Source organism: Aedes aegypti, chromosome 3, assembly GCF_002204515.2.
Source record: "Aedes aegypti strain LVP_AGWG chromosome 3, AaegL5.0 Primary Assembly, whole genome shotgun sequence".
Lineage (NCBI taxonomy): Eukaryota > Metazoa > Arthropoda > Insecta > Diptera > Culicidae > Aedes > Aedes aegypti.
In genome coordinates this window covers 194,059,139-195,195,620 of record NC_035109.1, presented here as the reverse complement: position 1 = coordinate 195,195,620, position 1,136,482 = coordinate 194,059,139, and the positions used below count along the sequence as shown (strand labels likewise).

The 1,136,482-nt window shown below is 37.9% G+C and overlaps 14 protein-coding genes and 4 long non-coding RNA genes across 26 annotated transcripts; 10 read left to right on the top strand and 8 right to left on the bottom strand.

Moving 5' to 3' along the window:
- Positions 1-5,680: 5,680 nt before the first annotated feature.
- LOC110678719 lies at positions 5,681-11,528 on the bottom strand. The gene is made up of 7 exons (XM_021851957.1): positions 11,141-11,528; positions 11,009-11,083; positions 10,431-10,870; positions 10,183-10,360; positions 8,501-8,688; positions 8,264-8,435; positions 5,681-8,206 (listed from the first exon to the last, which is right to left on the bottom strand). The coding sequence occupies exons 1-7, from the start codon at positions 11,211-11,213 to the stop codon at positions 7,755-7,757; spliced, it is 1,578 nt and encodes a 525-aa protein (XP_021707649.1). The 5' UTR covers positions 11,214-11,528; the 3' UTR covers positions 5,681-7,754.
- Positions 11,529-13,378: 1,850 nt separating this feature from the next.
- LOC5578301 (ras-related protein Rab-35) lies at positions 13,379-20,982 on the bottom strand. Of its 2 annotated transcripts, none has more exons than XM_001656833.2 (5): positions 20,644-20,982; positions 14,142-14,316; positions 13,946-14,070; positions 13,700-13,882; positions 13,379-13,638 (listed from the first exon to the last, which is right to left on the bottom strand). In XM_001656833.2, the coding sequence occupies exons 1-5, from the start codon at positions 20,693-20,695 to the stop codon at positions 13,523-13,525; spliced, it is 651 nt and encodes a 216-aa protein (XP_001656883.2). In that variant the 5' UTR covers positions 20,696-20,982; the 3' UTR covers positions 13,379-13,522. The 2 variants fall into 2 exon arrangements, with proteins under 2 accessions (XP_001656883.2, XP_021707157.1); XM_021851465.1 differs by having other exon boundaries at positions 13,561-13,638; positions 13,692-13,882.
- Positions 20,983-32,026: 11,044 nt separating this feature from the next.
- Positions 32,027-82,852, top strand: LOC5578302 (PHD finger protein 12). The gene is given in 8 exon segments (XM_021849453.1): positions 32,027-32,194; positions 32,256-32,440; positions 79,657-79,776; positions 79,778-80,336; positions 80,408-81,053; positions 81,504-82,108; positions 82,166-82,449; positions 82,510-82,852. Coding segments are annotated over 8 exon segments (2,664 nt in total). The 5' UTR covers positions 32,027-32,140; the 3' UTR covers positions 82,721-82,852.
- Positions 82,853-134,143: 51,291 nt separating this feature from the next.
- LOC5578303 (pyruvate dehydrogenase E1 component subunit alpha, mitochondrial) lies at positions 134,144-165,943 on the bottom strand. Its single transcript, XM_021850285.1, has 6 exons — positions 165,736-165,943; positions 165,623-165,676; positions 134,996-135,560; positions 134,760-134,937; positions 134,559-134,703; positions 134,144-134,503 (listed from the first exon to the last, which is right to left on the bottom strand). The coding sequence occupies exons 1-6, from the start codon at positions 165,778-165,780 to the stop codon at positions 134,318-134,320; spliced, it is 1,173 nt and encodes a 390-aa protein (XP_021705977.1). The 5' UTR covers positions 165,781-165,943; the 3' UTR covers positions 134,144-134,317.
- Positions 165,944-231,173: 65,230 nt separating this feature from the next.
- On the top strand, positions 231,174-736,288 carry LOC5575382 (TWiK family of potassium channels protein 7). Of its 2 annotated transcripts, XM_021848514.1 has the most exons (10): positions 231,174-231,651; positions 404,610-405,089; positions 405,186-405,372; positions 453,240-453,280; positions 495,526-495,937; positions 506,541-506,766; positions 526,364-526,554; positions 719,470-719,611; positions 729,717-730,387; positions 736,234-736,288. In XM_021848514.1, exons 5-9 carry the CDS (start codon positions 495,664-495,666, stop codon positions 730,324-730,326), a joined length of 1,443 nt encoding a protein of 480 aa, XP_021704206.1. In that variant the 5' UTR covers positions 231,174-231,651; positions 404,610-405,089; positions 405,186-405,372; positions 453,240-453,280; positions 495,526-495,663; the 3' UTR covers positions 730,327-730,387; positions 736,234-736,288. The 2 variants fall into 2 exon arrangements, with proteins under 2 accessions (XP_021704206.1, XP_021704205.1); XM_021848513.1 differs by having other exon boundaries at positions 404,610-405,372.
- Positions 736,289-781,165: 44,877 nt separating this feature from the next.
- Positions 781,166-858,540, top strand: LOC5575383. Of its 2 annotated transcripts, XM_021850017.1 has the most exons (6): positions 781,166-781,573; positions 794,092-794,287; positions 825,409-825,639; positions 826,260-826,627; positions 848,397-848,544; positions 857,883-858,540. In XM_021850017.1, the coding sequence occupies exons 1-6, from the start codon at positions 781,523-781,525 to the stop codon at positions 857,951-857,953; spliced, it is 1,065 nt and encodes a 354-aa protein (XP_021705709.1). In that variant the 5' UTR covers positions 781,166-781,522; the 3' UTR covers positions 857,954-858,540. The 2 variants fall into 2 exon arrangements, with proteins under 2 accessions (XP_021705709.1, XP_021705710.1); XM_021850018.1 differs by lacking the exon at positions 794,092-794,287.
- Positions 858,541-881,994: 23,454 nt separating this feature from the next.
- LOC5574445 (cell wall integrity transcriptional regulator CAS5) lies at positions 881,995-907,783 on the bottom strand. Of its 3 annotated transcripts, none has more exons than XM_021850015.1 (2): positions 907,714-907,783; positions 881,995-883,815 (listed from the first exon to the last, which is right to left on the bottom strand). In XM_021850015.1, the coding sequence occupies exons 1-2, from the start codon at positions 907,729-907,731 to the stop codon at positions 882,265-882,267; spliced, it is 1,569 nt and encodes a 522-aa protein (XP_021705707.1). In that variant the 5' UTR covers positions 907,732-907,783; the 3' UTR covers positions 881,995-882,264. The 3 variants fall into 3 exon arrangements, with proteins under 3 accessions (XP_021705707.1, XP_021705708.1, XP_001661460.1); XM_021850016.1 differs by having other exon boundaries at positions 907,710-907,780; XM_001661410.2 differs by lacking the exon at positions 907,714-907,783 and adding an exon at positions 901,976-902,271.
- Positions 907,784-914,535: 6,752 nt separating this feature from the next.
- Positions 914,536-930,456, top strand: LOC110679071. The gene is made up of 5 exons (XR_002502188.1): positions 914,536-914,579; positions 914,643-914,797; positions 914,869-914,932; positions 915,010-915,339; positions 930,223-930,456. It is a non-coding gene; the product is annotated as an uncharacterized LOC110679071 (long non-coding RNA).
- Positions 930,457-954,411: 23,955 nt separating this feature from the next.
- Positions 954,412-980,114, top strand: LOC5574443 (integrator complex subunit 2). The gene is made up of 5 exons (XM_021855655.1): positions 954,412-954,854; positions 961,626-962,193; positions 970,351-971,301; positions 978,405-979,695; positions 979,765-980,114. Exons 1-5 carry the CDS (start codon positions 954,574-954,576, stop codon positions 980,067-980,069), a joined length of 3,396 nt encoding a protein of 1,131 aa, XP_021711347.1. The 5' UTR covers positions 954,412-954,573; the 3' UTR covers positions 980,070-980,114.
- An 11,972-nt stretch (positions 980,115-992,086) lies between these two features.
- Positions 992,087-1,055,810, bottom strand: LOC5574440. Of its 2 annotated transcripts, none has more exons than XM_021849658.1 (2): positions 1,055,506-1,055,810; positions 992,087-992,698 (listed from the first exon to the last, which is right to left on the bottom strand). In XM_021849658.1, exons 1-2 carry the CDS (start codon positions 1,055,627-1,055,629, stop codon positions 992,133-992,135), a joined length of 690 nt encoding a protein of 229 aa, XP_021705350.1. In that variant the 5' UTR covers positions 1,055,630-1,055,810; the 3' UTR covers positions 992,087-992,132. The 2 variants fall into 2 exon arrangements, with proteins under 2 accessions (XP_021705350.1, XP_001661455.2); XM_001661405.2 differs by lacking the exon at positions 992,087-992,698 and adding an exon at positions 1,031,729-1,032,360 and having other exon boundaries at positions 1,055,506-1,055,756.
- LOC110677884 lies at positions 995,587-1,053,942 on the top strand. The gene is made up of 3 exons (XR_002501255.1): positions 995,587-995,777; positions 1,008,924-1,008,926; positions 1,053,304-1,053,942. It is a non-coding gene; the product is annotated as an uncharacterized LOC110677884 (long non-coding RNA).
- LOC110677883 (integrator complex subunit 2-like) lies at positions 997,469-998,622 on the top strand. The gene is made up of 3 exons (XM_021849657.1): positions 997,469-997,564; positions 997,733-998,238; positions 998,301-998,622. Exons 2-3 carry the CDS (start codon positions 997,767-997,769, stop codon positions 998,603-998,605), a joined length of 777 nt encoding a protein of 258 aa, XP_021705349.1. The 5' UTR covers positions 997,469-997,564; positions 997,733-997,766; the 3' UTR covers positions 998,606-998,622.
- A 4,800-nt stretch (positions 1,055,811-1,060,610) lies between the features above and the next one.
- Positions 1,060,611-1,060,856, top strand: LOC110679846. The gene is made up of 2 exons (XR_002502750.1): positions 1,060,611-1,060,697; positions 1,060,775-1,060,856. It is a non-coding gene; the product is annotated as an uncharacterized LOC110679846 (long non-coding RNA).
- Positions 1,060,857-1,061,327: 471 nt separating this feature from the next.
- LOC5574439 (ribosomal protein 63, mitochondrial) lies at positions 1,061,328-1,076,713 on the top strand. Its single transcript, XM_001661404.2, has 2 exons — positions 1,061,328-1,061,605; positions 1,076,452-1,076,713. Exons 1-2 carry the CDS (start codon positions 1,061,435-1,061,437, stop codon positions 1,076,593-1,076,595), a joined length of 315 nt encoding a protein of 104 aa, XP_001661454.1. The 5' UTR covers positions 1,061,328-1,061,434; the 3' UTR covers positions 1,076,596-1,076,713.
- Positions 1,066,204-1,066,533, bottom strand: LOC110679847. The gene is made up of 2 exons (XR_002502751.1): positions 1,066,401-1,066,533; positions 1,066,204-1,066,321 (listed from the first exon to the last, which is right to left on the bottom strand). It is a non-coding gene; the product is annotated as an uncharacterized LOC110679847 (long non-coding RNA).
- LOC5574438 (apoptosis-inducing factor 3) lies at positions 1,076,632-1,103,573 on the bottom strand. Of its 3 annotated transcripts, none has more exons than XM_011495285.2 (3): positions 1,103,129-1,103,573; positions 1,089,614-1,089,936; positions 1,076,632-1,078,103 (listed from the first exon to the last, which is right to left on the bottom strand). In XM_011495285.2, exons 1-3 carry the CDS (start codon positions 1,103,184-1,103,186, stop codon positions 1,076,814-1,076,816), a joined length of 1,671 nt encoding a protein of 556 aa, XP_011493587.2. In that variant the 5' UTR covers positions 1,103,187-1,103,573; the 3' UTR covers positions 1,076,632-1,076,813. The 3 variants fall into 3 exon arrangements, with proteins under 3 accessions (XP_011493587.2, XP_021711420.1, XP_001661452.2); XM_021855728.1 differs by having other exon boundaries at positions 1,103,508-1,103,526; XM_001661402.2 differs by lacking the exon at positions 1,103,129-1,103,573 and adding an exon at positions 1,090,014-1,090,343.
- Positions 1,103,574-1,117,971: 14,398 nt separating this feature from the next.
- Positions 1,117,972-1,119,756, top strand: LOC5574437 (required for meiotic nuclear division protein 1 homolog). Its single transcript, XM_001661401.2, has 2 exons — positions 1,117,972-1,118,655; positions 1,119,147-1,119,756. The coding sequence occupies exons 1-2, from the start codon at positions 1,118,095-1,118,097 to the stop codon at positions 1,119,726-1,119,728; spliced, it is 1,143 nt and encodes a 380-aa protein (XP_001661451.2). The 5' UTR covers positions 1,117,972-1,118,094; the 3' UTR covers positions 1,119,729-1,119,756.
- A 40-nt stretch (positions 1,119,757-1,119,796) lies between these two features.
- LOC5574436 (anaphase-promoting complex subunit 7) lies at positions 1,119,797-1,126,805 on the bottom strand. The gene is made up of 4 exons (XM_001661400.2): positions 1,126,562-1,126,805; positions 1,125,350-1,126,504; positions 1,120,266-1,120,540; positions 1,119,797-1,120,199 (listed from the first exon to the last, which is right to left on the bottom strand). Exons 1-4 carry the CDS (start codon positions 1,126,628-1,126,630, stop codon positions 1,119,965-1,119,967), a joined length of 1,734 nt encoding a protein of 577 aa, XP_001661450.1. The 5' UTR covers positions 1,126,631-1,126,805; the 3' UTR covers positions 1,119,797-1,119,964.
- Between the last annotated feature and the right edge of the window lie 9,677 nt (positions 1,126,806-1,136,482).

Sequence of the window (1,136,482 nt, the reverse complement as noted above, 5' to 3'; positions counted from 1 at the left end):
CAGGGGCCTTTCTTAGCCGAGTGATTAGAGTCCGCGGCTACAAAGCAACGCCATGCTGAAGGTGTCTGAGTTCGAATCCCGGTCGGTCCAGGATTTTTCCGTAATGGAAATTTCCTTGACTTCCCTGGGCATAGTGTATCATCGTACCTGCCACACGATATACGAATGCGAAAAATGACAACTTTGGCAAAGAAAGCTCTCAGTTAATAACTGTGGAAGTGCTCATAAGAACACTAAGCTGAGAAGCAGGCTCTGTCCCAGTGAGGACGTTAATGCCAAGAAGAAGAAGAAGATGCTGATAGCCGAATTAGCCAACCGGTAAATGCATGGGCAGTGGAGTGGGTTGCACCAACCAAAGGTGCCAACTATTGACTTCGTTAAATATAGAGCTGGCAAATGTGAGTGCAGTTAGCAGCTTCCCCAGAAATAGTGCAGAATCGATTATCGACATGACTTTCTGTAGTCCTAATGTTTTGGAATGACATCGATAACGGTTATACTCATAACGTTTTGCTCCAGTATAATACCTGGCGGAGATGGGGCATTGCGGAATAAATCGACCCAAACCCGGGGTCAGAAACAGTGCGCTTGGATGGCAAAGTATTCACTGAAGCTCTGCTGCACGAACAAAACACTCTGGACCAACGCTATATGGACCAGGGAATCTTCCTCTATGTATGGAGGTGACAGTATTTAGTGCTATTACTAAAGGTAGAGAAGTCACCAGGTGACCCGTTGTTACATACGTCGAAAATGTTGTTGGAGAGGTTAATCCTCAACAAGCTAGTACCGTATACGGAATCTACGGACGACCTTTCCAAGACCCAATTCGGATTCAGGAAAAAAAATCTACTCTGGGACTCTATCCTTTCAGTCCCATAGACAGCTGAGGTGGCAGTCATGCATGAAAGGAGAAGCATCCGTTACTGCGCGGTTGTTTGGGTGAAAACAATCTGGGGGCGATAGCTCATGCACTTCCCCGCTTTAGAGTTCCGGTGCAGTTAAGTGAGCTTCTACACATATATTTTGATGGTAGGACCGCAAGTCCAAACAACGGGTGCTTATCTCGGTAGGTGATTGCACTATAGAGTCCAAGCGATCCCTTAGGCATCTTGGAGTAATGATCGATGACAAGCACAGCTACGCTAGCCACGATGAATATGCCTGTAAAAGGGTAGCAGCGCTTTCGAGGATGATGTCTAACAGCTCTGCTGTAATTACCAGCAAACGCAAGCTCCTGGCAAGCGTGGCCAGGCCGAATTAAAAGCGCATAAACCGAGCAGAAATCTAAATCGGTTGGAAAGCACTACAGGATCATGTGCTTAAGAGTAGCAAGCGCATACCGAACGGTTCTAACGAGGCCGTGTACATCATAGCCGAGATGACGCCCATCGAGCTTATCATCAAGGAAGATGTTCAATGCTTCAACCAAAGAGGTACCAGAGGATTTATTACCGTCGTTGGGGGTGAGAATGGGTCATGGATATGAACGATTTATTTATTGAATAACTATCGCATTTTAACTCCAAAAAACTTCAAATTTGGTGTGTATGATATTTGATGGTTCATTAACAACTGTTCAAAAAAATAAAGAAAAATATTTATTCACAGCGGCACCACAAGTGAATGAAAAATGACCCAATCTCACCCCATAGAGGGGGTGACATTGGGACACTGAAATTGAAATAACTTGTTTTTGAGAATATGATTGCAAAACCATTCACAGCTGAAAAATATTGATGAAATACGATGCAAACAAGGATATCTAAGATGTTTCCCAGCTATGATAAACCCATTTAAATGAACGATTATACCAAAAAATTGAAGATCTATGAGAAAAATATGTAAACCCAACATTTATCGTCAAGTTTACATAAATTTTCTAGTTTTTTCCCTCAAATTGTCTTCAAAGTCTCATCCCCATTGCCATAAAGCCTATTCAGTTTCCTCAAAGGTGTACTGACACAGTGATTGTTTTAAAACTTCGCAAATAGTTAAAATTTCGGTGCCACGATCAATACATTTCAGGCAGATGTTGACGTCATAATCCCAATATTTCAGCGATCCAACTCATTTGTACTTACCGTGTACGCACCAAACTTTGCGCAGTTAAGAAATCATCATCCTATTTTTGCTTCAAATAAGGCTAAAATATGTATTTTTTTATTAAAACTTCTGCCAACGATAGGCTTTTAACCCTTCAGTAGAACACATGATTCAAAAGGAATAAAAATAATTCATTAAAAAAATTTAAAATGCAAAAGGTGATACAATATCTTGTGCCTAACATTGCGCACAAAATCTGAATTGTTCCTAACTTTGCGCATGATGTGCCAAACTTTTGCGCATGTCGCAAAATGCTCGTTTGTTCCAAATAATGTTACTTTTTACTGGTTTTGTATTAAACAAAAAGGGTAACGAGTCTTTAGCAGTGATGTGCTTCAACTGAAACTCAGGCGAGCTATATGCTCGAGAGTTTTCTCGTTTTCAGAACTGTACATTAGTATTTCAAACTGCATGTTGCTAAGGGACTGTCCCTTAATGGACAGACCCTCACTTTCCACTGAAATCGAATCCATAGAAAACATGAATTAGTTCGGGAGATGTATCTTTGATTACTAGCGATTCATTATTTTTTCTTGCCATACAACTGGAACGTGAATCATTGTCCATTAGACTGGCCCTTAAACAAAAAAGTCGTAAAACTCAACGGGCACCACCTAGATATGAGCCTTAGGGTAAGAGAAACGCTCTCTCAAAATTTCAACTCAATTGATTGCTCCACCAGCTGGCGCATTCGATTTGAAGTTTGTATGGAATATTCGTCTCAAATATATTGAAAATTGATCCTATGTCACTGTTTCGTTCCGTATACTAATTGTTCGCGTTCAAATAAGCCCAGAATGACAAATACACTAGTTGATACCCTAATGAACATAATTGCAGAAGGTTGTATCTGGATTTAATCTCATTTTCATTACTCTTTCAGTTGTTGAAAGTTAGGCTTAGATCAGCACTCCCGTACAGTCACTTATATGCATGCGACATGTGCCTCATCTCGCCCAGTGTCATAGGTGGCTATGATGCGCTTAGTGGCTACCTCTAAGCTATGTTGAAGAAATACAAGCAGTATTGCATGATATACTTCAGATGGTTAAAACACCAACTTTATTAATTTTGATCATGGTACAATCTTCTACAATATTCTTCGCTATTACATCAAGTAGTGTTTTTGACATTCTGGGTCTAATTGAACGCGATCATCAATTTTCCTGAACCAAACAGTAGATGATGTGCTGTTGCTCATATATTTGAGCTGAAAATCCCATATTAACTTCAATTCAAATGCGCCAGCTCATGGAACGACCAAATGAGCTGAATTTTTCAGAAAGGCTTCCTCTAACCCCAAGAAATAATCCTGGGGGGTGCCCCGTAGAATCATACAACTTTATTTTTCTCCCATACTGAGCTGGGCCAGTCTATTGTCCATCAAATGGGAAGCCAACCGCTACACGCAAACAAATTATGTTGTATTATCTATCGAATCCATGGTAGAATTAAGAACTGCACCAACGATTTTCAACCGACTACAAAAATCTGTTAAGTTTACTATAATCTGGTAAAAATCACTGACTAGTGCAGTAAATGTGGGCTTCGTGGCCGTGCGGTTAGCGGCGTCAGTCGTTTAGGCGTATTGTGAGTGCCACGAAGCGTGGCACAGTGCGTTGCTCCATAGACAAAAATCAAATTTCAAGTTATTTTATTCGGCGATAATAAATATCCACAAGTGTTTATAGATAACATCGGCTATTGAAACGTGTATTTATAAAATTTTTAAAGCACTAAAACGACTACAACAAGCGTCGAAAGTGACAGTTGTCGGAGTAGCAGAAAAACGTAATTTTGTCGCATGTTTTCAACATTATTTTCAACTAGTATGGAGGGTGTTGAATCCAATCTATTCAATCAAAATTTGAAAGAGAACATGTTTGAAGGTTGTTAAAGTATGTTTGATGGGATAAGCACACCAATTTTAACTTTGAATATGAGAAATCGGCACGATGAGTTGGCTATGAAATCAAACTTATGAAATACTAACATGTAACTTTGGTTATCGATTCAAAAAAAGTTCCACCGAGTTCCACCCTAAGTCACTCACAGACATGTTTCTCAGAGTGTCCCCTAAGAGATCTGAAAGATACAGCTGCAACTCCCTGCAACTCTTCGAGATTTTCAATTATTTTTCGGTATACTCCTTAACCAGCACAAGTATGAAAATGAGTTGATTGTGATAAAAAATCCGAAAATCTCGCAACGCTATGTGGTCAAAGCTGAACCAGACATTACACCAGAGCAAGTTTATGTTTAAATAATATATTTTGAATGAAGTTTCCAAGATTTTATTCAAATTTTATGTTAAAAACTAGAATTTTTTTAAAATATGCGCATTTTTTGCATAAAGGCGTATAAGTCACTTTTGCAGCTACGAGTTTGAAGAGATATATTTGCAAATAACTTCTTACATCATTATAGGCAATAATAGTACAAATTACAAGGTTTTTTTTTTGGAAAATAATGGAATTGGCGCTTAGGACAGTTTCGCGATTATGCGTATACTATATGTCATTTATGCAAATTGCAGCTCTTTTCACCAGAAAAAATATTTCCTTTCATACCAAGCTGCTTAAATGGCTTGATCTTCCAGTTTTGATTTTTGTCCCGCATCTCCATACATTCAACACACTGTGCGTGGGTTCGATTCCCACTCCAGTCGGTGGAAACTTTTCGTCAAACGAAAAATTCATCACTGGACTACTGGGTGTTCCGTGTTGTCCGTTGCCTACACTGAAAACAGCTTTGCGGTGAATAATACTATATTGATGGGTTAATTTAAAAACACAACGCCACTAAATCTGTGCAGACAACTTTCTGCATTTGTTTCAAATAGATAAATTCATTATTTTTACTATGCCCCTATGGCATGGTACAGGAGTTGAAATTACTATGTTTTACGATATTATTAAAATAATTGTAGTTAATTCGACCTTCCGATGGGGTTGTACAGAAGTAGAAATTACTATGTAATGCGGTATAATTGAAAATAATTGTAATTAATTCGACAAAAAATCAGAGAAGTAGACGTAGTAGATTTAAAAACGTTCCTGTTCATTTTTACTTATGATGTAGGGGTGGTAAATCGAATTTCAATATTTATGCGATAAAAAAGGAAACAAATGTAAAACAGTTGCGTATTTATTACACATTGAACTTATCAATTTATACAAAGTATTTCTTAAGCCTAATGTAATTTTCGCCTTGTTCATTGTACACGTGGATTGGAGGCCCATCAAAGTAATCGATATCGATTATGTGGAACATTGATTGGTTAACAGATACTTTAAAGGATGCTAAATGCAGTGCATATTCTTCAACATTCCATTGTTGACATCCAACATGTAATTCATTATTACAGATCAATAAGTTCTTAATTTCAAATAATTTTACACATTTTAAATTGATAGCTGATTTTGTCAGAAACTGACCTACTTGGTATTCTGTCCCTTTGTACGCAACTGTAGACACAGCGTCAAAGTTTGTAGTTAGTTGCTTATTTGTCAACGAAAGATGTTCAGCGTATGGTAAGTCTATGGATCTCAATTTTATTGGATTTTTGTAGATCATGCACGTTTTGAAGTTATTTAAATGTTTGATATCATTCATGAAGATAAGTTGAGCTTTAGTGCAAAGCGTCAAGCATATATTACGCCTAGAGGTAATGTTGCGGCAATATTTTTTAAATACTTGATGGAATGCCTCGAACCTGAAACTCCAGGTAAACCGCGGAGGTCCAATTCTCCTAACTGTTTCAGGATAATGAAGTAGTATGTGGTACTTTGGTTTCAAATGCTTTCCAAAAAGTTTACTGTATAACGTGTGATGATAAACTATCTGATCTTCCAAAACTGCAAGAAGCTCGTTATTAAATTGTGGAAGCATAACCATATCTATTAACTCAACTAAAGACAAGACAAAATCCCAAACTTCGTCGTTTTCTGGTATTATCTCCCCAAAAATCAGAGGAAAATAGTGTACAAAGTAAAGCATTTCCCGAGCTGTCATTTTGAAGTTAGATGATTTAATTTGTTCTTTAGTAATCGTTTTAAAAGTGTTCCTTTTCTCTGTTTCTTTGCAATCAAACATCTGAATTCTGTAGTTAATCGTTAGCAATGAAATATGCAATTTCTTTATCATGTATGACAAAACTAGAGACATGTCGTAGTTGCAAATTCCATGCGAGAAGAAATCGTGCATTAAGTCTACACTTGTGAATTCGCCAACGTGATAATACTGTAAACGATTAAAAGCTGACTCTTCTTTAATACCAGATTCTTTGAAATCTACCTTTCTTTGAATATCAATGTCATATTGCTTTTCATTCCGATAGCGAAGCGGGTCCAGTTTTAAATTTGTTTGACACTCATACTTATTCATAGTGCAAAATCTGCAGTATATCATAGAACTGAACGATGTCGAGTATCCCATTAATGTATTGATTCCTAAATTGTCTCCTAAAATTGCCATAAGCACAAAATGAACACGAATTTTTTGGCCATCAATATTTAATTCCGCTCCTTTCTGCTCCAAGTCAATGAGTATTGTTATCAATTCTTTCAACGCCAAAGATGGACCTACTTTTGACATATCGGAAGCTTTAACGAAACCGGCAACAAAGAAATTCTCTAATCTGCCTAAAAAATGCGAAGGAATAGTAGGAAAACTATAGTATATTCCTGTAACCTTGTGGCTACCGGAGTGTGCTCCGATGGCGTCATTCATCTCGACCTCGTCCGAATACAAAAAATAAGGTATTACACATGTATCTCCAAACGATTGTTTTACATTTTTCCATAAGGAACCGTTGATAACGTTCGTTAAATTATCTTCCTCTTCTAACTGTCTCATATGGTTCATCGTATCGTTAAAAACACTGCCACTCTCGAAAAACTGCGTGAATTGATGCTTAATGGGCATTAAACATCCTTTCGACATGGTGTTTCCAAAGCTATCTTTATATTCGATCGTTTGTAATGAATCGTGTAATTGAATGTTTTGCAATGTAGTATTAAGCTTTTTCTCGGAACTTATAAACTGAAACGGTTGGTAAATATCATCAATAAGTTCTTTAACTCCTTCCGAATCAATATCATCTACCGGACTTATTTTTAGCAGTGTATCACAAATTGGCTTAACTATTTGATCAGTAATGCTCTGTTGTAAGCTTATTACGTCTTTTCTCGTAAAATTTGACTTACTGTGTAAATTTAACGTAAAGTTTAAAAACATTTCTCTTAACTTATTTCTTAAGACTAAAATATTATCATCACTTAAACTAACTTTCTCTTTCTCCAACGATTCGTTTACATTTCCAAGATCATTAGTATTGTTTGTGTTTGAATTTTCCTGAAAAATCGTTTTTTCTTCCGTATCGATGGGATCCGTAGGCTTATCAGCTTCATGATAGACGTCGCATGTTGTGTCCTGATTTTCAGTGTCACTAGACTGAAATAATCCGACGTGGCTGGAATTGATGTGCCGTTTAAAACGATGCAGATTTTGATACGATCTTGAAGGTGCGCATGCTGTACACGTATATTTGAAAACGGTGGGAGTGCCGTGGAATATCGTCAAATGGTCAAACAACGTTTGAACAGATCCCTGCGGCCTGCGGCACAGATGACAGTTCATGTTGTTTCTTAGCCGTCCTTCAGATATGCGAACAGTTGCAGAAGTTGGCTATTCCTAGCTTTTCGGGAGTAGCCGACGTTGTAGAAGAGTTTGGCAACGAAGTACCAAAACAACTCGCAGCTTTCCGGAAAATTATAATTCAATACAAACTTCAGCTTCACGACAAGATCGATGCAACGCAGGAATGATGGAAGTTTGTACTGAAATTTCGCAGTCACGACATAGAACGCAAACAGATGCTCGGTTCCTCCAATTACGAAAATCCGTGGGAAAAATTGAACTGCATTTGCTTCGTACTCGTCACGTAATTCTGCTACAGCTTCTGAAAAATCCTGCTCTGTCTTACATGCATAGCACATATCCGTTTGTGCTTGCAAAATCGTTGGCAATTTGCGGGATGATGTTCGAACTGGCTTGACGATACCATGAAATATGGTACAACAAATAAAATCCCGGCTATCTGAAATATGAAACCAATTACATTCTGGAGAAATTTAAGAATACGGCCAATATTTACCTTTGGGGATATTTGTTTCATGCAGACGGCTGTAAAGTTCTCGAGAGTAATCGTCATTCAATCCTTTTTGTTCAACGTATTGTAGAAATCGTTCTACGAATCCTTCCCAGACATTGAAAATGTTTGATAGATCACCAAGCTCTCCGTAGATGGAACAAAAATCTGCATCAATCTAAATTGAGGAAACAATATCTAGGTTTAATAGTGTATATTAACTAATGCATTTATTTATATTACCAGCAAATATCCATTTTCATCCGTTAGACGAGGCCACTCTGCTAGCACATTCTTCTTGTCAACTTCTGTATCTTGTACAATGGTCCGCATGCGCAGCAGGAGTGACTCTTTCCAAAGCTGCGTGACTTTCTCCGCGGGTTGCTGATTATTTCGGAGCCAATTTTTGTGACAATTCTGTCTTTCAATGTCTATAATATATAACAATAGTAATTAATTTACTATAATTATAAATTTTTAACCCATTAACGCCCAAAGTGTCCCACAAATGTATTTAAGTTTATTTGTGATCATAAAATAAACAGTTTCATAATAAAAATATAGTTTATGGTGAAATTGTTTCGTCGATATCTAAAAGCTCCATGTAATCATTGCTGCATTTTATCAATAATATATAATTCATGCAAGTTAATCTCTTAGAACATACACAAACAAAAAAACTACCGCACAATTTACTTTTCATGTCATGCCAACAATTTCCTCACTGATCAATAGTTATGTTTCAACGTTTATTTGAATTTTTTTCGTAATCAAATAGTTATTTACAAAATGCACATCTTTTCGACGAAATGTTTGTCCAAGAAAGATTACAGTATTGGACAAAACATTTGCAACTTTTTCGATTTTCCATACAAAATAATCAACTTTGGTAAGCTAGATCTCAGTTATTTATGGACCGATTCGAATGAAATTTTCAAAAGGCATCAGACATAACTTGAATTTCAACATATATTTTTGAATAATTTTTCCAATCACGAGTTCAAAAGTAATAACAATTTAACTAAAGTGAAATTTTCGTCAAAAAATTCAAAACTATTTATCGCAAAATCTATTAGCCCTACACAACAGCTGTATCTAGCAAACTTGTTCATCTCGTCAACATCTACAACTTTGCTGAAGATACCATCAAGCTATCACTTCAATGTATTTAGTTAAATAAATTATAAAAAATCGTCAAAAAATTCACTTTAGTCAAACCGTTACTGCTTTTGAACTCGTGATTGGAAAAATCACTCAAAAATATATGTGGAAATTCAAGTTATGTCTGATGTTCTGTGAAAATTTCATACGAATCGGTCCATAAATAACTGAGATCTAGCTTACCAAAGTTGGTCATTTTGTATGGAAAACCGAAAAAGTTGCATATGTTTTGTCCAATACTGTATATGCAATACATGCGAAGCTTTCTATTTCATAAATTATTTGAGAAGGCTTATAAAGTTCTTCATGAATTCTGTTATATGAGAGTCACAAACTCAACGTAAGGCTTTAGTTGATTTTTGTTCTATATTGCCACTACTTCCATAACAGTCCTATTTATCCAGGAAATCCCATAGAACATGGGACTGTTATGTGCTTTATAAAATTGATTAAATGTTTGAAAATATGATTTTGACTTTATACGATTTATCAAAAGTGAGCTTCACTTTCAATTTTGTAGTATGGACTTTTGATAAATTTTCTAAATGTGTGGCAAACTCGCCAAGAGCATAAATAGAGAAAATAAATATAAAAATAATTTTCTAAAATTTTTTGTTTTGAAGGCTCTAGTTCAAAACGAAGCCAAGACAAATATATTTATTTTGAGAAACAAATAAATTACTTAGAAAAAAGAGAAATAGCCGTACAAATAAACTTCTTCGGGATCCCGGGAAATGGCATTTTTCAATTAAGTTTCAAATTACCTTCAACAGATAGGGCAACAGCCTTTGCTTCGTATTCCTTCCAATGGTCGATATCGTCGTTGCTCTTACGCTTCCTTTCCAATAGGGATTTCTTGTTTCTGTTATGAAACCTGTCATAAAGTAGACCAGATGGATGTTTCTTTCCGATTGAGTTATCTCGAGGATTAAAGTAGATTTCCTGTAAAATAGAGTAAAATTTTTTGAATTAGATTGCAAATTTCAAAATAGTACTGATAAGCAGTTATTACAGCTAGTTCCGAAGGAAATCGTTCTACGATGTAATGAGCAAATCGAGCCATGTCAGTTAATGTGAAGTAGCGATCATTAGCTATGTAGTAGTCTACTATAGTATGAGCCAAATACTTTTTGTGTTCTGTGTCCAACTGGTGATGCTTTTCGTAGTAGTTTCGGACAATTTTACCCTTCTCGTTTCTCTCCAAGACATCTTCGAGATGGCTTCTCGTTACTGACGATGGTAGCAAACAATGATTGGATGGCCCAGGATTTGATGTACTGCTTGTATGGCCATGCTCGTGAGAAGCGTTAGTTGAATAGAAGGAACTTTCAGGCCAACTCTGCAGTTTCTTTCTAAGGGCATATTTATGGCCTGTCCACTTGATTACCGAGAAAATCTCCGACAAAGCCGCATCATCAATGTCCTTCAGATAGCCAACTGTAATTCCGTGTCCTAAGCAAAAGCAAATATTGCAAGATAACAACGTCAGGTAGGAATTTCCCGAATTTTACCGCTGCTCATTTTGTGAATTGGAATTGAGATAGTGCTTCGAAAAACTTCTATTTTAGTAAAATGAATGCAATGACTTACCGACCAAGATAGAATAAATCGCGGCATCCAAGTTCCATTCGCCCAAGATCAATTCTTGCAGTTCTGGGTCATGCTCTAGAAATTTTTACATATTAAGTAACTTTACGAAGGATATCTTAATGTAATTCATACCTTCAATCAATTCCGGATCCGCTACTATGTCATCAACAATAACTTCGACAGTTTCCTTGCTTTTTCCGGCCATAATTCACAAAAAAACAACAGGCAAAAATAAACGAACCAGCAGCGTTCCGAGAACAAATTTTTAGTAATGGCGTCTGTTTGGTCGATCAATGTTGTTTTTGCATGGTTCTGTTTTACCATATTCGTTGCCAAAATGACAACATTATGGTAAACAAGACAGCGATTTGCAGTAAGCAAGACGATTGAATGTTTTTGTTTTGAAATGCAAGCACTGAAAAAAATACCGTCCATATTTTATTGTCATATAGTATTTTTTTCAACTTTTATGGTAATAATAAATGAATTACAATTTGATTTTACAAATTTACTCAATAGTATTTTTAAGAATGAATTTATGGTGTACCTTACTGCAGTACGCTTTTCAGTGTAGTGTTCGTGAATGTTCAGTCTGTGCAGCCTTTGGCTGAAGACGGTGTAAATTGTCTTTTTATAAATGTGACCATGTCCATAGTAGCATCCACTACAAAGCATTGTATTTCAATCCGTGACACCCACCGTACAACACAGTGTGGTCAAAAGAATAATGCCCAACTTGTCACATCAAGAATGTTTCTTGTCGTAAATACTGCAGTTCTAGTTAAATAAACCGAATATATTTTCTTGTGTACACTGAAACAAGCGTTGCAGTAATGAGAACCATGAACGTGTTTTTAAATTTACTATTCCAACCACGATTGAGCTATAATGAACGCTTTTTATTTGCGTTTTGTTCCCTCTCAATCCAACCGCGTCGATAGCCGAGCGGCTAGCGTTCGCGCTTGACAATCGCCAGATCCTCGGTTCGATTCTGGTCTGCTGCAAGTTTTTAACCATGACTTAGTCATTTTTACTATACAAATGGTGCCATGGTAAAATTGAATGCACAAAATATTCTAAATAAATGCGAATTTAGTCTGCACAAATCAAGTGGCGTTGTGTATTTAATTTAACCCTCTGATATAGTATTTTCAACCGCAACGCTGTTCTCAGTGTAGTGATGTTGACTATGTTTTGGTAAAGTTAACAGATTAATGTAGTCGGTTGAAAATCGTTGGTGCAGTTCTTAATTTTACCATGGATTCAGTAGTTTCTACAATAAAATTCATTTCAGTGTATCAATTATCCATGTTTACAGTAAAAGTCTCCTCCTGCGTCAATACAGTGGGTTTTCCGAGATTTTTCGATGCACACCTTGCCTTCAGCTTCATGCAAAAGATACTTTCAGGAATATTATATGTAGCCGCTGCCTTATGGATTGAGTGACCATTCCTGGTAAGATCGACAGCTTTTATCATTTGGAATGACGTACATGTATTTACGTGCCATTTTGAATTGCTAGAAGTGCGCAAAAATTAAGACCCTCATGTAAAAAATGGGTCCTAACATTGCGCATCGCTTTTATTCAAATAAAAATTCGACATATTGTAAGGAAAATTATTGGAATTACTAGAATAATACCTTTTTTTTGCAAATACACCGCAAACATACTTCTCACAACACAGTTTTGTTCACAAAAATGTTGATTTTTGACAGACCCACTCCTTAGCGCTTGTGCTAAGACGGTGTAAAAGTTGAGGTTTATACGTGTGACGATAAGATTTTTTGGTTATTTACTAACTGTTTGAACTTCTTTGTTTGATATGAATTCTTTTGTGTATTAGTTTGTAAGCATAGATAAGATTAGCTTGAAATTGTTTTCTCTGAGTCCATCTCTCACTAAGTCGGTCACAATAGGTGGCACTCATGCTCAATTAACGATGGAAGGAGATAGTTAGATCGGTACAACTAGATTGAAGATCATATTTCTTGCAGTTAGTTAGTTAGAGTTTGGCCATCGCGAGAAATACACGCCTCAAATCAAGTGCTCCTCGTCTTCCTTTTATTTCGCGTCCGAGAAGTCCGCCATTATCCGCCAGTCCGGTGGAGATGAATCAAAGCCAAAGTTCAAATTTTCAAGAGCACGGATCTGGAGAACCAAACTTCCGTTTAAGCTGAAAACTTAATCGATTGGTCACTAGCTGATGGTGATCAATCGATTAGGTTTTCAGCTCAAACGGATGTTTGGTTGTCCAGAGCCGTGCTCTTGAAAATTTGAACTTTGGCTTCGATTCATCTTCACCTTGAAGAGGAGCAGGAAAATGTAATACGGAAAAGGAATTCTTTTTCAAACCATACAACGATACAAACCACGGGTTAAAAATTGGCGTCTATTTGCTACAGTGTTTGATATCGTAATCAGTATAAATATATTAGATAGCATTTATATAATTACAGAGTGTATTGTATGCGTTCAGCTCTTATTCCCCCTCATTTGCCGGATGTTACATTTTTTTACCTGCTAACACATATCAACCAAACACGTGATAGTACTAGCAACATTTGTTCTTTTTCTTTATGTTGGCTCCTTTGCGCAGATTGACGGTGTCGTTGCTTTGATCCGATTGAACCTAAAATAAGCGAATAAATTACGGAAACCTATATCAAAAGCATTCAATAAGACTTTTATACCTGTTTTTTGCGTTTGCTTTTTATGCCTTAACACTTGCTCGGTGATGGCTAGAAACATTTCCTCTACGTTTATATTGTCTTTGGCTGAGGTTTCGAAAAGCTGTATATCCATCTGGTTCGCAAAACGTTGCGCGTCTTCGGTGATCACAACCTTCCTGGCGGGGTCGTCATTTTTATTTCCGACTAAAAATGAAAAACCGGAATTAAGTTTGTTTTGTTGAGAAGGATCCAAGCTATGCAAGTTACCTAGAACTTTGTTCACTACGTCACAATTAGCTTCAATTTCCTGAAGCCAGCGTTTCACATTGGCAAATGATTCGCCATTGGTTACATCGTATACCACTATAACACCATGAGTTCCTCGGTAATAACTGCGACCAAGATGAGTAAAATATAATGACATTATTCAAGATTGGGAGCAAAGGCTAATTTGCAAACTCACGTATTTGTTATAGTTCTAAATCGTTCCTGTCCAGCAGTATCCCATATTTGTAACTTGACGCGTTCACCGTTTATGACCACTGTCCGTATTTTGAAATCGACACCTATGGTTGTTATGTAACTGCCGGAGAATGTGTTGTCTGAGAAACGTATCAAAAGGGAAGATTTGCCCACACCTGAAAACAGCCGTAGAATAAGGACAATTAACGCTCTGAACCATACTGAATCTGCAATTTTTATAGTGAAACTGATGTATGCACTTTTTTTTAGATTATTAGTATCATTCCAAACATTACATTCTTCTCTTATATCTAGGTGTTCTGTGTTAGACAACACTATCATCCTAATTTGGTAAAACAAAATTAAACTTTTATTAACACTTGGTTAACAACATATTACATACTTGTTTTTAATTATGAATCGTGGTTTGCTAATGGCTAACCAGCCGAGTGGAAGTTTAACAACTACCGAAAGCTAAACATTACATATAAATTGCAATTGAATTTGTCCATTTAATCCAATTGCAAAATATATGTAATGTTTAGCTTTCGGTAGTTGTTAACATATTACATTTCATTTGCCATTGCAGTTTTGAATTTTTACAGGTGAATTGATTTTACCTGCTTAAGCGAAGTATGCACCTCGACATAAAAGTAATCACCTATCTCGATGCGTGGGAAATTTCTTGCAAGAAATGCTCAAGAAAAGCATTTTACTTTGATCGCAGTACGCAGTTGAAAAGAAATGTCAATTCAAATGGAGCTCACTGTAGAAAATTTCTTGACCATTTCTTGAGCAGAAATTTTTACTTTTCTTGAGCTGAACAGCATACTTTATAAGAGAAAAAAAAACGCTTTCAATTTATTTAACCTAACTTAACCCAAATATGAAAACTTTATTTTGAACTCTCTGCAGAGCATTCTTCCTGGTATTAGCTAGTCCATACAGCATACAACATGGCTGGCCTGAAAATTTATTTGAAGATCAAAAGCTTGTTCTTAAGACAAAGTTTTGATTTACTATTGATAAGTGGATAAATACATTTTATATATTTGTTACGTTTGGCTTGAATGTTCTCAATGTGATTTTTGAAAGTATTTTTTTATCTAGCATGAACTCTAGATACTAAACTTCATCTGACCAGTTTATTGGAGCCCCTCTCATCGTGACAACATGTCTACTTGAAGGTTTCAAATAAAGTGCTTTTGGTTTATGTGGGAATATTATTACAGTTAACTCTCCCTTACTCGATATTCCATATCTCGATATCGAGTTAGAGAACCATAGTAAAAGTTAGTTTTCATGGCTAACTCGATGGTCCCTTGGAACGCAGATGCACTGCTTTTGTGTTCTGTAACTCGATACCTCCCTAACTCGATGGTCCCTTCAATATCGAGTAAGAGAGTGATGACTGTAGTTGAGTTTTGGAAGCATTAGGAGAAATCTTCCATTTTTGCAAGTATGAAAAAAAACATCCGAACTTTTTTGTAATCGACTACAGATGACACGCAGGCTTCGTCCTTTGGCGGAGAGGCCTGTGTCATCCGCAAACAAAGATTTTTGACATCCCTGAGGTTACTCAGGTAAGTCAGATGTGAAAATATTGTATAATATTGGTCCCAAAATGCCTTGAGGAACACCAGCTCTTACAGGACGTCTCTCAGATCTGGAGTTCTGATAATTAACCTGAAGTGTACGATTTGACAGATAACTTTGAATTATTCTAACAATGTATACCGTACACCCCCGTTAATTTGAACGATACCTCATGCAAACCATCGGGGTTCATTTTTAATTTGAACATCTAGTCACCCTAGAAACGTATTTCTGGTAACCTCTTTCACTGTTTTGTTTTGATTCTGCGTTCCGTTCCACAGCGTTCCATTCCACTTTACTCCGTTCCATGAGCTAAATGACGTTTGAACCATTTTTAATCTGAACGATGTGCAAATTAGCGGGGTGCAAATTAAAAAGTGTTCAGATTAAATGTGGTCAAACCAACGGGGGTACCTGGTATTGGAAAAATAAAATTAATTTGTACATTAAATTTAATTGTTGATTTGTAATTAAAATTTGTACACGTAAAAGTTGATGAGCGGTCGAATGTCCATGGCGGAATCCGAACTGTTCATTGGCAAAAATTGAATTTTCGTTGATGTGGGCCATCATTCTGTTCAAAATTACCTTTCCAAAAAGTTTACTGATGGAGGAAAGCAAACTGATTGAACGATAGCTAGAAGCTTCTGCAGGATTTCTGTCTGGTTTTAAAATTGGAACAACCTTAGCATTTTTCCATTTGTCAGGAAAATATGCTAATTGAAAACATTTGTTGAATATATCAATTAAAAATGATAAAGCTACTTTCTGGAAGTTTCTTGATGAGGATGTAGAAAATTCCATCATCGCCAGGAGCTTTCATATTTTTGATTTTTTTAATAATAGTTCTCACTACTTCCAAATCAGTCTCCCAGGCATTTTCAAAAACGTTCTCTTGATTGAGAATATTTTCGAAGTCCTGAGTAATTTGATTTTCAATTGGACTAGTAAGTCCTAAATTAAAATTGTGCGCACTTCAAACTGCATAGCAAGTTTTTGAGCTTTTTCGCAATTTGTTAGTAATAATTTCCAAAAGGGTCCAATTGAGAAATCTTATTTTCAAAATTGTTGTTTCTTAATTGTGCAAAACGTTTCTTGATTTCTTTCTGCAAATCCTGCCATATAATTTTCATAGCAGGATCGTGAGTGCGTTGAAATTGCCTTCTCCTCACGTTTTTAAGACGGATCAAGAGTTTAAGATCATCGTCTATAATCACGGATTCAAATTTTCACATTTTGGAATTGCAATGCTCCTGGCTTCAACAATGGAATTTGTTAAAGTTTCAAGAGCATTGTCAGTATCAAGTTTTGTTTGTAAAGAAATATCATCATCAAGATTAGAGCCAATATATGTTTCATATATATTTCAGTCGGCTCGTAAAAAATTGAAAGTGGAGCTGATAGGATTGAGAATCGCTTCATGGGATATTTGAAATGTAACAGGGACATGATCAGAATCAAAATCAGCATGAGTAACTAATTGGCTACAAAGATGACTAGAGTCGGTTAAGACCAAATCAATCGTAGAAGGATTTCTAGTAGAGGAAAAACATGGCTATCAGGATATTGAATTGAGAAATATCCTGAAAAGCACTCATCAAATAAAATTCTGCCGATGGAATTACTTTGAGAATTATTCCATGATCGATGTTTGGCATTAAAGTCACCAATGACAAATTTTGACTTATTGCGAGTCAATTTTCGCAAGTCAGTTTGAAGCAAATTAACTTGCTGTCCAGAGCATTGAAAAGGCAAATAGGCAGCTATGAAAGTATATTTACCAAGCTGTATTTCAACAGAAGCACCTAAAGTTTCAAAAACGTTAGTTTCAAATGACGAAAACAGTTGATGTTTTATACGCCTATGAATGATGATTGCAACTCCCCCAAAAGCCCATCAAGTCGATCATTACGATAAACAAAAAAGTTAGGATCTCTTTTGAGTTTTGATCCAGGTTTCAAATACGTTTCAGTAATAACTGCTATATGCACGTTATGAGCTGTAAGAAAATTAAACAGCTCGTCCTCTTTACCAGTCAGAGAACGAGCATTCCAGTTTAAAATATTTAAATTATTATTTGGATCCATTAGAAAAACGTAATCCAATAATAATTTGATTAGTAAATTTTACACCTACTTGGACTGCTTCAGTCATAGTGGTGGTTTTGAACATTGCATCAATCATTCAGTTAGAAAATTAAAAATCAGAGGCATGCATATCACTTGAAGTGGGTACATTATCTTTATGATTTCTCATTAGAATTTTCGGTAGACGAAGAAGCGGAGTAGGAGTTACCTGTAGCGGTAGGGTTTTTTTCCATTTGATTTGAAACAAGTAGAATAGGTACTCATAGTACGAATAGGGGAGGAGTTCAAATTACCTGCTACAATATCGGTATACGAATTTGCTTGGGTAGATCCATTCGAAATTAAAAGATTCAAACGTCTACCCGACGGAAGAAAATTAGCTTGTGAATGAGCATGATTATAATCCATCTGATGGATATGATTCTTTATCAAGCGATCGTTAACTGAAAAATGAGCATTGTTCAATACTCTACCAGGGGAATGCCGGGAACGAAAAACATTACGTTTCATCTGCCTAGCACGAGCCTCGACGATTCGCCTACGCGAAGGGCAATCCCAAAAGTTAGACTAATGATTGCCGAAGCAATTTGCGCATACAAACTTTTAGTATCTTCCTTCACAGGACAGACGTCCTTGGCGTGAGAAGAACATCCGCTAATCATACATTTAGCATCCATGCGGCAATGTTTTGTTCCATGACCCCACTTTTGGCACCGACGGCATTGAGTGGAGTTCTGGAAATTTCCTCCAGGTTTCTGGAAATGTTCCCATGTCACACGGACATCGAACATAAGTGTTGTTTGTTCTAAACCTTCAATGCTATTTAGATCTTTTTTATTAAAGTGAACTAAATGATATTCTTGAGAAAGCCCTTTCCGAACAATGCCAGATTGGGTTATCTTTTTCATAATGATTACTTGGACTGGGAAAATCCAAGTAAATCATTTATTCCATTTTTGATCTCTTCAGGTGATTTATAGTCACTTGAGAGACCTTTCAAGACGACTTTGAACAAACGTTCAGTTTTGTCGTCATAAGTAAAACAATGTGGTTCTTATCTTCAAGATGTTTGAGAAGAAGTTCGCGATCTCTAAGAGTATCCGGCAAAACGCGACAGTCTCCTTTCTTTGCGATTTGGAAGGAAACCTTGATTCCCCTAATGGAGTTCAAGATCTCCTGCCTAAATCCTCCAAAATTCGGAACAACTGACCACGATAGGCGGCACTCTTTGCTTCCTCACTTGAATCAAAGAGCCTGGGCTAGAAACTGCTTCGATTTGGTGTTCGGAAAATTTGTCTAGAGCATCTAACTGATTGCTCATTTCGATGCAATTATCAACATTAACCATTTCAACCTTGGCCGAAAGCGCCACGTTTAGTGACAGGTTTAAATCCCACTTTTATGGAAGGAAGTTGCTTGTGAAAATTTGAATTCACAGAGATTCACCCTTCCTTTTGTTTGTAGTTGAAACCATGTTTAGTGAATAAACGAAAGAGGACCAGACGTTCTAAGAGGTATTTTATCAAGACGGTGTCCAAGAAGGAGCTTTCGCTAACGGGTCCAACGAAAAATCGAAGGCACGGGTCCAAACAAGGATCGTAAAGGAATCAATAGTAGAAAAATAGTACTGAAAAGTACTATTTTTGTAGCACTGAAAAGTACCGTTTTTTAGCACTGAAAAATCCTGTTTTTGTAGCACTGTGAAGTACTGCTTCTTTCGCGTCTGACGGCACAAATCCGCGAAATTCGCGAGAATCGACGTAACAGCCCGGGCAGCCTCCAGTGATTTCGTCCAAAATTGTCATTAAGGAGTTCTTCAAGATTTAAACCGGGAATTTCTCTAAGAATTTCGTAATTCCGTAAGAAATTTGTCATGGAAGTACTCGGAAACTAAATAACTGTAAATGTAAAATTCGGGAGGTATATCTAGGAATACAGGAAGAATAATTTGAAAAATCAGCATAGGAACTCCTTGAGGAAATCTCGTAGTGTATCCTAAAAAAATCCTGGATGAATTTCTTTGAAAAAAATCTGGAATAAACTATTGCGAATTTTGATGAAAGAATTGTATGAATCTTCCGAAGCACTGCTAAAGTAGCTACTGAAAAAAAATGGGTAGAAAAATGTTTGGAGGATATCCTCGAATGGTAGCTAGGAAATTTTCAGGGTAATCCTTGTGGAAATTAATTTGAGTTACATTGGGTTTCCTGGAGCAAATTCTGTGGAAATTATTTCAATTATCCCCTCAAAAATCGCTGGAGAATTCATCGACGAATTTGAGAAGAAATTCAAGGCGAATAATCGCACTAGAGCCTCTGAAGATTTCACGAGTCGCTACTAGAGTGCTATGCAAGAAGAAGGGGAATATATCAAATTTAGAGACCATAATGATGAAAAAGTGTGTTAAACATGGTTTAAATACCTTAAAGATTCTAAAATGAGTCTTGCTGTCAGCTCTGGGATATTGATTCCGAGGTCTGTATATGAACATCAATACGAACTAAAATTTCAACATAAATGAGAAATTGTAATAAGAATAAATTGGTACATCAATGAGAAAAAAATCAATTTTGTTTGTTAAAACTACGCATGATCGTAGTAATCAACGGATCAAGAAGCTCTTTTGGCAGCACTGATCTGCGTGTTGATACGATGATGATGAATGTGTTGGCCTCAAATCATTAATGATGATGGGGAGGATCGAATAATGGTACACAAAGAAGCAACATAACTGAGGCAGGGCTTCTCCACGGGAATTATGATTCATGGCCAGCTCCAGACGTACGGCCTACAAATAAAACTATTATTATCCATGCTTACCACTATCACCGATGATGAGAAGCTTAAACAAATGATCGTATTCTCGGGCCATTATTTCTGTCCAGGCAGGGAGGCACAATCTTTTTGGAGGATTCACCAAGCTGTCTCGAAAAGTGCTGTTTTGCCAACTTTCACTGCTCGCCGGGACGCAATCGGTTACACCTTAGCAGACGCACATACTACAGAACAGTTTGATGAAGGTTTTAAGGATAAACTTAACACTTTTACGGCTAAAATATCGAAAAACACGAAACAATGTTTTGTTGCGAACCAAGAAGGATGAAAGGAAAAAACCATCAGCAGCATCTCGTCGCGGCTGACATCAGTCACAGGCGTTTAAAAAATACAAGTCGAATGTCTTTTGATGCTTTGCCCCAGTGAAAAAGCAATGCGAGCATTGAAAAAAGAACTACACGGAAAAAACATGTTACCTAATTTTTGGGTTCACTCTACTCAAAATTAAGTATATCGATTATTCTCTCAACCCAAAATCTCTCGGTATTCTCTCTCTTCCCCACCAATGTTGTCAAAAATAGAGAGAGCTGCACCTACCTAATAGGGGTAGTTTGGCCCAATAAGCCAAATTTGGGTAAAATGCATTATTCCCAAGCTTGGGTTGAATGAACTCAATTTTGCGTTAAATCAAGCCAAATTTCAGTAAATAGGGTCCTAGAATGTTTAATGAAATCTTGTTTTTATTTAATTACACGAAAGTGCATGTTACTGCAACTGCTTTAGCAATTCTCCGCTCAAATAACGGCTATATCATATTTAAACTTTAATTTAAAAATTGGGTCCATAAATGAACCTTGAAAGTTTTGATCATGTTTGACGATCGCTTAGTCGACAAAAACACCACACACGCTCGTTCAGATCTACTCAAAAGTGAGTAGATTTCGACTCACTTTGGAACAAAGTGGAACTGCTCAAAAGTGAGTAAAGCCATTGTTACTCACTTTAGAGGAACACTGTCAAATGTCAAAGTTAGAGCGCAGACAGACGTTCAAGTTAGAGTCAGCCACTTGTGTAAAAACATGGCCGCCACAAATCGCCAATTGGCAATAAGCTAACAGATGGCGTTAGTGGCGTATGCGTCCCGCCACCACCCCGATCACATTTCGTTGACAGCATGACACACAACCGCTCCCACAGCCGACGTGCTCAACGCTAAAAACTATGCACCTTTTTGTTTGCGCTGGGTGGGTGATGTTCCCTTTTGGATATAATTTCTCATGTAAAAGTTAATTAAATCCATTGTAATTTTTACCAGAAGTTGGCATTTAATTTACTCACATATTCATCACAGACAAACAGACGTCACACTCTCACTGCTGTCCATCGACCAACTTTTTAACGTTCGATTCGAATATATGGTGTCAATCGACCACCCGCAGCGCTCGCGTCGTTTTTGTTCGTGTTTGACGTTTACACACTACCGCCACCTGTTGGTCCATCGGCCACCTACAGTGTTTTTAGCATTGGGCGTACATGTCTTCGCGACTATGATTTTGATCGCGATTTGTTCTAAGTGTTACGTCTGTTTCTCTGTGGATTCATGCTAGTATAACACCCTTGAATGATCGTTACTCATGTAAAATAAATTGGCGTGAAAGTATCACAATTGTGTGAATCATTTTTGAAGTGATTGTATTGATAGTTTTGTTCAGTGGGTGGTGGACTGGGTGGTAAGCGAGAAGATGAAGCCACGTGCTTTTACGAACTGTCACTGTACTGCAGCAATTTGCTCCCTAGGTGACACCACGGTAGAATTTACACAGGAATTTTGAATAAATTTGTTCCTGCTTAAACGTCTGTCTGCGGTTAGAGTAACACTTACTCACTTCGTTTAATCTGAAATTTGCGAAAGTGAGTAGATGTCACTCACTTCAGAAATAATATTTCGGGAAATAAATTTATTATTTGTATTTATAAATAGAATCAGAAAAAAATATTCGAAAGGAATAACATTTATTTCATTATCTCACATATAAATATACATATGAAAAGTACATGATAAGTAATAAAATTGTGATATTTATGTCTAAACTTTCGCTTCTCTGGAACGGATCCCCGAAGGGTATAAATCTCTGGGAGATCAATTTACGATGACGTCACGCGGCAACTTCCAGCGGGAAGATAACCTAAGTGTTCGCAGTAAACTGCGGGCCGTGTTTACCAAAAATGAACGATTTCGCTGCGCATTCTTCCTCTCAATGTTCATCCAGTGAAATTCTCTCATTGGATTTTGATCCGGATGTTTGCCCGAGCCAGTAGCATTTCCGGAAAGACTGAAAAGAATGGATTAAATACATCGGCGTTTGACACGTTTCGCCGAGAGAGGCGCTTTTGGCTTTTCTCACCTCTAACGGAAACTGATGGAAAGTATTGAACGTTCCATTGAACTCCGATAGATGGTGACTCAGTAGAGTAAACAATCCTACAGTGGATGCACCGAATAAGGGCCGATGATATATTAAGAATTATTATATTAAAATAAGGTTTTCAGCGTACAGTTCACAAAGGTTCAAATTATTTTAAATGGACCATTAATGAAATATATCGGCTTGAGCCTTGGTTTTGATTGATAGTGTCAAAATCTTATGTTAAAAACAATAAAAAAATAAGTTTGTTCCTGAGAATGGAACGGTACGGTAATTTCGCAAAATGACAACAGTGCGACAAGATAAAAGAGATTTCACAATGCACTCTAACTAACAGAAAACCTCGTAAGAAACTGTCACCGTGTGTGTGAAAAAAGGCAAAAACATATTTCTCTCCTTGTTTTGCTTAAACGAAACCGAAGGAAACATCTGCAACGTCGTCGTCGTGTTGGCTCAGCTGTCAATTTCTTGTGCTATTATTGTGTTCACTTCGCGAATCAAATCCAGCTTGTTTTAGTTTGAAATACCTTCAGTTTTTTGCAATTATCGTACAAATAGCTAAGAACAGACAGATTGTGAAGCAGTGTTTAATTAATTCGGTGATACAATTCAACATCCGATCTAGTTGCACGACGACCGCAGCTAGAATTTATATAACGAATTTCCGATACATAGTGCGGACACCATCAAGGATTCTTAATGCAACAGGACCTTCCAGCCGGCATCGAGCAGGAAATAGCAAACTGATGATCACCTAATAGATGTTTAAGCCGGAAAACCAAAACAGGTCCCACGAAAAACAATACTTTAGCACGTAAGCACGTAAGCTCAAAGGAACGCTTATCCAAGAGAAATCAGCTGCTACTTCCTATAGGTAAGCATGAGGTTGGCTTCTGCTTCCAATAAGAAATGGCGTTACATACCAACTGCGGCAAAGTATGTGTTCTTATGAGCTTCTCCACAGCTATTACCTGAGAGCTTACTTTGCCGATTGACGTTAATTTGTTAATTTGTATGAAACCCTGCAGTAAGATGCCTATAATAACTTTTGAAAATACAATACAACCTATGATATTGAGCAGATTACAAATTCAACGATTCCAGGGTGTCCGCTACCTGGAACACCTGTAATTAAATTATTAGCAGATTAAAATATCTGGGAATTTCATCCCACCTGAAAAAAAAAAAAAACCTAGAATTCTCAAGGAATTTCTGCCACAAACATGGAAATTGTTATGAAGCAGTAAGGGTAGAATATGTTCATTTTGTGGCACAAACTCTTTTCAATCAACCAAATTTAGTACTAATTTATTTATGAGTTTTCCAATCATTCCAATATTTTCCCCAAATATGTTCCTTGTAAGAATAGGGCAAAAATTTAAACAAAAAACAGCGTATTTTTTATAGATACCTTTAGAGAATCCGAGAGAAAAAAAACGCCCGGAGAAACTTTCTGCTTTCGCCGTTGATTTTTCGTTAAATTCGTATTCACACTAGAAGGTATGATGTAGAAGATTTACAAAGAATTCCAGAAAAAAAATTAAGGATTTTGGATCAATAAAAAAAATGTTCTGTACAAGTACGTTGATCAACAGAAATATTATTAATGCAGGCAAATTTTACACGAAATTTGTAGTAATTAGTTCACACCAATGCTTCTCAACAAGAAGTGTTAGTAATATGATTGTAAAAGTTAGTGGAATTCCCTGAAGTCATTCTATACCTAGTTCATACTTTACAGATGTTTTTCGCTTTGATATCTTTATAAAGCAAACTTGTTATGTTTTAAGAAATTAAATAAAAAGCTCCCAAAATTGTTCCCATTACTTTAAGTGGTTAACACACTTAGAACAAAAATGTATGCACCAAATAACTAAAGACATATCTTTTTCATTGAAGGGTTCCTTTAGGAGCTTATTTTTCTTATTTTATTATTTGTTATTCTTTTTTTTCTTATATTTTTTTAAACATATTTTCAACAATTACTAACTACTGTTAAGGTGATTGTAGAACGAAGCCACACCTCACATTTTCAAGAGCACAAGACTTGAGAACCAAACAGCGCTCCGCGTTGAAAATTTATCCCATTGCTCACCACCAGCAAGCAAGCAATTTGATTGATTTTCAACGCAAACTGTTGTTGTGCACTTAGAAATTCAAAGTTTGGTTTCGTTTTATAATCACCTTAATGATTATAATTAACCTTTTTTTTTTTCTTTAAATTTATTTGGTCGGCCGCTTTGTCCACTTGGCCACCACTGGGCCAATTTTCTATAACTAGATACATTTGTTTTGTGCTCTAGCCTAGATCTATTTATAGTGCATGATTCCTCATTCGTCATCTCACGCAAAGATGCGAAGAGCGTTCTGCGCTTACCACCATGGGTCGTTGTTCATATCCATATTCATAATCCATTGTTCATTGCGTTGGTCTGGTTTGCCGATTGTGCTGTGTTGAGGCTGCTACCTGCGAAGAGGGTCTGTTTGTCGCAGTTGCTCTCTGATGAAGCCAGAGGATGGACGTCCCTCCATCGTCCTCCGTGACGCATCTTCGAGGGACTGGGCTGTGTTTTTGTTGGGGGGCTGGGAATCAAACCCATGACCATCCGCTTAAAGCGAACGTGTAGCCAACTACGCCACGTTGACCCCCTATAATTAACCTTTACAGTACTAGGTGCCGACATCAAAGTTCCAAAGTTATGTAACTTCGCAATCGTTTCATCGATTTCGATTAAATTATCAGAACAGAAATTTAGATTGAGTTATTCAACAGAAAAACTGCAGTTGAATTTTCGATCATGACGATTATTACGATGATGGATCGTTGAACGTTAACGCTCTGGTGCAAACAGAGAACAGTTGTCAGAATTACCACGTACCACGTGGAGACGAAATTGCAAATGAAAGAAAAGGCTGTTAAGAAGTTAAGCAGCTTTCAAGTTTGACAAAATTCATAATGAACCTTAGGAAAAATTTGCGGAAAAGCTCATGAAAAGTTTATTGTGTGGTCATTTAACCTTCATTAATGCATAAATAGGCAATGTTGTAGAATGTGTTGATTTTTGTTCAATGATTGAACTTGTTATTAAGATTATGATTACTGAATAAAATTAGCTACACCCTGGATTCTCGGGCACCGTTCAAACAGAAATAAAATAATGATAAAATACAATTTTACATCTATTTCAAGAGTTTCATGATGGTATCTTTGTTGGGAAGAAATAAACCTATTCATCACATAACATTTATGACATTTTTTATATGTAAATTTTAAAAGGTGATTAAAAAATAAACCATTACAAGATAGAAACAATTGATATTTATATTGATACCGTTTATTCGTCAGCGGCTTAAAGCCTGAAAAGATGACACATACTGAAAAAAACCCTTAAGGATACCTTTTTATTGTTATAAAAGAAGCGTGACACTGTCAAATACGACCAAACAAACCGTAGAGCACCGTGTGATTGTTAATGGCAAAATAATCCCTAATGATTGCATGTCACAAAACATGTTAAACTACCAAAAATGCTATAACAATATTACTATAATGCACGGGTTCAGTTGAAATTTGGCATGATCACTCTCTATTATGTAAACTTCTAAACGAGCACAGTATTTTGGTTAAAAAAATGCTGCACATCGAGAAAAAAAACTGTTTTTCATAAAACAAGACTTTCCAACCCGAACTAGATCGAAAATTTAAATACGACGTATTGTAAGGTAAATCAAATTCTTTCATTTAAGATGTATTCTAGGAAGGGCGTTTGGAATTTTTTTGATTTAGTTTTTCGTGGTTGGAACTTAAATAGACAATCTATTAACGGTAAGCACAACCTTAAGGCATGTCAACTATTGAACTCTTCTAACTCTATTGAAATGTAGGTGCATTTGCATTAGTATTGGTTTCATTCCATTCCATTTGATTCAAATTCGTGCACTAGCAGAAAGCTTAAAATAAGAAGATCAGAAACGTTTGCCAACTATTTCTCAAGTTTAGTGCCTTTGAAAACGTGAGTAGGGGCACAAGTCGGCTATTTTTGGATTCCGAGATGTTTCACCTTAATAGTGTCGTACAATAGAGTCCTACATTTTTAATTAAATCTTGTTTTTATTTGATAATACGGTAGATTATGTTGTTGCAACTATTTTGGCAAATTTCCCTGCTCAAATAACGGCTAATTTATAATTGAACTCTTATTCAAAAATGCCTTGAAAATTCAATTTTTTTATAAGGTTAGAAAAGATATCCAAGAATACCTATACCAATAACTCATTTGTTTTTTTTTCTGAATTCTGATTACCACTTTTTTATAAAATCAAAATCTCGCAATTATCGATCATCATGAGATAGTTGACATACTTTAAAGTTATACTTATCGTAAATTAATCGTCTGTTGAAGTTCAAACACCACGTTTATATAATGTAGTAATCATACCAGATTTCAATTAAATCCGTGCATTCTTACTATATTATAGAAGTTTTTATGAATTTGCATGTTTTGTTACATGAAATATTTCGCTCTAGTTGTTTCTAATAAAAAATCTGAAATTTTGTGAAATATCTATTTTTATATACAAGAAAAAGCCCTGAAAATTGCAGTCCGATCGGAGAGCATCGATACAACGTCTCTTGGAAAGTAGGTTGCGGTTCTAGCGAACTAGTTATTAACCCCTCTACCGACAGCTTAACTTTTTCACCACAAAAAAAATATTCAAGTTGCGAAAACTTTTTGGTTTCTTATTAGTTTTGTACCATTTTTCATAAGGGGACTTCCATAAACCACGTGGGCATTTATGGTGAGAGGGGAAGTTTGGCTGATGACCACGGTTCATACAAATATTTAAATTTTTGAATGTATCCCTTAAAAAATGACTACGTGGTAAATAGACAGCCCCTTATTTCTCAAGAAACTTATAATTTTTAGAATTTGTGTCGATATTGACCATCAGTCATCTGGTTTTGTAGATATTTCGATATCCCTTGAGGAACCGACATATCCCATATAAAATTTCTTTGACCGCCATTTTATTTTTAGTCAATTTATCAAAAAATAATAATAATAATAAAATGTGAGCTACACAATGTAAGAAAATCAGGAACTTCTCTGAAAAATCATAGAAATCGGTTGTGTTTTCTCCGAAAAATCTAACAATTAGAATATAATGTTTTTTTAATGTTTTTATGATCTTTTTCAACGGAGTGGTATGGTACCAGAAACATAAATGCTCATTCACATTATTTATGGTGATCCCCCAAGATTTTGTGGATTATCGCTGTATCCAGATAAAGAAAGATCAGCATCGATACACATTCTGAAGGTGTTTTTTGAAAACTTGTATAAAATTGTGCGAAAAAAATTAAAAATCCCAGAAAATACCTACGGCGTCGGGGGGAAATAAATAATCGACCGACTGGGGTGGGAGGCAATCACGCTTGCCACTACTCCACCTACAGGGCTACGAAAAACCGGTAGGCGATTACTTTTCTTTTCAGGTACATATTCCTCATTAGAATGGAAAAACTTACCGAATATATGCGCAATGCTCTCATTGATGTACCTCCGGACTACAGAGGATGGCAGCCTCTGCACCAAAACCATGGGAGTCTTTCTTCTGCTAGTTCCGCACTCTGGCTCCGGCGGGTACCAATCTGATTCCGACCCGTACACCGCCTCTATTTGCAGCGGCGAAGAGGCTTCCGGATGGCATCTGTAATACATTTTTTGTTAACAAAACGCACTCCCTGAATAATATATTATACAAACCTTTCCCAATCGCCGTCCTGCGGGCCTTCACTGCCGGTCAATCCGGTTGCTTCCATTTTTCAGGCACGTTGAGAAAAAATCCTGCTTTGCGGAGGAGCTTAGTGTTCAGAATAAAAAAACAAACGATCCTAAGCCAGTCGAAACAAAAAACAAACGCGTGTTCTGACACTTGAGCTAACAAAAATCCATGTATATTCATCAGGAAATGGATCCCATGTATATAGAAATGCAAGAGCATGAAAAGTCAAACCAGGAGTTTTCGGTCATTGAAAATGTATGGAGATTTCAATATTTTTTCAAATATTTCAAAAATGTCGTAGTTTCCGCGAAAAATATTTGGTCCCGGAGTTTGCCAACATTATTACCTACAACCTGTACTAAATATTTTTCATGATAATTCGTTTGTTGAGCATAAAATCTAATTTTAGTAAATTTCTCCATACATTTAAAATGCTCAAGACTTCTGCTCACTAACGCCATCTGTTGCATTTTTTGCCGAAGCCAATAATCCATTGATGATTAGTTCAATAAAAAAGTATGACGGTAAAACTTACTGTATATAAACTTTATTCTTGCGGTTGTTCGATCAATACCATGACTTGGTTACCTTCAAAAACTCCGATCTCGCTTCACTTGATATCGGGATTAATAATAACAGTAACAATAATTCATCTATTGCACAACTTGCATGATTCGTTATAGGTAATTCTACAGATTTTAAGCACTGTTTTACTAGTATAATACATATTCTTACAACGATATTTACTTCTAAACTTGGAAGCCGAAATTTTCACAAGTATTTGACAGTTCCAAAGTGAGTCAAATATGTTAGTGTTTACTCAAAAGTGAGTAAGGTCGTTTTCTTTCATGAGTGAGTAACATGTTACTCACTTTGATAAAATAAAGCTACTCACTTTTGACAGCTATTATGAAAGTTCAAAAGTGAGTCAAAGTTACTCTCTTTTGAGTAGATTTGAACGAGCGTGCAGGGCTTTTAGTTTTAACACTGGGGTTGTTCGTATCTGACATTTCGGAGGGGACACAGAAAACAAAATTCACCCAAAATTTGAGTATAAGCCAAGGGGTGTGACAAAATCTCAAAAACATAACAAAAAATGTTTTTTTTTGGCTTCAACAAACGAAAAACATTTAAAAAAAATGAGTAAATATGTGTTTTTGGCCTAAACTGAAATTGGGACAAAGCTTTAGGACCCTTTTCAATATGACTTTAAAGGAAAAGTACCTAATGGAGGCCTCAGAAACACGCATAGTCACAAAATTACTTAATAGGGTCCTACACTCAGGCAAATGGACTATCGATAAACATAGGAACCCCTTATGAAAATTCGCCACAAGAAATCGGGTTGAAATTCATAAATTTGCCTTATGAAACCAGAATTTGAAAACAAAAAACGTATAACGCGGCAACCTGGATTCGAACCAAGAACCTTGCGATTGATAGGCCCGAGCGTACATCACGCGCCAATCGACGCCTTGATGGGGAGTGATGCTAAAACGATACATAAAGCGTTCGTATTGCAATAATCGTTCCACCTTTCATAAGGCAAAATGTATGAAATTCGATAGTCCAGTTCGCTGCGTGTAGAGGCCTGTCCCAATTTTAGTGCCAAACGCTGAAGCACAGACAAACAGACATCACGCTCCCTTCATTGTCCATTGACCACCTTTTTAACGGTCGATTCAAAAATATGGTAGGTGGCCAATCCGCCACCTGCAGCGCTCGCATCGTTTTTGTTCGCGTTTGACGTTTGCACATTACCGCCATCTGTTGGTCCGTCGGCCAAATACAATAATTTTAGCATTGGGCGCACATGTCCTCGTGACTATGATTTTGATCGAGATTTGTTCTAAGTGTTACGTCTGTTTGTCTGTGGCTTAAGGCTAAGTAGCCCGTCATTAGTTTTGGCAACAATGATGTCTTTTCAGCTTGCATTTCAAAGTGGTAAAACTCAGTATTGATAGTTTATATTGACTTGAAAATGTATCACTGTACGCGCTAACATGCATAAAGTATGCTGATACTTTTTCAGCTGTGTCAGTGCAAAACCAACTGATTTTCTTTGATTCGAAATCGTGAGATGAATGGATCATTGAAGGTAGTTTTTGCAAGTGCTCGCCGCATCAAAACAAAGGCACCACTGTATATGGGATTTAACATTGTGACAGCATTGCTGTTCTGTCAAACACACAAGGCTACGGTGGCGCTATCTATGCTTTTCATAGCGGCCGTTTTGGTTATTTTAATGATCCATTAGCAGCAATCATCAACGACGCGTACAAATTTCAATGACGGCCTACTTCGCCTTAAGTTTAGGCCAGAAACACATGTTTACTCAATTTTTTAATGCATTGTTTGCTTGTTTGCTGTTGGGCTTTCCGATTTGATAGATCTCGCACAATTTATACTGCTTCGCGTTAGAAAATGGGTTAACCAAGGTGCGAAGTTTGATATTTGACCAACTTCGCCGCGTCGCAACTCGATTCTCAATAGTGCGCATGATGTACACGGCGGAGGTCATAGATGCGCACTATAGCGAAGTGACTCGCGACGCGACGAAGTTTGTCAAGAATCGAACTTCGCACGTTGGTTCAACCATTTTTAGTCGCGAAGCAGTATTTATATATAAGGATGAAACTAGCTACCATGATTTTCCTACCTGTGTATCGTAAGTATTTCTTTTTTTTTGTTCATCGTATTTTCTTTACTTCCTAACTGATCACGTACTTGCTGTTGCGGTTCTAACTACTGATGCCCCGAATATTCGGCCGCCATAGTATTTGGTTAGATATCGAACGGTTATTTTCGTTTTGGTTGCAAATAAAAGGGGACAATTATAGATTTCTTGTTTCAAAATTTCAGACATGCCGATTTTTTTGTTTTGAAATTGCTCTACAAAACACACCGTGTAAAACGCTGGACAAACATTTCAAAAGGGCCCAAGAGGTCTTGAGCCTTTTTTCTGAAACGTTGCTGTTGAGCCCTTTTTAGCCCGCCCACGCAAACTAACACCACTATCAGAAAGATTAGTGTTAGCTCTTCCTGATAGTGGTATTGGTGAGCATGATCGAGTTGAATTGGGCTCAACAGTGGCTTGTAAAGCCAATGTTTACCAATGTCGATGTGCCCTTTTGAAATGTTTGTCCAGGTTTGTGTTTCTCAATTTCTTCAAGTTCCATCGCGAAGCCCCTTGTCTGAGCTTGCGAGTGGAATACGTCATTTGACGCAAAGCTTCTGTTTGTTGGTAAAGTTGAAAAAAGATGCAACTCTTTTGAGAGCAGACCCGCGTTGATTTTATCAGAAAATTTCTGCTGTTTAAGTAATAAAACATGTCGAAAAATCGTGCACAATACGATCCGGATGCTCCGGTCGGTCTGATGCCGGTAAGTGTACTTTGAATTGCTTTCATTTGTTCGGTTTAAAACGTTTCCATTTTTACCGTAGTTGATCCAAGCGCTCATCAAGCCGCCAGATTCCGGAGAACCGAAGCCGATTTGCAAAAAGACAACCCATTCGTACTACAAGAAGCCTGGCCGTGGACACAATAACGATACTTGTGACGCTTGCGGCGAGGGAGGAGACCTGATCTGTTGCGATCGCTGCCCTTCCAGTTTTCATTTGGGATGCCAGTGAGTACAGTACCTATTTTTGTGATCAAATGCACAGTGGGGTAATCCTGTTCTGGGACAGCGTGGTTGGCAAAAAATAGGCACTTTGGAGTGGATTTAGCAAGGGTTGTCAGACGTAGCGTAAAAAGGGGCAAAATGGCAGGGCTGGTAGCGAGTTAATTTTTAGTGGTCACTATTTTCGATCAGGTAATTAAAAGTCACAATATTTGCAACATAAACTCACTATTTTCTCAATCTAATGACAAAGTTAGATATTATATTCTATAGGGTAGGACGGGGCAAGATGAGAACCCCTGAATATCGAAACTACATATTTGAATGATTTATTTTTATTCAAATAACGCCATAAATTGTTGAAGTTTATTCAACTAATACCGTCGTTGGGGGTAAGAATGGGTAAAAAAGGATATGTAGGGTACCGGTGCCATTAGTGGACTACCTAAGCTATGGAAAATCATAACAAAATAACGAAAAGCCTTAACAGAGATCTTTTGGCGTCAACAGAAAGATTTCAACCTCTACTATATGGGAAAAATATAAAAAGAGTCATAAAACTATTTTTGCAATTCGATTGCATATCAGCTCACTTTTTATCAACGAAATGACCTACATAACAGCCTACTTTTCCTACCGATACAAACAGTGCTGAAAAGTGTTACTTTTCAGCACTAATAACAGTATCGAAAAGTAGCACTTTTCAGTACTGTTTTGGAAGTTACCGAATCGGCGTCGGAGCACCTCCATAGGTGATTTTTTGAAATGCTGTTATTTTCTCAAACCAGTTTCTGATTTCAGTATCCGAATCAGATTCAATTCGGTTCGTCAAATGGATGTAGAATCAGAACATAAGTTGATTCTTTATCCATTTGACGAACCGAATTAAATCGGATTCAGATCCTAGAATCAGAAGCAGGTTGACCGTGGGGATTCTGAGTTTTGCGGAAGTAGAGGATTTAAGGACATTATAAAGCGAAGCCAAATATGGCGCCTGATATGGCACCTACCGCACCTCTTCCCACTTTCTCCCCCTTTGCCACGCAACTGGCTAGGGCGATCGAATGCAAAGATATTATGCGAATCAAATCCTCATTACCTACCTGGTTGTGGCGTACAATCATTTCAGTTGGCTCGTGCATATATATTGTATCTGCTGAAGCTTTTTTTTGCTAGATTTCATTAGAAACACTAAACTCGTGCATTTTCATCATCCAGCTAAAATATGTTTCTTCCAACTTCTGTTTTTATTCTTCTTCGCACAACTAGCGTAACATATTTTTACACGGCACATTCACACTCTATCACAAAACATTCACTGACAAAAATATATTCACTTGAATCGTTCTTCTATCAATTTTCTGTAACTACAGTTAAACTCACTGTTTAAAGTTTAAAATCACGAGGAAGTTCTTGAATATTCTCGCTTCCAATTTTACTCCTACGAAATGTAAACAATCATGACGGCGACCATTTGCTATCGTGTTGTTTTGTAGTATTGGTTGCATGTTTAGTAGCGACAGTTTGGTTTTACGATTGTATATATGATATGCCTTCTCCCTCACAAACATTATCACTGTTTGAAAAAAGTGGTAATTTAACAAACACTCATGTAGTATTTTATATGGCTTCCTTTTATAATGTCCTTAAAGGTTCACTATAAAAAAGGACGGGAGCGTCATGGGGCGGTTTTTGTAATCTTGGCAATTCAGCATATACAATATGGTTGAAGATCCTAAGCAGGGCGTCCTTACCTGGTTTGTCTTTGAAAATAGAATCAGCAATAAAAGTGTGAAAATTTGTGACAGTCATTCCACAGCCTACCTGATTGAGAAATACTGAGTTGCTACAAAGCATGGATGGTCATGTGGATTTTCTTGAAATATCCCCAAAAATCCAACTTTACCGGCATTTTTCGTTATTGCAAAAAATGTTGTATGCAACTTGTTGCAAAACTCGATTTTTTCAGCACTCGTCGTATTTATCCAACTCGGCGAGCCTCGTTGGATAAATGTACGACTCGTGCTGAAAAAATCATCATTTTGCACCTTGTTGCATAAATAACTATTTTTTAACATAAAATCGCTTGAGCCACTATTGGTACACGTGTTCCAGTAGTTGCGCTAGTGCTCCAGTAGTAGACGTTCGAGAATGATACAAGGAATTTTAAACAAAATGGTACATTTTTACACAGACATCTAAGATGTTTTGCAAATATGATAAACCCACCTTAAAGTACTACAGGCGTAGCGTGGCTTAATTATCAACCTGTGCATTTATACTATCAATTTATGTGATTTGTGCTAACGTAAGAACAACACGACATTCACGAAACGCGACGCGAGACAAGACATAACACTTATAGTTCTTACTAACGTCAAGAAAGCTTAAAAATTACTTTTCTGACGACTTGTTTCGGGCGCGATGTAGCCCATCTACGGGGCAATGTCCGACTGATTGCTTCTCGTACGTTGTTCGTACGCGTCCGAAGAGAAGTGCTACTGGAACATCGTATGGATCAAATTGAACAGACACGACGAGATGGGAGGATCGTCTTCATTCATCAGTGGTCCTTTGTTCCAATCTATTGCATGATTAGAAGTTATAGCATGGGCTGCTACACTTGGTTCATTGATTTTATTGGCCGATACTGCATGTTTATGTTCCTTCAGTTTAACTTTCACTTTTCGGCGAGTTAGGCCTATGTAGAGAGCTGGGCAATCCTTACAAGGAATCCGGTATATTCCAGATTGCTCGTCCGGTGGAACCTTGTCCTTAAGTAGCTGTCCCACAGTAGCTCACATAGCGTCTTGTCGCTCTTGTGTATCATTTGTAGGCCTTGACGATTGAGTGTGCTTCAAATAGGGTTGGTTATTGATCGTTAAGTTCCTAACTGTTCACGACCGTTTGAAACAGTCGTCGTCTGAAACGGTCGGTGAAACAGTCGCTGTCAGATTTGGCAGCAACAATGAGCGAGAAATTTTTCGCGCGCAAACGTGCACCGCTACTCTTTCAAGTAGAGCAACAAGGACAGCAGAGTAGGCGTCGGATCAGATTTCCAAAACAGCTGTTGTTGACACTCAGCTGCCGACTGCACGGCTCGAAAAATGAGGGGTGGTTGGATGGAATATTTATAAAAGTATCTTTCACTAAACAAAATTCATCTTGTTATAAATGTTTCTAATGCTCAAAATTCAGGTTCAATTAAACAATTCAATAAGTGGCAATAGTTTATTACGGATCTGGATGGAATACATTGAGATTCCCCTCGATTCCCGAAGACTGTTTCGAACAGTCTCATAAATAGCCGGGATAATCCAACTTTCAAGTGGATATACAATATTTTCGGGAAGAAAGGCAGACTGATTTTTTTTACTTTTTTCTCATTTGTTCGTAGTGTTGTTATGTTTCGTCTGTGCCTTTTGCGTTTGTGTTTCTGTAGAATTTTGTTCACAAATGATCGTAAAACCCGTTTATTTCTGCGGTCACTTGAATTTGGTGTTCTTTTTTGAAATCGTCTTTTTCCATAGGTATGTTGTAGACGATGTGTCATGGAGCGAAATGCGGTTTGCTTTTGCGCACCGAAGTGGTTGGAGTCGGAGGTAATATAGCGATCGGTGGAATTGGGTTTGCGATAAATGCCAAATTTTAATGTGCTATCTTCCTTTCTGCTGATTTTGATTTAGGTCAAGAAAAGGTAGGTTTCCTTTGACTTCTGTTCTATCGTGAAATTTATTGTGGTGTGTTTGGAATTTAACATGGTCAGTGTTTGCTCCAAATATCGCTATTCCAAAGGGGCAAAAATGTCGTCTACATAGCGTCACCAGACTCTCGAAAACAATTCTGGACAAACATTTCAAAAGGGCACATTGACATTAATAAACATTGGCTTTGCAAGACGCTGTTGAGCCCAATTCAACACGTTCGCGCTCACCAATACCACTATTAGGAAGAGTTAACACCAATCTTTCTGATAGTGGTGTTAGTTTGCGTGGGCGAGCTAAAAAGGGCTCAACAACAACGTTTCTGAAAAAAGGCTCAAAAAAGGGCCCGTTTCAAATGTTTGTTCAGAATTTTTCCTGCTGGGCATCGACACCTCGAAGTCACTCATGAAGACGTCTGCTAGCAAAGGCGAAAGTTTGCTGTGCATGCTCAACCCAAAAATTTGCCTATAAATCTTTCCTCTAAATGTGAAATAGATCTGATTCATGCACACCTCACCTGAGCAATTGAAAAATACGCGTCGATGTGGTTCGGTAGAGCTCGACTGTGTTCCAAATGCTTTGCAGGGCTTCGGTGACAGGTACGCTTGGAAATAGCGCTGAAATATCAAACGAAACCAGAATCTCGCCTCTTCTTGAACCCTTCTAACTTCTCCATTAAATCGACTGAATTTTTCACGCTTTTCCCATGCCTTACTGGGTATTTCTGCATTTCGTTCACGAGCCATGCTGCCATTCTTTCCGTTGGGGTTCGAACGTTAGACGAAATAGGGCGCATTGAAATGGGATCTTTGTGAATCTTCGGCAAGCAGTACAAACATGCAACCATTGGATTGGGCACATGAAGCTTCGTACACCACGTATCAAAACTTGGACGATTACGACACAGACAAAATTACGATATACACTACCAAACGATGCTTGCCAACACTCTTCCTTCTCCTTAGTACACCTACGCGTTACACATTCAGCTACGGTATGAAACTCCATTTGTTGTAGCGGTTGCAAATGGAGTGGATATAGCTGCTCTTCCACTTCGGATAACTTTTTGTGTTTGAACCTTATTTCTTCAATCAACCCGATCTTTTTAGCACATTCGGTAGCTTTTATACTTGCCTCACTATTGGTGGATTCGGAATCGTAGCGTTGCAGGAAGTGTGTTGGAAGGGATCAATGGTGCGAACGTTTATAATGAATATTTTTGAACACATAACTTCCCTTAACCCTCTCTTTCCCATGGTAGCACAGGTGATCCACCGATTTTCAACGAACGCGGGCCAAACCGAATTGGTACGAGTAGCTCAATAATAATTGGAATAAATTTATATGCTCATTTGTCTTATCAAACATCAAAATAAGTGACCTAAGGGTAAAACTATTGAAAAACATTCAACTAACTATTGAAAAACAATCATTTTTTTATTGTAGATTTTAATAATATAGCTTATTTGGAACAACTTTTGTTCAAGCGCTTTTTTTAGAAACGCCATTTTGATAGTTAAATTGTCGAACAAAGTTGTGGGAAAGAAAGGGTTAAATGAGCGGAATCCGGTGCACTGATGGTATATAGCAATATTGCTGACCGACTGTCGTTGCGAATAGAGCGCAAACTTGGCAGTAGGTATGTCCCATCTTAAGAGGGAGAGTAAATAAGCCAGTTCCATGATGATAATAAATCTTCCAGATGTTTAGTGGGATACCTATAATTAAATGAAAAACCGAATTTAGTACTATACCTTTGACAGATACGCATATTTCGACCTCAACTGTGAGGCCGTCTTCAGCGTCGTATACTAGTATACTAAGTCGAGTATAGTACACGACACTGAAGACGGCCTTACAGTTGAGGCCGAAATATGCGTATCTGTCAAAGAATAAACATTGATGACCGTACAATTCGTAGTTGCTACTCCGTGATTGACCAGAATAATCGAAGTTGCACAAGGAACCAAGAGATGTAGCTTGGGAGTAGCTTTCCATCTTCAATATACGCTTTCGAGAACTCCAAACATTAAAAAGTCAATAACAACGCCGCCCGCATCCTTACGGTCATCGGGGAAGGGAAGGAATGTTGGTATCCATTGTTACTAGAGACCGAGATCACCTCTGCATCTCCATGGTTGTCATGGGAAGGAGTTTTGTTCGTGGGGAGGGATCAGGATTCACCTTGGTAAGTGATACGATTCATGCAACCTCTGTTTAAAAAATCACCTATCAGTACTCTAAAGACAACGTGAACATAGGGTAAGTCGACACTTTTAGCGTCGAACCATTTAAAAGTTATTTTTTATAATGATAAAAATAAGGCAAAAGGAAAGGTATGGGGTTTTTTTAATGTTAATATACAAAAGTGTACGTCGATATTTTTTTTAAATCAATTCATTCAAGTAATATTCCTACCGTTGTCATGATAAAAATAGGTTTCATAATACAGTCGCCTCTCCACATCTCGATATCGAAGGGACCATAGAGATAAGGAGAGATCGAGACAAAGAACAATTGTTTAATGAATACTAGATTGAAAAACACTCAGTTACCAAGAAAATAACAAACAATCAGACGTCATTGCTCGTTACTAATTTGTTTTCAACCCCAAAAATGGGTCTAATAACCTTTGATATTGGTCATATCGACATATAGTGAGAAAATTGGGAACGAAAAATTATCAGGAACACATCGAGATTCGGAGATATCGAGATAAAGAGGATATCAATATGTGGAGAGATCGTATGCAGAATGAATGTACCTACGATATCATCGACATAGGGAGATATATCGAGATACAGAACATCGAGATGTGGAGAGTCGACTGTATATCGCACTAGAGTGGTTCAAAAAATCGTTTTTGCTCCACACCGCTCATTCGATTCTAGATCAAATTCTGAGTGTCCTCCCAAAATTTGAGCTTATTTGGATGAAAATTGAGATTGCACAAGCCCTTCAAAGTTTATATGGGAATTACTATGGGAAAAGCAACCAATTCATTCAATCGGTCATAGTGTTTGCCCACGTGCTCTTGGGGATTAGAGCTACGTTGATACTATGAGATACATTCATCAGCTACAACTTTGCCGAAGACAGTTTTCAAATCGGACGCCTCAGTAATTTGACCTTAAATTGAATTAGCGGTGTGGAGCAAAAACGATTTTTTGAACCACTCTAATATCGCACATTTAAAATAAAAGCATGAAACGAGCTCACCAAATTGATCATCCATCTTTGATTGAGCAGATGTAGCTACTTCAATCAGCATATTCATTTCACAACAACAAATTATCACTCCGGCGACGCGAAAACCTCAACTTGATTGCACTCAAAACGCGCGTAAACTAAAACGAAAAAATGAACTCCAGCGACGCGGACGCAAAAAAAACTTTTTTTTTTGTTAATGGCTGGTACGCTGATCATAAGTACTGTGTAATACTGTAATGGATAGGAAAAGAAACGGTCAAGGAATGATTACGCTACCGACATTACTTGAGCTGTACGCTGCTGAGAAGTAGAGCTGATTGCATAACGTCGGTAACGTCTGCTGTGCAAATCAAATGGAGCTGTACGGAAAAATGTGCCGCTCAATTATTCTGCAAGTAAAAGTGACATTTCACTCGTACTGAATCAGCTGTCAAAATTACTTTGGTAAAAAGGAGAAATTTTACTTGGGTGCTTTATGTGTCAATTGCATATTACGCATAAAGATAAAACAAAGCCAAAACTCTCGAGCCCAAATCTAGAGTACCAGACAGCGGGTCAAACTGAAAATCTGATCGGTTGGCCACCATCAGCGAGTGACCATTCGATCAAGTCCTCTGCCCGATCGACTGTCCGGCTATCCAGACCCGTGCTCCTGAAAACTTGAGGTACGGTTTTTTTTTTTTGTAATTTCTTTATTAGTATCATCCTAAACATTACATTCATTTCTTATATCTAGGTGTTCTGTGTTATTAGACAACACTATCATCCTAATTTGGTAAAACAAATTTAAGCTTTTTTTAACATTTTGTTAACAACATATAACATTTCATTTGCCGTAGCAGTTCAGATTTTTTACAGGTGAGTTGATTTCACCTGCTTATAAGAGAAAAAAAAAACGCTTTAAATATACTTAACCTAACTTAACCTAAACATATAACGCATTAATCGTGGCAATAGAAGATTGTAAAGATTTTTGCCTGAAATTATTTATTATTTTATTTGACATTTGTTCCAATGTTTCAACATTGGATATTCTATGTAACTCATTGGTACTATACCAGGGAGGAAGCCTCAGAATCATTTTCAAAATTTTATTTTGAATTCTCTGCAGAGCTTTCTTCCTGGTATTACAACAGCTAGTCCATATTGGTACAGCATACAACATGGCTGGCCTGAAAATTTGTTTGAATATCAAAAGCTTGTTCTTAAGACAAAGTTTTGATTTTCTATTAATAAGGGGATAAAGACATTTTACATATTTATTACATTTGGCTTGAATGCCCTCAATGTGATTTTTGAAAGTTAAATTCTTATCAAGCATGAGCCCTAGATACTTAACTTCATCTGACCAATTTATTGGAATCCCTCTCATCGTGACAACATGTCTACTAGGTTTCAAATAAAGAGCTTTTGGTTTATGTGGGAATATTATTAGTTGAGTTTTGGAAGCATTAGGAGAAATCTTCCATTTTTGCAAGTATGAAGAAAAAATATCCAAACTTTTTTGCAATCGACTACAGATGACACGCAGGCTTCGTCCTTTGGCGGAGAGGCCTGTGTCATCCGCAAACAAAGATTTTTGACATCCCTGAGGTAACTCAGGTAAGTCAGATGTGAAAATATTGTATAATATTGGTCCCAAAATGCTGCTTTGAGGAACACCAGCTCTTACAGGAAGTCTTTCAGATCTGGAGTTCTGATAATTAACCTGAAGTGTACGATTTGACAGATAACTTTGAATTATTCTAAAAATGTATGTTGGAAAATTAAAGTTTTTTAATTTTACAATCAAACCTTCATGCCAAACACTGTCGAATGCTTTTTCTATGTCTAGAAGAGCAAGACCAGTAGAATAGCCTTCAGATTTGTTGGAACGGATCAAATTTGTTACACGTAAAAGTTGATGAGTGGTCGAATGTCCATGGCGGAATCCGAACTGTTCATTGGCAAAAATTGAATTTTCGTTGATGTGGGCCATCATTCTGTTCAAAATAACCTTTTCAAAAAGTTTACTGATGGAGGAAAGCAAACTGATTGGACGATAGCTAGAAGCTTCTGCAGGATTTTTGTCTGGTTTTAAAATTGGAACAACCTTAGCATTTTTCCATTTGTCAGGAAAATATGCTAATTGAAAACATTTGTTAAATATATCAACTAGAAATGATAAGCTACTTTCTGGAAGTTTCTTGATGAGGATGTAGAAAATTCCATCATCGCCAGGAGCTTTCATATTTTTGAATTTTTTAATAATAGTTCTCACTTCTTCCAAATCAGTCTCCCAGGCATTTTCGAAAACGTTCTCTTGATTGAGAATATTTTCGAACTCCTGAGTAACTTCATTTTCAATTGGACTAGTAAGTCCTAAATTAAAATTGTGCGCACTTTCAAACTGCATAGCAAGTTTTTGAGCTTTTTCGCATTTAGTTAGTAATAATTTGTTTTCCTCTTTCAATGCCGGTATAGGCTTCTGAGGTTTTTTCAAGATTTTAGATAATTTCCAAAAGGGCTTAGAGCCAGGGTCCAATTGAGAAATTTTATTTTCAATATTTTTGTTTCTTAATTGAGCAAACCGCTTTTTGATTTCTTTCTGCAAATCCTGCCATATAATTTTCATAGCAGGATCGCGAGTGCGTTGAAATTGTCTTCTCCTCACGTTTTTAAGACGGATCAAGAGTTTAAGATCATCGTCTATAATCACGGCAAGGATGTTTTCTCTCGCCTCAATTCACACTCAATCCGAAATTATTGCCGAATCGATTGTTACGCTTGGAGAGGGCAACCGAGTTCACCCTCTCAGGCGAAAGGCGACATGGCAAAGAGAACGTTGAAATGAACATTGCGCGAGAGTCAGCATCGTTCGATTGGCACGTATGTTCATTGCAGTCTACTTGTGTTAACTGGTGATCCATTCTCCAGTGCCAGCAGGCTGTTCATTATCGTTTCGTGATCCGATCCTTCGCGTCATTTTGCATCGCTCGATCGGATCACTATTCGATTGTGTGAAGATATTGTGCTCTGCAAGATAAATCCACGTAATGCGATTATCTGAAAATATCAATATACCGTCGCAGTGATAATGAAAATCACCAAATGTTTCAGATTTAGAAAATTTGAAACATTTGTGTCCTTGAAGGACGAAAAAAATCCAAGCCTACTTGAATTTTGACGTTGCGTTTGAATTGCGCGCATATCTTCTGCGCGTTACCGCCGCCGCTGGATGTGGATTTAATATAAGCGCCGCAATACTATCGGTACCTGCATCAATGCATTGCAATGCGTCGGTCGCTCGGGCGCTCTTAGGAATATTTGCGACCATATAGGGTAAGTGTTTCCTTAGTTGTGGGTGTTCCTATAGTTGCGGTAGTGCCGTTTTCACTAATTTTATTACATTAGCCACAGAACCGACATTGCCAATCGACGTATTGGCTTGTTGATACACGGAATAGTTGAAAAGAGCGTTCAAATTGCTTTAAAACTGATAAAATCTCACTAAAATTGCAAAACTTTTACTTGCTTGTACCAATAGTTGCGGTAAAGTGTTCCTATAATGGAGGATCCCATAAGAAAACCACGGATACCGCAACTATAGGAACACAAATTAAAAATATACCGCAACTAAAGGAACAGTGTACCAATAGTGGAGGTATTATTTTTCACTGACATGCCGTGGGTTACTGCGATAAAATCATTTTTCTCATTATGTCAATAATCGTTACTTCCCGTTTCAATATAAACATGTACATTAATTGCGCTTTTTGAATTTAGACGGTTAAATGATGTTCCTTCGTGCTTAGTACCTCCACTATTGGTACGTGTACCCTACAGGGGGTTGTCAAAATAACTGGGACAGGCAAAAATTGGGCCAACTTTGAAATGCTGTAACTTTGACAAAAATTGACCGATTTCAATTCTTTAAGAAGTAATGGACGGGTCAACTAATCTAGTTTTGAGGTGCATCCACGGAGATGAACTATGACCACCGGATACCGGTGATAATCTGGATTTCCGGTAGCATGTCTTATGCAGTAAAATTATGACGTGTTTTTAGCAAAGGTCTCGGCTAAAAAATCAAAATTTTACTACACATGAAGATAGAAGATCAAATTCTGAAGCGATTGGTGCGTCAAGTATTAAGATCGGTCAAGAAACAACCAAGATATGGCCATTTCCTCGGAATCGGTGCCGGTAGTGGATCCGAATTGGGATCAAACAATTTATTCACTCAAAATATGTCGCGCAATATTGTTTTCTCCCTAGCTTATCTTAAAATACCCTATTATAAGTTGAAAATGAGTCTTGTACAGATTTGGCCACTCAAGGCGCCGCAAAGTGCCCCGGGGGAACCTTGCATAGGTGACATTTCGATTTTGACACCAAAGCGACGGCTCATTCTTCATGTCTTGTCGTAAATAGGGCAACTGTAGACTCAAAATGGATAGTTGACTACAGTGACTACTTCCGGGACCACCGGATGTTCCAGAGGGAACCTGTAATTAGGGACAATTGAAATTGAACTTTTATACATATCGTGCGACGCACAGTGGCCCAAAGCTGGCCAAAAGTCAAAAAAATAAAGTTTGCAAATTCCTTCTTGAATATATTTTCTTGATTTCTTCAGTATTGAATAACAATTCCCCAAAGTTTCAGATCGATCGGTGTACATTTCGATTTTTCACAGCATGTGACCTGGAGAGATGTCAGCTGAAATTGACCCTTTTGAATTCTTCAAATTTCGTGAAGGTTGTTCTATAGAAATTGCAGTTTCTGTACTAAATCATGACCAAACCTTTCTCAACCGGTCTCATTCGAAAGAATATACCTTAAGCTTTGTTTTGAAGATATTTTAAACCATATTTGACATGTTTACCATTTGAGAATGTCAAGAAGTGTGTAACATAGAGCTCCTTAAAAAATAAGTCATTTTTTCAAAGGTAGTGCAAGATATCTGGGAAACGCTCTAAAATGATCAATTACCCCTCAATGTGTAGCAAATATTCCATAGTTTTCGATGTACTATGGCTTCACTTGCGCTTTTTAACGCCAAGATAAGAAAAATTATTTTTAGTTACACTACGAATCAGCCCATTAGACCATCATACTTGATATAAATATCGCATTTTTTACCTTTATAAGCTCCCAAATAGATTCAAAACCATCTTGAGCTTGCCCACGATATTTAACTTCAAATTAGCATCAAAAGAATGACGTTTCATTTGATTTTGATGTGGATACGGATTTCATTGATTGAATTACAAAAATGTGCTATTTTAAACAAATTCTGTCAAATGTACCGGAAATATCGATTTTCTGTTTCAGAGACTATTTCTATCAAATTACCTCTAAAAATCATGTTTTGTCAAATATTTAGCATTTTTAAACGTTTTGAGTGAGAATTGTACTTTTGGCCAGCATTTGTATGGGATGCGGCCACTGTGCGACGGTTCATTGTTGTATGTCTCGTGCTAAATAGGGCTACTGTAGACCTTAAGTGGATATTTGACTACAGTGGCCATTTTTGGGACCACCGGATTACCATGAGGGAGGCTGTGATGTCCCCAATGACAGATTCCTCCGGGAATTTATTTGATTTTTAGCCGAGACCTTTACTAAAAACACGTCATAATTTTACTGCATAAGACATGCTACCGGAAATCCGGATTATAACCGGTATCCGGTGGTCATAGTTCATCTCCGTGGATGCTCCTCAAAACTAGATTAGTTGATCCGTCCATTACTTCTTAAAGAATTGAAATCGGTCAATTTTTGTCAAAGTTACAGCATTCCAAAGTTGGCCCAATTTTTGCCTGTCCCAGTTATTTTGACAACCCCCTGTAGACGGTGCGTGCCAGCAAACTGGCAATGTTTCGAAAACTCGACCCGTTCGTCACGTGTTTTTAAACTTTGTAACAGAATGCATAAGAGACTCCTACGGTTTATAAGAAGATACCTATCATTTATTGGCGTGGTAGAGAATTAGAAACTGTCTGCCGAATCTAGGATGTGATTCTTATGATTAGAATTCAAATGTATACTCTTACATTCGCTGGTATTAAGTAAGGCATCTCGCACGGATTCCAAGATTTGTTTCCTTTAATTACTATGCGAATAAATATTTCAACAATTTCAGGAATCGTCCGTTGTTTACATAAAAGATTATGTTTACAACATGTTTTCAATTTTTAAGCATAAAATCTTTCACTAGCAATGGAGAAGATGGGTTCGAGAAACCGACAAAAAATCTAACGTGAACAGTCCTTTAGTTTAAGGTGATTATAGAACGAAGCCCAGATAGCCGTAGCGGTAAACGCGCAGCTATTCAGCAAGACCAAGCTGAGGGTCGTGGGTTCGAATCCCACCGGTCGAGGATCTTTTCGGGTTGGAAATTTTCTCGACTTCCCAGGGCATAGAGTATCATCGTACCTGCCACACGATATACGCATGCAAAAATGGTCATTGGCATAGTAAGCTCTCAGTTAATAACTGTGGAAGTGCTCATAAGAACACTAAGCTGAGAAGCAGGCTCTGTCCCAGTGGGGACGTAACGCCAGAAAGAAGAATAGAACGAAGCCACACCTCAAATTTTCAAGAGCACAATATTTGAGAACCAAGCAGCGCTCCGCGTTGAAAATTTATCCCATTTGGCACCACCAGCTAGCAAGCATTTTTTTTATTTTGAACGCGAACTGTTGTCAGATTCTCCAGTCTTGTGCACTTCAAAATTCAAAGTTTGGCTTCGTTTTATAATCACCTTAATGTTTTCACAAGCGATTGTGATATTTGAAGTATCGTCTTCATCTTCTTGTAGATTTGAACTTTCAATTCAATCTTGTGACATGACTTAGCAAGCTAAACATTTCTTTTTCCATTGGTAATGAGCATTTGAACGAATTTTGATGCATAGGGAAAGTTAGTCATATTGATATAGATAATCAATTTATAGCAATTGAATGGTTCTGTTGGTAGGAGTATGACATATTCACTGAAATTTTTACAATTTAATTTTTCTTCATAGCATTATTAGTGATATTCATATTCATCCAGAAAACTCCTATCACGAAGTTTTCTGGATGAATAACGTTCGAATGTTTCATTATACAATGCTTTAAGGCGATCGTCTAATGGGTTTGAGCGATTTGAAATTTGTATGGGAGCGAAGGCGTTATGCTGACTTTAGACCATTGGGCTGCTTAAACCTGGCCGAATTGGGTCATATAAAACCTTTCACGCTACGAGGGATCATGTTTCCTTCAAATCGTGGAAAAAACTTTTCCAGAATTTTCCCTCGTTTTTCCAGCTTACTTCGGCGAAACAAGCAAAGTCGGGAAATTTTTTCCACCAATTAGGTATTTACGTAATTTTCAGGAAATTTAAAGCGGTGACATATACTTTTTTTTACTCAAAAAGGTTTAAATGATCTCAAACATTGTCACTGAGGTATTTTCCGGAAAATCAGTTCTCGATTTTCCCGGAAAATTTGATATTTCAGTACCGTGGAAATGTGCCTAAATATGGAACGACTGGGCTGGATATAAATTTACAAAATATTTTCAATTACTAAATAAAGGGTAACTAACTGGATTCAGGTGATAAATTGAAAATATGAACGTATTTCCCAAGGGTTTTCCCCAATTTTCCACAAACTGGTTCAAAAAATTGGACGCGTAACGCGTGCGTGTACGGATCAGTGTATTGAAATGAATGATTTTTTCACCCTCTTATTCAAAGCTCAGAAACCAAAAATATACCCATATTTTTGTATATCCTGCACCCTCATATTCCCCTGCAGGTCATAAGCATAGTCGGGGGCCCTAATTTCAGCATTTTTGCACCAAATTTTTGAAAAATTTGGAGTGACCCCACTTAGCAGCGACATATTTTTCCAGCCAGCTGCCGTGCGGATAGAGAAACGTCATTTGAGAAGTAACGCTGCCACACACGCCTGAAATAGGCAGGGCCGAATCATGTAGAATGCAGGACGCTATCGTCAGATCGTCACCAAACCAGATGGCGCACAACCAAATCGCGACGCGGCTCGACTCGTAGCAATATAGAATCATGTTTGAAACATTACGCATCTATAAGATGATCTTTGAATATGCAGCGCGCTGTTATTAGTAGATTAGTCGCAGTACAAGGGACTGGAAATAATATATTTTCATTTGAAATGCTTTTTAGGATCTGATGATCGTTCATTTTATGAATGAAAATTCGATAAGAAGCAGTCGCGTATCGCGAGAAAGTAACAGCAATATCAGCAATGTTGAAGTTTTGCCAAATGGATTATCAATCATTGATTTAGATGCTGGATTTAAACTTTGTTCAATACAATAATGTTTTCTTTGCTTGTATGATGTTGAGTAAACATAAAAAATCACAGTTATTCCAAGAGGAATATGCAGCTACGTATCGATAAATATCAGAGAACCACGTTTATTTATCAATTTATTCAAATATGGTCTGCGAAAACAGCAACAAATTATTCCCTATATCTTTCATCAGATGTTTTTTTTGGAAAAAAAAATTTGTTATAAAAATTTGTATTCCTAAATGACGAATATTTATAAGAAAGATTTAAGGAATTAATTATTTATAAGATAGATATTTGAAAAGAATGATCTGAGAAACAAGTACAACATATTCCGAAATTCGTTCGCTAGATTTATTTTTTGACCAAGAGAAATTATTTAAAAAAATTCGGGTCGAATAAGGAGGTCAAGGGCTAAGAAAATAGAAACGTATTTTTCCAATATTCGATCTTAGGCGTCTGAGCCTGTTTCAATATTGAAAAATTAAATAATATTTTAGAATTACATATTTGCAAAATTTATATTTTCAAACCCTCAATATTTTAATGTAAAAATTCTTCCCAGGGCTTATGAGATTTCATCAATTTGAGGTGTAGCGCAGTATTATCTTCAACGAAGTTTCAGCACTCAGTACGATTTACATTGAGGGGATGAGGATCATCTTTTAGTTGAGAACTAACTAGTCCAACAGAGGCGCTTTTTCCTATTTGCCCTATATGAACCAGGTGGCGCTAGTGAGCACTGAATTTTTGTTTTGCGGATAGCTCAATGGCCTGACCACTTAGAAAGATGGCGTCTTCGGCAAAGTTGTTCAGTAGTTCAAGGGCTAACATTGCTTGAGTCAAGAGATTCGATATTTTCTCATCAGGTGGCGCTAGTGAACATTGAATTTTTGTTTTGCGGATAGCTCAGTGGCCTGACCATTTAGAAATATGGATTCTTCGGCAAAGTTGTTCAGTAGTACAAGGGCTATCATTATTTGAGGAAAGAGATTCGATATTTCCTCACCAGGTGGCGCTAGTGAGCACTGAATTTTTGTTTTACGGATAGCACAGTGGCCTGACCACTTAGAAAGATGGCGTCTTCGGCAAAGTTGTTCAGTAGTTCAAGGGCTAACATTGCTTGAGTCAAGAGATTCGATATTTTCTCATCAGGTGGCGCTAGTGAACATTGAATTTTTGTTTTGCGGATAGCTCAGTGGCCTGACCATTTAGAAATATGGATTCTTCGGCAAAGTTGTTCAGTAGCACAAGGGATATCATTATTTGAGCCAAGAAATTCAATATTTTCTCACCAAGTGCCCCTAGTGAACATTCAATTTTTGTTTTGCGGATAGCCCAGTAGCCTGACCTCTTAGAAAGATTGCGTCTTTCGTCAAAGTTGTTCAGTAGCACAAGGGCTATCATTATTTGAGCCAAGAGATTCGATATTTTCTCACCAGGTGGCACTAGTGGGCATTGAATTTTTGTTTTGCGAATAGCTCAGTGGCCTGACTTCTTAGAAAGATGGTGTCTTCATCAAAGTTGTTCAGTAGTACAAGGGCTATCATTATCTGAGTCAAGAGATTCGATATTTTTTCACCAGGTGGCACTGGTGGGCATTGATGTTTTTGTTTTGCGAATAGCTCAGTGGCTTGACTTCTTAGAAAGATGGCGTCTTCAACAAAGTTGTACAGTAGTACAAGGGCAATCATTATTTGAGTCAAAAGATTCGATATTTTCTCACCAGGTGGCGCTAGTGAGTACTGCATTTTTGTTTTGCAGATGGCTCAATGGCCTGACCACTTGGAAAGATGGTTTCTTCGGCAAAGTTGTTCAGTAGTACAAAAGCTAACATTATTTGAGCCAAGAGATTTGATATATTCTCACCAGGTGGCGCTAGTGAGCACTGAATTTTTGTTTTGCGGATAGCCCAGTAGCATGACCTCTAAGAAAGATTGCGTCTTTGGCAAAGTTGTTCAGTAGTACAACTCTAACATCATTTGAGCCAAGAGATTCTATATTTTCTCACCAGGTGGCACTAGTGGGCATTGAATTTTTGTTTTGCGAATAGCTCAGTGGCCTGACCACTTGGAAAGATGGTTTCTTCGGCAAAGTTGTTCAGTAGTACAAGGTCTAACATTATTTCAGCTAAGAGATTCGATATTTTCTCACCGGGTGGCGCTAGTGAGCATTGAATTTCTGTTTTGCGGATACAGTAGTACAAGGGCTAACATCATTTGAGCCAAGAAATTCAATATTTTCCCACCAGGTGGCACTAGTGGGCATTGAATTTTGTTTTGCGAATAGCTCAATGGCCTGACCACTTGGAAAGATGGTTTCTTCGGCAAAGTTGTTCAGTAGTACAAGGTCCAACATTATTTCAGCTAAGAGATTCGATATTTTCTCACCGGGTGGCGCTAGTGAGCATTGAATTTTTGTTTTGCGGATAGCCCAGTAGCCTGACCTCTTAGAAAGATTGCGTCTTCGGCTAAGTTGTTCAGTAGTACAAGGGCTAACATTATTTGAGCCAAGAAATTCAATATTTTCTTTACCAGGTGGCATTAGTGGGCATTGAATTTTTGTTTTGCGAATAGCTCAGTGGCCTGACCACTTAGAAAGATGGCATCTTCGGCAAAGTTGTTCAGTAGCACAAAGGATATCATTATTTGAGTCAAGCCCAAGAAACATTTGCCTATTTTATAATCATTTATTAAGCAATTTTTCACAACTACATACTGAATAGTTGCTTTATTATATTACTTTGCAGCTGCTACGCACACATTGTTCAAGCAAATCTGGAGAAATTATTAAGTTTCTTAGCATTTAGTGACTGTAATCATATATTGTAATGATGTTTATTCAGGTTTCACTTAGCTTAATAAGGATTGATGATTTAACAACGCTAGTTTAACAAACTACATTATTGCAGTTTAATTCAGCATCATGTTTAACAACATTTTAATTATTTCCAAGTGAAGCCTTTGTTCAGGCGTTGTTCACACAAATTTGGAGAAGTTATAAAGCGTGTCGTTGTATATTGACTTTATTCTACAACTTCAAAATCGCTTTATAAGCATTCATCTCAGCTTTTATTCAACTGCCACAAAATTGACTGAAAACAAATAAATGACTAAAAATAGCTAACACTGTATACATCAAATGCAGTGTATACCTTTACCATGAATTAATAACCACACTTTCAATAATTACCTGAATACTGGATTCAAACTCGAGACCTTCCCATCGTCAGCGGTATACCTTGCCATCTGCGCCATCCTTGAATTCATATATCAGCCTTCCAGTGCCCAATATAAACCTCTTGTAGCTGATTATTGGTCATGCCTGAGCTTCTATTCAACAATAACTAATCAACACGTGCTATGCTGATCAACAACTGAATAAGCGCGTTACTTCTGCTGCTGTTCAGTACAGATGCGAGCTAAACTCAGTCGGATATTTATAGCGCACAGTGAGAAAATTTATTTCAATGCTGGTCAAAAATAAAGTTTATTCACAAAGTAAAAACAGTATGAAATGATTAATCGAATTTCATAATAAGTTTTAACTTGTTAAAACTTTAATTGAATTGTTCATCTAACTATACTAAAATTCATTTATTAAATGTATAATATTTCTACTAGGTTAATATTTTAATTATTTGCCGTACTTTTTCCATCTATTAAACATTATACAAATATAAAATATATTTCAATCAATAATCCTATGTCAGAAGACTGATTCAAAATAAACATAATTGAATATTGTATTGAGAAAGCATCAGTTACTATTGTATCCAACATGTTTTTATATATTAGTAAGTTAGTGACGAATTCGCCAAGGGTGAAAAGCCACTCAAATAAAGATATATAATAATAATATTAGTAAGTTGAACATTGCAATACATTAGGAATACAACGCAATTTTTAGATATTTTGTCCATTTTTCAAAAATTTGGCTATAGTGTGGCCTCTTTTGTAAGGCTTCTTTGTTGCTGAACAATGTGTTTAGTAATCGTTATTTTGGACTTCTTTGGATGACCTGCTCGGATGATATATCTATGTTGTATTAGGATTTTATAAAATACCTATTCAGCTTTTAATCATGTTCATGTTAAACATGGAAACAGCTGAAGTGCGAAGCAACCAAAACGTTAGTTCGTCTCCTGTACATCTGTTTACACAATTATATTTGTTTGGTGGAATATTGGCTCTTTAATAGAAGGAAAAATGACTTGTTCAACTCATTAGTAAAACAATCTTGACAAGTCGGCAGAGATTCTTTGGAGAAGTTTAATAAGTGTTGATTCTACTATTATTCATTCCAATGAAAAATGTTGAAAATTGACTTAAATATGGATCTAAATACCATCTTCTCAGCTCTTTGTAGGGCATTTTTTCAGCTGTCACCATTATTCAACAATAATTAACTATGTATATGTTTATTTGTAACACTGGACTGTAAGTTGGGTAACCACTTTCATGTAACTATTGATAAATTATTATTTATACTTCGATTATCATTAAAAATGTTATGATTAGTAACTTTTTCCGATATCAATAACGTCAGATGATGATCACTAGATTTGGAAAATTTAAATTTTGATATTTTTAATCCAATGTGATTCGAACTTTACCCTCGTTGATCCATTACGTCGCCATTACGTCCATTACGTTAATCCATCCATCGCATAATCGTCTTGGATTTGATTTGAAAAACATTTGAAACATTTGAAAATAACATAAAAAGACATAATATGTTTTGCTTGAATAAGAGCATACTCATATACTGTTATTCACATTGTTTATAAGTTTAACTAATCATGCTGGTCAACATTTTAAGTATTAGACACTGAAACTTTTTGTACGATTTTTTTGTTAATCAAATGTTCAATATTCTACTAAAATGATGGATACAACCTATAGAAGCTTTTAATCAGTCAATTATTAAACTTCTTATGTGTTGTAAAACAAAAGCTACTATATTTGCATTTTCGGAGGTTTATTCAGCTCTTATTCAAAACACAAACTGCAAGTGGAATAACAGCTTTTTTATAAGCAGAAATTAATGTTATTCAATTAATGATTCAACTAAAAATTTGTTCAGCGATGGTTGCTGCTATGCAGCTTGTATTAAACACGTAAGTTTCTTAAAAGCTACCAATTGTTCCTTGGGAGAGATTCGATATTTTCTCACCAGGTGCCACTAGTGGACATTGAATTTTTGTTTTGCGAATAGCTCAGTGGCCTGACCACTTAGAAAGATGGCATCTTCGGCAAAGTTGTTCAGTAGCACAAAGGATATCATTATTTGAGCCAAGAGATTCGATATTTTCTCACCAGGTGGCGCTTGTGAACATTGAATTTTTGTTTTGCGGATAGCTCAAGTGGCCTGGCCATTTATAAATATGGTTTCTTCGGCAAAGTTTGTTCAGTAGTACAAGGGCTAACATTATTTGAGTCAAGAGATTCGATATTTTCTCACCAGGTGCCACTAGTGGGCATTGAATTTTTGTTTTGCGGATAGCTCAGTGGCCTGACCACTTAGAAAGATGGCGTCTTCGGCAAAGTTGTTCAGTAGCACAAGGGCTATCATTATTTGAGTCAAGAGATTCGATAATTTTCTCAACAGGTGGCGCTAGTGAACATTGAATTTTTGTTTTGCGGATAGCCCAGTAGCCTGACCCAAGAAACAATTTTGGGCGGTTAATAAACATATCTGCTGAACTAGTGCTTAACAACGGCTGTGGCTGTTGAACAAAATTGTATGCTGTATAAAGTGACGATCAAATGTTGCATAAATTCTAAACAGCGCTCTTGTTCCTCACTGTTATGTTATTTTAAAAGCTCGTTGAACCAATGTTGATACAACGTTGGTTGATATCTTAGTTTGGTTGTCTAATAGTTTCTTCTTTAATAGTAGTAGACGAGCTGTTTCTACGGATTTAGATTCTGTTGTTCCATACGTGACATAAAGTTAACAAGCTTTAACAACACTTGTTTTCATCAATTTATTTTCAGCAATGGTACAGAACTACAGTGAATTTAAACATGTTTGCTTGAAAATTCTTTGAACTCAACGTTTTAAACCAACTACAAGTCATTGCGCAAAATCTGAAGCTCTTAAACAACAATTTAAAAACAAAAACCAACAGTTTTTGCCTTTGATAAAGGTTTCTCAAGCTGTTTAATAATTATCTTAATTAAAAAGAAATTATTATTCTAGCGTTTATCGCCCAAAAATGGAGAATTTATTCAATACAACCATTTTTATTAACGTTTTATAGTGCATGATTATTCAACGATCTTACCCTCGGCCCGTTCAACAGTAGTAAACATTATAAGAAGACTTTACAATGTTTATTCAACTTTAAACCACCAGTTATCCATCGAACATTCAGAAATGCTTGTTTAGCGTGTTTCTAGCAGGGTTGTATATCGAGTAATAACTAAATTGTGGAAGGAAAGTTGTAGAAGTCTTTATTACTATTGCCACCGTTATTCAAAATAATAGCCTTTGTACAGTATTAATTTCCAACCACATGTTTTCAATAACGAGATTATTCGTCTATTGTGAAACTGTAATAAAGCTGATAACTTTGATTAGTCTTGCTTTTGAGACCTTTTCACAAAACAATGTTCAATAATGGTTTACATACAACCGAAGGCAAGCAAAAGACTTAGACGATGTTTAAACAACATATGTACGATAACTTGTTCGATTATCTTATTGTATCTTTAAATACTGGCTTTGAAACTGCAGATGTTTATAACCTTGTTTGGAGTAGTCGAAAAGCATGCGCCCTGTAAATCGGAAGGTCCTGAGTTCGCAGTCCCGGCATCACAAAACATGGTTAAACAATCGAAATTCAATAATTATGCATCAAATTATAGATTACACAGATTTCAATATGTAATAAAGTGTACAAATAGATACATTTTCTTTATATTTTCGTTATAAAATAAATATTGAAGAACATCTAAGAAACCTCTTTTGCTACGTTTTATACAACCAATTCTATAAATAAATATGATACCCATTTAAGTCGAACAAAGCACTAAAACAAACTGTGTTCAGCCATGTTTTTCCGTTGAGCGAATGTTTGAACCAAAGACTTCTATATTTGTGGTACTCATGATCATTAGTGATAATTGCATCACCAACTTTTCTTCGACCATTAAGAAATATAACACGTCGATGCAATCCTGTTGAATAGATGTTAAACAAGCATCTCTTTATGCTCTATGGATATCTGGTGGTTTAAATATTGAATAAACATTGTAGTAGCTATTTAAGATGCTACTACGTGTTGAACAGCCGTGGTAATTCATCGATAAACTGTACTATATTACGTTAATAAAATGGTAATTGTTTGAATAGATTCTCCATTTCTGGGGCGAATAAGCTTGAATAAAAGTTTTATTTTCACTAAGTCAATAATAAAGCGACTAATAGTTTAATAAAACAGCCTCTGAGAAACTTTTCTTAAGGCCAAAATTGTTTCTTGGGACCTCTTAGAAAGATTGCGTCTTCGGCTAAGTTGTTCCAGTAGCACAAGGGCTATCATTATTTTAGTCAAGAGATTCGATATTTTCTCACCAGGTGGCTTAGTGGGCATTGAAATTTTGTTTTGGCGAAATAGCTCAGTGGCTGACCACTAGAAAGATGGCGTCTTCGGCAAAGTTGTTCAGTAGCACAAAGGATATCATATATTGAGCCAAAAGATTCGATATTTTCTCACCAGGTGGCACTATTGGCATTGAATTTTTCGTTTTGCAGATGGGCTCAATGGCCTGAACCACTTAGAAAAATGGCGTCTTCGGCAAAGTTGTTCAGATATACAAGGGCTAACATAATTGAGCCTAGAGATTCAATATTTTCTCACCAGGTGCCACTAGTGGGCATTGAATTTTTGTTTTGCGGATAGCCAGTGGCCTGAACACTTAGAAAGATGGCGTCTTCGGCAAAGTTGTTCAGTAGCACAAGGGCTATCATTATTTTAGTCAAGAGATTCGATATTTTCTCACCAGGTGGCATTAGTGGGCATTGAATTTTTGTTTTGCGAATAGCTCAGTGGCCTGGCCATTTATAAATATGGTTTCTTCGGCAAAGTTGTTCAGTTATTTGAGGGCTAACATTATTTGAGTCAAGAGATTCGATATTTTCTCACCAGGTGCCACAAGTGGGCATTGAATTTTTGTTTTGCGGATAGCTCAGTGGCCTGACCACTTAGAAAGATGGCGTCTTCGGCAAAGTTGTACAGTAGTACAAGGGCTAACATCCTTTGAGCCAAGAGATTCGATATTTTCTCACCAGGTGGCACTGTTGGGCATTGAATTTTCGTTTTGCAGATAGCTCAATGGCCTAAACACTTAGAAAAATGGCGTCTTCGGCAAAGTTGTTCAGTAGTACAAGGGCTAACATAATTTGAGCCTAGAGATTCAATATTTTCTCACCAGGTGCCACTAGTGGGCATTGAATTTTTGTTTTGCGGATAGCCCAGTAGCCTGACCACTTAGAAAGATGGCGTCTTCGGCTAAGTTGTTCAGTAGCACAAGGGCTATCATTATTTGAGTCAGAGATTCGATATTTTCTCACCAGGTGGCGCTAGTGAACATTGAATTTTTGTTTTGCGGATAGCCCAGTAGCCTGACTCTTAGAAAGATTGCGTCTTCGGCTAAGTTGTTCAGTAGCACAAGGGCTATCATTATTTAGTCAAGAGAATTGATATTTTCTCACCAGGTGGCGCTAGTGCACATTGAATTTTTGTTTTGCGGATAGCCCAGTAGCTTGACCTCTTAGAAAGATTGCGTCTTCGGCTAAGTTGTTCAGTAGCACAAGGGCTATCATTATTTTAGTCAAGAGATTCGATATTTTCTCACCAGGTGGCGCTAGTAAACATTGAATTTTGTTTTGCGGATAGCTCAGTGGCCTGGCCATTTATAAATATGGTTTCTTCGGCAAAGTTGTTCAGTAGTACAAGGGCTAACATAATTTGAGTCAGATATTCGATATTTTCTCACCAGGTGGCGCTAGTGAGCACTGAATTTTTGTTTTGCAGATGGCTCAATGGTTTTGACCACTTAGAAAGATGGCGTCTTCGGCAAAGTTGTACAGTAGTACAAGGGCTAACATCATTTGAGCCAAGAGATTCCATATTTTCTCACCAGGTGGCACTAGTGGGCATTGATTTTCGTTTTGCAGATGGCTCAATGGCCTGACCACTTAGAATAATGGCGTCTTCGGCAAAGTTGCTCAGTAGTACAAGGGCTATTATTATTTGAGTCAAGAGATTCGATATTTTTCTCACCAGGTGGCGCTAGTGAACATTGAATTTTTGTTTTGCGGATAGCCCATAGCCTGACCTCTCTAGAAAGCATTGCGTCTCGGCAAAGTTGTTCAGTAAGCACTAGGGGCTATCATTCATTGAGTTCAAGAGATTCGATATTTTCTCATCAAGGTGGCGGCTATTGTGAACATTGAATTTTGTAATTCTGACTCTTAGGAAGATTGCGTCTTCGGCTAAGTTGTTCAGTAGTACAAGGGCTAACATTATTGAGCCTAGAGATATCAATATTTTCTTACCAGGTGGCATTAGTGGGCATTGAATTTTCGTTTTGCGAATAGCTCAGTGGCCCTGACCACTTAGGGAGATGGCTTCTTCGGCCAAAGTTTTCAGTAGATCTAGGGCTATCATGTTTGAGTTAAGAGATTTCGATATTTTCTCACCCAGGTGGCACTAGGTGAACTTTCGAATTTTTGTTTGCGGAAGCTCAGTGGCCTGACCTCTTAGAAAGATGGCGTCTTCGGCAAAGTTGTACAGTAGTACAAAGGCTAACATTATTTGAGCTAAGAGATTCGATATTTTCTCACAGGTGGCACTAGTGGGCATTGATTTTTGTTCTGCGGATAGCTCAGTAGTCTTGACCTTTTAGATAGATGGCGCCTTCAACAAAGTTGTTCAGTAGCACAAAGGCTATCATTAAATTTGAGCCAAGAGTTTAGAAATTTGCCAAGAGATTTGAGGTTTTGTCACACGTGGTGCTAGTGAGCATGATTTTTTTTTTTTTGCGGATATCTCAATAGTCAGGCTTCTTCGGCAAAGTTGTTTAGTAGTACAAGGGCTATTAAATTTTGAGTCAAGAGATTCGATTTTTCTCACCAGGTGGCGCTACCCAGTGAACCACGTATCGTATAAGAATGTTGCGCTCAAAATCACATGTTCTTACGTCAAAATCAAGAATCGCACAATATTCCAAATTTAAATGAATAATTATTAGCACAAATTGTATATCATTCTCCTTTACGTACTGTATTCGAGACAAGAAGAAATTTTTTTTTTATTTTTGTCCAAATTTTGTAGCATCCTATTCCTGGTCGCAGAAAAGATAAAAAATAGTGCGAAGTTGGTATTTGGCCTCTACTTTGGTATGTAAATAGCTCTTCATGCATGTTATACAAGTGGATTGATTCTCATAGAATGATGTATTGCAAAAATTATACCAAGGGCCGTCCATAATGACGTAGCATTTTTTTCACTGATTTTTTACACCCCCCTCCCCCCTAGTAGCATTTCGTAACAAATGCTGGTACCCCCCCTTGGAAAATACGTAGCATTTCAACAACCGCCCCCCCCCTTACATTTTTTTATTTGTTTTCCTTAGTAATTGGGTTAAAAACAAAAAATTGGAATTCAAAAGTTCAATTACAAATTTTGCTATTAATTACTGACTGAAACGTAAGGATAATCTAACGAATAAATGTTTGATTTGCAGTAGGGCTCAAAAGTAATTTGGAAAACAGTTTTTAAATGAACTTTCCTATTTAAGTTGTTGGCTAAATTGTATTACTTTTGCTGTTGTTACCATGAACAATTAGTTTACAACTGAAAATATAGAAAAAAAAAAGGAAAAATCTTTGATTGGATTGATGAAGCTAACCAGTAACGAGTTGGGGTACAATAGATTTCTAATATGTTTAAAAGAAATTTAGTTATGTTAGAGGATTGTTTTTTAATTATTCGTTGTTAGGAAACAGATTTCAATGAAAATGGTCAAGATAAGATATATTTGATTTGAAATTGATATTCGTCATTATTGTCCAAATTCAAATCCATTTATCAATCAGGTGCCAGATGTAGAAAAGATTACACTTGTAATATTTGGAATGTTCAGAAAATCTAAGCGATTATTGTACAAGTTATTCAACTTTATTGATATTTCAGCTTAACTTCATTATCGTTCCCCATACTTAAATTATCTTACACAACCTATAACGATACAATTAAAATACTAAAAATAATCTTTCTTCAAATTACCGATTTATTAAGAAAATTGAATGATAGAACAATTTCGATAAAACTCGAATCTGTTGTCCAGGCTATTCCATCAAGTTTTATTCAGGCTATTCCATCAAGAGCATTGATATATCAAAACAAATCGATGAGTTGATTGGGTGCAGATCTTTTGCAACCTTGAGAGCATAATTCACGGAATGAATATCTTGTTTGAATGTAATATTTGTCAAAACGAACATATTTTTTTTAAGAAATAAGCTCTAACAGAATATATGAATAAAACTAAAACAATGTTTTCCAAGTCGTTAATTTAATTAATTTATTTATCTTTTGATTTATTTATTTATAAATTAATTTATTATTACATGAATATATTGCACTACAGAAAATCTAAAATTTCGTTTCAAGTTTTTCAATCATGTCATATGAATGTTTTGAAGCTGAATCATCATTTTATAACCCAACTTTATGAGTCAAACAATGAAAAAAGAAGTCTGATAAATAAAAATTTGTGACATTTTTTTCAGCGCCTCTTATTTTACGCCGGATCCAAAATGCTACGTCCACTAGTTAGGACCCTTCCCTCCCCCTCGTCACACATCGTCACAAATTTGTGAAGCCCCCCTCCCCCCTAAAAAGCTACGTCATTTATGGACGACCCCCAACGAAAATGTGGCTGGGTATGCGAGCATTGAATTTTTGTTTTGCGGATAACACAGTAGCCTGCCCACTTAGAAATATGGCGTGTTCGGCAAAGTTGTTCAGTAGTACAAGGGCTAACATTATTTTAGCCAAAAATTTTCAAGATTTTTGCCACCAGGCAGCGCTAGTGAGCATGTCATTTATATAGTGGTACAAATATTGAGATGTTCGGTAGTCTCATCCGAATGCGTTATTAAATTAATTAACTCATCACGCGTTGCAAAGAAGAATAAAGTATGGTTGAAATTATGAAAAAAATCCACGTTCTTTGCTGGGATTTGAACAGAGAGTCCTGGGTTTTTTAGACAAGCGCTCTACCACCTAAGCTACCGAGCCATATTGTGACCCAATAACTTAAAAGGTTACATGTTTCGAATTCAAATCCCCACAAATCACGCAGACCCTTTTCAGAACCCATATTCATCCATCTCATGTATACTACACACGCGCGCAGAGCAAGAGCAATTTATTTGGTGTTGAAACTGTTTGCCTATCATACCTACATCGCTTTCACAACAACTGTACGTGTTGTTCGCATTCAAGTGACGACATGACTACACTCTAAGAAGTCGTCAGATTTAAATCATTATCAAAATATATAGCTTTTCTCCATATTGCTTTACACTAAACATTCATACTAATATCATAAAGAGCGCTCAATATTTGTATCCGATAACTTATATCTGATTTATATGTGGAAATGAGAATCAATTTAAATCGCATTCATATACCAATTCAGAAACTTTTTTATTTTATGTGCATATTGAACGTATTGGATTCTCTTACAATAAAATAGTAATAAAGTATAATGTTATTCACCAATATTTATTTTATGGATTAATTCAAATACAATAGACACACAGTTATAATATTGCTCGAATCTGTTTCAATCGCCTTATATTATCTGGGTACATTTATGCACATTATCAACTGTCGCTTCGGCCATGAAGTATATGTCCTCTGGGCGTTTATCATTTACTACGACGAACAGATCACTTCTTTGTAAAGTGTTCTGCTACCAATCTAAATGAGAACATAAAGTTTACATCACTATTATGTTTTGAAATGAACAAGAAATTACCCCACATTCCAGATAAGTGCGATACAGGCGTCACGAAATGAGATGATTGTTGTTCAGACGATTGACTTGATTATCATCGATATTTTTTTCATATTAGACAATCATATAGCGTCTATCTGATTTTGTAATGCCTGATGAAAACACAGTCAGATGAAAATTGATAACTGATGCATACAATGTTCGTTTGAATTTTATTTACGATGCATTAGAGAATCGTATAGCCCATTATTGGATGTTAATAAAGTTAATCATATTTCAATCGTGGAATGTCAATGTGATTTTCCAGATAAATTGAATCGGATCAATTGGTTCAGTCTGCTACAGAGTTGCCAGTACACTCTAATATATATTGACGCAAACAGTCGACGACTCGATATTCTATATATGGATATACTCTAAAAATTGATGGATTTTTCAATCCCCCAAAATTTTTCAAACATTGCTTGGCATAAGTCGATATCTCCACTAGTCGATATCACGTGAGAGTTAAATTTATTCCATAACTCGATATTTATTCTAAAATTCTTCGTATTCGGGGAAACTTGGACCAATTCTTATTTGGAGGGACTAAATACTTGCATGTTGTTGAAGTTGAAAAACATCAAAAAAAAATATTGTTGGTAGAACTAACGTTATTCGTCAAGCATTACGCAAAATTTTTCATACTTATTTTTTTAAATATCATCAACAAAATAATATTACTTTATTACACAGGTGATCATATATGTATTGGAAGAACAGAATTTTGTTCCTTCGATTTTTGAATTTTTTGGTGTCGGTATATTCTATAACTCCATTATTCTATAAGTCGATTATCCCTTGAAAATCGGGCTATGCAGAGTCGACTGTATATTGAGATGTTCGGTAATCCGGGGACTTGAATTCGTAACTTGCAATTATCTGAGTTATTGAGTCACCACGTGGCTAGGAAGCTTAGTTGGTAAAGCACTCGTCTAGCATACAAGAGTCCTGGGTTCGAATTCCAGACGAGGACGTGATTTTTCTCATGATTTCCCCCATCATTTATTCATCTTTACCACGCGTAATGGGGTTAAGTACAGTGGCAGAATCTCGAATCTCTTGGCTCAAATAATATTAGCCCGTGGTGCCATTTGACAACATTGCCGAAGACGCCATTTTTCGAGGCGGTCGAGCTACTGAGTTATCAACAAAACAAAATTTCACGCTAACTAACACCAACATTTCGCATCTTTTGGCTCAAATCTCGCTTAATCTGAGATAACGCCCTAAAAGCCATTGGTAACCACGTGTGTAACTCATTTATTCTGAGCAAATAAATGAACAACATCCAAACCAAACACAGCTGGCAGATAGAGAATGATTCTTTCTTCACCATAAAATGATTAAATAACGTGTAACAACGAACTACACACTGGATACCCGATGACTTTTAGGGCGAGATCATAAATTATGCGAGAAATATTTTATCCCTGTGCTACCGAAACAACTTTGACGAAGACGCCATCTTTCCAAGTGGTCAGGCCACTGAGCTATTCGCAAAGTAAAATTCAATGCCCACTAGTGCCACCTGGTGAGAAAATATTGAATTTCATGGCTCAAATAATGTTAGCCCTTATACTACTGAACAACCTTGCGAAGACGCCAGCTTTCTAAGTGGTCAGGCCATTGAGCTATCTGCAAAACATTCAGTGCTCACTAGCGTCACCTGGTGAGAAAATATTGAATCTCTTGATTCAAATAATGATAGCCCTTGTGCTACTGATCAACTTTGTAGAAGACCCATTTTTCTAAGTGATCAGGCCATTGAGCTATTCGCAAAACATAAATTCAATGCTCACTAGTGCCACCTGGTGAGAATATATCGAATCTCTTGGCTCAACGATGTAAGCCCTTGTAGTACTGAACAACTTTGCCGAATAAACCATATTTCTAAGTGGTCAGGCCACTGAGCTATCCGCAAACAAAAATTCAATGTTCACTGGCGCCACCTGGTGAGAAAATATCGAATCTCTTGGCTCAAATAATGATAGCCCTTGTACTACTGAACAACTTTGTTGAAGACGCCATCTTCCTCAGTGGTCAGGCCACTGAGCTATCCGCAAAAAAAATTCAATGCCCACTAATGCCACCTGGTGAGAAAACATTGAATCTCTTGGCTCAAATGATGTAAGTCCTTGTCCTACTGAACCACCTTGCCGAAGACGCAATCTTTCTAAGAGGTCAGGCTACTGGGCTATCCGCAAAACAAAAATTCAATGTTCACTAGCGCCAGCTGGTGAGAAAATATCGAATCTCTTGACTCAAATAATGATAGCCCTTGTGCTACTGAACAACTTTTTGAAGACCGCCATCTTCCTTAGTTATCAGGCCACTGAGCTATTCGCAAAACAAAAATTCAATGCCCACTAATGCACCTGGTGAGAAAATATCGAATCTCTTGGCTCAAATAATGTTAGCCCTTGTAGTACTGAACAACTTTGCCGAATAAACCATATTTCTAAGTGGTCAGGCCACTGAGCTATCCGCAAAACAAAAATTCAGTGCTCACTAGTGCCACCTGGTGAGAAAATATTGAATTTCTTGGCTCAAATAATGTTAGCCCTTGTTCTACTGAACCACCTTGCCGAAGACGCAATCTTTCTAAGAGGTCAGGCTACTGGGCTATCCGCAAAACAAAAATTCAATGTTCACTAGCGCCAGCTGGTGAGAAAATATCGAATCTCTTGACTCAAATAATGATAGCCCTTGTGCTACTGAAACAACTTTTTTGAAGACGCCATCTTCCTTAGTTATCAGGCCACTGAGCTATTCGCAAAACAAAAATTCAATGCCCACTAGTGCCCACCTAGTGAGAAAATATTGAATTTCTTGGCTCAAATAATAAGCCCTTATACTACTGAACACCCTTTGCGAAGACGCCAGCTTTCTAAGTGGTCAGGCCATTGAGCTATTCGCAAAACAAAATTCAATGCTCACTAATGCCACCTGGTGAGAAAATATCGAATCTCTTGGTTCAAATAATGTTAGCCCTTGTAGTACTGAACAACTTTGCCGAATAAACCATATTTCTAAGTGGTCAGGCCACTGAGCTATCCGCAAAACAAAAATTCAGTGCTCACTAGTGCCACCTGGTGAGAAATATTGAATTTCTTGCTCAAATAATGTTAGCCCTTGTTCTACTGAACCACCTTGCCGAAGACGCAATCTTTCTAAGAGGTCAGGCTACTGGGCTATCCGCAAAACAAAAATTAATGTTCACTAGTGCCACCCGGTGAAGCAAATCTTGAATCTTTTGGCTCGAATAATGTTAGCCACTGAACAACTTTGTCGAAGACGCTATCTTATACTTATGACACTCTTGTGGTATACGTACCATGGTACAATTATCTTGAAATGGATTCCATACTGATAATTTCTTCATTCAAGATAGCCTTGGAATAATTTTCTTGACAACTTGTACCATGGTATAGGTATCAGATGTCTGTCCAAGGTATTATTAAGTGGTCAGGCTACTGGGCTTTCCCGTAAAACAAAAATTAATGCTCACTAGCACCGCCTGGTGGCGTTAATTCTGTATCAGAATGACCACCACGTGTCAGCCAGAACAACTGAACAACTCTTCCGAAGACACCATCATTCCAAAACATCAGGATCTAGAGATATCATAGGTTACAAAGTTTGCATTTTAATTCCTCAAGGTTCATATAGGGCAAGTCAAAAAAGCGCCCCTACTGGACAAGTTAGTTCTCAAATAAAAGGATGAATCCTCAAACTCCTACATGTAAATCGTACTGAATGCTGAAACTTCGCGGGAGATAATACTGTGCTGCACCCCAAATTGATGGAATCTCATATGCCCCTGGGAAGAATTTTTGCTTTAAAAATATTAAGGGTTTGAAAATATGAATTTTGCAAATAATTCTAAAATATATTCGATTTTCAAATATCGAAATAGGCTATGATGTCTATGATCGAATATCGGAATAATATGTTTCTATTTTCTTATCTCACGACCTTCTAAGCCACTTTGGTGAAGTATGTATGCTTCTCCTAAAATTTGAATGATGTCGGATTTTTTTTAAAATATTTTTCCTGGTCACAAAAATATATCTAGCGAACGAATTTTGAGATAATGTGTACTAACTTCTCAGATCATTCTTCTTAATATTTAAGAATCTTTTTTCAAAATATTTAAGGTTTTGGAATCCGAATTTTTATAACATTTTCTTGTCAAAAATAAAAATATATCTGACGAAATAATTGAATGAAATAACGAAATAATGAACAAACTATAAATAAACGTGGTTCTCTAATATTTATCGACACATAGCTGCATATTCCTCTTGGAATAACTGTGATTTTTTATGTTTACTCAACATCATACAAGCAAAGAAAACATTGTATTGAACAAATTTTATATCAAGCATCTAAATCAATGATTGATAATCCATTTGGCAAAAACTTCAACAGCTGATATTGCTGTTACTTTCACGCGATACGCGACTGCTTCTTATCGAATTTTAATTCATAAAATGAGCAATCATCAGATCCGAAAAGGCATTTCATATGAAAATATATTGTTTCCAGTCCCTTGTACCGCGACTAATCTACTAATAACAGCGCGCTGCGTATTCAAAGATCATCTGATAGATGCGTAATGTTTCAAACATGATTCTATATTGCTACGAGTCGAGCCGCGTCGCGATTTGGTTGTGCGCCATCTGGTTTGGTGACGATCTGACGATAGCGTCCTGCATTCTACATGATTCGGCCCTGCCTATTTCAGGCGTGTGTGGCAGCGTTACTTCTCAAATGACGTTTCTCTATCCGCACGGCAGCTGGCTGGAAAAAATATGTCGCTGCCTAAGTGGGGTCACGCCCAAATTTTTCAACAAATTTGGTGCAAAAATGCTGAAATTAGGGCCCCCGACTATGCTTATGACCTGCAGGGGAATATGAGGGTGCAGGATATATAAAAATATGGGTATATTTTTGGTTTTCTGAGCTTTGAATGAGAGGGTGAAAAAATCATTCATTTCAATACACTGATCCGTATACGCACGCGTTACGCGTTCAATTTTTTGAACCCAGTATGTGGAAAATTGGGGAAAAACCCCTTGGGAAAAACGTTCATATTTTCAATTTATCACCTGAATCCAGTTAGTTACCCTTTATTTAGTAATTGAAAAATATTTTGTAAATTATATCCAGCCCAGTCGTTCCATATTTAGGGCACATTTCACGGTACTAAAGTATCAAATTTTCCGGGGAAACGAGAACTGATTTTCCGGAAAATACCTCAGTGACAATGTTTGAGATCATTTAAACCTTTCTGAGTAAAAAAAGTATATGTCACCGCTTTAAATTTCCTGAAAATTACGTAATACCTAATTGGTGGAAAAAATTTCCCGACTTTGCTGTTTCGCCGAAGTAAGCTTCTGGAAAAACGAGGGAAAATTCTGGGAAAGTTTTTTCCACGATTTGAAGGAAACATGATCCCTCGTAGCGTGAAAGGTTTTATATGACTCAATTCGGCCAGGTTTGAGTAGCCCAATGGTCTAAAGTCAGCCATAACGCCTTAGCTCCCATACAAATTTCAAATCGCTCAAACCCATTAGACGATCGCCTAAGAAAGCTATGAATTAAGTATATGAAATTTATCCATGTAATTCATAATAGGCCAGGAGAAGTGGATGAACTTGTCATTCATTTTTCTGTCAAATCTCATACAAATCTACTTTTTCTTTGACAGAAATTCACTCTAGGTGAACCACTTCCCCTGGCCTATATTGGTTGACAATAGCTTCATTTTTTGATTGGAATAGAATATTGTGACTGGTGGTGGTAAACATGATTTTATTTTTTTTAGTTATTAAACCTTTCAAACCTTGTGATATTATGTAATGTAGACAAATTCAATTCTGCAACATTTAATTCCCTTCAGAATTTTTCATTGTGATTTACTTATTCCAAAGTTTAGTCCCGTGCGTTTGTCATGATAATTCACTTTCAATCAACTCTCCCTAATCGTATTATAATGGACAATCCGCGTTAGGTTTGGTATCGAGATACAGAAACATATTTTCCAAATCTTTCTAATATTCTTCAACTTTTAATTATTATTGAACCCAAAAATACATTCAAATAGTAAAATTTTAACATTTTTATCTACGTGACAATTTTTAAGCAGCATTCAAAAATTTCAAATTTTGTTGCCCTGAAAGGCTTGTAACTCCTTTATTAATAAGGTACCGTGGGGTAAGTGGATACAGAAAAATCCAATTAGTCAACTTCATTATTATGTACAAGCTAAGGTGGAATTATGTAATTCAAACTTTTTCCTATGGATAACAAATTATGTATAGTAGGAATGATATTACTCTCCGTTCTTGTTATTAGTGCTAGCAATGTAACATTTTAATACTATAAAATTGAAAAGTATTTTTATTTTAAATCAAAATATAATGAGAAATATGTATGCATTAGTTCACTTTAATTCGAACAAACAAATTGTAACTAGAATATTTGGGGAAATCCATCCATTTATACACATAAGTTGTACATAAGTATTTTAGGATTATTCCTTAGATGTTTTCGTAAACACTCGCAGTTTATAATATTAGTTACATTTACTTTTGAATAACAAACTGAAATCCTTTTATTCTATTTATGAATATATTTGTATCATATGTCTAGTACAATAAATATAATAACCACGAAAAGCTTCGTGTGAATTTTTGAAATTATTATTCTTTTATATATTTTTTTATACCAAAAAAGTTTAAAAAAACTTTTAGGTGGATGATTTAAACCTTCTATAATCAATTTGACAAATTAAGCTAGAAATGAATAAAATTAAAGGAAAACAACATTTGCGGATATTCAAATTTATTAAAAATCTCGTAAGCAGTCTGCCAATAAATAATAATAATATTGGATCCACTTACCCCACCCCATTAAAAGTAGGGGTAAGTGTACCATGTACAATATATCTGTATTTATTCATAAAAATCACATATTTTTCTTTGAGATTCATTTAATTAGAACTTAAATGCTCATCATGTGTCGAAAAAACTAATAGTATTCGATTTTAGACGAGGTACAATGGATTTTGATTGATGGAAAACAATTCACAAATTAATTGATTTTTGCCGCTAACAAGTTTGCTTGTGTTAGTGTACGTGTAGTACCAGTTTTGCAATAGTTTCAGTGTGGGCGTAAGAATATAACTAGGGACAATGGAAATTCGCGGCAAAATTCTTGAAATTTGGCGAGTGACTCTGACGATAAATTACAAATTTTGCGGCTTTGTCACGGCCCCGTATTTTTGACCATACTTTACACAAAAATACACATTTTCAGTAAAAGAACAAGTCTTTATATGTGTAAAATTCATGAAATTTCAATCAATTGTTTATTTTACATATTTAGATTATATGTTTGAAATAAGGGTGGTTTTTGCAAAATTTAAAATGAAAATAACTAGCAGGACAACGTTGAAGTTAAAACTAAACAGTTATACATTTTTATGGAACTTCGACTCCAAGATGAATAAACCATTTTCAGAAGCAAAAACCTGGAATTTACCTTGATTAGCATACAAATTCTTCAAATTTAACTATTTTTACGGCACATCGTGGGATTTCCTGAATTTCGCGGCGAAGCCCAAATTCGCGGAATTCGCGGCTGCCTCGAAATCGCGAATTTCCATTGTCCCTAAATATAACCTAAAATGAAGCAATGGTGCGAAAACATTTAACCACAGATAACATATTCATCTGTGATTAACATATTCAAGTATTTATGCTTAATATTGAATTGACGAATGATCCACTTACCCCACTGATACACTTCCCCCACTGTACCTTATTTAATAATCATAACATTCAATTTAAAAAAAATATTATCATTTGGAGGATATTTGTAAATTTTCATGAAAATATCGATTAACCTTTATAGGAAACTGAAACAGATCCCATCGAATTAGGTAACATCGACTTGGAGAGGTATTGACTTAAAGAAGAAACATTGCACGTTTTAAGGGTAAGTAGCCCATCATTCGTTCTGGCAGCCATGTTGACTTTGCAGCTCGCAAATTCAAACTAATAAAACTCAGAGGTTTTATTTAATATTGATTCAGAAAACCATCACTATGTGCGCTCACATGCAGATAGTATGCTTTTTCAGTTAGTCAGTGAAAAACCAAATGATTTTTAATAATTCGTGTGAGATGAACTAGCCTGACATCGATGACGCATACAAATTTCAATGACGGCCTACTTCGTCTTAAGGCTAAATAGCCTATCATTCGTTTTGGCAGCAATGATTATGTTTCATCTTGCATTTCAATGTGATAAAACTCAGTCTTGACAATTTATATTGACTTGAAAAGGTATCACAATACGCGCTAACATGCATAAAGTATGCTGATACTTTTTCAGCTGTGTCAGTGCAAAACCAACAGATTTTTGATTCAAAATCGTGAGATGAATTAGCAACAATCATCAACGACGCGTTCAAATTTCAATGACGGCCTACTTCGCCTTAACCATCATCTTTTTGCTAAGCTACATGAAGTTGATACTAGTGAAATTTCACTCCATCATTGCCCCTGCGATAGGTCTGGACGCAATCCTTCCGACTGCACAACGTTTGACAATTTATAAACAAAGAACATATGGGTTGATCGAATTGCATGGTAATTAATGTTTATGTTTAATCTGAGTTATTCTCTGAGTTTAACAGCAATTTGAATTCGACATACTTCATCCGTCGCTGTGTAATTCTTGCCGCATAGAGTGTGCGTAACCTTTGTGTGACTTTAGGCACTAGTGGATTTTTACGGCCGTTTTGCTAAAAATCATTGCAAAATATATATTCGAATATCCCGAGATTCGAGATAGGGAGAGATCGAGACATAGAACATATTTTAAGGAATATCACTTCGTTACTAGGAAAGTTGAAAACAAACAGACGTCATTTCGTCTTTGCAAATTGTTTAGAATTCCTAAAATCTAGTCTAGTAACCTTTGATAATGGGCATATCGACATACGAAGAAAAATCGGGAATGAAAATCACATCTAGATAGGAAGATATCGAGATAAGGACATCGATAAGGATCTCGATATCCAGATATGGAAAGTGAAAATGTATGCAGATTGAAGGGACCGAAAAAATCATCGACATAGGGAGAGATATCGAGATATAGAACTTCGAGATGTGGAGAGTCGACTGTATAATCATTGAATCCGTATTATAATTCACTCAAATGTTTGTAACTTATTTCAAAATGTCCACCCTTCCAAAAGTTTTATGATGTAGGTCGTTCAAAAATTTGGCCCTTATTGCAAACGAAAATTGTGAAAATAATACGAAATAAATTGCAGAAATCATTTGAACTCCCGTTTTTTACTAAACAATCCGAGCAAAATTGGATATTCAACAAACAAAATAAAATTAAATCAGTTTTCTTCAACTTTTGAATAAGCAGAACGCTTTGTTGAATGCGAAATAGTGCGATTAAGTATTGCAGTTTGATGTTTGAATTTAAACTGTTTAAACTTGAAATTTGTCTGTAACAAATACTATCAAAGATCCTCACGTCTTCTTCTGCAGTATTTAAATCATAGGTTATAAAATCTTTTTCAACTGTTTCGGATTAAAATAATTTAACTGCATTTATGCTCTACGCTGAAGGAAGCGGCAAATGATTGTCCTCATGATATTAAAGTTAATACAATACTGTCGAATTAACATACAAAAAGCATTATAAAGGGGTGAGAATTGCAGCGTTGTTGAATTTGTGTTGTAAGAAAGTCAATTATACGCACGCACAAGCTGTCGGAATTGCAAATGCATTGCAAACGGCCAGATAGATCTTCCTAGGTGCGAGCCGTGTCCAAAACGAACAACATAGCAAATAAAAAAAAGTATCGCAATAGGTACGAATAATGCGAAAACCGCCATGGAATGATTACGATCAAATGAGTGAAATCCCTCTCTTTTTTGAAAATTATCGGGCGGCGATTCTCCTGTATGCGATCTGTATGCAGCCGCTATCATGGCATGAATCAATCGGCTACGCTGTGTATCTTTGTTCATTTGCAAGAAGAGAAGAAAATGAACAAGTCAACCGAATGACACCAATCCGTTCATTTATTGACTTGCCCATGCGCTGCTTCTCCTACCACCCGGTGGGAAGAGGGAAGGTGAAAAGAGAATAATTATCGTTGGCTCTCGCTGATTCTCTCGCCGATCAACAACACTGAATCACGGATTCAAATTTTACTTCACATTTTGGAGATTGCAATGCTCCTGGGCTTCAACAATGGAATTTGTTAAAAGTTCAAGAGCATTGTCAAATATCAAGTTTTGTTTTGTAAAGAAATGCTAACATCAAGATTATAGGTCAATACATGGTTTCTATATTATTCCAGTCGCTCGAAAATAATTAAAGTTGAGCTGATTAGGACTGAGAATCGCTTCATGGAATATTTGAAATGTAACAGGGACATTGATCAGAAATCAAAATCAGCAATGCAATAACTAATTGGGCTACCAAAGATCACTAGAGTCGGTGTAATAGCCAAATATCAATCGTAGATGGATTTCTAAGGGAGGAAAAGACGATGTAAGGGCTATCAGGGTCATTGAATTGAGAATATCCTGAAGAGCACTCATCAAAATAAAATTCTGCCGTTGGAATTACTTTGAGAATTATTCCATGACCGATGTTTGGGCATTAAAGTCACCAATGACAAAAAAATTTTGACTTATTGCGAGTCAATTTTCGCAAGTCATTTGGAGCAAATTAACTTGCTGCCAGTAGCATTGAAAAGGCAAATAGGCAGCTATGAAAGTATATTTACCAACTGTGTTTCAACAGAAACACCTAAAGTTTCAAAAACTTTAGTTTCAAATGATGAAACAGTTGATGTTTTTATACGCCTATGAATGATGATTGCAACTCCCCCACATGCCCCCTCAAGTCCGATCATTACGATAAACAAAAAAAGTTAGGATCTCTTTTGAAGTTTAGATTCCAGGTTTTAAATACGTTTCGGTAAATAACTGCTATATGCACGTTATAGACCGTAAGAAAATTAAACAGCTCGTCCTCTTTAACCATTCAAGAGAACTGACCATTCCAATTTTAAAATATTGTAAATTATTATTTGGGATCCCCATTAGAAAAACGTAATCCACATTAACAATTTGATTTGTAAATTTTAACACGTACTTGGACTGCTTCAGTCATAGTGGTGGCCTGTTGAAACATTGCACATCAGATCATTAGATGTACAATTGTTCAGTTATAAAATTAAAAATCAGAGGCGCAGAAATGTCATGTTGAATTTCCCATTGGGAATTGTCTCGGTAGACGAAGAAAGCGGAGGATACCTTGTAGGGCGGTAGGGTTTTTCCATTTGATTTGAAAGCATAGTTAGATATGGGTACCTTGCATTGGATCGAGCAGGGGCGGAGTCGAATTTTGCCTGCTACGAATATCGTGCGAAAGGATTTTACCGTGGGTAGATACATTCGAAATTGAGAAGATTCGAACGGCTACCCGACGGATTAAAATTAGTTGTGAATGAGCATGATTATGATCTTCCTGATGGGTATGATTCATGATCAAGCGATCGTTAACTGAAAAATGAGCATTGTTCCGATACTCTACCAGGCAAAATTCCGGAAACGACCGTTATCGATAACGGACACTATTCTTTCCATCTGCCTGGCAGCGAGCCTCGAATGACTCGCCTTTGCGTGAAGGACAATCCCAAAAATTGGACTTATGGTTAGCCCCCACAATTACAGCATATGAACTTATCGGTATCTTCCTTCACTGGGACAGTCGTCCTTGGCGTGAGAAGAACCTCCGCAAATCATGCATTTGGCATCCATGCGGCAGTTTTTTGTACCATGACCCCCACTTTTGGCACCGACGGCACTGAGTGGGGTTCTGGTAATTTCCTCCAGGTTTCTGGAAATGTTCCATGTCACACGGACATCGAACATAAGTCTTGCTTTTTCTAAAGCTTCAATATTATTTAGATCTTTTTTGTTAAAGTGAACTAAATAAAATTCTTGAGAAAGCCCTTTCCGAACCAATGGCCAGATTGGGTTCTTCTTTTTCATAATGATTACTTGACTGGGGAAAATCCAAGTATATCATTTATTCCATTTTTGATCTCTTCAGGTGATTTATAGTCACTTGAGAGACCTTTCAAGACAACTTTTGAACAAACGTTCAGTTTTGTCGTCATAACGTAAAAAATTTGTTGCTTCTTCTCTTCAAGATGTTTGAGAAGAAGCTCACGATCTTTAAGAGTTTCCGGCAAAACGCGAACAGTCTCCTTTCTTTGCGATTTGGAAGGAAACCTGATTCCCCTAATGGAGTTCAAGATCTCCTGCCTAAAATCCCCAAATTCGGAACAACTGACCACGATAGGCGGCACTCTTTGCTTCCTCACTTGAATCAAAGAGCCTGGGCTAGAGGCTGCTTCGATTTGGTGTTCGGAAAATTTGTCTAGAGCATCGAAACTGATTGCTCATTTCGATACAATTAATTCATTTCACGCCTTGGAAGAAAGTTCGCATTCCGGGAAGCGTCCTTTCTTCCATTCTTGGCCCACGTGTAGTGACAGTTTTAAAACCCACTTTTTTGGAAGGAAGTAGTGAATTCAGAGATTCACCCTTCCTTTTGTTAGTTGTTGATACCATGTTTAGTTAATAAACGAAAGAAGACGTGACCTTCGAGAGGTTTTTTTCCCAAGACGGTGTCCAAGAAGGATTACCACCGCTAGCTTTCGCCAACGGGTCCAACGAAAAATCGAAGGCACGGTCCAAACAAGGATCGTAAAGGGATCAATAGTAGAAAAAATAGTACTGAAAAGTACTGTTTTAGTAGCACTGAAAAGTACCGTTTTAATTTTAGCCTGAAAGTACTGTTTATGTAGCACTGAAAAAGTACTGATTTATTAGCTTTAGGGGTATTTTAAGAGAAACTTCAAGAGCAGAGAAGATTCGTGTACGCACAGCACGAAGTACGATGCGCACTGAGTACAGTATCGCCAGATCAGCTGCACTTACACAAGGAACCAACCGAATGACTGCTTGGGACTAACAGGCAACCTCAGTGTATAAGTGCTGGTGATCTTCTATTTTTAGGCAACAATGGCACCTGCCACGTCAGAATGCAGACCAATGAGGGAAGGGGAGGAATTGTTGATGCATTGAACTGACTCCCACGTAGACCGTATATTCCACTGCATCCACGTCAGTTCATGCGGGAGTGTATGGATTGGGGGAAAGGCATGGCAGAGAGGTTTGCTTTTGTGGTTAGCAGACTGCCTATGTATCAGGCGTAAGAAAGGCATGCGCGTGGAAGAATGGAAGCGTTAGGGAAACGGTTTCTTGTCCGTCTCTGGTTCTAGCGTTTGCTATGAACGAATAGTTTGAGTGTGATATATTTAGAATGGAAGATAGAAGCAAGTGAGAGATATACAACTACAAAGTACGAGGAAAGGGACGGGCCTGGGATTGAACCCATGACCTTCTGCATATGAAGCAGAAGCGGTAGCCATCAGACCACCAACCCCGTTATTCATCGTCACCTTCTGCTTTGGCTTCAACAAAGTACAGGCCAGAAGAACCGCGTGCAGAATAAACCGTTTTATTGCCGCTAGACACTTTTTTCGAAAACTGCACTAGCCGTTTCACCAGCCGAATCTTTTTATTTGCGGAGACTAGTTTGAATAAGGCGCATGATGCACACGATGAGCACTACAGCGAAGCGAGTTGCAACAAAATTGGTCAAAAATCCAACTTCTCACGTTGGTTAACCCATCTTTTCAACGCGAAGCAGTATACTAAATTCGGTTTTTCATTTACTTAAGCCAGTTCCATTCTCCGAGCCATCGCAGATTGAATTTACGAATTATGATCATGCTAAGATGGTTCCAAATGGTAGTTAATTGAGAAAAACAATACAATTTGAAAAAATTACTTTCTGCAGGTTTTTTATCACCTGTCGCTGTGACCGAAAGTTCGTCACTTTCCTTTTTATCTAAGGATGCGTAAAAACGTTAAATGATGTACCTACCCCATGAGACTACATTTTGTCTGCTCAACTGATTTTGACGCTTTCGTTTTCATAGCAAAGAAACTTGCAATTATCATAATATAATCCGAATTTGCTTTCCGGAGAGAATGAGGAAACCACAACTGGAATATAACTGTTTAAAACAACTGAAATTCACACCGTTTGTTTAACCCGTAGGCTACGGGGCTGACATACAAAATTCAAATTGCGCGTATTTGGGCATAACTCCATATTTTTTAATTGAACTTTAAGGATTGTTTCAATATTACGTTGTAGTTTCATAAGTGATGGGAAGGTATAACTGCCCATAAACGCATAATTGTCCCATGTGAATAGGAAATCCAGCGAACATTACTGACATGCATTTATGGGCAGTATAGCTCCGGAGTATTATGGACAAAGGTTATGTCCAGAACATCTCTGGGTCAGGTAGATTAAAAATCACATAAACTTCCTTTTAGAACTCATTTATCATTTGGGAAACGAAATGTTTACAAATGTGAACAGACGCCATTTGTAATATGTTACGAAAGGCCCAGGATATTTTTATGATTTATAATCAACCTAAAGTTGGACCAAGGCCTCCAGAATATTCTAGAATTTTGCCATAATCAACACAGGTTCATAAGTTATTTTTTTAGCGATTGATGTCTAACGTTTGTTGGTTTACAGACACTCACTAAGCCTTAACGTGTCCACAATTTTGACAAGAAATTGGGCATTGAAAGTCATCCAAATCATCCTGGAATTCAGGTCCTTATGATCTACCAAATCTACTACAGTCTATACCAATCCAATTCTGTCTCAATTGGAATGTAACGCCAGAAAGGAGAGGAAAACGTCTGAATCACATTTCCAAAGCTTTGAAGATGCCTTTAGAGATTTTGCGATATCAGATGTTGAAACAAGTGAAGAAACAGTAACAGTAGATCCAGTAGATATTGTAAATATTGTCATCAGAGTAATTTTAATTTCATAGTACACCAAAAATCTTGGAAACAATTATTTTTAACTATAACGAAGGTTTGTGATCAAGTATGGATATGTTGAAAACATTTTATTTGAATAATAAGTAAAGTTGCGCATAGAAATTGATGCCACAACTTCAGTATGTTCTGAAGACCTTAAGATTATCAATATTCTTAGCAGTACACTTTTCGAGCCATATGAAGCTTTATATATAGGAACGAGAAAGATTCAAAGGAAATGGGGTTAGTAAATAGATTGTAGCCAGTGCTGGAAAGCGTCAATCAGGGTGTCCATCCATCCGGGAAATCCGGGAAAAAGCGGGGAAAACCCGGGAAAACACATGACCGGGAAAAATAACGGGAAATATCCGGGAATTAGTAAGAACACACCGGGAAACCAATCTTTGAGGGATTCTTGAAGAATTTCAGGAAGATTTCCGAATCGAGTTTAGCTGAACTTCCGGCAGAAATCCCTACAAAATTTATGACCGTAATCTCAAGGGAATTCCGGAAAATGTTTAGAATAATTTCTGCAAGTAATAACGAAAGAATTAAAAAAAAAATCATCTCAGAAAGATTTCCAGAAGAATTCTTGTAGTAGGAGGATTTTCGGAAGAAATCATCGGAAAATGACCTGAGAATTCGTGTAGGATTTCTGGGAGAATCCTAAAGAGATTATAGGACAAATCCTAGAGGGTTGTCCGGAATACTCGAAAGATTTCCGAAGAATTCTCGAAGGTTTTGTGGAAGCTGCCGAGAAGGATTTCTTGAAGAATCTAGATTTTTTTGGTAGGTTCCTCGAAAGACATCTCAAAAATTTGCAGCAGGAATTTGCGAAAGAACTCCATAAGGATAGTCCAGAAGAATCTCAAAAGTAATTCCAGAAAAGCCCTCTGAAAATTTTCGGACGAATCCCAGAAGGATTTTCTGAAGAGTTCTAAAGAAACATTCGAAAAAACTTCAACATAATTCCTTAAAGAATCTTAGAAACATTTTCGGAAGAACTCCAGGGGAATTTTCGTAAAAATACCCGGGGTATTTCCCGAAAACCCAGTTTTTTTTCAATTCCAAACAGTAACTAGCAACAAAAATTTTTTTTCACAAGTTGTAACGACTGTTTGTCACTCGTACTTCGCACCATGACTAACTTTTGGTGAGTTGGTGGACAGATTGATTAGACTTTTCAAAATATTACAAGAAGGGTATCCCAATTCCTGAACAAGGTTATTGGCGGAGATTCTTGTTAAATTACCATTTAATAAGATCTTTACTGGAATGCTTACAGATATCGAATCGATAATAGATTAGTTTCTTGAAAGTTCTTTCTGAGAGATTACTAAGAAGGTTATCAGTAGATTGCTATAACGGTTTTATTGGGTTTTAGAATAGACACTTGGCTGATTTTGCTTGAAATTTTTAGTAGAAAGCCTAACCCAAAAAATATATATTTGGGAAATTTCTTGTCAAATGTTTTTTTTTGGCATCATGGCCAGAATGATTAAGAATTCCGTTTGGAGGATTTCTTTGGATATTGATGATACTGGATTCTTGGTGAAGCCTTATTTCGATTAATAATTGGAGTAGTCCTTGATCTATGACTTATGAGGCCCCTGAAAAGATTTTATATGGATATTTCATATTTACATTATCATCCCCGAACAAATTTCTTATGTTTTTTTTTCATGAATTCATAGCAAGCTCTTTGGATGATTGAATAAGCGAGGTCCTTCAGGTAGCCAGATTTTTGTTAAGCAATGTAGTTGGGGATATCGTTTCTGTTAACCCGTATAGGCCTGAGTGAAAGTAAAAATATTAAAACCTCACCGCTCAGCGAATTCTCAACGGATTTAAATGATTTTTTGTCAGTTCACTGGCCACATATCTAGTTTCTGAAAGTGGCCAGAGGTACTTGGAAATATCCTTATGGTCGGAGTTATTCCGGTGGGTCACTGGGTCAAGTCGGGTAAAAAGGGCTATTTTTGGGACATGCCAAGTTACCTTTATTTATTTTGCAATGACAATCATTTTAATTTGCATAAATCATTAAGATCTGATATTCAACATTATAAATGAAGAGTTTTGCACCATTTAAAATATACCGGATGTGAACATTTTGGAACGTAATGCCCGGAATAACCAGCTGTAGATATGTTGGACACTGAACCGTTTCAACTCTCGAAAAGTAGAAATCAAACATGATTGTGCACTAAAATGCGTTCCCATAAACTTGGCACATAAGTTTGAGGCGTCCCGGGACCAGAAAATGGTCATTTGTAGGATTATTAAAATGCAAAACTCATAGTTATCCACTTCAATCGTTTCTCAAAAGGTTTACACTGATGCAATTTTCCTTAAATTCCGTCATGCAGTAGCCACATTATAGCCGATTCCGGAAATTTTCTGTGACTTGAAATTTGCCTACCTTCAGGGGCACAAACGCACAGTACCCCCAGTACATCATTGAAAAAATTCATAAATAAGTTAGTTAAAGTCCTCCAATTTGTATGAGAAAAAAAAACGCCACCAGTTTGTTAATATTTTTGAGCAACCGGAAAAAATCCGGGAATTTGAAAATTGGTTTTGAATGGACACCCTGGTCAATGTAAATAGAGGGTGTCGCGCGACTTTTACATAGATGCTTCTCTAACTGTCATCGGACGGCGAGACAATGACAGAAGCTTACTTCAAATTCTCCTCCATTTTTCTGTCGCTACGGCTTGTGACGGAATTGTAAACTAGACCATCCTTATTTCATTATCAGATATGATTGTTATTTACATCACTAGAATCATGAAAGAATACCCACTTTACTTATCAAACATATTTGCTTCCCGAAATTTTCCAAAATTAGATAGAAATTTTAAAAGCAAAATAACTTTAAAATTGCTCTCAATGAGAGCCCCGTCATTGCGACCTGACGGAGTGAGCACATGAAATGTAGCTTCGCCTAGTGACAGTGAGAAGACTGGTTTCGTTAGTGTCGCAAGCAAGTCATGATTCTTTTCAGCCCTGATTGTAGCAGATTTGGTAGATCATAAGGACCTAAAGCTGTGAGGGTCGTGGGTTCGAATCCCACCGGTCGAGGATCTTTTCGGGTTGGAAATTTTCTGGACTTCCCAGGGCATAAAGTATCATCGTACCTGCCACACGATATACACATGCAAAAATGGTCAATTGGCATAGAAAGCTCCTCAGTTAATAACTGTGGAAGTGCTTATAAGAACACTAAGCTGAGAAGCAGGCTTTGTCCCAGTTGGGACGTAACGCCAGAAAGAAGAAGAAGAAGGACCTAAATTCCAGGACGATTTGGATGACTTCCAATATCCCAATTTCTTGTCAAAATGTGTGGACACCCCTGTAAAGGCTTAGTGAGTGCTGTAAACCAACGAACGTAGACATCAATCACTAAAAAATAACTTATGAACCTGTGTTGAATATGGCAAAGTTCTAGAATATTCTGGAGGCGTCGGTCTTACTTTAGGTCAATCATAAATTTTAAAAATATCCTGAGCCTTCGTAACTTATTGGCAAATAACGGGTCTGTTCTCATTTTGTATGAAAACATTTCGTTTCCAAATGATAAATGGGTTCTAAAAGAAAGTTTATGTGGTTTTTACCCTACCTAACCCAGAGATGTTCTGGAATAACTTTGACCACAATACTCCGGAGCTAAACCATCCCATCACTTATGAAACTACAACTAATAGTGTAGCAATCCTTAAATTTTCATTTAGAAATATGGAGTTTTGATCAAATACGAGCAATTTGAATTTTGTACAGCCCCGTAGCCTACGGGTTAAAGAAGGCTCCCAAGTGGCAAACTGTCTAGATCTACTTTACGTTTCTACTTACTTAACATAAAGCACAACTTTTTGGAACATTTTCAGTGATCCCCCGCTGGATGAAACAGACATTCCCAACGGTCTTTGGATTTGCCATACTTGCAAAATGACAGAAGCAAATCCAGCTCTGAAAGCGCTGAAACCGGATTTGAAACCGACCAAACCCGAATCTCAGCCGGATGTCCGCGAGGAAACGATCACTCCAATCGAAGGATCCCAGATTGTCAAGATCAAAAAGATGCGCAATCGAAGCAATTCACGAAAGAACTCGGCGTCCAGCGTTTCGGCGGAAAAAATTGTTCACGCCGAAAGACGATGCATTGGAAGGAGTCACTCGCATCAAAGAGCCTGAAGATAACTCACAGCTGACGCCTTTCGACCAACTTATTCGCGCCGCTCGCATTTTGAACCCTCGCCAATTTGAATTGCCGCGTGAGATGAATGTCCACTTTCCTTTCCCGGGGACAGAGAAACAAGATTCTACTCTGAAAAACGGAATCCCGAAAAGAGGCCCCAGAGGCCGAAAGATCTATGAGTTGGACGGCCAAGGCTTAGTACCGCTTCCGGCAAAGACTTGCCACGCTTGTGGCAAATCGTGTCGCAGGGCACCGCTGATCGCATGCGATTATTGCGATCTATTCTTCCACCAGGACTGCCTCGATCCTCCTTTGACGGCTCTGCCAACATCGATGTGGATGTGCCCCAATCACGTGGAGCAGTTCATTGTAAGTTGCGTTTGTTCAGAAAGAAAAAGATGTTAAACTGTTTTTATAATAATTCTTTAATACAATTCCAGGATTGGAAACTGGTAAACTCTGTATCTGCGAGCGAGCGGATCAAGCTTTGGAACCAATTCAATGCCAATATGGATCAAGATACCGTGAAAAATGAGTTTTTCCGCAAAGTTCACCGCCGTAATCCGCCGTTTCGCGTCAGGCAGAAGCCGAAAGTTCGAGATCGCGTTGAAGTTCCTCCGGTGATTGAGTTTCACTATCAGAACCCTCCAAACTTATTGCCATCGCTACGGGAATTGTTGCGCGCCAAGAAATACGACAGTTTCACAGATGCAGCCCAGCCGGTATATGACGATTCCCAGTTGCTAACGATGATAGATTCTGAGTTGAAAGCAATCAGTGTAGCGGACGACCAGATTGATAAAATGATACACGTTCCGGTCAGCACAGATGGCCACAGTGCAGAGGAACACGAAGTTGCTACCGAGGAGGATGCATCATCAAAGCCCAAAACCACTGCCAGAGGCAAGAAGCACAAGGCATCGCCGAAAAAGGGAGGCAAAGCGGATGACACAGGCAGTCCAGCAATCACTGATAGCGTGAAATCAGCGACGAAAGCCGCTACGGATGAGAAAATTGAGGGAGAATCACCGTGCAAGAAACTAAAAACCGAACTGCTGGAGGAAGAGGCATTACAACTGCAAAAAAGTAAGTAGTTTTGAATTGGTTTGTGTTACTCGAGAATTTTCTTGAGTTGATATAAGCGTCCTCACCTTTTAGTGTGTCGTTTTCTTGTAGATAGGGCATTAAAGCACTGTTCCTCAGATTTTAACTACCAGCCGATTCAGGCAAGCGAACACAATTTCTTCGTTTATCGTGAGAGCTGGTTAGTCTCCTCTCGTTTACTTCATTCAGGTGTTTCATCGCAGCACTACTTTCACCTCCCATTAACCTCATGTCCGTCAGTCAAGATGCTCCCGTCCTTTTCTCTTGCTCTACTGCTCTGCTTATCTTGCTGTTCGAGCAGAGCGGTTGGATGCATAGGTCGATCCTGCGTTTCCGGTTTAAGGTTGTCCTCTTTTTTAAAAACTTCTAATGACAAACCTTTGAACATAAATGTAATAAAGCATGTCTTGATATATGCATCTTTTATTTTAGTTAATGAAAAACTACAATGTCTGGATGAATCGTTGATCAAAATACTTGCCTATCAAAGGCTACAGCAGATAGTGTCCCATAGCAGTGAGGCGATGCAAAACGTCTCCGCAAGTCTCTCGTCGAAAAAGGTTCGAGAGATAATGAAGTCCGAAAAACCTGTCAAGTCGATACCACTTCCCAGCCAACTGCTAACAAAAGATGACATCGAGCGAATTGCAAGAGAATTCACCAGTCCAAGGCGTGACTACAATACGCTGGAGAGTGTCAGTGCTGCTGCAGTTGTGTCTCCAATCAAGGAGGAACCCAAAGATGAACCCCAGTCGGACGAGGTTCCGCAAACAAATGAACAGAAAGTATACCTGATGGCGAAGAACCTGGAAAAACATGTGACTAACATCGACATTCGAGTTCGAGCGGTGATAACTCCGGTGGATGTCAACATGCCTGGCTGTAGCTGGTTCGAGAACCCAGATCTGTCGCGATCTATCTTTATGCGATATCGTTCTTTGTCGATTGGAAGTGGCCAAGGCAATGATGTACAGCTCTCGAACTATGGCAACTGCCGTTTCGTATCCGACAAACATGCTACTATCTTTTACGACGAGGTATTTATAATCGTTTGCTCAAATGTCTCCAGCTTTACAACTTCTTCAATGTTTTAGGTCACAAAAATGTTCGAGCTATTGAACTATTCTGAATTCGGAACCGTGGTGAACGGACAGCTTTTCACGTGTGATTTTACTGATCATTCGATTGAAGTCAAACCGGAACCACCTGCTGACGGAGGACATCATCATACCACGAAAAAGACGAAGAAAGATGATCACGACGACAGTAACAAAGATAAGAAATTGGACAAACAAAAAGTTCGTCAGGATGTGCTGTCTCTCATGGACAAGTCTCGCCAGTGCAAACGAGAGAAATACGATTTTCTCTCTTCCACAAGGTATAGAATGTTGCCCTTCTATGATGTTCTATTCTAGCATTAACGTATTCTTTCTTTCAGCATGGCGGATATTACCCAAACCGGTTGCGGCTGTGTCGGTCCTAATCCGAAAATTTCCGGCTGGGAAGGAACGGCTATTCTCTATCAAGGTGCGGTCGTCAAGTTTGGATGTCTATCGTTTGTTTTCACGATCACCAACTACGACAACAATACGGAAGAATTTGAAGATACGGACGAGTCATCGGACGAGGAAGAAGAAGCAGAAAAGTAGAATTGCAATTTCTAGTTATGACTTGCTTTCGTTTGAATTGTCTTTTGGAAAACTATCCTACTTCGTAATACTTCTGCTTCATGTTTGTGTATGATCATAACTTTAAAGATACAATAAAAGTTCAACCTCTTACCTTTTATGTTTTTGACTAAAGTTTTGTTTTTTTAGGACTTTTCAAAGTTTTCTACGACTAGGGCTGGTAGCAGGTCTTTGTTTAGCTCTTTCTTTCCCACAGCTTTGTTCGACAATTTAACTATCAAAATGGTGTTTCTAAAAAAAGTGCTTGAACAAAAGTTGTTCCAAATAAGCTATATTATTCAAAACCACAATAAAAAAAGATTGTTTTTCAATAGTTAGTTGATTGTTTTTCAATAGTTTGACCCTTAGGTCACTTATTTCGATGTTTGATAAGACAAATGAGCGTATAAATTTATTCCAATTATTATTGAGCTACTCGTACCAATTCGGTTTAGCTCGCGTTCGTTGAAAATCGGTGGATCACCTGTGCTACCATGGGAAAGAGAGGGTTAGAGACTTGGTCACTGTTATACTGTTTCTAAAAGTCTCTAATTTAAATGGAAGGTCTTTTTGGAAAACTTTACGCGGCTATTCCACAGGTTCTTCGGGAATTCGTTTTCAGATTCCTCAAAGAAATTCTTAGAATGATTTCTCCAGATATATGTAAAATACTTTCAAGGACTCTTTCAGGGATCACTGCAGCAAGACTGGTAGCGAGTCACTTTTTAGTGACTTGGTCACTTTTTTTAGGCCAGTCACATAAAAGTCTCTTTTTTGAAGTAATTTCAACTAAAGTCACTTTTTTCGTCAAAAAGTTACTTTTTTCAACTATTGTGAGCTAAATTTTCGGGAGAAAATTATTAATCGGCCTTTTTAATTTAGGCTAAGTTTTAAGTTAGGTCATCACCAAAACAACTTCATGTCAGTATCAAAATATTGGTTCATGTAAAAAAAAGCTTGGAAAAAAGGTAATCTTTCATAGAGTTACACGTAATTTGTAATACAGTAATGTTCAGATTTTGTCAGCCCCATGTTGCATCAAGGGTTGACAAAATCGGGGAAAAAAACTCGGATGGTTTCAAGTTTTATTTTAACTTAAGGACTTAGTTTTATGATTTTGTTAATATAAACATTATTTTTTTACTTCCACTTTCTATGTACCGTAATCAAAGGTAACATTGGTAAGTTTCTTGGATAATTATTAAGAATTTCAAATTTCATAATTTTGGTCCTTAGATGATTGTATAGACGTGGCCAAGGTCATAATTGACTTTATGCACCCAATATTGCCAGTATAGATGTGCTTAGTCATTTGAAATAAATATAAATGTTAGGCTGACAAAATCGTGCAAAAACGGATACCAAAATCGGGTCAAAAAGGATGCTAAAATCGGATGATCTAAATAAATGGATTCTAAAAAGACCTCGTGTTTTTCGACTTTTATTTATAGCGATTTGATTTATCCTCATGTACATACATTTTCCGTAATCTTGATCTAGTTACATAAAATATTGACCTTATTAGGTAAAAGAGTTAGAGTATGGATAGAAATGTGAAATGACAAAAAAAATAATTTTACGAATGTTCCAAAGTCTTATTTATATTTGCAAAATAAAATACTTTGGTGGTATAAAAGACACAACATTTTGGAAAGATTGAAAATCTGCTAAAAATATTATTTACGTAAATGTTAACGTTTCTGTTTGAAGTACAATAAAAACTTCCAAATGTGGCTCAACTAGACCTACCAACTGCAGAAGATCATATTGAATATTCCCTATCATATTGGATATTGATCGTAAAACAGTATTACTATTACTAATTACGGTTCGGTTTTCAAGTCACTTTTTAGAAAATCGGAAGTCATTTTTTAGTCATTTATTTTTCAAATCTTAAATCTTTAGCTTAAAACAGCTAAAAACGGCTTAAAACAGCTTAAAACGGCTTAAACGGTTTAAAGCAGCTTAAAACGGCTTAAAAAGCCAAAAATAGCTTAAAACAGTTTAAAACGGCTTAAAATGGCTTAAAACGGCTTCAAACGGCTTAAAACAGCTTAAAACGGCTTAAAACAGCTTAAAACGGCTTAAAATGGCTTACAACAGCTTAAACGGCTTAAAACGGCTTAAAACGACTTAAAACAGCTTAAAACGGCTTAAAACAGCTTAAAATGGCTTAAAACAGCTTAAAACGGCTTAAAATGGCTTAAAACAGCTTTAACCAGCTTAAAACGACTTAAAACAGTTAGAAATGGCTTAAAACAGCTTAAAACGGCTTAAAACAGCTTAAAATGGCTTAAAACGGCTTAAAACAGCTTAAACGGCTTAAAACAGCTTAAGACGACTTAAAACGGCTTAATCGGCTTAAAACAGCTTAAAACAGCTTAAAACAGTCAGAAATGGCTTAAAACAACTTAAAACGGCTTAAAACAGCTAAAACAGCTTACAACGGTTTAAAACAGCTTAAAACGGCTAAAAACAGCTTAAAACGGCTTTAAATGGCTTAAAACAGCTTAAAACAGCTTAAACCAGCTAAAAACGGCTTAAAACAGCTTAAAACAGCTTAAAACGGCTTAAAATGGCTTGAAACAACTTAAAACGGCTTAAAACAGCCAGAAACGGCTTAAAACGGCTTAAAATGGCTTAAAACAGTTTAAAACGGCTTAAAACAGCTTAAAACAACTTAAAACGGCTTAATCGGCTTAAAACAGCTTCAAACGGCTTAAACAGCTTAAAACGGCTTAAAATGGCTTAAAACAGCTTAAACGGCTTAAAACGACTTAAACCAGCTTAAAACGGCTTAAAACAGCTTAAAATGGCTTAAAACAGCTTAAAACGGCTTAAAATGGCTTAAAACAGCTTTAACCAGCTTAAAACGACTTAAAACAGTTAGAAATGGCTTAAAACAGCTTAAAACGGCTTAAAACAGCTTAAAATGGCTTAAAACGGCTTAAAACAGCTTAAACGGCTTAAAACAGCTTAAGACGACTTAAAACGGCTTAATCGGCTTAAAACAGCTTAAAACAGCTTAAAACAGTCAGAAATGGCTTAAAACAACTTAAAACGGCTTAAAACAGCTAAAACAGCTTACAACGGTTTAAAACAGCTTAAAACGGCTAAAAATAGCTTAAAACGGCTTTAAATGGCTTAAAACAGCTTAAAACAGCTTAAAACAGCTTAAACCAGCTAAAAACGGCTTAAAACAGCTTAAAACAGCTTAAAACGGCTTAAAATGGCTTGAAACAACTTAAAACGGTTTAAAACAGCCAGAAAGGGCTTAAAACAGCTTAAAATGGCTTAAAACAGTTTAAAACGGCTTAAAACAGCTTAAAACAACTTAAAACGGCTTAATCGGCTTAAAACAGCTTCAAACGGCTTAAACAGCTTAAAACGGCTTAAAATGGCTTAAAACAGCCAGAAACGGCTTAAAACAGCTTAAAACGGCTTTAAATGGCTTAAAATAGCTTAAAACGGCTTAAAACAGCTTAAAACGGCTTAAACCGGCTTAATCGACATAAAACAGCTTAAAACGGCATAAAACAGCTTAAAACGGCTTAAAACGGCTTAAAAAGCCAAAAATAGCTTAAAACAGTTTAAAACGGCTTAAAATGGCTTAAAACGGCTTCAAACGGCTTAAAACAGCTTAAAACGGCTTAAAACGGCTTAAAACGGCTTAAAACAGCTTAAAACGGCTTTAAAATGGCTTAAAACAGCTTAAACGGCTTAAAACGACTTAAAACAGCTTAAAACGGCTTAAAACAGCTTAAAATGGCTTAAAACAGCTTAAAACGGTTTAAAAACGGCTTAAAATGGCTTAAAACAGCTTTAACCAGCTTAAAACGACTTAAAACAGTTAGAAATGGCTTAAAACAGCTTAAAACGGCTTAAAACAGCTAAAATGGCTTAAAACGGCTTAAAACAGCTTAAACGGCTTAAAACAGCTTCCCAACAAACATTTTAGTGGAATAAGAGTTGAACAAACTACTTTAAAGATTATTTTAGCTGAATAAACTGTTGTTCAGCTACTAATGTCACTTGGGTTAAGACGGCTTAAAACGGCTTAATCGGCTTAAAACAGCTTAAAACAGTCAGAAATGGCTTAAAACAACTTAAAACGGCTTAAAACAGCTAAAACAGCTTACAACGGCTTAAAACAGCTTAAAACGGCTAAAAACAGCTTAAAACGGCTTTAAATGGCTTAAAACAGCTTAAAACAGCTTAAACCACCTAAAAACGGCTTAAAACAGCTTAAAACAGCTTAAAACGGCTTAAAATGGCTTGAAACAACTTAAAACGGCTTAAAACAGCCAGAAACGGCTTAAAACGGCTTAAAATGGCTTAAAACAGTTTAAAACGGCTTAAAACAGCTTAAAACAACTTAAAACGGCTTAATCGGCTTAAAACAGCTTAAAACGGCTTAAACAGCTTAAAACGGCTTAAAATGGCTTAAAACAGCCAGAAACGGCTTAAAACAGCTTAAAACGGCTTTAAATGGCTTAAAATAGCTTAAAACGGCTTAAAACAGCTTAAAACGGCTTAAACCGGCTTAATCGACATAAAACAGCTTAAAACGGCATAAAACAGCTTAAAACGGCTTAAAACATCTTAAAACGGCTTAAAACAGCTTAAAACGGCTTAAAACAGCTTAAACGACTTAAGACAGCTTAAAACGGCCTAAACGGCCTAAAATGGCTTAAAACGGCTTCAAACGGCTTAAAACAGCTTAAAACGGCTTAAAACGGCTAAAAACAGCTTAAAACGGCTTTAAATGGCTTAAAACGGCTTAAACCGGCTTAATCGTCATAAAACAGCTTAAAACGGCATAAAACAGCTTAAAACGGCTTAAAACAGCTAAAACGGCTTTAAATGGCTTAAAATAGCTTAAAACGGCTTAAAACAGCTTAAAACGGCTTAAACCGGCTTAATCGACATAAAACAGCTTAAAACGGCATAAAACAGCTTAAAAAGGCTTAAAACAGCTTAAAACGGCTTAAAACAGCTTAAAACGGCTTAAAACAGCTTAAACGACTTAAGACAGCTTAGAACGGCCTAAAACGGCTTAAAATGGCTTAAAACGGCTTCAAACGGCTTAAAACAGCTTAAAACGGCTTAAAACGGCTTAAAAACGGCTTAAAACGGCTTAAAACGGCTTAAAACAGCTTAAAACGGCTTAAAATGGCTTAAAACAGCTTAAACGGCTTAAAACGACTTAAAACAGCTTAAAACGGCTTAAAATGGCTTAAAACAGCTTAAAATGGCTTAAAATGGCTTAAAATGGCTTAAAACAGCTTAAAACGGCTTAAACCGGCTTAATCGACTTAAGACAGCTTAGAACGGCCTAAAACGGCTTAAAATGGCTTAAAATGGCTTAAAATGGCTTAAAACGGCTTAAAACAGCTTAAAACGGCTTAAAACAGCTTAAACGACTTAAGACAGCTTAAAACGGCCTAAAACGGCCTAAAATGGCTTAAAACGGCTTCAAACGGCTTAAAACAGCTTAAAACGGCTTAAAACGGCTAAAAACAGCTTAAAACGGCTTTAAATGGCTTAAAACGGCTTAAACCGGCTTAATCGTCATAAAACAGCTTAAAACGGCATAAAACAGCTTAAAACGGCTTAAAACAGCTAAAACGGCTTTAAATGGCTTAAAATAGCTTAAAACGGCTTAAAACAGCTTAAAACGGCTTAAACCGGCTTAATCGACATAAAACAGCTTAAAACGGCATAAAACAGCTTAAAAAGGCTTAAAACAGCTTAAAACGGCTTAAAACAGCTTAAAACGGCTTAAAACAGCTTAAACGACTTAAGACAGCTTAGAACGGCCTAAAACGGCTTAAAATGGCTTAAAACGGCTTCAAACGGCTTAAAACAGCTTAAAACGGCTTAAAACGGCTTAAAACAGCTTAAAACGGCTTAAAATGGCTTAAAACAGCTTAAACGGCTTAAAACGACTTAAAACAGCTTAAAACGGCTTAAAATGGCTTAAAACGGCTTTAAACGGCTTAAAACAGCTTAAAACGGCTTAAAACGGCTTAAAACAGCTTAAAACGGCTTAAAATGGCTTAAAACAGCTTAAACGGCTTAAAACGACTTAAAACAGCTTAAAACGGCTTGAAACAGCTTAAAATGGCTTAAAACAGCTTAAAACGGCTTAAAACGACTTAAAACAGCTTAAAACGGCTTAAAACAGCTTAAAATGGCTTAAAACAGCTTAAAACGGCTTAAAATGGTTTAAAACGGCTTAAAATGGCTTAAAACAGCTTAAACCAGCTTAAAACGACTTAAAACAGTTAGAAATGGCTTAAAACAGCTTAAAACGGCTTAAAACAGCTTAAAAAGGCTTAAAACAGCTTAAAACGGCTTAAAACAGCTTAAACGGCTTAAAACAGCTTAAGACGGCTTAAAACGGCTTAATCGGCTTAAAACAGCTTAAAACAGCTTAAAACGGCTTAAAACAGCTTAAAACAGTCAGAAATGGCTTAAAACAACTTAAAACGGCTTAAAATGGTTTAAAACGGCTTAAAATGGCTTAAAACAGCTTAAACCAGCTTAAAACGACTTGAAACAGTTAGAAATGGCTTAAAACAGCTTAAAACGGCTTAAAACAGCTTAAAAAGGCTTAAAACAGCTTAAAACGGCTAAAAACAGCTTGAACGGCTTAAAACAGCTTAAGACGGCTTAAAACGGCTTAATCGGCTTAAAAAAGCTGAAAACAGCTTAAAACGGCTTAAAACAGCTTAAAACAGTCAGAAATGGCTTTAAACAACTTAAAACGGCTTAAAACAGCTAAAACAGCTTACAACGGCTTAAAACAGCTTAAAACGGCTAAAAACAGCTTAAAACAGCCAGAAATAGCTGTTTTAACAGCTTAAAACGGCTTAAAACAGCTTAAAACGGCTTAAAATGGCTTAAAACAGCTTAAAAACAGCTTAAACCAGCTAAAAACGGCTTAAACGGCTTAAAACAGCTTAAAACGGCTTAAAATGGCTTGAAACAGCTTAAAACGGCTTAAAACAGCCAGAAACGGCTTAAAACGGCTTAAAATGGCTTAAAATGGCTTAAAACAGCTTAAAACGGCTTAAAATGGTTTAAAACGGCTTAAAATGGCTTAAAACAGCTTAAACCAGCTTAAAACGACTTAAAACAGTTAGAAATGGCTTAAAACAGCTTAAAACGGCTTAAAACAGCTTAAAAAGGCTTAAAACAGCTTAAAACGGCTTAAAACAGCTTGAACAGCTTAAAAAGGCTTAAAACAGCTTAAAACGGCTTAAAACAGCTTGAACGGCTTAAAACAGCTTAAGACGGCTTAAAACGGCTTAATCGGCTTAAAAAAGCTGAAAACAGCTTAAAACGGCTTAAAACAGCTTAAAACAGTCAGAAATGGCTTTAAACAACTTAAAACGGCTTAAAACAGCTAAAACAGCTTACAACGGCTTAAAACAGCTTAAAACGGCTAAAAACAGCTTAAAACAGCCAGAAATAGCTGTTTTAACAGCTTAAAACGGCTTAAAACAGCTTAAAACGGCTTAAAATGGCTTAAAACAGCTTAAAACAGCTTAAACCAGCTTAAAACGGCTTAAACGGCTTAAAACAGCTTAAAACGGCTTAAAATGGCTTGAAACAGCTTAAAACGGCTTAAAACAGCCAGAAACGGCTTAAAACGGCTTAAAATGGCTTAAAACAGCTTAAAACGGCTTAAAACAGCTTAAAACGGCTTAAAACAGCTTAAAACAGCTTAAAACGGCTTAATCGGCTTATAACAGCTTAAAACGGCTTATAAGCGGTTTCTTCACCACCGCTTAAGCCTTAAACCTGGTTTAATCGTATGGGTAAACGTGGTTTACGGCTTAAGCGAAGGTGAAGAAATTGGCCCTTAAACAGCTTAAACGGCTTAAAATTAATTTTCGACAAAATGGCTTGAACCAAATTAATCATGTAAAAAATCGGCAAAATTGTTACCTTGACTTTCTATTGACAAACATCCAAGAAGATTTCTACGTTAATGAAAGTATTGCACCCTTGTGGAAAAAATGAAGCATTTCATACAGCACTGGAGTACTCATTATTTATTCACAATAACTGCAGACCCACAGTGTGCGAATATTAGGATATCTATGAATACGATAATGCAAATTATGAAAACATAAAAAATAGAATAAACTTAATTGACTGGCAATCACTGATCAGAGAAGAAAATGTCGAAAAAGCTGTTGATATATTTTACAGTTTACTAATGGAAATTATTCGTGAAGAGGTACCTGTAAAAAGGAAAAAACTTTTTGGTAATTCAAAAAATCCCATCTGGTTCAATAGAAATATCAGGAATTTAAAAAATCGAAAGCAAAAGGCTCACAAAATTTATAAAAAACATGGAAGTGATGATAATATGCAGAAATACCTGGACTTATGTGAGCAGTTGAACATTGCTATAAATTCTGCACTTGAAGAGTATAATAGAAAAATTGAGAGCGATATAAAGTCATGCCCAAGAAGTTTCTTTAATTATACTAAAACAAAATTAAAATCAAACAATCTACCATCAAAAATGCAACTTGACGATAAAGACGCTAACAACCCGGAAGAAATTTGCCACCTCTTTTCAACGTTTTTCCAAGAAATCTATACGACATTTTCAGAAGAGGATCGGGACCAAAATTATTTTTCATTCTTCCCTGCCCCCACAAATGACATTAGTGTGCACCAGATAAGTGTACAAGACATCTTATCAGGCTTGAAAGGATTGGATGCCACAAAAAGTGCAGGACCTGATGAAATCCCTCCAGTATTTATGAAGAAGCTTGCTGTTGAATTAACATCTCCTTTGTTTTGGCTGTTCAATATGTCACTAAAATCCGGCAAATTTCCTAAAATCTGGAAGAAATCATTCTTAGTACCTATTTACAAATCAGGGAAGAAAACTGATATTCGTAATTATCGTGGAATTGCTATAAATTCCTGTATTCCAAAGCTCTTTGAATCCATTGTTAATAGATAATTGTTTGGGCAATTAAGGAACAGAATTACAAATGCACAACATGGATTTTTTAAAGGCCGTTCCACTTCTACAAATTTACTAGAATTCACCAATTATACTTTGAATGCTATGGACAATGGTAACTATGTAGAGGCTCTGTATACTGATTTCAGCAAAGCATTTGACCGCATTGATATCTCTATGTTACTCTTCAAGTTAGAAAAAATAGGATTTGATAAACCATCTTTAAACTGGATACAATCATATTTAACAAATCGGCAACAAATAGTGAGATATAATGGTAAAAAATCGAATCCTATCCAAGTTACATCAGGAGTTCCTCAAGGCTCACATCTAGGACCTCTTCTTTTCATATTATATGTAAATGATATTTCCTACATTCTTAAGCATATAAATATTCTTATCTATGCTGACGATATGAAGTTATTCATGGAAATCAAGTATGCTAACGACATTGACATCTATCTGAGTGAAATATCTATTTTTGATGAATGGTGTAGTAAAAGCCTACTTCAGTTAAATGTTAAAAAATGTAATTTAATTACTTTTAGCAGAAAGCGAAACACAGAAGAAACCGGCTTAATCGACATAAAACAGCTTAAAACGGCATAAAACAGCTTAAAACGGCTTAAAATAGCTTAAAACAGCTTAGAACGGCTTAAAACAGCTTAAACGACTTAAGACAGCTTAAAACGGCTTAAAACGGCTTAAAATGGCTTAAAACGGCTTAAAACGGCTAAAAACAGCTTAAAACGGCCGTTTAGGCTTAAAACAGCTTAAAACGGCTTAAAATGGCTTAAAACAGCTTAAACGGCTTAAAACGGCTTAAAACGACTTAAAACAGCTTAAAACGGCTTGAAACAGCTTAAAATGGCTTAAAACAGCTTAAAACGGCTTAAAACGGCTTAAAACGACTTAAAACAGCTTAAAACGGCTTAAAACAGCTTAAAATGGCTTAAAACAGCTTAAAATGGCTTAAAACAGCTTAAACCAGCTTAAAACGACTTAAAACAGTTAGAAATGGCTTAAAACAGCTTAAAACGGCTTAAAACAGCTTAAAAAGGCTTAAAACAGCTTAAAACAGCTAAAACGGCTTAAAACAGCTTAAGACGGCTGTTCACCGCAACAGCCCCTCGTAAAGGACACCCCTGCCAAGAGCCATTGTGAGCCATTTGGCCCAAGTGTGGATTGACGTTTGAGATGATGACGGGCAAGCTGATAAGCGATATGTCATAGATTGATAACAACGATGATAAGCAAAGTTGATTGGTCGGCTATTGAAAATTGAAATTGTTTTGGATAAATTACGGTTTATTGCGAATATTTATATTTACACTGTAAGTTGAATTACATATATCTTATGAACTAGGTCAATAAAAGTGTGAATTTACAGATTAAGGAATTAAAATACGTTTGAACAAGTTGTGAATTGGAAGAGTAGTTGTCGGAGACTAAATTGTAAGTACAATTAAAGTAAAGCTGGTTTGTAAACTGATCCTAAATAAAAAATACTTTTAGCTTTAAGCTGCTTAACACATATATCGGGACGTGTTTTCTGCTGAAAGAACTCCGGAATTTCCAATCGCAACAATTCTTAAAGAATTCAACCGGTACACGATGAGTTCACAGCCAAACGTGAGACAAACCCGGTCACAGACAAGGGCGCAGCAGGCGAATGCTAACCCCAACGTTGGTGGTGATGATAGGGTGTCGAGTCATTCATCGAGGAATTCATTCATCCCATCTATGATGGATAACGACGGAGGCGAATTACGTGATTGCGGCGGCTGCAACCGGCCGAACAACTCGGAGCAGTATATGGTACAGTGCCAGAAGTGCAGTATCTGGTTCCATTTCTCCTGTGCAAACGTCAGCACGACCACGGTACGTACCATAAGCTTCGTGTGTGGGAAATGTATGCCGGGTGGGGATTCCGTACCGCAGCCAACGCCGAGCGTAATTAGCGGCATTTCGAGTTCGTCGAGCATCCGTAGGGCGAGATTAGAGCGGGAGCTACAGCTTATGGCTGATGAGAAGAAGCTAATGGAGGATCTCAGCCGGGAACGGATTGATATGGAACGAGAGCTTCGTGAACGAGAACTTCAAGAAAAGTTGGAGCGTGAAAAACAATTCATCGCTCGGAGGCACGCATTGCTGAGTCGGCAGGATCATGACGAGGAGAGAAGTGTGCGTAGTATGCGAAGCAGCCAGAACTCAATACAGCGCACGGAAGATTGGGTAAGGCAGACGGGGTCGGGCGTTGTCGGTTGTGGAGACACCGTTCAACAAATACAAGCCTCAACGTCAGCGAATTCTGGTCATCCGGACGAGGCAAGTCTGGTAAACGCGCAGGGAGTACACCCCTCTTCGACCCCCCTAAGAACAGCAAACGAGTCGCCTCCACTCGGTGATGCACCTATGGCGAACACGGGATCAGAGGTGAGATCGATCCCACAAACCGTAGAAAGCATCACAATTGAAGATTCGGAGGATTTCGCGGAGGGAGCCGTCGGATTGAATCTGAACAAGTGTGATCCGAGTCAAAATCCGTCTAATTTGCCTCTTGTGGACCTACAGCCCTATGAAGACATCCTGAAGCTGGAAGAGGTGCCGCCAACCGGCGCGATACCGAAAATCAATCGTTTTGGTGGGCACTGCTACAAACGCTGGAGTGCTGAAACCGGAGAGCTGCGAAAGCAGAACGCCCTGCTACATCACCAACAATCCGAAGCGGAACTAAGGGTCGTCCACGAGTTGATGGTGAAACATAGAACGGATATGGACACGCGGCGAAAGCGTGAGATGGAGCTGGTTCACCAAATCGGCAGTTTAGATAAACAGCACGCTGATGAGCTGAGACGAGTTCGTGAATCGGAAAAAGATTTGCGCACTCAGATCGAACACCGAGATTTAGAGAAAGCCACACTAAAAGCTAAGATTGAGACCCTGGAAACGCAGCTCGTCGAGGAGAAAGAACGTACTCGCAATTCGGAAGCAGATATGCGGGTCCAACTCATTCGAAGCGAGCGAGAATGCGAAGCGCTTCGGCTTCAACTAGCCGAAATGGAGAATGAACTCCAGTGCTTACGCGAGATGGAACATCAATTGCATGATCAAATTGAAGCGGCTCGTCGAAGCGAACAGGAAGCCGTTCGGCGGTGGAGAGAGGCCGAAAAGGAATATTGGGATTTGCACGACCAGGTGGAACAGGTCATCAGTCGCAACGTAGATCGTTCAACGGACAGCGGCAGTTCTCCCCCGTTACCTCCGCCCCCAGCGTCGTGGTTGGAACCAAACACGCTGGGCACAGAATTATCTTCCGCTAGTGAGTTAAACCCCTCTTTTCCTCCACCCCCTCCTTGGGTATCGGTCAATAATGTTCTGTCGGGTGACGGCCGAGAATTCGCTCCGTTATCGGGACAGACTGTTGGTGGGATGATCAATATGAATCCTCCTATTCATTGTGATTCGAATATGATTTCTTCCGGTTCAAATATCCCTCCGCAAATGTCGTCTCAGTTTCTGGTACCGCCTTATGCAAGCGGCCTCGGCCCTTCGCCTCAGCAGTTAGCGGCTCGACAGGTTGTGACCAAAGAGCTTCCAATTTTCTCCGGGGATCCAATCGATTGGCCGCTGTTTATAAGTAGTTACCAACATTCAACGGAAACTTGTGGGTACAGCAACTCGGAGAACCTTTTGCGGTTGCAGCGCAGTCTGAGAGGTAGTGCTAAGGACTCTGTCAGCAGCTTTTTACTCCACCCGTCGACAGTACCTCAGGTCTTGTCTACTTTGCAGCAGCTATACGGCCGCCCGGAACAGATTGTGAACAACATGATCGCCAAGGTTCGGGCAACTCCTGCTCCGAAACCGGATCGGTTGGAAACTCTGGTCAGCTTTGGACTGGTAATCCAGAATCTCTGTGGGCACCTGAAAGCAGTTGGCCTAGAGCGGCATCTGGCGAATCCAATCCTTCTTCAAGAGTTGGTTGACAAACTACCCGCAACAGTCAAGTTTAGCTGGGCGCTCTACCAAGAACAAGTTCCGGTAGTAGATCTAAACGTGTTCAGCGACTACATGGCAAAAGTATCATCAGCAGCGAGTGGCGTTACTCAGCTAGTTAACGTGACGCAAAAACCGGCAAAGGAGGAGCGAAATCGACAGAAAGAAAGATCGTTTGTCAACACTCATGTTTCCACGGACCAGCCCAAAGCAACTTTGCGAGAAAACGCAGAGAAAGTTGGAACAAATGGTGGGAAACAAAAGGAAAAGGATGTCAGCAAGAACAACAGCAGATTTTGCGCCGTTTGCAACGTTGACAATCACCAAATCGAGAGCTGCACCTCGTTTAAAGGTCTCGACTTAGATGGCAGATGGAAAGCAGTAAAGTCACACAGGCTTTGTGCTCGTTGTCTCACATCCCACGCGCGTTGGCCATGCAAAGGGGAAGTTTGTGGAATTAATGATTGTCCTAAGCGACATCACCGTCTGCTCCATTTCGATCCACCAGCGGAAACTAAGACGACCAATGCCGTTGTAACAGTTCATCGTCAATTGTCGTCGTCCACACTCTTTCGTATCCTACCAGTCACTTTGTATGGAACAAAGGGGCAGCTCGACACCTACGCATTCCTAGATGATGGATCGTCGGTGACACTCGTGGAAAGGTCAATAGCAGATGCTCTTGGAGCCAGAGGAGAGACGGAGACGTTGCGTATCGAATGGACTGGAGGCATCAACAAGACGATTGCTGGAACAGAAGTCGTCATGATGGAGATATCCGAAGCAGGTGGCAGTAAACGACACAGATTGTCCGAAGTATATACCGTTGAGAATCTTGGCTTGCCACAACAGACAACGAACTATGCTGAGCTTTCAACACGGTTTGCACACCTCAGCAAACTGCCGGTCAAGAGTTTCCGCTCCGCTGTACCGGGAATCTTGATTGGACAGAGCAATTCGCATTTATTAGCTACGTTGAAACTACGTGAGGGCAAATTGACTGATCCGATTGCAACGAAGACCCGAATTGGATGGACAATAAGTGGTAGTCTGCAAAAGCCTACGATGCATAGACAACTCCACATTCATGCGGAGTCAACAGACGCTGATCTACATGAATACGTTCGCCATTTTTTCGACGTAGAGAGCTTAGGTGTAGCGGTGGTGCCAGCGGTGAAAGGCGTCGAGGAGCAACGATCCTATCGGATCCTAGAAGCGACAACGCGGCGACTGAGCGACAACAAGTACGAGACGGGCCTGCTCTGGAAACATGACTACGTGGAATTCCCAGACAGTCGACCGATGGCCGAGAAACGGTTCAAGTGTCTCGAAAAGATCCAACAAGATCCAGTGCTTTACGACAGCTTTCGTAGGCAAATAGCGGACTTCAAGGTCAAGGGCTATATCCACCAAGCAACGACGGATGAACTTGAAGAATACGATCTTCGCCGTACATGGTACCTGCCGATTGGAATCGTTATTAACGAGAAGAAGCCTGGAAAAGTTCGCGTGATCTGGGATGCAGCAGCAAAAGTCGACGGAACATCGTTGAACTCCATGTTGCTCAAGGGCCCGGATCTTCTAACCCCGCTATTGTCCGTAATGTTTCCATACCGGGAGCGGCAAGTAGCAGTGTCCGCAGACATTAGAGAAATGTTCCTGCAAATATCGATTCGCAAGGAGGATCGTAGTGCGCTGTTGTTCCCTTACAGAGACTCCCCAGATCTGCCGATGAGCACCATGGTATCCGACGTAGCGATATTCGGAGCGGCTTGCTCGCCCGCTCACGCGCAGTATATCAAGAATATGAATGCGGACGAACAAGAAGCAGTATTCCCACGAGGAGCAGCGGCCGTTAAAAAACGGCACTACGTAGACGATTACGTGGACAGTTTTGATACGGCAGAGGAAGCAGTTCAAGTTGCAATGGAAGTGATAGAGGTACATAAGCGTGCAGGATTCCATATCCGCAATTGGATGTCTAGCGACAGCACCGTGCTCGAGAAGTTAAGCGAAGCTAATCGGAAGCCAGCGAAAAACATGCTATCGGAACAGAATACTGCATTCGAGCGGGTGTTGGGAATGGCGTGGATGCAAGAAGACGATGTATTTACGTTTTCGATACAGTCTTGGGAGAAAGTGCGTAACCTACTGGAGGACACCGCGATTCCAACTAAAAGAGAAATGCTGCGTTTGGTTATGAGCATCTACGATCCGTTGGGATTGATTGCGTCGTTCGTAATTCAAGGGAAGGTTATAATCCAGGATGTGTGGCGGACAAAAACTGCCTGGGATAATCAAATTCCGCCGGAGATTGCTGAACGATGGATGGAGTGGATAGCGGTACTCAAGCAGATGGACGGACTGCGTATCCCTCGGTGCTATTTTCCGGGATACGACCCAGAGAGCTACAAAAACGTGGAGCTACATGTGTTTGTAGATGCTAGCGCTCAGGCTTACGCAGCCGTAGCTTATTTCCGCATCATAGACCACGGTCAAATCAGAATAGCGCTTGTTTCGTCGAAAACGAAGGTCGCACCGCTTCGAGAAATTTAGATACCACGGCTGGAATTGATGGCAGCGTTGCTAGGAGCACGCTTGCGAAAGACGGTTGAGGAGAATCACTCGTTAACGATTCAAAGAACCCATTTTTGGAGTGACTCGTCTACGGTGTGTTCGTGGATCAAATCGGATACACGACGGTATCGTCAATTTGTCGCCTTCAGAGTAGACGAAATATTGAGCCTTTCAAAGGTCGATGAATGGCGGTGGATCTCCACAAAGCTCAACGTGGCTGATGAAGCTACCAAGTGGGGGAAAGGCCCTTCATGCAACACAGATAGCCGCTGGTTCCAAGGACCAGAATTCCTGTACAGCAATCAAACGAATTGGTCGACGGTTCCAGAAGACAACAGTGATGAAAGCAACAGCGAATTGCGAGAAACGTACATGTGCAACCATCAAGTCAGACTGCCAATAGTGGACGTGGAAAGGTTTTCTCGATACGATAGAATGCTGCGTGCGGTAGCGTACGTCCACCACTTCGTTGATAACCTACGCGCAGTCAAAAGTGCCAGGTCTGCAGATACTGTTGGAGTGACAAGCGAGGATTTACGAAAAGCAGAGCGGACGTTGTGGTTGATCGCACAGAATGAAGCATTCCCGAACGAAACTGCAGTTTTGAAGCGTAATCTGGAACTTAGTACGGCGTGCCAGAAGAAAATAGAAGCATCTAGCAGTATTTGGAAGCAGTCACCATTCGCCGATGAATTCGGAGTATTGCGAGTTGGCAGTAGAGCTGCTAATGCGCACGCATTGGTCTACGATACGAAGTTCCCAATTATTCTGCCCAGAAATCATCGAATAACGGATTTATTGTTGGACTTCTACCACCGGAAGTACGGCCATGCCAATGATGAAACCGTAGTTAATGAAGTACGTCAAAGATTCCACGTGCCTCGTTTGCGTGTAGAAGTTCGCCTAGCTAGAAAACGTTGCATGTGGTGTCGTGTGTACAAGTCAACGCCTATTGCTCCAAAAATGGGCCCGCTTCCAGCAGTGCGATTACAGCCATATGTACGCCCGTTCACGTACGTTGGCGTAGATTTATTTGGGCCTTATTTAGTGAAGATTGGACGAAGTGTAGCGAAACGATGGGTTTGTCTTTTTACCTGCCTTACAATCCGGGCCATACATCTTGAGGTGGTCACAAACATGTCCACTGATGCGTGCAAGAAAGCTTTTCGAAGATTCATAGCAAGGCGTGGAGCCCCCCAGGAAGTTTACTCCGATAATGGCACAAATTTTGTAGGAGCTAATCGAGATCTACAAACTGAAATCAGCAAGATTTATACTGAATTGGGCAGCACATTCACGAATGTCCAAACACAGTGGCGGTTCAACCCTCCTGCCGCTCCTCATATGGGAGGTTGCTGGGAAAGGATGGTTCGCGCCGTGAAATCTGCACTAGAGTGTGTTCCCGTTGAACGGAAATTGGACGATGAATCGTTTGCTACCGTGTTGGCTGAGGCAGAGAGCATGATTAACTCCCGACCACTAACGTTTATCCCGCTGGAGACGGCTGACTGTGAATCACTGACTCCTAATCACTTTCTGCTGTTGAGCTCAAGTGGCGTGCGAGAGCCGGAGAAGTTCCCTACAGACATAGGAATGGCGCTAAAGAACAGCTGGAATTTAGTGAAGCACACTTTGGATAACTTCTGGCGACGTTGGGTTGTAGAATACCTACCAATCATCATACGCCGGACTAAGTGGTTCCAAGACGTAAAACCGATAGAGATAGGAGATCTTGTCTACATAGCGGATGAAAATGTCAGGAATCGGTGGATACGAGGGCGAGTAGTCCATACGATTCCGGGAAAGGATGGAGTAACGCGCAGAGCGGAAGTACAAACATCAAGTGGTGTTTTGAAGAGACCTGCTACGAAGTTGGCTGTGCTAGACGTGGCAAGTTCTGGTGACGACCGTCCGGATGTTGGTGCGACACGGCGGGGAGGATGTTCACCGCAACAGCCCCTCGTAAAGGACACCCCTGCCAAGAGCCATTGTGAGCCATTTGGCCCAAGTGTGGATTGACGTTTGAGATGATGACGGGCAAGCTGATAAGCGATATGTCATAGATTGATAACAACGATGATAAGCAAAGTTGATTGGTCGGCTATTGAAAATTGAAATTGTTTTGGATAAATTACGGTTTATTGCGAATATTTATATTTACACTGTAAGTTGAATTACATATATCTTATGAACTAGGTCAATAAAAGTGTGAATTTACAGATTAAGGAATTAAAATACGTTTGAACAAGTTGTGAATTGGAAGAGTAGTTGTCGGAGACTGAATTGTAAGTACAATTAAAGTAAAGCTGGTTTGTAAACTGATCCTAAATAAAAAATACTTTTAGCTTTAAGCTGCTTAACACATATATCGGGACGTGTTTTCTGCTGAAAGAACTCCGGAATTTCCAATCGCAACAACGGCTTAAAACGGCTTAATCGGCTTAAAAAAGCTTAAAACAGCTTAAAACGGCTTAAAACAGCTTAAAACAGTCGGAAATGGCTTTAAACAACTTAAAACGGCTTAAGACAGCTTAAAACGGCTTAAAATGGCTTAATCGACTTAAAACAGCTTAAAACGGCTTAAAACGGCTAAAAACAGCTTAAAACGGCTTAAAACAACTTAAAACGGCTTAAAACGGCTTAAAACAGCTTAAAATGGCTTAAAACAGCTTAAAATGGCCTAAAACAGCTTAAAACGACCCCTCGTGTGTTAAAATACACTCAAATAAAGATTTAAAAAAAAAAAAAAAAAAAGCTTAAAACGACTTAAAACAGCTTAAAACAGCTTAAAACGGCTTAAACAGCTTAAAACGGCTCAAAATGGCTTAAAACAGCTTAAAACGGCTTAAAACAGCTTAAAGCGGCTTAAAACAGCTTAAAACAGCCAGAAACGGCTTAAAACTTTAACAGCTTAAAACAGCTTAAAATGGCTTATAACAGCCAGAAACGGCTTAAAACGGCTTATAACAGCCAGAAACGGCTTAAAACGGCTTAAAACGGCTTAAAATGGCTTAAAACAGTTTAAAACGGCTTAAAACAGCTTAAAACGGCTTAAAACAGCTTGAAACAGTTTAAAACGGCTTAAAACAGCTTAAAACGGCTTAAACAGCGTAAAACGGCTTAAAATGGCTTAAAACAGCTTAAAATTGCCTAAAAAAGCTTAAAACGACATAAAACAGCTTAAAACGACTTAAAACAGCTAAAACGGCTATAAACGGCTTAAAACAGCTAAAAACAGCTTAAAACGGCTTAAAACAATTTAAAACGGCTTAAAACACCTTAAAACGGCTTAAAACAGCTTAAAACAGCCTAAAACGGCTTAAAACAGCTTAACACGGCTTAAAACGGCTCAAAACAGCTTAACACAACTAAAACGGCTTAAAACAGCTTAAAACAGCTTGAAACGGCTTTAAACGGCTTAAAACGGCTTAAAACAGCTAAAAACACCTTAAACAGCTTAAAACGGCTTGAAACAGCTTAACACGGCTTAAAACGGCACAAAACAGCCTAAAACGGCTTGAAACAGCTTAAAACAGCTAAAAACAGCTTAAAACGGCTTAAAACAGCTTAAAACGGCTTAAAACAACTTAAAACGGCTTAAAACGGCTTAAAACAGCTTAAAACAGCTTAAAACGGCTTAAAACAGCCTAAAACGGCTTAAAACGGCTTAAAACGGCTTAAAACGGCTTAAACGGCTCAAAACAGCTTAACACAACTAAAACGGCTTAAAACAGCTTAAAACAGCTTAAAACGGCTTTAAACGGCTTAAAACGGCTTAAAACAGCTAAAAACACCTTAAACAGCTTAAAACGGCTTGAAACAGCTTAACACGGTTTAAAACGGCACAAAACAGCCTAAAACGGCTTGAAACAGCTTAAAACAGCTTAAAACGGCTTAAAACAGCTAAAAACAGCTTAAAACGGCTTAAAACAATTTAAAACGGCTTAAAACACCTTAAAACGGCTTAAAAACAGCCTAAAACGGCTTAAAACGGCTTAAAACAGCTTGAAACGGCTTAAAACAGCCAGAAATGGCTTAAAACAGCTTAAAACAGTTTTAAAACAGCTTAAAACGGCTTAAAACAGCTTAAAACAGCTTAAAACGGCTTAAAATGGCTTAAAACGGCTTAAACAGCTTAAAACGGCTTAAAATGGCTTAAAACAGCTTAAAATGGCCTAAAACAGCCTAAAACGACTTAAAACAGCTTAAAATACCTTAAAACGGCTTAAACAGCTTAAAACAGCTTAAAACGGCTTAAAACAGCTTGAAACGGCTCAAAACGGCTAAAAACAGCCAGATATGGCTTAAAACAGCTTAAAACGGCTTAAAATGGCTTAAAATGGCTTAAAACAGCTTAAAACAGCTTAAAACGGCTTAAAACAGCTAAAACGGCTAATAACGGCTTAAAACGGCTAAAACGGCTAAAAACGGCTTCAAAGAGCTTAAAACAGCTTAAAATGGCTTAAAACGGCTTAAAACAGCTTAAAACAGCTTAAAACGGCTTAAAACGGCTTAAAACAGCTTAAAACAGCTTAAAACGGCTTAAAACGGCTTAAACAGCTTAAACCGGCTTAAAACAGCTTAAAACGGCTTAAAATGGCTTGAAACAGCTTAAAACGGCTTAAAACAGCTTAAAACAGCCAGAAACGGCTTGAAACGGCTTAAAACGGCTTAAAATGGCTTAAAACAGCTTAAAACGGCTTAAAACAGCTTAAAACGGCTTACAACGGCTTGAAACAGCTTAAAAAGACTAAAAACAGCTTAAAACGGCTTAAAACAGCCAGAAATAGCTGTTTCAATAGCTTAAAACGGCTTAAAACAGCTTAAAACGGCTTAAAACGGCTTAAAACAGCCAGAAATGGATTAAAACAGCTTAAACGGCTTAAAACAGCTTAAAACAGCTTAAAACAGCTTAAAATGGCTTAAAACGGCTAAAAATGGCCTAAAACAGCTTACAACGGCTTAAAACAGCTTAAAACAACCAGAAACGGCTTAAAACAGCTTAAAACAGTTTGAAACGGCTTAAAACGGCTTAAAACAGCTTAAAACGGCTTAAAATGGCTTAAAACGGCTTAAACAGCTTAAAACGGCTTAAAACAGCTTTGAACAGCTTAAAATGGCTTAAAACAGCTTAAACGGCTTAAAACGGCTTAAACAGCTTAAAACAGCCTAAAACGGCTTAAACGGCTTAAAACAGCTTAACACGGCTTTAAACGGCTTAAAACAGCTTAAAACAACTAAAACGGCTTAAAACAGCTTAAAACAGCTTAAAACGGCTTAAAACGGGGCTTAAAACAGCTTAAAACACCTTGAAACAGCTTAAAACGGCTTAAAACAGCTTAAAAACGGCTTAAAACGGCTTAAAACAGCTTAAAACAACTTAAAACGGCTTGAAACGGCTTAAAACAGCTTAAAACAGCTTAAAGCGGCTTAAAACAGCCTAAAACGGCTTAAAACAGCCTAAAACGGCTTAAAACAGCTTAAAACGGCTTAAAACAGCTTAAAACGTCTTAAAACGGCTTAAAACGGCTTTAAACAGCTTAAAACGGCTTAAAACAGCTTAAAACGGCTTAAACTAGCTTAAAACGGCTTAAACGGCTTAAAACAGCTTAAAACGGCTTAAAACAGCTTAAAATGGCTTAAAACGGCTTAAAACAGCTTAAAACAGCTTAAAACAGCTTAAAACAGCTTAAAACAACTTAAAACGGCTTAAAACAGCTTAAAATGGCTTAAAACAGCTAAAAACAGCTTGAAACGGCTTTAAACAGCTTAAAACGGCTTAAAACAGCTTAAAACACCTTAAACAGCTTAAAACGGCTTAAAACAGCTTAAAACTGCTTAAAACGGCTTAAAACGGCTTGAAACGGCTTAAAACGGCAAAATATGGCTTTCAACGACTTAAAAGAGCTAAAAACAGCTTAAAACAGCTAAAAGCAGCTTAAAACGGCTTAAAACAGCTTAAAACAGCTTAAAACGGCTTAAAACAACTAAAACGGCTTAAAATGGCTTAAAACAGCTTAAAACGGCTTAAAACAGCTTGAAACACCTTAAACACCTTAAACAGCTTAAAACGGCTTAAAACAGCTTGAAACGGCTCAAAATGGCTTAAAACAGCTTAAAATGGCTTAAAACAGCTTGAAACACCTTAAACAGCTAAAAACAGCTAAAAACAGCTAAAAACAGCTTAAAACGGCTTAAAACAGCTTAAAACAACTTAAAACGGCTTTAAACAGCTAAAACGGCTTAAAATGGCTTAAAACAGCTTTAAACGGCTTAAAATGGCTTAAAACAGCTTAAAACGGTTTCAAACGGCTTCAAACGGCTTAAAACAGCTTGAAACACCTTAAACACCTTAAACAGCTTAAAACGGCTTAAAACAGCTTAAAACAGCTTAAAACGGCTTAAAACAACTAAAACGGCTTAAAATGGCTTAAAATGGCTTAAAACAGCTTAAAACAGCTTGAAACACCTTAAACACCTTAAACAGCTTAAAACGGCTTAAAACAGCTTAAAACGGCTCAAAATGGCTTAAAACAGCTTAAAATGGCTTAAAACAGCTTAAAACGGCTTAAAACAGCTTGAAACACCTTAAACAGCTAAAAAAAGCTAAAGACAGCTTAAAACGGCTTAAAACAGCTTAAAACAGCCTAAAACGGCTTTAAACAGCTAAAACGGCTTTAAATGGCTTAAAACAGCTTTTAACGGCTTAAAATGGCTTAAAACAGCTTTAAAACGGCTTCAAACGGCTTAAAACAGCTTAAAACGGCTTAAAACAAGCTTTAAACGGCTAAAAACAGCTAAAAACAGCTTGAAACGGCTTAAAACGGCTTAAAACGGCTTAAAACAGCTTGAAACACCTTAAACACCTTAAACAGCTTAAAACGGCTTAAAACAGCTTAAAACGGCTCAAAATGGCTTAAAATAGCTTAAAATGGCTTAAAACAGCTCAAAACGGCTTTAAACAGCTTAAAACGGCTTGAAACAGCTTAAAACAGCTAAAAACGGCTTAAAATGGCTTAAAACAGCTTAAAACGGCTTCAAACGGCTTAAAACAGCTTAAAACGGCTTAAACGGCTTAAAACAGCTTAAAACGGCTCAAAATGGCTTAAAACAGCTTAAAATTGCTTAAAACGGCATAAAACAGCTTAAAACGGCTTAAAACAGCTTAAAACAGCTAAAAAACAGCTTAAAACAGCCAAAAACAGCTTAAAACGACTTAAAACGGCTTTAAAACAGCTTAAAACGGCACAAAACAACTTAAAACGGCTTAAAACAGCTTAAAACGGCATAAAACAGCTTAAAATGGCTTAAAACAGCTCAAAAAGGCTTAAAAACAGCTTCAAACGGCTTGAAACAGCTTAAAACAGCTAAAAACAGCTTAAAACGGCTTAAAACAGCTTAAAACGGCTTGAAACAGCTTAAAACGGCATAAAACAGCTCAAAACCAGACATCATGTATACGCGTTTCACATCAAAAGCTTGAGATCAGCTTGCCATGAGCGCACAAAAATAACCGCGCGCTTGAGCACGTGCTATGGTGAGACACATTTGTTTAGATCTCATGTAGCAATGTACTAGCTCAAATGATCACATCTGCACTGGCTCATGCGTCGTCTCATGAGAAAATCTCAATGTGACAGTACATTTGATACTCGCAGGCGAAGGTTTCAAAGGCAATGAAAAGGGATTAAATTATGGATTGAACTGCCTGTAAGCAGTTTGAAGGACTGACGTGGTTAAACGCGGTTGAGTTTCTAGCATTTGAATTGAAAAACTTGTGCTGGCCACCGAAAAAGCATAGGCATAGCCCAAAGCCGTATGCTTCCGTAGGGTTATTGTACTAGGCAAACATAACTGCATAAAAGTATTCCTAGTAAGCGCATGTGACGAACCTCACGAGATGTCTCATGAGACTCGCTCACTAGGATATATTTTGTACGTATCTGCATCTCGTGTCTCACATAATCTGTGAGCTGCGATATGGGATATCGCATGGCACACTAGCTCATTTAGGTATACATGAGAAATACGACACTCTGCTCAAAACGGCATAAACCAGCTTAAAACGGCTTAAAATAGCTTAAAACGGCTTAAAACAGCTTAAAACAGCTTAAAACGGCTTTAAAACGGCTTAAAACAGCTTAAAACGGCTTATAACAGCTTAAAACGGCTTAAAACGGCTTAAAACGGCTTATAACAGCTTAAAACGGCTTATAACAGCTTAAAACGGCTTAAAACGGCTTAAAACGGCTTAAACGGCTTAAAACAGCTGAAAACGGCTTAAAACGGCTTAAAACGGCTAGAAACGGCATAAAACAGCCAGGAATGGCTTTAAACAGCTTAAACGGCTTAAAACAGCTTAAAACAGCTTAAAACAGCTTAAAACGGCTTAAAACAGCTTAAAACAGCTTAAAACGGCTTAAAACAGCTTAAAACGGCTTAAAATGGCCTAAAACAGCTTAAAACGACTTAAAATAGCTTAAAATGACTTAAAACAGCTAAAACAGCTTCAAACGGCTTAAAACAGCTAAAAACAGCTTAAAACGGCTTAAAACAATTTAAAACGGCTTAAAACACCTTAAAACGGCTTAAAACAGCCTAAAACGGCTTAAAACGGCTTAAAACAGCTTGAAACGGCTTAAAACAGCCAGAAATGGCTTAAAACAGCTTAAAACAGTTTAAAACAGCTTAAAACGGCTTTAAACAGCTTAAAACAGCTTAAAACGGCTTTAAATGGCTTAAAACGGCTTAAACAGCTTAAAACGGCTTAAAATGGCTTAAAACAGCTTAATATGGCCTAAAACAGCCTAAAACGACTTAAAACAGCTTAAAACTCCTTAAAACGGCTTAAAACAGCTTAAAACAGCTTAAAACGGCTTCAAACGGCTTAAAACAGCTTGAAACGGCTCAAAACGGCTAAAAACAGCCAGAAATGGCTTAAAACAGCTTAAAACGGCTTAAAATGGCTTAAAATGGCTTAAAACAGCTTAAAACAGCTTAAAACAGCTTAAAACAGCTAAAACGGCTAATAACGGCTTCAAACGGCTAAAACGGCTAAAAACGGCTTCAAAGAGCTTAAAACAGCTTAAAATGGCTTAAAACAGCATAAAACAGCTTAAAACGGCTTAAAACAGCTTAAAACAGCTCAAAACGGCTTAATCGGCTTAAAACAGCTTAAAACGGCTTAAACAGCTTAAACCGGCTTAAAACAGCTTAAAACGGCTTAAAATGGCTTGAAACAGCTTAAAACGGCTTAAAACAGCTTAAAACAGCTTAAAACGGCTTAAAACAGCTTAAAACGGCTTAAAACAGCTTAAAACAGCTTAAAACGGCTTAAAACAGCTTAAAACGGCTTAAAACGGCTTAAAACGGCTTACAACGGCTTGAAACAGCTTAAAAAGGCTAAAAACAGCTTAAAACGGCCAGAAATAGCTGTTTTAATAGCTTAAAACGGCTTAAAACAGCTTAAAACGGCTTAAAACAGCTTAAAACGGCTTAAACTAGCTTAAAACGGCTTAAACGGCTTAAAACAGCTTAAAACGGCTTAAAACAGCTTAAAATGGCTTAAAACGGCTTAAAACAGCTTTGAACAGCTTAAAATGGCTTAAAACAGCTTAAACGGCTTAAAACGGCTTAAACAGCTTAAAACAGCCTAAAACGGCTTAAACGGCTTTAAAACAGCTTAACACGGCTTTAAACGGCTTAAAACAGCTTAAAACAACTAAAACGGCTTAAAACAGCTTAAAACAGCTTAAAACGGCTTAAAACGGGGCTTAAAACAGCTTAAAACACCTTGAAACAGCTTAAAACGGCTTAAAACAGCTTAAAACGGCTTAAAACGGCTTAAAACAGCTTAAAACAACTTAAAACGGCTTGAAACGGCTTAAAACAGCTTAAAACAGCTTAAAGCGGCTTAAAACAGCCTAAAACGGCTTAAAACAGCCTAAAACGGCTTAAAACAGCTTAAAACGGCTTAAAACAGCTTAAAACGTCTTAAAACGGCTTAAAACGGCTTTAAACAGCTTAAAACGGCTTAAAACAGCTTAAAACGGCTTAAACTAGCTTAAAACGGCTTAAACGGCTTAAAACAGCTTAAAACGGCTTAAAACAGCTTAAAATGGCTTAAAACGGCTTAAAACAGCTTAAAACAGCTTAAAACAGCTTAAAACAGCTTAAAACAACTTAAAACGGCTTAAAACAGCTTAAAATGGCTTAAAACAGCTAAAAACAGCTTGAAACGGCTTTAAACAGCTTAAAACGGCTTAAAAACAGCTTAAAACACCTTAAACAGCTTAAAACGGCTTAAAACAGCTTAAAACTGCTTAAAACGGCTTAAAACGGCTTGAAACGGCTTAAAACGGCAAAATATGGCTTTCAACGACTTAAAAGAGCTAAAAACAGCTTAAAACAGCTAAAAGCAGCTTAAAACGGCTTAAAACAGCTTAAAACAGCTTAAAACGGCTTAAAACAACTAAAACGGCTTAAAATGGCTTAAAACAGCTTAAAACGGCTTAAAACAGCTTGAAACACCTTAAACACCTTAAACAGCTTAAAACGGCTTAAAACAGCTTGAAACGGCTCAAAATGGCTTAAAACAGCTTAAAATGGCTTAAAACAGCTTGAAACACCTTAAACAGCTAAAAACAGCTAAAAACAGCTAAAAACAGCTAAAAACAGCTTAAAACGGCTTAAAACAGCTTAAAACAACTTAAAACGGCTTTAAACAGCTAAAACGGCTTAAAATGGCTTAAAAGAGCTTTAAACGGCTTAAAATGGCTTAAAACAGCTTAAAACGGTTTCAAACGGCTTCAAACGGCTTAAAACAGCTTGAAACACCTTAAACACCTTAAACAGCTTAAAACGGCTTAAAACAGCTTAAAACAGCTTAAAACGGCTTAAAACAACTAAAACGGCTTAAAATGGCTTAAAATGGCTTAAAACAGCTTAAAACAGCTTGAAACACCTTAAACACCTTAAACAGCTTAAAACGGCTTAAAACAGCTTAAAACGGCTCAAAATGGCTTAAAACAGCTTAAAATGGCTTAAAACAGCTTAAAACGGCTTAAAACAGCTTGAAACACCTTAAACAGCTAAAAAAAGCTAAAGACAGCTTAAAACGGCTTAAAACAGCTTAAAACAGCCTAAAACGGCTTTAAACAGCTAAAACGGCTTTAAATGGCTTAAAACAGCTTTTAACGGCTTAAAATGGCTTAAAACAGCTTAAAACGGCTTCAAACGGCTTAAAACAGCTTAAAACGGCTTAAAACAAGCTTTAAACGGCTAAAAACAGCTAAAAACAGCTTGAAACGGCTTAAAACGGCTTAAAACGGCTTAAAACAGCTTGAAACACCTTAAACACCTTAAACAGCTTAAAACGGCTTAAAACAGCTTAAAACGGCTCAAAATGGCTTAAAATAGCTTAAAATGGCTTAAAACAGCTCAAAACGGCTTTAAACAGCTTAAAACGGCTTGAAACAGCTTAAAACAGCTAAAAACGGCTTAAAATGGCTTAAAACAGCTTAAAACGGCTTCAAACGGCTTAAAACAGCTTAAAACGGCTTAAACGGCTTAAAACAGCTTAAAACGGCTCAAAATGGCTTAAAACAGCTTAAAATTGCTTAAAACGGCATAAAACAGCTTAAAACGGCTTAAAACAGCTTAAAACAGCTAAAAACAGCTTAAAACAGCCAAAAACAGCTTTAAAACGACTTAAAACGGCTTAAAACAGCTTAAAACGGCACAAAAACAACTTAAAACGGCTTAAAACAGCTTAAAACGGCATAAAACAGCTTAAAATGGCTTAAAACAGCTCAAAAAGGCTTAAAACAGCTTCAAACGGCTTGAAACAGCTTAAAACAGCTAAAAACAGCTTAAAACGGCTTAAAACAGCTTAAAACGGCTTGAAACAGCTTAAAACGGCATAAAACAGCTCAAAACCAGACATCATGTATACGCGTTTCACATCAAAAGCTTGAGATCAGCTTGCCATGAGCGCACAAAAATAACCGCGCGCTTGAGCACGTGCTATGGTGAGACACATTTGTTTAGATCTCATGTAGCAATGTACTAGCTCAAATGATCACATCTGCACTGGCTCATGCGTCGTCTCATGAGAAAATCTCAATGTGACAGTACATTTTGATACTCGCAGGCGAAGGTTTCAAAGGCAATGAAAAGGGATTAAATTATGGATTGAACTGCCTGTAAGCAGTTTGAAGGACTGACGTGGTTAAACGCGGTTGAGTTTCTAGCATTTGAATTGAAAAACTTGTGCTGGCCACCGAAAAAGCATAGGCATAGCCCAAAGCCGTATGCTTCCGTAGGGTTATTGTACTAGGCAAACATAACTGCATAAAAGTATTCCTAGTAAGCGCATGTGACGAACCTCACGAGATGTCTCATGAGACTCGCTCACTAGGATATATTTTGTACGTATCTGCATCTCGTGTCTCACATAATCTGTGAGCTGCGATATGGGATATCGCATGGCACACTAGCTCATTTAGGTATACATGAGAAATACGACACTCTGCTCAAAACGGCATAAACCAGCTTAAAACGGCTTAAAATAGCTTAAAACGGCTTAAAACAGCTTAAAACAGCTTAAAACGGCTTAAAACGGCTTAAAACAGCTTAAAACGGCTTATAACAGCTTAAAACGGCTTAAAACGGCTTAAAACGGCTTATAACAGCTTAAAACGGCTTATAACAGCTTAAAACGGCTTAAAACGGCTTAAAACGGCTTATAACAGCTTAAAACGGCTTATAACAGCTTAAAACGGCTTAAAACGGCTTAAAACGGCTTAAACGGCTTAAAACAGCTGAAAACGGCTTAAAACGGCTTAAAACGGCTAGAAACGGCATAAAACAGCCAGGAATGGCTTTAAACAGCTTAAACGGCTTAAAACAGCTTAAAACAGCTTAAAACAGCTTAAAACGGCTTAAAACAGCTTAAAACAGCTTAAAACGGCTTAAAATGGCCTAAAACAGCTTAAAACGACTTAAAATAGCTTAAAATGACTTAAAACAGCTAAAACAGCTTCAAACGGCTTAAAACAGCTAAAAACAGCTTAAAACGGCTTAAAACAATTTAAAACGGCTTAAAACACCTTAAAACGGCTTAAAACAGCCTAAAACGGCTTAAAACGGCTTAAAACAGCTTGAAACGGCTTAAAACAGCCAGAAATGGCTTAAAACAGCTTAAAACAGTTTAAAACAGCTTAAAACGGCTTTAAACAGCTTAAAACAGCTTAAAACGGCTTTAAATGGCTTAAAACGGCTTAAACAGCTTAAAACGGCTTAAAATGGCTTAAAACAGCTTAATATGGCCTAAAACAGCCTAAAACGACTTAAAACAGCTTAAAACACCTTAAAACGGCTTAAAACAGCTTAAAACAGCTTAAAACGGCTTCAAACGGCTTAAAACAGCTTGAAACGGCTCAAAACGGCTAAAAACAGCCAGAAATGGCTTAAAACAGCTTAAAACGGCTTAAAATGGCTTAAAATGGCTTAAAACAGCTTAAAACAGCTTAAAACAGCTTAAAACAGCTAAAACGGCTAATAACGGCTTCAAACGGCTAAAACGGCTAAAAACGGCTTCAAAGAGCTTAAAACAGCTTAAAATGGCTTAAAACAGCATAAAACAGCTTAAAACGGCTTAAAACAGCTTAAAACAGCTCAAAACGGCTTAATCGGCTTAAAACAGCTTAAAACGGCTTAAACAGCTTAAACCGGCTTAAAACAGCTTAAAACGGCTTAAAATGGCTTGAAACAGCTTAAAACGGCTTAAAACAGCTTGAAACAGCTTAAAACGGCTTAAAACAGCTTAAAACGGCTTAAAACAGCTTAAAACAGCTTAAAACGGCTTAAAACAGCTTAAAACGGCTTAAAACGGCTTAAAACGGCTTACAACGGCTTGAAACAGCTTAAAAAGGCTAAAAACAGCTTAAAACGGCCAGAAATAGCTGTTTTAATAGCTTAAAACGGCTTAAAACAGCTTAAAACGGCTTAAAACGGCTTAAAACAGTCAGAAATGGATTAAAACAGCTTAAACGGCTTAAAACAGCTTAAAACAGCTTAAAACAGCTTAAAATGGCTTAAAACGGCTAAAAATGGCCTAAAACAGCTTACAACGGCTTAAAACAGCTTAAAACAACCAGAAACGGCTTAAAACAGTTTAAAACGGCTTAAGACGGCTTAAGAGAGCTTAAAGCGGCTTATAATGGCTTAAAACGGCTTAAACAGCTTAAAACGGCTTAAAACAGCTTTGAACAGCTTAAAATGGCTTAAAACAGCTTAAACGGCTTAAAACGGCTTAAACAGCTTAAAACAGCCTAAAACGGCTTAAACGGCTTAAAACAGCTTAACAGGGCTTAAAACGGCTTAAAACAGCCTAAAACGGCTTGAAACAGATTAAAACAGCTAAAAACAGCTTAAAACGGCTTTAAACTGCTTAAAACGGCTTAAAACAACTTAAAACGGCTTGAAATGGCTTAAAACAGCTTAAAACAGCTTAAAACGGCTTAAAACAGCCTAAAACGGCTTAAAACAGCCTAAAACGGCTTAAAACAGCTTAAACGGCTTAAAACAGCTTAAAACGTCTTAAAGCGGCTTAAAACGGCTTTAAACAGCTTAAAACGGCTTAAAAAAAGCTTAAAACGGCTTAAACTAGCTAAAAACGGCTTAAACGGCTTAAAACAGCTTAAAACGGCTTAAAACGGTTTAATCGGCTTAAAACGGCTTAAAGCAGCTTAAAACAGCTTAAAACAGATTAAAACAGCTTAAAACGGCTTAAAACAGCTTCAAACGGCTAAAAACAGCTAAAAACAGCTTGAAACGGCTTAAAACAGCTTAAAACAGCTTAAAACAGCTTAAAACACCTTGAACAGCTTAAAACGGCTTAAAACAGCTTAAACGGCTCAAAACGGCTTAAAACAGCTTAAAACAGCTTAAAACGGCTTAAACGGCTTAAAACAGCTTAAAACGAATTAAAACGGTTTGAAGCAGCTTAAAATGGCCTAAAACAGCTTAAAACGACTTAAAACAGCTTAAAACGGCTTAAAATGGTCTAAAACAGCTTATATATAACGGCTTAAAACAGCTTAAAATGGCCTAAAACAGTTTAAAACAGCTTAAAACGGATTAAATTACTTAAAACAGCTTAAAACAGCTTAAAACGGCTTAAAACAGCTTAAACCGGCTTAATCGACATAAAACAGCTTAAAACGGCATAAAACAGCTTAAAACGGCTTAAAACAGCTTAAAACGGCTTAAAACGGCTTAAAACAGCTTAAAACGGCTTAAAACAGCTTAAACGACTTAAGACAGCTTAAAACGGCTTAAAACGGCTTAATCAACTTAAAACAGCTTAAAACAGCTTAAAACAGCTTAAACGGCTTAAAACGGCTTAAAACAGTTTAAAACAGCTTAAAACAGCTTAAAACGGCTTAAAACGGCTTAAACGGCTTAAAACAGCTTAAAACGAATTAAAACGGCTTAAAACAGCTTAAATGGCTTAAAACGGCTTAAAACAGCTTAAAAACGGCTAAAAACAGCTTAAAACGACTTAAAATGGCTTAAAACGGCTTAAAATGGCTTAAAACAGCATTAATGGCTTAAAACGGCTAAAAACAGCTTAAAACGGCTTGAAACAGCTTAAAACGGCTTAAAACGGCTTAAAACAGCTTAAAACGGCTTAAAATGGCTTAAAACGGCTTAAAATGGCTTAAAACAGCTTAAAATGGCCTAAAACAGTTTAAAACGACTTAAAACAGATTAAAACAGCTTAAAACGGCTTAAACAGCTTAAAACGGCTCAAAATGGCTTAAAACAGCTTAAAACGGCTTAAAACAGCTTAAAACGGCTTAAAACAGCTTAAAACGGCCTAAATGGCTTAAAACAGCTTAAAATGGCCTAAAAAAGCTTTAAACGGCTTAAAACAGCTTAAAATGACTAGCTAAAACGGCTAAAAACGGCTTAAAACAGCTAAAAACAGCTTAAAACGGCTTAAAACAATTTAAAACGGCTTAAAACACCTTAAAACGGCTTAAAACAGCTTAAAACAGCCTAAAACGGCTTAAAACAGCTTAACACGGCTTAAAACGGCTCAAAACAGCTTAACACAACTAAAACGGCTTAAAACAGCTTAAAACAGCTTAAAACGGCTTTAAACGGCTTAAAACGGCTTAAAACAGCTAAAAACACCTTAAACAGCTTAAAACGGCTTGAAACAGCTTAACACGGCTTAAAACGGCTTAAAACAGCCTAAAACGGCTTGAAACAGCTTAAAACAGCTAAAAACAGCTTAAAACGGCTTAAAACAGCTTAAAACGGCTTAAAACAACTTAAAACGGCTTAAAACGGCTTAAAACAATTTAAAACGGCTTAAAACACCTTAAAACGGCTTAAAACAGCTTAAAACAGCCTAAAACGGCTTAAAACAGCTTAACACGGCTTAAAACGGCTCAAAACAGCTTAACACAACTAAAACGGCTTAAAACAGCTTAAAACAGCTTAAAACGGCTTTAAAACGGCTTAAAACGGCTTAAAACAGCTAAAAACACCTTAAACAGCTTAAAACGGCTTGAAACAGCTTAACACGGCTTAAAACGGCTTAAAACAGCCTAAAACGGCTTGAAACAGCTTAAAACAGCTAAAAACTGCTTAAAACGGCTTAAAACAGCTTAAAACGGCTTAAAACAACTTAAAACGGCTTAAAACGGCTTAAAACAGCCTAAAACGGCTTTAAACAGCCTTAAACGGTTTAAAAACGGCTTAAAACAGCTTAAAACGGCTTATAACAGCTTAAAACGGCTTAAAACGGCTTAAAACGGCTTAAAACGGCTTAAAACAGCTGAAAACGGCTTAAAACGGCTTAAAACGGCTAGTAACGACATAAAACAGCCAGGAATGGCTTTAAACAGCTTAAACGGCTTAAAACAGCTTAAAACAGCTTAAAACAGCTTAAAATGGCTTAAAACGGCTAAAAATGGCCTAAAACAGCTTACAACGGCTTAAAACAGCTTAAAACAACCAGAAACGGCTTAAAACAGCTTAAAACGGCTTAAAACAGCTAAAAACAGCTTAAAACGCTTTAAAACGGCTTCAAACGGCTTAAAACAGCTTGAAACGGCTCAAAACAATTTAAAACGGCTTAAAACACCTTAAAACGGCTTTAAACAGCCTAAAACGGCTTAAAACGGCTTAAAACAGCTTGAAACGGCTTAAAACAGCCAGAAATGGCTTAAAACAGCTTAAAACACCTTGAAACAGCTTAAAACGGCTTAAAACAGCATAAAACGGCTTAAAACGGCTTAAAATGGCTTAAAACGGCTTAAACAGCTTAAAACGGCTTAAAATGGCTTAAAACAGCTTAAAATGGCCTAAAACAGCCTAAAACGACTTAAAACAGCTTAAAACACCTTAAAACGTCTTAAAACAGCTTAAAACACCTTAAAACGGCTTCAAACGGCTTAAAACAGCTTGAAACGGCTCAAAACGGCTAAAAACAGCCAGAAATGGCTTAAAACGGCTTAAAACAGCCTGAAATGGATTAAAACAGCTTAAACGGCTTAAAACAGCTTAAAACAGCTTAAAACAGCTTAAAATGGCTTAAAACGGCTAAAAATGGCCTAAAACAGCTTACAACGGCTTAAAACAGCTTAAAACAACCAGAAACGGCTTAAAACAGCTTAAAACAGTTTAAAACGGCTTAAAACGGCTTAAAACAGCTTAAAACGGCTTAAAATGGCTTAAAACGGCTTAAACAGCTTAAAACGGCTTAAAACAGCTTTGAACAGCTTAAAATGGGTTAGAACAGCCTCAACGGCTTAAAACGGCTTAAAACGGCTTTAAACAGCTTAAAACGGCTTAAAACAACTTAAAACGGCTTGAAACGGCTTAAAACAGCTTAAAACAGCTTAAAACGGCTTAAAACAGCCTAAAACGGCTTAAAACAGCCTAAAACGGCTGAAAACAGCTTAAAACGGCTTAAAACAGCTTAAAACGTCTTAAAACGGCTTAAAACGGCTTTAAACAGCTTAAAACGGCTTTAAACAGCTTAAAACGGCTTAAACTAGCTTAAAACGGCTTAAACGGCTTAAAACGGCTTAAAACGGTTTAAACGGCTTAAAACGGCTTAAAGCAGCTTAAAACATCTTGAAACAGCTTAAAACAGCTTAAAACAGCTTAAAACGGCTTAAAACAGCTTCAAACGGCTAAAAACAGCTAAAAACAGCTTGAAACGGCTTAAAACAGCTTAAAACGGCTTAAAACAGCTTAAAACACCTTAAACAGCTTAAAACGGCTTAAAACAGCTTAAAACTGCTTAAAACGGCTTAAAACGGCTTGAAACGGCTTAAAACGGCAAAATATGGCTTTCAACGACTTAAAAGAGCTAAAAACAGCTTAAAACAGCTAAAAACAGCTTAAAACGGCTTATAACAGCTTGAAACAGTTTAAAACGGCTTAAAACAGCTAAAACGGCTTAAAATGGCTTAAAATGGCTTGAAACACCTTAAACACCTTAAACAGCTTAAAACGGCTTAAAACAGCTTAAAACGGCTCAAAATGGCTTAAAACAGCTTAAAATGGCTAAAAACAGCTAAAAACAGCTTGAAACGGCTTAAAACAGCTTAAAACAGCCTAAAACGGCTTTAATCAGCTAAAACGGCTTAAAATGGCTTAAAATGGCTTAAAACAGCTTTAAACGGCTTAAAATGGCTTAAAACAGCTTAAAACGGCTTCAAACGGGTTAAAACAGCTTAAAACGGCTTAAAACAAGCTTTAAACGGCTAAAAACAGCTAAAAACAGCTTGAAACGGCTTAAAACAGCTTAAAACGGCTTAAAACGGCTTAAAACAGCTTGAAACACCTTAAACACCTTAAACAGCTTAAAACGGCTTAAAACAGCTTAAAACGGCTCAAAATGGCTTAAAACAGCTTAAAATGGCTTAAAACAGCTCAAAACGGCTTTAAACAGCTTCAAACGGCTTGAAACAGCTTAAAACAGCTAAAAACGGCTTAAAATGGCTTAAAACAGCTTAAAACGGCTTCAAAACGGCTTAAAACAGCTTAAAACGGCTTAAACCGGCTTAAAACGGCTTAATCAGCTTAAAACATCTTAAAACAGCTAAAAACGGAATAAAACAGTTTAAAACGGCTTAAAATTGCTTAAAACAGCTTATAACGGCTCAAAACAGCTTAAAACGGCTTTAAATTGCTTAAAACAGCTTCAAATGGCCTAAAATTGCTTAAAACAGCTTAAAGCGGCTTAAAACAGCTTAAAACGGTTTAAAATTGCTTAATACAGCTCAAAACGGTTTAAAATTGCTTAAAACAGCTTAAAACGGCTTAAAATGGCTAATAAGAGCTTAAAACGGCTTAAAACAACTTAAAACGGCTTAAAACGGCTTAAAACGGCTTAAAACAGCTTAAAACGGCTTAAAACAGTTTAAAATGGCTTAACATGGCTTAAAACAGCTAAGAACGGCTTAAAACGGCTTAAAATGGCTTAAAACGGCTTAAAACAGCTTAAAACGGCTTAAAACAGCTTGAAACGGCTTAAAATAGCTTAAAACGGCTTAAAACAGCTTTAAACGGTATAAACGGCTAGTGTAGAACTAGCCCTCGTGTGTTAAAATACACTCTAATAAAGATTTAAAAAAAAAAAAAAAAAACAAAGGTTTAAACGGCTTAAAACAGCCTAAAACAGCTTAAAACGGCTGAAAACGGCTTGAAACAGCTTAAAACGGCTTAAAACAGCTTAAAACGGCTTAAAACAGCTTAAAACGGCTTGAAACGGCTTAAAACGGCTTTAAACGGCTTTAAACGGCTAAAAATGGCTTAAAACGGCTTAAAAGAGCTTAAAACGGCTTAAAACAGCTTAAAACAGCTTAAAACAGCTTAAAACAGCTTAAAACAGCTTAAAACGGCTTAAAATGGCTTAAAACAGTTTAAAACGGCTTAAAACGACTTAAAACAGCTTAAAACGGCATAAAACGGCATAAAACGGCTTAAAACAGCTAAAAACAGCTTAAAACAGCTTAAAACAGCTTAAAACGGCTTAAAAGGGTTTAAAACAGCTAAGAACGGCTTAAAACGGCTTAAAATGACTTAATACGGCTTAAAACAGCTAATAAACAGCTTAAAACGGTTTGAAACAGCTTGAAACAGTTTAAAACGGCTTAAAACAGCTAAGAACGGCTTAAATGGCTTAAAACGGCTTAAAACAGCTTAAAACGGCTTAAAACGGCTTAAAACGGCTTGAAACGGCTTAAAACAGCTTAAAACGGCTTAAAATGGCTTAAAACAGCTTAAAACGGCTTAAAACAGCTAAAAACAGCTTAAAACGGCTTCAAACGGCTTGAAACAGCTTAAAACGGCTTGAAACAGCTTAAAACGGCTTAAAACGGCTTAAAATGGCTTAAAACAGCTTATAACGGCTTAAAACAGCTTAAAACAGCTAAAAACAGCTTAAAACGGCTTAAAACGGCTTAAACAGCTTAAAACATCTTAAAACAGCTAAAAACGGAATAAAACAGCTTAAAACGCTTCAAAAAAGCTTAAAGCGGCTTAAAACAGTTTAAAACAGCTTTGAACGGCTTGAAACAGCTTAAAACGGCTTAAAACGGCATAAAAGAGCTAAAAACAGCTTGAACTGCTTAAAACAGCTTAAAACAGCTTAAAACAGCTTAAAACAGCTTAAAACAGCTTAAAACAGCTTAAAACAGCTTAAAACAGCTTAAAACGGCTTAAAACAGCTTAAAACGGCTTAAAATTGCTTAAAACAGCTTAAAACGGCTTAAAACAGTTTAAAACGGCTTCAAATGGATAAAACAGCTAAAAACGGCTTAAAACGGCTAAAAATGGCTTAAAACGGTTTAAAACAGCTTAAAACGGCTTAAAACAGCTTAAAACGGCTTAAAATTGCTTAAAACAGCTTAAAACGGCTTAAAACAGTTTAAAACGGCTTCAAATGGATAAAACAGCTAAAAACGGCTTAAACGGCTAAAAATTGCTTAAAACGGCTTAAAAGAGCTTAAAACGGCTTAAAACAGCTTAAAACAGCTTAAAACGGCTTAAAATGGCTTAAAACAGCTTAAAACGGCTTAAAACGGCTTTAAACGACTTAAAACAGCTTAAAACGGCTTAAAACGGCTTAAAACAGCTTAAAACAGCTTAAAACAACTTAAAACAGCTTAAAACGGCTTAAAACGGCTTAAAACAGCTAAGAACGGCTTAAAACGGCTTAAAATGACTTAAAACGGCTTAAAACAGCTTAAAACAGTTTAAAACGGCTTAAAACAGCTAAGAACGGCTTAAAATGGCTGAAAACGGCTAAAAACAGCTTAAAACGGCTTAAAACGGCTTAAAATGGCTTAAAATAGCTAAAAACGGCTTAAAACAGCTTAAAACAGCTTAAAACGGCTTAAAACAGCTTAAAACGGCTTAAAACGGCTTAAAATGACTTAAAACGGCTTAAAACAGCTAATAATTGCTTAAAACGGTTTAAAACAGCTTAAAACAGTTTAAAACGGCTTAAAACAGCTAAGAACGGCTTAAAATGGCTTAAAACGGCTAAAAACAGCTTAAAACGGCTTAAAACGGCTTAAAACGGCTTGAAACGGCTTAAAACAGCTGAAAACGGCTTAAAACAGCTTAAAACGGCTTAAAACAGCTTAAAACAGCTTAAAACGGCTTGAAACAGCTTAAAACAGCTTAAAACAGCTTAAAACAGCTTAAAACGGCTTAAAACAGCTTAAAACGGCTTAAAACGGCTAAAAATGACTTAAAACGGCTTAAAACAGCTAATAATTGCTTAAAACGGTTTAAAACAGCTTAAAACAGTTTAAAACGGCTTAAAACAGCTAAGAACGGCTTAAAATGGCTTAAAACGGCTAAAAACAGCTTAAAACGGCTTAAAACGGCTTAAAACGGCTTAAAACGGCTTTAAACGGCTTTAAACGGCTAAAAATGGCTTAAAACGGCTTAAAAGAGCTTAAAACGGCTTAAAACAGCTTAAAACAGCTTAAAACAGCTTAAAACAGCTTAAAACAGCTTAAAACGGCTTAAAATGGCTTAAAACAGCTTAAAACGGCTTAAAACGACTTAAAACAGCTTAAAACGGCATAAAACGGCATAAAACGGCTTAAAACAGCTAAAAACAGCTTAAAACAGCTTAAAACAGCTTAAAACGGCTTAAAAGGGTTTAAAACAGCTAAGAACGGCTTAAAACGGCTTAAAATGACTTAATACGGCTTAAAACAGCTAATAAACAGCTTAAAACGGTTTGAAACAGCTTGAAACAGTTTAAAACGGCTTAAAACAGCTAAGAACGGCTTAAATGGCTTAAAACGGCTTAAAACAGTTTAAAACGGCTTCAAATGGATAAAACAGCTAAAAACGGCTTAAAACGGCTAAAAATGGCTTAAAACGGTTTAAAACAGCTTAAAACGGCTTAAAACAGCTTAAAACGGCTTAAAATTGCTTAAAACAGCTTAAAACGGCTTAAAACAGTTTAAAACGGCTTCAAATGGATAAAACAGCTAAAAACGGCTTAAACGGCTAAAAATTGCTTAAAACGGCTTAAAAGAGCTTAAAACGGCTTAAAACAGCTTAAAACAGCTTAAAACGGCTTAAAATGGCTTAAAACAGCTTAAAACGGCTTAAAACGGCTTTAAACGACTTAAAACAGCTTAAAACGGCTTAAAACGGCTTAAAACAGCTTAAAACAGCTTAAAACAACTTAAAACAGCTTAAAACGGCTTAAAACGGCTTAAAACAGCTAAGAACGGCTTAAAACGGCTTAAAATGACTTAAAACGGCTTAAAACAGCTTAAAACAGTTTAAAACGGCTTAAAACAGCTAAGAACGGCTTAAAATGGCTGAAAACGGCTAAAAACAGCTTAAAACGGCTTAAAACGGCTTAAAATGGCTTAAAATAGCTAAAAACGGCTTAAAACAGCTTAAAACAGCTTAAAACGGCTTAAAACAGCTTAAAACGGCTTAAAACGGCTTAAAATGACTTAAAACGGCTTAAAACAGCTAATAATTGCTTAAAACGGTTTAAAACAGCTTAAAACAGTTTAAAACGGCTTAAAACAGCTAAGAACGGCTTAAAATGGCTTAAAACGGCTAAAAACAGCTTAAAACGGCTTAAAACGGCTTAAAACGGCTTGAAATGGCTTAAAACAGCTGAAAACGGCTTAAAACAGCTTAAAACGGCTTAAAACAGCTTAAAACAGCTTAAAACGGCTTGAAACAGCTTAAAACAGCTTAAAACAGCTTAAAACAGCTTAAAACGGCTTAAAACAGCTTAAAACGGCTTAAAACGGCTAAAAATGACTTAAAACGGCTTAAAACAGCTAATAATTGCTTAAAACGGTTTAAAACAGCTTAAAACAGTTTAAAACGGCTTAAAACAGCTAAGAACGGCTTAAAATGGCTTAAAACGGCTAAAAACAGCTTAAAACGGCTTAAAACGGCTTAAAACGGCTTAAAACGGCTTGAAACGGCTTAAAACAGCTGAAAACGGCTTAAAACAGCTTAAAACGGCTTAAAACAGCTTAAAACAGCTTAAAACGGCTTGAAACAGCTTAAAACGGCTTAAACAGCTTAAAACAGCTTAAAACGGCTTAAAACAGCTTAAAACGGCTTAAAACGGCTTAAAATGACTTAAAACGGCTTAAAACAGCTAATAATTGCTTAAAACGGTTTAGAACAGCTTAAAACGGTTTAAAACGGCTTAAAACAGCTAAAAACAGCTTAAAACGGCTTGAAACAGCTTAAAACAGCTTAAAACGGCTTGAAACAGCTTAAAACGGCTTAAAACAGCTTAAAACAGCTTAAAACGGCTTAAAACAGCTTAAAACGGCTTAAAACGGCTTAAAATGACTTAAAACGGCTTAAAACGGTTTAGAACGGCTTAAAACGGCTAATAACGGCTTAAAATGGCTTAAAACGGCTAAAAACAGCTTAAAACGGCTTAAAACGGCTTAAAATGGCTTAAAACAGCTAAAAACGGCTTAAAACAGCTTAAAACAGCTTAAAACGGCTTAAAACAGCTTAAAACGGCTTAAAACGGCTTAAAATGACTTAAAACGGCTTAAAACAGCTAATAATTGCTTAAAACGGTTTAAAACAGCTTAAAACAGTTTAAAACGGCTTAAAACAGCTAAAAACAGCTTAAAACGGCTTAAAACAGCTTAAAACAGCTTAAAACGGCTAAAAATGGCTTAAAACTGCTAGAAAGAGCTTAAAACGGCTTAAAAAAGCTTAAAATAGCTTAAAACGGCTTGAAACGGCTTAAAATGGCTTAAAACGGCTAAAAATGGCTTAAAACGGCTCGAATGAGCTTAAAACGGCTTAAAACAGCTTAAAACAGCTTAAAACGGCTTAAAACGGTTTAAACGGCTTAAAACAGCTTAAAACGGCTAAAAATGGTTTAAAACGGCTTGAAAGAGCTTAAAACGGCTTAAAAAAGCTTAAAACAGCTTAAAACAGCTTAAAACGGCTTAAAACAGCTTATAACGGTTTAAACGGCTTAAAACAGCTTAAAACGGCTTAAAACGGCATAAACGGCTAAAAATGGCTTAAAACGGCTTAAACAGCTTAAAACATCTTAAAACAGCTAAAAACGGAATAAAACAGTTTAAAAACGGCTTAAAATTGCTTAAAACAGCTTAAAACGGCTCAAAACAGCTTAAAACGGCTTTAAATTGCTTAAAACAGCTTAAAGCGGCTTAAAGCAGCTTAAAACTGCTTAAAACAGCTTAAAGCGGCTTAAACAGCTTAAAACGGTTTAAAATTGCTTAAAACAGCTTAAAACGGCTTAAAACAACTTAAAACGGCTTAAAACAGCTTAAAACGGCTTAAAACAGTTTAAAACGGCTTAAAATGGCTTAAAACAGCTAAGAACGGCTTAAAACGGCTTAAAATGGCTTAAAACGGCTTAAAATAGCTTAAAACGGCTTAAAACAGCTTAAAACGGCTTAAAATAGCTTAAAACGGCTTAAAACAGCTTAAAACGGTTTTAAACGGCTTAAAACAGCTTAAAACAGCTTAAAACGGCTTAAAACAGCTTAAAACGGCTTAAAACAGCTTAAAACGGCTTGAAACGGCTTAAAACGGCTTAAAACGGCTAAAAATGGCTTAAAACGGCTTAAAAGAGCTTAAAACGGCTTAAAACAGCTTAAAACAGCTTAAAACGGCTTAAAATGGCTTAAAACAGCTTAAAACGGCTTAAAACGGCTTAAGTAAAAAACCAAATTACTTGTAGGCAGCATGGCTTTTTTAAAGGCCGCTCAACATCTTCCAATCTGCTAGAATTTGTATCTTTTATTCTCAACGCAATGGACAATGGCAAGCACGTAGAAGCCCTCTACACTGACTTCAGTAAGGCATTTGACCGAATCGACATACCATTATTGATCTTCAAATTGCAGAAAATAGGAATGGAGCCAGGACTCTTGAGTTGGATCCAGTCATATCTATCACATAGGAAACAAATTGTGCGCTTTCAAAATAAATTATCAGCACCCATTTCTGTAACCTCTGGAGTACCTCAAGGTTCTCATTTAGGCCCACTTCTTTTTATTTTGTATGTAAACGACATTTCCTTTTTACTTAGAAAAATAAAATTTCTTATATATGCAGACGACATGAAGCTCTTCATGGAAGTAAGTAATTCTAGCGAAGCAGAAGAATTCCAGAATGACATTAACTTATTCTTCACTTGGTGCCAAAAAAGTTTACTTCAGCTCAATATCAAAAAATGTAACTCAATAGCATTTAGTCGAAAATATGTAACATCACCAATTGAAGTATTTTTAGGAAATCAAGTAGTGCAGAAGTGTAAATTTGTAAGGGATTTGGGCGTAATCCTAGACTCTAAACTCACTTTTGTAGAACATTATAATTCCATAATAAACAAAGCAAACAGCATGCTTGGCTTCATTAAGAGGTTCAGCAACAATTTTCAAGACCCATATACTATTAAACTATTGTATACTACATATGTAAGACCAATTCTGGAATACTGTCACCTAGTATGGAACCCGTATCATGTCGTACACGAAGAACGCATAGAATCAGTACAGAAGCAATTCCTTTTATACGCCCTTCGGAAATTGAATTGGACTGTGCTGCCACTTCCGTCGTATGAAGCACGCTGCATGCTCATCAACTTGGAAACACTTAAGCAACACCGGGAATTCGCAATGATTCTCTTTATAAACAACATTATTTCGAACCGTGTAGACTCTGCTGCACTTCTTTCTCAACTAAGCTTCTACACACCCTCTCGGCATTTAAGAACAAGAAAATTATTTTCAGAAAAATCATGCAGAACGCATTATGCTCAAAACGGACCAATAAACCGTATGATGCGTCAGTATAATGTACATTGCGAATTCATTGGCATTACTATGTCCAAAGAGCAGCTTAAAACACAACTAAAGAACAATAGAATTAATCCATAGCATGTAAGAAAGTATTGTAATTATTGTATGTAGTCTACCTATGCTTGACGAAATAAATAAATAAACGACTTAAAACAGCTTAAAACGGCTTAAAACGGCTTAAAACTAAGCCGAACAGCTTAAGAACAGCTTAAAACAGCTTAAAACAGCTTAAAACGGCTTAAAACAGCTAAGAACGGCTTAAAACGGCTTAAAATGACTTAAAACGGCTTAAAACAGCTAATAACAGCTTAAAACGGTTTAAAACAGCTTAAAACAGTTTAAAACGGCTTAAAACAGCTAAGAACGGCTTAAAATGGCTTAAAACGGCTAAAAACAGCTTAAAACGGCTTAAAACGGCTTGAAACGGCTTAAAACAGCTTAAAACGGCTTAAAATGGCTTAAAACAGCTTAAAACGGTTTAAAACAGCTTAAAACAGTTTAAAACGGCTTAAAACAGCTAAGAACGGCTTAAAACGGCTTAAAATGACTTAAAACGGCTTAAAACAGCTAATAACAGCTAAAAACGGTTTAAAACAGCTTAAAACAGTTTAAAACGGCTTAAAACAGCTAAGAACGGCTTAAAATGGCATAAAACGGCTTAAAACAGCTTAAAACGGCTTAAAACAGCTTAAAACGGCTTGAAACAGCTTAAAAACGGCTTAAAATGGCTTAAAACAGCTTAAAACGGCTTAAAACAGCTAAAAACAGCTTTAAACGGCTTAAAACAGCTTAAAACAGCTTAAAACAGCTTAAAACGGCTAAAAATGGCTTAAAACGGCTTGAAAGAGCTTAAAACGGCTTAAAAAAGCTTAAAACAGCTTAAAACGGCTTGAAACGGCTTAAAACAGCTTGAAACGGCTAAAAACAGCTTAAAACGGCTTGAAACGGCTTAAAACGGCTTAAAATGGCTTAAAACGGCTTAAAAGAGCTAAAAACGGCTTAAAACGGCTTAAACAGCTTAAAACGGCTTAAAACAGCTAGCTTAAAACAGCTTAAAACGGCTTAAAACGGCTTAAAACAGCTTAAAACAGCTTAAAACAGCTAAAAACGGCTGAAAACAGCTTAAAACAGCTTAAAACGGCTTAAAACAGCTAAAAACGGCTTAAAACGGCTTAAAATGACTTAAAACGGCTTAAGGCAGCTAATAACAGCTTAAAACGGCTTGAAACGGCTTAAAACAGCTTAAAACGGCTTAAAATGGCTTAAAACAGCTTAAAACGGCTTAAAACAGCTTAAAACGGCTTAAAACAGCTTAAAACAGCTTAAAACGGCTTAAAACAGCTTAAAACTGCTTAAAACAGCTTAAAAAGGCTTAAAACAGCTTAGAACGGCTGAAAACGGCTCAAAAAAAAAAAAAAGACAATTTACACCGTCTTCAGCGCATAGGCTGCACAGACTGAACAATCACGAACATTAGGCAACGGACAACACGAAACACCCAGTAGCCCAGCGATGAATTTTTCATTTTGACGAAAAGTTTTCATCGACTGGAGCGGGAATCGAACCCACACCCCGTGGCACTATATGCCTAGACGACTGACGCCGCTAACCGCAAGGCCACGAAGCCCAAAACGGCTTAAAACGGCTAAAAATGGCTTAAAACAGCTAAAAACAGCTTTAAACGGCTTAAAACAGCTTAAAACGGCTTAAAACAGCTTAAAACAGCTTTAAACGGCTTAAAACAGCTTAAAACATCTTAAAAAGGCTTAAAACAGCTTAAAACGGCTTAAAACAGCTTAAAACGGCTAAAAATGACTTAAAACGGCTTGAAAGAGCTTAAAACGGCTTAAAACAGCTTAAAACGACTTGAAACGGCTTTAAAACAGCTTGAAACGGCTAAAAACAGCTTAAAACGGCTTGAAACGGCTTAAAACGGCTAAGAATGGCTTTAAACAGCTTAAAAGAGCTAAAAACAGCTTAAAACGGCTTAAAACAGCTTAAAACGGCTTAAAACAGCTTAAAATGGCTTAAAACAGCTAAGGACAGCTTAAAACGGCTTAAAATGGCTTAAAACGGCTGAAAATGGCTTAAAACGGCTTAAAACAGCTAAAAACAGCTTAAAACGGCTTAAAACGGCTTAAAACACCTTAAAACGGTTTAAACGGCTTAAAACGGCTAAAAAAGGCTTAAAACGGCTTAAAACGGCTTAAAATGGCTTAAAACGGCTTAAAAGAGCTAAAAACAACTTAAAACGGCTTAAAACAGCTTAAAACAGCTTAAAACAGCTTAAAACATCTTAAAACGACTTAAAACAGCTTAAAACGGCTTAAAACAGCTTAAAACTACTTGAAACGGCTTAAAACGGCTAAAAATGGCTTAAAACGGCTTGAAAGAGCTTAAAACGGCATAAAAAAGCTTAAAACAGCTTAAAACGGCTTAAAACGGCTTAAAACAGCTTGAAACGGCTTAAAACAGCTTAAAACGGCTTGAAACGGCTTAAAACGGCTTAAAACGGTTAAAAATGGCTTAAAACGGCTAAAAATGGCTTAAAACGGCTTAAAAGAGCTAAAAACAGCTTAAAACGGCTTAAAACAGCTTAAAACGGCTTAAAACGGCTTGAAACGGCTTAAAACAGCTTAAAACAGCTTAAAACAGCTTAAAACAGCTTAAAACAGCTTAAAACAGCTTAAAACAGCTTAAAACAGCTTAAAACGGTTTAAAACAGCTTAAAACGGCTGCAAATCGTGTGGATGTACTAGGTACTCGTGTTTTCAACGAAACTGACGCTCTTTCTAGATGAAGAAAACAACAATGACGTGTTAGATCTAAATATATCTTCAAATTTAACAAGTACCGAATTGCAAGATGAAGAGGTAACTAATCTAAGTAAATCAGATTGTTCTACTACTTTTAAAACTTCTTCACAGTTAGGTACAGAAGTTTTGGTTTATTGCCAAAACATTAACCGTATGAAAAGCGCTTCTAAGATGCAAGAAATCCATAGTAGAATTTTAACATGTCCTTACACAGTTATTTTGGCAACAGAAACTAGCTGGGATGAAACTGTGAATAGTGAAGAAGTTTTTGGAAATAATTATGATGTTTTTAGGAATGATCGTGACTGTCAAACGTCTGAGAAGAAGTCAGGAGGAGGAGTCTTAATTGCTGTTTCTACATTGTTTAGTGCAGAAATCATAGAAACCACTAAATTTAAAGAGTTTGAGCATGTATGGGTGAAAGTACACATAGCAGGCGAAACGCATGTGTTTGTGTCTGTGTATTTTCCGCCGAAAAACGCTCGTAAAATAGTTTATGAGAAATTTTACAATATTGTTGAACATGTTATTGGCGGATTTCCTCCCGAAACAAAAGTGCATATATATGGAGATTTCAATCAACGTGATATTGATTTCTTTCCAGACGTCGACAACGAGAGCATCCTGCTGCCAATATTTGGAGAAAATGAGGCTTTGCAATTTATATGTGATACATCGGCAAGTCTAGGTCTAAACCATATTAACCACGTTAAAAATCAGCAGAACTGTTATTTAGATCTCTTAATGACCAATACTGATGAAGATTTCTGTGTGGTAGAATCATTGACTCCCTTATGAAAAAACGAACTTTTTCATACAGCTATTGAGTTTTCTTTATTCGTGCATGGAAATAACAGACCTAAAGATTGCGACTTTGAAGAAGTTCATGATTATCGTTCAGCAAATTATGACAATATAAGACAGAAAATCAATCAAGTAAGTTGGCAAAATGTGTTAAGAAACGAAGAAAATGTTGAATCTGCCGTTAAAATGTTTTACAAAATTTTAAACGACATAATACACGACGATATGCCCTTAATAAAAAGAAGAAGGAATCATAACTCAAAGTATCCTATATGGTTTAGTAGAGAAATCAAAAATTTAAAGAATCGTAAGCAAAAGGCACATAAAATATACAAAAAATGTAAAAATGATGCAAATTTAATTAACTATTTAAATATTTGCGATCAATTAAATCTTGCCATTGATACCGCATTTGAAGAGTATAATGAACGAACTGAGCGTGAATTGAAATCATGTCCTAAAAATTTCTTTAATTACGTTAAAACAAAAACCAAATCTAACAACTTTCCATCTGAAATGCACCTTGATGATAAAATTGGTGTGAACCCTGAAGAAAGCTGCAATCTGTTTGCAACATTTTTTCAAGACGTTTACACTACTTATTCGGAAAATAATCGAGATCGTGAATATTTCTCATTTCTTCCAGAAATCCCAAATGACATTTGCGTCAATCAAATCAAAGTACATGATATTGTAGATGCACTAAAAAGTCTAGATGTCTCCAAAGGTGCTGGACCTGACGGGATTCCACCTGTATTTTTGAAAATGTTATCAATCGAACTTGCATCTCCGCTATTTTGGCTCTACAATATGTCTCTGCAATCAGGTAGTTTCCCTGAAACATCTTCTTCTTCTTCTTTCTGGCGTTACGTCCCCACTGGGACAGAGCCTGCTTCTCAGCTTAGTGTTCTTATGAGCACTTCCACAGTTATTAACTGAGAGCTTACTATGTCAATGACCATTTTTGCATGTGTATATCGTGTGGCAGGTACGAAGATACTCTATGCCCTGGGAAGTCGAGAAAATTTCCTACCCGAAAAGATCCTCGACCGGTGGGATTCGAACCCACGACCCTCAGCTTGGTCTTGCTGAATAGCTGCGCGTTTACCGCTACGGCTATCTGGGCCCCCCTGAAACATGGAAAAGCTCATTTTTAGTGCCGATCTTTAAAAGTGGCAAAAAATCTGACATACGTAATTATCGTGGGATAGCCATTATCTCATGTATTCCAAAGATTTTCAAGGCAATAATAAATAAAATTTTATTCGATATGGTTAAAAACAGAATAACTCATACTCAGCATGGTTTTTTTAAGGGACGCTCAACATGCACAAACTTGCTGGAGTTCATTCATTATTCTTTGACAGCCATGGATAATGGAAACCACGTGGAAGCTCTCTATACAGATTTCAGTAAAGCTTTCGATCGCATTGACATACCAATGTTGCTTTTTAAGTTAGAAAAAATAGGATTTCAACTGGACCTTCTTAAATGGGTAGAGTTTTATCTTACTAATCGTCAACAAATAGTTAGATACAAAGGAGTAAAATCTATTCCAATTAAAGTTACATCGGGAGTTCCTCAAGGGTCTCATTTAGGGCCATTATTCTTTATTTTATACGTTAACGACATTTCCTTCATTCTGAAAAAAGTGAAAGCTCTCATATATGCTGATGACATGAAACTGTTTCTTGAAATAGTAAACGATGAAGATATACATACTTTTCAAAATGAAATTGATATGTTTTACAAATGGTGCAATAAAAGCCTTCTCCAATTGAACGTGAAAAAATGTAATTCAATATCCTTTAGCAGAAAGCGTAGTATACCTAACACAACAGTCTACCTAGGGAGTCAACCAGTAGAAAAATGCATAAGAATAAGAGATTTAGGAGTGATTTTAGATTCCAAAGTTACTTTTATAGATCATTATAATACAATTATCAACAAGGCCAACAAGATGTTAGCATTTATAAAACGATTTAGCTATAATTTTCACGATCCATACACTATAAAAACATTATACATAACCTATGTGCGTTCAATTTTAGAATACTGTAGCATAGTTTGGTCACCATTTTCATCGACCCATGAAAATCGTATAGAATCAGTTCAAAAACAATTTCTGTTGTTCGCACTTCGAAAATTAGGTTGGACAAGGTTACCTCTACCATCTTATGAATCACGATGCATGCTCATTAATATTCAAACATTGAAGAAACGTCGCGAATTTGCAATGGTCTCGTTCGTAAACGATATAGTTTCGCATCGTATTGACTCGATGACACTTTTATCAAAATTAAATTTTTATGCTCCTTCAAGACAACTGCGAAGTCGTAGTATTTTTTATACAAACCATCACCGCACAAATTATGCCAAATTTGAGCCTTTCAATCAAATAATGTCTGTTTACAATAAACATTGCGAAACCATTGACTTTACTATGACGAAATCGGAACTAAAACAAAAATTTATGTCATATCAAAATTCGAACTAGATTAAGAAAATAACGTTTTCAAACTATATAATATAAAGTGTAAAATTGTAACAAAATGGTCTACTTCTGATTGACGACATGAAATAAATAAATAAATAAATAAATAAATAAATAAATACAATGGCTAAAAATGGCTTTAAACGGCTTAAAAGAGCTTAAAACGGCTTAAAACAGCTTAAAACAGCTTTAAACAGCTTAAAATGGCTTAAAACAGCTTAAAACGGCTTAAAACAGCTTGAAACAGCTTAAAGCGGTTTAAAACAGCTTAAAACGGCTAAAATGGCTTAAAACGGCTTAAAACGGCTTAAAACGGCTTAAAACGGCTTAAAACGGCTTAAAACAGCTTAAAACGGCTTAAAACAGCTTAAAACGGCTTAAAACAGCTTAAAACGGATTGAAACGGCTTAAAACGGCTAAAACAGCTTAAAACAGCTTAAAACAGCTTAAAACAGCTTAAAACAGCTTAAAACAGCTTGATACGGCTTAAAACAGCTAAGAACGGCTTTAAACGGCTTAAAACGGCTAAAAATGGCTTAAAACGGCATAAAAGAGCTAAAAACAGCTTGAACAGCTTAAAATAGCTTAAAACAGCTTAAAACAGCTTAAAACGGCTTAAAACAGCTTAAAACGGCTTAAAATTGCTTAAAACAGCTTAAAACAGCTTAAAACGGCTTAAAACAGCTTAAAACGGTTTAAAATTGCTTAAAACAGCTTAAAACGGCTTAAAATGGCTAAAAAGAGCTTAAAACGGCTTAAAACAGCTTGAAACGGCTTAAAACAGCTTAAAACGGCTTAAAACAGTTTAAAACGGCTTAAAATGGCTTAAAACAGCTAAGAACGGCTTAAAACGGCTAAGAATGGCTTAAAACGGCTTAAAACAGCTTAAAACGGCTTAAAATAGCTTAAAACGGTTTGAACGGCTTAAAACAGCTTAAAACGGCTTAAGACGGATTAAAACGGCTTAAACGGCTAAAAATGGCTTAAAACGGCTTAAAACAGCTAAGAACGGCTTAAAATTGGCTTAAAACGGCTTTAAACGGCTTAAAACAGCTTAAACCAGCTTAAAACGGCTTAAAATGGCTTAAAACAGCTTCGAACGGCTTAAACTAGCTTAAAACAGCTTCAAACGGCTTGAAACAGCTTAAAACGGCTTAAAACGGCTTAAAATGGCTTAAAACAGCTTAAAACGGCTTAAAACAGCTTAAAACAGCTAAAAACAGCTTAAAACGGCTTAAAACGGCTTAAAACGGCTTAAACAGCTTAAAACATCTTAAAAGAGCTTAAAACGGAATAAAACGGCTTAAAACGCTTCAAAACAGCTTAAAGCGGCTTAAAACAGTTTAAAACAGCTTTGAACGGCTTAAAATGGCTTAAAACAGCTTAAAACGGTTTAAAATTGCTTCAAACAGCTTAAAACGGCTTAAGATGGCTAAAAAGAGCCTAAAACAGCTTAAAACAGCTTAAAACGGCTTAAAACGGCTTAAAACGGCTTAAAACAGCTTAAAACGGCTTAAAACAGTTTAAAACGGCTTAAAATGGCTTAAAACAGCTAAGAACGGCTTAAAACGGCTAAAAATGGCTTAAAACGGCTTAAAACAGCTTAAAACGGCTTAAAACAGCTTAAAACGGCTTAAAACAGCTTAAAACGGTTTAAACGGCTTAAAACAGCTTAAAACGGCTTAAACGGCTAAAAATGGCTTAAAACGGCTTAAAACAGCTAAGAACGGCTTAAAATTGGCTTAAAACGGCTTAAAACGGCTTAAAACGGCTTAAAACAGCTTAAAACAGCTTAAAACGGCTTAAAATGGCTTAAAACAGCTTCAAACGGCTTGAAACAGCTTAAAACGGTTTAAAATGGCTTAAAACAGCTTAAAACGGCTTAAAACAGCTTAAAACAGCTAAAAACAGCTTAAAACAGCTTAAAACGGCTTAAACAGCTTAAAACATCTTAAAACAGCTTAAAACGGAATAAAACAGCTTTAAACGCTTCAAAACAGCTTAAAGCGGCTTAAAACAGTTTAAAACAGCTTTGAACGGTTTAAAATGGCTTAAAACAGCTTAAAACGGTTTAAAATTGCTTCGAACAGCTTAAAACGGCTTAAGATGGCTAAAAAGAGCTTAAAACGGCTTAAAACAGCTTGAAACGGCTTAAAACGGCTTAAAACAGCTTAAAACGGCTTAAAACTGTTCAAAACGGCTTTGAACGGCTTAAAATGGCTTAAAACAGCTTAAAACGGTTTAAAATTGCTTCAAACAGCTTAAAACGGCTTAAGATGGCTAAAAAGAGCTTAAAACGGCTTGAAACGGCTTAAAACAGCTTAAAACGGCTTAAAACAGCTTACACGGCTTAAAACGGCTTAAAATCGCTTAAAACGACCTTAAACGGCTCAAAACAGCTTAAAACGGCTTAAAACAGTTTAAACAGCTTTTACTTGGCAAAACACGGCTTAAACAGTTCAAAAAAGCTTAAAAGGGCTTAAAACGGCTTGAAACAATTAAAACGGTTTAAAACGGCTAAAAACAGCCTAAAACGGCTTAAAACGACTTAAAACAGTTTCTATCAGCTTAAAACCTCCTAAAACGGCTTAAAACAGCTAAAAACGGCTTTAAACGGCTTAAAATGGTTTTAAACGGCTTAAACCGGCTTAAAAGGGCTTTAGACGGGTTAGAATGGCTTAAAACGGATAAAAACGGTTTAAAACAACTCAAAACGGCTTAAAACAGCTTAGAACAGCTTATAACGGTTTGAAACAGCTTAAAACAGTTTAAAACGGAATAAAAGGGCTTGTCATTGGTTCGATTCCCAGCTCCTCCACAAAAAAAAACCCGTCCAGCCACCAGAAGATGCCTCACGGAGGACCGTGCTTTGGGGAGCACATCCATCCTCCGTCAGTATCAGATGGTGACTGAGACAAACTGACCCTCTTCGCAGGCAGCTAGCCTCACTAACACCAGAGCTCTCTCCTACCGGCTCGGTGTGAGAGTAAAAGAGTAGGAGAGAGTGAAAGTAGATGTAAATATAGATAAGTTGAAAATAGATCTGTATCGGTAAAGAAGCTACAGATCAACTGATTCCGGCACAGTAGTGGCCACAAGCACAGAGTGCCTTAAAAAAAATATAATAATAATAAGGTTTAAAACGGCTTAAAACGGTTTAAACGGCTGAAAACGGACTAAACACAGCCGTAGGATAACAACACACATTTGTAAAGCTTGCTTAAGCCCTCGTCACTTCTTTATCACCACGACATCAGTTTTACTTGAACCACTATGCTGAATAAACGTGTTCCATAAAATTGTTTTTTCTCTCACTTAAAACACTTTTTTTTTGTAAAATCTTTTTTATTTAAGCTTCTGAGAAATTCTGTCAATCTCTATCGTTTCTAAATATTACGATCCAAAAGAACAGACATTTCTTATTGGTCGGATTTTTGTGTATCAGCTCCAAATCAAATTTTTAAATAATTAATTTCTATTTAGTCATGGCACGCTGGATTACATATTAACAGCCTTGTTCAGTGTGCTATGTTTCAACCAAGAGCTGGGGTTCGCTCCTCTGATATATCCTTCCAAATTATTCGAGTAAACATCGGTACTCAGTTCTGGCAAACCTATTTCTGTATCTGCTTTAGCCGCAGCAGTTGCCTCATCGACCTCCTTTTTGATGTCTGCATCGATTTTCTGCAATAGATAGATTGAATAAGTACTGTTACGTCATTTGGTTGTATTGACATACCTTGAGTTCATCAGCAGTTACCAGCCCTGCATTGATTATCTTATCCTTAAAAGAGGAGATGGGATCTCTGGTTTGTCGAACTTCTTGGACTTCATCACGTGTTCTGTAGCTTGTTCCGGGATCTGACATTGAGTGGCCAGAGTATCTACAGAGAGAAATTTCGATGAATCAGTTTTAAATAAAACAATTAAATAACTCTACCTATAGGTGTATACTTCCATAACCAATGGTCCATTTTTAAGAACATAGTCAATAGCAAAGTCAGTAGCCAACTTGACTGCAACAACATCCATACCATCTACCCAAAGTCCCGGCAGAACGTCTCCTCGTTGATAGTAATTAGTGTTGCATGATGAACGATCGGCGCTGGTACCCATTCCTGGACAAAAAAATAATCTTGTTAAAGAAATTAAGAGAGTTGTTTTGAACTTGATTACCATATCCATTATTTTCGCATACAAAAATGCAAGGGAGATTCCACAGATACGCCATGTTGTAAGCTTCGAACACCTGCCCTTGATTGGAAGCGCCATCTCCGTACAACGACAGACAAACGCCATTGTTACCTTTGTACTTGCAAGCCAACGCAACACCGGCGCCAAGTGGAACCTGGGCACCAACGATACCATTTCCGCCGTAGAAGTTGGGAGCATACATATGCATGGAACCACCTTTTCCGCGGGCACACCCACCCTGTTTCCCGGTAAGCTCCGACAGTACTCCTTTGACGTCCACCCCCATCAGATGCGTCCAACCGTGAACGCGATAGGCGGAAATGATGTTATCCTGGGGTCGCATTGCCGCATTCATTCCCACAGCACATGCTTCCTGTCCCGAATACAGGTGACAGAAGCCGCGGACAATCTTCTCCTTGTACAAATTACCGGCCGAGGTTTCCAGCCTTCGGATTTTTTGCATGGCAGAGTAGTACGCAAGAGCTTCATCCCTAGTAACAGTCTTTTGAGTAGCTGGTCCAGTTTTTAGGTTGTGTAGTTTGAAAGGCTGTTAAAAATAGATCAACATCATCATATTATTTACTTTTCAAGGACTGTTCATTTTATAAAGTGGACGCCTTGTTTATGCTTTATCTTTTTTATCATATAGGGTAGGTGTACCAGTTATGGACATAGTGGTTCCCTATTTCGCCATACGTGATAACTTTAATGTCTTCAAATTTTGAAAATTGTTGTGTGTTGTAGAAGTTAGATTTTAGATATATCTTGATGTTAAAACATTCGAAAAGATTCAAAATGTGAAAGTCGTCAAAATTTCACATCTGGCCAAATAGGGAACCACTATGGCCATAACTGGTACACTTTCCCTATATAAAATCCCAGAGTTGTCTGTCTGTCAGTAACGCTCTGAAATATTTCATCGATGAGCACTACAGCAATTCAAGAGCACTACAACGGCCGATTTTAATATTAGAGCATTACAATTGCAAATTGTGGAGAACTACAAAAGCTCTTTGACAGAATATTCTGGAGTTTTCTGGAACTTTGTTCATTCCAATTCATAAAATATTCCCGAACCCTTCATCATTGTCGTCTGTTTAGGAATTCAGTTGGTGACTTAAACGTGAACAAATCAACTTCAAGCAAATTGTAATTCGGTCTAACTTGGATCGGGTTGGACTTGAAAATGTGAAACGGAATTCTCCAGTTCCAACTCAGGTTCAAAAACGAGTTCGACATTGTAGAAAGAGAGGAATAAATATAAATTATAGTTGACACTAATTACACACCTTCATTAAGAAAAACACGAAACTGAAAATATTTCAGAATGAAAGAAATTGCCGATACATTAAGTGATAATCTATTCCTAAGTTGATTGCATCATCTTTCTCCACCAACGTTGTGAAAATTCCCACATGTTTGCTTATCTGCCATTCGTTAAATTCATTGCCCAATAGCATGCTTGTTATGCAAAAGGTCTGCCATTTGTCGAACTCAGCAACCAATAGGAAGCGAAACCGGATTCCACGCGAATATAAATAAGGGCGAACTTTGAGCAGAGGCTCATTCTTGAAACGGATTTCTCGAGCGACACATCGCCTTCCGCTAGCAGCAGCCGCAGCACCGACTACCCGCAGCAGACACTATCCGAGCAGCAGCCGATGAGAGAAATGGAGAACGTGGAGAGAGAAGACGACGACAGACATAAGTAAAAGCAAGATAAACACGAATGAGATGATTGTGCGCCAAATATTCAAGTTTTATTAATTTACAAAGAAACCTCCCTGAGTCGATGTTCAATGACTCGATAAATGTAACTTATAGATGCAACGTTTGTCAGATTCTCCAGACTTGTGCACTCAAAAATTCCAATTTTGGCTTTGTTTTATAATCACCTTATATATACGAAGCTTTTCGCTTTAAAATTTCGTTGGATCGTGGCTAGCCACGTCGGGTAAGCTAGTTTATTGATAAAATCGCAATCGGTTTTCTGTGTATCGTTCAACTATTATTCTTCATTCCTAGTCGTGCACTCGTCGACTGAAGCCACCTTTCACTTGTACTCCGTGTTGCGCCTACCATCGATCTTTTTCCCACACCGTTCGTGGTTTTTTGATTCGAGTCAAGTCACGCGAGTTCCTACGTGCACCGCAGGAAGGAGCTATACACAGCATAGTTCTGTGGATAGACTTTTCATCATATTGTCAACCAAAACCAAAATCGCCAAAAACCAAAAATTGGCGAATAATTGGTTCATCGGGCAGCCCGCCCCGCTTACTCCCGACCATCGCAGCTGTGGAAGACAACAACAGTCAACGCACAAGCATACGAAGGTCATCGCATTGTCCGCCGGTTCTGCTGTAGCCATTCCTACACACAGTGCAGTAGCTGGATAACAAAGGAGTACCTACAGAGACGCATCGCATTGCTGTGGGTAAATATTGTTTAGATCTTCTCGTTCGCTTCTATCTCGTCACTTGACTCCCAGTGGCTCCCAAATAGTAGTGATTCCCGATCCTTCTTATTTTTTTCTTATTAAAACTTTTTACCGTCGTTTTTTTTTTTTTTTTGCCGTAGTACTGCAACTTTGAATTAGCGTAGGACTACGAATTGATAATTTATATTTGTACATTTATAAATATTTATTAGTTAGTTTCTTTTTCTCTTCACTACTTATACTTCCCAAATTGAATTTATTTAGAAATTAAAATATTTTGGGTTGTTTTTTTTCTTTTTTTTTTTTTTTTAGTTTGAAAGCATAGTGAATTAGTGAATATCCACCCAATTGCATTTGTGTTAGTTGTTCGTTTGCGGTGGATTTATTTGCTCCGCAATGGAACCGATTGATACCGGTGGGGGCTCGCCGGAGTACCTAATCTCTTCTGACGATGAGTCAGTCTCAGGGCAGACCACTGTTCTAGTAGATCAAAACAATCAAATCGAATCCATGGAGACTAATGTTGAGGAAAACGTGTCCCCTTTATTAGCTACCGTAGTTTTCCAAGAGCGGACAGACTCGAGCTTTCCCGAAGATGTAACGGCTATTCCCTCAGGAACTCACAAACAAATGGTCTCCGATAGTGGTCAGCCTAGCAGTTCAAACAAATTCCCTGTACTTCCCTCGTCTTCTGGTACCTCTATTAAGCCGGCGACCCCCCGCTCGAAAGCTTATCCGCCCGGATCTAAGGGTCCCTTTCTGGTTTTCTTTCGGCCCAAAGCTAATGGAAAACCTCTTAACAAGTTACAAATCGAAAAAGATCTGACAAAATCGTTTCGAGGCATCCTTGAGGTAGACTCACCCAGCCGGGATAAATTGCGCGTCACTGTAAGTGACCGTGAACAGGCGAACAAGATTGCATCCTTTGAGCTCTTTTCGTTAGAGTACAGGGTCTATATTCCAAGTCATGTGGTAGAGTGCTACGGAGTGGTCACTGAACACAATTTAACTCACGCTGACATCATGTCAGGAGCCGGTGGATTTAAAAATCGTGCCGTTCCACTTGTACCGGTGCTTGAGGTTAGCCAAATGAACAAGGCTTTCCCTGACGGCTCGAAAAAGCCGTCAAATTCCTTTCGGGTGACTTTCGCCGGCTCGGCTCTACCAAGTGTACTAGTGATAGGTCTTCTTCGTTTACCTGTTCGTCTCTATGTGCCGACGGTAATGCATTGCGAAAAATGTCGGCAGTTGGGCCACACTGCACTCTACTGCAGCAACAAACCGCGTTGTAGTAAGTGCGGTGATCAACATGCCGAAGGTTTCTGCAATACGGAACCTAAATGTACCTCCTGTGGCCAGGCTCCTCACGAGCTTACCGCATGCCCGAAGTACATAGAGCGGGAGAAACATACAATAAATTCCTTGAAACAACGGTCGAAGCGATCTTATGCAGAAATTCTCAAAAAGATTGCTCCGACCATTGCTCCATCGGCCCATTCTAACGCAAGCAATAATATCTTCACGTCCCTGCCGGATAATGACCAAGGCTCTGACCTTGAGGGTGAAGAAGAGTATACTGTGATTGAGACAGGAACAAAGAGGAAGCGAGCTGTTGCAAAACGGCACTCGCAACAGCATGCTTCGCCTAAAAATCCTATTGTTCAACAAACTCTACAAACCCCTCTGATAAATGCAAGAAGTGTCGGAAATACCAAAAAGGCTTCACCTCCAGGTTTTAAATTCTCAACTAGAGACTTTCCGTCCCTTCCGGGAACATCTAAAACCCCAGTTGTTCCAGTTTCTTGCCCAGAAACTCAACAAACAAGTCAGCAGGAGCATATTGATGCTTCCGGCAAAATGACACTTTCTGGGTTAGTGGATTTCATCTTCGAAATGTTGGAAGTCTCACCCTCAACAAGAAGCCTCATCAACATGGCGCTTTCTTTGGTGAAACCTTTTCTGAAGCAACTATCTTCAAAATGGCCGATTCTTGACTCGTTCATATCTTTCGATGGATAATATAACCAACGAGGTCGGAGATATGATCGAAGTGCTACAGTGGAATTGTAGAAGCATGTTAAAGAATATGGACGCGTTTAAATTTTTAGTTCATAGCACACGCTGTGACGCATTTGCTCTTTGTGAAACATGGCTTACTTCGGATAAAGATATCAATTTCCACGACTTCAATATTATTCGTTTGGATCGAGGAGATGGCTATGGAGGGGTGCTCTTGGGGATCAACAAGCTCCACTCCTTTTATAGAATTGACTTCTCCTCGATAACAGGCATCGAAATAGTTGCATGTCATATAACAGCACGAGGTAAAAGTCTCAGCGTAGCCAGCATATACATACCGCCGAACGCTAGAGTTTCTCGTAAAGACCTTGCAGCTATATGCGAAGCTATGCCTGCGCCATGGTTGATCCTAGGAGATTTTAATTCTCACGGTACAGCCTGGGGGTCACCGAGGGACGACAATCGCGCAACCTTAATATATGACCTCTGTGACTATTTCAACTTGGCTATTTTAAACACAGGGGAAGCAACACGAATAAAGCCTCCAGATCCTCCGAGCATGTTAGACCTCTCAATCTGTTCGAATTCCCTATCATTGGATTGCACGTGGAAAGTAATTCAAGATCCCCATGGTAGCGATCACCTGCCTATCAAAATCTCAGTTGCCAATAACTCACGTCAGACTCGTCGGATAGATGTCGCGTACGACCTCACAAAGCATATTGACTGGAAGAAATACGCGGAAGTGATTTCCGTAGGTGATCGATCGGTTGATATAATTCCTCCGCTGGAAGAATATCAGTTTTTATCCGCGTTATTCATAAACAGTGCTCTTCAAGCCCAGCGTAAACCGGTTTCAGGATCCTCGGTACGACGACGGCCGCCCACTCCGTGGTGGGATGACGAATGCACCGGAGTCTATCGCGAAAGATCCGATGCATTCAAAGAATATCGAAAACGTGGTACTCGGGAGAATTTCGAGCGATATTCTTCTCTTGATCGCAAATTCAAGAGCCTCGTGAAGGCAAAGAAACGCGGTTACTGGAGAAACTTCGTCAACGGATTATCACGCGAAACGTCGATGAGAACTCTTTGGACGGTCGGTAGAAGAATGCGGAACGCGATATCGGTAAATGAGAATCAAGAAAGCTCTCCTCGATGGATATTCGATTTCGCGAAGAAAGTTTGCCCGGATTCCGTCAAAGTGCAAACGATAATTCGTGATTTTCCACTCGATCGGAACGAAATGGACTTACCCTTTTCGATGGTAGAATTCTCACTTGCCCTCTTTTCATGTAATAATTCTGCCCCAGGAATGGATAGAATTAAGTTCAACTTGCTCAAAAACCTCCCAGACGTCGCAAAGAGGCGCTTGTTGAACTTATTCAATGTATTCTTGGAGAGCAACATTGTTCCGGATGATTGGAGACAAGTTAGAGTTATTGCCATCCAAAAGCCAGGAAAGCCTGCATCGGACCACAACTCGTACCGTCCCATCGCGATGTTGTCGTGTCTTCGAAAGTTGCTAGAGAAGATGATTCTCTCCCGACTGGACAAATGGGTTGAATCGAAAGGCCTTCTTTCAGATACGCAATTTGGTTTCCGCAGAGGCAAGGGAACGAGCGACTGTCTTGCGCTGCTTTCTACAGAAATTCAACTAGCCTACGCTCAAAAGCAACAGATGGGCTCAGTTTTCTTGGATATTAAGGGGGCTTTTGATGCAGTTTGCGTAGATGTCCTCCACCAATGTGGTCTTTCCCCGATTCTTAATAACTATTTGTATAACTTGTTGTCTGAGAAACACATGAATTTCTCTCATGGAACCTCAACAACTTCACGAATTAGTTACATGGGTCTCCCCCAGGGCTCGTGCTTAAGCCCCCTCCTTTACAACTTTTATGTTAGAGATATCGATGATTGTCTCATGGGAAATTGCTCGCTAAGACAGCTTGCGGATGACGCCGTTGTTTCTGTTACAGGACCAGAGGCGGACGATCTGCAAGGACCATTGCAAGAGACTCTGGACAATTTGTCCACTTGGGCTGTAAAGCTGGGTATCGAATTCTCTCCGGAGAAAACTGAGTTGGTTGTCTTTTCTAGGAAGCGTGATCCAGCAGAAATCAAGCTTCAATTCATGGGTAAGGAACTCACTCAAGGCCTTTCACATATGTATCTGGGGGTCTGGTTCGACTCTAAATGCACCTGGGGAAAGCACATCAAGTATCTGTATCAGAAGTGCCAGCAACGAATCAACTTCATGCGTACACTCACAGGAACATGGTGGGGAGCCCACCCGGAAGATCTGATAAAGCTTTATCGAACAACGATTCTATCGGTTCTCGAATACGGTAGTTTTTGTTTTCAATCCGCCGCGAAAACACACATCCTAAAGCTCCAGCGCATCCAATACCGCTGTCTTCGGATAGCGCTAGGCTGCATGAACTCGACTCATACCATGAGTTTAGAGGTATTAGCAGGAGTACTGCCTTTATCAGATCGTTTCGTGGAATTGTCGTTAAGGTTCCTCATTCGCTGTGAGGTGTCAAACCCATTGGTAATTGAGAATTTTGAAAAGCTAATCGAACGTAATCCTCAAACAAGATTCATGACTTTGTACTATTCGTACATGACTCTGGAGGTTAATCCTTCTTTAAACGTTCCCAATCGTAGTTGTTTCCCGGGCTTCTCTAGTTCAACTGTAGTTTTTGATCTATCCATGAGACAAGAAAGCCGTGGAATTCCAGATCCGCTTCGCTCGGAGCATATACCAACAATTTTTGCAAGCAAGTTCGGCCACATCAGCTGCGAGAAAAGGTTTTACACTGACGGGTCAAAAACAAATGATTCCACTGGATTTGGTGTGTTTAATGAATTTCATAGCGCCGCTCATAAACTTCAGAACCCTTGTTCCGTATATGTCGCAGAACTAGCGGCTATACATTACGCATTAGAGCGAATTGCCTCTCTTCCCTCTGATCAATACTTCATTTTTACGGATAGCCTTAGCTCCATAGAGGCTATTCGTTCAATGAGGCCGGTAAAGCACTCCCCGTATTTCCTTAGCGAAATACGAAACACTTTGAGTGCTCTATCGAATCAATCATATACTATCACCTTGGTCTGGGTCCCTTCTCATTGCTCTATACCGGGCAATGAGAAAGCGGACTCGCTCGCCAAGGTGGGCGCTATGGAAGGCGACATTTATGACAGACAAATCGCCTTCGACGAATTTTTTACAATTGCTCGTCAGCACGCTTTGATCAGCTGGCAACAAAAATGGGATGCAGGAGACATGGGCAGGTGGTTACATTCCATTCTCCCGCAGGTATCGAAGAAACCGTGGTTTAAGGGTTTGGACATAAGTCGAGAATTTATCAAGGTAATGTGTCGCCTTATGTCCAATCACTATTCCCTAGGCTCACATTTTTATCGAATAGGGCTCACAGAAAGCAATCGCTGCAGCTGTGGTGCAGGCTATCAAGACGCCAACCATGTGGTATGGGATTGCCCCGAACACGGTATTGCCAGATCCGATTTATGTGCATCCCTCAGGGCCCAAGGGAAACCAGAAAAGGAAGACATTAGAGATGTTCTGGGTAAGCTTGATCTTGGTTATATGAAGCTCGTTTTCGATTTTTTGAAGCAAGCTGGGATATCTGTTTGACTCCAACGTTGTTTAGGTTTGCTGATCATATTTACTTGTCTTTTGTCCACCTCGTCCGCCTCAAAAATATGTTTGTATCGTTGAAGCAACAGGATTATTTGTTATTTACATTGCCCATTAGTCCTCCCTACTTGTCGATTGTCCTCCTCGTAGCCAGCTCCCCCCCCCCAAAAACTAGTTTCGTTGTATCGTTACAGTTGATCATCTCGTTCACCATTCGTTGCTGAGCAGCTACAACTACATCAACAGAATGCTGCTGAATGGCTAAACGCCAAATACCTCAAATCCAATCCCATCCACTATTTTTTTTTTTATGTAACCCTTAACCTCGGCCAAACCGCGAGTACTTCGGTTCCCCAAACTAACATAGACTACTAAGTTACAAAGATAATATTGTAAACAATCATAAAATGAATTCGGCTCCGTAATGCCTAATGGCGCATGAGCCTTAAATAAAGAGTTAAAAAAAAAAAAAAAGTTCATTGGAACGACAATGCAACCTTCAAAAAAAAAAAAAAAAAACTATTATTCTACAATGATATGAAAATACAAAAACTTACAAAATGCTTCTGGTTGAGGAACTAAATATTTTTTGCTAAAACTCCCCAAAAAAACTGTTCGTTAAATTTAAGCATTATTTTCCGCATGAAAAAAATCCTGAATTTTATGAGCGAACTGTTTGTTGGTATCCTTTACTATTCTACTAAAGGTAGAGCTTTAAAAACATCAATAATATTCCATCAGTCTCTTACGCTAGATCATTTTAGTGATCTATATTCCTTGTTTTATAAAAATTATTGATCAAAGGTCTTAATTTTACGACTTTTATTTTACTTTAAAGTGTTGGTTTGTATATTTAACAAGACAAAAAAGTAAACAAATAATTTAGAAAACTGAATAACCATAAAACATATTATTTCAATATGTATAAACAGCAAACTCACAACATAATCTTCAAAAATGTATTTAGGGTCACATTTTACATGAATCCGCAGCACAAAGTAATTACATCATTCATCTGGTAAAAATACTCTACTCTTACGCCATCCCAAAACTATAAACTAAAATACTTCTAACATAAGCAAAAGTGAGAACTAGAATACTTTTATCACATGCTAAATTTTAATTGTACTCAATCTTGCGAAACCTTATTTTTATACTCTTTTTCCTTGTGTTTTATTTGAAAGGCACTCTGTGCTCGTGGCCACCACTGTGCCGGAATCATATTAAATCTGTATCTTCTTCACCGATACAGATCTATTTTCAACTAATCTATATTTACATCTACTTTCAATCTCTTCTACTCTTTTACTCTCATACCGAGCAGGTAGGAGAGTGCTCTGTTGTTAGTCCAATCAAATTCCATGAGCCTATGCATGCTATAAAATGATTGACTTTTAATGTGCGCCCTATTTTCATGTTGCCCGCGAGAAAGAGCGAGACAGCACCAACACACGGCGCACAGTAAAAGTCAAAAGAACAAAAGAATTTATGGCACGTACAGAGGCTCATATAAGCCATAGTCCATGAGCCTATGCATGCTATAAAACGATTGACTTTTACTGTGCGCCCTATTTTCATGTTGCCCGTGAGAAAGAGCGAGACAGCACCAACACACGGCGCACAGTAAAAGTCATGAGAACAAAAGATTTTATGGCACGTGCAAAGGCTCATTGCTCTTGCGGTGGCTCGTTTTTCCGTGTTCCTGGGTCGATTGAGGCTAGCTGCCTGCGAAGAGGGTCAGTTTGTCTCAGTCACCATCTGATACTGACGGAGGATAGGATGTGCTTCCCAAAGCACGGTCATCCGTGCGGCGTCTTCTGATGGCTGGACGGTTTTTTTTTGTGGATGGGCTGGGAATCGAACCCATGACCTTCCGCATATGAAGCGAAAGCGTAACCTCAAAGCTACGGACCCCCCTTATATTTTTATACTTCATAGATTGCATTTTAAATAACAATTACTTTTAATTACAGGAATTGATGACAGCCTTCTACAAATCATTTATAGAACATTTAGAATCAGAACGATGTTTTTGAACAAAACTTGCACAAAACAGCACTTTATAGTTACATCATTCGTTTGTATCAACTTAAACAGTCAAGCATTCGAAACTGACAGTCCCATTTCAAAAGAAGTAAACTTAAAGATATGATTAGCATGTTGCGCAGAAAAGTGTTATAACTGTATAATTTTTTTTGAGCTTTACAATTTTCAAAATTATATTTATCGACGAAAAAACGTTCAAAAACATAATAATTGACAATAATCTATAGAATTAGTTTGAAATTGAGAAAAAATCATTTTATTATCAAACTGTATTGATTTCTAAAAGTGTCCAAAGTAGCCCCTTTTTTGTTTTAAAGGACACATTTTTATCGCTATTCAAGCATTTTTTTTTATTTCTGGATGTATTCGCCTCATATTTTGCACAAATACAACTTAGATACACTACCCACCATAAGTATGGAATCGTTGCAATACTGAGTATTGCAGCACTTTTAAGTTTAGCATCACCCAAAATCCAGTGATAAAAGTGAAAACAAAAATAAAAAAACACAGGGGCTCAAAGACGTATTTTTTAAAATGACCTCAAAGATACATTGATCTAGCACTACAGAATCACGAGATAATATTTATTTTAGGTGATGCTAAACTTTTTAAGGTGCTGCAACATTCAGCATGAGTGTTGCAATACGTGATTCCATACTTATGGTGGGTAGTGTATATGCAAGAATTATCGAAATCTATCAATAATTTTTAGAGATACAAATCCTCAAAGTTGAAGAATGCGGGAATAATGTCAAAATAAGCCCCGTTTGACGGTACCAAATTTACTCTTTATGGTCGTTTTATTGATAAATCCCATACTTTTAAAATTATATACGCATGTTTATCGATCTAGAGCAAATTGTAAGCGTTTTCTCCGAATATTTTGATAGTTAATCTCAGAATAACATATTCTGAAAATAACACATGGTAAATAAATTCGATTTAATTAAAGCAGTGTACCCAATTTTGATGATTGTCATTGTGCTTTGAGTGGTCTTCTGAAAATAAATCATTTATTTTTCTGTTGTGACGTGGGGACTAAATAAGCACTCTATGAAGGCGTAAGCTATTTTTCATATTAATACTATATTATTACTTCCGTCTGGACGCATTTCAAACCTTGAAATTCTACTCATATCAGTTCAATTTAAATTTAAGATATTTTTCTTTAAAAAATCGATAAATAATGATTTTATGATGTCTGAAAAATTGTTTCTCCAAAAATAACTTGATATTTTTTAGCAAGCTTCTAATTGATGATGCTTTCGAAGTACAAGAATTTTTTGAAACTAAAATATATATATTTTCGAATTTTTCAGCCAATTTTTAATAATCCTTGATTTTGATAACCTCCAAAAATCGACCGTTCTAAATGTTGTGCCTTATTAGTGTGAAATCATATTATTTTGGTAACTTTTTTTTATTACCACCGCATTGTACAATATTAGTCGAACGATGTACAGAAAACCGATTTCGATTTCATTGGTAAATTAAAAATATATTGCATGTACAAGGTGTCCACTTTATAAAATGAATAGTCCTTAAATCGGTTGGGTGACAAAACGTCGAAAGACAAAATGTCGAAAGCCAAAACGTCGAATGCCAAAACGTCGAAAGGACAAAACGTCGAAGGGACAAAACGTCGAAAGGACAAAACGTCGAAAGTCAAAATGTCGAATGCCAAAAGGTCGAAAAAACAAAACTTTGACAGGACGTCGAAAGAAAGAAAGAAAAAAATGGGAGTATTTATAACAAACCAGGTCGACGATCTTGATTCGATCAATAAGAAATATGTAAAATCGATAAAAATGTAGCGTATAATTCAAATACTTAGCAAAGAACATTGAACAGTTAAGACATTGAAAAATGTAGCCTTTTCAAATGTCATCTCTTTGAAACGGTATTTTTCCGCTGGAATTGGTAAAGATAATACACCCGATTCTGTTTTTGCACGGATTTTTTTTACACGGCCGTGCAAAAAAAGTTTCCATACATTTTTTTTTCGCCAAAACCTTATTTTTGCTTGAAACGTCGAGAAATGGTGTTACTTTTTTTGCACGGTTTTTGAAATTTTGAACTGAAAACTTTTTTTGCACGGTACGCATCCCCCGTGCAAAAACAGAATCGGGTGTAATAAAATGTAATTGAAAGTAGTTGAAATTTGTCGAAATTGCATTAGATTTTTTGTATTATCTTCAGGTTTTTAAACAATTATTGGGGTCTCATACACAAAGTGCTAGTTTCAGTATAACATTGAAAGATGGTTGCGAGAGACATGTTTTGAAGAAAAAAAAAATAAAAAAATCGCATAGTTCGTACTTCTTTGTGTTTTCACGATAAAAATATAAACATTTATGCGTAGGAAATGTCAATATATGTATGAAAGTCAATTCACTAGCACAAATTTAAAACTTGCAGGATATCCTGGTACAGAATATCGGTTCCCCTAAGCAAATAGACAAATCGATACAATTGTACTTTTTTGATAAAAGAATGAGTATTTTATTAAGAATAAAGAATTTACTAAAACTCAAAACCCCAGTTGAAAATTTTATGAAATATATGGCACCAGTTTGTTGAAAGAATGAGTGTATTTTATAAGAATAAATAATACACTATTAATCAACAGAAATCTTAACCAGCAGCAAATCCATTTTTAAGATGGATGGAGCAGCATGGATTTTTAAGATATTTTTAACCTGCAAAATCTTTACAAATTTAATGTGCAATATTTAAATTTATTAGGGTAAATAGATCTTATTGTTTAAATAAAAAAATAGGATGTAACCAAACGGTTACGCTCCAACTGTACGTAATTGCTGATATTCACACGTTCTGATGCATAGTGCTTTAGTGGAAATAGGTTTTGTTCACCCACGAGAAGTAGACAAAATGAATAAGGCGCTAAGGAGATTTTTTTTTTCATCTGTTGTTGTAAGTCCAGAGATACTCTTTCTCATCACTTAAGCTATGATACTTCTTTCTCCTCACTTTTCATCACATATTAATGTTGCCTTACCTCTTTGAATATTTCTTCATTATGAAATTCATCACCTTCATTACATCTGATGCAGTCAAAATATTACAGGTTTCAACTTCGAAGTACTGCATCGCTCTTCAGAAATGGATGCAAGATTGTCATTTTTCTGAATATTTATTCCATGCTTGCTATGACGAAAATTGAAAATTTTTATGCTACCAACGCCGTTTGCGTCGCAACCATTTTTTCATTAGCAACGCTAGCAACAAACATTTGTTACAAAAAGCACTGCTTTCGACGTTTTGTCTCTTCGACGTTTTGTCCCTTTCGACGTTTTGGGATTCGACGTTTTGGCATTCGACGTTTTGGGTTTCGACGTTTTGTCTTTCGACATTTTGTCCCTAAACCCCTTAAATCATTGATCTGTGTATTTTGTGAGCATAGGCCAAAATAGCCGTGGTGGTAAACTTATACTAAGCAAGACCTCTTTTTGGTAAGGTACAGTGGGGGAAGTGTATCAGTGGGGTAAGTGGATCATTTGTCCATATTAAGCATAAATACTTGAGTATGTTGAATGTTTTCGCACCACTGCTTCGTTTGAAGTTATGTTCTTACGTCCACACTGATACTATTGCAAAACCGGTTCTACACGTACACTAAGACAAGCAAACATGTTAGCAGCAAATATAAATTAATTTGAAAATTGTTTTCTATCAATCAAAAACCCATTGTATCTCTGTCTAAAATCGAATACTTTTAGTTTTTTCAACACATGGTGAGCCTTTCAGTTCTAATTGAATGAATCACAATGAAAAAAATGTGATTTTTATAAATTAATACTAATATATTGGACATGGTACAATTAAACCTACTTTTTAATGGGGTGGGGTAAGTGGATCAAGTATTATTATCATTTATTGGCAGACTGCTTACGAGAATTTGAATAAGTTTTAATATCCGCAAATGTTGTTTTCCTTTAACTTTTTTCATTACTTGTTTAAATTTTTCATATTGACCGAAGAAAATTTGAATTAATCCACCTAAAAGTTTTTCAAATCTTCCTGGTATAAAAATTATAATTTTTTTCAGGAATATTGCGAAATTTAAACAAAATAAAGTGGTTTATCGAAGCTGAATTGCAAAAGAGCGAAATATACAAATTTTCCAATTGAAGGACCTTATCGCACCTTATTTGACCATATAAATTGTTCTGGACAGATGGTACAAATATATTCATAAATATAATAAAAAGATTTCAGTTTGTTGAAGAAAAGTGTATGAAACTTATATATTTTTAAACTACGAGTGTTTTTCGAAAACATTTTTAGAAATAATCATACTATACTTCTGAGTAAATTATGTGTATAAAATGGATGAGTTTTCTCCAAATTATTTAAGTCACAATGTTTTTTTTTTTGTTCGAATTATTGTTAACTAATGTACGAATACTATTCCAAATAGTTTGATAAAATGAAGATACTTTTTAATTTTAAAGGTTTCAAAATGTAACATAACTAGCACTAATAACAAGAACGAGGGTAATATTTTTACTACACATAATTACACCACATTTGCTTTGAGAATAGATTTTTTTTATTGGTGATCCACTTACCCCACCATGGTGGGGCTAGTGGATCATTTGGCGCAAATTTTCAAGTATCTCATACTCAATACATAACAATCAGAAAATTTGAAATAATTGTTGATTTGAAGTATATTAGTCCCTCATTTGGTATCCACAGAAAAAAGTTTGAATTACATTATTCACGTTAGCTGTACATAACAATGAAGTTGACTATTGATTTTTCTGTATCCACTTACCCCACGGTACCTTATGGAAATTTTTTCGACTTCAAAGGAACTCGTGGTAATGTTTTTGGGGACGATTCACGGTCGGTCCAAGATTTTTTTCGTAGATTCATCTAGAAAATCAATTGAGTTGAAGAAACTTCAATAAAGACTGAATTAGGCTATTCAGATGTTTTGCAATCTTTTGCATATTGAAACTTTAAAAAACGGCAATTCTTGCATGTATCAAACTTTCAAGAAACAAAAGTTAGGAAATGCTATGAATTTTGTGAGCAATATTTGATATTTTTAGCTAAATGTAGAGACACTTTCCTATCTTGCTCCGTTCTACTATAAGAGGCTACTTTTGATTCCGGGCGCTACTTTGGACACTCATGTTTTGGATCTATTTGCAGCATATATATAAAACTGAGCAATTTCGTGTTTTCAGCACTTTAATTAATCAATATATGCTCTACAACCATGCATGAACATATTTTTGAACAACATCAACAATAACATATTTCTAAAAAGTCCGAACAAATATTCACAAAATACAAAATATTCGCTATGTCAACATTATTTGAATTTTTCACATATCGTGGAAAGTTGTTAGGAGCATCACATGTTTAATAAAAAAAATGATGAAAAGTTTAGGTTTAGAATTGTTGTTGTTTAATAATAATCAATCAAATGTCCTAGTTTTACAGCTTTTATTTTATTACAAAGTGTAGGTTTGTATACATACCTATTTCACAACATAAAAAATAAAAAGGATTCAGAAAGTGTAGAAAAATAAAACATATGCATCTCAAAACGTTTCTCAATAGCGAGATTACAGCATAATTTCAGTCATATTTTTCATGAATCTGCAATACAATACAATTTGTTACCCCTAACCTCGAGCAAACCGCGAGCTTTACGGTTCCCCAGAGCTAACATACATTAAGTATTTGTAAAACATACACAAGATCTCGGCTCCGTAATGCCTAATGGCGCATAAGCCTAATACATATATAATTGATTCAAAAACAAAGTACAGGATAATTGAATCCTTCAACTGCTACAAATAAACTACAATTACGCCATCTCAAAACTACTACATCTTACAAAAGCAAAATTTTATTTGTCTACGATCATGTGAAACATTATATTTAATTTTCATAGATTGCACTCCAAGTGAAAATATTTTTTAGAAAATATAGGTTTTTAGGTTTTATTAGTTGTGTTCCCCAAAAAAAAAATCACTGAAGGATTCGGAACATTTTTATTTAAATTTAGAATTTTTGTTCCTTATTATACATCGTTTTTAAACGTAATCAATATAAAAGACAGTTTGATTCCTTTAGCTTGATGAAAGCTTCATTTTTAAATAAAATTTCATAAAACCAAGGTCTATTAGTTAGAGATGGGAAAAACTGCTTATTTTAGTGAACGGATCCGATCCGAATCACTCATTCTAGTGAACCAGATCATTTGAACGGTTCAGTGACTCAGCGTTTCGCAACTGAACCGAGCGAACAGAAAAAAGATCGAATCACTTCCTGTTGCGCGACATGCCTCTTCCCGTTCATATCTTTCGCTTTCTCATTCTTCGTACATTTTTCCTCAGAAATCCCCTACGCGTACTAAAAGGAAGAAGTAAAATGTGCATTGTCATTCGTGTATATACGCACTTTTTCTATCTATTTTTCATCTGTCTGTGGACAAGTGGGCGCCACGAATCACTCGTTCTTTTGAGTGATCCGGATCTTTCAAACGGCTCGGATTCTTTTTGCCCATCTCTACTATTAGTTCTAATTTTGTAAAAGACTAAACTGTCCTATGTGATTTTCAGGGTTTAATATAGGACACTTATTTGATGTGATCGTCATGTTTTTTTGTTACTGAAATGAGTTATCTGCGTTGAAATCTAGATATCTCCCGGCGATTGCATTCATAAACCGAACGATCAAATTCACAGATGCCTCAGAAAGACACAAAGCAATAATACAAGTAAATAAAATATTACCGTAATCCGAGGCAAATTGATAACTTTTGCACAACTTTTTGCTCTGGTATCCTTTGGAAATCAAATATTTTAAAATTAAACTCAAAAAAATTAGTACTTAATTGACCTTTATCAGTTTATGTAAATAACAATTAAGATTTCATAAAATTAGTTTCAATATCAAAACATGAAAATGGCACATTAGGGCGAAATTATTCGTTATGTAACATAGCTGGTTATAGAATAAAATTATATCTACTAAATTTAGGTCTCCTGAACCTAAAAATGATAAGGTACAGTGGGGTAAGTGGATCATTTGTCCATATTAAGCATAACTACTCAAATTTTTCAAATGTTCCAGCACGATTGCTTCGTTTTAGGTTATATTCTCACGTCCACACTGATACTACTGCAAAACTGGTACTACACGTGCACTATCACAAGCCAGCTAGCGAACGACCACGTCGAAAGCCGGACCCATACTAACCATCTCATTGAGCCAACGTTGGCTTATGAGTAGTGTGGCACAAACAAGGCAACAGTGCGACGCTAAAAATAAAATCTCTCACTGTTGTTTGTAGGCACGCTTAGGAGAGTCGAATTGGGCATCTCAGAGAGCCGAAGGAGGTGTAGGGTTGTGAAGGAGAAACGCGGCCAGTCTAGCGTATTGGGAGTCGTGGGATCGAAGCCCACCAGAACGATTCTATTATATTTCACAATCTTACATCTCAATTTGTCCAAATTGACTTTTGTGTCTACGACCTTCAGGTATTTTCAAAACACCGTCGGCTGGTTAAGCCGTAATAGACATTACAACCCTAGTTGTGCAAAAATCAATTCATTTCAAAATTATTTCCTGTCAATCAAAAATTCATTATATCTCTGCCTAAAATCGAATTCTATTAGAGGGATTCCACGGAGGCATGCAAGTCGATTCTGATCGACCATTTCAAAAATATCTGAAACTTTGCACAGTTTTTCAGTTCCATCTAAATCGTCATTTTCCGATATCAAATCTTCAAGTTGAGTCACGACTAACTTTTCAAAAGGGTGTATGTGAAAATGGTTCAAAAATATTCAAAAAGCTGCAGAGCAAAAACGGTTCGTTCGATTGTTAGACAACTAAAGAAACAAAGTTAGACAACTAAATAAAGATTCAAAAAAAAAATACACACAGTAAAAAAAATTTTTTTTTGCATTAAAAAACATCATTTTTGTCACAAAAACTCAAATATCTCAAAACCCTATCGGAATACCAACGTAATTTTTTGAGGGAAAACGGTCCATTATATTAGCTATCTACCATAAAAATTTGGTGATGGTAAGTCAATAAACAAAAAAGTTATGACATTTCAAATATTTCACAAATTTGACACGTAGTGAAAAAATTTTTTTTTTTCATTGTTAATTTTTTTTAGGACCGCAGTTTGTTGCTGAATTTTTTGTTAAGGATACCACATGAGGTTAACAAGTTGTTTTCATGATATTTTATTTAATTATTCATAACTATTATAGCATCTATTAGAAAGTTAGACGCGATCCAGTGTTGTGATCTAAAGTCTTGATAGTGTCATATTTTTTATTGTACGTAACTGAAGAAAAATTCTCTCAATAGTGTTGAAACCTTTTGATAAAAGAAACCTACACTTTTTATATTAAATTTTGGGAGGGATTATTAGAGTATGTTTAAAAGTACAAATGAACTTTAACACTTCACTTTTTGCAAAAAAAAAAAAATAAAATACTAAAATCACTAAGGTGAGCAAATACCTTTAAACTCTAATATGTGTTGCTTATCTTGACAGATAGGCCTATTTCGTCTGCGACTTACAGACTTCTTGTCGAGCATCTCGACACTGAAAAAGTCTGTAAGTCGCAGACGAAATAGGCCTATCTGTCAAGATAAGCAACACATATTAGAGTTTAAAGGTATTTGCTCACCTTAGTGATTTTAGTATTTTATTTTTTTTTGCAAAAAGTGAAGTGTTAAAGTTCATTTGTAGTTTTAAAAGAAACCTATAAGAAATCTAATATTGAAGACAAAAGCTACAAAAAAAGTTTTCTATACAGGTATACGACTAGTTTACCTGCAAAAAGTTTACCTCGTAGAGAACAAGGCGGGTCTATACCCAGGTGATCTAGTATACGTAAAGCAGGTCGGTTTTCTCGGCGCTGGTTTTCTCCACAAAGTTAAAATCTGATTACACCTGGGTATAGACCCGCCTTGGTAGATAATAGACTTTGACTTTGCTTCAAGGAAATTAACGAAAATATTAAGGTAGGTTTTTCCTCATTTGCAAGCCTTCGTCCAAGGCAATGCAAGCTTCTATCCAATTCAGGAACACATAATGTTTGTGTGTGCACAGCACACGAAAATATTAACCTAATCTTACATAGTTTGAAAAGAATCAATTCATCAAAGGATATTAAAATGTTAACTGGTAGTCTTTTGTGTGAAAATACAACATCAAATTGCTATCTACGATCTTGTTTGGATTGTCCAGATTCTTCATCATTGGAAAATACTTTATTCGCTGAGTTTGAAGAAAATTATATTGATCAGTTATCATTTGAGCAATGGGTGACCACGGATAGGTGTGACCTGGGCGGGAGGCACCGAAATATGACACACGACAATCAAGGCAGACTTGATGAAAATCGCTAGTTTTCGTTTGTTGTATACCTACGATCTTTCTGGACAAACATGAAAAAAGGGCCAAAGTTTTCTATGCAGTTAATTTTCGTTTTTATTGGAAAAAGTAAAATTATGAGTATTTGAATACATTATATTCAATCAGAATAAAAAGTGCTATCGTGACAATACTTTTGAATAAGCATGAATAGCTTTTCAATCGAATTTTGTCACATTTGATAAAATGCTAAAATATGTTTTGATCAATTACGCGCTTTTATCATGTTTGTCCATTGTTTGAGATCTGACAGTGACAGTTCGTGACAGCAGAATCTCGGCTCACCTTGAAGTACATAAATTTCGTATCGGTTTCTCCCTCCCAGGGTGTGACCTAGAAACTATTGTAAAACCTGTAGATGAGTTTGTGTCATTTTTTTGCTTGAAATTAGAAAGTTTAATTCCTCACGACTTTATTAAAACAGAGCAATCCCGCTTTTTAAAAAATACGAAAAATACATTACAAGATGGTGAATTTTTAGTCATTTGTGATTTTTCTGAAAACTATAGCTTTGTATTGCAAGATGAAGTGCAGTCCCATCACTGGAACGTACAACAAGCTACAATTCATCCATTCGTTATTTATTTCAATGGAAGTACGCAAATTGAACATTTTAGTTCTATTGTAATTTCCGAAGATTTAAGACACGACTCAGTATCTGTAAATTTGTTCATTGCCAAAATGATAAACTTTTTACGCGTTGATAAGGATAAAGAAATCAGAAAGATATATTTCATGTCTGATGGAGCAGCATCGCAGTACAAAAACCGTAAGAATTTTTCGAGCCTATGTCAATTTAAATCAAAGTACGGAATTGATGCAGAATGGCATTTCTTTGCTACGTCACATGGCAAAGGTCCTTGTGATGCTATTGGAGGAACCATAAAGCGCATGGCCACAAGAGCAAGTTTAGCCAAAGAACGTGAGCATCCAATTAAAACTGCAAAAGAACTATTTGATTGGGCGAATCGCAGAAAAGAAGAAGATTTAACAAAATTATCATTTTGTTTTACTACTACTGAAGAGTACGAATTAACGGCATCAGAGCTCAGCGAGCAATATAATAACGCGAAAACGATCCAAGGAACCCAAAAATTTCACTGTTTCATTCCATTGCACAGTGGTCCAGGAATCAGTTTTACGCGGAAAGATGCATTTTGAGCTTTAGAATGAAACATTAGACAAAAACGGTCTTCTATAAAGTTGTGTGTATTAGTTAAGCCCTTTGTTTGGTGTTATTGAAAATTAGGGTGGACCACATTTTCATAGAAATTGTGTGACTAACTTTCTTATTTGTAGAAATTATATTATACATGCTTCAGCAAAGTTATAGACCATTCAATTTCAAGCAACTTTGCCAAAAAAAGTTTTTGTGTATCTCTTAAATTGACCGATTTAGAGCTTTTTTCCTGCAGTGACATAGGGTGGTCCGAACAAAACTGGTTTTCTGGCTCTAGAGTTTTCAATTCAAATTTCTCATCAAAGTAGTCTATGAAACACTTTTAGAGCTTTGAAAAATGCGTAATTTGGTGAGTGAAGAAACTCGCTATCTTCTTACATTTAGGAGTTATTGTTGTTTTTCTCTCAAAAACATGCCTACTTTGATTGTGAATATCTCTGATTAGGGCAAACATAAAAAATATCTTTTGACGGCATTCAAATGGCAAAATAAAATTGTATATTATATCAAAAAATTACAGATGTGTTATTTTTGTAACTCTAATAAAATGCCTTGAAAAACAAAGGATTTTAAGCAGAAAAACTTTAATAACTTTTGAACTAAAATAGATATCAGCAACCTTTTTGCATGAAAATTTGCGTTTTGTTAAGTGCTTAAAGTCATTCATAGACCGCTTTGACGAGAAATCTGAAATAAGAAAGATAGAGCTTTAAAACTATTTTGAAGATTTTCATAGTATGTATTTCTTTATTATTTAGCATTTTGAGCATGAAAATGAAATTTTAGACAAAAATGATCTTCTACAAAATTGTTTCTCAAAATGTAAGCTTTCATACTGTGTCATTTGAAACTAGAGTGGTCCACAATATCACACATATCATATAATCAACTTTTTTATTTGCAAAAATACTGGTATATGCTCTTAGGCAAAGCGGTAGAACTTGAAATTTTTATCAACTTTGCCAAAAAAAGTTTTTCTGTAGCTCAAAATTTGACCAATCTAGAGCATTTTTTCCTAATCAAGGCAGGGTGGTCCAACAAAAATAAGTTTTTCGACTCTTGTTTTTTTAATATTATTTTCTCGTCAAAGTCGTCTATGAACGACTTTTAGAACTTAATAAAACGCAAATCAGCAAAAAGATTGCTGATATCTATTTTAGTTCAAAAGTTATTAAAGTTTTTGTGATAAAAAATATTTGACTTTCAAGACGTTTTATTAAAGTTACAAAAATAACGCATCTGTAATTTTTTGATATAATATTCAATTTTATTTTGTCTTTCGAATGCCGTCAAAAGATATTTTTTATGTTTGCCCCAATCAGAGATATTCACAATCAAAGTAGGCATGTTTTTGAGAGAAAAACAACAATAACTCCTAAACGGAAGGAGATAGCGAGTTTCTTCACTCACCAAATTACGCATTTTTCAAAGTTCTAAAAGTGTTTCATAGACTACTTTGATGAGAAATTTGAATTGAAAACTCTAGAGCCAGAAAACCAGTTTTGTTCGGACCATCCTATGTCACCGTAGGAAAAAAGCTCTAAATCGTTCAATTTAAGAGATACAAAAAAACTTTTTTTGGCAAAGTTGCTTAAAATTGAATGGTCTACAACTTTGCTGAAGCATGTATAATATAATTTCTACAAATAAGAAAGTTAGTCACACAATTTCTATAAAAATGTGGTCCACCCTAATTTTCAATAACACCAAACAAAGGGCTTAACTAATACAAACAACTTTGTAGAAGACCGTTTTTTTCTAACGTTTCATTCTAAAGCTCAAAATGCATCTTTCCGCGTAAAACTGATTCCTGGACCATAGTGCATTGTCAGAAAATAAAATTAAAGCAAAACTATACTCGAACTGTACTGATAATGATGCAAAAGTGTTCGATATTGTAAAAAAATTGAATAACAATAAATAAATAAATAAGTATTAATAAAATGTTTTCTTGATCTCATAACGCATACCCAAATCCAAAACTTTTAAAGTTTGTATATAACATTTAGAAACTCATCGATCATACTCTAAAAAAAATATCCTGGTAAAAAAAAAAATATTTTCGTGTAATCTGTTAATTTATTTTAATTTATACATATATACATATACATATAATATTTATACATATACATGATATTTATACATATAATATACATAATACTAATGAATACATGAAAACGACTTGTTTAATTCACGCAAGGCCCTTAACAATAAAATCAGCAACAAACTGCGGTTCCCGTAATAATTTACACCGAAAAAAAATTTTTTTTTCTACTAAATGTGAAAATTGTGACATGTTTGAAATGTCATAACTTTTTTGTTTATTGGTTTACCATCACCAAATTTTTATGGTAGATAGCTAATATAATGGACCGTTTTCCCTCAAAAAATTACGTTGGTATTCCGATAGGGTTTTGAGATATTTGAGTTTTTGTGTCAAAAATTATGTTTTTTAATGCAAAAATTTTTTTTTTACTGTGTGTATTTTTTTTGGAATCTTTATTTAGTTGTCTAACTTTGTTTCTTTAGTTGTCTAACAATCGAACGAACCGTTTTTGCTGTGCAGCTTTTTGAATATTTTTGAACCATTTTCACATACACCCTTTTGAAAAGTTAGTCGTGACTCAACTTGAAGATTTGAAATCGGAAAATGACGATTTAGATGGAACTGGAAAACTGTGCAAAGTTTCAGCTCAATAGAAAAAAATGAATTAAAAAAATTACCAAATTTTGGTGCTGTTGCTTGGAATCACTCTAATGGAACGGAGTTCTGCGCCATACACAGCAAGGCGATAATGATCGTTCCAGACCTCGCTCTACAACGACAGTAGGAAGTATTCGCCGACTTCGAAGACCGATACAATTTTCTACGCACGGCGATCGAAGATCTGATAATCACCCAAGGAAAGAGTCCCGCTATAGGTCCGAATCCATAACAACCATTCGACGACTCGATCCCTACTAACGATGGATATCGCGTCGACTGCACGAAGCTCTACTTCCTTGCACCCCCAGTAGAGGAAAAGCCAAAGAAGATGAAGTGGGAAAACCCGCAGGACAACTACGAACTACCGAACCACGCACAGCCGAGGAGCCATCCGATGAAGAATCATGAACTCACAAGTCAATATGAACAGTATTCCGTCCCAAACAACCATTACACTGGAAACATCCAACGAAAACCGAATCCAGACATCGATCCCAGACCAGAACCACATAACAAGATTATAACACATTCCTATCAGCAGCAGTTAAAAATAACAGAAGTTGATAAAATTTTGTTATCAAGTTGGCTTTGTTCTCAACTTGTTATAATTTTAGTAACACATTTATAACAACATTTGTTATATTTTTGACATCGCATTTATAAATTTGTTGCAAATAACATCTGATGCCATAAACAGTAACATAGTTTGCTATAATTTTGTTATTTTGTAACATCCTTGCAACACATTCTATAAAAATTTTGATATAATTGTAACAGGGTTCGTTATATTTTAGTTTAATTTGGTGCAATTTTTGTTATTTTAACTACTAACGGTACATGTTTTATAACAACTGCTGATATAAACAAATCATATCAGCGGAACACAATCTGTTATAATCTTGTTTCTTCCGTCTGGTCGGGTCTGCAGTTATCTCCAAACAAATACGAAAGAAAAGAGAAACCCAACAAGTTAAATTTCTGCTAATACGATCGACAGGAAGATACACCGAGCCACCAAGTTCCTGATACGTTGTACTCCACCGTAGATCGTCCGATTGTTGAGTAGCATACCACAAAGAAGAAACCGACCGACTTCAAGGAAGCTAGCCACTAGGATTTCCACACGAAAATCCCGCCTACCGAATTCCGAAGCCGAGATCCATGCTAAGAATTTCGTCGAATATCCGCCTTGTGAGACCGATGTGACTGAGTTCCGACTACTCCGACTACGCCGACCCAAGTTCCACCAGCCGAAAAGGACTACCATGAAGCGTCAGGAACACCTCCCCAAGCCCAGCGACATACTGTTGAAACTTCGTTTCAACCGGGGAGATTATGTTCCGTACGGAACGAGCCGTAGGCAAGTAAGGTTTAAATTCACCCGAGTACAGTCCCCAACACGACCGACCCTGCCGATGCCTCTGTAATAAAGAGTACCATCGAAGGGCGTGAGTGTGAGTATTGAGTGTTATTGAGAGACCACCTTAAACTTCATTCCGGAGCTCACGACACTCACATGGAACTCACCGAGTGCTGACGCATCGAGAATGTTCTTCGCGCTACCGGAATACTTATCGCGAACATTCTGGAACGCGTCCGAGCTGCTATTTATACGCGACCACTTCGCTCGTTGGAGTCACTATTGTATTTTAACAATAGAAATATTAATAGCAGAAAGTTAGTGGCGCTGTCACAAAACTGAATCAATTTATAATTATCTTTAACTATATTTTTTCATCGTTTGCACACTGTCATGTTGTGGAGGATGATATGCTATGTTTAAAAAAAAATGACACTTTGAGGCCCGGTACTCACTCATTCTAAGGTTAATGCTTCTACTATTTTACCGCCGCGTGATTATGATCGACAGTGAAAAGTGATCCATGTAAAAGTAAAATGTAATAGTGAAAGTGAAGTAGTGCAATAAAGTGTGATTAGTAAAACAGTGGTGTCGAATTCTTTCATCCGAAAATACAGTCCAACCCGACCCGACCGGATTTGGCCACGGGTTAACGCGCCAACAAACTCATTAGGCACAAAAGTGTTGTTGTTGTGTTTATGCGTAAAATGCTGCCTGAAATAATCATGAACATGAAAAGAAACAGTTATATGTTAGAATTGATATATTTCCATTGAACGGATAAGTTTTCTATGACTCATTGAATCCACAAAAGCACATAGGACAGTTTTATTTACTACAATATGCAACCGCATATATCTTTGTTATATCATTTTTCATTTGAAATTTAAGCTATTTTCGAGATTGAGTGAAATAAAACTGCAGTTTGCCATGATTATTTGTAGAATAATGTTCTTTAAGAATGTTTGGGATCATTCGGTTGGGTTTTTTGGGGATCACGGTAAAAGATTTAGCGAAGCCTGTTTTTTGTGATAATATTGTGCTACCAGACATGCTGTGCTATAGTATCAGTTTGAAATTTGTTGAGAATACAATCTTTTATTATCAAATTGTATTCAAAGTCTTTTCGCTATTCACGGATTTTTTTCATGACCGAGATGAACCAGCCTTAGGCTGAAAGTCTCGTTAATAAAGATAATGGAAAACGGATAATGAATTTACATCCTATTTTACACATTTGTTACGCACATATACCACATGCAACAATTATAGAAATCTATCCATTTATAGAGTTACAAATCTTTGTAGTTGAAGAATGTTGAAATAATGTCATAAGAGATCCGGTTTGACAGTAAGTCGAACAAGACAGAAACATTTTTGTGTGATGGGCATTATTGGTAATATTAATAAATAAACTTCGGGATTGTCGGTTACTGGAGGCACGTCCACGTTCAGAACTATGGGTAGGACAAATAAGGGCAAATATTGTGTGCACAGTGAAGCTAAGAAATATTTTAACTCTATGGAATCCTAGGCTGGAAATTGAAAATTACTATTTTTAACGGGGGCTCAAACGCAAAGGGTGTCAGTCGTTACCAGTAGACTAGGAAAGCTTTTCGTCTTTACAGGACTGGTAACGACTGAGTACCTTAACAATAAGAAAGAAGTCTCTATCGTCTGAAAAAATATACCAAAAAGAGACACAAAAGAAACCAAAACGAGGCCGAAAAGATACCAAACAGGAACCAAGAAAACAAAATGGATCCTAATAGGAACTTGAGGATAAGAGTTTGATTCTTAATAGCATCAAAGAAGGTATTTATCTAAGATCTAACACATTTTTTAGAATTCCTCGTGAAAACACGACATGTATTACTGCTCGTATTACTGTAGAGTAAGGTGGGGCAAAAGTTCGACTTTAGTATAATCAAAGTTTCCAGGGCAACAAGAGCAGTTGAAACAAAACAAATACCATACAGTGAACCTTCAACATATTGGCTAAAATTTTGCTGAACAAACCTGTGTCAAAATATTTACCCATTTTTAATTATAACAGTTTCAAAATTGATTGTCTTAAACGAACTTTTGACCCACCGGTGGGGCAAGAGTTCGAATCTAGTGTGGGGCAAAAGTTCGCTGACTAAAACACAAAATATCGATACTTCAATGACAGGCATACTTTACACCAGCCGTAAACTCAAGTTTGACGAAAAATACACACTAAATTTTCATCAAACAATTGCCCAAAACAGGGTTAATTGAAATATACTCAAAATTAGCAGTTTTTCGCAAAACTGTGTGCAAATGTAAAATTTTGGTGACCTTTTTCACACGATCAGACAAATTTTACTAAATTTGAAGATAATATGTGGATTTTAGGCAATTTGCATTTTTTCCGTGAGTTTATACATAGGTCGAACTTTTGCCCCGCTGATTCGAACTTTTGCCCCACTATGGGCTAAAAATTGTTTCCAAGCATTCATGCAAAAACTAAGACACCTCAAAGCATCCTTATGATAGGCCTAGAAACGCCCTTACATAAAATATTGAAAAAGATTTTATCTTCAACTGGTTCCATGCAACGAAAGTTTGACCAAAAATTACAATATTCACGTCGAAAAACAACAAATAGCCATAACATTTCCACATCTCAATCGATTTTTATGATATTTGGAATGAAAGTCTCTTACTTGAATAGTATTCGAGCCACCATGACATTTATGAGTTTTGTTATGAATTGAGCTAGAAATCTTAAAAAGAAACTCTTGCCCCACTCCATCTTTTGCCCCACTTTACTCTATGTGTTTTCATGATCTTCTTTAGGAATTTTATCAGAAACGATTTCAGGTGTATTGAAATAGTACTCCGGAAATTTCTTAAATAACACATTTAGTGATTATTTTCCAATGAATTTCTCCACTAATTTTGTTCAGGATACCTTAAGAATTTAACCTGGATTTTCCCAAGGATAACCACAGAAACCATTCAAGAAATCATCATAATTCCGCCAAAAAATCTTGGAGTTTTTTTTTTTTTTTTTATTTCTTTATTAACGAGAATTTTAACTTATAAGCTAGTTCTTCTCGTATCTTGGAGTTTTTTTTTTTTTTTTTTTTTTTTTTTTTTTTTTTTTTCACGAAAGTCCTAATCCCTCCAAGATTTTATCCAGTGATTCATCGATTTCTCTGGAAAATCCTTCAAGATTCCAGGTCAAAACATCTTCCAAAATTCAATCAATAACTTCTCCACGAATTTCTAGCGATTTTCTATGAAATTGTTCTTTAGGATTCATATAAGATTTCGAACTAGAGATTTCTCTGAAGCAATTACATTCAACAATTGCTTCAGACTTCCTTTTAAGATTTCTACAGTATTTTCACTACAAATTCTATGAGATTTTCTCAAGGAAATCTTTTTCTTGATTTTTTTCCCCAGGAATTCTTTTAGGGAATTTTAGGGAAATGTAAAGAATATTTTTTTCTGGAAAATAAATTCATGCAGTATTTTTAAAGAAAATCTGAAATCTTCAATAAATACTATGTAAGTTTTAAAGTCATCCCTAATAAACATGGATCTCTGAAAGAACTCCTGGACTTTCGAGGAAGTTTTAGAAAACTTCATAGATAATTTGCTGAGATAATTGAAAAAAAAAAAATCTCAGGATAGTATTCCGCACGATTTACTAAAGAAATTTCTCGAAAAATATTGGACAGAATCTCTGAATAAATTTGTGCAGGAATGATCGGAGGAATTATTGGAAACTCTGAAAAACTCTGAAATAGAGAATTGCTCCAATTGTTTTCCAACGGTTGAAGAAGTTTCTAGTAACGATTCTGACAGTTAGTTTCCTAAGATTTTCATTATAAATATCCTCAATCATTCTTCACACTAATCAGAACTTTTAGGGGGTCATGTACAAACCATGCCACGCTTCACTAGGCATAAGAAAACCATGAAAACCCTTATCGTGTCTTCCATGCTGAATAAGTGAATAACTGTATCGAGTTTGTATGTATATTGAACAGATGATAAATAGTTTAATATATATTGCAAGCTTTCTGCTGATCCTGTTTTTGTTGAATCGTGGGTAGGACAATACATGTCCTACCCACTTCCCGCGCCACTGTCGGTTACATAAATGAAGTAAAATTTTAGTAATGCTTTGGGCAATATCGCTAACCTATTCTAAATCATCAGTTCATAAAATCCATTATTTGTTTTGACAAGTTTTAAGAAAGTGCGCGTAATGCCCTCCTGTTTAGAAAATCGTTGACTATGGTTTCAATTGTTTGAAAAAAATATTTCTTAGATTTGATTACCGTAATCCGGGGTAACATTAATCAGTTTTTAGGATATTTCTTGAATATTTAATTAAAAAAATGCAAATGTTCTGGGTTTTATATTTTTAAAACAAGTACTGCCATCACCCATAACTCGTGAATATATACTGTATTTTAAGGAAGATTTAAGCATATGGGGTAACATTGATCATCCATGTAAACAACGTTCGGTAATATTGAAAATGTTGTTACTTACTTGAACCATGGCCCCTGAAGCCGAAACGCTTACATCTCATTTACTTTTTGAGTTATTTTAAAATTAGAAACACCTCGAACAGCGGAATACGCCTAAAGGTAGGCAATTTCCTAAGGGAATTCTACATTCTTAACAGCAATTCGTAAATGTTGTCTAATTGAACATACTTATAAAAGTTTTGACAGCGGAATCGTTTTTGGCGATGCCATTTTTAGTGAGAACCGCATTTTCCTTGCTCATATCGCTTGCAGAACTTATGTGAGACATGAATCTTCTTTGTGTCATCCTTAACCATTGAAATCATTGTTTCGCTAACTTGACAAATTTACGCATAAAGTTAACACAAGTTTTGCAAAAATCTAAATTTTTAATAGCTCATGAATATGAGAAAGAGCAGCAACATTCATACTTTGGAAATGTTTTATCAATAAATGATGACCAACTTTTTACGAGATGAGTCATTCCGATCAATGTTACCCCGCTGATCGATGATACCCAGGATTACGGTACCTCAATCCAATAACTGTTTTAACTAATTGAGAGTGTATTTATGCGACTTCCCTGTAAACCAAATAATAGTAGAATAACGTATATGATGAAATTCACAGTTTATATTAAGCTTTTCCTTAGGGGGCGCATATTACACCGTCTTCCCTTAATTGAGTTACCTCAGGGATGTCAAAAATATTTGTTTGCGAATGAGACAGGCCTCTTCGCCATTCTAATGCTCCCAGAATTCAACTTATAATATTCGTACCATACTTTGGAAAATACATGAGATTCACACCAAAGACGAAATGAAGACCTATGTCTTTATTTCGCCCTTGTTTACACTACAGTGGCCAAGCAAAGCAAATCACAGCCAGTGGATGTTTGAACCATATCCTAATTTACGATCATGCCAGTTATGTTTTCTTGAGAACATGTGCATAAATTTAATCGACATTTTTTATCTTCATGTACACTAAGTTCATCCTTTTTTATCTAGCACTTTACCTACATTCTGGTTGGGCGGGCTCAACCAATTCGACACTGATTTCTGTTGGACATTATAGGCATTATGGTTCACCGATGAAGCAAGAATTTCGCAAAATCAACAAAGCCGGAAAAATGAACGTGAGTGCAATTCCCATCCAATCGTTTTCCATGACATTCCCCATTTCAATTAATCACCCCAATGACCTTGCACTAGAAACGACCTCTTACCTTGGTTTCGAATTTCGCCTCCGTTGCATAATTTTTCGCACTTTTCAATGGTGCCTGCAAATGCAATTCAATTAATGCAGCTAAGTTTTCGTAAAGACGAACATGACTCCTACCTTCCGAAACAGAACTGGTATTTCCGCCACAAACGAGCGTAACATCTTGAAGAACACCTTTTTCGTTATTACGATGCAATAAACGATAATTGAGAACTTTCTGATGGAAGATGCGCCAGATAAGCCTGCCTTTGTGGTGCAACTGCAAGCAAGTAGGAAACTGGTAGCACTCAGTGCATGTCAAACACTACACGAGAGATGCACCAGGGCAAATGTAGACAGCAATGTGCACTTATACTGCACATGTTAGATCTTAGTATTAGAATTGTCATGTTAGTATTATGGTAAACTATATTTCTCGCAGTAGTGAGCGACGGGTGTATAAATGTTTTCATTTGCACATGACGCAAAACGATGCATTTTTTTTTTGGTTTTTGAGATTTGCGTGTTGTTTTGTGTTCCAATCAGATGTGTACACTTGAAATGTACTGCGCATAGGATGGCGCACAGAGATGCATTTTGACACATAAGTTTGGTTCTTGAACTGGAGGACACATGAGGTTTAGTACTTGAGCAGCTGAGATTAAAAATCGAATCGATCTTGGTGTTTATACGCTAAACTATTAAGTATGCTGGATTGCATTATTGATAACGTTTTTTTGATTATGTTTTTTAAGTATTTTGGCTACAATTGGAATCAATTTGTTTTACCACAGATAGAATTATTAGTACTGTATACATAAATACACCAATGGTAACAGAAGCTAATGGAGTGCATTATTATAGACTGTTTCCGGAAAATGATACCGCTTTTCACTATAGATTGGTGAGCATTTTTCAAACTGTTTTCCCAGAGTTCCAGCAGTATTTTATTTTGTAGTATCATCCCATTTCAAAAATTCTTTGTTGATATCATTTCAAACCTTACATTCATTTCTTAATGCACCTATATACAGTGAGGACCCGATTTTGTCAGCCCCTCGATGAATTTTAGGCTGACAAAATGGGGAACCTGACAAAATCGGGTCATTTTATTTTGTTCCGGTTTTTAAATTTTGACGTGTTATAAGGTTTATAACGTGTTATAACTTTTAAGGGGGCGCGGACATGGGCGTAACCAGTTTTTTTTATCAGAGGCTTCCCCCCTTCATATTGGCACTATCAATTCTTAACACGCCAAAACGATAATTATGCACTGTCTCTGCATCCTTTTTGCATGAAACATAAAACTGTGCAAGATATCCTCCCTATTTTTTCATAATAAGCAAAGTGAAGTCCAAAACGCGTCTTGTTTTAATGTTAAATGACGGGTCTATCAAAAATCTTGGAGCTTTACCTATTGTAAAAATTCTGAAGATTCGATTGGTTGTGGCCCCTTTGATTGGCAATTTTGCTCTGACCAGTAAGGAGTCGTCCATAAACCACGTGAACATTTATGGTGAGAGGGGGTCTTTGACCAATGACCACGTTCCATACAAATTTATAATTGTTTGTTTGGACAAATAACCACGAGGGGAAGGGTGGGGGTTGTTCTGAAAATTAAAAAATATGACCAAGTGGTTAATGGACAGCCCCCAAGACAAACGGAATCAACCTGAGTTCCTAATTATACATAATCGTTAAATTATCTATGAATTTCTCCCAGAACATTAAAATTTCTGAGCTTCATATTAAAATTCCTCTAATATTTTTATAAACTCCTTCGAAATAGCATAAATAATTGCCTCGAAGCTCTTCTTGAAATTCTTTTAAGTATACTTCAATAAATGTTTCATACGGAGATTTCCACATAAATTTTTCTAAACATTATTTTAAAACTCATTTAGAAGCGTTTTGAACATTTTTCAAGGATTTGACCTGAAATGTTTGAAAAAAATTCTAACAGTATGAAAAACCATTTTTAGTTTTTTTAGTTTCCATGGATTATTTTACCGCAGAGGTATTCATAAATTACATTACCTGAAGTCGTGAATGAATCTCAGATTTTTTCTTATTCCTATGGGATGATTAATTGCTTCAAAATTCCTGAAAGTCTCGAAAGATGATTCCTGTAGAAATCCGTCCGACGATAGAGCATAGAAGTTTTCCAACAAACAAAAAACTCAGTAGGGAAATTAAATAAATTTCTGAAGGAATCATTGAACCAGTTTTTAGAGGTATATCGGAATTATAGAAAAATAGATTTTTATGAATCCTGGCGAACTTCATCAAGCATATCCTGAGAAAGCTTCAACAAAACGTATTTTTGAAGGGACTTTATAAGAGTTTATGAAGTTATTGTAGGCACAATCTCAATAAAACTAAAACAAGCAATTTTTGAAGGAATATCTCGAGCTACACTGGAGAAAAAAATTGAAGAATTTAACAAGGAGTCATTCCTTAAAAATAAAATAATCACAAGATTAATTCCCTATTAAACGGTCATTGCCCCCTCTGGCTACGGCCATGCGTGCATGACATCATCCCTCATCATCAATTTTAATGTAAAAGTGGTAAAACATGACGCAAACAATTTTTTGACAAATTTAAAATAGGCTGACAAAATCGGGTCAAAAAGCTGACATAATCGGGAGTAGACAAAATCGGGGGCAGACAAAATCGGGGGCTGACAAAATCTGGTCAGTACTGTATTCACTAAAAATAGAACTCTAAATAATTTCAAAATGTTTACTCGTACTAAAAGCAGATCATTAAATTTTTTTGGGACGTTTTTCGCGAAGGCCGCTAGTCATCCTAGAGCTGTTTTGTCCCTGAATTGTATGAGAGATTAATTCGAAAGTCATTTTAATTTTTGTACCGTAGTCCGGCGTAACATTGATCAGTTTTTTTTGGATATTTCCTAAATATTTCATATGAAACTGCAAACACAGACAAACAGACGTAATACTGAAGAAATTTACATCGACCACCCATTTAACAATCAATTCAAATTCTCTATGTTACACATCTCAAACAGTGCAACATGCTTACCAGGTTATGGTAGTGTGAACTGGGTGATGGATTTTGAAGAAATTTGTTCTATGTGTTACGTCTGTTTGTTTGTACTGCAAATGTTGCAGGTTTTATTTTTTTTAAACAAGTACTGGTATCCGCTCGTGACTATATACTATATTTTGTAATTTTTAATGATTGAAGCATGTTTAAAAAAATGTTTTAACCGATTTTTTTATTCTGCTGATATGGGGTAGCATTGATAACTCATGCAAACAACGTTCGGTAATATTGAAAATGTCGTTACTTACTTAAATCGTGGTCCCTGAGGCCAAATATGAAGTTATTATAAATTAAATTATTTTAAATTAAAGTACACTTTGAACCACGCAACACGCTTGAAGGTGGGCAATTTGGGGTGTGGTAGGGATTGAGTCCTGAGAAAATTGAGAGAATCTCTCACGTATCGCTTTCTGTAACTATCATAACATGCTGCACATTATGAGAGACTGTTTATCGTATACTGCTACAACTTTGATCAGATTGGGGGGATAGTAGTGCATGATAAAACCCCTCTAAACATGCTCCAAGCCTGGGGGGAACTATTGCTATTGAAAGTTGGTGGATTGTTTATCGTGCCAGTCAAGAAAAACACCTATCCCCAACGGAAAACAAGCGAGAAAAATGGATTTTATCATCGCTCTCTCTTTGGGGCTCTCGCTCGCTGCTTCCATTTATCAGACTTGTTACACCTTGCGATACAATGACGATCGTGGACCGCAACAGATGGGATGTTTTTCTTTGCTTGCTTTGATCGTGCTTCATACTCAAATGAGAGCGAATTCTGCAATGCCTGTGTGTGGGACATTTCGCATAAAAACGTTTCGCATAAGGACGCTTCGCATAAGGACGTTTGGTATAATGGCCATTTGGCATAATGAGGATTATATGCCTTCTTTAAAATGCTACCTGTTCTTCTACGAAACTGCTTTATGCGAAACGTCCATTATGCCAATCGTCCTTGTGCGAAACGTCCATTATGCGAATCGTCCTCATGCGAAACGTCCTTATGCGAAACGTTTTTATGCGAAATGGGTCACCCCGGCAATTTGCTAAAGAAATTCTACATTTTTAATAGTTATTCGTTAATGTTGTCTATTTGAACATACTTGTCAAAGCTTTGACAATGGAATCGTTTTCGGCGATGCCATTTTTAGTAACAATTGCATTTTCCTTGCTTATATCGCTTTCAGAACTCAAGTGAGACATGAATCTTCGGTAGTGTCATCCATAATGATATATCTTATTATTTCGAAAAGTTGACAATTGTACGCCTGAACTAAATGCAATTTCAGCCAAAACCTTATTTTTATTAGCTGATGAATATAACAAAGAGGAGCACCATTCATACTTAGAAAATGCTTTTTTTTCAATAAATGCTAATTCAAAATTTTTACGAGACGAGTCATTCCGATCAATGTTAACCCGGATTACGGTACTGATCTTCAGGCTCTTAGCTTTAATATAGGTTAAAAAAGAAAAACGGAAGAGAAATCCTTCGAACTCACTGGATTTTGACCGTACACAAGAAATGTCCTTCGAACTCACTGGATTTTGACCGTACACAAAATCCAGTGAGTTCGAAGGACATTTCTCTTTCGTAATAATGCTCGATAAACAGTGTACGATAAGATCGCTTAACACGTATGGTTGAATTATACAAATCCATGAAAAAATAAATGTGTCAAACTCACTGCATAAGAACATAATAAGTCAAGATGCAGAAACGATAAATTTGTTCAGCTTGCTTACATAGACGCATGCCTTCAAAATGTGTACGGATAATATGCGGACACCCTGTATTCCCATACTGGAAATATGTTTCAAGTCAAATTACGAGACACAATGCCTCGACAGACCGTTATTATCAGTGAATAAATTGTCACCCAACACCAAGCAACAAAGACATTATCATCTCCTATTCTTGTTGCAACAATTTTATTCCGCAACATCAGTTTATCACCACTTGAACAGAATATGACAAAGATCGATCACCACGTGCGCAGCAATTTTCCGGGCTTCGCATTGCAATTTTCGAGAACTTTCTCTGTGTTGGTAAGCATTGGCACACTATCAAACAGCATGCATAAAACAAATTTAGTTTTGTGTTTAAAATAACTGATTAATCGCGAGTTGAAAAGGTTGCAACAATGTTGTGCCCTGTGATTGTCATGACAATTTTGCTTCTGATTGTATCCCAATCCGCAAAAGTATGGATAAACGGGTTGTGACCGACTTGCTTTGTTGCTTGTTTTTTGTCTCCTTTGATGACAATTTGATTCACTGGTTATTATAAAAAAAATGTCCATCAAATCTGAGTATGTTTTTCGCCTTTGGAACCGGCCTGATGTTGAACCGATTGAAAGGTAACATATATCAATGGGTTACGTGCATGCCTTGATTCGCTACTCGCCACATAGTAACGCACATGCGCTAGTGTCTATGCACGAAAAATCGCTAAAAGGTAACGCAAAAACTATTTTCGAAAAAAATATTTGGTACCGGTTGTACGTGATGATAATGACTATCACAACTACCAAATATTTTTTCGAGTAATGCTTTCATTTACGAGTAATTTGAAGTTAGATGCCTTTCCCCATACAAAATGAATCGAGAAAACTTCTGCTGATCAACTGGGGGCAAGAGCAAAGCAGGTGGTCCATTATTTGTTAGTGTTGTTATTTTATAAAAAAAAGAGAGAGTAAATTCAACACAAAACTAGTTAGAAGATATAGCACGTGGTAAGTACTGTAATAGTCGATTAGAGCACGTCTTCTTCTTCTTCTTCTTTCTGGCGTTACGTCCCAACTGGGACAAAGCCTGCTTCTCAGATTAGTGTTCTTATGAGCACTTCCACAGTTATTACCTAAGAGCTTTCTATGCCGATTGACCATTTTTGCATGTGTATATCGTGTGGCAGGTACGAAGATACTCTATGCCCTGGGAATCGAGAAAATTTCCATTACGAAAAGATCCTCGACCAGCGGGATTCGAACCCACGACCCTCAGCATGGTCATGCTGAATAGCTGCGCGTTTACCGCTACGGCTGGGTCTGAACACGTATTAACCGTTTGTTTCAAAACTGTTTCGTGTAACAAGACCGGCAGATGACGGTAGTGTGTAACGTCAAACGCGAAGAAAAACGATGCGCGCGTCTCTGGTTTTGAGATTTGTAACATAGCGAATTAGAAATGATCGTTAAATGAGCAGTCGATGGAAATTTTGTCAGTGTTATGTCTGTTTGTCTGTGATATAAGCATTGCACAGGTGTTTATTTTTACGAAGTGATTAACAAAAGATAGGATCAAAGAAGTCTGAGAGCCTTTATTGAACAAAAATGTAGACATATCGGTTCCTTTTGCAAATTACGGGTTCCTAAGCTGATAACGTAATCCATAGAAGGTGATATTCGCAACTAGAACACGCGTTTACTACACGTGAAACATCATTATCACACGTCACAAGTGTTCTATTGCTCTTCGGCAACTTCAAATACATCCACATCGAGCACTGCCTCAGCACCTGTACAACTAAACTTGCTTCTTTCTCTACATGCTACCATATACGTTTGAGTAGAGTAATGATAAAGAGGATAATTATATAGAAGATAATCCTAGTTGTCCCTCTTCAAGATAGCAAAAGCCTGTTCCACTGCGCTGCGGTCGATTCCAATAAAGTCATCGCTTGCAAAGCCAATGTTTATATGCAACAGAATGCAATGTTGAACAGTATATTTGGAAATGCTTTTTTTATAATCCATGTAATTTAACAAAAGATTTTAACACTTTGTATGCAATTTTTACACTTGATTATGTTTATCAGTTTAACCCCTCTATCGGCAGCTTCATTTTTTACCGCAAAATAAATATTCAAATCGTTATAACTTTTTTTTTTCAATATTTTTGCACCATTTTTTCACAAGTTCTCAAACAACTCTTCTAGTTTTAGGATCTGTGTCGATGTTAATTATTGGTGATCCGGTTTTAAAGATATTCCAATGTTCCTTGGGGGATCGACATTTTCCATATACACTAAAACCTCAATTTACGAAGTCTTTTTTTACGCTACCTCAATTTAAGTCACTTTTTTTACGCAGTAAACTCAATTTAAGTCACTTTTTTTACGCAGTGCGTAAATTGAGTTTTGTCAATTCTGTGGAAAATGATTGACCTCCGTTTGTGGAAAACCGTTGGAACCCCATACAATATGGGTATTTTCGGAACGGGCACGATGAGGGGATGACGAAAATCGATGTCCGACGCCATTTTGGAATCCAAGATGGCGACCTCTGGTTTGGGAAAACCGTTGGAAACCCATACAATATGGGTATTTTCGGAGTGGGCACGATGAGAGGATGACGAAAATCAATGTCCGACGCCATTTTGGAATTCAAGATGGCGACCTCTGGTTTGGGAAAACCGTTGGAAACCCATACAATATGGGTATTTTCGGAACGGGCACGACGAGGGGATACGAAAATCGATGTCCGACGCCATTTTTGAATCCAAGATGGCGACCTCTGGTTTGGGAAAACCGTTGGAAACCCATACAATATGGGTATTTTCGGAACGGGCACGACGAGGGGATAACGAAAATCGATGTCCGACGCCATTTTGGAATCCAAGATGGCGACCTCTGGTTTGAGAAAACCGTTGGAAACTCATACAATATGGGTATTTTCGGAATGGGCACGATGAGGGGATGACGAAAATCGATGTCCGACGCCATTTTGGAATCCAAGATGGCGACCTCTGGTTTGGGAAAACCGTTGGAAACCCATACAATATGGGTATTTTCGGAGTGGGCACGATGAGAGGATGACGAAAATCAATGTCCGACGCCATTTTGGAATTCAAGATGGCGACCTCTGGTTTGGGAAAACCGTTGGAAACCCATACAATATGGGTATTTTCGGAACGGGCACGACGAGGGGATAACGAAAATCGATGTCCGACGCCATTTTTGAATCGAAAATGGCGACCTCTGGTTTGAGAAAACCGTTGGAAACTCATACAATATAAGTATTTTCGGAACGGGCACGATGAGGGGATACGAAAATCGATGTCCGACGCCATTTTTGAATCCAAGATGGCGACCTCTGGTTTGGGAAAACCGTTGGAAACCCATACAATATGGGTATTTTCGGAACGGGCACGACGAGGGGATAACGAAAATCGATGTCCGACGCCATTTTGGAATCCAAGATGGCGACCTCTGGTTTGAGAAAACCGTTGGAAACTCATACAATATGGGTATTTTCGGAATGGGCACGATGAGGGGATGACGAAAATCGATGTCCGACGCCATTTTTGAATCGAAAATGGCGACCTCTGGTTTGAGAAAACCGTTGGAAACTCATACAATATAAGTATTTTCGGAACGGGCACGACGAGGGGATACGAAAATCGATGTCCGACGCCATTTTTGAATCCAAGATGGCGACCTCTGGTTTGGGAAAACCGTTGGAAACCCATACAATATGGGTATTTTCGGAACGGGCACGACGAGGGGATAACGAAAATCGATGTCCGACGCCATTTTGGAATCCAAGATGGCGACCTCTGGTTTGAGAAAACCGTTGGAAACTCATACAATATGGGTATTTTCGGAATGGGCACGATGAGGGGATGACGAAAATCGATGTCCGACGCCATTTTGGAATCCAAGATGGCGACCTCTGGTTTGGGAAAACCGTTGGAAACCCATACAATATGGGTATTTTCGGAGTGGGCACGATGAGAGGATGACGAAAATCAATGTCCGACGCCATTTTGGAATCCAAGATGGCGACCTCTGGTTTGGGAAAACCGTTGGAAATCCATACAGTATGGGTATTTTCGGAACGGGCACGACGAGGGGATAACGAAAATCGATGTCCGACGCCATTTTGGAATCCAAGATGGCGACCTCTGGTTTGGGAAAACCGTTGGAAACCCATTCAATATGGGTATTTTCGGAGTGGGCACGATGAGGGGATGACGAAAATCAATGTCCGACGCCATTTTGGATTCCAAGATGGCGTCCTCTGGTTTGAGAAAACCGATGGAAACCCATACAATATGGGTATTTTCAGAATGTACACGATGAGGGGATGACGAAAATCGATGTCCGACGCCATTTTGGAATTGAATCAACAAAGCTACCAAAACGAATGACGGGCTACTTAGCCTTTAGAGTTTAGATTTTATGCTATAAATAAGTATCATCAATATACAACTACTTAAGTTTGTAGATACTCAGGCCCATATATCGTGGTCCTCGGAAGTACAAAAACATCGACACAATCAATACAACACTTCGTTTGCAAATATGGACAGTTAGAACCTTGGCAATATTGAGGAACTATCTATTGATGATTGGTTACGCTTGTATATCCTAATGCCCATATTCGATAGAGATGTTAGAGGACCAAGGACATCCGCACAAATTCATACAATGCACCGTCTACCCCCAGGAATGGTAAGGGGCCTTTGGAGTATTTGGAAACTATCTTCTAATCACTTATTATGGTCGTAGATCCAAAGACTTTTATTCGATAGAGTCCTTGGAGCACCAAAAACATCCGTATAAATCAATAAAATATTCTGTTGACTTAAATGAATGGTTAAGAGACTGTGCCATATTTAAATACTACTTATAGACCATTGATCACGTTTGTAGATTCAAAGGCCTATATTCAATGAAGTCCTTGGAGGACCTAGGATATCGGTACAAATTATAACAATACTCATTTTACTGCTACATATAGATAAGGACCATTGCCATATCAAAAAAGCATCTTTTGATAATTGGTTAGGCTTGTTGATCCTAAGACCTATATTCATCTATATCGAATAGGAGGACCTAGGACATCCGCTCAAATTATTACAATACACCGTTTACTCACATGAATGGTTAGGGGCCTTTGGAGTAATTGAAAAGTAACCTCTAATCTCTTATTACGGTCGTAGATCCCAAGGCCTATATTAAATGGGGTCCTTGGAGGACTTAGGACATCCGCACAAATTATTACAATACACCGTTTACTCACATGAATGGTTAGGGGCCTGTGGAGTAATTGAAAAGTAACCTCTAATCTCTCATTACGGTCGTAGATCCCAAGGCCTATATTCAATGGGGTCCTTGGAGGACCTAGGACATCCGCACAAATTATAACAATACACCGTTTACTCACATGAATGGTTAGGGGCCTGTGGAGTAATTGAAAAGTAACCTCTAATCTCTCATTACGGTCGTAGATCCCAAGGCCTATATTCAATGGGGTCCTTGGAGGACCTACGACATCCGCACAATACACCGTTTACTCACATGAATGGTTAGGGGCCTGTGGAGTAATTGAAAAGTAACCTCTAATCTCTCATTACGGTCGTAGATCCCAAGGCCTATATTCAATGGGGTCCTTGGAGGACCTAGGACATCCGCACAAATTATAACAATACACCGTTTACTCACATGAATGGTTAGGGGCCTGTGGAGTAATTGAAAAGTAACCTCTAATCTCTCATTACGGTCGTAGATCCCAAGGCCTATATTCAATGGGGTCCTTGGAGGACCTAGGACATCCGCACAATACACCGTTTACTCACATGAATGGTTAGGGGCCTGTGGAGTAATTGAAAAGTAACCTCTAATCTCTTATTACGGTCGTAGATCCCAAGGCCTATATTAAATGGGGTCCTTGGAGGACTTAGGACATCCGCACAAATTATTACAATACACCGTTTACTCACATGAATGGTTAGGGGCCTGTGGAGTAATTGAAAAGTAACCTCTAATCTCTCATTACGGTCGTAGATCCCAAGGCCTATATTCAATGGGGTCCTTGGAGGACCTAGGACATCCGCACAATACACCGTTTACTCACATGAATGGTTAGGGGCCTGTGGAGTAATTGAAAAGTAACCTCTAATCTCTCATTACGGTCGTAGATCCCAAGGCCTATATTCAATGGGGTCCTTGGAGGACCTAGGACATCCGCACAAATTATTACAATACACCGTTTACTCACATGAATGGTTAGGGGCCTGTGGAGTAATTGAAAACTAACTTTTAATCTCTTATTACGGTCGTAGATCCCAAGGCCTATATTCAATGGGGTCCTTGGAGGACCTAGGACATCCGCACAATACACCGTTTACTCACATGAATGGTTAGGGGCCTGTGGAGTAATTGAAAAGTAACCTCTAATCTCTTATTACGGTCGTAGATCCCAAGGCCTATATTAAATGGGGTCCTTGGAGGACCTAGGACATCCGCACAAATTATTACAATACACCGTTTACTCACATGAATGGTTAGGGGCCTGTGGAGTAATTGAAAAGTAACCTCTAATCTCTCATTACGGTCGTAGATCCCAAGGCCTATATTCAATGGGGTCCTTGGAGGACCTAGGACATCCGCACAAATTATAACAATACACCGTTTACTCACATGAATGGTTAGGGGCCTGTGGAGTAATTGAAAAGTAACCTCTAATCTCTCATTACGGTCGTAGATCCCAAGGCCTATATTAAATGGGGTCCTTGGAGGACTTAGGACATCCGCACAAATTATTACAATACACCGTTTACTCACATGAATGGTTAGGGGCCTGTGGAGTAATTGAAAAGTAACCTCTAATCTCTCATTACGGTCGTAGATCCCAAGGCCTATATTCAATGGGGTCCTTGGAGGACCTAGGACATCCGCACAATACACCGTTTACTCACATGAATGGTTAGGGGCCTGTGGAGTAATTGAAAAGTAACCTCTAATCTCTTATTACGGTCGTAGATCCCAAGGCCTATATTAAATGGGGTCCTTGGAGGACTTAGGACATCCGCACAAATTATTACAATACACCGTTTACTCACATGAATGGTTAGGGGCCTGTGGAGTAATTGAAAAGTAACCTCTAATCTCTCATTACGGTCGTAGATCCCAAGGCCTATATTCAATGGGGTCCTTGGAGGACCTAGGACATCCGCACAAATTATTACAATACACCGTTTACTCACATGAATGGTTAGGGGCCTGTGGAGTAATTGAAAACTAACTTTTAATCTCTTATTACGGCCGTAGATCCCAAGGCCTATATTCAATGGGGTCCTTGGAGGACCTAGGACATCCGCACAAATTATTACAATACACCGTTTACTCACATGAATGGTTAGGGGCCTGTGGAGTAATTGAAAACTAACTTTTAATCTCTTATTACGGCTGTAGATCCCAAGGTCTATATTCAATGGAGTCCTTGGAGGACTTAGGACATCCGCACAAATTATTACAATACACCGTTGACTCAAATGAATGTTTAGGGGCCTGTGGAGTAATTGAAAACTAACCACTAATCTCTTATTACGGTCGTAGATCCCAAGGCCTATATTCAATGGGGTCCTTGGAGGACCTAGGACATCCGCACAAATTATTACAATACACCGTTTACTCACATGAATGGTTAGGGGCCTGTGGAGTAATTGAAAAGTAACCTCTAATCTCTTATTACGGTCGTAGATCCCAAGGCCTATATTAAATGGGGTCCTTGGAGGACTTAGGACATCCGCACAAATTATTACAATACACCGTTTACTCACATGAATGGTTAGGGGCCTGTGGAGTAATTGAAAAGTAACCTCTAATCTCTCATTACGGTCGTAGATCCCAAGGCCTATATTCAATGGGGTCCTTGGAGGACCTAGGACATCCGCACAAATTATTACAATACACCGTTTACTCACATGAATGGTTAGGGGCCTGTGGAGTAATTGAAAACTAACTTTTAATCTCTTATTACGGCCGTAGATCCCAAGGCCTATATTCAATGGGGTCCTTGGAGGACCTAGGACATCCGCACAAATTATTACAATACACCGTTTACTCACATGAATGGTTAGGGGCCTGTGGAGTAATTGAAAACTAACTTTTAATCTCTTATTACGGCTGTAGATCCCAAGGTCTATATTCAATGGAGTCCTTGGAGGACTTAGGACATCCGCACAAATTATTACAATACACCGTTGACTCAAATGAATGTTTAGGGGCCTGTGGAGTAATTGAAAACTAACCACTAATCTCTTATTACGGTCGTAGATCCCAAGGCCTATATTCAATGGGGTCCTTGGAGGACCTAGGACATCCGCACAAATTATTACAATACACCGGTTACTCACATGAATGGTTAGGGGCCTGTGTAGTAATTGAAAACTAACTTTTAATCTCTTATTACGGCCGTAGATCCCAAGGCCTATATTCAATGGAGTCCTTGGAGGACCTAGGACATCGGCACAAATTATAAAAATATTTATAATACTATTATGAATAGATAAGGGCCTGTGCCATATCAAAAAAACATCAAAGGATCGCTAAATATGTCAGATCATTGCAGGTATATATTCCAGGAAGTTTTTGGATGAACTAGAAAACCTGTTGTACTCACTTAATTACCAAAACTTGGATCTGACAATACAAACGCTTCCTTTAAATATAACAATTTTCTAGGGTCCAGTATTGTGAGACATTATTCTACATAGAAATGATAAATTGATCTCCGTTAACTCATGTAGAACCATATGCCCAAACTCCAAAGAGTTTTTGGAAAACCTTAACTTGCACACATTCTAGCCTGATAAGAATTCAAGGTATTAATAATATGTTAATGGTGCTAAAAGAGCATATTTTTTTCTAAATAATATAAATTAATTTCGTACCAGTAGACTCCAAACGGCAAAACCTCGTTTTACGAACTGAGCTCCCTCGTTTTACGCACTGATTCAATTTACGCACCAACTCAATTTACGCACCCCCGATCTAGTTCGTAAATTGAGGTTATAGTGTAAAATGCCTTTGACGGCCATTTTGTTTTTGATCAATTTATCAAAAATATAAAATGTTGGCTATATAATTCCAGGTAATAAGGAGCTTCTCTGAAAAAATCATACAGATCGATTCAGTATTCTTGGAGATATCTGAAAATTACGATATGATGGTTTTTGAAGTTTTTAAGATCTTTATTTGGCCAGCGTGGTTCCAGAAACCTTAATGGTCATTACTTAAAGACGGGTGCACCAAATTGCTTCATTTTTTCACAACATACTCTCATTAATGTATTGTTCCAAAGAGTGAATATCCGAATACGATTAAAATTCTGTAGCCTGAGAAATTAACGGGGGTTCTAGTTACGGGTCGGTCCCCCATGGAATTTTGGAATATCTTCAAAACCAGATGACCAATGATCAACATCGACACAGATCCTAAAACAAGAAGAGTTTTTTGAGAGCTTGTGAAAAAATGGTGCAAAAACATTGAAAAACAAAAAAGTTATAACGATTTGAATTCGAATTTTGCGGTAAAAAATGAAGCTTTCAGTCAGTTCAGCCAGTTCATGTTAAGAATTAACTACCGCTGCTAGTTTTTCGTCACTGAATCGAACGCAATCCTGAAATCAATAAACCGATTACGATTAATTCTATATAAACCAAGTACATGGTAGCATTTATATAGGGTAAGAGTTCCAGTGATATTGGAGATCGAGAAGTATTCATTAAGGATTTGTATAAAGTTGTTGAAGACTTTGTTTATCTTGGAACACTTGTGACAGGTGACAAAAATGTTTCCCGTGTAATTAAAATCCTGTTTTTACTGAGAATACAGAATACGATAATTTTAACGTAAAGTGCTAAGGACAATACTCGATGGAAAACCACACGTACACATCAAGAGTAGTATCAGATGTACGAAGCTAATATTATTAAGCAATCAGGTATCAGAAGGCCGGCTCCAGAGGCACGTTCCCCGCCATTTGGGAGATTTGTGCCATCGCCATATTTGAGCCTATTCCATCATCTACCTGATGGGAGAGGAAAGGGAAGGGAAAGATGGGAGGAAATAGGAGTGGGGTCCCTTGAAGAGGGAAAATCGCATAAGCGAATTGAGAGCATGTAGCTCCATACCACAATGGGTTCGAACAGCGCCCTAAAAAGGGCACTGCAAAACGCATGAGCGTAAAAAGAGCCTATAGCTAATTACCACAGCAGGTTAAGAATAACAGAAGGTCCTGAAGATTCAGGTTTCTGAAATCAGTTTCACTTAATAAGTGTTTACCAAGTAATTGGAATCGCAATACGCGAAGATTGAATAGTTACATATCAGGTGATAAGAAGTTCCATAATCGGAATCACAACTATCACACACAAATGTATCAACACACTGAATATTTGCCATGTGATAGTTGAGTTGGCAGTGGCCAGTCAAGGTTGTAACCAAGAGACTGCAATTCTGCGTTGACAGATTTGTTAAATACTTAGCCACCTTTGGGATGGCTCAGTAATGTACAATTTTGTTTGACGACATGACTCAAAATTATTCCAATATTGCTGATGCTGAGTTACCGCCCAAGAATTCGCCCAGCACTTCGAAATTGGAATAGCTGCCTGAGAGCCAATGAAGTCATGCGAGCTAATTCATAAGCCAATTCATTCCCAGCAATGGAAGAATAGCAAGGACCCATACAAGGTTTACAGAGTTCACTGAATGCAGTTCCTCAAATTGAGTTAGACGTGCGATTACAAGCTTAGACCTTGAGTTGGCCGAAGCAAGAGCTTTAAAAGCAGCCTGACTATCTGACATATTCCTTTACAAATAGCCAGACGTCCACTCGTCGCGCGAAGGGAGTTGTGAGGAAATTTCCTATAAGCAAAGTGACAAGCAATTGTGAGATCACTCGAAGCAAGGACAATTGTGTCCCAATTCACCGGAAGTGGAAACATCCAAATCACTAGCATTTCCAATGGATGGAGAGAATCCATTGAATTTGGTCACAACCAATTCCCAGTTTGTGGAGTATAACAAATGCAAAGTCTGCGAATTTACTTTCATATGTTCATACAGAGATGTAGCGATGATCAGATAATGATTCATCATCTGATACATGCCAATTCGTCAAGTCGTGACTGATTCTGTTCAAGCAGAGCATTATGTCTAACACTTCTTCTCTAGCAGATACCATGAAGGTTGGGCGATTCCCTAAAACAAGAAATGAAAGATTTGAACTACTTCTCAAATTGATACCTGAGCTGCCCCAGATGATGTGATGAGCATCAGCATCACTGCCCACAATCAGCAGAAGGCCTTTTCATAGGCAGTCAACGACAACCCGTTTGAAATCATCCATTGGGGATGGTTCATCATGTGGTAAATACACCACAAAACGAATCCTATTGAGGTCACCAACAGAAATATCAATTGTGACAGCACATACATATCTGGTTGTTAAATCAGAAATGAGTGTAGCAACGTCAGCGCTATTTACGAGCACGCATGCACGAGATATGGCACGCGAGTTTGCCATTTTCATGTTTCTGAAAGTAACAAAAACTGGGTCCACAAGGTTACCTAGACAAAAGTTCATATAAGTACGGTTTTTGAACTAGCGCCACTTGAGCTGTACCATTTGCATGAGATATTTTATGCTGAAGATTAGTCTAACTAAGCTACCCTAACCGTAGCCACCACCCAAACTAGGCAGGATTAAGCTTTTCGCAATCTCAGAACGAAAAAGACCAGCAGCGAAAAAAACAGATCGGTATCTCTTAAAAGTCGCCAAAGGCGAAAAGCACAGAATACACTGTGTAATACGCATAATGCGAAGCCATAGAGGTAAAAATTTAAACTAAATTACAACGTATTAATAATCCCACCCTTATTTAACCTCAGGCTTGACCTGCACCATTGCTCCGGATAGCACAGGAAGGGCATAATACTATAGAGGGCGCCCTGGTACTCCACAGGCTCCGTTTGCGGTTAGATTTTATTTAGACCCCCCTAACCATTCATTCTTAGGCGCGGTAGGCTTAAAGCCGCATGAATTAGGGGACTCCTGTTAGGTGGACTTTTACCACTGGAACAGGCAGTCCGTAGTGTTAATTCTTAGCCAATTGAAACAACCGCTACCGACACTACACGGCTATCTAGGCTGATCGGGAAAAGGAAGTTAACATTGATGATTAACTCCTGACGTGCCCAAACAGCCACTAAATCGAACGCAATCTAGAAATTAATAAACCGATTACGATGAATTCTATACAAACCAAGTACATGGTAACATATATATAGAGTGAGAGTTCCAGTGATATTGAAGATCGAGAAGTATTCATTAAGGATTTGTGTAAAGTTGTTGGAGACTTTGTTTAGCTTGGAACACTTGTGACAGGTGACAAAAATATTTCCCGTGTAATTAAAATCCTGTTTTTACTGAGAATACAGAATACGATAATTTTAACGTAAAGTGCTAAGGACAATACTCGATGGAATACCAGACGTACACATCAAGAGTAGTATCAGATGTACGAAGCTAATATTATTAAGCAAAATAAGTACGGCAGACTTTAATGAGCTGGTCACATAAAGTGAAAGTGGAAAAACAATCAGTGAAAAAATAGTATTCTGCATTGAATGTTTCACTTTTATAAAACATAACATCAACATTATGTTAAAATTTACTTTTAAAGTTTACACCATCATCATCAATTAAACTAAGTTCACTTTCATTCAATTAAACTAAGCTTAAAAAGCATACTTAAGCCACTCTGGTAAGTTGAGTCAGTTGTATAGATCTCTAATTATAACAACAGTAACGATTATATACTAGCTGAGAACAGTTTGACCAGTTTTTGATTGTTTTTGTAGGTTTTGATGCTATTGCGTAATTTCATTGTGGATTATATTGAAATTTTTAGTCAAAAACTTCGAATCAAGATTTTTTGAGATTCCTTTTAGGGGTTTTTTTTAATTGGCCAAGATGTGCAGAATGACCTCAAGAGTCGAGCCCTGTACTCAGATTTGATGGAATTTTTTTTCATAATGACGGTCCGTCGCACAGTGGTTCGATCTAGAACAAATGTCGGCCAAAACCTCAAACTCTCTTTAAAGTAGCTGAAATCATATATTTGACATATTCTACGCCATATTTAGGTGGTATGGGTTTTTATTTTCAAATGTTTCTAGTTTCGGACTGATAATCAGAATATACAGGTTTGGACAATGCATTTGCAACTTTTTCAATCTTCCATACAAAATGGTCAACTCGGGACGGCTAGTTCTCAGTTATTTACACAAAAACCATCATAAGCATATTTATTCATTTCGTCCAAATTTACAACTTTATCTTCTTAATATGTAAATTATTCAAGTTTGTAAACAAATCAGTACGGTGAACTCGTGATTTGAAGAATCACTCAAAAAAGTATGTTGGAATTCATGTGATGCCTAAAAAACTGCTAAAATTTCATGCAAATTTATTCATGAATATCTTAGATTTAACACTGCCTCAATGCAAGTATCATCAATTTCATTAGTTTCAGCATGATTGTCATGTCTATATAACTGTTTTCATACTTACTTTGGTGGCAAAGTGAAATCCACGTAAGGAATGATTTTTCCAATTGTTTAAATATTATCTGGAGGCTGCTTCCGAAGAGAAAAAGTTTCGTTCGACCATGTTAATAAGCCGAGATAATTTGTCTTATGTTTTATTTGGTAAATATAATATTAGGTGCCAATTAAAATTTTAGTTCAAAACACTTCAATACCATAATAATACAAAATAAAGTGTGAACAATATTTAATTAAGCAATAATTCCAAAATTTCATAGTGGCACACTGCTACGGCTAGTGCTAAATGCGCAGCTATTCAGCAAGACCAAGCTCACGTGGGTTCGAATCTTACCGGTCGAGGATCTTTTCATAAAGTAATTTTTCTCGACTTCCCAGGGCATAAATATCATCATACGTGTCACACATGCAAAAATGGTTAATTGGAAAAAAAGTTGTCAGTTAATAACTGCGGAAGTGGTCATATGAAATATGAGCTGAGAAGCAGGCTTTGTCCCAGTTGGGACGTAACGCCAGAAAGAAGATGACGAAAAATATAGGTGCGAGTAATTCGTTCCTTCTCGGGATGCCATGGCCATGGCTACTACGATTGCAATGCACGTACTAGGGTTGTACACAGTGCCGAATTTAGGCTTCGGGGGGCCCGGGTCAGATATGTTAAAGGGGACCCCTTAGGGGTCATTCAAAAATGACGTCCATCATTTGAGGGAAGGGGTAGTCTTCGAAAGTGTGACAGGCATGTATAAGGTATTGGAAAATGCGTGACAGAGGGGGGAAGGGGGGTCTTGAAATCCCGAAAAACGGTGGACGTCATATTTGAATCTTCCCTTAATACAAAATTGAGCCCGTTTTAGGATTCCACAAATAAATGTATTGGATTTGAGTTTTGAATGAGATGTTAGGTCCAAAGATATGAGGGCCCAAATTCAAAGGGGTATAAGAGAAAAATGAAGTTGAAAAATTCAACAGTTTCAATAGTAATTTTAGGTGATTTTCCGTCCAATGGGAAAAAATAATAATTCGTAGAACATTGGCTTGTTTTTTGGGTTCCATATAATTTGTATAAAGTGAAGAAATACAGAAAAACTTCAAAGCCGTTTTTCTCCCTCATATAGAAAATTGCATCTTTCCACTCCTCTAATTGTTCTCAATTAAGCCAAAAAGAACAAAAACGCTAATTGATATAATGATAAACACATTTTCCTAAATTGTATACAGTCATCTCTCCCTTACTCGATATTGAAGGGACCATCGAGTTAGGGAGGTATCGAGTTACAGAACCCAAATCCAGTGCAACTGCGATCCAAGGGTCCATCGAGTTAGCCATGAAAACCAACTTTTACTATGGTTCTCTAACTCGATATCGAGATACGGAATATCGAGTAAGGGAGAGTTAACTGTATTTCCACAATTGTATTGTGCTTCTTACAAAAAACGTTCTCTTCTTCCCCGGACACCCCATATCCACGAAAGATTCTGGCCTTCATAAATTTTGGAGCATCACACATTTCAAGATACTAAACCGATTATCTCTTATGAATCCTTTTAAACTTGATAGACAGTTTTTTAAGTTATTCTATGCTTGATATTATGAGTATCCATTTTTAAATGCAATTGATCAAATTTATCTCTTCTTTCTAGTTGTTAATCCTTTCACTAAAGCGTTTTTGATAATTGGCTCGTTATATGGATCTTTTTAATAATTTAAAATATGAAATTTTCTTTTAAAATCAATTTTGAAAAAAAAAACATAGGATTTATATGCTATGGATTATACTCAAAGTTAACTATAAGCAACAAATTGAGGCGCATTTCGAATTCCTATATTTTTTGAAAACTAATTCGAGAACAATTTTGAAATCTTTGGCTCAACATCCATGATTTTTTGTAATTTATCGAAGGATAGAGATTGACTAAACCTGTGAGATTTATATATTAGGCAAACAAAAAAATCTACTCAAATATTCGAATATTGACTTTAATGGGAAAATTATTAAAGAGCATTTCAAAATGTTTTTTGTTCTTATTTTTGGTTCCACGGGAGCCCCTCTAATCAGGGGGCCCGGGGCATTTGCCCCCTTGGCACCCCCCCAAATCCGGGCCTGGTTGTACAGGATTCTTATTTTTCAACTAGAATTGCACTCCGTACACCTTCAAACGCGTTGAAAGTGGTCTATCGCAAGTTTTCGCAAAATAATTTGTATTTTATTTGAAAGCTCTTGTTTTTAGCTTTCGAATGAACTTATTCTCATCGAGGGTATTTGCGGGCTACTAATGTCTTAGGGTACTTTTATAAAAAAATAATATGATTTTTGAAGATTTTTTTGCCTAAATTTACTTTGTTTAAATTCGATCAAAAATTTTGTTCTATTCAGGTATACTTTTGGTATCTAAAAACAATTTCTCTGAAGATACGATGGCGGTTTGACCTGTCTTTAAATTCATAAATAGCTGATGAATTATGGATCGCAAGTATTAATGTTCTTGAAAAATCATATCCACGGTTCACTCAAAGAGTTGTATAAAATTCAAAATTCAATGAATCTGCTTCGAAATTTGAATTTAAACCACCAATATGTTAAGGAAGTAGGGAAAAATATTACCGTTCGGAGAAAACGACTTTGATTTTTGAGGTTTTGACCGCCTTCGAACCATAGTGCGTCGGGGCACCATGAGAGAGTTATCCAACACTTAACACTTGTTTATTAGTATTGACTCTTTATTAAGTGGAAATTCTGCCGAAGGCTATTTCATCCCCGGCACTTAACTTGGACATACGCGATTTTAACCCATCCTTACCCCCGCGTCGTCGGTACTAAACTGCAACTCGCTCTTGCCGGGTATCTCAACGGTTTTTTAAACTTTTAAATTTCACAGGGCCCATTTGCAACCATTTGTGACAAAGTGCGTTTTCAGTATTTTTTTCAATTTTGCAAAAATCGATACAGTCACTGTATCATACGCAACAAAGATTCTTGATACCCCTGAGATAACTCACGTAAGTTAAATGTGAAAATCAGACTTGGAATTATGATAGTTAACCTGAAGTGCACTGTTCGACCGTTCCACCCATAAATGTTAAAAAATTAAGTTTTTTTCTGTCAAACCATCATACCAAACACTTTTGAAAACTTTTTTTCTATGTCTAGAAAAACAGGACCAGATGAATAGCCTTTCAGATTTGTTGGAACGAATCAAATTCAATACACGTAAAAGTTGATGAGTGCTGGATTGTCTATGTCAACATCCGAACTGTTAATTGATAAACAATAAATTCCCGTTTATGCGAACCATCATTTGGTACAAAAAAACTGTTTCAATAAGTTTAATCTTAGAGGAGAGAAAGCTGATTGGACGGCTTCTAGAAGCTACGGCAGGATTGTCCAGTACATCCTTGATGTTTATAGGAAAATGTTCCAGCTGAAAACATTTGTTAAATAATCATATACAAAGTATAATTTTGAATAATTTGCTTTCTTCATCGACATACACATCGACTACATATAAAACTAGATTGTTAAAAACTTTCAAATGAAATTTCCATATGACAATTTTTTTTCGTTAGTGCAAATTATAGCTTAGGGAAAAGATGTTCATGCAAATTTGAATATGAACAGCATTATTAAAATGGAGCTAAAATATCAGAAAAAAAGCTTTCGGATGCTTGGTTAGTATTCTACCTATTGTCCACTAACGTGAGAAAAAATGCTCCCTAATTGCATCTCAAGGGGATGATTGCAATGCTTAGAAAAATAAAATTTTCTATCTTCCATCCTATCAAATAAAATGCCAAGAAAACGAACGATTTTTTTTTCTACACCCGAAGCACCATATACTTGTTATCGAGCAGAGGGAATCATAAATCTATCGTCCATTGAGTATATTTTAGTCGTTTGAATTGTTTCCAATTTTGTTTCATTGAAACTTTTGAATCCGGCGCAAAAAGTGGTTTTGACTAGAAGAGATTTTATATTCCACTAAAACTCGAGAACTGTTAATATACTTTAACCCAGGCCTGCCCAACACTATTGAGTCGCGGGCTTGATCAAAGAAACAATACTGTACTACTTTCAATGAATCAATTTAAATTTTTGGGAAAATTGAGATGTTAATTTTGATAGGTGTACGGATATGTGATTGGGCCAGTTTTAGACACAGATTCAATACTTTTCTATTGTTCCAAAGATGACATGAAAATAGATGACATCTACGACCCTCATTATTGATAAAAATATGTTCACAAAGTGTTTCCATTCTTAAAGTACTTGGTCTTTAGGCTGCCTAAGATTTTTAGTACTGTTAACTATGTTTTTTTGTGTGTACTTTATATGCATATTTTTTTGGCATGCACAGTTATGAGATATAATTAAAACTTTTTAATGCTGACAGCTGAATTATAATGTTGTGTTTTTTACGATATTTGATATTGTTATCTGGCCACAGGAACTCCTCTAACAATTTTATTTACTAGCAGGTGACAAAACCGCCTTTTTCCAACGTGCATCCGACTTTCCACAATACCCTTCCTCATCTGCACGGAATTGATCTCAGAGGTGGGAGAGTGTGGCTTTCTATCTAAATCACATTTTTTTCGTCCCACTATGTTTTCTGCCTTCCGGGGAATTAATCTTTACACTTTCAACGACTGTATTCTAGGGATGACTCTTACCTGCAAATAACGAAGGATGCGAAGCAGAAATACTCATTTTGCACATATAGACAAAAAGTGCACGAGTTTGTTGAAGCCGAGATGAAATATTGCAAGACCGACGTTTCGTTGCGTTTACTTTATTTGGTTGCATATTTGAGGGAAGGGTTTAATTAACAAAAACAGTTCACCGAGATCAAATTTAAGCACAATTTATGTTGGTTTTCCGATTTGGTTTTGTTGATCATGTACCTCGTCGACCGCAATCCAAATCAGCTGGCGGCTAGTGCTAACACCGATGTATATATGAAGCGAACTTTATGCTTGTAAGATAATTCGCTTGTTCAGGAAGCGACAGGATTATGATAATAAGTTGTGGTATATGCACGCTTTTAACTTGAGTAGATTTCACTTAAAATCACACGGTTTTTCACATATAATGCACATAATCTGAGTGTGACATATCGTGGATATTTACACAATATTTAATGTCAATTTCAATGATTCCTTCGCTTTTCTTGTAATTTTTTTTAAATTTTCTTGTGTTTTCTTCTTCAGTTTTTTTTTCGTGTGTTGTCCCCTTTGTGTTGGATTGAGGGTCCTGGCCCTCCGGCAGACGAATACCAACAAGAAATTGGTACCAACGCCATAATAAGATAATCGAGCTACCACGATATATCCCTAAACCCATGTCAACAAATTGTGTCAATTAACCTCGAGTTGCCACGAGTGCTCTGGCTCTATCCCATATTAACTTTGATACTGAAAAAGTAAATAAATAGTAAATAATACAAAAAACGAATTTTGGCTCCGTAAAAAAAAAATTGAAAGTCTATGGAGACTTAATGATAAAGCTTAAGCATTAACTGAGATTTAGATAATCTAGAGTACCAGACAACTGTTTAAGCTAATGATGACCTATCAATCAAGTTTCGAAACGCTGAAGTTTGAAATATTGCTTTAAAACATATTAACCTTTAATAAATAGCTTATAAAATTACCGTTTATATGGTTAGAAGTGAATCATCGTTAAAATCTCGGTAAAACTCTTTTTCTTGAATAAATTATTGTAGGCATTTCCAAACCATTTATTTTGCATAAGTATAATACATTTGGTCAATATTGCAATTTAAATGTTCTTCAATTTCGTAATGTAATTTATTATCGACATTTTGTTGACATAAAAAAAACTACAAGAATATTTTCAATTAATTTCAACTTCTTGAAGAATTAACAATAAATAAATTAATTCTAAATTAATTCCAAGATTTTGATTTTAATGAAAGTTTTCCAAAGAATTTGAGTAAAAAATATATGAAGTTTTATATTTTATGACATACCCAAAGCGAATAGGAGGATTCTACCCTAAATTTCACAAAATTATCATCTAAATATTCCATTAAAAATAGAAGCATGGAATTGAACAAGAAGTTTTGAAACTAACCAGTAAAACCTTTTTTAAATGTTAGAGAATTTTGCTCTGATTTCTAGAAAATTCTTGTTAAAACATTTCAATAAATTCGAACTGTTATCAGAAACATTTGTTTGGAGAAACTTGAAAGAATGATTGTTGTTACGAATAATAACCAACTTTATGTTCTTTCTATGGTAAACAATTCTCTGAGAATTATATTTACGATTCGTTTATAATTGTGCTCAGTATTTCATCTTAATTTTGGCTAAGACTCTATGAGAATTTTGTACAAGTTCCATGAGAACATCGTCCAGTAATACTAAAGCATCCTGTTTAATTTTTTTTTTATTAGGGAACAATTTTCACCAAGCAAAACATTTTCGACCTTTTGTCCTTCGACCTTTTGTCCATAAACCTTCTCCTTCACCGCTTAGGCCTTAAACCTACTTCAACCATATGGGTTCCAGGAAAATTATAGTAGATAAACAAACAAATACCGCACAGTGAATTGTCAATCTATTGGCTACAATAGGGTCCTAAAGCCCTGTCCCAATTTTAGTGCCAAAAGCTTAAATTTAGGCCAAAAACACATGTTTACTCAATTTTTAAATGTTTTTCGTTTGCTTAAGATCAAAAACATTTTTTTATGTTTTTTTTAGATTTTGTCACACCCCTTGGATTAAACTCAAATTTCGGGTGAATTTTGTTTTTTCGGGATTGTTTGACATAACTTTCAATTGGAATTGCGTCTCGGATTGTGTGAAATTCAAGCCACGTCCGCTGTATTAGCTTCGATTTGCCTAATTTTTGGCACGGTTTCCATGCGTAAACTGATTTACAAATAATTGTCATGAAGAACTATTTTAGGATCTTTAATAAATTTGGGGCCCAGATAGCCGTAGCGGTAAACGCGCAGCTATTCAGCAAGATCAAGCTGAGGGTCGTGGATTCGAATCCCACCGATCGAGGATCTTTTCGGGTTGGAAATTTTCTCGACTTCCCAGGCCATAGAGTATCTTCGTACCTGCCACACGATATACGCATGCAAAAATTGTCATTGGCACAGTAAGCTCTCAGTTAATAACTGTGGAAGTGCTCATAAGAACACTAAGCTGAGGCTCTGTCCCAAAGGGGACGTAATGCCAGAAAGAAGAATAAATTTGAAATTATCGGAAAATTCCTTTCAATTAAAGAATCTTCAACATCTTGTGGGATGCTTACAATATATTTTGTTATAATCGATTCAGAAATGTCAGAACTTGTAATGTTCATGTTTTCAAACATTGAATTTAAATATGCCGTTACTTTATATGTATTTCCAAAACATTGACCAAAGCGTCACGCATTTTGGCGCCCCCCCCTGATCGCTTGGCCAACCGCACGCTACGGCACTGCATGTAACACAAATTAACATGATTTCAAGCTTCAATATTTATATCAACTCAATAATTCCACAAACTGTTATAATCAGACATTGCAGAATTCATTATCAATAGGGTCCTAAAATGTTGAATGAAATCTTGTTTTTATTTAATAGCACGGAAGAGCATGTTAATGCAACTACTTTAGAAATTTTTCCCGCTCAAATACCGGCAATATCATATTTAAATTTTAATTTAAAAATTGGGTCCATAAATGAACCTTGATACTTTTGATCATGTTTGACGTTCGCTTAGTCGACAAAAACACCACCGGGGTTTTCGTTTTGACACTGGGGTTGTTCCTATCTGACATTTCGGAAGGGACACGGAAAACAAAATACACCCAAAGTTTGAGTTTAAGCCAAGGAGTGTGACAAAATATAAAAAAAACATAAAAAAAATTTTTTTTGGTCTTAAACAAACGAAAAACATTTAAAAATTGAGTAAACATGTGGTTTTGGCCTAAATTTCAGCGTTTGGCACTAAAATTGGGACAGGGCTTTAGGACCCTATTGTAGATTGACAATTCACTGCGCGCTATTTGTTTTTTATCTGCTATAATTTTCCTGAAACCCATATGGTTGAACTAGGTTTAAGGCCTAAGCGGTGATGGAGAAGGTTTATGGACAAAAGGTAGAAAGGACGAAAGGTCGGAAATGTTTTGCTTGGTGAAAATTGTTCCTTCTCTGGAAAAATATTTTCGACAAAATGTCGAAAGTCAAAACGTCGAAAGCCAAAACGTCGAAAGCCAAAACGTCGAAAGCCAAAACCTCGAATGCCAAAACGTCGAAAGGGACAAACGTCGAAAGCGTCGAATTTTCAACAATGTTCTCCAGACTTATTTTTTTCACAACGGGGTCGATTAAATATATTATAAACAAAGTTTGGCACATAATGAATTATTTATTCTTTCGGAAACTAACCATTCTTCCAAGAAATTTCGTTTCCTTCATTTTTTTATTTTTCGACTTTTTGTCCTTTTGACGTTTTGCCCCTTCGACGTTTTGTCCTTTCGACGTTTCGGCATTCGACGTTTTGGGATTCGACGTTTTGTCTTTCGACGTATTGTCATCCAACCCTTTTGTCCCTTCTTTTTTGTTCCTCGACCTTTTGTCTTTCAACCTTTTGTCTTTCGACCTTTTGTCATAGATTCAAACCTTTCCAAAATTTTCCAAACAGAATACTTTCAGCGATCTCATCAGAATTCTTTGAGGATTAGTAATAGAATCCTTCCAGGATTTGTATCAAAATCTTCCAGTATTCTGATTAGAATCCTTCCTAAATTCTCATCGGAAAACATTTTGGATTTTTATCAGAATTGTTCCTAGATTTTTATCGCAACTTAAGAATTCATTATGAATTTTCCCACGATTTTTTCAAAACTTTCTAGGATTCTCATTGGAAACATTGCAGATATCTCAATTCCGCGATTCGCAAAGATATTCTTCCAAGATTCTCATTATAACATTTACAAGATTCTCATCGGTATCCAGGGATTTCATTACAACTTATCATACTTATCAGAATACATTCAGGATTCTTATCAGCATTCTTCAGGATGCTCAAAAGAATCCTTTTAGGATTCTTATTGAAATGGTTTAATAATTCACACAAGGACCTTCCCAGCATAACAGAAATTATAAACGCTTTGTTTCTAAACCTGCGTTCCAGCATAATGTACGACCGTATCCTAAATGCTCTTATTTAGCTACCGATAGATTTACCTTTATCTTTACAGTTGTATTGTATATTCCTCATGATGAGAGTATCATTCAAATTAGCATTTTTGTGCCGGAACAAAATAGCTAGGGAAAATGTACCAGTTATGACTATAGTGGTTCCCTATTTGACCACATGTGAAATTTCGATAATTTTTGCATTTTTTATCCTTTTGAATGTTTTAGCATCAAGATACATCCTTTATCTTACTCCTAAACCAGACAATACTTTTCAAAATGTGAATAAATTCAAGTTTGCTCGTATGGTGAAATAGGGAGCCACTATTACCATAACTGGTACACCCACCCTACTTACCAAAACTCAAATCTCTATTCGTTCAGAATGTTCCAACTTTGAAAAATAAAATTTGCTGAAATAGTGTCATGTGATGTTTTGCATTATGCGTATTTTCTAATATGGCAATTGGAAGCTTTTCTGGTCATTTTAAATACAGGTCATCAATAAATTGATCACCTGTATTGAAAATGACCGAAAAAGCTTCCAATTGCCATTTTTTGTCGAATAAATATGATTTTATTTGGCACCGTATGGAAATTACTATTTGATTTGGGTTGGTTCTCTGGGATCGCATACTAAGGCTTCCGGTCTGCTGTACCTGAACATGTGAAGTGGCTAAGTGATTATTATGCTACAAAAATTTGGGGTGGGTAATGTCTATTACATTACCGTGGGGTTGACGTAGAACTACGATGATTAATAATTTGATTTGTCAAGTGTATGAATTTGTAAGTGTACTAGTTTTGTGTTGTTATTGATCGGATGAAGTTTTCAGAAGTTAACTCTTTTTGGACTTATTTTGGTAGTCCTGAAAAGAACCATTTGTCGTTCTGTGGTTCCGAGAACCAGTGTTTGGTGTTCCAGGAATAATGCCAGACGATTGAATTTGTTTGTTTGGTCGTTGCTTCCTTGTGTTGCTTGGTTGGGTGATCGGTTTCTGGCTCCAGCTGTAGTTCGCCAAACTCCTCCAGTAGATTAGATGTTTGATAGCTCGGGTGCTTCGATCGTGATAATCGATAGAATCGGTCCAGTGCTTTGGTCTGTAGCAATATCCATTGCATGAGCATTTAGGCTCTGTTGATACTCATCAATATGCAGGCTTGGCCGCTATGATCCAGTATTTCACGCAGTTCGTCTCAAAGCGTCACTAATCGATGATTGCCTAAGCGCTGCAGCTCATTCCTCAAGTCAACCCTCTTGGTAAAATTGCTGCCTTTGGCGTGATTGAACTTAAAAAGTAAGAGGTTGTTTCCGAGATACGACCGCCAAAGTGACGTTGGATAACATTAGCATCTTCTATTTCCTGACTTGAGACCGTCACGAACTTATGAAAGATTTCTGAGAGAACAGCACCAATTTTCGACCCAACACTAACTTTCGACCGATTTTCGATACGGTTTTGGCCTACTTTGTATGAAAATCCGAAAATTGGCACAGGATTCTTGTATGTCGAAAATAAGTGCTCTTCTAATCAATTTTCACACTATTTGTTGCATGCCATTGTTGACCTATTATGAACATTTTGTGTTATTATTTGGTTGGTTCGATTAACTCTTCAACCGGTCGATGGAAGAAGAAGCATGAGCGATAACCTTTGCTCAACAAACAAATATTCCGCTTGAAGGTCCACGCATGATCCACTAAGATTGATTGCTTAAGTGGGTTCCGAAGCCTTTCGATACTCGTCGTATCCGTGGCGAACGTGCTGAAATTGCATTGAAGCACAATTTCAAACAACTGCCCTTTTCAGGGCCACAATTGATTCAATAATTTATTTAGTTATCAATTATAGTTTCGGATGATTAGTTTTCAACGGAGATAAATGGCAAACAAAGTTTAACATAGGTTCCCGTCGTTCGGGTCGGGCGGCGGTAGCAGTCTTTTCTGTGTGCGTATTTCCATTCGTTCGACAATGTCTTACCAAATCGAAACGTCAACAAAGCGGTTGCTTATTAGTTTTAGCTCTGTGTTCGACGAGTTGATACTGATCGCTCTAGTATCATTTAGGTAGCGACGGCGACAACGGCATTATGCGATCATCTCTAAATGCGAAACAAACCGGGAGGAATTCTTCATTCAAGTGCCGTTCGCAATTTATCCGACTCATGCACACACTGTCGAGGATCGCCCCGCGCGCGCACAATGGGAAATTTATTTCCCATTTATGGTTGCGTGCAAATGACTGACCAAAATCTGAATCAATCACATTCAATCATCAGTAATGTCGCTCTTCACGGTGGAAAATTCTCACAACTCTTTTAAAATGAAATTGTCGTCCTGAAAAGGACGGTTGGTGGTAGTCACCGTCGATCAAACTGGGTTTTCATTCCATTGTTAGACAGAAACACACCAAAAGATCACCGAAAACGATTAAATTAAAATGCGGTCGGTAATTTTGTGCTCTCTTGTCCATTCTTGTATTCGATGGTTTGCTCACTCCTCCGACGGTAATTATCAAGGTTTCTGGACGCATTCTCTACGAATTCGATGGGCTAGCTGGATGCCAAGGGCCATGATGAGCGATTACACGGAACCCGCAGCTTTTAGCTTGGGAATAAACAGCAGCAGCAGCGACGAACGTGTAAATTTTATTCCGATATGAGTCCTTCTCCGGTTGCTGGTCAACGATTGACTGATGCGCGCGTGAAGTCGAGTTTGGTTGGCTTCGACTGAACACGAGATAATAAAGAGAAGTAAGAAGAAGACCGAAAGGGGCGTTTCCCTTTGAATGACGAAAGTGGCTAAGATAACGCGCAATGATGTCTGTGTCAGGAATACACAAGAAAAATGTGCTTTTCTATGAAAAATAAGACATGCTTCGATATTTCCCAATTTTTCAATAGTTTAGTCATGATAATCAATAGTTTTCATTGTTGGAGTAGATTCGAAAGATTTCCAATCGATTGGTGCAAGAATCTTGAAAATCTATCCGGGCGTTAGTAAGTTATTAACAGTCAAAATCTAACAACTTTTCGTGACGCGAGCGATTTTTCGTTTTTCGAAATTGTACCCCAGTATGTTGCCGTAAGACGTTATCCAACGTCAAAAAATTGGAAGAGTTTGTCAAAAATAGTCCTTGCAGTGAAGTAACCCGCGACCAACCAACATATACCAATTGCTGATCCTGGCTTTTGTCATAGTCGTACACGACCTCGGGGAAAGTTCCACCTTGCGACTTATGAACAGTAAAAGCACAGGCACTAACCATCGGGAACTGAATGCGTTTGCATTTGATTATGCCGCACAGTTTGAAAGTAAAATAAAAATTCTCTATACAGGAGTGAAATTGGAGTTTCAAAACCAAGAGCCTTACGTTGGCATGAAATATTTTGAACTCTTATAACTGTTTTCTGGTTTAACGAAATTCCTTGAATGGCACCTCAATTGAAAGACAAGACATCAAAGCTTCATGTCGTTTACTTACTGAATCCCACATAACTGTCTAAATAGTTTAATAACTGTTTTAGAAGAGAACGTTGATTTCAAGCAAATCTATAAATAGGGGTGGCTAGAGAAAATTTGACGTCATTTGCTTTCCATTCTCCGCTTGGATCGCATCTCAGCAGGCAACAGATCGTCTTGCTCTGACCGGGCGTGCTTCTCAGGCACAGACTTCGATAGCGAAGGACTTCCCCGTTTGTCTTGCTTTGCTCAAATCAAACTGTCGAGCGAGCGAGAGAAGATGCCGTCCGAAGCCAAAGTCATCACCGCTGCCGCCGCCAAGAAGAAGAAGAAGAAGAGGAAGCAGTCCACAGGAAAATTTGCGGTCGAACTGTGAACACGGTCGGGCAAGTCATTCTGGCTTTGTGCTTCACCGCTTGTTTGCGTTCACCCAGCCATCGTCATCGCCGCCATCATCAGATTTCAACTTAAGCCCGGTGATCCACTACCTGTTATTGTTGTGCGTCATCCACGCCACGAATCTTTCGGTTCGTCGTATAAGCAAATTACTTGCTCAAATTTATACATTTGAGTTGAGGATTCCCCGTTTGACCATGGCAATCAACTGATAACATCCCGCAGTGTTATTTATCTGTAAGAGCATCAAAGCTAACAAAGCCATCGGCCCTTTTCAGGGCCATCAAATTTGTGGAAAAGAGTTAAAAGAGAAATATTTCCGACTTTATATATGACTTCTTATATTCCTAAATCAATTTCACAGCTTCATACAAAATTTCATTTGTCATGAATAATTTATGACTAAACATTTTGAGACTGTAATCGCGGACGCTGCTGCAGTGCCGTCGGGGTGAGTGCTCAACATTCCACAACATTCCAACAGCGTCTTTGATGTTCCATATTTTGTGGGAACACTTTGATTAGCAAAATTATCACATGTAACAAAATTGCGACATTTTAAGAATGCATTTGAATAGACATTCTCATTGAACAATTGTAATAACTTTGGCACCCATGGATCAGAAATTTACCGTCATAATAAAGAAAACTATTGAATATCATGCGTGATTTTAATTTATTGTAAGCTATTAAAATAATGTTGATATTTTTACTGTCCATACGAACGCGCATGTGAATTTTCCAAGATATGTAAATCCCTAACCAAGACATCAACTTCAAGTACCTTATCCTAGATTGGTCAATCAGAAGAAGGCGAAGAATACGAAAGGGAGGAGCATCGTCTGCAATTCAAATTATGTAAAACATACTGTCTTTGACAGATTCGGTTCATTTAAGGGACGAATGACCTTCGGATTAAAATCCCTCTGTAACAACAACAGGATTCGGTTCATTTCATTTACACTTTCGAGCTAGTAAGAACTTCTCGTGATAATATAGCTAGTAATATTTCTTAATGTGCTTACCAAAAACTTGCTATAATCTCTAAATTCATTTCATAGCATCATACAATATCTGATTTATCACGAATAATCGACAATACGACAATTTGAGGATGTTCCAAGAACGCTGCTGCAGTGCCGTCGGGATGCAATAACAGCATAATGCTCATCTTGTACATCCCTTGCCAAGAAATCAATTTCATATAGCCTATTTCTCAGATTAACGCAATAGACAACATGTAGAAAAATCAATTCAGATCAATAGTTGCTCATTACAATTGGTCAAGAAACAATTTATTGATTTTAATGTCGCAATTTTAATACATTTTCCAATTTCCGTACTCGAGAATTTTGGAAGCGGGGGCCGTGATGCTCTGGATGGATTGTCCTCCATGACTGGTCCCCACGAAATATTCGTGGGGAGAAACTTGACCCTTTACTGCAGGAATTTCATTAACAACTCTTTGGTAAAGCAGAAATTTTCCGAGGAAAATTCTGATAAAAGTGAACTTTTTCAAAACAACTCTTATTGATTGGAATATTGATCAACAACTCTTTGTTAAGTAAAATCATCCTTAATAACTCTTTGCTTCATCACCAAACCAAACCATTTCATTGAATTCATCATGTACAAGAATCTGAATGGTAAGGAAAGGCAGATGGTGTATATTTCGCTGGCGTTAGTTTCCAACAGGTCGCCGGTTGGCGCTGACTACTAATCCGTCCACTGAATGTTTTTCAGTTGTTGCTTTCGCTTCATTGCTCTCTGGTTCCGTTCGCTACTCGCACACTGCTGTGGCTTTCACGCGCTCTTCTTTGCTGCTCCGCTGCTTGATCCGTTCGTTATGCCGTTCGATTTGTGAATGAGCTGGGAGCAGAACAACCAGTGGTTTTATTTGCTCGAGCTCCGTTCACCGATGGCGAGTGGTGGGGTTCTCGCTTGGTTGTTTCGTCACTCCGTTTGTTACTCGCACGCGATTGGTTATTGCTTTCGCGCTATTTTCGTTGATGGTGTAATTCTTCGCTGAGAAAAAAAAGGCAACTCTATTGATTTTTCATGCAAAATAACCAACTTTGATAAACCATATCTTTATGGTTATTTATGAACCGATTTGAATGAAATTTTTACAGAATATCAGACATAACTTAAATTTTAACATATGTTTTTGAGTGATTTTTCCAATCACATGTTGAAAAGCAGTTACGGTTTGACTAAAGTGAATATTTTGACGATTTTTTATGATTGACATAACTAAACATATTGAAGGAATAGCTTCATGGTATCTTCAGCAAAGTTGTAGACTTTGACGAGATGAATAAGTTTGCTGAAGACAGTTTTTGTGTAAGGCTATGAAATTTTAAGATAAAAAGTTTTGAATTTTTCGTCGAAAATTACAGTTTAGTCAAACCGTTATTACTTATAAACTTGTGATTGGAAAAATTATTCAAAAATATATGTTAAAATTCAAGTTACATCTGATGTTCTGTGAAAGTTTCATTCGAAAATATTTCCATAATAACTGAGATCTAACTTACCAAAGTTGGTCATTTTGTATGGAAAATCGAAAAAGTTGCAAATGCATGCGAATAAGTTGGGGCCTTCCTTAGCCGAGTGGTTAGTGTCCGCGGCTACAAAGTAAAGCCATGCTGAAGGTGTCTTGGTTCGATTCCCGGTCGGTTCAGGATCTTTTCGGAATGGAAATTTTCTTGACTTCCCTTGGCATAAAGTATAATCGTACCTGTCACACGATATACGAATGCAAAAATGGAAACTTTGGCAAAGAAAGCTCTCAGTTAATAACTGTGGAAGTGTCATAAGAACACTAAGCTGAGAAGCAGGCTCTGTTCCAGTGAGGACGTTATGCCAAGAAGAAGAAGATGTGAATAAGTTCTCTGTTTATTCAACAAACCAGCTGAATAATTCATGGGTGCACAACAGAAACAGGGTAGCGGATCACAGGGATTTAGTTGAAATCTGGAAACGTAGCTCAATCTTGAATTCTTGAGCGATTTCACAAACCAGATTCTGGATTAACAGCTCAGCAAGCTTCTAGCAGCGAGGTACTTCTCGCTAAGCAAGTTCGGAGGAGCTCTTACCAGCTCGAAAGCGGAAATGGAATGAAACTGAATCCAACGAAGGCAGCATGTTTTATAACCTTGGAATAGCAGATGATGCTCCTCCCTTTTGTGCTCTTCGCTTTCTGAACGACCAATCTGGGAAATGGGTATGTGCCAATAATGTGTTGTGCTTGGAATTACTTGAAAATTGCGGGGAATACTATTATGTGAGAAATTGGTCGAACATGAATTGTTGGAATGATTGGCATTCCCTAAATACTCAATACGAGCTATTGATAATTAATAGTTTTCTTTATTATGACGGTAAATTTCTGATCCATGGGTGCCAAAATTATTACAATTGTTCAATGAGAATGTCTTTTCAAAAGCATTCTAAATATGTCGCAATTTTGTCACATGGGATAATTTTCCTAATCAAAGTGTTCCCATAAAATATGGAACATAAAGGAGCTGTTGGAAAAGCCACTCTATTTTACAATTGTTGTGAAATGTTGAGCACTCACCCCGACGGCACTGCAGCAGCGTCCGCGAGTACAATCTCAAATGGTTGAGTCATAAATTATTCGTGACAAATGAAATTTTGTATGAAGCTGTGAAATTGATTTAGGAATATTAGAAGTTATAAATAAAATCGGAAATATTTCTCTTTTAACTCTTTTCCACAAATTTGATGGCTCTGAAAAGAACCGATGGCTTTGTTAGCTTCGATGTTGTTACGGATAGTTAACACTGCTCGGACCAGCAAAACTCAGGGGGCTTCTGGTATTTGCTCCTAACGGGATTGCTTTTTGACCACCAATGATGATTTCATCACGAGTCGAAATTTTGAAGCGCGGGTCAACAGCTTCTCGACCGATGAAATTTGCGGCGGCGATGACGATGGCTGGGTGAACGCAAACAAGCGGTGAACCACAAAGCGAGAATGACTCGCCCGACCGTGTTCACAGTTCGACCGCAATTTCTCCTGCGGACTGCTTCCTCTTCTTCTTCTAGGCGGCGGCAGCGGTGATGGCTTTAGCTTCGGACGGCATCTTCTCTCGCTCGCTCGACAGTTTGATTTGAGCGAAGCAAGACAAACGGGGGCGTCCTTCGCTATCGATGTCTGTGCCTGAAAAGCACGTCCGGTCAGAGCAAGCCGATCTGTCGCCTGCTGAGATGCGAGCCAATCGGAGAGTGAAAAGCAAATGACGTCAAATTTTCTCTAGCCACCCCTATTTATAGATTTGCTTGAAATCAACGTTCTCTTTTAAAACAGTTATTAAACTATTTAGACAGGTATGTGGGATTCAGTAAGTAAACGACATGAAGCTTTGATGTCTTGGCTTTCAATTGAGGTGCTAATCAAGAAATTTCGTTAAGCCAGTGCAAAGTTATAAACGTTTAAAATATTTCATGCCAACGTAACGCTCCTGGTTTTGAAATTCCAATTTCACTCCTGTATAGAGAAGAAAGACGTACTTCTACGTCAAAAATGTTCTACATGAACTCACAAGACTTGATACATACTATATTCATATACTTTCACATAGATGCTCCACAACTCGATATCGAAAAGATCATCGAGATAGAGAAATTTCTAATAAATACTGAATGAATAAATTAATAAATTGAAAGCGTTTTCCTTTATAAGCAGGTGAAATCAAGTCTCATGTAAAAATTCTGAAAAAAAATCAGAGGGGGTTGTGTACAAGACACGACCGCATGACGTTAACCCCTCTACCAGCAGCTTCATTTTTTACGGCAAAATTCAAATTCAAAACGTTACAACTTTTTTGTTTTTCAATATTTTAGCACCATTTTTTCACAAGCTCTCAAAAAACTTTTCTAGTTTTAGGATCTGTGTCGATATTGATCATTGGTCATCTAGTTTTGAAGATATTCAAAAATTCCTTGGGGGACCGACCCGTAACTAGAACCACCCGTTAATTTCTCAGGCTACAGAATTTTAATCGTATTCGGATATTCACTCTTCGGAACAATACATTAATGAGAGTATGTTGTGAAAAAATGAAGCAATTTGGTGCAGCCGTCTTTAAGTAATGACCATTTAGGTTTCTGGAACCACGCTGGCCAAATAAAGATCTTAAAAACTTCAAAAAACATCATATCGTAATTTTTAGATATCTCCAAGAATACTGAACCGATTTGTATGATTTTTTCAGAGAAGCTCCTTCTTACCTGGCATAATATAGCCCACAATTTATTTTTTTGATAAATAGATCAAAAACAAAATGGCCGCCAAAGGCATTTTATATGGAAAATGTCGGTCTCCCAAGGAACATCGGAATATCTTTAAAACCAGATGACCAATGATCAATATCGACACAGATCCTAAAACTAGAAGAGTTTTTTGAGAGCTTGTGAAGAAATGGTGCAAAACTATTGAAAAACAAAAAAGTTATAACGATTTGAATTTGAATTTTGCGGTAAAAAATGAGCTGCCGGTAGAGGGGTTAACTACGCCAAGTGATTTTCTGCATTTGAATTTAAGTCGATTGTCATAGTTGGAGCCTTCCTTTAGTTCAAACTCTAACATAGTTTCGTGACGGTCGCAACATTTTAGATTTTCAATTGACACCCAGTTGCCGTAAGACGTAGTTAACCCGTATAGGCCTGAGTGAAAGCAAAAATATAGAAACCTTCACCGCTCAGCGAATTCTTAACGGATTCAAATGATTTTTTGTCAGTTCACTGGCCCACATATCTAGTTTCTAAAAGTGGCCAGAGGAACTAGGAAATATTCCTGTGGCCGGAGTTATTCCGGTGAGTTACTGGGTCAAGTCGGGTGTAAAAGGGCTATTTTTGGGACATACCAAGATACCTTTCTTTATTTGCAATGACAATAATTTTAATTTGCATAAATTATTAAGATCTGTTATTCAACATTATAAATGAAGTGTTTTGCACCGTTTAAAATATATCGGATGTGACCATTAGGACGTTATGCCCGGAAGAACCGGCTGTAGATTTGTTGGATACTAACCCGTTTCAATTCTCGAAAAGTAGAAATCAAACACAATTTTGCACTAAAATGCGTTCCCATAAGCTTGGCACAGATGTTCAGATATAAATTGGCCACTTTATCATAAGTTTGAGGCGTCCCGGGACCCGAAAATGATCTTTTGTAGGATTAATCTAATGCAAAACTCATAGTTATCCAATTCAATTGTTTCTCAAAAGGTTTACACTGATGCAATTTTCTTAAAATTCCGTCATGTAGTGGCCACATTATAGCCAATTTTGAAAATTATCTGTGACTTGAAATTTGCCTACCTTGAGGGGCACAAACGCACAGTACTCTTCTCACCCGATCTGACCCAGTGATCCACCGGAATAACTCCGGCCACAAGAATATTTCCGCGTTACTCTGTCCACTTCTAGAAACTAGATATGTGTGTCAGTATACTGACAAAAAATCATTTGAATCCATTAAGAATTCGCTGAGCGGTGAGGGTTTTAGAATTTTTGCTTTCACTCAGGCCTATACGGGTTAACGTCAAAAGAAGAATGAGCGAAGGAGCAGAAATTGGTCTGCTTTTATAGTGTGCTTCCCAACCGACGTGTTTGAACGTGTTTGGTTGCGTAAGAAAGGGGTCGACATTTTCACAATTTTCGACAGTATATCGTCAAAAATCAAAAGTTTTCTTAATTTGAGTAAAATGTTGTATAAATTTCCGACCGATTGGAGGGAAAATATTGAAAATCTACCGGTAAATGGCTGAATTATTAGTATTCAAAATCTTACATAATTTCGTGACGGTCGCAACATTTTAGATTTTTAATTGACACCCAGTATATTGCCGTAATACGTAGTTAACGTCAAAATCGGAATGAAAATCACATCGAGATAAGGAGGATATCGAGATATGGAGAGTGAAAATGTAAGCTGGATGAGAAGACCAAAAAAATCATCGACATAGGAAGAGATATCGAGATGTAGAACATCGAGGTGTGGAGAGTCGACTGTATTGAATTTTATCAGGAATCACTGGTAGAATAAAAGGTGTACAATGCATTTCCGACCGTGGGTACATTTGGAAGTGCAACTAATCACCTACGCCTACACAATACTGTTAAAATTTTGAGAATTGATTAATTGAGTCAAATGATATGAGCAAAAAAGTCGTCCACGCCTTTTAAGGGTTAATGTTGTTTCTAAAATATATGCACATAACATCTGAAATATAAATGTTATAAACATAATCAATGGATGCTTGTAACATTCGTTATCAATTTTGTGCCATCAAACGGATATTGTATTCAATGAAGCTGTAGTAGAACTGGGAATCATTGCAATATTTCCACGCCTCTGAGTCTGAGCATCCTGAGGGCGTTGTGAATTATTCGATATTTATTGCTAACCATAGGTTCGCTCGCACAACTAATTTAATAACAACTGCGTTTTCCACGTGTGAATGAATTTTGTGATTCGCGGTCACTAAACTAAAGCGATAAATGTTGGATCGTAATGTATGCAAATTGTTTCTAGCCACTTGACATTGGTGGAAGTTAGTGTTTGCTAATGGAATGGAATTCAACGTGCAACCAGTGTATGCATTTAAATATTTGTTCAATTGGTAAGTGATAGTACTTTCCGGGAACCAGACAGAGATTGATTCAATACATTACGTAGCACCACATTTTTGCTATTTTCAAATATTTGTTTACGCAACAAGGTGCAGAATGATGATTTTTATAGCACGAGTAGTAGCAAGGCTTGTTGTGTGCTATGAGGCTATGGGTGCTGTGAAAATCAAGTTCTGCCCAGAGTTAGGTACGTTGTTGTTTAGTTAAGAAATTTCCTTGACTTCCCTGGGCATAGAGTATCATCGTACCTGCCACACGATATACGAATGCGAAATAGCAACTTTGACAAAGAAAGCTCTCAGTTAATAACTGTGGAAGTGCTCATAAAAACACTAAGCTGAGAAGCAGGCTCTGTCCCAGTGAGGACGTTAATGCGAAGAAGAAGAAGATTTCTCAGGTCCTGGTGCACCTGGCCAATCCACCTAGCTCGCTGCGCCCCACAACTTCTTGTTCCGACCGGATTCGAAACGAACACTAATTTCAAAGGGCTGTTGTCCGGCATTTTTGCAACATGCCCTGGCCAGCGTATCCTTCCAGCTTTGGCAGCCTTCAGGATACTGGGTTCACCGTAGAGCTGAGCGAGTTCGTGGTTCATCCTTCGCCGTTACACACCGTTCTCCTGTACGCCACCGTCCTCCTAAGCACCCGGCATTTGAAAACCAGGGCTTGCAGTTCCTCCTCGGTCATAGTCCACGTTTCATGCCCTTGGAGGACTACCGGTCTTATGAGCATTCTGTACATCTTGCATTTGGTGCGGGGGTGAATTTGCTTGAGCGTAGTTTCTTCTAGAGCCCATAGTAGGCACGACTTCCACAGATGATGCGCCTTCGTATTTTACGACTAACGAAATTGTTGGTCGGCAGAAAGGATTCGAGGTAGACGAACTCGTCAACCACCTTGAAAGAATCCCCGTCTATCGTTACACTGCTTCCTAGGCGGGCCCTGTCGCGCTCAGTTCCGCCCATCAGCATGTACTTCGTTTTCGACGCATTCACCATCTGCCCGACTCTTGTTGCTTCGCGTTTCAAGTGAGCGAACAAATCTGCCACCGTTTCATTTTCTCCCAATAATATCCATGTCGTCCGTGAAACAGACAAATTGTCCGGATTTCGTAAGAATCATACCTCGACTGTTAAGTCCGGCTCTTCGCATGACACCTTCAAGCGCAATATTGAACAGCAGGCACGAAAGTCCATCACTTTGTCGCAGTATTTGAATTTTGATCCGAATAAGCCGATCGAACCATATTCGGAGAGTGTAACAGTTCGCGAACCATAACAGTTAGTGGCACATCGCATTCGGAGAGCCCTATCTATGAATGTAAACATTCACTCTCTCGTTTGGTATGTGGCACGAGAGCGTTCTAGAGAAACAACTCTCACAGACTGCAACAGTATCGAGCCATTCGGGTGATGTTTTGCATAAAATTAGTAATAACTTTCATATTTTTTGGCAATTCAGTCTTTAACAACCTAATTATAATCTTTTGGACCATTGAACACCCCTTTTGTTGCAAACATAGCACAGAAAATATAAAATATTCGCCTCTGTTTGTTGATCAGAATGAGTGTGGGTCAGCGAATGCTACAAGTGTTGACACGCAGTGATCGGCGCCAAACAGTGGGTGGTGTGTGTCTGTCTTGTTTTCGTTCATGGCTCGTTATCTTCCACGAACGATAAATGTCATGCGTGTTGTATGAATGCAGGCGGATAAGTGGGATGAAATTATGGCTCGTGTGTCAATGATCGTAAAATTTTTCAAAGCCTGCCTTGTCGTAGTCCTCGGCGGAACTCGAACGAACTGGAGTGTTCGCCCGAAATCTTCACGCCGTTTTGCAGACCATCCATCGTTACTTGAACCAATCTTGTGAGCTTTCCGGGTATGCTGTTCTCGTCCATGATCTTCCATTGCTCAATGTGATCAATACTGTCGTATGCCGCTATAAAATCAATGAACCGGTGATGCGTAAAGATCTGATATTCCCGGCTTTTTTGGAGGATTTCTCGTACATTAAATATCTGATCCGTCGTCGAGCGGCTGTTCACGAAACCGGCTTGATAACTTCCCACGAACTGATTTGCTATTGGTGATAGACGACGGAAGATGATCTGGGTTAATACTTTATAGGCGGCATTTAGAAAGCTGATAACTCGATAGTTCTCACATTCTAGCTTGTCGCCCTTTTTGTAGATAGGGCATATAACCCCATGCTTCCACTTCTTCGGTAGTGTTCTTTCTACCAGATTCTGACTATCAGCCGATGCAGACAAGCGACCCATCTTAATGGGTTCCGCTCCGATACCATCCTTCCCAGCTGCCCTTGTTATTCTTGAGCTGTAGAACGACATCCTTAACTTCCCTCAAAGTGGGAGCTGGTTGGTTTCTTCCGCTTGAACCTCCGTGTCTGTACTCTCAGCGCCATTCAAGTGTTCGTCGTAGTGCTGCTTTCACCTTTCGATCACCTCGCGTCCGTCCGTCATAATGTTCCCATCATTATCCTCTGCGGGATGCGTTGAGTTTTTTTTATAGAACTTTCGCGTTTCTTGGGTGTGGTGCAACAGCTCCATTTCTTAGCATTCCGTCTCCTCCAGTCGGCGTTTTTTCTCCTGGAACAGAATGGGTCTGATGCTTACCCTTCTGTATATAACATTCCACGTTCTGTCGAGTACTTTGCTGCAGCATTACTGCCCACGCTGCGTTCTTCTCCTCCAGAATCATTCTACACTCGTCGTCTAACCAATCGTTCCGTCGACTCCGTTCCACGTACCCAGTAATGTTCTCGCCTGCGACATGATATCTTTTATTTTATTATTTTATTATTTATTATTTTTTTGCTTGATTCAACGGACTTATTGTAGTCTAATTGAATATATACTTAATCTTAAAACAGTGCAATTCGAAAACAAACAAAAATATTCATAATACGGTCGTAGTAACTAAACAAATTACATAGAACAAAGATTCAAGCAGGACAATCAAAACTTTGAAAAATCACAATCATTTACAATAACCAAACTACAGCGTGTCGGGTTTCCACGTACATTTCCTTCTTCTAAACTCTCTAAATCTTATATTCTTTGGCCATGTGGATGATTTCATTGCGATAGTTTTCCACTTGCAGTTCAAAACTATTTTAAAGGCGATATAATCTAAAGTACTACTATCAACCCATCGTGGAACTAGCTTTTCAACATGTTCACATTCTGTATCACTGACACCCAAACATTGCGAAACCATAATTTGCACATCTTCCTCTGAAACGCTACTGTCGATGTTCGTCAACAATAATGAGAAGTTTTCTTCCCCGGCAGTTGTGTTCGAAGATCGTTCTGACGCAGCGGCAACACATGACGTTCCACCGCAGGCAGCTTCTCTCAATGCGTTATCAAAGTGCCGTGAGGAGGTAGGAGTAGAATGCAGCATCACAGTATCCAGAGGACAGTTAGAACTTGACGCTAGTACAGACAGTATGGAACCCACTTTTGCCTTCAGATCATCGACATCGCGTTGAAGTAACGATTTCGACTCCGTTCTGTCCGTTGGGACGATCGATGCCTTTTTCTCCGTCTTTCGTTCGGTTCTCCATAGCACAAACTCAGTCAAACATTCGTCACAAAGCCAAAAACTGTTTTTCTTTGGAGGCGACACAGCAGCAAGATCAACTTTGTCTAACCCAACACAAGCGGCATGGTATATCACACCACACGGTCCATTGCAATGAATGAATTGCTCTTTTTTTGTCGTAACTCTGGCAAAGCACTTCTTGCAGTCCATGGCGGTTCGGCTAAACAAAATAAGTTGGTATTATCTTGGGAAAACGGCTGTAGATTCGATAATCGGTGACACCAAATCTGAAGCTCGTTCGGATCCGTTGTTTTGAAGTGATATGACGAATTTTTTACAGCGATATATTAACAATTTCGACAGCGATAAAAAACGACAACCGACCGATTAAACAAACAACATCACATTTATTGTACTCCAGCAGGCCTCGAGAGGGGTTCGGCGAGCGAATCCTCTTCCGGCAACGTTTGTTCGAGATGCTGGCCGTATGCTGTGGCGACATCCGGCTGCTTCAGTCGCTTAAGGTCATATCGAGGCGGGCGTCGATACCGTAGGTTGTTAACGACGAAGAGTTTTGGACGCAGCTTTACCATTACTAGTGGTCGGAGTCGATGTTAGCGCCACGATAGGTCCTGACGTCAATAAGGTCGGAGAAATGCCGTCCATCAATCAAAAAGTTATCGATTTGCGATTCTGTTTGCTGTGGTGATCTTCAGGTCTATTGGTACGGAAGGCTATGTTGGAAGTAGGTGCTACGAATACTTCCGGTTGCTACGAATGGTCATATTTTTTTTTTTTTTTTTTTTTTTTTTAAATCTTTATTAGAGTGTATTTTCACGCACGAGAATGGTCATATTCTTGGAAGCGGCGAAATCAATCAGTCGAAGGCCGTTCCCATTCGTCAGTGAGTATACCCCATTAGGCATAAAGACGTTAGGCATAAGGACGTTAGGCATAAATATGTTAGGCATAATTTACGTTAGGCTTAAAGACATTAGGCATAATGGATGTTAGGCATAAAATACGTTAGGCATAATGGACGTTTGGCATAAAATAACTTGCGAGTGTGCTATTCAAAACTCTTACATTGTCGAAAATTGTTCGAGTTTATTTACAAATTCCATTACGTTGATGGGGTGGGTGGGTGTCCTTAAGATGTAACAGCTCATAAAAATTGTGGAAAATTCATACAAAAAGCATAACGAGGGGTTGGGTTAATTGGTTGGTTTTAAATTACTATTTCAGGTGTTATGAAATTTGACAATGATTGCAAGATATGGAAGAAGATTGTTTTCATGGTCATTGTTTCATTCTAAAGTTCAAATTAATCCCTTTTTGTAAGTAATCATTTATATTTGCGATGTGCAAGTGTTAATTATTTCTTTGGTTTGTTGAGTATATTACATTTTTCTTGGTTGTATTTCTCTTACATAATTGTGTTAATTCTAAAGAAGGGAAAACTTCCATATAATAATTAGTACTTATAATGCAAATGATTAACTTGAAGACAAAAATCTAGAGTCAATTAAAAAACTCATATTATGATAGGTGACATCATCTTCAACAAAAATATTCTGGTAGTGTGACGCCAAGAAAATCGTTACATTCCCACTCTCAGTCTGCTCATCAATTTAATGTGGTGAAAGCAGCCAACAATTTTCGATGATTTTCACACAATTTTGATCAGTCACATATGGAAGCATTGCCGAAAGCACCTTGAAATCTACAATTCCAATAACTATAAGAACAACAAGAATCCACAAAACAGCATATTATAGGAAGAAGGTCCCTTTCTAACAGTCTTTAACACTTCAGTCGTCGCTCTGTTGTATTTTGTACAACGGTGGTGAAAAAACCTCGCTTATCGTACACAGCATCAGCGTGGTGGTTCTGGCGGTGACAAACCGCGCGACGACTGAAGGGTTAAATTGACCGTATAAGTATAAAGAATTGCCTATGATTCAAAGAAGGGAAAATGTATGATGGAAGTATTAAGAGCAATAGTGACATTAATTTTTTAATAAGCATGTCTCGAAAGAACAGTTAAATTATAAAAGAAAAAAAATCTGATTAAAGCATAAGCAGCAACTCCAACAATTTTGTCGATAGTATAACTATAAATAAGAGCCTTCAATATAAAGAAGGGATAATCTCTGATGGATTTTTTTCAATAATATGTGTACAATCAACCTCAAAAATGAGCAGCAGTTACAGCGTCGTTCATATTCTTGGCATTACGCCCCAACCCAAGCTCTTCGCTTAGTGTTCTTAGTGAAGCACTTTCACAGTAATTAACCAAATGTTTGTTTTGCCAAAGTGGACATTTTGCATTCTTATTTGTGCACGATACATGACCACGTTTATGCTTCATGGCCAAGGAACCTGGATCGACTTGAAACCGAATCAAAATATCTTCAGAATGGCTTTACTCTATGGTCACAGAAGTTACCACAAAGCTAATGAAGGCAATTAACAGCATTTTAATGCTAATCATTTAATCAAGTTTTGTCCTAGAAATTGACCTCAAAGGATTCATAACTATGGGACTACTGCAAGGCAATCGTAATTCAAAGGACACACTTTTGATCATTGAAGCCCTCCACAATTACCAAAAAAGTCAGCTCACTTTTCACACAAACTACTTCAATTTTTTATTTTGGGAATTATGCCTATCGTCCATTATGCCTAATGTCCATTATGCCAAACATCCATTATGCCAAACGTCCATTATGCCTATCGTATTTATGCCTATCGTACTTATGCCTAACGTCCTTATGCCTAACGTCGTGTACCCTTCGTCAGTCGGTGGGTGCTGAACTTTACAATCGTCGGTCTGAACTCCTCCTCCTGCCAGCCTGAGCGTTTAAATCTCCTATGATGATCTGAACGCCTCTACTGGCAGCTTCGTTTTTTACGGCAATAAAAATATTCAAACCTCGATATTTTTTTTGTTTCTCGATATTTTTGCATCAATATTTCACAAGATTGCAAAAAACTCTTCTAGTTTGGAAACTGTATTGAGGTTTCGACATTTCAGAATCGGTATTAGGTCTCCATGCCTCTGGGAGTTCAATTCTGGACCAGACAGTGGTCATCAGCTGGTCTAGCTGCTGCAGAACGGATTTTTCAACATATTTCAAAAGCTCCGTCGTAAGTTGATTAGGACCTGACGTTCTTCCGTTGTGCATTTAGTTTATTCATCCGCTGAATGTCTGCAATCGACGATCCATTCGGAAGTTCTTGATCATTTACTCCATCTATCAGTCGAGGTAACCCGTCCTCGTGTAGGGCATCTAGGGGGTCTAGGTATATTCTAGAATTAGGTTTTTTGCTGCTCAGCTGTCTTCGGCGGTGTTTTTAGATATTTGTAGTAACTTCTGAGAGTTTTTTACAAGACGGTGTCCAAAAAGGGAACACCACTAATAGCACTATACTTTTTCGTAGCACTGAGACGTAAAGTTTTATTGCTTTAGGTAGTTTCAAAACTTCCGTCAACCATATGGAAGCAGCGTCCATTTAGTACGTAACGCTAAAATTGACAATTTACGACCTCCTAACCCTCCCTCGTAAAGCTTTTTGTATGTAAAAATTAAATTTTTTGTATGAGCCGTAACGATTGAGCCCTTCCCTTTTTCCCTTGAGGGTTACACAGAACATGATGCGCATTGAGATAACAAGTCGATGGATTAGACTACATACATGCTTCAATTCTTTCCTTCAACTTGAATAGTTTCTCGCCATCTCCAAGTAACCTTTGAATTCCGTACTTGGGACAATTTTTTGCGCTTTCCACCATCGCCAGTAGTACCACGTTCGTGCTGTGTACAACAAGTGAGCCTTCTTCATGACGTGTGTACCCAGTGTACGTAGCATACGGTCTTGGTCGATGAAGTTTATGTTAAAAAAAAAGTTCGAATATAATCATAAATTTTTGGTTAAAAATACATCACGTTTCCTACGAACGACCACTGCGCTCCCTATTCCTTTCAATTGATACCAAACGACATGCCGTATATTCTGGGATCGGGTGGCCGCGCGCAGCGACAGATAGCGACCGATATTCATTAATTACGAATTTGCATTTCAGCACATATGTTTTGATGAAACTAATCTTTTCTGATTCACCCTGACGAAGGAATGCGAACGGCTGAGACGAGAAAGCGCGAGCGAGAGTATGCTTGTTATGGCAAGTGTGAGGTTTTTCGTTATAGTCCAGGAACGTATACAACATACTAATGCTAATATATCTGCAGATATCCTGTTTCGGACCGAGTGCAGGCTGCATCAAACCGCCATGTGTGCGAATACCACACATTCGAGGAGAGCATGAGCTGTGGTGCATCAGTGAGAACGGATGTGTGTTTGTAGGTATGACTATCAGCATAATGTGTCAATTGGCACGCTTCTAGAGCAGTAGAGCTGTAGGCAGCTTCGAGGACTGCCATTGCTACCAAAGGATACTGTAAATAACAAATAAAATAAACACATTTCCGCGCATAGGTACATGCATCCGATCGCATTCTCATAGTATTAATGATGGCAAAATTTCAAATGATTATGCCTCAGCTTGCTGGACATTCTCAGCTCGTAAACTATGCTCCTTTTGCTCATCGAAGTGATTATCAGTGAACAGGAGTCCTCAGACTTCTTACTCGATGAAGCACTGTTTTGTGCTGCCATGGTTGAAAGCATTTCGAACGAACTTTTTGAAATACATGCAGGGCATATGAAAAGATTCATATGTTTATATTATATTGACGTGTAAAAGAAGCCTTAATCCCGGGAAAATAAAGTGGGGTTGGAGCGTATTACACCGAGTTATCCTAAATAGAGTATTTTTTCGAATTTTAATGGATATGTTTCGAACAAACTAAAATGGCTCGGTAAAATGTAGTTCGCCAAGAGGTTTAAGATTGATTTCAAGTTATGCTATACCTAGAGTATCAACGCCAAAATACTATTTCATTGTAAGGCGTAGCGTCTATTTATTACGTAACGCTAACCCCTCCCCCCTCCGTAACGCTTTTTGTATAAAAAAATAAATAAAAAATTTTGAATGTGCCATAATACACTAACCTATTCCATCCCCCTTTCAGCGTTACGTAATTTGAGGACGGCATCTAACTTCATTGAATAGTACTCGTCGAGCGTAATAAATGGGCGCTGTCAAATGTGCTCGATTCCAGCAACGAAAAGAGTTCAAACTTGAAGTGTTATACTAACACTATTTACTTTTGAAGCATGTCCTCTGCGGTCTGTAAAAACTACAAGAGGGACCCCATGGTGGAATTCCGATCTGACTAGACTCAGGAAACAATGTAGAAGGAGTTGGAACAGACGCCGTTCAGCTGGATCAGAGTCGTTCAAGTCGGCTCGCAAGGCTTACAAGAAGGCTCTTCGTTCTGATGAACGATCCGGCTGGAAAAACCTTTGTACAAATGTTTCCAGTTTGCGTGAAGTCAGTCGGCTGAACAAAATCCTTGCAAAATCTAAGGATTTCCAAGTGAACGAAATTCGCTTACCTAATGGTGACTTTTCTTCGTCAGACGAAGAAGTTTTAGAATGTTTATTCAATACACACTTCCCCGGATGTATGGACATAGCATCTACGGATGAACCAAATGTCTTTTCATGTAGTTACGAGTCTCTGGCCTCGGCTTGCAGTATCGTAACTACTGAATCGATTCAATGGGCACTTAATAGTTTTGCTCCTTTCAAATCGCCAGGAGCGGATGGGATTTATCCTGTTCTGCTCCAAAAGGGATTTGAGTTTATCAAACATGTTTTGAAAAAGCTACCTGTAAGCAGTTTTGCTACCGGGTACATTCCCAGATCCTGGCGTGATATTACTGTAAAGTTTATCCCGAAAGGAGGACGTGCGTCATATGAAGAAGCGAAGAGTTTTAGACCAATCAGTCTGACCTCTTTTCTTCTGAAATGTCTGGAACGCATTATCGATCATCACATCCGTGATGTTTATTTGGCAAACATGCCTCTTCATGTGAATCAACATGCTTACCAATCTGGAAAGTCCACTGTGACTCTTTTACACAAAGTTGTATACGATATCGAGTAAGCATTCGCTCAGAAGCAATCCTGCTTGGGTGTTTTCTTGGATATTGAGGGTGCCTTTGATAACGTGTCTTTCGATGCCATATTGGGCCTACAATGATTACCAATTGGATTCATCAAATGCTCAAAAACCGACATCTCTTCTCGACATTGCGTCAAGCAGCGATTCGAAAATTGAGTGTTTGCGGATGCCCCCAAGGGGGAGTCTTGTCACCACTTTTGTGGAATCTCGTAGCAGATACGCTATTGAGGCAACTCAAAAATTGCGGTTTTCCAACTTATGGATTTGCCGACGACTATTTAGCTCTGATAGTTGGTATGTGCATAAGCACCCTATTCGACCTGATGCAAAGTGCTCTTCAGGTAATCGAGAGTTGGTGTCGCAAATATGGCCTTTCGGTTAACCCGAATAAAACATCTATTGTTCTTTTTACGGAGAGACGAAACCGCGATGGAATTCGACCTTTACGTCTTTTTGGCACTGAGATTAATGTGACTGATCAAGTAAAGTATGTCGGAGTCATTCTAGATTCCTAACTTTCATGGACACCTCACATAGATTTCAGAGTTGATAAAGCTTGCATGGCTTTCGGTCAATGCCGGCAAACCTTTGGTAAACGATTTCCTTCGCCTGTCTTGTATAAAAGTTTAATTCTCTTGTGTTCTCTTCTTCAGATTTTTTTTTGTGTGTTGTCCCCTTTGTGTTGGATTGAGGATCCTGGCCATCCGGCAGACGAAGACCGGCAAGAAATTGGCACCAACGCCATGATACGTTTATCGAGCTACAATATACCTCCCGGATGAGCAGCAGAGAACCCTGATCCCAATCCCTACCATGTCCTTCCTTCAAAAATTGTGACCACTAACCTCGAGTTGCCACGAGTACCCTGGCTCCATCCCGTACTAATTTTGGTACTAAAAAGTAAATAAATTGTAAATAGTACAAAAAATGAGTTTCGGCTCCGTAGAGCGTTAAACGCAATTGAGCCTCAAATAAATGAACTAGATAAAAAAAAACACCTTTGGTAAAACTTGGGGCCTCAAACCCAAATATATCAAATGGATTTACACAACAGTTGTTCGACCAATATTGACATATGGATGTCTTGTGTGGTGGCAAAAGGGCGAAGTGAGAACAATCCAATCAAAATTGGGCCATCTCCAAAGGATGTGCTTGATGGCGATGTCTGGTGCGTTCTCTACAACTCCCACAGCAGCGCTCGAGGCCATTTTCGACGTTGCGCCACTACACATATATCTTAAACAAGAAGCACTTTCTTGCTCTTACCGTTTATGGGTACTGGATCTACTGGAGAAAAATCCAGTAAATCGTAGATCTACACACACTTCGATGTTTCCACTTTTGGTGAATTGGGACAAAATTGTCCTTGCTCCAAGTGATGTCACAATTGCTTGTCACTTTCCTTACAGGACATTTACCACACAATTCCCTTCACGGGAAGAGTGGGCGTCTGGCTGTTTGGAAAGAAGTATATCAAACAATATAGTATGTTACACTGATGGGTCCCTTCTTGAAGGTAGAGCTGGTGCAGGAGTATATTCTCGTGAGCTAAGGCTGAATCAGTTTTACTCACTTGGTAGAAACTGCACCGTTTTTCAGGCGGAAATATTTGCTCTTATGAGTGGAGTGCAATCAGCACTTCAACAGCGCGTAATGGGTAAAGTCATATACTTCTGTTCAGATAGTCAGGCTGCTATAAAAGCTCTCGCTTCGGCCAACTCAAGGTCGAAGCTTGTTATCGCATGTCGAACTCAAATTGAGGAACTGAATTCAGTCAACTCTGTAAACCTTGTATGGGTACCTGACCATTCTTCCATCGCTGGAAATGAATTGGTTGATGAGCTAGCTCGCGATGGAGCATCGCATGACTTCATTGGCCCTGTGCCGGCTATTCCAATTTCGAAGTGCTGGGTGAAGCTTCAGATAAACTCTTGGGCGACAACTCAGCACAAGCAATATTGGAATAGTTTGGAGTCATGTCGTCAAACAAAATTGTACATTACTAAGCCATCTCCAAGGGTGGCGAAGTATTTAACAAATCTGTCAAAGCAGAATTGCAGTCTCTTAGTAAGAGTGTTGACAGGCCACTCCCATCAATCATTTGATTTAGAGGCCCGTTTTTGGCATAATTTGTTCGATGATGATTTGTCAAGAATGAGTTACGATTTCGTAGTTGCCTAGAAGGAGCGTAGAAATTTAATTTTGATAATATTTCTGTAGAATCAATACGTTGCGAAACGATATCATTTACAAATGAAACTCTTGCGATTTCACGCCGCTCTTTCAAAGTTTGTATGTCAATAAGCATGCAGCGTGCTTTGTAGGGTGGAAGTGGACATGATGTCCAACCTAATTTACGAAGAGCATATAGTAGAAATTGTTTTTGTACAGATTCTAATCTTTCTTCGTGTGTCATTGAGAAAGGAGACCATACAATGCTGCAGTATTCCATGATTGATCTCACATATGCAATATATAGAGTTTTAATTGTGTATGGGTCATGGAAGTTGTAGCAGAAGCGTTTTATGAACCCTAGCATGTTATTAGCCCTGTGAATTATTGTATTGTAGTGGTCTACGAAAGAAAGCTTAGAGTCTAAGATTACTCCTAAGTCCCTTACTCTTTCACATTTTTCCACATTTTGATTTCCCAATGAAATTGAAATTCGTGGTTTTGTTCTTTTTCTGCTAAATGATATCAGGTTGCATTTTTTTACATTCAGTTCGAATAGGCTTTTTTTGCACCATATGTAGAATTTTTCTATTTCATTGCGGAATACATTGATGTCTTCTTCATTTTTTATTTCCAGGTAGAGATTTATGTCATCGGCATAAATTAACACTTTGAGTTTATTGAAAATGAAGGAAATGTCGTTTACATACATAATAAAAAGAAGAGGTCCCAAATGAGAGCCTTGAGGGACACCCGAAGTGACTTGAATTGGTTTTGATTTGTTTCCTTTGAATTTTATTATTTGTTGGCGGTCAGTTAAATACGATTCAAGCCATTTCAGCAGTCTTGGCTCGATTCCAATTTTTCTTAGTTTGAAAAGTAGCATTGGTATGTCTATGCGATCAAATGCCTTGCTAAAGTCCGTATAAAGAGCTTCTACGTGGTTTCCATTGTCCATTGCATTCAATGAATAGTCAACAAATTGAAGTAAATTTGTTGAGGTCGAGCGACCTTTAAAGAAGCCATGTTGTGTGTCAGTAATCCTATTTTTGATTTGAAGAAATAGTTTTTCGTTGACAATTGACTCGAGAAGTTTTGGAATACAAGAGATAATGGCAATACCACGATAATTACGTATGTCAGATTTTCGGCCAGATTTAAAGATAGGCACTAAAAAGGAGCTTTTCCATATTTTTGGGAAGATTCGGATTCAAGGGATTTATTGAAAAGCCAAAACAATGGCGCTGTAAGTTCTTTTGCTAAATTTTTCATAAATATTGGTGGAATCGTGTCAGGGCCGGGACCTTTTGAAGCGTCCAAATTCATTAGAGCGTCTGAAATTTCCCGCACATGGATTTGATTTACACCAATATCTCTAGAAAATTCCGGATAAAACGCAAAATAATTGCGATCGCGGTCTTCTTCCAAAAATGTAGTATAGATTTCTTGGAAAAAAATTTGGGGTGGGTAATGTCTATTACATTACCGTGGGGTTGACGTAGAACTACGATGATTAATAATTTGATTTGTCAAGTGTATGAATTTGTAAGTGTACTAGTTTTGTGTTGTTATTGATCGGATGAAGTTTTCAGAAGTTAACTCTTTTTGGACTTATTTTGGTAGTCCTGAAAAGAACCATTTGTCGTTCTGTGGTTCCGAGAACCAGTGTTTGGTGTTCCAGGAATAATGCCAGACGATTGAATTTGTTTGTTTGGTCGTTGCTTCCTTGTGTTGCTTGGTTGGGTGATCGGTTTCTGGCTCCAGCTGTAGTTCGCCAAACTCCTCCAGTAGATTAGATGTTTGATAGCTCGGGTGCTTCGATCGTGATAATCGATAGAATCGGTCCAGTGCTTTGGTCTGTAGCAATATCCATTGCATGAGCATTTAGGCTCTGTACATTGATACTCATCAATATGCAGGCTTGGCCGCTATGATCCAGTATTTCACGCAGTTCGTCTCAAAGCGTCACTAATCGATGATTGCCTAAGCGCTGCAGCTCATTCCTCAAGTCAACCCTCTTGGTAAAATTGCTGCCTTTGGCGTGATTGAACTTAAAAAGTAAGAGGTTGTTTCCGAGATACGACCGCCAAAGTGACGTTGGATAACATTAGCATCTTCTATTTCCTGACTTGAGACCGTCACGAACTTATGAAAGATTTCTGAGAGAACAGCACCAATTTTCGACCCAACACTAACTTTCGACCGATTTTCGATACGGTTTTGGCCTACTTTGTATGAAAATCCGAAAATTGGCACAGGATTCTTGTATGTCGAAAATAAGTGCTCTTCTAATCAATTTTCACACTATTTGTTGCATGCCATTGTTGACCTATTATGAACATTTTGTGTTATTATTTGGTTGGTTCGATTAACTCTTCAACCGGTCGATGGAAGAAGAAGCATGAGCGATAACCTTTGCTCAACAAACAAATATTCCGCTTGAAGGTCCACGCATGATCCACTAAGATTGATTGCTTAAGTGGGTTCCGAAGCCTTTCGATACTCGTCGTATCCATGGCGAACGTGCTGAAATTGCATTGAAGCACAATTTCAAACAACTGCCCTTTTCAGGGCCACAATTGATTCAATAATTTATTTAGTTATCAATTATAGTTTCGGATGATTAGTTTTCAACGGAGATAAATGGCAAACAAAGTTTAACATAGGTTCCCGTCGTTCGGGTCGGGCGGCGGTAGCAGTCTTTTCTGTGTGCGTATTTCCATTCGTTCGACAATGTCTTACCAAATCGAAACGTCAACAAAGCGGTTGCTTATTAGTTTTAGCTCTGTGTTCGACGAGTTGATACTGATCGCTCTAGTATCATTTAGGTAGCGACGGCGACAACGGCATTATGCGATCATCTCTAAATGCGAAACAAACCGGGAGGAATTCTTCATTCAAGTGCCGTTCGCAATTTATCCGACTCATGCACACACTGTCGAGGATCGCCCCGCGCGCGCACAATGGGAAATTTATTTCCCATTTATGGTTGCGTGCAAATGACTGACCAAAATCTGAATCAATCACATTCAATCATCAGTAATGTCGCTCTTCACGGTGGAAAATTCTCACAACTCTTTTAAAATGAAATTGTCGTCCTGAAAAGGACGGTTGGTGGTAGTCACCGTCGATCAAACTGGGTTTTCATTCCATTGTTAGACAGAAACACACCAAAAGATCACCGAAAACGATTAAATTAAAATGCGGTCGGTAATTTTGTGCTCTCTTGTCCATTCTTGTATTCGATGGTTTGCTCACTCCTCCGACGGTAATTATCAAGGTTTCTGGACGCATTCTCTACGAATTCGATGGGCTAGCTGGATGCCAAGGGCCATGATGAGCGATTACACGGAACCCGCAGCTTTTAGCTTGGGAATAAACAGCAGCAGCAGCGACGAACGTGTAAATTTTATTCCGATATGAGTCCTTCTCCGGTTGCTGGTCAACGATTGACTGATGCGCGCGTGAAGTCGAGTTTGGTTGGCTTCGACTGAACACGAGATAATAAAGAGAAGTAAGAAGAAGACCGAAAGGGGCGTTTCCCTTTGAATGACGAAAGTGGCTAAGATAACGCGCAATGATGTCTGTGTCAGGAATACACAAGAAAAATGTGCTTTTCTATGAAAAATAAGACATGCTTCGATATTTCCCAATTTTTCAATAGTTTAGTCATGATAATCAATAGTTTTCATTGTTGGAGTAGATTCGAAAGATTTCCAATCGATTGGTGCAAGAATCTTGAAAATCTATCCGGGCGTTAGTAAGTTATTAACAGTCAAAATCTAACAACTTTTCGTGACGCGAGCGATTTTTCGTTTTTCGAAATTGTACCCCAGTATGTTGCCGTAAGACGTTATCCAACGTCAAAAAATTGGAAGAGTTTGTCAAAAATAGTCCTTGCAGTGAAGTAACCCGCGACCAACCAACATATACCAATTGCTGATCCTGGCTTTTGTCATAGTCGTACACGACCTCGGGGAAAGTTCCACCTTGCGACTTATGAACAGTAAAAGCACAGGCACTAACCATCGGGAACTGAATGCGTTTGCATTTGATTATGCCGCACAGTTTGAAAGTAAAATAAAAATTCTCTATACAGGAGTGAAATTGGAGTTTCAAAACCAAGAGCCTTACGTTGGCATGAAATATTTTGAACTCTTATAACTGTTTTCTGGTTTAACGAAATTCCTTGAATGGCACCTCAATTGAAAGACAAGACATCAAAGCTTCATGTCGTTTACTTACTGAATCCCACATAACTGTCTAAATAGTTTAATAACTGTTTTAGAAGAGAACGTTGATTTCAAGCAAATCTATAAATAGGGGTGGCTAGAGAAAATTTGACGTCATTTGCTTTCCATTCTCCGCTTGGATCGCATCTCAGCAGGCAACAGATCGTCTTGCTCTGACCGGGCGTGCTTCTCAGGCACAGACTTCGATAGCGAAGGACTTCCCCGTTTGTCTTGCTTTGCTCAAATCAAACTGTCGAGCGAGCGAGAGAAGATGCCGTCCGAAGCCAAAGTCATCACCGCTGCCGCCGCCAAGAAGAAGAAGAAGAAGAGGAAGCAGTCCACAGGAAAATTTGCGGTCGAACTGTGAACACGGTCGGGCAAGTCATTCTGGCTTTGTGCTTCACCGCTTGTTTGCGTTCACCCAGCCATCGTCATCGCCGCCATCATCAGATTTCAACTTAAGCCCGGTGATCCACTACCTGTTATTGTTGTGCGTCATCCACGCCACGAATCTTTCGGTTCGTCGTATAAGCAAATTACTTGCTCAAATTTATACATTTGAGTTGAGGATTCCCCGTTTGACCATGGCAATCAACTGATAACATCCCGCAGTGTTATTTATCTGTAAGAGCATCAAAGCTAACAAAGCCATCGGCCCTTTTCAGGGCCATCAAATTTGTGGAAAAGAGTTAAAAGAGAAATATTTCCGACTTTATATATGACTTCTTATATTCCTAAATCAATTTCACAGCTTCATACAAAATTTCATTTGTCATGAATAATTTATGACTAAACATTTTGAGACTGTAATCGCGGACGCTGCTGCAGTGCCGTCGGGGTGAGTGCTCAACATTCCACAACATTCCAACAGCGTCTTTGATGTTCCATATTTTGTGGGAACACTTTGATTAGCAAAATTATCACATGTAACAAAATTGCGACATTTTAAGAATGCATTTGAATAGACATTCTCATTGAACAATTGTAATAACTTTGGCACCCATGGATCAGAAATTTACCGTCATAATAAAGAAAACTATTGAATATCATGCGTGATTTTAATTTATTGTAAGCTATTAAAATAATGTTGATATTTTTACTGTCCATACGAACGCGCATGTGAATTTTCCAAGATATGTAAATCCCTAACCAAGACATCAACTTCAAGTACCTTATCCTAGATTGGTCAATCAGAAGAAGGCGAAGAATACGAAAGGGAGGAGCATCGTCTGCAATTCAAATTATGTAAAACATACTGTCTTTGACAGATTCGGTTCATTTAAGGGACGAATGACCTTCGGATTAAAATCCCTCTGTAACAACAACAGGATTCGGTTCATTTCATTTACACTTTCGAGCTAGTAAGAACTTCTCGTGATAATATAGCTAGTAATATTTCTTAATGTGCTTACCAAAAACTTGCTATAATCTCTAAATTCATTTCATAGCATCATACAATATCTGATTTATCACGAATAATCGACAATACGACAATTTGAGGATGTTCCAAGAACGCTGCTGCAGTGCCGTCGGGATGCAATAACAGCATAATGCTCATCTTGTACATCCCTTGCCAAGAAATCAATTTCATATAGCCTATTTCTCAGATTAACGCAATAGACAACATGTAGAAAAATCAATTCAGATCAATAGTTGCTCATTACAATTGGTCAAGAAACAATTTATTGATTTTAATGTCGCAATTTTAATACATTTTCCAATTTCCGTACTCGAGAATTTTGGAAGCGGGGGCCGTGATGCTCTGGATGGATTGTCCTCCATGACTGGTCCACACGAAATATTCGTGGGGAGAAACTTGACCCTTTACTGCAGGAATTTCATTAACAACTCTTTGGTAAAGCAGAAATTTTCCGAGGAAAATTCTGATAAAAGTGAACTTTTTCAAAACAACTCTTATTGATTGGAATATTGATCAACAACTCTTTGTTAAGTAAAATCATCCTTAATAACTCTTTGCTTCATCACCAAACCAAACCATTTCATTGAATTCATCATGTACAAGAATCTGAATGGTAAGGAAAGGCAGATGGTGTATATTTCGCTGGCGTTAGTTTCCAACAGGTCGCCGGTTGGCGCTGACTACTAATCCGTCCACTGAATGTTTTTCAGTTGTTGCTTTCGCTTCATTGCTCTCTGGTTCCGTTCGCTACTCGCACACTGCTGTGGCTTTCACGCGCTCTTCTTTGCTGCTCCGCTGCTTGATCCGTTCGTTATGCCGTTCGATTTGTGAATGAGCTGGGAGCAGAACAACCAGTGGTTTTATTTGCTCGAGCTCCGTTCACCGATGGCGAGTGGTGGGGTTCTCGCTTGGTTGTTTCGTCACTCCGTTTGTTACTCGCACGCGATTGGTTATTGCTTTCGCGCTATTTTCGTTGATGGTGTAATTCTTCGCTGAGAAAAAAAAGGCAACTCTATTGATTTTTCATGCAAAATAACCAACTTTGATAAACCATATCTTTATGGTTATTTATGAACCGATTTGAATGAAATTTTTACAGAATATCAGACATAACTTAAATTTTAACATATGTTTTTGAGTGATTTTTCCAATCACATGTTGAAAAGCAGTTACGGTTTGACTAAAGTGAATATTTTGACGATTTTTTATGATTGACATAACTAAACATATTGAAGGAATAGCTTCATGGTATCTTCAGCAAAGTTGTAGACTTTGACGAGATGAATAAGTTTGCTGAAGACAGTTTTTGTGTAAGGCTATGAAATTTTAAGATAAAAAGTTTTGAATTTTTCGTCGAAAATTACAGTTTAGTCAAGCCGTTATTACTTATAAACTTGTGATTGGAAAAATTATTCAAAAATATATGTTAAAATTCAAGTTACATCTGATGTTCTGTGAAAGTTTCATTCGAAAATATTTCCATAATAACTGAGATCTAACTTACCAAAGTTGGTCATTTTGTATGGAAAATCGAAAAAGTTGCAAATGCATGCGAATAAGTTGGGGCCTTCCTTAGCCGAGTGGTTAGTGTCCGCGGCTACAAAGTAAAGCCATGCTGAAGGTGTCTTGGTTCGATTCCCGGTCGGTTCAGGATCTTTTCGGAATGGAAATTTTCTTGACTTCCCTTGGCATAGAGTATAATCGTACCTGTCACACGATATACGAATGCAAAAATGGAAACTTTGGCAAAGAAAGCTCTCAGTTAATAACTGTGGAAGTGTCATAAGAACACTAAGCTGAGAAGCAGGCTCTGTTCCAGTGAGGACGTTATGCCAAGAAGAAGAAGATGTGAATAAGTTCTCTGTTTATTCAACAAACCAGCTGAATAATTCATGGGTGCACAACAGAAACAGGGTAGCGGATCACAGGGATTTAGTTGAAATCTGGAAACGTAGCTCAATCTTGAAATCTTGAGCGATTTCACAAACCAGATTCTGGATTAACAGCTCAGCAAGCTTCTAGCAGCGAGGTACTTCTCGCTAAGCAAGTTCGGAGGAGCTCTTACCAGCTCGAAAGCGGAAATGGAATGAAACTGAATCCAACGAAGGCAGCATGTTTTATAACCTTGGAATAGCAGATGATGCTCCTCCCTTTTGTGCTCTTCGCTTTCTGAACGACCAATCTGGGAAATGGGTATGTGCCAATAATGTGTTGTGCTTGGAATTACTTGAAAATTGCGGGGAATACTATTATGTGAGAAATTGGTCGAACATGAATTGTTGGAATGATTGGCATTCCCTAAATACTCAATACGAGCTATTGATAATTAATAGTTTTCTTTATTATGACGGTAAATTTCTGATCCATGGGTGCCAAAATTATTACAATTGTTCAATGAGAATGTCTTTTCAAAAGCATTCTAAATATGTCGCAATTTTGTCACATGGGATAATTTTCCTAATCAAAGTGTTCCCATAAAATATGGAACATAAAAGGAGCTGTTGGAAAAGCCACTCTATTTTACAATTGTTGTGAAATGTTGAGCACTCACCCCGACGGCACTGCAGCAGCGTCCGCGAGTACAATCTCAAATGGTTGAGTCATAAATTATTCGTGACAAATGAAATTTTGTATGAAGCTGTGAAATTGATTTAGGAATATTAGAAGTTATAAATAAAATCGGAAATATTTCTCTTTTAACTCTTTTCCACAAATTTGATGGCTCTGAAAAGAACCGATGGCTTTGTTAGCTTCGATGTTGTTACGGATAGTTAACACTGCTCGGACCAGCAAAACTCAGGGGGCTTCTGGTATTTGCTCCTAACGGGATTGCTTTTTGACCACCAATGATGATTTCATCACGAGTCGAAATTTTGAAGCGCGGGTCAACAGCTTCTCGACCGATGAAATTTGCGGCGGCGATGACGATGGCTGGGTGAACGCAAACAAGCGGTGAACCACAAAGCGAGAATGACTCGCCCGACCGTGTTCACAGTTCGACCGCAATTTCTCCTGCGGACTGCTTCCTCTTCTTCTTCTAGGCGGCGGCAGCGGTGATGGCTTTAGCTTCGGACGGCATCTTCTCTCGCTCGCTCGACAGTTTGATTTGAGCGAAGCAAGACAAACGGGGGCGTCCTTCGCTATCGATGTCTGTGCCTGAAAAGCACGTCCGGTCAGAGCAAGCCGATCTGTCGCCTGCTGAGATGCGAGCCAATCGGAGAGTGAAAAGCAAATGACGTCAAATTTTCTCTAGCCACCCCTATTTATAGATTTGCTTGAAATCAACGTTCTCTTTTAAAACAGTTATTAAACTATTTAGACAGGTATGTGGGATTCAGTAAGTAAACGACATGAAGCTTTGATGTCTTGGCTTTCAATTGAGGTGCTAATCAAGAAATTTCGTTAAGCCAGTGCAAAGTTATAAACGTTTAAAATATTTCATGCCAACGTAACGCTCCTGGTTTTGAAATTCCAATTTCACTCCTGTATAGAGAAGAAAGACGTACTTCTACGTCAAAATTGCATATAGATTGCAATTTTTTTCTGAGTTGTCACCCACATTTTCATCAAGGTGCAGAACGGATGGAAAATTGTCAGATTTTAGTTTTGTTTTTACGTAATTGAAAAAGTTCTTTGGACAGGACTTTATTTCAAGTTCAGTTTTTGAATTGTATTCTTCAAAAGCATCACTGATGGCAAGATTCAATTGATTGCAAATGTCCAAATATTTGGCTAAGTTTTCATCTTTCTGGTGTTTCTTATACATTTTGTGTGCCTTTTGCTTCCGATTTTTCAGATTTTTTATGTGGTTGTTATACCATATTGGATTTTTTGTACTGAGGTTTCGCCGTATTTTTTGGAAGGAATTTCTTGTTTTATGATTTCTAGTACAATTTTATTGAATGTGTATGCAGCAGTTTCAATATTTCCTTTATTTCTGATTATTTCTTGCCAATTATCACTATTTAATCTACATTTAATTTTTTCACAGTCTGCTGATTTGTATTCAAAGGCTTCCTCGTATTCATAGTCGTTGGGTCTTGCATTCTTATGGATGAATAGGGAATATTCGATTGCTGTGTGAAACGCTTCATTGTTCCATTATGGATTCAATGACTCAGTTACACAGAAATCTTCGTAAATGTTTGTCAATAAGAAATCCAAATAACAGTTTTGTCTGTTTTTAATATGATTAATTTAATTTAGTCCTAAATTTGCGGTTTTATCGAAAATAAACTGCAATGTTTCATTGTCCCCAACGACTGGGAGTAAAATACATTCATTTTCAGAGTCCCGAATGAAATCAGCATGTCGTTGGTTAAAATCACCATAGATGTGAACTTTAACCTCTGGGGGGAGTTGTGATAAAATTTGTTCGGCACATTGTAAGAAATTTTCATACGTGCCTTTATGTGCATGGTCAGGTGGAAAATACACTGAGGCAAACAAGTGTGTTTCACCTGCTATGTGTGACTTTACCCAGACCTGTTCGAATTCTTTAAAATTTTGCGTATTAATAATTTCAGAATTCAAATCAGTTGGCATGTAGTTATATATTTCGTTTAGTAACTCATGGAACTCGCACTATCAAAGCAAACTGAATTATCACAGGTACTCCGATGTTAAATGTAAGGGAAACGGCCGATTCAAATATATGGTAGGTGGTCAATCCACCACTCCTATCACTTTTGTTCGCGTTTGGCGTTTGCTCACTATCACCATCTGTTGGTCGATCGGCCAAACAAACCGATTTTAGCAATGGGCCTACATGTTCTTGTGACTACGATTTTAATCACGCAACACCAAAGCAATAGAACTCAGTCCTCATAGTGAATATTGATTCGAAAAAGTAGCACTTACATGCAGAAAGTGTTTATCGTCGAATGACATTTTGTTCTTACGTATCAAATGAACGTAAAAATGTAGGGGAAAATGATTGTGAAGTTTAGCTTTATAAACGGTTAATTTGAATACGGCGGTGGGTACTCGAGGAGGAACAAATAACTCGCAATAATCTATCCACACCATATTTTGGTATCATACCATAGCTATTGGCCGTATTGTTCAGTTGCCAATACCACATTTTGGTATTATAATGGTATTGGGAAAAAATGTTTAAAGCAATTTAAAATACTTCATTTTGAAAATTTTTTACTATAATATGAAAATCCATTATGTATTATTAGGTATTAGAGTAAGGTGGGGCAAAAGTTCCACCTTAGTGTAATCAAAATTTCTAGAAAAACAATAGCAGTTGAAACAAAATAAATACCACACAGTGAACCTTCAGCATATTGACTATAAGTTTGCTGAACAAACTTCTATCAAATTATTCACCCATTTGTAATTATAACAGTTTAAAAATTGATTGTCTTAAACGAACTTTTGCCCCACCGGTGGAGCAAGAGTTCGCATCGAGTGTGGGGCAAAAGTTCACTGGCCCAAACACAAAATATCGATAATTTTAAAACGAACATGCTTTATACCAGCCTTGAACTTAGGTTCACAGAAAAATACACACTACATTTTCATAAAAAAAAAATTACCCAAAACAGGGTTAATAGTAATATACCCAAAAATAGCAGTTTTTCGCAAAACCAAGTGAAAATGTAAAACTTTGATGACATTTTTCGTACAATCAGGCACATTTAGCTAAATTTGAAGATAATATGCGGATTTTAGGCAATTTGCAAATTTTTCCGTGAGTTTATACATGGGTCGAACTTTGGACCCGCTGATTCGAACTTTTGCCCCACTATGGGCCAAAAATTGTTTCCATGCATTTATGCAAAAACTAATACACCTCAAAGCATCCTTATGATAAGCCTAGAAACGCCCTTACATAAAATATTGAAAAAGATTTTATCTTCATTTGGTTCCATGCAACGAAAGTTGATGGGCAGTGCTAAGTTACGGCTTACGCTATTGTTCATTATTAGAGAAGCGACAGATTGCAGCGGATTTTCGAAAAAGGAATTTGGTGAGTTTGTTCTGATCAGCAGCGCATAATCACAATGCGTCAATACTAATTATTTTTCGGCCAGAACGTCTACCGAACGTATCCTATGGCACTACCCTTTCCATCAACATTCCACAACATCCCGCAACACCTATGAGAGGTCGTAGAGTTCTCTGCATCTTTCTTAAGTAGGTGTTCAATCAATCATCCTTTCCCATTCCCCAGCTTTCGCAAGGACGTGGCCAGGACAGCTCTCGATTATTGGAGAATGCGTCAATCTTGTCTAAGAGTTAGAGGTTAACCCCAAATCTCTGACTTTGGTAACGGACGGGAAGGAGGCAACCCTTATACAATGGTCTAGGACTGTACCACCTACGAATTTGTGCGAAATGCTTAATGCTAATGCTAATGCTAATGCTAATTTGGTTCCATGCAACGAAAGTTTCACCGAAAATTACAATATTCACGTCAAAAACCAACAAATAGCCATAACTTTTCCAAATCTCAATAGATTTTTATGAAATTTGTAGAGGAAGTCTCTTATATGAATAGCATTCGAGCCACCATGAAATTTATGAGTTTTGTTTTGAATTGGGCTAGAAATCTTGAAAAGAAACTCTTACCCCACTCGATCTTTTGCCCCACTTTACTCTACAACACCTGATCTAATTATCAGTTTGGTGTTTGTAGAGTATGCATTAGATATTATTTGAGGTATTTTACCTCTTATGCAGGGCTCATTCATACCTCATTCAGGTTGTAAGTATTGGAAACTATCTGGTATGGAATACCTTAGTTTGGTATTCAGTAGCACTTTTCTTATGCTCTGGTGGTTTTCGAAACGCCAAGCTGATGGCTGAATAACCGCAGTAAGTGTGCCACCAAGCAGATAGCGGCAATTAGGAGGAAGGAGCAAACGCGCGGCTGCCGTGGTTGGGAGAGAATTATCTAACTGGAGCACGAATGGCAATTGATTTTTGTCTAAGACAACCCGAGCAGAAGAAAATAACTACTGAATACCAAAGTGAGGTATTCCATACCAGATAATTTCCAATACTTACAACCTGAATGAGATATGAATGAGCCCTGCATAAGAGGTAAAATACCTCAAATAATACTTCCTGCATATTCTACAAATACCAAGCTGGTAATTAGATCAGGTATTGTAATACCTCAATAATACTTTACTTGATGGATTTTCATATAAAAGTGAAATTTTTCAATAGTAGTTCAATACCTTCAGCAGACCTCAATAGCTGTTCAATACCTCAATGAAGTACTTTCAATTGTTTTAAAGATTTTTTTCAATACCATTATAATACCAAATTGAGGTATTGACAACTGAACAATACCTAATTTTGGTATGATACCAATATATGGTATGCATAAGTTATTGGCGAGTTATTTGTTCCTCCTCGGGAAAGAACGGTTATTTAACGAGTTTTTTTTAACCTAGCGCGTGGTATTCCGCGGGAAGTTATTCGTCCATCCAACGATTTTTGCAAAAGCTTAAAAGGCTCAGTGGGACCTCGCTAAGTGACCAAGATGCCCAGGGATCATCCGTCATCCTTGTATCGCATCCAAGCGCTGCAGAATGCAAGAGCGATATCGAGCATCTCCGTTCGTTACATCTCGGGGGCATACCGGCGTTGTCTGATACAGCTGCCTTTATGACGACGAATCTTTCTACGTCGACACGTTGGCCCAACAATCAATCACCAATCGCATGTTCAAAGCCACTCTCTCCGTGGAGTTGCTCGCACGACAACCACTCTCGTCTTCCTCGCCGGCTCGTTTATTGTTTATTGGCGTGTACCCAATGTTAAACGCTCTTCAGCTCCTCGTGGCCCACCAACATAGTACCGCATGCTCCTCACAGTTCACCACCCACCTGTAAGTTACACCTGATTAAATCGTAAATTATTAGCGCCATAGGTTATTAACGTTCCGAAATCTGCCCACGCCAAACGCTCTGAGATCATGAACCAAAAGGGTTCATTCATTTGTTTCATAACGTCGAAAATGGCTAATTTTGATACCCACCCACCCACTCATAACGCTTTTTGTATGAATATTCTACAAATTTTGTATGAGCCGTAACATCATGAAATTTGTGAATGTGCCCAAAGAGGTCTTGTCTTGTACATCCACCCAGTAGATGGCCATGGCTTAGACCAGCTGTCTTGGGCGTAAGCCAGTTCTCTTATGGAATCGAGTGGTTCTGAGGCCGATAATTAGAGTCTTATAAAGTATGCTGATACGTTTTTAGCGTTGTCAGTGCAAAATCCACTGAATATCATTACTTTGAAATTTGCATCAATGATCAATGACGCGTACCAATTTCATTTACCTACTTAGCCTCATGCGGTTAAGCTTGTCGAGTTGGAGAATTGTAGCGAGTGCTGTAAAGTCGAGTTTTGCACCAAATTGCGTCCAACACATTTTTGAAATTACCGGAAATTGTTGTGTATTAAGACATCACGCACTTCAAATGAGTTACACGTAATGACATAGCGTATCGTAATGAGTCATTGCGCAACTGAACTCCAATCTTACGACTCATGTGATGACCAAACAGCGTTGATCTTGATAATATAAAATAACGATTTCTTATGGCAAATAAAAAATAGCTGTAAGGTTTACACACGTGATAGAAACCACTGTCGTCATTGAAGTTTGAAAAAGTCTTGTAGAGCATCTCAGAGAGTGCAATTCGGATCTCTGTTTTCCGCACTTGACGCTCTGCATTGAACGAAAAGTTCGGATTTAGTCTCTCGTGATTTCCGACAATCTCTTTTGTGGGTGGTTGAAGGGTGGCGCAGTCGCACTAAACGTTATTTTGATTATCATAGGGTGATGGTAAAGTTTGAACTAGGAAGGTCTAATGTTCGCAGATGAAAAGACAGGCAAAATCTTGGCAGTTCAGCATGAATCGCAGTATTGATCCTGGAAGGGATGTGAAAAACACGAATCCCGCAGCATTCCCATCAGTCGCCACTGTCAGTCTCGTGTTTATGCTCGACGGTAGCACATGTTGATGGGTTTTGATAGTGACGACAGTGATTCAATTTAATGATACCGCTATCCTGGATTATTTATGGGCTTATCGTGACGTGAGAGGTGAGGGTGGAAAGGCCAATTTATTGTATTAACAACAACAGGCCATCCAGCAGTTTGCCGATATCGAAAAAGGGTGTGCTATTCCAAGCATTTGCGATCGAAAAAAAGATTTTGCGATAAGTAAAGGAATGTGAAGGTTTTGGCAGAGTTGTTTTATAAGTGAATGTGGATTAGATTTTGGAATTATAAGAAATTATTAAATTGTTGAAGAAAGGTGAAGCTGTTAATATAAGTGGCGAATGAGAATAATATACATATATAATAAGAAGAATAAGTGTAATAAGTGAAATCAATATTGTTCATGAAAAACAGTGCGTACCAATTAAGGATTTTGTTGGATAACATCGTTGAATATCGCTGCTGAGAGATTGGTAAGTTTTCAAGTTCATCAATAAACTTCTTTAAGCTAAACTGCCGTCGGATTCGTAAACGTAACAATTGTGAATTATATTTCCTAATACGTTAACCCGAAGTTTGATAGAGCTGTCCTAAACATAAATTAGGCCTTCCTTAACTTTTTATTGTATTCTTTCTTTTTATTGTATTTTTGCTGTTTCTGTTAAACCCTGATGTGTATAAAGATTATTTTACAGTTTTCTTTTTTTAAACTACTGTATATCTGAATTTTTATTTTTTAGTTTGATAAAAAGTTTATTTTGTTTTAGTTTAATATGCCGTTCAATATCAAAGTTAGAAGCTTTCGGATAATTCAAGCTACATAGCCGATGATGGCAATATTTTTAAATTTATTTTCCAAATGGCACTAAAAGAAAAAAAGATACTGGAAGCCGGATACCGAAGAAAGGAACATTGTATAACTTTTGGAAATACTGTCTTACTACATCTTCATAAATTGTTGGAAAGACGTTTAAAATCTTTGATACTGTGTTATATTTAAACAAATTCATACTTTTTTCAATAACATTTTTCTTATATTTTGGGAAATTGCTCCGAAGGCTCAAGATTTTTTTAGAGTATAGCTCCTTTATTAAAGCATCCAGTAATCACCGACAGCCGTATCATTGCAATTCAAACTCACTATTGTTCAAATAACTCAATTTATGAAGTTTTTAGTTCAACGTTCGTTTAAGGTTATTTAAGAACTCTTTTTAATACGCTCTCGTATGCATTTTTGATTTTATATGTATTATATAAACTCTTTTGAAAATATTCAATGTTTTGACAACGCTTGTATTTTTATGCGATTAAAATTTCAAAGCACCAAAAGCAACTACAAAACGGAGTTCTTTGCGATCATTTTGGTATGGACAGTAGAGTGATGCAAATTTTGAAATGTTTGCTCCCCTATGCTTAAACGATTTTAATTATGGTAAATAGCATCCTCCCTAAGTTTGAAGTGATTCGGAAGAAATTTGTCTGTGCACACGCCATTTGAAGTTTATATGGAGATTACTATGGAAAACGCCAATGTTTTGTTTTCAGCCCTCTATCTTTTCGTCTTAATATTTTATAGAAAAGTGAACAAATTTTTCTAATGTGAAATCCTCCCAGCACCAACTTTGCCGAAGACCACTTTTTGATTGGACCTCATGATAAATTGTTATTCATCTTCAGAAAGTTGGTTTGCATGTAGTATGCTTCACCAACTGTTCGGCAGGCAACAGTGGTGCTCCTGGCGGGAAGAATAGATCAAAGTAATCCAGGCTACTATGTTCTACAGCAAAAAGGCAGTGTTGCGCTGAAAGTAATTGAATGATCACCTCAGCGTGATCTAGACTTTGTTATCACTAATAACAAATTATTCTTACGTCTAATCAAAATATGGTCTTCGGCAAAGTTGTAGCTGGGAAGTTTTCACATGAGATGACTGTGTTCACTTTTCCATAGATTATTATGACGAGCAGTTAGAGGACTGAACACAAAAGGTTTGCCTTTTCCATAGTAATTTACATGTAAATTTCAAATAGCGTGTGCACAACCAAATTTCTTCCGAATCACTTTAAATTTTGGGAGGACCATTTTCGTCATAATTGACATCGTTTAAGCATAGGGGAGCAAAAACTTCAACATTTGCATCAGTCTAATGGACAGCCACATAATCAAACATTTAAAGAAAGGGAACACTCTGTGCTTCATCTAAAAGTATATAGGGTGCACCATCTTTTGCGTCGGTATCTGAAAATTGAATCACTTTGTTAAGAATCAGTCAATTTCTATATATGCGGTATGTTTATTTAATATGGCCCTTTGCAATTTATTTACCTATCTCATAAAAACCACTGCCTTTATTGGTTACACCCAAATGAGCTCTTTTTGCTGCATTTTTCATTAGTTTTTCGAGCTTTACGAAAGGAACGGATGGGGTTGGTGGTCTAATGGCTATCGCTTCTGCTTTGCAAGCAGAAGGTCGTGGGTTTAATACCAGGCCCGTCCCTTTCACGTATCTGGAACACTCTTCCTAATAGCTGTCTTTCTCTATCTCTCTGCGTCATTATGGCGCAAACATCATCAGTTCTAGCTATCGCTAGAATTGAAATATTTCGACTTAACCGCTTACCACAGTGGTATACATATACACCCAATTCTGTTTTTGCACGGGGGATGCGTACCGTGCAAAAAAAGTGTTCTGTTTAAAATTTCAAAAACCGTGCAAAAAAAGTAACATCATTTCTCGACGTTTCATGCAAAATTAAGGTTTTGGCGGAAAAAAATGTATGGAAACTTTTTTTGCACGGCCGTGTAAAAAAAATCCGTGCAAAAACAGAATCGGGTGTAGTCGAATACCTCATCCATCACTAACAAAACACTCCTACTTCCAAGGTAGCTGTGGGAAATGCAGGAGATTCTCCGGTTTTTTAGTAACAACGGCTAACTAATTAACATTCCTTCCTCTCCCCGATAGGCATAAAAACGTGGCCGGCGCCGTTATCAATCGAGAAATATCAAGGGTAGTGCGATTGTACATTGAAGATGGAGAAAAAGCTAAAACCCAAGCTTCATCTGAGTGGTTCTCTGTGCAATATCACTATCCTGATTGATCACGGAGTAGCATCAGTTGATCGATTTTTTTTTGATCGAGTTTTTCGAGCTTTACGAAAGTTGTTGCGAGTGTGAGCTTGTCAATGGTCCGAGATCAGCTGGTATAAACTTTGCTTTTCAAATAATTCCTCTAAAATAAGTCAGGAGGAGTCAAATAAGGAAAAAAAAAAGATTTGCAGTGAGACATGGAGTGCCGTTTTATTGCAACCAGTAACCGCCAAGACTTTTTTACGCTTCTGTGGGCAGATATAATGAACCAACATCCAAACATATTAATTTTCATCGACTATTGTATACTATTTGGAAAGATGACCCAATGAATGTTTGGCCAACATACTTTCAAATTATGATTTTTTTTACCATTTTTTTCGTGATCCAAACTATTTAGCCATATTTGAAATAATAACTAATTAGACTCAAATTTAAGGCGCTACGTCAACTTTATAACCAAGTTCTAACATTTCGCCTCCGATATTCATGGTTTTCAAGGGCTTTTGACTACAAACTGGTAGTTTACTGTCGGTTTGATGGTTATACAATTGATTTGTCTGTCGAAACCATAATAAATCTGTTGGAAGTGGCCAGAGTAATACGCAAACACGTCTTGCTTTAATAACGGTTTATTTGAGAATAATAAAAATGAACTCCTGTTTGACACCTTCGGTTCTAAGTCTCCTTGATTGGTCGTCAGTGGATCGGCCTACTCCAACACTCCTCCTCGATCTGCTGCTTCCAATCCGCTAGCCGCTGCCAGTCTTGTGATTCGAACTCCAGTAACTGGCTTCGTCAAAAGATCTGCCACCATATATTCTGAGGGGCAGTATACAAACTTCACCTCTTTCTTCTCGCTGATGTCTCGAACAAAGTTGTACTTGATAGAAATATGCTTTGTTCGATTGCTGAATTTCTCTCCTTCTAACATCTTCAGACAACTCTGATTATCTTCAAAGATTGTCAAGCTTGTTGGTTCATCCAGGTCCATCAGCAACTGCTTGATCCAAAGTGCTTCTTGTGTTGCTTCTGCTAATGCAATGAATTCAGCTTCGGCAGTAGAAAGTGAAACACTTGTTTGTTTACGGCAGCTCCAACTGATAGTTCCGCCATTGAATTTGAAAATTTGTCCGCTATTCGATTTTCTGTCAGAACACTCCGCCCAATCCGCGTCTGCAAAACCGATCAGCCCTTCATGGTCCTTGCACCTACTAATCCGCAGACGATAACCGCTGGTTCCTTTCAGGTAGCGTATGACACGTTTCAGTTCGGTCCAGTCCATCTGTGTCGGCGCACTCGTCTTCCTGCTGAGAATCGATACTGCTGCGGAGATATCTGGTCTTGTGTTGACAGACAGGTAGAGTAGCTGACCTATCACCTTCTGATATTCGTGATTATCTGGAAGTGGTTCTCCTTGGTTTTCGAACTTCTGGTAGTTAGGGTCTAATGGAAACTTCGATTCTTTTGCATCCGTCAGTTCAGCACTGTCCACACGGTGGTTGATGTATTTCCGTTGATTAATGAAAAAATCTCCTTCCGCGTCGCGCTCCACTTCAATGCCGAGGTAGAAACGGATGTCGCCCAAACTGTTGACTTCGAAGTTTTGCTCCAACACCTCCACAAGATTTTTGATCATCCGGTCATCTTCGCTTGCCACGATCAAATCATCGACGCACTTCTTGCCTTTCCTCGTCTTGCTGTATAGGCACGGATCAGCGTCGCACCGCTTGAATCCCTGCTGCTCCAATACCGCGTTCAGTTTTTGATTCCAGGCTCGCGCTGCTTGCTTCAATCCATATAAGCTACGCTTCAGCTTGCACACCTTGCGTTTGGTGCCTTTCACGATGAAACCTGGTGGTTGACGCATATAAATCTCCTCCTCAAGTTCGCCGTTTAGGAAGGCGGTCTTGACGTCGTATTGCTTCACTACCATGTTTCGTTTCGCAGCTACAGCCAGCAGCGTCCTGAAGGTCGTCTGTCTTACAACTGGAGCGAATACTTCGTCGTAATCACATCCGAACATTTGTGTAAAACCTTGAGCGACGAGTCGAGCTTTATGACGGACAACCGCACCATTTTCATCACGCTTCGATTTAAAAATCCATTTGCATCCGACGACTTTTCGTTCCGGTGGTGGATCGACTAGCTCCCAGGTCCCGTTCTTCATGAGCGCTGAATACTCCTCTTCCATTGCAACCTTCCATTGATCAGCCCTGCTCAAAGCTTCAGCCGGTGTCAGGGGATCATCTGAAGTTCGCTTGGTGCCCAACTGCTTCTTACACTTCTTTGCCACCAGGATCTGCTGTGCCGTTCCCATCTCGGTATCGGTGTCCGCATTCGATTCAGAATCATAATTGGTAGACGGCTCTGAAAAGTTTGGGAAGAGTATTCCTTTGCCACGCATAATGAAGTCAGTCAACTTGCCTGGTATGGCGCGCTCCCTACCGCTTCGCCTCAACACCTGTGACACGGGTGGATTTGAAGTTATGCGCGGTGGGAGCGCCGGGGAATTTGTCACGTCACCGGTGGCATCTGCAAAGTGTTCATCGGCTTCGTCATCTTCAACTTCTTGAATCTCGTCATGGTTTGGTTCAGGGGGACGTAATGATCCTTGTCCGTTGGCCTCTTCATTTTCGATTTCGGGATTTTCGCAACGAATTGGTTCAGCGGGTCGGGTTGCACCTTGTCCGTTGGTCACTTCGATGAGGTCTAACTTCACATATACAGGCCCTACGTCGACGCTGACTTGACCTACATCAACCGGTGAGTTCTTGTTGATTCTGCCTTCATCCAGGAAATTCACATCACGGCTCTTGATAATCATCCGCGACCTCTTGTTACACAGTCTATAGCCTTTCGAATCTTCCTCGTAACCAACCAGTATGCATTCTTCCGCTTTTCTATCCCACTTCTGTCGCTTCTGCCGGGGAACGTGTGCCATGACGGTTGTACCGAAAATCCTCAAATGCGCCAGATCCGGTTTCCTATTTGACCACATTTCTTCCGGTGTCATGTTGTGTCCTTTTGTCGGAGAAAGGTTCAGTAAGTAGACCGACGTCGCCACCGCTTCTCCCCAGAATCGCTTCGGAAGATTTGCTTCGAATAACATACACCTTGCCCGTTCAACGATTGATCTGTTCGACCGCTCAGCCAGACCGTTTTGTTCCGGAGTATAGTCAACGGTTGTTTGGTGCTTGATACCATGCTTCTTCAACAGCTCTTGAAATTTCCGGTTCGTAAACTCCTTCCCGTTATCCGAACGAATCACCATCAGCTTGCGACCCGTTTGTCGTTCCGCCAGACTATGGTATTCTTGAAACGCCTCGACGACCTCCTCAGCCGACTTCGTCTTCAAAAAATATACGTAGATTCTTCGGGTTTTGTCATCAGTGAAGGTAATGAAGAAACGGTTGCCGCCGATTGACGACTCCTCCATAGGTCCACAGATATCCGTATGAACAGTTTCTAGGACCTCCTTCGCTCGATGTCCTTGCTTGTTGAACGGTAATCTTGATTGCTTCCCTAGAGCACAAATCTTGCACGCCTCGAACATCTTCTCTTCAAACGATATTCCGGTGACTAAATCCTTCCGGAGTTGCTTGACACCATTCAGATGTAGATGTCCCATTCTTCTATGCCACAGCTCCAGATTTGTCATTTCGGAACATGCGAGAACCGTCGATGCACCGGCTTGGTTGAACTTGAACAAACCATTCTTCCGAGATCCGGTAGCGAAAATTTCTCCAGCAGCGTTCACCACTCGGCAGCCATCCTTTTTGAAAATCACCTCGTTACCGTTTTCAACTATCTGACTTACGGACAACAAATTCGTTGAGAGTTCGGGAATCAGTTGAACGTTGCGCACATCTATTTCCGGTTCTTCTGGACAGCATTCGGATTTCAACTTCATGTCACCGACCGCTTGCACCTGCATGGTACCTTTGTTCGCTGCAACTACGGTTCCACTACCAGGCCGTAAATTGTTCAATAGCTTCCTGTTCTTGGTCAGGTGTGTGGTTGCTCCTGAGTCAAAATACCACTCATCTCCAGCGTCTTCGATTGTTGAAAGCACGGTGCAGAAAGCATTTCCCCGCTTCTCACCTTGACGAAATTTGCTTGAACAATTCTTCCTGTTAGGGGAAAGGTATTTAATATCGGCAGATAGAAATATGTTTGCCAAATTAAGTGTAATTGTGGTAACATTGTGCTAAAAGATTATGTAGCCGGCGGGACTTGAACCCACAATTTCCATTCTGTACACGGACGCATTACCAATTATACTACAGCTACGCTACGGTAAACTGAAGTATTTGGCTAATGACCTTTGTAGCATCCCCAAGCCCCACAATCTTGCTAGTGCAATATACCACACTTATCCCTCACCATATCTCTATCTGCCGGCATTGAATACAGTCGGTGTGAGAAAACGCAACACTATTGTACCTACATCCCCATATGATCGCACGGGTTGTCGATTCGGCTGAGGAATAGGTACGTGGTTGCTGCCGTACACACTGACCAACGACGGCTGTGATACATCCGTATCAAAGGGGTTTACTCTTCTCTTTTTTATTTTCGACTTTTGCAGTCAGCTATTTTTACTGTTAGGGGAAAGGTATTTAATATCGGCAGATAGAGATATGTTTGCCAAATTAAGTGTAATTGTGGTAACATTGTGCTAAAAGATTATGTAGCCGGCGGGACTTGAACCCACAATTTCCATTCTGTACACGGACGCATTACCAATTATACTACAGCTACACTACGGTAAACTGAAGTATTTGGCTAATGACCTTTGTAGCATCCCCAAGCCCCACAATCTTGCTAGTCCAATATACCACACTTATCCCTCACCATATCTCTATCTGCCGGCATTGAATACAGTCGGTGTGAGAAAACGCAACACTATTGTACCTACATCCCCATATGATCGCACGGGTTGTCGATTCGGCTGAGGAATAGGTACGTGGTTGCTGCCGTACACACTGACCAACGACGGCTGTGATACATCCGTATCAAAGGGGTTTACTCTTCTCTTTTTTATTTTCGACTTTTGCAGTCAGCTATTTTTACTGTTAGGGGAAAGGTATTTAATATCGGCAGATAGAGATATGTTTGCCAAATTAAGTGTAATTGTGGTAACATTGTGCTAAAAGATTATGTAGCCGGCGGGACTTGAACCCACAATTTCCATTCTGTACACGGACGCATTACCAATTATACTACAGCTACGCTACGGTAAACTGAAGTATTTGGCTAATGACCTTTGTAGCATCCCCAAGCCCCACAATCTTGCTAGTCCAATATACCACACTTATCCCTCACCATATCTCTATCTGCCGGCATTGAATACAGTCGGTGTGAGAAAACGCAACACTATTGTACCTACATCCCCATATGATCGCACGGGTTGTCGATTCGGCTGAGGAATAGGTACGTGGTTGCTGCCGTACACACTGACCAACGACGGCTGTGATACATCCGTATCAAAGGGGTTTACTCTTCTCTTTTTTATTTTCGACTTTTGCAGTCAGCTATTTTTACTGTTAGGGGAAAGGTATTTAATATCGGCAGATAGAGATATGTTTGCCAAATTAAGTGTAATTGTGGTAACATTGTGCTAAAAGATTATGTAGCCGGCGGGACTTGAACCCACAATTTCCATTCTGTACACGGACGCATTACCAATTATACTACAGCTACGCTACGGTATACTGAAGTATTTGGCTAATGACCTTTGTAGCATCCCCAAGCCCCACAATCTTGCTAGTCCAATATACCACACTTATCCCTCACCATTGGTAATGCGTCCGTGTACAGAATGGAAATTGTGGGTTCAAGTCCCGCCGGCTACATAATCTTTTAGCACAATGTTACCACAATTACACTTAATTTGGCAAACATATCTCTATCTGCCGATATTAAATACCTTTCCCCTAACAGTAAAAATAGCTGACTGCAAAAGTCGAAAATAAAAAAGAGAAGAGTAAACCCCTTTGATACGGATGTATCACAGTGTTGGTCAGTGTGTACGGCAGCAACCACGTACCTATTCCTCAGCCGAATCGACAACCCGTGCGATCATATGGGGATGTAGGTACAATAGTGTTGCGTTTTCTCACACCGACTGTATTCAATGCCGGCAGATAGAGATATGGTGAGGGATAAGTGTGGTATATTGGACTAGCAAGATTGTGGGGCTTGGGGATGCTACAAAGGTCATTAGCCAAATACTTCAGTTTACCGTAGCGTAGCTGTAGTATAATTGGTAATGCGTCCGTGTACAGAATGGAAATTGTGGGTTCAAGTCCCGCCGGCTACATAATCTTTTAGCACAATGTTACCACGATTACACTTAATTTGGCAAACATATCTCTATCTGCCGATATTAAATACCTTTCCCCTAACAGTAAAAATAGCTGACTGCAAAAGTCGAAAATAAAAAAGAGAAGAGTAAACCCCTTTGATACGGATGTATCACAGCCGTCGTTGGTCAGTGTGTACGGCAGCAACCACGCACCTATTCCTCAGCCGAATCGACAACCCGTGCGATCATATGGGGATGTAGGTACAATAGTGTTGCGTTTTCTCACACCGACTGTATTCAATGCCGGCAGATAGAGATATGGTGAGGGATAAGTGTGGTATATTGGACTAGCAAGATTGTGGGGCTTGGGGATGCTACAAAGGTCATTAGCCAAATACTTCAGTTTACCGTAGCGTAGCTGTAGTATAATTGGTAATGCGTCCGTGTACAGAATGGAAATTGTGGGTTCAAGTCCCGCCGGCTACATAATCTTTTAGCACAATGTTACCACAATTACACTTAATTTGGCAAACATATCTCTATCTGCCGATATTAAATACCTTTCCCCTAACAGTAAAAATAGCTGACTGCAAAAGTCGAAAATAAAAAAGAGAAGAGTAAACCCCTTTGATACGGATGTATCACAGCCGTCGTTGGTCAGTGTGTACGGCAGCAACCACGTACCTATTCCTCAGCCGAATCGACAACCCGTGCGATCATATGGGGATGTAGGTACAATAGTGTTGCGTTTTTTCACACCGACTGTATTCAATGCCGGCAGATAGAGATATGGTGAGGGATAAGTGTGGTATATTGGACTAGCAAGATTGTGGGGCTTGGGGATGCTACAAAGGTCATTAGCCAAATACTTCAGTTTACCGTAGCGTAGCTGTAGTATAATTGGTAATGCGTCCGTGTACAGAATGGAAATTGTGGGTTCAAGTCCCGCCGGCTACATAATCTTTTAGCACAATGTTACCACAATTACACTTAATTTGGCAAACATATCTCTATCTGCCGATATTAAATACCTTTCCCCTAACAGTAAAAATAGCTGACTGCAAAAGTCGAAAATAAAAAAGAGAAGAACAATTCTTCGCAATGTGTCCGAATTTGTAGCAGCAACGACATTTCGGTCCTTTCGATGAAGACTGTTCTCCGGGCTGTTTTCCACCTTGATACTGTTGATGCTTTTGATAGTTCTTCGTCGCGTACGCCGAACTGATCGATGGTTCTTCCATCTCTTGGAGTAATTTAGTCTTGATCAGGTCTCCTTTAATCGCTACGCCGGAACTTGAGATCGCCATCACCATCGGTTTGTACTCTGAAGGAAGGCCAGCAAGTAGCAAGGCTCCTACCCACTCTTCGCTCACGTCGAATCCGATTCCTCGCAACTGGTGTGACGTTGAAACGATCCGGTTGACGTAGTCGACCATTGACGAACAGTTCACCAATCGGGTATTGATCAACTTACTCAGCAGCCCTACTTTCCGTTCAGTTCCTGAATCTTCAAAAGCATTTTCCAGACACGTCCAAGCTTCGCGGGCAGACTTCGCTTCTTGAACATGGACGTAATTTACAGGTTCGAGCAGCAAAATAAGCTTCGCTTTCGCTCTTCTGTCCTTCTTCGCATCCACCTCCGGCAACGCTCCAGCGGCATCCGGTGTAGGCTTGACTACGTCCCATAGCTCTTCCAGCTCGAACAGTGACTGTACTGCAAATTTCCAGGTCGTCCAGTTTTCCCTTCCTTGCAGACGCTGTATTGCTGGCAGACTTGATACGCTGTAGCTCGTAGGGTTCGCCCAAGCTCCATCTCCGTTTCCGCCGCTACCAGAACTTCCGGGGTTTACCGTTTCGTTAGGCATTTGTTCGTGATCTTGCTATTCTTCTGTTGTAATCCAAATAAGTAATACGCAAACACGTCTTGCTTTAATAACGGTTTATTTGAGAATAATAAAAATGAACTCCTGTTTGACACCTTCGGTTCTAAGCCTCCTTGATTGGTCGTCAGTGGATCGGCCTACTCCAACAAAATCACTCCTTGCTCGGTTACTAGCGAGTAAAAGTTCCCGAGCTTGTTGCATCTTTTTTTGGCATGTTCTCCCAACCAGACGGGTGCGAACTTACTCACACCTAACCTGTTCGCGATTCTGTCAAATTTGTTATGCGTTGGTACACTCGTGAGCTGCTTCGTGATGCGAACTTTTCCACCACTGGTGCTGACCGCTACTGGGGGATACACTAAATTGAAAACTAGTAACAAAAAATCAATCGATGGTCCTGCAAAAGCTTGTAAGTAAGCAATAAAAAATAAAAATTAATACTAAAATTTGAAACTAGCAGTAAAAACATTAAAATACTGAAAAGAGTTAATGAATAAGCACTTGAAAATCATAAAATTTTCAATGAAAATGAAACAAAAGTGGCAACAAATACTGAAAAAAAAACTGATTAGTATTTATATGATTTTAAGTGACATTATTATTTTTCTTTGGAAAAGGTGCATATTTTCAGTTTTTTGTTGGAAAATATTCAATAAAAAAATGCTGAATTTAGAATTTTCGATGCTTTCTTAAAAGTTTTCCGGCGAAAAAATCTATTTTGAAATTTAATTACTGACTTATACTCAATTATTACTTCTTTTGAATTATTTGATTGACTGTTTTTGGATAAGCAAATGGTGATTATCTTTTTCTTAAGACATGATAATGTTTTTCTTTTGGTGTAGAGGTCAAAGGAAAATAAACTTCGAAAACTAAATGAATTTCTTTCTTTCGTGTTAATACCTCTATCGGCTGCATGTTATTTTCCCACCAAAATCACCAAAAAATTTCGATTGAGATAACTGTTTTGGTTTTCGATATATTTGCACCTTTTTTTGATTCCGGATTTATTCTTAACCTTTCGGTCGTCGCGCTAATTTTTGTAACGCGAGTAGTCGCGCGTTGTACTTTGTACAACACCCTTGGTTTTGCGAATATCTCAGGAGTCTGACCACTTAGATAGATGTCGTCTTCGGCGAAATTGATCGGTAGCTTATGGGCTATCATTATTATAGCCAAGAAATTCGGGATTTTGCCACTAGGCGGCGCTAGTGAGCATTAAGCTTTTGTTTCCCAGATCTCATGATCCTGACCACTTAGAAAAATGGCGTCTTCGGCAAAGTTGTTTGGTAACTCAAGGACTATCATTGTTTGCGCTAGTTGATTCTAAAAGTTGCCACTAGGCGGCGCTAGTGAGCATAAAACATTTGTTTCGCAAATATCTCAGGAGCCTGATCACTTAGAAAGATGATGTCTTCGGCAGAGTTGTTCAGTAGCTCAAATTCTTTCTTTGTTTAATCCTTAAAGTTAGAGATTTTGCAAAATAATGATAGTCCCTGAGCTTCTGAACAACTTTGCCAAAGGTGCCTGTCTAAAAGTCAAGATCCTGCAGTATCCGTAAGACAAAAATTTCATGCTCACTAGCGCCGCCTGATGGCAAAATATCGTATTTCTTGGCTCAAATAATGATAGCCCTTGAGCTACCAAACTACTTTGCCGAAGACACCATCTTTCTAAGTGGTCAGGCTCCTGAGATATCTGCAAACAAAAGTTTCATGCTCACTAGTGCCACCTAGTGACAAAATTTTGAATCAACTAGCTAAAAAAATGATAGTCCTTAACTCACTAAACAACTTTGCCGAAGACGACATCCTTCTAATTGGTCAGGATCCCGAAAAATCTGCAAAACAAAAGTAAAACTTCCATGCCCACTAGTGCCACCTACCGGTCAAATTTCGAATTAAATGAGGTACCATCAGATAGCGCTTCACCTCCAGAACAACTTTACTAAAGACCCCAAGTTTCTACATTATCTGGATTTCGAGATATGACGATTTCAAACTGTGGTTTCCTCGAACAGTACATAGTGCGTTCATTATTATGCGACTTCCATGTACATCTGTTGATTTTACCGAATTATAAAGGGTCATACTGTAAATAAAAACTCGAGTATTGATCTTAAGAAGATTCTTGAGGAATACATTTTGGTTTGGTGTCGATAGATATCTTTGTTGCAAAATTATAGCATATAAATCACAACTGTTGTACAAAGTACAACAGCGCGACAGCCCGAAGGTTAAATTGCTTGGGATATCGAGATATTACCAACGTAAATATCTCATGCTGAAGAATTATTATCATTTATCATTTATTATCATTTATTTGGTTAGTCGTTTTTCAAAACAATACAATGGCCTGTAGTGAAGAAATGAAGCACATTGATGAAACTGTTTTTGAGTTCGATCTTGATTTTGATAAACATCACTGTTTTTTGCAGATGGTCGTATCGGTTGAAAAGGCGTATATTATATTAAAGTCGGTACATCAGTTTTCACCACCACGAGGAATTTTTTTTTTATACGGACAATATAAATACTCCTAAATACCCGCTCACAAGAAAAAAAAAATCACGAGATTTCTTGAAACTTTTTAAAACCTTGGTTTGTTATTTAACCCCTTTATCGACAGCTTCATTTTTAACCGCAAAATAAATATTCAAATCGTTATAACTTTTTTGTTTTTCAATATTTTGGCACCATTTTTTCACAAGTTCTCAAAAAAACTCTTCTAGTTTAAGAATCCGTGTCGATATTAATCATTGGTGATCTGGTTTTGAAGATATTCCGATGTTCCTTGAAGGACCGACATTCTCCATACAAAATGTCTTTGGCAGCCATTTTGTTTTTGGTGAATTTATCAAAAAAATAAAATAAGGAGTATATAATGCCCGGTAATAAGGAGCTACTCTGAAAAAATCGTACAAATCAATAACGAATTCTTGGAGATATCTGGAAATTACGATACGATGTTTTTTGAAGTTTTTAAGATCTTTATTTTGCAAGCGTGTTACCAGAAACCTAAATGTTCATTATTCGAAGACGGCTGCACCAAGCTGCTTCATTTTTTCACAACATACTCTCATCAATGTACATTGGTCCCAAAGCCTTCTTTAATTTTCCGAATCCGATTAAAATTCTGTAGCCTGAGATGTATACGTGGGTTATGACTACTCGTCGGTCCTCAAGGAATTTTGGAATATATGCAGATCCAGAAGACCAATTATCAATATCGGCACATATTATTAGAAGAGTTTTTTGAGGGCTTGTGAAAAATGGTGCAAAATGATCGAGAAAAAAAAGTTATCGCGATTTAAATACTTTTTTAGCGGTAAAAATGAAGCTGCCGGTAGAGGGGTTATTGTGTTAAATGGGTTAACCACAAGTTTGGAAATATTCATAACTAGTGAACCCAGCAAACTTTGTCTTGCCATCAAGTAGGCTGTTGAAAAACGCCATGAAACGTCCCGTAGAACTTTGTCTTGCCATCAAGTAGGCTGAAGAAAACCGCTATGAATCATCTCATACAAAATGACAGTTCCGTTCACTCTCCGATTTATCCGTTTATCCGATTTTCCCGGTGAATATCCTGGAACTTTTATACACACAAACACGTCGGAACCCTAGACGAACAAAATGGAGAAAGAATCATCAAAATCCGTTGAACCGTTCATAAGCCATTTCGTGACATACAAACACCATTCCATTTTTATTTATATAGACTAGTGGTCCCGGCAAACTTCGTCTTGCCATCAAGTAGGCTGTTGAAAAATGTCATGGGAGCTCCCACACAAAATAACGTATTAGTGCTCCCCCGTTTTACCAAATTTTTCAAAAACTTCCCTAAACTTTTTCGTCGCACGAACACGTCGGAACCCTTCAAGAAGACAACAGTGAAAGAATTGTGCAAATAGGTTGTCCCGTTCTCGAGCCATTTCGTGGCATACAAACACCACTCCATTTTTATTTATATAGATAAAGAAGAAGAAGAAGAAGAAGAAGATATTGATGGAAGTCGTGAAATATTCCCAATTTTGTATCACGGTGTCAAAATTTCGATTATAATCGAAGTGTCGTGGTGTTTCTGATTTTTTTTTTAACGAGGGTGATTATCCAAACATAACTTTCACACTCTGAAAGTTGCAAAAATTTATGTTGGGGAAACTTGACTTTGAGGGTTGTTTCCATATTAATCTTAAGAAAACCCAATAAAACTGTCCCATACGAAATGTATAGAAAAACTTCTATCGACTGACTATTTTTATCTTTCCAGTTACAATGTATTAGCCAAAATGCTGAACGTTTTCCTAAAAATATCTGAGTTATGTGAAAGTTCAATTATGCTGGAGATTTTGAGACTGTATATATAAGACTCCTAAAAACTGTGTTTCGTCACCATAACGTCGAAAACATAATAAGGCCGGAACAAATCTTAAAATCTTCTTTTGTCACCTTCTGTCAAAATGTGTCGGGGGGGTTGAGGCGCAATAAATAATGAAATGTAAATTTGGGTAAATTTATCATTTTTTATACTCATATGCTGCAATGTCATGTTTCTTCCACACATCACCGTCAAATCAAAATGTCTAGAACAATAAACATGCCATTTTTATTTTATTTTTTATAACATTAATCTATAACATTTTGCACTATTCGATTTTTCATAACAACACCCAAGTAATAATAAGCATTATAACATTACACGTATTCTTCTGCATATCAACAATAGAGTAAAATGGGGCAAAAGTTTCTTTTTAAGATTTCTAGCTCAGTTCAAAACAAAACTTATAAATGTCATGGTGGCTCGAATTCTACTCAAGTAAGAGACTTTCACTCCAAGTATCATAAAAATTGATTGAGATTTGGAAAAGTTATGGCTATTTGTTGAGTTTTGACGTGAATATTGTAGTTTTCGGTCAAACTTTCGTTGCATGGAACCAAATGAAGATACAATCTTTTTCAATATTTTATGTAAGGGCGTTTCTAGGCCTATCATAAGGATGCTTTGAGGTGTATTAGTTTTGGCATAAATGTTGAAAACTTTTTTTGGCCCATAGTGGGGCAAAAGTTCGAATCAGCGGGGCAAAAGTTCGACCCATGTATAAACTCACGGAAAAAATTGCAAATTGCCTAAAATAAACATATTTTCTTCAAATATATGAAAATTTGACTGATCGTGCGAATAATGTCACCAAAATTTAACATTTCCACTAAGTTTTGCGAAAAACTGATATTTTTTAATATATTACAATTAACCCTGTTTTGGGCAATTTTTTGATGAAAATTTAGTGTGTATTTTTTGGCAAACTTAAGTTTACGGCTGGTATAAAGTATGCCTGTAATAAAAGTATCGGTATTTTGTGTTTTAGTCAGCAAACTTTTGCCCCACACTAGATTCGAACTCTTGCCCCACCGGTGGGGCAAAAGTTCGTTTAAGACAATCAATTTTGAAACTGTTATAACTAAAAATGGGTAAATATTTTGACACATGCTTGTTCAGCAAAATTATAGCCAATATGTTGAAGTTTCACTGTATGGTATTTGTTTTGTTTCAACTGCTATTTTTTTCCTGGAAACTTTGATTATACCACTAAGGTCGAACTTTTGCCCCACCTTACTCTACTGATGCGACATTGTTTTTATTCGATAAATTTCAAGAGCTGTCAGGCAACAGAGCATTAACGCTAAATTACAAATGTATCAATGCACTAATATTACTTTATGATCTGCTTGGTTGCTTCATAAACATTCTTGCATTAGTTCGACTATATCAGGGCCCTTTTCCACTTTTAACCTACTTTACTGCTTATTGCAATGCAGCTGCTTTATATGAGTAATGCTCCATGGTTACTTGGGCAATCTCCAGGATTTTTACCGTATTTTGTCTTGAGTTTTGGTGAGAGAAAATATTAAACTTTCAAATTGTGTTTAGGAACACTGCAGAAACGTGGATGAAACTTTAAATTTAGATTATTTTAATTTGATTTAACATATATGTAATGTATTTTCTTTGTAAAAATATTTCGCTAGATTTGAATAAAATTGAAGAAAATGGTTCTGTAAAATATATTGTTCTTCTATGCCCTCTTGTGGCATGTTATTTGCAAACATTAGCGACTGTGACGGCAGTATAATGAAAATTCGCAATAAAATTCTCAAATTTCACGGGTAACGAAGGTGATGAAACTAAAATTTCTCGGTTTTGTCAAATTTTGCACTAAATAACATATTCTCAGTGAAAATACATTTCGAATGTCTAAACTAAGCGGTGTGTTAATAAATGTAATTTGTATTTTACAGATTAAGTTTATTACCAGTGTAGCAATTTAAAATTTAAAACACAACAAGCAATCAGAAAAAGTCGAAGATAATGGAGGAACGTTGAATTCAAAATAAATAAACCATTTACATAGGCAATACACTGAAAACTACTACGTTTTTCATATGAATTAAAACGATCAAGCGAATATCGCGGATTTTCCTGAATTTTGCGTCGAGGGCCAAATTTCGCGGCTTCCACGAAATCGAGAATTTCCATAATCCCTGTTGTAAGTGCTCTGAAAAGCAGCTTTTATGGCACTCTTTCTTACGGTTTTATATTTATAAAACACAAAAAAAAAACAATAAAAAACCAACACTGAAAATAAGACATTTTTTTTATTTCCTCCCTCTGACTTTTAGAAAAAAAATGAAGGGGGGGGGGGGTGTGACAAAAGTAAAATTCCAAATTTTTGCCCGGCCTAAAGCAAAGATGAATTAAAACCGTCTCTATATTGAAGAGCACAAAACAGGTCTCAGAGGAAAATTCGATCAATACACACTTGGAATATTTTACGGATTCCAGTGAAATTTAACCGTAATCTCAAAATCATAAAGAAAGGTAAATGTAAAGGTGCAACCGGGAATTTAACTTTACACCTACCGATCAGAGAGCAGGCTCGTTACCACTACATGTTTTACTGATTAGTGGTGTGCAAAAACTGAAACAAAAGGATCACATGTCTGCCAGTGCGGCTGTCAAATGATTTCACAGAAGTTTAGTGAAAATAATGTGTTCACCGATATGTTCGTTAGTATTTACCAGGACTACGCTTAATTTGTTTGTTTTCACGGATTTTGGCGGTAAAATATTGGATTTTAGAAAAAAAAAATGTTTTTGTTGTTTACAGTTCAAATTCGGCGATTTAATTCACAGTATACTGCGATTAATTCAAAGTGTGTTGGAAACAACCAACGAGTTACTACTAATCGATCAAATTTATAGCGCGATCGGTTATTTAGGTCCTTAAATTCATTCATATTCTACGAAATTCAAGATATGACTCGGTTTAGTGTAATTCAAAATGTACTTTACAGCAAAAAGATGAGATATTTCAACGTATTTTTACAAATTACTAAAATTGTCACAGCGGCCAAAATGAAAACCGCTGAGTATGGCCCATAAAAAAGTGCGGAAAACACAATCATGTTTTATGGTAGTTTATACGTGGAAAATGAAAACGAAACAAAGGTGTAAATCATTATTTGTATTGTTAATCTGTCTAGACTAGCCTAGTCTATTTTGAAGCATACCCACAAATTTTATTACGCTTCATTGAGTTCAATATATTTGTGATGAAAACTTTTAAAACGACAACCATGATGTAAAATTCTTCACAAGCCATGTCTCGAACATTCGCTCATGTCGAATGATAGAATAGATTTATGCTTGGAACACTGGAGACTTGAACTTATGTGTGTTATTAGATTCAAAATTTGCATCAATACTTTTAGCATACAAGCGCATCTTACTGCCGAATTTCAGAATATTCAATTACCGTCGGACGGGGCTACTTTGGACACTCACCTTTTGTATTTATTTGCAGCGTAAATATTAATCTGAGCAATTTTGTGTCTTCAGCACTTTTATTAACCACTGTATGCTCTACCACTAGGCATGATTTTTTTTTGGAACTACATCAACAATAACAGAATAAACAAGAAAACATTTCAAAAAAGTCCGAATAAATATTAACAAAGTATAGCATATTAGCTATGCAAACATTGTTTGAATTTTTCCCATGTCGGGGGGTTATTGGGAGCATCACAAAACTATCGAATCGTCAAGTTTCGTAAAAATCCTGTGGTTTGTTTTGCTTTTAAATGTTCTTTTATTAAAATTATTGATCAAAGGTCTTATTTTTACGACTTTTATTTTATTATAATGTTCCGGTTTGTATATTTTACAACATAAAATAAATGCAATAAATATTTGGGAAAGTGAATAGATATGAAATACACATATTTCAATACGTACCAATGACAAGTTTACAACATGATCTCTAAAAAAATATTTTCCGTCATAATTTACATGAATTTGCAGTACAAAATAATTGCATCCTTCAATTCCTAAAATAAACTACTCTTAAGCCAGCTCTAAACTGCTAAGAAGATAATACCATATTACGAAAGCAAACTTTTACTTCTTTACGACCTTGCTAAACTTTACTTCATAGATTGCGTTGTTAATGAAAATTACTTTTTTGTTACAGGTTGTAACGAGCATGTCGTTAAGTCTTAAGTAAATGGAAATTTTCGTGTACCTTGTCTTCGTTTATCGGCATTGTGTCCTGGTGTAGAAAATAGCGTATCGTTCTGTGTCAGTTTACCGTGTGAGCTCACTCAATGATGTCAACCACATTGAGTAGATGCCTTTTATATGTTGTCAAGTTTTCGTGTTGAATGTTTTCTTTTTCAATTTTGCGTGTTTGAGGGTCATCAGCAACAACAACAACTCTTCTTCAAAAATGCTTTCCTTTTTCTGGTCAAATCGAGATTTAGTAGTAAATGTAAATACAAATTAATTGTTTAGTTATAAATGTTCAAGTTGATTTTCGCTGGAGACTGGAGACTTAATGTCGCTGATAGTCAGTAGCAGGCAGGTTCCGTTATAGAATCTGTGCTGTAAACAGAGATGGAGTCAACTGCGGTTGACGATGAATCTATATGACCCCGAAAATTTAAACTGAATGTTTTTGTAGTTATTAGTAGTGTTTGTATATATGTTAATATGACTTGTATTGATTGTTTGGCCTACGAAAATTTGATTGGTGATTGTAATCTCCATTCCAATGCCAATCAAATTTTCGTACTTTTAGTGCGGAATGATGTAACGAGCATGTCGTTAAGTCTTAAGTAAATGTTTATTTTGTTGAATTATCATACTACAAATAGAATACAAAACATATGAAACATTGGACCAGCCTAGTGTAAATTCACCGCTTGAGCGTTCATTTAGTTCATTTGCCACGCTCCGCTGGATTTATTTTAAATGAGTTCCCACTGCAAAGCGCGCAAAATCACCAACCGAAAGCGGATGCAAATATGCTGGGTTTCTTGCCATGCACGCTAGCGGCAGCGTACATCGACCTGATGAGAATCCTTTGAGGATTTATTGACCTTTTACCAATTCCTTCCTCCCATCATTTTGGCCGAGCAGCGAGGTGGTTGATTGAGGCTGTTCGTGGAATGAGAAGCGAAAATGCGCGAATATGACTGTTGGGAGCGGGAGAGCGATTTTCGGGATCACGAACTTACATTCGTGATTTCCGGTGACGAAACTAATTATATGACGCTTGATCTGAGGAGTCCCAAGTCTTGCAAGATCACTTTGAACTGATCTGTGGAAGAGGCAGGAGTGGCCCAATTTTGTAATCGCGCCGTGGTGTTGTCTTTCAGGTATAAGCGTCATTAAGTGTCTTCGATCAGTGGATCTTTAGTTATTGTAAAACCTTTCCTAGTTTCCCCAGTTAGATTTCGTTCGTGTGCGAATAGCTAGTCGGTGTGTTATCGTGTGTGGCTTTGTGGATTAAAAGGTAATTTGTGCAATTATGTTTTATGTGGATAATTTGTGCTTACACGTACAATGTGCACTGGTTGTAATGTAGATTCGTGGCCAAGGCCGTCATCACGCCCGAAACACCACCATCCAACCCTACGTGGCCATTTCTGACCCCACCATCAGGCTCAGAAGTTTCCCCGGAGCACGCCGGAAGAGGGCCGTTCGCCAATTCACGCGCCCTAGGCAGGGCATACGGGCGAGTTCATCGCCCAAGCAAGCACGTTTTCCGTTCCGTTGGTGACGACCAGCGGAACTCAGACGCACGTGCCGCGTCATCGTCAGCATCGATGAATTCGTAGAGGACCATCGGTTCACCCCCATGACGAGCAGCAGCAGATAGAAGCAAACCGCTTCTTCCCGCCGGCGCAAGGTAGCAGAGTTCACCGCCACCCCTTCCCGTTCATGCGTCGAGCGGGCGCCGTCTTCATCATCGCAAGGTCGTGAGTACTCACCATATATGTTGTTCTTGTCCATGCGCATGTGACTTTTTCGCCGCAACATATTTAACGTTGCTAGGCGTCGATACGGCATATTGATGCAGGCCGTGATTTAACATTTTATTTGCACAAAACCGTTTTGCGTTTGCTTTGTCAACGAGAAATTGCATGCAGAAGAAATCCACACCCAGCCAAGCACACACACGATAGATAGTCAGGGACAGTAGATGGGAAAGGTAGAAAAAGAGTAGAGAGCGATAGGCGAAAGAGAGAAATGAACACCTTGTTGTAGTAGGAGAAATGAAATAAAAAGCTCAAATGAAAGTTCCGTTTTATGGCAGAAGGGAAGAAATGTTTCAATAAACACTGCGGGTAATGAAAATTGGAACATGTAATTTTATTTGAGGTCCCGTAGAAGTGAAGTTGGTCGAAGGTTTCTTCATGTCGTTCGTGTTGCGTCTGTAATTTTCTCTGTTGTTTATTTTACTGGGGAGGTTGGCTCCGAAACCAACCGGGCAACTTTTTATTCGGACACATTTTGGTTCGAAGGGAATTTGTAGACTTGGCCAGTGATGATAAAAAACGTCATCGCTGTTTTGTCACCGACCGACGATTGTTTTCACGCTTCTGGCAGTTATATTCAGAAGTCGTTATTAGTAGTGGAATTTCTGCGCACCGTCTCCGTCAGCCACCTTACTTCCCGTCCAAATCTGGAAAACCGAGCCTTATTCCCCCTGAAAGGTCTCAACGGTCGGGCAACCCTAATTTTGGTGGATAGTCTCCCTCGGGAGTGGCGCTTAAGCTATCCCACTTTATAAAAAGGGAAGTCCAGGAGGCTGACCGTTACAAGGTATTTATGTGATTCTTCTACATATCGTTCATAAACCAGAATTTATAGAATAAGAAAAGACGGTTTTTGTACATAACTCATTTATCATAGCAGTACCTACACCCAAAAGTTGAAACCGTCATTATAGGCGTTTTCTGCGTCTATTGATGGCGGAAAAGTGTTCTTCTGAGCGACATGACGTTTTTGAGCGTCTATTGATAGGCAGATAATCCGGTCATTGAGTCGAGCAGTTTTTACGGTACAAATGGGGAAGTACAACTTGATATGCTTTTTGCACCACGCATACTAACAAGCGGGTTTAGTGCTGTGGTATAGTATTTGGTTCTCACGCTCATGGCCATGGATCGATCCTGGTTGATGTCGCATGTGTATTTATTTTTCATGTGCGTGCATCACCAACACATGTATTAAAAAATAAAACTTCCACACATATGCCTTTTAAGTGTATGTATTGGAAGTATGGAAATACGCAAAAAACCGAAAGGGTGCAAACCATATTCGAACCATAATCATCGGATCGACTAGCACACTATGTAACTACTGCTCCAAACTTACTACTGAAATGATGAGCAACCAAAGTCGATGTGGTTTTACGTTTCATATGCATGATTGCTCATGCTATTGATAAACATGTGAACATGTGTTATCCCCAGCAAAATAAAGATATACAGTCAAGTCTCCTTTAAAGCGTTAATCAAGTTTAATGTATATTCATAATAATTTATCACCTACCAGAGTAGCCACATTCTCTATAAGCCATTTTACGAAGCCTGGTCAAATGACAGGAGACCTGGGATTTTTCAATCATCGTCGTCATTTTTCGCGATGATGATGGTTGATGACTGTGCGCATCTCTAGCGTAGCTTTTCATCCAGGCGAAAACTTAAATGGAGAAAAATTATTAAAATATTTCTGATCACAAAAGTGCTTTTTTATGTCAATATGGGTAACAAAGAGGTAGCTGATACAATAACTAGGTGTAATGTTGCAGTAACGAACATTTTTGGATCTCATTTTTGTCATTTTCTCCATGTCCACGTTTAGTAAGATGAGGCGTTGTTGAAAATCACGCTGGATTTAATCCCAGGTCTCCTGTCAATTGACGCCGCTTCAGCGATCAGCTGTTCCGAAACGTCTCGTAAAATGGCTTATTGTAGAACTTACTTAAGGACTGTTCATTTTATAAAGTGGACACCTTGTGCATGCTATATCTTAATAATATATCAATAGAATCGTAATCGGTTTTCTGTATACAGTATCGTTCGACTATTATATTATTGCACGATGGTGTTATAATAAAAAAGCCATCAAAATAATTATAATTCAAACGAATAAGGAACAATGTTTAGAATGGTCAAAGATTGGTAGGTCTGGAGTAGACCTGTTCATATTAAAAAAAATGTCTGGAAATCTACCGGTCAAGCAGTATTCGGAATTCTCTTGCTAAGAACAATGTCTGGTCAAATTTTCAGCTCATTTGATAAAGATTGCAGTATGCTTCAAGTTGAAAATGTGTTTTTGGGCTTATTTCAAGGTTTGAAAAATCATAACTAGCATGTGGAAAATCAAAACTACTTGCTATTACCACTATTTGAAAGCTAATTCTATTCTGTTAAAGTTTGTCGAACACGCTAACAAGATTAAATTGAGTTTTAACATTGTTTGATCCAAATGTGTACTCCGCAGTACCCAGAAATTACAGTTTTCTCAATATACATGGTATATAAAACATGCATTGGTATTATTTTTCCAGGCCCTAGTCAACGGGAATCAAACATAATACATTTATGAATTCATTGACCATCAACAGATTACATGTTGCTAAAGGCAATAAATTACAATAAATGCCCAAAGATCGAGCACCGCATCGCAACCTGATGATAGTTAAGGGGACACGGGAGACCGTGTTATTTTCCCTATCTTTTGTCTCACTCTAACAATTATCATCAAAACTTTGCCGAAGCAAATCTCGAGTTTTAGTGAACCGATGAAGCTGAAAATTTAATCGATTGTGCACCACATATATAGAATATAGTGATAAATTTTTCACATCCATATATGGAGTGGTACTTGAGATCTGCTTCTTCAAATGGATAGGATGATTATAATGACGTCCCGTGCGGCCTTAAATCATGCATGACACATGTACCGGAAGGGTCGTGGGTTCGAATCCCACTGGTCAAGGATCTTTTCGTAAAGGAAATTTTCTCGATTCCCAGGGCATAGAGTATCATCGTACCTGCCACACGATATATACATGCAAAAATGGTCAATCGGCAAAGAAAGCTCTCAGTTAATAACTGTGGAAGTGCTCATAAGAACACTAAGCTGAGAAGCAGGCTCTGTCCCAGTGGGGACGTAATGCCAGAAAGAAGAAGAAGACATGTACCGGAAACGAATGAATTGAACAAGTTAGCATTGCTTTTTCGTTCCGAGTGATGATTATTTTGATCGCATTTCACTGATCATTTAGAACGATTTGAAAACAATCATCATCATCGACTGAGAAAAGGCAGTGCTAACGTGTTCATTTTTTGTATTCATTGAAGCTCACGGTAGTGCTCTTGGCTCACCCACAGTGGATTTACAAATGTGCTTCATAATTACCTAATTTTTACAATTTATTTTCGTAAGATAAATGGTAACTTTGAACAGGATTGACTTTTAGATATGCATTGTCATCATGTCTGGAAATTAAAAATCCGAAATTTTCATGCAGGCATGCTGTTCAGTGAAAACAATTCCCGAAAAAAGAGATTTTCAAGGACCTCGAGATACAAACCTCAACCAAACTATGTTAAAACTTGCTCCAATCATAAAATCGTGTTCGGCAAAAGTTCGTAGAATTGGATAAACTACTATGTAGAAGTATTTCCGATAAATTTTGATGTTTCGTTCGGTAGTTATGATTTTTAAAGCTTGAAAATAGCCCAAAAACACATAATTGATTTGAAGCACAACTAAATTTACTCTAAATTGAGTGAAATTTTGGCCAGAAGTTCATTTCGCAATGAAAAATCAAAGTATTGGTTGACTGGGGAGTTTCCAGACATTTTTGAAAATATGAATAGGTCTAGTCTGGAGCCAAGTATAATAGTTGAGTATACCAAAACACAATTCATTCATAAAAATTCGGATTTTTGGTATGTGAAAAATATTGTTTAAGTTTGAAGAACATCTTTTCTAGGAAGTTTTTGTCGAAACTTCTTTGTTCTTCTTTGTAAGATCTTATATTTCCATATAAGAGGAAAATAATAGTATTACGATGCACAGAAAACCGATTATGATTTCATTGATAAACTAGCTAACCCAGCGTGGCTAGTCACGTTCCATAAGAATTTTCAAGCAAAAACCTCTTTCAAAGATTAATAATGTTTATGTTCAATTGCAAAATGATGACATGGACAGAGAAATTTCTCTGTTGATAAATATGCCATTGGTGTATGAATAATAAGCTGAGACACGCATGATATTTATGAACGCAAAATCGCCCAAATTTATGCTCTAACCATACTCCATTGTTATAGTGCCGTTATTCTGATCTGAAATAATTACAGCCTTAAATGCTGTTGTGAAATATTTCAAAAGTTCGACGGCGACGGCGATCGTCAACGATTTAAAACGAATCGAATTGTAATTAGGGGACTATCGACTAATGAATATATCGAGTCATCGAACAGGAATGCTTTGGAAAGCTCTTTTAGGGGACCATTATAGTTACCATAAAAAATATTTTTATTTTGCCTTCATAAGTCGATATCGAACCATGGAACATCGACTCAGGAAGGTTGTGTAAATAAAAAAAAACTAGAATATTCGGCCCACAATCATGTTTATCTTTCCTTTGCATATATCTAATTTGTTTTTGAACCATATATTGAAATGACGAAACCCGTAATGAATCACATTTTCAACTTGCATCGGAATTTAAATGCGGTCGAACAGCATAAAGTTGGTTTGTTTACATTTTGATTACCGTCCAAGTTCATAAAACCGGAAAACTACAATGATAAAAAGATCGTGACTTTTATACGAATTAGGAAGGACAAAGCTCCGGAAAACTCTAGAACACCCTGTGCAATAGCTGTTATAGTGCTCCACAATTTGCAATAGGGTCCTAAAATGGTTAATGAAATCTTGTTTTCATTTAATAACACGAAAGATCATATTACTGCAACTACTTTAGCAATTTTTCTCGCTCAAATAACGGATATATCATATTAAAACTTTAATTTCAAAATTGGATCCATAAATGAACCTTGACACTTGAGATCATGTTTGACGTTCGCTTAGTCGACAAAAATATCACAGGGGTTTTAGTTTTAACACTGGGGTTGTTCCTATCTGACATTTCGGAAGGGACACGGAAAACAAAATACACCCAAAATTTGAGTTCAAATCAAGGAGTATGACAAAATCTATAAAAACATAAAAAAATGTTTTTTGTACTTAAACAAATGAAAAACATTAAAAAATTGAGTAAACATGTGTTTTTGGCCTGAACGTAAGCGTTTGGCACTAAAATTGGGACAGGGCTTTAGGACCCTATTGTAATGTTGTAACATTCAAATTGACTTTTACAGTGCTCTTAATTTGACTGTTGTTGTGCTCTTAAATTGCTGTTGTATGCTGCTCAATGAAACCTTTCAAAGCGTTACTGACAGACAGACAACTCTGGGATTTTATATACATGATAAAAAAGATATAGCATAAACAAGGTCAGAGCCGTAGCGTGGCCTCACAGCGCCCTTGGCAAACCTCCCGTTGGGCGCCCCTCTGATGCAATTTTGTATGTGATTGAAGTTTTCGTTGAACATCCCAAGTAACCATGTGGCTCAAGCTATTATTCATGCATATATATGGTGTACATAAAGCTAGCATCTACTGTATAGCTACTTTAAGGTGTCAAAAGGCTTCACAAAGGTCGAGTAATTTTTATAAAATATAACACAAAAATGCCTGTAGAGGGGCCCTTTTCCACTTTAAATAAACTTTAATTGTAGTTATACAGTATTGCTAGCTTAACGTATACAGTTTATATGCATATATTGCAGTTTTTGCTTGGGATACTAGACAATTTCCATAACGATCCTTTTTAAAATACTAGGACAACTCTTAAATGAATGCATATATTAAATTGCGACTCAAGCATTCACTATTTTAGAGTTCATTAATGTAATTAGTAAATATCAATGAAACGTGTACAACACAGTTCTTCTTGAAAACTGTGTGAGATTTTATAAAATATGTTTTGAAGAAATTTGTAAGAAATCTACTGTTCATGAGGCACTTTTGCGGAAACAATTGAGCATAGCATTGAAAAAACTCTTCTTAAAATCAATAGTTTTTATTTTAAATTTCTTAAATACATTTTTTTTATTTCTTGACATTGTTAATTATATTTTCATTTGTTAAAAAATGCAAAGGCTTCTAAATATTTTGTAATGATTTTGCCTAACAACTCCTTAAGAAAAAAATTTTTTAGTTGTTTTCGCAAGAGTCTTCCAATAAGTGGAAGCAAATTCGTCAAATTCTTAGAATAAATGCAATAAAATGCAATAAAAAACTTTTTATCAATTGTTTAGTTGAATCAGAGGAAATATTAAGATAATATGTGTTTCGTTATACCATTTAGAAGTTTAATACCTAAATAGTAACATGGAAAAATATGAATTTGTTTTATTAGTTAATTAAAAGTTCATGGGATTTGCAACGAATTTATAAGCATCCCTTACTCAATAGCCTTGTTTCTGTGATACTCGTGTTAGTAATTTACTTAAAGAAAATTACAACTGTTCTAGAATCTCCAACACTTCCCCTTGGTTGAATTTCAGAAATGGTATTTAATGTGATCTAAAACTTATTAATGCTAAATCATCTCCAGCGAATCAAAAATTTAATTAAAAAACTATAGTCAGTCAGCGTGGAATATATTCATACTAGGGAGAAAATAAATTCAATCTCGAATACATGCTCCGCTTAAACTATACATTTTTATACCAACCTTCAGAAAATCAAAGGTTCATCTTGAGCAAACTTGCACAACATAATTTTCGGTTGGTTGAAGAATTTAGGTGTTACAAATCTGTATGGCCAAAATGTTTAAATGGATCCAATGAACATTCTTGTTTAAATGTTGAAACAACATTTACAAATCATTTGAAAAATTCTAATGCAAATAAGTTGAAGGTCTTTGTATCATGTTTTGTTGTTGCTTGGCTGATGCGTCATATAACTTGATAGATATGATGATCATGATGATGATGAGGTTATCATGATCAAAGAAGAGTCTATCATGCGATGAAGATAAATTGTTTCAGACGGCAATTATCTGGTCATTCATAGTAAGAAATGTTCATTTGGGCATGAACAATCCATTTCAAGACTTTCTATACCATTTGTATGGAGATAAATCACTGTGAGCTGTAATGAAAGGCCTGTTCAAGATTATCTGTCATAATGATCTACCGTACTCGGAGAACCCTGTTCAAGATGCTCTTAGGCTTCCAAAAAGACTGTTTAATTCTTATCAAGTTTATTTGAATATTTTTTTTTATTTCCAATAGAACCTCCAAATAAATACCACAAACTTGATTTTTGCTCAAACCGGTTTTAATGGCTATTAAAAACCAATAGAGATTAAGCAAGTAACCATAATGTTAAGATTTGAAATAAATGTATGGGAATCATCCAAAATACTGAAAAGTATTTGAAAGCGATTCAGGAATTGTTCAAATTTTCCATTATTATGTAAAAATATTTGTGTTAGAAATTTGTTTTTGGAGGCGCCCTTTTTTAATAAATGCCTTTCAAAATTAACAAAATACTTTACGCATTTTGGCGCCCCCCAATGGCTGGCGCCCTTGGCGGGTGCCAACCTGGCCAACCGCACGCTACGGTACTGAACAAGGTGTCCTCTTTATAAAAGGAATAGTCTTTAAAACATGAAAACTCTGTGGAATCTTTTGCTGGTGCTATTCAAAGAAAACAAGATCACGGTTCTACTTTCACATTGATAAAAAAATATCGATCCAATGCTGATGAATGCTACCCAGAATGAACCGATTATAAGAAACCGTGCCCCATATATGGGATTAAATTTTAACCATGGTTTTAGTATAATAGTAAAAGAGTTTTCTATAGATGAATCGATCATTTTGACTCAAGAACAAATTCTGCAAATTGGCTATGAGTTTTTGCAAGCATTTTTTTTTAAGAATTATGGCACCGATATGTTGATTTTAGAACAGAACGTTCAGTGGGGAGATTGTAGTAAACCGTTTGGAGAAGTCAAGAGAACATATATACTGATTTTTTTATCATGAAAAATATGAAAACAAAATTTCACTTTTAAATAACGCAATAATCTTTTTTTTTTAACATTTTTAATTTTGACTATCTGTGAATTGTGATGTTCTATGAGTTGTTCAGGACAAAATTTCATGATGGAGACATTTTCGATAAGAAAGTATTTCTAAGAACAACTTATGCTGCCCATAAAGGCCCATATTGAAAAAAGTAGGCACTGAGAAAATAGCGCTCAAACTTTGAAGTTTGAAGCATTTTCACTGATTGTTTACACCCCCCTCCCCTCTCGTACCGTTTCGTCACAAATGCTGATACTTCCCCTTGGAAAATACGTAGCATATCAAGCACCCCCCCCCCCTTCTTCTTCTTCTTGGCATTGACGTCCTCACTGGGACAGAGCCTGCTTCTCAGCTTAGTGTTCTTATGAGCACTTCCACAGTTATTCAATGAGAGCTTTCTATGCCAAAGTTGCCATTTTCGCATTCGTATATCGTGTGGCAGGTACGATGATACTCTATGCACAGGGAAGTCCAGAAAATTTCCTTTACGAAAAGATCCTGGACCGACCGGGAATCGAACCCAGACACCTTCAGCATGGCTTTGCTTTGTAGCCGCGGACTCTTACCACTCGGCTAAGGAAGGCCCCCCCTTTATATTTTTTATTAATTTTCCTCAGTGATTGGGTTGAAACAAAAAATTAGAATTCAGAAGTTCAATACAAAATTTGATATTTATTACTGACTACAATGTAAGGATAATCTAATCTAACAGTATGATATACAGTAGCGCTCGAAAGTAATTTGGAAAACAGTTTCAAATAAACACAGTTCCTGTTACATAATTTTGGTATCTAGTTTCATATAGGCTAAATTGTATTACTTTTGCTGTTGTTACCAAGACAAACAAGTTTACTATAGAAAATGTGAAAAAAAAATTGATTGGATTGATGAAGCTCGTTATTGTTGAGTTAGGGTACAATATATTTCTAGTTTATTTTTAGTTAAAACAGAAATTTCGTTATTAGAGGATTGTTTTCTTTTTTAAATTATTCTTTGTTAGGAAATAGATTTCAATGAAAATGAACAATAAAATATATTAATTCGAAATGAATTATTATCCAAATTCAAATCCATTTGGCTATCAGTGGCCAGATATAGAAAAGATTACACTTGATATATTTGGAATGTTTAGAAAATTTTAGCGATTATTATACAAATTATTAATCTCTATTAATATTTGAGCTGAACATCATTATCTTTCTTTATAATAAAATAAACCTACACAACCTATAATGAAACAGTTAAATAATAAAAAAATTACCAAGTTATCAATAAAATTGAATGATAGGGAAATTTCGATATCACTCGAATCTGTTGTCCTCATTAATATTCAGGCTATTCCATCAAGAGCATTGATACATCAAAACAAATCGATGAGTTGATTGAGTGAGATCTCCTGCAACATTGAATGCATAATACACGGTATAGATATCTTGTTTCATGTAATATTTGCCGAAAAGAGCATATTTTATTGTCTTGAAAACGGCTGACTTTATGACTTGTTAACAAATGAGAAAACAATGTACTCCAAGTAGTTGAAGCATTGATTTTTTAATTTATTTATTAAACTTTAATTTTGTTTATTTATAAATTTATCAATTAAGACTCGAATATAATATAATATTTACATAACCATTTAAAGCTTTGAAAAATCTATTTGATTGCGTTTATCAAGAAAATCTAAAATTGATGAATGTTTTGAAGCTGAATCATCATTTTATAAACCAAGTTTATAAGTCACACAAAACAGAGGACAGAGCCTGCATCTCAGCTGGCATCTCAGTGTTCTTATGAGCACTTCCATAGTTATTAACTGAGAGCTTACTGTGCCAATGACCATTTTTGCTTGCGTATATCGTGTGGCAGGAACGAAGATACTCTATGCTCTGGGAAGTCGAGAAAATTTCCAACCCGAAAAGATGCTCGACCGGTGGGATTCGAACCCACGACCCTCAGCTTGGTCATGCTGAATAGCTGCGCGTTTACCGCTACGGCTATATGGGCCCCGTAAAGATCCCTCTCTCCCCTAAATAGCTACGTCATTTATGGACGACCCCTTATATTTCTTCCTGACATATTTAACACAACCGCATAGCTAACTAATTTTGCTTCTAATGATCAGCAAAAAATAATAAACTTGAACACAATTCACGTTTTGCAGCTGAAATTTAAATTAAAAGTTCATATGGAGACTGGTTCTTCTTTCTGGCGTTACGTCCTCACTGGGACAGAGCCTGCTTCTCAGCTTAGTGTTCTTATGAGCACTTCCACAGTTATTAACTGAGAGCTTACTATGCCAATGACCATTTTTGCATGTGTATATCGTGTGGCAGATACGATTATACTCTATGCCCTGGGAAGTCGAGAAAATTTCCAACCCGAAAATATCCTCGACCGGTGGGATTCGAACCCACGACCCTCAGCTTGGTCTTGCTGAATAGCTGCGCGTTTACCGCTACGGCTATCTGGGCTATCTGGAGACTGGTATGCCTTTATTTTTCAATATGGGACCGCACCAACTTCATATTTTCCAATACATTTTCAAACAATGTGTGTTTATTTTTATATGCATAATAAAATGCAGATTAAAATAAGTTTTATTGCACTCATTCGATAACTGTCAAGCAATGATACATAGTTTTGACATCATAATGCTCTAAAGCATGACTTTAAATCGACAATATGTTGAGCATTATTATTATAAGTAAATATAGAGTTGATCTGGTGGTAGGTCATTTGGCATAATAATCATTTAACATAAAGTCGTTTGGCATAATGAGTCTGAAACCAAGGACGTCTCAAGATGATATTCGTTTTTACGTTTTTATTGAATCCCTCTGACGACATCAGGCTTATTTTAGAGTCAGTTGATTTAAAAAAGGCACTTAATGCAGCAATGATATGCTCTTGAATAAACTAAAACATATTGGGAAAGTTATTGCCAAAACTATTTCATTACTTATCCAGAAATCCTTTTTCTCAAATATTTATTCTTCTTTGGGCTCATTCGCTAATTTCACACAACGCTTGAGGGGGTGGGTGGGGGTCAGTAAGTTGTTACAGGTCATACAAAAATTTTATAATATTCATACAAAAAGCGTTACGAGGGGGTGGGTGGGTGTCCAAAATGACTATTTTTCGTCTTATGAAATTTATGAACAAACCTTAGAATGATCATTACTTTATAACCTGCTAATATTTCTATATGAATAATTTTATAACAAACACATGATATCTATTCGAGATATGTTGAAAAAACATTATTTTAATCAATTTTCCATTCTTTCGATAATGTTTTTGATGTACACTTTCAAAATTCAAAATTTTTCCTTCTTTTACTAAGTAATTTTCTTCAAGTGTTTCGTTCCAACTGGGACAGAGCTTGATCCACGACGGAATGTTCTATGAGCGTTCCCTTTATTATTAACTGCGAACATTCTTTGCCTATTTACTACTTTCAAATATGTATATCACAACAAGCTCAAAGACACCCTATTTTCTGGGATGTAGAAAAAATATTGTTTGGAAAAGATCTTCACGAGTTTTATTTAGTTATGCGGCTTGGCAAACCTCTGAACGAACACCAACACCAAAAAAATCCACTTAAGGTGAAACATCTCCGAATCCAAAGATGGCCGGTACAATGGCCGACTTCTCCCCCTACTCACGTTTTCAAAGACACAAAACTGGAGAAATAGTTGGCAAACGTCCCTGATCTTCTTATTTTAAGCTTTCTGCTAGTGCACAGAGCCAAAATAAAAAGAGCACTGTTGTGGGATGCTTTCTTCGCGAGATTTGTGCCTTTGAAGTTTTAGTGCAACCTTAGAAGTTGATTCCAAACTTTTTCACCTTAAAGGTATAAGAAATCATTTCGTGACGCGTTCACTAGGCCGTCCCTTATTTTTCGAAAATGCGAAATGTTAAAAGTTCGTCGTTGTAAAGTGCTCGTTTTGGTGAGAAAAAAATCAGGTAAAAATTAGAAGTCCGTACGTGGACGCTAAGTGGTCCCCCAACGGCCCTGAAGGTATTGAGTGAAAATGATCCCCGTGCGCAATATCGAGCTCGCTGCTCCAGTGCACGCAACATGAGTACGAAAAGCCACTAGTAACAAATTCTTCTGCATGCGTTGATAGTCAGCATAGAAGTTTGTTTTCCTCGGAATGGCTCAAATATTACGTAACGCAAAATTTGCCAATTTCAGACCCCCTCCCTCCCCCATGTAACAGCTTTTGTATGCAAAATTTAAATTTTTTGTATGAACCGTAACACTACGGAAGACCCCTTCCGTCCCCCTGTTGCGTTACGTAATATTTGAACGATCCCTTTGTAATTCCGATTTTTTTTGTCAGCGTGCATTGTTGTGAAGAGATCCACAGTATAAAATACTATTTTACTTAAAATTCTATGCTGATTATCAATTTGTTACTAGTGGCTTTTCATACTCATGTTGCGTACACTAGAGTAGCGAGCTCGATTTGACGCACGGGGATCATTTTCACCCAATACCTTCAGGGCCGTTGGGGGACCACTCAGCGTCCACGTACGGACTTCAAATTTTTACCTGATTTTTTTTTCGCCAAAACGAGCACTTTACAACGACGAACTTTTAACATTTCGCATTTTCGAAAAATAAGGGACGGCCTAGCGTTCACCATTATTTTGCGATTATGTTGTGCACATAAGTTTTTTGAGAATTATTATTTATGTATATCAATAAAATCTGGCTTTGGTGTAAAATGTTGAGTGCGATAATTAAACCTTATTGTAATTTCTGTAAATTCCATTTAGGTACTATTGCATCTTCTTTACAAAAAAAATATATAACGGTAAATGTAAATGACTGCTAATAAGAGCGGTTTAAAATTTAAAAAAAAGTTCGAAATTCAAATCCCCATATCTTTCTTAGGGGTCGTCCATAAACCACGTGAACATTTTTCCTGACTTTTCAGTCACCTCCTCCCCCCTCGTGCTTTTGTGTGGTTTTGACGAATAACCCCCCGCTCGCCCAATGATCATGTGTTTCATTTGTTCATGAATGAAACAGAAATTTGAAAAATGGGAGAAGAGATATTTATGAATTGGTTTGCTATTATTAAGCGAAATGTGAGATTACTTCTGCAAAAATCCCTAACAAAATAGCTCAAAAAAGATTTGTTTCTACTGCAGTGTTCCTTATTATTGTTTGAGGAATTAGTTTTCACTTAGAGATAATTTTGTATTAACATTACAGTACTAACATGTGGGGAACATTTTTTTCAAATTTTGTCATAGTAATTTCCATAGAAATCTTAATCGTCTTCCAATCGTTGTTGGTAAAGAAGATATGAAATATTGAATTTTAAAACTTTTTTTAAAATTTGTACCATCCGACTGCTAATGAAACCTTTCAGGTTTAGTTGATGGTGGAATTTTCTTTGAAACACAAATGGGTGGACCGTGGTCTTTGGCTAGATACCCCCTCCCCGCTAAATGATCACATGGTTTATCAACGGCCTCTATTTTGATAAGTAATTGTTAAAAGATACATAAAACATCCATGTCGTGATAATTGTTCCACTTCTAATATTGCGAAAGAATTACAGTAATCCAGTTTGCTGTATGCACACTTAGATGTTTGATTACAATATTACATCGTCAAATGAATCGAATCCCACAAACCCCACAACCATGCGACTAATAGGAGACCAAAATGTAAATAAATGAAAAATAAATCAATCAGCAAACGTTAACGATAAAATTCTGCTTATAAAGCGCCCGACTGTTATAGTCAAGTGTGTTTATTTGTTTCTCCCTAATATATTACCCAATCCAACACGCACGGCATGAAATTCTATTTCCACTGCAAATGTATAAGTTATTGCCGATAATATAGATATACAAACATATAGATTTTGACTCTGGTATAAGTAAGAAATTCCCGCAGCACCGCGTTGGTACTTTAAATATATTTATAGAACATATCATCTCACCCCTTCTCTCACTTGGCTGTCCAACGGGTGTTGTATTTTGCTCCTCTTGCAGGTTGTCCTCCGTGACAAGATGGTTCCATCTTGTGTGATGTAGAGAATTCCATATATGAGAAACTGTGATGGGCGTGTGGTGTGGGTTAAGGTTTGAGGATCCATAGGTTGCGATTTCGAATCCAGTTTTTATTATTTTTTTTGTTTTTCATATTTTGGTGTCTAAGGCAAATTTCTTGTGGCGGAGCCCTGGGGCAATCGGGTATATGGGGTAGCTAACAAGGGAAGGTCACGATGGTGTTACACGGGGTTTTCAACCGGACTATTTTTGTTGGATTCAACATGTCGAAATATGTGAAACCCCAAAGCCTTTCGGGTGAAGAGCCAGGGAGATGTAGTGTAGTATGTTGTTAACAAAATGTTAATAAAATCTTAAATTTGTTTTACCAAATTAGGATGATAGAAGAAATGAATGTAATGTTTGGAATGATACTAATAAAGGAATTAAAAAAAAACATGTACATCGTAATGTCCAGAATGGCTTCAACGGATGACGCATGAGTTTGGATACTAAGTTCAAATAATGACTTATTCAGTAGGTACAAAAATGTTGACACTTTTGACCGGGTTAAATCCACTCGATAAAGGCAATAAATACATTATTTAGAAAAGAGATAACTTAACTTTATATAAAATGAGTAGTAGAAAATCGGTAAAATAGAATGTTGTTTGATTTTCGATGATGTTATTACTTTTAATAAAAGTAACATTGTTGCTAAATAAATAACTTAACTTAACTCAAAATTGTTTTAAAAAGAACAAACTGTTTATTATGTATTTATGTGTGATTTTTTGTGTATTCATACACTAACAAATGAGGCCATTTGAAATCACAGATCTGACTGTTATTTTTTTAGTTTCAGTTCAGTCATTTAAAACGACAATATTTTCACTTGTCCCACTAGTTTCCAAAATTTTCAATATTTACCTTGAACTTTGGCACAAACATTAAATTTAAATATAGCATAGATTTAGTAGGAAACAATCTGAAAAAAATAGTAGATCTTATTCATTTTTTTTAAGAACCCTCTCTATACGATTTCCTTTACCCATTTGTCACACGGTACCTTATTTCGATAGTCACTCAAGCAAAATGATTATCTAAATACAGGGACCGGAATCTATTATGATAATTCGCCACAAGAAATCGGGTTGAATTTCATAAATTTGCCTGAAGAACCAAAAAATAAAAACAAAATAAATACTCGCGCTTATTCGGAATCGAACCAAGGACCTCCCGATTCATAAACCAGTGCTATCTCCACGCACCTATCGACGACTTGATGGGTGAAGTGACAAAAGCAATATATAAAGCGTTTTATATTGCAATATTCATTCCATTCCTCTGACATGTCCACCATCCATTTGCCGCGTGACCATTTGCCTAAGTGTGCGTTTCCGATGCCATCATTCGGCTTCGGATTGGTTGTGCAATTGTGTGGGTCGGGCGTAAACATTTAGATTGCTCGAAATTTCAAGTCCAATGTGCTCGATTTCAATTGACGGGTTTGCCCGTCTACGCTTAGGAGGCGAATCTTACCATCAATAGGTGGATTTAGCACCTAATACGCTAGGAGGGAAATCCGCCATCCGATTTATTTTGGGTGTAGTAGTTACATCTTTCGTTTATGTCAACATAAAAATGAAGCATTCGTAACTGATAGTCCCATTGAAAAGGAGGTTGAAAGTTTTAGTTTCATACAGCAAACTGAAAATAGTGAATAGCATGTTTCGCTGAAATGTGTTATATATGAGTAATTGTTTTGAGTTTTGCAATTTTCTAAATAATGTGTATCAATGAAAAAACGTTCAATAACATCACAATGGACCATAAGAATCAGTTTGAAATTTATTAGAAAAAATCATTTCATTATCAAATTGTGAAAATGTCCAAAGTAGCCCCTTTTTTGTCTTGAAGGACACACTTTTTTCGCTATTCAAGCATTTTTGTTTTTTCTTGATGGATTTGCCTCATATTTTACATATTTTTAGGTACATATACAACTTAAATATATGCAAGAATTATCAATATCTATCCATAATTCTGATAGTTACAAATCTTCAAAGTTGAAGAATGTGGAAATAATGTCAAAAGAAGCCCCGTTTGACGGTAACAGAAAATTTTCATGACGAAGAGAACAAAACGACCAAAAAAACGTAAATTCTCCTTTTTGAGAAATAATCTGTAGCTGCGATTCAACTTTATTCCTGGCCTGGCACGCATCGAATCATGTTGCCAACAGCTAACGGAAAAAAATCAGTGGTTTACAAATGTAACTCAATATGATTTCGCTTTCATTTAACGACAGTGCACTCTGATAGTCAGTCACCCAGCGTTTCGCTCAATTCAAATGATCCCAATGTATTGACTGCTTTCATATCGCGTAACCGAATTTTTGATCAAACTAGGTTCATCCATACGCAACATACAAGAGCTATTCCCCATTGTTGAAAGCTCCCGAATCGCATATCAAATACTAACATGGATCAATGCTTGCTCCGAGTACCACAGTATCAGAATTGGCAATTTTAGAACGGAAATAGTATAACCTGTGCTATGCCTTATGGTAAATCGTTCCATTCAGTCCTATGTGGCATCCATTTCCTCCATTGCTCGATAATATCCATTAAAAGCTAATCTCATCAGAGCAGAAGGTACCTACTCAAGCGTAGAATGCACACATGCAGGTTCGTTCCAAAAGCCACAGTACGATGACCAAACAAGTTTTCATTGCTCTGGTTGAAACTCATCGAGTTGTGAACCCGACCAGTCATCTATTAATTCAAGTTGAACATATTAATTTCAATTAGACATTGAAATTTCATATTTATTGATCTTTCCAGTTCTTTGCACAATACCACAGATGGCTTTCTATTGAGTTGCCAAGGTGTAGAGGCGATGAACCGTATGAGCAACCAATTGGAATGATTTGATTAAAAGCAAGTGACAAAAGAGGTGCACGATTCCAATCTGCTTGTATTGTTGCCAGACTTCATATTTAGCTAGAAGTGATTACGTTGATGACTTCATCAATAGTGCTTTATATTGTCATCAAAAGAAATAGTTTGAATAGACTGCTTATTTCACCCGCACAAAAGCTAATTTTGCATCGTGGATGTTTTTAAAATAATACATTCTTCGCACCCTTTTGTAACATGACCTGCCGCTTCAGTTAGGTGTTCCTATGAGCATTTCCCCAAATATGAATTTAATTTTCCCTGCATAATAACGCATGCTTTCGTATGGTAGAGTAAGGTGGGGAAAAAGTTTGAGCTTAGTGGTATAATCAAAGTTTCCAGGAAAACAATAGCAGTTGAAACAAAACAAATACTATACAGTGAACCTTCAACATATTGGCTATAATTTTGCAGAACAAACTTGTATCAGAATATTTACTCATTTTTAGTTATAACAGTTTCAAAATTGTTTGTCTTAAACGAACTTTTGCCCCACCGGTGGGACAAGAGTTCGAATCGAGTGTGGGGCAAAAGTTTGCTGGCTAAAACACAAGATATCGATACTTTTATGACAGGCATACTTCATACCAGCCGAAAATTTAAGTTTGCCGAAAAATACACACTAAATATTAATCAGGGTTAATTATAATATACTCAAAAATAGCAGTTTTTTCGCAAAACTAAGTGGAAATGTAGAATGTTAGTGACATTTTTCGCACGATCAGGCAAATTTTGCTAAATTTGAAGATAATATGTGGATTTTACGCAATTTGCAATTTTTTCCGTGAGTTTTTACATGGGTCGAACTTTTGCCCCGCTGATTCGAACTTTTGCCCCACTCTATGGGCTAAAAATTGATTCGAATCATTTATGCAGAAACTAATACACCTCAAAGCATCCTTTTGATAGGCCTAGAAACGCCCTTACAAAAAATATTGAAAAATATTTTATCTTTATTTGGTTCCGAGCAACGAAAGTTTAACCGAAAATTACAATTTTCACGTCGAAAAACAACAAATCGCCATAACTTTTCCATATCTCAATTCATTTTTATTAAGGTACCGCGGGGCAAGTGGGAACGAAAAAACGGTAGTTCAAACAAATTGTTCAATAACATTTTCGAATGTCAATATTTTTCAAATCCAACAACACAATCACGTTTTGGCAACATATTTGCTGGTGTGTGCATGAAACTAATCGAATAACTTCGAAATTGTGAAAACATTGGAAGAAAGTTTTAGAATGAGCCATTGGACGCAGTTGCCTCGCTAAACGGGGCAAGTGGGACACATCCAGTTTCATGCGTCAATCCACATCAGTAAGTCAAGCATTACAATAATAGGATTTATAAATCATAGATTTTTAATTTTAAGTACATATTTGATGTATATCAGGAATCAACCATAAAATACGTTACGTTTTAGGAAGAAACCCATTATTTAATAGTATGTTACCTCACATTTAATATTAACTGAAAATTCCTCAATAAAAGCGTAAAGAGGAATTAAACATGATCAAAATATATCATTTATAAGTTGTTAATTAAAATATAGCACATAAACAATCAATAATTGACGAAATTATAAATATGTTTTGTTATTCTATATATGCATAGCAGAAAACCACCTTATGGGATGGAATTGTTTTCCATCACTACTTAATTTGGTAGAAATAACAAATAAAGTTCAAATAAAACAGAAAAGTAATCGTTATCACGATTTATTTCAAATTTCAGCTGTGTGTTTGTTCAATTTCGAAGTCGTATTTCAAAAAAAAAAAAAAATTAAAAAATAAAGAATAATAACACTTTTCTTCTCCCTCTTATGCAATTACGTAATTTGAGGTTGATCTTTTTTTTATAAAAATCATTTGTTTGAATGTTTTAGTGCTACTCTCTAGGAAAATGTATGAAACGTGTACGAAAAATTTTGATTCTGGTTTTTGTTTTGATAGGTCCCACTTACCCCAGGTGTAAATATATTTTGGGGTAAGATAGACCATCGAAAATTTCATATGAAATGTAAACAAAATACTGGTTTATCGTTAGCAGCTTGTAATAATACTTAAAATTAAAGCTTACTGATGAAAATTCGATTTAAAACAATTTTATTTTTTGCGAGTCAATGCAAGACGTGAAACGTGTCACAATTAATCATGCAAGTTGAAAATGGCGCTGAACTGACAACTGTTACATGAACCACATGGTAATAAAAATAACAATATGTTTAGTACTAAATACATTCCTTGTCATTGTATCTTCAACTTTCTAGAAGAATATCCCAATGAAACACTTTTCCTAGTTGAGCTATGACGAAACGCCCCACTTACCCCGGATTCTCACTTGCCCCGGGGTACCTTATATTCGGAGTGAAAGTCACTTACTTGAATAGAGTTCGAGCCACCATGACATTTATAAGTTTTGTTTTGAATTGAGCTAGAAATCCTCATAAGAAACTCTTGCCCCACTCGAACTTTTGCCCCACTTTACTCTATGTGGAAAACACTATTTGCCCAGGAAGCCGAAAATCAAACCCGCCATCTCAAGATTGTAATCCAATGCAATGATCATAAGACTAATCAACTAAAAATTTTACTAAACCCAAAAAATATATAGTTGAGTGAAGTGAACTAGTGAAAAAGTCTTTAGATGGCGTTATTCATTGTTTAATATACACAGTTCGAACGAAACGTGTAAATTTCTGAGACATATAATGCACATAATTGGAGCGTGGAGTATCATGGATATTTACATGATATGTCATGTAAACTTCAATTATATGTGATGTAATCCAGCAGGATCCTCTGTGGTTACATGACATATAACACATTTTTACATGATTTCAGACTTAAATTTACATGACGTCATGTTTACATTGCATTAATGAAGTTTACATGACGTGTAATCTTCTTAATTTTTAACTGTGTAACTCTAGCAAATGGAGATCGCAGTAGACAGCACGCGCGAACGGATGTGTTGAAAATTGATCTGTCACATTTTTTATCGTCTTCGCAAATTATTAGATTCGGCTTGCGCAGTTTTAGAAAAAAGAAAAAATGTCTATAGCGAACATAAGTAGGTTTATTCTGCACGCGTTCTGCTGGCCAGTGCTCCGTTAAAGCAGTAGGTTAAGAAGCATCGAAGCCTGACCTAAAATTTTCAGGAGCGTGGGTCTGGAGAGCTGGACAGCGGATCAGACTGAGGGAGATAGATCAGATGGTGATCAATCGATCAAGCTTTCAGCTTAAGCCACTGTCTGGTTCTCTAGATTTGTGCTCTTGAGGGTTTTAGTTTTGGCTTCACCAGAAAAACCGTTTTTTTCTCGTTTTAGTTTGCACGCGTTCTGTGTGTAATCGAGTTCAGGTTTTCGCGTCGCCGGAGTGATATTTTGCTTTTGTGAAATGCTGATTAAAGTAGCTTACAGCTGTTTGATCAAAGATAGATGATCAATTTTATGAGCTCGTTTCATGATTTTATTTTAAATGTAAAATATATTATGATACATATTTTTATCATGACAACGGTGGGAATGTTACTTAAACGAATTGATTTAACAAAATATGCACAGTTCGTCACTGTAAGTGTCGACATAGACACTTCTATATAAACATTAAAAACCCCATACCTTTCCATTTGCCTGATTTTATAATTATAGAAAATAACCTTTGAAAGGTTCGACAATAAAAGTGTCGACTTACCGTATGTTCACGTCTAGAGGGTCTTGTCCCGGGAATCCCGGGACAAAAATCCCGGGAAATCCCGGGAAATCCCGGGATCTGAAAAATCCCGAATCCCGGGATATTTTCGAAAATACCGGGATTTCCCGAATTTGTATATTGAGCTTGAAAATACTACTGTATAATTTACACATCATGGCACAAAACAAACGACACGTTGTTCTGGTGGCTGTTGGTGCATGGATGCTTTTTCGTTATTGCTTTTAGCTTACTAAATAAGGGTTTTATAGAGGTTATAGGGGATTTTGCTTGAATTTCTATACATTTTCTGGTATACTAGTAAGGTTATTTCCAATTTAGTTTCGAATATTGACAAGGTAAAACTTGATAATTTTAGAAACATTTAGGTTTTTTAAGTGACAAATTAATCGCGTGTGCATTTTAAGTATACACAACGCTTCATTAGTTTTGGAATCCATAGTGTATTTTCTATTTTTTTTTATATGTTGCTATTAGCATTAAGGGTAGCTTTTGAGTAATTCCATTTTAGTCGCAAGTTGAAATGGTGGGACAGGATGAATTGCGAACTTTTGAATATTAAGTCAAAAAATTCACCAGGTTTCTCAACGTACTTTCTTTTGACATTCATCATTTTGCAGCTGTTTCAACTTTCCCCGGTGTGTCTTAAACTTATTCTGGTATGATATGCCTGCAGCTAAGGCGAATAGGCCAAATATTGATGAATGAAATATAAAATACCATTGTGTTGTTTTGTTAATTATAATTCAACTGTATCTTAAAAACCAGGTTCAGTTATTGTGAAACTACTCTTTTAAACAAAACTTTGCTTCACAATCTGCTCCGACCGTTATAAAAAAAATAATTTACACCGTCTTCAGCCAAAGGCTGCACATATTGAATATAATTAACATTAGAAAATGGACAAACGGAAGTGAAGATTTTTTTGTTTGACGAAAAGTTTCTTTCGACTGGGCCGGGAATCGAACCCGCACTTCATAACACAATATGCCTACACAATTGATGGTTGCGAAGTCATTATACAGTCATTTTAGAAGAATTTGATTTTATCCCGGGATCCCGGGATTTCCCGGGATTATGAAAAATAAAATCCCGAATCTCGGGATTTTCTTGAGTCCGGGAAACAAGACCCTCTATTCACGTCGTCTTTAGAGTACTGATGGATATTTTTTGAACTGAGGTTGCATGAATCGCATCACTTATCAAAGTGAATCCTGATCATGCAGCCATGATCCCTCCCCATTAACAAAACTCCTTCCCATGACAACCACGGATATGCAAAGGTGATTTCGGTCTTTAGAAACAATGAATGTCACATTAACATCCTTTCCCTTTCCCGATGACCATAAGGACGTGACCGGCGCTGTTATTGACTTTTTACGGGGGCAGTATCCGTCATTGATTTCAGAATTTTTAAAAAGAGTTTTTTCGATCAAAATCAAGAAAATTTACAGGAAAGTGTGTTCACTATATTCTATTCTCCAACCGAAACACAGTGAACACATTTTCATCGAATAATTTTTAGTTTTGAACAGAAAAACTGCTTTTGAAGTTTCAGTGATGACGATGACGTAGCGTTGATCGTTAATGTTTGGAGTTCTCGAACGCGTACATTGAAGATGGAAAGCTACTCCCAAGCTACATCTCTTGGTTTCTTGTGCAAATTCGATTATTCTGCTAAATAACAAATAGATGGTCAATGCATATGAAGCAGTAAGGTAGAAGCACCGATTTTTTAAATACAGGTCGGACTCGATTATCCGGAGACTCGATTATCCGGCGACTCGATTATCCGGGATTCGATTATCCGGAATTTTAGAGTGGATTATCCGGAGTTTGTCTTTTGATATACTTATTTTTCAGTTTTTATGCATAAATTGGAGATAATTTGGTATTGCGATATACAATATGAATGGTTTTGCAGCTTTGGACGTAAGAGAAGGGGTGTTGAAAAAGGGAAAAAAATATTTTTCTTCTCAAGACCCCTAATGTTCCTAAAAAAAATTACTGGTTACGCCACTGCGTCATATAAATAAAACAACGAAAAAAGATAATTCTTTTATAGCGGCTTTTAATTTTTCTTTTTATGATTCGATTATCCGGAGGATTCGATTATCCGGAGTGAAAAAAATTGATACTCCGGATAATCGAGTCCGACCTGTATATGAAAAAAAACTTCTTCAAACACGTGAAATTAATGCTTTCAATAAATAAAAAAATACCGCAACTCAGCGGAAACATATTTTTTGTATTTAAATTCGCGTGGGTCAATAAAGGCCACCAGAAACCATTTCTGGTTATGATTTCTTAAGAGAGTGGCTAAATTAAGAATTCCATGACGAAATTAAGTGTAAAACAGTTAGCATTTTAAGGAAAATAAACGCTTTCTATTATTTTTTTAAATCTATTTCAGATTATTTAAACAATGTAAAGCTAGCGTGTGAATGTGGTTTACTGAACAATTATTTGTGTTCAATTGCTTTATTAAACAGTTAAACCTGAAAATTATAAATTCGTGGTGTTATCTTATGTGGAGAGAAAAACAAGTGTATTTTCCGAATTTCACCATTTTGTCAAGTATTCCCTACAAAGTCTATTAAAATTTCAAACGAGAATCTATGTGAACCATCTTAGATATAATGTACTTAAACACACAACGGCGAAAGATTTCGATTTTTTTCTGGGACACCCTATATGGTTAGTTTTGTATAGAAATATTCACATTTTTTGAAGGTGTAAGCCTTCATAGTATAGTTTTCCAATCAGGAAACCGTTTATTCAAGAAAATAGTTATTATTTCTAGGGAAGTTGCTCACATTTAGGCGAACTATGCTTATTTCCAAAGTTTCATTTTGAAATAAAATTGTATATTTGCCAAAGTTGTATGAATTTTGACGTCATTCTATGATTCATGGGACAAATTTTATAGATGAGGATATTCTTAAACCTGTTTTGTTATATAGTGATCAATTTTGCTCTAGTGTGTCATTTATTTTATTAGTTTACTAGTAGTCCCTGCAAACTTCGTCTTGCCATCAAGTAGGCTGTTGTAAAACGTCATGTAATCCCCATAAAACGTCACATTAGTCTTTTCCCGATTCCACGAATATTCCGGAAACTTCCCCAATCGTTCTCCTCATAAAATCATGTCACACCCCTTGTCGAGTGCAACAGTGAAAAGCTTACGTCAATCCGTTGATCCGTTCTCAAGCCATTTCGTGACATACAAACACCTCTGCATTTTTATTTATATAGATAAATTATATATATTTATATTATTTATTTGGTTTTTATTGATTAATAATTATTTTTTACATCAATTTTTAATTATTAAATAATTGTTTATCAATTCTAATACATTTACAATTCAGTTTATAAAATGTTACATGTTCTAAGATAATTATATACACTGAAAGAGATTAATGAAGTACTGATATTGTCGAAATTCAGTTCTTAATTCCTAAGGATATTGAAACAAAAAGTTGTGAAATAATGGTCAATTTTACCCCGGTTTACGGTACAACATTTTTGGTCTTGCTTTGTTTCTATAATGTTCAATTTTGATAATAATTAATTATTCTGTGGAGTAGTTTTGCCCTTTTGACTCTTAATTCAAACAAGCCAATGTCAAATTTAACCAGTTGTTTGGTTCTAACGGTAAAAATTGTCATTATTTTGCGATCATCTTCCACCCGGGTGAGGAATAAGGAGGCGCATGGTGTTTGAAAGATCATCTGGTAGCTCACGCTGACTTTGATGTTGATCATGCTCTTGCTACATTTCATATTTTTCAAGAAGAGATTCTCGATCCTATAAGTTCCACGTTCAATGCTCCCTTAGATTGATTGGAATACATACAAAACACACAATCTTGACATAAACATATCTTTGTAGACGAAATTTGCTACTGAGTTTGGTTTCGACTAATACAAAATCCATTGTCCAAGCAAGGCCGTTGCAATACCTTCTCTATGGTACGTCGAATCTGTCTTAAATTTTCGATCCGTTGAACATGGGGAGAACAAAATTTCAACGTGTCGCGAGACTTTTAAATTTAATTCGAAAACGGTAAGTCGTCGAAAGTTGGTGTGTTCTGCAAATTTGTGTGACTTCTGAAATTGAACAACTTTGTGGAACAGACCAACAATCCACAACATACCGTTTTAGAATTAAATTAAAAAGTCTCACGGTTACTTACTTTTGTCTTTGTACAACCCTCTGAAACTCTATGTAAAATGACTGCAATGTAATAATTTTCTTACAGGAAAAATTTCAAGCTATTTGTAGTTCGTCATCCAAATTTCAGCCAATCCGGACTACCAGAAGCTGAGATACAGCACCCCAAATTTGGGCATTTTGTATGGAAAAACAGGATTTGGTTACTAACTTATGTCACTGACTGTATATTCTATTACGCATCACATTTAAGGTGAAGATGCATCGAAGCCAAACCTCGAATTTTCAAGAGCTTAAATCTAGAGAACCTGACAAGCGTTCGTGCTGAAAATCAAATCGATTGGTCACCACCAGCGAGTGACCAGTGAGTAGCATTTTCAGCACAAACGGTTGTCTGGTTCTCTAGATTTGTGCTCTTGAAAATTCGAGGTTTGGCTTCGATGCATCTTCACGTTAACGTGTAACGAATTTGATTCGTTCCAACAAAACTGAAGGCTATTCGATTGGTCGTTCTCTTCTTGACATAGACAAAGCATTCGACAGTGTTTGGCTAAGTTATCTATCAAATACCTATACTTATCTGAGCTACACCCCAGGGAAGTGAAGGGTTTTTGTTTACTGATTGCATGTGCCTCTCTAACAAAGGAAGAAGCCTGCGTATCAACGGCAAAAGGTTGCAGAATGTTTGGAGATTTCTCCTACCGCTTCCAAAACTCAACTTCACACAAACCAAAACCTACAGGCAATCAAAACTTTGTCATAAAAACAAGCTTTTGATGAATTTCCCAAGCACTCTTGGTCAATGGTAAATAGAAATTAAATTAAGTTCACGTCGATGGTGAAGGCTTCCTCGGTTTTTCAGTTAACGTGAAAATTTATGTCGTAAATGTTATGCTGATTTCGTTGTTGCCATCGAACTCAAATATTGAACAAAAATGTTTCACTGACCTCACTTCATGTAGGCTACGATTGTGTGCAACAATTTCCCTTCATTCAAGTCGTGTGTATGTTGAGGTATGCATATTTATAGGTGCTTTTAATCGAGAAGTGAAACTTTGAAGGATAGATGCCAGCCAATATGTGAGATTTTTTTTCCTTTGATGTAAGTTTTTTACACTTTTTAATCACAGAAGAACTCTTTTACCGTCAGAAACAGGAGCAACGATAAACGAGGAAGGAAAAGTTTATAACTTTTTCTTGTGGATATTGCCTAGCCTTTTGATTTACGTTTAACTTCTGCAAACATCTTTGACAAAAAGTTTAATAGCGTTTTAATCGGTTTTGACAACAAGTCATGTGGAACAATTCACTACCAGAGATAGGAGTTGGTTATGGGTCAAGTCGGAAGATAATCCAAGGCAGAGCTAGAGTGCCAGATCACATCTGTTCGGTTACCGAACTACTGCTCAATGTACATAATGATTGAGACTGACCAGTAGATTTATTCTTTTTCTTGGCATTACGTCCTCGCTGAAACAGAGCCTGCTTCTCAGCTTAGTGTTCTTATGAGCACTTGCACAGTTATTAACTGAGAGCTATTTTTGCCAAAGTTTCCATTTTCGTTTTCGTATATCATGTGATATGTACGATAATACTTTATACCCAGGGAAGTCAAGGAAATTTCCTTCACGAAAAGATCCTGGACCGAACGGCAATCGAACCCAGGCACCTTCAGCATGGCTTTGCTTTGTAGCCGCGGACTCAAAAGACTCGGCTAAGGAAGGCCTAGTAGATTTATGAAAGATATTATTTGAACTACGGCATGCAGTGACATCCCAATTTCTCTATCTTCTTATTGGAATTACGTTAACACTGAGACAAAGCCTGCTTCTCAGTATAGTGTTCTGTGGAGTAGGGTTTACAATTTTCCCGTAATTGAATAGCTTACACAATCTTGCAAACCTCATACATGTCCTGACCTTTTCTTTCCATCCTACATCCATTCTTTGGGGTAATAACCAGTCCTCAAGGGGATCCTTAACTGGAACGCTGGGAAAAGGACACGTCACCGGCTGATAAGCACAATCTGGGAAACAGAACGGCTACCGGAGTAGTGGAAGGAAGGGGTGATATGCCCCATCTACAAGAAAGGCGACAAGTTAGATTGTGAGAACTTTTGAGCGATCACCATTCTAAATGCGGCCTACAAAGTATTATCCCAGATCATCTTCCGTCGTCTGACACCTATAGTAAGCGAGTTCGTGGGAAGTTATCAAGCCGGCTTCGTTGACGGCCGATCGACAACGGACCAGAGTTTTACTGTACGGCAAATCCTCCAAAAATGTCGTGAATTCCAGGTCCCAACGCATCACCTTTCCATCGATTTCGAGGCGGCATACGATAGTATCGACCGCGTAGAGCTATGGAAAATCATGGACGAGAACAGCTTTCCCGGGAAGCTCACGAGACTGATAAAAGTGACGAGGTATACAAAATTGTGTTTCAGGCGAACATTCCAGTTTTTTTGGAACCCGCCGGGGACGACAAGGTGATGGACTTTCGTGTCTGTTGTTCAATATTGCGCTAGAAGGTGTTATGCGGAGAGCCGGGCTCAACAGCCGGGGTGCGATTTTTACGAGATCCAGACAATTTGTTTGCTTCGCGGATGATATGGACATTGTCGGCCGAACATTTGAAAAGGTGGCAGATCTGTACATCCGCCTGAAACGCGAGACAGCAAAGGTTGGACTGGTGGTGAATGCGGGCAAGACAAAGTACATGTTAGCTGGTTGAGCCGAGCGCGACAGGGCTTGCCTAGGTAGCAGTGTTACGATAGACTTGGATACGTTCGAGGTGGTCGACGAGTTCGTCTACCTTGGATCCTTACTGACGACTGACAATAACGTTAGCCGTGAAATACGGAGGCGCATCATCAGTGGTAGTCGGGCCTACTACAGCCTCCACAAGAAGCTGCGTTCAAAAAAGATTCACACCCGCACCAAATGTATCATGTACAAAACGCTCATAAGGCCGGTAGTCCTCTACGGGCATGAAACGTGGACGATGCGGCAAACCTAGTATCCAGAAGGTGGTCAAAGCTGAAGGATACAAGGGGCAGGGCATGTTGCAAAAATGCCGGACAGCAATCCTGCAAAGATGGTTTTTGCGTCGGATCCGGTTGGTACAAGAAGCGAGCTAGGTGCGTATCGATTTTGCGAGCGTGGGGCAGAACCGAGGATGGAGAGATGCGGCCACGAACCGAGTATTGTGGCGTGAAATTGTTGATTCAGTGTTATCTGTTTAGATGTTAGCTAAATAAATGAAAATGAATAACTTTTAGCTCGAGAGTCTTGAGGTTTTTCAGTGAAGTCAATATCGTTATGATATGGTGTCAAATCTGACACCTTTAGATTTCTTTTTGAGTGAGTTACAATCATTAATGGATATATTTGCAGGAATGCAACAAAAATTTTCAAAAATCTTTGTTTTACTCACGGTTTTTGCATGATGTTTATTTTACCACCAACAGCTGTTCATTTTACCCACATAGTGCAAGTAAAATGAACATGTGCATCGTTTTTTTATAGCGATAAAAATATGTGAAAATTTAACTATTTAAGTAAGAATTCGTGTCGCTGCTATAGATAACATCCCTATGTTTCATGTTGTGCGATAGAACTATATAATTTCCTCATTTTTTTATCGGAATCATGAACACCTTAAGGATGTTCATTTTACCACCCCTTCCCTTAGTAGCCTAAATTACTTTGATCTATTCTTCCCACCAGGAGCACCACTGTTGCCTGCCGAACAGTTGGTGATGCATGCTACATGCAAAGCAAATGTGGTCTTCAGCAAAGTTGTAGCTGGAAGGATTTCACATGACAAGAGTGTGTTCACTTTTCCATAAAATATTATAGCGAAGAGATAGAGGGCTAAACACAAAGGGTTGGTGTTTTCCATAGTACAGTCACCTCGCAGTTATGGATCAACTAAGGGTTATTTTTCAGAACAAAATATGATTAAAAATTATGGCGACGCTTTACAAAACCAAAATATTTTCCTGGCACTGCAGAATAAAGTTGTTGTTGAGAATACACCTCAAAATTCCCGATTATTTACGAAAAAGTGTCGATTTCGATAGAAATTTAAAACGATGTTCACCCCACAGATGCGGATCAGTGGGAGAGGAGGATCCCTATTATGGATCAAATCGACTCATATTATGGATCAAAATACTATAACAGCAATTTAACTGCGAGGTAAAAATGGTGTGTTCGTAAAAGCATACGTTTTGGCGTTTGTTTCGGAATCGTCTTATCTTTGATTCATAACTGTGGTATGGTTTTCAATACCCCACAGTTATGAATCAACGCTTCTGGGAATACGGTTGATATTTTATTTTCTACGGACGAAAAAAGTATGCTTAAGGGCTCATTCATTTATTTCATAACGCTGAAATTGGCCCTTTTTGACACCCACCCACCCCCTTGTAACGCTTTTTGTATGAATGTTATTCAGTTTTTGTATGGGCCGTAACATCGTTTGGACACCCACCCACCCCCTCCAGCGTTGTGAAATTTGTGAATGGGCCCTAAGCATATTGTAATTGATTGCGATGCTGTATAGATTTATGGTTAACATAGGTAAAATGCGTTATGCTTAATTGTAACTTTATTTGATAAGGTATTCTCGTTGCAATCCAACTTTGATCTATATCTGTGTGCTATCCATAACTATGGGGTGACTGTAATCTCCATATAGCGTGTGCACAGTCAAATTTCTTCCGAATTTCAAACTTTGGAAGGGTGCTTGTTACCATAATATAAATCGTTTAAGCATATAGGGGAGCAACAATTTTAAAATTTGCATCACACTAATGTCCACCCCACAGATGTGGATCAGAAGAAGAGTAGGATCGCTATTATGGATCAAATCGACTCATATTATGAATCAAAACACTATAACAGCAATTTATCTGCGAGGTAAACGAATGGTGTGCTAGTGAAAGCATACGTTTTGGCGTTTGTTTCGGTATCGTCTTAGCTTTGATTCATTACTGTGGTATGGGTTTCGGTGTCCCACAGTTATGAATCAACGCTTCTGGGAATACGGTTCACATTTTATTTCCTACGGACGGAAAACATATGCTTAAGCATATTTTAATTGATTGCGATGCTGTACAGATTTATGGTTCACGTAGGTAAAATGTGTTCTGCGCAATTGCAACTCTATTTGATGAAATATTTCCGTTTTAATCCAACTCTGATCCATATCTGTGTGCTATCCATAACTGTGGGGTGACTGTAGGATGTTTATCTTTTGCTCCATATGCTCGTCGTAATTCGTTTCGTCCATGGTGACTACCGCATGCCCTTTACCTGCCTCGTTTTTTTCTGTCTTTATTAACGAGATTTTTAGCCCTGGACTAGTTGTTCATCTTGTGACCAACGGCTTTACTTCCTTTCCGAAGGAAGACGTCACTATAACATTTATGCCATAAGTTACTATCTCGGGGATGGGATACGATCCCAGGTCTTCGGCATGAAAGGCCACTACAGCCTCTGCTACGATGTTCCTTGCTGTGTTCTGGTCGTTCACTGGTACGGCTTAGATAATCTGTTTCCATTTCTACGGTGATCGCCACGTGTGGTAGAATATCCTATAACTCCTTGTTGAGGTGTATCAATACAGAGCCAACAAACCAAAGTCTTCGTTAGGCTCTACCTTGGCTCTATCCTCTATCCGGCTAACACACCGAACAAGGTTGGCGTTTAAAAAATCAGGTGTTCTCACTGCAGCAAGATATACGTCGGTCAATCAAAGAGGTCTCTTGATGTTAGATTCAAGGAACATTTAGCGGAAATTAGAAAACGATAGACAATGGAATGACGCACGACTTCAAATCGAATGTAGCAGAACATTTCTTTATATAGGGCCATACAATTACGAAAGCAGACATCGGAATTTTGCGATATTTAGTTCAGTTTGAAATTTGAATGTGACGGAAAGTCTGGTAATTTGATAAAAAGGTACCTAGGACGCTACTCATACGAAATACTGGAGGAATACCTAGCGGTATTCCTAATGAATTCTTATGAGAAATTAAACAAAAATGCGGACAGGACCATTGAAGAAATATGAAAACATGAAAATAATTCAATTTGAGGTTTAGCTCAAACTTACTTACTTGATACTTGATGAGCAACAATTCCTTGCTATTGCGTTGAATCTACGCCGAATGAAGAAGCCTTCTCCATTGGATCCGGTCCTAGGCCAATCGCTTCCAACTCAACTGCTTGCTCAACTGCAAAAAGCCATCTGGTACGCGGCCTTTTACGGAGGCGACGGCCTCTCCCTGGTTCTCTGCTGAACATTAGTTTAGCTTGACGTTCCTCCGACATGCGAGCTACATGTCCAGCCCACCGCAGCCTGCCGTGTTTTATACGCTTAAGGTGAAACTCCTTTGAATCCACTAATATGTATAAAAGTAGTGGTACACAAAAAATATTCTCCTATTTGTTGGTAATAGTGAAATTTTAATTGATAAGACGTTGTTGCCAGCAATCGCTACTTCAATTTGAGTCTTTTACTCTTCGACTAAATAAGATTGCTTGATGTCGTACGTAACCATCAACGTATCTGACAACCCTGCAAGTGAGCAGCCGGCGTAAAGTTAGAAAAATAAAAAAAAGCGAAATGCTGTGATCAAGTGATTGTTTTTAACACGGTTTGGTGAAATTTTAAGTTGTTTTCATCAGAAATCCACCAGTAATTGTTCATTAATTAACAAGTAGTGAAAGTAAACTGTGTTGGAGGTTCTACGTTTAGCATAAGTGGCAAAATTCGACGAAAAGTGTTATTCGATCCCAGGCGGATAAGAGTAAACAATTGTAGCAAAGTTAAACGTCCGTGTTGAAAATTAGCACGGTTCATGAAATTTACACCAGCTACTAGTGTTAAAACTGCGGAAATCGTAAGGTAATAGTGTTCTGATGTCTCGTTAGCAATTTGGGAGTGAACTTAGTGTAGGTAAGTGAAATATTTTGAGAAATAATGTGGACTTCCAGAAATGTGTTTGTATATGCGAGGAAGCCATTTTCACTGCCATGACAGGGATTCTTTCCTATATGTCCTTAACAATATCCATTTCATTATAGACTTGGTATAACTCGTGATTCATGTGACGCCGCCAGATGCCATTGTCCAATTTACCGCCGAGTATTGTTCGCAGCACTTTACGTTCAAAGACCCCAAAAGCTCTCCGGTCGACCTCTTTCAACGTCCAAGATTCGTGACCGTACAGAACTACCGGAAGAATTAGAGTCTTGTACAACGCGAGTTTGGTCTGTAAGTCGTCTGTAAGCTGCGGGACTTTAGCTGGTTACGAAGTCCGTAAAAAGCCCGACTCGCAGCTGCAATACGCCTTTTAACCTCGCGGGTAACATCATTATCGCAAGTCACTAGAGTTCCAAGGTACACAAATTCTTCAACTACTCTGAAAAATATCACCACCTATCACCACCTCACTACCAACATCACCTATGGGCCCACGATGTCTACCAGCGACCATGTACTTTGTCTTCGTGGTATTGATAATGAGCCCAATTCACGTTGTCTCCCTTTTAAAAGGCACGTATGCCTCTTCCACGGCTCGGCGATCAATCCCGATTATGTCGATATCGTCCGCAAAACCAAGGAGCAGATACGAACGTGTGATAATAGTGCCATTCCTAAGAACGCAAGCTCTCCTTATTGCTCCTTCTAACGCTATGTTGAACAATAGGTTTGACAGTGCATCGCCCTGCTTCAATCCGTCTAAGGTTACGACGGATGTGGAAATCTCATCCGCAACCCGTATACTTGATTTCGATCCTTCCAACGTTGAACGAATCAGTCTAATCAGCTTCGTCGGAGAGCCATGTTCCATCATTATTTCCCACAACTCGTTTCTTTTAACTGAATCGTACGCCGCCTTGAAATCAATGAACAGATGATGAGTGTGCAAGTTGTACTCCCGGCATTTATCGAGGATCTGTCGCAGGGTAAACATTTGATCCGACGTCGATCGGCCCTCACGAAAACCAGCTTGGTATAGCTCAAACTATCAAGCTTATTTCAAAAATAAAAATAGGTGACAAATCGATAAAAATGCTCGACTTTTATGGTGATTCAATAAATACTACGTATTCATCCAGAGTATCAAATGCAAAATAAATAAACAATAAAGGACGCTGAGTGCATTGCGAAGCCCATTTCAATGATTAGGGAACCATTCCAGTTGTGCACTGACAAAGTCAATTACCCATCATATGAAGATAAAATAATTGGAAATACAACTGATCTCAATTTTGAAGTAATTGCATTAAGAAATAATTCCCACAAGCTTACTGTTTTATGGAAGGCGTCTGCCGCAGTAATTAACCGACACTTAAAAGCTTCCAGCTAGTAGACTTCTCCCCCACTTTATCAATTCACTCAACCGCCACCAAATTGAAAGTCAATGCCACTTACAGATGAAATTTGTGCCGCGCGGGTTGTGCCGTCATGTTTGAGGTTTCAACATGTTTGTATTTGCCGTAGAAGCCTTCGGGGTATGTAAAATGTTTTGCCTTCAACAGGAACAAGTATGGCCCGACGTATAAAGGTAACAAACAGTTCTCGCAATCGGAAAAGCAATTACCCAAAGCAAAAGGGGAAATTCGAACTGAGCTTTACAAGGGAAATTAAAAGCCAAAAGCAAGAATTGCGTGCGGCGAAGCAAATATTCATGCTGTTTTATTGGTTGCAGACAAATATCGATCGATGTGGTGAATGTTTGTCTAAAGAGGCAAGTGTATGGATCGCTATTTTAGGAGATTTAATTAAAATTAAATAAACATTCTTATGCAGTGCGCGGAAGAATGACGCAGTTAACAATGGAATTTTCCAACATCATAATTTTATAGCGGGCCAGTTAGCCATTGTGGTAAACGCGCAGCTATTCAACAAGCTTAGGGTCGTGTGTTCGAATTCCACAGTTCCCCAAGTTCGAATCCCACAGAAGTTGAGAAGAAGCCTTGTCCCATTTAGGACGTAACGCCAGAAAAAAAAAGAAGAAGATAATTTGATAAATTTGTTTTTTCTATTCAGTTGAATTACCCAAAAGAGTCAAATGAATGATGATAGCAACTCCACCACATGATCCATCCAGGCAATTAGTACGATCTACGGAAAAGTTTAGATCTACTATGAATTTTGATTCTGACTTCAACTAATTTTCGGTAATAATAGCAATATGTAAGTGGTAAATAATTAAACAGCTTAGTGCGCATCGTACCCTAGTGCTGTGCGTACACAATTTTTTACTGCTCTCGAGAGTTTATAAAGCTACTATTTTTTCTACTTTTGATCCTATTTCGATCCTTGTTTGAACCCGTGCGTTCGATTTTTCGCTGGCCCGTTAGCGAAAGCTAGCGGTGGTAATCCTTCTTGGACACCGTCTAGGAAAAAAAACTCTTAGAACGTAACTTTTTCTTTCGTTTATTCACTAAACATGGTTCCAACCACAAACAAAAGGAAGGGTGGAACTCTGAAATCCTTAAAAAAGAGGTTTTAAAACTGTCACTAAACTGCCACGTTGGAAGAAAGGAAGTTTCTCCGAAATGCGCGCTTTCTTCCAAGAGTGAAATGATTAATGTTGATAGTAACATCAATACGTTCAACCAGTTCGATGCTTTAGATATTTTTCCATCGATCCATAGATAATTTTTAAATCGAAGCTGCCTCTAGCCCAGGCTCTTTGTTTCAACTGAGGAAACAAAGAGTGCCGCCTATCTTGGTCTGTTGTTCCGAATTTGAAGGATTTAGGCAAGAGATCTTAAACTTTATTAGGGGTATCAAGGTTTAATTCCAAATCGCAAAGAAAGGAGACTGTCTATTTTGCCGGAAATTCTTAAGGATCGCGAACTTCTTCTCAAACATTTTGAAGAGAAGATGCACATTTTTTATACTTATGACGACAAATCTGAACGTTTGTTCAAAGTCTTCTTGAAAGGTTATACGTTATTTTGAAAAGATCAAAAGGGGAATAAATGATTTATTTGGATTTTCCCCAATCCAAGTACCGTAATGCGGGGTAATATTGATCAGTTTTTTTTTATATTTCTTAAATTTTTCATTTGAAAATGCAAATGACGCAAGTTTTCTATTTTTAAAACAAATGCTGGCACCCACCGCTCGTGACTTTATACTGTATTTTGGTTTACTAAACATTTAACTATGCTTCAATAAATCTTTTAAGTAATATTTTGATTTAGCTGATATGGGGTAACATTGATCACCCATGTAAACAACGTTTGGTAATATTGAAAATGTCGTTACTTGAATCATGACCTCTGAAGCCAAATATGAAGACCAAACTCTTATAAGTCATTTACTTTTTGAGTTATTTAAAAAATAAAAATACTTTGAACAGCGGCATACGCCTAAAAGTAGGCAATTTCCTAAGGTAATTCTGCATACTTTATTGTAGTTTGTTAAAGTTGCTTAAATGAATAAACTTATAAAAGATTTGACAACGGAATCGTTTTCGGCAATGTCATATTTAGTAACAACCACATTTTCCTTGCTCATATCATTTGCAGAACTCAAGTTAGACATGAATTTTCGGTAGTGTTGTTCATAATGATAAAAAAATTCTATTAAAAACTTTTTACGCATAAATTAAACACTTAAAACCACAAACCTCAAGAGAGGCACTATTCATGCTTAAAAATGTTCAATAAATAATTGTGGGCTTCATGGCCGTGCGGATAGTGTTACCAAGCATTTAGCCGCATCGAGTCAAGGGGTGTGGGTTCGATTCCCGCTTCAGTCCGAACAACTTTTCACCAGGAAGGTTTCTCGACTGTGCGTTGCATGCTAGTCCGTTGTCTAGTGTGGTGCTTCCTTCAAAGGGCAAATCGTCCACTGGAAGCATTAACGTGTCGGTGTTTTTTTAATAAAAAATAATAAATGATTATTTTTATTTATTTATTAAGTCATTTATTAGTCAACGGGCTAAGTGAACTAAAGGCTAAGTGATAAAACTTAAAATCTAAGAGTACACGTTTTAAAACATTCAACAAATGAACATGTCAACTCTAATAGCTTTCACAAACAATAACATACAAGAAAGGCCAAATTAGGAAGCACTTGAAAAAAACGAACTAAATCTTGTGCGGAGCGAATGGCGGGACAAATTGAGAGTCAAACAAAGTGGCAACTCTGTTGAATACTCGCTGCATGCCATTGATAGCACCGTAAGTGCTGTAGTTTGTCCGCTGAAGCGGCAGTCGCAGCATAGACCTGTTCCTGAGAGCACGAGGTTGGGCATTTATGTTGATTTCATTTAAAACATACGGGCAATCAATACGCTCTTGCCGTATCTCGACGAACCGATAGTGACTTCAGATCGATCAATTGGCAACGACTTTGGTAGCTAGGCAGGCGAAAAGGATCCGACCAAGGTAATCGTCGCAGCGCATATCTCAAGAACCGTCGTTGAACAGACTCGATCCTTAAGACGCCGTTGTTGTAATGGGGAGTCTAAACAACCGAACTGTATTCCAGGATGGAGCGAGATAGAGAACAGTACAAAGATTTCAGACAGTAGTAAATGTCCGTAAACTCCTTAGCTGTTCTGAAGATGAATCCAAGTACTCTGGAGGCTTTACCAACGGCGTAGTCCACATGTTGTTTGAACGATAGCTGTGCATCCAGGATCACTCCTAAATCCTTGACTTGGCTGCCACGTTTGATTTCTTCTCCTGACAATGTATAATTGTGCAATATGTGCTGCTTTTTGCGCGAAAACGAAATAACTGAGCACTTTGACGGGTTCACTTCCATCCGATTCAGATTACACCAATCCGCGAAGACATGCAGATGTTGGTGGAGAAAGTAACAGCCGTCGATGGAACGAATACGGAGGTACAGTTTGAGGTCATCCGCGTACGATAATCGTGGTCCTTCAATTACCAGGTTCACATCATTGAAGTAGATCAGGAAGATCAATGGTCCCAAGTGACTACCTTGCGGTATTCCCGATGTAGCAGCCAACGAAGAGGAATAACAGTTTACGAGCAGTGTCATACCGATCAATGTTACCCCCGCTGATCAATGTTACCCCGGATTACGGTAATCATTATCAAAAAAATAATCCAATCTGGCGTTCGTCGGAAAGGGCTTTTTCAAGAATATTATATAATTCACTTTAACAAAAGAGATCTTAATAATATTAAAGCTTTAGAAAAAGCAAGACTTATGTTCGATGCCCGTGTGACATGAGAACATTTCAAGAAACCTGGAGAAAATTTCCAGACCCCAGTCAGTGTCGTCGGTGCCAAAAGTGCCCAAACATTAGCACATGGATGCTGAAAGTATGTTTTGCGGAGGTTTTCCTAACGCTAAAGACGTCCGTCCTGTGAAGGAATATGTCAAAAAGTTTGTATTTTCAAATTGCCGGGACACCGATAAGTCTAACTTTTGGTATTGCCCTCCGCGCAAACGAATCGTTGAGGCTCTTACCAAGCAGATAAATGGCAACATTTTTGTAGCCGGAATTTCCCAGACAGAATCTCCAAGAACTCTCATTTTACAGTTAACTTTTATTCCGTCTCTTCATCAACGCAAAATCACTTCCGCCAACAGGTTCAACGGTAAATCCATGGCACGGGTTCTGAAAAGGTTCGATTATGATTAATATGTATAAAAAGTAACACGAAAGGTACTGTTTCATTGTTTTAGGTAGTAGAGTGATTACTTTCGAACGTACTACCGGGTACCCCCGTTGGTTTGACCACATTTAATCTGAACACTTTTTAATCTGTACCCCGCTAATTTGCACATCATTCAGATTAAAAATGGTTCAAACGTCATTTAGCTCATGGAACGGAGTGAAGTGAGAAGGAACGCTGTGGAACGGAATGCAGAATCAAAACAAAACAGTGAAAAGGGTAACCAGAAACACGTTTCTAGGGTGACTAGATGTTCAAATTAAAAATGAACCCCGATGGTTTGCATGAGGTACCGTTCAAATTAGCGGGGGTGCACGGTATAGCAAAACAATGAGTGATATGAATAAAAAATGTTGAACCTTACTACACGTAGCATCTACTCAAAAACAAAATCCACAAAGTTTACTACACTTTTGGTATGAATAAAAAACTTTTCGAACATGTAGTACTTACTACTTTCGAACATGAGCAGTGACTGAAGCTGCACGTTAAGAAATTTCCATTCAGATTGAAGAGTGATTCTGCACGTAAAGAAGAATCTATTCAGAGTGACGCTTAAAATTAATACAATAATGGGCCCATTCACAAATTTCATAACGCTTTAGGGGGTGGGTGGGTGTCCTAACGTTGTTACGGCTCATACAAAAATTGAAGAGTATCAATACAAAAAGCGTCACGAGGGGGTGGGTGGGTGTCCAAAATGGCCATTTTTAGCGTTATGAAATATATGAACAAGCCCCATGCATATGAAGGAAATGCATGGAATCTAACCGACTACGCGACAATTTGCACAAAATCACGAAGGTGCTGCAATTTGACAAGATTTATAGTGTAATTTTGCGAATAGTCTGGTATTCTCTTTATGTCTATGATTTTCTGATGATGGTACCTCAAAGAATTTTCTGTGTGGTTTTCGGTTTTCGCCGATTGATATTTTTTTAAATATTAGCTTAACATCTATGAAGAAATCTTGAGAATACAGCTATCAAATTAGGAACCACATATTTTCTAGCACCAGTACTGAGATTCTGGTGAAATTGCGGTAGAATTTTTAAGCTCCCCGTGTGTTTTCTTAACAGCATGTTGATTCCGGAAGTTCTAAATGTTTCTGCGATATTCTCGTTATTTTGGTGGGGCTTCTGATAGTATCCTTGGAATTTCTAGAACTTAGAATGTAGAGATTTTTATGAGGAATGTAGTGATTCGATTGGTAGTCGTTAGAATTCAATGAGGATCTCCCCTAAAATACCAGGGTTCCCTTTGAAATTATTAAAATTCTTATCGATTTCACAAAAAATTCAAAAGGTTTATATTAAAGCTTTGCTTTGAAATTCCAACGGAACTGGAGATCAACGGAATCTTAGAGGTTTTTACAATAATTACAAAGATTGATTTTCAGAATTACAAATATTCACACAATAATTCGCAGGAATCCCACCGCAATTTCAGAGATTCTTACAGAAATACCGTCTCAAAGATACCCACAGAATTCTAAGAGGTTAATATCCGGAATCCCATTCTCCAATTCTAGAGTTTTTACCAGATTTCTTATGTTTCCGCAATATTCCTAGAATGGTTTTAAACTTCCAGAATTATCATAAAAAATCCGACATCCCTATCAGAATCCCAAAGTTTCTACAGGAATTCCGGAATTCCAAAGGAAATCTGAGAATCTGACATGTCAGAATTTACACGTAAAATTCAGAATTACATTATAAATATCTGAATTCCTACTGACATCCTAAAATTCCTAGAAAATAACATAATTATCACACGGATATTACAAATTGCTACTGCCGGTAATCTTATCTGAATCTCAGAATTGTCGGGGCGAATGTTTTCGTAACCCCAGAATTCCTAAGCAAAACTGAAAATACCTTCGGAAATATCAAAACTCATATCGTTTTCCCATGATTTTTACTCAAAAGTATATTATTCAATTCAATTCTGCAATCTCAAAGCATGTGTAGCAACCTCTGAAGCTAACTACCAGTAGCTTTGTAGTAAATGCTAAATACCTTTATTCATAGCAATGCGTTGTTTGTAGTATGTTCGAAAGGTGTAGAAAGGAAAATGACACAAACATGTTCCACTCGTGTTCCACATATAGCGTTTACTACCGAGAATGTAGTAAACTCAACTTTACTACATTTTATTCATACGGCCCAATATCTCGAATGCTTCCACAAAACTCCACATAAATATGAACAGCTGTTCACCAACCCTCTTTTATGCACTTTAGGTTAATTATCAGAACTCCAGATCTGAAAGACTTCCTGTAAGAGCTGGTGTTCCCCAAGGCAGCATTTTGGGACCAATATTATACAATATTTTCACATCTGACTTACCTGAGTTACCTCAGGGATGTCAAAAATCTTTGTTTGCGGATGACACAGGCCTCTCCGCCAAAGGACGAAGCCTGCGTGTCATCTGTAGTCGATTGCAAAAAAGTTTGGATATTTTTTCTTCATACTTGCAAAAATGGAAGATTTCTCCTAATGCTTCCACAACTCAACTAATAATATTCCCACATAAACCAAAAGCTCTTTATTTGACACCTTCAAGTAGACATGTTGTCACGATGAGAGGGGTTCCAATAAATTGGTCAGATGAAGTTAAGTATCTAGCGCTCATGCTAGATAAGAATTCAACTTTCAAAAATCACATTGAGGGTATTCAAGCCAAATGTAATAAATATGTAAAATGTTTCTATCCCCTTATTATTAGAAAATTAAAACGTTGTCTTAAGAACAAGCTTTTGATATTCAAACAAATTTTCAGGCCAGCCATGTTGTATGCTGTACCAATATGGACTAGCTGCTGTAAAACCAAGAAGAAAGCTCTGCAGAGAATTCAAAATAAAATTTTGAAAATGATTCTGAGGCTTCCTCCCTGGTATAGTACCAATGAGTTACATAGAATATCCAACGTTGAAACATTGGAACAAATGTCAAATAAAATAATTAATAATTTCATGCAAAGATCGTTACAATCTTCTATTGCCACGATTAATGCGTTATATGTTTAGGTTAAGTTAGGTTAAGTAAATTCAAAGCGTTTTTTCTCTTATAAGCAGGTGAAGTCAACTCACCTGTAAAAAATCTGAACTGCTACGGCAAATGAAATGTAATATGTTGTTAACAAAATGTGAATAAAATCTTAATTTTGTTTTTAATGATAGTGTTGCCTAATAACACAGAACACCTAGTTATAAGAAATGAATGTTATGTTTGAAATGATACTAATAAATAAATGAACAAAAAAACCCTCTCTTATGAATATGCTTTCACAATTTGTCGTCGATGTATACACCTAAACATTAAGAACTAAATTATCTCTTAATCATTTCCTCATTCATACCCGGAACAGGGTGTGAAGAAATTTGTCTGTCTTTTGGACCGAATAACTTTATCTTGGTTTTTCTATAAGTTACATTTGTTTTGAGAGCACAATCAATTTGGATGCCTTAAGAATAGCAACAGATATAAACTGAAATAAAAAAAAACGAAAAATTTAGTTTAAGCCATTGCAAGTTAAGTTCATTCCGGGCTCAAATTTAAAAATCTCTTTGGATCAGTGTCGTTCCAAGTCGTTCTTATCGATTGTTGTTTACGCATCGGAGCTTCATCCCGTCGGGAGCAAAAGTTGAATCTTATGTGTTCCATGTATTTATAAATCCCCTGGAAACTCGGACAAAGTTCCAAAGAAACTTTTTCTGCTCTTCACACTGATTGGCTTGTTGTCGCCTCTAGTGGGACAGCTGAATACATAAAAGCTTTTGGTCAGTGCAATATTGTTTCTCTGATTACATTATTGATAGTCACTCTAGTTTTCGTTCGTCGTTCTACTTTTTTTCGTCGCCTCGGTCGTGCATGTGCCATCAGTGTCTCTATGCTGGCTGAGGTCGAGAAGTGAGATTGATCAGTCGAAAACGCAATCTGGGGACAGCAACGTGATGGTTCTAATCTGAAAGTAAAATGGCAAAACTTTGTCTGTGGAAGGAAGTGTAACTTTGGAGAACCACATGATTGGGATGGTAAACTCTAAATAAACGGATGAGTAGGTGCTACATGTGAAACACATAACACAACTCATTAAAAAAAACACTGTTTAAGTTTGGCCTCATTTTAATCAATTGCCATATATTCGTGTATCGTATTCTGGGTCACATCGGTTATCTTTTTCGAACTTTCTCATATGTTTAGTTTGTCACACATTCAAAAATGAATTATATTAGCAGTCAGAAGGCATTTAATTTTAAAGAATAGAAATATCGATTTAAAAAGTATACTGTATCAGTAGATTACGCAACAATTTTTGCCTAGTTGAATAAAAGTATGACTCGTGCTGTAAAAATCGAGTTCTGTAACGAGTTGCGTACAATATTTTCAGCAATTTCGTAAAAGACCACTTCTGGTATCAGACATCGTATCGCGATGCATTACACATAATTTTGCATTATTTTGAAAAATGTTGTTTAGTGATTCATTACGCAACTCAAAACTGTTGCGTAATAGTCATTACGCAATTGATTGCCGGCAAGCAGGCCTTTTTATGACATATTGTTACGATGAAAATTACAAAATAGTAGTTTACGCTACAAGTTGAAGAATGATAATTTTTACAACACGAATCCGAATTGGATAATGTAGACAAGTGCTGTAGCAATTTCGTAAAATATTGCTTAAGGGTATCAGAAATCGTATCGCGATATATCACACCATGGTTTAAAAATTTCTGAAAATTTTTGTGTAGGGTAAATCGCCAAATGTTGAACGGTTAAGATAGACGTTTTTTATTATTTGATTTTCATGGAAATTCTAATAGAAAGGTTGCTTAAAAAGCATTCACCACCGTAAACGATTGTTTAACATTATTTCTGTTACATTTTTGGCACAGTCATGTCCATTTTTAATTGAAAAAAAAAAAAATATATATATATATATATATATATTTAAAAAGATAGTTCTATACCCAATTGTTGAACACGTACATAACCCATCTTATCCTAATGTTGAACGATTGTCGCTAAATGTTGACCGTTTTACTCCCGCATTCATTCAACTTGCAAGTTCGCGCTCCTCGTCGGTTGTGAGAGCAGGGTTAGGTCCGCGAAGCACTTTTCCTGACCACTCTGGGCTGAAACGGATGTGAATCGTCCCCTTCGGCACTCCATAGACTTAAGCAGCTTCTTCTAATGTACCGTAATTTCGGGTGAAATTGATCATTTTCTCTGTTTTCTTGGTATGCTTTCTAAAATATTATCAATACCATACAACTAAATGCAGGAAAACAAGTACGACGGTGAACCTCATTGGCTCATGTACCGAAATTTTTTTTACAAATGTGATATTTGTGCCAAAAATCAGCTCTAAAATTAAAAATCGGGGAATCCCATTCCGGGGTGAAATTGATCACTTTCCAATGTTATTAAAGTTAGTTTTGAAATCAATTTTACATACTTAATTTGGGCCTCCTGAATCCAAATATGCTTGCCAAATTCTTAACGAGACAATATTTATGGTAATAATCAATAATTAAATTTCAAGAATACCACGAAAAACGCCTAAATGTAGGCAATTTCCAAAGGATTTTCCTACTTTGTAGCAGAAAATTGAATTTTTCAACAGAACGAGCAAATTGATAAGAGCTTTGATAGTAAAAACTGTTTTGGAGATATATTTTTAGCATCCTCACAAACTTTCAGGTTTACACCATGTCCAAATCCTTGTTTAGAACTAGAAGTTTATAGATGATAATCAATTTCACATTAAACTTGCTTCTAGAATTTTACATTATTTTCATAGAAATAAATATTCTGTGGCACAAAAAACTTCATTATACACAATTAGACATTATTTAAGACAAACAACGTTCATTTACTATAGGTTGCAATGAACTTGGTGCACTATTAGTAAGAAATAAAATCGCGTGACACGGTGATCAATTTCACCCTACAGATCAATTACACCCGACTTTACGGTACATTATTTTCGACATTACACCATCAATCGCGGGATTGAGGTTATACTCCGGATAAATCGGCAGGCGATGCGTAATTTCAATCATGATGTAAACAAACAAACGGTGATGGCATTGATGCCATAGTGAAGATAGTGAAATTCGAAAAAAAGAATCAGAATACAGCCAAGGATGCAATTAATTATACTTTACTGAAAGAGAAGAACTAGCTTATAAGTTAAAATTCTCGTTAATAAAGAAATAAAAAAAAATATATATATACTTTACTGAATCGCGTTTTTCACCATTGCAACAGACACCATTATAGGATTTTTTATAATAATTATTCAACAGATATTTAAAACAATAAACAATACTATATTGGGTAATGCAATATTCCATTTCAATATAGGTGTTTGCTACGAAAATAAAAAATCTGGCAATACTGGTGATGAAACCAAGACTTTCATGATATGCTAATGCTCAACAAATGGAAAATGTACGTGAAACGGAAGTGCAATTGAAAATGATTTTATGTAATTAATAGGTACCGTAAAACGGGGTATCTTTGATAATGTGGGTAATTTTGATAGTGCGTTACCCACCACATACTACACCAAATATCATAATTTCTGTTAAGGGGTCATCCAAATATGACGTCCATCATTAGGGGGAGGGGGGGGGGGTCTATGAAAGTGTGACAGTGCATGTATTAGGTATTGGAAAAAGCGTGACAGAGGGGGGAGGGGGGGTCTAGAAATCCCGAAAAACGATGGACGTCATATTTGAATCTTCCCTAATCGGTTAACACACCGAGGACGAAGCCTCAAAATCAGTTGGAACGCTAAATTCAACCCACTATATCTCAGCTGTCCTAAGTCCGATTTGTAAAATTTTGGCACCAACAGAAATGTATGGGCTTCTAGATTCATGTCAGGTTTTTGAAATATTTTTGGGAACTACTGTTTGATTTGTAGTACTTAAAACACCGGAGCAAGTCCTAAAAAAAATTGTAACCGGCAGTAATTTGTAGATAACTTATAATTTATCGCGATAACCTATAATTTTTTTTATTGTATGATGATCGTATTAGTGTAACCAAACATTTTGTATTGAATTTATGATTGTTAGCCGTTCAAAGAACTACAATATATTCACAAAACTGCGTAGAATACAGAAAAAATACATTTTCAACTATAACTTGAAATTTATAGCGATGACCCAAACATTTTATGATCTTAAAATATACTCATATTTAAAGCCATCAAATTTGTAGAACACTGATAATAAATTTCTGTTGGGAAAACTACAATATTTTCACAAAATAGTGAAAAATACAGGAAAATACAGGTTTTCACCAGTAATTTCATATATATCGGCTCATCAGTTTTATAATTTTAAACTGTTTGTAAATTCATGAGAAACAAATTTCCTGAACATCGTTGATCGCTGTTTGTTCAAAGAACTACAATATATTCACAAAACTGCGTAGAACACAGAAAAAAATACATTTTCAACTATAACTTGACATTTATCGCGATGACCCAAATATTTTATGATCTTAAAATATACTCATATTTAATGCCATCAAATTTGCAGAACACTGATAATAAATTTCTGTTATGAAAACTACATAATTTCCACAAAATAGTGAATAATACAGGAAAATACAGGTTTTCTACAGCAATTTCATATTTATCGCAATGACTCATCAGTTTTATAATTTTAAACTCTTTTTATGTTCATGAGAAACAAATTTCCTGAACATCGTTGATGGCTGTTTGTTCAAAGAACTACAATATATTCACAAAACTGCGTAGAATACAGAAAAAATACATTTTCAACTATAACTTGACATTTATCGCGATGACCCAAATATTTTATGATCTTAAAATATACTCATATTTAATGCCATCAAATTTGCAGAACACTGATAATAAATTTCTGTTATGAAAACTACATAATTTTCACAAAATAGTGAAAAATACAGGAAAATACAGGTTTTCCCCAGTAATTTCATATATATCGTAATGGCTCAACAGTTCTATAATTTTAAACTCTTTGTATGTTCATGAGAAACAAGTTTCCTGAACATCGTTGACCGCTGTTTGTTCAAAGAACTACAATATATTCACAAAACTGCGTAGAATACAGAAAAAATACATTTTTAACTATAACTTGACATTTATCGCGATGACCCAAATATTTTATGATCTTAAAATATACTCATATTTAATGCCATCAAATTTGCAGAACACTGATAATAAATTTCTGTTATGAAAACTACATAATTTTCACAAAATAGTGAAAAATACAGGAAAATACAGGTTTTCCCCAGTAATTTCATATATATCGTAATGGCTCATCAGTTTTATAATTTTAAACTCTTTGTATGTTCATGAGAAACAAGTTTCCTGAACATCGTTGACCGCTGTTTGTTCAAAGAACTACAATATATTCACAAAACTGCGTAGAATACAGAAAAAAATACATTTTCAACTATAACTTGACAAATTTGCAGAACACTGATAATAAATTTATGTTGGGAAAACTACAATATTTTCACAAAATAGTGAAAAATACAGGAAAATACAGGTTTTCTACAGTAATTTCATATTTATCGCAATGACTCATCAGTTTTATAATTTTAAACTCTTTGTATGTTCATGAGAAACAAATTTCCTGAACATCGTTGATCGCTGTTCGTTCAAAGAACTACAATATATTCACAAAACTGCGTAGAATACAGAAAAAATACATTTTCAACTATAACTTGACATTTATCGCGATGACCCAAATATTTCATGATCTTAAAATATACTCATATTTAATGCCATCAAATTTGCAGAACACTGATAATAAATTTCTGTTGGGAAAACTACACTATTTTCACAAAATAGTGAAAAATACAGGAAAATACAGGTTTTCTACAGTAATTTCATATTTATCGCAATGACTCATCAGTTTTATAATTTTAAACTCTTTGTATGTTCATGAGAAACAAATTTCCTGAACATCGTTGATTGCTGTTTGTTCAAAGAACTACACTATATTCACAAAACTGCGTAGAATACAGAAGAAATACTATTTCAACTATAACTTGAAATTTATTGCGATGACCGAAACATTTTATGATCTTAAAATATACTCATATTTAAGGCCATCAAAGTTGCAGAACACTGATAATAAATTCCTATTGGGAAAACTACAATATTTTCACAAAATAGTGAAAAATACAGGAAAATACAGGTTTTCTACAGTAATTTCATATGTATCGCAATGACTCATCAGTTTTATAATTTTAAACTCTTTGTATGTTCATGAGAAACACATTTTCTGAACATCGTTGATAGCTGTTTGTTCAAAGAACTACAATACTTTCACAAAATCTTGTATAATACATAAAATTCTGAATTTACTTCTGCAATTTATTGATTGTCTCTAGACCTTATCAATTTAAAGACAATGCTTCAATTGTTAGATATAAAAATAAATATATTTTTAAACATTTTTATGTTTTTCAAAGAACGACAACATTTACGCAAAACAGTGAATAAAACAGGAAAAATACGATCCTAACAACAATTTGATTTTTTTTGCAATGATTCATGGGTTTTGTGATTTTAAAATATTCTCATATTAAGGGTTTGTAGGGATTGAGAGGGGTACTAGAGAAGATAAAAACTAAGCAGAAGGGCATATAGTTTGAGTAACAAGGAAAACCTAAGCAAACGGGAAGAGACGAATGACACGTCAGTCTTGTAAAGTGTTTCGAGCGATGAAGTTGCGCTAGAATTGCTCCTGTTGCAATTCGGCTGATTGAGCCACTAACTTTGTATATGCCGGTTCCTCCCTCCGGACACTACAATGGCACAGTTGGTAAGTGTATTGTGCGCTCCCAAACATTTGAAGCCTCGGCCTGGAACGGAAGACAGAACGACTTGAGTCGATGCTGATTGCTGTTTATTTTCGTTCAGGGTGAGTCGTCATATTTTCGGCACTAAACGGAAGACATGTGTTAATTGTTGATTTTATGCTATATTCCTGTGATGGAGTTACGATAAAAGTATCTTAAAATATGTTTTGTTGCTTGAGTGAATTTAAATGTTCGATAAGATTTTACTTCATTTTATGTTTATGAACGATACAGCGTAATGTAAATAACTAACTTGGAACATAATCATAAAACAGTATTGTGACAGCGACAGTGAAATACGTCAAGGCAATGCATGAATTCTCCTGAGAGGGTAAATCAATTCCCCCGAGAGGGTAAAGTAACACCCCCGAGAGGGTAAAGTAATTCCCCCGAGAGGGTAAAGCAATTCCCCCGAGAGGGTAAAGTAATTCCCCCGAGAGGGTAAAGTAATTTCCTCGAGAGGGTAAAGTAATTCCCCCGAGAGGGTAAAGTAATTCCCCCGAGAGGGTAAAGCAATTCCCCCGAGAGGGTAAAGTAATTCCCCCGAGAGGGTGAAGTAACACCCCCGAGAGGGTAAAGTAATTCCCCCGAGAGGGTAAATCTATTAAGAGTGACGAATATGGAATGAGGAGCAAGAAATGAGAAATGAAGAGTGAGGAATGATAAGAGAGGAATAAGATGTGAGAAGTGAGTAAAAACTAGTGAAGAATGAGGACTGAGAGATGAGAAATAAGGAATTAGGAGTGAGGAATAAGGAATGAAGAGTGAGGAATGAGGAGTGAGGGCTGAGGTGTAAGTAATGAGAAATGAGGAGTTAGGTATGAGGAATGAGGAGTGAGGATTGAAGAGTGAGAAGGGAGGAATAAGGAATGCGGAATGATGAGTGAGGAATGAGAAATGAGGAGTGATAAGTGAGAAGTGAGAATTGAAGAGTGAGAAGGGAGGAATGAGGAATGAAAAGTGAAGAATGAGGATTGATGAGTAAGGAATAAAGAATGAGAAATGAGGAGTGAGAAGTGGGGAGTGAGAATTGAGAAGTAAGGTATGTGGAAAGATTAGTGAAGAAGTAGGAATGAATGGGAAATGAGGAATGAAACATTTTTCATTCTCTCATTACTTACTACTAATGGGGAATGAGGAGTGAGGTATGAAGAGTGATAAGTGAGGAATGAGGAATAAGGAATGATGAGTAAGGAATAACGAATGAGAAATGAGGAGTGAGAAGTGAGGAAGAAGAAATGGGATGTGAGGAGTAAGAATGAGGAAAGAGGATTGAAGAATGAGGAATGAGAAATGAGAGATGATGAATGAAAACTAAGGAATGAGTAGTGAAGAGTTAGCAATGAGGAGTAAGAAATGAGCAACGAGGAGTGAGAAGTGTAGAACGAGGAAAGAGGAGTAAGAAATAAGGAATGATTAAAGAAGAATGAGGAGTGAAGAGTGAAGAACGAGGAGTGAGGGATGAACAGTGAGATGTGAGGAATGAGGAGTAATGCATGAGGAATGAGGAATAGAATGACTCTGTAGATTGAGGAGTTAGGAATGGGGAGTGAAAAATGAGGAGTGAGGTATGAGCAGTAAGGAGTATGTTATAAGGAATGAGGAGTGAGGAGTAAGTAATAACGAATGAGGAAGGAAGTGAAGAAAGAGGAATGAGGTATGAAGAGTGAGAGGTGAGAAATGAGGAGTGAGAAGTGAGGAATGAAGAATGAAGAATGAGGAATGAGGAGTGAGATATGAAGAGTGATAAGTGAGGAATGAGGAATGAAGAGTAAGGAATGACGAATGAAAAATGAGGAGTGAGAAGTGAGAAAGAAGAAATGGGAAGTGAGGAGTAAGAATTGAGGGAAGAGGAGTGAAGAATGAGGAATGAGAAATGAGAAATGATGAATGAAAAGTGAGGAATGAGGAGTGAAGAGTTAGCAATGAGGAGTGATAAATGAGCAACGAAGAGTGAGGAGTGAATAACGAGTAGTGAGGAGTGAAGAACGAGGAAAGAGGAGTAAGAAATAAGGAATGATTGAAGAAGAATGATGAATGAAGAGTGAAGAACGAGGAGTGAGAAGAGTGAGAGGTGAGGAATGACGAGTGAAGCATAAGGAATGAGGAATAGAATGAGTCTGTAGATTGAGGAGTTAGGAATGGGGAGTGAAAAATGACGAGTGAGAGATGAGGAGTAAGGAGTATGTTATAAGGAATGAGGAATGAGGAGTGAGGAGTGAGGAGTAAGTAATAACGAATGAGGAAGGAAGTAAAGAAAGAGGAATGAGGTATGAAGAGTGAGAGGTGAGAAATAAGGAGTGAGAAGTGAGGAATGAAGAGTGAAGAATGAGGAATGAGGAGTAATAAATGAGGAATGATAGATGAAGGATGAGGAGTGAGGAATGAGGAATGAGAAGTAAGGAGTGAGAAATGAAGAATAAAGTGTGAGGAATGATAAGTGAGGAGTGAGAAATGAGGAATGAAGTGTAAGGAATGCAGTGTGAGGAATGAGGAATAAGGAAAAAATAATTAGGAGTGAGAAGCGAGTAATGAGGAATGAGGAATGATGATGTGGAAGATGATGATGATGATGTTAGAACAAAATGTTCTAACATTTTTGGAAAATATGTATGTTATCTTTAGCATGAAAGAACACAAGGAAAGCAAAAGATGAATGAAAGATAATATAAATTTAAATTTCCATTGAAAAATAATAGAAGAAACGATCTTATTATTATAAGAGTAGATCAGGAGGAGAATGTAGGGATTGAGAGGGGTACTAGAGAAGATAAAAACTAAGCAGAAGGGCATATAGTTTGAGTAACAAGGAAAACCTAAGCAAACGTGAAGAGACGAATGACACGTCAGTCTTGTAAAGTGTTTCGAGCGATGAAGTTGCGCTAGAATTGCTCCTGTTGCAATTCGGCTGATTGAGCCACTAACTTTGTATATGCCGGTTTCTCCCTCCGGACACTACAGGGTTGTCAAGTTTGCACAACATAATCGATGAAATTTTATTGATAGAACTACAATATTGCCACAAATTACCGTATAATACAAAAATGTTCTGTTGCTACCGAAGTTTGAACATTTTATCATCTGTATAATTTTCTAAATTGTTGTAATTTTTCAAGAAAAATAAGTGTGCTAAAAAAATCATGTGTAACACAGAAACATTTAAAATTTCTCCTGTAATTTTGAAATTGCCGCATTGGCTTATAATCTCCATGGTTAAATTTTTTTCAGATTCATATATAAATTGACAGAACGTATCAAAACACAACAAACGTTAAATGCCAAAACGTCGAAAGAAATAACACATCGAAGAGAAAAAATATCGAATTATTTATTCTTTCGGAAGAGAATAATTCTTCCCAGATCATTTCGTTCCCTTCCAATTCCAACCTTTCGACGTTTTGTCTCTTCGACGTTTTGTAAGCCAACTGCAAATCACTGATTGCCTCCAGACCATATCATTTTAAGGGTTTGGAGCATACTTAATAAATAAAAGTAAATATATCTACAGAAAATTTTTAGTGATTTCTAAAGAACTAAAACATTTCCACAAAACTGTGGAAAATACCAGAAAAGTTAGATCGTAATAACAACCTGAAATTGACCACAATGTTCCATGGATTTTATGATTTGGAAATGTTAAATAAAATGTTATCATTTAGAGTTGGCAAGCTTGTATAAATTAACCGATGAAATTTCGTTAGAAAACTTTAATATTTTCACAAAATACCATGTAATACAAAAATATACTATTTCTGCTCTTGTTTCATATTTATCAAGAAGACTAATTGATTTTATTTTTCAAAACCGTTATTAGGTTTTGAAAAAAAAAACAAACTTTCTCAACAATTATAATGGCTATTTGCTCTAAGAACTACAATATTTTCACAAAACCACGAATAATACAGAACAGTCTCTGACTATGGTTGCGTTTTCATAGTAGTTGTGTTTACGATTTGAAATTTTCTCAAACAGAAACAATAACTGCTCTATTTTTTTATATTTAATAAAAAATAGAGCAGTTATTGTTTCTGTTTTCAAAGCACGACAAACGGTTTACAAAATTATTAGTGTAACAATTTCTATTTCTTGATAATATTTGCACAAATCATATCTATGTATTATTATGTATTATAACAGAAATATATCAGATTCCCGTTGCAATGTAATAATTGTGGCAAAGAGTTATCACTTTCATGATTTTATTATATTTTTTCATATTATAAACCATAAATTAACTGAGCAAATTTTAAGTTTCTCCAAAGCATTGAACCATTCTCAAAAAATTGTAAATAATACAGAAAAAATACCTTCAACAATTTTACTTCATATTTACCGCAACGATGCATAGATTTTGTGGTTTTAAACTATTCCCATATTTAAGGCTTACAACTACAAATTATAACTAAACCATTATTGCCGCAATGACATCATTATTTAATTAACTTATAATAACGCAATTAATGATATTTTACTTACATGGATGACGCTGTCAAAAAAAAAAGTGGATCGCTTCAACCCTAGTTTTTCCTTATTTGTAGATTCATGTGCGGTTATAGAAATGTGCTTGAAAACTCTTGTTTGATTTGGAACACTGGAACTAATCTAAAAAAATAAATTTAGCGTTTGTTTGTACATAACTTAGAACTTATCGAACAGTGTAGTTTGAATATATATCACAGAACATTTTTCATTGGAATATGTACATTTAACGAATTACAACACATCCATTAAACTGCGTAGCATATGACGAAAAAAAAAAACAAATTTCAGCTATAGTTTAAAATAATCGCTTCTTCTTTCTGGCGTTACGTCCCAACTGGGACAAAGCCTGCTTCTCAGATTAGTGTTCTTATGAGCACTTCCACAGTTATTAAACTGAGAGCTTTCTTTGCCGATTGACCATTTTTGCATGTGTATATCGTGTGGCAGGTACGAAGATACTCTGTGCCCTGGGAATCGAGAAAATTTCCTTTACGAAAGGATCCTCGACCAGCGGGATTCGAACCCACGACCCTCAGCTTGGTCATGCTGAATAGCTGCGCGTTTACCGCTACGGCTATCTGGGCCCCTCGCCATTACCCATGAATTTTACAAATTATAAATTTTCTCATATCTAGTGTAGTTTGATATTCATTGCGATGACGCATTGATTTTATTAATTCAAACCATTTTCATGTTCACGAGAAAAAAAAATATAAATGAAGATTGGTACGTGTTAGTTCAAAGAACTAAAATTTTTCCATTAAATAATTTATTCAAAACTAAGAAGGCTTTTGTAATTTAATAATTTTAGCAATGACCTATATTCTAAGGTTCAAAACCTTCTCATAAAAAACAAGAACAGGTTTGATGCAATCCATCTAATGACCTATAATTAAAATTAAGATTAAAAATATAAAGATAAATATTTCAAATATGCAGTTTCTCTAATTACTGTTTCAGCTAGGGCTTGATAGAAAATCCATTTTCATGCCACTTTTTCAAATCAATTTATATTTTGTACTGATGGCATATACTTTGAAATACCATGTAGTAATTTTAACAGTAAGAATTGATTCAACCAGCGTTACTTTAATAAATGTTTGAACATGACAAATCTTTAAAATTCTGCTTCATTTTATTCTTAAAAGAACTTAATCTGCTACCATTTTATTCTTAAAAGAACTACAATCACAATATAATGTTGAATACAGTGAAAAATCTTTCTTTTCCTATTGCTATGGAAAACTTACAGATATTTCAATGTTTAACACCATCGTATTGTTTATTATCACCGTAGTTTTCCTCTTTCGCATGGAAAAGAAATAGAGCACCATCTGTGCACCATATTCCGCTCATTTAAGGGAAGTAAGATGTTCAAAGGTTAATTTTAAAATAATTATTGAGTCGATCAATAATTTTTTATGTCACAATTTAGCTCCAAGTATAGATGAACAGCGGTAATATGAAAAAAAATGAAAAACTTTCATTAAAATTTTTAATTGAAATTGTTACTGCATCTAAGTATTCCTATTTCCGCTCACGGTAAAAAGATTTCGTGACGAACATACTGAATAAAAAGCATTACATAATTAGAATTTTGTTATTTATCCTATTTTATATGGTCAAATTATACCTACTTCAGCAATACAGAATCAGTATACATAATATCGACATTAGAAAAAATGAATGAGCGGTTATTGAAACATACAAAATACCTACTGATCCAATAACCGCTCACGACGTCTTGTGTTTTTAATACAAAAAATTATTTTATCACATAAAAAAAGTCAGACGACTTCAATTGAAAGTTATTAATATTGCTAGAATATGTCCAAGGAAAAATATGTAAACATGTTTACATGTTAATACACTTTGGAACCTAATGTACATATCTAGTTTTGACTACAAAATATTCACTGTAAACCATTTAATTTATTAAGCAAAAGAACACATCTCGTGTTTTGTTTAAAAATGGTGTTACTAAAATGGTTTATGGACAAAAGGTCGAAAGACAAAAGGTCGAAAGGACAAAAGGTCGAAAGACAAAAGGTCGAAAGGACAAAAGGTCGAAAACGATTTGCATGGTGGGAAATTTTTCCTTCTTTGAAAAAAGATTTTCGACCTTTTGTCCCTTCTTTTTTGTTCTTCGACCTTTTGTCCTTTCGACCTTTTGTCTTTCGACCTTTTGTCCTTTCGACCTTTTGTCTTTCGACCTTTTGTCATAGATTCCAGCCAAAACTGATTGGATTCATCATCGTCTTTTGTAGTTGAGTGATAAAACGTCGAAAGGTGAGAATTTACAGGGAACGAAAAGTTCTTGGAAGAATGATTCTCTTCCGAGAGAATAAATAATTCGATATTTTTTTCTTTTCTGTATTATACTTGATTTTGTGGAAATATGGTAGTTTTTGGAACAAACAGCTTCTAGTAATTTTGAGCACAATTATTTTTCTTGAAAATACACAACGATTTAAAAAATTATATAGATGATAAAATTTTCAAACTTCGGTAGCAATAGAATATTTTTGTATTATACGGTAATTTGTGAATGTATTGTAGTTCTTTCAATAAAGTTTTATCGATTATGTTGTGCGAACTCGGTAACCCTAAATATGAGAATATTTTAGAATTTAAAAATCCATGGATCATTGCAATAAATTTCAAACTTTTGTTAGGATCGTAATTTCCCTGTATTATTCATAGTTTTGTGAAACTGTTGTAGTTCTTTGAAAAACATCAAAAATGTTCTGTAAATATATTTATTTTTATAACCAAAATACTTCAAATTTTTTAATTGATCTAGAAGGCAATAAACAAATTGCAGAAGAAATTTCAGAATTTTCTGTATTATACAAGATTTTGTGAAAGTATTGTAGTTCTTTAAACAATCAACTATCAACGATGTTCAGCAAATTTGTTTCTCAGGAACATACAAACAGTTTAAAATTATAAAACTGATAAGTCATTGCGATAAAAATAAAATTACTGTAGAAAAAGTGTATTTTTTCTGTATTTTTCACAATTTTGTGAAAATATTGTAGTTTTTTCAACAGAAAGTTATTATCAGTTTTCTGCAAATTTGTTAGCCCTAAATATGAGAATATTTTAAAATCATTAAATTTATGGGTCATCGCGATAAATTTCAAGTTTTAGTTGAAAATGTATGTTTTCTGTATTTTACGCAGTTTTGTGAATATATTGCAGTTCTTTAAAAGGCTAACAACCAAAATTTCAATGTTAATTGTTTGGTTACACCAAAACGATCATCATTCAACCAAAAAATCTATAGGTTATCGCGATAAATTTCAAATTGTGTACAAACAATGGTAAAATTTAAATTTTTTTAGGACTTGCTCCGGTGTTTTTAGTACTACAAATCAAACAGTAAATCCTAAAAATATTTCAAAAATCTGACATGAATCTAGAAGCCCATACATTTGTATTGGTGCTAAATTTTTTTAAATCGGGCTTAGGACAGCCGAGATATAGCGGGTTGAATTTAGCGTTCCAACTGATTTTGAGGCTTCGTCGTCCGTGTAAGTGACGAATGTCTTAAGCGGACAAGTGTTAAGCGAAATGAATGCAAAACTAAAGAATATTAGTATGACACTTCATGTTAGAGCTGTTGTCATTTTAATCGAGAGCATTTTAGGCTTTATATACGAATTTTAAAAATTGACACGATTTTAGCATTTTTGAAACGCTTACGAACAATCTATTCTACGATCACTATTTTATGAAGTTATAATGAGTTCGTTCGTCACTTCTCCTTGACAGCCTAGTTGTGGCAGAACATGAATTCGGTCTCAAATCTCTTAGCGAAAACCATTTTTACTAACTGGGACCATTTTTGTAACCTAAGTCAGAAATTACCATATAGCGTTAAACGCCTAGAGGTATGCAACGCCCTATAAATGTTCCGTAATGCATTCAATTTTGTTCGATTTATACTCCATTATCAAAGTTACCCCAAAACAGAAAACCGACTTTCGATAATATGAAAAATTATATATTCATTCAGAATAAATCTTTTGGCAATCTATCAAGTGCAATCGATAGCTAGGATGCCAGTACTTGTTTTAAAAATTTAAATTGTAATTCTTTTAGACAGCATGCATAAATATTCAAGTTTTCGTCGAAAAAACTATCAAAGTTACCACGTTTTACGGTACTTCTTTTTGAGCAGCAGAGAAAATAACTTGTTATACAAGAGTTATAATTGTGAAATCCATAACAGCTTTTTATTATAAAAGCTTTAGAACAGCTTTCAAATACAAAACATTTAATCGAATTGTGATGACTTGTCTAGGTTTAACTATCGCTGTAAATATAAACGTTTATTTTACTTAATTAGAATTTGGCCATCTGGAATTGCTTTTATTATAGTTTAATCAATTTCATGCTCCACAAAAGTATTTTAAACGTCTTATATACAAACTTTTAACATTAGCGAATCTTTCTAAGACACAAAAAATCACATGGCCTCAGTCTTCCCAAACGAACATCAAACACGTGTTTTCGTACTCGCTTCGAACCCTGTCTTCGTGTTCAACCCGAAACCACGAAGCAGCTTACGAACCAGTACCTAAACCCGAACTTATGTTCGGAGTACCAACACGGAGAAAATGAAGTACTCAAAAGTGAATTCATTCTACTCAATTCGGGGGGTTCGTGCGTTAACCTAATTTTGAGTTGATGGGGTAGAAGTTGTTTTCATTTGCAGCCATGCAAAAAAATACCTACTGACTAAGTTCTTTTCACTCAACCGGCAGATCAAATAACTCGATTTCCAGTACTGTGCCACTTACTCAAATTTGAGGTAACGCACAAAGGTTCGGTTTTTGGATTGTTTTGTTCTTTGCTCTCTGACAACAATAGAAGGAGCGAATGAAATAGGGAGAGAAAAATAACTCAAAAATAAGTTAAAAAATACTCAAATATGGGTTTTCCGTTTTCTCTGTGAAAGTTCAAACCGATGCACAGTGCGTAGAATGTATGGGGATGCGGGACAAAAATCAAAACTGGAAGATCAAGCCATTTGAGCACCTTGGTATGGAAGGGAAAGTTGTTTCTGGTCAAAAGAGCTACAATTTGCATAAATGACATATAATATACGCGTAATCGCAAAACTGTCCCAAGCGAAAATTTCATAATTTTCCCAGAAAAACCTTTCAATTTGTACTTGTATTGCCTATAAGGATGTAAGAAGTCATTTGCAAATCTCGCTCAACTTTTCTAAAGGACCTATCTAACATTGAGAGGCTCTCTTTGTTTACTTTCTCTTTAATCAATAACAAAGTCACATTAACCTCCTCTGTTGCGTTTTTTGTATGAAACGCTAGTCAAGGAAATTGCCTTTCGATCTAAAGTGAAAAACTTCCCAAAAGCTTTAGTATTCCACTGTTATAATTGGAAGAGAGCGAGAGAGGAGAGAATCTCTCATTTGTACATAGGTCCTTTAGTAATGTTTAGCGAGAAATATGTCTCTTTTCACTCGTTGCTGCAAAATTGACTTATACGCCTTTATGCAAAAAAACCGCATTTTTTCGAAATTTTCTGTTTTGAATACAAAAGTTGAATAAAATCTTGAAAACTACAATTAAAATATATTATTTTAAGCATAAACTTGCTCTGGTGTAATGTCTGGTTGAGCCGAGATCACATAGCGTTGCAAGATTTTCGGATTTTTTATCACAAACAGATCATTTTCATATGTGTGCTGGTTAAGGACTATACCTAAAAATAGTCAAAAATCTCAAAGAGTTGCAGCTGTATCTTTCAGACCTCTTAGAGGACACTCTAAGGAACATGTCTGTACGTCATTTAGGGTGGAACTCGGTGGAACTTTTTTTGAATCGAAAATCATAGTTACATGTTAGTATTTCATAAGTTTGATTTCATAGCCAACTCATCGTGCCGATTTCTCATATTCAAAGTTAAAATTGGTGTGCTTATCCCATCAAGTATACTTTACCAACCTTCAAACATGTTCTCTTTCAAACTTTGATTGAATGGATGTGTTTCAACACCCTCCGTACTAGTTGAAAGTAATGTTGAAAACATGCGACAAAATTAAGTTATTCTGCTACTCCGAGAATTGTCACTTTCGACGCTTGTTGTAGTCGTCTTAGTGCTTTATAAATGTTATAAATACACGTTTCAATAGCCGATGTTATCTATAAACACTTGTGGATATTTAATATCGCCGAATAAAATAACTTGAAATTTGATTTTTGTCTATGGAGCACAGCTATTGAGGACTGCTGGAGGTATTGAACTACTATTGAAAAATTTCACTTTTATATGAAAATCCATCAAGTATCATATAGGTATTACAATACCTGATCTAATTATCAGCTTGGTATTTGAAGAATATGCAGAAGGTATTATTTGAGGTATTTTACCTCTTATGCAGGGCTCATTCATGCCTCATTCAGGTTGTAAGTATTGGAAATTATCTGGTATGGAATACCTCAATTTAGTATTCAGTAGTTATTTTCTTCTGCTCGGGTTAGCAACGGGTGTTTTACTATTTACATGGCTTTGTGCCTACAGCAGCGATGGACGTGAATTTCACTGGCTTTGCTGACTGTGATTTGCTTTGCTTGGCTACTGTAGAGTGAATTTCAAGATTTTTCCCAACCCTGTGGGCAATTGATTTCAAGAGAAAACATACGGCAATCAATGCTTTTTTGGTGATCCTGAAAAGCCATGTTACGGAAAATATTTTTTGTAATTTCTTATCGTAATAGGCTGTTTTTCATCACGCCAACCTGTCATGAAACGGCCTACTTTCCTGCACTGAAGTATACAGTGCGGGAATAGTCATTACCTAACTGAAACCAGTGCTGTAATGATTCATTACGCAACGCTTTCTCATTACGCAACTGTTTTGAGTTGCGTAATGAATCATAACACAACAATTCCTCAGAAATTGTAAAATAATGGTGAATGCATTCCGATATAATTTCTGATACCCTCAAGTGGTCTTCTACGAAATTTCAAAAAATGTTGTACGTAACTCGTTGCAGAACTCGATTTTTACAGCACTCGTTGTTATTATCCTACGCGGCAAGCCTCGTAGGATAAATTTACGACTCGCGCTGTAAAAATCATCTTTCTGCAACTTGTTCCGTAAACTACTATTACCAAAATGTGCAAGGACATTAGTGCAAACTCCTGGTTCCACCATAATTTCCAAAGATGATCGACTTGGGTGGGCAATATTGGCATTACGGTTTCCGAAAAATTCTCGTACAAACCTTATCACGCATCAAGAAAGTACCAAAGAGTGTATCGTTGAACATAAATATTGATGGACTGCCAGAATTCAAGAGTTCTTCAATTTCTTCTGGCCAATTTTAGTCAACATCTTCTTCTTTTTCTTGGCATTAACGCCCCCACTGGGACAGAACCTGCTTCTCAGCTTGGTGTTCTTATGAGTACTGTTATTAATTGAGAGCTTTCTTTGCCAAAGTTGCCATTTTCGCATTCGTATATCGTGAGGCAAGTACGATTATATTATATGCCCAGGGAAGTCAAGGAAATTTCCATTTCGTAAAGATCCTGAAAAGACCGACCGGGAATCGAACCCAGACACCTTCAGCATGGCTTTGCTTTGTAGCCGCGGACTCTAACCACTCGGTTAAGGAAATCCCCTAATCAACATGCACAAATTAAGAAAAACTCAATCACCTTTAATTGTTGGATATTTTGTGGAGGAAGTATGTTTTTTTAGTGTAATGTAAACAGATAAACGTGAATTTTTATACTTCTTGTGGACAAACCATCCAGCTTTTTACGCTAGCATACTTTAAATTTTGAATCACCCCTTTCTGACATTTCTTGCATGCACTATATTTTTTTTATATGAGCTTCTGTACGTGCCACAAATTTTTTGTTCTTTTGACTTTTACTGTGCGCCGTGTGTTGGTGCTGTCTCGCTCTCTCTCTCACGGGCATCTTGAAAACAGGGCGAACAGTAAAAGTCAAACGTTTTATGGCATGCATACACAGTACCAAAAAATCATGTGATTTACGTCTTTTGGGATGCACATAAAAGAAGCGAGCCAAATGACGTAAATTTGAGTCGAATTTTAAATACGTTAATGTCTGATTCTGGAAATGTCGCTCACACTTCTATCGTTTTCGTGTCCTTCAACATGTAAATTTACATTTTTGGTTAAATACATCTTCAAGGCCACGTTTTTGTGTCGTTCCATCACTTGCATCATGTGCCATTCAGTCACAACTAGAATTACGTCCACAGTAATTTTCATTATTTTTAAGAGTGTAGGCTCATTCTGAATCAAAGTGAGCTTTGTTAAAAAAACAGTTATGTTGACATTGGAACATGCAAAGTTTTCACTTTTTGTTTTGAGAACAATAATTGAAAACTTATTTCCTATTTTATTCTAATAATTTGCTCTTTTAGATAATATGCGGACATAAAACGGAATGAAGAATCGGAATTGGATACGAATTAATAGGAATTATATTCATGGTTTGAGACCTACAATCATAATTCTGGACAAATTAAATAGCAGAAGGAGGTGAACTTACTCTGAGTGATAGATTTCCGAATACAAGTCAACAGTCTGATACCTATTAAGCTGCTATTACTGAGATATTTCTCGCTTGGTTCCGTACCATAAGGGGGTTTATTTGATAACAACTTGTTGAAATGCAAATATGAACCTATCGTTTCCCATCGTTTGCGTATTTCCTTTGTACTCAACATATGAACAATCACATTTATGTGCAACGCAAATGGTAATGCAAAAGGAAAAGCATATGGAAAGGCACGTAATATAAGAATAACCAATGTGTCGCTGCTTATAATATAGGTGTAGATTGAGATAGACCAGTTTTGACCACCTGAATTGTGTATTTACAAATTTCTCTAGATTTTTTCTTACAATTTAATTCGCAAGTCTTGTGGTTTGTGTGATATTTTTTTAGTTGTATCAAGACAGCTGTTCATGGTAGCAAAAAAGTCGAGATGGCAAATAGACATAACGATGAAACAACACTGTTGTTCAGTGGAGTTCGCTATTGGTAGAATATTGTGCTTTTGCCTCTGCCATATTTGATCTTTCTACAAGCTTCAGGATTTTTGATGATGCCTAAAACTGTACAATAATAGTGGTTAATAAATGGTGGATTTTCAAGAATTTAAATTCGAATAAAACTTAGCTGCAAAACAAATGCTGTGGAAACACAAGTAAAAATTATTGACAGTCGAATCAACAATCTCAAATTATAGCCTACTTAGACCAAACTATAAAATTAGTAGCAAATAAATGTCAAAATCGAATCATCCCCTGTCGTTTTGTAGCTAGCGTAAAAAGCTGGATAAGATATTAATGCATTCCTTTCACCATTTGTCGATGAACTGAACGAAGTTTTGAATCACGGGATAATTGTTTCAAATGAAAAAAAAAATACGCATCACTCTTAGATGTTTTTTTTGCGACACGTGTGGCGGTACCACGAATAGTTGAATTTAAAAATGAATTTTAGTTTAAGTTGTACAGATAAATACCATATGTTTAATTCAACCATTAAAATACCCCTTGTAAATATCACTCACCTCGAGTGAAATGATGAATTCGAGTTCATTGGTTCATTTGCTCGACTCCGCATACCATTTACAGAATGAGTTCCCTGTTCGATTCTGGCTCTGAGCGTAAATCGACAGCCAAGCGATCCTTTTGCAGAAGACCGTGATCTCGGTTCGAGGCTCGGGCATCGACCTGGGTTCAAGTTTCGTTGACCCCTTAAGTCTTTTATAAAACTTCGGGTGGGCAGCGAGTTGGATGATCGTGCCCACTTAGGGAAATTGAATGCTTTCTCCCGACGGGTAGAGAAAGTAGTATGCGTGAAGGCGATTTTTGACCTTCGCGAAATTCTACTTCGTAGATTTCGCGTAATTTCCGGCGACGAAGATTTGCAATTCTCGCGCCTATTCTGAGGATCCCTGAACTTGACTCTTTCACTTCGTTCTGGTCTGCGGAAGAGGCGAGAGCGGTCCAAGTTTCTTTAAACCGCGCCGTGGTGTGAAGTTCTAGGTGAACTATAGTTAAACGTGAAGTAACCTTTAGGTTACTAATTTAGAATTTTCCCTTATTTCCCTCAATTAGCTAGTTAGGCAAAAGTTAAGTGCCGTGGTAGTGCTTTGTTCAAGTTGGCGGCTATTGTGCGAGTGTAGAACCTGGAATGCGACAGCACGGTGCTCCAATTACCGTTATTATCAAATAAAATATACCATCCAAACGGCAGTCAGCAGTTGATTCCTGACGTTGTTCTGCACCTCTGGGCCGATTTTTGAAAAAATCCTTAGTCAGAATTTTGAGTTACGCCCTTTTGAAGTTTATATGATAGAAATCACACGAAATATGCCACCTTAACTTGTTTAACCCTTCCATTACCAACCCCCCTAAACGAGTGTTAGAAAAAACACGTTTTGGGCTGTAACTTTTTTGTTTTTTGGTTTTTTTAAACCAAATTTTGACACAAGAAGCGCATATCCTTCTAGTTTGAGGGCTTGGACAAAATTTTAGGATTGGTCACCTGGTTCCGGAGTTATTCCGGAATCAAAATGGGTGTTTCGAAATGGCCACTTTCGAAAAAGTGAATTTGCAATATGAAATCAGCTGATTTTTTACAATGATTAGATCTATAACGATGAAGACGGATGTCTACAAGGCCATCATGGTCACTGCATGCCGCGGATCACAATTTCCGGAAGTTCCGGGGAACCGGTTCCGGGGCCATTTTTGGAAGCGAGTCAATACTATCATGCGACACATCAAACTTCATTTTTCAAGTGATTACATTCTATGACTGAGCTGCATAGTTCAGAACCCATTTGGCCACTTTGGAACCGGTATCCGAGTTTCCGAGGAACCGGTTCCGGGGTCAATTATTAAAACTCAGTAAACATTGTCATGCGACACATCAAACTTCATGATTTTTCAAATGATTCCATTCTATGACTGAGCTGCATAGTTCAGAACCCATTTGACCACTTTGGAACCGGTATCCGTGTTTCCGAGGAACCGGTTCCGGGGTCAATTATTAAAACTCAGTAAACATTGTCATGCGACACATCAAACTTCATGATTTTTCAAATGATTGCATTCTATGACTGAGCTGCATAGTTCAGAACCCATTTGGCCACTTTGGAACCGGTATCCGAGTTTCCGAGGAACCGGTTCCGGGGTCAATTATTAAAACTCAGTAAACATTGTCATGCGACACATCAAACTTCATGATTTTTCAAATGATTCCATTCTATGACTGAGCTGCATAGTTCAGAACCCATTTGACCACTTTGGAACCGGTATCCGGGTTTCCGAGGAACCGGTTCCGGGGTCAATTATTAAAACTCAGTAAACATTGTCATGCGACACATCAAACTTCATGATTTTTCAAATGATTACATTCTATGACTGAGCTGCATAGTTCAGAACCCATTTGGCCACTTTGGAACCGGTATCCGAGTTTCCGAGGAACCGGTTCCGGGGTCAATTATTAAAACTCAGTAAACATTGTCATGCGACACATCAAACTTCATGATTTTTCAAATGATTGCATTCTATGACTGATTTGCACAGTTCAGAACCCATTTGGACACTTTGGAACCGGTATCCGGGTTTCCAAAGAACCGGTTCCGGAATCAATTATTAAAACTCAGTAAACATTGTTCATACCGTGGCTGGATTGAATAGTGTAGAACTCTTATGGTCAATTTGGAACTTTGGGAAAACTGTAGAGTGAATTTCAAGATTTTTCCCAACCCTGACTGTAATGTCCCGATTTTATCAGCCCCATGATGCATTTAGGGTTGACAAAATCGGGACATTACAGTATGACATCTTGCAATCTAATGAAATTTGTCTACAAATACCTTAAATAAATCATGGAAATTTCTAAAAACATTTCTATAGAATTCTGAATTATCACTTATAGAGCTCTAAAAAATTTCTCAAGAAATTGTTTCACAAGAGAAGATTACTCTTTAAGTATTTCTAGAAGAATTTTTGAAAGACATCTTTGTAAAACTGTGATACAGTCTACTATCCACATCTCGATATCGAAGGGACCATCAATATAGAGAGAGATCGAAACAAAGAACATTTGTGTAAGAACACTAGATTGAAAATCACTCCGTTATCAGGAAAATAATAAACAAACAGACGTCATTTCGTATTTGAAATTTGTTTCGGACCACTGAAACCAAGTCTAGTAACCTTTGATAATGGGCATTAGTGTGGGACAAATTTTGGATTCTCGCTCCAGTCTACTTTTTGAATTGCATTTAGGTCCCATAACAACTGTGCAAAATTTCAGCTCGATCGGAGAAACTATATTTTAGCGCCAGCCGTTAAAAGTTTGTATGGGATTTACTATGGGAAAACTTACTTCTGCAAAGAAAAATTGCCAGAGGTCGCCCATTGACCTCTATAAACATTCTGAACACAGACCTCGATAGGTATTTTTTACGATGAAGAATATTGCCGAAGACGGCGAAACAATCCGACACTTGTGAAAAAAGTTATTCAATGGAAACCTATTGGCAAGGCGACGTTGATTAACACGTAAAGGAATAACAAAATCTGGCAAAATTTCCGAAAAAGACTATGCATAATAACTTTTTAAACAAGCATCGGATTGCTTTGCTGTCTTCGGCAATGTTGTTCATCGTAGAAATACCTATCCTATAAATATACTATCCTAAAAAATTGTAATGTTTGGTGTATCGTATGACAGTATAAACTCATTTTTTGATCCCGCAAACGATTCCCCAGAAACCCAGATAACGGTTCCAAAGTGACCATATGAGTTCTACACTATTCAATCCAGCCACGGTATGAACAATGTTTACTGAGTTTTAATGATTGACCCCGGAACCGGTTCCTCGGAAACTCGAATATCGGTTCCAAAGTGGTCAAATGGGTTCTGAACTGTTCAGCTCAGTCATAGAATGCAATCATTTGAAAAATCATGAAGTTTGATGTGTCGCATGATAATGTTTGCTGATTTTTAATAATTGACCCCGGAACCGGTTCCTTGGAAACCCGGATACCGGTTCCAAAGTGGTCAAATGGATTCTGAACTATGCAGCTCAGTCATAGAATGTAATCACTTGAACATCACGAAGTTTGATGTGTCGCCTGACAGTTTTCACTGATTTTTAATAATTGACCCTGGAACCGGTTCCTCGGAAACCCGGATACCGGTTCCAAAGTGGCCAAATGGGTTCTGAACTATGCAGCTCAGTCATAGAATGTAATCACTTGAAAAATCATGAAGTTTGATGTGTCGCATGACAATGTTTGCTGATTTTTAATAATTGACCCCGGAACCGGTTCCTTGGAAACGCGGATACCGGTTCTAAAGTGGCCACATGGGTTCTGAGCTGTGCAACTCAGTCATAGAATGTAATTATTTGAAAAATCATGAAGTTTGATGTGTCGCATGACAGTGTTCACTGATTTTTAATAATTGACCCCGGAACCGGTTCCTCGGAAACCCGGATACCGGTTCCAAAGTGGCCAAATGAGTTCTGAACTATGGAGCTCAGTCAAAGAATGTAATCATTTGAAAAATCATGAAGTTTGATGTGTCGCATGACAACGTTTGCTGATTTTTAATAATTGACCCCGGAACCGGTTCCTCGGAAACCCGGACACCGGTTCCAAAGTGGCCAAATGAGTTCTGAACTATGGAGCTCAGTCATAGAATGTAATCATTTGAAAAATCATGAAGTTTGATGTGTCGCATGACAACGTTTGCTGATTTTTAATAATTGACCCCGGAACCGGTTCCTCGGAAACCCGTACACCGGTTCCAAAGTGGCCAAATGAGTTCTGAACTATGGAGCTCAGTCATAGAATGTAATCATTTGAAAAATCATGAAGTTTGATGTGTCGCATGACAATGTTTGCTGATTTTTAATAATTGACCCCGGAACCGGTTCCTTGGAAACCCGGATACCGGTTCCAAAGTGGCCAAATGGATTCTGAACTATGCAGCTCAGTCATAGAATGCAATCATTTGAAAAATCATGAAGTTTGATGTGTCGCATGACAGTGTTCACTGATTTTTAATAATTGACCCCGGAACCGGTTCCTCGGAAACCCGGATACCGGTTCCAAAGTGGCCAAATGAGTTCTGAACTATGGTGCTCAGTCAAAGAATGTAATCATTTGAAAAATCATGAAGTTAGATGTGTCGCATGACAACGTTTGCTGATTTTTAATAATTGACCCCGGAACCGGTTCCTCGGACACCCGGACACCGGTTCCAAAGTGGCCAAATGAGTTCTGAACCATGGAGCTCAGTCATAGAATGTAATCATTTGAAAAATCATGAAGTTTGATGTGTCGCATGACAATGTTTGCTGATTTTTAATAATTGACCCCGGAACCGGTTCCTCGGAAACCCGGATACCGGTTCCAAAGTGGTCAAATGGATTCTGAACTATGCAGCTCAGTCATAGAATGTAATCACTTGAAAATCATGAAGTTTGATGTGTCGCCTGACAGTTTTCACTGATTTTTAATAATTGACCCTGGAACCGGTTCCTCGGAAACCCGGATACCGGTTCCAAAGTGACCAAATGGGTTCTTAACTATGCAGCTCAGTCATAGAATGTAATCACTTGAAAAATCATGAAGTTTGATGTGTCGCATGACAGTGTTTGCTGATTTTTAATAATTGACCCCGGAACCGGTTCCTTGGAAACCCGGATACCGGTTCCAAAGTGGCCAAATGGATTCTGAACTATGCAGCTCAGTCATAGAATGCAATCATTTGAAAAATCATGAAGTTTGATGTGTCGCATGACAGTGTTCACTGATTTTTAATAATTGACCCCGGAACCGGTTCCTCGGAAACCCGGATACCGGTTCCAAAGTGGTCAAATGAGTTCTGAACTATGGAGCTCAGTCATAGAATGTAATCATTTGAAAAATCATGAAGTTTGATGTGTCGCATGACAACGTTTGCTGATTTTTAATAATTGATCCCGGAACCGGTTCCTCGGAAACCCGGACACCGGTTCCAAAGTGGCCAAATGAGTTCTGAACTATGGAGCTCAGTCATAGAATGTAATCATTTGAAAAATCATGAAGTTTGATGTGTCGCATGACAATGTTTGCTGATTTTTAATAATTGACCCCGGAACCGGTTCCTTGGAAACCCGGATACCGGTTCCAAAGTGGCCAAATGGATTCTGAACTATGCAGCTCAGTCATAGAATGCAATCATTTGAAAAATCATGAAGTTTGATGTGTCGCATGACAGTGTTCACTGATTTTTAATAATTGACCCCGGAACCGGTTCCTCGGAAACCCGGATACCGGTTCCAAAGTGGTCAAATGAGTTCTGAACTATGGAGCTCAGTCATAGAATGTAATCATTTGAAAAATCATGAAGTTTGATGTGTCGCATGACAATGTTTGCTGATTTTTAATAATTGACCCCGGAACCGGTGCCTCGGAAACCCGGATACCGGTTCCAAAGTGGTCAAATGGATTCTGAACTATGCAGCTCAGTTATAGAATGCAATTATTTGAAAAATCATGAAGTTTGATGTGTCGCATGATAGTATTGACTCGCTTCCAAAAATGGCCCCGGAACCGGTTCCCCGGAACATCCGGAAATTGTGATCCGCGGCATGCAGTGACCATAATGGCCTTGTAGACATCCGTCCTCATCGTTATAGAGCTAATCATTGTAAAAAATCAGCTGATTTCATATTGCAAATTCACTTTTTCGAAGGTGGCCAATTCGAAACACCCATTTTGATTCCGGAATAACTCCGGAACCAGGTGACCAATCCTAAAATTTTGTCCAAGCCCTCAAACTAGAAGGATATGCGCTTCTTGTGTCAAAATTTGGTTTAAAAATACCAAAAAACAAAAAAGTTACAGCCCAAAACGTGTTTTTTCCAACACTCGTTTAGGGGGGTTGGTAATGGAAGGGTTAAACAAAGAGATTATAATAAAATTTTGTAGTTTCAATTTTTTATATGGTTTTAGATATTGAAACATAAATTTCTCTAAAATTTTTCTCGACCGACATTTGAAAAGGGCCAATGCTGTGTTTAGTTATTACTAATAAGCCAATACACGAAAAATGATATCTACCAAATTGACGCCTGTTAGTGATTTTAGGAAATTGTCCAAAGCATTCAAATTTATATGAAAAATTCTTGGACAGGATATGCAGATACGCCCTTTTGAAATGTATGGAAAGAATATGGAATATGGGATATGGTGGATTCTGCTCCATCTGTAATCAACGGTTAGCTAGGTGCATACACAATCATTACACTTTTGCGGTTGTTCTTATTTCATTCAATTTAGCAAGTTGCATAGAAGGAATGATTCAAATTGTATTCAAATGTAACGCAGAATTTTCCAATTTGAGACCCCCTTTCCTCCCCCACGTTACAGCTTTTGTATGGAAAATGTATGAACCGTAATACTACCGAACCTCCTCGTTACGTAATATTTGAACGATTTTAAATTTACACGTACACATGTTGTCTATACTGACATTGAAAAAGGACCAAAGTATAATTGAAATATACACATTTCAATATAGCTGAACAATGACTGTATCAAAGTTGACCGAAACACTCGAACATCACTTATCTTTATCTATATTATATATTCATACATACATACTTCTATTCTATTCAATTATACTCTACTTAAATTTATTCTACTCTGATCAATCCTACTTGCTCTTATACATATTTTTACAAATGGACACTGTAAAAATTAACAACTGCGCGCAAAAGATTTGAACGGTACTCTTTCGATATTTGTACGGCTTTTTAGCGCCCCCAGCTCTGTTAAAAATTGCTATGCACAGATTCTGACTCCTAATGCGTGCTTCTCACATGATCCATAAAAATGAAGATCTGAATTATTATTTCACAGTAAGTCCAAATAAGGGTTTCAACTTATATATGATAGTTTTTATGTATTTTAAGGAACTTAAGCATTTTGTATTAAATGCTTTTCATTTGAGCTGGATCCTCGTTTTAAAGGTAATTTGAACAAGTTTGTCGAGAGCTGGGAAGAGCAGAGTCTGACAAAATCTTCGAAATATCATATCACCATGTTTAATGTAGAAGACTTTTGCAATGCAACTGGTCGAGGACTAGGCTGACATAATGAGCTGGCGTCGGAGTCTGTGCATAGCGCTGTTTCACAGACCTGTCAGCGCTATAAAGTCGAACAAACATCGAAAATGTATCGTTCAATTCTTTTGCGCGCAGTTGTTGATTACAACATTGGCATTTGTAAAAATATGTATAAGAACAAGTGGGGTGGATCAGAATAGGTAGAATAAATTTAAGTAGAGTAGAATTCAATAGAATAGAACAGATTAGAATAGAAAAGAATTATATAGAATTGGATAGAATATAGAATATAGAATTATGTACATAATATACGTTATGTTCGAATGTTGCGATCAATTTTGATGTTCAGCTATATTGATGTGTATATATTTCAATTATACTTAGGCCCTTTTATAATGTTTATCTAGACAATATGTGTACGAGTAAATTTTGTGTGACTTGCTAAATTGAATGAAATAAAAACAATTGCAGAGGTGTAATGATTATGTATGCATCTAACCGTTGATTAATGATGAAACGGAATTCACCATGCAATATATTTTCCATACATTTCAAAAGGGCGTATCTGCATATCCTGTCCAAGAATTATTCATACATATTTGAATGCTTTGGACAATTTCCTAAAATGATAACTTCAAAAGGGCGTAACTCAAAATCCTGACTAAGGATTTTTTTTCAAAATCGGCCCAGAGGTGCAGAACTACGTTGAGAATCAACTGCTGACTGCCGTTTGAATGGTATATTTTATTTGATAATAACGGTATTTGGAGCACCGTGGACAGGTAATTCCGTGGTGCTATAAGGTGTCCTTGGGCATATGATAAGTTAAGGCCGTGGGTCGGCATGTTTCCGTTGACAGGATTTGTGGCAAGTTGCAAGGCACGTCACACCACACCCAATCGTCAGCGACCGTTTTCGACCCCGCAGTCCAGCTTCGGAGTTTTCCCGGCGGTACAGTACACGTGGGCCGGAGAGGGCAAGCGTGCCATCAACCCGCGCCCTTGGCAGGGCAGCAACAGCGAGCGAGTCGGTTTCGGACCGATAGTCAGCAACCCAGCATATTTCCGTGAACTACAAACAAGCAAAGTTCCGTCGAGCGTCCCGAACCGGTTTCGAACCGGTGACCCCCGCGTGAGAGTCACGCACGCTACCAACTGAGCCATCGTTGGTGACGACCATCGATGTGACGGCTGTACCCCGTCGAGCAAGACCACGAATCCCGTGTGAGGCGCCGTTGAGAACGGCAATCTGATGAGCAAGTAGAAGAAGCGAAGTCCGGAGGAGATCCGCGTGTCGGCCACGTGAGGTGCCGCAGCAACCGCCGATGCCTCCACGCAAGTAAAGTCAAACCGTGAGTACCCGTTCAATTATCCCATGCGCATGGTGAATTTCGCCCCTAGTCTGAGTTGAACCGCTAGCGTGGCCACACCGTTCATTTCGGCCCTACCGTTCGTCCCGTTTATGCGTCGGTAGTCGGCAACATAAATTGCAACCCCCAATGAACACCACCCGTCGCACCGCACCCAAATGAATTAATCGCACAGAAGAGAGAAAGAGAGTAGCTAGAGGAAAGAGGGAATGAAGTAGTAGAATAGGCCTAGAGTATAAGATTGTAAATATGAAGAGAAATTGAATTGTCGATAAAGTAGAAGTGAAGCTGATGGAAATAGAATGAATTACCGTTTGAATTTCAGATAGATGCGTTTTGAATAAAAGATTACACTGCAGTCCAAGAGTTTTTGAACAGTTATTTTTGGGAGAAATCTAGAGAGGTAAATGTAGAGTGATTTTCACGTTTCGGGTAGTTTTGTTTTTGGTCATTTTTTTTTGGATATTTTACTGGAGAGGTTGACTCCGAATTCAACCAAGGGACAGCTCTTTAATCGAACGAAGATTCGTTCGAGGTGTTTGAGTCTTGTTTTCCCGTGATGATAACCATCGCGAGCACTACTTTGTCGTCGGCGAAGATCACCTTTACGCACTCTAATTTCTCTATTTGCACGTCTTTGGTCGTGAAGCATTTCGTTTCCCTGATCAGCCAGCTTGTTTTCCGCCCATTCATTTGGGAAAAACCAGAACCCTCCCCTGAAGGGTCTCAGTTCGGTCGGGCAACCTTTCAATCTCGGTAAGTGGTCTCCCTCGGGAGTGGCGCGTAAGCCATTTTTACTTGTTCCCGGGAAACTCGCAAGGCTGTCGGGTTACACACGTCAGCAAGATCGATGCATAGAGGTAAATCATGTTATTTGAAAATACTTTTTCTTATTTAAATTTTTATGCTCTTGCGCATTTTTACTTTTCAGCATTTTTACTCACAGTTTAAATCAGTTACCGTAAAACGGGGTAACTTTGATAATGCGTGTAACTTTGATAGTGCGGGACCCACCACACACTAAACGAAATATCATAATTTCTGTTAATCGGTTAAGCAAAACGGATGCAAAACTAAAGAATATTAGTATGACACTATATGTAAGAGCTGTTTTCATTTGAATCGAGAACATTTGAGGCTTTATATACAAATATTAAAAATTGATACGATTTTAGCATTTTCGAAATGCTTACAAACAATCTGCTCTACGATCACAATTTGATGTAGTTTTGAATAGTTGGTCACTTATCTTTGACAGCCTAGTTATCATAGAACTTGAATATGGTCTCAAATCTCTTAGCGAATATCATTTTCACTAACTGGAACCATTTTTGTAACCTAAGTCAGAAATTTCCATATAACGTTAAACGCCTAGAGGTATGTAATACTAGAGTGATGCAAATTTTGAAATGTTGGCTCCCCTATGCTTAAACGATTTATATTATGTCAAATAGCATCCTCCCGAAGTTTGAAATGATTCGGAAGAAATTTGACTGTGCACAAGCCATTTGAAGTTAATATGGAGATTACTATGGAAAACGCCAACATTTTGTGTTTACGCCTCTATCTCTTCGACATAATAATTTATGGAAAAGTGAACAAGCTCTGCTCATGTGAAAACCTTTCAGCTACAACTTTGCTGAAGACCACATTTTGATAGGACTTAAGGATAAATTGCTATTCTTAATCACAAACTAGGTTTGCATTTTGCATGCTTAACCAACTGCTCGGCAGGCAACAGTGGTGCTCCTGGCGGGTAGAATAGATCAAAGTAATCCAGGCTACTATGTTCTACAGCAAAACAGCAGTGTTGCTCTGAAAGTAATTGAATGATCATCTCGGCATGATTTACACTTTGTTATCAATAATAACAAATTATTCTTAAGTCCCACCAAAATGTGGTCTTCGGCAAAGTTGTAGCTGGGAAGATTTCACATGAGAAGAGTTTGTTCACTTTTCCAGAGATTATTATTTCGAGCGGTTAGAGGACTGAACACAAAAGGTTGGCCTTTTCCACAGTAATTTCCGTAGAAACTTCAAATGGCCTGTGCACAACCAAATTTCTTCCAAATCACTTCAAATTTTGGGAGTATGATTTTCATCATAATTGACACCGTTTAAGCATAGGGGAGCAAAAACTTTAAAATTTGCATCAGTCTAATGTAATACCCTATAAATGTTACGTAATGCATTCAATTTTGTTCGATTTATACTCCATTATCAAAGTTACCCCAAAACAGAAAACCGACTTTCAATAATATGAAAAATTATATATCCATTCAAAATACATCTTTTGGCAATCTATCAACTGCAATCGATAGCTAGGATGCCAGTACTTGTTTTAAAAATATAAATTATAATTCTTTGAAACAACATGCATAAATATTCAAGTTTTCTTCGAAAAAACTATCAAAGTTACCCCGTTTTACGGTAGCTTTTTTGAATGATCCCCATTTAATCGTCACGATACAGTGGTAAACCTATTACGGGTCACCCACTATTATGGATCATTTTCATATGAAAGAGTGACTAATAATTGTGACTATAGATGACCCATAATAGTGTGAGCAAAGTACCGTCGGATACACTTTTAGTGAATTAGATAGTACATTGCTTACACTATTATGGATCACCTAGTTACAATTATTAGTCACTATGTTCCACATTGTGTTACTCTACATAAAGACCTATATTCTTCTATCTATTCAAAATTGCTATCTTCTCCTGATGACAAGTCGTGATCAATGCAATGTCCTTCCGGAGTGGTTTCCAGTATGAAGGTGTTGGGGCCCGTGGTTTCTTCTGTTACTTCTAGCTCGAGTTCCTTTGTTGGATTGTCACAAGTTCTGGCATCCTTGGACTTGCGCGTACGGTTGCCAGCAGCACGCCTTTCCGAGTTGTCACTTAGGAATCGCTCGATTTCAACTTTTTTTGGTGTAAAAAAGGCTGAAACACGAATCTGTTTGCTCTGAAGTGTGGTCCATATCTGCTGCAAAAATTATTCTTTGTACTAAAGTATTGGGACGGAGGACGAAATAAGACTATAACCACTTGGAGTTTCACTTGAGCACTAACTTTATTGTTTCACTTTGAATTAGGGAGACTTGTTACACTTGCGTCCGTTCAGGTGAACGGTCGGAACCAAAGAGACTGATCGTAGGAGTTCGATCCTTAAAGAAAGCTACGTGCTATAATTATTTATCTATTGCTATAATAGTTATCTAGATACTACAATCTCTCCCGGTTTAACAAATTTAACAATATTGTACAATCCAGTTTTCATATTTTTTCGTTTTAACAATGTTCAAATTATTTAGGGTATTTAAGTCTTGGTTGTCCCTTTAGTCGATCTGATCGTCTAACTTTTGGGGACTTAGATTCACTTCTTCGGCGTTTTGTATGCTTCTTTTTCTTGCCCTGCTTGCTTTGTTGGCAAGTTCCTGCTGGCTTCTGAACCTCGGGTTGAGGATCAGTTCCTTTTTGACGATTCAAACGATCGTCACCATCAATGATCTGCGATGAACTCGGTAGAGCGACAGGCAACGAAGGGTGGAACTTATCGGACAGATTTGAAAGTCGGATTTGGTTAACATGTACCATACGAACATTTCTTTCGATACTGATTAAGTATGTTAAAGGACTGAGCTTTTGAAGAACTATCGCGGGTACCCATCGTACGATGTCCTTGAAGTGATTGCGATACAGAACTTTATCTCCCGGCTTATACATTTTATTAACCGTAACTTCAGTTGCAATCAACTTTGGTTTCTCAGCAACTGAAGAGGGCGGCGTTGAAGGACTGATTTCTACTTTCCGGGGATTTATCGAATTCATTAGAGTTCGAGGTGTGTAAGAGAAAATCATGGAGGATGGAGAACGATTTGTTGTTGTTGTCGGAGTATTCCGATAATTAATTAAAAATCGATTAATTTTTCGGGCTATCGACAACTGCTTACATCTTTCATCTAAAAGATATTTCTTTAAAACATCTTTGACCGTACGCACACCTCTCTCCGCCAAACCATTCGATTGTGGGTGGTAGGGTGGCGTTTTGGAGACCTTGACGCTATTAGCTTCCAAAAATGTAATGAAAAGTTCGGCATTAAACGGCGGACCGTTATCAGAAACGACTTCTTCGGTAATCCCAAAGACAGCGAAAAACGACTCGAGTTGTTCAATCAATTGAACACTTGTAGAGCCTTTCAACAAACGGACATCGATAAATTTCGAGTAGGCGTCAATAATGATTAAGGCTGTCTGCCCTTCAAAATAAAAAAGATCCAGGTGTAGCCTTTGAAAAGGTCTTTGACATTTTGGCCATGCCGTATCTACCTTTTCTCGCGGCACCGGTTGACGCTGTTGACAAACAACACAAGTTTGAACGAAATCGTTCAGATCCTTGTCAAAACTTTTCCACCATACGTATGTTCTCCCAAGCATTTTCATTCTTACAATACCGTCATGGTTAGCACAGCTGACTTCAGACTGTTGGGAATGACAACCCGATCGTTGAAGTACAAGACGTCTTCATCAATTCCGAGACGCGAATTGATTTGGAAATACGGTTTTAAAGCGGGGTCCAACGCCTTGGGCCAACCCTGTGAGACGTAGTCACGAACCTTAACCAAAGTAGGATCGGACTTCTGATGTTCTCGTACTAGTTCAAGATTGACAATGTTCGGACAAGTTGATACATTTTTGAGGCCAAGGCTTATATGCTCCACATCTGTGGGCTCGTTCAATGGAAGACGCGAAAGAGCATCAGCATGATTCATGAACTTTCCTGGTCGATGTTCTATCAAGTAATCATAATTAGACAAAATCACAGCCCATCTCTGCAATCTTGCTGCTGCGATTGCCGAAGTGCCTTTGATTGGATTGAAAATTTCTTTAATAGCACTGTTATCTGTAACAAGCTTAAACTTGGCACCATACAAGTACTTATGGAACTTGTTTATTCCAAAAATAACAGCCAAAGCTTCCTTATGCACTTGAGCATAATTTACTTGAGCCGGAGTCAAGGTGGAGGATGCGAAACACACAGGTTTTTCCTCGCTATTCACCACATGCGACAGGACAGCTCCTACGCCATAAGGGCTGGCGTCAACTGCCAAAACGATCGGTTTTAAAGGATCATAAGGCTCTAGTAGATCGTTTGCGACTAACAACGACTTCGTGTTTTCAAACGCCGTCTGGCAGTTTGAAGACCAATCAAATCTGCTATTTTTCTTTAGCAAATTGTACAAAGGACGGAGTTCTATCGACAGATTAGGGAGGAATCTGTGATAGTAGTTTAATAGTCCCAGATACGCTTGTAGCTGAGTAACATTTTTGGGTGATGGAGCGTCCAATATGGCTTTCACCTTCGACTCATCAGGCCGTATACCATCTGCTGTGATGGTATACCCAAGGTGATTGACCTTTTCTACATAAAAACATTTGCTCAGGTTAATTCTAACGTTATGATCGTTAAGCTTTTTTAGAACAATTAAAAGATTTGCATGACACTCTTCACGGTTGCGACCACCAACTATAATATCATCCAGATAAGGAATTCCTGGTGAAATCACCAATATCTGGTCAATTATCGATTGAAAAATCGCCGGGGCGGACGAAAGGCCAAAAGGCATCCGCGTATACTGATAAAGTCCTCGTTGAGTATTCACAGTACACAACACTTGCGAAGCTTTCGAGAGCGTGACTTGTAAGTATGCTCCCGAAAGATCAATCTTGCAAAAAACTTTCCAGTTCGCTAATTTAGCTAAAATGTCGTCTATCCGAGGTAACGGATAATGATCCACGGTAGTACGACTATTGAGTGCGGCTTTGCCGTCAAGACAGATTCTGACTGTGCCATCTTTTTTAGGCACTACCACTATGGGACTTGCCCAAGGTGACGAACGAACTGGAACTAGAATGCCATCCTGAACTAGTGTATCGAGACTTTTGTCAACTTTTTCTCGAAGTAAGAAAGGAACGGGGTTGGTAAATGGCTGGGCATGGCGTACCATTGGTACCTCGCGTACCTGAAGGAATAAAATAGACCCCTTTGTGCGGTCCTTAGCCTCTTGCCCAGCAACTCCTATCCCTACCTCCTCGCGGTACTGGCCGGGGTACGAGTAACCTTAGGGAAGATCGGGTAACCAACCCCCGGTGGGAACTTTGGTCGTATGCTGACAGGGAAGGGGGGGTTTGCTTTTGCTTTTGCTTCTGCAAACCTTGAGCGTCTGTACTCCATGTTAGGAGCGGCTCACAACAGCGTCTGTTCCCCATGTCAGGGGCGGCTGATCATCGTCCGAGTGCCAGAGAAGGACTCTAAGCTAAACTGCGCACTATGGTCCTCCGAACATTTAGGGGGAATGGTCCTCCGGAAATCTAGGGGGTTGGTGTCAGGCCCTGCAAGCCAGCCGTAAAAAAATCAAGCAACGAATAATCAACGAGAGAATACGAACCGGGACAATCGGCGAAGACCACAGCGACGTAAAGGGACTAGCGATTGGAAGCTCGGTACGTGGAACTGTAAATCTCTCAACTTCATCGGGAGCACACGCATACTCGCCGACGTGCTGAAGGACCGTGGATTCGGCATCGTAGCGTTGCAGGAAGTGTGTTGGAAGGGATCAATGGTGCGAACGTTTAGAGGTAACCATACCATCTACCAGAGCTGCGGCAATACACATGAGCTGGGAACAGCTTTTATAGTGATGGGTGATATGCAGAGGCGCGTGATCGGGTGGTGGCCGATCAATGAGAGAATGTGCAAGTTGAGGATCAAAGGCCGGTTCTTCAACTTCAGCATAATAAACGTGCACAGCCCTCACTCCGGAAGCACTGATGATGATAAAGACGCTTTTTACGCGCAGCTTGAACGCGAGTACGACAGTTGCCCAAGCCACGACGTCAAAATCATCATAGGAGATCTAAACGCTCAGGTTGGCCAGGAGGAGGAATTCAGACCGACGATTGGAAAGTTCAGCGCCCACCGGCTGACGAACGAAAACGGCCTACGACTAATTGATTTTGCCGCCTCCAAGAATATGGCCATTCGTAGCACCTACTTCCAGCACAGCCTTCCGTACCGATACACCTGGAGATCACCACAACAGACAGAATCGCAAATCGACCACGTTCTGATTGATGGTCGGCACTTCTCCGACATTATCGACGTCAGGACCTATCGTGGCGCTAACATCGACTCTGACCACTATCTGGTGATGGTCAAACTGCGCCCAAAACTCTCCGTCGTTAACAACGTACGGTACCGACGGCCGCCCCGGTATGACCTAGAGCGGCTCAAGCAACCGGATGTCGCAGCGGCATACGCGCAGCAACTCGAGGCTGCATTACCGGAAGAGGGTGAGCTGGACGAAGCCCCTCTTGAGGACTGCTGGAGAACAGTAAAAGCAGCCATCAACGATGCAGCTGAGAGCAACGTCGGGTACGTGGGACGGAGTCGACGGAACGATTGGTTCGACGAGGAGTGCCAGGAGGTTTTGAAGGAGAAGAATGCAGCGCGGGCGGTCATGCTGCAGCAAGGGACCCGGCAGAACGTGGAACGCTATAAACAGAAACGGCAACAGCAGACCCGCCTCTTTCGGGAGAAAAAACGCCGCCTGGAGGAGACGGAGTGCGAGGAGATGGAACAGCTGTGCCGGTCTCAGGAAACGCGTAGGTTCTATCAGAAACTCAACGCATCCCGCAACGGCTTCGTGCCGCGAGCCGAGATGTGCAGGGATAAGGATGGGAGCATTCTGACGGACGAGCGTGAGGTGATCGAAAGGTGGAAGCAGCACTTCGACGAGCACCTGAATGGTGCTGAGAGCACAGGCAATGAAGGACGGGACAACGGAGGAAATGCCTTCGTCAGTACTGCGGAAGATGGAAACCAACCAGCCCCCACTTTGAGGGAGGTTAAGGATGCCATTCACCAGCTCAAGAACAATAAAGCTTCTGGTAAGGATGGTATCGGAGCTGAACTCATAAAGATGGGTCCGGAAAGGCTGGCCATTTGTCTGCACCGGCTGATAGGCACAATCTGGGAAACAGAACAGCTACCGGAGGAGTGGAAGGAAGGGGTAATCTGCCCCATCTACAAGAAAGGCGACAAGTTAGACTGTGAGAACTTTCGAGCGATCACCATTCTAAATGCGGCCTACAAAGTATTATCCCAGATCATCTTCCGTCGTCTGTCACCCGTAGTAAACGAGTTCGTGGGAAGTTATCAAGCCGGCTTCGTTGACGGCCGATCGACAACGGACCAGATCTTTACTGTACGGCAAATCCTCCAAAAATGTCGTGAATACCAGGTCCCAACGCATCACCTTTTCATCGATTTCAAAGCGGCATATGACAGTATCGACCGCGTAGAGCTATGGAAAATCATGGACGAGAACAGCTTTCCCGGGAAGCTCACGAGACTGATAAGAGCGACGATGGAAGGTGTGCAAAATTGTGTGAAGGTTTCAGGCGAACACTCCAGTTCGTTTGGATCCCACCGGGGACTACGACAAGGTGATGGACTTTCGTGCCTGTTGTTCAATATTGCGCTAGAAGGTGTTATGCGGAGAGCCGGGCTTAACAGCCGGGGTACGATTTTTACGAGATCCAGTCAATTTGTTTGCTTCGCGGATGATATGGACATCGTCGGCCGAACATTTGAAAAGGTGGCAGACCTGTACACCCGCCTGAAACGCGAGGCAGCAAAAGTTGGACTGGTGGTGAATGCGGCCAAGACAAAGTACATGCTAGCTGGTGGGACCGAGCGCGACAGGGCTCGCCTAGGTAGCAGTGTTACGATAGACGGGGATACGTTCGAGGTGGTCGACGAGTTCGTCTACCTTGGATCCTTGCTGACGGCTGACAATAACGTTAGCCGTGAAATACGGAGGCGCATCATCAGTGGAAGTCGGGCCTACTATGGCCTCCAGAAGAAGCTGCGGTCAAAAAAGATTCACGCCCGCACCAAATGTACCATGTACAAAACGCTCATAAGGCCGGTAGTCCTCTACGGGCATGAAACGTGGACGATGCTCGAGGAGGACCTGCAAGCACTTGGAGTCTTCGAACGTCGGGTGCTTAGGACGATCTTCGGCGGTGTGCAGGAGAACGGTGTGTGGCGGCGAAGGATGAACCACGAGCTCGCCCAACTCTACGGCGAACCCAGTATCCAGAAGGTGGCCAAAGCTGGAAGAATACGATGGGCAGGGCATGTTGCAAGAATGCCGGACAGCAACCCTGCAAAGATGGTGTTCGCTTCGGATCCGGTTGGTACAAGAAGGCGTGGAGCGCAGCGAGCTAGGTGGGCGGATCAAGTGCGTATCGATTTGGCGAGCGTGGGGCAGAACCGAGGATGGAGAGATGCGGCCGCGAACCGAGTATTGTGGCGTGAAATTGTTGATTCAGTGTTATCTGTGTAGATGTTAACTAAATAAATGAAAAAAGAAAGGAACGGGTGTAACACAGGTGTAATACCGGGTTTCAACACTATTTCAGCGGTAAAACCTGTTATCGCATTTTCCGGTGACTCGGAAAATACGTTTGGAAATCTTGTTCTAAGCTCAGTATCGAAGGATTGTTCTGACTTACCAACCGACTTGATGGAGAAAGCCTTCCTCCATCCGGGGAAAATCAGGTCAAGACCGTCACGTCCTAATAACGGATGCGCTGCACGGTCAGTGGGTATCACCACCAACTCCAGTTGACCTTGAATTCCTGATGGTGCCGAGACTCGGATGCCAACGGTCCCCTTTGGCATAATGCGCTGACCTGAAACTGAAACAAATTCTAAGGCAGTGGGAACTAACTTACAGTCAGGAAAATGCGTTCGATACATATCTGTGGATATAACACTCCGACAGGCTCCACAGTCGACCTCAAAATCCAGACGACGACCTTGACAATCCAATGTCACGAACTCTGGAGAATCGGCCTTGTCCAGCGAGTTAATGTTGCTTGTAGATGTCTGCTCCAAGATCGACAAACTGCAACCATCCTTCGCTTTTGGTATACTGCTCGGCTTCTCTGGCTCCGTCATCAGATTCAACCGAAGAACTTCCACTGCTTCCGCCATTTCTGCGACACGTTGATGGTTTCCACTAGACTTTTTCGAAGAACTGGACTTCATTCTGCAGCACGTTGACACGTGGCCTTCTTTGCCACACGAGTAGCACGTCCAAGTACGAGCCGGGCAGGTAGCTGGATCGTGTAGACGGCTGCAGCGGTAGCACGGTTTGAATTGCTTCCTAGACGCGCGATTCGACTTGGATTCTGCTGCTCTGGTCATATTTTGCTTCGTTTTGTGGACTGGATTTCGCTTCTCCCTCATTGCAGCAACCACGTGGTTTGATTGCGACGACATTTCCTTATTCTGGCTAAGCGCTGCCTCCCAGCTACGGCCAATTGAACACGCTTTTTCGAAGGTCAGCTCTGGTTCCGTTAGAAGCTTCTTCCTTAAACTTTGATCCTTAATTCCCGCGACAAACTGATCTCTAAGGGCGTCTGATAAAAAATTACCAAACTTGCAGGACTGCGCAGTAGCTTTGAGACTTATAATAAACTCGGTAACACTCTGTGACGACATTTGCTCACATCGACGGAATTTGTACCTTTCCGCGACGATATTCGTGGTTGGGTCGAGGTGCTTTTTAAGGAGATCAACCAGATCCGCGTACGACTGCGTACGTGGATCTTCCGGTGAACTCAATCTGGCTGCGATTGAGTATAAGCTGGGACCAGCCACCGTGGCAAACACCGGAACTTTTTTGTCGTCCGGTGTGTCATTGACGAGGAAAAACATTTCCAAGCGGTTCACATATTCCCCGAAATTCTCTCCGACGACATACTGTTCGATCTGGCCGAACATGCCAGCACGAACTATCGGAGCTGCACCTACTGCTTCTCTTTTCACTGCAGTTTGCGCCACACCACTTACTCCTTCGCCCTCCATTATATTGAGGTTAGGTTATTCACTCACCACGTGATTGCCACCGACCTTGCACGCACGCGATACTATTGTTCTCTCCGAAACGTGCACTGTTTTACACTCGTCGCCAAGTTAAAGTATTGGGACGGAGGACGAAATAACACTTCAAACAACTTGGAGTTTCACTTGAGCACTAACTTTATTGTTTCACTTTGAATTAGGGAGACTTGTTACACTTGCGTCCGTTCAGGTGAACGGTCGGAACCAAAGAGACTGATCGTAGGAGTTCGATCCTTAAAGAAAGCTACGTGCTATAATTATTTATCTATTGCTATAATAGTTATCTAGATACTACATGTACAAATTTGATTGGGAATGAAGGCTATGTTATCAAGAGTTTAGCCTGTCCATGAGAATGGTTGTAACAATGTTGGCGCAACCATTCTTCGGGTGATCGTCTTGAAAATCGATTTTCCATCACGTTTGCCATTTAGATTATATTCGGAGTGAAAATATCTAAATAATTTATCAGCAAATTGCTTATTATTAAGCTTCTGCTCAAGCATTTGCAATTCATCTTCACTCAAAATTGGCAATAGCTCCCTGAATTCTTCAAAATCTTCTGGCTCAGGTCTCGTTTTAGAAATGATCGATGAAGAATTCTTCATGGACATGAATCTGTCCATGTTCGCTGCAAATAAAACTAACTGGTCCACCCGCTGTTCCAATCCGTCGAACCTGGTATTCAACCATTGCATTGAATTTTAGTCGGTTGACATAGTTGCAGCCTTCCTTTAGTTCAAACTCTAACATGATATCGTAACGGTCGCAACATTTTAGATTTTCAATTGACACTCAGTATATTGCCGTAAGACGTAGTTAACGTCAAAACATGGTAACGCTGTACAAAACGAAATTACCTCTCTGGTACTGCAAAATATAGTTGTTTTTGAGAATACACCTAATAATACCCGGTTATTTACGAGAAAGTGTCGATTTCGATAAAAATTGCAAACGATGTTCACCCCACAGATGTGGATCAATGAAAGAGCAGGGTCCTTATTATGGATCAAGCCGACTCAAATTATGGATCAAAACACTATAACAGCAATTTATCTGCGAGATAAACGAATGGTGTGTTCGTAAAAGCATACGTTTTAACGTTTGTTTCGGAATCGTCTTATTGATTCATAACTGTGGTATGGGTTTCAATGCCCCACAGTTGTGAATCAACGCTTCTGGTAATACGGTTTACATTTTATTTCATATGGACGGAAAAAAATATGCTTAAGCATATTATAGTTGATGCTGTATTAAGCATATTATATGCGATGCTGTACAGATTTATGATTCATAACTGTGGTATGGGTTTCAATGCCCCACAGTTGTGAATCAACGCTTCTGGTAATACGGTTTACATTTTATTTCATATGGACGGAAAAAAATATGCTTAAGCATATTATAGTTGATGCTGTATTAAGCATATTATATGCGATGCTGTACAGATTTATGGTTCACGTAGGTAAAATGTGTTCTGCGTAATTGCAACTTAATTTGATGAAATATTCCCGTTTTAATCCAACTATGATCCATATCTGTGTGCTATCCATAACTGTTGGGTGACTGTACCAAATTATAAATAATGTTGTCCTACCGCGTTTCGTGATTGTACAAACTTATTAGGTAAGTTAATAAATTAAGAACTAAAACTTAATTTTTAAAAAATGATTTCGGATGACTAACTTAAGACTGAACTAGCTATTTGAACTGAACGAACTGAACAAGCTGTCGCTATCGAGCCACATGCTCTTTTATTAGATATTAATTTATGTTTGATGTTTTGATAAATTCCAAACGATGTTTTGACTGGCTGTCGGTTCTGGGATCGTCGATGCCGCGCCGGTCTGTGAATGTGCTGGTGTGTTACTAGGGTGGTGCTAACTCCTCCGCCTTCAAAAGACTTTGTCCTCAAAGTCTTATTGAGCGTTCTTGTGTCGGCATGTTTAAAAATTTCTGAATTTCCAAGAAACGTTCTGTAGAAATGTCTGTATAACTTGATGACTCATTTTCAGGTTTTCGAATTTCTTCTGATATGGGAGCTGTTGCAGTTGGTTGTTCACTTATTTTGATATTGATATTTGTTTGTTTTGGTTTCCAATACTTGATAATTATTCCAATTACTAGCATTATGATTATAATAAGTATTCCAGAACTACCCATTATTTCAAAAATATGCTGTTTCCATTTTAGTGACTCATTTTGTAGATACACATGTTCCAAAATGCCTCTATGGTTTAGCGTTAAATTTGCCAAAAATTCCGGTGATGGAATATCGATTATTGAATCTTCTTCTACCAATAATCCTGTTGTTGGTCTAAAGGTTTTGCTGTTGAGGTTGATGATAGAGTTGCGGTATAAATTATTATCCAAATATAATTCACAATGTTCGAATTGAATTATATAAGATCCTTTTAACCTCTGAGTATTGTTAGTACAATTTGAGTGTAAACTAACATTTACATCATTGAGTAAAAGAGTTGCTTCATCTATGTGTTTGATGTTTCCAGTTGAATACACTTTTTCATATGTACAGTTGGCGTGTTGTATCCTGATGAGATTGCGGATGCATTGACTTGGAGTTTTTAGGATTTTGGTATCACAAATATAGAAAGTTTCATCTTGTGTACATTCATTGCTGATTTCATATATTTTTGTTGAATTGTAGAGAATGTAATTTGAATAAAGATGTACCCTTTTTTGATTTTGTACCAAAGAGTCTATGAATTCATATTCATATGTTTCTGATGATAATTGAGGTATTTTTAGCATATAAATTACATGTGTATTATTCATTGTAACTTGGGCTGATGATTTCGATAAGAGTTTTTCAAATGTTGTAACATGAACATTTTGCTGCTCTAAAAATGGTTTTATTTTGGCATATTCTGTCATTGACAAAATTCTGCTGCTTGGAATACCATGTTTCGCTAGTAATATCGCATCTTCCAAAACTTCTAGTTGATTTTGTACAGCATCTATATTGAGTATCGCAATAAGTATATTCATTTCCACTTCATGTTGTAATTTTGTTTTGAAATCCAGTTCAAGAAGGTCGTTTGTAATTTTGCTGATTTGTTGAATCCTTGTATCCATAGCATTGTTGACAAAAACTTGTTGATTGTTATATTCGATCAAATTATTCATCGTTTGGTTGATAATCCTTAGATCTTCAGCATCTGGATTTCCTGCTATCCATTTCCATGCAGTGCCTAGACTATCCCAACGTTTTCTTCGATGAACATTAGGTTTTAGTTTATAATAAGTGTTATACAAATGTGCATGTTTTTTCTTCAATACTTGATACAATTTTCCACTTAGTTTATTAGTTCTTAACATCTCATCAAAATTTTCAATTATGTCTTCAAAGTATGTGAAATTAACTGGTTGGATTATTCTTACATGTCCTAATTGAAGTTTGGCTTTTCCTATGGGTATGATGGCTAAAGGATTTTTATTCAAGTCGTGTATTCTGATAGTTGATTCCACATGGCTGTACATCGTGTAAACAAGAATTGTTCTAAAAATAAAAGAATAAAAATTAATGTGTTATTTTTTTCTGATATTCATTTTATGAATTTTACGGTTATTTGAATCAATAATATATGTGTCGAAATCTTCTTTAACTTGAATCTTTTTATACCTACTTTTTCTTTTAGAAATTTCTTTCGCTTTTTCAAATACATAAGATCCTGGTTGAAAATTTGGATATTGTTTATCTAATATTTTCTCATTTTTTTCGTTATATAAATTCAAAATTTTCTCGTGACTTTTAGTTTTTCTTCTGGCTATTTCCTGTTCATCCAAATTTTGGTTCGTTTCACCGATATAAATATTGTGTGGCGTGTTTTTTACAAAACTGTGTATAGTGTTATTATATTTGTAAACTGATGAACGAATCAATTGTGGTATATCTATTTGAGGTGTCTCTTTTTTAAGACATCTTGCTATTTCCCTTAAAGTCGAATGACAACGTTCAATTTGTCCATTCGTCTCTGATCTGTTTATAGGAGTTTTATAAATTTCAATATTCAAATCTCTTAACCGCTGTTCAATAATATTTGAGTTGAAAGAACTTTCATTGTCCATAATAATTGTTTTTGGTATGTTCCATTCGTGTATCAAATCTAATAAGGCATCTTCTATATCAAGAAGTGATTTACTTTCAATTGCTTTATATTTCAAATATTTTGAAAATTTATCTGTTGAAGTCAAAAACAAATTATCTTGATCATATGTGAAAATATCTATGTGAATTATTTGAGATGGATAAGTTGGAATTGGTGTTTTGAATGGTATAAATTTCTGTGGATTTCTTTGATATTTTTCTGTTTTACATATATCACACGTGTTTACAAATTGTTCAACCATTTTTGTCATTTTAGGAAAGTAATAATGTTTCAAAAGTTGTTCTGCATTCTCTTTTGCATTTCTATGAGCGAATTGATGAATCTTTTTTATTTCTTCTAATTGGTTTTCCTGGTTATTTAAATCTTGAACTTTGATTTGAGAATATCTGACTTTCATCAATCTAGGATTGAACGTTTCTTTAAAAATTTCTTGAATTTCACCCATAATAGGTTCATCTGTATAAATACCATTTATAACATTTGGATTTAAATATTTCTTAAGTTGTTGTTTCAAAAAATCTCTTGAGAATCTAGGTTCAATGAAAATATGTCTTTTGTAATTATCGAATGGTACAACTAAACCGTATCTTGATTTGGTTCCAATTTTGAAAAATAATTGATTTTTGAAAACATTTATTGGAGCTTCTGTAGATGGAATAAAAGAGCTGTCGTCATCATCTGCTGAGTGTTGGGTCGCAGTTAGAGAATTTATTTGAATACGTGATAAGGCATCAGCTACTACATTAGCTTTGCCTGGTTTATAGAAAATCTCATGGTCGTGCTCTTCAATAAAAGCCTTCCATCTCTTAAGCTTTGCATTATTATTCTTTGGAGATATTGTGAAAGTTAAAGGTTGGTGGTCTGTATAAATTACAACTTTATGACCATAAATAAAATTTCTAAGAGTATGCAATGCCCAAACTATTGCAAGCATCTCTTTTTCATTAGTTGCATAATTTTCTTCTGTGCTTGATAAAGTTTTAGAAATGAAAGTAATTGGTCTTTCTCCATCATGAAAGTTTTGAGACAACACAGCACCTATTGCTTTATTTGATGCATCAGTTGTAAGTAAAAAAGGTTTATTAAAATCAGGAAATGCTAAAACATCTTCTGATGACAAGATTTCTTTCAGTAATTTAAAAGCTTTCTTTCCTTCACTATCCAATGTTATATTAAAAATTTTAGATTCATTTTTTGAAATTTGTCGATGTCCATTTTCTCCTTTTAGATATCTAGTGAGTGGCTTAGCAATTTTAGCATAATTTTTTACAAATCTCCTGTAATATCCGGATAATCCAAGAAATGCTCTTAATTCTTTTAAGTTTCGTGGTTCTGGATAATTTTGAATACTCTCAATTTTTTTAGGATTTGGTTTCAACCCATTTTTGGATACAATAAATCCAAGGAATTCAACTTCTGTTTTCAACCATTCAGATTTGTCTGATTGTATTTTAAAATTTGCTTTACGAAGTGTTTCAAGAATTATTTTTAAATTTTTCAATTGTTCTTCTAAAGTTTCTCCAAATATAATTATGTCATCAATATAGACATAACATATTTTTCCAATATATTCGTGTAAAACATCATCCATTACACGCTGAAAAATGGCAGGGGCATTTTTCAATCCAAAAGGTAGCCGAACGAATTCATACTTTCCATTATTGACGGAAAAAGCTGTTTTTTCAATATCGTTATCATTCAGAGGGATCTGGTGAAAACCAGATGCTAAGTCAAGGGTTGTGAAGTATTTCATTTTACCTAAATTAGCCAAAATAGTAGACGTATCGGGAATCGGGTATCTATCACTTATCGTTTTTTGATTTAATTTGCGATAATCAATAACAAGTCTAAACTTTTTCTTGCCAGAGGCATCTAACTTTTTGGGAACTATCCATACGGGAGAATTATATGGAGACCTGGATGGTCTTATTATTCCATCATGTAACATTTTTTCAATTTGGTTACAAACTTCGCTTTTAAAAGCTTGAGGATATGGATAAGATTTTGAATACACAGGGTTTTCATCAACGGTTCTAATATCGGCTTTTATCTTGGTTGTAAATGTCAATTTCTCATCCGGAGGTAAAAAAAGGTCTTTATATTGTTGTAATAATTCATGAATTTTTTCTTTCTCAAATTTTTGAAGATGGTCATCCCGAATATTTATTTGATTGATCATTTGTAGCTTACGTTGTAATAGAGGAATTTCAAATTTTGAATCAATTATTAATTTTTCGTTTGATGTATCAATAACAGCTTTTATTTCCTTAAGCGTGTCATGACCTATTATTGCATCGAATGATTTTAGTTTAGGCATATGAAATAGTTTCACGTTAACATTTGAGTATGGTGCAAAAATTTTACCTTGAGAAAATTTCTCAATTTTTATGTCTCCTCCTATTGATGAAACATAAAAAGGATTTTCAACCGCATGGGATATTTTAGTATATTTAGGATGAATAAAATTTTTATTCGATCCAGTGTCAACTAAAATTTGCAATGGGTTTTCCAGTTTTCCATTACCATAATGTAGAAAATATGGTAATGATGATTTTATTCTAAAAAATTCAATTCACAATCTTCTACAAGCTCTTCATTGGATTGATCATCAATTGGTTGTTAATATTCAAAATTTTTACAATATTTTTCAAAAGAAGTCATTTCTGGATCTTCATTATTTACTAAATATGGTAGTTCTTGAAAATAACTTTCAGAATCATCAGATTCAATATGGAAATTACGAGGTCGGTTAGCATAATTTACCATATTACTTCTAATTGAGGGGTCCACATCCATTGGAACTGGCTTTGGTTGGAAAGTATTGGGTTGATTTATTGGTTGTTGTTTTAGCTGAGTTGTGAATTGAGGAACTGATTGTGTTCTAGGTGGGAAACTCATATGTGGAGGAAATTGTGGTCTTGTGAATTGGAAGTGTGGTGTAGGTTTTGGCATGTGTGGTATCATAGGTTGCCTATTTTGAAACTGATAATTTGGCATTTGTCTGTGTTGAAATGGATTATTTTGCATATTATTGCTATTCGGTATCCTAAATGGTACTTTAGGTGGAATTAAAGGTGGCAATTTTGTAGATGAAAAACCTTTTGACGTTGAAGGCATTTCATGGTTTCTTGTTTTTGTCATTATTTTTCGAAACTCGATGTTTTGATAAGTTATGCAATACGCATATGCATTAGCTAAAGATTCAGGTTCATAATTTTTAAGAAACTTACCAATATCACCATCTAAACCTCTAATGAACGCATCAATTGCCTTTTTGTTATACATACTTATCATAGCTTTTGAAGCTTCTGGATGCTGGTAATTTTGATTAGTTTTAATTTGTCCTGCAATTAGAGAAAGTAATTTATTTATTTCGTCGTAATAAATTTTCAATTGTCTTCCTGATTGCGTGATATTCATCAGTTGGTAGTCCAAAGTCGTGAGATCTCGTTTCTCACCATAGCTTAGCTTAGCTTAGACTGACTACACATATCAATGGTTGCTATTCCGTGATTGACCGAAGTCAGTGAAAATGCACAAATAATCAACTAGAAGATCAGCTGGGATTGGCCATAATCTTCTTCAGTGTGCATAATTCAGTGCCTCTATTTATACAAGGTCAATAACGGCGCCGGCCACGTCCTTGCAGTCAGGTGGGATTGAGGGAAGGAATGTTAGTGTGTAACCTTTGCTATTTGGAGACCGTGTTTGCCTCTGCATCTCCACAAAGGTTACTGGGAGGGATGTTTGTTAATGGGGAGGATCGTTGGGTCAAAGGATTCACTTTGATAAGCGATTAGACCATGATAAACAATGATTTGTGAGATATATACATGCTTATACGTAAATATAATTGTTCATATAATTTCTATGTAGAGGAAAATTATGCCGACACTTGAGGTGACGAACCATTCAAAGTTTGTTGAACAAATACCTAAATGTAACATTCCTACACTGCCCATAAAAGCATAACTGTCCCATATTGATTTTCGAGCCAACACCTTTTTTCATCGCAACATTCATGTTTTAATATACACTTCACTACGCATATGGAAATTTAAACAGTTTGTTTGAAAATGTTCTGGAAAAATATGAATTTGTTGTAGTCCCATATTGAAAAATAAAGGCATTACAGTCTCTATATGAACTTTGAACCCCCATAGCAACTACAAAACTGAAATTATGTTCAACTTTATATTTTTAACAGATCAATATAAGAAAAATGATTATTCTGTGGGGTGGAGCTAAATGAATATGGCATTCAAAAATTTACTAGAAAATTATAAACATTTGTATGAGAATGCAAACTTCAAACTTTGAGCGCTATTTTCTCAATGCCTACTAATTCCATATGGGACAGTTATGCCTTTATGGGCAGTACAGCTGTCAGTACGAAAGCATGTGTTATTATATTTTACTCATTTGAAAAGAAACAAAAGACTCAATTGGTTGGGACATCATAGAACACTCTTATTCTTATGCCGACACTTACAGTGGCGAACCATCCAAAGTTTGTTGAATAAAGTGAACCTTTCGCAAGTCTACACTTGTAGTGTCGAACCATTCAAAGTTTTTTTAATTACAAAAATAAAGGTATATAAGAGGTGTTCTGAAAAAAAAAAAATGTTAAACATAAATAAATCATGAATCAGAGTTTGTGTCGACACTCACAGTGACGAACCATCCATAGTTTGTTGAAACATCATATTTACATCCCACCATTGTAACGATTAAATGTGCAGTCATACATATTTTATAGATTAGAAATAGTAGCATGAAACGAGCTCACCAATTGATCCGTTATCCTTGACTGAGCAGCCACAATCCAGCTCGGGCTTTCTTGACGCACTGCCCAGGAGCAAGCGTCAAAGTCGTCGAAAGATCAAAATGAACGAACCGATCGCGGCACTTTTTAACTTACTCCAACCGAGCTCCCCGATCACGCCACTTTTTCACTTACGAGATCGACGCGCGACATGTTTGATCCTGCCCTCGTCGCTCGCTCCGGCAAAAGCAAGTGTCAAGGTCGAAAGATCAAACAGAACTCCGTGAGATCTCGTTTCTCACCATAATATGTTAACAATGTTTTTTTTATGAGATTCCAATTTATATTCACATCTGAATTTACGAGAGCCGTATTTGCTTCTCCCCTAATTTTTCTACGTATAGTTGTGCAGATTGCATAGAATTTATTTTTTTGCTGCACAGAACTTGAGGGATTAACTTGATAAGCTTTGACAAGAGCATCCACATCTCGAATCCAGCTGCTTAACTCGTTTGATGAACCTTCAAAATTAGGTATGGTGTTTATTAAATCCGGAATCTTTTCTATTGAAGATGGATCAGCTGGTGAACCATCCGGGTTTAAATAATAAAGAATTGGATCATTATAATCCAATTCCGTTGGCACCACATTTTGTTTTTCCAAAAATTCTAAGCGATCGAGTATATTCTGAATATCGTTAGGCATATTTAGATTTAATGAGCCGAATTGTTCTATTATTTGATCCAGATTTTTTTTTATTTAATTGATTGGAATTATTTGAGAACTTTTTTATTTAGTTACACAATTATAAACTACACTTACAAACACTTAATACACTTATGCACTTAATTTTTCTTTCTACTCTGAAAAAAATAATAATTTGTTAATTATACTTACAATAGTATTCTTATCATACTCTGAATACTCTATTCCTGTAACGGCGAGTACTTCAGTTGTCCGTCGGTTCCGTCCTGTTACGTCGAAACTCTTTAGTTCGGGTATCCGTCCTCTAACGTCGGAACTCCTGTTGTTTTAAGACCAGACACGAGCCTCAACTGTCCCAGCGAAGATGGGACGCATATAGTACATAGCATAAGTACGCATATAGAGAGCATCGTTAAGGCCCGGACGGACACTCGTTAGCTGGTCTGCATTCTTTCCATAGATTCGGTAAGGCCGAAGTGACATGTACTGCAGTCGCCTAAGGACCATCGTGGGAAAATCACTATTGTTGTCTGTTGCCATCTTGGCAATTAAGCTAGAAAATTTCAGTTTGAAGGTAGGAATAGGAATGTAGATAGGAAGGTAGATATAAATTCCACGAGCGCATCGGAATGCAATCAACCTCACTACTAGTAGGTATTCCTCGGTGTTCATTATCCTTGGTGTTGGCCAAGAGTTTGAGCCTAGCATTGCTACGCCCTCCAAGTTAGGGTGACATGGCGAGAGATACATTTTTGTGTGTTGCACAATTTGGTTCGTAAAATTTTATGGTATTCTCAGGACCAATATCTACACGCAAACGGTTGATCGTATAATCAAGCCACTGCCTCTCGGTGCCGTTTGTTGTTGTAGAAGCAAAATTGGATTTCTGTTATTGCTCTATTCAAATTTATCTACACGCTTTTCTCTCCGCCAGCCGACCCTATCTTTGTCGTTGCGGATTGATTTGAATTGATTTGCAGGGGAAGATATGACTGTGTTGTGGTGCCTTTTTACTTTTTCCTCTTTGGTACCTACTAATTTTGTGGTGGCAAGAGGGAAAATCTACATTTTACGTTTGGTGTCGGGTGATGTATTGAATTTTCAGTAGGCTTCTGGGATTTCCGATCTTTTGTTGAAGGAAGTCGATGATTTTGAGTGGTTCCCATTAACAGTGATAATCGCATATTTTCAAATCAAATGAGTGTTTCTATTCGCTTTGTGTTCGTACGGATGCAGATGGTTGGCCAAAAGTAAATGATACAAGTCGGGAAATTATTTGAGGTGATGATTTCCATCCGTGCAATTTGCACTAATCACATTGCACTGCACAACATATGAAATAGATCCCAGATGTTTTCAAAACAAGTTCACTAGTTTGGTTCAAAATGATCAAACTGCAAACATCATAAGTTACACCCTCGAAATTTGTTTACTTGGACCCCCAGAAGCTACTGTGGGAAATTGAGCAATATTCATCAATTCTGTGAGGGGGTAAGGCTTGTCAAACAAATGTTAACCACCTTTGATAAACGTTAGTGACTTAAAGATGCTTCTATTAAGGTGAAGATGAATCGAAGCCAAACCTTAAATTTTCAAGAGCACAAATCTGGAGAACCAAACATCCGTTCGAGATGAAAACCTAATCGTTTGGTCACTAGCTGGTGGTGACCAGTCGATTAAGCTTTCATCTCAAACGGGTAGTCGGTCCTCCAGATTTGTGCTCTTGAAAATTTGAGGTTTGACTTCGATTCATCTTCACCTTAATGGAGAACAAACTGCAACAAACCGGTAGTCCTAAAGAAACTGAAAATCCATGTTCCTCTTAAGTGGAATGAGCGGTTCAACACAAAGGGTTATTATTATGAAAATTTATTGGCTTTTTTCGGTGAATAACAATACCTATACTCAGAGTGAAAGGGAGTAACGAAAGTAATGAAATGTCAAGATGGATAGAATCGCAAGCGAGCGACGAGAGAAATGAATAGAAGTTGAAAATTTGTTTTAACAGAGGGCCATATGTGTGAACAACACAATCGAAACGACAAATCGTTGCCTAACGTCCTGGTCTTGAACGGCTAGATGTTGTAGTGTTGGTCACTACTAACACTAGACAGGCAAAAATTTGTCGCCTCGACCTGTTAACTATATTGTTCGGCGTATGTAACAGTTCTATCGATCGTTGGCATATTTTCGGAGATTGATACGAAATTGACGTTACTTATTGGATTTTTTTTTTCGCGTCTAATATCGCATACCCCTAATTTGCCCAAGTGATCATTCGAACTGAAGTTAGATTTCTTTGCCAATTGTATTCTACATTTATAAGGTTTAATCACCGCATGACTTTATTATTATGAAAATTTATTGGCTTTTTTCGGTGAATAACAATACCTATACTCAGAGTGAAAGGGAGTAACGAAAGTAATGAAATGACAAGATGGATAGAATCGCAAGCGAGCGACGAGAGAAATGAATAGAAGTTGAAAATTTGTTTTAACAGAGGGCCATATGTGTGAACAACACAATCGAAACGACAAATCGTTGCCTAACGTCCTGGTCTTGAACGGCTAGATGTTGTAGTGTTGGTCACTACTAACACTAGACAGGCAAAAATTTGTCGCCTCGACCTGTTAACTATATTGTTCGGCGTATGTAACAGTTCTATCGATCGTTGGCATATTTTCGGAGATTGATACGAAATTGACGTTACTTATTGGATTTTTTTTCGCGTCTAATATCGCATACCCCTAATTTGCCCAAGTGATCATTCGAACTGAAGTTAGATTTCTTTGCCAATTGTATTCTACATTTATAAGGTTTAATCACCGCATGACTTTATTATTATGAAAATTTATTGGCTTTTTTCGGTGAATAACAATACCTATACTCAGAGTGAAAGGGAGTAACGAAAGTAATGAAATGACAAGATGGATAGAATCGCAAGCGAGCGACGAGAGAAATGAATAGAAGTTGAAAATTTGTTTTAACAGAGGGCCATATGTGTGAACAACACAATCGAAACGACAAATCGTTGCCTAACGTCCTGGTCTTGAACGGCTAGATGTTGTAGTGTTGGTCACTACTAACACTAGACAGGCAAAAACTTGTCGCCTCGACCTGTTAACTATATTGTTCGGCGTATGTAACAGTTCTATCGATCGTTGGCATATTTTAGGAGATTGATACGAAATTGACGTTACTTATTGGATTTTTTTTCGCGTCTAATATCGCATACCCCTAATTTGCCCAAGTGATCATTCGAACTGAAGTTAGATTTCTTTGCCAATTGTATTCTACATTTATAAGGTTTAATCACCGCATGACTTTATTATTATGAAAATTTATTGGCTTTTTTCGGTGAATAACAATACCTATACTCAGAGTGAAAGGGAGTAACGAAAGTAATGAAATGACAAGATGGATAGAATCGCAAGCGAGCGACGAGAGAAATGAATAGAAGTTGAAAATTTGTTTTAACAGAGGGTCATATGTGTGAACAACACAATCGAAACGACAAATCGTTGCCTAACGTCCTGGTCTTGAACGGCTAGATGTTGTAGTGTTGGTCACTACTAACACTAGACAGGCAAAAATTTGTCGCCTCGACCTGTTAACTATATTGTTCGGCGTATGTAACAGTTCTATCGACGTTAGGCAACGATTTGTCGTTTCGATTGTGTTGTTCACACATATGGCCCTCTGTTAAAACAAATTTTCAACTTCTATTCATTTCTCTCGTCGCTCGCTTGCGATTCTATCCATCTTGTCATTTCATTACTTTCGTTCGTCGCTCGCTTGCGATTCTATCCATCTTGTCATTTCATTACTTTCGTTACTCCCTTTCACTCTGAGTATAGGTATTGTTATTCACCGAAAAAAGCCAATAAATTTTCATAATAATAAAGTCATGCGGTGATTAAATCTTATAAATGTAGAATACAATTGGCAAAGAAATCTAACTTCAGTTCGAATGATCACTTGGGCAAATTAGGGGTATGCGATATTAGACGCGAAAAAAAATCCAATAAGTAACGTCAATTTCGTATCAATCTCCGAAAATATGCCAACGATCGATAGAACTGTTACATACGCCGAACAATATAGTTAACAGGTCGAGGCGACAAATTTTTGCCTGTCTAGTGTTAGTAGTGACCAACACTACAACATCTAGCCGTTCAAGACCAGGACGTTAGGCAACGATTTGTCGTTTCGATTGTGTTGTTCACACATATGGCCCTCTGTTAAAACAAATTTTCAACTTCTATTCATTTCTCTCGTCGCTCGCTTGCGATTCTATCCATCTTGTCATTTCATTACTTTCGTTACTCCCTTTCACTCTGAGTATAGGTATTGTTATTCACCGAAAAAAGCCAATAAATTTTCATAATAATAAAGTCATGCGGTGATTAAACCTTATAAATGTACAAAGGGTTATTATTTAGAAGCGTTGAAATTTATTGAGCCAATTTATCGTTCAAAAATATTGGATTAGTACTTTTTTATTTTGGCATAAAGGGGTTCTTGTTTGGATTAAGGTGGTCCAAAAAATGATTTTATTTGCTAGTTCCCCTGAGGAAAAATTGAACAATGAAGGTGAATTTATGTTTCCCTAAATATAACATTTTTGTTTCTCAACATTAAGACTTCCGGTTTGTTAAAGTCTCTTTCAATCTTTAAATCAATAATTGGAAAAAATTATGAACTACAGTTCCACGTATCGTAGAAAATGTAATTGATATGAATATCGGTTCGATATTGATAATGTTGTATCCGATACATCGCCGATACCGATATTGAAGAAATGTAATAAATTAAATAGAAAAATCATGTTTTATTTTCTCTCACATATTATCATATTTTCCCTCGATGCTAGATAAAACAAAAGAGGAAGAGTGCTGCCCAATCCGAATAAATGTGGCGAAAAACGCGTCAGGAGCTGTTATTATATGGAAATCTCGATAATTTAAAGTAAACTGATTAGACAAAATTTACTTGCTTATTGAGCCTCATTCAAAATTCAATTGTGATGATTGTGACTTTCACATGTTTAGTTTTGTTTTAAAAGGATACCTCAAAATATTTATTTTTAGGCATGAAAAAGTTATGATCAAAAAAACTTTTTTTTCCTTAAAAGTGCCCATCTCGCGATATATGGGTGGTTGTTACTTACTTGATACTTGATGGGCTACAATCCGCTACGTTGAATCTACGCCGAATGGATAATTCTTCTCCACTGGGCTCGGTCCTGAGCCAATCGCTTCCAGTCGCCCTGAACGTTAAGTGCCCTTAAGTCCTCTTCAACTGCAAAAAGCCAACGTGTGCGCGGCCTACCACGAAGCCGACGGCCTCGTCCGGGTTCTCTACTGAATATTATTTTTGCTTGTCGTTCTTCCGGCATTCGTACCACGGACCAGCCCAACGCAGCCTGCCGTGTTTTATGAGCTTGATAATATCCACTTCTTTATATACTTGGTACAACTCATGATTCATGCGACGCCGCCAGATGCCATTTTCTTGTTTACCGCCGAGTATTGTTCGCAGCACTTTACGCTCAAAAACTCCAAACGCTTTCCGGTCGACCTCTTTTAACGTCCAGGATTCATGGCCGTATAGGGCAACCGGAAGGATAAGAGTCTTATATAGCGCGAATTTTGTTTTCGTCTGCAGGCTACGGGACTTAAGCTGGTTACGGAGCCCGTAAAAAGCCCTATTCGCAGCTGCAAGACGCCTTTTCACCTCGCGGGTAACATCATTATCGCAAGTCACTAAAGTACCAAGATACACAAATTCTTCCACTACTTCAAATTTTTCACCACCTAGCACCACTTCACTACCAACGTCACTCGCTTGCGATTCTATCCATCTTGTCATTTCATTACTTTCGTTACTTCCTTTCACTCTGAGTATAGGTATTGTTATTCACCGAAAAAAGCCAATAAATTTTCATAATAATAAAGTCATGCGGTGATTAAACCTTATAAATGTAGAATACAATTGGCAAAGAAATCTAACTTCAGTTCGAATGATCACTTGGGCAAATTAGGGGTATGCGATATTAGACGCGAAAAAAATTTGGGGTGGGTAATGTCTATTACATTACCGCGGGGTTGACGTAGAACTACGATGATTAATAATTTGATTTGTCATGTGTATGAATTTGTAAGTGTACTAGTTTTGTGTTGTTATTGATCGGATGAAGTTTTCAGAAGTTAACTCTTTTTGGACTCATTTTGGTAGTCCCGAAAAGAACCATTTGTCGTTCTGTGGTTTGCGCAATTTCTAAGCCCAACTCATTATTGGCACATACCCATTTCCCAGATTGGTCGATCAGAAAGCGAAGAGCACAAAAGGGAGGAGCATCATCTGCTATTCTGAGGTTATAAAACATGCTTCCTTCGTCGGATTCAGTTTCATTCCAATTCCGCTTTCGAGCTGGTAAGAGCTCCTCTGAACTTGCTCAGCGAGAAATACCTCGCTGCTAGAAATCTGCTGAGCTGTCATTCTTCAAGCTGCCAATCCAGCATCTGGTCTGTGAAATCGCTCAAGATTTCTAGGTTGACCGATCCGCGCTTCTAGATTTCGCCTCGTGGTAAACTCGTGGTCACAGCATCCAAGCTCAATCGGCCCTTTTCTGGGCCAACATACGTTCATAAAAGGGTTTATTGGATGATATTTACTGATTTATCTATAATGATCTAAATATCGCGGTATACTATAATTTGTTTCACATAATTTACCCCACATAATTATATGAATTTGAGAATTTACCACTGCAGCGCCGTCGGACCGTAATAACATCATGCTACTCAGCATTGTATGGTATTGCTGTGTGCATTTGAAATGCAAATACCAAATGCGGGAACACCAAATGCGGTAAGATTTTCAACAAGGAAGGCGAAGTCAAAATTTGATTTTCTTTGCTAGGTTGGCGGTGATATGCATCATGGTTGCTAAGAATCCTCTGGTTACTTGGTGTTACCGCATCGTTGATTTATCATATAATGGGGGAACACTTCCTAAATTCTCGAGTATTATATTGGAAAATGTATTAAAATTGCGACAGAGTTTAAATACTGTTCAATAAACTGTTTCCTGACCAATTGTAATAAGCAACTATTGATCTGAAATTTTTCTACATGTTAGTCTATTGCGTTAATATGAGAAATAGGCTATATGAAATTGATGTCTTGGCAAGGGATGTACAAGATGAGCATTATGCATTAATTTTCCAATTTCCGTACTCGAGAATTTTAGAAGCGGGGGCCGTGATGCTCGGGATGGATTGTCCTCCATGACTGGTCCTGGCTGGAAATATTCGTGGGGAGAAACTCGACCCTTTGCTGCTGGAATTTCATTAACAACTCTTTGGTAAAGCAGAAATTTCTGATAAAAGTGAACTTTTTCAAAACAACTCTTATTGATTGGAATATTAATCAAGAACTCTTTGTTAAGTAAAATCATCCTAAATAACTCTTTGCTCCATCGCCAAACCAAACCATTTCATTGAATTCATCAAGTACAAGAATATGAATGGTAAGGAGAGGCAGATGGTGTATATTTTGCTGGCGTTACTTTCCAACAGGTCGCCGGTTGGCGCTGACTACTAATCCGTCCACTGAATGATTTTCAGTTGTTGCTTTTGCTCTCTGGTTCCGTTCGCTACTCGCACACTGCTGTGGCTTTCACGCGCTCTTCTTTGCTGCTCCGCTGCTTGATCCGTTCGTTATGCCGTTCGATTTGTGAATGAGCTGGGAACAGAACAACCAGTGGTTTTATTTGCTCGAGCTCCGTTCACCGATGGCGAGTGGTGGGGCTCTCGCTTGGTTGTTTCGTCACTTCGTTCGCTACTCGCACGCGATTGGTTATTGCTTTCGCGCTATTTTCGTTGATGGTGTGATTCTTCGCTGAGAAATAAAAACTGCAACTCTTTTGATTTTTCATGCAAAACGACCAACTTTGATAAACTATATCTCAGTTATTTATGGACTGATTTGAATGAAATTTTAACAGAATATCAGACATAACTTGAATTTTACCATATGTTTTTGAGTGATTTTTCCAATCACACGTTGAAAAGCAATAACGGTTTGACTAAAAAGAATTTTTTGACGATTTTTTATGGTTGACATAACTAAACATATTGAAGGAATAGCTTCATGGAATCTTCAGAAACGTTGTAGATTTTGACGAGATGAATAAGTTTGTTGGAGACAGTTTTTGTGTAAGGCTATCAGATTTTAAGATAAAAAGTTTTGAATTTTTCGTCGAAAATTACAGTTTAGTCAAACCGTTATTACTTATAAACTTGTTATTGGAAAAAATTTCAAAAATATATGTTAAAATTCAAGTTACATCCGATGTTCTGTGAATGTTTCATTCGAAAATATTTCCATAAATAACTGAGATCTAACTTTCCAAAGTTGGTCATTTTGTATGGAAAATCGAAAAAGTTGCAAATGCATGCGAATAAGTTGGGGCCTTCCTTAGCCGAGTGGTTAGAGTCCGCGGCTACAAAGCAAAGCCATGCTGAAGGTGTCTGGGTTCGATTCCGGGTCGGTCCAGGATCTTTTCGTAATGGAAATTTTCTTTACTTCCCTGGGCATAGAGTATAATCGTACCTGCCACACGATATACGAATGCAAAAATGGAAACTTTGGCAAAGAAAGCTTTCAGTTAATAACTGTGGAAGTGTCATAAGAACACTAAGCTAAGAAGCAGGCTCTGTCCCAGTGAGGACGTTAATGCCAAGAAGAAGAAAAAAATGTGAATAAGTTCTCAGTTTATTCGACAAACCAGCTAAATATTTCATGGGTGCACAACAGCAACAGGGTAGCGGATCACAGGGATTTAGTTGAAATCTGGAAACGTAGCTCAATTTTGAAATCTTGAGCGATTTCACAAACCAGATTCTGGATTAACAGCTCAGCATGCTTCTAGCAGCGAGGTACTTCTCGCTAAGCAAGAGCTCTTACCAGCTCGAAAGCGGAAATGGAATGAAACTGAATCCAACGAAGGCAGCATGTTTTATAACCTTGGAATAGCAGATGATGCTCCTCCCTTTTGTGCTCTTCGCTTTCTGATCGACCAATCTGGGAAATGGGTATGTGCCAATAATGTGTTTTGCTTGGAATTATTTGAAAATTGCGGAGAATACTAATACGTGAGAAATTGGTCGAACATGAATTGTTGGAATGATTGGCATTCCCTAAATATTCAATACGAGCTATTGATAATTAATAGTTTTCTTTATTATGACGGTAAATTTCTGATCCATGGGTGCCAAAATTATTACAATTGTTCAATGAGAATGTCTTTTCAAAAGCATTCTAAATATGTCGCAATTTTGTCACATGGGATAATTTTCCTAATCAAAGTGTTCCCATAAAATATGGAACATAAAAGGCGCTGTTGGAAAAGCCACTCTATTTTGCAATCGTTGTGAAATGTTGTGCACTCACCCCGACGGCACTGCAGCAGCGTCCGCGAGTACAATCTCAAATGGTTGAGTCATAAATTATTCACGACAAATGAAATTTTGTATGAGGCCGTGAAATTGATTTAGGAATACTAGAAGTTATAAATAAAGTCGCAAATATTTCTCTTTTAACTCTTTTCCACAAATTTGATGGCTCTGAAAAGAACCGATGGCTTTGTTAGCTTCGATGTTGTTACGGATAAATAACACTGCTCGGACCAGCAAAACTCAGGGGGCTTCTGGTATTTGCTCCTAACGGGATTGCTTCTTGACCACCAATGATGATTTCATCACGAGTCGAAATTTTGAAGCGCGAGTCAACAGCTCCTCGGCCGATGAAATTTGCGGCGGCGATGACGATGGCTGGGTGAACGCAAACAAGCGGTGAACCACAAAGCGAGAATGACTTGCCCGACCGTGTTCACAGTTCGACCGCAATTTCTCCTGTGGACTGCTTCCTCTTTTTCTTCTTGGCGGCGGCAGCGGTGATGGCTTTATCTTCGGACGGCATCTTCTCTCGCTCGCTCGACAGTTTGATTTGAGCGAAGCAAGACAAACGGGGGCGTCCTTCGCTATCAATGTCTGTGCCTGAGAAGCACGCCCGGTCAGAACAAGCCGATCTGTCGCCTGCTGAGATGCGAGCCAATCGGAGAGTGAAAAGCAAATGACGTCAAATTTTCTCTAGCCACCCCTATTTATAGATTTGCTTGAAATCAACGTTCTCTTTTAAAACAGTTATTAAAACTATTTGGACAGGTATGTGGGATTCAGTAAGTAAACGACATGAAGCTTTGATGTCTTGGCTTTCGATTGAGATGCTAATCAAGAAATTTCGTTAAGCCAGCGAAAAGTTATAAACGTTTAAAATATTTCATGCCAACGTAACGCTCTTGGTTTTGAAATTCCAATTTCACTCCTGTATAGAGAAGAGAGACGTACTTCTACGTCAAAAATCCAATAAGTATCGTCAATTTCGTATCAATCTCCGAAAATATGCCAACGATCGATAGAACTGTTACATACGCCGAACAATATAGTTAACAGGTCGAGGCGACAAATTTTTGCCTGTCTAGTGTTAGTAGTGACCAACACTACAACATCTAGCCGTTCAAGACCAGGACGTTAGGCAACGATTTGTCGTTTCGATTGTGTTGTTCACACATATGGCCCTCTGTTAAAACAAATTTTCAACTTCTATTCATTTCTCTCGTCGCTCGCTTGCGATTCTATCCATCTTGTCATTTCATTACTTTCGTTACTCCCTTTCACTCTGAGTATAGGTATTGTTATTCACCGAAAAAAGCCAATAAATTTTCATAATAATAAAGTCATGCGGTGATTAAACCTTATAAATGTACAAAGGGTTATTATTTAGAAGCGTTGAAATTTATTGAGCCAATTTATCGTTCAAAAATATTGGATTAGTACTTTTTTATTTTAGCATAAAGGGGTTCTTGTTTGGATTAAAGTGGTCCAAAAAATGATTTTATTTGCTAGTTCCCCTGAGGAAAAATTGAACAACCCAAGAAACATTTGCCTATTTTACAATCATTTATTAAGCAATTTTTCACAACTACATACTGAATAGTTGCTTTATTATATTACTTTGCAGCTGCTACGCACACATTGTTCAAGCAAATCTGGCGAAATTATTAAGCTTCTTATCATTTAGTAACTGTAATCATATATTGTAATGATGTTTATTCAGGTTGCACTTAGCTTAATAAGGATTGATTATTTAACAACGCTAGTTTAACAAACTACATTATTTCAGTTTAATTCAGCATCATGTTTAACAACATTTTAATTATTTCCAAGTGAAGCCTTTGTTCAGGCGTTGTTCACACAAATTTGGAGAAGTTATAGAGCGTGTCGTTGTATATTGACTTTATTCTACAACTTCAAAATCGCTTTATAAGCATTCATCTCAGCTTTTATTCAACTGCCACAAAATTGATTGAAAACAAATAAATGACTAAAAATAGCTAACACTGTATACATCAAATGCAGTGTATACCTTTACCATGAATTAATAACACTTTTAATAATTACCTGAATACTGGATTCAAACTCGAGACCTTCTCATCGTCAGCGGTATACCTTGCCATCTGCACCATCCTTGAATTTATATATCAGCCTTCCAGTGCCCAATATAAACCTCTTGTAGCTGAATATTGATCATGCTTGAGCTTCTATTCAACAATGTCTAATCAACACGTGCTATACTGATCAACAACTGAACAAGCGCCTTACTTCTGCTGATGTTCAGTACTGATGCAAGCTGTATTCAGTCGGCTATTTATAGCGCACAGTGAGAAAATTTATGTCAATGCTGGTCAAAAATAAAGTTTATTCACAAAGTAAAAACAGTCTGAAATGATTAATAGAATTTCATAACTTGTTAAAACTTTAATTTAATTGTTCATTTAACCATACTAAAATTCATTTATTAAATGTATAATATTTCTACTAGGTTAATATTTCAATGATTTGTCTTACTTTTTCCATCTATTAAACATTATACAAATATAAAATATATTTCAATCAATAATCCTATGTCAGAAGACTGATTCAAAATATTTTCTAAACATAATTGAATATTGTATTGATGAAGCATCAGTTATTATTGTATCCAACATGTTTTTATATCTTAGTAAGTTAGTGGCGAATTCGCCAAGGGCGAAAAGCCACTCAAATAAAGATAAATAATAATAATATTAGTAAGTTGAATATTGCAATACATTAGGAATACAACGAAATTTTTAGATATTTTGTCCATTTTTCAAAAATTTGGCTATAGTGTGACCTCTTTTGTAAGGCTTCTTTGTTGCTGAACAATGTGTTTTAGTAATCGTTATTTTGGACTTCTTTGGATGACCTGCCCGGATGATATATCTATGTTGTATTAGGATTTTATAAAATACCTATTCAGCTTTTAATCATGTTCATGTTAAACATGGAAACAGCTGAAGTGCGAAGCAACCAAAACGTTAGTTCGTCTCCTATACATCTGTTTATACAAATATATTTGTATGGTGGAATATTGGCTCTTTAATAGAAAGAAAAATGACTTGTTCAACTTATTAGTAAAACAATCTTGACAAGTTGACAGATGAAAAGTTTAATAAGTGTTGATTCTACTATTATTCATTTCAATGAAAAATGTTGAACATTGACTAAAATTTGGATCTAAATAGCATTTTCTCAGCTCTTTGAAGGGCATTTTTTTCAGCTGTCACCATTATTCAACAATAATTAAATATGTATGTTTATTTGTGACTCTGGACTGTTAGTTGGGTAACCACTTTCATGTAATTATTGTTAAATTATTATTTATTCGTCGATTATCATAAAAATGTTATGATTAGTAACTATTTCCGATATCAATAACGTCGCAGATGATGATCACTACATTTAGAAAATTTAAATAAATATTGATATTTTTAATCCAATGTGATTCGAACTTTACCCTCGTTGATCCATTACGTCGCCATTACGTCCATTACATTAATCCATCCATCGCATACACGTCTTGGATTTGATTTGAAAAACATTTGAAAATAACATAAAAAGACATAATATGGTTTTGCTTGAATAAGAGCATACTCATATACTGTTATTCACATTGTTTATAAGTTTTACTAATCATGCTGGTCAACATTTTAAGTATTAGACACTGAAACTTTTGTACGATTTGTTGTTAATCAAATGTTCAATACTCTACTAAAATGATGGCTACAACCTATAGAAGCTTTTAATCAGTCAATTGTTAAACTTCTTATGTGTTGTAGAACAAAAGCTACTATATTTGCATTTTCGGAGGTTTATTCAGCTCTTTTTCAAATCACAAACTGCAAGTGGAATAACAGCTTTTTTATAAGCGAAAATTAATGTTATTCAATTAATGATTCAACTAAAAATTTGTTCAGCAATGGTTGCTACTATGCAGCTTAAATTAAACACGTAAGTATCTTAAAAGCTACCAATTGTTCCTTGGGAATGAAGGTGAATTTATGTTTCCCTAAATATAATATTTTTGTTTCTCAACATTAAGACTTCCGGTTTGTTAAAGTCTCTTTCAATCTTTAAATCAATAATTGGAAAAAATTATGAACTACAGTTCCACGTATCGTAGAAAATGTAATTGATATGAATATCGGTTCGATATTGATAATGTTGTATCCGATACATCGCCGATACCGATATTGAAGAAATGTAATAAATTAAATAGAAAAATCATGTTTTATTTTCTCTCACATATTATCATATTTTCCCTCGATGCTAGATAAAACAAAAGAGGAAGAGTGCTGCCCAATCCGAATAAATGTGGCGAAAAACGCGTCAGGAGCTGTTATTATATGGAAATCTCGATAATTTAAAGTAAACTGATTAGACAAAATTTACTTGCTTATTGAGCCTCATTCAAAATTCAATTGTGATGATTGTGACTTTCACATGTTTAGTTTTGTTTTAAAAGGATACCTCAAAATATTTATTTTTAGGCATGAAAAAGTTATGATCAAAAAAACTTTTTTTTCCTTAAAAGTGCCCATCTCGCGATATATGGGTGGTTGTTACTTACTTGATACTTGATGGGCTACAATCCGCTACGTTGAATCTACGCCGAATGGATAATTCTTCTCCACTGGGCTCGGTCCTGAGCCAATCGCTTCCAGTCGCCCTGAACGTTAAGTGCCCTTAAGTCCTCTTCAACTGCAAAAAGCCAACGTGTGCGCGGCCTACCACGAAGCCGACGGCCTCGTCCGGGTTCTCTACTGAATATTATTTTTGCTTGTCGTTCTTCCAGCATTCGTACCACGTGACCAGCCCAACGCAGCCTGCCGTGTTTTATGAGCTTGATAATATCCACTTCTTTATATACTTGGTACAACTCATGATTCATGCGACGCCGCCAGATGCCATTTTCTTGTTTACCGCCGAGTATTGTTCGCAGCACTTTACGCTCAAAAACTCCAAACGCTTTCCGGTCGACCTCTTTTAACGTCCAGGATTCATGGCCGTATAGGGCAACCGGAAGGATAAGAGTCTTATATAGCGCGAATTTTGTTTTCGTCTGCAGGCTACGGGACTTAAGCTGGTTACGGAGCCCGTAAAAAGCCCTATTCGCAGCTGCAAGACGCCTTTTCACCTCGCGGGTAACATCATTATCGCAAGTCACTAAAGTACCAAGATACACAAATTCTTCCACTACTTCAAATTTTTCACCACCTAGCACCACTTCACTACCAACGTCACGATTGGAACCACGCTGTCTACCAGCGATCATGTACTTAGTTTTGCTGGTGTTGACGGTAAGTCCAATCCTCGCTGTCTCCCTTTGAAAAGGCACGAATGCCTCTTCTACGGCTCGACGATCAATTCCGATTATATCGATATCGTCCGCAAAACCCAGGAGCATATGCGACCGGGTGACGATGGTACCGCTTCTTTGCACGCCCGCTCTCCTTATAGCTCCTTCGAGAGCAATGTTGAACAAAAGATTCGAAAGCGCATCTCCTTGCTTCAATCCATCTAAGGTTACGAAGGAGGTTGAAGTCTCATCCGCAACCCGCACACTTGATTTCGATCCATCCAACGTTGCACGAATCAGTCTAATCAGTTTCGCCGGAAAACCGTGTTCTACCATTATCTGCCATAACTCATTTCTCTTTACTGAATCGTACGCCGCCTTGAAATCAATGAACAGATGATGTGTCTGCAAGTTGTATTCACGGAACTTATCAAGGTTTTGTCGCAAGGTAAACATTTGATCCGTCGTTGATCGGCCCTCACGAAAACCAGCTTGGTATTCGCCGACGAAGGACTCCTCCAGCGGTCTCAATCTGTTGAACAGAACACGCGACATTATTTTGTACGCCGAATTGAGGAGCGTTATTCCTCGGTAATTGGCGCACTCCAATCTGTGGCCCTTCTTATACAGAGGGCAGATGAGGCCCTCCAGCCAGCTAGCAGGCAATTCTTCTTCCTCCCATATCCTTAACCGAGTACGGTGCAGCATTTCGTACAGCTGCTCACTACCGTACTTGAAAAGTTCGGCCGGGAGCTCGTCTTTTCCAGCAGCCTTACAGTTCTTCAACTCCTTAATCGCTCTTCTAACCTCATCTAGCGTCGGGGGCTCCACAGCTTGTCCATCGTTGCTGATGATTAGTCTGTTCTCAGACGCGCTCGTGTCCTCTCCATTCAACAATTGCTCGAAGTGTTCTTTCCACCTGGCAGCCACCAAGATTTTGTCTGTCAGCAAGTTACCTTCGCGGTCATTGCACATGACGGGAGACGGCGCAGTTTTTCTCCGTACGCCATTGACAGTTTCGTAAAATCTCCGCATATCGTTTTGTTCGATGCTGTTTTGCGCCTCAGTAATGATGTCTTCTTCATACTGCCTTTTCTTTCTGCGGTGAATTCGTTTCTCGGCTGCTCTAGCTTCCTTGTACCGCTCTCTATTCTGCCGGGTACCAGACACTAACATCCGACTTCTGGCAACATTCTTCTCATCCGTCACATTCTGGCACTCCTCATCAAACCAACCGTTTCTGGGTCGTCTCTGAGCAGTACCTATCACCTCTCGCGCTGCTGTGCTCATCGCACCGTGGATAGACTCCCACAGATTGTTGAGGTTTTCGCCTACGTTGTATCCCCTTATCCGCTCATCAAGCTTCCGGCGGTACTCGTCTGCTACACCTTCTGTTGATAAGCGCTGGATATTGAAACGCAATGGTCGCTGTGTTCTTGTGTTCGCCACGGTAGACAACCGTGCACGAATTTTACTAACAACGAGATAGTGATCAGAGTCGATGTTTGGGCCTCTAAAGGTCCTCACATCGATGACATCCGAGAAATGCCGACCGTCCACCAAAACGTGGTCTATTTGGTTGCAGAGCTCGCCATTTGGGTGCATCCAGGTGTGCTTTCGGATGTCTTTGCGTGCAAAGTAGGTGCTGCTGATGGCCATCCCTCTAGCTGCACCAAAAGTTATTAGCCTTAGGCCGTTGTCATTGGTGGCGGAGTGAAGGCTCTCCGTACCAATTATAGGGCGAAAAAAAATCCTCTCTTCCGACCTGAGCGTTGGCATCCCCGATAACAACTTTTACGTCATGTTTTGGGCACTCTCCGTAGGTCTTGTCGAGACAATCATAAAACGCATCCTTCGTGTCGTCGGGTTTATCGTTTGTCGGCGCATAGATGTTGATCAGACTGTAGTTGAAGAATTTGCCCCGTATCCTCAATACGCAGATTCGTTCATTAATCGGTTTCCACCGCATAACACGCTTCATCTGCTTCCCGATCACTATGAATCCGACGCCATGCTCTGCCTTATCGCTGCCACTATGGTAGATGTTGTATTTGAAAGCTGTGTTGGCGACGGGATCCACCGCCCTGAATTCACGTTCTCCAGTTCTAGGCCATCTTACTTCCTGAATAGCAACCACGCTCACTCCAACCTTCTGCAATTCACGAGCCAAAAGGCTCACTCGTCCGGGTTCATTTAACGTCCTGACATTCCAGGTACCGAGTTTCCAATCATAGTCCTTATTTCGTTGCCAGGTCGATTGCCGAAAATATCGTTCGTTATTTCTCCTTTCTCCATTTTTCGTGGTAGGTAAGAAATTCGATATGCTACCTTACCAGGGTCGCGATACCTACATCACGATGGTGGGGCTGCCACCTTAGGTGTAGCTGACGTGATACAGCATTTCATACTCAGCCGCTGGATGCCAGAACAGACGCTGTTTGAGCCGCACCTCCTTGGTGGACAGACGCTCGAGACGCACCTCCTCACTCTAGCTGATGTCAGAAGGACAACAGTGCCCAGGCTGCACTACCAGCTAAGTACGCAACCCTTAGCTGGCGGTCTTTGTCATCATTTGACCCGTGGAAGCGTGAGGTAGGGACTTGTGAGGACCAGAGCTATGTTGGACGCTCCTTCCTAGTTGTCGGCTCACCATTTCACAGCCCACAGGGTGGTTGTTAGTAAACACAATTACCAATCTTGAGACAAAAAATAATCCAAATCAAAAATGAACATTTTTTAAATCGGCTCTAAATAAAAAAAAAATAATTTAGTATGGGTTTTTTATTTTTTTCAGTGAGACAATTTTTATATGGAATTCTTGATAATTCAAAGTAAGCTCATTTGATCAAATTGACTCGCTTATTGAGCTCCGTTGAATTCTATGGTAATTGTGTCTTCCACTTTTTAAGTTTTGTTTGAAAATGATACGCTAAAAACACATTTAAGGACATATCTCCTTGAGTATCAAAATGGCCTCTAATGTGGCACCTCACTTCCTCCTTCTCTTTCAGCTCCCTCCTCTGACACTTCTCACAGTATTTTGGAGAGTGAACACAAAAAATGATTATTTGAAGTTACTAACCTTATTGTAGAAGGGTGGTTTCTTAACTGAAAGCATTCCAGAATGTGTTTTTCACAAATTACCAGTTTTTGAATGCAAACGCGTAGTTATTGCTGTGATTTGTGTTGTAAAACACCACGCACTACCGAATCACTTCTTCTTCACGTACCGAGATATTGTTTGCTGGCTTTTCGGTGCCCGTTCTTAAACTTTCAAACGGTGTACAATGTCACAAGTGTTGCAAAACATTTTTATGCGTGAGAAAAACAATGTACGACGCAATTTAACAGCAAAAATGAATATAAGATCTTATACAGTAAATTGACTGTAGAATTCAAATGTATACTGATGGCAACTTTCTCCGTCCGTGAGAAGCGAGAGAAGAGAGGAGAAAACTGCCAAAAAAAGTAAACAACACACGCATGGTGTGAAAAATGCTTATAATTTTAGTCAAAAAACATGTTTTCACTACCAAATGAAATAAATTGCGATTTTGGGCTTTTATGAAGTTGTTGACGAATTCTTATCGACAATAATACCTTTGTATGAAACGTGTGCAAGTAATACTGCTTACATAATTCTGTGGGTGGAGGTATACATGAAACATGATAATTTATTTTTGTCCGACGCACATAACATTGTGCTCCGCCTTGTTGAGTGGCTCGAGAGGGTGCTTTAGCGGGTGGCTCGAATGGGTGGCAAAATTATGTTTACGTGCTCAATGAACTTTCATCTTAAGGCAAATTTTTTTTTTGTTAGAAACATTTTTTTTCCTTGAAAGTGCCCATTTTGAAACAAAATTTCATTCAAATAAAAAGGCCATTACATTAAATCGACTTTAAATTGTTAAAACCTGGGAGGGAGGCACCGATATTACACACGAAATATGACACAAAGTTATTTCGAATTGCAAGAAAACTCCAGCTTGCCAACGACAATCAAGGCAGACTTGATGAAAATCGCTAGTTTTCTTTTGTTGTGTTCCTTCGACCGTTCTGGACAAACATGGAAAAAGGGCCAAAGTTTTCTGTGCATTTAATTTTCGTTTTTATTGGAAAAAGTAAAATAATGCGTGTTTGAACACTTTATATTCAATCAGGATAAAAGGTGCTATTGTGACATTACTTTTGAATAAGCATGAACAGCTTTTCAATCGATTTTCTGTCACATTTGATAAAATGCTAAATTACGTTTTAATCAATTACGCGCTTTTATTATGTTTGTCCATTGTTTTAGATCTGGGCTCACAGTGACAGTTCGTGACAGCAGAATCTCGGCTCACCTTGACGTACATAAATTTCGTATTGGTTTCTCCCTCCCAGGTTAAAACCATTTTTTTCAGTGTAGGCGAGATGTTTTTTTCATTATTTTTTATTCAAAAATCTAGACAATTATCTACACGTCATCCATAAAACACTTTTTTGTAGGACTTGCCATTTTCCGATTATAATATTTTCTAAAAAAAAAAGTTTGACCACTAAAAAAACCTTAAGACCCAAACCCCCGGATCCTTATTCTCAGCTGAAGCTTTCCGTTGTCTCGGAACCGTACAAGGGGACTGACGAGCGCGCTGATAATCCGTGTAGCGGTAGTTGATAGTGATGGGCTGCATAATAGAATGGTACTTCACATCTCGAACTTGAATAAACACGAACTAGCTTGAGGATTTTCAAATAAGTACACAAACTTAACAAAAGAAAATAAAACTTCAAATATTCAGAAAACTTACTATATTTCAAATATTCAGAAAACTTAGTATATTTCCGTATGCCATATTCATTTAACATAACCATACAGATATATTTTTTTTCTTTTCGGGATGAACCACTGCAACCAGTTTTTTTATCTTTTCTGGTATACCCGTGTCCTTTGTTAAGTGCATGTCGTTCTACTCCAATATTATGGAGAAATAATGAAGTAGTCGTTTTTTATACAATTCTCATCCATTACCACTTTACAAAGTGCCTCTTTAGAAAAAGATACCGCTATTTATACCTTTTGAAGTAAATAGTTTAGTACCGTAAAATCGGGTGTAATTGATCAGAAGGGTGAAGTCGATCATCGTATCACACGATTTTATTTATTCGTAATGGAGCACAAATGTCAATGTAAGCTGCAGTAAATGAACGTTGTTTGTCGTTACTATTATCGAATTGTGTATTGTGAAGTTTCTTGCTTTAAAGAATGTTTATTACTATGAAAATAACGTAAAATTTCAAAATCATGCACGGTGCAGTATTGACAAACACCTATAAACTTTTATTTATAAGCAAGGATTTGAACATGGTATAAACCTGAAAGTTTGTGAGGATGCTTGAGATATATCCCCAAACCAGATTTCATCACCAAAACTCGTACCAATTAGCTCATATGGTTGAAATAATTAAATTTCTGTTAGATATCATTGACTTCCTTAGAAAATTGCATACATTTAGGCGTTTTCCGCGTAATTCTTGAAATTTAACTATTCGTTATTTATATAAATATTGCATTGTTAAAAATTTGACAAGCATATTCGGATTCAGGGAGCTCAAATTTAACATGTAGAGTTGTTTTGAAAACTAACAATAATGGCATTGACAAGTGATCAATTTCACCCCGAAATGAGATCCTCTGATTTTTTATTTTAGAGATATTTGTTAATGACATTTGTTAGACAATTTCGGTACATAAGTCGATGAGGCTTACCTTCGTACTTGTTTTCCTGCATTCAGTTGTTTGGCATTGTAAACATTATAGAAAACAGACTAGAAAAACCGTGAAAAATGATCAATTTCACCCGAAATTACGGTACCGTAATCCGGGGTAACATTGATCATTTTTCTGAATGTTTCTTCAATATTTCGTTTGAAAATGCAAATGTTGCAGGTTTTATATTTTTAAAACAAGTACTGCCACCCATAGCTCGAGACTATATACTGTATTTTGTTTATTAAAAGATTTAAGCATGTTAAAAAAAATATTTTATACGATTTTTTGATTTAGTTGATATGGGGTAACATTGATCACCTATATAAACAACGTTCGGTAATACTGAAAATGTCGTTACTTACTTAAATCATGGCCCCTGAAGCCGAATATGAAGACCCAACGCTTACAAGTAATTTACTTTTTAAGTTATTTTAAAATGAAAAACACCTCGAACCACGGAATACGCCTAAAGATAGGCAATTTCCTAAGGAAATTTTACATTCCTAACAGTAATTCGGTAATGTTGCCTAACTGAGCATACTTATAAAAGTTTTGATAACGGAATAGTTTTCGGCGATGTCATTTTTAGTAAGAATCACATTTTGCTTGCTTATATCGTTTGCAGAACTTATGTGACACATGAATCTTCGGTAGTCTCATCCTTAACAATTAAAATCATTATTTCGAAAAGTTGACAAAAGGTAAAAGGTAAACGCAATTTTCACAAAAATATTAACTTTTATTAGCTCATGAATATTAGAAAAAGAAGCACCATTCATGATTTGGAAATGTTTCATCAATAAATGATAATACAAACTTTTGATGAGATGAGTCATTACGATCAATGTTACCCCGCTGATCAATGATACCCCGGATTACGGTACCATTTAACTTGCAAATGCGCGCCCCTTAATCAGGCTCGGCCACTAAGCTGGCTGATACTTATTTTGACAATGCACCGGTACTCTTGCGTATCAAATTACTGCTTCTAGCTACTTATAAGGTTATAAGTCGTTTTTTGAAACTGTGAACAAGTTTCATCGCATTAGACATTTAGATTCCTTGAAACAAGCAGCTTATTTTAGAAGGTATGTAACTAATGGGGCAGCCTCCAATCCGGCATCAATGAGACCCCCTTCTACACTGCCTCAGGGTCGGCATATGCGCGTGATTAAACCGCGACCAAGAAAACACTTGAATATCCGTTATGCGGCACTTAAACCCACTTTATTATTTTTTTGCACACAGGTATCTTTATTGCTGTCCACCCACTTTCTTACAGCCAATCTCCTACCTTCTACTTCCTCTTATTCTCTTCTTCTGGTGGTGGGGCTCCTTCTTCGTTCCACTACCACACCTTCGTCCTTGCTTCGTCGACGCCGGCCCACTCCTCTCCTTGGTTGGACTGCGACCGCAACTCCTCTCCTTACTTCTTTTCTCCCGTCTTCACTTTCATTGGCCACGGCTTCACAATGCTGCATTGCTGCTGGCAAAATTACGTTTACAAATGCGGCCTCAAGCAAAAGACACTACTTTGCTTGCTTTGCAGTCTCGAGGGTAACGTAGAAGCACTGCAGCGCACTTTGAGGCGGTAGGACCCCTCAAGGTCTTATGGTCTACTACGCGCACTCCAAGGCCCACGCTCTACGCCAGGCCAACGGCCAAGATCACTCCAAGGGCGGCACTAAAGGTCACACCAAGGGTAACACTAAGGGTCCTGCGGATATTTGGAGAACAAATGGGGGGTGTTTTAATGATGGGTGCGAACGGGCTCTGGTCGAGGGACTATTACCTGGATGTTCCGGAGTTTTTCAATTTTAACACTGTCTACCTTCTTAAACTTTTTGCTCTGGCTTGGGTTTGAGCTTTCTAATTTTGTCACAGACGTCTATCTCGCTTAACTTATGACTCGATACTGATCCATATGGCTGCATGCTGTCCAGTGGGCGATGGGTGGTGATGCTAACGAATACTCAAACACTTTCTTGGTTTTTAAAACATAACAATACACAAATCACACTAAATCGCGAAAATCTCAAAAAACCTCGGACAGACAGACACACCACTGCACATTGGTTCCAAAGCCATATCTAGGAAGACAAAAATGATAGCGCCTAAACCGTCAATTTAAGATACATAGTCTCTTCGGCAAAGTTTCTCCATATTTTTCAAACATTTTTTAAGTGATGTGAAATTAGGGTGGTCCACATGGTTTACGAGATCAGCGCAAAAACTTTTTTGCTGACGTATTTAGGACTACACATTGTTCTACAATGTTTTAGAACAACCTATTTGGAGCAACTTTGCCGAAGAACCCAAATTTCCATCTCTTATGGTTCGCGAGTTATGATTTTTTTTCACAAAAAAGTTAGGGTGGTACTGAAAAATCCGTTTTTTCTAGATAACTTTTTATACGATAATTTCTCATAAAAGCTTTGTTCCGAGCACTTTTAAAATTTTTGATTGTGCAACTTTTTGCCGAGAAACTACTGTTCTATCTCTTATGGTTACAGAGATATCAGAGATTTTCTTCGAAAAAATGGTTGTTTTCAAATGCCGATATCTCCGAAAGAGGTATCTCGATTATTTTTCAAATTATGGACAGTTTTCGGTTAAAAACATATTATTTTCAAAATTTTCTCAATCTTTTCAAACAAAACACATCCTCACAATTTTTTCACCATAAACAAAGAAAGAGATAATCTTTCTGATGGCGACAAAAGATTGAAAATCCGTTTGCGCCTTTCGGAGATGTCGGCAGTTGAAAACAACCATTTTTTTCGAAGAAAATCTCTGATATCTCTGTAATCATAAGACATTGAACAGTAGTTTCTTTGGCAAAAAGTTGCACAATCAACAGTTTTAAAAGTGCTCGGAACAAAGTTTTTATTAGAAATTATCGTATAAAAAGTTATCAAGAAAAAACTGATTTCTCAGTACCACCCTGACTTTTTTGTTAAAAAAAATCATAACTCGCGAACCATAAGAGATGGAAATTTGGGTTCTTCGGCAAAGTTGCTCCAAATAGGTTGTTCTAAAACATTGTAGAACATTGTGTAGTAGGCCGTCCCTTATTTTTCGAAAATGCGAAATGTTATAAGTTCGTCATAGTAAAGTGCTCGTTTTGATAAGAAAAAAATCAGGTAAAAATTTGAATCCCGTACATGGACGCTAAGTGGTCTCCCAACGGCCCTGAAGGTATTTAGCGTAGATGACCCCGTGCGCAATATCGAGCTCGCTGCACTAGTGCACGCAGCATGAGTACGAAAAGCCACCAGGAACAAACTGTCCTGCGCGCGTTGATAATCAGCATAGAAGCTTGTTTTTTTTTTGGATGATTCAAATATTACGTAACACAAAATTTGCCAATTTTAGACCCCCTACCTCCCCCACGTAACAGCTTCTGTATGCAAAATTTTAAATTTTTGTGTGAACCGTAACACTTCGGAAGACTCCCTCCCTCCCCTTGTTGCGTTACGTAACACGAACGATTCCTTTGTAGTTATGAATTTTATGTCAGCGTGCAGTGTTATGAAGATATCCACAGTATAACATATTATTTTACTTAAAATTTTATGCTGATTATCGATTTGTTACTAGTGGCTTTAGTACTCGTGTTGCGTACACTAGAGCAGCGAGCTCGACTTGTCGCACGGGGGTCATCTACACCTAATACCTTTAGGGTCGTTGGGGGACCACTTAGCGTCCACGTACGGACTTCAAATGTTTACCTGATATTTTTCTCACCAAAACGAGCACTTTACAATGACGAACTTATAACATTTCGCATTTTCGAAAAATAAGGGACGGCCTATTGTGTAGTCCTAAATGCGTTAGCAAAAAAGTTTATGCCCTGATCTCGTAAACCATGTGGGCCACCCTAATTTCACATCACTGAAAAAAATGTCTGAAAAATATGGAGAAACTTTGCCGAAGACACCATATATCTAACATTGACGGTTTAGGCGCAATCATTTTCGTCTTCAAGAGCATATGATTTTAGAATAAAGTGACATTTTGTACAAGCCTGATGTCATCAGAAAGATTCAATAGAAACGTAAAAACGAATGTCATCTTAAGAAATTCTTGGTTTCAGACTCATTATGCCAAACGACCATTATGCCAAATGACTTTATGCCAACTGACCTACCACCATTCAGAAAACTGATGGAGCAGAAACTTTTTCTTTCTTAGTCAAGGTCTATACTGTCCATAAAGTCATAGCTGTCCCATATGGAAAAAGTAGGCATTGAGAAATACCACTTAAAGTTTGAAGTTTGCTTTTTCATACAAAAGTGCATAATTGTCTAGTATATTTCCGCATGCGATATTCATTTAGCACTTTGGATTAGTCATTTTGTAACTATTGCTGAGCAAAAAAAAATATAAACTTGAACATAATTTAAATTTTGCAGTTTTGTGGTTGAAGGTTAATATAAAGACTGTTATGCCTTTATTTTTCAATATGAATTCAATATAACTTCATATTTTCCACATCTTTTTCAAAGTATGTTAATTTGTATATGCATAGTAAAATATATAATAAATCATGAATGTTGCAATGATAAAAGATGTTGATTCGAAAATCAATATGGGAGAGTTATGCTTTTATAAGCAGTACACATCCAGAAAGTTGTGCAGTATGGCAGAGGAGAAATGGAGAACGTAGGTGGAAGACGAAGCATTTCTGCAAGGATCTTTTCGTCGAAGCACTCCGAGCAGTAAGCGACGGCCCCAAACAAGGATACAGGAGAAGTGACAGAAGCGTTGGCGAGAGCGTGTGACGCAACTATGCCGAGAAAATTGGAGCCACAGAATCAGCGGCTTCCTGCATACTGGTGGAACGACAGACTCAGCACCCTCCGTGTAGCCTGCAGAAGACGCGTGCAGAGAGCTAGATCGGAAACCAGCATGGAAGAGCATGAGGTGACCTATCGGCTGGCCAGAGCCGCGTTCAAACGGGAGATAGCGACGAGTAAATCGAACTGCCATTGCGATGATACCCTATTCCCAGGGAAGATGAGAAAATTTCCTTTATGAATAGATCCTCGACTGGCGGGAATCGAACCCACGATCCTCATCTTGGTCTTGCTTAATAACTGCGCGTTACTACGGCTATCTGGGCCCCATTTAAAGACATTGACACGTTAATGCTTCCAGTGGACGATATGTCCTTTGAAGCAAGCATGCAACGCCGCGAAAAGTTTTTCGGACTGAAGTGGGAATCTAACCCACACTTCTTGAATCGATGCGGCTAAGTGTTTGGTAACCACCTTTGTCCACATTTGCTAATATTAATATACTTTAATGATTTGATACAAAAGTTTTGGAAACTGTATTACCTATCTCTTTTAAAAATTATGTCAAAATTTTAATGAATATCATCTAGTCATATTTTTGATATATTTTCAAAGAATTTGTGGTTCAGGTTAGAAAGTATTATATATTGAAAGATTGTTTGAGTAGAAAATCAATTTTTTGAATGCGGCAATAGCTCTTATGGGAACTGCTCATTTTATTTTGAGGAACTGAATGTGATAATTAGTACATTACTCAAACACTTTTTCGGCGTTCATATATGACTGAAACTCACATTTTTTTTTAACAATTATGTTACAGTTTCAGAGTACTATATCATTTAAATATACGATTGGATAGACTTCGCCACTAATAATAAAGTATTTATCAAAACTCAGCACAGTATTGCATTGAGCTTATAAAAAATGTTGTTTTTTCCAGGGGCAAAAATATTGGCCGCAAAGGGGTCAAAAGGCTGAACAAGTTTGGGAAACACTGTTTTAAATCTTCGCATTTCATTCGAAATCTATACTGCCTGTAATTGCATATTTGTAACATTCGACAAAAGTAGGCATTGAGTAAATGGACTTCTGTAAATTCGGGTGAAATTGATCAGTAGGATGAAATTGATCATCGTGTACACGATTTCATTTCTTACTAAAAGTGCACCAATATCATTGATAATATGTGTTAAATGAACGTTGTTTGTCTTAACTATTGTCGAATTGTGCGTTAGGAAGTTTTTTGCCTTAAAAACATGCATTTCTATGAAAAAGTGTAAAATTTCAAAATAATGTAAGGTGTGGTATTTGTTGACACTCATAAACTTTTAGTTCGAAACCAGGTTTCGGACATGGTGTCAGACTGAAAGTTTGTGAGGATGCTTAATGTACATCCGCAAAATAGACTGTATCTTAAAAATTCGTATCCATTTGCTATTTTTGTTGAAATAATTGAATTTCTGTTAGATGCCGCGGATTCTAACCACTCGGCTAAGGAAGGTCTCATATTATCATCTCATCTTTTTTCACTATATATTATCATCTTCAATAACATTACTTGATTATTAAATGAGTTGTTCATATTGGCCAACCGAACTCAAAATGACCGATTTGTTGAAATGGATCAACACAATTTTCACAAAGGTTACCATTGAACGCAGAGAGTAAACGCTGTCGATTTTATTTGATTGAATAAAATTCCTACCATGGTGAATCCATACTGGTTCCGGTTGTGCGGCCTTTACTGGCCACCAGGATCAGGTCAGCTAGCGTACGTGAAGCTGATGTTGCTTCTATGCGTGCGCTCAACAAACATTCTCAACGGTTTATCTGCCTTCATGAAATGCTTCTTTCAGCAGTCGAGCAAATGCATGATTTATTTTCCTACCGATGTGCAAATCAAACAAAGTCAAAAATAAATTCTGTTCGCTTTATTCAGACAGCTTTTTGATAACACGCCAAAACCATTTTCCGATTGCTGTGCCACTTTATGGGATCGCCCAGTAAGGGGCAAATACGCTGCATGAAACTGTCTGTCCGTCTGCTTCTGTCGTTTGGCAATGTTTGTGGTTGCAGGTTGTCAATAAACCATTGCATTGAGAGTTGTATGAGAGTCTGGATGGGACGGGACACCTCTTGACAAAATGTTAGCATTTGTGGAAAAGAAGACATTGTATGGTAATGGACCAATCGAGGTTCCGAATGGCAAACGTTTCAGCTTTTATTTCTGGAACATTGTCAATGTAAAAAGCTAAGCTATATTTGGGTTAACCATCCTTATGAATTATTCTATACCTTATAACTTAGATTTGACGATTTCCAAATACTCATGGTTTGATTCCGGTTGGTCCTAGAAAGGACGTTTCAAAGCGAACGTTGAGTATAGGATTGCAATCCTTCATTTGATATTTTTATTCGACATTGCTTTATTCGCTGTACAGGGTGATTACTATTTTCTGTCAGTAAAATAAACGATCATAGAAAAAAGATGCTTCTATGAATTTTGAATTCTAATATATATATATATATATATATATATATATATATATATATATATATATATATATATATATATATATATATATATATATATATATATATATATATATCCAGTTTTATACATCTATAATATTTGTCTTGATTATATGAATATAAAATATTTTTTTTACCTTAATTTCTTGTTACGTCATTCAAAAAGTAGTACGGTTCGCACGAGACGTATTTTGATCGCTAAAAAATCCATAATTATTCTCTTCCTATCCTCTAGTAAGTCTTAAAGTGTGGTAACATGCTGTACTAATCATGAAAATTTGTTACATGGGAATTAAAATTCATATAATCATCATCTTTATATGATCTTTTCTTTTACCGATAGGAGATAGTGTACATAATCAGCCTGTACTGTAAACGTATTTATGTATACAGTGAACACAAAATAATATACAACAGCGAATAAAAGTACTGGGATCGAGACGATATATCCCTTTCGGGACGAACCAGCACAATTGTGCTGTTCGGCACCCATAACATTGAATGATTTTTTAAGCCAAAAAAACATTGTTTTAGCAAACTTTTTTGATTTCGATTATTGACTTAACATTGATAGTTGTAATTAAGCGCAACAACTTTTGTTTACATCTTGTTTAGAAAACACCAGCTCAGGGTAAACAAAATGTAAACAAACACCGTAAGAATTAAAAAAGTTTTATCTGTCGCAACTTCTCAACTATTCGTTTTTTCTAGGTATGCACAGATACGAATCGAGAGTGAAAGAGTCATTCTTTGAAATGGTGAAGACCAAATGTGAATTGATTCACACAGCAAAGATTTCTGGAGGGACAAAGTAGGACCAGCACAATTGTGCTGGTGCCGGCACTTACCCGGTCGATGTTCGTTGTGAACTACCAATTTTCTTTTTCAGTATTTTGATCAAGTTAAGTGGTTGAATCTGGTTCTAATGTCCACAATAGTGCATAATATTGTATTGGAACATAAATGAGTGATTACATACGAATCATAAAATTTATGTACCGTACAAAAACTATCTAACAGAAAACCATAGCTTTGGTTTAAAACCTTTTTTTATAAGTCCATATTTGAAATAGATTGGGAATCACATTTATTGTCTTAAATCGCCTATAGCAAAGTTTACATGATTGGTAATACAAACATGACTGACCATATTTTCCGGAACCAGGTTTACGGAAATGGTCATATTTCTGAAGATTTTCAACAAATCTTTATGCGTCCGCCGGCATTCAACTTCCTATAAGTTCTAGTTTCTAGGAAAATTGTAAACATCTATACAACTTCACACCGCGCAAAAATACAAGCGACAGAAAAAATGCCATTTGGACATGAAAATCCGAAATATCTCCGGTGGTCGGTGGCAAATATTCATGACCAAGCAAGTTACTGAAACTAGACAAAATTTGCCGTCCACTGCTTCCGGATGCATCGTTATAAGTTATAAGCATTTTAATTCAGGCAAAATTTTGCCTATCTCAATCATTTTGCCTATCCCCTGTACAATCATCTCTGAATTCAATGAAGCTTAGCGAATTAATTTGGCTTTATCATTTTACAACACAGATATCTATGGACACCAAACCTAGATGTATTCCTCAAGATTCTTCTTTAGTACAATACTCGACATTTTTTGTTTATAGTATGGTCCTTTATAATGCGGTAAGTTTACAAATGTACAAAGAAGTCGCATAATAATGGATGCACTATTCGAGTAGAATATGAATTTGAAATCCAAAATCCAGATAATTTTGAAACTTGAAATCTTGAGTAAAGTTGTTCCGGAGATCGAGCGCTACCTGAAATATCATTTAATCCGGAATTTGACCGCTAGGTCGTAAAGAATGTGATGAAACTATTACTTTGATTATGCAGATATCTCAGGAAAACTGACCATTTAGAAAGATGGCATCTTCTGCACAGTTGTTTAATAGCTCAATGGATAATATTCAATATCAGTAGTTTAAAGGACATCCCAGTAAACACACCATCGTATATGATAGGATATAAGAGTACAAATGTGGAGGCGATATACGTACATCTTGCATGTAGCCTTATGGCGCATGTGCGTATATCGCCTCCACATTTGTACTCTTATATCCTATCATATACGAGTTTGTGTTTACTGGGATATTTATTTATTTCTTGAAATTCGAGAATTTCAAGTTGGCTAAAATAATGATAGCCATTGACCTACTGAACAACTTTGCCGAAGAAGCTATATTTTTAAGTAGTCAGGCTCCTGAGATATTTGCAAAACAAAACTTTTATGCACACTAGCGCCGCCTGGTGGCGGAATTCCGTACCTGAATGACCATTGCATGTCAGGCCTCGATCAGAACAACTTTGTTGAAGATGGTTTTTCTAAGCTCAATCAAGATCGCGAGGTATTTGAAATACCATGAAATATAAAGTACAACCGAATGGTCAAATTGTCGAGAATTACGTAGAGAAAGGGTTCATGACGCGTTTCTCGCCACATTATATTCGGAGTTGGCATTACTATCTCAAAATACAAAAAGGATATGAGACCTTATTGAAAACACATGATATACACATGCAAAATAGTCAATTGTCAAAGAAATCTCTTGAAGGATAACTGGGTAAGTGCTCATAAGAATACTAAGCTGAGAATAAGACTCTGTCTCAGTCTCTTTCAGCTTTCATTGAATCTTGTTTGGGTCAAATAAAAAAAAAACTCAGTAGGCATAACAAAGTTTGCCGGGTGACAACTAGTTTGTTTTTTCCCATAAAAGTGTTACAGCATGTGAATAAAATCAATCAACTGTTGAACTAAGTTTTGGGTAATCACAAGTTTTTTTTTAGTATTATTCGTCAATAGCTTCAACTGCTCAATTAAATTGGACACCGAAAAGGAATAAAAAGTGCGACGCTTGCGAATCCGATGTACCCAAGCTTCAATTGCGCCCCCAGTGAGTAAGTATGCTTAAGCATAACCGTCACTGCACGGATCCGATCAATATTGTAATCGCCCTCCTCATCCATCATTGAAATTGAAGCAATTATTGTTTTTGCTTGTAAAATTCATTTCGGCAAAGCTACCGTTCGGTGGTCATCAAAATATACGTCTTAATCAAACCGTCTACGCTGCTTCATACTTTGCATAATGCCATCTTCTGTGGGATTGATCGTGAAGAAAGGCCTATCATTTGCATGTTGTTTGCATTCAATTCGTTTGGTATTCTGAAAGACGTCCTCTATATTGATAGACGGTTGTACAACTCCCCTAATTCAGCATATTTTTCATGGTTAATCCTGGCCGATCATCCGGCAGTTGTTTACCTAGTGATAACATTTACTTGCTGGAAAAGCAACCGAAGTTGGATAGCAATAAAGCAGGCGAACAGTGAAGCTGCTATGAGAGAAAGTCAAAATATGTGTTCAAATAAACATGTGAACATTCGGATGATTAGATGTTCAGTAAATTTGAAATCTAAAATTGAAACGAAAAAACGACTTGTATTGATACTCACTTTTAATGGTTTGATATAATTTCGATGAAGGCAAATGCATTTTTTCCGAATATTTCAAATTTTCAAATTCATTTTTTGATAGATCAAATTGTTAACCCTTGGAAACCACTTTTTCAATGACGTCATTATTTGCTCTCCACAAGTAAGAACAGCGGACACAATTAAGAAACAAATGTTTTGAAAATAAAATTTCACAATTGCATTCTGGCTCTAAGCCGAATGCAGAGCTTTTGGTTTATGTGGGAATATTATTAGTTGAGTTGTGGAAGCATTAGGAGAAGTCTTCCATTTTTGTAAGTATGAAGAAAAAATATCCAAACTTTTTTGCAATCGACTACAGATGACACGAAGGCTTCGTCCTTTGGCGGAGAGGCCTGTGTCATCCGCAAACAAGGATTTTTGACATCCCTGAGGTAACTCAGGTAAGTCAGATGTGAAAATATTGTATAATATTGGTCCCAAAATGCTGCCTTGAGGAACACCAGCTCTTACAGGAAGTCTTTCAGATCTGGAGTTCTGATAATTAACCTGAAGTGTACGATTTGACAGATAACTTTGAATTATTCTAACAATGTATGTTGGAAAATTAAAGTTTTTTAATTTTACAATCAAACCTTCATGCCAAACACTGTCGAATGCTTTTTCTATGTCTAGAAGAGCAAGACCAGTAGAGTAGCCTTCAGATTTGTTGGAACGGATCAAATTTGTTACACGTAAAAGTTCATGAGTGGTCGAATGTCCATGGCGGAATCCGAACTGTTCATTGGCAAAAATTGAATTTTCGTTGATGTGGGCCATCATTCTGTTCAAAATAACCTTTTCAAAAAGTTTACTGACGGAGGAAAGCAAACTGATTGGACAATAGCTAGAAGCTTCTGCAGGATTTTTATCTGGTTTTAAAATTGGAACAACCTTAGCATTTTTCCATTTGTCAGGAAAATATGCTAATTGAAAACATTTGTTAAATATATCAACTAAAAATGATAAGCTACTTTCTGGAAGTTTCTTGATGAGGATGTAGAAAATTCCATCATCGCCAGGAGCTTTCATGTTTTTGAATTTTTTAATAATAGTTCCCCACTTCTTCCAAATCAGTCTCCCAGGCATTTTCGAAAACGTTCTCTTGATTGAGAATATTTTCGAACTCCTGAGTAACTTGATTTTCAATTGGACTAGTGAGTCCTAAATTAAAATTGTGCGCACTTTCAAACTGCATAGCAAGTTTTTGAGCTTTTTCGCAATTAGTTAGTAATAATTTGTTTTCCTCTTTCAATGCCGGTATTGGCTTCTGAGGTTTTTTCAAGATTTTAGATAATTTCCAAAAGGGCTTAGAGCCAGGGTCCAATTGAGAAATTTTATTTTCAAAATTTTTGTTTCTTAATTGAGCAAAACGTTTCTTGATTTCTTTCTGCAAATCCTGCCATATAATTTTCATAGCAGGATCGCGAGTGCGTTGAAATTGCCTTCTCCTCACGTTTTTAAGACGGATCAAGAGTTTAAGATCATCGTCTATAATCACGGATTCAAATTTTACTTCACATTTTGGAATTGCAATGCTCCGGGCTTCAACAATGGAATTTGTTAAAGTTTCAAGAGCATTGTCAATATCAAGTTTAGTTTCTAAAGAAATGTTAACATCAAGATTAGAGTCAACATACGTTTTATATATATTCCAGTCAGCTCTTAAATAATTGAAAGTGGAGCTGATAGGATTGAGAATCGCTTCTTGGGATATTTGAAATGTAACAGGGACATGATCAGAATCAAAATCAGCATGAGTAACTAATTGGCTACAAAGATGACTGAGTCGGTTAAGACCAAGTCAATCGTAGATGGATTTCTAGAAGAGGAAAAACATGTAGGGCTATCAGGGTATTGAATTGAGAAATATCCTGAAGAGCACTCATCAAATAAAATTCTGCCGTTGGAATTACTTTGAGAATTATTCCTCGACCGATGTTTGGCATTAAAGTCACCAATGACAAAAAATTTTGACTTATTGCGAGTCAATTTTCGCAAGTCAGTTTGGAGCAAATTAACTTGCTGTCCAGAGCATTGAAAAGGCAAATAGGCAGCTATGAAAGTATATTTACCAGACTGTGTTTCAACAGAAACACCTAAAGTTTCAAAAACTTTAGTTTCAAATGACGAAAACAGTTGATGTTTGATACGCCTATGAATGATGATTGCAACTCCCCCACATGCCCCATCAAGTCGATAGTTACGATAAACAAAAAAGTTAGGATCTCTTTTGAGTTTAGATCCAGGTTTTAAATACGTTTCGGTAATAACTGCTATGTGCACGTTATTAACCGTAAGAAAATTAAACAGCTCGTCCTCTTTACCATTCAGAGAACGAGCATTCCAATTTAAAATATTTAAATTATTATTTGGATCCATTAGAAAAACGTAATCCAATAACAATTTGATTAGTAAATTTTACACCTACTTGGACTGTTTCAGTCATAGTGGTGGCTTTGAACATTGCATCAATCATTAGATTCAATTGTTCAGTTAGAAAATTAAAATCAGAGGCAGACATGTCATGTGATTTCCCATTAGAATTTCCGGTAGACGAAGATGCGGAGTTACCTGTGGCGGTAGGGTTTTTTTCATTTGATTTGAAACAAGTAGAATGGGTACCCATGGATCGAACAGGGGAGGAGTTCGAATTTCCTGCTACGATATCGGCAAAGGATTTACCGTGGGTAGATACATTCGAAATTGAAAGATTCGAACAGCTACCCGACGGATTAAAATTAGTTTGTGAATGAGCATGATTATGATCTTCCTAGTGGGTATGATTCATGATCAAGCGATCGTTAACTGAAAAATGAGCATTGTTCGATACTCTACCAGGCAAATTCCGGAAACGACCGTTATCGTAACGGATATTATCTTTCATCTGCCTGGCACGAGCCTCAATGACCCTTTTGCGTGAAGGACAATTCCAAAAATTGGACTTATGGTTAGCCCCGCAATTACAGCATATGAATTTGGTGGTATCTTCCTTCACTGGACAGACGTCTTTGGCGTGAGAAGAACCTCCGCAAATCATGCATTTAGCATCCATGCGACAATTTTTTGTACCATGACCCCACTTTTGGCACCGACGGCACTGAGTGGGGTTCTGGTAATTTCCTCCAGGTTTCTGGAAATGTTCCCATGTCACACGGACATCAAACAAAAGTTTTGCTCTTTCTAAAGCTTTAATATTATTTAATTCTTTTTTGTTAAAGTGAACTAAATAAAATTCTTGAGAAAGCCCTTTCCGAACAATGCCAGATTGGGTTCTCTTTTTCATAATGATTACTTGAACTGGGGAAAATCCAAGTAAATCATTTATTCCATTTTTGATCTCTTCAGGTGACTTATAGTCACTTGAGAGACCTTTCAAGACAACTTTGAACAAACGTTCAGTTTTGTCATCATAATTGAAAAAAATGTGCTTCTTCTCTTCAAGATGTTTGAGAAGAAGTTCGCGATCTTTAAGAGTATCCGGCAAAACGCGACAGTCTCCTTTCTTTGCGATTTGGAAGGAAACCTTGATTCCCCTAATGGAGTTCAAGATCTCCTGCCTAAATCCCGCAAATTCGGAACAACTGACCACGATAGGCGGCACTCTTTGCTTCCTCACTTGAATCAAAGAGCCTGGGCTAGAGGCTGCTTCGATTTGGTGTTCGGAAAATTTGTCTAGAGCATCGAACTGATTGCTCATTTCAATACAATTATTCATTTCACCCTTGGAAGAAAGTTCGCATTCCGGAGAAACGTCCTTTCTTCCATTCTTGCCACGTTTAGTGACAGTTTTAAATCCCACTTTTTTGGAAGGAAGTTGTGAATTCAGAGATTCACCCTTCCTTTTATTTGTTGTTGCAACCATGTTTAGTGAATAAGAAGACGTGACCTTCGAGAGGTTTTTTCCCAAGACGGTGTCCAAGAAGGATTACCACCGTTAGCTTTTGCCAACGGGTCCAACGAAAAATCGAAGGCACGGGTCCATACAAGGATCGTAAAGGGATCAATAGTAGAAAAATAGTACTGAAAAGTACTGTTTTAGTAGCACTGAAAAGTACTGTTTTGAATTTTAGCACTGAAAAGTACTGTTTTTGTAGCACTGAAAAGTACTGTTTTATTGCTTTAGGTAGTTTTTAAGAAAACTTCCAAGAGCAGAGAGAATTCGTGTACGCACAGCACGAAGGTACGATGCGCACTGACAAATTATTACTAACTACAGTTAACTCTCCCTTACTCGATATTCCGTATCTCGATATCGAGTTAGAGAACCATAGTAAATGTTGGTTTTCATGGCTAACTCGATGGTCCCTAGCAACGCAGTTGCACTGCTTTTGTGTTCTGTAACTCGATACCTCCCTAACTCGATGGTCCCTTCAATATCGAGTAAGGGAGAGATGACTGTAAGGACTGTTCATTAAAGAAAGTAGACACCTGATTGTTAACATTTTGGTGTGAAAATTCCAAGGAAAAAAATCAAATTTTGTTTCAGTGTGTACTCAAGTGTTTATTTTGACAGCAGAAGAAAGTTGACATCCAACAGTTGTAAATTCCAAGCGATAGGTCGGTTTAACATGGCGACACGCAGATTTATTCTGCACAAATGGTGTTCAGAAAAGCTGTCGTTCCGAGATTTGGCTTAAATCGCGAGGTGTACAAATTCCAATTTTTCAACACTGTATCGAAAACAGATGCTTATGACGACGTGCAATACATCCGAACAGAAAAATTTGGGAAACAAGTTTTTTATGACAAGTAATTTGTTCCTGTGGTATGAAAAGTACTACATTTTTCACAACGGGTTCAACCAACGGCGAAAATTACAGAACTGAATGCATTTAAAAACGTCTTCTGCCCATCTACCGAAAGTATAACAAGCCTCCATTGTTTTGGCCAGGCCTGGCATCGACTCACTATGCTTCAGCAACTAAAAGTCGAAAGTCGAATTTGTTGAAACATGGCAGATTCTACCGAATTAAATTCTTATCTAGCATGAGCCGTAGATACTTGACTTCATCTGACCAATTTATTGGAACCCATCTCATCGTGACAACATGTCTACTTGAAGGTTTCAAATAAAGAGCTTTTGGTTTATGTGGGAATATTATTAGTTGAGTTGTGGAAGCATTAGGAGAAATCTTCCATTTTTGCAAGTATGAAGAAAAAATATCCAAACTTTTTTGCAATCGATTACAGATGACACGCAGGCTTCGTCCTTCGGCGGAGAGGGCTATGTCATCCACAAACAAGGATTTTTGACATCTCTGAGGTAACTCAGGTAAGTCAGATGTGAAAATATTGTATAATATTGGTCCCAAAATGCTGCCTTGGGGAACACCAGCTCTTACAGGAAGTCTTTCAGATCTGGAGTTCTGATAATTAACGTGAAGTGTACGATTTGACAGATAACTTTGAATTATTCTAACAATGTATGTTGGAAAATTAAAGTTTTTTAATTTTACAATCAAACCTTCATGCCAAACACTGTCGAATGCTTTTTCTATGTCTAGAAGAGCAAGACCAGTAGAATAGCCTTCAGATTTGTTGGAACGTATCAAATTTGTTACACGTAAAAGTTGATGAGTGGTCGAATTTCCATGGCGGAATCCGAACTGTTCATTGGCAAAAATTGAATTTTCGTTGATGTGGGCCATCATTCTGTTCAAAATAACCTTTTCAAAAAGTTTACTGATGGAGAAAAGCAAACTGATTGGACGATAGCTAGAAGCTTCTGCAGGATTTTTATTTGGTTTTAAAATTGGAACAACCTTAGCATTTTTCCATTTGTCAGGAAAATATGCTAATTGAAAACATTTGTTAAATATATCAACTAAAAATGATAAGCTACTTTCTGGAAGTTTCTTGATGAGGATGTAGAAAATTCCATCATCGCCAGAAGCTTTCATATTTTTGAATTTTTTAATAATAGTTCTCACTTCTTCCAAATCAGTCTCCCAGGCATTTTCGAAAACGTTCTCTTGATTGAGTATTTTTTTGAACTCCTAAGTAACGTGATTTTCAATTGGACTAGTAAGTCCTAAATTAAAATTGCGCGCACTTTCAAACTGCATAGCAAGTTTTTGAGCTTTTTCGCAATTAGTTAGTAATAATTTGTTTTCCTCTTTCAATGCCGGTATTGGCTTCTGAGTTTTTTTCAAGACTTTAGATAATTTCCAAAAAGGCTTAGAGCCAGGGTCCAATTGAGAAATTTTATTTTCTAAATTTTTGTTTCTTAATAGTGCAAAACGTTTCTTGATTTCTTTCTGCAAATCCTGCCATATAATTTTCATAGCAGGATCGCGAGTGCGTTGAAATTGCCTTCTCCTCACGTTTTTAAGACGGATCAAGAGTTTAAGATCATCGTCTATAATCACGGATTCAAATTGTACTTCGCATTTTGGAATTGCAATGCTCCTGGCTTCAACAATGGAATTTGTTAAAGTTTCAAGAGCATTGTCAATATCAAGTTTAGTTTCTAAAGAAATGTTAACATCAAGATTACAGTCAACATACGTTTTATATATATTCCAGTCGGCTCGTAAATAATTGAAACTGGAGCTGATAGGATTGAGAATCGCTCCATGGGATATTTGAAATGTAACAGGGACATGATCAGAATCAAAATCAGCATGAGTAACTAATTGGCTACAAAGATGACTAGAGTCGGTTAAGACCAAGTCAATCGTAGATGGATTTCTAGAAGAGGAAAAACATGTAGGGCTATCAGGGTATTGAATTGAGAAATATCCTGAAGAGCACTCATCAAATAAAATTCTACCGTTGGAATTACTTTGAGAATTATTCCTCGACCGATGTTTGGCATTAAAGTCACCAATGACAAAAAATTTTGACTTATTGCGAGTCAATTTTCGCAAGTCAGTTTGGAGCAAATTAACTTGCTGTCCAGAGCATTGAAAAGGCAAATAGGCAGCTATGAAAGTATATTTACCAGACTGTGTTTCAACAGAAACACCTAAAGTTTCAAAAACTTTAGTTTCAAATGACGAAAACAGTGATGTGTTACACGCCTATGAATGATGATTGCAACTCCCCCACATGCCCCATCAAGTCGATCGTTACGATAAACAAAAAAGTTAGGATCTCTTTTGAGTTTAGATCCAGGTTCAAATACGTTTCGGTAATAACTGCTATATGCACGTTATTAACTGTAAGAAAATTAAACAACTCGTCCTCTTTACCATTCAGAGAACGAGCATTCCAATTTAAAATATTTGAATTATTATTTGGATCCATTAGAAAAACGTAATCCAATAACAATTTGATTAGTAAATTTTACACCTACTTAGACTGCTGCAGTCATAGTGGTGGCTTTGAACATTGCATCAATCATTAGATTCAATTGTTCAGCTAGAAAATTAAAATCAGAGGCAGACATATCACTTGAAGTGGGTACATCTGATGATTTCCCATTGGAATTTTCGGTAGACGAAGAAGCGGAGTAGAGTTACCTGTGGCGGTAGGGTTTTTTTTCCATTTGATTTGAAACAAGTAGAATGGGGACTCATAGTACGAATAGGGGAGGAGTTCAAATTACCTGCTACAATATCGGCAAAGGATTTTCCGTGGGTAGATACATTCGAAATTGAAAGATTCGAACGGCTACCCGACGGATTAAAATTAATTTGTGAATGAGCATGATTATGATCTTCCTGATGGGTATGATTCCTAATCAAGCGATCGTTAACTGAAAAATGAATATTGTTCGATACTCTACCAGGGAAATTCCGGAAACGACCGTTATCGTAACGGATATTATCTTTCATCTGCCTGGCACGAGCCTCAATGACTTTTTTTGCGTGAAGGGCAATTCCAAAAATTTGACTTATGATTTATTTATTTATTTGACGTCAAGCATTTTGTAGACCATTCTAAATTACATTGTGTTCCTCATATCTATTTGTTTATATACTATAAATTTGTTGAGTATACTCGATTCATAATACATTCCTCAGTTACTATTGTATATCAAAAAAGTATTTTTTCAGTTTTGTTCGAGACATGTTAACATCAATCATTTCACAATGCTGATTATATATAGTCATCATCTGATTCAACGGACTAAATTTAGCGTAGTTCGTGCGATGATGACCTACTGTGAACAAGTAACGATTGCGCAAGTGACGAGTTGGAGTATAAAAATTCAGTTTTGAAAGTATATCAGCAGAATCAATGCGCTGTGAAACAATATCGTTAACAAAAGAAACCATAGCATAATCACGACGCACTTTCAGTGATTTCATATTGATAAGCATGCATCGTGATTCATATGATGGTAGAGGAAGTACTGACCAGCCTAAATTACGTAGTGCGTATAATAAAAACTGCTTTTGTATCGATTCTATACGTTCTTCATGTTTTTTTGTGTAAGGTGACCAAACAATACTACAATATTCTAATATTGATCTTACATATGCAACATAAAGTATTTTTAATGTGTAAGGATCACGGAAGTGTTGGCCAAATCGTTTTATGAAATTGAGCATATTTCCTGCTCTATGAATTATTGCATTATAGTGATCTACAAATGATAGTTTTGAGTCTAAGATAACTCCTAAGTCTCTTATTTTATCACATTTTTTACATGTTCGTTTCCTAAAACAATAGACATATTTGGTGAGGTTCGTTTTCTGCTATAACTTATGAGGTTACCCCAGACAACCAAAATGTGCGCATAACGAAATCACCTGGAGGCTTTGTACGTGCAAAATTTCACTTATAAGATGTCGCGAAAAGGCCTTCTACGTACAAAAGTGGAGGCGATATGCGTGCATATATTATGTGATGATTAATAACATACAATGCGAGTGTATAAATATTCTCCCGAACTAACCTGTTGTGTTATGCGACTTAACTTATGATAACAAATGTTGATTTGACAGCTGCTACCGATTGATCCGACTAACTTTGCACGAGTGTACGAGACGAAACAAAATGTACAAATGAACTCAGAAAAAAGTATTTTATGCGAGGAAACTCATCAATTTGACGAGTTTATTCACGGTGTTTTGCGGGTTTGATGTAATTAGTATGAATAAACGAGTTATAACGTGAACTTTCATGCGATTTCTGGTTGTCTGGGACATTTTTTTATATTCAATTCCAATAAACTTTTGCAGCACCACGTGTAGAAAATCTGTATCTCATTCTTAAAAACATTATGATCGTCATCATTTTTTATTTCTAAAAATAGCTTCATGTCGTCAGCATATATAAGGACCCTCAGTTTGTTTAGAATATAAGAAACGTCATTAACATATAAAATAAAAAGAAGAGGGCCTAAGTGTAAGCCTTGAGGTACTCCAGATGTAACATGTATTGGATTTGATCTTTTCCCATTGAATTTTACTATTTGCTGACGGTCGTTTAAATAGGACTTTATCCACTTTAGGAGACTCATTTCGATTCCCATTTTTTCAAGCTTGAAAGTCAACATTGGAATGTCAAGTTTATCAAATGCTTTACTAAAGTCAGTGTAAAGAGCTTCTACGAAGTAACCTTTATCCATTGCACTCAGTGAGTAACTTACAAATTCCAGAAGGTTCGTAGTGGTCGAACGACCTTTGAAAAAGCCGTGTTGAGCGTTTGTTATACGTTTTTTTATTTGGGCAAACATATTTTTGTTTACAATTGGCTCGAAAAGTTTTGGAATACATGACATAATAGAATACCGCGATAATTTCGAATGTCCGATTTCTTACCTGATTTATATATAGGTATAAGGAATGATTTTTTCCATACCTTTGGAAATTGACCAGTTTGAAGAGACATATTGAATAACCAAAATAATTCAGTTGTGAGTTCAGTTGCTAAGTTTTTAATGAATGCGGGTGGAATTTCATCTGGCCCTGATCCTTTAGTGGCGTCCAAATTTTTAAGACCAAACAAAATGTCTTGAACATTTATAGAATTAACGCCAACATCACTCGGAAAGTCAGCAAAATGTGAAAAGTAAGAATAATCTCGATCGTTTTCCGAAAATGTTGAATAATTTTCTTGAAAAAATTTTGCGAAAAGATTGCAAATATCTTCAGAATTATTTCCTACTTTTTCATCCAAAGTCATTGTTGATGGAAAGTTGCACGATTTGAGTTTAGTTTTAACGTAATTGAAAAAAATTCTTTGGACATGACTTTATTTCATTTTCAGTTTTTATGTTGTACTCGGTAAGTGCTGTAGAAATGGCTAAATTGAGTTGGTCGCAAATAACCAAATATTTTTCTAAATCGTCTGGTTTTTTATATCTTCTGTAAACTTTGTGAGCTTTTTGTTTTCGATTTTTCAAATTTATGATTTGCTTGTTGAACCAAATTGGATTTTTTGAGTTGTGATTCCTTCGTCTCTTCTTAACAGGTACTTCCTCCCTAATGGTTATTATTAAAGCCCGATTCAAAGTAAATTTGGACGCATTCAAATGATCATAACTCAAGAATGAAACAACATACAGGGTTGGTCAAACAACGTCAAACAAAAGGGTATTTATTCAGCTTCAAACAATATATAACAAGTTATTACATTTCACCACTTTGAACGAACTGTCGCACTTTACTTGTGATCGATGCCATCATGGTCTGCACAGTAGCTGGCGACACTGTATCGGCGAACTTATTCCACTTTAAACGCATTTGTTGTGCATTTGTCACTTCTTTACCGCATCCTCGAAGTTTTCGCTTGACAATTGCCCAATATTGTTCGATCGGTCTGAACTCAGGGCAATTCGGAGGATTAATCGCTTTGGCGACAAAATTAACATTGTTTGCAGTATACCATTCTAGTACCTCCTTAGAGTAGTGGCAGCTGGCTAGATCCGGCCAAAACATAACGTTGGTCTTGTGTTGCCGAATGAAGGGTAAAATCCGCTTTTTCAGACACTCTTCAATGTAAACCTTCGAATTCATTGTGGTATATGTGATGAAAACCTTGGTTTTAAGGCCACAACTGCAGATTCCTTGCCAAATCATAAGTTTCCGAGCAAACTTGTCAGCAAAAACAAATTTGTACCTGGAAGGGACATCCCCACGACCTGTTGCCAGGTAAAATTTTCGTCCGGGGATTTGTTTATAATCCATTTTCACGTATGTCTCGTCATCCATTAAAATGCAGCCATCAAATTTCGTCAAAACTCGTTCGTAAAGTAATCGTGCTCGCTTTTTGGCCACTGAATTTTGTTTCAGGGAGCGATTCGGATGTTTACTGGCACAAAAATACTTATATCCTTCTCTTGAAAGGATGTTACGCACGGTGGAAAAGTTAGAATCGCATTTCTTTGCCAAATCACGTATGGAGATACCTGGGTTACCTTTCACGCACCTCAACACCTTCCTCCTCAGCTCTTTGTCCCTAGTGCCACTTTTATGATAGATGCGCTGTGCTCTATCCACACTCAGATTATCCTTGTAACCTTTGATTACAAGACACACTGTTGACTTTGGGAATTTCAACACTTTTGCTATTTTTGAGGCGGACCACGAAGGATTCTCTAGATGTTTGTGCACAATCAATTTTCTTTTCTCGAGTTCCATGATCCGTAATTTCGAGATGCGTCGATCAATCGAGGAAAACTTTTCACCAATTTCTTCGTCAATGAAACGTAAACATGTGCTGTCAAAAGTTTTTTGTTCCAACCACCAGGGGCGCGGTGGTGTATTAAACCGTGCGTCCAGATTTACTTTGAATCGTGCTTTAGCCCCGCAATTAGAGCATATAAACTTGGTGGTATCTTCCTTCACTGGACAGACGTCCGTGGCGTGAGAAGAACCTCCGCAAATCATGCATTTAGCATCCATGCGACAATTTTTTGTACCATGACCCCACTTTTGGCACCGACGGCACTGAGTGGGCTTCTGGTAATTTCCTCCAGGTTTCTGCAAATGTTCCCACGTCACACGGACATCGAACATAAGTTTTGCTTTTTCTAAAGCTTTAATATTATTTAGTTCTTTTTTGTTAAAGTGAACTAAATAATATTCTTAAAAAAGCCCTTTCCGAACAATGCCAGATTGGGTTCTCTTTTTCATAATGATTACTTGAACTGGGGAAAATCCAAGTAAATCATTTATTCCATTTTTGATCTCTTCAGGTGACTAGTCACTTGAGAGACCCTTCAAGACAACTTTGAACAAACGTTCAGTTTTGTCGTCATAATTAAAAAAAATTGTGCTTGTTCTCTTCAAGATGTTTGAGAAGAAGTTCGCGATCTTCAAGAGTTTCCGGCAAAACGCGACAGTCTCCTTTCTTTGCGATTTGGAAGGAAACCTTGATTCCCCTAATGGAGTTCAAGATCTCCTGCCTAATTCCCCCAAATTCGGAACAACTGACCACGATAGGCGGCACTCTTTGCTTCCTCACTTGAATCAAAGAACCTGGGCTAGAGGCTGCTTCGATTTGGTGTTCGGAAAATTTGTCTAGAACATCTAACTGATTGCTCATTTCGATACAATTATTCATTTCACCCTTGGAAGAGAGTTCGCATTCCGGGGAAACGTCCTTTCTTCCATTCTTGCCACGTGTAGTGACAGTTTCAAATCCCACTTTTTTGGAAGGAAGTTGTGAATTCAGAGATTCACCCTTCCTTTTGTTTGTTGTTGATACCATGTTTAGTTAATAAACGAAAGAAGACGTGACCTTCGAGAGGTTTTTCCCAATACGGTGTCCAAGAAGGATTACCACCGTTAGCTTTCGCCAACGGGTCCAACGAAAAATCGAAGGCACGGGTCCAAACAAGGATCGTAAACGGATCAATAGTAGAAAAAATAGTACAGAAAAGTACTGTTTTATTAGCATTGAAAAGTACCGTTTTTAATTTTAGCACTGAAAAGTACTGTTTTATGTAGTACCGAAAAGTACTGTTTTATTGCTTTAGGTAGTTTTTAAGAAAACTTCCAAGAGCAGAGAGAATTCGTGTACGCACAGCACGAAGGTACGATGCGCACTGAGAGTCTTTTGAGTTTGGGTCCGCGATCGATAGACCCGCTCTGGGTAAGTAGTCGAGCACATTTGAAAACGTGCACTGCCACATCACGCTGCAAAGCGTGTTGGCGCTTAGCGGTAGTATTTCTATGAGCTGGTGGGGAATCGACTGTATGGTTGTAATCAATTATGTTTTTCGGCTACGCAGTTTTAGTTTTTACAACGGCTTATTTATTTGCCTGACGTTTCGACACGGGAATTGTGTCTGAGGAAGACACAATTCCCGTGTCGAAACGTCGGGCAAATAAATAAGCCGTTGTAAAAATTAAGACTGCGTAGCCGAAAAACATAATTGGTAGTATTTCTTAAATCCCTCAGAGTATTGGTTCACTCTGTCCGTAACAGAAGAGCAGTCTTGTTCAGGTTGAGCTCCATTTTAGTTGGTCTTTGAGAACTGCCCCTCTTCTGTTATCAAATCCGGTTTTCAGGATACCTACGGCGCAGGCGTACCGAAAACCAGTGATGCATTTTGAACTGAACGCGAGCCAAAACTGAACGGAGAAAGTTCAAATTTTGCACGAGAACGCAGTAGACAGTGAACTTGCGAGCCGGAGCCTGTCGTTGCTCTCGAACGGCCCGTTCAGATCGCAATGCACTACAATAATGGTAATTAAAGCATAGATTTAGGTATTCACTTGGAAAATATGTCTTCAATCAGTAATTAAATCAATTCAATCGTAAATAAATATTTTATGTCTTGCTTTGTTCACCTCATAAACAATTTTGGCACGATAAGATGCCGTGAAATCCGTCAGAACAATCTGCGTTCAAATTTTTGCTCATTAGAGTTCATATTTTTGAACTGAACAATGAGCAAGCCTGCTTGATCGCTCCGTTCCAAAAAATGAACTGGAACGCGAACTGAACGCGTTCAAATGCATCACTGCCGAAAACACAGGTTTCGTATCGTTTCGTCTAGTATTTGCATTTTTAGGGGTCTATTGCGTATTTATCCTGTTACAAATTCCAGCAGAACTGTTAGACTCACCATCGAAATCGCCATTACAGGTCCTTTTACAGGCATATTAAACGTGTCAAGTGAAGCAGAATTTGTCATCAATTATTACCCTAAGTTGCCTGGATTGGATTCCCGCTTCAGTCCGGAAAATTTTTCGTCAGTAACGTTTTCCAACGATGCCCCTGGGCATTGCATGCTAGTCCGTTATCTATTGTGATACTACTTTCAAAGGACATCGTCGTCTATTGGTATCAAGATGTGGACCATAGGTCAGTAGGATGATGTAATCGGCGAAGCCAACAACCGGATACACTTGTATGAAAGCCCCGCCTCAGTACATCTTCGTACATTGCATTTTAAAATAACGGGCCTAGGATTGTACCTCGAGGTACTTCCGCGGTAGCTCAAAACGCTTCCTCTCACACCCCTACATATATACCAGAATTTGAAAAAATATGCAGTCATATAAACTAAAGGACCAAGATTTGCCGATTTTCGTCATAAATATTTCATTTCCATTACAGCCAAACCAAACAAAACCAAACATTGTTTCGAGCCACAGTTCGACAATCCATTTGCAGCAAAATTTAATCCGATTTGCACCATGTGAAAGATGGAAGAATTCCCATATTTTCCTTTCGCCTGACAGTTCTTGATGAAGACATAGCTGGAGCTGCCTAACCTGGTGTTTCTAATTTCTGATATCATGTTTAATCAAGTTAAGTCTGTGTAATTCGCCCTGTGCTGTGGTTAATAATTCATATGAACAAGGCTTACGGCTCCGGTATATAGGGATGAAGACGGTGGCACCCTCTGTTTCGAGGGCAGCATGTGCTATTTCTTCTAATGAAGCATTAGGGACGAAATGTTGAAAGCGAAATGGAACGGAAGCGAGAAAAGTTGTGACGCTTGCCAGGAGTGGTTTGCATTGGGGGTGACGCTTTAGCTGTGAAATAAACAAATACGGCTCCAGCGTTGAGTTGTGGGATAATAGTTGGGGCAAGGCAAAGCGTAATTTGTGTTCATTATCCGTTCTCTATGTATAGTGTTCTTAGTTTAAAAAAATATTTAGAATGTTGTTCAAGTTCAACAACGGCAACTCAAAATCCTTCAATCAATTTTTCCATAAAGATTTGACGAATATTTTCGTTCACAAATTTAAACGCTGAAGGGGAGGGTGAGGTTCTTGAGTTGTTACAGCTGATGCAAAGTTTGTAGAATATCCATACAAAAAGTGTTATGAAGGGGTGGGTGGGTATCAAAAATGGCCATATTGTGAATGAACCCTCAATGTGCTGTATCAAATCTAACTACATATTTTATCAACTGTAGCAAATTCATGATTGCATTACTGACATACCACCCATTTCGCGGCAAATCGTATTCAGAGCTGGCAGCAGCCCTCTCAGATTCCACTGAAATTTTCGGGATGTGTAGACCTTGACTAAGTTAGCCCCTTTGCATACTTAGATTTTTCCAAAATATATCTGGATTTTCATTAGAAAAGGGCAATTTTTTTACCCGATTTTTTTTTTTCAAAATAATGTAATCGAAAAATAGCAACTTGCATAAAAAAGTGTTGAAGATAATTGTATGAATTTTGAATAAAAGTACTGAAAAATATCTTATTTGTAAACTGCACTGAAAAAAAAGTTCAAAACTTAAAGACGATTTAAAATATGGACATTTTTAATTTAATGAAATTTTGTCTCAAGATACTACCAACCGTACAAATATCGTGAGTTAAAAATTTTTAGGAGAAAAAGTTTTTGTAACTTTATTTTAATGAGTCATTTAAAAAAAACATACTTGTGAGAATAACAATTCTCTTAGAATTAAATGAAGCTGAATAAGCGAATCAATTTGGTCTTATTAGTTTACTTGAAGTTATCGAGAATTCCATATAATAATTGTTTCATTTGTTGCTTACACTGAAAAGTAAAACCCAAAGTCGATTTAAACAATGTTAATTTTCTATTTGGATGAAATTTTCTCTCAAGATAGGTAATTGTGTTCACTACCAACCGTCCATACATCGCGTTATGGGCACTTTGAGAGAAAAACAAATTTCTTACAAAATCTTTTTCTTGTATTATTTTTTCAGGGTGTCATTTTAAACATAAGCATAAGCATAGATGACCGTACAATTCGTAGTTGCTACTTCGTGATTGACTAGAACAATCGAAATCGCACATAGATTTAATGAATGGGGCTTGGGATTAGCTTACCATTCTCAATGTGCACAAATCGAGAGCTCAAAATTAAAAAGTCAATAACGGCGCCGGCCACGCCCTTACGGTCATCGGGTAGGGAAGGAATGTTAGTTCGACAACCGTTGTTACTGGAGACCGAGATCACCTCTGCATCTCCACAGTTGTCTGAAAAGGATATTGGGTTAGTGGGATAAGGTAGAGATCTGGGAGTCACCAATGTTTGGTGATGGGATCCATGATATATTCACGCCTAACCGGATTAGCGAAATAATTCAATAATCGCATTGTACGCTGAACAAGTGTTCGTCACTCGCCCACGCAGGAGAAAGCGACACGATCAATAGATCAAACACTACTAACGGACCGAGTACTTTCTCACTACTGTACTACCGACGCGCGACATGTTTGATCCTGCCCTCATCGCCCGCCATCGCAGGAGCAAGCGTCTAGGTCGAAGGATCAAACACTACTATCGAACCGATCTTTTTTCACGAAACGCGACATATTTGATACTGCCTTCATCGCCCGCCCCCGCAGGAGCAAGCGTTAAGGTCGAAGGATCAAACACTACTGACGAACCGATAACTTTTTCACTAAACGCGACATGTTTGATCCTGCCCTCATCGCCCGCCCTCGCAGGAGCAAGCATCAAGGTCAAAGGATCAAATACTACTAACGAAACGATCACAAAAAAAAAAAAAAAAAAAAAAAAAAAAAAAAAAAAAAAAAAAAAAAAAAAAAAAAAAAAAAAAAAAAAAAAAAAACTCTCAAGCACTACTAACGGACCGAGTACTTTCTCACTACTTTACCACCGACGCGCGACATGTTTAATCCTGCCCTCATCGCCCGCCCCCGCAGGAGTAAGCATCAAGGTCGAAGGATCAAAAACTACTCTTTAATTTTTCAGGGTGTCATTTTCAAACAAAACTAAATAAGTAAAAGTCACAATCATCTCAGGATTCAATGAAGCTAAGCGAATCAATTTGGCATTACTTTAACCTTCGGGCTGTCGCACAGTGGGACGAATCTGAACATTGACGGTCAAAACCTATTAAAGGCGTTTTAGGCCATAGATGTCTTTGGGACATTGTTTTGAATTAGCAGCCCGAGTAATAATAAAAAATAATTTTTAAATATCACTGAATATGGCACCCGAGAAAAAAATATTTTTTTTAATTATTTTTAGGGTGGTCAGTTTAAGATCTATTTATTTTCAACAACTTCGCTGAACCTACTTGATAATTTTGACTTTGTTGTCACGGTAAAGTTTTTAAATTTAACGTATTTTACCATAAATATCAGTTTTGTGACCATTTCTATGCTCAATGTGCAATTTATGAACATGACATGTGCTACAACATTTTATATAGTACAAAAATACATAACTTTGCCGAATATACCAAAGCTGTGAAATCATTGTCATTTTTATAATCAATCAAATGCAGCAAACAAGGTTATCCAGTTCTTCCGTTCCTCAAAAGGTTCACAATGATGCGATTTTCTTAAAATTCTTCGATATAGTAGCCACATTATAGCCGATTCCAGGAACTATCCGTGACTTAAAATTTGCCTACCTCCAGTGGACGAATTCCATCCAGAATGAGTCGAAAAAAATAAAAATCGTGCTCGATAGTCTTCAATTTGGATTCAATTTTACACATGTATTTGGTATGGTAAAATAATTGTTTTCCAGAGAAAAATTAATCATTTTGACTCAAGTGTAACTTTTGAAAATGGCTTATGAATTTTTGCATGCAACTTATTTGAAAAATTCTAACTTCGAAACTGTTGATTTTAGAGAAAAATGTTCTATGAAGAAGTTGTAGTAAACCGTTTGGACTATAAGAAAAAAATATACACTGAAAAAATATTTTATTAATTTGCATAAAAAATTCAAAAATAAAACTTGAATTTTAAATTACACAAAAACCCCACTTGTAATTTTTTTTATATTTTCACCATATAAACTTGATACTTAAAAAAAAAACGTATTATTTTAATGTAGAAACACGAATAACTTATGAAAATGGCCTATTTTAATATTTAAACAATTTTTTTTGCATTAAACTCGATATAATTCGAAAATGGCTACTTCTATAGAAATTATTCACATAATCATTATGGCTTAGAATCATTTCAAGATGCTTATTGTATCATCAGAAAGTATTTATTTTGACAAAAAATCAAAATTTTGAAAATCGACCAAAAGTTGTTCTTAGAAAAACTTTTTTATTAAAAATTTCTCCATCATGAAACTTTGTCCCAAACCTTTTTTTACTATCAAGATTCTATGGTGAACATTTGAAAAATCTTAAAAATGGGGTTTTTGTGTAATTGAAAATTCAAGTTTTATTTTTGAAATTTTAATGAAAATAAATAATATATTTTTTCAGTGTATATTTTATCTTATAGTCCAAACGGTTGACTACAACTTCTTCATAGAACAGATTTCTCTAAAATCAACAGTTTCGAAGTTAGAATTTTTCTAATAAGTTGCATGCAAAAATTTATAGGCCATTTTCAAAAGTTACACTTGAGTCAAAATGATCAATTTTTCTATGGAAAACACTTATTCTACCATACCAAAAACATGTCCAACATTTAATCCAAATCGAAGATGGTCGAGTTCTGTGACTGACCGATTTGACATGAAATCCGTCAGTGGCAGAAAAGCACAACACCCTTTTCACCTGACCTGACCCAGTGACCCACCGGAATAACTCCGGCCACAGGAACAATCCCAAGATTTCCTGTCCACTTTTAGAAACTAGGTATATGTACGAGTATACCGACAAAAAAGCAATTGAAATCCGTTAAGTATTTGCTGAGCGGTGAGAGTTTTCGTTTATTTTTTTTCACTCAGGCCTATACGGGTTATTGGCTCAATTATTTGAAACAAAAAAATCACTTTTTTGCCACCAGGTGACGCTAGTGATCATGATAGTTTTTTGCAGGCATCTCAGGAGCCTCACCACTTAGAGAGATGTCATCTTGGGCAAAATTGTTCAGTAGGTAGGTTCATTATTTTAGACGACCTAGAATTTCAAGAAATAAATAAATATATCTTTTAAACTACTGAACAACTCTGCCTAAGACGTCATCGTTTTAAGTGATGTTTGCAAAACAAATGTTTCATGCTCATTGACGTCATCTGGTGGCAAAATTCAAAATCAACTAGCTCGATTGCCCTAGGCTTATTGAACAACTTTGACGAAGACGTCATCTTTTTAAGTGGTCAAAATTCTGAGATATCTGCAAAATAAAAGATTCATGTACACTAGTGCCACCTGGCGGCAAAATCTCAAATCTGTTAGCTAGAATAATGGTAGCCCACGAGCTACTGAATAACCTGGCCGAAGACGTATTTTTTTCTATGAGATCAAGCTCCCGAGATAATCTGTTGCCTAGAATAATTATAGCCTTTGAGTAACTGAACAACTTTGAAGAAGGCGCTTATTTTAAGTAGTCATGCCCCTGAGATATTTACGAAACAAAACTTTCATGCACACTAGCGCCGCCAGGTGGCGGAATTCCACACCTGAATGACCACCGCATGTCAGGCCTCGATCTTCTGAACAACTTTGTCGAAGATGGTTTTCCAACATTAAATCTAGATAACGAGGTATTTCAGAAAGTTTTGATTATCGAGAATTTCATAGAAAAGGGTCCATGGCGCGTTTCTCTCCACATTCTATTCGGGGTTGGCATTACTCTCTAAGAATACAAAAAATGGATATGAGACCTTATCGAAAACACAAGATTACACATGCAAAATGGTCAATAGTCAAAGAAATCTTTTAAATGATAACTGTGGAAGTGCTAATATGAACACTAAGCTGAGAATCAGGCTCTGTCCCATTCTCTGGTTGGGAAGTAACACCAGAAACAAGAAGAAGATTTCATGAAAAATAGTAAAACTTTGTGTGAAAACTTCAACTCAACGATGTGAAAGTAGGTCTTTGTCAAAACAACCAATGAGAAGTGGTCTTTTTGACAGGAATTTTTTTTCATTTTTGCACTATTTCCTGATAGGTCTTGTCTTAGGTGGCATCAATCTTTACTAAGTTCCTTATAAAATTGTTTTATCCCCAGCTTATATTTATATCAACCAATTCAAATCGTCATTTATCACCCATAGAAAGTTAATGATTTCTCGATATCTCCCTTCGATATCGAGATGTTGAGAAGCGACTGTAGTCTGAAAATTATCGGCTTTCATTGAATCTTGTTTGGGTCAAATAAAAAAACTCAGTAGGCACAACAAAGTTTGTCGGGTGACAACTAGTTTTTTTCCATAAAAGTGTTACAGCATGTGAATAAATTCAATCAACTGTTGAACCAAGTTATAGGTAATCACAAGTTATTTTTTGAGAATTATTCGTCAATAGCTTCAACTGCTCAATGAAATTGGACACCGAAAAGGAATATTAAGTGCGACCCTTGCGAATCGGATGTACCTAAGCTTCAATTGCGCCCCCAGTGAGTAAGTATCCTTAAGCATAACCGTCACTGCACGGATCCGATCAATATTGTAATCGCCCTCCTCATCCATCATTGAAATTGAAGCAATTATTGTTTTTGCTTGTAAAATTTTTTTCGGCAAAACTACCGTTCGGTGGTCATCAAAATATACGTCTTAATCAAACCGTCTACGCTGCTTCATACTTTGCATAATGCCATCTTCTGTGGGATTGATCGAGTAGGAAGGCCTATCATTTGCATGTTGTTTGTAGAGATGGTCGGGTTTCACATTTTTCAAACCCGAACCCGACCCGTACCCGAATTATTTTATTCCTTCAAACCCGGACCCGACCCGAACCCGAGACAAAAATTGAGAAGCAAACCCGGACCCGACCCGAACCCGAAAAATTTTTCCTGTTCAAACCCGAACCCGACCCGAAACCCGAAAAAGTTTTCTAAGAAAAACCCGAATGGAACCCGAGTTCGAAAAGATGATAAATTCATCGTTTCTGATGCACAGGGAAGCTTGCTGGTTGTTACTTTGTGAACAATTCTCATCAAACCCGACCTAAACCCGAAAGTTTTGAAGCCCGAACCCGACCCGTACCCGATAATTGTTTAGCCTTCAAACCCGACCCGAACCCGAACCCGAAAAAATAAAAATTTTCAAACCCGAACCCGACCCGAACCCGTCGGGTTCGGGTTCGGGTCGGGTTTCGGGTTTGAAAACCCGAGACCCGACCATCTCTAGTTGTTTGCATTCAATTCGTTTGGTATTCTGAAAGACGTCCTCTATATTGATGGACGGTTGTACAACTCCCCTAATTCAGCATATTTTTCATGGTTAATCCTGGCCGATCATCCGGCAGTTGTTTACCTAGTGATTACATTTACTTGCTGGAAAAGCAACCGAAATTGGATAGCAATAAAGCAGACGAACAGTGAAGCTGCTATGAGAGAAAGTCAAAATATGTGTTCAAATGAACATGTGAACATTTGGATAATTGATGTTCAGTAAATTTTAAATCCAAAATTGAAACGAAAAACGACTTGTACTGATACCCACTTTTAATGATTTGATGTAATTTCGATGAATCATAAGGCAAATGCAATGTTTCCGAATATTTCAATTTTCATAGCACAGCCTTGTTGATAGATCAAATTGTTAACTCTTGGAAACCACGTTTTACCGTTTTTTCCTGGCTCTAAGCCCTTTTGAAAATTATCTAAAATTTTGAAAAAAAAAAATCTCAGGAGTCAATACCGGCATTGAAAGAAAGAACAAATTATTACTAACTAATTGCAATAAAGCTCAAAAACTTGCTATGCAGTTTGAAAGCGCGCGCAATTTTAATTTAGGACTTACTAGTCCAATTGAAAATCAAGTTACTCAGGACTTCGAAAATATTCTCAATCAGGAGAACATTTTTGAAAATTCCAGAAAGTAGCTTATTATTTTTAGTTGATATATTTAACAAATGTTTTCCGATTAGCATGTTTTCCTGACAAATGGAAAAATGCGATTGTACCCCGTTTGGCATAAAGTCGTTTGGCATTAGGTCGTTTGGCATAAAGCCGTTTGGCATAAAGTCGTTTGGCACAATGGTCGTTTGGCATAATGGCCGTTTTTACTGAGATCAACACCACCGAGCCCAGAGCAAAAAAAAAATTGATAGATTCTAAACAACCGTGGTGTTCGTTCAGAGATTTTCCAAGCTAAAAATTTCAAAAATTGTTGTGACATTAGAGAGCATTACTAAATAAAACTCGTGTTGGGTCTCTACATCTCAGAACATAGAGTATCTTTGAGCTTGTTGTGACATATTTGAAAACAGTAAATTGGCAAAGAATGTTCGCAGTTATTCATCAAGGGAACGCTCATAGAATATTTCGCTGCAGATCAAGCTCTGTCCCAGTTTGGACGTAACACTCGATGAAAATTTCTTGAGAATGGATTTTTTTTTGCAAAATATAAAAAGCTCTAATCTAAAGATCTATCAATGCGACTTATCGCAAAAATAGCCTATATACGAGAGCAGATTATTTTTCGATAAAAATGTTTAAGCCTCTAACGCAAAAAAATCTTTTCACAGCATAGCTCAAATGAACAACACATCTTTGAAAGAAAATATTTGTGGCAAAACTTTTCAACGGTTTAATATAAATTCTAATATATAATTCTGACTATTATCGAGAGAAGGGAAAATTTGTGATTGAAATAATATTTTTTCAAGCATATCTCGGAAGGATATCACGCGTTTGCCCCAAAAAAGTATATGTTGAATATTGGCAGGTTCTAAAGTAATTATCATTCCGGCACATCCGGCATTGATAAAACAGCAAAATATAAAAATGATTAACATTTAGCTTTACTAAATAAAAAAAATTTAAAACAGTATACATATAAAGAACAGCCTATTTTTAAAAGAAGGCAAAATTTATAATAAAACCAATAGAAGAACCCCGAATGCCATTTCTCCAAATGACTGGTTTCCCCGAAAAGTGGTGACGAGAAAGAACGATAAACAGTCAAAAGAAGGAAGTATTCTGTTATTCTCGGCTATACACATGTTGGCAAAAATGCTGAGGACGGTAAAACTCGGAAGAACCGCCAATTAAATAAAGAAGGGTGCATATCAGATGGTTAGTTCGTTTACCACCCTGAAATTTACGACAATTATGAGTGCTAAAAACTTTATCGGGGAAGTTGGATTGTCAGGGAAACGGGATATTCGGGGAACTGGCGTTCGAGGAAACGACATTCGAGGAAAAGTAGCACAACCCATCGAAGTAACAGCAGTAATCGATTTCTCTTTTCGCTGATAATTTGAGGAGATCAATGTTATCGAGTGCCGACCTTTCGTCAGTCGGAAACAAAAAAATGCTTTAAAAATATAGCTCCAAAGAACAGCCTATGCATAAAAGAAAGAGAAATTTATTGAAATTTAAATCAACAGTTTACATACCTATAATTATGGTAACATCATATTTAGAAAAAAAAAAGAACAATTAAAAGAAGGGTAAATTTGTGCTAAATATGTATAATCTTCAGTGCAAAAAATTGTTCCAATAGCGAAACTCAAAAGAAGAATTAATATTTGAAAGAAGGGTAGTTTCTGGATAAATAATAAAATACTATTGTCAATAACTTTCCTCATATGCACAGCTAAAATATGTAGTAAATTTCAGTTTTTCATGCACATATTTGGAGTATCAAAATAAACTGAATTGTCAACGACTAATCGGTTAATTTTTCAATCGGATGCACTTTAGATTTACACGATCATGTAACATTCAAGCATCTTAAGTTGAAAATAAAACGTGATGCTGTAACAATAGATGAATTTGATTTACTTTTACTATACTCTTCTGTTTACGCTACATTGAAATTTAAATATTTTTATCTGTGTGCTTAAATTTATTCAAGAGCGAATGATTGTTGAATAAAGTGTCATTTTGTATCAATTGACTCCAAAACAAGCCTGATGTCATCAGAAAGATTCAATAGAAACGTAAAAACGAAAAATTGAGAAATTATTGGTTTATTATGCCAAACGACTATTATGCCAAACGACTATTATGCCAAACGACTATTATGCCAAACGACTATTATGCCAAACGACTATTATGCCAAACGACTATTATGCCAAACAACCTTTATGCCAAACGACCATTATGCCAAACGACTTTATGCCAAATGACCATTATGCCAAACGACGTTATGATAAACGGCTTTATGCCAAACGACTTTATGCCAAATGACCTACCTTAGCTTAGCTTAGCTTAGCTTAGACTGACTACACATATCAATGGTTGCTATTCCGTGATTGACCGAAGTCAGTGAAAATGCACAAAGAATCAACTAGAAGTTCGGCTGGGATTGGCCATAATCTTCTTCAATGTGCATAATTCAGTGCCTCTATTTATACAGGGTCAATAACGGCGCCGGCCACGTCCTTGCAGTCAGGTGGGATTTGGGGAAGGAATGTTAGTGTGTAACCTTTGCTATTTGGAGACCGTGTTTGCCTCTGCATCTCCACAAAGGTTACTGGGAGGGATTTTTGTTAATGGGAAGGATCGTTGGGTCACAGGATTCACTTTGATAAGCGATTAGACCATGATAAATAATGATTTGTGAGATATATACATGCTTATTTGTAAACATAATATTTTCATTTGATATGAACAATTTCTATGTAGTGGAAAATTATGCCGACACTTGAGGTGACGAACCATTCAAAGTTCGTTGAACAAATACCTAAATGTAACATTCCTACAGCTGTCAGGACGAAAGCATGTGTTATTATATTTTACTGATTTGAAAAGAAACAAAAAACTCGATTGATTGGAACATCATAAAACACTCTTATTCTTATGCCGACACTTACAGTGGCGAACCATCCAAAGTTTGTTGAATAAAGTGAACCTTTTGCAAGTCTACACTTGTAGTGTCGAACCATTTAAAGTTTTTTTTTTAATTACAAAAATCAAGGTAAAAAGGGGTGAAAATTAAAAAAAAAATGTGAAACATAAATAATTCATGAATCAGAGTTTGTGTCGTCACTCACAGTGACGAACAATTCATAGTTTGTTGAAAATTCATATTTACGTCCCACAATTGTAATGATTAAATGTGCAGTCATACATATTTTATAGATTAGAAATAGTAGCATGAAACGAGCTCACCAATTGATCCTTTATCCTTCACTGTGCAGCCACAATCCACTCTCAGCCTCACTCGTTTGCTCGGCTTTATAAAAGCAGAAAAAAATAGGCGCGCGAACCGAAAAGAAAAAAAAACTTGGCTTTCTTGACGCACTGCCCAGCAGCAAGCGTCAAGGTTAAAGGATCAAAAAGAACTAACCGATCACGCCACTTTTTCACATACTAGACCGACGCGCGACATGTTTGATCCTGCCTCCGTCGCTCGCCCCCGTAGGAGCAAGCGTCAAGGTCGATAGATCAAACAGAACTAACCGATCGCGGCACTTTTCACTTACTCTAAACGAACTAACCGATCACGCCACTTTTTCATTTACTAGACCGACGCGCGACATGTTTGATCCTGCCCTCGTCGCTCGCCCCCGTAGGAGCAAGTGTCAAGGTCGAAAGATCAAACAGAACTCTACACGAATGATCGATGCCGATAGTGCGATTACTAAGCGAACCGGACACGATCTTAATTCCGTCGCTCATCCTCAAAGGAGCATGCAACAGATTCAACGGATCAAACACTACTGACGCGTCGATTCTTTTTTTTTCACCCGCACTTTGTTTTCGTTTTTTCTTCCGAAAAACGCGATCCGGACACAATTGATCCGGATTCCGTCGCTCGCCCTCAAAGGAGCATGCAACAGATTCAACGGATCAAACACTACTGACGCGTGGATTCTTTTTTTTTTCACCCGCACTTTGTTTTCATTTTTTCTTCCGAAAAACGCGATCCGGACACAATTGATCCGGATTCCGTCGCTCGCCCTCAAAGGAGCATGCAACAGATTCAACGGATCAAACACTCGACTTTATGCCAAATGACCTACCACCGAAAAATGCTAAGGTTGTACCAGTTTTAACTAGACAAAAATCCTGCAGAAGCTTCTAGCTATCGTCCAATCAGTTTGCCTTCCTCCATCAGTAAACTTTTTGAAAAGGTTATTTGATGGAACAGAATGATGGTCCACATCAACGAAAATTCATTTTTTGTCAATGAACAGTTCGGTTTGCTCCATGAACATTCGACCACTCATCAACTTTTACGAGTAACAAATTTGATCTGTTTCAACAAATCTGAAGGCTATTCTACTGGTCTTGCTCTTCTAGACATAGAAAAAGCATTCGACAGTGTTTGGCATGAAGGTTTGACCGTAAAATTAAAAAACTTTAATTCTCGCGAAACATTACTAAAGGACCTTTGTACAAATGAGAGATTATCTCCTCTCTCGCTCTCTTTCGATTATAACAGTGCAATTGTTAAGCTTTTGGCAAGTTTTTCACTACAGATCGAAAGGCAATTTCCTTGTCTAGCGTTTCATACAAAAAACGCAACAGAAGAGGTTAATGTGACTTAGTTATTGACTAAAGAGAAAGTATAAAAAGAGAGCCTTAAACATAGTTCACGATTTGTAGTTGAAAATTCGTATAAAGACTGATAAGCTTTTATTTTTCAATATAGAACCATACTAGCTTCAAATTATTTTGCAACATTTTGAGAGAAAGTGGGTGGTATGAAAAAAATGGCTTAACTTTACTACTCGTAGAATCCACTCAAACACAATATCCATATTACATTATTACACTTTTGGTATGAATAAAACTCATTTGAACATGTAGTATGTAGGGTAAGTGTACCAGTTATGGCCATAGTGATTCCCTATTTGGCCATATGCAATGTTTCTATAATTTTCACATTTTTATCTTTTTGAATGTTTTAACATCAATATATATTCAAAACTTTTCAAAATGTAGAGACATTTAAGTTATCACGTATAGCGAAATAGGGAATTACTATGGCCATAACTGGTACACCTACCCTACAATAGATCAAATATTGGTCGCAGTGGTTTATGTTCCGAACAGAAAAAAAGTACTGTGATTTTTAACAGTATGTTGAATGGAATCTCGATGATGGAGTTCTTAGTATTTCTGCGGTATACTCGTTATTACGGTAAGTCTCCTGGAATACGTAGAAATAAAAATAAATTCTCTCGATATATCATACCACTTATTAAGGAAGGATTTTTTGGAACTTTTTTTAGGAATCCCGGTATAAATTTTTATAATTCTAGTTTCCTATTATACTCATGTATGCGTCTTGCATCAAGTAGGCTGTTCATGCAATCCCCCATACAAAATGACACTCTAGTCTTCTCCAGATTTCCCGATTATTCCGGCGACTTTTCCGAGCTTTTTCATCGCACGAACACGTCGCATCCCTTGTCGAGTGCTTGCAGTGAAAGGCTTACGTCAATCCATTGACCCGTTTTAAAGCCATTTCGTGACATACAAACGCCATTCCATTTTTATTTATATAGGGAAAGTGTACCAGTTATGGCCATAGTGGTTCCCTATTTGGTCATAAGTGAAATTTTGATAACTTTCACATTTCAAATCTTTTTGAATGCTTTAACGTCAAGTTATATCTTAGATCTAACTACTACAACACACAACATTTTTCAAAATTTGAAGACATTAAAGTAATCGCGTATGGCGAAATAGGGAACCACTATGTCCATAACTGGTACACTTTGCCTAGATAGATAGACAGATAGGTAGATTTCATTCGACATAGGTTCCAATGTTTCAGCATTGGATAGTCTATGTAACTCATTGGTACTATACTGCCGTGAATCACAAGTCAGTCCCATCTGTAAAAAGTAGGCATTGAGAAAATGGGGTGTGAAGTTTCCAAACTCATTTTTCATACGAATATTCAAAAAATTCCAGAGGATTGAAACGTTTTCAAATCATAATTAAACTTTCACAATTTGCTTGTCACTATGATATCTTTCTGAGAAAAATATAAAGATGAACAAAACACGGTTCATTTTTGTGTTACACGATGCAGGAATCTGTAATGGGACTGATATGCGGTAACTTTTCATTAAGGGACAATTTTACTTGTCGTTTTTTCCTACTTTTTCCGAACAAATCTTATTATCCCATTAGGGCAGCTGAAAGAGCACGGGAAAATATGTTGAAAACTGAACTCAACTCAATTTTGATGAAAATGCAGATGGGACTGACTTGCGATTCACGGCAGTATACCAGGGAGGAAGCTTCACCATCATTTTAAAAATTTTATTTTGAATCTTCTGCATGAATTTCTTCCTGGTATTACAACAGCTAGTTCATATTGGTACAGCGGGGCGAAGCACTTTTTGCACCTTTAAAAATTATTGAACTTTCAGACTTTTTTATGGGTTTGATTTAAATTCTACTAGTAACTTGATCAAACTATTATAAAAATGTGAAGAACAAAACATATTTTCTTGCACAATGTATCACAAAATTACGTAGCTGCTTTTTGCAAAACTTACAATATACAAAATCCTTTAAATTTCTTCAAATGGTAGTGAATGTAAAATCTAAACATAATTCAAATGAATGGCTGAAATATAATAGTGAATTAATGCTACTTTGTTAATTGAGGTCCTATTTGGGTACAAGTTTAAAATTGTTCAGTTTCTCAAATAGTAACAATTGCAAAGGTATATCATGGTCACACAATATAAACAATATAAACAATTATCATAATTTCGACTAATAAACACTTTGCCCCCTCAATATTTCCATGAAGTTGGTGCCATGTTTTAAAATATCAGTTGTTCAAAAACTAAAATGCAATCAAAAAACTGTACCTAAAAACAATCTCAATACTTACCCCTCTGCAATGTAATCAAAGCGAAAATTGGAACTTTGTTTGTGTTTGATCTAGAAACATAGTTTGCATGATGTATATGTTCAATTACTTGGGTGTAATTTATACACTTTGCAGCCACTGTGCGATGCTTATCGCAACTCAATTTACTTTCAAAATTAATATAGCCTTTGTGTGACTCATTTTTTCTCTTGCGTTTCTCATCTCGTTTCAGATTTGCGAAAAAAAACTGGAATGTTGTGTAATTTTATGTCAATGATGATGATGGCGATAGATCTGCCAGCCAGGATAGCGTCATTATAATTCATGAGATGCAGAAAAGAAGAGAAAACTGTCGATATTGACGTGATAGGAGGATTATACACAATTTTGAATTTCTCTGTAATCTGCTTCCGCGTACTCGGGGTATGTTTTGATGTGCTCGAGAGGTTCTGCTCCGGAAACAGGAGGAAACATCTCTAGTCGGTGACAGCTCGTGGATCGGAAGCTCGTCAAGTGGAAGAAAAAGAAATTTGAGCACGTTCTAATGCGGTGTGTTTGCCGTTGCTAGCAAAGAGTGATTGTTCCTCTTCCTGTACTTGAGGGCGATAAAAAGAAATTTTCCACATGGTTTGTTGTTGTTCCTAAATCTTTGGTTGCGCGTGTGTTACATCATCGACTTGTGCAAATCGCAAATCTTTCATCAGTGCGTGAGGTAGGCGGTGATGCTTGTGCAAAAGACCGGGGCATCTTGCGACACGATCAAAATTTCATAGGCGTAAGCGAAAATAAATTTATCATATTGCTACAGAAGAAAAAGAAACCTAAGCAACAGTGAACAATATCAGTATACGGAATCGGTGCTGGGCGTGCTAAGAATGTCGTAAATTCAATTTTGTCAATTTGATTTTTTTGTTGCTGAAACTGTTACCGTTTCCATACGCGAGATTCCTGCCATCATCGCGTCTTCTTCCCGAAGACCCAGTATTTTCCTACAGGTAAGTGCTAGTTTATTTTCGCTTGTCTTATGTTTGTTTTCATGTCACTTGCCAAGATTTTTGAATGCGATGCCACGTGATTTACAATCACTCAAGATCAATTGAATTTAGAGACTTGATTTTGGATGGTAGATAATGGATTTATTATGCACTTCTGAGATGATTTGTGCCATGAAATGGTGTCGTATAGTTGAACTTTGAATTGCGTGACCAGTTTATACTTTTTCAGCAAACAATTTCTTAATTACAGTGGGATTCCGTTTTTGGCATGCTCCGTTTTTGGCATGCTCCGATTTTGGCACCCCCCGATTTTGGCAACAAAATGGATCCGTTTTTGGCAACATTTTTCAATACCATTAAAATTTGTATTTTTTTGTAAATATTATCGTGTCTGTTGCCTTAGTCATTTGAATAGCATGTCACCTCCATACCGATTACATTCCAGAGCTCCATTTTCGTCGATATTTCCCCAAATCTCACCAACTACTAACGATTCACGTACGCGCTTATTTGCTTCAGAATGGTCATTGGTCATATATTGACAACGTTTCATGAGGCCAATAATCTCCACCAGTATCTCAACTAAAGACTCTTTTCTTAGGCATTCATATTGAGTGACCAGCCCACTTGAGTCTGCCTGTAGGTAATACAATAAAAAACACTTTTCTTCAGATTTGAAACAGCTTGTTTGAACAAAGCACCAGCACCGACATAAATCAACACAAAATCTATGACTCACACAGAGTTACAATCATAAATCTTGTCTCATCTTTTTGCTCACTGTCTTTATTATTATATATTTACAAACATAGCGCTTGAAGCTTGAAGCTTGATTAGCCGCCCGTCGATGCTACTCCAGTATCGCCAGAACAGCTGCACTTACACAAGGAACCAACCGAATGACTGCTTGGGACTAACAGACACCCTCAGTGTACGGTGATCTTATATTTTTAGGCGACAATGGTGCCTGCCACGTCAGAATGCAGACCAATGTGGGGAAGGGGAAGGAAATGATGTTGCACTTCTACTGACCCACTGTAGACCGTGGAGCTCGACTGCATCTACGCCAGTTCATGCGGAAGTTTATGGATTGGGGAAAAGGCATGGCAGATAGGTTTGCTTTTGTGGTTAGCAGACTGCCTATGTATCAGGCGTAAGGAAAGGCATGCGCGTGGAAGAATGGAAGCGTTAGGGAAACGGTTTATCGTCCGTCCTGGTTCTAGCGTGTGCTATGAACGAATAGTTTGAGTGTGATAGATTAAGAATGGAAGATAGAAACAAAGTTACAAAGTACGAGGAAAGGGACGGGCCTGGGATTGAACCCATGACCTTCTGCTTATGGAGCAGAAGCGGTAGCCATTAGACCACCAACCTCGTCATATTTACAAACATAGCGCATGTAAAAACACACCGTAATAGTAGATACAAATATGTACAGCAAAATGTCGTGTATCCTAACTTTGAGTAAATTTCATTGAATAACATGACAAATGCGAATACAGTCCAAACTACAATTTATTCTCAATAATATCGTTGAAGCGTGCAATAAATACGACTGAGTGTTTTAACTATTTGTCTGTGGTATTGGTGTGTATATTGATCTTTCTGCATCAACTATTTTAAGCTACGTTTCCTCTTTTCTATAGACTCTGTAAGGCGTTAGATTTGTTAAGAGACGATCAAGAATTCTGTAATCAAGAATACGGGTCTCAAAATCATCAAAATGTTTCTTACGAGCTGAGTCTATGAGTTTCCTAACTGTACCCTGAAGAATCCTTAGGGGATTCTTGGTTCTTGTGTGTCCAAGTGGACACTGAGGGCTTCTTGATCCTTAGAGTGTATAATTGGTTATAGAGAATTATGTCCAAAATCTGGTGATTCCTAATAAACTCTAGAGCGTCCTGTAAATTTTAAGCGGGATAATGAGGATTACTAGTAGTATTTTTTATATTTCCGGCGAAAGCTTGGGGATTTTGAAAAGGTTCCCAGAGGAATTTGAGGTGTGCTAGTGGTAGCCTAATAATAATAAACTTAAAATGTTTTTTTCATCGGAGACTTGAAAATTTTCAGCAACATCGCAGCGGAATTCCAAGATATTAACTCCTAGCAAAATCCTGAGAACTCTATGCGAGATCCTACCGATGCTTCGCAAGATGCTTCAGAGCTCAAGCGTTTTTTTCTGTAGATTTCTTATGACAACCTGAAGATTCCATATAAGGTTCTTGAGGTTTCATAACGAGATCCTGTAAATTTCAGTTGATTTCATAAGGTAGGTGTAAAACCTATAGGTATCAAGCTAAATTAAAATTATTTAAAGTAAAAATTAAATCTACAGAATTACAAGTCACATTTATGCATCATCTCATGTTTATGTTTGCCCTTTTGATTGCAGTCAATCATTCATTATAAAATGCTTTTCTTTATCAGAAACATAAATTGAAAGAGCAATTCTATACTTACCGATTTTTTTAAATTTTACGCTAAAGTCCAAAGGTAAACTGATTTTATATGTTAGTTCAATTAAAAAAAAAGCTAATGCCGTTTTGCAATACCCAGCCCTTTTAATTCGTAAATACGTCTTTATAAGAAAACAATTTTTTTTTCGTGTTCTTTCATAGTTTTAAGAAAATGTCCAGTTCTTGAATAAAGGTCATTTATGCGATTATCGGTTTTACAAGGCCCTTCTATACAAATATAATACATAAAGCTTCTTAAAAATAATTGAAGACGTTGAGGCGTAAAAACTCCACCAGAAAAACATTTGCCAAATTCAACATTACGGGGCTATAGATTCATAGCATAGTATAACCCTTCGGAAAAATGCTTCGAAGTGAACCTTTTCGAAGTCTCAACGCCTTATGATTCCATAAAAATGATGTATTTATATTGTAATGATGTTTTCAAAACCAATAGTTGAAAAATGAAATTTGAAGTATGGGTTCCGATTTTGGCACGGTTCCGTTTTTGGCAACTGAAAATTTAAACTTTGTTGCCAAAAACGGAATCCCACTGTATTGGAATTTACCGCAAGCTTGAAAGTTTTGTTGTCAATTCGTTATTGTCATTTTGTTAATTCAAATAAACAGACGTTTTAATTTTTGAAGAATATTCTGAACAAAACCATATTTTCAGCTTTAAAAATACAGTTATACCTCAATTTGCTTAAAAAGTGAAAAAAAAACCTTTGAGAATATCTCCTCTCTCTATCTCTCTGAATTCCTGATGAAGTTCCTCCAAGGATTTATTCAACAATCATTCCATGATTTTCTTGATTTTTTTCTAGATTCTTCAAGTGATTTCTCCATTTTTTATACTTTCGTTCAGCAGTTTCTCCCGAATTCCTGCAGATTTTTTCTTATTAAAACATTTTTTGGGGATTCCTTGGGGTATTGTTTAATGGAATTATCTAGCGTTCCATGAATACTGTAATACAATATTTCAATACTCAGAAATGAAATCGTTAGGAGAATTTTTCCAAAATTATTTTTATTCCATTTTTATGACAGAAAACAGTAAATTGACGAAACATTCACGTAAAAAAATCACCAATGTTATATTCAAACACTCAATCTTTTCATTTGGTTTCATGTATAATGTTTTGCGCAGTGCCCTTACTTGCAGTTTTGGAATCATTTCCCCTCTTTCAATGTTCCCAAAATCCATCAATTGGCTGTAGCTCTGGGGTGTTTGGAGCATTGCAATACTTTGGTTCTCTTGAAATTTTGTCAGCAATGGGGCTCTGCACAAAAACTGTCTCTCTCTTTCCCTCCTTCGTGAAATTAGTAAACAACAAGGCCAGTAAACGTTAAAATGTTATACAAAATCAAAACATTTGGTATTTCAGGAAAAACATGGAAAAAGGGCCATAGTTTTCTATGCATTTAATTTTCATTTTTATTGGAGCAAGTAAAAAAGGTGCGAATTTCAAAACTGTATATTAAATCAGAATTGTGACATTCATTTGGAATGTGCATTTGTGAAACTATATTTTAGCGCTCGATTTGAGAAACTATATTTTAGCGCCAGCCGTTCAAAGTTTGTATGGTATTTACGTAGTAAAAATTTACTTTTGCAAAGAAAAATCGCCATGGATCGCCTATTGACCTCTATAAAAATTCTGAATACAGACCTCGATAGGTATTTTTGCGATGAAGAATATTACCGAAGACCGCGAAACAACCTGACGCTTGTGAAAAGAGTTATTCATTGAATACCCGTAGGCAAGGTGACGTTGTTTAACACGTAAAGGAATAACAATAATAACAAAATTGGGCAAAATTTCCTGGTAGTTAATGCTTAATTTTCTCAAGCATCGGATTGCTTTGCGGTTTTTGACCTATCATTTTTCATTGCAAAAGTAAACTTTCACAAACTTTGAACGGCTAGCGTTAAAATATAGCTTAACCAATCGAGCTGAAATTTTGCACAGTTTTCATGGAACCCAAATGCAATCCAAAAAGTGGAGTAAGAATTTATATGTTTCATATAACCATGTCCTAGGCTAGTGTACATTTTATAGAATACTGTTCCAAGAAATTCAGCATGACCATGCTGAGGGTCGTGGGTTCGAATCCCGCTGGTCGAGGATCTTTTCGTACCGTAATCCGGGGTAACATTGACTATTTTTTTTGAATATTTTTTAAATATTTGGTTCGAAAATGCAATAGTTGCAAATTTTATATTTTTAAAACAAGTACTGCCACCCATAGCTCGTGACTATATACTTTATTTTGTTTTTTGAAAGGTTTAAGCATGTTAAAAAAATGTTTTAAGTGATTTTTTGATTTAGCTGATATGGGGTAACATTGATCACCTATGTAAACAACGTTCGGTAATATTGAAAATGTCGTTACCTACTAAAATCATGGCCCCTGAAGCCGAATATGAAGGCCAAATGCTTACAAGTCATTTACTTTTTGGGTTATTTTAAAATTAAAAACATCTCGAACCACGGAATACGCCTAAAGGTAGGCAATTTCCTAAGTGAAAGTTACATTCTTAAGAGTAATTCGGTAATGTTGCCTAATTGAACATATTTATGAAAGTTTTGACAACGAATTCGTTTTCGGCGATGCCGTTTTTAGCAAGAACCGCATTTTTCTTGCTAATATCATTTACAGAACATATGAGAGACATGAATGTTTGGTAGCGTCATCCTTAACCATTGAAATCATTGTTTCGAAAAGTTGATAAATTTACGCATAAGGTAAACGCAATTTTCGCAAAAATCATCACTTTTATCAGCTGATGAATATAAGAAAGAGAAGCACCAATCATGATTTGGAAATGTTCCATCAATAATTGATAATGCGAACTTTTTATGAGATGGGTCATTGCGATCAATGTTACCCCGCTGATCAATGATACCCCGGATTACGGTAATGGAAATTTTCTCGATTCCCAGGGCATAGAGTATCTACGTACCTGCCACACGATATACACATGCAAAAATGGCCAATCGGCAAAGGAAGCTCTCAGTTAATAATTGTGGAAGTGCTCATAAGAACACTAATCTGAGAAGCAGGCTTTGTTCCAGTTTGGACGTAACGCCAGAAAGAAGAAGAAAGAAGAAGAAGTACCAAGAAGTCAGCATCTCCAGAACACTTTAAAAGCAGAGCTTAAAAAGCTACTTTCAATTGGTGTAACGATTAAATGATTATGAATTTATAATTATTATCTAATGTTAGGTGCAGAACAAATTCCAAATGAATTTCTATTCCTGGACACGTTTCACCATAAATGCACAAGACACAATAAACCTCAACAGATCGTTTAGTTTTATCCGAAACTATGATAGACTTCTTCTTCTGTTTAAAACAACTTTCACTTGTGCATAAGGCCTTCAATTTATGTTTTGTTTGGCTTTCGAAAAAAATCGAAAAAGGATCATTTATGGTAACTTTTTCGGAACTCACTGCATCAAAACAGTGGTGCCATCTAAAACGTATCTAAATCTTACGCTTCAGGTTAATTATCAAAACTCCATGTCTGAAAGACTGTAAGAGATAGCATTTTGCGACGGATAATACATTATTTTCACATATGACTGAGTTTCCTCAGGGATGTCAAAAATCTTTATTTGCGGAGGACACAGGCCTCTTAGCCAAAAAACGAAGTCTGTGTGTCATATATAGTAGGTTCCAAACAAGTTTGAATATACGTTTCGCCCAATACTTCAAAAATTGAACTGATGATATTCCCACATAATTCAAAAGCTCTTTATTTGAAACCTTTACTAAGGCATGTTGTCATGAAGAGAGGGGCTCCAAAAAGTTGGTCAGATGAAATTTAGTAGGGGAAGTGGTGGTAAAATGAACACAGTGCCTTTTACCGAGAACAAAACAAATTTCCATGCATTTTTATCACGCACTAACGATTTAGAGCATAAATAAGAGTGTTCGGGTTGATACGGAGGTTAACTGGAGAGAAAATATAAACGAAATCTAAAAGTATAGAAAACCACTTTGAAAATTGGAGCTGACGAAGCTTTTAGTTCGAAATTCTTAAGGTTTTACAGTGAGGTAAATATTGTTTATTTATTTATTTATTTCTTCTTTGCCTTCAACTCAATGGTTGCACAGACTGTAGCTTAAATTAATTATATTATCCTACTTTTAAAAGTCGTCTTTGTTATATTAAAATCGAACTTGTCATGTACTTCATTGAAATATCTACAGCAGCTATGGAGAGGATTATTATGACCGTAAAGAGTACGATGCGTCGGTAGATAAAATAACGTATTTTGTCGTAGACGACGAACCGGAGCATGGAAATTCATCTGTCGAAGAAGATTGGCGCAGTCGATGTTTCCTGTCAGTAAGTCAAAGCAGAAGATTCGTTGTGCCATAACTCTTCTCAACGCTAACGTGTCCAATCCTATTAGCCTGCAACGGTGATCGTAGGGAGGTAATCTGATGGGATCATTCCACGGTAATTGACGCAAAACATAACGCACAAAAGATCTCTGCACCCGTTCGATTCTGTCAGCTTGAACTTGATGATACGGTGCCCAGACTTGTACGGCGTACTCCAACACACTGCAAACTACTGCACAGTAGATCGATTTCATCGCATAAACATCCCGAAACGATTTTGTGATCCTTCGTACGAATCCTAGCAAGGAAAACGCTTTCGCCGTAGTAGTAGCAATATGCTCATTAAAGTTCATCCTGCTATCGACAATCACTCCAAGATCCTTAATAGAACTGACACGTTCAAGTGTTTGAGATGCCATTTCGTAATTTTGTTGCATCGGGGAACGTGAGCGTGAAAATGAAATACACTTACATTTGTCTGCATTTACTTCCATTCCGTTGGCGTGACACCACTTCACGATCGTATCCAAATCTTGTTGTATAATACAACAGTCGATACGGGATAGTATCGCTCGGAAGATTTTCAGGTCATCGGCGAAAAACAATTTTTCTGATTGAATTAGACCACACAGATCGGCAGTGAACAAAATGAAAAGCAGCGGTCCCAGATGACTTCCCTGAGGAACACCCGAAGGTATCCTGAAACGGGATGACTTACTACCATCAATTTTGACGAAAGCCCAGCGTGCAGTCAAATATGAGCGTAACCAAGATGTTGCCCACTCGGGGAGGCCCATTTTTTGTAGCTTTGCAATAAGTAATCCGTGAGGTACTCTATCGAAAGCCTTTGCAAAATCGATATATACGGCATCGACTTGACGATTTTTTTCCATTTTGGTTCTAACACTAGTCACAAACGTCATTAGATTCGTCGTTGTAGATCTGTTCTTGACAAAACCGTGCTGTACCTCCGGAATGAATGGCAAAACGGCTCGATACAAGGCCTCATGGAAGAAGCATTCGAGAATCTTGGAAAAACAGCTCAGTATTGAAATACCACGGTAATTTTCAGCATTCGTTATGTTGCCCGATTTGTGAATTGGAGTAATAGATGCTTCTTTCCATAAAGCAGGAAAAACGCGATTCCTAAGCGATCGATTAAAGAGAATTGATAAAGGTAGGGCAAGCGATTCGGCGCACTGCGTAATAAACAGCGGTGGAATTTCATCGGGTCCTGGACCTTTAGTGGTATCCAAGTCAGATAAACGCTGATAAACTTCGTCAACATTTACCTCCATGGGTGGCATACGCAAATCATAGGACAAAACACCATCGAGCACCTCGTGAGTAACTTGAGTCGAATTTTCGTTATACACACTTTTGAAAAATGCGGCTAAAAGATTGGCTGAGTTTGTTGCGGAACTAGCATGCTCATTCTGGAAAGATATCTCACGAGGCACGCTATTTGGTTTGCGTTGATTTTTCACAAACTTCCAAAATGACGAAGGATCGCTTTTCGCTTTGTGTTCCAAGCCTGATATATACTCACGGAAAGCTGTACGACACATGGATGAATACTCCCGTTCCATTGACTGAAGTGTAATCCAGTTCTCTTCGGATCTATGTTTAAAATACCTTTTACGGATTTTGCGTAGCCTGTTTCGAAAGTGTCGAAGATCGACGTTCCACCACGATTGATTGAAGGTGCGAGCTGCTTGGTTGTTTTTGCGAGGCACATGTTCACGGATGATGTCGTGGATTAGATTGTAAAACACGATGACTGTGTCGTCCACAGAGTTCTCATTCAGAGTTACATTCCAGTTGATGGCGGTTATACTCCTACAGACAGCACTGACGTCATAATGACGAAAATCGAGTCGGATGTCGTAATAACCCGTATCGTCATTTTTCAACGGTAGGTGAAAATTTAGGAGGATCGGCTTGTGGTGCTGGTCAAATTTTAACAGAGGCATAGGTGGCTCCAGTACTTCCACACTTTGAGCATCATTTACAAACGCCAAATCGAGTAAAAGTAGGTGAAAATTTAGGAGGATCGGCTTGTGGTGCTGGTCAACTTTTAACAGAGGCATAGGTGGCTCCAGTACTTCCACACTTTGAGCATCATTTACAAACGCCAAATCGAGTAAACGACCATTTTGATTAAGGACGTTCAGCACTTGAAAGAGTCCGACTGAAAGTACTGATTCCGTCAACGTGATCTCTGATTCAGAAGATGCATTTGTCGGTAGGTACGCGTTGATTTCGTCATCATAACTCCAAATGAGATGCGGTAGATTGTAGTCGCCCAACAAAACTATGGTGTCGTTGATCGATGCTTTCTCGCAAACCTCTCGAATGCAGGAAGCATGTTGGTCATAGATTGATGAATCGGAGTTGGGACTAATGTAGATACAGCAAACATAGACCGATTTTGATGGAAGCTTAATACGTACTGCAACTTGCTCAAGGCCGAACCCCTGACCGAATGAAACTATCTCGCATCGATGGTGCTTCTTAACAGCTATTATGGTGCCACCCCCTCGTTGAAGATTACTTGTCGAGGCGTTCCAATCACACCGATACAAATTGTATGCAGAGGACAGCTCTGAATTGGCAATACCTGGATGCAACCAAGTTTCCGTAAAAGCCAGAACCTCATAATCGCAGTCACTTAATTGTACAAACAGATCGCTCGTCTTTGTTCTTAGACCACGAACATTTTGGTAATACACAAGAAAGGAGGACAGGACAGACGACGTACCTACGTGGTGGTTCGGTATCGGAATTCAGCATTAACCCATGCTCGGTTGCTGGGGGTCTGGTATGATGATCGTTTGTGGAACCGTAATCACGGGAACAGATGTTGGTCTCCAAAAACCCTGGCGTGTTAGGCTATGATCTTCAAACTCACGAAAACGAATTCCTCTGGGCCAGGTATCAGCAGACATTGCCTTTTCCCTCAAATCAGCAGAGACTCCAACTTTGAAAGAGACAAACGATAACATTCGAAGATCTCTATTCCTTGGAATCAGCTTCACTACTTTCAGGTCGTTCGTCGCTAGGCTCTCCTGCACCATGTGACGCACCTGATCCTCTTCGACGTCGGGTTGAATACCAGACAAATACATTCAAAACTCTGGTGTTGCACTCGTGGGATTAATTGCCAGGGAACCATGATGTCTACTCTGATATCTTTAGATTACTTTTTAATGGTTTTCAATAATTCATAGATATATTTTTAAAAAACATTAGTTTTACTCATGTTTTTTACAAGATGTTCTTTTTACCACCAACAGCTGTTCATTTTACCCAAATTAAATGATTATATGAACATTTGCATCAAGTTTTGCTAGTGATAACAATATGTGAAAAGTTAGCTATTTTAGTCTAATTTTAGCTGCTTTAGGTAACATCTCTATTTTTGATCTTGTGCGATAGAGCTTTACATATTCCTTGTTTTGCTACCAGAAACAAGATGATATCCTTAAGGTGTTCATTGTACAACCCCTTCCCCTATCTAGGGCTCATGCTAGATTAAAATTTAAGTTTGAAAAATCATATTGAGGGCATTCAAATATAAAATGTCTGTATTCATATGCCCCCAACAAAAATTGGACAAAAATTTCATTTTGACTTACCTACACGTATTCAATTGAATTTCGGGTTCAAGCTTTTTCAGCAGAAAGTATGTCATGTATTTTAAATGTGTACAAATATTGTTATGAAGTTAAACCACATTTCTTCCTGAAATCATAAATATTTGGTGTTTTTTAGTAATTATCTCGAATGTATGTTACATCGATAAAGCTGAATTTAAGCACATGTTTAAAAAGCTCAATTCTTTGTCCAGCTCAAATCAAATGTATGTACTGTTGTATGAACTACGCATCACACGAAGTCCTGCCCATGCTTATCTATAGAAGAGCTTCTTAGAATATAATAGTACAAGTTTAATAGTTTTGTTTTGATTTTATTAAATTTTTTTTTTCGATGAGTTGTATGAAATTCATGATTGTGTTGCTTTCATCCAACGAATCATGATGAAAATTTTGAAGTAAATATGTAGGTATTTGAAAGTTTCTCATGACGAAGAAAAATTGCCGCTGAAATCAGCAATGTTAATTAATATTAACTAAACTATAAGGTTATCCTGACCAGGATAACCTTATAGTTTAGCCTATCGCTGCACCCGTTGCTAAGGGCAACCCAAAATTACTGTAGAAAAATGTTCTATTTCCTGCTGCATTTCTTGCATTTAGAGCCTTCAATGACACTAACGATTTAGAAAATTCGTGCACCCAAAATAGGTTACTTGATGAGATTCACGTTTTGGAACTACTGTACTGGGAAAAGCCACGTGATTTTCGCGAAATTCAAGCCTACTACTATTACCATTCCCAGCATTGATCCTGACAAGTTGACACAGATGGCGCAAGATTTCGAATGTATTGTCAACAATTTTCGGTCAAATATTCTTTGTTAGTTTAATCTGTTCATGATCATACCTTTCTATTTCATTTTACCCCAGTAGTTCTAACATGTCCCGGTGTATCTTTAAAACTTTAGACAAACTAAGGCTCTCACTTTAAGGACAATTAGAGGCTATTGATTGAAACTAGAGTACTAGAGTAGTTGCGGTAAACATCGCAGGGTTGAAAAACGTCAAGTCGAGTCTAGTACACGACACTGAAGACGGCCTTACAGTTGAGGTCGAAATACGCGTATCTGTCAAAGGATACAAACTCTAGTGGAATTAAATGGTAAAGTACTAAATTCGGTTTTTTCATCTACTTGAAAAACGTGTTTTATTTTAAGTTAATGTGCATTCGTTGAGATAGCAAAAATTAAATTTACAGTTGTCAAAACCTTAATAATTTTATAAATTTGAGGCCAGAATCACTTCTTTCCGCCATCTTGAATGGTGAGCTTTATTTTGAGCAATATTTTCATGAAGTTGGCGCCTCTGTCTGTATCCACTTATTAATAGAAAATCAAAAATTGATCTTCAAACAAATATTTAGGCTGGCCATATTATATGCTATACCAATATGGGCTAGCTATTGTAAAAACAGGAAGAAAGCTTTGTAGAGGATTCAAAATATAATGTTGAAAATTATTTTGAAGCTCCTTCCCTGGTATAACACTAATGAGTTACATAGAATATCCAATGTTGAAACATTGGAACAAAAAATTACTAATAATTTTAAACAAAAAATACAGGCTTTGGAAAATACAACGATCTTTGACACACGAGCCATAATTTCATCCCATTTATCCGCCTGCATTCATACAACACGCATGACATTTATCGTTCGTTGAAGATAACGAGCCATGAACGACAGCAAGACAGACACACACCACCCACTGTTTGAGGCCGATTACTGTGTTTCAAAACTTGTAACATTCGCTGACCCACTCGCATTCTAATCATGAAACAGGGGCGAATATTCTTTATTTTCTATGCTATGTTTGCAGGGATCTTCAATGGTCCAATAGATTATAATTAGGTTGTTAAAGGCTGCATTACCAAAAAATATGTAAGTTTTTTTCCAATTTTATGCAAAACATAAATCACCTCATCCGAATGGCTCGATAATGTTGCAGTCTGTGAGAGTTGCTGTTCTTGAACGCTCTCGTGCCACGTACCAAAAGAGAAAGTGAATGTTCACATTCAGAGGGTTATGGTTCGCGAACTGTTACACTCTCCGAATATGGTTCGATCGGCTTATTCGGATCAAAATCCAAACACTGCAAAAATATTTGCAATCATCTATTGTAGCGATTAATGCATTATGTGTCTAGGTTAATTTAATAGAAAGCGTTTTTTTTTTATAAGCAGGTGAAATCAACTCACTTGTAAAAAAAAAACTGAATTGCTACGGCAAATTAAATGTAATATGGTGTTAACAAATTGTTAATAAAAGCTTAATTTTGTTATTCCAAAATTTTGGAAGATAGTGTTGTCTAACACAGAACACCTAGATAAAAGAATTGTGAATGTAATGTTTGATATGATAATATTAAAGGAATTTCAGAAAAGTGGGATTTAACATTGTGACATGGCTACGGTGGCGCTACCTAAGTTTTTCATAGTGGTCATTTTGATTATTTTAAGGTGAAGATGAAACGAAGCCAAAATTCAAATTTTCAACTGCACAAATCTGGAGAACCGAACACCCGTTTGAGTTGGAAACTTAATCGATTGGTCACCACCAGCTAGAGACCAATCGATTAAGTTTTCAACTCAAACGGATATTTGGTTCTCCAGATTTGTGCTCTTGAAAATTTGAGGTTTGGCTGCGATTCATCTTCACCTTAATGCTCCATTGTTAAGAGGGAAGGAAATTTCAATTTGCGGGAAAGTTTTACTAGTTAGGAAAAAATAAATACATTAGTTTGTGCAATTTAGGAACATCGTGGATTAATTTATATCTATATTTGAAGTCCTTGGAAGAGATGTTAAGGCTAAGTAGCCCGTCATTCGTGATGATGACAACAATGATGACTTTTCAGCTTACTCTTTAAAGTGATAAAACTCAGTCTTGATAGTTTATATTGACTTGAAAAAGTATCACTGTACGCGCCAACATGCATAAATTATGCTGATACTTTTTCAGCTGTGTCAGTGCAAAACCAACTGATTTGAAATCGTGAGATGAATTAGCAACAATCATCAACGACACGTACAAATTTCAATGACGGCTTACTTCGCCTTAAGTGATCTGCTTTTAAAGTTTAAATGAATCTATCACGCAGTTGTATGCGGACCTAAACATGATAGAGTCTGCTTGTAAGTTCACAATATTCACTTCCTATTTATTTTTTATGTAGAATGTTTTTGCTATTAATCGTGTGTCTATTGTCGATGTTTCGTTTAGAATACTGGTCCTATCAACAATCAACTCTCACGACCCGCAATACCGTTACAAGGAAAGTAATCATTTATTGCACACTTCATTTATTTTATGTCGCATTCAAAAACTTTCTTTAGTTATGTTAATATGGATAGCAATACCGGCATCAATCGGACTTCAATAATTCGACAGTATTTCATGCGGAAGTTTTTTCACACATCCTTTAGTTTTGATGATAACTTCTATGTAATTGTTTTCAGTTTTATAATTAAAGCATAACGTTTAAAAAAGTATAACCTATTTTACCTAATGAAAGTTTCACAAAAGCTCTTAGCAGCATCTTGACGACGAATATCGTTAGACGTACTCGAGTTTGTCTTCTTTTAATAAAACGTACTTTTCATCAAGCGCCGACTACGTGACAAAGAAGTCTTTTCACATGTTCTGAGTACTCATACGTAAAAAAGGTATCTATTCCGGCGTACCACTTGCCTTCGCAAAAGAACGTTTTGCCGGGAAGATAGCGTGTCCTTTCTACTGCTGCTGTCACTCTGGGTGTTCTCTAGCTCTCATAACATGGCGTCGATGCGATAGGCCCCCCACATCCAGTACACTAATTTTCGCAGGTCGCTTTTTAAATAGAGATAAAAAGTGTACGAGAGAGAGTAACAAGCATTTACAGCTTTCCCCTAGCCAGCGGCTCAAGCAAAGTGGAAGCAGAGTATTTGCATAAATAAAAAGAAGAACAGGAATGGAAACAAAAAATTTAAATGTTGTGTTAAAAGTTCCGCTTTTCGCAGCACATTCTATTTTAATTACACTCTCTCCCTCTTGCGCAATGATAATAATGCCCGAAGGTAAATTATGGATGTATGAATTTCTTCAGGAATTTTCACTTCATTCACACTTTGCTTTCAATTAGTTGATTTAACAAGAAAACTTGTGCTGATGATGCAGGTATGAAGTTTTTCGCGAGTGGTACTATCTGCATATTAGCTTTAGGTGGTATTGTACTCCGAATGAATGCTGACGTATTTGTAAAAACAGACGCAGTCTATCTTTTATTCATTTCGTTTATTCGATTGCATTAGCCGTATGCGATGGGGCGATTCATCGTTGCACATTTTGCGAACGAGTTCAAAAGTTATTTCACTAAGCGTTGTATTATAAAGAACACTCATGCTCCTCTTTCTTGCACAGTGGGCAAAAAGGTGATTAGTTGATCTGATTTGGGCAATTCCTGGTTGGTTGAAGTGCTCAACTGAAGTGTGGAAATCACATTGATCGGGAAAGTCCCAAGACCAACCTGAGTTTCTTACGGTACCTATGTGACTGATGGATAATTTAATGGAAATTTCCTGCAAGGAATATTCAAGGAAATCTACAGCTTCGTAGCTATGCGGCGATAATCGTGTTGGCGCACTGTGCTACGGAGTGCGGGTACGATTACCACCTAAGTCGAAGGAAACTTGTCATTAAACGTATTTTTTAGTTTGTGCACATCCTTTGAATAACAAAGGTAAGAATTGTGTTTTCATTTTTTTTAATTCCTACGACGCATGTGACAGGAACATTTCTTAGTATTATACTCTAAGTAATCTAAGTAAGACTACAGGACTTTTTTAAAAAGTCCCCTTGAGATTTCTTAATGCATACCTCCAGTATTAAATTTATCCAGGAATTTCACAGGTACCAACTAATTGTTCCAGGGATTTTTCGAGGAATTCTTAAAAGTAATTTTTTAGAATATATGTTTCATGAGCATTGCGATTAGTTCCAGGATTTTTTCCGGTAAATTCTATTATGAACTAATTTTTGCATTGTACACCAACCCCGCCTTTGGATGGGATAGCTTATAAGACCTTATTGTAGTTTTTCGTAGCTCGGAAATTAAAATTTAATAAAAATGATTTAATATTCGGCAAATAGGTTGGAACATAACACACATATCAGGGATATTTTGTTTTATGTGTTCTTTTAATTTGTTTAAGAATGTTTGAAACATTGTAATAATTGCATCTCATTTGATGTATAAAATTGTATTTATTATATTTATCTACAATCAACCAATGGAAAAAACCTGTTGTTATTACATTTATTCCAAATTCAAGTCCAAAAATAAATAAACGTTATAACGATTTCAGAAGTACTAAAAGCTCACATTTTTTGTGAAAAAGTCGGTATCCTGGCTACAAGAAAAAAAAAAACAAATATAAAAAACATACGAATAGAAATAAACTATTCTTCGAAACGAGAATAGATTTACGATTACAAAAAAAATGATATTTTAATATATACAATAAAATGATACACGCAAGTTAATCAAATTATTATGCAAAATTTATTTAAATTACGCTAGCATCGGATTTGAAGTTCATAAGTACAGTGAAGATTATATATACTTAAATTTTCATTGAAATTTGTCTGCTCTAGTTGAAGATTTTTGTCCCCTAATGTGAAAAATGATACTATGAAAAATATTTGCCCTGTCATGTAAACATTAAAATCTTCATTATCATTGGATGATTGTTTAATAAGTATTATTGAAATTTCCGTTTGAAAATTGGGGCTATTTCAATAAACCTCACTCTTTGCATGGAAATACACACGATATTTGAAGTTTTATCCTGAAATAGGAATCAACAAACTGAAATAATTAAATGGGGAAATTTTCAATCATTTTTGACATTTTTCGAGCTTGAATGCATTGTGCAACGGAATCATTTTCTAGAGTTTTCATTAGCTTTCGAAAAACTCCAATGCCGAAGTGAATCAAAAATGCCAAGAAGGTCAATGATCTGGCTCCCTGCTTATCATTAGTTTTTTTTTTCTAAAAGAAAAAGCGCTATTATTTATGCTTTTTACGTACTAGTTTTCACTAACATACATACATTTATATTAAAGATTTTTCAGTGTATTTTGTCCAAATGACGTTTTTATGAATTCAGATAAAAACCCAGACAACCACGACGGGGTTGGTGGTCTAATGGCTACCGCTTCTGCTTCATAAGCAGGAGGTCATGGGTTCAATCCCTGGACCGTCCCTTTTCTCGTACTTTGTAGTTGTATCTCTCACTTGCTCCTATCTTCCATTCTTAATCTATCACACTCAAACTATTCGTTCATAGCAAACGCTAGAACCATGCCTTTCTTTACGCCTGATACTTAGGCAGTCTGCTAACCACAAAAGCAAACCTCTCTGCCATGCCTTTCCCAGAATCCATACACTCCCGCATGAGCTGGCGTTGACGCAGTGGTGTATACGGTCTACATGGGAGCCAGTTTAATGCATCATCAATTCTCCCCCCCTTTTCCCCTCATTGGCCTGCATTCTGACGTGGCAGGCGCCATTGTTGCCTAAAATAGAAGATAACCAGCACTTATACACTGTGGGTGTCTGTTAGTCCCAAACAGTCATTCGGTTGGTTCCTTGTGTAAATGCAGCTGTTCTGGCGATACTGGAGTAGCATCCACGGGCGGCCAATCAACCTCAAGCTCAAGCTCAGATAAAATCCCAGACCACCAAAATGTACGCATAGCGAAATCACCTTTGCTTTATGCAATGCTTATTAGACTGGCCCTAAAACAAAAATGTTGTAAAACTCAACGGGACATTCTGACATTTTTGACATTAAGAGTTTAAATGAACGTGATCTACAATTTTCATGTACCAAACAGTAGATGATGTGCTATTTCCCACATGTTTGAGCTGGAAATCCCATATTACTTCAATTCAAATGCGCCAGCTCATGGAACGACCAAATAAGCTGAAATATTCAGGAAGTCTTCTACTAGCGCTAAAGAATAATCCTGGAGGGTGCCCCGTGGAATTATACAACTTTATTTTTCTCTCATACTAAGCTGAGCCAGTTTAATGCTTATATATGCCCAGTTTCACTCATAAGATGTCACCAAGAAGCCTTATGCGTACAAAAATGGAGGCAATATACATGCATATTTGACATGATGAAAAATGGCATACAATGCGAGGATATAGATTTCATTGCAAAGTAATCTGTGCGAGTTAATTTGTGATAACAAATGTTGATTTAACAGCTGCTACGGATTGATTCGACTTACATTGTTCGAGTATACAGTAAGAAGCGAAGTGTAGAAATGAATTCATAAAATAGCATTTTGGGCGACGAAATTCAGCAATCAAACGATTTCATTCATCGTGTAGGGCAGGTGTGATGTAATTTGTATGAATAAACAGGCTATTGCGTAATTTATTATGCGATTTCTGATTGTCTGGGAAGGCTGTATTTACATAAAATTTGGATGAAATACAAAAATTTGAACATAAGCCGAATGCAGAGGAACAGGATACAGTTCTGTATGGTACCTTGGCTTTGGTATAACCGAACATGAATATAAAATTTTCTCCTCTCGGGCCGAGAAGCTTCAAGCAAAACTATGTACATATGTCGAATCATTACTGTATTGTATTTTTCAAACAGGACCTAATGGAATAATTTGGTTCAGGCTTCATTGAGATACAGTTGTTTGAACATTGTAAAATATATTGTAGTTTCTGAATTTTTAGCAATTAAATTTTTCTGACTTTTCTATGCTTCAAAAGACGCAAAAAATCGAAAACAAACCTGATCATTTTAAAATTTTTAGAAAATATAAAACAATAGTAAGGTAGGAGCACCAGTTTTGGCCAGCCTGGGAAAAAATATTATTTTGAAAATAGAAAGGAAGCTCCATATGCACCACAAATACGTCAAATAAAAGCCTTAAATACATATTCCGTATGATAATTATCGGAACTAACTTTTTATAAATAAAAAAACGCGATGGTCAATATAAATCACCAGAACCAGTTGCAACAGTTTCAGTCCCTAATTAGCCAATCACATTGGTTTCTTATGGATGTGGTCAAATTAGGAATACACTGATCATTTTAAAAGACACGGACACCGTCTTCAGCCATTTAGCTGAACAGACTGTAAAGCTTAACACTAGACAACGGACAAGCATGCTCCAGTGGCACAGCCGAGAAACATTCTTGACGAAAAGTTTCAATGGCTGAAGCGGGAATCGAACTCACACCCCATGACACGATGCGCTCAAATGCCTGACGACACTAACCGCACGACCACGAGGCCCACATACCCTGATCATATTTAGTGAAGTTTTTGAATAAATTTGGACAAAAAAAATAAATGTAGCTATTTTATGTGAATTATATTAATTGTTTAATGAACACAAAATTCACGTTGATTTACTTTGTAAAACAATGTAAAATTCACAATAGATACGTAGCGATACGGCCAAAACTGATACTTCTACACTTTAGAAACCTACAAAAAGATTAACAGGCAATTTCGAAAACTTAAATACGCATAGGGGAAAAGGACTAATTTTCGACTCACAAGAAATATGTTCCAATTTTCGGATTTTCATGCAAAGTAGGCCTAAAACGTATGAATGAGTCAAAAGCTAGTGCTGGGTTCGAAAATTGGTGCTCTTCCCCTACGCAGTATTAGGTAAGCAGGGGAAAAGCACTAATTTTCGACCCATATGCCAATTTTCGGATTTTCCCGGTTTTCGGAAATTGGTGCTCTTCCCCTATAAATAAAAATGAATCAACATACTATTATGTAAAAAATAATTGAATGAGATAAAACCAGTTTACTCTTCATTTCTTTGAACTACTACATATCTCTAATACACCCGCAAAGTTTCATTTTGTTCAATAATTGTTGTTTATGATTGAACTACGGGCATTGAATATCTCACGTCGTTTATTTTTAATGTCAATAAATTACGGCTTCTCAGAAAAAAACGATCTGTTTTTTTTTTTGTCGTTTTTACGGAAAACATGTTTATCGCTCATGATGTAGCTATGTGATGGAGCCATGGAATATTCTTATTTTTCTTTCTACCATTTATTCTGATTTGTTTTAAAAACAAACAAACCCCTGCTAATTGGAAACGTGTATAAAAATCAATATTGGAATTGAGTTTAAGTGCATTCTACGCAATATTACTCAAGCATTGACATGTGTGCAATAATTGACTATGCATGTATTTAGCATAACTCAAATCGTCACAGGATTTATGAAATTAGCAATCATATGCCACCGAATGGAACGAGGTTCTATGGTTGATGCAATTTCCAATACGTGATAAAAAGAGTCTACGGATAGTTCCAACAAAGGCGTGTTTGTAGAAATCCACCGAAGCAATAAATTAAAGTTCCCACCCAACACCATCATGATGCAAACGATAATGTTGTTGTCAGCTTCCACTTCGGCTCACGTTTCAGGTTTATTACAGACGCACGCACGCACGATGGCTTTGAGAAAATGATGAAAGCACTTCCCTTGGTCTTATTGTGTGCTTGTGGTAGGCTCACGTGACACGAACATAAGTAGTGCGTGCGTATTTGGTTTCCAGTGGTATTCAGTTTCTTCCGTCTGTGAAAACGTGCTGGGGTTTATGATGTATGGCTTTGATAATTAATTATTGACCACACATAATACAAGACGGAACCAATTTGAACCCATTGGCTCGTAAGGGCAACATGTGTGAACGTTCCTACCCATTGCTTCTTGCTTGTAGTGATAGTGGTAATGCTTAGCCGATTGTTTTCCTATCGTCAGGTCAGAAGACCTTCCTTAGCCTTGTGATAACGTACATGACATGAAGCAAAGTCATGCCAATGGCTCTAAATACCCCAAAACTGTTAAAATCCGTTGATTTTGCGTAGCTTTGTTTTCTACCTATTTCTCAGTACACATATTATTTTATTATTTAGTCTAATAAGCTGTTTACTATTAAAAACGTATAAAGAAGATAGTGAGTGGCGACATCTTAAAGGAGACCTGTAGTTTTTTCAGCAATTTTGCATTTCTTCCAAATTGTATGGGAGCCACAAAATATGTTTCGTTGGTTATTGCGCATTTCTTTCACCACTGGACTATCGCAGAAGTTTTTACAAGTGCGGAAACGCTAATAAAAGTGCGCAAATTGCATCAAATCGGGTAGGTGTCTTCGGGGGACTTATTCTTCGTACATCCAAGAATAAGTGCTCTGAAGACACCAACAGGATTCAATGCAAATTCGCACTTTTATTAACACTTTCGCACTTATGAGGCCGCACTTCGCAGTCCAGAAATGCACAATAAAAAAAAAAAAAACAAAATACTGTTGGAAAGCTTAAAAACAGAAAAAAATGTAAGGTACACCGGGGCAAGTTGAAACGGCTGGGGTAAGATGAAATAGCATGGTTTCATCACGAATTTTTCAAATAATGTGAAATTCAATTACAGAAACATAAACTTGACAATTGGTGCCAACTTTTAGGAAAGGAAGAACTGCTATCTTATATTGGCATCATGTTCAAAACTTTGTATTTCACCTTGCCCCACCCGTTTCAACTTGCCCTGGTATACCTTATACTTAACTCGACCACGACCATAATGTCACTTACACCTCTTTGCGTTTGGGACCCTTAACTGTCACTTTTACATTTAACAGAATTCATAAAGAATTTTATAACCTTATTCAATTCGTCAAACCGATCCATCTATTGATACTAGATTTTGTCTTGCATATAATATTTCATAGAAAACAATACTCTCGGAAATATAAGCATTTGGTTCAATATTTCATTGTTACGATTTATGTTTCACAACATTCTATGCGCTATCAAAGCAAAAAACATCGAAAATGTAAACATTACATATACTTTTCAATTTTATTAAATGGGTAAACTGATAAAAAAAATGCGAAAAGTTACACGTTTTCACGAATAGAATAGAACTCACGACTACCTGTTCAATAGATAGGGCATCTATAAGCGAGAAAAATAGGTTTTATTTTCGCTCTCTCTTTGGGGCTCTCGTTTGCTGCGGTTATTTATCAGGCTTGTTACAACTTGCTGCCTGTTCGCATTGCAGAATTAGCTGTAACAAGATTGCTAAATTAGGGTAAGTGTTCCCTTAGTTGTGAGTGTTCCTATAGTTGCGGTTGTGTCGTTCTCACTGATATTATTGCCTTAGCCACAGAACCGACACTGCCAATCGACGTATTGGCTTGTTGATACACGGAATACTTGAAAGGAGCGTTCAAATTGCTTAAAAACTGATAAAATATCACTAAAATTGCTACAACTTTTCTTACTTGTACCAATAGTTGCGGTAAAGTGTTGCTATAGTGGAGGATTCCATAAGAAAACCACGGATACCGCAACTATAGGAACACAAATTAAAAATATACCGCAACTAAAGGAATAGCGTACCAATAGTGGAGGCATTATTTTTCACTGACATACCGCGGATTACCGCGATGAAATTATTTTTCTCATTAAGTCAATGGTCGTTACTTCCCGTTACAACATTAACATTAGTATTAGTGATTAGTACCTCCACTATTGGTACATCGACCCTACAGTAGCAAACGAGAGCCCCAAAGAGAAAGCGATGATAAACCCACTTTTTTCGCTTATTTACCATAGGAGGTAGTTGTTTTATTTTTCTGAAATGATAAACAATCCCCAAACATATTCAAGCAATAGTATCCCCCAAGAGCATGTTTAGATGGGTTTTATGATGTATAGTTATCCCCCCGACCTGATCCAATTGGTGCTATACGATAAACAGGTTCTCACGATGTGCAGCGGATCATGATTGTTACAGAGAACGATAAGTGTCTCTCAATTGTCTCAGAATTCTATCTCTGCTTGCGAAACATTGTCGATCATGGACCGATACAAATGGGATATTTTTCTTCGCTTGCTTTGATCGTGCTTCGAAGTCAAATGAGAACGAATTCTGCAATGCTAGATTTATCAATCAACCCATTCTTCTACCACTCTCCAGAAACATGTATGCATGTCATTTTTTATGCAAGCATTACAGAGGATTAGAGGGACAGACAGACTGATAGATGACAACAGATCATTGAAAGAATGTTGTAACGTTCATCAAATTTCCTTTCGGATACAAATAACAATAGAAATATAAGTAGTAGAACGCTAGTGGAGCTGTTGTCACAAAACTGATTTTAGTGCTTAATTTTAGATTTAATGCTTCTACTCAAATAACTAATTCAGGAATTCAGATATAGGATTAAAAGCTCGTTAGGTTTTAAAATCAATCATCGTGACAACTAGGAAATCATTCGAAAACTTCCCACTTCATAAGCTATCAACTTTGGACACATTCACTTCAAAAATTACTCAGCATGAATAAACAGAATCAAATAGCTACGCATTCTGGCCAGTATCGATGCTCATAAAATCTTGGTGCACCAGCATTCCAGCTTTTTTATTACACTAATTATGCCTAAAAGCTGGCTCACCAGAACTGTTGCGATAAATAACGACCGTAAAAACCAAATCATCATCAGCAGTGAACCTGAAACGATGAATCATGCCTTTTTGCGGTGGCTGTATCCATCCTGCTGAACATTTTTGCCAACGTCTGCTGATGAAAATTTTCATCTGCTGCTAGTACTCGCTATATCTACTGTTAGTCTATGTTTCCGAGGACAGAGAAATAAGCTGACTGAGACTGTTAATTTGTTGTTACTTTCGAAAATAAACATCGATATTCGGCTACGGTATCAGAGATGCTGTAATATGTGCTCAGGCGGAATGCAACATGTTTAGTCCATACTGGGAATTAACTGATCTCGTTTAATAGAAGAGATAACACAATTTTAATATCACAAATGGCTCAGATAACAATCATCGATAACAGTGCAAATGTGGTGCTGACGTACTGAATAGTGGCGCTGTGTAGATGAGCACTGATCATGTGGATAAATTTCCAAAAAATAATACGACATCACAGGTTGAATCAAAAATAAAATTTGGACTAAATGGAATATTCAAAGAGTTTAGGTAGGTATTAACGACTCGTCATATTTACTCAAACGGCTATGCACGATGGGTTACAAAGGAGGACAATGAGTCAAAAATCAGCCCTTGATTGAAATGATGGGTATCATTTCTGATACTCAACATCCTTCACAAAAAGGAAGGGCACATAAAATATTGAGTAGGGTAAGTGTTCCCTTAGTTGTGGGTGTTCCTATAGTTGCGGTAGTGTCGTTTTCACTGATTTTACTACATTAGTCACAGAACCGACTCTGCCAATCGACGTATTGGCTTGTTGATATACGAAATAGTTGAAAAGAGCGTTCAAATTGCTTTTAAACTGATGAAATATCACTAAAATTACTAAAACTTTTCTTACCTGTACCAATAGTTGTGGTAAAGTGTTCCTATAGTGGAGGATCCCATAAGAAAACAACGGATACCGCAACTATAGGAACACAAATTGAAAATATACCTCAACTAAAGGAACAGTGTACCAATAGTGGAGGTATTATTTTTCACTGACATGCCGTCGATTACTGCGATGAAATCATTTTTCTCATTAAGTCAATGGCCGTTACTTCCCGTTACAACATTAACGTGCACATTAATTGCGCTTCTTGAATTTCGGCGATTTAATAAAGTTCATTCGTGCTTAGTACCTCCACTATTGGTACATCTACCCTACCGCAATAAATCATGAAGCGTTTAATCCACTGAGCGGAATTAATTCGTATACTTCCAACTGTATCCACAGTCAGGTCAGGTCTCTTCTTGACTAGCCCAACCCGAAATGTGTTGCGATTTTTTATATTCTGAGGTCGGAAATTCATGAATGATTTACGATTATGCAGAAAGAACCACGAACATTAAGGACTCGCGTCGGGGCTGTCCAATGCATGCACTCGCTTTGCAATGCAATGAAACAAAAGCCCATTTCAGGCACCACAGAAAAGTCGAAAATAAAAGGATAGAAAAGTGGAAAATGATGCAAAATTAAAAATGCCACAATCCCCAGTGTCAGATTTCCTTTCTGACTGTCGTTTATTTATTCTATCAACTTCCTTACCCGCTTTATCATCCAATGTTGGTTTTCGCGCTGGAATTTGGGTGCGTTAAGCTTGAAGTTAACTTTGGGATGGATCCGTTTTTTGTACATCTTGAAAGTTTATATTCGAGGTTGATTCGTCATTTGCCTCAGAAAACAATTCAGAAAAAAAGTTCGGTTACCCAAATGCGCATCCTGATGAGAGAGTATCAACACGGCTTTCATTCCTTCTTTCTGTGGTTAAAAGGATTTTTATCAACTTGAAAAACTATTTGTCACAGAACTCATTCAAAATATGAGGCCTCTACTTTTTTCACCGCTTCCTATTATTTGTATTGCTGCATTAAAACAAAAACATGGCACAAATGTGAGCAAACCGGGAGACACGCCCTCTTTGGCTCATGAAAAAATAATATCAACTTATATGCTAAAACGTCAATCTTATGATCAGATTTTTCGATTTATTCATTCCCAAAGTTGAAATGCGTTTTGAGAAATTTCTTGGTCTAATCTTCAAGTTCACCAAAACTTTAAGCATGTCTCTCGTGACACTACTTCTGAAGCTGGTCTTGTCGCACTCAGTTGCGCCAATCTGGTTGTCCAACCGTTGTTACTTAGCGTTTCAGGCAGGTGAATGAATCTGCCGCTGTTTCAAAAGTTCTCCCAATAACAAACAAACTGGCGAAACAAACAAACTGGCCGGATTTCGTGAAAAGTGTACATCGAGTGATACGAGTCGGGCTCACTGCATGACACCTTCAAACTCAATATTAAACAGCAGACAAGAAATTCTATCACCACGTCGTAGTACTCGACGAGGTTCTAACAAACTGGAGACTTCATCCGAGATCTTCATGTAATGTTGCACATCTTCCATCGTTGCTCCAAACAATCTTGTTAGTTTCTCGGGGAAATGGTTTACGTGCATGAACTTGCGCAGCTCTACACGGTCAAAACTATAGTATGTTGCGTTTAAATCTATGGTGCGTAGGAATTTACTGTACGGAAAAGATCTGGGCCGTTGTCGAGCGGCCCTCGGTGTAATGTACTTGAAAACTTTCCACCAGCTCGTTAGCTGAATTTCTTTTAGTGATTACATAATAGTTTATCATTCCAGTTGCACGCTCAAAAAAGCGTTCTGGAAAACGTGAACTGTCAAAAATACACCGTGAACTACCATGATTGGTCTCGTATACATGATCTAGTTCACGGTGTATTTTTATTGTTGACGAGTTCACGCCTGCTGTTCACGGATACGAGAACGGATTTTTTTCTGTGTGGTAGCCTTCTTTGTAGATAGGGCATATAACGCCATGCTTCTACTCCTCCAGTATTCTTCTACTCCTCTAGATTATGACTAATAGTCGATGTAGGCAAACTGACAACCTTGCAAACCTGATGAGTTCGGCTACGATACAATCTTTTCCAGCGGCCCTGTTGTTCTGGAATTCGTCAGCTCAGGCATCCTTATCTTAACTTATAGTTGTAGCTGGTAGGTTTACTCTGTCCACAATGCTGACGCTGCTTACACATTCGCTGCCCTTAACCTGAGTGTTTGTGCTCTGTCCAATTCAAGTGCATTAGGCACGTGATACAAAGCCTGATGTGAAGCGTTGATCGGAATATTGCGTTTTCTGAGTACGGTACTTTAACTCCATGTCATGGCACTCCATTTATTCGGGATGGCGATTTTTCTCTTCGAATAGAAAATAGAATTCTCTTCTGTCAAAAAAGGCTGTAAATGCGAGAAATGCAGCAGGAAATAGAACATTTTTCTACAGTAGTTTTGGGATACCCTTAGCAACGGGTGTTTTGCAACTTTCAAGGCATTTTGCCTACAGCAGAGATAAGCTTGAGTTTCACTAGCTTCGCTGACTGTGATTTACTACGCTTGTCTATTGTAGTGTGAATCTCATAACTTTTTCCAACTCTGATGCCAGGTGTTCCTATAAAAGTTGCCATCAATCCTATAAAAGTTGACAGACAGTCAGTGGTGGAAATGTTCGCATCACAAAGCACCTCACGAGAGTAAACCAACGCAAAACAAACATGACAGACTCGCAACATTCTTGGTGTGAGTAAGTTCGCGCTCCCGCTCTGGAGAACATACTTACTTTACTTTTGCTGGCGCTACGTCCTTCAAGACATGACCTGCGCCACAATGTTACGCCAACTAACTCGGTCCATGGCTGCTAACCTCCAATTCCTCGATCGCCCCACACTTCCAAGATCCTGTTCCACTTGGTCAAACCACCTAGCTCGTTGCGCTCCCCTTCGTCTTGTACCGGCCGGATTTGAGTTGAACACCATTTTTGCGTAATTGTTGTCCGGCATTCTTACAACGTGTCCCGCCCATCGTACCCTTCCAGCTTTGGCGACTTTCGTGATACTGGGTTCACCGTAGAGTTGCGCAAGCTCGTGGTTCATTCTTCTCCTCCATACGCCGTTCTCACATACTCCGCCGAAGATCGTCCTAAGCACACGTCGTTCAAAAACTCCTAGCGCTTGCAGGTCCTCTTCGAGCATTGTCCACGTCTCATGCCCGTAAAGGACTACCGGTCTTATTAGCGTCTTGTACATGGTACACTTAGTACGGAAGTGAAGTTTACCAGACCGCAAGGTTTTGTGGAGTCCATAGTAAGCACGACTTCCGGCAATGATACGTCTTCGAATTTCTCTGCTGCAGTTGTTATCCGACGTTATCAATGATCCGAGGTAGACAAATTCGTCCACCACCTCGAACTCATCCCCGTCGATCGTCACGCGTCTGCCTATGCGAGCTCTATCGCGCTCGGTTCCTCCAGACAGCAGATATTTCGTCTTCGACGTATTTACCTTCAATCCAACCCGATCTGCTTCACGTTTCAGCCTGGTATACTGTTCAGCAACCACCTGGAACGTTCTTCCGACAATGTCCACGTCGTCAGCGAAGCAAATGAACTGGCTGGATTTATTGAAGATCGTGCCCCGCATGTTGAAGCCCGCCCGTTTCATAACACCTTCTAGCGCAATATTGAACAGGAGGCAGGAAAGACCATCGCCCTGTCGAAGTCCTTTGCGTGTTTCAAACGGGTCCGATAATGCACCCGATATCTTCACACAGCACTGTACACTATCCATCGTTGCTTTGATCAGTCTAGTCAGTTTCCCGGGAAAACCATTCTCGTCCATAATCTTCCATAGCTCTTCACGGTCGATGGTATCATCATAGGCCGCTTTGAAATCGATGAATAGGTGGTGCGTAGGGACTTGATATTCGCGACACTTTTGGAGGATCTGCCGCAACATAAAGATTTGGTCTGTCGTCGATCGCCCGTCCACAAATCCGGCTTGATAACTTCCCACAAATCTGCTTGCCAGTGGCGATAGACGGCGGAAGATGATCTGGGAAAGCACTTTATAGGCTGCATTAAGAATGGTGATCGCTCGATAGTTCTCACATTCTAACTTGTCACCCTTTTTGTATATTGGGTATATTATTCCCTCCTTCCACTCCTCTGGTAGCTGTTCTGTATCCCAGATCCTGGCTATCAATCGGTGCAGACAAGTGGCCAACCTGTCCGGGCCCATTTTAATAAGTTCCGCTCCAATACCATCCTTTCCAGCTGCTTTGTGGTTCTTGAGCTGTTTGATAGCATCCTTAACTTCGCCTATTGTGGGAGTTGGCACGCTGGAGAACATACCATAATTTACTCACGAGTAACTGAACGAGCTGCAATTTATTATGGTTGTATATTAATCAAATTGACAGGTAATTACCAGTTTGTAGTTAAAAAAAAAACCTTGAAAACCAGAACTCCCGGAGGGGAAATAGCTTTTTTCACAAAAGCACAATTGACTCTGAACAGCTCCGAACTCATTCACACATCACTTAAACTTCGTTCACTCGCGAGCACGACAGGTGCGAATAAAACAACACTGTGATGCTCGCGAGCATTTTGTTTTGTTTTTGTTCCGGTTTAGCGGACATGTTCGCCATTTTCCATCACTGCAGACAGTATCTTCAAATACCAAATTGAACTTAGAATTCTTGATACATTATCGCACTGAAAAAGCTTTATTTTGAATTGTTCTGGTGATTTTAGCAAATATTCACTCAAAACCTTATAACTGAAGATTTCTCCAGGAGTGTTTCAAGGATTTTTCCAAGTATTCGTCTAAGAACATAGAAAATCTGCAAAAAAATCTTTCAGATTTTCCTCTTAATTTTAATATGGAGTAACATTCGCAATTACTCAAAAAAATGTTTTTGGTAATCTGCCAATAATATAATTACGAAAATTCTAAGAAAAATTTGTTTGATGAACGTCAGACCACCTAATTCCTAACAGTAAGCGGGTTGTCTCGTGGTAGTCATTCTTCTTCACATTCATCATGGCATTACGTCTTCACCGAGACAAAGGATGCTCCTCAGTTAAGCGTTCATAAGCGCTTCCATAGTTTTTAACTGAGAGCAGTTTTTTTGCTAATTTTGCCATTTTCGCATACATCGTGTGATAGATACTCTATGCCCAGGGAAGTCTAGGGAATTTCCGTTACGAAGAGATCGAATTGGAATTAAACTCAGACACCGTAATCATGACTTCTTTATGTAGCAGCAATCGTTATCACTAAGTTAAAAAAGACCACAAGTGGCCATTAGTCTTCGTAAAAAGTTGGATTGTAAACTACAATTACAAAATTTGTCCTCAAACTTTTACAGTTAATTCACATAAAAATATTACAAAAATCATTCACATACAGATAGTTTTTAGAAGATATATAGAAAATTCACAACAAGTAAAAAGGATTACAGGAAAACCACAACGTCCTTAACGCATGACCCTCAGGCATAGGATTTCCAAAATCTATATTTTAAGAAAAAATTGTGAATGACTGGTGGCTTACCCCATGAGGCCAGCGCGTAAGTCTATCAGTCGTAGTCTCGAGCAAGACCACGTCTATGGTAGTACGGATGACAAGGAGTGACAGGTACTCGCCCTGTCACCAGGTGAGTCGACATACCAGACAGAAAAACAAAACTATTGTACAATACAAGTTAAAAGCGTGGTATTTTAAGTTAAAACTCTCTAAACACTAGTGCAAATAATTTTAAGGTGAAGATGCATCGAAGCCAAACCTCGAATTTTCAAGAGCACAAATCTGGAGAACCAAACACCCGTTTGAGCTGAAAACTTAATCGATTGATCACCACCAGCTAGTGACCAGTGAGTAGCATTTTCAGCACAAACGGTTGTCTGGTTGTCTAGATTTGTGCTCTTGAAAATTCGAGGTTTGGCTTCGATGCATCTTCACGTTAAAGTGAACTTATAACTAGTGAAACAAAAGACAAACTTAGTATCTACTGTATACATGCAAAATTGCTAGCATCATTTGCTACGTTGAGCTACACATAATGAACGTTAATAGTTCAGTGCCAACAACAGTGAGACTATAATTTATAATATTAATTTACTTTAAATATCAGAATCTTGGTCGTAATGTTGTGAATATGCAACTCAAATTACTAGATTGTGCTGCGGTCACGAAAATACGCTGAAAAGTCACCTACATCAAAGCGCTAATTACGGACTCAATGGACTGGAGTGTTAGGAGGATAGACGTTTGACTGGCATCAGACTGACATTTGACTAGGAAAGGGAACTAAACGTAAGTCAAATTAAAGAAAAGCTTATCATAACTATAAAAACTTAAACATATAAGTGGGGGATTGAACTCGTACATAACGAACTAACAAAAGTGAGATGCAGAGGTTCACCTAACACGCTTCACGTAGCACAAAATCAATATGAATTATTAGAGCTTATGTATGAATTCGTGTATCGTTCCATAGGGAAATTATATTTTCCCCGGACAACGGATCCAGTATTTGTATTTCCGTTCCGGATAATTTCGGAAATTCCCGTTGGATTAAATCCAACAACAACATTTCCATTTGTTTAATTAGAATTTTTAGATAAACTTCAAACGTTCACTTAAAATAATGATAATTCACACAATATTTGTCCAACATCTAGCGAAAGTGTACCAGTTATGGCCATAGTGGTTCCCTATTTGGCCATATGGTAAATATCGATGACTTTCACATTTTTCATCTTTTTGAATGTTTTAACATCCAGATATATCCTATATCTTACTGCTAAAACACACAAAACTTTTCAAAATGTAGAGACATTTAAGTTATCACGTATGGCGAAATAGGGAACCACTATGGCCATAACTGGTACACTTACCCTACAGAAAGTTTTTGAAATATTTAGTACTTTCCAGAAGAAACAAAAGAATTGTTCAAAATTTAAGGAAGTTAAATGGAAATTTGAAGCTTTTAAAATCTATAACTTTATTCAATAAATAAAATTAATCAGGTTTTTAAAATTTTCACTAAATCCTAAAAGTTTTTAGAAATTTCATTTAAAACTTTAATTTTAATAATATATCTTTGGGATATTTTGTGGAATACCTATGAATTTTGTACTATACCATTTAATTCCCGCTAGAGTTTGTATCCTTTTACAGATACGCGTATTTTGACCTCAACTGTAAGGCCGTCTTCACTGACATCTTAAACAAACAGTACCTCACATTGCATGAATTTAATGTAAAGAAGGACATTACATTTATGCATTGCACACCTTTCCATTTACCGCACATTGCATGAACATTTACAAACTTTTAGTTTCATACAGTTTTAAATACATTGTAACACGTTTAAAGAATTTTAAATTTACAAAATTCCTCTAGAAAGATCACTCAAAAACTATCCTAAAATTTATAATGAAGTTTTGTATGTATTTAACAGATTTCTTTTACATAAATTGTGCACGAATTTCACAGAAATATAAAAAAACTCCAGGTTTTGAAAATCTTTACAGAAAATATTATAGAAATCATACAAATAAGTTTCAGAAAGCTACAGAATATTAACCACAACTTTTTTTTACAGTTTATTTGAATGTTTCATAAAGTATCACAAATTTAATTTTACATTAAGCTCTGCAAAACTGGTACGAGATATTTTAAATAGTTCTTTGACATTTTCAGCAAAATGTCAAATATAAACTGAAATTTATGAAAATTTACCAACCAAATTCGTCTAATTCATCAAACTTCACGTAAAAAAAAAAAAAATAGAGAATATAAAATCTACGGAAAGTTTACCAAAAATTTACAAGAAAAATGTATTTAAGTTTATAAATACATAAAATATTGACGGATTTCACGCCAACTCGACAAAGGGATTGGTAGCACCCCTTCAGAATTCAATGAAACTTTCTGGGTGTGAAAACTATGTGAAACTAAGATACTTTGCATACTTTGTTTTTTTCTAAATCGATCTAGACTAACATTTGGAAAGGGTCAAAGCTTTTTTTTTTTGCTTTTTTTATAAACCCGTATAACTTGAAAACGGTAAGACCTACAAAAAAGTGTTGTATGGGGGGACTGTCGTGAAATTTCCTGAAGTTTTAGAAAAAAATATTGAAAAAATAAAAAAAAATCTTTACACTGAAAAAAACATGATTCAAATCTTTACAGTCGATTAAAAAAAACGGCCATTTCAGATTTTGATCATCCTTAAGCAAAAAGTTTCGTAATTAAATTTATTAAAAGTCGTCCATACATTGCAAATTGGGCATATTTTATGGAAAAAAGTTTTTCTAACATCGAATTTTTTAGGTCCAAAATGATTTTTTTGTATTATTTTTGTTTCGCTTTAAATAGTCTATATATTATTATATTTGTTTTATTGGGAGCAGTTAAAAGAAATAAAACGGAAATATACAGAGTTTTTTTTTAAACAAGTTCAAAAGCGTCTATTGATGATGTCTTATAAAAAGGCGTACATGATTTTTGAAGAAAGATGCCAAAATGTAGAAATTGGTTTTACTTTGTATGTTGAGGCCTAAATATTGTAGGCTTCTCGATAACAAGGAATTCACAATGTATGTGTGTGCCCATACCACGAAAATGTGAAATTAATGCTTAACAGTTTAGGAATTGTCTCTCAGGCAGAAATTAGAGAAAAACTGTTATGCGATGTTTAGTTATAACGACTGATTGTTATGTTTTTCGAGAATGTAAAAATTGTAATTCCAAAGAATATATTACAGGAGAACTAATCTCGCTTTTAGAGGAAAGCGATAAAGAAGATGTAGTTTTTCAACAATGGCTCACCACCGATCGCTGTAACTTAGAAACTATAATAAAGCCTGTTGAAGAATTTGTTACGTTTTTCGTGAAGAAAGTTTATAAGCTCATAACTCATGATTTTATTTGCAAAGAACAGTCTTTTTTCTACGAAACAAAAAAGACTCCTTAAAACAAGGTGAAATACTGGTAATTAGCGACTTTTTTTGAAAATTATAGTTTTATCATACAAAACGCTGCTCAATGATATCACTGGAAAAATTCCCAAGCAACGATACACCCATTCGAGATTTACCATAAAAAAGATATTACAGGTCGGACTCGATTATCCGGAGACTCGATTATCCGGGGACTCGATTATCCGGGATTCGATTATCCGGAATTTGTTTTTTGATGTTCTTGTTTTTCAATTTTTATGCATAAATCTAAGATAATTGGGTATTGCAATATACAATATGAATGGTTTTGCAGTTTTGAACGTATTTAAGAAAAGGGAAGTGTGTTTTTTTGTGTATGCCGGTCAAAATTTGTTTTTCTTGTAAAGACCCCTACTGTTCCTCGAAATAATTTTCGGCAAAATAATTTAGGCATCTTTAAATAAAACAACATAAAAAAAGATAATTTTTAAATTCTTTTATTGAGGATATCAAATTTTTCTTAGTGATTCGATTATCCGGAGGGTTTGATTATCCGGAGTGAAAAAAAAATCGATACTCCGGATAATCGAGTCCGACCTGTAAATTGGAAAACGTTAGTTTCATTTTGTTAAAACAAAAATTTTCTCAAAAGTTTTTTTTCTGTCAGATGGAGTTGCAGCTCATTATAAAAATGAAAAAAAAATTGCCAGCTAATGTTATTTCATGAAAATACATGGGTTGGAAGCAGATTGGCACTTTTTTGCCACATCCCACGGCAAAGGCCCCTGTGACGCTATTGGTGGCACTCTCAAGAGAATGGCAAAAAGAGCAAGTCTTGCAAAAGACTATGGTAACTCAATCGCAACTCCGCGAGAACTATTCGACTGGGCAGTGAAACAAACTGTTATATATCTAATGAACAATATGTTAAAATGTCAGAGGAATTGGTGGAATTGTTTGATAAGGTTAAAACTGTCCCTGGTACCCAAAAATATCACTGTTTTATGCCTATTACCCGAGCAAAGTCCAACATCAAAATGAAAGCAAGTTGAAAACATATACTGTTTTCAGCATCAATTTGATATCAATTTATCAATGAAATATTCGATATCATATTTTGTTTTCTTTCTGCTATCATTTTAAATTTTTACTTATATTTTCTTTTTATTCAATTATAAATTTATTCGTGCTACATGTTTAAATACTACTAGAATATAAAAATAAAACATTTATCTTTTCGCAGCCATGTTTCAATATCAATCGAAAATATGTATATCTCAGCGAGTTCTCAATTTGCTTTCAATGACAGCAGAAACTGTTTTCAATTTGCTTTCACTGACAGCAAAAAGAGTTTTCAATTTGATTTCATGGGAACATTTTTCTGCTCTCAGTTTTGATATTTTAACCGTTAAAACGACCAAAATGACAACAAACTGAGTTATCAAAACCTGCGACAGCACAACATCAAAATTAGTTTTCAATTTGATCTCAAGCTTTGCTCGGGTAGTGACACAAATTTGCAGCCAAACGGTATACCAATTCAGAGGATGAACCAAAAATATTCAATTTATTCAGTAAAGCCGAATAAAATAAGTAAAATAATGTAAATATTCATGTGCAGATACTACGTTTTAGGATATATACTGCCGTGAATCGCAAGTCAGTCCCATCTGTAAAAAGTAGGCATTGAGAAAATGGGCTGTGAAGTTTTCAAACTCGTTTTCCATACGAATATTCAAAAAATTCCAGAGAATTGTAACATGTTCCAATCTTAATGAAACTTTCACAACTTGCTTTTGACTACTATATCTTTCCCAGAAAAATATAAAGATGATCAAAACAAGTTACATTTTTGTGTTTCTCGGTGTGAGAGTCTGTAGTGGGACTGTTATGCGGTTACTTTTCATTATGGGACAATATGACTTGCTGTTTTTTCCTAATTTTTCTGAACAAATTATATTATTTCATTAATGCAGCTGAAAGAGCATTTGAAGAGATGTTGAAAACTGAAGTCAACTCAATTTTGACGAAAATGCAGATGGGACTGACTTGCGATTCACGGAAGTATAGCAATAATAAAAATAATAATGCATGATAAAAACAAACCACGACTTTTTTTTCATAAGCATAATATTAACCCTTTCCAGACACCTGTTAAGATAAGCTTTCACCAAATAAGAAATGAAATATTATTGTGATATCTTTCCAACCATAAAAAAACCCATCGGATTGTTAGACGGAGTTGATTTTCTCATTAGAGGATTGGTGCGAGATCAATTGTATTTAATTAAAAAAAAACTCTGTATAATTTCGTTTTATTTCTTTTAACTGCTCCCAATAAAACAAATATAATCTATTCTGTGATTAAAACTCATTTATCACTTGAAAATATAATCATACTAGACTATTTAAAGCGAAATAAAAATAAAATAAAAAAATCATTTTGGACCTAAAAAATTCGATGTTAGAAAAACTTTTTTCCCTAAAATATGCCCAATTTGCAATGTATGGACGACTTTTAGTAAATTTAATTACGAAACTTTTTGCTTAAGGATGATCAAAATCTGAAATGGCCGTTTTTTTTTAAATCGACTATAAAGATTTGAATCATGTTTTTTTCAGTGTAGAAAATGTTTTTTTTTATTTATTCAATATTTTTTTCTAAAACTTCAGGAAATTCCACGACAGTCCCCCATACAAAACTTTTTTGTAGGTCTTACCGTTTTCGAGTTATACGGGTTTATAAAAAAAGTAAAAAAAACTTTGATCCATTCCAAATGTTAGTCTAGATCGATTTAGAAAAAAACATAATATGCAAAGTATCTTAATTTCACATAGTCTTCACACCCAGCAAGTTTCATTGAATTCTGAAGGGGTGCTGCCAATCGCGTGTCGAGTTGGCGTGAAATCCGTCTATTTATAAAAATATATTATTTATAAATTTAAATAGGTCCATTCCAAAATCATAAAAAATACAGAAATTTCACAGATTTTTTTAAAACATAACAGAAATACTTTTCAGGAATTTCATAAACAATTTACAAAAATTCTGCAGCTTTAGAAAAATTCTACATAAACTCAACATGACAGATACGAAAATCATAAAAAATGTAGCACTCTAGTAGCAACAGAAACCAGATATCTACTCTTAAAAACCAATAAAAACATTAACACATTTTTGGAAACAGTGTCCTCTGTTCAAAACAGTTCAAAGTTCAAGTTAAAATTAAAATTAAAAATTAAGAATTGATTACAAAACATACAACAATGAATTACATTAGTAGTTTACGGAACAAGTTGCAGAATGATGAATTTTACAGCACGAGTTGTAAATTTATCCTACGAGGCTTGCCGAGTAGGATAATTACAACGAGTGTTGTAAAAATCGAGTTCTACAACGAGTTACGTACAACATTTTTTGCAATTTCGTAGAAGACCACTTGAGGGTATCAGAAATTGTATCGGAATGCATTCACCATCATTTTACAATATCTGAAAAATAGTTGTGTTATGATTCATTACACAACTCAAAAAAGTTGCGCAATGAGAAAGCGTTGCGTAATGAATTATTACAGCACTGGTTTCAGTTGCGTAATGACTATTCCCGCACTGCATACTTCAGTGCAGGAAAGTGAGCCGTTTCATGACAGATTGGCGTGAGGAAAAACAGCCTATTACGATGAGAAATTGCAAAAATACATTTTAAGCGCATAATTTAGCGTTACTTCCATTACAAGCCGTTTAGCTGTCAACCCTATGTACCAAATGATACAAACTTAAATAAACCGTATCGTACGCAAATATTTCCGACCCTTTTCCTTAGGCAACAACGTTACACGAATCACCAGGCACCAGGCAAATTTCACTCAATGCTTATCATTGCAACAGTATCACAAATCTGGAATATAAGTTTGCTCAATCAACCGTAAACGCTGGTTATCTTGCAAGATTATAGGTATAAAGTACGAACAGGAAACCAAGGTGATTTATTTTAGTTGAAAACTTTGTTCATCGATTCCGTAGCTTATCTTCGGTTAAATGGCCTAGAATCAATTTTAAGCTTGTCATTACACTTTTTTCTTTCTTTATGGTTCCGTTTAAGAGTTCAAACTTCATCTATCTATTGTACGAGTTTGGATAAGTTACGAAGACGTTCCTCTGTTCTGGTGGAATGTAGTCTGAAATAGAATTATGCTCTGACGAGGTCGGTGGTCAAAAATTAGTGTCGAGGGAAAGAAGATGCGTTATTCCCAGATTTTAATTACTTCTTCAAACGCTTTAGTATAATTTTGCCAGAACCATTATAAGATGATTAAGATAAACCTCTTAATTATATGAAAAACTCTTGGATATGAGGCTATCTATAGGGATGAATCTCAATTCAAGAAAAGATCCTATTTACGATTCAGTTTTCCCTCCTTCCTTTGTACCCACTTGGGTTTGTGCATTACCAGGAACGGAATTAAGCAGCAGAGCAAAGTGACATGATGGAATAGGCAAAATCACGAGGCTTATTACTTTTTCTTTCTTTCAGCAGGAAAGATGTGGGTTGATTAATTAACGCAAAGAATGGTACCTACACCTTTCAAGCCCCTTCCAGTTGTTCAGCTCAAAGAATCTGAGCTGGATGGCGAAGGTGTAAAAACAAAATAAAAACTTGATGCGAAGGATTTTGAAGAGAAGGTTTCCCTCAGCTATTTTTGAGCTCCCAATTCGTAAATGAAACGCCATAATGGCACAGTCAAGACGGTTGGTTTTGAAGTTTTGATAAATGATTTATCGTTGGAAAATGAATCCTTTGCCAAACTTTCAACTGGTCAGTTAATTGTTAGCCATCTTTTTCGAAGTGTTATTTAGGCAACGTCAACGTGATATCAAGACTAATATTATTTTGCTCTGTATTTCACTTGACGTTAATTGAAACGTGTAAAAATTAGTCCGGAATATATCACACATTTCATGGATAGTATATTAAATTCCACATCGTAACTAAATAATGACTGATCTTCAGGGCCGTAAGTTGACGTTGTGGGATCACTTAGCGTCAACTTACGGTCCTCAAATTTTACCTGATTGTTATCTTTCTAAAACGAACGTATCACCATGGTCAACTTATAACAATTCTTATTTTTGAAAAAAAAGGAAAGCCTTATTCCACAGTTTATTAACGAAGAGCTTTATTTGTCAAAGTTTCAATTTTTGCATCTGTATATCGTGTTGCAGATGTAGGAAGATACTTAATGCCCTGGGAAGTAAAGGAAATTTAAAATACGAAAAGATCCTGGACCGACCGGGAACCCAAATACAGCTAGCATGGCTTTGCTTTATAGCCGCATATGTTACAATTAGGGCTAAGGAATTAATTCATCTTGTACGAGAACAAATGAGGGACCTTCCTTAGTCGGATGGTTAGAGTGCGCGGCTACAAAGCAAAGCCATGCTTAAAGTGTCTGGGTTCGATTCACGGATGGTCCAGGTTGTTTTTCGTAATGAAAATTTCTTTGACTTCCCTGAGCATATAATATCATCATACTTGCCACACGATATTCGAATGTGAATATGGCTCATTGAACACTAAGCTGAGAAGCAGGCCCAGTGAAAACGTGTAGGTAAGAAGAAGAAGAGAACAAATAATTTTATTTAAAATATAACTTGGCAAGGATTCACTTTATTGTTATCATTCCAGATTATGGATGATTATGCTTGATTATGAGGAGCATACAGGAAAGCACCCTTATCCAGGACAAAAAGAATTCCCTAAAGTTTTCAAATTCAAATTCGATCGCATCGATTACTTACAGGTATCTGTACCACACAAACGAATATTCACGCATACGCCATGGTTACAAGCTTGTAGTTCCCTTCACCAAATAAGACTGTGTGGTTTGTAAGGTTGATATCTTCGGTTTCAATATTGACAATGTCGGAACAGTCGGTGGATGGGATGTTGTTGCCACACATGCGAAATAATGGCACATCCACACAATATTATCCGGTTCGGTACGTATGGTGCTGACAGCATTGCTCGAATTGTGTTGGCGAAAAATTGCAGCGGAAGAAACAAATGCTTCAATTTGATTCTGGCACAAAGCACTCAGCATATCCGACAGGAGACGGGCAGAAATTTGAGATGAACTTCAGGACGAGTGTTTCCAACGTATGTAGCCATGGAAATGCCTACGGTTCTTTCTGTACCACTATAGCAACAGTTTCAGATGGCGTTTCGAGCTACCAAAAGCAATTACAAGCTGTGCTAACGGAACGAAAACGTGATGTGAAGAAGAAAAAATACGGAAGCATTCTTCCTGTGGTTGCTTTACCGCATGACATAACTGTTTGGACTTTTCGTAGAATTAACATTGGTTTAAATTCTCTGAAAAGCAAAATGTATTAGACAGTTGTTATTACACACACTGAACCAAAAAGCAAGACACTCTAAATGCTTATGTACCTATTTCGTATTATTATTATTATTTTTTGCGTACCAGCCGAACCATATTTCAATACTATTTCAAAGATTTTTGTATCACTATGATTAATTTAACTTTGCATTATGCAGTATGTCTCCAGTCCATTAAAAAATGTTCTGAATTCTTAGTGTTTGGTATATCCTTACAGGTTAAAGTACCGTCGATGGGGGTGACAATGGGTCTAGGGGGTGAGATTGGGTCAAAACGGAAAAATATGTTTTGTGAAATATTTCAGCTAATAACGCTGATATTACTAAAATTAATAATTCATATGTTAGGGAACATATTATTACACTTAATTCATAGCAATAAACATTTTTAGAAATAGTAGTTTTTGTGTACTACATCAATGAACTTGCATGTTGAAACTAGATAAAATTTACAACATAAAATTTCTCCTGTACAAAGTATCACGCATGTACTCTAGCCTCTATTGTTGTATTAGTAGAATGTTGAAAGCCTCTTCATTACACATCACAGGTATTTTCCGGAATCTATTTGATTTTCCCACAAAAAAATCTTTTTTTCGGTACGATGTCTAAAACATTGAAAATGGGGGTGAGATTGGGTCAAGCAAGAACGATAGTAATTGAAATTCCAAGTCCACTTTTTTGACATTTTACGGTGCCGGGTGTTCTCTTTTTTCATTAAGATATGTTTATTCTTTCTAAATACTGCATCAAACAAGTCTACTTGAGTATTTCGTGCATTGAATAACAATACAACGCATTTTGACAACTTCTCAAACCAGCAACTGTGTTTCGTGCTCAGCAACATCGTAAATTTTTATCAAAAGGGTGTTTTTTTTTCTAAATTTGATTATTTATCAGTGTTTTCATATTATAGAAACATCTCACGGAAGTACAAATGAGTTTCATCGCTGAAATACTGGGATTATGACGTCAACTTCTGCCTGAAATGTATTGATCGTGGAATGTCGCACCGAAATTTAACTATTTGCGAAGGTTTAAAATAATCACTGTTTCAGTACACCTTTGGGGAAACTGAATGGGCTTCATAGCAATGGGGATGAGACTTTGAAGACAATTTGAGGGAAAAACCAAGAAAATTTATGTAAACTTGACGATAAATGTTGGGTTTACATATTTTTTCTCATAGCTCTTCAATTTTCAGCATAATCTTTCTTTTAAGTGGGTTTATCATACTTGTGAAACATCTTAGATATCTTTTTGTCTTGTTTGCATCGTTTTTTGTCAATATTTTTCAGTTGTGAATGGTTTTGAAATCATATTCTCAAAAACAAGTTATTTCAATTACAGTGACCCAATGTCACCCCCTCTATGGGGTGAGATTGGGTCATTTTTCATTCACTTGTGGTGCCGCTGTGAATAAATATTTCTCTTTAATTTTTTGAACAGTTGTTAATGTGCCATCAAGGTACATACACACCAAATTTGAAGTTTATTGGAGTTAAATTGCGATAGTTATTCAAAAAATAAATCGCACATATCCGTTTTTGACCCATTGTCACCCCCAACGACGGTACCATAAAACGGGGTAACATTGATCGGAATGTCCCGTGTAGAAAAAAGCTTTAAATCAACATTTATCGATGATTTTTTTTCAATTCATGAATGGTGCTTCTGTTTCCCTGGGCTTGGGATTATATTTTCCAGGGAGCGATGAATTTTGATAATTGATCGCTGTTGTTAGTAGTTTTGATTAGATGTTGGGTAAATTTCAAAGCAATGGCAACCTTTTTATTACAAAATTTAGATTTTATCTTCTGACCTAAAGATTCTGGTTAAACTACTGTACTATGCAGTTGGGCTGCACTACGCTATCACTCATCAAAATTACTTTCACTTCGGGAAAATATAATTTCAAACTGGCGAGAAGATTACAGACTGAGGGTGGGTTAGGAGCACAATCAGACCCTTGAATGTGCAATGTGGGGTAGTAATTGGGAATGCCATTGACGGTTTGTAATCTTCTACGAGGTTTTCGAAAACCAACAGGGCGCGTGCACCGGGTTGCGGATAGGAGCAAAGGGAGATCAATAGCATCTACCTAAAATAATAGAGTAAAAAGCCGTTCCATGATTAGGTAATGTTAAGCGATCTTCTATGGTGTTCTAGTACTATAAAATTCTTCACTCACTGGGAATTCTGGCCTTGATAATATCAATAGTGATAAAAACATAAAATAATACCTAATACTTAATAAGTACAATGTAGCTTTAATGTAGTAATAAATGAAATAAAATCAATTTTCTATACTTGACAAGGTTTTGAAGACAATCAATGAGTGAAAGAACTACCTATTAGAAAAGCCACATCAGCTAAGTCTATACATATACAAATGTTGGTCATAGGGTCATGGCGAGCATTCGATATGTATGTCTATGACTGATTCTGATCTGATAGGGGCACTAGAAGACCACGCGGACAATTTCGAAACAAATTATTTTTATACATCGGTCTTACGTTCCGAAAGGCTCAGCTATGATTTTATTTATTTATTTCGTCAATCAATTGTAGACTATATGTTTGCTTAATACTATGTTGTATTATATCTCAGGGAATTAAAATATTGCCTAAGCTTCGTTCGCGACATGGTCAAATCAATTTCTGTGTAATGCTGGTTATAAAGAGACATCATTTGATTTATTGGGCCGAATTTGGCATAATTAGTTCGATGATTGTTTGATGTGAACAAATTCCGATTCCTCAACTGTCTGGCGGGCGTGTAGAAATTCAAACTAGATAAGAGATTGGTGGAATCAATACGATGCGATACTATATCATTGACAAATGAAATCATGGCTAATTCGCGACGCTCCCTTAAAGTCTGGATGTCAATAAGCATGCATCGAGCCTCGTATGATGGCAGTGGAAACGTTGTCCAGCCTAATTTGCGTAAGGCATATAAAAGAAATTGCTTCTGTACTGATTCGATTCTATCCTCATGTGTTTTCATATGTGGGGACCACACAATACTACAATATTCTAAAACTGATCTTACATAAGCAATGTACAAGGTTTTAATCGTATATGGGTCCCGAAAATTGGAGCTAAAACGCTTAATAAAGCTTAGCATATTGGTTGCTTTATGGACAATAGTATTATAATGGTCAGTAAATGTAAGTTTAGAATCTAATATAACACCTAAATCTCTAATCTTATCGCACCTTTGAACATCTTGATTTTCTAAAGAGACAGTAATCTGTGGTGTATTACGTTTTCTGCTATATGTGATTAGATTACATTTTTTGACGTTTAATTTAAGTAAACTTTTACTACACCATTTATCAAATATACTTATTTCATTCAGATAAATGTCGCTCTCTTTTTTGCTATTGATTTCCATAAAAAGTTTCATATCGTCAGCATAAATAAGAATTTTAACATGTTTTATCACATATGAAATATCATTAACAAACAATATGAATAACAATGGGCCTAAATGTGAACCTTGGGGAACTCCTGATGTAACATGAACAATTTTAGATAGTTTTCCCTCAAATCTTACTATTTGTTGGCGATCTGTTAAATACGATTCAATCCAGTTGAGGAGTCTCATTGCAATTCCCATTTTATTTAGCTTGAAAATCAACATAGGAATATCTAATCTGTCAAATGCTTTACTAAAGTCGGTGTAAAGTGATTCGACGTGGTTACCTCTATCCATTGCATTTAAAGTGTAATTTACAAATTCCAAAAGGTTTGTTGTAGTAGAACGACCTTTAAAGAAACCATGTTGAACATTAGTTATTCTATGTTTTATTTGGCTCAATACTTTTTTATTATTGATTGATTCAAATAGTTTTGGAATGGATGAAATAATAGCAATTCCACGATAATTTCGAATATCAGATTTTTTACCAGACTTGTAAATGGGTATAAGAAATGACCTTTTCCATTCTTTTGGAAATCTGCCCTTTTCAAGTGACATGTTGAACAGCCAGAATAATGGTGCTGTAAATTCATTGGCTAAGTTTTTCAGTAAAGCAGGTGGGATTCCGTCAGGCCCTGATCCTTTGGAGGAATCTAAATTCTTCAGTCCTGTTAAAATGTCTTGTACCTGTATTTGACTAACGCCTACATCGGTTGTAAAATCAGGAAAACTAGAAAAGTGCTCAAAATCACGGTCATTATCCGAGAAGTTTGTATAAGTCTCTTGGAAAAAATCAGCAAAGAGATTGCAAATGTCATCTTTATTATCTGCTACTTTATCATCCAATGTCATTTTAGATGGAAAGTTGTTAGACTTCATCTTAGTTTTAACATAATTGAAGAAATTCCTAGGGCAAGATTTTAAATCATTTTCAATTTTTGTGTTGTACTCTTCAAGTGCAGTGGATATGGCTTGATTAAGTTGGTTGACAATATACAAATAATTTTCTAAACTTTCTTGAGTTTTTTGTTGTCTGTAAATTTTATGAGCCTTTTGCTTACGATTTTTCAAATTTTTTATTTGCTTATTGATCCAAACAGGATTTTTTGACCCATTCCTACGACGTCTCCGCAAGAGTGGATCTTCCATCTGAATAATTTCCGACAAAATTGAATAAAAAACCGTCACTGCATACTCCAAATCTTCCTGATTTTTCAAAACGGATTGCCAATCTATTCTATTCAATTTCTGTTTGATGCCGTTATAATTGGCGTTTTTATAATCAAAGAAATTCTCAAAGTCATAGTAGTCGGAATTATGATAATTATGAACAAAGATTGAGTACTCGATAGCTGTATGAAACGCTTCATTTTTCCATAGTGGAGAAAGAGATTCGTTCACACAGAAATCTTCCATTATGTTTGAGAATAAGAAGTCCAAATAACAGTTTTGTCGGTTTTTCACATGATTGATTTGATTTAAACCTAAAAATGCAGCTCTTTCAAAAATAAGTTGTAATGATTCGTTTTCACCAACAACCGGCAGCAGAACATTTTCGTTTTCGGAATCACGAATAAAATCAGCATTACGCTGATTAAAGTCGCCATAGATATGCACTTTGAATTCTGGAGAAAACTGCGACAAAATTTCTTCAGCGGTTTGAAAGAAAATTTCATATGATAATTTGCAAGCATGGTCGGGCGGAAAATGCACAGAAGCAAATATATGTGTTTCACCGGCGATATGTGCTTTTACCCATACGTGTTCAAACTCTTTATATTTTGATGAAACAATTAATTCTGAATTGAATTTCGAAGATATTGCAATGAGAACTCCCCCACCAGACATTCTTTGGGTAAGAACCAGATCGCGATCATCTCTAAATACATTAAAATCGTTACCAAAAACTTCTTCACTCTTAATTTTTTCGTTCCAACTAGTTTCAGTACCCAAAACAACCGAGAAGGATGAAGTTACTATTCTTTTATAAATTTCGTTCATTTTCGATGCTTCTGAAGAAGTTTTTGGAAACACACCCCTTTGCACAGCATTACTTGAAATTCCAGATCCTTCATTAGACACATTGTCATTATTTAAAATATTACCTAGAACAATTTGTTGAATATCACCCACTATTGGATCGTCATGGTCTACGTCTGGAGACTGCGTCAGGTTGAGCGTAAACGGCTGAGAAGTCATCAGGTCCTGGTGAGCATCGGTTTCCGCACAATTATTGTCGTCATAATTTGCTTCCTCTGGAGAGAGCGTCAGTTCTGGCGAAAACACGTGTGTCTACACGGGCACTCTACGTAGGATGATGGAGTTGAAAAAGTTCCTTGTGGCATGTTCCGTGAAGTTGTGGGGGCGCTTGGTTGGTAGGGATTCATGGTTTCCCTTTTTTCAAATTGTATCGTTGGTTGGTAGTTTAGCGGTGGACGTGAAAACTGATTTTTTGCTGCTGCAAGTAGCTCACGATCGGGTGGAAGGTGGAAAGAGTTTGCATTATTAGCAGTGGCATTCCTGCGATTGCCGAAAACAGTACGGCGGGAGTTCATAGAATTTAAGCGGAGAGGGGTATTGACAGAACTGTTGTTGTAAACGTTGTTTACATTACCACCCAAACTGTTGGTTGTAGCATTGCGTGTCACGTTCCGCTTACGTCGCCTTCTGGCCTTGTCGGCCTGCTTTTGCTGATTCAATCGGTGGAGTTGGCGTTTGTCGTATTCCGCCCAATTCGCTTTCCATACTTTCCTCGTGCCTAAGAGTCGCCAGCCAGAGTTGTCTTCTTTGTTTTTATTTGATTCAGAATTTAAACTGGGCGGTGAGCCTGCGGTACCGGAACTCGAATAAGAGTTTACATCAGCAGTTTCAGCCAACTCTTGTAATAGGCTTGGCGGTGACTCATCTTCCGCAAATCGATCTTTGCCAATGCTAGCATTGTGTTCGTTGCAATGAGCAGCCATCTCAATGGTTAGGCTACTCAAAGACTGAACCTCGGTACAGATCTTTTTTAATTCATCAGTCAGATCTACCGTCAAAGCCTCTACAAAATCTTCAATATGTTGTTTTGAAGATTTCATTGAAATATCTAATAGACCAGTCAAATGGTTTTTTAGTGCAATCAAATCGTTGCTGGGCATATCATTCCTATATTCTGAATGCTTTTCGGCCACACGCGATAATACCGATACAGCATTTGACACGCTCGCCGATGTGCTATTATTAATGCACAACACCGATTCCTTCAGTTGATGCTCGATCTGGTCAAATAAATCCCCCATTGCACTGAGTTTTTTAAGATCGGCGGCTACTCGAAGATTGGCGTCAGTTTGTGCTCTAATTGAATCGATTAGCTGCTGCTGTTGATGGAGCACTTTGCGGGTGTCAATTCCAGTTTTCAAATTATGCTGGCAATCGCCGCATAGAGGTACCATATATGATAAAACAAAATTCTCCTGATGGCGTTGCACACCAATGCATGCCGCGTGGTAACTTTTAAAGCAGAACTCGCACTTCCATAGGAAGCGATCGTCACTGATATTGCATGATTTAACACTGCACTGCATTTTTACCGGTCGCGCGCGATGTTTGTAAACAGCAAAGAAAAAAAAAACTAAAATAACTACGCAGCGCTTAAAAAATGCGTCTACACCCGACGACTGACTGAACTGAACGATGTAAAGTAATTTTATAAGTTATTCATTACTGCTGTTTAATTGTTTATAATTCTAACAAAACTACATAATTAACTCATTACTAATCACTGTTCCTATATTCTCTTTTTCTCTCCTTATCTGTTGCATGATTATGAGCATCACTAATATAATGCATGAGCATGCACAATAAGAATAATTTCAGGATTGAAAGCAGTACATGGATACCTGGATAGAATAGCTTCGAAAAGGGCGCTCAAAATATAATATTTCTGGTCAGGGAAGTATTTCATCAAGGGTATGTAAAATTTTTCCATTATTAACACCTAGATCACACAAACAAATGAACTAATATCAAATATTTTTTAAATATTTTTATATAAATCGTCAATCAGTGTAAAAACAGATAAAGTTTGTAAAGTTATCACCATCGATTAAATTGCGCTCTGTATAGTAATGTTCATTCAGTATCAAAATCTCCTAAAGCGTCGCATTGTGCCATCAGCAGCCCTTAGCATCACTCTCATATTGTTATTATTTTGTTGTTTATAAAATTTCTAGAAAGCGATCAGCATATTCTTTCTTACTTGTACAATGGCCGATCTATTTGGAATTTTAATAAGTCAAATCAAACTTCAAAACTCAAATTAAATTGCTTTCAGCACATTTACATTTTGCAGCATTAATCGCATTACTGTGTCAAGTCTTCTCCATTCCCTATACCCTACCCCAACCCTTCTTATCCTTTCCGATGGTGTTCAAGTGGTCCGCATAGACTATTACGGCCATTACCTATCCCTTACCCCGGCTTTGGACTGACTTGCGCTCTCATTGCCCCACCAAACGCTGCAAAATGAAAATGAAAATGAAAATTCATGAATGGTGCTTCTGTTTCATATATTTATGAGCTAATCAAAAAAGAAGATTTTTTTTTTGTAAAAGTTAAGTTTGGTTCATGCCTAAATTTTCAAATTTTCGTAACAATCATTTTCATGATTATAGATGACACCACCAAAGATTCATGTTTCACATGAATACTGCAAATAATGTAAGCAAGGAAAACATATAAGCAAGGTGTTCATAAAAATTGGAATCGCCGAAAATGCTTCCGTAGTCAAAATTATAAGTATCTTCAAGTCAGCAAAATTAACGAATTGCTATGAAAAATCAGATTTTTATTAGGAGTATTCCACGGATCGAGGTATTTTTTAGTTTAAAATTACTTAAAAAAAATCGGGTTGTAAGAGTTAGTCAGGGCCATTATTTCAATAAGTAACGACATTATCAATAAAAAATTGCATGAAACATGTTTCGAACATGATTAAAACTGAAAAAAAGCAGAATACAGTGTCGTGCGATGGGTGCCAGTTCTAGTTAAAAAAATAAAACTTCTAATGTATGCATTTCCAAAAGGATTTTTTTCCAAAAAGTTTTATTAAAATAAAACTGTTCAATGTTACCCCGATTTACGGTACAAGTAAAGTAATTTCTCACCATCATAAAAGGCCTTGAAATATGATTGCCTTAATTGTTCTTTTTTTCACTTCTTCCAGGAAACCACATCAATTCGACACCACACACGGAACGACACAAGGTAAGTTAATCACTACATTTGTTTGGAAAAAAGGGTTCCATAAGTTATATCATGATCAGTATTTGAAAATTTGCGAAAAAATATACCAAGAGATATGTATTTAGCCACACTTTTTACAAGTTAATATATTTCACAGCAAAACAAGTTTTTGCATCAAGCACTATAATAAGGGACCGCGCATTAATTGCGTAAGGCAATTCTGGCGGTTTTCCAATCCCCACTGCCCGCATTGTAAGATTTTCTGTATATATTTGATCACTATTATATTCTTCTTTCTGGCGTTACGTCCCGTTACGTCGTGATCACTATTATACATTTGTTTTCATTTTATCCTTAAGAATTCAAAATTGTCAAAACAATTTCAACAACATCAGTACTTCATTGATCTATATTAGCTGACGTGATTTATTTTTATGAACTAACATTTACCACCTATAAAATTAAATTGAATACTAATATTTGATAATGATAATGATAATGCGTGTTTGGTTAACAAACAGGTTTTAGAATAAAAAATATTCCTAATTACTAAAATGCTGGCCCCCTGAATTTGGAAATAATGTCAAAATTCTTATTACTCGTTGACTTTTTTATTGTAAATCTTTGGGAATCAGCAGATTTCTCCCAAATGTAGACAATTTCCCTCGAAATAAGCACATCTGTCGAGAATAAATGGTTTTTTTGATTATTGAAATGCTTACAAACAATCTGTTCTATGATCATTATTCAATGAAGTATCAAAGAGCTCGTCACTTATCTTTGATAGCCTAGTTGTAGTAGAAATTTCTACTCGATTGATTTAGGTTGACTTTATGAGTATCAATTGTTATGTATTCAGAAAAATATGTTTATACAAATCCTCATAGACTTATAATTGTGTTTGCCATGTTTGTTTTAGCCTAACACATTTCTGTAGGCGGATTTCTCTTTAAATTCTGTACTTTCATGAATTCTATGCAAAGCTAACCTCAGTAAAAATAAAATAATGCAAAATCATCTTAGACATCTAAGTACCGTAATCCGAGGTAACATTGATCAGCGGGGCAACATTGATCGTAATGACTCTCTTTGCAAAAAGTTTAAATCAACATTTATCGGTGAAATATTTTCAATGCATGAATGGCGATTCCCTTTCTTCTATTCATAACAAACATTAAGGTTTTTGCAATAAATAAGTTGGGTTTATGCGTAAATTTTTCAACTTTTGCAAACAATGATTTTCATGATTATGGATGACACGATCAAAAAATCATGTCTCACATGAGTTCTGACAACGGTATAAGCAAGATAAATGCGATTGTCACTAAAAATGACATTGTTGAAAACGATTCCGTTGTCAAAACTTTTACAAATATGATCAGTTAAGCGTAATTCACAAATTACTATGAAGAATGCAGAATTTCCAAGGAAATTGTCTATCTTTAGGCGTATTCAACAAATCAAGGTGTTTTTAATTTTGATACTAGAAAATATGGAACGTCTATGATGCATCCTTGGAAGAAAAGGCTTTTTGGTATCGATCTGATCAATTTGAACCCATACTACGGTACTTTTGTCTTTTAAATTCCTTTTCAACTTATTTTAACATGAAAACCGCAATTGAGTTAATACGCTGCAGACGAAATTTCAGTTTATGACGATAATTGGAAAAGATAAAAAAAAGTTAGACAACCATTGTTACAAGAGAACAAAATACTTCTACATCTCCACAGTTGTCATGGAAACGATATTGGGTATTTGATGGGGTGAAAATCTGGGAGTCTCCTTTGGTTGGTAAGGGGCGGGACGTTTCGCATAAAAGACGGTTAGCATAAAGATAGTTATATACATTCCTTAAAATGCTACATACTCGCAAATGAGTCACCCACGGTTGGTGGCGACCCATGATATTGACACTTATTTTTATTTCCATTTTGAATCTTTAGCGATGAAAATTTTCAACGTTTAAAGGTAGTGTTTACAATACATAAATTTGTTTTGGGGTATACGTTAGACGTATGTGCAACAAGAATTTCAAGACTACATTTTCTGCGCAACTATTTTGTTTTTGGTTGGATGATTCAAAAATTGGTTCGTGGATGCTCGATTTGGGATGGATTAAGAACTGCAGTGCGTGCATTTTGATGGGCAGTGCTAAGTTACGGCTCACACTATTGTTCATTATTAGAGGAGCGACAGATTGCGCAGATATTCGAAAAAGGAATTTGGTGAGTTTGTTCTGATCAGCAGCGCATGGTCACAATGCGTACATATTAACCATTTGTCGGCCTGAAGTCTACCAAACGTATCCTATGGCACTACCCTTTCCATCAACATTCCAGGCATCATCCTCCCATACTGCTGAAAATGAAGATATGTCCGCAAAAACGCTTCCACGGCGTTTCCGAAAGTGTTTTCTACGATTTCCGAAACGCTGACTTCAACGGAATGAACGATTTCTTCGAAAATGTTGACTGGGACGAGGTTCTTCGAGATTCTGATGCAAATCTGGCTGCCTCGACAATCTCTGCTATCTTGTTGTACGGCATAGATCAGTACGTTCCCGTCAAGGTCAAACGTGAACCTTCGAAACCAGCCTGGTCTAATTCCGAACTGAAAAATCTCAAGAGGGTAAAGAAAGCAGCTCTCAGACGTCATAGTCAGTTTCGTACAGATTCTACGAGAGCACGGTACATGCAAGCGAATACTGAATATAAGCAGTTGAATGATTGTCTGTACAACGCTCATCAGGACCATTTGTAAAGCATCCTCAAAGCAAACCCTAGAAGCTTCTGGAAACACGTCAATGAACAACGGAAAGAATCTGGATTGCCCCCTACGATGTCCGACGGCTTACATGAGGCCGATTCCAAAGAAGACATTGCTGATATGTTCCGCACGCAATTTAGTAAAGTTTTCACCAATGAACACGTCGATCCAGACATTGTTAAAGATGCAATTAGAGATGTTCCCCGGCTTTCCACCTTCGTGCAGCAAATCATAATCACTGACGATATGGTTCCATCAACAAGCAAGGAATTGAAATCGTCCACAGGATCCGGTCCTGATGGCATTCCTTCTCTTGTTCTCAAACGTTGTGCAGAAACAATTGCAGCCCCGCTAGCAAGGGTTTTTAACTTATCCCTGGCTTCTGGAGTGTTTCCGAATTGCTGGAAACAGTCGTACGTTTTTCCAGTTTTCAAAAAAGGTAGCAAACAGTTAGTCTCCAACTATCGTGGAATAGCTACGCTGAGCGCTACTTCGAAGCTGTTCGAGGTCATTATTCTGCAAAACTTGGTCCAAAGCTATGCACATTACATATCGCCTGATCAACACGGATTCATGTCCAAACGTTCGACGACAACTAACCAGGCTTGCTTCACTTTGTTCATTTTACGCCTAATGGAGGCTGGTCAACAAGTCGACGCCATTTACACGGATCTCTCCGCTGCATTTGACAAGATGAACCATCAAATCGCAGTGGCCAAGTTTGATAAGCTTGGTATGGGAAATAGCATGCTTCTATGGCTCCAATCGTACCTAACCGGTCGGAATATGTCCGTCAAAATTGGAGATCACGTTTCATCACCCTTTAGAGTCTGGTCCGGAGTTCCTCAGGGTAGTCACCTCGGTCCGTTTCTTTTCCTGTTATACATGAACGATGTTAATTTCAAGCTTAAGTGCCTGAAGCTTTCATACGCCGATGACTTGAAGCTGTATTGGACGATAAAGCAACCGGAAGACGCAGTTTTTCTACAACATGAGTTGGAAGCCTTCGCTGAATGGTGTCAAATAAATCGAATGTCGTTGAACGTGTCAAAATGTTCCGTTATATCATTCAGCCGCAAACATGCACCTTTCCATTTCGGATATTTTCTAGCAGGTACGCAACTTGAGCGCGTATCAACAGTCAAAGACTTGGGCATTCTCCTTGACTCAAAAATGACATTCAAAGACCACGTTGCATATGCTGTGTCCAAAGCTTCATCTCAACTGGGATTCCTTTTCCGGTATGCCAAAAAGTTTCGGGATGTGTACTGCCTAAAAGCTTTATACTGTTCGATAGTGCGCCCTACTCTGGAATATTCGTCAATAATCTGGTCTCCGTACTATCAGAATGGAATCAAACGTGTTGAGGCTATTCAACGCTAATTCGTCCGCTTTGCTCTACGCCACCTCAGATGGAGAGATCCGCTTAACCTGCCCAGCTATGGTAGCCGATGTCAGTTAATCAAATTGGAATCACTGGTGTCGAGACGCAACGTAGCCAAAGCCTGCTTTGTTGGAGATCTCCTGCAAGGCAACATCGACTGCTCCACATTGCTCAGCTGCTTGGACATCAACGTATGACGCCGCAATCTTCGAACTCATTCGTTCATCAACATACCTTCTACCAGAACAAACTACGGTTTACAGGAACCGATGCGTAGCATGTCCCGAGTATTCAATATGTGTTAGGGTAAAGATCTAATCTTCGCCACCCAAGAAATTTGCACTAATTTTTGCCCCTTTTATTCAAAAAATTATAAATTTGTATGAAAGGGGCGAAAACTAAAGCATGGCGAAGATTAATACATCTACCCTATCATGTTTTTGATTTTAATGTGTCGCGCGAAACAAATAAGTCTAGTTACCGTCGAGTTTTGTGCTAATTTTTGTAATCTTGGTTTGACTATTTTAGTGTTTGTATTTTGTTTAAGAAACAAGGGTCATTGGGGTAATGTTTTACCTGTTGACTAATAAATAAATAAATAAATTAAATAAATTCCACAACATCCTGCAACACCTATGAGAGGTCGTAGAGTTCTCTGCATCTTTCTTAAGTAGGTGTTCAATCATCCTTTCCCATTCCCCAGCTTTCGCAAGGACGTGGCCAGGACAGCTCTCGATTATTGGAGGATGCGTCAATCTTGTCTAAGAGTTAGAGGTTAACCCCAAATCTCTGACTTTGGTAACGGACGGGAAGGAGGCAACCCATACAATGGTCTAGGACTGTACCACCTACGAATTTGTGCGAAATGCTTAATGCTAATGCTAATGCTAACTTTTTTTTTGGTTGGATAGATTTCTGACATACAGTCATCCCACAGTTATGGATAGCACTCAGATATGGATCAGAGTTGACTCAAACGGAGAATGTCTCATCAAAGAGAGTCTCAATTGCGTAGAACACAATTTACCTACGTGAACCATACATCTGTACAGCATTGCAATCAATCATACCATGTATTAGAATATTTTTTCCGTCCGTATGAAATAAAATGACATTCATATCCCTAGAATCGTTGATTCATAGGGTAAATTGGTATAATGCGCCCCAACCGGGCAATACGCCCCATTTCGTTTTCAAGGGATTGAGGCTTCTTTAACACGTAAATATGATTACATATCGTAAGTATCCGCGAAAAAATGATGTTGCGCGTATGAGATCGTTGGGAAGTATAAACAACCAATAGAAATACCAAAAATATCGAAAATCAGCTTTTTGGCGCAAAATTTTGGGTCCGATAGGCAAGCCTCGTTGTAAATGAAGCCCATCCTTTACTATTGTACTTATTACAAAAACTTTCACCAGAAGAAGACTGCTAATGGACCCTTTTAAGCTTAGCAAGTGGTGGAATTCTCCTTGGAAACATTTCTACAACGCTGCGGAACTTTTTCTATGGGAGGGGCATATTGCCCGGTTTGTTTTGAAACGTCAAGATTTGGACCGTTTACAGAAAACGTCTTGTACTCTTTTTAGCAGCTTCCTGGCAAGAGAAAGTTGCATGCAGAGCATGGCCAACTAAAAAAATAACACTTTGACACCAAAAACTATAGAAGTAATGCATTTGCCACTGCCATAGAGCAGTTTTTCCTTAGGGGGGGCGTATTATACCTGTTTACCCTAACTGTGTGGCATTGAAACCCGTACCACAGTTATGAATCAACGATAAGACGATTCCGAAAGAAACGCCGAAACGTATACTTTCACTAACACACCATTCGTTTACTGCACAGATAAATTGCTTTTATAGTGTTCTGATCCATAATATCCCTACTATTCCATTGATCCACATCTGTGGGATGGACAACGTTTGAAATTTCGTTAGAAATCGACGCTTTTTCGTAAATAATCGTGAATTTTGAGGTGTATTCCTGAAAACAACTATATTGTGCAGTGCCAGGGAGGTAATTTTGTTTTCTACAGCGTCACCATGATTTTTAATCATATTTTACTCTAGAAATGGACCCTTAGTTGATCCATAACTGTGGGGTGACTGTAATTTTAAGCTTAGAATGTGTACGTGTTGGATTCAACAAACAAAATTACGCTAGTGACAATTCACTCGCAGATTTGTTTGTTCAATCCAGAACTGTCATTTTAAGCAGAAATAAATTTCACTTCTTCAATTGCGACAGGTACTTTGTCGGATTGAATTCATTCACGAAATCGTTATTCTACATGGAGATTAAACCTCTCGTGAACCCTAAATCACAAATCTGCCAACCGTTTTTCACATTTTTTTATTTCAACAAAGCCTTTGTGCTCGGCCTGTGTAAAACAATAAAAAATCAAAACGAACGCCACGGTCTTTATAAATAGCCTACCTCCATCTTTGTTGAACATGCTTTCACGGGTTTGTTAAAAGGCACTTATAAGGCAATTTACGTTTGTTGCGTGGCCACCCGTCACACATAAATCTTGTCCTCAGTCGTCACTGCTGAAGGATTGTTTTCTTTTTTATGTTTGTGGGGTTTGTTTCCTTTTTGTGAAGCTTCCCGGAAGGGTGATACACTGGTATAAAAAGTATATGTACATATTTATCCACTAGATGACTGCATCATCTAAATGGCTTCTTCGACTATTTTTTGCTTTTTTTCAACAGACATGATGAGTGTCAAAGCCATGAAACATACGATTTAAAAAACAACGTGATTAGCTTACGAAAAGATATACAAATTTGAGAGTAGACTACACAAGACGGATACAAAATAGTAATTCTTAGGATAAATTGCCTATTTTGTAATATGCCGGTGGTCAGGGAAGATGTATTTTGAAAAATTCGTTCAAATACCCGGAACCAGGCATTGAAGCCGTGAACGAGCTTGATGAGCATGAATATTGAACAATCAAAGCGACCTTATCGATCAACGCTCCGTCATCCTAATCATCGTCATCATCGAAACTTCAAAAGCCGTTTCTATGTTCAAAACTAAACATTATTCAATGAAAATGTGTTCACTTTGTTTCGGTTGGAGAACAGAACACAGTGAACACATTTTCCTGTAAATTTTCTTATTTCTAAAGAAAAAAACTGCTTTTGGAAATTCCGAAAACAATGACGGATCCTGCCCCCTTATGCTGTGATCGAACTGTGCTACTAATGTCGTTTTCGATTATTCCCGACGGTGCACCGCGCGAGTGTAACAATTGACACCGGAAAATAGAACGGTTTCGGTGCAATATTTTGACAGTGTATGATAGTATTAGTGAAGGCGTCAATCAAAACAAAATGTCATTCTTCAAACAGTTAGAACAGCTGTTTCTGTTATTCTTAATTTGCTGTAAGGGATTCGGAACCATAAGATTCGTTCGTGTTTTGTATAGTTTGTTAATGGTCTGTAAACACTGGCTGAATATAAAATGTTTAAATAAATGTTTGTTATATGTACATTAATTTATTTTTCCTGAGAATTGATACCATGATACATGTTTCGTAAATGAATAATATATGTTTAAAATTCAGAATTTTCATATTTCAATACTGTAAGAACTTGTTTAATTTCATCCAATCTTTCGGGCTAATAATTTCGCCAAAACTCATACTTCCGCAATATTTCTAGCTCACGATGCAAAAGGTGAATCTTTTTTTGTAATAAGGCGAAGAGAGCAACGGAAATCAATCATTGCATTAGGATAGAATTCTAATGGAAAATCAATATCGATCACTCGTCAATATTTTTAAAAATATGCATCCATGAGCAAATTTCGGAAAATTTGACTGAAGTCAAGTGTTTTTAATATAGTACTTACTAGTATACATGCAATCCAAACATCTGAGAGAATTCCTTTTTTTTTAATATAAGCCGTAAAAGCTACTAATGATGAAACATACTCAGTATCCTTTATTATTCTTATAAGCCTGTATTTATTGTAGCATTAATAAATGCTTAGAATATTTCTTCTTTTACTGAATAAAAACAAACAATTCCGAAACAAATCAATTTTATCCACGCAGTCGAAAATGAGCGCAAATGAAGATCTTGCTTGTTCGTTACCGAAAACAACAAAATCTGCCAAAAGGACCAAAACAAGAACGCCACTGACAGTTAAGAACCATATATGTATTTGTAAAAAGAGTGCATTACCTGCTACACCCTGCTCGATCAGGGTGTAGGATTTTCTGCACCGGTGGCAATCGGGTGTAGAAACGGTGTGCTACCTGCGGAATAAAAGAACGGTTTGGGTGCAACTTTTGCTACACCGGTGGGAAAACGGTGCAGGCGGTGCAAATAAAGAAAAACGACATAAGTAAAACGGTAGTTAGCGATCATGAGCGCTCACTGTACGGATAAACAATGAGCTTGGAATTTCACTAGGTAACTCCAAAGTGCATGACTATCACAACTGCTGTATAGGAAGTTGAAATCAAAGCAAACCAAATTGATTTCAAAACGTCAGTGGATTTGTAAGGACTTATTTTGGAATATGATCTAGTTTTGGAGATCTGCAATGAGTTCAATTAAATTAAATCTAACGAGCCACATAATTATACCATACTAGATCACAAACCTTCCAATCCAGTCACTGGTCAGGTATAGTATATAGTACTACACTCATGATTTATGACCATTATATGTAAGATATCAATGCTGTTGAGTCCCATCCGTACTCTAGCACACGAGCGAACATATTCCTACATCATAATAAGCTGCAAATTGTAACAGTTATGTTTTAAAGCAACGTCCATTTGTTAATTATCGCCGAAATGGACGATTTCAAATCCCCGCCCTGCTCCCCATAATTTTATTTGTATGAAATTCTTTAAATTTTTGATTAGCAATAATGCTGAAGCCTACATCTTTTTTTTTAACCTGAAGCGTTTCGGCGTGTCTAAAATTCCGGATAATCGAGTCACCGGATAATCGAGTCTCCGGATAATCGAGTCCGACCTGTATTGCAGTAAGACAAACGTTTTGATATTGAAGGGACCATCGAGATAGGGAGATATCGAGAAAAAGAACGCATTTTTAACGAATACTAGATTGAAAACCACTCTGTGACCAGGAAAATAATAAACAAACAGTCGTCTTTTTGTGTTACAGAACTTTTGAATTAATGAAATCGGGTCTAGTAACCTTTGATAATGGGAATATCGACATATGGAGAGAAAATCAGGAACAAAAATCAACAAGGAACGCATCGAGAAAGGGAGATATCGTGATATGAAGGATATCAAGATACGGAGGGTGAAAATATATGCAGAATGAAGGAACCGTAGAAATATCGACATATCGAACATCGAGATGTGGAGAGTCGACTGTAGCAAGACCAAGCAAATGTTTGTGGGTTCGAATCCCACCGATCGAGGATCTTTTCGGGTTTCTCGGCTTCCCATAGCATAGAGTATTACAAGACATATACATGCAAAAATGGTCAATCTGCAAATTGTCCTCAGTTAATAACTGTGGACATGCTTATAAGAACAACTGAGAAGTAAGCAGCTGGGACGTGAGTCAGGAAGAAGAAGAAGATTATTGCGGTATATTAGGAATGTCTATTTGGGGCCGTCCCACCCTACATACAAATTAGAAAAAAAATCTGATTAGAAGACTACGGTGTCTGAAAACTCAATTTAAAAAACACCATGTGGTTTATCGACAGCCTCTTTTATTGTTGCCATTTTTAAATGAATTTTTCATGGGGGAGAGTACCACAATAATAGGGCAAAAGGAAACGTTGCAACACATCACAAGTTTTAGCTGTAGACGCTGTAGGTTAAAGTTGTATGAAATACTGATTTTATTGATTTATTAAGTTATTATTGTTGGTTAATTAAGTTATTATTGTTGGTAGTTATATTGACCAAGCATGGTGAAAGGGAATTTAATTTAGCATAAGACATGATTCGTATAAAACTGCACAATCGAATTTCGATGTAATTTTTTAAACATGCACAATTTGCCGATTGTTCTATATGGCTAAATAAAATAGTTTCTCAACAATTCAAAGAATATAGTTTCAATAGCAAAAGTGCATAACATTTTATTTTGTAATAAATTTATCACGCAAATCAGCAAATAAACTAATAACCTTGCATTTAAGTTGTCTGAATTCAATATATATTGCTTATTAACACATATATTTAGCTTTTCGATAATTCAATCCGCCTGGTTATTAAATTAATTAACTCATTACGCGTGGTAAGGTTAAGACTAAAATAGCTAAATTTTCACATATTTTTGTCGCTAGCAAAAAACGGTGCAATTGTTCATTTTACCTGCACTATGTGGGTAAAATGAACAGCTGTTGGTGGTTAAATGAACATCGTGCAAAAAAACGTGAGCAATACAAATATTTCTTAAAATTATCATTGCATTATATCCATTAATGATTTTTTTTTCTATCTTTATTAACGCGATTTTTAGCCCTGGGCTAGTTCATTTCGGGACCAACGGCTTTACCTCCCTTTCGAAGGAAGTCGTCACTGAAATTTTTATTGACTATTTCGGGGATGGGATTCGATCCCAGATCCTCGGCGTGAGAGGTGTGTGTTCTAACCACTACACCAGGTCCGTCCCCTCTCCATTAATGATTGTAACCCATTCAAAAATAATTGTAAAGGTATCAGATTTGACATCATATCATAACGATATTCACCTCACTGAAAAATCTCAAGACTTTCGAGCTAAAAGTAACGTCAATTCTAATTTTCAAATGTGGTTTTCTAAAATCTTAGTTTAAGTTGATATTTTCACATCAATTGACCTCCGTATCAACCCGAACACTCCCATTTATGCTCTAAATCGTACGTGCGTGATAAAAATTAATCGAAATTTGTTTTTTCTCGATACAAGGCACGGTGTTCATTTTACCACCCCTGTTCATTCTGCCACCACTTCCCCTACACATTTTAAATTCATCGGTAATTTTCGGTTTATCGACGAGTAGTAGAAGTTTTTTTTTTAAATAGTGCATTCGGCCAAAAAGATTAATCTTGCTCAAAATTGTTTTTGGATTGATATTTTGGAGAATATTTTTCTTCCTCTATCTATTTTGTTTCTTAATTTTTTGCACCATTTTTTCACAAGTTCTCCAAAAACTCCTCTACTTTCAGAATCTGCGTCAATAATGACGTTTGATCATCTGGTTTTGATAATACAGGTCGGACTCGATTATCCGGATTTTTTTTCACTCCGGATAATCGAATCCTCCGGATAATCGAATCACTAAGAAAAAAATTGATATCCTTGATGAAAGAACTTAAATATTATATTTTTTCATTATTTTATTCATATGATGCAGTGGCGTAGACAGAATTTTTTTTTTCTAGGAACAGTAGGGGTCATTACAAGAAAAAAACATTTTTGACCAGCATGCATAAAAAACACTTTTTTAGACCCCACTGTTCATAAATACGTTCTAAACTGCAAACCCATTCGTATTGTATATTGCAATATCAAATTATCTCAGATTTATGCATACAAATTGAAAAACAAGAACATCAAAAAACAAATTCCGGATAATCGAGTCTAAAATTTCGGATAATCGAACCCCGGATAATCGAGTCCCCGGATAATCGAGTCTCCGGATAATCGAGTCCGACCTGTACTACGATGTTCCTTGAGGGACCGATATTCCCCTTGCAATAGTTATTTATGCAACATGCTGCAAAATAATGATTTTTACAGCACGACTTGTCCATTTACCCAACGCGGCTCGCCGAGTTGGATAAATACAACGAGTGCTGAAAAAATCATCATTTTGCAACGAGTTGCATACAACATTTTTTGCTATTTCGAAAAATGCCGTTTCAACTCGATGAACTCTTAAAGCACAAACAAACATTGCAAGAGAACCCACATGGGCATACAGCCATGCGTAGATTCAATTCAGTATTTTTCAATGACGTAGGCTGTGACACAGTAGTACCCATGAATATCACAATTTTTCTCGTTCCCTTCGGTATCATGCAGATCTATATTCCCTATTAGAGGAATGATCAGGTGAGAAAGCACAGACAGCAGCTGACTACAAATGCTGGACGATCCGATCCCACATCAGAATCGTCAACCTGTGTCGGAGCCTGATTGCACAACGGATGTAGACTCTAGTGAAGTGACTCGCCGTGTAAGCCAAATGGTAGGTCACTTCGCTCGGGAATTTTCACCTCGCTATAGGACACCAACAATTCTCACCTCACGCCAGAAGTAGCACTTTTCAGCACTGTTTCATTTGGTAGGAAAAGTAGGCCGTTATGTTGAACAACTTCTCATTGAAAAGTTGTTTGATTTGCAACGGAATTGAAAAAAATATTTTTGCCCGCCAAAAATAACAGAATACAAAACAAAATATTTTTGCAGATTTTAGTCAATATATAAAAAAATATAGTTTAGGTAATAAAGAGCTTCTCGGAAAAGATCATATATCATATAATCATCGGTAGAGTTATCCCCAAGAAATCTAAAAAATTACAATTTGATGTTTTTTGAAGTTTTCAAGATCCTCCTGACGGATTCCATGTCAAATCGGTCAATCACAGAACTCGACCATCTTCGATTTGGATTAAATTTTGCACATGTTTTTGGTATGGTAGAATAAGTATTTTCCATAGAAAAAATGATCATTTTGACTCAAGTGTAACTTTTGAAAATGGCCTATAAATTTTTGCATGCAACTTTTTTGAAAAATTCTAACTCCGTAACTGTCGACTTTAGAGAAAAATGTTCTATGAAGAAGTTGTAGTGTACCGTTTGGACTATACGAAAAAATATGCATTAAAAAAAATATTTTATTTATTTTCATAAAAAAATCAAAAATAAAACTCAAATTTTGAATTACACAAAAACCTAATTTTTAATATTTTTAAATTTTCACCATAGAATCTTGATAGTAAACAGATGTTTGGGACAAAGTTTCATGATGGAGAAATTTTTAATAAATAAGTTTTTCTAAGAACAACTATCGGTCGATTTTTATAATTTTGATATTTTGTCGAAATAAATACGTTCTGATGATACAGTAAGTACCTATCTGGAAATGATTCTTAGCCATAATGACTATGTAAATAATTTCTCTAGAAGTGGCCATTTTCGATTTATATCAAGTTTAATGCAAAAAATATTGTTTAAATATTAAAATAGGCCATTTTCATAAGTTAATCGCGTTTCTCCATTAATAATAAAACGTTTTCGAGAGTAAAGACCATATTTCTTTCCACTTACTATATTGATCACGTCCTTGCGAAAGCTGGGGAATGAGAGAAGATGATTGATTGAACACCTACTTAAGAAAGATGCAGAGAACTCTACGACCTCTCATAGGTGTTACGGGATGTTATGGAATGTTGATGGAAAGGGTAGTGCCATAGGATACGTTTGGTAGACGTTCAGGCCGACAAATGGTTAATATGTACGCATTGTGACCATGCGCTTCTGATCAGAACAAACTCACCAAATTCCTTTTTTTTTTAAACTCCTCTGCAATCCGTCGCTCCTCAATAATGAACAAAAGCGTGAGCCGCAACTTAGCACTGCCCATCAAAATGCACGAACCGCACGAAAAATCAAAAAAAAACTTCAATTTTTGAATCAACACGCTTAACACACACCGGAGATAAAAAAAACGAGTCGCGCGAAGCGAATTCAATTGCTGAAGCCATCGCAGAACACTCTCGAGTAAAACGCAAGCAAATTGAATAAAATAAAGAAAAAACAAAACTCTACAAATCATGTTTAGATATGAAAAACAAACACTTTTATCACTTTTGAAAACATGTTTCCACAGAACATTTGCACGTGCCATAATCACCATCCGCCGAATCTTATTTTCACCAGCCGAATCGGGGAAATAAAAACGCGAAATGAGGTAAACGTGACACAAAATTCCATGCGTATTTTTTTCCTTATGTTTATATTAAAGGCACTCTGTGCTCGTGGCCACCACTGTGCCTGAATCAATTCATCTGTAGCTTCTTTACCGATACAGATCTATTTTCAACGAATCTATATTTACAACTACTTTCACTCTCTTTCTACTCTTTCACTCTCACACCGAGCAGGTAGGAGAGTGCTCTGCTGTTAAATGCGTAAACTTTGTTGAATATGAATCATTATGTGTATCAGTGTAGTTGAAATTCCGGTGTAATTAAAAAAAATGGTGAAAGAATAATGTTTCGTAAAAATTTTCAGCCAGCTGATACTGTTGAAAGTTTTTGAGTTTACTTTATGGTTCTTGTGCTGACTCATTTTCAAGAATATTCCGTTTTCTAACTGAACTGTCAAGATTCAAAGAAATTTGAACAAAATTTACAAAATTTACAAAATTTACAAAATTTACAAAATTTACAAAATTTACAAAATTTACAAAATTTACAAAATTTACAAAATTTACAAAATTTACAAAATTTACAAAATTTACAAAATTTACAAAATTTACAAAATTTACAAAATTTACAAAATTTACAAAATTTACAAAATTTACAAAATTTACAAAATTTACAAAATTTACAAAATTTACAAAATTTACAAAATTTACAAAATTTACAAAATTTACAAAATTTACAAAATTTACAAAATTTACAAAATTTACAAAATTTACAAAATTTACAAAATTTACAAAATTTACAAAATTTACAAAATTTACAAAATTTACAAAATTTACAAAATTTACAAAATTTACAAAATTTACAAAATTTACAAAATTTACAAAATTTACAAAATTTACAAAATTTACAAAATTTACAAAATTTACAAAATTTACAAAATTTACAAAATTTACAAAATTTACAAAATTTACAAAATTTACAAAATTTACAAAATTTACAAAATTTACAAAATTTACAAAATTTACAAAATTTACAAAATTTACAAAATTTACAAAATTTACAAAATTTACAAAATTTACAAAATTTACAAAATTTACAAAATTTACAAAATTTACAAAATTTACAAAATTTACAAAATTTACAAAATTTACAAAATTTACAAAATTTACAAAATTTACAAAATTTACAAAATTTACAAAATTTACAAAATTTGTCGTTTTGTTTCAATTTTCGAACATACTAATATTCTGAACACTCGGTTTTTGTATGGCGATTTGGTTGAAACATTTCGCTGAATTATGTCATCAAATTACCAAGAAATAGCACTCAATTGCAATTTAATTTTAACATATTGAAATTTATTTAAGTCATAAGAGTGAGGATGATTCTCATGTTCGAGATCAGTAAAACTAGCTCAGATAAATTTACTTGCGGAATCATTCATTTAAATATTCCGTGCTGTTCGGAATTTGAATCAAGGTGTTCAGAATATGAGACAGAATGAACACAGTGTTCGACATTTGAATCAAAATGTTGTTCCATACTTTTACATAGAAACAATACTAAACAAGTTTAAATAAACATTTTTATCTGCACACCCAACAGCTAACAGTCAGTCTTTGCGAAGAAATTGAAATATGCATAAAAATTGTTTAATTTATGTTCATGAGATGCATTTGAAGTTACTGTTGGCCTGAAGTGTTCGAAAACGGTGCAACATTTATAAAAGCACGTATTTTTTATTTGCTTCTTTGTTGATGTTAGACTCTGTTCGGATTTTTTTTTCTATCTTTATTAACGAGATTTTTAGCCCTCGGGACCAACGGCTTTACTTCCCTTCCCGAAGGAAGTCGTCACTATAACTTTTATGTCATAAGTGACTATCTCGGGGATGGGATTCGATCCCAGGTCCTCGGCGTGAGAGGCGTGTGTTCTAACCACTACACCAGATCCGTCCTCTACTCTGTTCGGAATGTTTCCACTTGGGTGGACATTGAAATAGACCTCAAACTTCATTGGTAGTACCAGCTGAACCGTTAAAATATTGCGATACAAGGCGTTGCTCTCTAAGTTTGCGAGCATCATTAAAACTTTGAATGTTTTATGCTATAAATATTTCTGGTCTGCTCACTAGTGCCAGAGAGCGAAGCTAACAGCAAAAATTACACTTTGTATAGTTGCAAGAAGCTTGTCATTGGATATGTAGGGCCAACTAGCAAAAGCTAGGAAAACTATGAATGTTGCCTCCGCCAACGATAATAGTTCTATCACTAACAAAGTTTCACCTGGCGAGCGGCAGCCCGTTAATAAATTTACAAAGCAAATTATTTTCCATAATGGTCCCACTTCGGACCCTCCATAAAATATCATGGAGAGAATAATTGCTTAGATTATGAGGATAGATTTTCAACTTAATTCGGAATGAGAAAATCAATGTAGCAGAAATTTTATATGCAGCACTATTCTCGCCCTCCTTGGCGTAAGCGGTGATGATGCTGAACACAGGGTCGGCTTTACTTACCAGCGTAATAAATACCCTGGCTTAACAAGATTCGCTCTTGTGTTTTTTATTAATACCGGTTTAAAACTATGAACCCTACCGTTGAAACTGTGATGAACACCTTTGTATGCTATAAGGTACCGTGGGGCAAGTGGGTAATGGCCCAGACAACCAGAAATCGCATGAAAGTTCATGTTACAACTCGTTTATTCATACTAATTACATCAAACCCGCAAAACACCGTGGATAAACTCGTCAGATTGATGAGCTTCATCGCATAAAACACTTCTTCTCTGAGTTTATTTGTACATTTTGCTTCGTCCCGTACACTCGTACAAAGTAAGTCGCATAAATCCGTAGCAGCTGTCAAATCAACATTTGTTATCATAAGTTAAGTCGCATAAGATCACAGGTTAGTTCGGTGGACTATTTATACACTCGCATTGTATGTTATTATTCATCACATAATATATGCACATATATCACCTCCACTTTTGTACGTAGAAGGCCTTTTCGCGACATCTAATAAGTGAAATGTTGCACATACAAAGCCTCCAGGTGATTTAGTTATACGTACATTTTGGTTGTCTGGGGGAATTCGCATAGTTGAGATTCTTCAAATTCTAGAGACTTTCAATTGAAACAAATGAGGTCGTGTATATTTTTTAGCTTGACTCCCACCAAATATAAGCAGCATGCTGCCACCAAATATAAGCAGCATGCTGAAATTGATTTTTATGAAAAATTAAAGAAAAAAATACAAAAAGAGTTTTTGAAAAATGACTTTGAAACAAATGAGGTCGTGTATATTTTTTAGCTTGACTCCCACCAAATATAAGCAGTATGCTGAAATTGATTTTTATGAAAAATTAAATAAAAAAATACAGAAAAAGTTTTTGAAAAATGACTTAGTTTGTGCCCCACTTTTGGGGCAAGTGAAAAGTTTACCGTTTTGAACAAGAAATTCAAAAACTAACAGTTACATTCACGAATTCTATTAGCTTTAACATTTGTTAAGGCTTCCCAATGAACAATAACATAAGTAACATGTAAACAAAGAAAATGTTATTCTTTTCACTTGAATTTTCTTCCGTTCAGATGTTAGATGAAATGATCCGACAACATTATAACTGCAACATTTCCAATGTTAGTTCTTACATTATAGGACAGCAATTGCATTTCTGCTCTGTAGAATTTCCACCGCTCGTTATTTGTTTTTGAGAAAGTCAGATATGTCGTCGGATAACTCTTCGGGAGAAATCAAACGGAATCCTTCAATAACTTTATGTGGATAGACCTATACCCCATTTTTATGTTTGAACTAGCTTCACATAGACATTCCACGAGATTTCCGTGTGTTCTCTAATATTGCAACTTTTCAGTCAACGTCTTCCTTTTAATTGGCTGCCCGAAGTAGACATATTAATATTGTAATGTTTGGCAACATCTTGTAGACAAGTTCCATGATTTCTAATAGCTTTTAACGCTTGAGTATAGTGTTTCTTGAATTATCAGCACGTTATGTTTTTTTATGATAATTGCGAACCATGTTTACTTATGGCTACTTAAAAAGAAAACACAAATTCAATCTCTAATGATAAACTTTTCACTTGCCCCACCTGATAAGAAAATTGACGGTGTTTAAATTTAGTTATTTTTAGGTCTACGTCGAATTAATTCTAAAACTTTTTATATTGCAGTTTGAAACTGTCACAGAGGACAACTAAGAAGTGGTACAGGAAATTATTTCCACTGAAAATATTAAAATAAGATTGTACGCCGCCAACTTGTTACGGAGTAACAGTTGACAGGTTAACAATTTTTCGCTCTATTATGCAATAATGTCTGAAAAATCTCAGAAATCTCTTACCTATCGTAATGTTCTCAATGGCCTCAAAGGTTTACGCATGAGTTTAAAACGTTAATTCACATATTCAGTAAAATATATCAATTGTTTTCACTTACCCCATTTACCCACTTACCCCGCGGTACCTTATGTTTTATGTCGTTTAACCTCCATAATGTACCTATTATGGTATAATAAGATGCAATAAGTTAAAAGTATGGATAAAAGTCAGATTTTAATCGCTTTACTAAAACTTGAGCAAAATTTGTTAATATCTAGTAATTAACATTTTAAGCTTTGTAGAAATGATGCATTAAATAGTTTCAGTACTAAATATACTTAAAACTTTCGAAAATTGGTTTAAGAAATCGTTGTCTTGGTACAGGGACGAAATATCTCTACCGGTGACTTCATATTTTAACCACAAACATTATTCGAATCGCCATAACTTTTTTTTTGTTTTTCGACATTTTTGCACACTTTTCCCACAGTTCTGTTTGATCTTCCGACCTTGACGCTTGCTCCTGCGGTAGCGGGTGACGAGGGCAGGATCAAACATGTCGCGTCGTCGAGTAAAGTTTTTCACTTTACTAAAGTGCCGCGGATCGTTAGTAGTGCTTGATCTATTGATCGAGTCGCTTGCTCTTGCGTGGGCGAGTGATTAACACTTGTTCGGGGTACAATGCGTTTATCGAATAATATCGCGAATCCGATTAGGCGTGATTATATCATGGATCGCATCACCAACCATTGGTGACTCCCAGATCTTTACCTTATCCCACTAACCTTCCTTGACAACTGTGTCTCTAGTAACAACGGTTGTCTAACTAATTGTTTGAAAAGCGTGTAACCAAACATGACGAAAAAAATCTGTAGCCTGAGATATTTATGTGGGTTATGGCTACTCGTTGGTTCTCCAAGGAATTTCAGAACATCTACCAAATGACCAATTCTCAAAATACCAAAAATACGTCTCCATAGAAGGCGTCTTCATAGAAGGTTTGCAGACATCACAGCAAGCGTAAATCGCTACCGCAAATTAAACCATCGCGATAAGAAATGATTTTTTTATATATTTTGTGTAAAACTAGTTTTCCAATGATGAAGTTTTAAAAATAATGTTTTTTCGATAAAATCCAATATGACGGCATTATTAACTATGGCCGCCAAATATTTTTAATTATGCAAATCCGGCTTCTCTTTCTAAAACCATATTATTGTGACGGGGTTGTTAAAAAATTTTCGAGTTATGGCAGTTTGAGTGAGGTAAGAATTGTCAAAAATCGAGGGGTCCTCAATAACTGTTTTTAGTAACTACCGAGGGGTCCATCAATTTAGCCAACCGAATGCAGTTCCTTTAGTTATTCGACAGTAGTTTTCGAATGAGTATAATTTTAAACATTTTGGAAGACCAAGTGCAAATAGTTGGCAGGTTTCATCGAGAATTACTCAGTTACTTCTGGAGCCCATTGTAGGCACGACTTCCACAGATGATACTTACTTACTGACTTATTTGGCTTTACATCAATTATCTTGATAAAGACTCGCAAACAATATTTCGCCAATTCACTCGGTTCATGGCCGCTTCTCTCCATCCTCGACTGTGACCCACGCCATCCAGGTCCTGATGCACCTGGTCAATCCACCTAGCTCGCAGCACCCCACGCATTCTTCCTTCTTGTTCCGACCGGATTCGTAGCGAACACCATCTTTACAGGGTTGTTGTCCGGCATTCTTGCAACATGCCCTGCCCAGCGTATCCTTCCAGCTTTAGCTACCTTCACGATACCGCGTTCGCCGTAGAGTTGAGCGAGCTCGTGGTTCATTCTTCGCCGCCACACGCCGTTCTCCTGCACGCCGCCGAAGATCGTCCTTAGCACTCGGCGTTCGAAAACCCCAAGAGCTTGCAAGTCCTCCTCGAGCATAGTTCACGTCTCATGCCCATAGAGGACTACCGGTCCTATGAGCGTTTTGTACATCGTGCATTTGGTACGGGGGTGAATCTTTCTTGACCGCAGTTTCTTCTGGAGCCCATAGTAGGCAGGACTTCCACTGATGATGCGCCTTTGTATTTCCCGACTAACGTTGTTGTCAGCCATTTACGAGGTAGATGAACTATACAACCACCTCGAAAGTAGTCTGATCAGTCCGACTCTTGTTTCTTCGCGTTTCAGGCGAGTGAACAAATCTGTCACCGTTTCAAATTTTCTCCCAATGATATTCATGTCGTCCGCGAAGCAGACAAATTGTCTGGATCTCGTGAAAATCGCACCTCGACTGTTACGTCCGACTCTTTGCATGACACCTTCGAGCGCAATGTTGAACAGCAGGCTCGAAAATCCACCACCTTGTCGTAGTCCCAGGCGAGATTTGAACGAACTGTAGTGTTCGCCAGAGATCTTCACGCAGCTTTGCACACCGTCCATCGTTGCTTTAATCAATCTTGTGAACCTCCCGCGAAAGCTCTTCTTGTCCATGATCCTCCATAGCTCCACAGGTCAATACTGTCGATGAACACTCTTGTTGGCGGCGTTTAGGATAGTGATTGCACGATAATTTCCACACTCTTGTTTGCCGCCTTTTTTGGTAGATGGAGCATATAACGCCTTGCTTTCACTCCACCGGTAGCTGTTCCGGCTCCCGGATTCTGCCTATCATCCGATGCAGACAAGCGTTCAACTTCACCTGGGCCCATCTTGATGAGCATCCTTAACTTCCCCCATCGTGGGAGCTGGTTGGTTTCTACTGTCTGCTGTGCTGACGTAGCCATCGCCTTTACTGTCCTGGCCTTCTGTGTCTGTGGTCTCTGCGCCATTCAGGTGTTCGTAGTAGTGCTGCTTCCACCTCGCGTCCATTCGTTAGGAAGCTCCCATCATTATCCCGGCACATTTCAGCTCGCGGCATCAAACCTTTGCGGGATACGTTGGGCTGCTGATAGAACTTTCTAGTTTCTTGAGGACGGTATAGCCGATACATTCTAGTGAAACAATAAGAAAAATCTCTTTTTGTTCACACTATTTTCCTAATTGGTACTGCTACTCTTCATATAAACACGGGGAATAATTTATGTTTATAACTTTATTTAATTCCAATATTTAAACAATATTAAATTTTACACCTTTCGACTTCAAGTCATTCTCACGAATTGACTTACTTATATCATTAGGGATAGTGTAGCAGCGGAATACCATCAAAAGATCGACGAGCGGATTAGCGAAATCAACGAAAGCATCAGTCCACGGAGCGGTGAGCGCGAGAAGTGGCAGATACTGCTCAACGAAGACCAAGGAACGGTTGGTTCGGCGAGAAGTGCCAGAGAATGACGAACGAGAAGAACTTGGCTAGAAGCCAAATGCTGGTGTCTGGTACCCGTCAAAGCAGAGTGTACCGCAAGGGTAGCCGAAAAACGGATCCATCGCAGAAAGAAAAAGGAGCCATGAAGGGGCAGTAATTGCTCAGGCGCAAGAAGCTATGGAAACATAACGACATTTGACGGTTCTACGAATCCGTCAATGGTGTGCGGAGAAAAACAGCGCCGTCTCCCGCCATGTGCAACGACCGCGAAGGAAACTTGCTGACGGATAAAGCAATGGTGGTCGCCAGGTGGAAAGAGTACTTCGATTCATTGTTAAACGGAGATTGCGGAAAGCCATTAGAGCGATGCAATTTTTTAAATTTTGGCTCCTCTATGCTTAAACGATTTTTATTATGGCAAATAGCATCCTCCCAAAGTTTGAAGTGATTCGGAAGAAATTTGACTGTGCACATGCCATTTGAAGTTTATATGGAGATTACTATGGAAAACCCCAACCTTATGTGGTCAGCCCTTTATCTCGTCGTCATAATATTTTATGGAAAAGTGAACAAACTGTACTCATGTGAAATTATTTCAGCTACAACTTTGCCGAAGACCACATTTCGATTGGACGTCTGAATAAATTGCTATTCATTATCATAAATTGGGTGTGCATTTTGCATGCTTTGCCAATTGCTTGGCAGGCTATAATGGTGCTCCTGGCGGGTAGAATAGATTAAAGTATTCCAGGCTACTATGTTCTACAGCAAAAAAGCAGTGTTGCTCTGAAAGTAATTGAATTATCATCTCAGCATGATTTAGACTTTGCTATCAATGATAACAAATTATCCTAACGTCCAATCAAAATGTGGTCTTCGGCAAAGTTGTAGCTGAGAAGAATTCACATGAGGAGAGTATGTTCACTTTTTCATAGATTATTATTACGAGCAGTTAGAGGACTTAACACAAATGGTTTGTCGTTTCCATAGTAATTTCCATATAAACTTCAAATGGCATGTGCGCAGTCAAATTTCTTCCAAATCACTTCAAATTTTGGGTGAATGATTTTCATCATAATTGGTATCGCTTAAGAATAGGGGAGCAGAAACTTCAAAATTTGCATCAGTCTAATGGCCATGAATCATGGACATTGAAGGAAGTCGACCGTAGAGCTTTCGGGTGTTTGAACGTAAAGTGCTGCGAACAATACTCGCAGTAAACTAGAAAACGGCATCTGGCGGCGTCGCATGAATCACGAGTTGTACCAAGTGTATAAAGAGGGGAATTGTTGTCAAGCGCATAAAACGCGCAGGCTGCGTTGGGCTGGTCACGTTGCCCGTATGCCGGACGAACGACAAGCAAAGATAATATTCGACAGAGAACCCGGACGATGCCGGTACACCGCGCACACGATGGATTTTTGCAGTTGAGGATGGCTTAAGGGCACTTAATGTTCAGGGCGACCGGAAGCGAGTGGCCCAGGACCGAGCCCAGTGGAAAAAACTCATTCATTCGGCGCAGATTCATCGTAACGAATTGTAGCTCATCAAGTATCAAGTATATCATTCGGTAAATATTAGAGGTGATGAGATTCTGGCGTAAAATACTAAGCATTCAAGGTTCTTCCAAATCAAAGCGATTTTTTACGGCGACTGCTATGAATAAAAATGGAATGGTGTTTGTATGTCACGAAATAACTTGAGAACGGATGAACGGATGGACGTAAGTTTTTCACAATTGCACTCGACAAGGGATGCGGCGTGCTAGTGCGAGAAATATGTTTCGGAAAGTCGCGGGAATAATCTGGAAAACATGAGAAAATGTATGTGTCATTTTGTATAAGGATTACATGACATTTTGGAACATCCTACTTGATGACAAGATGGTTAGAATACATTCCTCTGACGCCGAGTACCTTGGATCAAATCCCTTTCCTTTTGGTACTGACGATTTTCACTGTTATGATCAAGTTTATTTTGCTAAGTGGTAACGCTCCAGAATAAATTGTTCTCCTCAAAGGGGTAAATGTAACTCTTTGGCTATGGAAAATTGAAGACGGAGATAAAGCGTATGTGAATCAGGCCTAGAATGAATCATTTAAAAAAATGTCTAGTGCTGCCTCATCCCGAAAGTGCATTGCCGTAAGGTTATAGTGACAAGTTCCTTCGTATGGAAAGTGATGATATGAAGGATGAGTTCTATAAGAGCGTATGTAAGGCCTAGGGGAAGTACCCAAAACAAGATGTAAAAATAGTCATCGGCTACGCAAATGCGCGGAATAAAAAAGAAGACTTCTTCCGACCTGTCATTGGAAAGGAAAACCATCATTTCGTTACCAACGATAATGACCTGCGGCTTGTAACCTTGCCTGCTGTTAGTGGGATGGCAATTAGAAATTCCTAATTCGCACGTAAGAATATCCGCAAACACACCTAATAGTGACGAGATCATTTTCTCGTTGTAACGAAAATTCCGAAACGGTTATCCACCCGAGCAAAGGCGAATAACTGGATGATATCAAATTGATAACAACTTTTATTATCGCTGTTGTCATTTTGGTATTATGTTATCAATGATAACCGAACGATAACAAAATGTGTTATCATTGTATCCGTGACAGACATTTTTGATAACAGGTTGATAACAAAATATGTTATCATATATCTTTTCTATAACATTTTTATAAAGCGTGTGTTTTTAAACAAAGTTGACTTTTCGTCATACAAAATTCTGTAAAATTATTAATCCAAAACACTCATCTCTCAAAATTTTGCCCTGAATTATGACCATAAAATTCAAAATTATATGATGATGTAAATTTAGTTACCAACTTGAACTCAATGATAACATAATTTACTATTACTTTGTTATTCGACAAACAAATTTGAGTTCTCATTTTTGTTATGTTGGCTGCCCGAGCAAAGCTTGAGATCAAATTGAATACTAATTTTGATGTTGTGATGTCGCGGATTTTGATAACTCAGTTTGTTGTCATTTTGGTCGTTTTAACGGTTAAAATATCAAAACTGAAAGCAGAAAAATGTTCACATGAAATCAAATTGAAAACTCTTTTTGCTGTCAGTGAAAGCAAATTGAAAATAGTTTCTGCTATCATTGAGAGCAAATTGAGAACTCACTGAGATATACATATTTTCGATTGATATTGAAACGCGTCTGCGACTAGATCAATACTTTATTTTTATATTATCATAGTATATAAATATGTAACAAGAATAAATTTGTAATTAAATAAAAAGAAAATATGAATAAAAAATTAAAATGATAGCAGAACGAAAACAAAATATGATACCGAATATTTCATTGATAAAAGGATATCAAATTATGATGTCAACTTGATGCTGAAAACAATATATGTTTTCAACCTGCTTTCATTTTGATGTTGGACTTTGCTCGGGTGTTAATTCAGCCTAGGTGATAACAAAATCAGTTATCAAATGATGATAACCAGGTAACAAGATTTGTTATCATTTTGCTATTCAACTTTGCTCGGGCAGTGACACGAGTTCCAGAAATAACAGGACGATGCGTTTCAGTATCCAGCGCATGTCGACGGATAGGGTAGCTGCACCGTGTCGTTAAAATACTGACCATGTGCAATAATAGAAAGGCAAATTTGGTGACCGATAAAAGGGTGGTGGCTGCCAGGTCGAAGGGACACATTCAGCAGTTGTTGAACGGTGAAAATGGAAATAAAGTGAGAATCAGAACGAACATTGATGATGACAGTCGAGTTGTGGATCCACCGACCATGGGTGAGGTGAAAAAGACTGTCAACGAGCGGAAGAACTGTAAAGCTGTAAGTACGACATCCCGGTCGAGCTTCCCAATACATAAGTGAACAGCTCTACCAATCGATCCATCGAGTACTTCTGAAGGTATGATAGGACGAAAAAATGCCTACCGGTAGGTTTAATGACCTCAAACGCCCAATCTATAAGAAAGACCACGGACTGGAGTGTGTCAATTACAGAAGGACTAACCTGCTGAATTAGGCTTAAGAAATACTGTCGCACATCCTGTTTAACAGACCACAAAAACCGCTTAATGAGTCCTTCTTTGGCAAATACCAGGTTGGTTTTCGTGAGGGCCGCTCGACAACGGACCAGATGTTTACTTTGCAAATGGTCTTTGTTACATTCCGGGAGTATGAATGGCAGACTTTACATGTTTTTATTGATTTTCATGTAGCGTACGATTCAGTGAAAAGGAATGAGCTATAGCAGCTAATGTTCGAATATCAATTCCGGCAACTAATGATTCTGATACGTGCAACGCTGGATGATTCGAAATTAAGTGTCGAATCAATCGTTTGTCACGTTAGACGGATTGGAACAAGGATACGCACCTTTGCATTTTTTATTCAACATTGTTCTCGAGGGTGCTATTATGAGATCCTGCGTGGAGAAAAATGACACTATGATAACACGGTCGCATACACTTCTTGGTTTTGCGAACGATATCGACCTCATTGAAATCGACGGAAGGTCAGTGAAGGAGGCGTTTGTACATCTGAAGAGGGAGTCAGCGAGAATAAGTCTGACCATTGAACAAAACGAAGTACAGTCACCCCACAGTTATGGATCAACTAAGGGTCATTTTTCAGAACAAAATGTGATTAAAAATCATGGTGACACTGTACAAAACAAAATTACCTTCCTGGCACTGCACAATATATTTGGTTTTGAGAATACACCTTAAAATTCCAGATTATTTACGAAAATGTATCAATTTCGATAGAAATTTCAAACGATGTCCACCCCACAGATGTGGATCACTGGAAGAGAAGGATCCTTATTATGGATCAAATCGACTCATATTATGGAACAAAACACTATAACAGCAATTTATCTGCGAGGAAAACGAATGGTGTGTTAGTGAAAGTATACGTTTTGGCGTTTGTTTCGGAATCGTTTAATCGTTGATTCATAACTGTGGTATGGTTTTCACTGCACAGTTAAAAATAATGAAGATTACACGTCATGTAAACTTCATTTATGTGATGTAAACATGACGTCATGTAAATTTAAGTCTGAAATCATGTAAAAATGTGTTATATGTCATGTAATCACACAGAATCCTGCTGGATTACATGACATATAATTGAAGTTTACATGAAATATCATGTAAATATCCATGATGTTCCACGCTCCAATTATGTGCATTATATCAAGACCAACAATTGAAAAGGCCCGAAGTCCAAAATGTAAACAAATCGGTTTTCTGCTGATTTCAATGTATAACAGCCTATTCTTAGTAGAACATACAATAATCATTTAAACATACGCATAAAAGTTGAAAAAATAACATTTTTCTAAAAGGCCCCATCTCATTTTCCGCTAACCAGAATATTCATCGCAAATGCGGCCTTTTCTCAAAAAGGCCTCATTTCTATATCTGACGGAAACCGAGTTGAGGCCTGTTGAACAAACATCAAAATTGCAATGTAGATTGCGAAAAACGTTCCAAATTAACTCAGTAGATGCAGGTTATACTACGGAGCGACTGCTCCTTGTATTATTTTATACAGTGGTTGTCTAAACTGCGAACATTATCGGGTTCCTGTAGACTGATGTATTTTGTATCATACTACCTAATAATACCTGTGTCAGCCTGTCTGTACTTCACAAATTATCAACAAAAACACGATTTGCTTTCAATTGCTTGAAAAATAACGTTCAATTGCAATATTATTTCAATTGAACCAATATTTCCATACATTTTCTCGACGACAAACTCGCGTAGCACATACATAATGTTCATGGATGACGAATGGTTCAATCAATCACATATTTAATCGACCGCACGAATCTTCTCTTGCTGTAGGGATCTCCATGTACTTTACTTCACCACTTAACGCTCTTCTACACTTCAAATTTCTTATTTCATCATCAATTTTGAATGGTTTTCAAAAGGCCACATCAGAAAATGATGAAAAAACAAGCCACAACTAGAAGGCCTCAACACATTTTAGAGTAAACAAAGGCGTCAACTCACAGGCCTCATCAGCGTCGGCCGGCGTCTATGGCCACAAATGAAAAGGGCTGCACATCTTTTGGTGAAATAAAAGCCTCATTTCTTTTGAATTGTTTTTTTAGCAGGATTTTTTGCTAAAATGATAGTAATGAATATTCATAGCTATAAATCAGTTTATCCATCGACTTTCTGGACGATAAAATAACAAACAATGCTTAAATTCATAATTTAAATTTGATTTATTGTTTGACAAAACAAGATTGCATTTTTCTCATTGTTTACTTTTTGGAGATGAGGCCTTTTGAATTGTTAGTCTTGATATGTCTCAGAAATTTACAGGTTTCGTTCGAACTGTGTGCCCCACAGTTATGAATCAACGCTTCTGGGAATGCGGTTAACATTTTATTTTCTACGGACGGAAAAAATATGATTAAGCATATTATAATTGATTGCGATGCTATATAGATTTATGGTTCACGTAGGAAAAATGTGTTTTGGGTAATTCCAACTATATTTGATAAGATATTCCCGTTTTAATGCAACTTTGATCCATATTTGTGTGCTATCCATAACTGTGGGGTGACTGTACATGATTGCTAGTAAAGATAGGCCTAATGGTGTTTGTGCTGAGGAAGTGTTTGTAGTTGTTGAAGAATTTGTTCATCTGGGAACACTTGTAACATTGTCCTTGTCACAATGCCCGAACAAAGTTGAATAGCAAAATGATGACAAATCTTGTTACCTGGTTATCATCATTTGATAACTGATTTTGTTATCACCTTGGCTGAATTAACAGCCAACATAACACAAATGAGAACTTAAATTTGTTTGTCGAATAACAAAGTAATAGTAAATTATGTTACCACTGAGATCAAAACTGTGTGATAACATATTTTGTTATCAACCTGTTATCAAAAATGTCTGTCACGAATACAATGATAACAAATTTTGTTATCATTAGGTTATCATTGATAACAGAATATCATAATGATAACAGCGATAATAAAAGTTGTTATCATTTTGATATCATCCAGTTATTCGCCTTTGCTCGGGTGACGTTTCCAGTAATGATCCTTTCGCGGAAGCTGACATTTCTGTCAAAGTGTGAGCCAATCGAGCAGCGAGAACTGTCAAAGCGTGAGCCAAACGAACACGCGTTATCTTTGTTTTGAACTTTACTTGAAGAGTAATGTAATCCGCTTGAAATTATTTCGGTAAAAGTTGTTCTGCATGAAGCAAAAAATATGAAATATTTTCCTTTTTTTTTTTTTGTCAATGCGATTTTAATTGTTGAATTTTTCTGCTGTTTATTAGTTTGGAAATGTAGCTCAAAGATCTATAACGAAACAAAATACACTTTTTAGCAATGTGCGTGTTTATTCTCGACGCCGAGCAAAATCAGCACTGCTGGTCTGTTGCCAAATCATTGTATTTTACTTCCACTTATCTCTCTATAAAGGATCACTAGTTTCCAGTTAAGTGAAAAGACGAGATGCGGCTGTCAATAAGGCCTTTCACGCATTACGTAACAAACTTAGCTCCCGCAACTTCCAAACGGAAACAAAATTCTCCCTGTATAAAACGTTGATACTTCCGGTGGCTCTCTACGAGCACCAAGAGTGGACGTTGAACTACGCAGACCGAAAAGCCTTCGGTATTTTCGAGCGTAAAGTGCTGTGGACAATACTCGGTGGGATACTATAAAATGGCGTGTGGCGCAGACGCATAAATCACGAGTTATACTTAGTTTATACACAGTTAAAAATTATGAAGACTACACGTCATGTAAACTTCATTTATGCGATGTAAACATGACGTCATGCAAACTTAAGTCTGAAATCATGTAAAATTGTGTTATATGTCATGTAACCACAGAGGATCCTGCTGGATTACATCATATATACCGTAAAACGGGGTATCTTTGATAATGCGGGTAACTTTGATAGTGCGTAACCCACCACATACTAAACGAAATATCATAATTTTTGTTAATCAGTTAAGCAAAATGAATGCAATACTAAAGCATATTAGTATGACACTTCATGTAAGAGCGGTTTTCATTTGAATCAAGAACATTTGAGGCTTGTTATTTGAAGATTAAAAATTGACACAATTTTAGCATTTTTGAAACGCTTACGAACAATCTGTTCTACGATCACTATTTGATGTAGTTTTGAATAGTTGGCCACTTATCTTTGACAGCCTAGTTATCATAGATCTTGAATACGGTCTCAATTCTCTTAGCGAAAAGCATTTTCACAAACTGGGACCATTTTTGTAATCTAAGTCAGAAATTTCCATATAACGTTAAACAAATGTTAAACAAACAATCTATAGACTGCAATCGATAGCTAGGATGCTAGTACTTGTTTTAAAAATATAAATTATAATTCTTTGAAGCAGCATGCATAAATATTCAAGTTTTCTTCGAAAAAAAACTATCAAAGTTACCCCGTTTTACGGTAATTGAAGTTTACATGACATATCTTGTAAATATCCATGATACTCCACGCTCCAATTATGTGCATTATATGTCTCAGAAATTTACACGTTTCGTTCGAACTGTGTAGAGATTCAGCGGAATGGTCATTTAATGGAATGTTGGAAGAAAAATAATATTCAGCAGGGAATTAGGCAGAGGTCAGTGACTTTGTGGAAGACCACGAATATGGCAACTGGAGAAATATCCCCCAAGACCAACAAGAAAGCGCTTTACAATACGCTTGGCTCTGGGATAACGCTACGCTGTAACCATCAAGGAAAAACGTATGTAAGGTCTTACCAATAACTGCGAGTTATTTCTCAGATCTACAAATATCACATTTTGAAATGATTCAAAAGTTCCTGGAATGAAATATTGACATTAGCTTTTAATCTCTTATAGACTTTATAGCTATTTAATCTCTTAATAAAGTCAGTATAATATTGTATAATCAGTGCTTCGTTTCTACCTGAGATCCTTACTTAAGCTGACATCAGAAGGCAGCGGCGTACAAGCTGAACAATAATGTACGCTCATGATACATTAATTTCTAAGAGAATCGATTTTAACTAAGTAAATGACAAGTCTTCTTCTTCTTCTTTCTGGCGTTACGTCCCCACTGGGACAGACCCTACTTCTCAGCTTCACACCATTTTTGCATGCGTATATCGTGTGGCAGGTACGATGATACTTAATGCCCTGGGAAGTCGAGAAAATTTCCTTTACGAAAAGATCCTCGACCAGCGGGATTCGAACCCACGACCCTCAGCTTGATCTTGCTGAATAGCTGCGCGTTTACCGCTACGGCTATCTGGGCCCCTATATATGACAAGTACGATGAATAAAACTCAATTATAATAATAGGCTGCTCAGAGCAACCACGTTAAATGAATATTTTACTGTTAAACATTATATCAGCCTCAAGCCAGCTCTGATCTTTATTCTCTGACCTGCTTTGGATAAACTATCAGCCGGGCCGGGATGGTCACAACTTTCCTTCTCTTAAGACTGTATCCGAAACAAAGTTCGCAAAAAGCACTTTTACAATTCTTGAGCTGCTCTGCTTTTTAGTAAATATTTTCTTTCTATTTCTTCATTCGCTCTTGCATCGCTGCGTATTTTAATTAAGACAGAATTAACGATACCAAGTGTATTGTGGATGCTTCATCCTACTTTGCCGGTTAAGACGGGCAAAGTTACTGGAGCTAATATTATCATTGAAATGGTTGAACTTTCCTCTTGACGAGAGAAGAAGGAAGCTCAATTGCGTCATGATTCAATGATTTGGGGCACGAGATGATTTGAGCAGAATCTGATTGAGAGCCTTTTGCGGCAGTTCTGTTGTGGTTTCTGAACTGCGGCTGCCGCCGTTTAAATTTAGCTCTATGGCTTAATTTGCTATGCTCATTATAATTTCACGATCCATTTCGTGTTCATATTAATACGCTTCAATTCGGTGTGCGAGAAATGTATCACAACTTTTAACAACGCAAGTATCCTTTGGGGGTCAATAGTATGAAGAGCATTAAAAACTCGTAAACCAAAGAGGAAAACGCACTTTACTGGTTAATAAAACATTTTTATGGGGCCAAATTACTACGCTTTCCACTCTTGAAGATGTGCTTTACTCGAATAACTTTATCAACAAATCTTGATTTATAAAACTTTGATGCACGTAACACCTGAAAAGGGATTTCGAAGATTGAGGCATCACGTTGAAGAATACACTTTATCGTTCAAATTGATAGCATCCATAATCATAAACAGGGGTGGCTTTTTTGGTAGTGACGGTTTGAGCCATCGCTGTAATACATGGTTGGTGTGATTAGTTTACGGATAAGAGGCTTGTAACAAAGGCAAAAACTTCCGAAGTTACTTGGATGACAACTAAGTAGAAAGAGGTAGGGAGAGTGAACGGTTTTTGATTTGACGAAGCATACAGACTAGAGTGCGTCTTATTTTTCGAAAGTTTTCGATGCTGGTCTGAATTCAAATCACATTAAAAGCGAAACCAAGAAGTTCGAGTTAAAAAATTTAAGATTTAGATTTAGGTGATAGAAATTACTTGGATGTGAATTTTCTAGTAAAAATATGAATGTCAGTTTAATTTACATTACTTTGTTATGTTTCCAATCTTTAGTATTGTTCTATTAAGAATTGAATTTTCAAAAAGTTTGTAGAAAATAAAATTTGACTTCATATTTTTCTATGATTAATTAATAAAAATGTTCTTCGTTTGACCATACTTTCATGATTACTCAACCAATTCTACTTCAACGTAAGCTAGTTTCAATTTTAGACAAATTTGATGTCTCACAGTTTTCTCATAGGGTAAGTGTTTCCTTAGTTGTGGGTGTTCCTATAGTTGCGGTAGTGCCGTTTTCACTGATTTTATTACATTAACCACAGAACCGACACTGCCTATCGACGTATTGGCTTGTTGGTATACAGAATAGTTGAAAAAAGCTTCCAAATTGCTTTAAAACTGGTTAAATATAACTATAACTGCTAAAACTTTTCTTGCTTGTACCAATAGTTGCGGTAAAGTGTTCCTATAGTGGAGGATCCCATAAGAAAACAACGGATACCGCAACTATAGGAACACAAATTAAAAATATACCGCAACTAAAGGAACAGTGTACCAATAGTGGAGGTATTGATTTTCACTGACATGCCGTGGATTACTGCGATGAAATCATTTTTCTCAATAGGTCAATGGTCGTTACTTCCCGTTACAACATTAACATGTACATTAATTGCGCATCTTGAATTTGGGCGTTTAAATAAAGTTCAATCGTGCTTAGTACCTCAACTATTGGTACATCTACCCTAACTAAAAATTGGAAAAGAAAGGAGCAAATAACAAAGTTAAGGAAATTTCATTAAAGGTCATATTTCATAACATGAAAATTAATTTTTAACTCGTGTGCTTCTTCTTTTTGGTGTTACGTCTTAACTGGAACAGAGCCTGGTTCTCAGCTTAGTGTTCTTATGAGCACTTCCACAGTTGTTAACTAAGAGTTTTATTTGCCAATTGACCATTTTTGCATGTGTATATCGTATACTTAAATATTTTTGGCTCAATTTTATGTTTCAATGTGATTGTGAAATTACATGAGAGTCCAAGTTCTCATTTAGTGGGTGTTTCAGAGTACCTACTTACTTTTGAAATTTGTATTTCTTGTAGAATTTTTCATTGATTCATTGTAAGCGAATGGTTCCTGCTCTCGAGTTTCACAAAATATTCGCTGTTCCCATGGCAGAGTACGCTTCAAATGAATAAGTATGCATTCGAATCTAAATGACAAAACATCCTCCAGAATTGAATTTCCAAGTAGCGAATCGATTGTTCTGCTGTCGTCATTGGTTTTACTTTTCCTTCTGATTTCGAGTAGTACTTGTTACTATTGCTGTGCTCTCAAAACGGCATAAAGACGTGACTACCGAATTCGTCAACTGAAAAGAGCTGCCAGCAGCAGAAAACGCAGCGCAAAGTTCTAATTGAATTGCGTGATTAAAATTCATTAAAAGCCGTATTCCATTAGGAGTTACTTCGGAACAGAATTTGAATGTGAAATAAAAAAGATAAATACATAGAGCAGGAAAAACAGCAAAATCGAAGCGAACCTCCCTTGTGAACGGAGAGAGGGAACTTGTCGTAGCAAAAACCAACAGCTAAATGCCACAATCTGAGTGAAAGTGGCCAGCAATGTCAAATACGGCCATTGAAGTAAACGTGCAGACCTTGCAGCTAGTAGAAGAAAAGAATGTTTTTAATGGTATGGTGTAATTGGTAGTGGAATGAGCTGCACTTAAAAATCAATTAGCTTTTATTTTCTTTTAACTGGTATATTTCCTGTTGGTTCAAATGAACTTCCTAGAGGGAGATATTTTATGAAATTGAGCAATAAAAATTATTGATCGTTGCACGAATTTTTAGATTCTAATGAAATTATTCAAGGGTAAGATACAATTTGCACACCCACTAACATCAGCAGGCGTATGCTTTGGAACCTGTTTATGACGTTTCAAAATAATTCAAAGCAATCAAAGAGATTGCATCATAACTTCTTTATTGTTATGTTTATTCGAAAGCGACCAGCATTTAGTAAAAAATATTCACCGTATTGCCAGCTACACCCCGCTAAGATTTCTTTTCCTGACGAATGCTCCGTGAAATCGTGAACGGCAACTAATAGCCAGCAGCCGTTTAGCTCATCGGGAAGTTTTCCTTTGGGAAGCTATTGTTTGCTGGATCCAGAATGATCATCATCAAAATCGTCTTCGGAATCAGATCTGTTTCGCGCAAGATAAGGGCGTAATCGATTAGCGATTTGGTGTTCCGCCTAACGAAAGATCTTCGGGCCCATTTACAAATTTCATAACGGTGAAGGGGGTGGGCAAGTGTCCCTAAGTGTTACAGTTATTATAAAAAATACAAAAAGTGGAGGTGGGCGGGTGTCAAAAATGGCCAATTTAGGCGTTATGAAGTTTGAGAAAAACCCTTGCATTAACTTCACCTTAGTCACTATCTATCAGTTCACCCGAGTACTCCACGTTGAGGGACGAACTGAAACTTTCATCGTTAACTATAATTTAGTACTAGAGCATTCTTCCCATGACGTTTCTGGCAATGGTCTTATCCACTGGTGTACTAAACCAGCTCGATCGAAGAATTTTGACACTAGAGCGGGTCCAGATCACGTGGCGACCATACGGGAGCGTGCCCCGCTCAAGTGTCACAATTCTCAGACCGAGCAAATTTAGTACACCTGTAGATTAGACCATGGTCTTATCCACTTGTGTACTAAACTGACTTGGTCGAAGAATTTTGACACTAGAGCGGGTCCAGATCACGTGGGGAAGCATACGGGAGCGTGCCCCGCTCAAGTGTCACAATTCTTGAACCGAGTGAATTTAGTACGCCGGTGGATTAGACCATGTTCGGGTTGCATTCCTGGACGGAGTGAATTTAGTTAATCGGTGGATAAGTCAATTATAAAATGCTAATGGACCAATGCACGAGTTCACTAATTTGACGTTTGAGCGGTGCCGAATTCACTAGTTTCCATGGTCACATAAATAACACAGCACCGCTAAAACGTCAAATAATGAACCCGTGCATATGTCCATCGTTCGCGCAAAACAAAAACAAAAATAGAAAAGTTAGTATCCCAGCACGTTGTCAAGCGGTAATGTGAGTGTATGTGCGAAGTGTGCAAATGTTCACTGTGCAAAAATTTTCTGCACAGTAGTCTAATAAGGTGCAAAATGCTCAATAAATGTTTTGAAAACAAATAGTACAGTGCTGGGAATGAAAGCCTAATAAAGATTGCTAAATTCTCTTCATCGATTTCCCCTTCCTCTGAGGTGATTATAAAACGAAGGTAAACTTTGTATGTTCAAGTTCATAGATCTAGAGAACCTGATATCTATTCGCGTTGAAAATTGGATCATTTGGTTGCATGCTGGTGATGATCAATTGATCAAATTTTCATCTCAGAGCCCTGTTTGGTTCTCTAGACTAGTGCTCTTGAAAATTCGGGGTTTGGTTTCGTATTATAATCATCTTAATTCGATATAGTAAAAATTGATTGATTGCTCACGTCTGAACTCTTGTTCTTTCCACGGAAAAGTCTTTTTTGTACTATTTTACGTTTAATGTAATGAATGTTATTATGTTATTATGTAATTATGTTAATGCTCAATATTTAAAAGCCAAAAACGGCGCCGGTGACGTCCTTAAGGTCATCGGGGAAGGGAAGGAATGTTCGCCTTCCAGCTTCTTTGCGTGTATAACAAACGATCAAAACTAGTACTACACTATTTTGACAGATCGTTGTATTATACTTATAGTCACCCCATAGTTATGTATCAACTAAGGGTTATATCGAGACGTTTTCAAACAGCTGATCGTTAATTTTATGAATAAAATTTTGACAGGGGGCGGTGTCTTAACATGTGAAAGTAACAGCAATACCATCAGTGTGGTCGTTTCGTTAATATGACAAATAGTCACATGAGATAATTCTTTTCATTCGAACAGGCTTTGGCTTTTTTTAACGTTAAATCATTGACACACGAGCCATAATTTAATCCCATTTATCCTCCTATATTCACACAACACGCATGGCATTTATTATTCGTGGAAGGTAACGATCCACGAAAGGGAAAAATAACAGACATGCACCACTCACTGTTTGACGCCGAATACTGTGTGTCACCACTTGCAACATTCGCTGACACATTCTCATTTTGATCAAGAAACAGAGGCGAATATTTTCCATTTTCTGTGCTATTTTGCAAACAAAGGGGTGTTCAATGATCCAATAGATTATACATAAGTTGTTTAAGGTTGCATTACCAGAAAATATGAAAAATATTACCAATTTCACGCAAAACATAAATCACCTGAATGGCTCTACACCGTTGTAGTGAGAGTTGCTGCTTTTGAATGCTCTCTCGCCACGTACCAAACGAGAGAGTGGACATCAACATTCATAGGGCTCTCTGATGTGCTACGAACTGTCATAGTCCATGAACTGCTACACTCTCTGTATGTACATGGTTCGATCGGTTTATTCGGATCGAAATCCAAACACTGCAATAGAATCATTCATTCGCCATCAACAAATTGATTGGTGCTAGTTCGATAATCTTGTTACATTTTGTACTTCCTTATTATTGCTCTGCAAATAACACTTCTTTTCTGCAAATCCTGTTACCAAGTCAGCAAATGGGTAAGTTTGTTTTAAATTATGTTTGGCAGCGTCCAATTATTATGTTACGCGTCCCTTCCGTAACGTTTTTCGTATAACAAAAAAAAACTTTTTATATGAGCTGTAACGCTAAAGCCAACTCCCCCTCCCTCTAAAGTGTTCCTATACTTCGCTTGATGCTCAACGCATTGTCATTTTTCCTATATTTTGTATTCAGATAAAAAATCCGACCTTAACTCAGCGTCTCAGGACAGTAAACTTCGATATTATCTACACGTGAATCACGTGATTACGAACAGCTCATACAAATCTCGCGAACTGAAGGACACCCTCTCTGTTGGGGAACCGATTTACCTCCTCGCCTTCGATAGCCTTATTCCGTTGGTGGCTCTCCAACACTCGGTGGGTTTCAGGGGAGAGGACTTTCATTGCAAATTCCTTTGCTGCAGTATTCAGGATGTTTTTGGGTCACAACACAATTAACACACACGCGACATTTATGAAAAAACTACATTTACTGAACACTACATTTATTAACTACACGGAACATTTGGTTTTCTACTTATAACATTTATCTTAATCCTAACACAACGTAAACAAATTAAAATTCCCGCGCGCAGCCTCCACACACGATAGGTGGGTTGTTGGATTACTTCTAAACTACCTATCCTAAATGATCATCATCCAACCTCGATCGATGCGATGATATTTCTTCGGGCCCACTGAGAGTCGGATCGTTCCTTATCGCTCTCTTATCACCGGTTGCGATATTCACCACTGCAGTAGCCTTACGAGTAGCCGCAGCAATATACATGGAGCCATCATGTTGCGATCGCTCCGCTCTTGGCTCCTCTCAGCAATGGTCACGGCGACCACTGACTGCCTGACCAACACAGCACAATGGATCTCGTTGCATCCTTGCTCGCAATGTAGGTCACATTTGTGCATTGCGATATGGGTTGGTTGGGTTTGCGATATGGGTGATATCGGTTGGGTTTGTTGTCAATCCCAGACACTCTCGTTCTGGAAGGATGATGAGGATCTTATTGCAGCGAATGGTCGTCATGAAGACCAAGCTAACAAGAAGGTCGAAGGTCCTCCAAAATCAAAGGTTATGTTGATCAGTCGTATTCGTGAACTAACGACTAATGATTTGGAAGAATTGTTTCGTAATCTGTAGCCAAGGTACGATATGTTGTTGACTAAGCAATTTGTACCTCGATTTCATGGATGTGATGTGAACTCGACTACAATATGGTTCGACTGAATCGACATGAAAGGAAGAAATTAACTTGAGGCACAAGTCAAAAGCATTACCGATTCGGGCTCTAAGTGCGGCCTTGACGTCCTCAACTGGGTTGCAGCCTCACCCCTGCCACGGATTCTCGAATCGATTCCATGGCTCAAAAGGAAGGAACAACAGCTCATCTAGTAATTTCTCTCTTTCATGGCATAAATCCAACCCTGGCTGTAACCCGCTGACACAGGCGTATGTTCATGCCAGTAAAACCATGGGAAGGCAACCGACTTTTTACATTTGGCTTATGCTTCCATTTGTTAATAAATTGTAACCTACCTACCATGACACCTTGATGGCTACAGCGTAGCGTCACGCCATTGCCGAGCGTATTGTACAGCTCCATCTTCGTCGGTCTTGGGCGTAACTTCTCCAGTTGCCCCGAACGTTTAGGGTCGCCAGGTCCTCTTCCACTGCGTACAGCCAGCGTATTCGTGGTCTTCCCCGAAGCCACCGACCTCTACCTGGTTCCCTGCTCAATATTATTATCGCAATTGTTTCTTCCGACATTCTCACTAAGTGACCAGCCCACTGAAGTCTGCCGTATTTTACACGCTTGATATTATTCGCATCTTTGTACACTTGATACAACTCGTGATTCATGCGTCTGCGCCACACACCATTTTCGAGTTTCCCGCAGCACTCTACGCTCGAAAACACCGAAAGCTTTCCAGTCTGCCTCTTTCAACGTCCATGCTTCGTATTCGTAAAGAGCCACCGGAAGAAACAATGTTTTATACAGGGCGAATTTTGTTTCCGTTTGCATGCTGCGGGATCTAAGCTAGGGACATAACAATATATCGAGTCAGTTTCATCAACTAGTTCTTTTTTGCTGCTCGTGACTTCTTAAATCGATATGTTTGGCGGAACTAATATTTCAATCCAATAAAGTAATGAATAATGATCATCATAAACGTTAACAATATGGAACTTTCCGTTTTGGAATCCTTTCGATATTTTTTTTTCTTTCGATATATCGAAACAAAAAATATCGGAAGAAAGTCATACAAAAAAACAAATGTAAAATAATATTTTTCAACATTTTTCTATCACTATGATAATCCTTATTCAAGGGGCCCAGATAGCCGTAGCAGTAAACACGCAGCTATTCAGCAAGACCAAGCTGAGGGTCATGGGTTCGAATCCCACCGGTCGAGGATCTTTTCGGGTTGGAAATTTTCTCGACTTCCCAGGGCATAGAGTATCTTCGTACCTGCCACACGATATACGAATGCAAAAATGGTCATTGGCATAGTAAGCTCTCAGTTAATAACTGTGGAAGTGCTCATAAGAACATTAAGCTGAGAAGCAGGCTCTGTCCCAGTGAGGACGTAACGCCAGAAAGAAGGAGAAGAAGATAATCCTTATTCATTGAACTATTGGTGGAAAATGTTGCATGACACAAAAACATCAAAATGAACGTTCACGAACAGCAAAAAGGAATCCGTTGGTCAAAATGATTCGATATATCGGAACGTCCCTAACCTAAGCTGGTAACGTAGTCCGTAAAAGGCCCTGTTGTGGCCAACAACAAGCCACCGGGATGCATCATACCGCACCACACCGGTGGACGAACATGCCTCATGTTGAGGCCACAAATTCGCCATACTGGCAACACTATACTCACCTGTACTACAATACAGATCATTCGTCTGTTGCATACCTAAAAGAAACATAACAATTAAATGAAAACATTAAATCATAAGCAATTCACTTACCTTTAGATCTTTCCAGACCGAGCACAATCTAACGATTGTTTATTTACATTTTTATTCTCTCTATTGTCTGACAGTTCCAGAATATTCAGTCCGTCACTAGTATAACAGTTTAGACACAACACATTATTGTATACAACAATGCAGATCAAGAATATTCTATGCAAGTACAATAGGGTGAAGGACTATATATAGGGCGAAATACTATGTATCAAATCAGTCTGAAATAAACCGTGAATTCGAACGTATCTCTCTTCGTTGTAATTATTCCCTACCGGATCGTATCCGCGGGAACAGGCCCTATTCGCAGCCGCAACACGTCTTTAAACTTCGCGGGAAACGTCGTTGTTGCATGTCACAAGTGTCCCAAGGTAAACAAACTCTTCAACAACTTCAACTTCACCGCTAGCGCATGACGGCTAACCATAGCAGTATGTCCGAAAAAACTTGAAACTATTGAGAACCAGAGCTACAGGTTCAAAGCTCTGATTAAGGTGGATGGTTGTGATGGCTATGACCGTGGTCATCATGTAAAGATCAAGCGGACAATGCTGTATCGTGTCAACACCGGGGAGGCAACCTCTCTAGCACGATGTAAGTAGCGCAACCCTGGTTAGGTGGCCTATCGAAGACTCATCACCAACCAAGAAAGGCAAAAGTAGAGCAAACGGATTGAAATTGTAACCTATGAAATCAAATACAACATGAAATTGTAATAATCATTTATTTTTGACTAGAAAATGCACTCCTAATCCACTTAACGCACATCTTATCTACCTAGATGTGCTTTCAACTAATTCTCTCACATTGTGTGTTTTTGTAGTCTCGCGAAACATTACTAAAGGACCTATCTAACATTGAGAGGCTCTCTTTGTTTACTTTCTCTTTCATTAATAACTGAGTCACATTAACCTCTTCTGTTGCGTTTTTTGTATGAAACGCTAGTCAAGGGAATTGACTTTCGATCTATAGTGAAAAACTTCCCAAAATCATTAGTATTCCACTGTTATAATCGAAAGAGAACGAGAGAGGAGAGAATCTCTCATTTGTACATAGGTCCTTTAGTAATGTTCCGCGAGTAGTCTTCATATGGCGTTTCTTATTATAGGTGCTCTTAAAAGACTGTTAGTCTTCATTATTTTTTTCCTCGCGGAGATGAACCAGTCATGGGCTGAAAATCTCTTTAATAAAGACAATGATTATAGGGTAAGTGTTCCCTTAGTTGTGGGTGTTCCTATAGTTGCGGTAGTGCCGTTTTTACTGATTTAAATACATTATCCACAAACCCGACACTGCCAATCGACGTATTAGCTTGTTAATACACAGAATAGTTGAAAAAAGCGTTCAAATTGCTTTAGAACTGATGAAATATCACTAAAATTACTAAAACTTTGCTTACTTGTACAAATAGTTGCGGTAAAGTGTTCCTTTTGTGGAGGATCCCATAAGAAAACAACGGATACCGCAACTATAGGAACATAAATTAAAAATATACCGCAACTAAAGGAACAGTGTACCAATAGTGGAGGTATTATTTTTCACTGACATGTCGTGGATTACTGCGATGAAATCATTTTTCTAATTAAGTCAATGGTCGTTACTTCCCGTTACAACATTAACATGCACATTAATTGCGCTTATTGAATTTAGGCGGTTAAATGAAGTACAATCGTGCTTAGTACCTCCACTATTGGTACATCTACCCTAATAATGTTTGTTTTGCTTTGTTTGGAGTCGAAACAACATTTGGTTATCCTGATTTTCAGGGTCATGATGATATTTTGGAGGATTTGTAGAGCACAAAGGGCTTGTTTTGATTGCGTACGTTCTCGAGTTAGTTAACCTTATTCTGAGTCCTATATCCGTGGCGTAGTGGTGACGCACCCTGTCTATTGAATAAGGAGTCATAAGTTTTATTATCGTCATGAAATCGTACACTTTTTTCGCAAATTTCACTTCTATTTGCCCAATTCATCCAATTCAATATACTTGTAATGTTTAGATTTCCGGAAACTCTCAAAGTATTGACCATGTAGAGCTATGAAAGATCATTGACGACAACGCTTTCCTGGGAACCACACAAGAGGACATAATATAAGAAAAATCAAAAAGATTTAGCTGTTGGGCTGCAGATTACTTGCACGAATCCATTACACACTGCTAGTCATTTGCGTCTTCCTGTGTAAACTTGAACTCGTAATACGATAACGCCACGCTTCTGCAAAGCAAATCACATCAGGGCTTATTCCACACCATTCACATCTCAATCTTTATCTTGATACTGTAGTAATTGAAAATAATTTAATAAGTTTCCATCAGATTCGTTCGAAACCACCGTAGAATGGCAATTAAGATAACTCATATTCCTTTTGTTTGGTCTTTTTACAGAAATGGAGCCAAGCCGTACCAATGGTGCTAACAACAAGGCAGGAACATGAGCCAAAGGAATTTATATTCCACCGGTAGAGCGAACGGAAAGCGTGTTGCAGAGGTGATGGAGACCACAGTCACGTAATATTGAAAATTATGGCCGAGAAAGAAGCGATCCGCTATCAGTATGGCTCGTACACCCCTCTCATGAAACAATCAAATAATGGAATGAGTACTCTACAGCGGAGTGAGATGAGTACCGCCCTCAAAAATGGAACACAAACGTCAACAACGATTGCGATTAGCAGCAAGAAGCCGTCCAAAACTGGATGTTGTTCTTCGTGCCGGGGGAAAAAATCATCCTCATTTTGGGCCGCTCTGTTGACAAATCTTGGTATTTGTACGCTGCTGTTTGGATATACGTTGCTAGGTAATTAATGTTTTTGATGTCATCCTCTTATTTCGTGGGAAGAAGAAACGAAATGGTTCATGCGGATTGAATTAGATTATACGGTGGATTGAGTATACAGCATGGTTAGTGGCGAAAAATCTAGGGTTTTCTGAGCTTTCAGGTTTCGTCGTTATGATTCACATCAGCGGTTTTGCAGATAATCCTCTGCTTGCGTATTTTTTCTATCAGTAATTTTCTTATAGGTTGAATAGATATCCAAATTTGAATTAAACATTAATAAATGAAGTTTTTAGAAAGTAGAGCAGCCTAATATATTTATCTATTATAATTTACGTACACTGAATCAGTTTATATATACCAAAATTTGTTATTTCTTCAATTGAATGCAAAGGAATTCTAAGCATATAGCCAATATAGTCTATATAATTCTAACATATAGCCTATATATTGTTTGTTGGGTTGCAAGTATATTCCACACAAACGAAGAGTTCCAAGTGAATTTTCATAATATATACAGCATGATGGAATCCTGATTTCCCCATATTATGACAACCCGACTATGGGTACATAACAAAATTATATCAGCTTATGTTATTATGATACAAAGATTTTATCGAGAATAAGTTGTTACAGTCATGATGCAGGATGTTGTTAAAATAGCTAAATTTATAACAATAAGTTCTATGAATTGTAACATAAATATATCAAAATGTATTTTTAATCTATCAAAAACATATCAAGTCCAGTTATAATTTTTGATACAAAGTATCAAAATTATAATACTGTGTAATAAACGGGGCAACTCATTAAATTACGAGCTTTTTGATCAATTATATGAAAATTTTAATAAAACATGATATTCCGTGCAATAGACAGAAACATAAATGGCAATAACCAGTTTTTTTTATCAATTACATGTATAAAAATTCTAATAAAACTCCATATACGGTGCAATAAACATACATTTTATATTTTGATATAAAACATATATATATTTCGCTTGATTCAAAAACTCAAGTTGATTAAAATGCACAGATGCGTATTTAATTTTATTATAAAATTGTGAAATATAAACAAAAAGAAATATATTCAAAATAAATATAACACAATAACGGTGGATAACGGTGTCTAACAAAATTATATTAAGGTGATTATAAAACGAAGCCAAACTTTGAATTTTCAAGTGCACAAGACGAGAGTATCTGACAACAGATCGCATTGAAAATCAATCAACTTGCTTGCTTCCTGGTGGTGACCAATGGGATAGATTTTTAGGGCGGAGCGCTGTTTGGTTCTCAAGTCTTGTGCTCTTGAAAATTTGAGGTGTGGCTTCGTTCTATAATCACCTTAAAATAACTTTTGTATATAATATTCTGATAAAATTTTATTCCCTGGCCACGATCACAGGGTTTGACGGTGCCAAAGTAGAAGGTGCACCATAATAATACCCGTCTGTGAAACATATCACCTTCCTAATACTTTGGCACACCTCCAACGGTTCATGATTTATCATGAAACGGCTGCATTCAGGCGGAGGATCTGTTAATATGTTTCGGCATATTATCAGGTCCTCTTCGAACGGAAGGACCGCCAGGGCTCATTAGTTACTTATAAACCAGTGCTGGTTGTTGATGTTTCAGTTCGTTTACACGAGCTGTAGCATCCTTTGCACTAATCAGCAATGGTGGTTAAGTTTCGAAGCCAACGTGTGATCAATCGTTTTATAATGCAACATAAGAATGGGTGTTTGGTGGAATTTTGCGTTACACTCGTCGTTATTAAATTTAGTGATTGTGAAGGTGCTAATAGTGATTTTATAATAAAATCTATGGTGATGAAAATTTGAAAATGAAAGTGGAAGTGATTCTGATAGTTTTGTTTAAAATATAATAATAATGATGTGAACTCTACTAATTTAATAATGGCCATAATACATTGTGCAATCATTTTTCTGAATATAAACATTATTGTCTAGTTCTTCAAACGTGCATGATAAAAGTGTTAATAATTACAGCGAGTGCAGAAGAATGGATCGAAGTTTTTTTTTACTTTAACTTTCTTGATAATAGTGCTAAATCGTTGTTTGAAAATTAATGACTCTACAGCAACAAAAATAATGATACATTTAAAATGAATATCTTTTAATTACTTAGTAATGCTAACAGATGGTAAATGGTAATAACAATGCATTTATATGAAAATGGTGTGATGTGAAAAGTGATATAATGGAAAGTATATCTGAAGTGTATTACGAAAGTTGATGAGTGATAATCGGTATATACGTGATAGTGTCGAAAATAAAAGTGACGATAGTGAGTGATGAAATTAAATGGGGAATGAGGACCTTTTAATAAAACTATTTCGTTCTTCACTTTAACCACTCTAGTAGCATTTCAGGCCTTATCATAGTTTGATAGTAGTCTGAATTTCTAGACTGCAAAACTACGGCAAGGGCTGATTGCTGCTAGCGTACACAGTGACCATTTGAGCAACATTGCTTAGGAACGTCTGTGTGATGAACGCAATAGAGGCTTATAAAAGCAAATGCTGGGAAGGAGCATAGGGCAGATTAAGAGTGCCAGTACTACCCCTATCGCTACCGATAAAAAAAAATATATATATTCTGATAAAATTCTATTATATTTTAGTTATGTACCTCTAGTCGGGAATGCTCAGAGGGATGTGTTCGGTGCTTTAGCATTCCTGTAACAATTTTCAACAAAAATAATCGATAAATTTAGGACAAATTAACCCGTATAGGCCTGAGTGAAAGCAAAAATACTAAAATCCTTATCACTCAGTGAATATTTAAAGGATACAAATAATTTTTTGTCAGTATACTGGCCCACATATCTAGTTTCTAGAAATGACCGGAGGAACTTGGGAATATCCCTGTAGCCGGAGTTATTGTGGTGGGTCACTGGGTCAAGTCGGGTAGAAAAAGGCGATTTTTAGGGACATGCCAAGTTATCTCTATTTATTTCTAACGGCATTAATTTTATTTTGTATAAATCATTAAGATCTGATATTCAACATTATAAATTAATAGTTTTGCACCGTTTAGAGTCTACCAGATGCGGCCCCTCGGATTTAATGTCCTGAAGAACCGGCTCTAGATTTGTTAGGTATTGATCCGTTTCAAAGTTCTAAAAGTATAGATCGAACATAATAGTTCACTAAAATGCATTCTCATTAGCTTGATACAAATGTTAGGATACAAATTGTGCACTTTATCATAAATTTGAGGCATCCCGGGGACCCGAAAATGGTCATTTGTAGGGTCAATCAAATGCAGTTGACATAATTATTCAATTTAATTGATTATCAGAAGTATTACACTGATGCGTTTTTCTTAAAACTCCTTGATATAGTGGCCACATAATATCCGATTCTGGAAATTATCTGTGACTTGAAATTTGCCTACCTCCAGGGGCACAGAAGCACAAAACCCTTGTCACCCGACCTGACCCAGTGACTCATCGCAATAACTCCGGCCACAGGAACATTCCCGAGATTCTTTTACCACTTTTAAAAACTAGATATGTGTACGAGTATACTGACAAAAAATAATTGAAATCCGTTAAGTACTCGCTGAGCGGTGAGAGTTTTAGTATTTTTTCTTTCACTCAGGCCTATACGGGTTAAACAAAGCAATTTTTATGTAATTTATTTATTTATTCATCTTCGACTAGGTCGCACAGATTACTTTCTTATGTACTAATTCAACAAAGCATAACATTCATTCACCAAAGTCTATACAAAATCTTCAAAGAGATATAAACTTTACGACATTACAATTACAATTACATTAATGCTACAACATTTTAATTAACAGTTAACGAATAAAACACAAGCTTATCTGGCTAACCCTTGAATCGATCGACTTTCGGGTCTCCACGCGGTCCTACAACTATTTTTGAATTCACGGCATTTTATTTCATCTGGCCAAATTGATCGCCTGGTGGCAGAATTCCGTAATCGCGCATCGACGGTGATTTTATAAGACACGTAGTCCACCTCGGAAATATCCTTCCCAGCAGCAACAAGTCGTTTGACACGAAGAACCTCTTTCGCTCCTAAAGATTTACACATCATTTGTGCTACTCCATTCTCGGGAACATCGACTGCAATATTCGATACATATAGACACGTTTCTTCAGGAGTGCAAACAGTTTGATCTTCAGCGATGAATTTTGTTGATGATAAAGGAGAAGCGTGCGAAGTAAGGTCGAGATTATCTGGTCGCGGTGAGGTTTCACTCGGTACAGTGAAGTTACTTGACATTTCAGATACGATCTGGCTAATACGATCTATTTCAGTTTTCAATGCAGTAACATCCGATTTCGTCGCAAAATCATTCATCTTTCCCTTAAGGCCCAAACGCAATGATAGCGGAACGGCAAAGGAAAGCGGTACCGGTTCGCCAGCATGAACTATTACTTGTTTGTCGGCTCAGTGTTGGCTCGCTTTCGTTCGTTGACAGCTTAGTCAGGATGGTGAGATTCATACTGGCGAACCGGTTCCGCTTTCCGTTGCCGTTCCGCTATCATTGCGTTTGGGCCTTCATTCTTCGTATTGCGAAAGCGACCATTTTCAATGTAAACTCTGCAAGTATCGCACATACAAAATATATTTTGGTGCAAGCATGCACAACCTTCATCGTAGGTTAATCCGACACATTTTGCGTGAAATTGAGGTAGATTTTCACAAAATCCTTCACAACATACTAACACAGAGAAGGGACATGGAGGCTCGAACAAAATTCCATCAAAATCATGTGTAAAGGTTAAAGTCAACCATCAGCGCCGCCAACGCAGACAGCGCGACATACAAACTCGTTTCGACCACTCGATGGCAGTAGTGAACGTTAACATACATTGGTACACAAAGCAACGCTAGCGACAAGTGGCAATTTCTGATGGTGACACTAGCGCCAAAGTGTAATAAGCGGCAAAATTGAAGCTTCTATATTCTGATGACAGCGCCGCGTAACAGGAGCATAACGACATACTTTGAAATGACCAGTACAAAGCTTTACACACGCTGACGATTTAAGATGAACGTCTGTTCTCTGTGATACTACGATGTCTTCAGCGCAAAACTCAACTTTACATGCGGTACATTGATTTGCCATTTTGCGGTTCGATAAACCCTATCTTTAGCAATACTTTACAACTTTCATGTAGAGATGACAGCACAGTCACTTAGTTGATATTGATGACGTTTTGATTAAGACGGTGTAGACAACTTCGGCAGTTAGAGATGGCGGGGTCCGTATTGATGAATATTCAGGGCAGTGATCATCGATGGAAACAAAAAAGCCGGGTAATAACCGCTCGATCGTTGCTACAGCTATCTGTTTTCAATTCAGCTCGACGCACGTTTCGAAGCGAAATTCACAGCTTCACAATCCAGCTCCGGCAAGGCAAAATACAATCGAATTACTTGATATAAACAAGAATCGAATTAGACATGACAAGCGTAGCACACAATAACACGACACCAATCGATGTAGCTTGATTAATATTCGACCAATTTTATTTTCCGATATATTTGAACAATTTTCACAAGTATTCAAGATACTTTTCTTTTTTTGGAACCTGTATCGACTATGATCAATGGTCTATGTAAACTATTAAATTTTTTTTAAGCGCTGAAAAACTGCAACAATTCATTTCATGAAACATGTGAGAGTTATCCTTATTATTACGACATTCTATGTGTTATGACAGCAAAAAATTATTGTACAATTTGTTTACGGGGATCTGGTAGCACTGGTCCACGAAGATTTCAAATTTTAAAACTGTAGGTAAAGGCTCATGAGTCATTAACTTCAAATTCAAATTACTGAATTGGAATATAATAATTATACTAGGCCTTTAAAGCAAATAATCTTACTTTGCGAAGTGACGAAAAGTGTTCGAAATCTCAAAAAATGTTTCACATACTTCATAGGTAGTCATTAGCACATGGTTTGCAAGCGGGTGGGAGTCAGTTTTCTTTTCGTCTCAGAAAGCGAGTAATGGCGCTTAAGCCTAGGCTCCATAGCCAGGACACAAGGGAGAAACACCTGTGGCCCATCCCAAGAAATGGACCACAAACAACAATGCGCACTCCATTAACATTCTTAACTATGCCAACGATTTTGCCTATCTTCCTATACGGAACGGTTGGTACGGTTGTCCCCGTTTCTTCCTCCAAAGAATTTGAAATTTTTTCGTCAATCATGATATTCATTCATGAATAACCTGATCGCTGTAAATTTTTGAATTACCTTCAAACCTCAAGTCTGCACAGTGGGCCTGGCCATTTTAATATTTGTATCAAATCATTGATATGCTACAAATATTAATGCTGACAAGATAATACTGGAAGATATTTCGGTGTTTCCAGGATGCTTTTCAATATTGGCTGTGCAAGCGCATAGATTAGATTAGATTAGATTAGAAGCGCTGAAAAACTGCAACAATTTTTTTTATGTCAGGATTTATGAATGATTTAGTCAACTAACTTCTGATTTCCCACCCGTTGGACGATACAAATTCAACTCAAGTGGGGAATTCTGGGTGAAAATTGGATCTATGAACCTAGACATATTATAACTAACTACTATTTTCGTAATTGCCTAAAATGCTGTATGCAAGCCGATGCAAAACTATTTTTTTTCAGCCCTTGTCGTATTTATCGACGACTTGTGCTGATAAAATTGTCATTATGAAACTTGTTGCATAAATAACTATTTTGAAACTAGAAAAAAGGGGAATGTTTTCAAAAACTTCAACGGGCCAACTTCTTAACGTTATTTTTCAAATTATTTTTCAAACTCCCATACAAAATTTTGTTCATAACATCCTTATCCACCATATGGGGATCGAGTTTTTCGTCAAAGTAAAATTTTGCGACACCCTAATGTAGATTTGTGGAAGTGCTCTTAGAACACAAAGCAGAAGGGCAAGCATGCTCCTTTGGTACGTGATGCCAAGAAGAATATGAAAAAAAGAATGATTTTTAGGACGTCTTAGAAAGTATGGGCTATGATGTAGTCTTACCATACTGCCATTTCAAGAGTAAAGCAGTTAAAATATGATTTTCACCTATGGTTAGTGGCGGCTTTTCGGCCTATGATGTAATGCAATGCAATCACACAAATAAAGCAGCAATATGTTTTAACAAATGTTTTCAATTAGCATATTTTCCTGAAAAATGGAAAAATGCTAAGGTTGTTCCAATTTTAAAACCAGACAAAAATCCTGCAGAAGCTTCTAGCTATCGTCCAATCAGTTTGCTTTCCTCCATCAGTAAACTTTTTGAAAAGGTTATTTTGAACAGAATGATGGCCCACATCAACGAAAATTCAATTTTTGCCAATGAACAGTTCGGATTCCGCCATGGACATTCGACCACTCATCAACTTTTACGTGTAACAAATTTGATCCGTTCCAACAAATCTGAAGGCTATTCTACTGGTCTTGCTCTTCTAGACATAGAAAAAGCATTCGACAGTGTTTGGCATGAAGGTTTGATTGTAAAATTAAGAAACTTTAATTTTCCAACATACATTGTTAGAATAATTCAAAGTTATCTGTCAAATCGTACACTTCAGGTAAATTATCAAAACTCCAGATCTGAAAGACTTCCTGTAAGAGCTGGTGTTCCTCAAGGCAGCATTTTGGGACCAATATTATACAATATTTTCACATCTGACTTACCTGAGTTACCTCAGGGATGTCAAAAATCTTTATTTGCGGATGACACAGGCCTCTCCGCCAAAGGACGAAGCCTGCGTGTCATCTGTAGTCGATTGCAAAAAAGTTTGGATATTTTTTCTTCATACTTGCAAAAATGGAAGATTTCTCCTAATGCTTCCAAAACTCAACTAATAATATTCCCACATAAACCAAAAGCTCTTTATTTGAAACCTTCAAGTAGACATGTTGTCAGGATGAGAGGGGTTCCAATAAATTGGTCAGATGAAGTTAAGTATCTAGGGCTTATGCTAGATAAGAATTTAACTTTCAAAAATCACATTGAGGGCATTCAAGCCAAATGTAATAAATATGTAAAATGTCTCTATCCCCTTATTAATAGAAAATCAAAACTTTGTCTTAAGAACAAGCTTTTGATATTCAAACAAATTTTCAGGCCAGCCATGTTGTATGCTGTACCAATATGGACTAGCTGTTGTAATACCAGGAAGAAAGCTCTGCAGAGAATTCAAAATAAAATTTTGAAAATGATTCTGAGGCTTCCTCCCTGGTATAGTACCAATGAGTTACATAGAATATCCAATGTTGAAACATTGGAACAAATGTCAAATACAATCATTAATAATTTCAGGCAAAAATCGTTACAATCTTCTATTGCCACGATTAATGCGTTATATGTTTAGGTAAGTTAGGTTAAGTATATTAAAAACGTTTTTTTTTTTCTCTTATAAGCAGGTGAAATCAACTCACCTGTAAAAAAACTGAACTGCTACGGCAAATGAAATGTAATATGTTGTTAACAAAATGTTAATTAAATCTTAAATTTGTTTTACCAAATTAGGATGATAGTGTTGTCAAATAACACAGAACACCTAGATATAAGAAATGAATGTAATGTTTGGAATGATACTAATAAAGAAATAAAAAAAAAAAAAAAAAAAAAAAAAAAAAAAAAAAAAAAAAAAAAAGCAGCAATATGAGGAAACAATTTATGAGATTACTACCAAAGACGTGGAATATGTGTATCTTTAGCCAACTATAACCAACTATAACTGCATTACAATGCATTCTCATCATTTTTAAGCATATTTTTTGCTTCGAATCGCCATGTATGCTCCGACTAAGGCAATAAGACTGCACAAGTGTTATCACGAGATCGGTTTTAAGTTTTTTTTTTAATGGTTTATTCCTTATGTTTTGTATTGGATACACAGAGTCATATTTTGTGAATTGTTTAGTTAAACTTTTACCCAACACTATTTTCAATGCCCTGTGATTTTTTTTGACGATTTCGCGCGCTTTTTGAATAGCGCCCAAACCATTGATTTCAGTGCCCAGTTTGTTCGGAGAAGTTTTTTCGCGTTTTTTCATGCAAAGAGTTTTGTGGTAAATCCACCTAACAGTGAGATAGAAAAACATATTTTTCATAACGTTCAGATAAACATATGAGTCTTCGACAAAGTTGTAGAAGTGGCAAGACATATTTTTTTCTATCTCATATACTGTTTAAGGCTAAGTAGCCCGTCATTCGTTTTGGCAACAATGATGACTTTTCAGCTTGCATTTCAAAGTGATAAAACTCAGTCTTGATAGTTTATATTGAGTTGAAAAAGTATCACTGTACGTGCTAACATGCATGAAGTATGCTGATACTTTTTCAGCTGTGTCTTTGCAAAACCAACTGATTTTCTTTGATTCGAAATCGTGAGATGAATTAGCAACAATCATCAACGACACGTACAAATTTCAATGACGGCCTACTTCGTCTTAAGATAATTGTCGTTGTATGTGAATGACCCCTAAAAATCACATCATTCGTCATAACTTTTTTCCATGATTTTGAACATTTTATTGTGTCTTTTGTACAAAGTTGTTTTTTCCATGCAAAAATCTGTGTTTTTGCTGAACATGTTATTACGCTATCTTTTGAAACAACAAACGCATACCTGCTTCTGGAAAATGGCGCAGCCAACCAAATTATGAAAGTACCATATCTATAGGTGACAAGTACCATTTTTCGATAGGTGACAAAAGCTTTTGTCTATAAGATTTGTTTTTATGTGTTTTTATTATCAAATAAATAAGCTATGTGAACGTGAAATCGAAACTTCTTTGATTTAAGAGATTAAAAGTTGTGATGTTCAGACAAATATACGTGGTGTTGAAGATGCAATTTGAAACAACTTTGTCTAATACACATTTTTTATATCTCATATAGTTTTAGAGATACATTAAGCTGAAAGGCAGGTTCTGGCTCGTTGGGACGTAACGTCAAAAAGAAGCAAACCCGAAATTGTTCAATACCCTTATGGGACACTAACTCTATTTGATTCTTGTATCCTTCAAGGGGGCGTCCACAAATTACGTAACGCTCTAGGGGGTGGGGGAGTAGGCTCAAGCGTTACGGGTCATACAAAGTTTGAAATTTTTCATACAAAAAGCATTACGGACGGGGAGGGGGGGGGGGGGGTTTGTTTAGAGGGGGTTGAAAATTTTTAAATTTCGCGTTACATAATAAATTGACGCTGCCAAAGATCAAATCAAATCAAATGTTAATCAAACAAATTCAACGCTGGTTCCATTCAAAATACAAACATATAAAAATAACTGTTTAATTGAAAAGAAAAAAAAACAAAAACTATTACTCTCGTTACTATTTTGTCGTTACTAGTTTAGTTATACATATCTGTATTTTATGTGGATATTAACTGGAGAATTAACATCTCTTTTCCCCGGTTTGCGGTATTAAATAGGTTTTCAGTAGTATTTTTTAATTTAAACAAAAAAAAAAATAAGCTAGATAGAAGCGAAAAAGAATGGGGCGCTTCATCAATGCAATACCATTTTCATGAACTATCTCGTTTCACTCAATTATGAATATTGCCGGAGATTTATATACACTCCTTCTGTTACAGGATCATTTATCTTCCTTGCAATCGAGGGCGGTGCTTCACAGATGCAACAGCGAATGCTTGCCTCAACGAATCGTCAGCTGAAGCCGTTATCAACACGTAGCGATAGCAATCTTACTCTTTCGCAGCAACTGCTCCACGAGGCCATAGAAGCCAGACAGCGAACCGTGGAGAACATTTGGGATATCACGGTGTCACTGAACATTCTCTACCGAGAAAACTGGACCAGGTAGGTCAATGATGTTAAAAGTTATTGTTATATCCTAAGCATTCCTATTACTGGAGATGGTAATGGCATAAAATGGGGGGAAAAGAATGGAATATTTTCGCCCAGTATTATGCACTTATTTAACTTGGTACTGGCAGGAAATTAGGCCACACTGCGTTAGACCGTCACAATTTGAGCAGTACGTTGGGCCTTATAGCGCAATGATTGTGTTTCTCTGAGTAAAATTAAAATGAAATCTCGCTACCATTTTCCTACATGACGACGTTTTCAATATTGAGTTTGATATGTTGCATCTAGATATTTAATTGAATAATTGTATATACAGTCAATTATGTTTTACTTGATATTCCGTTCCTCGATATTGAGTTAAAGAACCATAGCATAAGTTGGTAATCATGGCTACATCGATGGTCCTTTGGAACGCATTTGCACCTTTTTATTCATTTTTTTTATTATATTGTTTTTTTTTAATTTTCAGCTAGTTTAACACTCAATATTTTTATTCATAAATTCACTCTTAATTTCGCCAACTTTACTATGCGCAATTATTCAATTAATTTAAAAACTTCATTTATATTTATATTTCTTTTTGTAAATTGACTTAAAAAAATGGCGGGCAAAGAAATTTTATACGAGGAATGTCGGTTCTCAAGGAACATCAGAATGTCTACAAAACAATATGGCCAACGATGAATATCGATGCAGATTCTGAAAACAGAAAAGTTGTTTGAGAATTAGTAAAAAGGGGGCAAAAATATTGAGAAACAAAAAGATAGAGGGGTCAATGTAGCGAAACAACATGAGAGATTCGCGGAAACTGACATTGCTGTCCATGTGTTAGCCAATCGAGCTGCAAGAGTGAGCCGAACGAACATGCGTTCTGTTTGGTTTGAATTTTGAGCTTTTTTACATTTTTGTTATTACGACATCAAGTTGGTGATTTTTTGTCGACTGTTAGTATAAAAAATTGGCTCAAAAATTTGTAACGAAACACAAAACATGTTTGCAATGAGAAGGTCATGTCCGAGTTAAAATATGATTTCACAATATCTCATCGTAATAGGCTGTTTTCCATCACGCCAATCCGTCATGAAACGGCATATTTCTTGTATTGAATTATGCAATATTACGCAACTGAAACCAGTGCGGTAATGATTCATTACGAAACTATTTTGAGTTGCGTAATTAATTATTATACAACATTTTTTCAGACATTGTAAAATAATGGCGAATGCATTCCGATATGATTTCCATTACCCTCAAGTAGTCTTCTGCGAAATTGCAAAATATTTTGTACGCAACTCGTTGCAGAACTCGATTTTTACAGCACGCGTAGTAATTATCCAACTGGATGATGTACAGACATACAGATGTACGACTTGTGCTGTCAAAATCACCATTATGCAACTTGTTGCGTAAACTACTGTTTTGCGATTGTGGTGCGTATCAGCCTACTTCTTATTACAAGAATTACAAGAAAGTCCGATGCGTGCAGATAGTTTGGCACATGGATAGTGGCTGCACATTTGGGTATAAAATTACATGAATATCTTACCGAGTTTGTTCTCGAATGCCTTAAGAGCCTTGATCACTTCTACGCTTCTATCAATAAAGTGTGAAAATTTATGACAGTCATGTAGTATGTATGTATCACAGCCTACCTGACTGAACAATATTGAGCCTTTACGACGCATGGATGTCCAGTCTCTCGAAATATGTTTGTAAAACTTGATACAATCGGATTGAACGGCATTTTTTGCGATAGCAAAACATTTTGTATGCAACTCGTTGCAAGACTTGGATTTTTCGGCCTAAAAAAAGTGTCATTTTGCAACTTGTATAAATAACTATTTTGCATTTTTCTTAGTGTAATAGGCTGTTTTTCATCACGCCAATCTGTCATTTCCCTGCACTGAATTATGCAATGTGATTAATAGTAGAGGTACATAATTCTCAGGAGCACATAAATGTACTGACGAGCCTCCAACCAAACCGTCTCTCAGATCATCGGAATCCTAGTGTGCTGCGCTAGACGGAGGCTCACGAAAATTCTAACAGCGCGCGCTTGGTGATGTGCTCTCGGGGAGACTCGTCTCATGCGCTGCTCGGCGCTACGGCTAGCCATCGGTTTCCAAGTTGAGAAACAACTGCTTAGTAACGAAGAGCCCTACAACTAATTACGCCTCATTATGCAGGTGTCTAGATGGCCTACATGATATGGTCGAAGACTCGCGATCCAAGAGTTACAATTTCGATCCTCGTTGAAAACTTTTGTAATCACTTCAATTATTGCGCTGAATATTAAACAGCACATGTGACGGAGCGCATGAGACCGCAGTGAGACACATCTCAAGAAAAATGAGGCGCACCAAAAAAGGTCTCACAATGTACAGCGCTCCCGTGCGCTTGCAAGCAACGAGGCTCCTGCACCTAGGGCTTCAGCACGTGCACAGTAACTCTAGTTAATAGTCATTACGCAACTGCAATCAGTTGCGTAATGAATATTGCGCAACGCTTTTCCATTAGGCAACTGCGTTGCGTAATGAATCAATAATTTTCAAAAATTGTAAAGTAATGGTAAGTGCATCCCGATATGATTTCTGATACCCTCAAGTGGTCTTCTACGAAATTGCAAAACATGGTGTACGTAATTCGTAGCAGAACTTGGTTTTTACAGCACTCGTCATAATCATCCAGCTCGGCAAGCCTCGTTGCCGACTGGATGATGTACAGACATACAGATGTACGACTCGTGCTGTAAAAATCACCATTATGCAACTTGTTGCGTAATAGTAGTTTACGCAACAAGTTGCAGAATGATGATTTTTACAGTACGAATCGTAAATTTATCCTACGAGGCTTGCCGAGTAGGATAATTACGACGAGTGCTGTAAAAATCGAGTTCTGCAACGAGTTACGTACAACATTTTTTGCAATTTCGTGGTAGACCACTTCAGGCTATCAGAAATTATATCAGAATGCATTCACCATTTTTTTACAATTTTTGAAATATTGTTGTGCAATGATTCATTACGCAACTCAAAACAGTTGCGTAATGAAACAGCGTTGCGTAATGACTCATTACAGCACTGGTTTCAGTTGCGTAATGACTATTTCCGCACTGCATACTTCAGTGCAGGAAATTAGGCCGTTTCATGACAGATTGGCGTGATGAAGAACAGCCTATTATGATGAGAAATTGCAAAAACTACTGTTTTGTGATTGCGGTGCGTATCGGCCTACTTCTTATTACAAGAATGATCAAAATAACGACCTACTTTTCCCGCCAACAAACAAAAAAATACTGAAAAGTGCTACTTCTTAGCAGTTCAGTACTGTTTCATAACGGTGCTAAAAAATAAAACTTTTTTGTTCTGCTTTGGGAGTTGGCAAATTAATGTCTGAGTACCTCCATCGAATTGCTTTGGATTTATCAATAACATAGTCAAACAGCTTCTGGATCTAAATACATTTGACGATCCGAATTTACCTCAGGTGAAGGATTCTGAGTGAAAATAGGATCGATGCTTCAACAATAAACAACAATTTTCATAATTGCAAAAATTGTTGTGTGCAACTCGTAGCAAAAATCGATTCTTTCAGCACTCGTCGTGTTTATTAAATACAGCAAGGCTCTCGGGATAACTGTACAACTTGTTATGAAAAAACATCATCTTACAACTTGCTGCTTAATGAACTATCTCGACGCTAAGTAACGCTTAAGGACAGTGATGGAAAGTGGCGAACGCTTCATCTGAACTGGAACAAAAACAAAACCAAACGCTCCCGAGCGTCAGAGCGCTGGCTTACTCGCATCTGTCGACTCCCGAGTAACTGAAGCAAAAAGTGATTCGCGAACGTGTTCGAAGCTGCTCAGAGTCATATTGTGCTTTTGGGAAAAAAGCTGCTTACCCTCCGAGATTTATGGTTTTCAAGGGCTTTTGACTACAAACTAGTAGTTTACTATCGATATGATGGTTATACAATTAATTAGTCTGTCAAAACCATAATAAATCACACCTTGCTCGGTTACTCGCGAGTAAACGCTCGCGAGCTTGGTGCTACTTCTTTTGACATGTTCTCCCGAGCAGACGGGTGCGGGCTTACTCACACCTAACCAGATCCCGAGTCTGTGATGTTTGTTATGCGTTGGTATACACTCGTGAGCTGCTTCGTGATGCGAACTTTTCCAGCACTGCTTAAGGATTGCTAAGTTAATCCATCACAATCTAAATCGGTATTTACCTGTTTTCCCTCACAAAAGATATTTTCAACGAATTAATCTATGATTTACCGCCGTCTAACTGAATCTCGACTTTATTTTGCTCAACTTTTGTACAAAACTGAAATTGCCAATTACTACTTCCAAACAAAAATGTAGTTACCCACTGGAAATGGCTTTCTGGCAAGCACTCCATCAAATTTTATGTTTTCGGGTGTCACCGAAAAGGCGAAACGCAAAGGAACGGGACTAATATATTCACAATTCCTCGAGTGTTTAATTGCTCGCTCGCTAGAGATTTCATCCCACTTAAGTTGACAAAGCATTTCCACGCTCGTTCAAATGATCACCAGTAGATTAATAGAACACCAACAACGATTCGGAAAATTTAGACACTAATTAGAAAAGTTACTCCTGTTCCATTTCTTTAACTTATTAAACTCACTCATTTGCAACCAAAGTTATCGTTTCTTTGGCAAAGGATCTACACCCGTTAGTGTCGGGTAGTAAGTGTGTTTTGATGGGGGCCGTATTTTCTCGTCTCCACTAACTGAGACATACTCTTGGTTCGCTGGTTTCCTGAGAATGGCAAAGTAAGATGGGGGTTTGGGTTATGAGTTTTTGGAATGTGGCTGTGAGGGTATGCCATGCTCTCGAAATGTACCACTCTTCCGACTTTGTTAGAATAACTGAGCGTACGGTTTTGAAATAATTTAACTCACAGACAGCCACGGCAGCATACGAAACACACGATGCACGGCCGATGGGATACGCTGAAAGCAGCACGAGCACGAATTAAGCGTTCACGAAAACATTCAAATTCCTTCTAATCCTTTGGCATTTGCATGGAAACAAAACTCGCATTACAACAAATTCCATCATAAAATTCATGTTCGTCTCCGTCTCTTGATGCGATTTTCATGTCAAAAGAATTGAAGTTTTCATTTGGAGATTATAGCAGATTCTTGGAGATTGAAAGAATTTTCATTTTCTCTCGCAGTTTGTCATCTGTATAAGACACACCGAAGAAGTAATAGATGTTGACATGTTTCATAAAGTTCAGCAGATGATAAACAATATTCGATCAGGTGAAATATGTGAGAGATTTATTCAGAACTAGTGGTCCCGGCAAACTTCGTCTTGCTATCAAGTGGGCTGTTGGAAAACGTCAAGAAATCCCCCGTTCAAAAAGACACCTTAGTCTTCTCCCATTTTCCCTATTATTCCGGAGACTTTCCCGAACTTTTTCTTTACACAAACACGTCGCATCCCTTGCGGAGTGCAACACTGAAAAACTTGCGTTAATCCGTTGACCCGTTCTCAAGCCATTTCGTGACATACAAACACCACTCCATTTTTATTTATCTATATATGATGGTGAATTTGATGTAAAATTATTCTAGGAAGAAAAGGGACTCTATCAATAAGTAAAGAAAGAATACCAAATTCTTAATGCTTTGTAGCCGATAATCAAAGCAAAACAGTAATCCAAAAACTGTTTCGGTTGTGAATCGAGACATACAATGTTACAAAAATGATGATGTATATGTCTCTTGTGCCAACCTAAAACATTTCACGTATAAAGGTTAAAATGAGATTTATAGGTATAAATCAGTCTTACTGCCCTTTATGAGACATTGTAATTTTTATTTGGTAGTAAGCAGAGTTTTTTTGTAGCACAGTTAGGGCAGTCATCTTCGTACATTGTTGGCTCACTTGCGTTTCCGATTACATTTCAAAAACTTTTCGGTTATTTTCAGTGAAACTAAGATAAAAAAATATACAAATGTTAAATTTTTCGAAATTTCAAAGATTTTACCTATAAGCCAAGTTGCGCTCGGTTTAGCCTACCAACATATAGGGCGCCGTCCACACATCACGTAACGCTCTGGAACTGTGGTGGCCAAAGTGCGGCCCGTGGCTTTTGTTGTAAATTAAGATTTAAATACACTTAAAAATGAGTGCGCACACTAACACCAACAACGTTTCTTCAAGATACAAAATTAAATCATGACGAAAACTATACGCACGGTAAACGGTTAACATAAAACGATTCGAGGCGACCTTAACATAACATTTGTAAACCTATTTGTTGAGTTTTTTTTTTGTTATGCATCACTAATTTTAGATTTTTCCCTGGATTATGGTAAGATTGCACGCTTTGTAGTGGTATTCTAGTTCGCTTTAAATTATTTGGAAAAATATATAATTGTTTCAAGTGCAGATTTTTCTTAAATGCACGGTGAATGGTAGCTTGACGGTATACAAAAAAATCCGAAAATCAGGAACTCTGGAAAATTCTTCTTGGGATTGGAAACCCTATTCGAGGCATATATGGCGTCTTCTTCAGGGAAAAATCAATAAAACATTGAAACAATTAACTATCAAAACTTCGGATTCCGAATCGGATTCTTAATTGTAAATGAGATGGAAACGCATAATTCGATTGAATGCGTGTTGCAATCTGAAGTTTAGAATATGAAACGATAGTGTGTTGTTCTAGTATTGAAACGTCAATCTTTGAATTGACAATATCCAGGGTACACTCATAGGACTTTGGATTTTTTAATGATATAAATGTGAATTTTAACACGAAATGGCTAGTTCTTTACTCATTTATTTTTTTTTGCCTTCATCGGACTTCAAAGTCTTAATGAAGTGTGATGGAGAAAAGCCTCCTTGAATGAGCTAATGCGCATACAATTGAGATCATTAAAAAGGCGTAAAAACTCCATATCTTTTAGAAAAACATTACAATGAGTAAAAATTACATAAAAAAGTACACGAGGAACTAGATTACAATATTACCTTCACACATTCAAAGAGAAAACCTCTCGCTTTAAGATTAAAATTGTCGCATCCAAATGATCCCTCCTAGATAATGCTGGGCTACCACTCAATATTGGGCTCCGCAGATCTGGTTTGGCTACTCTGAAGTTTTCGTTTGAAGGTCGTAGATGAAAAGTTGAAATCGAGGAAGGTGTAAAACTCGTTGAAGCTTGCGGACATGAACCGGATAGGATCATACGGGCTGTATTCGATATTCCTGGAGTCCATCCGTAAGAATTCACGCCTTCGAAGAATTCGCTCTGACGCATAGACATTTAGTTGTGAAAGAATTGTAGATGAATCAGTCTCTTCCAACAATTTTTTTGCTACAAAGATGGCTTGTGCACGTTTCCTTCTTTGGCTTAATGTCTGCATTCCCAAAAGGTTACAGCGTCCTCATATCGTGGCAGGTTTAATGGGTCACGCCATGGAAGATCACGTAAGGCGTATCGTACAAATTTTTTTTTGAATCGCTTCAAATCTCGCAATCCATGTAGTTCTGGTACGGACACCACACAACGACATCTGACTCCAGTATCGGTCGCACTAACGCACAGTACAGTGATCGCAGGCAATGTGGATCCTTGAATTCGCTTGCAATTTTGAACATAAACCCGAGTTGACGGTTGACTCTGCAGATTATTATTTATTATTTATTTTAAACAAAAATTTTGAAAGAGGGAAAAACCCCTTTGAGTGATTTCTTTTAGGAAATCTTTCTCAAAGAGGCACAAAACCTCTTTATCTTTTCACAAAACGTTATAAAACACACTTAAAACTAAAGGCTCACACGGTAACGAACCATAACAGAGCCATTGTCTTGAAAGGGACATCAATTAGGTATGGAATTAGGGCATCAATTCAGTCAATTCAGTCGAATAAAAACCCGTCAGGGAACGAAGCACAACCTTATTGATATCTGAAAATAAATTGAAAAGAAAAAAACAAACAACGAAGTATCAAACAAAATATGAGATTTCATTCAAGAAATTGAACAATAATTTTAAAATTGGATAACATTTTGCACCTAGTATGTCTCGCACAGACACAGGAACTGAGAGACCAAAATTAGTTATGCTGTTCATTAATTTGTTTCTTGGAGAAATATATTTGTCGCAATGAAATACTGTATGATCAATGTCTTCATAGGATTTCCCACAGTCGCACAAATTGGAATCTGTGATGTTGATACGATACAAATGGCTGTTGCAAGTATAATGGTTTGACATTAACCTCGAAAATGAACAAATAAAATTTCTACTAACTGACATATTTTTAAACCATGGAATGTGACTTGCTTTAGGACAAATCGAATGGCACCAACGTCCTTTATCACTAGAGTTCCAACAATTTTGCCAATTGGAAAGAGATATTTTTTTAAATTTTGAATAATATTCAGAAGGGGAAATATTACGATTGAAAATTATGCCACGATTCACACCTAATTTAGCTAAAGAATCAGCCTGTTCATTTCCATAAATATTACAATGAGCCGGGACCCATACAAATTTTATGACGAATCCTTGAGAGTTGAGATCAAATAGTATTTTTTTTTATCATAAAAATTACATGATGAGTTTTAAAATTAAAATTGATTGTATTCAATGCATGAAGACAGCTCAAACTATCAGAACAAACAATATATATATTTGGAGTACAATCTTTGATCAAGATGCACGTAAAATATAAGGCAATCAGCTCTGCTATGAAAATAGAACAGGGAGATTGTAATTAAAAAAAGTGAGCTGAAAATAAATTGTACACACCGAAGCCAGCATCATCATGAATCAAAGAACCATCTGTATAATAAAATTGTTCAGGAGTGATTCCAGTAAATTTCCGCTCAAATAAAAATTTCGAAATATTAAAATGATGAATTTTTGGAACTTGTTTCAATTCGTAAAATAGAGACAAGTCAATTAATGGTTGATAAGTATGAATGTTGATATTAGAATTATAAAATGCATTCCAAGGAATTGAAACAATGTTTTCGACTGAACAATGATTAAAGGAGTCTAATATTTTGCTCGTGGGATTAATTTCAAATAAAGACTTTAAAATATTAATAATCGGATGATTGTTAGAAAAACAATTCATCATAAATTTACAGTTCAATTCTTGAAAACGAATTTTAAGTGGAATAACACCTGCCAAAACTTCAATTGATTGAGTATGAGTTGAATTCATAAGTTTTAAACAAATTCTCAAGCAACGAAATTGTATTTTTTCAAGTTTGACAAAATATGTTTGTACAGCACTACCAAATGTAAAACAACCATATTCCATTACTGAACGAATAGTAGTTTTGTAAAGTGTTATTAAATCAGAAGGATCTGCTCCCCACCAAGTACCTGTGATTGTTCGAAGAAAATTTATTCTTTTTGCACAAAATTTTTGAATGTGTATAATGTGCGTGTTCCAATTCAACTTCGAATCAAACCATATGCCAAGATATTTATATACATCAACTTCTTCAATTTCAAGACCGTTGAGATATAAATTTATTCTAGTGGTAGAATGTTTTCTTGTAAAAACAATAAATTTAGTTTTTTGGACAGAAAAAGAAAAACCATTCTCATGCGCCCACATATCAATATTGTCTAAAGCACATTGCATGAAATGTCTAATAATCTCTCTGTTTTTGCCGCTAATAGAAATCATATTATCATCAGCAAACTGAAGCAAATAACAGCCATTAGGTAAAATGGAAGCAATATCACTTGTGAATAAATTGTACAAAAAAGGACTTAGGCAAGATCCTTGTGGAAGACCAAAATAACTATAACGAATAGTTTTGGAACATCCATTATGAAAAAAATTCATAATTTTGAAAGAAAATAAATTGTATAAAAAATTTGAAATCAAATTTGGAATTTTTAAATTATTCATTTTATTGAACAATAAATCAATCAAAACAGAATCATTTGCTCCAGAAACATCTAGGAAAGTTGAAACAACATCCTGCTTTTTATTGAAGGAAAGCTGAATTTGTGAAGCAAAAAGTGAAACACAGTCACGAGTACCACGACCTCTTCTAAAACCAAATTGAAAAGATGGAAAAATGTTGTTATTTTCAGCCCATAAGTCAAGCCGATTTAAAATCATTCGTTCAAATAGTTTACGAAAACATGATAACAAACTGATTGGTCTTCTACTATCTGCAAAAGAAGGATCTCTATCAGGCTTCGCAATACTTATAACTTTAATGTATCGCCATTCAAGAGGAATGATGTTTTGACATAAGAAAGAATTATAAATTGAAAGCAAATGAAGTTTTTCTTCATCAGGCAAGTTTTTCAACACAATAAATTTAATGTTATCAATACCAGGAGAAGTATTTTTGGTAATTGATAAAGCCATATTAAATTCAGCCAACGAAAAAGGATTACAAAGTTCCGGAAAGTAATTAAAAGAATTTGTTTTGAAATTTACAGAACGAGGAACAAAATCTGGACATATTTTTGAAGAAAAGTCGTCAATCCATTTTTCCGAATATTCCAAAACCGTAGAAAGAGGAGATTTATAATTTCTTAAATTTCGAGCTACAGACCATAATTTGGATAGTGAAGTTTCTTTATCGAGGTTTTCAACAAAATTTTTCCAATAATTTTTTTTTTTTGAATTTTATAACTCTTGTGAACTGTGCTTTAGCTTTACAGTATAATAAATAATGATTTCTGGAGCCAGATCTGCGAAGTAATTTGAATGCATCTGATTTTTTTTCGTAAAGAAATGGAACACTCATCATCCCACCACTGGGCTTTGTGGAGGCCATTCCAGCGGTTTAATCCGACAAGACCGGAAGAAAGACTTGGTCTTCTTTCAAGTATGCTTCGGATCGTTGTTCTAGAGAAATATGAATTTCTCTTCAAGGCCCATCTGGATCAGCGAAACCTCCAGATTTTCCCACAAGATGTTAATGTAGGAATCTGCCGTCATTATTCCGTCGATTTTAACGAGGCTTCCTACTCCACCCCATGAAAAACACCCCCAGACCATCACATTTCCTCCTTCATGCTTCACCGTTCCTTGGATGTGGCGCTCTGCACCACACACGAGCCCGCTGCTTTCGGTTAGACAGCTCGAGATTTCGTTGATATTTTCACTTCAATTGACCTACGTATCAACTTGAACACTGAGATTTATGCTCTAAATCGTCCGTGCGTGATAAAAATTCATCAAAATTTGTTTTTTCTCGATAAAAGGCACGGTGTTCATTTTACCACCCCTGTTCATTTTACCACCACTTCCCCTAATAATGACGGCAGATTCCTACATTAACATCTTGCGGGAAAATCTGGAGGTTTCGCTGATCCAGACGGGCCTTGAAGAGAAATTCATATTTCTCTAGAACAACGACCCGAAGCATACTTGAAAGAAGACCAAGTCTTTCTTCCGGTCTTGTCGAATTAAACCGCTGGAATGGCCTCCACAAAGCCCAGACCTCAACCCCATCGAGAATTTGTGGGCGATTCTCGATGCCAGGGTTGAAAGAACTGGTGTTACCAACAAAAATAATTATTTTGAAGCCTTGGAGCGCGCCTGGGAAGACCTAGATCCACAACACCTACAAAACCTGGTGAAAAGCATGCCGAAGAGCCTCCAGCAAGTCCTTAAGGCCAAATGAGGACACATTAACTATTAAATTGCTTTTTATTTTTCTTAAATCATCTTTTCTGGGGCCAAGAAGGAAGTGGGCACTTATTTTTGTCACTACTTTTTTTTCAATACAAATTGATTTTCTTTTTCTTTGAGTAAAATTCTTTTTTTAATCAAAATTTCGTAAGTGCAACTTTAAAAGAACATCAAAAATAATATATTACAAAAGATTTAGGTGTGTTAACTTTATTTTGAACCAAATCAATGAGAGAAATTCGAAAACTGGTAAGGTGGGCACTTTATTTTGCCTATCAGTGTAGGAGGAAAATTCGTGTCAAAAGAAGTTGATGGCTGAGGTTCATCAAAAATATTATTTTGCTTGTTATCTCCTCTTATTAGGAGGTTTGTAAACAAAATTATTAAAATGTTCAAATGATTCAACTCCATCATCATCCGGTAGAACATCAAAAGCATTAGGTGAAGAAATGTTATCTGAGGATTTCATTACTTCAGCATACGACAAAAGATTTTTATTTTTTAACTTTTGATTAAATTTAGTTTGTTGATCAATATAAACAACACAATCTTTCAAAGAATTGTGTTTTTGTTTACAATAAATACAAAGGTCCGAGTGTTTATTACACTCAGACGAAGAATGTTGCTCTCCACATTTCGAACATTTTTGCTTATTGGAGCAAAAACTTGAAGTGTGCCCAAATAAAAGACAATTGTCGCAATGCATGAGCTTTGGATAGTAAAGTCTCACGCGAAATTTTACATTATCAATCATTACGAAGTTTGGAAGGACTGAACCAGAAAACGTAGTTTTGATACAATTTGAATGGATATACTTGGAGTCATTTCCATTAAAAAACTGTTTCGATAAACGAACACAATCCAAAACTCCGACAGGAGAAAGGGATTTGTTCCTGAAAATTCCTGAACCATGGTTCCTGACATCTTCACAATCCAAAAATTCATCATAAATTATTCCATTAATTTCGCATGCATCGCAAGGCGCATACACACGATAGGAATTAAAAAATAGTTTGAATTCCAAAAGAGAGTTGGCATCGTCTCTCGATCCAAAAATTACTCTCAACTTGTCGAGAGAAATTTTTTTAATTTCTTTAACCGATTTATATTTTTTATAAATTTCGGATGAAATCAATAAAACTTTGATCGGTTTTTCTCTTTTACGAAAATAAACCACGAATGGTCCAGGAAAAGTGGAAGGATAAACCTTTACTCTAAAAGGTTTATTCAATGAAGTGGTTTCATTAGATTGATCCCCATCTTTTGACCCCCCCCCCCCCCCCCCTCACCCTCATCAGTTTCCATAACAGAAACTCAACGAGGGAAAAAAATATTTGTTCGAAAATGGAATATATAAAGTAAAATAAAGGAAAGGAATATAAAACGTATACTTATTGATGTCCCAACAAACGAAGCTTCAGAAAGAACTTGAACAACCAAACTTCTACGGCGAACTTGAAAAACAGGTAAAACTCTTGAATGGATGAAAGAACAGGAACACTTGAAACAAACACTCGGTGAAATACTCCAATCAAAACCACGGAATCGAAAACCAAAGCTCGGAAGTAATTTGAATCTGAAATGTGAAAAAAAATGACAAGCAGAGAAAAAAACCGTTTCACCTGGTCAAAACTCTGCAGATTATGTCATCGTAGTGAGCACGGAAAGTGAATGCTGTATCAAGTGTTACACCTAAATAACGAACTTGAGAAACTCGTGCAAGGGTCTGGTCGGCGATATTGTATTGGAAGGTAATCGGATGCTGCTTACGATGAAAGGATACGATGCTGCATTTTTTGACACTCAGGGTCAGAAAGTTTTCCGAGCACCATTCAACGAGACAGTCAATCTGACTTTGTAGATTCGAGCAGTCTTGGACAACCGGGCGACAACCGGGAGGAAGGACAAATGAGAGATCGTTTATGAATATCGTGAATAGAAGTGGTCCCAGGGTACTTCCTTGTGGCACACCGGATACATTGGCGAAAGTCCTCGATTTGTCAGCACCAATTATTACTACGAGCTTTCGATCCATTAGGTATGACCGGAACCAGTTTATGATATCAGCGGATATTCCGAGTTTACATAGCCGGGCAAGCAAAATTCCATGATCAACTCGATCGAAGGCGGATTTGAAGTCTGTGTAAACTGCATCAACCTGAGCTCCTGCGTCCATGTTTTGCAAGCAGAATGAAGAAAACTGAGCAAGATTCGTACATGTGGACCTCTTAGGATAAAATCCGTGTTGATCCGGCGAAATATACGATTTGCAAGCTTCAAACAATGTATCGTTAACGATGATTTCGAAAATTTTGGAGCATGCACACAAAGAAGTGATACCACGATAGTTGGCGATATCTCGCTTGTTCATCTTCTTGTATACAGGAAACATTTCCGAGTATTTCCAAGCCGTAGGAAATTTGCACTGTCTAAGAGAGTTGTTGAAAATAACTGTTAGTGGTTCAATCAGAGCAATACTGCACTTTTTCAAAAAGCACGGCGGTATGCCATCGGGACTTGCTGAGGAAGATGATTTTAGCTTATTAATTGCAGCACTAACTTGATGAGGAGTGATTTGGAATGCTCTTAAGGTAACCAGATTACTTGGAGTGTTATGACAAGCTTGCTCAATTTGAGCCGGTGATGGTCGTTATTCATTAAATGCACTCTTAAAGTGGGTTGCAAAAAGACTGCACTTTTCCACAGCAGTATTACCGGTATTATTTCCCAGGAACATCTCGACTGGCAACCCGTCTTCCTTTCGTTTGGAATTAACAAAACTCCAGAACTTCTTCGGATTTCTTCGAAGATTTTCTTGCATCCGAAGAGTGTACTGTTTGTACAAAAAATGGCCATAGGTTCGGTAGTTATTACTTGTACGATTGAATTACTGTTTGCTAATCGGACAACGTGATCTACGGTATTTCCGAAGCGATTTAGACCGTAATCGTTTCAGTTGTCGGAGGCGTGCATTACCCCATGGGGGCTTAGGATTAGGGCGTCGTGGTGGAACGAATTCTACAAGAGTGGTTGTCTTAAGGCTTGTGAAGCGTGACACGGCGTCATCAATGTCAAGTGAATTCAGGAACGACCAGTCAATTTGTTGCAGTGCATCGATTAATCCTTCGTAATTTGCTCTGTTGAAATCCAGGCTTGGCTCCTCGGAAGTAATAATGACCTCGGGTTTTGGTCGAGCTATTTCGATGTCCAAAGCAGGATGATCTGCATCAATGAGAGAAAGAGGTTCGACCGCTTCACAAATAGAATATGCAGTTAATGTGATATCATTCACTAACGCAAGATCAAGTAGGCGATTGTTTCTGTTACTGATGAAATTTATCTGATGCAATGCAAGCCATGAAAACTGAAGCCATCTAATAGTGCAGCACAAGCAGCAGAAATGTGCGATTGTAAAGCATCGACGATAGGTACGCCGTCATTAGCTCGAGTCCAAACCGAACCAGACTGATTGTAATCGCCTAGCGAGAGTACATGATCATTGGCTCGAAGGTTGTTATGTACTTTTCCGATTGATTCGATGTGATTATTGACAGATACCAAATCTGCCTTGCGATCAGGCGGAAGGTAGATAACTCCAATACTAACAACAGAGTTTGTCAGTTTCAGCCTGACCCAAAGATGTTCGAGTTCCGTTGCGACGAGAGATGGATCAACGCAGCTATTGATAGCTGTTGACACAGCGATTAGTACACCTCCGCCGCGAGATTTGCGACTGTTGAAGATATTGCGATCATTTCGGTACACAGTGTATGCGTTTCCAAATAACTGGCACGAAAAAATTTGTATCGTCGAGCCACGTTTCAGTTAGAACAATCACGTCGTAGGGTAGATGTACCAATAGTGGAGGTACTAAGCAGGAATGAACTTCATTTAATCGTCCAAATTTAAGAAGCGCAATTAATGTACATGTTAATGTTGTAACGAGAAGTAACCACCATTGACCTAATGAGAAAAATGATTTCATCGCAGTAATCCACGGCATGTCAGTGAAAAATAATACCTCCACTATTGGTACACTGTTCCTTTAGTTGCGGTATATTTTTAATTTGTGTTCCTATAGTTGCGGTATCCGTTGTTTTCTTATGGGACCCTCCACTATAGGAACACTTTACCGCAACCTGGGAGGGAGAACCTATACGAAATTTATGTACGTCAAGGTGAGCCGAGATTCTGCTGTCACGAACTGTCACTGTGAGCCCAGATATAAAACAATGGACAAACTTGATAAAAGCACGTAATTGATTAAAACGTATTTTTGCATTTTATCAAATGTGACAAAAAATCTATTGAAAAGCTATTCATGCTTATTCAAAAGTAATGTCACAATAGCACCATTTATTCTGGTTGAATATGAAGTGTTCAAATACGCATTATTTTACTTTTTCCAATAAAAATGAAAATTAAATGCACAGAAAACTTTGGCCCTTTATCCATGTTTGTCCAGAACGATCGAAGGAACACAACAAAAGAAAACTAGCGATTTTCATCAAGTCTGCCTTGAGTGTCGTTGGCAAGCAAGAGTTTTCTTGCAATTCTAAATAACTTTGTGTCATATTTCTTGTGTAATATCGGTGCCTCCCTCCCAGACCGCAACTATTGGTACAAGTAAGAACAGTTTTAGCAATATTAGTGATATTTCATCAGTTTTAAAGCAATTTGAATGCCCTTTTCAACTATTCCATGTACCAACAAGCCAATACGTCGATTGGCAGTGTCGTTTCTGTGGCTAAAGTAATAAAATCAGTGTAAACGGCACTACCGCAACTATAGGAACACCCACAACTAAGGGAACACCCACCCTAGTTGAAATCGGATGCAGCGAGAAAGTCATCTTCAATCTTCGTGCGGAGCCCTCGTACATTTTGGTAATACACGGTCAGTTTCTCACAGGGAACGGCCGGATGCGAAGTTGAGTCATGGTTTATCTGGAAATGATTATTCCTTGAACGGTGTGCAGTATAGGCCTCTAATCGCGAAACGCAACATACTGTTAGTCATCTATACTTTGATAGCGCAACTAGTCAGTGGATGAGAGATTTGATTTTTCAAGCATTCATCACATGCCTCCGTGGGGGAAAATGTTTTATTTTCTTGATAAAAGACAGTCAACAGTGAAACGGTTAAGTGGAAAAGGTAGAAATATTCATGCTCTATGTTCTACATTCGTTTGTTTTTCATATTATTCCACTACTTTCAAAAAAATTTAGATCCGGCTGGTAGGAGCACTAGTTTGAGGTTGGAAAACCAGAATATGTGAGGTTAGTTTCATTGGAACTTTCGCCTGAGCGATTTTTGCACTTGAATAAAACACGTTTCGAAACATTCTCCGCTGCCTCTGAAAATACCATTGGGTAGATAAATGAATTCTCTACCATTGGATTTCATTCTATTGTATACAATATTTTACTTAAGCGGTGAAAATAAATATTTTGTTCCGAATGTTTTGAAACCATGAATGAGTATGACATTGCTCTCGTCAACCATCATCATGACGACAGCAGCACACCCCACCGGACGAATTGTCGTCTTGGGAGCGAATCATCCAGGGCTTCGACAAGACATATACTATCCCTCGCATTACCTGATAATGGAGAGGGCTTTGCAGGAATAATGGTGTTGAAAACGGATGATGTTGCAGTATGCAAAGTTGAATCGGTTGAATGAAGCGTAGTAGAGGCCTGAAAATTATCATCTCTTGAATGGCGTGCAGTATCATCAGAAGCTTCGGCATGACATATGCTGTGGTTAGCGTTACCTGACAAAGGAGGTTGGCTTTGGAGAAGCATGTTATGAGATGAATGCGCTGGGATAAAAAGTAACTCGGGTCTGACACGCAAATTGCATTCCATGGACTTTTCAGCATGTATATGAATGTTCTGGAAGTTGTCTTGACTTGGATGAAGGGCAGTATCGTCGGTAGTTTCGACAAGACATATACTGTTTCTAGCATTACCTGGCCTAGTAGACAGCTCCTCGGGAAGTAAAACGTAGAGATTGGTCGAAGGTAAAGAGTTAACGAACTGAAATTTTTCATTTCTTGAATTGTGTGTAGCACCGTACGAAGTTTCGGCGAGATATATACTATTCTTCGCATTACCTGACGATAGGTAGTACAGGCATGATCGATGAGCTTGGAAGTGTGTGCTGTTCTAATGGACAAAATTGACTGCCTCCGGAAGGATTCAAATCGGGTGCAATTCGGATGACTGATCTCTGGTTTTTTGAATAATTAACAAATTCGCGGAAGTAGATGTTCTCCGGCCAAGTCTCTTTTGAAAGAGCAACATCTCTAAGTGTCTTGCTGACACCGACTTTGAAAGTAATGAAACTCAACGATGTGGGATCTTTAGTGGGCTTCGTGGCCGTGCGGTTAGTGGCGTCAGCCGTTTAGGCGTATTGTGAATGCCACGAAGTGTGGGTTCGATTCCCGCTCCAGTCGGTGAAAACTTTTCATCAAACGGAAAATTCATCACTGGGCTACTGGGTGTTTCGTGTTGTCCGTTGCCTAATGTTCGTGATTGTTCAGTCTGTGCAGCCTTTGGCTGAAGACGGTGTAAATTGTCTTTTTTTAAATTGTCTTTTTTTTATCTTTAGGAACGAGACGAACCACCTTTGGTTGCCCATCTATTCCAAGGTCCAAGCAATCCTTCACGAGAGTTGAAATTTCTTAATCAGTTGTGCTAGGATCGAATGCTGATAAGTAAATCCAAACCAATTCTTCAGGTGGTGAAATAGTTTTAACAAACTCTGATGCAGCTTTCAAAGCTAGAAATTTAGGCAACTTAGCTGCAACTGGACCTTCAGCACGAATACGTTTTGGAGTATTGGGAACGGTATTCAAACCCGAAAACCTTTTCCAAGGCGAGTTGACGGTTGGAGTTATTGGTTTCGAGTCCACTTTAGCAGAAAGAGCTTTAACGCTATCCCTCAATCCAGCGATTTCATCTTTCAGCGATTTTAGCGATGATTCATCAGGAGCATTGTCACAGCGCGATGACATCCTTCGAAAGTGATCGTTGGAAAACATATCAGCACAGTCATCATACATCCAAAAGATATTGCGCGCGTTAGCTCCTAATACAACTCGGATATCGTATTCCATTCTAACGCAGATCATATGGAATGAATTTCCGCAGTATCCGCGACAGATGATTCGATCCGAATCATTAACAACTTTTGAGCAGGTTGTACATGCCATGCTGGAATGTTTAAAATTCACAGTCGAGAACGGGAAAGCGCCTACGGTTATGCAACGTATGAAGAGTTGCACACAACAAATAATTTATTTTTTTGTCGAAAGATGTCGCTTCACGAAAAAAAAATGTGCGTGGGGTTGTGGAAGAACAATGGTTTTTAGTCACTTCACCACACAAAATTTCACGCTATCAAATATGAACTTTTGGGATTGATACAGTTTGAAACTTTAAAAGCACAGTTTGACGATTCAGTTGGAGATCCAATCGATGAACGACAAATGATTATCACAGGTAAATGTCACACAATAAACACAATCGTAAATTTACTAGAAAAACAATCACTAAAGTAAACAACCAGTGTTGCTAGATAAAACTTTGCAGCCACCTTCAAGAGCATTATTTTTCCAGCGTCATTCAAAATTTGAATGAAATACTCAATGAACGGGTGCATTATATCTCCACATCCCAGAAGCAATTCACAGATATTTCCTACATGGAGGGACAACTGTGATGCGCAAGTTAATTCGTGTTTTGTTCGCGTTAAAACGAAAAGTTAATGTTTATACAACAATCAAACCCATTCTCCATCACTACACTTCCATATTTTTCCAAGAACTGTTCATTTAGGACCATCATTGATGTTTACCACCTCTTACTTTCATTCTCGTCTTCCGTTCGACATGTGACAACTAAGACTTGCATCTTTGGAGATAGCTCGTTTTCAAGAGCAATTAATCAAACGGTTAACAGAGGAAATGGCATCCCAATTGGACAACCTGTCACCAGCAGCTAGCGCCGTCATGGTGGCACAACCCTCGCTACACGACTACGAGTGGACCTTCTCCCGGAGTTTCTTCTATTCGTTGACGATTCTGAGCACCATCGGTAAGTTTTCCCCAGTTATTTGTAAATCGATACGTTGTTTGCGGATCTTTATATGCTACAGCAACGATAACAATGTAGTGACCGGTCAAATGTGCAGAACGAAAAACCTGTTGGAGAGGTTCGGAAAGCAGCTCACAGAAAACTATTCAATGGGAATTATTGTGCAGGGTCGGTTTTATGCTTACTGAGAGAAATAATGTTATTTATGATTCAGAAGGCAATTGAAGGACCCAAATGCAAGCTAGTGTAAGTGACCTTTTGGTCGGTTTTGAATTAAGTATACTAAGAAATTCTACTCTTTTCCATACTGGCTGTTTATTTTGAGTGAAAAATTGCTGAAAAAACTTCAAAGCCGTTTTTCTTAAATGGCTTTCAACTTCCTCAATTTTTACAATTTTTATAGCAAATTTTATTTTTATTTTTGATTTTTAGAATGTAAATTTTAATCTAGGAAAAAAATAGAAGCGATTCCTCTTCTAAATTGTTGGTTATTTGAACAGACGATGCACATGGTTAATTGAAATAAATTACAGATCTTGTTGCGACTAGGTCACAGGTCCTTGGCGTAACTATGGAGACGGCCCTGGACATTTGTTCTATTGTGTCTGGAAGAAACGACGAACAAAAGCGTGCAGAAGAAAGTGTGTAAGGAGATTCCAATCTTACTTTTCCTTGTTACTTAACTCTTCTCACTATCCCGGTGGACAAGTCGGGAACAAAATGCAAAAGTTTTCTGAGCAAATGTAGAGAAGTTTTCAATAAATTAAAAGATTTCAAAACAGCAGAAAATAGTTCACGTGAATGCTAAAATATATACGTACATACATATGGCATAACTGGTGTTGTAGCTGGGGCAGAGAAAAAAAATTCAGAAAGACGACCAACTTTCCTGCAAACAACAGAATCAGTTAAAAGTTTTCGCTGCGAAGGAGTTAGAAACTGGATTCACCATTGGGAGGAAATTTATTGTTTGTCTGATTTTCCTGCTGTCAGTCGTATTATCCAATGAGTCAAGAAACAGTTTCCGTTATTGTTCATTAGGAATATGTTAGTCGCTGAAAGAGAGTGCTACATATATTGTTCCTAGATGTTTTTGGATGAAGAAAATGGAGATAAGTGCTGTGGAATGAAGTTGTCTTTATTTAAAACTACAAATGAACTTTAACACTTCACTTTTTGCAAAAAAATAACATACTAAAATCACTAAGGTGAGCAAATACCTTTAAACTCTAATATGTGTTGCTTATCTTGACAGATAGGCCTATTTCGTCTGCGACTTACAGACTTCTTCAGTGTCGAGTGCTCGACTCTGAAGAAGTCTGTAAGTCGCAGACGAAATAGGCCTATCTGTCAAGATAAGCAACACATATTAGAGTTTAAAGGTATTTGCTCACCTTAGTGATTTTAGTATTTTATTTTTTTTGCAAAAAGTGAAGTGTTAAAGTTCATTTGTAGTTTTAAACATACTCTAATAATCCCTCCCAAAGTTTAATATAAAAAAGTGTAGTGTCTTTATTTAGTTAGTTAAAAAATGAATAAAATCAATAGCTTGGTTTGCTTCTATTACATGTTAAGAATGATTGGAAAATTTTGTTACTATTTTTGAATTGAAAAACACTTTTAATTTTACATTTATTTTTCAGTACCGTTATACGGGATAGCATTGATCAGTTTTTGGCTATTTATCTTTTGAAAATGCAAATTTTTGTATGTTTTGTATTTTTTAAACAAGGACTGGCAATCATCGCTTATATCCATGGGCGTAGTCAGAGGGGGGGTAGGGGGAGGTCCGTTGACACTCGCCCCCCCCCCCTGGCCAACGGTAAAAAAATCTAAATCAACAGATTTGCTAGGGAAAGAGCTCCAATTTCTGACCCACTCATAAGTTTTAGACCTACTTTGAATGAAAATCCGAAAATTGGCGCAGATTTCCTATGGGTCGGAAATTAGTGCTTTCCCCTACAGAGGAAAATAAGTTTTTGTTTGAATTTTTAAAACTAGTCCTCTGTGTTTATGTTTATGTAAAATTGCGTCATGATGAATTTTTTGAATAATTTCAAAGCCCAAGTCCAACTAAAAATCATTATTCTGCCGCAGATCTTACTGAGCATCATTTGAAAGTCTAATCAACATTCCACAGTGGATCTTGCGAAGTATCTGAGAAAAACCTGATGTAGAACTGAAAATTAATGCTTTAGTAATTATGTTTTTCAGAATCACTTCAAGATTTTTTTTTCTTTTGTTCCTTCGAAATACTTCCCTGTGAGAACTCCTCCAAGAATCCTCTTTAATTTTTTTTCGGAAATTCCATTTTGCTTCTGGAAATAACTTAGAACATCTGAGATTAAGGTCTTAGACAGAGATTGCTAAAAAAATTACTCCAAAGATTTTTCTAATAATTTGCATTCAGTAGTTTTAAAATATTATCCTAGCAATTCCTACAGAAATGAGGATTGCAAAATTTATCAGGCTTTTTCAGGCATTTTCCTAATATATTTTCCGGTTCAGTCTTTCTCGGAATATTCTAGCAGGTTTCACATAAGATATATCTTATAGTTCCTGCAAGAATTTCTCTGTGATTCCATAAGAGATTATCAAAAAGATAAATTTATTTATTTCCTTACATTTTTTTAATTTTTTTTAAGTTGCTCAAAATTTTATAAAGAGATTTCCGAAATTTGTTGATTTCCGGGAGTTACAATAATCTAGCCAGAAGTACCTTAAGTTTTATATTTTAACTTCTTCATGGTATTGTAATAATCTATCTATATTAATAAAAATGGAGTGGTATTTGTATGTCACGAAAGCGCTTGAGAACGGATTATTGGATTGCCATAAGTTTTTCACTGTTGTACTCGACAAGAGATGCGATGTGTTCGAGTGTTGATGTGTCATTTTGCATGAGAGATTTTATGAGGTTTTACAACAGCCTACTTGATGGCAAGACGAAGTTTGCCGGGTCCACTAGTGTTTACATAAAACATCTCGCAAAAGTTTCTTCAGTAATTAATATAACATTGTTTTCTCAGAATTCATCCAAATATTGAAACAGGAATCCTCCCAAAGATGCACTAGAAAATAGTACAGAGATGTTAGGACCTCATCCAATGCTTCCTTCGGGGTTATTTTTATAATTTTAATTTATCTATGAATATCTCAGTGCCAATTAATCTGCATAATCCAGAGGAAATTTCTCAAGCAATCACTTCTTGGTTTCTATATTTTTGCTAGGATTATTCTTAGAAATATTCGGAGGACTTCTTGAACTAATTTCTAGAGTATTTTTAGAAGAAATCCAAGAGTAATTATTCATTTTTGGAGTATTTGTTGGAATAAATTCTGAAAGAATTTCTGAAAAAAATATTCGGAGAATATTTACAGTTTTTCTTTAGGACATCCCTGAAAAAAATATTGTGGATAAATCCACAGATGTGTTTCATAAAAACTTATTAATAAAATTTTTCCAAAGATATCGATCGAAGAATCATTGATATAATTCTGGAACATGTATGGCAGATTGCCAGAAAAAAAATACTAGGAGCAATGTCTAAAGAAACATCTTAACATCTCTATGATATCTCAAGTCACAAAAATAATTAGAATTTAGAAGAAAATCTTAAAATAATTTTAAATTGATTCCTGAAATAAACATTGTCAGCAGAGCTGGGAATGGTAATAGTAGTAGGCTTGAGTTTTTGCGAAAATCACGTGGCTCTTCTAATACAGTAGTTCAAAATTGTGAATCTCATCAAGTAGCATATGTTGGGTACATGAATTTTATAAATCAGTAGTGTCACTGAAGGCTGTAAATGCGGGAAATGCTTAGCAACGGGTGTTTTGCTATTTTCAAGGCATTTTGCCTACAGCAGCGATACGCGTGAGTTTCACTGGCTTCGTTGACTGTGATTTGCTACGCTTGCCTACTGTAGTGTGAATTTCAGTACTTTTCCCAACTCTGATTGTCAGTATTGGTGAAACAATCCCTAGTAGAATTCTGAATGTAACTCCTAAAGTAATTCAAGGAACTTCTAGAAAATTACTTAGCAAAATCCATGAAAAAATACTAAAGCCATCTTTGGTGTAAAGGGGCCTTCCTTAGCCAAGTGGTTAGAGTCCACGGCTATAAAGCAAAGCCATGCTGAAGGTGTCTGGGTTCGATTCCCGGTCGGTCCAGGATCTTTTCGTAATGGAAATTTCCTTGACTTCCCTACGGCATAGTGTATAATCGTACCTGCCACACAATATACGAATGCGAAAATGGCAACTTTGGCAAAGAAAGCTCTCAGTAAATAACTGTGGAAGTGCTCATAAGAACACTAAGCTGAGAAGCATGCTCTGTCCCAGTGAGGACGTAAATGCTAACAAGAAGAAGATCTTTGGTGTAGTGTACAGAGGAATCTTTTCAACAAATAGGATAAAATTGATTATTTTTTAAGTTTTTTCATTTGATAGAGCAACTAATCGACGTATAACAACATCACACCCTGAAGAAATCTACAGGAATCCCGAGACATTTTCTTGAAAAATTTCTGACGGATTCCTTTGAGATGGTGTGCATTTATTGCGTTACATTTTCTTTTCGAGTTATTTAAAAATGTAAACCACCTTGAACCGTGACATACGCCTTAAAGTTGGCGCAAGAAATTGCGCATTCTTCATAATAATTCGTGAGTTTTGCATCATTGAAAATACTTATGAAAATTTTGACAATGTTCGTTTTCATCGTTTCGGCGATGCCACATTTCCCCTTTTTAATAGCTTTTGCAGAACTCGTGTGAGACATGAATCTTTAGTAGTGTCATCCAAAATCATGAAAATCATTGTTTTGAATAGTTGAAAAATTTACGCAAGAGTCAAACTTAATTCCCATACCATCCATGCTTTGAAAATATTCCATAGATAAATGTTGATTCGAGTATGTTACTGGTAAGCACATTCCGAACAAAGTTATCTCGTTCACCGTAAAACAGGTTTTCTTTGATAATGCGGGTGATTTTGGTGGTGCGGACCCACAACTTACTAAACGAAATAATCTAATTTCTGTTAATCAGTTAAGCAAAACGAATGCAGAAGTAAAGAGTATTAGTACGATATTTAATTTCTGAGCCACTTTCGAACACCTGAGGCTTTATATTCGATTATGAAGATTGATAATATAGCATGTTTGAAATGCTTACAATCTGTTTAACGATCACTATTTGATGAAGTTTTACGAAATTCGATCAATTTTCATAACATTTTACGATGCAGCATTATAAAAGACGATGAGTAATTTCTAGTGAATCAAAACTAGCAGTCAAAAACATTCTTCGGGCCAAGTTATTAGTTAAAGAGAAATCAATCATTGCAGTTACGCCCTTATGATACTGAACACAAGAAATATATTGGACATTGTTCAATTTCCCGCACTTTTAAATGTAATAGAGGGATCAAGTTTCATTGTAATGTTTTAGGAGAGTGTTTATGTTAATTTGAAACAACTATCAATATATATGTTGTTTTCATTTAACTTTCTTGCATTCCTAGGTTACATTTGTCAAACATGTCAGAAAAAAAATGGATTATTCCAATTAAAAATCTTTTTATATCGCAAATCTATCATGAAGCCTACTTTCCTGCACTGAATTAAACGCAACGCATTTTCACTACGCTATTATTTTAAGTAGCGTAATGAATCATTACACAACTATATTCAGATCTTTCGAAACAATGTTGAATGCATATTGATGTGATTTCTGATACCGCCAAGAGATCTTCTACGAAATTAAAAAAAATGTTGTGTGGAATCGATTTTAACAGCACTCGTCATAATTATCCAACTCGGCAAACCGATTTTTTGTTTGAGGCCAGTAAAACTAGCTCTGATGGATTGAATTACGAAATTATTCATTCGATTGCGATTTCTTCATGCTGTTCGGAATTTGAATCAAAGTGTTCGGGATATGAGACAGAATTAAAACAGTGTTCGGCATTTGAAACAAAATAGTGTTTCATGCTTAAGCGTGAAACTAATAGTAAAATGTAATAAATCATCATTTTTTTACCACATTCAATGGAAGAAATTCAATATTTCAATAGTTTCAGCCGTTTTATGCCTATCATATGCATTTGAAGTTTATGGTGCGTTCGGAATATTCGTCAAAACGGTATTTGTTGTTACTGTGGTTCGTTTTGTCTGTGCAGGAATTTCTAAAAATTCTAAAAGCTCGCTATGCGTTATTTTCACTGAGATAAAAACACATTGCATACCCTTAGTTTGTATCAACAGGGATAACGTATTGTTAAGGATACATCAGATTTTTCAAGTTTTAAGGCAAAGCCATTGCCTTCGAAGGAAGTCGCTCGTCAAAGGCCTTTTCCACGGTGGTATTAAAGCCAAACGCCAGTTTCGTCTTGTTTTCTGCATGAGTCTTTGAAAAATGATATCAATTATTCATACTCGAAATCTGATGTTCATTTGCGGTATGCCTACACACATATATGTTTTTGGAGTCGAATTGTTTTACATGTATAATTTAAGCGAAGCGTGTAATCCGTTCAACAATTCAATAATGAAACAAATTGATGTTTAAACCCTACGTTGAATTTTTATGTTTTAAAGTTTCCAGGTTTCTGAATTTTTGGCTGCTGAGTAAACTCATCGCTTCAATCATGATTTACTTCAAGTGACCCATTCTTCTGGAAAAAAAAACTAATTATATTATACATATTCTATTAAAAAACAAAACAAATCGCCATCAATTAAAGACTGATATGTCGCATGATATGATTTGTTTTGATTGAATTTATGCCTCTGGTTAATATTGCAGGGATCGGTTCTAGGAAATTTATAATTGACTGCATTCGTTTTGATGGAGTTCATAGAATGGAAATGAATATGTACTAACAGTTCATTATTCAATATTATCATCTGTAATTTTATTTGATTCAAATAAAATAGTGATGGAATTGTTTCAACAGACCTTCGAACATACTCAATGCTGCTCCGTATGTCATCTGACTTAACCATCATGATGAAACTTGAATAATGTTAAGGAGTTTAGCCAGATTTCATCAATATCAGCTGAAAATTGAAGAAAATGGAGCCAAAAGATCGGAGTGTGGAAAAATACGTGAGGTATGCAAAGGCTAAAACTTATCAATTCATGCATTTTTCTAAACGTGCTCTGTTTTCAAGAGATCTCCCCAGAGGGATTAACGATAATCACCGGAATGATTGCAACAAAATCGTAACACCCGTGTCATGTGTCGTCTGTCACATTTGATACCTCTAGATTGATTTCTAGTATCACGTAGCACACTTGAAAATCTCGAAGCATTGAATCCTCCCGAGCATTCACGGGATGTGGAAAATGTCACTTCAAATCATAACAATTTCATACCAGGAAAAAGGGTCCTGCTCGGACCTGGGTTGATGGCTAAACTCACGCGGTGCAGCTTTTTTTTTCGAGCACGTCCGGCCGAGCATATTTGACGAAATAGCATTTGCTTGTTATTTGTGACCTCTGCGAGCGTTTTGATATGGGGGAGATCCAATAAGGCAACCCTTTACGGTATAATAAATTTTGGATGTGGCCAATATGGATTCTGCTTTCTTCAGATGAGTGTTCACATATGCGGTAGGGTGTGTCGACTATGCCAACATTTGATAAGGCAGAAATAGTCAACATTCGGTTAGCAGAAACGGTATGTCAAGACAACTCTTCTCCTGAATGGATTATCGAGTTATGGAACACAAAATCAGTGCAACTGCGGTTTAAGGATTGATGGTTCCGTAGGCTTAGCTTAGCTTAGCTTAGACTGACTACACATATCAATGGTTGCTATTCCGTGATTGACCGAAGTCAGTGAAAATGCACAAAGAATCAACTAGAAGTTCGGCTGGGATTGGCCATAATCTTCTTCAGTGTGCATAATTCAGTGCCTCTATTTATACATGGTCAATAACGGCGCCGGCCACGTCCTTTCAGTCAGGTGGGATTGGAGGAAGGAATGTTAGTGTGTAACCTTTGCTATTTGGATACCGTGTTTACCTCTGCATCTCCACAAAGGTTACTGGGAGGGATGTTTGTTAATGGGAAGGATCGTTGGGTCACAGGATTCACTTTGATAAGCGATTAGACCATGATAAATAATTTGACACCCTGGCCACGATCACAGGGTTTGACGGTGCCAAAGTAGAAGGTGCACCATAATAATACCCGTCTGTGAAACATATCACCTTCCCAATACTTTGGCACACCTCTAACGGTTCATGATTTATCATGAAACGGCTGCATTCAGGCGGAGGATCTGTTAATATGTTTCGGCATATTATCAGGTCCTCTTCGAACGGAGGGACCGCCAGGGCTCATTAGTTACTTATAAACCAGTGCTGGTTGTTGATGGTTCAGTTCGTTTACCACGAGCTGTAGCATCCTTTGTACTAATCAGTAATGGTTGTTAAGTTTCGAAGCTAACGTGTGATCAATCGTTTTATAATGCAACATAAGAATGGGTGTTTGGTGGAACTGCGTGTAACACTTGTTGTTATTAAAATTAGTGATTGTGTTGGTGCTAATAGTGTGCTTATAATAAAATCTATGGTGATGAGAATTTGAAAATGAAAGTGGAAGTGATTCTGATAGTTTTGTTAGAAATATAATAATGATGATGTATAATGATGTGAACTCTACTAATTTAATAAAGGCCATAATACATTTTGCAATCTTTCTCTGAATATAAACATTATTGCCTAGTTCTTCAAACATGCATGATAAAAGTGTTAATAATGACAGCGAGTGCAGAAGAATGGATCGAAGTGATTTGGTTTTACTGTAACTTTGTTGAAAGTGCTAAATTGTAGTTTGAATAATAATGACTCTACATCAACAAAAATAATGAAACATTTAAATTGAATATCTTTTAATTGCTTAGTAATGCTAACAGATGGTAAATACTAATAACAATGAATTTATATGAAAATGGTGTGATGTGAAAAGTGATATAATGGAAAGTATATCTGAAGTGTATTACGAAAGTTGATGAGAGATAATCGGTGTTAAACGTGATAGTGTCGAAAATAAAAGTGACGATAGTGAGTGATGAAATGAAATGGGGAATGAGGACCTTTTAATAAAACTATTTCGTTCTTCATTTCAACCACTCTAGTAGCATTTCATGTCTTATCATAGTTTGATAGTAGTCTAAAGTACTAGACTGCAAAATTACGGTAAGGGCTGATTGCTGCTAGGGTACACAGTGACCATTTGAGCAACATTGCTTAGGAACGTCTGTGTGATGAACGCAATAGAGGCTTATAAAAGCAAATGCTGGGAAGGAGCTTAGGGCAGATTAAGAGTGCCAGTACTACCCCTATCGCTACCGACAAAAAAAAAAAAAAAAAAAAAAAGATAAATAATTTGACACTAGCAAAGGATCAAACACTACTAACCTGCTTCGCGATCCGCGCCACTAATAAATCATGCCACGCGAGCGACGCGCAACACGCTCACATCACCCGCCCCCGCAGGATCAAGTGACGCGAGCAAAGGATCAAACACTACTAACCTGCTTCGCGATCCGCGCCACTAATAAATCATGCCACGCGAGCGACGCGCAACACGATTGATCCTGCTCACATCACCCGCCCCGAGCAAATGACGCGAGCAAAGGATCAAACACTACTAACCTGCTTCGCGATCCGCGCCACTAATAAATCACGCCACGCGAGCGACGCGCAACACGATTGATCCTGCTCACATCACCCGCCCCCGCAGGATCAAGTGACGCGAGCAAAGGATCAAACACTACTCTCAAGGATTGATGGTTCCGTAGGGAGCCGAAAATCGACTTATACTAGGTTTTTCTAACTCGATATCAAGACATGGAATATCGAGTTATGAAATTTGACTATTAAAAGAAAAGGTTTTGAAAGTTTTTGTTCAACAAAAAAGAGTTATTGTTATCGCAGCAGATCACTGGCGTTGCATATATTGCGCAAAATTATATTAAAGTGCTAGTAATGAAGTGTTTCGCTATATTTACGCGACTAATTTGCAGTGACAACGACGTGATATTACGATTTATTTGTTGATGTGAAGACGTGAAACTGTTCTAAATTTAATTTGGCATATTACGTGATAATAATTTGAAGACGTTGTACTGCCGTGAATCGCAAGTCAGTCCCATCTGCATTTTCGTCAAAATTGAGTTGAGCTCAGTTTTCAACATATCTTCCAAAGCTCATTCAGCTGCACTAATGGGATTATATTATTTGTTCAGAAAAATTAGGAAAAAACAGCAAGTCAAATTGTCCCATAATGAAAAGTAACCGCATGTCAGTCCTACTACAGATTTCCGCACCGTGTAACACAAAAATGAACCGTGTTTCGATCATCTTTATATTTTTCTTGGAAAGATATCGCAGTAAAAAGCAAGTTGTGAATGTTTCATTAAGATTGGAAAATGTTCCAATCCTCTGGAATTTTTTGAATATTCGTATGGAAAACGAGTTTGGAAACTTTACAGCCCATTTTCTCAATGCCTACTTTTTACAGATGGGACTGACTTGCAATTCACGGCAGTGTATATATGTAATAAAAGTCAGATGGAGCCAATTAAAGTTGAATCTCGACATTTTTCGGGCAAACAATGAACAAAACAAAAAACAAATAAGTTCTACTTCCGTGGCAAGAAACTCAGTGGCTTCAGCACCACTTCCGATAATCGAGAGACTTGAAACTTGAAACACGCCTCTCTTCAGACTTTTCCTCAGGGAACCCATGAATGGCCTTCACAAATTTACTTTACTTATTACCTCCGACGAACCTTGTCTTGTCTCGCAAAATTTAGGTACCTGCAATTTACCAGAAACCTGTATTGAACATAAAACAGTGGGCTACGTAGCCTTGTGATTAATGTCACCAGGCATTCAGGCGCGTCGTGCTGAGTAGTGTGGGTTCGATTCCCGCCTCAGGCCGAAAGTTTTTCGTGAGAAATGCTTTTCCGACTGTGCCACTGGGTGGTTGCATGCCGGTCTGTTGTCTAGTGTGGTGCTTCCTTCAAAGGGCAAATTGCTCACTGGAAGCCTTAAAAAACAAGAACTTAAGCTCGCTCAATCCCAATCCCAATCTCAAACCCGAAAAAAAGAGAATGCATTCTCCATTCAGATGGAAGTCTGGTGACGATGTAGTTTGTTCGCCAACACTCCTGATAAATATGGCATGCCATTGATGACAGTCCCAGCTCAGGAAGTATGGCCGAATTGTCATTGCAGATGAGGTTGGCGGCTGGACGGAAGCCTTCCGATTTGGTCTTCTGCGAGGCCGCAATAACGGTTTGCATTGCTTCCCGAATTTTGACATCAAACCTCCTACCTTTGGATAAGGTGTGATCCTGCGTACGACCAACGTTCAGCTTCTCTCGGTCTTCGTTCACTGGAATTTGCAGCGTAGGGTGAACCTACGACGGTTTTTGGAGAACTACGTTCGAGGAATTGACGAACTTCGCCATTGTTCGTTTAGCTACCTCGAAAAGGCCAGCCTTAGTGGATACTCGAGTAATAAAAAATAGCTGAACGATCCTATAACACTTCCCCGAATACCATTACCCCGAAAACCATCACCCCGAAAGTCAACACCCCGAATGGTCAAGTACCCCGAAAACCAATACCCCGAAATCCATTACCCCAAATAGTCCGTTACCCCGAATACCATTACCTCGAATTTTCTTGCCCAGAAAAATTCAAAATGAAAATGCGACAAATCAACACCATACATTTTTTAAATAATAAGTTGAGGTTAAGCACGTCTTCTCTTGTTCGTTGGAGGTCATTGTCTATCAAATTGTCGCTAATGTATATGACAAAAAAATCTAAAGATTCGGAAGCAGAAAACTCCTCCTCTATATGACGAAGTGGGGAACATTTCAAAATACACTTTACTCAATAATATTAAATAAAGGTACTAGCCTGGAAGCCGCTAATGGAATACAAGTTACTACTTGATTTTTATTTGAATTCGTATTCTTGTTATCAAAGATTTATTCTTCTTATAATCAACAACTATTCTTTAAGGGTCAAGTGAGAACCAAAATCTCACTCACAGGCGTGCACTTAATTTTGTGAGGATGGCTGTGTTCACTGATTCATTGCTACATTTTTCGAACTGCTAATAATGCTGATACTGATTTCGTTTTCCCATGTTGTTGTTAGAGACCTCTACCGCCCTCTTTCAATAGCGTTATATTATTTGATGGTAATGCATAAATGATGTTCAACATATTCTAGAATGGCACTAGACTATTATACTGACAACTATTTAAAAAATGCTTCGCTAAAGAACAACCGATGATAAAAGAAGAAAAAAATCATTGATGAAAACGTTAATAATTCTGATGCCGAAAATCATTCAACAAGTGCAACTTTTGAAAGAATAGCCGATAATTAAAAGAAGGACAATTCTCTTGTTGGAAGTTGTGATACCTACAAGATGTACCGTTAAGTCACCAGTCACCGTGCGGCCTCCATTCATACAATTTTCACAAATTATTCTTTTGTCAGCAATATAAAGTAAAACTGATGGAATGAAGTAGTTCTTGTCACAAATCCTTCTGAAAACCCTAGTTCTAGTAGTCAAAATCATGTGAATTCTGTTTAATAATGGGAATTCTTGAAACTCTTAGTAGATCCGCCAAAAAATCCCATTTTTCATTTTAACGTTAAAGCATCAATTTTTTTCAAAATTTCAATAAGTTTTCGCTGTAGATACTTCTAGTTACATGTATTTCATCGTATGAACTATGAGATTTTATGCAAATTCTTTTTTTTATTGTGTTTCAGTCGAAACACTAATGCACGGTGAATGGACCCTTTTCAATATTTATGGTTCCTTTTACCGTGCATTAGTGTAAAAGGCTTGAAATTATTGGGTAATATCGGATTTATTGTTATGTCGTGATTGAACTACTCCATATTTAATTTATGAGCGAATATGAAATGGTTTTGACAATACAGTCAAACCTCATATAACGATGTCAATGAAAAAATAATGATTTATCCATTTTTCAACTTTCCATGGCATTCATTGTAAAATAAGGTTTGAATACCCTTAAAACTGAGTGCGTACACTACTAGCAACATAGTTGCTCCACCAACAACGTTTTTTCTAGATACGAAATTAAATCATGACGAAAACTATACGCACGGTAAATGGTGCACCAGTGTACACGGTAAATGGTGACATAGCACGGTACGAGGCGACCTTGACATTACATTTGTAAACATAATTTTTGAGTGTTTTTTGATATGCTTCGCTAATTTTAGATTTTCCCCTGAATTTGGGTATAATTGTATGCCTCCTAGTGGTATTCTAGTTCGCTTTAAATGATTTGGGAAAATAATATAATTTTTTGAATTGCAGATTTTCCTTAAATGCACAGTGAATGGTAGCTTGACGGTAATACAGACAAGTAATGCAGGAGCTTATTTTCAGGGTCGCCCGTCTGAAGTCACTGTCAACTTTGCATGTCGCTCAAGACAATTGTGTCAGTCGATTTTTTTTGGCAGCTATCGCTCAAACTTTAACTCAAACAGTACAACTCGAAAGAACAGCCTATAACTCAAATAAGGGAAAATCATTGGTTAAAACGTTCACACTGGCATTATACAACCTCGAAAAAACAGCCGATGATTGAGAGAATAAAAAAATACTGATAGAAATGTTAGTAGTTATTACGCCGACAATTATTTTAACACTACCAGGAAAACCTTGCTTGTCGTACTCGTTCTATGTAAATATGGAATTTTAGGCTCAAATTCGCGAGCGTCTTTGAAAAATTTCTTGATGGGCATCACTAGTTTTCGGGGAAGTGTCGCATTCGGGGAACTGGTTTTCGGGTTAATTTGCCATTCGGGGTAATGGTTTTCGGGGTAGGGTAGATGTACCAATAGTGGATGTACTAAGCACAATTGAAGTTCATTTAACCGCCTAAATTCAAGAAGCACAATTAATGTACATGTTAATGATGTAACGGGAAGTAACTATAAATCAGCGAAATATCAACCGAATAATGAAATTTATGCCGCATTCGAAAGATATACTCCTCAAGATTCTGATCACTACCTGGAATACCGGTTCCGGATCCAGTGGTCACCGGGAATCGGCTACGAAGGGGACCATGTTGGCCACGTGAAATTTCAGTACACTCAGTCCAGAAATCTGGTGATGACTGCACCAAATTGTATAAGATGCAGGCCATATAGGAATGTACTGTCTTCAGCAAACTTGCTTCGGGGACCAAGAACTTCCACATGAGATACAATTTAGTTCAGAACTCGACCGCTGCGTAGCGCTAGCGTCGATATGAACTTCCGGTAGAGGCTAATTATGCGATAACTCGAGATTGCGAGCACATAGAACGATGCTGTCTTCGGCAAAGTTGCTCAGGAGGATAAGGACTTCCACATGAGATACAATTTAGTGCAGAACTCGACCACCGCGTAGCGCTAGCGTCGATATGAACTTCCGGTAGGAGCTAATTATGCGACAACTCGAGATTGCGAGCACATAGAACGATGCTGTCTTCGGCAAAGTTGCTCAGGAGGATAAGGACTTCCACATGAGATACAATTTAGTTCAGAACTCGACCGCTGCGTGGCGCTAGCGTCGATATGAACTTCCGGTAGAGGCTAATTATGCGATAACTCGAGATTGCGAGCACATAGAAGGATGCTGTCTTCGGCAAAGTTGCTCAGGAGGATAAGCACTTCCACATGAGATACAATTTAGTTCAGGACTCGACCACTGCGTGGCGCTAGCGTCGATATGAACTTCCGGTAGGAGCTAATTATGCGATAACTCGAGATTGCGAGCACATAGAACGATGCTGTCTTCGGCAAAGTTGCTCAGGAGGATAAGGACTTCCACATGAGATACAATTTAGTTCAGAACTCGACCACCGCGTAGCGCTAGCGTCGATATGAACTTCTGGTAGGAGCTAATTATGCGATAACTCGAGATTGCGAGCACATAGAACGATGCTGTCTTCGGCAAAGTTGCTCAGGAGGATAAGGACTTCCACATGAGATACAATTTAGTTCAGAACTCGACCACTGCGTGGCGCTAGCGTCGATATGAACTTCCGGTAGGAGCTAATTATGCGATAACTCGAGATTGCGAGCACATAGAACGATGCTGTCTTCGGCAAAGTTGCTCAGGAGGATAAGGACTTCCACATGAGATACAATTTAGTTCAGAACTCGACCACCGCGTAGCGCTAGCGTCGATATGAACTTCTGGTAGGAGCTAATTATGCGATAACTCGAGATTGCCAGCACATAGAACGATGCTGTCTTCGGCAAAGTTGCTCAGGAGGATAAGGACTTCCACATGAGATACAATTTAGTTCAGAACTCGACCGCTGCGTGGCGCTAGCGTCGATATGAACTTCCGGTAGAGGCTAATTATGCGATAACTCGAGATTGCGAGCACATAGAAGGATGCTGTCTTCGGCAAAGTTGCTCAGGAGGATAAGCACTTCCACATGAGATACAATTTAGTTCAGGACTCGACCACTGCGTGGCGCTAGCGTCGATATGAACTTCCGGTAGGAGCTAATTATGCGATAACTCGAGATTGCGAGCACATAGAACGATGCTGTCTTCGGCAAAGTTGCTCAGGAGGATAAGGACTTCCACATGAGATACAATTTAGTTCAGAACTCGACCACCGCGTAGCGCTAGCGTCGATATGAACTTCTGGTAGGAGCTAATTATGCGATAACTCGAGATTGCCAGCACATAGAACGATGCTGTCTTCGGCAAAGTTGCTCAGGAGGATAAGGACTTCCACATGAGATACAATTTAGTTCAGAACTCGACCGCTGCGTGGCGCTAGCGTCGATACGAACTTCCGGTAGAGGCTAATTATGCGATAACTCGAGATTGCGAGCACATAGAAGGATGCTGTCTTCGGCAAAGTTGCTCAGGAGGATAAGCACTTCCACATGAGATACAATTTAGTTCAGGACTCGACCACTGCGTGGCGCTAGCGTCGATATGAACTTCCGGTAGGAGCTAATTATGCGATAACTCGAGATTGCGAGCACATAGAACGATGCTGTCTTCGGCAAAGTTGCTCAGGAGGATAAGGACTTCCACATGAGATACAATTTAGTTCAGAACTCGACCACTGCGTGGCTCTAGCGTCGATATGAACTTCCGGTAGGAGCTAATTATGCGATAACTCGAGATTGCGAGCACATAGAACGATGCTGTCTTCGGCAAAGTTGCTCAGGAGGATAAGGACTTCCACATGAGATACAATTTAGTTCAGAACTCGACCACCGCGTAGCGCTAGCGTCGATATGAACTTCCGGTAGGAGCTAATTATGCGATAACTCGAGATTGCGAGCACATTGAACGATGCTGTCTTCGGCAAAGTTGCTCAGGAGGATAAGGACTTCCACATGAGATACAATTCAGTTCAGAACTCGACCGCTGCGTGGCGCTAGCGTCGATATGAACTTCCGGTAGAGGCTAATTATGCGATAACTCGAGATTGCGAGCACATAGAAGGATGATGTCTTCGGCAAAGTTGCTCAGGAGGATAAGCACTTCCACATGAGATACAATTTAGTTCAGGACTCGACCACTGCGTGGCGCTAGCGTCGATATGAACTTCCGGTAGGAGCTAATTATGCGATAACTCGAGATTGCGAGCACATAGAACGATGCTGTCTTCGGCAAAGTTGCTCAGGAGGATAAGGACTTCCACATGAGATACAATTTAGTTCAGAACTCGACCGCTGCGTGGCGCTAGCGTCGATATGAACTTCCGGTAGGAGCTAATTATGCGATAACTCGAGATTGCGAGCACATAGAACGATGCTGTCTTCGGCAAAGTTGCTCAGGAGGATAAGCACTTCCACATGAGATACAATTTAGTTCAGAACTCGACCACTGCGTGGCGCTAGCGTCGATATGAACTTCCGGTAGGAGCTAATTATGCGATAACTCGAGATTGCGAGCACATAGAAGGATGCTGTCTTCGGCAAAGTTGCTCAGGAGGATAAGCACTTCCACATGAGATACAATTTAGTTCAGGACTCGACCACTGCGTGGCGCTAGCGTCGATATGAACTTTAAATTTAAATTTAAGAAGCGCAATTAATGTACATGTTAATGTTGTAACGGGAAGTAACGACCATTGACTTAATGAGAAAAATGATTTCATCGCAGTAATCCACGGCACGTCAGTGAAAAATAATACCTCCACTATTGATACTCTCTTCCTTTAGTTGCGGTATACTTTTATTTTGTGGTCATATAGTTGCGGTATCCATGGTTTTCTTATGGGATCCTCCACTATAGGAACACTTTACCACAACTATTGGTACAAGCAAGAACAGTTTTAGCCATTTTAGTAATATTTCATCAGTTTTAAAGCAATTTGAACGCTCTTTTCAACTATTCCGTGTATCAATATGCTAAGACGTCGATTGGCAGTGTCGGTTTTGTGGCTAATGTAATATAATCAGTGAAAACGGCACTACCGCAACTATAGGAACACCCACATTTAAGGGAACACTTACACTAATGTATCATTCGGGGTAACGTTGCATTCGGGGTAATGGTTTTCGGGGAACTGGTTTTCGGGGAGATGGTTTTCGGGGTAATGGTATTCGGGGAAGTTCAACAGGTTATAGATTGTTTTGGCAATCGTCATTAATATCTGGAAAAGAGTACACTTGAGTACATGTACTCTAAAAAGAGTACGTATGTTGACCTTAGGTAGGACTAATCAAAGTACAAAGTGTTGTGGAGCTGCTCTGATTTTTAAATTGTTTCGATGTTTAAATGGCTGGCTCAAGATGGCTGACATTGTGGATCTACTGACTATTGATTTATTTAGTTCGTTGCAAAAAACGGCTGAGACTGAGCCAACGTGTTTAATTATCACTAATTAGAGCAAGATGGTACAGTGTATGAATATATTTGAGCAGTTATAGTGTAAAAAGCTTATTTTGAGATCTGTGTTTGATTCGGATTCACTAAAAACTACCAATTTCTGTAATAAATGTGGAAAAGTAGAAAAGCAAGAGACTATAGTTCTATGAACGACATTATACTACCTATGGAGTAATTTAAGTATTTCCTACCCGTTAAGTACCGTAAATATTATGAATTTCAATAACATGTGAACTGGGCTATTTCGGCCCATGAGTGCATTTTGGATCACTTGGTCATGATTTTACCATGATTTCTCCGTTTTTCGTCGATATCCGATCTGGCACTGATCACCCGCAATTGCAGTTTTTAAATTTTACAAATCAAGTTTAAACTATATTTTACTTAAAAAAAGAAAATCCTCAAAACTTTTTTTCGTTACTTCAATTGAACTAAGGTATCGATATTATTCAAAAACAAAAAAGGAAAAACCTACAATAAACAAATCCTAAGCAATATGTTTAAGCTAGAGAAACGTCCCAACGTTACAAAGTAAAAATAAAATTCAATTCTATTGTGGTTTTTACGAATGATACTCAATGGTATATGGGAACGTGAACACAATTTGAAAATGCTCTCTATTCGTCATAAAACAATCAATGCTACACTGCTCATCTTTCTCACTCTGTAATCTAAAGTAAGTCTTTCCAAATGATGCTCATATTCATATCCAAACTTCTTCCTCGAACGAAGAAACTATTTAATTCGTCGACTCTAGAAGTTTGCTCAATGCACGAAAAGTTTTCAATATGCTTCTGATGAGCCTTATGTTTGTTTCAAATTTGCATTTAGGGCCACTCGAGCGTTCGCACACGAGCTTTTCTCGGACATTGAGAGGCCATTTTCAGGAATTGATTTTTATATTCAAACATGACGTGTTAGACACTTCTGGGAAGTTTCGGAAGCGTTATAATATGATCATTGTATACGCTTGAAAATAGGAAGCGCATCACTCCCATCTGTATGATATAGTGTGGAGCTTCGGCAGTGCGGATGGTTTCAATAAGCCATCTCCCGTGGTTAGGGAGGAAAACATAAATATGGATGAATGGCAGTGAAGACACGCACGTACGATGAGACGGAGAAAGGTACATTGCTGAAGGAAGTTCATTTGTGAATAAACCCTACTACACATAGGGGTAACTTGTTTCCGAATACATTTGTCGACTTCCCAACTGTACATCTGTAGTAGATGGTGCCAAGAGAAGCATATGCTGGTTTATTGCATTTGTAATAGGGCAAATTCTCGGTATAAGCATACTTTCATATGTTTAAACCTATCCTTACAGGTTCAACAAGAATTCCTAAAATATATTTCAATGGCCATTTCGCAGCAACGATTTTACTATGCTGTATTTACAGTAACGCATGTATTTAAAATGCCAATGAGATGGTGAGCAAAGAACTTAGGCTCTGCTTATATTAGCACCTTAAATTCATGCCTCTCAGCACATGGAAAAATAAACTGCAAGTTTCAATTACGAATCAACTTGAGGCTATAGCTCCACAAAGTTTTTCATCGGTGTTTGTGCACTTCTCAGCATAAACGCCACGTGGGCGACATATACTTCTTGATAGTTACACTTCCATTCAGTCGTAGCTTCTGTCACATAAGTTGAACTGGAGTACAACTTTTCCAAGTCTAACCATCAGTCTCATTCTATATAATAGGGATGTTGGTTACGGCTTTAAGAAGTTTCCACAATCCGTGTTGTGCCGTGTCACAGCCACTGATTGTCAATGGTATGCATTGCATGTTAGAAGTTGGCAAGATGATATTTCTTAAAATCTGGTGAACCACGTGATTATGGAGATTCAAATTAATGCTGCTAATATTAAGAAATTTTTGTGCAAAAGTTATGTTCATAGCTCATTCTAAGTTTTTCCACTAGATGTCGACAATTTCCAAAGAATTTCACCGAGATTGGCAACGCCGTGGACACATCATTTGTCATTTTTGACGAGATCTTATACAAAAACAAGTTTGTTTGCTGAGTCGCATCTAATGTTTTACTGAAAGTGAGCTAACAACGTTATATTTAGTCGTGATACTGTTTGGAAATTGGCTGACTAAATTGTGGTGCTGGCATTTTCCGAGTCAACTTGTCAACTTGAATTACAACTTAGCCATAAAAGATTTTGATACTAAGTTACCACGATTTTTCCTAATATAGGGTGTCCCAGAAAGCATGGGCACGATTTCACCATACTGCCATTTCAAGACTTGTGAAGATTAAAATCTGATTTTTACACATTTGATTACTGTACCCAACAAGAGTAGATTGCGATTTTTTAATGTGTAATTTAATTATTAATGTGTTGATTACGTAAAATTTCTTTGAAGCATCTCTTATCTTATTACACAAATTGCGTTATTTTTGAGCGACTTTGTTTTACAAAATTTGTTCTATGTCAGAATGTGCATATAATAAAAATCTGAAAAAAATATATTTAGTAGCTACGATATGATAATTGATCAGACTATCACTTATTCCAATTTAAATTTAAACTTAAGCATGTAAAATTTGTATTGGAACTAAAAATCCTGTTCCAGCCGTGGTCGATTTGAAAATGGCCATAAAACAAATCCTTATACAGTAAGGACCCGATTTTGTCAACCCATCGAGGGGTGACAAAATGGGGAACCGTACAAAATCGGGTAATATTATTTTGTTCCTGTTTTTCAAATTTTGACGTGTTGCATGGTTACATGGACTTTTAAGAGGGCGATGGACATGGGCGTAGCCAGTTTTTTTTATCAGGGGCCCCCCTCCCTTACATTGGTAATATCGATTTTTAACACTTAACAAAAGGCATTGCCATTGCCCCCTCTGGCTACACCCATGCGTGAATGACATCAATCGTCATCATCAATTTTAATGTAAACTTGGTAAAGCATGACGAAAACAATTTTTTGACAAATTTAAAATAGGCTGATAAAATCGGGTCAAAAAGCTGACAAAATCGGGGGTGGACAAAATCGGGGGCTGACAAAATCGGGTCAGTACTGTATTTGCATAGAAACATGAATAAATCAAAAATTAATGCTGCCAATCCAAGAGAATAGGGATTTAACTTTCGTATATCTGGAATATATTATTTTTATTACTATTTAAAATACCTGAAGAGTTATAACTTCGTGATTTTGTCTTATGTGGAAAGAAAAAAATCGGGATTTCTCGAATTTAACCATTTTTTCAAGTGTTCTCTAACAAAGCCAGATAAAATATCGAACAAAAATTTATGTAAAACATCCTTATTACAATGTACTTGAACTCACCACGGCAAAAGATTTTGAAAAAAACATAGTTAATTAGTTATTTTACAACAAAAACAAAATGTAGGGTCTGTGCTGATCAGACAAGAATTGTATTTTCTAAAATCAAAATTTGCAATGTAAACGATTATTAAATCAAACAAATTTATCACAGATGCTGGTTGAAATAGCCTGTAGGAAAATACAAAAATATAAAAATATTTGATTGTTTGGAAAAGTACTATGATTTTCATTGCGAAAGTCGTGCCCATACTTTCTGGGACACCCTATAAAATGTTATTTTGCCTAGTAGTTTACATAGCGAAATTTCCTTTAAATTAAACAAGTTTTTAACAAAATGTGTAATAAGTAAAATGAAGTAATGATTCGATTTTTTTTAAGTATGATGTGTTACTAATTTGTAACAGATTATGTTATTCCCTATTAGTTAATTGTAGCAAAAATAATTCTACCTCATTACCCTGGATACCCTTTCTCTGAATATACCATTACCCCGAATTCCCTAACCCCGAATGCTGTTAGCTCGAGTACCCAGTCTAATGTGATTCTGGGTTATGGAATTCGGGATTACTGCATTCAGGGTAATGGAGTAGAATCTAAATCCCGCTACCCGACCAGTGGAAAAAACAAAAGTTCTTCAATTTTTCCAAAATTGAAGGAATTAGATTGAATGAAAGTTTTTACAACAATAAAGTCAGTTATAAATGTATTTAACAAAAATACAGCTAAAATGAATCAAAAGGCATTTAAATATAAATGTTCAGATAATTGTAACGCTAACGTAACGTTAAAAAAATCTCAATTCTACATCAGGGTGAGGGTTTCCATGTCACATATCCTTGAAATTTTACACTCATGTGTACTAGTATTTTAGAGCGATTTTTCCGCATTCAATTTTCCATTCACGTGTACAGTGTTTTGCTACGGTGACCAAAGCCATAAGAATCGTTTACACCACCCTGAGTGTAAAAAAAAATATTTGGACAGTCGAGTGCAGAGAGGTTTCAAATGCAGAATCCGGTGAGTTTGTTCCAATATGAACCAATGCCAAAATATTATTCATAGGTGCCAGAACGTCTGCCAAACGAATCCTTTGGCCTTTCCCATCCCATTAGTAAGTTCTCTGCATCTTTCTTAAGTAGGTGTTCAATTAATCATTCCTTCCCATTCCTCAGCATTCGCAAGGACGTGGCCAGGACAGCTCTCAACTATTGGAGGATGCGTCAATCTTGTCTAAGAGTTAAGGATTAGTCCCAAATCTTTGACTTTGGTAACGGACGGGAAGGAGGCAACCCTCATACAACGGTTTAGGACTGTACCACCTACGAATTTCTGCGAATTGATTAATGCTAATGCTAATGTGTACTAGTATTTTAGAGCATCAGTCGACCGGTACTCCGCCTTTTTTTTAATAAAGCAGGATAAGATTTTAATCGCGTGTCCTTTCGAGATCCTGATAACTAACTGTGTGGGGTTCTAGCATGATTTGATGAATTTCTATCAATTCTAGAGTGATTATTGTAGTGGTTCATGATGAATTCTTTGCGTGAGTTATTGGTATTCTAGCGGAGTTGCAAGAGTTTCTAGTGGATTAAAGCGATAATTATTAGGATGCCGAACGTATTCTTGTCAGAGTTGCACAATATCAGTCATATCAACAGATGACTGATGGTCTGAAACTATCAATATCACTCTCAAGCTATCAATATCATTTTGATTTGACAACCAACAGCAATGAAGCGACACCGCTTTCTAGATCATAATCCCTGCAGAATGAGTGATCACGTGGACATTATCCAAGCTTTTAATGTTTTTCGGTGACCAGCAAATAGTTATTTCTTGTGTTTTATATCATTTTCAATAATTGTTTGGTCATCATTCATTCATTTGTTGGTATAACATTGTTATTACAATAAAACCGCGTCAACAATTTCACGCCATACAACTCGATTCGCAGCTGCCTCCCTCCATCCTCGGCTGCGGCCCACACTCGCCAGATCTTGTAGCACCTGGTCAATCCACCTAGCTAGCTGCGCCCCACGCCTTCTTGTTCCGACCGGATTCGTAGCGAACACCATCTTTACAGGGTTGTTGTCCGGCATTCTTGCAACATGCCCTGCCCAGCGTATCCTTCCAGCTTTAGCTACCTTCACGATATTGGGTTCGCCGTAGGATTGAGCGAGCTCGTGGTTCATCCTTCGCCGCCACACGCCATTCTCCAGTACGCCGCCGAAGATCGTCCTAAGCACTCGGCGGTCGAAAACCCCAAGAGCTTGCAAGTCCTCCTCGAACATAGTCCACGCCTCATGCTCATAGAGAACTACCGGTCTAATGAGCGTTTTGTACATCGTGCATTTGGTGCGGGGGTGAATCTTTCTTGACCGCTGTATCTTCCGGAGGCACGACTTCCACTGATGATGCACCTTCGTATTTCCCGACTAACATTGTTGTCAGCCGTCAGCAAGGATCCAAGGTAGACAAACTCGTCCACCACCTCTAAGGTATCCCCGTCTATCGTGACACTGCTTCCAAGGCGGGCCCTGCCGCGCTCAGTTCCGCCCACCAGCATGTACTTTGTTTTCGACGCATTCACCATTAGTCCGACTCTTGTTGCTTCACATTTAAGGCGGGTGAACAAATCTGCCACCGTTTAAAATTTTCTCCCTATAATATCCATGTCGTCCGCGAAGCAAACAAATTGTCCGGATCTCGTGAAAACCGTGCCTCGACTGTTAAGTCCGGCTCTCCGCATGACACCTTAACCGCAATATTGAACAACAGGCACGAAAGTCCGTCGCCCTGTCGTAGTCCCCGTCGAGACTCGAACGAACTGGAGTGTTCGCCCGAGATCTGCACGCAGTTTTGCACACCGTCCATCGTTGCTCTGATTAATCTTGTGAGCTTCCCGGGAAAGCTGTTCTCGTCCATAATTTTCCATAGCTTTACGCGGTCGATACTATCGTATGCCGCCTTGAAATCGATGAACAAATGGTGCGTAGGGACCTGGTACTCACAGCATTTCTGGAGGATTTGCCGCACGGAAAAGATCTGGTCCGTTGTCGAGCGGCCGTCGATGAAACCTGCTTGATAACTTCCCACGAACTCGTTTGCTTTAGGTGATAGACGACGGAAAAGAATCTGGGATAGCACTTTGTAGGCGGCGTTTAGGATGGTGATCGCTCGATAATTTTCACACTCCAGTTTGTCGCCCATTTTATAGATAGGGCATTTAACGCCTTGCTTCCACTCCTCCGGTAGCTGTTCCGTTTCCCAGATTCTGACAATCAGTCGATGCAAACAAGCGACCAATCTGTCCGGGCCCATCTTGATGAGTTCGGCTCCGATACCATCCTTGCCAGCGGCTTTGTTGTTCTTGAGCTGTTTAATGGCATCCTTAACTTCCCCCATCGTGGGAGCTGGTTGGATTCCGCTGTGCTGACGTAGCCATCGCCTTCGCTGTCTTGACCTTCTGTGCCTAAGTTATCTGCGCCATTTAGGTGTTCATCGTAGTGCTGCTTCCACCTTTCGATCACCTCGCGTCCGTCCGTCAAGATGCTCCCATCCTTATCCCGGCACATTTCAGCTCGCGGCACGAAGCCTTTGCGGGATGTGTTGAGCTTCTGACAGAACTTCCACGTTTCTTGAGAACGGTACAGTAACTCCATCTCTTGGCATTCCACCTCTTCCAGGCAGCGCTTTTTGTCCTGGAATAGGCGGGTGTGCTGTTTCCGCTACAGTTTGTATAGTTTCACGTTTTGTCGCGTGCCATGCTGCAGCATTGCAGCCCGCACTGCATTCTTCTCCTCTAAAACCTCCTGGCATTCTTCGTCGAACCAATAGTTTCTTAAGCTCCGTTCCACATATCCGCCACTGCTTTCGGCAGCGTCGTTAATGGCTGCTTTGACAGTCCTCAAGTAGTCCTCAAGAGGGGCCCTATCGAGCTCGCCCTCATCCGGCAACGCTGCCTCAAGATGCTGCGCGTACGCATTAGCGACATCTGGTTGTTTCAGTCGCGCTAGATTGTACCGAGGCGGGCGTCGGTACCGTACATCATTAATGACGGATAGTTTTGGGCGCAGTTTGACCATCATCAGGTAGTGGTCAGAGTCAATGTTAGCGCCACGATAGGTTCTGACGTCGGTTATGTCGGAGAAGTGCCGTCCATCGATCAAAACGTGGTCGATTTGCGATTCTGTCTACAGAGGTGATCTCCAGGTGTACTGATACGGGAGGCTGTGCTGGAAATAGGTGCTACGAATGGCCATATTCTTGGAGGCGGCAAAATCTATCAGTCGTAGGCCGTTCTCGTTCGTGGTGGGCTGGTGGGCGCTGAACTTTCCAATCGTCGGTCTGAACTCCTCCTCCTGGCCCACCTGAGCGTTTAGATCTCCTATGGTAATTTTGACGTCATGGCTTGGGCAGCTGTCGTACTCGCGTTCGAGCTGCGCGTAAAAAGCATCTTTATCATCATCAGTACTTCCGGAGTGAGGGCTGTGCACGTTTATTATGCTGAAGTTGAATAACCGGCCTTTGAGCCTCAACTTGCACATTCTTTCGTTGATCGGCCACCACCCGATCACGCGCCTTTGCATATCACCCATCACTATAAAAGCTGTTCCCAGCTCACGTGTGTTGCCGCAGCTCTGGTAGATGGTATGATTACCTCTAAACGTTCGCACCATTGCTCCTGTCCAGCACACCTCCTACAGCGCTACGATGTCGAAACGGCGGACCTTCAGTACATCGAAGAGTATGCGAGTGCTGCCGATGAAGTTGAGAGATTTGCAGTTCCACGTACCGAGTTTCCAATCGCTAATCCATTTTCGTCGCTGTGGTCTTTGCCGATTGTTCCGGTCCGTGTTCTCTCGTTGACGTTCCTGTGCTGATGTGTTTTTACGGTTGGCTTGCAGGGCCTGATACCAACCCCCTAGATTTCTGGAGGACCATTCCCCCTAAATGTTCGGAGGACCATAGTGCACAGTTTAGCTTAGAGTCCTTCTCTGGCACTCGGACGATGATCAGCCGCCCCTGACATGAGGAACAGACGCTGTTGTGAGCCGCTCCTAACATGGAATACAGACGCTCCAGGTTTGCAGAAGCAAAAGCAAACCCCCCCTTCCCTGTCAGCATACGACCAAAGTTCCCACCGGGGGTTGGTTACCCGATCTTCACCAAGGTTACTCGTACCCCGGCCAGTACCACGAGAAGGTAGGGATAGGAGTTGCTGGGCAAGAGGCTAAGGACCGCACAAAGGGGTCTATTTTTTTTACGCCATGCCCAGCCATTTACCGTGCCAACAGTTGTTTGGTATTAAAGCTAAATTTCAAGGGCTCTTTACAGATTATTGAGTTTTTAGAAGATAGAAAACATATTTTTAGTGAGATTTCACGTGGAATCTGGGTTCTAACGATATATTAAGGTTATCTAGTGAAATTCTGTAGCATATTCCTTACTTACAATATGTAACACGTCGTCATGAGTTAATTCATGAGTAGGTTCAAGCGGATTCATGAGATGCAGGATCCTGCGAAGCGGCTTTTAGCCGTGGTTTCGCAATTCTTAGTGGAGTTTTGAGTATCATTAACGAAATCTAGGGTATTTTTCGAGACAATTTGCTTAGTTCACATACCGTAAAATGGAGTAGTATTTATCAGCAGGATAACTTTGATCGGAATGACCCTTCTCGTAAAAAGTTTGAATTATGTGTACGAAAAACTTTAAAATATTTTCAGTGCATGAATATGGCTTCTTTTTATAATATTTATGAGCTTATAAAAAAAGGTTCTTGCTAAAATTGTGTTTAACCCCTCTACCGGCAGCTTCATTTTTACCGCTAAACAAATATTCAAATCGCGGTAACTTTTTTGTTTCTCGATATTTTTGCACCGTTTTTTTCACAAGTTCTCAAAAAAACTCTTCTAGTTTTAGAATATGTGTCGATGTGTCGATCCGAAGATATTCCAAAATTCCTTGGGGGACCAACGCGTAGCCATAACCCACGTAAATGTTGGCCCCGTGGCCATGCGTTTAGTATTACCAAGCATTTAGCGGCATCGTGTCAAGGAGTGTGGGTTCGATTACCGCTTTAGTCCGGAAAACTTTTCGTCAGGAAAGTATTTCTACTGTGCCACTGGGCGTTGCGTGCTAGTCCGTTGTCTAGTGTAGTGCTTCCTTCAAAGGGCAAATCGTCCACTGGAAGCATTAACGTGTCAGTGTCTTAAAATATATATATATATATATATATATATATATATATATATATATATATATATATATATATATATATATATATATATATATATATCTCAGGCTACAGAATTTTTGTCCTATTCGGATATTCACTTCTCGAAATGATACATTAATGCGAGTATGTTGTGAAAAAATGCGTTCATTTTTCAACTTTCAATATAGCACACATAAGTTTTGCAAATGATATAAGCAAGAAAAATGCTGTATTCAATAAAAATGGCATCGCCGAATATGTTTCCGCTGTCAATATATACACTACCCACCATAAGTATGGAATCGTTGCAATACTGAGTATTGCAGCACTATTAAGTTTAGCATCACCCAAAATCCAGTGATAAAATTTTTTTCAACAAAAATAAAAAATCGCAGGGGCTCAAAGACGTATTTTTTAAGATGACCTCAAAACTACATTGTTCTAGCACTTCAGACTCACGAGATAATATTCATTTTAGGTGATGCTAAACTTTTCAAGGTGCTGCAATATTCAGTATGAGTGTTGCAATACGCGATTCCATACTTATGGTGGATAGTGCATGTTATAACCCGTAACGTGGGTAGATCATCTTTTCGTGGTGCGTTACGGAATAAGATCTACAAATCTGAACCCTAGTCTCATCCTGTTTGTCGGGCCAGGGTAATATGTTCTGGTAATTCAAGGGTTCGCAGTACAAAGTCCTCGTTACTGGGAACAGTTTCTGAGATTGAATCTATGTTACCTAGCAGATGGTTAAAGCCTCGGAGTTCATCAGTCCCGAGACTACACCTGAAGCCAGGATAACAATCATAAGTATTAACTCAACAAGGACTGTTAAGTACTGATAATTCAAGAACTCACGTGAATGCTGGTTACTAAACAAAATTTCTAGCTTGATACGGTTTTGCTGCTAGCACAAAACCCCTTTTTTCTAGTATTTTTCTGGGACTAAACTAGAAGCGAAACAAGGATGGGACTAAAAATCCGTTGCATGATCAAATATGAGGAGTACCGATTTGGTTCCTCAACATGCACTTTACACTAAGGATACGGGCAATGTCAAAATAGATCTAAAAGTGGCGTATCCGAATAGAAATAAAAATATATGTTATAAATATATTCAATTCAGTTAATTTGTTTATCGAATTACCATAAAAAATCTAAATTTCTTCAAGAAATTGCCTTCCTTTACTTCGCATTCCGCATTTCAAGGTGTTTAAAAGATTCTATGACACTACCCCGAACGCCACTACCCCGAATGCCACTACCCCGTACGCCATTACCGCGAAAGCCATTACCCCGAATGGGTCATTACCCCGAACGCTACTACCCCGAATGGGTCACTACCCCGAACGCCATTACCCCGAATGCATAACATTTTGAGAATTATTCTAGTTGGAGAGTGGGGGTATAATTGTACGATTCCTTATGAGTATTCAACGAGTTTGGCTCAACAGCTAGTTTTTCAGAAAACAATGTTTACATACAAAGTTTTGTTTGGATTTGTCCTTTAATTTTGGTGAGATTCACATTGCCACATTGCAATGCTCTGAAGAATAGCCTTTCCATCGGAGTACACAAGTGGAATCCGTCCAGAAGTATGCTTGAAATTCCATTTTTATTGAGTCTCGAACCTTTTGGAACAGCTGTGCTCCAAGTAGAGCTCCACAAAGTTCCAGACGAGGTATTGTTTGAGTCTTGAGTGGTGCAACCTTAGATTTTGAGGAGAGCAATTCAACCATTACTTTTCCATCAGAGTTCGTGCTGCGTACGTAGATGCAACAACCAAAGGCCTTCTCAGAGGCATCTGTGAAGCAATGTATCTGCACAGAAACAGCATTCGGCATAACAACACAACGCTTCATCCTGAGCTCGTTCAAAAGTGGTAATTGATCGTAATATTTTCTGAAGGTCTCACCCACCGTTGAAGGTACCGGTTGATCCCAGTTTAATCTTTGACCATCCTTGCCTATTAAAGTCCATAGTTGCTGCATTAAAACCTTCGCACTGGTGACAACCGCTCCTACCAATCCTAATGGGTCAAATAACATAGCAACGACCGATAAGATTTGCCGTTTTGTAAGTTCTGCAGTTGCATCTATTACTGGAAACTTGAACTCAAATCTAAAGACATCCGTTTTTGGCATCCACGAGAGACCCAAAGTTTTAACCGAAGGATCCGGCTCGAAGGACCATTTAATGTCGGGGATCCAACGTACCTTTTAGAGATGTGGACTGTATGTGGCTTTTCGTCCCCAACATTGGTGAAGTGCAACCGATAGGTATAATGGCGGCCTAGTGATACTCGCACAAACAGTGATCATTTGTCGATGTCCTTGATCCTAATCAGCGTGTGAGTTCCGGGGTTTTCCAGCTTCAAGGTTGCACATAAAACACATTTTTTAAAACGGCAATCAAACACATGTATTAACGCAAAGACTAAGACTAAAAAACATTTATTGCTTAGTACTAAACTGACACGCGTGCCCTACTCTTTGGAAGCTTACTTATGACTAACATTAATTTGCCTTACAATCTAGTTTCTTCCTCAATCTCATCCCGATGCGATGTTTCCCGATCGGGATAAGAGAGATTAGAGAGATGTGTTCATCCATATCACAATAGCCAGCAGTGTGGAACCTATTCGAATCTCTCATGCTCATCCGTCGAAATCTATAAATAATCTGCTATTGGTAAAGTAGCATACTGCCAGGGTTGCCAGGATCAGGGCTGGCATCTCCTCAGTGAAAACAGAAAAACACAAAGAGCGCGCACTTTGTGTTGATAATGAATTTGAGTGCAGTGCGACAGCTACACTTTCTCACTGGTTCTTCCCTCTTTGACGCCTCTTTGTGTTTCTGCTCTCGCTGCAATGCATCCTTCGACACAAAGTGTTGATGGAAAATGGTGAACACACACTCTTTGTGTGGCTCATTGAGTACCTACCGAATGCTTCTATTGGAATATATGGGAGTATTTTTGGAACGGGACCGACGATTAGATGACGGAAATCGATGTCCGGTGCCGTTTTGGAACCATAAATGGCGACTTCCGGTTTGTGAAAATCACTTTAAACCCATGCAATATGGGTATTTTTGGAACGGGACCGACGAGTAGATGACGGAAATCGATGTCTGGCACCAATTTGGAATCCAAGATGGCGACTTCCGGTTTGCAAAAATCTCTTCAAACCCATGCAATATGGGTATTTTTGGAACGGGACCGACGAGTAGATGCCGGAATTCGATGTCCGGTGCCGTTTTGGAACCAAAAATGGCGACTTCCGGTTTGTGAAAATCACTTCAAACCCATGCAATATGGGTATTTTTGGAACGGGACCGACGAGTAGATGCCGGAATTCGATGTCCGGTGCCGTTTTGGAACCATAAATGGCGACTTCCGGTTTGTGAAAATCACTTCAAACCCATGCAATATGGGTATTTTTGGAACGGGACCGACGAGTAGATGACGGAAATCGATGTCCGTTGTCGTTTTGGAATCCAAGATGGCGACTTCCGGTTTGTGAAAATCACTTTAAACCTATGCAATATGGGTATTTTTGGAACGGGCCGACGAGTAGATGACGGAAATCGATGTCCGGTGTTGTTTTGGAATCCAAGATGGCGACTTCCGGTTTGCAAAAATCTCTTCAAACCCATGCAATATGGGTATTTTTGGAACGGGACCGACGAGTAGATGACGGAAATCGATGTCCGTTGTCGTTTTGGAATCCAAGATGGTGACTTCCGGTTTGTGAAAATCACTTTGAACCCATGCAATATGGGTATTTTTGGAACGGGGCCGACGAGTAGATGCCGAAATTCGATGTCCGTAGTTGTTTTGGAATCCAAGATGGCGACTTCCGGTTTGTGAAAACCGCTTTGAGCCCATGCAATATGGGTATTTTTGGAACGGGACCGACGAGTAGATGGCGGAAATCAATGTTCGCCAAATCCAAGATGGCGAAATCCGGTTTAAAGTGATTTTCACAAATCTTGGATTCCAAAATGGCGTCAGACATCGATTTCCGTCATCTACTCATCGGCCCCGTTTCAAAAATACCCATATTGCATGGGTTCAAAGTGATTTTCACAAACCGGAAGTCGCCATCTTGGATTCCAAAACGACAACGGACATCGATTTCCGGCATCTACTCGTCGGTCCCGTTCCAAAAATACCCATATTGCATGGGTTTGAAGAGATTTTTGCAAACCGGAAGTCGCCATCTTGGATTCCAAAACAACACCGGACATCGATTTCCGTCATCTACTCGTCGGCCCGTTCCAAAAATACCCATATTGCATGGGTTCAAAGTGATTTTCACAAACCGGAAGTCGCCGTCTTGGATTCCAAAATGGCGTCAGACATCGATTTCCGTCATCTACTCGTCGGCCCCGTTCCAAAAATAGCCATATTGAATGGGTTTGAAGCGCTTTTCACAAACCGGAAGTCGCCATCTTGGATTCCAAAATGGCGTCAGACATCGATTTCCGTCATCTACTCGTCGGCCTCGTTCCAAAAATACCCATATTGCATGGGTTCAAAGTGATTTTCACAAACCGGAAGTCGCCATCTTGGATTCCAAAATGACGTCGGACATCGATTTCCGTCATCTACTCGTCGGCCCCGTTCCAAAAATACCCATATTGCATGGGTTCAAAGTGATTTTCACAAACCGGAAGTCGCCATCTTGGATTCCAAAACGACAACGGACATCGATTTCCGGCATCTACTCGTCGGTCCCGTTCCAAAAATACCCATATTGCATGGGTTTGAAGAGATTTTTGCAAACCGGAAGTCGCCATCTTGGATTCCAAAATGGCGTCAGACGTCGATTTCCGTCATCTACTCGTCGGCCCCGTTCCAAAAATACCCATATTGCATGGGTTCAAAGTGATTTTCACAAACCGGAAGTCGCCATCTTGGATTCCAAAACGACAACGGACATCGATTTCCGGCATCTACTCGTCGGTCCCGTTCCAAAAATACCCATATTGCATGGGTTTGAAGAGATTTTTGCAAACCGGAAGTCGCCATCTTGGATTCCAAAACAACACCGGACATCGATTTCCGTCATCTACTCGTCGGCCCGTTGGTCTCGTTTTAAAAATACCCATGTTATAAGATAAAAAGAGCCAAATTGTGTACACTTTGAGCATGTTTTGCCAACACACTCCGTCAGCATTACTCTTTGCGTAATCGCTTACACTCTCTTTCCTACTGCGTGCCCTCATTGTGTTCGTGTTGTTACACTTTGCGCGCGTCTGTCTCCTCTTTGTGCAGTGGTTAAATTCTGCTCTTTGCGCGCATTGTGCGAGTTGATGCCAGCCCTGGCCAGGATCGCTGCTTTCCGACACTAAAAGAAGGGTGAATTTATTATAAAAAGCATAACTATAATATGCCCAGAATTAGGATGTTGTAAAATCTCTTATTGAACGTCAGTTCCCACTTCCTTTACTAATTTTGTAGGAGTCGGGCTACTAGCATTAAGGTCTAACCGTCCGCTATAGCAAGAAAACGTTAATACACTTGTACATGTTAGAAAAACGGCGGTCTTTGATTGCCGGTACAGTAAAAACTTTCGTTCATTTGTGGGATCATCAATTTGAATTTCGATGAGATATCCACAAACATTTTTTTTTTGATTCAAGATAATGAAGAAATTATGATGGCAGAAAAGTGGTAAGAAAACCCATAAGAGACCTGTCTGTTTTATTACAAGACGATAAAATAAAGGGAAAATTTCTGATAAGAATTATTAGATTGACTTTAGTGAACGCCTTCAGGATATATTCCTTTAAAAAAAGCTGTTCTATAGGGAAATATGGAAAGAACAGCCTATTTAAGAAAGAAGGGCAAATTTATGGTGAAATATTTGCAGTTATGACGTGAATGATCATTATAACAACGTGATGCTATGGCACAACCTATATTAATAAGGAAGAAACATATTTGTTTAAAAACAAAATTGAAATACAAACACCGCCAAGAAGTCCTAATACCGGTGATCACGCAGCTGTTCAGTAGAATTGCCATACAAAAAATGGTACGAGTGGGTGGGTAGGTGTCAAAATGGCAATTTTTGGCGTTATGAAATTTGTGTTTGAACCCTTAAACTGCGAAAGTGCCCACTGAGCTGATAAACAGGCACTGTCTCAGAAAGAATGAGAAGAAGAAAGTTGCCAACAAGATATTTCGAAAAAATAACTGACATATAAAAGAAGAGAAAATATATGATGAACATTTTACCGACGAATTTTACCAATTTTCATTAGAGACATATTTTTACCCGCAAAACAAGATACTGCACTGTATCTCATACTATTCGGGGTAATGACTCATTCGGGGTAGTGGCGTTCGGGGTAATGACCCATTCGGGGTAATGGCTTTCAGGGTAGTGACCCATTCGGGGTAGTGGCGTTCGGGGTAATGGGATGGAGCCGTTTAAAATATACTCAAAAAGTAGTTGACTTATACGAAATTGGTCTTCAGGGATTCAGGGTTTGATTTTAGTAAGAAGGTATCTTTAATGTTACCGAATATTATTCGCCCTTGTGATCAATGTTCTCGAAATCAGCTAAATAAAATAATCGATCAGAACATTTCGGAACAAATTTCAGCCAACTAAATGTAGTCTATTGACTGGTAAACGAGAAACTTGTGACGATCGACGCGCCACCATAATTCATATAACGGAGAGTATTAGAACTAACTTGGAGGTGATGATTTCGTTATTTGGAGGTTAAAATCACCTCCAAACACTAGCGATTTTGCGGTGGGATGTTGACGTTTGATCACGAATAGACACAAGCAATGGGTGGTATGAAAATATAAAAAAATTATTATTTTAATCAATTGAAATGTTTTTGACAAATCCAGAAAAAACTGATCAATGTTACCCCTTGTAAATTTTTAGCTTAAATTTAATCATTATCTGCAGAATCGTATGATTCCTTGCAAAATATGGAAATTCGTTTTCAATATAAGTTATTGAATTAGTATTATTGAAAAGCCCATTTTAAATTTTACGGGAAGATCATGGACATGGTAGATAGTACCATTTTCCAAAATAGATGAAAGTACTGGCTGTGTATGGGTAGACAAGAATATTGCTAATGATGAAGAAATGGAAAAAAATAATTTGAATATCAAGAAAAGGGAATGAATAATAGGACCAGAGAGGTAAAAAGCATTATTTTTTTAGAGGAAATGTATGTCCCCTCTGTTACTCATCTATAATATACTCAACATAAGCTCAATAAGTACAACTTTCTTTGAACATACTTCACTGCCGTGAATCACAAGTCAGTCCCATCTGTAAAAAGTAGGCATTGAGAAAATGGGCTGTGAAGTTTCCAAACTCGTTTTCCATACGAATATTCAAAAAATTCCAGAGGATTGTAACATGTTCCAATCTGATTGAAATTTTCACAACTTGCTTTTCACTACGATATCTTTCCGAGAAAAATATAAAGATGATCAAAACAAGTTACATTTTTGTGTTTCACGGTGCGAAAGTCTGTAGTGGGACTGATATGCGATTACTATTCATTATGGGACAATTTGACTTGCTGTTTTTTTTCCAAATTTTTTCGAACAAATCATATTATTTCATTAATGCAGCTGAAAGAGCATTGGAAGAGATGTTGAAAACTGAACTCAACTCAATTTTGACGAGAATGCAGATGGGACTGACTTGCGATTCACGGCAGTTCAGGTAAACTAAAATTTCTGAAAGCATTCAACTTCTGCATTTCCTACTAAACTAGTCTAAAGCACTCCACAAATTCTGTACGATTATGTACGATAATTCGCTTAACACATTCGTATTTCAACTGTCCCTGTTCTCAGGTGTACCCTTTGAAGTAGAAATTCGAAACACATTTGAGAATTCTTCACGCTATCACTGTGTGCAGCATAGATATCCCATTGGAATAGAAAATCCCAACGTCCGTGGGACAAAATGTGCCACTCGCAGCGCTGTCATGCCTCGCAAGTCAATCCCATCTGCATTGTTGACAAAATTAATTTGATATCAGATGTCAACATATCCTCTAATGATGATTAGGCTGCAGTGACGAGACAACACGATATCTTCGGCAAAATTAAGAGAAAAAGAAACATCAAATCGAATTGTTCCATGATGCAAAATAGCCACTATAAATTTCTGCATGAAATAAATCATAATTAGGTTATCTTTATATTTTTATCGGAAAAATATTGAAGTGAAATGCAAATTGTGGAGGTTTCGTTAAGATTGAAATATATTCCAATCTCTTGTTTTTTTTTTCAAAGACAATCCAGTTTGTAAACTTCCAAGTCCATTTTTTCAACGCCCAATTTTTTTTAGTTGGAACTAACTTGCGTTTCTCAACAATGCAGTAAACAGACAGAAAAAATGCGATAAAATCTGGCGGATGCTTTGAAACTGAGTGGTGAATCTAAAGGAAGCTACATTTAAAAGGGTTGCGAGGACAAATTTATGATGCCCAAGTATAACAATATTATTTTTCAAATCAAGATACAAATAGTATTCAACATCGGTTAAATCATTGGGATGCAAGACACTTTTTCCTCTTCAAGTCGCAAATGGGAATGGTCCAACAGCTTCAGCATGCTTTCCCCAGATGTGAACCATGCTGCGTATTACACAGCTGAACAACAAATTTCCTATTTCCTCTTATTAATATATATTGACTAACATCGAGATGGGAATGGCCCGTGAGTGCTTTCAGCGAAAGAGAAAGTTTTCTCTGTAATAGCTGTTTGGTATTAAAACGTTAAAACTTGTTTATTTCCAATCGACGACCCATTTATCAAACTATCGAAACGTGTGGGCATTGAACGGTTAAATTATGTTTACAAAAAGTAATACAAACTACGGAAAAAAATAGACGACATGATGTCAGATTGAATCAATATTGTATTGTACAAATTTTAAAACCGAAAGGATAAAAAACAAAGCGCAAACAAAACTCAAAACTCATTTATCATGCCTCTTTGGGTGACACATTCCACTACCCAACCGGGTGCGTAACATCAGCGCGAAACAATTTATTTCAATGACAATGCTATATTTTACCCGTTTCGTTAAATTAACCCTCTAATACCCAACCCCGCCTTTAGACGGGGTACACTTTGCAAATTTGTGTATTTTTTTGTAGCTCGAAAATAAAAATGATTTTATTTTTGGCTTAAACCTAGGCTCATAACACGCATATTAGGGAAGTTCTTTATGACTTTTGAAACTTTTTGGTATTTTTGAAAAATGTTTGAAAAATTGTATTCTTGTATAACCTACAAATGCCTGGGGTTAATTTAACGTGTAATATAAAAAATCGTACCTCTAATATTTTTCTATAATCATCCTATCACAGAAGAAGAGCCTGATGGTATTGAAATAAATTCAAATCTGTTTTTCCGTTAGTTACACGGAAAATAAAACATGCTTCGAAAAAAAATTAAAAAATTAATATTTTCAAAAGTACCGTAAGAATGTGATTTTTTTATTATTGCCAAAAATCAGTACTCAGAAGAGGCTTCAAGAAAAAATAAAAAAGAATAGGGATGTTCAAAAATAAAAATTATAAAAATCGAAAACCAAAATTCATAGATTTGCGAATAAAAATAAATCATTGCCCAAAACGTGTTCAGAACGATTTTAGATAACGAAAAATGATATTTAGATCGAAAATAAAAATTTGGGTATTAGAGGGTTAACAAACCAATAAGCGAAAAGTGAGAGCATTCAACTGGGCACGAAACGACAAGAATGCGAAAAGTTTCTGAAATTTCACTGCGATATGCTTGGGCACTGAGCTGACACATTGCAACGCAATAGTGTTGTTATTTTGAATGATTGAGTGTAAGCTAGGATGGGTTTGTTGAGTTGTATTTCAATATTCTAAGGAATGACTAAGGATGTGACCAGCAGAAAAGCAATTCATTAATGTATTTTGGACAAAGCATTACGCGTATACATTTTGGACACTTCGATTGGATTTTTCTGCAAATATCCAAAATCTAGCGCTCAGTCCATAAGACTCGAATCCCCTGTTTTTTTTTGTTGAGAACTATTACCGAACTCTATTTTACTACAAATAATTGTTATATTGTACCAACCATTTTGAAATCGCAATTCGATTATTTCCGATTGAGAACGAGTAGAGAACACAACCCAGGTGTTGGGGATTGTAGGTTCATGGGTTGAGTTTTAGCTTCAGTACCGAATTCCACAGATCCCTACGTTGTGTTAAATTCGTTCGTTTTTCTTTCCCAATCCAATAACTTCAATCCTTTTGATTCTTCTTTTAATATCACTCCTTGATCCCGTCACTAATCCTTCCAATTTTTCGTTAGACAGTCCTTTCTTTCACTCCAAGAACTCCACTGATAATTCTGATATCACAAACACCTTTTATTTCCACCTAATAACTCTTTATTATAAATAAACTTCACGCGCGATAAATTTCCGTTTATATTTCTTGGCAATCGATTGGATACTAATTCAGATTTGCTTTTGTACATTTAACCGAATCTTGTTACAACTTCGTTTTCTGTGTATGTATGTTGTGTGTAGTTCGTAAATTCGTAATGTTTAGTGTACTCGTATTGGGTTTATAACAGTTGAGCTAGGGTGGTACGTATTGCATGCTAATGTTAAGTTTACGTTCACTTAAGTATTTAAACTCATAGGTTTGAATTAATGATCTACTAACAATACTAAACTTCTAACAGCTAACATTACCGGCCCCCTTGAAACTTGTTTCAACTCATTATTACTAACATTTTTAACAATACTAACATTACCAGCTAATCTTCAACGTCTGTTTTGTCTTCTATGGGTAATGGACAAATTCGGTTCACAGGACGCTTGTACGTTCCCTTGGACGTTTGTATGGTGACAACTCTTATGACTCCATCTGCGCCATGATGAACTTCGATTATCCTCGCTAATGGCCATTCGAGGGGAGGTATGTTGTCTTCTCGAACTACCACGATGTTCCCGATGCGGATAGGAGTGGGTTGAACATGCTTACTCGCTTGTTGAAGTCCCGTGAGATACTCCTGGGTCCAGCGTTGCCAATAGCGTTGAAACATCTGTTGTCGTTGCTGATAATGGGTTAGGCGGTTCGAGGGTATGGCTGTCAGAACAGGATCAGGAAGGGCTTTCATGGAAGTCCCGATCAAAAAATGGGCTGGGGTGAGGGCATCTATATCAGAGGGGTCATCTGATAATGGCGATAGGGGTCTTGAGTTGAGGGCGGCGGCAATCTGCACCAATAAGGTGCAAAAATTTTCGTGGGTCAACTGGTGTGAGCCAATTTCCTTTTTCAGAGCAGTTTTTGAGGAGCGGACAGCTGCTTCCCACAATCCGCCAAAATTGGGAGCTCGAGGGGGTATGAAGTGCCACGAAATTTCTTGCTGCGACAGTTCAGTCCCAATAGCAGTCTGACCCGACTTGCTGTGCAAAGTTTTGTAGAGATCATGCAACTCATGCTTGGCACCTTGAAAGTTTGTCGCATTATCGGAATGCATTTCTTTCGGACATCCGTGGTGGCCGATGAATCTGCGAAGCGCTGAGATGAATCCAGCCGAAGAAAGGTCCATAACAAGCTCAAGATGGATGGCTTTTGTTGTGAAGAAAATAAACACGGCTATGTACACTTTATGGGGAGCTGCTCGTCGATGTGGGGGCTTTAAATAGAAGGGCCCGCAGTAGTCAACACCAGTTATCAAAAACGGCCGAGCTGGGCGCACTCGGGCTGACGGAAGCTGTCCCATCGGTTGATGAATAGGCTTGGGATCGAAACGGAAACAGCGCTGGCATTTTCGTAAAACAGAGGTTACAGCTCTTTTTCCATGAATTGGCCAGAACTCCTGCCTTATTACCGCTAGTGTTGCTCGATGTCCTCCATGAAAAATTTGTTGGTGATAACTTTCAATAATCAGGCGAGTGAAGATGTGAGATTGCGGAAGTACTGCGGGATGTCTGGTCATGTAATCCTCAAGGGAATGACGAAGACGGCCGCCAACCCTAATGATTCCATCTTTGTCAATAAAGGGCCGAAGAGGTTTCAATGATGATTTGGGTGGAACTTGAAACCTCTTCTTCAACGATTTAATTTCTTCTGGGAACGACTCTTCTTGAACCAAACGCACTAGAAGAGTTTTTGCGGCAGCGATTTCTTGTGTTGAAAGAAATAATGAGGTATTTCGTTGTGTCGGACGCCGGCAGTTGTTCATAAATCGCAAGCAGCGAGCCACTACTCTGACGAGCGGAAGTAGTGAAGATCGTAGGGAAAAGATAAAGTTTGGCTCCAATGATGCAGTGTTAGCTTGAACGACGATACGAGGTTCCAAATCCACTTCAGGTGGAAGAGATTCAGAGTACTGTATCAGCCATGAAGCAGGTGCCTCCTTCAACCAGACAGGTCCACTTTTCCATAGATCATTCTTTAGGAAATCCTCAACAGGCATTCCCCGAGAAACAAGATCAGCGGGATTCTCTTTTCCCGCTACGTGTTGCCATAGATGCCCGTACGTAATAGTTTGAATGGTGGAAACGCGATTTGCGATAAAGGTTTTCCACGTATTTGGCGGAGCTTTCAACCAATGCAAGACAACGGTTGAGTCCGACCAGAAGAATGACTTGACGCTGTCCATCGCAAGGGCCATGGTGACTGTTCGGTAAAGACGTGCAGCTTCTCTAGCTGCGCAAAGTTCTAATCTTGGGATTGTCAGCCGTTTCAGAGGAGCAACCCGAGATTTAGAGGAGAGCAGCTCTATGCGTACGCTGCCGAGTGGATCTACAGAGCGAACGTATAAACACGCTCCGTACGCAAATTCTGAAGCGTCGGCGAAACAATGTAGCTGTACGTCGACGTAATCCGTTATAAACGCAAATCTGGGGATGCTGTATTCAGCCAGTTTAGACAAACGGCCATGGAAGTGCATCCATTTCTGCTCTAACTGCAAAGGCACCGGAGAATCCCATCCGGTTTGAAGTAGAGCCAACTCCTGCATAATAATTTTTGCTGTCACTACTACAGGAGCGATCAATCCAAGGGGATCAAACAGTTTGGCTATCGCTGACAAAATTCTCCTTCTTGTCCATTCTCCTCCATTATCATCCACACTGAATAGGAACCGTAGTTGATCGGCTTTCGGCTCCCAAGTAATCCCCAAGGTTTTGATTTTTTCATCGGGTTGTAAATCAAATGTAATGGAAAGATTAGTTCCCAACTGATCCACGGGGATACCAGCCAATACTTCGGGGCGATTAGAACACCATTTCCGTATGGAAAATCCTCCCTTTGCCATCAACGACGTTAACTCTTCACGAAGACTGACGGCATCCTCAACGCTAGCTGCTCCTCCAATATAGTCGTCAACGAAAAATCTTCTTCTAAAGCGCTTTTTGCTGGAGAATCCATGGATCCTTCGTCGATAGCAAGCTGTTTGAGAGCGCGTGTTGCTAAAAATGATGATGGTTTCAGCCCGTACGTCACCGTTAGCAGTTCGTAGACATTTATTGGTTCTTCCTTGGAGAAGCGGAAAAATATTCGGAGACGAAGAGGGTCATTGACATCCTGAAGAACCTGCCTGTACATTTTCTCCACATCTCCTACAAGCGCCACTTCGTGTTTACGAAATCGAACTAGTAGATTCAGAAGATCGTCCTGAATAACGGGTTGAGTGAGTATCCGCTGTCCATTTGCGCCGACGCATCAAAAACGACGCGCACCTTGGTTGTGGTGCTCGATTCCTTCAATACCGCGTGGTGCGGCAAGTAGAATGCCTTCGGTTGATCTGCCTTGTTTGAATCAGCATCCAGTTCTCCCTCCGTAATTCTTCTCATGTGTCCCATCTCTAAATACTCCTTCATGAAAGCATGATACTGTTCCTTCATGCTCTGGTTCCTTTCTAATCGGTTCTCTAATTTCCGATACCTATCCAGTGCCAATACCTTTGAATCCCCCATCATTCGCTCGAAGCCAACATGCTTTGGCAACTGAACAATGTATCGCCCATCCTCCGATCTTGAATGCGTATGCTTGAAATCCTCCTCACAGTCCTGTTCTTCCTTGGACCAAGCCGGTTGCTCTTCACAGCTCTCCACTCTCCAAAACCGTTCGAGTAATTCCTCGAGGTTTCCGACGGCAGTTGCCGTACAACAACGAACCGATTTCTCTTGCTGTAGACTAGCGTCTCTGCCGGCTACGATCCATCCGAATACGGAATCCACGAGTACTGGTAATTCCGGCCCCAAAACAACTCGCTTCATCTCCCTCTCGTATAAGAAACGGAAGAAATGTTCAGCCCCAAGCAGCAGATCGATGCCACCGCTGACATTGAATTGCGGATCTGCTAGCTGAAGCTTATCTGGGATTTTCCAGTGGGAAACTGATACCGTTGTTGAGGGCAGCTCAGCAGTCACACGTTGCAGAACCAAGAAATCCAATCCGACCGAAAACTCCGTTATTCGAGAACTAACCGTTGCGCTAACTGCATGCTTCGCTGTCGATTCCGACTGCCCAACTCCCGTTATGGGGACACATATTGTTCTCCGCTTCAGTTTTAATGCTTGACAGAGCCGCTCGCTCATCACGTTCACCTGTGAGCCGCTATCCAGCAGGGCACGAGCTAGCTGCTTGCCACCATGCTGATCGCGTATCGATACTACAACTGTAGACAAGAATACACTGGAACTGAAACCTCCCTGCTTCGTTCCAATGCTGTAGGATCCAGCAGAAGAACTTTCTATTGCTTCTTCTTGATTTTCCTCCACCATCTCTGCTGCGACATGCGATCTAGCTGCATCCTGTCTTTTTGCACCGTTTGCCGAACTATTGAAATCATTATCTTTACCGCTGCTGCTACCTCCACCGTTTGCTTGAAAGCCAGGATGAATGAGGGAGTTGTGCTTTTTGCCACACGTTCTGCAGTTGAATTTGGAATTACAATCTCGTACCCAATGACCAGACTTGAAGCAGTTGCTGCATAACCGTTTGCTATTCACGAAATGCAGTTTCTCCTTTAGCCCAAAATTCTGAAACTTGGAGCACCGTACCAGATAATGCTGATCGCCGCAACATTGGCATACGGGATCATTCCTTCCACTTTCCACGGACGTATGTACAGCGAACCGCTCCCGTTTCACTGTAATTTTCGGTGCTACACTGATTTCCTTACTACAGTTCGATTGTACAGCGTCCAATACCCTTGTTCGTTTCTCCAAAAAGTCCACCAACGATGCAAAAGTTGGATCCCGCAAGGAGGCAGCGTGGTCCTCCCAGAGCTGCAACGTGTGTGTGTCCAGCTTCGAGCACATCCAGTGGACGATCATCGCTCCCCAATGCTCCGTTTTCTCACCCAGCTGCTTCAAGATCTTCAACCGTTGATCGAACTCATCCACCAATCCGTGTATCCTTACCGCCGATTCCTTCTCAATCTTTGGAAACTCCATAAGTGCCTGAAGGTGACGCTTTTTCAGCAGATAGTCGTTGGAATAACGCTTCGTAATGGTCTCCCATGCAATGACGTAATTATCGTTGGTGATCGTGAGTGACTCGATCAATTTGGCTGCCTCCCCTTTCAATGCAGATTTCAAGTAATGGAATTTCTGCACATCACTAAGCTCATGAGAATCATGAATCAACGATACAAAGGTTGACTTGAAGGAGAGCCACCCTTTGTAATCCCCATCAAACTCAGGCAACGAAATTTGTGGAAGGCGAACCCCTGTGTGCATCCCCAATGCACTGGTGTTCCGAATTGAATTATCCAAATTTGGCGCTGGTTGAGCAGGTGCCAATTTTGCCAGTAAAGCAGCCCTAATTTCGTAATACTGCCGCTCAAATACAGCGTATGCGTTGTTCGTCTCCTGTTCCAATTCGCCTTCCGTGTCTAACTCACAAATTTGCTCCTGCAACTCATCAAATTCCTCCCATGTTGCCTCTAATTTGTCCAGCCTAGACTGAACTTGCCCTTGCTGCGCTTCTGGATTATAACTATCCAGAAACTGAACATGTCGACGCAGAGCCGCTAAAAGGCGCTCGCGTTTCTTGATTTTGTCTTTAATTCCTCCAGCCATACCCACACTATCAGATCAGCCAAACGTGAAGAATCCAGGGACCGAGAATAATAAACCAAAAAGAACCAGGAAGTACCGCCGATATGGTTGTACAATCAATGGACAGCCACTCACCTGTGGCCTGTCCAATTCAGGCCTTGTATAATCAATGAAATCGCCCAAACTCCGGCCCCCGTGACCCAATAGTATTTGTAGCTGATCCTTGCAATTGATCCCAGTCCAAGTTATCTAGGTCGATCAATCCGTTACCGCTTCCAACAGCCCAATGAAAGAGAAAGAAATCTTACGCAGCACCACCAAACCAGTATATGACGGTTGGACAGCTACTAACCTGTAGCCTGTCTACAACAGGCCTTGACTAAATGCAAATAATTTCGCCTCGCACCGCCCAAAAATGTATGTGCAATTTGAAGTAAACCACTAAACGCACCCCGTATGACGAATCCAAAGAATGCTCAATATTCGCTTACCCCGTCTCGCGATTGCCAAACCTTTGCTGCTTGTAGGTATAGATATAGTTGCCTTCTGTTGCTCCTAACCACTGGTCAGCGCAGCGCAATCTCGTCCAAGATCGAGCCAGACGTAAACAATCCAATACACCGACAGCTCAATTGACGAACGTCCCAGCAAGCACATGAAAGGGTGAAAAAGAACCAGAAGCACCACAACGATAAGGGTATATACTTGGACAGGCACTCACCTGAGGCCTGTCGACAATAGGCCTTGTATGTTGTGTACTTCAGGATCTAGATGTAAACAACGGCATGGATGTATACCGTTCCTCGTAGTCTCTATTAGTACTAGTAATCCGACCAGTCACGTGCTCCAACAACGAGTCCAACCGAATCTAACCGACGTTGCAATGTATGCACAGCAATCGATCACCGATCAATCCAAACTCGGCTCTATCTATTGCAGACACTATCGCGCTAGCCTTACTTCGCATACGACGATCCAGTCCGCAACGGTAATGTTGTTTATCCACCGTGCGTGGTGATTGTCGAACCAACTTCACTAAGCACCTCGCAGCCGTCGTAGCAAGACGTGGATACAACGATCGCGTACCTCACAGGAAAGGAGAGAGAGAGAATCTCGGTAGCACCACTCAATGGATTTTAAGGAAAAGGAGCGCCACTCACCTGTGGCCTAACTCAATTAGGCCTTGAATTATATTTTCAGCAAGTATCCCACCGTGAGTTTTGCTAGCGAATCCGTTTGGTGATATCGATGAGAGAGACCGACTTCACAATTGTTGAAATATTTCCGCTCACAAAACTTTAGCAAAAATGGTTCCGTTCCGTCCAAAGTCCAAATTCCATCCAACAATGACCCAATTGTCCTCACGCCCAATGACACTTCCAACTCAACCGCCGATCCTGGTCACGGCACCAAATGTTGGGGATTGTAGGTTCGTGGGTTGAGTTTTAGCTTCAGTACCGAATTCCACAGATCCCTACGTTGTGTTAAATTCGTTCGTTTTTCTTTCCCAATCCAATAACTTCAATCCTTTTGATTCTTCCTTTAATATCACTCCTTGATACCGTCACTAATCCTTCCAATTTTTCGTTAGACAGTCCTTTCCTTCACTCCAAAAACTCCACTGATAATTCTGATATCACAAACACCTTTTATTTCCACCTAATAACTCTTTATTATAAATAAACTTCACGTGCGATAAATTTCCGTTTATATTTCTTGGCAATCGATTGGATACTAATTCAGATTTGCTTTTGTACATTTAACCGAATCTTGTTACAACTTCGTTTTCTGTGTATGTATGTTGTGTGTAGTTCGTAAATTCGTAATGTTTAGTGTACTCGTATTGGGTTTATAACAGTTGAGCTAGGGTGGTACGTATTGCATGCTAATGTTAAGTTTACGTTCACTTAAGTATTTAAACTCATAGGTTTGAATTAATGATCTACTAACAATACTAAACTTCTAACAGCTAACACCAGGTTTGACAAATTCTATTGTTGAAACAAGGGGCATTGCAATACCAAAATGTGAAGTAAAATTCGAATTCGTGATTATAGACGATGATCTTAAACTCCCTATAATCCTTCTTAAAAGTTGAGGAGAAGGTTATTTCAACGCATGCGATACTGCTTTGAAAAATAAATTGCAGAATCTAAAAAAAAAATAATAATACGGATTTCTCAATTAAGAAACAACAATTTTGAAAAAAAAAAATGTTTCTCAATTGGATTCTGGCCTTAAGCCTTTCCGAAAATTATCTAAAATTTTGAAAAAAAAAAAAATCAGGAGCCAATTCCGGCATTGAAAAGGGAAAACAAATTATTACTAATATGAATGAAAGCGCGCACAATTTTAATTTAGGACTTACTAGTCCGTCCAATTTAAAATCAAGTTACTCAGGATTTCGAAAGCATTCGCAATCAAGAACGTTTTCGAAAATTCCTGAGAGACTGGTTTGTAAGAAGTGAGAACCATTAGTTAAAAAAAATCAACGTTAAATCAGCTTGCTTTCCTCCATCAGTGAACTTTTTGAAAGGGTCATTTTGAGCACATCAACGAAAATTCTATTTTTGCCAATGAACAGTTCGGATTCCGACATGGACATTCGACCACTCATCAAATTTTACGTGTATCCAAGGATATTCTACTGATCCTGCTCCTCTAGACATAGAAAAAGCATTCAACAGTGTGAAGGCTGAAGGCTTGATTGTAAAGTTAAAAAGACTTAATTGTTCAACATAAATTGTTAGAATAATTCAAAAATACCTGTCAAATCCTACACTTCAGGTTAATTACACAGCGCAACAAAAATGAAATTTTTGCGTGTCTCAAGGATCAACATATGTGTCTCTAGTAGATTTGGAGTTGCTGAATCTGATGCCGTTCTCAGAAATTTCCCAGCACGTCACAATTTTTAGCCACAGGTCGCCAAAGTTGTGTAAAACATTGATTTTATTGATGTTTACCTAAAATTTAAAGTATATTTTATCAAACATTTTTGTGATCTTATCCACCTAGCATGCAAAAGAGGACTTAAACTTCCATTTTAGATGTATTTTGATTGAAATAGCATGATTAAATTAAGATTGAACCGATTTTTTCAACATGCTTGCAGTCTCCATACAAAATTTTTCGATTCTCTTATATGGCAAAATAAAATACTTTTCTAAACCATCAAAAAATAACTTTTCCGCATCAAAAGTATTACAAACTTTGATGATAAGTATTGTTATACACATAAAGTTTGAATTCTGTGGCAAATTAAGCAAATAAATTGCCATACAAGCTGGCAAACTTGCATGCAAGTTGGCTGAAATAGAAATAGTCAATATTCGCATTTTCAACAATCAATATCTCAAAAACTAGACGTTATGATATTGATATTTCTGTAAACGGCAATGGATTCAGCAACGCTTAATTAAGTAAATAGAGGTATTTTGATGCTGGAGACAAAAATGTGTTCCGCAGTGTTATCAGAACTCCAAATCTGTAAGACTTCCTGCAAGAGCTGGTGTTCCTCAAGGTAGCATTTTACCTCAAAGTAGCGATATGCCCATTATCAAAGGATACTAGATTGAATTTTTGTGATTTAAAACTGTTTGCGAATACGAAATGACGTCTGTTTGTTAATTATCTTTCTGGTAATGTAACGATTTTTAATCTAGTATTTTTTAATAATTTGTTCCTTGTCTAGACCTCATTATAACTCGATGGTCCCCTCCCCTGTATTAATCATCAAAAAATATTTACTCTGTTCGTCAACTCTTATATCCGTTTTTTTTTGTAATTGAACGTTTCCTTTTGGTAACAGCCTACAATTAGGAATCATTCGAATTGTTTCTAACCGATCCCAAAACATATTCAAGATTCAAACTTTCAAAGTCATCCATATGGATAACCTACAACGAAATAGGTTTTGCTGTTCTTTTACGAAGCCCGATGTGTGCTGTACCAACAACCGAATGTGATCCGTAAACAAAAGAACAAAACCCTTAACGTTGGTATCATGATATGGCTATGGCGATGGGTCATGCCTTTGTTTTGCGGATAAAGGTCTTAATCAAACGGGTAAGCAATGGACCTTTTAGTTTTCTACCGAATGGTGTTGTGTGGTATACCCGACTAGAGGCTTGTAACAAAAATATAATAACATTTTATCAGAATATGATATGCATATCATATTATGATATGATTTTGTTAGGCTCCGTTATCCATAGAACATAATAAAACAGAAATATAACATAATGTGTTTTATTTCCCTATAAGATATTTTTTTGTTTATTTTTAACAACTTTATAGCAAAATAAATAGATAGTTATACATTTCAATAATATACAATATTATCGTATATCGAACAGTATTATAATTTTGATACTTTGTATCGAATATTATAACTTGGTTTGATATGTTTTTGATAGAATTAAAACACATTTTGTTATGTTTATGTTACTATTCATACACTTTTTGTTATAATTTTAGTTATTTTAACAACATCCTGCATCAAGTTTGTAACAACCTACGTTCGAAAAAAACTAATAACATAATAACATATGCTGATATAATTTTGTTATGTACCCTTAGTCGGGTACCTACGGTTCTTCCATCACCCATACGCATACCCTTCATCGCATTGCATTGTGAAGATGGCACCTCCCTATTAGCATGCCGTATCTCATTAACTTACATGTAGAGAAAGTGAACTATGCCGGCTTCTGTACTAAATTTTGCGTAATATGAAGTACGGTTCTACACCCGATTCTGTTTTTGCACGAATGTTCTGTTTTTAATCGAATCCGTTGACCCGTTCGTAAGCCATTTCGTGACATACAAACATCATTCCATTTTTATTTATATATATATAGATTAAACATTGCATCCTGATGAATTCGTTTGGGTATAACTCTGTCAGAATACATTGAAACAAAAATTGTCGCATATTTACAACAATGACTTACTATTCAGGTTTCTGTTGAAAAATAGTATTATGCGACTGTCAAGGATTTTACCAGAGGTGCTACCAATTATTTCAAAATAAATGCATTCAGAAAGGGTTAGCAGTGTATCCATCAAGATGTCTCTCATGAGATTCTGTTAATATATTTTTTTTTCTAGGAATTGCTAAATAAAGCTTATGCCAGTAATTTTTCAAGACAGGAGTTATATCACTTTTCTTCGGTGATTCCTTCAGGAATTTTGTTTTAAAATGCTAGTAAATATACTCGAGTTTTAAAAAATAGAATAAAATTAATTAAAAGTTCCAAATACTCCAAATACATTTTGGAATTCTTTGATAAATTGTCTTCCATAAGACGAGGAAATTATTTTATGAATCTTTCACAACTAATGTACATTTTTTTCTAAACCAATCAAAATGATTAACAAACTCTTAACAAAATTTGATCTGGCATTCATTCTCAAACCAATCTAGAATTAACAATCGGGATTATATAAAAATGAATTCGTTTTTCTAACGATAATTTAAATATTTTTTTGTTGTTCTTGTTATTCTTGTGGGTTTTTGCCTTCATGAATTAACCTTGGAATTCCTAATAATATTCATTAGGTGGATTTTTTTGTAAAAAATGCGATGAATTGCAACATGTATATAAAAAATCACTAAGAGATTACTCTGGAAAATATCCTTAAAGTATTGTTTTAGAGATTCCTTCAAAAATTGCTATTATTTTTCTCTGGAAGTATTATAGAAGTAATACAAAACAGAAGTTTTTTTGGAGAATTCCCACAAAGTGTGCATTCAAAAAATATATTTGTTTTTTTTTACAAGGTTTTTTACAAGATATTTTTTAAGCAACCTGGAATTTTAGGTGTTTTTTTTAAGTGTTTGTTTAGATTTTTTTGTAGGGTCTGGTAGGGCTGACGGGCCGGACTGTTTTTTGCCTTCGCTTTCATCGCTAGCGACAAACTTGATATAAATTCTAATAATTCAACATGGATCAGATAGATACAATACCAAGGATTCATTTGAGGTTCAATTTCCTTATTTCGGATTATTCTTGTGAACGCACTAACAATTTATGTCGAAAAAGAGCTAAAAAGATTAGGCAGGCCGTCTTTAAGAGAAATATCTGGATTAGTGTGTTTTTATGCTGGATGTGAACTCTGAAAGAATCCACGAAGGAACCCCCAAACGAGCTCTTAAACGTGTTCTTATTGATTGTGCTACTTTTCCCCGAATTTCGTTTCCCCGAATGTCGGTTCCCCGAACGCCAGTTCTCCGAATTACCCGTTTCCCCAAATGCCATTTCCCCGAATGACCCGTTTCCCCGAAAAGTGGAGCAGTTCAAATAGTTGCAAAAAATCAATTTTCAGTTGCAGGTTGGTGAATAGAAAGAACGATAAGCAATAAGAATGAGGTATTTGGTCATTCTCGGCTATACACATGTTGCCAAAAATGCTGAGGACGGTAAAACTCGTAAGAATTGCCAATCAGATGACCAGTACGTTCACCACCCTGAAATGTATATATATATATGACAATTATGAGTTCCATAATCTTTTCGGGGAAGTGGGTTATTCGGGGAAACGGGATATTCGGAGAACTGGCGATCGGGAAAACGACATTCGGGGAAAAGTAGCACAACCGTTCTTATTGGTACCGTAATCCGGGCGCAAATTGGTCACTGAGGTGAATATGACCAGGTCGGTACCAAATAGCATTTTCTTTCAAGGATGCTTAATACTTCGTTGGCATCACAGAAATTCCCTGTTTTCTAGTGAATAGATGTCTAATGATGGTTTAAAACTATTTCATTTTTATTAAGGTCAGTTTTGCATAAAAACATTCACAGTTTCTGAAGGTGTTAGCAATACTGTTGGAAATGTCGGTACAAAACAATTCGTTGGTGCTAATCATGTATGCAAACTTTGATTGTTAAAAATGTAGTTCAAGCTTCAGTGTGAACTGCTGAACTCATTTTTGAAATCGTACAGCATTACAAAAATACATTTTTGCTCATAAAACCGTTCATTGTTGAATAACATGCCTATTTCAATAGAAAATGCATACATTTAGGCGTATTATGCAGATTTACAAAGTTTAATTTTGCAATAAAATGGTGATATACCGTTTTGACTCGAAATCCGGACACTTAAGCACCGGGTTAACTTCAACCACCATTTTTATAATTCATAATACATATTTCCTTTATTTTTTGTGGTTTATCATGAAGTTAAATGTTTATTCTATTGCATGGTGAAATAAAAATACTGATTCATTACGCAAAAAATGTTTAAATATGCAAAAACATGAGATGTGTCTTGATTCGAAATCCGGACACTATTAATAGGCTGCTTCGAATTCCGGACATTTTTGCTTCGAATCCCGGACACCTCTTTTTGACAAAATATTCGCATATTTTGTATCAAATTCAACACACGAACTCTAAATTTCATAGTTTTGAACAGTTTACTATATGTAATCACAAAAGTCTAGAGTCGGAAAAAACGCTGAATCTGCCAGAAAGGTACACAAAGTTTTGGCAAAAATTACTTCACTCACCGTATGCTAGCGCCTGGATTCACAATGCATTACCACCCCATCTATAGTTGATTCATGGTAACACTCCTGATTTAATGCACCAGACACAAAAGCAACACATATTCTTCTTTGTAATGTTCAAAAATTAATGTTCGTTGGTGAACTTGACACGACAGCTTCCAATGAATTAGATCAAACTTAGTTTTCTTCAAATATTCGTGTGCGTCCGGCTTTCGAGGCAGTCAAATAATTTATTTCTATATACGGACACTGAGAATTTTTCACATAAAAACCTTAGTCCGAGCATTTTTGGTCATTTCCACTTCACAGCAATAGAACACAATAGTTGGCTCTTCATTTAAAACGTGATTTCGCACAATAACACTGTTTTCAATTCATTTTAAATCGCATCTTTCTTCAACGGCATCTGTAAGATGCAGTCTAACAAGGACTGAAATGTGTGGGGTATCGATACGCATTTTGTTTTTTATTTTTATTTTTAACAATTAATATATTGCAGCCTACTGCGATACATTAACAACTATAACATACAATTGAAGTTGAAGAACAGTTTGGTACATCAATACCATAGAAAAATTTGAATTTATATTATTAAAAATGTAAAAATAATCATAGTGTCCGGCTTTCGAAGCGTCTGGCAATTCGAAGCAAAACGGTACACGAATTGTAAGAATTTTAACATCATTTTCAGATTCAGGAGCAAATTTAGTAGATAGGGAAATTTTACATTCTAAAATATTATTTATTATATAGTGATCAATTTTGCCCCAATGTGTCATTTTCAATTTTTGATATTAAAACTAATTTTGTGAAGTGTTAAATTTTGTTTCATAAAAAACGATAATATAAACTGATAGAGGTCAATGAAGCACTGATTTTACCGAAATAAATTTGACCATATTTGAATTCCAAAGGAAAACATGACAAGAAGTTGTGAAATAGTGATCAGTTTTCCCCCGGATTACGGTATCTCTGATATATGTCACAACAGATCTAACAACTTGTCGCAGTAACTTGTTACCCAACAATGATTGAAGTTAAGATAAATGACAAGTATAATTCCTGGGAGTAAATATTACAATAAATGTTCATAAAATCTTGTAAGATTTATTAGTGTAAATTGTAATCAATGTTATCAATGTTGGAAATTGTCGCATAGAAAAGCAAAACAAGCTCAATATAAAAATAGCAAAGAAAGCTCTCAAGAGTGCTTGTACAACACCAAGCTGTAAAGCATGCTCTGCTCCAGTTGTGACGTAACGCCATAAAGAAGAGGAAGGATATGAAAGGATGTTTTTTCACTCCTATGTGAAAAGTAATAAAGTCCAAGCCGCCACACGACAAATACCCAAGAAGTTCCGAAGTGGCCAATTGGAGACCTATTTGAACCTGTCACCAATTGATCACTTTATATTTTATGACATAACATTTATTTACTCCCGGATGGAAAATCCGAAATTTTGAACCATTGTTAAAAGGTATCAAAAATTCAAAGTTCTGGAAATCTTCTTTAAGAGTCCCTATCGAAACCGATATCCAGTGACTATGTTTGTTTTTAGACCTGAATGTGGAATCATCACTGAACTCGAATTGTTTAATATATTCGTGAAAAATACAACCCATAAATCATTTGTGAATTTTCCTGAAAAATAATCAAGATCGATCAAACGATGGCTAAATTAAAAATTTTTGAAACTTTATTGATGTCGGCACCCAGTACTGTAAAGGTTAAGATATTCTAAAGAAATGTTTGTCAAAATTCCCGAATATTAAAGAAAATTCGTTATCCTATCGCATGTTTGGTTATTGTATTATTTCATCTTTCTATCTTGATTTATATGAAGTGTAATAAATCACTCATTTTGACGAGCATTAATTTCCAAATGTTCACCTCGATCGTCCTTTGGAAAGTTATTTCAATGCCATTCAGTGAGGAATTAAAGCTATTCAAACCCAAATATATTGGGTACGGAGGCATGAAAATTCAGCTCGGGGCCTCCTAAGAGTTTTCCATTCCAATTACCATGCTCATCAAACCGCCACTAACAAGCGTGGTATGATTAATATCCCCTTGCGCAGAGATACACAAGGTGTAATTGGCAAAGATATGAATGTTACACAACCCCTTTCGGATCCGAATCATTCCGTGTCAAAGGCTACAGAGCCAGGTTCCCCTCAACAATAACAAAGGCTCCAGAAAGGCTTAACTACCTATCTCTATACGCAATATGCTCTCATCCATTTCCCGCGAGAATTGACTTCCGACACCGAGCTTGTATTTCAGATTCGTATATGTGTATTTTATTTTATGATTATATGGATGGAACCAGTCAGAGCATCGTATATCACTTTGATCGTCGTCCTTCTCGTGTGTGAAATCACCGTGTGAATGTCGCCTTTATACGTAAATTTTATTACCTTTCCCAGAGTAGCAAGCTTTCCTCTATCCTTGCACACTGAAAGCTCATCCCTTTAACACAAACCACAAAAGGAAAACGCGAACACAAAGTTTGCTCTCAAGTTTCACCCACCATGTATTTTACCAGCTTGCGGTACAAGGTTCACTGAACAATGGAATTTCTTACGCGTTGGTTTGAAGAGCATTTTCACACATGAATGCTCCATACTCGAAAAATTGCTCCTAATCGCCGTTTCCGCGCTCTTTTCAAAATGTACATGGTCATGTTGTAGCATCCGTGCTACATTACGGCAACAATAATGGCCTTCACTCCATTTGGCGTAACAACTGGAAGGCTGCCAATGTCCAATGAAATGTTAAAGATCTCATTTTACTCTTGTGGAAATTTTCAGCATTAACTCAAACCAATCGTGCGAACTTCGATTGCCCAAACTAACAAAGGAAGGTATATGAAGGAGGAAGGTAGATAGATAGGGGAATTTGGGGTAAAACCGACACCCTAAGCTTATTGATAAAATTAGTGTACTTTCGCTTGCTAAACGAACCTAAAATTGTTGTAGAATCACATATTGGTTATAAATCCATCAATCTTTGCGATCGCTGGATGATATATTAAAGTTATATAGTGATTTAAATCAAATTGACATTTCATCATTTTTAGGTGAGACAATTGAGAGTGCGGATAAAATCGACAACCTGTTGGGGTAAAACCGACACATCGACTTTGAGTAGAATTTATACGTTGTGAACATCACCATCACATTGCATATATAAAAGAATGCTTTGAACATGACTTTCGACATTTATGACCCCTTCCTCTAAAGGATTATTAACATATTACGTAAATTATTCAAGAAAGGCCAAAGATCCACTGAATATATGTGAAAATTGCAAATGTCCCATGCTAAGATTATATAGTTGGGGTGAATACACATGGATATTTTTAATTTGTGTTCATAGAATGCTTGTGAAGATGAAGTTGTAGCGAATGATTGTGAAAATAAATACTGTTTTTATTTTTTAACAAAACAGAAAAGTGTAGTTATTTTTAGATTATAAAAACTGTCAAACCCCATGGTTTGTAAATAAACAATAAGACTAATTTATGCGAAAATATTTCAAATTGTATAAATTCTTCAATTTTAAATGAGAAAAATTTCTTCAAGCTTCATCAAATAAGTTGAAACGTGATAACATAGAAATATATATTTTTTTAATACTTAATGATAGCTTGTGGCAAGTCATATAGTGTCATATTCTACATGATAACAAGTTCGCCATCCGTGAACTTCACTGGAATTCGAAAATTAAGACTCACATAAACTACAGATATAGTCTTCCGATTAGAAAGATTCCCTGAAGTTAGATTATGAAGCAAAGAAAGGTGTCGATTTTACCCCAAATGAAAGTGTCGATCTTACCCCGAGTGGACATTTATTTTTCAATAGCGTTTTCAGCTGTCGAATAACCAAAAAATAGTTTCTCCTTCATGTTGTATCAACATAATAATAGTAAATGATGATGTAGACGCAGAACAAATAATGACATTTTAAAAATTTCACATGCGAAATAGTTAAAGAATAACAGCGAAATATTGCAACTGCTGTTGCTTCTATGTCATCCAATATGATTTTGTTGTTTATTTTGGCAGTTTATTGGTAGCGTCAGTTGAAATGTCATTTGAAACACAACATTTCACAAGTTAAGATAGAGCGTGGTGGAAACTGCATGAAAATCTGCTCAAAACATGAAAATTAAAGGGTGTCGAGCTTACCCACAGTGTTGGTTTTACCCTGATTTCCCCTACTTCATTCCAATTGTCTTCTTCTTTCTAATAGGTCTACGACTCCAATGGTACATGGAGTACAGTCGGTATTTGATGGTGGCCCTTGGATTCTCCAGTATCACTATTTTCGTGCTTTACTGTAATGCTTACTGTAGCCTTTGCAATTGAAACTTAGCTTTTGAAACTTTCGCGTTATGATATCTTTTTTCGCCTAACTTTATTTACGTTGCTTTATTTTTATTGAATTGCTAACACTGCACCAGAAAGGAGACATGCATATCTAACAGATCAGGAATTCTAGAAACACCTTGAGAGCCAGATCGCCATATCGCGGGGAAAGACTGGTCGATGATTGTAGTATAATCAGGAGAATTGATCAACGAGGCTATATAGTTCGTCATGTGTCTGAAATTTTTAGGACCGCATTCTCAAAAATAACGATACAACTGAGATCCTCGACACGCATGTATAGCGGTTGTGTGCTCTTGCAAAACGATTGTGACGTTATGTAGAATTAGGCCTTATCAAAGCTCGCGGTAAACTTCCAGTAGCAAAGAACCCCACGAGCTGGGTCTATAGGTCGGCTTATTATCGGGCAATCTGCGGGACTTCGCGATCAACTTACAGATACTGTCAACTTACTTGGGTTATGAGATTTAAAAGACATGAGGTGGAAACTAATGTCGTTTATTGAAATTCTATCTCAAATGGGGCGATGGTTGAATTAACAAAATAACAGCTTTTGCAATGGTGGGTGTAGAATGGGTGAATGGGTGTATTATGGGAAACTTTGGGACGTATCGGTAGTGCTGATGCTGTTTAGCCTGGTGTCTCGATGCCGATGGACGAGTGCTCGTCGACGTTGCTTCTGTGGGTCGACTAATTGGGCCTCCACGGATTTCCCAGTAGGAACTGTAGGTGGTGGTGATCGGAAAATTTACTTAGTGGATCGGTAACCCAGACAACCAGAAGTCGCATCAAAGTTCACGTAATAATTCGTTAATTCATACAAATTACATCAAACCTGCAAAATACTGTGGATAAAATCGTCAGATTGATGAGTTTCCTCGCATAAAACGCTTTTTTCTGAGTTCGTTTAATACATTTTGTTTCGTCCCGTACACGCGTACAAAGTAAGTCGAATCAATCCGTAGCAGCTGTCAAATCAACATTTGTTATCATAAGTTAAGTCGCATAAGATTACAGGTTAGTTCGGTAGAAAATTTATACACTCGCATTGTATGCTACTGTTCATCACATAATATATGTACGTATATCGCCTCCACTTTTGTACGTAGAAGGCCTTTTCGCGACATCTTATAAGTGAAATTTTGCACATACAAAGCCTCAAGGTGATTTCGTTATACGTACATTTTGGTTGTCTGGGAAGTAGATCGACTTGACGGATTGTGCGATCTACGGATCTCACTGACGTCTTCCCTTTCGAATGACATCGACAGAGCCCAGGATAAGGCAGGAACGACCCTGCCGAGAGAGGTCTTCCATAACGTTTAGAGCGTAACTAATCTTTTAAGTTTAGGTGTAATGGCCAACTATTGATCACTAGGCCGAATCGTATGCTTTGCCAAATTTCTTTGGCGTACAAAATGTTGGAGTACCGTCAGAGTAACGTGGAAGTGTTTAGAATGTCGTACTACACGCAAATAGTCATTAGTTTTACGGCAGCTTCAACTTAGGTTTAGGACACTGTATTAATCGAGCTCTTCTCATCTGATAAATGTTTCCTCTCACTTCAACTTGAACTCAATGACACTTTTCAGGTTCAGGTTCATATTGCATGAGACGGCTATTGTTACCACCTCTTTTGAACGTTGCGTTCTACGCCCGCCGATTATGGCTCTCGTTGTACCCACTAGATGTATTCTTATTGTACTCACTCTACTTTGTAATGTTTAAACAATTTTGAATATGAAACGATTAACCCTACTAATTAACATACAATTTTCATCAATTTAGATTTAATTAACCCTACTAAACCAACAACTACTATTAACCAAAAAAACGTAACAATATCAAAACATTTAAAGCACATATTAGAAATCTAGAAATCTTGTAACACTTGGTTACAGAATGTTCGAAGCAGAAGGAACAAAACTGGATGTCTAACATAAGCAAAAAGGAATTTTACAACTGCATTCAAAACGACAAGACCTACTTCGGCCTGTGGTCGGAGATTAGCAACATTACACAAATCTTAGCCAAATTTAATCTCAGTACGACAATCGTACCTTTTAAAGGTACTGAAATTTTACAAGGTACCGTAATACAGGGTAGCATTGATTGGAATAACTCATGTCGTTAAAAATTTGATTAAACTTGTATGTGCAATTAGTCAACATTTACGAATTACTATTAAAAATGAAAAACTCCCTTAGGATATTGCCTACTCTTGGGCGTACTCGGCGACTCATTGTATTATTAATTCTAAAATAACTCAAAGAGTGTATAACTTGTAAAAGTGGGACATTCATTTTTGGCTTTAAGCCCATGATTTAAGTAAGGGGCCTATTTTATTAGTCGAGTCGATCAAAATGACTCGACTGCAGTCACTGTCGACCAAAAATATCGCTCGACACGGCTCTGTTCAAGTTTTTCGACAGTTGTCACTCTATGTGACTGGATTACCATGGGAGTCGACGGGTCACATCTGAAATATGCATGCTTACTTCGATCGACAATGATTACAGACGAGTCACGTGAATATGCTCGATTTACAAAATAGACCCCTAAGTTATGACATTTTCAATATTACCGAATGTTCTTTACATGGCCGATCAATGTCATGCTTAATCATGCTTAAATCTTTCAAAAAACAAAATACAGTACTTGCGTTTTCAGATGAAGTATTTGAGAAATAAAAAAAAACTGATCAATGATACCATGGATTAAGGTACCCAACAAACATGTTTAATAACATTTTAATAATTTTCATAATCTATTTTTGTTTTGGCGTTGTTCACACAAATTTGGAAAAATTTTAAAGCATGTCATTGAATACTAAATTTATTTTCTAGCTTTAAAAACGTTTTATAAACATTTGACTAACTAGTCACACTACACTAGTGTAAAAATAAAAAAAAACAAGTAAAACACAAATTTACTTTTCATAGCGCTTTATAAATGTAGTATACACACTCATCATGATATAATAACCACTTTTTAAAACCACCAGGATACTGGATTCGAACTCGAGGCCTTCCAAACGTCAGCGGTATTTCTTGCCATCCTAGAATTAACCCTTCGGCTGTCGCACTGTTGTACTTTGTACAACAAAGATATCTATCGACACCAAACCAAAATGTATTCCTCAAGAATCTTCTTAAGAACAATACTCAACTGTTTTTGTTTACAGTATAGACCTTTATAATGCAGTGAAATCTACAAATGTATATATAAGTCGAAGTCGCATAATAATGATCGCACTATGAAATCGATATATCTCAAAATCCAAATAATTTCGAAACATGAGTCTTCATTAAAGTGGCACTGGAGGGTGAGTGCTATCTAGATAGATCTATCTAGATGGCACTAGTGTGCATGAAACTTTTATTTTTGTTTTGCAGATATCTCAGAAGCCTTTTCTTTTAGAAAGTTGGCGTCTTCGACAAATTTGTTCTGTAACGTAAGCGCTATCATTGTTCGAACTAGTTTATTCAAAATTTTGTCACCAGGTGGCGCTAGTGAGCATGAAATTTTTGTTTCGCGAATATCTCAGGATCCAGACCATTGAGAGAGATGACATCTTTGACAAAGTTGTCCGGTAACTCAAGGACTATCATTATTTTAATAAATCTTCAAGTCTAGGTTCAAATAAAGATAGCTTTTGAGCTACTGAACAACTTTTCCGAAGACACCATCTTTCTGAGTTATCGGGCTACTGAGATACTTGCAAAACAAATGTCACATCAACAACAATTGCGTCACCTGGAGGCAAAATTTAGTATTAACTAGTTGGTCAGCATTCTGAGATATCTCCTAAACAAAAGTTTCATGCACACTATCGCCACCCGGTGGAACATTTTGAATCTTTTGGCTTGAACAATGATAGCCCTTGGATCATTAAACAACATTGTCGAAGACACCATCTATCTAAGTGGTCAGGCTCCTAATATATCTGAAGAACAAAAGTTTTATGTAGACTAGCGCTGCCTGGTGGCAACATGTTGAATCAACTGCCTTCAACAATGATAGCCCTTGTGCTACTGCACAACTTTGCCGAAGACGCCATCTTTCTAAGTGGTCAGATTACTGAGATATTCGCAAGACAGTTTCATGCACACTAGCGTCGCCTGGAGGCAAAATTTTGAATTTATTGGCTCAAACAATGGCAGCCTTTAAGGTATTGAACAACTCCTTTCTAAGTTGGCAGGATCCTAAGATATCAGCAAAACAAAAGCTTCTTGCTCACTAGCGCCGTCTGGTGGCAAAATCTTGAATTTCATAACTCAGACAATGATAGCTCATGAGCTACTAAACAACTTTGCCAAAGACGCCATCTTTCTAAATGGTCAGACTCCTGAGATATTTACAGAACAAAACTTGTATGCACACTAGCGCTGCCTGGTGATGGAATTCCGAAACTGAATAATCACTGCATATCAGCCCTTGATCTCCTTAACAACTTTGTCGAAGATGGGTTTTCTAAATGTAATCTAAATCGCGAAGTATTTCATGTTGAACATGAAATACCAAGGCTGTTGTTCAAGGCACAACGCGCGACTACTCGCGTTACAACAATTCGCGCGACAATCGAAAGGGTAATGAAAAGACCATCCAGTCCAAAATATAATCCTCTCATAGCATTGATCATGTTTAAGCTTCTATTCGACAATGTCTAACCAACACGCGATATAATGATCAACAAATGAACAATTGATTGATTCCTCTCCATACAGAAGTTGAAAAAAGTCTCTAAATAGATTTCTCACATTCTATTGAAGTTTCTTGATTATGATAGACCAGATTGTGCTTTTTTTAGACTTATTTATCATCATAGCAATATTAACTCATTTTTATGTGATTTTATCATATATCAAAATTCTATGTTATCAACACTTGATATTGGCCTCATCAAGCTAGGCGGCAATTGAACCCAACTAATGAATGATTTGAAATTTGATTTTTTAATATCTTTTATCAGCATTTTTATTGGCACCCAAACAGAAGTATTCGTTAGTATACTTATGACCGTACTCAGTATTGTCACATCTAACCTAGTCAAACTACAGAAAACCTCCGATGCGCAAGTTTGTGTGCGAGTGTGTGCTCACATTTAAAGTTAAACTTCATTTGGTTATCGCCATATAATTTATTAAGCGCAAAAATACAATCACGTCGGTCATGTTAATCAAAATGCTCTCAAAAACCCAATTTCCACTCAATCTTCATGAAATCTTGAAAAAAAGACTATTCAATTGTCGTATAAAAATACAAAAAGTGTTTTGGAAATAGATTTACGACTATGTTTCGCCCTCACATTATTGTGCGGCATTGTGTTTCAAGTAATCCTCGTCGATATCGCTGAGTTGTAAAAGATCTTAGTAGTCTACAAATGGTGGAACGAAAAATCCGTAGTTCTATCGTATGGTGAAGCTCCCTACTGTTGGAAAAATGCCTTAAAATAGCAAAAGACTCGTTTCTAAGGGCAAACCAAAACTACTGTAGAAAAATGTTGTATGTATTTCCTGCTGCATTACCCGTATTTGCAGCCTTCAATGCGATTCACGATGTTGAACTACTGTTGTGAGAGAAGCCACGTGATTTTCACAAAATTCAAGCCTACTACTATTACCATTCCCAGCTCTGGTAAAAACCCTTGAATTTCAGCAAAACAAAAATCAAAGCGATTTCAGTGATTTGTTGATCAATTTTTAATTTTATAGTTATAAAAATTGAAATGGTATAATGCTTTTGGTTTATGTACCGTTTTGTCTCAAATTCCGAACAGACTCATATTCCGAACACTCGGTTTTTGTATGGCGATGAGATTGAAATGTTTCACTGAAATATATCATCAAATTACCAGGAAATGGCAGTCAATTACAATTAATTTTAATCATCTTCCAATCTATTTTATACCTCGGGAGTAGTGGTGATTCTCTAGCTCAAGACCAGTAAAACTAGGTCAGATAAACTTATATGCGATTTTTTTTATTTGAATACGATATATTTGTGCTGTTCGGAATTTGAATCAAGGTGTTCGGAATATTAGACAGAATGAACACAGTGTTCAGCATTTGAATCAAAATGTTGTTCCATACTTCTACTTAAAAACAATACTGAGCAAGTTTAAATAAATATTTCTATTAGTACACCCAATAGCTAACAGTAAGACATTGCGAAGAAACTAAAATATTCATAAATATCAGCTAATTTATGCGCACCAGGTGCTTTTGAAGTCACTATTGGCCTTAAGTGTTCGGAATATGAGTCCAAACGGTATTGTGCTGAGGAAGCAAATCAAAGCTTAATTATTATTAGCTCACTGTGTTCAACAATCTTGTGAGGTAATGTCAGAATGGAATTAGTTTAGTCACGTTAACCTTACGATACAAAACTAGTTACACAAACATTTATTTCTTATATAAAAGTGGGTACGACAAAATACCACTAAATTTATGTCAAAGAGTACGGCATAGCATACGTATGGCTTAGCTCCTCGAATATATGTGTCTAAAAGACTAAAAGAGCCTTCGCGGAAGTAGCGTTTCGTCAATCTTTTGTTTTCTTCGAAAAATAGTTCTTGTTATTGAAGCAGCGTATCCTTTGAAGCTGTTCGAGGTTAGAACAGACGAGGATGACGCAGTGATTCATTCTTATAACCGGCAACATGAGCGCAACGATATGTTTTCTCGGTTGTCGTGAGCTGTCGCATGGCCTCTAGTGACTAGTGATTCAATTATCCTTATGAGCTACATCCCCATCATCAGCCAGTGGCGGTAGGCTAAATTGAATTTATAGGCTTCCACGTTTCGCTACACTTAGCTTTCCGGCTTGATGGACAAATCTGGCGAAAAAGTGGACTGCCTGATAATGTTTATGATGGCATGTATGATTCGAAAAATCGATTTCAACCAACTGACGCGGAAATTACTGTCGCAGTTCATTCGGGGATATCTACAGTATGGCCCATAAAAAATTGCGAAAATCGTCATATCATGTTTTATGGTAGTTTTTGTATAGAAAAATTGAACGAAACATAAATGTTGTTCATAGTTAGTATTGTTCAATCTATTTAGACTCAATATTTCGCTTTGGACATGATTTTTATCTGTTACTTTCACCTTACTAGAGAGAAATGTGAAGCATACCTTTAAATTTTATCATGCGGTCGTCGAGTTCGATATCTTTGTGATGGAAGCTTCTAAAACATCAACAATGGCGTGAGATTCTTCACAGGCCTTGTCTCCAGCATTCGCCCACATCAAATGATAGAATTGGTTCATATCTGGGTCATTGGAGACTTAAACATATTTTCTAAAAAATGGTTCATTTTGGAGAGCCGTGGTTGAAGCTTCTTATAATTGTGATATGCGGCTCTGTTTTGCTCAAAATCTATGAGCTAGTATTGATATAAGTTGTCTCTAACCGAAGGAACAACATTCATCTTCAAGAAACTGTTATAGACCTCAATATTTATTTTTTATTGAACTTTCACAAAAAATTAAGGCATATCAAATTTGTAAGACGTAAATGCCCTCAAAACTATGACCCTGGCCAAATATTTTATTGTGACCATGAAAAACACGTTCTCTAAGATCTCTTCCATCTTCTTATTACGAAACGAACTTAAATTTTCACAATAAAGTGTGATTTTCGAAGGTGTAAAATTTATCACCAGGGTATACGACAATCAGACGCTATTTTTAACTTTGACTGGACAAGACCTTCAAACTTCTTTGCTTCATTACATTATTTAGGGCAGTAAGAAAAATCTGACAAAAATTGTCCTATATAGCGAAGTTATGTCAGAATATACTACAGTTATCAAAAATAACACTAATTCACAAAAACAATGAAAATAACGCTTGTGGATGCTTTATTCACGTTCAAACAATTTTCGCATTTTTTTATGGGCCATACTGTATATCTATATCAGAGCTTATACATGAGTATTTCAGATGGATGCTTTTTGCAAATTGAATTAAATTATCGGAGATCTTAGTTTATTGCATTTGATCAACGAACATGATTATGTCAGAGAGTTTTACATTTGCCACTCATATATATTAGTTGTTTAAGCAGATTTTTAATCGATGATTGTACATCATCAGCATTTTATTTTGAATAATCAACTATTCCTTACTACGATGAAAGCCGAAGCTGTTCAACAAAAATAATAAATGATAAACGCGCAGCTTTTCAATAAGACCATGCTGAGGATCATGGGTTCGAATCCCACCGGTCGAGGATCTTTTCGTAATAGTACGTCATCCCAAGGGGTCCGCAGATCCATTTTTAAATGAATGACACTTTTTTTTATGATTGATGAATAAATGTTAAGAATCTCTTACTTCACTTGTGTTTTAGGCTATGGCTCTTAAACTATTATGCTCAAAAACGGATTTTACGTTCGCATCCGACATTCCGGACACATTTGCTGTGCCTTTCTCAATGGACTGTGTTCCGTTTGCAAGTTAAAATGCTCACAGCATGAACCAATGCACCGGTTCATTATTTGACGTTTTAGCGGTGCCGTGTTATTTATGTGACCATGGAAGCCAATGAATTCGGCACTGCTCAAACGTCAAATGAATTAACTCGTGCATCGGCCCATAGGCATCATAAGTCAACATATAGAATTTGGCCCGTTCCAATATTGATTACGGGCGTAGAATCCGAAAACTATCCGGGTCACAGAACTTCGATATAGTATACGTCAAATGAAACTGTACAATTTTAGCATAATAGATTGAAAGCCATAACTCAGAACATAATCATCACAGTAACTTCACCTGTTTCGGTAGAAGGCATTTTTGCAAAATCGCGTTTTTAAATATAAAGAATAATTATTTTAAAAAAATCTGAAATTGCCGTTATGTCAATAAGTGTTGCGGCAGGAATCATGCTTCCAGATAACATTCAATTTTTTGTAAAATTAACCACCATCACAAATACCGCTTTTCACCACACTAAAACATCCTTTGCACTAAGTACGATCTAACACATATTGAATCCAATAAATTAGTCGCATTTCAACTACCATACAGTGCAGAACGTGTTTCGTTACCTGTCCGAAAACTCGCGCCAGTCCGCACAATCTTCCTTCAGCCATTTCTGGTCATTCCCAGTTCGCCCTTGTCGTCGCGCCGTTCAAATTACGGCGATTATCGCAACATTTTGGTGCCGAAACCCGGGACAATCCCGGCTAGTGATCTGTTCCCACGGAACGAAGAACCCATATCGTTTGTGCAAGGCCATTTTGCCACTCCGCGTGTGATTTGCACAGAACAATAAACGCAATTCAACCATTGTTTGCCAGCCAGTTCGTATTGTTTGAACATCAATTGTTCTGCAAATAGCCGTGATCCAACGTGGCCGCCTAAGGCTCAAAGTGTGGTGCTAGCGCAGTTTGCTTAATTGCCGCTGAATCTGATCCGAGTGCATCGTACGATTGGTGTTTTATCGGTACCCTACGCTGTAGCGATCTATCAGGCTAAGTACGATCGGAGCAGGTGAGTGAGCTTTCTATTGTTGGGAAAAAATGGCAACCGCCACGCGAAGCCTTAAGCAGTTAGTCGCCAAACGGGCAAATTTACTCCAAACTGCAGAATTGATTCGCGAATTTGATGAGCGATTTGAAGCTTCTCAAGAAGCCGAAATACCCTTTCGGCTTGAACGTTTAGATAAGTTATGGGAGGAGCTGGAAAACGTCGATATGGAACTCGAAGCACTTCACGACGAAGATCCTGCTGTCGCTGAATCACGTGCGAGATTCCAAAACCTGTATTACCGTTTGAAAGGTTCACTTTCCCAAAAGCTTCCAGCTCCTGCCCAAGCGAATCCACCCGCTTCCATTCACGTACTTCCTGCTTCCTCTGGTGTACGCCTCCCAGAGCTGAAGATTCCCGAATTTGATGGAAATCCCGAAGTTTGGTCTGGGTTCCATGATCTGGTTAAGTCTCTGATCCATGACAATTATCAGTTGACAAATATCCAGAAACTGCACTATCTTCGTGCTTCTTTGAGAGGAGATGCTGCCCGCATAATATCATCCCTTTCAATATCGGCGTACAGTTACACTGTTGCGTGGAAATTAATCACTGATCGCTATGAGGACAAGAATCTGTTGATTAAGCAGCATATATCTGCACTCTTTTCCGTGCCTCCACTATGCGAGGAATCTGCAGCCGGGATTTCCGAGCTAGCTGATGAGTTCGAGAAACACGTCAAAATCTTGGACACATTAGAAACTAAAGCTCAGCATTGGGATTCTGTATTGGTGGAGTTACTATTTAGTCGAATGGACGCAACCTCTCAGAAACAATGGGAACATACTCGCGATAAAACTACGCGCCCTTTGTACGATGATCTCATCAAGTTCATCCATCAACAGTCACGCACACTACAGTCTCTACAGCTCTCCCAAACAGTTTGTAGTCCGACATCGGAATTCAAGGTAATACAGTCAAGACTCACTGCGAATCATTTGGCCGCGGAACAGGTACCTAGATGTGCAGCCTGCCATCAGGCACACTTCTTGTTTTAATGCGAGATTTTTCGAAACCAAACTCCACACCAACGTCTCGATTTGGTAAAACGGAACAATTTGTGCGTTAATTGCATCAAGACAACCCACCAGGCTAGGAATTGTAGCAGTGGGTGCTGCAAATATTGCCAGAAGAAGCATCACACCTTGCTTCATCTTCCTTCGTCCGCCTCTTTGATGACGACCGGAGCTCAACAACATATTCAACCCTACGAATTCACCACCCCAAATCCCAATCTGTCGCATTCTCCTTCGGTTCCGTCAAGTAATGACCCGGATGTCACATCGGTTAATCGTTCGCTCTCGCTGTCGCCGCCGTCGGTATTCGCGCCTCGCCTGCCCTCGTCGGGAACAGTCACACCTCCGTCTACATCTTGCCAAACCGTTACACTGTCTATCATTGGTGAAACTACTGTGATTTTGTTCACCGCTCTTGTGAATATTCACGATAACTACGGGAATCGGCAAGTAGCACGTGCGCTCTTAGACAGTGGCTCCCAGTCGAGCTTTATTTCCGAGTCGTTGTGCCAGCGACTTTCGCTTAATCGAACGAAAATTAACATGCCCGTAAATGGAATCGGCCAATATGTTGTCAACGTACGCGACTTAGTTTCGGTTAACATTTCTTCACGCTTCAATTCACAACACTTCCGGATGGATTGTTTGGTGTTACCGAAATTAACGGTGAATTTTCCTTCGAAGACAGTGGACATTACGACGTGGAATATTCCCAAGCATCTTCCATTAGCCGACCCACACTTCAATCAATGTAACGGTATCGATTTGATTGTCGGTGCCGAGCTCTTACCATTTATCCTGCAACCCGAGCAAATTGCTTTCGACGATCAATTGCCGCCACTTCAGAAGACCTGTTTCGGTTACGTTTTCTCTGGAAAGGTTTTCACTGCACCAGAAGCTTCAGTTACTTGCCTTATCGCCACTTTCAACAATTTGGACTCACAGGTGAGAAGGTTCGGTGAGGTAGAAAACTTCGGCGATGGCAAATTTCTTACCGTTGAAGAACAACGAAGCGAAGCACACTTCGCAATGACGCACAGTCATGATGGCGACGGTCTCTATGTAGAGCGATTACCAGTACGAAAGGAACTACTTCCATCAATCGGGGATACCTGGAATACTGCAGCTTCCCGATTCTCTTGCGTCAAAGGAAGATTTTGCTCCGATGATACACTGCGCAAGAGTTACACAGAATTCAAGGAAAGGTACAAGCAGCACATGGAAAAGGTGATGACTCGCGTCGCGTCGTCCCAGTATTTTTCGCCCCATCCTGCAGTACTACGGCCCGATTCAACGGCAACGAGAATTAAAGTGATCTCCAATGGATCATCTAAAGGCAGTAATCAACTTTCTCTAAATGAAGCGCAAACGCTGAGGGATGCTGAATTTAAGTCTCCACTGAAAACCCTCGATCTGGGCATTGATGATTTCGGTTTGCTTCGACTAAACGGACGGCTAGCGCAATCACGTGGGTCTTTCGATAGTCGCTTTCCGATGTTACTTCCAGCTGACCACCATCTAACGAAGCTGATAGCAAATTCCATCTATTATCAAACTGTTTATGCAGGCCCAACTCAACTGTTAGCAACGAGTCGACAACGCTTTTGGCCAATTCGTGGCAGAGATCTAGCTCGAAGGACAGTCCACCACTACGTAACTTGTACTCGATTTCACCCACCAACAAGCAATCAATTCATGGCTCCACTCCCTTCAAATCGTGTAACCGCAGCAAATACTGGGCAGGAATATCTCTGGTCGTTTTTCGATCGACCATTGGCAGGCAGGGGCGCGTCGGTAAAGGTTTGGGTCGCAGTATATGTATATTTTGCCGTAAAAGTCGTTAAACTCGACATCACCGCCGTGTTGTCGTGCGTCAATTCACTGAATCGCTTCGTTCGTGGCGCGCTTTGTGAAGTTGAGGAGATGCGACAAATGTTGGTTGATCAACTGGGTGATATTACATGGACATCTGAATGTTTGGAGAACGATATCGAATTCCAATTTATTCCGCCTTGCGTTACGCACTATGGTGGTCTACGGGAGGCCGTAGACGAGGCCTTCGAACGACTGTTCCTGAAAACCATCGAAGCAGCTCCACACCACTACGACGACATGCGCACAGCAGTAGCGCAAGCAGAATGCACCAGACCATTGATGCCCCTTTTCAACGATCCGGGGGACCTCTCCGTTTTGACTCCTGGCCAATTTTTACTAGGAGAGTCTATTTATTATTTTCCTGAGCCAAATCTTTCCAAAGTGCCGACTAATCGTTTTAACCATTTTCAGATCACGCATCGATCAGTTTACGTACGTGTGATCGATGTACGTGTATACGACGTCGAGCAACCTCCGAGTTGTGCCATTGAAAATGATCAGTATCGTACAACATCTACGCATTATGAATCGTCTACATTATTTTGAAGGCTACGCTTCAACGTGGCCCTGGATGTTGCGGCAGGAATCATGCTTCCAGATAACATTCAAATTTTTGTAAAATTAACCACCATCACAAATACCGCTTTTCACCACACTAAAACATCCTTTGCACTAAGTACGATCTAACACATATTGAATCCAATAAATTAGTCGTATTTCAACTACCATACAGTGCAGAACGTGTTCCGTTACCTGTCCGAAAACTCGCGCCAGTCCGCACAATCTTCCTTCAGCCATTTCTGGTCATTCCCAGTTCGCCCTTGTCGTCGCGCCGTTCAAATTACGGCGATTATCGCAACAATAAGAGAATATAAGTTTTATTTCATCTTACCAAAAAAATAGATAATAGATTTTTTAATGAAATACAAACATTTATAGATATATTATTGCCGTACGGAAAAGGTTTCAAAAATCTTGGTTTTGGACGTGTTATTTTTTAGATGTTCATTGTATCACCATCAACTGATTATTTTACCCACATAGTGCAGGTTAAATGAACATTTTGACATGTGAAAATTTAACTATGTTAGCTCGAATTCATGTCACAATTATAGAAAACATCCCTATTTATGGATTAGTTTTTCCGTTGGAAATGAGATGGAATCCGTATCGTGTTAATTTTACCACCACTCTCCATATCTGTGGTGGATTATGGACGTGACTTTTAAGTGTGCCTCTATTGAATCATTATGAGATCTTCCCACAAGTTCTGGATTCAAGAACATCCATTTTAGGGACCCGTGAAATGTTTGTGAAGCTTCGAATGGGGTCGCAGCTTCAAAAAGGTTGGGAACCACTGGTATAGAGTATGTTCGTACTTGCCACTCAATATACGAATGCAAAGAGGTCAATTGGCATAAAAAACTTTTAATTAATAACTGTGGAAATGTTCAATAGGTTGGGTGACAAAACGTTGAAAAACATCGAAAGGAAAAAATAATCTAAAGCAAAGAATATAAAATGGACAAAACGTCAAAAGGAGATAACGAAAGGGAAAGATAATTTATTTATAGAAAGATTATACTCCTAAAGAATAAACAAATCAACGTTTTGTTCTTTCGACGTATTGTCTTTCAACATTTTATCCCTATTCCGTCCCAACCGAGATGTAACTCCAGAAAAAAGAAGAAGAATAGAAATCAGCTGGTTTTAATTTTGAATAACCTATTATTTCCCACTTATAACAGTAAAACAAGAATGAATTCGATATATTTTGAGTTGCCTTTACTATTTTTTCACCCGGAACAAAGTGATGAGCTTTGAAAATGTAAAGCACAAAATTCAAATTTGGAATAATAAACTAAAATGCTGTGGTATCGTTCTGCATTATAGACGATTATCATCGTTTGCAGGAAGCACATAGAAACATGGATGGATACCAATGTGAACCGCAGGCAAAGGTTAGGCAGAAAAGCACTGCCTGAAGATGGACATTGAATTTGAAAAAGCACTTCTTATCTATCGAGAAATAAGAATCATTCTTTGTCGGAAATCGACCGTATCGTTTGCCTAGAATTTATGAGTGGAGAACGATAAAATATTTTGTGGATACCCATCCGCTCTTAAAGTCGTAATCCGAACCCTTCCTTTTTGGCTAAACCGATTAATTTCAATTTGAGGTGAATCCCCTTCAGCCTACCGGAAGCGATTCTATGTCAAAATTTATACGAATTTCCCACAATGCCGCAATGATTATCGTTTTGAAAGCATATAAATGCGTACGAAGCATCTGTTCCCAACGATTGTATGCTGTGGCAGCTGGTCACTGAATATGAAAGTTTATTAACGTCTTCCGTTGACCATTTTTCGTATCGTTTGTTGATGTTGTCTCCGAATAAAGATAATGTTGAACACAAAATGATAAGGAAATGAACCTGTGTCCTAATAAACAGGTGCAGACGATTGATAGTGAGCGGTTTAAATTTCTTATATTTCGGTTTTGGTAAATTTACCTATGGAAATATCGTAGATAACAGCGTCGTTTAATTTCAAGAAACTTATTGTTGGAGAGCAAAAATGTCTAGCATAACTATGTATAATATTATTTACATTAGGCTTTACACATTTTATCTGGAAACTAAGTTAATTCGGGAAATCGTAGTACTCGTGGTTAGATCGAGTTACAATTATACAATAGAAACATAAGGGTTTTGGGGTTTTAGTTCATAACCTACTTAAACTCATTTGTATAGCCAGCTTCTTGACCAGAGTGGCGAAAAACGACCTCGGGACTTTTTTTCTGGGACTTTGCCATGAATGTTCCATGAATTTTATTAAGGATTCTTTTTTCACCTTTTTCTCGCGAAATTTCTCTGCAGATTTTTAACGATATCCATCTAAGATTTTTTTCAAAAATCCTTCCAGATATATTGCTGAAGAGCTAGAAAAAATCTTTCAGTATTTTCTTCAGAAATTCTTCTTGTCACATCTTCTAGTAATTTATCACAATTAACACCAACAACTACTCTAGGAATCTAAGAATGATGTCTTTTAGATCACCAAAACTTTTACAGAAATGTTTATAAACATTTCGCCACGGATTTATACATAAACTCTTTTAAAATAACAATAAATTCAGCATATGCTCTGCTCGTATTTTTTTTATTTTTACAAAAAAAAATTGGGGTGGGTAATGTCTGTTACATTACCGCGGGGTTCACGTAGAACTACTATGGACTCTCTTTTGTTCATGTCAAATTGTGTCTGAAAACCCTCCCCCTGTTGATTATCGACAATAAACTATTGAAAATATGCGTCAATCGAACGTCAAAACGGACGGAACGTTCAGACAGCGACAAAACACGCAATCGAAAATAGCGCGAAAGCATTAACCAATCGCGTGCGAGTATCATACGGAGCGACGAGGCAACAAAGCGAGAACCCCACCACTCGCCAGCGGTTAATGAAACTGGAGCAAATAAAACCAGTGGTTGTTCTGCTCCCAGCTCATTCATTCATTCATTCAGTTTTCAACCACCAGCGCGCGCGGACGTGTATTCGAGAGCGAGTATTTTCCGAGCGATTCAACAGTGAGCAGTGCAGTGACATTCCAACCGATCGCGGTTGAAGAAACAGTTAACCACTTTTCAGTGGTACAGTGACAGTGACAGTAACAGTGATACGGTAAAGACTTTATACCATTAGTGTGAAAAAAGTGATACAGTGCAAAGAGAGCCTTTGCGCGAAGAAGTGTGAGCGAGCATGGCGGCGAGTTCGGGGTGGGACCCTGGGCTTCCCCCCACGGCGTTCAATGGCGGTCCAACGGTTCCGGAATGGATGGGCGGCGTAGGCATCGGCCAGCTGCAAATCCTTTCCTTATATTCAACGGACGGTGAAACGAAGCTGTGCCCATTTATCGTGGGCAAATCAATGCAGGACCTCGTCGGCGAAATCGAAAACACCACAACGGAAGCGAACGGGATTAAGTATGTACTGCGAGTACGTGACGCTGGGCAGGTAAGGAAACTGCTCAGCATGAAGAAGCTTTTCAACGGAACGGCGGTGACGGTGGAACTCCACCCCGTCTTCAACAAAAGGCGCTGCGTGATTTCATGTCGTGAAATCCAAACCAAGACGGAACAAGAGCTGATGGAATGGATGGCCAAGGACGGAGTGGTCGGTGTAAAACGGATCACCCGAATGCAGGATGGCAAGCCGGTTAATACCCCAACTGTCATTCTGACGCTGAACGGAACAGCAGTGCCCGAACACATCAAGGTCGGACCACTGCGTATCAAGACACGCATGTACATCCCGGACCCGATGATATGCTACAAGTGCTTCAACTATGGCCACTCCAAACTCCGGTGCAAAGGCGCTGCAAAGTGCCGAAACTGCTCCAAAACCCACGATCTCGAAGGGGAGTGCAACGCTGCCCCTTTCTGCCAGCACTGCCAAGGTGCCCACGGACCTGCTAACCGATCCTGCCCTGTGTACGCGATGGAGAAGGAAATCGTTAGGCTGCGATTCACCAAAGGCATTTCCCAGGAAGAAGCGAAGAAGCAGATCCAATCCGGCGGCGGTTCTTATGCTGCCGTCAGCTCAGCAGTTCAGCAGAGGTTGGTCAACGCCCGTACATCTACGGGACAATCGGATCAACTGAAAGCCAAAGACGACTTGATCAAGCAACTGACCGAAACCATCAGCAAGCTAACCAGCAGGATCGAGGAACTTGAAAAGAAGTGCACCAGTAAGAAGGAGAAGAAGCGATCCCGCAAGATCCAGATTATGAAGGATGAAGGTAGCGGCTCCGAAATGGAAACGGATTCCAGTGCCAAGCAGAGTGCCCCCGGACAACCCAGTGTAGGCGTCTCGAACCAGGTAAGTGCTGTCCTTCCAAAGCCAAGCGTTCAGAAACACAAACGTCATCCAACCACGGAAATTCTTGCCCCCATTGTTAAAAAAGCAAGTGCTGACCAATCGCAACAATCTTCTGATCTTGCTTATCCCCCATTCAACTACAAATCTCCCCCAAACCACCCTGGCACTCTCGACCAACTGCAAACTCTAATGGATTCCACTCGTCTCAACTCCCCTCACTCACAATCTCACAATGGCCAACACATCAAACCCCATAAATAGTCAATCGTCCTCTAACCAACCAACTCAATCCTGCCTAGCATTACAATGGAATCTCTTCGGACTTAAAGGTAAACTCTCAGAATTACAACTATTAATTTCTCAATTCAACCCTATTGCTTTAGCGTTACAGGAAACAATGATTCCCAATTCAACTTCAATAAACTTCATCAAAGGTTATGATCTGTACATTTACGAAAACCCTGATAATCCCTACAAAACCGGTACAAGTTTAGCCATAAAATCTGATATTCCTCATCGTAGAATTTCTCTCCCTTCATATGATTCTTTATTCGCAGTAGCCATAGAAATTGATTTCCCCTTGAAAATCACACTGGTTTCCATTTATATCTCTCCCTCACATAACCTCCCCATTAAAGCTAGTCTTGCCAAAATACTTGACCAAATATCATCCCCTGTTCTCCTAATGGGTGATTTTAACGGTCATTCAACTCTTTGGGGCTGCCATCGTAATGATGCTAGAGGATCGATTTTATGCCAACTCTTTGACGAATATGGCATGACTCTGCTGAACGATGGTAGTCACACTAGAATCAGTCTCTCAACTGGTCAATCATCAGCTTTAGACCTTTCAGTATCCTCCCATAGCCTCAATTCCCAGCTGTCTTGGATGGTCCACAATGACTGTTGTGGTAGTGACCATCTTCCTATTGTTATCCAACTGAATAGAGCTCCTCCTGTGTCTTCCTGCCGTCCTCGTTGGAAATATGAGCTGGCTGACTGGCCTAGCTATCAAAACGAGGTCTTCTCGGTATTTTCCAACAGAGCCCCTTCCTCAGCTGAGGAATTCGTTCAACAATTGTTTGCCATAGCTACGCACCACATTCCCAGAACCAATGGTTCTCCCGGTAAAAAGTCGGTTCCATGGTGGAACCCCGAGGTTCGTTCTGCAGTCAAACTCCGTCGCAAAAAACTACGTGCTCTTCAGAAGATTGCAAAGGAAGATCGTAAAGACTCTACCACTTTTTCTGAAGTCAAAGCTGCTAGGAATGCAGCCAGATCGGTCATTAAACAGGCCAAACAGGACAGCTGGGACGAATTCATTTCCTCAATTAACCCTGACAGTACTTCAAAAGAACTGTGGGACAAAGTCCATCGATTAAACGGTAGTAAAAGTAGACAGCCTATTAAACTAAAAATCAGTAATCAAATCACTGACAATCCTTCAATTATTACCGAACATCTTGCTGATCACTTTTCCCAATCATCTTCCTCCTCCAATTACTCTGATAACTTCATTTCCCACAAAAACACCATAGAAGCATCTCCTCCCAATTTCAATACTGATGAAAATCTAGAGTATAACTGTGATTTTTCATATGAAGAATTAGATTGGGCTTTACACAGAGTCCACGGGTCATCAGCTGGCCCGGATGATGTAGGTTATCCACTTCTCAAGAACCTTCCCCTAATAGGTAAATCCATCCTCCTTACAATATTCAGCGACATTTGGAACCGCGGTGAAATCCCTAACTCTTGGAAGGAAGGATTAGTTGTTCCCATTCCCAAACCCGATAAAGATAGAAATAATGCCGACAGTTTCCGCCCCATTACTTTATTAAACTGTATTGGGAAGATTCTTGAGAAAATGGTTAACAGACGACTCATCACTCTTCTGGAATCTCGTGGTTTACTAGATAATCGACAGTTTGCTTTCCGCCCAGATAAAAGCACTGATGACTATCTTACCGAACTTGAAGATATCATTAACTCACACCTGGAAAGGGGAATGCATGGTGACGTTGCATCCCTTGACCTGTCGAAAGCATACAACCGTGCGTGGCGTTTTCCCATTCTCAAATCTTTTGAAGAATGGGGAATCAAAGGTCGCATGGGTCATTACGTCCAAAGCTTCCTTCAGGATAGGAGATTTAGGGTCATCTTAGGCAACAACCGATCTGAGTTGAGATGTCAAGAAAATGGTATTCCTCAAGGTTCGGTAATTGCCCCAACACTCTTCCTCATCTGCATCCAATCGCTATTCAAGGACATTCCGCCCAATATCTTCATACTAGTCTATGCTGACGACATCACCATACTCACCTTCCACAGCATAAAATCTCTGTCCAGAAAACGAATTCAATCAGCAGTTCTGAGTGTTTCAAAATGGGCTGACGAACACGGTTTCACTATATCCCCTGAAAAATCCCAACTTCTACACATCAGTCGCAACAGAAAAAAGATGTCAAAACTCCCCGACATCATTTTAAATAATACAATTATAAAATCCCAAATATCCCTCAAAATCCTTGGTATTCATCTCGACCGAACCCTTAGCTTCAGGCAGCACCTTAATAGCGTCCGCAAATCCATCAACCAAAGACTTAATCTCATAAAAGTAATCGGCTCCCGTATACCTTGCGCCCACCGAACATCTATCCTACAAATCGTCAACAGTTGGATTCTACCTAAGATGTTCTATGGTGTTGGCCTCTTCAGCAGAGGTGGTGATTTGGTAAGCAACAAATTAAGCCCACTGTATAATAAAGCTGTCCGTCTAGCTTCAGGAGCTTTTGCTACCAGTCCCATCTTATCCATTATGGCTGAATGCGGACAACTCCCTTTTGACTATTCCTTAACAACTAACGTTGTTTCCAAAGCTATCAGATGGCTGAGTCTGGGGGGTCGAAATGACGTTCCCCTGGTCACACGAGCCTCTGACTTATTCCAATCCCTCACAAACCAATCGCTTCCAGAAATAGCCGTATTACCTAGATCCAAAACCAAGTCATGGAATCAACCCACCCCCAAAATAGATCTCTCTCTTCTAGATCAGGTCAAAGCTGGTGATCCACCTTCTATAATTCAATCACACTTCAACAAACTCCGCTCTGAAAAATACTCCAACCACCTAACAATATATACAGATGGTTCTGTATGTAATGGTTATGTTGGTTATGGCATTGCTAGCTACTCTACACTCCCAAACATCAGTTCTGCCCTCCCCCCATCTTGTTCCATATTTAGTGCCGAAGCATATGCCCTTCTAAAAGCCACTCACCTCTGTTCCACCCTATCGGATCATCCCATAGTAATCTTCAGCGATTCTGCTAGTTGTCTTCGAGAAATGGATTCTTACTCCTTGAAACACCCCTGGCTTCAGGAGGCCGAAAGACTTGCTTTGGTCAACAGAGCCACCTTCTGTTGGGTGCCAGGTCACTCTGGCATCCACGGTAATGAGGAGGCTGACCGGTTAGCAGGTGTAGGTCGCAGCATGAACCCAGAGGATGTTTCTATTGCATCCATCGACGCTCAGAGATGGACAAAGGAGAAGATCCATGACTCCTGGAGCACTATATGGTACAACAGCAGGGATATTGCTCTCAGAAGATTAAAATCATCCACTTTCCCCTGGCCCGATAACATTAACCCCAAACATCGTCGCATTTTAACCCGTTTACGAATTGGTCACACCCGTTTAACCCATAGTTACCGTATTGACAAAATAGATCCCCCTACTTGCACATCTTGCGGTACCCCCTTAACTGTCCACCATATTTTGATTGACTGTCAATGTTACAACACTGAACGCTTGGCTTGTAATTTGGACGGCACCCTGGAAGAGACGTTATCGCCACCAAACGAGGAAGCTTTAATCGCATTTTTAACCACCACTGGATTACTGGACCACCTTTAAAAACCTGCGATAAGGGACGAATGACCTTCGGGTTAAAGTCCCTCTCAAACAACAACAACAACTCCCAGCTCATTCACAAAACGAACGGCGTCACGGACAGATCATCTGGAGCAGCAAGGAAGAGCGCGTGAAAGCCACATCAGTGTGCGAGTAGCGAACGGAGCGACAAAGCAACAAGGCGAGAACCCCACCACTCGCCATCGGTGAACGAAACTGGAGCAAACAAAACCAGTGGTTGTTCTGCTCCCAGCTCATTCATAAATCGAACGGCGTAACGAACGGATCTAGCAGCGGAGCAGCATGAAGAGCGCGTGAAAGCCACAGCAGTGTGCGAGTAGCGAACAAAGCAAAGAGTTGTTAAGAATGATTTCACTTAACAAAGAGTTGTTGATAAATATTCCTTTTAATAAGAGTTGTTTTGAAAAAGTTCACTTTTAGCAGAATTTTCTTCGGAAAATTTCTGCTTTACCAAAGAGTTGTTAATGAAATTCCTGCAGCAAAGGGTCGAGTTTCTCCCCACGAATATTTCCGGCCAGGACCAGTCATGGAGGACAATCCATCCCGAGCACTACGGCTCCCGCGGCCACTACCGGCGACAATCGGACATTTCGACATAATCTGCAGAGTACTTGTTCAGATATACACTTTCGTTGGTGATTCTCCTTATCATGGGAACCAACTGATAACATCCCGTAGTGCTATTCATCTGTAACAGCATCCAAGCTCAATCGGCCCTTTTCAGCGCCAACATACGTTCATAAAAGAGTTTATTGAATAATATTTCCTGATTTATCTATAATGATCTAAATCTCCCGGTATAATACCAAACCTGAATTGGTTCACATAATTTACCCCACATAATCACATGAATTTGAGAATTTACCCGTGTACGCCTTCAGACCGTAATAACATCATAGTGCTTAGCATTGTATTTTATTTCCAATATCGTCGTTGATTTATCATAATGGAGGAACACTTCCTAAATTCTCAAGTACGGAAATTGGAAAATGTATTAAAATTGCGGCAGATTTTAAATACTGTTCAATAAACTGTTTCTTGACCAATTGTAATGAGCTACTATTGATCTGAATTGATTTTTCTACATGTTGTCTATTGCATTGATCTGGAAAATAGGCTATATGAAATTGATGTCTTGGCAAGGGATGTACAAGATGAGCATTACGCTGTTAGTGCATCCCGACGGCACTGCAGCAGCATTCTCGGAACATCCTCAAATTGTCGTATTGTAAATTATTCGTGATCAGATATTGTATGACGCTACGATATGAATTAAGAGATATTAGCAAGTATGTGGTAAGCACATTAGGAAATATTACTAACTATACTGTGTTTATCACGAGAAGTTCTTACTAGCTCGAAAGTGTAAATAAAATGAACCGAACCCTGTTGTTGTTACGGAGGGATTTTAACCCGAAGGTCATTCGTCACTTAAATGAACCGAATCTGTCGAAGATAGTATGTTTTACATAATTTGAATTGCAGACGATGCTCCTCCCTTTCGTATTTCTAGCCTTCTTCTGATTGACCAATCTAGGATAAGGTACATGAAGTTGATGTCTTGGTTAGGGATTTACATATCTTGGAAAATTCACATGCACGTTCGTATGGACAGTAAAAATATCAACATTATTTAATAGCTTACAATAAATTAAAATCACGCATGTTTTGTTTTCGTGCAAATTTTAAATATTTCTGATCAATGTTCAATGTGCTCTGATTTATATACTGTGACATTTGCAATAGACTAACATGTAGAAAAATTAATACATTTTCCAATTCCCGTACTCGAGAATTTAGGAAGTGTTCCTCCATTATGATGAATCAACGACGCTGTTAAAAAAAAAACATACAATGCTAAGCACTATGATGTTATTACGGTCTGACGGCGCTGCAGCGGTAAATTCTCAAATTCATGTAATTATGTGGGGTAAATTATGTGAACCAAATCAAGTTTTGTAGAATACCGCGATATTTAGATCATTATAGATTAATCAGTAAATATCATCCAATAAACCCTTTTATGAACGTATGTTGGCACTGAAAAGGGCCGATTGAGCTTGGATGCTGTCACAGATGAATAGCACTACGGGATGTTATCAGTTGGTTGCCATGATAAAACGGAGAATCACCAACGAAAGAGTATATCTGAACAAGTACTCTGCTTATACGACAAACCAGCTGAATATTTCATGGGTGCACAACAGCAACAGGGTAGCGGATCACAGGGATTTGGTTGAAATCTGGAAACGTAGCTCAATCTTGAAATCTTGAGCGATTTCATAAGCCAGACGCTCGATAAGCAGCTCCTCGGATCAGCCACTCAGGGGGCTCTGGTATTGGTGCATAGCGGGCTTGTTTCTTGACCGCACTACCGATGCGGAGTTTACCGCGAGTCGAAATCTAGAAGCGCGGATCGGTCAACCTAGAAATCTTGAGCGATTTCTCAAACCAGATGCTGGATTGGCAGCTTGAAGATTAACAGCTCAGCAGGTTTCTATCAGTGAAAAACTTCTCGCTAAGCAAGTTCGGAGGAGCTCTTACCAGCTCGAAAGCGGAATTGGAATGAAAATGAATCCAACGAAGGCAGCATGTTTTATAACCTTGGAATAGCAGATGATGCTCCTCCCTTTTGTGCTGTTCGTTTTCTGATCGACCAATATGGGAAATGGGTATGTGCCAATAATGTGTTGGGCTTAGAATAGGCCTATTCACATGACGTCTCAAATCAGCTGATCGAGAAGCACTTTGACAGTTCTTCTATGAAAATGACAGGCCCGTGTTAGCACCGGTCCTCCACCGATGTAAATAAATGCATAGACGGATCTGTCACATGAAAAGGCCTATTACTTGAAAATTGCGGAGAATGCTAATGCGTGAGAAATTGGTCGAACATGAATTGCTGGAAGGGTAGACATTAACTAAATATTCAATACGAGCTATTGATAATCAATAGTTTTCTTTATTATGAAGGTAAATTTCTGATCCATGGGTGCCAAAATTATTACAATTGTTCAATGAGAATGTCTTTTCAAAAGCATTCGTAATATGTCGCAATTTTATTAGGGAGACTTACGGCTTCGGCACCATTCGACTATTATCGGCAACCAAATTTCAAACGCCGAATACACAGTATTTTTCTATCAAAACACATCAGTGGAAACATTCAGTCTGCCCGCTTCCCGCTGGCGAGATTTCCGAGACTAAACAAACGATATCGCCGGAGATGTCAAAAATTCAAATGAGCACGCCTCAAAATGCGACTGATTTGGAGCTGCCGAATAGATTCACCAGCAGTTGTTATGGGAAAGTTGCCGAAGAGAGTGGGGCTGCCGACAATAGTCACACCGACAAGGTATGTTCGCAGAGTTGTAAAAACGTTTCCAAAAGCATTTTGACAAGTCTGTCGGTGTGAATCGATAGAGGATTGAGCAACGCATAAATGTAAATAGACAAACACGGAATTTGTCTGCTGATGTCCGAAAAAATTCCAAAAGAAGCACGGCATCTGCTTAAGTTGCCGAGAATACGTAAGTTCCCCTACATGTGATAATTTTGCTAATCAAAGTGTTCCCATAAAATATGGAACATCAAAGACGCTGTTGGAAATGCCACTCTATTTTACAATCGTTGTGAAATGTTGAGCACTCACCCCGACGGCACTGCAGCAGCGCCCGCGATTACAGTCTCAAATTGTTGAGTCATAAATTATTCATGACAAAGTGAAGCTGTGAAATTGATTTAGGAATATAAGAAGTCATAAATAAAGTCGGAAATGTTTCTCTTTCAACTCTTTTGCACTAGTTTGATGGCCCTGAAAAGGGCCGATGGCTTTGTTAGCTTTGATGCTTTTACAGATAAATAACACTGCGGGATGTTATCAGTTGATTGCCATGGTCAAACGGGGAATCCTCAACTAAAATGTACACTGAGGAAACGGAACGTATGAGGTACATAAGAATTTCTTATGGAATAACGACATAAGAAGTATTTTGTTCTTCATTCGAGAATCTTATAACATTCCACAACAGACTTATGAAATAACACTCATTACATAGACAGATATAATTCCATAAGAAACTCTTTTTGGATATCAAACGCATTGATCATTGGCATTCATAAGACAATCTAATGGAGTACGATTTTCTTAACAATTTCATACGAAAATCTTATGAATTACGTGGAGAGATGCTAATAACAAAATATTCACGATTGAGATTCATAAGCGCGCGTATGACAATGATTAGTAACACTTGTGAAAAACAGTCGACTTCCTATCAAAAACCACGTAAGAATTTCATACGAAATTCTTTTGGAATAAAGACATAAGATGTTTCTAATGAGACTCATAAGAAAAACTTGTGAACTTCAATCGATCATTGCGTTCATAATACAAATAGGTATAATATCATAAGATACTCTTATGAAGGATCATAGATATCAATTATGGAATTCTTTAGGACCATTATGTATTTAGAGAATCGCTCTTTGAATTTAGGAAAATAAAGATATTCATAAGATCTCTAATGATAACGACAAGAATTTCTTGTGAATATCGGACGTTTTGTGTTTCATAAGAGTCTTATGAAAGAGAGAAAACCAGTCAAGAAATCAATTCACAAGCGTTCTCTTATGAAATTCGTACGCAATTTCTGGCTCAGTGTATAAATTTGAGCAAGTTATTTGCTTATACGACGAACCGAAAGTTTCGTGGCGTGGATGGCGCACAACAGTAACACCGGGCTTAAGTCGAAATCTGAAGATGGCGGCGGTGATGATGGCTGGGTGAACGCAAACAAGCGGTGAACCACAAAGCGAGAATGATTTGCCCGACCGTGTTCACAGTTCGACCGCAAATTCTCCTGTGGACTGCTTCCTCTTCTTCTTCTTCTTCTTCTTGGCGGCGGCAGCAGTGATGACTTTGGCTTTGGACGGCATCTTCTCTCGCTCGCTCGACAGTTCGATTTGAGCGAAGCAAGACAAACGGGGAGGTCCTTCGCTGTCGATGTCTGTGCCTGAGAAGCACGCCCGGTCAGAGCAAGCCGACCTGCTGCCTACTGAGATGCGATCCAAGCGAAGAGTAAAAGCATCTTTTCTCTAGCACCCCATATTTATAGATTTGGTTGAAATCAACGTTCTCTTTTAAAACAGTTATTAAACTATTTGAACATGTATGTGGGATTCAGTACGTAAACGAAATGAACCTTTGATGTTTGTCTTTCGATTGAGGTGCTAATCAAGGTATTTCGTTGATCCAGCAAAAAGTTATAAACGTTCAAAATACTTCATGCCAACGTAACTCTTGGTTTTTTTTTTTCATGCAAACTGACTAACTTTGATAAATTATATCTCAGTTATTTATGGACCGATTTGAATGAAGTTATCACAGAATATCAGACATAACTTTAATTTTAACATATATTTTTGAGTGATTTTTCCAATCACACGTTGAAAAGCAGTAACGGTTTGACTAAAATGAATTTTTTGACGATTTTTTTTATAATTGACATAACTAAACATATTGAAGGAATAGCTTCATGGTATCTTCAGCAAAGTTGTAGATTTTGACGAGATGAATAAGTTTGCCGAAGACAGTTTTTGTGTAGGGCTATCAGATTTTGAGATAAAAAGTTTTGAGTTTTTCGTCGAAAATTACACTTTAGTCAAACCGTTATTACTTATTAACTCGTGATTGGAAAAATTATTCAAAAATATATGTTAAAATTCAAGATATATCTGATGCTCTGTGAAAGTTTCATTCGAATCGGTCCATAAATAACTGAGATCTAACTTACCAATGTTGGTCATTTTGTATGGAAAATCGAAAAAGTTGCAAATGCATGTGAATAAGTTGGGGCCTTCCTTAGCCGAATGGTTAGAGTCCGCGGCTACAAAGCAAAGCCATGCTGAAGGTGTCTGGGTTTGATTCCCGGTCGGTCCAGGTTTTTTTCGTAATGGAAATTTTCTTGACTTCCCTGCGCATAGAGTATAATCGTACTTGCCATACGATATACGAATGCAAAAATGGAAACTTTGGCAAAGAAAGCTCTCAGTTAATAACTGTGGAAGTGTCATAAGAACACTAAGCTGAGAAGCAGGCTCTGTCCCAGTGAGCACGTTAATGCCAAGAAGAAGAAGATGAAGAAGAAGAAGAAGAATAAGAAGATGTGAATAAGTTCTCTGTTTATTCGACAAACCAGCTGAATATTTCATGAGTGCACAACAGAAACAGGGTAGCGGATCACAGGGATTTAGTTGAAATCTGGAAACGTAGCTCAATCTTGAAATCTTGAGCGGTTTCACAAACCAGATTCTGGATTAACAGCTCAGCAGGATTCTAGAAGCGAGGTACTTCTCGCTAAGCAAGTTCGGAGGAGCTCTTACCAGCTCGAAAGCGGAAATGGAATAAAACTGAATTCGACGAAGGCAGCATGTTTTATAACCTTAGAATAGCAGATGATGCTCCTCCCTTTTGTGCTCTTCGCTTTCTGATCGACCAATCTGGGAAATGGGTATGTGCCAATAATGTGTTGGGCTTGGAATTACTTAAAAATTGCGGAGAATGCTAAAACGTGAGAATTTGGTCGAACATGAATTGTTGGAATGATTGACATTCCCTAAATATTCAATACGAGCTATTGATAATCAATAGTTTTCTTTATTATGAAGGTAAATTTCTGATCCATGGGTGCCAAAATTATTACAATTGTTCAATGAGAATGTCTTTTCAAAAGCATTCTAAATATGTCGCAATTTTGTTACATGTGATAATTTTCCTAATCAAAATGTTCCCATAAAATATGGAACATAAAAGGCGCTGTTGGAAATGCCACTCTATTTTACAATCGTTGTGAAATGTTGAGCACTCACCCCGACGGCACTGCAGCAGCATCTGCGAGTACAATCTAAAATTGTTGAGTCATAAATTATTCATGACAAATGAAATTTTGTATGTAGCTGTGAAATTTATTTAGGAATATAAGAAGTCGTAAATATTTTTCTTTTAACTCTTTTCCACAAATTTGATGGCCCTGAAAAGGGCCGATGGCTTTGTTAGCTAAATTTGAGCAAGTAATTTGCTTATACGACGAACCAGCTGAATGTTTCGTTGCTGGAAACGTTGCTCACTCTTGAAATCTAGAGCGATCACATTAGTCCGACGCTCGATTAGCAGCTCCTCGGACCAGCAACTCAGGGGGCTTCTGGTATTTGTGCCTAACGGGATTGCTTATATCACGAGTCGAAATCTTGAAGCGCGGGTCAACAGCTCCTTGGCCGATGAAATTTGCGGCGGCGATGACGATGGCTGGGTGAACGCAAACAAGCGGTGAACCACAAAGCGAGAATGGCTCGCCCGACCGTGTTCACAGTTCGACCGCAAATTCTCCTGCGGACTGCTTCCTCTTCTTCTTCTTGGCGGTGGCAGCGGTGATGGCTTTAGCTTCGGACGGCATCTTCTCTCGCTCGCTCAACAGTTTGATTTGAGCGAAGCAAGACAAACGGGGGCGTCCTTCGCTATCGATGTCTGTGCCTGAGAAGCACGCCCGGTCAGCCGATCTGTCGCTTGCTGAGATGCGAGCCAATCGGAGAGTGAAAAGCAAATGACGTCAAATTTTCTCTAGCCACCCCTATTTATAGATTTGCTTGAAATCAATGTTCTCTTTTAAAACAGTTATTAAACTATTTGAACAGGTATTTGGGATTCAGTAAGTAAACGACATGAAGCTTTGATGTCTTGTCTTTCGATTGAGGTGCTAATCAAGAAATTTCGTTAAGCCAGCGAAAAGTTATAAACGTTTAAAATATTTCATGCCAACGTAACGCTCTTGGTTTTGAAATTCCAATTTCACTCCTGTATAGAGAAGAAAGACGTAGTTCTACATCAAAAAAACCGAAAATTATTGCTGGGTCGAAAATTGGTGCTCTTGTCCTAGTTGAAAAAAGAAATTCAAAATTTCCAAAATAAATATTTTGTAAATTTTGAAGAAGTCTTTAAATAAACTTATATTCTTGGAAAAACTTCTGGAGCCAATTAAGATTTTCGACTTCGGTAAAATTTTACTGGGTTTCTGAACTACGGACTTATCGGAATTTTTTACGATTATCGAAAAACCCAGTAAACCCAAAAAATATTTTGATTGATGGAAATTACTAACTTAAGAAAAATTGTAGAGCGATTTTACTGACTTTTCCAGTTTCTCCCTTAGCTCTTCTGACATGTCGCTTATAAGATATTTTTCCTGACAATGAACATCTTCGGTACGCTCTTATGTCAATGGAAGTAATCTAAATAATAAAAATCATTATTATTTTGTTGGTTTCCATACAAGAGGTAAACACAATGATGCTGACGAAATTACCTCTAAAAAAATTTACCAGCGCAAACAGTTAAAATAATGAAACTTAAAAGTAGATGGAGTACCGTGTACCTTTTAATTCCGCTCCTAAATGCTTATCTTTGACAGATACGCGTATTTCGACTACCACTTGCAGTCTTCTTCAGTGTCAGTTACTCGTATCCACCAGTGGATACGAGTAACTGACACTGAAGAAGACTGCAAGTGGCAGTCGAAATACGCGTATCTGTCAAAGATAAGCATTTAGGAGCGGAATTAAAAGGTACACGGTACTCCATCTACTTTTAAGTTTCTCTATCAAATAGAGATTTCTCAAATTTTGAGATTCTGCTCAGAGGGTTCGAACATTCATTAAAGAGTTAAAATAATGCTGAGTTGATTTGGTTACTGAAAATCGTTGATTTTGTCACTAAATTTCGACTTCATAGAGGTCAGAGCTACTTGGGCACTTCCATGATTCACTTTGGCATGGGGTTTTTTTCTTGGCCGAATAGTCTGAAACTTTGTAGTAAGAAGCGCTTTGGTACGACACATATTGTGGCCAAATATGAGCTCCGTAGCTGTCAAAAAATCCCACTGCAGAAGTGGATCGAAAGTGCCAAGAATATGATCCGGCTCCCTACCACGAGAAAGCGTAAAATAGGTGCAGGAAAAGTTTGGTTACCACAGACAGGCATCGGATGATTCTGAAGCAAGAAATTCTCGTTTGACACATTCTCGCATCCGCATCACTTTGTTTTCATTTGATTTTGACGACAAGTCAGTAAAAAACATCAACTACTGCATAGTCGGTAATTGTTTTTACTGACTTTTCAGCCTGTTCGGAAATGTTCAGGGTTTCCACATATAGAGATTTATCTGTATCACACAGATTTTTTCATTCTGACACATATTCAATTTGTATGGAACACAGTTTTTTTTTCAAAAAAAATTTGTGTGGACACAGATTTTTTTTTGTATGGGGCATAGATTGTCTAACATGGTAGATACAGATTTTCTATCAAATCATCTAGCAGCTCTGGTAATGTTGCATAATTAGGGACACATTTTGTCTGACAGCTACCGAAGTTCAGTAAAAAGTATAAAATATTACAGAACAGTTTTTTTATGATTTACAATTCATACCCAGCATAAAAAACTACCGAACAAGCAAATTATGATTGAGTGTGTAGTTTATAGAGAAATGAAAATAAAATGCTTGGAAAAATACAGGGGAAATTTATAAACAAATTTCAATCACCTAAGATATTCTTCAAACTTCGTTGAAAAATCTCGATAGCAATCCTTGAGTAATAAATGGGATAGTATCTTAAAACTACTTTAGGTAAATAACAAATTTCTTCTAATATCTCAGCAGTTTGTGATACTTAGTAATACTTAGAAAATAAATGTTCAAAGTTTTAAAAAGTTGTTAAAAAAAAACTTGTCGAAATGGTTTATATTATTATTTGGAGCGAAAAAGGAGTTTAAACTGCAATAATCACAAAACTTACTCATAATTGTTCCTGCACTGTATGCAACTTGGAAGCTTCTTGATCAGATTAGAAGTATCTGATCTTCGAATACATGATCAAGCACAAAAAGTCAAACATTAACTTAATACAAAGAACATAGAAAACCATTCTTGTCATTCAGCTACACATAAGCAGCATACTGACCATAAAATGTCTGGAACGATTACCGCCAAAAATTTCCACCAGAAAAAACAATCATTTTATGTATTTCGATGATATGGGGAGAAACCATTCCAGTAAACAGAAATATGAAGGTAAACGACAGAAGCAACCGCCTCGGGATTTTTTTAACCGAACCCAAATCAATTTTCCATCTTTTCGATACGTGTGTCCTTTGTTGATAGCAGCTTACTGACTTGCCTTTTATATACCTTCTAATAGAATTTCTTTTTCCTTGTCCGCAATCTTTTTAACAAACACACACACATTCTCTTGTGAGCAGTTTTTCTAAATCAGATAAGTAGGTATGTACCTGAAGTCTATGTCACTGAAATATGCTCACGAGTATCGTTTAAACTGAGGTTTTATGTTCGGTTTAGAATGAAAATTAGATGCAATTGGTTGGATAAACATTCCGAACAATTGGGTTCTAATCAAAAACAGAGTGAAAGCGTTTTGTCAAATGATTTTAGGTAGATATTGAAAATATATAATGGGTCGTCTACATATCACGCCACGCTTTTAAAGATGAACAAAAAAGCGATCCAACGAACGGCTGGTGCGCCGCGAAAACCGAGTTTGGGAAGCTGTGCTCTATGCCCAGGGAAGTCTTGGACCAACTGGGAATCGAACCCAGACACCATGGCTTTCCTTTGTAGCCGCGGACTCTAACCACTCGGCTAAGGAAGGCCTGAATTAGGTGTGTACATAATGTCTTCAAAGTATTCATACAAAAACTGTGACGTAGAGGTAAGCGGAGGTTGGTGGAATTTTGCTTAACGTAATTTTTATGATGCTCAATGCAGATGGTCTAGTACCGTAATCCGGGGTAACATTGATCATTTTTTTATATTTCTTAAAAATATCATTTGAAAATGCAAAACAAGTACTGCCACCCAATGCTCGTGTCTACATAATGTATTTTGTTTTCTGAATGTTTGAGGCATGTTTGAAAAAAAATTTTAAGTGATTTTTTGATTTAGCCGATATGGGGTAACATTGATCACCTATGAAAACAACATTCGGTAGTATTGAAAATAACATTACTTACTAAAATCATGGTCCCTGAAGCCGAATATGAAGACCAAACTCTTACAAGTAACTTACTTTTTGAGTTATTCCAAAAATAAAAACACCTAGAAATGTGAAATACGCCTATATGTAGGCAATTTTCTGAGGAATTTTTGAATTCTTGATAGTAATTTGTGAATTTTATTTAACTGAACATATTTATAAAAGTTTTGACAACGGAATCGGTTTCAGCGATGTCATTTTTAGTAACAACTGCATTTCTTCTGCTCAAATCGTTTTCAGAACTCATGTGAGACATGATTCTTTGAGCGTTGCATCTATAATCATAAAAATCATTATTTCCAAAAGTTGAAAAATTTACGCATGAACACAACTAAATTTTTGCAAAAACCTTAATGTTTAGTAGATCATGAATAAAAGGAAGGGAATTAGCATTCACGCATTGGAAATATTTCATCGATAAATGTTGAGTGGAACTTTTTACAAGGAGGGTCATTGCGATCAATGGTACCCCACTGATCAATGTTACCCCGGATTACGGTACCTAAAAATCAAATGATCTAATATCTATAAAGTACTGATCATGGAGCAACAAAGAAAAAACAGTCAATAAAATCATGATACTGCACTTTTAAGGAAATTCCACATACTTTATAATAATTCATTGACTTTGTTAAATTTCTCATATCTATAAAAAAAATGACAACGGAATCGTTTTTAGTGATACCATTTTTTAGTGAAAATTGCATTTTCCTTGCTTTTGTAGAATTCCTGTAAGGCTGACCGTTTTAGGTATCCTGCAAAAAAATATTGTTGACTGTTCGAGATTTAAAGTACAAACTTACAAGTAGATTTGAGACCTCAAAATAACTCTGAGATCGAAAATTGAATGAATTATAAAGGATTATACATCGCATTTCTGTGGTAAGAAGAAACTGTTTATGATGAGCAATATTTGTTTCTATAAGATATGCTTATCATAAACGATTTGTGACATAGGATTGAATAGAAATGACAAAAAACCAAATGCAATTAAAAGTGGTGAACGTACAGAGGGAGGAAACACCATGCACTTGTTAACAGTTGAATTTCATAGAAATTGTGCTCGAAAATGTTAGAAACCCCTCCAAATTATTGTCTTTTTGCAAGGTACAATGGTCCTGGGTATTCAAGGGTTAATTGTAGACATCATACTTGGCTGCCTTTCTAGAGCTTTGAAAAATGTTCTTTTGACCCGCCCAAAGTGGAAAAGCACCCGCAGCTTTGTCTTCTCTTCATATCCGTCAGTCGCATTACAAAATGTTTGCCTCGGACATATCGCAACGTTTCTTTTCATCGGAAGACATCTGTCCTCACTGCTGTCAACTGCTGTGAAACCTTTTCCTGATGAGCTGTGTCCTATTGAGATACCATGTAAAATTAATGAAGGTTCAACGATATTTTTAATTAAATTGCCGCTTTGTTTAAATGGTGCAAATTAAATGCTGTTCAGCCTCCCAGAGCGATTCTCCCTTAAGTAAAGGGAAACGTCCCAATTGACTTAACAAATTGTAAAGCGAACACGTACACAATTCTCTAAGTCAATCAATGCTCCTAATAGCCCACAACAGTGAAATATCAAATATTTCTCAACCGTCCCCGTCTTTGAAATGGCTTCTTACCAGGGACTCTGGCGATAATCGAGTTTCATAATATAAAAGAAGATTGCTTGAAACAGTCGATGGGATGAGAGTAAGCGTAAGCTAGTCTTTCATTTCTTTCGCTCGATTCCTGGTGTCACCCTCAGGAAGGGTGTGGCAAATGCTCTTTCTTGGGGTTAATTTTGCTCGTTTTTCAATTGCTTTTCAAGCATTCTGACGCCGAGCGAACTGCAGAAAGTAATCTATAATTAAATATCAGCACTTAACGAGCGCTAAAAAACCTTACTGGCTATGAGTGTTTTTGCGAAGACGATGGTATTAGTTGCTCCGCTTTAATTAACTGTTGACATACTATATAGCAATCCATGGCATGATACAAGTAAGTGAAGACAGAAGATGAACGTCCATTGTGATATCTTGTATTGAAGAGTGCAATTTAAGGTTGGAACATATATCTGATAAATTATGTCGACATAACACATCTTAATTTTTATTATTTCGTTATAAAACCAGAATAATCAAAATGATAAAACCTCGAGAGCGATATCAACCAATGACGATGCAACTTTCCTTTTTATGGCACAGATCTGTTTGGTCCATATTTGTTCGCTGTGCTCCACGTCTTTTTGTTCCAATCACAATTGACGCACACACCAATTTGGCAGGGCTGTTTTCGGTAATCTTGTAATATGTCCGGCAACCGCTATCTTCAGGATACTGGGTTTGCCACAGAACTGGATGTGCTCATGATTCAACTGTACATTGTCCTTAGCACCAATTGACCTTAGCATCCGTCGATCGAACAAACCAAGTGCTTGCAGGTCCTCCAGCATAATTCTTGTCTCATGACAATAGAGTACCACCATTCTGTACATAGTACATTTAATGCGTTGGTGAATCCTGCTCTACCGAAATTTTTTCTGTAGTATAGCCATGGTAGCCACGACTTCCACAGATGATGCGCCTCCATATTTCCCGAGTAACGTTGTTGTCAGTCGTCAACAAGGCGAACTCATCCACCACCTCGAAAGTTTCCCCGTCTACCGTGGCAGTACTTCCTAGTCGTACCCTGTCGCGCTCAGTTTCAACTTCTAGCATGTTTTCGACGCGTTAATCAGCTGTCCGACTTATAATGATTTGCTTTTCAGGCGGTTTTTTCCCGGGCGCCTCCGTTTTTACGGCTAACGTTATTGTCAGCCGTCAGCAAGGATCCAAGGTAGACGAACTCGTCGACCACCTCGAACGTACAACAGGCATGAAACTCCATCACCTTGTCGTAGTCCCCGGCGGGATCCAAACGAACTGGAATGTTCTCCTGAAACCTTCACACAATTTTGCACGCCTTCCATCGTTGCTCTTATCAGTCTCGTGAGTTTCCTGAAAAAGCTGTTCTTGTCCATGCTTTTTCATAGCTGTACTATCATATGCCACCTTGAAATCGATGGTAAGGTGATGCGTTGGGACCTGGTATTCACGACATTTTTAGAGGATTTGCCGTACAGTAAAAATCTGGCCCGTTGTCTATCGGCCGTCAACGAAGCCGGCTAGATAGTTTCCCACTAGCTCGTTTACTACAGGTGACAGACGACGGAAGATAATCTGGGATAATACTTTGTAGGCCGCGTTTAGAATGGTGATCACTCGAAAGTTCTCACAATCTAATTTGTAGATGAGGCATATTACCCGTTCCGTCCACTTCTACGGTAGCTATTTTATTTCCCAGAATGTGCCTATCAGCCCATGCAGACAAATGGCCAGCATCTCCGGGCCCATCTTTATGAGATCAGCTCCGATACCATCCTTACCAGCAGCTTTGATGTTTTTGAACTGGTGAATGGCATCCTTAACCTCCCTCAAAGTGAGGGTTGGTTGGTTTCCATCACCCGCTGTACTGACGAAGGCATTTCCTCCGTTGTTCCAACCTTCATTGCCTGTGCTCTCAGCGCATTCATGTGTTCGTCGAAGTGCTTCTTCCACCTTTCGTTCACTAACGCTTGTCCGTCAAGATGCTCCCATCCTTATCCCTGCACATCTCGGCTCACGCCACGAAGCCGTCGCGGGGTGCGTTGAGTTTCTGATAGAACTTACGCGTTTCTTGAGACCGGCACAGCTGTTCCATCTCCTCGCACCCCGTCTCCTCCATTCCTCGTCGAACCAATCGTTCAATCGACCGTATGGGCTTAAGTAAAAATCATAGAAGGGCATGTAGCACTAAGATGACACGTCCTGTCCTAGGTTTGAGTATGCAAGCAACAAATGATTAGGGGTATTCACTCAACAGCGTAAACCATTGCGTAAGTCGTACTAAATTGGTTATTCTAAATATTTCGAGTCATTGCGTAAACTGCCATTGAAACATTTCAGGATGATCAAATTCAACGGCATATCAATCCAAGAACGCTTTGGCAAACTGACAAATGTCATTATTTTGTATTGTTGGAGCAAATACGGAGAATGCATTTTTAAGTTTCGATAATCAGCTGGAAGCAAGATGGATTTGCACCATTAATCAGAACTTCACGTGGCCAAAGAAAGCCTCTATCACGATCCGGAACCACATGTATCAGGATTGATTACCTAGATCTTGGTCGAGGACATTTATGTTGAATTTCTTCTTAGAAAATCTCCGGGCATAGCTTTGTCATTTTGCTTCATATATTGAGTGGGGAAAACAATAAACTAAATGCAGTGGGAGACAGTTCTCGAGTCGGGCATAAAATTTCCCCTAATCGACTCATGCGAGTCGCCAAAAAAAATGTTTTTAAGGAAATATGGATTACTGGGCGATATTCCACCACATATTAGGTAACTGATTATCGCCGATAATCCGGAACCAGCTGCATGTGCCGTGATAGAAGCGGTCATATATGAAATTTCTAATCATCCAACTTCGCTGTTATTGATAGAGAAGTTGTTGCGCTAACCTCTATCATTAACACCAATTCTTGAGACGTTACGAAATGGCAAAATTCAACCTGAATAAACCCCCTTCGAGCTGAAATAATAGGAATAACATGTTTTGAAATGAAGTATTAACCTGAGAGAGACTCGCGAAAAATATCAACGTCATATGCAGCCCAGATTCCCCTCTCACGAAATGTCAAATGCAGCCCACCGTTTTTATGGCTGAAAAAATGAAAAGTATTGTGTTCAAAGTAAACTGTTATTAAAAACCTCAATCGGCAGAGCAGTTTTTTTTCCAAAGTTGCTGATAAATCTAAGAAGAAGATTAATTATTTCTAATGTCTGCTACGTTTGCTGGCATGAAATTTCACTCAAACGGCTATTTAAGATTCGATGTGATGCAAACTCAATCATTTTTTGCTGAGGGCTTCATGTGATGGTTTGGTCGGCTTGCGCATAATTGGTATAAACACAAAGTGGAATAAGAAAAAAAACTCAGCAATCACAGAAAAAGAAGACCGTCTTCGCGAGTCTCGTCTCAGATATTAACGTTAACAGTGCGTAGATCCATAGAAAACTAGATTAAAAATATCTCATTTGTCATTTCACCAAATCAAATCAGAAATATTTCATTTGAAAATTTTCATTGCTGTAGGGAAAGTGTACCAGTTATGGCCATAGTGGTTCCCTATTTGGCCATATGGAATATTTCGATAACTTTTACATTTTTAATCTTTTTGAATGTTTAAACATCAAGATTTATCCTTTATTTTACTGCTAAAACACAAAAGATTTTTCAAAATGTGAAGGCATTCAAGAAATCACGTATAGCGAATTAGGGAACCACTATGGCCATAACTGGTACACCTACTCTAGTTATGCAGAATTGTTCTTCACGCTACTTTAAGTGAATACCCCTATTGTTATTTACCAATAAATTGTTTCTTCAGAGCGAAGAAAATCACTGGATGGTGTTGGTCATTATCAACATGACGTCATGTTGATATGCATAATAAATTTATCCACGGTCTTTTTTATTGTCGATTTTCTTTTTCTTTTCCGCTTTGAATGCGGGCCGTGTTTACATAAAATGACATTCGGACCAACATCCAGTGAAGGAGTTCGGTCTAACGAAGGTACGGTGCTGCCATCTGGAAAAAAAAAATACTCTGTGCGTGAAGCGTCAAAACTTTTACCCGGCGAGGTATAGGAAGTGAAATTTCAAATGCTTATATAAAATTAACTACAATAGCTATTAAAAAACTTTTCAGTACATGTTGATAAACTTTTGATGGGCTACATTATAGACACATTATTTTGATTTTTATATTTTTTCCTCAATATTCTGCGGATTCTATAGCTTATCATAAATCTGAACCCGTACATTTAACAGAATTTAATTAAATTATGTTTTGAATTTTTACAAGCATTTGAAAACTGACTTCCTATGCTTTGCCATGTAAAGAAATCGGAGCTTCACGCATATGGTCAACTGTGGTAATTGCCTTCGTCATCGCGAATGTTGATCGAATGAACATGAAGTGGATGAATGTGTAGCGAAATCGTTCATTTTCTGTAAACACGGCACAAAGTAAAAGTTTTCTTCCCGCTGGAAGTTGCAGCTTGACATCATTGTAGATTAGTTCATGGAGTCAGTCAAAACTGATTCTACTTTGGATTCAAATATGTATTTGCCATGATTACCACTTCACATTATATTGTTTGAAGATAGTAGGGCACATTTTTTTATTTCTCTAAAACTATGAAAAATGTCACTTGGTCGTTTATGACTAAACGCAGAACAAATATTCATCTTCCAAAACGTCCATACTTAAAATTTCGTGCAACATTTTTATGTAAAATATACCACCTCCATTATATAAACATCTTGTATTTAACAAACTCTAAATTGCTTAAGAACAGTTAATGAAGCGCAATGGCCAAATTTCGTTGAAAAAGTAAAAGTAGAACTCTGGTTTCGGCAACAATCATTCATCCCAAATTCCAGCATCATTATCAAGCCTTGATGATGTACCGTCCATTAGTGTAGTATTATTCGTGCCACGAACATTGTTCTCCCTTTCAACCTTAATAGATTTGATGGTATTATATTAAGAGATATGAAAAACTACTCCATGCTTACGTCCTAAAAAGCGATGCTGTTATATCATCTAATGGATTTTTCAAGCTTTGTACAATCGCAACAAAGCTTAATGTGATTGCAAACGCTCCGAGGCATGACTCTATTTTTCCATTTCATGGAAAGCAGCTCCAGAAATAGTGCTGCTTGTAAGAAGAAAGCCAGCTTTAAAATATGCTGCGTAGATTTTCCAACAGAATAAATACATTAATATGCAGCAAAACAGCGAATGGTATACGGCTGAACCAATTTTTTAGCATTTCTTAATCTGAAATATGAAAAATGTAGTGAAACTTGAGACGGAATGCTGTCACACAACTTCTGCAACAGTTTTCTGGTCTGCACGGTTTGTCTGACAGGTTTGAAAGAAGCGGCGTGACAATATGCTTCACCATGTGAAAGGAAATTTTGTTGAAATATTCCAATTCTTGGCTGCGTTCGCTTTGTTTTGCTACTGTGTGTTAAAGTTTTTCCCTCGTAAAATTGTTCGCATAAAGTACGAACGATTGAATTTCTCGTCTATGTTCTGGCTGTTAGTGATGGTAAACGAGGCAAAACGGAAGCAGGAAAGGTCGGACAGGAAGTGAAACGTTCAGAGAGTGCTCATGTGGGAATGTGGTTATGTGTACACTTCAGCGCCTGATTCGCTTCTGTGTGGCGCCAGCTCTTTTAGAACCAATCTTCGACTGCAGTTCAATCCAATCGATGTGATGTTCAATGTGCTACTTCCAATGCACGAATCGAGCTCACATTCTCCAATATGTACTACGAATAAGACACTTTTCTCCTGCAGTTGACAGCTTTTTGACGGGGCAGAAAAAGGAAATTTAATTTGACTATCCACTCATTCTTATCGACACGACTCCAATCCGAGGTGATGCTTTTACGGACAGACATAACGTCTCGAGAAGTCACCCTAGGGAACGATTAACATGATTTGCTCCATTAATCACGCCCCATCCCTTTGATATGCGTAATATTCCAATACGAGGTCTTCCTTAGCCTTGTGGACACTTTCGCGACTGTAAAGCAAAGCCAGGTTGAAAGTGTCTGGGTTCGAATCCCGAACTAGTTGAGACCTCTTCGTAGAGGAAACTTCTTTGACTTCTCTGGGCATACAGTTTCATCGTACGTGCTGATAATTCATTCACTATTATACATACAGTTATTCACTGTAAAAGCGGCTATTGAACACTACGCATATAATGAGCTCTGTTCTCGTGGGAAAGTCATGCAAAGCAGAGTTACTAAACTCCCAAACCATAACTTAAAGGTGCAAGGTCAAGTGAGCATCGTGCTATGCGTACACAAATTCTTCCTACTGAAGCAAGTTTTGACATTTGTTTTCATTGAAAGCATGATTAACTCAAATGCAATCCATGCACCTGACACATACATTTCTGTTGTGCTACTTTTACCCGAATGTCGTTTCCCTGAACGGTAGTCCTCGAACGCCAGTTCCCCGAATATCAGTTCCCTGAATAGCGCGTTTCCTCGAATAGCCCATTTCCCCGAAAAATATTTGGTACTCAGAAATATGGTTACTTCATACATTGTGGTAAACGAACCGCTAATTATACAAAGAGGGGTGCATATCAGATGACCAATATGCACCCCTCTTTGTTTAATTGGCGATTCTTTAGAGTTGCAACGACCATGCCATCTTTGGCAATATGTGTTTAGTTGAGGAGACTGACCATATATAACCTTCTTTTGATTGCTTATCGTTCTTTCTAGTACACCTCGCTGTCACTGCTTGCCCTTTTTTGAACTGCATCATTTTCCGGCAAAACGGGTCGTTCGGGGAAATGACATTCGGGGAAAAGTTGCACAATCATACATTTCAAGTATCACTTTCATCGAATGTATTTATTATGCATATCACTTGAAGGGGTGATTTGCTACAGGGATCAGAGATATATATTCTCCGCACTCAAAACAATTAATTTTTTTAATAATTCCTAAAAACGCAAACAAATACTGGCACCCATCGCTCGCGACTATATACTGCACACGGGGTGGGACAGCCTACTGATCTTGAGTTAGATCACGAGTTGCTTTTGAGCAACTCTGAGTAACTCGATTTGCTCGGCTGCATGTAAGCATAGCAACCATAAGCGTGGGGTGGTTTTTTTCGTACTGAAAATGTTTCGCGTCGTGTCGTATGCAGTCGGCAATCCTTGTCGAAGGTCTTTAGCTGAGAGGGATATTTGAATTTCTTCCAGCATTGTTCAAAAACAACTGAACTAGTATTAGAACATGTATTTGGGCTAATGTTAATAGAGCTCACGTAGCTTCAACTCTAATTATTTTAATTAGGTTTCCCAAACAGAAGTTGGTCTCTTCTACGATTCGGTTCAAATGACGTGATGATTTCGCCATTGAACCACTTTCATATTGAAGCACTTTCCTATGATTGTAACGTTAGCGTTAGCGTTAGCGTTAGCGTTAGCGTTAGCGTTAGCGTTAGCGTTAGCGTAGTTACGGTATACTTCGTAGATTGGATACTAGCAATATTTATGTTTTTATTTTGATAATCTCATCTAGACTGCTTTCAAGAACAAAGCTTGGGAGTGAGCCTTGATCCAATCCTAAACAAGAGTATCAAAACCATAAATATAACTATTCCCGGCCACGCCCATCTTAACCGTAACTTGGGATAGGGAAAGGAATTGTTGATGTAGCACTTACTTAACGAGAGGCCTCCGACTCAGTGACACCCTCATAAGTGCTACGGATTGGGGGTTGGGAGGGATATTAGGTCAGGATTCGCCTGAAAAGCTGGCGATAACCCCAGAGTATGTGATGTTTAACTGTTTTGTTTTTAAGTAAATCTTTTTAATGCCGGCAATCAGAAGAAAGCGAAATGTTTTTATTTATAGTTTAAAAAATATTATACCGCGACGAAAAAAAAACCGATCTCGCGTTGAACGGTAGTATCTTTCTACTCGATAAAAAGCAGAACCGATCTCTTCAGGGTCATCGAATTGTTCCGAACACAAAAAGAAAAACATCCAGGCGAACCGAAAAAAAAACCGTACACCAAAAACATCGTATGAGCACCTACAACGGATGGACAACTTCACGACAAGTGACTGGTCGAAAAAGCAATTGTACAAATAAACCGCACAAAAAAAAAAAATACGAAACACCGTCAGTTTTGTTTACCGAAGAATTATGGCACACTCCGAAAATCAAATATTCGTAACATCCAGAACAAGTTATGGTTTTTACTATACCGGAACGAACTCACCAAATTCCTGTAGTCTCCCGAAAAATGTGTCCGCCGGTTCCGCTTCCTCCTAAAACGGCACTGTCTGCTCCGCTAAGGCTAAACTGAGCTTTAAATATTCCTATTCTTCTATCGGTTCACAAACTAAACTTAGAAACAGGCAAAACTTAGAAACAGGCAAAATCAAATCCGGGTGGCGTAGTACCACCAAACCACCAGCGGAATTATGTAGGTACGCCAAACGCAAAAAAAAAACGTGACAGCAGTTCAAAACACAACCGTCCGCGGCACGGCCTACTGCGATCCTCCTTGATTAACAAAGTTCAATTTGCATATACGAATTCACTTACAGTACAAATTTAGTGTAAGCTTTAACAAATTCAATGGATTATAATTTCAGAAGTAAAGATTTGTGGTATAATATAACTGAACCAAATTACAATTGATAGAACGAAGTGACTTGGCTTATTTCATTTGACATTCGTCTCATCCTTTCATTACCTCACTGTCATCAGTCCATGAGTGATCCCTACTGTAATTTTACGCTCATCCGACAGGGGGGTTCAAATAAAGCGTTGCAACAATCCCCCTCCCGTGAAGCCTGGTGAAGATCTGGACTTCCTGAGCACTCCTCAACAGCTTCACCGACGTATCCAACATCAAGCAACGCCAGCTTTACCACCGGCCTCTTGTACACTCCTGTAGCTGTACGAACTAAAGCTTGACGAGGTCTTCCATCTCGTCCAAGGAATACCTTTTCCACTCTTGCCCTTATATACTGGTTTCGTACCGCACCACCCACTATTAGTACCAAATCTCCTTCCCGAATGTCTCGTACTTCTTCCAGCCATTTTCCGCGGCGTAAGTAAGTATTCTTTTATCCACCTCCCCTCCACATCGTATCGGTTATGTGTTGAGCGAGGGTCCAGCTACTCCGAAGGTTTGTCCGGAAGTCTTTTGGCTCTGAGGGCGGCTGTTTGACTCCTGATGAGCTGCCCAACAAAAAATGATTTGGTGTAAGTGACTCCTCATCTGCACTATCAAGGGGCACACAAGTTAACGGCCTAGAGTTGATCATAGACTCGGCGTCGGAAAGAATAGTGGCTAATGTTTCATCGTCTGGTAATCTCGGTGATCGTTCCAATCGCCTGTTTCACGGAGCGTACTAAAGGCAGACAATTAATCGTTCCATAAAAAATATAAAATTTCCACAACAAATGCAAAATTTGCCAGTAAAGAAACAAGGGCAAAATCAACAGAAAAGTCAAAAATCTACACAAAAAAAATAAAGAAGAGCATAGAAAAAACAAAACCCTCCATAAACAAAAAAATCTTGAGCAATAAATAGATCCAAAAATGCAGCAGAATCGACAATAATCTCACTAAAAAACATCGAATCCCGCATCTAAAAACCTCAAAACGTCCCTATTTTCTTCACAAAAAGCAAGAAACAATCATAAATCCTCCACAAAAAAAGCCGAAACCTGCAACAAATAGACAACAATTCGCCCACAATAAATCAAAAATTTCCATTCAAAAAATCAAAAAGAGCAATAGCAGTAAATGCAAAGTTGCAATAAACAAACCCAACTGAGCAATTCAAAATTACAATCAATACATGAAAATGTTGTAGAAAATTCCAATATTTAAGCAAAACTTTCCATAAAAGCAACGTAACCCTCCAACAATGAGCAACAATGTGTGTAATGGATTTCATAAACTTTCAGTCAAACTGAAGCATTGCCTTCACAATTGGAGCCAATCAGTCGTCGTATGTAGATGTAGTAATTGCATTTTAGAGTTCGACAACTAATTACGTAAGAATTTAGGGGAGGGGAGAGCGGGGAGATTGGCCGGGTTTGAAAAAATACCTCTTGCCATATAGAAAAAAAATGTTTCATACAAAAAATCATACATGAAGGGAGATGTGCGACACGCTGGAAGATGCGTTGATTAACGATTCCCGATTCAGGAACCAGAGTTGGCGAAGGTACGTTAGACGAGTTTAGCAAACAAGGTAAGTCTCTGTTCCTCGATAGGTTTCTCTACTGAGCTAGTGGTGAGTGATTTTAAACATAATACGGACTCTTCTTCTTTCTGGCGTTACGTCCCAACTGGGACAGAGCCTGCTTCTCAGATTAGTATTCTTATGAGCACTTCCACAGTTATTAACATTGGCGTAGGAACAGGGGGGGCCAGGGGGGCCGGGCCCCCTCCAGAATCATCCAGGCCCCCCCCCCCCAGAAAATTTTGATGATAATAAAAATGAAAATTTTAACAAAAACTATTTAACATGAAGCGAAATCTTTTGATTCAATGTACATGACTCTTGTTATTGACAAAAATCTCTTCTATAGTAACGTTATTTTATGTTGAACATCTATAGTGATGAAACCTCGCTTGTCTTATACAACATCAGCGTGGCGGTTCTGACTTCGGTAAATCGCGCGCAACCGAAATCTTAACCGTCCGGCTGTCGATTGAATGGTTATTTGTTAGAAATAGCTTCTTGTTGTTTGCGATAAGCGCAATTTTTCGACATTTGCGTTGTAAAAAATATCGTGGTACAAAAAAAGGCAATATCCGGGAAATTGGATTCCCAAAATTTGTTTTTTTTTTCTGAATAATCCAAATAAATGCTGTTTCAGCATAAAGCAGGATATTCACTGCATTATAATTTCTCATGTTTTTGGGGGATACCCTGCTCAAGGTGATGTCCGAAAAAAATATTGAAAAAATATACAAAATTACTGAAGGAATTTCTCAGACAGTACATAGCGGGAATTTTTTGTCGAAAAATTAGGCTTGACTTTCAAAAAATTTCGGCATGGCCAAGTTTTTTAAAATTTTCCAAAAAAATTTTCGACGTTCTTTATGAAATTTTAGTATGATAAAATTCTTGAAGACATATTGAAAGGTGGCTTCAAAAATTTTGATAATCTCTTGAAAATTAGTCGAGTAATATTGTGGGACTTGTTCATTTTTTCAAAGCAATTTTCTCCTGATGGACATTCGTTCTATGTCTACTATTTATTAGAAAACTGATTCCGGAATATAATCCCGGATTTACCGAAAACAATGTTACCTAATCTTTTGAAAGTTCAGCATTCCTCTAAAAATAATTGATTCTGTCAAATCTTATACTGAGATATTTCGCTGAAAGTTGTATAAGAAATTCTTCTGTTCCTTCAAATAGTTTTCCCAAAAAATTGATTACGAAGTTCTTTCACGAAGTTTATCAAAAGCCCTTGAGAAATATTTCTAAAATACATAAAAAAATTGCGTCAAAAATTCTCTTATGTTTTCCTTTTCTAGAAATTTTGCTTCAAGTCCCCGAATTATTCAAGAATAGAAAAGACAATTGTTTTTGGAATGTCTCTTGCCTGCGAATCTTCGGAGGAAATCAGTTGAAAAATTCCAGGAAATTTTTGCTTCCAAAATAAGCATAGCGGTAAAGAAATCTGTAGAGAACCATGTAGCGAAATAACAGGGAAGGGAGTGAGGATTTATTAAGATATTCATAAAGACATTTGTATTGACCTTCCTTTAAAAAACTTCTTCAGTAATAATTTTACTATTTTTTGGCAGAATTTATATTTTTGGTTTGCATTTTTCAGCAATACGAGGGCGGAATTTTAGGAGGCTTTTTGGCAGAATTCCAGAAAACCAGAAGTCATAGATAGATTCCAAAGACAATTTCCAAAGAAGATTCTGATGGAACTTCTTGGGAAATTTGTTTTATTTGTAAATTTATTAGAGAGGTTGCAACTATCCTGTAATTTTCTAGGTTAGAAATAATAAGAACTGTTCAATTTATAAAGAGGATACTTTGTTTATGCTATATCTTTTTTATTTATTGATAAAATCGAAATCGGTTTTCTGTGCATCGTTCAACTATTATTCAATAATGCTATGAAAATATAAAATCTTAGAAAATGCTTTTGGTTGATGAGCTATATAGTTTTTCAAAAAACTCATAAGAAAAGCTGTTCGTCAAAGTTTAACATTATTATTCGCAAAACAAAAATCCTAATTTTTATGAACAAATGGTATGTTTGTATTCTTTACTATCCCACTGAAGATATAGCTTTTAAAAAAATCAATTATATTCCACCATTCTCTGACATCAGGTAACTTTAGTGATTTACCCATTTATGGCCAAATTTGCTGATACACCATCCTTTCTCTCCCAGCAAAAGAGAAAAAAAGAAAGCGTGTTCAAAACTAGTTTGGCTTACTAAAGAAACTATATTTATACAAACGAGAGCTAAATCGTGCGTTAAACCATAGTCTTAAGTACAAATTTTACTGTTTATGGTAGTTTTACTAAAAAGTCTCATACTTTTAAAATCGTGTACACGCAAACAAATTTTGTTGTATAATCTACCGAATCTATGGTAGAATTAAGAACTGCACCAACGATTTTCAACCGACTACAAAAATCTGTTAAGTTTACTATAATCTGGTGAAAATTACTGAGCAGTGCAGTAAAGTTGACTATGTCCATAGTAGCATCCACTACAAAACATTGTATTTCAATCCGTGACACCCACCGTACAACACAGTGTGGTCAAAAGTATGATGCTAAACTTCTCAATTCAAAAATGTTTCTAGTCAAAAATACTACAACTCTGGTTAAATCAACAGAAGAAAATTTCTTGTGTAGTGATGTTGACTATGTGTTGGTAGAGTTAACAGATTAATGTAGTCGGTTGAAAATCGTTGGTGCAGGGGACTAGATAAGTAACTTTATGAAGGCGTGAGTTGTTTTTCATATTAATACTATATTAGGACTTCCGTCAGGACATACCTTTAACCAAAAAATTCTACTCATATCAGTTCCCTTCAAATTCTAAATTATTTTCTCTGAAAAATATAGGGGAAAAATGATTTTATTCTATCTGTAAAATTGTTGTTCCAAAAATAGCTTGATTTTTTACATCAGGCTTCTGATTGATAATGCTTTCGAAGAACAAGCCTTTTTTGAAAATAAAAAATATAAATTGTTGAATTTTCCAAACAATCCAAACAATTGATAACCTCCAAAAATCGACCGTTCTAATCGTTGTGCCATATTCGTGTGAAATTTAATTATTTTGGAGAATTTTTATTATCACAACATTGTACAATACTAGTCGAACGATGTGCAGAAAACCGCTTGAAATTTCATTGATAAATTAAAAAGATACAGCATGCACAACATGTCCACTTTATAAAATGAACAGTCCTTAATTTTAATTGTACCATTGCCCATCTATTGTTCTACCTGCTTCGACAATTTGTTGTTTCTCCTTCCTTTCCATGACGCTTTAAGGAACTTCGTACAAAAATCTTTCCATACTACAAAAACCAACATATCAAAGAATCTATAAAATGGTAAATTATTATAGTTTAAAAAATGCAGAATTCTTATACGTATGGTTTTGAATTTCTCAAAGCCCATCAGGAATTCCGCAACAAATTTTCAAAGTAATGCAAAGTTTACCCAAAGTATAAATTCATTAAAATCTTAAATTTCGAATTTTACCGCAATATATCTTCCGTAATGTTCTTAAAAAAATACCGACAATATTTTCGCGTTAAATTTCTACAGTACTACAAAATAATCGATAATACACCCATTAAAAAAGTTTGCTTGGAATTTCTAAAGTTAGAAGAATGGGCTCTACATTAATATGTTCAACATAGTATCATGAAACTGTCGAGTTCATACAAAATGTTATGTAAGATTTAAGTAACAAATACTTTCAGTTGAAATTCTATCCATTAACACCAATCATTTTCTGTTATAGAAGACGAAGGAAAAAGAGCAAGAATTTTTGTAGTAAATCCTGCATGGACATTTTTTCTCTGAAATACATTGTCAACAAATTTCAGAAATTCTACGATATATTACTTGAATTTTACGACAGGAATTTAGTAATTTTTCACGAATTATTTTTAAGCTGCAATTATTAAAAAACCAAAAAAGTTCTTTAAAAATTTTTGTATGTTTATTTTTTATGGAGTGATTCGTAGGAGGAGTTTGTAAAGCAATCACTGAAAAAAAATTAATATGGATAGCGGATACATTTTTAATTGTTATTTATGGAAGAATCCTGAGATTACCATTTGAAAACAATTGGAGTTATTTCTAGAGCCCGAAGAAATACTTGATGGAGCTGTAACATTGATGAAAACTTTCTTTGAAAATTCCCATTTGGTAAAGAAAATGTAAAGAAAAAAATCTCTGGAAAATACTTGGAAGAATCTCTGGTAAATTTTTCGGAAGAATCTTAGGGAAACAATAATATAATTCTTTAAGAAATTCCTGAACTAATTTAAGCATTTTCGTGGAAGAGTGAAAGAACAGTTGAACGTATTCCGCTAGGAACTTCCTAGGAATGTTAGAGTTGAAATTTTTGAATAAAATATTGAGGGGGATTACTAACTAAGTGATCTTGAAGACATTTTTGATGAAACTCCTTTTTTGTATTATTTTTGGAGAAATTCTAAGTAATTTCTAACAATCCTAAACAAATTATAAATGAACTGCTGGGGGATTCTTCGAACTTACAATTGGAATGTATATGTAATAAGTACGTAGAGGACTTTCCAGGAGAATTCATTAAAAAAATTTCTAATGCATTCTCTGGCGGAATTCTTCAAGAGATTTTTTTCAATCCAATTTGTTCGAGAAATTTTCTGGTATGATCAAAAAGCCTGGAAATGATTTTCCGTTTGAATCCCAGGACAAACTCAGTGAAAACTATAAAATAAGTTCTTTGAGAAAGCACTGAAAACTACGAAAACAATTCATGAACAAATCTCCGTAGGAATTCTCAGAGAAATCTCTCCAAAGCACATGTTTAAGTACTTGTGAAATTCGTGGAAGAATCACAAAGGACATTCCTTGTAAGTTTTTTTTTTCTAGAAATCTTGACTGGATTACAAAAAGAATGAATCTTTTCCGTTGTGAAAATTGAAAATAACAAATATCACTGATGGGCCTTGTAATGAAACAAAATAATAAATAAATAAAAATCCGTTGAATTTACGAAATTTGTGAAAATCCTACCTATTGCTGTTGACAGTACTTTTGAAAAACAAGTATTTGCTAGGCCCCCCCTAGGCCCCCTCCAGGAAAAAATCCTAGCTACGCCAATGGTTATTAACTGAGAGCTTTCTTTGCCGATTGACCATTTTTTGCATGTGTATATCGTGTGGCAGGTACGATGATACTCTATGCCCTGGGAATCGAGAAAATTTCCTTTACGAAAAGATCCTCGACCAGTGGGATTCGAACCCACGACCCTCAGCATGGTCATGCTGAATAGCTGCGCGTTTACCGCTACGGCTATCTGGACTCATAATACGGAAATTCACTTTCATCTTTGGTGTAACTGCCCACAGCAGTTGCAGAAATGTGTATACTTCGATTGATGAGTTTTTCCCTAAATATTTTTTTTTTAGGCATACGAACATAACGCTTTTTAAAGTACCGTAATCCGGGGTATCATTGATCAGCGGGGTAACATTGATCGAAATGACTCATCTCTTAATAAGTCGGTATCATCAATTATTGATGAAACATTTCCAAAGGATGGCTGTTGCTTCTCTTTCTTATATTTATGAGCTATTAAAAATTAAGATTTTTGCAAAAATTGCGTTAACTTTATGCGTGAATTTGTCAAGTTTTCGAAACCATGATTTCAATGGTTAAGGATGACACTACCGAAGATTCATGTCTCATATAAGTTCTGCAAGCGATATGAACAAGGAAAATGCGGTTCTCATTAAAAATGGCATCGCTAAAAACGATTCCGCTGTCAAAACTTTTATAAGTATGTTCAATTAGGCAACATTAACTAATTACTGTCAAGAATGTATAATTCCGTTAGGAAATTGCCTACCTTTAGGCGTATTCCGCTGTTCGAGTTGTTTTTAATTTTAAAATAACTCAAAAAGTAAATAAGATGCAAGCGTTTGGACATCATATTCGGCTTCAGGGGCCAAGATTTATGTCAGTAACGACATTTTCAATATTACCGAACGTTGTTTACATGGATGATCAATGTTACCCCATATCAGCAAAATGAAAAAATCACATAAAACATTTTTGCAAACATGCTTAAATCTTTCAAAAAACGAAATACAGTATATAGTCACGAACTATGGGTGGCAGTACTTGTTTTAAAAATATAAAACTCAGAACATTTGCATTTTTGAATTAAATATTTAACAAATATCCTAAAAACGGTATTACGGTATCTTCTAATAGGTTCATTTTTAGATCTAATGGGTTGTCTCAGTACTACAAATATGGTTAAGCATGCTGTAACGCTACTTTTGTACCTCATCACCCACTTCATGCAACTACGTCAGTGGTCTAACAACACTTAGCGCGCTCGGCAAAGTTCCATCATGCCGCATAAAGTGTTGCCACAAATGATGCTTAGTTTGTAAACACCAGTTCCCTGGCTGGTGGGGCATGAGAGCATAAGCTTCTACCATCAATGTAGTTGTACTTTCCTTTGATTGTAACGTTCATCTTAAAGTATCAATAGAAATAAATGCCATGCAGCAGATTAGTTCATATAATTGAGAACAATTGGGACAAATATACAATATGATTTCGTATCTTTCGAAGCTTTTAACAATACGATAGAACGGAATAGCGCTTTATTCTAAACAATAATCGATATGAGCAGTGCTTATCAAATGGCAGAAAAAAACATCTCTACCCGACATTTGTTGAAACCAGATGCAACGTCGAAGCATATTTGATAATAGGAAATGTATGAAATTGATTACTTAGATATGCTAATTTCTGAGCAAAAGTGAGTAACTCAAAGCTGCTCGATGCGCATAACCTGCTCAGAGCAATGCTGTCCTCCCCCTAGATTTTGTTTTTTGAAAAATTTAAGCGTGTTTCTAAAAAAAATGATCAGTCGATTTTTTATTTTACTGATATGGGGTAACATTGATGATCCATGTAAACACCGTTCGGTATTAATGAATATGCATTACTAACTTAAATTATGCCCCTTTACGGTGAAACAGCTTGGAATCATAATTCAATAATGTACCAAAACTTTGAAAGCACAAATCTCGCGAAAGAGGCATCAAACTGCAGTGCAATTCCTATTTTAGCTTTGTGCACTAGCAGAAAGCCTAAAATAAGAAAAATGACCTTGTACGTTGATTATTTCAACAGATTAGTGCCTTTGAAATCGTGAGTAGGGGTACAAGCCGGCCATTGTACCTGCCATGTTTGGATTCCGAGATGTGTCACCTTAAGTCGATCATGAAGGCCAAACTCATACAAGTCAACTACCGTAAAACGGGGTAACTTTGATAGTTTTTTCGAAGAAAACTTGAATATTTATGCATGCTGTTTCAAAGAATTATAATTTATATTTTTAAAACAAGTACTGGCATCCTACCTATCGATTGCTGTTGATAGATTGCCAAAAGATTTATTCTGAATGGATATATAATTTTTCATATAATCGAAAGTCGGTTTTCTGTTTTGGGGTAACTTTGATAATGGAGTATGCATCGAACAAAATTGAATGAATTACGAACATTTGTAGGGCATTGCATACCTATAGGCGTTTAACGTTATATGGAAATTTCTGATTTAGATTACAAAAATGGTCCCAGTATGTGAAAATGCTTTTCGCTAAGAGATTTGAGACTGTATTTAAGTTCTTTGATAACAAGGCTACCAAATATAAGTGGCCAACTATTCAAAAGTACATCAAATAGTGATCGTAGAACAGATTGTTTGTAAGCGTTTCAAAAATGCTAAAATTGTGTCAATTTTTAATATTCGTGTAAAAAGCCTCAAATGGTCTCGATTCAAATGAAAACAGCTTTTATATGGAGTGTCATACTAATATTCTTCAGTTTTGCATTCGTTTTGCTTAACCGATTAACAGAAATTATGATATTCCGTTTAGTATGTGGTGGGTTACGCACTATCAAAGTTACCCGCATTATCAAAGATACCCCGTTTTACGGTACTTATTGAGTTATTTTAAAATTGAAAGCCCCTTGCACCGTGGAATACGCCTAAAGGTAGGCAATTTCCTAAGGAAATTCTATATTTCTATATAGTAATTTAATGTTCCCTAATTGAACATACAGTCACCCCACGCAGTTAAATCACCCACAATTTATGAATCAGCTGACTTCAAAAGACAAAATTATTATCAAACTTGTCACAAAACATCGCAGAATTATTTTTACTGATAAGAAACTATGTGTAAAAATAATTCTGTGAAGTTTTGTGACAAGTTTGATAATTATTTTGTCTTTTGAAATCAGCTGATTCATAAATTGTGGGTGATTCAACTGCGTGGGGTCACTATACATATGAAAGTTTTGACAGAAAATCGTTTTCGGCGATGCAACTTTTAGTAACAAACGCATTTTCCTTGCACATATTTTTTGCTGAACTCATGCGAGACATGAACGTTCGGTACTGTCATCCATCACAAATTTGCGCATGAACTAAGTACAATTTTCGCAAAACCTTGGTTCTTATTAACTCATGACCATAAGAAAGACAAGCACCACCCATGCTTTGAAAACGTTCCATGAAAAAATAAGTGATGATTCGAACTTTTCCCGAGATGAGTCTTCCTATCAATGTTATCCCAGATTACACTTCCGTGCAAAAGTTTGAGTTCACCCCTTAAAAACATACAAGTGTTTTACCTATTTGTCTGTTCTTACACGTCCGATTGAAACTCTCTATAGCGATCCTGACCTATTTTTACAACCAAATTTTCGTGATATGAAATGTTCCACATGGCCTTCGAACAGACCCTACGGAACATGCGTATAAATCCGGAATCGATCATCCGACTGGAGTTCCAAGTAAGGGTTACAAAATTTAGTCCTCGTGGCCTTTCGGCTAATGTCATTAGGCAGTTTTGCGCATCGTATCATACGGTGTGGGTTCCATTCCCGCTTCAGGCATTGAAACTTTTCGTCAGGAAAGTTTCTCGACTGTGTCACTGGAGCATGCTTGTCCGTTCATTCATTCATGTATTGGTATAACATTGTTATTACAATAAAACCACGTCAACAATTCCACGCCATACAACTCGATTCGCAGCTGTCTCCCTCCATCCCGGCCCACACTCGCCAGATCTTGTAGCACCTGGTCAATCCACCTAGCTCGCTGCGCCCCACGCCTTCTTGTTCCGACCGGATTCGTAGCGAACACCATCTTTACAGGGTTGTTGTCCGGCATTCTTGCAACATGCCCTGCCCAGCGTATCCTTCCAGCTTTAGCTACCTTCACGATATTGGGTTCGCCGTAGAGTTGAACGAGCTCGTGGTTCATCCTTCGCCGCCACACGCCATTCTCCTGCACGCCGCCGAAGATCGTCCTAAGCACTCGGCGCTCGAAAACCCCAAGAGCTTGCAAGTCCTCCTCGAGCATAGTCCACGCCACATGCCCATAGAGAACTACCGGTCTTATGAGCGTTTTGTACATGGTACATTTGGTGCGGGGGTGAATCTTTCTTGATCGCAGTTTCTTCCGGAGACCGTAGTAAGCACGACTTTCGCTGATGATGCGCCTTCGTATTTCCCGACTAACATTGTTGTCAGCCGTCAGCAAGGATCCGAGGTAGACAAACTCGTCCACCACCTCGAAGGTATCCCCGTCTATCGTGACACTGCTTCCAAGGCGGGCCCTGTCGCGCTCAGTTCCGCCCACCAGCATGTACTTTGTTTTCGACGCATTCACCATTAGTCCGACTCTTGTTGCTTCGCATTTCAGGCGGGTGAACAAATCTGCCACCGTTTCAAATTTTCTCCCTATAATATCCATGTCGTCCGCGAAGCAAACAGATTGTCCGGATCTCGTGAAAATCGTGCCTCGACTGTTAAGTCCGGCTCTCCGCATGACACCTTCAAGCGCAATATTGAACAACAGGCACGAAAGTCCGTCGCCCTGTCGTAGTCCTCGCCGAGACTCGAACGAACTGGAGTGTTCGCCCGAGATCTTCACGCAGTTTTGCACACCGTCCATCGTTGCTCTGACCAATCTTGTGAGCTTCCCGGGAAAGCTGTTCTCGTCCATGATTCTCCATAGCTCTACGCGGTCGATACTATCGTATGCCGCCTTGAAATCGATGAACAAATGGTGCGTAGGGACCTGGTACTTACGGCATTTCTGGAGAATTTGCCGCACAGAAAAGATCTGGTCCGTTGTCGAGCGGCCGTCGATGAAACCTGCTTGATAACTTCCCACGAACTCGTTTGCTATAGGTGATAGACGACGAAAAAGAATCTGGGATAGCACTTTGTAGGCGGCGTTTAGGATGGTGATCGCACGATAATTTTCACACTCCAGTTTGTCGCCCTTTTTGTAGATAGGGCATATAACGCCTTGCTTCCACTCCTCCGGTAGCTGTTCCGTTTCCCAGATTCTGACAATCAGCCGATGCAGACAAGCGGCCAACCTGTCCGGGCCCATCTTGATGAGTTCGGCTCCGATACCATCCTTGCCAGCGGCTTTGTTGTTCTTGAGCTGTTGGATGGCATCCTTAACTTCCCCCATCGTGGGAGCTGGTTGGTTTCCACTGTCCGCTGTGCTGACGTAGCCATCGACTTCGCTGTCCTGACCTTCTGTGTCTGTGTTCTCTGTGCCATTTAGGTGTTCATCGGTGCTGCTTCCACCTTTCGATCACCTCGCGTCCTTCCGTCAAGATGCTCCCATCCTTATCCCGGCACATTCCAGCTCGCAGCACGAAGCCTTTGCGGGATGTGTTGAGCTTCTGATAGAACTTCCGCGTTTCTTGAGAACGGTACAGCAACTCCATCTCTTGGCATTCCACCTCTTCCAGGCGGCGCTTTTTGTCCTGGAATAGGCATGTTTGCTGTTTCCGCTTCAGTTTGTATCGTTCCACGTTTTGTCGCGTACCATGCTGCAGCATTGCAGCCCGCACTGCATTCTTCTCCTCTAAAACCTCCTGGCACTCTTCGTCGAACCAATCATTTCTTGAGCTCCGTTCCACATATCCGACAATGCTTTCGACAGCGTCGTTAATGGCTGCTTTGACTGTCCTCCAGCAGTCCTCAAGAGGGGCCCTATCGAGCTCGCCCTCATCCGGCAACGCTGCCTCAAGATGCTGCGCGTACGCATTGGCGACATCTGGTTGTTTCAGTCGCGCTAGATTGTACCGAGGCGGGCGTCGGTACCGTACATCATTGATTCGGATAGTTTTGGGCGCAGTTTGATCATCATCAGGTAGTGGTCGGAGTCAATGTTAACGCCACAATAGGTTCTGACGTCGGTTATGTCGGAGAAGTGCCGTCCATCGATCAAAACGTGGTCGATTTGCGATTCTGTCTGCAGAGGTGATCTCCAGGTGTACCGATACGGGAGGCTGTGCTGGAAATAGGTGCTACGAATGGCCATATTCTTGGAGGCGGCAAAATCTATCAGTCGTAGGCCGTTCTCGTTCGTCAGCTGGTGGGCGCTCAGTGCGCATCGTACCTTCGTGCTGTGCGTACACGAATTCTCTCTGCTCTTGGAAGTTTTCTTAAAAACTACCTAAAGCAATAAAACAGTACTTTTCAGTGCTACACAAACAGTACTTTTCAGTGCTAAAATTAAAAACGGTACTTTTCAGTGCTACTTAAACAGTACTTTTCAGTACTATTTTTTCTACTATTGATCCCTTTACGATCCTTGTTTGGACCCGTGCCTTCGATTTTTCGTTGGACCCGTTGGCGAAAGCTAGCGGTGGTAATCCTTCTTGGACACCGTCTAGGGAAAAAACCTCTCGAAGGTCACGTCTTTCTCGTTTATTAACTAAACATGGTATCAACAACTAACAAAAGGAAGGGTGAATCTCTGAATTCACTACTTCCTTCCAAAAAAGTGGGTTTTAAAACTGTCACTACACGTGGCAAGAATGGAAGAAAGGACGCTTCCCCGGAATGCGAAGTTTCTTCCAAGGGTGAAATGAATAATTGTATTGAAATGAGCAATCAGTTCGATGCTCTAGACAAATTTTCCGAACACCAAATCGAAGCAGCCTCTAGCCCAGGCTCTTTGATTCAAGTGAGGAAGCAAAGAGTGCCGCCTATCGTGGTCAGTTGTTCCGAATTTGGGGGATTTAGGCAGGAGATCTTGAACTCCATTAGGGGAATCAAGGTTTCCTTCCAAATCGCAAAGAAAGGAGACTGTCGCGTTTTGCCGGAAACTCTTAAAGATCGCGAACTTCTTCTCAGATATCTTGAAGAGAAGAAGCACAAATTTTTTACTTATGACGACAAAACTGAACGTTTGTTCAAAGTCGTCTTGAAAGGTCTCTCAAGTGACTATAAGTCACCTGAAGAGATCAAAAATGGAATAAATGATTTACTTGGATTTTCACCAGTCCAAGTAATCATTATGAAAAAGAGAACCCAATCTGGCATTGTTCGGAAAGGGCTTTCTCAAGAATATTATTTAGTTCACTTTAACAAAAAAGAACTAAATAATATTAAAGCTTTAGAAAAAGCTAAACTTATGTTCGATGTCCGTGTGACGTGGGAACATTTCCAGAAACCTGGAGGAAATTACCAGAACCCCACTCAGTGCCGTCGGTGCCAAAAGTGGGGTCATGGTACAAAAAATTGTCGCATGGATGCTAAATGCATGATTTGCGGAGGTTCTTCTCACGCTAAGGACGACTGTCCTGTGAAAGAAGATACCAGAAAATTTCAATGCGCCAATTGCAAGGGCCCTCACAAAGCTAACTTTTGGGAATGCATTTCACGCAAAAGAGTCGTTGAGGCTCGTGCCAGGCAGATGAAGGATAATATCCGTTACGATAACGGTCGTTTCCGGAATTTGCCTGGTAGAGTATCGAACAATGCTCATTTTTCAGTTAACGATCGCTTGATTAGGAATCATACCCACCAGGAAGATCATATTCATGCTCATTCACAAACAAATTTTAATCCGTCGGGTAGCCGTTCGAATCTTTCAATTTCGAATGTATCTACCCACGGTAAATCCTTTGCCGATATCGTAGCAGGTAATTTGAACTCTTCCCCTGTTCGTTCCATGAGTACCCATTCTACTTGTTTCAAATCAAATGGAAAAAACCCTACCGCCACAGGTAACTCCTACCCCGCTTCTTCGTCTACCGAAAATTCCAATGGGAAATCATCAGATGATATGTCTGCCTCTGATTTTAATTTTCTAACTGAACAATTGAATCTAATGATTGATGCAATGTTCAAAGCCACCACTATGACTGAAGCAGTCCAAGTAGGTGTAAAATTTACAAATAAAATTGTTATTGGATTACGTTTTTCTAATGGATCCAAATAATAATTTAAATATTTTAAATTGGAATGCTCGTTCTCTGAATGGTAAAGAGGACGAGCTGTTTAATTTTCTTACAGCTAATAAAGTGCATATAGCAGTTATTACCGAAACTCATTTAAAACCTGGATCCAAATTTAAAAAAGATCCTAACTTTTTTGTTTATCGTAATGATCGACTTGATGGGGCATGTGGGGGAGTTGCAATCATCATTCATAGGCGTATAAAACATCAACTGTTTTCGTCATTTGAAACTAAAGTTTTTGAAACTTTAGGTGTTTCTGTTGAAACACAGTTTGGTAAATATACTTTCATAGCTGCCTATTTGCCTTTTCAATGCTCTGGACAGCAAGTTAATTGGCTTCAAACTGACTTGCGAAAATTGACTCGCAATAAGTCAAAATTTTTTGTCATTGGTGACTTTAATGCCAAACATCGGTCATGGAATAATTCTCAAAGTAATTCCAACGGCAGAATTTTATTTGATGAGTGCTCTTCAGGATATTTCTCAATTCAATACCCTGATAGCCCTACATGTTTTTCCTCTTCTAGAAATCCATCTACGATTGACTTGGTCTTAACCGACTCTAGTCATCTTTGTAGCCAATTAGTTACTCATGCTGATTTTGATTCTGATCATGTCCCTGTTACATTTCAAATATCGCATGAAGCGATTCTCAATCCTATCAGCTCCACTTTCAATTATTTACGAGCCGACTGGAATATATATGAAACGTATGTTGACTCTAATCTTGATGTTAACATTTCTTTAGAAACTAAAATTGATATTGACAATGCTCTTGAAACTTTAACAAATTCCATTGTTGAAGCCAGGAACATTGCAATTCCAAAATGTGAAGTAAAATTTGAATCCGTGATTATAGACGATGATCTTAAACTCTTGATCCGTCTTAAAAACGTGAGGAGAAGGCAATTTCAACGCACTCGTGATCCTGCTATGAAAATTATATGGCAGGATTTGCAGAAAGAAATCAAGAAACGTTTTGCAGATTTAAGAAACAAAAATTTTGAAAATAAAATTTCTCAATTGGACCCCGGCTCTAAGCCCTTTTGGAAATTATCTAAAATCTTGAAAAAACCTCAGAAGCCAATACCGGCATTGAAAGAGGAAAACAAATTATTACTAACTAATTGCGAAAAAGCTCAAAAACTTGCTATGCAGTTTGAAAGTGCTCACAATTTTAATTTAGGACTTACTAGTCCAATTGAAAATGAAGTTACTCAGGAGCTCGAAAATATTCTCAATCAAGAGAACGTTTTCGAAAATGCCTGGGAGACTGATTTGGAAGAAGTGAGAACTATTATTAAAAAATTCAAAAATATGAAAGCTCCTGGCGATGATGGAATTTTCTACATCCTCATCAAGAAACTTCCAGAAAGTAGCTTATCATTTTTAGTTGATATATTTAACAAATGTTTTCAATTAGCATATTTTCCTGACAAATGGAAAAATGCTAAGGTTGTTCCAATTTTAAAACCAGACAAAAATCCTGCAGAAGCTTCTAGCTATCGTCCAATCAGTTTGCTTTCCTCCATCAGTAAACTTTTTGAAAAGGTTATTTTGAACAGAATGATGGCCCACATCAACGAAAATTCAATTTTTGCCAATGAACAGTTCGGATTCCGCCATGGACATTCGACCACTCATCAACTTTTACGTGTAACAAATTTGATCCGTTCCAACAAATCTGAAGGCTACTCTACTGGTCTTGCTCTTCTAGACATAGAAAAAGCATTCGACAGTGTTTGGCATGAAGGTTTGATTGTAAAATTGAAAAATTTTAATTTTCCAACATACATTGTTAGAATAATTCAAAGTTATCTGTCAAATCGTACACTTCAGGTTAATTATCAGAACTCCAGATCTGAAAGACTTCCTGTAAGAGCTGGTGTTCCCCAAGGCAGCATCTTGGGACCAATATTATACAATATTTTCACATCTGACTTACCTGAGTTACCTCAGGGATGTCAAAAATCTTTGTTTGCGGATGACACAGGCCTCTCCGCCAAAGGACGAAGCCTGCGTGTCATCTGTAGTCGATTGCAAAAAAGTTTGGATATATTTTCTTCATACTTGCAAAAATGGAAGATTTCTCCTAATGCTTCCAAAACTCAACTAATAATATTCCCACATAAACCAAAAGCTCTTTATTTGAAACCTTCAAGTAGACATGTTGTCACGATGAGAGGGGTTCCAATAAATTGGTCAGATGAAGTTAAGTATCTAGGGCTCATGCTAGATAAGAATTTAACTTTCAAAAATCACATTGAGGGCATTCAAGCCAAATGTAACAAATATGTAAAATGTCTCTATCCCCTTATTAATAGAAAATCAAAACTTTGTCTTAAGAACAAGCTTTTGATATTCAAACAAATTTTCAGGCCAGCCATGTTGTATGCTGTACCAATATGGACTAGCTGTTGTAATACCAGGAAGAAAGCTCTGCAGAGAATTCAAAATAAAATTTTGAAAATGATTCTGAGGCTTCCTCCCTGGTATAGTACCAATGAGTTACATAGGATATCCAATGTTGAAACATTGGAACAAATGTCAAATAAAATAATCAATAATTTCAGGCAAAAATCGTTACAATCTTCTATTGCCACGATTAATGCGTTATATGATTAGGTTAAGTTAGGTTAAGTATATTAAAAACTTTTTTTTTTCTCTTATAAGCAGGTGAAATCAACTCACCTGTAAAAAATCTGAACTGCTACGGCAAATGAAATGTAATATGTTGTTAACAAAATGTTAATAAAATCTTAGATTTGTTTTACCAAATTAGGATGATAGTGTTGTCTAATAACACAGAACACCTAGATACAAGAAATAATGAATGTAATGTTTGGAATGATACTAATAAAGAAATTAAAAAAAAAAAAAAAAAAAAAAAAAAAAAAAAAAAAAAAAAAAAAAAAAAAAAAAAAAAAAAAAAAAAAAGCTGGTGGGCGCTGAACTTTCCAATCGTCGGTCTGAACTCCTCCTCCTGGTCAACCTGAGCGTTTAGATCTCCTATGATGATTTTGACGTCATGGCTTGGGCAGCTGTCGTACTCGCGTTCGAGCTGCGCGTAAAAAGCGTTGAGGAACCGGCCTTTGAGCCTCAACTTGCACATTCTTTCGTTGATCGGCCACCACCCGATCACGCGCCTTTGCATATCACCCATCACTATAAAAGCTGTTCCCAGCTCACGTGTGTTGCCGCAGCTCTGGTAGATGGTATGATTACCTCTAAACGTTCGCACCATTGCTCCTGTCCAGCACACCTCCTGCAGCGCTACGATGTCGAAACCGCGGGTCTTCAGTACATCGGAGAGTATGCGAGTGCTTCCGATGAAGTTGAGAGATTTGCAGTTCCACGTACCGAGTTTCCAATCGCTAGTCCATTTTCGTCGCTGTGGTCTTTGCCGATTGTTCCGGTCCGTATTCTCTCGTTGACGTTCCTGTGCCGATGTGTTTTTACGGTTGACTTGCAGGGCCTGACACCAACCCCCTAGATTTCCGGAGGACCATTCCCCCTAAATGTTCGGAGGACCATAGTGCGCAGTTTAGCTTAGAGTGCTTCTCTGGCACTCGGACGATGATCAGCCGCTTGTCCGTTGTCGAGTGTTAAGTTACAGTCCATGCAGCTAAATAGCTGAAGACGGTGTCCATGTTTTTTTTAAACTTGAATAGTGTTGTGGTGTTGTGTCAAAATTTTATCACTAAAATTTGGTTTTAAAAATAGGTCAGGGACGCAAAGGTTAATCTTATTTTGTAGGTATTTTCTTAGAAACATATTTTGAAGGTCGCAAATTGTCTACTTTTCTCAGCAATGGATTGATCAATATTTTATTTTAACGTGTCATTAGAACCGAAATCTTATAGTCTTTGAAAATGACTTGCGAAATTTTGGCCAAAAACTATCTAATTTCAATAAAATAGTTATCATTGGGTTCACTAGAACTTACTTAAAACACAAAAGTTTTGTGAAATCCCATACCAGCTATAAACGCATTATTATTTACGTTTAAAAATACGGTAGATCAATGGAAACGGTCGAAAAACGATAGAGATATTAACAAAAATGATTTGCATGCGTCGTAGCTGAACCTAAACTTTGGCACGATATATTTATTTTATTTGTTTACCAATGGCGAACATAAACTGGAATCTTAATTGACGTATAATGTTTGTTTTCATGAAATGAGTTCATTCAGGGATCCTGCTTCATGATTTTGTGACTCAACTTGCCACTTTTTAGCACCAAAAGTCGGAATCATAAATGACAGGCATCTAAATACATGAAAAGTGCTTATGATTTCATGAACTGTGTTCATGCTAGCCAAAATCACCTCTCTGGCCATCGATCTCTCATCTCACAAATCTACAGCAAACCGATCCTACTAGAGTGACGGAGTATATTGATGATTTAAAAAACAACGTTACTGAAAAATGCTATAACTACTAAAGAAAGTGCATTTCAATGAAAGTTAAAGCACACGGTCAAAGCTTGAATAACGACCAGATAAGGCGGTATGGCTACATGCAACCGACATCCATCCTGGTTGAAAGCAAGGCGTGCATCTAACTCCATTATTTCGAAGAAAACTATCGCATGATCAAATAGCAGCTCCCGAAGTGAGCAAAAAACAGACACACACAAAACTGCTGTAATTAAACCGATGCTTTGATAAAACAATTAAAACTTTCTCACTTGTTAGACACAGCCTGTCCACCTTCAAGCAGTTCCACAGGATGCTAACGGGAAAGCTTAATTTATCTACCGGACACACCTCCTATGTCTCTCCTTCTGCTTTTTGTGCTGAACACATTGGATATCCCTACTTTTTTTCTGTTGGCTTCTAATGTTTGCCACGTGTCAGTTCCCTGAGTATAACTATTGTTGCTCTGTTTGACTTCTCTACACGAAGCGGTGTAACTTGTTGACAGCGTTAAGATTGTTTTAACCTGCAATTTCTGAGTTTCGAAATTGTGTCACATAGGATATATAGTTACGATTACTCTATCTATTTTATGTGGGACAAAGTTTATCTCTTTTGAATGACTGACATTCGCAGAAACCTGTTACAGTTGAATATAAATCGATAAACAAAGTTAAAAACTATCACTTTGCGATTGAGCATTTTTTCCACTCCAATTTAAAAATTGGGTCCATAAATGAATCTTGACACTTTTGATAATGCTTGACGTTCGCTTAGTTGACAAAAACATCGCAGCGCTTTTAGTGTTAACACTGGGATTGTTTCTAGCTGACATTTCGGAAGAGACACGGAGAACAAAATACTCCCAAAATTTAAGTTTAAGCTAAGGTTGATTCAAACTAAGAAAAGTGGTTTCAATTTACCAAGAAAAAAAATACATTTGTTGATTCAATCAGGTTATTGGTTTTGATTGTGGTGCTGATGTCTTTTCTTATATTTTCATTATAGCTGTTTTTTTCCTGTTTTCGCGCAAGACGGTTTATTTTCGGGAAGCCAAGAAGTTTTGCTGTCCGCACAGTGTGAGTGTTAAGAGATATTTGTGTTCAGTCGAGGATGCTAGCTTAGCTTAGCTTAGACTGACTACACATATCAATGGTTGCTATTCCGTGATTGGCCGAAGTCAGTGAAAATGCACAAAGAATCAACTAGAAGTTTGGCTGGGATTGGCCATAATCTTCTTCAATGTGCATAATTCAGGGCCTCTATTTATACAGGGTCAATAACAGCGCCGGCCACGTCCTTGCAGTCAGGTGGGATTGGGGGAAGGAATGTTAGTGTGTAACCTTTGCTATTTGGAGACCGTGTTTGCCTCTGCATCTCCACAAAGGTTACTGGGAGGGATGTTTGTTAATGGGAAGGATCGTTGGGTCACAGGATTCACTTTGATAAGCGATTAGACCATGATAAATAATGATTTGTGAGATATATACATGCTTATTTGTAAATATAATATTTTCATTTGATATGAACAATTTCTATGTAGTGGAAAATTATGCCGACACTTGAGGTGACGAACCATTCAAAGTTTGTTGAACAAATACCTAAATGTAACATTGCTACAGCTGTCAGGACGAAAGCATGTATTATTATATTTTACTTATTTGAAAAGAAACAAAAGACTTGATTGGTTGGAACATCATAGAACACTCTTATGCTTAAGCCGACACTTACAGTGGCGAACCATCCAAAGTTTGTTGAATAAAGTGAACTTTTCGCAAGTCTACACTTGTAGTGTCGAACCATTCAATTTTTTTTTTAATTACAAAAATAAAGGGGTGTTCTGAAAATAAAAAAAAATGTGAAACATAAATAATTCATGAATCAGAGTTTGTGTCGACACTCACAGTGACGAACAATTCATAGTTTGTTGAAAATTCATATTTACGTCCCACAATTGTAACGATTAAATGTGCAGTCATACATATTTTATAGATTAGAAATAGTAGCATGAAACGAGCTCACCAATTGATCCTTTATCCTTCACTGTGCAGCCACAATCCACGCTCAGCCTCACTCGTTTGCTCGGCTATATAAAAGCACTCAGAAAAAAAAGGCGCACGACCCGAAAAACTTGGCTTTCTTGACGCACTGCCCAGCAGCAAGCGTCAAGGTCAAAGGATCAAAAAGAACTAACCGATCACGCCACTTTTTCACTTACTAGACCGACGCGCGACATGTTTGATCCTGCCCTTGTCGCTGGCCCCGTAGGAGCAAGCGTCAAGGTCGATAGATCAAACAGAACTAACCGATCGCGACACTTTCCACTTACTCTAACCGAACTAACCGATCACGCCACTTTTTCACTTACTAAACCGACGCGCGACATGTTTGATCCTGCCCTCGTCGCTCGCCCCCGTAGGAGCAAGCGTCAAGGTCGATAGATCAAACAGAACTCGATATTTGTGTTCAGTCGAGGATGGATTAAAAACTGGTGAGTTTGTTTCATGCTTATGATAACACATTTTTCTTGAAAGCGTAACTTTTATGTAATATTAAAACAAACTTTGTATGGTTCGTCACTATAAGTGTCGGCATTATGCTTGTTTTATACAATTTCAATATACATATATTTTTTCTCTTTTTGACATTATTAAAAATATCTTTTGAATTGTTCGACATTGTGAATGCTGACGTAATTTTTAAATTTCTACCATCTCAAAACAAAAATGCACAGTAATACAGCCATTCCATGAAAGACCGATCTAGTGGGTCACCGAATTCCGTGAAAATTTGTTATTTTGTTCCTTATCCGAAATAAGGATACACGTATTTTTGGATTTTTTTTATTAGGGTGACCATTTCCGAAACCAGACCCGAAGTGACCAGAAAAATCGCGATTTTGCAAAATTTTTATTTTTAAAATAATTATAACTTTTGAACCGTTCGATCGATTTTCAATCTTTTAAAACGAAATAAAAGCTAATGATTTTGACTTTTCAGGAAAAATATAAAATTTTACAAAAATTGTTTTTTAACATGAAAAAAAAACTCAATAATTTCCGTTTTTTTGTGTTTTGAAGGCCTCGAGACCAAAGGGGCTATTGCTGTTCTCATTTTTTCTTGAAAGTTCAGTTAATTTTACGTTTACTGTCAAATTTTCAGCTATGTATGTTTTTTAGTTTTTGAGATATTTTTTTGAAAATAAAAAATCAGTCATTTTTCATCGGCACACACTGTAGGTCTCAACGCATTAATTTTTTTATTTAAAAAAATCATAACTTTTGAACAGCTCAACCGATTTCCAATCTTTTTTTATGGAATGAAAGCTTAAGATTTCAACTTTTCAGACAAAATTGAAAAATCTGAAAAAATGTACAAAAACATTATTTTACATGAAAATTTTAAAAATTTTTTTTATAAATTTTCATTTATTTTAATGTACAAAAATATTTTTTCAAAGTTTCATATTTTGTAATGAAAAGTTGAAATCTTACCAGTTCCGATCAATCACGGAGTAGCAACCATTGACATGTACAGTCAGTCTATGCTTTGCTATGCTATGCTTGATTGTGGTGCTGATGTCTTTTCTTATATTTTCATTATAATTATTGATGGAACCATTATTTCATACATTAATATTTATTAAAGAATTCATAACATTCCAAATTAATTATGATTATAAATATCAAATGCTATAGAACGGAGGCTCTTGCATTTTGCACGCCGACAGAGATGTTTTGCCTCAGTTTACTTCATTTTCTCTGTCCTGAAATGAAATTTCATGACATTTCTTCATTTCCAGATAGCCGTAGCGGTAAACGCGCAGCTATTCAGCACGACCAAGCTGAGGGTCGTGGGTTCGAATCCCACCGGTCGAGGATCTTTTCGGGTTGGAAATTTTCTCGACTTCCCAGGGCATAGAGTATCTTCGTACCTGCCACACGATCTACGCATGCAAAAATGGTCATTGGCATAGTAAGCTCTCAGTTAATAACTGTGGAAGTGCTCATAAGAACACTAAGCTGAGAAGCAGGCTTTGTCCCAGTGGGGACGTAACGCCAGAAAGAAGAAGAAGACATTTCTTAAACAGTACATCCAAATAAGTGTTAGAAAATCTTCCTTACCACAGGATTAAACAAAATAATATGAGAGAAATGCATTTGACGTGCAAACCTTGGCTAACTGGGCTGCCCATAACTGTATATTTGTCACATTCGACATTTTTGACAATTTTGAGTTAATACCGGGGAGAGTCATCAAATGATAAATATTTTCAATCAACTTACAGAAATCTGTGAGATTGTTCTAGAAAATTTGAAAAAAAATACCAAGTTTTTTTGACCCATTGGTAATTGTAACTGAATAACAGTCACATTAAGATTATAGATGAGCCTCATCATAATGTAGTTGCAATTGAATTTCTATCAGAATTATTTTCTGCCTATTCACCCAATATGCGGTATGAGTTGTACAAATTTTCAGCTCAAATAAGCATTTTTGAGTGCTTAGAAATTTTTAGAAATTTTATTTTTCTCCCATACTACCATAAAATACACACTTGGTATGCCATTTACTCAATGCCTACTTTTGTCGAATGTTACAAATATGCTGTTATGGGTAGTGGGCTTCAAATGCGGTAACACTAAGTAATCAAAGGAGACTTAGCAACCATGATCCATATCACCGCCAACCTAGCAAAGAAAATCAAACTTTGACTTCGCATTCTTTGTGAAAAATCTTTCCGCGTTTGGTGTTCCCGCATTTGATATCGTTTTGACTCATATTCCGAACACTTAAGGTCAGCAGTGACTTCAAATGCATCTGATGGGCGTAAATTAGTCGATATGTGTGAACATTTTAAATTCTTCGCAAAGCCCAACTGTTAGCTGTTGGGTGGGCCGTTAAAATGTTTAATTTGACTTGTTTAGTATTTTTTTTAACGCAAAAGTATGGAGTAACATTTTTATTCAAATGCCGAACACTGTGTTCATTCTGGATCATATTCCGAACACCTTGATTCAAATTCCGAACAGCACGAATAAATCGTATTCAAATGAATAATTTTGCAAATACATTTATCAGAGCTAGTTTAACTGGTCACGAACTAGAGAATCATCACAACTCCCGAAGTATAAAATAGATTGAGAGACGGTGAAATTGAATTGTAATTGATGCCGTTTCCTTGTTATTTGATGACATATTTCAGCGAAACATTTCAAACAAATCGCCATACAAAAACCGAGTGTTCGGAATATGAGTCTGTTCGGAATGTGAGACGGTATTTGCATTTCAACTGCACACAGCAATAAATAAATAATTTACCTCCACAGCAAATATATTGCATAAAAAGTTTTTCGCTGAAAACGAACTCAAGCGTTATCCTTTATGTCTATCCGTTAAGCTTTATCCGTTAAGTTATCCTTTATGTAAGCTGACCGAACACAAAGAACGTAGAAACAACACATAAAGTTGGTTCATTATTAACTGAGATTTAAGTTGTTTTTGGCCCTAACAAAATCTTAGATTGATTCCATATATTGTTTTGTTTGATCAAACCATTATGTTATTTTGAAAATAATAGTTAATCGGAAATACAAACAACCTATATATTCGTAAAAGCAAACCAGTTGTTGATAGAAAGCAACTGAACATTTAATTTGAAACCACTATAATATAAGTTATAACGACATAGAGACTTGAAGCAGCCTATTAAACAAATTAGTTCCAAACAAAACGATGAGTTTGGAACAAAATTTGGATTGAAAATAACAAAATCGTTAGTTTGAAATCCAACAGAAATTTTGGTTGTTTCAAACTAGTCTGTTTTTTTCTTCTCCGTGATAGAGGCGTCGCGACGCATCACACTGTGCAGCTTGTATTTTGGGTAGTCCGAATTGCTGAATTTTATGCTTCGTAGAGATGCCTTCTGTAATTTGAGACAATCGCAAACAAATAAACGTACGAGTTTCAAATTTCCATGCTTGTTCCAAGATGTCTGAGCAAAAATTACTTCACTGTAAAATTAGTGGAAGTTTTAGATATCAAACATCGGCATGCCTCAGTGTGCGTAGGTTTGCAGCAAATACCGCCATCATAAATTTTCATATTGCTGTGTGCGTTTGAAATGCAAGTACCAAATGCGGGAACACCAAATGCGGTAAGATTTTTCTCAAGAAATGCGGTGTCAAAGATAGATTTTTCTTGCTAGGTCGGCCTTGGTTTATACAATCGTAATTTCAATTGTATCAGAATTTTTCTCGCGTAGTAAGAAAATCCAACGTTGTTGCGCGAAACTTAAGTGAAGGCGGATTTCAAGCAGATTCCGGAACAGGAGTTTTATACCGCATCAGGGAAAGGGAAGAGGGCTGAAATCCGCCTTCACGTTAGTTTCGTTCGAGACCGTCAAATTTTCTTACTACGCGAGCAAAATTCTGACACACTGTTCCTCTTAATTCCCGAAACAATACCTCGTTCGACATGCCATATTCTCGTGGGGTCTAAAAAGTGACATTTTCTTTACTACGGGAACCATTATTCATGAGATCTACGTCTAGGACTGCCACGAAAAGCGGCTACTACCATTCCTGAAGCAACATAAAGGACCTGTGGTGTTCTGGCCAAATTTGGCGAGCTGTCACTATGGGAACAAGGCAATCGAGTGGTAAGACGATGCAAACAACGTTGTTTTGGAACCCAAAGACCACAACCCTCCCAACAGCCCAGAATTCCGTCCTATCGAAAGGTATTGGGCCTGGGTCAGATGGAATTTTAAAACAACTAATAAATCCATGGAAAACGAGCAGTAGTTTAAATCAAACTGGCGTTCGGCGGCTAATAAGGTCGATGAGACCACTGTGTAAAATTTTATGGAAGTCTACCCGAAGGCACGGCAGTTCGAATTTGGCAAACCAAAATAATAAACGAACATTTTTTCCTCAAAATATATGAACTAGGTTACCAAAAGAAAATAAAAAGGTAAAGGTATTATTAATTTTGACTGAATGAAACGATTTTTCAGTCGACCAGTTTTTGCGCGTTCCAGTCTTTAAGTTGCTCATTCAATTCGACGGATGGGAGAAGAGATATCCATTAATTTATTTTATACTAGTGGTCCCGGCAAACTTTGTCTTGCCATTAAGTAGGCTGTTGAAAAACCCAATGAAACGCCCCGTACAAAATGACAGTTCCGTTCACTAACGTTTCTTACGACTCTCCCGTTCGATATCCTTTGCTTTTTATATACACGAACACGTCGGAACACTTTGGGATCATAACTATGGAAGAATTTTCAAAATCCGATAGTCTGTTCTAAAACCATTTCGTGACATACAAACGCCATTCCATTTTTATTTATATAGATTATTTAGCTGCATGTGGAATTATAGTACTGCAAATTTCTGCAAAAATCCCGAAACAAAACTAGATCAAAAGTGTTTCTTTTTTTAGCAACTTTTTTTTTATCACGAATTGATGTGATGACAACGCCGCCTTGGATGAATTTTGGTGAGATTGTTCTGATTATATAATTATATGTAAATGAACAGTAAATACGCGCCAGTTCCATAGTAACCATCTTTGAAACAGGAAGTATGTATGCATTATCATTATCCATTTGATAACGGTAATGTATACATGCGGGGCTTGTTGTTAGTGAAAGTGACTTCTGAATGGACGTGTCTCTCCAGCCATTCTGAAATGGGTCACCGGATCTGCAATAGAGCTATCACCTTCTAACTCCCGGACTGAAGCTTTTTGCAAAAATGCAGTACCAAAGCAGTTTTGCTGAAAACTTTTTTTCCATAATACCACTGCCGGACAGTGGGGGTTAGATGGATCACACACACACACACACACACACACACACAAACACTTTTTTTATCACGAATTGAACAATGAGTGTTCACTTTGGGATGGTAAGTAAGTAAGTAAGTACTATAACGTGTATGGGATAAATTTCCCATTTTTATAAGGTTTTGAAGTTTTGAAGTTTACATGTACACGTGTCATGTGTACAAATTGAAGTTGAATCTGCGAAAAGAAACCACGTGCTCCAGTGGGGATCGAACCCACGACTCTCTGTTCGCTAAATGGGCGCTCCAACCTACAAGTTGAGAGCCCCTTGAGAGACCCCGACGCTCGACCTATAAAAAATTCCTTAGGCTGGAATTGCCTAAACACTTGGAAATAATCATGTAATTTTGTGTCATAAAAGCCCGATATATTAAAGCGAGTGAAATGACATAAAATTACATCTTGTTTCAGTTTTGTGTCAGGTCTTGGAAGCCAGATTTGTAATTTTACTTGTAAACAACTCGCATCTTGTAATTCCAAAATATGCATAACCTCAAGTCTCAGAATACATACGATTCCCATTTCTTTCTAATATTCTTTATCAATTTCATATAAGCAATAAGAACACTATGCATGTATTTGGCATTATAATTTATTCTTCATATGTAGAAACTGCAACACAATTCATATTTCATAGAACAGATAACGAATCGCTTTACATACAGTACACTTTTGTTTCACTATGCGTTAAGGAATGGATGCGATGAGGCGATCGGGCTGTTCCGCACTCCACACACACGGCTCCGATGATGACAATGTGAAAATCAATAAACAGCAACTCAATTTCTTCAAATTACTTCAGCTGATAATGTTGTACAATAACTAATAACGCTGCAACACTAAACAATCTGTTCAAAACAACACTTTCAACTTGATTCCGTTGACGTTTCACATTCCCCCGACGAAATTGTATGATTGAGTCACTGTTCGTGTAATTTTCTGTTCCTCATGATTTAAAATCAAGTCAGGGGATGGAATATTGAAGTGACTCGTTGATGTTTGTCTTTACATCATCGATGATTGAAAAATGAATCATATTTTGATTTATGGTACGTTTAATTGTGTCAAATTTAGCTATTGTGTCAGCCTTAAAAATGATATTTTTTTAGTGTGTAGAACATGACAATTAATTAACTGTGCAATTAACATCGTAATCGATCGGCCGAGATCTGATCTCTTTGGACGACGACCATGCACTAAATTTCCTGAACGATAATTGATCGGTAGGTAGCGTTTAGACTGCGAAATGATTATCAATGTACTTTGGGGTAATCGAGTTTAGTTCGCCTGAGTAGATTTGAGTAGGAACCAATGATTTTCAAACTAGTGTTTTCGAAAATATATGTTTAGGACACTGATAAGTGTGCATAATTTTGATTGGATAATTTTGTTCGTGTTGCATTTACCCTGACGTGGACTGCATTTCACCGAAATGTGAGCTCTGAAGCAATCTTTTGAATTCACTGAAATCAATTTGGTTTAGTTCCAGTTCCCCAAATTTACTGTGCAACGTGCGGAAGATTCGTGGAATTGTTTATTCCTATTCTTCTAGTCCCAATGCACTGTTGTGATCATAAATGCAACTACACTCAGAAATTGTCATGCATACAGAAGCAACACGGAAGCATTGGTTAAAAATGTGTATGAAGTGTTACAGAAGCGAAGTATGTGCAGATTATACGAGTAGATGGTATCGGTAACGACAGAACATTATGCTGTGAATAATGCAACAAAATATCTCATGCCGGTATAGCCAGTGACGGTTCGCTACGCTGTAGGTATTCCTCTTCCTGGGTCGTAGCAACAATTCGCAAAGCACGGCATCTATCTAGCTAGGCAGGACACCACGACAAAGTCCTTTTGCAGCGACGACGAGCGGTTTGGTGCTCCTGTTTCTATGCTTTCGTGTTTCGAAATATTCATGTCAACGCCGTACCCGCAGTTGTTCTCCTCGTTCCACTTGCTGACATGGTGAAAAATGACTTGTCTATTACACTAAAGGGATTTTTAGTGCATACACAAGTGGAAATCTTTTGAATGTTTCTCTCACACCACCAATAGACGCAAGGAAAACCTTCCAACGATCAGAACATTTCAAACGAAACAGGAAAATGTTTGATTCCCAAGTGAATTATATTTGCAAGTAAAATAAAAACATATTCGATATCTGGGTTGCTTGAACGAATCTGCACTCCGAAATAGCAATAGGTTGTCAATTTTATGAATTGCGATGGCACACGGTGTGCTGGAACACACATATTATCGAACTTGCATGAACCTCCGATCTTTTTTCACTAAAAGTTAGCCTTGATAGTCAAGAAAAGCTTGCGGAATATTAAAAAATCTTTCATCGGCAAAAAATTGAAAAAAGTCGATTTTTGTATTTTTACCCTTCTCCCATATATGAGTTCATAGGAGAACATTAGAGTTACACTAATTTTGATGCATTGCAGTAGCTCAAAGACTTATTTGATATACCTAGATCACGAATCGAATACAAGACGTTTCAAATTGAACATAATTTCTACCTACATTCACACAATGTGACCAGCCATTTTTACATAAATTTATTAAGGTAAACATACTACAACTTATCAAGTTTCAATCAATGTTTCCTATTCTACTGAATAATTGAAATTATTGGAGTTCGTTATTGAACATGAAGCTTTTTCAAGATAACAGACAATTGTATAATTACATGCAACCATTAAAATAAACCGCCATACAATTATATAGGGCAATGTACTGTTTCAATTTTGTATGGTATGTTCACTCTAGCTGATCTTGTTATTCACATTTGTTTTGATTTAAAAATATTCCTTGTATGAGTAACAAATATTATATAATATATATTTGAAAAGTTGTCATGCCGATTTATATTGAAATCTTGCAGCCGCTGGTTGGGTGCGTTTGCTAAAACCTCACATCATTAACATATTCTAAGTTACCTTCATATACTTAAAACTAAATACATACCATAAAACGGGGTAACTTTGATAGTTTTTTGAGAGAAAATCGAAATGTTTTTTTATTTGTAAAACAAGCACTGGTTTGTTAGTTATCGATTATACATGAAAGATTGCATAACGGTTCGATCTTAATGAATCTATAGTTTTTCATATAATCGAAAGTCAGTTTTTTGGTAATGGGGTAACATTGATAATGAGTAGATAATCAAATGAAAATCCAAAACAAACTATTGTTTGACATCATCACAGTTTGAATTGGATTGGAGAATGTTAATAGAGAAACTGGATTAGATTTTATCAATTAAAGTACAGAATTTATTGAACAAAAATCATCTTTAAAAGGGTTTTTAGTCAAAACAAACATGATAAACACCATTATAAGTTGATAATAATGGGTATAAAAAAATATCTCTGAATAGATATCTATCGATAATCATGTTTCGACATTGAATTCACCATAAATCAATCATTTTTGGAACATGAATGAGTATAAATCGACTGAATCCCGTAAAGTACATGAGGCGTTGCATACCACTAGGTTTTTAATGTTATATGGGAATTTGTGACTTTGATTACAAAAATGATTCCAAATTGTAAAACTGTTTTTCGCTATTAGGTTTGATACCGGATTCATGTTCTACTATAGCTAGGCCATCAAGCATACGTACCGAACTCATTATAGTTTCATGAAATAATGATAGTAAAACAGATTGTTTGTGAGCGTTTTGAAAGTATAAAAATCTCATCATTTTTTTATATTCGAATATAAAGCCTCATATACTCTTGATTAGCACGAAAACAGCTCAGAGGTGAAGTGTCATACTGATACTCCTTAGTTTCGCATTCGTTTTGCTTAACTGAATAACATAATTTTGGCTATTTTGTTTAGTGTACGTTGCGGATCCCGCACTATCAAAGTTACCCGCATTTTCAAAGATACCTCGTTTTACGATAATAAAATGTATGTGTCCATGTTTGTTATTGAAATTGTTGTGTCTATTTCGCAAAATGTGCCCTCCATGTGTGCGAAGTCGTGAATAAAAGGGCTGGATTACGTTGGATAGATTTGTTACCGTCGCCACATTTATCCGAAGTAATCCAGCCCTTTTACTCAAAATCAGGCACTTCAAACCCCAAATATAATGTGCGCATTGCATATGAGTAGATTAGTGACTGCACAAAACTTGTATCACGATGAGCTTGAGACCACCTTAAGGCTATATAAGCCATTCACTGTTAATCATGTTATAGTGAACCCGCTTTCAAGAAGTTTGCGCGTATAAGCACATGAATACAGCTTATACTGCCATGTGTATCAATTTCTGGGAATTCCTATTCTGATAAGAAAACTATACCACATACGTAAATATTACTGATTTGATTCAGAAAGAAGAATACAAAGCGTTCGTATGAGCTTTTCTGAAGTGAAAAGTGAAATTTCCATTATATAAAATACGGCATACCACCATGGGCTGGTCATATTATGTATGTCAGTGTATGTAGGAAATGATGCTTAAATCTAAGAATTCATTCATGTTAAAGATATGGCATGTCAAATTGCTCATTAAGTCGTTAAAAATCATCATATTAGTGTATCTCTAATATTCTCCTATGAACTCATATATGGAAAAATGGTAAAATACAAAAATCGTCTTTTTTCAATTTTTTGCCGATGAAAGATTTTTTAATATTCAGCAAGCTTTTTTTGACTACCACGGCTAACATTTAGTGAAAAAAGATCGGAGGTTCATGCAAGTCCGATAATATGTGTGTTCCAGCACACCGTGTGGCACAATATGTCTCTATCTAATTGTTCGAAAACCAAATTATATGTTCAATTTTGCTTTATTTCAAGGACGGCTGTTCTAATACGGGTCACCTGCTGTTTTATTTCCATATTACCAGTAAACCAAGCTTTATAGAGCAAGTTGCTGAAAATTGGCCTTTTTTCCTAATAATGTGTACCGTAAAATTGGGCATCGTTGATAATGCGGGTAACATACTAAACGAAATTATTTTATTTCTGTTGATCAGTTAAGCAAAACTAATGCAGAAGTAAAGAGTAATAGTGTAATAGACACTTCATGTCAGAGCTATTTTCGTTTCAAATCGAGAACGTTTGGGGGTTTATATTCGTGTATTAAAAATTGATAAGATTTTAGCATTTCTAAAGCACTTTCAAACAATCTGTTCTACAATCTCTATTTGATAAAGTTTTGATAACTTCGTCACTTATCCTTGATAGTCCAGTTATACTAGAACTTGAATGCGGTCTCCAATCTCAAACTGGGCCATTTTTATATTCAAAGCCAGATATTTCCATACAACGTTAAACGCCTAGAAATATGTGATGCCCTATGCGTTTCACATAGTTAGTTAGATTTTGTGTGAAATTTACTTATGTACTACAAAAAATATTAATTTATGTTAAATTAAAAGTTAGAACATGAGAAAAATCAATAGCTATGCATACCTATTTTATACCAATTATTTGGACTTATGATGGTGTTTAATATTTTTTTTTAACTTAAAACACTTTTGAAGGGATTTTTTTTACAAATTCTGTACTTCAAAATGAATCGTTATGCAATCTTTCAGAGTGATTCTGCACGTAAAGAAAAATCTATTAAGAGTTACGCTTAAAATTAATAATATCATGCATATGAAGGAAATACATGGAATCGAATCGATTACGCGACAATTTGCACAAATTCATGAAGGTGCTGTAATTTTACAAGATTTGTAGTGTATTTTTTCGATTGTTATCCTTCAGAATTCAAATATTGTCAAATTAATTTTGACATAATCAGTACTCCATTGATCTTTATCAGTTTATGTAATCGACTTTTCATAAAATAATATTTAACATATCATAAAAATAATTTTAATATCAAAAAAATTAAAATAACACGCTGCGGCGAAATTAATCACCATACAACGAAGCCGGTTCAAGAATAAAAAATATCCCTATCTACTAAATTAGGGTCTCCTGAATCTGAAAATGATGTCAAAACTCTTACAACTCGAGTATTTGATCATTTTATTGCTCAATTAAACTTTGAAAATCTGCCCAATACGCCTGTAGGCAATTTGAAATAAGCACATTATTTGAGAATACACGGTTTTATGAGCAAAAAAACTATACTTGCTATGCTGTATGATATAAAAAATGAGTCAAGAATACTTAAGCTTACACAACATTTTTAACACTCAAAGTTGGCATGTAGACATAGCACTAGTGGACTGTTTAGCACGGACATTTCCAACTGGATTGATTACACATTCAAAAAGTGTGAATATTTCTATGCAAAACTGACCCTAATAAAAGATGAAATAATTCAAAATCATCATCATCATCTATAAACTAGAAAACATGGAACTTCTGTGGTGCCAACAAAACCTTCAGCATCCTTGGAAGGAAATGGTTTTTGGTACCGAACTGATCAAATTCGCCCCAGTGATCAATTTGCCCCCGTATTACGGAATTCTCTTTGTGTGTATGATTTTATGATGATAGTACAACAAAAAATTTTGTAGGTGGTTTTCGGTCTTCGCCAACACCAGTGTTTGACGAATTTTTGAATTTTAGCTTAAAATCTTTGAAGAGATCTTGAGATTACAGCTATCAAACACATATTTCCTAGCACCAGTACTGAGATTGTGGTGAAATTGCGGTAGAATTTTGAGGCTCCTCATATGTTTTCTTAACAGCATGTTGATTCCAGAAATTCTAAGTGTTTCTGTGATATCCTCGTTATTTTGGTGGGGTTTCTGAATGAACCCTTGAATTTTTTTTGGAATGTAGAACGTAGAGATTTTTATGGGAATTGTAGTGACTCGATGGTAGTCGTTAGAATTCAATGAGGATCTCCCTTAAAACACCAGGGTTTCGCTTTGAAATTGTTAAAATTCTTATCGATTCACAAAAATCCCATTGGAATCTAGAAAATATTTACCGACATTCAAAAGGTTCATATTAAAGCGTTGCTTTGAAATTCCAACGGAACTGGAGATCAACGGAATCTTAATGGTTTTTTACAATAATTCCATAGATTGATTTTCAGAATTCCAAATATTCACACAATAATTCGCAGGAATCCCACTGAAATATCATAGATTCTTACAGAAATACCGTCTTAAAGATACCCACAGAATTCCAAGAGATAAAGATGACCAGAATCCCATTCTCACCCGAATTCTCCAGTTTTTACCAGATTTCTAATATTTCTACAATATTTCTAGAATGGCTCAAGAGCACATGGGCAAAAACTATGACCGATTTAACGACTTTCTTACTTTTCCCATAGTAATCGAATCTTGAATCGAATGAGCGGTGTGGAGCAAAAACGATTTTTTGAACCACTCTAATGGTTATGTTGCTCTCTCGTCATTTGCCATACAAGAGAGTGAATATCAACATTCTAGGGCACTCCTACTGCGATGTGTCACGAACTGTTACGGTTCACGAATTGTTACATTCTCTGAATATGGGTCATTTGGCTTATTCGGAACAAAAATCAAACTCTGATGTTTTGCTGTGTTTCAACAACTAAAACTAAATACTGTAAAGATTTTGAAACGTGATTAATGAGTAAATTTGTCTTGTGGGTAATGGGTTTATATCAATGTTAATTTTTAATCACAAGTAATTTTCTGATTAAGTAATCATAAACGCTTTGGCTTGAATGCCGTTTGATGTTATCTCCTAAAATAATTCGAAGATAGATACCTATTACACCAGATTCTGTTTTTGCATGGATTTTTTTACACGGCCGTGCAAAAAAAAATTTCCATAGATTTTTTTTCGCCAAAACCCTAATTTTGCATGAAACGTCGCGAAATGGTGTTACTTTTTTTGCACGGTTTTTGAAATTTTGAACTGAAAACTTGTTTTGCACGGTACGAATTTCCCGTGCAAAAACAGAGTCTGGTGTAATTTGGTTTACCGTCTAGTGGTAACCCAAAACTATTTATTTTTTTCTTTTTGCTGAAACATTTCTGTTATTTTTGTTGAAACATTTTTATTATTTTTGTTGAAACGAAACATTTTTGTTATTTTTGTTGAAACATTTTGAAGACATGAATGGTGCTCCTCTAAGTTATAATGTGGAGATTAAATGCTTAAGATTTTTGTAACAATGAAGAATTTTGTTCATTCGTTTATTAACGTGTTTTCTAATGACCTTTCCACAGATGAGCACGTTACATAAGTTCGTCAAATGATATAAAACAGATTTTTTCATTTTTCTTCAAATGGAATTGCCGAAAACGATCTTGTTGTATTTTTTTAAAAAATGTGATCAATGCACCAAAACAAGCTTATTATTGCAAACATGACAGAATTGCCTTGGAAAATCCTCCCTTTAGGCCCATGGCGCAGTTTATTATTCATTTAAAATTAACACTTTAGTAATTTGCAAATCGCATAACGATCGTAAGGTTAAAGTAGCAAATTGATTGTGAGACAATCACAAACAATATACTCGAGAGCCGCATGTGTAGTTGTTAACATAAGCCAATGTGAAAAATGCGTTCGGAATTCTAATTAAAACTAAACAGCATTGTGCTGAAAATTAGTTTCCAAAAACTTTATTTTATTGCAGCACTTGCAAGGTGAGTGAATTGAGATTGCTTGTTCTTATATCGTAGAATCAAGAATTACTCAGGTAAAGTTCGTGCTTGAAGAGAAACTTAAACTGATACAATGTAGTTGGCAACAGTTTATAACACAAAGTATCTTTTTGGCTCTAGAAAATTATGCGATTAGACCAGATCACTGACCATCATGTTCTGACGAGAAAACTTGTTCTGCTCTCCACTTTTTTGCACATTGCTATGAAAACCTATACACCAATCCACAAATTCATGCATTCCTAATGAGACACTCACAGCAGAAACTGGAATCGTGACTTTCAGTCTGATGCCATCCGGTGCAAGTGCAAAAGGAAATAAAATCTACCTTATCCTCTATCTTTGCCAGAAGACAAAACTTCGAAATGCTAACAGGAGAAAACCATAACTAACGACGATGTTGAAAGGTGGTTAGGGATAGAATTAGGATACTTTTGGCTTCCAATGACTTGTCGGCACAGAGCACGTACCCTTTACCGTACGGACATTTTGTGGAAAAGTTTTCAGAATAAGGGTAAAGAGAGAAGAGGGATCAAATCACTCATTCGTATCTTATAGTCCCAAAATGGAAACATCAATCTGGTTTCATTTTAAGTCGTTGGTTCTAAAATCTCTTTCGACATATCGATTGCACACTAGCACTCGAACTATGTTTTGTGCTCAAACTGTGGCTTGTACCTATTGGGTCATAAAAGAGATTTTTCAACATTGGAAGATAAGTGCTTCGAACGTATGCTGGTACGAAGCTAATGTCGAATCAATCGTGAGTCAATAAGCACAACAATAGTAGAAAGTACAATGCTAGTTATGTCAAACACAAATTGTTCAACAGACGTTTGAAAAAAAAACCTTGAATACAGTTCATTGTCAGATCTACTGCGTAACTTGTTATGGGGAGTGAACTGAAACCATTCCGAGTGGTTTTCTCTCGGTTCGGATGTTCAGATGCGTTTCATAGATAATATATTCAAATTTATTTCCATAATATTATGAAAACTCCATGGCATTGGCCATTTGATTGTCTCGATGGCCTTTTCGGGTTGCTTCTCTCGCTCTTCTCAACCACGCCTTCAATCAAGTTTTTAGTTGTTAATTCAATTCGTGTTGCACTCGTTTGCTTTTGTTTCCGCCGCTGAGCGCAAAACCATTTTACTCCGCACTAAAAGTCCCGGATCAGAACCCCTAATTGCATCAGAGTACAGATGTATTTTCGTTTGTTTTTAAAGCGTTTCTTATGAGGAAAACAACGATTAAAAAAAATCAATTCCTTTTGAAAAATAAATCCAATTAAAACAAGTACTTGAATTATAAAGAAAGACTTTGGTCGTAATGTTTATATTTTTTTTTAACTTTTAAACTATAGGCATAGACAAACATACGTCACTCTTTCATCATTGTCTATCGACCACCTTTCCAACGGCCTATTCGATTATATGGAAGATGGTCAATTCACCACTCGCATCGTTTTTGTTCGTGTTTGATGTTCATACCCTACCACCATCTATTGACCCATCTGCCAAACACAGTGATTTTAATATTGGGTATACATTAGGGTGCAGCTTATTGTATGAATGTTCTTATACCAAAAATTCGTGTGCTCTTTTGAATTCAAATCACATACACAAAGAAACCTCCAAGTTCGAGCCAAAAATATTAAGACATAGAGGTGGCGCAAGCGACTTGAAGGCAGGGCTGGCATCTCCTCAGTGCAAACAGAAAAACACAAAGAGTTTGCACTTTGTGTTGATCATGAACTTGGGTGCAGTGCGACAGCTACACTTTCTCACTGGTTCTTACCTCTTTGAGGCCTTTTGTGTTTCTGCTCTCGCTGCAATGCATCCTGCGACCAGGCTTGATGATACTCCTCAACATCATCAGAGTTCAGTAACATACTCTAGACTAGCGTGCTGCATTTTCCTCTTTGCGAGCGAGCGAAAAAATGCTAAGCAGAGAGGCAACGAAAAATAAGCGAGGAAGATGCAGCACAAAACACAACAGAGTAAAACTCCATCAAAAATGAATGCTCTCACGACTCCCCGAGGGCTGCCTTGTTCGGGCGGGACGCTCAAGAGTTCTTTTGAAGCGTGAGTAAAGGTGAGCATCGCAACAAGAGAGAGAGAGAGAGTACCAGAAAAAATCCTCGCATTTTTTTGCACTCTCACTCGAATAGCTTGAGGATTTGTGTTGAAAATGTTGAGTTCAATTTTTTCTCCACAGAAAAACGGCAAAATCGCCTCCTCTTTGCATCGCAGAGGAGTTTCTATCAAGCCTGCCTGCGACACAAAGTGTTGATGGAAAATGGTGAACACACACTCTTTGTGTGGCTCATTGAGTACCTACTGAATGGGGCGAGCTTCTATTGGAAAACATTGTTGGAATGGGACCGATGAGTAGGTAACGGAAATCGATGTGCGATGTCATTTTGGAATCCAAGATGGCGACTTCCGGTTTGCGAAAATTCCTTCAAAACCATGCAATATGGGTATTTTCGGAATGGGACGTACGAGTAGATGACGAAAATCGATGTCCGACGCCATTTTGGAATCCATGATGGCGACTTCCGGTTTGCAAAAAATCTTCAAATCCATGCAATATAGATATTTCTGGAATGGGGCCGACGAGTAGATGATGGAAATCGATGTCCGACGTCGTTTTAAAATCCAAGATGGCAACTTCCGGTTTGTGAAAATCCCTTCAAACCGGATGACGGAAATAGATATCGAACGTTATTACTTCCGGTTTGCAAAAATCGCTTAGTTAAGAATTCCAAAAATACCCATATTGAGTGGTTTTGAAGTGTTTTTTTTTTTAATTTCTTTATTAGTATCATTCTAAACATTACATTCATTTCTTATATCTAGGTGTTCTGTGTTATTTGACAACACTATCATCCTAATTTGGTAAAACAAATTTAAGATTTTATTAACATTTTGTTAACAACATATTACATTTCATTTGCCGTAGCAGTTCAGTTTTTTTACAGGTGAGTTGATTTCACCTGCTTATAAGAGAAAAAAAAGTTTTTTAATATACTTAACCTAACTTAACCTAAACATATAACGCATTAATCGTGGCAATAGAAGATTGTAATGATTTTTGCCTGAAATTATTAATGATTGTATTTGACATTTGTTCCAATGTTTCAACATTGGATATTCTATGTAACTCATTGGTACTATACCAGGGAGGAAGCCTCAGAATCATTTTCAAAATTTTATTTTGAATTCTCTGCAGAGCTTTCTTCCTGGTATTACAACAGCTAGTCCATATTGGTACAGCATACAACATGGCTGGCCTGAAAATTTGTTTGAATATCAACAGCTTGTTCTTAAGACAAAGTTTTGATTTTCTATTAATAAGGGGATAGAGACATTTTACATATTTATTACATTTGGCTTGAATGCCCTCAATGTGGTTTTTGAAAGTTAAATTCTTATCTAGCATGAGCCCTAGATACTTAACTTCATCTGACCAATTTATTGGAACCCCTCTCATCGTGACAACATGTCTACTTGAAGGTTTCAAATAAAGAGCTTTTGGTTTATGTGAGAATATTATTAGTTGAGTTTTGGAAGCATTAGGAGAAATCTTCCATTTTTGTAAGTATGAAGAAAAAATATCCAAACTTTTTTGCAATCGACTACAGATGACACGCAGGCTTCGTCCTTTGGCGGAGAGGCCTGTGTCATCCGCAAACAAAGATTTTTGACATCCCTGAGGTAGCTCAGGTAAGTCAGATGTGAAAATATTGTATAATATTGGTCCCAAAATGCTGCCTTGAGGAACACCAGCTCTTACAGGAAGTCTTTCAGATCTGGAGTTCTGATAATTAACCTGAAGTGTACGATTTGACAGATAACTTTGAATTATTCTAACGATGTATGTTGGAAAATTAAAGTTTTTTAATTTTACAATCAAACCTTCATGCCAAACACTGTCGAATGCTTTTTCTATGTCTAGAAGAGCAAGACCAGTAGAATAGCCTTCAGATTTGTTGGAACGGATCAGATTTGTTACACGTAAAAGTTGATGAGTGGTCGAATGTCCATGGCGGAATCCGAACTGTTCATTGGCAAAAATTGAATTTTCGTTGATGTGGGCCATCATTCTGTTCAAAATAACCTTTTCAAAAAGTTTACTGATGGAGGAAAGCAAACTGATTGGACGATAGCTAGAAGCTTCTGCAGGATTTTTGTCTGGTTTTAAAATTGGAACAACCTTAGCATTTTTCCATTTGTCAGGAAAATATGCTAATTGAAAACATTTGTTAAATATATCAACTAAAAATGATAAGCTACTTTCTAGAAGTTTCTTGATGAGGATGTAGAAAATTCCATCATCGCCAGGAGCTTTCATGTTTTTGAATTTTTTAATAATAGTTCTCACTTCTTCCAAATCAGTCTCCCAGGCATTTTCGAAAACGTTCTCTTGATTGAGAATATTTTCGAACTCCTGAGTAACTTCATTTTCAATTGGACTAGTAAGTCCTAAATTTAAATTGTGCGCACTTTCAAACTGCATAGCAAGTTTTTGAGCTTTTTCGCAATTAGTTAGTAATAATTTGTTTTCCTCTTTCAATGCCGGTATTGGCTTCTGAGGTTTTTTCAAGATTTTCGATAATTTCCAAAAGGGCTTAGAGCCAGGGTTCAATTGAGAAATTTTATTTTCATAATTTTTGTTTCTTAATTGAGCAAAACGTTTCTTGATTTCTTTCTGCAAATCCTGCCATATAATTTTCATAGCAGGATCGCGAGTGCGTTGAAATTGCCTTCTCCTCACGTTTTTAAGACGGATCAAGAGTTTAAGATCATCGTCTATAATCACGGATTCAAATTTTACTTCACATTTTGGAATTGCAATGCTCCGGGCTTCAACAATGGAATTTGTTAAAGTTTCAAGAGCATTGTCAATATCAAGTTTAGTTTCTAAAGAAATGTTAACATCAAGATTGGAGTCAACATACGTTTTATATATATTCCAGTCGGCTCGTAAATAATTGAAAGTGGAGCTGATAGGATTGAGAATCGCTTCTTGGGATATTTGAAATGTAACAGGGACATGATCAGAATCAAAATCAGCATGAGTAATCAGTTGGCTACAAAGATGACTAGAATCGGTTAAGACCAAATCAATCGTAGATGGATTTCTAGAAGAGGAAAAACATGTGGGGCTATCAGGGTATTGAATTGAGAAATATCCTGAAGAGCACTCATCAAATAAAATTCTGCCGTTGGAATTACTTTGAGAATTATTCCATGACCGATGTTTGGCATTAAAGTCACCAATGACAAAAAATTTTGACTTATTGCGAGTCAATTTACGCAAGTCAGTTTGGAGCAAATTAACTTGCTGTCCAGAGCATTGAAAAGGCAAATAGGCAGCTATGAAAGTATATTTACCAAACTGTGTTTCAACAGAAACACCTAAAGTTTCAAAAACTTTAGTTTCAAATGATGAAAACAGTTGATGTTTTATACGCCTGTGAATGATGATTGCAACTCCCCCACATGCCCCATTAAGTCGATCATTACGATAAACAAAAAAGTTAGGATCTCTTTTGAGTTTAGATCCAGGTTTTAAATACGTTTCGGTAATAACTGCTATATGCACGTTATTAACCGTAAGAAAATTAAACAGCTCGTCCTCTTTACCATTCAGAGAACGAGCATTCCAATTTAAAATATTTAAATTATTATTTGGATCCATTAGAAAAACGTAATTCAATAACAATTTGATTTGTAAATTTTACACCTACTTGGACTGCTTCAGTCATAGTGGTGGCTTTGAACATTGCATCAATCATTAGATTCAATTGTTCAGTTAGAAAATTAAAATCAGAGGCAGACATGTCATGTGATTTCCCATTGGAATTTCCGGTAGACGAAGAAGCGGAGTTACCTGTGGCGGTAGGGTTTTTTCCATTTGATTTGAAACAAGTAGAATGGGTACCCATGGATCAAACAGGGGAGGAGTTCGAATTTCCTGCTACGATATCGGCAAAGGATTTACCGTGGGTAGATACATTCGAAATAGAAAGATTCGAACGGCTACCCGACGGATTAAAATTAGTTTGTGAATGAGCATGATTATGATCTTCCTGATGGGTATGATTCATGATCAAGCGATCGTTAACTGAAAAATGAGCATTGTTCGATACTCTACCAGGCAAATTCCGGAAACGACCGTTATCGTAACGGATATTATCTTTCATCTGCCTGGCACGAGCTTCAATGACCTTTTTGCGTGAAGGACAATTCCAAAAATTGGACTTATGGTTAGCCCCGCAATTACAACATATGAATTTGGTGGTATCTTCCTTCACTGGACAGACGTCTTTGGCGTGAGAAGAACCTCCGCAAATCATGCATTTAGCATCCATGCGACAATTTTATAAGCCTTTTATTGGCTGAGTGTTTTCTTTGACAATTTACCATTCTTGTACACATACCGCTATGCCCAGGGACGCCAAGGAAATGTTCAATGCACATAACCCTCAATATGGTCTTGCTAAACAGCTGCGTTATAACTGGTATTTGGACTTCTTGGTGGTTTTCATATTTCAATTTTGTTTTTAAACAAATATTTTCCTTTCTTATGAATAAAGATTGTGGCAAAACATCACGTTGCTACAGTGATCATTCACATCATAGCTGCAAACATTTCACCATAAATTTGCCCTTCTTGCTTAAATTGACTGTTCTTTCAAGTTTTCGTTGGATAAGCTAGTCTCTAATATTGTTTTTTTTAGAAGGATTATGTCCTGAAGGCATTCACTAAAGTGAATCCTGCTGTAATTCTAATTAGAAATTTTCCCTTTCTTTTACCTACTTGTATTAAAACAGACAAAGTTGTGAGCAAATCTCCAAGAGAGCTGCTCACCACTTTTCTGCCAACATAATTTCTTCATTGGATCGAAAAAAAAATTGTAATTATCTAATCGAAATTCAAATTAATGATCCCAAAAACCAACGAAAGTTTTTACTGTAGCGGTAATCAGAGGCCACCGGTTTTCTAACATGTACAAGTTTATTAAAGTTCCCTTGCTATAGCGGAATGGTTGCCAATCAGGTTGGTCTTTAAGCGGGTCCATAGAACAACACTTGCAGCGACTATCTCAGGGTGATCTTCCGTTACCATCGTTTACGAAACAAAAATTTTAAGAAGATCTTAATGCTAGTAGACCGACATCTTCAAAAATGAGTAAAGGAAGTGGGTACCGACGTCCAATAATAGACTTTACTACATCCTAAGTTTGTGCATATTATAGCTATCCCTTTTATAATAAATTTACCCTTCTTTTCGAAATAGGCTGTTCTTCAAAGCATTACAATGTAGCTGTGAGAATCTCATCAAAATAAGAGGATAAATCCAAACAAAAAATAGTATGCAAAATTTATTTGTTGAAAAATTAGCTTCTTTTTATCTTCTACCATTTGAAAAATACATCGTTGAGCCAAACTCGTAAAATACTTATGAGAAATCGTACAATTATCTCCCCGCTCTCTAACTAGAATAAGTTTCAAAATGTTGTGCATTCGGGGTAATGACGTTCGGGGTAGTGACCCATTCAGGGTAGTGGCGTTCGGGGTAATGACCCATTCGGGGTAATGGCTTTCGGGGTAATGGCGTTCGGAGTAGTGGCATTCGGGGTAGTGGCGTTCGGGGTAGAGTCATAAAATCGATTTCCATGCCTTTAATTTTAGAAAAAAAAAATTCGCCAACCATGGTGTTAATGAGAAAATCATTCGAAATCTTATTGAAATTGTTCAAACTGCGGTTCATGGAGGGCACCAAGGCGGCGCTGTTGTATGTAGTTTGTATGAAGAAAATCGTCCAAATATATGGGAAAAATGGTTCCAAATACATTTTCTACTTGTGGGAAGTGGCGCTGTAGTTGAAGAATAGCTTTCATTTTTGATTTGAAGATTCTGCAATCAAAAGAGAACTGCGACAAACCGAAGGACTTTTCATTGAGATACAAAAAAGTTACAGGGAGCTGTAACCAAATGGCAATGTAAAATTGCTAGTACAAGCTGTGCACAAAACAGACAGTGATATTCGTAGCTATTTTCCAAAAAACCTACACCAGATAGTTATAGTTAAACAAAACATAGGAAAAAAAATCGAAAGCTATATTTACCCCCTGAGGAAGACACATTACCCGTGTTGAAACGTCGGGCAAATAAGCACCTCATTTTATCTTAGTAAAAACTGCGTTACCGGAAAATCAAGATTAAACCATAAAGTCGATACATCACTAAAAAAAAGTTAAATTTACTATTTTGTATGCCTTGTATCTCAACCAAGAGCACCTCACAAAACATATCTTTCCACTTAGTGATAAGTGTCTCGAAGTAAATCGAATCAAGTAAAAAACGATGTACTTTTTCTTTCTATATAATTACACGTGTTACCTTTGGTTTGATGTGCTTAGGGAGCCAGGACTTTTGTGAGTTGATCATGTATGAGTATTCAATAAGTATGGATTTACCTCATATCGTCCATTTGCAAAATTGATTTGAAACGAGATAGAGAAATACAGTGTTGACCAGACTCATTTCCCCGAAATCCGAATTGTGAAGCCATGCCATTCTGTTATAACTGTGCGTTGTATTCCTGAGATGGAGGGGGAGGTGGTTGGGCTTGAGTGTTGCACAAGGGATCCGACAATTTCGATCTCGGTGGGCCGCAATTCAAGTTTCGGTGAAATGATTCGCACTCACTCACTCACTCATTTCATTTCACCGAAACTTGAATTGTGGCTCTCTGGGATCAAAATTGATCGATTTTGTGTGCAGTACTCAAGCTTAACCATCTGCTTTTCTATCTTAGGAGGATAGAGCATGGTTGTAGTAGTTCGTGGCTTCGTAGTTCGGAAAATGTTATTTTCGGGGAAATGAGTTCGAACAACACTGGAGAAATATCATCTTCTCCAAATTTTGCTCAGAGGTACTCGAAAGACTGCAAAATCATTAGACGGAAAGATTTATTTTTTGAGGTGCTCATAGTTAATATACAAGGCGATGTAACGGGCAGTAAAAATTAATTCTTGGAATACTCTAATCGAGACAAGGACACATTTATGCCAAAATAATCGGAGCTGCCCGTACCGTAGTTGGAACCGTTTTCCCATATATTTTCTCCAAACAGCTCGTTTAAGCTTGTTTAGCTCTCGCCCTTAGAGTTGACCGATTCCACTCAAACAAAATATCACAGTAGCTTCTGAGCGTCCAAATTTAAATTTGGTATAATAATATTGAACGGCAGACAATTAATCGTTCCATTAAAATATATAAAATTTCCATAAAAAATGCAAAATTTACCAATAAAGAAACAAGGGTAAAATCAACAGAAAAGTTAAAAATTTACATAAAAAAATAAAGAAGTGCATAGAAAAAACAAAAATGTAAAAACCTCAAAATGTCGCTATTTTCTTCACAAAAAGCAAGAAATAATTATAAATTTTCCACAAAAAAAAAGCCAAAATTTGCAATAAATAAATAATAATTCGCCCACAATAAATCAAAAATTTCCATTCATATAATCAAAAAGAGCAATAGCAGTAAATGCAAAGTTGCAATAAACAAACCCAACTGAGCAATTCAAAATGACAATCAATACATGAAAATGTTGTAGAAAATTCCAATATTTAAGTAAAACTTTCCATAAAAATAACGTAATTTTCCAATAATGAGTAATAATGTGTGTAATGCATTTCATAAATTTTCAGTCAAACTGAAGCATTGTTTTCACAATTGGAGCTAATTAGTCGTCGTATGTAGATGTAGTAATTGCATTTCAGAGTTCGATAATTAATTACGTAAGAATTTAGGGGAGGGGAGAGCGGGGAGATTGGCCGGGTTTGAAAAAATATTTCTTGCCATATAGAAAAAATTATTGTTTCATACAAAAAATCATACATGGAGGGGAGGAGAGGTTTCGAAAAATAAAAAAAAAAATGTTTTTTAATACACCTCATCGTTAGGCGCTACAATTTTAATTATTTCGGCAAAGTTGAAATGAAACATGGAACATGGGATATCTAATCTTCCAATATTAGGAACACTTATGTCACTGCTTGGGTTATGTCCAACTACATTGATGGTAGAAGCTTATGCTCTCATGCCCCACCAGCCAGGGAACTGGTGTTTACAAACTAAGCATCATTTGTGGCAACACTGCCGAGCACGCTAAGTGTTGTTAGACCACTGACGTAGTTGCATGAAGTGGGTTATGAGGTACAAAAGTAGCGTTACAGCATGCTTAACCATATTTGTAGTACTGAGACAACCCATTAGATCTAAAAATGAACCTATTAGAAGATACTTTAAAAAGCGTTATGTTCGTACGCAAATAAAAAAAAATATTTAGGAAAAAAACTCATCAATCGAAGTATACACATTTCTGCAACTGCTGTGGGCAGTTACACCAAAGATGAAAGTGAATTTCCGTATTATGAGTCCGTATTATGTTTAAAATAACTCGCCACTAGCTCAGTAGAGAAACCTATCGAAGAACAGAGACTTACCTTGTTGTGCTAAACTCGTCTAATGTACCTTCGCCAACTCTGGTTCCTGAATCGGGAATCGTTAATCAACGCATCTTCCAGTTGCAACATTTACTGCTATTGCTCTTTTTGATTTTTGAATGAAAATGTTTGATTTATTGTGGGCGAATTATTATTTATTTATTGCAAATTTTGGCTTTTTTTGTGGAAAATTTATAATTATTTCTTGCTTTTTGTGAAGAAAATAGCGACATTTTGAGGTTTTTAAATTTAAAATTCGATATTTTTTAGTGAGATTATTGTCGATTCTACTGCACTTTTAAATCTATTTATTGCCCAAATTTTTTTAATTTTGTAAAATTTTGTTTTTTCTATGCACTTCTTTATTTTTTTATGTAAATTTTTAACTTTTCGGTTGACTTTACCCTTGTTTCTTTACTGGCAAATTTTGCATTTTTTATGGAAATTTTATATTTTTTTATGGGACGTTAATATTTCAGCCAATATTGAACTGTTTGAAATTAATAGCCATATACGATACATTCGCAACACTTAGCACAGTAATGGGCAATTTATACTATTAAGTGACCAGAACATATTTAAAAAAAAACTTCATTATGATTTATTTTGAGTCTGAAAATAAACTGAATATCTCAATAAAAACATAAGCAATTCACAATAACTCATAGTGGAAATGTATTACACTATGGATTATTGTCGTATTAACGCCCTAAGCAAAATTCCAGAGCCTGAATTCCATACGTAATTTAGTTCGAAAATGATCCGTCATTAAAATTCGCTCTTGTCCAAACAGTTTTTCCACATTCGGGCAGTAATTATCTCGAATTGAAATCCTGAGTCACGGAACTGTTAGCCGATTCACCTGACGCCGACGCCGAGCTGTACGTTATGATAAATCAACCGGAAAAACAAAGGAGGAAATTCAGTGGGAGTGCAATTCCATGTGAGCCGAGTGCAGAAAAATGCGATTTAACAAATGGAAAACAATGCATTCTGGTGCAAAATATTGCAAGGGACAAGAACAGAGAAAACCCGACACAGCTCACCATTGTTTATTACAGTTGGTAGGTGCACCATTCTACGGAAATGCCACCACGGTGTGTTTAAAAAAGTGATTACAAAAAAAATAACATTTTATTCTGCACCAACCATTCGAAAGATATGACAACCTTGCGTTCTCTCCGTGAGTTTTAAAATGTTTCATCGAGGAAAATGTAAAATTTCATGGTTACGCTTGAATCAGCTTTCCAACGGATTGTTGTTCCATGACTCGATATTTCCATGAGTCATAGAGGTTTCACTGTATATAAAATTTTCAGTTGGTGTACAAAAGATGTGTGCTGAAAATTTGAAAATATTTTATAGGAGGAAAGCAAAACCATCGTGATATGAAATGTTGGAGCTAACTTCAAGAATATTCAAACCATGATTCTTAATCTATGTTTGTGACCAAATGTCATTACAGCTTGTCAAATATCTTAAACTTTTGGATTTGGCTGTTTTTAATGATAACTCTTGCTTTCGGCTGTGCAGCCTATCTGAATATTCATAAATTTTTCTTAAGTCTTCGTCGATACATACTTTTCACATGCAAAAAACACACTAAAATGTGCATAACTTTTTTGTTTCTCGATGGATTTTGTTGAAATTTTCAGAACTTCCCGAAAAACTCTTCTAGTTTATAGTCCAGGAAACTTGGGAATATGGTCCACGTGGTTCCGGAGTTATTCCGGATTGTCTTGGGGTACCAAAATTGGCCACATCGTCCATTCAACGGATATCTCAAAACCCAGATGAGCTAGAAGGTTGGTGTCTTCGGCAAAGTTGTTCAGCAGACCATGAGCTATCCATCAGTAACAATCTTAGTTGGGAATTTATCCGCAAGGTGGCGCTAGTAGCATTTTTCTTCAATCTTCTATATCTCAAGATCCTGATGAGCTAGAAGGTTGGTGTCTTCAGCAAAGTTGTTAAGCAGACCCAGAGCTATCTGGCAGTAACAATCTTAATTGGGAATTTATCCGCTAGGTGGAGCTAGTTACATTTTTTCTTCTATCATCTATATCTCAAGATCTTGATGAGCTAGAAGGTTGGTGTCTTCGGCAAAGTTGTTTAGTAGACCAAGAGCTATCCGGCAGTAACAATCTTAGTTGGGAATTTATCCGCAAGGTGGCGCCAGTTACAAATTTTCTTCAATCTTATATAGCTCAAGATCCTGATGAGCTAGAAGTTTGGCGTCTTCGGCAAAGTTGTTTAGTAGACCAAGAGCTATCTGGTAATGATTGGGAAAATATTCGCTAGCTTGCGCTAGTAACAAATTTTCTTCAATATAGGAGATTCACGAGACATTGATAAGCTAGAGGGTTGGTGTCTTCGATGAAGTTGTTCAGCAGATCAAAGATTTTTGAGCAGTTGCAAATCTTATTAAAAATTCATCCCCTAGGTTGGACTAATATCAAATTTTCTCTAACATTCTATATCTCGAGAATCGGATAAGCTGTAAGGAAGATGTCTTCCGTAAATTTGTCAACAGATCAAGGGCTATTTGGCAGTGCAACATCCGGTTGAGAATTCATCCACTAGGTGTTGGTAGCAATAATGTTTCAATCTGATATATATTGAGATCGTGAAGAGCTAGAAGGCTAGCGGTAAAAAAATATGAATGGGAATTCTTCTGGTAGATGGTGCCAGTAACAATATTTCTTCTATTTTCTATATATTGAGAAAGTTTATATGTTCGGCAAAATTTTCGGTACAGGAATCCCCTTGCATTTTGATTATTCATGGAAATAACTTTTCACACAATCCCAGTAAATTAATGTTTTCGATATCGAGTTAAGAAACATCAACTCATGGAAGCTTTACAGGTCGGACTCGATTATCCGGAGTATCGATTTTTTTTCACTCCGGATAATCGAATCCTCCGGATAATCGAATCACTAAGAAAAAAAAATAAAATCTTCGATAAAAGAACATAGGTATCATCTTTTTGTGTTGTTTTATTTATATGATGCGGTGCCGTAGCCAGAAATTATTTCTAGGAACCGTAGTGGTCTTTACAAGAAAAAACAATTTTTGACCAGCATACACAAAACTCCACTTATTCAAACCCCCCTTTTCTTAAATACGTTCAAAACTGCAAAACCATTCATATTATATACTGCCCATAACTGCATATTTGTATCATTCGACAAAAGTAGGCATTGAGTAAATGGGATACCAAGTTTGCATTTTACTGCAGTATGGGAGGAAACTAAAATTTCAAAAAATCATTTAGAATTCAAAAAAACTTATTTGAGGCTGATATTTTGTACAACTCATATTGCATATTTGGTGAATAGTCAGAAAATAATTCCGATAGAAAATTCGTTGCTACTACTGAGGCTCATGTATAATCTCAATGTGACTGTTATGCGGTTACAATTGTCAATGTGACAAAACAACTTGGTATTTTTTTCGAATTTTCTAGAACAATCTTAGTTGATCGAAAGTATTTATCATTTGATGACTCTCCATGGTGTTAACTCCAATTTGCCAAAAATGTCGAATGTGACTGTTATTCAGTTATGGGCAGTATATTGCAATACCAAATTATCTCAGACCTATGCATAAAAATTTAAAAACAAGAACATCAAAAAACAAATTCCGGATAATCGAGTCTTAAATTCCGGATAATTGAATCCCGGATAATCGAGTCCGACCTGTACTTTAGCATTTACTGGTACTCAGATTGCTCTAACTGTAAACCTTAGCGTTGAGCAGCAAGTAGAGCATTTAAACCGTTGTCTATAACATTTCGGTTGGATTGTTTTAAGGAAGATTTTTCTTGCTTGAAAAAAAACCTAAAAGACCGATATTTTAGCGTACGAGGATCTTAGAATAAAATTCTTCTTAAAAAAATACGGCAGTACCACTAAAACTCAAACCAACTTGATCCCTATTAAGTAGATTTCAGCCATCCAATATTATTTGCCGAAAAACTAATCTTCCTGCTTCATATTGTTGAATTAGATAAGTTCTATGAAAATATCACTAGTGACATCTAGGGAACAAAATTTAAATCAATTTTATCACTATCAGACATATATTGGGGCTCTAAACTGTTTAGTAAATCATTTTTTAGCTATTTAGGACCACCAAATTCAGAATATAGCGAATGAATATTGGTTCAATTTTCCATTTCAGATGGCCCTTGATCTATTGAACATCCAGTATAGGTAAATTGACACTCAAATCTCAACCATGAGGTTCTCCCACAAAAGCAAAATCGATTTTAGGATGCAAAATCACTTGCTCACCATTTTCGTATTTGTATATTTATCGTGTGGCAGGTACGATGATACTCTATGCCCAGAGAAGTCAAGGAAATTTCCATTACGAAAATATCCTGGGCCTACCGGGAATCGAACCCAGACACCTTCAGCATGGCTTTGCTGCCGCGAACTCTAACCACTCGACGAAGGAAGGCTCCACCAAAAAATCTCGTAAATAAAATATAAGGCTTTGAGTGAAAACATCATTTAAAACAAATTGATGAACCAACTCATGTATTGTGGCTGATGAGGTGCGTAAGCTACAAATCAAGCTTGAAAAATATGAGAATATCAAATTTTCGCCACGATGTGAACATCTTTGTCGCAAACAAAATGGAGCCACCCAACATTGATCTGCTTGTTAACTTTTTATACATAAAATTGAAGATAATTTGTTACTTACACCACCTATCGGATAAATTCCCAATTAGGTTTGTTGCTGCAAGAATGCCCTTGATCTGCTGAACAACTTTGCCGAAGACACTAACCCTCTAGCTCATCAAAATTTTAAGATATAGATGATTGAATAAAACGTTACTAGCGCCACCCAGCGTATAAATTCTCAACTAGTTTTGCTATTGCAGATAGCCCTCAGTCTGCTTTACAACTTTGCCGAAGACACCAACCTTCTAGCTCTTCAGGATCTTGAGATATAGAAGATTGAAGAAAAATGTTACCAGCGCCACCTAGCGGATAAATTCCCAACTAAGACTGTTACTGACAGATAGCTCTTGGTCTGCTGAACAACTTTGCCGAAGACACCAACCTTCTAGCTCATCAGGATCTTGAGATATAGAAGATTGAAGAAAAATGTTACTAGCGCCACCTAGCGGCTAAATTCCCAATTAAGATCGTTACTGCCGGATAGCTCTTTGTCTGCTGAACAACTTTGCCGAAGACACCAACCTTCTAGCTCATCAGGATCTTGAGATATAGAAGTTTGAAGAAAAATGTTACTAGCGCCACCTAGCGGATAAATTCCCAATTAAGATTGTTACTGCCAGATAGCTCTGGGTCTGCTTAACAACTTTGCCGAAGACACCAACCTTCTAGCTCATCTGGGTTTTGAGATATCCGTTGAATGGACGATGTGGCCAATTTTGGTACCCCAAGACAATCCGGAATAACTCCGGAACCACGTGGACCATATTCCCAAGTTTCCTGGACCATAAACTAGAAGAGTTTTTCGGGAAGTTCTGAAAATCTCAGCAAAATCCATCGAGAAACAAAAAAGTTATGCACATTTTAGTGTGTTTTTTTCATGTGAAAAGTATGTTGGCTGGATGAAGGTTAAGGACTGAAACTTATGCATGTATGTCGTTTCCCCGAATGTCATTTCCCCGAACGCCAGTTTCCCAGAAAAACCCGTTTCCCAGAAACGTGAAGAAGCAGAGAAAGGTGCAGTAATTGTCTAAAGTGATAGGGTGGCGAACTAGAAAGAACGATAAGCAATTAAAAGAAGAATATTATTGGAAATTCTCGACAGAACACATAATGCCAAAGATACCGAGGACGGTGAAACTGTAAAGCACCGCCAAACAAACAAAGAAGAATACATAACAGATGACCAGTTAACTCTGAAATGTATGAAAATTATGAGCGCCATAAAATTTTCGGGGCTATTCGGGAAACTGGCGTTCGGGGAAATGATATTCGGGAAAAAGTAGCACAACCACAACAATACGTAACATCAAATTCATTCTTGAAACCAAAAAAAAAAACTTAACCAACGGTTTTATAGAACTCAAAACTTTATGTTCTAATGGTAAATTAAGTTGCCTGATCGAGCAAAGGGTAGGTGCATAGGCTCGATAGGTAACTCTTCTTTCCCGGAACAAGGAATCGAGGAGATTCACTTTTTACATATTTATTACGACACTAAACAAAACACAATGTTCTTATCCTACGTTGTGACTCGGAATGATGGGCAATCGTGGTACATGCTGATGTATTCGTTGTAGTAGCGAAGGAATAGTTAGAGCTCTGAACCGGTGGTTAGAGAGCGTATGTCCGAACAATGCCATTTTTTATATATGAAAAATCTGTAAAATATTGAAGTAAATTGAAAATTTGCTCAAAGATCGTATCACTAATGTAAATTTTCGGCTCCCATACAATTTGTATAGAATAAATAATTGATGGAAAACTTCAAAGTCAATATTCTCAAAACTCAAAATTCCCTTTGCTTCTCCATCAAATAATATCTAGCCATTTTGTCTTACTCCAGCCAGAGTCTATATACATAGATAGGGTTACTATCCGTCCTGATTTAGCAGGACATGCCCTGATGTTCAGCTCTTTTAGGCTAAAATTGTTTAACAAAACCGGTTACTTTTGCAGGGTTTTCCTAAAATACGTGAAAGTCCTGATTTTCTCAACTGATCAGATGGTGTCCCTATACACTGAGTTGCAAGAAGAGACATCTTTGAAAGGTTGTTATTCTTCATCTTTGAAAATAGCCCTTATCTGTTTTACTGGTCTGCTCGATATGTATACGGTTTGACAGTTCGATTTGGTTTCACCACAGACAAACAGATGTCACACTCTCATCATCGTCCATTGACCACCTTTTTTCTACGATCGATTGAACAATATTGTAGGAGGCCAATCCGCCACCCGCAGCGCTCGTATGGTTTTTGTTCGTTTTTTACGTTTATACACAACCGCCATCTGTTGTCCCATCGGCCAAACACACCGATTTTAGCATTGGGCTTACAGGTCCTCGTGAGTCACGAGTCGTGACTTTGAATTTGATCGAGATTTGTTCTAAGTGTTATGTCTGTTTGTCTGTGGTTTCACTCTTCGCACAACTTGTCAGTGGGGATTCGCTCGTTGGGGGCCCGCTACATAGAATGACTCGATGGTTGGATGTTCGCTGGTTGGAAAAAATCCAAACAAAACGGACACGAATGTCAAGAGAAGATGTCAAACTGACTTTGACGTCTGAGTACCGTCGCATTGAAGGCTCCGTATATGGAACAAATGTGTATGTATATGTGGGTTTCGTGACGGTTTGCTCTCCAGATGCGTTAGTCTGGAGCATTTTCACCAGCTGTCAGTCGTTCAAACTAACGGGTCGGATTCGCTAGTTGGAAGGCAGTCGTGTTCCAACCAGCGAATCCCCGCTGTATGTACTTTGACTCCATCCATTTCGACTTTCCCCGGTGTATCTTACTGGAAGAATTAGATTAACGTTCAACGCTTCGTCATCTTAATCATCGCTATCATCGAAACTTCAAAAGCAGTTTTTCTATTCAAAACTAAAATAATTCGATGAAAATGTGTTGACGGTGTTTCTGTTGGAGAATAAAATACAGTGAACACATTTTCCTGTAAATTTTCTTAATTTTGTACGGAAAAATTGCTTTTGAAAATTCGGAAATCCATGACGGATCCTGCCCCCTTAAAACCAAAGAATCTAATCTGAAACTATTAGCTGATTAAACTGACATTTTCATTCATATACATAAATTTTGAAAATCACTGTGTAGAGGCCCAAGGCAGCACGCTGCTTTAGAGTATTTTACCGAACTCTGGTGATGTTGAGGAGTATTATCAAGCTTGCTTGCTACTACAGTAATACCTCGATATAACGTAACTCGGTTTTTATTTTCGTTACGTTATATCGAGGTTACGTTATATCGAAGCATTTTTTTTTTCCGAATTTCATTCAACAACTATTGTTTGATGTGAAAATGGGTCTTACATTGATATTATTGAACTAGCTTGCATGTTCAGTCTATCTTACATATTTTTCCAAAATTTTTCCGCATTTGAATTGTCTATAATTTTCTTTTTATTTTATTTTGACCTATCTGTTGCAGTAATTTTTAAAGAAATGTATTCAGGAAAATTCTTTGGAGGAATCCTTGAACACTCGGAGAAACTATAAAAAAAAAATCATAAATAAAATCTTTCAGAAATCTTCAAAAATAGTTTATGTTTAGCAGTCCATGAACATTTCTCGCAGGCGACTATGGAACATCAAGAATTTTGTTATGAGGAACTCGTGATAAAACTCCTGAAGCAAACCTTCTGTAATTCCTTGACAAAAATTTGGAATGAATGTCCCAAGAATGTTTTTTTTAGAATTCATGGAGAAAACACTAAAAAACAAAAATTGTGTTTGAGTAATTTTCTATGCAAAAGTTTTTGAACGAATACGTGGTGGAATTATTGGCAGCATTCTAGGATAATTCTCTGGGGGATCTGGGGTACTTGCTCAGTTTTTGGACGAACTCCTGAATGTATTTTTGTAATAAAAAAAAAAAACATAGAAAAATTTCTAGACTTATCGTCTTTAAGAATAACTTTAGGAACCCTATGAAAAAGAATCATTGGGACCTTTCTAAGAAATTCCTGAAGGAATCTATAAAGGATTTCATTTCACATAGAATCCTTGAACAAACTTAAGTACAGTCACCCCACAGTTATGGATCAACTAAGCGTCAATTTTAGGAATGAAATCTGATATAAAATCATGGTGACGCTACACAAAACAATATTTCCTCTCAGGCACGGCACAATATAGTTGTTCTGGGGAATACATATCAAAATTCGCGATTATTTACGAAAAAGTGGTGATTTCTATCAAAATTCCAAACGTTGTCCATCCCACAGATGTGGATCAATGGGAAAGAAGGGTCCTTATTATGGATCAAATCGACACATATTATGGATTAGAACACTATAACAGCAATTTATCTGTGAGGTAAACAAATGGTGTGTTAGTGAAAGCATACGTTTTGGCGTTTCTTTCGGAATCATCTTATCATTGATTCATAACTGTGGTATGGCTTTCAACGCCCCACAGTTATGAATCAATGCTTCTAGGCATGTGATTGACATTTTATTTCCTACGGACGCTACTTAAGCATATTACAATTTATTGCGATGCTGCATAGGTCTATGGTTCACGTAGGTAAAATGTGTTCTGCGCAATTGCCACTCAATCTGATGAGATATTCTCCGTTTAATCCAAATCTGATCCATATCTATGTGCTATCCATAACTGTGGGGCGACTGTAGTATATAGAATGGTTTTTACATAAATATTTGGAGAAAGTTCTGCAGAAAATCATAATGAACAAAGATGGAAAAAAATCGCCTCTAGCGACTAACAATATAGTATTTGAATGGTCTAAGAAGGCCGTCGCTCTTGCAGAAGCATGATTTGAACACCTCACTACATGCGCATAGTAAGGATATATGGAGTATCCGATGCACTGTTTGTCGCGGGACAAACCGTTTGTCGGATGTTGTAACAAGTTGTGATTAACATGAATCAAAGCGTGTTTACGGCATAATTTTTCGCCCAAACCATGCCCGAAAGACTTTCGAATCAAAAATGGCATACCAAAAGGTAGATCGCGGAATAAATAGCATTAAAATTCTCTCAGAGTTATAACTGTGGTTTGCGAGCAATGCCGACATGCCGAGCGATTCATTTTTTTTTTTGCGGAGGGGTGTTTGTTGTTTGACCTGACGACTAATGGTTTATCGTTCTTGCTATGCTCGCATGATAAAGAACATCCGCGATGCATCATTTATTTTGTCATGATCACTAGATTTCCATCCTTGATAATTAATACGCTGGAAAAAGGCCAAGAAAATTGTTTTTCAGGTTATTTTTACAAATATCTGTACGATTTTTTGGAATAATTTGAAGAGCATTCCAAGAATTGTAACTGGATTGTTCTCTAAAAGGGCCGCTGGAAGAATTCATGAAAAATTGCTGAAATAATTCTAGACTTCGGAAAAATATAAGATATCATATGCGGAATGGTTTGAAGAGTTCACAGTTGAATCCTCTTTATATCCAGGAGAAATTACTTTGTGAAATTTTTGTACCAAGGCATAATAAAATTCATAGACATATTGGAAAGAACTATTGGAGAAATTAAAAATAGTTTAATTTAAAATTTCTAGAATCCGGAATTCCTTGAAAACAGAACCTGGACATCTTCTTCTGTCGGGTGTGGGATCACTGCGTCCATTTGTTAGGACTATTGTGATATACCCTATTACTCTATGTACACAATGTTTTCCAGTAGCAAATGTGCCTGCGGAATACTTTGCGCATTTGACTGAACTTTGAACCATCTACCATTGATGGGCAGAAGTCCTAGGTTGCAGTGTTGTAGTTCCCCCAATCTGGCGTGATCAGCCTAATAAAGCTAAACACCTCTCTGGGGGATGCGTTCCAAATATCAGCTGGCTGTATGTAGTGCTTGCCAAATATTTTGAACCTACGATGGATGTGTCCACTGCAAGAGCAGAGAAGGTGTTGTGAGGATTCGTCCGTCTGGACCTGGGCATATTCTGGACAAATTCCTGAAGGAATGTTTCTTGGTGGAACTGAATGCGATTTTTTTTATGAAATTCCTCAAGGAATGCTTAATACGGGAATTCGTTAAGTCAATATTGATGAAATGTACCTAGAACTATGAGAGGAATCTCTGAAATCGCTTTTAAAAATTTGTAGGCATCCCTGGCATCATTTCTGAAGAAAATCTTAGAAGTTTAAAACATGAATATCTGGAGGGTTAACAAGTGGAATTTCTGGAACATGCGTGACGGAATTATTTTAAAAATGTGTTCTAAGTTTTATACATGAATACCAGGAGAGTTTAAGATGAGTCCACGAAGTCCAATTATTGGCGGAATCTCTGAAGGCAAAAAGATTCTAATTGAAAGCCATGGAGAAATGTCAGGAGAAACATCAAATTCTTGGAGAAACCATTTAAAGGATATCTGTAAGAATTCCTAAAACAGTAACCTAATATTTCCTTAAGCATTTTTAAGAAAAAAAAAAGTTTATCAAATATACGTTAAATGGATCGGCGTGGCCTGGCGACACACAAGTTCAATCTGAGTTTGATCTAGTCTTTTTGAATGCATAATCTAAATCAATAATTATTAAGGTTTTCGTAGAAATTTGAGTAGCAGGCTTGGTTCCAGTGGGAGCGTAAATGCAACAAAAATGAAGAAGAATGATTTATACAAATATACAGCAATGACAAAATGTTTGTTTTAACATTGGCTTATAACTCACTCGATATCGATTTATGATTGTCTTCAGTGATAGAAAACGCTTGCATTGCTTCGATTTAGTATTGGTTGGTGTTTGAATCTTGAAAAATGTTTATTGCAGTTCATAAACCATGCTTTTAATAAAAATTGGAAAAATAAATGGGAGCCAAAAAAAGTTACGTTATATCGAGGTAAAAATTACGTTATATCGAGTTACGTTATAAAGAGGTTACGTTATATGGAGGTTACGTTATATCGAGGTATGACTGTACTTTGATATTTTTTCGGTCAAATAACGGTTATTCCATAGTTAAACTTTTATTTAAAGAATAAGTCCAAATTTCAGCCATGATTTTTCTTATCATTTTTGATGTTCACTTAATCGACAAAAACACCACAGCGTTTTTACTTTGCTTACGCTTGGGTCGATCCTATCTGACATTTCGGAAGAGACACGGAAAACAGAATCAACCCAAAATTATACTTTAAATTACTCATTAATAACGGTTTTAGATACACCGTGCCACTGCATGCCTACTGTATGATTGGGATGAGTATCCTACCTGGGGTTGATCCAGCAGCTCCCAATAAGGGTGGTTTGCTCGCGTGCGGTTGTTCATTTTCATATACCCACATGTCCGTTTCGGGCTCGACCCGGTACATCATTCGGTTCTGCGGTGCGCTGCATTCCCCAAAGTAATGCCGCACAGAATGACTATAAACGTGCTCAACATCGGTCCCCGCAGTAGACTCAAAGTGAGGGAACACTGCTGCAAGCTTGGTACATTTAGAGAAATGCAAAAACCATACAACTCAGCGGGTCATTATTTAGAATAATCTCGTAATGGCATCCCAGAAAACGAGACAAAAACTAAACGAAGCGAAAAAAGACCATTTCAGTAACCATTCCTATAGGAAAGGGATGCAACGGACCACAATAACTAACTATTTCGAACCTACATTGCAATCTATCTTTGCAAGATTCACCGATTGCCGACCAATGTATCTTGGCCTTTCAAATTACCATGCGATCTCGGATGACTTTTGTCTCATAAAATCATTTCCGTTTGTTATTTGCTGCACTACATGAATATATTTTTTTCTCCCGTGTCTAATGGAAACCTTTACGTAATTTGTTTGAACATTTTGAATAAATTGTTCATTAAAATTTCATTTTGAGTATACACTGAGTTTTATTTCCTGAGCTCGGCTGTGCAAATCATGCCCAACTAACAATTCAGAGCCACAAATAAACATGCATGTTAAAATAATGGTAATGACAGCTAAATAAAAATTTTGCCCTATAAGGAGCTTAGAAGATGCTTTTCAAATATTAACTTAAGTCAATGTTCAGCGTTGTGCATTGGAATGAACAAAAGATAAATAACCACTTATTAAACGTTTCCAAAGATTCTAATTTGCTGAATGAGCTGAACAAGACATGTTTAGTCCTATTAAAAAGCCAATATTCTACCAATCAAATGTATATGTATAAAGGGATATTCGGAAGACGAACTAACGTATTACTTGCTTTGCACTTCAATTATTTCTACATGTTTAACATAAACAGGATTAAGAGCTGAATAAGTAGTTTATAAAATCCTAATTCAGCTTCGGTATAAGAAAAGTTGATCCAAAAGAGGCCAAAATAACGATTAATAAATACATTGTTCAGCAATAAATAAGCGTTGCGAAAGATGTCACACTATAGCTAATTTTTCGGAAAATGGAATTTTTTTTCGAAATTCGTGTTGAGTTCCGGATGCATTTCTAAGCTCAAATTACTAGTATAAAAAAGTTATCAGATAGAACTCAAATTTAACCAATACATAACAGATCATAACTGATGCTTTTTCGAAAGTTTTCAAATAGCTGGTTAGAAAATAAACATGATCAGCCTCCAGAAGTATAGGATTATCTTGAAAAACAAAAATAAATATTTTAGCTAAGTATTCCGAGTAGGAACGAAGTTCAGACAAACAAAACGTGATATCGACTTAATTGAAGTAAGAGATAAAAGATCTATCAAGACAATATCAAAATTTTGTTCCTGGAACTTCTAAACCATAGCAAAATTTGATGTGCGCTGATCTAATGGATAGTTCGCAGCTATTAGTCAAATCTTACAAAATCTAAACATGACATGCCAATGTTGTTCTAGGAGTTAATTTTATAAATCATTTCCAGATCTTTTATATCTTATATCTATGCATATAATATCACTTTCAGCTATCCATATTATAATTTGCTATTCCTAAGCTTCTTTTTCGTCACGTTCTTGTAGTTATCTGGGAAGGGAAGAAGGGTTAGTGTTAAGTCCATTGTTACTAGAGACCGAGATCACCTCTGCATTTCCATGATTGACACAGAAAGGAGTTTTGTAAATGGTGTGGCGGTACCACGAGTAATTGATTTTGATATTGAATTAAATATGAATTTTAGTTTAAGTTGTACAGATAAATACCATATGTTGAATTCAAGCATTGAAATACCCCTTGTAAATATCACTCACCTCGAGTGAAATGATGAATTCGAGTTCATCGGTTCATTTGCTCCACTCCGCATACCATTTGTAGAATGAGTTCCCTGTTCGATTCTGGCTCTGAGCGTAAATCGACAGCCAAGCGATTCTTTTGCAGAAGACCGTGATCTCGGTTCGAGGCTCGGGCATCGACCTGAGTTCAAGTTTCGTTGACCCCTTAAGTCTTTTATAAAACTTCGGGTGGGCAGCGAGTTGGATGATCGTGCCCACTTAGGGAAATTGAATGCTTTCTCCCGACGGGTAGAGAAAGTAGTATGCGTGAAGGCGATTTTTGACCATCGCGAAATTCTACTTCGTAGATTTCGCGTAATTTCCGGCGACGAAGATTTGCAAATCTCGCGCCTAATCTGAGGATCCCTGAACTTGACTCTTTCACTTCGTTCTGGTCTGTGGAAGAGGCGAGAGCGGTCCGAGTAGTCTATACGCGCCGTGGTGTGATAGTTCAGGTGAACTAAAAGTGAACGTGAAAAACCTTTGAATTTTACTGATTTAGATCTTTCTTCCAAATTTTCCCTCAAGTAGATTTAGCTAGTTCAGAGTTAAGTGCTAGTAGAGCTCTGTGTGATATCTTGGCGGTTATAGTGCGAGTGTGGACCATTTGATGCGACAGGTAATTCAGGTGTTGAATAGTGTGCTAGGTGCAAGTTCTGAATGTCCCGTCTTGTGCGACGTTCTTTTCAAATAGATCCGTGGCAAGCTGCAAGGCCCGTCACACCACACCCCCAAGTTAGCGACCGTTTTCGACCCCGCAGTCCAGCTTCGGAGTTTTCCCGGCGGTACACGTGGGCCGGAGAGGGCAAGCGTACCATCAACCCGCGCCCTTGGCAGGGCAGCAACAGCGAGCGAGTCAGTTTAGGACCGATATACAGCAACCCGTGTGAACTCCAAGTAAAGTTCCGTTGAGCGTCCCGAACCGGTTTCGAACCGGTGACCCCCGCGTGAGAGTCACGCACGCTACCAACTGAGCCATCGTTGGTGACGACAACCGATGTGACGGCTGTACCCCGTCGAGCAAGTCCACGAATCCCGTGTGAGGCGCCGTTGAGAACGGCGACCCGATGAGCGAGTAGAAGAAGCGAAGTCCGGAGGAGATCCGCGTGTCGGCCACGTGAGGTGCCGCAGCAACAGCAGCAACCGCCGATGCCTCAACGCAAGTCAAACCGTGAGTACTCATTTTTCTATCCCATGCGCATGGTGAATATCGCCCCTAGCCTGAGTTGAACCGCTAGCGTGGCCACACCGTTCATTTCGGCCCTACCGTTCGTCTCGTTTATGCGTCGGTAGTCGGCAACATAAATTGAACCCCGAATGAACACCACCCGTCGCACCGCACACATAATGAATTAACCGCACAGAAGAGAGAAAGAGAGGAGCTAGAGTAAAGAGGGAATGCAGTAGTAGAATAGGCCTAGAGTTTAAGATTGTAAATATGAAGAGAAACTGAATTGTCGATAAAGTAGAAGTGAAGCTGATGGAAGAAATAGAATGAATTACCGTTTGAATTTTAGATAGATGCGTTTTGAATAAAAATTTACACTGCAGTCCAAGAGTGTTTGAATAGCTTTTTCTTCGGAGAAGTCTAGAAAGGTAAATGTAGAGGGATTTTCACGTTTCGGGTAGTTTTGTTTTGGTCATTTTTTTGGATATTTTACTGGAGAGGTTGACTCCGAATTCAATCAAGGGACAGCTCTTTAATCGAACGAAGATTCGTTCGAGGTGTTTGAGTCTTGTTTTCCCGTGATGATAACCATCGCGAGCACTACTTTGTCGTCGGCGAAAATCACCTTTACGTACTCTAATTTCTTTATTCGCACGACTTTGGTCGTGAGGCATTTCGTTTCCCTGATCAGCCAGCTTGTTTCCCGCCCATTCATTTGGGAAAAACCAGAACCCTCCCCTGAAGGGTCTCAGTTCGGTCGGGCAACCTTTCAATCTCGGTAAGTGGTCTCCCTCGGGAGTGGCGCGTAAGCCATTTTTACTTGTTCCCTGGAAACTCGCAAGGCTGTCGGGTTACATTTGGCGCCCAACAGAATTGGCAAAACACAACTCATTTTGGTAGCGGTTTTTTTTGTCTAAGCAAAATTTCTATGATATTCCTTTTTTTCTGTACAATATTTAGGTTTAATTAGTAATAAATTCTCATTGAATTGGAACTAATTTTATTTGTTTTTTTTTTTTTGAAATCGTATAGTGCCAAAGCAGCATTCCTCAATTTAGTTTTTTTCCTTGATTCTAAAATGGACAAATTTCCATACGCTGAACATTTAATTTTAGAAGAAGTCGATTACGAACTTCTCATAAGAGGCGTCTTGGATGAGAAAGTTACAGCTCTTGATCTGGCAGCTAAACAAAGGTATCTGCGAACAATGTTTAAAGCAGATATAAAAAAAATGAAAAATTATTCCTCTCCGTATAGCGTTTCGGATGAATATGACCATATCGATGGTAGGATAACGGATCTGGAACACGCGTTTCAGCGCTATGGTGTGGAACAACGGTACATTTCTCGGTTGTTGCATTACTATTACCGTGCAAAAAGGTGTTTGGCTGATCAAGAGGATGAAACGCAACTTAAGCGAAAGCTTGTTCGTCGCATCGAAGAATGTATGAAAGAGTATAAAGTAGGGCCCCCAGCGTTTCAGTACGTAGAGCAGATCAGCGACATGCGTAACGAGGCAGTGAATAGTAGTTCAGGTCATACCGAACAGCGACTAAAGAACAGCAGCACCCATAAAGCAACTGGTACCATACCGGAGGCAACGGGGATGGCCCCATGCAATCTGATTTCGAACAACACAGCAAGGTCGGATGGGCAAGAGAATGAAATGCAGGAACGTATGAAATGCAGGAACCTGGAGAGGATGCTCGAAAGTGTGACGAAAATATTGACGGAGCGAGAGCTAGTGATGACACAGCCGACTGCGGTGTTGCAGCAGAAAGAGGTGACAACGAGGCAAAGCTCGACAGCGACACCGCAACGAACGATTCCAACCAGCCCAGCAGAAGACGAGCTTTTTGATTTGCTGAAAAACGTCAGTAGATTATTGAGCGAACGACAGGCACAGGTTATGCAACAGAGGAGAGAACCGGAAGCAGAGCGTGTGACGATTCGGCCTAGGCTTTCCGGATTGTTTGCTCCTGTAGCACCGGAGGAAACGGACGAGGAGAGCGTAAGAGGTATGAGGCCTAGCAGCCGGCATTACGAAACGGCTCGAGGTCAGCAGAGGACTAGGAGAAATCTGAGAGCGCGAGACGAGCAGGACGATTCGGAGGTTTCAGACGTAAGTGGCTTTACCTCACGCAGGAATGAAGGTTTTTGGAGGCGAGATCGAGGACGTGATCAGGGTATGAGAGACCACCTGAACCGGGTGGAGAAATGGAAACTCAGATTCAGCGGCGACTCGAGGTCAGTGAGCGTAGAGAACTTTCTCTATAAATTGAATAAAATCGCTGAGTTGGAGGGAGTTCCGGAGCGACAGCTGCTGAGGGACATCCATCTTCTTTTAGAAGGGCCCGCATCCGATTGGTTCTTTACCTTTGTTGTTTACCGAGTTCGAGGATTGGCCAACGTTCGAAAGGCTCATCAAGTTCAGATTCGGGAACCCTAATCAGGATCAGGGAATCCGCCAGAGAATCCAGGAGAGGAAACAGCAACGAGGAGAGTCATTCATTGCATTCGTCACCGAGATCGAGAAGCTTAATCGAATGCTCTCTAAACCGTTGTCAAAAACGAGGAAATTCGAAGTCATTTGGGACAACATGAGGCAGCACTACCGGTCGAAGATATCCATGGTTGACGTGAACGACTTACAGCAATTGGTCAAGCTGAACCATCGGATCGATGCGGCAGATCCAAGCCTGCACCAAAGCGGTGAACCACGGCGTATGGTTCACAACGTAGAGGTCGAGGATGGATCGGACTACGACAGCGATGAGTCAGCAACGATTAACGCAATGCGACCGCGTTTAACCAGAGAGAACAAGCAACCAACCCAGAGTGTACCGAAATTACAGCAGAACAACAACCCTGGACAATCGATGTCCAATACTGTGGCCCAACCTCCTCAACGAGCGTGCTGGAATTGCCAGCAGAATGGTCATGGATGGAGGGACTGTCCTAGACCCAAGGTAATATTCTGCTACGGCTGTGGAAATCTTGGGAGGACGATCCGTTGTTGCGAACGGTGTTCAGGAACATCGAACCAGGGAAACTAAGTTCGAGAAGTGGAGAAGGGAATCGAACCGCTTCTCAAATCAAAGAGGTTCCCAAACCGAACAAGACAAATTTAGACTTCGACTCATTAAAGCAAATCCACCACATTTGTGTGAGTGTGACGAAATGTCCTCACATCAGAGTGCAAGTATATGAGACGGAATTTGAGGCACTTCTAGATTCCGGTGCCGGCATCAGTGTCATCAACTCTTCAAGTTTGGCAGAACAGTACGGCTTGAAAGTTCAACCGGCAGCCGTACGTATTAGTACAGCGGACGGGACGGAATACCGATGTTTGGGGTACCTGAACATACCGTTCACGTACAAAGGTTGTTCCTACGATAATCGTTCCCCAAATCTCCAGATCTCTGATTCTCGGAGCTGATTTTTGGGAGAGCTTCGGAATCCAACCGATGATTGACGTAGGGAACGGGCCAGAGAGGATTGAAACCCTCAACGAGGTAGCAGGACCGTACCTCTGCTTCAATATAGAGCCATCCGGTGAACTGCCGAAAGTGGAGGAGAAGGAACCGGATGAGACATTAGACTTACCGACTTTTGAGGTGCCAGCAGAGCCGGTACCAGAGAGCATCGAGACAGAACATGAATTGACGGAGAGAGAAAGGACGAGACTGATTGAAACCATCAAAAAGTTCGAGTTCACAGCACCAGGTAAGCTGGGACGAACCGACCAAATCCAGCACGAGATGCGAGGCCGAGAAACCAGCCGATTTATAAATGTTCGCCTTTCATTCAGAAAGAAATAGACGCGGAGATTGAGCGCTTCAAAGAGCTCGGCGTGATTAAAGAATGCTACAGCGAATGGACCAATCCGCTGGTCCCGGTCAAGAAGTCGAACGGGAAGATTAGGGTTTGCTTAGATTCCCGAAGGATCAATGGGATGACAGTCAAGGACGCGTATCCGATGCAAAATATGCAGGATATCTTCCATAGATTAGGACACGCGAAATACTATTCGATAATAGACTTAAAGGATGCCTATTTTCAAATCCCTTTAAAGGAGGAAAGTCGGAATTATACCGCATTTCGAACGTCGAAAGGGTTGTTCCGATTCAAGGTGTGTCCATTTGGCCTGACCAATGCACCCTTCACAATGTGTCGCCTGATGAACAAAGTCATTGGCTTTGATCTTCAGCCCTTCGTCTTTGTTTATTTAGACGACATCGTGATTGCCACGGAAACCCTGGAGGAACATTTTCGACTCCTAGAGATAGTGGCAGAACGATTGAAAAGGGCGAAGCTTACCATTTCGTTAGAGAAATCTAAATTTTGTAGAAAACAGGTGATGTATTTGGGATACCTGCTGACAGAGTGTGGCGTGTCTATCGATCGTTCCAGAATTCAGCCGATTCTGGACTACGCTCGGCCCAAATCAGTCAAGGATATGCGAAGGTTAATGGGCCTGGTTGGTTTTTACCAGAAATTTATCCGAAATTACAGCAGAGTGACTGCACCTATCACTGATCTTTTGAGGAAGGATAAGAAAAAGTTCACCTGGTCGGAAGAAGCGGAAGCAGCGTTCAACGAGCTGAAATCCGTTTTGATATCAGCTCCGATTCTGGCAAATCCGGATTTCTCCAAGCCATCGAGTCTGATGCTTCAGAGAATGCGGTAGGAGCTGCGTTAGTCCAGGAGCAGGAAGGACAGACGAGAGTAATTGGATATTTCAGCAAGAAGCTCAGTTGCACCCAGCGGAAGTACTCGGCAGTAGAGAAAGAGTGTCTCGGAGTCCTACTGGCCATAGACAACTTCAGGCACTATGTGGAAGGCACTCGATTCAAGGTGGTGACGGATGCGAGAAGTTTACTGTGGCTCTTCAAAACCGGAGCAGAATCGGGGAATTCTAAACTCCTGCGGTGGGCCCTTCGAATCCAATCCTACGACATCGAACTCGAGTACCGCAAAGGGAAGAACAATATAACCGCCGATTGCTTGTCCAGATCGATCGAAATGGTTATGGTGATCCAGCCGAATCCAGACTACGAAGAGCTAGCTGCGGACATTATAGCGAACCCGGTGAAATACGGCGAATACCGGGTAATAGACGGGAAGATCTGGAAGTACGCGAAAGGTACAAACCGTCAAAACGATCCACGGTTTTCGTGGAAGAAGTTGCCAGACGAAGCAGAGAGGCTCGCCATTATTCGAGAGGAGCATGATAAAGCCCATTTCAGGTTTGATAAAACCTTATCTGCCATCAAGGAACGCTACGTTTGGCCAAAGATGAACCAGCAAATCCGCAAGTTCTGTAAAGAATGTTTGAGTTGCCAAACAAGCAAAGCAGGGAACAAGAATGTGACACCGCCAATGGGGTCACAGAAGCCGGTGGAGTACCCGTGGCAATTCGTCACACTGGACTACATTGGGCCTTTACCAGCATCTGGCAAAAATCGTTGCACCTGTCTGCTAGTTGCTACGGACGTTTTCCGCAAATTTGTGCTCGTGCAACCTTTTCGAGAGGCTAAGGCAGAACCATTAGCAGAATTTGTAGAAAATATGATCTTCCGGCTGTTTGGTGTTCCGGAGATCATTCTTACGGACAATGGGACACAGTTTGTGTCCAAGGTGTTCAAAAACCTCTTGAAGGCATATGGCGTCAACCATTGGCTAACTCCCGCTTATCATCCCCAAGTCAACAACACTGAGCGTGTAAACAGGGTGATAACGACGGCAATAAGAGCGACTTTGAAAAAGGATCATAGACATTGGGCAGAAGGAATCCAGGGAATCGCTAGTGCGATTCCGAATCTGCCGTCCATGATTCCACAAAATACAGCCCCTACTTTGTTGTGTTCGGGAGGAATCAGGTGGCAGACGGACGAGAGTATGCTCAAATACGAGACAACTACAAACCGAGCGAGACGAATGAGACAGAGGAAGCGGAAGAAAGGAAGAAGCTGTTCGAAGAGGTGAAAGCTGAAGCAGGATTTTTTCGACCATAAACGGAAACACGGAGTACTGGAAGCATCGATTGTTTCAGAAGCGTTCAAAGGATCGACTAATCGAGTATCGGTTCGGGATGAAATGACTGCTTTCGGACGTGAGCTACTGCGTTACACCAAAGAGGTTCAATTGTCGCTGGGCTTCAAGTACGTTTGGCCTGGAAGAAATGGCAAGGTGCTCATTAGACGTCAGGATGGGGGCAAAGTAGAGCATATTGGAACCAAGCAAGATCTAAAACTGCTTACAAGCACATCTTCAAAACGCCCGCTCGATGCTTCAATTGGCGGAGTGCACTCAATGGATTCTTCGCCATTGGCTTCACCTCGGACGTCGCCGCAGATTCAGCAATTAAATAAACGCACTCGTTGAAAGTGAATTTCTATTACTTGTATCCTGATTTATAATTAATGAAATGTAGAATTTATATGTTGATAACGTTGAATTTTTAAATAAAAACTATGGTCGAATGAATAATTATTGTTCCTTGCGAATATTGCAATTTAATATAAGGGGGATGAACAATCCCAACAAGTTCGATTCTTTGAAGGAATTTATTGATTTGTACACGGGGCCTATTGATGTGTTGGTAATTGGAGAAACTTGGTTGAAGGCGGATCGGATACAACTGTTTAGGCTAGAGGGGTACAGCGCAACGTTTTCCTGCCGTGATGACATGGCCGGCGGTGGATTGGCCGTATATGTTCGGAACGGGATCAACGCCGAAGTATTGACCAACATCAATGAATGCGGTTTCCATCATATTCATGTTTGTCTAAAGCTGCGGAGTTCTGTGTTTGATGTGCATGCTGTATACAGACCACCCTGTTTTCAACAATCTCTGTTCAACGAAAAGCTGGAAGGAATTTGCTCGTGTATAAAGAATGATAGTTCTTGCGTTATTGTAGGGGACGTAAAAATTCCAGTCAATCAAACCGAATCCAGAGTCGTACGCGAATACTTGGACTTACTGAATTGTTATAACTTCGCAGTAACAAATACAATTCCAACGAGACCTGCTAGCGCTAACATTTTGGATCACGTAGTTTGCTCGGAAAATACAATGGGCTGTGTAGTCAACGAAACAATGCCGTGGGAAATCAGCGATCATTGTGCTATTCTTTCTACATTCCGACTCGATCATCCAATACAACTTATTCAGCTTCAGAAAACCATTGTGAATCACACAAGACTCAATGAGGCGTTCTAAATGGCCATGCAAAATCCTGTTGGTGATTCAGCTCGTGAAAAAATGAATTATGCTGTGGAATCATACCGTACGTATAAGCAACGTTTTTCTAAGGTCATATCAATCAATGCTCGGGTTAAAGGTCAATGTCCATGGATGAGCTTTGATCTCTGGAAGTTGATGCGAATAAAAAACAATGTCCTAAGGAGAAGCCGGAGAAGACCAGATGATGTACGATTAAGGGAACTGCTCGCACATATCTCACGTAAAGTTCAACTGGAGAAGCATCGTTCTAAAAGCTTCTATTACACTAGATTATTCGAGAACTCGAACCAAAAAAGCGTATGGCGAAACCTCGATCAAGTGTTGGGCCGTAAACAAGGAAATAATGACTGCATAAAACTGACTGTTGACGGCGATTTGACGAGTCACGGATCTACGGTTGCAGACAAGTTTAACGAATTCTTCAGTGCGATCGGACCCCAGCTTGCCTCCTCTATTTCCAGTAACCGCGATATCAACAAGTTTGGAACATTACAAACAGTCAGGCAGTCTATTTTTCTTCGGCCCGCCTCAATACAAGAAGTAATCGTCAAGATTAACAAATTAAATATCAATAAAAGTCCCGGCCATGACGAGATCCCAGTCTCCTTCATAAAGACGCACCACGCCATATTTGCTTCTTTAGTAGCAGACACGTTCAACGAATCTATTTCCTCAGGAATTTTCCCCGAAAATCTGAAGATTGCACGTGTTGTTCCAATTCACAAATCAGGCAATAAATCGGAAGTAAATAACTATCGACCGATATCGATCCTATCGGTTTTAAGTAAACTTCTCGAGCAACTCTTAGCCGACAGAGTTTCCAGTTTTTTGGACGAACAAAAGGTAATCTACGATCACCAATTCGGTTTTAGAGCTGGTTCAAGTACCTGGACGGCTGCGAGTGAGCTTGTTGACGATATCTATCGGGCAATGGATAATCGTTGGATTGCCGGAGTCTTGTTCCTGGATTTGAAAAAAGCCTTCGATACCATTGACCATGACGTACTATTGAGAAAATTAGAGTACTATGGAATTCGTGGTACTGCTAACGCATTGTTCAGGAGCTATCTAACCGCAAGATCACAATACGTATCAGTCAATGGCGCAACTAGTTCTAAGAGAGAAATTACAGTTGGAGTTCCTCAGGGGAGTAATTTAGGACCCTTACTGTTTCTGCTTTATATAAATGATTTGGCAAAGCTACCATTGCACGGGAAACCGAGACTTTTCGCGGACGATACGTCTGTTACATATACCGCAACCGATCCTGCCTGCCTCATAAATCTGATGAAGGAAGATATCCTGAAGCTGCAAATGTTCTTTGCGGAAAATCTACTGTCGTTAAACCTCGGAAAGACGAACTATATGATATTCCACTCGCGGCGGAAAAAAATTGACCGCCATGCAGAACTAGTAGTCGGATCTACTGTTGTTGAGAAAGTCGAGGTGTTTAAATACCTTGGGTTGATCTTCGACTCTACCTTGAGCTGGAGCTCCCACGTCGATAAACTGCGAAGCGATATCAGTTCGTATTGTGGTCTCTTCTGGAGAGTTTCCAAGTTTCTTCCATTGAAACAAGTCATTACTATGTATCAAGCGTTTGTTCATTCTAAACTTCAATACCTTGTTTCTATATGGGCTGCTGCATCAAAAACTATTCTGAAACCACTGCAGAGTACACAAAATCGATGCCTCAAAATTGTATACGGCAAACCCCGACTATATTCAACAATAAATCTGTACACAAATGCAGCTCTTTCAATCAGTCCTATATTAGCATTAAAAGAGCTGCAAACCGTGGTTATGATGAAAAACATCCTCTACAACCCACGGATCCACCACAACTTCACTCTTCAGCGAGCTCATCACCCGCATGGAACGAGGAATCGAAATAACTTATTCGTTACTCGTCGTAATACGGAAGCTGGGAAGAAATCCTTCACGTACAATGGATTCCTGCGATATAACGCTTTACCCGCGGCGTTGAAATCGGAAATGAATCTAATGAAATTAAAGGCTGCTGCAAAACGATACGTTAAAAGCAATGTAAACCTGTACTTGATTTAGCTTGACTAAATTAGCTCCACTTCGCCCAGAAGTTACTCCAGTTTTGCAGTAATGTCTCCAGCCTTTGGATAGCACTCAACAGCAATACCATTGCGCTGTTAGCTCTTAGTCTACAGCGACATAGTTTTTCGTTGTCCTTTATCCTGGTGTCCTTGGTCAGCAGTAGCACCAGTTTCCCTGTAACGGAGTTCGTTACGCTTCCAGAACCACGCCTGCAATTCGCCCAGAAGTTACTCCAGTTTTGCAGTAATTTCTCCAGTACCGTAAAACGGGGTAACTTTGATAGTTTTTTCGAAGAAAACTTGAATATTTATGCATGCTGTTTCAAAGAATAATAATTTATATTCTTAAAACAAGTACTGGCATCCTAGCTATCGATTGCAGTCGATAGATGTCCAAAAAGTTTATTACGAATGGATATATAATTTTTCATATGATCGAAAGTCGGTTTTCTGTTTTGGGGTAACTTTGATAATGGAGTATAAATCGAACAAAATTGAATGAATAACGAACATTTGTAGGGCATTGCATACCTCTTGGCGTTTAACGTTATATGGAAATTTCTGACTTAGATTACAAAAATGATCCCAGTTTGTGAAAATGCTATTCGCTAAGAGATTTGAGACCGTATTTAAGTTCTATGATAACTAGGCTGTCAAAGATAAGTGGCCAACTATTCAAAACTACATCAAATAGTGATCGTAGAACAGATTGTTTGTAAGCGTTTCGAAAATGCTAAAATTGTGTCAATTTTTAATATTCGTATAAAAAGCCTCAAATGCACTTGATTCCAATGAAAATAGCTTTGACATGAAGTGTCATACTAATACTCTTTACTTTTGCATTCGTTTTGCTTAACTGATTAACAGAAACTTCGTTATTTCGTTTAATATGTTGTGGGTCTCGCACTATCAAAGTTACCCGCATTATCAAAGTTACCCCGTTTTACGGTACTTGGTGTCCTTGGTCAGCAGTAGCACCAATTTCCCTGCCAGCAATGTCTCCAGCACTCAGCAGCAACAACATTCCGCCGTTAGCTCTTGGACTACAGCGACACCGTTTTTCGACGAATTTTATCCTGGTGTCCTTGGTCAGCAGTAGCACCAGTTTCCCTTTCAGAAGTTACTTCAGATTTACATTGCTTCGATCAGCAGTAACATCAGTTCCCCTGTCAGCAATATCTCCAGCACTCAGCAGCAACAACATTTCGCCGTTAGCTCTTGGACTACAGCGACACCGTTTTTCAACGTATTTTATCCTGGTGTCCTTGGTCAGAAGTAGCACCAGTTTCCCTGTCAGGTAATATAGACTGGTATATGTCTGGCCGAAGCCAGTGATACTACGCCCATAACGGAGTTCGTTACGCTTCCAGAACCACGCCTGCAATTCGCCCAGAAGTTACTCCAGTTTTGCAGTAATTTCTCCAGTACTTGGTGTCCTTGGTCAGCAGTAGCACCAATTTCCCTGCCAGCAATGTCTCCAGCACTCAGCAGCAACAACATTTCGCCGTTAGCTCTTGGACTACAGCCACAATGTTTTTCGACGAATTTTATCCTGGTGTCCTTGGTCAGCAGTAGCACCAGTTTCCCTTTCAGGTAACATAGACTGGTATATGTCTGGCCGAAGCCAGTGATACTACGCTCATAACGGAGTTCGTTAACGCTTCCAGAACCACGCCACGCCTTCGCCCAGAAGTTACTTCAGATTTACATTGCTTCGATCAGCAGTAACATCAGTTCCCCTGTCAGCAATATCTCCAGCAGTCAGCAGCAACAACATTTCGCCGTTAGCTCTTTGACTACAGCGACACCGTTTTTCGACGTACCGTAAAACGGGGTAACTTTGATAATGCGGGTAACTTTGATAGTGCGAGACCCACAACATATTAAACGAAATAACGAAGTTACTGTTAATCAGTTAAGCAAAACGAATGCAAAAGTAAAGAGTATTAGTATGACACTTCATGCCAAAGCTATTATCATTGGAATCAAGTGCATTTGAGGCTTTTTATACGAATATTAAAAATTGACACAATTTTAGCATTTTCGAAACGCTTACAAACAATCTGTTCTACGATCACTGTTTGATGTAGTTTTGAATAGTTGGCCACTTATCTTTGACAGCCTAGTTATCATAGAACTTGAATACGGTCTCAAATCTCTTAGCGAATAGCATTTTCACAAACTGGGATCATTTTTGTAATCTAAGTCAGAAATTTCCATATAACGTTAAACGCCTAGAGGTATGCAATGCCCTACAAATGTACGTTATTCATTCAATTTTGTTCGATTCTTACTCCATTATCAAAGTTACCCCAAAACAGAAAACCAACTTTCGATTATATGAAAAATTATATATCCATTCAAAATAAATCTTTTGGAAATCTATCGACTGCAATCGATAGCTAGGATGCCAGTACTTGTTTTAAAAATATAAATTATTATTCTTTGAAACAGCATGCATAAATATTCAAGTTTTCTTCGAGAAAACTATCAAAGTTACCCCGTTTTACGGTATTTAATACTGTTGTCCTTGGTCAGCAGTAGCACCAGTTTCCCTGTCAGAACCACGCCTGCAATTCGCCCAGAAGTTACTCCAGTTTTGCAGTAATTTCTCCAGTACTTGGTGTCCTTGGTCAGCAGTAGCACCAATTTCCCTGCCAGCAATGTCTCCAGCACACAGCAGCAACAACATTTCGCCTAGCACCAGTTTCCCTGTCAGCCTACAGCAACACCGTTTTTCGTCGTAGTTTATCCTGGTGTCCTTGGTCAGCAGTAGCACCAGTTTCCCTTTCAGGTAACATAGACTGGTATATGTCTGGCCGAAGCCAGTGATACTACGCTCATAACGGAGTTCGTTAACGCTTCCAGAACCACGCCACGCCTTCACCCAGAAGTTACTTCAGATTTACATTGCTTCGGTCAGCAGTAACATCAGTTCCCCTGTCAGCAATGTCTCCAGCACTCAGCAGCAACAACATTTCGCCGTTAGCTCTTGGACTACAGCGACAGCAGTAGCACCAGTTTCCCTGTCAGCCTACAGCAACACCGTTTTTCGTCGTAGTTTATCCTGGTGTCCTTGGTCAGCAGTAGCACCAGTTTCCCTTCCAGGTAACAGAAACTGGTATATGTCTGGCCGAAGCCAGTGATACTACGCCCATAACGGAGTCCTTTAACGCTTCCAGAACCTCGCCACGTCTTCGTACAGAAGTTACTTCAGATTTACATTTTTTCGGTCAGCAGTAACACCAATTTCCCTGTCAGCAATGTCTCCAGCACTCAGCAGCAACAACATTTCGCCGTTAGCTCTTGGACTACAACGACACCGTTTTTCGTCGTTTTTTATCCAGGTATCCTTGGTCAGCAGTAGCACCAGTTTCCCTGTCAGCGAGACATCATTTCAACGGCACATAGTCAACAGCTCATGCTACCTAATTCAATTTATATAAAGTTTATAATCTATCTAATTAGTAAGCTTGTATCCTGTAGTTATAGTAGGCGCTTCCTTAAAAGAGAACATATTCTCACTGGAAGTGCACATGATTTGTATATATATATATCGAAAAGAAGAGTAGGTTTTATGCCTTTTGGAGAAGAGGATACACTTGATCTTCACTCCCAAGGGCTTTTCCCTGCTCCAAATAAATAAATAAATAAAAAAAAAAAAAAAAAGCGAACCTCTCAGCCGCCTACAAAAAGCATGAGAAGACCTACAATCTGCGCTCTAACGTGAGCTGTCCTAAATATGTTGCTGGGGAACGGGTATTGAAAAAGACCTTTGACCTTTCGGACAAAGGGAAAGGGTTTTGTAAAAAACTTGCTCCTAAGTTCGAGCCTTGTATAGTTAGGAAGGTTCTTGGATCCCATACCTATGAGCTGGAGGACAACTCAGGCAAAAGGATTGGTGTTTTCTTTGCGGATCAGCTGAAAAAGCTGAACGCAGCCTCGTCTCATCTAAACTAAAAACCGAATATCAAGCTATGTGCCTCTTTAAGAGCAACCACCGATTACGATGAGTACGAATCGAAAATAAAACACCAAAAAGGGCAAAATTCCACTTCGATCATGTCGAACCACGACGAGGAAATCGGAGAGGTGTCATAACCAAACCGAAAGTACTTTGAGTGATGTCCAAATCACGACAAATTTTCGAAATTTTATCAAAAGCTATGAAAAATCTCATATGAGTGACAACGAGAAACAAATTTCCCCTAAAAAGACCAACTACGGGTAGAAAATTCGTCTTTAGCGACTGACAAGACGAGAAACAATACGTTTCAATGTAAATATTTTTGTAAATAGTAGATTAGTATGATTTGTTAGTGATTGAAGTCCTACGCTTCGTCCTACATTAAATCTAGAGTTAGTACTTAGGCTAGATTAGTATTGAATAATTGAAATAACTCTCGATTTTTCCTTGAATTTGTACCGTTTTCGTTTCGAATTTATTCCATAGTGGTAAAAGTTTTAGTTGTAGTATCTCGTGAACCTTCCTATCCCTGAATTTGATTGATATTGTACCTAAAAGTCGTAATCAAGCATTAGTTTTTTTGATAATTTAATATTGAATTTGCTAATTAGAACGTTTTATTTACCTTTTTATAGTTGAAAGTTTCCAACGTTTCCGATTTGATTCGCCGTCCAATAGTCCTCCAGTCTCTATTCTCCTTTTCCATCCAGCTATCCTTTCGAAGTCAATAATAGTCATCCTTCATCAGTTTTCATCCAAAGGGTATCCTTTTCCGTTGATTTAAATCCACTCCGCATAGTCAATCCTTCTAAATCCATCCAGTTTGTTTTGATTCCATTCTCCTTTGCCGACACCTTCAAGTCCCGTCTATTTATAGGCACTCCACCAAGTGCTTCTTTATCGATCGTTTGTTTTGGTTTTCCCGGTCAATTCATCGCTCTTCCCCCAGCAACGAACACCTCCGTCGAGAGCTGGTGTGGCTAACCTGCGAACGAAAGAAACACAAAAATTACGCTTTATACTTACATCTTTGATGGAACGACGATAATAAAACTCTCCTTTGATGTTTCACATGTACAGCTACACACATTTCCGACCAATTTGCACTACTTTTCACGACTTTTTCACGCACCGAGACCGTTTCCCACTTTACTTTTTCACCGATCCGTCAAACTTTGTTTTGGTTCATCGGCAGTGTTGGCAGAATGCGTGAAATGAATGAATGTGATGAATGTTTGGGTGAATGGATGTTGCGCGCGAGGGGTGCATAGATGGTAAATGATGTGTTTTTGTATTTTTCGGGTTATTTTCGTATTCGGTCGAATTCTGACGGTTAGAAAGTTCCCAGTTTATGTTTAGAGTTCCAATATTATGATCAACGCTTTCTGGAAAAAGTTCTGGGTAGTTGATCGTAAGTTGAAACAGACCCCCCATTTAAGATGAGTTTTAGTGAATCCGTCGTTCTCGGGTAGAGACCTGGGGTTAGGATTGCATTAAAATTCACCAGTTAGATAACGTTTTTCACTAAGGTGATAGTTTTTCGGGAGAAATCACACCATTAACTTAGTTGTTACACTGAGGTTGGTGTTGAATTCTCTTTTTTTAGTTTTTGTTGCGTGTGATGTAAGATTTTTGAGATTTTTTCGTTGATGTGAATTATTAAATGTTTTATTTTATTTTATAATGTATGATTGTGTTGCCAACAGCCTGATGCGTAGTTTCAGTTTAATTGTTGATCAAGATGTTGTTTCTTTATATTTTGAGAGTTGCTTTTGTATATATTTGTTTTTTATTCCCTTGTAAATATTAAAAATAGCAATTAGTTTAAAGTTTTGATTTGCTTTTGAATTTATTTGGAGATTTCTGCTGGAGACCGGAGTTGTAAAACGTTGATGGTCAGTGGCAGGCATGATAATTCTCTCATTGACTTGTAAATAGAGGTTGAGTCAAATTTCTGACGATGAACACATATTACCTAGGAGGTCCTAAGTAAATACAAAAGTAGTATCAAATAACCTTCGAAAATTTGATTGGTTTTTGAACCTTTTGATTCAACTCCAATCAAATTTTCGAAAATTTAGTGAGGAATGATGTGGCGGTACCACGAGTAATTGATTTTGATATTGAATTAAATATGAATTTTAGTTTAAGTTGTACAGATAAATACCATATGTTGAATTCAAGCATTGAAATACCCCTTGTAAATATCACTCACCTCGAGTGAAATGATGAATTCGAGTTCATCGGTTCATTTGCTCCACTCCGCATACCATTTGTAGAATGAGTTCCCTGTTCGATTCTGGCTCTGAGCGTAAATCGACAGCCAAGCGATTCTTTTGCAGAAGACCGTGATCTCGGTTCGAGGCTCGGGCATCGACCTGAGTTCAAGTTTCGTTGACCCCTTAAGTCTTTTATAAAACTTCGGGTGGGCAGCGAGTTGGATGATCGTGCCCACTTAGGGAAATTGAATGCTTTCTCCCGACGGGTAGAGAAAGTAGTATGCGTGAAGGCGATTTTTGACCATCGCGAAATTCTACTTCGTAGATTTCGCGTAATTTCCGGCGACGAAGATTTGCAAATCTCGCGCCTAATCTGAGGATCCCTGAACTTGACTCTTTCACTTCGTTCTGGTCTGTGGAAGAGGCGAGAGCGGTCCGAGTAGTCTATACGCGCCGTGGTGTGATAGTTCAGGTGAACTAAAAGTGAACGTGAAAAACCTTTGAATTTTACTGATTTAGATCTTTCTTCCAAATTTTCCCTCAAGTAGATTTAGCTAGTTCAGAGTTAAGTGCTAGTAGAGCTCTGTGTGATATCTTGGCGGTTATAGTGCGAGTGTGGACCATTTGATGCGACAGGTAATTCAGGTGTTGAATAGTGTGCTAGGTGCAAGTTCTGAATGTCCCGTCTTGTGCGACGTTCTTTTCAAATAGATCCGTGGCAAGCTGCAAGGCCCGTCACACCACACCCCCAAGTTAGCGACCGTTTTCGACCCCGCAGTCCAGCTTCGGAGTTTTCCCGGCGGTACACGTGGGCCGGAGAGGGCAAGCGTACCATCAACCCGCGCCCTTGGCAGGGCAGCAACAGCGAGCGAGTCAGTTTAGGACCGATATACAGCAACCCGTGTGAACTCCAAGTAAAGTTCCGTTGAGCGTCCCGAACCGGTTTCGAACCGGTGACCCCCGCGTGAGAGTCACGCACGCTACCAACTGAGCCATCGTTGGTGACGACAACCGATGTGACGGCTGTACCCCGTCGAGCAAGTCCACGAATCCCGTGTGAGGCGCCGTTGAGAACGGCAACCCGATGAGCGAGTAGAAGAAGCGAAGTCCGGAGGAGATCCGCGTGTCGGCCACGTGAGGTGCCGCAGCAACAGCAGCAACCGCCGATGCCTCCACGCAAGTAAAGTCAAACCGTGAGTACTCATTTTTCTATCCCATGCGCATGGTGAATTTCGCCCCTAGCCTGAGTTGAACCGCTAGCGTGGCCACACCGTTCATTTCGGCCCTATCGTTCGTCTCGTTTATGCGTCGGTAGTCGGCAACATAAATTGAACCCCGAATGAACACCACCTGTCGCACCGCACACATAATGAATTAACCGCACAGAAGAGAGAAAGAGAGGAGCTAGAGTAAAGAGGGAATGCAGTAGTAGAATAGCCCTAGAGTTTAAGATTGTAAATATGAAGAGAAACTGAATTGTCGATAAAGTAGAAGTGAAGCTGATGGAAGAAATAGAATGAATTACCGTTTGAATTTTAGATAGATGCGTTTTGAATAAAAATTTACACTGCAGTCCAAGAGTGTTTGAATAGCTTTTTCTTCGGAGAAGTCTAGAAAGGTAAATGTAGAGGGATTTTCACGTTTCAGGTAGTTATGTTTTGGTCATTTTTTTGGATATTTTACTGGAGAGGTTGACTCCGAATTCAATCAAGGGACAGCTCTTTAATCGAACGAAGATTCGTTCGAGGTGTTTGAGTCTTGTTTTCCCGTGATGATAACCATCGCGAGCACTACTTTGTCGTGGGCGAAAATCACCTTTACGTACTCTAATTTCTTTATTCGCACGACTTTGGTCGTGAGGCATTTCGTTTCCCTGATCAGCCAGCTTGTTTCCCGCCCATTCATTTGGGAAAAACCAGAACCCTCCCCTGAAGGGTCTCAGTTCGGTCGGGCAACCTTTCAATCTCGGTAAGTGGTCTCCCTCGGGAGTGGCGCGTAAGCCATTTTTACTTGTTCCCGGGAAACTCGCAAGGCTGTCGGGTTACAATGGAAGGGCTCAAAAGCATACTAAGTGACGCGATTCATGTAACCTTTATGAAGCTATTTATTATTGCGTCGACATTTTAGATGTTTAACTAATCAATATTTTTTTTATAAATTGCAACAAATAAATAAAAAAATCGACATGTGCATCTCAAAATTTTGTAAAATAGAAATAAGAGCTTATGTCAGCACTTATAGTAACGAACCATCCAAAGTTTATTTAACAAATACATAAAAATATCGTTGCCAAGGTACAGATGTGTGTTACCACAAACATGAAACGAGCTCACCAGTTGGTAATCATCCTCGAATAAACAATCACAATATAAAATTAATTCGGGCGCAAAGCACTACTCTAGTGATGTTTGCATAAAATACGCACTTAATTTTTATCGGAAATTTGTTCAACTCAAGAGCTGTCGTGCCTTTAGCCATCGCCAGCGTAGCCTCGCTCGAGCTGTGTAAGAAAAGCGAGCTTTTTAAAAGTTGCGTTAAAACTGAGTTAGTTGTAATAAAACCAAAAACAGCAGATTTTTGCAAAACTAAGATAAAACCTGAAATTTTGATGATTACGCTGATCCAAGGGAATAACGGAGTCATATTTCATTTCACATTTTGATATTGAAATGCCTCTTGATCAAGGATGGAAAAAATCGCCTCTAGCGACTAACAACATAGTATTTGAATGGTCAACGGCCCTCGCTCTTGCAGAAGCATGATTTAAACAGCTCATCACGCGCGCATAGTAAGGATAAATGGAGCATCCGATGCACTGTTTGTCGCGGGACAAACCGTTTGTCAGATGTTGTAACAAGTCGCGATTAACATGAATCAGGACGCGTTCACGGCATAATTTTTCACTCAAACCATACTCGATTGACATTCGAATCTTAAATGACATATCACAAGGCAAATCGCGGAAAAAAACCTAAAAATCCTCCAAAAGTTATGACTTTGGTTTGCGAACAATTGATCGTTAGCACACATGCCGAGCGATTCATTTTTCGCGGAGCGGAGTTTGTTGTTAGAACTTGACGACTAATGGTTAATCGTTGTTGCTACGATCGCACGATAAAGAACAACCGCGATGCATCATCTATTTTGTCATGATCACTCGATTTCCATCCTTGCTCTTGATTCATCAATAGAAAGTGTTGAAGCTCAGAGGCCACTATCACTGTCAAATTTCGTATTCAAAGAAATGTCCATAATGCTATGCATTTATTTTTTATATGTATGTCAGTTTGCTCTGAAATAATATCTAAATAAAAGTAAGAGGTTGTTTCCGAGATACGACCGCCAAGTTGACGTTGGATAACGTTAGATTCTTTTATTTCCTGGTTTGAGACCGTCACGAACTTATGAAAGATTTGTACTGTTAAAAACCTAACCAATTTTCACACTATTTGTTGTAGATTAATTATGACTTATTATTTATGGACATTGTGTGTTATTATTTGCTTGGTTCAGTTAACACTTCAACACCAATAGAATTGGTCGATGGAAGAAGAAGCATGAGCGGAAACTCTTGCTCTCCAAACAAATATTCCAGTTGAACGTTAGGTCCACAAATGATTCACTAAGATTGATTGCTGTCGTGTTATCCGGGAAAATGTGCCTCTACATCTACCAGTAGTGCCCGACAATTCATTATAGTGATCTCGGCAGCGCGTATATCACCATAATCATCTGACAAGCCCAGCTATACATCATAACAGGTGCGAATATTGATGCAACCTGCAGGGAATCAACGGTGTTTGTGGTAACTATTCTTGAATTGTGTTAAAGAATGTTTCTTTCTATGAAAATAAAGTAAAATTTAAAAATCATGTACGTTGTAGTATTGACAAACACACATAAACTTCTAGTTCTAAACAAGGATTTGATCATGGTATCAAACCTTTGTTGTTGTTTGTAAGGATGCTTAAAATATATCCCCGAGCCCGATTTCATCTTCTAAATTCGTACCAATTAGCGCATACGGTTGAAATAATTTAATTTCTGTTAGATATCAGGGATTTTCTTAGGAAATTGCCTACATTTAGGCGTTTTCATTGCAATTCTTGAAATTAACTAGGGTGCCGGTACCAATGGATTGGACTATGGAATAAAACGTACATTTTACGATAAAAACGACATGTGCTATTTTTGGTGGTTAGATCGCCTCTAGTTTAATCGATTTGCCAATTTTCAGCTTTTTATTTTATCAAAAAGGCATATAAATAATTAAGTTTGTGCAAAGAATTTACTTCCTTGCACCAGTAGTTGCCGTCGTGTTCCAATAGTGGATCAACGGATGGAAGCAGTTTTTAAAATAGATGTATAAAAATGTAGAAAAGTTCCAGAGATGATCTTTATGCTTCATTCAAAAAATATTAGTTGCTGTTCCGAGCGAAAAATGTTAAACCTATGTAAAAATTTACCATTTAGTTTGAAATGCCTTGCATCATTCCCGAACGTCTACTACTGGAGCACTAGCGCAACTACTGGAACACGTGTACCAATAGTGGCTCAAGCGATTTTATGTTAAAAAAATAGTTTTATCACTCTTTTTTATATTTTTACCAAATAGTAGAGGTTGAAATCTTTCTGTTGACGCCAAAAGATCTCTGTTAAGACTTTTCGTTATGATTTTTACAGCTTAGGTAGTCCACTAATGGCACCGGCACCTTATTCATTATTTCTTTAAATATTGCATTACAGTCAAGCCTCCATGAGTCGATATTGAAGGGACCATCGACTCATGGAAATATCGAGTCATGGAACAGCTATTTTTTGGAAAGCTGTTTGAAGGGACCATCATAGTAACCATGATTTTATGTTTTTAGTATGGTTCCATGAGTCGATATCGAGTGATGGAACATCGACTCATGGAGGGATGGCTGTATTAAGAACTTTGCAAGCATATTCGGATTCAGGGAGTTGATATTCATTATGTAGAGTCGTTACAAAAAATAACAAAAATCGCATTGACAAGTGATCAATTTCACCCCGAAATGGGATTCCTCGATTTTTTATTTAAAGGATGATTTTTAGCACTAATAGCACATTTGTTAGAAAATTTTGGCACATGAGCAAAACAGGCTGACCGTCGTACTTGTTTTCCTGCATTCAGTCGTTTGGCATTTTCAACATCATTGAAAACAGACAAGAAAAACCATGAAAAATGATCAATTTCACCCGAAATTACGATACATGTAAACATAAAAACGTCAAAACCTTATAAAAGCAAGAAAAATGTGCTTTTCTATGAAAAATAAGACATACCTCGATATATCCCAATTTTTCAATAGTTTAGTCATGAAAATCAATAGTTTTCATTATTGTAGTAGATTCGTAAAAAGATTTCCAATCGATTGGTGCAAGAATCTTGAAAATCTATCCGGGCGTTAGTATGTTATTAACAGTCAAAATCTAACCACTTTTCGTGACGCGAGCGATTTTTCGTTTTTCGAAATTGTACCCCAGTATGTTGCCGTAAGACGTTATCCAACGTCAATAAAAATGGAAAGATGTTTGTATGTCACGAAATGGCTTGAGAACGGTCTATCGCATTTTTGACGTTGGATAACGTCTTACGGCAACATACTGGGGTACAATTTCGAAAAACGAAAAATCGCTCGCGTCACGAAAAGTGGTTAGATTTTGACTGTTAATAACATACTAACGCCCGGATAGATTTTCAAGATTCTTGCACCAATCGATTGGAAATCTTTTTACGAATCTACTACAATAATGAAAACTATTGATTTTCATGACTAAACTATTGAAAAATTGGGATATATCGAGGTATGTCTTATTTTTCATAGAAAAGCACATTTTTCTTGCTTTTATAAGGTTTTGACGTTTTTATGTTTACATGTATCGTAATTTCGGGTGAAATTGATCATTTTTCATGGTTTTTCTTGTCTGTTTTCAATGATGTTGAAAATGCCAAACGACTGAATGCAGGAAAACAAGTACGACGGTCAGCCTGTTTTGCTCATGTGCCAAAATTTTCTAACAAATGTGCTATTAGTGCTAAAAATCATCCTTTAAATAAAAAATCGAGGAATCCCATTTCGGGGTGAAATTGATCACTTGTCAATGCGATTTTTGTTATTTTTTGTAACGACTCTACATAATGAATATCAACTCCCTGAATCCGAATATGCTTGCAAAGTTCTTAATACAGCCATCCCTCCATGAGTCGATGTTCCATCACTCGATATCGACTCATGGAACCATACTAAAAACATAAAATCATGGTTACTATGATGGTCCCTTCAAACAGCTTTCCAAAAAATAGCTGTTCCATGACTCGATATTTCCATGAGTCGATGGTCCCTTCAATATCGACTCATGGAGGCTTGACTGTAATGCAATATTTAAAGAAATAATGAATAAGGTGCCGGTGCCATTAGTGGACTACCTAAGCTGTAAAAATCATAACGAAAAGTCTTAACAGAGATCTTTTGGCGTCAACAGAAAGATTTCAACCTCTACTATTTGGTAAAAATATAAAAAAGAGTGATAAAACTATTTTTTTAACATAAAATCGCTTGAGCCACTATTGGTACACGTGTTCCAGTAGTTGCGCTAGTGCTCCAGTAGTAGACGTTCGGGAATGATGCAAGGCATTTCAAACTAAATGGTAAATTTTTACATAGGTTTAACATTTTTCGCTCGGAACAGCAACTAATATTTTTTGAATGAAGCATAAAGATCATCTCTGGAACTTTTCTACATTTTTATACATCTATTTTAAAAACTGCTTCCATCCGTTGATCCACTATTGGAACACGACGGCAACTACTGGTGCAAGGAAGTAAATTCTTTGCACAAACTTAATTATTTATATGCCTTTTTGATAAAATAAAAAGCTGAAAATTGGCAAATCGATTAAACTAGAGGCGATCTAACCACCAAAAATAGCACATGTCGTTTTTATCGTAAAATGTACGTTTTATTCCATAGTCCAATCCATTGGTACCGGCACCCTAGTTAATTTCAAGAATTGCAATGAAAACGCCTAAATGTAGGCAATTTCCTAAGAAAATCCCTGATATCTAACAGAAATTAAATTATTTCAACCGTATGCGCTAATTGGTACGAATTTAGAAGATGAAATCGGGCTCGGGGATATATTTTAAGCATCCTTACAAACAACAACAAAGGTTTGATACCATGATCAAATCCTTGTTTAGAACTAGAAGTTTATGTGTGTTTGTCAATACTACAACGTACATGATTTTTAAATTTTACTTTATTTTCATAGAAAGAAACATTCTTTAACACAATTCAAGAATAGTTACCACAAACACCGTTGATTCCCTGCAGGTTGCATCAATATTCGCACCTGTTATGATGTATAGCTGGGCTTGTCAGATGATTATGGTGATATACGCGCTGCCGAGATCACTATAATGAATTGTCGGGCACTACTGGTAGATGTAGAGGCACATTTTCCCGGATAACACGACAGCAATCAATCTTAGTGAATCATTTGTGGACCTAACGTTCAACTGGAATATTTGTTTGGAGAGCAAGAGTTTCCGCTCATGCTTCTTCTTCCATCGACCAATTCTATTGGTGTTGAAGTGTTAACTGAACCAAGCAAATAATAACACACAATGTCCATAAATAATAAGTCATAATTAATCTACAACAAATAGTGTGAAAATTGGTTAGGTTTTTAACAGTACAAATCTTTCATAAGTTCGTGACGGTCTCAAACCAGGAAATAAAAGAATCTAACGTTATCCAACGTCAACTTGGCGGTCGTATCTCGGAAACAACCTCTTACTTTTTTTAATTCTTCCATTGTTATGTTCCTAAAGTGTTCCGACGTGTTTGGTATTTAAAAAGTCCAGAATATTTAACGCAAAAGTAGGAAAAACAGGAATGAACGAAACTAACATTTTGTACAGAACGTTCCATGTCTTTTTTCAACAGCCTACTTGATAGCAAGACGAAGTTTGCTGGGTCCACTAGTTAAAAATAGATCTGATAGGATTGAGAATCGCTTTAAAAGGAATATGAAAAGTAACAGCAACGTGATCAGAATCAAAGTCAGCATAAATTACCAATTGGCTACAAAACTGGCTTGAGTCGGCCAAGACAAAATAAAAGACCCTGAGGGTCATCCTCCAGTCGAGGATTTCTTTTGTGTTGGAAATGTTTTCGTCTCTCAGGACATAGAGTATCTTCGTACTTGCCCCACGATAATACATAATAGTCAATTGGCAAAAAAAACTATGGAAGTGCTAATCAGAACACTATGCTCAGCAGGTTCTGTCTCAGTTGGAATATTACACCAGCAAAAAAGAAGGCAATTCCCCTAGGATGATGGATATTTCCTTACAAATACATATATGAACCACAGAGATTGAGATTCAAACCAAATCATCGATATAATTTATCAATATTTTTTACGTTTAATAAAAATGTGAATTTATTTCGGTGTGGGACACTAGAGGTGATTCTACGCTTTTAGTCGTTGACATTAATTCTCCTTTTATTGAATATCTATTTTGAAGATTTTTTTCCGCTGTGCGCTAACCGAAAGCAACTCATAGGAAAGTTGTCGCTCTGGTACTTATTTAACCAATCATATAAAATAACCAAAATTACAGGAGCTGTCCGAAAAAAGATTCTCAATTTTTGATCCCTCTGAATGCCAAGGATTCCATTAAAAAAAACTGTAAAATAGTAAATTAGCTACAAAAAATTTGGCTATCAGCTGAAACTTGTCAAACCAGTATAAAGTATGAAACTCCCTTTCCATCATACTATAATCTACATCATATTCAGGCCCAGTTGTTAGCAGTTTTATGTCCATCGTCGAACATAGAGCAGATTTTTCCACTGCCAACATGTTTCCTCTGAACAAAGTTAGCTTGTGCTTAAATAACTTCCATAAAATAGTGCCAAACTGCAGCAGCCCATACGGAAAATGCCGGACGGGCAGTACATTATCTCAGCGACGACGTTGTTCAGAATATGCATGGCGACCGTAGCAGAAGAGCCGTTCCATGTAATGTGGAAGTAAATTTTGCGAGTAAGCTGTGTCCATAAATTTCCCATTTCCAATCAAGCTTTCCACTCATTTCTATATTAAGCGCTGTGCTCTGCTTTGCATAGTCTGCTCAGTACAATGACCAACAAGATCTTCCGAGGTTGGGTTTCATGTCGATTAAAAATTTAAAAATCTTCTGGCATCTGTCATCTTTCCCCGTACAGTATGGTCCGTTGAGTGTGAACTATAGGTAATTAGCCTTCGTTGAAATATGTTGGTATATATGGTTGGTATTATCTGATGACGAAGTAACGCTTCATAATCTTGTGCAGATCGACGGTATTCCCACCCTTAGAAGCTTTTAGAACTTGTTTGGTTTGGTATAGCAGTGTGGTATAGAGAAGAATCTGTCACTCGCATGATCGTAGTTCAATTCATGATTATACCATTCATATTTTTCCATGCATAATACAATAGGGCAATTCGCCTAATGTTGAACGGCTGAAAACCTCGTTAATTGTTGAATAGTCCGTGTATTCCTTATGGCGTGTTCAACAATTGACGAGCATTTTTTCATTCCACAATTGGCGAATTACCCTACACGCATCTAACTCAACGTACAAGCCGATGGTGCCCCGTCAAATTCCAACTTTAATTCCTTCTCATACTAAGCTGGGCTAGTCTTATTTACATGTATTGGACATAAACATGGACATTAATTTGTAAAACCACGTGTTGGCCTTGACATTACTTAATCCATTTATTTCGATACAAAAATATTTTTCTGAACCCCAATGAAGATAAAAAACGATTCAATCCACACTGTTTTTTGTCAAGCCATTTATCCATTCCCGAACAATCGATAGAATATTGCTTGTATTAAAATAGCATGTGAAAACAGTGCACATCACATATCGTTCGTTAGCTTCATCGTAAATGCATGAACGCAAATTGATTTCGATTTTCACAGTCCATTGGCATTGTTTCTGTTACTTTTCAACGACCAATCAGCAGATTATTATCGCTGGTTGTTACATGCTACCAATTTCGTCGAGTTCAGACGAGTATTCGAAACTGTCAACGCCCATGATGGCTTCACTCGCAGCAGAGTGGTTCAAAAATAGTTCAATAGCATATGTTAACAACACTTTTCGATTCACAATCATATTAAATGTAAAAGTGTTGGTAATTGTGATAATTTTCATTTCATAAATCATTTCGGTTTCAATAAGCTCTTCAATAAACTGGTGAAAAATTGATTAAATTCTTCAGCATCATTCATCTTCTTTCTTAATACCGTAAAACGGGGTATCTTTGATAATGCGGGTAACTGCTTCGGGTGTGGGCTTCGTGGCCGTGCTGTTAGTGTTACCAAGCATTTAGCCGCATCGTGTCAAGGAGTGTGGGTTCGATTCCCGCTTCAGTCCGGAAAACTTTTCGTCAGGAAGGTTTTTCGACTGTGCCACTGGGCGTTGCATGCTAGTCCGTTGTCTAGTGTGGTGCTTCCTTCAAAGGGCAAATCGTCCACTGGAAGCATTAACGTGTCGGTGTCTTTTTTAAAAAAAAAAACTTTGATAGTGCGTAACCCACCACATACTAAACGAAATATCATAACTTCTGTTAATCAGTTAAGCAAAACGAATGCAAAACTATAGAATATTAGTATGACACTTCATGTAAGAGCGGTTTTCATTTGAATCAAGAACATTTGAGGCTTTTTATACGAATATTGAAAATTGACACAATTTTAGCATTTTTGAAACGCTTACAATCTGTTTTACGATCACTATTTGATGTAGTTTTGAATAGTTGGCCACTTATCTTTGACAGCCTAGTTATCATAGAACTTGAATAGGGCCTCAAATCTCTAAGCGAAACGCATTTTCACAAATTTGGACCATTTTTGTAATCTAAGTCAGAATTTCCATATAACGTTAAACGCCTAGAAATATGCAATGCCCTACAAATGTCCGTTATTCATTCAATTTCGTTTGAATTATGCTCCATTATCAAAGTTACCCCAAAACAGAAAACCAACTTTTCATTTTATTAAAAATTATATATCCATTCAAAAAAAATGTATGGCAATTTATCGACTGCAATCGATAGCAAGGATGCCAGTACTTGTTTTAGAAATATAAATTATAATTATTTGAAACAGCATGCATAAATATTCAAGTTTTCTTCGAAAAAACTGTCAAAGTTACCCCGTTTTACGGTACTTTTTAATTATAATTTATCGTTTACGGCCGAGAAGAAGTTTAAACAACTACCGTAAAACTAATCATTACATACACTTCGCAATTGGATTAAATGGGCAAATTGATGTGAAATTTGCGAAAAAGTTGCACGTCTTCTCGGTGGTCAGATACGAACTCACGACTTCCTGTTCACTAGATAGGGCGCGTTATACCGCGCGTTATTTCACATCAATTTTGAAGTACCGTAAAACGGGGTAACTTTGATAATGCGGGTAACTTTGATAGAGCGAGAATCACAGCATACTAAACGAAATAACAAAGTTTCTGTTAATCAGTTAAGCAAAACGAATGCAAAAGTAAAGACTATTAGTATGACACTTCATGTCAAAGCTATTTTCGTTGGAATAAAGTACATTTAAGGATTTATATGCAAATATCAAAAATTTATATGATTTTATCATTCTTGAAACGCTTACAAACAATCTGTTCTACAGTCATCCCACAGTTATGGATAGCACACAGATATGGATCAGATTTGGATTGAAACGGGGATATCTCATCAAATATAGTTGCAATTACGCAGAACACATTTTACCTACGTGAACCATAAATCTGTACAGCATCGCAATCAATTGTAATATGCTTAACCTTCTGGCTGTCGCGCTGTTGTACTTTGTACAACAGTTGTGATTTATATGCTAGCATTTTGCAACATAGATATCTATCGACACCAAACCAAAATGTATTCCTCAAGAATCTTCTTAAGAACAATATTCGACGGTTTTTATTTACACTATGACCCTTGATAATCTGGTAAAACCAACAAATATACATGAAAGTCGCATAATAATGAACGCACTATATACGGTTCGAGTAAACCACAGGTTTAAATCGGTATATCTCAAAATCCAGATAATATAGAAACTTGGGGTCTTTAGTAAAGTTGTTCTGGAGGTGAAGCGCTATCTGATGGTACCGCATTTAATTCTGAATTTGACCGCTAGGTGGCACTAGTGGGCTTGGAAATTTTACTTTTGTTTTGCAAATATTTCAGGATCCTGATCATTTAGAAGGATGGCGTATTCGGCAAAGTTGTTTAGTAAGTTAAGGACTATCATTGTTCGAGCTAGTTGATTCAAAATTTGGCCACAAGACGGCGCTAGTGTGCATGAAACTTTTGTTTGCAGACTCAGGAGCCTGATCACTTAGAGAGATAGTGTCTTCGACAAAATAGTTAAGTAGCCCAAGGACTATCATTATTTGAGGTAAGTAATAGAATATTTTGCCACCAGGTGGCGGTAGTGAGCATAAAATTTTTGTTTTGCGGATACTGCAGGATCTTGACTTTTTAGACAGGTACCTTCAGCAAAGTTATTCAGAAGCTCAGGAACTACCATTATTTTACAAAATCTCGAACTCTAAGGATTAAACAAAGAAATAATTTGAACTACTGAACAACTCTGCCGAAGACGCCATCTTTCTAAGTGATCAGGCTCCTGAGATATTTGCGAAACAAATGTTTTATGCTCACTAGTGCCGCCTGGTGGCAAAATTTTGAATCAACTAGCTCTAACAATGAAAGTCCATAAGTTACCGAGCAACTTTGCCGAAGACGCCATCTTTCTAAGTGGTTAGGATCCTGAGATCTACGATACAAAAGTTTTAGCTCACTAGCGCCGCCTAGTGGCAAAATCTCGAATTTCTTGGCTAAAATAGTGATAGTCCTTGAGCTACTGAACAACTTTGCCGAAGACGTCATGTTTCTAAGTGGTCAGACTCCTGGGATATTCGCAAAACCAAGGGTGTTGTACAAAGTACAACGCGCGACTACTCGCGTTACAAAAATTCGCGCGACGACCGAAAGGTTAAGCATATTTTTTCCGTCCGTAGGAAATAAAATGTCAACCGTTGTCCCAGAAGCGTTGATTCATAACTGTGGGGCATTGAAATCCATACCACAGTTATGAATCAACGATAAGACGATTCCGAAACAAACGCCAAAACGTATGCTTTCACAAACACACCTTTTGTTTGCCTCGAAGATAAATTGCTGTTATAGTGTGTTGGTCCATAATATGAGTCGATTTGATCCATAATAAGGATCCCCTTCTCCCACTGATCCACATCTGTGGGGTGGACATCGTTTGCTATTTCTATCGAAATCGACACTTTTCCATGAATAACCGGGTAATTTGAGTTGTATTCTCGAAAACAACTATATTCTGCAGTGCCAGGGAAGTAATTTTGTTTTGTACAGCGTCAACATGATTTTTAATCATATTTTGTTCTGAAAAATGACCCTTAGTTGATCCATAACTGTCTGTACGATCACTATTTCATGAAGGCATAATGAGTTCGTCACTTATCCTTGACAGCCTAGTTGTAGCAGAACATGAATTCGGTCTCAAATCTCTTATCGAAAATCATGTTTACAAACTGGGACCATTTTTGTAATCAAAGTCAGAAATTTCCATATAGCGTTAAACGCCTAGAGGTATGCAACGCCCTACAAATGTTCTGTAATGCCTTCAACTTTGTTCGATTTGTACTCCATTATCAAAGTTACCCCAAAACAGAAAACCGACTTTCGATTATTTGAAAAATGATATATGCATGATAAATCTTTTGGCAATCTATCAACTGCAACCGATAGTTACGATACCAGTACTTGTTTTAAAAATATAAATTATAATTCTTTGACACAGCATGCATAAATATTGAAGTTTTCTTCGAAAAAACTATCAATGTTACCCCGTTTTGCGGTACGAACTAGTTGAGTAGACCGCGAATTAGAACCGGCAAATGGTCGTAGGGACGCCTTAGCAATCAAGTAAACTTTCCGGATGTATGGAAACGACAGAAATTGGTGCTCTTACCAAAAGCTGGGAAACCACCATGCCACCCGACGGTATATAAACCTACCTACCTTATGGATTAGACGGGCAAGTGTACGGATGTATCGAAGCGACAGAAATTGGTGCTACTACCAAAGGCGGGAAACCCACTGGGTGACCCGTCAGCGTATAGACCTATCTGTCTACTAGATACAACGGGCATGTTTTTGGAGAGGTTTATCCTCAACAGACTAGTACCGTACATGGAAATTGCGGATGATCTGTCCAACAACCAGTTTGGATTCAGGAAAGGTAAATCTATTCCGGACGCTATCCAGTCGGTCGTTCAGATAGCTGAGGTGGCAATCGAACATAAAAGGAGCGGCATCCGTTACTGCGTGGTTGTCACTCTGGATGTGAAGAGCGCGTTCAACAGCGCAAGTTGAGAAACTACGCACTACACCGCCTCAAGGTACCGGTGCAGTAGTGTAAGCTTCTATAAAGGTTTAATCCTGGGCCCGTTGTTACGAAATGTGATGTACGATGACGTACTAAGGCTGCCTCTTCCGACGGGTGTTAAGATTGTTGGCTTCGCCGACGACATCACCCTAGTAGTCTATGAAGAATCGATGGAGGAAGTAGAGTTGATAACAGCTCACTCTATCTCCTTAATTGAGGAATGAATGAGATCTAGGAAACCAGGACTAGCTCATCACAAGACTGAGGTGATGGTGTATCAGGTATCAGAAGGCCGGCTCCAAAGGCACGTTCCCCACCATTTGGGAGATTTGTGCCATCGCCATATTTGAGCCTATTTCATCATCTACCCGATGGGAGAGGAAAGGGAAGGGAAAGATGGGAGGAAATAGGAGTGGGATCCCTTGAAGAGAGAAGATCGCATAAGCGAAATGAGAGCATGTAGCTCCATACCACAATGGGTTCGAACAGCGCCCTAAAAAGGGCACTGCAAAACGCATGAGCGTAAAGAGAGCCTATAGCTCATTACCACAGCGGGTTAAGAATAACAGAATGTCCTGAAGATTCAGGCTTCTGAATTCAGTTTCACTTAATAAGTGTTTACCAAGTAATTGGAATCGCATTTGCGAAAAAACTGGACAGTTACATATCAGGTGATACGAAGTTCCATAATCGGAGTCACAACTATCACACACAAATGAGTCAGCACGCTGAATATTTGCCATGTGATAGTTGAGTCGGCAGTGGCCTGTCAACGCTCTGACCAAGAGACTGCAATTCTGCTTTGACAGATTTGTTAAATACTTCGAGAGATGGAGATGGCTCAGTAATGTACAATTTTGTTTAACGACATGACTCCAAACTATTCCAATATTGCTTGTGCTGAGTTGCCGCCCAAGAGTTTATCTGAAGCTTCACCCAGCACTTCGAAATTGGAATAGCCGGCTCAGGGCCAATGAAGTCATGCGATGCTCCATCGCGAGCTAGCTCATCAGCCAATTCATTTCCAGCGATGGAAGAATGGCCAGGTACCCATACAAGGTTTACTGAATTCAGTTCCTCAATTTGAGTTCGACATGCGATAACAAGCTTCGATCTTGAGTTGGCCGAAGCGAGAGCTTTTATAGCAGCCTGACTATCAGAACAGAAGTATATGACTTTACCCATTACGCGCTGTTGAAGTGCTGATTGCACTCCACACATAAGAGCAAATATTTCCGCCTGAAAAACGGTGCAGTTTCTACCAAGTGAGTAAAACTGATTCAGCCTTAGCTCACGAGAGTATACTCCTGCACCAGCTCTACCTTCAAGAAGGGAGCCATCAGTGTAACATACTATATTGTTTGATATACTTCTTTCCAAATAGCCAGACGTCCACTCTTCCCGTGAAGGGAATTGTGTGGTAAATGTCCTGCAAGGAAAGTGACAAGCAATTGTGAGATCACTTGGAGCAAGGACAATTTTGTCTCAATTCACCAAAAGTGGAAACAACGAAGTGTGTGTAGATCTACGATTCACTGGATTTTTCTCCAGTAGATCCAGTACCCATAAACGGTAAGAGCAAGAAAGTGCTTCTTGTTTAAGATATATGTGTAGTGGCGCAACGTCAAAAATGGCTTCAAGCGCTGCTGTGGGAGTTGTAGAGAACGCACCAGACATCGCCATCAAGCACATCCTTTGGAGATGGCCCAATTTTGATTGGATTGTTCTCACTTCACCCTTTTGCCACCACACAAGACATCAATATGCCAATATTGGTCGAACAACTGTTATGTAAATCCATTTTATATATTTGGGTTTGAGGCCCCACGTTTTACCAAAGGTTCGCCGGCATTGACCGAAGGCCATGCAAGCTTTTTTGACTCTGAAATCAATGTGAGGGGTCCATGAAAGTTTGGAATCAAGAATGACTCCGACATACTTTACTTGATCAGTCACATTAATCTCAGTGCCAAAAAGACTCAAAGGTCGAATTCCATCGCGGTTTCGTCTTTCCGTAAAAAGAACAATAGATGTTTTATTCGGGTTAACCATATTGGCCATATTGGCGACACCAACTCTCGACTACCTGAAGAGCACTTTGCATCAGGTCGAATAGGGTGCTTATGCACATACCAACTATCAAAGCTAGATAGTCGTCGGCAAATCCATAAGTTGGAAAACCGCTATTACTGAGTTGCCTCAATAGCGTATCTGCTACGAGATTCCACAAAGTGGTGACAAGACTCCCCCTTGGGGGCATCCGCAAACACTCAATTTTCGAATCGCTGCTTGACGCAATGTCGAGAAGAGATGTCGGTTTTTGAGCATTTGATGAATCCAATTGGTAATCATTGTAGGTAGCCCATGGTTTCGTGCGGCCAGGTGCTGGAGTGCAGTAACTACGGCTGTCACTCACATTATGCTAGAATTTGGGCGCCTATGGCGCGCCGACCATAGGTTGCATTGGATTTGCTCTGCCGCACTCTATTACCGTAGTTGAGGAAAAGATGAGGTCTATGCAACTGGGACTAGCTCACTATAAGACTGAGGGATGTTTCTTGGCTATATCATTAGAAACTGTTCATAAACCACTATAAATACAAGAGCAAGGTCCATATAAATCTCAAAATTGGAGTATTGACAATAACCCATGATAGGGAAGGGGGTTTGAAAATCCATAACAAATGACCACGGGGCTGGCCAAGTAAAATGGCCACCTTTAGCATGATTATCCGTTGTCTAGTGTCTGTGTAGCTCAACGAGTTTCCGCGTATTTTCTATTTGAATTTGCTCGAGAGAAGCAAGCATAACAATGAAAAGTTAAAATTATTGTTTAAGTTAAACAGTTCAAACGGTATAATGTGGAAAGCAATCGTCAACCAATCACGTGATTGGTTACATTTGTATTACATCAAACAAACAGAACTCGAGTTACTCTATTGACTCACAATAATAGAAAAACGAGCAGGTACTCCTGTCAATACCAAAAGTTATATTTTTCTGTTCAGAATTGAACTGAAAATAGAGCCCCAATAGAAATCGATAATTTTTCGCCACTCAACAAATATCAACAGCGCAGATCTCCTGCATTTGAAAGATCGATAGGCATTTCCACCGAATCCATAGCGAATGCTCGGAAACGGTTTTAATCTTCTGTCTCGGATCATGCTGATGTAGCTGTTGCCTTGCCAGCCATAAACGAGAGGATGACACAAACGTTTGCACCAAAAATTGAACCTTTTCCTCAGCAACGAAGCGGCGATGTGATGGCGCTATAGAAGCCCACCCACCACTCACTACATTGTTGTTATTGCTTGGCATTAAAAGCAGCCCGCAGGCACAAATAATACAGTCGATTTTTTTCACGCCGGTTCGTACATTTCAGGTTACGGCAACATAGCACCTCGAACCACATTGGGCATGATTGTAACACTCGCGTACGCTCTACTGGGGATTCCATTAACTCTTGTATATTTATCGAGCACGGGCGGAATGCTAGCGAAAGTAGCCCGCGGCGTTTTTTCCAGGTAAGTGAAAACGATTTTTGTTATTATTATTATTATTTATACCTCTACACTGGCCACTGCTGACCTGGGAATTAATTAAAACCCTCCCGAGGCACACATACTGACCGCAGCTGAAGTTCATTCGTACATATTCAAATTAAAACTATCGAAGCACATCCAGCAGTCAAAGGGCAAATTCTGTGCCATAATTGTGTGATTTTCCGGAGTACATAGCCCGAAAATGATGCTGAATAAGGTTTACCCAATTAGTCTTGAAAAGACTGGCGCAGAAGTATACTTATTCTTTTTTTTCTTAACATTGCTTCCCCACTGGAGCAGAGCCTGCTTCTCAGCTTGCTTAAACTTCCACAGTTATAAAAGCATTCTTTGCCTCACTTGCCTTTTTTGCATTCGTATGTCGTGCAACAGATACGATAATACTTTATGCCTAGAGATGTCAGAGAAATTTTCATAAAAAAAAAGATATTGGACCGGCCGAGAATCAAACCCAGACACCTTTAGAAAAGCTTTCCTTTTTTAACTGCGGAGGTTTTTACTAGGCTAAGGAAGGCCTTCAACTATACTTATTATAACTATTCAATTGCTCAAAGAAATATAATACTAAACACTAAGTGAATGGTATGGCCAAGAAAACATAAGGAACAAGATTGGAAAATCGATAGAAAGCAACACAAATGACCACCAGGTGTTTTACTGTCAATTTTAAAAGCACTTGCCATACATGTATATAGTTACATAGGTACCGTTAAATGGATTATCTTTGATAATGTGGGTAACTTTAAAAGTGAAGAACCCATCACTTTTCAAACAAAATAGCCTGATTTCTGTAGAGTAAATTGGGGCAAAAGTTTGAGTGGGGCTGGAATTGTGCGTGGAATCGTGGTGCGAATGTTTTGCAAGCAAGAGACTTTCACTCCAAATGTAAAAAAAAACGATTGAGCTTTGAAAAAGTTATGGCTATTTATTGTTTCTAGAAATGGAAATTATAATTTTATGTTGAGCTTCCATTGCATGGAACAAAATAAAATTAAAACCCTATTCTTAACACTAGCCCCAACTGCTGGGTAAAAGTTCGTTGAAGGAAATCAATTCTAAAATTGTTATAACTGAAAAATGACACAAGTTTGTTTAGAAAAAATATAGCAAATTCTTTGAGAGTTCACTTTGTGGCATTTATGTCGTATCAACTGTAATAGGTTTTCTGGAAATGTTGATTATTCCACTCAGGTCGAACCTTTTCCCCAACATATTCCAATTCAATTAAGGTATCCCGGGCAAGTTGTACCTTAAAAACCGGTAGTTCAAACAAATTTTTCAACATTATTTTCAATTGTCAATATTGTACAAATCCAACAATACATTTTGGCAACATATTTGCTCGTGAGCACATGAATTTTTAGAATCAATAATCATTTATTAAAATCATTTAGAAATTATGAAAGCCTTAGAAGAAAATTGTAAAATCAGCCATTAGGCGCAGTAACCTCGCTAAACGGGGCAAGTGAGACCCACCCAGTTTCATGCGTTAATCCACATCAGTAAGCCAATCATTGCAATAATAGGGTTGATAAATCGTAGATTTTTTATTGTTTGTACATATTTGATGTACGTAAGGGATCAGCCATAAAATATGTAACGCTTTAGGATGAAAACGTACATTTGATACATGTCACATCACCTTTAATATTAACGGACAATTCCTCCCTAAAAGCTTAAAGAAGAATAAGACGTGTTCGAAGTACGTAATTTATTATTATTTATTCACTTGGCTTTCATCAATTAATTTTACAAAACCTCGCCAACAATATTTCGCCAATTCCCTCGGTTCTTGGCCGCTTCTCTCCATCCTCAACTGCGACTAACGCTCTCCAGGTCCTTATGCACCTGGTCAATCCACCTATCTCGCCGCGCCTCACGCCTTCTTGTTCCGACCAGATTCGTAGCGAACGCCATATTTACAGGACTGTTATCTGGCAATCTTTGCAACATACCCTGCCCAGCGTATCCTTCCAGCTTTAGCCACCTTCTGGATACTGGTAGCCATTTCCTTTGCTGTCCTGACCTTCTGTGCCTGTGTTCTCTGTGCCATTCAGGTGTTCATCGTAGTGCTACATCTACCTTTCGATCACCTCGCGTCTGTCCATCAAGATGCTCCCATCCTTATCCCGCCACATTTCTACTCGCGGAACGAAGCCTTTGCAGGGTGTGTTGAGCTTCTGATCGAACTTCCGCGTTTCTTGAGAATGGCACAGCAACTCCACCTCTTGGCATTCCACCTCTTCCAGGCGGCGCCTTTTGTCCCGGAATAGGCGGGTTTGCTGTTTCTGCTTCAGTCTGTATCGTTCCACGTTTTGACGCGTACCATACTACAGCATTGCAGCCCGCGCTGCATTCTTCTTCTCCAAAATCTCCAGGCACTCCTCGTCGAACCAATCGTTTCTTAATCTCAGTTCCATATATCCGCCAATGACGGATAGTTTTGGACGCAGTTTTACCATCACCAGGTAGAGGTTGGAGTCAAAGTGATCTCCAGGGGTACCGATACGAAAGGTTGTGCACTAAAAGTACGTTCCTGTGCTGATATTTCTACGGCTGGCTTGCAGGGCCCAACATCAACCCCTGACCATAGTACGCAGTTTAGCTTAGAGTCCTTCTTTGGCACTCGGACAATGATCAGCCACCCCTGACATGGGGAACAGACGCTGTTGTGAGCCGTTCCTAACATGGAGTACAGACGCTCCAGGATTCCAGAAGCAACCCCCACCCGCTTTCCTGTCAGCATACGACCAAAGTTCCCACCGGGGTTGGTTACCCGATCTTCCCCAAGGTTGCTCGTACCCCGGCCAGTACCGCAAGGAGGTAGGAATAGGAGTTGCTGGGCAGGAGGCTAAAGACCACACAAAGGGGTCTTTATTATTCCTGCAGGTACTTGAGGTACCAATGGTACGTCATGCCCAGCCATTTACCTTGCCACATCATTTAGAGAGACTTACGGTTTAGGCACAATTCGACTATTTTTGACAACCAAATTTCGAACGCCAAATACACAGTATTTTTATTAGCAAAACACACCAATGAAAACATTCAGATGATTCTTTGTTCTGTCAGCTTCCCGCTGACAAGATTTCCGAGACGGAAAAAACAATTTCGCCAGAGATGTCATCAATTCAAATGAACACGCCTCAAAAGGCGACTGTTTTGGAGCTGCCGAACAGATTCGCCTGCAGCTCTTATGGGAAAGTTGCCCAAGAGAATGAGGCTGCCGACAATAGTCACACTGACAAGAGATGTTCACAGCGTTGCAAAAACGTTTCCAGAAAGATTTTAACAAGTCTGTCAGTGTGAATTGATAGCGGATTGAGCAACGCATACACTGAGAGGCAAAATAAAGTGCCCACCTTACCAGTTTTCGAATTTCTCTCATTGATTTAGTTCAAATAAAAGTTAACACACCTAAATCTTTTGTGATATTTTATTTTGATGTTCTTTTAAAGTTGCACTTACGAAATTTTGATAAAAAAAAAAAGAATTTTACTCAAAGAAAAAGAAAATCAATTTGTATTGAAAAAAAGTAGTGACAAAAATAAGTGCCCACTTCCTTCTTGGCCCCAGAAAAGATGATTTAAGAAAAATGAAAAGCTATTTAATAGTTAATGTGTCCTCCTTTGGCCTTAAGGACTTGCTGGAGGCTCTCCGGCATGCTTTTCACCAGGTTTTGTAGGTGTTGTGGATCTAGTTCTTCCCAGGCGCGCTCCAAGGCTTCAAAATAATTATTTTTGTTGGTAACACCAGTTTTTTCAACCCTGGCATCGAGAATCGCCCACAAATTCTCGATGGGGTTGAGGTCTGGGCTTTGTGGAGGCCATTCCAGCGGTTTAATCCGACAAGACCGGAAGAAAGACTTGGCCTTCTTTCCAGTATGCTTCGGGTCGTTGTTCTAGAGAAATATGAATTTCTCTTCAAGGCCCGTCTGGATCAGCGAAACCTCCAGTTTTTCCCGCAAGATGTTAATGTAGGAATCTGCCGTCATTATTCCGTCGATTTTCACGAGGCTTCCTACTCCACCCCATGAAAAACACCCCCAGACCATCACATTTCCTCCTCCATGCTTCACCGTTCCTTGGATGTGGCGCTCTGCACCACACACGAGCCCGCTGCTTTCGGTTAGACAGCTCGAGCTTCAGGAGCGCCACATCCAAGGAACGGTGACGCATGAAGGTGTGATGTGATGAAATGTGATGGTCTGGGGGTGTTTTTCATGGAGTGGAGTAGGAAGCCTCGTGAAAATCGACGGAATAATGACGGCAGATTCCTACATTAACATCTTGCGGGAAAAACTGGAGGTTTCGCTGATCCAGACGGGCCTTGAAGAGAAATTCATATTTCTCTAGAACAACGACCCGAAGCATACTGGAAAGAAGGCCAAGTCTTTCTTCCGGTCTTGTCGGATTAAACCGCTGGAATGGCCTCCACAAAGCCCAGACCTCAACCCCATCGAGAATTTGTGGGCGATTCTCGATGCCAGGGTTGAAAAAACTGGTGTTACCAACAAAAATAATTATTTTGAAGCCTTGGAGCGCGCCTGGGAAGAACTAGATCCACAACACCTACAAAACCTGGTGAAAAGCATGCCGGAGAGCCTCCAGCAAGTCCTTAAGGCCAAAGGAGGACACATTAACTATTAAATTGCTTTTCATTTTTCTTAAATCATCTTTTCTGGGGCCAAGAAGGAAGTGGGCACTTATTTTTGTCACTACTTTTTTTCAATACAAATTGATTTTCTTTTTCTTTGAGTAAAATTCTTTTTTTTTATCAAAATTTCGTAAGTGCAACTTTAAAAGAACATCAAAAATAAAATATCACAAAAGATTTAGGTGTGTTAACTTTAATTTGAACCAAATCAATGAGAGAAATTCGAAAACTGGTAAGGTGGGCACTTTATTTTGCCTCTCAGTGTAAATGTAAACGTAATTTGTCTGCTGATGTCCGAGAAAATTACAAAAGAAGCGCGGCATCGGCTTAGACTGCTGAGAATACGTAAGTTTCCATATAAGTTATTAAAATAAAAGAAGCAAGTAAACCTTCGAGTATTGATGAAATCGTAAATATGTTATGTAATTATTGTTACGCATGGCAGAAAGCCACTTGATGATGTGGAATTGTTTTCTGCAACTAAAAAATTTGGTAGAAATGACAAATAAAGTTCAATAATAAAAAAAATCGTTATAATGATTCATTTCAAACTTAATCTCTATCTTTGTTCAATTTTGAATTCGTTTTTAGTTCTGCTCTCTAGAAAAATGTTTGAAACTTGTAGGAAAAAAAATGATCCCGTTTTTTTTTTTTTTTTTTGAAATAGATTTTTTAAGATCATTGAAATTTTCATATGAAATGAAAACAAAATACCTGTTTATCGTAAGCAGCATACTTAAAATTATAGCTTACTGATGGTAATTTGATTTAAAACACAATTAGTTTTTGAGGGCCAATGCAAGACGTGAAACGTGTCACAATTTATCATGCAAGTTGAAAATGGCGCTGAACTGACAACTGTTACATGGAGCACACGGTAATAAAAATAACAATATTTTTGGAATCAAATACATTCCGTATCATTGTATCTTAAACTTTCTATAAGAAAACCTTTTCCTTAATGAGCTATGACGGAAGGTCCCACATACTCCGAATTCTCACTTGCCCCGAGTTACCTTAATCAAAACGAATGCAAAAGTAAAGAATTTTAGAAACGAATTTCTTATCAGACGCAACTAGGATTGTCATGTCAAACCAGCCGACGAGGTTTTGAAAAAACCTGAAGTTCGGAGACACAAAAGTCAATTTGGACAAAATTGGACAAAATTGGACAAAATTGGACAAAATTGGACAAAATTGGACAAAATTGTGTAAATTGGTAAGGACCCCATATTCTTCTTAACAACCCTACATTTCCTTCGGCTCTCTTAGATGCCCAATTCGACTCTCCTAAGCGTGCCTATGAACAACAGTGAGAGATTTTATTTTTAGCGACGCTGTAGGGTTGTAAAGCAGAAAATGGGGTCGTGACGGACTTTGATTTTAGGTTGGCCGATTGCGCTGCAGAATCGTGACCCGTTCTGTGGCATAGTTGATTAACGCGCCCAGTCAAGCGTATTGGGAGTCGTGGGATCGAAGCCCACCAACACGATTCCATTATTTTTCACAATTTTACATCTCAATTTGTCCAAATTGACTTTTATGTCTACGAACTTTAATTTTTTTTTTCTTATCAAAGCCAATTTTGTTGGAATCAAGAACATTTAAGACTCTATATTCAAATCAGTGGCCTAGCAAGTGTTTTTGGGGCCCGGAGCGAAGACAAATTTAAGGGCCCCAAAAATGAAACAGCAGACCCCCTAATTGCGAAGCGCCAACGTGAAATCAGCTGTAGGACGTACATAAATGACATAGCATTTTAGGGGGAGGGAGGAGTTTACAATTTTGTGACGAACCATGTATTAGTAGGCCGTGTCGATTTTTACAAATTTTCGAAATCGAAGAACAGCTCAGTCAAAAACGGTAGCAAATGGGCCCAAACAAAACTCTGCAAAATATAAAAATTCTAAAAAATCGTTTAGTTACTCGGCAAGCGACTTGAAATTAGTTATTTAGGCAACAAGTTGCAAAATGATGATTTTTTCAGCATGATTTGTACATTTATCCAACGAGGCTCGGCGAGTTGGATAAATACAACGAGTATAAGTAACAATATTATATAATATTTGTAAAGTTTTCATGCAGAATTCTTTTGAAATCTTGCAGCCGCTGGTTGGGTGCGTTTGCTAAAACCTCACATCATTAACGAATCCTTAGTTAGATTCACATACCTAAAACTAAATACATACCATAAAACGGGGTAGCTTTGATAGTTTTTTTAGAGAAAATCTAAATATTTTATTTTTTATTTGTAAAACAAGCACTGGTATGTTAGTTATCGATTGCACATGGAAGATTGCATAACGGTTCGATCTGAATAAATCTATAGTTTTTCATATAATCGAAAGTCAGTTTTTGGTAATGGGGTAACATTGATAATGAGTAGATAAGCACATGAAAATCCACAACAAACTATTGTTTAACATTATCACAGTTTGAATTGAATTGGAGAATGTTAATAGAAAAACTGGACAACATTTTATCAATTAAAATACAGAATTTATTGAACAAAAAACATATTTTAAAGTGTTTTCAGTTAAAACAAACATGACAGAAGTTCAGTTAAAACAAACATGATAGAAGTCGAGTCTAGTACACGACACTGAAGACGGCCTTACAGTTGAGGTCGAAATACGCGTATCTGTCAAAGGATACAAACTCTAGTGGAATTAAATGGTATAGTACTAAATTCGGTTTTTTCATCTACTTATAGGTATTCTACTAAACAGCTCGAAGATTTATTATTATTTCAGGTTTTGTTGTGGTCTTAAACCAGCTTGTAATTGACAAGTTGTTTGCTGAACCGTGTTAAGATGATTATAAAACGAAGCATAATCTCAAATTTTCAAGAGCACTAGTCTAGAGAACCAAAAAAAAAAAAATTTCAAAGCGAGTTGTTATCAGGTTCTCTAGATCTATGAATTTAAAAATTATAAATTGAACTTCGTTTTATAATCATCCTAAACCTCGAAAATTTATTATCAAGTTGCTACTAGAGTGGAAAATAAACATATCCCGAATCGCATCAAAATCGGCTTGCATATTAATATAGTTTGTAACGCATTTCTAAGCCAGTTTCAGATACGATTTAGAGGCTCTGACTGTCTGGACGAAAAATAGGTAAAAAAAAGTAAAATTGGCACAAATGTTATCTTAAAAAAAATCGAAAGATCGGAAAAAGTGCGACGCACTGCTGGTTTATTTCGCAAAAAAACAGCTGTTTTAAATTTATCGATGGCTTTTGAGTTTTAACATTTGCTCCATTTTTTTTTTCGAGCCTTCAGCTATTCTTATCGAAGCTGTTAAACGTCATGAATATCACGACATTTGAATATTGCTAATTTCATCCTTCCCTGTGGAAAAAGTCATCGGAAAATGTTTTTTTCCGGTGACCTTTCCCGAATTACTATCGGTTGGCAATGCTTACTGATGCTGTATTTCACCTGGGAAGGAGAGCATTTTATTTTATTCAAAAATTTGACATTTAACAGCACTGATCCTAATTACTTAGAATAATTGATCGTGGGGCCCAGCACATTACCGCTTGAGGTCAATTTCAAACTGGGGTTTGCACTGCTTGTGTACTTGTTGTTTAGCATGAAACTGAATTTATACTTTTAAGTGAAATTGTTTCCACGATTTGGGGGCCCTCATGAACCCGGGGCCTAGTGCGTACCACACCTACGGCACCCCTGGCTACGCTACTGCAAACCAAGGGTTGTCCTATAGCTCAGATCGTGGGAGTGTCTCTGTGATGAACCATGATTTCAAAAGAGCTATTTTCTAATTGTACACAGTTCGAACGAAACGTGTAAATTTCTGAGACATATACTGCCGTGAATCACAAGTCAGTCCCATCTGTAAAAAGTAGGCATTGAGAAAATGGGGTGTGAAGTTTCCAAACTCGTTTTCCATACGAATATTCAAAAAATTCCAGAAGATTGGAACATGTTCAAATCTTAATGCAGCTTTCACAATTTGCTATTCACACCGATAACTTTGTGAGAAAAATATAAAGATGATCAAAACACGGTTCATTTTTGTGTTACACGGTGCGGAAATCTGTAGTGGGACTGACATGCGGTCATTATGGGACAATTTGACTTGCTGTTTTTTCCTACTTTTTTCGAACAAATCTTATTATCTCATTAGGATAACTGAAAGAGCATTGGGAGATATGTTGAAAACTGAACTCAACTCAATTTTGACGAAAATGCAGATGGGACTGACTTGCGATTCACGGCAGTATAATGCACATAATTGGAGCGTGGCAAATTATGGATATTTACATGTTATGTCATGTAAACTTCAATTATATGTCATGTAATCCAGCAGGATCCTCTGTGATTACGTGACATATAACACATATTTACATGATTTCAGACTTATATTTACATGACGTAATGTTTACATCGCATAAATGAAGTTTACATGACGTGTAATCTTCATTATTTTTAACTGTGTAGGCAATGATGCAAATGTTCACCAGATCATCTGGGCTCAAATATTAATTTGAGTGTTTTCTGTCTGATGAAATACAGTCGCCTCTCCACATCTCGATATCGAAGGGACCATTGAGATAGGGAAAGATCGAGACAAAGAACAAATTTTTAACGAATACTAGATTGAAAATCACTCCGTTGCCAGGAAAATTAAAAACAAACGTCTTCGTAAATTGTTTTGAATCTCTCAAATCTAGTCTAGTAACCTTTGATAATGGGCATATCGACATACGGAGAGAAAATTGGAAACGAAAATCACATCGAGATAAGGAGGATATCGAGATATGAAGAGTGAAAATGTATGCAGAATGGAGGGACTGCAAAAATCATCGACATAGGGAGAGATATCGAGATGTAGAACATCGAGATGTGGAGAGTCGACTGTATTTAAGTAGTACAGATTTCGGATAACTTAATGTCGGCAATCGAACAGAATCAGTTACGAATTGTTGCATGTGCATTTATGTTGCAAGAAAATATTATCTGATAGCCGCTTAATCTAGTTTGAACACTTAAACGTAACTTCGAAAACTTTGCATTTTCAATATCCCTCGTCAAATAATTGGGCCATTCTATATTGAATTGAGGTTAACATCGAAATACTCGTATGCGCCAAAAGACACTAGTAACTAGCACAAAATTCTGTTTCTTTTTTTTACTGAAATACTTTAATTATACTTCTAATTTTGTCAAGACTCATACTATACCATGCACTTTAGCAATTAGGCCAGAAACTGTTAAAAATTACATTACCACTTACTGGCTCAGTCGCCCCTCTACTACGTGTGTTGACAGCAATCAAATCGTACGATAATGTTAAAATGATTTAGGTCAAATAGTCCCAGCTACAACCTATACCAGAACCATGCGCATTGACCGACATATTTTTTGTTTGACTCATATCTTTCCAGAGTGTTCTGCTGTTGCTTATGTTCGAACTGTGGTTACTGTTGCTACGATGAGAAACGTATGGCGGAAAAGGAACGCCGGATGAAGCGCAAACGACAACAGATGGAGCTGCGAGCCCAGCATATTGCCCTACAGGAGCCTTATTACGTACGTTCCGGTTCCTTGCACAACAACCTCCACTCGCCAGAGAAGCAGGTACCAATGATAAGTGACATCGATTCCATAACTGGCACCGACAGCGAATCACGTACTTCCATGCATGGTCTCAGTATATTAGCGCCCATTTTACTATGCATTGCCATGATGTCCATATATGTAGCGCTCGGAGCATTTGCACTCTACAAGTTGGAAGACTGGCCTATCATTGATGGGGTATACTTTTGCTTCATGTGTCTTTCCACAATTGGGTTTGGAGACATGGTCCCGGGCCTACGGAAAGAGTCCACCTTAACCACGTGGTTCTGCTCGGTCTATATAATGTCCGGCATGGCCTTAACTGCCATGTGCTTCAACGTGTTGCATGAGGAAATCATGCACCGGCTCAAACACGTTGTTGAAATTCAGAAGAAGCTGAAACTGAATGACGATCACAACGACTTCCTTGCCTCTTGACGATACGAAAAGAACACAAATCTGTATCAAAGAAATCCCACCGAGGAAACATTAATCACAGGTAAAGTAAACGTTCCCGACCCGGTGAAAGCAAGTTGTTAGGGTACATATTTTTGTCGTTTGCGACAATTTGCCGTTCTGTTTAGATATGTTAAGCTGCAAGCCAGAGTGATACATGTCAACTGTTTTCTGAGGTATCACAAGGTAATAAATAAACTACGCTGTGTGTGACTTCTTTCGGAAGGGAAGTAAAGCCGTTGGTCCCGAAATGAACTAGCCCAGGGCTAAAAATCTTGTTAATTAAGATAACAAAAAAACGCTGTGAGTGTAAGGGTTGAATGGGAAGGCCTACAGATGAATACCCTTATCATTTCAAGCATTGGTCAATAATTATTTGAGAACGGAAGTGTAGACAAAATTGTGCAATGTTTTAGTGCTTTGATTGCGGTATCTCACCATACCACCCAACAGAGAATGGATGTTTGTCGGTTTTTCGAATATAAAAATAAACTTCTAACATATTGCCATATTTTGTCTTTGATTAAGGCATCTCATGAAGTATAAATTCAGCATAAAATGAAGAATATTTGAATTTTACGCTTGGTCTGAATATTTGAAATTCCTAAATATAGCGTTTTCTGCAACTAATTGTAAATATTCTAAAAAAAAAACTTGCGATGTATCCCAAATAGCAGGAAGTATCAGTAGTATATCAAATAAAGGTATTCCATTTATATAATTTATTAAAGACCCCTGAATAACAGGTAAACTACCATAAATAATATTCCATGTATGTTCAAATAAAACCGAGCTTAAATTAAATTGCTGTGTTCTCTATACCTTTTTACCTGCGGGTGTAGCCAGCTCGAGACGACGAGCGAACAAATCGGGGTGGGAGAGAAATAAGTGGCTTATGCGCCACCTCCTAAGAGGACCACTTGTCAATTGTCAACTTTTGCCCGGCAAACTTAAACCTCTGGGCGAGTCCTGTTTTCCTTTAAACTACCGAACGACCTAGTAAATGCTACACGTAATCGAAGTACTCAAAACGCTCAAAACTGACTCAGAACATAACCGACGACTCGACTTTCTACCGATAACAAATGCACATGGTCGACGGGTATCATCGCCGGCCAAGTTCGTCCCGACCACAATTCTCTTTTTCGCTTCAGGACAAAAATGGAGGACTGAGAATCCTCAGCAGTCCCACTTGGAGTAACAAAAAGCAACGTGAAAAATATCTTAAGACCAGTGCATTCAATTAAAGGGACGACAGTAATAATCATCTACAACATCTAAAGAAACGCAAAACTACTGTGAACATTTATTCACATTCATTTCTACTCAGGTATCCACTTTCTACGTAGCTTTAACTTTCCTCTTTCTCTCGCTTTTACTTTTACCTAGCTGTGCGGATTTTCACTGCCTAACATTTGAACTTTCAAACAATAAACTTTAAACAAACGCTCCGGAGCTTTCATAACGCTTCCCAAAGCTTACAAAAGCTACACCATCACTCGAGCAAAGGTACAAAAATAGTTTTGCTACTTACACGGCTACGCGGATCTACTCAAACCTGAGTTGTTTCAACGCAAAGCCGTAGTTGAGCCCAATAACTCAAATTTGGCTAAATTTTCAAGGTCTCCATTGATTCAACGCAAAATTGAGTTCATTCAACCCAAGCTTGAGAATAATGCATATACCCAAATTAGGCTTATTGAGCCAAATTACCCCCATTGGGTAGGTGCAGCTCTTTCTATTTTTGACAACATTGGTGGGGAAGAGAGAGAATCCCAAGATATTTTAGGTTGAGCGAATAATCGATATATTTAATTTTGGGTAACGTCAACTCAAACATTAGGTAAAATGATTTTTCCGTGTACAGTAGGCTGCTTTACCGACTGCTTGTTCGACCGGACTTCTGTTTTGCCGGCACGTGTTCCTCCTTCTTCGTGTCGCCTACCAAAGCGGGTGAACAAAGGCGTCCAAATGAATAGCGTGGTGACTGGTTCAGTCGTCGACACGATGAATTTCCCTGGAGGTGGGAAAATGCCAGGGTGGGTATACGGCTGTCAACTACGAACAAAGCTCGCCTAATAATCATCTCTCACGCAGGCCGGCCCAAACAGCATAGGTCGAAAACGCGGACCAAACCCAGCATCAATCGCTGATGCTTTTCAACACTCAACCAACGGGATATCTAGCAGCGTTGTGAGCCACACTAACACACTCACAAAACATGAACGGTAGGCGGAACTGGTTGCGGTTACTTTTCATTATGGTTGCTGTTTTTTCCTATTTTTTCTCAACAAATCATATTATTTCATTAGTGCAAACTAATGAAGAAAAAGCATTGGAAGATATGTTGAAAACTGAGCTCAACTCAATTTTAACGAAAATGCAGATGAAACTGACTTGCGATTCACGGCAGTTTAGTGATTAGAACACACGCCTCTCACGCCAAAGACCTGGGATCGAATTCTATTAGGAGTATAGTGATGACTTTCTTCGGAAGGGAAGTAAAACCGTTGGTCCCGAGATGAACTGTAGCCCAGAGCTATACATCTCGTTAATAAAAAAAATGAAGGGTTCATTTTATTTATTTAGATGATATCTAAACAGACAACACCGAATCAACAATTACACGCCATAATAGGGAAATGAACAGGGGTGGTAAGATGAACACCGTGCCTTTTACCGAGAAAAAACAAATTTCGATGAATTTTCAACATGTACGAACGATTTAGAACATAAATCGGAGTGTTCAAGTTGATACGTAAATCAATTAAAGTGAGAACATCAACGAAAACTAAGATTTTATAAAACCACTTTTGAAAATTAGAACTGACGTAACTTTTAGCTCGGAAGACTTGAGGTTTTTCAGTGAGGTGAATATCGTTGTCATATGATGTCAAATTTGATACTTTTAGAATTCTTTTCGAATAGGTTACACTTATTAATGGATATATTTTTGGTAAGACAATAAACATTTTCAGAAATATTTGTTTTACTCACGATTTTTGCGTAATGTTCATCTTACCACCAACAGCTGTTCATTTTACCCGAATAATGCAGGTAAAATGAACATTTACATCGTTTTTTGCTAGCGCCAAAAATATGTGAAAATTCAGCTATTTTAGTTTGAATTCATGTCGCTGCTATAGATAACATCCCTATTTTGGATGTTGTGGGATAGAACTATACAATTTCCTCGTTTTTCTATTAGAAACACTATGATTTCCTTAAGGTGATTATAGAACAAAGCCACACCTCAAATTTTCAAGAGCACAAGACTTGAGAACGAAACAGTGCTCTGCGTTGAAATTTTATCCCATTGGTCACCACCATCAAGCAAGCAATTTGATTGATTTTCAACGCGAACTGTTGTCAGATTCGCCAGTCTTGTGCACTTGAAAATTCACAGTTTGGCTTTGTTCTATAATCACCTTAAGGTGTTCATTTTACCACCCCTTCCCCTACTTGGTTCGTTCCCACATCTCTCCATCCTCGGTTCTGACCCTCGCTCGCCAAATCGATGCGCACTTGATCCGCTCACCTTGCTCACTGCGCTCCACGCCTTCTTATACCAACCGGATCCGAAGCGAACACCATCTTTGCAGGGTTACTGTCTGGCATTCTTGCAACATGCCCTGCCCATCGTATCCTTCCAGCTTTGGCTACCTTCTGGATATTGGGTTCACTGTAGAGTCTGGCAAGCTCGTGGTTCATCCTTCGCCGCCACACACCGTTTTCCTGCACACCGCTAAATATCGTCCCAAGCACCCGACGTTCGAAGGTTCCAAGTGCTTGCAAGTCCTCTTCGAGTATCGTCCACGTTTCATGCCCGTAGGGAGGCATGCGGGTATGAATCTCCTTTGACCGCAGCTTCTTGTGAAGGCCATACTGCCGTGAATCGCAAGTCAGTCCCATCTGCATTTTCGTCAAAATTGAGTTGAGTTCAGTTTTCAACATATTTTCCAATGCTCTTTCAGCTCCACTCATAAGATGATATGATTTGTTCGGAAAAATTAGGAAAAAATAGCAAGTCAAATTGTCCCATAATGAAAAGTAACCGCATATCTGTCCCACTACAGATTTCCACCCCGTGTAACACAAAAACGAACCGTGTTTTGATCATCTTTATATTTTTCTCGAAAAGTTATCGAAGTGAAAAGCAAATTGTGAAAGTTTCATTAAGATTTGATCATGTTTCAATTTTCTGGGATTTTTTGAATATTCGTGTGGGAAACGAGTTTGGAAACTTTACATCCCTTTTTCTCAATGCCTACTTTTTACAGATGGGACTGACTTGCGATTCACGGCAGCATAGTAGGCCCGACTTCCACTGATGATGCGCCTCCGTATTTCTCCGTCTATCACTATCGCAAGTTGTAACAAGTTTTATTAATAAGAGCAGCGAACGAGAGTCTCAAAGAGACAGGGATGATAAAATCCATTTTTCTCGTTTGTTTAACATTGGGTGTAGGTGTTTTATTTTACTGGCGCCGTAAACAATCCCCGAATATGCGAAAACAATAGTGTCCCCCAGGTTTGGACCTTGTTAAGAAGTGTATTATCATGCACTACTATACCCCCGATCTAATCAGAGCTGTAGCCAGTATACGATACACAGGCTCTCATGATATGCTGCAAATGATTGTTACAGAGAGCGATAAGTGAGAGATTCTCTCATTTTTCTCAGGATTCAATCCCTGTCTAGGAATGAACATTGGCATTTCCGCCTGTGATTTTGTTGCGTTCTCCATTGCGTTGAACCGTGGACATCCAAAATCTCCGTTCTTTTGCTTCATCGCACTCCGGACAAAATGGTAGAGGACCTTTTGTCTTTGGAGCTTCTGTCCTTTCGACCAGGGTTGGGAAAAGTTCTGAAATTCACACTACAGTAGGCAAGCGCAGCAAATCACAGTCAGCGGAGCCAGTGAAACTCACGCATATTGCTGCTGTAGGCAAAATGCCTTTAAAATGGCAAAAGACCCGTTACTGTGGGCAACCCAAACCTACTGTAGAAAAATGTTCTATGGGGCTCTGCACTGTTTTGATTTTGCATTGGATTTTGACGTTTACTGGCCTTGTTGTTTACAAATTTCATGGAGGAGTGAAAGAGATGGCATGGTTTTTGTGCAGAGCCCCATTCCCGCTGCATTTCCCGCATTTACAGCCATCAATGACACTACTGATTTAGAAAATTCATGTACATAGGCTACTTGATGATATTCACAATTTTGAACTACTGTATTAGAAGAGCCACGTGATTTTCGCAAAAACTCAAGCCTACTACTGTTACCATTCCCAACTCTGCTTTCGACCTTTTGTCATAGATTCGAAATTGGATATTATTGTTATCCCAAAATGACTAAACTGATGCCCATACCTACTTTGGTCTTTGAAGAGCGTGGTCAGTTTAAGTTTTGAACCTGAAGAGTTCAAATTTTGCGGAGATACCCATATTATGAATTCAATATGTGGTGTGGCATAAAATCGTGGTTAAATCATCCAAATAAGATATTACCGAGGGCAAATCACTATTTTGCAACTTTTTTATCTAGTTTCGGTAAAACCATTACTTCATAGATCTCTACCAATATACGTACACTACCCTAAGAAAGTATGAAATCGTTTCACTAAGTACTGCAACACTCGTTTTACATAATACAACGACCTCCAAACAATGTTCAATCACAACAACATCATCTTTTGCTAACTGATTATTCCAGAATGTCGATCGAAGGAAATTACGGACTACGGACTAACCTTAAACTTTTCAGTATTTTATTATTAAAATGATTGAAACATTTGATATGTACCATTCTGGCTCTGGACAACCTATATGTAACCCTCAAAGGATAAATTCTATACCCTCTAACGCCTTCTGTTCCCGACCAACAGGTACTCCAACATCATTAATCTTTGCCCAGGAGCCCGATCTGAATCAATTACACGTGCTAAAAGATTGCAATAATCACTCGTTAGGACACGAACTAGTACCAATTATCACCATGAATAATCAAGTGGTGCTGCCTGAGGTGCTGGAAAACGTAGCTGACTTATCACTGACGACTGAACAATGTCATCCGACTCCACCCATCGCCAATCAAATCCAATCGAACCTCAACACTGGAGTCTACACGCTTCCAGAGGAACCAGAACTGGAGTCAGATGAAAACTTAGCTGTATAAAATTTATCACAAACTCCGTCGGATGGATTTTTGCTGGCTCTTTTCAGAAAACAGAAAACAATACAAAAAACGATTTATAACACACAAAAAGTTTTCGCATTATTTTTCCGTATTCAGATTTTGGGCGCGATAAAAATTAATGGTGCAATACTCCAACGTTGTGAACAATAACCGATTCAATAAAGCCAACCGATCGAAATGAAAACACGACATGAAAAAGGGGTTCATACATACACAAGATGTGGTCAACGTAAAAAAAAAATGTATGGATTGCTGCTGATTCAAGAGTTGCAATTCGGCCGCTCGCTGGTGATTTATGTCATAATGCTATAAACGATGAAAATTTTCCAACCGATCATGATTGAATGCACGCTTTATGAAAACCTACCTGCCCTTCGGGAAATAATAATTCGTTAATTTGACGGTGCGTCGCACGTGGATGGGCGATAATGGGTGTTGACTAATTGTGTTAAAGATCCATTCATTTGTGGGAACTACTTATTTACTGTTGCGTTACGGTCCGGTGTCAAACATGGCAACCAATTAATAAAAATATATTGTTTTTTATTTGTATAGGCATATTTCCTCCAATTAATTCACATATACAACTCAGAAGTGTTTTTAAAACATCATTTGTCGAAGCGTCCAATGTCAACATTGTTGGAATTTCTTCAAAGTAATGAGTTTCTATACCTACTAACAGTAGGCCTTAAGGTGAAGTAGGCCGTCACTGGAATTTGTACGCGTTACCGATGATCGGTGCTTATGCATCTCGCGATTTCAGAGAAATGGAATCAGTTGGTATTTCCAAAGCTGAAAAAGTATCAGTACTCTTTGTCTCAAATTTCGAACATGACTCATATTCCGAACACTCTATTTGTATAGCGATTTTTCAAGGACACCACTGATATATCTCCATAGCACTTCTGACATTTCTTTCAGATATATTGGCATTTGAAAACAATCATTTTTTCGAAGAAAATCTCTGATAACCCTGCAAGCATAAAAGATAAAACAGTAGTTTCTTCGGCAACAAGTTGCGCAATCAAATGTTCTAAAAGCTGCTCGGAACAAAGTTTTTCCGAGAAATTATCGTATACAGAGTTATCAAGAAAAAACTGATTTTTCAGGACCTACCTAACTTATGTGTTGTAAATATCATAACTCTCGAACCATGAGAGATAGAAATTTGGGTTTTTTCGGCAAAGTTGCTCCAAATCGATTGCTCTAAAACATTGTTGAACATTGTATAGAACTAATTGCGTTAGCAAAAAAGTTTATATTTTGATCTCGTAAATCATACGGGCCACCCTAATTTCACATCACTGAAAAAAATGTCTTAAAAATATGCAGAAACTTTCCTGAAGACACCATATATCTAAAATTGACGATTTAGGCGCATACATTATTGTCTTCTTAGATATGGCTTTGAAATCGTTCATTTCGGCTCAAGAAAACCTTTTGAAAATGACCTATGAGTGTTTGCATGCAATTTATTTGAAAAATTACAGATCCGAAATGGTTGATTTTGGAGAAAAATATTCTATGGTGAAGTTTTAGTGAACTGTACTGCCTATACTCGCATAACAGTCCCATTTATATAGGAAATCCCATACGATATAGTACTGTTATGCGAGTATGGACAGTGTATGAGCTACAAGAAGTAATACACACTGAAAAAATATATTATTTTTTATCATGGAAAATTCAAATACAAAGCTTAAATTTAAAATTGCACAAAAACCGCATTTTGAATCATTTCAAAAATTTTATCATGGAATCTTGATGGGAAAAAAAGTTTGGGACAATCTTTCATGATGGAGAAATTTTTACTAAAAAAATGTTTCTAGGAACAACTTTCGAACGATTTTCAAAATTTATATAAAATAAATACGTTTTGATGATAAAAAAAGAAACTGGAAATTATTCCTAATTATAATAATTAGCATGATCACCTCTCTAGAAGCAACCATTTTCGAGTTATTTCAGATTTTTACAAAAATGTAATAATCAAACATTAAAATCGACCATTTTTATTAGCTATTCACAATTCTACATCAAGAACAATAAGTTTTTGAGATTAGAGGCCATATTTCTCTGTAGATTTTATTGTATCATCAAACCGTACTTATTTTGCCAAATAATCAAAAATTTGAGAATCGATCGAAATTGATTCTTGTGAAAACTTTTTTATTGAAAATTTCTTCATCATGGAACTTTATCGCAAACATCTGTTTCCTATCAAGATTACCGTTTTGTCTTAAATTCCGAACAGACTCACATTCCGAACACTCGGTTTTTGTATGGAGATTTGGTTGAAATGTTTTGCTGAAATATGTCACCAAAATACCAGGAAATGGCAGTCATTTGTAATTCAATTTTAACGTCTTCCAATCTATTTTAAGCCTCGGGAATAATTATGATTCTGTAGTTCGAGGTAAGTAAAACTAGCTCAGATAATTTTTTTTGTAAAATTGTTCATTTAAATACGATTTTTTCGTGCATTTCGGAATTTTAATCAAAGTGTTCGAAATATGAGACAAAATAAACACAGTGTTCGGCGTTTGAATCAAAATAATGTTCCATTCTTTAACGTAAAAACTATACTAAACAAGTTCAAATAAACATTTTAATCGGCCCATTAGACAGCTAACAGTTAGAGTCTGCGAAAAAAAAAATCACCCATATCTGAACATGTGTGAAATCTAATCCAAATCGAAGATAATCGAGCGCTTTTTTAATTTTTTTTTTCGGCTCATTCTCATTAGTCATGAGAATCCCTCTTTTTAATAATCAGCCATTCCATGAAAAACCGATCTAGTGGATCACTGAATTCCATGAAAAATTTGCTTTTTTGTTCCTTGTCCGAAATAAGAATACACGGAGTGCTTTGTGAAGACCCAAGCAGTCCGATTCATTTTCGCGCGCTCGGAATGTTTTTTCGCTGGCTTCGTTCGGTTGCCCAGTGCTTTGCGAAGGCTCAAGCTATTCGATTCATTTTCCCGCGCTCGGAGTGTCACGGCGTGTCTGGTTGAACAATATTATTACAAAAAAATAGGCATCGCTAAATCTTTCACCATTCGAAAATATAGGTTTTTAGCTTCCATTTGACGTGTTCCCCAAAAAAATCCAACGAGGGATCCCGAACATTTTTTTTTATTTTAAAATTTTGTTCCATTAAGTACATTATTTTCAAATCAAATCATGATAAAAGGCAGTTTTTTTTTTTCTCACAAGGTCGATGGTAGCCCAAATTTTAAATGAAAGTTGATATAACAAAAATATATATGATATTACATGTTGTAATGGACATAACTGTCCTATGTGATCTTGTGGATTTAATATGCCATAGGACACATATTCGTACAGTGAAGAACACACTCAGTTGAGTTCAACTAATTTTCATTCTTTTACTGAGATCCAAATTTTATTTAACAAATTGATTTTAATTGATATGTCAGCAAAATATCAAGTTTACTTAAAACGTCACTTTTACTAAGATGTCAGCAAACGACCTTTAACCGAGATTTGCACAGCTGAGATCGGCATTCTGAAATAAATGTGTATTTGATTCTAGTGCATAACTGTTTCTTTCCATGTCTAGAATAGATGACATGTTTTCTATTTCTTCTGTCAGGAATAACACCCCTTTTGAGACAAAGCCAGCTTCTCAGATAAGAGGTCTTCGGAAAACGGTTGATACGGAATAGAGCTGTTTAAACCATTTTCACAGATCAATAATACTTGCTGCTGTGTTAATATTTTCATCGTTTTTCAAAATTAATATGAAATACAAAGATGCTTGATTATCTAGTTTGGTGGTGAGATAATAAGGGAGAGGAGATAAATCCTTCAGTCAGTTGAAAACTGTGTTTTTTATTTAGTATAATGGTTGATTGCCGTTCTACGCATATTTGTCCCGCGGTCTATTAGGTTTACATAGAACATGGTACGAGTAAGCGTATAAAGACAGTTGATGTGCTAGTAGATGGACGGGACAAGTGGAACATATAAGTAATTCAGTACATTTTCCAATATAATTTTCAATTCCAAATATATTTAATATCTAGTGGATCAGTAACCTTATGATATCATACAGGACGCGTCATCTTCTATGTTGTTGTGTGAATATTGAATAACTTTGACATTTATTAATCGATTGATTTGGTTAGACATGTTTTGGAAAAGGCAATTTGGTACACTTTCAACCATGAATAACGGCACAGAAAAAAACATGCCAAAATAGTGACTCTTTGAATTGAAAATAGTCTAGCAGTTGTGTTAACTCCACTGTTATATGTATCGTGGTCAACAGACACCATCCGGCTTCATAAATAAGCAAAAATGCCACATTTGAGGAACAAAAAATCTATTCGAAATTCAAGAAACGCTATTCCATGACCAAGTTTGGATTAAACATTAATTAAACATATTTCATGTTGAAAACATATAACATTATTTGAATATGGTATCAATCTAAAAGGAGTACAAAATGGTAAAACTTTCTTGTTTGTAAGCTGCTTACGTGTTTTAATTATTGCAGTTATTGTGAATATTGTTATAGTTGTTATGCTTGTCAGAAAACCACTTTCGCTGGGGATTTTTTTTATGGTTTGATTTAACAGGAAATATCTTCCACTATATTTTTGTTAAATTTTGGAATTCTATGTTAAAAACATCCAAATAATTTCAATACTATTCAAAAAGTTGTCATTTACACCAGGTGCCTCAATAATATGCTTAATGAGGATTTTTACTCCAGGGCGTTTAAGCATATTACATTTACTTTCGTAGTCTGTTGTAATGTTGATCCATTCTACTTTTTATGAACCATAATAATTAAATAAATAAGTACTCAACGAGCTCTAAGCTGGGAAGCAGGCTATGTCCCAGCAGAGGTGTAATGCAAGTAAGGGGAAGAAAAAAAAGCTATTCTAACCATGAAAGGAAACAGTGCTCGATTCGACATACTTCTACCAGAGAAAAATAGAGACCTCCATGTCCCTTGCAATTGCCCAAAATTTTATGGCTCATAAGGTAATCTAGAATGCCGTGAAAAGTGTACTGCGATCTGTCAAACTTGGGTACCTTTTGCATTACCGGGGGACCAAATGCAGTACTAGAAGTGGTACCCAATTTGAGCCCGAGTGGGACGGACCTGCTTCTACAGTACGAATTAGTGAACAGTAAAACTTCCAACATATCTAATTGAATAAGTGTCCTATAGCTCATTAAATCCTTAAAATCACATAGGACAGTTTTGTTTTTTACTAAATCAAACCTGATATATATATGTATGTATATTTATTTTATAAACTTTTATATGGAAATTAAACTTCGAGCTTAAGACCAACGAAACTGTCTTTCACATTGATTACATTTAAAAATAATGTACTCTAAAGAACATAAATTTTAAATAAAAAAAAAATGTTCGGGATCCCTCGGTGGATTTTTTTGGGGAACACGTCAAATGGAAGCTAAAAACCTATATTTTCGAATGGTGAAAGATTTAACGATGCCTATTTTTTTGTGGTAAACCTTTCCCATATACACGCCGTGGTGTATTTTCGCTGGCTTCGTTCGCTTGGGTAGTGCTTTGCAAAGACCAGAGCAGAGTGCGTGGTCTTTTGATTTGGTTGCGTGTTCCGATGGAACGCGCGACGGAATCAAAACAAATCGTGTTCGGTTCGCGTCATTCGAGTGCGGAAAAAAAATCGACAATAGTGCGTGGTCTTTTGATTCAGTTGCATGTTCCTGGTGGGACGCGCAACGGAGTCAAGAGTCTTGACTCAAGACCAATCGTGTTCGGTTCGTGTTGTTCAAGTGCGAAAAGCTTCGTTTTCAGCCGAGGATGAAGTACTGGTGAGATCGTTTCATGCTTATGATAATTCATTTTTTTCGTTGCTACAAGTAGCTTTTATTTTATTTTCAAACAAGCTATGAATGGTTCGTCACTACAAGTGTCGACTTTTTCGCGTTTCATTTAAACTTAATATACCATTATGTTTTCGTCATTGGTCAAAATAACCTTTGAATAGTTCGACATTATGAATGTCGACGTAGGACATTTTTTTTTAGTTGCAACGTAACTTTTTTTTTAAATTGTATTTTAATTTTCAAACGTACTTTGAATGGTTCGTCATTACATGTGTCGACAATACCCTTAGTTCTGTTACATACACTTTTAAAATACACAATCCTTTCTGTCTTCGTCATTACTAAAATAACCTTTGAATAGTTCGATATTATGAATGTCGACTTTTTTATAATTTCTTTCAATATATTTTACTGCTTTTAGGGGAAAAGTATTCAATATCGGCAGATAGAGATATGTTTGCCAAATTAAGTGTAATTGTGGTAACATTGTGCTAAAAGATTATGTAGCCGGCGGGACTTGAACCCACAATTTCCATTCTGTACACGGACGCATTACCAATTATACTACAGCTACGCTACGGTAAACTGAAGTATTTGGCTAATGACCTTTGTAGCATCCCCAAGCCCCACAATCTTGCTAGTCCAATATCAAAAAAAAAATCATAACTTTTAAACCGCTTGACCAATTCTCAATTTTCTTGGGCGAAATTAAAGCTAAAGAATTTGCCTTTTGAAGAAAAATATAAAATTTCACAAAAAATGTTTTCTTACATGAAAAAAATCCGTTTTTTAGTGTTTTAAAGGCGTCGGGATCAAAAGGGCTATTGCTGTTCTCTTGAAAGTTCAGATAATTTTACGTCTACTGTCAAATTTTCAGCGATGTATGTTTTTTAATTTTAGAGATATTTTTTTTTTTTTGAACATAAAAAATCAGGCATTTTTTATCGGCACACACTGTAGGTCTCAGCGCATTAGATTTTTTATTTAAAAAAAATCATAACTTTTAAACAGCTCAATCGATATCCAATTTTTTTTTTATGGAATGAAAGCTTAAGATTTCAACTTTTCAGAAAAAAAAAACATAAGACTGATTTTTTTTTATTATTTTTGCATGGAAAAAATATCAACATTTCTAGTTTTTTAGGCTTTTTTCAATTTTTGGGGTTTTTTTTTCAGTTCTTGGACCAAAGATGGTATTACTTTTCTAGAAACTTCAGAAAATTTCACGTATACCCTCAAATTTTCAGCGATGTTTGTTCTTTAGTTTTAGAGATATATTTTTTTTAATCAGGTATCCCGCAATCAGACACCCAACATTAAGGGGTTTTTCCTCAATACCTGGTACCTCATGCAGCTTTCTTTTCATATATTTAGTTCAATAATTGAAAAGTTTAATGGTTCAGGAATATATACGAAAATATACCTTGTAATAGGTAAGTTGCGATGGTTATGGTCTAAGATAACATACAGTTTTGAAGTTGTTGAAGGAAATATCATTTACAAAGCAAAAGTGTTAAGTTGAACATTCTACATAATGAAGCATAAGCGTGGCAAGTGTGAATTGTGGTTCAAACGGGACTCTGAGGGCTATAAATCAAAGCTTACAAGACCATGCCGTAATTTAAAAAATTAAGCTCAACGACAAAACTAAGCAAACTTGTATATCTGGACCATCCCAAAATGTTGTTACCACTAATGGAGAGAGTGAAACCGCAGGAGATTGCTCGAGATTTCTTGAAATAGCTGCATGTAGTAGCCAAGGTAAGAATTTTGTATTTATATTATATTATGACTGTAGGCTTAAAATTTGGAAAAGATTTAAAACAGTATTACTCTCTTTGATCCCAGAACCTAAAAAACTAAAAAAAAACCTAAATAACTATAAATTTTTATATGCGTTTACGAAAAAAAAAATTAGGGTTTTATATTTTTTTTCTGAAAAGTTAAAATTTTAATCCTCTAATACCCAAATTTTTATTATCGATCTAAACATCATGTTTCGTTATCTGAAATCGTTCTAAACAGCTTTTGGACAATGATTTAATGTTATTCGCAATTTTGTGAATTTTGGTTCTCGATTTTATTTTTTTGAACATCTCTATCCTTTTTCATTTTTTCTTGAAGCCTCTTCTCTTATCGATTTTTGCAATAATAAAAATTTAAGTTTTCATGATACTTTTAAAAATATTAAATTTTAATTTTTTTTTCGGGAGTTTTTACTTTCCGTGTAATTAACGGAAAAACAAGTTTGAAGTTATTTTAATGCCACCAAGCCCTTCTTCTGTGATAGTTTGATCGTAGAAAAATATAAAAGGTTCCATTTTCTTATATTACATGTTAAATGAAACCCAGGCATTTGTAAGTCAGATAGAAATACAATTTTTCAAACAATTTTCAAAAATACAAAAAAGTTTCAAAGGTCATAAAAAACTTTCCTTATATGCTTGTTATAAGTCAAGGTTAAAGCCAAAAATTAAATAATTTTGATTTCCGAGCTACGAAAAAATACACAAAATTCCAAAGTGTATCAAAGGGTTGGGTATTAGAGGGTTAAGCTTTCATTCCACAAAAAAGATTGAAAATCGGTGGAGCTGTTCAAAAGTAACCATAATAGTTAATCATAATTTTTGAACAGCTCAACCGATTTCCAATCTTTTTTTATGGAATGAAAGCTTAAGATTTCAACTTTTCAGAAATAATATAAAACTCTGATTTTATTTTTGCATGAAAAAATATAAAAATTTCTAGTTTTTTAGGATTTTTTTTTAGTTTTTTGTCTTTTTTCGATTCCGGGACCAATGAGAGTATTACTTTTCTAGAAACTGCAAAAAAATTTACGTATACCCTCAAATTTTCAGCGATGTTTGTCCTTTTTTTTTGAAATATATTTTTTTTTAAATTTAAAAATCAGGTATCCCGCAATCAGACACCGCAACATTAAGGGTTTTTTCCTCAATACCTGGTGCCTCGTGCAGCTTTGTTTTCATATTTATAGTTCAATAATTTAAGAATTTGATGGTTCATCTGGCACTATATCTTGTAATAGGTAAGATGTGATACATGATATGGGTATGGTTTAAGATAACATAGAGTTTCGAAGTTGTAGAAGGAAATATCATTTACAAAGCAAAAGTGTTAAGTTGAAAATTTTACATAATGAAATATAAGTGTGGCAAGTGTGAATTGTGGTTCAAACGGGGCTTTGTAAGGGCTATAATTCATAGCTTACAAGACCACGCCGTAGTTAAAAAAATTATTCTCAATGACAAAACTAAGCAAACTTGTATTTCTGGACCATCCCAAAATGTTGTTACCACTAATGGAGAGAGCGAAACCGAAGAACATTGCTCGAGACTCCCTGAAATAGCCGCATGTAGTAGCCAAGGTAAGAATTTTGTATTCATACTGAGATATATTTTATAACTGTAGGCTTAAAATTTGGAAAAGATTTAGAACAGTAATACTCTCTTTGATCCCAGGACCGAAAAAAACCCAAAAAACTAAAAAAAGCCTAAAAAACTAGAATTTTTTATGTAACTTTTTTTTTTGAATTTTAATTTTTTTTTTTTTGGAAAGTTAAGATCTTAAGCTTTCATTCCATAAACAGATTGAAAATCGGTTGTGCTGTTCAAAAGTTTTGATTTTTTTTTAATAAAAAATCTAATGCGCTGAGAACTACAGTGTGCCGATAAAATATGACTGATTTTTTATTTTCAAAAAATATACCTCAAAAACTAAAACATCTCTGAAAATTTGACAGTAGACGTAAAATTATCTGCACTTTCAAGAAAAACAGAAATAGCCCTTGATCCCGACGCCTTTAAAACACTAAAAAACGGAAATTTTTGATTTTTTTTTCATGTAAAAACAATTTTTGTGAAATTTAATATTGTTTTTCAAAAGTCAAAAACTTTAGCTTTCATTTCGTCCAAGAAAATTGAAAATCGGTAAAGCGGTTCGAAAGTTATTATTATTATTTTTCTTGCAAAGTCGCGATTTTTTTGGTCACCCTTTTTTGGAAATGGTCACCCTAATAAAAAATCCAAAAACACGTGTATCCTTATTTCGGATAAGGAACAAAGAAGCAAATTTTCACAGGATTCGGTTACTAGATCGGTTTTGAATCGTTCATCTCAAACTTTTTTTTTATTGCGACACTACATACTTATAGATTTATGTACAGCCACCAAGATTTGTTCAGTCGTGAATGATAGGCTATGCTATGCTTGATTTATAACAAAGGTAATCATTGGGGCCAATGGAAATTAGCGAAATTTTGCCGGTGACGCAAAATTTAGGAAATCCCGCGAAATGCCGTGAAATGAGTCAAATTTTGAGATTTTTTATGGAAAATCGCAGTTCTAGAATTTCGCCTAAAAAAATGATCTTTTTTCTTGAATTATACTTTCAGCCAAAAACAATTTCATGTGTTTTGAATAAACATTTTGAAGCTTCTTCGTCAGAAAAAAAATAATTAAGTAACCGTTAGACAAGCGAATTCCATTCACTTGGAATTAGATTTTGCAAGCATTTCGCTCATCTAACTTTACTCAAACTGAAAGAATTTGTTTTACACAAATTTTTCTTTAGATTATTTGAGCAATTTGTTCAATGATCACTTCAGGAATGATCACGAAAATTGTTGCTAGGAGTGCTTCAAATTGCCCACAGTAATGTTTCCTAAAAAGTGAACGACATCAAGGATTGTAAGTAAATACAATTATTTGAATTATTCCATTCATAATGGATAGCTTATCAACTATTATTTGCTCTCACATTCATGAACATTGGAAAAAATCTATTTATTCAAATCTTCCAATTGTAGTAACCTTTTTGTTGGCAAACGTGAAAAGCCATTGCGGACAATATTTTGCCGACATTCCCAACTGTGAATGAATTCATAATTTGATAGCTTCACAGATCATTAAGCACTCTAATAATGATCGGAGTGCATACATAAATATCTATTTGCATATATGAATATGACCCACACAAAATGCTTTTGGAATCTAGAGTTTAAAATTCAAACAGCTTCAAATCGAAACACATAACGTACTGTAATTTATTTAGCAGCCCGAAATGAATATTTAAAATTTAATTTCATACTAATGTTCACGCTTATTCAATTTTCGTCAACAAGCACCTCCCTCCTCTTGTTTTCCGTTCTTGCATCGAAACAATATCCGCGATAATGAGCTTTTGGTGAATGGAAATAAAAGAACAACAACACAAATCATATGCCGATCAAACAGGCGACACATGACAGATTGTCAAATCACAGCTGGAGCAAGCAAAGGGTGGTCCATTGCCACGTACTTTATACATGTTGTTACAACAGAAAACGACTGGAACTGTACATTCATACTACAAGAAGAAGTTTCAAACATTTTTTCTTGGATTAAAAAAAATACATTGATATTCTTCGATTCAATTCTACATCATTTATGTTTCTCTTCATAATCAAGTAAATAATCAAGAAATCGAATCAACCTTAACTAGAGATGTTTGGGTGAAAAAACTTACAAAATTTGCATATACAGCCATTCTATGAAAAACCAATCTCGAATTCCGTGAAAATTTTCTATTTTGTTCCTCATTCGAAATAAGGATAAACGTGTTTTTGGATTTTATGATTAGGGTGACCACATCCGAAATAGAGTGACCAGAATAATCGCGATTTTGCTGAATTATTAATTTTTAACTTTTGAACCGCTTGACCGATTTTTAATTTTCTTGGACGAAACGAAAGCTGACGATTCTGGCTTTTATAGAAAAATATAAAATTTCACAAAAAATGGTTTTCTACATAAAAATAAATCAATATTTTCCTTTTTTTCGTGTTTTGAAGTCCTCGGGACCAAAGGGGCTATTGCTGTTCTAATTTTTTCTTGAAAGTTCAGTAAATTTTACGTTAACTGTCAAATTTTCAGCGATGTATGTTTTTTTATTTTTTGAGATACTTTTGTTTGAAAATAAAAAATCAGTAATTTTTCATCGGCACACACTGTAGGTCTCAGCGGAATAGATTTTTTATTTTTAAAGAAATAATAACTTTCGAACAGCTCAACCGATTGCCAATATTTTTTATGGAATGAAAGCTTAAGATTTCAACTTTTCAGAAAAAATATAAAACTCCGAAATTTTTTATATTTTTACATGTAAAAAAAAACAATTTTTCGGAGTTTTATATTTTTTCTGAAAAGTTTAAATTATAAGCTTTTATTTTATATAAAGATTGGAAATCGGTTGAGCTGTTCAAAAGTTATGGTTTATTTTTTAATAAAAAAAATATTCCGCTGAGACCTACAGTGTGTGCCAATGAAAAATGACTGATTTTTTATTTTCAAATATATGTATCTCAAAAAATAAAACAACATACATCGCAGAAAATTTGACAGTGAACGTAAAATTTACTGAACGAAAGAGATTATAAATCTTATAAAGGATGACTAGTTTTCCCTTATGTGCACTACTAATGGTACATTTGCCCTACAAATGTGCCCAATTCCATTATCACAACGTATGAAATTGTTCGGAGTACCCGTCAAGAAGATAAGGTGAAATCGCTCAAAACTATAGTAGGTTTTGTTACAACATATTTTTTTCAGCGACAATTTTTTAAATAAAATGGAATGTTTACACATTCGTAGCTTGGATGGAACTCACATTCGTAGCTTGGATGGAACTGCGATTGAAACAGTACAAATTGCAAGAATATTGTTGTTATAAAACTCATGAACAATTATTTCTAAGGAGTCGTTCATTAATTCCGTAAGGGGCTTAAGATATCTTATGCGCCAGACATTTTTTTTTATTTTCATATAAAAACCTAACCAAAATTATTTATTTATTTATTTATTTATTTATTTATTTATTCACCGTCTTCGACATTATGTCATACAGACTGAATAACTTAACCTATACAACACTGTCCAGTAACAAACAACAAAATCAATTAACACCGTATTCACATTGACAAAACATACAAATCTTTTAAAGTATTACCCGACCAGCCGGAAGAAACAAGATTATAACAGAATGTGTTCCCCTGATATGATTTTTTTATATCACCAGTTGTTATAAAACATGTACCGTTAGTAGTTAAAATAACAAAAATTCTAACAAAATTTGCACCAAACTAAACTAAAGCATAACAAACCCTGTTATAATAATAACAAAATTATTACAGAATGTGTTGCAAGGATGTTACAAAATAACAAAATTATTGCAAACTATGTTACTGTTAATGACATTGGATGTGAGTTGCAACAAACTCATAAATGCGATGTCAAAAATATAACAAATGTTGTTATAAATGTGTTACAAAAAATTTAACAAGATAAGAACAAAGCCATCTTGATAACAAAATTATATCAATTCCTGTTTTTTGTAACTACTGTTGATAGGAATGTGTTATAATCTTGTTACGTGGTTCTGGTCGGGTATACATATTCATATTCCTCTATCACATAACAAGCCAATTACATTCATTTAACAATAGGAAGACATTTTATACAGGTTTCCAAGTTTCATTCAATCGACATACAAACTCCCTAAATTTGATTCCTTTTGGCCAGGTAGATGCATTCATTGCCGTTGCTTTCAAATTCTTATTCAATCTAATCTTGAATGACACGTAGTCAAGCGTGTTAACATTTCTCCATTTTGGCAATAATTTAACAACGTCCAAGCAGCTAGAAAACGGAATGCCAAGTTGTCGCGATATCATCAAGCTGATGTCGTCTTCGGTAGTAGATGTGTCTATATTAGTCAAATACATAGCAAACACATCTTCGTAGAGCACCTCGGTAGTCGACTCTAGAGGGGACCCAAAATTGAGTGGAACCGCATCTCTGTGTAGGTTCTCCTTTCGCTTTCTCGAGAACTTTCGAAAAAAAAGCCGCAGCGTGGCCTAGAGACATGCAACGCCATAGATAGTTAACATAATTCATTAAATTTGAATTGGTATGCGATTTTTTCTATAGGGTAGATGTACAAATAGTGGAGGTACTAAGCACGATCGAGCCTCATTTAATCGCTTGAATTCAAGAAGCGCAATTATTGTACATGTTAATGTTGTGGCGGGAAGTACCGACCATTGACTTAATGAGAAAAATAATTTCATCGCAGTAATCCACGGCATGTCAGTGAAAAATAATACCTCCACTATGGACCAATGCACGAGTTCACTTTTTGACTTTTAAGCGGTGCCGTGTTATTTATGGGACCATGGCAACCAGTGAATTTGGCACCGCTCAAACGTCAAATTAGTGAACTCATGCATTGGTTCATTGGTAAACTGTTCCTTTAGTTGCGGTATATTTTTAATCTGTGTTCCTATAGTTGCGGTATCCGTTGTTTTCTTAAGGGACCCTCGACTATAGGAACACTTTACCGCAACTATTGGTACAAGTAAGAAACGTTTTAGCAATTTTAGTGATAGTTCATCAGTTTTAAAGCAATTTGAACGCTCTTTTCAACTATTCCGCGTTTCAACAAGCCAATACGTCGATTGGCAGTGTCGGTTCTGTGGTTAATGTGATAAAATCAGTGAAAACGGCACTACCGCAACTATAGGAACACCCACAACTAAGGAAACACTTACCCTAAATGTAAAAATTTGGTTTCCTTCGCGGAAATAACACGCATCCCCGCATAGAACAAATGGACCACAGTAAGCATTGCATTGTAATTACACACCGTTTCTAAGCAAGTAAACATTTGAATGGCTGAAGTTCCCGCTCGTGAACTTATAGGGTAAGTGATCCAATAGTTGTGGGTGTTCCAATAGTTACGGTAGTACCATCAGTGGCATCAATTTTTCTTTACGGGATTCCAACCCGTATCTTCGAACATTTTTTCGAAATTTGACAAATTTAATTTGTGAAAGCGTTCGGAAATTGCCCGAAACTGTTTCTGGAGGAGGATTGGGAAGAGTGTATGACAATTTCTATTGGTTAATTTTGTTTGTTGATTAATTTGTTACATAGATATTGTCAAGGCATATGATACAAATGTCCGCCAGGGCCCTGTAGCACTGGTAACAAATGCAATATTTTAGAAAAATAAAACAAATTACATTGCCGTTGCATTTCAGATAACTTGTAGCATATCTTATTGATGATTTTCAATCTTGGTTACTGAACTATTACATTGTAACTTACGCTTTGTTTACATTACATAGGTGTTGCATTTTTACTTGCATGTAACTTAACCTAGAGCTGTCAAAATGAATAAGTTACATTGAAATTGAATCTGTGGTTGCAAAGAAACAAATAACACGCTAGGTTACATACAGATTGCTAAGTCACATGTGTGTAACAGCATAAAGTTTGTTTACCATTTGTCATAGGGGAAGGGGTGAAAAAATGAACAGGATGGTAAAATGAACACCGAACTTGTTACGCATGAACAACAAATTTCAATGATTTTTATTACGCACGGATGATTTAGAGCATAAATAAGAGTGTTTTTGTTGATATGGAGATAAATTGAAGTCAGAACCACGTTCAGAAATTAAAACTGATGTAATTTTAGGCACGGAGATGTTGAGGTTTTTCAATGAGGTGAATATCGTAATGATATGATGTCTAAGCAGAAACCTTTAGAACTGTTTTCGAAGGGATTATAATCATTCAAAGATGTTTTATAGGACTGTGATAAAAAAAATTCAAAAATGTTTGTTTTACCACCAACATAAAAAGAATATTTCCATAATATTTTAATGACGATGAAAGTATGTGAAAATTTAGCTGTCTTAGTCTTAATTCGTGTCGCTGCGTTAATTAACTTCTCTATTTTTGATGTTGTGCGATAGAACTAGTTATAATTAATAAACAAATTAATAAATGAAGGACAATTTCTGCGAAGACATCGAGTTACATTTGTAATGTTCTCTTTACTACTTTTGTGGGGAACGCCAATGCCGATGACACGGAATGACGAGAATTCGTTCAAGGGGGCAGGATCCGTCATCAACTCGATAATTTACAAAAGCAGTTTTTTCGTTCAAAATCATGAATATATTCATGTGTTCACTGTATTTTATTCTCCAACCGAAACACAGTGAACACATTTTCGTCGAGTAAATTTCAGTTTTGAACAGAAAAATGGCTTTCGATGATTACGATGACGGATCCTTAAACGTTAAAGTGTTTGGGTCCTCTAGACAATTTGTAAGCATACGTCAACATTCCACCGCAAAATCGCTAGTGTTTGGAGGTGATGTTTACTTCAAAATTTCGAAATCAACATCTCCAACTTAGTTCTAATACCCTCCGTCCACGAATTATTGTGGCGCGTCGATCGTCGCAAGTTTCTCGTTAAACAGTCAAACCCGTAAATGATTGTGTTTTGTTAAGCTTAATTACTTTTAGACGACAGCAGTCAGTGGCTGTCTTCTTTGTTGAAATTTGTTCTGGGATTCCAACTCCCACAGGGTCCACTTATGCACTGTCATAGTTTGCATTACGTGCAATAAATATGTTAAATTTGTCCTTGAAAAACTTATCGAAGGACCAAAACTTCAATCAACTCGTGGGGGCAAAACCCCCACCCCCCTATTCCATAACACCAAAACAGCTGTTGAATTCAAATTCTACCAAACGTAATGCCACGCTGAAGTAACGCTCAAATTAGAACCTTACAAATGTATTTTTTTTCGCATCAGCATGTATCTATTATTGAACAATAACATCAGAACAAACGCCTGTAGGTATGCATTATATATGCATAATCGATGAAGAGAAATACCGTAATTTCGGGTGAAATTGATCATTTTTCACTGTTTTCTTGGTATGCTTTCAAAAATTTTGTCAATACCATACAACAAAATGCAGGAAAACAAGTACGACGGTGAACCTCATTGGCTCATGCACCGAAATTTTCTAACAAATGTGATTTTAGTGCCAAAAATCAGCTCTAAAATTAAAAATCGGGGAATCCCATTTCGGGGTGAAATTGATCACTTGTCAATGTGATTATTGTTAGTTTTGAAATTAATTTTACATACTTAATTTGGGCCTCCTGAATTCAAATATGCTTGCCAAATTCTTAACGAGACAATATTTATGGAAGTAATCAATAAATAAATTTCAAGAATACCGCAAAAAACGCCTAAATGTAGGCAATATCCAAAGGATTTCGCTACTTTGTAGCAGAAAATCACATTTTTCAACCAAACGAGCAAACTGATAGTAGTTTTGATAGTAAAATCTGTTTTGGAGATAAATTTTTAGCATCCTCACAAACTTTCAGGTTTACACCATGTCCAAATCCTTGTTTAGAACTAGAAGTTTATGGATGTCTATCAATTTCACACCAAACTTGATTCTGGAATTTTACATTATTTTCATAGAAATAAACATTCAGTGACACAAAAAACTTCACTATACACAAATATACATTATTTAACACAAACACCGTTCATTTACTAAAGGTTACATTGAATTTGGTGCACTATTAGTAAGAAATAAAATCGCGTGACACGGTGATCAATTTCACCCTACTGATCAATTACACCCGAATTTACGGTAACTCAAGTTAGTTAGACCCTATTGAAGTGACAGCACAGAAATGCTACCATTAACAACGCGGTTATTTATTCCCAATTTTAGACCCACCTTCCCCCTAGTAGTCATTTGTCCATACACAAAATTTACAATATGTATGGACCGTGGTCATTGGGCAGAATCTCTCCCCTCCCCCAAAAAATGACTACGTGGTTAATAACCATAAGCCCGCATTTTTTTAATTGATTTATTAACCCTAGATATACTCAAATGGATGGATGTTGTTTCTACTATTTGATAGAGAACATAATTAGAAAGATTATAATAAAAAAAGGATGTTTTTCACATCTACATCGCTATTTTCCTCATCATGGGCATATTATCCTCAGTCCCTAATATTGGCACAAATTGATCAATTTCTAAATTCAATTCGTTGTTTCATCTCAGGACGCAAGATTGCATTACTTCCTAGCGTCTTGTAGTGAAAAATTGTTAACAAATCCGCATCTTGTCACCTTTATTCACAGAAGAGAGGATCAATGAAAAGAAATCGATCATGCGACTTGCGCCCTTAGTTTCGAGCACACGCTTGAATTTACTTTCTTTCGAGCTTTTTGAGACATTTGAGCACGTCACAAACCATGTGCTTACTTGGACGGAGCATTTAATTTTCATACTTTTGTAATGTTCCAGTCAATTGGCGTAGGGGATTTTTGTACATTATTTGATTATTTATCGTAAATTCATCGTTTTTCCTATTAAAAACAAGACGATATCGTTTAGGTGTTCATTTTAATACCCCTTCCCCTATTGACAGCAGTGTAATTTACTGGCAGTTTCAGTATAGTTACACATCAGTTTCCAAATAACATAAGATTTCTGGGTAACCAATGTGTAACAAACGAGTAACTTGCTGACAGTGATCAACACTACATGTCAAAAATTTTAATACGTATTGTAAATTTGAATATAAATTGATATAAGAACTTTATTATTTTATGACTAGTTATTGTTTTCATAGATATTTATCCAGTGATTAATTAAAATTGTAGAATTTACAACTTGCAGCCTCTCTAACAGCTTTTTAATAGTTTACATAATTTTGGATTGGCTGTCCTCAAACAGTTAATCGGAAGTGTTTCTGCAGCAAGATGAAATTAAATGGCGATTTATGATAGGCAACCCAGAAAATCCAACTGCGGGACACGAAACAACGTGATTTTGGAATCACAATCTTCACAAACAATTAAATTAAAATAAAAAACACTGCTAATTTGAGTAACAGTGTCAATATCCATTTTTGTTGTGTCACTTCTAATGGAATAATATCTCAACAATCCAGGTATCATGTGTTATTCAATCTAAATTTACTATCTATTTTATGAGCGCGTTAATTTCGAGCAAGTAAAATGATTGATTTCACCACAAATTCAAATCGGCATGTTAAATCTATTATGTACTTGTGCATAATTACGCGTTCGAAAATCATACGTATTACTTTTATTGACATTAAATTCTAAAATGGTTGTTCGGTTCCAAAACTGTCAGAAAGTAACAACAAGTTCAACGCCGTTTCATTTATTTTGTCGCAGGAAAACCCATGCGTAATCAACAAATTACATAGCAGTCGCTTGTAAACTTCTTATGTAACGAACAAACAAGTTACATAAGGCTCGACTTTTTGCGCTTTTTCGGTTACATAGCAGTATTTTTTCATGTTGCAAATGTATCATATTGTAACTATTGAATATGTTAAGTAGCCGTTGCTGTAAGCTACTTGTAACAATATGTGCTGCTTGGGAGAGTAGTAGCATTAGCGTTAAAATGCTAATATCGTGACTGTTCGTGTGACCAACAGCCACGCTCTGACAGCTTAAGTACCGGGTGCATAAGCGCCAAATATTTTTTTACCAAAATAAAACATTCTCTACACCATGGCACTAAACAAACAATCAAAAGCTTTAATACTGGCACTAGGGTTCTACTACTTATATTTCTATTTCAGGGATCGAAAATTAAACATGAATAGAAATAAAGCAAAATCACAGGTAGAGATGGGAAAAAACGGTTCATTTTTATGAACGGATCCGATCCGAATCATTCATATTAATGAACCGGATCTTTTGACGGCTCAGTGGCTCAACGGCTCGCAACGGAAAAAAAAGAGCGGTTAACTCCCTGTATCGCAACATTTCCCGCGTAACAAATCTAAAGAGCCAATGATCAAACAAATCGGGTTACAATACCATTCGATACCATCTCCCAACACACACAAACTATGCAAACATTGTCAACATAATCATTAAACTTACCGTCATAAACTCGATTTTCAAAACGGCCAATAATCGCTTATTTCCAAATCATTCATTGGCCCTCTGCTCGAAACGACCAATGATCGGGTTTTCCTTCATCAAGAGGGCCTACAATCGGAAAATTTCGCAAACTGTCGTTGGCCTTAGCATGGTGAGAGGCCAATGACTCTCTTTTGCTCATTCATTGAAAACCAAAAGGGCCTAGCCTTGGGCCAAGCACGCTAATAAAATTCAATTTTGGCCAATAGAAAAGGCCCATGCCTTGCTGAAAATCGAAAATGGGCCAAGCATTCAAACTCATCATTTTTGGCAGTTTTCAGAATAAAATCGATTATAAACGTGTAGTGCTAGTAAATCGTCACTCAATGAGCAAGAAATAACATTGATTGATTTAAATACTGAGAAATAGGAATTGAAAATGTGGTGAACAATATTCAAATCGAATTTTCTCAGGATCAATGTTCTGAGGATTGGCCCTTTTGAATTGTTATGCGAAATTTCGTATGTTTCGCTCTCTCATTCTTCGTACATTCTTACCCAAAAGCACACGATATTCTCCGTCGATTTCCATTACTCGAACCAAAAAAAAAAAGCTTAATGCGGGCGGGGCAAATTTGTCTGTCTATGCGGAGAGCGCTGAGAGCACGGACCTGCACCAAACTGTGTTTGCATGTGTGACGTGGCGCGCAAAGTAAGGCACGTGTCGAGCGTTATGGTAAAGCCGAGTAACGAACGAAGGAGAATCGAGGAAATTGAACCGATTAATTAATTAATTAATTAATTAATTAATTCTTTTTACAAGTCACTTTTTGCCTGATTCGTACTGATCAAATGAATCGACTCTCGCCTAAAAAGAGCCACATATCACTCGTTCTTTCGAGTGAACCGGATCTATTGATCGGCTCCGATTATTTTCTTTTTACACATCTCTAGTCACAGGTAACTACGATGATTTGGATGGAAAATTTTCTGATAAATCGAACTAGATTTTCTTGAAATCAAAATTTGTCTTGCAACGCGTTGAATAGGGAAATAATCATCATCGTTTTACAAAATTTCAAAACCAGTTCTTCTTCTTCTTTCTGGCGTTACGTCTCCACTGGAACAGAGCCTGCCTCTCAGCTTAGTGTTCTTATGAGCACTTCAACAGTTATTAACTGATAGCTTACTATGCCAATCACCATTTTTGCATGTGTATATCGTGTGGCAGGTACGAAAATACTCTATGCCCTGGGAAGTCGAGAAAATTTCCAACCCGAAAAGATCCTCGACCGGTGGGATTCGAACCCACGACCCTCAGCTTGGTCTTGCTGAATAGCTGCGCTATCTGGGCCCCATTACCAAGTTATTTTCCTCAAAACAAGTTATTTTCCTCAAAACCGAAACAATGTTTATGATAATCAATCATTACATTGCACTTGCATCAATAATGCAGTGATAGATTTTCATAAGCATATCTTTAAATTTGAACGAAAAAACTGGTTTTTCATTTTTGATGACTATAATGGATTCTTGAGCCTTAAAGTGAAACAGTTTGGAATCAATTTCTAAGATTGCACTGAAACTTCAAAGGCACAAATCACGCGGAGGAAGCATCCAACAACAGTGAACTTTTTATTTTGCCTTTGTGCACTAGCAGAAAGCTTAAAATAAGAAGATCAGAAACGTTTACCAACTATTTCTCCAGTTTTGTGCCTTTGAAAACGTGAGTAGAGGCACAAGTCGGCCATTGTGACGGCCATCTTTGGATTCCGAGATGTTTCACCTTAAGGGACAATCTTCAAGCTTTTCTTAATAGGAATTAAAACTCCAAAATACATAATTTATAAGAAAAAAAAACGAAAATAATATTTCACGAAAATGTCCCATTTTGAACTTTGTTTGGTCCCGTTAATAGGCACGCAGGGCAAATAAAATGCTATTTGGTTACATACTTTGGTGGTCAGATTATATCTGCATGAACCAGTGACAAAAAGGTATAAGCTTTAGGCAGCGACAGCAGTGCATTTTAAGAACACAAAATTGTTCTTGACTGGAATTGCACAAAATTAAATAATCTGCTGGTGCACCCTGCATTCCGCTTTTTGTTTTCCAGTCCATCTCGACCACCGGCTTGATATTTGCATTGGCATTTAATTTCCATTTTGGCCAACAGGCGCGTTTAAAATTGCAACTGATGTGATAAGCCGGTCGCCGTTATGTACCGATCAGCGAGCGGAAATGGACACGTTTTGGGATGGAAATCGAAACGGAAATCATGCGTCAGAGGCAATTTAACGCCACCGTTCGTTGGCTTTTACAGACATCCGTCGAAACCGACACCTGGGGCGAAAACCATCTGCTTTTCTCTGGACGCATCTGATGTAGAATAGTGGAATGTTTTTTACTTGACCTTTGGCTAACCGAAATGTTTTGTCAACGGGCGCCATCCGGTCAGCATCGGTTTGATGGAAGGGACTACAACCTCTCATTTTAATTAGCCAACAGCAATCCGAATGATATCAGTGCAAAGTATTCGGCATCCGAATAAACCATTCCGAAACAAAACGACGACCATTTTCACCAAATTGAAAATGTAAATATATAACTAGATAAGCGTAAATTTAGAACAAACAGTCGGATTTACGAGCAAACGGATTGATTGACAATTTATCGAACCAGAACGCGACTTGATTTGAAATAAAATGTTTATTTTACTGCAATCATTTGCATAAAGCCGTCAATAGAATAGAAACATTTGCAATCAATAAATCATCCAAATATTTGCTCAGTCGATTTACGAGAAGTGTAAATAAGAACCAATTCAACACATTATTTCGTCAATAAAATTTACAGAAGCTAAATAAGATTGTGATATTTGAAACAAATCAGTTTACCAACAATGTACATATGATAAAATAAAACTGTTACTAACTGTGAGAACATAGATAATGGAAATAAAAAAACTAAACGGATTGAAAATATCTTCTTTTTTTTCCTCCGAAACCCAAAGATAACATCAATGAGAGCTTTAAGTGGGACAAGGACAGTAGTTATGTTTAAGGAATAAAAGGAATATTCTACCTTATTGATTTTGTTCGCTTGAACATCGGACTTGAACAAACTAAACAAAAAATACTACTTCAAAGAATAACGGATTGAAAAGACAACAATTATCAAGTATTTGGCTCAATCACGTTTATTATTTTTCAGACTGAAAGCGAATTTCAACCACGATGGGTGCAGTCCACACCGAGCTCCGGATATTTAGGGACTCCAAAATCGTGGTCAAAATTTCTCAAATTAGTACAAATTCGGCTATTCATTTATTTAGTTAACATCTAAACAGATAACACTGAATCAATAATTTCACGTCACAAACTCGGTTCGTGGCCGCATCTCTACATCCTCGGTCCCGAGCAAAGTCGGGTTGATATCAAAATGATAACAGCTTTTATTATCGCTGTTATCATTTTGATATTATGTTATCAATAATAACCGAATGATAACAAAACTTGTTATCATTGTATCCGTGACATACATTTTTGATAACAGGTTGATAACAAAATTTGTTATCACACATCTTTCCCATAAAATTTTTAAAACGCGTGTGTTATTAAACAAAGTTGATTTTTGATTTTTGAAAAATTAGTTGAAGCGTAAGTTAAAAAACAATCATCTCTCAAAATGTTTCCTTGATTTATGATCATAAAACTAAAAAAAATATGATGTAGCAGATTTAGTTATCAACTTGAACCAGGTAACAAAATTTGTTATCATTTTATTATTCAACTTTGTTCGGGGTTGTGCCCCACGCTCGCCAAATCAATACGCACTTGATCCACCTCGCTGCGCTCCACGCCTTCTGGTACCAACCGGATCCGAAGCGAACACCATCTTTGCAGGGTTACTGTCCGGCATTCTTGCAACATGCCCTGCCCATCGTGTGGTGGAAATGTACGCATCACGAAACACGTCACGAGAGTAAACCATCACTAAACATACATAACAGACTCGCAAGCAGCCTTGGTGTGAGTAAGTTTGCACCAGCATGCTCCGGAGAATATACAAAAAAAAATAGCAAACAGTTCTCGAACCTATATTCGCGAGTAAACCAACTAGGTGTGATTTATTATGGTTTTGACAGACAAATCAATTGTAAATCCATTAAATCGACAGTTAACTACTATAATAAATCTTCTAGCTGTTTAGTAGAATACCTATAAGTAGATGAAAAAAACGAATTAATTACTATAACATTTAATTCCACTAGAGTTTGTCTCCATTGACAGATACGCGTATTTCGACCTCAACTGTAAGGCCGTCTTCAGTGTCGTGTACTAGACTCGTCTCGAAGTGTTTGTAATAAAAAACCCCTAAAAGCCACAAAGCACGGAGGGAACAGCTCTGAACAGGTTCAGGAATCACTTGCGCTTCGTTTACTCGCGAGCACGACAGATGGTAGTGAATCAGCACTCTGATGCTTGTTTTGTTCCGGTTCAGCAGACATGTTCGTCACTTCACTGATCCTTTCAAATTTTGTCACCTTCAGGAAATAGAGTTCACCATAGAGTTGGGCGAGCTCGTGGTTCATCCTTCGCCATCACACACCGTTTTCCTGCACACCATCAAAAATTGTCCTAAGCACCCGACGTTCGAAGACTCCAAAAGCTTGCAGGTCCTCCTTGAGCATCGTCCACGTTTCATGCCCGTAGAGGACTACCGGTCTTATAAGCCTTTTGTACATTTGATGCTAGGTCGAAACATTTTTACCGCAGTTTCATGCGGAGACCATAGTAGGCCCGACTTCCACTGATGATGCGTCTCCGTATTTCATGACTAACGTTATTTTCAGCCATCAGCAAGGTAGACGAATACTTCGATCACCACGAACGTATCTTCGTCTATCGTAACACTGTTTCTTAGACGAGTCCTGTCATACTCGGCTCCACTAACTACTAACATTTACTTTGTCTTGTACACATTCACCACCAGTCCAGCTTGCTGCCTCGCGTTTCAGGCGGGTGCACTGGTCTGCCACCTTTTCAAATGTTCGGCCTACAATTCACCACTCATATCATCAGCGAAACTAACAAATTGACTGAATCTAGTGAAAATCGTACCCCAGCTGCTAAGTCCGGCTCTACGCATAACACCTTATAGTGCAATATTGCTCAGCAGGCACATCACTCTTTCGTAATCCCCGGCGAGATTCAAATGAACTGGAATGTTCGCCCAAAATCTTCACAAAATTTTGCATCGTTGTGAGATTCCGGGGAAAGCTGTTTTCGTCCATGAGTATCCATAGCTCTACGCGGTCGATACTATCGTATACCGCCGATGAAAAGGTGATGCGTTGGAAATTGGTACTAACGACATTTTTGGAGGATATACCATACAGTAGAGATCTGGTCCGTTGTCGATCGGCCGTCAACGAAGCCGGCTTGATAACTTTTCAAGAACTCGTTTACTACAGGTGACAGACGACGGAAGACGATCTGGGATAACACTTTGTAGACCGCATTCAGGATGGTGATCACTCGGAAGTTCTCACAATATAACTTGTCGCCTTTTTTGTAGATGTGGCATATTACCCCTTCTTTCCAATTCTCCTTTATGAGTTCAGCTCCGATACCATACCATACCAGCAACTTTATTGTTTTTCAGCTGGTGAATAACATTCTTAACCTATCTGAAAATGAAGGGCTGGTTGGTTTCTATCGTCCGCAGTACTGACGAGAACTCCGTTGTCTCGACCTTCATTGCCTACGCGCTCAGCGCCATGGTTTCTTCAAATTGCTGCTTCCACCTTTCGATCACCTCACGTTCGTTCATCAAGATGATCACATCCTTATCCCTGCACATCTCGGCTCGCGGCACGAAGCCGTTGCGAGATGCGTTGAGCTTCTGATAGAACTTCCGTGTTTCTTGAGACCAGCAAAGCTGTTCCATCTCCTCGCATTTCATCTATTTCATTCAGCCTTTTTTCTCCCGACAGTGGCGGGTTTGGTTTTGCCATTTCATACTGCCTATAATGTTCAACGTTCTGCTAGGTCCCTTGCTGCATCATAACCGTCCACGCAGCATTCTTCTCCTCCAGAATCTGCCTACATACCTCGTCGAACCAATAGTTCCGTCGTCTCCATCCCACGTACTTGAAGTAGCTCTCAACTGCATTGTTGATGGCTGCTCTCACTGTTCTCCAGTAATCCTCAAGAGGGGCTTAATCCAGCTCACTCACATCCAGTAATGCAGTCTCGAGGTGCTGCGCGTATCCAGTTGCTTTATCCGCTTGCTTTAGCTACTCTTGGTTATACCGGGACGGCCATCGGTACCATACGTCGTTAATTATGGAGAGTTTTGGGTGCTGTTTCACCATCACCAGGTCAAAGTCGATATTAGCACCACGATAGGCCCTGACGACGATAATATCGAAGAGGTGTCGTCCATCGTCAGAACGTGGTCGATTTGTGATTCCGTCTGCTGTGGTGATCTTCTTCTTCTTCTTTCTGGCGTTACGTCCCTACTGGGACAGAGCCTGCTTCTCAGCTTAGTGTTCTTATGAGCACTTCCACAGTTATTAACTGAGAGCTTACCATGCCAATGACCATTTTTGCATGCGTAATATCGTGTGGCAGGTACGATGATACTCTATGCCCTGGGAAGTCGAGAAAATTTCCAACCCGAAAAGATCCTCGACCGGTGGGATTCGAACCCACGACCCTCAGCTTGGTCTTGCTGAATAGCTGCGCGTTTACCGCTACGGCTATCTGGGCCCCATGTGGTGATCTCCAGGTGTATTTGTACGGAAGGCTGTGCTGAAAGCAGGTACTACGAATGGCGGCAAAATCAATCAGCCATAGGCCGTTTTCGTTCGTCAGCCGGTAAGTGCTGAATTTTCCAGTAGTCGGTCTGAACTCCTCCTCAGGGCTAACCTGAGCGTTTAGATCCCCTAAATATAATTTCAATGATCTGATTTGATTCAATGATCTATTGGATTTGGACAACTTGTAAGCGGACATATATGAAACTTAAGGAAAATTATCAAAAATATTATCAAATTTTTTCAATAAATTGCGCAATAAAGTCCAATTTTTTTAAAAATAACGTTCATTTTTGTAGAAGGAGCCATTTTCAAAATGATATTCGTAAGCACTGATAATTTTCATTGAAATATGTTCAGTTTACAAACATCATTAGCAGATTTTTATCGTTTTTGAGATCAGATAATTGTAATGTCACTTTAAAGCTCTTATCGAATGTTATTTCAAATCAATGTAACCCATTTTTTTGTTCTAAATAATAGATATAGGTTAATTTTAACCTTGTCTGTAGAAAGAAAGACAACTACGAACATTTTTTACAACAAATTATCCTGTACCATGCTGACTTTACCTTCAATAATTGATATTATCTCTATATTCAATTATCTTTGAATTCTTATTCAAATTACACACAAAAAGGACCATATTTTGTAATTTATTGATTTTATAATTAAAATACAACATAATTTGAATGAGTAGAGAGCATTGATAAGCTTTTTTCATGAATATACCATTTTGTTTTCATCATTAAAAATAACGTATGCGTTGCAATTACGGCAACAATATTTCTATCATCAGTCTTTATGATAATGTTTGATAGTAAAATGTAAAATAAGAATAATAATTAGGGAATGTTTCAAAAGGAACAAAACCATGGATCATATGTATCTATTTAAGAGCCAAACTGAGGGAAAATGGTTAGAACTTTTGGTTTGGGATTAGTTATAAATTTTATACCAACCAAGAATCCGATGTGTAGGATGCCGATATCCACTTGTAGCTACTTCAAAACTGTTTATAAGTTTTTGAAACATGTTCAGTAATCGCAGTTATTATTCTTAATGAAGTGGTGTTTAAAAACTATTAATTGTACGACTTACTAGATTTTTAAGCAAAAACCATTAAAAAAAAAGTTGTATTTTTGTTAAATTTATTTAAGTTTCCTATATGTTTGCTTATAAGTTGTCCAAATGTATTCTACTACATCTGAACAACGTGGTTCTCCGACATTACCCGGAAAACCATTACCCGGAATGCCATTTACCGGAAGACCATAAACCGGAAAATCATTTACCGGAATGAACCATTTACCGGAAAACCATTACCCGGAAGGACCATTTACCGGAAAATTATTTCTCTATTTCTCGCCTTATTCATTAACGTCCTTTTAACCGTTTTACGGTCCTTCAGGTCAGTATTTTGACTTGAAATATTTATAATGATCACCAACGATAATGGACAGGGGAGGTTCTTCTTTCAAAATACGTAAGCCTCGAAGAGGAGTCTAAGATATCTTCGTAATTGATCATGTCAATATGGACCATCTTCATATATTTGCATTTCATAGATAATTCACCCTTCTTTTAAAAATAAGCTGTTCTTTCAACTTATCTTTGCAGCATGTCTTGGCTAAACTGGCTAAATTTGGCTACAACCATGTAACTTTACTTTTGACATTCGACCGTCGGTTCTCCAAGTGTCCAAATGTTAATTAATAAACAATGGTTAGGATTTGCACCACAATTGGTTGTGCTAATTTTCGCCGAGTGTCAATTCACCGAAAGTCGTTTCTGTAAACGTTAATCAACCGAATCCTTCGTATATCCCTTTTTCTAGGATGACCCATTTAGGGTCATCTGATATTTACCCTTCTTTATTTGGTTGGCGGTTCTTTCGAGTTCCACCGATCTCGGATTTTTTGGCAAAATGTGTTTAGTCGAAAATGACCAAATATCTTCTTGTTATGATTGATTACTATTCTTTCTAGTATATTATCCTGGATTCGGGGTACAGACATTCAGAGTTATGACATTCGTAGAAAAATAGCACAATCAAGGAAATTCAAAGGAAACGTAGATCTATTGAGGTTCAATATTTCAGAATCCAGAGATGGACGTCACATTGTTCCTACTCTCGCCTTAGTGCACTCTTAATTTCGTCTTGATTTTTTAGATTTTTTCAAACCATAAAGGCTTCCCTAAATCAAGGCGATTTTTTACGGGTTAGCGACATGCACATGCGCTGCATGCAAAGTTTGATGTCTTAGAGTTTGATGAGCGTGTGGATTAGCGACGCAATTTTGCAGCGATTTTCGTCGTGTCGGTCTAGATGGTTCCATATAAGAGTGCTTGCAACGACTCAACAACGGAATCACGTCGATTTTTTGTCCAAGTTGCTTAAGACATAGTTTTTCGATCTATAGGGAGCCGGATCCTATTCTTGACACTTTTGATTCACTTCGACAGTGGGGTTTTTCAAAAACTACTTAGTTCATATTTGGCCACAATGTGCGTCGTACTGTAGTGCCTCTTATTGCAAAATTTCAGATAATTCGGCCGAGAATAACCTCCTATGCCAAAGTGAATCATGGAAGTGCCCAAGTAGCTCTGCACCCTATCAGGCAATTCTTTTCTAATTAAATCGCAAATAAATGACATGTGTAATTAAATTTTGGTATGGTAATATTTTTTGGGGCAAAATTAAGCTATTCAGAAAGATCAAGCTGAGGTTGGTAGAATTGAATACCGCCGGTTCAAAATTATTTCTTGTGGGCAAATTTGATCTATCGAATTTGACGACGTTTCAGAGCTAGTGTACTTACATACTTGTCAGCGGGGGTAACCCATTTCGCATAAGGACGTTTCGCATAAGGACGTTTTGCATACGGACGTTTGGCATAAAGGACGTTTCGCATAAAGCAGTTTCATATATGAACAGGTAGAATTTTAAAGAAGGCATATAATTCTCTTTATGCCAAATGTCCATTATGCGAAACGTACACCCGGAAAATTATGCGAAGCGTCCTTATGCGAAAAGTCTTTATGCAAAACATCCCTCCCCCCTTGTCAGCTGTTTGAAGATGTCTTTTGAACAGGTGTTTATGGAAACCGAGGGAGTCAAGAATGTTTATGGTTAGCGTGACATAACTTGTACTGAACATCAATGAAAAAAAAAATTAATATTCAATACAAATGTATTGAAGACGGTCGTCGAAAATGGAAGATTTGGCTTTCCGGGTAATGGTGCATTCCGGAAAATGGTACATTCCGGTAAATGGGTTTTCCGGGTAATGGTACATTCCGGTAAGTGGTATTCCGGTAAATTGCATTCCGGGTAATGGTATTCCGGGTAATGGTATAGAATCAACAACGCAATGAAGGACTTTAGCAATAAAATTGATCATTAAAATTAGGTTTTGAATGTTGTATGTTCGATTTTTAATAGGTGTACGAATATGGAATTGCTTTTTTAACTTTATTTTTATTTTTTTATCTTTATTATAGAGGTTCTCAGCTTTCGCAGCTGGTTCGCCTATTCAAACGTTAAAAGCTAATTTTTATATTTCGTTGAACAATTTGGTTTCTTTGAGGAACTTCAATAATTTCGCTTCTTCATTTACAACCATCGCCCTCAAAGCTTTCCTACGGGCTTTCACTGCAGTTTTCACTTCATCGCACCACCATTTCTTCCGGGTCTACTGCTCGTCTTCAGGATTTGCTTCGTTGCAGTATCAATTATGATGTTGGATAGTTCTTCAAGCTGATATTTGCGGTTGGGATCTATCAGAGATGTGATGGTTTGTTCATATCCTTCCCAGTTTGCTTCGTTGAGTTTCCATTTTGGACGTCGGGTTATCTCCGGTGGAGGTGCATTGTGCTGAATTTCACTTGGGAAGTGATCACTTCCTATTGGATCCGAGTGAATGTACCAATTTAGAGAGCCAAGGATATTACTGCTTGCGAGAGATACATCTATGCACGATCTGCAGTTGGTGCGGAGGAATGTAGGCGAACCATCATTCATCACGATAAGATCATGTTACTCAGCCGTATTCAGTATGGCGACACCCCTTCCATTAGTCTACGGTGAGCCCCATGCGTAGTGATGCCCGTTAAAATCCCCAAGAACAAGCAAGGGTTTCTCCAGTTGATCGAAAAGACTCGCTAGTTGTTCCTGTAGATATGAAATTCCGGAATTCTGAATGTAGATGGACACAATTGTGTGACGAAAAGGCAGGTGTACTTTTGCGGCTACAGCTATGAGAGCCGTATTGAGTGGAACGAAAGTGTGCGCCATGGACTGGTGAATAACTAAGGCAACATTTTGGAAAAGTATGGATCCTGTTTTGACATACCACCGATACTTTCCTTCCAGTAAGCGATCTAAGTTCCGAGCATTCCGGCAATGAATTTCTTGAAGTGCTATAGCCTGTGTTGCGTTGTCATGTATTAACAGTTGAAGATCGCCTAGGTTGTTGAACAGGCCGTTTATATTCCACTGGAGTGCGAGTCTAGTTGTTGCGCTACCAGAAAAGGAATCATTCGAGGAGATTGTTGGAGACCTTTGACGATTCAAGTTTGATTCTCCGTTTTCGCGATCATTTATGATGAGATTTTCGGAACTTAATGAAGGGTGGACACCGTCATTATGAGGTACCTCTGCTTGAGAGTAGGAGGTCGATGCGGATGCGTGATAACATGCAGCTTGTGAGTTAACGGTATTTTCGGCCGAACCCTGGGAGGCTGACGATGGAAAGACGAACCTATTCCTGTCCCCCCACGAGTTCACTTGCTTTTCCGGGGGGGGGGGGGGGGGGTTACTTTCTTCTCTCCCTCCCCACGCCGCTTACCTGATTTTTGTTGGTCTTCAGCAGTAGGGTTATAGGCGTTTGTTGGTGGGAAAGTTCGACATCGTGTTATTATGGGCGTCTCAGAAGATCCTGATCGTTGCATATGGTTGTAGAAAAGATCATACTGATAGGCGTCGGTCAGAGCGGCTCGTGGCAGACAGTTCAAGGTACCGTCAGATGGGGCCTCTTTTGACACATTTGGAAAGTGAGCTAATTGAGACCTCGGAGGTTGGGTTAAGGGAATTATGTGAAAGGACATTTTTGGTATGAAAGGAACAAGTTGAGGGATGATCTGTATTCTGCTGATCTGTTTGAGATTGATGTTGAGAGTGCGGTGCATGCCAACCGGCCGCAGAGAAAGATTTACCATCGACGGGTTGGGGTGTAACGTCCCGGACAGTCTCCTCTTCCACCTGCGCTTCTTTACGAAGTGAAGGTGGTACTACATGTTCGCACGCTTCAAACCGGTGGTTGTTAATTTTGGGATGGATGCTGTTGGTTGATTGCGTAACCAATTGATTCTGGTTCTGGGCCATTATTTGTTAGGTGGTGTTGACTTGAAGCTGGATTCTGCGATGTAGTTCGATTTAGCGGTATCCTCTTGATTGCTCGTTTGCCTGGTCATGATAGGGTTTCTGGTTCTAGAGGAGGTCCTTTTCGGCGGTGGTGACATGCCGGCTGATCCCTTGGCTACTTGTTGTTGGTTTGTTGGCTGAGTGTGGCGGTTTCGATTTTCGCTTTATGCTTTCCATTTCTAAGCTGGGCTCGCTGGTTAGCGATTCACTCCACTGTTTTGCTTGCATTCCATCCAGAAGACGCATTAAGTTGTTGTTTTGCGCTTCCAACTTCCTAATTTCTCATCACGCTGCTGTACATATTTCAGGAGTTCCTCGATTTTTGTCTCTTTTGCTTTACTACGTTCAAGCATTTCTGTCACCTTTTCTTCTAAACTTCGCTGATTCTGTAGCTGCTGTTCCAACTTTTCGATCACGTCTTGCTGCTTCTTAATTTGTTCAGCCATAGCGACAAAGCGGGTTTTGTCAAAACGTGGCTGTGCCGTCACTTTGGCATAGCTTCCGTTTCCTGCTTCGACTCGTTTTCGTGCATCCGGGTATGAGAGGTTGAAATCAATTTTGGTTCGGATAATTTCTACTTCCTTCCGGTATACTTCGCATTGACGGTTAAAGTGTCGATGGTTTTTCTCACAGTTGATGCAAAATGCAGGTTGATCTCATGTATCCATCTGCTCAAGTTACGACGAACAGTTGAAACACCTTTGGGGATTAGGGCAGTTGTTTCTTGAGTGGCCGTAGAAGTAGCATTTGAAGCAGAGTAATGGATTAGGATAGTAGGGTCGGGTACTTCAGGTCCCAGTAATCCAACTTTGACCGACTGTGGGTATTCCGCACGGCTGAAAGTGAGAATAATCGCCGGCATTTTTTCCTTTTTTGCCTTCATGATCTTTCTGACATCGATGACGCCTTGACTGGCAAGCTTGTTGAGAATTTCTTTTTCCTCCATGTTGATTAGCGAGTAAGTGGAAATAACGCACCGACTTGTGTTGAACTTGGGGTGTAGTATTACGCTTACTTCCGTTCCATCCTTGAGACTGTTCAATTGCAACAGTTTTTCGATTTGGGCTTGATTCCTAGTCCGCATAACGTACTTCGTGCCATACCCTTCAATATTACTGCGTTCAACGGGGCCAGCCCATTCCTCGACACTTTCTCCAACTATGAAGGGGTCCTCTGGAAGTGCTGATCCATTCTCGCCCATCAGAAGCAGCGTTGTTGCAGCTCCAAACGTTTCCGTTAGCCAAGGGAAGTTTCGATTAAAAGGCCCGATGGGGCCGCCTCCACTGGTGGAGGCCATCTAGCAACCACAGTCAATCGCACGCACTTTTTTCAGATCGAAGAGAAATACCTACAAATCAATTAACGCAGAAAAAAAAATGGTAGCGATCACCCGCTACCCACCCCTGCTGCAAGGATGAGGATTGAGGAGGAATATGGAACCCAACAAAACGGTTTTAACGCGAATTCGTCTCAGCATGCACTTTTTCGTCACGTATTGTCACAAACTACCACTCGAGTTATTTGCTTGACTCACACAACACTACTTGTTAGGCACCGCTGTATGTGGTTATTGTTCTCGATGATACCGCTGTTGCCCGGTGTTAACGTAACATTGGATCGTACACTTTTAACGCCTACGCATAACAATTTGTCTGTACAGCACTTAGTGAAGATGAGTTCTCACGTTAACTTTTACGTCGGTTGAAAAAAAGGGGTTTAAAACGCTTATTTCAAAGAGAAAATAGCATTTGAAGACTAAACGTTTCGCAATTTTGTTATTCTACCGTATCCCGATTACACGAAACTGACATGGAATTGGGTTAATTTCAGACACAAATTCAATGCTTTTCCATTATTTCAAAGATGAATATAAATGGAAACATTTGTTGATTGTCGAATTATAGATGCCATCTGGGACCTTCATTATTGATAAAGTATTTGAATCTCAATATATAATTTAACAGTGTTTTAACAACTTGATGTGAAAACAGTACCCCGTACGAATATGAAATTGGGCCATTGTATGTGTCAGAATTTTAAAATAATCGAAACACATCAGTATTTTAAGAGCTATGCATATCTATTGGAGTTTTAATATGGAAATAGATCTCTTCAAACATAAAAATGAACTTGTACTGTTTAACTGATTATTATAAATGTAGTTATGTAGTTAGGATTGAGCCACGCATCCATATTTATTATTAGCTTCTACTAGCGTACTGCAGATAATGTTTGCATCGAGAACAACATCAATATTCCTACGCAATCACGGTCAATCAATACACATAAATGTAAATACACATGATAATAGTTTCCTAAATATTCAATACACTAAATTATCATATCACGAGCCTAGTGACAAGGATATAATTAAAATCTAGATGGGATCTACACTCCCAAAACGCCATAAAACACTATACTCAGTATGAAGTTATCAACAAACCATGCATGCTAACAATATTAATCACTCCCAAAACGCCAACCCAGAATAATGCCCAACTAATGGCACGGTTGCGATAAAATATGTTCTACGATGCGAAGGATGGCACACGCATAGCAATTTAGTCTGTTCTACGCATGTATTATCCGGAATCAGCTCTGTGCATCCCAGTATTACACGCACCGTGAACGTGAACTTTCCACACACGGTAATTTATGTAAATCAATAAATTGTAATATTGGTTCATTGATAACACATGCTAATTAATCAAACAGTTTACGCAACTGCCTCTGTAAGTTGCTACCTACATACGAATGTATCTATCAATATCTTCGAAACGCAAACAACTTTCTGAATAACAGAAATGTATCAATCGCATTAAATAACTATTGTTAACATGAGGAAGTTCTAGAGAGAAAAAAAATCATTAGAAATTTCACGGTTGAGTAAAAGGTTTTGGTCATTATCTGATTACAAAGTTTTTTTTTCTATTGCAATAGCGCATTGCTGGATTTTGGATCAAAACATTGCAACATAATTTTAGCATAAATTGTTATGGTTTTCTGACAAACTTTCAGACAAAACTACGCGACTACAAAGCACAGTCATGCTGATGGTGTCTGGATCTTACTCTAATGGAAATTTCCTTGAATTCCCTGGAAATAGAGCATCTTTGTTCCAGTCACACAATATACACATGCAAACCTGAGCAGGCAAAGAAAAGTAAAGTAATAGCTAATTTTAATATGAATATCTTAAAGCGACATTAACTTGATAGATAGCAGAGAGTCATAAGTTTAAAAAATGTGCGACCCCTTCATGAACGTTTAAATAGCAAATTGGTATGAGGTACTGCTGTACAGTTATGAATATTTACATGAATTGTGTGTCACAGCAAACCTCTCGAGTTGATCTCATTCCAATCAGCAATAATTTCATAAAGCTGTGATGAATCAAAACAGATGAATGCAATAATCAAAAATTATTGAACCTGTCACCTTAGTTTCCCAACAATTAAAAAGTCAATAACAATTCACATAAATCAAATCAACTGAAAGCAATCACATATTTTACTTGAGCGAGACAGCACTCATAAAACAATTTAGTTTCGAAACTTACGGAAATTGGAATTGATGATGAACAGTGATAAATGGGAACGATTTACTGTTTTTTTAATCCCCACAATATGCGGAATGCGTTTCGTTCATTATAAATCTCAGTGTAAAAATAATAAAGTTTGCGGGAGACAGCGAAGCATTTGCACCTTTCAACCCTTTGCCTGACTTTTCAAAAGTCGTCGCTGCGCAAAAGAACCAGGAACGTCTGGAATGCAGCCCCGTAAGTGTGCATCAGCGAAAATCACATACCTGTAATTTTTCATGATGCCTTCTGTGGCAGTCTTCCGCATGTGGTGTGCACTTTCAGTACGATGCGGTGCAGTTATCCACAGACACCATGTCTTAAGTTCAGTGATGCTATTTCCTTGAAATGCACTAAAAGGATGCAAAATGGGATGGAAATTTGAATGAATAGTTTTCAACGGCGCTTCCGGTTTGACTGCAAAAACGAATTCAAATACCGTTGGATGAGTGCAATGAGGTTCAATTTTATATTTGGACTTTGGAACAATCCGATAAATAAAGTTTATTTAAAATTCAATTTTTTTAAAACTAGTGGTTTAGGAAAACTTAGTCAAGTAGGCTATTGTAAAACGTCATGTGATCCCCCATATGATATTGCTGTGTGCGTTTGAAATGCAAATATCAAATGCGGGAACACCAAACGCGGTAAGATTTTTCACAAGAAATGCGAAGTCAAAGATGGATTTTTCTTTCTAGGGTGATTTATGTAATCGTTGCTAGGTGTCCTTTGATTATTTTGTGTTACCGCATTTGGGGAACATTTAGTCAAGATTTGCATCTCAAAAGCAAACAGCAATATGACATATTCGTCCATTATCCCATTATCCCGATTATTCAGGAGACTCGCCCAAACTTTTTCGTCGCACCATCACGTCTAGAGTGTCCATCCCGGGATTTGACAAATATCTGGATTTCCCGTTTCCCGCGATTTTAGTTCTGACATCTTGGGAATCCCGGGATTCCCGAAATGTACGTAGAATTTGATGAAAACCACTAAGTTTCAATGAAAAACAATGACATTTTCCGCACTATCAATCCTTATTTTACAAAATAGAAAAACATCATGAAAAGAGAATAAGCGAGTAATTATTTCCACGAAAAGACCAATTTACCTAGTAAGAAACACATATTTTTATATGTCTATTTTCAAAGTTTCAAGGTTTTATAATCCTCGACTAAGAATGCAAATTTAAAAGTACACCTAATTTTCAGTCAATAATTTTGGGTAATTAACGTTTTACATACTTACTTTACTTTTGCTGGCTCTACGTCCTTCAAGACATGACCTGCGTCACAATGTTACGCCAACTAACTCGGTCCATGACTGCTAACCTCCAATTCCTCGATCGCCCCACACTTCCAAGATCCTGCTCCACTTGGTCAAACCACCTAGCTTGTTGCGCTCCCCTTCGTCTTGTACCGGCCGGATTTGAGTTGAACACCATTTTTGCGGGATTGTTGTCCGGCATTCTCACAACGTGTCCCGCCCATTGTACCCTTCCAGCTTTGGCGACTTTCGTGATACTGGGTTCATCGTAGAGTTGTGCAAGCTCGTGGTTCATTCTTCTCCTCCATACGCCGTTCTCACATACTCCACCGAAGATCGTCCTAAGCACACGTCATTCAAAAACTCCTAGCGCTTGCAGGTCCTCTTCGAGCATTGTCCACGTCTCATGCCCGTAGAGGACTAACGGTCTTATTAGCGTCTTGTACATGGTACACTTAGTACGGAAGTGAAGTTTACCAGACCGCAAGGTCTTGTGGAGTCCGTAGTAAGCACGACTTCCGGCAATGATACGTCTTCGAATTTCTCTGCTGCAGTTGTTATCCGACGTTATCAATGATCCGAGGTAGACGAATTCGTCCACCACCTCGAACTCATCCCCGTCGATCGTCACGCGTCTGCCTATGCGAGCTCTATCGTGCTCGGTTCCTCCAGTCAGCAGATATTTCGTCTTTGACGTATTTACCTTCAATCCAACCCGATCTGCTTCACGTTTCAGCCTGGTATAATGTTCAGCAACCACCTGGAACGTTCTTCCGACAATGTCCACGTCGTCAGCGAAACAAATGAACTGGCTGGATTCATTGAAGATCGTGCCCCGCATGTTGAAGCCCGTCCGTTTCATAACACCTTCTAGCGCAATATTGAACAGGAGGCAGGAAAGACCATCGCCTTGTCGAAGTCCTTTGCGTGTTTCAAACGGGTCCGATAATGCACCCGATATCTTCACACAGCACTGTACACTATCCATCGTTGCTTTGATCAGTCTAGTCAGTTTCCCGGGAAAACCATTCTCGTCCATAATCTTCCATAGCTCTTCGCGGTCGATGGTATCATAGGCCGCTTTGAAATCGATGAATAGGTGGTGCGTAGGGACTTGATATTCGCGACACTTTTGGAGGATCTGCCGCAACATAAAGATTTGGTCTGTCGTCGATCGCCCGTCCACAAAACCGGCTTGATAACTTCCCACAAATCTGCTTACCAGTGGCGATAGACGGCGGAAGATGATCTGGAAAGGCACTTTATAGGCTGCATTAAGAATGATGATCGCTCGGTAGTTCTCACATTCTAACTTGTCACCCTTTTTGTATATTGGGTATATTATTCCCTCATTCCACTCCTCCGGTAGCTGTTCTGTATCCCAGATCCTGGCTATCCATCGGTGCAGACAAGTGGCCAACCTGTCCGGGCCCATTTTAATAAGTGCCGCTCCAATACCATCCTTTCCAGCTGCTTTGTTGTTCTTGAGCTGTTTGATAGCATCCTTAACTTCGCCTATTGTGGGAGTTGGCACGTCTCCCTCATCCGCCGTACTGATGAAGCCATTCCTCCTGCTGTCTTGATCTTCCTCCTCTGCGCCATTCAGGTGTTCATCGTAGTGCTGCTTCCACAATTTCAATCACCTCACGTTCATCCGTCAAGATACCTCCATCCTTATCCCGGCACATTTCGGCTCGCGGCACAAAGCCTTTGCGGGATGCATTGAGTTTCTTGTAGAACTTACGTGTTTCTTGAGAACGATACAGCTGCTCCATCTCTTCGCACTCCAACTCTTCCAGGCGGCGCTTTTTATCCCGGAATAGATGGGTTTGCTGTCTTCGCTTCTGTTTATATCGTTCCACGTTTTGACGGGTGCCTTGCTGCAGCATCATCGCCCGCGCTGCATTCTTCTCGTCCAAAACCGTCTGACACTCCTCGTCGAACCAACCGTTCCGTCGATTTGCTTCCACGAATCCAATGGCACCTTCCGCTGCGTTGTTTATGGCTGCTTTGAGACTACTCCAGCAGTCCTCAAGAGGGGCTTCGGTGAGCTCTCCCTCTTCCGGCAACGCTGCTTCAAGGCTTTGCGCGTAATCAGTTGCGACTTCGGGTAGCTTGAGTCGTTCCAGATTGTAACGTGGCGGGCGTCGGTACCGAATGTTGTTCACAACGGAGAGTCGTTGGCGCACTTTAACCGTCACTAGGTAGTGGTCCGAATCGATGTTTGCGCCGCGATAAGTTCTAACGTCGAGAATGTCCGACGTTTTACATGATCTTCTACAATACCTTCAACGATTTTTAATCGTTTCTTTAGAACAGTTTTGTTGACTTTTCAAATGTTCGAAGCAAATTTCAAGCAAAATATTATGACTTTTTTATCATACTTCTATTCATAAGTGATATAGAGAATTTGAAAAAAACTCTAGCAAACCTGTAATTAGTCAAGCAAAGTTTTTATTTTTGTTGAGCTACTTCATCAGAATTAGAAAGCCATACCGTACAACCCCGTTAATTTGAACGGTAACTCATGCAAACCATCGGGGTTCATTTTTAGTTGGAACATCTAGTCCCCTAGAATCGTGTTTCTGGTCACCTCTTTCACTGTTTTGTTTTGATTCTGCGTTCCGTTCCACAGCGTTCCATTCCACTTTACTTCGTTCCATGAGCTAAATGACGTTTGAACCATTTTTTATCTGAACGATGTGCAAATTAGCGGGGTACGAATTAAAAAAATTTCAGATTAAATGTGGTCAAACCAAAGGGGGTACCCGGCACATGAAATGTGATTTGTTATAGTTAACATATTATTTTTGAAAGTAACATTATCTTTTTCTCTCATCGAAAAATCATTGTTTTGTTGAATTTGTACTTTTATTTCAACCAAAATACTAGTTTTATTGAAAATTTGAGAAATTTCGGGATCGGCAAAATGGCTGGGAAATGGACACTCTAATCACGTCACATCACTTGTCAAGTCCAACTGTGAAAAACTTACGTCAATCAGTTCATCCATTCTCAAGCTGTTTCGTGATTTATAAACACTATAGGCCTATTCACATGACGTTCCAAAACAGCTGATCGGGAAGCTCTTTGACAGTTCTTCTATGAAAATGACAGCCTCGTGTATGCACCGGTCCTCTACCGATGTAAACAAATGCATAGACGGACCTGTCACATGAAAAGGCCTATTCCATTTTCTTTTACATATCACGGTGTACTATATTAAGAAGGTGATATATTCCGAAAACTGACAGTTACTTGACGACGTTATTCTTATCCACCTCGAACAAATTTACGAAAACAAAGTGATCTAGTGGTCCGGAAGGTATATGGTACGATAGGAGTGACGTCACATGTTTACAATCAAACTTGATATTTACATCAGTAAAGAGCCTGCCTTGTTAATTTTTATGCCGTGTTTACATACAAGATGTCAGTACTTAATGACGTTAGAAGAAGTTTTTCATCACTTAGTACTGGAAACAAAAATCATTAGTACTGGTATCATAATTAAACTCTACTTTCAATTGTTGAAGAGGTGACATGAATACATATAAAATATACATGGATACTAATATTGACGTTAACATATATTGGAATTTTTGATATTGGCAATGTACTCGAAACTTTTACAAATTCCAATGTTGAAGCAAGAGGCATTGCAATACCGAAATGTGATATGAAATTTCAACGTACACTCCCCTGCAAAAGTTTGGGTTCAACCCCTCAAAAACATACTAAAGTGTTTTGTCCATATTTCTGTGATTACAAGTCTAATTGAAACTCTCGATGGCGCCTTCGGAAGATAATAAGTTAGCCTCACTTTGTAGGTATTTTGAAAATTTAATAAACATAATAATAAAAATAATATTTTGAAAAAAAAAAAACATATTTTGAATTTTGTTTACTAAATTTGTACACAAAATGTGACATTTTTCAAAAAATATGGCTGATTTTCTCAGCATTGGATCAAATTTTCAAATTAATACGTCATTAGAACCGTAATATTATACTCTTTGAAGACTACTTGCAAAAATTTTGCGGAAACAGTAGTTTACTGCAAAATGATGATTTTTACAGCACGAATTACAATTATCGACGAGTACGGATAAGTACGACGAGTACTGCAACTTTTTTTTTTGCAATTTCGTAGAAGACCACTGAGGGTATCATAAATCATATCGGGATGCATTCAGCAGTATTTTGTATTATCTGAAAATTGTTATGGTTTAAATGAGTTGCGTAATGGAAAAGTGTTGCGTAATAGTCATTTCGCAACTTATTTCAGTTGCGGAATGACTATCACCACACTTCACAATTAGGGGCCCAGATAGCCGTAGCGGTAAACGCGCAGCTATTCAGCAAGACCAAGCTGAGGGTCGTGGGTTTGAATCCCACCGGTCGAGAATCTTTTCGGGCTGGAAATTTTCTCGACTTCCCAGGGCATAGAATATCTTCGTACCTGCCACACGATATACACATGCAAAAATGGTCATGACATAGTAAGCTCTCAGTCAATAACTGTGGAAGTGCTCATAAGAACACTAAGCTGAGAAGAGGCTCTGTCCTAGTAGGGACGTAACGCCAGAAAGAAGAAGACACTTCACAATTCAGTGTAGCAAAGTAGGTCGTTCGTTTCATGACAGATTGGTTTGATGAAAAGCAGCCTATTACGATGAAAAATTGCAAATAATCTAAAATCTATTCAATTTTATTGCGGCGCTCATTTGAAATCCACATCCAGCGGCGGCGGTAACGCGCAGAAGATATGCGCGCAATTCAAATGCAACGTCAAAATTCAAGTAGGCTTGGATTTTTTCGTTCTTCATGGACGCAAATGTTTCAAATTTGCTAAATCTGAAACATTTGGTAATTTTTATTATCACTGCGACGGTATATCGACATTTCCAGATCGCATTACGTGGATTTATCTTGCAGAGCACAATAATAAAGTAGACTTTCAAGTTATCGTGCAAATGTTTGGGTTTGCATCTCAGTATGGTGTATCGTACACAAGTTTGGGTTCACCTGAACTTACTTAAAATACGAAAAATCTGTGAAATCTCAAACCAATCATGTACGCGTTTTCTTTTCAAACGCTAGTATTAAAATCGGTTGAAAAATAGCAGAGATAATTACATTAATAATTTGCGTGCGACAGATAATTGATCTCAGAAATATGGACAAAACACTTCGGTATGTTTTTGAGGGGACAAATTTTTGCTCGGGAGTGTATATGCGATCCTGCATTTTCCTGAATTGAGATACAATAATTTTGAAAATAAAATTTTATCGATTGGACTTTGCCTCTGACCCATCTTTGAAATCACCATCTTGAAAAAAAAATACAACAAGAACGAATTCTGGTATTGAAAGTATAAAACAAAATATTATAAACTAATTGCGAAAAAACTCGAAAACTTGCTATGCAGTTTTGATAGGGCGCACAATTCTAATTTAGGATTCACTAGTCCGGTTGTAAATCAATCTACCCAAGATTTCGAAACTTTCTCAAACAAAAGATTGGGGGAGACTGATTTGGAAGAAGTGAGAACTATTATTAAAAATACAAAAATATGAAAGCAACTAGTTCATCAATAAACATTCAGAGAGAACCTTATCCTTGTTTGATGTATATAATAAATATTTTCCTGACATATGTCATCCGTGCAATATTATCATTTTATGAAAAAACCTCACATGTTACACAGCAGCACTCACCAGGCGAGATATCGCGAGCCAATGAGGAAAGTTATGGGGGAAAAATTCAAGACTCTCATTGCGGCAAGGGACCATAGTACGTGCCGTAACGAAAATATTTGTACTACGTGAGTTAGATTTAAACATTGTACCATGAAAATAAAACCAAACTGATAGATGAAGAATCAATAAGTGACGGAAATCACTTTTTAAGTGGTTGGTAGACATAACGTGTTTCATGACTGCATAATTTAGTGAATGTTTGCATATTAACATATTTATGGATACATATTTTGATATGACGATAACCTCTACATAATTCAGTATGTCATAACGACCTGTCTCTGTTATTAAGAAAATATAAGAGTTTGTTGCGTATCAAACAGCTTTACCTGTTTGAAGTTTGAGAATATTTTAAGAATTTTTAACGAACATTTAAACGGTAGAGTATCATGAGAAGCGGAGTATAGTCGGGCCCAGTAACTAATTTACCACAAGCTCCTTTGTTGAATTGCACAGCGTAACAAAAATTACGTTTCAAGGATCAAATTATGTATCTAGTTGTTCAACAATAGGCGACGTTTTTAGCCGTTCAACATTAAGCGAATTGCCCTATCAAATTTATTCTTGATCTTATCCACCAAGCATGCAAAATAATACTTAAACTTAAGTTTAGATATAATGGACTGCAAAACGGTGAGTCGACAATCAGGAAGGGGCGACCAACACAGCTCTGGTCTTTACAAGTTCCTACCTCACACTTCCACGGGTCCATGAATGAGAAAGACCGCCATCTTTCTAAGTGGTCAGGCTCCAGATATATTTGCAAAACAAAACTTTCATGCACACTAGCGCTGCCTGGTGGCGTAATTCCGAAACCGAATAATCACCGCATGTCAGCCATGGATATCCTAAAGAACATTGTTGAACATATTTTCTTTATTTAATCTAGATCGCGAGATATTTCATGTTGAACATGAAAAGCCAAGGGTGTTTTACAAAGTACAACGCGTGACTACTCGCGGTACAAAAATACGAGCGACAACCGAAAGGTTAAAACTCTTTCATTTCAAAGATACGAAAATTTGACCAATTTGTTAAAACATACATGCTGACGCTCAATGCTAAAGTTTTTTTTTTATTCTGAGAGCACAGTCGCGTTGGGACGAGATGATATGTCTTCATCATTCCTCATACTCCAGACTGTACCGTGGCTTCACATGAAGAAGATTGGCATTATAACGAACGGCCAACGACCGGTTATTGAGGCACGAGAAGAGAGAAATGATCGAGTAAAAATAAACAGTCTGCCGCAGACCACACCTGAGGAAGTCACTGATGATATTTGTCCCATCGCGAAATTAATGGATGTTTAAAAAATGATAACAAGATTTGTTGGCTTGAATTTTTCTCCACGTGATTAACATTTGTAAGAGATTATCATAATTAAAAACGGTTATGACGAAATAGATGTGATATATTTGGTGGCAAGTTTTATGGTATATTAATTACAGCATCGAATGAGACTGAAAAATTTATATTTTCTCTTAAGCAATCGTAGCTATCTCGTATAATATTACAATAATGTTTTATAAAATATTATTTTCATTCGAGATTTTTTTCTAAAATATTGATAAATATAATATTTTTGTTCATGTTCAAAATAAACATTTTAATTTAATTTTCAATGTTTTGAAACAAAATAAACAATTATTTACGCTTTTCAAAAAACAAACATGTTAATTTGAATAATAATTCACCATAAATTTATAAAGCTGAATTTCATGTGTTTCAAATTGAATATTTAAATTCCCAACACTCAAATTAGTTTGTAGAAACTATCAAATTAAATGAGAACGACAACAGTCAGCTGTTGATTTCCATGCAAACTAGAAAAAATAGAGGTATCAAACAAATCAATCTACTTGATGAATCACAATACATTTTTTTTTTTATTTTTAGACGATCTTATTTTCTTACCAACCCACTGTCAACAAAGCGCTTATTCAAGATCAATAATAAGATGAAAAATAGTCTTAAGATATTCGCAATCCGCTGAACCTGTTCGAGTGATAAACAGAGCCAATCTTCACAAATGCTACCACCAACACCAAAAGCCCTGGGAACGCAAAAGATGCAGAAGAAACAAGTCTATATGTCAGTGACATTACAGAGCTCATTAGGAATTGGGACTTTAATATAAGCGAAAGCGTGAAACCATCACTCTCCGAAGCTTTCGATAGTATTTACGCGTGTCACTCTCAGTGCTTCTACCAGTTCAAACGAGCTCTCTGTAAATGTGTTTATGTTGCTCATAGCATTGCCATTTGAGACAAAAGAAAATATAAGTAGCCGCATTGATACATGAGACATCGCCACCGACAGCAAGTGTATCGATCAAGTTCGATTATCCGTATCAGAAATCAAAAGTGTGTTTTTTTTTTCTTTTGTGCAAAGTGAATCAGAGTTCATTTGAAGTTGAAGATCAGATCAAGTTTCACATAAAGAAAGTGTTACGAAAGTTATGACAAGATGTACGTTACTGATTTTCGTTGGTATTTTAGCAATCATCAATGTAAGTATATCAGTGTAACGGTCCCAAAACAGACTCGTCGAAATACTCATGACCAGTGAATCAATTGTCACCCAACACGCAGCAACAAAGACATTGTCATCTCCTATTCTTGTTGCAACAATTTCGTTCTACAACATCAGTTTATCATCACTTGAACAGAATATGACAATGATCGATCACCACGTGCGCAGCGATTTTCTGGGCTTCACATTGCAATTTTCGAGAACTTTCTCCGTGTTGGTAAACATTGACAAATTATCGAACAGCAACCATAAAACAAATTTGGTTTTGTGTTTAATATAACTGATTAATCACGAGTTGAAAAGCCTGCAACAATGTTGCGCTCTGTAATTGTCATGACAATTTTGCTTTTGATTGTATCCTTATCCGCAACACTTGGGATAAACGGTTGTGAGCGAGCTTGCTTTGTTGTCTGTTTTTCGTCTGTTTTGATGACAATTTGATTCACTGCTCATGACATAATTTGAAACGAGTCAAGGTCAGAAGAAAGTGAATTTTTTATAGTCGTACATATTACGATGCGATAGTCATCGACGAATCTCCTTCGATAACCGACAATCGCTATGCAAATCGGCAGTTTTAAATTCTTTGCGAAATTACTTTCGCTTGCGGCATTTACCATGCCTTAGGGTGGATCGTATTCGATAGAAAGTTTGTGATCTCAATGGTTATTTGGCTCAACTCAATTGTGGTTGTATGTATTCGATGCAGTATTCGATATTGGTGGAGGCGTACTACTGGACGCTGAATTATATCTTTGTTTGATTTGTATGTCACTCCGAGAGAGATTTGAAATTTCGACTCGCCTAGTACTTACGATTCATTACGATTCAAAAATAAATTTGCATTATTACTTCCTCTCAATTAACAGCTTTTATACGGTAAACAAATGTAATAATCATCAAAATATATTTTGTGATGATTATTACATTTAATAAGAAATAAAAATACACTCTTAAAAATAATGAATATTACTTTACAAAATTAAATTTGTTCTGGTTATGACTAAATTACACTATTACACATGATGTAAGTGATGGAACGACACAAACAAACAAAGTATTGAACAAAAATTAATTTTACACGATAAAAGACACGAATTTTACTGAACTGTGGTCGACGTCTCCCGAATCAGATATTGATGTATTTAAAATTCGACACAAATTTACGTCATTCGGCTCACTTCTTTTATGTGCATCCCAAAAGATGTAAATTACATGATATTTTGGGAATGTGTAGTCACAGAATATCTAAAGTTTATGCATTAATACTAGGAGCCCCACGAACAAGAAAGTTACGCGGAGCCCCGGGATCAAAAACATCTGAATAGATTTTCGGCTACATCTCAGCGAGTTGTGCACGATTTGAAACAACTATTCCTAGGGGTGTTCAAATTTCTCCTAGAGCAATTAAGCCAACTATATTTTTTTTGTTTCACTGAAACTGCTCGAGAATCATGTCAAATTTCACCGAAAAAGTTATTATTTTGAGTTTCTCGGATTCGAATAATCGTGAATAATAAGAAAAAAGAAAAATAACACATGTTTAAAATATATTTCGAGCATCCCCAACGAGGCAAATTTGAGTTGATCTTTTATTTCGACAGCTGAAACCTCTAGTGCTCTGGACATGCATGCTGGAGGTTTGGTATCTTCATCAACGTATTTTGGAATAAGTTGTACTACATTTTGATCGCTTTGCACTAGATAACTTGCAATTGATCTAGATCAGTTTTACTTTTTAACATGAACGTATAAATTGAAAACTTCCTTCTACAATGTTGTTCAGTGAGACATTTTTGACATTTTTTCGAAATGAATTTGGACATGTTTAAAGTTGCAATATGAAGTTTTGATTAGGTACAGTTCAAATTTATGATTGCAGAAGTCTACAGAACATTTTTGAGTAGTATTAGAAATTCGAGATTACACTTAAAATGTATTTTAATTAAAATGAACTTTAAGAAATCTTAGCTTCTAATCTGTTTGCATATAAATCAAATTTTGAAGTTAAAACATGTTCTTTTTAATATAAATCTAGTGAATATGTTGAGCAGAAATAGTAATTTTTTGATACTCTTAAAATGAACTTATCAACCATCTCAAAAGAATCTCCGTCTATCGTAACACTGCTTCCTATGCGGGCTCTACGCTCGGTTGCGCCTATCAGCATGTACTTTGTTTTTGACGCATTCAACACCAAGCCGACTTTTGTTGTTTCACGTTTCAGGCGGGTGTACAGGTCTGCCACCGTTCCAAACGTTCTGCCGACAATATCCATATCATCTGCGAAGCAAACAAATTGGCTGGATGTCGTGGAAATAGTAGCTCGGTTATTGAATCCGACTCTCTGCATGACACCTTCTAGCGCGATGTTGGACAACAGGCACGAAAGTCCATCATTCTGTCAAAGTCGCTTGAAATCTGCATGCTTTTCTGCACACCGTCCATCGTTGCTCTCATTAGTCTTGTGAGCTTCCCGGAAAAGCTGTACTCGTCCATGATTTCCATAGCTCTTTCCGGTCGATGTTATCATAAGCCGCTTTAAAATCGATGTACAAGTGATGCGTTGGGTGGGACTTGGTATTCACGGCATTTCTGGAACATTTGTCGTACAATGAAGATTTGGTCCGTCGTTGTGCGGCTGTTGATGAAACCAGTTATCAATTCCCACAAACTCATTTGCTATTAGTGATAGACGATGGAAAATAATCTGGGATAGTACTTTGTAGGCAGCATTCAGGATAGTGATCGCCCGATAGTTTTCACATTCCAGTTTGTCGCCCTTCTTGTAGATGCGGCATATGACCCCTTGCTTCCACACCTCCGGCAGCTGTTCAGCCGGCAGCAATCAGCCGGTGCAGACGGACGGCCTACCTCTCCGGGCCCATTTTGATGAGTTCAGCTCCAATACCATCCTTACCAGCTGCCATGATGTTTTTGAGCTGGTTGATGGCATCCTTAACTTCCCTCAATGTGGGAATAGGTTCCTCCGCTGTCGTGACTCACTGCGCATGTATACTTCGTGTCATTCGGGTGTTCATCGTAGAACTTCCACTTTTCAATTACCTCACGTCCGCCCGTCAAGATGCTTCCACCCTTATCCCTACACATTTGGCTCGCGGTACGAAGCCTTTTCGGGATGCGTGAAGCTTCTCTTAGAACTTTCGCGTTTCTTGTGAACGATGCAGCTGCTCTATTTCTTCACATTCTGCTTCTTCCAGGCGGCGACTTTTGTCCCGGAATTGCTGCTTTCGTTTCCTTTTATATCGCTCCACGTTTTGTCGCGTTCCTTGCTGCAGCATTGCAGCCCGCATTGCATTCTTGTCCTCCAAAACCTGCCTGCATTCCTCGTCGAACCAATCGCTACATGTCCTCCTTTCCACGTACCCGACGATGCTCTCGGTTGCGTTGTTGATGGCTGCTTTTATGGTGCTCCAGTAATCCTCCAGCCTCTCGTCAAGTTCGCCCTCTTCCGGCAAGGCTACCTCGAGATTCTGCGCGTATGCGGCGGCGACGTTCGGTTGGGCCAGTCGCGCTAGGTTATACCGAGGCGGGCGTCGATACCGTACATTGATGAAGACGGATAGTTTTGGGCGCAGTTTCACCATCACTAGATAGTGACCAGAGTCAATGTTAGCGCCACGATAGGTTCTGACGTCGGTTATATCGGAGAAGTGCCGTCCATCGATCAAAAAATGGTCGATTTGTGATTCCATCTGCTGTGGTGATCTCCAGGTGTACCGATACTGGAGGCTGTGCTGAAACTAGATGCAACGAATGGCCATTTTCCTGAAGACGGCAAAATCTATCACTCGTAGGCCGTTCTCGTTCGTCAGCCGATGGGGGCTGAAATTTCCAATAGTCGGTGTGAACTCCTTCTCCTGGCCAATCTGAACGGTCAAATCACCTATGATGATCAATCGTAAGGTTTTTGGTTCAATTCCGGTTCAATTTTTATTTTCAAATTCTGGTTTCTTATAAGACAAATCTACGAACTTCAACCAGATTTCTTGTGGTGAATTTTCATAAGGGATATTTAAGTATTTCTATAGTCAATTTGCCTGAGTGAGGGAAGGATTGACGATAAATACAGCATTGAAGTCTTGCTGTTTTTGTTGCGATGAAGCATTGAGAAGGATGAGCAATGAAGCAATGAGCGGTGATTTTATATCACCCATCAATGCACATTTCATTGGTACATAAAGCAATGCTACATTGCATTCGTAAATTATAATTAAAGTATTATGCACGCATATTGTAGAATAAAAGCAAGGATGCATTACACTCGTTGAATTAAAGTTAAAATACGGTAATACCTATATGCTTGTGTTTACACTATGGGCGATCAGGTGGCCAATCATATTATTTGTTCTTATAGGTTTTTCATGTACATCATTCCACAGTAAACACTTCTATTAAGATATTCCTGGAATATCTGGGCAAGATCTTTTATATTTTAATTGATGCCGTATGTCAAAGTTAGAGTGTTTAAGAAAAATGAAGAATTCAATGCAAACACAAGGTACACATTGAATACAATATACTGCATAATCGTTATATTTTATACAGATCTTTATACATTGTCCCAAAGCTTATTTAAAAAACTATTTTAGAAAAATAAAATGAAATAAAAATTCGTTCTTTAGGTCGGAAAAATGCGAAGAGTGCACTGAAAAAAACATATTTGATTTTATATCGAAACTTTACACATCCCTTACTTTTTTGTCCCAAGTTGTCCCAGGCTAAAATTTATTTCGAAGGGTACTTTGAGATGTTAACTTAAGGATCGTGAAGAAATTTAGCTGCACAAATTTGCACTTTTTTAATTTAGGGCTTTTTGAATTTTCCCAATATTTTTAACCATTTTCTATTAAAAACAGCTAAAAAATAATTCAAAGAATAACTAAATATCGCTAAATCATTTATATCATCATTTCTATGTAAGTTCTAACATGTATAATGGTTCGCACAACGCTAATCGCATAAATGGCTTATATGCATCATTAGTATCAAAACTTATTAATTCGCTATAGACCCTATTCAAAAGTTAGTCTCGAAAACTTGTTTTTGAAATTAAAACATCAAATTTGTATAACAAAACTCATAAATACGACATGAGATGGAAAAAATATTTTTGGCCGCTAGTTTGTATGGAAACCTCCCATAGTGGGTTACTTGGGTTGTTGCAAATCAGTCCATAAATAACTGAGATTTAGCTCACCATAGTTGGTTATTTTGTACAGAAAATCGAAAAAGTTACAAATGTTTGGTCGATACTGTAATCTACAGTATTGGACAACCCATTTGCAACTTTTTCGATTTTCCATACAAAATAATCAACTTTGATGAGTTAAATCTTAGTTATTAATGGACTGATTTGAATGAAATTTTCACAGAACATCAGAAAAAACACTTTTAACATATTTTTTCAATCACTAGATTATAAGTAATAACAATTTAACTAAAGCGAAGTTTTTGACGAAAAATTCAAAACTTTTTTTCTCAAAATCTAATAGCCCTTCATAAAAACTGTGTTCAGCAAACTTGTTCATCTTGTAAAAATTTACAACTTTGCTGAAGATATTTACAAAAAATCACTTTAGTCAAATAGTTACTGCTTTTGAACTCGTGATTCGAAAAATAACCTAAAAATAAATGTTGAAATTCACGTTATTTCTAAAGAACTGTGAAAATTTCATTTAAATTGGACAATTAACTACTCAGATAGAACCCTCTAAAGTTGATTATTTTGTATGGTAAATCGAAAAAAAAAATTGGGGTGGGTAATGTCTGTTACATTACCGCGGGGTTGACGTAGAACTACTATGGACACAACTTCGATCAATTCTGGATCAGACTCTTACAACAGTGCGGTAGCTTTCAGCAGGTGATAGGATGTTTGATGATAGATGATAGGTACTGTGATCGTGAGTATTCAATAAGGGAGATCTGTCATTTGGTTTGGAAGCTTTTTCAGAGTTTCGGATTTCAAATTTCAAAGTAAATACTTTAAAAAGTATTTGATTTGATTATGATGTTTGAATAATAGTGAAGTTTGAGTATGAGCGTAATGAAAGATTATTAATAATTTGTCATGTGTATGAATTTGTAAGTATACTAGCTTTGTGTTGTTATTGATCGGAAGAAGTTTTCAGAAATTAACTCTTTTTGGACTCATTTTGGTGGTCCTGAAAAGGACCATTTGTCGTTCTGTGATTCCGAGAACCAGTGTTTGCTGTTCCAGGTAAAATCCAGTGTTGTGTCAGATGATTGAGTTTGTTTCTTTGGTCGTCACTTCCTTGTATTGTTTGGTTGGGTGACCGGTTTCAGTTCTGGCTCCAGCTATAGTTCGCCAAACTCCTCCAGTAGATTAGATGTTTGATAGCTCTGGTGCTTTGATCGTGATAATCGGTCTATGGTACGAAAAGTATGAACAATATCGACTGCACTCTACACTTATATTTTTAATAAACATTAAATCGTACAAGAACCACCTAATGTGGTCGCTTCATTTGGACGATTTGCCAACTTCAAATTTATGAAATAGACATATTTAATATTTTCTTGTTTGGAAACGTCAATAATAAAGTAACCGGTGATCACAATAGGAGTATCTTGTTTTACATAATTGAATAAATTACGGGTCATGAACATTTTCGTATCTTGCACAGTATGTTGAAGGTCGTATCCTTCTGGTAAATCGCCACACCACCACCTCTCACGCTGGAGCGTTTGAACTGATTATGCAGCTGAAGCCAGCAATGTCGACGGAGGAGTGATCGTCTAGCCAAATCTCACTCAGTGCAAGGAATTCTACACTGGTCAGAATTTGGTCTGTAGCAATATCCATTGCATGAGCATTTAGGCTCTGTACATTGATACTCATCAATGTGCAGGCAGAGTCACTATGATCCAGTATGCCACGCAGTTCGTCTCCAAGCGTCCATAATCGATGATTGCCCAAGCGCTGCAGCTCGTTCCTCAAGTCAACCATCTTAGTTACCGTCCATAAATGACGTATCATTTTAAAGGGGAGGGGGAAGTCTACGATTTTGCTATGAACCTTGTATTAGGTATGGGAAAATAGGCTACGATGGAAGGGGAGGGGGGGGGTGTCAAAAATTGGCCAAAACATGCTACGTCATTTATAGACGCTGCCTTGAGAGAAGTGTTACCTTTGACGTGATGGAACTTGAAAGAATTGGTAGAGTTTGTCAAAAATAGTTCATGCAGTGAAGTAACCCGCGACAAACCAACATATACCAATTACTGATCCTTGCTTTTGTCATAGGCGTACACGACTTCGGGGAAAGTTCCACCTTGGGACTTATGAACAATAAAAGCACAGGCACTAACCACCGGAAACTGAATGCGTTTGCATTTGATTATGCCGCTCAGTTTGATACTAAAATAATAATTCTCTATACAGGAGTGAAACTGGAATTTCTAAACCCAGAGCGTTACGTTGGCATGAAATATTTTGAACGCTTATAACTTTTTGCTGGATTAACGAAATTCCTTGATTAGCACCTCAATCGAAGGACAAGACATCAAAGGTTCATGTCGTTTACTTACTGAATCCCACATATCTGTCCAAATAGTTTAATAACTGTTTTAAAAGAGAACGTTGATTTCCAGCAAATCTATAAATAGGGGTGCTAGAGAAAAGTTGACATCATTTGCTTTTCACTCTCCGCTGATCGCATCTCAGCAGGCAACACATCGGCTTGCTCTGACCAAGCGTGCTTCTCAGGATCCCCCGTGTGTCGTGCTTCGCTCAAATGAAACTGTCGTACGAGAGAGAGAAGATGCCGTCCGAAGCCAAAGCCATCACCGCTGCCGTCGCCAAGAAGAAAAAGGGGAAGCAGTCCACAGGAAAATGAGATGGTTGTGGCCGCCTTCGCAGTCCTAAACTGTGATTGTGGCTGACATCTGAGAAGAAGGAGGAGAAAAAGAAGGCAATTCCTGAGCAAAACCGCTTCAAGTTTCAAAGATCGCCGTGATGAAGAAGACCCCGAAAAAGCCGCCACCACAAACCTCATAGGGCGAGGAGGATTTCAACCAGTGCGCCAATCAATCAATGTGTCCGTGTGACTCGAATTCAACAATTCAATCGGCCCTTTTCAGAGCCAACAAATGTGTTCTAAAGAGTTATTTGTGCAATATTTCCTAAAATGTTTACCACATACTTGCTATAATCTCTTAATCCATCTCGTAGCATCATACAATATCTGATTTATTACGAATAATCGACAATACGTTAATTTGAGGATGTTTCCGAGGAAGATGCTGCAGTGCCGTCGGGATGCAATAACAGCATGATGCTATCTTGTAGATCCCTTGCCAAGACATGAATTTCATATAGCTTATTTCCTATTTAGGCGGCATCCATTTATTATGTAACGCTAAAATTGAAAATTTTTGGCCCCCTCTCTCCCCTCCGTAACGCTTTTTGTGTGAAAATTTGTGTATGAGCCGTAACGCTTGAGCCTACTCCCCCCTCCATCAAGAGCGTTACGTAATTTGTGGACGGTGCCTTAGCCTATTTCTTCGCTTTCTGATCTGGGAAGTAGACTATATGACAACCACAGGGATTAAGTCGAAATCTGGAAACGTAGCTCAGTCTTGAGCAATTGCACATACCAGAAGATTGGCAGCTTTTCAGATCAGCCGATCATGAGGCTTCTTGTAGTGGTGCCTAACGGGATTGTATCTTAACTGTACCGATGCTGCAACTTTCACGAGGAGCTCTTACTAGCTCGAAAGTTTCAATGAAATGAACCGAATCAGTCGAAAGTAGTACACACTTAAATTATTTTACGGATTCCTGTAAAATCTCAACAGCTGAACAGTTCGGTGAAATAAATTAACGGAGTACGGTAATTTTTTACAGTATTCGGTGAAAAATCACCGGAATCCGTGAAATTTCGACGGAATTACGGTGTTTTATTTCACCGAACTGTTGGGATTACGGTAAAATTCACCGTAAGAGCTTAGTGTGTATGTTTTACACAATTTGAATAGCAGACGATGTTCCTCCCTTCCTTATTCTTCGCCTTCTTCTGATCGATCAATCTGGGACATAAGGTATATAAAGTTGATGTCTTGATTAGGGATTCACATATCTTTGAAAATTCATGGACGCGTTCGGATGAACAATAAAACATTATTTCAATAGTTTACAATAAATGCAAAAACACGAATGTTTTGCATTGGAGCAAATTTTAAATATTTCTGATAAATATTCTGATTCGTAAAAGTTATGGAAATCGGAATTCGAAACCCAGTACAAGCGTCAATATGAATGCTCTGCTTTATATAATTTGACATTTGCAATGCATTTCTTCATTGAAACTTACATGTAGAAAAATTTCAGATCAATAGATGCTTATTACATTTGGTCAAGAATCAGTATAGTGAACAGTATTAACGAATCTGTTGCAATTTCAATACATTTCCCAATTTCCGTACTCAAGAATTTAGAAATGCCATACAATGCTGAGTACTATGATGTTATTACGGTCCGACGGCGCGGCGTCCACGAGTAAATTCTCAAATTTCATGAAATTGTGTGGGATAAATTATGTGAACCAAATCAAGTTTTGTACAATACCGCTAGATTTAGATCATGATAGATAAATTAGGAAACATTATTCAATAAACCCCTTTTAACAACGTTTGTTGGCCCTGAAAAGCCGATTGAGCATGGATGCTGTCACAGATGAATAGCACTACGGGATGTTATCAGTTGATTGCCATGGTTAAACAGGGAAACCCCAACGAAAGTGTATATGTGAATAAGTTCTCTGTTTATACGACAAACCAGCTGAATATTTCATGGGTGCACAACAGCAACAGGGTAGCGGATCACAGGGATAAAGTTGAAATCTGGAAACGTAGCTCAATCTTTTAATCTTGAATTTCACAAATCAGATGCTGTATTGACAGCTTGAAGGTTAACAGCTCAGCAGGTTTCTAGCAGCGAGGTACTTCTCGCTAAGCAAGTTCGGAGGAGCTCTTACCAGCTCGAAAGCGGAAATGGACTGAAACTGAATCCGACGAAGAAAGTTTGTTTTATAACCTTAGAATAGCAGATGATGCTCCTCCCTTTTGTGCTCTTCGCTTTCTGATCGACCAATCTGGGAAATGGGTATGTGCCAATAATGTGTTGGGCTTAGAAATACTTGAAAATTGTGGAGAATGCTAATGCGTGTGAAATTGGTCGAAAATGAACTGTTGGAAGGGTTGAAATTAACTAAATATTCAATACGAGCTATTGATAATCAATAGTTTTCTTCATTATGAAGGTAAATTTCTGATCCATGGGTGCCAAAATTACTACACTTGTTCAATGAGAATTTCTTTTCAAAAGCATTCTGAATATGTCGCAATTTTGTTACATGTGATAATTTTGCTAATCGAAGTGTTCCTATAAAATATGACGCTGACATCAAAGACGCTGTTGGAAATGCCACTCTATTTCACAATCGTTGTGAAATGTTGAGCACTCACCTCGACGGCACTGCAGCAGCGCCCGCGAATACGGTCACAAATTGTTGAGTCTGACTCAATGAGTCATAAATTATTCATGACAAATTAAATTTTGTATGAAGCTGTGAAATTGATTTAGGAATATAAGAAGTCATAAATAAAGTCGTAAATATTTCTCAGTTAACTCTTTTCCACTAATTTGATGGCCCTGAAAAGGGCCGATGGCTTTGTTAGCTTCGATTCTCTTACAGATAAATCACACTGCGGGATGTTATCAGTTGATTGTTATGGTCAAACGGGAAATCCTCAACTGAAATGTATAAATTTGAGCAAGTTATTTGCTTATACGACGAACCAGCTGAATGTTTCGTGGCGTGGATGGCGCACAACAGCAACGGGTAGTGGATCACCGGGCTTAAGTCAAAATCTGGAAACGTTGCTCTCTTTTGAAATCTTGAGCGATTTCACTAGTTCAACGCTCGATTAGCTGCTTCTCGGACCAGCAACTCAGGGGGCTTCTGTTATTTGTTCCTAACGGTATTGCTTCTTGACCACCAATGCTAATATTATCACGAGTCGAAATCTTGAAGCGCGGGAGAACAGCTACTCGGCCGATGAAATTGGCGGCAGCGATGACGATGACTGGGTGAACGCAAACAAGCGATGAACCGCAAAGCGAGAGTGACTCACCCGACCGTGTTCACAGTTCGACCGCAAATTCTCCGGTGCACTGCTTCTTCTTCGTCTTCTTGGCGGCGGCAGCGGTGATGGCTTTGGCTTCGGATGGCATCTTCTCTCGCTCGCTCGACAGTTTGATTTGAGCGAAGCAAGACAAACGGGGGGGGGGGGGGGGTCCTTTGCTATCGATGTTGCCTGCTGAGATGCGATCCAATCGGAGAGTGAAAAGCAAATGACGTCATTTTTTCTCTAGCACCCCTATTTATAGATATGCTTGAAATCAACGTTCTCTTTTAAAACAGTTATTAAACTATTTGGACAGGTATGTGAGATTCAGTAAGTAAACGACATGAACCTTTGATGTCTTGTCTTTCGATTGAGGTGCTAATCATGAAATTTCGTTAAGCCAGCAAAAAGTTATTAACGTTCAAAATATTTCATGCCAACGTAACGCTCTTGATTTTGGAATTACAATTTCACTCCTGTATAGAGAAGAAAGACGTAATTCTACGTCAAAAGTTGCACATGTTTTGTCCTATACTGTAATAATAATAAGAATTAGAGAATCGTAATCAATTTACATTTTTTTTTAATGAATGTCGTGTCATTTTAGACTACCATACCATAACCATAGCTATGGTTGTGAACATTACATCAATCATTTGTTGCAATTGTTCAGATGAAAAATCAAAATCAAAATCTTTTTTAAATTTCTCATCGTAATAGGCTGTTTTTCATCACGCTTTTAGAATATTTAAGCAGTCTGTGTGGCTTCCGCCAAAGATGTTGAACTAATAAACTCTAATGTGTCATGAAACGGCCTACTTTCCTGCACTGGAATATACAGTGCGGCAATAGTCAATACGCAACTGAAATCAGTGATTCATTTCGCAACGCTTTCGCATTACGCAACTGTTTTGCGTTGCGTAATGAATCATTACACTACAATTTTGAAGAAATTGTAAAATAATGGTGAATGCATTTCGATATGATTTCTGAAACCCTCAAGTGGTCTTCTACGATATTGCAAAAAATGTTGTACGCAACTCGTTGCAGAACTCGATTTTTACATCACTCGTCGTAATTATTCAACTCGACAAGCCTCGTTAAATAATTGTACGACTCGTGCTGTAAAAATCATCATTCCGCAACTTGTTGCGTAAACTACTATAGATGGTCTTCAATGCACACAACCCAAACTGATTTTCCAAATGCATCATGTTGACTATCGATTTCAGTTGCAAACCGATATATTGCAAAATACAATAGTGAACAAGCAGGATCATCCCCAATGATTTCTTTTCACCTCATTTGTCCACCCACCAGACAGTGGAATCTGATTTCCAGAGCGCTCCAGTTCCCGGTACGCCAGAACCATACAGATCGACACCACCCCCGAAATTACTGGCAAATTTCATTCCCGCATCGATGCAACTGCTCCAGCACTGCATCGAATCGATTCAATATGAGCCTGTAACGCCATCGACAACTACGGCCAAACCAACGACCACAACAGCTGCAGGTACGTAATTTTCTCTCACAGGATTCTACGAAAGGAAAAAAACAACTCCAACCTCAAATACCACCGCATCATTACCAAGGTGCTTTGCGTATCAGTCTACTACTGAGAATAGTATCATATCACACACCCAACAGTATTTCTCAATCTGACACTCTGCGTTCCATGGCTAAATAATTAATAATTTCAGTGTAATTGAATGATAACCAGTTGCTCAATGAATCTGGATGTGTCTGTCAAAATATACAAATATACAAATCTAATGGCATAGTACTAAGTTCAATTTTCATTTACTTATAAGTATTCTACCACTATTACTATTCCGAAGATTTTGTTATAACCATTTGCTTGGCCATAAATAATTTATTTTTTTTTTAAAGATATTCTGTTCGAGATTTTTTCTCGCCACGCTCAATAAAAAACGTATAATACCATATTCATAATCTGAGCAAAATGATTAAGTTTTTTTTTATTCCCTCCAACAACTCATAGTGCTTGTAACAAAAATAAAACGCTTTTTTTTATTTACATTTTTTTATATATAATTCAAATACAATTTTGTTATAATGCACTGGTCGAGTAGTTTAGTGATATGTTTGAAATACTGAAACTATTAAAAGTAAAAAGTATCGAAGGATCTTCATCCAATTGGGGGAACATCTGAAATATGTTCGAAGTTTTTAATGGAACTGCATAGGTTTTACACGACAATTACCGAATTTTTCGGTGTGATTTATGCCAAATTATGTTGTCATTTGCATAATATCAGGTTCACGTTTTATCATATAAATTTCTAATACATTTTCGGATTTTAAAATCGCCATGACCGCTACCGTAATTGTTGGCAAATTTCATCTACCAATTCGGCTGCCTAGAACGAAAGGTAATCAGTTTTGTTAATTGTAATCAGTGGGTTTATCGTTGCACTGCTGCTGATTATGTCCTCGCTGTTCGTCGAACGGTGATACGTTAGCGCTCATTATTTATTTGGAACGTAGACCCTTCACATGCTCTCGACAGGTAGCGTACATCTAATTAATATCATTAGCGATTTATTGAAGGCCAGGAAAATAGGAGGAAATCATTAGAATTTTAAAGCACATGAACGTTCTATATTTTTTAAATGATTATCACTGTTTTCGGATTTTTTTTAGTTCTGATATCCATATCGTCATTTATGTTCAGTGATAATGTGTTTTATTGGTTGCAAAAATGAAGAAAAAACACATTTAACGGAGCTAAATCAGGCCTGCCCAACCTTTTTGGCTCTTTTTTATATATAGTCTGATCCGAGAAATTTCTACCTCATGTTCATGTCAGAAAAGAGCCAAAAAGGTTGGGCAGGCCTGAGCTAAAAGGATTAAATGGAGAAAACTTAATAAGATTGGTATATCCATTACCGAGCTGCATTATGATGTGATTGTTTTAACCGAAACCTGGCTAGACCACCGCATATTATCAGCTTAGCTATTTGGGAGTCACTACTCCGTGTTCAGGACAGATCGCAGCTCTCTAAACAGCAATAAATCGAGAGGTGGTGGAGTCTTGATAGCTGTTTCTTCGCAATTCAATTGCTATTTGGACCCTACACCCGTCAATGTCCAGCTTGAACAACTTTGGGTTAAGATCCTGTTGCCTGACAGAAATGTGAGCATTTGGGTATTTTACCTACCACCTGACATGAAGAACGATGCGGATGTTATTCGTTGTCATATTGAGTCAATCGCAGCCGTTCACAAAAACCTCTCAAAAAACAACTTTATTCTTCAGTTTGGTGATTATAATCAGTCAGACATCTACTGGGCTGCTGAAGCGGACAAACGTCTCTCTATCGATCTAGATCGCTCTCGTATGTGCCCAGCGAGTTCTGCACTTTTGGATGGGTTTTGCTTCCTCGTCTGTGATACTGTGTTGCCTAATTTCACCCTTCTTGCAGCCGCCGAAGCATTCACGACACTTGATGATCATCATCCTGCTATTGAGTTGATAGTCTTGTGCCCGTTGCCAGTTACATACGAGATGTCACAAGACTACACTGGATTTAACTTCCGAAAAGCTTATTTTGAGTTATTAAATGCCGCATTAATGTATGTTGACTGGAACCATCTGGATTCGATCCCTGATATTGATGAAGCTGTTGATTTCTTCACGAATTCTGTGCTCCAAGCAGTCACGAATAATGTTCCACCGCGTCGCCCGCCCAGCAAACCGCCTTGGTCTAACAGTCAATTACGTCTGCTTAGGCGCCGACGTTCTGCTGCCCTTCGGTGCTATTGCAATAATCGATCGCAACATACAAAATTGGCATTCAATGACGCAAGTCGTGAGTACAGGAATTATAATGCTTCACTGTATGCTCACTATAAACGAAGAACTGAACAGAACCTTCGTACGAACCCAAAACAATTTTGGTCGTACATAAACTCGAAAAGGAAAGAAAACGGCCTACCGACATCGATGTACCTAGACGAGCAGTCAGCCGACTGCGCCAGCGACAAATGCGAACTCTTCGCAGCACAGTTCCAACGTGCTTTCAACAATATCGTTGCTGCGCCATCGCAAGTTCATGTTGCATTGGATGATACTACTCGTGATGTCTTCAGCTCTGAAATGTTTAAAATCTCTGAACGGGAAGTAGCAAGAGCGATAACCAAGCTGAAGTCTTCCTACACTCCTGGACCAGACGGGATACCGCCAGCGCTACTAAAAAGATGCTCAGCGTAGCTTATATCTTTGGTGAAGCTTGGATGCCGAGTATTCCCACGAAGTTGGAAAATATCATTCCTATTTCCAATTCTTAAAAAAAGGTGACAAACGTAATGCGAGTAATTACCGTGGTATTACTTCACTATGTGTCTGCTCGAAGGTATTTGAAATTATCATCAACGACTCCTTATTCAGTAGCTGCAAACAGTAAATCTCCAGTGATCAGCATGGTTTCTTACCGAAAAGGTCGGTCGCTACTAACCTCGTTGAGTTTTCAACGCAATGCATACGAGCGATCGATGCTGGTAAACAGGTGGATGCAGTGTATCTGGACTTACCGCCCGGGACCAGACTCTCCTACGCCGATGATACAAAAGTCTATATGATCGTCGACTCCTTGTATGACTGCCATCACCTTCAGAGATTGTTGAATGCTTTCGAAGCGTGGTGTTTACGAAACTGCATGACGTTGAGCATTGATAAATGCCAAGTTATATCGTTTAACCGAAAGCGGAACCTTATTCGTTTCCAATACACGCTATCTGGTGCAGCGCTTGAACGAGTACAACGTGTCCGTGATTTGGGCGTTTGGTTAGACGAAGAATTCACGTTCAACTACCACTTCAATGACATCGTTTCGAGAGCAAACAAACAGCTTGGTTTTGTTCTGAAGGTAACAGAAGGTTTCAGCGACCCGCTGTGTCTGAGATCCCTCTATTGCGCTCTAGTTCGTTCGATTCTGGAATTTGATGCGATTGTGTGGTGTTCGTTCCACACCAGCTGGATTACCCGAATTGAATCTGTTCAGAGCCACTCCCTTAGAAATCTTCCTAGGCGTGATCACAGTAACCTGCCTCCTTACGAAGACCGCTGTCGTTTATTGGGGATTGATACTTTGAAGAACAGACGTTGTGTATCGCAAAACGCTTTTGTAGCCAAGTTACTTCAAGGGGACATCGATTCGCCATCCCTTCTAGCTGATACGCCCCAGAGCGAAATCTGCGTAGACGGAATTTTGTCAGTCTCGGGCGTTTTTTAGCACCCCGCCACCAAACTAAAGTGCTTTTAACAAAAAAAAAACAAAATCAATTATTTGTTGCAAATTTTGTTATAATTAACCCCTCTACCGGCAGCTTCATTTGTTACCGCAATACAAATATTCAAATCTTTATAGCTTTTTTGTTTCGCGATATTTTTACACCATTTTTTCACAAATTCTCGAAAAACTCTTCTAGTTGAAGAATCTGTGACGACGTTGATCATTGGTCAACTGGATCCTAAGATATTCCGATTTTTTGGGGGGCCTACGCGTAGCTTGGATGAAGCAAAAGACCACCAAAGACATTTTATATGAAGAATATCGGTTCCCCAAGGAACATCCGAATATCTTTAAAACCAGACCAATGACAGATATCGACATGGATTCTTGAACTAGAATAGATTTTTGAGAACTTGTGAAAAAATGGTGCAAAAATATCGAGAAACAAAAAAGTTATCGAGGTTTGATTTTTTTATTAAATGATGTAGGGTGAAAGCACCGGTTTTGGCCAGACTTAGAAAAAATGTCAATACAAATTCAATAGGAAGCCGTAATTATACTACAAATATGTCAAATGCAAGCTTTCAATCCATATTATGTGTGTAAAATATCAAAACTGAGCTAAAACCATATTTTCGCTTTGAAAATCTCGTTGGTCAATATAGGCCAACGGAACCAGTTTCGGCTAAAGATTTAACTTCGGTTCCCAAATTGGCCAATTGCATTGATTTCTCATGAGAGTGGCCAAATTAGGTGTATAGGAGTTAAAATTGTAAGGAAAATTAATTGTTTTTCTTATGTTTTGAATCAATTTGGACGAGTAAATGAATGTAGCTCTATCATGTAAATGTGATCTACTGAACTCAACAGGTTTTATGCTGATTGGCTATGTAAAACGGTGTATAATCCAATATGGCTACAACTGGCGTATGGCCAAAACCGGTGCTTCTACCCTAGAGGGGTAATCCTCTGGTCAGTTTTTTTTTTCAGAATACTTGGTATTCTTTTTTCATCTATTGACCCCTTTCATCGCTTCCAGATTGCTTTCAGAATTCCCTTTAGCATCTCTGGAGCCATGAATCCATAAATTTGTTTCAGCGCTTTATTTTCAATCTGGATTTTCTTCGGCTTGCTTTCTCTTGATTCTCTTCTGCACATCTCGATATTTTGCCTTTCGACATATCTGGGTTTTCATCGGGCTTTGAATTTCCTTTTGGCTTATGTGGGCTCATTGAATCCATATCTCTTGATTAGCTTCAACATCTCCGGATTGATTTAGACATCATTCACACCACCAATTGTTCTTTGCCTTTCGCAAATGGTGTTTCGCACAATCGTTCCACCTCCTCAAGAATATTGAGATTAATTGGTCTCCCAACAATCACATTTCTGCTCTATACTTGGACACTTGGAACAATAGATGTTCCTTTGTTCAAGGTTTTCCAGCAAGACTATTCGTTGGTTCCGACTGTTATTTTCAACAGTCGGAACCAACGAATAGTCTTTTTTTATCTAGCTGACAATTGATGTTGCCAAACTTATATCGTATTGTGCACTATTTGGCCATAGAGTTGACCTCCTATCTAGCTTGTCTAGAATCGACACCCCTAGACTCCCTTGGACAAATCTGATTTTATTAGCATATGGATTTCATTAAGCTTCTATAAATTCCCTTAAGCATCCCGGAGTTCCCACTGTCATCTCTAGATTTTCTTACTTATCGTACCAGTCAGGCTAAGGCTCGCTGCACACAACGTCGTCTTGTGCCAGTCAGACTGTTTGCGAGAACCGGGTTGTTATCCGGCATTCTGGTGACATGCCCGGCCTACCGCAACCTCCTAATTTTTGCGAGCAGCTGGTGCAATTCATGGTACATTCGTTTTCTCTACGTTCCATCCTAAGGAGTGTATCGAAAAGTAGTCGCAAACATTCAAAACCGTCTCAAAAATATTGGGTTGAACCCACAAACAATTTTTTGATCAGAAATACTTCAAAATGTTTTTAAAAATTCTGATGCGGTGATATTGTTTCTATAAAGTGGCGTTTTGTATGATAATTTTTCAAATTACTAACAGATGACGATGAAAATCTTGCACACCTCTGAAAAAATTGATGTGTTAAAAAATGTGTCAAATTTTAAGAAAAAATGTTTTTTGTTTATGCTAATATATTTTGTGCCACAACTCTCAAGACATGGTATAAGAAATATATTGAAAAATACATAAACAAGCATTTGAGAGCAAATACAAAAATAAAAAAAAGTCGATTTTTAAGGACCTTGTTTTTTGATTTTTTTTCTTTCTATATGTTAATGGTGATATCAAGCGATTGGAACGAATTAAAAATTTGTTTTTGATTAGAAAAGTTTATTTGCATATTTATTAAGTAACGTAAGCAATAAATGGTACTCTATTTAATTAGCACTGTATATGACAGAGCTTCAAAAGTTGATTATACAAAAGTGACTTTCAAAAACCGACCAATAACTGAGCTTTCTTAGAGCAATAATTTATTTTTTTGAAATCCTTTTCACGTGCTGTATGAAGTAAACATATTTTCTTATAGAATAAGCTTTTCATCCTATTTAGTTTTATATAAATTGTGTTCAATACAAATCATCGAATCTTCAGAAAACACTTCAAAAATGTAATTTTGTGCAAGATTTTTTTTCTATGGTTTATAAATCTTGTTGTATTTGTATTAAGACTGCATATTATTCAATATTTTTTTAGGTGAAACAAAACTTGATGACATGATGAACATTTGCGTGAAAAAAGCTTTTGAAAAGATAAGCTATGCTCTGAGATATACCGTTTTAAATGTTTGCGACTACTTTTCGATACACTCCTTTATTCGCAATCCATCTTCGACCATCTATCCAGATCGCAATCCATCGCACCTTCTATTCGATAATATCAAGGGCAGGTCGATCCTCTGCACGTAGGGTCGTCCATGTTTTGTGCCCATAGAGACGTACCGGTCTAATCAGCGTCTTGTACATAGTTAAATTCGTGCGATGGCAAACACGATTTCCAGCCACGATGCGTCTCTGTATTTCACTGCTGGTGTCGTTGTCGGCGGTCACCAGTCAGCCTAAGTAAACTAATTCTTCGACCACGTCGATTTTATCATCGACACAACGAACTTCGGTAGAATTCCGTATAAAACTGCCAGCGGGATCCGTGGAGCAACTCGCTGGGATATTCCTGAAGGAAATACGGCGATCCTGGAGGAACTCCTGAAAAAATCCGGGAGAAACTCCGGATGAATTTTGGAAGGAAATTCTGTAACTGTAACTCCTAAGGAATTACACGAAGAACTCTGGAGGAATTACCGGAGAACGTCTAGAGGAATACACGTAGAACCTCTTGAGAATTTTATTTGGGTAAATCTGGAACTTCAGAGGATTTCCAAAGAACTACTAGAGGAATTTTGAAGAATTCCTGTAGAAATTTCGGAAAAAAAAATCCAGGAGAAAACATAGAGAAAATCCGAAGGAATTCTCGATGAAGCTCCAAAAGAATTCCCGGATGAAATCTTAAGGAACTTCAAAGAAATTCAATGAAGAACTCCGAGGAAATTCCATGACGAGCTCTGCAGGATTTTTTGGAGGGCCTCCAAAAGAATTCCTGCAGGGACACCAAAGCAATTGCTGGACGAACTGCGGAATAAATCTCAGAGATAATCCGGAGAAATTCCTAAAGAAACTATGGAGAAATTCCTGGAGGAACTCTGGAGAATATCCTGGAGAATCTCCAAAGGAATTACTGTAGGGAACTCAGAGGAATTTATAGAGGAAATCCGCAAATTTCTGAAGGAACACTGAAAGAATTCCTTGAGAATCCCTGAAAAACCCCGTAGGAGTTCCCGGTGGAGCTCCGAAGAAATTCCCATAGTAACAACTATATTTTGCCGGCTGCTTGGGCACGTCAGGAGTTAATCATCAATATTAACCTCCTTTTCCCGAGCAGCCTAGATAGCCGCGTAGTGTCGGTAGCGGTTTTGACGTAGAACTACGTCTTTCTTCTCTATACAGGAGTGAAATTGGAATTTCAAAACCAAGAGCGTTACGTTGGCATGAAATATTTTAAACGTTTATAACTTTTCGCTGGCTTAACGAAATTTCTTGATTAGCACCTCAATCGAAAGACAAGACATCAAAGCTTCATGTCGTTTACTTACTGAATCCCAAATACCTGTTCAAATAGTTTAATAACTGTTTTAAAAGAGAACATTGATTTCAAGCAAATCTATAAATAGGGGTGGCTAGAGAAAATTTGACGTCATTTGCTTTTCACTCTCCGATTGGCTCGCATCTCAACAAGCGACAGATCGGCTGACCGGGCGTGCTTCTCAGGCACAGACATCGATAGCGAAGGACGCCCCCGTTTGTCTTGCTTCGCTCAAATCAAACTGTTGAGCGAGCGAAAGAAGATGCCGTCCGAAGTTAAAGCCATCACCGCTGCCACCGCCAAGAAGAAGAAGAGGAAGCGGTCCGCAGGAGAACTTGCGGTCGAACTGTGAACACGGTCGGGCGAGCCATTCTCGCTTTGTGGTTCACCGCTTGTTTGCGTTCACCCAGCCATCGTCATCGCCGCCGCAAATTTCATCGGCCAAGGAGCTGTTGACCCGCGCTTCAAGATTTCGACTCGTGATAAAATCAGCATTGGTGGTCAAGAAGCAATCCCGTTAGGAACAAATACCAGAAGCCCCCTGAGTTGCTGGTCCGAGGAGCTGCTAATCGAGCGTCGGATTAATGTGATCGCTCTAGATTTCAAGAGTGAGCAACGTTTCCAGCAACGAAACATTCAGCTGGTTCGTCGTATAAGCAAATTACTTGCTCAAATTTAGCTAACAAAGCCATCGGCCCTTTTCAGGGCCATCAAATTTGTGGAAAAGAGTTAAAAGAAAAATATTTACGACTTCTTATATTCCTAAATAAATTTCACAGCTACATACAAAATTTCATTTGTCATGAATAATTTATGACTCAACAATTTGAGATTGTACTCGCAGACGCTGCTGCAGTGCCGTCGGGGTGAGTGCTCAACATTTCACAACGATTGTAAAATAGAGTGGCATTTCCAACAGCGCCTTTTATGTTCCATATTTTATGGGAACACTTTGATTAGGAAAATTATCACATGGAACAAAATTGCGACATATTTAGAATGCTTTTGAAAAGACATTCTCATTGAACAATTGTAATAATTTTGGCACCCATGGATCAGAAATTTACCTTCATAATAAAGAAAACTATTGATTATCAATAGCTCGTATTGAATATTTAGGGAATGTCAATCATTCCAACAATTCATGTTCGACCAAATTCTCACGTATTAGCATTCTCGGCAATTTTTAAGTAATTCCAAGCCCAACACATTATTGGCACATACCCATTTCCCAGATTGGTCGATCAGAAAGCGAAGAGCACAAAAGGGAGGAGCATCATCTGCTATTCTAAGGTTATAAAACATGCTGCCTTCGTCGAATTCAGTTTCATTCTATTTCCGCTTTCGAGCTGGTAAGAGCCCCTCCGAACTTGCTTAGCGAGAAGTACCTCGCTTCTAGAATCCTGCTGAGCTGTTAATCCAGAATCTGGTTTGTGAAATCGCTCAAGATTTCAAGATTGAGCTACGTTTCCAGATTTCAACTAAATCCCTGTGATCCGCTACCCTGTTGCTGTTGTGCACTCATGAAATATTCAGCTGGTTTGTCGAATAAACAGAGAACTTATTCACATCTTCTTCTTCTTCTTCTTCTTCTTCTTCTTGGCATTAACGTGCTCACTGGGACAGAGCCTGCTTCTCAGCTTAGTGTTCTTATGACACTTCCACAGTTATTAACTGAGAGCTTTCTTTGCCAAAGTTTCCATTTTTGCATTCGTATATCGTATGGCAAGTACGATTATATTCTATGCCCAGGGAAGTCAAGAAAATTTCCATTACGAAAAGATCCTGGACCGACCGGGAATCAAACCCATACACCTTCAGCATGGCTTTGCTTTGTAGCCGCGGACTCTAACCATTCGGCTAAGGAAGGCCCCAACTTATTCACATGCATTTGCAACTTTTTCGAGTTAGATCTCAGTTATTTATGGACCGATTCGAATGAAACTTTCACAGAGCATCAGATATATCTTGAATTTTAACACATATTTTTGAATAATTTTTCCAATCACGAGTTTATAAGTAATAACGGTTTGACTAAAGTGTAATTTTCGACGAAAAATTCAAAACTTTTTATCGCAAAATCTGATAGCCCTACACAAAAACTGTCTTCAGCAAACTTATTCATCTCGTCAAAATCTACAACTTTGCTGAAGATACCATGAAGCTATTCCTTCAATATGTTTAATTATGTCAATTATAAAAAAAAATCGTCAAAAAATTCATTTTAGTCAAACCGTTACTGCTTTTCAACGTGTGATTGGAAAAATCACTCAAAAATATATGTCAAAATTAAAGTTATGTCTGATATTCTGTGATAACTTCATTCAAATCGGTCCATTAATAACTGAGATATAATTTATCAAAGTTAGTCAGTTTGCATGAAAAAAAAAACCAAGAGCGTTACGTTGGCATGAAGTATTTTGAACGTTTATAACTTTTTGCTGGATCAACGAAATACCTTGATTAGCACCTCAATCGAAAGACAAAACATCAAAGGTTCATTTCGTTTACGTACTGAATCCCACATACATGTTCGAATAGTTTAATAACTGTTTTAAAAGAGAACGTTGATTTCAACCAAATCTATAAATATGGGGTGCTAGAGAAAAGATGCTTTTCACTCTTCGCTTGGATCGCATCTCAGTAGGCAGCAGGTCGGCTTGCTCTGACCGGGCGTGCTTCTCAGGCACAGACATCGATAGCGAAGGACCTCCCCGTTTGTCTTGCTTCGCTCAAATCAAACTGTCGAGCGAGCGAGAGAAGATGCCGTCCAAAGCCAAAGTCATCACCGCTGCCGCCGCCAAGAAGAAGAAGAAGAAGAAGAGGAAGCAGTCCACAGGAGAATTTGCGGTCGAACTGTGAACACGGTCGGGCGAATCATTCTCGCTTTGTGGTTCACCGCTTGTTTGCGTTCACCCAGCCATCATCACCGCCGCCATCTTCAGATTTCGACTTAAGCCCGGTGTTACTGTTGTGCGCCATCCACGCCACGAAACTTTCGGTTCGTCGTATAAGCAAATAACTTGCTCAAATTTATACATTTGAGTTGAGGATTCCCCGTTTGACCATGGCAATCAACTGATAACATCCCGCAGTGTTATTTATCTGTAAAAGCATCAAAGCTAACAAAGCCATCGGCCCTTTTCATCAAACTAGTGCAAAAGAGTTGAAAGAGAAACATTTCCGACTTTATTTATGACTTCTTATATTCCTAAATCAATTTCACAGCTTCACTTTGTCATGAATAATATATGACTCAACAATTTGAGACTGTAATCACGGGCGCTGCTGCAGTGCCGTCGGGGTGAGTGCTCAACATTTCACAACGATTGTAAAATAGAGTGGCATTTCCAACAGCGTCTTTGATGTTCCATATTTTATGGGAACACTTTGATTAGCAAAATTATCACATGTAAGGGAACTTACGTATTCTCAGCAACTTAAGCAGATGCCGTGCTTCTTTTGGAATTTTCTCGGACATCAGCAGACAAATTCCGTGTTTGTCTATTTACATTTATGCGTTGCTCAATCCTCTATCGATTCACACCGACAGACTTGTCAAAATGCTTTTGGAAACGTTTTTACAACTCTGCGAACATACCTTCTTGGTGTGACTATTGTCGGCAGCCCCACTCTCTTCGGCAACTTTCCCATAACAACTGCTGGTGAATCTATTCGGCAGCTCCAAATCAGTCGCATTTTGAGGCGTGCTCATTTGAATTTTTGACATCTCCGGCGATATCGTTTGTTTAGTCTCGGAAATCTCGCCAGCGGGAAGCGGGCAGACTGAATGTTTCCACTGATGTGTTTTGATAGAAAAATACTGTGTATTCGGCGTTTGAAATTTGGTTGCCGATAATAGTCGAATGGTGCCGAAGCCGTAAGTCTCCCTAATAAAATTGCGACATATTAAGAATGCCTTTGAAAAGACATTCTCATTGAACAATTGTAATAATTTTGGCACCCATGGATCAGAAATTTACCTTCATAATAAAGAAAACTATTGATTATCAATAGCTCGTATTGAATATTTAGTTAATGTCTACCCTTCCAGCAATTCATGTTCGACCAATTTCTCACGCATTAGCATTCTCCGCAATTTTCAAGTAACTCTAAGCCCAACACATTATTGGCACATACCCATTTCCTAGATTGGTCGACCAGAAAGCGAAGAGCACAAAAGGGAGGAGCATCATCTGCTATTCCAAGGTTATAAAACATGCTGCCTTCGTTGGATTCAGTTTCATTCCAATTCCGCTTTCGAGCTGGTAAGAGCTCCTCCGAACTTGCTTAGCGAGAAGTTTTTCACTGCTAGAAACCTGCTGAGCTGTTAATCTTCAAGCTGCCAATCCAGCATCTGGTTTGAGAAATCGCTTAAGATTTCTAGGTTGACCGATCCGCGCTTCTAGATTTCGACTCGCGGTAAACTCCGCATCGGTAGTGCAGTCAAGAAACAAGCCCGCTATGCACCAATACCAGAGCCCCCTGAGTGGCTGATCCGAGGAGCTGCTTATCGAGCGTCTGGCTTATGAAATCGCTCAAGATTTCAAGATTGAGCTACGTTTTCAGATTTCAACCAAATCCCTGTGATCCGCTACCCTGTTGCTGTTGTGCACCCATGAAATATTCAGCTGGTTTGTCGTATAAGCAGAGTACTTGTTCAGATATACTCTTTCGTTGGTGATTCTCCGTTTTATCATGGCAACCAACAGATAACATCCCGTAGTGCTATTCATCTGTGACAGCATCCAAGCTCAATCGGCCCTTTTCAGCGCTAACATACGTTCATAAAAGGGTTTATTGGATGATATTTACTGATTTATCTATAATGATCTAAATATCGCGGTATTCTACAAAACTTGATTTGGTTCACATAATTTACCCCACATAATTACATGAATTTGAGAATTTACCGCTGCAGCGCCGTCAGACCGTAATAACATCATAGTGCTTAGCATTGTATGGTTTTTTAACAGCGTCGTTGATTTATCATAATGGAGGAACACTTCCTAAATTCTCGAGTACGGAAATTGGAAAATGTATTAAAATTGTGACAGATTTTAAATACTGTTCAATAAACTGTTTCTTGACCATTTGTAATGAGCAACTATTGATCTGAAATTTTTCTACATGTTAGTCTATTGCAAATGTCATAGTATATAAATCAGAGCACATTGAACATTGATCAGAAATATTTAAAATTTGCACGAAAACAAAACATGCGTGATTTTAATTTATTGTAAGCTATTAAATAATGTTGATATTTTTACTGATACGAACATGCATGTGAATTTTCCAAGATATGTAAATCCCTAACCAAGACATCAACTTCATGTACCTTATCCTAGATTGGTCAATCAGAAGAAGGCTAAAAATACGAAAGGGAGGAGCATCGTCTGCAATTCAAATTATGTAAAACATACTATCTTCGACAGATTCGGTTCATTTAAGTGACGAATGACCTTCGGGTTAAAATCCCTCCGTAACAACAACAGGGTTCGGTTCATTTCATTTACTTTCGAGCTAGTAAGAACTTCTCGTGATAAACACAGTATAGTTAGTAATATTTCCTAATGTGCTTACCACATACTTGCTAATATCTCTTAATTCATATCGTAGCGTCATACAATATCTGATCACGTATAATCTACAATACGACAAATTGAGGATGTTCCGAGAACGCTGCTGCAGTGCCGTCGGGATGCACTAACAGCATAATGCTCATCTTGTACATCCCTTGTCAAGACATCAATTTCATATAGCCTATTTTCCAGATCAATGCAATAGACAACATGTAGAAAAATCAATTCAGATCAATAGTTTCTCATTACAATTGGTCAAGAAACAGTTTATTGAACAGTATTTAAAATCTGCCGCAATTTTAATACATTTTCCAATTTCCGTACTTGAGAATTTAGGAAGTGTTCCTCCATTATGATAAATCAACGACGATATTGGAAATAAAATACAATGCTAAGCACTATGATGTTATTACGGTCTGAAGGCGCTGTAGCAGCGTACACGGGTAAATTCTCAAATTCATGTGATTATGTGGGGTAAATTATGTGAACCAATTCAGGTTTGGTATTATACCGGGAGATTTAGATCATTATAGATAAATCAGGAAATATTATTCAATAAACTCTTTTATGAACGTATGTTGGCGCTGAAAAGGGCCGATTGAGCTTGGATGCTGTTACAGATGATCACTACGGGATGTTATCAGTTGGTTCCCATGATACGGAGAATCACCAACGAAAGTGTATATCTGAACAAGTACTCTGCAGATTATGTCGAAATGTCCGATTGTCGCCGGTAGTGGCCGCGGGAGCCGTAGTGCTCGGGATGGATTGTCCTCCATGACTGGTCCTGGCCGGAAATATTCGTGGGGAGAAACTCGACCCTTTGCTGCAGGAATTTCATTAACAACTCTTTGGTAAAGCAGAAATTTTCCGAAGAAAATTCTGCTAAAAGTGAACTTTTTCAAAACAACTCTTATTAAAAGGAATATTTATCAACAACTCTTTGTTAAGTGAAATCATTCTTAACAACTCTTTGCTTTGTTCGCTACTCGCACACTGCTGTGGCTTTCACGCGCTCTTCCTTGCTGCTCCGCTGCTAGATCCGTTCGTTACGCCGTTCGATTTATGAATGAGCTGGGAGCAGAACAACCACTGGTTTTGTTTGCTCCAGTTTCGTTCACCGATGGTGAGTGGTGGGGTTCTCGCCTTGTTGCTTTGTCGCTCCGTTCGCTACTCGCACACTGCTGTGGCTTTCACGCGCTCTTCCTTGCTGCTCCAGATGATCTGTCCGTGACGCCGTTCGTTTTGTGAATGAGCTGGGAGCAGAACAACCACTGGTTTTATTTGCTCCAGTTTCATTCACCGCTGGCGAGTGGTGGGGTTCTCGCTTTGTTGCCTCGTCGCTCCGTATGATACTCGCACGCGATTGGTTAATGCTTTCGCGCTATTTTAGATTGCGTGTTTTGTCGCTGTCTGAACGTTCCGTCCGTTTTGACGTTCGATTGACGTATATTTTCAATAGTTTATTGTCGATAATCAACAGGGGGAGGGTTTTCAGACACTATTTGACATGAACAAAAGAGAGTCCATGGTAGTTCTACGTGAACCCCGCGGTAATGTAACAGACATTACCCACCCCAATTTTTTTTCAACTGGCTAAGAATTAACACTACGGACTGCCTGTTCCGGTGGTAAAAGTCCACCTCACAGGTGACCCCTAATTTATGGTGTGATGCGTACCGTGCCTAGGAATGAATGGTTAGGGGGGTCTAAATAAAACCTAATCGCTAACGGAGCCTGTGGGGGCCCTCCACAGTATTGAGTCCTTCCTGTGCTACCCGGAGCAATGGTGCAGGTGACCTTGTGTTTCTCCGAGATAATCGGCTGCCCTTCTTCAGTCTCTATCCTGAGGCTTAATAAGGGTGGGATTATGAATATGTTGACATTTAATTTAAATTATCACCTATATGGATTCGCATTATGCGTGTTACACAGTGTATTCTGTGCTCTTTCGCCTTTGGCGACTTTAAATAGATACCGATCTGGTTTTTTCGTTGCTGGTCTTTTTCGTGCTGAGATTGCAAAAAGCTTAATCCTGCCTAGTTTGGGTAGTGGCTACGGTTAGGTTAGCTCAGATCAATCTTCAGCATAAAAGAACAGCAACGTTCAATCTTTGCAGACTCATGCAAAATGGTGCAGCCCAAGTGGCGCTAGTTCAAGAACCCTACTTTCGTAGAGGGAACTTCTATCTAGGTAACCTTGTGGACCCAGTTTTTGCTACTTTCAGCAAACTTGAAATGGCAAACTCGCGCTCAATGCCCCGCGCATGCGTGCTCGTTAATAAAGCAATCGTTGCTACACTCATTTCTGAGTTAACTACCAGAGATGTATGTGCTGTCACAATCGATGTTTCTGTTGGTGACCTCAACAGGAAATACGTCTATTGTTCGGTATATTTACCACATGATGAACCATCCCCAACGGATGACTTCAAACGAGTTGTCGTACACTGGGTAACAAAAGGCCTTCCGCTGATTGTGGGCAGTGATGCTAATGCTCATCACATCATCTGGGGCAGCTCAGATATCAATTTGAGAGGCTCCAGTCTGATGGAATACTTAAGTAGTACAGACCTTGGATTACTTAACATAGGCAATCGCCCAACCTTCATGGTTTCTAATTAGAGTGTCCATCCCGGGACATCCCGGGACAAAAAATCCCGGGATTCGACAAATTTCGGGATTTCCCGTTTCCCGGGATTTTATATCTGACATCCCGGGAATCCCGGGATTCCCGAAATGTACGTAGAATTTGATGAAAACAAATAAATTTCAATAAAAAACAATGACATTTTTCCTCACTATCAACCTTATGTGATAAAGTAGAAAAGCATAATTAAACATTGGCGTAGGAACAGGGGGGTGGGGGCAGGGGGGCCTGGCCCCCTCCAGACTCATCCAGACCCCCCCCCCCCCCAGAATTTTTGATGATAATAAATATTGAAAAAAAAAAAAAACAATTTACCATGAAGCAGAACATTCTGAAACAATGTCCATGACACTTATTATTGACAAAAATCTCTTCACTAATTACGTTATTTCACGTTGCATAACTATAGTGAGAAAACCTCGCTTGTCATACACAGCATCAGCGTGGTGGTGCTGACTTCGGTGGAACGCGCAACAACCGAAAGCTTAATATCCGGCTGTCGATCGATTGGTTACTGTTGAGACTAGCTTCTTGGTGTAGGCGATATACGCAAATCTTCGACATCTTCGTTCCAAAAACTACCGTGGTACAAAATAGCGTCAATATCCTGGTAGTTTGATTCTCAAAATTCGTTTTTTTCTTTCTTTCTGAATGATCCAAATAATGCTGTTTAGGAGAAAGTAGCATATTAACAGTATTTTGCTTTCTCATGTTTTTGGAGGATAACCTGTTCGAGATGTCCTGCAATGATGATTTTTCTTATGAGAATTCACTTAAATAGTCCATACATTAATTTCAACTCGTATAATGTCGCAAAATTTTTTTATTTTTTTTTTCTATCTTTATTAACAAGATTTTTAGCCCTGGGCTAGTTCATCTCGGGACCAACGGCTTTACTTCCCTTCGTCACTACAACTTTTTTGTCAGTGACTATCTCGGGGATGGGATTTGATCCCAGGTCCTCGGCGTGAGAGGCGTGTGTTCTAACCACTACACCAGGCCCGTCCCCAATTTTTTTTGAAAAAATAGACAAAATTACTAATTTTTAAATTCATAGCAGAATTTTTTGTCCAAAAATCAGGCTCAACTTTCAAGGTATTTCAGCATTTCCTAGTTGTCTTCAGATGAATGGTAGAACTTAAACCTGGTGTGAAACAATGTAACAAAATCAATCAGAGTGTATATTCCAGCAAATTGAATTGGCTTCAAACTTTTGCAAATCTCTTGGAAATTAGTCAATTAAAATTGTGGGACTTGTTCATACTTTCAAAGCGAATTCCTCCTGGAAGACATTCATTTCTTCTTTGTCTACTTTTTATTAGCAAATTGATTCCGGACAATGTTCCTGGATTTACCTAGAAAAAGTTACTTACTCTTTCAAAAGTTCAGTTTTCCCTCGCCATTCCTCCAAAAATCATTGATTCTATCAAATCTAAAACTAAGATATTTCGCTGAGAGTTCTTTTAGACATTCCTTTGAAGAGTTTTTCAAAAGAAAAAATATTACAATTTTTTTCCGCGAAGTTCATTAAAAGTGCTTAAGAAATATTTCCAAAAAACATCGAAAATTGCAAAAAAAAAACTTTTTTTTCAAGGAATTTTGCTTCAAATCCCCGGTTTGTTTAAAAATTGGAAAGAAAATTGTTTTTGAAACGTCTCTTGCCTTAGAATCATCAGAGGAAATTTGCTGAAAACCTCCAGGAAAACTTTCACTTTCAAAACTAGCATAGGGGTAAAGTAAACTGTAGAAAAATATGTAGCAAAATAACTGGGAAGAAGGAAAATATTTATTAATATATTTATAGATACATATATTGGTCTTCTTTAAAATACTTCTTAGAAACAATGTTATCAATTATTGGCAGAATCCATATTCTTGGTTTGAATTTTGTGCGATACGAGGGCGGAATTTTTAGAGGCTTTCTGGCAGAACTCTAGAAAACCATACGTCAAAGAAGGATAAATTTTAAGGATAATTTCCAAAGAAGATTCTGCTGGACCTTCTTGAGAAATTTGTTGAAACATCTGAATTTTTCTGCATTAGTTTTGAAATATATTTATCTAATATTGTTCAAACAAGCACTGGTATCTCAGATATCGATTACAGTTCCAAGATTGCATGACGATTCTTGTTGAATCGATCAATAATTTTTCATATAATTGAAAGTCCATTATCGGTTTTGTGGTAACTTTTTGATAATGGGTGTGTAAACACATGAAAATCGCCAACCAAACTGCTGTTCAGCATCATTTCAGTTAGAATTTGATTCAAGAATGTAAATGGAGAACGTGGGTTCCAATTTGTTTAAATTACAGAATTTGTAAAAAAAAATCACCTGTAAAAGTGTTTTAAGTTCAAATATGCATAACAAACACTTATAGGTCTGTATAAATGGGTATAAACTAATATTTCTTAAAATATATGGAATGATTCACGTTTCGAAATTGAATTCAACATAAATCAAACATTTTTGAAATATAAATATTTCTAACAAAAACCGGATGAGGATGTCGCATACCTTCAGGCGTATAACATTATATGGAAATTACTGGCTTTGATTACAAAAATGGCCCCAATTTGTGAAAATGATGTTCGGTATGAGATTTGAGACCGGATTCATGATCTTCTATAACTGGGCTGTCAGGGATATGCAACGAATTATTTAAATCTCATCAATTTATGTTTATAAGTGTTTCAAAAATGAAAAAAGCTCATCGATTTTTAATATTAGAATATAAAGACTTAAATGCTATCGATTCCAACGAAAATAGTCCTGACATGAAGTATCATACTAATACTCTTTACTTTCGCATATTTAACTGATTAACATAAATTATGTAATTTCGTTTAGTATGTTGTATCAATGTTACCCGCATTATCAAAGATACACTGTTTAGGGTATTTGGAAATTTATTAGAGAGGTTTTGATTATCCTGTAATTTACCTATAAAGAAAAGATTATAAATTGTTTTTCATTGTACCATTGCCCATCTATTGTTCTAAGCACCGACTTCAACATTTTGATGTTTCACCTTCCTTCGCATGGAACATTTTTCATACACCAAACAGTACTACAGTACTACAAAATAATCGAAATTAAACTATTCAAAAAAAATGTTTGGAATTTCTTAAAGTAAGAAAAATGGGATCTACATCAATATGTTCATCATAGTATCATGAAACTTCGGAGTTCATACAATATATTATCTAAGATTTTAATTACAAATATTTTCAGTAAAAATTAAATCCGTTTTAACACCAATAATATTCTAATAATAAAAGACGAAGAAAAAGAACAAGATTTTTTATAGTAAATCCTACAAGTACCACTTAAGCTTTTCTGTGAGATACTTTGACAACAAGTTTCAGAAATTCTATGAAATAAGGTTTTTTTTTACAAATTCTTATGAGGAATTATTCAAAAAAAAAAAATACCAACAAACTTCTTCTAACCCTTTTTATGTGTTTATCTAGAAATCTGATATGCAGCGATTGGTATAGGAATTTGTAAAACAATCACTAAAATTATTGAAATATTCCTGAAGTAGTTAATAAGTTGATAATTTTTTATTATGGAAGAATCCTGAGATTACCATTCGTAAAAAAATGAAGTTATTTTTAGAACCTGAAAGTTATTCTTAGAACTAGTAAGAATATTTCTTGGAACTTATGAAGAATTTTTTCGAGAAGTTTGATAATGAATTGCAAAATCTTAGTTAATCTGGTGAAAAAAATATGTAAAAAAGTCCCAAAATAATCGTGAGTGCGGTTTGAAGAAAAAATACCTCTGGAGAATACTTAGAAGATAATCTGGTTAATTTTTTGGAAGAATCTTAGGGAAACAGTAATATAATTCTCTATGAAATCCCTGAACAAATATCTCGAGAAAGCTTTGAGTAATTTCGTGGAAGAGTTTTGAAATAACGGTTGAACGCTAGGAACTTTATAGGAATTTTAGATATCTTCCAACATTTCATAGTTAGGTATTTTTAAACAAATAAAAAATATTTTTGAAAGCGTTTTGAAGGAATACGAGATGTTGTTCCTTTATTTAAAAGGAATCTTAAAAATATATTTTGTGAAAAAACACAGATAGATCTGCGGAGAGCTTCTATGAGTATTCATGTTTAGCATTTTTGCAATTGAATTATTTTTAATTTCTTGTGAGATATTACGATTAAACCTGGAAGAGTCATTTAGTTTTTTTGCAAGAAGTTTGGACAATTTTTGCTAAGATTTTTTCAAACAATCTTGTAGAGGAACTTTAGGACGAACTTCAAAAGCAAAGTTGAAAAAACTGGTTGCAAACTTTCTTAGGAATCCGTGGAATTAATCCTTGGTTGGTGATCTTAAAGACATTTATGGTGAAACTCCTAGAGCTTTTTTTTGGAGAAATCCTCAATAATTCCAAAAAATCATAATCAAATTATTAAATAACAACCAGAGGATACTTTAAACAAAATATTGGAATTTATATATAATAAGTACGTAGAGAACCTTCCAGGAGAAATAATTAAAATAATTTGTAATGCATTATCTGGCAGAGTTCTTCAAGATATTTTTTAAACAATTCGATAGAGATTCTTCGAGACATTTTCTGATAAGATCAGAAAGTCTGGGAATATTTTCCGTGGGAATCCCAGGACAAAATCAGTGAAAACTTGTAAAGGAGTTCTTGGAGAAAACACTGAAAATTACAAAAAATTATTCCTGAAGAAAATCTCGTGGGAATTTTCAGAGGAATCTCTTCAAAACACATGGTTGAATATCAAAAATTTCGTGGAAGAATAACAAAGGACATATCTTGTGATTTTTTGTTAGAATTATTTAAGAAATTTTGACTGGATTACAAAAAAAATGAGTCTTTTTCGTAGCGAAAATTGAAATTTACAAACATAACTAATGTGCCGTGAAATGAGACAGAATAACAAATAATTAAAATCAATACATATCTGTTAAAACTATGAACTTTTGCTATGGATGCCTTAAATTCGTGGTCACCAAAGTGCGGTCCGCGGGCCGCACGTTATGTCTGTATTTCTTAAATCTGAATAGTTCCCGTTCTTCGAAATACTGTTCTACTCCCAAAGTTATGAAGAACATCAAACAAAGCTATTACGAAAACAAACCTCCATCAGGAATAAAAATGGTTGAAAAAAAAACAGGGCTGAGGATCACTGCTATAAAACAATGAAACTAAAAAAAAAACATGAAGCTATGATATTTTCTAGGCCCCCCCTAGGCCCCCTCCAGAAAAAATTCCTAGCTACGCCAATGTAATTAAAAATAGAATAAACGAGTAAATACTTTCATGAAAAGATCAATTTACCAAGTAAGAAACACATATTTTTATTTCTCTAGTTGCGAAGTTTTAATGCTTTTCTTTTCTATATTAGCCGATATCATAAGCCTATGCTGAGAAAACCAATTTCAAAGTACACCTCGATTGCCGCAAATCGCAAGTCAGGACCATCTGTAAAAAGTAGGCGTTGAGAAAATTGACTGAGAAGTTTTTAATCTCGTTTTCCATACAAATATTCAAAAAATTCCAGGAGATTGGAACATGTTTCGATCTCAATGAAACTTTCATAATTTGATTTTCACTCCGTTACCTTCCCAAGAAAAATATAAAGATGACCAAATAACGATTCATTTTTGTGTCACACGATGCGAAAATCTGCAGTGGAACTGACATTTCATTATGGGACAATTCGATTTGGTGTGTTTTCTTAATTTTAATGAATAAAATGTGATTTATCGTTAGTGCAGCTGAAAGATCATTAGAAGATATAATAAAAACTGATATCAACTCAATTTTGACCAAAATGCAGATGGGACTGACTTGCGATTCACTGCAGTAAACTTCAGTGAATAATTTTCAGTAATTCACACAGAAAAAAATATGTAATTTTCAATGTGATGTAAACTGCAATGCTGTAAAAATAAATCAAATTCGTGTGTTGTTACAGCATCGTACAAATTGAAATGAATATACATTCAATTTTCAACTAAAAATGGTTGAATATTACATGATCGTGTAAATTTAAAGTGAATTCGATTGAAAAATAATGGATTGGTCGTTGAAATTTAGGTTTATTTTTATGCTCCAAATATGTGCATGAAAATAAACTTAAATTTACAACATATTTTTAGCTGTGAACTTTTAGCATGATCTACAATACCTTCAATGTTCTTTAATCGTTTCTTTTGTTCTTAAGTTTTTATGACTTTTCAAATGTTTAAAATTCAGACTTATGACTTGCTTTAAAATTATGACTTAAGTTTTATCATACTTCCATTCATTAGTGTTATAGAGAATTTGAAAAAAAAAATCCATGGCAAACCCGTTATTAGTCAAGCTAAGTTTTGATTTTTTTTCAGGTTACTTCATCAGAATAAGAAACTCTTATCTGAAATGTGTTTTTGTATAATAAACATATTATTTTGAAAAGTTGCTTTATCTGTTTATTTCATTGATAAAAAATGTATTGTTAAATATGTACAAATTTCAGTTTATTGAAAATTTTATAAATCCCGGGATCCCGGGATTTCCCGGGACAAGCATAGATTTTTGTCCCGAATCCCGGGACAAGCAAAATGGCCGGGAAATGGACACTCTATTTCTAATAGAGAAGAAGTGTTAGACATAACGCTCTGCTCGAATAGAATCAGTCACGAGTTGACGAATTGGCATGTATCAGATGAGGAATCATTATCTGATCATCGCTACATCTTCTTTGAACATTCAAATGTAACTGCGCAGACTTTGCGTTTTAGGAACCCCCGGTCAACAAACTGGGAACTCTATTTTGAATTGGTTGCGACCAAATTTCATGGATATTCTCCGTCCATTGAAAATCCAAGTGATTTGGATGATGCCGTTGATACTGCAACATCCTATATTATGAAAGCTTTTGAAGAAGCATATCCTCTGCGGTCTGTAAAGACTACAAGAGGGACCCCATGGTGGAACTCCGATCTGACTAGACTCAGGAAACAATGTAGAAGGAGTTGGAACAGACGCCGTTCAGCTGGATCAGAGTCGTTCAAGTCGGCTCGCAAGGCTTATCAAACATGTATTGAAACAGCTACTTGTAAGCAGTTTTGCTACCGGGTACATTCCCAGATCCTGGCGTGATATTACTGTAAAGTTTATCCCGAAAGGAGGACGTGCGTCGTATGAAGAAGCGAAGAGTTTTAGACCAATCAGTCTGACCTCTTTTCTTCTGAAATGTCTGGAACGCATTATCGATCATCACATCCGTGATGTTTATTTGGCAAACATGCCTCTTCATGTGAATCAACATGCTTACCAATCTGGAAAGTCCACTGTGACTCTCTTACACAAAGTTGTATACGATATCGAGAAAGCATTCGCTCAGAAGCAATCCTGCTTGGGTGTTTTCTTGGATATTGAGGGTGCCTTTGATAACGTGTCTTTCGATGCCATATTGGAAGCCGCACGAAACCATGGGCTACCTACAATGATTACCAATTGGATTCATCAAATGCTCAAAAACCGACATCTCTTCTCGACATTGCGTCAAGCAGCGATTCGAAAATTGAGTGTTTACGGATGCCCCCAAGGGGGAGTCTTGTCACCACTTTTGTGGAATCTCGTAGCAGATACGCTATTGAGGCAACTCAGTAATAGCGGTTTTCCAACTTATGGATTTGCCGACGACTATCTATCTTTGATAGTTGGTATGTGCATAAGCACCCTATTCGACCTGATGCAAAGTGCTCTTCAGGTAGTCGAGAGTTGGTGTCGCCAATATGGCCTTTCGGTTAACCCGAATAAAACATCTATTGTTCTTTTTACGGAAAGACGAAACCGCGATGGAATTCGACCTTTAAGTCTTTTAGGCACTGAGATTAATGTGACTGATCAAGTAAAGTATGTCGGAGTCATTCTAGATTCCAAACTTTCATGGACACCTCACATTGATTTCAGAGTCAAAAAAGCTTGCATGGCCTTCGGTCAATGCCGGCGAACCTTTGGTAAAACTTGGGGCCTCAAACCCAAATATATAAAATGGATTTACATAACAGTTGTTCGACCAATATTGGCATATTGATGTCTTGTGTGGTGGCAAAAGGGTGAAGTGAGAACAATCCAATCAAAATTGGGCCATCTCCAAAGGATGTGCTTGATGGCGATGTCTGGTGCGTTCTCTACAACTCCCACAGCAGCGCTTGAGGCCATTTTTGACGTTGCGCCACTACACAAATATCTTAAACAAGAAGCACTTTCTTGCTCTTACCGTTTATGGGTACTGGATCTACTGGAGAAAAATCCAGTGAATCGTAGATCTACACAAACTTCGTTGTTTCCACTTTTGGTGAATTGGGACAAAATTGTCCTTGCTCCAAGTGATCTCACAATTGCTTGTCACTTTCCTTACAGGACATTTACCACACAATTCCCTTCACGGGAAGAGTGGACGTCTGGCTATTTGGAAAGAAGTATATCTAACAATATAGTATGTTACACTGATGGCTCCCTTCTTGAAGGTAGAGCTGGTGCAGGAGTATACTCTCGTGAGCTAAGGCTGAATCAGTTTTACTCACTTGGTAGAAACTGCACCGTCTTTCAGGCGGAAATATTTGCTCTTTTGTGTGGAGTGCAATCAGCACTTCAACAGCGCGTAATGGGTAAAGTCATATACTTCTGTTCAGATAGTCAGGCTGCTATAAAAGCTCTTGCTTCGGCCAACTCAAGGTCGAAGCTTATTATCGCATGTCGAACTCAAATTGAGGAACTGAATTCAGTCAACTCTGTAAACCTTGTATGGGTACCTGGCCATTCTTCCATCGCTGGAAATGAATTGGCTGATGAGCTAGCTCGCGATGGAGCATCACATGACTTCATTGGCCCTGAGCCGGCTATTCCAATTTCCAAGTGCTGGGTGAAGCTTCAGATAAGCTCTTGGGCGGCAACTCAGCACAAGCAATATTGGAATAGTTTGGATTCGTGTCGTCAAACAAAATTGTACATTACTGAGCCATCTCCAAGGGTGGCGAAGTATTTAACAAATCTGTCAAAGCAGAATTGCAGTCTCTTGGTCAGAGCGTTGACAGGCCACTGCCGACTCAACTATCACATGGCAAATATTCAGCGTGCTGACTCATTTGTGTGTGATAGTTGTGACTCCGATTATGGAACTTCATATCACCTGATATGTAACTGTCCAGTTTTTTCGCAAATGCGATTCCAATTACTTGGTAAACACTTATTAAGTGAAACTGAATTCAGAAGCCTGAATCTTCAGGATATTCTGTTATTCTTAACCCGCTGTGGTAATGAGCTATAGGCTCTCTTTACGCTCATGCGTTTTGCAGTGTCCTTTTAAGGGCGCTGTTCGAACCCATTGTGGTATGGAGCTACATGCTCTCATTTCGCTTATGCGAGCTTCCCTCTTCAAGGGACCCCACTCCTATTTCCTCCCATCTTTCCCTTCCCTTTCCTCTCCCATCGGGTAGATGATGAAATAGGCTCAAATATGGCGATGGCACAAATCTCCCAACTATTGGGGAACGTGCCTTTGGAGCCGGCCTTCTGATACCTGGAGAATATCCTGGAGAATCTCCAAAGGAATTACTGTAGGGAACTCAGAGGAATTTATAGAGGAAATCCGCAAATTTCTGAAGGAACACTGAAAGAATTCCTTGAGAATCCCTGAAAAACCCCGTAGGAGTTCCCGGTGGAGCTCCGAAGAAATTCCCATAGTAACAACTATAGAATTCTCGGACAAACCTTGAAGAAATTCCCGATGGAGCTCCAAAGGAACTCCCTGCAAGTATTCTGAAAGAATTCCTGAGGGAAATCTGGAGGAATTTATAGGGGAACTCTGTAGGAATGCCTGGAGAAACTAATACTGGAGGAACAACGAAGAAATTCTAAAGACATCTCCGGAGTAACTTAAGGTGCAAATCTCCAGAGAAGTTCCTGGGGGAAACATCCGGACAAATTCTCTGAAAAAAAACGCGGAGGAATTTCTTAACGAAATCCACGGAGAAATTTCTGGATGAAATCCCCAACAAAATTCCTGGACAAAATCCCCGGAGGAATTGCTATTGGAATTTCTCTGAGGAATTTCTGGCGAAAATCCCCAGAGGATTTCTTGGGGATATCTTCGGATGAATCCTTGAAATCTCCAGAGGAATCACCGAAGGAAATCCTGGAGATACTTCTCGGAGGAATTCGAGGACGCAATCCCAGCAGAAAAATCTGGAGGAAATCTCCGGGGGAATCCCTAGAGGAAATCCCCGGAAGAATTCCTGGACGAAATCCCTGGAAGAATAACTATTAAAAATCCCCTGAGGAATTCCTGAACGAAATTCGCGGAGGAGTTCTTGGGGGAAACTTTCAGAAGAATTTTTTGGAATAAAATCTTCGTGGGAATTTCTGGAAAAAACGCCAGGGGGGAATTCCTTGGAGAAATTCCCGAGGGAAGCAGAAAAGAAATTTCTGAAAGAACTCCCCGGAAGAATTTCTGGAGAATATCCCCGGAAAATGCTTAAAGGAAATCCCCGGAGGAATTTCTTAATGAAATCTCCAGAGGAAATCCTAAACGAAATCCCCGGAAGAATTGCTAGACGAAATCTGCGAAGAAATTTTATTGGTATTCTCCTGAGGAGTGCCTGGAGAAAATCTCCAGAGGAGATATTGGGGAATATCCCCGGAGAAATCCCTGGAGAAAATCCCCAAAGAAATTCCTGGAAGAAATATTCCGATAGATTCTCAGAAAAAATCCTCGAAGTAATTTGTGTAAAATCCCTGGAGGAATTTCTGTATTAAATCTCCGGAGGAATCTCTGGAATAAATCGACGAAAAAATTCTCGGAAGAAATTTTCGGACGCATTCCTCGAGGAAATATCTTGATTAATTCTTGAAGAAGATCTCCGGAGGAATTCCTGGAAGAATTTCTGGAGGAAATCTCCGGAGAAACGCTCTGTAAAAATCAAATAAGGAATTTCCTGGAATACCCGGAGGATTTCCTGAACGAAATCCCGGAAACAATTCTGGACGAAATCCCCAAAGGAAGGTTCTTGGGGAATATCCACGGAGAAATCCTTGAAATCTCCAGAAGAATTCCTGAACGAGATCCTTTGAGGAATTGCTATTGGAATTCCCCCCAAAGAATTCCTGGCGAAATCCCCGGATGAATGCTTGAGGATCTCGCCGGAGGAGTCGTTGAAATCGCCGGAGGAATTCCTGGAAGAAATGCCAGAGGAATTTCTTAATGAAATTCCCGGAGGAATTCCTGGACGAAATCCTTAAAAGAATTGCTGTTGGAAATGCCCTGAGGAATTCCTGGAGAAAATTCCCGGAGGAGTGGTTGAGGATTTCGCCGATGAAATCATTAAAATCTCCTGTTGGAAATCTCCGGAGAAAATCCTAGTGTACATCTCCAGAGAAAATCCTGGAAGAAAACTCCAAATGAGTTCTCTGTAAACATCCCCGAAGGAATTTCTGGGGAAAATCCTGATGAAAATCTGGGGAAAATTCCTGAAGAAAATCTCCGAAAAGATTTCTGGTCGAAATCCCCGGAGGAATTCTGGGGGGAAGTTTTCTGCAGGGAAATTCCTGGAGAAATCCTTGGAAAAAAAAATCTCGGAAGGAATTCTTGTAGGAAACAACCGGAGGAGTTCTTGCTGGAAAAAAAAATCTCCGAAGGAATTCCTGTAGGAAATAACCGGAGGAGTTCTTGCTGGAAAACTCCAGAGAAATTCATGGAAAAAATCCTCACAGGGAATCTTGGACGAAATCCTTGGAGAAAATGCTATTGAAAATCCACTGAGGAGCTCTAGGGAGATATCTCCGAAGGGAACCCTGGAGGAGATATCGTGCCACTCGTGTCTATCCCCTTTTCTTATCACACCCGCTACCTAACGCAATGTTGAACAGTAAACACGAAAGTCCATTACCTTGCCGTAACCCTCTGCGAGATTCAAAAAGACTCGAGAGTGTGTCTGATACTCGCTCAATCGTCGTCTTGATCAATCTTTTCAGTTTGTCTGGGTAACCGATTTCTTAGACATCTGAATTTTCTTGAGCTTCCGTGAATTTCCTTCGCCAGTCCACGAATCCCTTCGACATCTTTCGATTCTCTTTACGTCTGTGGCATTTTTTGACTTCTTGCGAAACATCTAGATTTTTTCGGTTTTTGTATATAGATTGTTTTTGGCATCAGTGGATAATCTTAGGTACCGTAAAATAGAGTGAAGTTGATCATTTTTGAGCGATTCTGTTTAATAACATTTGGTAGGATGCATGTATTATCATCCACATATTTTTTAAACAGGTACTGCTTGGACATTTATCGATTTATGTTACCGTTATTTTGACAAAATGATATATTCATAGCAAAAACAATTTTTAGAAATCAAAAAGCGAAATTTTTGATTCCGGGTGAAGTAGATCAACTATTGCGATAGGTTTCAAAAAATAAGGAGATATGCTACTCACTAAATTTGAGGTCACTGATTATGGATCAAGTCTCAAAAATCTTACAACTAGTTGATAAATCGGTTAATTTTATAATTAAACTTTGTAGTTTTCAGAATAAACCACATTAAACGCCTAAAGGTAGGCAATTTCCTTTTAAAATAACAACCCGTTCACGAAAAGAACAATATTACCTCTAAAAATGAGTTTTTATTGTTAATACAAATTCGCGACTGGATTCAGAAAACAAATCTGGAATGTATGAAACAGTTTATTCAAATGACGTCTTAATATGGTCGGCGTTAAGTCAGAGGGGACCAAATACAAAACTTGGGAAAATTTGATTATTCTCTCATTAGATGGGAAATAACCTTACCTCCGTTTCACTTTGACCAGATTTGATGAATGCTGTAAACTGCGAGAGATATGTAACAAATTTACTTTGGATGATAAATAAAAATCTATAAAAGTGTGCAGTCATAGAGGACCAAGTGCTTATATACCTATTCATCAATAGAAATTTATAAATATTATTTAATTCGATGCATTTGATTTTCATTTTTTGACTATTTACCATATTTGGATGGGTGGTCAGAAAGTGCAACAATTTCTGTGCAGACAGAGCGGACCAAGTATTGAAAAACACTAAACTGATTGATTATTGCAGTTTTTGAGTCAATTTCAGAGTCCGATAGAAGTTCATGTTAGATCTATGGTGTATGTATGGAATGTGCTGGAACCCGCTGATAGGACCAGTATATTTTGGTCGGTATTCAAGATTTTCACTTGGTCCACTCTGACTGAACACATATTTGAATATTTCTGGTCTGCAATACCTTAATTTTCAAGCTATCGTAATGCCACTGATTTCGGTATTGACAATATGGATTATTGAAGAATTCACGATACTGGTGTCAAAAAGTCTTGATAATCTGCTTATCTTAGATATATGCACCCAGTTTGACCATTGAAGCATTAAATGATTATTATTTTCCTAGAAATTGTTTAGTCAGAGTGAACCAACTCACCGAACGGTGATCTTTAGTTCAGTCAGAGTGGACCAAGTACACATAGTCCATAAAAAATCGTACTATCATAGGTTTGGATTATGATTTTTCATAATAATCACTTCACATTATATTGTTTGAAAGTAACACAAAGATATGTAGAAATATTGAATCAAAATTTAAATGAGTTTAAAAACCACAGAGCTTTAGACTTTAAACACATTTTTCTCAAAATATGAAAAATGTCACTTAGTCCACTCTGACTTAACGCCGACCATATGGCCTTGGCAATAGTGTTTAGAGATGAACCCTTCAACAGTTCTTCAAACTATTCTAATAAGTCCTGATTTTCCCTGGTATAATTATCTTTATCGTAAAAGCAAATTTATGGAAATCAAGGGTAGATATCCTATAATGCAACACTACAGAGATGTTGATAACACTGCGGAACACGTTTTTGTCTCCAGCACCAAAATACCGCTATTCACTTAATTAAGGCTTGCTGAATCCATTGCCGTTTTGAGAAATATCATAGCACGTCTAGTTTTTGAGATATTGATTGTTGAAAATGCAAAAATTGACTATTTCAGGCAACTTGCATGCAAGTTTGCCAACTTGTACGGCAAATCATTTGCTTAATTTGCCACAGCATTCAAAATTTATGTGTTAAACAATACTTTTCATCAAAGTTTATTATGCTTTCGATGCGGAAAAGTTATTTTTTGATGGTTTAGAATATTATTGTATTTTGCCATATAAGAGAAACAAAGAATTTTCTATGGAGACTGCAAGCATGTTGAAAAAATCGGTTTAATCGAAATTGAATCGTGCGATTTTAATCAAATTATGTCTGAAATGAAAGTTTAAGTTCTATTTTGCATGTTTGTTGGATTTGATTACAAAAAAGTTAGATAAATTGGACTTTAAATTTCATGTAAACATCAATAAAACCAGTGTTTTATACAACTTTGGCGACCTGTAGCAAAAAATTGTGACGTGCTGGAAAATTTCTGAGAATGGCATAAGATTCAGTAACTCCAAATCTACTAGAGACACATAATTTGATCCTTGAGACACGCAAAAATGTTATTTTTGTTACGCTGTGTAATTGAAATCAAATTATTGCTCTCTTGGCAGACTTCACATGTGAGTTCAAGAATGATCAACTTCTCCCCACTGATCAACTACACCCCGAATTACGGTAGATATTGATTAGCAACTGCATCTTTGGAAGTTTTTCGAGGTCCCAAGATAATCTTCGACATCTTTCGATACCCTTCGGCATCCCTTAATTCCCTTTGGTTTCTCTGGATTTTCTTTCAGCTTTCAGGAATCCCTTTGTCATCTACAGATTCATTCCGGCATCTGGATATATTATGGAAAAATAATAATCATTTATTCACTGTGATTGGTTTGACGATCTATCCAATAATATTTTAACAAATGTTCTCCATCCTTAGACTAATTGATATACACTGCAACTACAGAAAGTGGCCAAATGTTTCATCTATTCCACAGCTCCGGCACAACAGCGACCGACGGTATTCCACAAGCCGGGGTATTTTGGACCAGAAAAGCCGCCACCATTGCCGCCATCCTCATCTACCGTAGGGACTATTTCGAGCACGAGCGCCTCGGAGCAAACGACGAAACCAAGCACGGAAACCGCAGAAACTTTACTCTGGAATGATAAACAGTTTTTCGAATGGTTCCTGCAAAGTAAATACAAGCAAATTAAATTAGATAATGGTAGGTTCCTTATCTTAAATGTGGTTTTCTAACGACCAACTGTTGCACCCTTTAGTAGTGAAACCGGGAGCCTACATATGCTGCTGACAAATATGAAAAATTGCGTATTCTGTTTCAAGTAGATTAGTTGATGATATGATTTTCAAACCTAGTCAAACTTTGTGGGTTATCACGATAACCGCAAATTATACGAAGAAAACAAACTCAACAGTAATTCTATGTTGATGTCGTCTATATTTGTCCAAATGTTAGTCCTAAAACTTGCGACTCATGATGTTTTTTTTTCAAAAAGGTATAATTCTCAACCATAACTTACTTCCCAACCCTTTACGTTGCCATTATTCATTTCTTATCTTCGTAAATTGATTATTAATGATTTGCTTGAGTGCTTGTTCAACCTCAATTCAGAACGTCTATCACTCTCTCCAGAAAAATTATTGACATAATATTGACCACATTCTTTATAATGCTCTGGTTTTAACTTTCATGATCCAAATCAATCACAATTTATCGGATGGCAATAAAGCCTACCGAAGTGCCTTCCTGTCGGTGGTTCCGGCACCATATTGAGCGAACAAAAGACCAAACCGCCTGTGTATTATAAGTGTTTTCGGTTTCAGACTACAACCTCCAACTTCTGGATCCTTTACCACTGAGACTGCTGCAAGACATCGAGGGTGAACGTTATGAATTGCCAGCATTATTGGATAAGGACAATGTTAATGAATTTCGGAAAATCTACGATGACAAATATCGTGAAAGTGAGACAGATTTGCAGCAGATGAGCAACGTGGGTGGCAACAAGCCTCACCTGACAGATAATCGACACGATAGTTGGACCAGCAGTGGCATCAATAAGAATTCGGGAGAAAGTGCCAAAGGAAGTGGGAGGAAACGAGTGCCACCCACAAAGCCATACATCCACATGCTGATGCTTTATGACCTGCTAAAAAGGGAAGCGAAAAAATTTATGTTCAACTTGTACGAGGTAAGCACTGCACGTAGGTCAACACTAATTTAGTGATAAATCTCCGACAGAAGCCGGCTCACTTGTTTGGTCAAATAACTCAGTTCGCACGATTACAATTTATCGGATGCCAAAATCTCATTTAGGATAATTTGTCAGGTGAAGTATGATCCGTGAGTGAATGTTTTGCCGCAGACCATGCAGCTTTGAGAGTTGTGAATGATTGGGAATAGGTATGTGTGTGTATTTAATGTCCATAGACCATCATAGCCGAAACAAATTACTGAATCAGACTGACTAAGCACCATAAATGGGGAAACGGCCTACATAATTGGAGCTCGTTCGAAAATTTAGCTGCGTGATGAAAATAAAGGCGTCGAACCACCCTCAAACGGATATCTGGAAATATCTAGTAAATTAAATGTAATAATTGTAAAAACATATAGAATAGCAGATTGAGAAGCAATGTGGTACTCTTTTTACTAATGAAATAGGTCTCACGTGATTTTCAATAGAACTTGAATTGTAACAATTTTGTTCATCGGAATCGTATAGAAATGACAATTTACCCCATTTCACCCTAAAATACTATTTTCATGTAATAAAAAAAACCGTTGTAATGAACCCATGTAGCCATAGCTGGAAAAGTAAACGCTTATATCTTAATTTTTGGAGGTATAACATCTTCCCAGAAAATGTGTAGTTTGCTCATATCTAAAACTCTTCAGAATATAGTACGCATGGAAATTATGATAGGGGCCTTCCTTAGCCAAGTGGTTAAAGTCCGCGGCTACAAAGCAAATCCAAGCTGAAGTTTCTGGGTTCGATTCCCGGTCGGTCCAGGATCTTTTCGTAATGGAAATTTCCTTGACTTCCCTGGGCATAGAGTATCATCGTACTTGCCGCACGATAACGAATGCAAAAATGGCAACTTAGGCGAAGAAAGCTCTCAGTTAATAACTGTGGAAATGCTCATAAGAACACTAAGCTGAGAAGCAGGCTCTGTCCCAGTGAGGACGTTAATGCCAAGAAGAAGAAGAACCAGACAAGCAAATGTTCAGAAGACACAAAAACGCTATCTCTTTTATTTTTCTAGTTATTATTGTGCTCTGCAAGATAAATCCACGTAATGCGATTATCTGAAAATGTCGATATTCCGTCGCAGTGATAATGAAAATCACCAAATGTTTCAGATTTAGCAAATTTGAAACATTTGTGTCCTTTTTTTTTTTTTTACTTAACTCGTTTATTTGGAAGGCTCAGGTGCCGTAGGGCATAACAGAGCCGAAATCTTTTCTTTTTTTACATTGTTTACATTTTATTTATTTTAAAAACTATGTTAGTATAGGGAAGTTTTAAGGTTAGTGAATACATTTATACAACAGGAAAGGAAAGGATTTTTCGGGATTTCTTAAGCTAGATTTCTATGTTCATGGGACAGGATATCCAGATCTGTAACGAAACTAAACAGAAACGGTTTGTGGGAGACACGACGAGAAGAGGACAATTTGAAGGGGAAAACAAAAGGCAGGGAACAAACGACAATCAAACACGGATATTGATACGCTTCAAGAACAGGTAAATAAAATTCATATATTCCAAATCAAGGCCCGCCAACACTTCCCTAACAGGTTTCTGCTGTCTTCCTCGGATCCGGAGAGTTTCAGTCAGATCAGATCTGATGCTACGATGCTCACCGCAGCCCCATACAACATGTTCAATATCCTGGTAAGCCACGCCGCAAACACAGAGATTGCTTTCTGAGAGCCCAATACGGTGGGTATGCGCGCTTAACGAATAGTGATTGGACATAAGCCGACACATGACACGAATGAAATCACGGCTCATGCCCAACCCCTTAAACCATGGTTTTTTCGACACCTGTGGAAATATGGAATGCAGCCATCTACCCATTTCTCCGTCTCTCCATTTCTGTTGCCAGCTGATCAAGGTCTCCCGACGGGCCAATGCAAAAAATTCATCGAAGGCGATTTGACGCTCGTAAACATCGCCTTCTTTAGCGCCTACCTTAGCCAGATAGTCCGCTTTCTCATTGCCCGGAATGGAGCAATGGGAAGGGACCCAAGCTAGGGTAATAGTGTAAGAGCGATTTGACAAAGCACTCAATGCTTGGCGTATTCTATTCAGGAAGTACGCTGAGTGCTTCACCGGCTTCATTGATCGAACAGCCTCCAGAGAGCTTAGACTGTCGGAAAAAATGAAGAAGTGCTCGGGTGGGAGAGAACTGATGTACTCTAAGGTGTAATGTATAGCTGCTAGCTCAGCAACATATACAGAACATGGCTTTTGAAGCATGAAGGAGGCGCTATGAAAAACGTTGAAAACACCGAAACCAGTGATGTCATCCATTTTTGACCCATCAGTGAAGAACTGTCGGTTCTCGCTGACATGCCCGAATTTACTTGCAAACATGGGAGGGATAAACTTTGAACGAAAGTGATCTGGTATACCATGGATATCTTGCTTCATGGACAAATCAAATACTACAGTGGAACAGTCGAAGTCTAGGAAGTTGTCACGATTGGTGTTAACCGAAGATGGGCTGACCTCCAGCGTCATGTACCAGTAGTACACACTCATGAAACGAGTTTGAGGATTATGTTCAAGCAGCTTTTCGAAGTTTTCAATAACCAATGGATTTAGAACCTCACAACGGATGAGGAACCTGAGTGTTAACTCCGCGAAACGATCTGTCAGGGGCTGTACTCCTGCAAGTACCTCTAAACTCATTGTGTGAGTCGAGTTCATGCAGCCTAGCGCGATGCGAAGACAACGGTACTGAATCCGCTGTATCTTCAGCATATGTGTTTTCGCCGCGGATTGAAAACAAAAGCTACCATACTCTAAGACCGACAAGATGGTTGTTTGGTACAGCTTGATCAGATCTTCCGGATGGGCTCCCCACCATGTTCCGGTTATAGTTCGCATGAAGTTGATTCGTTTTTGGCATTTCTGTGTCAGATACGCAATGTGTTTCCCCCAGGTGTATTTGGCGTCGAACCAGACCCCGAGATATTTAGAAGACATGCTATGAGTGATTGTCTTACCCATGAGTGTAAGCGGAAACTTGGCAGGTTTGTGTTTCTTTGAAAAGACAACCATCTCAGTTTTCTCCGCAGAGAATTCGATACCCAGCTTTAAGGCCCAAGTGGACAAATTGTCCAGAGTATCTTGTAAGGGTCCTTGTAGTTCAGTTGCTGTTGATCCTGTGACAGAAACAACACAGTCGTCTGCAAGCTGTCTCAACGAGCAATTTTCCATGAGACAGTCATCAATGTCTCTCACATAAAAATTATAAAGAAGGGGACTCAGACATGATCCCTGGGGGAGACCCATGTAGCTAATTCGTGAAACTGACAAGTTTCCATGAGTAAAACTCATATGCTTCTCGGACAACAAATTGTACAAAAAATTGTTCAAAATTGATGAAAGGCCACTTGCGTGAAGTTTGTCGGAAAGGACATCAACACAAACTGAGTCAAAAGCACCCTTAATATCCAAAAACACTGAACCCATCTGCTCCTTTTGGGCAAAGGCAAGTTGAATTTCTGAAGAAAGCAGCGCAAGACAGTCGTTCGTTCCTTTGGCTTTGCGAAAACCAAACTGCGTATCTGACAGCATGCCATTCGATTCAACCCATTTATCCAGTCGAAAGAGAATCATCTTCTCTAACAACTTGCGAATACACGACAACATCGCAATTGGACGGTACGAATTATAGTTCGACGCTGGTTTCCCGGGTTTTTGAATGGCTATTACTCTCACCTGCCTCCAGTCATCCGGAACAATGTTACACTCCAGAAAGTGATTAAACAAGTTCAATAGGCGCCTCTTTGCGACGTCAGGGAGGCCCTTAAGCAAATTGAACTTGATTCGATCCATTCCTGGAGCGGAATTGTTACATGAAAGGAGAGCAAGTGAGAATTCAACCATCGAAAACGGTCTATCCATGGCGTCCCTATCCACCGGAATATCTCGACGCACGCGATCAACAGGAACGGAATCCGGACAAACTTTCTTAGCAAAATCGATAATCCACCGAGGAGAGCTCTCTCGATCCTCATTAACTGACGATGTATTACGCATTCTTCTTCCGACGGTCCAAAGCGTTCTTAACGAGGTCTCACGCGATAATCCTTCCACAAAATGACGCCAATAACCGCTTTTCTTCGCTTTAACCAAGCTTTTGAACTTGCGTTCAAGGGAAGAATAGCGCTCATAGTTGTCAATTGAACCGCGTTTCCGAAAGTCTTTAAACGCAGCGGATTTCTCGCGATAGAGTTCCTTACACTCGTCATCCCACCACGGATTGGGAGGCTTCTTACGAACCGACGGACTTGGCACAGGACGGTGTTGTGCTTGAAGCGCGCTGTTGAGAATCAACTCGGATAAAAATCGATACTCTTCCAACGGAGGAAGTACTTCTACCGCTTGTTCTCCATCAATGATCGTTTCCGCGTATTTTCCCCAGTCAATGTGTTTCGTGAGGTCGTAGGCGAGATCGATGGATGGAGACTGTTGTGTTCCATTGGAAATTGAAACTACGATCGGCAAGTGATCGCTACCATGGGGATCCTGGATTACCCTCCATGAACAATCCAGCGATAACGAGCTTGAACATATTGAGAGGTCTAAACGGCTATCCCTAGGACTTCCATCTTGAGCTGGAGGTGCCACTCGTGTAACTTCCCCAGTGTTGAGAATTGTCATATTGAAGTCGTCGCAGAGGTCATATATCAACGTTGATCTGTGGTCGTCATACAGTTCCCCCCAGCCTGTTCCGTGGGAGTTGAAATCCCCAATGAACAACCGTGGTTCAGGCATAACTGAGCAGATGTGAGAGAGATCTCTGCGAGATATCGCCGATCTCGGAGGAAGATATATGGAGGCGACACTGAGGCTTTTGCCTCGGATAGTCACCTGACATGCAACGACTTCAATGCCTGACATCGGCGGCAGATCGACTCTGTAGAACGAGTGATGCTTTCTGATCCCCAAAAGCACTCCTCCATATGAGTCGGATCGATCCAGGCGAATAATATTAAAATCATGGAAAGGAAGGGTCACATCAGGTGTTAGCCATGTTTCTGATAACGCAAAAACATCGCACTGTAAATTATTAACTAAAAATTTAAAACTATCTAATTTAGGCATAATACTACGACAGTTCCAGTGTAGAACAGAAATCATATCTTCGACCTCTGTGGATAATTTATCCATCAAAAGATATGATCGTTGCAAGGAGGGGCATTCTAGAAGCCAGCTGCTTCAAAAGAGGAGTCACACATGGAAGCAATCCTTTGACAATGTTCTTCACTGGGTCGGAAGCATTGAAGAAGTTAAGGATGATATCCATTATGCCAGAAAGCGTAAACATAGGAACGCCCTGAGGTTGTCCTAGGGGCTCCGAATGCGAGCTTTCTTTTGGCTGAGCAGTCTGAAATTTTGGAATATTTGGGATTTTAGATTTTCCCGGTAGCGGCGGAAAGTCTCTTTCCTCTTGGAGTTTGAATCCAGGAGGCGAAAGCTTTGAGACTTTCGCGACAGGCTTAGTATTTTTCATGGTTGGTGGGTCATCACTGCTAGGCAGATTCCGAGGCTTTTTTGTGGGTCTCTGGAGTCTCACACGCTTCCTCGATGAACCCTTGAAAACGAAGGAAATTCCTTCACCAACCTCAGAGTCAGAGCCCTGATCATCAAGAGACAGAGAAGAGTAGATATTTTGTGATTCAGCAGACGGAGCAGCCTTTTTCAACATCTCGGCAAAACTACGCCGAGAGCGCTGCTCTAAAGATCGTCGCTGATGTTGCTGCCGGCGTACGTACGTTGGGCAGTTTTCGAGGGCATGTGGTGGACTTTCGTTGCAATAAACGCATTTTGGCGGTATACTACATGCACCATCCACATGTCTCTCTCCGCAAGAAGCACAGCGAGGTTTATTGCAGCAATACTGGGCAGTATGGCCCAGCTGCTTGCAATTGGTGCAATTCATTACCTTCGGTACGTACAGCCGCACAGGTAAACGAAGTTTGCCGATTACTAGAAAATTCGGCAAAGCAGATCCGGAAAAGGTCACACAGAAGGAGTCTGAATGCGAATAGATCTTCTTATCTCCCACCAGGGATACGGAATGCAATTGCTTGCATTCCAGTATGGGGACAGATGGGAGAGAAGGGTTTTTGAAGCGACCACAACCCTGCATCAATTCTTCGCAGGTCATACTGCCTTCGGTGACCACTCCCGCAATCTCAACCCGATGGCTCGGTAGATAAGTTTGGTACTCACGAGTAAAGAGCTCACAGGCCACAATCTCATTGGCCTGTTTACGGTCACTGACGGTGACGCGCAGCTTACCAGAACCCACTGTGTCAATGGCGACAACGGAAGAGAATCGCTTAGTCAGATCCTTACTGATCTGAATAGTGTTCAACCGTTTGCCTTTGGATCGAAAGAAAACAACAAAAGGCCCATCAGAGTCGGGCGGGTAGGCCTTGAGGCGGGGGGACGTCGGAGATGATAGATTATTTGTGTCCATTTGAGACACATCAGATTGAGGGGACACACATGGATTGGGCATAGAGGTGTTTGTGTTTTGTTGGTTCAACACATTCGAAGACTCAGTGAGGGGATACGACGTTCCCCCGCCATCATCATCTACACCCATTGCGGTAGCTTAACACCGCAAAGGGGCGCACGAATAACTTAAACTAACACTAGCCACAGAAATGGAAATTGAATCAAACTGAAAAAACACACATACAAAGGGGAATGGGAAGAGGGAAAACTTTCACACACAGTAAAAACTAATCAAAAGAGACGTGAAGAGGAGAAGAACAACGAGAGGTACTTATCTTTTACTCTATCCACGCAGACGTCGTCGTCGATGATGCTGTAACCGATGGGCGTCTACGCTTGGGGAGAGGTAGCAAATGGCGGACGACCGTTCGCTGGCGCGTCTCCGCTGTCGCACACTACAGACGATGATCACTGCGTTGCACTCAGGTAGCACACGGGACGAGGTACGGGCTGTCCTCGACGGTACACGTGATCCGAAGAACCGCTCACTGGTACTTGTGGATGTGTGGTTGGTCTCTCACTCTCTCTGCTCTTACGCTATACACACACTATAGCCGATGAACACACTGCACTGCACACAGGTAGCACACGGGACGGGGTGCAGGCTGCTTTCAACGATGCACGTGATCGGAAAAATCCACGCGTTGGCGAAAACGTTTAACAGTTTTGCGCAAAACTCGATTTAACGGCAACACAATGGCTTCGCCGAAAGTGTTCCGCTTCCAAGCCGAACTAAGGCTTTTCACTGCAATAAACACACTTTGCACTAACTAACAACCAAATATTTGGGAAGAACGGGGGTGAACCCGGACACACGAGAACTATCGACTGTCTCGCACGGTAGCTCAACAAGGAATGATTTGTGTCCTTGAAGAACGAAAAAATCCAAGCCTACTTGAATTTAGACGTTGCGATTGAATTGCGTGCATATCTTCTGCGCTTTACCGCCGCCGCTGGATGTGGATTTAATATAAGCGCCGCAATAATCTATTCCACTTAATTTCGGACCGTGGACCAGAGATCGCAGCAAGCTGCGTGCGCAAGTGGACTTATTTCAAACCAGCTCACACTGTAGCCGTAGCTCAAAAAACGAGATCAAAATTGTTTGACCTACACAGCCTAAAATATGTTGTAAATTAAGTTTATTATCATGCACATATTCAAGTATTTTAGTTGACATTTGAATGTATGTTCATTGGTGTTTACATGATGCTGTAACAACGCACGAATTTGATTTATTTTAACAGTAGACCTCAGTTTACACTACATTGTAATTTAAATATATTTTTCTGTGTAGAAAACGTGATTTTTGTACTGTTGTGTCTTCGGGAAAGTTTTTCCATGCAATATTTACTGTTTTATGAAAGTGTCAATGTGGTAATTAATCCACCTATAAGTGGGAACGAAATTTTATTATTCGTACTCATGAATTTGAAAATAATCTATATTCGGGAAAGTTGTAGGTAATATTTTAAAAAACTGAATCTTGATGTTAACATTTCTTTAAAAACAAACCTTGATATTGACAATGCTCTTGAAACTTTAACAAATTCCATTGTTGAAGCCAAGAGCATTGCAATTCCAAAATGTGAAGTAAAATTTGAATCCGTGATTATAGACGATGATCTTAAACTCTTGATCCATCTTAAAAACGTGAGGAGAAGGCAATTGCAACGCACTCTCGATCCTGCTATGGAAATTATATGGCAGGATTTGCAAAAAGAAATCAAAAAATGTTTTTCATAATTAAGAAACAAAAATTTTGAAAATAAAATTTCTCAATTGGACCCTGGCTCTAAGTCCTCTTGGAAATTATCTAAAATTGTGGTAAAAACCTCAGAAACCAATACCGGCATTAAAAGAGCAAAACAAATTATTACTAACTAATTGCGAAGAAGCTCAAAAACTTGCTATGCAGTTCGAAAGCGCGCACAATTTTAATTTAGGACTTACTAGTCCAATAGAAAATCAAGTTACTCAGGACTTCGAAAATATTCTCAATCAAGAGAATATTTTCGAAAATTTCTGGGAGACTGATTCGGAAGACGTGAGAACTATTATTAAAAAATTAAACATATGAAAGCTCCTGGCGATGATGGAATTTACTACATCCTCATCAAGAAACTTCCAGAAAGTAGCTTTTATTTAACAAATGTTTTCAATTAGCATATTTTCCTGACAAAAGGAAAAATGCTAAGGTTGTACCAATTTTAAAACCAGATTAAAATCCTGCAGAAGCTTCTAATTATCGTCCAATCAGCATCCAATTTGCTTTCCTCCATCAGTAAACTTTTTGAAAAGGTCATTTTGAACAGAATGATGGCCCACATCAACGAATTTTTTTTTTTCCAATGAACAGTTTGGATTCCGCCATGGACATTCGACCACCCATCAACTTTTACGTGTAACAAATTTGATTCGTTCCGACAAATCTGAAGGCTATTCTACTGGTCTTGCTCTTCTAAACATAGAAAAAGCATTCGACAGTGTTTGGCATTAAAGTTTGATCGTAAAATTAAAAAACCTTAATTTTCCAACATTCATTGTTAGAATAATTCAAACTTATCTGTCAAATCGCACACTTCAGGTTAATTATCAGAACTCCAGGTCTGAAAGACTTCCTGTAAGAGCTGGTGTGGTGTCCTCAAGGCAGAATTTTGGGACCAATATTATACAATATTTTCACATCTGACTTACCTGAGTTACCTCAGGGATGTCGAAAATCTTTGTTTGCGGATGACACAGGCCTCTCCGCCAAAGGACGAAGCCTGCGTGTCATCTGTAGTCGATTGCAAAAAAGTTTGGATATTTTTTCTTCATACTTGCAAAAATGGAAGATTTCTCCTAATGCTTCCAAAACTCAACTAATAATATTCCCACATAAATCAAAAGCTCTTTATTTGAAACCTTCAAGTAGACATGTTGTCACGATGAGAGGGGTTCCAATAAATTGGTCAGATGAAGTTAAGTATCTAGGGCTCATACTAGATAAGAATTAAACTTTCAAAAATCACATTGAGGGCATTCAAGCCAAATGTAATAAATATGTAAAATGTCTCTATCCCCTTTTTAATAGAAAATCAAAACTTTGTCTTAAGAACAAGCTTTCGATATTCAAAAATATGTTATGCCAGCCATGTTGTATGCTGTACCAATATGGATTAGCTGTTGTAATACCAGGAAGAAAGCTCTGCAGAGAATTCAAAATAAAATTTTGAAAATGATTCTGAAGCTTCCTTCCTGGTATAGTACCAATGAGTTACATAGAATATCCAATGTTGAAACATTGGAACAAATGTCAAATAAAATAATTAATAAATTCAGGCAAAAATTGTTACAATCTTCTACTGCCACGATAAATGCGTTATATGTTTAGGTTAAGTAAATTGAAAACGAGTTTTTTTTTCCTCTTATAAGCAGGTGAAATCAACTCTCCTGTAACAAATCTGAACTGCTACGGCAAATGAAATGTAATATGCTGTTAACAAAATGTTAATAAAATCTTAAATTTGTTTTACCAAATTAGGATGATAGTGTTGTTTAATAACACAGAACACCTAGATATAAGAAATGAATGTGATGTTTGGAATGATACTAATAAAGGAATTAAGAAAAATGAATTCCTAAATTATGAATTTTGTACATTATTTTTTTGTCACATTTTTAATTTTTTTGACTTAAGCCAATTTGACGTCATAAAAGTCAAAGAAATTTAAATTTTAGTTCAATTTCTATTAAGCATCATAATATAATACATGAGGTATATATTAAATGATAAAAGACATAGAAATCTCAAAAAAGTTTTTGGTAGTTTTGGCCGCCTCTTCATATATAGCCCGACCATTGTGCGTAGACCAGAGATCGCAGCAAGCCGCGCGCGCGAGTGGACGTGTTTCAAACCAGCTGAAAAAACGAGATCGAAATTTTTTCACCAATAGAAAACATGATTTTTGTACTATAGTGTCTTCGGGAATGTTTTTCCACGAAATATTTACTATTTGTCAATTTGGTGATTTACCCACCTAAAAGTGAGAACGAAATTTTATTTTTCGTATTTATGGATTTAAAAATAAACTTTTTTCGGGAAAGTTGTAGGTAATATTAAAAAAACAACTTTGCTGAAGACACCGCATGCATCTTTTGATTTGCATGTACATTTGTGGAGTTTTTTGTGGATCGCCCCTTAAAATCATTTTTTTTTCATCAAAACTTGGATAGAGTATTTTATACATTTTTCAATTCTAGTGCTATTTGATACTTGCAAAAACGCATATTTTTCTTGAAAAGTAAATTTTTTATCTCCCATACTTTTCGAATTATTAAAGGTTTTATATATAATTTTGCACATTTTTGACACTGAAAATCATTAGGTTATGCACATTTCCGCAGTCTGAATCATGCTCATCCAATGCAATGGTGTGAAACTAATACTAAGAAATGCAGAGAAAGCCTTTTTTAGCCTGACGGGAAAAACAAAACCTGGAAAAATGTTTACTTACATGCAGGTGACGTTAGAAAGGTGAACGACGAAAAGAGTGCAGGATATTTTGTCTGTTTGTCTGTGATAAACCCGTCTAAACAGATTATTCCGATCTGTTGTTGATTGATTACATTGTTGATTCGATTGCATAAGATTCGATACAGGGCTGCCAGATATTCAAGTTAAGCATATATAGGGTATAGTGAATAAGTGTAAATTATATATGCATGTAAGTAAACATTTTTCTGGCTTTCTTTTGACCGTCAGACTAAGTGTTTTTTTTCTGCAGTATTAAACCACTGAATGAGCATGTTTCATACTGCGGAAATGTGCGCAACCTAATGATTTTTAGTGTCAAAAAGGTGTAAAATTTTGTATAAAACATTCAATAACTCGAAAAGTACGAGAGATAAACAGATGCTCTTTTCAAGAAAGTTATGCGTTTTTGTTGCAAGTAACAAATAACACTAGAACAATTGAGAATTATACAAAATCATCCATCATTATGATGAACCTGGCGAGTTTTAGGGGCGATCCACGAAAAACTCTACAAATGTACATGAAAATCAAAAGATGTGCATACGGTGTCTTCAGCAAAGTTGTTTTTTTAATATTACCTACAACTTTCCCAAAAAAAGTTTATTTTTAGATTCATAAATATGAGAAATTAAATTTCGTTCTCACTTTTAGGTGGATTAATCAGCAAATTCACACTTTCATAAAATATCAATGGGTTACATACATGGCCTGATTCGCTACTCACCGCATAGTAACGTACATGCGTTAGTGTCTATGCACGACAAATTGCTAAAAGGTAACGCGAAAAATGTTTTTATGGCGCAATGTATCTAACGAACTATTTCTCATACTTGTGAACTTTTTTCGAAACAATATTTAGTACCAGTTGTACGTAATAATAATGGTGATAGTAGTCATAGCCTATCAAATATTTTTTTCGATTAAGGTGAAGATAAATCGAAGCCAAACCTCACTTTTTTTAATAGCACAAATCTGGAGAACCAATCACCCGTTTGAGCTGAAAACTTTATCGATTAGTCACTAGCTAATGGTGACCAATCGATTAAGTTTTCAGCTCAAACGGGTGTTTGGTTCTCCAGATTTGTTCTATTAAAAAAATGGGGTTTGGCTTCGATTCATCTTCACCTTAATGCTTTCATTTACGAGAAATTTGAAGTTAGATGCCTTTCCCCATATAAAATAAAACGAGAAAACTTCTACTGATAAACTGTGAGCAAAAGCAAAGCAGGTAATCCATTGTTTTATGGATAAATTTTCCCGAAAACAGTAGTACAAAAATAATGTTTTCAAGATCAAAACAATTTCGATCAAGTTTTTTCAGTGACGGCTACAGTGTGCAACTGTCATGATTTTTATCGTTTTCTCGTGTCAGTGGCGCAACCAAGGGGAGGTTTTGAGGGTCAAACACCCCCCCCCCCTTCCAGCGCACAAAATTTTTATAATTATCAAATATATTTTTGAAATTAAACACTGAAATCCACACACACGTGTGGATAAATTATGGGTGAAATTATGAAAAAAAATTCCACGTGCTCGGCTGGGATTTGAACCCAGGACTGTTGTATGCTTGACGAGCGCTTTACCAACTAAGCTACGGAGCCAACTGAGTTGGTTACAAGTTTAGAATTCAAATCCCCACAGACCACGCAGGAGCTTCTTCATAACCCACAACCATCCATCTCATGTAACTAAACACGCACGCATAGCGAGTGCGATTTATTTAGTGTTGAAACTGTTTGCCTATCATACCTACATCGCTTTCACAACAACTGCGGAAGAGTAAAGATGTGGGAAGGCTATCAACGTGTCGTTCTCACTCAAGTGATGACATGACTACTACAGAGAGGCAGTAACACTCTAATATAAATTGACGCTGAGTTCAAATCCCCGCCGAGCACGTGTAATTTTTTTTTTCATAATTTCACCCATAATTTATCCATCTTTACCACGCGTAATGAGTTGATTAATTTAATAACCATGCGGATTGGATTACCAAACAGCTCAATATAAGCGTCAATTTGTATTTTTTTTTATAAATATGCTACAGGTTTATGAAGAGAAGTTTGTCAAACAAACATGCAGATATGTATGCCTATCGAGACCGTTTAAAAAGTTGATTGATGCAAAATTCGATGGAAAAAAAAAATCCTTGGAAAGATTAAGGGAGATGATAGTTCCGTTACTAAGCTAAAAAATCATAAATTTTTGTGTTTAATCTGATAGTGCCTAAATATCTTCAATGCTGATTTGACTTCGACAAACTGCTACTGTATGTGCGTGCATCACACTGTAGATTGAAAAACCTCTGGAACAAAAATGTGGATTTGAATAAAAAAAACAATAAAACAGAATATTGTAGTCCCGTAGAACCAAGACATATGTAGAATCTAAGACAATGTTTGTAAAGAACAAAATGTTTTTTGGAACCCGAAGGTTTTTCCATACAGAACAAACGCATTTCGGAGAACTTTTCGAAAAATTCACCAGGTACAATAGGTTCCCTTTGAGTAGCGTTGTAAATTTATATAAAAAATAAATACCCAGGGTGGTTTAGAAAAGCCTAAGTTTGCATATGGTGTTACGTTTTTTCTTTAACGTTAATCTAGCAATATTTTAAAATTTTTCTGCTCGAAATCTTTTAAATCCGTTTTTTCAAAAACACATAATCTTCAAGTCCACAAAAACCCCCCCTAGAGCCAAAGCCTGGTTACGCTACTGCCTCGTGTTATTTTAATTCGGCTCAAAAAATTGTAAATTGGCTAAAACCAAATAATTTTAATAAAACTAACATTTATACAATTACAATAACACCCGATTCTGTTTTTGCACGGGGGATGCGTACCGTGCAAATAAAGTTTTCAGTTCAAAATTTCAAAAACCGTGTAACACCATTTCTCAACGTTTCATGCAAAAATAAGATTTTGGCAAAAAATTTTGTATGGAAACTTTTTTTGCACGGCCGTGTAAAAAAAAATCCGTGCAAAAACAGAATCGGGTGTACATTGTAGTTTCAACCTTGTTGAAATGTATTGTGAAATTGTGTGCTTTGTGAAAAACTTACACGGTGTAATATCATTACGGCTAGTGGAAGTAAACATCCAAATTTGTACTTGTACTTCGAATCGAATTGTGCTAAAAGTGAACATTAGTCAAATCATAATTCTAGAAAAAGCGGAGAAAAGTTATATAGTTCCTTTTATTGTTGCAAACACAATAAAAAAAATGCCATTCAAATGGCATATGGTAATGGCAGGTGATAAAAAGGAAGTCGCCATTGTCCACTTTTTGGATTGCATTTAGCTGCAGTCCACTTTTTGGATTGCGTTTAGGTCCGATAATAACTGTGCAAAATTCCAGCTCGATTAGTGATACTATATTTTAGCGCAAGCCGTTCAAAGTTTGTCTATGCCAATAACTTTTTTCGGATTACTTTGCGGTCTTCGACAATGTTGTTCATCGTAATAATATCCATCGAGCTCTGTGTTCAGAATTTTTATAGAGGACAACTTCTGGCGATTTTTCTTTGCAAAAGTAAGTTTTCTCATAGTAAATCCCATACAAACTTTGAACGGCTGGCGTTAATATATAGTTTTACCGATTGAGCTGAAATTTTGTCCAGTTCTTATGGGATCCAAATGCAATCCAAAAAATGGACTGGAGCGAGAATCTTAAATGTACATCATATCTAAATTGAAATTTTCGAAACGAAAACCACATGCTACAAAAGCAAAGTCTGAGCACCTCTATGGGAACGCATGGTAGCTCATGATTCAAGAATAGAAGATAACCCGACTAAGGGTACATAACAAAATTATATCAGCACATATTATTATGTTACAAGTTTTTTTTTTTTCAAACATAGGTTGTTACAAAATTGATGCAGGATGTTGTTAAAATAACTAAAATTATTACAGAAAGTGTATGAATATCACATTAACATAACAAAATGTGTTTTAATTCTATCAAAAACATATCAAACCAAGATATAATGTTTTATACGAAGTATCAAAATAGTTATACTGTCTAATATTCGCGGTAACTCATTCAGTTAGAAGCTTTTTGATAAATTATATGACAATTCAAACAAACATGATTCTTGGTGCAATTGACTGAAAAATATATAATTTGATGTAAAACAAGCAATTTAAAATTGGACTTTTCGCAACGAGTTAATCTTCAATCACCTACATTATTAAAAAAATAAATGATGATCATAACATTCTGTGAACGCTTTGGTAGTTTGAAGATCCAAGAGGTTTTTTTTCCTTCCTCTCAAATGAAACAAAGTAACTCATTTTTATCTTCATTTAGTTAACCTTCCAGTCGTCGCGCGGTTTGCCACCGTCAGAACCACTACGCTGGTGTTGTGAACGAAAGGCGAGTTTTTTTTCAACAGTGTTGTACAAAATACAACAGCGCGACGACTGAAGTGTTAATATTTATCAAAAGGTTACATGATCTGATCAACAACAATATTGATTTAGATTTGTTGTAAATGTTAAAATAATGAAGATTTTTTTTTGTTGGGAAGGTTAAGCCACTGCATCCATTGGATTGAACTTTTCTGGCATGTCCCTTTTTACTATTCGCATCATTGAAGGAACTAAAACTGTTTACCATAAATCAAGTGAACAGCTTAATCACTTTGACGCGTCTTTTCCCAGTCAGGCAAAATAGAGTTAATAAAACCCACAACCTTACTGGGATTTGCAGTCCAAATTTCACTTGGTGGTAAATAACCCCCGTTTAGAAATTTGGATCTGCGCTTGTATAATGCACTACAACTGCAGAGCAGGTGTTCCGAGGTTTCGCGTTCCATATTACAGAAACGACAGATATCATTCTGAACCTGACCAATATTCTTCAAATGATATCTACTCGGACTGTGTCCAGTTAATAGGCCAGTGTATATACAAAGAACTCTCTTGTTGAGCTCTAAGAGTCTTTTCGTGATAGTTTCATTTGGAACTAAAAATCTTTTAGATTGATTACACCTTGTGATGACCAACCAATTGGTCCTCACCCTTTGTCGTTCCCAGCTTTTTAGTTCCATATTTAGTGCACAGTACGATATGCCAATAATGAAGAATGGTGATCAAGGAAACACAATAAAATATATTTCGCTTTGTAAATCAAAAACTCAAGTTGAATGAGTTGGATACAACATTATTATATCAAATAAAAGAAGAGAAAAAGTTTCAAATATTGTATATTATTGAAATGCATACGTGTGTATTGAATTTTGTTATAAAGTTATTAAAATGAACAAAAAATATATTCAAGAGAAATAAAACACATTACGTTATATTTTTGTTTAAATGTGTTCTGTGGATAACGAAGCCTAACAAATTTATATAATAATATGATAAGCATATCACATTCTGATAACAACTCAGTGCGCATCGTACCTTCGTGCTGTGCGTACACGAATTCTCTCTGCTCTTGGAAGTTTTCTTAAAAACTACCTAAAGCAATAAAACAGTACTTTTCAGTGCTACACAAACAGTACTTTTCAGTGCTAAAATTAAAAACGGTTCTTTTCAGTGCTACTTAAACAGTACTTTTCAGTACTAATTTTTCTACTATTGATCCCTTTACGATCCTTGTTTGGACCCGTGCCTTCGATTTTTCGTTGGACCCGTTGGCGAAAGCTAGCGGTGGTAATCCTTCTTGGACACCGTCTTGGGAAAAAACCTTTCGAAGGTCACGTCTTCTTTCGTTTATTAATTAAACATGGTATCAACAACAAACAAAAGGAAGGGTGAATCTCTGAATTCACTACTTCCTTCCAAAAAAGTGGGTTTTAAAACTGTCACTACACGTGGCAAGAATGGAAGAAAGGACGCTTCCCCGGAATGCGAAGTTTCTTCCAAGGGTGAAATGAATAATTGTATCGAAATGAGCAATCAGTTTGATGCTCTAGACAAATTTTCCGAACACCAAATTGAAGCAGCCTCTAGCCCAGGCTCTTTGATTCAAGTGAGGAAGCAAAGAGTGCCGCCTATCGTGGTCAGTTGTTCCGAATTTGGGGGATTTAGGCAGGAGATCTTGAACTCCATTAGGGGAATCAAGGTTTCCTTCCAAATCGCAAAGAAAGGAGACTGTCGCGTTTTGCCGGAAACTCTTAAAGATCGTGAACTTCTTCTCAAATATCTTGAAGAGAAGAAGCACAAATTTTTTACTTATGACGACAAAACTGAACGTTTGTTCAAAGTTGTCTTGAAAGGTCTCTCAAGTGACTATAAATCACCTGAAGAGATCAAAAATGGAATAAATGATTTACTTGGATTTTCCCCAGTCCAAGTAATCATTATGAAAAAGAGAACCCAATCTGGCATTGTTCGGAAAGGGCTTTCTCAAGAATTTTATTTAGTTCACTTTAACAAAAAAGAACTAAATAATATTAAAGCTTTAGAAAAAGCAAAACTTTTGTTTGATGTCCGTGTGACATGGGAACATTTCCAGAAACCTGGAGGAAATTACCAGAACCCCACTCAGTGCCGTCGGTGCCAAAAGTGGGGTCATGGTACAAAAAATTGTCGCATGGATGCTAAATGCATGATTTGCGGAGGTTCTTCTCATGCCAAAGACGTCTGTCCAGTGAAGGAAGATACCACCAAATTCATATGTTGTAATTGCGGGGCTAACCATAAGTCCAATTTTTGGAATTGTCCTTCACGCAAAAGGGTCATTGAGGCTCGTGCCAGGCAGATGAAAGATAATATCCGTTACGATAACGGTCGTTTCCGGAATTTGCCTGGTAGAGTATCGAACAATGCTCATTTTTCAGTTAACGATCGCTTGATCATGAATCATACCCATCAGGAAGATCATAATCATGCTCATTCACAAACTAATTTTAATCCGTCGGGTAGCCGTTCGAATCTTTCAATTTCGAATGTATCTACCCACGGTAAATCCTTTGCTGATATCGTAGCAGGAAATTCGAACTCCTCCCCTGTTCGATCCATGGGTACCCATTCTACTTGTTTCAAATCAAATGGAAAAAACCCTACCGCCACAGGTAACTCCGCTTCTTCGTCTACCGGAAATTCCAATGGGAAATCACATGACATGTCTGCCTCTGATTTTAATTTTCTAACTGAACAATTGAATCTAATGATTGATGCAATGTTCAAAGCCACCACTATGACTGAAGCAGTCCAAGTAGGTGTAAAATTTACAAATCAAATTGTTATTGGATTACGTTTTTCTAATGGATCCAAATAATAATTTAAATATTTTAAATTGGAATGCTCGTTCTCTGAATGGTAAAGAGGACGAGCTGTTTAATTGTCTTACGGTTAAGGTGAAGATAAATCGAAGCCAAACTTAAAATTTTCAAGAGCACAAATCTGGAGAATCGAACACCCGTTTAAGCTGAAAACTTAATCGATTGGTCACCACCAGCTAGTGACCAAACGATTAAGTTTTCAGCTCAAACGGATGTTTGGTTCATCAAATTTGTGCTCTTGAAAATTTGAGGTTTGGCTTCGATGCATCTTCACCTTAATAACGTGCATATAGCAGTTATTACCGAAACGTATTTAAAACCTGGAACTAAACTCAAAAGAGATCCTAACTTTTTTGTTTATCGTAATGATCGACTTGATGGGGCATGTGGGGGAGTTGCAATCATCATTCATAGGCGTATAAAACATCAACTGTTTTCATCATTTGAAACTAAAGTTTTTGAAACTTTAGGTGTTTCTGTTGAAACACAGTTTGGTAAATATACTTTCATAGCTGCCTATTTGCCTTTTCAATGCTCTGGGCAGCAAGTTAATTTGCTCCAAACTGACTTGCGTAAATTGACTCGCAATAAGTCAAAATTTTTTGTCATTGGTGACTTTAATGCCAAACATCGGTCATGGAATAATTCTCAAAGTAATTCCAACGGCAGAATTTTATTTGATGAGTGCTCTTCAGGATATTTCTCAATTCAATACCCTGATAGCCCCACATGTTTTTCCTCTTCTAGAAATCCATCTACGATTGATTTGGTCTTAACCGACTCTAGTCATCTTTGTAGCCAACTGATTACTCATGCTGATTTTGATTCTGATCATGTCCCTGTTACATTTCAAATATCCCAAGAAGCGATTCTCAATCCTATCAGCTCGACTTTCAATTATTTACGAGCCGACTGGAATATATATAAAACGTATGTTGACTCTAATCTTGATGTTAACATTCCTTTAGAAACTAAACTTGATATTGACAATGCTCTTGAAACTTTAACAAATTCCATTGTTGAAGCCCGGAGCATTGCAATTCCAAAATGTGAAGTAAAATTTGAATCCGTGATTATAGACGATGATCTTAAACTCTTGATCCGTCTTAAAAACGTGAGGAGAAGGCAATTTCAACGCACTCGCGATCCTGCTATGAAAATTATATGGCAGGATTTGCAGAAAGAAATCAAGAAACGTTTTGCTCAATTAAGAAACAAAAATTTTGAAAATAAAATTTCTCAATTGGACCCTGGCTCTAAGCCCTTTTGGAAATTATCTAAAATCTTGAAAAAACCTCAGAAGCCAATACCGGCATTGAAAGAGGAAAACAAATTATTACTAACTAATTGCGAAAAAGCTCAAAAACTTGCTATGCAGTTTGAAAGTGCGCACAATTTTAATTTAGGACTTACTAGTCCAATTGAAAATCAAGTTACTCAGGAGTTCGAAAATATTTTCAATCAAGAGAACGTTTTCGAAAATGCCTGGGAGACTGATTTGGAAGAAGTGAGAACTATTATTAAAAAATTCAAAAACATGAAAGCTCCTGGTGATGATGGAATTTTCTACATCCTCATCAAGAAACTTCCAGAAAGTAGCTTATCATTTTTAGTTGATATATTTAACAAATGTTTTCAATTAGCATATTTTCCTGACAAATGGAAAAATGCTAAGGTTGTTCCAATTTTAAAACCAGACAAAAATCCTGCAGAAGCTTCTAGCTATCGTCCAATCAGTTTGCTTTCCTCCATCAGTAAACTTTTTGAAAAGGTTATTTTGAACAGAATGATGGCCCACATCAACGAAAATTCAATTTTTGCCAATGAACAGTTCGGATTCCGCCATGGACATTCGACCACTCATCAACTTTTACGTGTAACAAATTTGATCCGTTCCAACAAATCTGAAGGCTATTCTACTGGTCTTGCTCTTCTAGACATAGAAAAAGCATTCGACAGTGTTTGGCATGAAGGTTTGATTGTAAAATTAAAAAACTTTAATTTTCCAACATACATTGTTAGAATAATTCAAAGTTATCTGTCAAATCGTACACTTCAGGTTAATTATCAGAACTCTAGATCTGAAAGACTTCCTGTAAGAGCTGGTGTTCCTCAAGGCAGCATTTTGGGACCAATATTATACAATATTTTCACATCTGACTTACCTGAGTTACCTCAGGGATGTCAAAAATCTTTGTTTGCGGATGACACAGGCCTCTCCGCCAAAGGACGAAGCCTGCGTGTCATCTGTAGTCGATTGCAAAAAAGTTTGGATATTTTTTCTTCATACTTGCAAAAATGGAAGATTTCTCCTAATGCTTCCAAAACTCAACTAATAATATTCCCACATAAACCAAATGCTCTTTATTTGAAACCTTCAAGTAGACATGTTGTCACGATGAGAGGGGTTCCAATAAATTGGTCAGATGAAGTTAAGTATCTAGGGCTCATGCTAGATAAGAATTTAACTTTCAAAAATCACATTGAGGGCATTCAAGCCAAATGTAATAAATATGTAAAATGTCTCTATCCCCTTATTAATAGAAAATCAAAACTTTGTCTTAAGAACAAGCTTTTGATATTCAAACAAATTTTCAGGCCAGCCATGTTGTATGCTGTACCAATATGGACTAGCTGTTGTAATACCAGGAAGAAAGCTCTGCAGAGAATTCAAAATAAAATTTTGAAAATGATTCTGAGGCTTCCTCCCTGGTATAGTACCAATGAGTTACATAGAATATCCAATGTTGAAACATTGGAACAAATGTCAAATACAATCATTAATAATTTCAGGCAAAAATCGTTACAATCTTCTATTGCCACGATTAATGCGTTATATGTTTAGGTTAAGTTAGGTTAAGTATATTAAAAAAAAAAAATTTTCTCTTATAAGCAGGTGAAATCAACTCACCTGTAAAAAAAAACTGAACTGCTACGGCAAATGAAATGTATTATGTTGTTAACAAAATGTTAATTAAATCTTAAATTTGTTTTACCAAATTAGTATGATAGTGTTGTCTAATAACACAGAACACCTAGATATAAGAAATGAATGTAATGTTTGAAATGATACTAATAAAGAAATTTAAAAAAAAAAAAAAAACATTCTGATAACATTTTATTATATTTTTGTTACAAGCCTCTAGTCGGGAATACATTCAGTTTACCATACGCCCCCCGTTTCCTTCATAGTGAACGGATGTAATTGTAGTAAAATTGGAGCCATAATCCAATTAAACGAACATAAAATTCGCTGTGCTGACGGAGTTCAGAGAAAACCACTTGTATTTATTTTCATCACAAGACACGCTGATGGCTTTTCATTCAACTAAGATAATCTATTCATTCAAGTAGAAAAACTATTCACTAAGGAAATAACGCATAGCAACTTACGACCCGGAAAGAAATAATTCCTGGATTTTCTCGTTCTTTCTTTTCAGGGCTTCAGCTCCGAGATACTGACGGAGCTCTCGCAGTTCAAAGCAGATAATGGCCAACAGCAATTACTATTTGTTCTCTCTCGGATGCTGGAGGAAAAAAACATCGATAAGGCGGACGTCCTGTCACGAACAAAAGCAATGATAACAGGTACCAGCAGTGAATTGAGTGCATGCAATGCCATCATTTTGTAGAAAAAATTCCATTCCTAACCGACATTACCGTACTAGATTGGAAGGACAGGGCTGGCCGACGTCTTGAATTGTAACTGGAATAACAACACAAAAGTATTTTTTATAATTTACTAGCCTACAAAACATGTGAAATGCTATTGAAATTTAATCAAAGATCCTCTGAACAAGAACATCATTTCAGTATGAGGATTTTTTTCAAGTCAGGTACAGTATAGTCAGGTATCCTATTAGACGCCACCCACTTTACACCCACCTCAATTTCTTAGCTACTGCCCTACCGATTCTAATGAAATTTGGTAGGTAATAAGCTCATATTATACATACGTCACGTACGAAAAATCAGCTTCATCCCATAAATAACTGCTGAGAAATTGCCGTGGAAGAAAAGTGGATGACAGCGTCTTATAAGAGACCTGACTGTATTTTGAACTCAAATAAGTATGAACAAATAATTAACTTTTGCTCGAGACACAATTTAATAAAATGCAGGATATTATTTTAACCGTAAGTCCTGTCCTGGAAAAAGATTCAACGCGAGCAAACACCAGTTAAAGATCGTTTCGTTTTATGGCATTTGCTTCTATCAAAGCAGCACACTGAGCTCTGAGCAGTGTGAAAATTCAAGCCATTTTTCTAACACTGCACTGCCGATCGCCGAAACATGTGAATAATTGAAAACGGATGTTAGGGAGATTCGTTGCCACGGTTCACGTTTTAAACTTTTATTAGATCGGATAATGTGGTGGCAAGGACCAATCGTTGAAGCCGGGAGGGTTTAAATTTTAAAATGGTTCGACGCTCGGCAGTTCAATTTCGATTAATCGCAAACCAATTGAATATTATGATATCATGGATGAGAGTGCCGACAGTAGGATGCTGTGTTCTAACGTAACAAATCAATGATTATTTGGAATTAGTCTTGGAATTTTCACATTATTGCATTCATTTCTTTTATCAAGGTGTTAGAAAACACTATCATCTTAATTTGGTAAAACTAAATTGAGCATTTATTAACATTTTGTTAACAACATATTACATTTCATTAGCCGTAGCAGTTCAGATTGTATACAGGTGTGTTGATTTCACCTATTTATAACCTGTTGTATACATTTTAAAAAGAGAAAAGATATAGCGTATTTATCGAGGCCATAGAAAATTGAAACGATTTTTGTCTAAAATTATTAATTATTTTATTTGACATTTGCTCCAATGTTTCAACATTAGATATTATATGTAACTCATTGGTACTATACCAGGAAGGGAGCTTCAGAATCATCTTCAAAATTTTATTTTTAATCCTCTGCAGAGCTTTCTTCCTAGAATTACAACAGCTAGTCCATATTGGTACAGCGTATAACATGGCTGACCTGATAATTTGTTTGAAGATCAAAAGCTTGTTCTTAAGACAAAGTTTCGATTTTCTATTATTAAGTGAATAAATACATTTTACATATTTGTTACATTTGGCTTGAATGCCCTCAATGCGATTTTTGAAAATATTTTTTTTTTATCTAGCAAGAGCCCTAGATGCTTAACTTCATCTGACCAATTTATTGGAACCACTCTCATCGTGACAACATGTCTACTTGAAGGTTTCAAATAAAGAGTTTTTGGTTTATGTTGGAATACTAAAAGTTGAGTTTTGGAAGCATTAGGAGAAATCTTCCATTTTTGCAAGTATGAAGAAAAAATATCCAATCTTTTTTATTCAATCTGAATGACATGCAGGATTCGTGCTTTGGCAGAGCGGCCTGTGTCATCCGCAAACAAAGATTACTGACATTCCTGAGGTAACTCAATTAAGTCAGATGTGAAATAATTGTACAGTATTGGTCCCAAAATGCTGCCTTGAGGAACACCAGCTCTTACATGAAGTCTTTCAAACTTGGAGTTCTGATAACTAACTTGTACACTTCCGTTTTGACAGATTACTTTGGATTATTCTAACAATGTATGTTGAGAAATTAAAGTTTTTTTAATTTTTATTTAAATCAAGCCTTCATGCAAAACACTGTCGAATGCTTTTTATATGTCTAGAAAAGCAAGGTTCTACTGGTTTGCCTTCAGATTTGTTGGAACGAATCAAATTTACTACACGTAAAAGTTGATGTGTTGTCGAATGTCCATGTCAGAATCCGAACTGCTCATTGGGAAAAAATGAATTTTCATCGATGTGGACCATCATTCTTCAAAATTACCTTTTCAAAATTACCTTTTCAAAAACATAACCGACGAAGGAAAGCAAAATGATTGGGCGATAACAAGAAACTTCTGCAAGATTTTTGTCTGCTTTTAAGATTGGTGCAACTTTGGCATTTTTCCATTTTTCAGGAAAATATGCCAACTGAAAACATTTGTTAAATATATCAATTAAGAATGATAAGTCATTTTCTAGTTGGTAAATGGCTGGGCATGGCGTACCTCGCGTACCTGAAGGAATAAAATAGACCCCTCTGTGCGGTCCTTAGCCTCTTGCCCAGCATCTCCTATCCCTACCTCCTCGCGGTAGTGGCCGGGGTACGAGTAACCTTAGGGAAGATCGGGTTGGTGGGAACTTTGGTCGTATGCTGACAGGGAAGGGGGGGGGGGTTTGCTTTGAGCGGCTCACAACAGCGTCTGTTCCCCATGTCAGGGGCGGCTGATCATCGTCCGAGTGCCAGAGAAGGACTCTAAGCTAAACTGTGCATTATGGTCCTCCGAACATTTAGGGGGAATGGTCCTCCGGAAATTTAGGGGGTTGGTGTCAGGTCCTGCAAGCCAGCCGTAAAAAAATCAAGCAACGAATAATCAACGAGAGAATACGAACCGGGACAATCGGCGAAGACCACAGCGACGTAAAGGGACTGGTGATTGGAAGCTGGGTACGTGGAACTGTAAATCTCTCAACTTCATCGGGAGCACACGCATACTCGCCGACGTGCTGAAGGACCGTAGATTCGGCATCGTAGCGTTGCAGGAAGTGTGTTGGAAGGGATCAATGGTGCGAACGTTTAGAGGTAACCATACCATACCAGAGCTGCGGCAATACACATGAGCTGGGAACAATTTTTATAGTGATGGGTGATATGCAGAGGCGCGTGATCGGGTGATGGCCGATCAATGAGAGGAAATGAGGATGAGGATCAAAGGCCGGTTCTTCAACTTCAGCGTAATAAACGTGCACAGCCCTCACTCGGGAAGCACTGATGATGATAAAGACGCTTTTTACGCGCATCTCGAACGCGAGTACGACAGCTGCTCAAGCCACGACGTTAAAATCATCATAGGAGATCTAAACGCTCAGGTTGGCCAGGAGGAGGAATTCAGACCGACGATTGGAAAGTTCAGCGCCCACCTGCTGACGAACGGAAACGGCCTACGACTAATTGATTTTGCCGCCTCCAAGAATATGGCCATTCGTAGCACCAACTTCCAGCACAGCCTTCCATACCGATACACCTGGAGATCACCACAGCAGACAGAATCGCAAATCGACCACGTTCTGATTGATGGTCGGCACTTCTCCGACATTATCGACGTCAGGACCTATCGTGGCGCTAACATCGACTCTGACCACTATCTGGTGATGGTCAAACTGCGCCCAAAACTCTTCGTCGTTAACAACGTACGGTACCGACGGCCGCCCCGGTATGACCTAGAGCGGCTCAAGCAACCGGATGTCGCAGCGGCATACGCGCAGCACCTCGAGGCTGCATTACCGGATGACGGTGAGCTGGACGAAGCCCCTCTTGAGGACTGCTGGAGAGCAGTAAAAGCAGCCATCAACAATGCAGCTGAGAGCAACGTCGGGTACGTGGGACGGAGTCGACGGAACGATTGGTTCGACGAGGAGTGCCAGGAGGTTTTGGAGGAGAAGAATGCAGCGCGGGCGGTCATGCTGCAGCAAGGGGCCCGGCAGAACGTGGAATGCTATAAACGGAAACGGCAACAGCAGACCCGCCTCTTTCGGGAGAAAAAACGCCGCCTGGAGGAGACGGAGTGCGAGGAGATGGAACAGCTGTGCCGGTCTCTAGAAACGCGTAAATTCTATCAGAAGCTCAACGTATCCCGCAACAGCTTAGTGCCGCGAGCCGAGATGTGCACTGTACAGGGATAAGGATGGGAGCATTCTGACGGACGAGCGTGAGGTGATCGAAAGATGGAAGCAGCACTGAATGGCGCTGAGAGCACAGGCAATGAAGGACGGGACAACGGAGGAAATGCCTTCGTCAGTACTGCGGAAGATGGAAACCAACCAACCCCCACTTTGAGGGAGGTTAAGGATGCCATTCACCAGCTCAAGAACAATAAAGCTGCTGGTAAGGATGGTATCGGAGCTGAACTCATAAAGATGGGTCCGGAGAGGCTGGCCATTTGTCTGCACCGGCTGATAGGCACAATCTTGGAAACAGAACAGCTACCGGAGGAGGGGAAGGAAGGGGTAATATACCCCATCTACAAGAAAGGCGACAAGTTAGATTGTGAGAACTTTCGAGCGATCACCATTCTAAATGCGGCCTACAAAGTAATATCCCAGATCATCTTCCGTCGTCTGTCACCTGTAGTAAACGAGTTCGTGGGAAATTATCAAGCCGGCTTCGTTGACGGCCGATCGACAACGGACCAGATCTCTACTGTACGGTAAATCCTCCAAAAATGTCGTGAATACCAGGTCCCAACGCATCACCTTTTCATCGATTTCAAGGCGGCATACGACAGTATCGACCGCGTAAAGCTATGGAAAATCATAGACGAGAACAGCTTTCCCGGGAAGCTCACAAGACTGATAAGACTGATGGAAGATGTGCAAAACTGCGTGAAGGTTTCAGGCGAATATTCCAGTTCGTTTGGATCCCGCCGGGGACTACGACAAGGTGATGGACTTTCGTGCCTGTTGTTCAATATTGCGCTAGAAGGTGTTATACGGAGAGCCAGGCTTAACAGCCGGGGTACGATTTTTACGAGATCCAGTCAATTTGTTTGCTTCGCAGATGATATAAACATCGTCGGCCGAACATTTGAAAAGGTGGCAGACCTGTACGCATACCTGTACCTGTATGCGGCCAAGACAAAGTACATGCTAGTTAGTGGGGCCGAGCGCGACAGGGCTCGCCTAGGTAGCAGTGTTACGATTCGAGGTGGTCGACGAGTTCGTCTACCTTGGATCCTTGCTGACGGCTGACAATAACGTTAGCCATGAAATACGGAGGCGCATCATCAGTGGAAGTCGGGCCTACTATGGCCTCCAGAATAAGCTGCGGTCAAAAAAGATTCACGCCCGCACCAAATGTACCATGTACAAAACGCTCATAAGGCCGATAGTCCTCTACGGGCATGAAACGTGGACGATGCTCGAGGAGGACCTGCAAGCACTTGGAATCTTCAAAAATCGGGTGCTTAGGACGATCTTCGGCGGTGTGCAGGAGAACGGTGTGTGACGGCGAAGGATGAACCACGAGCTCGCCCAACTCTACGGCGAACCCAGTATCCAGAAGGTGGCCAAAGCTGGAAGGATACGATGGGCAGGGCATGTTGCAATAATGCCGGACAGCATCCCTGCAAAGATGGTGTTCGCTCCGGATCCGGTTAGTACAAGAAGGCGTGGAGCGCAGCGAGCTAGGTGGGTGGATCAAGTATCGATCGGCGATCGTGGGGCAGAACCGAGGATGCAGAGATGTGGCCACGAACCGAGTATTGTGGCGTGAAATTGTTGATTCAGTGTTATCTGTGTAGATGTTAACTAAATAAATGAAAATTAAGTCACTTTCTGGAAGTTTCTTGATGAGGATGTATAAAATTTCATCATCGCCAGGGGCTTTCATATTTTTGATTTTTTGTTCTCACTTCTTCCAATTTAGTCTACAAGGAATTTTCGAAAACGTTCTCTTGATTGAGAATGTTTTCGAATTCCTGAGTAACTTGATTTTCAATTGGACTAATAAGTCCTAAATTAAAATTGTGCGCACTTTCAAACTGCATAGCAAGTTTTTGAGCTTTTTCACAATAAGTTAGTAATAATTTGTTATCCTCTTTCAATGCCGGAAATGGCTTCTGATGTTTTTTTTTTTTAATTTTAGATAATTTTCATAAGGGCTTAGAGCCAGGGTCCAATTGAGAAATTTTATTTGTGAAAATCGAAATTTATTTTATTTCTGCAGATCCTGCCGTATAATTTTCATAGCAGGATCGCGAGTGCGTTGAAATTGCCGAATCAAGAGTTTAAGATCATCGTCTATAATCACGGATTGAAATTTTACTTAACTTTTTGGTATATTGCAATACCAAAAAGTTAATTAAAATTTCAATCCGTGATTATAGACGATGATCTTAAACTCTTGATTCGGCAATTTCAACGCACCATGCACGCCCTGGCTTCAACATTGGAATTTGTTAGAGTTTCAAGAGCATTGTCAATATCAAGTTTTGTTTGTAAAGAAATGTTAACATCAAGATTACTATCGATATATGTTTCATATACATTCCAGTCGGCTTTAAAATAATTGAAAGTAAATCTGCTTGAGAATCGCTTCATAGGATATTTGAAATGTAACAGGGACATAAAAAGAATCAAAATCAGCATAAGTAATCAGTTGGCTACAAAGATGACTAGAGTCGGTTAAGACCAAATCAATCGTAGAAGGGTTTCTTGAAGAGGAAAAACATGTATGGCTATCAGGGTATTGAATTGAGAAATTCCCTGAAGAGCACTCATCAAATAAAATTCTGCCGTTGGAATTACTTTGCGAATTATTCCATGAGCGATGTTTGACATTTAAATCACCAATGACAAAAAAAATGTTATTTATTACGAGTCAATTTTCGCAAGTCAGTTTGAAGCAAATAAACTTGCTGCCCAGAGCATTTAAAAGGCAAATAGGCAGCTATAATAGTAGTTTTACCAAGATGTGTTCCAACAGAAACACCTAAGGTTTCAAAAACTTTAGTTTCAAATGACGAAAACAGTTGATGTTTTATAAGCCTATGAATGATGATTGCAACTCCCCCACATGCCCTATCAAGTCGATCATTACGATAAACAAAAAAGTTAGGATCTTTTCAGATTTCAAATAAGTTTCAGTAATAACTGCTTTATGTATGTTATGAACAGTTTGAAAATTAAACAGCTCGTCCTCCCTACCATTCAAAGAACGAGCATTCCAATTTAAAATGTGTAATTTATTATTTGGATCCATTAGAGAAACGTAATGCAATAACAATTTGATTAGTAAATTTTACTCCAACTTGGACTGCTTCAGTCATAGTGGTGGTTTTGAACATTGCATCAATCATTTGATTTAATTGTTCAGTTAGAAAAATAAAATCAGAGGGAGCCATATCACTTGAAGTGAGTTCATTATCTGATGATTTTCCGTTAGAATTTTCGGTAGACAAAGAGGCGGAGAAGAATTTTCCTGTGGCGGCAGGGTTTTTTCCATTTGATTTGAAACAATTAGAATGGGTACTCATAGTATGAAATAGGGATCAAGCGATCGTTAACTGAAAAATGAGCATTGTTTGAAACTCTACCAGGGAAATTCCGGAAACAACCGTTATCGTAACGGATATTATCTTTCATCTGCCTGGCACGAGCCAAGACGACTCGCCTACGTGAAGGGCACGCCCAAAAAGTTGACTTATGATTGCCCCCGCAATTTGCGCATATGAACTTATCGGTATCTTCCTTCACTGGACAGACGTCCTTAGCGTGAGAAAAACCTCCGCAAATCATGCATTTAGCATTCATGCGGCAAATTTTTGTACCATTACCCCACTTTTGGCACCGACGGCACTGAGTTTGGTTTTGGTAATTTCCTCCAGGTTTCTGGAAATGTTCCCATGTCTCACGGACATCGAGCAAAGTCTAGCTTTTTCTAAAGCTTTAATATTATTTAGATCTTTTTTGTTAAAGAGAAATAAACAATATTCTTGAGAAAGCCCTTTCCGAACAATGCCAGATTGGGTTCTCTTTTTCTTAATGATAACTTGGACTGGGAAAAATCTAAGTAAATCATTTATTTCATTTTTGATCTTATAAGTTGACTTATAGCCACTTGAGAGACCTTTCAAGACGACTTTGAACAAACGTTCAGTTTAGTCGTCATAAGTTAAAAAAATTGTGCTTCTTTTCTTCAAGATGTTTGAGAAGAAGTTCGCGATCTTTAAGAGTTTCTGTCTATACGCGACAGTCTACTTTCTTAGCGATTTGGAAGGAAACCTTGATTCCTCAAATGGAGTTCAAGATCTCCTGCCTAAATCCCCCAAATTCGGAACAACTGACCACGATAGGCGACATTCTTTGCTTCCTCACTTGAATCAAAGAGCCTGGGCTAGAGACTGCTTCGAATTGGTGTTCGGAAATTTTGTCTAAAACATCGAACTGATTGCTCATTTCGATGCAATTCAACATTATTCATTTCACCCTTGGAAGAAAGTGCGCATTCCGGAGAAACGTCCTTTCTTCCATTCTTGCCACGTTTAGTGACAGTTTTAAATCTTGCTTTTTTTAAGGAAGTTGTTGAATACAGAGATTCACCCTTCCTTTTGTTCGTGGTTGCAATCATGTTTAGTCAATAAACGAAAGAAAAAGTGAACTTTTAAAATGTTTTTTTTTCCAAGACGGTGTCCAAGAAGGATTGCCATCGCTAACTTTTGCTAACGGGTCCAACGAAAAATCGAAGGCACGGGTCCAAATAAGAATCGTAAAAGACACGGACACCGTCTTCAGCCATTTAGCTGCACAGACTGTAACTTAACACTAGACAACGGACAAGCATGCTCCAATGGTACAGCCGAGAAACATTCCTGACGAAAAGTTTCAATGGCTGCACCGGGAATCGAACCCACACCTCATGACACGATGCGCTCATTGCCTGACGACACTAACCGCACGGCCACGAAGCCCATAAAAAAAGGGATCAATAGTAGAAAAAATAGTACTGAAAAGAACTGTTTTAGTAGCACTGAAAAATACCGTTCTTTATTTTAGCACTGAAATCTTCACCTGAAAAACTTGTACCTGGATCACCTCTTACTTATGTGATTTCTCAAACGAATGATTCAATTACATTGTTCACTCGAAAGCAAAGAATCGTATAAGCCATATGTAACTACATAAATTCACTGAGGCAATATGTAAAAGCTCGTAAAACATTCTCTCGTTAATTAGCGACTTTCATTTGCGATAACAAATTGCGTTGAATTCCTCATTACGTAAACATTTGCGCAGAAATACTCTAGTACCATCGTAGCCATACGCACTCCAGTCAGTTGAACTGATATAATTTTAATAACTACCCTTCTTGGATGTCGTTTCAGAGCTGGAAAACCCCAACAGTGCGATAACCAAGGCACTCATCTACGTCCCACCACTAGAATTTGCACCATGAGGAAATGCATACGAACGGATACAGATATTAATAATTAAGATGCAAATTAAGCATTGTGTACAATGCAGTCGGTATATTTCTTTGTCAAATTTGGATGACGGTACTTGCCTGTAGGCCTGCGTCTGTTGGTCTTGGTAAGGACACAACTCGGTTCTGTGTAAACAAAACGCATATCTGTTCGACAAACTAAATCTTGTGCTCGTACCATCTGCAACGTGTTTCCGAATCGTACGTTCTTCTTGGAAAGGCATAATACAGCTAAAAGTGCGACACCTACGACAACGATGATGGTCGAATTTAAAGCCCATCTCAAATTAGCTACACCAGAAGGAATGACATACTCGTGATGCAATCTTGACATTTAGTGTTTGCATTCGTTCTTAACTCATAACACAATTTGCTATTAATTATAACAGAAGCATCCTCCTTTGAAATGTTCCGACCGTAGTGTAATCCGTAAGCAATATATCTATCTCTTGTAGGCCTGTGACTAGTAGCCAGCATCAATCTGGAAATTAATATGTCGTGAACATGTATCTCGACTAATGATTGTAAAGGAAAATAAATTACAAAACAAGCACAAGTAATTCCCTGTTTGTACACATCCATCAATCAGTGTTTCAAAATTGGTGTTGAGCTTAAATTGATCACACAACAGTTGTGAACGCTTATTGATTGATTGAGTCCAAATTATTTACAGAAAATATGAGAACGTTCAGACAACTGCAAGCATTAATTTACGTGGTATTAGCTTATAAAAATAGATAATAACAGATTACCATTCGTATAGTTTTATATGATATATTTCCTGAAAAAATAAATAAATACATGCTGTTTGAGATGATAAATATTAGTTCAATAATGATTTTAATATGACAAATCAGGAAATGTCTCTTGGCCGCCATAGCTGAGTATATTGTCTCATTATAGTGCAACCAGCAAATAAAACTAAAACAATTCACACGAGAACAATACATAAGACCTCACACTTAGATTGAGCGGTGAAAGGCACATATGTAGAGAGCACCCCATTGAATTCTACAACTGGGCCAGTCTACTAAACATGTGCTACCCATAATAGCATAAGTGTCCCATATGGAAAAGTAGGCTGTGCCGTTGAGAAAAAAAAGGCTCAAAGTTTATCTTCTGATACAATTGCTCATAATTTTCTAGTACATTTATTCATATCATTTTCTTTTAGCAACACAGCACAGATGACACATTTCGCTAAGGACGGCTTAAAGACGGCTGCACCAAATTGCTTCATTTTTTTTCACAACATACTGTCATTAATGTATTGTTCCGAAGAGTGAATATCCGAATACGATAAAAAATCTGAAGCCTGAGATATTTACGTGAGTTATAGCTACGCGTCGGTCCCCCCAGGAATTTTGGAATTTCTCAGGATCCAGTTGACCAATGAACAATATTGACACAGATTCTAAAACAAGAAAAGTTTTTTGAGAACTTGTGAAATAATGGTACAAAAAAATAGATAAACTAAAAAGTTATCGAATATTTTTATTGTGGTAAAATATGAAGCTGCCGCTAGAGGGGTTAAAATAGCCTAAATACCTCTTCAAAAATCATTCTCGATAACTCGGTTTAATTTTGTAATTTAGACGGATCTACCTTAATGTGCAAAGCCCATAATTGTATATGGCACTGATTTGAAGGTACCGTCAAACGGGGTAACTTGCAACACACCGACATGTAACCAAATTGACGTTTTCTGTAGCATGGATTAAAATAATTTTAAATTATTAGATCAGTTATTGACTTAAGGTATAAAACTGAAGATTTTGGCGAGGATTTTAGTATTGGTTCTATTTTGGTTTGTTTGCATGGAGGTGAAAATCCTTTCTCACGTTTGATTGTATAAAAACAAAACTGAAAATCGTTCACAGTACTACACAAACGGTTAAAATATGTCATTCGAGGTATTTGCAATCAGTTACAGAATTTAATAGTGTACAAAAGAAGTAGATAACAGTTTTAATAAATTCACGCTTAAACACGCTTCACAAAACTCTTTGTTTTTTAAAGGAATAAATGTTTTCAATTCGATGCCTATACACATCAAACGTGCTGCAACTCTATCACAGTTCAAGAGACTCTGTATTTCACACGTCAAAGCTGCCTTCTGAGCAGCTACATGTTAACTTTTTTGTACTTGACTAATACTGTATCTTGATGAAGTTTTGACTAACGGATATTTTGTTCTGACTATATTGTAAAATATGTATTGGGGCACTAAAAAACTATGATGTTTGCCTCGATGATGATGATGGATTTTTTATATATTGACGTAGTTATAGTTTATTCCTTTTCATGTGTAGTCTACGGAGGTTTGAGTCCCGCGCGCGCTACACAGGTATAAACGACTGTTTAATTACTTATCATTTGAATTGAGAATTCAGGCTGTTGGTGGATGCCATGCATTAGTAGTGAGTTGTCCGGTTGAATGCAGAAATTTCTTGAAAATGCAAATGTTTCCGATAGTTTTGACATCATCATCAATTCTGGCAATTTTTTGGATTTTGTTGAACTTTCTTGATCACTAGTAAAACTTATGAAAAAGTATGGTTGAGACCAACAGATTTTACCATTTTTTTTTGCTATATAGTATGGAAACTTGGATTGTTGTTTATATCTGTTGAAATAATCAGACCGTTTATTGTTTGCAAATCTGGTTAGCATTGATCATAATTAATTATCTTAAAGATATATCGTCTTGCTCAAACCTTTGTAGGGGGTATGTGGCGGGACCATCATCATCATCAACACTAAAAAAAATCAAAAATGATCTAACGACCCCTGTGTGGTAGCTTGCAACAGCAATATTAATCTGAATTGCTCGCTATTTCTTGATGCTTGTCATCCAAACCACATGAAAAAGCTATATTCAACAATTATTAGTACAATTACGTTAAAATAGTTGCACTTCAATCAATTAATTGCACATTCGGTACAAAACAACAGAAAAATAACATGAATCTTTTCGTGAAAACTGTGATAAATTTCAAAGTTCTGTATCAAGCCATTGTTAATTTACTTTATGAAATATTATGTACAAAGACCAACAGAGGCCATTTCAATGCATAGCATAACAAAATATGATACGCGCTATGGATAAAATACAAAAAAATAAGTCATGCGAAGCATAACCTAAAAATCATTGCATTTGAAGAAAAAGTTGCACGAAAACATTAGAATGACAACATTAGACACCGAAGAAGTCTGTAAGTCGCAGACGAAATAGGCCTATATGTCAAGATAAGCAAGTTTAAAGGTATTTGCTCGCCTTACCAGTGATTTTAGTATTTTATTTTTTGCAAAAAGTGAAGTGTTAAAGTTCAATTAGTAGTTTTTTTTTCTCTTAACATACTCTAATAATCACTCCCCTAAATTGAATAAAAAAAAGTAATTAGAATATCTTTCCACTAGCCGTCAAGGCTTGTAGTTTGCCTGAATTTTCCCGTGTGAGTACCCAATATACTACCATTCGATTTTTCAGTCGAACCAATCACTATTAATTTGTTTTCAAAAAATGACGTACCTTGTTTCTGATTATTGTCATGCTTTTACTGTAGTAAATTATTGGATGAACAAAAATCGCTATATTGGTTATGTTTATGATAGTTAACTTTAAGTCACATTGTGTGTTGCATTTTACCCCACATCAGAAGTAGCATGAAAAATGTATATTTTTCTGATCCCAGGAAACCTAATTATAACGAAATGAATACCACGTGGTATTCCTCACGTGGCTATTACGATACCAGATTGGTTTTGGTTCATCTAAGTTTTTTCAACTTTTCATCCATATAGCTTTGAAGTTGATAAGTGTTGCAAGTTACCCCGTTTGACGGTATGTTACAAGCCGAATTTTATTTCAATTATAAATGAAAAAATAATCAGTTACCTACCATCTTCGGGACATGGGTTGTACACATTCAAGACTAGTAGGAGATCTGATTTCAGAAGTTTAGTCTCTATTTTGAAGAAAGTCTCTATTTTGGGCAACATTGTCTTTAAAGTAACTTTTTCTTTAATCTTTTTGCATTGAATTTTGCTTCAAGAGACGATTCCTATGCCACAAACTCCAGTTATCCTTTCAGGATTATATGGATCATCCACATTTTCCCGAGGAGTTGCTCCTAAAATTCCTCCTAGGATTATCCGAGGATATATGATTCATACTCTTCCAGGAATTTCTCTTCAGATTTGACCTGGGATTCCTCATGAAGCTCCTTCAGAAATTTCTCTAAAGATTTATCCCACATTTCATGCGAAATTACTCCTGCAGTTCTTATAAACAATATCTCGTGTATTTTTTCAAGTAAAATCTTCATGGCTTGTTCAAAAGTTTATCTGAGGTTCCACACTACAGCTTATACTACAGTAAATTTTCAAGTACCTTAATGCGGGTAACTTTCATAGTGCGAGGACCACAACATATTAAACACGAAATAACGAAGTTCCTGTTAATCAGTTATGCAAAACGAATGCAAAAGTAAAGAGTATTAGTATGACACTTCATGACAAATCTATTTTCGTTGGAATCAAGTGCATTGGAGGATTTATATGCAAATATTGAAAATTTATAATATTTTAGGATTTTTGCAACGCTTACAAACAAACTGTTCTACGATCACTGTTTGATGAAGTCATAATGAGTTCGTCACTTATCCTTGACAGCCTAGTTATAGTAGAACATGAATTCGGTCTCAAATCTCATAGCGAAAACCATTTTTACAAACTGGGACCATTTTTGTAATCTAAGTCAGAAATTTCCATATAGCATTAAACGCCTAGAGGTATGCAACGCCCTATAAATGTTTCGTAATTCATTCAATTTTGTTCGTTTTATACTCCATTATCAACACGCTTAGTTCAGTTTACCCAAAAATTGGTAGTCGATTCACCCAAATTTGGGTTTCCGTTGCAAAACCTATAATAGTCCATTTTACGAGACGTTTTTGAACAGCTGATCGCTTATTTTATGAATGAAATTTTGTCAGTAGGCGGTGTTGCAACGTGTGAAAGTAACAGCAATATCATCAGTGTTGCCGTTTCGTAAAATGGACTATATGAGTAAATTATACTGATAAAATTTGGTAAAATTCACTCATATTATGATTAAAGTGCATTTACTCATATGTGAGTAGCTGTAATCTACCCATATTTGGATGAAAATGAAAACATTAGCTTCATCATCATCAACGACATTGTCATAATGCAACTAAGAGTGGTTAGGGTGACCATCTATTGGAGATTCAAAATCAGGACATTTTGCAATTTTCACAATTTTCCTGGGCGATTTATATTTTATCTCAAGTTTTGAACATGAATCATATTCCGAACAGATTACATATGTTTTTTTTTCAATTTTCAATGTTGAGGACTTGTAATGTGCGATCTTGAGAAACTTCTTTATAACGGTTATGATTATATGTATAAATTTTTAAATATAACTAACATTTTGCTAAGACTTCTACGAAGATACTAGGGTGTTTTGAATGAAGTATGAAGTATTTTCTTAAGGTTATTGTTTGAAATCCACACAGTTGGAACCTCTTTGCCAGACTGTCCCTTAATATTACATCAAGCATCTCATCAAAAATCAACCAACAATCCAAGTATCTATCGAGGGTCTCCTCATCCAGATATCTATTTAGTCCAAGAAACCCTACAACAACTGCAACAATCTCGCCAGCTATTTACCGATGAGTTTAAAAGAAATATGCTTAGTGTGTGATAAAGCTCTCACCTACAAATGTCAAAAACATATTGTCGCTCCGCCACCAAACCGGATCACGCCAGTGTAACTCGCGACGCGCCTCAACGCGCCGCTGTTTGAAATCAGCTTTTTTGTGTGGCGCTACATTCTTACAATTTTTTATGAACACAGCACACTATTCACATATTAGAGGCGACGCTCGGGGCCCGAGAAAACAAGAATTTCAAATAAGTATTGGTCTTGATTTCTACCGGATCCATAATATTTCTTGGAATTCAGAAAATATAAATATAAATCCGCCTCATGTATTTTCGTAGATTTATTAACTATCGTGAAAGGAAATGCCGCTAGGATTCTTTAAATGATGGTTTAATAAAGAATCTTCTATGAATCATCTAGAAGTTTCACAAAGAAGGTTAAGTTACCATTGAGATTCCGTGACAATTCCCTAAAGATCTCGCTAGAAACTCACGAAGAGTTCTACAAAAAAATCAATCAAGGCTTTTGATAGAAATCTGGCAAAGATCTTCACTGGAACCGACAGTTTTTTCAACACAATGGATTATTGGCTTCGGCAAAAAATGCAACAGATGGCGTTAGTGAGCAGAAGTCTTGAGAATACTAGTCTTGAGATACTAGATTTTTTTACCAGGATTCAATCACAAGGTGAAAAAAATACTTTACCTTTAATTAAATTTAAAAATTTGCAATAAAATACCTAGTTACCATGTCTCAAAGGAGAGACTTGCTACTACTTTGATTGTTAATCTGATTCCACTTCATATTCATATTGTTTCGGGGTAGGATTAGGCGGCATCCACAAATTACGTAACGCACTAGGGCGAGGGGGGGAGTAGGTTCAAGCGTTACGGTTCATACAAAAATTTGAATTTTTTCACACGAAAAGCGTTACGGAGGGGGGGAGGGGGTCGAAAAATTTTCAATTTTAGCGTTACGTTATAAATGGATGCTGCCTTAGAGTTCAACAATCTTTCAATTTGAGAAGCAAACCAGCTGCCTAAACAGGATACGTTTCGTTTACCTTGCAAGATTTTCATTTTTTTTTTCAAAGACGAAAATGAGAATGAGAGCTTTAATATTCTTGTGGACCTTCCTTAGCCAAGGGTTAGTGTCCGCGACTACAAAGCCATGCTGAAGGTGTCTGGGTTTGTAATGGAAATTTCCTTGACTTCCATGGGCATAGAGTACCATCGTACCTGCCATACGATATGCGAATGCAAAAATGGCAACTTTGGCAAAGAAAGCTCTCAGTTTATAACTGAGGAAGTGCTCATTAAAACACTAAGCTGAGAAGCAGGCTCTGTCCCTGTGAGGACGTCATGCCAAGAAAAAGAAGAAGAAGAAGGTTTAAGATTTTTAGGGCCATGGGTTATTAGGGTTATGGTTAAACTATGGTGAAGAAATCGCTTATTATTCTTTCTAATCAAAACAACACTTACCTTGCGCAGAAATCAAGCCGCTTCTCTATAATTCGGACTGCCGCAGTAGGTTCGTTTTTCCTCGTCCTGGACGCTCTCGAGCAGCCGCTTGTACCCGTCCAGTAAAAAGTCCATCGCCCGCGGACCCGTAGAAACATCGATGAAAATCGTCCAGCAACTTCGTGAAAAGAGTATCGCCCTCACTCAATTTCTGGAATTCCACCTGTCGCTTCCACAACAGCCACTCCCATCGAGAAAAGAACCGCTTGCCACCGTCCTCCAATAGCCAGAATCAGCTCTACCTGCAGGTCAGACAGATTCACATCTTCAAAGCCTCCGGCGTACTGGTGGAGAGCTACGTCACGCAAATCCAAACGGCTCTGGATGATTCCCGTCACCGTCCTTCAAAAGTCTGCGAGCTAAAATCCGATCCGATTCTCTGTGAGGGACGTACAAGTACGTTCCGTGGATGGCCTCCTCCATGTGGTACGGCCTAAAGGATGTCCTGATACACATGATACACACGTAATTTACACTCCGAATAAATAAAACTTTTCTGATATTTTCGCGACGGACTTCGAAAACACGGACTGGCTTTTGTCGCACTGTTGTCATTTTGCGATATTACCGTCCTGTTCCATTCTCCGGAGCAAACATATTTTTTTATCGTTTTAACATGAGATTTTGACACTATTAACTGAAACCAAGGATCAAGCTGATATATTTCATGGATGGTCCATCTGAAATAATTCAAACCTTTTTGAACTGTACGTTGAAAACTTTATTTCAATATAATAATTCTAAATATATCATTGGCCCTTATTTGGTACATCCACTGTAGGATTGTTTACTCTACAGAGTCACCATCTATCGGAGTTTAATGGAACGTTCAGTACTTTCCACCAGTTTCCGCTAGAGGTGAGAAAAATCAAAAGCGCCTCTCTCGGTGAAACGTGTCAAATGCCGATGTATTTAATCCATTCTCAGAGACATTCGTTAAGATCTTTCCAGAAGCTCATGGAGTGCGAGAAGTTAGGCAGTCGTGCTCCCCCGTTCAAATTTTAGTTTCGGCCCTGATTAGATCACAAAAGAAATTGGATAAATCATACTCTAAATTTCATGTAAACATCAATGAGAACAGTGTTTTATACAACTTTTGCGACCTGTAGCTAAATCTACGAGAGATACACGATTTGATCCTTGAGACACGCAATAATGTCATATTTGTTACACTGTGTAATTGCTACCATCTGTGCTGACACTAATCATCGGAGTTTTGAAGGTTTCTTGCATTCTGATAACTATAGATTCCTGTGGAAATACACCAAAGATGATAGCTTGTGTTTTAGTAAGAGCCCAAATTATTCTATTAACAGCATCAGAATAGATTGAACCTGAAGGTGTTGTGATACAGTATGAAACGCATTCCAAATTTTCTATGCAGCTGAAGCCGATTTTCGTCGAACATATTTGCTGTTTTTTTAGGATAGCTTCTCCTTTCAAACTATCTTTGACATTTCACGGTGTTCGTCAAGCAGGAAAAAGCAGGACAAAACTTAAAATATGAAAAATAAATCAGGATGCCTCAAAATAATCTCAAAATCAGGACATGTCCTGCTAAATCAGGACGGATGGTGTTATGGTATTGTTACGTAGCTTTTGAATATCCCTCAGTTTGTAGTTTGTCAACGCTCCCCTATTCAACAAGACTCTAGCTTACAGTTACAGGTAGTCAGTTTGAGTAGAGACTTTGTATCGTACGAACGCAGTGAATAAAAGCTCTTGTGAATTTGTTAAACCTGTGTTTTCGTTCGTACTTAAACATGGTGTCAGAAGCAAAAGGCTTCAAAAAGTGTTTCCGGCGTCATTAAATCGCGGAAGTGAAGAAAGCGAGGAAAAACACAAGCTCGGGGAGTGAAAAAATCATTTGCCTTGATTTTGTTTCCGTGGTGCGCTCGTCCGAATGTAAGCCGGTCGGTACCAGTGCGGCAGCCATATTTTTTTCGCGTCTTGCGAAGTGTTGTGTGTTTTCCCGGAATTAAATCCAAAACGATCTCGGTTTCGAAATGAATGCCGAGCAGTTCGAGCTTTTCATGCAGCAGCAAAATAGTGTGCTGCGAGAAATTGTGAGCTCGTTCCAAAATGTTCAAGTGCAACAACGACAGCTGCCAGAAGGGCGGCAGCAGCCTCAATTGCAAATGGCTGCCAACTCGGCGGCTTCGTCCATCCCGCTTCCTCCACCTCTCGAGCTTAGTGGAGACATGGAGGAGAATTTTGATTTTTTTTCTACGAACTGGAAAAATTACGCGAGTGCTATGGGTATGGATGAGTGGCCCCAGGAGCAAGACAGGCAAAAAACCAGTATTTTGTTGTCGATAATCGGTAGTGCGGCGCTTAAAAAGTTCTTTAATTTCGAGTTGACGGAAGAACAACGGCGTTCGCCAGACGCGGCTTTGGAAGCAATAAAAGCAAAAGTAGTGCGCGAAAGAAACAAAATCGTAGACTGGTTCGAATTTTTTTCGCTCATGCAACAATCTATGGAATTGATCGATGACTATGTCACACGTTTGAAGTGTTTGGCTAAGTTGTGTAAATTCGGTGCACTTGAAGAAGATTTGATTGTCTACAAGATTGTTACCTCTAACAAATGGCCAAAATTACGTGCTAAGATGTTAACGATGCAAAACTTGACGGAAGTGAAAGTTGTGGATCTATGTCGAGCAGAAGAAATCGCCGAAAAACATGCCAGTGCTATGGGAGCTTGTAGTGTTGAAGTGAACATGATCAGAAAGAAGAATTTAAAATGCAAGTATTGTGGCGATCGGCATCAATTCGCCAAGGGGATTTGCCCTGCACTGGGGAAGAAGTGCAATGTGTGTGGTGGCAAAAACCATTTCGCGAAAGTGTGTAAATCAGACCGAATGCAAAAAGGCAAAAGCCGGCGAAAGGTGAAGAAAGTGCAAGAAGACTGTAGTGACCTTGACGACACGGACAGTGTTAGCAGCGATAACGAGGAATCCGAATGCAGCGGTGATGAAGCAGTAATTGGAAAAGTGTACGATTTCTGGCGGAATGTGATGGCGGATGTGGAGCTGTTTGTTGATGGTAAATGGAAAGTAGTGCAGTGTGAGCTGGATACAGGAGCCAACACTAGTCTGGTTGGCCATAACTGGCTAAAAGAAGTAGGTGGCGGTAATCAGCTGGAACTATTGCCTTCAAAATACCGGCTGCAGAGCTTCGGTGGCGGGGCCATACCGGTCCTTGGTGAAGTAAGGTTGCCTTGTAAGGCAAAGAACCGTAAGTACACACTCGCATTGCAAGTCGTTGATGTTCCCCATAAGCCGCTCTTGTCCGCAAAAGTTTGCAAAAAGCTGGGTTTCATTAAATTTTGCAACTCGGTTTCGATCACTTCACCACTCCCGGAGGAACAACTGTTGAATGTCTACCGGATTAAAGCTCAGCAGATCATTGACCAGCACAGCAGCATTTTCGAGGGCTATGGTAAATTTCCGGGCGTTGTATCGCTGGAAATGGATCCGGATGTTGCACCGTCTATACAGCAGCCACGGCGTGTACCAATAGCTATGCGTGACAAATTGAAGAAGGAGTTAAAAAAGCTTGAGCAGGATGGTCTTATTATCAAGGAAACGCAGCATACGGACTGGGTCAGCAATATTGTTCTTGTTAGGCGGAATGGTAAAGATTCGGATTCGATTCGGATTTGTTTGGATCCGATTCCATTAAACAGAGCATTAAAGCGACCAAACTTGCAGTTTACGACGATCGATGAGATATTGCCGGAACTTGGAAAGGCAAAGGTGTTCTCTACAGTAGATGCCAAGAAGGGTTTCTGGCACGTGGTTCTGGATCGTCCCAGCAGTCTTCTAACCACATTTTGGACACCTTTCGGAAGGTACCGCTGGATCCGCTTACCTTTCGGCATTGCACCTGCTCCAGAAATTTTTCAAATGAAACTTCAGGAGGTGATTCAGGATCTTGAAGGCGTGGAATGCATTGCGGATGACATTTTAATTTTCGGTACTGGCGATAATCTGCAGCAAGCTCTGGTGAACCACAACGTGTGCCTAGAGAAGCTTCTTATCCGTTTGGAAGAGAACAATGTGAAGCTAAACAAGGCTAAGTTGAGGCTGTGTATGACATCAGTCAAGTTTTATGGACATGTGCTGACTACTCGGGGACTACAGCCGGATGAGAGCAAGGTGGAAACTATAAAAAGCTATCCCAGACCTCAAGATCGCAAGGAACTTCAGCGTTTCATAGGGATGGTTAATTATCTCAGCCGTTTTATTCCAAACTTGAGCTCCAATTTTGCGGTACTGAGACGACTTATTTCGGACAAGGAACCTTGGGTTTGGACGGATAAGGAAGAAGAGGAGTTTGTCCGTGTTAAGTCTTTGGTAGCGGATACTACGTCTTTGCAGTATTATGATGTGAATCAGCCCTTAATAATCGAGTGTGATGCGAGTTCCTTTGGGTTGGGAACAGCTGTCTTTCAGTCTCAGGGAGTAATCGGCTATGCGTCCCGCACTCTAACGTCGACTGAAAGGAATTACGCCCAGATAGAAAAGGAACTTCTTGCCATTCTATTTTCGTGTGTTCGATTTGATCAGCTTATTGTGGGTAACCCGAGGACGATCGTAAGAACGGACCATAAACCGTTGGTGAACGTGTTTAAGAAACCACTTTTGTCTGCTCCAAAACGGTTGCAGCACATGCTGCTGAGCCTACAGCGCTACAATTTGGAGATACAATATGTTAAAGGAAAAGAAAACATCGTAGCTGATGCTATTTCTCGGGCTCCACTGGATGGAGGACTTCCTGAAGATCAGTTCAATAAGCGGAATATTTATCAAGTATTTCGGCAGCTGGAAGAAGTAAACCCAAGCAAGTTCCTCAGGATTACCGATGAACGTTTAACCGAGGTCATACAGGAAACAGCAAGAGATTCGTCAATGCAACAGATCATTCGATACATTCTGGAGGGTTGGCCTACGTCGGTAGACAAGGTTCCAGATGGCGTGAAGATTTTCTACAAGCATCGGAATGAGCTCAGCCACCAGGATGGGATAGTTTTCCGGAACGATCGTGTTGTTATTCCTTATCGAATGCGACGTACAATGACTGAGAAGGTACATGTAAGTCACAACGGAGTCGAAGGAACGTTAAAGCTAGCTTGTGCCAATTTGTTTTGGCCAGGTATGACTACACAGATCAAGGACGCTGTTTCTCGATGTGCAGTATGTGCAAAATATGCAGCCTCCCAACCAGCTCCTCCTATGCAAAGTGTTGCCATACCAGTACATCCATTTCAACTCGTATCTATGGACGTGTTTTTTGCGGATTACCAGGGTGAGAAAAGGAAATTTCTAGTAACCGTAGATCATTTTTCGGATTTTTTTGAAGTTGATCTGTTGAAGAGTTTGACTCCCAATAGTACCATTACAGTCTGCAAGAAAAATTTCTCGCGTCACGGAAAGCCACAACTGGTGATTACAGACAATGGGACTAATTTTGTAAACAAGGAATGGAGGCAGTTTGCGATTGAATGGGAGTTTCAGCATTCGACATCAGCTCCCTATCATCAACAAGCTAATGGGAAATCCGAGGCGGCTGTTAAAATTGCGAAGAGATTGATGAAGAAATCCGAAGAATCAGGCGTTGATTTTTGGTATGCCCTGTTACATTGGCGCAACATACCCAATAAAATAGGATCGAGTCCAGCAGCGCGCCTATTCTCACGCAGTACACGCTGTGGATTACCAACGTCGTTGGAAAACCTAATGCCGAAACCCGTTCAAAATGTTCCCAGCAGTATTGAAGAAGCTCGGCGAAAGACAAAATATCAACATGACAAAGCAGCAAGGAACCTACCGATACTGGAAACAGGTTCACCGGTTTACGTACAGTTGCATCCTGAATCAACGAAGCATTGGACTCCTGGATCGGTCACCAGTAAGATGAATGACCGCTCATATTTAGTGAATGTAGATGGTGCTCTATATCGTCGAAATTTGGTCAACCTGAAGACACGTAAAGAACCTGATACGCCTGTACAATCTACTATGCCTTCTGCAAATGAATCAAGCGTTCCATCGGATGCACCTTCAAGAGACATCGTGGAAGTAGCGCCATTTACACCCGACGAAACCGTATCGAATCAGTCTTCATCTGAGTTGAACGAGTTGTTGGTAAGATCGGATGCTTTGGCGATTCCGATGCATCAACCGACAAAATTGCCATCCATACAAGAATGTGAATCGTCAGGACGACTGGTAAGGAATGAAAGGCCAAAAAGAGAAAAACGTTTGCCGTGTAAATTGAAAGACTATGATCTCAATTAGCTTTTCACAGAAAGGGGAAGATGTTATGGTATTGTTACGTAGCTTTTGAATATCCCTCAGTTTGTAGTTTGTCAACGCTCCCCTATTCAACAAGACTCTAGCTTACAGTTACAGGTAGTCAGTTTGAGTAGAGACTTTGTATCGTACGAACGCAGTGAATAAAAGCTCTTGTGAATTTGTTAAACCTGTGTTTTCGTTCGTACTTAAACAGATGGTAACCCTAAGAGTGGTTGCCTGATAAAGGTAAATCGCAATTAAAATAATAATTCATAGCAATTTCTAACTGATTTCTTTTACAGCACTCATTCCGCTACTTAGCGATCTGCGCCAAGGGGAACTAGCTATAAATTTTCATCCGAGCTGTTTCCATTTCACTCGTTTCCAGCAGTTTGGATTGAAAATGTGCGTTTGGTTACTCTGGTTGGCAGGTTCCCGGTTAACATTTCGATTGGATAATTTCTGGATCCACTAGGGCGGAGGTTTACTATCGCAATCTATGAGATGAACCAGCCTAGGGCTGAAAATCTCAATAATAAAGAAAAAAAAAAAAAAAAAAAACTATCGCAATCCCTTGTCTATCGTGGAAAACTCGGCTCCAAATTGATGTGCAATATGGAATTTGTTTTTGATATTCATTGGCATTTCGGTGGCACGAATCTTCAATCTATCATATTGATTATAATAGTAGATTCGATATTGATCATTCAAATAAATGAAATATGTACCTTCTATTTCTAGTAAATTGTATCCATTTATTACAATCTACAAGACTCTATTCAAAAAATATTCGAGCTCTGAAAAGGTGAAAATCGCGAATTTCCAAATAAAATTAAATTACCCATTTATGGATACAGTAGCTTTACCAATCTATGAGTAAAGTCCGTTTACCCATAAAATGAGTGTGTGCACTTTTCGGCGATTATGGGTAGACTTTATCCATATTTGGGTAAACTGATCTAAGCGTGAAAGTTACCCCAAAACAGAAAACCAACTTTTGATTATATGACGAATAATAATTCCATTCAGAATAAATCTTTTGGCAATCTATCAAGTGCAATCGATAGTCAATACCGTAATCCGGGGGCAAATTGATCATTATTTCACAATTTTTTTTAATGTTATCCTTTGGAATTCAAATATAGTCAAATTTATTTCGGTAATATCAGTACTTCATTGATCTCTATCAGTTTATGTAATCGATTTTTATGAAATAAAATTTAACATATCATAAAATAAGTTGTAATATCAAAAATTGAAAATGTCACATTGGGGCGAAATTGAACACTATATAATAAAGCATATATTAGAATGTAAAATTTCCCTTTCTACTAAATTTGGGTCTCTTGAATCCAAAACTGATGGCAAAATTCTTACAACTTGTAAATATCATCATATTATTGCAAAATTAAACTTAATAAATCTGCATAATACGCCTAAATGTATGCAATTTCCCTTGAAATAAGCACGTTATTCAACAATAAACGGGCTTATGAGCATAAAACTATATTTGTTATACTATACGATTTCAAACATGAGTTCAGCAGTTCACACTGAAGCTTACACAACATTTTTAACACTCAAAGTTTTCATGCAGGCTTAGCATCAGCAGATTGTTTAGTACCAACATTTCCAACAGTATTGATTACACCTTCAAAAACTGTGAATATTTCTATGCAAAACTGACCATAATAAAAATAAAATAGTTTAAAATCATCATTAGACATCATTAGGGTTACTTTCAAACTAAATCGAGTTTTATCAGATGTTACTTCAAGATTGCCTTCTGAAATATCTCCCGAATTTTTGAAAAATTTCTTCCATAATTTCTGAAAAAAACCCTTGATCTCTTTTTGGAGACATTCCTGAGAACATTACTGGGGAAATTCTTTGAAGACATCTTTGAGAAATTTCTCTATGATTTCTAGAATAATTCATGGAGAAATCTGAGCAACAATCACTGGATTAATTTTTGAAGGAATTCTTTGGTTTAAATCTGAACGATAATTTTGAAGGAAATTCTAGAAAATCCGTAGAAAAAATAAAAGTTGAAATCTCGAAAATGATGTTAACGCAAATCTTGATGCAAGTTTTAAGAAAATGACGGTGAAATCATTGGATACATTCCTTGAGCACTTATAATTTCTGAAAGAATCTTTTAAAGAATTCATGATGGAATCTCTGAAGTTACCTTTAGAAAAAATCTAAGTTGAAGGTCTAAAACGAAATCCTTAGGAAGTCCGTGAAAATCACAAAATCACAACTCCTGGAGTAATCATTGGAGTTCATTTGGTAATTCATTTTAAGCAAATTTATCGATCTTAAAGGCATTTCTTTCATCAACAATTTCAAAATCAATCCCGACTCACAAATACAAAATTGAGGAAATGTCCAAACTTTCTTAGAATACCTAATTAAAGCTGTACACTGTAAGGTCAAAGTACCCTTTAAAGGGTAAAAAAGTACCCTCTTTGAAAGAAACTAGTTTAACTCCTAAAAAGAGTAAAGGGCCTGTACTCTTTAAAGAGTAAACGGCTTGTACGTCAGTTTAAGGAGTAAATTTTACCCATTATTTGGATTTGATTTAACTTGGATAACGGGTAAATTTTACCCCTTTTTTTGATTAAATCTTCCAATGCGAGATATCAGTTAATTGAGAAGGAAGGATGCTGAGAAATGTAAAATAACTTTAATAACACCAGTTAACTTCATTTATTATAAAAACATCGAGTACAAATTGATGAGCTTTCAATCAGCATATACATAGCTTTGGAAGCGAAATGAATTCGTATTCCCGGACCTTGATTCATATTATGTGGCGCCGGAACGTCCAAGTCCCGATAAGTCTTCCGGTGTATTTCCTGCGTTCAAACCAAAATATTTTATTTTGTGAACCCATTCATGCTATTTAAAATATATTTCGCTTCATTTACCTGCATTTCTTTGCATTTTTCGGCCAATTGGTCCTTGATTTTTTTCATAAACTTAAACAAATGAAACTTTTAATCCTAATGTTGAGAAACATTGGCTCTGCACGAGCTGAAGACAATTTTCACCCATTAAAGAGTATATCTTCGGAACAATAAAATGGGCAAAAAATACTCTTTATGTGAAATTAAAAATTACCCGTTATGTTGACAGCTCCATATATCAGGAAAAAGTGGGCATTTTTTATACATTAATGGGTACTGCCGAGTTTACAGTGTAATGAATCATTGCTTTCTAGTGCTACTTTGCCAGCTGTTGTTCTAATTTCCCGAAGGAGGAAAAAGAGCGATTTTCTGATGACGTCACCGTGCAATGGGCAATTGAGCTCTCGCCGATCGGTGTCACGAACACGTGCGCAAATTTTCTGGTTGAAAATACTGCCGTTTGATTTTGCTAGGAACAGCTGATCTTTGTTTATATTTTCAACCAGCACTCTTTAAGTAGTGTTGGTGACATGTAACGTGTATGTACACGAGCGCCGAAACCACTATAGGTAGAGAAAAACAACTCTAAAATAAGTTTAAAAATACTCAAATCTCGATTACTTTTTCAAATCGACGTAAGTAACTTTCATATGGTTTTGAGAAAATTAATTCAGAAGAATCACAACCTGTCTTCTAAAACTGTTTTAAAATGAATATCCTTTTTAACATTTTTTCGACGTGTACATTTCTTAAATTTTGCATACGATGAGCTCGCGTTCAAAAACTATGGAGTTCCTATTATTTCACACAAGAATTTTATGACAAAATGATAAGCCGTTTTATTCAGTTACTTGCGACGTTTTTCTACCAGTGTAAAATCGACTCAAGTAGTGTTTTGTTTTGATTCGTGGTTAAGCCACTTTGTCTCTCCATACAGCAGGGCGGCGAAAGTAGTGGTTAGGCTGCGAAAGTTGAAAATCTTACTTTCGTCGTTTTGTAAATCCGGAAATCAAACGTTCTAAAAGTGAAAAGATGAGTTGGTACAGAGCGGTACGAGTAGAATTCCGCCTGCTTAACACGTAGGATCGATAAAGTAAGTTTGTATACTTTTTTGACTTGAGTCTGTATGAATAAGTTTTCGAGAAATGTGTTTTTTTTTTTTCGTTTTCTCCAGGCCCATGACAACCATATAACGATACACAGTGTTCTTCGTAGCCAGGATGTCCCGGCGATAACTGAATATTGCCCACTGTCAGTTGTAAAAACTGTGAAAATAAAGACCATTGCTTTGTTTAATTGTTTGTTATGGTTTGATTATAAATTTTTGATATTGTTAAATCAGCTAATAATGTGCCAAAAAGTTGAAGCACATTCAACATTTCGATAGTTTTGGAAGGAGAGCAAACATTAAAAGGCATCCTGCAAGCCTCCAAGCAAGCAATCAGTGATTTGATTGCGACGCTTGCTCGATTATGGACCATAAACATTAAACAAAACTTCGCATTCTGATTGCACTCTCGATTCAAATCACCCGAAAATGAGTAAACACATGGAGATGTTGACTACGCTAAAAGTCGTCCCATGCCATGGGCCTGGTTTTCTCCGTGTACTGCTTCGCGTCAAAAAATGCAAAAAAAAGGGTCAACCAACGTGTGAAGTTCGATATTTGACCAACTTCGCCGCGTTGCGACTCGCTTTGCTATAGTGCGCATCTATACTCTCCGCCATGTGCATTATTCGCACTATTAAAAATTGAGTTGCGACGCAGTGAAGTTGATCAAAAATCAAACTTCGCACGTTGGTTAACCCATTTTTTAACGCGAAGCAGTATATGCACTAGGGTCGATGTACCAATAGCCTAAGAACAAATATTATTATAAAATCGTAAAATAACGCTAGCGTCATCATTTTTACATCGTCTGAATGCTTTTTATCTTGGTTTTGTAGGAAAAATATGAAAAAAAATGAAAACTCATATGTTTTTATTTATTATTGCCACTATAGGAACATATGTGCATATAGTAGCACTATTTTTAATTTCTGTTCCTATAGTAACACTAGCATCACGATGTTGGCAAAATACAAATCAAAACCGTATTTTCACAAATTTTTTATATTTTTCCTTAAAAGTGTGGATCAAAAGCTTTCGTTTGATGTAAAAAATTCTTGATTGATCAATTATTTCGTGTAATAAAAAATAGTTTCTTTCAGTATTGCTACTATAGGAACAATAGGTTTACTATAGGCGCAAAAAAGCTAAAATTTTAAGCAAAACTAATTATTTCGATAATGTTTTGAACAAAATCAAGCTGTGTATCAATGGTACTCATGTAAATAGCTCCTGACCTTCATGTCAAAAAATATTTTGAAACGATTTATAGCAAAACGACCGTAAAAAGACCCTAATGCGACTATAGGGAACTGTCTACTAAGGGAACATCGACCCTACATGTTCGAAAGGTTTCTTATATTTATACCAAAAGTGTAGTAAGCTTTGTGGATTTTGTTTTTGAATAGATGCTCAGTGTTGTGAAAAACTCAATTTCTCATAACTCACTCTTGAGATTTTTCATGCGTGAGTTGTCAACCACGCAACTCAGCAGTCAAAAAATCATGGATGAGTTGGCTCACCTTTTTGACTCACTGTCTCGTATTTCCACAGTTTACTCACACACGGCAATAATTTCTTGTTAGTCTGGTAAAATGATAGTAATCCTTTCTAACGTAAACAACAACATTCGGGTTTCACAAGTTTTTGACGGGTTTTGCGATTGAATCATTTTTTACGGTTTGAGTTGATTGAGTGATTTTGCGTCAAAATCTCAAGCGTGAGATTTGCGAAGTAGATCTTTAATGAGTTTGCTCTTACGGGAGAGCGTATTGATTGAGATATGAGTGTGAGTCTATCAACACTGTAGATGCTACTGTGCATTGCATGATTATTCATCGCGACGGCGATCTTGAAAACGTCTCAAAATGCTTGTAGATCGCCGCAGGTACTTCAAATCGTTTTGGTGTCTTCTGCGCGATTATTCCTGATCGTCCAAGGCATGATCGCCCGGAAGACACCAAAACGATTTGAAGTACCTGCGGCGATCTGCAAGTGTTTTTTAAGATAGTCGGCGCGAGAATTTTTCGCGACACGCATAATACTTGTTGTAAAGTTAAGCGATTTTTATTCATGCCATCCATATTCGTGAGAGGAAAGTGGGTGGCAGCGCCATATAGAAGACCTGTCTGTAAATCGATGTCTGACGCCATTTTGGAATCCAAGATGGCGACCTTAGATTTGTGTGAATTACTTGATATGGGTATTTACGAGACGGGGTCGATGAAAATATATTAGAAATCGATGTCTGGCGCCATTTTAGAATCCAAGATGGCGACTTCCGGTTTGTGAAAATCGCTTGAAACCCATGCAACATGAGTAAATTTAGAGCGGGATAGATTAGGAAAAACGTAAATCGATGTCTGATGCCATTTGGGAAACCAATATGGCGACTTACGATTTGTGAAAATCACTTGAAACCCATGTTTCTGAACCGATTGGTCCCGTTCCAAAATTAAAAAAAAAACATATTGCATAGGTTCCAGATGACTTTCATAAATCGTAAGCCACCATCTTAGAATCCAAAATATCATCAGACATCGATTATCGTCATCTATTCATCGGTCCCGTTCCAAGAATACTCATATTGCGTGGGTTTCAAGAGACTTTCACCGGCCGGAAGGCGACATCTTGGAATCCGGCGGAGAAGGAAAATTTATAATATTATTATAATAATAGGGTGGTAAATGACTGGACAATGCGTACCATTGATACTTCGCGTACCTGCAGGTATAAAATAGACCCCATTTGTGGTCCTTAGCCTCTTGTCCAGTAACTCCTATCCCTACCTCCCCGTGGTGCCGCCTGGGGTACGAGGGAAGATCGGGTAACCAACCCTGGTGGAACCTTGGTCGTATGCTGACAGGGAAGGGGGGCTCCTCTCTTCTGAGGGTGTAGCTTATCAGAGCATCTGTTCTCCATGTTAGGGGCGGCTCAAAACAGCGTCTGTTCTCCATGTTAGGAGCGGCTGATCATCGTCCTAGTGCCAGCGTGGGACTTTAAACAGTGCTGTGCACGATGATCCTCCGGCGAGACAGGAGGTTGGTGCAGGCCTTACAAGCCAGCCGTAAAAATCATCAGTACAGGAAGCATACAATGTAAATTCGGACCGGAACAATCGGCATAGACCCAGGCATCGAAAACGGACTAACGATTGGAAACTCGGATCATGGAACTGTAAGTCTCTCAATTTCTTGGGAAGTACCCGCATTCTTTCCGAATTATTGAGGGTCCGCAAGTTCGACATCGTAGCGCTGCAGGAGGTTTGCTGGAAAGGGTCGACGGTACATACGTATAGGGATGGTTATACCATCTACCAGAGCTGCGGCAACAGACATGAGCTGGGCACAGCTTTTATCGTGATGGGCGAAATGCAGAGGCGCGTGATTGGGTGGTGGCCAATCGACAACAGAATGTGCAAGTTGAGGATCAAAGGCCGTTTCTTCAATATCAGCATAATCAACGTGCACAGCCCTCACCTAGCAAGTGACGATGACGATAAGGACGCTTTCAAAGCGCAGCTGGAATCGTTATCGGAGATCTCAACGCTCAGGTTGGCCAGGAGGAGGAATTTAGACCGATTATAGGGAAGTTCAGCGCTCACCAAAAAAAAAACGGCCTTAGACTGATTGATTTCGTCGCCTCCAAAAACATGGCCATACGTAGTACCTATTTCCAGCACAGCCTCCCGTATCGGTACACCTGGAGATCACCCCAACAGACTGAATCGCAAATCGACCACGTTTTGATTGATGGAAGGCACTTCTCGGACATTATCGACGTCAGAACCTATCGCGGCGCAAACATCGATTCGGACCACTACCTAGTGACGGTTAAAGTGCGCCAACGACTCTCCGTTGTGAACAACATTCGGTACCGACGCCCGCCCCGGTACAATCTGGAACGACTCAAGCAACCCGAAGTCGCAACTGAATACGCGCAAAGCCTTGAGGCAGCGTTGCCTGAAGAGGGAGAGCTCACCGAAGCCCCTCTTGAGGACTGCTGGAGTAGTCTCAAAGCAGCCATTAACAACGCAGCGGAAGGTGCCATTGGGTTCGTGGAAGGAAATCGACGGAACGGTTGGTTCGACGAGGAGTGCCAGACGGTTTTGGACGCGAAGAATGCAGCGCGGGCGATGATGCTGCAGCAAGGCACCCGTCAAAACGTGGAACGATACAAACAGAAGCGAAGACAGCAAACCCATCTATTCCGGGATAAAAAGCGCCGCCTGGAAGAGTTGGAGTGCGAAGAGATGGAGCAGCTGTATCGTTCTCAGGAAACACGTAAGTTCTACAAGAAACTCAATGCATCCCGCAAAGGCTTTGTGCCGCGAGCCGAAATGTGCCGGGATAAGGATGGAGGTATCTTGACGGACGAACGTGAGGTGATCGAAAGGTGGAAGCAGCACTACGATGAACACCTAAACGGCGCAGAGGAGGAAGATCAGGACAGCAGGAGGAATGGCTTCATCAGTACGGCGGATGAGGGAGACGTGCCAACTCCCACAATAGGCGAAGTTAAGGATGCTATCAAACAGCTCAAGAACAACAAAGCAGCTGGAAAGGATGGTATTGGAGCGAAACTTATTAAAATGGGCCCGGACAGGTTGGCCACTTGTCTGCACCGATTGATAGCCAGGATCTGGGATACAGAACAGCTACTGGAGGAGTGGAAGGAGGGAATAATATACCCAATATACAAAAAGGGTGACAAGTTGGAATGTGAGAACTATCGAGCGATCACCATTCTTAATGCAGCCTATAAAGTGCTTTCCCAGATCATCTTTCGCCGTCTATCGCCACTGGCAAGCAGATTTGTGGGAAGTTATCAAGCCGGTTTTGTGGACGGGCGATCGACGACAGACCAAATCTTTATGTTGCGGCAGATCCTCCAAAAGTGTCGCGAATATCAAGTCCCTACGCACCACTCATTCATCGATTTCAAAGAGGCCTATGATACCATCGACCGCGAAGAGCTATGGAAGATTATGGACGAGAATAGGTTTCCCGGGAAACTGACTAGGTTGATCAAAGCAACGATGGATAGTGTACAGTGCTGTGTGAAGGTATCGGGTGCATTATCGGACCCGTTTGAAACACGCAAAGGACTTCGACAAGGCGATGGTCTTTCCTGCCTCTTGTTCAATATTGCGCTAGAAGGTGTTATGAAACGGGCGGGCTTCAACATGCGGGGCACGATCTTCAATAAATCCAGCCAGTTCATCTGCTTTGCTGACGACGTGGATATTGTCGGAAGAACGTTCCAGGTGATTTCTGAACAGTATACCAGGCTGAAACGTGAAGCAGATCGGGTTGGATTGAAGGTAAATACGTCGAAGACGAAATATCTGCTGGCTGGAGGAACCGAGCGCGATAGAGCTCGCATTGGCAGACGCGTGATGATCGACGGGGATGAGTTCGAGGTGGTGGACGAATTTGTCTACCTCGGATCATTGATAACGTCGGATAACAACTGCAGCAGAGAAATTCGAAGACGTATCATTGCCGGAAGTCGTGCTTACTACGGACTCCACAAGACCTTGAGGTCTGGTAAACTTCACTTCCGTACTAAGTGTACCATGTACAAGACGCTAATAAGACCGGTAGTCCTCTACGGGCATGAGACGTGGACAATGCTCGAAGAGGATCTGCAAGCGCTAGGAGTTTTTGAACGACGTGTGCTTAGGACGATCTTCGGCGGAGTATGTGAGAACGGCGTATGGAGGAGAAGAATGAATCACGAGCTTGCGCAACTCTACGGTGAACCCAGTATCCAGAAAGTCGCCAAAGCTGGAAGGGTACGATGGGCGGGACATGTTGTGAGAATGCCGGACAACAATCCCGCAAAAATGGTGTTCAACTCAAATCCGGCCGGTACAAGACGAAGGGGAGCGCAACGAGCTAGGTGGTTTGACCAAGTGGAGCAGGATCTTGGAAGTGTGGGGCGATCGAGAAATTGGAGGATAGCAGCCATGGACCGAGTTAGTTGGCGTAACATTGTGGCGCAGGTCATGTCTTGAAGGACGTAGAGCCAGCAAAATGAAATGAATGAATTATAATAATATTATAATTAAATAACTCTGCTCTGGAGCCAGTTCAAAAGTTATTTTCACCTCCTGGTAATTTCAGAATATACTCACCATCTGCCAACTTTGTTTTGAAATATAATTTAACTATTTCAGAGGCAAATAACTATCGAAATGTCAAATTTTAACTAAAAGCTAAACGAATCGGTGAAATGGTTCTCACCCTAAAAGGAGGGATCGTAAGTTGGAATTTCGAGCATAAAAAGGGCGTTAAAAGAGAAAGCGTAAAAAAGTGAGCGTAAAATAAGGTTTGGCTGTACTTCTTTTCAAGGTCACAATTAAACTTAACAAAAATATTGAACTGTTTCGCTAATTATTCAAAAAATAGAGTCTATCTTCTGGTTTTGAAACCAAAGGGTAATAAGTCATCGATTGATTCAAAAAGATTCCAGACATCATAATAAAACATGAACGCTTCCTGACTGCGCACGGGTATCGAATACTAATCAGCTTAAAATTATTCACTTTATTTTGCGTATAACAACTATAGTTTATTTACAACAAGGTTGGTAACCCATTTGACATTATCACACATTCGTTACAAGCAGACGCCAAGTTTGATCGTTATCGTGGGTGGCTTCCCGAAGCACAAACCCAACGCAAAAGGAGGCATTACAACGATTAAATCTCCTTTCGAGGACACGAACAATGACACTGACTACGGACTACGGAAAAAGCAATTGTAGTTGGTTGAATGCACCCCAGGTTAAGCCCGCTATTGAACCGAACACTTCAAGAATTAATATTCCGACCGTTGCTATGCTTTGCATGTTCATTCGTTCGGTGGCTGAAATACGGCTTGCACGGCTAGAGACGTTGTTATCAATGACTTCCTCACCGGCTATTCCAATGTCGTCCTTGTTGCCATACTCATCGTCGTCATCATCGTCGTCGGCGTCGTCGTCGTTGTCGTCCTCGTTGTTGGCGTCGCTTCCGCCCTCGCCATCATCACCTGCATCCCCGCCAGCAGAATAATTGTCATTTCCGTCTTTTTGTTCAATCGTGTTCGAGATTGAATTTCCATCGCCTGTAGATGCGTTTCGACCATTAATTACTAGTTGAGCATAGTTGTTGAATGCGTTCTGAAACACTAGGGCAGCTCGGCGTTCCTTACTCCTGGGATGCAGAGCCAATAAATTACTAGACAGACGAGATAAATGCGGCGGTAAAGGAAAATTATTTTCTTCATTATTTTTTGCCGTGCCATAATTTTCCAGCATCATCGAGCCACCACTTGTCGTTTCTGTTTCCAATGAATTGACGATTTTGCGGCCTCTTCTTCTACGTTCGGCGACTAGTTGTACAAGTGGAACCAGAGAAGAGACGGCTTGTATTGTTCTAGCTCGAAATTGATTGCGAGTCTCATTTAGCCGCTTGGAGATGTGTTCTAATCTTTTCGCTAGAAACCCTTTTTCTGCCTGAATAGGACCAATAATGCCAGACTCATTTGCTTCGAAAGCATAATCGCTGTCGAGATGAAATGATACTTTTGGCTGGTTAGATTCCTCAATAGGCAATGCTAATCCCACAAATTCCGAACTAGTTTCAACTTGGTCATTGTTTTTATTTTCCGTCGTCTGATAAACTGCATCTGATGAGATTTCTTTGTCTCCTAATGCTGATTCGTCGTGATTCATTTTTTCAGGAGGTGGAGTTTCGCTTGTATTGGAAAACAATTTGGACTCATCGTCAACGACGGCCGCAACATTTGAACTGTTGGTGCTCTTGCTTGTTTCATTCCTAATAAATGGATTCATTAAGTTTTCGCTTGCAGCATCCTTTTCATGTGGTTGCATTTGTTCTTCTTGTTGGCGGTGATACAGTTGTCGATGTCGTTGCAAAGGAGCTATAAGACGCTGAAAGGCAGTCGTGATCCGTTCACGTGCTGATCCAATTATGTTGCCAATTATATCGGAATACATCTCGGTGCTATTGTTGTTGCTCCTCAGCCACGGAAATAACCGAAATCCTTTCACGTTGGAAAGGATTCCCGTCGGCGGTGTGGGTGTCGATTCATCTTGTTGTTCACTGACAGTGCTATTTTTGTCGTCATCCATTGGTTCCACTTCATAATTTTCAGATCGCGAATCCGCCCTAGGCTGGGAGCGAAAATCACTAACATGCGAACTTGGGTCGTCAGGAGTTGAGGATGAAAGTGAGTGAGCTACTTGAATCAGCAGGTTTTCAAGAAATGGCTTCGCCGCAATTATTTGTACCTGTTGAATGTGAAAAAATATTGCGTTTATTCTATGTAGCTAACTAGCATTTACAATATTTTCCTCTGCGTGAATAACTATTTATTAATTCTAGCAAATTTGGTTGTGGTCCATTCGTATTGTACTGTTTATGCTCCTGATAAGAAGGCACAGCTTAGTCTGTCGAATCTTACAGTAAAAAAATAGCACGTCATCCCACAGGATTTTTCTTAGGTTTTTTTTTTTCAAATATTACGTTACGCAATAGAGGGAGATCCACACAAAAATTTTGAATTTAAAAAAAATGTCAAATTTTGCATTACGTAATATTTGAATCGTCCCTTATAAAAACTTGCATATAGAGTAAAGTGGGGCAAAAGTTCGAGTGGGGCAAGAGTTTCTCTTTAAGATTTCTAGCTCAATTCAAAACAAATCTTATAAATGTCATGGTGGTTCGAATGCTATTCAAGTAAGAGACTTCCAAACCAAATATCATAAAAGTCGACTGAGATTTGGAAAAGTTATGGCTATTTGTTGTTTTTCGACGTGAATATTGTAATTTTTGGTCAAACTTTCGTTGCATGGAACCAATTGAAGATAAAATCTTTTTCAATATTTTATGTAAGGGCGTTTCTAGGCCTATCATGAGGTTGCTTTGAGGTGTATTAGTTTTTGCATAAATGCTTGAAAGCAATTTTTGGCCCATAGTGGGGCAAAAGTTCGAATCAGCGGGACAAAAGTTCGACCCATGTATAAAATCACGGAAAAATTTGCAAATTGCCTAAAATCCACATATTATCTTCAAATTTAGTTAAATTTGTCTGATCGTGTGAAAACTGTCACCAAAATTTTACATTTCCACTTAGTTTTGCAAAAAGTTGCTATTTTTGAGTAAATTACAATCAACCCGGTTTTGGGAAATTTTTTGATAACAATTTAGTGTGTAGTTTTCGTCAAACTTAAGTTTACGGCTGGTGTAAAGTATACCTGTCATAAAAGGATCGATATTTTGTGTTTTAGCCAGCGAACTTTTGCCCCACACTAGATTCGAACTCTTGCCCCACCGGTGGGGCAAAAGTTCGAATAAGACAATCAATTTTGAAACTGTTATAACTAAAAATGGGTAAATATTTTGACACAAGTTTGTTCAGCAAAATTATAGCCAATATGTTGAAGGTTCACTGTATGGTATTTGTTTTGTTTTAACTGCTATTGTTTTCCTGGAAACTTTCATTATACCACTAAGGTCGAACTTTTGCCCCACCTTACTCTACTAGCGCCATACAGTGAGCAGCGAATTGGGCTATGTACAGTGTTATGAATCACCTTGTCACGATTATTAGTCACTCTGTTTTGCATGCAATTCAAATGGAAATGACCTGTAATAGTGGGTGACCCATAATAGTGTGACCACTAGACTGAAGCAAATTTTAAAATTTTTGCTCCCCTATGCTTAAACGGTGTCAATTATGATGACAATCATTCTCTCAGAATTTGAAATGATTTGGAAGAAATTTGGTTGTACACACGCCATTTGAAGTTTATATGGAAATTACTATGAAAAGACAAACTTCTTATGTTAAATCCTCTAAGGCAGCGTCCATTTATTGCGTAACGCTAAAATAGGGAATTTTTGACCCCCGTAATGCTTTTTTTTATTAAAAATTTCAAATTTTTGTGTGAGTCGTAACGCTTAAGCCTACTCCCCCCTCCCCCTAAAGCGTTACGTAATTTGTGGATGCCACCTAACTTCGTATCATAGGGGAAGGGGTGGTAAAATTAACAACTTAAGGATATCATCTTGTTTATGATAGAAAAACGAGGATTTTGTATAGTTTTATCGCACAACATCAAAAATAGGAATGTATCTATACTGCCCATAACTGCAAAACAGTCACGTTCGACATTTTTGACAAATTGGAGTTAATACCATGGAGAGTCATAAAATGACAAATACTTTCGATCAACTTAATCATCAATCAATCAATCAGTAAGTTGATCGAAAGTATTTGTCATTTTATGACTCTCCATGGTATTAACTCCAATTTGTCAAAAATGTCGAATGTGACTGTTTTGCAGTTATGGGCAGTATAGCATCGATACGAATTCAGACTGAAATAGCTAAATTTTCACATATATTATCACCAGCAAAAAACGATGCAAATGTTCATTTTACCGGCACTATGTGGGTGAAATGAACAGCTGTTGGTGGTAAAATGAACATCATGCAAAAATCGTGGGCAAACAAATATTTTTGAAAACTGTCATTGCATTCCCGAAAATATATTCAATAATGATTGTAACCCGTTCAAAAAGAAATCTAATTGACATCATATCATAACGGTATACACCTTACTGAAAAATCTGAAGACTCCAGAGCTTAAAGTTACGTCAGTTCTAACGTGGTTTTCTAACATCTTAGTTTTCGATGATATTTTCACTTCAATTAAGCTTCGTATTAACCCGATCACTCCGATTCAAGGCTGGTTTGCTACTGACAAAAAAAGAAATCGCCTATCTCGATGCGTGGAAAATTTCTTCCCAGAAATGGTCCAGAAAATCACATTTTTCTGATCGCAGTACGCAGTTGAAAAGAAATGTCATTTCAAAGGGGCCGCTCTGTAGAAAAATTCTTGACCTATTCAGTCGAGGAATTTCTTTAGTTTTCTTGAGCGAAACAGCAGACTTAGCTTTATGCTCTAAATCATCCGTGCGTGATAAAAATTCAATCAAATTTGTTTATTCTCTGTAAAAGGCACGGTGTTCATTTTGCCACCACTTCCCCTAACAAACTTTGCAAACGTGAAAAAACTCTTCTTATATAAAATCTTCCCAGCTACAACTTTGCCGAAGACTTCATTTTGATTGATCGTGAGGATAATTTGTTAGTATTTATAACAAAGTCTAAATCATGCTGAGATGATCATTTAATTACTTTCAGAGCAACACTGCCTTTTTGCTGTAGAACATAGTAGCATGGATTACTTTGATCTATTCTACCCGCCAGGAGCACCACTGTTGCCTGCCAAAAAGTTATCCTGACGTCCAATCAAAATGTGATATTCGACAAAGTTTTAGCTGGAAGGATTTCACAATTAATTGACTCTTTATTATGGGGAAATTTAGCCCGAGGCTGGTTCATCCCCGTCCATACAATATTATGACGAAGAGATAGAGGGCTGAACATAAAAGGTTGACGTTTTCCATAGTAATCTCCATATGAACTTCAAATGGCGTGTGCACAGTCAAATTCCTTCGGGGTCGTCCATAAATGACGTAGCTTTTTGGGAAGAGAGGAGGGCGGGTTCACGAATTTGTGACGAGGGGGAGAGAGGTGTCCAAAATAGTAGACATAACATTTAGAACAAAGTCGGTAAAAAAAAGGCGCGAAAAAAATCATTGACAAACAGTCTTTTATCACTTTTATTTTGTTTGAGTTTTTAACAAGTTTCAATATCACGATTCAACTTCAAAAAATCATATAATAAGATGACAAAATGTCTCTAATACATACAATAAAACAAAGCTTAGACAGCTTCAAATAAAAATGTGAATATGATATTGTATTTCTGTCCAAAATAATGAATTAATAAACAATCAATTTAAAAGTTTATTATGTAAACTATAAAAAATTCCTTCAAAAGAATAAAATATGCTCATTTAGGCAACTACTCATATTATCACAGTAAAACAAGATATGTATTCAGTGAATTATGTGTTCAATGTTGTCCACTCAGCTCATCGATTTGTTTTGATATATCAATATTTTTGGTGGAATAGCCTGAATTATTCATCCAGGCTGGATAAAAATGAAGACATCAAATTCGAGTGTTATCGAAATTGCCCTATCAATTATCTAAATCACAGAATTTCCACACATTTTTTCTACCTTTCTAGCTGTAAAGTTGTTTTATGTTTTCATGGTAACAACAGCAAAAGTACTGCAAATCAAACCTGTATGAAACTGTCTTGTTACTTAAACAAGAAATAAGTTTGTTCGAAATCATTGTACTTCGTTCGGCAAAATGAGTGATTTAGAATGAATATCGGCATTTTTTTAAGCTTTTACCGAGATCAACACCAACGAGCACATAACAAATTTTTTTGGTAGGTACTGAACAAGCGTTCAGAGATCTGCCAAGCTATGGATGTCAAAAATTGTTACGACATTAGAGAGCATTCCTAAATAAACCTCGTGACAGGTCTGGTGGAAGATCTTTTCAGAACAATAATAAATCTTCGAGCTGTTTAGTAGAATAGCTATAAGTAGATGATAAACCGAATTTAGTACTATACCATTTAATTCCACTAGAATTTGTATCCTTTGACAGATATGCGTATTTCGACCTCAACTGTAAGGTCGTCTTCAGTGTCGTGTATTAGTCGAGTCTAGTACACGACACTGAAGACGGCCTTACAGTTGAGGTCGAAATACGCGTATCTGCCAAAGGATACAAACTCTAGTGGAATTAAATGGTATAGTACTTAATTCGGTTTTTCATCTACTTTTCAGAATAATAATTTCCCAGAACATAGAGAATCTTTGAGTTCGTTGTAAATTGGCAAAGAAAGATAGCTGATAATAATAAATGGAACGATCTAAGAGCATTTCGTTGCAGATCGAGCTCTGTCCCAATTGAGACGTAACACTTGATGAAAAATACTTGGGAAAAGAAGGGAAAACTTATTTGCAAAATTTTGACAGCTCTCAAAGAAGATTTATTATTACAGCATAATGCAAAAAAGCCTGTTTACGAGAGCAGATTTGTTTTTCGTTTAAAATGTTTAAGGCTTTAACGCAAAGCAAAAACTTTTCACCGCATAACCCGAATAAACAACACATTTTTAAAAGGGAATATTCGTGGCAAAATTTTTGAACGATTGCTAATTAATTTTAATTTCGGATGTGTGAATCAAAAACATCGTCTATTACCAAAAGAAGGGAAAATTTGTGATTGAAATAATATGTTTTTTCCAGCATATCTCAAAAGGAGATCATGTGTCCGTAAAAAAATCTATGTTGAAATACTGGCAAGCTTTAAACTAATGATCATTCTAACAGCACGCCTTGCAAGAATTGATAAAACAGCAGAATATAAACACTTAAAGCTTTACTAAATGTTATCTTATAACAATATAAATATAGAGAACAGCATATTTTTAAAGGAAGGCAAAATTTATGGTCGAAACCATAGAAGATTCAACGTCAAAAATTATAGCGGCATCGAAAATTGCGTTCAGTTTCGTCGGAGTAGTGCAGTAATCAATTTCTCTTTCCGCTGATAACTTGAGCAGATCAATGTTATCGTTGGCCGCCCTTATATCAGTTATAAGTCTAAAAAATATATATAGTTATAAGTCTAAAAAATATAGCCCCAAAGAACAGCCTATGTATAAAAAAAGGTGAAATTTATTCAAATTTTAAATCAACAGTTCATATAGGGTAGGTGTATCAGTTATGGCCATAGTGGTTCCCTATTTCGCCATACGTGATATCTTGAATGCCTTCACATTTTGAAATTTTGTTTGTGTTTTAGCAGTAAGATAAAGGATAAATCTTGATGTTAAAACATTAAGAAAGATTAAAAATGTAAAAGTTATCCATATTTTGCATATGGCCAAATAGGGAACCACTATGGCCATAACTGGTACACTTTCCCTACCTATAATTATGGTTATATCATATTTAGACAGAACATCTAATGCTTGGAAGAAGGTTAAATTTGTGCTAAAATTCAAAATCTTCAGTGCAAAATTGTATTTCATTAGCGCATCTCAAAAGAAGAATTAATATTTGAAAGAAAGGTATTTTTTGAATAAATAATAAAATACTATTGTCAATAACTTTCCTAATATGCTTTATTTTATTCAAGAAATATTATTCAGTTGAATAAAGTATAATTTTTTGCATCAATTGACTGATGTCGAAAATTCATTATGCCAAACGACTATTATGCCAAACAACCATTATGCCAAACGACTCTATGCCAAATTACCATTATACCAAATGACCATTATGCCAAATGACCTACCTCCGTTCAAAATTGTTTTCCAAATGACTTTTGAGCGTCACGGTATATCAGACTATTTTTCATCAGATTATCCTAACGTTTCAGTTAGTAATTAGGCTGATACAAATATCAATTTTCTTTTATTTCCGAGACCACTTGGAAGGTACGAGGGATAAATAAGGAACAAAAAAATAAAAATAAAAAAAAATTTATTTTTTCGAATTTTTATTTTTAACGATAGGTAATTGTTAAACTTTTTCCAATCGTCATCTGGATGACCCTTAACGCAGGTAGATCATCTTTTCGTGGTGCGTTATAGGGTAAAGATCTACCTGTGAAACCTAGTCCTGACTGCTTCAAACGAAGAGAACAGTATATTACAGTAATCAAAAGAACATTTTTTAGTCCTTGTTACATTTTTAAACATTGTTGAAAGTGACACGTCTCGGTTTTCCCAGTTGCCGAGAATGATCTTGAGACAAGGAAAAAAATGAGTCGAATTCAACAATATGTTTTCTAATCTTTTATTTATTTAGTTCTCTAGTTTGAAGAAGTGAGGACTAGGATTCTGATGCATGGACAATATCGGTGTAATTTCTTGGCTTTATCAAGGGATCCGATTTTGAGTGATAAAGGGGCGCGCCTGTGGAGAGTGTACCCACCATATTTTTCAAAGGGTATAAATTGCGGAACCTTTCAATTAAACTCCTTTCCTGCGATCAAGTTAGGAATTACAACTGTAAGAAAACCGAATACTTCATCACTTCTCAATAGTGATAAGGTAACACGACATGCACTAAACAAAGGACACGGGATATACTACAATAGATCAAATCTCGCGTAACTTTTCAAAACGGCCTATCTAACAATTCACACATTTCGAGTAAATCGAGCTTGAAGGTTGTGAAAATATATTTTGAAACTGTATCAAAATGAAACAATTTTTCCCCACTGTGTTGCTTGTAGAGGGAAGCAGTGTAATAGAGTTCAACGTAAGAAATGAAATTTTGTCAATTTATTTGGAAATTACACTGAAATCTATAAAAACATCAGATAGGACGTTTTGACCAAAAATATGTACATAGGATAAATCACATAGGTCGTTCTGTTTCAACAATTGTTACATTGGACATTCACTTCGGTCATTTTGTTTCAGTTATACTGTCAACTCTCCCTAACTCGATATTGAAGGGACCATCGAGTTAGGGAGGTATCGAGTTATAGAACACAAAACCAGTGTAAATGCTATTCAAGGGATTATCGAGGTAGCCATGAAAACCAACTTTAGCTATGGTTCTCTAACTCGATATCGAGAAACGAAATATCGAGTTAGGGAGAGTTAACTGTAGTAACATCGGACATTTTGATTTGAGCACACAGCAAGCATGTTTTATTTCATTTTGTATCCACGTGCACTGAACTGATTCAACATTCAAGTTGATCTGCTCATTTTGTTGCAGTGTGATAATCGCAGGCACCAGCTGTGCTTTGTTTTGATTCATTTGAAGAAGGGACGAATGACCTTCGGGTTAAAGTCCCTCACAAACAACAACAATTTGATTCATTCAATGCCACGCCGTCACTTTTTCCCCTCCGTCTATGTGTCCTATGTAACAACACAAGGAGGGGAAACGTTGAGCTGTACATGGGACTTTTTGCTTTCTCGCTGTTTTTCTCTCAATCTTCCCCCCGTTTCAATGCTGGTTTTGCCCACACTTGTTCGTGTGTGAGTTACCCACTGCACGACGGGTGGTGACGACTGTGTTGCATTCGGCACCAGCCGTCGGCGCAAACAAGAAATAGCGGTGGGAAATGATGACGATGACGGCGCCGTCGATTGTGTTGTAGAAAACCAATGCCAAACAAATACATACAGCTTCTCCGCTCTTCGGTGAATGATTGCTCTGTAAATATATGTGCGCAAGTCGCGCATGCACGTTGCTCGTGTTGCTGCCGTGCCAAAACACAGTTTTGTGTACCTCGTTCTCTTTTTGTTATTTATTTGAACGTATTCAATATTGCGAGGCAGAGCGACTCTGGAAATATCGACATTTTGTTGCGGTGTGCTAATCGCAGACACCAGCTGTGCTTTGTTTTGATTCACTCAATCCCACGACGTCACTTCTTCCCTCCGTATATGTGTCCTATGTAACAACAGAAGGAGGGGAAACGTTGAGCTGTATGTAGAACATTTTGCTCTCTCACTGATTCTCCCTCAATTTTCCCCCCGTTTTTATGACGGTTTCGCCCACATGATCATGTGTGAGTTTCCCACTGCATGACGTGGTGGTGGTGACGGCTGTGTTGCAATCAGTACCAGCCGTCGGTTGAAACATCAAGAAATTGCGGTGGGGAATGATGACGATGACGACGCCGTCCATCTTGTTGTAGGAACTCGAGAAAGGAGCCCACGCCTAACACATACATACAGCTTCTCCTCTCTTCGGTGATTGATCGCTCTGCAACTATGTGTGAGGGCGCTGCCATAGTAAACGCGTCGAGCGACGCGTCCGCGTGTGCGAGCCCGCAAAGCAGAATATCAACAACAGGAAATCCTTTGATCGCATCGCGTTCGCGGACGCAGACGCGTTACTATGGCCTCACCGTGAGCAAGTCGCGCATGTGCGTTGCTCGTGTTGCTGCCGTGAAGCATATTTATATGCTTGATCGATCATGCATCTGAATCAGATTGATACAATGACATCATGATGCTCAATCTTGTGCTCAATATCATTCCCCTATATGCACGCAATGCACTAATAATATGAAAAAAGAAGTTGCAGCTGATCCAATCCAGCGAAACGGTAAAACATGGTTTGGCAAAATGACCAAAATACAGATTTGTGTAACTCATTCCCTTTTTCTCACTTGAGCATTTTCAATTTTGCGAGGCAGTGCGACTCTGAAAATATCGACTGAAATGATTGAGAAGCAGTTATTATGGCATTCTATACATCAGACACGCTTCTACAAATCATTCTACCTTTTAAACTCCATTTCAAAGCTTTATTCAGGAATGTCCAATGTAACATTAGAATCGTGTTTATTCATAAATGTTACATAGGACATGTGGTTGGTTCTCTGATCAAAGGTCCAATGTAACAATTGATTAAAAGTGATGCAGTTTTGAACATTGGTCATTTTGTTAAGCTTTTAATAGATTAATTTATTGTTAATATATCAGAACGAGTGTTCTAGTGTGCTGCTAAGTGGTGCAACGCAAATGATTTGCAATGATAATCTCGATTTGTTTACATTTGTTACTTAGGACGTTTTGAAAAGTTACGCGAGAAATGTTGGTCGCAGTGGTTTATGTTCCGAACCAGGGACGAAAAAAATCATGCTCACTATACTCAATTCACTGAATTTATGCCACCATCAAAGTAACCGCACCACCACCAATATGATTGTACCAATGAAGATGGCACAAAAGTAGATGGGCAAAACAAACAATGATGCCCGTATGTCGTTGGTGTTTTTGATTATCAGAAGCAGAAGAGTGTCAGTTTTAGAAAATTGATTATCAATGAGGATCAAATTAATTAAAAAATATGCTGCTATACGGGTAATGAAGGATCCGATGCATGGAATGGATTATATTGAGGCGTCTTTAGTGTGCCTCGTGCAAAAATTACATCTTCCCGAAGCGGAATGTAAAAAAGTCAAGCTGGTTAGAATGAATATCATTTTTTGTTTCCGATTATCAAAAAGCGGTTGAGTAGCAGCAGGTTAAAAGGAAACTGACAATCTTGCGCAAGCGCTTTGCCAATCTTTGTTGTGTTGTCAAGGTGAGGATAAAAACAAATAAAAATCAACGAAGATTCTACCCAGCAAATATCAATGTAGGCGAGGGTAGATTGAGTATTTGCGTCCCTGTTCCGAACAGAAAAAAAAAATCGTCATCTGGATCATTATTTTACCGGTTTTTTACTGTAAAAAATTAAAAACCCTAACTGATGTCAAAAAAAAATTATTTTTTTCTCCCCTTCAAAATTTTTGGATTTTTAAGGGGGGGGGGGTGACATAAAAGAAAATTAATAGTTGTATCAGCCTGATGGAATTTCTGAATTTCATTGTTTATAGTGGAAACTAGAATGATGCAATGTTTGATATTTAGGCTCCCCTTTGCTTAAACGGTTTTTATTATGGTAAATTGCATCCTCCCTAAGTTTTAAACGATTCCGCATTCCAAATTTCCCATTTTGAAAAAATGGTATAAATTTAATGTTTAAATAGTTTTTAAAACAATCAATTTGACTGAAAAATATTATCCTACAAACTAGTTTGTCTTGTTTTTAATTATGAATCGTGGTTTACGGCTAACCAGCCGAGTGGAAGTTTAACAACTACCGAAAAGCTAAACATTATATATAATTTGCAATTGGATTAGATGGACAAATTGATGTGAAGATTTGCGAAAAAGTTACACGTCTTCTCAGTGAGAATCGAACTCACGACTCCCTGATCTCTAGTTAGGGCGCGTTACCCCTACGCCATGAGAGGATTCATGAACGCAGAAGTTAACCTGAATTCGATTTCAGCTCAATAATCACGATAACATAACTTTTTAACATAATTAGCTTTTCGGTAGTTATTAAACTTCCATTCGGCTGGTTAGCCGTAAACCACGATTCATAATTAAAAACAAGTATTTATCGAGCAACGGACTCATGTTCCGTAAGGGATCGTTCAAATATTACGTAACGCAACAGGGGGAGGGAGGGGGTCTTACATTGTGTTACGGTCCATACACAAATTTAAAATTTTCCATACAAAAGCTGTTACGTGGGGGAGGGAGGGGGTCTGAAATTGGAAAATTTTGCGTTACGTAATATTTGAATGAACCCTAACCGGTCGTTTGAGAACGTCGCGACCCATTGGAAGCCCACACAATAGAAACCTCAGCCAGTACAGTTGCTGGCTAGTGTTGTGTGCTATTTCATTACCTAAAAAAATATGCGCTCTCGGGCTAGGCATTGGATATAAATAGAAAGCGTTGTGTTTGGATATATATATTGGATAGCTAATTATGTTAAAAAGTTGTGTTAACGTGATTATTGAGCTGAAATCGAATTCAGGTTAACTTCTGCGTTCATGAGTCATCTCATTGCGTTGGGGTAACGCGCCCTAACTAGAGATCAGGGAGTCGTGAGTTCGATTCTCACTGAGAAGACGTGTAACTTTTTCGCAAATCTTCACATCAATTTGTCCATCTAATCCAATTGCAAAGTATATGTAATGTTTAGCTTTTCGGTAGTTGTTTTGTTGGTTTGTCTTAAAAAATTGAACAATTTTGTCAAAAAGTTATTTCAAATCCAAAATTTCTGTATTTTTGTCAAAATGTTGGACTGGCGATAACTTAAAATTTGTTTATCTTAAGCTGAAAATTTCTAGCTGAGAATACTATTTTTGAGCTACGGTGAAAATTTTAGGTCAATCGGAGCATTACAGGCCGAGAAACAAGCTTCCAAACATGATAATTTTGTATAGAAAACGACCAAAGCGTACTTTATTCTTTTCAGTATGTAGCCCTTAGAATAGATCGAAAAGATCGAGTAAGAAGCAAAGAGATGAAAGCGTTCGAACTATCGACAATCGTTACACATTTTGTATGCCGTAAAACGGGGTACCGTAATTTCGGGTGAAATTGATCATTTTTCACGGTTTTTCTTGTCCGTTTTCTATAATGTTGACAATGCCAAACAATTGAAAGCAAGAAAACAAGTACGAAGGTGAGTCTCATTGACTCATGTACCGAAATTTTCTAACAAATGTCATTTTAGTGCTAAGAAATATCTCTAAAATAAAAAATCGGGAAATCTCATTTCGGGGTGAAATTGATCACTTGTCAATGCGATTATTGTTAGTTTTGAAACCAACTCTGTATAATAAATTTGAGGTCCTGAATCCGAATAAGCTTGCTAAATTCTTAACAATACAATAATTATAGAAATAATGAGCAAGCAACCGGATGTCGCAGCGGCATACGCGCAGCAACTCGAGGCTGCATTACCGGATGACGGTGAGCTGGACGAAGCCCCTCTTGAGGACTGCTGGAGAACAGTAAAAGCAGCCATCAACGATGCAGCTGAGAGCAACGTCGGGTACGTGGGACGGAGTCGACGGAACGATTGGTTCGACGAGGAGTGCCAGGAGGTTTTGAAGGAGAAGAATGCAGCGCGGGCGGTCATGCTGCAGCAAGGGACCCGGCAGAACGTGGAACGCTATAAACAGAAACGGCAACAGCAGACCCGCCTCTTTCGGGAGAAAAAACGCCGCCTGGAGGAGACGGAGTGCGAGGAGATGGAACAGCTGTGCCGGTCTCAGGAAACGCGTAGGTTCTATCAGAAGCTCAACGCATCCCGCAACGGCTTCGTGCCGCGAGCCGAGATGTGCAGGGATAAGGATGGGAGCATTCTGACGGACGAGCGTGAGGTGATCGAAAGGTGGAAGCAGCACTTCGACGAGCACCTGAATGGTGCTGAGAGCACAGGCAATGAAGGACGGGACAACGGAGGAAATGCCTTCGTCAGTACTGCGGAAGATGGAAACCAACCAGCCCCCACTTTGAGGGAGGTTAAGGATGCCATTCACCAGCTCAAGAACAATAAAGCTGCTGGTAAGGATGGTATCGGAGCTGAACTCATAAAGATGGGTCCGGAAAGGCTGGCCATTTGTCTGCACCGGCTGATAGGCACAATCTGGGAAACAGAACAGCTACCGGAGGAGTGGAAGGAAGGGGTAATCTGCCCCATCTACAAGAAAGGCGACAAGTTAGACTGTGAGAACTTTCGAGCGATCACCATTCTAAATGCGGCCTACAAAGTATTATCCCAGATCATCTTCCGTCGTTTGTCACCCGTAGTAAACGAGTTCGTGGGAAGTTATCAAGCCGGCTTCGTTGACGGCCGATCGACAACGGACCAGATCTTTACTGTACGGCAAATCCTCCAAAAATGTCGTGAATACCAGGTCCCAACGCATCACCTTTTCATCGATTTCAAGGCGGCATACGACAGTATCGACCGCGTAGAGCTATGGAAAATCATGGACGAGAACAACTTTCCCGGGAAGCTCACGAGACTGATAAGAGCGACGATGGAAGGTGTGCAAAATTGTGTGAAGGTTTCAGGCGAACACTCCAGTTCGTTCGGATCCCACCGGGGACTACGACAAGGTGATGGACTTTCGTGCCTGTTCAATATTGCGCTAGAAGGTGTTATGCGGAGAGCCGGGCTTAACAGCCGGGGTACGATTTTTACGAGATCCAGTCAATTTGTTTGCTTCGCGGATGATATGGACATCGTCGGCCGAACATTTGAAAAGGTGGCAGACCTGTACACCCGCCTGAAACGCGATGCAGCAAAAGTTGGACTGGTGGTGAATGCGGCCAAGACAAAGTACATGCTAGCTGGTGGGGCCGAGCGCGGCAGGGCTCGCCTAGGTAGCAGTGTTACGATAGACGGGGATACGTTCGAGGTGGTCGACGAGTTCGTCTACCTTGGATCCTTGCTGACGGCTGACAATAACGTTAGCCGTGAAATACGGAGGCGCATCATCAGTGGAAGTCGGGCCTACTATGGCCTCCAGAAGAAGCTGCGGTCAAAAAAGATTCACGCCCGCACCAAATGTACCATGTACAAAACGCTCATAAGGCCGGTAGTCCTCTACGAGCATGAAACGTGGACGATGCTCGAGGAGGACCTGCAAGCACTTGGAGTCTTCGAACGTCGGGTGCTTAGGACGATCTTCGGCGGTGTGCAGGAGAACGGTGTGTGGCGGCGAAGGATGAACCACGATCTCGCCCAACTCTACGGCGAACCCAGTATCCAGAAGGTGGCCAAAGCTGGAAGGATACGATGGGCAGGGCATGTTGCAAGAATGCCGGACAGCAACCCTGCAAAGATGGTGTTCGCTTCGGATCCGGTTGGTACAAGAAGGCGTGGAGCGCAGCGAGCTAGGTGGGCGGATCAAGTGCGTATCGATTTGGCGAGCGTGGGGCAGAACCGAGGATGGAGAGATGCGGCCACGAACCGAGTATTGTGGCGTGAAATTGTTGATTCAGTGTTATCTGTGTAGATGTTAACTAAATAAATGAATGAGAAACAATGAATAGTTAAATATCAAGAATTACGCGAAAAACGCCTAAATGTATGCAATTTCCTAAGGAATATCTCGATATCTAACAGAAATTCAATAATTTCCACCGAATGACCAAATTGGTACTAAGTTTTGGTTATGAAATCTGGTTTAGGGACATATATCAAGCATCCTCACAAACTTTCGGGTTTATACCATGTTTAAATCCTTGTTTAGAACTAGAAGTTTATGGATGTTTGTCAATATTGCACCGCACATGATATTGGAATTTTACATTATTTTCATAGAAATAAACATTTTTTAACGCAAAACACTTGACAACACACAATTCAACAATAGTTACGACAAACAACGTTCATTTACTGCAGGTTACATTGATATTTGTACTCCATTAGGAAGAAATAAAATCGAGTGACACGATGATCAATTTCACCCTACTGATCAATTTCACCCGAATTTGCGGTAACTTTGATAGTTATTTTGGAAGAAAATTTAAAAATGTCTGCATTCTATTTTGAATATTTTTTAAATTATTTAATATTATTAAAACAAATACTGGTATTTTATACATCGATTGTAGTTGAAAGTTTTAAGGGGCCCAGATATCCGTAGCGGTAAACGCGCAGCTATTCAGCAAGACCAAGCTGAGGGTCGTGGGTTCGAATCCTTCTGGTCGAGGATCTTTTCGGGTTGGAAATTTTCTCGACTTCCCAGGGCATAGAGTATCTTCGTACCTGCCACACGATATACGCATGCAAAAATGGTCATTGGCACAGTAAGCTCTCAGTTAATAACTGTGGAAGTGCTCATAAGAACACTAAGCTGAGCAGCAGGCTCTGTCCTAGTGGGGACGTAATGCCAGAAAGAAGAAGAAGTTGAAAGTTTGCATAACGGTTCATTTTGAGTGCACCAATTTCATCTATTCGAAAGTCAATTGACGATTTTGGGATAACTTTGATAATGGGTATGAAATACATAAAAATCCGCAACCAAACTACCGTTTTACATCATTACAGTTGGAACTTCATTGGAGAAAATTACTGAAGAATGTGAATTGGATTTTATTCATTGAGGAACAGAATTACTAGAAAAAATCACCTATAGAAATATTTTAGAATAAAACAAACACGTATTTCAGAAACTATACTGATTTATTATTATGTTTCGACATTGAATTAAACATAAATCAGTCGTTTATAGAATATACCTAAGTACAGGGGATAGACAAAATGATTGAGATAGGCAAACTTTTGTCTAAATTCAAATGCTTATAACTTTATGAAAAATCCCATGAATGAATCCCATGAAGGAAATTGAACGACTCCGGAAGCAGTCGACGGAAAATTTGGTCTAGTTTTAGAAACTTGCTTGGCCATGCATATTGGCCACCAGACACGGAGATGTTCCAGATTTTCTGAGGTCATGACCAAACGGTATTTTTCTGTCGCTTGTAATTTTCTGCGTTGTGAAGTTGTATAGATGTTTACAATTTTCCTAGAAATTAGAACTAATAGGAAGTTTAATGCCGGTGGACGCATAAAGGTTCGTTGAAAATCTTCAGAAATATGACCATTTCCGTAAAACTGTAAAACATCCAAGTGGACATCAAATTTCAAAATGATGGTTCCTGCAGCATATTCATAACCATTAGATGCACTGACCACTCCATAGTAAGCTCCAGGTGCCCTACGGAAAGTGGTTAATTAGGAACATATCTGGAATCATACCAATATCAATCATCAAATCAATCAATATCAAACTTCAAGATTTTCAAAGGTTTTGGCTCCCAAAGTATTTTCAGCACAACTGGCTGCCAAGACCACTCTATAGTAGGTTCCAGGTGCCCCGGGGGATGTGACCAATTCAAAATATGTCCGGAATTACATCATTATGGGTATACAACAGATTTTTGAATGATGCTTTTGGAATTTCTATGACCACTGTTTAGTAGGCAGTGTTGCTCAGACTCATTTCCCCGAAAATAACATCTTCCGAACTACGAAGCCACGAACTACTACAACCATGCTCTATCCTCCTAAGATAGAATGGTTAAGCTTGAGTACTGCACACAAAATCGATCAATTTCGATCCCAGAGAGCCACAATTCAAGTTTCGGTGAAATGAAATGAATGAGTGAGTGAGTGCGAATCATTTCACCGAAACTTGAATTGCGGCCCACCGAGATCGAAACTGTCGGATCCCATGTGCAACACTCAAGCCCAACCACCTCCCCCTCCATCTCAGGAATACAACGCACAGTTATAACAGTTCATGGCTTCACAATTCGAATTTCGGGGAAATGAGACTAATCAACACTGTTAGTAGGTCCCAGGTGCCATGAGGGAAGTGGTCAATAAGTAACCTGTCTGGAATCATATCAATATGGATATCAAACTTAAAGATTTTAAGTGATGCTCTCTGGAGCATTTCCAGAACCAGCGACTGCCAGACCACTGTATAACAGGTTCCAAGTACCCCGGGGATGTGGTCATGTTCTGAATTGGCCACTTATCCAGGGGTCCCTGAAGTCTACTATTGAGTGATTATTATATATTGTGGTTCTGAAAATGTTCCACATCCACATCACTGTTCATGGTAGATGGAGATTCTAAAACTGCCTACGGAATATGAATTTTAAAAATATTGAAATTTGTTACCCACATTGATATTATTCCGAACATGTGTGAAATTGGCCACTTCCATCGGGGTACCTAAAACCTGCTATACAGTGGTCATGGCAGCCGGTGGTTCTGGAAGTACTTTCGGAAACTTCACAATATTGATATTTGATACCCATATTGATGTAATTCCGGACATGTTTTGAATTGGCCACATCCCCCGGAACGCCTGGAACCTACTATAGAGTGGTCGTGGTGGCCGGTGGTTCTGGAAATGCTTCCGGAATTATCACCTTGAAAAATCTTGAAATTTGACGCATATATTGATATGGTTCCTAATTGGCCACTTCCCCAAGGCACCTGGAACCTACTATAGAATGTTCATTGCGTCTAATGATTCAGAAGCATAATCTTGAAGTTCGATGCTCACTTGGATAAATATATGGAGGTAGATTATTAGGTAGGGTAAGTGTTCCCTTAGTTGTGGGTGTTCCTATAGTTGTGGTATTGCCGTTTTCACTGATTTTATTACATAAGCCACAAAACCGACACTGCCAATCGACGTAATGGTCTGTTGATACACGGAATAGTCGAAAAGAGTGTTTAAATCACTTAAAAACTGATGAAATATCACTAAAATTACTAAAACTTTTCTTACTTGTACCAATAGTTGCGGTAAAGTGTTCCTATAGTAGAGGATCCCATAAGAAAACAATGGATACCGCAACTATAGGAACACAAATTAAAATATACCGCAACTAAAGGAACGGTGTACCAATAGTGGAGGTATTATTTTTCACTGACATGCCGTGGATTACTGCGATGAAATCATTTTTCTCATTAAGTCAATGGTCGTTACTTCCCGTTACAACATCAACATGTACATTAATCGCGCTTCTTGAATTTAGGCGTCCAAATGAAGTTCAATCGTGCTTAGTACCTCCACTATTGGTACATCTACCCTAAAAGTGGAAAAATCCTCAAAATCATTAAACTTTTATTCGCGAACAGTTAATCGCTTGCGCACGTGCAACACGATGCATTATTCGCGGAGCGTAGTTTGTTGTGATAACTTGACGACAAAAAGTTAATCGTTGTTGCTATGATCGCAGGATAAAGAACAACGCGAGGCACCATGGATTTTGTCATGATCACTAGATTTCCATCCTTGCTCTTTACCTTTGAATTCGCTTTGCTCAACTCATTATAAGAAATTATGTTATTTCGTTTAGTATGTTATGGGTCCAGCACTATCGAAGTTACCCGCAGTATTAAAGATATCCCGTTTTACGGTACTTTTATCACTTTCAAATGTCGGAACGTGCCTCTGATGTCTCCTGATGTCAAAATTTCGCTACTTCGCTAATTGGGCACAAAATGTAAGTATTCACCGAAATCAATCATGATGCGTAAAATTACGTTTATTTTAAAAATACTTGCGGTCGTACTAACCATACATATCAATAATATAAAGTTCGTTGCCTTCATGTTCACTATCTAGCCTAGGTTGATCACGCGTTATATGACACTTTTAACTGGATTAAATTCCTATTTCAATTCAGCATTTCCAAAACAAATGCAGTACTTCCGATAGCTGGTATTCAACACATATCCGAACGAATATCGAAAAAGCGAAAGTGTACACTCCAGGCTTACAAATCACACTGAACTTGAATAAAGACAAATCACAATTGCAATCTACATACACCCCAAGCTCGGAACAACCGTCGAACCCCACTCCTATTCAAATTGAATTACCAAAAAGCTGGGCAGTTTGTAGCGTGCGTTCGATTCCTGCACCCCTATCGACCAAGCATCTTCAAACGTCGAGCCACGGGCAAAGTCGCACTATTCCGGCCGCCCTGAACGTGAGCACCTTGTACGTGACTCTTTGTAATCTCATGCAGAAACGTACATCAAGCGGGTGGTAATTATACGTCATTGATTGGCTGAATAACTGACGAACTGTTTGTTGACCCAAACTGAACAATGATACCGTGATCGAAAATGTGTATTATTCCTACATTAGAACAACGAAACAGAAAGTTCTTCGACTTGCCCAGTAGTTTTCCATGTAGAACCACAACTGGTATAGTTTTTTACAATGTAAGACACCCAATGTAGGTATGTAGCATTTTGAAAAATACGAATCCTCAGTAATTGCCAACATTTTCTGAAGTAAAATTTTCCATTCACCTCGCATCAAACGTTTCATTTCAATTGAACATATAAAACTACAAATTGATCATATAAACTACAAAGGCGTACAAAGGTTAAACTTACTTAACCTTCCGGTTGTAGCGCAGTTGACCACCGACAGAAGCGTGGTTGCTTTATACGAAAAGCGATGTTTTTCCTCCTGTGTTATACAAAATACAACCGCGCGACTATTGAAGTGTTTAACAACAGGAGTAAAACTGGTTAACATAATTTATTTTAGAAGTACAACTCATCGTCTACACAAAATGCATGTGGTAAGAATATGTATTATAAATTGCATTGGAAACTGGACCCTATAAGTGCGAAATCGTGAATAAAAGTGATGGGTTACGTCGGATCGGTTTGGTGTCTTCACCGCACTTATTCGTCATCTCAAGCTGAATAAGTGCGGTGAAGACATCAGAGCGAGCAGACAATCTCCCGCACTTTTTATCGGAATCTCGCACTTATAATGAGCGCAATGCGCTATATGATCCCGTGGATATTATTGGCTTCTCAACCACCAAAGCACTGTGGTCCAGAAATCATGGGTTAATAGTTTGGTTTAGGAGATCAGAATATAAACTTCTATGCTGATGCATATAGACCAATATAACGTTCACCAAAGTTTTAGAACAATAGATTTGGAACAACTTTGTCGAAGAATCCAAATTCCTACCTCTTATGGTCCGGGAATTATGATTTTTTTTTATCAAATAAGTTAGGGTGGTCATGAAAGGTAATTTTTTTCACGATAACTTTTTATTTAATAATTTCTACCAAAAACCAAAATTTATATGCTAAAGAAAATAAAGAAATACATTTTTGCTAGAACAATCAATATAACTGTAGGAAAAGTCAAATTTAATCAAACAAACGAGCGCGCATCGTACCTTCGTGCTGTGCGTACACGAATTCTCTCTACTCTTGGAAGTTTCTTAAAAACTACCTAAAGCAATAAAACAGTACTTTTCAGTGCTACAAAAACAGTACTTTTCAGTGCTAAAATTTAAAACGATACTTTTCAGTGCTACTAAAACAGTACTTTTCAGTACTACTTTTTCTACTATTGATCCCTTTACGATCTTTGTTGTGGGTTTCAGTATTGATATGGACAAACGGGAGCGCCACCGAAAGCTCGACGCTCTGCTTTTGACGTTACTGAAAGAGTGAAGTGTTGGTTTGTTGGCTATGCCTACTAGATTGTCTGATTTACGATCGGGAGGCAACTTCACATTCTTTGGCTACTAGGATGCCGCTAAGTATATTCAAAACGCCACTGTAAGTATAGGGTTGTAATAATGCGGATTCACTACCACACATCCTCCCTCTTCTCACGAAATGTTAAAAAAAATTGAGCAGCGTTTTCTAAAAACAGCATTCATGACTTTTTTTTTTGCACAAAAAAATATAATATACAATTGGTATTTTGACTTATTGCAATATCATCATCGGTTAACAAATTTTGTAAACCAGTATTTGAAATTCTATCACTAAACTATACTTGCTATCTGAAATGCAATAAATGGTTTTCATGTCTTTTTTTTTAATTTGTGCGGAAACAAACTTTTTTTTTTGTATTATTTTTTTTGATTGGTGGTGATTGAATGATGAGTTCTTGAGCTTTAATGATATATGTTTTGTTTCAATATTTATAAATAAAAAATCACTAGACATTTTTATAAACATTTTGGAAATTTGTCATAGGAATGAGGTTTTGTTAATAAATTTATTTTTGATGAAACACACTTCGATAGATAGATCAGATAAAAAAGAGCTACTGTCGTTAACGATATGTTTGATTTGAGAATCATTTTGGATACACAACTAGCATTCAAGAATCATATGTTCTATGTCATCATTTGTATATGCGATTTTGGATTTTGTTTTCGCTGTATAATACCCTCACAATCAGAAGGGCGTTGAAATTATTTAATCGATTGAACGTCGTTCCATTCATAAGAACCATCTATGTTACAACCGTCTCTCTGAACTAATTTCGGACAAAATATTGCTGCAATGTGTGTTCAACAAAGTAGCATCAACGTTTGAATTTCATCGTGCTATATATACAATTCGCAGTACTTTCACGGAAATACTCACTCGAAAGCTTGGTTGACTTTAGTTATTTATTTTGGTATAACATATCTTGATCCTTTTGATTCTTATTCAAGACTAGGCCAAGGTTTACTCCCCACCCTTGTTTCTGAAGGCAGTCTGAATGGGGTTATCGAAGGAAACGTGAGTGTTGCTAGTATTCAATCTACGAAGTATACCGTAACTACGCTAACGCTAACATATAATGATCCTTTTGATTGTGAACCTAAGCTACCATATCATTGGGTTGCCAGTCGCCTGTCACGCACGCTTGTGAGCATCACTTTCGTTAGGTACAAATGTGCGACCACCAGTCACGGTGGGCAGTGTACACCACCATTGCTCATAACAAATATGCGACTATTAGCCGCACTAGGAACATCAATAAAACTTGATAGGAACAAATTTGCGATCACGAGTCGCGATAGCAACTTGAACAATTTGCGACCACCAAACACGCTAGCAACATCATTAACACTTTCGAAAAATAAATTTGCGACCACCAGTCGCGGTAGCAGGTGTACTTCACCATTGCTTAGAACAAATATCCGACCACCAGTCGCGCTAGCAACATCAATAACACTTGCTTGGAACAAATATGCGACCACCATTCGTGCTAGCAACATCAATAACACTTGCTAAAAACAAATTTGCGACCACCAGTCGCGGTAGCAACATCAATAACACTTGCTTAGAACAGATATGGGACCACCAGTCGAGCTAGCAAGTATGCATCACCATTACTTACAACAAATATGCGACCACCAGTCGCGCTAGCAACATCAAAAACACTTGCTTGAAACAAATATGCGACCACCAGTCGTGCTAGCAAGTGTACACCACCATTGCTGAGAACAAATATGCGACCACCAGTCGAGGTAGCAAGTATGCATCACCATTGCTTATAACAAATATGCGACCACCAGTCGTGCTAGCAAGTGTACACCACCATTGCTGAGAACAAATATGCGACCACCAGTCGCGGTAACAACATCTATAACACTTGCTTAGAACAAATATGCGACCACCAGTCGAGGTAGCAATATCAATAACACTTGCTAAAAACAACTTTGCGACCACTAGTTGCGCTAGCAACATCAATAACATTTGCTTGAAACAAATTTGCGTTAATCAATCGTTGTTGAAATAAGAAAAAAACTTTTGCTAGAGATATATTTGCGATCACTTGTCACAATGATGAAATCATAACTTTTTTTCAAAAAAAAATCATATATCTATGTACCTTTATTATTTTGCTTTGTATGCATGTCATGTGGATTCTAAAATATTAACACATTTATTTTTTTTTATAGTACTCTCAACTTTATCGTTATCGAATTATGTAACCATATTAATATTTGGTTATCATGGCTGCCTCGACGGTCCCTTGAATCACAGTTGCACTAATTTTGTATTCTGTAACTTGATACCGCCTTAAATCGATGGTTCGTGTCGAGATATAGAGAGACTGTGATGCTTTATTATTTTGGTATAAATGTCATCTGAATTCTTTAAACTAATTACGTTGGATGCGCGATTTGCAATCGCCAAATTACCACCTGTGCTGTATTCGAAAAGTAAGTTTTCTTTTAACAAATAATTTTACTAAATACAACAGTGTGACCAGCATGTATGTTATTAACATATTTTATTACTGTTTATTGAATAACTGTATCCACGCAATTTGAACTTTTATTTGCAGATGCAACTAATCTAATTGTTATAAGGTCTGTTGAACCACATTTCGTTTTCACTTCGATCGAAATTGAAAAAAATTGAAATATTTATCAAAACTAAGCCTAATGAATCAACATATATGCTGGCAATAGATTTGTTTTACCTAAAACTTGTTTATTCTATTTCTATCTTGTTTAGCTTTTATTAAAATATATGTTTGTTACAAGTACCTCTTGTAAATTGGCTTAGATGTAGTACAATTCAAGTCATCTATAAACGACAATAATTATGGCTTGTGAATTAAATGAAAAGGTGTGAAAGGTTTCAAATTTAACTGAAATTGTGACACACCAATATTAAATTGACATAATCAAAGACAAATTAAAGACCTCCATGTCCCTTGCAGTTGCCTAAAATTTTATGGCTCACAAGGTAATCTAGAATGCCGTGAAAAGTGTACTGCGATCTGTCAAACGTGGGTACCTTTTTTCACTACCGAGGGACCAAATGCAGTACTAGAAGTGGTACCCAAGCTGAGCCCGAGTGCGACGGACCTGGACATAATGCTATCAATAGAACAAAATTGGCTCAACCTTAGCAAATAGACACAATCTCCTTGTTCCCCATGCAGAAGGAAGTTCGCAAAATGTAAAACAAAAAACTACACACGCAAAAGCGATTATTGTCATATTCTATTCAAGCATCGATTATCTTTGTTGTAAAGCCAAAAATAAAACCACTGCTCTAGCTGTCAAGCTATTCCAGATGTTGAAAATTCATATCGTTTACTAAGAGTATGTTTTTTTTGGTACCTGTTGTACATTTATCCTTTTTTTATTATAGCGCTTAATCTTTTTCAAATTGACCCGCAGCTAAAGATATCCGCGAGATAATCGTCGAATAAAATCGACATAATTTTCAAATTTCCATCTTAGTGCTCTTTGAGAAAAATTGTTGAATTATGATCTCCCCAATCAGCATACATATCACGGGTCAATTCTGACTACCTGAGCTGATTGTGAGCCTTGGAAGATGGCCAAAATATTTAATTGGATAATTCTTGAAATGCACAATGCTTGGCATTTTGCATTTTTAACACATTTAACACATACAAAAACATAGCAAAGCATGCGTGACATTTACTGTTTGAACTATTTTCAACAAATCACTCATGCTCATTTTTTTTTACACAAAACACTGGAAGATACATTACTCACGAGAATCAGCTTCCACATTCCGATCCAGCAGCCAGACCTGGGTTAGATTATTGACTGCCAATCTTCAGTAGTGTTGTATCCTTATCTGAATTATCCTATTCACCAAATGCTATAGAACCCCATGTTCGATGTTTCGTTAGGAGAATAAGCCCTTTTGGGTTTTCGGTTTAAACCTGTTCCACAACGGAACGGTCGAAAACAGATCCAAAAAGAAACAAAACTAAAAATATACGAGGCGAAGGTCTCATTCGATTATCGGAATTCTACATCTACACTTCACTAAAGCAATCACGGTCTTGCTATAAATTAGAGTACAAAGATATAAAAGTGGATACGAGGTAGTAGGATAAAACGCGTGCATAGAAAGAGAAGTTAACCTTTACGTGCGAGTGTTAGTTTTCTCCATCGCTGGCGCCCAAGGATGGAAAAGGTCGGCAGAGTCCATTTTGACGTCGGTCTGGTGAGGTCGAAACGCTAAGCGTTCTGTACGGGCGACACATTTTTTTCGTATCACCGAGGAAGCCTAATCTAAAGCGGCTGAACATCTTAGGCTGAAGTTTTCGCCGATTCTTCTTGGGTAAGAAGCCAGCCAGATTTTAAGTGCTAAAAACCGATTGTCAAGTGATTTTATCACAAGGTTCATTGGCGGTATCGACGACAAAACTGGTGGACGAATCAGGAGGAGCCAAATCCCGGAAAATAACTAATCGGCACCGCTGCTACGCCCAATTCCGGTCGGCATTTATTCCGGTTAAAACCAAGGTTGGGACTTTCTTGTTCGGCAAAGGTCGCAAGCGGGCAAAGGCCAGGATTCAATTGGTGAGTCAGACATTTTTTTCCTTTTTCCTCTTTTATTATTTGTTAATCATTACATCAAAAGAGCTTTTTGTTCATTTGTACATTCAATTTGATAGTTATTGTTGCTTTTGTTTCTTTTCCAAATATCATTCTTTGTTCGGTAGTCCGGAAACATTGCTCAATTGACTATTTATTGCAAATTTCAATATTTAGATTTACAGACAGTAATTTATTTCTGCTAAATCAATATGAGTTCTTCAAGCATTGCCTGCACTGTAGAGCCTTATCGTAGAGGCAACAGTTTTAATGACTGGTACACACGTCTAAAATATTTCTTCAAAGTTAATAAAGTGAAAGATGAAGATAAGATGGCCTACTTTATAACTCTTAGTGGACCAGTCATATTTGAGGAGATAAAGCTCCTATATCCCACTGGAAACTTTGAGGAAATTCCTTTTGATGATTTAATCAATAAATTGAAAAATAGATTAGATAAAATTGATCCAGATTTAGTACAACGCTATAAATTTAGCACCAGGGTTCAACAGCCCGATGAGACTACAGAAGATTTCGTGCTAGCACTCAAGTTGCAGGCGGAATTTTGTGGCTTCGAAAATTTTAAGGAGGTAGCAGTTCTCGATCGCATTATTGCGGGACTACGAGACAAAAATTTGAGGCAGAAATTGCTTAGTGAAGAAAAGTTGAAATTAGCTTCGGCTGAAAAAATTATTGCTACATGGGAGGTCGCGAAAGCGAATGCGGGAACTGCTGAAACTTCTAGGGATTCTCCAAATATGGTGGCTGCAATAGGAAATTATTCCGGACGAGAGAGTGGAATGGCTATGAGGAAGCTCGCAAAGGTCTATGGTGGAATTAATGATTACCAGAGAGAAGAGGTAGGAGGTGAGGCCAGCGGTAGTCGTGGGCCAGTCAAGAATCGATTAGGTACAGGGTTCATCGAGATGCGGTAAATTTAGTGGAGTCCTACAAGCCTGGGCCTTCGGCCAACAGGCACATCAACGAGTTGCTCAGCAGAATGCGGACGCGGGATTCGGAAGATGATGACAGCGATACAGGTGATTTGGAATGCATGTTGGTGGCGTCCATAAATAAAATTAGTAATCCTTGTTTAATACAAGTGAAAATTGAGGGTAAATACCTTGAAATGGAAATCGACTGTGGTTCTTCCGTTTCGGTAATAAGCAAAAGGCAGTACTTTGCATTATTTGACAAACCTTTACAAAGTTATAGCAATCAATTGATTGTCGTTAATGGGGCTAAGCTTAAAATTGCTGGAGAGACGATGGTTTCGGTGAGAATTAATGGACTAGAAAAGCTCATGAGTCTGTTGGTTCTTGATTGTGAAAATTCCTTCTATCCTTTGTTCGGCCGGCCTTGGCTAGATGTCTTTTATAGTGATTGGAGGCATTTTTTTTCAAACTCTATGACTATTAACAGTTTACAAGATGAGTCCAGCGAAAATGTTGTTGATAAATTGAAAAAAAAGTATAGCAAGGTGTTCGAAAAAAATTTTTCTAGCCCTATTCAGGGATTTAAGGCGGAACTTGTGATGAAAGATGAAACGCCCATTTTCAAAAAGGCGTATGATGTTCCGTACAGACTGAGAGAACAAGTGGCAGATTATCTTGATAAACTGGAAAACGAAAAGGTTATAACACCGATTGATACAAGCCAATGGGCTTCACCTATTATCATAGTCATGAAGAAAAACAGTGATATCCGTTTGGTAATAGATTGTAAAGTATCACTCAATAAATTATTGGTTCCTAACACATATCCTTTGCCTACTGCCCAAGACATTTTTGCTAATTTGGCAGGTTGTAAGTTTTTCTGTGCCCTTGATTTGGAAGGAGCTTATACTCAGTTGGAACTCTCTAAGAGATCCAAACGATTTGTAGTGATCAATACAATGAAAGGGCTGTACACTTACAATAGACTGCCACAAGGGGCTTCATCAAGCGCATCCATTTTCCAACAGGTGATGGACAAAGTGTTAGAGGGGATTGAGAACGTTACAGTTTATCTGGATGACGTATTAATTGCCGGGAAAACCCGAGAAGAGTGTTTAAAAAAACTTGTGATTGTTTTGGATAGGTTAACTAAAGCTAATATAAAAGTGAATTTCGATAAATGCAAATTTTTTGTGACCAAACTCACGCATTTAGGACATTTGATTACGGACAAAGGGTTATTGCCTTGCCCAGATAAAATTTTGACGATAGAGAAAGCTAATGCTCCGAAAAATGAGTCTGAGCTTAAGTCATTCTTAGGTTTGATAAATTACTATCACAAATTTATTCCGCATTTATCAGCTAAATTGCACTATTTATACAATTTACTTAAAAACAATACAAAATTTAGCTGGGATGGCAACTGCCAAAAAGCCTTCGAAGAAAGTAAAGCTGCCCTGGTAAATGCAAACATTTTAGAATTTTTTGACGCCAATAAACCAATTGTAGTTATTTCTGACGCTTCTAGTTATGGTTTAGGAGGACTTATAGCTCATGTTGTGGACGAAATGGAAAAACCAATTAGTTTCACATCCTTCTCGTTAAACTCGGCCCAAAAGAAATATCCTATATTACATTTGGAAGCATTAGCTCTAATATGTACTATAAAAAAATTTCATAAATATTTATATGGAAAACATTTTACAATCTACACGGACCACAAGCCTCTAGTTGGAATTTTTGGAAAAGAGGGTAAACATTCTATTTATGTAACTAGGCTCCAGAGATTTATATTAGATTTGTCTATTTATGATTTCGATATAATATACAGACCATCACATAAACTAGCAAATGCAGACTTTTGTTCTAGATTCCCTCTACAGCAGGGGGTCCCCGAGGAGTTAGACACAGATGTGATCAAAAGCATAAATTTCGGTAAACATATACCTATTGATTCAAAAATGATTGCAGAAGAAACTAAAAAGGATGATTTCTTGCACAAAATTAAATGGTTTATGCAAAACGGTTGGCCTGAAAGAGTGGAAAAACGTCTTGTGGATGTATTTGCAAATCAACACGATTTAGAACTGATCGATGATTGTTTGCTTTATAACGACAGAGTAATTGTGCCCAAAATTTATCAAAAACAAATACTAAAGCTGTTACATGGCAATCACTCTGGTATAGTGAAGATGAAGCAGTTAGCACGAAGGATGGTTTATTGGTTTGGCATTAACACAGACATAGAAAATTATGTGAGTAAATGTGATGCATGCAACGGCATGTCAATTTCGAGCAAACCAAAGGAGTCTTCCAAATGGATGCCTACAAATAAACCATTTAGCAGAATCCATATAGATTTCTTCTTTTTTGAGCACCATACATACCTTTTGATAGTAGATAGCTTCTCCAAATGGATTGAGATTGAACATATGAAACAGGGAACGGATTGTAACAAAGTGTTGAAGAAGTTAGTGTGCTTTTTCGCAAGGTTTGGTTTGCCAGATGTTTTAGTCTCCGATAATGGACCTCCTTTCAATTCCCATAATTTTGTAAACTTTTTAGAAAGGCAAGGTATAAGGGTTATGAAAAGTCCACCTTAAAACCCAGCAAGTAATGGACAAGCGGAAAGATTAGTTAGAACAGTTAAAGAGGTTCTAAAATGTTTCTTGTTGGAGCCAGAAGTGGCAATTTTGGACCTGGAAGACCAGATGAATCTGTTTTTGTTCAACTTCAGAAATAATAACTTATCTAAGGACGGAAGATTTCCTTCTGAGAAGATATTTTGCTATAAGCCGAAAACAGTGTTGGACCTTATCAATCCAAAGAAACATTACAAGAATAACATTTCGGAACCTCAGTCGGATGAAGAGACCACTACAAAGAATCAGTGCGGGAGAATCCCGAGGCGTCCAAATGATGCAATTGATGAGCTGATGACAGGGGACGAGGTGTGGTATAAAAACCACAATCCTCAAATTCACGCAAGATGGATAAAGGCAACCTTCATTAAAAAGTATTCTCACAATACTTTCCAGATACGCATTGGAAGCGCCAACGTAATGGCTCATCGGACGCAGATCAAGATCTGTAAGGATACATCCTGGCAAAGGCCAAACGTCCTGATCAACTTAGGTGGAGCAGAAAGTGTGTCAAACGAAGAGCAGGGGGCATCAACCGTGCAACAAAATGAATCTCGAGACAAACCTAAGGAGCTTCCCAGGGGAAGTAAGAAAAGGAAACATCCTGTTTCTGAAGATGAAGCAACGGAGCCCAGAAGATCAAAGCGAGAACGAAAAACAAACAAAAGTGATGATTATTTCTATTCATGATTAAGATACCGTAATTTCGGATTAGGTTAAGTGTTGAATTAGTTTTCATTCTGAAGTTGTGCAATACACTTAAAGGGGGAAGGAACTGTTGTATCCTTATCTGAATTATCCTATTCACCAAATGCTATAGAACCCCATGTTCGATGTTTCGTTAGGAGAATAAGCCCTTTTGGGTTTTCGGTTTAAACCTGTTCCACAACGGAACGGTCGAAAACAGATCCAAAAAGAAACAAAACTAAAAATATACGAGGCGAAGGTCTCATTCGATTATCGGAATTCTACATCTACACTTCACTAAAGCAATCACGGTCTTGCTATAAATTAGAGTACAAAGATATAAAAAGTAGCATGTTGTCAGGTTAATCAAACAGTGTGCCACTGAATCTTCAATACAACATCATGGCACTCCGGTAGACTTCACTCACACCCTTTTTCACTTTTTTTCTTTCTTCTTCTAACACACCGTTCAATTTGTTTTTCGATATATTATATCTCTGGGTTCCGCGTAAGACAAAATAGTGGACACTCCCGTTTGGGTACCACTTCTAGTACTGCATTTGGTCCCTCAGTAGTGCAAAAGGTACCCAAGTTTGACAATTCGCAGTACACTTTTCACGGCATTCTAGATTACCTAATGAGCCATAACATTTTGGGCAACTGCAAGGGACATGAAGGTCTTTAATGTGTCTTTGGTCCAGTGTATTTGTTTTGATTCTTTTGGAACTGACAAAACATATGTTTTTTTTGGATAGGAGACATGAATGATACCTCACTGATGCGTAAAACATTCCACAAAATGTCGAAAAGAGGAAAAGCGTCATCAAATACGCCGATTCAACGCAATATATTTTTACAATTGCCAGAAACTAGCAGCTGTAACCAGTGGTTACAATTATTACTTGTTGGCTCCACCACAAGTGGATATTCCCTTTTCCCTTGATTAACATTACGCCCTTTCCAAAAGTAAATCTCCCACTAATACTATTACATGGGACAGGGGCTGCACTCAGTGGTTTGATGAGTGTTAGAGCTCTGCACCACTCTCAACTAGTACCTCGATTGAGTGAGTGCTTTTGAGCGGTGTAAACGACACGCTCAGGGTTAATGGTTAATCCCGCCCTGAGTGAGCTACTTGCCCATAGGTGGAGTATAAGTGTCGAAAATGGGGTAAGCAGCAATGTAGCGAGCATAGCTGTCAAAAATCGTTTTTATGATTTTTGATGGTGTTAGGCTCCACCAGAGATGCCGGAATTAAATAAAAGGCCTTGTTTTTTCCTGAACAAGCCTCAGTTCAGTGTTGCATTTGAACGCGTTCAGTTTGCGTTCCAGTTCAAACCTTTGAACGAGGGATCAAGTAGGCTTGAACAATGAGCAGTTCAAAAATTTGAACCCGTGCGAGCTAAAAACTGAACGTGAAATGGAAACTGTCTCCATGGCAGATACACGACATATTTGAATGCGGAAGTTTAGCAAACATGTTAGGAAACTTAAATGGTTCAATATATTTGTAATGTCATGAACGCAATATGTTCTGATGTAGTTTTTTATGGTTTTCAGCTTCGTTGTGCATTTTGAAGTGAACGGGCCGTTCTTGAGCAGGTGCAGAATCTTGCACGAGAGTTCAATGCTTGCTAGGTTCTCGAGCAAAATTAGAACGCGTTCAGTTCACTTTTGGCTCGCGTTCAGTTCAATATGCATCACTGCCTCAGTTGCCTGAAAATTTCCAAAAGTGAAACAAGTGCGCGTCGTGATTAGTATTTAGAAGGTTAAAAAGTAATTATTTATGGTGGAAGCAGTTTTAATCAGTGTTTTGTCTCTTTGTTAATAGGTGGCCATTGTAGAACAATATAATTATTGTTGTTAGAAGCATGCAGTGAAAGGAATTGTTAAAAGTTATTGTTCAAAGACATTGAATGCATGCAGTGTTAAAAGGACAATTATTAGTAGCTGTTAGTATAAAGAGTGTTACTTTGTATTAGTACGGTTAGTTGTGAAATTGTGTTAAAATAATATGCTTAAATGTTAATAGTCATGCAAATTTAAAAACATTATAGATAGCACAAAAAGTTAGTGGAAGAACAACGAATCAGTTAATAAGCTTAAATCTACAAGAAAAAGGTAATTGTGTGTACAATTGTGTCTAATGTGGCAAAGTTCAATAGTTTGACGTCAATGGGAATTAATTTGGTGGGCAGGTCCACAAAGCGGGCCTTTTTCTGTTTCTTCAACCTTTTCATTAGGCAAGTGGACGTTCGAGTGAGTGGAAGTGGCCTCGTTCCGGAGTGTATCCAGGCCGGTCACAGCTGAATCGCCATCGCTGTGGGCCCCCGAAAGGTCGAAGCCATCATTATCGACTACCCTCGCCACCGCCGCCATCTTCCTCGCCCCGAAGCCTCCTCACTGCCTCCCCGCTGATCCGACCCTCGTCAAGAACCGCCATTTTGGAAAACTGGTACGTCGCCGGATAGTTTTGGCCCTGTGAACCCCTGCTGTCGATACCGGAAGCTTACCTGCGCCATCTACCGGTTTGTTACATTCCGGAATTTGTTACTAATTCATTTAATAATTTAAAGAATAATAAGAAAAAGATGAAAAGAAAACTTGAAAACTAAAGAAATTAACACTTAGAAAAAACTTCAAAAAAACTTTAATTCAAAATTAAAAAAAACTAATTAACAAGCAAAATTTTCAAAACTATTTACACTTCAGCCCTCTCAGGGTCTATCCGGGAGAATCACTACTGGGGCGGACTCACTTCCCAAACTTGTATCGCGAATTCAATTTGCACAATTTAAGAGGTGGTGGAAAGGGATTTGCCCATCAAATAATTATAAACTAACACTAAAATTCAATTTCAATACACTGATTAATTTTATTAAATATTGATATGGGGATTTTAAAGGGTTAGGAAAGGGATATATTGCACCTTAATTTCACCTGAAGGCGGCGGTTGCTGGCGAAATGGTGAACCTGTCGGTTTTCGGGTTTCGGCCTTGGCTAGCCGACGTAGAGGTTGCTTCCACTTTGTGTCGTCTTGGCATCACCAGAGGGGCGTCTCTCACGCAGGGTTGAGTCCGGCTTAAAGTGACCGGGAACGCACTAATCACGGGTGATAACGGGTCACTTCACCTTAGCACTCACGGCGCGAAATAATGATTTTTGTTCCTGAGAAATAAATTGATTCTTGGTTTGAGACCGCGGAACACTTTTACTGCTGGAATTTTTGTTACCAAAAGAGCCCTTCGCCTACTCTAGCATTCCTTTTTATCTCGTTTCATGACCAAGCAAAATCCTTGCCGGCTTGACGTCATCTTAAATTTTTCTCTGCTCAGTTGTCATTCTGAAGAAAGGTGCTGACGGGCAAAGGATAAAAGGAGTGGATTTGCTATGATACCAAGGGGATTTTTGACAGTAGGATAAGATTTAAATTCAAATTTGAAGTTCTATGAAGATGTTTTGTTATTTATTTACATTATAATTTAGAGAGCTTGGTATCGAAGGAAAGGAAATTCAGGAATTTTTATTTACATATTTAAAATTTTATTTTGAGGAATCTTAGTGTTAGGGAATAATTATTTACAAATATACAAGTAATTACAATATTATAAAAATATAAACCTAGTACAAATATTTACAAAAAAAAAATAAAGAAAAAAATACAACAAAATGAAAAGAAAAAAATACAAAAAAGCAAATACAAGATTGTGACCTATCACATAGGTAACAATTATCCCGGATCGGGTGAAAAAAAAAAACAAAGTTTTTTTTTATTATTATTATGGGGCCCTCTATAATCGAGTTATCAGATTACGAAAAAGAAGTTTAAGCAAAAGTTCTCTCTTCTTCCAGATTTAATTGATTTGGAGCAATGATTGATCCTATGCGGCAAGTGCTGTTGCTCGAAATCACCTAAATTTGGAAGAATGAGCCTGCTTTTGCATGAATCCGGTTCTGCCTCCTACTATAGGATTCCCAGGCGTCCAACTATAAGTTTCGCTACACAACTCTCTGCTCTGCCAATTTTAGTTGATTCTTCGCAATGATTGATCCTGGACGGCAAGTGCTGTTCCGAGGAATCATATAAAATTGGAAGAGTGAGCCTGGTTGTCGCGGAATTCGTTGTCGTGACTTTACGTCCGATATTGAGTATTTGTTAATCAGAGTGTAAAACAAAATAAAAGGCTTTTGGAGTCGCTAGGGTTTGAATGCGCACAGGGCCCGTAAAGGGTTTAAATGCGCCAAAAAACGTAAACAAATCAGTTTTGAAACGGATTTACGCGAGAACGGACGCATCGAGTGAAAATTAGGTGCTAGTTTATTGTTCCGGGAGCTCATAGTTAGCCAAATTCACGACAATGACGTGGTTGGTAGGGAACTTGAATCGTTCCCGTAGAATTAATCATTATGAAAGAAATGTTCGTAACATGCTCGGCCACGAGGCTGTGTAAAAAAAAAAAAACATCGCAGCGTCCTGCATTCGGTCATGTGATGCCACATTATGTTAGCTGCAATCTGCTAAAGTAGGGTTTCTGATTGAAGAGTTTCTCATCGGTGTTCTGTGTTGACAGTGTTGTACGTGTGGTTAAAAAAGTGGAAGTTACTGTGCATTGAGCGATTATTTATCGCGGCGATGATCTCCAAGATTTTTTTTAAGTTTTTCGGCGCGAGATTTTTTCGCATCACGTATAATTATGTATTTGGTACGAAGAAGAAGAAAATCACAAACAAAAAATAGATTGTTGCGTGAAAGATAGTTGTCATGTGATGGTGAAATGAACTAAAAGCGTTCACGCGAGATGCGGTATATCACATTCTCACAGTTTTGGAGTAAAGGTAAGGTGCCCTAGTGGTTTTGTTTCCTCTCGCTAATCATACACGGAGAAATCAGACAACCCACAAAATTAGTTTTAAAAACTCAAATTTTAGTAAATTCCATTTAGTTTTCAATCGTAGATTGGAAGAAACAAATAGAAATGCGTGGACTCAATGATAATTTTCCATTAAGTAGGTCCGTATAATCCAGTTCGAGTTTTAGTTGACTAGTGTAAGTTGAATCTTATTGAACCTTGAACACCACAGATGGGACATGGCCTATTTTATTCTTATGTCATAAGAACACTTATAAGCGGTTTCTTCACCACCGCTTAGGCCTTAAACCTGGTTTAATCGTATGGGTAAACGTGGTTTACGGCTTAAGCGAAGGTGAAGAAATCGGCCCTTACTCGATAATTTATTAACTGGAGTTTTGCTATCGTACACTGAATGGCAGGTACGGCGACACTTTAAACTACCAGATCAAAGTATTTTCCAGATCGATCATTTCCTGGACTGTGTCGGGAATCGAATCAAAGTATTTTTGGGCTAATGAAGGTCTAATATTGTTAAATCTTTATTTCATTGGAAAAAAAACGAATGTTCAGAATGACAAGAGTATTGTTCACATTGGCATGTTGCTTGTTTCGAATAGTTTCGACAAATCCTATATATAGCCGATGTGATAAATCATCATTGCTGAAGAGTTCGGTTTAGATGAAAAAAAACTTCACACGAAATATGGAACAACTCTTTTTAAATTGCTAGATAACTCCCGCTCACCAACGACAATCAAGGCAGGCTTGGGAAAAATCGTTAGTTTACTTTTGTTGTGTACCTTCGATTTTTCTGGACAAACTTAGAAAAAGGGTCATAGTTCTATGTAGGGGAAGTGATGGTAAAATGAACAGGGGTGGTAAAATGAACACCGTGCCTTTTACCGACAAAAAAAACAAATTTCAATGAATTTTTATCACGCATGGACGATTTAGAGCATATATCCGAGTGTTCAGATTGATACGGAGGTCAATTGAAGTGAAAATATCAACGAAAAATAAGATTTTTAAAAATCACGTTTGAAAATGGGAGCTGACGTAACTTTCCTACATTTAGTTTTCATTTTGACTGGAAAAAAGTAGGAAGATGCATGTTTCAAAACTTTATATTCGATATGATATATGATACTAATGTAAATTGAAAGGTGCTATCGTGATTTTCAACCGGTTGTTGTAAACTTTGTTGAAATGTAAAAAAATATGTTTTGTTCAATTACGCGCTTTTATCGTGTTTCACATTAACGACTAAGCGATTGGTGGTCCTGGTGGTTTAACCAATTATGTGATATCGTAAACGAAATAGTAAAGCCGTGTAAGAAAACTCGGGTGTGGATGGCATTCAGTTAAATTAATTTGACTTATACAGTGACTAATTAATGTTAAAATCCAATTCTGGAGTGAGTTGATCGATGAGTCGGAGAAGCCATCGGACCTAGTTGGGTTGAACGAAATTTGAAATCAACTCTGGAGTGAGTTGGTTGATGGGTCGGAGAAGCCATCGGACCTAGTTGTGTCAAACGAACTTTGAAATCAAAATTTGGTGTGAGTTGGTCGATGGGTCGGAGAAGCCATCGGACCTAGTTGGGTCGAACGAAATTTGAAATCCAACTCTGGTGTGAGTTGGTTGATGGGTCGGAGAAGCCATCGGACCTAGTTGTGTCAAACGAACTTTGAAATCAAAATTTGGTGTGAGTTGATCGATGAGTCGGAGAAGCCATCGGACCTAGTTGGGTCGAACGAAATTTGAAATCAACTCTGGAGTGAGTTGGTTGATGGGTCGGAGAAGCCATCGGACCTAGTTGTGTCAAACGAACTTTGAAATCAAAATTTGGTGTGAGTTGGTCGATGGGTCGAAAAGCCATCGGACCTAGTTGGGTCGAACGAACTTTGAAATCCAACTCTGGTGTGAGTTGGTCGATGGGTCGAAGAAGCCATCGGACCTAGTTGGGTCGAACGAACTTTGAAATCCAACTCTGGTGTGAGTTGGTCGATGGGTCGGAGAAGCCATCGGACCTAGTTGGGTCGAACGAACTTTGAAATCCAACTTTGGTGTGAGTTGGTCGATGGGTCGGAGAAGCCATCGGACCTAGTTGGGTCGAACGAAATTTGAAATCCAACTCTGGTGTGAGTTGGTCGATGGGTCGGAGAAGCCATCGGATCTAGTTGGGTCGAACGAACTTTGAAATCCAACTTTGGAGTGAGTTGGTCGATGGGTCGGAGAAGCCATCGGACCTAGTTGGGTCGAACGAAATTTGAAATCCAACTCTGGTGTGAGTTGGTCGATGGGTCGGAGAAGCCATCGGACCTAGTTGGGTCGAACGAACTTTGAAATCCAACTCTGGTGTGAGTTGGTCGATGGGTCGGAGAAGCCATCGGACCTAGTTGGGTCGAACGAACTTTGAAATCCAACTTTGGTGTGAGTTGGTCGATGGGTCGGAGAAGCCATCGGACCTAGTTGGGTCGAACGAAATTTGAAATCCAACTCTGGTGTGAGTTGGTCGATGGGTCGGAGAAGCCATCGGATCTAGTTGGATTAAACGAAATCAAACAATAGCATGACTAGAATCAGAGTGAGCTATTTGTAGTACGTTAGAATATTTAGAACGAAATGATTGTAGGAAATTGTTGAAAATTTTCTGATTTGGCTGCTGAAGGGATGCTTCGAGCCTGGTAAGCTCAATCCAGAATAGCATGACTGTAATCAGAGTGAGTTATTTGTAGTGTGATAGAACATGTAAAATGAGATGATTTGAGAAAATTGTTGGACATTTTCTGATTTAGCTGTTAAAGGGATGCTTCGAGCCTGGTAAGCTCAATCCAGAATAGCATGACTAGAATCAGAGCGAGCTATTTGTAGTGCGTTAGAATATTTAGAACGAAATGATTGTAGGAAATTGTTGAAAATTTTCTGATTTAGCTGCTAAAGGGATGCTTCGAGCCTGGTAAGCTCAATCCAGAATAGCATGACTGTAATCAGAGTGAGTTATTTGTAGTGTGATAGAACATGTAAAATGAGATGATTTGAGAAAATTGTTGGACATTTTCTGATTTTGCTTCTAATGGGATGCTTCGAGCCTGGTAAGCTCAATCCAGAATAGCATGACTAGAATCAGAGCGAGCTATTTGTAGTGCGTTAGAATATTTAGAACGAAATGATTGTAGGAAATTGTTGAAAATTTTCTGATTTAGCTGCTAAAGGGATGCTTCGAGCCTTGTAAGCTTAATCCAGAATAGCATGACTAGAATCAGAGTGAGCTATTTTTAGTGTGATAGAACATGTAAAATGAGATGATTTGAGGAAATTGTTGGACATTTTCTGATTTTGCTTCTAATGGGATGCTTCGAGCCTGGTAAGCTCAATCCAGAATAGCATGACTAGAATCAGAGTGAGCTATTTGTAGTGCGTTAGAATATTTAGAACGAAATGATTGTAGGAAATTGTTGAAATTTTTCTGATTTAGCTGTTAAAGGGATGCTTCGAGCCTTGTAAGCTCAATCCAGAATAGCATGACTAGAATCAGAGCGAGCTATTTGTAGTGCGTTAGAATATTTAGAACGAAATGATTGTAGGAAATTGTTGAAAATTTTCTGATTTAGCTGCTAAAGGGATGCTTCGAGCCTGGTAAGCTCAATCCAGAATAGCATGACTGTAATCAGAGTGAGTTATTTGTAGTGTGATAGAACATGTAAAATGAGATGATTTGAGGAAATTGTTGGACATTTTCTGATTTTGCTTCTAATGGGATGCTTCGAGCCTGGTAAGCTCAATCCAGAATAGCATGACTAGAATCAGAGTGAGCTATTTGTAGTGCGTTAGAATATTTAGAACGAAATGATTGTAGGAAATTGTTGAAATTTTTCTGATTTAGCTGTTAAAGGGATGCTTCGAGCCTTGTAAGCTCAATCCAGAATAGTATGACTAGAATCAGAGTGAGCTATTTGTAGTGCGTTAGAATATTTAGAACGAAATGATTGTAGGAAATTGTTGAAATTTTTCTGATTTAGCTGCTAAAGGGATGCTTCGAGCCTTGTAAGCTCAATCCAGAATAGCATGACTAGAATCAGAGTGAGCTATTTTTAGTGTGATAGAACATGTAAAATGAGATGATTTGAGGAAATTGTTGGACATTTTCTGATTTTGCTTCTAATGGGATGCTTCGAGCCTGGTAAGCTCAATCCAGAATAGCATGACTAGAATCAGAACGAGCTATTTGTAGTGCGTTAGAATATTTAGAACGAAATGATTGTAGGAAATTGTTGAAAATTTTCTGATTTAGCTGCTAAAGGGATGCTTCGAGCCTGGTAAGCTCAATCCAGAATAGCATGACTGTAATCAGAGTGAGCTATTTATAGTGCGTTAGCACAGAGTGAGCTATTTGTAGTGCGTTAGAATATTTAGAACGAAATGATTGTAGGAAATTATTGAATATTGTCGTGACTTTACGTCCGATGTCGCATAAATCCGTTTTAAAACTGATTTGTTTACGAGAATTCAAGCGTGCTCAAACCCTTCACAAGCCTTGTGTGCATTCGAACCCTTTTCGGGCCTTGTGCGCATTTAAAACCTCGTAATTCCAAAAGCTTGTTTTTATTTTAATTTTTTTTTTAACTCTATTACATCTATTCTCTACATTCACCTTCTCCTCTACCCTCTTTGATAATGTAAATAATATTTCCACATGAATGGAAAGCTCACTTCAAAAATGACAAAAAAAGTTTATGTATTGTGTATTTCTTTCACTACTGGACTGCGAAGTGCGGCCTCATAAGTGCGAAAGTGTGAATAAAAGTGCGGGATTGCATCGAATCACGTTGGTGTCTTCAGAGCACTTATTCTTTGATTTACGAAGAATAAGTCCCCCGAAGACACCTTCCCGATTTGTTGCGATTGCGCACTTTTATTAGCGTTTCCGCACTTGTAAAAACTTCTGCGCTAGTCCAGTGGTGAAAGAAATGCGCAATATTTAAAATATATTGTTTATTTTTTTCATGATATCTTCAATTACTCATATAATCTAATTTTACATGTTATTGATTGTTTGAGCTTACCAGGCTCGAAGCATCCCTTTAGCAGAAAAATTAGAAAATGTTCTATGATATCCTCAGATCATCTCATTTAACATGTTCTAGCGCACTACAAATAGCTCACTCTGATTTCAATCATGCTATTTCGGATTGAGCTTGCCAGGCTCGAAGCATCCCTTTAGCAACATCATCAGAAAATATTTATCAATTTCTTAAAACCATCTCATTTGACATGTTCTAACGCACTACAATTAACTCACTCTGATTTCAATCATGCTATTTCAGATTGAGCTTACCAGGCTCGAAGCATCGCTTTAGCAGTAAAATCAGAAAATGTTCATCAATTTCCTAAAATAATCTCATTTGACATGTTCTAACGCACTACAAATAGCTCACTCTGATTTAAATCATGCTATTTCGGATTGAGCTTATCAGGTTCGAAGCATCCCTTTAGCAGCAAAATCAAAAATGTTCATCAATATCCTTAAATTATCTCATTTGACATGTTCTAACGCACTACAAATAGCTCACTCTGATTTCAATCTTGCTATTTCGGATTGAGCTTACCAGGCTCGAAGCATCCTTTTAGCAGTGAAATCAGAAAATGTTCATCAATTTCCTAAAATAATCTCATTTGGTTTTCTCCAACGGCAAACAACTGCAAATATGTGTGCACCATTATAGTCCAAAGTAATGAATAGAGTCTTAACCCATGAATACATGTAAGAGAGTCCTGTGAATGAAGTTATAAAAGGAAAAAGGCATGACTGTATAACAGATCATTATAGAGGATCTTACCTTATTTGCCGTTTCTACAGATAGAATGGTCTTTGAATTCGATCCAGCAGCAAAACATAGAAGAATTTCCGATATCAGACCTGTTTGAACAATTATTTATTATTAATATTGTACCGTGTGTATAAAAACATCATTATACAAGATGCATTAGTAGTTAATTTGATTTCTCAATTTTGCATCTCTGCCTTAACTTCACAGTAGGGTAAAAGCACCGGTTTCGGCTAGCCTTAGAGAAAATGTCAATTAAAATTATAGGGGAAACGGTATTTAAACTACAAATATGTTTCGCTTCGAAAATATCGTTGGTCAATATAGGCTAACAGAACCAGTTTCGGCCAGAGACTTAACTTTGGTTCCTAAATTAACACAAAAGGTTTCATGCTAATTGGCTATGTAAAACGGTGTATCCACTATGGTTACAACTGGCGTATGGTCAAAACCGGTGCATCTACCCTACATGTATGACAAGTTTCCAGTGCCCTGGTTGACCAAAAATTTTCCTTTCTGCTCTGAAACAACCTGTTTTAAATTCAGTAGAATATTCATTGCGTTAGAAATCAAACATTGTAGTATACCATTTCCCAGGCCATGTAATAAAATCTCTCATTTTTGTTTTTAAAATCTGCTAACAATTTGATTTTGAAGTACATAACTAGAATATAATCATTTTAATAAAAATATTATCATACAACATCAATTTTTCTTACCAAATCTAACACTTTGGCGTTTTCCCATTTGGAATAAATTTAAATTCAAAATTTGCCATGTTTGTTCTAGTGGAAGATTTACGATGGAAGACACCTTGTTTATGCTATATCTTTTTTATTTATTAATGAAATCGTAATCGTTAATCTACCATTCTTCGATGGTATGAAAGACAATTTACACCGTCTTCAGCCAAAGGCTGCACAGACTGAACGATCACTATTACATTAGGCAACGGACAACACGGAACACCCAGTAGCCCAGTGATGAATTTTTCGTTTGACGAAAAGTTTCCACCGACCGGAGCGGGAATCGAACCCACACCCCGTGACACAATACGCCTAAACGACTGACGCCGCTAGCCGCACGGCCACGAAGCCCACAAGGCCTTCCTTAGCCGAGTGGATAGAGTCCGCGGCTACAAAGCAAACCCGTGCTGAAGGTGTCTGGGTTCGATTCCCGGTCGGTCCAGGATCTTTTCGTAATGGAAATTTGTTTAACTTCCTTGGGCAGAAAGTATCATCGTACCTGCAACACAATACACGAATACGAAAATGGCAACTTAGGCAAAGAAAGCTCTCAGTTAATAACTGTGGAAGTGCTCATAAGAACACTACGCTGGGAAGCCGGCTCTGTCCCAGTGGGGACGTTAATGCCAAGTAGAAGAAGGAGGATACCATAATTTTCCCTTATAAAATCAGATGATATTTTGATATTCTTGTAATACCAGACATTAAAATGTTTCCGAACAATTTTAATTTATATAAATCATGTAGGATATTTAAATGGTTACTGACATTAAGGTTAGACTCAGTAACTTGTGTAAAAACATGGCCGCCACAAATCGTCAAGTGGAAACAAGCTAACAGATGGCCTTAGTGGCGTATGCGTCCCGCCACCACCCCAATCACACTTCGTTGACAGCATGTCAGTCAATCAAAGCACTAGAAGCCGAGAGTCAATTCCCCAAATGATACCGTTTTGTATGAAGAAAGATCAATGCGAATTCTATTATGTCGAGGTCCAGTGCTATACATATTTTTTTATTGGAAATAACATGGAAATGAAGATAGTCTAACCTCAAAAGAATGGCAACCCGAATTCGAAATTAAACGTGGTGCTTTTTGACAAATTAGACTTCTTTTACAATAAAACCCCATAACACAGCTGATTTCTCATTCAAAAACAAAACCCCCGAACTGTGATTAACTTATTTGTATATTTCAAACAACGATAACTTTAAAACCAATGCGTCTATATACTTCAGGTTTGTTCCTTTTAATAAGTAATAGTCTCAAAAATATGTCAAGCGTGGAAATAAAGCACTTTTTAGTTATTGACAGGAAATTTTAGCGCCAACGTAGTTTTTAAAAAAAAAAAACAGGGCAATTGTAAAAAAAAATTGTAAATTTTATTTTAAACCGATAATTTGGAATAATTTTAATTAGCAGGAAGCGTTATAGATTTGGTCTCTTAGCATTTTGGAGTCCTGGCAGGTGTAGAGAAAAAGGTTCCTTTGAAAATTGCTAAGCTCTCATTTCTCTATGAAAAATGGTGCAAAAATCATAACCACAAAAGCGATAATTCAAAAACCCGAAATACTCAAAAGGAAGAAAGACTCAAAGTAACAAAAAACACCATTTATTCAAGGGTACACCAAAAGTTTGTTATTTTTTGACAGATATCGAAACTTGACTTTTTGTTGAAAAAACTTTGATATTTTTTATGTTAATAATGTTAATAAATACAGTTTGTGCTTATAGCATGAATGACTCTATTACATCTATTCTCTACATTCGTCTTTGTCAAAACTTTCAATTTCCGAATCTTTTCTTTGAGCTACCATGTGAATAGAACTGCTGTTTATTCTTCACATAGTTCTCTTCTCTTCAAAATTCAGGTTGATTTGGAGCAATGATTGTTCCTATGCGGCAAGTGCTGTTCCTCGAAATCACTTGAATTTGGAAGAGTGAGCCTGCTATGAATAGAAATATAGCAATCCTATCCGGTCGCCCGATAGAAAAGAGCCGGAGCTTCCAAAGTTTTTCCATTTGGTAGAGGGATCTGCGTGTCGAGATTTGGTCAACTATGAAGACCTATTCAACTAGTAGTTCTCTGCTATTTCAAATTCAATTTAATTGAGAGCAATGATTGTTCCTGAGCGTCAAGTGCTGTTGCTCTTAATTACGTGAATTTGAAATATTGAGGCTCACTATCTAGTTGAATACGTACTTCTATGTCGCCATGATCTGGACAGGTGATTTGTCCCGAGGATTAATTAGAATTATTAATTTGTGATTTACAAACTGCAATTGATATGCTAGAAATTACAAAACCATATTTCGTCAGAAAAGCTCGCATTTTGCCACTCACAGAACCCACTGCACAAGACCTAAATAAATTATTTCCCTGTCAACATTCGTTGACCAAATAACTTAGAACTACACCCGATTCTGTTTTTGCACGGATTTTTTTTACACGGCCGTGCAAAAAAAGTTTCCATACATTTTTTTTCGTCAAAACCTTATTTTTGCATGAAACGTCGAGAAATGGTGTTACTTTTTTTGCACGGTTTTTGAAATTTTGAACTGAAAACTTTTTTTGCACGGTACGCATCCCCCGTGCAAAAACAGAATCGGGTGTAATTTACTTAATTAGAGAGAAAAACAATGATTACTTCTCTTTTTTTTTAATGACGTCACAAGATTTTACTTGGACCAGATTTTATTTTCATATACTTACATTCAAACATCTCATTTAACAAACATTCATCAATCCACTCAATCATTTCATTTCCACTCATTCCCATTCATAATTTTCAGCCATTCCATTCATTCCACTTTCCCATTCAATAATCACATTCATTCTACTTTACTACTATTAAAACACATTATTTTAGGGCGCCCTTAATTTATGGTAGTTTCTTAGATCACTCTAGCGTCTCTTATTCTAAGAGAACTGGTGATCTTTCTGCGAAACTTAAATTTAATGAACCGATCTCAATGCTGCTTCTTTACTCTCTCGCATACGAGAAAAAATTGCAAGCAACATGAGAGGCTTTTAATGATTACAACGAATGTCGACCATACCAGGTTGAAAAAGCCTTTTACTCAGCCCTGTGTATGTCGACTAAATAAAGAAGGCTCTTGTGTGGGTGTTAAAAAGTCAAAGTATGTTTACATCTCTCACGAAACATGTAGAAATTTTATCACCGTGAAACGTGAACAATTTCCCTGTTTTCGCGGCTTTAAAGCAGTTTGCCGATGACAGTTTGAGTCAGACGCATCGATTTCGATTGAAGGTACGTGCAAATACAATTCTCTTTTATCGTTTCTATCTATTTCTAGGTGCAACTACGGAAAATTTATTGGCTGCATGATTGTGAATGTGAATGTGAATGAAGATGATAATCAAAATAAAAATGAACAGGAAAGAAATTTATTTGATTTATTTTTTTATTGCAAAAAGCAATGTCTCAGATATTTATTGGCCCAAGGATCAATTGATTGATCAATGAGAACATTGGTATTTTATTGAACAGGTCGAAAAGCTGAATTTGCCAAATATGATTGATATCAAGTTCGTGTAAGTATTAGTTTTGCTCTTAAAGTAAGAGAATATGGGATTTTACGCACTAATTGCAGATTGATGACGTAGTGCGATTAGAAGAGCCACAATCTGCGCATAAAATGTAGGATGAGCGCTCGCAGTTTCCTACCGGGTAGCCAAGATTGCCACAATTGAAGCATCTGTCTTCAGGTGGAGGGTGGTACGAATCGAACCGGTATTCGTATGATGATGGTCTTTTTGCATGACAAGCGGTAAGAGTGGGTTTCACATAATGAAATTTAGGGTCGAATGAGTATGGTCTGGGCAATTGGGGTGGATGAGACGACTGGTACCTAAAATTGAACAGATAATCACTGTTCATTAATTTTGAGCTACACTGCGGATTTAGCCTGTAAGACAATAACGGCGATCGTAAATTGTCGCACTTTGACTGTGATGACATGTTTGATAATTTCTGAAATGCATTTGAGTGAATTGTTTCGTTCGAAGAATTAGAATCAATCGCCGTCGGTGGATTTATATAGGCTTGTTGCATGTCGATTGCCAGTTCAGGTTCAACAGAACTAGATGTGGAATTACTTGACACATTGCCGTCGGCAACTGAGATTTGCACTTTTGATTCTTCGCTATTTTCAGCCAGTTTGCTTTCAAGTTCTTTGACTCGAAATAACAAAGACTCCAAAACAGTTTTCTCATCCGCACTCATATTCGGTTGTCTTGCACATAACTGCGTATAGTCAAACATGAAGGTAGAAAACGTAGCCATTGTCATGAGATCAATTCACAAAATAATAAAAAAGAAACAATTCACCAAATGCAGAAAAAGAAATTCACAAAAGAAGTAATTCAATCAATAGATTCAATTCACAAAAGACATTCAATTCACTACACAATCAATTCACAAAAGAAATTCTATTCAATACAAAATCAATTCACACGTTATTTAAATGAAAATAATTCTATTCAGGACTGAAACAATGAGCTATAGAATGACACTTAATTGTTCAATGAACAAAGGAAAAAAAAGCTATTATCATCATCCGAAATGGTTTTGTTCTAACACAATCGATTTTGCAATTTGAAAGCACAATTTAGTAATTCTAATTATGAAAGAAATTGGAACGAAATTGAAATTTTTGATTTCGGATTCTCCCGGAGCACAATTCAAAAAAGGTTCTAATTTTGGATATATTAGAAACTTTTTTGTTCACGCACTAATTTACGTTGGGCGCCAATTGTTACACTTAGTTACCAATTCTACTAATTCACTTGTAATTCAAGAAAAATAATAAGAAAAAAGGAACTACACTAGAAAACTAAGGAAATTAACACTAAGAAAAACTTCAAAAACTTCAATTCAAAATTTAAAAAAACTAATTAACAAGCAAAATTTTCAAAACTATTTACACTTCAGCCCTCTCAGGGTATATCCGGGAGAATCACTACTGGGGCGGACTCACTTCCCAAACTTGTATCGCGAATTCAATTTGCACAATTTAAGAGGTGGTGGAAAGGGATTTGCCCATCAAATAATTATAAACTAACACTAAAATTCAATTTCAATACACTGATTAATTTTATTAAATATTGATATGGGGATTTTAAAGGGTTAGGAAAGGGATATATTGCACCTTAATTTCACCTGAAGGCGGCGGTTGCTGGCGAAATGGTGAACCTGTCGGTTTTCGGGTTTCGGCCTTGGCTAGCCGACGTAGAGGTTGCTTCCACTTTGTGTCGTCTTGGCATCACCAGAGGGGCGTCTCTCACGCAGGGTTGTGCCTTTCTCCTCGTCCGGCTTAAAGTGACCGGGAACGCACTAATCACGGGTGATAACGGATCACTTCACCTTAGCACTCACGGCGCGAAATAATGATTTTTGTTCCTGAGAAATAAATTGATTCTTGGTTTGAGACCGCGGAACACTTTTACTGCTGGAATTTTTGTTACCAAAAGAGCCCTTCGCCTACTCTAGCATTCCTTTTTATCTCGTTTCATGACCAAGCAAAATCCTTGCCGGCTTGACGTCATCTTAAATTTTTCTCTGCTCAGTTGTCATTCTGAAGAAAGGTGCTGACGGGCAAAGGATAAAAGGAGTGGATTTGCTATGATACCAAGGGGATTTTTGACAGTAGGATAAGATTTAAATTCAAATTTGAAGTTCTATGAAGATGTTTTGTTATTTATTTACATTATAATTTAGAGAGCTTGGTATCGAAGGAAAGGAAATTCAGGAATTTTTATTTACATATTTAAAATTTCATTTTGAGGAATCTTAGTGTTAGGGAATAATTATTTACAAATATACAAGTAATTACAATATTATAAAAATATAAACCTAGTACAAATATTTACAAAAAAAAGAAAGAAAAAAATACAACAAAATGAAAAGAAAAAAATACAAAAAAGCAAATACAAGATTGTGACCTATCACATAGGTAACAGGTTGTCGTCGACACCAAGACATTGCCGAATCCAAGTCAACGGTCGGCCTACCATCAACTTTGGCCGTGTAGGCTGGCGTGCCCAATAGCGCCCCGACCAGCATCAGAAGCAACCCCCCCACCGCCGAGGACCCACCGTAGAAGCCACCAATAGTCGATATGCTCAGACACGCAAGTACCCTTGACGTCACAATCCAGCTTTTTACGATCGCTAATGGCTGCCGCAAACAGGCTCGCTTTCTGGTAGGGAATAAACGATTTGACGTTTAGCTTGGGTCCGTTCAATAGAAAACGACCCAAGCCAAACGTCAAATCGACATGTCCCTACCAGAAAACGAGCCTGTTTGCGGTAGCCATTAGCGCATTTAAAAACCTGGATAAATTGTAATGTAGATTGAATTTGCCTTAGTTGCATAATTTCAAAGCGCAAAGCCCTGGTGATTGTTGTTTCCACCATCTCATTTCGTATTTCCGCTTTTTAGTTCAAAAAGGAACAAATAAGTTTCCGCTTTTGGAATTTACCCAAGCAAATATTTATTCTCCGCAATTTTGAGCATCTCTTGGTGTACAACATTGTTGTTTTATTCAGTTCACTCAGAAATAAAAATAGTCACAGAATTACTAAAGTTTATGCATTAATGACTACTTTCTATCTGCTTCTCTTTCATTCTGCTGTGAATTTTCACACTAACTGTCATTTCGACTGGGTTGAAGCTTAGCGATGCTTCAACCCAGGTGAATTAACAAATAGGAATAAAATTCCCTGCAGGATAAAAGAGAGACAGATAGAAAATAGTCATAAATTACTAAAATTTTGTGACTTCCCGCGTTTCTGTGTGTTCATTCGACACGTGCAAGACCAGTGGGTAAGTGTTCAGCCGTTGCTGCTCACAGTGAGTGCCTCTCATCTTTGTACGGTTGGGAGAGCAAGCCGATAAGCGACCCTAAGATTCCTTAACCCTTAACTAGCAGGTAACACAGCACATAAGCCGTATACTCGAAAATCAAGAGCAAGTTAGGGCAAACCGACCAGAAAGCGGATACCAAAACGCGAAGTACCAAAAACGATGTGAGGAAGAGCCAAAATGTATGCAGGATGACATCCGTGTCAGTCCTCTGGCAAACGACAAACATTGGGTAAACATCTGAATCGTCAAATAGCCAAATATTTGCATACTTGGCAAAAGGGATGGTACACAAATTATGTCACGCTAAATTTCAACTTTTTTGACCACCTCCCCCCCCCCCCCCTTCGTCACACTTTTTGTATGAGTCCTCCGAAAATTTTGTAAGGCTTGTCACGCTTGGCTCGACCCCCTCCCCCCCTTGGAGCGTGACGTAATTTGTGCATGACCCCAAAGTTGTACAGATAGCTTTAGAATTGAGTGCTTGGTTGTGGCTATAGTTGGTTCCTCCGGACCTTAAGTCCGGTTGGCCACATCCGGTATAATCTAAAAGGTCCAATACACTTCATTTAAGAGCAGGTATCAGGTATCAGAAGGCCGGCTCCAGAGGCACGTTCCCCGCCATTTGGGAGATTTGTGCCATCGCCATATTTGAGCCTATTCCATCATCTTGAAGAGGGAAAATCGCATAAGCGAATTGAGAGCATGTAGCTCCATACCACAATGGGTTCGAACAGCGCCCTAAAAAGGGTACTGCAAAACGCATGAGCGTTAAGAGAGCCTATAGCTCATTACCACAGCGGGTTAAGAATAACAGAATGTCCTGAAGATTTAGGCTTCTGAAATCAGTTTCACTTAATAAGTGTTTACCAAGTAATTGGAATCGCATTTGCGCAAAAACTGGACAGTTACATTTCAGGTGATACGAAGTTCCATAATCGGAGTCACAACTATTACACACAAATGAGTCAGCACGCTGAATATTTGCTGAATATTTGGTCAACGCTCTGACCAAGAGACTGCAATTCTGCTTTGACAGATTTGTTAAATACTTCGCCACCCTTGGAGATGGCTCAGTAATGTACAGTTTTGTTTGACACGACTCCAAACTATTCCAATAGTGCTTGTGCTGAGTTGCCGCCCAAGAATTTCTGAAGCTTCACCCAGCACTTCGAAATTGGAATAGCCGCCTGAGGGCCAATGAAGTCATGCGATGCTCCATTGCGAGCTAATTCATAAGCCAATTCAGCGTATTATCACAGAAGAAACGATAAAATGATCACACACAAACAAAGCGAAATTTTATTATTGTTTATATAGAAATTTGCAGAGTTGATAAATGTTACGGGCGTTTTTTTTTTGTACGATTGATATAACTAAATGATAAGTTATACAAATTGATTAACATTCAAGAAAACCACTAATATTACTTCACTTCTCTTTTGCATTATTATACAAATTATACATATTATTATACATTTTGCACGGATATGTTCAACTGACTTCTGCAAAAAAATAGTTCAGTTCCTAACGTTATTCTTCTTCCGTTCAACTTATGCAGAAAATAGGTCCTTGATAAAAGCACAATGCGCACTTCATAACTTAGATGAATCAGCTCGATATAACATATTCTTTGAATCGGATAAAACAGATGAAACACTTTCTCCATTTATTTTACATTCAAATATTTTCATCGAAGTAATCTGTTTGAATTCAAAAGCAAAACAAAATATTCACTTCAAAGCCTGCATCGCGCAACTCAAATAGTTGAGGTGATGCTGGTGTTCAATAAGAACAACAACAAGCACAGAGATAAACATTGCTGCTTCAACGAGTAGTGAAGCGGCTAATACATATTCATGTCATATTTCCTCTTTAATCAGTTTTCTCTTGTTCATAGAAAAATACCACATTGCTGTTTACTTACAGATATATGCCTTTTTTATCAGATTCAAACTTCACTCCACAATCACTCTGAACACATATTTTCACACGCGGTTTAAGAAGCACTCGACACAACACACATTTTCTAGTGGACACTCCCGCTTGTTAACGAATCCAGGCACTCCAGGAACACGAAATATTATTTAAAATTCTGGCAGGATCGCCAAATGTGAAGCTCAGAATCGAACCATTGGCTTCCTTCCAATGGTTTTCTTTACCATCTGAATGATTTTATTTTGTTGGAATCAGGATTCGAACCCACAACTAGGATGATGGTGTGCTGGATGCCTGGCGCGTTGGTGTCCTGTGCTAAAGCTGCTGATGTAATAAGGTAGGATAAAAGTTCCTTATAAACGAAGCCACTGTGTGTGTTAACATTACTATTCGCCCAGTTATTACGAATAGAAAGAATTCTCGAAAACTTATTCTAACAGATTCAAGTCAAAAAAGTATACAAACTTACTTTATCGATTCTACGTGTTTCGCAGACGAAATTCTACACGTTGCGCTCTGAACCAACTCGATTTTTCACTTTTAAAACGTTTAATTTCCGGATTTACAAAACGACGAAAGTAAGATTCTCAACTTTCGCAACCTAACCACTACTTTCGCCGCCCCGCTGTATGGAGAGACAAAGTGACTTAACCACGAATCAAAACAAAACACTACTTGAGCCGATTTTACACTGGTAGATAAACGTCGAAAGTAACTAAATAAATCGGCTTATCATTTTGTAATATTTTTTTTTTGTGGGAAATAACAGGAACTCCCTAGTTTTTGAAGGCGAGCTTAATGTATGCAAAATTTAAGCGATGTACACGGCGAAAAAAATTTAAAAAGTTGATTAATTTTAAAACAGTTTTAAAAGACAGGTTGTGATTCTTCTGAATTAATTTTCTCAAAACCATATGAAAGTTACTTACGTCGATTTGAAAAAGTAATCGAGAATTCTCTTCGGCGATTGATTTCCTTTCCTCACCAAATGAAACATCAATAGAAATAATTTGATCACCATTCTTTCTCGTAGAGGAAATAACAGAACGTAACCCACAAAACAAAGCCCTAGCGCATTAAACAGATTTCGGGGGGAGAGAAATTGATCGACATTTCCTCTCACTCCTTAGGAATAAAAGAGTCTCATAGATAAAATACAACAATTTTGAATGAATACATATATCCTTAGATCATGAAATGGGGGTTCGAGATGAAAGAAAGTCATTTCAAAACGCAATGAGTAAGTGCGAACGTGCTCGATCGTCTTACTTATTTATTACAGATTCGAGTGCGTTTAATGAGGTTATGTAATCTTGTATGACAGCATAACTGTATATTCACTCTAAAGGCTTAGCATAATGGTATATTAAAATAATGCTACAAAGCATTTACAATGTTAATCAAATGCATCATTGCTTGACAGTTATTGAATAAATGCATGATAACATTATTAATGCAAAAAAAGTTGACTTGCGACCAAATAAATGCAATGGTATAATGCTTGTGGTTACTTGGGTGATTTATAGCTATGAGTAATCATTACTATCATTTTAGCAAAAATTCCTGCTAAAAAAACGAGTCAAAGGAAATGAGGCTTTTATTTCACCAAAAGCTATGCAGCCCTTTTCATTTGTGCCCATAGACGCCGGCCGACGCTGATGAGGCCTGTGAGTTGACGCCTTTGTTTACTCTAAAATGTGTTGAGGCCTTCTAGTTGTGGCTTGTTTTTTTTCATCATCTTCTGATGTGGCCTTTTGAAAATCATTCAAAATTGATGATGAAATAAGAAATTTGAAGTGTAGAAGAGTGTAAAGTGGTGAAGTAAAGTACATGGAGATCCATACAGCAAGAGAAGATTCGTGCGGTCGATTAAATATGTGATTGATTGAACCCTTCGTCATCCATGAACATTATGTATGTGCTACGCGAGTTTGTCGGCGAGAAAAAGTATGGAAATATTGGTTCAATTGAAATAATATTGCAATTGAACGTTATTTTTCATGTAATTGAAACCAAATCGTGTTTTTGTTGATAATTTGTGAAGTACAGACAGGCTGATACAGGTATTATTAGGTAGTATGAAACAAAATACATCAGTCTACAGGAACCCGATAATGTTCGCCGTTTAGACAACCACTGTATAAAATAATACAAGGAGCAGTCGCTCCGTAGTATAACCTACATCTACATAGTGAATTTGGAACGTTTTTGCAATCTACATTGCAATTTTGATATTGTCGCACCGCCACCAAACCGGATCGCGCCAGTGAGACTCGCGACGCGCCTCAACTCGCGCGATTTTGAAATCAGTTTTTTTAGTGTGGCGCTGCATTCTTACGATTTTTATGAACACAGCGCACTATTCACATATTAGCTGCGACGCACGGGGCCCGAGAAAACAATAATTATAAATAAATGTTGGTCTTGATTTCTACCGGATACATAATATTTGTTTAACAGGCCTCAACTCGGTTTCCGTCAGAAATAGAAATGAGGCCTTTTTGAGAAAAGGCCGCATTTGCGATGAGTATCCTGGTTAGCGGAAAATGAGATGGGGCCTTTTAGAAAAATGTTATTTTCTCAACTTTTATGCATACTTTTAAATGACTATTGTATGTTTTAGTAAGAATAGGCTCTTATACACTGAAATCAGCAGAAAACCGATTTGTTTACATTTTGGACTTGAGGCCTTTTCAATTGTTGGTCTTGAACTAGTACCAGACCCTGGCGCGTAATACAAGAAGTAAAGAGAAAGTGATCGAAATGCCAAAAATTCTCGAGAAGCATAGTATCACCGTGTCCGTATATACACGGGTTGTTTCAACGCAATTCCGTAGTTGAGCCCAATAACTCAATTTTGGCTAAATTTCCAAGGTCCCCACTAGGTAGTTTGGCTTTAATTCCATTAGAAAAATATACTCAATTTTGGGTTTATTTAACGCAAAATTGGGTTCTTTCGACCCAAACATAAGAAAAGTTGCATTTACCCAAATTTGGATTATTGGGCCAAAGTACCCCAACTAACAATTCAGAGCCACAAACAAGCATGCATGTTTAATTATTGTTCAATAATGGTAATGGCAGCTGAATAAAAAATTTGCTCTATAAAGAGCTGAGAAGGTGTTTTTTTTAACACAAACTTAGATCAATGTTCAACGTTATGCATTAGCATGAACAAAAGTTGAATCGCCACTTATTAAACGTTTCCAAAGATTCTCATTCGACTAGTCAAGATTGTTCTACAAATGAGCTGAACAAGACATGTTTCCCCCAATTAAAAAAGCCAATATTCCACTAAACAAATGTATATGTATAAAAGGATATTCAGAAGACGAACTAACGTTTTACTTGCGTCGCACTTCAGCTATTCCCACGTGTTTAACATAAGCATGAATAAGAGCTAAATAAGTATCTTATAAAATCCTAATTCAGCTTCAGTATATTATAAGAACAGTTGATCCAATAGAGGCCAAAATGACGATTAACAAACACATTGTTCCGCAATAAATAAGCCTTGTTAAAGCGATAGCTAAATTTCATAAAATGGACAAAATATCCGAAATTCGTGTTGAGTTCCGAATGCATTTCAAAGCTCATAAATTGTGCTTTCTTAAAACTTTTGAAATAGCTGTTCAGAAAATAAACATGGTCAGTCTCCAGAAATGCAGAATTATTGTGAAAAACAAAAATAAACATTTAAGCTAAGTATTCCGAGTAGGAGCAAAGTACTGACAAACAAAGCGTGATATTGACTTGATTGACATAAGAGATAAAATATCTGAAGACAATATCAAAATTTTTCTCCTGGAACTTCTAAACCTATGAAAAATTTGATGTACGCACATCTAATGAATAGCTCGCAGCTATTGGTAAAATCTTGCAGAATCTAAATATAACATGCCAATTTTGTTCTAGTAGTTTATTTTAGATATCATTTCCAGATATTTTATATCATATATCTATCAAGTTAATATCACTTTAAGCTATCCATATTGTATTTTCTATTGCTAAGCTTTTTTCGCCTGCTCGGGATGTTTTTCCGTACAAGAAAAATGGAAATTTCTTTGACAGAATTAATTAAATAAATTTCTATAGCCAGCTACATTTGAAATGACATTTCTTCACAACTGAATAAATACTGCGCTCTAAGAAAAATGATTTACTTGGCCATTTCCGAAAATAAAAATCGCATCAAGATATTCGAATATTTTTCTATTCAGGTGGGTTCTGAGGACTAACCCTTCAAATGATTCAAATATATTCATACAGAGAACTTTTACTTCAATGCATATGTAATAGGTTTATGAAAAATACAAATAAAAAAATAATCAAACTATAATTTATAAAATTATTTATGTTATTGACCGTTCAGTTCCTAACAGGGTTGGGAAAAAATCTGAAATTCATTCTACAGTAGCCAAACAAAGCCAATCGCAGTCAGCGAAGCCAGTGAAACTCACGCCTATCGCTGCTGTAGGCAAAGAGCCTTGAAAATCGCAAAACACCCGTTGCTAAGGGCAACCCAAAATTACTGTAGAAAAATGTTCTATTTCCCGCATTCTAAGCCTTCAATGACACTAACGATTTAGAGAAAATCATGTACACAATATAGGCTACTTGATAAGATTCACGATTTTAAACTACTGTAGTGAGAGAGCCACGCGATTTTCGCGAAATTCAAGCCTACTACTATTACCATTCCCAGCACTGGTTCCTAACTGTTCGCGACCGTTTGAAATAGTCGTCGTTCTAAACGGTCGGTGAAACAGTTGCTGTCAGATTTGGCAGCAACAACGAGAGAGAAGATTTTCGCGCGCAAACTAGCTCCCCTACTCTTTCAAGTAGAGCAACAAGGACAGCAGAGTGGGCGTCGAGTCAGATTTCCAAAACAGCTGTTGTTGACACTCGGCTGCCGGCTGCACGGCTCGGAAAATGAGGGTTGATCTCTGGCAACCCTGCTCTGTTGTTTGTTTGCGTTCATTTCGTGCCGATAAATATTTTGTGAATTCGCTGTAAACATCATCCAAAATTGCTGTCTGCTGCATAATATCGTCAATTATTGCCCAAGTTATCCTCCACACGAGCTTTTCGCATCACCCAGTCAGGTAGGATTAGAGAATTCAACATAATTCCGAGCTGGCTTGAGCGTGGTTCGAGCATACCGTCCACAAACATAGCCTCCCCACCCGCTCCCACCTCGCCACTCTCCACCTGAACTGCTACTGCGACTGTGTTTAACACATCAACGACCAAACCTCACACAAACATCCTGCTCCATCCGCCCATAAATAAAAAGTTATCAACGCCGTTTCAAATCGCACTATACAAACTGTGTCCTCACCTGTATTCCATTTGGCCAATATATACTACCCGCTCTTGCTGCTCTTATCATTCGCAAATCCGAAAAACCCCAAGGAAAACTGCATCCAGAACCAACGAAATCGAACTGCATAGCCCACATCGCTCTCGTCGTCCATCACCTAAAACATCTGCGAAGGTAAACATTTCGATCTGCATTATTGACATCATCGCCCGTGTGTGAGTAAATCAACAGCTCTATTTCGCTCGAGATCGTCACTACATTAGTGTGTGGCGTCCGTTTGACAGCTATCTCTCTGCCAGTGCTGCCAGTTCGCTTGGTTTTATTTTATTTTTTCGACGTTAAGAGCAACTCCACCGGCGTTACTATTTCGAGTAACATGGATATCTGCAACAGTTGTGCTATTAACATGCCTGCCCCGGAGGTCGTTTGTGGCGGCTTCTGCAACGCAACTTTTCATTTTAAATGTGCTCAGATATCAGAAGTGCTGTACAAAGAAGTCCAAGGGCATTCTTCAACCTACTGGATGTGCAAAGGATGTCGAGAAATCATGGGTAACGCACGTTTCAAGAACACACTAAAATCGATGAATGCTGCGACTAAAGAAATGAACGACGCTTACCAGAAACTGGTTGATGATCTGAAGTCCGAGATCAAGGAGAGTTTGATCATCGAATTGAGACAGGAGATCCAAGGGGGTTTCAACAGACTATCTCCAGCTGTACTTTCTCCTGTACCCAATCGATTTCAATTCAATCGTCCATCTCTGAAGAGATCACGCGAGCGAGATGAGGTTACTGTTTTGCCGTCCGATCGTCCTTCAAAAGTTTTTCGAGGTACTAATCAGTGTACGAATGCCTCTGTGCGATCTGCTGACATCCCGTTGGACAAATTCTGGGTTTATTTGACTAAAATCTCTCCCGAGGCCACTGAAGACGACATCCTCAACCTTGCAAGGAGTTGTTTGCAAACGGAAGATATAGTAGCCAAAGCACTGGTTCCAAAAGGGCGCCCGTTATCCTCGTTAACGTTTGTGTCGTTCAAAGTGGGAGTTAACCAGGATCTGAAGTCAAGGGCAATGGACCCATCCACCTGGCCATCAGAAATTCAGTTTCGCGAGTTCATCGATACCAGTTCAAGTGCCCAGCATTTTTGGACGCCGAGGCCGAGATTCGATCCCGGTACGTTGAACATCCAAGAGCAGCAGGTAACCATTGCACCAACACCGAATCTGAATTTGCAATAGCCTCACTAGATGAACAACTTTCATTTCCGTCAACGAATATATCCATGCCACATCGGATTCCAGAGCCCTCTCGTGCTTCTACTCGCTCAAAATCTGAGTCATTGACGATATATTATCAGAACGTTCGTGGCTTAAGAACTAAAACGAATAATCTGCTTCTCTCCTTGTCGGCCTGTGATTTCGATATCGTTGTTTTCACAGAAACATGGCTTCACGCTGATATAGCTTCTTCCGAATTATCCTGCAACTATGTCATTTACCGTTGCGATCGCAATGCTTCCAACAGCTGTCTACAAAGAGGAGGTGGCGTTTTAATTGCAATTAAATCGGAGCTAAACTGCAGAGCCGTGCATCTAGTTGACAGTGATGATCTAGAGCAAACTGCCGTTCGGATCACCTTACCACTGTTCTCTTTGTTTGTTTGCTGCATTTACATTCGCCCCAATAGTTGCCCAGAGAAGTACAAGAGGCACGTCGACTCAGTCAACCAGATTTCGACTCAGGCTGGCCCCCGCGACGTTATAGTTTGCTTAGGAGACTATAATTTGCCAAATTTAGTCTGGCATTTCGACGAGGAGATATTGGCATACCTGCCGATAAATGCATCAACTGAACAAGAACTTGCTCTCGCTGAAGCAATGATGTCCGCCGGCTTCTATCAAGTGAACGATCTTCTTAACGTGAACGGTAAGCTACTTGACTTGGTATTTGTAAGTGATCAAAGCATCATTGATCTCTTCGAGTCACCATATGCTTTGCTAAAAGTTGACGCTCACCATAAGCCGTTTATTTTAACCGTGGACGCCTGTTCTCGCGACGAAGATTCATCAGCAACTTTCACGTCAAATTTCGACTACGACTTCAATAACTGTGACTATGAAGAGCTCAATGAACGAATCGGCTCCATTGATTGGCAAATTGTTTTGAACCATGTTTCCATCGATGATGCTGTTTCCGCATTCTACAGTACTATCCATCATGTCATTCAATCGACAGTTCCCGTGAGGCCTCGTCGAAATTCTAAGCAGTTCAGCCAACCATGGTGGACACCGCAGCTTCGTAACCTGCGAAACCGCTTACGTAAAATAAGAAAACGTTTCCTTCGCCACCGGAATGCTTCGAACATGAGGGAGTTGAAGCATGCTGAAGAGGAGTACAATCTGCAGCAACGTAATCGTTTCCGTGAGTATACCGACAGCCTACAGGAGAATTTCAGGCAAAACCCTTCGTCATTTTGGTCCTACATCAACAAACGTAAAAGTTCGAGTAGAGTTCCTGTTGATGTTAACTATCGCTCTCGTGTTTCCTGTTCTCCAGTCGCAACTGCAAATCTATTTGCTGATTTCTTTCGTTCCGTGCATAATGATGTCACACCTCAGTTATCGCAGCAATACTTAGACAGTCTTCCGGCATACAACTTTCGCGTTCCGCAAGTAGCATTTAGTAATGTTGAAATTCTTGAAGCGCTCAGTACACTAGACGCATCGAAGGGTCCGGGTCCGGATATGCTTCCACCCGTCTTTATTAAGCAATGCGCCCATTCGCTCTCTTTGCCTGTTACGTCGATTTTCAATCGCTCGTTGATTGAAGGAGTTTTTCCTGATGCTTGGAAGCTCGCCTCAATTACCCCAATACATAAAGGGGGAAATATGAACAACGTGGAGAACTACAGACCGATTTCCATTCTAAATTGCCTTGCGAAAGTTTTCGAAAGCTTAATACACGGCATATTGTATCCCGTAGTACAGCACGCGATATCCGAATATCAACACGGCTTTGTCAGAAAACGATCAACGACGACAAATCTTATGTCATATACTCATTCTATAATCAACCATCTGGAGAAACGCAATCAGGTCGATGCCATTTACATTGACTTTGCTAAAGCATTCGACAAAGTGCCGCATGAACTAGCTATTGAAAAGCTGAGCCGGCTTGGTTTGCCATTTTGGGTGATTCAATGGCTGAAGTCCTATCTCTCATCGAGAAAAGCTTTCGTCAGAGTGCACGACGCAAGATCAAATGTTTTTGATATCCCCTCTGGAGTGCCACAGGGCAGCCATCTTGGGCCACTCATTTTCATCCTGTATATCAACGATCTGTGTGAGACCCTCAACTCAAGCAAACTACTGTACGCCGATGACTTGAAGCTGTTCCGTGTCATCAAATCGCTTTTGGATTGCTGCGCTTTGCAAGCCGATATTAGAACCGTATCTCATTGGTGTGAAGTAAATGGAATGCAGATGAATGTTTCGAAGTGTAAGGTGATTACATTCACCCGCCGTCAGTCTATTATCTCGTTCGATTACTCTCTAGATAACACGTCGCTTAAAAAGGTTCGAACGATCAAGGACCTTGGAGTAACCCTTGATAGCAAGCTTCGATTTAACGAACACATCTCGGTGACAACAGCTAAAGCCAACGCGATGCTCGGTTTCCTGCGCCGGAACACATCGCAGTTCGATAACGTGTATGCTCTCAAATCACTGTACTGTGCTTTAGTTCGAAGCATACTCGAATACGGAGTCCAGATATGGGCACCGTACCACGCCGTGCATATTGAACGCATCGAAAGAGTTCAAAAACGCTTCCTAATGAGGAACATTTCCTATAAGCAAAGTGACAAGCAATTGTGAGATCACTCGAAGCAAGGGCAATCGTGTCCCAATTCACCAGAAGTGGAAACATCCAAATGACTAGGCTTTCCAATGGGGGTAGAGTCCATGGAATTTGGTCACAACCAATTCCAAGTTTTTGGAGTATAACAAATGCAAAGTCTGCGAATTTACATTCATATGTTCATATAGAGATGTAGCGATGATCAGATAATGATTCATCATCTGATGTATGCTAATTCGTCAACTCGTGACTGATTCTGTTCGAGCAGAGCATTATGTCTAACACTTCTTCTCTAGCAGATACCATGAAGGTTGAGCGATTTCCTATAATAAGTAATCCAAGATTTGAACTACTTATTTTCATCTGATTGGAGCTTCTCAAACTGATATCTGAGCTGCTCCAGATGATGTTATGAGTATCAGCATCACTGCCATCAATCAGCAGAAGGCCTTTTCATAGGCAGTGAACGACAACTCGTTTGAAATCATCCATTGGGGACGGTTCATCATGTGATAAATACACCACAAAACGAAAGACGTATTTCCTATTGAGGTCACCAACAGAAATATCAATTATGACAGCACATACATTTCTGGTTGTTAACTCAGAAATGAGTGTAGCAACGTCTGCGCTATTTACGAGCACGCATGCACGAGGCATGGCACGCGAGTTTGCCATTTCATGTTTCTGAAAGTAGCAAAAACTGGGTCCACAAGGTTACCTAGATAGAAGTTCACAAAAAGTAAGGTTTTTGAACAAACGCCATTTGAGCTGTACCATTTGCATGAGTCTACAAAGATTGATCGTTACTGATATTTTATGCTGAAGATTGGTCTAACTAAGCTATCCTAACCGTAGCCACTACCCAAACTAGGCAGGATTGAGCTTTTCGCAATCTCAGCACGAAAAAGACCAGCAGCGAAAAAACCAGATCGGTATCTCTTAAAAGTCGCCAAAGGCGAAAAGCACAGAATACACTGTGTAAAACGCATAATGCGAAACCATAAAGGTGAAAATTTAAACTAGATTACAACGTATTAATAATCCCACGCTTATTCAGCCTCAGGCTTGAGACTGAAGAAGGGCAGCCGATTATCGCGGAGAAACACAAGGGCACCTGCACCATTGCTCCGGGTAGCACAGGAAGGGCATAATACTGTAGAGGGCGCCCTGGTATTCCACAGGCTCCGTTTGTGATTAGGTTTTATTTAGACCCCCCTAATCATTCATTCTTAGGCACGGTAAGCTTAAAGCCGCATGAATTAGGGGTCACCTGTGAGGTGGACTTTTACCACCGGAACAGGCAGTCCGTAGTGTTAATTCTTAGCCAATTGAAACAATCGCTACCGACACTACGCGGCTATCTAGGCTGATCGGGAAAAGGAAGTTAACATTGATGATTAACTCCTGACGTGCCCAAACAGCCCAAACAGGATGACATCCTTGTCAGTCCTCTGGCAAACGACAAACATTAGGCAAACATCTGAATCGTCAAATAGCCAAATATTTGCACACTTGGCAAAGTGTGTACTGATAGCTTTAGAATTGAGTGCTTGGTTGTGGCTATAGTTGGTTCCTCCGGACCTTAAGTCCGGTTGGCCACATCCGGTATAATCTAAAAGGTCCAATACACTTCATTTAAGAGCAGAGCTGAATATCAATATCAGATCCTTATGATATATGGGGAAAGTGTACCAGTTATGGTCATAGAGGTTCCCTATTTGGACATATGTGAAATTTTGATAACTTTCACATTTTTAATCTTTTAAAATATTTCGACATCAAAATATATCTTAAACCTCACTACTACAACACACAAAACCTTTCAAAATGTGAAGACACTCAAGTAATCACGTATGGCGAAATAGGGAACCACTATGTCCATAACTGGTATTTTCCTGGGCTAAAATTGTTTGCAGATATAAAGATACCGAAGGGTATCAATAAATACATGCATACAATTTTCTTCCATAAAAGCACTGCAGGTCATTGTACACGCAGAGAAAACAATTTTTATGTCAAATATGTTCTGTATCATTACAATAATATGTCTGCATTATTTACCGGCTTTTAATTGCCTTTCATTGTTTTAATAGCAACTCGTAATTTGGTTGAAAAATATTTTTGTTGAATTTTATTTACGGCTTGGTTAAATGTGTTGCAACAAAATTAATTTTTGTTTCAACTTTTTTTCTTTTGAAACAACAATTGCTTTCAAATAAAACTTATCGTTTAAAAAAAATCACTTTTTTTGACGTGATAACTTTTTTTTTTAATAAAAACTCATTATTATTTGTCCCAAGAAACCTTTGTTTTTTTCCGTTTGATGAAAAAAACAACGATAATTGAATAGTCGACTTTATTTGCATTTTTTGTAGAAGTATATGAAACTTGCATCATAATCTGTTTAACTGACGAATGAAATTTATTCGCTACGCGACAAAGCATAAGGATGATATCATCAGTTGACTGCAACAATTGAGTCACACTTTTTGTATGAGTCCTCCGAAAATTTTTGACTACATCTTCTTTGAACATTCAAATGTAACTGCGCAGACTTTGCGTTTTAGGATTGCGACCAAATTTCATGGATATTCTTCGTCCATTGAAAATCCAAGTGATCTGGATGATGCCGTTGATACTACAACATCCTAAATAATGGAAGCTTTTGAAGAAGCAAGTCCTCTGCGGTCTGTAAAGACTACAAGAGGGACCCCATGGTGGATTTTCGATCTGACTAGACTGAGGAAACAATGTAGAAGGAGTTGGAACAGACGCCGTTTAGCTGAATCAGAGTCGTTCAAGTCGGCTCGCAAGGCTTACAAGAAGGCTCTTCGTTCTGCTGAACGATCCGGCTGGAAAAAATCTTTGCACAAATGTTTCCAGTTTGAGTGAAGTCAGTCGGCTGAACAAAAGCCTTGCAAAATCTAAGGATTTCCAAGTGAACGAAGTTCGCTTACCTAATGGTGACTTTACTTCTTCTGATGAAGAAGTTTTAGAATGTTTATTCAATACACACGTGTGTACTGTGTAGTGCTTCCCCGGATGTGTGGACATAGCATCTACGGATGAACCAAATGTCTTTTTATGTAGTTACGAGTCGCTGGCCTCGGCTCGCAGTATCGTAACTACTGAATCGATTCAATGAGCGCACTTAATAGTTTTGCTCCTTTCAAATTTCCAGGAGCAGATAGGATTTATCCTGTTCTGCTCCAAAAGGGTTTTGAGTTTATCGAACATGTTTTGAAAAAGCTACTTGTAAGCAGTTTTGTTCCATTTTCAGATCCTGGCGTGAATTATTGTAAAGTTTATCCCGAAAGAAGGACGTGTGTCGTATGAAGAAGCAAAGAGTTTTAGACCTATCAGTCTGATCTCTTTTCTTCTGAAATGTCTGGAACGCATTATCGATCATCACATCCGTGATGTTTATTTGGCAAACATGCCTCTTCATGTGAATCAACATGCTTACCAATCTGGAAAGTCCACTGTGACTCTTTTACACAAAGTTGTATACGATATCGAGAAAGCATTCGCTCAGAAACAATCCTGCTTGGGTGTTTTCTTGGATATTGAGGGTGCCTTTGATAACGTGTCTTTCGATGCCATATTGGAAGCCGCACGAAACCATGGGCTACCTACAATGATTACCAATTGGATTCATCAAATGCTCAAAAACTCGTAGCAGATACGCTATTGAGGCAACTCAATAATTGCGGTTTTCCAACTTATGGATTTGCCAACAACTATCTAGCTCTGACATTTTTTTTTTGCACTTTTAGCATAAGCTAGAAACATTCACCATCCACGGCTGTCTTGGCGCCGATTAGGATTTGGCCTTGTGTCCCCCAGAACTACCTCATGGTATTACTTCGGGAAACAGGGGCTTAAAATTTTTAACACAGCCATACTTTAAGCTCTCCGCTTCTGTTTCTTGCTTTCTTAGGCTGACTCCCTCTCGCTCTCTTTGGTCCTCCTGTCTGCCCCCGGCGACGGAGGTTGTCCGCTAGTTCCGGTGGGGGAAAACTGCCGCACTGTGGGGCCCCGTCTACCGGCGGATATCGCAGGGGAAATTTCACGCACAGTCTTTGTCTCCGGATTGCAGAGGTGATCCGACAGTTCCGGTTTGGGGATGACGTCCGCACTGTTGGTGCCCTACATACCCGAAGCTCCTCTTCATTCTTCGTCAGCTGGCTCGGTCCGACGATTCCGGTTGGGGGACGATGAACTTTCAGTTCATCGGCGCCCCGACGACCCAAGGCCATAACGCACTAATTTCTTCTTCTTCTTTCTTCGTCAGACTGGCATTCAAGTGCCGAAGTCAGTCCGACGATTCCGGTTGGAGAATGGCTTCCGGTTCGTTGGCGCTCCGACGACCCGAAGCCAAGCACTGATCTTTACGCTTCATGTCGCTGCTCTACTCTCCACTTCCACTGTAGTGCCGACATTATCTGCGTTACTATCCTGTTCACCGCATTCCAATTTTCCACGTCGTTGCACATCCGTTGGATGACATTGTCAACTTTTACATGGTCACCAGAATGGCTTTCATCTCCTCTCGTTCCAGGCCGAACCGCGGGCAGCTTTGATAGTTGGTATGTGCATAAGCACCCTATTCGACATGATGTAAAGTGCTCTTCAGGTAGTCGAGAGTTGGTGTCGCCAATATGACCTTTCCGTTAACCCGAATAAAACATCTATTGTTCTTTTTACGGAAAGACGAAACCGCGATGGAATTCGACCTTTACGTCTTTTTGGCACTGAGATTTATGTAACTGATCAGGTAAAGTATGTCGGAGTCGTTCTAGATTCCAAAATTTCTTGGACACCTCACATTGATTTCAGAGTCAAAAAAGCTTGCATGGCCTTCGGTCAATGCCGGCGAACCTTTGGTAAAACTTGGGGCCTCAAACCCAAGTATATCAAATGGATTTACATAACAGTTGTCCGACCAATTCTGGCATATGGATGTCCCGTGTGGTGGCAAAAGGGCGAAGTGAGAACAATCCAATCAAAATTGGGCCATCTCCAAAGGATGTGCTTGATGGCAATGTCTGGTGCGTTCTCTACAACTCCCACAGCAGCGCTCGAGGCCCTTTTCGACGTTGCGCTACTTCACATACCTCTTAAACAAGAAGCACTTTCTTGCTCTTACCGTTTATGGGTACTGGATCTAATGGAGAAAAAACAGTGAATCGTAGATTTACACACACTTCGTTGTTTCCACTTTTGCTTTTGGTGAATTGGGACAAAATGGTCCTTGCTCCAAGTGATCTCACAATTGCTTGTCACTTCCTTTTCTTTTTTCTCTGTTCGGATGCACCACTGCGACCAGTATTTAGATCCTTAGTGTATAGTGCATGTCGCATTACTCCATTTCCATTGATAGGTAATGAAGCATCGATTTCTGTACAATTCTTGTTTTAATTCCTCAAATATTGATAAAAATCGACTATGATGAAAAGGTCCCGCTATTTATACCCTTCATAGAAATTTACATCTCAGCAAATGCGCGCCCCTTAGCAAACATAATCGATTAAATTTCTGAGGAACCAAATCGGTACTACTGATATTTGACCATGCAACGGAACTCTAGTCACATCTTTGTTTCGCTTTTAGTTTGGCCCCAGAAAAATACTAAAAAAGGGGGCTTCATGCTAGCAGCAAAACCGAATCAAGCTAGAAAATTTGTTTAGTAATCAGAATTCACGTGAGTCCTTGAATTACCAAAGCTTAACAGTTCTTGTTGAGTTAATACTCATGATTGTTATCCTGGCTTCAAGTGTAGTCTCGGGACTGACCAACTCCGAGTCTTTAACCATCTGCCAGTAACAAGGACTTTGTACCGCAAATTGGTAGATCTTACCCCGTAACGCACACCCCGTCACTTCCCTTACAGGACATTTACCACACAATTCCCTTCACGGAAAGAGTGGACGTCTGGCTATTTGGAAAGAAGTATATCAAACAATATAGTATGTTACACTGATGGCTCCTTTCTGGAAGGTAGAGTTGGTGCAGGTGTTTATTCTCGTGAGCTAAGGCTGAATCAGTTTTACTAACTTGGTAGAAACTGCACCGTTTTTCAGGCGGAAATATTTGCTCTTATGTGTGGAGTGCAATAAGCACTTCAACAGCGCGTAATGGGTAAAGTCATTTACCTCTGTTCAGATAGTCAGGCTGCTATAAAAGCTCTTGCTTCGGCCAACTCAAGGTCGAAGCTTGTTATCGCATGTCGAACTCAAATTGAGGAACTGAGTTCAGTCAACTCTGTAAACCTTGTATGGGTATCTGGCCATTCTTCCATCGCTGGAAATGAATTGGCTGATGAGCTAGCTCGCGATGGAGCATCGCATGACTTCATTGGCCCTGAGCCAGCTATTCCAATTTCGAAGTGCTGGGTGAAGCTTCAGATAAATTCTTGGACGGCAACTCAGCACAAGCAATATTGGAATAGTATGGAGTCAAAATTGTACATTACTGAGCCATCTCCAAGGGTGGCGAAGTATTTATCAAATCTGTCAAAGCAGAATTGCAGTCTCTTGGTCAGAGCGTTGACAGGCCACTGCCGACTCAACTATCACATGGCAAATATTCAGCGTGCTGACTCATTTGTGTGTGATAGTTGTGACTCCGATTATGGAACTTCGTATCACCTGATATGTAACTGTCCAGTTTTTGCGCAAATGCGATTCCAATTATTTGGTAAGCACTTATTAAGTGAAACTGAATTCAGAAGCCTAAATCTTCAGGACATTTTGTTATTCTTAACCCGCTGTGGTAATGAGCTATAGGCTCTCTTTACGCTCATGCGTTTTGCAGTGCCCTTTTTAGGGCGCTGTTCGAACCCATTGCGGTATGGAGCTACATGCTCTCATTTCGCTTAAGCGATCTTCCCTCTTCAAGGGACCCCACTCCGATTTCCTCCCATCTTTCCCTTCCCTTTCCTCTCCCATCGGGTAGATGATGATACTTTATCAATCCAATGTGTTCCGCAGACGAAATTCTACACATTCCGCTCTAAACCAACTCGATTTTTCACTTTTGGAACGTTGATTTTAAGATTTAAAAAACGGCGTTAGTGAGATTTTCAACTTCCGCAACCTAACCATTACTTTCACCGCTTTCACCGCTCCGTTGTATGGAGTGACAAAGTGACATAACCACGAATTATAACAAAACACTACTTGAGTCGATTTTACACTGTTGCAAAAACGTCGTAAGCAACTGAATGAAACGGCTTATAATTTTGTCATACAATTTCCGTCAGACCTTACCCCCTATTTTTATATTTTTCTTCGAAAGACGATTATTTTTAATGATTATTGACGCTTTCAGATCTAATTTATATGCACTCCTGATTTTATTGTAAATTTTTGAAAATTCGAGAATTTACCACATTTTGAGTAGTGCGGCACAGTTGTTTCAACCCTGTGGGTAAACAAAGTGGAGATTTTCCCACAACTTTCAAAACCCCTGCGCTGAGTGTTTGTAGATATGACGAAATGTCAATGTCAAATCAAGCACACGAGACGACACGACAAAATGAAGAAATCTGAGAGAAATCTGAGGTCCGATGGGCAAGCTTCGTTGTAAATGAAGCCCATCCTTTACTATTGTACTTATAACAAAAACTTTTACCGGAAGACGACTGCTAATAGACCGTTTTAAGCTTAGCAAGTGATGGAATTCTCCTTGGAAGCATTTCTGCAATGCTGCGGAACGTTTTCTACAAGAGGGGCATATTGGCCGGTTTGTTTTGAAACGTCAAGAATTGGACCGTTTGCAGATTTTTCGGGGAGACCTACACGGAGAAAGTCGAAAATACTATTTAGTATATGATATATTATTTTTCCACCATTAAGCCAAGTACGGACCTGAAACGTAAATCACTCAAGTAAAATTTCTCCTTTTTACCCAAGTAATTTTGACAGCTGATTCAGTATGAGGGAAATGTCACTTTTACTTGCGGAATAATTGAGCGGCACATTTTTCCGTTCGGAAAAGTGACAGCTCCCTTTGATTTGTACGGCAGGCGTTACCGACGTTATGAAATCAGCTCTACTTCTCAGCTGCGTACAGCTCAAGTAATTTCGGTAGCGGAATCATTCCTTGATCGTTTCTTGTCCTATCCTTTTGCACAGTACTTATGATCAGCGTACCGGCCATAATGGCCGTTTTTAATCATGGAGAAAATTAGACATTAATCACCGAATCATTATGTTTTATACTTCAACTTGCATATTCATGATTTATTTTTGGACGTGCTTATGTAGATAATCATGTTACTCTGGAAACTTTAATCTCATTTCAGTCGGATTCTCTCCTATAAAAATCACGTCGCGCTATTCCTAAAACTTTCAGTATTGTTTTTGAATAATATAAAGCAATTTCAGCAAAGCTCGATTCATTCAAGTCAAGTGTTATTTCACCGTGTTTTTCTGTGATCGCATAATCATTTTCTCAAGAGAAAACCAGTAAAAGAAAAACGAGAACTTGAACGGAAAATTCTTCTGTGAATCACCCACTGCCGCCATTATACCGTTATAGCTGCTAGTGTATTGCGTCCAGCACAAACCTCGGAATAGCATCATTTAAATGTGGAAAATGATAGCGATATTGATGAACATAAAGGTAAGCTCCTTTGTCTTATTCACATCGGCATGAAATCATCGTTACGTCCACTTTTCCAGGTCAATTCCAGGTGCAACTATGCGACAAAACTGAGGATAACACCCGAATAAAAAATACAATACAAAAACAATATAACGTATTGAAACAGTACCATTCAATATATTGGAAATACAATACAGTATATTGCAATATGACAATACAGTTACAGTACAATATATTGTTTTGAACAGTTCACTGTATGGTATATGAGACTTTTGCAATATAGTGTATGGGTGGTAAGGTATCGTAACAATACAAATATAGATATTTTCTCATACAAACATTTTGAAAATACAATACGATATATTGTTCATGTATTGTCTTGATAAGCAATTCGTGTATTGTTGTACAATACAAAAACAATTCAACAAACTGTATCATGGTTGCATTCGTCGTTACAGCTAATGTCAAGTGACTTCTAAAAAACTACTTATTTTTACTTTTTAAATATTTTCCACCCAACATTTCTTGCTTTTTGAACTTGTTTTGTTTATTTCTTTCAGCAAAGCTACATAGAAAAAAGCAACAGTTGTTTTACGCGAAAATAGGAATTTGACCAAAATTGTAAGGTATAAAACCAATTAAAAACAATACAATGTTCTGTTACAATATATTATATTGTTTTTGAATTGTATATCCAAACATGAATAATATTGCTTCGACATTCAATTACAATACGCTGTATTGTATCTAATACATTATATTGTACATTAATGGTTTATTCCATTCACTGAATGATACGTTTTTATCCGGGAGATCCTTATCGAAGACGGATAAAAATCAGCAGATCGGTAGATTAATCAACGATTGGCAGGATAAAAATGTATATCCTATCACATGATTGAAATGAAAATAAATACTTTGCATGCGTTATTACTTTCTCACATTTTATCTTGCTTTTGTTTACAGCAATCAAATGAAAATGGCTAACTATATTCAGAGCACTGGATTTTAGAGCTTTATACATTGAATGCATATTGACCGAAAATTCATTTATCTACACTGAGAAAAATCTACACGTCAAGGTCGTGTGTTTTACTTATAGATTTGCGCAATGAGGAAAACCACATGATATGAGTGTGGTAGCCATATGGATTTCATCATTGATTTCACGGTATAATAACATGTGTATCAACATTAGGTTGTCATGTGAAACAAACATGCATTTCCAAATATTAAATCATGAAAACCAACTGATTTGCTTATTGAATTCGAAATGTAGTAGCTTTAGATAGTCATGTGTGATAGAACATAAATGTCAAGGGACTGAAAGAAGAAATTTGGTAGAAAAACTTTTGCTCCCCAAAATATGGATCCGAGGCTCCTCTGCTTGTCGCAAGCTCTCTTGATTTTTTTTTTCAAACCCGTGAGCCAGCAACAAGCGGGGCGCCGCAAATCCATAATTTGGGAAGCCAGGGATAAGCATATTCCATTTTTTTTTCGAAACTGAAAGCCAGGAAAATCTGTTAGTGGAATCCGATTTTTCTAATAAACTATACATTATAATCAATGTTTTCTTATAGAAAGGTAGAACTCTCGTATATCGGTCAGCTTTACTAATAAAAGAAAAATCGAATTCACAAATTTTCATCTAAAACTTTCAGCTTCAAAATTTGCTTCTTCTCTTTGGAAGCATGATGATGACTGTCGTTCGACATGAGGTCCAACCACAATTCAGTTCACTATGCATCCCATGGGTTGATCACAAACAATTTAGAAGCTTTGAACATGGAAATCGATAGCATAGCTCATGGATTTCATCATAACAATCTCATTGCGCAAATCAATGAATCGACCAACTTGAACATGACGATTATGACACAAGATAACCATAAGCAAAACACACTGAATCCGTGTTGGAGTGATGATCTATGCGTACATAGGTTGACACATACGAATCTGAAGAGAAAGCTTCGGGAACTTATGTGGAAAAAATATGGAATCCCTGTTGTCGATTGATGAATCAATCCATGAAGCAAAACACAGGAGATTAATGTGTAACACACACGAAATTTGCAAGAAAATCATAGCAAATCGATATGGACGTTCATGAATCGATCCATAATTTTAAACACACAGATCGAGCGTGTGGATTTTTATCAGTGTATATAAAACACGTTTATACTAGCCAAGCATAATTCGTTAAAATGCATCGCAATGAGTGAATAGACCAAATATGGTTTTAGTATGGTATTTAAGCTATTTAGTGTATTATTTCTTTAGCGTGTACGAGAGCGGTAAAATGGGGAAGTATGTATAATCCATTGGTCATATGGTTCCGGAACAGCTTGACGACATAAGCAGCAGATATCAAACGGTAGGGTAAACAGGTATAGGCCCCCCTAAGGAAAAACTGCTCTATCGCAGTGGCAAATCCATTACTTATACAGTTTTTGGTGTCAAAGTGTTATTTACTTAGTTAATCATGCTTTGCATGCAACTTTCTCTTGCCATGTAGCTTCTAAAGCGAGTACAAGACGTTATCTGCAAACGGTCCAATTCTTGACGTTTCAAAACAAACCGGCCAATATGCCCCTCTTGTAGAAAACGTTCCGCAGCGTTGCAGAATTGCTTCCAAGGAGAATTCCATCACTTGCTAAGCTTAAAACGGTCTATTAGCAGTCGTCTTCCGGTAAAAGTTTTTGTTATAAGTACAATAGTAAAGGATGGGCTTCATTTACAACGAAGCTTGCCCATCGGACCACAGATTTCTCTCAGATTTCTCCATTTTGTCGTGTCGTCTCGTGTGCTTGATTTGACATTGACATTTCGTCATATCTACAAACACTCAGCGCAGGGGTTTTGAAAGTTGTGGGAAAATCTCCACTTTGTTTACCCACAGGGTTGAAACAACTGTGCCGCACTACTCAAAATTGGTAAATTCTCGAATTTTCAAAAATTTACAATAAAATCAGGAGTGCATATAAATTAGATCTGAAAGCGTCAATAATCATTAAAAATAATCGTCTTTCGAAGAAAAATATAAAAATAGGGGGTAAGGTCTGACGGAAATGGTCTATTTTCGTGAGAAACGATATGAACTACCTAGTATTTGTACGCAAGCTGATTGCATGCAAAATTTAAGTGATGTACACGGAGAAAAAATGTTTAAAAGATAACTTAGCGTGTTCCAATAAAGCACTTTTTATCCGACTCGAACCAGTGACAAACTTCGAACTAGCGAAGCATGGTTTTCGCCTTTAATCCAGCTTTTTACGAGCGCTAATGGCTGCCGCAAGTAGGCTCGCTTTCTGGTAGGGATTGGTTGATTTGACGTTTGGCTTGGGTCGGCTCATACAAAATAACCCAAGCCAAACGTCAAATCGAAAGATCCCTACCAGAAAGCGAGCCTTTTTGCGGCAGCCATTAGCGCTTTTAAAAAGTGGATTCCAGTACACGCTTGAATCATGGGATATATGAACTCAAAATTTGGGTGGTTATAATTTTTCGTGTAAAAGTAGTTGCAATTTGACAAGTAAAGCGATTTGAGAGTGTTTGACAAACGTCATCAGTGATAAATCAAAACGCGAGTGTTTTTTGAAGCATTTGCCGCAGTTTTTCTAAAAGTTTTGTGTTGAAAACGTTTAATTAAGTGGCTTTTTCTTCGATATTGCAAGTTTAATCGAGCGGCGACTCGTTCGTCCGGTCGCAGTGATGAACTTTGCCCCGGTAACGCCGAGGGCCTTCGCGGCCATCCAAAACCTAAACATTGCCGAGCTGTCGCAATGCAGCGCTTCGGAAATCCGGCCTCTCCTTCCGTGTCTGGTGCGTATGAGCTTGCTGCCTCCTCTGGACGGGACCAAAAGCTGGATGGACAATCGAAAACAGCTGCTGTCGATATTGGCCGGCATTGAGGTGGTGAACAATATCGTTTCACTCCTCCAGGTCAGCTTTCATGAGCTGGAAGTGGATGTGAAAAAGGAACAACAGCTAAGGTATTTTTTATTAGGCTTGTGATTGAATTGTTTTGAAATACAGTGAGTCGAATTCACAATCGTACAGGGCACTGTTTTCACATCAATTTGGTGAAAAAAAACTATCAAACCTTTTTGTTGGTGGTATCACTTGGACGGCTAAGGCCGCTCACGGTCCATCTTGCCAAAAAACATATCGAGATTATCATTGAGCTCTCGCCGAGCGGTGTCACAAACATATGCGCAAATTTGCTGGTTGAAAATACTGCCGTTTGATTTTGCTAGGAACAGCTGATCTTTGTTTATATTTTCCACCAGCACTCTTGTAGTGTTGGTGACATGTAACGTGTATGTACACGAGCGCAGAAACCACTATTGCAAACCATACGTTTTGAATCCCTTAACATCACATTAGCTTCCTTGACCTTGTAAAAAGTTTTTAAACTAATAGGTTATCGTTACAAATAAATAAACATACATACATTACAACACTCATATTGATTTATTCACAATAATAATAATAATCGCAGAATTACATGTTTGACAAAATATATCCAATTTAGAATACGTTACCAATAATGAAGGTCATACGTTTCATATATTATTCGACAAACATGAACTGTTCCCATTGACTTTCATCTTTGAAATAAAGGAAAAGTATTGAATTTGCGTCCAGAATGCCGCTTATAATTGGCGAAAGTCAATTTAAAAATATACCCAACGTCATTTGAGCAATCATGAAAAGTATTTACGGGGTGTCGTTTACCTGGAAAAACCTGGAAAGTCAGGGAATTTCACTACAAGTCAGGGAAAAATATTCATTACTACAACATCAAACAAGTTGATTGAGAAGATGCTTTTATGCATATGAGAGTGAGCGGTACTTTACTAACTATACTTATTCTTAGAATCCAAAATTTTCTGAATTTATTATTATTTCTTTATTAGAGAGACTTTCAGCCCTTGGCTGGTTCGTCTCTTACAAATTTTCTGAAATGAAAAGCATCAACAGTGCTCTCTGAACAATTGGGTCCTAAAATTTGAAAATGAAATTTTGTTTTTTTTTTAATAACACGAAAGAGCATGTTACTGCAACTACTATAGCAATTTCTCCCGCTCAAATAACGGCTATATCATGTTTAAATTTTAATTTAAAAATTTGGTCCATATATGAACCTTGACACTTTTGATCATGTTTGACGTTCGCTTAGTCGACAAAATTACCACAAGGGTTATAGTTTTAACACTGGGATTGTTCCTATCTGACATTTCGGAAGGGACATGGAAAACAAAATAAACCCAGAATTTGAGTTTAAGCCAAAGAGTGTGACAAAATTTAAAAAAAAAAATGTTTTTGGACTTTAAGTCAACGGAAAACATTAGAAAATTGAGTAAACATGTGTTTTTGACCCAATCTTAAGCATTTGGCACTAAAATTGGGATAGGGCTTTAGGACCCTATTTCTTCAAAGTTGGCGTAGCTTGCTTTATTAATTATTAATTTGCTTTTTTATTATTAATTTAGTTCTAAAGTTTGCTAGATCAAATCATTGTCTTTTCTTCAAAATCTCGAGGAAAAAATGGAATCCACTTCATAAAATCATGTCAATCTTTACAAGTTTGCCCAAAATATCCAAGTTAAACTGATAAAACGAAATATAGAAAACAACCAATGAAGATTCTCGTATTTAGCTAAAGATGAAAACCGTATCTCAAAATTTCAAGAGCAGAAATCTGCAAGACAATTTCTGGATGTTTTATCATGTCGTTTCTAGAAACAATGAAGATAATACCGCAAAGTTCTCCAATATTGATATTTGTCCATTTTGCTATCTATTTAAATTTCAATTTTCCAGGGTTTTATGAAAACATCGTGAATTCCAAGCGTTACTTTAGTATTTTATTCAGGAGCTTACTTACAGATATGTCCAGTTTGTTTTTAGTTCTGAGAATATACAGGAAATTCTCCAAAAACGATGAAGATCATTATCTATGATATCTTTGTGAATCTATAAAATCCTTGGAAGCAGAACTTTCAGGAATTTAATTTGAAGGAATCTGCTCGATAATCCTTTGAAAGTTTGTGTGATTACTTGGAAGGTTAGTCGGACATCTTCCCGTAGATGGGCTAGATCGAGCTCGAATAAAAAGGTAAATTTAAATCCTTTTTTAATTGTTCGTAAGAACAATATGTGTTATGTCCGTTCTCGTGTCGCGTTCTGTGAGTGTACATGAAGTTCTTACGTTAGCACAAAGCCCCGAAAAAAATACTTGGAAAATACTCATTGAATACTCGTTCTTAGTGTAGTTAAATCGAGGATTGTTGCAGGCACGACACATTAAAACGAACATCTGAAAACTTATTATTAGCGCGTTATTCAATTCCAGAATTCATTTCGTTAAAAATATTGCGCATTTCTTTCACCACTGGACTATCGCAGAAGTTTTTTACAAGTGCGGAAACGCCAATAAAAGTGCGCAATGGCATAAAATCGGGTTGGTGTCTTCGAGGCACTTATTCTTTGTAAATCAGAGAATAAGTGCTCTGAAGACACAAACGTGATTCGATGTAATCCCGCACTTTTATTCACACTTTCGCACTTATCAGGCCGCACTTCGCAGTCCAGTGGTGAAAGAAATACACAATATTTAGATAAATTTTTGGGAAAAACGGTTGCTTGAATTAAAAAAATCACATCAGAATTCTAAAAATTAACTAACATTAATTACCTGTAAAAAATCATGGTAAAAAATTTTAAGAAAAAAAATGAATACATTTTGGAAAAAGTATTTCTGTAATATTCCTATGGAATCTAAATTAATGTTTAGGAAAAAAAAACATGACTGAAACAAATTCTTCAATAGTTTTTAGAGATTCCTGTAGGCGAATTCCGGTGAACAATTTCTTCAAAGAGAAAAAACTTCCTTCCATTAGAAAATTCCAGCAAGAAAATTTTCTTTTCTTCAAAGAAAATACGCGCCGGAATTCACCTACTGGAGGTGTAATTATAAAATTCTTAAACTAGTTAAAAATCTTTGGTCTAACGTAAGAGTTCTTAAAACATAATTCTTTGTGATATTAAAGCCATTGGATAAAACATTTGAGGTGGTTCTGGGAGAAATATTAGAGGAGTTCCTGGAGAAAAAGTATTGGAGGAATACTTGGAATACTTTTTTGTTGAATTCCTTGATGAATTTTTCAAAGAAAGTTCTTTGACAATGGCTGTAATTTTACCTGAGAAAGAAGTAGTTCAATTTCAGGAAGAAAGTTCTTCCATTAAAAAAGCATAGTAATAATTTTAATAGAGTGACGTCTTATGGTATATTCAGCTTGCGGAAGGTGTCCAAAATTGTCCTTTATGCCTGAAACTTGTGAAATTATATCTGAGGTAATTCAATATCCGAATACATCGTTTCCTACCATTTAAAAAGTAACTTTTGCGCTTGAAGATTTCAATATAATCAGTAGATGACTCAGAATTTACTTAGCTTCTACTCAGCATTTACCGCTTTATTAATACGAATTATCAAGTTTGAAAAGTACATACCCAAGTGCTCAGCTTGAATAAAATTATATATAATATATAATAAAATTATATATAAACTGAAAATAATCTACACGTTCGATCCATATTCTTTTCAACATGGATCTATCGTGTCAAATGGCAAGGTGAAATAACGTGTAAAACTTGTAATTCTGTTATGGTTTGATTTTGGTTCGATAGCAAAGGCCTTTACATACAATTTCAACGTGTTTTATAATTGTGATATCAATCACTAGTACAACTAGTTTGCCTAACATGACAAGGGCTTAGATTTGCCATCCAAGCGTGACATGTTATTTTTTAGGAAGCCGGGCGCCCTTAACCCGTATAGGCCTGAGTGGAAGCAAAAATACTAAAACACTCACCGTTCAGCGAATTCTTAACGGATTCAAATGATTTTTTATCAGTATACTGGCTAAAATTTCTAGTTTCTAGAAGTGGCCAGAGGAACTCGGGAATATTCCTGTGGCCGAACTTATTCCAGTGGGTTACTGGGTCAAGTCGGGTAAAAACGGCTATTTTTTGGGACATGCCAAGTAATCTTTATTTATTTGCAATGGCATTCATTAAAATTTGCATAAATTATTATGATTTGACATTCAACATTATAAATAAATAATTTTGGACCGTTTAAAATGTACCGGATGTGGCCCTTCGGACCTAATTCCCGGAAGAACCGGCTATAGATTTGTTGGATACTTCTTCTTCTTCTTTCTGGCGTTACGTCCCTACTGGGACAGAGCCTGCTTCTCAGCTTAGTGTTCTTATGAGCACTTCCACAGTTATTAACTGAGAGCTTACTATGCCAATGACCATTTTTGCATGCGTATATCGTGTGGCAGGTACGAATATACTCTATGCCCTGGGAAGTCGATAAAATTTCCAACCCGAAAAGATCCTCGACCGGTGGGATTCGAACTCACGACCCTCAGCTTGGTCTTGCTGAATAGCTGCGCGTTTACCGCTACGGCTATCTGGGCCCTTGTTGGATACTAAACCGTCTCAATAGCGTCCTAAAGCCCTGTCCCAATTTTAGTGCCAAACGTTTATGTTTAGGCCAAAAACACATGTTTACTCAATTTTTTGATGTTTTTCGTTTGTTTGAGTCCAAAAAATATGTGTTTATGTTTTTTGAGATTTTGTCACACCCCTTGGCTTAAACTCAAATTTTTGGGTGTATTTAGTTTTCCGTGTCCCTTTCGAAATGTCAGATAGGAACAACCCCAGTGCTAAAACTAAAACCCCTGTGGTGTTTTTGTCGACTAAGCGAACGTCAAACATGATCTCAAGTGTCAAGGTTCATTTATTGACCCAATTTTTAAATTGAAGTTTAAATATGATAAAGCCGTTATTTGTGCGGGAAAAATTGCTAAAGTAGTTGCAGTAACATGATTTTTCGTGTTTTTAGATAAAAACAAGATTTCATTGAACATTTTAGGACCCTACTCTCTAAAAGTAGAGATCAAAAATAATTGTTCACTGAAACACGTTTCCGTAAGCTTGACACAGATGTTTACATACAAATTAGCGATTTTATCACAAAATTTGAGGTGTCCCGGGACCCGAAAATGGACATTTATAGGATCAATGAAATGCAGGAAACATGGTTATCCAAATCAATTGTTTCTCAAAAAGTTTACACTGATGCGATTTTCTTAAATTTTTTTGACATAGTGGCCACATTACACTGCGGAACACGTTTTTGTCTCCAGCATCAAAATACCTCTATTCACTTAATAAAGAATTACTGAATCCAATGCCGTTTACAGAAATATCATAGCACGTCTAGTTTTTGAGATATTGATTGTTTAAAATGCGAAAATTGACTATTTCAGCCAACTTGCATGCAAGTTTTCCAGCTTGTAAGGCAATTTATTTACTTAATTTGCCACAGAATTCAAACTTTATGTGTATAACAATACTTATCATCAAAGTTTGTAATACTTTTGACCCGGAAAAGTTATTTTTTGATGGTTTAGAAAAGTATTGTATTTTGCCATATAAGAGAAACGAAGAATTTAGTATGGAGACTACAAGCATATTGAAAAAATCGGTTTAATCTAAATTTAATCGTGCATTTTCAATCAAAATATATCTAAAATGAAAGTTTAAGTCCTCTTTTGCATGCTAGATGGATAAGATGACAAAAAAGTTTGATAAATTATATTTCAAATTTTAGCTAAACATCGATAAAATCAATGTGTTATACAACTGTGGCGACCTGTAGCTAAAAATTGTGACGTGCTGGGAAATTTCTGAGAACGGCATCAGATTCAGCAACCCCAAATCTACTAGAGACACATAATTTGATCCTTGAGACACGCAAAAATGTAATTTTTGTTGCGCTGTGTTATAGCCGATTCCGGAAATTATCTGTGACTTGGAATTTGCCTACCTCCAGGGGCACAAACGCACATCACCCTTTTCACCTGACCTGACCCAGTGACCTACCCGAATAACTCCGTCCATATGAACATTTCCGCAATCATCTGGCCACTTTTCGTATCTAGATATGTGTGCGAGTATGCTGACAAAAAATGATTGAAATCCGTTAACTATTCGCTGAGCGGTGAGACTTTTAGTTGTTTTCCTTTCACTCAGGCCTATACGAGTTAATGGGTGCCTGGAATCAGCAAATGATGAAATCGCTAATAAATTCTACAGCAAACTTTTCGAGAATTTGTAAATTAACGTGTTTTACTTTTGAATTCGAATTGCCGATAGCGACTGGTTTTACACCATCGATTGTTGTGTTTTACAATTAGTTAATTCACGTGAGAAACACATTGATCGAGCTTGTAGAATGTTTTCAGTGTAGTTAAAACTATTGCTCAGTTTATTCATACGACCTAAAACAAAAACTCTACCAAACAAACAAATCAACATGGTCTGGAATTTTTCTGGAAAATGACTGGAAGGTCAGGGAAAGTCAGGGAATTTTATTTTCAAAATTGGGTCGACAGCCTGATTTAAATGAAGTTTTAAATATAGTATGTTTGAACGTTTATAGATGTACAAATATGGAATGGAACAATTTAAGACACAAATTCAATGCTATTCCATTATTACAAAGATGAAAGTAAATGAAAACAGGTTATGATAGCCGAACAATAGATAAACCTAGAGACTAGGGGTAAATCTTCATTTTTGGTGCAGTATTTCATTTGATATTTTTTTTCTAACTTGATGTGAAAACAGAGCCCTGTACAAATATGAGTCACCGTATAATTGATTTATTACAATTTTAGGCAAAAGATCGGTTACACTGCCCAGGACTCTGCCCAGTTCCACAGTCTCCCGAATGGCATTGTGATGGGCTTTGAGAGGGCCGATATAGTCAGCAAAGTCCGAGTAGTCTTATCGGAACTGTTCTACATCCAGGCACAGATTCTGGAGCAAACCGCACAAGCAGCCGTACAAAAGTCTTCGAACGAAGTCGTTATTAAGAAGTCAGAACTGTTCGACAACGACATTTACCTCGAAGAGATTGCCGATATCATCTGCATTGCATTGGCAGAGCTACCATCGCTTTTGAACTTGCTGGACGTTGTGGACACGCTTTTGTACGTTAACAATGGTAGCCGGATTGTGTGCTGGGTCGTGGCCAATATGCCGGACTGTTTCCGTGAGGTGGTTACGACGTTGATAACAAACGGAGATGAAGATACGTCAGAGGGTAAGCTACGACTTGCTGCCCTGTACGAACTGTGTGAGATGAATCCAAGCCAGGCACTGACCACTCGGACAATCTGCGTGGAACAAACGAAAATGCCATCCTTGATGCTGAAGCTCAGTTTGAAGGATCCGCAAAATTTGGTAAGTCTTTAGAGGACAATTCTTACAGTGATAGTAGAGAAACATATCATAAAATGCCTTAAGTATAGCCATGGTCCACGTTTTTAGATCTTTTATAACCCGTATTCTTATTGTAGTGCATGTCGTATACTCATTTGCCATTGAAAGGCAATAAAGTAGGGCAGACAATCGTCACCGTCAAATGGAAAAAGTCGGCGACGAAACTAAAAGAAGCATCGTCATCGTCACTCAACCAGCGTCGGATGACGATTTGCCGCAGAGATCCGATACATAGACTCGGCGTCATAACGAACAAAAACGATTCCTTCGTTACGGGTGAATCTTCGTTCGGGAGCACTGAGCCGACTAAAAATATGCATCGTGTCTTCGACAGATTAAGAGCATTTTTTTGAAAAAATAAAACAAAAACAAACTAACAAAACAAGACTGGATTCGAACAAACGATCTCTGATTCGTCAACCCCATGCGCTTACCAACAGAGCTATTGTAGAATCATGAGGAGAGCGAGTTTATTTGCCAATACAAGCAATTATGCGATGGCATTCGTTGATTGGTGCGAAGCAAGCGAATATACAGTAAACGCCTTCTTCTTGTATGTAAGGGTAGCAAGCGGAATGAAGAAAAATTTGCTCGTTGACGATTTTGGATTGAAGTTCGTCATGCATTCTTTCGCCGATGACGAGACGACGACCTGCCAGAGTTATTATACTGGATGACGATGTCTTTTTTATTTCGTCATCGCACTGTGACGAATCTGACGATTGCCTGCCCTGCAATAAAGTATGTATCAAGTATCAATTTCGATACTATTTAAACCCTTCACAAAGAATAATGGCTCTTTAGTACTGATATTTGGCCATGCGTCGGCCCCTAGTCTCATCTTCGCCCTGTTGTTAAATTCTACTCTGTTACTGCATAAGGGCCTAACTGACATGTGCGATTTCTCTTTATCTCTCTTTCGCTAATAACTTCGCTAAATTAGATAATTATGTAATAATTCTTGTTAATGAACCAAGATATAGTGATTCTTCATCCTACAGCACAAAAATATTTTACGAAAAGAGAACCAGTTTTTTGCGCAAAGAGAGCAACGATGAAGAGAAATCAGTGAATGCAGATAAGCCTTTATGAAAAAAATAATAAAATGCTGAAATGTCCCCGGAGACAAAACGATAAACCCGGGGCTTCTTATTAACAACGAAAGCATTTAAAACAAGGATGCTCGTTGAGTAATAAGTATTCTGGCATGTTCCTTGAATACCGGTAAGGTCAAATTTTTGAAGAGATAGTACATCCAGATATCCATAACCCATTTTTATCACTTGTGTTAATTTTAGCCTTGGGTGCCCTCCAAGTCCTTTAAAAATCTACAAGATAGTTCTTTCAGTCGAGATTTAGCATCAGCACCCTAGATGGTAACAAAATATTGCAGTCTTGAATGAATTAGTGCGAAATATAGTTTCACTAACCCGGAACTAGGGATAAACGGCGATAGTTTCCTTATCAATCCACACAAGGAGCTTAGAGGAAAGTGGGGCAGTTTGGCCACCTTAAGGAAAAGTCGATAAAAGTGTTGGAAATATTATGCAATCTTTGGATTTTTGCATGATTTCCAACAATTTTAAGATCAATATACTAGATCTGATTTCCGTTGACTCATAAAGTTCACGAAAAAATGAATGAATTTTGTGAATGTGAATGTGATTTTTTGTTTGTCGATTTTTTACCAATGGGGTTATATGAGCACCCTATTTTTAGTTATAGAATTATCTCATTGATTCAAAAAAAAAAATATTTTTTTAACTACACTTGAGAGTTATTTGTATTTATAAACACTCCGTACAAAAGATTAAATTTTAAAGTACATTCTAATAGTCCCGGCCCTTTGGTTCAGAAAGGGGTATGGGCGCGTTCTGCCAACTCGGTCGAGGCAGATTTCTTGTACCGTCAAGCTACCATTCACCGTGCATTTAAGAAAAAATTGCACTTCAATAAATTGTATAACTTTGCCAAATAATTTGATGCGTACTAGAATACCACTACGTAGCGTGCAATTAAATAGTAATTCAGGAAAAAATATAAAACTAGTGTTGGATAACAAAATATACTCTAAAAATATGTTTGAAAATGTAATGTTAAGGTCGCCTCGTACCGTGCTATGTCACCATTTACCGTGCACACTAGTGCACCATTCACCGTGCATATAGTTTTCGTCATGATTTAATTTTGTATCGTGAAGAAACGTTGGTAATGGAGCAACTATGTTGCTAGTAGTGTGCGCACTCATTTTTAAGAATATTAAAATCTTCATTTATAATAAAAACCATAAAACGTTTAAAAATTTACTAAATAAATAATTTTTCATTAAAATCGTTATAGGAGGTTTGACTGTGTTGTCCAAACCATTTCATATTCACTCAAACACTCAAAATGAAGTTTTTTTAATCACGACATAACAATAAATCTAATATTACCGAATAATTTCAAGCTTTTTACAGTAATGCACGGTAATGGGAACCATACATATTGAAAAGGGTCCATTTACCGTGCATTTGGGTTTTGACTGAAACACAATGTAAAATTATAAATTGCATAAAATTTCATTGCTCATACGATGAAATACATCTAACTAGTGGTATCCACAATGTAAACTTGTTGATATTTTGGCGTTTCTACTAAGAGTGTTGAAAAATCTCATTATCAAACAGAATTCACATGATTTTGATCACATAAACTAGGTTTTTTAAAATGCTTTGTGACAAAAACTACTTCATTTTATTAGTTTTATCTTATTTTGCTGACAAAAGAATAATTTTTGAAAATTGTATGAATATTTTGTAGGAATTTGTATATGTGCACGGTGAATGGAGCCCGCACGGTGACTGGTGACTTAACGGTATGAACAAGTTACAACATGGACGTTCTAAAGTGCCAGAATGAAGTGTTGTGCTTGTGGGGAGCACTTGAAGATGGGATGGAAGGTCATTACTTCGCGTTCGTGCTTTACTCCTGCTTATCTTCAAAGTTATATACAATAACCGACCGTAAGTTTAACTATCTAAATTAACAGTTGCTAATACAATAATCGTTCTGAGCTCACTAACATGTCATCGCGTTAATTTTATCATAATGATCTTTTATCTACATCCTTCGAACCATTCTGAATGGCCGTTGTGAGAATATCACCAAGAACTTCTCACGTGCATTAAAGCTGAATTGTCCTACATTGAAACATTGAGGTTTTCGCTCTTTTGGATTCATTTTTCGTTGTTCGCCATCAGTATTGTTGAGATGTCCTGAATGCCGCACATGGCGTACAGTGATCATTGCCATGGAGTTTCTCGTAAGCTGCATGGGGATTGTTATCATGGGAATCCAAAGAGCGAATTTTGTATGATTTCATTGTAGGCCAATACAGCAATAAAGCATGTAACAATCACTAACATTTCTTCTCTCTTTATCCTTGTTTTTATATCTAACCCGCCATTACAACGAGGAAAAATCCATCGGAGAGAAAAGACATGGCAGCGTATTGGCCGAGAAAAGACATGTTTTTGTAAATACAGCTTATGCTCGATAACTGGGCTGAGAGAACCTTCCAGTTAGCGAGCAGTGCTCGATAACTGGACTGCCATTCCAACGCACACACACATTCAAATAAAAATCGAGGGGGAATTAGATGCAAAGTTTTGGTTGGCGTCATTCGGTTTTGGAATCGCGTCGTGTTCGTGTCATTCCGTCATTGAATTCGCGTTTTAATCGTACCGTCTTGTAAATTTTGAGGTGAATTAAACAGTTTTCGTCCCTGCAATGGACATCCCACCGGGCACCAACCGCAAACGGAAACAAAAAACCCTTACGTTGGTGGAAAAAGTTAAAATTATCGACGATTTCGAAACCTTATTTTGCATTTGCACGCCCCTCGTCAGTTACGGGATGGTGAAAGTTTTTGACGTTTAACTGTTTTTTAACTGGGCTACAGCCCAGTTAGCGAGCACCCAGTTAAAAAGCAGCCCAGTTAAATAGCACCCAGTTATCGAGCATTAGCTGTATTCTTATTACTGATTGCAAGGTGAATCAGATTAATTAAATTTTTAACTAATAACAAACTTGTTCCACAGAGCTATTTACAAAACACCATTCAAAATCCCTCCTTTCCCATATCCTTAGGCAAAACACTTCACTACCGCTATATGTATGACTGATTCATATTCTTTTGACTTTGCATCATTCATACGTGTATTGGAAGTCAAGAGTAGAAGCAAAACTTAAAGAACCTGCTGGTCAAAGATGTTGCGTTGCCTACTTCCCAAACTCCAAAACCCCCTCGGTGTATTATGGACGGTGTGAGTTTTCAAACTTATGCTGGAGACTTGACCCCTGACCCCCTTGTACATCAATAAAATAAAAAAAGTACATTCTAATACAGCTAATGCTCGATAACTGGGTGCTATTTAACTGGGCTGCTTTTTAACTGGGTGCTCGCTAACTGGGCTGTAGCCCAGTTAAAAAACAGTTAAACGTCAAAAACTTTCACCATCCCGTAACTGACGAGGGGCGTGCAAATGCAAAATAAGGTTTCGAAATCGTCGATAATTTTAACTTTTTCCACCAACGTAAGGGTTTTTTGTTTCCGTTTGCGGTTGGTGCCCGGTGGGATGTCCATTGCAGGGACGAAAACTGTTTAATTCACCTCAAAATTTACAAGACGGTACGATTAAAACGCGAATTCAATGACGGAATGACACGAACACGACGCGATTCCAAAACCGAATGACGCCAACCAAAACTTTGCATCTAATTCCCCCTCGATTTTTATTTGAATGTGTGTGTGCGTTGGAATGGCAGTCCAGTTATCGAGCACTGCTCGCTAACTGGAAGGTTCTCTCAGCCCAGTTATCGAGCATAAGCTGTAGTCAAACATCATCATTCTAAAATGATGAAATTTTAAAAAGCCATTCGGGTAAATCCCATACAAATTTTGAACGGCTGGCGCGTAAATATAGTTTCACCGATCGAGCTGAAATTTTGCACAGTTGTTATGGGACTTGAATGCAATCCAAAAAGTGGACTGGAGCGAGAATCTAAATTTTGTCCCACACTAGTGACCATGTACCTCTAGAGGCGCTCGAGGAAGAAGTTCCCGTCGAGGAGAATGCAACAACATCACGCAGAGAAAACAATTTTAAAATCAAATATATTCTATATCATTACAAAAATATTTTTGTATTGTTTGCCGGCTTATAATTGCCTTTTATTGTTTCAACAACAACTCGTAATTTGGTTTAAAAATATTTATTGTTGAATTTGACAGCTGGGTTTACTGTGGAGCAACAACATTAATTTTTGATTCAACCCTTTTTTACTTTTGAAGCAACATTTTTTTGTATTGAAATAAAACCTATCGTTTTTGAAACAAATAATAATGTTTTTTGATGTGATAATGTTTTTGTTTGAAATAAAAACTCATTTTTGTTGGTCCCAGTCCCCTGAAACCTCGTTTTTAATGAAATAAATTACGATAATCGCTTTCAAAAGCCTACTTTATTTTCATTTTACGTAAGTATATGTTCTGTTTCTGTTCGGGATGTACCACTGCGACCAGTATTCTTTGATCTTTTGTGGTATTAAGTCTATGAAACTTGCTCCAAAATCCGTTTGGAAGATGAGGTTTATCCGCTCCGCGACAAAGCAATAGGATGAAATCATCAGCTCGTGTAGGAGTTGACTGCAATAATTGAAAATTATTTAGTGAAAACAAAAATTTAGAAAGAATGGCCAAAACTTACCATAAACAGCTAGATTCTAGTTTATGGATACTCCGAAACTGTGATGAGAAATCGATGACCTGAACTACTTAAACATAAATTTTCTGCACGTATTGCACTTTGGTCTAATTCAACGCACTAGAAATATCCACATTCTCGCTGTTTCCAATCAAAACCAAAATGGCGGGCCAGTTCTTAGGTTATACACACGATTAATTGAATCAACAATGAAAGGATTGAAATAAATAAAACTTTCATTTGATGTAAAGCTTTTCTTTTGTTGTTTCAACAAATTTCTTATGAGGATTGCTTCAACAATATTTGTGTTTTATTCTGATAAAAATAATTGTTGTTTCAACGCATTTTTTTAATTGCAACAAATTGAAAAGGTTTATTGAAAACAAAAATATTTTTTATTATTTTGAATAGCTGTCAATTCTCTGCGTGATGTACTTCGTCTTGCTCAAATTTAGCGAGAGCAAATTAATGTTGATATAATTTTCCAGCAACATTAGGTATGGCGGTATCCACAAATTACGTAACGCTCTAGGAGAAGGGGGGGGAGTAGGCTCAAGCGTTACGGCTCATACAAAAATTTGAAATTTTTCATACAAAAAGCGTTACGGAGGGGGGGAGAGGGTCAAAAATTTCCAATTTTAGCGTTACGTAATAAATGGACGCTGCCTATGTCATGTTTGTCTTGGTTCTGAACTACCTCAACATTCTTGATAGAAAAAGGGACGTATCGTCGGCGAATAGGCGCAACTTCAGCTGAAGCTTAGATATATCATTGATGAAGAGCAGGAAAAGAATAGGCCCCAGGTTGCTGCTTTGCGGTACACCGGTGGAAATATGGTTCACCCTTATGTTGTCCAATTTGGACATATTGCTGGCGATTACTGAGGTAACTTTGTATTAGAGACTTCGCAATAGCTCTGATGCCCAGATGCTCCAATTTTTCCAGCAAGTTACCCTGATCAATTGTGGAAGGTTTTTTTTAGGTCGATGAATAGTGATCCAGCAATTTTATTATTATCCAATGAGCTGTGAATGTCCTCAACAAGATCACACCTCACGATCAGTCCTCACGAAATCCGTATTGATGAGTATACAGTAACTTGAAGCGGTTGACGCAATCTTTGACAAATGACGGTGTGATTTGATCTGATCCGGATGTTTCGTGTCAAGATTATTGATCAAAATGATGGTTTCATTGACTGTTGCGGGGCGCAAGTACATTAATGATGATTGTGTAGTTGTGTTATCAAAACGTACCATGTCCCGGTTACCAGTAATCGAAGATTCCTTCCAATCTGACAAAAGTAATCATTGAAGGCTGAACATATATCATTCATTTATCTAAGTGTTCGATCTTCATTGTTGATGGTTATTGACAATTCTTGATTGCGTTCTCTAAGGACATCGTTAACGATTTTCCATGCGTCTTTCTCACCACTTCTTGAAAGCAGAGTTTGATAGTAATCAGTTTTTGCTTGTGCTTTTTTACTGCGCAAGAAATTTGATATGTGTTCTAAGAGCATTCTCGCATTCATGTCTGCAGAGTTTCGTCGGCTTTTCCTTAAAAAAATGTCTTTGGCTTCCAAATGTTTAAGTTCATCCATCATCGATTCCTTTTCTGAATACATTTGGTCCAATTCAACGGCGAACTTTCTTTTTTTCAAATGACGGTGGCCTATAAATTGCATGCAAATCAAGACATCTGCTCAACAAGTGAAGCCGTAGATGAATTTGATGAAATCCATCTAATTCGTCTATGTTTTGAACGTTTAATTTCTAATCAGATCGAACAAAAACTGCTAACGCTCCATGTGATCCGTTTCTACATGAGAACACATCGCTGTAACCATCAAGTTTGTACAATACCTTTCGTTCTGTCTTAATCCACGTTTCATACAAAACGATCACATCAACTCGCATTCTATACCTGTATAGTGCCTCCCCAAAAAAGTCAAATTTCGTCATATCCTTCATTCTTCCCATGTTCAATTGAGCAACTCGGAACGGTCTAAAATTCCCAATGGTATATTTATTCATTATCCAATCTTCGTCAGAATCATACATATAATTAGAAAACATGGACATTTTTTATAATTGAAACAGACGACATTCATTGCCGTTATTGGGTTTCAAATTTTGAGCTCTCGATTTATGCACATTGAGAATGGTAAGTTAACCCAAACCACATTCATTGAATCTCTGTGCAACTTTGGTTGATTGTTCAATCACGGAGTAGCAGCTACGAATCGTACGGCCATCTATGCTCATGCTCACAAGTTTCTCTAAATTAATAAACTTTTTTATAGTATCATTTTTCGCCACCAGCCTGTTCTTACAATTTGCTTTTATACAATATTCGTTTTTCTTACAGGTTGCGTTCGTTTCTGGATTATTATTGGGAAACGATCAAAATATTCGTCAATTCTTCGCATTGTATGTTCGAACCAGTCAAAAACGGAAAGGGGATGCTTTGCATCTGCTGCGTGACGAATTGTTGAAGCAGCTTCAGAATATTGTTGTATTTTCACACAATTCTCAACTTTCAGAAGAGTATGTGGTTCAATCTGCAGCCATGTTAAGATTGTACTGTGCTTTACGTGGAATTTCTGGAATCAAGTTCACCGACGAAGAGATTATGCATCTTATGCAATTGATAACTTCAAAACCTCCACCAACACCGGCTGGAATCCGTTTCGTGTCTCTCGGTTTGTGCATGTTGATTGCATGTCCATCGATAATCGCTCATCAAGGAATAGAAGCGAAGATCATCGAGTGGATTCAATGGTTGATCAAAGAGGAGGCATACTTCGAAAGCGTCAGCGAAGTATCTGCTTCATTCGGAGAGATGTTACTGCTGATGGCCATTCATTTCCACAGCAATCAATTGAACCACATATGCGAATTAGCTTGTTCCACACTAGGCATGAAATTCCCCCTCCGACCAAATACGATCACACGCATGAAGTACATATTCACCCAGGAAATCTTCACGGAGCAAGTTGTAGCAGCACATGCCATCAAGGTGCCGGTCACGATGAATTTGAACGCCAACATTCCCGGCTATCTACCCGTCCATTGCATCCATCAGCTGCTCAAATCGCGGGCCTTCTCCAAGCACAAAGTACCGATCAAAAGCTGGATCTATAAGCAAATTTGCACGTCGGTAACTCCCCTGCATCCGGTCCTGCCTGCCTTGATTGAAGTCTACGTAAACTCCATCATAATGCCCAACCAGAAGGGTCCCATCGAGCATACTAACAAGGCACTGTCCGAACAGGAAATTCAGCAGGTTTTCCAGAATACCGTATTTGCTACGAAACAGGTGAGTGTCGGATTTTATTCATAAATAACTTAATCAAATGTAATAATTTTTTTTATGATTATTTCTCACGTAGTATTAGTATTAAAAGCTTGTACTATGTACCGCGCATTTATTGCAAGATTAGTTGCCACTACACAACTGCATGAAAATCAATGCCCTTAAAAAATTCACCCATATGATACAAAAGCAACAATTTTTAGTCAAGTTTTTGATGCGTTACATGTGTTGTTCTTATACCAACCGGATCCAAAGCGAACATCATCTTTGCTGTGATATTGTCTGGCCACTTTCTTGATACTGGGTTCGCCGTAGAGTTGGGCTAGCTCGTGATTCATTCTTCGCCGATACACACCATTCTCCTGCATGTCGCGAAAGCAACCGGGAGTTTGAAAACCCCACGAGTCCTCCTCGTGCATAGTCCACGTTTCATGCCCGTAACGGACTACCGGTCTTATAAGTAAGCGTTTGTGCAGTACATTTGGTCCGGGTGAGAACTTTTTTGATCGCACCTTTTTTCTGAAGTATGTCCCCGTCTATCATCACACTGCTTTCTAGGCTACATCAATTTATCAATTTAATTCAATTGCAAAGTATATGTAATATTTAGCCTTTCGGTAGTTGTTAAAGTTCCACTCGGCTGGTTAGCCGTAAAACTACGATTCATAATTAAAAACAAGTATTTATCGAGCAACGGACTCATGTTCCGTAACCGGTCGTTTGAGAACGTCGCGACCGATTGGAAGCCCACACAATAGAAACCTCAGCCAGCACAGTTGCTGGCTAGTGTGGTGTGTTATTTCAATACCTGAAAAATAATGCGCTCTCGGGCTAGGTATTGGATATGAATAGAAAGCGTTGTGTTTGGATGGGTATCTAATTCTTCCGAAAGAGGTGCACTTTGCGAAAAAGGACCACGTGATTATTGAGCTGAAATCGAATTCAGGGTTTTTTTTTTATTTTTTTATTAGTATCATTCCAAACATTACATTATTTTCTTATATCTAGGTGTTCTGTGTTATTAGACAACACTATCATCCTAATTTGGTAAAACAAATTTAAGATTTTATTAACATTTTATTAACAACATATTACATTTCATTTACCGTAGCAGTTCAGATTTTTTACATGTGAGTTGATTTCACCTGCTTATAAGAGAAAAAAATAACGTTTTCAATTTACTTAATCTAACTTAACCTAAACATATAACGCATTAATCGTGGCAATAGAAGATTGTAACGATTTTTGTCTGAAATTATTAATTATTTTATTTGACATTTGTTCCAATGTTTCAACATTGGATATTCTATGTAACTCATTGGTACTATACCAGGGAGGAAGCTTCAGAATCATTTTCAAAATTTTATTTCGAATTCTCTGCAGAGCTTTCTTCCTGGTATTACAACAGCTAGTCCATATTGGTACATCATACAACATGGCTGGCCTGAAAATTTGGTTGAATATCAAAAGCTTGTTCTTAAGACAAATTTTTGATTTTCTATTAATAAGGGTATAGAGACATTTTACATATTTATTACATTTGGCTTGAAAGCCCTCAATGTGATTTTTGAAAGTTAAATTCTTATCTAGCATGAGCCCTAGATACTTAACTTCATCTGACCAATTTATTGGAACCCCTCTCATCGTGACAACATGTCTACTTGAAGGTTTCAAATAAAGAGCTTTTGGTTTATGTGGGAATACTATTAGTTGAGTTTTGGAAGAATTAGAAGAAATCTTCCATTTTAGCAAGTATGAAGAAAAAATATCCAAACTTTTTGCAATCGACTACAGATGGCACGCAGGCTTCGTCCTTTGGCGGAGAGGCCTGTGTCATCCACAAACAAGGATTTTTGACATCCCTGAGGTAACTCAGGTAAGTCAGATGTGAAAATATTGTATAATATTGATCCCAAAATGCTGTTTTGAGGAACACCAATTCTTACAGGAAGTCTTTCAGATCTGGAGTTCTGATAATTAACCTGAAGTGTACGATTTGACAGATAACTTTGAATTATTCTAACAATGTATGTTGGATAATTAAAGTTTTTTTTAATTTTACGATCAAACCTTCATGCCAAACACTGTCGAATGCTTTTTCTATGTCTAGAAGAGCAAGACCAGTAGAATAGCCTTCAGATTTGTTGGAACGGATCAAATTTGTTACACGTAAGAGTTGATGAGTGGTCGAATCTCCATGGCGGAATCCGAACTGTTCATTGGCAAAAATTGAATTTTCATTGATGTGGGCCATCATTCTGTTCAAAATGACTTTTTCAAAAAGTTTACTGATGGAGGAAAGCAAACTGATTGGACGATAGCTAGAAGCTTCTGCAGGATTTTTGTCTGGTTTTAAAATTGGAACAACCTTAGCATTTTTCCATTTGTCAGGAAAATATGCTAACTGAAAACATTTGTTGAATATATCAACTAAAAATGATAAGCTACTTTCTGGAAGTTTCTTGATGAGGATGTAGAAAATTCCATCATCGCCAGGAGATTTCATATTTTTGATTTTTTTAATAATAGTTCTCACTTCTTCCAAATCAGTCTTCTGAGGTTTTTTTCAAAATTTTAGATAATTTCCAAAAGGGCTTAGAGCCAGGGTCCAATTGAGAAAACTTATTTTCAAAATTTTTGTTTCTTAATTGTGCAAAACATTTCTTGATTTCTTTCTGTAAGTCCTGCCATATAATTTTCATAGCAGGATCGCGAGTGCGTTGAAATTGCCTTCTCCTCACGTTTTTAAGACGGATCAAGAGTTTAAGATCACCGTCTATAATCACGGATTCAAATTTTACTTCACATTTTGGAATTGCAATGCTTCTGGCTTCAACAATGGAATTTGTTAAAGTTTCAAGAGCATTGTCAATATCAAGTTTTGTTTGTAAAGGAATATTAACATGAAGATTAGAGTCAATAAATGTTTCATATGTATTCCAGTCGGCTCGAAAATAATGTGAAAGTGAAGGATTGATAGGATTGAGAATCGCTTCATGGGATATTTGAAATGTAACAGGGACATGATCAGAATCAAAATCAGCATGAGTAATCAGTTGGCTACAAAGATGACTAGAGTCGGTTAAGACCAAATCAATCGTAGATGGATTTCTAGAAGAGGAAAAACATGTAGGGCTATCAGGGTATTGAATTGAGAAATATCCTGAAGAGCACTCATCAAATAAAATTCTGCCGTTGGAATTACTTTGAGAATTATTCCATGACCGATGTTTGGCATTAAAGTCACCAATGACAAAAAATGTTGACTTATTACGAGTTAATTTTCGCAAGTCTGTTTGGAGCAAATTAACTTGCTGTTCAGAGCATTGAAAAGGCAAATAGGCAGCTATGAAAGTATATTTACCAAGTTGTGTTTCAACTGAAACACCTAAAGTTTCAAAAACTTTAGTTTCAAATGACGAAAACAGTTGATGTTTTATACGCCTATGAATGATGATTGCAACACCCCCACAGATCCTATAACATCTCCCCGAATACCATTACCCCGAAAACCATCACCCCGAAAGTCAATACCCCGAATGGTCATGTACCCCGAAAACCAATACCCCGAAATCCATTACCCCGAATAGTCCGTTACCCTGAATACCATTTCCCCGAATCGACCATAACCCCGAATTTTCTTGGCACGAAAAATTCAAAATGAAGATCCGACAAATGAATCCCATATACCAATTTTATAGAATTTTGATTTTCATTTGAATTCATGTTCTTGTTATCAAAAATTTATTCTTCTTTTAATCAACAGCTATTCTTCATGGGCCTAGTGAAAACCAAAATCAAACTCACAGGCGTGTTCTTGATTTTGTGAGAATGGTTGTGTTCACAGAAATAAATCATTTTTCGAACTGATGATAATGCTGACATGTTAATATTAGAGACCTCTCCCGCCCACTTTCAAAAGCGTTATATCAGGTGCGTCACACTCGAGCTCAGATTGGGTACCACTTCTAGTACTGCATTTCGTCCCTCGGTAGTACAAAAGGTACCCAAGTTTGATATATTGCAGTACACTTTTCACGGCATTCTAGATTACCTTATGAGCCATAAAATTTTGGGCAACTGCATCGACATGGAGGTCTTTAATTTGTCTTTGGTTATAATATTTGGTAGTGCATAATTATATTTTTATATTGATGGAGGCAATGCGAGTTGAACATATTGTAAAATGGCACTAGACTATGGTTTGAAAAATGTCAGATGAAAATGTTAATTGAGTTTAAACAGACCACTATTTCAAAAGTACATCGCTAAAGAACAGTCTATGATAAAAGAAGAAAAAATCACTGATGAAAGCGTCAATAATTATGATACCAACAATCACTTTGCTAGTGCAACTTCCGAAAGAATAGCCGAAAACTAGAAGAAGGACAAATTTCTTGTTGGAAATTGAAATACTGACAAGATAGAGACAAGTAATGCAGGGGCTTATTTTTAAGGTTGCTCGTCTGAAGTCACTGTCAACTTTGAATTTCGCTCAAGACAATTTTGTCAGTCGATTTTTTTAACCGCTATCGCTCAAACTTTAACTCAAACGTTACAACTCGAAAGAACAGCCTATAACTCAAAGAAGAGAAAATCTTTGATTAAAACTTTTACACTTCCATTATACAACCTCGAAAGAACAGCCGATGATTGAAAGAATAAAAAATCACTAATAAGAATAGTAGTAGGGGAACTTACGTATTCTCGGCAGCTTAAGCCGATGCCGTGCTTCTTTTGTAATTTTCTCGGACATCAGCAGACAAATTCCGTGTGTGTCTATTTACATTTATGTGTTGCTCAATCCTCTATCGATTCACACCGACAGACTTGTCAAAATGCTTTTGGAAACGTTTTTACAACGCTGCGAACATCCCGTGTCACTGTGACTATTGTCGGCAGCCTCAATATCTTCGGCAACTTTCCCATAACAACTGCTGGTGAATCTCTTCGGCAGCTCCAAATCAGTCGCATTTTGAGGCGTGCTCATTTGAATTGATGACATCTCCGGCGATATCGTTTGTTTAGTCTTGAAAATCTCGCAAGCGGGAAGCGGGCAGAACAAAGAATCATCTGAATGTTTCCACTGAAGTGTATTGATAGAAAAATACTGTATATATGGCGTTTAAAAATTGGTTGCCGATAATAGTCGAATGGTGCCGAAGCCGTAAGTCTCCCTAATTATTAAGCCAAAAACTTTAAGGCTCAAATTCGCGAGCTTCCTTGAAGAATTTCTTGAAGTGCATCACTGATTTTCGGGGAAGTGTCGTATTCGGGGAACTGATTTTCGGGGTAACTTACCATTCGGGGTAATGGTTTTCGGGGTAATGTGTCATTCGGGGTAACGTTGCATTCGGGGTAATGGTTTTCGGGGTACTGGTTTTCGGGGAGATGGTTTTCGGGGTAATGGTATTCGGGGAAGTGTTATAGGACCCCCCACATGCCCCATCAAGTCGATCATTACGATAAACAAAAAAGTTAAGATCTCTTTTGAGTTTAGATCCAGGTTTCAAATACGTTTCAGTAATAACTGCTATATGCACGTAATTAGCTGTAAGAAAAACAGCTCGTCCTCTTTACCATTCAGAGAACGAGCATTCCAATTTAAAATATTTAAAGTGTTATTTGGATCCATTAGAAAAACGTAATCCAATAACAATTTGATTAGTAAATTTTACATCAACTTGGACTGCTTCAGTCATAGTGGTGGCTTTGAACATTGCATCAATCATTAGATTCAATTAGATTCATTAGATTAGAAAATTAAAATCAGAACGGCTACCCGACGGATTTAAATTTGTTTGTGAATGAGCATGATTATGATCTTCCTGATGGGTATGATTCATGATCAAGCGATCGTTAACTGAAAAATGAGCATTGTTCGATACTCTACCAGGCAAATTCCGGAAACGACCGTTATCGTAACGGATATTATCTGTCATCTGCCTGGCACGAGCCTCAACGATTTTTTTGCGTGAAGGACAATCCCAAAAATTTGACTTATGATTAGCCCCGCAATAGGGCGATATTCAAAACTGAAAAGGCAATAGATGGCTCTTTTTCAATGGTAGTAAAAACGAAATCCTGAAGCAAAGAAAGCACCTCGGAAGATGAACTAAACACAAAAAGTTATGTTTTCACTTTACACATGATTTCTAATCACTACTTTTTTGATTCAGTTTCCTAATTGCGAGCAATTTACGATTTTCATTATTTTCCATACGTTTTGACAGCTCTCCGACTACCATTCTTCCATGCGCTTGTGTTGAAAGTTTGAGAAATTTGAGAAGCCAGCGTAGCGCGATCAGTGAGAGGAATACAAACATCAGTGTCGCCGCTCGGCGGCCGGTAAGAGAAACTGAATGTTCGAAAGGTTGTTGTCTGCAATTTTTGCCGCTGGCGCCAACTGTTAGTGGTTATGAACGAAATAAACAGTCGTTACCCTATTAGAGCATATGAACTTGGTGGTATCTTCCTTCACTGGACAGACGTCCTTGGTGTGAGAAGAACCTCCGCAAATCATGCATCCATGCGAAAAAAATTTGTACAATGTCCCTACTTTTGGCACCGACGGCACTGAGTGGGGTTCAGGTTTCTGAAAATGTTCCCATGTCACACGGACATCGAACAAAAGTTTTGCTTTTTCTAAAGCTTCAATATTATTTAGTTCTTTTTTGTTAAAGTGAACTAAATAATATTCTTGAGAAAGCCCTTTCCGAACAATGCCAGATTGGGTTCTCTTTTTCATAATGATTACCTGGACTGGGGAAAATCCAAGTAAATCATTTATTCCATTTTTGATCTCTTCAGGTGACTTATAGTCACTTGAGAGACCTTTCAAGACAACTTTGAACAAACGTTCAGTTTTATCGTCATCGAATTCAGGTTAATTTCTGCGTCCATGAGTCCTCTCGTGGCGTAGGGGTAACGCGCCCTAACTAGAGATCAGGGAGTCGTGAGTTCTATTCTCACCGAGAAGATGTGTAACTTTTTCGCAAAACTTCACATCAATTTGTCCATTGAATTCAATTGCAAAGTATATGTAATGTTTAGCCTTTCGGTAGTTGTTAAAACGGTTGTTTAACGCTTAATTCTCCATCTTTCAGGAATCCTCGAGACAGCAATCGACTGGTAACAGCGAAGTGGAACCTATGGATACCAACCAGTCAGATGAGGCAGCGACTGCAAACAATGCAAATTTGACTCCTCAGCTATTGCTATTGTATTATCTGCTGCTGTACGAGGATGTTCGGCTGAGCAATATGGTTAACATCATCACCAGTGGCCGACAGGTCAAAAGTTATTCCAACGAGTTCATGTCAGAATTGCCGATCAAGTATCTGCTCCAGCAAGCTCAAAGAAATCAACAAGAGTACAGCGTTCTATTCAGTCCTCTTCTGCGCTTACTGGTGACCCATTTCCCCCATCTATCGCTGGTGGACGATTGGATCGATGAAGAGTGCATATCACTTGAGCACACATCAAATGTACCAGTAAGCGAACTCAACATTGTGGAAGCATTTGAAGAAATTGAGCTCAGTCCTGGAAAGACGATAAAACTGCTGAAGATAATGATGAAAAAGTCTCCCACGGATCTATGGCCTTTGGCAGAGACTTTCATTCGATATTTCAAAGCAATCCTCAGCAGCACCGTGCCTCGGCAAATACAGGAATTGTATAAAAACGTTTGGATTAGATTGAATACGGTGTTTCCACGTCGGCTCTGGGTAATGTCGATCAACGCTCTGATGCCGGAGGATGCCGTAACAAGAAACTTTACCCTAACGCAAGAGAACATATTGATCGATCCGTTGCAAGTGTTACGATGTGACGAACGAGTATATCGCTGTGCAAGTGCATTGGCGATAGTTTTACGTATTCTTCAGGCTAGCTTGGCTGCTTCCAAGAGCCAGCTCACGCGCCACATGCTGGACAAACCATTGATCGACGTTGGAAATCAGGTCAAATCGGACACGGACCGTGAAGAGCTCAAACTAGCCTTGGTGGCATCACAGGAAAGTGTGGCAGTTCAAATTCTTCTCGAAGCATGTCTGGAAACAGAAGATGATCGCATCAAACCTGGTCGTCAATGGGCCCTACGAGAGATTCGAGGAGTCATTTGCTCCTACATCCATCAGGTGTTTATTGCCGAGCCGTCTCTTGCTAAGCTGGTGCACTTTCAAGGATATCCCCGCGAGTTGCTTCCGATGACCGTCCGTGGCATTCCGTCGATGCACATTTGCCTGGACTTTATCCCTGAACTTCTCAGCATGGTCGAGATGGACAAACAGATCTTTGCCATAGATCTCACGTCGCATCTGTCGCTTCAATATGCTCTACCGAAATCGCTCAGCATTGCAAAGCTTTGTCTGAATACGCTCACCACTCTTTTGGGAGGTAAGTAGATAGTAGAAGCTCTGACGTAAATTGATTGACGATTCCTTCTAATCAAACTTCATTTTTCAGTGCTTTCCAGTGATACCCGAGTCGAAATGTTCCGAGCCGTACTGCCGTGTATTGTCCGTTTCTCCGAAGCTTTTCCGCCCCTGCTGGACGAGTGCATAATGTTCTTGATGCAGCTTGGGCGTATCGCCGAATCGCAATCCGCCCTCGGTCGATCAGTATCACTACCTAACCTATATCTGGGCCCTGAGGCGAAAGTTCGCTCCCACAGCAAGCGTTCTCAGTACGCGGAAAAGTTGGTCGATGAAATCAAGGAAACGTTCAGCAAACTGCTGGACGATGCTATTATGAATCCTAAAATTTACTGACAAATGTTGATTGCTTCGTAATAAAGTGGCAAGTGTACAATGACAGTGTGAGCGTTTCAAGCAGCGGAATGGTTTGGCATACTCTACTAGTCGTCCGACTTACATTTTCACATATAATTGAAAATCCTTGCATGAAAGCGGCAGTGACGTCTCCTTTGAATCCGACGTGTTGAATAGACGATTGACTTCCATTTCGCTAAACGGGCATATTGCCCATATTTGCATAACTGAGCCATGTATATATGAAATCCCATTGGGCGCAGTCTACAAATTACGTAACGCTCTAGGGGGAGGGGGGTATAGGCTCAAGCGTTACGGCTAATACAAAAATATGAAATTTTTCACACAAAAAGTATTACGGACGGAGGGAGGTTGTCGGAAATTGCCAATTTTAGCGTTACGTAATAAATGGACGCTGCCTAGAACATGGGACAATCATGTGAAAAGGGGCAGCATATTACTCTGAGCCTTTATTTTTTCAATTTTTTTTTCAATAATAGAGCGATATTCAAAACTGAAAAGATGGCTCTTTTTCAGTGGTAGTAAAAACAAAATCCTAAACTAAACACAAAAGTTATGTACTCACATTACGCTTGATTTCTAATCACTACTTTTTTGATTCAGTTTTCTAATTGCCTGTAATAGGATAACGACAGTTTATTTCGTTCACAACCACTAACAGTTGGCGCCTGCAACAAAAATTACTGATAACTACCTTTCGAACATTCAGTTTCTATCACTGGCCGCCAAGCGGCGACACTGATGTTTCTGTTCCACTCACTAATCACGCTACACTGGATTTTCAAAATTTCTCAAACTTCCAGCACAAGCGCATGCAGGGATGCCAAGTCAATTTTTCAAAAATCCGGAAGTCTGGACCGCTTATGTCAACCTTACAAATTCATTTCAAATTTGATCTGGATCTTGCAGATTTTTGTAATATGAGGCCTCAAAAATCTGGAATATTCCAGACAAATCTGGAAGGTTGGCAACGCTGAGCGCATGGAAGAATGGTAATCGAAAGCTGTCAAAACGTATTCGTGATCAAACGTCAACATCCCACCGCAAGATCGCTAGTGTTTGGAGGTGATTTTAACCTCCAAATTGCAAAATCATCACCTCCAAGTTAGTTCTAATACCCTCCGTTATATGAATTATGATGGTGCGTCGATCGTCGCAAGTTTCTCGTTAAACAGTCAATGGGAAATAATGAAAAACGTAAATTACTAGCAATAGGGCGATATTCAAAACTGAAAAGGCAATAGATGGCTCTTTTTCAATGGTAGTAAAAACGAAATCCTGAAGCAAAGAAAGCACCACGGAAGATAAACTAATCACAAAAAGTTATGTATTCACTTTACACTTGATTTCTAATCACTACTTATTTGATTCAGTTTCCTAATTGCAAGCAATTTACGATTTTCATTATTTTCCATACGTTTTGACAGTTCTCCGACTACCATTCTTCCATGCGCTTGTGTTGAAAGTTTGATAAATTTGAGAATCCAGCGTAGCGCGATCAGTGAGTGGAATAGAAACATCAGTGTCGCCGCTCGGCGGCCGGTAAGAGAAACTGAATGTTCGAAAGGTTGTTGTCTGTAATTTTTGCCGCTGGCGCCAACTGTTAGCGTTTGAGAACAAAATAAACAGTCGTTACCCTATTAGGAAACTAGATCGAAAAAATAATTATTCGAAATCAAGCGTAATGTGAATAGATAACTTTTGGTTGTCAGTTCATCTTCCATGGTGTTTTCACAGGCAAACAGACGTCACACTCTCATCATTGTCCATCGACCACCGATCGACTCAAAAATATGGTAGGTGGCCAATCCGCCAATCGCAGCGCTCGCATCGTTTTTGTTCGCGTTTGACATTTACGCACTACCGCCATCTGTTGGCCAAACACATCGATTTTAGCATTGGGCGTACATGTCTTCGTGACTGATTTTGATCGAGATTTGTTCTAAGTGTTACGTCTGTTTGTCTGTGGTGCTTTCTTTGCTTCAGGGTTTCGTTTTTACTACCACTCAAAAAGAGCCATCTATTGCCTTTTCAGTTTTGAATATCGCCCTATTTTGTTTGTTTGTTTGTTTATTTGTTACATCAACAGGCAAAGTGAGGCCCCAATGATGTTGGTAGTTAAAAACATACAAATCGAGACAAGAAAGGTCAAATCTACAAATAACACATATGGAAGTCAAGAGCTAAAACTTAATCTAAAGCACATTCAAAGCCGTTGTCAGTTGTTTCGTCCAGCAAAAAAGGATGAAAATCTTCGACGTAAGAACTCACGAGTGAGATGAAAGTCGAAGATTGATGCGACTCGGTTGAAAAGTTTCAGTAATCCGTTGATCCCACCGTTAGTACTGTAGTTCGTCCGTCGGAGAGGAAGCCTTAGGAGCGAACTATTGCGGAGCAGTCGTGGTCCAGCATTCAAGTCGATTTGTTCGAGGATTGATGCGCAGTCTATTCGTCCCTGAAGCGTATCGGCGATCGTCAAAGCTCTGATTGTGTCTCTTCGCGTGCGGAGTAGCTCGAGATCTATTAGTTGGCATCTGCTCTCGTAACTAGGTAGGCGGAACGGATTCGTCCACGGTAGTTTGCGAAGCGCAAAACGTAGAAAGCGGCTTTGAACCGACTCGATTCGCTCGGCGCCGTTGTTGTATGCAGGACACCAGACTGCAGAACAATATTCCAGAGTGGAACGAACGAGGGAGCAATAAAGCGACTTTAGGCAGTAGATGTCCGTGAAGTTTTTGGCGATCCTGAAGATAAATCCAAGGGTTCTAGACGCCTTGTCTACGGTGTACGACACATGCTGCCTGAAAGACAATTGTGAGTCCATGATGACACCCAGATCTTTCACGTGGTTAACGCGTTCGATAATCGTCCCATACAGACTGTAGGCGAATAGGGTCGGCTGCTTCAGTCGTGAGAACGTTATAATTGAACATTTGACTGGGTTAACTACCATCCTATTAAGAGAGCACCAGTTAGCGAAAGCGTCAATCTGTTGTTGCAAAAAGTGGCAGTCGGTTGTAGAGCGGATCTGTAGGAACATTTTTAGGTCGTCGGCGTAAGACAAACGAGGACCTTTGATTAGCAGATGAACATCGTTGAAATACAACAGAAAGATCAACGGACCCAAATGGCTACCTTGTGGGATGCCAGAAGAAGCAGAAAAGCTACTAGATTTGAAATCGCCAATTGAAACCAATAATTGACGACCGGTGAGGTACGTCCGGAACCAACATAACAAATTGCCGCTGACACCAAGTGTGTCGAGTTTTGCGATCGCGATAGCGTGGTCCAGCTTGTCGAATGCAGTAGAGAGATCGGTGTATATGACATCCGTCTGCGTACGTTCCGTCATGCTATTAGTGATGTAGGATGTGAGGCACAGTAAATTAGTGGTAGTTGACCGGCCCGCAGTGAAACCATGCTGGTCGGGGCTGAGATACTGCTGACAGTGTGAGAGCAAAGGTTCCATAACGACAAGCTCGAAAAGTTTCGAGACGGAACACAGCGCCGCAATTCCTCGGTAGTTATTCACGTCGTGTTTACTTCCTTTTTTATGTACTGGGAACATGTATGCGGTTTTCCAGCAGGACGGAAAAGTGCCACTGGAAAGCGACATTTGAAAAAGATGACGGAGAGGAACTAGCAAGTTGTCGATGTGTTTTTTCAGGAGTGCGGAGGGGACACCGTCTGGCCCCGGATTATTTGAGGATTTGAGCTTTGAAGTGGCCTTGGTGATCGCGTCGAATTGTACGTCGATAGCACTCAACGATTCACCATTCAGAGGAACATAACTGGCTGCGCGGCTTACTTGGTCCTCGGTGATGCCCTCATCGTTGAAAACGTTGGCAAATTTTTCAGCGAACAGCTGACAGATTTCTTGCGTGGTAGATGCGATTTCTCCGTTCAGCTCCATAGACGACGGAAGGCCAGATTCCTTACGTTGTTCATTTACAAATTTCCAGAAGGATTTGGGCTTATTTTTAAGTTTAAGCTCTATATCTCGCTGGTGCTGAGAGTAACATAAGCGACTTAATCTTTTATATTCGTTATTGATCCTCACATAATCGTCCCTTAGAGGAAGCGTTCGATGCTTTGTTAGTTTCCTTAAAGCGGCTCTCTTCTGCGACTTAAGTTGGCGAAGCTCTTTTGTTTGCCAGGGAGGATGTGCGTCTTGAAGATGTATGCGCTTTGGTACATGCCTGTCGATGACATATGAGAGAACATTTGAAAAAGTAGTTGCAGCGACTTCAACATCGCGGGGGTCAAGAATAGTTGCCCAATCGATACTTGACAGGACATCTGCAATGCTACGATGATCGGCTTTCACAAAGTTGTACGAAACAGAGGCGGGGCGATCGTCGAATTCGGATATCTGGTAGCCTTCAATAGATATCATCAACGCAGGATGATGAGCGACATCTTTTACTAAGGCGCACGGAGCCTCGGAAATTATTGGTGCTTTTTCTTGGAAACTCACGAAACATAGATCCAGACTACGGTTATTTTCATTGACAACGTGATTGATTTGAGTCAATGTGGCGGCACTGTAGCTATCCAACAGATTAATCGCACAGGCATGGAACGACGAGCACTCGGGGTCCAGGTAGAGGAATCCGCTGTGAGACGGTTTCCACGAAACACCAGCAAGATTGAAGTCACCGACAATGATTATTTCGTCCGTCGGGGATGCTGACTCCATCATAGAGAACACAGATTGACAGTGAGCATTAATAAGTTCGACGTCGCGCACCCGATCGGGTGCAATGTACAAGGCGCACAAAAACAGTGTACGACCGTCGAACTGGATAGATACCCAGACTTGTTCCAAGCACCTCCACAGGCCGTTGTCAAGAGCTTTCACTCTCAGTCCAGAGCGAACCGCCACAAGAACACCGCCTCCGGTGCGTTTGCAGCTATTGTTTGGATTCCGATCGCAACGAAATACCTCGTAACCGGATCCGAATACCTGATTAGAAATCGTTTTAGAGTCAAGCCAAGTCTCGGTTAAGACGATAATATCGTAGCAGGCATCCGAGACGGCTAAGCGATAATCGTCGATACTTGTATTCATGCCGCCGACATTTTGGTAGTACAGAACGATGTCTAGTTTCGAAGTCGCTGCCGAAGGTTCGCTTATTCTGGAATGCAATAGTGCGTCAGGTGTCGAATGAGTGCATGTTGAAACAGGTGAATACTCGCCAGAGTCGGGTTGTTGGAAGACCCTCTCTCCGTTACCGACTATAGGACCAGAACGACTGTGATGAACGTGGGCAGCAAGAGGCAGGATTGTAGCGGAGGGATCGAGGGCTTCCATGAAGCTTTCTACGATGCGTTCTGGTTGTCCAGCCGCAGATGAAGTTGAAATATCGTCGTTGACACTAAAAATTGAGGGCGCATCAGGCGACGAAGGAACAGAGGCTTGAATGTACTTGCTTGTGAGTGCGCGATGGAAGACCCCTGATCCGCATCTAGCTAAAGGACCAGGACGACTGTGCTGAGCGGGAGCGGGAGGCGGGAGATGGCACGACTTCGCTAGAGGAATCAGGGGCTTCCAAAAAGCTGTATACAGTGCGTCCTGGTTGTGAAAATAGCTGGGTTGCGCAGTGAGCTTCTATTGAAGGGCCGTCGATGGAAATGAGATAATTGTCGGCGGACTCCAGATATGAGGAGGCCATGGTCGCAGCGATTTGACTATACAAGCGATTACTCGTGGTGGCAGAGGGATCCACAGCGCTAGAACGTGAGAACTGATCAAGCGGAGAAGAGCTACTAAACGATGAATACTTGCCTGGGTGAGAGGGTTGGGAGACCCTGTTACCATACTCGACAACAGGACCAGAACGGCTGAGATGGCGGGAAGCAGCTTGCGCGACTGTGTCGAGAGGTTCGAGGGCTCCCATAATGCGACAGGCAGTGCGTTCTGGTTTACAGCATCCAGGTGTTAACAGCTCGGTACAATGCCGGATACCGGAGTTGAAAATGGCGAGCTGGCTGGATCTGGGGAAATCAGGATAGCAGGCGTGTTTTGGCGTGGCAGCCACAAGTTTTTTGATGTGCTGTCTTCAAACTCGCGAAACAGTATTCCTTTCGGCCATGTGTCCGCGTTGAGCGCAGCTTCGCGAAGGCTAGGGTCAATGCCGACTTTGAATGAGATGAAGTTCAGGCGATTGGTATCGATTCCCCGCTTAACAAGCGGAATCGCTTTGATGATTCCTTCACAGTGCAAGCAATCCTTAACCAGTTGTTCAACCGCATCCGGTTTAACACTAGGGTGAATACGAGAGAGATACACCTCGATGGGCTCAGGCACGGTAAGCACGTTTGCATCAGCCACTATTTTAGTGCCCCCGACGAGAGGTTTGTTGGAAACCGAACCGTCATCACGGCGTCTTTTCAAGGGCGGTTGTCGTGAGGAAGTACCAGGTTCTTGGGAAAGAATTGGAGTTAACGGGGTGATGCGCATGGATAGCTGCGCGATTTGCTGTCCTTGTTTGGCTAGTTCTTTCTTGATCTCAGCATGCACAGATTCTTGTTTTTCGGTAATAGCGTTAATAGCTTCACCAAATGAAGAAACCGTCGATTAGAACCTCGCAATTTTCATTAATTTGGCGCACTCATCGCACATCCACATTAGGTTCGGATTTTCATGAACGATTCTCACAAACGCCTTGTTGAGTTTTGCGACCGTACATTTCAGATGAACCATTCTCTCGCAAAAAGCCATACAAGTTACGCAATCCTCTTCGCATTTGATAGGCTTTGCGCAATGATCGCAAGCAGCGGACGATGACATGGTAAGGTGGAGATGCTCTAATTTGAAAGTACGGTGGTTGAGAAAGTGCACTGAGCGTACAGGTACGTAAACAGCAAAACAAAAGTACGGTTGCTTAAAAAGTGTAGTAAGCGCACAAACAACAAGATCGCGCGAGAGAAGTGTACCACTGTTTCACAGAATCTTAAAAGTGATTTCTCAATCTTATCACCAACTAAACCGGATCTTCCACGGAATTAATGTTCACAGACGGGCAATTCAACGGTTGACACAGAAAGGATTCGATTAAATAACGGAATAACACTATAATTTCCGGAGCGATACATAAACCAACCAACTTTCGTACAGTGATTATAGTCATCCATTCAATTTTGAGAAATAATTCGTTAGATGCATTTCGCCATACAAATATTTTTCGCGTTATCTTTTAGCGGTTTTTCATGCATAGACACTAGCGCATGTGCGTTACTGTGCAATGAGTAGCGAATCAGGCCATGCATGTAACCCATTGTGTGTTAGTGGAAGCATACGTTTTGGCGTTTCATTTGGAATCATCTTCTTTGAGTCATAACAGTGGTATGGGTTTCAATGCTCCACAGTTATGCGTAGTATGCTCCTGAAACGTAATACTTATGACACACTTGCGGTATACGTACCATTGTACAATTATTTTGAAATGGGTTCCATACTGATAATTGTCTTTATTCAAGATAGTCTTGGAATAATTTTCTTGACAACTTGTACCATGGTATATGTATCGGATGTCTGTCCAAAGTATAAAGCGCTCAAGTAAAATTTCTCTTTTTTACCAAAGTCATTTTGACAGCTGATCCAGTATGAGCGAAGTGTCACTTTTACTTGCGGAATAATTGAGCGGCACATTTTTCCGTACACGGAGAAAATGAAGTACTCAAAAGTGAGTTCATTCCACTCAATTCCGGGGGTTCGTGCGTTAACCTAATTTTGAGTTGATGGGGTAGAAGTTGTTTTCATTTGCAGCCATGCGAAAAAATACCTACTGGCTAAGTTCTTTCCACTCAACCGGCAGATCAAATAACTCAACTTCCAGTACTATGTCACTTACTCAAATTTGAGGTAACGCACAAAGGTTCGGTTTTTGGGTTGTTTGGCTCTTCGCTCTCTGACAACAATAGAAGGAGCGAATGAAATAGGGAGAGAAAAATAACTCAAAAGTAAGTTAAAAAATACTCAAATATGGGTTTTCCGTTTTCTCCGTGTAAGGAAAAGTGACAGCTCCATTTGATTTGTACAGCAGGCGTTACCGACGTTATGAAATCAGCACTGAGAAAAATCTACACGCCAAGGTCGTGTGTTTTACTTATAGATTTGCGCAATGAGGAAAACCACATGACTTGAGTGTGGTAGCCATATGGATTTTGTCATTGACTTCACGGTATAATAACATGTGTATCAACATTAGGTTGTCATGAGAAACAAACATGAATGTCTAAATATTAAATCATGAAAACCAACGGATTTGCTTATTGAATTCGAAATGTAGTGGCTTCAGATAGTCATGTGTGGTAGAACATGAATGCCATGAGACTGAAAGAAGAAATTTGATAGAAGAAATCTTGCTCCCCAAAATATGGATTCGAGGCTCCTTTGCTTGTCGCAAGCTCACTTGAATGTTTTTTTTTTCAAACAAGTGAGTCAGCAACAAGCAGGGCGCCGCAAATCCATAATTTGGAAAGCACGGGATTAGCATATTTCATCTTATTCGAAGCTGAAAGCTAGGAAAATCTGTTAGTGGAATTCGATTTTTCTCTAACACCATACATTATATCTAACGCTGGAAGTAATTCATTTTATTTATAGAAAATGAGAATGAACTCCTCATATTCACTCGGGCATCTTCACTCATAGAAAGAAAAACGAATCCGCAAATTTTCCTCTAACACTTTCAGCTTCAGAATTTGCCTCTTCTCTTTGGAACATGATGATGACTGTCGTTCGACACGAGCTCCATCCGCAATTTAGTTCGCTATGGGTTGATCACTAATAATTTAGATATTTGGAACACGGAAATCGACAACAAGCTCATCGATTTCAAATCGACCAACTTGAACATGATGATCATGACACAAGATAATCATAAGTTGAACACACTCAATCCGTGTTGGGTGATGATCCATAGCACCCATAAGTTGACGCATACGAATTTGAAATGGAAAGCTCTAGGGACTTATGTGGAAAACAATGGAATTCATGTTGTCGGTTGATGAGTCAGTCCATGAAGCAAAACTAAAGAATTGAATGTGTAATACACACGAAGTTTGTAAGAAAATCACAACAAATCGACATAGACGTTCATGAATCGATCCATAATTTTAAACACACGGATCAAGCGTGTGGATTTTTTTCAGTGAGCTCTACTTCTCAGCAGCGTACAGCTCAAGTAGGGGAATGTGGGGCAAGATGAGCAGCCCTAGTTTGGGCCGTTCCTATCGAATTTTTTCAATCAATTATTTGGGGTTCTGATGAATATCATCAAACTGATATGACGGCCATAAATTTCAGCAAAAAAAATCAACAGCACAGCGTAAATATTGTCAAAAATACATAGGAGTCCAAAAATTTACCTTTTCATTTAAGATTTGTTCTTTTAAAAGTGATATTTTTGTTCCGTAAACAAATTAATTCATACGTTTTTGGCCGTAAAGCTATAGAATAATCTCCTGTAGATAATCAGGAGCAAAACTTTTATCAAATTTTATAAAATATTTCAATTGTTTTGATTATATAAATAAATTTTCATCATTGGGGCAAGATGAGCACCATGTTCAAAATTAAGTAAAAGTGTGAAATTATAGACCCACATTTAGCTGTGGGCTTGACTTACGGTATCCCCTTTGCTCAAAACTATTTTTCTAAAAAATATATAGACAAACAACACATTTAATCGTTTTTTAAGTAAAATCTTAGCAATTTATGAAATGGTTTTTATTTTTTGATAAAAGTTTTAAAACTCAGCCAGTTGAAGATAAAAACCGTCAGATATTAAAGGTATTATCCTCGGATATTGCATGCATTGAAAAATAATAGTTTTCTTCAGTAAATTGTTTTTTTTTATGAGGGTGCCCATCTTGTCCCGCAGTTTTTTTGACCGAAGATAAAAAAGCTATTTTTCAACGTGTTATTTGGAAAACTATTCATCACTTTTTAAAACTTTTAATGGTTGGAGGTCAAAGTAATAATGTAAAAGATAAGGATGGTTATCAATTTTGCCAAAATAAGAACGTTTAAGTAGGTTTAAATTGCACTTATCCTTAGGGTGCTCATCTTGCCCCGCCTGACCCTATTTTCGGTAGCGGAATCATTCCTTGACCGTTCCTTGTCCTATATCTTTGCACAGCACTTATGATCAGCGTACCACGCATTATGAATCAACGCTTCTGGGAATACGGTTGATATTTTATTTTGTACTGACGGAAAATATATATTTAAGCATATTATGATTGATTGCGATGCTGTACAGATTTTTGGTTCACGTAGGAAAAATGTGTTGCGTAATTGAACCTGCATTTGATGAGATATTCCCGTTTTAATCAAACTCTGCTCCATATCTGTGTAGTATCCATAACTGTGAGGTGACTGTAAATGATGGATTCTTGAGCAACTGTTCATGGCAGAAAACCAAGATTTCTGAAGGATTTTCTAACGAGGAATAAAAGAAGACGGTCATTAGGATCATTGCTTAAAAAAGTAATAACTAAATAGAAATTTTTAATATGAAACATGTAAGCACAGACAAACAGACGTACCACAACACTTAGAACAAATCTCGAACAAAATCATAGCCACGAGATACGCCCAATGCTAAAATCGGTGTGTTTGGCCGACGGGTCAACAGATGTTGTTAGCGTGTAAACATCATACAAGAACCAAAACGATGCGAGCCTTGCGGGTGTCTGATTGGCAAATTACTATATTTTCTAATTGACCGTTAAAAGGGTGGTCGATGGAAAATGATGAGAGTATGACGTCTTTTGTCTGTGATATGAGAATATGTAAAAATATATACTAAAGGTGATATCCTAGACGAATGATTCTCGTCTAATTTGTGATCTCACCTAAAAGCCATTGGTAACCAATTGTTTCTGAGCGATTGGATTTACACAATATTTAGCAAGTCAGCACACTATCGCAAGTCAGTCCCATCTTCATTTTCGTCAAAATTGAGTTGAGTTCAATTTTCAACATATCTTCCAATGCTCTTTCAGCTGCCCAAATGAGATAATAAGATTTGTTCGGAAAAAGTAGGAAAAAATAGCAAGTCAAATTGAAAAGTAACCACATATCAGTCCCACTACAGATTTCCGCACCGTGTAACTCAAAAATTAACCGTGTTTTGATCATTTTTATATTTTTCTCAGAAAGATATCGTAGTGAAAAGCTAATTGTGAAAGTTTCATCAAGATTTGATCATATTCCACTCCTCTGGAATTTTTTGAATATTCGTATGGAAAACGAGTTTGGAAACTTCACAGCCCATTTTCTCAATGCCTACTTTTTACAGATGGGACTGACTTGCGATTCACGGCAGTACGGTGAATAGAAGACCAGTCTCATGTTTTTGATGATTGTTTTTATTTTTGTCAATTCATTTGATTAAAAACAACAAGCTACACACTCGGTTACCAATGGCTTTCAGGACAATATCATAAGTTATGCGAGAATTAAAGCAATATATTGCTTATATATAAACTCAAGCGTAACAGGATTCCTGGAACAATCTTTGAAACAAAGGAAGACCTGCTTTGCTCATGTTCACAGTTTATCAGCAGAAGTTAAATCCTTTTATTCTGGTATGAGGAATAGGATCTAACTTCAAATTACTGGAAAACAAAATTTTTTTCCGAAAAAAAATTGATAGGCGTGCTGCCATTAGGCACAACATGTATCAAATTTTTTTAGGGGTTTCAATCTCTGTAGATGCATTTCATCATTAAAATATGTTACACATTGCGTTTAGCGCGATTTTTTGTTCGCTGTACGTTACCATGTGAAGAGTGCGAATCCACCGTTGCGTCTAATCCATTGGTTCAAAAATATTACCGATATAAGCACTGGAAATTTATGCAAATCTGTAACGATCTACCATCTCCACTGCGAAAGGGCCGTGCCTCCCCTAGTGGTGATGGAAGGACATTGTCATCCTAAGTTAAAAAAAACTTATTACATAATAATTGATAAAACACGATTATCTTATGATTAACAGAACAATTCGTTTACTGACAATACTAAATCTATCGTCCCTTTACTTTCTTCCCAAATTGTGCTATTTTCGATGAATCCCATTTATTTTTACGTTTCGCCTCGGTGAACTCATTTTTGGGTTCCTGCAACAGATTTGATGAACCTGCAGTTTTGTACTCATACACAACGGCCTTCGGCCTATTGGTCCTACATTTGGTCAAAGCTGAAATGGAAGATGGTTCGATAGCAGCCAGGGCAAGCTTTTCTTTTTCGCCTAAACAGTCCGATTCAACTGCACGCCTTTTTATTGGCTTCTTGGTTTTACTTTCTGGCAGTAGCGTGGCGTTTTCTATTGCATCCGAAGTTTTTAAAAATAAATCACAATCGCTTAAGAGTTTTACTCCCGACGAATCAGCAGGCTCGGTTTTACTTTTTGAAACTTTTTTATCCTTCACTTCTATGAAAGCAATGTTTTGGTCTATTATCGCCGATAATTTTTTGCCCACAAACTTTTTCATGGACTCGGTTACGTTTATATCGCTTTGAAATACGTTCTCTTCTTCCACTAGATAACGGTTTGACTTGGGACATTCACTGGCAGTTTTGATGACGTTATCTAAAAATAAAATATAAGTAGGTATATATTTTATCGATATAATATTTATCATTAGCATTAAAATTAGCATTAAGGTGAAGATGAATCGAAGCCAAACCTCAAATTTTCAAGAGCACAAATCTGGAGAACCAATCATCTGTTTAAGCTGAAAACATAATCGATTGGTCACATACTGGTGGTGACCAATCGATAAGATTTTTAGCTTAAACGGATGTTTGATTTTCCTGATTTGTGCTCTTGAAAATTTGAGGTTTAGCTTCGATTTATCTTCACCTTAAGTATTTCGCACAAATTCGTAGGTGGTACAGTCCTAGACCATTGTATGAGGGTTGCCTCCTTCCCGTCCGCTACCAAAGACAGAAAGATGGGACCAACTCTTAGAAATTTGACTAACTATCTTTAAGAAAGATGCAGAGAACTCTACGACCTCTCATAGGTGTTACCGGATGTTGTGGAATGTTGATGGAAAGGATAGTGCCATGGGATACGTTTGGTAGACGGTCTGGCCACCTTAGCCGAGTGGTTAGAGTCAGCCCAGGATCTTTTCGTAATGGAAATTCCCTTGACTCCCCTGGGCATAGAGTATAATCGTACCTGCCACACGGCAACTCTGACAAAAGAAAGCTCTCAGTTAATAACTGTGAAAGTGCTCATAAGAACACTAAGCTGAGAAGCAGGCTCTGTTTCAGTGAGGACGTAAAGCCACCCTCACGTAAATATAATTTGGACAGGGGCGTTATCTCAATGTCCATACAATTGTTTCTTAAAAATACGGTCATATCATAAAGTTTTAAGAGTTTACATGTGATTTATGCATTTTTTCGCTAATTGGATGTGTAAATTAGTGATAATCAATAATTTCATTTAAGGCTCAAGAATCCATCATTCAATCATCAGCAATCATCAAAATTGAAAAACCAGTTTTTTCGTTCAAGTTTCAATCAATCCTTATTAAAATCTATCATCGTATTTCAGATAGCAAGTGCAATGCAATGATAGATTTTCTTGAGCATTGCTTCGATTTTAAACAAAAAAACTGGTTTTGAGAATTTGTAAATCGATGATGATTATTTTCCTCTTAATGCAAGCGAATATCATCAGATCCACGAAAAACGCCTGCAAGTATGCATACATGCGGCATTCCAGTGTGTTTCATCAGATGGCCAAATTATATCAACTGAACAAAACCCGGAATCTATTCTGGACATCGCCTATTTTATGCCTTATATACTCATGTTAAGATTTTAGATGAACTTAGCTTAAATTTTAGACATATTTTATCATATTGCCACTTTTAAACTTATATCCTCTTGCATTCGTAGGTTTCCCAGATGTTCTGTTAATACAATTTACAATTTTAATATTTTTGAAGCCAATTTGGAATTGGTATGAAAATCGTCATTATTAATAAGTAGCAAAGCCTATTGATAACACTGCGGAACACTTTTTTGTCTCAAGCACTAAAATACCGCTATTCACTCAATTAAGGGTGTAACGAGCGGATTGCTTTGCTGAATCCATTGCCGTTTCATATAAAAAAAATATCATAGCACGTCTAGTTTTTGAGATATTGGCTGTTGAAAATGCAAAAATTGACTATTTTAGCCAACTTGCATGCAAGTTTGCCAGCTTGTAAGGCAATTTATTTGCTTAAATTGCCACAGAATTCAAACTTTATTTATATAACAATACTTATCAACAAAGTTTATAAAACTTTCGATACGGAAAAGTTATTTTTTGATGTTTCTAGAAAGTTTTGTATTTTCCCACATAAGAGAAACGAAGAATTTAGTATGGAGACAGCAAGTATGTTGAAAAAATCGGTTTAATCTAAATTTTATCGTGCGATTTCAACCAAATTATGTCTAAAATGAAAGTTTAAGTGCATAACAGCATGCTTGGTGGATAAGATTACAAAAAAGTTTGATAAATTAAACTTTAAGTTTTATATAAACATTGATAAAATTTATCAATGATGTAGCTGAAAATTGTGACGTGTTGGAACATTTCTAAAAATGGCATCAGATTCAACAACCCCTCATGGCTGTCCTCATGATGTTACGGCTTATACAAAATTTGTAGAATATTCATACAAAAAGCGTTACGAGGGGGTGGGTGGGTGTCAAAATTGGCCATTTTCAGCGTAATGAAATAATGAATGTATAATGAAGTAATGAACCTTAAGTTGTCACGAGGTTTTCGGTTTTGGGAATCCCAGAAAAATGTGCATTCAAACATTTTGTAGGACAAAGTCATGCGACACAAAACCTCAAGAGACTTATATAAATTTAGAAATTAGATTTATCCTGGCTTGGAAGTTTACTAAATTCATACATTTTGCCGGACCAAGCATACCCTGATTGCATTATAAATGTTGATAAAATAATATGAAGAATCCATCAGAATGTTTTCAATTTTCTAAGGTACTGTCAGGCATTCAGTAATACGGAATCGAGTTCTAAATGTTCCGTAAATGTCACAATATCCCACATTTGGGCGAAAGCCAAAGGACACCAAAAATGAAGATTATTTTCTATAATAGAAAAATAATAATTATATTTATGTTCAAATGACTATAATTTTTTCTTGTCCCAGATATGTAGTTCCAAAAATACTTACAAGATACGTAAAAGAATTTCAAAAATACATTACTGATAACTTTCTTCAGCACTTCAAAGTCGCGCTGTTGTGTTTTTTTTTTTTAAAAGGGGGAAAACTCGCTATTTGTACCTAGCATCAGCGAGGCGCTTCTGGCGATAGCCAACCGTGATGGTTTATGGACAAAAGGTCGAAAGACAAAACGTCGAAAGGACAAAAGGTCGAAAATGATTTGCATGATGGGAAATTTTCGCTTCTTTGAAAATATATTTTCGACCTTTTGTCCCTCCTTTTTTGTGCTTCGACCTTTTGTCTTTCGACCTTCTGTCCTTTCGACCTTTTGTCATAGATTCAACCGTGACTGCCGGAAGGTTAATTAGAGTATACTTCCAAAAAATCATAGCAAGATGCAACATCAACGATTTTTAAATATTTCGAGGAAGCCAAAGCCAAACGGACTAGAACTCCAAAGTTTATGTCTGTATTTATACAAAAATAAAATTCTAACAAAATTATAAATATAGGAATGAAGGAAGATGTTCAAAATTTTCTGCACATCTACAATAAACAAAGTGTGACTCTTCATTGTAAAATGTAAATTAGGGACTTTAGCGTTATGATATGATAAATCCGCGATTTTCTCGATAGTATTTCATGCACTCGCGATTTTCGCGACTGGCGGATAAAATCCGCTACAAATCCGCGAGAATCGCGAAATTCGCGACTGTTGTAACAGCCCTGTACTTCTTACATTTTCTTGATTTTACTATAGGGTACTGAAACTACTATTCTATCGAACAAATCTGCAATTCTAACGGAAAATTCGATATTTCTATATTCTACTGCTCTATTTTCCATTTGTGCTAGATTTTGGTTATTTTTTTTTAATAATATTTTCATCGTTTTGTTTAAATATTTATTTAAATAATTTTGACTCAAATTTAAATACATTTTTCCCGTATTACTAGCCCAAGTGGATAGATTAACAAGGTCATTACAAGATTTCCGTTGGAGGGCTATTTAGAGATACTATAACATCATCTGCAAATTGTCTAACTCTGCAACATTGTTTCACAAAAATATTATTACAGTCGAATTTCGTTCGTTGCACTATCTTTAAGTGGGCTACGTTTTAATTGGGCTCCCGTTAGTTGGGCTATAGCCCACCTAAAACGAAGACAAACGTCGTTTTCTGACATAAGACGCAATTTATCAATGTTGGTAGCTCTGTTTTTCTTTTGTTCCATGTTATTTGACAGCTCGAAACTCAGCCCGATTAGTTAGTCTAAAAGATTGTGGTAACAATTGGGAAAGTTGTTGAGGCAATTTAAAAAAAATATATCTATATATATATATATAATATATATATATATATATATATATATATATATCTTTGAAAAACGTGCGTGCCAAATGTAATACCTTCGGAACAACGCATCTGACCGAAAATTGAGGTAAATGAATAAAAATTCAATCTATACTCTGTCAAGACAAACTCTATTCATGTACACTAGAAATTAAAATTCATACATGCATCTTTTTCCTATGGTCTATGGTACTGACAGGAAATAGTCGTAAAATTCGTGACTTGCTTATGTGATTAGTAGAAATCATTTAGGATAAGTAAATTTATAGAAACCAGACAATAATAGTTTTGAAAAATAACGAAAAATAAAGCCACGTATTTAAGAACTCAATGTTTACATGTTTTTGTTTCAGCAGTTTTCTAATAGAAATAATTAAACTATTCATTTTTACTGTGAATAATAATGAAACAAAAAGAGTGCCTTCCGGACCACTATGCCAACACTGTTTACCTTTTACGGGTTCATTTTGCTTTTCAGCGTCGTATCGGCTGCCTCCAGAAACCGTTTGATATTCTCATCCTCCGATTCAGAACTGGACATTTTTGCAACTTTTAAGAACTTTAAACACTTTAAAAACTTTCGAACACTTCGATAAACGAGTATACGCCATGCGCCGGCAAATGAAAACAAAAATGACAACAATCAACCACACTCTAATAAATTTATGCGCCTAATTTTCAAAATTTTACGAGATTGATCATTTAAAATTTCATTAGGACTGGTTATGAAATATGATTTGTTTGCGAATCGTATGGTAACGACAAAACGAGTTTTATAGGTACTGTATAATTAAAAATTTACAAAAAAAAATAATATTTTACAAACAAGTGTTACGATGTGACGAACGAGTATATCGCTGTGCAAGTGCATTAGCGATAGTTTTACGTATTCTTCAGGCTAGCTTGGGGGTGGTCCATTAATTACGTAAGGGTTTATGGGGGGAGGGGGGGTTGAAGATTTCTTACGCGTCATACAAATTATTTTTGATTGTCATACAAAAAATCTTACCATGGGGGGAGGGGAGGTCGAAAAACCGCCAAAATTATCTTACATAATTAATGGACAGCCCCTTGGCTGCTTCCAAGAGCCAGCTCACGCGCCACATGCTGGACAAACCATTGATCGACGTTGGAAATCAGGTCAAATCTGACACGGACCGTGAAGAGCTCAAACTAGCCTTGGTGGCATCACAGGAAAGTGTGGCAGTTCAAATTCTTCTCGAAGCATGTCTGGAAACAGAAGATGATCGCATCAAACCTGGTCGTCAATGGGCCCTACGAGAGATTCGAGGAGTCATTTGCTCCTACATCCATCAGGTGTTTATTGCCGAGCCGTCTCTTGCTAAGCTGGTGCACTTTCAAGGATATCCCCACGAGTTGCTTCCGATGACCGTCCGTGGCATTCCGTCGATGCACATTTGCCTGGACTTTATACCTGAACTTCTCAGCATGGTCGAGATGGACAAACAGATCTTTGCGATAGATCTCACGTCGCATCTGTCGCTTCAATATGCTCTACCGAAATCGCTCAGCATTGCAAAGCTTTGTCTGAATACGCTCACCACTCTTCTGGGAGGTAAGTAGAAGCTCTGACGTAAATTGATTGACGATTCCTTCTGATCAAACTTCGTTTTTCAGTGCTTTCCAGTGATACCCGAGTTGAAATGTCCCGAGCCGTACTGCCGTGTATTGTCCGATTCTCTGAAGCTTTTCCGCCCCTGCTGGACGAGTGCATAATGTTCTTGATGCAGCTTGGGCGTATCGCCGAATCGCAATCCGCCCTCGGTCGATCCGTATCACTACCCAACCTATATCTGGGCCCGGAGGCAAAAGTTCGCTCCCACAGCAAGCGTTCTCAGTACGCGGAAAAGTTGGTGGACGAAATCAAGGAAACGTTCAGCAAATTGTTGGACGAAGCTATTATGAATCCTAAGATTTACTGAGAAATGTTGATTGCTTCGTAATAAAGTGGCAAGTGTACAATGACAATGTGAGCGTTTCAAGCAGCGGAATGGTTTGGCATACTCTACTAGTCGTCCGACTTACATTTTCACATATAATTGAAAATCCTTGCATGAAAGCGGCAGTCTCCTTTGAATCCGACGTGTTGAATAGACGATTGACTTCCATTTCGCTAAACGGGCATATTGCCCATATTTGCATAACTGACCCATGTATATATGAAATCCCATTGGGCGCAGTCTACAAATTACGTAACGCTCTAGGGGGAGGGGGGTGTAGGCTCAAGCGTTACGGCTAATACACAAATATTGAATTTTCTCATACAAAAAGTGTTACGGACGAAGGGAGGGTGTCGGAAATTGCCAATGTTAGGGTTACGTAATAAATGGACTCTGCCTAGAACATGGGACAAATATGTGAAAAGGGGTAGAATATCACTCTGAGCCTTTTTTGATTTTTTTTTCAATAATAGGGCGATATCCAAAACTGAAAAGGCAATAGATGGCTCTTTTTCAGTGGTAGTAAAAACAAAATCCTGAAACAAAGAAAGCTCCATGAAACATGAACTAAACACAAAAAGTTATGTACTCACATTACGCTTGATTTCTAATCACTACTTTTTTGATCCAGTTTTCAAATTGCTTGTAATAGGGTAACGACTGTTTATTTCGTTCATAGCCACTAACAGTTGGCGCCTGCAACAAGAATTACTGATAACTACCTTTCGAACATTCAGTTTCTCTCACTGGCCGCCAAGCGGCGACACTGATGTTTCTATTCCACTCACTGATCACGCTACACGGAGACGGAATTCAACTCAATTTTGGGTTGTTTCAACGCAATTCCGTAGTTGAGCCCAATAACTCAATTTTGGCTAAATTTCCAAGGTCCCCACTAGGTAGTTTGGCTTTAATTCCATTAGGAAAATATACTCAATTTTGGGTTGATTTAACGCAAAATTGAGTTCTTTCTACCCAAACATAAGAAAAGTTGCATTTCCCAAATTTGGCTTATTGGGCCAAAGTACCCCCATTGGGTAGATGTAGCTCTCTCTATTTTTGACAAGATTCGTGTGGGAGAAAGAGAAAACCGAGAGATTTTGGGTTGAAACTATAATCGATATACTTAATTTTGGGTAAAGTAAACTCAAAAATTAGGTAAAAATATTTCTCCGTGTACACTGGATTTTCAAATTTCTCAAACTTCCAACACAAGCGCATGCAGGGATGCCGAGTCAACTTTTCAAAAATCCGGAAGATTTTGAAAATTTGTCTAGGAAAGTCTGGACCGCTTATGTCGTAAATGAAGAACCTTACTGTTGGCGCGCTAACTACAAATGGCAACCCTACACAGCCAATTCAGATTACCGACCCCAGTAAAATTTTACTGGGTTTTGGAACTACGGTTTTTTCGGTAATTTTTACGATTACCGAAAAAAACCAGTAATCCAAAATATGTTTTGATTGATGGAAATAACTGACTTAGTCAGTAAAATTGTTGAGCGTTTTTACTGGCTTTCCAGTTTCCCATGCTTCATGCTTTGCTTCTCCGGATACTGTTTTTTTTCAGAAATCAATACAAATTAAAACCCAATCGACATGATCATGAACATCGACATGCATTTTTCGTACGAATAAACATCTACGGTATGCTTATATCTCAGTGGAAGTAATCGAAAAATGTGTGACAAAATCATTATTTGGTTGGTTTGCATACAAGAGGCAAACTCAGTGATGCAGATGAATTTACTTCCTGTATGGAAACCAACCGAATTTTCCAACGTAAAGCCTGATTCGCTGCTGACAAGTAATTTCTTGGCCTATCTTGATGCATGGAAAATTCCTGCAAGGAATCGATCAATGAAGCGTTTTTTTCTGATTGCAGTACGCAGTTGGAAAGAGATGTCAGTTCAAACGGGAGTCGCTGTAGAAAATTTCTGCAAGGAATCGACGAGAAATTTCTTTAGCGATTCCTGTTCAGCAGCAAATCAGGCTTAAAGCTAAGTATGCTGTTCCGCTCAAGAAAAGTAAAAAAATCTGCGGGAAGAAATGGTCAAGAAATTTTCTACAGGAAGCTCCATTTGAAATGACATTTCTTTTCAACTGCGTACTGTGATCAAAGAAAAATGCTTTTCTTGACCATTTCTTGCAAGAAATTTTCCACACATCGAGATAGGCAATTACTTTTCTGTTGAGGTGCATACTTCGCTTAAAGCGAAGTATGCACCTCAACAGAAAAGTAATTGCCTATCTCGATGTGTGGAAAATTTCTTGCAAGAAATGGTCAAGAAAAGCATTTTTCTTTGATCACAGTACGCAGTTGAAAAGAAATGTCATTTCAAATGGAGCCCACTGTAGGAAATTTCTTGAGCATTTCTTGGGCAGAAAATTTTACTTTTCTTGAGCGAAACAGCATACATAGCTTAAGCAATTTTTTTTTTTTTTTTTTTTTAATCTTTATTTGAGTGTATTTTAACGCACGAGGGCTAGTTCTACACTTCTTAGCTTAAGCAGTTAAAATCGTGCTAAGCCTTTTGGCTGCTTAAAATGGTTGATTTTCTCACTAAATTTCGACTACTTACCACGAGAAAGCGCAAAATAGGTGCAGGAAAAGTTTGGTTGCAATAGCCGTGTCTTCCAGCGCCGGTCGATTCTACAGCAGGAGATTCTCATTTGACACTTTCCCGCATGCGCATCAGTTTGTTTTGATTTGATTTTGACGACAAGTCAGTAAAAAAACATCAACTACTGAACAGTCGGTAATTGTTTTTACTGACTTTTCAACCTGTTCGGTAATGTTGCAAAATTGGGTCTGACAGCTACCGTAGTTCAGTAAAAAGTAAAAATTATTATACTGAACCTCAGAAGTTTTCAGTCAAAAAGCTGAAGGTTCGGTATTTTTTATGATTTACAATTCGTACCCAGTATAAAAAATTACCGAACAAGCAAATCGTGATTGAGTGTGTATATGAGTAGCATAAGAGAATGCATAAGACAAAGAAAAATAAATCTCCAAACAGTTGAATTGTTGCATAGGATTGGATAAGAAATAATTATTATATCTTGAAGATTTTAGTTAATATCGTAGTGAGTGGAAAGAAGCACTGTAAATTGTAAGTAGTAATAATAAGATTTAATGTGAAATGAAATTTAATAAAGTTATTTATAGTTTAAGCTGGTCCACAAAACACCGTATTTTGATCTGCTTTAAAAGCTGTGCAACGATTGAATCGCCACCACAACACTTACAAATTATTTACAAAACTTACAAATTCATTTCAAATTTTATCTAGATCTTCCAGATTTTTGTAATATGGGGCCTAAATAATCTGGAATATTCCAGACAAATCTGGAAGGTTAGCAACGCTGGGCGCATGGAAGAATGGTAGTCGAAAGCTGTCAAAACGTATGGGGCGATCCAAATATGACGTTCATCATTTTTCGAGATTTCCAGACCCCCCTCCCCCCTCTGTCACGCTTTCTCCAATATCTAATACAGCGGTCCTCAGCCAGCCTAATTACACGGGCCATCTCAACGCTTTCAGAATAACTCGCGGGCCACATGATTTATAATTATTAATTTTAACAGCTTTGAATGGGATTGCAAAAAACACTATTTCTATGAAAACGGATAATACATTTCTGGGAACTTTATGATTAAAGCAGAGGGGTTTGGAAGCGAAGATATGTGACAGAGAAACATTGCCAAGTTTTTAATGAATTATGTTCGCTAATATAAAATAATTCATGTCGAAACAACTCACCTTGAAATACTTTCTAAAAGCTAAAAACAGAGCTTTATTAATACACATAATTCAAATTCAATCAACACGTCACTTATCGCATTGAACAATGCATTTGCAACTTTTTTGACTAATAATACAAAATGGTCTACTTTACAGGTTTTTATCTATTTTTATGAATCGATTCATAACACATTTGAACATAACTAGAATTTTAACATATATTTGTAACTTTTTTTTCTTTTACGAGTTAAAAGCAATAACGGTAAATATTTCGACAAATTTCAAAATTTACACAAACACATTGTACATTTGTACATTTAGTTGAGTTTAATAATTATACTGAAGATACTCTTATATTTCGAGATAAATTGTTTGAAAATTTTTCGCGAAATTCACTTCAATCAGATCAATATTGTTTTGATCTCTTTCTATTTAATTTTTAAATATGTACTTAACCTTTCAGTCGTCGCGCGGTTTGTCACCATCATAACCGTTGCTGATGTGAACGGAAAGCGAGGTTTTTTCAACAGTATTGTACAAAATACAAAAGCGCGACAACTGAAGTGTTAAAAATACATTTTAACACTTAAGTAATGTCCGACATGCTGTGTAAATTTTATTCATATCGGGCTATATATAACTGAGATTTATCCCACAAAAGTAGACCATTTTGTATGGAAGATAGAAAAAGTTGCAATTGTATTGTCCAATACTGTACATCTCTTTGCGTTTGGGCTCCTCAACCATTCAAAAGCAATTTATATTCAAATATTTCGAATAAAATAATTTTCAAAGATTTACAGAAATAGGAGACATTTTTGAAGTCAAAATTTGAAAAAAAAAATCATCGTTCTGCGGACACCTCTGGTTCAATTTTGTAAACTTAAATATGTTCAGCAGAGATATTGTTAGAGATTTGAAGACTTTTTGCAGGCCCTTAGTCTTCCCTTTCAAATTCTAAAAAAACAGGTTTTTTAAACTTTGAGCTTTGGATGAGTCAAAGTTAATTTCATATAACTCTTCATGCCATGAAGATGAATGAACGCAGAAACATTTTACATGATTTCAATGACTGACTTTCCAAGAACAAAGTTGCAAGAGCAAAGGAGTAAACACCAGGATGAATAAAAATTATAACATGCGGGTCGCATCAAAATGGTGAGTCGACGGAGTCCTCACAAGTTCCTACCTCATGCTTCCACGGGTCGACGGATGACAAATGACCGCCAGCTAAGAGTTGCGTGCTTAGCTGGTAGTGCAGCCTGGGTCCTGTAGTCCTTCTGACTCCAGCTAGATTGAGGAGGTACGTCCACCGAGCGTCTGTTCACCAAGGAGGTGCGGCTCAAACAGCGTCTGTCTGGCATCCAGCGGCTGAATAAGAAATGCTCTTCCCCGGAAGCTACACCTAAGATGGCAGCCCCATCACGGCGGATAGGGAACCTTAGGCTAACAACCTACTGTCCCCGAAACATCAAAAATGTTCAAGTCCGTTGGCCAAACTTTGGAAAACACAGAATACCATCGGGACAGATTCTGCTATATTCTGGCCTGCGAGGTGAACACGCTCCTCGGCACCGTGGAGTTGGCTTTCTGCTCAGCGCCCAAGCTTACGCCGCGCTTATGAAGTGGGAGCCTATAAATGAGAGAATAATCGTCGCTAGATTTAGAACACGGGTCCGACACCTTACCATAGTCCAATGTTATGCGCCAACCGATGCTGCCTAATTGCAGGACAAAGAAAACTTTTACAGTCAACTCAATGCTGTCGTGGATAAGATTCCGAAGGGTGATGTCAAGATCTACATGGGCGACTTCAATGCGAAGATCGGATCCGACAACTCGAGCTATGAGCCCGTCATGGGACGCCATGGTCTCGGAAAAATGAGCGAAAACGGAGAGCTGTTGGCAGAGTTTTGTGGCAATAACGACATGGTGATCGGGGGATCGCTCTTCCGCCATCGTCCGGTTCACAAGGTCACGTGGGTCTCGTGACGGCTTTACCGAAAATCAAATTGACAACATCTGTATCAGCCGAAAGTGGAAACGGAGCCTTCTTGATGTGCGGAATAAACGTAGCGCTGACATCGCATCCGACCATCACCTTCTCATCGGCGAGGTGCGTCTGCGCATTGCGCGGATTCGTCGACAGGAGGGAAGAGTCGGACGTCGATTTAACACACGCCGTCTGGAAGATGCCACAGTGAAAAGGTCCTTCGTTGAAGAACTGGAGACTCGTGCTGCTAATATTTCGGAAGGTGGCAGCGTAGAAGAGCAATGGACCGCCATCAAGAATGCCTTCATCACTACCAGCGAAAATAATCTGGGTGAGCTACGCACTCGGAGAAAACAGTGGATCACCGATGAAACCTGGATGAAGATAGAGGAGCGGAGAGAAGCAAAAGTCGCGATAGAGCGGGCGAAAACCAGAGGAGCCAAGGCACTTTCCCGTCAACGATACTCGGCTCTAGAAAGGGAAGTTAAGCGCTCATGTAGGCGGGACAAACGAGCGTGGGCGGACTCACTTGCTGATGAAGGTGAGAAAGCCGCAGCAACCGACGATATTCGTCTTCTCTACGATATCTCACGACGCCTTAGCGGAGCAAAGATGAATACGACGATGCCCGTGAAAGACACGACTGGACAACTGTTAACCGACCCCACTGACCAGCTAAAACGCTGGTTTGAGCACTTCGAACAACTTTTCCAAGTGTCAACCCGGCCACCAACACCTCAGCATGATCCGCCTAGGGTTCGGCGTATTAGTCGCGTTAACACCGAAGCTCCATCACTGCATGAGATAGAAACAGCCATCCAAAGTATGGAATCCAACAAAGCCCCTGGGGTCGATCGCATATCAGCCGAGATGCTCAAAGCAGACCCCGCAATATCCGCTCAACTGTTGCATCAACTATTCCGCAATATCTGGGACACCGCGACTTTTCCGGCCGACTGGATGCAAGGCGTGTTAGTGAAGGTACCCAAAAAGGGTGACCTCACTGTATGCGATAATTGGCGGGGCATCATGTTGCTACACGCAAACAAATTTTGTTGTATAATCTACCGAATCCATGGTAGAATTAAGAACTGCACCAACGATTTTCAACCGACTACAAAAATCTGTTAAGTTTACTATAATCTGGTGAAAATCACTGAGCAGTGCAGTAAATTTGACTATGTCCATAGTAGCATCCACTACAAAGCATTGTATTTCAATCAGTGACACCCACCGTCCAACACAGTGTGGTCAAAAGTATGATGCTAAACTTCTCAAATCAAGAATATTTCTAGTCAAAAATACTACAACTCTGGTTAAATCAACAGAAGAAATTTTCTTGTGTAGTGATGTTGACTATGTTTTGGTAGAGTTAACAGATTAATGTAGTCGGTTGAAAATCGTTGGTGCAGTTCTTAATTTTACCATGGATTCAGTAGTTTCTACAATAAAATTCATTTCAGTGTATGTATTGTTCTCAAAGTTCTATGCAAAGTGACCCTAAACCGGATCCAGGAGAAGATCGATGCGACTCTCCGTCGGCAGCAAGCGGGATTCCGTGCCGGACGATCCTGTGTGGACCATATAGGCAAATATTTTTAAAGCTAAACGATCACTCCGACATCTGGTGGCTAGTAGGAGAACCGGCAAAAAAGGGGTTTGGTTGAGAACTTACCGTGTGCAGCATAGAAAGGACCACACAATTTACACTTTTTCTCGGAATAGTTATTTTGTAGACGATCAGAGATCATTGAGAAACAGAATAAACTTTTTTTCCTTTGAAAATGTACAGATCCGGTCAGTGCTCATGTACGATTAGTGGGATAAAATTGGAAAATTGGTGTTTGGCAACATAGGTTATAAACTTCCGGATTCTTTGTTAGTGGTTAAATTTGTTGTGAAATCACACGTATGGCAAGAATAATGGTACAAAATGAGTATGCCAATGGAAAATAGTTCAATAATCGATTGATTATGAACTAATTTTTGGGTTGAAGAATTGAATTTTGGACGTAAACAAACATTTTCAGTGACATTTCACTCGTTCTTCCTCAGCGACCTCTATGACGGTGGCGCATTATATTTGCCTATTGTCACGCTCCGTATCATCTTGGAGCAAGTCAATGAATTCCAAGAGTCCCTGTATATGGTATTCATTGACTACGAAAAAGCTTTCGACCGACTCAATCACGAAAATATGTGGGGTGCCCTGAGACGCAAGGGTGTTCCTGAGAAAATCATCGGCCTCATTGAAGCGCAGTACGAGGCCTTTACGTGCAGAGTATTGCACAACGGGGTCTTGTCTGAACCCATCCGGGTTGTAGCTGGAGTGAGGCAAGGATGTATACTATCACCACTACTGTTCCTCATCGTAATTGACGAGCTCCTGATAGGCGCCATTGACCGTGAACAAAACCGTGGGCTGCTGTGGCAGCCTATCACTATGGAGCACTTAAATGATCTCGATTTGGCTGATGATATTGCTACACTAGCTCAACGGCGCTCTGATATGCAGAGTAAGCTAGACGATCTTGCCAAACGCTCCTCAGCGGCAGGTCTCAACATCAATGTCAACAAGACTAAATCGTTAGATGTAAACACGGCCGGCCCTTCCGGCTTTACAGTAGCCGGGCAAACAGTGGAGAACGTCGAAAACTTCCAATATCTTGGTAGCCAACTGGCTTCTGACGGCGGTACCAAGATCGACATAGGTGCACGGATCAAGAAGGCGAGGGCTGCTTTTGCGAGCTTAATAAATATTTGGAAGAACAGTCAGATTAGCCAACGCACCAAAATTCGAATATTCAATTCTAATGTCAAATCTGTGCTGTTATACGCCAGTGAAACATTCTTGATGGTAATGGTGAACAGTGTAGTTTGTTTCTGCAGTGCAGTGATAAATAAATTAAATTACGTGTGAAATAGTGGACTTGCCGCGGAACAACGATTTCTACCGCGAGCAACATTTTATTTTGAAACAGGATAAGTAGGAGGCAAATTGTCTCTAACGCTTGTCCTCGTTTAATTTTGCATTTAATTTTGCCCCAGCAGCTGCTGGAGGCTGGTAACTTTTTTGTACACTGTATTGTTTCATCTGTGTTAAGTGTTGCATGCATGTTTCGTTTGGTGGAAGTGTATAGGTACTAAGCAAAATGACTGAGTGCAAGCAATGTGGGGCCCCGGTATTAATTTCTGAAATACCGACCACATGTACAGGTTGTTTGAGTGTGTACCATTACAAGTGCACACCACTGACGAAAGCTGTTGCTAAGCTTGTCAGTGAGAACGAAAATCTGCTATTTAAATGTAGTGATTGTTTATCAAGCCAGTGTTGTGGCGAGCAGAATTTACCGCTCCCGACCGTACGAATGTTCGAAGAAGAGATGAAGAAGATTTCTTCTATTTCGGATTCTTTCAGTGGCGTTCGGGATCAAATTGCTGCTCAGATAAACGACGCGTTAAAAACCGGGATGGAGGAATTGGTGAGAAGTCTAAATGGTATCATGGATAAAGCAATTTTTGAAATGTCAAAATCTGTGAGCAAAGAGTTGGAAAGTATTAAATGTTCATTTTTTGAATTTAACTCGAATAATAATTTAGTTGCAATGAATGATAAGCACGGTACATCAAGTACGGCATCGGAGCCGAGCCTGCTTCCCAGAGGCAAGAAACGTAAGGTTCAGGAAGACGTTTGCGCTATGTCGGATGTGTTGTTCCAGAGATTAGTGTTTTGAGATGTTTCAAATGTGGAGAATTCGGGCACATGAGCATGAATTGTAAAAATTGCGATGCATGCTGTAGGTGCAGTGGAAATCACAAGACATCCGAATGTACGTCAACTGTTTTGAAATGTGTCAATTGTATAAAAATGAATAAAGAACGTAAAATGAACTTGGACGTCAACCACGGAGCATTCAGTTATGAATGTGAAGTCTTTAAGAATTTGTATCAAAGAAAAAAGAGCAGCCTACATTCAGGGTGGCCAGTGAATTTCTGATTTCAAATTCCCGGTTTTCTCCCGGTTATTTCCCGGTCGTAAATAATGGATAAAAACCCTTATTAAAAAATTTGGGGTTGGTAATGTCTATTACATTACCGCGGGGTTGACGTAGAACTACGATGATTAATAATTTGATTTGTCAAGTGTATGAATTTGTAAGTGTACTAGTTTTGTGTTGTTATTGATCGGATGAAGTTTTCAGAAGTTAACTCTTTTTGGACTTATTTTGGTAGTCCTGAAAATAACCATTTGTCGTTCTGTGGTTCCGAGAACCAGTGTTTGGTGTTCCAGGAATAATGCCAGATGATTGAATTTGTTTGTTTGGTCGTTGCTTCCTTGTGTTGCTTGGTTGGGTGATCGGTTTCTGGCTCCAGCTGTAGTTCGCCAAACTCCTCCAGTAGATTAGATGTTTGATAGCTCGGGTGCTTCGATCGTGATAATCGATAGAATCGGTCCAGTGCTTTGGTCTGTAGCAATATCCATTGCATGAGCATTTAGGCTCTGTACATTGATACTCATCAATATGCAGGCTTGGCCGCTATGATCCAGTATTTCACGCAGTTCGTCTCAAAGCGTCACTAATCGATGATTGCCTAAGCGCTGCAGCTCATTCCTCAAGTCAACCTTCTTGGTAGAATTGCTGCCTTTGGCGTGATTGAACTTAAAAAGTAAGAGGTTGTTTCCGAGATACGACCGCCAAAGTGACGTTGGATAACATTAGCATCTTCTATTTCCTGGTTTGAGACCGTCACGAACTTATGAAAGATTTCTGAGAGAACAGCACCAATTTTCGACCCAACACTAACTTTCGACCGATTTTCGATACGGTTTTGGCCTACTTTGTATGAAAATCCGAAAATTGGCACATAATTCTTGTAGGTCGAAAATAAGTGCTCTTCTAATCAATTTTCACACTATTTGTTGCATGCCATTGTTGACCTATTATGAACATTTTGTGTTATTATTTGGTTGGTTCGATTAACTCTTCAACCGGTCGATGGAAAAAGAAGCATGAGCGATAACTTTTGCTCAACAAACAAATATTCCGCTTGAAGGTCCACGCATGATCCACTAAGATTGATTGCTTAAGTGGGTTCCGAAGCCTTTCGATACTCGTCGTATCCGTGGCGAACGTGCTGAAATTGCATTGAAGCACAATTTCAAACAACTGCCCTTTTCAGGGCGCAATTATAGTTTCGGATGATTAGTTTTCAACGGAGATAAATGGCAAACAAAGTTTAACATAGGTTCCCGTCGTTCGGGTCGGGCGGCGGTAGCAGTCTTTTCTGTGTGCGTATTTCCATACGTTCGACAATGTCTTACCAAATCGAAAGACAACAAAGCTGTTTCTTATTAGTTTTAGCTCTGTGTTCGACGAGTTGATACTGATCGCTCTAGTATCATTTAGGTAGCGACGGCGACAACGGCATTATGCGATCATCTCTAAATGCGAAACAAACCGGGAGGAATTCTTCATTCAAGTGCCGTTCGCAATTTATCCGACTCATGCACACACTGTCGAGGATCGCCCCGCGCGCGCACAATGGGAAATTTATTTCCCATTTATGGTTGCGTGCAAATGACTGACCAAAATCTGAATCAATCACATTCAATCATCAGTAATGTCGCTCTTCACGGTGGAAAATTCTCACAACTCTTTTAAAATGAAATTGTCGTCCTGAAAAGGACGGTTGGTGGTAGTCACCGTCGATCAAACTGGGTTTTCATTCCATTGTTAGATAGAAACACACCAAAAGATCACCGAAAACGATTAAATTAAAATGCGGTCGGTAATTTTGTGCTCTCTTGTCCATCCTTGTATTCGATGGTTTGCTCACTCCTCCGACGGTAATTATCAAGGTTTCTGGACGCATTCTCCACGAATTCGATGGGCTAGCTGGATGCCAAGGGCCATGATGAGCGATTAAACGGAACCCGCAGCTTTTAGCTTGGGAATAAACAGCAGCAGCAACGACGAACGTGTAAATTTTATTCCGATATGAGTCCTTCTCCGGTTGCTGGTCAACGATTGACTGATGCGCGCGTGAAGTCGAGTTTGGTTGGCTTCGACTGAACACGAGATAATAAAGAGAAGTAAGAAGAAGACCGAAAGGGGCGTTTCCCTTTGAATGACGAAAGTGGCTAAGATATCGCGCAATGATGTCTGTGTCAGGAATACACAAGAAAAATGTGCTTTTCTATAAAAAATAAGACAAGCTTCGATATTTCCCAATTTTTCAATAGTTTAGTCATGATAATCAATAGTTTTCATTGTTGGAGTAGATTCGAAAGATTTTCAATCGATTGGTGCAAGAATCTTGAAAATCTATCCGGGCGTTAGTAAGTTATTAAAAGTCAAAATCTAACAACTTTTCGTGACGCGAGCGATTTTTCGTTTTTCGAAATTGTACCCCAGTATGTTGCCGTAAAACATTATCCAACGTCAAAAAATTGGAAGAGTTTGTCAAAAATAGCCCTTGCAGTGAAGTAACCCGCGACAAACCAACATATACCAATTGTTGATCCTGGCTTTTGTCATAGTCGTACACGACCTCGGGGAAAGTTCCACCTTGCGACTTATGAACAGTAAAAGCACAGGCGCTAACCATCGGGAACTGAATGCGTTTGCATTTGATTATGCCGCACAGTTTGAAAGTAAAATAAAAATTCTCTATACAGGAGTGAAATTGGAGTTTCAAAACCAAGAGCCTTACGTTGGCATGAAATATTTTGAACTCTTATAACTGTTTTCTGGTTTAACGAAATTCCTTGAATGGCACCTCAATTGAAAGACAAGACATCAAAGGGTCATGTCGTTTACTTACTGAATCCCACGTAACTGTCTAAATAGTTTAATAACTGTTTTAGAAGAGAACGTTGATTTCAAGCAAATCTATAAATAGGGGTGGCTAGAGAAAATTTGACGTCATTTGCTTTCCATTCTCCGCTTGGATCGCATCTCAGCAGGCAACAGATCGTCTTGCTCTGACCGGGCGTGCTTCTCAGGCACAGACTTCGATAGCGAAGGACTTCCCCGTTTGTCTTGCTTCGCTCAAATCAAACTGTCGAGCGAGCGAGAGAAGATGCCGTCCGAAGCCAAAGTCATCACCGCTGCCGCCGCCAAGAAGAAGAAGAAGAAGAGGAAGCAGTCCACAGGAAAATTTGCGGTCGAACTGTGAACACGGTCGGGCAAGTCATTCTGGCTTTGTGCTTCACCGCTTGTTTGCATTCACCCAGCCATCGTCATCGCCGCCATCATTAGATTTCTACTTAAGTCCGGTGATCCACTACCTGTTATTGTTGTGCGTCATCCACGTCACGAATCTTTCGGTTTGTCGTATAAGCAAATAACTTGCTCAAATTTATACATTTGAGTTGAGGATTCCCCGTTTGACCATGGCAATCAACTGATAACATCCCGCAGTGTTATTTATCTGTAAGAGCATCAAAGCTAACAAAGCCATCGGCCCTTTTCAGGGCCATCAAATTGGTGGAAAAGAGTTAAAAGAGAAATATTTCCGACTTTATATATGACTTCTTATATTCCTAAATCAATTTCACAGCTTCATACAAAATTTCATTTGTCATGAATAATTTATGACTAAACATTTTGAGACTGTAATCGCGGACGCTGCTGCAGTGCCGTCGGGGTGAGTGCTCAACATTCCACAACAATTGTAAAATAGAGTGGCATTTCCAACAGCGTCTTTATTGTTCCATATTTTGTGGGAACACTTTGATTAGCAAAATTATCACATGTAACAAAATCGCGACATTTTAAGAATGCATTCGAATAGACATTCTCATTGAACAATTGTAATAATTTTGGCACCCATGGATCAGAAATTTACCGTCATAATGAAGAAAACTATTGAATATCATGCGTGATTTTAATTTATTGTAAGCTATTAAAATAATGTTGATATGTTTAATGTCCATACGAACGCGCATGTGAATTTTCCAAGATATGTAAATCCCTAACCAAGACATCAACTTCATGTACCTTATCCTAGATTGGTCAATCAGAAGAAGGCGAAGAATACGAAAGGGAGGAGCATCGTCTGCAATTCAAATTATGTAAAACATACTATCTTTGACAGATTCGGTTCATTTAAGGGACGAATGACCTTCGGATTAAAATCCCTCTGTAACAACAACAGGATTCGGTTCATTTCATTTACACTTTCGAGCTAGTAAGAACTTCTCGTGATAATATAGCTAGTAATATTTCTTAATGTGATTACCAAAAACTTGCTATAATCTCTTAATTCATCTCGTAGCATCATACAATATCTGATTTATCACGAATAATCGACAATACGACAATTTTAGGATGTTCCAAGAACGCTGCTGCAGTGCCGTCGGGATGCAATAACAGCATAATGCTCATCTTGTACATCCCTTGCCAAGAAATCAATTTCATATAGCCTATTTCTCAGATTAACGCAATAGACAACATGTAGAAAAATCAATTCAGATCAATAGTTGCTCATTACAATTGGTCAAGAAACAATTTATTGATTTTAATGTCGCAATTTTAATACATTTTCCAATTTCCGTACTCGAGAATTTTGGAAGCGGGGGCCGTGATGCTCTGGATGGATTGTCCTCCATGACTGGTCCTGGCTGGATATATTCGTGGGGAGAAACTCGACCCTTTACTGCAGGAATTTCATTAACAACTCTTTGGTAAAGCAGAAATTTTCCGAGGAAAATTCTGATAAAAGTGAACTTTTTCAAAACAACTCTTATTGATTGGAATATTTATCAACAACTCTTTGTTAAGTAAAATCATCCTTAATAACTCTTTGCTTCATCGCCAAACCAAACAATTTCATTGAATTCATCATGTACAAGAATATGAATGGTAAGGAGAGGCAGATGGTGTATATTTCGCTGGCGTTACTTTCCAACAGGTCGCCGGTTCGCGCTGACTACTAATCCGTCCACTGAATGATTTTCAGTTGTTGCTTTCGCTTCGTTGATCTCTGGTTCCGTTCGCTACTCGCACACTGCTGTGGCTTTCACGCGCTCTTCTTTGCTGCTCCGCTGCTTGATCCGTTCGTTATGCCGTTCGATTTGTGAATGAGCTGGGAGCAGAACAACCAGTGGTTTTATTTGCTCGAGCTCCGTTCACCGATGGCGAGTGGTGGGGTTCTCGCTTGGTTGTTTCGTCACTCCGTTCGCTACTCGCACGCGATTGGTTATTGCTTTCGCGCTATTTTCGTTGATGGTGTGATTCTTCCCTGAGAAAAAAATTGCAACTCTATTGATTTTTCATGCAAAATGATCAAATTTGATAAACTATATCTCAGTTATTTATGGACCGATTTGAATGAAATTTTCACAGAATATCAGACATAACTTAAATTTTAACATATATTTTTGAGTGATTTTTCCAATCACACGTTGAAAAGCAGTAACGGTTTGTCTAAAGTGAATTTTTTGACGGTTTTTTATTATTGACATAACTAAACATACTGAAGGAATAGCGTCATGGTATCTTCAGCAAAGTTTTAGATTTTGACGAGATGAATAAGTTTGCTCAAGACAGTTTTTGTGTAAGGCTATCAGATTTTAAGATAACAAGTTTTGATTTTTTCGTCGCAAATTACAGTTTAGTCAAACCGTTATTACTTATAAACTTGTGATTGTAAAATTTATTTAAAAATATTTGTTTAAACTCAAGTTACATCTGATGTTCTGTGAAAGTTTCATTCGAAAATATTTCCATAAATAACTGAGATCTAACTTACCAAAGTTGGTCATTTTGTATGGAAAATCGTAAACGTTGCAAATGCATGCGAATAAGTTGGGGCCTTCCTTAGCCCGCGGCTACAAAGCAAAGCCATGCTGAAGGTGTCTTGGTTCGATTCCCGGTCGGTCCAGGATCTTTTCGGAATGGAAATTTTCTTGACTTCCCTTGGCATAGAGTATAATCGTGCCTGTCACACGATATACGAATGCAAAAATGGAAACTTTGGCAAAGAAAGCTCTCAGTTAATAACTGTGGAAGTGTCATAAGATCACTAAGTTGAGAAGCAGGCTCTGTTCCAGTGAGGACGTTATGCCAAGAAGAAGAAGATGTGAATAAGTTCTCTGTTTATTCAACAAACCAGCTGAATAATTCTTGGGTGCACAACAGAAACAGGGTAGCGGATCACAGGGATTTAGTTGAAATCTGGAAACGTAGCTCAATCTTGAAATCTTGAGTGATTTCACAAACCAGATTCTGGATTAACAGCTCAGCAAGCTTCTAGCAGCGAGGTACTTCTCGCTAAGCAAGTTCGGAGGAGCTCTTACCAGCTCGAAAGCGGAAATGGAATGAAACTGAATCCAACGAAGGCAGCATGTTTCATAACCTTGGAATAGCAGATTATGCTCCTCCCTTTTGTGCTCTTCGCTTTCTGAACGACCAATCTGGGAAATGGGTATGTGCCAATAATGTGTTGGGCTTGGAATTACTTGAAAATTACGGAGAATACTAATACGTGAGAAATTGGTCGAACATGAATTGTTGGAATGATTGGCATTCCCTAAATATTCAATACGAGCTATTGATAATTGATAGTTTTCTTTATTATGACGGTAAATTTCTGATCCATGGGTGCCAAAATTATTACAATTGTTCAATGAGAATGTCTTTTCAAAAGCATTCTAAATATGTCGCAATTTTGTCACATGGGATAATTTTCCTAATCAAAGTGTTCCCATAAAATATGGAACATAAAAGGCGCTGTTGGAAAAGCCACTCTATTTTGCAATCGTTGTGAAATGTTGAGCACTCACCCGACGGCACTGCAGCAGCGTCCGCGAGTGCAATCTCAAATGGTTGAGTCATAAATTATTCGTGACAAATGAAATTTTGTATGAAGCTGTGAAATTGATTTAGGAATATTAGAAGTTATAAATAAAATCGGAAATATTTCTCTTTTAACTCTTTTCCACAAATTTGATGGCTCTGAAAAGAACCGATGGCTTTGTTAGCTTCGATGTTGTTACGGATAACTAACACTGCTCGGACCAGCAAAACTCAGGGGGCTTCTGGTATTTGCTTCTAACGGGATTGCTTCTTGACCACCAATGATGATTTCATCACGAGTCGAAATTTTGAAGCGCGGGTCAACAGCTTCTCGGCCGATTAAATTTGCGGCGGCGATGACGATGGCTGGGTGAACACAAACAAGCGGTGAACCACAAAGCGAGAATGACTCGCCCGACCGTGTTCACAGTTCGACCGCAATTTCTCCTGTGGACTGCTTCCTCTTCTTCTTCTAGGCGACGGCGGCGGTGATGGCTTTAGCTTCGGACGGCATCTTCTCTCGCTCGCTCGACAGTTTGATTTGAGCGAAGCAAGACAAACGGGGGCGTCCTTCGCTATCGATGTCTGTGCCTGAAAAGCACGTCCGGTCAGAGCAAGCCGATCTGTCGCCTGCTGAGATGCGAGCCAATCGGAGAGTGAAAAGCAAATGACGTCAAATTTTCTCTAGCCACCCCTATTTATAGATTTGCTTGAAATCAACGTTCTCTTTTAAAACAGTTATTAAACTATTTGGACAGGTATGTGGGATTCAGTAAGTAAATGACATGAAGCTTTGATGTCTTGGCTTTCGATTGAGGTGCTAATCAAGAAATTCCGTTAAGCCAGTACAAAGTTATAAACGTTTAAAATATTTCATGCCAACGTAACGCTCCTGGTTTTGGAATTCCAATTTCACTCCTGTATAGAGAAGAAAGACGTACTTCTACGTCAAAATATTTGTTTAAACTCAAGTTACATCTGATGTTCTGTGAAAGTTTCATTCGAAAATATTTCCATAAATAACTGAGATCTAACTTACCAAAGTTGGTCATTTTGTATGGAAAATCGTAAACGTTGCAAATGCATGCGAATAAGTTGGGGCCTTCCTTAGCCCGCGGCTACAAAGCAAAGCCATGCTGAAGGTGTCTTGGTTCGATTCCCGGTCGGTCCAGGATCTTTTCGGAATGGAAATTTTCTTGACTTCCCTTGGCATAGAGTATAATCGTGCCTGTCACACGATATACGAATGCAAAAATGGAAACTTTGGCAAAGAAAGCTCTCAGTTAATAACTGTGGAAGTGTCATAAGATCACTAAGTTGAGAAGCAGGCTCTGTTCCAGTGAGGACGTTATGCCAAGAAGAAGAAGATGTGAATAAGTTCTCTGTTTATTCAACAAACCAGCTGAATAATTCTTGGGTGCACAACAGAAACAGGGTAGCGGATCACAGGGATTTAGTTGAAATCTGGAAACGTAGCTCAATCTTGAAATCTTGAGTGATTTCACAAACCAGATTCTGGATTAACAGCTCAGCAAGCTTCTAGCAGCGAGGTACTTCTCGCTAAGCAAGTTCGGAGGAGCTCTTACCAGCTCGAAAGCGGAAATGGAATGAAACTGAATCCAACGAAGGCAGCATGTTTCATAACCTTGGAATAGCAGATTATGCTCCTCCCTTTTGTGCTCTTCGCTTTCTGAACGACCAATCTGGGAAATGGGTATGTGCCAATAATGTGTTGGGCTTGGAATTACTTGAAAATTACGGAGAATACTAATACGTGAGAAATTGGTCGAACATGAATTGTTGGAATGATTGGCATTCCCTAAATATTCAATACGAGCTATTGATAATTGATAGTTTTCTTTATTATGACGGTAAATTTCTGATCCATGGGTGCCAAAATTATTACAATTGTTCAATGAGAATGTCTTTTCAAAAGCATTCTAAATATGTCGCAATTTTGTCACATGGGATAATTTTCCTAATCAAAGTGTTCCCATAAAATATGGAACATAAAAGGCGCTGTTGGAAAAGCCACTCTATTTTGCAATCGTTGTGAAATGTTGAGCACTCACCCGACGGCACTGCAGCAGCGTCCGCGAGTGCAATCTCAAATGGTTGAGTCATAAATTATTCGTGACAAATGAAATTTTGTATGAAGCTGTGAAATTGATTTAGGAATATTAGAAGTTATAAATAAAATCGGAAATATTTCTCTTTTAACTCTTTTCCACAAATTTGATGGCTCTGAAAAGAACCGATGGCTTTGTTAGCTTCGATGTTGTTACGGATAACTAACACTGCTCGGACCAGCAAAACTCAGGGGGCTTCTGGTATTTGCTTCTAACGGGATTGCTTCTTGACCACCAATGATGATTTCATCACGAGTCGAAATTTTGAAGCGCGGGTCAACAGCTTCTCGGCCGATTAAATTTGCGGCGGCGATGACGATGGCTGGGTGAACACAAACAAGCGGTGAACCACAAAGCGAGAATGACTCGCCCGACCGTGTTCACAGTTCGACCGCAATTTCTCCTGTGGACTGCTTCCTCTTCTTCTTCTAGGCGACGGCGGCGGTGATGGCTTTAGCTTCGGACGGCATCTTCTCTCGCTCGCTCGACAGTTTGATTTGAGCGAAGCAAGACAAACGGGGGCGTCCTTCGCTATCGATGTCTGTGCCTGAAAAGCACGTCCGGTCAGAGCAAGCCGATCTGTCGCCTGCTGAGATGCGAGCCAATCGGAGAGTGAAAAGCAAATGGCGTCAAATTTTCTCTAGCCACCCCTATTTATAGATTTGCTTGAAATCAACGTTCTCTTTTAAAACAGTTATTAAACTATTTGGACAGGTATGTGGGATTCAGTAAGTAAATGACATGAAGCTTTGATGTCTTGGCTTTCGATTGAGGTGCTAATCAAGAAATTCCGTTAAGCCAGTACAAAGTTATAAACGTTTAAAATATTTCATGCCAACGTAACGCTCCTGGTTTTGGAATTCCAATTTCACTCCTGTATAGAGAAGAAAGACGTACTTCTACGTCAAAAAACGACACAGATAATTTGAAAATTGCAATCTGACCTGCAGAATTGGTCATTTACAATGTTTAGATTATTCAAACAACCGATTATAATAAAGTCTTTACGACATGTGGTTCCTCAAGCGATTAATAACAACGTTTTTCAGACTAAGCTTAAAGGGGCTTGTTACCATTGTGGTGTTATAGCTCAGTGTCTGTAGGCTTATTTTTGTATTACCAAGTAGTAAATTGAACTTCAGAATATATTTTTCATATTTTCCGGTAGGTTCAAAAATTAAAACGGTTCAACAAAGGCGATGATTAAAGCGAAAAATCAACAATTTATATCTAGTCTAAAGCAGTCAAAAAATGCTCTGCAAACTTCTACATCATGTTAAAATTTGCAAACTTTTTCAGAACACATATTTTTATACCGTAAAATGGGGTGTTAAGGACTCGTGGGGTTTTAAGGGATTGAACTTCTCAGTCAAGTTTGACAAATCACAGAAACGTGGAAAATCGATGTATAAATCATCTGAAATGCTCAATTTGTTCGGAGGATTGTGAGCTGCATTATGTAATAGGAGCTATCTAATAATATGAAGTATTGTGTTTGCTAGATATTGAAAACTGTTCAAAACATTTTTGTTCGAATTTTATGGGCTAAATACATTTATCTACAGAACCATGAAATATATTTGAGAAAAATTCGCGAGTAACGTAGAAGAAAAGTAAATTTAATTGAGATCATAGTGCAGACAAAAACTTCTTAAAATTATATCTGGGTTTCGATTTTGAGAAACTTTTATGAAAAAAGTCTCGTTTTGAAAATAAGTGGGGTGTTAAGGGATTATCTATTCTAACTTTTCTAAGTTACTTAACTCATTTGTTTTATGCCGTTATGTATTTCAATATACAGTGAAACCTCCATGAGTCGATATTGAAGGGACCATCGACTCATGGAAATATCGAGTCATGGAACAGAAATGCTTTGGAAAGCTTTTTCGAGGGACCATCGCAGTAACCATGAAATTTTATTTCTAGTATGGTTCCATGAGTCGATATCGAGTCATGTAACATCGACTCATGGAGGTTTAACTGTAGTTTTGGGTTGTTCCGTGAATTTAACCTGCATGGAAAGTTAAGGGATCTATTTCGTTAGTCACTGAATATCACCAGAAATGGCTTATCTCAAAATTAGGTAAAATTGTTAGGAAAATGTAGATTAAAACTGAATTGGGGATACGACTGTGATAGTTTTGTTCTAGGTTATGGCTTTCACTCTATTATGCTCAAAAACGGATTTTAAGTGTTCATGTCCGAAACGTCGGATGAAAACTTGAAATCCGTTTTGAGCATAATAGACTGAAGGCCATAACCTAAAAGACAAAAACTGATTAATCTAAATATGGGGTTTTCATGATACAGTTAAACCTCTATGAGTCGATGTTCCATGACTCGATATCGACTCATGGAACCATACTAGAAATAAAATTTCATGGTTAGTGCGATGGTCCCTCGAAAAAGCTTTCCAAAGCATTTCTGTTCCATGACTCGATATTTCCATGAGTCGATGGTCCTTTCAATATCGACTCATGGAGGTTTCAGTGTATTTTTTTCAAAAGTTGTTCCATAGCATTGGTGAAAAGTTTGGAAATAGGAATGGTTATCTTAAATGAGATGGTTTTGGAGCTATTGATTTTTTTAAAAACTACCTACGTCCTAGATAAACAATAATAATATAAGGTTATTTCCGATCTCTTTTTGGAAAACTTTTACTCGTGGTCATGTGTTAAGTGTTGTCGAGTATTGAGTACATTGTAGTATAGTGTGTGCGATTTCCGCTTTATATTGGAAACTTTTCGTAAAGATTTTTTTTTTTCGATTATGCCATTAGGTGTTACATGCAAATCCGTTATTTGGTGTGGTGCTTTATTGAAAAGGCAAATTGGACACTTACTCTCTTCAAACTGAAAGCTTGTTGAAATTATCCTTCTTTTGACAAGTCATGACAAGGTTGCTCTGCACTATTCTAGGATACGAATACTGCATATAAGTATACAAATCCTTTCAAGACAATTGTGCGATGCACTTATAGCTAAATTGAAAAAAGAATCAATATGTATGAGAGATTTAGTAGGTAAATTAAAACGGTTAACGTTTGCAGGAGTTCCAATTTGAGTTATATTGAAGTAATATCCTCTTTAGATTGAACACATCATCGATATTGACCAAAATAATATTTTTTTTGCTGTTGGCAAAATATAGTTTTATTTACAAAGCTCAAATTCCTTAACACCCCATTTTGCATTTTCGTCAAACATCACACATTTTTATGATTATCTCAGAAATCTGCCATAGGATCATCTTCATTGTAATTGGCTTTTGATATACACGTCGGGAGAATGGTAGGACTGTATTTCGTTCAATTATTGACGTACTAGAAGTTGCTCGAAATTAAGGTAGAATTTTTTTTTCATCCTTTAACACCCCATTTTACGGTACATAAGTTCTAGTGACTTTTGTACGGTACACCATACTAAGTTATAAAATATCAATATTTATGAATGATTACAATAACTTTTTAAGTCGTAAAAAAATAGATTCTTGTTATTTCTGAAAAATATTCACACAAAAACAACGCTAGCAAAGAAATTGATTAACTGCCAATTTGAAAAAAAAAATCCTGATAAATTGCAGAAAATAAATGTGTAACAGAGACATTGTAGGGAAAATAACTACTTGGTCACTTGGCATGGATTTTTTTTCTCCGCCGAATTTTCTGAAACTTTGCAATAAGAAGCAGTTCAATATGAGCTCAGTAGCTTTTCAAAAACAACTGGTAAAATTAATTAAAAGTGCCAAGAATGTGAACCGGCTTACCTGACTGATTTAAAAAAGTCATATCCAGTTCAAAAGTTCAAATCTAAAGATTAATGTTAAGTTTAGTACCTTGATATACGATTATATCAATAAAATTTTTGATGAAATCGGTTGATTATACTTGAGATCCTCAAACAAACTATTTTTCCAGTTGCAAGGACATGGCCAAGGTATTTCCTGGCCATACACCAATATGAAGCATTTTCCCGGTAGTAATTGAAATTCCCGTATATTTCCCAGTTTTATCCCGGTGATATGAAATTTCCGCATATTTCCCGATTTCCCGGTTCGCTGGTCACCCTGTACATTTCAATGAATAGCAACCAAGTTCCAGTAGTAATGTGAATCAGTTCGATATCTTGTATTTAAATATAGCCGGTTTATCTACAAATTACGTTGAATTACGTCAGATTGTAGAAGAAAAACGTCCATATCTAGTATTTTTATCAGAAACGCATATTGTTGACATAGATGCATTTGATCAATACAGTATTCCGGGTTATAATGTGGCTGCATGTTTATCACATTCGAGACACACTGGCGGAGTTGCTATTTATGTCAAAGAATCAGTTCAGTACAGGCTTCAATTGAACGAAGTTTGATAAGGTAATTGGTTCTTGGGCATCGCAGTTGATCGTGGCATGAAGATGGGTAATTACGGTGTATTGTATCACTCTCCCAGTTCAAGTGACCAGCGTTTTATTGAAATTTTGGAAAACTGGCTTGAGATGTTTGTAGATTGTAGTAAATTAAATGTTCTTGCTGGTGACTTTAATATTAATTGGTGTGACAATTCGAATTCGAATCATTTGAAACGATTAGCTGACTTTTTTAATTTAAAACAAAAGGTAAATGTTTATACACGTATTTCCAGACATAGTCAAACTTTGATTGATCACGTTTATACTAATTTGGATTCTGTTAGTGTTATTAAAAAATCTGATTTAAAAGTAACAGACCATGAAACATTAGTTATTAATATTGATGACAATAGTAGAAATAAAAGTGACTTTGTAAAATTAAAGTGTTGGAAAAAGTATTCAAAACATGCCGTTTCAAGTCTTGTCGAAAGAAATGTTGATTTTCATACAAACGACGGTTCGTTAGATCAAAAGTCAGCTGTTCTAACTGATGTTTTAAAAACCTGTACCAATAAATTAGTCGAACATAAATTTGTTTCGTTGAAAAATTCGAACAGCTGGTACAATTTGGATTTGTTGCGTTTTAAACGCAATAGGGACAAACTGTACAAAAAATGGCGTAGAAATAATAATAATACAAATTGGAATAGGTATTGTCTGTTTCTTTCACAACAAAACGCGCCGCCAACTTTCGATCAGACTGAAAAAATCGTCGCCAGCAAACCAATCAAAGGAGGTGATTTGCCTTTGTGTTGGTAAGACTGGTGAAACGTCAAATTCACAGCGGTTGCTTGGCTGGCGACGATTTTGGCGATGGTTTCACCGGCGACGATTACAAATCGTCGCGTCCGATAGGGTGCAAAATTTACAATACAAGGTCGCGCGTAATAAACACTCGCAAATGGTTAAACAAACTCGTTGCGAGTATATTCAGAGGAAAATTGATCAGCATCAAAAAAACAGCAAAGAGTTATGGAAAATTTTGAAATCCTTGTTAAAACCTAGTAATTGTAAACCGCGGTCCATAACTTTCAATGGCACATTAGAAGAATCAGAACGAGTAATAGCATGTAAATTTAATGAGTATTTTGTGGACAGTGTTTCATCGATTAACCAATCCATTGAGTTAGTAGATGAACTTGACGAAATAAAACAGCCGATTAACAATAATTGCACATTTGAATGTTTTCACCCAATAACGTTGGAAGACCTACGAAATATTTGCTTTTCTATGGGAAAAACGGCTGGCGTAGATAACGTTAATGCGAGAATAATACAAGATTGCTTTGATGTCATCGGCCACAATCTGCTGGACCTGATTAATGAATCGTTACAAACTGGGCACGTGCCACAAGTTTGGAAGGAATCACTTGTGATTCCTATTCAAAAAGTTGCTGGGACGATTAAAGCCGAAGAGTTTCGTCCCATCAACATGTTGCACACATTAGAGAAAATTTTAGAACTTGTTGTAAAAGGCCAGCTGTTAGCATATTTAAATAGTAATAATTTGCTAATACCAGAGCAATCGGGATATCGGGAAGGTCATTCTTGTGAAACCGCATTGAACCTGGTGTTGGCAAAGTGGAAAGAAAACGTAGAGCGTAAAGATACGATTGTTGCTGTTTTTTTTGGATCACAAACGCGCTTTTGAAACGATTTCTCGGCCCTTGTTGTTAAGAAAAATCAAGCGCTTTGGATTTTCGGGTTCTGCATATACCGTTTTGATTCATATTACGGACACTTAAGGCTTCAGTAAAGTACAACTAATCACTACACACATAAATTGAATCGTTCTGTACAAAACTTTAGCGTAATCAGGCCTTGCAAACACTTAAATTTCGATTGGTGGGCGAAAATTCGGATTCCACATCTTTAATTCACTTTAATCAATAAAAATGTTCGGTCTCTTCATGATTTTTATTCCGGACACAACCACACTTTCGCTCCATATTCCGGACACTTTGTTTCGAATTCCGGATAGCTCTTGAAAAACACAATCAGAATAATCGAATCATTAATCAAACGCACTAATCCGTAAGAAAGACGTCAAAACTAGTTAAACATTGTAAATTTTCATGGATTGCTATGTAAAATGTTAATAAAAATCATCATTCAAATCGGGAACTTTTTGACAGCGCATTTTGAAAAATTTCGAGTGAAATCTTTCCCATACAAAGTAGAGTGTCCGGAATTTGAAGCTGTCCGGGATTTGAATCAAAACGGTAGATGGTTTGAGAGCTATTTAACTGATAGAACCCAACGGACTGCTTTCAATGAATTTGTTTCGAGCCCCGTGGTGAACAGCCTTGGCGTACCACAGGGGAGTGTATTAGGGCCCATTTTATTCATTATGTATATAAATGACATGCGACGAGTTTTACGTTTTTGTGACATAAATCTTTTTGCAGATGATACCGTGATATTCATTGCGGCTAAAAATCTTGATGATGCCGTTGCACATATGAATGCAGATTTACGTTCTCTGAGTAGATGGTTGAAGTACAAACAGTTGAAATTGAATATAAGTAAAACTAAATTTATGTTGATATCGCGGAATCGAACAAATATAGACGTCTCAATACAAATTGATGATGAGACAATTGATCGCGTGCGCGAAATTAAATATCTTGGCGTGATTATTGATGACAGATTAAAGTTCGACGCTCACATCGACAATGTTATCAAGAAAATAGCCAAGAAGTATGGAATACTCTGCCGATTAAAAAACGATTTAACGATTGCTAGTAAAATACATTTGTACAAATCAATCATCTCTCCACATCTGGAGTTTTGCGCTTCCATTTTGTTTTTATCAAATGAAACACAAATATCGAGAATGCAGCGTTTGCAAAATAAAATAATGCGTTTGATTTTGAGATGCAACAGATTCACTTCCTCGTCTTTCTTATTAGATGCTCTTCAGTGGTTATCGGTGAAGCAAAGAATTGTATTCTTGACGATGGTGTTCATTTTTAAAGTAATTATCGGTTTGTTGCCTCGATATTTGTGTGATCGAATTGAAAGAGGAAGTGACATTCATAGATATAATACTAGAAACGCGACTGAATTAAGAACACCACAGTTTTTGTACGGTGCTTCACAAAACTCTTTGTTTTTTAAAGGAATAAATGTTTTCAATTCGATGCCTATACACATCAAACGTGCTGCAACTCTATCACAGTTTAAGAGACTATGTATTTCACACGTCAAAGCTGCCTTCTGAACAGCTACATGTTAACTTTTTTGTACTTGACTAATATTGTATCTTGACGAAGTTTTGACTAACGGATATTTTGTATTGACTATATTGTAAAATATGTTTAATAATTATTGAGGCACTAATAAACTACGATGTTCGCCTCGATGATGATGATGGATTTTTTATATATTGACGTAGTTATAGTTTATTCCTTTTTATGTGTAGTCTACGGAGGTTTGAGTCCCGCGCGCGGTACACAGGTATAAACGACTGTTTGATTACTTATCTTTTGAATTGAGAATTTATGCTGTTGGTGGATGCCTTGCATTAGTAGTAAGTTTTCTGGTTGAATGTCGGAAATTTCTTGAAAATGCAAATGTTTCCGATAGTTTTGACATCATCGGCGGGGTTATCAATTCTGGCAATGTTTTGGATTTTGTTGAACTTTCTTGATCACTATTAAAACTTATGAAAAGTGTGGTTGAGACCAACAGATTTTTACCATTTTTTTTTTTTTGCTGTATAGTATGGGAACTTGTAATGTTGTTTAAATCTGTTGAAATAATCAGACCGTTTATTGTTTGCAAATCTGGTTAACATTGATCATAATTAATTATCTTAAAGATATATCGTCTCGCTCAAACCTTTGTAGGGGTATGTGGTGGGACCATCATCATCATCATCAACGTGGTGTGTATCAGCGAAGAACACTCAACGGCTGCAGGTGTTCATCAACAGATGCCTGCGGTATATAATTCGGGCATGGTGGCCACACAACTGGATTTCTAATGCTGACCTCCATCGTCGGTGCCACCAGCAACCGATACAAACCGAAATTCGACAACGAAAGTGGGGGTGGGTCGGCCACACTCTACGTCGGGGCGGAAACGAAATCTGCAAACAAGCGCTGGAATGGAATCCAGCAGGACATCGCAGCAGAGGCAGATCCAGAGGATCATGGCGGCGCAGCCTCAACAAAGAAATAAAAGAAGTCGACGGCAATTTGACCTGGCCGCAGGTCAAGGCGATAGCTGGCAATCGCTCAGGATGGAAATCTTTCACGTCGGCCCTATGCACCAGAATGGGTGCCCAGGACCCATAAGTAAGTAAGTAAGGGCCGCATCACATCAACTTTCAAAATCCATTCGCGGGCCGCACAAGCAGTTTGGTGACCACTGTATTAGTTTGTACTACAACAAGTTAATTGGAGTTGATATGGTTAGCGTGGAACACATTTAAATATCGGAGAAAATTTTCCCTTATGTGATTACGCCAATGTACGTTGTTGTTCTTGAGTTTGATGCTGACCTCGAAAACATGGATGCCTAGCACCGGGCTGCAAAACGATGCGAGCCTTGCGGGTGGCTGATTGGCCAATGAGTTACATGCATGGCCTGATTCGCTACTTACCGCAGAGTAACGCGCATGCGCTAGTGTCCATGCACAAAAATCGCTAAAAGGTAACGCGAAAAATATTTCTATGGCGAAATGTATCTAACGAATTATTTCTCAAAATTGGGAACCATATTCGAAAAAATATTTGGTACTGGTTGTACGTAGAGTTACATATTTCTCAGGAGCACATGAATGTACTGACGAGCCTCCAACCAATCCGTCTTTTAGCTCATCGGAATCCTAGTCTGCTGCGCTAGACGGAGGCTCACGAAAATTCTAAAAGTGTGCTCTCGGGGAGACTCGTCTCATGCGCTGCTCAGCGCTACGTATAAGGATTGCCTTTGTCGGCGTAGCACTTCGGTAGAATGCCGACGCCGAACTTTCGGTGATATTTCATTTCTCTAATGAACTTCGGTCTAAAGTTAATCTGAATGCACAATGGAGCCTCATTGCTTGCAAGCGCACGGGCGCGCTGTATGGACCAGTGCACGAGTTCATTATTTGACGTTTGAGCGGTGCCGTGTTATTTATGTGGCCATGGTAACGAGTGAATATGGCACCGCCCAAACGTCAAATTAGTGAACTCGTGCATTGGTTCATGGTCCGATGCACGAGTTCACTAATTTGACGTTTAAGCGGTACCGAATTCACTAGTTGCCATGGTCACGTAAATAACACGGCACCGCTCAAACGTCAAATAGTGAACTCGTGCATCGGACCATACAGCGCGCCCGTGCGCTTGCAAGCAATGAAGCTCCTGCACCTAAGGCTACAGTACGTGCACAGTAACTCTAGTTGTCCGTAATGATATTGACTATCACGCCTACCAAATATGTTTTCGATTAATGCTTTCATTGACGAGAAATTTTAAGTTAGATGCCTTTCCCCATACAAAATCAAACGAGAAAACTTCTGCTGAGGACAAGAGCAAAACAGGTAATCCATTAATATAATTTCTTATTGACCGTTAAAAAGGTGGTCGATGGAAAATTATGTGTGACGTCTTTTGTCTGTGATATAAGAATATGTAAGAATATACTAAAGGTGATATCCTAGACGAATGATTCTCGCCCAATTTGTGATCTCGCCTAAAAGCCATTGGTAACCAAGTGTTAAGCTTTAGCAATGTTATGTGTAGAGAAGATCAGTCTCTTGTTTTTGATGATTGTTTTTATATTTGTCCATTCATTTGATTAATATCATAAGTTATGCGAGAATTATAGCGGATTACCTGCTTTGCTCATGTTCACAGTTTTTCAGCAGAAGTAAAATCCTTTTATTCTGGTATGAGGAAAAGAATCTAACTTCAAATTACTCGAAAACAAAATTTTTTTTCGAAAAAAAAAATTGATGCGCGTGCTGTCATTAGGAACAACTTGTACCAAATATATATATATATATATATATATATATATATATATATATATATATATATATATATATATATATATATATATATATATATATATATATATATATATATATATATATATGAATTGAAATCGTTTTTGCGCGTCTCGTGAGTGCCGTGAAAAGTGTTGATAATAAAGGTTGTTGGTGAATCAATTGATTTTATTTTCTTCGTTGAGGAACGCTGAATTGCAGCGGAGTGTCGAAAGTGGAATTTGGTGAGTTTGTTCCAATCAGCAGCCAATGCATAAATTGATATTAAATGTTAAAGTGTTTTTTTTTTTCATAGATGGCTATATAGACAACTCAAAAAAAAATCAAAACAAAAATTGACATTGAAATTTTTTTATAAATTAAGTCAAATGGTTGAAACGATGATTGCCCACTTTATCTCCATCACCCCTATGATTGTCAAGCCATGCAGCATAAATGTTGGTGTTACTATCGCATGAATGTAATTATTTATCTGTATTTACTACTTGTTGAATTGATTGAATTTGTAGGAAAACCGAGAAGCACTTTATGTTGGGGCTATTGAATACATCATTGCTTCTTCATCATTCTGCCTATCTTCCTTCCTTTTAAAACTGGAATGTTTTCTGTTTTTGTGTCGGGCTGATTTGTAAGGTTAAATTAATACATTTCTCGATTTCTCAATCCTGATTCGAATAATGACCATGTAATTATAATTACCAGAAGTAAAGTTGCTCATGTTCTTATTTAACGGAATCATCACAACAATTATTTTATTACATTTTGATAATTAAGTATGGTTATGCTATATGATAAGTATCATATTTTTACTGTAGACAATTTATATTATTTCTCATTTATTTTATTGACGTAGGGTAGGTGTACCAGTTATGGCCGTGGTGGTTCCCTATTTCGCCATACGTGATAATTCAATTGTTTTCAAATTTTTAATCGTTCTGCGCGTTCAAGTAGTAAGATATCAATTAAAACTAGAAAAAGAAACACATTCAAAAAGTTTTAGAATGGGGCAGTTTGCTAAATTTGTCATATGGCGAAATAGGGAACCACTATAGTCATAACTGGTACATTATCCCTAGTCCTTATGAAGATTCATTATCACGGTTGTATAAACATGATTTTTATTCATTTCAATTCATTTTATTTCTTCAATTTTATCAGTTTCAATATTGATTAATTATAACGGTTACAATTGCAGATATAAACATAAGTTTAGGAGCTTTATAATATTGATTATAAAGTCCAATCGATTCTATAGGCACATGGAAATTACAAAAAAAATGGTATTATGCAGCAAAAAGAAAGTTCAACCACTTCACTTTTCAGGAATAATAAATCTGGTTTTACGAAGACATTTAATAAAAAGAATTGTTAATTGCAGAAAGCTATCACGGCAGCGAGGCAAGATGGAGGCAGTGGTTATATTTTCAAAGTTACTTTTATATAAAACAGTCAACAAATCTAAAAAAAACCATTTTAAAGAATCAACATAAACTAGAACAGACAAGAGAGAGATTTGTCGACTGTTCCTTATTATGTTTGACTCTTTGGGCGTAACTCTTTTATTACGTAACTAAATTTATCGATTTTCAATTGATTTTACATTATATTGTTGGTACGGTATTGTGTTGACTATATTATTATTATATTGTGTTCCCATATTATTATATATTATACTTTGATCTGCTATATAAAATTTCATATAAACATCATTTGTGTTGGGAGGGAGCATTAGGGCATCATTGAAGTTACCAATGGACAAGGAAGTGGAATGCCAATCGGAGTCAGGAGGTGAAATGTTAGTCGTTTGTAGCTAACGCTTTTCTAGAAAACTAAATGATTCGACGCTTATGTGACAGAATATATGAAACATTGTTGTGCCTTGTGCAAAGTTTTGTATTTGTGTTGCTTTTTTTTCAGGAACAGCTTCTTCAAGTGTTGGAATTTTCCGTTTACATGTAATACAGAGGTATCCGGGTAATTCTTTTCTCGAATAAAACTACAAGTTTCCCTGGACATCAATACATGTTATCACAAGTTATAAATTTTATTCCTCATAGCTACCAGACAAGTCGTGACGTGCAAATTACTTACTTATATTTGGTTTATTATCCTAATTAATTGGTTCAACTTCCAGAAACATCATGAAATCTGCATATCGGAAACGCTAGCTTAATCACCGCTCTTCATATTTCAGCATGTCGTTCTTCTCCAGAAATCGTAAATCGTTTTGGAGATTACTTAAAAAGAATTAAATTAATTGAACATCTATATCTATGTCGGGTCTACCCCGTTTGGCATAATGCCATATGGCATAATGCCGTTTGGCATACAGTCGTTTGGCATAATAGCTGTTTGGCATAATGCCATTTGGCATAACGGTCGTTTGGCATAATCGCCATTTGGCATAATAGCCGTTTGGCATAATTGTAAATAGCATTGCATTTAATCAAATTCGTTCCATTAGGCAAAGGAGGTTTTGATAAACTGCACGTGATCGCACATTCTGCTGTCAGTTATTAATAGGACATACATAAAATCTTCATTTTTAAAAGGAAACCAACATATAATCACCGACAAACAGACGTAACACTCTAATTATGTTCATCGTACAGCAGAATAGCGCCCAATTCTAATATTTGGTAGTTGGCCGACGGGCCACTCGTGGCGCTCACATCACTTTTGTTAGAGTTTGACGTTTGCTCACTACCGCCACCTAGTTCACGGTTGGCCAAATGAGGTATTTTTAGCATTGGGCGTAAATGTTCACGTGACTATGTTTTAAATTGATATATGTTCTAGCTGTTACGTCTGTTTGTCTGTGATATAATGAAGCTCTTTTATAATTGCATCATACATGACTTCCGGGGCCATTATGTACGAGATATTATAGCGCATTTTTTTAACAAATTGTGTCCAACGCCTGAGTTATGTCATGTTATTTGAAAAAAGAAGGAACATAATGTTTTATGACGCATCTTATGGTCCTGGATATTACTATACCATTGCAGAATTTTCTTTTTCAAATTATGCCAAACGACCATTATGCCAAACGACTATTATGCCAAACAACTGTTATGCCAAACGACTATTATGCCAAACGGCTTTATGCCAAACGACTGTATGCCAAACGGCATTATGCCAAATGGCATTATGCCATACGGGGTAGACCCATCTATGTCATATATAACCATAATTTCTGTTTTTACATATTTCATAATAATTGTTTCATTTATTATACCATATCTGATCATATTTCTATTATTTTATGTGCTTTGGGTTGGGCTGGGACCACCAGGGCACCCGAATGAAGCGATTTGGACAGGGAGCTTGGGACTGCCTCCTCCCTGTTGTTAACATTTCGTGGATTGAGGGCGGGCTCTTCGACCCCATCTATTGGGAATATTCAGTCAATCGAGGGCTTGATTTTACAGTTGTTCGTGGAAGCTTTCTTCTGGAAGGAGATTCTCTTCCCCTGACGCGGGTTTCGTGCAAGTGTCTCTGCTTGCGGGTCCGCACATCCATTTTTGGCCCTTCATACAGGAGAATGACTGCTCACGAACAACAGTTCAATCTTGATCAAATCGCTTTTCAGATTATTCCAGTGCTATAGGCAGATGCCTTGCTACAATAGATGGTAGAACCAAATCATCATATATATATATATATATATATATATATATATATATATATATATATATATATATATATATATATATATATATATATATATATATATATATATATATATATATTTTTTTTTTTTTTTTTTTTTTTTTAATGGGTTTCAATCTCTGTAGATGCATTTCATCATTAAAATATGTTACGCATTGCGTTTAGCGCGATTTTCGTACGCTGTACGTTACCATGTGGATAGTGCGAATCCACCGTTGCATCTAATCCATTGGTTCAAAAATATTACCGATAAGCACTGGAAATTTTACGATCTACCATCTCCACTGCGAAGGGGCCGTGCCTCCCCTAGTGGTAATGGAAGGACATTGTCATCCTGAGTTAAAAAAAAACTTATTACATAATAATTAATAAAACACGATTATCTTATGATTAACAGAACAATTTGTTTACTGACAATACTCAATCTAGCGTCCCTTAACTTTCTTCCCAAATTGTGCTATTTTCGATGAATCCCATTTATTTTTACGTTTCGCCTCGGTGAACTCATTTTTGGGTTCCTGCAACAGATTTGATGAACCTGCAGTTTTGTACTCATACACAACGGCCTTCGGCCTATTGGTCCAACATTTGGTCAAAGCTGAAATGGAAGATGGTTTGATAGCAGCCAGGCCAAGCTTTTCTTTTTCGCCTAAACAGTCCGATTCAACTGCACGCCTTTTTATTGGCTTTTTGGTTTTATTTTCTGGCAGTAAAGTGGTGTTTTCTATTGTATCCGAAGTTTTTAAAAATAAATCACAATCGCGTAAGAGTTTTACTCCAGACGAATCAGCAGGCTCGGTTTTACTTTTTGAAACTTTTTTATCCTTCACTTCAATGAAAGCAATGTTTTGGTCTATTATCGCCGATAATTTTTTGCCCACAAACTTTTTCATGGACTCGGTTACGTTTATATCGCTTTGAAATACGTTCTCTTCTTCCACTAGATAACGGTTTGACTTGGGGCATTCACTGGCAGTTTTGATGACGTTATCTAAAAATAAAATATAAGTAAATATTTTTATCGATATAATATTTATCATTAACGTTAGAATTAGCATTAAGCATTTCGCACAAATTCGTAGTGGTCTAGAACTGTCCATTGTATGAGGGTAGCCTCCTTCCCGTCCGCTACCAAAGACAGAAAGTTGGGACTAACTCTTAGAAATTTGACTAACTCTCTTTAAGAAAGATGCAGAGAACTCTACGACCTCCCATAGGTGTTACAGGATGTTGTGGAATGTTGATGGAAAGGATAGTGCCATGGGATACGTTTGGTAGACGTTCTGTCCGCCTTAGCCGAGTGGTTAGAGTACGCGGCTACAAAGCAAAGCCATGCTGAAGGTGAAGGTCTGTGTTCGATTCCCGGTCAGCCCAGGATCTTTTCGTAATGGAAATTTCCTTGACTCCCCTGGGCATAGAATATAATCGTACCTGCAACACGATATACGAATGCTAATATGGCAACTCTGGCAAAAGAAAGCTCTCAGTTAATAACTGTGGAAGTGCTCATAAGAACACAAGCTAAGAAGCAGGCTCTGTTTCAGTGAGGACGTAATGCCACCCTCATGTAAATATAATTTGACCAGGGGCGTTATCTCAATGTCCATACAATTGTTTCTTAAAAATACGGTCATATCATAAAGTTTTAAGAGTTTACATGTGACTTATGCATTTTTTCGCTTATTGGATGTGTAAATTAGTGATAATCAATTATTTCATTTGAGGCTCAAGAATCTATCATTCAATCATCAGCAATCATCAAAATTGAAAAACCAGTTTTTTCGTTCAAATTTCAATCAATCCTTATTAAAATCTATCATCGTATTTCAGATAGCAAGTGCAATGCAATGATAGATTTTCTTGAGCATTGCTTCGATTTTGATGTACAAGGGGGTCAGGGGCCAAGTCTCCAGCATAAGTTTGAAAACTCACACCGTCCATAATACACCGAGGGGGTTTTGGAGTTTGGGAAGTAGGCAACGCAACACTGGCCCTAAAACAAAAAAGTTGTAAAACTCAACGGGGCACCCCCTAGATATGAGCCTTAGGGTAAGAAAAACACTCTCAAAATTTCAACTCAATTGGTTGCTTCACCAGCTGGCGCATTCGATTTGAAGTTTGTATGGGATATACGTCTCAAATATATTGAAAATTGATCATATGTCACTGTTTCGTTCCGTATACTTATTGTTCGCGTTCAAATAAGCCCAGAATGACAAATACACAAGTTGATACCCTAATGAACATAATTGCAGAAGGTTGTATCTGGATTTAATCTCATTTTCATTACTTTTTCAGTTGTTGAAAGTTAGGCTTAGATCAGCACTCCCGTACAGTCACTTATATGCATGCGACATGTGCCTCAGCTCGCCCAGCGTCATAGGTGGCTATGATGCGCTTAGTGGCTACCTCCAAGCTATGTGGAAGAAATACAAGCAGTATTGCATGATATACTTCAGATGGTTAAGGCTCAAGAATCCATCATTCAATCATCAGCAATCATCAAATATTGAAAACCAGTTTTTTTGTTCAATTTTACAGCAATCTGCATGAAAATCTATCATTACATTACCAATAGCAAGTGCAATGCAATGATAGAATTTCTTCAACATTGCTTCAATTTTGAGCAAAAAAACTGGTTTTGAAAATTTGTAGAACGATGATGGTTATTTTCCTCTTAAAACACCAACTTTATTAATTTTGATCATGGTAAAATCTTCTACAATACTCTTCGCTATTACATCAAGTAGTGTTTTTGAAATTCTGGGTCCAATTGAACGCGATCATAATTTTTCCTGAACCAAACAGTGGATGATGTGCTGTTGCTCATATGTTTGAGCTGAAAATCCCATATTAACTTCAATTCAATTGCGCCAGCTCATGGAACGATCAAATGAGCTGAATTATTCAGAAAGGCTTCTTCTAACTCTAAGGAATAATTCTGGAGGGTGCCCCGTGGAATTATACAACTTTGATTTTCTCCCATACTAAGCTGGGCCAGTCTACGCAACATCTTTGACCAGAAGGTTCTTTAAGTTTTGCTTCTACTCTTGACTTCCAATACACGTATGAATGATGCAAGTCCAAAAGAACATGAATCAGTCATACATATAGCGGTAGTGAAGTGTTTTGCCTAAGGATATGGAAAAGGAGGGATTTTGTGTAGTTTTTTGTAAATAGCTCTGTGGAACAAGTTTGTTATTAGTTAAAAATATAGTTGATCTTATTCATCTTGCAATCAGTAATAAGAATATTTACAGAAACATAATACTTATCTTTTCTCGGCCAATACGCTGCCATGTCTTTCCTCTTGGATGATTTTTTCCTCGTTGTAATGGCGGGTTAGATATGAAAACAAGGATGAAGAGAAAAATAAATGTTAGTGATTGTTACATGCTTTATTGCTGTATTGACCTACAATGAAATCATACAAAATTTGCTCTTTGGATTCCCATGATAACAATCCCCATGCAGCTTCCGAGAAATTCCATGGCAATGATCACTGTACGTACGCCATGTGCGGCATTCAGGACATCTCAACACTACTGATGACGAACAACAAAAAATGAATCCAAAAGAACAAAAACCTTAATGTTTCAATGTCGGACAATCCAGCTTTATTGCATGTGAGAAGTTTTTAGTGATATTCTCCCAACGGCATGTTAGTAAGCTCAAAACGATTATTGTAGTTGCAACTTTTAATTTAAATAGTTAAGCTAAGGGTCGGTTATCTTCTTCTATATAAATAAAAATGGAATGGTGTTTGTATGTCACGAAATGGCTTATGAACGGGTGAACGGATCGGGATGATTCTTTATCCGCTTTGTTCGTCAAGGGTTCCGACGTGTTTGTCTGTATAACAATCCCATGATATTCACCAGGAAAATTGGAAAAAAACGAGAGTGAACAGAACTGTCATTTTGTATGGGACGATTCATAGCATTTTTTAACAGCCTACTTGATGGCAAGACGAAGTTTGCCGGGACCACTAGTTGTATATAATTTTATAGATAAGCAGAAGTATAGCACCAACGCGAAGTAATGACCTTCCATCCCATCTTCAAGTGCTCCCCACAAACACAACACTTCATTCTGGAACTTTAGAACGTCCATGTTGTAACTTGTTCACACAAGAAATCTGCCTCGACCGAGTTGGCAGAACGCGCTCGTACCCCTTTCTGAACCAAAGGACAGGGTCTTTTCTTGAGCATTGCTTCGATTTTGAACAAAAAAAAACGGGTTTTGAAAATTTGTAAATCGGTGATGTTTATTTTCCTCGTAATGCAAGCGAATATCATCAGATCCACGAAAAACGCCTGCAAGTATGCATACATGCGACATTCCAATGTGTTTTATCAGATGGCCAAATTATATCAACTGAACAAAAACCGGAATCTATTTTGGGTATGCCTTATATACTCATTAGGGTGCGGCTTATTTTTCAAAAGTTCTCAAAACCAAAAATTCGTATGCTCTACTGAATTCTAATCACATTAAAAGAGAAACCTCAAAATCTGGGCCAAAAATATTGAAATTTAGAGGTGGCGCAAGCGTCTTGAAGGTAAATTTTCAGGTTTCCAACCGATTTTGAAACTTTTAGCATCAATACCTTCAAAATTAAATTTATGAAAACTCTATAGAACATCAAATTTGTCTAAAATCAAAAATAGTTTTAGTTATAAGTAATTTATTCAAAAAATTTCCTCATTTTTCTAAAAATTTCAACTTTGTTTGACCATAACTTCATGATTACTGAACAAAAAATTTTTTTGGTCCTATCGGAACCGGATGTGGACAGCTCGCAATTTCCCGGTGATTTAACCCGGATTCGTTACTGATCGGGAGTGAATTTAGTGGATTTGCACCGCGTGCAAAATGGCGTAGCCAATGATTGCAGTATACCGAGGTGGTGTGCGTGCAAAGATGCGATCGCAAATGCTCGATGCTTTGTGAATCGATTTTTGGTAGTGATGAAGTGATTGGATCTGCTTGAAATGCGGAAAGCTTGAATTGTTTAGTGAAAATCCATGATTTGGGTTTTAATTACGAAAATCAGCATCAGTGTGTGATTTATAAGCAGACAGTGCTCTGCCACCTGTGAAAAAAAGCTCCAAGCTATCAGAAAGCAGAATTAGGTTATGTTTGATTGTGGGCATGCCAGAGCGAGTCCGCAAATGCAAAAGCTTGAAAGCTTTAAGGAGTGTGTTTGTCTAAAGAGCCGCTGAAGAACAAAGTGAGGTTATGAATTTGTTTCGGTGAAGCGCGATGCTTACCGAATGAAAGGAAATGTGTTTTTGGTGGTTGTCAATACAACAACCGAAGAAAACTTGTCAACATTGGGTTAGTGAAGTGAAAATCGAAATGTAACCACATAACCAGAAAAATGACCGGAAAAAAGAAGAATCCAAAATTGAAGAGTGCTACTCAAAATGAAAATGAAAGTGATACACCAAAAGTGAAAAAGAGTCAAATCTCGAAGAAGAGTCTTCAGTTCGATCTCTCGAAAAACAAAAGTGACGAAAATAGAACGCTGGACACTGTTAATCAGTTGTCAGAACAATTTCCATCGGTCGCTCCTGCTTCGACAGTGAATCAGCAGGTTGTTTCTGTTACTGTTGACGCTGCAGTTCACAAGGAACAGGATCCAACGCTCAGTGTTGCTTACCAAAAGCAACTTGACCGCGACAAGAAAGAGAAAGCAGGAATGGATCGTGCTTTGGAAAATTTGATGGATCGTCAGGATCTGATTATCGAAAAGCTGTTTCGGATTCAACAATCGATCAAAACGGAGGCAGCAAACAACATTCATTACCTGAACCTTCAGTTGCAAACGATTCAACGAGCTTATGATGAATTTGACGTAGTGCACACGGATCTTCTGGCACTACTCCCAAGGGACAAACGAGGTGAGTCAACCCAGAAATATCTCAACTTTGAAGTCTTGCACGGTCAGCTGTACGTTGAAGTGCAGACAATGATTGCCAATAAATTGAAAGCTGATACGAACGTAGCGTTGCCGCTAAATGCCAATGCATCTTCTCTTCAAACCAGACCTCAGGTGGTAAACAATGTTCCACACCTGCAGGTACTACTCCCAACGTTCGATGGGAAGTTGGAGAACTGGTACGCTTTCAAAAGCATGTTCCGCACCGTGATGGATCGCTATCCACACGAATCACCGGCAATCAAATTGTTTCACCTCAAAAACTCGTTGATTGGAGAAGCGTCAGGTAAAATAGACCAGGATATAATCAATAATAATGATTATGAATCAGCTTGGCGAATGTTAGAAGATGCCTACGAGGATCAACGTTTGATCATCGATACGCATATCGACGCACTGTTCAACCTTCCAAGAATTACAAAGGAGAATGGAGAAGAGTTGCGATAATTGGTAGAATCATGCACAAAGCACGTGGATGCATTGAAAAACCATGATCTTCCTATGGAAGGATTATCAGAAATGATGCTCATCAACATCATTAGCAAGCGGCTGGATAGAGAGACTAGGAAACACTGGGAATCGTCATGGTCTCATGATGATCAACCTAGTTATGATGACTTGTTAGAATTCTTGAAGGATCGTTGTCGTATTCTTCAGAAACTGTCAAATCATGGCCAAGCCAGTCAACCACATACAATAACCAAGCCCAAGCAACAGAAGGTTTTCGTTCAGACCAGTAAAGAAACATGCCCATGCTGCTCAGGTTCTCACAATATTTACAAATGTGAAACCTTCAAGAAACTACAAATCCCTGAACGTTTCGAGAAGGTGAAAAGGGCAGGACTGTACTTCAACTGTCTTCGCACTGGACATCGTACAGTGGAATGCAAGACAGATAAGCAATGCAAAACGTGTGGCAAACGCCACCACAGTTATTTGCATTATGAACGTGCTGAAGATCCTAAGAAGCCGAGCGACAACAATCAACCGAAGAACCCTGTGCCGCAAGCCCAGATTGAACCCGAACCGGAACATCTAGCGGAAAAACGTACGATTAGCTGTTGTACGCAAGCAACGTCCGTGACGAAGCAGATTTTCCTGTCAACTGCGAAGGTGTTAGTGAGTGGATCTGGTAGTGTGACTACTACATGTAGTTTGGTTGGGTTGTCAGTGGACCTGGCTCCCCGCACGAGAAAACATTGTCATATGAACACGACTCAAGAGGACATCAACCAAACTCTTTTGAGATTCTGGGAGCTGGAAGCAGGATACGTTACCACCAAGATGACTGCAACTGAACGCGCTGTAGAACAACATTTCGAGGAACACTCTCGAAATAGCGAAGGGAAATACGTTGTAAGGTTACCTTTCAATGATCTTCAAAATCAGCTTGGCGATTCGTACGAAAATGCCAAGCGTCGTTGTAATAGATTGATCAGTAGTTTCTCCAAGAATCCGTCGAAACAAAAGGCGTATACAGACTTTATGAATAAGTATCGTCTACTTGGACATATGCAAGAGATAGCCAACGATCCCGCTGGTGGTTACTTTCTCCCACATCATGCGGTGTATAAGGAGAGTAATTCAACTACCAAAACTAGAGTTGTTTTTGATGCCTCGGCGGCCACGACAACGGGCATATCGTTAAACGATACGCAATTGGTGGGTCCAACTGTACAAAGTGATTTAATCACACTCATCCTGAGGTTTTGTACGCACCAAGTCGTATTGAAAGCGGATGTTCCTAAAATGTACCGTCAGGTACAGGTACATCCAGAGGACCGACGATACCAGCGGATCGTTTGGTTGAATGACAAAGGAGAGATGGTTACATTTGAGCTGACAACTGTCACTTATGGATGCTCCAGCGCTCCCTACCTTGCCACGAGGAGTTTGATACAGCTAGCCAAGGACGAGGCAAACGAATTTCCACTGCCATCGCGAGTAGTGAAAAAGGATAGCTACATAGATGATTTTATTACCGGAGGACGAACGGCTGCTGAAGTTGTTGAGACATACGAGCAGTTGCAAGCGATGCTGAAGCGGGGTGGTTTTGGAGCACACAAGTTCTGCTCTAACAGTTCAGAGGTGCTACGAGCCATACCGGCTGAGCTACAAGAGAAGCAGGTGGATTTCGAGCCATCGGAGGTGAACAACACCATCAAAACTTTAGGCTTGATCTGGAATCCTACTGATGATTATTTCGCGTTCAATGTGACGAACTTGATCAACCAAGGCACACCTACAAAACGAGTCGTTCTGTCAGAGATAGGTCGACTTTATGATCCGCTAGGTTTCCTAGGACCGGTAGGAACCATTGCGAAATTAACTATGCAAGAACTATGGCGATTGAAACTAGATTGGGACGACGAGCTTCCTGAAGAGCAGATGGATACATGGACGACTTTTCGTGAGCAATTGCTGTCCATACGAAACATTCGAAAGAAGAGCTGTGTCATTCCAGCCGGTGCGCAACGTATCGAACTACATGGCTACTGCGACGCCTCGAAACGAGCTTATGGTGCCTGCCTGTATGTGCGGTGTATTCTAGCAGATGGTAAGATCAACGTTCAACTTCTCTGCAGTAAATCTCGTGTTGCGCCTTTGAAACCGGTCACCATACCACGCCTTGAATTATGTGCTGGACTGGTTCTAGCACAACTGACGCGAAAATCAATGGAAGCGTTGGAAGTCAATTTCGACAGTGTCACACTCTGGTCAGATTCCCAAATCATTTTGAGCTGGCTAAAGAAATCTCCGTTGGTACTGAATGAATTCGTTTGCAATAGAGTTGTTTCCATCATCGAGCTCACACCAAACTTCCAGTGGCGCTACGTGAGATCCGAGTGTAATCCGGCAGATGCGTTGTCACGTGGAATGCTTCCAGAGCATCTAATAGAAAACCAGCTATGGTGGGGAGGTTCACCCGAACTTCGACATTCGCGATATTTGGAAGAAGAAGAGATGCCTCCCATTGACGATGAAGGCCTGCCGGAACTACGAAAACGTATTTTGATCAACATCAATAAGGAGCCCGCTTTTTATTTCGCGCGAGTCTGCAAGTTCACACGTCTGCAGTGTGCATGGGCATATGTTTGGAGGTTCATCGACAACTGCCGAGCGACGAAGAAGAACTGTGGGCATCTAACTGCATCAGAGCTATCCAGAGCAACTCAAACAATCGTGAAGCTGGTTCAGGAGGAAATGTTCTCGGATCTGCTCAAGGATCTGAAAATGGAGAAAACGAAGCGAAATAATTATTCTGGGCTAGCACCATATTTGGACCAAGCTGGCATAATAAGGGTCGGTGGACGGTTGAAATATTCGCATATTCCGTACGAGGGTAAACACCAGATCCTCCTTCCAGAGAAACACCATGTTATTCAGATCCTTGTTCGTCACTTGCATGAAAACAATCTTCATGTAGGGCAAAATGGATTAGTGTCCATTATTTTATTTTGTTTTACGGCTATAGCGGTCATGCGACTCAAAGCTAAAGGGAGTCTATAGAAGCAAATGATGGAAACGAATAGGTGCATAGGCGTCGCAAGGGAGCGACAAGATTGAAATTTTTTAATTAGGTGGTGAAAATTGAGCAAGCCATTTTTAAGTCAGTAAGCATCGAAGCGTCCTGTATTTTGCCTAGCTTCTCTACTGGAAAAGGGTTGGCTCAAAGCTTTGAGCTTTGCTACCAACACAGGCAAAATACAGGAGGCTTCAATGTGCTCTTATACTGACGGCAATCAACCGAACGGTTCTATCGATCGATGACTGATATTGGGAATTAACACGCAGTCAAAGATGGTTTGTCTTTATCATGTGTGCTCTTCCCACCAGTCACCACATGATCCTATTAGAACTGCATTTCTTATTAGCCAAATTTTTCATACATAGGAGAAGGTATCGACCGTGATTGTTTTATTTTATTTTGTTTTACGGCTATAGCGGTCATGCGACTCAAAGCTAAAGGGAGTCTATAGAAGCAAATGATGGAAACGAATAGGTGCATAGGCGTCGCAAGGGAGCGACAAGATTGAAAATTTTTAATTAGGTGGTGAAAATCGAGCAAGCCATTTTTAAGTCAGTAAGCATCGAAGCGTCCTGTATTTTGCCTAGCTTCTCTACTGGAAAAGGGTTGGCTCAAAGCTTTGAGCTTTGCTACCAACACAGGCAAAATACAGGAGGCTTCAATGTGCTCTTATACTGACGGCAATCAACCGAACGGTTCTATCGATCGATGACTGATATTGGGAATTAACACGCAGTCAAAGATGGTTTGTCTTTATCATGTGTGCTCTTCCCGCCAGTCACCACATGATCCTATTAGAACTGCATTTCTTATTAGCCAAATTTTTCATACATAGGAGAAGGTATCGACCGTGATTGTTTTATTTTATTTTGTTTTACGGCTATAGCGGTCATGCGACTCAAAGCTAAAGGGAGTCTATAGAAGCAAATGATGGAAACGAATAGGTGCATAGGCGTCGCAAGGGAGCGACAAGATTGAAAATTTTTAATTAGGTGGTGAAAATTGAGCAAGCCATTTTTAAGTCAGTAAGCATCGAAGCGTCCTGTATTTTGCCTAGCTTCTCTACTGGAAAAGGGTTGGCTCAAAGCTTTGAGCTTTGCTACCAACACAGGCAAAATACAGGAGGCTTCAATGTGCTCTTATACTGACGGCAATCAACCGAACGGTTCTATCGATCGATGACTGATATTGGGAATTAACACGCAGTCAAAGATGGTTTGTCTTTATCATGTGTGCTCTTCCCACCAGTCACCACATGATCCTATTAGAACTGCATTTCTTATTAGCCAAATTTTTCATACATAGGAGAAGGTATCGACCGTGATTGTTTTATTTTATTTTGTTTTACGGCTATAGCGGTCATGCGACTCAAAGCTAAAGGGAGTCTATAGAAGCAAATGATGGAAACGAATAGGTGCATAGGCGTCGCAAGGGAGCGACAAGATTGAAAATTTTTAATTAGGTGGTGAAAATTGAGCAAGCCATTTTTAAGTCAGTAAGCATCGAAGCGTCCTGTATTTTGCCTAGCTTCTCTACTGGAAAAGGGTTGGCTCAAAGCTTTGAGCTTTGCTACCAACACAGGCAAAATACAGGAGGCTTCAATGTGCTCTTATACTGACGGCAATCAACCGAACGGTTCTATCGATCGATGACTGATATTGGGAATTAACACGCAGTCAAAGATGGTTTGTCTTTATCATGTGTGCTCTTCCCGCCAGTCACCACATGATCCTATTAGAACTGCATTTCTTATTAGCCAAATTTTTCATACATAGGAGAAGGTATCGACCGTGATTGTTTTATTTTATTTTGTTTTATGGCTATAGCGGTCATGCGACTCAAAGCTAAAGGGAGTCTATAGAAGCAAATGATGGAAACGAATAGGTGCATAGGCGTCGCAAGGAAGCGACAAGATTGAAAATTTTTAATTAGGTGGTGAAAATTGAGCAACCCATTTTTAAGTCAGTAAGCATCGAAGCGTCCTGTATTTTGCCTAGCTTCTCTACTGGAAAAGGGTTGGCTCAAAGCTTTGAGCGTTGCTACCAACACAGGCAAAATACAGGAGGCTTCAATGTGCTCTTATACTGACGGCAATCAACCGAACGGTTCTATCGATCGATGACTGATATTGGGAATTAACACGCAGTCAAAGATGGTTTGTCTTTATCATGTGTGCTCTTCCCGCCAGTCACCACATGATCCTATTAGAACTGCATTTCTTATTAGCCAAATTTTTCATACATAGGAGAAGGTATCGACCGTGATTGTTTTATTTTATTTTGTTTTACGGCTATAGCGGTCATGCGACTCAAAGCTAGGTAGTAGAGAAGCTAGGCAAAATACAGGACGCTTCGATGCTTACTGACTTAAAAATGGCTTGCTCAATTTTCACCACCTAATTAAAAATTTTCAATCTTGTCGCTCCCTTGCGACGCCTATGCACCTATTCGTTTCCATCATTTGCTTCTATAGACTCCCTTTAGCTTTGAGTCGCATGACCGCTATAGCCGTAAAACAAAATAAAATAAAACAATCACGGTCGATACCTTCTCCTTAGTGTCCATTATCCGCCAACAGTACTGGCCTCTTAAGGTGAAGTCCGTCGTGAAACAGATAGCTGGTCGCTGCTATACCTGCTACAAACACAATCCGCAACAATTGAAGCAGTTCATGGGCGACCTGCCTAGTTATCGTGTCACCCCATCTCCAGTGTTTTCCAAAACCGGAATCGACTTTGCAGGCCCATTCGTGCTGAAGGAAAGCGGTCGCAAGCCAAGGTTCTTCAAGGCGTACGTCTGTGTATTTGTGTGTATGTCCGTAAAAGCCGTGCACCTGGAGCTGTGCACCGATCTTTGTTCCGAGACATTCCTCGCTGCACTACAACGATTTGTAAGCCGACGTGGCCTCCCTAGTGACCTTTTTTCTGACAACAGTACGACATTTCTTGGCGCCAACCACGAACTGGCTTGCTTGCGAAAGTTATTTGATGATCAGGCTCACACTGAGAAACTGGCTGAGTTCTGCAGTGCGAAAGGAATCATCTGGCACTTCATCCCTCCCAGAAGTCCACACTTTGGTGGGATCTGGGAGGCTGGAGTTAAATCAATGAAGCACCTATTCAAACGAGTCGTTGGCGAAACTATACTGACCTATGAGGAAATGGCGACATTCCTGACAGAAGCTGAAGCTGTTTTGAATTCGCGTCCGTTGTGTCCCCTCTCGGATGATCCGAATGAGTTGGAAGCACTGACGCCATCGCATTTCCTTATCGGACGTCCCGGTCTAGCAATTGCTGAACCGTCGTATGGTGAACAGAAGATCAACAGGCTGTCAAGGTGGCAGCACGTGCAGAGTATGAGGGAGCATTTCTGGAACCGGTGGTCTACGGACTACCTCCACACGTTACAAACCCGGCAAAAATGGAAGGATGGCGTACTAGATATCAAGATAGGATCTTTGGTATTACTTCGTGACGAGAACGTGCCACCACAGTTGTGGAAAATGGGTCGCATCGTGGCCTTGCACCCCGGCAAGGACGGCGTAGTCAGGGTGATTACCATCAAGTCTTCGAGTGGTGAATACCGACGAGCAGTAGCGAAGGTGTGTTTGCTACCAGATGTTGAATCGGACGATCCAAGGGGGGGTGTATGAAAGAGTAAAGTTTGAAATACAGTCTACATTTCTTTCCGTGTAAGTTTCTCTTTTGCATTACCTGAAAAATAAACAAACTTTGTATCTTTGTTCAGTTATAAAATAAACACAGTGCCGATTAAACGCGTTCGTGTTTTGTCTTTTCGTAAAACCGAAGAAATCGCTGTCCAGACCACGCAAAAGTTAATTCCCGGAACAAACTGCTTTTCAAGTTTCGATGATTACGATGATGGAGCGTTGATCGTTAATATACAGCAAAGTGTCACAGATTTTTGGAAAGATACTGTCAAAATTACAATGCTATATGTCCTGGAATTAGGGGCCCAGATAGCCGTAGCGGTAAACGCGCAGCTATTCAGCATGACCATGCTGAGGGTCGTGGGTTCGAATCCCGCTGGTCGAGGATCTTTTCGTAAATCTTAAGGCCGTCTAAGATTTCTATTCGATTACTCCATAGGTTCTTCAGGAAAACTTTTATCTTTTGAAAAATTCACTTTACAATAGATTCCTTGAAAAAATAAATAGAATAATTCTTGTATAAATTACTTAGCAAATAATTGAAAGAAGCCCTTACTGAATTCTGCTTCCCAACAAAGTGTTGTTTCTCAAAACTTGTTTCTCAATTAAGTGCTAAGTTCTGATATCCCATGAAAGATTTACTGGATAAGTTCGAGGAAAAACTAAAAAACCTCTTTGGAAAAATGCGCTGGAGAAAAAATTTCTAAGATTCTACGACTAAAGAATTTTCTAATCGAATGCTTAAAAATCCTTAATGAAAATCTCGAAGGAAAATAAAACATACATAGATGTTCTAGGGGGCTCAGATAGCCGTAGCAATAAACGCGCAGCTATTCAGCATGACCATGCTGAGGTTCGTGGGTTCGAATCCCGCTGGTCGAGGATCTTTTCGTAAAGAAAATTTTCTCGATTCCCAGGGCATAGAGTATCTTCGTACCTGCCACACGATATACATATGCAAAAATGGTCAATCGGCAAAGAAAGCTCTCAGTTAATAACTCTGGAAGTGCTCATAAGAACACTAATCTGAGAAGCCGGCTTTGTCCCAGTTGGGACGTAACGCCAGAAAGAAGAAGAATGTCCTGAAATTACCTTTAAAAGTCAAAGAAACGCGGTAATTCCAGGGCTGTTACAAAAATTTCAAAATGTTATCCGCGAAAATCGCGACTTCTATAATTCATTCCGCGCCTGGAAGCACCAAACCGCGACAAAAAAAAAACACTCAATTTTTTTCCATTACATGTTTACTCATGAAAAAACAATTTCGGTAGCTGAAATAATTCTCTTAATCTTGACTTAACGTAAACCAAGCGCTAATTTACAACGCATATTTTGCCTAACACTGCGGGGAGAATGAAAGATGGCTTTGCGACATGTCTAAATTTGCAGAGCTTCATGAAGGATTAATTAAAACTGTCTTAAGGTGAAAATGAATCGAATTTTTCACCTGCAGCGAGTAACCTATCGAGCAAATCTTCAGTCCGAACTCTTATTAGGTTCTTTAGATTTGTACTTTTTAAAATTCAAAGTTTGGCCGTGGTTTATCTTCACCTTCACCTCACGAGGTTCTCGTAGCAAATTTTGGGAATCCCAGAAAAATGTTCAATTCAAACATTTTGTAGGACAAAGTCATGCGACACAAAACCTCAAGTGACTTAGGTTGGTTTGACTTTATTAACGAGATTTTTAGCCCTGGGCTAGTTCATCTCGGGACCAACGGCTTTACTTCCCTTCCGAAGGAAGTCGTCACTATAACATTTTACGTCATAAGTGACTATGTCGGGGATGGGATTCGATCCCAGGTCCTCGGCGTGAGAGGCGAGTGTTCTAACCACTACACCAGGTCCGTTCCCTAGCAAGTGACTTATATAAATTTAGAAATTAGATTTATCTTGGCTTGGAAGTTTACTAAATTCATACATTTTGCCGGACCAAGCATACCCTGATTGCATTATAAAAGTTGATCAAATAAGCATAAGCATAAGCATAGCATAAGCATAGATGACCGTACAATTCGTAGTTGCTACTCCGTGATTGACCAGAACAATCGAAGTTGCACAGGGAATTAATGAATGGGGCTTGGGATTAGCTTACCATTCTTCAATGTGCACAAATCGAGAGCTCAAATTTAAAAGTCAATAACGGCGCCGGCCACGTCCTTACAGTCATCGGGGAAGGGAAGGAATGTTAGTGTGACTACCGTTGTTACTAGAGACCGAGATCACCTCTGCATCTCCGCGGTTGTCATGGAAAGGATATTGGGTTAGTGGGATAAGGTAGAGATCTGGGAGTCACCAATGTTTGGTGATGCGATCCATGATATAATCACGCCTAACCGGATTCGCGAAATAATTCGATAATCGCATTGTATGTCAAATAAGTGTTCGTCACTCGCCCACGCAAGAGCAAGCGACGCGATCAATAGATCAAACACTACTAACGATCCACGGCGCTTTTTCATTTCTCTGAGCGAACGACGCGCGACAAGTTTAATCCTGCCCTCATTGCCCGCCCCCGCAGGAGCAAGCGACAAGGTCGAAGGATCAAACACTACTCAGATCAAAATAACAAAAAACCGAATTTGTCATTTAACTCCACTAAAGCATTCATCCCCTGACAGACACGCGCATTCCGACCTCAACCGCAGGACCGTCTCTGGTGTTGCATACTAGCCTCGACAGTTAGGCGATGTGTGAGAATTGCAAATTTCAGTTTATGTGGAGCAAATCATTCAGCTATCGCTGATCTTAAGGTGTTCTTTACTCCCACTTCCCCTATAAGAAATAAGGGCGAGTAATACTAATGAATGAATTGCCCATTAGGCATTTCACGGAGAAACCCTCTCTTTTTCGCTCTTTAACAAAACTTAAAAACTAGTTGACAGGTGCTGGCACCATCGTTTTCAGACCTCCCGAAGGAGGGAAAAAGAGCGATTCACTGATGACGTCACCGTGCAATGGACTGATGCACGAGTCCGCCAATTCGACGCCTGAGCGGTGCCGAATCCACTGGTTACTATGGTAACATAAATAATACGGCACCGCTCAAACGTCAAACTAGTGAACCCGTGCATTGGTCCATGGAGAATGAAGGAAATCCAACCGATCTGTTTTCGCAGCGAAGCCCTCTCTCTCCCACTCTCACCTTTCTCAGATTTTCCAGAGGAGAGAACGACTCTCCGCTGACTTCATCGTGCAATGGACGCTCTAAAATATTTGATGGCAGAGATGAAATAAAGCAAAACAGTACCAACACAGAGCAGACAGTGAGTGTTAAATATAAAAAAAACACAGTCTGAAATAAAAACACATTTACTCCCACATCGATCCGTTGAAATCTACATCTTCGTCCCCAGCATCACTTTGCAACGTTCAAAACCAATCCACATCTGCACATTCAGAAGAAAAAAACGAGACAAATACTTAGCTTCAGTTTGCTGTCTTCGCTTCAACATCTCTCGAAAACTTGTTCAAATAGTCTCAAGTCAAAAAAGGGAATGAACTTACTTTATTGATCCTACGTGTGTCGCAGGCGAAATTCCACATGTTCCGCTCCTACCCAACTAGATTTTTCACTTTTAGAACGATTAATTCCCGGATTTACAAAACGACGTAAGTAAGATTTTCAACTTTCGCAACCTAACCACTACTTTCGTCGCCCCGCTGTATAGAGAGACAAAGTGACTTAACCACGAATCAAAACAAAACACTACTTGAGCCGATTTTACACTGGAAGAAAAACGTCGAAAGTAACTGTATGAAACGGCTTATCATTTTGTTATAATTATTTTTGTTGAAAATAATAGAGACTACCTTGTTTTTAAACGTGATCTGATTGTATGCAAAATTTGAGCGATGTACACGGTGAAAAAATGTTACAAAGGTGATTCATTTTAAAACAGTTTTAGAAGACAGGTTGTGATTCTTCTCAATTAGATTTCTCAAAACCGTATGAAAGTTACCTACGTCGATTTGAAAAAGTAATCGAGATCTGGTGTTTTCTTTCTCGAACCATTTCACTATCAGTAGTATTTGGTCGTTTGGACGGACACAAATTCAAAGACGCGACATTATCATTGGCACTACACAAACACATAAGGAAACGGCGTGCTCGACACGCTCTTGCTCAAAATTTATACGCGAAAAAATGGCTGATTGCTAGGCTGGAACAAATCACTTTAATTTCACTTTTTCCACGGGAGGTACACTTTTTGCAATTATTGCTTCACTTGGATTCAAAACCTCGAACACGTTCGAATCAAATACACTTAATTTCGCCATTTATTTATAAGAATTCATGCGAAATAAGGAAGAATACACTGGACACCACAATATTACGGCTGTTGCACAGTAGTCCTTGCGCTCCAATCCCATTATAAAAGTTGATCAAATAATATGAAGAATCCATCAGAATGTTTTCAATTTTCTAAGGTAATGTCAGGCATTTAGTAATACGGAATCGAGTTCTAAATGTTCCGTAAATGTCACAATATCCCACATTTGGGCGAAAGCCAAGGGACACCGAAAATGAAGATTATTTTCTATAATTATATTTATGTTCAAATGACTATAATCTTTTTCTTGTCCCAGATATGTAGTTCCAAAAAATACTTACAAGATACGTAAAAGAATTTCAAAAATACATTACTGATAATAATAAATCTTCGAGCTGTTTAGTAGAATACCTATAAGTAGATGAAAAAACCGAATTTAGTACTATACCATTTAATTCCACTAGAGTTTGTATCCTTTGACAGATACGCGTATTTCGACCTCAACTGTAAGGCCGTCTTCAGTGTCGTGTACTAGACTCGACTTCCGAGTCTAGTACACGACACTGAAGACGGCCTTACAGTTGAGGTCGAAATACGCGTATCTGTCAAAGGATACAAACTCTAGTGGAATTAAATGGTATAGTACTAAATTCGGTTTTTTCATCTACTTACATTACTGATAACTTTCTTCAGCACTTCAAAGTCGCGCTGTCGTGTTTTTAACAAGGGGGAAAACTTGCTATTCGTACCTAGCATCAGCGAGGCGCTTCTGGCGATAGTCAACCGTGAAATGGGAAATTTTTCCTTCTTTGAAAATATATTTTCGACCTTTTGTCCCTCCTTTTTGTGCTTCGACCTTTTATCTTTCGACCTTCTGTCCTTTCGACCTTTTGTCATAGATTCAACCGCGACTGCCGGAAGGTTAATTAAAGTATACTTCCAAAAAATCATAGCAAGATGCAACATCAACGATTTTTAAATATTTCGAGGAAGCCAAAGCCAAACGGACTAGAACTCCAAAGTTTATGTCTTTCTGTTAGAGTGCGACATGTCAAGCAATCCCCTAACGCAATTTGAGTTGTATCAACCATTATAGTAGGCTATGCTTTTTTAAATTTTACTGCCTCATGAATAAACTCATTCTTTTTCGTTTCAACCTTCAAGCAGAGTAGTTCGTTCTTTGGCTCACTCCCATTTTCCAATAGGTTATGGGCCTGGTGTTTTAGCCATTTTTTTTTCACTCGAAAAGTATTTCGCGAATATTGTCCGAAAAATGAACACGCCAGGAAGTTGGGTGCAAATCACCAGCAAATTGGTGATAACGTGGCTACACAAAACCGGCCGCACCATGGGGTGCACAGTTCAACGAGTCTGCCGTCGATTGAGCTTCTAGTGGGGCGAGAAAATTGGTCCACGTGGAAGTTCGCCGTCCAGACGTTTCTCGAGCTGGAAGACCTGTGGGAAGCAGTCAAGCCAACGCCGAATGCGGACGGAACGGATCCTGCCGTAGATCCATTGAAGGACAGAAGAACGCGGGGGAAAATCATTCTCTTACTTGACCCGGTCAACTACGTCCACGTGCGAGAAGCGAAAACAGCCAAGGAAACGTGGTCAAAGCTGGAAGCAGCGTTTGAAGATACGGGGCTCACCCGGAAAGTTGGTCTGCTGCGAAAATTATCATCGCTACAGGTAGTCGAACGAACGGTCTTTTCAAATTAGACCAATTACTGCCTACGAAAGCATTGTCTTGCTCGCCGGCGGTTACCGTTGAATTGTGGCACAGAAGGATGGGTCACATCAATTTCAACAGTCTTCAGCGTCTCAAGGGCGGCCTGGTATCGGGCCTCGAATTCAGCGACGTAGCCAAGAAGGATGAGAACTGCAGGATTTGTGCAACGGGTAAGCTTTCTCGTTTGCCTTTCAGCAATGTAGGTTCAAGAGCAACGGAGCTTTTTGAACTGGTACACTCCGACATCTGTGGTCCAATGGAAACGGAATCGTTGGGTGGAAGCCGATATTATCTCACCTTCATTGATGACAAGTTGCGGAGAATCAGCGTGTATTTCTTGGCCGAAAAATCGGCTGAAAGCGTTTTCAAGGCCTTTGAAGATTTTCGGTGCTCATCTGAAAGACAGACTGGGAAGAAATTAAAAGTGCTACGTACCGACAACGGAAAAGAGTTCACCAACAAACTCCTGAGTGATCATCTGAAGCGTTTAGGAGTCCGCCACCAGACATCGGTTGACTACACGCCAGAACAAAACGGAATGGCAGAGCGTGTGAACCGAACCATCGTGGAGCGTGCACGTTGCATGCTGTTCGAAGCAAACCTACCGAAGAGTTTTTGGGCAGAAGCAACAGCAACAGCGGTGTACCTGGTGAATCGTTCTCCGACGAAGGGACACGATAAGACTCCGGAGGAAATGTGGAGCGGCAAGAAGCCATGTCTCGCACACGTCCGTGTTTTTGGGTCATCGATAATGGCTCACATACCGAAACAGAAACGCAAGAAGTGGGATGCAAAGGCACACGAATGCATTCTAACTGGATTCGATGAGGACACTAAAGCGTACCGCCTGTGGGACCCAAAAGCGAAACAAATTATCAAGCGCCGTGATGTAAGTTTCATCCGTGAAGGAGGAGTGGTGGAGGCCGCTAGCAATGTGAAGAAATCAGAGGAACGGAAAACGATTCGGCTGGACATCGATGGCGAATTTCCGTGGGAACCGATTTCCTGCGAAAGGGTACCTACCGAGCAAGGTAGCATCGAGCAACCTGTAGATGAAGACGATTCTGGCAGTGAGTACAGCGATACCGTGGATCCATTTCCTGATGACACTGTGACAACCCCTGCGCTCCCGTCGCGCACATCTTCAAATCCGCCCGAGTCACCGGCGTTGAGGCGAAGCGGCAGGGAGCGCTTCCTCACAGGCAAGTTGAAAGATTTCTTTTTCTCAAGCACTAGATTGCCCTCCAACCGTTTTTCAGACAAACCAGACGACAATGCGGCAACCGCCGTACGTGATGTTAGTCCTGAAGCACAAGCATGCCGCTTGTAGCAGGGATTTGTTGTCAACAATCGAACGAAGGCAAATGATGATCCCCGCACCCCATCCGAGGCTCTGAATGGTCAACAAGGCGACCTGTGGAGAGCGGCAATGGACGAGGAGTACCAATCTCACATTGAAAATGGTACATGGGAACTGGTCGAACTACCGTTGAACCGCAAGGCCATTGGATGCAAGTGGCTATTTAAGACGAAGGAAGAAGGGGAACGTTATCCGCCACAAGGCCAGGTTGGTGGCACAAGGATTTTCGCAGAAGTTTGGCGTCGACTTCGATGAGGTTTTCGCTCCTGTTGCCAAACAAGTAACACTGCGTTCTCTCCTGACCATTGCCAGCCGTCGTCGAATGTTCGTGAAACACGTGGATGTGAAGACCGCGTACCTTCATGAAAAGCTTGAAGAGCCAATCTACATGAAGCAGCCGGAAGGATACTCCACCGGAAACCCGAACACGGTCTGCCTGCTCAGGAGGAGCATATACGGGTTAAAACAATCCGCCCGTGTATGGAACCAGCGAATCGACGAAGTGTTGCGAGGAATGGGATGCAATTTTTCGGGAGCTGCTGAAAAACTTTGAAGTTGCCAACCTGGGGGACGTGAAGCATTTTCTCGGAATTGAAGTTGTGCGGCATTCCAGCGGGTTCAAGTTGAACCAACAAAATTACATTTTGAAGCTGGCAGAGAGACACGGTCTGAAGGATGCCAAACCGTCAAAAATCCCCTTAGATCCAGTCTACCTACAGCAGAAGGAGGAGGAGGTTCGTCTGCCGAGTAACGCTCAGTATCTCAGCCTGATAGGAGGTCTGCTGTACGTGTCGGTCCATTCACGTCCGGACATAGCTGTCAGCACATCGATTCTGGCACAGAAGTCGAGCTGCCCCACGCCACTGGATTGGCAGGAAGCCAAAAGGGTGCTCAGATATCTGAAGGCTACAAGTGACTACGAATTGCACCTTGGATCGTCGAACTCGGGATTAGAGATGTTTGCAGATGCTGACTGGGCCGGCAACCATCGTGACCGGAAATCAAATACCGGTTTCCTGATCCGTTTTGGAGGTGGTGTTATTAGCTGGGCGTCCAGAAAGCAAAACTGCGTAGCATTATCTTCCACGGAAGCGGAGTTCGTGGCATTGGCAGAGGCTTGCCAAGAGCTCACGTGGGTGAAGAAGCTGTTGGCTGATTTCGGTGAGGACGTTTCGGAGCCAATCCCAACATTCGAAGACAACCAGAGTTGTATTAAATTAGTTAGCAGTGATCGAATTGAGAAACGGTCAAAGCACATCGAAACTAAATATTTCTATGTTAGGAACCTGCAAGAAAGAAAACAAATTATGTTAAAATATTGTCCATCAGAACAAATGCTTGCAGATATCTTGACAAAGCCATTGCAACATTGTAGAATAAAAATGTTAGCATAACAGTTAGGGTTATTGCCGACCAAAGTCGAGGAGGAGTGTTAGAGTGCGACATGTCAAGCAATCCCCTAACGCAATTTGAATTGTATCAACCATTATAGTAGGCTATGCTTTTTTGAATTTTACTGCCTCATGAATAAACTCATTCTTTTTCGTTTCAACCTTCAAGCAAAGTAGTTCGTTCTTTGGCTCACTCCCATTTTCCAATACTTTCAAATCTGCAAGCTGTATTTATACAAAAATAAAATCCTAAACAAAAGTATAAATATAGGAATGAAGGAAGATGTTCAAAATTTTCTGCACATCCACCATAAACAAAATGTAACTCTTCATTGTAAAATGTAAATTAGGGTCTTTCGCGTCATGATATGATAAATCCGCGATTTTCGCGACAGTATTTCATGCACTCGCGATTTTCGCGACTGGCGGATAAATCTGCGAGAATCGCGAAATACGCGACTGTTGCAACAGCCCTGTAATTCATACATTTTCTTGATTTTACTATAGGGTAAATACTGAAACTACTATTCTATCGAACAAATCTGCAATTCTACCGGGAAATTCGATATTTCTATATTCTACTGCTCTATTTTCCATTTGTGCTAGATTTTGATTTTTTTTTTTAATAATATTTTCATCGTTTTGTTTAAATATTTATTTAAATAATTTTGACTCAAATTTAAATACATTTTTCCCGTATTACTAGCCCAAGTGGATAGATTATCAAGGTCATTACAAGATTTCCGTTCGAGGTTGTTGAGGCAATTTAAAAAAAATATATCTATATTTAAACTGCCCTGAACGCAAGTCAGTCCCATCTGCATTTTCGTCAAAATTGAGTTGAGTTCAGTTTTCAACATCTTTTCAATGCTCTTTCAGCTGCACTAATAAAATAATATGATTTGTTCGGAAAAATTAGGAAAAAACAGCAAGTCAAATTGTCCCACAATGAAAAGTAACCGCATATCAGTCCCACTACAAACTTTCGCACCATGGAACACAAAAATGCAACTTGTTTTGATTATCTTTATATTTTTCTCGGTAAGATATCATAGTGATATACAAGTTGTGAAAGTTTCATTAAGATTGGAACATGTTCCAACCCTCTGGAATTTTTTGAATATTCGTATAGAAAACGAGTTTGAAAACATCACAGCCTATTTTCTCAATGCCTACTTTTTACAGATGGGACTGACTTGCGATTCACGGCAGTAGGGTGCCGGTACCAATGGTTGTAATGTACCAGTAGATTTGACTATGGAATAAAACGAACATTTTTCGATAAAAACGACATGGTGGATAGATCATCACTAGTTTAGACGATTTGCCAAATTTCAGCTTTTTATTTTGTCAAAAAGTCATATGAATAATTAAATTTACGCAAAAAATGTGCTCCCTTGCACCAGTAGTTGCCGTTGTGTTCCAGTAGTGGATCAACGGATGGAAGCAGTTTTTAAAATGGATGTAAAAAAATGAAGAAAAGTCTTAGAGATGATCTTTATGCTTCATTCGAAAGATATTAGTTGCTGGTCCGAGGGAAAAATCTTAAACCTGTGTAAAAAATTACCATTTTGTTTGAAATTCCTCGTATCATTCCCGAACGTCTACTACTGGAGCACTAGCGCAACTACTGGAACACGTGTACCAATAGTGGCTCAAGCGATTTTATGTTAAAACATTAGTTTCATCACTCTTTTTATATTTTTCCCATATAGTAGAGGGTGAAATCTTCCTGTTGACGCCAAAAGATCTCTGCTAAGACTTTTCGTTATTTTGTTATGATTTTTTATAGCATAGGTAGTCCACTAATGGCACCGGCACCCTATATATCTTCGAAAAACGTGCGTGCCAAATGTAATACCTTCGGAACGCATCTGACCAAAAATTGAGGTAAATGAATAAAAATTCAATCTATACTCTGTCAAGACAAACTCTATTCATGTACACTAGAAATTAAAATTCATACATGCATCTTTTTTCTATGGTCTATGGTACTGATAGGAAATAGTCGTAAAATTCGTGACTTGCTTATGTGATTAGTAGAAATCATTTAGGATAAGTAAATTTATAGAAACCAGACAATAGTTTTGAAAAATAACGTAAAAAGCCACGTATTTTAGAACTCAATGTTTACATGTTGTTGGTTTCAGCAGAGAAATAATTAAATTATTCATTTTTACTGTGTATAATAATGAAACAAAAAGAGTGCCTTCCGGACCACTGTGCCAACACTGTTTATACCTTTTACGGGTTCGTTTTGCTTTTCAGCGGAAGTGCCTTGGAACATCGCATCGTTTATCAGTGTCGTATCGGCTGCCTCCAGAAACCGTTTGATATTCTCATCCTCCGATTCAGAGCTGGACATTTTTCCAAATTTTAAGAACTTTAAACACTTTAAATACTTTCGAACACTTCGATAAACAAGTATGTTTACGCCATGCGCCGGCAAATGAAAACAAAAATGACACAGGATCTGATCTGATGACAACAATCAAACACACTCTAATAAATTTATGCGGCCTAATTTTCAAAATTTTATGAGATTGATCATTTAAAATTTTCTTAGAACTGGTCATGAAATATGATTTGTTTGCGAATCGTATGATAACGACAGAACAAGTTTTGTTTTGTGTTCAAAATTTACTAAATTTTTTTAATAATATTTCAAAACTTAGAAGCTAGGTTAAAAATTTTCAGGTGCATCATTTACTATTTTATCAAACACCAGAGCCATCTAGATTTAAAAATAGAAGAACAAACTAAATTGAGAATGCACGTAAAATGTTTTCTATTCATCACCGACTAAATAAATAAAATAAATCGCAAATAGTTTGGCCAAAACACCAACAAGCGTAACTCCAAAAAAAAATTGTAAGGCTTGTCACGCTTTGCTTGACCCCCTCCTCCCCTTAGAGCGTGACTTAATTTGTGCATGACCACTAAAATACTAAAAATAACATGTTTAAGGGTTCTTTTCATATATATATATATATATATCGTAATGCAAATTTTACCCTCCCTCCCCCACGTAACAACTTTTGTATGGAAAATTTTGATTTATTGTATGGACCCTAACACTATGTAAGACCCTCTCCCTCTCCCTGTTACGTTACGTAATATTTGAACGATCCCTATTCGGTAACGAAAAATTTGCCAATTTTAGACCCCCTTCCTCCCTCACGTATGGACATTAGGGCTTATTCACAAATTTCATAACGCTGCAGGGGGTGGGTGAGTGTCCTCACGATGTTACGGCTCATACAAAATTTATAGAATATTCATACAAAAAGCGTTACGAAGGGGTGGGTGGGTGTAGAAAATTGCCATTTTCAGCGTTATGAAATAAATGAATGAACCCTTAATGGATTACCTGCTTTGCTCTTGTTCACAGTTGATCAGCAGAAGTTTTCTCATTTTATTTTGCATCTATCTTCATTCTTGTGAATGAAAGCTTTAATAGAAAAAATATTTGGTGTGTTTATCATTCCGCATTCCCCCTGTAGCATTATGTAATATTTGAACGATTCCTCACGGGCAACTTGAAAATTCGTCATCAAACGTCAACATCCCACCGCAAAATCGCTAGTGTTTGGAGGGGATTTTAACCTCCAAATTGCCAAATCATCACCTCTAAGTTAGTTCTAATACCCTCCGTTGTATGAAATATGGTGACGCGTCGATCGTCGCAAGTTTATCGTTAAACAGTCAATAGCGTTTAAAAAATCTTAGTTAAAAATAAGCATTAACACGGATTTGAAGAATCAACGATAGATGGCGCACATGCGGTATCGGAGAAACGGCGGCTGTTCGGTAAAATGCAAATTTACGCCATCTGTATTTAAAAAAAATTGGATAATCGTGTAAAACAAATTGACCGAATTTATTCGCTCCCAATACGACAATTCGTCCGGTGGGGTGTGCTGCTGTCGTCATGATGATGGTTGACGAGAGCAATGTCAAACTAATTCATGGTTTCAAAACATTCGGAACAAAATATTTATTTTCACCGCTTACTTCACTTTTGTATGAAATTGAATGAGATCCAATGGTAGAGAATTCATTTATCTACCCAATGATATTTTTAGGGGCAGCGGAAAATGTCCCGAAGCGTGTTTTATTCAAGCGCAAAAATCGCTCAGGCGAAAGTTCCATTGAAACTAACCTCACATATCCTGGTTTTCCAACCTCAAACTAGTGCTCCTACCAGCCGGATCTTAATTTTTATGAAAGTAGTGAAATAATACAAAAAACAAACGTATGTAGAACATAGAGAATGGACATTCCTACCTTTTCCGCCTAACTGTTTCACTGTGAACCGTCTTATATCAGGAAAATAAAACATTTTTCCCCACAGCGGCATGTGATGGTTACGTGAAAAATCAAATCTCTCATCATCTGACTAGTTGCGCTACCAAAGTATAGATGGCTAACAGTATGTTGCGTTTTGCGATTGGAAGCGTATACCGAAGCGTGCAATCGCCTTTTTCTATACGCCTCCAAGCGCGAAACGCAACATACTGTTAGCCATCTATACTTTGGTAGCGCAACTAGTCAGATGATGAGAGATTTGATTTTTCACGCATCCATCACATGCCGCTGTGGGGAATTTTTTTTTATTTTCCTGATAAAAGGCGGTCAACAGTGAAACAGTTAGGCGAAAAAGGTAGGAATATCCATTCTCTATGTTCTACATACGTTTGTTTTTTGCATTATTGCACTACTTTCATAAAAATTGAGATCCGGCTGGTAGGAGCACTAGTTTGAGGTTGGAAAACCAGGATATGTGAGGTTAGTTTCAATGGAACTTTCGCCTGAGCGATTTTTGCGCTTGAATAAAACACGTTTCGGGACATTCTCTGTTGTCCCTAAAAATACCATTGAGTAGATAAATGATTTCTCTACCATTGGATCTCAATCAATTTCATACATAACTTCACTTAAGCGGTGAAAATAAATATTTTGTTCCGAATGTTTTGAAACCATGTATCGGTTTGACATTGCTTTCGAAAACCATCATCATAACGACAGCAGCACACCCCAGCGGACGAATTGTCGTCTTGGGAGCGAATTGGAACCAACAAAAAAGTGTTTGGCTACCGAAAAAAAACCTCCAATTTTATTTTGAAGGCTGTGCAGTGCTGATAGACCGTGAGGCTCGAACTAAATTTCAGCACCGTCAACGAGGACAGGGGTCGTCCAAAAATGACGTCCATCGTTTGGGGGAGGGGGGAGGGTATATTAAAGTGTGACAGCGTATGTATAAGGTATTGGAAAAAGCGTGACATAGGGGTGAGGGGGGGGGCGGGGTCTAGAAATCCCGAAAAACGGTGGACGTCATATTTGAATCACAGACAAACAGACGTCACACTCTCATCATTGGCCATCGACAACCTTTTTAACGGTCGGTTCAAAAATATGGTAGATGGCCGATCCACCACCCGCAGCGCTCGCATCGTTTTTGTTCGTGTTTGACGTTTGCACACTACCCAAGTAACATTGGTGGCTGAATAACAGCTTATTCAGCTAAAACGAAGTTTATACAGCCTCTTTTCAGCTGAATAAACTGTTATTCAGCTAACAGTGTTATTTGGGTACCGCCATCTGTTGGCCTATCGGCCAAACACACCGATTTTAGCATTGGGCGTACATGTCCTCGTGACTATGATTTTGATCGACATTTGTTCTAAGTGTTACGTCTGTTTGTCTGTGTTTGAATCTTGCCCGACATTCGTTTCTACAACATTAGCACACAAAACCGATTGTATCGATATATCGAGACCAGCCCCTGACACTGAAATTAATAGGGCGATATTCAAAACTGAAAAGGCAATAGATGGCTCTTTTTCAATGGTAGTAAAAACGAAATCCTGAAGCAAAGAAAGCACCACGGGAGATGAACTAAACACAAAAAGTTATGTATTCACTTTACACTTGATTTCTAATCACTGCTTTTTTGATTCAGTTTCCTAATAGGGTAACGACTGTTTATTTTGTTCTCAAACGCTAACAGTTGGCGCCAGCGGCAAAAATTACAGACAACAACCTTTCGAACATTCAGTTTCTCTTACCGGCCGCCGAGCGGCGACACTGATGTTTCTATTCCACTCACTGATCGCGCTACGCTGGATTCTCAAATTTCTCAAACTTTCAACACAAGCGCATGGAAGAATGGTAGTCGGAGAACTGTCAAAACGTATGGAAAACAATGAAAATCGTAAATTGCTTGCAATTAGGAAACTGAATCAAAAAAGTAGTGATTAGAAATCAAGTGTAAAGTGAATACATAACTTTTTGTGATTAGTTTATCTTCCGTGGTGCTTTCTTTGCTTCAGGATTTCGTTTTTACTACCATTGAAAAAGAGCCATCTATTGCCTTTTCAGTTTTGAATATCGCCCTATTGCAAGCAATTTACGATTTTCATTATTTTCCATACGTTTTGACAGTTCTCCGACTACCATTCTTCCATAGGCCAGGGGAAGTGGTTCACCTAGAGTGAATTTCTGTCAAAGAAAAAGTAGATTTTGTATGAGATTTGACAGAAAAATGAATGACAAGTTCATCCACTTCTCCTGGCCTATGCGCTTGTGTTGAAAGTTTGACAAATTTGAGAATCCAGCGTAGCGTGATCGGTGAGGGGAATACAAACATCAGTGTCGCCGCTCGGCGGCCGGTACGAGAAACTGAATGTTCGAAAGGTTGTTGTCTGTAATTTTTGCCGCTGGCGCCAACTGTTAGCGTTTGAGAACAAAATAAACAGTCGTTACCCTATTAACTATCCATGGTAAAATTAAGAACTGCACCAACGATTTTCAATCGACTACATTTATCTGTTAATTCTACCAAAACATAGTCAATATCACTACACAAGAAAATATATTCCTTTTATTCAACCACAGTTGCAGAATTTATGACTAGAAACATTCTTGATTTGACAATTTTGGCATTCTACTTTGACCACACTGACTGTGTTATACGGTGGGTGTCACTGATTGAAATACAATGCTTTGTAGTGGATGCTACTATGGACATGGTCACATTTACTGCACTGCTCAGTGATTTGTAAACTTAAGATTTTAGTAGTTGGTTGAAAATCGTTGCTGCAGTTCTTAATTTACCATGGATTCGGTAGATTAAACAACAAAATTTGTTTGCGTGTACTTTAATGACACGCTGTAGAGTGTGTTCTCTGAGTGTGAGGTGTGAAATTTGAAATTTCATTTTCGCATCTTTAATTATACTTTGAAATTTCCAGGGGGCCGATATGATGGCCATATTTTGTTGCCTCTTATCGAACGCAAGCAGCGCTCACCAATACTATTACGCTATAAGCAATGCAGCAGGTGTGAATGTGGGAAAATGAACCTAGGCACACAAAATCTACGCATATTGTTCGTTATTATTTCCATAGCGTAGCTCGCGGTTTAAAATAAAAGTAAGTTTCATAAATATTATCATAAAAACCACAATGATGTGTTGTTTCCTTCTTTCGGTGTCGATTCTCATAATCAGAAGAACAATTATCACGATGATAACATTTCGCATCACAAGTTTCCAACCAATATCGATGCGCGGGATAGATGGCTAAATGCCATTGCGAACGCGGATTAAACCACTGATAAGTAAACCGAAGACTTTCAATGCACATTCTCACATACCAGCTTTGCGCAGTTTTTGTCTTGTTTGGCGCATTTTGTACCATTATCACTCATACGGAAGGTAAACATTCAACAAATACATGAGTGTGCGTGAGAATTTCAACTGGAGTATAAATTTATGCTCCCGATAAGAAGGCACAACAAGACCTGTCAAATACCATAGTGAAAAACTATGATGCCATCCCTCTGGAAATTTCACAATAAGGGGACATTTGAAAATAAATGGCAGCTATGTAGAAAACTTCAAGAGTGTTGATAACGCCCTGTAGCGCTTATGCAGAGATCTAATTTATCAGAGTGCAACATACCGAATAGATTTTACCTGATTTTACCGAACGCCAGAGCCATCTGAATTCAAAAATTATATAAAATAACAACTTTTGCTCTCACCCCGTGCAAAAATCGCCCCTTTTGACATTAGTAGATCCAAAACAAATCACGTTCTTCGTTGCTGGCGCTTGGTGCTGTAATCAACTTATTTCACGAAATCCGCAAACGTTTTCACGCCGCTAAAATGAAATTAACCGTGATAAATCTGTTCAAGAAAAGCGTGAACGGCCACATCTTTCGTGGAAAATATCGGCTAGTGAAGCGCGTAACTCCTCGATCGGTGGAAACTCTTCGACGCGAATACGAACAAACGGAGCGCAATATGGCTCTACTGTTGAAGCCGTATCTCACTTTGGTAAGTGTGACTTTGAACCTTATTCCGTGGCAGGGCTTGTAGCAAGACTTAGTCCAGAGAGACGCAACTATTTCACAGGCTCTTCAGGAATTTCTTCTCAGATTCCTCGGGCAAATGCTTCAGGAATTCTGCTAGTGTCATGATTCCTCCACAGATTCTCCCAGACGTTCTTCCAGTATAGGCCTATTCACATGACGTCTCAAATCAGCTGATCGGGAAGCGCTTTGACAGTTCTTCTATGAAAATGACAGGCCCGTGTTAGCACCGGTCCTCCACCGATGTAAACAAATGCATAGACGGATCTGTCACATGAAAAGGCCTATAGTCCAGCATCATAGCATAGCATAGACTGACTGTACATGTCAATGGTTGCTACTCCGTGATTGATCGGAACTGGTACACTCAAAATAATCCAAACGTCATTGTTACGTGAAAACATACGTGATTTTTTTCCATCGCACTTTTCACGTAGCTCTTACGTTAATCATAGGTAGCCCAGAATGAACGCATGAACTTTTGGACTTCGTCCATTCCACCGTCGCTAAACGTAAGAGCTACGTGGATTTTCCGGTAGCCTTTACGAAGCGTTTCAATAGGACCTAGATGGTTTTGCATTACATTTAACTGTAATAAAGACCTGGGAGGGAGAAACCAATACAAAATTTCTGCACGTCATAGTGAGCCGAGATTCCGCTGTCACGAACTGTCACTGTGAGCCCAGATCTCAAACATTGGACTAACATGAAAAAAGCGCGTAACTGATTAAAACATATTTCCGTATTTCTTCAAAAGTGATAAAAATCGAATGAAAATCAATTCATCCACATACCGCAAGTAATGTCACGTGAGCACCATTTAATCTGATTGAACATAAAGCATTGAAAAACGCATCGTTCTACTTTATCCAATGAAAATGAATATTTAGTGCATAGAAAACTGTGGTCCTTTTTTCATGTTTGTCAGGAAAGATCGAAGGTGCACAACAAATCGTAACTACCGATTTTCTCGAAGCCTGCCTTGATTGTTGTTGGCAAGCTGGAGTTATCTTGCAGTTCAAAATAACGTTGTCTTATATTTCGTGTGTAGTATCGGTGCCTCCCTCCCAGATAAAGACCAATCTTATTTCTAATAGGCTTTGGAAGAAAACTAATTCCCAATTGAAAAAAGTAAACAAACTTAAAAGATTGTGATATTTTTATTGTCAATCTGAGCCAACCCCCCCGCGAAGTGACAGATAACGCAATTTTCACGTACCTACTCTCAACGTAAACAATGGGGCCATCCACCGCTGCCGGCACGATTTTTCACTATAGCAGATCGGGATTTTGTTTCGTTGTTGACGGATGCAAAACAACGAATGGAATGATATGAAATAAGGGCGTGTCTGATATTTTCTTTTTCCAACGAAAATAAATTTAATAAAATCTTCATGTTTCAGCACCAAATGAACTAAACAACGCATCAATTCTTTCGGCGATAGGATTAAATGACTTTTATTGTTTTTCGGGAAAACAAATCTTTGAGAAGTGCTATTTTATAAAGTAATAATAAGTAGTACATTTGTTTATGGCGAACATGTTTCATGACTTAGGGTTCATGGCCGGTGCGCTGATCATAAGTACTGAGCAAAAGGATAGGACAAGAAACGGTCAAGGAATGATTGCTCCACCGAAATTACTTGAGTTTTACGCTGCTGAGAAGTACAGGTGATTTCATTACGTCGGTAACGCCTGCTGTACAAATCAAATGGAGCTGTCACTTTTCCGTACGGAAAAATGTGCCGCTCAATTATTCCGCAAGTAAAAGTGACACTTCGCTCATACTGGATCGGCTGTCAAAATTTCTTTAGTAAAAAAGAGAAATTTTACTTGAGCGCTTTACGTTTCAGGTGCATACTACGCATTTTACACAACTTTCATTACGCCAAAAATGATCATTTTTGACACCCACCCACCCCCTCGTAACGCATTTTGTATGAATTTTTTTTAATTTTGTATGAGCTGTAACATTTTCAAAACACTCATCCACCCCCTTCAGCGTTATGAAATTTGTGAATGAGCCCTTAACAGAGTAAAATTCTTGCCGACAGATATAAAACTAAGCAACTAAAAATCCGTAAGATTGACGCTCCGGAGGTACAACAAGAGCTGTTCAATTTAATCCCATAAATTGTTAGCGGAACTTGGTGCATCTGAAAGAGGACATTTTTTTTCTTTCACATTGTGGGTAGTTTGTTTCTCTGCAGTACATTTTTTCTAGCCCAAAAGTGAAAAAAGTACAAGTTTCCTAAATTGCGCCATATAATTTTGTGCTTTTTTTCAATCAAATAAGCCAATTGAAGGAACTATCCAGCTTTTTCCGAGTGGTAATGGCCGCGAAAAGTTATCCCAATTTCTGGTAGGGTTTGACGTTTGGCTTGGGTCTATTCAATATCAAACGACTCAAGTCAAACATCATATCCATAGACACCAATATGAAAGTGAGCTAATTTTTGGTGGTGGTATGAACGCTCATTAAAAGCTGGATATTATCTCAGACTGATAACTACAGTCAATTTCCCGTAAATAACTGATAATCATTAACCCCTCTACCGGCAGCTTCAGTTTTTAATCAAAAAGAAATATTCAAACAGCGATAACTTTTTTGTTTTTCGATATTTTTGCATCATATTTCCACAAGCTCTCAAAAATTTGTTCTATTTTAAGAATCTGTGTTGATATTGATCATTGGGCATCTAATTCCGAAAGAAATTTCTTGGGGGACCAATATTTTGCCATAATTTACGTAAATATCTCCGTCTACAGATTTTTTCTCATCATCGCTTATTCGCTGTTCGAAACTGTTGTGCTACTTTTCCCCGAATGGCTCGTTTCCCCGAAAAGTGGCTGCAGTTCAAATAGGTGCTAGAATAGTTTTCAGTGGCAGGATGGTGAATTAGAAAGAATGATAAGCAATGAAAAGAAGGAGGTATTTGGTCATTTTCGACTATACACATGTTGCCAAAAATGCTGAGGACGGTAAAACTCGTAAGAACCGCTAATCAAATAAAGAAGGGTGCATAACAGATAACCAGTACGTTCACCGCCCTGATATGTATGAAGATATGACAAATATGAGTGCCAAAATCTTCTCGGGGAAGTGAGATATTCGGGGAAACGGGATATTCGGGGAACCGGCGTTCGGGGAAATAACATTCGGGGAACTGACATTCGGGGAAAAGAAGTACAACCGTTCGAAGCAACACTTCAATAAGAGTCTGTTGTGAAAAAATGAATCAAATTGGTGCAATCGTTTTTGAGCAATGAACATTTTTGTTTCTGGTAATAATCTGGCCGTATGAAGATCTTGAAACCTTAAAAAAAACATCATTTTGTAATTTTCAGATTTCTTGGAGAAAACTTAACCGATTTGTATGATTTTTTTCAGAGGAGCTTCTTATAACCTGATATTGTATAGCCCACATTTTAGTTTTTTGACAAATTGACTAAAACAAAAAAGGCGGTCGAAGAAATTTTATATGGGAAATGTCGGTCCCCCAAGGAACATCTGAATATCTTCAAAACCATATGACCAATGATCAATACTGATACAGATTAAAAAAATAAAAGAGTTTTTTGAAGGCTTGTAAAAAAAATGGTGCAAAAATGTTGAAAAACAAAAAAGTTATCGCTTTTTGAAATTTTTTTTGTGGTAAAAAAATGTAGCTGCCGGTAGAGGGGTTAATATCTTACATAGAAAAACGCAGACAAATTTGCCTTGTTTCGAATAACTAAGTATTCAAAAAATAATTTCAAAAACAAAGGATCGGTTACTATAAGGAACATCATGCGGACCACACCACATCACTATTCAAAACCCGCTCGCAGACCGTACAAAATCTTCCCGATAGTCGCAGTTTGGTGACCACTGGGTTATAATTATGATATTACAAATGCCAAGGGGCCCAGATAGCCGTAGCGGTAAACGCGCAGCTATTCAGGAAGACCAAGGTTCGAATCCCACCGGTCGAGGATCTTTTCGGGTTGGAAATTTTCTCGACTTCCCAGGGCATAGAGTATCTTCGTACCTGCCACACGATATACACATGCAAAAATGGTCATTGGCATAGTAAGATCTCAGCTAATAACTCTGAAAGTACTCATACACTAAGTTGAAAAGCAGGCTCTGTCCCAGTGGGGACGTAACGCCAGAAAGAAGTAGAACAAATGCCAAATAAACATTTTAAAACTTTTTTTTTGATTTTATCAAGTGTTCTTCTAATCTACGCCCTATTTCGAGCGCAATCCATGATTTCATTGAGTTTGACAGTACCACGGACCAAATTTTTTCGGTACATAGAGGTCCCCAAGCAAACTGCCACGAATACCAACGCACAATCAATCTTACACAAGTCGATTTCCTCAGACTGAAAACGTATCGATGTTTATTTGACGTTATTGAGCTTTCGGTCAACGGCAGGCCAACAAGGAAGTGGTTGTTTTGCAGCAATTCTGTTTATATTTGGATTCTCACAGCAAACAAAAGCAATGTTGTGACAGTTCTCACAGCAAACAAAGAAAATTTTGTCAACATTGCACTACTACGCAGGCAACTGGATTGGTCTATTGACGTTGTACTGCAGCTGTCATGGTACTCCCGGGTTGATCTGAGCATTTTGGTTCCTGTTCGTTTCCCCAATGTTGTAAGTTTGGTCTGTCTTGTTGTCGCCTTCGCGTGCTATAATTGATAGAGGTTATAAATCACGTATAAAATATGAAGTAATGCACGGATTCTTCGGTATTCAAAGCATATTTACCTTGAAATCAATCTTATACAGGGTTCAAAGCAGGAGCAGCTTCTAAAGTTCTTCTAAAATCAAGCGGGCGCCATCTTAGGATTTGAGCTCAACATCGAATGTACGTACACTATGCAGATGTCAAAATGAACTCAGGCACCTACGTGAATTCCACGTAAGCGCGATAGGTAACCTCAGTAAACATTACTGAGTCACTATTTGATGGTTATGAATGGTTTAGTGATCTTTATCTTAGTCAGGTGAAGTGGAGGTAAAATGAATTTGGAATGATCTACGTGATTTTTCACGTAGCAATGACGTTTGGATTTTTTTGAGTGTAAGAATTGCACTACGATCCAAATGAATAAGGGATGGGAGTTTCCGCTTACTCTCGAAGTGCAATTTTAGCAGATCTAGTATTATTGATCAATAACGACGCCGGCCAAGTCCTTACAGTCAGTTGGGATGGGGAAGGAATGTTAGAGTGTAATGATTGTTGCTTCTAGAGACCGAGAATACCTCTGCATTTTCACAATCACCACGGGAAGGGTGTTTATTAGTGAGGGAGGAAAAGATCTGGGAGTCACCTCTGGTCGGTGATGCGATCCATGGACAAGGGGGAAATATACGACTTATATTTAAAGCTAGTTTTGTATTTTTGTCTCGAGAAGTTTTAAAAAATACGTCAACATTCACAATGTCGAACAATTCAAAAGATAATTTTTAATAATGTCAAAAAGAGAAAAATATATGTATATTGAAATTCTAGAAAGATTCGCGAATCAGGCGAAACTGACAAAATGTACACAATTTAAGAAAATATAGCGTTGAAATTGTAGCTCGATTGTCTATTCACTGCACATCAACTATTCCTCTATCGATAATTTAACTATTAAAAAAACGCAAATTTGTAGAAGACGAAACTTCACCTCATACCAAACCACACACTTTATTGATTACGCCTGTGTTTTTGTTTATCAAAGTGATGGGCGCATCTGAAATCGAAATCAAAACACGGCGAGAGTAAACGGCGACACTGCAAACAAAAAATAAACAAGGCGTACATGGCGGGCTTAATAGGGCGATATTCAAAACTGAAAAGGCAATAGATGGCTCTTTTTCAATGGTAGTAAAAACGAAATCCTGAAGCAAAGAAAGCACCACGGAAGATAAACTAATCACAAAAAGTTATGTATTCACTTTACACTTGATTTCTAATCACTACTTTTTTGATTCAGTTTCCTAATTGCAAGCAATTTACGATTTTCATTGTTTTCCATACGTTTTGACAGTTCTACTACCATTCTTCCATGCGCTTGTGTTGAAAGTTTGAGAAATTTGAGAATCCAGCGTAGCGCGATCAGTGAGTGGAATAGAAACATCAGTGTCGCCGCTCGGCGGCCGGTAAGAGAAACTGAATGTTCGAAAGGTTGTTGTCTGTAATTTTTGCCGCTGGCGCCAACTGTTAGCGTTTGAGAACAAAATAAACAGTCGTTACCCTATTGAAACCAGAATGTAAACACGGCGCAAAAGTAATAGGCGACACTGAAAATAATATCGATTACAGGCTCATAACATTGGGCGATACTGGCATTCTTGAGTGCGTTCAAGGCGAAACCTTATAATATATTTTTAGTACGAAATAGCTAGGGAAATTGTAGGAGATGTGTGTGGTATTCATGATGATTTTAAAACTAGGTTTATAAAATGTGTATTAAAGTGAAAAGGTTAAAGTTTGAGTATATTTTCTCCAATTGGGATTAAAAATTGCACATGAGAATTTTATTGATTATTTTCTCATTGTTATTGAATTGTCAGATAGGCCCTTATCGCGAATCCCTCTCGAATTGTATAAAAAAAAGCATAATGCCGACACTTATACTGCCCATAAATGCATAACAGTCCCACGTGAGTTTTCGTCAATTTTTTGTTAGTTACGGGAAACTTCATTAAATTGTATGTACTTTCATGGTATTATAAGAAAACAGTACGTTTGTTCTAGAAATGTGAAAAACAACATCAAACTTGGTCTGTCCCACGTTACTAATAAACGCATGTCAGTCTCGCGACTTGTGTGATAAGGACTCGCGAGCAATTGTGTTAATAAGGAAGTCAAGTAAGTGAAATATATTTACCCACAATTCGTCCCCTTAATGCTACAACTTTTAGAGTTCAATTTGTCGAAACATAAATCCTAATTAAATCTTGCAGATATTCACAGATCATAAGCGTGTGATTTTTTCTTGTACTTGTAGCGATGCCGCCGTCTTTGAACATCCGTTTCACGCTCTGGCAAATATAGCTGGTTTGCTCTCGTGAATCCAATGCCCAGAGCACCGTGTTGAGACACCCATAATCGACAAGCATTAGTTGGTGTGATGAAAGGCGCTTATTGGTGACCGTGTATCTCGCTTTCAATTCTTTTTTTGTTCTCTTGCGTTTTTGGCGAGTTCATCAATGGCCGTATAACTTCCGTCTGAGTCCATTTCATCAGTCCCCGCCGCATATTCGGTGTCCTCCAAAGATTTCAAATAGCTTCGGTGGAAACTGAAAGGTGTCGTCGCCACCAGCATTGCGGTCACAGCCGTCCTTACTGTTGAAGCCAGCGCAGTTGTCTTCTGAGCCCACGTCATTGTCCAACGGGTCGCCATTGGCCGATATCCTGCACTCATCCTCGGAACTAGCAGAAGTACCACAACTTTTCAAATAATCTAGAGCAAACATTTCCGCGACTTTTAATGTGGACACTAAACTGTCAAAACAACAATAATTCACGTGTGAAGACCGATGCATCATATCATATATCATATCATATCCGACTTTCTCAAAAACAAATAACGAGCGGTGGAAATTCTACAGAGCAGAAATGCAATTGCTGTCCTATATTGTAAGAACTAACATTGGAAACGTTCCAGTTATAATCTGCCCATAAATGCATACCAGTCCCACTAGCAAAACAACGCACCTAAGAAAAACGCGATAGAAGTCGTGAACACTTTTTTGCTCTATTTACTCCAATTAAGTTGAAAAAACGATGTTTTCGCACCCAAATTTGCACTCAAATGGTGCAATGAACTATTGATTACAGTATTACATACATTTTGTTTATTAATTTTCTCAAATAATTAGTTAATTTGCGAGAAAATGTACGCGTGACTAATATGCGTTTATTTGCTCTTGAATGTACGAGAATAAACGCATAACGGTATCAGTGCTTACTATGATGCATCGGTCTTCACATGTGAATTATTGTTGTTTTGACAGTTTAGTGTCCACATTAAAAGTCGCGGAAATGTTTGCTCTAGATTATTTGAAAAGTTGTGGTACTTCTGCTAGTTCCGAGGATGAGTGCAGGATATCGGCCAATGGCGACCCGTTGGACAATGACGTGGGCTCAGAAGACAACTGCGCTGGCTTCAACAGTAAGGACGGCTGTGACCGCAATGCTGGTGGCGACGACACCTTTCAGTTTCCACCGAAGCTATTTGAAATCTTTGGAGGACACCGAATATGCGGCGGGGACTGATGAAATGGACTCAGACGGAAGTTATACGGCCATTGATGAACTCGCCAAAAACGCAAGAGAACAAAAAAAGAATTGAAAGCGAGATACACGGTCACCAATAAGCGCCTTTCATCACACCAACTAATGCTTGTCGATTATGGGTGTCTCAACACGGTGCTCTGGGCATTGGATTCACGAGAGCAAACCAGCTATATTTGCCAGAGCGTGAAACGGATGTTCAAAGACGGCGGCATCGCTACAAGTACAAGAAAAAATCACACGCTTATGATCTGTGAATATCTGCAAGATTTAATTAGGATTTATGTTTCGACAAATTGAACTCTAAAAGTTGTAGCATTAAGGGGACGAATTGTGGGTAAATATATTTCACTTACTTGACTTCCTTATTAACACAATTGCTCGCGAGTCCTTATCACACAAGTCGCGAGACTGACATGCGTTTATTAGTAACGTGGGACAGACCAAGTTTGATGTTGTTTTTCACATTTCTAGAACAAACGTACTGTTTTCTTATAATACCATGAAAGTACATACAATTTAATGAAGTTTCCCGTAACTAACAAAAAATTGACGAAAACTCACGTGGGACTGTTATGCATTTATGGGCAGTTTACTTATGGCGACTTAAAGAGAAAACACAAATTCAATCTCTGATGATAAACTTTTCACTTGCCCCACCTGATAAGAAAATTGACGGTGTTTAAATTTAATTATTTTTAGGTCTACGTCGAATTAATTCTAAAACTTTGTTTATTGCAGTTTGAAACTGTCACAGAGGACAACTAAGAAGTGGTACAGGAAATTATTTTCTGCAACTTTTTTCCACTGAAAATATTAAAATAAGATTGTACGCCGCCAACTTGTTACGGAGTAACAGTTGAGAGGTTAATAATTTTTCACTCTGTGGTAGTTGAGCATTACACTGAGCAGGCCGTGCTTTGAAAAGAGTTTATTATTATTATTCAAGCTGTCAAGTCAAGAAGTACCACATTGGCGACGAGTAAGAACCCACAACCGGAATTTATATAGGAACAGAACGGACCTCAAGTTGTTTCTGGACTCATCGATTAAGGGTAACTATAAGGTATACCTGCATTTCCGACGGATAGCATCTGATCGGATCAGGTATGAGGGAAAACGAAAAGTCTCGCCTAAAAATAGGGAGACGCCTGACCGGCGGATGAAAATCCGACCGGAGAGGGCAAGAGAAATGTCTCGCCTAATGGTAGGGAGACGCCTTAACGGTGAAAAAACCGGAGAAGGCAAGAATGTCTCGCCTTAAATAAGGGAGACGCCGAAATGGTGGATGAAAATCCGACCAGAGAAGGCAATAAGTATGTTTCGCCTCATGAGAGGGAGACGCCTTAACGACGGTTGAAAAATCAGTCGGAGAAGGCAAGGAAAATGGCCGGTAAAGCAAAACTGTTTTTCGTAATGGGAAAGAGACAAGTGAATTATAATCCAATCAAAAATGCAGATCTGAGGGAAAGGCCATATTATTAAAATAATTAAATCCTGAATACTGATCTGAAAAGACAGACATAAGGGATTAGATACATCAGTGGCTGAATAATTCAGCTGGGAAGGCAAGTGTAACTAACATTTTTGCTGTTAGTTTAATGAAGTTTAATGCCCATATTGATATGGTTCCAGATATGTTCCTAATTGACCACTTCCCCCAGGGCACCTGGAACCTTCTATAGAGTGGTCTATACATCTAATGTATATATAGAGTTCTGAATATGCTGCTGGAAACATTATTTTTAAGGTTGATGCTCACTTGGATATAGTTCTGGTTAATATTTTCATAATTGGAAATACACACATGACTGACCATGTTTTCCGGAACCATTTTACGGAAATGGTCATATTTCTAAAGATTTCCAACCAATCTTGATGCGTCCGGCGGCATTCAACTTCCTATTAGTTCTAGTTTCTAGGAAAATAGTAAACATCTATCCAACTTAACACCGCACAAAAATACAAGCGACAGAAAAAATGACATTTAGACATCTCCGGTGTCCAGTGGCCAATATGTATGGCCAAGCAAGTTCCTGAAACAAGACCAAATTTGCCGTCGACTGCTTCCAGATGCATCCAATTTCATCAATTTTTCATAAAGTTATGAGCATTTGAATTTAGGCAAAATTTTGCTTATCTCAATCATTTTGCCTATCCCCTGTATCATCTAGTCCATTTAGAGCAAAAGCACATCTTCTGTCGAAGAAAAGGAGATGTGGTAGTTGAGCATTACACTGAGCAGGCCGTGCTTTGAAAAGAGTTTATTATTATTATTCAAGCTGTCAAGTCAAGAAGTACCACACACTCTATTATGCAATAATGGATGAAAAATCTCAAAAATCTCTTAGCTATCGTAATGTTCTCAATGGCCTCAAAGGTTTACGCATGAGTTTGAAACGTTAATTCACATATTCAGTAAAATATATCAATTGTTTTCACTTACCCCATTTACCCACTTGCCCCGCGGTACCTTATAGGGGAACTTACGTATTCTCGGCTGTCTAAGCCGAAGCCGCGCTTCTCTTGTGATTTTTTCGGACATCAGCTGACAAATTACGTGTTTGTTTGTTTACATTTATGCGCGGATCAATTCTCTATCGATTTACACCGATAGACTGTCAAGTGATATGTCTGCCTCTGATTTTATTTTTTAAATGAACAATTGAATCTAATGATTGATGCAATGTTCAAAGCCACTATGACTGAAGCAGTCCAAGCTGGGGTGAAATTTACTTATCAAATTGTTATTGGATTACGTTTTTCTAATGGATCCAAATAATAATTTAAATATTTTAAATTGGGATGCTCGTTCTTTGAATGGTAAAGAGGACGAGCTGTTTAATTTTCTTACAGCTAATAACGTGCCAGTTATTACTGAAACATATTTAAAACCTGGATCCAAACTAAAAAAAGATCCTCCTAACTTTTTTGTTTATCGTAATGATCGACTTGATGGGGCATGTGGGGAAGCTGTAATCATCATTCATAGGCGTATCAACTATTTTCGTCATTTGAAACTAAAGTTTTTGAAACTTAAGGTGTTTCTGTTGAAACACAGCTTGGTAAATACACTTTCATTGTTGCCTATTTGCCTTTTCAATGCTCTGGACAGCAAGTTAATTTGCTCCAAACTGACTTGCAAAAATTGACTCGCAATAAGTCAATTTTTTTTGTCATTGGAGACTTTAATGCCAAACATAGGTCATGGAATAATTCTCAAAGTAATTCCAACGGCAGAATTTTATTTGATGAGTGCTCTTCAGGATATTTCTCAATTCAATACCCTGATAGCCCTACATGTTTTTCCTCTTCTAGAAATCCATCTACGATTGATTTGGTCTTAACTCCCAGGTCTTAACCGACGCTAGTCATCTTTGTAGCCAATTAATTACTCATGCTGATTTTGATTCTGATCATGTCCCTGTTACATTTCAAATATCCCATGGAGCAATTCTCAATCCTATCAGCTCCACTTTCAATTATTTTCGAGCCGACTGGAATATATATGAAACATATATTGGCTCTAATCTTGATGTTAACATTTCTTTACAAACTAAACTTGATATTGACAATGCTCTTGAAACTTTAACAAATTTCATTGTTGAAGCCAGGATAATTGCAATTCCAAAATGTGAAGTAAAATTTGATTCCGTGATTATAGACGATGATCTTAAACTGTTGATCCGCCTTAAAAACGTGAGGAGAAGGCAATTTCAACGCACTCGCGATCCTGCTATGAAAATTATATGGCAGGATTTGCAGAAAGAAATCAAAAAACGTTTTGCACAATTAAGAAACAAAAATTTTAAAAATAAGATTTCTGAATTGAACCCTTTTGGATATTATCTAAAATTTAAGCCAATACCGGCATTGGAAGAGGAAAACAAATTATTACTAACTAATTGCGAAAAAGCTCAAAAACTTGCTATGCAGTTTAAAAGCGCGCACAATTTTAATTTAGGATTTACTAATCCATTCAAATCAAGCTACTCAGGACTTCAAAAATATTCTCAATCCAGAGAACGTTTTCGAAAATTCCTAGGAGACTGATTTGGAAGAAATGAGAACCATTATTAAAAAAAAATTCGAAAATATGAAAGCTCCTGGCGATGATGGAATTTTCTACATCCTCATCAAGAAGCTTCCAGAAAGTAGCTTATCATTAAACCAAAAGCTCTTTATTTGAAACCTTCAAGTAGACATGTTGTCACGATGAGAGGGGTTCCAATAAATTGGTCAGATGAAGTTAAGTATCTAGGGCTCATGCTAGATAAGAATTTAACTTAAAAAAATCACATTCAAGTCAAATGTAACAAATGTATAAAATGTTAATTGAAAATCGAAACTTTGTCTTAAGAACAAGCTTTTGATCTTCAAACAAATTTCCAGGCCAGCCATGTTTTTTTTCTGTACCAATATGGACTAGCTGTTGTAATACCAGGAAGAAAGCTTTGCAGAGGATTCAAAATACAATTTTGTAAATGATTCTGTAGCTCCCTCCCTGATAAAGTTTGGAATGATAGGTACTAATTAAGAAATCTAAAAAAGTACTCCTAAGGGTTCATCCCACGACTTCTTCAGAAATATTTCCAGAAATGTTCACGAGAATTTCCCACGGGTTCTGAAATTTCTTCATAAATTTCTTCATGGGCTTCGTGGCCGTGCGGTTAGCGGCGTCAGTCGTTTAGGACAATACGCCTAAACGACTGACGCCACGGGGTGTGGGTTCGATTCCCACTCCGGTCGGTGGAAATTTTTCGTCAAACGAAAAATTCATCACTGGGCTACTGGGTGTTATGTGTTGTCCGTTGCCTAATGTTAGTGATCGTTCAGTCTGTGCAGCCTTTGGCTGAAGACGGTGTAAATTGTCTTTTTTTTAATTACTTTACAGGTTATTCTTACATTTCTTTAGTAGTTCCACAGGATATTCTTAAAAGGTTTTCTACAACAGTTATTTCAAAGATTATTCCAATCATTCCTTGAAAAATATTTCATCTACAGAGTCTTGCGGGGGTTTGTTTGAATAATCGCGTAAGACCTTATTCAGATCATTCTATGATTTTACACAAACTATTGATTGTGGCCAGTATCAGATTTTTCCTACTTCTTTCATATTCTTCAGTGGTGATTCCCCAACCTCAAGTCTACTTGTTCTACGAACATAAGTTTATGAATATTTACAACATTTTACATCAATTCATGACTTTTTACATTTTTTACAAAATCTTAGTTGGGAATGGTTTAAATAGTTGAATCCAATCATTTATTTGTAATTTTTCCAAAATATTAATTTTTAGTGAGGTTATGAGTCGCCCCTGATATTACGAAATATTATGGGTGGTCATATCATCATGAAATTCCAGAGACTACCTCAGGATTTCTTCCAGATTCTTTTTGACTAATTCTTCCACTGATTTCTCCAGTTTTTATTATTGTAACTATTTTCAAAAAGAGTTTGAATTTGTATGTAAATCACTTTTGAACAATCCCTCGGCAAATTTGACTTCGGGATGAGCTATCATGATGTGGTTGTGGATGTGGTTTGAAATCTTTTGAAATCATTTGTAATATAAAAATTAAGATATTGAAGGGTAATACACTTACGCCATACTTAGAAAAAGAGTAAGTTACAAGAAGCTGTTATTTTACCATCACTAAACAATCTAATTTTCTAAATGATGTTACCCAGAAATTTGAATGATTTTTTTTTTCAAATGTTTTAGCAATTTGTCTAGGAAATTCTCCATGATTTGGTCCACGATATCTTTCAGAGAATCTTGTGAGAGTTAAGATGAAGACGAATCGAATCCAAAATTCGAATTTTCAAGAGCACAAATCGGAAGAACCGAATACCCGTTCAACCTGAAAACTTAATCGATTGGTCACCACCAGCTAGTGACCAATCGATTACGTCCTCAGCTTAAACAAATGTTGGGTTCTCCGGATTTGGGCTCTTGAAAATTTGAAGTCCGGCTTCGATTCGTCTTAGAGTTGCTTTAGAACCTAATCAAGTTTCATCAGATGTTAGAATTTTTGAAAGAATCTTAGGAGGAATCTCTGTAGTAATTCCTGAAAATATTCTTAATAAATTTCTGATTAAATTCTTAAAAAAATCCTGAACGACAATTTTGTAAGAAATCCTTAAAAAATCCCTAAAGAGAAAATACTGGTTGAATTGTAGATGTTATAAACTAGAATTTTGGTGGAATTCCTTGAGAATACAATGGTTGAATCATTGCCTAAATTCCTGGAGAACTTAGGAGTTTGCTTGAAAAAAGAAATCTGTAAGAATCTATAGAGGAATTTCTAATGTAATCTCTGAAGTAAATTGTGTAGTTTTCCTTAGAAAAATTCTTAAAGGTATCTAAAACGGAACTCTTGAAAAACATCTTGTTGGTCGTTTTTTGGTTCTTGTGTACCTACTCTCTATTTGGCCTCTTTTTTCAGGCACGAGATCCCTGAAGTTCTTTCTTTCTATACATTTAGTCGTTATCATCCCTGCTAAAGATGTCCGTTTTTTTTCAGGAGGAATCGTCCGGACACGCTAAAGAGCTAAACAAGAAGGAACAAGTGATCAACAAGTGGCGAGAGCAGCAGCTCAAAATGAAGCCTCACGTAACGATTTCCGAGCGACTGGAACATCTAAATGTGAAGAACGTTTGGGATTGAGATGGGTATATCTTCAATAGCTTAACAGAAGGTTAGTTCCCTTGTTTAACGTTCCAGGTGAACGACATTTATTTAGGCTTCCGTATGTACATAGCAAATAAATACAAATTCAACGTAACAGTGGCCGCATCCGCTTCGAGATGGAACGAAAGAACATGGTCCAAAAGTAGGTAATACTGCTAAGCGTACTTTCGATGCATCTCAATAACAAAAGTAGTTTACTTGATCCAAGCGAATGGATCCGGACTGAGCTGATCCTTGTGGAGTGTTTTTCCCTGCGAAAGATACTCAGCAAACTGTGACACCACTGGATCCCGTCCGCAAGATGCCATTCCGATAACTTTTCCGTTAGCGTCCAAATAGAAGGCAACGAATTTCAATTGTTCAAGATCACCCTCTATGATTGTCTCGTGAGGTCTTCCATATCCGGCATATCGGAAGCCCTTTCCAAACAGCATGGTCCAAAAGTATGGAACTGATTTCAGTTCAGTGGCTTTTCCGACCATATTCAGAGCAGCCACCTTTCCATGATACTGTGCCAAAGGATAGTGGCCAATTGTAGCAGGTTCATTGTTATTGCAAAACACTGGCGCATGAGCAATGTCTCCTCCGGCGTAGATCCCTGGAACATTCGTTTCAAGGAAGCGATTCGTGTCGACAGATCCATCCTTGTTAACCTTAACACCAGAACCTTCCAAGAAAGTGGTAAACAAGGTAGATCCTATTCCCATGATGCAAAGATCTGCTTTCAGAATTGTTCCATCGTTCAATTCAACCGAGGTCAGCTTACGATCGTCGTCCCCGATGCAACGCTTGATGCCTGAGTTCATTATGAAGTGGACACCCTTTTCCTTGAACCATTGCATTACCTTGGAGCCCACTTGTTCGCCAAAGGATTCAACTAGAGGAACAGCACCTCGACCAATAACCGTTACTTTAGCCACCTTGTTCACGCAATATGCCGCGGCTTCGAGTCCAATGAAGCTAACTCCCAAAACTACCACATGTTTGTCCGGACTTAGCTGGCCATTCACATGCTTGGAGTGTTCGTTCGATCGCAGAACGCAAACATTGGGCATATCAGCACCTTCAATTGGAGCTTTCCTTGCCTTTGATCCCGTTGCAATATAGACCTTGTCGTACTTGATTTTGTAACCATTGCTAAGCGTCAACTCCCGGTTGGCGCTATTTAACGAGGTAACCTCCGTCCCTATCATAGTCTCGATTTCATGCTCGGCGTAAAACTTTTCATCTCGCAGCAGCTTTTTCTCCAGGTCAAAGTCCATAGTTTTGCTCACCAGGATGCGATCGTACGGTAGGCAGGGCTCTTTGTTAATCATGATGACTCGACCTGTGAAGCCTTCTTGGCGCAAAGCTTCCGCACAGATTGCTCCCGAAGGTCCTCCACCAATCACCACAAAGGTCCGCTCATCTTCCTTTTCCTTTTTGACCATCGCCTTAGTACGTTTTCCCGATTGAAGCTCCGAACGTTTGGCACGAATTTTTACCTGCAAAGTACAGATAAGATTTAAAACATAGATTAATATCAGTGAACCTTGTTGAGCGTTTAAAACACAATATGAATTTCTCTGGCTCATGACCCCAAAGGTCACTTTGGTTGCAAAAGGTTCCAGTACATTTTTACGATGTTCTATTACTCCTTTTTTCTCAAATTCGCTTTCCCTAAAGTCGTTTTCGGATTTCCTTCAGGACTAGCCATAAAGTAGTAATAAACACAATATGGGAAGTATAGGTCGGATTGATGTTTGGTCGAATGGCAATAATTTTGGCAATAATAAAAAATTAAGTTTTCACGGTACTCTTGAAAATATTTAACTTTTTATGTTTTTTATGGAATATATTTTATTTTCCGTGTAACTAACGGTAAAACAGATTTAAAATTATTTTTATACCTTCGTCTATGATAGGTTGATTGTAGAAAATTGTAAAAGATACGACTTTTCGTATTACACGGTAAATGAACCCCAGGCATTTGTAGATTACAAAAAAAAAAATACAATTTTTCAAACATTTTTTAAAAATACAAAAAAGTTTCATAAGTCATGAAAATGTTTCTTTATATGCGTAATCTAAGCCAAGGCTTAAGCCAAAAATAAAATTATTTTTATTTCCGTGCTACGAAAAATTACACAAAATTCAAAAGTGTGACGGGTTGTCTAAAGGCGGGTTTAGGTATTAGAGGGTTAATTATGAACTCAATTCGTAACCCTCCCCTTGGTTATGCGACCTTGCCGCGATGGGAGGGCATAATCCATTAGCCCATATGATGGAAACCAAAGGCGTAACCTGTAGTGGTGGTATCACATTTTGGCATTTTTTGCTTAAAGCCGCGTCATAATTCATACGGCATAGACGCACTAATATCTCGGATGTGATCCAACGGACATTCTGCGTCATTGATAGAATTGATGCCCATTTCAAATAATTAATCTATTCGAAGTGGACATTAATACTATTGGCCTTTTGCTAACCAGAATGATCCGTAGCCACTCTTACTCTTACTATTACCTAGCTAGATACATAGTTATCATATACTACGTAGGGAATACTTAGGAACCCTTAGGAAAATGACTAGTAGATTCACTGAGTAGAAATAAGTGGCGACAATCTTATTTTAATATGGTTTTTACATTGCCATAATAAGAAATACCTCTTTTGTAACAACGGTATAAATAATCTAATTCCAGCTTCATTTTCGCAAAATTTACAAGTAGAAAGTAGGCGTTGTGAAGCATTGCATTTGCCACCGAAAAGTGAATCTTGTAGAAGACTGTAATAGAAACCTAAGGTAGCCTTACTCTTAAATAGTCACTATAATAATGACTATTGAAAGTAAGACGCTGAGATCGATCATTAGAGTAAACTTGCTAGTTCTAAAAATTGTTGAACAGACAAGGGAAGCGACTTTTTTTAAGGGTATATGAACGTAATGACCAATAAATACTTTTAACAACAAAAATGAAATTAACTAGAACTACTACTAAACAGCCTAATTTTGTTCAGACTTGACGACAATTGACATTCAAGACAGGAGTAATCAGAATAGCGCTTGAATGACAAATTATTCAAAACCATTTCGACTAGACAGTATTAGTAATGACACTACTACACTACTATTTCAAACAAATTCTGATGGAGCTGCTGATTTTCACAATGCTTCCTTTTCTCAAAAGCAAGGGAATGTGGGTACTTTTCAAAAACTACCACGTCACAATACTAATAAAAAAGCCGTGTTCATGTGGGCGCCATTGCCTAGTCCGTCTGAGTATTGGTCCTGGTAGTGGGGAAACTTGGCAAAAGCCAGACCGAGGGTTCAGCCTTGACAAGCTAAGCTGTCAGGCAGCTCCAACTGAACACCATACAAAAAAAAAACAAAAAAAATATGAACTCAATTCGTAATTATTCTGAAAGTGGCAAAATAGTTTTGATCACGTAAGCACGATCGAATATGATCTTAATTTGAGAGTATGAATGCATTTTGAACAATATTTAAACTAAATGTGGACAAACTAGAATTTTGGTCAAGCACCGCCTGTCCCCCAGTTTTGGACAGCTTGATTTGTTGATATATTTGTAATTTTTGCACTAGTGTCTCACAATACATTAATTTTTCATGGATTCAGTCGTTCATGATATCAATCGTGTAGTAAAAATAAGAAGAATGAACATTTAGTACAACATCACAATTTTTTTTTTAAGGCACTCTGTGCTCGTGGCTACTACTGTGCCGAAATCAGTTGATCTGTATCTTCTTTACCGATACAGATCTATTTTTAACTTATCTATATTTACATCTTCTTTCACTCTCTTCTACTCTTTTACTCTCACACCGAGCAGGTAGGAGAGAGCTCTGCTGTTAGTCAAGGCGGCTGCAGCTCCTCCTCTGGCTACAGAGTAAAATCCACACATCTTGCTGTTAGTGAGGCTAGCGCCTGCGAAGAGGGTCAGTTTGTCTCAGTCACCATCTGATACTGACGGAGGATGGATGTGCTCCCCAAAGCACAGTCCTCCGTGAAGCGTCTTCTGGTGACTGGACGGGTTTTTTGTGGAGGGGCTGGGAATCGAATCCATGACCTTCCGCTTATGAAGCGAAAGCGTAACCTCAAGGCTACAGACCCTCCTATCGTAAAATTTGTTATTTTTCACCATATAAGAAAAAGGTGTTTGATGAACATTTTGCCAAATAAGTAAAACTCACATTGTTCTTGTAAATGTTGCAAATGCATTAAATAAGCTATGAAATCCTATTCATGGAGTAAAAACAGTCGATGATGTATGAATTTACTGAAATCAAATTATTTCTAAATTGTGTCTGGTATTTGGAGCCACCTTTTATGATTGGCCAATTTGGTACTACAGTCGACTCTCCACATCTCGATATCTCTCCCTATGTCGATAATTTGTTCGGTCCCTTCATTCTGCATACATTTTCACTCTCCATATCTCGATATCTCCCTATCTCGATGTGATTTTCGTTCCCGATTTTCTCTCCGTATGTTGATATGCCCATTATCAAAGGATACTAGACTAGATTTTACGGATTCAAAGCAATTTGCAAATACGAAATGACGTCTGTTTATTTTCAATTTTCCTAGCGACGGGGTGATTTTCAATCTAGTATTCAATAAAAATTTGTTCTGTGTTGATCTCTCCCTATCTCGATGGTCTCTTCGATATCGAGATGTGGAGAGGCGACTATAGAATACATCATCAAAATTCACATTTATATTTTAAAATTTATTTTTGTGCGCTACAAAAATGATAATATTTATCATAAATGTTATCATTTCCCCCTATTTAGCTTGAAATCACCTAAATTACATTCCTTGGACAAACATGCCAATGACTTCGAATGATAATAAGTTGATAATTATTTCAATCGAGAATAATCAAACGAAAAATTCTGTCTGTCTGTCCCTAGTTAGCGATTGAAGGAAAATCTGTTCAAGAAACACTAGTGCCTACATCAATGCAGATTTCTTGCACTCCATCATGTTGTTCTAGCATATGCTACCTTCAGTTGTACAATACTATATATGTTTCCCTCTTTCCAATGACTCAGTTACTTTGTGTTAACTTTATGGTCAAAATGTCACTTTGTACAACAATCTAGAAAACCACTATTAGACTAAATCCTCGACTGAATTCCTTTTCGACCAAATGTCATATGCTGCTTAAAGCAAATAAATTCTATCCGACCAAATGTCATTCGACGAAATGTACTTTCGACTAAACGTCATTCGACTACATGTCATTGATTCATTCTTACGAGGTTTTCTTTAAAGTATTATTTCAAAAACCGTTCCAGCAATTCTTGCAAAGATTGTTTTATAAACCTTTCAAAAATGTATGCAAATAATTTTTAAGTAATTTGGTGCAGTGTGTATTCATCTAGCAATTTCACTAAGAGCATGTAATTCTTCGAGGCACAGTCGACAGAATTTCTTAGCAATTCTGGGTTTGACGGTGACGAAGTAGAATGTGTACCATAATATTATCTGTCTGTGAAACACATCACCTTCCCAATACTTTAATACACCTGCAACGGTTTATGATTTATCACAGTGATTTCCAAAGTGGGCAACATCGCCCTCATAGGGGCAATTTTTACGTCAAGGAGGGCGAAAATGTGTACCTAAAGTTCAATTTGAGGGACCGAAACCTTCACAAAGCCAAAATAAAAAGTACATTGTTGTTGGATGCTTTCTTCGCGAGATTTGTGGCTTTGAAGTTTAAGTGCAATCTTAGAAGTTGATTCCAAACTGTTTTACCTTAATGGTTACATTTTCAATCATGACAGACGAAACAATATTTTTCATACAATATGTTCTTTATGCTCTCATTTTTTTATTCTTTAGATTAGGGAAAATTAAAGGCGTGTCTAGTAAATGAAAACATATTATTTTAGAAGTGAGAATGCTGTTCTGAAAGTTGGACATCTTAAATGTTTAAATAAATTTTCGAGCTTTTTTCAGTCTTGAATGTTTTTTTTTGGAAAATTTCAATTTTTACAGCATTTGTCGTTGTTTCGGCAAGCCTCGTTGAATAAATGTATGATTCGATAACAAAATATTAACTATAAGCAATTCACGTGTAGTTCAAAATAATTGTAAATTTTAGTTCTTTGACTTTAATATCAAAGTTTAGCATGAATGATGACTAAACTTTTTGCTTTCCTGCAAAAAACTTTAGCCTTTTAAATCTTTGATGAATATTATAATAATAGTAAAAAGAGCTATTATGGCAAAACTTGATATTGTTTTTTTCTCATGAATTATTTAAAAACAGTTTTCAAATATCCAAATAATGACATATTTTACTGTGATGAAGAAATTTTTTTTTTTTTATATTTAATGCTTTTCAGTATTTTCGCACAAATAACAAATTTTACCATGATAGTATATTTTGTTATTGATTAATTGTCAAAATTAAGTCGAATTTTGTTCATTGTTCTTCTTGCTGGCATTACGTCTCAACTGGGACAAAGCCTGCTTCTCAGATCTTATGAGCACTTCCACAGTTATTAACTGAGAGCTTTCTTTGCCGATTGACCATTTTTGCATGCGTATATCGTGTGGCAGGTACGAAGATACTCTATGCCCTGGGAATCGAGAAAATTTCCTATACGAAAAGATCCTCGATCAGCGGGATTCGAACCCACGACCCTCAGCATGGTCATGCTGAATAGCTGCGCGTTTACCGCTACGGCTATCTGGGCCCCATACTATTGTTCATTGTACTATCTTTAAATAGGCTTCGTTTTAATTGGGCTCTCGTTAAGTGGGCTATAGCGCACTTTAAACGAAGACAAACGTCACTTTTTGACATAAAGGTCGAATTATCAATGTTGGTAGCCCTGAATTTCCCTCCCCTTGGTTATGCGACCTTGCCGCGATGGGAGGGCATAATCCATTAGCCCATATGATGGAAACATATTCATATGGCATAGACGCAATGATATCTCGGATGTGATCCAACGGACATTCTGCGTCGTTGATAGAATTGGGGGGGACGCCATTTGGCATAAAGTCATTTGGCATAAAGCCGTTTGGCATAAAATAATTTGGCATAACGGTCGTTTGGCATAATAGTCATTTGGCATAATGGACGTTTGGCATAAACATTGAAAACTGAGTTGCTATGTTTTTGGCATTACCATTGCTAACATTCTCATATGTGATTTTCCCTTCTTTTGGTCATAGGCTGTTCTTTCTCATTACGTTTTTTTTATCTACTTCGTTTATTTGAGAGGCTCAATTGTTTAATTAAAAACTCCACGGAGCCGAGGATCTTGTTTACAAAATTTGTTATTCTAAATATAAACCATTTCAAAGAAATTCAATTATAAGATCTACGGGAACTTTTCTTCCTAGGCTGTGAATCAGTGCTGGAACTCGAGTTCGCAAATTTGGCTCGCCGTATGTTTGCTGTTTCATTTTCAAACGCTTCCTTGATGGCAAGGGCAGCCGCTTTCATTTTTTCCATGCTCTCCTGCCGCTGCGTTTCCTCGTTCGAAGCCAGTTTAGTTCCACACAAAGTTAACTAATTTTGTTCCATGTCGTCTGTTTCCGAAGGCATGTCGATAAACTCCTCATCGAGAACTTCGATTATTTCGTCCGTCGGTATCACTTCTTCTGCCGGTAACGCTTGCTTTCCGGAAACTACCGCAGCGTACGAATTCGCTGACTTATCCTGCTTCTTCTCTTCCTGCTTCCTTTCCCGAGTTTTTCGCTTTGGGCAGGAGTCCCTTCGATGTCCCACAGTTTGACACAGAAAACAAGTGTCTTTCAGACCGTCGTAGAAAATTTTAGCTTTCCGACCCACCATTTCGAGAGTTCTGTTTGATCTATCGACCTTGACGCTTGCTCCTACGGGGGCGAGCGACGAAGGCAGGATCAAACATGTCGCGCGTCGGTTTAGTAAGTGAAAAAGTGGTGTGATCGGTTAGTTCGGTTAGAGTAAGTGAAAAGTGTCGCGATCGGTTAGTTCTGTTTGATCTATCGACCTTGACGCTTGCTCTTACGGGGGCGAGCGACGAAGGCAGGATCAAACATGTCGCGCGTCGGTTTAGTAAGTGAAAAAATGGCGTGATCGGTTAGTTCGTTTAGAGTAAGTGAAAAGTGTCGCGATCGGTTAGTTCTGTTTGATCTATCGACCTTGACGCTTGCTCCTACGGGGGCGAGCGGCGGAGGTAGGATCAAACATGTCGCGCGTCGGTCTAGTAAGTGAAAAAGTGGTGTGATCGGTTAGTTCTTTTTGATCCTTTGACCTTGACGCTTGCTGCTGGGCAGTGCGTCAAGAAAGCCAAGTTTTTTTTTCCCTTTTCGGGTCGCGCGCCTTTTTTTTCTGAGTGCTTTTATATAGCCAAGCAAACGAGTGAAGCTGAGAGTGGAATGTGGCTGCACAGTGAAGGATAAAGGATCAATTGGTGAGCTCGTTTCATGCTACTATTTCTAATCTATAAAATATCCCGAGTAACGCACGTGTTGTGGTTGATGCGTGTTAGCTCTTATATGACAAAATATAGTCTTATAAGAGTTGACGGGCATCAGTTGTAGCATGTGTGTTCTTTGGGATGTATGACTGCACATTTAATCGTTACAATTGTGGGACCTAAATATGAATTTTCAACAAACTATGAATTGTTCGTCACTGTGAGTGTCGACACAAACTCTGATTCATGAATTATTTATGTTTCACATTTTTTTATTTTCAGAACACCCCTTTTTACCTTTATTTTTGTAATTAAAAAAAAACTTTGAATGGTTCAACACTACAAGTGTAGACTTGCGAAAAGTTCACTTTATTCAACAAACTTTGGATGATTCGCCACTGTAAGTGTCGGCATAAGAATAAGAGTGTTCTATGATGTTCCAACCAATCAAGTTTTTTGTTTCTTTTCAAATAAGTAAAATATAATAACACATGCTTTCGACCTGACAGCTGTAGGAATGTTACATTTAGGTATTTGTTCAACAAACTTTGAATGGTTCGTCACCTCAAGTGTCGGCATAATTTTCCACTACATAGAAATTGTTCATATCAAATGAAAATATTATATTTGCAAATAAGCATGTATATATCTCACAAATCATTATTTATCATGGTCTAATCGCTTATCAAAGTGAATCCTGTGACCCAACGATCCTTCCCATTAACAAACATCCCTCCCAGTAACCTTTGTGGAGATGCAGAGGCAAACACGGTCTCCAAATAGCAAAGGTTACACACTAACATTCCTTCCCCCAATCCCACCTGATTGCAAGGACGTGGCCGGCGCCGTTATTGACCCTGTATAAATAGAGGCACTGAATTATGCACATTGAAGAAGATTATGGCCAATCCCAGCCAAACTTCTAGTTGATTCTTTGTGCATTTTCACTGACTTCGGTCAATCACGGAATAGCAACCATTGATATGTGTAGTCAGTCTAAGCTAAGCTAAGCTAAGCTAAAGCTTTCCGACCCACCATTTCGACTGAAGGTGGGATATCTTTCTTGACGTCCATATAAACTCCCCGCACTCCTGTGAACATATGGTCGAGGCCCAAATTCGGAGGGAATTTTTCTCGTACCACATGTTCTATTTTGCCGAATTCTCCGAGGACAGATAGTAGCTCATCGTCAGGTAGTTCCGGCGGTAAATCGAATACACGTACATAACGCATACTATCACCTGCGATCGTCATTCGCACCTCTACTGTTGTTCCACTGGCATAGACAAACGATCGTGGTCCCGCGTTGCTTTCTAGTGAATTCATCATAGCTTCCTGGGTTGTAAACTTGATGAACAACGATCGATCACGCGCTGTTCGGTATGTTGTCTCCATTAATGCTACATCCGTCTCCAATTTCTTGATAAAATTGGCGATTTCGATCCAAGACGGTCGTGGGCTTCCATTTGGGAAACGAAATTGAACGGTGTTCACTATCATCACATCAGTCATGATGATGTACAGATGTAATGTATACAGCAACGAATCACTACCGACGAACGGCGTAAAAGGGTTTCTCATTACGTTGTTAAACTAGGGGTTGCATTGTGACTACTAACATTTTCATTGACAATTTTGCCTTCTTTTCTACACTCAGGCAAATTAATTAACGAACTTCATAAAATTTCCCTTATGAAGCCTGGAAAAATCTATAAAAGCCTGTTTCAAAAGGCTAATATGGATTTTATACCATTGAAATGGGAATCATAGTGGAAAAAATAGTTGAATATAATGAACGCCTACAAATTTCATTGCGCCCCTTATGAATTCCATTGCTATTATTAGTAATTTCCATTGAAATGGTAATTATAATCGAGTAAGAAGTTAAACTTAATGAACACTTACACATTTCAATGCGTACCTTATGATTTTCATTGATTTTGTTAGCCAATTCTATAAAAATGATAAACAAAATCGAGAAAATAATTGAGCTTAATGTACAATTACAAATTTCATTGTGCGCCTTACGATTTCAATTGTTGTCATTAGTGTGAAAAAGTTATAAGACTGTTATTATGAAAACGTGGATAAGCGTGCTTAGTAGAAATTGGAAACGCTTACGTTGATTGCGGATTCACTCACTGACGCCTGATCAATTTTCTTCGATATTTGCAAGGGTAATATTTTAGTAAATATATTAACAAATTTGAAGTTGATACAAATTTTATTTTTCAGCGGCAGTTTGGAGTTTACAATATAAAATGAGAAAAGCTGGACGAAACATGAGTGATTCATAGAATATCCAACCGAATAGCCAATCTCAAAATCACCGCTACCGTTGTCACCCTACATAATATTACTAATGGAAACAAGTATTTGGAAACGACAATACGCACTTTTTGTGGAAATGAAAATTTACATTATTTGCAAAAGCATATTTCAATAAGTAGAGAATGATAATTCAGCTCACATCTTACAAAATAATTATGATTAAATCAATTGTACATTTTTCGAATATCTGATTCGCATACCAACTAGTAAAATCGAACTTCCATTTCGAAATATCGAATTTCTGAACTTTGGCCAATTTATTTCTCAGCATGTCGAAGGAAAAATCATCAAAAGTTTCATCAATATGCCGATTGAACAGCATACTGTTTATAACAATTTCCGTTATAAATAGTAATGTACTTCATACTACAGAAGTATTGAATCCATAAAATTTTTTGTCAATGTTCATAATGCTGGTCTATGGAATAAGCAAGATATTACAATGGCATAATTTGGAATAATTCATAATGCGAAGTAATGAAATGCTTACAAATTTCTTGTGGCAAATAAACATAAGTGAAAATAATGAACTTCGTTAGTACTTTTGCCTGAGTGTACGTTGGCATTATAACAACCAACATTTTCATCGACGATTTTCCCTTCTTTTGATCACCAGATCTTTTTTTAAGTAGCACTATTTAAATTTCTAATTTCTTTTCTTTTATACCGAACGTCCATTATGCCAAATAAACATTATGCGAAATGACCATTATGCCAAACGACTTTATGCCAAATGATTTTATGCCAAACGGGGTAGCCCCATAGAATTGATGCCCATTTGTAATAATTAATCTATTCGAAGTGGACATTAATACTATTGGTGACAATCAGTTTGCATTTTGCTAATCAGAATGATCCGTAGCCACTCTTATATTAGACACTCTTATACTAGACACATGGTTATCATATACGACGTAGGGAATATTGCTCTGAGAAAAAAAGACTAGTAGATTCACTGAGTAGAAATAAGTGGCGTCAATCTTATTTTAATATGGTTTTTACATTGCCATAATAATAAATACCTCTTTTATAACAATGGTATAGAAAATCTAATTCCAGCTACATTTTCGCAAAATATACAAATAGAAAGTAGGCGCTGTGAAGCATTGCATTTGCCACCGAAAAGTGAATCTTGTAGGAGACTGTAATAGAAGTCTAAGGTAGCTTTACTCTTAAATATTCACTATAATAATGAATATGGAAAGTAAGACGCTGAGATCGATCATTAGGGTTCACTTGCCAGTTTCGAGAAATTGTTGAACAGACAAGGGAAGTGACTTTTTTCTTCAAGGATTTATGAACGTAATGACCAATGAATACTTTTGACAACAAAAAAACGAAATTAACTAGAATACTAAACAGCCTAATTTTGTTAAGACTTGACAACAATTGACATTTAAGACTCTATCTTACGTAAAAGACAAGAGTAATCAGAATAGCACTCAAATGACAAATTATTCAAAACCATTTCGACTAGACACTTAGACAATATGAGTAATGATACTACTACACTACTATTTCAAAAAAATTCTGATTTTCACAATGCTTCCTTTTCTCAGAAGCAAGGGAATATGGGTATTTTTCAAAAACTACCACGTCACAATACGAATAAAAAAACAGTGTGGGCACCATAGCCTAGTCCGTTTGAGTATTGGTCCTGGTAGAGGGGAAACTTGGCTAATTTTAAGAGAAGGGGTTCATTCACAAATTTCATAACGCAAATAATGGCCATTTTTGACGCCCCCCACCCCCCTTGAAACGAATTTTGTAAGAATATATTTTAAATTTTGTATGAGCTGTAACATATTAAAGACCTCCACCCATCGCCTTCAGCGTTATAAAATTTGTGAATGGACCCTAGGTACATCGAATCAAAAAAAGTGCTCTGCACCGAAAATGTTATCGATTGGTCACCACCTGTCCTACGAGTGACTAATCGACCAACTTTTCAGCGTTAGCGAATTTCTGGTTTTTAGATTTGTATTGTTTCATATGAGGTGTGGTTTCGGTTCATATTCACGATACACCTTAATATGCTTAGTCATGCTCATAATGCTACCGAAATATGCATTTTATGACTCTGGCACCTTGTACCTTATTATTGAACACTTCTTCTATCCAAACGACGTGGAACTTATATCTCTCTCTTCTCAATCGTTAGAGAAAATTCGTTTGGATAAATTTCTAGATAGATTGGCTAGGATATCACAATTAAAAATAATCGAATCTTACCCGGCCTTGTTCCACGGTGACCTTGAAGCACGGCAGGGAATCCTGACCCGGAAAGTCCTCGATATCACCCGTTTCGATGTTGAAGCATGCTCCGTGCCAAGGACAGCGCACTCTGCCCTCGCCCAGCGCTCCCGTCGATAGCAGCGCTCCATAGTGGGAACATTTGTTTCCGATTGCCGACAACTTGCCTTTTTGTTTGACCAGTAGCACCTTGCCTCCGTCCACCTCGAAGGCCTTCATCTCATTTTCGCCGATGTCATTCTCGTTGCAAATGAAGTCCTCAACGTAGCCACCATCCGGCGAGGCGCCTCCGGTAACTTTGGCTGCAATGGAAATCGCACGTAAAACGATAAGCACCTGATAAGCAACGTGAAGTTCGAAACGAATTCAAAATCATTACACAAAAGTGACATCATTTTCCTAGAGTCGTTGCCGCGAGATCGAGCAGGTATTACTAATCGATTGGAAATTTGCAAAGCAGCGCGTAGCATACGGAATCCCCCAGCAACAACTAGTGCACGGACGAATCGGAATGACCAGCCGGCACCATGGAAACCGGACGACTAAGCGCGTCAAAACCGAAAGAAGACCGGTTTCTACTTAGAAATATTTGTACACTTCGGTATTTGGTAGGGTAGGTAGTGTAGGAATGGGTATTTATTCGTTCTGCTTTGTGCTCTGGCCCAATGTCCTTGCGAAGCGAGCGACAGCCATTCACACAGCTGATGGAATAGATATGACGGTGGAGGGAAGTGAACGAAGTTCAGTGCGAAATTCCAAACATTAAATCAGCTAGTAGTGAGGAAATTGTATTGAAACATTTTAAATCATTGAATATTCTTAGTAGTATGCTCTGATAACAATTCAATTACAATAGATTTTAGATGCTATTGTAACAATAGAATATTTTCCAATAGGTTAACCATAAAACGAAGCGTAAACTTAACAATTCACTTCCTATCTGTTCTATTCTTTTGTACCATTATTGCATTTGTACAATAAAATCATTATGCATTTTTAAAATAGTATTGTGAAAAAATGCTGTACTAAATTCATACCAAAACAGTATAATTTATGGTACTTTTATTTGATGGTTTTCAAGGAATTTTTCGTGCAAAACAGAAAAAAATAGTATGTTTCTATTGTGTCTCCATATACTTTTATTTTGCTTAGTTATGCGTAACAATTCTCTGGTCAAATAACTTGAAAACGATTATAGATGTCCGCAGACTGGGAGGGAGAAACCGATACGAAATTTCTGTACGTCAAGGTGAGCCGAGATTCTCCTGGCACAAACTGTCACTGCGAGCCCGGATTTTAAACAATCGTCAAACATGATAAAAGCGTATATAATTGATCAATAGTAGTTTACGCAACAAGTTGCTGAATTACGATTTTTACAGCACGAATCGTACATTTGTCCAACAAGGGTTGCTGTATCGTATCGGGATGCATTCACCTCTTTTTTTTGCAATTTCTGAAAATTGTTGGGTAATGATCCGTTACGCAATTCAAAACAGTTGCGTAATGAAAAAGCGTTGCGTGATAGCCACTGAAATCAGTTGCGTAATGACTATTGCGACTTTTGCAGTTATTAGTGCATAAAATTAGGCCGTTTCATGACAGATTGGCGTGATGAAAAACAGCCTACTACGATGAGAAATTGCAGAAAACATATTTTTGTATTCCATCAAAGGTGACAAAAATCGAATGAGAATCAATTCATGCTTATTGAAAAGTAGTCACGAGAGTACATTTATTCTAAATGAATATAAAGTATTGAAATAGGCATCATTTTACTATTTTACAATAATGACACATTTTTTTCTTAGATACTATGTAAGAAACTATGTAACTATGTAGTCTACAAATGATTGACGAAATAAATAAATAAAAGTATAGCGCAGCAGCATTCTTATTTGGTTGATTTATAGTAACTGCTATCTACATTCATACACTCAAAAAAATCCAAACGTCATAGCTACGTGAAAAATCACGTAGACCATTCGAAATTCATTTTACCTCCACTTCACCTGACTAAGGTAATGCTTACTAAACCATACATAACCACAAAATAGAGACTCGGTGATTATCACTGGGGTTACCTTTCACACTTACATGAAAATCACGTAGGTACCCAAGTTCATTTTGACATTTGCATATCGCACGTACATTCAGTGTTGATCTCGAATGCTAAGATGGCGTCCTGATTTCATTCATATTATAGCATGTAAAGGCTACAGCAGAATCGACCAGAAAATATGGGAGCAGTATTGGATATCTCGCTGGATTTTTTTATTCGAAAAGCTTAGTTTGGATAAAATAAATATACCTCAATCTTCAAAGTTGGTTTACATTTTTTGAATTGGGAAATAATTCAGTTCAGAAGTTTATTGAAAATAAGGTGGGCTTCCATTTCAATAAATTTGAAGGGAAAACAATGTAGGACATATTGAAACGCTTCGTAAAAGCTACGGGAAAATCCACGTAGCTCGTACGTGTAACGCTGGTGAATCAAACGGAGTTCAATAGCTCATGCGTTCATTCTGTGCTACCAATGATTAACGGTGCTACGTGAAAAGTACGAGGGATAAAAATCACGTATGTTTCCACGTAACAATGACGTTTGGATTATTTTGAGTGTAGTAACTGATAACCACAAGAGTTTCCACAGTTTTCATAACTAGTTTACACATTTTGACCAAAATGTGCAATTACAAAACTTTAGCATGTATCTAATAATTGTCTTGCTTTGTCAGAGATGAATTTGCTGGAGCTACTGAACAAAACCTCTTTTGAAATTGCAATATAGTGCATATTCCCAAAGAAATGTTTATACAGTCATCTCTCCCTTACTCGATATTGAAGGGACCATCGAGTTAGGGAGGTATCGAGTTACAGAACACAAAATCAATGCAACTGCGACAATGCAAAAACTATTCAGAAACTTTGTTTTTGTATTAAAAATGGGGGTGGCGAAAACTGGACCACTTGCACCAGTATTCGCCACGATTTTAATTTCGGTTCCTGAATTCGCCACCTACGCTGATTTCTTATGGAGGGCGGCAAATCAGGAACATCATGGCGAAAAATAGGTGCAAAGGAGCAACAATTTTAGGGAAAATATTTTTTTTCTATTATTTTCTGAGAAAATGTTGCGGTTTCCAAGAACGTTTCCGCATCATCTTAATGCAATTTAGCGAACACTAAACAATTGGCAACCATATATGTCGTAAAACGGTAAATAACCCGGGGTGGCGAATAACTGGTACATGGCGAATAACGGTACACCTTCCCTAGCTACCTAAAGAGAAAACACAAATTCAATCTCTAATGAGACACTTTTCACTTGCCCCACGTGTATAAAAAATTGACGGTATTTCAATTTAGTTATTTTTATGTTTACGTCGAATTAATTCCAAAACTTTTTTTTATTTCAGTTTGAAACTGTCAGAGGGGACAACTTAGAAGTGGTACAGTAAATAATTTTCCGCAACTTATTTCCACTGAAAATTTTAAAATAAGATTGCACGCCACCAACTTGTTACGAAATAATAGTTGACAGGTTAACAATGTTTCGCTCTATTGTGCACTAATGGCTGAAAAATCTCAGGAATCTCTTACCTTTCGTAATGTTCTGAATGTCCTCAAAGGTTTACGCATAAGTTTAAAACGTTAATTCACATATTCAATAAAATATACCAATTATTTTTACTTACTCCATTTACACACTTACCCCGCGGTACCTTTTATGATTTTACTATATTGCTATATTTTACTATATCATTTTATGATTTCATACTCTTCAGATTAATCCAAAAGTCAACTAAGTGTTTCAATGGTAAAACGATTGATAAAATATAATTTATTATTGAAAAACTACTAATTTAGTTAAAGCCTGATATTAAACATTGTTCAAATACTTTTTTCATAAAGAAAGTCTTGGTAAGGTACAGTGGGGGAGGTGTACCAAATGGGTAAGTGGATCATTGGTCCATATTAAGCTTAAATACTTGAATATTGAGAATATTTTTCAATTCTGCCACTTACTCAATTTTGAGGTAACGCACAAAATTTCGGTTTTTGGGTAGTTTTGCTCTTCGCTCTCTGACAACAATAGAAGGAGCGAATGAAATAGGGAGAGAAAAATAATTCAAAAATAAGTTAAAACATACCAATAGCGCAACCAGGATGAACTTTAATATAATATGTTTTTGGGAAAGTAAAACGAGGGAAAAAATTCGAACAGAAAAATTAAAAAATGTTGCTATATTAACATCAAAGAAAAACGTATCACCATCTGCAAAATTAAGCTTCTCTCGTCCACCCTGGGCATCCATTTATATGAATTTACAACGTTGCTCTAAGGAAATCTGTTGTACACGGTGAAATTTTCTGAAAGTTCTCCGAAATACGTTTGTTGGGTATGGAGAAACCTTCGGCTTCCAAAGAATATTTCGTTCTCTACAAGCATTACCTTAGATTCTATTTTTTATATATAAATGGCTAAACGAGATTACAATATTCTGACATCGTTGAAATTTACATTTTTCGTAGTTTGTTCGAAAGTTTATCCATGCTACATTTGGAAGCACGCCACGGTGTGTTTCGTAGAGCAATTTCAAAACAAAAAATTCGGCATGTCTGAAATTTTGACACAAGAAAGCCATGGTTTACCTCTTTCATTTGCTACCAAAAGGAAAATAATCGGTCGGGGGGTCTAGAACAATATTTTTTTAACAATTTTTTTAAGGAGTTTGAGATATAACTCAACCTTAGTAAGGACCTTGGGTCGTTTTCAACCCATTTCAAAATTCAAATCATTGTAACTTTTGATTGAAATAACCTAGCAATTTGACGTTTTCTGACAATTAGGTATTTTTTGTGGGAACATTTATTTTTGCGGAAACAAAAGTTTTGAATGGGAGCTCCCTTCCAAAAACTAAAATTTACAAATTGTGACTTAGGGTCGTTTTCGACCCAAAAATTCAAACAGCTCAAAAAAATCAGTGTGTTGGCCGAATTTAGTTCACGTCTAGTTTCAGAAACTCTCCCGGAGATCCGGAATTGTGTCACTGTGGCCACCGGGAACCTGCTACATCTGAAAAAAAAAGGCCCTTTGGATACCCTTACTTTGACAACCAGTAGTTTTGTAAATGAACAAGTAATCTGAACCATCCTCATATTATTGAATAGGTATTTACGTGGACTGTAAATAGAGATTTTCAAATCATTTAGATTCTCAAATCAATTTCTCAAACCATATACCCGGTTCCGGAAACCCGGAACATCCGAAAAGTAAGTTTCCATCGCAGTTTTGTGTATGTAATTGTCATCGGTACTATTCCGATGATGGATATTTTGTCATAAAATTACTCTGTAATAAGGAACCAATAACCGGTGCACATCCCTTGAAAAACTCGGTCCAGTATGGTCCATGCAGAACCGGTACCCAATCTGGACAATTCGATGAAATTACTCGGATTGATGCCAAAAAACCAAATGACTTGTGTCCAATTCTTCACGATTTTTTATGTTTGAATGTATTTTGCCAAAATAATGAATTGATGGTTATTCTGGTTCTGTTGGGTACCGAAATGACCACCGGAAAACCCGTAATATGGGACCACTAAGTTTTAGCACCAAAACTAGGCATGCGACGGCTCAAACTTCATGATTTTGAATCCCTGTGACTCTTCTAATTTAATAATAGCGCCAACTCGAACGTCTATTGATGGAAAATAAGCATCAAATGTTGTTCGAGCTGGCGCTTTTAGAAATTTTGAACACAACAATGCTATACGAAACATAGTACTTGAGTTCGCTGGATATTAATAGTAAACAAATCTGTATGCACTACGGATCACCGTTTTTGGCTCCTTTTTTGGTGTAATCGGAGACTTATATGATTCACCTGATATTTTTGTTAAAGCTTCGTATGATTTCGTTATTAAGCTAGCAAAATCATAAAGTTACTGAGTAACATTTTCAAAGCTGATTGAATGCATTTGTTTTATGAATTACTATAGAATTCCGTACAACTCTAATAAAACTATGCTAAAACTGAACATTACAGCACTCATTGAGATCTCTAAACAAAATATTACGACCACACGATGAATCTTCCACAGGTAGATTTGTTATTAATGAAACCTATCGATGTTTGTATGAATTCATTTGCCCTTTTTCTACCAGCAATTTAAGAAGCAAGTGTATATTCGTCAGCATTATTATATATATATTCTTATCTTCATTTAAGAGATTTTCAGCCCTAGACTGGCTAATCTGAGAATATTTGTCAGCAATTCTGTTTGTTTTACCATCGCAAACAAAAGCAAAGTTCTGTCAATTCTCACAACAAACACGTGGACAATAGTGTCAATATTGCATTGCTATTGCAATTGGGTTGGAATATTGGATTTATGAAAAATTATATTGCGTCTGTCTTTGGCACAAATGTGAACTTGTCAATTTTTTAGAATCTATGACATAAGGTCGAAAGGGCAAAAGATCGAACAGGAATTAAGAGGGGATAAAAGGTCAAAAATCTTCTTTCAAAAATTACTTAATTTCCCATAATGCAAATCACTTGAAACCTTTGATCCTTTTGACCTTTTGCATTTTCGACCATTTGTTTTGTGTTCCTTTTGTCTTTCGACTTATTGTCCTTTCGACCTTTTGTCTTTCGATCGCTTGTTCCTAAACCAAGTCAAAAGATTAATATTGCTCTTGAGTTACGAATAAAAATTGAAAACAGGTTGTTTGACAACTTAGTTTTAAAAGGAATGCAAATTTCAACAATGGATGAAAGCAAAAGAGAGGTAACTCGAAAATTTAAATTTCAGCTTCGGCTTGTACATTTTTAGGGCTAGAGCTGTCTAGAATATAATCCACAAGATATTGACACTAGATTTTTGCAGCATTTTCATCTCATTTAAATCCGTTCACCTCACCAAAATTTATTAATTTACGGTGCAATCAAAATAATATCACAAACAACAAAATTTCAAAAAAAAAAATTGCTCTAGACCCCCCGATGGATTATTTTCATTTTAGCAGCAAATGAAAGAGGAAGTCTTTCATTGGTCCAAATTTGAGACATGCCGAATTTTTTGCTATAAAGTTACATGAAAAAGACACCGTGACGCACATACATTAGCGTGTTAGCGTTCAAACACTCTTCGTCTGTTCTGTCTCTTACATACATTTTCAAGTTTTTCAACACAGAGAATAATATTTCAGTGCAAGTCGAAAAATTGGTCTCCGTAAATTTACGTGTTCTCTGGAGGTAAAATTTGGCTAAATGCCGTAAAGCAAAAGATTTTTTAAAACATAGAATTTTTCATTTATTAGCTTTTTAAACGGTTTCGATATGCATACATATCTGCATGTTTGTTTGACCCCCAAAACCCCCCTTTGGTTGCGCCACTGATACATACTCAAATATGGGTTTTCCGTTTTCTCTGTGTAGAGTTAAGTGACATTTGAACGCACGAAGACTAGCGTACGCTCGTCATACACAGTATGTTTTTGTTTTCCTTAAAGAAACTTGCACAAGCTTTCCAAATTCATCAAAATGCATGTGGAAATATCACCCAATTTGAAAAATTTACGCCCGGATTCTGCGTGTTTTTCGAGGCAGAATGCATGTTGTTTTCCACTAGGTTCACAACCACATCTAGGGGAATTAGGGGCATAATGGACACGTTAAGCAAATGTTCGTTTTAAGACCCTTAAATGGCAATGTTTTTAATTTACCCCCGGCTAGTTTTCAAATTTGATGTTAGTACGACGTGCCACATTCATTCATAGTGATAAAAATCATATCATATGTCAGAAAAGCGAGATAGAAAATTGGGTCGAAAACAAGGCTGGTTAAAAGGTATCGGGGCGAAATGAACACCTGCATGAAATTTAGTAATTCCAATATATTCAATGACTGTCAATCATTCCGATATGCAAAAGGCCTCTCCCTCAATCATAATAGCTAAAAAGAACCTCTCTGGGTTCGTTACTTTGCTCAAAAATTAGATTCTTCCACGGTCTTGCTTATATGCCAATTTGAAACTGAGAAAAATTTTAAGTCAAATTTTGAAGAACAATTGAAGCAAAAAATAAACTTTTATACCGTCAAACATTTCAAATGCATTAAAGATTTCATGCAGTGAATGGACTTTTGATGAAATATGCGTATTATCAGATATTGAGAGGGTGTCCATTTCGCCCCGTATGTTCATTATGCCCCTAATCCCCCTACAATAGGATACCCATACCATTGGGCGCTAATTAGCTGTTTTGATTAATTGCAGTTACGTGCAAGATAACATGAATGCTGATTTTAATTTAGTAGAAGGAAATTGAGCTGCAAATTTGATCTCTTCGTGCGGAAAGTAGCGCAAGTACCTAGAACATATTTATAAATGTTTATGTAAATAAATTAAGCCTTTAAAGTCATAATCTTTTTTTTTTATTTGAAAATGAAAACAAAATGAAGAAAGAGGTGCCCGATGCCTATAAAAAATGTTATTACAGTTTACTCTCCATAACTCGATACTGGAGGGACCATCGAGTTAGGGAGGAATCGAGTTATAGAACACAAAATTAGTGCAACTGCGATCCAAGGGACCATCGAGGTAGCCATGAAAACCAACTTTTACTTTGGTACTCTAACTCGATATCGAGATACGAAATATATAAGTTTTATTTTAATGCAAAAATAAGAAGGCTCTGCTTGGCTTTGCTAAGTATGTGATGCCAGAAAAAAAGAAGTAAGACAAGATAGCATTGCAATACTTTTCTGTGTTGTAAAACAGATGGAGTGGAGTAGCACTCAAACTCGCAAAAAGAACTTGTTGATCTTGCTATAAATCTGCCATCAATGACGTTACGCAATGAGAAAACTATCCACCTCTCACGCGTTCTTCTCTTGGTTCCATACCAGGGTGGGTGTACGGCTGTCAACTACAAACAAAGCTCGCCTAACAATCATCTCTCGGGTGGGCCGTCCCAAACAGCATCATCTCTCACACGGGCCGACCCAAACAGCACAGGTTGAACGCGGGCCATGCCAGACAGCAAATGCTGATGCATTTCAACACTCAAACAGCGGGATAGCTAGCAGCGTTGTGAGCCAAACGAATACACCCACAAAACATGTACGGTAGGCGAACCTCGTTGCATATACCCCCCCTGTTCTTCACTCATTCATCCTCTTCCATCTCCTAAATGCGTGGCATTATTTATGGACGCCCCAAACGACATTTGATGGTGTAGTTCCAGATAATTGGAATGATCGTTCTATTTCCTTCCTCATTCAACATCCGAGCTGGTTGATGAATGTCTATTACATGACTTGGTTGACACCTCAATGATTTTGGCGTCCATTGACCTAATCATCAGAATGCTTAGAAGAAGGATGTGGATTAGACTGATGCAAATTTTGAAGTTTCTGCTCCCCTATGCTTAAATGATGTCAATTATGACAAAAATCATTCTCCCAAAATTTGAAATGATTTGAAAGAAATTACGATGAATTTCACCGTAATCTCAACAGCCGAACAGTCCGGTGAAATAAAACACCGTAATTCCGTCGAAATTTTACGGATTCCGGTGATTTTTAACGGAATACTGTAAAAATTTACCGTACTCCGTTAATTTATTTCACCGAACTGTTCAGCTGTTGAGATTTTACAGGAATCCGTAAAATAATTTAAGTGTGTATGACGACGAGATAGAGGGCTGAACACAAAAGGTTGGCGTTTTCCATAGTAATCTCCATATAAACTTCAAATGGCGTGTGCACAGTCAAATTTCTTCCGAATCACTTCAAACTTTGGGAAGATGCTATTTACCATAATACAAATCTTTTAAGCATAGGGGAGCCAAATTTTCAAAATTTGCATCACTCTAATGTGGATCATGATGTGGGTTGGAATATTAACACTGGCGCGCCTGACCTTGCTCCCCAACCCAGCAAATATCCCTTTCACTCATTTGATCGAATTGGGTCGAATCTATAAACAATTATTAGATAAAAACTTTAGTGGCCTAGTAATTTTGAAATCCTTCATACGATCTCCTCTAGACTTTGGGCACCTTTAAGGTGAAGATGAATCGAAGTCGAACCTCAAATTTTCAAGAGCACGAATCTGGAGAACCAAACATTTGTTTAAGCTGATTCGTTCTTTAAGCTGAGCGGTTCGCCAGATTCGTGCTCTTGAAAATTTGAGGTTTGGCTTCGATTCATCTTCACCTTAAAGTGATTTCCTATTTTGTTTATGATTTAATTCCAGGACATTATTTGATGATTCCTTTGACGATTCTGAAAGAATATCTTTCAAAATTTTTACTGAGATTATCATTAAGAAATCAACTAGTAATTTTCCTAAGAATGTCTCAAGGAAATTATCCATGGTTTTTATTAGAATTTCTTTCATGATTGTCATGATTTAGAACATCTTCTTCTTTCTGGTCCCAACTGGAACAAAACCTGCTTCTCAGATTAGTGTTCTTATGAGCACTTCCACAGTTATTAACTGAGAGCTTTCTTTGCCGATTGATCATTTTTGCATGTGTATATCGTGTTGCAGGTACGAAGATACTCTATGCCCTGGGAATCGAGAAAATTTCCTTTACGAAAAGATCCTCGACCAGCGGGATTCGAACCCACGACCCTCAGCATGGTCATGCTGAATAGCTGCACGTTTACCGCTACGGCTATCTGGGCCCCCTAGAACATCTATGTATGTTTTATTTTCAATCGAGATTTTCATTAAGGATTTTTAAGCATTCGATTAGAAAATTCTTTAGTCGTAGAATCTTAGAAATTTTTTCTCCAGCGCATTTTTTCAAAGAGGTTTTTTCCTCGAACTTATCCAGTAAATCTTTCATGGGATATCAGAACTTAGCACTTAATTGAGAAACAAGTTTTGTCTTTGTTGGGAAGAAGAATTCAGTAAGGGCTTCTTTCAATTATTTGCTAAGTAATTTATACAAGAATTATTCTATTTATTTTTTCAAGGAATCTATTGTAAAGTGAATTTTTCAAAAGATAAAAGTTTTCCTGAAGAACCTATGGAGTAATCGAATAGAAATCTTAGACGGCCTTAGGATTTACACTAGGATACCATCGATTCCATTAGAAAATCGAAGATTTTTACCGATAATTGCACAAAACATCTTTCAATCAAATCAGTTGAACTTCTTCATTTAAATCCTTTAAATATTTCTTGAGAAAATGCCATTAATTGATGACAGTAAGTCTCTCAGTACATCATCGCATTCATAGCCGATCTAGGTTGAAGCACATTTGGAATGATACACAAATTATGTCAGGCTAATATTTAACTTTTTCGACCATTTGGCGGTCTAACGCAAAGCTAAAATACGTAGATGGCGCTCTTCTAGAATAGGGATTAGTGCATCCGTTTCTAGTGATAACTTTGGAAGAAAAATCACCACAACCAATTAACTGACAAGATTTTTGCAATTTAAGACACAGGGCACCATAAATATTCATTTCAATTTGAAAAACTTTCGCAACCTAACCTCACTTTTGGTCGCCAATTGCTAGAATTGCCCACTAGTGTTTTTAGACGAAAATAAACTAGCTATCTTCTTGGTGTTATTTAGCCAATTTTTATTTCATTTTTCAAAACTTTCGATGATTGTAGATTGAAGTAATAATGTCAAATATGTGAATTGTTACTATTTAAAAAATATAGAATGTTAAATGGACGTTCTAAAAATACGTTAAGAGGAAAATAAATATCATAGTTTTACAAATTTTATAAACCAGTTTTTCGCTCAAAATCAAAGCAATGTGCATGAAAATGTATCATTGTTCTTGCTATCTAGAAAGCAGTGAATTGATTTTTATAAGACTATTTTCACAATATAACGAATCATATGGCTTTAAGTTTTTTGATGATCGCTGACGATTTAATGAAGGATCCTTAACGATCAACGCTCCGTTATCGCAATCATCGTCATCATGGAAACTTCAAAAACAGTTTTTCTGTTCAAAACAAAACATTTTTCGATGAAAATGTGTTCACTGTGTTTCGTTTGGAGAAAAGAATACAGTGAACACATTTTCCCGTAAATTTTCTTGATTTTGAACGAAAAAACTGCTTTTGAAAATTCCAAAATCAATGACGGATCCTGCCCCCTTAAGCGTTAAGTACTCCATCAGTTTTGTTTTTTTTAAATGCTATGTAAATACAGTTGTACCATCAGAGCACCACTTCTGAAGTTGGGAATCTCGGATAGATTCTGATAAAAATCCAACTTCGGCGAAAAACTGTTTCTAACTTTTTACCGCTTAATACTTTAAATCTTCTATCTTGTAATATTGGAACTTTATTAACACATTTGTTATTATAGTTAAAACACAGTCCCATGAATAAATGTTTACTTTTTTTAATTATATTACTGGTGCTCCTTTATCCGTTTCATGTTCCTTAGTTCCTTGTCGTATGTGCATAATTTAATGTAGGGTGCCGGTGCCATTAGTGGACTACCTAAGCTATAAAAAATCACAACAAAATAACGAAAAGCCCTAACTAAGATCTTTTGACGTTAACAAAAAGATTTCAACCTCTACTGTATGGAAAAAATATAAAAAGAGTGATAAAACTATTTTTTTAACATAAAATCGCTTGAGCCACTATTGGTACACGTGTTCCAGTAGTTGCGCTAGTGCTCCAGTAGTAGACGTTCGGGAATGATACAAGGAATTTAAAAACAAAATGGTAAATTTTTACATAGGTTTAACATTTTTCCCTCGGAACAGCAACTAATATCTTTCGAATGAACCATTAAGATCATCTCTGGGACTTTTCTTCATTTTTATACATCCATTTTAAAAACTGCTTCCAACCGTTGATCCACTACTGGAACACGACGGCTACTATTGGTGCAAGGGAGCCAATTTTTTACGTAAACTTAATTATTTATATGACTTTTTGATAAGATAAAAAGCTGAAATTTGGCAAATCGACTAAACTAGAGGCGATCTATCCACCAAAAATAGCACATGTCGTTTTTATCGAAAAATGTTCGTTTTATTCCATAGTCCAATATACTGGTACATTACAACCATTGGTACCGGCACCCTATGTGCATAATTTAATCGAACTAAGTTACTGTGCTACTGCTACCGACTTGTAAACGCGCTCTTGTTAACGACCCGCATTTTATGGTCTGCTAGGGAATCACAGTTTCACTTTCAGTTTCGCAAAGAACGTCGCACATAATTCAACATACATGCCATGCTGTTTGAGGTCTATGATTTAACACTAACACAAGTCTTCGCCAAGGTTGATCTTTTCAAGGTCTCCACTCCAGTGCAAAAAAAAACTCACGCTCGTACCAAGGATTCGCGCTAACAAACATTATTTCTTATGTAGCATAGACACAAGCCACCTGGCAGACTTCGTCATGCTTGGTCGACCATTATTTTTATTATTGCTATTTAGCACATTAGCTCACTGTTACACGTTGTCTGGGACTTACCAGTAATGTCCCCGTTGGAAGCTTTGGGGGATTCTGATTTAGATGAAGCACAGCCCATGGTTCACAACCGTTTACGACTAGTTGAATGACTCGATACAAATAAATAATACAACTGCCACGATGTCGCTATAGAAATAAACTGAACCAAACTCTTTTCGAGTACCTTGCCAGAGAGCAGTTTTGAGTGCTTTTATTATAGTTGACGTTCGTCACTAATCTTTCCGTGATATCATCTCGATTCGAAAAAATCGGCGCGTCGTCTTTACTACCGGATCAATCAATGTAATTTATCAAACACTACGAGCTGTATCTCTCGTTTGATTTTGCAAATATAATTTACAACCGAAAACAGACAACACGATTTGGGAATTTGTTCTACCTATTGAAGCCGCGCACTTGAGCCACAAGCCGTTGCACCCCCGATGACTACTAGCTATTTACTGTATGTATATGGTTGAGCTTGTTACTTGCTGCGAACATGATTCTCGCAGCCAATACCTACTTACATACTCTATCCGTTAAACATGGTGGTTTGCGTAGTTTGGAGGCTCGCTTCCTCTGCTCTGAGAGTTGAGCTCCGTACCATCTCTTTTGGTTATTGGTAGCAAGCGGTCGGGCAGTTTCTTAGCGATTGGGAGATCTAAAACTAATGAGCTTACTGCTTAGGAGCTTGAGGTTAGTCCATGAACCACAAGATCTTTTTCAGAACCTGTGATCTTTCGTTCTCACAATTGTTTTATGGATCGCAGTCTTTGGATAGACCCCTACCCCTCCTATTAAACCTACGTGTTTAATGTACGTCCATTTACTATAGGTAATGCTAAATTTAAAGTTTATTATTTTGATTTATTATTATATTATAAAAAAGATATTTCTTGAAATTTGATCGAAAACACTGATTTTTAATGTTTGATGATTGATGATGATTGAGCCTTAATGTTCTCTCCAAAAATTTCGATTGGGGCTGGTAGTTAATCAGTATTTTCGAACAAGCATCAAGCTAACCTTCTATGCCTACTGGTCCAATGTTCTTCCACATGGGCAGTTTTTGGGATTCCAGACCACCCCCTTCCCCATCGTGGTCATTTGTCCGTACAAAAATTTTAAAATTTGTATGAACCATGGTCTTTGTAGATTTATTACGTAGAATTTACTCGATGTGAACTTAAAAAAAGCTTAATTCAAATGCTGAACATTAAAAAAAAAAACAGTTTACCAGGGTGTTGACTACCTGAAAAAAACCTGGAAAGTCAGGGAATGTCAGAGAATTCAATTTTTGACCTGGAAAGTCAGGGGAAGTCAGGGAAGTTCACTAAAGGGCAGGGAAAAATATCGATACTACAACATCAAACAAGTTGATTGTCTGCAAAGTTTTTGATTAGGCCAACTTAGCAATACAATAGTTAATAATCATGATTTTTACATTCAATACAATTAATGGAAGAAAATGGTAATAAATCTTTCAAAATAGCAGTACACTATTGACAAAATGCTCTTGTGCATAAGTAGAGTAAACTGTTCTTTACTATCTATACTTATCCTCAGCATCCACATTTTTCTCAAATGAAAAGCATCAACAGGGCTGTGAATAAGTTCTTCGTAGTTGACGTAGATTGCTTCAACAATATTTAATTCTAAAGTTTTCTAAATTGACTGCCCAGTTTCGCTCATTTGGCTCAAAATCTTGAGAAAAAATAGAGTTTGATGGACACTGGTAAAACAATATACCTATAATTAAAAAAAAGCAATGAGGGTTTTCATGTTTAGGATAAAGTTTCAAGATCAGAAATCTGCAAGATAGGATATTTCCTAATTTTTTATCAGGTTTCAGGAAACGGTATTGACGAATAAAAGTTGAATTATGTTTTCGAACATTTGGAAATTGAATAAGTTAATTCTGCCTTACTGTCGCCCAAATAAAGTAAAAATTGTGAAGATTATAATGAAAACACATTTTCTTACATTTTCATCACAATTCAATCTGTCTAGCAAACGTCAATTTTAAGTTATCAATATCAGGATAATACCGCAAGGTGTATACTGAATTTGCTAGCTATTTCAATTTTAATTTTTCTATTTAATATCTTTGGGAATCCAGAAAATTCTTAAGAGCAGAAATTTCAGGAATTTGAAGGAATCTGCTCAATAATAATGCATAATTCATTGACAGTTTGTGAGATAACTTGAAGATACTTATTCAAAATGAATAGAGGACTTCCTCCGAGCATTGCTGGAAGCACGATATATTCAAGAGGAACATCAGAAAATTTATTGTCAGTGCTTTATTCAATCCCAGATAGTTTAGTAAATTTCTCGAGGAGAGAAATCCATATCGGAATCCTAAAAATTAGTTGAAATGAATTACATGTAATGAATCATCGTCGAATTATTGAAATTATTCTAAGAAAAAAATCAATACATGTTGCAGAGAAAAAAACTGAGCGGTTCCTGGAAAAAAATCTTGAAAGAGTCCTAAAAAAATCGGACTGAAAAAACTTCTCCAACAATGTTTAGGGAAACCTGGAGGTGTAATTAGTTAAATTCTTAGATCTTTGGATTAGTTTCTGGAAGAATAACGTAAGAGTTGATCCAACGCCCTGCTGATATACACATTTTAAGCTAGGAAAGGGGCCCAGGTAGCCGTAGCGGTAAACGCGCAGCTATTCAGCTAGACCAAGCTGAGGGTCGTGGGTTCGAATCCCACCGGTCGAGGATCTTTTCGGGTTGGAAATTTTTTCGACTTCCCAGGGCATAAAGTATCATCGTACCTGCCACACGAAATACGCATGCAAAAATGGCCATTGGCATAGTAAGCGCTCAGTTAATAACTGTGGAAGTGCTCACAAGAACGCTAAGCTGAGAAGCAGGCTCTGTCCCAGTGGGGACGTAACGCCAGAAAGAAGAAGAAGAAGCTAGGAAAAAGTCAACTTAATGGACAATTGAAGCAAAACATAAACTTTTATACCGCCAAAAAGTGCATGAACAATGCAGACACAGCGTGAATTTTTTTGATTAAATATGCATATTCTCAAAGGATAAAGGGGTGTCCATTCCGCCCCTAGTCCCCCTGTATTTGAATAAACATTTTAAACAGTTTCTGGGAGAAATATTCGAAGAGTTCCTGAACAAGTATTGGAGGAATAAGGTAACGTGGGCGAAGTAGGTAATGGATTTCGCATAGTTGGGATTCTTTAAATCCTAGAAATTTTAAATTAAAACAAATGAGGTCGTGTATATTTTTTAGCTTGACTCCCACCAAATATAACAGTAACATGTAAACAAAAAAAAAAAAATATTGTTTCTTTAATTTTCTTCTGTTCAGTTATGTTTGTTGAAATGATTCGACAACATTATAACCGCAACATTTCCAATGTTAGTTCTTATATCATAGGACAGCAATTGCATTTCTGCTCTGTAGAATTTACACCGCTCGTTATTTGTTTAAGAAAATTGGATAAGACGTCGGATAACTCATCGGGAAAAATCGAACGGAATCCTTCAGTAAAGTGTTTAGAAACTTTTTTATGTGGATACACCCAGAGCCGTAGCGTGTCTTCATGGCGCCCTTGGCGAACCTCCATTTCAGCGCCCCTTAATCAAAGCTCAGCAGAAAAAAAAATAATTCTGAGCGATTTCTTCGACAATTTTTATGAAAATCATCAAAAGTGTCATAAAAGGTTATATTATTTCCTTAAGATCAGAACATATTAAATTATTGACTAAATCTCCTGCAAGAAAAAATGAGTATTCTTTTATTTTTTAATGAAAATTTTCTGAGTACTTTTGAATAATATCTGAAAGATGCATTGACAAATTCCGAAGAAATATAGAGTTTATATGACTAAGAACAAATGTACAGTTTCTACTAGATGTTTCAAACAAAATTTGTAAATTTTGATGAAATGCAAATTTTTAAAGAAATTCTCCTTTACATGTCGGACCATTTGCTTTCAAGCAGAGTTTTAAAACTTTTCGCTCTGAATAACTGGAAAGAATTTTAGAGCTTATGCCAGAAAAACAACTCGAAAGCCATAGCAATCCTTTACAAAATTATGATTCTTAAACAAAGTCCAACCTCATAATAGTAATCGTAAAGGAAAAATTGTTATATTTTCTGAGATATGATAGGATGGTTTTGATTCTTTGGACAATTATAGAAATATCATTTTTCAGGAAATTCATAGAGAAAGCAAAGAAAATTCTCTAGGACTTAAAAGGAAATATTTTTATTTGAAATTTTGCGTAGATTTAGTCAATACATTATTTAAAAGCTATATTGCAAAACTGCTGTTTGTTAATCAATTGAAAATATTTGAAATATATCGAAGAGTTTTCAATTTACTGTCAAGGAATTGCTATTACCATTCAAATTGAAAGCTTTCTTCACAGTCAGGTATCGAAAAATGGAAATATTAACAAAAAATCTAAAGTTTTTTCCAAGAACCTTTACGGTGGAAGAGAAGGTGAACATGGAAAATGTCAATCATGCAAACTTCTTGAAAGGTGATCAAATATTAACAATAATGTTAATTAAGAAGTCTAAATAGTTACATTCAACTTTTCCACCGCATTTTTTTAACCAAACGAGTTTCAGCTAGTGTAGAACATGTTTACGGTTATCTATATAAATAAAAAAGAAATGGTGTTTGTATGTCACGAAATGGTTTACGAACGGGTCAACGGATTTGAATGATTTTTTCTCCGTTTTGTTCGTCAAGGGTTCCAACGAGTTTGTGTGTATAAAAATTCCAGGATATTCACCGGGAACGTTGAAAAAACGAAAGTACACGGAACTGTCATTTTGTATAAGACGATCCATAGCGTTTTTCAACAGACTACTTGATGGCAAGACGAAGTTTGCTGGCAACACTAGTTAAAAATATATTACAAATTCTAGAATTATGTCTGGTGTGAGAATTTTAGTCTAGGTATAGAGCAGTTTACAAAATGATTAGAGTTATGAAAAAAATACGCAACATTATATCAGAATGACGCCTAGAATTATATGAAAGACCGATCAAGATAAAGCAAGAGCCTGCTGCTTAGAATCTTGTAATTGATTCTGTGAGAATCTTGCCCAATTTTCTGTTGAAAATCTGCCCATAATTTCGTGGATCCCACTCAGGATAATCTTAGATTCATGTTCAGTATTCTGTGAAAATATTTCTTGTAATTTTACTAAAAAAAACGAGTGATCGAAACATACAGTCTAACTTTTAGCATACATACAAATCTGAATGATACAAATATTTGTTTCTTATCATTAACAAACTTAATTTATGTGTATTTATTTGAACTTCAAACATTCAAAATATATATAGGAATGAACAATATCTTTTGAAATACTTATTGTATATTTTGTTAAAGTCTTTCAAAACCTGTTTTGTATGTTTCTTTATTATGTCCAATTTTTTTTTTTTTTTTTTTGGAATTGTTACTAATAATAAGCCCTTATCTAATATGCACCTTTGAGAATTTTACCGAGTGATTCACGCATTTTGGCGCCCCCTTTAGGCTGGCGCCCTTGGCGGGTGCCAACCTGGCCAACCGCACGCTACGGCACTGGATACACCTAAACCCCTTTTTTATGTTTTGAACTAGCTTTACATAGATTTACGAGATTTCTGTGCGTTCTTTTATATTGGAACTTTTCAATCAACGTCTTCCTTTTAATCGGCGGTGCGAAGTAAACATATTAATATCGTAATATTTGACAACCTTTTTTTAGAGAAGTTCCATGATGTGGCCAAGATTTTAACGCTTTGAATATAGTGTTTCTTGAATCATCAGCACAGCACGTTCTGTTGTTCTATGATAATTGCGAACCTTGTATATTTATTAGCTACCTAAAGAGAAAACACAAATTCAATCTCTAATGAGAAACTTTTCACTTGCCCTACGTGATTAGAAAATTGTGGGTGTTTCAATTTAGTTATTTTTAAATCTACGTCGAACTTTTTTTATTGCAGTTTAAAACTGTCAGAGGGGACAACTTAATATTGGGAATATTTTGTAAAATTTTACTTTCGCCAAGTAAGTTGCGCGCCGGCCAGTTACGCGCCAGGGTTACGCGCTGCCCAGATCCATTGTGTGTGGTCAACAAAAACGAGGACAAATGTCAAAACTAGTCTACCAGCTGACCGTTGTGAAGTGTTTATGCATGCTGCAAGGTTCGTTTAAATATCAATTAACTGTGATACAAAAGTTGCGAAAACTTTTCTTAATTTTTCTGTGGTATTATTAATTGTGCGCCAGGTAGTTGCGCGCAGTGTTGTGTGGATTGAATGCTACCGTTAAGGGAAGATTTGCTCTTAGGAGGGAAAATAAGCGCGCTGTCCATGATAAGAGATTCATCCTGGCGCATAACTGATTGACAGTCACAGAAAAGAGAGAAACTAATGTCGTTTTCGTTTTTAAACCTGGGTTAGTGTTAACCTGACTCCAGAATAAAAAAACGTTTTCAGGTTAATCTGTCAAACCGTGTGTTGGTGTGTGTGCCATCACGCGGAGCTGTCTTGTCAAACGTTGCTTCGCTATAATATTCTTGTTCAACCTGTGTTTGCCGTTTTTACCAAGCTAACACAAAAATACAAAAAATATTTTAAGTATTATATTATTATGCAGTGCGGGAATAGTTATTACGCAACTGAAACCAGTGCTGTAAAGATTCATTACGCAACGCTTTCTCATCACGCAACTGTTTTAAGTTACGTAAAGAATCATTACAAAAAAAATCAGAAATTGTAAAATTATGGTTTATGCATTCCGATACAATTTTTGATACCGTCAAGTGATCTTCTACGAAATTGCAAAAAATGTTGTACGTAACTCGTTGCAGAACTCGATTTTTACAGCACTCGGCAAGCCTCGTAGGATAAATTTACGGCGCGTGCTGTAAAAATCATCATTCTGCAACTTGTTCCGTAAACTACTATTTCGTATCCGTTTCCAAAACTGCGCAAATCTCATGACAATAATTTCAGCTGTTGCTTTTTACAGGCGGAAATTTCGTCGAAACTAGAATAAAATAATTCTGTACTCAAATTGTATACAAATGCATATACCGTAATCCGGGGGCATATTGATCACATCGCAAGGCACGTTTCACAACTTTTTGTTATGTCATCCTTTGGAATCTCCATAACTCGATATCCAAGAGACCATCGACTTAAAGAATTATTGAGTTGTAGACTATACGGACACAATCCCAAAATCAAAGGAACAAATTTCTGTATTTCCAATACATTAATGATCACATGATCAACCTCCAAACAAGAACTAGTATTTTAAAATAAATATCGAGTTATGGAGACATTTACCTCTAACGTGACAGCGACTAGTGGAGATATCGAGTTACGGGAATATCGACCTAAGTAGAGCACGATGTAAAGAAATTCGAAGTTACCGATAAATCCATCTATTTATAGCATATATCGAGTTGTGGAGAGTCGACTGTAGTTTAAAATCATCATTAGATGTTTATAAAGTAGAAAATATGACATGTCTGTGATGTTAACGAAACATTAAACAACTAATCTGTAGACGAATTCCGGCGCGTATTTTCTTTCAAAAAAAAAAAAAAATAAATTTCTTGCTGGCGAGTAATGGAAGAAAATTACTGCTCTTCGAAGAAATTGTTCGCCGGAATTTACCAACTGATCATTCCAGTGATCAATTTGACCCCGGATTACGGTACATACTATTTTTTTATCCATACCATGTAGTTCTCCACCACGTCGTTCATACAATTGCCCACACGCTTTCGCTTAATTATATTTTTTTTTCGAAATAACTGATAAAAACAAATCTGCACCTCACTGGCAGGAGTTTCGAGTTAAAATTTGATTTAGATTCTGAATCAAATAATTTGACCTCGGAAGCAGCGAGCGTAACCGCAAGCACACAATTTTGCATTTTGAATGTTTTTTTGTTGGTTTGTACTGAAGAACAGTTCTTGTTGTTACAATCTTGACAATTCGTATGAAGTTGTATTGGTGAACCCAGTCATGAAACCGTGATTTATCACAGTGCGAACCTATCGGTTTTGGGGTTGGAACTAGTGCGAAACTAGGTCCAACCTGAGCGAATAAAAAAACGTTTTGACAGCAGTTAGGTTGGAACTAGTGCGAACCTAGGTTGGAACTGAACAAAAACGAATTCGACATAAAATATATCTCAAGAAGCGCAATACAGAAAATTATTTTCCGCAACTCATTTCCGCTGAAAATATTAAAATAAGATTGCACGCCGCCAACTTTGTACGGAGTGATAGTTGACAGGTCAACAATCTTTCGCTCTATTATGCAATAATGAAAAAACTCAGAAATCTCTTACCTATCGTAATGTTCTCAATGGCCTCAAAGGTTAACGCATGAGTTTCAAACGTTAATTCACATATTCAGTTAAATATACCAATTATTTTCACTTACCCCATTTACCCGGCGTTGCATGTTAGTCCGTTGTATAGTGTAGTGCTTCCTTCAAAGGGTAAAATGCCCACTGGAAGTATTAACGTTTATGTGTCTGTCTACCCACTTGCCCCGCGGTACCTTACTTGGAAAAATACAATTACGAATTCCAAGAGGAATTTCGAGAAATCTCTGTTCAATTCCTTAAAGCAATTTTTGAAGAAAGTTCTTGTACAATGGCTGGAATTTCAACTTTGTTTATTCATATGCTCTAAAACATAAACTATACCAAACCAACTAATCAACATGGTCTGGATCAGTAGCGTAGCTAGGGAGGTGCGGTCCGCACTGGGCCCCGGGTTCCTAGGGGTCCCAAAATCATGGCGAAAATTCTTCCAGTAAAAATTTAGCTAACACCCAGACAACCAAAATGTACGTATAGCGAAATCACCTGGAGGCTTTGTATGTGCAAAATTTCACTCATAAGATGTCGCGAAAAGGCCTTCTACGTACAAAAGTGGAGGCGATATGCGTGCATATATTATGTGATGAATAATAGCATACAATGCGAGTGGTTAAATATCCTACCGAACTAACCTGTGATATTATGCGAATTATCTTATGATAACAAATGTTGATTTGACAGCTGCTACGAATTGATTCGACTTACTTTGTACGAGTGTACGGGACGAAACAAAATGTACAAATGAACTCAGACGAAAAGCGTTTTATGCGAGGAAACTCATCAATCTGACGATTTCATCCACCGTGTTTTGCGGGTTTGATGTAATTTGAATGAATAAACGAGTTATAACGTGAACTTTGATGCGATTTCTGGTTGTCTGGGCACCGATCTAACGTGTAATCCATGATAGCAAAATACGATTCAGAAGATGCCTTTGACTATTGACTATTTTAGGGCCCCTTGAACAACTAGTATTTAGGGGTCCTTACATTTCGAAGTCGACTTTAATTTTGCAAAACAGGGTTTTAAGACACCTTTCCTAAAAAAAAATCACTTTTTGGATGCATGGTTAAAAAGTTATTCTTATCCAAATAAGTTTTCCTGAATGACCGGTGCCCCAAAAATCATGGGCCTAGAAAGTAGAATGTTAACATGTTGATTTGTGTATTCTTAAAACGGAAGAGTTTTATGAGGGCTTGCGAAAAAATTGTCCAAACATAGGGATGGTACACAAATTATGTCACGCTAAATTTCAACTTTTTCGATCACCCCCCCCCCCCTTGTCACACTTTTTGTATGACTCCTCCGAAAATTTTGTAAGGCTCGTTACGCTTGGCTCGACCCCCTCCCCCCCCCCCCTTGGAGCGTGACGTAATTTGTGCATGACCCCATATCGAGAAACAAAAAAGTTATCACGATTTGAATATTGTTTAAGGTGATTATAAAACGAAGCCACAACTCAAAATTTCAGAAGCACAAGACTTGAGAACCAAACAGCGTTCCGCGTTGAAAATTTATCCCATAGCAGGCATTGCAGGATTCGCTCTCATTTGAGTATGAAGCACGATCAAAGCAAGCAAAGAAAAACATCCCATCTGTTGCGGTCCACGATCGTCATTGTATCGCAAGGTGTAACAAGTCTGATAAATGGAAGCAGCGAGCGAGAGCCCCAAAGAGAGAGCGATGATAAAATCCATTTTTCTCGCTTGTTTACCGTTGGGGATAGGTGTTTTTCTTCACTTGCACGATAAACAATCCACGAACTTCCAATAGCAATAGTGTCCCCCAGGCTTGGAGCATGTTTAGGGGGGTTTTATCATGTACTACTATCCCCCCAATCTGATCAAAGTTGTAGCAGTATACGATAAACAGTCTCTCATAATGTGCAGCATGTTATGATAGTTACGGAGAGCGATACGTGAGAGATTCTCTCAATTTTCTCAGGATTCAATCCCTGTCCCATAGGTCACAACCAGCAGGCAAGCAGTTTGATTGATTTTCAACGCGAACTGTTGTCAGATTATCCAAACTTGTGCTCTTGAAAATTCAAAGTTGAGCTTTGTTTTATATTCACCTTAACGGAAAAAAATCGAGCTAGGGTTAAGAGCTATGCCATTGACAGTTTAACCAAAAATGTAGAAATTATCACAAGCTATTTTTTTTGTGATTCTCCTGAAATACCTCGTTTACTTTATAAATACAACTACCGTACATTCCCGCTAATTTGGACGATACCTCATGCAAACCATCGGGATTCATTTATGATTTGAACTTCTAGTAACTACACATTATTCGTGAGGACTAGTTTAAAATAGGTAGTTAGTTAATCTGTCTTTGGTTCAACATTAATGAATATTTCCAGGAATCAATCCTAAGAATTCTTATTTAACTTATATTGATACCGTTTCTATGATAGAACTCATATTACATAAGGGGTCGTCCGCAAATGACGTATTTGAGGGGGGAGGGGGGTATTCACGGATTTGTGATGATGTGTGACGAGGGGGAGGGAGGGGTCCAATGGACGCTAAAAATAAAATCTCTCACTGTTGTTCGTAGGCACGCTTAGGAGAGTCGAATTGGGCATCTCAGAGAGCCGAAGGAGGTGTAGGGCAGTGAAGCGTAAAATACATTTTTGATGCTATTGTCGCATTGCTGTTACATTCACATGCAAGAGGTTTCAAAACATTCATTTGTGACATTCAGGTTGCTACTGATACATTCTTACTGCAGCCATGAATGTATTACCTGACATGGATAAGAGTAGCGTGCCATTCTTTTCAGCCTCCCATGAACGTTATGCTGTCGTGGATGACGGGAATGCGAAATGAATGTAAAAAACAATCACGACGCAGCTGCGATCGTAGCGACAACTTTTCATTCTTTTGCTTCTGAACCAAATCGCCACTTCATCACAGCTCTGAAATGTCAAATGCGCCTTTATGACGTTACCTTGCAGTGTTTTGTACAATATGCGTTTTCACTGCTGCACAATGGACCGATGCACGAGTTCACTATTTGACGTTTAAGCGGTGCCGTGTTTTTTACGTGACCATGGCACCGAGTGAATTCGGCACCGCTCAAACGTCAAATTAGTGAACTTGTGCATTGGTCCTTGGACCTTTGCACGAGTTCACTAATTTGACATTTGGGCGGTGCCGTATTCACTAGCTACCATGGTAAATTAAATAACATGGCATCGCTCAAACGTCAACGACTGAACTCGTGCATTGGTTCATTGGAGGAGAGGGTGTTCATTGGAAGCAACAAAAAAGGGGCACAAACGGAGCACCAGGGTTTTTTTAGGTTTGCTTCTACCCTCTTTATTCGTAGGTTTCTGCTTCGAGCCGTTCTCGCACAAGGTGCTGTCCATAAACAACGTGTTCATCAATGGGGGGAGAAGGGCGGGGGTAGTTTGTTTGACCAAAGATCACGATCGACACATTTTTTGTATAGACGGAAAACCGACCGACGAAGGAAGAGGAGTCTAAAAATAGAAAAATAACCCGTGGGTTATGGACAGCCCTCAAGCTGGTGCGGCTGGTTGATACAAGAATGAAAAGAAAACATATTTCAATCGGTGCACATTGTGAGTGGCACATTATGATAATACAGATTAACGTCTACTACAGTAATTCATTACAACCATGATACATTTATTGCTGACCAAAAAAAATCACAGTCGCGCATGACTTTTATTTTCAGTATCACATGAACGTTTTTGTTGCATGAAAGTCATGGTAGTCTATGCGTGATTGTCACGCTCACTACAGTTTTTGACGGTACATTTTGGTTCACTGGTGTAGGGTTGTGAAGGAGAAAATGGGGTCGTGATGGACTTTGGTTTCAGGTTGGCCGATTGCGCTGCAGAATCGTTACCCGTTCTGTGGCGTAGTTGGTTAACGCGCCCAGTCTAGCGTATTGGGAGTCGTGGGATCTAAGCCCACCAGAACGATTCTATTATTTTTCACAATCTTACATCTCAATTTGTGTCTACGACCTTCAGGTATTTTCAAAACACCGTCGGCTGGTTAAGCCGTAATAGACATGACAACCCTAGTTGAGTAAAAACAATCTGTTTAATATGTTGTTAAAGATTTTGAACCTTTACTCATTGCTATTAGCTTTATCAATCCGAGCAAGATTTTTACTTTTTTTCTACATTTTCAACTGTAAACTTGTAGGTTTTAACAACAGCAAAAGTACTACAAATTAAATTTAATATATAAACTGGGAATCAAAATTATGTAACCTCAACAGGAAATAAGTGTATTTCAACTGTTTCCAATCGATTTTTGACAACCCACCAAATGCTGCAAAATAAATATAAAAATAAAAACGCGGAACATTACTAAAGGACCTATCTAACATTGAGAGGCTCTCTTTGTTTACTTTCTCTTTCATTAATAACTGAGTCACATTAACCTCTTTATTTATTTCTTTATTGGTATTTAATTCAACGGAATTCTTATAAGTCTAATTGAATGTACTATTCTAATAACAGACAACATCAAATTTAACTTTTCAATATACATCGAAACAGATAACAAAACAAAACAAGAAGCTAAACATATCATCATAATCATAAAAAATCACATTAAGTTCAGTTTTGTAGCAAAATTACACAGTGCCAGGTTTCCATGTACAAAGTCTTCTCTTGAATTCACGAAATTTAATATTTTTAGGCCAAGTAGATCACATCATCGCGGTAGGCTTCCATTTCCGGTCTAGAAATATCTTGAACGAGGCGAAATCCAACGTACTACACTGAGGCAAAAATCTCGCATGATTTTCATAAGATCACACTAATGAACGCGTTTTTTATTATTTTTTTGTTGGTTCATAAGACACTTGCGTATTTCATTCGACGAGATTGAGATTCATAAGACAAGTGTATTTTTTTCATAATAATCAATTGTCAATGTCATAAGAACGCTTATGAACCCCATTGCTCATCATTGTGAAGAACCACGTGAGGCAAATTTTCTCGGTACAGCCATTTCACAATCATAAATTAAATATGGCTTCCGAAATGGACGTGTTTGCTGATTTGTCGCTGGCTGACTCCGTTTCAAATGCATCAAAGGGTAAATATTTTCTATTTATCATCAATTCCGCTGTAACTAACACTTTCTTTCGATCAGATTTAGGAATTGGATTCAAAGAATAAGATTTTTGATTGAAAATTCAAAGCGATTTGCATGACGCGTAAGAAATCACAAACCCCCCTCATCCATTAATCCGCCCTAACGTAAACCTGCACCAATTCAAGCATTCTTCACAACTTTTCTCAATAATGTTTCGCTGCTATAATATACTTCTTCGCGTTCAAAATAGGTTAGCCAACTAGATTTCTAATTTTCATCCATATTGCCGTATCGCAAATCGATTCTAATGCTTTACTGTAAGTGCTTTAATCGAATTGCGACATGACAAAATGGATGAAAATTTGATTTTACTAAGTTGGTTAACCTATTTTTCAACGGGGATTAGTATTATTCATTCATTGAAATTTATAATCTAAAGCTCAAATTACACAAGACAGTCTTATGGAACCAAGAATGGATCAGAACGTATTTCATAAGACTATCTATGGATTTTGTTATCAAGTCAATGCTGGTTCATAAGATCATCTTACGAAATTCCTTCGAGGTGTATTATGGAAACAACATCTGCCGAAAACCATACGATGGTCTTATGAATTTCAAAGATTTTTCTTGTGTCGTAATTCCATAAGCAAATCTTATGACAGTCTTACGTTTGCTTTCCTCAGTGTACAGTCGACCCATCGCGGAACCAGTTTCTTAACGTTGTTGCACTCGTTATCTCGTACTCCTAAACATCGACAAACCATGCGTTGAACATCTTCTTCCGAAACAGTTGCATCGATATTAGTAAGCAGCAAATTGAAATTCTCATCTCGACCAGTTGATTCCGATGGCCGACCTGGTGCAAATGACGTTTCACGGCTTAGATCCGATCCTTTAGCTGTGTCATCAAATACCATCGACGAAGTTGGAGTCGAGTGTCGAACCACAGAATCCGCATGTACAGCAAGCATCGTGAGGATGGTTTCAACTTTGGACTTCAGCTCTTCTACGTCACGTTCGAGTACGCATTTCGGCTCTGAATCGTGTACTGATGCGATTGATACCGATTCCGTTGCACACCGTTCTTTCCTCCATCGAACGAATTCAGCTAGACATTCGTCATACAGCCAAAAACTATTCCTGTATGGCGGTGATACAGCAGCAAGTTGAACTGTATTCAGCCCAACACAAGTGTTGTGTTTTTTGTATGAAACGCTAGTCAAGGAAATTGACTTTCGATCTATAGTGAAAAACTTCCCAAAATCTTCAGTATTCCACTGTTATAATCGAAAGAGAACAAGAGAGGAGAGAATCTCTCATTTGTACATAGGTCATGTTTAGTTATTGCATCTATTTTTAATTTGAAACAGGCATGTTCACTGCGAAGTGCACCATATACTATCTTCCCCTTACCAAATGTCAAAACGCTGAATATAAATATTTACATCAGTGCACCGTCCGGGCGGGTACCGGCTGTCACGTTCAATCAGTACTGAAACGAAAATGAGTTGGATAACGAGATCAGTGCGATTGGTGCTCAATCAGCCGGTCCTTATCTCCGGCAGGATATCGATATTATCAGTGAACCGGACATTTCTGGGCGTACGTTACGCAAGTGCCTCCCAGAATGGCCCATCCAAAGCATTGTTGCAGAAACAGCAAACGATCGTCAATGTTGGGAAGAGGTTGCAGAAAATTTCGTCATCCGTTATCAACCTGCACGATAACATCCAGCTGAAGAAGCGTCCGCGACGACGTCGGGAAGAGGAAATCAGCAAATTGGCCAAGGGCTATCTAACTGTGACCGCCTTTGCCACTGCTGAAGAGTATGACCTGGAACGGCTTCTCGGCGCCTTGAAGGATCAAAACCTGTACGAACCGAAGCAGTTTTTGTCCAGTGAAGATAACGACATTGATCCGGATGTTCTGCACGTTACGGCCAAGTACAAAGTGGGAGACGAATCACGGGATGTGTACTTTTTCCGCGAAGGCACGGTGGTCTTGTGGAACTGTACAGACTTGGAGAATAACAACATCCTGAGGTTTTTGAAGCAATTCGAAGAGGTAAGCTGATGGCGTGTTTTACAGATTAGGGTTCTTAGGAACTTTAGCGACCACTTGCATTAAACAGACCAAATAGGAATCAAAGATAAACCAAAATGGTGACATTACTGCAAGTATTACAGTCTATATTTTTCATGATTTTCTCTACGAATTGCAGGGCTACTTGGGCACTTCCATGATTAACTTTGGCATGGTTTTTTTTTTCTCAGGCAAATTTTCTGAAACTTTGCAGTAAGAAGCATTTCAATATGACGCATATTATAACCAAATATGTACTTAGTAGCTTTCAAAAAACCTGTTCACGATCCCAGTAAAACTCCCTAGGTTTGATGTTGTGCGATGGAATTGAATAGTTCTGGCCGGATTTGCCTGTTTGGCCTCTTTTAAATTCCAGTTCAATATCCGTTTTCAAGCTTGAAGTCTCATAAGTTCCTATTTTAAGCCACTCAGTCGACACCCCTTTGTATGAAATTATATGAATAATATTGCAGGGTTCTTACGACGAATCTACTGTACTTGAGGAGAGTGAAGCCATGTTATACAACGCGATTGATGGACCTGCCCGGTTGAAAAACAACAGCTTCTACGTTTCTACCAACGATGATACTGATTTGGAAAAATACACTTTCTCAAATGCGATGTCCCTTTCGGTGAAACTCGGAATTTGGGAAGCCTCCCTGGAGCGGTACATTGAATCGATGGCCTACGTGACGGAGGATTTGAAGAAAGGAAATAAAATAACGATTTCCCGTCCGGAGATGCTTCGAAAAACCGGAGAACTTTTCGCTTTGCGCCATCTGATCAATCTGAGCTCGGATCTCTTGGATGTACCGGATTTCTACTGGGATCGTGAACAGCTGGAAACTCTTTATCAGCAGACATGTTCGTACTTCAGCATAAACCGTCGGACGCGGGTCATGAACGAAAAGTTGAACCATTGCGTAGAACTGGCAGACCTGATAAGTTCAAACCTAAACGACAAACATCACGTCCGACTGGAATGGATGATCATTATTCTGATTATGGTTGAGGTAGGATTTGAGATTCTGCATTACGTGGATAAGTTCACGTAATTTTGTTGAATAAATACAATCAATATTAGTTCACACTGTCATCCGCATTGAATGAAAGAACATCCAAATTTGATCCAATCGTGTAAATTTATATTATAACATATGCAAAATTTGAATTTCAGAATGGAAGTGATTATACATTATTTCCTACCAAAGTTCTTTGAGAATGGTACTGTGCTTAATCATATACATTATATTATCATAAAACTCGGGGAAACATATCCAACGAATATGTTCTATTGGTTAATCTCGATCTCCACATCAGACCACATGATGTCGCTCTCCGATTCCAGATCATTTTGACCGCTCTGCGGAATTTCGATCATTTCCAAGGGGTTGTCCTGCACGTCACTGCCTTCCTCTGCCATCGATGATTCCAGATATGACGAGCCTCCTACGCCGCTTGTACCACCGGCACTTTGTCCCATTGCCAACAGGCCTGCCATAGCGCAACGGTTTGTGGGGTCAAGGCTAGTAAAGATAGAAACAAAATGTAAAACATGATCCAATAAAACCATCACGAAATTCATCACTTACTTCAAGGCCATCGTATAGTGCTCCAACGCTCCGGAATGGTCCTTATCGTTGCTCAAGAGATCTCCTAGCATCGCGTGTAGCTTGCAGTTTTGCGTCATCGAGGCGTGCTTTTTCAGCAGTTTGATGCAACTCGAGGCGTCGTTATCCTGACGGTAGAGATCGGCCAGCATGTATACCGCAGGCAGATAGTTTTCATTCATTTCGAGCGCTTTCATGAATAATGTCTTAGCTTTTGCCTTCGTGCTGTCGTCCTTCAGATATGTTCGACCCAAAAGCTGAAAAAAATGTTTAACATTATACATTCAGAAAAAAACAAAATTCTATATATTTTTTTATTAATTTCATTTAAGACAAATTTTTCCTCTAAAACCTTTATTAAAAATAACTATGAAGGCGTTTTATACTGTTGTTTATAATGTTGCTTAAAGTATATGCAATCAGCGGCAAAATGAAGTGTATTTGAAAAAACGTTCCTGTTGGTTTTGTTTAGCTTGGACTTAATTCTTCAGTTTTTAATATGTTGCATAGAAATCATGTATAAGACTAAAAAAAAATGTGATAATGACTTAGTAGAGCTGAGAGCTTTTTTTGCCTATGTTGCCATTTTCGTATTCGTATGTCGTGTGGCAGGTACGATGATACTCTATATGCTCAGGAAAGTCTAGCAAACTTCCATTACGAAAGGATCCTGGACCGACCGGAAATCGAACCCAGACACCTTCAGCATGGCTTTACTTTATTTGTTTTATTAGCGTGAGTGTGCTTATTCTGCGCAAGAGTGTGCTTATTCTGCGCGGCGTGTGAGGTGAGACGAGTCGAATGAGGTGACCATTGTCGACTCGCTCCCATTTGATTAACATTAGTCGTCTCACGTCACTCGAGGTGAGAGCGACTCGTCTCGACTCACACACATTCCTTTTTGCCTGCTGCTGCGTTCGTTTTCATTTCGAATTTTCAAGTGCACAAGACTGGAGAATCTGACAACAGTTTGCTTTGAAAATCAAAAAGCACAAATCAAGAGAACCAGACAACATTTTGTGTTGAAAATTCAACTCACTGGTCATTCGCTGGTGGTGACCAATCGCTAAAATTTTCAGCCGAACGGCTATCAGGTTCTCTAGATTTGTGTTCTTAAAAATTCGAGGTTTAGCTTCATTTCATTTTCAAGTGAATCTGGATTGATTCACTTCATATTTAAATGATTGATTTTCAAGTGAATCATATCCAAGTGATTCATATCTGATTCACTTCATATCCAACTGTTTCAGGTTTGATTCAATGATTTCAAGGGATTCAATTCTAATTCTCTTCATATTCTAATGATTCAGGACTGATTCACTTCATATTCAAGTGAACTATAATTGATTCACTTCATATTCCAGTGATTCGTGATAGATTCACTGCATATTCAAGTGATTCAAGTCTGATTAACTTGATATTCAAGTGATGCATATCTGAATTACTTTATATTCACCTGTTTCTAGTATGAAAAAATTGATATTCAAGTAGTTCAGGTTCGATTCACCTAGAATTTAGGTCATTTAGTATTGTTTCATCGCATTTTCCAGTTGCTCAGGTATGGCTGATTCACTTCATTTCCATTTCCCATTCACTTTATATTCAACTGTTTCAGGTACGATTGACTTCCTTTTTCTTGAGAGTAAGGGCTGATTTACATATTTAAAGACATCATTACTGATTCACTTCATCTTTAAGTGATTTAGGTCTGATTCAGTCATTTACAAGTGATTCATGTCTGATTTATTTCATATTCATGTGTTTAAAGTTTGAATTAATTTATTTTTTAGTTACTTGGGTCTGGTTTGCTTCATATTCATGGAATTCAGGATTAACTTCATTTTCATGTGATTTAGGTTTGATTTACTACATGTTCAAGTAAGGTACCGTGGGGCAAGTGGGTAATGGATTTTGCATAGTTGAGATTCTTCAAATTCTAGAGACTTTAAATTAAAACAAATGAGGTTGTGTATATTTTTTAGTTTGACTCCCACCAAATGTAAGCAGTATGCTGAAATTGATTTTTATGTAAAATTGAAGAAAAAAGTACAGAAAAAGTTTTTGAAAAACGTCTCCTTTCTTTTGTGAAAAGTTTGTCGTTTTGAACAATAAATTCAAAAACTAACAGTTATATTCACGATTTCTATTACCTTTAACATTTGTCCAGGCGTCCCCATGAACAATAACATAAGCAAGCGGTAAACAAAGAAAATTTTATTCTTGTTACTTGAATTTTCTTATGTTCAGTTATGTTTGTTGAAATGGTTCGACAACATTATAACTGCAACATTTCCAATATTAGTTCTTACATCATGGGACAGCAATTGCATTTCTGCTCTGTAGAATTTACACCGCTCGTTAATGAAAATTTGATATATGACGTCGGATAACACATCGGGAGAAATCAAACGGAATCCTTCAATAAAGTGTTTAGAAACATTTTATGTGGATAGACCTAAACCCCATTTTTTATGTTTTGAACTAGCTTTACATAGACATTCCACGAGATTTCCGTGTGTTCTCTTATATTGGAACTTTTCAATCAACGTCTTCCTTTTAATCGGCGGTCCGAAGTAAACATATTAATATCATCATTTTTAGCAACCTCTTTTTAGAGAAGGCCATGATAATAGCTTTTAACGCTTTGAGTATAGTGTTTCTTAAATTATCAGCACGTTCTGTTGTTTTATGATAATTGCGAAATAAATATACAATAGCTACCTAAGGACAAAACACAAATTCAATCTCTAATGAGAAATTTTTCACTTGCCCCACGTGATTAGAATTAGATTCCGCAACTTTTTTCCGCTGAAAATATTAAGGTGATTATAGAACGAAGCCACACTTCAAATTTTCAAGAGCACAAGACTTGAGAACCAAACAACGCTCCGTGTTGAAAATTTATACCATAGATCACCAACAGGAATCAAGCAAATTGATTGGTTTTCAATGCGAACTGTTGTCAGAATCTCCAGTCTTGTGCACTTGAAAATTCAAAGTTTGGCTTCGTTCTATAATCACCTTAAAATAAGATTGTACGCCGCCAACTTGTTACGGAGTGATAATAGACATGTTAACAATTTTTCACTCTATTATGCAATAATGGCTCAAAAAATCATAAATCTCATATCTATCGTAATGTTCTCAATGGTCTCAAAGGTTTACGCATGAGTTTTTTTTTTTTTAAGTCACTGACACGTTAATGCTTCCAGTGGGCATTTTGCCCTTTGAAGGAAGCACCACACTAGACAACGGACTAGCATGCAACGCCCAGTGGCACAGTCAGAAAACAGCGGGAATCGAACCCACACTCCTTAGCACGACGCGGCTAAATGCTTGGTGACACTAACCGCACGGCTAGTAAAATATAACAATTATTTTCATTTACCCCATTTACCCACTTGCCCCGCGGTACCTTAATCAAGTTATGTTTTAATATTTGTTCAAGTGACTAAGGTCTGATGCCTTTAATTTTCAAATTATTTAGATTGAAATCTCTTCATAATCGAGACTGACGGAATATATTCAAATGGTTCAGGTCTGTCATATTTAAGTGGATCAAGTCAGATTAACTTCACATACAAGTGACTCAAATCTGATTCACTTTATATTCAAATGATTCAGGACAGATTCACTTCATATTCAAGCGATTCGAGATTGATTCACTTCATAGTCAAGTGATTCATGTTAGATTCAATACATATCCAAGTGATTTGTGTCGGATTCATTGCGTATTCAAGTGCATAAGGTCTGATTCGCTTTATAGGTCTGAATTACTTCATATTCACGTGTAACAGTTCTGAATTATATTTCATTTTTTAACTGCATTTCCAGTGATGCATGTCTTCCAAGCAGTTTAGGACTGATTCACTTCATGTTCAATTAATTTAAAACTGATTCACTTCACTTTCAAGATATTCTGGATTGGTGCACTTAACTTTTAACAAATCATATCAGATTCATCTCATATTCAACATATTTAAGTGATTCAGGTATGACATCATATTCAAGAGTTTTAGGTCTTCATATTCCAGTGATTCAGTCCTGATTTACTTCATTTGCTAATGATTCGGGTTTGAGTCATTGGATATTGAAGACTTCAATTTTCTATCTTATCTGCATCAAAAAAAAAACGCGCCTGAAATTCTAAATGTTATTGTTGTGGCACCAACCGGAAATTTTTCGAATTTAAAAGTCTGCTTTCTGAATGTCTTTGACACTCTGAACAACTTTGCCGAAGACTCGATCTTTCTATCTCATCTGGATATTGAGATAGATACTTCTTTTATAAGCTTACTAATACAATTTTGACGCTAAATTGCGCAACACACTGTCTGTCTTCCGAATATCCTTGACAACTTTGCCGAAAACTCGATCTTTCTTTTTCTTGTGGATCACAAGAGAGAACTAGTTTAGCACGCTGAATTTTACATGCTCACTAGTACCACCTATCGGCAAAATTTCGAAACAAACGGTTTGCTTTTCGGACGTTCTTGATCCTTTGAACAACTTTGCTGAAGACCGGTTCTTTACAAATCATAAGGCCCTCGAGATATAGCAATGTAAATCTACCTATTTTGAGGTGGTGCTGAACTTTTTGGGGGTTGATTCAATATTCAACTGGGTGTTGCAATACTTATTTTAATGAGTCCGTATTTATGACGGGTAGAGTATATAACATGATTACCAACTTAAAACGGTAAACTTGATTGCTCACCAGCTAAATTTGTTTTTTTGCTATCACTAGACATCATATATCCATCGATTGTAGTCGTTTTACTGGATGAAAACGTAAATTTCGTAACGAGTGCCCTTTAGCAAATTGCTAAGAAGGTGACATACCTTTATGTGGTGAAAGATTTTCAAATTTTCGAAGTGTATTGCTAAAATGTCCTATCAAGGTCTAGTTATCATCAAACACAAATAGTTTTATCATTCCTGTGAATTTTAGCAGTTCTGTTCCAATTGAACAATTAGGAAAAATCTCTTTTTGTTCTCACTTTTGCCATAATTGGTACTTCTACCCTATGTATCAATTTAGGCGAACACAAAAAACCATTACATACCACTAGCAGCCGAGGGGTTTCGCCTATTGTTTTCAACGCCTTCAAAGCTTGGGCCTGCGCCTCGCGCAAACGATTCATGTTCAGATAGGTATCGACAAGGACCTTGTGCACCTCGTACCGATACGGAGCAAACTGCTGGGCGAACCGAAGATGGGCAATCGCTTCCTGGTACTTCTTCAGTTGCAGAAGGATTTCCGCTTTTAGAATGAGTGCCTCGGCATTCTTAGGGTTCAGGAAGCAAGCTTTCTGCACGAAATAAACCGCCTTGTCGTACTTAGCCGTGGAGTAGAGATACTGAGCCATCACGAACCACATTTCAGACGAGTATTCCATTGGGAACGTAGAGGTTGGTGCAATCATCTTTTCCAGCTCGTTCAGTTTCTTCTTCTTGGCCATGAGGATTGCCAGAATTTGAATTCCGTTCTTCATGTAGGGATAGAGATTGTGGGCTCGCTTCAAATACGTGTAAGCATTCTCATATTCGCCATTATGGTAATAGCATTCACCCACCAAAACCAACAGCTGGTGATAGTTGGACAAAGATGTGTTCATTTCTATGGAACGGAAGGTCTGAATAGCCTCCGAGTACTTCCTTCCCTGCATGTGGGCGTGGGCTTTTATCCAATTACTAAGCCAATCATTGCACTGCGGAGCCAAAGTTGCATTAAGAACCAATGTATTCACTTCGATTCCGTTTGTTCCTAGCGATAACAATCCTTCGATGGCTTCAAAGGCCAAGGGACAATCTTTCAACACCTCTTTATAAGTACCGATGGCACTTCTTTCGTGACCATGATTGTGACACAAACGGCTCAATAGCATATTCACTTTCGGAGTTCGCTGCTTTATAGAAAGCGATTGCAGAACCACAATAGCATCGCGGAAACGCTTTATCTCTATCAAACATCTAGCCGTTTTGTACTTGATCTCCACTTCAGAGAAGATATCTGGCGGGCTATCGTTCGACTTGCTGCTGGGGGATTTAGTTTTCGGTAGAATTCTTTTGGCTTGCAATGCTTGCCGAAAGATTCCTTCCGCTTCTCGGTACTGGTGCTCGTGGAATAGAGATTCTGCATAATACACCAGTGTAGAAAAATGCTGCTGCGGCGTCAAAATCGATCTATTATTTTCAAATACAGCCAGTATCAAGTTGGACTAAAATCGTAAAATTAAATGTTAAAATTGAAACTGAAAAAGTTTCCAAGAACTTACCAGTGTTCTAGCATTAGAGTACAGTTCGTATTCGAAAAGACTTTTCAAATGTTCGAATAAAGTTCCCATGTTTCAAAAGCACTCTATTTCACTTTGACCTTTCAAATTATTCCAATAGAAAGTATATTTAGGCAATATTACTTTTATTATGAGGAAATTGATGCAAATACGGAGGCAAAATTGGCTTCCACTTCCAAAACCAAAACACAGTCGGGAAACAACAAACGCCCAATTTGTCAAATTTTGAAGTTTCTCGTTCACACGCTAAATATATTCAACGACAAAACCTGTAAAACTTGGGCGTGAGTTAAAAATAAGACAACCCGATAAAAAATGTTCGAATCAACCAATCGAATGATTGTGGTTATATTTAAATTGCATCTAACATCTAAGAAAAAACTTACTTCATATTTCTAAGAAATAATGTATTTTCGAAAAAATATTTGGTAGACATCATTTTGCACAACTATACATATCCAAATATTGTAATACAAATATTTTCTGATTTAATCAGTGATTTTTCGTGTATGGGTTCATTCACAAATTTCATAACGCTAAAAACGATAATTTTTGACACCCACCCACCCCCTCATAACGCTTTTTGTATGAATATTTCACGAATTTTGTATGACCTGTAACATTTCGAGGACACCCACCCACCCCCTTCAGCGTTATGAAATTTGTGAACAAGCCCTACACACTCAGAAACACGGGTAGTCACAGAATAACTAAAAGCTCCCAGTCAGTCGAAATGACAGTTAGTGTAGAAATTCACAGCAGGATTTCTGTAATTCTGTGACTATTTTTATTGCTAAGTGTAGACACTATCCGAGCAAATGTTAACTCATCGAAAACTAATTTAGGAGTTGTGATATTGCGAATCTTTACTTTAATCCGCAGACTGTCCAACAAGTTGCGCGCCGGTGGCCCATGCGCCGAGTTGTGCGCCAGCCAGAAAGTAAATAAAGAAATGTCAAAATGTCTCGCCGAGGAAGTGAATCACTTCTAGGGCTTCAGTCCTAAACTGGACAGCGATCATAATTGTTTAATCGATAAAAAAACACATGGAATAAAAATGTTCGTACCTGTGAAGCTCAGAATCAACATCAAGCGGGAGCCCCACGAAAAACCTTTCATTCCATTCTGACGTTACTATAGGAGTGAGGCGTCAAAGTTTTGCCATGCCTACTAGATCGTTTGCTACATTCTCGGATATCTTTCAACAGGCTTTTGATTGTCAGCCATCATAACAGGATTGGAAGACAAGATCTATGACAATGTTCATTCAGTACCACACATCCTCCCTCTTCTCAGGAAAAAAAAGTTTTAAGTGATGAGTTTTCACATCGTTTTCGTCATCACGAAAGCTTTTAGGAATTCAGGATACATCTTTTACATCGCTAAGAACTGCCCCGATGTATGCTGTCTCATATCTCAACTGTTCACTTGTACATGCGACTTGGAAACATTTTTTCCCTGTAGGATACGGTGTTGAACTTATTGATCGGTTGAATGTCGTTCCATTCATTAGAAACGGCAAGCTAATTCTATGCAATGACATCTCTAAGACGAACTAATTTTTGACAAAATATTGCTATTAATAAACTGACATATACATGTTGAACAGAGTAGCATCAGCGTTTGACTCTCATCTTGTTGTACATTCAAACCACCTTACTTTCACAGAAATACTCACTCGAAGACTTGTTTGGCTGTTGTTACTTGTTTTGATATAACATACCTTGATCTACTAAGTTACTAGACATCATTGGGCTTACATGTATTATTCTATAGATACATTTTCGACCGCCAGTCGCGCATGCATGTGAGCATCACTTTTATTAGGAACCAATTTGTGACCATTAGTCGCGATAGCAAGTATACACCACCATTGCTTAGAGCAAATATACGACCACTAGTCGAGCTTAAAACATCAATAATACTTGATAGGAAGAAGTATACGACCACCAGTCGAGTTAACAACATTAATAGCAGTTACTAAGAACAAGTATGCGACCACCAGTCGCGGTAGCAAGTGTACACCACCATTGCTTAGAACAAATATACGACCACCAATCGAGCTTACAACATCAATAATACTTGCTAAGAACAAGTATACGACCACCAGTCGAGTTAACAACATTAATAGCAGTTACTAAGAACAAGTATGCGACCACCAGTCGAGGTAGCAAGTGTACACCACCATTGCTTAGAATAAATATACGACCACTAGTCGAGCTTAAAACATCAATAATACTTGATAGGAAGAAGTATACGACCACCAGTCGAGTTAACAACATTAATAGCAGTTACTAAGAACAAGTATGCGACTACCAGTCGCGGTAGCAAGTGTACACCACCATTGCTTAGAACAAATATACGACCACTAGTCAAGCTTAAAACATCAATAATACTTGATAGGAAAAAGTATACGACCACCAGTCGAGTTAACAACATTAATAGCAGTTACTAAGAACAGGTATGCGACCACCAGTCGCGGTAGCAAGTGTACACCACCATTGCTTAGAACAAATATACGACCACTAGTCGAGCTAACAACATCAATTATAATAATTGCTAGGAACAAGTATACGACCACCAGTCGCGGTAGCAAGTACACACCACTATTGCTAGGAACAAGTATGCGACCACCAGTCGAGTTAACAACATCAATAGCAGTTACTAAGAACAAGTATACGACCACCAGTCGAGTTAAAAACATTAATAGCAGTTACTAAGAACAAGCATGCGACCACCAGTCGCGGTAGCAAGTGTACACCACAATTGCTTAGAACAAATATACGACCACCAGTCGAGCTTACAACATCAATAATACTTGCTAATAACAAGTATACGACCACCAGTCGAGTTAACAACATCACTAGCAGTTATTAAGAACAAATACGCGACCACCAGTCGCGGTAGCAAGTGTACACCACAATGGAACAAGTATGCGACCACCAGTCGAGTTAACAACATCAATAGCACTTCATAGAAACAACCATGCGACCACCAGTCGCGGAGGCAAGTGTACACCACCATTGCTTAGAACAAATATGCGACCACCAGTCGCGCTAGCAATATCAATAACATTGATTGATAGAAACAAGTTTGCGACCAACAGTCGCGTTAAGGACATATTTTGCAACCATTTGTCGCGTTAGACATTACTTTTATATTGCAACCACCAGTCGCTTTTAGGGACATTTTTTTTTATTGCAAACTCCAATAGCGGCAAGAATATTTGTTTTTATTGCAACCACCTGTCACGTTAGGGACATTTTTTTTTTGCATTGCAAACACCACCCAAGTAACCACAAGCATTATAACATTGCATGTATTCTACTGCATATCAACAACATTGATGCAACATTGCTTTTGTTCAACAAATTTCAAGAGCTGTCAAGCAATAAAGCATTATCGCTACATTACAATTGTATCAATGCACTAATATCACTTTATCAATTGTACTGCTGCACTAATGTTACTTTATAAATTGCTTCATTGCTTTATCGTCGTTTTTGCATTAGTTCAACTGTATAAGTGCCCTTTTCCACTTTTAAACTACTTTAATGGTAGGCTTACGGCAATGCAGCTGCATTATATATGCAATGATATAATGCTCCATGGTTACTTGGGCAGTTGTGTTAAGGACATTTTTTCCATTGCAACTACCAGTCGCGTTAAGGTAATTTTTTTTTGCATTCATACATGTTTTTTAACATGGCATTTATTTAGAACTAATAATGAATTGAGCAGATTTGAATAGTTTGGATCTCACCGATTATCGACACAAAATTCACAAAAAATTACCGATTCAGTATGCTTCACACTTAACTTGTAAACATTACTGGATACACAATGTACTGAAGCAAATAGGAAAGTAAACAATCAGTGCATTGGGCAAATTTGACCAAAATATCGATAATACTGAATCGATTAATTGGAACGAAAAATCGCCCATGGCTAGGAAAATTTGCACACACTAACATCCATTTTTCACTCTATCTTACTTGATTAAAACTATTTTATTTTCATTTGAAAGCAGGAGAGATAAAATATAGAAATGTGCGTATTATCACAGAAGAAACGATAAAATGATCACACACAAACAAAGCGAAATTTTATTATTGTTTATATAGAAATTTGCAGAGTTGATAAATGTTACGGGCGTTTTTTTTTTGTACGATTGATATAACTAAATGATAAGTTATACAAATTGATTAACATTCAAGAAAACCACTAATAGAACTTCACTTCTCTTTTGCATTATTATACAAATTATACATATTATTATACATTTTGCACGGATATGTTCAACTGACTTCTGCAAAAAAATAGTTCAGTTCCTAACGTTATTCTTCTTCCGTTCAACTTATGCAGAAAATAGGTCCTTGATAAAAGCACAATGCGCACTTCATAACTTAGATGAATCAGCTCGATATAACATATTCTTTGAATCGGATAAAACAGATGAAACACTTTCTCCATTTATTTTACATTCAAATATTTTCATCGAAGTAATCTGTTTGAATTCAAAAGCAAAACAAAATATTCACTTCAAAGCCTGCATCGCGCAACTCAAATAGTTGAGGTGATGCTGGTGTTCAATAAGAACAACAACAAGCACAGAGATAAACATTGCTGCTTCAACGAGTAGTGAAGCGGCTAATACATATTCATGTCATATTTCCTCTTTAATCAGTTTTCTCTTGTTCATAGAAAAATACCACATTGCTGTTTACTTACAGATATATGCCTTTTTTATCAGATTCAAACTTCACTCCACAATCACTCTAAACACATATTTTCACACGCGGTTTAAGAAGCACTCGACACAACACACATTTTCTAGTGGACACTCCCGCTTGTTAACGAATCCAGGCACTCCAGGAACACGAAATATTATTTAAAATTCTGGCAGGATCGCCAAATGTGAAGCTCAGAATCGAACCATTGGCTTCCTTCCAATGGTTTTCTTTACCATCTGAATGATTTTATTTTGTTGGAATCAGGATTCGAACCCACAACTAGGATGATGGTGTGCTGGATGCCTGGCGCGTTGGTGTCCTGTGCTAAAGCTGCTGATGTAATAAGGTAGGATAAAAGTTCCTTATAAACGAAGCCACTGTGTGTGTTAACATTACTATTCGCCCAGTTATTACGAATAGAAAGAATTCTCGAAAACTTATTCTAACAGATTCAAGTCAAAAAAGTATACAAACTTACTTTATCGATTCTACGTGTTTCGCAGACGAAATTCTACACGTTGCGCTCTGAACCAACTCGATTTTTCACTTTTAAAACGTTTAATTTCCGGATTTACAAAACGACGAAAGTAAGATTCTCAACTTTCGCAACCTAACCACTACTTTCGCCGCCCCGCTGTATGGAGAGACAAAGTGACTTAACCACGAATCAAAACAAAACACTACTTGAGCCGATTTTACACTGGTAGATAAACGTCGAAAGTAACTAAATAAATCGGCTTATCATTTTGTAATATTTTTTTTTGTGGGAAATAACAGGAACTCCCTAGTTTTTGAAGGCGAGCTTAATGTATGCAAAATTTAAGCGATGTACACGGCGAAAAAAATTTAAAAAGTTGATTAATTTTAAAACAGTTTTAAAAGACAGGTTGTGATTCTTCTGAATTAATTTTCTCAAAACCATATGAAAGTTACTTACGTCGATTTGAAAAAGTAATCGAGAATTCTCTTCGGCGATTGATTTCCTTTCCTCACCAAATGAAACATCAATAGAAATAATTTGATCACCATTCTTTCTCGTAGAGGAAATAACAGAACGTAACCCACAAAACAAAGCCCTAGCGCATTAAACAGATTTCGGGGGGAGAGAAATTGATCGACATTTCCTCTCACTCCTTAGGAATAAAAGAGTCTCATAGATAAAATACAACAATTTTGAATGAATACATATAACCTTAGATCATGAAATGGGGGTTCGAGATGAAAGAAAGTCATTTCAAAACGCAATGAGTAAGTACGAACGTGCTCGATCGTCTTACTTATTTATTACAGATTCGAGTGCGTTTAATGAGGTTATGTAATCTTGTATGACAGCATAACTGTATATTCACTCTAAAGGCTTAGCATAATGGTATATTAAAATAATGCTACAAAGCATTTACAATGTTAATCAAATGCATCATTGCTTGACAGTTATTGAATAAATGCATGATAACATTATTAATGCAAAAAAAGTTGACTTTCGACCAAATTAATGCAATGGTATAATGCTTGTGGTTACTTGGGTGATTTATAGCTATGATTAATCATTACTATCATTTTAGCAAAAATTCCTGCTAAAAAAACGAGTCAAAGGAAACCCGAATAAAAAATACAATACAAAAACAATATAACGTATTGTAACAGTACCATTCAATATACTGGAAATACAATACAGTATATGTAAAATGACAATACAATTACAGTACAATAAATTGTTTTGAACAGTTCGCTGTATGGTATATGAGATTTTTGCAATATAATGTATGGGTGGTTAAGTATCGTAACAATACAAATATAGATATTTTCTCATACAAACATTTTGAAAATACAATACGATATAATGTTCATGTATTGTCTTGATTAGCAATTCGTGTATTGTTGTACAATACAAAAACAATTTAACGAACTGTATCATGGTTGCATTCGTCGTTACAGCTAATGTCAAGTGACTTCTAAAAAACTACTTATTTTTACTTTTTGAATACTTTTCACCCAAGATTTCTTGCTTTCTGAACTTGTTTTGTTTAGTTCTTTCAGCAAAGCTACATAGAAAAAAGCAACAGTTGTTTTACGCGAAAATAGGAATTTGACCAAAATTGTAAGGTATAAAACCAATTAAAAACAATACAATGTTCTGTTACAATATATTATATTTTTTTTGAATTGTATATCCAAACAAGAATAATATTGCTTCGACATTCAATTACAATACGCTGTATTGTATCCAATACGTTATATTGTACATTAATGGTTTATTCCATTCACTGAATGATACGTTTTTATCCGGGAATGAGGCTTTTATTTCACCAAAAGCTATGCAGCCCTTTTCATTTGTGCCCATAGACGCCGGCCGACGCTGATGAGGCCTGTGAGTTGACGCCTTTGTTTACTCTAAAATGTGTTGAGGCCTTCTAGTTGTGGCTTGTTTTTTTTTTCATCATCTTCTGATGTGGCCTTTTGAAAATCATTCAAAATTGATGATGAAATATGAAATTTGAAGTGTAGAAGAGTGTTAAGTGGTGAAGTAAAGTACATGGAGATCCATACAGCAAGCGAAGATTCGTGCGGTCGATTAAATATGTGATTGATTGAACCCTTCGTCATCCATGAACATTATGTATGTGCTACGCGAGTTTGTCGGCGAGAAAAAGTATGGAAATATTGGTTCAATTGAAATAATATTGCAATTGAACGTTATTTTTCATGTAATTGAAACCAAATCGTGTTTTTGTTGATAATTTGTGAAGTACAGACAGGCTGATACAGGTATTATTAGGTAGTATGATACAAAATACATCAGTCTACAGGAACCCGATAATGTTCGCCGTTTAGACAACCACTGTATAAAATAATACAAGGAGCAGTCGCTCCGTAGTATAACCTACATCTACATAGTGAATTTGGAACGTTTTTGCAATCTACATTGCAATTTTGATATTTTTTTAACAGGCCTCAACTCGGTTTCCGTCAGAAATAGAAATGAGGCCTTTTTGAGAAAAGGCCGCATTTGCGATGAGTATCCTGGTTAGCGGAAAATGAGATGGGGCCTTTTAGAAAAATGTTATTTTCTCAACTTTTATGCATATTTTTAAATGACTATTGTATGTTTTAGTAAGAATAGGCTCTTATACACTGAAATCAGCAGAAAACCGATTTGTTTACATTTTGGACTTGAGGCCTTTTCAATGGTTGGTCTTGAACTAATACAAGAAGTAAAGAGAAAGTGATCGAAATGCCAAAAATTCTCGAGAAGCATAGTATTAGAGTGCCTGTAAACAAGAGTGACGTCATGTTCCAGTTTTGACAGGTCTCCTGCTCAATTGGAACGCGGATTTGTATGGAAATGACAGTTCGTCGCTGTTCCAATTTTGACATTGACGCCACTCTTATCTAGATCCACTCTGCATAGTATCACCGTGTCCGTATATACACGGGTTGTTTCAACGCAATTCCGTAGTTGAGCCCAATAACTCAATTTTGGCTAAATTTCCAAGGTCCCCACTAGGTAGTTTGGCTTTAATTCCATTAGAAAAATATACTCAATTTTGGGTTTATTTAACGCAAAATTGGGTTCTTTCGACCCAAACATAAGAAAAGTTGCATTTACCCAAATTTGGATTATTGGGCCAAAATACCCCAACTAACAATTCAGAGCCACAAACAAGCATGCATGTTTAATTATTGTTCAATAATGGTAATGGCAGCTGAATAAAAAAATTGCTCTATAAAGAGCTGAGAAGGTGTTTTTTTTTAACACAAACTTAGATCAATGTTCAACGTTATGCATTAGCATGAACAAAAGTTGAATCGCCACTTATTAAACGTTTCCAAAGATTCTCATTCGACTAGTCAAGATTGTTCTACAAATGAGCTGAACAAGACATGTTTCCCCCAATTAAAAAAGCCAATATTCCACTAAACAAATGTATATGTATAAAAGGATATTCAGAAGACGAACTAACGTTTTACTTGCGTCGCACTTCAGCTATTCCCACGTGTTTAACATAAGCATGAATAAGAGCTAAATAAGTATCTTATAAAATCCTAATTCAGCTTCAGTATATTATAAGAACAGTTGATCCAATAGAGGCCAAAATGACGATTAACAAACACATTGTTCCGCAATATATAAGCCTTGTAAAAGCGATAGCTAAATTTCATAAAATGGACAAAATATCCGAAATTCGTGTTGAGTTCCGAATGCATTTCAAAGCTCATAAATTATGCTTTCTTAAAACTTTTGAAATAGCTGTTCAGAAAATAAACATGGTCAGTCTCCAGAAATGCAGAATTATTGTGAAAAACAAAAATAAACATTTAAGCTAAGTATTCCGAGTAGGAGCAAAGTACTGACAAACAAAGCGTGATATTGACTTGATTGACATAAGAGATAAAATATCTGAAGACAATATCAAAATTTTTCTCCTGGAACTTCTAAACCTATGAAAAATTTGATGTACGCACATCTAATGAATAGCTCGCAGCTATTGGTAAAATCTTGCAGAATCTAAATATGACATGCCAATTTTGTTCTAGTAGTTTATTTTAGATATCATTTCCAGATATTTTATATCATATATCTATCAAGTTAATATCACTTTAAGCTATCCATATTGTATTTTCTATTGCTAAGCTTTTTTCGCCTGCTCGGGATGTTTTTCCGTACAAGAAAAATGGAAATTTCTTTGACAGAATTGATTAAATAAATTTCTATAGCCAGCTACATTTGAAATGACATTTCTTCACAACTGAATAAATACTGCGCTCTAAGAAAAATGATTTACTTGGCCATTTCCGAAAATAAAAATCGCATCAAGATATTCGAATATTTTTCTATTCAGGTGGGTTCTGAGGACTAACCCTTCAAATGATTCAAATATATTCATACAGAGAACTTTTACTTCAATGCATATGTAATAGGTTTATGAAAAATACAAATAAAAAAATAATCAAACTATAATTTATAAAATTATTTATGTTATTGACCGTTCAGTTCCTAACAGGGTTGGGAAAAAATCTGAAATTCATTCTACAGTAGCCAAACAAAGCCAATCGCAGTCAGCGAAGCCAGTGAAACTCACGCCTATCGCTGCTGTAGGCAAAGAGCCTTGAAAATCGCAAAACACCCGTTGCTAAGGGCAACCCAAAATTACTGTAGAAAAATGTTCTA

Coding starts and splice junctions, on each gene's coding strand:
- LOC5574438 (XM_001661402.2), bottom strand. CDS start 1,090,104: ATGCTACGCGCTGCTTTGCAAATTTCCAATCGATTAGTAATACCTGCT. Junction 1,089,937..1,090,013: donor GAAAATGATGTCACTTTTGT/GTAATGATTTTG, acceptor TTTCCATTGCAG/CCAAAGTTACCGGAGGCGCC. Junction 1,078,104..1,089,613: donor TCACCGTGGAACAAGGCCGG/GTAAGATTCGAT, acceptor TGTACTTTGCAG/GTAAAAATTCGTGCCAAACG.
- LOC5578301 (XM_001656833.2), bottom strand. CDS start 20,695: ATGGCCCGAGAATACGATCATTTGTTTAAGCTTCTCATCATCGGTGAT. Junction 14,071..14,141: donor TTTAGAACTATAACAAATAC/GTGAGTTTGCAA, acceptor TCTTGGTCGCAG/TTATTACCGAGGAACTCATG. Junction 13,883..13,945: donor CGTAGTGAACAAAGTTCTAG/GTAACTTGCATA, acceptor TTTCATTTTTAG/TCGGAAATAAAAATGACGAC.
- LOC5575383 (XM_021850017.1), top strand. CDS start 781,523: ATGACAAGATGTACGTTACTGATTTTCGTTGGTATTTTAGCAATCATC. Junction 781,574..794,091: donor GTATTTTAGCAATCATCAAT/GTAAGTATATCA, acceptor TCCACCCACCAG/ACAGTGGAATCTGATTTCCA. Junction 826,628..848,396: donor TTATGTTCAACTTGTACGAG/GTAAGCACTGCA, acceptor CTTTCTTTTCAG/GGCTTCAGCTCCGAGATACT.
- LOC5578303 (XM_021850285.1), bottom strand. CDS start 165,780: ATGTTACGCTCGTTTGTGGCGGAAATACCAGTTCTGTTTCGGAAG. Junction 165,677..165,735: donor TACCAGTTCTGTTTCGGAAG/GTAGGAGTCATG, acceptor TTGCATTTGCAG/GCACCATTGAAAAGTGCGAA. Junction 134,504..134,558: donor TAACTGCTGATGAACTCAAG/GTATGTCAATAC, acceptor TATCTATTGCAG/AAAATCGATGCAGACATCAA.
- LOC5574436 (XM_001661400.2), bottom strand. CDS start 1,126,630: ATGGGAACTTTATTCGAACATTTGAAAAGTCTTTTCGAATACGAACTG. Junction 1,126,505..1,126,561: donor ACTCTAATGCTAGAACACTG/GTAAGTTCTTGG, acceptor TTACGATTTTAG/TCCAACTTGATACTGGCTGT. Junction 1,120,541..1,125,349: donor AAACCCCTCGGCTGCTAGTG/GTATGTAATGGT, acceptor CATTTTTTTCAG/CTTTTGGGTCGAACATATCT.
- LOC110678719 (XM_021851957.1), bottom strand. CDS start 11,213: ATGGCCGGAAAAAGCAAGGAAACTGTCGAAGTTATTGTTGATGACATA. Junction 10,871..11,008: donor GATTTATTCTATCTTGGTCG/GTAAGTCATTGC, acceptor GCTTTTGCTTAG/GACACGGAATTACAGTTGGC. Junction 8,436..8,500: donor ATGAAAATGGATATTTGCTG/GTAATATAAATA, acceptor TCCTCAATTTAG/ATTGATGCAGATTTTTGTTC.
- LOC5574439 (XM_001661404.2), top strand. CDS start 1,061,435: ATGAAATTAACCGTGATAAATCTGTTCAAGAAAAGCGTGAACGGCCAC. Junction 1,061,606..1,076,451: donor TGAAGCCGTATCTCACTTTG/GTAAGTGTGACT, acceptor GTTTTTTTTCAG/GAGGAATCGTCCGGACACGC.
- LOC5574440 (XM_021849658.1), bottom strand. CDS start 1,055,629: ATGTCCAGCTCTGAATCGGAGGATGAGAATATCAAACGGTTTCTGGAG. Junction 992,699..1,055,505: donor GCAAAACGAACCCGTAAAAG/GTATAAACAGTG, acceptor TTTTATTTTTAG/ATAACGTCATCAAAACTGCC.
- LOC5574443 (XM_021855655.1), top strand. CDS start 954,574: ATGAACTTTGCCCCGGTAACGCCGAGGGCCTTCGCGGCCATCCAAAAC. Junction 954,855..961,625: donor AAAAAGGAACAACAGCTAAG/GTATTTTTTATT, acceptor TTACAATTTTAG/GCAAAAGATCGGTTACACTG. Junction 979,696..979,764: donor GCTCACCACTCTTTTGGGAG/GTAAGTAGATAG, acceptor TTCATTTTTCAG/TGCTTTCCAGTGATACCCGA.
- LOC5574437 (XM_001661401.2), top strand. CDS start 1,118,095: ATGAGTTGGATAACGAGATCAGTGCGATTGGTGCTCAATCAGCCGGTC. Junction 1,118,656..1,119,146: donor TTTTGAAGCAATTCGAAGAG/GTAAGCTGATGG, acceptor ATAATATTGCAG/GGTTCTTACGACGAATCTAC.
- LOC110677883 (XM_021849657.1), top strand. CDS start 997,767: ATGCTGGACAAACCATTGATCGACGTTGGAAATCAGGTCAAATCTGAC. Junction 998,239..998,300: donor GCTCACCACTCTTCTGGGAG/GTAAGTAGAAGC, acceptor TTCGTTTTTCAG/TGCTTTCCAGTGATACCCGA.
- LOC5574445 (XM_001661410.2), bottom strand. CDS start 902,011: ATGAAGGCAACGAACTTTATATTATTGATATGTATG. Junction 883,816..901,975: donor TTATATTATTGATATGTATG/GTTAGTACGACC, acceptor CACATTCAACAG/GTACAAATAATTGCGGCGAA.
- LOC5575382 (XM_021848514.1), top strand. CDS start 495,664: ATGGCCGAGAAAGAAGCGATCCGCTATCAGTATGGCTCGTACACCCCT. Junction 495,938..506,540: donor GTTTGGATATACGTTGCTAG/GTAATTAATGTT, acceptor CTTCTGTTACAG/GATCATTTATCTTCCTTGCA. Junction 526,555..719,469: donor GACGATTCTGAGCACCATCG/GTAAGTTTTCCC, acceptor CGTACATTTCAG/GTTACGGCAACATAGCACCT.